The following is a 1,121,200-nucleotide window of genomic DNA, read 5'->3' as shown; positions in this document are numbered from 1 at the left end:
ATGTCTGCCTGCCTCTGTCAAGGCAAATTAGTTTCATTTTTATGTCCAGCCATATACTTCTAACCCTCTGTGGCATTTTCAGTGTCAGTGGTTTGGTCATTAAAAGACATCTGTTACATTTGGTGTGCAGATTTTTCTGTACCTCTGTCAAAGCCTTTGTTTCATATGTGAAAAATCTTTTGCCCTTTATGAATAAATGTGTTGACAGGTCAACGTTTACTGCTGTCTACATCATCACTGTTGGTTCTAGTGATGGCCCAGATCCATCATCTTTGACCTGGGCTTCTGGTGACTGCTCAGGTCTATCTTCTTCAGGCCTGAAGGTGCAGAAAAGTTACATGTTCATGCCTGCAGTTATTGGAATGTACTTCAACTGATGGAGATCTGCCTCTTAACCTTTAGTAGGATTTATGGGGTTAATAGACCTTCTAGTAAAGAAAACCATCATGGTGGTGAACAGAATGGTTCTCCATCAAGACCTCCTCCACCTAAGTAAAAATGGCTGCTTTGATACAGTGGAACTGCTGAAGTTTTTGTTCTAATTTAGATGATATTAAAGTCTTGGTTGATGTCCATCTTCCCATGTACCACAGTGAAAGTTAGACAAAGCCAACTAGCTCTCTTTCACCTCTTGTTTCAAAACTTGAACTTGTTGTTAGTCTTCCATCTATTAATAACTGCATTGAGGCAATAACTGATTGCATGATTCACACATCTCCACAATTCACACCTAAAATTTTAAAACGTTTCCCACAGTATCATCATACGTGGTGGATTCCAGCCTGCCAGTATGCATAGAAGACTCACAAATAGGCCTGGGATATCTTTTTCCAGGTACCCCACTCTTTCAGTGCCATGCTAGACAGGTCAAATGTTAAAGCCCAAAAAAGAATCTTGGATTAAGTTTACAACCAATATATCTTCTTCACCAATTTCAAGCTCATATGGAAAAAAGAGGCAGAAGGTCAGTGATAGGTATGCTTTTCACCCCTTTCCATGGCCTGAAAGTTGCTGATGTACAGCATGTCACCAGTACTCTTGTTTTTCTCACCTTTCTAGCACTTCTGTTTCCTTCCCTGCTTTTTTGGCCAACAAGTATGGGGCAAAGCAATTGCCTCCTTCAGACTGATTGTCACTACAACTGTAATTGCTCTTTACTCTGGTGGAACTCAGACTTGTTCATCTGTCTGGCAGGAAACTGGTCAGACCTGATGATGCTCACCGAGTTGCTGTGACATTTATCTCCTACCTCTCTTGCTCTTCGTATTGTTTTTAACTGGATCTGGCATGTTGCTTAGCACAAGGCTATTGTCCTACTATTTTTAAGGCATGGAAAGAATCCCAAGATTCCTTTTAATTATCATCCAATTACTCTGACTAACTGTCTTTGTAAGATCTTGGAAAGGATGGTTAATGCTTATCTTGTTTCATTCCTTGAACCAAGCAACCTCCTTTTGCCCACCCAATGTTGATTTTATCAGTAGAGCTTTACTGTGGACTATTTGATTCAACTTGAAACATCAATTATGGAAGCCTTCTTCAATCTTGAAATGGTTTATGATACTATGTGAAGGCATGGCATTTTGCAGAACCTACATTCATATGGGTTGTGTGGCGATTTGCCAATTTTTATTAGTAATATTTTATTAGGCAAGTAATTCCAAGTCTGTATGGGTTTGACCCTTTCCCATTCTTTTACTCAGGAATGTGGAATCTATTAGGGTTGAGTCTTGTATGTCAAACTTTTCAGTATCAAGATCAGTCTTTTCACTACAGAACTTCCTCCTGCAGTTACAAATGAATTCTGTGTTTACAACTTCCACATCTCATGCCGTCGTTGAATATAAGGTTTATTGAACGGCAGCTTCAGACTGTCCTTAATCATTTGTTGAACAGTTTTGCATTTTCTTTCTCCAAAACTGTTTGTATTCACTTTTTCCACCAATGAGGTCTACACCCTATTTCCATTCTCTGCCTCAGTGATGATGTTCTCCTGATGGTCCTGAAACAAAGTTCTCAGGACTTATCTTTCACTGTGAACTTTCCTTCCTAGCATGAAGCAGCTACATGTTAGTATTGATGTTTATATTTAATGGTAATAGTAGGGAACACAAACATAAATTTTGGCACGAAAGAAGTCATATTGAACAAAGTTTTGTTTTTCTAATATGGTGGGTGGCTTCTGGCTTTGAGGTGGTGTTTTTTATTCTTTTTAAGGATTTAATTTAGTGGATTGGACAGCTTAGATGGACTAAAAGATCCCTTGTTGCCCTTTAATGTTATGTTTTATGTACACAGAAGAAAACATAATTTAAATAGGCAAATAAAAATGACTTAAGACATTTACAAAATGTTAATTATTTACCATTTAAGGAATAAATGTAATCAAATTGAGGTACATTTCATCTTTTCTTTCATCACTCAAGTAGAAAAAACATATTCTGACCATATTACAATGATCCATTAGTCTTGCAATCTGCAGCTTTTTATTCTTGCATCTCTTGTTTTATGAAACTTCCTTGATTGGCACCAACTTCCTAATATTTACAGATTAAGCTTGGTAAACTATGTTAATAGAAATACTTCCAACAACACTGGTATCAGAGCAAGACACATTCTATGATGTGCCAAGTCTTTAGCCTGGAACTGTCAAAAATTGTAGTCACTATTTCTCTTCATCTTTACCTTTCATGATATACTAGACCATCAGATGAACTCAGCATATTAGAGCATTCTACCAGCAGAATACCCTTGTGTACAGACTCAAAGTCAGCTGCACCCAGGCTAAAAGAATATTAAAGTTTTTGATGTCAATATGGCAATACAGTCCATTAATGTTTCTGTATTGTAGACCCTGGTGACAGTGTGTGGCTAAGTTTTACTCCTGAAACACTGTTTTCCAGCAATCTATTATTATTTTCATTGGTTTAACATTCATCAACTATTTCAGAAATACAAGATCCACTCAAACAATGTACCCTCTACCATACAACTAATGTTTATAGCATTTCATGAAGACTACAACTACAAGCAGTTCTTTCTTTGTCATATAATATTTGTTTAAGAGCCATGAATGTATGCCTAATATATGTAATTTCATGTTTTACTTCATCCAGCAACTATGATGGCATTCCTCTAATTCCACTATGAACAAGACCTCAAAATCCTATTGTGGATATGCCATCTATGAAAGCCTGTTTCAGAAAAAGAAATATTTTCTTATATTTTTCACTACATCTGAAGTGCATCCCAAATTAGTGAGACAATAATGGTGTGGTGATCTTGGAAAAGATAGCTACAAACTCTCAATACTATGATGCAAGATCTAAAAAATTTCAGTTTCTCACTTGGTCACAGATGGTGGTCAATCCTATATTACTGCTATTTTAGTATGATCTCTACATATTCCATCTCTATCCACAATATGACCAAGGCTTTTATGTGCATGAACTTACATTTTCTTGATTTTAGTTTCAATCTTCCCATTTTTATACACTGGAATAACACTTTTATGTTCTAAGATGCAGAGTTGAACATGTTACCAAACATCAAGATATCATCATGGATCAAGCACTTCATCTCCTGTGGCTCTTTCAATGAAAAGTCCATTAGCTTGTCAGAAGTGGTGAGTGAACTGTACATGCCAAATTAAATAACGTGCAACTTGATGCTTTCATGCTGAAATCAGTCTTAGGCATGCTATTATCATCCAGCTCGACTTGCCATTGCTGGATGGTACATTTAAACATTAATCCGTTAAGGTAGTAAAAGGCATCAATAGAATGTTCTACATTCACTTCCTTTTGTATCTTCCTTTTGTCCTCCACTGGGACAGCAGTAAGTCTTTGGATTTTGGGATTATAACGCTAAAATCAGGGGTTCAATTCCCTTCAGTGGACACAGCAGATAGTCTGATGTGGCTTTGCTATAAAAAAAAAAAACGTGCACACACATCTTCCTTTTTCCTGACAATCACTACTGGAGACGATCAAGGACAAGGTTGTACTGCTCCATTCTTTTATATCCATTGTACCTTGGCACAGATAGCCTAGTTGCTATGCACCATAAAACACCAAACCCACCAACCATTGTACCTCAATACTACTACATTACTACTGCTTGAGGGAGGACTGTGGCACCTGTATATTTATGACTATTATTTCACCCAATTGTGCATCTGATCCCACAAATATATCAATATATTAAGCTAACAAGTCTTGAGTTGCTGCTACTATACTGAGTTTAGAATGTCTGTACATTTATCAGCTAATGATCTTAGGCTTGTTGGTAACTGTTATGCTTTCAGATGCAGCATAACAAACAAACTATGATATTACTAACTTTTGTTACTTCCATTATGTTCACCATTCTGGTGTGAAGATGGATAACTTGTTGTCCATAATTGCAAAACAACAGTGGGACTTATCCCTCCTCAGACATGTAGTTTCCTTGGCTAATGTTGCTTGTTTTCTGGGCAGGAAACAGCTTATTTCATGCATGTAGCATTAAATAGGACAGATGCACTAGACTTTGCTCATTAGTAAACCATAAAACACTTTTTGTGTACATATGGATACTATGACTTCCTCTCTCACGTAAATTCATATAGTCCTCTGCTCTTGGTGTGATCTATCAAATACCGGGTAAGTAACTCTCTCATAGAACATCACGTTGCACAAATGAAACTGACTGATAAACTCTACATGCTCATTCCAAGAATAATGATGCCTGAAATAAGGACAGTAACAACTGTCATCATTCTGTGAATAATGCCTCCTAAACATAGAGAATTGTTTCCAAACTCGTATTCAATTTATCAATATTAATCAGAATGAAGTTTGTGTTAACTATTTCAATTTCTGTCTATTTCTATATCAACCAGGAACCTTATGTTTTACCCTGGTATTTTTGACAGACATATACGAAAAGAGAGAAAATTGGACTGTCACCAAACCTTTCAGTGCAAATTGTCCATTGCAATACCTCAAATTGATGATCTGATACGACTTGGGCTCCATCAGTTCTCCCAGAGATGTAGTAACATTGTTCACTACCTGTCATTGACTCTTCTGCACCTATTAAGCTGTTGGTCACAACTGATAGCCTTTTCTTTCTCGTTGCTTGGCAAGGTATGGGCAATTCACTTGTAAATGTTCTATAGGTACATCTAATGCTTTTCTCATTTCTTTAAGAATAAAGTCTAAACGGGAGTATCACTGGAATAGTCTGTGATATGTAAACCATGGAAAATTATGAAAGCTCTGTCCCTTCACTGGATATCAGTGAGGTTGCATTACAGTGACAGGATGTGTATGTGAATGATTAACCCTTCACTGAATTCCAGGTTTGCTGCAACATGGGTGTTTGTTTAAGATTATCTGTTTGATGTGTAGCTACTGTAACTTCTTCTGGAGGCTTCTTCCTCTCTTGTGACTATTTTAAAATTGACGTTCAATACTGTATTGCTACGAAAACCTTAATAAAAATGAAAAGATATCTTGCATCTAGCAAACATTATTTTGCTGGATAACTATTTTACAAACTTGTCAATGAAGATATCCTTGTCATTCTCCAAAACCCTTGCAGAATAAACCTTACCGAAAGTCACAAAGTTGAATTTCACTCAAATACTTAATATAATCAAGAGCTACTGTCCAAACGCAAAATCAGGTATTATACAGCTTGCTCTAGAGACCAGTAGTTCAAAGCAGTTACCTACATGAAAAAAATCCAAAAAATAATCCAAATATTATTTTGCTGTACCCATAAATGTTGGGGAGGTGAGCTATTTTGCTTCATTTATGAAGGCCTATAATGACTCTTCGTCATCATGGAAAACATACTCAGGGATTCTGACTCTTTGGAGAGTAATCAAATCCTGATTCAGGGTGGCAGAGCAACATATGGCAATTGGCAGCTTGTCTTTTGGTTTTGCATAATCCCAAGCTCCTCCATGCCCCATGGTAATCCTCACAGTACATATCTTTGAATGAAAAAGCTTACCAGTGCTATACAGTCTACTACATCACCATTTAGTTCCAGCCAAGCTCTTTTGACAGATATCCTCAATATTCTCAAATGGTTTTGACCGGAGCCTGGATAAGGTTACTCTGACTGGCAAAAGCATGAGAGTCATATACAGACCACTCCACTTGATTTTAGACTTGCCATATGTCACATTAACACAATAATCCTCAGTAATCTGTGCTTTCCTTACACTATGGTGGTTTTTAAGGGAAAATGTAGATACTCATTATATGAACACCAGACAAGGGCAGCTCTTCTTCCTAAATTACTAGTTGTAGTGAGGTATAAGTTATGATTCTTTGTAGCATTGGTGAAAATCTAATGCCCAGAAAATGGCTTGTTTCAGTCTCAACAACTCTCTTCCTTTAGTAACCAACTCTTGTTCTTGGTGCAAGTCCTTTTTGTTGTATAAGATGTCATTTGAAATAACATGTAGCCTTTTTAAATTTAAGTAGCACAAGAGTAGATGCATAGAGCAATACACATACCAGTAGAAAGAAAAATTCTAATATAATATCTTGTGACCGGAACACTAATTTTTTTCCCTTTTCTATCCACTCTGTGGTATATGGCTTTCCACTTATTTTCAGTACAGTTAGGTACCATATTGAAAGGGTCAGAATTTTGTTTCTTTGCTACTAAAGCCTCATGGTTGTTTGGTGTGACTAGGATTCGAACCTGTGACTCTCAGATAACAAGTCTAGTACTCTAACCACCTGGCCATGCTGGGCCTGTTTGTTTGCCAACTTTGATATTTCCATCACACAATATTGATTGAAAAAGAGTCGAACAGTTGTACTTTTCTTTAGTCTTAGGAGTTTTAAACATTTATCTTCTTTGTTGGCATCCACATACCTACAGTTAGATCAGGGGTACCCAAACTTTTTTGACTGTTGACCCCTTCATGGAATCCTTGACCTTTTATCAACTCCTCTATTCTTTTAAGTAATAAAAATCTATAAGTCAAAATTAAAGGAAGAATAACTTTATAAAAGCATATAAATAATAATAATATAATATGATAAACCAACTTTACCTTTTTATTGATCATCTGACATCTTTAATGGGAGGGATGTGGTTGATGATCTTTGTAAATTGGTGAGTTTTAGTCTTAACTCATCACACTCTTCTGTGTTCAGTCTGTTCCTCTGCTTTGTTAGGACTGAATTTACCTGCCTAAAACCAGCTTCAACTATACAGGAACTTGGGAATACAAATAAAAAAAGATTCACCACTGCAAAATGTTTTGGATACTTATTGACAATTTTTATATTACTCCAGTAGTTGCTGAGGGTCGTACTTTTGAACAGTGATTTAGCCTCGAGATCCACGGATAATTCAATGTGTTCATCTTATAAATTAGATTCAATAATTATATTTTCTAGTTTCGAGTCAAATGGTGTAACAATACAATCTGGTTTGTCCATTTTCTCCAAGTTCTCAAAGCGCACTTTAAAGTCCTCACTCAATTTTTCAAGGTGTTTATATACATATCCAAGTCATCATCAGAAATAATTTGGTCTTTATCTTCCAGTTGCCGTAAGTTTGAAAAGTACTGAAAATCTCTTCATAGCAATAAAGATTTAAAAAGGCCTATTTTGACTTGGAAGCCTAAGAGGATTGTTTGGGTTTGAATAATTGTTACATCTTTACCTTGCAGACAGGTCTGTACATCATTAAATGTTTAATATAGGTCTGCTAAATGGAAAAAATTATTCTTATTTTTTTCAACTCATCATATAGAAAGGAATCCACATGTGTGAGAAACTTCACAGTTGAATCATACAACTCAAGTCTTTGGAAGCAAACACCTCTTGCAGCCACCTCACTTCAGTATGTAACAGTAATTGGTTCACCAATTCATCATTTGTTTCACATAGCTTAGCAAACATTTGTGAATTAAGTAGATGTGCTTTAATTTTATTTATCAATCTGGTGCACACCTTTAGAGTACCATGTAATTCATCATTGAGATTGTCTGCCACAAGGTGGTGTCTGTGTAATACACAGTGAATAGTATGCATATTGGGATCCTTTTCCATAAGTAAGGCAGCAAATCCTCTGTAACAGCCAACCACTGAAGGTGCACCATCTGTGGCAACTGCAATTATATTGTTGAATGGAATATTGTGCTTGCTTAAATATTCCCCCAAGCACTGAAAAATCACCAACCCTTTTGCATCACCTTTAAGATACCTTGCGAACAAAAACTCATCAATAATTTGTCTTTGAATTTGACTAAAATACCTCACATAAGCTATGAGAATGTTTAAACTACCAAATGTTGATTCTTCAAGTTGGATGGAAAACTTACAATGCATAAGCTCAGATGCCAAAGTTTATTCCACATCTTCAGCCATCTCATCAACAAGTCTTTGAACTGTAGATGCACTTAAAGACCAGCATTTTAAAACAGGACCAGTCTTTTTTCATAACAGTTTCAAGCACTTCTTTAACTGATTGCATTATGATTTCCTCTGCAATAGTGTACAGTTTTCCTTTCTTTGCCATATTGAGAGAAATATTATGACACCCTTAACCCTCTTTTATTATTAACCTGAGTGGGTGCTTTCATAAATGACATTATATTCAGTTGATTTTTATATTTTTCTTTTAACATTCTAAAAAATCAAGATCTTTATCTTTCTTACCAGGATGAATTCTTTGAAGGTGGTCTTTCATCTTTGCAGATTTCATAGCATCATTACTAAAAACCTTTTTGCATAGAAGGCACATATGCTTTGTTTCATTTGTAAGCAAAGATATAAATCCAAGTTTCAAGCAAACTAGTGAATATTGCTGGTACTTTTTAGGATCTGCAGCCACTTTGTTTTTGTTTTTTTACAAACCTCTTGAAGAGTTTTCATAATCACATACATTACATACAAAACATAAACAAAAATCAAATACACAGTTATATACAATTGAATACACCTAATACTATCTGTAATAGCTCATATTAAAGGATACAAAATAATGTAACGTTGTGAACATGGACGAACGTGTTTAGAATAAAATTGAAAGAATGCATCGACATCATTACGAATAACATACCTGGAATAATCAAAACTTATTTTCTTTCTGAACTGAGCCTTATGAAATGCCAACAGATTTAAATGGATATTTTTGGCTAAATAAATTTTCCTAACAGTCATTATACAATATTTAGCTAAAGTAATCAAAAACATACACTGGAGGCTGTCATCTTTAGGCTGTCATGAATAGCATCCTGCAGAAGAAGTTGGTGCGTAAATACTAACTGTAAAATTTATAAGTAAATGATAAAACTATCTTACAATCTACTCCACTAATATGATAATTAATATCACTAATATCTATACCCCTGCAAATAAAAATCACAACACCTTTTCTGTGTAATTCAATATGGTCAGAGATAATATCCCCTCCCCACTGTAACTTAACTTGATCAACCAAAGCATCATACCAAAATGTTTCTTGTAAGCAAATAATATCATATTTTCTCTTTTTAAGGAAAGTTAAAACTTTATCAAGCTTAAACACATCAGATAACCCGTTGACATTAACATTGTATAATTTTAACTGGAAAACTATGTTGTATTAGTAATATCTTTCTGGTTATGTTTCCTGCTATTCTTCTTGAGACAAACCTGTTTTACTTTTGTATTTTCTTGTTGTTTATTTTCATCAATCGATATCCTTTTTCTTGTTGCATTCGCGTAGTTCATAACATTATCTTTTTTTCCACTTTCGGTAGAAAATATATCTTCTGATTCTGTAACAGTGACGGGAACAGACTCCAACGGTTTTTCTTGTCTTATGTTCTCAACAAATGATTGTACGTTAGGAACTTGAGTAATTAAAACAGGCGATTCCACTCCTATTTCGGACGCGACCAGGGTGTCAGTGAATTCAGGAGGCGTTTCTTTTTCGATATTAGTAAGTTGATTATTAGCACGAATGCAATCTCGCGCAATATGTCGGATCTCTCCACAGTTCCGACATTTACGTTTAGGACAGCTACTGTACAAATGATCATCGGCCATACATCTATTACAGATTTTATCTGATCATTATGTTTTATTTAATAGAATGCACCCTTTCCGACTGGATCTATAAGGCGTATAGCACACGGTAAAGATGATACACCTGTTGGTAACTGAACGCGTACATGCCTAATTCCTGTATAGATACCATTAATACGTTTCCACACAATCGGGCCTTTTAGAGTGTAACCTAGTTCGATTAATTTGTCCTTAATTTGATTATCCGTTATGTATTCTTGTACCTGAAAGAATGAAACAGTTGCAACTTTGTTAGCGACACCAAGCACGTCACAAACCTGACCGTTAATAACAACACCAGCATCATTCTGCAAAACAAACGACACTTCTAATCCTCCAGGTCTTGGAACGATTGCTGAGATTAATGAATCACCATATTCTGCACATATTTGCCAAAATACATCCCGTAGTCGATATTATCAAGATACAAAAAAACAGAACGCTTCATACATGATTTCATATCACACAATTCATCACCCGTCATTGTCACTTACTACCCTTACAGGGGAAGAAATAACGGTCCGCGCAAAAAACAAATCTTAATATTAAATTTAACAGCAAATAATGTAGCTTATCTAACTCAAAGTAGTAAGTATAAGAATAGAATTTGAAACAAGCCTCAAGGGAAAGGAAGCTAAATTCTAAAAACTTCATAAGTGTAAACGCGGAGCTTACACAAAACACGTGCTCACTGAAAGACGAGAACCGGCGGCTGCCATTAGGGTTAATGGGGTCGTGACTAAAGTTAAATAACTAAACTTTATCAACAGGCTACAAGAAGCTCAGATGAATGTTTTAACGTTTTAAATTTAAAGCATAAGCAAACTGCATAGAAATATATAAAGTAATTGAGATTTTATTTAATTCTCATTGCTATCGAATTACATGACCATGTGGAACAACGTTACACACTTCCGTAGATCTGAAACAAAAAAAAATTCATTTACTTACTTTAAGTACAGTACTCTGATTTTTTAACCTTTTAAGTACTGTTTTATCAATTACGATACTTAATGTCCCTTTTAAACTAAACAAACTCACATCTCCACTTCCCGATACAGCAAACACCAGTAAATAATTAAAATAACCAAGAAAAACTATCATCGATAATCGCCAGGAATGTAAGCTATAATAAACCTAAAACATATTGTCGATTACGTCTCGCTCACAATGCTTCCTGATTAGCTCAATTACAACCGTCAGATGGGTAAACGACTCTTTTGTCCAAACTCTTAAATGACTCGCGCATTTTTGAAGAATTTATTTACAGCTGGTATTTTTATTTCCTTGATTACACGACTCTTGCTTTCTGCACAATATATTATGTCGATTTGACCAACAATATTTAATAAATCGTGAAATGATGCTTCTGTATTAACAATTTATAACCGATATCCGAGTGATCTTCGAACCCCGGAAATGTCTTATCGACCATTTTGGGGACCCATGAGTAAGACAAACCGTCCGTTTTTTACATATATAATTTTATTTACAAGTGGGTTTTCACGTCATCACGGATTAACAAAACCTGGTTTTTAACGTTATATGTCTTCACTTACCATTGAGCCACCAGGGGTCAGACGAACTGAACACAATTTATGATATCCGAAATATATATGTATATATATAAATGACAAGACGTTTATGGACCATATGTATAGGAAAATCAAACGAGTCTCGTGCTTTATTTGTTTGTAGTTAAGCACAAAGCTACACTATAGCATATCTGTGCTCTACTTACCATGGATATCGAAACCTGGTTCTAGCGTTTTAAGTCTCTAGACGTGCCACTGTGCCACAAGGGAGAGTCTCGTGCTGACATTTATGTTAAATAATAATTGAAGTATTACTATGAAAAAAAAAGTGTCATCTTCAAAGTAATCAAAGCTTCAGTGAAATTGTTTACTAAGCTATTGCTGATTTCTTTTTAAAAATAAAACCGATTATCTGATTTGGCCAGCGGGGAAACCGAATCCTTGATTTTAGCGTTAAAATCTGAAAACTTACCGCTCTCCCACTGAAAATCTTAGATTTATGAACTGTAGGTTTATTGTTGCTACATTAATAAACAATTTATGTCAACGTTTGATTTTTTATGAGATACAAAGCTACACAATGAGCTATCTGTGTTGTGACATCTACAGGTATCGAAATCGGGTTTTTAGCTTTAGAATATACCATGTGTCAATGGGAGGCGGAAGTATTTTGATTTATCTCAAAGCCACTGGAGGCTCGAAGTTTGAATAAAACTAAACTTTTTGGTAAGTAGAACTTATATCTTCTGATGTGACAGTAAATTGCATGTAACAATAACGTTGAGAACATATTTAAGTTTTGTTTTTTTTTTAATTAAAGAGTACAGCCAGCTATGTCAATGTTTATGGCTTAAGATTTAATATATTTTCATTTTTATTATTTTTAAATGATCATGCGATAGACTTGGGTATTTTCTAAAAAGATTATTTCAATACCCCCAATGTGTGGAGCACAGAGAGCCCATTATATAGCTTTGCGCTTAGCAAAATGTTTCAGATATGTTAAAGTAGAGTGTCAAAGATGGAGTGCTGAACAGTTATACCAGTGGCGGCGTCAGGATATTTTCGTCGGGGAGAGGACGGGGGGGAGGCTGAAGTAAACTGTGGAGGGGCTTCCCAAAATGCCATCAATATGAAGTATAGATGGTAAATTACAATAATGTAAATACCAAGGTATATTTCAGAAAGGTGTGCTATTTTGAACTGCGTTTTCAATGCAGCTTTCATTGGAAACTCATACTCTGATTAATAATTCATTATTACAAATTAGAAATAATCTGTTTATTAAAATATGCCTATATGTAAAAGAGGAAGCTCACCTAAATTCCACCCAAGGTAATACATAATAATAAAGAAAATCAAGATTAGCTTAGATTAAACATTTAATATACCATTAAGAGTGAAGGTACAAATCAAAAGAAATATAACATAAAGACATAGTTTACATAGCAGAAACGAATTACCCCATGTGAAGTTAATACACTCTGAGGAAAAGTAAGGTCACTATCAGGCTAACTATTTTTCATCTTAATGAAGACGTTGAGTTGTACAGATTTATGTCTCTTTTATGTTAATTGTTAAGCAACAACGACGATTGTGTTTTCCATATTTTATAAATATATCTAGGTAACAATATTGGGGCTGAGGGGCTTGACTTATTTGGGGGGCTCAAGCCCCCCTTGGCGCCGCCACTGAGTTATAGTAAAATAGACCGAAAGTGAACCGAGTTAAGTTGGAGATTTATGATTTGAAAGTTTGTACCTTAGTTACAACAGTATTGGTGTGTTGTTATATTAATTTCAAATTTATCCAAGTAATTGACATTTGCCATTACTAATGAATGATGTAAACAGATTGAAAAACTTGAATTTTAAAGATTTGTTTGAAGCATTTTAGAGTTCTACTCGTATAGAGTAGATTATTTTCCAAATTGTTTGTACTTTGTTCTGCAGTTGAACAAGTATAACAGAAACAAACTTTCTTTGTCAGAACTGAGTTTAAGAAGTCTGTAAATTTACAGTTATGTTTAAAATACATTCTGTTTGTTTAAGGAACGGCAATATTTTTATCAAGTGAAATCACATGGCGACTGTCTCGTCTTTTTATCTCGACTTTGCAAACGAACTTGGTAGGAGTTTAGTTAAGAAAGAGAGAGAAGTCTGACAATTCTCTCTCCAACTGGGGTGGTCAGGAACGTTGTGGTTCCTCTTCGTCCCCTCACGTGAAAGATTATTGAACTTTACATGGAAGTTTGTCTTTATTTCGTTTTAAATTTCTTTGAAGTGAAGAAGTGAGGTGGGGGATATGAAAGTGACGCGAGAGAAGGGAGACCTGGACAAGGGTGGCATAAGGAAAGTAAGACAGACCAGAGCCCGCGGTCAGAATAACCTGACGGCTGGCGATTACTAAGCATTGACTTGAGATTGACTTAAACGGCTCTTTTCAGGACTAGACAAAAATGTTGACTTGGCAGGGATTTACAGATTCAATTTCAGAGATTTAGCTGTGGGGGGAAATGGGAGTACCCCGAGAAAACCCACTTTCACAGCCTGGGCGCCGAAAAATCTACCCAGTTCGTACCCAGAAGAAGAAGAGAAGAAAAACATGGCTTTTGAAACATTTTGGAATAAAAGGAAAACTGATGGATTGTAACTAGGAAAACTGCTAGCTGCGGTCTTGTAGAACAGGTAGGAACTTCAGGTTGAACTTGTGTTCTCACCTGATGCCCATTGGTGATAGAGAAAAACGTGAGCTTAGTGGTGAATCAACTAGCTGTTCTTCTTCAGTGAATTGTTCTTCTTTGGTCTGGGATGCTTTGTTTCTTCTTGTAATTTTTGTTTGCGTCTTCTAAGTGATTGTGGTCTGTTTCTCTCTTTGAATTGACGCTTCGATAGTTGTCATGTGAATGGTCCGAGTTTAGCTGATGGTTGTATTCCGTGAAACTGGAACTAAGGTCTGGCAGGAACTATCACTTGTCTTCCTTGGATTGTTAAGTCTTGACGTTTTGTTAATAGTGGGAGTTGTCGTATTCGGAGTTGAGTTGCCTGAATCTTTATTCGTGTTCTTTCTGGCTGGTTCTGAACTCGGCGGTATTTCTGTAGTTTTCCGTTGAAAATTGTCCGTTGATTGTTTGTGTTGTCTGGGTACTTTGTTCGACCACGAATTGAAGGGTCGGCGATGCGGGCGTTCGGCTCTAAAGTGAAATATGTGATAGTAACACCCGTCAGCACTGTACTTCGACGTTGTCACTATCTTCATGAAGTACGTAGGTAGATTGGTGTTTCTGGAGAAAATTCGATGTACAGCATGTAACTTGGCCTGAATTTGAGATTCTATGGCTTGTGTGATTTCTTCTGGTTGTATGGTTGGGTCAAAGCCCTTAAGGAATACTGAGAAAAGGCTGACAGGACTTTTGGTTGGGAAACAACTTACTTTAATTTTAGTGTTCCATGGTTGGTATAGATAAACTTGATCAGAGGGAGTAACGGGCTGGATGAAAATTCCGCCCCGGCGTAGGAATCGGATCCTGGAAGGTTCGATGGTTGTCCTTGGCTTGTCTTGGGTGATTAACGTGGCGACTTGTAATACCGTTACGTGTGACGGTAGACCGTCGACAATTATCGGCGGTATAACAGGCGTAGTTGGTCCTTGCGTCTTGAACAGCATAATGGCAGAGATATCAGCACGCCTTAATTGCTCTGTGACTTGCGTGTTACTCTGTCTGCTCTCTCAACTTTTCTTGACGAATTAATGCTTTATCCATCAAATCAAAGCGCCTTCTGTTAGAAGAAATTGTTTTCCAATAAATAAGTATCATTGATATAGAAACATTATTTAATCTTCATGAAATACGTATTTTTTACATGAAGATAATCAAGCTATTTGGCTGACTAAAAACCAACATAACATCCATTCTGCTATATATTTTTTATATGCATGTGTTTGTGTGTTTAATTCTTCAATGAAGTTAATGAATAAAAAAGACAAAAATGGTCTCCTTCCTAGCCTCCTACCTTTAAAGCCAAACAGTCTTTGCGTAAACAAAATAAATTCAAATACTTCATAAATGGCTAACTTTGTCACTTGGTACTTAACAATATATACCCGACATGGCCAAGTGTGTTAAGACTTTCGACTCGAATCCCTCTCGCACCAAACATGTTCGCCCTTTCAGCCGTGGAGACTATTCGCTGGTAAAAGAGTAGCCCAAGTGTTGGCGGTGGGTGGTGATGACCAGCTGCCTTCCCTCTGGTGTTAGACTGATAAATTAGGGAGGGCTAGCGCAGATAGCCCTCGAGTAGCTTTGCGCGAAATTCAAAACAAACAAACAAACGTAACAATATATAATATTTATACTAATAACTTTAACTCAAACTATATTCAAGAACATAATTTAGAACTTACACTGTGTTTTATATTGCTTATTTACACTAACCGCTTTATATTTTCGATCCTAGTATTGAATAACCATTCATTCTGAATTATTCAAGCCAATTTATTTTCATAATTATTAGAATTACATTTAAAATAAATGAGAAGATTGGGTGAAAAATATTTTGTCTGGTAGCATTGTAATTTGCTAGCTTTTATAATATTCCGCCACCTCGTGGACAAATCGTTTTAAATATCATACGACAAGATATATTAATTGTTGGAGTTGTTTTTCTATTGGTTGTTGGTTTAGACTGGAAGTCAGACGATCTGAAAGTAACTCTTATTGGATACAACCTATCACCAGTTTAAAAAGTCAACAACATGGGATCAATCGGTATTTATCAGTTTGTATGATAAAAATTTGTTATTAATTAACGAGCATAATATGCAAAACTAGGGTGGGAACCGAGTATTTGTTCGTTAAATGATCAAGTAAATTTAAAGTTCGTGAGTTAACGTAGTTCAGATATTGTCAGGAATATAAAACTCATTAAGAGTTGTGTTTTCAGTAATTTTAACAGTTTAACTTGTTAGTTACATTGCACAATTTAAATTATCTGTTTTATTTGTTTAGTGATCTTTACATTTCTAACCTAAGGCCAAACAAAAAGTGAGCCCTTCAACTAATATTTATGTCGTTTGTCTTTAAAAAAATTAAAAGTTATGTAAACTTAATATGTTTTGAAGAGTTTGGGAATTTTGAGTATTAGTGAGCCTCGGGTTGAACTTCAATCTTCGGTGAACTAGCTTGCTATCGTTGGACTAGATAAGTGAGTTGAATAATTGCATCCGAGAATTTTATTGCATAAAAATGTACGTATTTAGAACTTTTTTTTTTTATGAGGTCAATCCTTACTTTTATTGTATTTTCACAAAATTGCATTTTACATTCTTGACTCTTGGTCTTACCAAGTTGTAGAACTTTAAGTCCTACTTAAAAAAAAAAAAGAGACTTGGTTGCTTTTAGTAACTACAAAAGGCGTCATCTATTTGTGAACGAAATTTCCACGAGAAATAAGGAGCGTAATCATTATTAAGCTATAGTGTGGGTTGTTTCACTTTTTACCATCTATTCTGTGACACCATTTTGGAGGACAAAATTATGACTGTATGGCTCGGTCTGTTAACTTACAAGTACCTTAATTATTATTAATCTTGTAAATTTACAAAGAAATTACAATTCCATTGATCGTGGCATTTTGCTTGGTACAAATGAATTTATATATTAATTGATAATTTCACTGTTCAGTTTCTCTATTTGAATATGGCATGGATGTGATTGAAATACTACAGACAACAATTTTATTTTTTAAGAAATAACATTTTTGTCTACAAGTAGAAAAGAGCACTGTTTTAAGATTTTTGACTAGTCTTTATCAAACCCACATCCAAGTCATTTTCTCTGCAAGGAACTTTGTCAGTTTTATATTATCATACCTTAGATTCATACATAATACTTTTCAATTTTGAAACTTGTTTTTCATGTGCTTTCTTTTGAAATGTCAGTGCCCTTTTGAAATAGAAACACTTTTAGAGTAAGGTGAGCTTTTGACAGCATAATAAAGAAATATTATTGCCCATGGATCTACCGAAGTCAGTAGTATAAATAATGAACAACTATTTGTATATTCCACTTCTCCTCTAAATCTCATTTGCTAATTGATCTTTTACATGCCTATGGTATGCATTCATCCAAATGTAGTCTTTAAAAACTGTTAAAATAGTCGATATAGCAGAAAATAATTTTTTTTAAAGATGTACTTAACTTTTTAAAATAAAATCTCTGCTTCCAAAGCTTTTTTTCTTATCACTTTGGTCAGTAAATTGACCTTTATCATGTCTTGCAATACATGTGAGCTTTCACAAAATCTGGGATAAACATTTGTATTTCACTTTAAAGTGTAAAATGAAGATTAGAAGTGTATTTTTTGTTAATCATAAGTACTTTTTTTTCTAGAGTACATTTTATTAAGATTAATCTCATTAAAATGAGATTTATTAATAAAAATGTATTAATTTTCACTAAATTCTGTTGAGATATGATGTTTTTATTGTTATTTATTCTTTAAGTCTTCATTTTAATCATTGCAAACAAGATTTAATGGATGATAATTTATTTTGAAAAAGCGAGGCTTCCTTAAAAGTATATAGCTTGAAACTTTTAAAAAACTAGGGAATACAACCAGACCATTATTTCAAACATTACACATTTGGTACTCAAATGTTCCATGCCACATTTGCAACATTACATAAGAAAAATTATTAAAGCATAGGAACTGTAGTTGAAACCATAAGTTAACAGTTATAATTTTAGACCATGATAATGGATAAATGTTCAATTGAATTTAAGGTATACAAGGATTTGCTTTCAAGTGGTAATTCTATGTAATGTACTTTTAACTGTATTATATTTGTACCAAAGAAATTGCTTATAAAAATGTATAATACTGAGTAATATTAATAGTTTCATTAATTCATATTTAATTTATTAAAATAGTTACCAAAAATATATAAACTTTTTAAAACTCAAGTTGTTATTACAAGTTTCCACTCCTATGTATTTGTGGTTTAAACATTTAAAACAGGAAAAAAATTTTGAAGCTGTTGAGTACAATACAACTTACTGTCTGTTACAATTATTTTTGGAATCAACATATGCGGTATATCAATATCTATAAATCAGTGTAGTTACAGTTCATATCATTTTCTTTGTGATCTTAAATATACTTATCAGTTGTTGTGTCTGAGTTTAGCTTAATCATGAAACTTGTCTGGCACATTGATGATGCATTTATAATCACTAAACAGTTTGTGTAATTTATCTTGGTTTACAGATTGAGAACACATTGTGATAAGGAAGCTCTTGAAAAAGACAAAAATAAATAATGTGAACTAAGCAACATTGTATCATCATTATTACTTATGTTTGCTTATTTTATTTCTCACAGCTGCAAAAGTCGAGACGCTGCCTTTCACTAAATGTGCGACTGATGGTTTTAAAAACTGCCAACAAAGGAAATTGATATCAAACTTGTTTAAACAAATCCTGTAGTAAGTTTGAAGTTTTATTTTTCACTGTTATAATTATATTGACACAGTTAGTTGCTAAATATAAAATAATACTACACTGAAGGAATTAATTTTATTTTGCATTTGTTTATATAAGTTAAATATTTTATTTTATTGTATCAATGATAATCGAGTATTTTTAATAGTTGTTTATCACAGAACTCGTGTCTTTGCACTTCAACATTGGCCCAGGTATTTTTGGTTCATTTATTTTTTTTAATTGTATATTTAACATATTTCTAACTTGAATGAAGAAAGTATATGCATAACCTATTTTTTTATATTTTATTTCTCTTGTTCACTTAAAACATTCATTGTATTTTGCAGTTAAATCCAAATGCTTAGAAACAAATTGAGTTAAACTCATGGAAATCATCTAAACACTTTGACCTGTTTTTATAAAACTTAAGATTGCTGTCTTGGAAGTAAAGTTAAATACACCCAGTCTTTGTGTTTCAAACTAAATTCTAATTGCTTTTGTAGTGAAAGCAAGCTATCCATGAGGAATACTTTCTTACAGATGTTTCCATTTCTTGATTGGGTGCTAGTGCATTATGTACTTATCTCAGATTTAGCTTGACATTTTCTAGCTTAGCTAGGTGCTGATAGGTGGCATAAAACTGAAAAGGTGAACATGTGGTATGCATATGGATACTTATGAACATTTTACTGTTACATTGAAAAGATGTACACACATTGAATTGCATAGATAGATATCAAACAAGAATGCACATCTGTTTAGCAAGTTGTAGTTGTAGACACAAGTATGACATTTTATATGTACTAAACGTATATCATTTATTTCACCTGTCTGTAACATGTAGGTGGAATAGGGTAGCTATCTTTATGTATGTGTTATAGTTTTCATCAGGTATAGTTGCAAGGTTGGTTACTTTCACACAACTGTCAATAGTACTGTAAATTATTAAATTCTTATGTCTTTTATTTCACATTAACCTTGAATTAAGTCTAACATCCACATATAGGTCACTGATTAAAGATCATTTTTATTTCTTAAAAACTATATATTCATAAATTGTTGAAATGGATATTAATTAATACATGTAGAAATTAGAAATATTTTCACCTTAAATTTAGTGTTTCTAATGAAAATGCATATAGTTGCTTTTTTCTGTAGACAGGCACTGAGACATGAAAGCTAAGTTGGCTCAGCTGTGCTTCAGAGGAATTGTGCTGTTTACAACAGGAGTGTTTTTTGCTCTGATTTTGAGCCTGTTGCAAATTCAGCGAAACTTGCCAATGCTGAAACTTCCTATTACGTTTAGTGTTTTGTATTCCCCATGGTGGGTCCCAGCTATTTCTGGAATGGCATCAGGTATTGTAACATGAAAATGAAATGGATTACTTTATAATTTATACAGTTACTCACTTAAGTTATATGAAAATTTTATGAAAAATTTATACTTTGGTAATTTTATACCTTTTTTTTTTTTAATAGTATAAACTAGATAAACTAAATTAAAACTATGTATTTCTGTATATAGTCCATGTAAAAAGTAAGAAAAATGTTAACTTTGCTTTCCTTCTGCAGTAATTCTTATGTATACAGTAAATGTGTGTACAACTCTTAGAGTATCATTTTGAAGGTAATTTTTATGTGTGAAATATTAGTTTACTTTAATGCAGTTATTGTACTTATAAAATTTGCATCAGTTAATTTTAAAATATATTTTAATACTGCAGTAGTAGGGAGTGTATCTAATCAATATTAAAGTTGCAATTTGCTTTAACATAATTATGTGCGAAGTAGTTTTTTCCCAAAATACCGTAACTTTTTTATAATGTTAAAGTAATTTTATACATGTATAACTTGTCTTTCAGCCATTGTGGGCTTGTTGTATCCTTGCCTAGACCAAAAGCTAGGAAAACACCAATTTTATGAACAAGAATGGTCAAATGTGATACGATGTGTTGGTGTTTTTATTGGCATTAACCATGCCATTGCTGTATCCTTTATCACCCTTGTGTATGTTGAAATACATTTGTAAGCTGGGACTGTTTGGTCCAATTATAACATTTACAGTTGGTCTATTCATTCTCATTTACATCTAATTATAAAATCTTGTACAGTTGAGGTGTTTTTATTTTATTTTTGTCAAGTAGTTTTTCTCTTAACTATATCAATACAGAAGATTCATTTCACTAGCAACCTTCAACTATCACTGTCACTTACAGTTCTGTCTATTGGACTGTGGTGGTGGTTTGATCGAACCATGGGTGGGTTAGGACTAGGTGTGAGCATTGCTGTAATTACAGCATTTATAACACAGGTGTTAGTCTGTCAGGGTGTGTGCAAGTAAGTTTTTGTCATAAGAATGTGTTGCATCTAGTTGTATATGAGAGAATAAATCATTTTTTTAAAACTCAGTCTCAGTTTTAAAATGGTTATCAATAGATAAAATGCATTTTGAAACAGGTGATTCTTCTATTGTTGAATGATTGAATAATCTCAACTGTGATATTTTTATCTAGGTTGATAATGTCTGAATGGGTTTGTTCTCTTTGTGATAGTTTTAATCAAGTTGCCCATGTACACTAGATATCATAGGACATTTCTGCTCTGCTTAGCAACAAGGTACAAATGTTCGAGAAAAGTAGCTTGTTTTCCTGCACATGAAGGAATGAAGGTTTAAGTGTTCTCTAATTGTTACAGTCAAGAATGCTGAGGGGCATCTTAAGATTAGCTTTGAAGTACAAACTTGTACCATCATTTGAGTGAAAATAGTTACATCTGTAAGTGTTCAATAATAGCTTTAGTATCCATCTTGAACAAGAATATATAAAAGTTTCAAGTGTAGAAAAAGTGAACAGATAGATGAAATTTAATAATTTTACTCAATAAATACATATTTTTCCTTTTTATTTCATTTTTAACTGATAGTTCATTGACATACTGAACTTGCTACATTTGAAATTAAGAATATCGTATATGAATTTCTTGAGCTAGAAATAACCACACATAATTTAGACACTTACAAAAAAAACATGGGTTACAAAACTGGTTATTTAGGGAGTAATGATTCATTTCAAAAAATTGTCAAGTTATTGGCTTTTGTCCAATTTTATTACGGTATAAAGAATTTTAATTTTCTAATTTTTTCAGTTTTTTATTGGACAGTTCCAGGGGTGGATTAAGTGTTGTATGGGCTTTGGGCATAATTTATTTTGTTGGGGGTTATGATTGTAACTAAGGATTAAGATAAAAAAAAAAAACAATAACTGAAACTCATAACAGGCTTTTTTTAGTCTAGGGATATTGAACCCACTTTAATCTGCCTCTGAATTCTGTGAACCTATCACCTAATGTCTGTTAGAAATTTGTGTTGTGTTTGAACGTCAAACTGATTGGGATATGGCCACTGAAAATTAAATAAGGCATTTAAGTTGCACAAAAAAACTAATTGTATTTTGTGGTTTATCACCAACTTAATTTTTGCACTGTAATAGTTTGTGCTGCACATTGTCTTTTGTTATTACTTTATAAACCAATTTTACCAAGTTTCAGAAGGGGTGGACTTTATCAGATATTTTAAGTCATAAAAACAACAAAAATCATGCATATTGCATTGTAAAGTATATTGGACACAGAACCTTTACCATTTTTTTTCAAAGTTATAATACAATGTCTCTTTCTGCTTTAAATTACATTAGGGTTTTTAAAAACATAGTTCTACTAAATTGAAAGTTTTAACTTTGCATTAATTATTTTCTGCTTCAAGTGAAAGAGATTTTGTTTGTTACAACTTGATTAGATATTTCTTGGATATTAAATTAATACAAAATGGTACCTTAAGGTTAAAACATATGTTTGTTAATAGTGTATTTTTTTAAGATTTTATAAATATGTTTAACTTAGTAGAATCAGTATTATGAAGCAAATACCTTGGACTTAATATTTATAGTTTTGTAATACATTTGTAAAACTGATATAGCAGTACTTGTGAAAGCAGGTATAACTATGTAACACTGCCATAACCCCATAAATTACTGCACTGACTGCTACACTGTTTGCTTTGTTGTAGCTTTAGTTTCAGTGATGGTTAAAACTGTACATATATATAATAATGTAAATATCTTAAGATGGTGGATAGGTTGTGTTGAATAGTAATGAGATACAATAAGATTTTGTTATAGGTATTAGAAATTATATGCTTTGTCAGGTACATCTTTTACTGTGTAGGATATCTTAAATGTAGCTGTGATATGTTATTCTATGATCTTAATCCTGTTGTGTACCTTATGTAAACCATGAAAGATGCCATTCTCTTTAGTTTCTGTCAAATTTTGCTTGTTTTTAGTTCTGCCATGTTTTGAATAAATATTTACCACTGTTACAGCTATACAGAACATGACTTTCTCTACATCAGAGCATGGCTCCCATGTGTACTTTTTTGTGGTGGTATTACAGTAGGAAACATTGGACGACAGTTAGCAGTGGTATGTACACATCTCTTGTGTGTTTCTACATGACTGAAATGTAGTTTAGAAGAGAAATTCTCTGAATATCAGTCTTTCTCAGTGAAAATTTATCTTTTTAACAATTTTCTCTACTGTAACACTAAATATCAAAAGCTAAAAATAACAAAATAAATCAATGATCCCTTTTTTACTAGACTGACTGAAGGTTAAAACAATACATTTATTTATCATAGAAAGCTTCAGGCTCCTAACAACATCTGTTTTTATTGAGTTTTATTGCTCATTAAAGTATCTTAACTTTTGCAGTATTAAGTTTTTCACATCTGATTAGCATCTTCATATAACTCATTCAGCTGCCCAATTAACAATAGATAATTCTTGTCACATCCTTTCAATTTTTTTTAACTTGTAATGAAAATGTTATTCTTTATCTACATATGCAGCATTACATCAAACCTAATAAAGCAATGATCACTTGCATCTATTTGTTTTCTAGTTTCCACCCTTTTGATGATTTCTGTATTTGAAGTTAAATATAAATTCAAAATACGAACACAATATTGTTGAAAAACGTTTCTCCCTCATGATTTGACTAGCATTTCCCAGTCTATATGTCTGAAACTGTAATTATATATAAGTATGACTTCATTAATCATTGAAATCTTAATTGCAGTGTAAAGTTTCTCACTAATTTTCTAAGTAATTGTGTTGGTGAACTGTAACAAATTTCTACTAAAGGCCTTTCCATTTTATATCCACTAATAAAAAGCCAAGTGGAATCAGTCTCTTTACCCTCAATTTCAATAGATTGTAACTCACACTTTACATTTGAAGCCATTTTTACTCTCCCATTATTACTATATCCTTATTAAACAGCATGTATTTCAAAGAAACTTTTGTCATCAAAATCCATTATTCCTACTAATGCTCTAAAGTCATATAATTTATTTCTTATACTTTTAGCATTACAATAGCAACAATTAAGCCTATCCTTACTTCAATATTTGTTTTCTTTACTAAACTCTGTTTTTTTTCTGTCTTTTTTTGCATTTAGTTTTCCCTGGCTCTTACCACTGTCTAGTCCTAATCTTAATTTCCTTCCAGCTGAGTTAATAACATTAACAAATAAGTCATCCCCTACCCTATTTAAATGTAAACCACCAATTCCAAAAATCTCTTCTCCCACAAGCCAATCTGCTCATTTTTACTTACTAACCTAAGCCCAGTATTTAGCTCTAGTGACATTATTAAACACCATCCCTACAGTTATTTCTGAGCAGAATCCCTGAAAAATTAAGTTATGGCATTTTCTTTAAATGCCTCTATCAACTTATTAATTAGCTCTTCTGTTTTACTATTTCCTACATCATTAGCCCCTGCATGCACCACAAAAACATTTCTGCTAGCTCCTCTTTATCTTCTGTTTTGACAGTTATATTCTCCACCTATGGCCCTAGGTAACATAATCTGATTTTTTTTTTCTTTATTTATCCCCACAGACTATCCTTCTCTGACCCTTTTGTTTCCCTCCCTCAGATATTTCCTTTTCTGCAGAAACCAAGGACTGAAATTTGTTGCTTAACAGAATTAGGTCGTTATAACTAAATTCACTATTTTTTATTCTAGTAGTATTCTTTCTAACTTCTTAAAGTCATTGTAAGCTGATGTATTCCTTACATGTAAAAGGTTAAGCTCCTCCTGAAATCCTGCTGACATTTACTACAGTTTACACTTCTATTCATTTGTTGCCTCCACTTTGATTAGGATAGCCTCCAACTGACAAGATTTACATAAAAATTATACATATTTATTATTGACTTCCTTAAAAGTATATACCAGTCCCAAGTTACCAAATAAAACCCTATCATTGTACTCTTTACACCGAACAAACTGTGAATACTTAAATCCTTCACTAACCTTAACCTTTGAATGTATACTTATAGCCTGAAAGTAAATACACTCCACCAAATACCAGTATCCTGTTGTTAACACTGTTAGTATAAAACTAACAAGTAATATATAAGAACCAGTTATGTTATTTTTATAACTACTTTGTTTTTACACTACAGTAATAGTTTATCGTTAGTTATATAGAACTTAGAAAAATAACTTAATCAGTTAATTCTTAAAACATTAAGAGACAATAACTAAATTTTAGATTGTATTTATCCTGCTTTATGATTTCCCATGAAGTTGAAATATACTTAATTCTAAAGTACCATTATATGCACTAAGCCTATCTTAAGGTTGTAAAATTTACACTACTAAACTCTAAGTTAAAACTTTGGTCTTACTTTTATTTACCAAAATTATCTAGTTTTATTGTTATTTGACCTAGATTACTACAAATGACAATATTAAATAAGTTTTGTAAATATAAGCATAACTTTTCAGTATTCTTCCTCCTACAGTCATCATGCCCTTTTGAAATTCTATATGCCTAAAGTAAAGACATTGTGTTGGATCAGCTAGCCTGGAGTCAAAAGCATAAAATTTATTAGAAACTAAAAGTATTGATTTAATTTTAAACCTAAATAGTTTCTGAATTAAGCTATTTTCTGTTATATCACCAATATTTTCAATATAAAACAAACATCTTTAATGAAGATACTAAATTAAAAAATCTGATATTTTTTCCAATTATATTGTCTATACATTTCATTTTATATTTTCAATATCTTAAACAACAGTATTGGATAATTTTAGTGACTAGGGGTGCATGACATTTAATAATGAAATTCTTCTTTATAGAAGTACTTTTTTCTAATGCATTCTGCATTTTATGGGACATTTTAATGATTTCAAGTTAGAATAAATTCTGATGGAATGCATGCATGTTGTTTTGTTTACTTATTAACTTTTAGCTTGTTCAGCAGATTTGGATGAGTACTCGTGTTTCTCTAAGTTCTGGAATTTTTTTCTTTTGGCCAAATATATGAAAGTGTTTTTGAATTCTTTTATTATTATTATTTATTATTATATTTTAATTGAAAAAACATTTAAATTAAATTACTTGTATTAAACTAAATTTTCAAGAGAATTGCTTTTTATACCAATTGTGGTGTATTTTAATAAATGTTTTTTGTTTTGTTTTTCCCTTTAGGATGACTTTATTGACTGTGAGACAAAAAGACATCGAGAATGACAGTTTGTATCAAGTAGTTTTGATTACTTTTATGATATCAAGAAATCAGGTGACTGAAGGTAATTTAAGAGGATGAATACCAGTAACTTATGTTAACAGCTGAACTTTTATGAGTTGGAAGAAGTTAAATTGATGAATTGTTGTGTGTACTATTTGATTAATAAAACTTAAATCTTTTATGAAATATCTTATGTGTAATAAAAAAAAAAAAGTGCCTGATGATGTTGGCTGTGGTTGTAAGAGTTTAATAGGCCTTCTCTCATTAAATGTTTCTTTTTTTTTCTTTTTTTTTTGCAGGCTACAGTTCCCTTTTGAAAGAGACATTTTTCATGTAAAAATTAAAATCTTAAAGATAACACTGGATAATAATCACAGGTGTTATCTATGTGTAATTGTGATACTTTTTTTCCCTTCCTCTGCAGTAAATATTTTTAATAGTGGAGGTGTTGAATCAAATCCTCCTTGTATTATTATAAGCTGAACTTTGTTTGCCATCCTTGAAACAAATGTAACTAGAAAGGCCAACATTAAAAAGTGAGTCCAACTTCTCCCACTTCCCACCTACCTTATTTTATAAGATTCTTAAAGTACAGCAGAATTTGAGAGAGAGAGGTTACTAAAGCCAGGGGAAAGAGGCACAAACCACTATATACTTCAGAGTGACAGCCACATAATGTGTTATCAACTTGAGTCTTCTTTTTGAGAAAGTTATATGTGAATATATACAAGTTTAAGTTTCTCAACTTGTTTTTCATGTATAAATAAGTTCTACTACAACACTCTGACTGTGTTGATCAGATTTTGATGCTAGATACAAGTCTAAATAGTATAATTGTTTAATCAGAAATCATGATTGAAGTAGTAACATTCACTTTTTGATCTTGTGTGCTTTCACCTGCAAAGAAAGCATTATGAAGTTTTTGTAAATGACAATGTAGATTATCATCTTTGTACAGTCAGCTTATGCGTATATAAATTCACAGTGATCAAAACTTTAAAGGTAATTTTGTGATGGATAAATAAGACCTATTTTAGAGTGTGAAACCAAAATGGTAATATCAAACCTTTGTAATGGTTACATGTGCAAACAGTGTCTTAAGTTTAGTGCTCCCTGTTACATCACCACGTTGTTTTTTTAACCCCTGTAAAATCAAGAGAAAGGCACAAATTTCAAATGTGTCCACTTTTATCACAGTTCAAAATCTTTTTTAAATTGCTCTATGTATAAAAGAATGGCAGCTCAAAAATTCTAATTCTGTGAAATAATTGTACCTTTTATCCCTTTAAAACATCCACAAAGGTACAGATCTTGTGTGCATGCTTGAAACTATGAGTTAGGACGAGGTATATTTGTGCTAAGTTCCACCTTGGGTTTAGTCAAAATATAGAGATTGTTGACCAAAACCCCCTTTTTTCTTAATTTCTTGTACTTTTGACCTGTATAATTCTCAGTATTGGCTTGGACAATTTGACAACCACATGATCTAGTGGGACTCGAAGTCTATAGATTTGATACTACTAACTTCTAATATCATACACATACCTTCACAAAATTTAAGTCTTTCAATACACAAGTCTTTCACATACAAAAAATCGTATTTATTTTGAAGTATTTGTAATAAACTAAAATACAATTGTCCATGAATATATCAAGTATTTGTTTTGAAGTCAGTGTGCAAAGTGATTTTCATATTTAGGTTAAAAATTTTCTTCATCTGAAAAATCTCAAGTTTTGTAATTTTTAAACTATCTAAATACATTTTAAATGTTTGTTTTCAGTAAAACTTTAACTTTATGTAATGTTGGTCAACTTGACTAACCCTGTAACCTCCAAAAAAATTGAAATTTAAATTAGTCAGTTTTCTTTCTAAAATGACTTCAAACTGAAATGTGAAACTACATTTATTTATCCAAGGTAGATTTAAACTTGCAGTGGTTTATATTTATCTATTTATACTTAAATTTGATTCTTTTGTTGCCCTTCCATTTTGAATCATGTATAACTACTATTCATGCCATTATAAGTTGTAAACCACTTCGAGGGATCATGGAAGTCACATTATGCTATCAAATTACATAACACATGAGCTGCTCGCATGCGTGTTTTGTGAAACATTTTTATTATGTTATTTATTTTATTTACTCTAACCTTAATTAACCAAAAGAGACTCCAGTCTTTACATTTTAGTTACTTTTATAATATTAAATAAAGTAAACATGAAAAATTATAAAGTAGTTACCTGAATATTCTTTTTCTTGCTACTAATTACCATGGACACTTAACCCTACTATTTTCATACTAATGTTAGTAATGCAGTAAATAATTTTTATTTAATTAAATAATGCATAAAAGAACATGAAGTAAAAACATTTGAAAAGTAGATAATTTCCCTAGCTTTCTTACTGTGCAACAAGAACTGTTACAAATTCATTCAAGCTATTTGTTGTTGTTCCTGTGGGAGTGAAGCTTGTATTAACAGTGAAATTGACCATTCTATGTTCAAAAGCAATATAATATTTATTAGACAAAAATCTTTGTCTTCTGTTAGTTATAGATAACGTAGCATTAAATGTAAGAGAGAACTATTAAATTCTGAGAGGATGTAACAGGTGGGTGTGGAAAAGAGGGGTCTGATTTTCTATTTGATAACTCTAACTAAAAACTGCTATAAAACTTTTGCCTGAGCAATGACAATTTTATGGTGAGTAATTTACATTTGTAATTTCTGTTTTTTTTATAGGGGTAGTGGGTAAAATAAGGAAGAGGAGAAACCTAGAAAAAATGTGTGACACTAGGGAGAATTGAGTATATTTTTGATTATTGCTTTATAAAATTATGAATTTATTAATGGTGCATAATAAAATACTGGGAGTTTTGTTGAAACCTAAAGGATAATCACGTTACAAACCTCTGAATTTATGTCATTGATGTTTATAATGCATGTGATTTTGACAGTTTAAAGTAAGTTTTATTTTATGACCATGACAACAGTTTGCTAATTGTGAAAAGGTATAGCTGATAATGAGGTGAGTATCTTTATATTGTTTTTTTTACAACATTTGTGGTACATATAGTAATGTATCTGATAGGATAGTATTAAAAACATGATCAGTGAAAGGTTTATGCTGATAAAACGAGAGAGAGAAAAGAGGAAACTCATGAAATTATTCTTAAATTTGAGGTGTAGGGTATTGTGTTTGGGGAAAAAAATGTTTGAAAAGACTTGATATCAAAGTTCATTAGGGGTGGTCAGTTTTGGAGGCCAGAGAATGAATTTTATGATACTGATAATATTGTTATTTGAAGAAATGCGCTGTACGTTTTGTTTTGTCCGATAAAAGTATGTATGCAGCATTTATATTATGTAGGTGAGATCATACGAAATACCAAATACTTTATTTGCTGGAGAACCTTAAGTGTATATTACCTGATGTATTATTGGAAACTACGTGATGTAGGTATTGTTACAACTATAAAACCTTGTGTATTTGTGAGGAGGTTTGGAATTCTCTGTGTGATACTTTAAATACATATGATATTTTCAAGTATATACATTGTATTGTAAAATAAAAATTATTTCATTTATATCTTGGTGATGTGGAAATGCTCATTGTTGAGCATCTTAGATTATTTTCTTATTCTAGTATAATTAGTGTATAGTATTTAATTACACTACACTTCGGGTAAAGTTACAGCAGTCTAAGATAAGTCTCACAACCAAGTGAGTTATCATATGATAGGTTAAAAGATGTAAATTTTGTTTCAAAAGTTTCACAAAGTAATGCACACTAATGAAGAGTGAGATTTTATTTATTTAGTTTTGTAGCAAAGTTTGATCATGCTGCCTTCCATATTTTAGGTTTTTAAATCCTTTAACTTGTTTCTTAACTTTGATCCTTACAATTTGCAACAATAGTTGTTTCTCCATAAAAATCTGTAAAAAATATATGATAACCAAGTATTATATGTTGTAAAACTCACTTATAGGATATTGTGAAGAGTGGCTGAAATGTGACATGAATATTTTTAGATAACTTTTTTGTTTTACAAATCTATCGTTAACAGTTACAGGAGGAATTGTAATGATAAGAAAAACGTTTGAAGTAGATTTAGATTAGCTGTTGTGCATAATAGGTTTTTTTGATTATTTAAAACAAATGGAAAATTCATCTAACTTGATCATTAACATCAACATTAATAACCTTCACAAAGATTAAAGTGGTAGATTTTTTAAAATCAAGAGTGAAAGTTTGTGTACCTTAATTGTAACAATCTTAAATTATTTTGTAACTTAACTTTTGTTTTGCATGACAGGTGTGACTTAAATAGATAAAAAACATAAAATTAAATCAAAGTCCAATTTAGCCATTGTTAAAAGAGAGCTTCATGATAAGAAAGGTGAATTTTGTATTCAGTATTGCACACAGTTTTTCTGCAATGGTTAAGTTATACCTGGTTCTGTAAAATCTTTTTTTATGTAGTGTTAACTTATATTTAATTTTTATCACACCATTTGACCATTAATGAAGAGATATTGTATTAAATTTTATAACTGTGTATTAAAAGGATTTAAAAATGTATTTGCGTGTGTGTTGTAACATGAGTATTTTTATTCAAGTGTATCTGTACTGGATTGGTTTCAGTATATTTAATTATGTTTTATGGTGAAATGTTTATTGAATGAGGTGAAACATGGGATGCAAGATTAATTTTTTCTTTTTAAAAAGACTAAAGTGATACAAAATGTTAAATATTTTATCAAGAATGGATACTACAGTATTTTATTGTTTCACTTATCATTGGATTTATACTTCCTCCTGAAGTTTAATATGGCATATTTACCTCATTTTTCCTCTGTAATAATGTTGACTAATTAATAAATTCGTGTACAGTATATTAACTTAGTAATTTATGGTTTACAAATAGGTATCTCACAAAATATTAAGAAACATTGTTTTTAAAAAAATCATAACGTAATGTTATATAACATACTCTATACTTCCTAGATAATGCCTCTTTAAAATTCTCTTATTAAGAAAAAAGTAAAACGTGAATTCTCCGTTAAAACATGGTTTTATAGAGTAATAAATGCAGTTATTTGTTGATATTGTTCGTCTTATAGTTACAGATAATTTTATTAATTATTTTATGAGATACATCTGTTGGAAAAATGGACATTAAAAGAAAATGTTTTAACTGTTACAAGTATATTTCGGTATACCACGTCTTTGGTGGAAGGGATCGTTAGAATTAGTTGTATTGAAATAAATGGTTTTTCTTTTCATCTCGTTTGTTGGAGTACGAATTTTGTTTTCTGTTACTACACTAAAAGGATATGTTGTGTGGATGTGAACAACAACGTATTTAAAGTATATGAAGAGTTTTTGGATGAATAAATATTTACAAAAGTCATGTTTTGTAAAAACTAAAAATACTGTACGTGTACTTACAATCATTTTTTTCAATAAAACGTTTAAATTACAAAAAAACGAATTTCTTTTTTATTTATTTATTTTTTAATTGTGAATTTAAAAGAGAAACATAATTAGTCAAGGCAAAATTAATATATTCGCAGTAATAGTAATAATAAATATTTCATTATACTTGAAATATAGTTCTCATGCTCATTGTGAACTTTTTAAAAGTTAACTTCGATACCGGATATACAGTGTGATTAACAACAAGATGTTGGTATCAAACGAAATTTTCCATAAATGTACTAATTCTGTAGGCAATTTATGATTTTTAAATTAGAGCCTTTCAACCTATTGTATTAAACTATTAGTTAGGTTCAAAAAGGTATTTGAATGCACGCGAACATTTTTTAAAGAAAAATAATTTTATTTAATGTCACCTACAAAATTGCCCTCGCAAACTCGCGCCTGTAAAATTTTCTAATCAAATATTTTTTTGAATGTAATTCTTAGCCCAGTGATAATGATTTGATTACTATGGGTGCAAATATTGTAATTTTTAAAATAAATGGCTAGGTGGTTAGGGTACTCGACTCGTACTCCAAGGGTCGTAGGTTCGGATCCTAGTCACACCAAACATGTTCGTCCTTTCAGCCGTGGGAGTGTTATAATGTAATGGTCAATCCCACTATTCGTTGGTAAAATAGTAGCCCAAGAGTTGGCGATGGGTGATAATGATTAGCTGCCATCCCTCTAGTCTGACACTGCTAAATTAGGGCCGGATATCACAAACAGTCCTTGTGTAGCTTTGCGCGAATTTGAAAATAAACCAAATAATTTATCAACTGTAAATGTATGTTTGAATTAGAGAACACTAGGTAGAGAGTGTATATCCGCTACACAGTGTTGATTATATTCGGCTTTCAAAACTTGCGTGAAAAATCACTCCTCGTATTAACAGTTAGGGATTTTTCTTTTTTGTGACCATAACCTTCTAAAAACTAATCACTTTAAAAGTTGATTCATAATTCAAGTATATAACAAATTTGGTGCAAATGCATTTAGCTGTTTTCGAAAAATCTCGCTAACAAACAGAGAAAAAATAAACTTACGGCTATTTTCGGTGGCGAAGACAATTATTCAATTCAGTAGGTTCCTCGTTAAACAAGAGAACTAGTCGTTTATCTTAAGTACTTCTTAGATTCGGGTTTAACTCGGTTGTTAGTGTGCCGGATTGTATTGTATATTTGGATGTTCCATTGCTTACGTCAATAAGCGCCCACAAGAATAAGAAGTCGCTCTTCACGTGGAGCTGCGGGTGTGTTATAAAAGTGAAGGTCAGATCCTATCATTCGGCCTGACAACACTTAGCTGTAGGCGAGGACCAACTGCTTTCCTTCTTGTCTATCACTTTAAAATCGGGAACTGACGGCCAAGTGACTGTTTTTTTTTTTAATTTTGCTCAAAACTACTCGAGGGCTATCTGCGCTAGCCGTCCCTAGCATTATAAAACTAGGGGAAAGGCAGCTAGTCGTCACCACCCACCGCCAACTCTTGGGCTCCTCTTTTACCAACGAATAGTGGGATTGACCGTCACATTGTAACACCCCCACGGCTGAAAGGGCGAGCATGTTTGGTGCGACCGGGATTCGAACCCCAATCTTCGGATTACGAGTCGAACGCCTTAACTTATTTGGCTATGCCGGGCCAGCCAAGTGTCACTGCACAAATATCGTAAACAAAAAGCTTGTTGGAGTTGTATGAAGAGAATCTATGGAAAGTAGTATTAAGTGTTTATCATGCAATATTTGAATTGTACTTTGAATGTGTACAATTTTGTCCCCTCAGTGTTTGCACAAAGACAGTTCGAAAGAAATATCTGAATAATGTTACAACCAAATATAATTTTACTAAGCTTTTTTGCCATGCTCCCCTCCTTCCGAGTGGCAATTCTGTAAGTTTTCAATGATAAAAAATGGGTTTTGAAGCCTGTAGTGAGAAGAGCACAAATAGTACCGTGTGCAGCTTTTTAACAACAGCTAATTTCTGCCATCTAAATAACAGTAGAAATGTCAGTTTTAAAATGATTTTCAACTCTAGAAGTATTAGATTCTGTAGGATTGGTGTACTTATAGGAACATTATTCCTTTTAAAACCAAGACGCGTAGATACCGTTGTAGAATTCTTAGTTTTTGTGTTTGTAATAACAACTTCGCTAGGCCCGGCATGGCCAAGTGGTAAAGGCAGTCGACTCGTAATCCGAGGGTCGCGGGCTCGAATCCTCATCACATTAAACATGCTCGCTTTTTCAGCCGTGGGGCGTTATAATGTAGGGTCAATCCCACTGTTTGTTGGTAAAAAATAGCCCAACAGTTGGAGGTGGTTGGTAATGACTAGCTGTCTTCTATCTAGTCTTATACTACTAAGTTAGGGACGGCTAGCATAGATAGTTCGTGTAGCTTTGCGCGAAATTCAAAAACAAACAACTTTGTTTCAGTAATATTAGTTTTTAAATTTCTCGCAAGGCTACTCGAAGGTTATGTGCACTAAACATTCTCTGTTATTGTTTTTAATACATAAAAGATATTTGGAGGAACTACTTGAGAAGTAGTACTTATTAAATAGAGATGCTTGTTGATAGAGATTTTCTCCGAGATCGCAAATGGGAAGTTTTTATCGGAGTGAATGTCACGTGGGGATTGCTTTATGTGCCTTTCGTCATGATAAGAGATGCTTATTGAGGCCCAGTCGCATGGCTTAACCTCATTCATAAATTTTAGCAGACAAAATCTGTGGCCAGTGCATCATAATAAGAATGTCATTATACACCTATGGGAGCTGTTGCAGAAATGCAACAAAAGTAATCAGAAGGCAATACCCAAGGAAATTGACAATTGCCAGCAAACTGTGCCGAAGTTAGTATGCAAGACATTAAAGTTGTTTTCTTAAACGATTGGAAAACTGGAAGAAGTGTTTCTTAATGATACCGAGAAGAAACGGTTGAACTTCTGGGAACTCATTGTACGTGTTAAAAATAATTGGCTTGACAACAGCGAAGACTGATGAACCTCCCATTCACCGACAAATAAGCACATAATTGCATTACTTGGGGTGAAACTAATTCATATACGTTTGTTACTGGCTTCTTCTTGACTTAACTATGATTTCAAAGGCTGGGTTTATCAATTTTGTCACCATCGGGCCTTTTTTAGTTTTGTTTTATGTTTTACGAACTGATGTAATGACTGGTGCACGCACGTCTACTAACAGAGATCCTCCTAGTACGTCTGCAGACTTTTGACGCCAGAAACTGGGTTTCTAGTGGGCAGAGTACAGATATCCCTTTTTGTAGCTTTGTGCTTAATGTCAAATAAACTAATTAATTAACAGAAGAACATTCAATAGCACATTGTGTACAGTCAATCCCACTAGCAAGATGATGCATCGCCATATATTTTCCATGTTACGAAGAACCAGCTAAGCAATGATTTTGGTGAATAAATTAACTAAAGAAAAGTGTTATTTGAGAATCTGAAATGTTTATTTTGGCTTAATGATGCATAAGGTAAGTAATGCAATCAGGTGGTACGATCTGCAAACGAAGAAGTCTGAGATCGCGTGTCCCATGTTCTCGTGCATATGCACGTTGATTCAGTTAACATAACGTGTCATAGGTTGAGAGTTATAAGCAGAGCCAGATTGGGACTGAAAACTAGCCCGAAAAAATACACTGCTGACCAAAATCTTAAGGCCAATGAACATAAAGAAAAAATATGCATTTTGCGTTGTCAGACTTAATAACTTATTTGAGTAGAGCTTCTAAAGATGAAAATAAGAAATTGGAAAAAAAAACTTTGTTAGCATTTAATAGGGAAAATGTGAACACTATGAAATTAGCCTAAATACCAGCTGGTCAAAAGTTTAAGACCATACTGAAATGAAGCGTTAATCGGTAAACACGTAACGAAATTTAGTCATTTGTGTTCAAGCATTAGCGTTGTCAACATCTCCCACTGACATCTCCTGTGTTACATTGGGTAAAAATATGGCAAAGGCTAAAAAGTTGACAGGGTATGAACGTGGCAGAATTTTCGAGCTGCAAAAGCAAGGTCTCTCTCAACGTGCCATCACTGGTGAGATTGGGCGAAGTTAAACTGCTGTCGCAAAATTTTTAAAAGACCCTGAGGGAAGAGGTTCCATCATGATCTGGGGTGCTTTCCCCTTCCATGGAACAATGGAGCTTCAGATTATACAGGGGCGTCAAATAGCAGCTGGCTACATTGGCATGTTGGAGAGAGCGTCCTTATTGACTGTAGGCTCTCTTGTGTAGAAGTGACTGGATCTTTCAGCAGGACAACGCTGCAATCCACAATGCCCGCAGGACAAAGGACTTTTTCGTGGCGAATAACGTGATTCTTTTGAACCATCCAGCGTGTTCGCCCAAACTGAACCCCACTGAAAATGTTTGGGGGTGGATAGCCAGGGAAGTCTAAAGAAATGGACGTCAATTCCAAACAGTGCATGAAGCCATCTTCACCTTTTGGAATACCATTCCAGCCAGCCTTATATTGACCATGCCAAAGCTAATGTTTGACGTTATTCGCAATGACGGCCGTGCAACTCACTACTGAGACCTCTTGTTGGGCATTTCCTACCCTGTTTAGGACTTCTTTTTGGTATGTTCTTAAACTTTAGACCATCTAGTATTTAGGCTGATTTCATAGTGTTCACATTTTCCATATTAAATGCTAACAAAGTTTTTTTTTCCCCTTTACTTATTTTCATCTTTTGAAGCTCTTCTCAAATACGTGATTGAGTCTAACAACGCAAAATGGATATTTTTTCTTTCTGTTCATTGGCCTTAAGATTTTGGCCAGCAGTGTATGTTACTCCGGCGCACAAAACAATGGCGTAGGATAGCTACCACAATCGTTATTTGTTGAGTTTCAGATTTTTTCTTTGAACATAAAAAATACATATTTCAATACAATTTTTTTCATTTCACAATATTTTGTAAATTATTTTTTCAAGCCCAAAATCATTTTACTTCATTAGAGTATGTTATTAACATTTGGCTTGTGGTACTGTCAAAACAACAATGAAAATATATTAAATCGAATTTACTTAATAATGCACAAAAAGAAAACAAACTTATTAATCTACAGCATCTTCAATTTATGCTTTGTTTTAATATAGGTCATTACGTTTATTAATATATCGCGAACAGACCGTCTTCATGGCAAATTCCCAGTTTTTTAGAACAGTTCGACCCTGTTTATAAGCCATGGAATGCTTGAAACAGCTTTACAGTTTTGCAGTTATAACTCCTTACATGTGCATGTGGTGCAAAGAAACGGACAGAATGATACTGACGTTTGTCAGTAAAATACGAAGTTACAAATGGTGATTTTGACAAGATGTTAAAAAATAACAAAAACTAAAATTTGAGACTAATGATATTTAGAAAGTTATGAGTGGACGACGTTAGAACAATATTAAAGTTTGTTTACTCGTACAATGATTTGAAATATACTAATACAGGGAAACAACTGTAGTTTTGTTGTACGATATTTTTGAAAGTTTATTTATTGAGTCGCTGGTGAGCACTTTTAATTAACTGCAACCATCACTTAAACCGTTCAGTATATTCTCTAAAGTTTTGAAAATGACGATTTCACAGATGTATTGAAGACAAATTTTCGTTGATGTAATATACGTCTCACTGTAGATTTAATGTGTGTTGCTTTTTATAGTATTTAAATCATTTTAAGCCAAAGGTAATAAATATTTATTTTCATTTATAGCAAGGGATTTTTTTTACACATACAATGTACATGGGTTAGGTTTTTCTTTTGTTTATTGTTAATTAACCCCAAAGCCACACAATAGGCTATCTGTGCTCTGCCCAGCGGGGATGTCTCAACCCAATATTTATAATTATAAATTCTTGGACTTATCGCTGAACCACTGGAAGATGTATATGAAACAATGAGGATTCGCCATGGATTTTTCATGCCATAGACAGCTTATTATTTGATGTATGCTTTGCTAAATAATCGCGTAGCTTTAAATATCCTTCAAGTAATTATAAACTTATTTATTCGCGCCAACATTTTACACAACTAGGCTTGGCGGCCTGAGTAAAATAGTTATCAAAGGGAAGATATTTAAAGAATAATTTGTTACTTGCGTTACAATTCTTTGTAATTACTAAAGGCATTTCGAACATATGCTAAACGTACAATCTCTATAAAATATAATTAAGTTTGAAATTTCTTAATCAGCAACTTTTGAGATCGCTCATTTTTAAAAGTTAGTTAGTAGCTAAATTAAACGCCTACAACTAGTTATTTCACTGCTTCATATGCAAGTTTTTCGATCTAGCTCCTTCCTTCTCCAATTGTGCAATGAATTTTGCAAAAAACAATCGAAGGACTACAACATATATTTATTAATTTTAAATAAATGTTACAGTAATAATTAATGTTCAGTGCTGTTATTTCTACATTTTATAATTAGAAATGTTTACCATTTCTTGCTTTTAATGAGGCTATTTTGCACAGGTTTTGATTCAAGTCCAACTTTTGTGCAAGTGGAACCTCGATAAGAAGTTTTGCCAGTCCAGTCAGTTTTGATTATATGATAACTGACATCAAATGGAAACTTTAATCAACTTATGTTCCGAAAACCTTCCTTCTTCACTATCAACGTTGGTCAGAAAAGTCAACAGAAACGACGATACTGATGTGTTGTTAAAGTGCCTTGCAAAGGTATTCACTCCCTGCAAAGTTTCTACATTTTCTTGAGTTGCTACCTAAGTTTTGCAATAATGAAACTTTCAAGAATTTAGAATCTACATAACATACTCCAAAATGAGAAAGCTAACAAAAACGCGCTTATTATGTAAGTTAGATTTTCAAAGGAAATTTGGATATTTTCAGTTGCATAAGTATTCAACCCTAAATGAATAGCCCTCGTTTAGCTTTGTGTGAAATTCAAACCAAACCAAACCAACTAAATACATCAGGGATCAATTGATAGAGAAGCACAGATAAGGAGGAAGGTTACAAGAAATTTTCAAAGTCTTCGGTCACTATTTGAGTACAGTGAAGTCCATCATTAAGAAGAGAGATGTACTTTATACCTCCCAATCACTACTCAAATCTGGCTACCCTTCCGACCTAAGCAGTCGGAAAAGTAGGAAACTGGTTAGAGATGCCACTATAAAGCCAATACTGACTTCAAAAGATATACAACGTTCCATCTCTGAGATGCAAGTCAGTGTTTATTCATCGACAATATCCTGATCCCCACACAAAATTGATTATTAAGGACGAGTGTCAAGAAAAAAGCCATTACTGAAAAAGAATCATCCAAAAGAATCATTTGTACGGTATTTGCGACAAAACATGTAAATGATACTGTAGACATGTGACAGAACGTTTTATGGTTGGACAGAACAAAAGTTGAGCTTTTGTTTTTGGTCTAAACTTAAAGCATTACGTCTGGTACAAGCCCAACACTGTACATCACCCTTTCAACACCATTCCAACTGCCACGCATGGTGGTAGCAGAATGATGTTATGAGGATGATTCTCATCAGCAGGAAGTGGGAAGCTTGTCAGGATTGAGGGGAAGATGGATGAAAGTAAGGAGAATCCTAGAGGCAATTCTGCTTGAGTCAGCTAAGGATCTAGAACTGAGTAAAGCCACATCGAACCCTTTATTTTAGCGTTGTTAATCCGTATACTTACTGGTGTGTCAGTGGGGGACCCATAATGCAAGATTAATCATAAATTTGAAACTTAATATATTTTCAAGCAGTGTTCGTCGTTTCAGAACACTATTTTTTATCATTGTGCTTTTTTAAAGTGTTATTTTCTACAATGCATCGTAGACTTCAAACTTCTTTATTAATTTTTTTTGTGAATTTCGTCCAAAGCTACTCGAGTGCTATCTGCGCTAGCCGTCCCTAATTTAGCAGTGTAAGACCAGAGGGAAGGCAGCTAGTCATCACCACCCACCGCCAACTCTTGGGCTACTCTTTTACCAACAAATAGTGGGATTGACCGTCACTTTATAACGCCCCCACAGCTGAAAGGGCGAGCATGTTTGGCGCGACGGGGATGCGAACCTGCGACCCTCGGATTACGAGTCGCACGCCTTAACGCGCTTGGCCATGCCGTGCCTCTTTATTAAGATTAATATTTTTGCCTTATATGCTGGTTAAAATGTCTTTGATTCAATCAAAATACATCACCATTGCACCTTTAAACACATGTGTGTTTTTAGTGCAAGTATACAAAATGAAATATTTACGTCTTGCCCAACGCGGGAACCCAAATCTCGGATTGTAAAATCGTAAATTCATTAACTTACCGGTGGCCCTTTCAATGAGTAAAAGAGTAACAAAAAATGCCATGAAACTCAAGATTCATCAGAACTTAAGTTATTAGTTTACGCATACATTCTGAAGACTGCATGGATCCCAATGGTAATTGAGTTGATTACATTTGTCAGGTAGGTGGTAGCACTGCCTATGTAAGAATGGTTCGAATTGTTATTCAAAATGATGTTTCAAATATCTCCTCAATAGATCATCAGAATTTTACAGTACCCTACAGTGTTTCCTTTTATATCAATATCTATGTAATGACTGAGTCACAAGTTCTGGAAATATCACAAAAGGTTTGAATTTCTTGTTTTTCCTTCTTTTGCTTCTTTTTACATGATAACTCAAAACCAAAACAATAGTGTTAATTAATTTCACGGATGTGACGTAGTTTCAAACAGAATATCCGCTTTTATAAGTATTATTAATAATAAATAGTATTTTTTAAAAACATTCTAACTCTAGTGTAAACGATGCTATCTTTTTCGCTTGAACTGATGGCCCGACATGGCCAGGTGGTAGGGCGATCGACTCGAAATTTGAGAACCGCGAGTTCGAGTCCCCGTCCCACTAAATATGCTTGGCCTTTTAGCCGTGGAGCGTTATTATGTTACGGTCAGTCCGACTAGTCTTACATTTCTAAATTAGAGACGGTTAGCGCAAATAGCCCTCGTGTAGCTTTCGCGAAATTCAGTAACAAACAAATCTTTGAAGTTAGCTTTCTTACAAAAATTTGGGGTTTCTTTAAAAGCCTCAGTACAGGTTGAAACAGGAATTACCACCCAACCATAGAAAAATAATAAATATTACAGTTGGAGCCTCACTGTATTTAGAATTCAGTTATAAATACAAGCTTTCTATGTTTATTGAAATATTGCATTAAATAAAGAGCAGCAAACAAGTGAAGGAAAACTTTTTCAAAATAGGAAGTAAATGTAGGGATCGTTAATATGAATCCTTCATAAACAATGCAAAGAAGATAGTATGGATTGCATTAGCACAGACAAGAATTAACACACACACACACACACGCACGCACGCACACACACACATATATATATAATTATTCAATTACAACTGAGTTTAATATATTCATTTTACTGTTAACATTATACTACACCGTGTGCCTGTGGGCCCAGCATGGCCAGGTGGTCAAGGCACTCGACTCGTAATCCAAGGATTGCAGGTTCGAATTCCCATGGCACCAAACATGCTCGCCCTTTCAGCTGTGGGGGTGTTATAATGTTACGGTCAATCCCACTATTCGTTGGTAAAAGAGTAGCCCAAGAGCTGGCGGTGGGTGGTGATGACTAGCTGCCTTCCCTCTAGTCTTACACTGCTAAATTAGGGACGGCTAGCGCAGATAACCCTCGAGTAGCTTGGCGCGAAATTCAAAACAAATGAGCTGGGGAAAAGGACAACTGAAAACATAAAATTCACATTTCCAGCACCATCATATTCTTTCCTGCTCACGAAAGTATTGGCTTTGTAATCACAGGTCACGGGTGAGCATATCCCTCCCCAGAGGCTTTCGATAAACTAATGATCCCAAATACAAGTTTCAATGTTTACCTTCATATGTTTACAATAACCATTTGTATTGAAAACCAGTAAATTAGTCAAAGCAACAGTGAAAATTGAAGAACGTATAAAGTAAAATACATATCACTTTTATTAACCCATCAGTGACATCAAAACTCCCGTTTTTTTTCTGTGTCCTCCCTTAAAAGATAGATACATGAAATATTTTTTTACAAGGAACTAAAATCATTTAGTTCCTTGTAAACATTTTAATGAACATTTTAATCATTAGGTGCAACTTGATTTTACACTGCTTCAAATCCTAAAAATGTTTCATGTATTTTAACGCCACATGATCTACCACTATCAGTAGGTCTCTTTATTGTTACATGTGTTACAATTTGGCTCAACTGATCCTTCTTTAGATGTGCCTTGGGTCGTATTCATAATTATTGAAATTAAGTCTTTTTGATTTACTCCAAAATCACTTTCATGTTTGTTTGTTTTTTTGACAGAGTATGAAAAGCGGTCTTTACTGCAGGCACCAGTGAGAGCTAACCCTACTGAAACACACACACAAAATATGTCCTATCAAATAATCTCCATTGTTGGATGGCGTAGCAAGTTTAAGGATTTGCTGAAAACTTTATCAAAAATCATAGTTATAAATGAAAAATCTGATGAATGTTGTGAAGCCAGTTCTATATTAAAATATCTGCAGTCTTTTAATGTTCTCTAAGTACAAAACTATACAATAGGCTATTTGTGTTGTGGCTACCACAGTATCGGAGCCCGTGTTTTGTTCTCGATTAGCGATGTGAGCTCTAATACTGCTGAGCCACTGAAGGAGGGCTGAGCATCATAAGTAAACCAAATATGTTACGACGTATTGATGTTGTATCTAAGCTGTTCCATCAGAGACAAGGAAGCTGAGCAAAGCATCTGGAGAATTATTTAAATGAAATAACGACTTTGAGAAGTAAATTCGGCGAACTGTGTCTTCTGTCCCTTCAACCGTGTGGGCGTTATAAAGTAACGATCAATTCCACCGTTCATTGGTAAAAGAGTGCCCAAGAGTCGGCGATGAGTGATGGTGACTAGCTGCCTTCCTTCTTACACTGCTGAATTAGAGATGAGTAGTGAAGATAGTCCTCGTTTAGCTTTGCGCGAAATTCGAAACAAACAGTAGCCGTATTTTTTACAGTATTTCCAGGTTATGTATAGCATGTTTGCTACTTCTTGTGTTTCTTATAATAGTAGCATTTGGAGAACGCTTTCCACATTGAAAATTAATCAAGAATTATAAAAGAAGCTCAGTGAAGGACACAGGTTTAAGTTGCCTTGTCATTCTGTCGATAAAGAATAGACAAGTGTTTGGATACTAAAAGTACATGATCAAGTGTTTGGTAAAGGAAAAACAAGGAATCTTCGCTTCTGAAGAAAATGTGATGTGGAAATGTGTTTGTTTTATGAGTTAATTAAGTTGAAATACCTAAATGTAAGTTATATGAGATCACGAGCATTCTCAGAACATTTTCCAGTGGTCAAAGTAGTGTGAAATTGTGAAGCGAATTAAAACAAACAAATACTTGTAAATTCGTGCGCATAAGCTGAATGATTAAACAAAGAAATATATTTTATTTTTTTCGTAAGGGCAAGTCCCCTCTGACGCTTGTGTTTGGGATACAATATTACAGGATGAACCTTGGGAAAATACCGGGAGTCACGATGTGTTTAGCCTGCATTACAAACGTTGCTGTAGGTTAGACCGCTTTTTAAACGTATAAGTTTTGTATATTCGCTGGTATTTTTTTAAACTTTTAATCATTTATGTAGTAATAGAATACAGTAATTAAAAACCTAACGAATAAAGTTTAACTATTAACCGTACATAAAAACAAGCGATTTCTTTATAAAAAAAAAACCACAAGCATTTGGCAACAGATAAACGTTTATCACAGTTAGTTGGGTCTGTCTAATGTAGTTCACGTGCTAATCGCCAAACGACTGTTCCCACTCAAATGAAATGTTAATATAAAAAAATCAGTACTATAAATTTTAATAAAATGAACAACTTGGTTCATGGTCTATTTTTTATAGTTCCAGATTATCTTGTATGTAAGTGAATGAGTAATTTATTTTAATTTTGCATAAGCTCTGTCACAAATAGATGGATCCTTTCCTTTCTCTAACCTATAATACGTTTTTTCTGATTTATATTTATTCTTTTTCTTTAAACATAATTTTCATGTTTGAGTTATTTTTGGTAAATTTTTATTTCCATTTCTATTTATTTTGATTCACTAGAGACTGTTAAAATTCTCATATTTCATGAAACTGTTAGCCCCGTTTACCGAAAGAAGAATTTCTGTCTGAAATGTAGTGTATCTGAAAAGAAAATAATCGTCCATTTGTACTGAATTTTGCAAAATACCAAAGTATTATTGCAAATGAATTCTCAGTAGATTTTAGGTACTATTAAATAAACTGTAAAAATGTATTCTCAAGCGGCTGGCATGGGTATTAAAACTTTATTTGAAATAAAGTTTTAATGTCCCTACCAATCGTTTTGAAAACATATTTTACTTCAAGTGGGTTTCTCGTCGTTACGTGCTCATTAAATTCTTCCCTCCCACAAGAATATCAGACAGAAATTACTAGAATAAGTCTCACTCAAATATTGGACGACTCTCCTAAGTTGATTTCGCATGTTGTTTTTTTTTATCAATTGCTGTACAATTTATTATTTCAAGAGAGTCTTCATCATGAGAAAACTTCTCGACTTAAGTTAAAACGCAATCATCCATAATTAACTTGAGCCTTAGCGGACTGCAGCTAATAACTGTTAGTTCATGTATACAGTATATACAGTATTAACGTTCCTACTAAAATAACAGGATTTAGAGATGTTTGACTCCAGTGTGTTTTAAAATAGCGTATTTATCATTTCATTATTTTGCTTGAGAACAAAACTAAGAAAGAGCTATGTGTGATAGATTATTTATGGGGACTGAACCTCGAACTCGGAGTCCTGAATCATGATGCTGAGTCTCTGGAGTTTAGGGCAATTACTGTAAGTAAGGAATATCTGAATTTCCGTTCCAAGAATTAATTTAAAATTCTTGTTATAAATACGAGAACACAAACTGAAAAAAAAGAGATTTATAATAAGAACAAACAGAATTAGGTAGCCTGAGGTAATATATGATATTATTAACTTTCATTAGTTAAATATTTGTCAGCAATCTACCCAAAACACAGACACATTTTGACTCGCAAAGTTTATCGTTTGGTTCAGTTTTGACTGACGTGTACATGTCGAAATAACTGTTCCTTAATACTTAAATCACAGTGGTTTGAAAAATATCAGTAATTAATTATTTTAAAATGACGTATTATTTCACGTGGGGGAGAGTGGAAGAACAAAAATGGACTAGTGCTAAAGCTGCATGTTAAAAATACAAGACCTGATTGTTTATGGCGTCTGTTGCAAGTTGTTCAGGTTTCAGTTTATGAATACACAGTGTGTGAGAAAGACTCGTAAGGTGTGTGTTTTTGCCGCGTGTTTACACATTGACGTAATTAGTTAATCAGTTAAAACCGGTAATGAACTAAGTCAAAACGAAATACTTTAAACTATATAAATAAAGAAATAATACTTAGTATTAATATTAAAATGTGGAATTACTTATAGTTTAAAAAAGTCAAGGGTATAGCGAGAACAATAACATTAGCTCCATCACTCTCTGATCGATTGAGTTCGCCACGCTCTCAACACGAGTGGAGGACGTATGAGAGAACTAGAGTATGCGCTGTTGAGAAGAAGATGTGAACTGCGTTCACACCGGCGTTGATTCCCCGAGATTTAGTCTATACGAGAAATCGGCGTGCGTCAGTATGGTAACTCATGTAGAGAAGTATCTAACGTGTTTGTAAAATGCCAGTTCGAAGAGGCCACGTCGCCCCTCAGAATACATTCGTAGACACCATCATCAGAAAGTTTGACAATCTCAGTAAGCATTCGTATTTTATTACTTATTTTAAGTTGTTCTCGTCTCATCAGCGTGCTCAAATTAACTAAACGAATTAATAGAGGTGTTCTCATTTTAAAGCTGTCGTTTATATTGGTTTCACAAACATGGCTGAGGCCGTACCCTTTGTCTGTTATCACTACTCGGTATGATATACATAATTTATTTTTGGCTTATTACGTCCCCTCTTTGGCTCTCGTGTTTTACAGTTTGAGGATAGGGCCGTTTAGCTTCAGTACATAGTTCCCTGACGTGTTTTTAATTCATGCTGTCGTAAACATCTTTGTGCTCGAGGAAGCCACGTTGCATCACAGTAGTTTTCAAATGAAACACTTTGAATCGAAATTTTAGTATAAATATTTATGTTAATTATTACGGTAAAATACTTGTATTATTTTATGAAATGAAATTTGAGATCGAAGAGCTAAATAGGAAAGCTCTTTTAAATAAATGAAGCTTGGTCAGAATGGTTATTTACTAAAGCCTAATGTTACCTTGTCTTGTAGTTTATATTATACTTCGAACTACTTGTGACTTGGAGTTTTGCTTCAAACGTGTTTTAAAACACACACCTAGATAGTTATTTTATTTTAGGGTTCACTGTAATTAATTTACGCATGCCAGTGTACATGTACATGCTCGTCTTAAGCCTTTTATTAGTTTCAAGGAATCATTGACATCACTGAACGATTATTTTCCGTCAACAAACCACGATGCAGGAACAATGAACTGCTGGAACATTGTAAGGAAGTCTGTATCTGTTATTGCTATAAATATTTGATTTGAACATTGAATAGATAATTATTTCATACATTTTAGAACGTAAACAGCGGAACTACCCGGACTAGTTGATCTTTTAAATCGAGGGTCAAAGGTTCTAAAAGATGTAAATATTTAAAATTAAATATTAAATGTTTAGTTTATAAACTTCTGAAATAGATGTAGTTCACTTTAATTAAATGTTCTTAATTTTAATATTATTTTTGCTGCTCTTTATCGATGTAAAAAAAACACACAATAAAAATCTAGAAAGTGACTGAAATAATCATACAAAGCCATGTTAAGTAAATGTGTAATATAACGTATTTTGTGCTCAATTCTTAGCAAATATGTGTTTTTTCTAGTTGTTTCTCTAGTTTGTTTTTTGATATTTAGTTTTAAATATCAGTTGCTTGATCTTTCATATATTGTGAACTGTGGTGACTGTCCGAGCGTTCGTTTGTCTTCCGTTTAAAAAGCTGTTCATGTAAGCTGAGTTTAACATTCACTTTTCAAACGACGGAAGAAAGGACGTGAATAATGTTGATACCAAATTTTAATTTGCAAGCAAGTTATTCTACATTAAACTGTTGAGAAATAATCATACAATCATTCATATTTCAGAACGTAACTTAAATATTTACTGTATGTTATTGTTTAACAGCTGTTAGCATAACTAAAATGTTCAACATTCACTTTTCACGGTGAGTGAGTGGTACGAGTAGCTCTGAGCTTTGTCTCCGAGTGAAGCCAAATGTACAACATATTTTACCTTTTTAAAGCCCATGAAATAATTTAAATTGATAGATTAACTTAAACCTTTCTCGTCACTGGGGACGGGAACTTTTTATTTTTACTAAATAGAGTAAATTTTTTATTCTAACACATGCAGTTAAAAGATTACTACGTTATCAGTTATTTCATACGACAATATATTAATCTTGTGATGACGAGAAACCCACTTGAAGTAAAAATGTATGTTAGGACGGCTGCTTTATTAGTAACACGTTAATATATTAATCTATTTGTGACTCAATTTTTGGTCTAAACAACAAATATTAAGATAAAATTAAAAGCTTACCTACCTACTTTGTTTTTGTTTTCAAGATGAAATTTTAAACCATTGTCAGGCTATACTAAGTATATAGTTGTATCTTTTATATAACGTCTATAGTACTGAAACACATCAAGGTTCTTGTGTATCATGCACCCAATATAATGTTATAATGGAGAAAAGTTTACCAAAGAGCACGATTGTTTAAAACCAGTCGCACTCTTCACTCATTTGGTAAACCTGAATGGATTATCTGGGGCATTAACCTTACTGTACGTTAAATTTCTTCCCCGATGATGATGATCCCCAGTGGCACTGTGGTATATCTGTGAGCTTAGAATGTTATAAATCCGGTTTCGATACCCGTGGTGGGCAGAGTACAAATAGCCCATTGTTTAGGTTTGTGCTTAACTTCAAACGAACTGATGCTAATTGTATTTTCAAACTGTTCTACATTTGACACTAACTGCAATTTATTGGGGTGGGTGAGTTACGCCTCCCCATCCATATCTCCGGTTGGATCATCTCTGTTAAATCAGAGTTTGCATTAATTGTTAAAGGCGAACATTCTGATAATCGAATGTTTGAAAAAAAATGATATAATTTATTCTTATTCATTTTTGTTTGGCGGAAGGTCACAATCACGTTATTCAGCAAATAAATAAATAAAACAACAATAACAAGAGTTTTCTTAGCCTTTTATTGAGAACTCCTGTATTCATAAAATAAAAAGCTATTGTTTATGTAATATGGATCTATAGTTGTACTACTGTTAAAACTGTCGTTTGAAACCTGATATTTTACCCGTTCTACAGGAACACTTATTAGTCAGCCGTTGATATAGCTGTAACTCTTCGGATTTACAGAGCGAAAATTTGGGGTGTGATTCCACTCTGTGGATTCAGCAGATAGCCCAATGTGACTTTGTGATAAGAAAACACACTCGCACACATTGTTATCATAAGAACTACTTATTAATCAGGTAAAGCGTACGGTCATAAGAAATGCTATGGTGTTCTTTGATTTTTAAAATTTGCAACTCTTGAGGGGGAATGTGTTTTATTTTGTTGTTTAATTTTCAGGACCTTTTTTTGGAAAGTATTTAATTTTTTGTGAAAAACATTACCTTCCAAACAAAAATTCTAGAATAGAGACAACCCACGAGATTAGTATTAAATCGGCAGTGGAGTGTATACACCAGCTAATTATCGTGCATGCGAACGGACATGTAAATCATCAGATGTTATTGAATGGATGACAGTTTTTTTGAATTAGAGCTGAAAAAAACAACAATAAAAAAAAAAACTGATTAAAAATCGGCGACATGGAAAGGTAATTATGTAGTTAACTTTTGTTCAAACTGTTTGTCATTTCTGTACCTTTTGGGAATATGTTATTCTGCATATGTCATTCACGTAAACAATGCTGAGATGTAGAGAAAAAAAAAGCGTCTTGTACGTAAACTATAATGATCCTGAAATGAGTGTTTCTAAATTTCGCGCAAAGCTACACGAGGGCTATCTGCGCTAACCGCCATTAATTTTGCAGTGTAAGACGAGAAGGAAAGCAACTAGTCATCACCATTCACCACCAACTCTTGGGCTACTCTTTTTACCAACGAATAGTGGAATTGATTACTCATTATAACGCCCCCATGGCTGAAAGCGAGTCTGTTTGGTGATTCGAACTGACAACTCTCAGAATACGAGTCGAGCACCCAAACTATTTGCTCATGCCGGACCATCGTGAGATAAATTTTTAAATAAGTGTAAATAGCTAAAAATAGAATTATAAAATAACTATTCACAATATAACGTTTCGAAACGGCTTAAATGGTTAATGAAGGAATCTTCACGATAAAGGTTGTTTTGTTACCCTTTCCAGTCGTCTCTTAAACTTTTGTTTTTGAAAAATGGGTATTTTTTTGGTCATCAAATTTAACGTTTCACCGTCAGTACCAGTACAACACATTTATACACGTACCAGCGATGCCATAAATATAACCTTGACCTTAAATGTAAACATACTTCTAATTACATCATTCAGCAAATACATACATTCTGAACTATAAATAGTTTCTTTAGGTACGACTGAGTTAGTTACTTGCTCAATAATAGAATTCAGCTTTTCTTCGTTGTACAAATAATTCACCAGTGATGGATATATTTCTATAAATATATTATTACAATAATAACGGAAAATGTAATAATAAATAATGTAACAAATAAATGTACAGTTTTACATGTATGATTTGTTTAAAGTAAAACAGGTGGAAATAAACTGATTTAAGGGCGTTGACGTCTTACACAAATATTGTTGGTACAAGTTTTGTTCATGCTTTCAAAATCGTTTATAGGAAGTGTGAATATGTAACTTTAAACATGATAGACCTACTGTTTTCTCAGCCCATTTTCCTTTTCACTTCCATATTTTCATTAGAATCCATTTAATGGTGGATTTGTGTCGGTAGAATTACTTTTGTTTTGTGTCTCCCATTACTCAAATAAGAATAATAACCAAAGTTGTAACTTTTTTATTGTTTATTTCTCTTCAACGATACAGTAAGAAAAACTTAAGACTAAGTTTTTTTTAATAGCTGGTTCTCCATGGTCGAAACAATAACAACATTTGTTTGAACGAGACATGTCTACTGTATCTTATTACGTTAGCCGAAGACTATAATTTTTTGACAGTTTGTACGTTTTAAATACCTCAAGCTGTTAGTATATTTCTTATCGATCAATACTTACTTTTGTCTTCTTCAGACTATCTAATAAGCAGAGGCACCTGTTGAATGGTGAGCTAAGTTAGCATGTGGTATCTGAAGTACATTTTCTAACTGTTACGTAATTTAAACGTAACTCTAGTATCGCTTTTATATCGCTAGTGTATTTGTGTGTGAATGCTGTAGCAAGAAACGTGTGGGTGTAGATGTTAGGGTTAAGTTTTTGTGGCTTCTTATAAGTATCGGGCTAAAACATTTTCAACATTCTTGTGACCATAATACATTTATACATACATCTGTGCTGTACAGCCCAAATGGACAAGTGATTCCAGGTATGGCCAATGTGACGTAAAAGTCCACACCATATTGAAAAAGCGTCAGTGTTTTTTGTTGTTTTTTTTTAATTTTGACACAGAACATCTTGCACGTGCGGTTACGGTTTTGTTACGTTGTTATCCACTATCTTATTTCTTTTGTCATTGATAATTAGCAGTTGCAAGATCTTCTACGCGACAGTCGGTTTCAATCAATTAACTTTTACTCCTATCACCCGTACGTGCTGCTGATGTAGCGTGAAATGGATATAACATGTACAGAAAACATGTTCGCCTCCTATCACAATAAAAGAGTGATTTTGAAGTCTTAGTGAAACCCAAGCTGATTCTTCAATGTGGAATTAACCACTGGGTTGGACAGCGTTGTTATCCAGCTGTGGCAGTGAGTTGTTTTTGTTGTTACTCTTGTTTCATATTGTGTTCGATTGCTTCAGACGTATATTTATGACGAGGTAAAAAGAAAATTTGTACACGTGTTGTAGTAAGCATCTTATGCATATGTGGTAGGCTAAAACATATGTGCACATTTGAAGTTTACCCAACGTTTTCGTGCACTTAAGTTGAGAATTTTATTGAGACGTTTTTAGGGTGAACGTTCTTTGTAAACATTTAAACGATGCAACTTTCAAGATAAAAATTTGGATTGTGTGCACGTTTTACGGTAAAACATTTATAAACACTTAAGTAACTACAGAAGCAAAATAAGTATAGAAAATGGCTGGAAATGCAGACGATTATTGTAACTCTGTAGTTTATCTCACGTTTTGAAACTTCCTCGAAATTAAATATTTCTGGTTTGATATACAATCAATCTCAAGGAAGTTTCAAAACGTGAGGTAAACTACAGAGGTACAATTATCGTCTGCATTTCCAGCCATTTTGTATACTTATTTTGCTTCTGTAGTTATTTATATTATTAATCAATAAATAGAGGTATCAGGAGTGTGCTTCCTGCTATAGTGTAATCGCTTGAACATTTCTTAATTTTGATCATGCATAAATATCTTTTAGATTAACTATGGACGTATTAATTCGTATTATTCTGTTAATAAAGGAATTTGATTAACACTGACAAATCAAACTTGTTTTGTTTTTTCCACATGGTGATCGTTTGCTAGCCAGGGATCTTCACAAGAAATGAGGGTTAATCATTCCTTTTTAGCATGTGAAATATATTTTATGTAATACTTTCTTGTAGGTGGCTTCTGTTTTAATGAAGTTATTAAAAGTCTTTTTTTTTTTTTTTTCTACATAAAGATGGTGCCTGCCAAGGTTCACTGTGCATAACATTTACCTTGACATACTCGTTAATAAATTCTAACTTTAGAGTTAGAGCAAAGGTCAGAGAGCTTCAGGTATAGATGGAATGATATAGTAGTATGTATGTATAGTTTAACATAAAAATGATCCAGATATATATACTAGTCATGACATCAAACAGACAAAAGTCACCAGTTCATCTGTTATGAATAGTGGTGGTTATTAAAACACACAGAACGATCTGTTCTTTCTTTAACTATTAATCAGGTATACTGGCCTTTCTCACAGAAGATTAGAAAATCACTATTGTAATGATAAATTAATATGAAGAGCAGCTGCTCTAATCGCATTACTTTAACTTTGACCAATAAAGTAGGTTTTATAAAAAAAGTAGATAACTGAATGTTTAACCTGCTTGGCAAGTTTTTTTTAGCAATCACGATCTTATCTTGTCACAGTTGCAGAACAAGCTGAGTTTGTTGTTTCAGAAAATGGTTTTACAAATCTGTAATGGAAACTGGAGGAGACCTTGATGATCCCTGTCGAAGACAGGTCCATCTGTTCGAACTCTGAAGTTGTTCTTTTTAAGAGTGCCAAAATTGGAGAAAGCACTTTATTCCTCAATATATTGATTTTTAGTAGCGTTCTGAAGTGAGAGAAGAGTTGTAACCGCTTTAACGAGAACGACAGATTCCATAAAGAAATCACTGTTGGTAACCACGTGTAAGATGATGTATAGGTGACTTCTAATTGGATAATCTTTTGCCCAAGTAGAAACACTGTTGGTAACCACGTGTAAGATATTGTATAGGTGACTGCTAATTGGATAAATTTTTGCCCAAGTAGAAATGGAAGGATTTAGTGATAACGCAATGAGAGAAATGAGTCGGTATTCTTTCAAAACATCAGCGGTATGCAAAATACGGTCAATCCCACTTTTCGTTGGTAAAAGAGAAGCCCAAGGGTTGGTGGTGGGTGGTGATCGCTAGCTGCCTACCCTTTAGTCTTACACTGCTAAATAGAAACGGCTAGCGCAGGTAGCCCTCATGTAGCTTTGAGCGAAATTCAAAAACAAACAAACAAACGTAAAATAAAGAAGAAAAAAAACAGTAGTGAACGTTTTATTGTTTCGAAATACTCGGAAAAATTACGAAGCGCTAGCACATGAATACATTTCGAGTGAATTGACAGTAGTTTGTAAAAAAAACGCTTCTGTTTTTCACATGATTACATCAATCACACTTATAAGCATAAGGTATAAAAGTGGACAGTTTATGATATTTTTGTTAACGGTAGTGGTAAATTACTTGTTTGCGTGTATGTGACATTAACAGTCTTTTTTGTCGCCCTCCTTTCTTTCACGTAGATAAATCTAACCAGAAACTGTTCGTACTCTTTGTAAAACTTTGAATATATATATTTGGATATTTACTTAACACACACAGTAGCCTTCCTGTTCCTAGATAGTTAGAGACTTCATTCATAATAATAAAAATAGTTGATTTAACAAACTGCTCCTAATTCTTGGGTCTTGTCTTATTTTTGGTGATACCAGTACGTATGAGAAATATTTCCTCGAAACTGCATGTCCACGACATTTTAAATAGGGCGAAAATAGAAACTGATAGACTTTAAGCGCACGAATACATTGAATATTTAAAAAAAAATCTTCGTGTATCATTAGTTGGGGGGAAAAAGAAACTTTGATTTGGGTTGATAATTTGAAACATTTTGATACCTGGAGAAAAATGAATAGATCCTTAACCCCGATAAGGAGAATGTGTTATACTTCCGATGTTTACCGTATCGATTCTTAGTGTTAACATTTTTCGCTGAATCTAACCAAATAGTACGTTATCTAATATCCATCTACTATAATGTATGTAATGGTGCGAGCTAATTCACCACCAGCTTAGTTCATAATGTGACAGACAGTACAAGTGATGTTAAAGAGCTATTTGGATACAACAGTCTTGGTTGGTTAATAGATATGATTTATACAATGTATCACGTAAATTGACAAAAGGGGCTATACGGTTTATTTACCTAACTTTAAAAAACGTAAACTTTATTCAATTAAATATATTTAAGAAGTGAATATTACTAGCTTATCACATTCATTAATAATGAAAACTACATAAGTGTGATTGTACTGCCTTATGTGTTAAATCACATGAATTGTACGTTTTGTTCTTTCTAATGTGTATATTTCAGGTTATTAGGTCTAAACTGTTATAACGATAAACTATCAATGTTCAGCAGTGTTTCATCTAGTATAATATAGGTTTAGCAGAAAGACAGTTAAGTGTTTCAGAAGTAACACTTTCATCCAGTCTCCTGTAGAATGTGACAATATACTTCGTTCGTTGAGTCAGTATATTAAACTTCTGCAAAATGTGGCCAGTACTTCGAACAAGAAACTGCATATATATAATTATTTTTAGTTAAAGATAAGATTATTTAAGAATTTAGCACTACTTTATGTGGATGTACACCTTGATCCGCATATAAAATCATGACAGTCGCAGCAAACTTAGTATAATGATATGGTTCAATGTCGTGTTAATTACTGCCTCTACCATACTGGGGGTAAGGATGCTAACTTCAAGAGGTAAGTTTCATCTTACCCCCAAACGGTAGTACCTAATTTTTTATTGTTATCTTTTTATGTTTTTCTTATTCTTATTTAAGTTGGGAGAGCAGTCACCTTCCCACAACTGTCTGCAGGCAATGAAGGGTGATACAGATGTGGGACGCAGAGATGTCAATCATTACGATTTCGGTGTATACATTACGACTATACGCTCATACAGACAAATATTACGACTTGTTGCAACTTCCAAATTATTATATATTATATAGGCCTATACAATAAAGTGATAAATTGTTCTCCCAGGGCTTGAAAGGGGTGAAAAGTAAATTTCTGGTAAGATACAAATAAATTTTGATAATAAATAAAAGACATAGTCCAAATGGCTACTTGCGATAATCATGTTTGTGCTTGAAATAATAAAAAATATTTGTATCTCCAACGTCTACCAGTATTTGAGTGCGGTGCTTTACCGTACTGGGTACGTGGGGGAATTTATAGTTACGTCATCAGTGCTTGTCAGCCAATCAGTGCTCGCGTAGATGGGTATTTCTCGTTTTCTAAGCGGCATAGAAACACCAATGCGATCGTTCACAAGGTGGAAAAAAAGAGGCCTCGTTCACCAGATTGTCTTGTTTCTGGCAAATCTAAAAGGAACTGTGAATCAAAAATTTAGGAAAGAGTATAGTGCAAAATATCTGGTCATTGCATCAAAAGTCAGTGACAGTCATGAGTTTTGTACATTTTGTCAAATCGATTTTTCTGTGGCACATGGCGGGATAAACGATTGTACAAGACATAAAATCGGCACCTCACCAACAGAAGGCTGAGGCGAAGACAAAAACGATGCAGATAACGACATTTATGATTAAGAATTCAGAATATGAAGCCATAAATGCAGAATAATTTATTTATTAAATACACAAAACACAGTCATAAATGAACAATCTTTAGCAGCAATAAATAATAATAGTTATAATAATAAACAGCTTAGAGACATTGATCAGGCCTTATAGCCGCAAATGATAAAGGGCTCTGTCTACAATCATTACGCTCAGTCATTTGAAATAGTTGGCATCTCTGGGGACGTTGTGGGCTTGAGAACCCACATCTCGCTCTATTAATTTCTAGTCTGATTGTACCTATTTCTTGTGTGAGACGAGCGAATTGGATGTTAAGACTGACAGACGGTGTATCACCACCGCAATGTGGGTCCAACTTTTTAGCCACCTCCAAAACATGGATACATTTTATAATCCCACATCGTAACTTGTACCCTAGGATCTTTTTTTTAAAAATGCAGCGTGTTTTGTTTAATTTTACTGTCTTTTAATTTGGCTTAAAAATGTTGGTTAAAATATATGTTCACTGTGCCACTATGTCGAACTTCTGTAAAATGTGGCAAATAATTCGAACGAGAAACTGCATATTAGTTCGGCCTACACACGTCATACTTCTATAAAATGCAACAAATATTAACACAAGATTGCATATTCATTAGGCTAGTGTATCAGAATTCATAGTCCTTTTTTCACAGCATGTACCAGTTTAAGTTTCATATCTCAACAAGTTCCCGCTTGTTTTTTACTCTGCTTTTATCTTTTTTCGTAGCAGAATATTTTACGCTAGTAAATAAAAAGCATCAAACGTTTACGAATCTTGACATACTGACGGATATTAATTCGTAGATTACGCTTATGTTATTCGGTTACTGACAACCACACCTATTTGGGTGCTCAATAAAATAAAAGGGGGGTGTTTGTTTATTTCGATGCGAAAGTCATATTTCTGGCATCCTACTTCGTACAGGCACACCCCGCTGAACCACAGACTTGTCAACCATCAACAAGCCGTGCTGAAATTAATGGTTAAGTACGAGAAGTGCACGTCTTGTATAATGGAAAAATACTAGCGATTGATGTATGATTCTGTTTAGAAATTAAACAATGATTATTTGAATACAGAACTATTAAACTGTAATAAAACTGGTTGAAATAACTTACAAATGTTTACACAGAATTTTAAGCAAAAGCTTGTGGCATATTTTTGGAAATGGGATGAAATGTTTCCCGATGTAGTTAGGTTGCACAAACTAAGTGACATAATACACATTTATATTGTGTGTATTGTATTAAGTACAATGCAGAGTTACTCATATATGCTCTTAAGTACTTGTATGCATATAATAATAATAATAATAATAATAATGTTTATGCTTCATCAATTTTTTTTCATAAGCATTCACTAACACTATTAATAGAGAAAAACATAGGTCAAAATAAGGTGAACATTAAAAACAATTGAACTCGCATTTTAACGACGAAGTATGACTGAACTATGTATTTTAACGACTAATTCGCGTCAAATCAGTGGTGCAAACTCCTTTTAATAAATACGCTTTATTTTCTTGGCCAGTTTTAAATAACGTTACGAAATCGGAGTTAATGATAATTATGAAACAGAAATTTGAATCGAATACCATCACTACTTGTATTCACTATCGAATACCACCACTACTTGTATTCACTATCGAATACCACCACTACTTGTATTCACTATCGAATACCACCACTACTTGTATTCACTATCGGCCAGATTTTCTTGCCAGTTTTTCTTGTTTCGGGATTCTAGTAGTAGCTTCATCCAGTACGTATTCTTGATGTAAGTGGATGTTCGACCATTGAATTGACATGTTAGCTCAGTGATATAGAGCTCTGGATTTCGGAACAGCCGATCCACAGAATATCCCCACACACACACACTCCGAGCTGTGAGAATGTAGTAAGAATGACAAACAATCTCGTGGCATAGAGCTATTGAGTGACTGGCTACCTTCCTCTCGTCAGTAGTTCAAAATCATTGACAGCGAAATATATCAAAAGTAGCATTTCACTAATGCAAAGTACAAATAGACATTCAGTGTCGATCAGCTTTAGCTGTTTAAATATAGACGTTTAGCGTCGATCGGCTTTAGCTATTTTGAATACAGATTTGGTTATTTTATTTTTTAGACTTTTAAATCAGTTTTACCTTTGGCTTCTCTGTCGTCATCATTGTTTTTAACAAGTTATTTTATGACGAAGGTCGTGTTTGACACTAGTTCTGTTTTTTTTTCCTTTTTGTTACTATACGCATGTCATTCTTAACCAAAATATGTTTTTAGGTATATAAGAATATAAAAAAACAAAACAAAACGTGAAGTTATCTAAAACTACACTTAGCGTGTACAACTCGCCGATTAGAGGAGTTATGATATAGATGCTAGAGAAAACGAATCGAAAGAGAATTAAGGTGTTTTTGTTTGTGTGTATTAAATACAAAGGTATACAATGGGCTATTTGTGCTATGCCCACAACAGGTATCGAACCACAATTTTAGCCTTATAAAATATCACCCTTACCAGTAAGTCTCTAGTGAGCGACATTTTTGTGGTATTTGGAGGTGAAGCTGATTACCAATCGGTGTGGTTTACTTAGGAAACACGTGACTGGTTAGTGGGTTAATTAGATTCGTGTGGTTTTAATTTTGCCTGTTAACTATAAACTCTCGGAGATCAGCAAAGGACGAGACTTGGTTTTTTTATAGAATAAAAATGCGGACAGTTAAGTGTTGTTGAGCATATGTATGTTTGTGTGTAACTATATATTTAAATATTTCAAAATACTGAGTTACAAAACATTACTTAGACTTGATGCCAACTTTGGTTAAATATCCTGTAATGTATTGCAATGGAAATCTGGAATTTTTAGAAGTTTTTTTTTTTTCATCGGAGAGACTTACATTCAATATTTACACCTGGACAACTAAGGTAGATTAGAAATGTATTTTGAGTTACATATGTCGTGACAGTACATTTGTTTCTAACAAGATCTCTTTGTTCTGTTTCCATTTCGACACACGCGAAATCGTAAGAAACGGTTACCACCAGCATGATAAATCTTATATCGGGCGGAAGGATTTGCACACATTTTTCTTTAAGTATAACTTTTTTATCATGTCCATTTTGCAGAAACGGAGAAATATCAGTCTCAATAAAGAGCAATCCGGAAATTGATCAAAAGCTGCGGCATTTTAGCACAGCACTTGTTTGATGCGCGGAAGGAGAATTTACAGGGGCGTGCTTTGTTTCTCAGTTTTTAATATACATGGTGTGTGTGCGCATATCGTATCTTTCGATGTACCTCTATCTCCTTCGTGAAAGAAAGAGGAATAAGGGATTACGTTTGTTTAATTTAACCAAACTCTAATATTTACAGGCCTGCATCCAGAATTACTGGTCTTTGAGCTAAATGGCGGTATTTACATAAACTGTCAAAAGTGATAAAACCACTAATAAAAATGTGCAGCATCATTGAACGTGTACAAACTCATTTTTATTTAATACATTGTATTTTTTTTTAGTTTAGTAAAGTCGTTTTTTTAAATAACTAAAATTAGTTTAATTTTTGGACTTAGGTTGAGTCGAAGAGAATTGTTTTGTGTAACCAATTTTGATACCTGGGTATGAGAGTGTGTCGTATTTAAAAACCTACATATTGGTTGTAGGTATTTTGAACATTTATTAAAATTTCATAAAATTACATTACTTACTGGGGTTTTGTATAATCGAATTTTTTTTTTGTTTTGGCTCAGCTGAGATGCGTTACTCATTTTCTCTGCTAACTGTATGTTAGGCTCGTTGTATTTCTGGAAACACGGTATTTTGTAGTTGTACCGGTATTTGTATTCTGATTTTTTCAAAGGCTTGTTAAATAACCGCAATATTTCCGCAAACAATATTTATTCGCAAGTGGATAAGATTTACCCTTAATTTAAAAGTAACTGAAACGGCAAACTGTACATTTGTTTGTGAGCACCACACAGCAGAAGTACACCATTTTTTAGGGTTTCTAATGAAGCAGTGGATAAAGATAAAATACGTAACAAATGAATACATGCAGCGTGGACAACAAGAATCTTTGGCAGGACGTGCAACTCACTGTTAACACAAACAAGAAAACGTCAGACAGTTTAAATGTAACGTTGAAAGACTTCTTAGAAATGACAACATGGCTTCGTATAGAATTAATATTTAAACTGAACTTCTTAAGCCAACTGGTCTCGTTCACTGCTACTGTTTTTCAAGTTAAATGTTTGAAGCTATGGGAAGGAATTTCCTTATCTCTGTGTGTGTATAGTTCTCCTGTATCATACAAGATTTTCAGATGAATGTATGAGCTACATACAACATTAATGTTTTGTATTCCAATAATTTATTTGAAATGATGGATATTGTTATAGGTTAGCTGCTGAGTATTAGATGATGTTCTTATCTTAAATAATCTTATGAATTTTTCATATTCAGAGTAGTTGGACACAGTTTTAAAGCTCTACTGTTTATATAGTAGATATGATCAGTTTTAGTTATTTCTGTGCATGGCATAATTTAATGTTGTAAAACTGTTTGTATGTTAAACCTTTGACATGTCGGAGTTGCGCCTTGTCTTGCATATATTGTGGATCACTTAGACGAGATACGTCAGATTATCAGTTATTTGATATTTCCTTCAAGCTGTTTAGCTGATAGAAACGTTTCACGAAAAAGCGTTAAACTGTAGCAGGAATTGGCTTCTGTTATATGAAGGATAATCTGGAAGCTAGAATAAAAACTGAAACAAAAGAAAATCAGTTTATCAGGCAGAATCTTATGTGAAATAATAAAAAGTAGAATTATCTATGACGTATAATGATATGGGGATGTATGGATATCTGTAAATGTCTCGTGTAGATGAGAATAAAGATGATAATATAGAAGTTACCGTCACCTGGAAGAAAATAATGTCCCCCCCCCGCCGGGACAGCAGTAAGTCTGCGGATTTACAACGCCAAAATCAGGGGCTCGATTCCCCTCGGTAGATACAGCAGATAGCTCTACGTGGTTTTGCTATAACAAAACATACCAACGCAAATCACAAGAAAATAAATATAGAAATGTAGGAGATGCCGATGTGTAAGAATAATTACCTGAAAGTTGCTGTTAGGTTGAAGAAGATATTTATGCATTTGAAGACTGATGTTGTATGGAAGACGATGCATACCGACCGATATCTGAAATCTTCCATTATGTATAGGAAAATAAATACAGCTATCTGAAGACTTGTCGCTCTCTTATTTGTTTTAGGTATCGGGACAGTAAATGTGTTTTGGAAGGTAACTAATCGTATAAAGAAAGAGATTTTATTGAAAACTTGTTTTATAGCCGTTGTTAAGTGAAAACCGCATTAAATTTGTCTATACGTGGTAGACACGAGCGAGCAAGTACTTTGTAATGTGTGCGTCAGTAATGTCTGTGGAAATCAAACTCTCATCACGAGAACATTACCATGAATGCTCTTCGGAATGGGATGGATATGTAAAGTGGATGCGGTTTTCTTTTAAAATAGCTGTTGTTCATAATTATACTGATAAAACTAACAATCACTTGGTAGGCGCCATTAAGATTGTAAATATCTATATACACTCTCGTCAGTTGTTTAAATTATTTCGTTACTGACCCCTAGTGGCACAGCAGTATGTCTGCGGACTTACAACTCTAGAAACATGGTTTCGATACTTGTAGTAAGCATAGCACGGATACCGTTTATATAACTTTGTGCTTAATTTCTAACAAACAAAAAATTCATTCAGCTTGTGGATCAGCAACCAAACGTAGTATTTCATCATCCCAAGTATAAGTTTGAATACTGGACTTGAACTACTTGTGGAAATAACTTAAAACACTTAACGAAAGAGTTGAATTGTAGATAAAAATTTACTTCCTATTTTTGAAGTAAAAGTTTCTGATGAAGCATAGTTTTTACTGTGATATCAATGAACGTTTGTATCACTTACGAAATGGTATCTTTCGTTTGTTTACATTTTTTTTTCAAAGCATTTCTTTTAAATTGACAAAACCTGTAGTTTTGTCTATTGTACAAATAAAATAATTTGTAGTATTCTGTTAACAGCTTATTCTTGTTAATTTATTTTTTATTAAAACTTCTATTTATGTCACTTTCCTTGGATTTACTTGAATTGAAACCGACTTAAATGTTTCCACTGTGGGGTGTACTTTAAAAAAAACTAATACTATGTTTTATGTTCAACAACTTCTTACTCAGTTACTGAGCTATAAATGTCTTTTGTAGCGTTTAGTAATTGCTTATTAATTTATTTTTTCCCCTATGTATAATAAGTGTAATTGAGAAAAGCGTAAAGTTTTATCAAAATTCTCTCACAAACGTAAGAAGTCTGTGGCAATGGAAAGCAAAACCATGAATCCTAATATTCATAGCCCAGGTATTCTAACCGCTAATATGCTAAGTATAGCCCACACTTTTAAGTTAAGGGTGTGTTATAAGAGGGACTGTCATATCACACTCTTTGTCAGTCAGTAACAGTCCAAGGGTTGGCGGTGGGTACTGTTAACTAGCTTCTACCCTTTAGCTTATTAGTTTACATTAAGATAATGCTCAGATAAAGGATCATGTCATTTTTCAAAAAAAGTGAAACGTTATTTTGTTAAGTATGAAGTGGAGTAATTTAATATTTCCAAGTATCACGCAGCGTTTCGGTATGCTAGTCTTGTTTGTTTTTTGCCATTAAACGGTTATTATGCTCATAAAGTATTATTTCGTGTTTTTATTAGAAAGAATAACTACAAGCTTGCCACAGAACACACTTAGAAGAAAACAAACAAACTTCGGGGGCTTCTATAATGTCAAACCTGGATAATTAACATTGACTTTATGACTTTGCCCCGACAGTTTAACTGTGTTATTTTTTGTTTATTGTGCGGGTTGATGGTTATTCTGAACGTGCTTTATTGCTAAGGTTGACAGTACAGTGTATTGAAATTGTAGGTTGCCGTTTACCCAGAACTCCATCGGTGTTTAAAATGTTTGCCAATTATATAATAATATCGTGACTTTTAATCCACGAGTCAAAGTCAGTGTAAACCACATTGGTTTTTCTAATTACCTTTTTTTTTCCAAACGTTACGCGCCAAACTGCTCGACTGCCTATGACTATTTTCGAGTCCCTAATAACACAGGAGTCGCGTGAAAACACTTAAGAAACAGTACCATCAATATTGTAGTTAATATGGCTGATTTCTACTTGGGCACTAATTTTACACTAAAATGGAACGATTTAACTGGTTAGTGTTATAATTTGTTTTAACGATTTAACTGGTTAGTGTTATAATTTGTTTTAACGATTTAACTAGTTAGTGTTTTATAAGTTGTTTTAACGATTTAACTAGTTAGTGTTTTATAAGTTGTTTTCACGCAGTGTTATACAACAGGTGACAGCATGATATTATTCAGTAAGATATGTCATGGGTGTATATGTGTGTATGTTTTCTTATAGCAAAGCCACATCGGACTGTCTGCTGAGCCCACCGAGGGGAATTGAACCCCTGATTTTAGCGTTGCAAATCTGTAGACATACCGCTGTACTAGTGGGGGGCTGATACGTCATGGGAACCTTGCAGTTGATGAACGCCCTCATCATACAACTCAATGTCACTAATTTGAAAGTTAATAGTGGTATTATTACCCTTTCCTCATCATAGTAGTATTTTCAAAGACTGTGTATGTTTATTAACTCTGTTGTACTTATCACTTTAAACAAACAAACAAAAACAAAACTGGATAAACAAATACAGAACTTTTACCTGTAAAGTCTCTTTTGCGGCCCGGCATGGCCAGGTGGTTAAGGCACTCGTCTCGTAATCCGAGGGTCGCGGGTTCGAATCCCCATCAAACATGCTCGCCCTTTCAGCTGTAGGAGCGTTACAATGTGACGATCAATCCCACTGTTTGTTGGTAAAAGAGTAGCCCAGGAGTTAGCGGTAGGTGGTGATGACTAGCTGTCTTCCCTCTAGCCTTATACCTTTTAAATTAGGGACGGCTAGCGCAGATAGCCCTTGTGTAGCTTTGCACGAAATTCAAAAACAAACAAACAAAGTTTGTTTTAAGTTGAAGATTAGTGAAACTTGTGAATTTGTTCAGGCCTATGAGTTATTTGGTACAATAAATTGAAAACAACAACAACTAGAAATAATAAGCTATTCTTTAAGAATGAGAAAATTACTATTTAATCGCTAGTTTTGTTTAGTTTTGCACAGTGTAAGATTTCTGGCTTATAACGCTAACATTCGAGGTTCAGTCCCTCTGGTGGATACGGCCCAAATAGCTCATTCTGCTGCATTGTACTTCAATACAAACAAACAAGTATGATCTAGTTTTGTAAAGGAAACGTCTGGTTTTATCTTGTCAATCGGTAGTGCTCTGTTACCGTTCTATCTCGCGGAATGAATAAGGTATTCAACGATACTTAAACTTTATCGTTTTATTAGAAAGTCAAGCCGATATTTTTATATTATTTGTATTTTAAGTATGACTGTTTTTACTCTGCACGCACTTGTTACAAATACTCGCGCGTACACAATACTACAAATCGTACACCACTGTTGTTTTTACTTTCTTATGTCTCTTGATAAAAAATGTATACCGAAATGTCCACACACAAAATATCTTGGTGTAAAAATGTTTATCTATATGTTTAATTTTTGTTAGCGTTTTATTAAGTAACGAATAAAATTCGTATGTTTGTTGATAAATAATCACTTATCTGTGGCTTAGGTTCTTTTTCTTTTCGTTCAAAATCATTTTACAAATGCTTCATTGTTGTATCTTCGGGTTACGTAGTTGTGGACTGAGTTTTTCAGTCATCTGTAAGTGAAATAAAAACAATTAAAATGATTTTATTTATTTGCTAAAATTAGTATATAACGTAATATACGAATAGCAATAATTCGCTTTCCCGATTAACAGTTGCATCACAAACAACTGAAATATTAAGTGACTGTAGACTTCGTGATAAGATTACTAACGATCATATGTACATAACAAGAAATTATAATTTGTTGTATTGCTTATATCTAGGTACTTCAGATTTCCTTAAGTGTAATTACAAAGATCCGTGTTAGTCACTTCATAAGGAATGTGTCAAAGTATTTTTGCTGTTGTTTTTAAGTGGGTGCCATCGTAACAATAGCGTTACGAACTAATTTCTTTATGTTGTAATTATTTTCTTTTCTTTAAACGATAAAATCAGGTAAGTAGCCATAATTATTCGTGTGTACAGGATGTTATAACGCACCATCTAGAGGGTAAGCTTCTAGATGGTTCGAATGTTTTTGTGTTGAACGTTGCAGTAACTTACTCCTGTACGCAATGGAGCTAGTAATACACTTGCAAGCTCTAGATGCGAATGAAGGATGTGTAAGTTACTGATCATTAGGGTGGTTTTAATGACATAGAGTACACTTTGATAAAAATCTTTGTTAATGCCACAAGCGTTGTGGAAAAACGTGTCTATAAACGTGGTGAGAGTCGATACACACGCGCGCGCGAGTGCGAAGGAGACAGCGGCACAGACAGGCAAAAGTGAGGTTTAAGTACGAAAATATAACTGAAATTTTCAGTGTTAATACCAGCTAGCATGTTTATGTGCCTAAGACAGGTGTTGAGTTTTTAGCTCAATGATTTTATTTTGACAAATTAAAGTAAAATATTTATTTCACGTTTAACTGTCTTTGTTATTTTCTTTCATTAAAAAAAACTGTAGCAGAATTTTTCTTAAATTCGTGCATTGTTGTGATTGAATTCTTCAGGGCTTTAAAGTTTATAGTGCAAGTTTGAAATATTACTTCTTATATATACTGAACACGCATAGTGGAAAGTACCAGGGTTATATATATATATATATGATGAACACACACACACACACACACACACAGCGGAAGGTACCAGGGTTTCAGGGTTTGAGAGAGGTATTGAAGTTTAAGTGTGCTATATTGAGAAGTTTCTCTTTTTTGGTTTTGTAATGTTTTTTTTTTATATTACGTCCGTTGGAACTGAAAACAAAGACTCGCTTAATATGGCACGTTAGATGATTATTGTCATCTAGCGTACCACACCCTGCAACCGACAGAATGATGAAATACACACATCAATATGTGCACACATACACATGCGTACACGCACACTTGTGTGTCTGTACGCTTCATATGGAGATTTCTCGTGAGAAACATTCTGGGTGATACGACCTTCTTCGTCCCTATACGACAGTATACTACCTGGACTTAATAGGTTCCAAAATAGTACGGAAACCAGTACCGGTCTAAAAATTACTTCATTCAGCAGGATCAATCTGGAAATTGTGAGTGAACGTAGAGCCTATTAAATATCGTCATCAAGCCTCTCATAAAGCCATATTTCTAGGTACTATCTTGGGCTTATCACCGTAATGTTCCAGGTGTATCATCAATGTTCATCATACGTGTCTAAACCACTATCTGAGCATATTTTAATTTTATCCCGAATGTACTTCGTACGTCCTATGTACATAATAAGGTATTATATTTCTGTTACACCAACCTTTGTTTGTCGGTTGTCATTTATGTAATTTAGCCATTCTAAACATTATTATTGTGCATGTGTTCATGTTTCATTGTATGCTCTTTTAATTCTCGTATTTTTTAGTTATCAATTACTTATCTATTTTTCTCTACCAACGATCGGTTTATTTCGAAACTGTTTGACTGAAACGAAGATACTCGCAAATAATGACGCTTTTTAACCCACTTATCTCGTACTAACTGGAGTACTCTTCCCCTGGACAAAACTTGTATAAATTCAGGATTAATGAAAAGTTGTCTTAGAACACGAAACGTTACTTCCCTTTTTATTTAGTTGTAGAAAAGCAAAACCATTCGCAAAAACTGCAACACACGAACGTGAAATCGCAAATTTGCATGTATTTTCACATGAACCCAATAACCTTCATGCAAAATCAAGTGAAAATTCGTTTCAAGGGGGCGAAGTATTGGTAAACAAACGCAAAAACGTTAATAAAAACCGTGAAATGCAAAACTGAAATTTTGTATGCGTCTTCTCGAGAACCCAATGAACCTCCATACCAATTTTGGTGAAGATACATCCACGCCCTGCGAAGTAGTTACATGACAGACAGTGCTATTATATTTATAAAGATAAGTAGTTACATGGACGTGAAACTGGCGGTACTGTAGCATTTTTTTTATAGATGAGTAGTTATATTGACGTGCAGCGGACGGTACTACTATATTTACAAGATTAATTACCAAATAAATATAAGCCATAAACTAACTCCATTTATTTTTAGCTATTTTAGGATTAATTTAAAATTTATCTATTTGAAATTCTGTTAAAAGTCAAATCGGCCATTAAAGTCTTTTATGCAACTTTGATTTAACTACAATATTTAATAATACGCATATAATTCTGTAGCAAGATTATTGTAGAGTAAGTTTTAAGTTTGTGTTCTTCAAAGGAAAGCACATAGAGACCGATAAATTGTAGAGGATGCAAAAGTAACAAATGTACATTTATTGCTTTCTTTTGTAGGATTTCCCAAATACTGGTGTATATGTTTATTGTCCTAACAAAATGCTTTATTAATGACGCTGATACCAACGAACATCAAACAATATTTGTTCCTTATTCTCATAGGTGAACAGCGACCAGTGTAGTTTCTTCTTTCAGTTAATAAACTTGCAGTTGTAGGGTTTCAGTGTTAAATGAAATTAGTCGTGTTGTGTGCATATCGGCATGAGAAAGCCACGAGTTATTTATTCTCTTCTTGCCTTCCTTTTCCGGCCACAGAAACAATCTCTATCTCTAAGCACCTCTAAGTGGGTGCCTGTTTACGTTGTTCGTGGTTGTATCGTATAAGCCATTTTATTTATTAGTTCTAACACCGACTCTATTTGCAGAACTCGTTCAGTAAGGTGATCTACTTACATTTCACAATGTTACCTTTGAAGACTTCGTCTGTACTTTTAAAAATTCACAAACGTAAAAAAAGTAGTAAGTATAGAACAAGCAGAGACGTTTCGTAAGTAGTGTTTTATATGAAACAGTTACTACTTGTAAGTTTGAAAGAAAAACACTTTAATGGCTCATCTTAAATCTTCATTTACGTAACGATGGAAGTTTACAATTGTTTTTCATTACTCTAGCTAGATATTGTATTATGTCTGTTAGCATACATTGTTTAGCTAAAACATTTATTTAAATGTGTTGCCCTTTTATAAGGCACTGGTAGAAAGAAAATGTATTGATTATTTGAAATACGGAGTTCGTAAGAACATGAATGCCTTTTTTCACCTAAACGTGTTCGTCCTTGTTCGGAATGTTGTTCTATTGTATGCCCTTTGATATAACCTATAACAAGTCTCATTTATTGAAGTTAGTTTCATTGTCTAATAGTGTTATTTAGGCTTCGTATTTGTATCTTTTGTAATGTATGTGATTATGAGGCCTCCTGAAGAGGACTCTTAAATTTAAAAATACAACAACTCGTGTCGCTAAAAGCCGAGGTGCACAAAACACGGACAACAGATTGTGTAGATTTTTGTTTAACTACACGTTAGGAGTAATTAGTTAGTTTAAATGTAAACTGACAGATTTTGTGGTAGAAAATAGGAGCCTAAGACGAAGACGAGTATATGTAAAAAGTACCTATTGTTTAATTTTTTTTCTCATCGCTAATGTGATTTGTCAGTAATAGGGGAAGGGGGTAAACATCTTTTTCCCCTGGCCCTCGTTGTCATTATGACTTGTCAATAATCCACTTTCATCTGTGTTGGTTGGATTTTCAAGATCGTCTCATCTAAGAAGTAAAGGAAGGTTTGTTAATTAAGCTCAACCGCAGACATGCTTCCTTACAAAATTAACTACTAGTTAATTGTAACAAATAAAAATTCGCGGTTGATTGGTAGGTTTTACGAATAATCGTTGGTATAAAAATCACACCATATATGTGTAAAAACGGCTGGTATGGGTTGAGACAATTTTTTATGTAGAGGAGCGAACTACGTTTCGACCTTCTTCGGCCATCGTCAGATTCGCTCCTCCACATAAAAAATTTTCTTAACCCATTCCATTTTACATACATATTTTTCTCTAAAAGTGGGTTTTCTCGTCGTCACGAAAAATCACACCAGATTTAAAGTTTCTTCGCGGTCGTTTTTCACACCTATATTCACATATATTATTTATTAGTGTACGTGGTATCAACCCTCGGCATGTCCAGATGGTTAGGGTGCTCGACTCGTAATCTGAGGGTCGCGGGCTCGAATTCCCGTCGCACTAAAGATGGGGTGATATAATGTGATGGTAAATCCCACTATTCTTTGGTAAAAAGAATCGCCTAAGAATGACTAGTTGCTTTCTCTCTGGTCTTACACTACCCTCGTGTATCTTTGCGCGGAATTAAAACAAAATTAAATATCAATTTGTTGGTGAAATAAAATGTATAGAAATGTTGTGATATTTTGTTTCCATACTCCTTTACTATACGAATGTATTGATAAAATACATGAAAAAAGTGCTAACTAAATATAATATTACAATTATTTATCGTTACTTTACACAAGTTCTGATATTCTTCTGAGTATTTAATGTCTATACAATGTTATAAAGAAGTGTTGCAAATATTGATCATACGTTTTTGCACAGCTTTTGCAATTAATTGATTGATTGTTTTGAATTTCGCGCAAAGCTACAATAGGGCTATCTGCGCTAGCCGCCCTTAATTTGACAGTGTAAGACAAGAATGAAGGCAGCTAGTCATCACCACCCACCGCTAACTCTTAGACTACTCTTTTACCAACGAATGGGATTGATCATTACATTATAATGCCCACACGGCTTATAGGGCGAGCATGTTTGGTGTGACGAAGATTCTTTTTGCTATTAATTAAAATACAATTTAATGAAGTATTTTACAGTATACATGTTTTAATATTTTTTATATATATCGTATCTTTATTTATACTTCTATGATTACACTTTTGCACTTCTTAAATGTTGAAATGTAGATTGAACAACATTGAAAGTTGGTAGTTTATAAGAAAAAATATGTACTTCTAGTAATAGCATTTTTCTTGATTGTTAGCCTGCTGGACTGCGAATACGATGATCCACTGTTTGCGTCCCGTTACTGCAAAAATTGCGCTTTTAGGACAGTTGTTACGTTTTGAAAAGTAAATGGAAAAAGGAAAAGGAGATGATGTAATCAAAGATGAAAATGTATTAGTTGCTATTTTTGTCACCAGAGGCGTCATGTGTATCATTATTGGAAGATAATGAGGTCATAGTTAAAAGTGCGTGACAATTTTTTATCACAATTTGATTAGCTAATGTTAAGTGTTCTTGTTAGGACGATTAATTATAAACATAATTAGTGTTAAGAGACATTTTAATGAGGACTTTTTGCCATCTGTGATGGCAGCCTAGAAACACAACCCTAACGACACACTTTCTGGTGGTAAAACTTGGAATAATAACCTACTCATCTTTTATGACGAAAGCACGCGTAACGCCTCCTCTCGGCAAAAAAAGATACGGTATTCTTGTCATCTTTGACATCACTCCCTCCCCCTGTGGCGGTATCCTTTTCATGCTGAAGTGCCATCCTTACTACCATTTCTACCACATAAAATCATTTTTACAATGAAGCATTGTTATATACATTTTTAAGAGTAAATTATGCTCTACAATGAGTATAACATTTCTCATACAAATCCAAGATTAAGCAATAACTGAAAATCGTCATTGTTCTCCAACTTCCACGTTTTGGGTTTCAAATCAATGATAAATGATTATTGTTTGCAGTTCCACGTGACAACTTTTCGCGGACCTGGTTTAGAAAAGTAATTCTTTGTGTACCTAACGCAGAAACACTATTTGTTTCTTGAGCTTGTAACTGTATTCGAATGAGAAACGGATGCAAAATATGTTATTGAAATCTATGACTTCTTATTTATACAGTTTGCTATCATGTTATGTTCTTCACCAATTCTTTGAGCCACCATACAAATTATGAAAGAGGCCTGTGTAATAGACTACCTCACAGGTACGAGTAACATTTATAAAACAAAATAAATACAAGTTTGCCTGTTTCTAGATGAACACAAAGGTGCATGATGTGGTATCTGTGCTATACTCACCATGGGTATCGAAACACATTGTTATAGTGTTATAAAACCATAGACATTCCTCCGAGCCACTGAGGAGCAAACTAGAAGTCGGATGAGTCACACCGAAATTAAAATGCGCTTATGAACACCCTGAAAACAAAGTTGGGAGAATGACACCGATAAATTAGAAGCAGAGAATGAGACAGAGAGAAAATTAGAAACAAAATTGAGAACGTTAAACATGTGTAGATCATGGGAAAACTTGTGAAGGTGTGAGAATTGTGTAAAGTAGAAAATTTATATTAATTTTAAAAGAGCAGTAGAAAACATCGTGAATACTTAAATCACCACTGATTCTAAAAATTAAAAAGGGAGAGAAACATTGTTGATGTAGAAACCATGTTTTTAATGTTTTAAATAAAAGTCAGTTACTTACTTAAGGACACTATGGGGATTTTTAGAATTGGTTTCAGAACTTAGACCTCCGTCAAACAGTAGCTTGGAACTTTAACTAAGGGTTATCTGCACATCACCACCCTATAACACTTGGAGCAACAGGTATCTCATGATCTACCTCACCACACCTATCACACTTGAAGCAACAGGTGTCTCATGATCTACCTCACCACACCTGTAACACTTGGAGCAACAGGTGTCTCATGATCTACCTCACCACACCTGTAACACTTGGAGCAACAGGTGTCTTATGATCTACCTCACCACACCTGTAACACTTGGAGCAACATGTGTCTCATGATCCACCTCACCACACCTGTCACACTTGGAGCAACAGGTGTCTCATGATCCACCTCACCACACCTGTCACACTTGGAGCAACAGGTGTCTCATGATCTACCTCACCACACCTATGACACTTGAAGCAACAGGTGTCTCATGATCTACCTCACCACACCTATAGAATTTTGTTTGAACTTGAAAGTAAAGAAGAATATAATTATGTAAAAACTACATTACATCTGATATGTGTAATTTGGTGAAGCACGTTTGTTTCACACTCCCTCCCATCACCACTTATTATACACCTCACAGTTGCAGGTTTTAACAGGTAATTCTATAAAGTAATGCCCGAAAATTTAATACAGAAAATGCATTATAATTTCTGTTTTTGTAGAAGGCTTTAATGGCTAAAATATGTAGTAGGACGTATATAAAAATGTTCAGACAAATAAGAGAAACTAACCCAACTTCACTTTTTCAGATCATTAATCAGATAAATCCTTATGAAGATGGTGTTTCTGAGGGAAGTCTATCAGGTATATAATGCTTTATGGGTTTAAAAAAAAGACAATAGCGCATCGGAAAATACACGAAACATTCAAGGTGTTTATGGTGCCGAGTCTCTTAATGAAAGAAAATGTCGAAGGTGGTTTCAAAAGTTCAGATCAGGTAACTACAGCTCAAGTGATGCATCACGTTCAGGTCGTCCTGTTGAGTTTAATAATCACATGCTGCTGGCTGCACTTGATGAAGATCTTGCTGTAAGAGTTTAAGAACTAGCACAGAAGCTTAATTCAATCCATTCAACAGTTCACCGTTATCTGCAAAAGCTTAGAAAGGTGTCAAAACTTGGAAAATGGGTCTCCCATGATTTGGCAGAAGCCAACCTTAGAGCAAAAGTGGACATTTGCACTTCTCTGCATTCTCGTGAACGTAATTAATCTTTTTTGGACAGGTTAGTGACTGGAGATGAAAAATGGATATATTATAAAAATGTTAAGAGCCACAGACATTGGCTTTGAAATTATTTCTCTTTCTGAACCTAAAACCAGACATTACTTAAAAGATGACCTCTACCATCACCAAGTTTTGTACACCTTACAGTAATTGGTTTTACATTCTCTACCGTCACCACGTTTTGTACACTTTGCAGTGGCGGATTTTACATGACATATTATCACTACGTGTATACACTTTAAAGTATCTGGTTTCACATGATCTAGTATCGCTTGTCTTGTACTTCTTGGAGTAACAAGTTTCACAGTCATACCAAATAAAACTATATAAACTACATCAACCAATCACACACCTTTTAATGCTATATGATAATTGAAGACTGCTTCCAAGTTCTCAGCTCATAGAGAGTCATTAGGTTTTAATATAGCTTTTATTTACATATTGGAAATTTTAAATTGTCTTCGACTTAATGGATGATCAGATCTGTTTAAGATTAAGTCTGCATCCATTTGATGCAAATCTGACATCTTGTTTCTGTAGAAAATTCCAGACTTGAGCTTGATGAAGTGATATGACGTTTAAAACGGTGTAATTGATAGGACCATTAATATTGACTCAGCTTCTGAGAACACAAGACTCGTTTATTTACTATTTACATACTGGCGTATTTAATTAAATAATTTGATAACATGTAAACCACAGTTATTTATTAAGTCAAAAACAAAGATATTCTGTTGCGCAGTTGAGCGACATTTGTTTGAAACTGATTAAGGCCCTAAACATTTAAGAAAATATGTTGTGTTTTTTTTCAATAAAGACTACAAACAACTTCATATAAATGTTCATATATTCTACCAGTCTTTTCGGCTTACTTTTTTCTTTGTTCAGAGATGTATAAGCGTCACAGGTTATGCAACTGAGTTCGATTGTTTGTTTGTTTGTTTTTTGAATTTCGCGCATAGCTACACAAGAGCTATCTACTATGAAACTGGTTTGGGATAAATTTCGCGCATAGCTACGCGAGGGGTATAAGGGTATTTGCGCTAGCCGTCCCTAATTTAGCATTGTAAGACTAGAGGGAAGTCAGCTAGTCATCACTACCCACCGCCAATTCTTGGGCTACTCTTTTACCAACGAATAGTGGGATTTACCATCACATTATAACGGTCCCACGGCTGAAAGGGCGAGCATGTTTAATGTGACGGATTCGAATCCTGACCCTCGGATTACGAGACGAGTGTCTTAACCATCTGGCCATGCCTGGGCCTGCGTTGAAACTGAGTTTGAATAATAGTACCCGAAAAGAATATAAAATTACAACAATACGATGTAATACTTCGTTGTGAAGCGAACTAAAATATTGCTAAACGGTTTAGAGTGGCGTATCATAATTCATTAAAAAGTATCATAAAATTAATTTGTTAATAAAAAGTATTACGGGGACTAGATATTGTATCTGTTAATGGAAGGGTGTTGGAGTGAATCGAAACGAGATTTTTAGAATTTTTAAAAGGTGTAAGCCGAAACGTCTTGTAGAATAAATACTTTTATCTGAAATTGTTTGTCGTCTTCATGGAAATTGGTTTCCGTCCTTCAATCAGCACTGAAACTTTTATCAATTAAACGCCCCCTTTCGGCGGTAACAGATAGTTTCGGTTTAAAACGTTTATTACTTTCGCTAAGTAAATACATATTTTTTCCGCTTTTGAAAAATATTTTGCATAATGATCATTGTTCAAGAGCAGAAATCTTAGGACAAGTAAGAAATAGTAAGTGTATAATGGTTATTACAAGTCTAAAAATTGTCTTAAACCAACAACATTCAGTGTACTCTTTCTGCCTGGAAATTACAAGTTGGTTAATTCATGATTATATAAAGTTCATTTTGTACTACATATATTACAATAATAGTCACAATACGATCTTTCGGTGTTTGTATCTATTTATAATGTGTACACACACACGTGTACATATGATAGTAACAAAAAAAGTACCTGGTAATGCCAGATTTAAAAAGTAATGCCACCAATGCAATCATGGGTCGCCCTTTTCTATCATTTTGAGCCGTATTAAACGAAGTACTCGTCTGATATAAAGTACTCTTGCTACGCGCTACATTAATATGTAATTTTCATTTGGTGTTATCTTCACATATATCGTCACTGTTATTCGCACCACCGTCTCAGTATTCGAAATAACTTCCACATTTGTATGTTTCATCAGGTCCATTTAAACCGAAACGGAGCTCCTTTACAAGACTTCATCGACACTCGTTCACACAGTTTCACACAATAAATCTGCGAAATCATGTGTACTAAGAGACAAATTGACAACCTCGTATATAAGATTGAGGTTACTAGACAGTATCAGTGAGTGTATTTTTGTAAACTGTGTGTGTCTTAAGAAGTACAGAATGTTTTTGCATTTCAGTATTCTTATCTTTAAGAAAACCGTAACTTCAATACTGTAAAAAAACAACTATCATATATTACAAAGTAAGTTTCGGTGGAAAATAAATCGATAGTAATGTAGCTTGTATAAGATAAAAATCATTGGGTAGTACTGGTGGTCATATTAATGTGAGTGTGTCTATTAAGTTACATAATGTACAGTAAGCAGTTCTTGTAAATTCGTTCAATTGGGTTAGTGTAAGAATTGTATTTTATCGCGCCTGTTTAGTTTTAATCTCAGACCGAAGGCTTGTATTGTCTACTGATAATTAACATTAACACTGGCTTATTCACCCCACCCCTCATGATGTTAGTAATCTATCCAAACTTTAAAAGAAACACTCCAAAACGTATTTTCCTTAATCTTTGAATAGTGCTACTTTCGTGTGATACTGTCCAAGAAAATAATACAATCCGAAAATAACGCAAATTCTGACGATTATCAAAAGCTGCGAGTGGTATAATATAGTAACTCTTGCTATTTATTTTTAACTGCTACGTGTAATCAGTTCTGTTGTGTGAATTCCACACACCACTTTAAACCTTATCTTTATCCAATAAGTGTCGTCCGTGGTGTACAGAGATGAAAGCTAGTTATAACTTGATGTCTACAAACTGTCTCAGCTTGCTTCGAACAGAAGATCGTTATTTTCTTTAGGTATGAATCGAAGTATACTCGTGTAATTGTAAAACTTGTCAGAAACACCATTAATTAGAAATTAGCAAATCTTACCATTTAGTGAAAGACGGTCCTCACCGTGATTCAGAGGAGGTCAGAGTGGTTTGGAACTGTGAACAAGGCACATTCTTTCTTAAGTACCTGTTCACGTGCCTAAGCTTGCTGTAATATCATGGCTGTGTTCCACTGATAATAATAGTGGTTAATAGACTTGCCAGTCTTATAGATACACTTGAAAGGACTGTCATTAGAATTCACGGTTCTATAAGTTCTATAGAACTGCGAAACTGTTGACTAAGAATGTAAAGTATAGAAACTTTTTGATACCACATTCTATTTTCGTATGAGCATATTGCGATTGTAATTTATTTATTCTAACAGATCATGGCTCTTCTCTAGCATTCTAGAAACTGCTGTATCAGATGACTTGTCACCATAGTTACAAAGTTAAACCGTGTATCTAGTAGCAGAAAACCTGTATAAATATTAGACACAATGATTTTCGTTGTGAAATACTTAGTTGTGTGACGTAATCGAAATGTTAACTATGTGGAAACTTCCCAGAAATCCTTTCATATAACTATATTTTTACCCTCTTTTAGAAAGTGTTGTCTGTTTCGATACATAAAAGTACAACTCTTGTGGAATGTACTGTATAAGCTCAATACATATTTAAAACTGTAAACTCGTATATTAATGAAAAACGAATACTTTGTCTTTAATTCGATGTTTGTTCTATTTTCGAACGTTGTGGTATTTACAAACACGTGTTATAAGAGGAACATTCATAAGTTCTACTTTATCAGTAGTAGAACAGTAGACTGAGACTGTGGCCTTACTCAGTCTCGACCAATAGGCTGGTGATGCAAGTAACGCATTGACCTATATAATGCGTCGTATCCTAGCCTACCTGATGAACCCTGGTGTTGGGCGAAAGGCCTCGTCAACAATGAATATGGCAGATGCAGTATGGTTGACTTATTTAATATTCTTCTTTACGAACATAAGTTGATAATCTCTTCCAGTACGATTAAGATTCTAACCTAGGAAGGCTTAAGAGAGTTAAGATAATAATTTTAACGAAATTATCAGTACTAACCACTTAAAGCTTAGCTCACTCTTTAACTATACGTAAAAGTATCTTTAATACTAAGCTGTGCTTGTCCTTTATCCTCGCTATCGATTTGTCTAGAGTTTCAAATGTTACTTTAAAAGTAACCTGAAGTTCGAATACATGTTGAGTTTAAAACAATCTCGTATATCTCGAACCATGGGGTCGTATTTTACTCTCAAATTTGCATTTAATGATAAGAAAAGGAAATGAAAGAATATTGAAATTGCAAAATAATAGAAGTCCAATTAACATTATTGTGATTAAAAATATTAATAAAATTTGAAAAATTACTGCATAACGTTGCTTCCCCAGTCCTTCTGAAAATGAAGATTTTCAATCGTAATTTTCACAATTATAAGATTTTAATTTGCCTTTCTATTATCGATATAGATTGTGTGGAACACACTTCCGTTGTACTTTAATTAATATCGCAACCATCTACGGACAAGTTTATATCTAAAACTGTAATCATTAAAATGTCTTCTGCACCGAAAGTTTGATATCGTTTCTTTTCGTTCTCCGTTCGGACACCGATAAGTCTGTGGACTTGCAGCGCTAAAATAAGAGGTTCGATTCCTCTCAATGGACACAGCAAATAGCCTGATGTGGCTTTGCTATAAGAACACACACACACACTCTCTTGTTTCATTTCATCATGATGAGGTTTCCGATGATCTGTAGTGTCAAGGGGTCAACTAACGTCAACAGAATGCTTGATGACGTAGTAACTTTTTGTCTTTTATTCGTGTAGTGTGAGTGATAAACGTATAACATTTTGTTGTTGTACTATTTTATATTCCTGTTTAAAGACTGTTGGTCATGACGTAATGGGTAACATCCCGTGACAACTATCGGAAGGTTCAAGATTCGCAACACTGAACAAGCTCTGCATTTACGTTTGTTGAGGAGTTATGAGTCACAGTCAACCTAGTTATTCGGTTCAAATCCGGACAAAACCTTTTTGGCGGCGGCTGGATGCTGACGGGCTATCTTCTTTCTAGTCAGTGAGTTACGTTTAAGAACGGCTATACGTCAACCTGAGGTACTTTTAGTGTGCATAAGGTGTTTGTTTTGGTTTAATATACAAATGTAGGTTGAAGATGGTGGTTGTGGCTCTTATATTCTCATTATTGTTACATGTAACAGACATCACTCAGGATCCGTCGTTGATCAGAATACAATTTCATAGACATTTCATATCGTGACACAAATTCATTGACCAGTATTCATGCTTGTGTTTTAGTTTCCTGGATTTGTAAAATATATTTTTTTTAAAGTAAGCCGTCACGATCATTTATACGTAATATATTCATTTGATATTTCGACTGTGATTACAATTCAAGATTTAAAAGATACTCTATCAGGAAGATATCCTTTACATATATGGATATCAGGAAGACAGGAAGATATCCATTACATCTAGGGCTTACGAAAAAATATTATCGAGGTCACTTCCGGTTCTTTGTTTAAACACGGGTATATGAATTCTGTTACAAAACATTTTAGTCTGTACAAGATGATGCCTTTACTAGAGAAACGATGACCGTAATAAATGACGTGCATGTGAAACGTATTGAAAAAAACCATTCAAAACAAGCAATATTTACCACAGTATTGTTAATACATGTTTTTGTATGGAAAGAAAAACCAGAACTACCTATAATGGGAAAGGAACGAAAGATTTATTATATTTTGGAAATTTGATTTCTGAAAATGTTTACGTGTAGAAGTAAAACTGAAAAAAAGCTAACATCATTTTACAGTCGTTTTTTAGAGCTCCATTATAATTGTTATAAGCAAATCTTGTATCAAGTGAAATATTAGTAATAATAACCATTAACAGAAGCTTGACGAATATGTTTGACTTTGTTTTTCAAAAGGAGAATTAATCAAATAATTTTAAAACTTTGTAAAAGAAAGTTGACACCTAGCAGAAGAAAGACGATTAATCTTAAATATACAAGACTGCTATTAAAATCTTCGATATAAGGCATAAGGGCGTGTAATGGGCTTTATTATTTCACTAAGAAACATCTATTTTTAGGGTCTAGATAATGCATTTACTTTATCAAAGATGAGTTTGTTTTTTTTAGCTTCATTTTGCGATATTCGGTTGATTGCCATCTTGAATACTGGGTAGCGTACTGCGTAGTGCACATTTATGTACATATTCTTATTTTCTTGGTATGTCAGAAGCATAATTCCGTTCACTTCATGTATTATTTCGAAAAAGAACACAAACTTCTCAGTTTGATGTGAGGTTGGGGAATGGGTTTTCTGTAGATAACAGTAAGCTCGGTAGTTTTTCAACGAGGCCTTACAAAATATATAATAAGCAAAACCTGTATTGTTTTACTTTCATACTTCCGAATAACAGAACGCGACACATAAATAGCTAAAACATATTTTAGAGCAATGTTTGTGACCATAATAATGTCTTCCAAATGTAGCGTTCAGATAAAGTAAATTTTTAATGGTAGGAGTCATGCATAATATTTGACTAAAATACGTTAAAACTTTGATTTATTATAGAAACTCCGATGGAATCTATTCAGAAAATAGCAGATAATTGTTGACTGGAATGTGTGAAATGCTTGACTTACTATAGAAATCCAATGAAAGCTATTCAGAAAATAGAAACTGTAGTTGGCTAAAGTACAGAATAAATATTCGTGTATGTATATATAAGCTGATAATTTTGTATAAAAGTTAGAGACAGTTACATATAATTATTGTTTCCAGAGATTGAATTTCAGTTTTAATACCTGTAACTGTTTTTTATTTCTTATCTTACAGGTATTTCGTTTAAAAAATCTATAATAATATTATTATTCCGAACCTCTGCGGTGTATGGACGAGCTGAAAAGTACCTAGTTAGTTTGAAAAGTTAGAGAATAAACCGGTCAAACGTTCGACTCGTAATCCGAGGGTCGCGGATTCGAATCCTGGTCGCGCCAAACATGCTCGCCCTTTCAGCCGTGGGAGCGTTATAATGTGACGGTCAATCCCACTATTCGTTGGTAAAAGAGTAGCCCAAGAGTTGGTGGTGGGTGTTGATGACTAGCTGCCTTCCCTCTCGTCTTACACTGCTAAATTAGGAACGGTTAGCGCAGATAGCCCTCGAGTAGCTTTGCGCGAAATTCAAAAACAAGCAAACAAACCGGTCTAAACGATTCTTAAGTCTTTCCAAATTACAGTGTTCGTTGCTAAGCGCTAGGTTGTACAGTGGGCCATCTATATCCACCGCATGAATCGAATCACGCATTTTTGCGATATTAACCATCAAGCTTCTACTTAGCCACCTATAGTACAGTCTAAGTTCAAGTTTTAATATGTTATCCTTAAGAAAGGAATAGACGTCAGTATACTAAAAAATAAAACTATTCATTATGGTGGTAACGTACTTTAATATAACTGCATAGAATTATAACTGATAGGTTTAACAGCTTTGGAAAGACTTATCTATAGATGTACCAACTTGATTAATATCCGTGTCTGTAATAATATTTAATGATAACTAAATTTACGAAACATTGTAAAAAATATTGTTTTGACGGCATTTTGACGAAATAATTCAATTGGGTTTTGAAGAGTCATAAACGATTATCATAAACTGAAAGAGCAAAGACAAATCGAACGTTATCCATGTGTTAAAATTTTCTATTTCAGTCAAACACTTTATAGATTAACGTATCTGTGTGTGCTAACGTTTTTATAATGTGTAGTTTGCCTTAGCCGAAAGTTACACAATAAACTCTCCATCTGCATATGCTACGAGAGTCGAACCTTCCAGTTTAATTTCATAAGTCCAGAAACTTACCGCTGAGCCACCAGCGTGGGTTAAGGAAATTAGTTCGTCTGTGTAGTTATTTCTTTGTTCATTACTCAGGAATATCAGTCGCTTCGAATTTTTAGTGGTTTGTGAAAGAAAATGGCGAAAAAATCTTCTAACTTTTCCGAAATGTCTTTCACAATACATAAAACTCTACTGGGAAACAATAATATGCAACTGAATATAACAATATTCAAAAAAATGCTTGTAGAAATTATGCTTTTCTGGTCGATTATAATCACTAGGAAAATAGTTGAAAATATTTCCTAGGTCTAAGTCACGTTGCGTAGGTACAACTAATGTTTATTTGTTGTTTTGAAAATGAACACCGAGATAGTGATTTTATAAACAAGCTTTTAGCTGAATTCGTTTTCATCTGAAAGTTAAGTTTCTTAATTTTTATTCTCTCCACGTATTTTTTTTATTTTTTAAGTTATTGAAAGTGAAGACATAATACAAAGTTACTTGCGTAATGCTGGTGAATCGATCAAGCTGGAAGGCGTGTAGCCTGTGTTAACGTGACAAATCTCGTGTGTTCACGTATGCGTTTGGCAAATAATATACGGTATTCGCACTCATGAATTTAAGACAGGAGTTGTAAATAATTCAGGGGCTACTTTCACGTGATAGTATGGTGTTTTTTGTATATAAATGTATATACGTGTGTTTCATGTATGTTAAAGCTGTACTTACTGTGATAATTAGCGAATATTGTTTCATTTTCTTTTCTTACCAGTGTTTTGCGTTGGGCTTTCCCATCCTGGTTTTTAGATATAGCGAACATAAATACATATGGATATGTTTGCTTACGAGACGTTAATATATTGAAACAAGCAGAGACTTAAATACCCAAAAATAATAATTTAAACATCTTTTTCGGAGAATCCTCAAACAAAACCACCAACAGAATTTTTCAAAAAAGAAAGTTAAAAAGTAATCTGTCAAACAGGTATTCAAAGTATTAACAATCTGAAACGAAGCAAACATCATAATAGTAAAAGCAGATAGTGGCAATGTTATCGTAATATTTGAGAGCCAATGAGTACAACCAAAAAAATTAATACAATCACATTAGATACAAATAAATGTAAACCAATTCCCACAAATTTAACAAAAATACATGAAAATCAACTGAACAAAATGACACTACAATTGAGGGATAGGGGAATTCTGAACGCCTATACTCCTACCTACGGCCCAGCATGGCCACTGGTTAGGGTGCTTGACTGGTAAGCTGAGAGTCGCGGGTTCGAATCTTTGTCACATCAAACATGCTAACCCTTTCAGCTGTGGGGACGTTATAATGTGACGGTCAATCACACCATTCATTGATAAAAATAGCCCAAGAGTTGGAGGTGGATGGTGATGATCAGCTGCCTTCCCTCTATTCTTACATTACTATATTACAGACGGCTAGCGCAGATACGTCTCGAGTAGTTTTGCGCGAAATTCAAAACAGACTCTTACCTACGCAAGACCGAATCCATTATACAACAACTATGTGGAAATGAAATAGAACAAACCCGATTGTCTCCTAATACCCATGATGTCGAACTATGAATAATTTAACTACAGCCTAGCTAAATACATATCGTGGACATTTTTTCACACATGTAACATCTGCAAGCTCGTTTTCCAGAGACGCCATCAACTTTAGAATTGTAATACATTAACTAAACCACAAAGCCATAAAGGTTAACTTTGCTGAAGTTTCCACCACAGAAGCCTGTAACAAACCATTAGAACTTCACAGCAAAAACACCCCAACCCATTCATACACGCTCCTAGCAACCAACTAGCAACTCTTTTCTTTTTTTTTTTTTAGAAGTCACCATCTCTTAAACTATGTAAACGACCAAAAACTACGTACAAATAAATGGTTTAAGTTTGGACAATTTGGTGTCGCCTATTTTAGCCATTTTTTATTTTTTTTATACACATGGAATTTCAACCCATTAGTTTAGCCTTACACCCTAGCCTTCCACCCACCACTATAGGAATACAGATTTGTAGACGATACATTTCCCGGATTTCACATTTCTAGAACACGCACGTAGCTTTTTCAAGCCCATTAAGTCTACACACCCAAATATTAATGAGCTCAGCAGCGAACATGAACAACTAGCATTCCTATACCTCAACATGACAAGAACAATTATAAAGTTGCAAACAAAAATCCACAGAAAATTAGTTATGCTGGATTGTACATTCCCCGGCACTCAAACATGAAACAAAACAAAAACTTAAGTAGAATGCCTACTAAACTTAGGCCACATGACTTTTTTTAGTCAACTAAAACAGGACCTTATCAACGTGAATAAATACACTAGAAAAACTGTCGAAATAATTAGTTACTGGAGGCACAACCAAGAACAGTCCAAAAGATACTGAAACAACTAACAACACTACACTGTTGTATGTCGTACATTCCATACAACGAAATAAATTTGTAACCACACATGACATTTCAGTAAATATCAAATTTATTCATAAATATGGTACAAAATTAAAATATATACTATATACAAACTACTCTGAAAACCATGATACAGAAGTTGTGTATAACTGTAAGTATTTCTATGTAGGAGAAACAAACGACAAATTAAAGACTCTCTTCTAATGCAGTAACTTAAACCCACATTAAACTAGCACTAAGGAACAGTTATATTTATACTAATTTATTTCTTGAAGTTAACTGTCGTATAATAAATCAAATATTTACAACGTTCCCTATAACCTCACACTTGTCATTATTGATGTCTCCACGGCACGTGATCATTAACGGTTATTTTTAAAATCTCATTATCAACGCGATAACGACTTAGAAGGTTGAAACGTTATTTGTTTTATGGTTTTTCAATTAAAAGTTTTCTATACCATTATCAGCCATCTTTATTATGTATAGAAAATGTTAGTCCATTTCGTCTTTTACTATTGATATTCCTTTATTGGATTTTAAACGTAACTTGTCCATGACCGGGGGGAGGGGGCAAAAGTATATCAGAGCATGACGTAACATACGTAGAATCAAGTGGATTTCAAACGCAACTTGTATGACTGGGGGATGGGGTAGAAGTGCATCAGAACATAATGTAACACACGTAGAATCAAGTGGATTTTAAACGTAACTCGTCCATGACCGGAGGAAGGAGAAGTCAGAAGTACATCAAAGTGTAACGTAACATACGCAGAATCAAGTGGATTTTAAATGTAACTCGTCCATGACCGGAGGAAGCAGAAGTCAGAAGTAGATCAGAGCATAACTTAACATACGTAGAATCAAGTCTTTTAATTTTTCGCTACTCTGTCATGCCGTGTAACAGTTGGTTGTTTTAAAAAATAAAATAGTTTCATGAAAACTTTACTTTCATGTTTCTCATTTAGTATAATTTTTCGCACGTTGCTCTGCAAATTTATTTATATCTATGTAGCTAGTAAGTTAAAACCATTATTTAAAACCAATATCTGCGTGCAAAATCGAGATAAAAACGCGTGGTAATATATTATTTTTGGAATTGTCTAATTGGATTATATGATTTATTCTTACGCTACATCAGACATATATAAAACAAGACGCACTACATACGTTTATAGTAACGAGAGGTGTAAAGTAAGCGATACTGGAGTCTTATGGCAGCTGCTATTTTATGATCCATGGACACTGGTCGTACTAAATTAATCTTACAGGAAAATAACCTTGTTTTTCTCCTTACACAGCTGACAAGAACGTCGTACATAGAATATATGTGTCCATTACTATTGGTAATCTTACAAGAGGTATAGCATTCAATTATTTTTGCCAGTCATAGTAACATAGAACTGAATGGTTCAACACTAACATCTTGGTTAACACTTCGTTGTTAGATAGTATGGCTAATTGTTGTTGTATATAATTTATTAGAAACGTTTGCAGTATTAATGTTGCCTGCAGACATTTATATTCCTTTGCTATGGTGTTGTGTGTATAAAGAAACAATGTTCTGTTTACTTTGTCAGCCACACCAGATGAATGGTAGATTAGCTGGCTGAAACTACAGCATGAACAAACAATCTTGGGGAATCCAGTTTTGCAGATGTTCGAAGGATGATAATTATTCAGTTCATATAATGATTTAATATGAATACAAATAACATGTTTACTTGTTTAAAAAAACAAAGAAAAGATAAACAGCAACATTTAGCATCTTTAGAGTCAGTTCGTATTACTACAGACAATGTGGGCATATTATGTTTAATAAACTGGTTGTATTTTCTCGAAATATGTCATTCTTAAAGTTGTTATTCATAGGAACGGACATGTTATAGCTTCTGCTTTATGTAATCACGAAAATTACTGTTGCAGGAAAAATCGAGATACAACTGAATGCTTTTTTCTTTCATGTTTATTCACACTTGGTCAAAAACTGAACATCTCAGCCTTTAACAAATCACGGCAGATTGTTTTCACCCTTGATTATTGTTTAGGTATAACAGTCTACCAGGGAAGGAAATTTATCTCCAGAAGTAACTTCTATTATTACTTCATAACTTTTGTTCAGTCCCAGAATATTTGGCTACACTAAGGCAGAATATTACTCCCTAGATTCAACCCCAGTGGCTCAGCGGAAAGTCTGAAGGCTTATTAAGCTAAAACCTGGGTTTCGATACCCGTGGTGGACACAGCGCAAATAATGCATTGTGTAGCTTATCAACAAACGCATACAAACTTTAAAGATTAACCAGTTTATTTCTGCATTTCTACATTTGCACTCATCTGCTGTTCTCTGCCGTAAAAATAACACGAGATAGATTACACTGGGGAACACTCATTTTGTTGCATTTAAAAAAAGACCTTTCTATAGTCAATTTGAGTGTGTTGATTTCAAATCTGAAGTCGGTTTTTGTCTGCAAGCTACATATTTTATGCAATTTGACATTTTTATTTATTTTTTAATGTTTCGTTATTATAGGAAATTATAGGAATAGCTTATCAATTTGTTTGTGTATTTTATTCAGGTAGGAATTTACGTTTGTAACTTTTGCGTTTGTACACTTCATCTGGACAATCTCGTTTAATGCTCCAGCAGTAGTCAGCCATCATACTTTTGTCCCAGCGCCCTTGGTAGCGTTCTTCCATGACCTTTAGGTCTTGGTGGAATCGTTCTCCTTGTTCGTCACTCACAGCCCCCAGGTTGTCAGGGAACTTATCAAGGTGGCTGTTCAAAAAATGGACGTGAAAATGCTTATACATGGTTTACGCAAGTTCACATTTGTACAATTTCATTAACCTCAAATTGCATACAACCTAGAGCTTGTAGAGAAAAACTAATTTCAGATTTGAAATCAGCGCCTAAAACTCCTTCAGAATCAGTTAAAATATCCAATGCAACTCAAAGTTACTGAAAAAGTGTTCCCCAGTATTATTGAAGTATCAAAGAAGGAGACAAAAATGTATAAAAGATTCCATTGAAAAATGTTTGATAATCATCTGAACAGGCCCTTCACGAACTGGTGGGGAAATGTTTTTGAAAACAACAACAACAAATATTCAATCCAGTTCTTTTAATAATTTGAACTAAAATTTTTAAGACATTTTCATTTTGTTCGAAAAAGGCATATCCCACCTTTTTTTTAGCATTGGGGCCGTATCCACGGCCAAGCACAAAAGGTATGGAGATCTCCAAATGACACTCAGGGTATTCGGGAATCGTTTGGAACCTACTTGGTAGATATTGTGTAGCAAGCCGAGTACAATATTATGTCTATAGCTACTTTCAAAATGTTCGTGTGTTGCTAATCCCACTGCTGACTATCGTGATGCTTCCATATCGAATCGCAGGTGAAATCATTCGTACGTTAATTGAAAGCTGAACATGAAAGGCTGGCATTTGTTTAATTAGTGTTATTGAGAATGTGGCTTTATTTATATTTAACGAATTTTACTCTCAGTGGGTAGACCTTAGTACTAGCTAATACAGAGACTTGAGGATACTGTATTTCACTTAACTTTTTTTTCGTTAATTGATAAATTTTTTCTCACGAAAAAAAGCGTCCAAAACCACCACCTTTCGGAGTTTCCGGAATGAACTTACATTTAATATTCAACAGATTGTAGTGTAAAAGACACCCTTGAATCCTTAGCGTCGTGTTAATATACATCAGTTTTAGAATTTAACAGTTTATTAAAATATTCAGGGCATAGTTTAATACATTTGTATACTATCGCTTTTGCTCGACTTAAATATAAACTTATGAGCAACTCAATAAATCCACAATAAAGCTTACTGCACATTGATTATCGTACAGCCTTAATTTTCTTAAGGGCCAAGCGCGGTCCAGTGGTTATTGTGGATTATATGGTTCATGGTTTGCTACCCATTGTTGCAAAAACTTGCTTCACTTCAGGGTTTGCGAGTGCGTTCGAATAATAGTGGGCAAGTCCGATTGTTTCATAAGATTAGTCCAAGAGCCAACGGCAGTTACTGTTTGCTGTCTTCTTTCTCGCCTTCTGTAGATTTTCGTAAAATTCTGAAACACTTTCGTAACATGATGTTTGGAGCAGTGCAACTATTTCTTTCATTTTATTGGACATATATGAAAGCACTTATTATTTGCTACAAATTCGAGAGAATATAGCAGTGAGGTATTTGTCCACTCTAAAAGATATTCAGTTTGTGCATACCTTAATTATGGGTACTTTTGCTTCATTTAAATGTCTTAAGCTTATCAATGCTGTATAGCATAGGAAGCTTGAGACTGACAACCATAAACTGTTTGTAATACTTTTATATTGTACATGATGTAAATAGTATATTTTTAAGGCTAAACTTCCAGTCCATACATGTCATGTTGTTCAGAACTTCAGATTAGTGAACTGGAGAAGTTTTTAACATTTGTTATTTAGTCTAGACTCAAACGAATATTTTAAAGTCTTAAGTCCCCGTGGTTAATGATTCACGGATCCCTGGAGTTGAGCTACTGATAAGATGAAAGTGAAATTCATATCAATTACGCTATGTAACAATATTTTTACTTTTTCTGAACTTTCTTGGGTAGAAAGTTCTATTTCCCAACTGCTTATGCCTAAAGTAAATGGAAAAGACCTATTTTTCTCTTCAAGCTTTGCTTATGTGACCTGGGAGCGTATAACGAAAACATGATAGGAGACTATATTTGGGGGCCGATACGTGAAAGTGGTTTACATTACAGTCGCAAATCTCGAAAACCTACACACTTTTAAACATTTTTGTATAACGTTAGTATAAATACATGTAAATCTTGATTCATATGCTGTTTTATTCAGATCTTACGTAAATGAAAATGTTCAAATTTGCCCGTTTTCACGTGGAAAATAGGTTTATTTCTAAATTTCATTATCCAGGTCATAAAAGCAAAGTTTGAAGGGAATAATGGCCATTTTCTCTACTTTTACAACATAAACAGTTAAGAAATAACACATACTATCCAGGAACAAAATTTGTGTTACATAGTGTAATAAATAAATAAGTATAAACGTTATATGATTTTTATTTGATACGGAGAAAATAACCTACACTGAAACATCTTCAAATTACAAATTCTTACACGTTTTTTCTAAAGGAAATAATATATTTTGATAGTTCTTAAATAACAGTGAGTTATTTTGAATACCAACCAGACTAGCATTATATGGTGAGTTCTCATAAAGCCCAACCAGATTAATATTATATAGTGTGCTCTCGTGGTTACGTGCTTAATCATTGTATACTTCAAATTAAATAGAATTTGAATAGCCTGAAACCGAGTTAAATGATAATTTACATTTATAAGTTAAATAAATGTTAATTTGTATCTAATGGATGATATTTGTCAACAACATTGATACACACCGTTTATATACAAATAATAACACAATTTACAATAACTGTTATTATAAATACTAATTTATGTACAAAGTTCCACAGATTTACAGCTGAATTGAGTCTTCTATCTGGTGTGGAACTTCCTAGATGTTTTATCGAGGATTCACGATTAGCGAATTAATTTCGAGTTGATGCATCTATGATTCATTTAGCAGCGAGCTAGCTGGATCTGTAATTTTCGTTGTTTACGCGTATAGTTTTTCGCCACTGAATTTACAAAATGTCTTCGTAAAAATAAGGTACAGATTTAACACTATAAGCAATACACGTTTCTAAATATAAATTTAATTTAAATATTCATATTAAAATACATATGATAGTAAATCCGTTACACTGCTAACTTTAAACGATACACTACCAAAATAAAAAGTTTTGTCTGTTTGTTTGTTTTGAATTTCGCGCAAAGCTACTCGAGAGCTATCTGCGCTAGCTTTCCCTAACTTAGCAGTGTAAGACTAAAGGGAAGGCAGCTAGTCATTATCACTCACCGCCAACTCTTGGGCTAATCTTTTACCAACGAATAGTGGGATTGACCGTCACATTATAACGCCACCCACTGCTGAAAGGGCGAGTATTTTTGGTGCAACCGGCATTCGAACCCGCGACCCTCGGATTACGAGTCGAACGCCTTAACACGCTTGACCATGCCGGGCCTAAAATATAAAGTAAAAGGCTGCCAAAGAAACAGTCGCATTGTTTTGCAGGTAATTCTATGAACATTATCGCTGATCATATTATGGAGACTGCTATACATGTTTTACATAATTAATGAAACTAAAAGACACCAGACTTCGTTTATCTGTTTTAACATCACACTGTTTCGCAAACTAAAAACTGGAGGTGATGGTTAAATCGTACAAACATTCTTTTGGAACTTTACTATGTGAATGACAGTCAAACCAATCACGGAAAGTTAGATGACGTGTCACACAGCTACTGGCTAAGTGTTATGGTTGTAGCTAGGTAAGGTACTATCCTAAACCAAATCGGATCCAAAATTTTGAACTTCGTCGGATAAAGTTAAATAGATTATCTTGCTTAAAAACTCAAACAACGTTTTTTAACACTCGGGAAACACGCTGTTAACTAATAGCTCGTGGTAGGAGTAATAAAAAAAATAATATAGGCACTTATTTTACGTGTCAAAACTATAGCAGCACCACATAAGGGCAGTTTCGAGCAGTAACATTTGGTAATTTGGTAGGCTCTGTCACTATTTTAGAACTGAAAGCTAAAATCCTTCTTCCACGAGAAGGGACCTTTTTTGTTATTTTTGCTATTATAACAGTATGCGAGTTGTTACATAAACTGCATCAAACACAAAATGTTGTTGTATCTTAAACTTTTTAAACCTGCTAATCCAAGGTAAAAAAGTAATTGTTTTATTATGTAGACATTATACCTTACAAGTAATTGTAAAGCGAACTAACATCATCTGTGCTAAACGAACCAAAACTAAAATAACATTTTCGGTATAAAGTTACAGAAAATGCCTTGCTTACCAAAACAAAATTCGATGTCTATCTGACATAACTGTTATCTCCATCTTAAACGGAGTGGACCCGTCTACTTTGAGTGACAATATTCATGCATTAGACGTTCCCTTTCCAAAATGTTTAATAAACCTGTTAAAGAACTGGCTTTAGTACATACAAAAACAAACAAACTATAATAAGTCTATTTTTTCTATTTATAGTTTTGTTTTGCAAACAATGAAGTAAAACTTTGTTTGTTAATTAACTGTTAAAAAAAAGTAAGAAAAACCAATATAACTAACCTTCTTTTATAAGACGCCTCTCGCAAATTTTTTATTCGTTGCTTATAAATCCTTAGATAAGAAACACCTTGTTAACCAAATTTCTGAGATTTTTTTAAACATTTATATTGTTAACAGTTGGATAAAAACTTTGTTTTAACCATAATGATGCAGCTGTGTTTTGTTTTTTGAAAAGTGACGTTAAAAAAGCGTGTGTAATAATTAGTAAGAACAGACTCTTAGCATTTAAGTATCAAACAGTACAATTTAGTTCCATCTTCTCATAATAAAATTCATCCAATGACTAGTAAGAAATGTCTTAACAGTTTTTAATTTTGAACCGATAGACAAGAGGGAAAGGCAGTTATTGAACAGCACCTACTGCCAACTCTTGAATTACACAAATTAAATTTTGAGAAGACGGTTCATATAGCCGTATATAATTTGGTACGGTTTTTCTTATTTTTTTTTTATTTTGCTGTTCAAAGTGTGTAACCGATTTTCTATTATTTATTTAGTTTATTGTTTATGTTTGTTTTGGTTAAATGCTGTTAAATGTTTATTGCGAAAGTTCTGCTTGTTCTTTAAATTTGTAGAAGATTCTCGAGCGTAAGAATCAACAATGTACGATGTGCATATGTAAAATACCAGTATTATTGAGTCAACTGAATTTTCTAGAACATTACCCTAAAAGTTTATAAATGACGAATCAAGAGACAGCTTAATAATATTGTTGTTGATTTGCTATAGTCAGTATACTATAAAACTCCGAAGGTATAATTGTCATAAATACTTATTAATCGGTAAACTACTGATATTTGAAGAGGAACGTTTATAGGTTTCGAACATTACAAACTTTTTAACCTTAGTGAATTAGCTTAGGACGTTAGTATTTCTACGATTACACTAAATATTTTCGTTGGTAAAAAGTCAGCTTTTAAGCGGCGTGAGGCCACTCCGGAATAGACAGCTAGTTTAATAGAGAGCAATATCAACTCAGAATTAATTTGTCAATCGTGAACCAGGACCGTTGACAAAATATTCAGTTCCAGACCAGATTGAAGACTGAATATTGTTTGCAAAACTTTTGTATATTAACTATTATTTGTAATAACCGTTATCATAAATTGTATTGCTTCTTATATATTAAAATATATTTGTGTTAAGAAAGAAAATTGTGTGTGTGTGTGTGTGTATATATATATATATATATATATATATATTGTTGGCAAATATCATAAATTTAATATATATTGACATTCAATTAATTTCTTAATTCAAATCCAAATTCACCTATTAGGAACATGTCTGTTATCTAATCACGTAAACTTAAAAACTATGGACTTGTTAGATCAAAATCCATTAGGCGTTGCAGATTTGGTCATGGAATCACGTTGGAATATTTTATTTAACATTACTTTTATCAACCGTAGAAAACAATTCCTGTCGTAGTTGACTCAGAAAACGATATTACAGGAAAATGAAAAGAATCAATATACCTAACTGTATTTTAGTTGGAAGTAATTTCTATATTACTAAACATTTCGACAGAGGGCAACCAGTTTGTTATAAGGCCTAATAATGATAATACGTTTCATTGTGTTACTATACAATGACAAACGTATTTCAATATCCATACCAGCCATTTTGAGATACAATTTTACTTCAAGTGGGTTTTACATCATCCTGACAAACGTATTTGTTCCGAACGTCGATATTTTTCTGTAAGTACACTTTCAAAGTAAGTGTGGATTGTTTTAAATGATTTAAATGAAATTTCTAATTATCAATTTGAAAACCTTTATAATATAAAAAAATGTATGCCCACTTAAAATAAAGTTTATGAAACTAAATAATTTTGTATGATTGTAGCTAAACGAATGCATTGGAGCAAAATTTGAAAACGATTTCGTGTTCCTCAGACATTTCATTTGGAATCTTCAACTAGAATGTCATTTTATGGGTACATTGGATACGTAATCATGTTACAGACCTCTAGGTATCGGGTCTGTTTCATTGAATAATACATTCACACCATAATGTGTGGAGCGTGTTCGACAGTATTATACTTTGAATTCTGTAATTTAAGATTCACAGCCCGTCACACTAATCACTAGACCACTCGCTGTCTGTTTTTATTATTATAATGATTTTACCACCACCTTTACATGACAGTCTTTGAAGAATCAGTGAAATCATAACGTGAAAAATATTTCACTAACTTGTTTCAAGTGGTAACTAAGCAACGAGTATAAAAGTTTTTGAAAGTGCAAGTTTTCCAGTTACTACAGTGGTGGAATATTTTTGAATAGTTAATACAAAGGATGGTTATTTAAAGGAAATGATAAGGATAATAGAAAACAATACAAAAACAAAATGTTGTTATTAAAGGTTGGCAGGAAATCTGGCACCGAGTATCAGCTGTGAAAGACACTTAGGAAACTAAGTAACAACAACAACAACAACAAGGATTAAATTAATCACATTTTTTTTAACGCGCAATGAACAGTTAAGTACTGTATGGAGTACAAACATGGTTTATTTCTCCACATTTGTAGAATTGTCAGGCAAATCACAAATTACCAGTTGTTTTTAGTTCTTTAATGCTTTCAATTGGCAATTTTGTTGTGCATCGTCAAAGCCAAGCAATCTGAAGTTGTTGAGAAAAAGTTAAAGAACCATTAAATGGTTCTCAGAATACTTTGTAAATGTCTAGTACACTGTTATTGTGTCTGAATAATATTTCGCTCAAGCGTTACCTACGTAAAGAGGCAGAACTAGTAAAAGATTATGAATAATAAGGTCACAAAATTGACGCGTGTCTAGTATATGTCAAACACGTAAAAATGCAAACGACTGTGTTTGATTTACGTGAAAAAATATCATGACTTTTGTCTCGTATTGTATAAAAACAACTTTGTTGTTAGTGGCCGCTATAAGAAAGTGGACCCGGCATGGCCAGGTGGTTAGGGTGCTCGACTCGTAATCTTAGGGTCGCGGGTTCGAACCTCCTTTAAATCAAACATGCTTGCCTTTTCAGTCGTGGGGGCGTGATAATGTTATGGTCAATCCCATATTCTTTGGTAAAAGAGTAGCCCAAGAGTTGGCGGTGGGTGGTGATGACTAGCTGACTTTCCTCTAGTCTTACACTGCTAAATTAGGGATGGCTAGCGCAAATAGCCCTCATGTAACTTTGCGCAAAATTCAGAAACAAACGAAACGGTGGAGAGTGAATTCTGAACGTAAATGGAAGTTTCGTATCGCGGATTTTCGACTTGCGGCTCGATACCATTAAAAACGCTTGCAGGGTTTGTTTGGCTTATATTGCTCACCGACTTGTTGATCATTTGACTGCTTTCTTTACTAAGTTGCCAAACTGACCGTTTTTACATTAGGATTCGAATCCACGCTAGGCATATACGGAACGTTAGTGCAAGTGATGGTCTAGCCGGTACTGTGTTTAATAAACCTGCTTCAATAAATACTAATTAATAAGTCACGTAAGAGTCTATATAGGCTGAAACGACACTAATACCTTCCTTATTAGTAAAAGTAATCGATGGTTTTATCGTTTGAGGGATGAATTTCGACACCTAACTATTTGGATGACTATGCACAGGTGGAACTTTAAAATACAACAATAATAAGCTTGCGTTGATTTTCATTTCAGAACAAAGTTTAAAAACATATTTGATTAAAAACTTTGCGATTTATTCAAATACATCATATTAAAATGAACGAAAGATGATAAAATAAGTTGCAAGAATATGAGCCCAACCTATGAAGGATGTGTGTATAAAGTACAGTTACAAAAAAAGGTGCGAGCATAAGGAAAGATTGTCATAAGTTGTGCAGTTTTCAATAAAAACAATTGTTTGTTTGAAGACAAAATGCTAAAAGTATTTTCATATTTTTTAGTCTCATAAAATATCCACACAAATTGAGTACAAAATGTAGGACTTTGCTTTCGTTAAACAACGTAAAATGGCCGCAATTTCTGCACGTATTCAGTCTGGTTAAAATACGGAACACAGTAAAGAATGAAGCGCGCCCTCAAATATGTCCAAACATATTTATATAGAATACTAATATTAAAAAAAGGTATTCAGGAGACGCAATTAATCATTGACTACTAAGTGTATGCTTTGTTAAAACAAATAAAGAAAATGTAATAGGGTCCAAACTAAGCCCTTGTCATTTCGGTGCACGACACATGGTAAAACGAAATGAAATAATTATATTTTTTGTTGTTGTTGTTTTTCACGTTTCGCTTATCTGCTTTCCTGCGTGCAAGGTTGGTTTCCTGATTATAGCTAAGTATATAAATTACATGTCAGACTAGCTATCTGGGTAATTTACTTTAGAAATAATTTGACACAGTGCTGTATATTCCATCTTGATTTCCACCACTCTTTGTCTGTCTTTCTGTTACTACTCCCGTTTCGATTATTCAGTTTTACATGCTAGAACATATTTAGGTTGCATTATTAATATATTTTAGTTAAACAGTGTATGTAATTCACGTTACTTCTCACATTATTTAGGTAAAGGATTTATTTCAAAAAGTGGTATGATGAACTATTTTTTGTTTCGTATTTACACCATATTCAGAGGTCGCAGTGATGTGCGTTATACATGAAAGACATTTTAATAACATGCAAAAAGTAACAGCACTGCGATTCCAAACCACAGATGTAACTTTTTTATTTAATACAATGGAGAAGATGTTACACTGCTTCAAGTATCCGCTAAAAAAAGAAAGAAAGAAAAGTCCCGGATGCATATGTCCGAAAGGCATAGCAGTTCGGTTACAAGGAAAGAATTAGCATTTCTTTAAACCACATCCCTCATCTGAGAATTTAAAAGTATTATCACCACACAAAAACTAGTATTATCTGATTAGACTCTGATCAGATTATTAGATTATTAGAATTAGATTATCTGATTATTCCCTAGTGGATTTTAAACTTTGTATACAGTTATAATAATTAAAATATTTATATCTCAGAATATAATAACGTTACTTTAACATTTTTTTTTCTTCTCTTGTTTAAGTTACCTTCAGACTATATGGTTAACAATGATTAATTCAAATTACTATGTTATAAAAAAGTTCGTTCCTCTTTCGTATATTGAAAATTTGGTCATATTGTTATATAGATAACGTTTTAAAAGTAAATGGATATCATCATACCATTATCATAAATAAACATCTAATCGTTATTAAAACAAGATAAAGAGCACTTAATAATATACTATATTTTATGAAGAGATCTAGATGTATTTATATGTATTCCCTAATGGTTTTCAAATTTCGTTAAAGTCGTTACAATAATTACCAAGAGCTTTATTTTGCAGAATTATATGACATAAGTTGAGGTTGTATATTGCTTGAATTTAGTTTTAGACTACTTGAAGAATATTCAAAAATACTGTTTTTATTTGGTTAAGTACATATTTGCCTAATAAATAGTAATGACATTTAAATTCCTTTGGTTAGTTACAAAGCATCTGAGTAGCTGGTCAGTTATAGCTACAACATTTAATACTTCCAAATCATCAACTTTTCATGAACAATTATACTTGTTATAAGACATTAATTTTACAATTTTAAGCCCGACAAGGCCAGGTGGTTTGGGCGCTTGACTCGTAATTCAAAGGTTGGAATTCCTGTCCTGCCATTACGTGCTCGCCCTTCTAGCCGTTGGCACGTTATAATATTAGTCAATCAGACTATTCGTTGGTGAGAGAGTATGCTCAAGAATTGGCGGTGAGTGGTGATGTCTAATTACCTTCCCTCCAGTGTTACACTGCTAAATTAGGAACGGCTAGCCCAGATAGCTCTCGTGTAGCTTTGCGCGAAAATTTAAAACAAATAAACATTTGCAATTTTAAAGCACCGCCTTATGGATTTTCAATAATTAGAAGAACGTATAATAATTAATACCATTCGAATTTTTCTTATTATTGAAAATCTTCAAAGGGAATAGATAAAGAAGGCAATGTATGAAAATCTAATAGGCCTAGTACTAATGTCTTACGACAAATATTATTGTAATTGTGTTTCGCCAGATTGTAAAACGCGTACACACCATAACAATTGTTATAAAAATTCTTACGTATATGTTAAAATAATAAACATCGACAAGTGTATACAATATTGTTAAGCAATTGAGTGATAAAGTAAGTAAATCACCGTATCTAAACTATTAAAGCACACAATCTTAATATTTGTATAAAGCTTTGAGATATCCAGTGTCCAATACACCACCGTGTGTGGGTTGGCAATAGGCATTGTAAATGACGCATTACGTTTAGATGTTACCTTAATCTGAAATGATGTCAAACCGGAAATTGTGTATTTTGATATAATATTTATCTTTTCGAAAAGACTGTTTAAAATATCAAAAAAAAATTTAAAAGTTATCTTGACCTGTGACTGTATGTTTGCAATTCTCCAGATAGAAGTTTCCGACTTAAAAACACTTTAGGTGGGGAGAAAAAATTTTAATGTGCGACTTAAAGAAATAAAATCAAAATAACGGTCAAATTGTTAGCTATACTTCTAGTATTGATAAGAATTTTATGGTCCGTGATGGTCAGGTGATTGGGGCGCTTAACTCGCAATATGAGGATCGCAGGTTCGAGACACCAAACATGCTCACTTTCAGTCGTGGGGTGATATAATTTGCAGTCTATCTTACTATTCGTTGGTAAGAGAGTAGCTCAAGAGTTGGCGGTGAGTGGTGCCTGGCTGCCTTCCCTCTAGTCTTACAATGCCATATTACGGATGGCTGGCTAGCGCAGTTAGCCCTTGTGTAGCTTTGCGCGAAATTCAAAACCAAACCAAGCATTTTTCAGTAAATATTTATGGATTAGTTAGCTCAGTCGCGTATTTTGTTTCATCCCACCATCAGGTCCCAAGCTGAACAGCAAACGAGGCTTAACTAACTAATGAATGAATATTCGCTGTGAAAGACTTACCAATGCGATAAGTTAAGATGCTAATTTGTCCGCTGATTTTGGTTTCGTTCCTTTAAGTCGCACTGAATCATTTTTTGCCGCACCATTTTCCCCACCTAAGGTGTTTTTGATTAGATATCATGACTTTGTGCCAATACACAACAACAAACCACAAAAAAGGGTAAGTGACACTCGATAATAACCAACATTAGGATTGCAACCCTGTTGTTTGGAACCTGTACTTCACAGAATCAACCAGATTCTTTAAAATGTATGGTGGTAGTTTTCCTCTCTAAAACAATGTTTAGGTTTAAATTGACGGTAATAATAAAGTGCTTGTAGTGCTATCTCAACTGAAACAAAAATGAACAATTTGGTCACTTTCTCGTTTCGAATCTTAGCAATGGTTTCTTGCCTTGTTTTTGAGGTTTGTTGGCTATAAAAACAAATGAAAGCGAGTGGGAATCGTTTTTTAAAGTAAAACTCTGTTATTGTTCGTTTTTATTGTGAATAATTGTATCATACCTGTTGAGGATCATAACATCCCTACATGTAGCCTACTCACTGCTGTTTTAAAGTCTTAACTGTCGACGACACAGTAACTTAAGTCGTATTTTAAATAATTATAAATAAAAAAAAAAACAGCCAAAATGTACTTGTTTGGCGGGCAAAGTATAATGGCAAAAGTGTTCATCGATTTCAGTGTTGTTGCCCGGGCGATATTAGTTGACTACCGCTGAGTAAAAAGTGTCTACCCCTTTTTTTTTAAATTTGTTCCTTGACAGGTCATCGGGAAGTTTATGGACTTGTAACACTAAAACACAGGTTCCGTTTTCCCGCGAGGAACCAAGCATGTAGGTAGCCTACTTTGTGGTAAAACAAACTTTTATAAGTATACCATGAAACTGTTACTGCTGTTTGTGGAATTTCGGGCAAACCTATTCGGGGACTGACTGCGCTAACCGCCCTTAACCCTAAAGTGATAGACTAGAGGACAGATAGCTCGTCAACACTACCCACCGACAAGCCATGGACTACTTTGCACAAATAGCGGGATTTTGCCATCACTCTGATAACGCACCATCGGCTCCAAATTGCAAAGCACGGTATTTATTATTTTTTGATTGAAATAATAATACGTTAACCACCCATCATTAAATTTAAAATGCGTGAATCTTGTCGTTAGAAATATACGTATAAGAGTGAAAGGAAGTGAATAAATGTTAATACTGTTTGAATTTTTCCAGTATTTTCTAATTTACTAATCACAAAAATATCCTTGAGTATCAAAGGCAACAAAAGTAAAGAATATTATGACAAATATCAACAGCCCAGTTTGATTTTATTAAACTTCACTCATTTTCAAGATATTTTTATTCAACATTTAAAAGAAAATGTTATTTTCGCCTACTTTAAAACCAGCTTTCTTTTACTGTTACCTAAGAGTGATCCCTTTTGAAACTCCGGTCAGTTAGAACACTGTAACGCTAGAATTCGGGACTCTAATCCCGTTGTGCCCCCCATCCCTAGATAGTGCCATTGTGAAGCAGCTTTATGCTTAAGAACAATCGTGTAGCAAGTGGAATATGTCAATGTTGTGAGGTATTTTTATGGTGTTACACTCTATGATTTCAGTAATTGTAACTTCTGTTTTTGACAGGTTGTGCTCCTTCATTAACGATATTTTATCATCGCTGCAAATAGAAAAAAACGTGGCAAAGTTTTTATTTGTTAACTTACTAAAGCTTAATTTACTTTTAGGCCCGGCATGGCCAAGCGTGTTAAAACGTGCGACTCGTAATCTGAGGGTCACGGGTTCGCATCCCCGTCGCGCCAAACATACTTGCCCTTTCAGCCGTGGGGGCGTTATATGTTCCTTCAATCCCACTATTGGCATGGCCAAGCGTGTTAAGGCGTTCGACTTGTAATCCGATGGTCGCGGGTTCGAAACCTGGTCGCACCAAACATGCTCTCGCTTTCAGGCGTGGGGGTATTATAATGTGACGGTCAATCCCACTGTTCGTTGGTAAAAGAATAGCCCAAGAGTTGGCGGTGGGTGGTGATGACTAGCTGCGTTCCCTCTGGTCTTACACTGCTAAATTAGGAACGGCTAGCGCAGATAGCCCTCTTGTAGCTATAATGTTGCAAAAATAAACAAACAATTTACTTTTATGAAAATACTAGGAATTTATGCACTTTTCTACTGTATCGACAGTTCTTACACTAGATAGCTCAAGACCAGTACTTAAATTTCACATTCGTCAAACTGTGATCAAACATTTCAAATCTGTTTTACATCTGTTTTCTGAATTTTCCTATCTTTACAGTTTTAGTGAAGTGTACAAGTATCACACTGTGTTTAGTTTTACTGTTATGTTTTAAACGTGCTTCATCATCACGACAATGAGAAGCAAAATAATATTGTTGTTAAGTTCCACAAGTAAGTCTACGAGATAAATATAAACTTAAATTTAAAAACCTGCAAATTGGGATAGTAATAAATATTTGACACAACCGAAAGTAATTCTAGGTAACAGCATGGGGCTAAAATAGGGGTTTGTAGTTTTAGTAAATAAGGTTTACAGTATCTCCAGCTTTGTTTACTTTATTTTTTGCGACCTTAATTTGCAGGATTTTAAATTCCCCTTTTTTATTTATTTATCTGAGTTGGTGGGTATTTTTGTGCTTAACTGAGGGCAAAGGATTACTTGATATGATAGCTAACTTTATACAATGTAATCATTACAAACATAGCTAGTAGCTAGCTTATACGGCTCATGATAATTTGCTATAGCTATTGACTAGTTGATTACATTAGTTCAAGATGTAAAATGTTGAGCTGCAGTCCGAGATTGTCGTGGACAGAATATAGTGAATATTTGTGGTTTTTTGGTAACTAAAGTCTCTGTGTATAGTGTGAAGCTTTGTTTGTTTTTGAATTTCGCACAAAGCTACTCGAGGGCTATCTGCGTTAGCCGTCCCTAATTTAGCGGTGTAAGACTAGAGGGAAGGCAGCTAGTCATTACTTACAGCCAACTTTTGGGCTACTTATTTACCAAGGAATAGTGGGATTTGCTGTTATTTTATAACGCCCTTACGGCTGAAAGAGCGAGCATGTTTGGTGTGACGGGGATTCGAACTCACGACCCTGAAAACTTATTATGACATAAATGCTGAGACTGAATTTCGTCGTGGTTAAAATCATTTTCCAGTGTTACCCGATAGTAGTAATTAATTAAACCACAATAATGCATTAACGTAGAGGTAACAAAGTTGCATGTCCGTAACTAAAACCAATGTACAATAAATACACCATTCGGCCACAGACTGTAATCATACGTATGTCTTCACAATATTCATGTTACTCTTATTTAGCACCTATCATTAAGATTCAGCCATAATGAGTATAATGGTTAATAAATATATTTAACTCTTAGCTAAATCTGTTTTATTCTGTAACTTGAACATCTCGATCAGAATAGTACCAATGCAATTAGTACATTGGATATTAACTAGAGTAAAAGATATTATCTTTTATTAATCTTACAAATACCAGTGATATTCCCAAGGACTGTTAGTTTATTTATTCAGTACTGAATGTTCACTAACTGTAACTTCCCAAGATTTTTGTTGATTTCTGTCTTCCTTGTAGTCTATCAGTCTAATTAGAAATTAGAGATGGCTGTGCGCCGATAACCCTTTGTGTATATATGTGCGAAAATGCGAAAACTCTGGCTCTAAATCGAGAGTATACGCATATGCCGAAATAAAACAATTGAACATATTTGAGTTTGTAGATGCATAATTACTGTAAAAAATTTTATATGTCTAAAGAGCTCAAAATGTTGGGTTATATCTGTTCCCAGTTTTCAAACTGTTCGGTTTTGGAGAGCTTGTGCGTTTTCGTGGCATTTGTCTCACTTAAGAATAAGAAGAACACAACACAATGGTGTGTGTGTGTATATAAAAGAGCAGTCTTAACAGTACTTGAACTTTGGAACAGTAATTTACAAAACTCGAGCAAAAGCTGTCGGTTTTTAAGAACCTTTTTTGGAATTTTTGTCAACTTTTGATTACGAATTTACAATCAATTTTTTTCAGCTTTTATTCTTTTTTCAACTATTCGTCAAGTATTTTTTTTTTAGAAATGGATATTTAAATTAATATGTGGGTTCACTAAGGTAAAATCAGTTTAGACTACACTGTTTTAAAAACGTATAACAAATTGAAAAAATCACATTCTATTAAGAAAAAAATATTAGAATAAAAGTGTATTAAGTTGACGGTTTGGTGCGTGTGTGTTTTTGTATCTTTCTCTCTTATGCTGTTATTACGTGATGTAATATCTAAAGGATTAAGTTGACGGTTTGGTGCGTGTGTGTTATTACGTGATGTAATATCTAAAGGCTTGTTCACGTTATGGATATTCTCAATTTCCGCTTATTTCAACGCAAAATGTTTAAGGAAAACAAAGAGTTTTTATTATGTATTCCAAATATTTTTCTCTCATCCCACAAATTACAAGTTTTCTGGGAAATACCTTGTCGATATTTCTGTATGGTCTGTGCCTATTTCTAGGAAAATGTTAGCACGCAGAGATGCATACGTGTAATTTCACTTTAAGCTTTCACTCAGTTGCTATGGTAACACTCGAATTTCTTCCTGATCCTATCGGTTTATGCTTTTGTTCGAATGTAATTGCACAGAAGTGATATGTATATAGAATGGTTCACTTAAATTTTGGGCGGAAATAAATGTTTAATTATTTTAAATACATGAAGATGTTAATGACAAAAACAAGGTAAACAGTTATCAAAAATACATTTATCTTCTTTTTTTATCACTTGTTTATAATGTATAATTTGTGAGAAACAAAGTTTTTGGAAAGCTAAGTACTTATTAAACATTACAACAACGGCCCAATAAGTAGTTTGTCAGATTGCAGTTTGCGCCCTCGTTACCACAAAAAAAAAAAAAAATTGATTTGCAGTTACATCAAACTCAGTAAGTCACTTGTTGTGGGTTAAAAACATCAAAGGGTTGTTACTATACTAACCAATACAAAGTTAGTAGATACACGTGACTAAGAATCAGTTAATATCGTCTTATGATAATTTGTATTTCAGTTTTACCCACTTTAAACTATCACATCAGATAAAATTTATTACTTTGCTCAACTTTCTTATACTATTTTCAAACATTCATGTCTTGAAGTTTTAAATAATAAAATAATTAATTTCAAATGAATGATAAAGTGAAAAAATAGACACACAACAATCTTTAAAGACATTTCATTATCTTGTGATTTCAAGTACAACGAACACAAAATATGTACATTATGATAAACATTGTGCACGATGGAGATTAGCTGCATATTTGATTTAGATGTGTCCAGGCGTGATACTCCGTAACGTTTTCAACTGCCATACTGGTTATTCGGTGTATGTTAATAGCTGGTTGGGTGTGGTGTAAGATTTTTAGATGTATGGGCCGGATTTTAATACATTATTTTAAAACAAGTCACACACACGTACAAATGTTCGTTACACGTTTAATTGCCACAGTTGTTATCAGAACTTTAAAGTAATCGTTCCTTTTCGTCAAAGCTCACACAGACTGCTTTAGTACTTTAGAACACAATTGGCATGACAAATTATTCTCCTTTGCTGTGTTGTCACAATACAGTTTGGTGATGATTATTTAAAGCTCTGGATACAACTTTGGTAACCGAAAGTGAAATTATTTCTTTTCGTCAAAAGTCTAAACAGGCTTTTTCAGTTACTTGAGAACACAACTAATAGTTTTTTCTCGACTCTGTTATTACAATACGATCTGCGATAATTTCACTTTTAAAAACGCTTCTATGTGCTTTTTGTGGCTTAGCTCACAAACGTGTAGTTTAGATCTATTTTATTATATCATTTACTAACTTGTTTTCATTTCTATTATTGAACTAACACACACACACACACACACACACAACAATAGTTTCGAACATTCCACACATCATTAGATATATGTTGCAACAATACTTACTGCTAAGTTAGCGAGTAAATCAGACCAAGCCGCGGCTGTAACAAGGGGTTCTCAAGTACCTCACTCCTCCGTGATTGGGTAGCGATTTTATCAACTTAAAAAAAATGAGGATGGATAACAAAAATGGTAACGTAATGACATAGCGATCACGAATGGACTTCTTATGAGCTGTGTACAGGATTTGATGACAGAGTTTCTTCAGCTGAAATATAGCTATCTAAATAATTGTTTGCCAAAAATCCGTGTGTGAGTGTTTGCTTATAACTCGTAAACCATTGGGCTGATTGCCACTAAACCTGGTTTAGTGATATAGAGGAGTTGATGTTGAGATCGGATTTAACAATTCTATGTCTTCACAAGATAATACGTCAGTTATTCGCCACTAACTTGAAATAATTTTTTCTAGCTACATCTGATTGATCATTGATCTGACAAAAGCCAATGCACAAAGTCAAATTGCAAATGTCTATTGCAATTTTTAACAGCATGTAGAGGTCTAAACCACTAAGCTGTAAGCTTTAGTGTTTAAGTTTCAAACTTCATAAAGGATGTTTCCAGCTTAGTATTAAGTATTTCAAACAACTTTCTCCACTGTTTCAGTAGGTACAGATGGCTACCCAGAATGAAGGGCATCCTATACGGACCCAGTTTTTTCTTTGAATCGATTAATTTTTAACATCTTTTGGACATTTTTAAACAAGTGTACATCCATTTTTGATTCCTTGGAACTACTTCTTGACCAATATAATTATGGGTATTTTAAAAGCTTTGGTATATAGTTCATAAGAAGAGCGATTTAAGTGTGCAGTGTAACGTAGTTTCGAAATGCATTATATCATGCCAAACTTTTATGAATAAAACTTGTGGTTTTGAATGGGTTTTGTGAAATTTAGTATCGTTAGAACATGGGCTCCTAAACTGGGGGTTTAAGAGAGTGCCGTGGCAAATAATCTCAATACACGCTTTCAGTATCCATAGGTTCATTTGATGTGGGGATTCAGCCAGGATGCAGTATATTTTCGGGAGGCATTATGATTTGAAAGTTTGGGAGCCCATACTCTAGGATATGCGAGTAGTTTAAAGGTATAATCATCTTGAATATGCGTTTATCTACGAATGATATGTTTAGATTAGTATATTTGATAATACAGCTTTGTCAATAATTTTCTGTCATGCTTAAAACATCGATTACGTGTAGTATATGGATACTTTGAGTGTTATGTAACTTTGCTGATTCATTTCATAAAGACTGTCTTTTGAATTCTCTTGGGGGAAGTGGCTAGCAGAAATTCGACATAGCATGATTCTACTTCTGGTCATCCAGTTGTTATGTCCATGTGTCTGATTGAGTTTCTTTTCTGTTCCATTGCTGAAACCTTCCGTATCATATCCTTTTGACCTCCTTCCCGCGGACTTTTTGTTTTGCACTCAATGTATTCCAGTTGTGCAAGGTTAGCACAGCTTTGTTCGTTGGTACGAAAGGAACATTATCATTTACAATAGAAGATTCAGAATATACAAATTTCAAAACTATGTGCAATTGCAGAAAGAAAGGCACAAATACTTGTACACACAAAATAAATTGTTTAAATAAATAAATATATATATTAAAAGAAATTAAACAGAAACGAAAATAATTAAAATGACATACTCTGCATCTGTAATTATCTTTTTTAATGTGATTATAGATAATTGAACACTAATTAATATCCTATTAATATGAAAATTGCATTTTGAGGACTTGAAATTGTAACATTTATAATCACCAGTTTCAGATTTGGTATCTAGTGTTAAACCGTCTAATGGTAATATATAAAGTTTGAATAATATAAAATGTTTGGTCTAAATAAATCTTCATCATATGTTCACCTAATGGTTTGGTTCAGAATGATTAAATTATTTGTAAAAATTATAAATTATTGTTCCTAAACATTTTCTTACGATAACCATGAAAGTAGTTAATTAACATCAGCTATGTACACTACATAGTTTTTGGCATGTTTTTACTTGTAAATGTTCAATTGTTCTAAAGCTTTATGGAAAGAGATGTCAGAAGCAATATTAATCATAACAACTACATACATATATATGACTCAACTTAAATGCCAAAGAATAAAATTACACGAATTTTGTTTTTTAAACTGAGCTCCCATCTCGTTAGGTGTAATTTATGCTTAAGAACCAAATGAAAAATAAATATTAGTGTTACTTTTATTCGAAGCATTAAGGCAAACCTAATGACACTCAGATTAATAACCTTCTCCTGAATATACAACTAATGGTCTTTAATGTGAGTTTTATTTTGCCTCTACTGTCAAGAAATAAGCTTGTTTTCATTTTAACTAATGCACCAACTGTGAGCGACCTTCACATTCATCATAACAGGACACCCATAAACCAGAATACACAACGCTAACCAAGTTGTACTCCTTTAGCAATAGGTCATTGGATATATATGTAATGCAAAGTTAACTGTGTATAACTATGCATGTATTATCAATTATTTTGTAAAATGCACTGTTACAAGATGTCAGTCTATATATAATAATACATTAAGTATTACAAGTATGCATATAACACATTATTGCGTACTGTTACTCATATATATGGCACATTACATATTGTCAGTCTGCTTTTACACAAGGTCATTACAAAACCAAAAACGTATTTATTACTATTATTATTTTTAAAAAGTATTCCTCCGCTAAGCTCAGCGGTATGACTGCATGCTAAAATTTGGGTTTCGATACTCGTAGTGAGTAGAGCACAGATAGCCCATTGTATAGCTATATGCATCAAATGAAACAAACCATTGGCACGTTGAATGTTACAATTTTATTCAAATTTAATTTCAAAAGTTGTTACAGGATCATGTTTAGCTAGGCTTCCGTCGGTTTCAGTCTTTATATCAAGATATTATTCGTAAACGAACCATCATGTAAATACGATATCTCATGGACAGTATTCGCTTCCCCCCTCCCCTCCAGTAGCCTGCACACTGACATTCACTTTATTAATACAACCAATCTCGCATCGATTCACCTGATGCTTTATGATGTCCACTTTTAGGCTGCAAATTCACATACATTGTACTCTCACACTTTCGACTACGTTGTTTTTTATTTTAAAATGTACAGGGTGTTCGGAAAGTCACTGTGCACTTGTATATTTATTAACAGACATGCTTCAATATAGAATACAGGAGGTAAATATGAATGACAATTATAAATAATGTTGAAAGTAACCCCCGTTGGCATCAATACAGGACTGGATTTTTCTTATTTTGTTTCTAAACACTGCTCTCAGTTGCTGGCTTGAAATAGACTAAATGAATGCTGTTATCGCTACTTTCAAGTCATCCAGCTTGCGCGGACGATCTCGATACACTTCAGATTTTGCTGTTCCCCATAGATAAAAGTCTGGTGGATTAAGATCTGGTGAGATCCACACGTCTTTAGAAATAATGCGATCTCCAAAACATTCCTTTAACAACCGCATAGATCTGTGAGATGTGTGGGCAGTAGCATCATCCTGTTTAAACCATGAGTAATTGATTTCATCACTTGTCATCTGACCGATGAAGGTGTGAAGAATCTCCGAACAATAGTGCTCACTGTTTATTGTGTTTATAAAGAAAATAGGGCCAACAATTCGACGTCTGGAAATCACAACCCACACACCAACCTTGAAATCATGTAGGGGTGTTTCGTGCAAACTGTGAGGATTATCGGATGACCACAATCTTGAATTTTGTGAATTAACCCAACCCGAGAGATGGAACCATGCTTCGTCGGTGAAAAAGGTCACATCCAACACATTAGCTGTATTCCCTTCGATAAATCGGTTAAACCATCTGCAATAGCGTATTCTTTTTTCATTATCAGTCGCTTCCAGTTCTTGTACCGCCATTATTTTGTATGGGAATAGCTTTAATTTCTTTCTGACGGCCTTATGAGCAGTTCCAAGACCAATATCATGCTGCTTAGCTAACTTTCGTAATGATTTTGATGGACTCTGCATCACACTGTCAGAAATATCCAACAGTTTCTCCTCCGATGGCTTTGCTGGCCTTCCACAGTGTTTGGCATCATCCACTGATCCTGTTTCCCGAAACTTATCAACAAGGTTACGAACTGCATTGTGATGTGTAACAGGTGTATCAGGGAATTTTTCAGCAAATCGCTGTCGCACCACATCTGTGTATCTACCACCTTCTCGGAATACGTGTTCGACGAGCCATACACGTTCTTCAGTTGTTAAAACCATTTTGGGATCAAAATCTGAAATATAATAACATATGATTACAAAACTGCACAGTGATTTTCCGAACACCCTGTATAATGTCCAACAAGTTTCGGGCCCGGCATGGCCAGGTAGTTAAGGTACTTATCTCGTAATCTGAGGGTCGCGGGTTCGAATTCCTGTCACATCTAACATGCTCGTCCTTTCATCCGCGGGGGCGTTATTATGTGACGGTAAATCCCACTATTCGTTGGTAAAAGAGTAGTCCAAGAGTTGGCGGTGGGTGGTAATGACTAGCTGTCTTACCTCTAGTTTTACACTGCTAAATTAGGGACAGTTTGCGCAGATAACCCTGGAGTAGCTTTGCGCGAAGTTGAAAAACAAACAAACAAACCAAGTTAGAAGAAAAGTTGTATATTTATGTATGTACACTCATACACACACGTTTTTCATGTGATTAAATTAAATGACCATAAAAAAAAGCAATCTCCACTGTTAAGTAATCAGTTTGACGTATCTTTGACCATCTATGTAATTTGCAAGTTTACAAATCTGTACAATTCCAGACGTAATCGAAATAACGAAGTGGACTCGTGTCAGTAATATTCCGTGACGCTTTCACGTGTATCAAGACGAAACCAATTTAAAAGCGTGACTTCGGTTTGCCCAGCACAAACTTCAGGTTTTCAGCACATTTGTGATTTGAATACACAATTATTCAGTTTTCCACTTCAAAGCACACATTCACTATCATAATTGAAAATTTGTAAGGCATTCAACCAAGTAAACGTTAAAAATCAAAATTATTTCAAGTTATTTCCTCTGAAAAAGTTTCTACGTGGCATATCAGCAAATCTGGTACTTATGAACGCATAAAAGTGTATGTGAAAAAAAAAAAAATCCACTTAAGGGCCCATCTCTATATACGAAAAAAAGAGCTTGCTGCATTTATAGTAGTTTTATATATAATACTAACAAATTCTTGAACCTAATGTTTTTCAGCTATCTATCGGAGAGAAACAAGATTACATCTAATAACGTTATATTGATGTATTTGATTGTTTGGTTTTGTCTTTTATGGCGCAAAGGAACTAGGCTATCTGCGCCGATGTATTTGGAAACAAAAAATGCGCTTTTAAATTTCGATGGCTGATGAGGCTGACATTTCATTGTTCGGACTCGAAGATGAATGCTAATCTAGTATCGCATGTAAAACTGTTCATTTAAATGCTTTACACCCGAATAAGATTTGCCGCATTGTGTTAACCACGTACTTAAAATGAAACTATGAGCCAGCTTAGAACGCCAGTAGTTGCAAGAATATAAACTCATGAATTTTGTTTTGAGAAAAACCTAAGTTATGTTGAATTGATGTTTATTGGATTTTTGGAAATACGCATAGAATATTAATTACACATATAGATGGATATAAGCGAACAGAAATTAAGTGTAACTGCAACTCATGGTCCTTATTAATTAGCCACATATCTTGTGTGTATCTGATACATATGCATAGACAGAAATGTTGTCTAATTGCATTGGTATTGTTACAAAGTTGTGTACGTAAACTGCACTCGATTAATGTCCAGTGTTATGAATGGTTTCATTATAGCTTGCTGATGGCTTTTGTATTGGGTTGAGGAATAATTCGTTAGCGTTTTTTCAAGTTGAAAAATATATTCATAAATGAAACGCTTTCGCAAAATATTTCATGTCATTTGGTAGATAATTTTTTGCTCTAATAGATGGTGTGTTTGATTTTCATATGTCTTTAATTTTTGCTTTCATTTTCAGCTCATTAAATGGAATGTCAAGTGGACAAAATCGAGCATTTTCGATACCATCTGCTTTTCGCATTTAATTGCTTGCAATTTCGTTTCAAACAATGCATACTATATACCTAGGTATTACATGAAATAAAGTATCATAATAAATGTTTTGGGTGTAATGTGTTCATGCATTGAAGTATTGTATAGTCTTGCATGTAATGCTTGAATGAAATTATTTAAAAACGCTCACGAATTATTCTTCAACCTAATAATTTCAATATTTCATTCAATTTTAAATCTTTAACTGCGAAATGTCGGTAGGATGAGACAAAACTTAAATAAAAATACCTCATTTAAAAAAATTTAATGTGTTAGCACTGTCGTTGAAATGATTTATCAAACTGTGGGAACGTGCGTGAATAACATTATCCAGTCAGTTGTAGAGACGAATTTAGTTGAGGTCGATTACAAAATCTTTCTACATCATAGTTAGAAAAATGCAGGGGTTGGATTATTTGATGGGAGACGTACTATCTGTGTAACTTCTAGTTTTATTAACAGGAAGTTCTGATGTCAGTTGTTGAGCAAATTAAGTAATTGTGTAAATGGCATTTATGTAGTGTGTGAAAATTAAAGAATGATTAATATACACACACACGGGGACTTTCAGGTCAATAAAATACATAGAGTATATATTACAGACGATTATACATTTTTATTATTTCGTTTCCTCCAGAGAACGGTGAATAGGTAGTGATATTCGTATGATTTCAGTGCAAACGTTTAGTAATTGGTAAGATAGAATTTCTATTTTGCCATGCCAAAATTTATGAATGGTATATTTTACTACAAAATGCTTGTTCGTTAACAGTTCTGTAAGTGGTTGTATACAGAGCCTGGCCACTTTATCAGGAACTGATAGACTTATGTCTGACTTGAGCTGCAGTTGCAAGTCAGGTTTATCACATTGTGTCAGGTGACTCCTGCAGCACTGTAAACGACACAAGTACAGTTATTGTTGGTATAGTAGATTTTGGGAAAGACGAATATATTGCAGGATTCAGAAGAGGTATGATGGTGTGTGCACATATAGAACGTGTCACGATGACCAGAACAGTTTCTTTGTCATGCTGTTCTAAAACATTGGCCATTCGAGTTTAGCAAGATTAAAAAAAGTTGAATAAAATGTTTGTTGCGAGAGGGAATTGTGACCGTAAAGACATAACGACAAAAAGAGAAGAAAGGCAGCTAGACAGGCTGCCATTGTCCAACGTCATAGAAAATATATACCTACTGATAAGTATTTAGTGTAGTGAAATACATACTTATCTCCAGCCGTACATTGTAAAGACATTTCAACAAATGAACTATGGTACTAGGAAAACATTTTACAAACCACTGGATTCAGTTACGAACAAGAAAATGACTCTTTCATTTATGAAAGGGCATAGATAAACACTGAAGAAAGTTGATGAAATCAAATGATGTACTCTTTTCTCTTTGCACAAATGTGAAAAGACAAATTTAGGAAAAATCGCAATAACTTGTATTTTGTATGGTCTCAGATTTTAGGTCTTTTATAATGGAATTATGGCTTGGAGCATGTTTTCATGGCATACCCTGGGCGTATTGGTCCTTTTAGAAGAATTAATGACATATTTCATCTTAGCATTATTTCTGACCAAGTACATCTAGCGATGCTTCACATGTATTCTGATGGAGACGGATACTTTTAATATGACAATTCTTTCATTCATCACGATCAAGTTATACAAATATGGTTTGAAGAATATGATGGTGACTTCCAGAACCTCCCATGGCTACCATAATCCTCGAATTCAATCCAGTTGAACATCTTTAAGTTAATTTTGAAAGATACATTTGCCATTGCTGTCCTATGCCTATCTTACTCCATTAATTGCATACAATATTAAAGATTGAATGGGAGGGAGCTAAATATACTTTATAGCATATTGTGTATCCTGTAATTTTGTACAGTGATTGTTATTCAGTCAACATAGCCCTAATCCCTTAAAATATGGTTCGCAATAAAGTGGCCAGATCCTGAACATATATAATAGATACTTGGAGCGTTAAGAAGAAAACTGGGGAAGGCTGGTCATGATTATGATAAGCATTGAAATGAATGTCGATTGCTTTATTTATAATTATAAACAAAGTCAGTAATTAGTTATAAACAGAAGCGATTTTATTATTATATATACATTTAGAAAATATTAAATAATCGAGAACTTTTAAAGACACAAATTCTACTTCATATCTTTGCATTAATTTTACTTGCCCCATTAGCTCAACGGTAAGTGTGAAGGCTTATAACGCCCTCTTCCCAAAAAAGGGTGTTTTTAAACCCATGGTGGGGACAGCACAGATAGTCCATTGGGTAGCTATGGTGTAGTTTTATAAAATGAAACAATATATATTTAGCAATAAAGGTGCTAAAAATCATGTACAGAGAGTTAAGTGTAAAGAGTTAAATGACAATATTAAAATTTAACTTATATAAAGCCCTCTACTGCCCATTTAAAAATACTTTATTTTAAATAGAAACGTTTTCTGAGTACAGTTTCAAAAATTTTTACATGCTACAAACCTCAAACAAATTTACGTGTAAAAGTTAAGGAGATTAAAAGCACCGTATTTATTGCACAATGAAAAGATGTTAAAGAAGGAGTAAGACTGTACTTTATTTCAGACATGTTAACCGTACGGGTTTATTTTCTGTTTAATATTTCAGTTTGACTCGTCATTATTACGTACAGTACAAGGTAAAATTTTTATTCATTTAATGGAGTTACAACTGAAACCTTTTATAAATATGAAAAGTAACAAACCAAGTATTTTTACCTTTTGATTTAATTTATTTTTTTAGATTATCAGAATCTGTATAGTTCATATCTGTTATCTCACATATTGAGCATCTATAATATTTGTTGGCAATCTTAGCATCAATAGGTTCATTCCGCAAATCGGTGATTTAGGTTATTTTGATAGATTCTCAATGAATGAAACTCGGCACAACTTCTTAAAGGAAAACGACAACAAATATTTATTAATGAAAATATAGTGAAATCTATTTTTATTATACCATGGCGGTACCGTAATGTACATTATACCATCCTTCTTGTATTTACTTTTGATTGTAGAAATGGCATTTTTAATTTGATAATCGTTAAGAACACTATCTTGTAACGTATCGTGCATCTGCTTCGACTCCAACATTGTCTTTGGGTTTTGCTGTGTATTTAGTTTCGCAATGTACTGAAATTAATGGCTTCTTGTATATGACTCCATTTATACTATTTCGCCCGTTTTTAATGTGATCGATTCAGTAATCAACTGACGAATCTCTGATTTAGCTGATATATAAAATCAACTGGGATATCTTCCAATAACTTCTTCTCATCCGGCCTGAACTCGCAGTTTAGCTTTAATCACTACACTTTAAATCACCACATTCATAACTAAACTACATCTACTACCTTTTTAAACATGTTTCGTCGCTATATTTTACTTTAAAAGTTAACTTCTCTATACTGGCATTCGTGTTATCGGGTCAGATCACAGGTCCAGTCACAGGTGTTGTCCAGTGACCGAGACGTTGTCTGGTGAAAACAACTCAAACCTTTCCGGAATAACTAGTTTTTTGTTCATCCACATCTAGATGTCGGGCTAGCTTGTGTGGTAGAAGGTAAAATACTGTTAGAAAATATTTATTTCAATTTTATTTTTGGATATTTACGCACAGTGATGTGATTTTATAGTTACCGATAAAAGGTTTTCAACCATTTATCGACAAGATGATTTGAAAAATCAATTATTCTGGCGGATACAATAGTGTGGATAATTACTGTTTAATACAACATGTTTTAATTTTTCCAGTTTAAATTTATCAACATCATAATTTCAATAAATTGTTTACGAAGAATAAAAGGAATATTTCCTTAAGTGTTTTTCGGGTGACGACCTCTTACCTTGATTTCATGTTAGAATTTGTTTATACAAATAGGTTAATCCGCATTAACGGAGCAATGCCCAATTTAAATGGACTCTAGTTTCGACTTTTCGCAGGCCTCATATATAGAACCGAAACGTATATGTGAAACGTCGAAACTTGTGTCCATTTAAATTTGGTATTATTCCGTTATCGTGGTTTTAAACGTTATTGTAAACATCTGTGTATTAATTGTTTTCAGCTAGTGTAAAACCATAATAATTAAGATACAACGCACGATATCATTTAAGTTATTGAACATAATTTTTTTTTTTGGTTGTGGTATTTCTAAATTTAAATTAATCATTTTTTTTTGTAGATAGGAGTTTCATCGTATGTAACGCTCAGGTCGAGGATTACCCCATCATCTACTGTAACGATGGCTTTACCAACCTTATGGGTTTCACAAGGGCGGAAATCATGCAGCGCTCCTGCATGTGCGAGTTCCTGCACGGTCCTCTTACCAGTCCTCACGCGGTCGCCACTATTAAGGAAGCCTTAGCTGCCTGTGAAGAGCTACAGGTAGAAATAGTGTACTACAAAAAGGATGGTATGTATCTAATTGTAAGCGTTTAAACCATCGGTTATCTTTATATTAAAAACAATGTGTTTTTTTATTTCTGAAATAGGAACGGTACAAATCATAAAACAGTTGTGAGTTATATGATCAATTGGGATATCTAATTCGTATTTGTTTAGTATAAGAAAATTTCCATATAGGATAAAATTTAATATATATAAGAAACATAGGACATTTAGAAATTACTGGTATCCATATTTTATTGAGTTTTCACTGAAGAAAGGTTGTTTAAGTAATCAGAAAAATAAAACAAAATAACAAAGCGTGGGGTTTTCGGGACACAATTTTACAAAAGAAGGGATTGGAAATAATTCACTGGTAGAAAGTAATATTTCCTTCTTGTGTAAAAGGTTCAAGTTTTTTATTAATTATTTATCGTGAAATGTGAAGTAGTAACAGTAAGTGAAAAATGAGTTGCAAATGACTACGAATTTTAAACTTCGTAAAATGTGTTTTTGTTTTAATAACAGATTTTCCCTACTTTAGCAATGTAAATTTTGAAACTAATGTTCATTTTGTTTATTACATAGAGTTTTTACAAACAGGGAAAAAAACTTAATTAGGTTAAATTATTTCGCTTACCACAATGAACATGTTTTTACCAAACATGCTTGCCCTTTAAGCCGTGGGGGCGTTATAATGTGACGGTCAATCCCAATTTTACGTTGGTAAAAGAGTAACCCAAGTGGTGGGTAGTGATGACCAGCTGCTTTCCCTCTAGTCTTACACTGCTAAATTAGGGACAGCTAGCGTAGCTCGTGTAGCTTTGCGCGAAATTCAAAATAAACCAAAGTATTTCAATATTATTCAAAATCTTCCACAAGTACTTAAAGCTAAAATAATGTTAAGAGTTTCATAAGGTTAAACACAACTTTTTCACTTTCTCTTTGCAACGTACAACGTAAAATATAAAGACATTTTATCAAATTGTCAGAATATTTGGGTGCTACTTAATTTAGTTGTCTGCGGCCTTGTTTAATAATTATTGCGATATGCAAGGTCATTATCCATTGGTGATGTATTAAACTAATTGTGAATTAACTTCTGTACGTTAGTTATATCGGGTCTTCCTGTACGTGGTGAGGGGACCTCCCAGGGAAGGTTCTGTTCTATCTGGTTACCTTCTCTGGGATCTAAACATCCACCCACGTGTTTGCCGTGCGTGGCGACCCGTGAAGGGGAGGAGAAGATCCTGGTGGTTGAGGGGTCCAACCCTAACACACCACTTTGGCCTCGAATTCCTGTAGACGGGCGGCCTTTGGGTGGCCCCCCTTGGGTCAATCGGCTGGTCCACTTGGGCTAGAGTCAACCAAGTACCAGTGTTGGAAGTTCTCAACGGGTGTTGTGGACATTGTGCCTGATGCTGGTGTTTGGGTATAGTGCTCACGAAACCCTGGCGTTGCTGCATTGTCCTTGCGTGACTTTGTAGTGCGTCCCCTTGTAGGGCTCCATGGTGGGTGGGGTCAGTGGGTACCGAAATTTTTTCCTTTTCCTATGGATCCTCAAAAAATTTAAATAAAATTGTAAAAAAACAGTCAATGGGTAAGCGACCACGTCTTGAATACTCAGAACAGCAATCTTCAACATCAGTAACACATGTACCTCATTTTCTTATATTACATTCTCTTTCGGAAAACCTTTAGGGCAAATGTCCCCTTTTTTTATTCAAAAGGGACTAGAGGGACTTGCTGGCTCTCCAAAATCAGTAAAGAAACTTCGATCTGGTGACATATTAGTTGAAACATCCACATCCCAACACAGTGAACTCCTGTTGAAATCAAAGGCAATTGGGGATATACCTATTGAGGTTACACCCCATGCTGCCTTGAATTCTTCACGAGGAGTTATTGTTGAAAGGATTTGAAGAACGTTCCCGAGTCAGAGATTCTCGCTGGTCTCTCCACTCAAGGAGTTTCTGCAGTGAGGCGCATCTCCACTCGCAAAGATGGAATTACACTGCCAACAAATACCCTCGTTTTAACATTTACTTCACCACGTGCACCTGCCACTATCAAGGCAGGTTATCTCATTTGCAGGGTTCGGCCATACATACCAAACCCTCTTCGATGTTTCCAATGTCAGAGATTCGGCCACTCAAAGACATCTTGTCGTGGTTCCCTGACATGTGCTCGTTGTGGAGGCAAGGACCACGATGCCTATGACTGTGACATGAACCCACATTGCGTAAACTGCAATGGTTCTCACCCCTCATACTTTCATTCTCGAAAAAGAGGTGCAGCGTTTGAAAACGACACATAACATTAGTTATCCTGAGGCTCGGAAATTGCTGTCCACAACTCCATCTCGGACATATGCTGCTGCACTTCATTCCACAACTACAGTGGGAGTGCAGACAGATCTCTCTGTGCCTCCAAAAGAATCGTTTTCAAAACAAATGAAAAGCCTTTTGACCTCCGTGGTTAAAAAGGTTGATGAATCAACTACCACACCTATCTCTGTCCCTCCCATACCTTCCAACACACCTCAAGATCCACGTCCTTCAGTTTCAAATACAGGCATTTCTTCTGATACATCTTTTTCTCCCACCACAAGAGACAACACAATTATTCGTTCGCGTCCTCAGTCACTAGATTCCCTTCCAATAACAAAAACCTGCCCACCCGACACAGAGCAGGATCCATGGAGGTTGATAGACCTCCTCCAACTAAAGACAGTAAAGAAAAAAGACGTGGTCGTAAACCGAAGGGTTCTCCAGCCACTTCACCTACCCGTTCTTAAAAATGGCCACCTTGATACAATGGAACTGTCGAGGTTTACGTTCTAATCTGGATGATATCAAAACGCTGATTGCTTCCTACCATCCTGTTTGTCTTTCTTTACAAGAAACATTTCTCAAAACTGCTGATACTGTCTCCATTCGGCAGTTTTCTCTGTACAGAAATGACAGGTTGTGTGATGGTCGAGTACATGGAGGGGTGGCACTGTTGGTTGATCAACACGTGCCCACCCTGTCTTTGTCACTCAACACACCCTTGGAGGCTGTAGCCATCCGTATTTCCTTGGGTCATACCATCACTGTTTGTTCTCTGTACCTGTCCCCTGGAAAGACTTATGATCAATCAGATCTGGATGCTCTCGTTGAACAATTGCCATCTCCGTTTCTAATCCTAGGGGATTTTAATGGACATCATCCCCTCTGGGGAAGTGCTATTATTGATGGGAGGGGCCGATCTGTAGAGCGGATGCTCTCTGATCACAATCTTTCTCTTTTCAATACTGGTTCTTCCACTTACTTTCATGCACCTAGTCAGTCCTTTACCGCTATTGATCTCTCAGTTTGCTCCCCTTCATTATTTTCCCATTTTTCATGGAGGGTTGACAGTAATCCACTAGGCAGTGATCATTTTCCAATCCTTATAAGAGAGACTGACCGTGGTCGATGCCACCCTACCCGCGTGCCCCGGTGGAAGCTGGATCAGGCAGACTGGTCCACTTTCACTGCTCTCGCAGAACTTGATCCTGCCATCGTAAATCAGCCATCAATAGACTACTGTGTAGCAGCGGTAACTGACTGTATTACACATGCAGCTGCTCAGTGTATTCCTAAAACCTCGACACGTTTTCCACGATATCCTCGTCCGTGGTGGAATCCTGCTTGCCACTTAGCACGGAAGGCTCAAAAGCGGGCCTGGGATACTTTTCGTAGATATCCCACACTTTCAAACCGGGTTGCTTTCCAACGAGCCCGTGCACATGCTAGGTGGGTAAGACGTCACAGCCAGAAGGAATCTTGGATTAAGTTCACAACCAGTATATCTTCTACCACCAGTTCCAAGATCATATGGGACAGGATTCGAAAGGTTAATGGACACTACAATTCTATCCCCCTCTCGATCTTACTCTCTGATGGTCAGGAGGTGACTGATGTTCGGAACATCGCTAACACTCTAGGTGAAAGCTTTTGCCGGGTATCTAGCACTTCTGCTTGTTCCTCCACCTTCCTGGCCATCAAGACTCGGGCGGAGCGATCACCTCTTTCCTTTCGAACTAACTGTTTCTTTGACTATAATCGTCCTTTTACCCTGGTGGAACTAAAAATGGCCCTTCATCGGTCTGCCAGTACGTCTGTTGGACCTGATGATATTCATTATGACATGCTGCACCATTTATCTCCTGCTTCTCTTAATGTCCTTCTGATTGTTTTCAACCGGATCTGGCAGAAGAATGTTTTCCTGATGCTTGGCGCCAGGCTATTATTTTACCTTTCTCTAAGCCAGGGAAAGATCCCAAGATTCCTTCAAACTACCGTCCAGTTGCTTTGACAAGCTGTCTCTGTAAGACATTAGAAAGGATGGTTAATGCTCGTCTTGTTTGGTTCCTTGAATCAAACAACCTCCTCTCGCCCACCCAGTGTGGGTTCCGTCGACAGCACTCCACCACAGACCACCTAATTCGTCTTGAAACATCTATCAGAGAAGCCTTTCTCAACCGCCAACATCTTGTATCAATATTCTTTGACATAGAGAAGGCTTACGACACAACATGGAGGTATGGCGTTTTGCGAGACCTCCATACATATGGGTTACGTGGCCATCTACCCATGTTTATTAAAAATTTTTTAATGGACAGGAGATTCCAGGTTCGTGTGGGTTCGACACTTTCCCGTTCTTTTGTACAGGAACTTGGAATCCCTCAAGGATGTGTATTGAGTGTTACACTCTTCAGTATAAAGATAAATGCCATCACTGAACAACTCCCTCTCACTGTTGCGAATGGGCTGTATGTCGATGACTTTCACATCTCATGTCAGTCGTCAAACATGAGATATATTGAGCGGCAACTACAAACCGCCCTCAATTGTGTACGGAAGTGGACTATGGCGAACGGCTTTAATTTCTCTCTCTCAAAACTGTGTGCATGCACTTTTGCCGTCGACGGGTATTCACCCTGATCCTGAACTTCATATCGGTGGAGTTTTGCTGCCAGTTGTCCCGGAGACCAAGTTCTTGGGGCTTATCTTTGATCGTAAACTGACCTTTATACCACACTTAAAGCAGCTTCGGGTCAAATGCACAAGAGCACTGAACATCCTCCGTGTTCTCTCTTCTACCAGTTGGGGCAGATCGCTGTTCAATGTTAAAGGTATATCGTGCTCTTATTAGATCGAAACTCGATTATGGATCAATGGTCTATGGCTCTGCCAGACCCTCAGCCTTAAAGATGCTGGACCCCGTTCATCACCAAGGACTTCGACTCTGCACTGGGGCTTTCCGTACCTCTCCAGTTCAAAGTATATACATTGAATCTCATGAACCTTCTCTACACCTTCGCCGTTTGCAACTATCTTTACAATATACTTCGAAACTTCATTCCTTACCAAAGCATCCCACCTGGAAATGTGTTTTCCTTCCTCGGTGGGCAGTACTTTTTCAGAACAGACGATCTGTCATTGCTCCGTTTGGCCTTCGCATCCGGAAGCAATTGGATGAATTGGGTCTGTCCTTGGATAACATTGCATGTTCCACAGGTCGGCCCATCCCACCATGGCTTATTACAGCCCCAAATGTGACCTTTCTTTCAGTCACCTAAAAAGGCAGATACTCCAGATTGGAAGTACCGTCTTTTATTCAATGAATATCTTTCAAACAATCATTCAGTTCCTATTTATACAGATGGTTCCAAATCAGGTAATTCAGTGGGCTCTGCTATGGTTTGCTATGGATCAGTAGTTGCACGCAGAATCCCTTCTACAGCTTCTGTGTTCACTGCTGAACTGTATGCCATATCTCTTGCCCTGGATCATATTGCAGCTGAGCAGTACTCCAACTGCACTATTTATACTGATTCGCTTAGTTCTATACTTGCCTTGGAATCGCTACACGTTGGCTCACATCCTATTCTCGCTGATATTCGTAACCGACTGGCCCGTTTCTCATTAGCAGCTACTTCAATCCAGTTTTCTGGATACCAGGCCATGTTGGTATTCGCGGGAACGAGCTTGCAGACATGGCAGCTAAATATGTCTGCTTCAGCACCATCACTCCTATGCCTATTCCGTACATGGACTATGGTGTTATCTTCAAGGGTCGGCTCCGTGCCAGCTGGCAGTCCACTTGGAGTGAGCAACGTGACAACAAACTTTTCAAATCAAACCCAAAATTGGACTTTGGCCATCTAGCTTCCGTAAAGTTCGGAAGGAGGAAGTTGTTCTCACTAGGCTACGCATTGGTCACAGTTTTTAACTCATCATTTTCTTTTATCTGGAACTGATGCACCAATGTGTAATTTGTGTAACACTCAAATCACTATCAGCCACATTTTACTTTCTTGCCATCGTTACAATTCTCAACGACGGCAATATTTTAAACATATTTTTCCCAGGGTCAATCTGTAACATTGGACAGAGTTATTGGTGATGGTGACTCTGTCCACCTTGATAATGTTTTTAATTTTTTAATGGCCATTAACCTTTTAATCTCATTTAAGTGTTGCATGTTTATTCATTACACCTTTTAATTGTGGTTCCTTTTTTACAGTTTTAATCTTTCTCCTTCAATTTGACATTGGACAATGGCCAGAACATTAAATAACTCGACACCAGGACTGGAAAGGCCAACTTCAGGTGACTAACGCTCCTGTTTGAACTATCCGTTTGAACTACTCGTTAGTCATCCTGGCGAGTTGTTATTATACTTTTACTGCATATCATTTCACACTTTTACTAATTAACTTTTTAGTACTGGCCATATTGACTCATAACCCGGAACCAGGACTGGAAAGACCAACTTCAGGTGACTGACGGTGGTTTTTATACTTACCTGTTAGTCTTCCTGGCGGGTTACGATCATTACCATTCTGCTACAGGTAGTTCTTTACAACCTTGTTGACTGGATGTCAACATTGGTTTTTACGCCATTTTCTGTCTTAATTGCCGTTTTGCTTCTATCTTCAATTACTTCTACAAATTTTACTCCATTTACTTGACTTTATCCTTTTACTGGACATTTGGCTACTCATTATTACGATTTTGCGGAGTGTCTTTTAAAACTTTTACTTTCTTTTACATTTTGATAATAGCTGCTATGACACATAACCCAGAACCAGGACTGGAAAGGCCAACTTCAGGTGATTGACGGTGGTTCTTGAACTTACCTGTTAATCTTCCTGGCGGGTTATGATCATTACCTTTTTTGCTAGAGTAAATACCTTACAACTTCTTATACTCTACCTTTTATCTTAACATTGTAGACTAGGTGTCAACATTGGTTTTATACTTTTTTGTTTTACCTTCAGTTCCATTTATGTCTATTACTACATTTATTTATTTATTTATTTTTTTTTTTTACATTTTTACCGAATGTCTGGCGCAGATAGCCTCGCTGCTTTGTGCCATAAAACACTAAATCAATCAATCAATATATCGGGTCTATTGTTTGAGTTGCTTCATATTATTTTTTTTCTTTCTTTTACGACATTGGCCAGGATTTCTAATTTTGAATAAATAGCCATTATGCTAGTCTATAACTGTCCTCTTTGCCTTAAGAGGCCGATAATATTTTAGCTTTTTAAACTCGTGGTATTCGACATTGCTCCTTAAGTCAAGATTCTGTTTTAGCATTATGTCATTTAGCCTGATAAAGCCGTACAACTACGTAAATAAATAAATAAAACAAAAAATAATCAATTTCCATGAAACTTAACGTGTGCGCTTAAAATGTTAGTTTTAAAAATTTTAGAAATTTATTTTATGAATAGAAGTGTGGAAAAGTATTGAAAAGATTGCTTATACTGTTTTCAACCTGTAATGTGTCCTCAAGACAAGGACATGAGTTCTTAAATGAACATCTTGCTTATTGAACTAATTTGTAGAAGTTCTGTTTGAATCTATTAAAATACGTTTAAAATCCTGAATAGTTGCTTTTCTGTTCATTTTTTGTCACATTCTTTGTGTTGTTTCTCTTGACCTTATCTGAATAAATTTCTCAATGCACAAAATAAGTTACGGTTTGTCATACGAGTTAAGTCATACATGCTTATCAGTTACTGTTATATTATAGTGATCAAGAAAAACGTTCTGTTTGACTGCATTTTATTATAACATAAGTAGGGATAATTTATAAAAGCGCTGTGCATCGGACCTCATTGTTTAGTTCTGTTGACGTTTGTTATCTCTGTAATTTGTTACCGTACATCACGGTTTCTTTCGCTGGTGTTTTTTTGCGACTAGAAACCTAATTTAACCATTCTTTTATAAACTATGTAATAATGTTGTATACACAATACGGATTAATAACCTGATGTACTAATTTCAAAAGGTTAAAAGATGTTTTGAAAATATTATTCAAGAACGAACAAATCTCTCTCCTTTATTTTCGTGTACCACTGAATGTTGTTTAAATCAGGGTGTAAAGCCCATGGTGTACAACATGAACTTTTTCGTGTACTACTGATTGTGAACACACGCCTACTTCCATTTATTTATTTTTTTATGAATAATCTAATTTTCTCGTTTATACTGGCATACAGCGTATCTAAAATTATGTATCAAGTTTGAAAACATTTGGCTGAGCCTTGGAGTAATAATACATTGGTACTCAGTTCGTTCACGTTTTACATAACTATTTAGAACGCATGAGTTTATAGCTCAGTTAGTTAAGACCTTACAAGTGTTTTATTTCAAAGCTGTTTTTTAAGATACTGAATAGATGTCGAGAAGAATTTCACGAAGAATGATTTTTAGAAGTAGTTACTACTTTACAAAACGAGGTCGAACTTTTTTTCCCCTAACTTGCAAGCTGACATCTGTACTTTCTCCTAAGGCTTCCTTTTCTTCAATGTCATCATTTTGAGGTTTCCTTTAGTGGCCAGAAAATGACGGATCAACTACTAGAACTGGCTCTACACGTACTTTGGTTTGAGTTGAGAAAATATTTTAAACAGAAAAAAGTTCAAGTGAATACATATTTTAGTATTAATTTATCCACGTTTTACTTGAATATTTAGTTATTTTGAATTTTGCGCAAAGCTACTCGAGGGCTATTTGCGCTAGCCGTCCCTAATTTAGCAGTGTAAGACTAAAGGGAAGGCAGCTAGTCATCACCACCCACCGCCAACTCTGGGACTACTCTTTTACCAACGAATAGTGGGATTGATAGTCAGATTATAACGCCCTCACGGCTGAAAGGGTGAGCATGTTTGGTGCGACCGGAATTCGAACCCGCAACCCTCAGATTGCGAGTCGAATGCCTTTACACACTTGGCCATGCCGGGCCTGAATATTTAAAACTTGCACATGGGTTCCTGTTGGATGAGGGAGAACAAGTGTTCTTCTAATGGAATGTGGACGTCATTAAGGATATTACAAAACCAAAGTAGTTAACTGGAAGTGTAGAACCAACAGTTAATTGAATCAAACATGGTTTTAAGTAAGAGCGGTTAGAAAGGAATGGCATATTTAGTTCTTTGACTTCTGTTAAAAAGGGGTATATCTGTGTGGGAGTGAGTGTATTTCTGTGTTTCTCTGTGTGTTATGTGTGAGAATGTAGATTTATATATTTTGCCAGCTTCATTTTTGTTGAATTGGTTTCAGATATCTGAACAACATCATAGAGACAAAATTGGAACTGTATCAACATATTTCCTCTCGCAATTTACTGTTATGTTTTTTGTCAGCTCCAGCTGTCGTTGGAACTGTATACGTGATGACAATATAAATTCCCTTATGTGTAGTATGAGTTTTGTACTATGTTAGCCTTGCCTAACCCGTCAAAAAATAACAGGTTAAGGTGTTGTACAACCAAAAAAACAGTGGAAACCACCCTTCTTTAAGCTTTACCCTTCATTATAAGAAAAAAATAATCACACATTGAGAAAAATAAAACAAACAAATTTTCTAGTACACTAAAACATTAACAAGAATGGTGAAAACTCAAAAATGACTCCTGCGTGTTACACAAACAAAATTACAACTGGCTTTTGTTTTTATTAGCTTTATTAATAATTATAATGCGTTAAAATTGCGTCTTTATCAAAAGCAAAGTCCAAGTGCTCGCTAACATAATCTTATCACACAGAATTGTTGAAGTATACCCGATTTGTTTATTTCAGTAAATTCTCTTACTTAAGTTGCTCTGTGGTAAGTAAAATAATTCGCAAAATCGTCAGTATTTCACACTTGCAAGAATGTATTTTTACAGTTACGACAGAAAGTGTTCGTACTCCTGCGTCATGAGTAGTTTTTTCTTCATAACTTAACAAGTATCACGATTAGGATAATGTAAGTATGGTATATTACAAATATTATAGAGCACGCATCTACATAAATTTTTATGTAAATTGAACGATAAATAAACTGTTTATAAACAAATAACAATCATAGGAGGGGCAGAAAGTGTTCGTGCGCCTACTTTAATGGTCAGTTGTGTAGCCTTTCAGGTGAATTACTTGGCGCAATGCCTTCTCATTTGACAGTGCTCAACTGGTATTTTCTTCCATTCTTCTTCACAGAAGACTCCAACTCTTGCAAGTTTTTCGGATGACGCTGATGAACCCTGGTCTTCAACTCATGCCAAACGTTTTCAATTGGGTTGAGATCGGGTGACTGCGATGGCCACTCCAGAACGCTTATATGGTTCCTCTGCAACCAGGAGTGCACATATTTCGATGTCCATTAGGGCATTGTCGTGCTGGAAGATCCAACGACGCACAAGCCGCAAGTTCCGAGCATCATTCTTGATATAAGTGCCTAATATACCAACGTACTCTTCTTTTTTCATGATTCCGTTGACGCGGTGAAGGCTGCCTACACCAGAAGAGCTAAAAAAAAAAAAACCCCATAGCATGATCGATCCATCTCCGTATTTAACTGTAGGGACGGTGTTCTTTGGAAGATTTCGTTCCCCCTTCTTACGGAAAATATTGCGAACATCATTGTGGCTGAAAAGCTCGATTTTAGTCTCGTCTGACCAAAGAATACTCTTCCAATAGGTAAAGGGTTTATCTACATGCTTTCTTGCATACCTCAATCGTGCTTCTAAATGAACAGGCTTTAAATATGGTGTTTTACGAGGACGGCATGCTTTCAGCCCAGAAGAGCGTAACATGTTCGTAACTGTAGAGGTGCCTATTTCAACCCCAGTTTCCCTTACCAGTTTCTGTATGTCATTACATGTTAAACGAGGGTTCCTACTAGCTTCTCTGAGAACCTTCCTCTTGGTTCTCTCCGAAATTTTGGTGGGGCGTCCGGAACGAAGGAGGTTAGCAGTTGATCCTGATATTTTAAACTTGGCAATTATGCTTTGAACAGTATATTTCGGCACATTAAGTTGTGTAGCAATACCGGAAAGAGACATACGAGACTTGTACTTTACAATAATTCGTTTTTTTAAACTACTGGACAGTTGTTTTCTGTTCGCCGTGATGACCAAGCAGATAATGACGGAGACGGCACTAAATTGCCGGAAGTACATTTTTTGCTGGCTAAATTCCAATAATTATGAACCCAGTGTCTAGTTCTGGAATGGTATAATGTAGTTTATTCGTCAAACTAAACAAAATGTTTACGAGAATATCAGTTTTCTCGCACGTTCTGAAATGTACGAACACTTTCTGGGCCTCCTATTTTTGGTTATTTGTTTATAAACAGTTTATTTGTCGTTTAATTTGCATAAAACTTTATGTAGATGTGTGTTAGTATAATATTTATAATATATTTTACTTCTATTAGCCTAATCGTGATATTTTTTAAAGTTATGAGCAAACAACTATTCGGGACGCAGGGGTACGAACACTTTCTGTCGTAACTCCAGTAGCGTTTTCGACGTACAACAGTTTCAAATAACAGAAAACTGACTTAAGTTGTAATTCAGATTTGAAGTTAAATAAATTGGATATGTATCCAATTTATGACATTTGCCAAGAAGATTGGATACATAGAATTTCTTTTTAATTCAAATATATGTTAATATATAAACAATAATATAAGTTACAATAACGATTAATATAAAAAATGATCTATATATAAAAGTTTCCAAACTAACAAACAACACTGGATCTTCTATGTGGCCCGGAACTTCCTTGATGTCTTATCGAGGTTTTACGATGAGCGAACTAATTTCGAGTTAATATAGATACAATTCACTTAACAGGGAGCTAGCTAGTTCTGTGTTTTTCGTTGGTCACTAGCTGACTACAGGTCGATTTTTTCACCACTGAAATTATATAATATCTTCGTGAAAATGCTGATGTCAGACGTGAATCCGCTGAAGTTAAATGGTTTGTAATATTCGAAATCTATAAACGTTCATGGTCGAACATCTGTAGTTTCCCGATTAATAAGCATTAATCAGTTACAGCTTCCAAGGTATAGAGTATAACAACTGTGGTGAAACAATAATATATACTGCTTCTTGATGCGTCGCATTGATTATATTTATAGGCGTGAGGAGGGTTTTTAGAAATTTCAGGCTACCCAACAATACAGACGATATACGTATATTGTTTATTCCAGCACTTGAAAATATTCTACAACTTTAGAGAATAAGCGAGAATTTTGCAATAATGATTTAACAGTATGAGTTATTTACGTTTGTAAATATAAATTTAACATAAACAAACGACATTAAAATAGATATATAATAGTAAATGTGCCCTACGTCATATATATTACGATTTAAACTCCGAAAGAAACAAACACCCAAAACCAGTAGGCTTAAGACTTATAATAAAAATTATATCACTAAATTTGAACCTTTCAGTTTATTTCAAATACCGTCATCAGTTATGATTGATGGCAACATCTTTGAAAGACAAAAAAAGACTGTTTTATTCCAAAAAAATAATATAAAACTGAATTTTTCATGAAAATCTTACAAAAAAATGTGTCAAATTATGTTTACTAACGTCTTACTGAGATGTTTTAAAATTTCGCCAAGAACTTCGAAGTGTCTACGTTAAGCTAAGTATTTGCATAAGCTAAACTGTGAAACAATCTAAAACAGTGGAATTCAAGCCAGCCCTCGTGAACGTTTGAAATGTGTATGTGTGTACTTAAGACAGTAATATGAGACCATAGTTTTGTAGCTGAGCCACCCAGAGAAACGGAGCGTTACCAAGAGATAGGTGGCTAATATACATATTGTATACCTTTTTTACTTGGGTAGTTTTCATTATTTACTTCATAACTTCATTGCTTAGAACTTTAAAAGTTATGTAGTAAATTGACATTATTTTTACGGAAATGCCCCCGAGTAGCACAACAGCATGTCTGGAAACTGGGTTTCGATTCATGTGGCGATTACAACATAAATAGCACACTGTGTGGAAACACTCTTTCGAAAGGTGATCTTGAAAATGTATTGTCTTCCTCACTACACGCTTGAACTATCGTGTGCCTTTTACTTCCTTGCCAGTTGTTTAATTGAATTAATTGAAATAAAGATAATAGTTTGACCACAAATGCTTTACGGGCCCCTGTGAGTGACATGTATACAATGTTGCGACAAGTTTTTGTAATCATGTTACTGTACATCTGTAACTATATCAAACTTGTAATCGTTTTTCTTCACTACCCGTCTCCAAACTTCGTTACACGCTTCTTTTTCAGACTATGACCTATGAAGTAATATTTTCTAGTTTCTAACGGTGAGACAAGATAACAATGGGGAGGAGACAGTACATCCGTCTTCTATTCCTGTCAGAGATGCCTTTTCTGTCCGCTCCAAAAATGTGTTTGCCGTTCTATGTTTGAAAAAAAACAAAACAAACAATTTTCTCTTGATAAATGGATACAATATTATAATTAAATATAAGGATATATGTCACTGTTTTCCAGCCTGTTACGTTAGCATTATAGTGTGAAATCTTCCAATTCGAGCAGAATGTTCCTTGTGTGATGTGGATGCCTTAATGTTTTTAGTGCGATATAGGTCTTCTTAGCGATTCTAGTACAGATATCTGTCTTTCTTGATGTTTCTAGTAAGTGTACTGACATATATCTTGCTTACTGTACCTAGAACACTGACTGTTTTTCTTGCCTATTCAGTATAGAACAACACACGTGTCTTGCTTGATTTTTTCTAAACACATTAAAGTGTTTTTCTTAGCTTTTCTAACACACTAAACGTGTTTATCTTGAAATTTTTTACTTTATGACGTAGCAATATTAAGATTTTTTAGTTCACTCAATGGAGTTGGTTGATCAGGAGAATTCACCAACCGTGAAGTTAGGCCTACCACAGTATTTCGTGTTTAAATCACTTTCTATCCTATTTGACGTGTTAACTCAAGAGCAATGAACTCTTTATCCGTCACTGTATTTGATTAAATATTTAAGTACACTTTATCCATACACATCAATGAATGAATACTACACAGGCAAAGGATAAAAATCGATACGTAGTGAAAATGAACTTCCACATAGTAGGTTTTTTAAAATGTGCGCCTTACTTTAATGAAAACCGAAAACAAACTTGCACCAGGTGTGTTTTCCAGGGTTTAGATGCTATGCAGAACTGTTTGCGTTAGGGACTTTCACTATATTAGAAATCAATTTACGATAAATTTGGAAGAATTTTCAAAATACTGGTACTATCGCCACTGAAATTTCGTTTGTTTTTTTTAAGTTTCTATTTGTCATTTGTTTCAAAATTCACATTTTTGCTTGTCAAGCAGTTGGATATTGAAAATATGGCAGATGTATTTATTAAAGATTGTAATCTACTTATGAAATAATGTTGATCGTTAGAGTTGGAGGCCTAAAATAGAAGAATTTAGTCTTTTAGGCATAGGAGAGATTATTTAAACAGAAAATTACGATATAAATTCTAATTGGAAAGATATTTGTTTGGTTTGAACTAGCACTAATTATGTGATTTTTTTTAATGAGACGGGTACGTACGACGGATAGCTGCGTATCTAGTTTTAGGCTCAAATAGCAATGACATATTTACATTTTTGTAAGGGAATATTACGTTCATTATGGAAAATGGTCTTAGTGACCCATCATTTATTTCTGTACATAATTCTTTTTTAGTGGCCATACGTATCCGTTGCAAACAAAAAGATTTTACAAAAATTTAATAAAAATAGCTATATTCCTTCAGTGGCGGCGCCAGGTGAGCTTCAGCCCCCCAAATGAGCCAAGCCTCCCTCAGCCCCCCAATATTGTTACCTACATATATTCACAATATATGGAAAACACAATCGTCGTTGTTGCTTAACAATTAACATCAAAGAGACATAGAGCTGTAGAACTCAACGTCTTCATTAAGACGGAAGTATGTGTCATGCGTCCAATAGCAACGTACTGAATGCACTGAAACTCATGCGCTGTATTGCCGCTCCCTGTATAGTGCCATTCTATCTTGAGCTTTGACGAAGATTAGACAACCACTTTGATTTCCTAAACCACATTGACAACCCTAAAGCGTCTTGTGGAATGGGATAATATCCACAGAGCCACTGAATCAAATGACCTGTGCATTCTCCTAGATCAGCAGTTCGTAACCAGTCTAGTGGCCATATAAAAACTACTGCTGATGAGAAAACAGCTGTCAGACCACCTCCAATCACCTGATCTGCAGCTGGCCTTGCAGAGGACCAAGTACAATGTGTCGTCTCTGGTCTCTCAGAAATGAGAACTGAAGCAGCATGGAAAGACTTGGAAGAGTCTGCTGAGGATATATGTAAGAAAGTGGGAATACGCACTGAGACGGTGCGTCAAGGTGGACAGCGATTTGCCCCCAGGTACCTGGACAAATTCATAATCACATCTGGTACTGGCCAAAGAGATGAACCAACACCAGATGCCAGGAGACACACCTTCTATGCCATCAGAGAAAGGATGCTCAACGAGCTGAATAGAAGATTCTCCTCTGCTGCCTGAAGTGTTCTGATGGGTGCAATTACATTGAATCCCCAACACTACACATTTCTGGACAAGCAAGCACTCTTAGGAATGACAGCAAACTATGATGTGGCAGTGGAGGTCCACCAGTTGAACCGGCTAATTGCCAGGAAGAAAGACAAGGGACAGGAAGTATCCACATCATTGGAGCTTGCAACCATGCTGGAGCTGTACAAGGATGCCTTCATGGATCTCCACAAACTTGTATTTATCGCTGTAACCCTGCCTGTCACTTTAGCTGCCTGTGAGAGAAATTTCTCATGTCTGAAGCTTCTCAAGACATACTTGCACAACAGCAGTGGTAACAACTGCACCAGCAATCTTGCTGTCATATCAGTAAACTCCAGGAGGGCAAAACAACTCGATATTGATACTGTTATAGACACGTTTGCTGCCAATCACCAGAACATGCGCATTGTTTTGAAGTAATATTAACTATAAAGACAACATGATGAAAGATAGTTAGTCTGATAGTGACCTTACTTTTCCTCAGAGTGTATTAACTTCACATGGGGTAATTCGTTTCTGCTATGTAAACTATGTCTTTATGTTATATTTCTTTTGATTTGTAGCTTTACTCTTAATGGTATATTAAATGTTCAATCTAAGCTAATCTTGATTTTCTTTATTATTATGTATTACCTTGGGTGGAATTTAGGTGAGCTTCCTCTTTTACATATACGCATATTTTAATAAACAGATTATTTCTAATTTGTAATAATGAATTATTAATCAGAGTATGAGTTTCCAATGAAAACTGCATTGAAAACACAGTTCAAAACAGCACACCTTTCTGAAATGTACCTTGGTATTTACATTATTATAATTTACCATCTATACTTCATATTGATGGCATTTTGGGAAGCCCCTCCACAGTTTACCTCAGCCCCCTCAACGAAAATATCCTGACGCCGCCACTGTATTCCTTTTGGTAATGTGCGTGAAAACCAAAACCATTCTTAACGAATATAACGATATTTATTTACCCTGTTTGTTGTTTTAGTCTGCTCAAATACCAAGTCATTTATCGTAACAGTGTTGATGTAACGTGCGTTGTGTAACGTTATAGTCTTAATCTATTTGTCAACGATCATTTGGAATTTTAGTCTTAGTGAAGATGTCTGATTTAGTCATTTATCCTAATTTAGTTGATTGAAATGACCAATATTTTAGTCATGTCTTAATTGTCTGTACATTGTTTAAAGATAAAAAATTTTGGACTATGGTGGCATTCCAACACTAAAAATAAGTAATACAAATGATCAAATCACAAGCGTGATGTTGTACTGTATTAACATATTCCTTGGTCTTACCCTGTTGTTTGCTTAATAGTTACGGAAAATTTGCCAAATATAGTGTATCACGTATTGTACAGCTCGTACTTCTAAATATTCCGCTAAACTTTGATAACGCATAACCTTACGTATTATACAGTTTGTATTTCTAATTATTCATACAAACTGTGATAACACATAACCTTAAATATTGTACAGTTTGTAATTCTAGTAATTCCTCCAAACTATATCACATAACCTTGCATAAGAATGTTACATCTTGAACAGTTTGTGCTCCCACGTATTCTAGTAAGTTGTGACAACATACAAGCTTACCAGGAAACAATTGTTAGGCAGTAGTGAACAGAATACTGAAGGTAATTAAGGGTAAGAAACAGTTTTATACAGGAAGTATTCCTGTTTTTACAAACATAAAAAGTACACCATTAGCTTCTTGTTAATAAAACGTAATGGAAAGTCCAAGATGTATTTTTGCTGTAATTATTACTTTTTTAATTATTTGGATATTTTATTTTTAGGTATAATAATTAATATATTTTTTTTAAATTTAATTTTAATTCTAATTTTCGTCAGGACAAAACTGCATTAGTCGTCAGTTCCCCAAAAAAGCTTTGGTAATTTTTGTTCGTTAATATTTTTAGCAAAATAAAGTGGAAAGACATTTTTCCAAAGTGAGGCAAAGTAGCGTATAATGGTGAATGGAGTAAGAAATTAATTGTTGTCTCTTCGTCTTGTCTCGGCCGTGTCTAGTTATTTTCGTCATTATCATTGATTAGATTTAAAATCAGCTCGTCAACATTAGTTGTGACTTGCGAAGACGACCATCTTTTAAACCTTTAGTAACAAACGTTATCGGTTTCTGCTGATAGTAAATGTCAATGTCCCATTGAAAGTAAAACAGTTTCATAAATTTCTTATCAGCTTTCTTTCTTTAAGTTTAAAAGTGGAGAATTTTGGATGTTCAGTGTTAACATATCAATACAAAGTTTATTCGTCAACTTAACGTATTTTCCTACCAATCTCTGTTCAGTTGAGCCCTAATTTATTGTATTTAAGATGCGTCAAACTCAGATTGTTAGCTCTATTTCTTCTTAAGTTAGACCCAATCCTAGGCATGGCCAAGTGTGTTAAGGCGTGTGACTCGTAATCTGAAGGTCGCGGGTTCGCATCCCCGTCGCGCCAAACATGCTCGCCCTTTCAGCCGTGGGGGCGTTATAATGTTACGGTCAATCCCACTATTCGTTGGTAAAAGAGTAGCCCAAGAGTTGGCGGTGGGTGGTGATGACTAGCTGCCTTCCCTCTAGTCTTACACTGCTAAATTAGGGACGGCTAGCACAGATAGCCCTCGAGTAGCTTTGTGCGAAATTCAAAAACAAACAAACAGACCCAATCTGGAGAGTGAGAGGTGTTACCCGATTAGTATTATACCATATTTGCTATACCAGGCAAGATCAAGTTTTCTTTTTGTATATTTAGACAATATTATTATTATTATTATTATTTTGTAAATTAACGATGGATTGTATCACACCCATCCACTCACAATGATTGAGAGGTTGAGGCTATTGTTACCAAATACTAACGTATGAATGACCCTCTGCTTAATGTCAGTAACACCCAACTGCTTCATTTAAAATTTTAATCTAATTATGTTTGAGAAATTCGTAGCATAAAAAAAATAAATAGCCGTAACGCGTAAGTTCTTATGTGTGTGGACAGTGCCTGTCTGTGAAATTATGTATGGCTGGAGGGGAATCGTGATTGTAATCCTGGCCCTGGACCTCTTTCATATTTAATCTGTTTTTAAGGTCATTAGCCTCAGTGTGAAAACGAGGGCAGTGAATTCTTTTTAAAAAGTTAAATAAGCTGTCTTTAAATATCTTTGGTTAATACCAGTTGTAACATTCGAATGAAACAAAACCCATATGTATTTATCTGTTAGATTGTGTCACGAATAACAAGTTTTCATAGATAATTATTGGCCATTAATTACGAAAAACACCTTTTAAACTTACAAATTAATTGACATATTTATAATCTAACCACAAAATGATAATTGTTTTATACGATATTTCAACCACTCTCATATTTTATTGCCTTCTTTCTTCATATGTAATTAATTTATATATTTATAACATTATCAAAATATCGGTAACTTTGTTACAGATACAATTAGTTCTAAAGGTTTTAACTTTCATACTACGTTCAACAATTTTTCAGTTGGTTTTCGTTACTACTTTTGACTAAAAATGTTGAATTTATCAGTGTAAATAGATTTTTATACTTGCAAAAGAAATGACCAGTGTTCTATAATACTGAAACTTTGTACTAACTGTTTTTCTTATTTTGTAGAGAGGCTGTAATTTAAACATTCCTTAGCCTCCGTCTTATATGCAAACCTATATCAATTTCGTGATCTAAATAAACAGAAGTATGTATGTATTCAGCGGGGATTACTGTATTCTGCTTTCAACCTTTTCCAGCCTAGCTTAATAACGCTAATCTTATAAAGGTATCAGTATCGAATCTAATAACGACACTGTATCTCCTTACTAGAATTTAATCAACTTATGATTTAATAAAATGTGTTTAAAGTATGCCCTTTGATTTTAAGTTACTGCTGTTTCAGTTTTGATTGTTCCTATTTATTCTATTCTGAAGATAAAGTGCACCCCACAAAAGGATCATGCAATTTTATTTATGTATTGGCTATGAACACAGTGTTTAATGGAGTCGGCTTACACACAAATAAAAATTAAAACGCAACTTTTTTCTCGAAATATAATATAATTTACATCAAATTAGATACTATTGCTTTAAGAGAATATCTATCTTTTTTGTTTAAGCCTGGGTAATCGAATCCACTTTTATTGCATGGTTTATTGCAAAACCATGGTTTGTAATCAATGTTAAGAATATATTTAAGTTGCTAAGTTTTAATATTTGATATTAGTATGATTTTCATTTTAGTATATATGATTATTACTTTTATTGTTTAAATATTTTAGCGACTGGTATAAGTGTATATGTATTTCAGTGAAGATTATATAGTTGTGAAAATTGTATTGTTATTCTGAATATTGCGTCAATATTGTAACAGCTGGAATAGAAAAGTAAAAATATTTAGATATTACGTAGGTATAAATCAAATGTTAAAATTCAAACACGTGAAGGCACACTTTCTGTAACTGTGTTCAATCAAAGCCTGATATAACGATATATTCCAGTTGTTGTTTAAGGTATACGTAGGATAACGTGCGTAGTTGTGTACTAAAATATCAAATGTCATTACAAGCAGGAAACTTAGTATCGTGAGCGTGAAATATCTCAAACGATTCTTGCTTTTCAGTTCTCAATGTTCAACGTACACTGTGTGAAACCCGGCAATGTAACTTCGAATAGTAATACTCTTATATGTCTTTTCGTGGCCACCTTTTTACTATCCAGGTAACAGTGAAGGGAAACCAGATAACTACAGCGTTTTGATGGTTTCTTAACATAGTTCGCTTCCTCTCTGTTTATGACTATTCAAGTTCCTGTACTTCCAAATAGTATTTTGGCTTGGAACGTGCGCACAACCGCACCCGGGAAATATTGATTGCAGACTTGTATATAGCCAAGTTAAAGCTAACCATATCGAGTCCACTACGGTGTGGCTACTTTAAAGGTCATACGATTTTAGACACGCCTTCTTTCCTGAGCCTGTACCTGATAGTTAGCCTTGGTGCTACTGGCAGTGTTTGATTGTAAGATAAACACGTCATAGTGTATCAGAATACTTATAATAAATTGTACAGAATGAAAAAAGTTAAACGTTTATCTCGTACACACTATATAGATAACCACATGGTTGATTAACGTTATTCAATACTCAGTGTTAACCTAATTTTACATTCAATTCGCTCATTATAGATACATAACAGTATAAACATGGCAAACCATATTAGTGTTTATCGTTTGATGTTGTTTTTTATAGCTGGAGTTAAATCGTTTCAAACGTCTAACCGGGAATCTTTAAGGATATTACGTAGTGTGCAATTAGTAAGATCACTTGCATTAACCAACAAGAAAGTGTTTTTTTTTAATTATAAGTTAATGAAATCTACTCAAGAACGAAATTCAACGCTAGTAACATGGAAAGTAAAATGGATGGGATGGTGTGATAGGGAAGTTATTCAAACTAAGGATAACAACGTGAAAAGGCAAACTAGAAAAGGATGAAAATATAAGATAAGCGTAGACCATAACTTGTGTAAATGTAAATAAAGTAGGAAATGACCCCTGGTGAATGAAAACGTTTGAAATAAACATTATACCCAATAATAATTTACGTAGAGTTTATATTAAGCCAGTGCAGATAATGAATGAAAATTTGTGGAATATATAAAATAACCAATGAGAAATAGCAACTGGAAACGTGTGTGGAGTGTGTGGCAGTATACTGCCATTGGGGATGGATTTGTGTGAATGTGACGTATTAATTAACGGGGAATCTGAATAACACTATATAACAGAATTTTTTACTCTTTCTTGTTCCAGGGCAGAAAGTGTTATTTTGCAATTGATTATGCCTAAAGTAAATAGAAAAGACCTATTTTTTTCTTCAGACTTTTCTTTTGTGACCTGGGAGCGTATAACGAAAACATGATGGGAGACTATATTTGGAGGCTGATACGTGAAAATGATTTACATTACAGTCGCAAATTTCTAGAAACTACTCACTTCTAAACATTTTTGTTCATTTTTGTATAACTTTAGTATAAATACATGTAAATTTTGATTCCTATGTTGTTTTATTCAGACCTTATGTGAATGAAAATGTGCAAATTTGCCATTTTTACATAGAAAATAGGTTAGTTTCTAAATTTCACTATCCAGGTCACAAAAGCAAAGTTTAAAGGGAATAATGACCATTTTCTGTACTTTTACAACATAAGTAATTAAGAAATAACACATACTATCCAAGAGCAAAGTTTGTGTTACATAGTCTAATAAGTTGTGTTGAATGTAATATTACAACTAGTGGGGGATTGTGTGTGGATTTCAGTGAAGTACACATTAAATCCAAAGAGGAGCGTGTAAATCACCTTCGCTCATGTGAACTGTCAACTACACAACTATTGTGGAATGATTGAGATGAATATTACTAATGGTATAATTATTCGGGCTATTATTCTCGTGTTTATTATCCGTATTATTATTTTCACAACATTTCTGCTTGTTACTTCTCGGGCTTCATCAGGAGTTATGTTGGACATTTTTCCATGCATTACAGCCAGTAGGTTTTTGACAAATACAGGATTCGAAATCCCAAACCTCTTGATATTCAAGTGGTTAGATTGCCCGCATTTGGAATTACGATAATCCGACGGTTCGAATCTTCGTATAAGATCAAGAAAGTTGGTAAAACGGGACATTAAGGACGTATGAGAAAAAAGTTGTCAAAGTAAAAAAAAATAATAGTGAAGATGTATTTAAATGCATTAAGGATAAAGAAAATTTTAGGATGGAAGTAGAAAACTTGAGGTATGATCAAGGAAGGTTAGTATCTGCTAATTTAGAGATGACTGGGTGATTAAAGTTTGGTTTTTTCGATTTTTATCAACGAAGATTTAAATAGTATTCAACATCTTGAACAGTTTATAAATGAAAATGACATCGAACAAGATGACAACGTTAATTCAAGCCTGATTAAGAAAAAATTGGGAAGTTTAAAAAACTAATAATCTCCTGGAACAGACAATATTTATCCAAGGCTTAGAAGGAGGATAAATATTGGATATGTGGACCCACTTCCTTTTATTTTGTGTCAGCCCTTTAATAGTAGACAAGAATCAGAGGATTGAAAGCCAGCTAATGTAAATAATCTTTTCAAGGGAGGTGATAAAAACTGTCCCAGTAACTATAGACTCCTTTGTCTTACATCAGATGCAGGAAAAGTTTTGGAAAGTCTGATAAAAGATACTTTACAAAGTTATTTAGCAATTTTAGCATTTTATTGGATAATCAACATGGTTTCCCTAAGGGAAATTCGCCCCTTACAAATCTTTTGACATTCTTTGGAAAGGTTATTGCTTGTGTATATCAGGGTAAGGGTGTAGGTTTGACGTATCTGGATTTTCAGAAAGCATTTGACAAAGTGCCACATAAATTGCTTGTAAAAAAACACTTATACTTATAGGTATGGAGGGTGAGTTAGCAAATTGGATAGTAGAGTGGCTGGATAGAAGAAAGCAGAGGGTTGCTACAAATGAAGCTCAGTCAAACTGGATTAATGTTAAAAGTGGGGTACCTGAGGGTTCAGTCTTAGGACCTTTACTCTTTTTGATTCCCACCAGTGATATAGATGAAGGAACAGTCAATAAATTACTTACATTTACAGATGATATTAAAGTATTGCGTGTTACTAGCTGTGAAGAGGATGTTGCTGGTTTACAAATGATTTAGATCATTTAGTGAGTTGAATAAATAAATGGCAGATGGGTTTTAATTATAATTAATGTAAGGTAGTATATGTGGTTTATCATAATTAGAATTATAAATATAATTGGATGTGAATAATTGTAATAGTATTATGAAGAAAATGGATCTTGGTGTAATAGTTAATCAGTCTTTAAAGCCATTCAGGCAGTGTAGTGTTGCTAGTTGCAGAACAAATAGGGTTTTAGGTCGTATCTACAGAACTGTTGAATACAAATCTAAAGAGGTTTTAATTTAATTGTACATGTCACTGGTAAAGCGACATGTTCAGTGTTAGACACCTTATATTAAAGACATCAAGTTGTTAGAAAGGGTTGTTCAGAGAAAGGTTACTGAAATGATACCTGGGATGGAAGGATTGCCATACTAGATAAGGCTCAAAACTCTCAAATTGTTTTCCCTTGAAGAAAGAAGAGTTCCGGGGGGGGGGGAACCGATCGAGGTGTTTACAATTGTAAAGGGAATTGTCGAGAAAACCCACTTGTAGAGAAATATATATGTAAAAACGGCTCGTTTGGATTGAGATTTTTTTTTTACGTATAAGAGTGAACTCTCTACATTATAATGGTTTACATTGGTAAAATGTAAAAAAAAAGGAATTGATAGTGTCATTTTTCATATTAAACAGTGAGAATAGTAGGACTAAGGGGGACAAATATAAATTTAGGCAAGGTAAGAGTCATTTTCAACTAGGGCCCAGCATGGCCAAGCGCGTTAAGGCGTGCGACTCGTAATCCGAGGGTCGCGGGTTCCCATCCCTGTCGCGCCAAACATGCTCGCCCTTTCAGCCGTGGGGGCATTATAAAGTGACGGTCAATCCCACTATTCGTTGGTAAAAGAGTAGCCCAAGAGTTGGTGGTGGGTGGTGATGACTAGTTGCCTTCCCTCTAGTCTTACACTGCTAAATTACAGACGGCTAGCACAGATAGCTCTCGAGTAGCTTTGTGCGAAAATTAAAACAAAAACAAAATCAATTTTCAACTAAGACAGTTTCATTTTTCTAACAGGGTGGTCGGCCTTCGAATGTTGTAGACGCAGTAAATATAAGCGAGTTTAAGAAAAAGGTTAATAATTACATGAATGATAAGTAATGTCTTTAAGATTGTTTTAATTATTTTAATTCAGTTTAGAGGCTGGAACACCCGGGATGGATTAGTAGGTCCCATGTTGTCTCAATACGTTATACGTTGAAAAAAATATTGTTATCTAAGTAACGTTAACGCCGTTTTGAAAGGAGAGGTCTTGAATCATCGATAAATGTCTTAAATTTATTACCGTGTCTTTTACGATTCACATCCGAAAGCGACAAAATAAATTATTAAAAGTATGTTAACAGACATTAATCTAGTTGAAACTAACTGGATACGTAAGTTGGAACTTTCTGATCAACAATAAATTAATTGAAAATATAAAATGAAAACAAGTTTTTTAATGTACGTGTGTTTTTAAACATAGTTTAAAAAGAACCTTTTATAATAAAAATTATATAAATATTGAATCCCAATTGCGTGTTGTTGTAGTTTTTTTTTAAGTCACAACTAGATACTAAGTATTTAGTAAGTTTGTCCGAAGTTTCATTGAATTTGGGTAAATATCGTCACTGTGAAAAGGAAAGAATCGGAAAATACCAGCGACATTTATGCAGTTAGGACAGGACTAGAGTTTTGGTTCAAAAATGACATGACCTGGTGGTTGGGCTGCTTGACTACCAATATGCTGGTTGCGTGATCAAATCCGGTTACTAAAAACATGCTGGAATGTCATGGTCCGTCCCAACTATTTGTTGGTAAATAATAGCCCAAGGTTTGACGATGGATGGTGTTCACTCGCTGCGTTTTATCCAGTCTGTCACTTCAAAATTAGGAATAGGTAAAGTGGACACTCCTCGAGTGGATTCGCACGAAATTCACCAAATGTTTCGTACACAAAGCACGAGCTTCCCCAGTACTTTATTAAACATTAAAAGACAAAGCTATTTTCTATTTTCTTGTCATGAACAAACATTTTAGTTGTACTGAAATTAATATTTTTGACCATCTAAGAGATGGCTGGCTAAAATATCTGAATTTTAATACCAAATTATGTGAAGTGTAGTCGCAGTCGGTAGGACTGTGAAAATATTAACAGGTAGGAAAATTAGAAATGACAACGCTTAATCTTTGCTTGGTATTTGTACAAGCTAATTCAAATGAATTATTATGTTTCATTAATTTCAATAACTGTTATAAAAACACCTTTTTCAAACTTGTCATAAAACATTAATATTAGGACTAGTGTATGTTTTTTATTTAGTCCATTAAGGATTTTCGACAATTAGATGAATGTACGATATCAGTGTTCCAACCTCATTACATTTGTCACAGTCACTGCCGTCGACGCGTTTTACTCAGTCCATAGCTCTCTTCAGGCTGGCTGGAATACAACAAACGCAGCAGTGATCGGAATACTATTTAAACAAGCTATTTTTTTAAAGCAATAATTGTTATGGTGAGAAACCATTTTACAAGCTGGCGGAGAACGATTATATTAACTAGCCTTCGTACCCGGGTGAAATAAAACAAACAAATAAACTTTATTGTAAGAAATATTTGTATTTTTTAACATAATAGATGATAAAAGTGCATAAAAATACCAATACTGAAAAGAGAGACATACTGTGTTCAAGAATTATAGTAAAGTGGTTACATTTTAATGCTGAATAATATACAACATCTATTTTTTTCTAAAATTGGATATAAAATTAGATGAGGCGTACAACACCCAAATGACCTTTCTCGTGTCTTCCTGTATCACTGCGTCAAGTCTGGTGTGAATTGATCAAGAAATGTGGAAACTTTTTTAAAGAGCAGATGCCCACACATATTGACGTTTATTTACGTAGTAGATGAGACCGGTCCAACCCCCAACCCTTTTGTGACCTTTCTCATGTCATCCTATATCGTTGTGTCAAGTTTGTATCCTTACGCCTGTGATGAATGTCTAGACTCTAGAGGTATCATCATGTTAGATAAAACTGTAGCGATATGCTTTTACTTAACTTTCTCTAGCAAGATGACTTTCTGCTTTCCAAGAGATGAGATTGAATAGTTTTCTTATTGTTCTTGATACACTTCTTCTAAACACGTTGTTACGGTCTTAGCAAAAACTAATGGTTTATTACCAATAGTTGAAACTTTGGTAAAAAAGAGAAATGAGCTCTGGAAGATAGTTTTTTATGTAAAGGTCAGATACAAAACAATTTGAATATAAACATAAGTGAATCTGAACTATTTTTGCTATACGTGTAAGAATAAGAAAATGGCTTTCTTAAATTTCGGATGTTTCATTAATCGTTAAATCACCGACTCGATTTTTAAACCATCCACTAACGCTGTGTTCTGCTTATTATATCATATTAGGTAATTTTATGCTTTTATCTGCATCAACACTATATAAAGAAGTGCGTAATCCAAGGGTCGCGGGTTCGAATCTCGGTCGCACCAAACATGCTCGCCCTTTCAGCCGTGGGGCGTTATAATTTGACGGTCAATCCCACTATTCGTTGGTAAAAGAGTAGCCCAAGAGTTGGTGGTGGGTGGTGATAACTAGCTGCCTTCCCTCTAGTATTACACTGCTAAATTAGGAACGGATAGCGCATATAGCCTTCGAGTAGCTTTGCGTGAAATTCAAAACAAACAAATGTAAAGAAGTGAGCAAAGAAACCGGGTGAAATCGTTCACCTTCTGTGTGAAATACACATTGAACCACAGCACTGGATTAATTGCAAAACAGTGAACGTTTATTTATTTGTACGTTCTTTGCGACTTGCATGTTTTCAAGGACATGTTACCGAGCAAGTCAGGGACCCAAGCAATTTGGTGTATAACTTGGTTAGTAAAATGTGTTGGTAAAGCAGATGTAAGTAAAGACTACATTAGTAAATCTGTGGTTTACCAAGAGCGTTTTGTGTTGCAACTTATCAGAGTATACAGAATTAATATGTGAACTATATTAAAATTATACGCCTGTGTTAAGCTTAGATCGAGTGAGTTAGTATTTCAACTGAAACTATTTTTGCTGTAACAATCTCCAGGCACGTGTTATGTTGATTTAGTGAGGGCTATTGAGAGATAATAGTGTTTTATGGGAGCTGTATTCATATTGCTTAAAACATTGTGTTTACAAATCATTAAATTTGTCTGTAAACGATAAAACATTGACTCGACTGTCTCTTTTTCTGAGTGTTTGTCAAACATAATATCGACTCTTCTTTCTCCTTGAACAATTTAACAACAGTCTTTCTTCTTTTACTCTAGGGTCTTTTATTTGTAAATGTTAACTACGTATCCGTTCAATCTGGAGTAATATAGGGGTCAGTACGAGCACCTTGTTATTCATGGAAGAGGGGCTATATTTTGATGATAATTAGTTCAGTGGCTCTCTAGTTATCACAGGGCACATTCGGAGGATCTTATAAACAGCGCCTAACTAGCAAAAATGTGTTATACCAGGGTACTCCTGTTTCCCTCACATCAAACTGTCCAAACATAGGATTTATAAATCCTTGCCTGTCTCAAGGACCATATGCCCAATATATCCGATATGCCGTTGTTTTCGTTTTCGCGTTTAAGTAAGAGAAAAAGGAATCGGGAATATCGAACTTTCTCTTACCTTCTTCCAACAATTCAACATCTTTTCATTTATGGTCAAGTTAGAGATCTTCCATATACAACCCTTGTCTGTTACCACGCGCGGAGTGAAAAGCAACATCCCTTTCTGAACGCCCTCGATTGTGTTTCGAGGCTTCTAGTAAACTCCGGGCAATCGTACACCTAAAAACCTAACACGAAGATGATGATTATGGATTTTGTCAAATAACGGTTTATATGAAAGAATGGTCAAGAAGATGTATATATATATACACACACACACACACACACAAGGTGGCTAGTAAGTCCCTACCCATCCATATATCTTGTGTATCTGTGTTGCCCCTCATTCTCGCTGCATAATATTATGCGACGCCATGTTCTGTGAGACATTTTCAACATAGCAGGGGTTGTTGTTTTAAATGCCGCGGCCAAAAAGAAACAAATTTATAATACGTGCGTAATTGAATATAACATAATAACATATGGATGGGTAGGGACTTATGGGCCACCCTATATGTTTAGCTGAGCTGGTGTTAGAGGTTTAATTGTAGAACAATGACAAGCATGTACAACAGCAGATGCTTAATCTAATGTTAAACCTACAAGTTCGTAACTACTGAAACCAAATATGTTGATTATTCATTACATGTAAGTATGCGTATGCTGTTAAAGTGTCATTAAATGATATTTAATAGATTCAAGAGAAAATATCGCTGGCGTGAAACCACAGTAACCTTAGATATTTTCTTTAGAATTAAAAATACTAATTTGGGTATGTGTGTGTGTGTGTGTGTGTGTGTGTGTGTGTGTGTGTGTGTATGGTTGGCGTGATTGATTTTTGAGGCATGTTGAATTTGGGAAATATAACAAGAAAAGTTGAATTTTAATGGATAGCAGTACGTGTAGATGAAGATGGATTGTAGATAGATAATAAAATGGAAAAGTAGAAAGTTGATGGGAAGTTAAGTAACTGTTGATGATACGTCTGTTAGAGGAAACTAGACAGAAATTTGATGAACAGTACAATAGATATTGATGATAGAAGTTTGTAGAAATCTGAGAGAGAGAGAGAGAGAGAACAATTGTTATACTCACCATATAAATTAATAGACAAATTACCAGAAAACGGATGACAGATATACAAGGAAGCATCGGTGGACAAGTTCGATTATTATATAGGTGTGATAGTTGGTTTGTCTAGTAAATCACCTAATGTAGGAGCTCTAATACAGTAGGCAGATAACCATTGATAACTATGATAAGGCACACGCGCTATGCATATCTATGATTGATGAATGGTCTTCATTTAGCTGTTATCGTAATGATAATCGAGTTAAAAAATGACCTACATGTAAATCGCTTCAAGCTTGGCACCTCACGACCCGGTAAAAGGATGATTTTTTGTAGTATGCTATTCAGAATTTTTTCAACAGTAGCGACTATTTTTGATTCTATATGGTATGGCTTCATCAGATCCAAATTTATGTTTGATTTTTATCAGTGGAAACTTATTGGATGTCTGCTTAAGATTTTATCAAGATTATATTAATCTTTGATTTGTATTGGTGAAGAGTGGTCTGATGTCTGTTGAGATTTCTTCATATTATGTAAAATCCTATAATTTTGGTTTGATTATAATACAACTTCAAGTTCTTCATTGGCCCAGCTCAGTACTTCCAATATTATGTGTAGGTATATGTGCGTCTATCCAAAACTTAGTATAATAACATAAGATATATGTTTTATAATTCATGCCACATAGATATTTTGAATAACAATAATCAGAAATGTAATTATTTTTGTTTATTAAGGTAAGTATTTGAACTGCTGACCATTGACTTCAGTGCACTTACTGATTCAAAGTAAGTTGAACATTTAGTTCAATAAATAAAAAGTAATTAAGTTTTATTTATTTTTATTCAGAAACCCTATGCGACGCGACTTTTTCAACATCCTTTAAAAGTTAAATAGATGGAGCCACATAAAACTATAATAAAAATAAATACATTTGTGCTTCTTTCTTCATCGTGTAATTATTTCATTCCCAACTAATACTTTTACGTCATGGATAGATGGATATTTCGACATTACTGATTATATCACATTCAAGATTATGATTTTTTTAATAGTAGTTTGTAATTGGGTAATGGGTATTAGATACCCACAGTCTTGCACACGTCACTGAGACAGTCTTTACGCAAAATATTGCTCTTTCGACCCTAATATGTTTCATTAGAAATACCATTTGAACTCTGAAGGTTTGTTTTGGCGGTGCTGTTTCTCATTCCGTAATAAAGGAACTAATAATAGCGATTCATTTGTAAACTGTTCGGTATAATGTTTAACAGTTTGGTAAGACAGGAGATAAAAGTTAACATTGGTATTGGCCTTTGATCTTTAGTTTTATTTTTGTTGTGAAAAATCTTACGTCGTTTCTCAATTATTTTTATAAGCCTTTTTCTGTTTTTAAATTTCTCTGTAGACGTTAGAATTATAGTACCATTAGGTCTCGCAATGATATTTCAACATTAAACCTAAATGCGTATGTTTGTTTGAGTTTTAATATGAGATCAAGATATATTGCACACTAAAAATGCAGTTTAAGATTAAGGGAACAGCCGACCTTTTCTATGGAAACAGGCCCGGCATTGCCAGGTGGTTAAAGCACTCGACTCGTAATCCGAATGTCGTGGGTTCGAATCCCAGTCACACCAAATATGCTCGACCTTTCAGCCGTAGGAGCGTTATAGTGTGACAGTTAATCCCACTATTCGTTGATAAACGAGTAGCCCAAGAGTTGGCGGTGGGTGATGATGACTAGCTGCTTTCTCTGTATCTAATCTTACACTGGTAAATTAGGTATAACTAGTGCAGATAACCCTCGTGTAGCTTTGCGCGAAATTCAAAAGCAAACAATCTATGGGAACAAGTGGGTTTTGCGAAAGCTATTAAAATAAAGAGTGAAGTGGCAAGCGCATCGTATTTATCACTGAACATAAAACATAACCACCTTCCATTTATTGTAATTATGTATCATATATTTGAAAGCCCATTTTATTCAAATATTAAAGTAATTTTTAGCTGTGTGTGCGTTACAACACTTTGGTGGTCAATTATTGAAATAGAACGGTTATAGCCGGATCGTTACATTGAAGTGTTTAAAAAATAACACACTGTTGTATGTGCTTATAAGTTATTTCTGGGACGTTTGATTTATTATATATTATAACACACATACGTAATATAACCTTACATTGTTGATAATTCTGTCCAAACATTTGAAACCTTGCTGCAGATGGCAGTTTGTCAAGTTTCTGTAACTGGATTTGATAAGAAGAGAACATTTGTGTACCGAAGTCCATCATGTCACGTAGTTAACAACTTTTATTTTATCTTTCAATTTATTAATTTAGTTCCCGGTATTTTCTGTATATCTTTACGGATAGACATTTACTAACCCTTAATATACTGACTGCTAGCACTGAAACGCTAGAAAGTTAGTCCTGTCGAAAGGATATTAAGTTATCTTCTTGATGGATTGCACACCAAGTGACGTCAGTAGGAGGTAAAGCACGCGCAGTGCCACAGGAAGTTTCTCTGAAAATGGAAAGACTATTCTCGTTGCCAGTAATCTCGAGAACATGCAGTCGTTTACAGGATTCGAGAATATGCTGTTACAGTTAAAATAAATTGTTTAGGGATTAAGTTTTATTTTAACTTTTTATTCATGATTCATAGAGATAGAATCCGCTGTTAAGATAGAAAGTCTGATAAAGTATGTAGTAAACATTTGTTTATGTACTGGGAAGCCGTCGAATCGTAATTAGACATTTGTAGTGAAATAGTATTGTAGTCAATAAATTGATTGCGATCACACGCGCACATATAAATTACAAACTTTGAACAGAATAGTGCCTCCTCCAACACTAGCAACATTTCTCCTGCTGAAGGAGTATTCGGATCTTTGGATTTTGTTTTAGTGTTATTAGAAACGCACGGTGAAGTGTTCATCCAGGTTTTCCGTGACCATGAACAACCCTTGAGGGACTCAATGTAACACTTTGGCATATTCGAGATTTTGTAACATTTATAGAAATCTCTGCATGTATGTATGTGTGCGTGCGTGCGTGTGTATTTCTCGTCTATTCAGTTGACCTCGAGAACGTTAGTGGAAATTTGTAATGTAGACAGCTGAAAAACAACGACAATGGGGGATAAGTTCTGAGTGCTGAAACTCGCAACGTACCAGGCCAATATACCATTTTCCATCCGATGGTCGTTATGGGTGTGGTGCGAACCCACTAAATTTACATTGTTTATTTCATTCACCCTTATAATCTAAATCATGAAATATCCCCGACCACCGCCCAACAATAAAACAAATACAAAATACGTAGAGTTAATAGTGTTCGTTTTAGAGACGAAATCTAGGTTTAACAAACAACAACTAAAACGTTAAGTGGGTGACAAGACATCTGTACAAGTCTTTTAAAATAGTTGAAAAATATCCACCAATTAAATATTAATATTTTGATTTATTTAATAGTATATTCTTGAAGCCGCCATTTCTGCTTCGCCTTTTCCATTCATCCTTCCTACTGTGACGTACAAGAGTACAGAAAGATACGCTCAAATGATTGGCTTAATGAGACACACATCTGTGCTCATGTACAACATGCACGTTACAGGATTCTGTGATTAAAAACAGTAAATCCATGGGAAAACATGTCAAAATTAACGGTAATTTTAAACAAATACTTGCGTAGCAATTGAGAAATTTGGCAGGATTTTGCATAGCATCTTCTGTGTTAATATTTACAGTTCTAATAGTTTGTTGCAAAGAAAAACTTAACGAAAGCAAATATAAATTTATTAATTTCCATAATTTGTTGAATCCGCTACGGTTTTTTTTAAGTCTTGAGTGGTTACATTCTCGTATATTAAAAAGTATACAAAGATTGGCTTATAAGAAGATGGCGCTTTAATACAAGATTTCTTATTCTAGCAAAGGGTGGCTTGTATTGTAGAACTGTCTACTTTTCCACACCATCTGCTATTGTTAGCAACTACGTTAAGTACTGTAGGTGTGTATAACACTTAGTTTACACAGCAGACTACGTGTGAAGTGCTTTTAGATTGAGACTACTTCTATTGCAATATTATGTGTGTGTAAACCTTACCTCACAGCCCTACAGCTTGATTGACGTTGAGCTGAATTTAAGTGGTACTTACAGCAATGAGAAACATTGGAAGAGAAAAATAACGAAGGGAGAAACATAGTTATATCATTACATGCTGGTATACCAAACTACAGTGGAATTACCAACCAAAGATCCGAAACTAAAGGGTATTATAGATGTTTGCAGTTATGAAATGTCATGGGTGTTGTACGAAGAGAAACTCTAAAATGGAAGGATGAAATTCGAGAGAATGTCAAATGTTTTGGAAATGTTTTTTACTGCAGAAATAAAAGAAACATTTCACTTCCACAGTTGTAGATATAGATCCACTTCCTTTCGACTGTCAACGCAGGCCATTTATCATGGAGCAACTAAAGTTATAAATCAGGCTTACAAAATTGGCTTTGTCAGTATCAAAATTTGATAAATTCACGGTTTAATTCTGCAATAACAGTGAAGTTAAAGATAATAAATGTAAAATCAAAATAATATGCAGTTAGTAATTTTAAAATAACATACATAATACGTGTAAATTGTTTTGATCTTAGAAGACTGAAAACAGAAAGACATGAAGATCTTGAGGGATGCCTGAATTCGTAAAGTAATTAATATCTTTAATGAAGTAAGAGTAGCTTAGTGACGTTGTGAATAACAGTCACATAGCTCCCCAGTGACTCAACGGTATGTCTGCGGACTTACAACGCTAAAAATCCGGGTTTCGATACCTGTGGTGGGCAGGGCACAGATAGCCCATTGTGTAGGTTTGTGCTTAAATCAAAACAACAGTCACATAAACTATTTGATTTAATCTAACCCCCCTAAACTAATATACGTGGTGTCATTTAAGTGTGTAAAATAAATAAACTAATTCACGTGACATATTCAATTTTGCCATCTTCAAAAAAAATTATTAATTTGAAAAAGTAAATATTAATGTTCTTTATACATCGAGATATAACTTTTGTTTTGAATTATCTTAAATATGTTTGTCGCTAGCTAAGCGCAAAGGTACATAATAGGCTGTTTGTGCTTTCCCTACTGTAGGTATAAAAACTTTTATTTTTAATGTTGTAAGTCCCATACTTACAGGTGCCATCTGAAGTTATGAATAACATGGAAATCTGTGAATTAAAAAAGGTTTTCAACCATTTCAAATCCCCTTATACCTTCGAAAGCTCAAGATTTCAAAAAATAAAAAAACTAACCATTTCGTGATTTAAAACTACATGTATATTAGTTTATATGCGGATATCCCTTGAATTTTTATAGAACATTTTTGCTTTCTATTAAGTATAAAATAACAACAACTAAAACGTTTACTTGGTTAGGTTGACAGCATTTACAGCGAATACCTTACTCTGAAAATGAAAATAATGTCTCGTAATTTTATCATACTGATAAGTTCATCAGCCACAGATCAGATTGTTTGTAGAATTCTACAGAGGGCGTGTTGGTGTTTATGCCCTGCTAGAATTCCTTGGGGAAATCACATTGATGAATCACATGGTTTCATTACTTGTTCATGTCAAATATGAATATGTTACTTCCAGTTGACAGTGGACATCGCATGCTACTTTTGTATTACGTCACAACCTGCGTACTTGACTGAATTTATGAGCTCTGACATTGTTCGTTGTATCCTGGTTTTGATAATCAAATGAACAATGAACCAGCTAAGAACTTTTAATTTTGAGCCGTAACTTATTGATTTATCAACTTTCTTTCATGAAATTCAAATACTGAACTTCATTCAGTGTTTTTATTGTTGTTTTTCAAAGAAGATTTTACTCAACCTTTTATAATTTCCAGGGCCTGAGTTGGATTCATTTTTACTCAAACACCAGTGACATCTCACGATTATATGGACATTCAAAATTTAAATCAATAAACACAGCAGTATCTGGATATTGAAAAGAACGTCTGCCAATGACTAATAAAAGCCTTCAAGTTTGAGGTTCAGAATATAAAATATGGTTAAAGTTAACATTAATACATTACGACAGGTGAAAAGGAAAAATCATAGTTGTATAACGCTAGGACACGATCAAATTTACTGGGATAGGGTAACGTTCCAAACCTCAACAAACACGTGTAGTTTGAACAGGTGATATTATCAAACGGTCGAAAAGTGAACTAAGATTGTCGACTTGGATCTTTCGGGAACTGAAGATGTGTGTACATCAGTACAGGGAAGAATGAGGGTTAATTATGTATTGATGTCACCAAAGTAATGACTCCTTTCTGAACATCTACAGTTATAGACATTACGCACGGATTACAAGTTATCTTAAGAAATCATGCTACAAATATTAATGTATATTGACTGCAAATATACAACATATCCATAGGGGTGACGATTAATTTTATAGTTAGCCATTTTTAATTCTCAACATCAAAACTCTTAAAGAAACGTTTTTACGTAGGGTTGTTTTCATTCCTTATTAAACTGAGTCTTTTTTTTATGTGGTGTATATTATTAAAACATCAACTATGGAACATGTAAGATGATATGGTTGAAATAAACTATAGGCTGAATTAATCAAAAGCCTGGTTTGTAGACAACAAAAGAGTGGCAATGGACATGAAACATTGTAGGTTGTGATACTTGAAACATTCTGAAAAGAATATTCATAAAAACTATTCAATCGAATATATATATATATATATATATATATACCACAAAAAAAATTCAGTGTTTGTTTGGGAACGTGATTTTTTAAAGATTGTTTTTTGTAACATAGCAGGTGAAATTTTATAAGACATTAAGCTCTTGAAGTTTGTAAGATAAATTCAGTTTTTATTTTTCTAGTGCTTGTAAGTATTGACCCAGATATTTCAGAGTTTACTGTGCAGTTCATGTAGGTATGTGACTTATTGGAGCTGGAGTACCTTAATGAAAATTTACCTTCCCATCGCTGACAGGTTGAAATAAATTACAGTTCTAGAGTTGCGGAAGTTTAAACTTGAGAATACGTATATGGCCTTTTTTGAGATTCTAGTTTTATTTAACTTACTAGGGTACATTTTGAGATTTCGTTTAACTAATTGTCTGGAATTAATATATAACTCAGCTGAAGAAAATATTGTCTTCACTGTTATGAAAAGATCTTTGAAATAATTGCCTATAATTATTTTTTCTGTGGCTTTTTATGTTTTATCTTATTTTTACTTTTGTCTTTTTAGCATTTAATTTTACATTCTTTTTTTCTGCATATTAAATTTTGTAGAAAAGCTGGCCTGTACTTAATGTTTTGTTTTATGTTTATTGACTTGTGTTGGTCACGTTTCATTTCGTAATTACATCTTGAACCTTTCAGATAAAAAGCGGTCTAACTTTGTCAAGTTTAATATGACCACCAGGTGTTCTGACGTTTACAACACGAAACGATGTTGTTATATATAGTAACAAAATCATTTTGAGCTTCTCATAAAATTATATAAATAAAATCAATAACATGAAAAGTTATTACGTGTTTTGTTTGTGTTAAGTTATCCGACCGAATGATATGTTGTTAACAGATTTTTGGATCCATTTCCTTAGTCCTCAAATTTAAATCGCTAAAATCCGAGATTCGATTCGTTGCGGTGGACACAATAGATAGTCCAATTTAACTCTGTTCTAACAGCGAAACAAACAAGTTCATAAACGTTAACTAACACATAGATTGTAGAGATTCCTGCTACTAAATTTCGTTCAAACCATCTCTTCATAGTAAGTGAAAAATAGTAGTGTAAGTAAGAAAAGAGAAAGACCAATTATTATTTATTACAAAAAGAGAAACCAGCTCTACGCTATCAGATTTCATTTCTTGAGTTGCAACCAAAGGCTATGTTCCAACTCTAGATTTATTACTGAGGTTAACTTTTCTATTAGATGACTAAAATGTTAGGATTGGTTGCTCGGAAAACTATATCTTCTTTCATCAACTGCCTGTAAAATGCCGACATTCTGACGTAGGAGATACTGACGCTAGAAATCATCATAACAGGAAGTTAGCCTGAAACATCTAAGTTCCGTATTAGTTGTACAGCAGATATGTACTGAGTCGAGTAGATATGTACTGACTCGAGAACCGCAATTCACTTTTTGTCGAGCAATCAGTCCAAGGGACTTTATAATGGTATCAGGATTCTTTATTCTGTTCCGTTGACCATGTTTGATGGCTGTTATTACGGTTGGGCTGGCTACATAATTGCAATTGGTTGCCCTAGATTCTTCACTGTTTAAGCAGGGAGGGACAAAAGTGTCCAAATCTGTGTGGAATTCATCAAGAAGTACTTTGTAAAGTTTCAAAAGCTCTTTCTGATCTCATCTTTAAGTTTCAGATGCTGTTTTATTATAATTTAATTCAAGTCTTTTTGAATCACGTATAAATAGTAAAAAAACGTAGAAGCTTTTGTGACTTAAACATTACATTAATATGCATCCTAATTGAAAAGTAGCACTACAATATCTTCACTGCGTAATGCATGCTCAGCAATGATTGTCTTTCCTAAACGTTCACGCTTATACGTATAGTATACGAATCGTAAATGCAGCTAGCTTCCGTAAAACGTGAGTTGTTAGATATAAAATGTGACGAATAACTTACTAAGTATAGTATTTACTTAAAAATAACTGAACAGATATATTTTTTGCCACTTGGAGAACTACTATCATTATAGTTTTCTAACATAGTTTCATGGTCTTCAAGCAAAAAAAAAATTGTAAGCCCAATAACTAGAGGTACGACGGAATGTCTTATAGTGTTAGATCTGAACTCTTGTCGTATTTGAGTTTAAGAGCAAGTAATAACGTAAAAATATGAAGCGCACACGTTTATTAGTGCAAGTCGGAACAAAAACGTTACAATTCCTCACAGGAAGAATGAGCGCACGGGACGAAAAGACGCAACTCTTTTTGAATAGAGAAACACTCAAGTCGGTATAATGTCTGGAGAAGCTCTGAATCAGACAGATAGAAATAACTGTTATATTCGTGTTGCAATCCAATACATTCTGCCAAAGTTCACTTGCCACCTACGTTATTTCGTCATTCCACGAGTAGAAATAGGTAGGACACAATATCCAGGTATTTCTAAACCTCTACACAGTCGACGTCACTAGAGAAAATACATTAGGGCAAGACTACAATTTTATCTAGGTTAACCTAACGTAGTAAAGTTCAGTAACACAGAAGGGTTATGACTTATGACAATACTTGACTATCGCGAGAATGTCTCATCATATCATAACCGTTTTTACTGCATATGCAACGCATACGTGCAATGAAATTGGTTAATTGTGAAACTTATGGTGAACTACCCTCTGTAAATCCTCACAAAAACAAAATTCTGACGATTAGTAACCAATACGAGAAGTTTTCAGCACACACTGTAATCATTAGAGAGATGATAACAGCAGTAATGAAGTGTTAGAGTAGAAACTTCATCCAACAGGTTTATTTGTTAATTACAAAGTCTATACTTTCCTTACTTAGAAATACAGACTTGCTTATTATAAAAACATAAATTTTGATGTTGTGTTAAGGGTAATTGAATTAGATGTATCTTATCAAAGCGATCGTAAAATGTAAGCAAATATCTAATTTATTCGTTGTAGGACGTAATGTAGCTATCAGTTGGTAGGGGGCGTCCACGTGACAATATTTAACCATTATTTACTAATATTATATACATTTAGCTGACTACTCGAAGCCAATTGTTTTTTTTTTATTAAACTTGAAACAGTATTTTTATTAAAACATTTACTGATTACAAGTCTTTGTTTGTTTGTTTGTTCTTTAAGTATCTTTAGTTGGAGAAAGCGATGGACTAGTGTTAAAAATTAACCTATACGATTAACTTGAACATAACGACATAATGCAAGTGTATAGAACCCAAAATAGAATACTTGAGTACTCAAGTGTAATTCGTGTTGGAGTATACAATTACACATTCTACTAAAGACTGCGATTACCTAATTTCGTAATATTTAAAACAAGGGAAAGTAGTTTTTGTTTATTTAGAAAAAGTAGCGTTTGGAGCTACGGTACAACGAAAGGAAACATTTAGCGCACGAGGTATGTGCTTGTCAGAAAATATACGACGTGACGTACTCTTCTTTTAATTCTCTATCCAACCTTTCGAGTGTTGTCTATTGATAACGAAGCCAGTCAGTGAGTTGTGGGCTGGGAAATTGGACGTTCAGATGAAGGATTCTAATACAGCGTACGCCTTATAAGTTTTCTAAACGTATTTGTTGATTAAAGTATTTTGAAAGTGAAGTATCAGTGGTGTGATATTATCTTTATTTTTTCGTTTTCTTTTTCCTTTCGTCTTGACTTTTCTTCGTTATCAACAGAGGAAGCTACGTCTGTGTAGCTGACGTAAAGAGTAAAGCTTGTAAAGTTATAAACATGAAACTTGAGTCTCCTTAATTTTAAATTGGTTTTCTTATCGTCAGCCACTGTTATTTAATGTTTTGGCTTCAAAGTGTGATTTCAAGGTAAATTCTGTGTCTCACCTTATATTTATTCGTCCGTTTACCCACAATAAAATTGGAATTCTTGTAGCAGTGCACAATGATTTACGTCTATTTTCTCGTATACTGTCATAATTTCAAGTTTATATGTATGTATACTTGCAGGTTATGTTATGTCAGATTACAAACTTTTGAAAAGCAAAAAAACAAATCGCCCTTCAGTGACACAGCGGCATGTCTGCGGACTTAAACGCTAAAAACTGGGTTTCGATACACGTGGTGGGAAGAGCACAGTGTGTAACTTTGTGCTTAATATAAAAAAAAAGAATAAACAATTTTCATAAGTAACGAAATTGCGTAAATGAACAGGTTTTGGGTTTAACAAATTATCTTTACTACGAAAATGGCATTAAAACTAATTTCATATTAAGTGTACCGAGAACATTAGAATCTAATAATTTCTAACAAAACATCTACTTCCACAACTGTTTAAAGGATATTTAGTTTATTAGTTCAAGCTCTTAAAATATACTTGTTTCAATTCCTGACATCCAGCTAACATCGTTTACACAGTTAGTAATGATGTAAGGTTCTAAGTATCTATTGGTTTGTTAGCTTCTTCCTCATACATAGAATATAATTACACGCCTCAATTTCCACGCACTTCATGTTTCGACAGGATATTAGTCTATAGAAGGCCGTCCAATCTTCTGTCAAAACACGTAGTATGTTCCACCATCAATAAGTATTATTCATGTTTATAACTCGTTGTTTGCCTACCTAGTTGTGATATTTGCATAATGTGTTTTCTTATTCGAGAATGTATGAGATTGGAATGTAGAATACCTACAGTTTTATGTTCCAGCAAGAGGAGATGGCACGAATTTCTGAATCGACGATGATTCGTTATTTCTTCATTGTGAAGCCTTTACATCTTTCATACCGATGTTACATTATTTGTATTAAGGTCCACCGAATTAAATAATAAATAATAGAAAAAGAACATAAATCACATTTGAACCAGTTTTTATTATTTGACATGTAACTTTGGTAAACAGATGCATCAAAAATCAAGCACTAATGAATGTCATTTATTTACTGTTGTTACGTCATCAAGAAATATAATACTAAAATGTAACACTAATATTTTATCTCTTGGATAATTTATTGAAGAATAAAACGCATGAAGAACGATTAAAGACTGCATAAGGGGGGCGAACATAAGTACGCCCTGTTTATTTCTATCACTGCACGATTAGTTAATTCAACCCGCAAGAGGATTATCATTTCTTCATAATTTCATTAACGTTCACGCGAGACCGAGCGGATGTTTATGTAATGGTCTCTTAAACGTTTCGCGCGTTACCTGGACGATGTGAAACGTTTCAGTTATGCATAGTTGTGTGCATTTCAAAATCTGGCAAATATTAATTGCGCATCCTTTTAGGTCAGGTCTTGAATTCTCTTCTTCCAGTTCAGTTTCATATCACGTTTCCATAGAGACAGTTTTTCACTTGATATTCAGCTGCTCTTTTCCCTTTCTTCCCACATTTTTTGGCACGAACACAGCTATCATTAAATATCTACAGGAGAGCTTAGAATGTAGTGCACTTAGAATCCTGAATGTTTCACTTGTATTGTACGTCAGATGCTAAAACTGGCACTAATCCTGAGCGACACACACGTGAATACAGTGTTCTCATTTTCCCTAAGTATTTTTAAGGTTAATATTTTTAGTATATCGTGATTAAACCTTAAGATGTTTTCACCTGAAGAAAGCTATGGTTACAAGAGATTGGATACCCAGGATATCCTCTATGTAACACCCTACCTATTCTGATACTGATATCTCTGAAAAATTTGTGTAGGAGCTAAGAATAACAATTCGAGCTAGCTTTATATTTCATATATTTATCTAAATTGAAGCCAGGTCAGAAAATAATGCATTATTTTGTGCGTTTGCATCTTAGTTACTTATTTGTCCAAAGCTACACAGTGCACCACCTACACTATATCTGTCGCTTGAATCAAACATCAAATTTTAGTGTTTTTATACCTTCAAACTTACCACTTAAGCCACGACTGCCTTGAACGTTCCATCAAACGTGAAAAATTAAGAGAATAACATTTATCAAACCTTAAATATCATTAACTCATGACCATTTATTTCTTAATCATCCTGGTTAGAAGTCAAAAGTAAGCGAATTCAATGGACCTTCCTGAAAGTTGAAGAGACCTTGAGAATATGCTGCCTTACCGACTAGACTTATTTATAAGTTCTGCTCTCGTTTCCACCTTTGTATAATTCATGCCTTTTTACTTTATATTATTAATTGAGATGTCAGATTTCGAGCAACTGTTCGTGATAACTCATTCAAACATGGTGTCACAAGAATAGTATAGCGTGTTAAAAATGAATCTATTATTTATCTAAATGACTTATTATGATTTGAAAATGTTACTCGAAGTTGTTACACAACATTATACAGTGAAAATCTTCTCAAATATTTGATAATTTTAAATTTTCTTACAAAGTATTCTAAAATACACAGAGAAAGTCAAAACCATTTTTTTAAATTTAAAACTTGATATTTAATATAGGAGTATTAGTATTTCGGTTTAGTTTCTTAAAACGTGTGTAATATCCAGTATAACAGCAGTGTTCAGTATAACAGATTCATTAATGGCATTCGAAAAATAGAATTAGTAATTCAAGACAAAAATCAGTAGAAAGTAAGGTAACCGTAGACAGATGTTCATTCCGTTTAACAGAATTATATAATTGGAGCTGTGGGAAACCAGTTTGACTTGTATATAATTATGGAAAAATATAAAAGGCGTCACCAGTATTATCGTTCTTTAATATATACATTAGCGTGATGTGTATGTAACCTTCTCTGGTACATGGTGGTTTGACGAAGACAATGATAAGTGTAAATTTGTTGAATATTTGATCGATACTGTAATATGAAGTGACACTTCTCCACAGCAATATGTCACTTAACAGTATTTTTCTTAATAATTAACACGAATGTTTAGGTGCTTCGTAGCAATATTTCACTTAACAGTGTAGTTCTTACATGATATTAGAAAAACACGTAGGTTCAAAAAGTCTTGATAGAAATGAAATAGTGTTATAGGATTTATATTTCAAATGTATTTTTTAAAATAATGAACACAAATTTTTAGACACTTTTATCTACAGCAATGTTTTACTTAATACTTAACACGAAGTTTTAAACACTCTCCACAGTAATACAGCCCGGCGTGGCCAGTTGGTTACGGCACTCGACTCGTAATCTGAGGGTCACTGGTTCGAATCCTCGTCACATCAAACATACTCGCCCTTTCAGGCGTGGGAGCATTATAATGTGATAGTCAATCCTAGTATTCTTTGGTAAAAGGTAGCCCAAGAGTTGGCGGTGGGTGTTGATGACTAGCTGCCTTCCTTCTAGTCTCACACTGCTAAGTTAGGGACGGCTAGTGCAGATAGCCCTGGTGTACCTTTGCGCGAGATTCAAACCAAACCACAGCAATATTTTACTTAATAATTAACACGAATGTTTAGACACTTCTTCGTAGCAATATATCAAGTGAGTTAGAAAGGCCTCATGGGTAATGTATTTGGTTTGTGTCCAGCTGCGGATTGAAAGGTCAAAGGCTAGAATCCCGATATGTCATTGAACATAGTCTACACTTTTAGATGTGCTCGCATTATAACAATGACAGTCAACGTTGTCCAAATAACAGTAGTTGTGTGGGCGACAGAATCTGAAGGTTGATTATCCATCCTTCAGGTTAGTCAATAGTTCAAAATTAAGGACTATCATATACTTTAATAATGGCGTATATGACCTAGTCGTTTAGCCCTCTTGTCCAACAAAGTGCTGTTCAGGTTGAAAATACCGGTAACCTAGATATTTGTAGCTAAACTTGTGCCTGATCCTAAATGTAGATTTTCATTAGTACAACATACAAAAGTAATTGGGAAAAGCGAGAAAAACTTTATGTATTCTTCTGTTGATTTTTAATTTTAGTCTGCAACTTTTATAACAGCAACGAATGCATTAAAATAATGTATTTTATCTAAGACTCGTCAGGCATGGAATTGATATATTAATGATTTAATATTATTCTTGTAATGTATACAAAATTATTCTAAAATTTGGAACTGAAGGTGCAGTGTGTGATTTCTTTCCATATTTCCAACAGAATTAATTTTCCAGATGAAGTCTGAACAATAATACAATAGTAGTTACACAACAAACAACACCACTGAATTTCTGCTGTAAATGGTTTAACACCGCTGAAAAATGTTAATTATGTGGGAGAAGTATTCGGAGAAGATGTAGTGGTTGTATTTCTCTATGTTCGTAACCCCTGGAATCTTTACGTTTATAACACATGTATTTGTTTCATCAACAGTATGAATTATGTTAATATTACGTCTGCGCATTTCATTTTGCTGTGTACTCAATGTTTAAGTGTCTATGACTGTTTTAGGTTATTTTAGCCGTTTCTAAAGTAAGATCCGTTAGACGTGATATATGTATTTGCAGTTCTGTTGCTAAGCAACCATATCACAGATGTGCTCGTTATATTGGTTATACTGACACTATAAGGCCTCAACAGGTGCAGAGAACAGTACATAGCTGTCTATCATTTACTATGTAGTTCTATGTAATTGTACCAGTAATTTAAGTTGCAGCGAAATTATATACTTGAGAGGGAGGGGGGGAAGTTGTGTTTTTTTGTTAATGCAATGTCGGTCGTACGTATCTGATTTTGCCAACATTTGTGATAACACATCATGGGACAAGAAATTTCTGTTTAGATTAGTGAGTACACTTAATAAATTTAAATGTATGTCTGTTCAACGCAATCTCAGTGCTTGATATGTGTTATAATAGGTTCAAAGGTTTTATGCAGTCAGGTGATGGCACCTATTCGGAACGAAGAAGGAGCCATTTGTATGTTCATCATCAATTTTGAAGATGTTACAGACGCCCCGTATCGTGATGAACAACCAGACGTTGACTACCCTAACCGGCTGACCCGATTACGTAAGTTTTAAGATATACATTTATATTTCTATAAAATCACGTGGTTATATCGCGAAAAGAAGGTCCGTAAACCAGGAAGAGTGTATTTAAATATATTTACGTGATTCGCTACCAAATCACACGTGTATATAAAAAGCAAAATCTTAAGTCACTTCAGTTCTACATCATATAGACGTTACTTCGAAACTGTGGACTCCGTTATGACCTGTAACGGGTCTATTTTTATTTTATAAACCAAATACTGTTGAATGTTTTTCAATATAATTTAGATCGTTGATGTTTCTCTCCCATTCAGTTTTGAGACGAGTTGCCTTCCTCCGTCGGTTCATCCCGACCGTACCTGTTCATAGAAGAAGCCCGACATCCTCAGTGGACACAACCAGTAAAGGTTGACTGTTTTTTACCACGTGCACTTACACTGTACAACCATATTTGTTAGCACTTTCTCACCTTCTCAGTTTCTGTTGCTCTTTTTCTTCTGTCTCGCTCTCAGAATTATTGTCAACTCTGTGTGAAGAAGATGTGTAACACATTATTAGTGTGAAATAAGTCTGCTGAGCTCGAGAACAGGAGAGCACAATATTCTTCTTGAAATTAATTCGGTGTTAGGAATTTGAAAGATAGAAAATAATTATATTACTGCGATAGTTAGAGAGGTTGAATTTTCCTACTCAGTTATACTTCACGTCTGTATCACTCCTTGAACACTCGTCTTGTTTTATCACTGCAGTGTTTACGTGGAAAACTTTTAGTCTGACGTCATCAGCAATGCATTTAGGCTTAATTAGGTTAGATCATAAGCACTAACTGTTCAGTCAAAGAAATATGCTTTGCTCTGAAAGTAAAAAAAGATCGAAGTTGTATTATTTGATTCGAAATCCTTTTAAATATGAATTTCCAGTTACCAACTGAACTGGATAAGAATTACTGTCAAGTATAATTTAATTACTGGTTTTTATTAACCAGTAAGTGTGTTGTTACGTTCTCTTTTTTATTGTTGTAATTTTAGCATTGTACAATTATGAAAAAGATAGAGATGGTGTGGGGGAAAAATGTAAATTTTGTAACAGTGACAAAAATATTAGTGTAACAAATCAGCTTTTTCACGTGATAGATATGGACATCGCTACTTGTTATGAAAACCAGAGTGGTTTTAAAATAAAATACAAACGTTACTATATATAAGGGCCCTTGATGTGATCGCTTTTAACTTCCAAACAGATTAAGCCAGGAGTGGCCTAGAGGTTAGTGTGTTGTACTACGGATCGGGAGAGATATAGTTTTATCTGTTAAATGTCACTAAACACGCTCTCCAATTTCAGTTGTACGATGCGTTATAGCTATGACAGCCAATAGTGATATTCGGTTAAGAGTGGCTGCATAGGTGTCGCGTGCCATTAACTGCTTTACTTCCCTGTTGCCAGCAGTTTTAAATTACGGATTGCAATGCATAAAACCTCAGACGGGCTTTGATCTGATCTTGGTGATCAGACCATATATCGTATAAAGTAGCGGTCAGACTAAAAATACCACCATTCATAGAACAATATATTGCTTACTGCAACCAATAATTCATCGCTAATGTTGAATGAAATACAAAAATATTAAACTCTCATTTTAAAACAATGATTGTAAATTAAACGTTTTAACCTTGTTAGCCATTAATGAACAAGAATCGAAACTAGATTTCTTTCTTTTCCAATGTACACTCAAATCTAATTAACAACGCTTTATGAATCAATTTATTTTCCCAATCCTATCGGTTTATCGTGCTTAAGCGAACGTTAAGCTATTTGCACGTACTTCTAAGTTGGTGTGTAACTTTTTTAACATTTAACTGATAGAGCAGGTGCTAAATGGTTTCGTTTAGAAAGCCTAATACACGACTGTGTTAATGAAGGTAATGTATGCAAGACTGCAAATTATAAATAATTTTTAGAAGCTCGGAAAGGAATATTTTGTTGATTCGATTGAATTTTACTAACGTCTGCCTGTGGGAGTTTAAAATAATGAAGGGCGCTATTCATCAAAGTTGTGCTCATTAGGGCGTCTTGAAACATAACAGAAATTATGTTTTCGTATGTAGATTCGATGGAAAGGAGTTCTACTAATTGTCCGGTTATCAATCTAACGATTTTCTTCTTGAAATGGAAAAATAAACCACTTAAAATTATTTTTTGACCCTGTAGAATTTCATATATATGTAGCATAACTTATAGGGATAAAAAGTGGAGATTTACTTTGTAAATGTGACGCGATAGCTAGATTGTTAATCAAGTTAAAATCTTGGAACAAAGAGGGAAAATGAAACAAATATGTATTGTGCACCAGTTCCAAAATCTTACAGGATTAGCCTTTTTTTAACCAATAATGCTTAAATACCCCCTATTTAAGCATGGGATACCTGTATTTATATTCTTGGGAGAAATAACTAACGCAGTACAAATATCTACAGAATTTCTATATGAATTATTATGGATGGGATATCGCAACTGTAAAATCATCTATATAAAATATTAACCTGGAAATGAGTTTCATTTCCTCTTGTTACGAACTGAATTTTTTTGATATTTAGAAAAAGCACACACTTTGGAGATGAAAAACTCGGAATATAATACGTAATGTACTTTTATCAGATAGCATATACCCCAGGTTTAACGACGTTTGAAACAGATGACACGTTTCAATTTTTGATTTCCTAAAACTGCAGCAGAATATCAAGTGAAACGGGCAGTATATATGAAAAAAGTATCGTCTAACTTTTAAAAAAAACTAGAAGGTTTGTATGAATACGTATGTGTGAAAATAAATATTTTAACTCCCTGTAAGATACAGTTTCAACAGAAAAGAAAAATGGACGGTATGGATGATATTTTGCAGACGTGATGTTACATTCTAAAATATACAGCTAAACCTAATAAGTAAAAATAATATATCATGTTTGACTGCACTGATTTTTATCATTTCTGTTAATTGGCTGAAAACTCGAGATGTATTAAAATCAAATTTTAACTTCACATTTTGTCTTTCACGAGGTAATTTTGAAACACTGCAACCTGAATATAAAAGGGAAGATGTTTATCTTCAAACATTTGTTTATCGGCCAGGCATGATCCAGTTCTTAGCATGCTCGTATTTTTATTCTTAGGATTCGTGGTTAGTGGTCCGTTGCTGAAAATCAGTGTTATCTATGTTGGACCTGTTTGAGAACTATAAGAGTAACAAATCGCACTTCTCTATCACAAAATAGTAGTATAAGAGTTGGCGATGGGTGATTTTCACTAGCTATCTTCCCTCCAATCTCGTAGTTCAAAATTAGGAACGGATATGCGTAACTTTATGAGCTTTTGCAAAAAATACTGAAGTAAAAATATTTGCTTAAAGGTTGCTACGTGTGACAGGAATTCACGTTTTAAAATATTTGGTCGATATTGCAGGCGTTTATATAAAAACATTTCACATTACAAAAGCTTATGATTATAAGGTTACTGAAGCTTCAAGAAGATGTGAGTTGAACGTTTTGATTACAAAAGATAAATTTACCGAGTAAATTACAGAATAGAGTCAAATATTTATATTTGTTGTTAAGCTCACAAATGTACAACCAAAGGTGTTCCACTTAGGGTTAAGCATCGGAATTAATGTTATGGTATATCAAACTTACTGCAGAGCAACCTGGTGGGAGATTATGTATTAATTTTAATAAATCTTTCTGGTAGATGTATACCATAGAGATAATATGAAAGAGTGTTACAATCATTTTCACTGTCGTGATACATTTGCATTTCCTTTCCTTTCTTTTCTTGTTATGGTCATCAGCTTTGTGTAGTTTGTACCTATTTCTGCCAAGAATTGACTCATACCATTGCAAACTTGGCTAATTCTTGTTTATTAATATAACTAAAAGAATCAGGTCATCCCTTAAGTAATGTCCGATTTTAGGTTCAGGAAAATAGAAAATATTTCAAACGTTTTAATGTTATTTAATCAATAATGTATGTTCCATTATTATTAATCACTTGCTGCCAACGATTCACAAGCTTCTGAATGTCATTTCTATAAACTTCTTGGGGTTTGGAGGACAAAAATGTAGAGGGTAGTTTTACATCTTCATGTGTTCCAAGCTCTTTTCCATCAATATAGTTCTGCAAACTTCGGAATAGATGGTAATCAGATGGGGCAAGATATGGAGAATAAGGAGGATGTGGTAATGTTTTCCCAGTTTAGCTCTTCAGTCTTTGCAGATGTGATCCTTGCTGTATAGGGCTGTGCATTATCCTCTAACACAACACCTTTACGATTGATCAAAGCAGGCCTCTTTTCTTTCAGTACAACATTCAAGCGCTCTAACTGTTGGTAATAGATGTCTGTTGTAATAGTTACATTGAGTGGCAGCAAGTCAAAGTAGATTACATCAACAATATCCCACCAAACGTTTATCAAAACTTTCCTAGGGTGAAGGTCCATTTTGGGATGTGCTTTAGCCAGTTTACCTGCACTGAGCCATTGTCTGCGGCGCTTAACGTTTTTATAATATATAAATTTTTCATCTTCAGTTAATAACCTGTTTATAAAGGTTAATTACGTTCACGAGAGTACAGAGAAGTGCAAATGTCCACTCTTGCTCTAAGGTTGGCTTCTGTCAAATCCTGGAGGACCCATTTTCCAAGTTTTGACGCCTTTCCAAGCTGTTGCAGATGACGGTGAACTGTTGAATGGGTTGAATTAAGCTTCTGTGCTAGTTCTTCAACTGTTGCAGCACAATATTTATCAAGTACAGCCAGCAGCAAGTCATCATTAAACTTAACAGGATGACCTGAACGTGGCGCATCACTTAAGCTGTAGTCATCTGATCTGAACTTCTGAAACCACCTTCGACATTTACTTTCATTGAGAGGCTCCACACCATAAAAACCTTGAATGTTTTGTGTAGTTTCTGCTGCCTTTTTTTAAACTCATGATGTATTATATGCGTAATGTGCTCCTCAGACACATCCATCTTCGTAAGAGTTTATTTGAATAATGATCTGAAAAAGTGTTATTGGGTTAGTTTATTTTATTTGTCTAAACATTTTTATACACGTCTTGCTATATAGTTTAGTCATTAAAACCATTTACAAAGACAGAAATGATGATGCATCTTCTGTATTAAATTTTCGGACATTATAAGGTGACCTGATACACAGAATTAAAACTAGGTTTTGTTTATTAATGACAGCATGCAACTTCCTTCGCCTCTTTCGTTTTATTCGACCTCTCTCACATCTCCTGACATTTCTTTCCTTCCTTGACTTCTGTGTATTATATTCCTTTTCCAAACTCGTGTTTTATAATCACAAAGTTTTGTAATCTCCATACTGGCCGAACAGGAAAGATTGCCCCTAACTCCAATAATTTGTTAAAGATTTAGAGCGCTAGCTTCCTCTAAAGTCTTGGATATTGACCAAAAGTCGATTGTCTTCTCAATCCTTTCAACTCCAATGGAAGTTCCTTACACCTTACTTCACGGCAAATAGGCCAATAAATGTAAATACAAATTAGTGATTTAATTGATTAGTTCAAGCCCTGCATTCAGTTCTAATGCCTCTGGGTATAAAACGCAAGTCTGAGTTTGTCAGATATAACAACGATTAAATAGTGGAAGCTCGTGGCAGTGACGTGGTTGAGTGTGCTGAAGCCCTTGCCTTCTCGTTATTTCCCAGAAGTGGCTGCTTTGTCAGGAATGGCCTGGCATGATCAGGTGGTTAAGGCACTCGACTCGTAATTTGAAGATCGCGGGTTCGAATCCACGTCACACCAAACATGCTCCCCTTTCAGCTGTGGGGGTGGTATTATGTGACGGTCAATCCCACAATTCTTTAGTAAAAGAGTAGCCCAAGAGTTGGAAGTAGGCGGTGATGATTAGCTGCCTACCCTCTAGTCTTACACTGCTAAGTTACGGACGGCTAGCGCAGTTAGCCCTCGTGTAGTTTTGCGTGAAATTCAAAACAAACAAACAAACTTGTCACGAAACTTGTCAACAACTACGAAGACAATCACTCACCTGATTCCGCATCTTGCTTGTTGCGAGTTGGTACGAAAAAAAAACTGTTGAAATGATTGGCACACAGGGACTAGTAGGTTTTCATGGAAAGAATAATGTTATACCCCATAATGTAATATTTCACTGTTTAATTTAGAAAATAAAAACATTTCTAGGATCAAATTAATAGGTTTGATTTGTTTTGAATTTCGCGCAAAGCTATACCAGGGTTATCTGTGCTAACCGTCCGTAATTTAGCAGTGTAAGACTAGAGGGAAGGCAGCTATTCATCACCACCCACCGCCAACTCTTGGGCGTCTCTTTTACCAACGAATAGTGGGATTGCCCGAAGCATTATAACTCCTCCACGGCTAAGAGGACGAGCATATGTGGTGTGATGGGGTTCGAACTCTTGACCCTCGGATTACCGACTCGAACGCCTTAACCCACCTGGCCATGCCGGACCTAATTCTAAGAAATATCCAAAAAGTACACCTTGAAATGCATGTATTATACACTTAAAAATGCTTTCATCAAATAATAGTCACATTATCAAATAATAAAATAAATGTTTTAGATGATATTTTAGCAATGTGTGAGATGACTGATCTGGTAAAGTGAAATGTTATCAGAGAGCAAGTAACGAAGTTCAAGTTTCAGTTAGCATTTCTAAACGTTGTGACCTTCTAGTGGCCCAAGGGTAATTTTAAAGACTCATAACGCTAAAAACCGTATTTTGATACCTCCGATGGGCACAGAAGAGATATCTAATTGTGTGGCCTTGCACTTAACTATGAAAGACAAGCAAACAAGGTTTCCAAACGTCACGTGTTTAAACATTTTCCTGACTAATGAATAAGAAACTAAAGCAGCATTTTTAAAACGTGTAATAAGATTAAACATTATATGGCTGCTGCTAGTGGTAAAATATCTTAACTTGCAGCTCTAACTGTAAATAAGCGTCTATGAGACAGTAACTTCAGGTCAGGAAGTTACGTGCATTAAGTAATTAACGCTAGAATATTATGTGTTAAAGGATAGGGAAGAAATAATAACATCATAATTTTATTTAAGGTTTTGCCATCTAGTGACGCAGCGGCATGTCAATGGACTCGCACCGCTATAAACCGGATTTCGATACCCATGATTGGCAGAGCAGGATACCTCATTGTGCAGCTTTGTGCTTAATTCCAAATAAAGTTTTTGAGTTGAGAGAAAAATCAGACATCTCAAAAAAAATTTTTTTTTTAGTTAAAGAAGTTAAAATTAAGGGTAGGCTGCACCAGGTTACAAATGTCAACTAAAAATGTTAAACTTAATCGGGTAGCATATTAAGTGACTAGCGTAGCAATTTATGGGAATCTGTATTAGTGAAAACTTTAATTTTTGTTTGTTTGTAATGTTACGGTCTTAAATAGCACGTGCTGAAATTCGTTCCTTATTCACGTTTCGAATTTTTTTTGCACTTTTTTTTTCACCATCATCAACTTCTAAAGACTTTATCGTGTAAAGTTAAACAATTTATAAGTTGAGTATGTTGTATTACAATACGATGGACTTCTATAGATCTCGTAAATAATGGGCTCGTGAAATAAAACCCTCCGTATTCGTTTCTTGGACTTTTTCGCACTTGCTTCAGACGCAGATATCCATCCAGAGGCTGAATCTAGACAGGTATTTGTATGCAATAATGTTAATTATAAGAAGCTATACTGCATATGGTTTGAAACCAGTTCATTGACATGAACGTAACCATGAAATGTGTACGTGGAAAGGTGGCATAAGGAAGTAAAACATTGAAATAAGATCCAGAAACGGGTCCTGAATTCCACAGATCTCATCTTTTATCTCTACTCGGCCAGCAGTGCAACAGTTTGGTGATAGTGAGAGATAGCGCTAAGGGTTAAAACTGAAAGATGGATAAACTCTTCAGGTTGATCTTGACAGGTTATTCTTAGGTCATTTTAATAAGCCCATGTTATGACCAACAACTATTAACTTAATCGTCGTTTTGTACAGTTAATAGAAGATGACAAATTTATAACAAGGCTTAAATTAATATACACTGTTTATGTTTACAACTATAACACCTACTTTATAAAAAATGGAACGTTCGAACTTGCTGCTGGGAAAAAAATAGAATTGTAGCTAGCAATTTAAGATTTTAAATACTGTCAATCTGTCGACCATATTATGGAAAGGCTAAAATATTTATATTTTGCTGTTATCTTCTCCTTTGTAGTCGACTGCACACATCAAGTTTAATAATTCCATTTATACGTTAGATATAATTATTTCTGTAATTTTCATACCCCATGTGCACTTATTCATTGAAAAGAATGTGCAAACTCAACCAAGTGCGAAGTTTAAGAAAAAATAACAATATAACGACAAGCATGAAACGTAATAAATTAGTCGTATAACTGCCCAACAAGCACGAAACTTAAGAAATGAGTAGTCATGTAACTGTCCAACAAGCACGAAATTTAAGAAATGAGTAGTTGTGTAACTGTCCAACAAGCATGAAACTTAAGAATTGAGTAGTTATGTAACTGTCTAATAAACATGAAGCTTAAGAAATGAGTAGCCATGTAATTGCCCAACAAGCACGAAACTTAAGAAATGAGTAGCCATGTAATTGCCCAACAAGCACGAAACTTAAGAAATTAGTAGCCATAGAACTCTCCAACAAGTATGAAGCTTGGGATAGGAATAACCATTGAAATGTCTAACAACCATGTAGCTTAGGGTACGAGTAACCATACAAATATCCAACAAGAATGAAGCGTACGAAATGGGTTACCATGGGTTTAAGAAGTATGCAATGAATAATCATATAACTGTGTTTCTGAGTTTTCAGCACATCTACATGTTTTCAGTAACAAATCTTGTATTAAAAAATAAGCCACTCAGGCTAATAAACCACACTTGATCGTATAAAAAATTACAGATTTATACAAAGTGTTGGTGTTTCCTTATGACATTATAACGTGTTCTTTCTCTCATTTATATCTGAAAATTTGCTGACATGCACAATTTTACTTTACTTTGTAATATACTTCAACACAAAATTTATAAGTTTTCTTACAACAAATAACGAATCAAGTTTAGTTCCAATTCGGGATATTATGCTGACGTTTAAAAATGAAATAATCAAAATTGTACTCTGAAAAAAAATCGCCTAATATTTTTTTTCGTACTTTATTTAAAATAAATTAATTGCAGAGTTGACTTAATTTGTTCTAACTAGTGTAAGGTTGAATTAAATATATTTTAAAATCGAAGTATTTATTAACGTTAGAAAATAGAGATTTCAATTTAAATGAAGAAAAACATTTATAACAAACATTTTTGTTTCCAAAACAGAAAAAATGCTAACGTTAAAACTTATTGTCATAAAAATAATTGCTTCAAGTGATTATGAAAAACGGGTAACACAATGATTATATGTAGTAAAAATGTCATTTATTATGTGTCTGTCGTAATGGTTTCTTCACAAACGTGTATAATATTGAAACAGTTTGCATATTCATGTCTTATTAGCAATTTCAAAATCGCTGAAGTTGAGGCTACCAGGTTTTAAAAAGGGAGAGCACAGTGAACAATCCATTTCAGAAAGTCCTGAAAGGGAAGCAGTAGCCATGGAAGTATTCTCACCCCGTTCCGGCATTGAACAATCCAAAGTTTCTCCAACTATTATGGAGAGAGCGAGGAGTTTGGAGATAGGTGATCGAGTTGGTGGTTTACCCTTAAAACGTGATCCTGAGGCTCTTTTGCAGACAAAGACGGACACAGTGGCCCCACTGACGTCATTAGAAGCTGTCCAGCAGATGCATATTGCATTAAAAGCTTCACCATTTACTACAGGTAGGTAAATACCTAAATACTTTCATTTAAGCCGCGGACGATTTTTGTTTACTAAATGTTATCTCTATTTTTAATGACGTTTATCGAGAAAACCCGAAAATATTAAAAAAACGTAATGCTTTCTTGTCCACGTAAAAACACATTTGTTTTGTAATATTAATATATTGACATATGACAAACCTGAAATAGCCAAAATGAGTAAATGTAATAAACACAGTAATGAGTTATGATGTTGTATATTAACATCAAATCGTCATACATTTGTAGCTAAATCGTATTTCAGTTTTCTAACTTTACCATATTATTTAAGTTATATAATACTTATTTTGTAGATTTCACGAACTCAAGTTTTAGAAATATGAAGTTCCTTACACAACATTTGGTGGTTGTTATTGCGTGATGTATTACACAATTTTTCACCACACAAGAGACCCATTTTATTTTGAACAAAAAGTATATACCAAAAATAATTTAAAAAACTGGTATCTTTAATAGAATAACTATTTCTACGCAAAGGCAGAAACAAATTAGAATAGGACATCAACTTTTTCAAAAGTTTTTAAAAGTCGAGAAGACACTAGAAAGAATGCAAACATACGAAACTGTTTCTGTTTATTTTAAAGTGATTGGCTTTCAGTCACTGTTGTTTTGAATTGATATTTGTCGATGAGTCTGAAACAGAGAAAGTTTTACATCAATATTCTGTTGATAAAATAATCAAGTTGTATTAAAACGTGTTTTTTTCACGTCTTGTGAAATTGTTTGAACCTGACTTACTCTATTGAAAGTAATCTTAGTGTCAGTTTCAGTTCACGGAGTTATGATTTTCTCATGAAATTTTCATTAGCTTTCTGATAAAACAAATGAATAGTTTGTCTGGAGCAGTTCAGAAAACGTAAGATTTATCAATGTATTTCAGAATTACAGTGTGTACACCACATTGCTGCATTGTGAGTTCATCTTATCTTATTTACTTGTATGACGTCAAGATACTTATTCACAGAACATTCCAACCAAGACCCAGGGACTAAATAATATATCTCTCTACCTCGTATTTTTACACCATATTATACATATGGCGCTAATGTAATTTTTGAGTCATTGTCCTTCCACTCGAACTACTATTTTTCAAACGGATAACTCTATGATTAGTACGAAAAACCTTCGATTACTTGAATCTTTCTTGTAGTTTTGTTGTTGTGAAACTATTTTATAATCAAATAACGTGGAATAGAATTTTTTGGAGAATTTCAGTTGAAAATGTTCGAAAGGATCCATTGTTCAGATGAACAAACTGAATGATAAATGATTTATTTAATCGAACTGATCCTAAACATCATTGAAGCATGATGTTTTATATCCACAAAGCTAAATTATTGTAACTGTTCGTTCAACCAATGTAAACGTGAATAAAGTCAAATATGTTAACATTATGTAAACTAAATTCCAATCACAATCGGTTCCCGTCGCACGAAACATGCTCGCTCTTTCAGCCGTGGGGACGTTACTCTGTGAAGGTCAATCCCACTACTCGTTAGTAAAAGAGTAACCCAAGAGTTGGCGGTGGGTGGTGATAACTAGCTGGCTTCCCTCTAGTCTTATACACTGCTAAATTAGGGACGGCTGGCGCAGATAGCCCTCGTGTAGCTTTGCGCGAAATTAAAAACAAACAAAATATTAAATCACAGTTTATATGAATCATTTATTATTACCAAGAAAAATAAACAAAGGCGACTGCTTACTCGTCTTACATATTAATTACTAATAAATACATGTTCATATTTAGCGTGTATATACGAGGTCTGTTCAAAAAATACGCGGACTGACGTCATAAAACAAAATGTACTTTATTTAAAAGTTACAGGTCTGGGACCCCTTCAAAGTACTCTCCTCCCCAACGCACACACTAATCCCAACGGTGTTTCTAATTGTTGAAACATTCCTGGTACGCTTCTTTTGTAATGTCCTCCAGCTCCTTCGTCGCATTTGCCTTAATCTCGGGAATCGTCTCAAATCTTCTTCCTTTCAAGGGTCTTTTGAGTTTGGGGAACAAGAAAAAATCGCAAGGAGCAAGGTCAGGTGAGTAGGGGAGGTGGGGAAGAACAGTGATCGAGTGTTTGGCCAAAAACTCACGAGTTCTGAGACACAAATTTCGCAGCAACGCGGTGCATCTTCAATTTTTCGGTCAAAATCTCGTAACAAGATCCAACTGATATCCCACACTCTTCAGCAAGCTCTCTGACAGTCAGACGTCGATTTGCCCGCACCAGGGTGTTGATTTTGTCGACGTGTGGGTCGTCAGTTGACGTGGAAGGACGTCCAGGACGCTCATCATCTTCAATGGACTGTCAACCATCCTTAAAACGTTCATACCACTTGAAACATGCCGTACGCTTCATAGCAACATCACCGTAAGCCGTGTTAAGCATATCAAAAGTTTCAGTCGCAGATTTTCCAAGTTTAACACAAAATTTCACAGCAAGTCGTTGCTCCTTCAGGTCATTCATTCTGAAATCTGCCAAACGAAAAAATCGCACTTCACTTAAAACCGCGTAGCTAATACACAAATGAAGATATCTGCAATCGGGAAATGGCATCGTAATCAGCTGATCTGTGCGAACCTAGCGACACCAAGCGGATTCCCCTGGAACCAACCGGAGCCGCGCAATTCAAACAGTCCGCGTATTTTGTGAACAGCCCTCGTACACATTCTATATACAAACAATCATGAGTTATACATAAATAGGTTTATAATAATTATTTTTTTTAATTCTATCGATATGATGATGACTTTGCGCTTAGCAACAAACAAATAAACTGTTATCAGATCTCAATTATAAATATATAAATACCTAATAATTTTATCAGTCTGATAGGTATAATTGTAAAATAAATTTATTATAATAACACACTTGGCTTATTATGAGATTTAGAGGCTCCTGCACAGCCAGGTGGTTAAGGCACTTGACTCGTAATTTGAGGGTCGCGGGTTCGAATCCCCATCGCACCAAACATGCTCGCCCTTTCGGCCATGGAGGCGTTATAATGTGATAGTTAATCCCACTATTTGTTGGTAAAATCATTAGCTCAAGAGTTAGTAGTGGGTGGTGATGACTAGCTACCTTCCCTCTTGTCTTACACTGCTAAATTAGGGACGGCTAGCGCAGATTGCCCTCGTGTAGCTTTACGCGAAATTTAAAACAAAAGCAAACCCAATTATGAGATCTAAGTTATAAATCCATGGGATTTAAATAGTGTCTTCACTCTAGTGCCTAATATAAACTTATGCCTTAATGATTAATTTAACTTTGCTTTTATTTGTATTTATAAATACATTATGATTTTTGTTATCAGTCTACTGTTAGGAAAAAATAAAAGTATGTGTTAACAGAGAACTAGCTATTTTTTTCTGAATTTATTCCACGTTACTTAACGAAGTGTTCTATGCTGTAAATGTAGTTCAACCGTGCGGTTTAAATATCAATAGGTTAAACTCATTATTTCGACGAACTTGAAAATACGTGTATTCCCTAAGACGGTTGGATATACAATGTGGTATTTGATTCCATTGTGAATGTTTTTATTGTTCAAAAACAGTACTATATGGACGTAAATCCTCTACAAAAAATTAATATTTCTTTGATAAAATTTCTTTTAAAAAATAGGTAACAAGTAATTGTTTTTAAAAAATACGTAACAAGTAATTGTTTTTGAAAAATACGTAACAAGTAATTGTTTTTGAAAAATACGTAACAAGTAATTGTTTTTGAAAAGTATGTAACCAGTAAATGTTTTTAAAATGTATTCTTTATTCTTTACGTTTTAACTTTTGTCTCAAGAAGTAAATATACATTTTGTTCTTCACTCCTGAAAGTGGTTTATGGCTTTGTTGTTTTTGTGCAAAGTAGCGATAAATAGCCACACTTAATGGTACAGATGTTATAAAACATTTCAATGCTCTTATATTATGAATTGTAAAAATCCATTGTTGTAATGGATTATAAGAAAGTATGAAAGTAGATAATGTTATCACTTAACACAAATATTTAATTTTCTTTTCGCAAGAAAATTATAAGACGGGTTTAACATAGAATTCTGTTATTTGTGAGTTAAGCACAAAGGGCCAACTACTCGAAATCTAGTTTCCAGCTGTGTAAATCCGCAGACGTGCCACTGGGAGCGCTGATTTAGAGTGCAACAAGAGTTTGTTATTAACATTTTCATGTGTCTCCTCAATAAGTTTTAACCAGAATTTTGTGAGAAAAACTTGAAATACAAATTTTATTGAGATACGATCTGTGTAGAAACCTTTTTGTGAGTTATTTTTTATCACCAGCTATCTTTAACATTCAATAAACGAGTTAAAATCTACTTGGTACTCTCTCTCTCTCTATTTAACCACGAATACTTGAAGAGGTTAGATCTAGCAATCTATTACCTCTGTTGTTGAAGGCGCTTAGATTTCAAGTTTTTGAAACGTGATTCGTGTAACCTTGTTAAAAAGCCAATATCTTAATCCTACAATATTGGTTCTAGATTGAACCGCAGACCAAGGTTTTCATGTAAAAAGGATACCAGTAAATGACTTAAAAGGTAAGCTGCAATGGTGGTTACTACCAATGCAACTATGATCAGCTAAACTTTTGGTCAAACCTATTTTTAAAAACATAGCTGTATTTATATGGTGCATGTACTTTTTTTTTAATCTCTTCGCTGTAAATAATCTTTCCTAGAGTATATTCTCATTCTTGAATGGAACTGTGCCTATCAAAGATCCGTTTTGAATCGTTGTAAGGATGAATATATATTTTTCCTTTTTCAGAATCGCCTCGAGTTGTACATAAAGAAACATTTCTTAGCTTACGTATAGTAATGGAAAGTTACTCTTAAACAAATAAATTACCTAAGTCCTGCACTTATGGAACCGTCCATTGAAAGAAACTGCCTCTGTCTCTTAAATCAAGTCTGTAGTATGAACACTTAAGAGGAATCTTTATTTGACCACAACACCATTATTAACAAGAGTGAGGTGGACATACCCTTTATATTCCTCGAGAAAAATCGTAAAATCTACGAGCAATTGAAGTGTAAATCATTTTCAATTCCATTGCAGTAACGAACCAAATAACGTAATTTATCTAAAGTAACGAACCAATCAACGTAATTTATCTAAAATAACGAACCAATCAACGTAATTTATCTAAAGTCCATCTCAAGGTCACATTTTCTGTTTGCCTAGTGAAGTAATTTGAAAGAGCGGGAACATTTAGAATATGTTATTTTATTCATAAGTTATGTAGCTTGCAATACATTTTAATTTGCTAATTTTGGCAACTGCACTTTTGTTTTTGTTTTTTTCTGTTTTCCTTCTCCCAGGAAAACCTATTCTTAAAGACCCGTGTATAGCTTGAAAGGTAAGAGAGAATTGCTAAATAATTTGAATGGTTATTTGATGAATTAGTGGCATGAATACTGAAACTGTTTTGTTTCTTGTTATAAATTTAGCTGTTGTAATTAACTGATTAACACTCGTTTTTGTGTGGTCATATTATGACTGCTGTTTTTGTGCAATGTACCGAATCAGCACGTTACACCCATCTCCTTGTTTTGCACATTCTTGCTGATGCTCTTGTGTTATTGGTGTTGTTTTTGTTATTTTGTTACTTCAGGAAACCGTTTTTTAGTAATCTCCAATGAAATATACATAGCCGATAAATTTGTGCTCAATTTGAATATATGTAATAAGTTTATTATTTTCATGTAACGAGTATTAATTAGAAAACTCATAATGAAGAGCTATATTAAGCTTCTAGCATCCTGCAAGAAGAGGGCAGTTCTATGTGTTGATTCTGTGTTAAGTGTTGTGAAGATATGAATAACATTGTGTATTTCATTGTGTTTTACTTAGATAGTGTGTATTAAAAACGCATCTTGACAAATTGTTCCTGCGACTGCTCCCGGACAGACAAACAGGAAGTGTGTACAAATTCAAAACGACTTGACAAAATGACATTACTACACAATATTTTGGTGAAGACTAGTGTCACAATGAAAGGAAGAAACACAATAAAAACAAACATAAGAAAATGTTAATTCTGTTATTTCGGTATGAAAGGATTCTAAAACACCTGATATGAACTTATTCCCTTGATGCCCACACGGTGGCGCTGTTAAATATGAAAAAAAAAAACACCACCTATTATTGCATCTCAGGGTATTTAGAGACATATTTTACTTCATTAACACAACTGTAACTGAGTTCTATCTAGACGAGTGACGATATTAAACCTTAAAATATTAAAAGTATATAACCTACTATGATATGTTTACCATCACACTGAGTTACGTAACGAGTTATTCTCGTCTACAGCAAGAAATATAACTATTGAATAATGATGTTAAGATTTTTATCAGCGTTTGAAAGACGTGATAAATATATCTTAGTGCGATACTTCTTACGTGACAGTTACCCTAAAGTGTTGCTTTTGATTTCTTTTTCTGTTGTTTTTTCATACACTGAGACGTACGACATTGTTTTTCTAATATAAGACCCGCCATTTTGCGCCGTTTTTAGGAATACACAACATCGACGTATCCGGTTTAATATCAACTTCATACAATAAAACAAACCATGCAATGGTTAGAAACATGAAACTGAATACGATTAGCGTATTATAGATAGTGTTCACTTTTTAACAGTCTGTCCGTTACTGTTACATCTCGGAGCTAAATATACGTTCGTTATTTTTACATGTGGATCCCTAGTTGGAAACAGACACGATAAGTTATCCGAGAGTAGAAGCAGGAACAGGACAATTGTATGTTAGTTGGAATCTGTTGTTGGTTTGTGTTGTTATGTGTATTTCATGTCTTGTTGTTTAGTGGGTCAGATCCAGTGTTCCGGTCCTCACACTGACCCTCAACGCCGAAGAGCTCTCACCATTGACATTGGCCAAGGTAAATAACCGTTTTTACTTACCACTGCTTGTATTCTTAACATTACTCCATAACCTATCTTACAAGTTGTTTCTGTGAAGTTGTAAAGGGATATTCCGATCATGGGTCAAAATATACTTAAACATTTTGAAAACAAAACGTTACTGGCTTTATTAGCAACTTTTATGGTAGAATAAAGGGAAATTTCAACATTTCAAAAATATATGCCCAATGGTTGAATAACAGCATTTGAAGCCTTTTGGGAAATAAATTGTTCAGATATAGAATAGACCTTCATAGCATTCATTGAAAATATTTTTTTCAGAGCTATAATGTCACATTAAAGCCGTTGGAAATGTTTGCCCAGAGATAGAACTACTTTTCAACCTTTGCCCCGATATAGAATAGCACCACCTTTACAGCCTTTTAAAACCTTGCCTAGATATAGAATAGAACCACTTTGCAACCTTTGAAATGATATTCCCAGAGGTATAGTATCGTTACTTTGATAAGATTTGTCCAATATGAATAACGAAACGTAAACTTAGTATGTTTTATATATGTAGATAGTTATTAATGTATGTATGGTTGACCGCTTTTATACTATTTAATTATTTTACACGCGTAAATATGATTACACATATTAATGTTTTTCTTACAAAAAAAACAGAAGAAAATTACAAAAAGGGTAACTTGAGAGAAGAATAAATACACATGTAACAAAAGCTATGAGTGTAAAAAGTAAAACATATTTATTATAAATATTCAGCCGTGTCGTAGAACAGAGTGACAGCGGACAGTCAAGTGTTAAAATCTAATCATTCAGAGAAATAGGCCCGTCATGGTCAGGTGGGTTAAAGCGTTCGACCCGGAGAGTCGCGGGTTCGAATCTCCGTCACACCAAACACACTCGTCCTTTCAGCCGTAAGAGCATTATAATATGACAGTCAATCTAACTATTCGTTGATAAAATAGTAGCTCAACAGTTGGCGGTGGGTGGTGATGACTAGCTACCTTCCCTCTAGTCTTACACTGCTAAATTAGGGACGGCTAGCGCAGATAGCCCTCGTGTAGCTTTGTGCGAAATATAAACAAAACAACAAAAAATCAGAGAAATAATGTGAAAATTTCAGCCTTAATGTAGAAGTGAACCATATAACACATTTTGAAAGATGAAATTCGATGAACTTGTCTGTCTGTATATTAGCTGGTTCAAACAAAAATAGAACAGATGTCTTGATTGATATTTCTATTTGAAAACAAAATTGTCCAAGTGAAAAGCATTGTTATTTTTTTCCAGATTTAGGATAAGATCGTTAAAATAGACAGAAACAAATTTATAAAAACAAATTTGATACACGAGTGAATTGGAGAGTTTCCTTTATATTCACACGTACACAGTGTGTCAATTGAGTGTACAAGTGTGATAAGCCTCAATATAAAGCGCATAATGGTAATGTGCTATGACACAGTACAGTACTGGCAGCCCTTCTTGTTGTGAACGTTGTACAAATTACTGGCAGTTCTAATAAACACAAATTGAGGTGTTTTTTCAGGTTCTTCGAGTTGAGATCAACGTTCATTAACTTTTCCATCAGTTGATATAATGTTCGAAAATCGTATATATACCGCGAGATGGTACAAAATATGTATACAACTCGTACATAACATAAATATGCACTAAACATGCGCGAGCTGATATTAATTTAACGAAATATCTTGTTGAGTGCCAATATATAAATTTATCAAGTGATTACTATGAAAGAACACATTGTAAATTACAAATCTTATTCAATTCTTGACGGCCCGACATGGCCAGATGGTTAAGGCGTTCGACTTCTAATCCGAGGGCCACGGTTTTAAATCCCCGTCACACATGCTCGCTGTTTTAGCTGTGGGGGCGTTATACTGTGATGGTAAGTCCTCACTATTCGTTGTTAAAAGAGTAGCCCAAGAGTTGGCGGTGAGTGGTGATGACTAGCTGCCTTCCTTATATTGTTACATTAGAGACGGCTAGCGCAGATAACCCTCGTGTAGTTTTGCGCGAAATTAAAAAAAAACCCAACAACTCTTGAAGATCTATCGGCAATAAAAGGCTTAATGAACATAATTAATTTAAAAGTAAGCAACTAGTTTTCAGTGACTTTTGAAAGTTTTAAATGCTCGCTGAAGTAACTTTTGGAAAAGGTTATGAACTTTTATGTTTAAAAAATACAAGGGCGCTTACCTTGTATTACCTTGTATTTATCTATAATTCTTTTTAATCTATGTAATAATAAATATCGCTATTATTCGAAATCACTAACTTTTATGCCTAATTGAAGTATATAAGCCGTACGCATTTTTCATTAAATAAAGTCTGCTTCTGTTGAAGTTGATGCTAGATAATTAATAGCTGGATTCTCTCATTGAAATAAAAAAAAAAAAGTTAAACTATTTCGGTGAAACAAAGAGATAATTTTCAAATTGTAATTTATCCATTACATTTTTGGAGGCAGGTGCTTTGAAAACATTACTTTTACAGGTATAACAGTATTATCTTAATATCTGTCTTTTGTTTAAGTTAGAACTTCATTAAAAATACATAATGTCGAAGCGTTCCATGTTTTCTGAGCAGGTGCATCGTTTGTCCGTAGTTGTGAAACATTCACCGATTATCATTATGAGAGATTGAATTTCTCAAAACCTTACTAGCCTAACATGAACATTATTATTTCCTTTAGCACTACTATTAATATTATTTCGCACAGTTAAAAGATTTCTAAAAAAAAAACCTAACTAAAATCAAGATAACTTAAAATTAAATAGTATGAATCACGCATATATTGCGCCATCTGTTGGTCACATTATATATTTATATTACATTCGAATATAAAACAAAAATGCACTCGTTTTTATTTTCAAGTACGTTTCACAGTAATTTTGCCATATTTTGATAATAAAGCGGTAGGCGTCAAATGATTTAATTAGGGTCTTTTTTTATTCTTTAGATTGATTTTGTGCGAAATATATCCTGTAAGAACATTGTTAATTTTTCATATTGTTTTTTTTGTTTGGCAATATTTTACGCTGTTCTAATTCATTCAAAGTAATATAGTTAAGTGAATCAATAGTGCGCGTCCTACTTAATGTTTGTTAACCATAGTGTACAAATGTGATTTTGAATTATTGTTGCTTTGGCATTAATTGTTCTGTGACGTCACTTATTGCCTGCAAAGACAGTTACAATGTATTTGTTTTGCTTATTATTAATGTATGGAGGTTTCAGTGCTTGCTATGTTTTATTACAGGCACTGCAAACAGCATGGGTAAATCCCTTCCTAACGCATCATCGGACTCGGACTTGTCACGCTATAGAACACGCATGCAACGTGCTCATTCCCCGTCATTAAGTAACGTGACGACAGAGGGCGCTACGAGGTTGAAGGATAATAGCCATTCATCCAATACATCAAGGTTTTTACGAGAGATGCAGAATCATAGTAAACACCACGTGGGCGAAAAAGTAGCTCAGGTACCGTTGGGGGAAAGATTACTTGTGTGTGTTTTTACTGTTTGCCTCACGCATCTAGAACCTGGTGGGGAAAAAATTAACTACAGATTTGTGTGTGCGCATGTTATTTTCAGTTTCTTAATTATTTTTATGACACTGAACCATAAGAGCAACAACATAAAATTCAAAAAAATAATATAAAATAAATGCTATATTTATTTAATATCAGTAATAACATCTCTGTTAGAAGAAGTGAATACAAAATTATTAGAGTGAATAATATATTTTTTATATATATTCTAAAAGATTGCAAAACCTTGGAAACGTTATGAAACTACATAACTTGTGGAGTTCTCGTATTGTATCTATTATTTTGTCTTATTTCATTTAATTATTATTTAAAACTATGTCTTTGAATAGTTGAAAATACTGATGATATTGTCATGAACGTGGCTCTAAAATAGATTAATCTATCGATGTGATAAATATAATGGTTTAACGCGTTACCATCGTTTCTTTAGAAGCCACAGCAAGATTAGTTCTGTCTATTTATATAAATCTAAGTTGCAGATATGTTACAAGAAGAAAAAAAATGCAAGTTTCAATTATAATTATAGTTTTGTTCTTCGTCAGGGAAACCTTCACACAAAACACACGTGACATTTATGACGTTATTGCTTGTCGGCTACGAAGATTTTTGACGAGAATTTACACCACACATACACAAACAGTTTGTTTGTCGTCATTATTTTCCGACCGATGAAAATACTATAGATTTTGGAGACCAAAAGTTAATCATTTGTACGTTCAGCTTAACCTTCACCACTTGGATAAAGTTTGTAGTTTAAACGGTAAATACATTCGCAATTTACTCAACATTTTAACATACATTGGACCCATAATAGTATCACATTAAGTCGTGTTTAAGTACGCTTTATTTAGTTCCTGCTAACACACTGAAACCACTATTTGATATACCTAACTTTATTCGATACATAACTAGGATTTACGTAAGACGTCACATGGCCTCATAATTAACCATAACAGAACTATTATACACTATAATGCGTTTGACTGTTTGCTCGACAAATGGCCTGAAGTTGAATAAGAGACAATCTTACAATGCCGTACAATTTTTTTATTTGAAGTGTTGAGATACGTGTTCATAAACATGCTCGCCCTTTCAGCCGTGGGGGCTTTATAAGTTACAGTCAATCCCACTATTCGTTGGTAAAAAGAGTAGCCCAAGAGTTGGCGGTGGGTGGTGATGACTAGCTGCCTTCCCTCTAGTCTTACACTGCTGAATTAGGGACGGCCAGCGCAGACAGCCCTCGAGTAGCTTTGCGCGAAATTCAAAACAAACAAACAAACACAAACAGACACGTGTTTAATGTTAATTCCTGCTGCTTAATTAAGGAGTTGTGTCTAAACGAATCGATGAGTTACATTTAATATTACTTGCATTCATATGTTGTACTTCATGATTTTAAAAATTATAATTAAGAGACTACTTTGAAATAATAGCTTCTCAAATTTAAAGTGTAAAAAGACTGTTAAACGGTATAAAATATTCCACTCTTTTAAAATGTTACGACTATTACTTGTTTTAAATATGTAGAAACAAATGATGGGTATATTATTTTAATATATGCGTTTAGCCTTTATAACGATTTTAGATTCTACCTGATGAAGAGCCTTGGCCCCGGAACGTAGTCATTATTCCAAAATAAACATTTTCCATCTTCCGTTGTTTCCTTTTAACAATATTTGTTTGTCGAATTAATGTTTTTATAACCTATCAGTATGCTCGCAGTGACTCAGCAGAAAGTCCTAGGACTTGTTATAACGCTAAAATTCGGGTTTCGATACATGAAACACAAATAATTCAATCTCTTTGTTTGTGCTTAACAGCAAACCTACCAATACAAATCGTGGAAGCATTATGAGAAACGTACTAATATCAGGTACACCAAAAACACACGATTTTTTATTCTATTATTTAGATTGCTGATTTTAAAAAAATGTTTTAAGTAAATATGTACAAAGTGTTTATTTTTGCATATTACATATGATTTCACTTTTAAAATTACTCGTGATGAATGATTTCGTAATAATATTCACGTGTTTTCAGTTATAATTACTATGCGAACATAAAAGCCAATTTTTTTACGAAGCTGTTTCGGAAGGAAACCCCAACCTATCCACGTTTTTCTCAAGTATGGCCTTAATAGTCATGATTAAAATCTTTAAAAAGTAACTCATATATAAAAATAATAATAATAAGTTGCGTACCAATTATGAGTGTGTATTTCTGTTGAGGGCGTGGATTTTGTGTGTCTTCAACCTATAACCATTTCAAAATAAAATGAGAGGAGGAAATGATTGCGTGCAAAATTCTTCATTTGTTGATTCACATGTATAACCAGTTTGTGATTCTTTTGCAGCTCGGATAAACAAAAGAAGTAAAATTTCATTGTCCGTAAGGATTTAGTTTTATTGTCTTATTTGATATTATGCACAACGTGCCAAACCATGTGCTTTTATGTATATATTTATATTGTAAATAATATTACAGTTTCATTCGTAGCGTCACCTATACTTTAGGTGTGGGTCCGGCATGGCCAGGTGGTTAAGGCGTTCGACTCGTAATCCGAGGGTTACTGGTTCGAATCCTCATCGAACCAAACATGCTCGCCCTTTCAGTTGTGGGGGCGTTATAATGTGACGATTAATTTCACTATTCGTTGGTAAAAAGTAGCTAAAGAGTTGGCGGTGGGTGGTGATGACCAGCTGCCTTCCCTCTAGTCTTACACTGCCAAATTAGGGACAGCTAGCGCAGATAGCCCTCGAGTAGCTTTGCGCAAAAGTAAAAAGAAAATCATAGAAACATACGAAGAAGTTTGCTACATGAGTGTATTTATTGAAAACACTACTTGCATTATATTTAGAAATGACCATGAAATCTTTCATAGAGCCTATTGGGTGAAGTTGCTTCCATGGGGCTTGTGAGTATTTGTCGTTAAGAAATCAGTAACCCTAATTTCTCGAAGTATCGTTAATATCGAACGTTTACTGATAGTTTGCTCAACGCCAGCCTGAGTAAGGTATAGATAACAGTATTAATGGAAATTACTGCTTATACTTTAGGTTAAGTTTCGGCGTTAACACGTATTTTTTTAAAAAGATCCACTTAATGTTAAGACAACTTACAATCTGTTTAACAGATAAAAACAGTTTTAGTAAAACAACTTACAGATAACCAACTTGTCATGTTTCCAAAGATAAACAGACAATTATACTGTAACAATATCATTTTCATAAAGCGTATCGTATTTTTGTCATGTTTTGTGTTAATATATGTTGTTATTTTTACTTAAAATCAATTCGTATTTCGATCATTCTCTCCTAGATGGCACTTGTTACCATTTGATCCATGATGCTACAAAAATCCTGTGTTCAACACAATTGAATACAAAGATACAATACCCTATAAAGAGGCCCAAGAGAACCTGACCCTCCTCGGTCTATAAAACCAAAAAACCAACAGGGAGAAACTCGAATACCGTAAAATTCAGGCGCTTTTGAAAGGTGAACATTTCTTTTTCAAGGACATATTAGGAATACTCGTGATAAGTCCACCTTTCGAAAGCTTCCAGGTTATAGGATATATGGTATCTTTGTGATACCTGACTGATAGGTACTTTAGTTCTTAATCTAATGTATATTACAATAATGTAATCACAAAACAGTTTAATTTGTATGTGTGTGTGAACATTTTCATTTCACCATTTTCAAGAGCTTGGAGAGTACAAAATGTTTCCGTCGTGGACATTTTTACCGTAATTTTTAAAATAAACTCTTCAAAGTAGAAATGACTTAATAGTCTTTGCAAATTCTTGTCTCAATAAAATTGTTAATCTTGCGCGTGGTTTCCCAGGTCCGTTCTATTCAGTGTATTACCGCTGTACTTGTATGTTTAATCTCACTAAATTTTAAAATAAGGGTTTTTAGATGGAAGTGGGTTATAACAAGATTACGAATAAATACAAATAGAGTTTTACATCTACAATCGGATTAAGGGTGACAGTTATTCTGATTGTGGAACTAAACATTATTTTTACGTATGGAACTGAGTTTATAGTGGTTTTGCCTTCAGTACGTGTTCACTTACATATCTTTGTGTTCTTGTAATCGACGTATCGGTAAGTCGAATAAAACAATGGACTAAATTGATGTAAAACAACAACAAATTGCAAGCGTAGCTTTGCATGTTTGTATACATGCACGACTGCAATTAAGTATATAACTGACAACTTGTATTTATTTGTATGTTCACCCATCCTGTTCTGATTAATAAAACAAGAAGGTCCACGTGTTTCTACTTAGGTTACAAAAGTAAATAGCGTTTGTTTAACGTTCGAAGTCTTCACTTTCATTGTGACGGCGAATTTCAAGTAATCGTAATGATGTTTTTAGATTTACCTGTTTAGTTTAAAAACTATTTTTTGTAAGGTTAATTCTACAGTTTCGTAAGTAGAAAAATTATTTTTAATGTTACCATTAAAACCACTTTTTGTTGATAGATTAAGAGTGATGTAAGTTTTGTTGTGATATATTTTAAAGTGGTTGTAGTCAGAATGAACTAAAACCTCTCAATATATGCCGAAAACTCTGACAAAATAGTCTTACAGGGTTACGTAAGTTTGATAATTCTATAACAGTATATTCAACACAATTATTTTAAAGTAGAAAAATTACACCGATATGATTTCACCAATGATTTTATTATTTAGAAAATATAAGGAATATTCTATGAATATATATTTACTTATTATTCCATATTCCAGAATTTAAAAATAGATTGTTCTTGACAAACTACCCAAAATATTATTTACTGGTTATAATATATTGTTACGAAGAAACGCACAAGACGTTATTTATTTATTATATATTGTCACCAGGAACTATCTAATACGTTATACGTCATTTGCTTGTTATATTGTCACGAGAAACTAACTATCTAATACGTTATTTGCTTGTTATCTTCTATCGAGAAACTATCTAATACGTTATTTGCATTTTATATTATCACGAGAAACTATCAACGACGTTATTTGCTTGTTATATTGTCAAAAAACAACTCAAACTATTCAAGTTCCCATGAACAAACTCAAAATATGTTCATGTCATCCTAACTTGCATATTCCTTTGTTAAGTGGGTACTGTTCGTATATTACATTAAAAAACTATTAGGTAATCATCAAGTTTACTACAATGTAATATAACAGATATCATAACTGTTTCTGTGCTTTTGAAATGTTTTATTAATGTCAGCTGTACGTGGGCTTTAAGTGTCAGTTTGTTATGAAAATAATGTTTCCATTAGTTTCCATTCTGAGATCATCTTTTAACATTTGGCATATCTTGTATTAAATTGTAAATTTAGGTTCAGTATTTAAAGAAAACGTGTGAAGTATGGGATACCCAACCTATCAAAGAGATTCGTTTATTTCGTGGCCTGTTACATGCTACTAGTAACAACTACATACTTTCCACTGCAAGGTTTAAGAACACCTTAATGATTCAGAGAGGCCTTAGTGTAATGGTAAAGCTGCTCCATTATCCCAATTATACCTATAGATATCCAAAGATAATCTCTACCCGAGAAAAAAGTCAGTAAGGTTAGTACTATGGTACTTGAGTCAAATTTGACCCTTCTAAAATGGAGTTACGAACACAGTTCCAAACAAATTTGTGATGACGAGAAACCCACTTTGTTAACCTGTAGATGACCTAAGAAGGTCGAAACGTTGTTTTCTACTTTATTGTGATAAAAGTTTTAATATCCATACCAGCCTCCTTGAGATACAGTTCCAAACAAAGCACCCCCAGGACATCGAAGGGAGATCAGGAAAACAAAATCCGATGTCAGGTTTGGATTTGGCAGCACTGAAAACCTTGTTCCTAAATCAATGTAATACCTGAGTGACCTTCTGAGTGTGATTTAAATAAAAAAAAAAGAGATCCCCTTATAAGAGGTAAGGGGTCCACATTGCCAAGTTTAGTCCTCCTTGCCCAAAACTGGGAGGAGTTTGCTGACAAATAAACAAATACATAACACTTATTTGTAAACTGGGACAACATTGGCTCAACGGTACTGAAGGCTCATAACACTACAAACCAGATTTCGATACCCGTCTTTGGTGCAACAGAGATGACCCATTGTGTATCTTTTTGCTTAATAAAATGAACAAATCCTTAGATACGTTCTAACCTTTCATTGATGACTACTCGTTCTGATTATGGATTGACATTCAGTAATACTACTAGTTTGATATACCCTTCTTGCTAGACGCGAACAATGACTTATAACAAAGTTTTACACTAATTATAATGTCTTTATTCATTGGTTAGGTAACCTTCCTGTTAGCAGTATTTACGGCTGTAACCCCAAAAAATATAGTTAACGTATCACGAGATTGGGTCAGTTTTGGAGATTTGTATTAGTTTTAAATACAGTTACAATGCTAACACTATAGAATAATCGTATTAATAAAAATACACTTTAAACATTTTAACCAATACCGTTACGGTTACTTAACCATCACTTTCTTAGATGTAAGTATTCAGAAAAATAAGCTAACATCACGTATGATTCCAAACTTATTTTGTAAATCGTGTCTCCTGATTTCTTGTTGCATGTGAGATAAAATTGAGAAACAGAATGTTTTACGCACCTGACACGTGTGCCTATTGATTTATTTCTGAAGCTGGTCGTACGTCACCGTGTGTAGGCTGTTCCTTCTCATGCGTTGAGTATTCATGAAACAATAATGGTAACACGCAAAAAATTACGAGCTACATAAAATTGATTTTACTTGATTGATTTACAAAGAACTGTATTTAATGTATATTACCACCTAAATTTATTTATACCACCTGCAGAATCATATTTAGGGTACTAAACGAAGGTTATAAAATCCGTTTAAAGCTACATTTCGGTACTTGAAGTACTGTATTAACGAGGCAATACGACTTTCGATTATGCTTATTTTATAGTAATGTATACAGTAATTCTCTTACGTATAGTTGCAAAAGTAATAGTTTTTTGTTCCATCGTATATGTAAAAATTATTTTAAATATGTAATTTTTTTTATATTACAGTGTGATTACAGAAGCCCCAAGAACATTATTAGAAATATTGTTTGTAGTTTCAAGTATTGAAAGAAAATTCGAGAAATATTAGAAACATTAAAATTATGTGTATTTTGTTCCAACGCTTGAGGTACATACGTTGTTATTCTGTGGTTTCTAGGTACTGCTGTAGAGTGGTCTTCAGTGTAAAGGAAGGATAACTTGTGGCAGAATCTTTAAAAGTGGAAGGAATAATTACTGATATGTTTAGGTAAAATATTAAATATTTGTGACGCAAAATTATTTTGTATTTGTTGAATATTAGTGTAACGCTTGATAGAAATGAATAGCGAGACTTTTTGTGGAAAGGCATTTAAAACTTGGCAAATAGTAATAAGTAAGATGTGAGTTTTAAAATAGAAGTGTTTTTGATACTGAAATAAAACCTAAACAGTTTTCACTGTTTTCCAATAACAGGCTTAATTTAATAAAGTATATTTGAATAATCAGGTTCATACAAGGGCGATACATAGTTGTCTTCATAGTCATATAAACAATAATGAAAGTTCTAAAATATTTTATTTTGTGTGTGAGAGAAAAACGTACAGAAAACAATAGAACTCTAGTTTGAAAGGCTCCAAAAGGTGGATTTTCCTATTATCAAGAGTATAAAATATAACATATAGGTGGAAGTGTGTCACATAATTTTAAGGTTATTACAGTCGAACCAGGAAGTAACAGAAGAGAGACAATCAAGTTTTGTGATGAATGAGGTTCATCAGCACAGAAACCATCACAAATGAACAATGAGAAAATATGCCAAGGGCAGTTGAGAAGTATAACTAATGACGTAATGTAATGAATTATTAATATCGTAAAATATATGTAATTCAAGTTACACGGAAACTTTCTAAAATATACACGAACTAAATGAACGTTCAGAATACGTGTTTCTGTGTATATTCACACACACATTCACACGCTTTAATATTGTGATATGTCCTTAGCTCGAAAAATATTAAAATACTGATTTATGTCCGCGTTTCTCAAAATGTGCACAAGAGGGCCTGCGATTCATGCTCGAAATTTTGTATAAATAATTATAAAAATTATATTTATAAAGTAAGAAATATTTTTCATAAAATGAAACCGATATGAAATGAAACTTTTAATTTTGGAATACAGTTTTTCGTGTGCACGAGCCCAAATCTTTCAAAAACTAAAATGTTTTTCAGAGGCCTTTAAACTTGTCCCCGGTAGCACAGCGGCATGTCTGCCCCGCTAAAATCTAGGTTTCGATACCCGTGGTGAGCAGAGCACAGATAGCCAATTGTGTAGCTTTGTGCTTAATTCTAAACAAACAAATCTCTTGAATCTACCAACATTTTAAATTTAAGGGGGTTTTCGGGTAACTAAAGTTTGAGAACCGTCGCTTTGTATGCTTGTATGGGTATATTTAGGTTATTAAAGTGTTTAGTGCAACGACTTCAAATTCGCTGAAATTTACATAACCTCTAATATTCGTTCGCAACTTGTGGTATACAGTGAACATGTGTTTTATTTTACGTGCTGGTTTATCGCTACCAATAAATTGATAATTATCAAGGGGTACCGAAAATGTGTATCATCATACACAGTAGACTTTTGCCGGAAGTGGTAGAGAAAACTATGACACGCAGTAGAATTCTACCTGAAATAGCAGATAGCATATATTGATATGACCGGGCCTGGCATGGCCGAGCGCGTAAGTTGTGCGACTCGTAATCCGAGGGTCGCGGGTTCGCGCCCGTGTTGCGCTTAACATGCTCGCCCTCGCCCTTCCCACTAGCCGTTGGGGTGGTGATGACTGTATAATGTGACGGTCAATCCCACTATTCGTTGGTAAAAGTAGCCCAAGAGTTGGCGGTGGGTGGTAATGACTAGCTGCCAATTGACACGTCCTGAAGTAGAAACATTATTACAATGTAAAGTTGGAGACTAGTCTTGAGGTCACTGCTAAATTAGGGACGGCTATCTACAAAATAGATAGCCCATCGGTTAGTAGCTTTGGAACTGATCTGAAATTCTAGGGTCGAAAACGGGTACGAATAGAGGGTGTTACAAACAAATTAATGGTGTTCCTTTATATTAGTCGAAACGTTGTTTTGTATTTTGTTTTAAATAAAGATTTAATACCCATACTAGCTGCCTATATAATATATATTTTTTAATTCAAGTGAGTTTCTCATCATCATGAAATGTTGTAATATGTGTAAAGTTAATAGAACACGTTTCTAAACGTGCGAGCCGAACCTGATTGTGCTAGTAAACTGTAGAAATTCACAATCTACGGGTAACTCTATATTGTGTGGTAAGTGGACTCAATTAGTTTTAAGAGTTCTGTCGTGATCGATGAACTACACTTTATATATTGATAGTTGGTGCGGGCCCGGCATGGCCAGGTGGGTTAAGGCGTTCGACTCGTAATCTGAGGGACGCGGGTTCGAATCCCCGTTGCACCAAACATGCTCGCCCTTTCAGCCGTGGGGGCGTTACAATGTTACGCTCAATCCCACTATTCTTTGGTAAAAGAGTAACCCCAGAGTTGGCGGTGGGTGGTGATAACTAGCTGCCCTCCCTCTGGTCTAATATTGCTAAATCAGGGATGGCTAATGCAGATAACCCTCATGTAGCTTTGGGCGAAATTCAAAAACAAAACACAGACAGCTGATGCAACCTAAATCCGAGGTTATTTCAATCCCTTTCATCGATCGGTTTGTTATCAGTTTAATCACAGGGTATTGTTTTACATACACTGCTGGCCAAAATCTTGACTAATGAACATGAAGAAAAAATATGCATTTTGTGTTCATAGACTCAACCACTTATTGGAGTATGGCTTCAAAAGATGAAAATAAGAAAAGGAAAATAAAAAAAACTTTTTTAGCATTTAATAGGGAAATGTGAACACTATGAAATTAGCCTAAATACTAGCTGGTCAAAAGTTTAAGACCATACTGAAACGAAGCGTCAATCGGTAAACATGTAACGAAATTTAGTTATTTGTGTTCAAGCATTAGCGTTGTCAACATCTCCCACTGACATCTCTTGTGTTGGGTAAAAACATGGCAAAGGCTAAAAAATTGACAGAGTTTGAACGAATTTTTGAACTGCAAAAGCAAGGTCTCTTTCGACGTGCCATCGCTGGTGGGACTGGATGTAGTAAAATTGCTGTTGCAAATTTCTTAAAAGACCCTGAGGGATACGGAACGAGAATTTCAAGTGGTCGGTCTACGAAAATTTTGCTTGCATTGAGCAGGAGGATTCGACAGGTTGTCCAGCAAGACACCAGCCGATCATTGAACCAGATTAAGGCCCTTACGGATGCAGAATGCAGCTCAAGAACAATAAGACGGCATCTACAATAAAAAGGCTTTAAAAACCGTAAACGTCTTCAAAGGCCACGCCTCCTTCCACACCACGAAACAGCTCGGGTAAACTTTGCTGAGAAGCACCAAACAAGGGGTGTAGAAAAGTGGAAGAAGGTTTTGTTCTCTGATGAGAAAAAATGTAATCTGGGTGGTCCAGATGGCTTCCAACGTTACTGGCACGATAAGGATATCCCACCGGAGACATTTTCTATACGATACAGTGGAGGAGGTTTCATCATGATATGGGGTGCATTCTCCTTCCATGGAACAATGGAGCTTCAGGTTATACAGGGGCGTCAAACAGCAGCTGCTACATTGGCATGTTGGAGAAAGCATCCATAATGACTGAAGACCCTCGCTTGTGTGGAAATGACAGGATATTTCAGCAGGACAACACTGCAGTCCACAATGCCCGCAGGACAAAGGACCTTTTTATGGCGAATAACGTGATTTTTTTGGACCATCGTGTTTGCCCGAACTGAATCCCATTGAAAATGTTTGAGGGTGGATGGCAACGGAAGGCTATAGAAATGGACGTCAATTCCAAATAGTGCATGATCTTTGTGAAGCCATCTTCACCACTTGGAATAACATTCCAGGCACCATTCTGCAAATGCTTATATCGACCATGCCAAAGCGAGTGTTTGCAGTTATTCGCAATAACGGCCGTGCAACTCACTATTAAGTCCTCTTGTTGGGCATTTCCTACCCTGTTTAGGACTTCTTTTTGGTATGGTCTTAAACTTTTGACCAGCTAGTATTTAGGCTAATTTCATAGTGTTTACATTTTCACTGTTCAATGTTAAAACAGTTTTTTATTTTTATTTTCCCTCTTCTTACTTTCATCTTTTGAAGCTCTACTCAAATAAGCGGTTGGTGTTCAACAACGCAAAATGCATATTTTTTCTTTATGTTCATTGGTTTTAAGATTTTGGCCAGCAGTGTATACGTAACAACAGTTCGCTACTACAGAGGTTTTCTTGGTATAACTGGAAAAAGTGTAACTGAAACAACGTTGAATTGAGATACGGTTTGATCGTGGGGTACAGCTTTGGATTTCGGAGGTGGTAGTTGGGTTCGAATCCTGGTTGTACTACAAAATATTTAAGCTGTGGGTGCGTTATAAGACTGACAGTGTTTTTAACCTCGTTTTAATATTTTGCTCTTATTGTACCGTAGGACTAATGTTCTTCAACGACATTTACTGAATATGATAACGAATCGAAATATTGACAGGACTTTATCTGAGAACAACAGTTGTTTAAAACGCGCACTCTCCACGACATATTCGAGAAACTTCTGTGTTTACTATTCGCGTCCTTACATTTAAATGCTATTTTACGAAAATAATTTAAAAAACTGAATAAAAAACGTCAAGATTAGCAGTAAGAGAACTGATATGCAGTTAGTGTATAGTTATAGTCGCTACAGCCCACCTGCGCTAATAAATACTGGAATATTAATATTTTCAAGAGACAAACTTCAAATGGTTAAGGCACTCGACTCCTAATCTGAGGGTCATGGGTTGAAATCCCCGTCACACCGAACATGCTCACCCTTTCAGCCGTGGGGGCGTTTAATGGGATGGTAAATCCCACTATTCGTTGGCAAAAGAGTAGCCCAAGAGTTGGCGGTGGGTGGTGATGACTAGCTGCTTTCTCTATAGTCTTACACTGCTAAATTAGGGACGGCTAGCGCAGATAGCCCTTGTGTAGGTTTGCCTAAAATTCAAAACAAACCAAATATATTTCACTCGGATACGCTTCTTCAAGATCATCAAATTCTGCCCAATTGTTTTTTGTCGTTCCTGGCAACGTGTCTAAATAAAACAGAGACGTGTTATCTACCTAATGTTTGTTTTTTTTCCTTTATATGGCATGTACACGAGCAGAAATTCAATCAAGAATCTTTTTTTTAATTTCTTTAAATACATTTTTGAATGAAACTCTTATTTTTCGTTCATTTCCTGATACGTAGTTCATAAGATCTAGGGTTAAAATGTATTGCACGCTAAAAAAATCATTAACTACAGTTGACGAAATAAAACTACGATTTTTCAGCGTGTTGTCAAATTATAACAGACCATAGTATTAACGTTTAATCTCTCGCTGAGTCAGCGGTAGGTTTAACTCTAAGATCTGGGGTGTGATTCTCCGCGGTTAACACAGTACCGATAGCTAATTATGTAGCCTAGTGTTAAAAAAAACAAAACAGTAAATGACTTGGTGAATATAATTTGTCTCTGTCAGGTTCCACACGCTTTTTAATATATCGGAAATCTATAAGCTGTCGAACTAATGTTTGGCGTGGGAATGTCTTGCGATGCAGGCGTTTACCATAAAGTAGAAGCACGGTCGCCAGGCAACACATTCCGTTACACGTGGGTACACTAGAACGCAGTAGCGACGTGTGCTTACCTTCTATTGGTTGGGTCGGTCTACCCTGTGGGACTTAGTTCATAAAATATCAACACAGAATAAGACGTGCTTGGCCAGATCCCAGTTCATGTCGCATCTTGCATTGTGTGTTTGATCTGTTTGGAAGAGTTGTCATCTTCGCTGTCTGAGTTGTCATAGTGACGATGATTGATCAAAGGAATATATTTCCATGCAATTTTTAGAAAGTTGTGATGAAGCGCCAATAATGGTTGGACGGACGCGGCTGTTTTTGAGAGCTGTAATATTTTCAATCAAGTGTTAAATCGGAAGAGATACAGTAATGAGACAATATCTAAATTGAAATAACAGTTTTCCTTCGTCTGTTGCATTTGTACTTACAAAATCTTCTTTTATCAACAGAATACAGTAGGAAACATATATTACTAAAAATCCACAATAGAATATCTAGTAATTGGAGAGATGCAGGAATTGAGGACTTCTAATCTCTTCAAGTTGTGAGATACCAAAAACATGCAGGAATTGAGGACTTCTAATCTCTTCAAGTTGTGAGACACCAAAAACGAGTATTTTTATTGTTTGTTTCTTCCACTAGATATTAGTAAACTTCATAAAATGGTCGCTTAAAAATTTCTCATTTCTCCTTTTTATGTCAACAGGATGTATAAAACTTTAATTCACACAGGGAATGAAAGAAAAAAAAAGATTTTTATGAGACGAACTGTAATGCACGTCGTGTTATATCAACATTTATTTTTCCCAACAAGTATTTAATTTTGAAACCATTCCTCGAGAGTGATGACGTAAACCGTTTCTTATGAGAGTCGTACTAACGGGGAAAGTAGCTATAAATAGTACATTTAGGGCTGCTGTAATTCATTACACAAGTTAGAAATACTTCGAATAATGCTCTGAAATTCTCTTTTTCACTTTCACTCCACATTGTGGTCAAAGTCACCTAAATGTAGTTAGGCTTATCGTAGTGAGTTCCAGCTTTCCTCTATACGTGATTGCTGGGCAGGTTGGAACTAGCAACAGTGCCTAATTATCTAGAATGTTGATCATACTGACGTGATGAAATATTATTGAGGCTGATGGCTGAGAAAGAAGTGAAGCACCCCCATGTCCCATGGTCCCCTACAATCCCTGTGGAGCAAGGAGAAAATTCACTAGTTAATTTTGAAGTCTCTGGGGTTAGCTCGAAGAAACAACCCAATGATACGAATGGAAAGTGTGAAGTGGTTTACGATATCGGCAATCAGAATAATAATTTTACTGCTAAAGAGAGACAGTCGTGTGTGGAAAACGAGAAGAGGAATCGTGAGAACTCGGAGGAACTGAGACTTGATGGAAATATGTCCTACGTCCAGAGGAATGATTGTGGTCAGAGTAAAAAACATAAAGAATTTAGTGACAACTCAAATGATAAAGAAAATGCTACGAAACAAGAAACAAATGACGGTGGTAACGCAGAAGAACACGAGAAGGTAGAAGAGATTACAGAAGAACGGGTGTGTTATAGTGATAGTTTAACCAAGGAAAATTTCCCAAGGGTGGAATGTCTGAGCCAAAATAGTGGCGATAAACAGATGGAAAATACTAACCCAGAGATACAGGGAAGCTGCGGAACTGGTCCAGAGGAAGAACGAAACGATCCTCCTTGTCCAGAAAACTATAAAGAAGTCCAGACTCGTGCGCGAGACGGTACGAGTTGGGACTCGAGCCTCATTTGTACTTCTGAGGAAGAATTACCCGTGACGAAAAACACAAGTGACGTCACACAAGGACATGCGGTACCGTTACCCGTGCGTAGCTCCTTCAGTGCAGACTTGCATGAAAACGTTCCTCATCATCAGATCTTAATTCGTTGTTTAGACGAAGACAGCAACAATGTCCATGAAGATACGTGTCATGTTCCGTTATCTAACATTAACCAGAAGAAATGTCAGAGCGACTTCCAGTTTTCATCTCTTTCAACTCCCTTGCGCAGGTTAAGTCTAGTGAACAACAGTAGAAGAAGGAAAAGCGCTATTACCATACGATTGGACGAAGGATTTTCGGATATCTCCAGCTTAAAAGATGAACTGCAGTCGTTTTACACCAGTGTCAATAGTCGTCACAATAGTATTGTCCCGCAGGTGAGTTTTGTTCTCAAACCAAGAAAAAAAGAAAACATAATTTAAAATAATTGCAATCGCCAGCTTAATCAAATAAATTACAATGACTATTTAGAAGAACCAGTGGCGTAGTTAGAAATGTTTCAGAGAGGGGGAGGTAAAACTTTTGAAATTTTCCTAATACTAGGTACATGGAATAAGTGTCACTAAACTTGTTTAAACATAATAGACATGTACGTACTAGCAACACGTTTTCAGTTGATCTAGGTGGGTGGGTGTATTTAGATATTTGCGATTTTTCTTTACCATGACTCTCCAAGTGGTTTAGTTGCATGTCTGCAGACTTATATTGCCAGTAACAGGGTTTCGATACCCGTGATTGGCACAGATAGATCTTTCTGTAGTTTCGTGATTAATAACGAGTAACAATAACTCTCCAAGTGCCCCCCCTATAACTATACCACTGAAAAAGACCATGCATCAAGACAAACATATGTAAGGGTTTGTCTATACACGTGATTTCCTTTTTATTAACAATTTATTAAGCATTTTCATTTAAGTTAAATATTTATTAAGGTTTCCTGGTTTGTTTTTGAAGTAATTTTAGAATGAATAAGTATTTCAGCACAAATAAAGCATATAAAGAATACAACATCTTATCAACCACTTAACCAGGTGTTTGCATTCAACTGTTATCACAGAAAACATGAAAACAACCTGCATGGATGCCACGTTGTTGTTTTACGGGTGGTAAGAACTGGGGATTAATTTTATCGTATAGACCAAAAGTCTGTCTTTATTTCGGTAATACAGGATGCAGAATGCTGGTTTCTGACGTAAAGTGTCTATTGGAGAACTGTGTATTTTTATCCTTCAGTGGTTTCGTTGTTTACCAGGGGATTAAATCTATTTAGTGCAGTGATAATTATTATTATGAAACTGCGACCTATTAAAGAAAGCAAAGTGGTATTTTTTTTGTTAATATGTTGGCCAATTATATGATCTACGATTACATGAAACCGGAAATAATTTCCATGTTATTATAGAAATCTACATTGAAAATAATGGAGATTATAGCTGGTTTATTTAACACTTATGTCGTGTACTTAAGTTTCATACTATTACTGACTATTTCGCAGACTATATTATAGAGATTAAAGGATTTAAAAACTGCTAGTTAACTTAATTACTTCTAGTGTTTATTAGCACTTGTTTGTAATTGACAGGCTAGATTATATAGTTGATACCACATTAAGTAAGTAACATTTATTACAATATCCTTAAAATTCATTAGTTTAAAGTGATTATTATTAATTGTTTTTAGCGGGTGACAGGCGGAAACGTTGCTAGGATATAGAGTTAATACCACGTTAATAGGGTAGCAGTTGTCATGATGTCATTAATTTAGAATATGTTTATATGGAAAGCTGAGAGTAGTATGTGAAAAGCAAACGCATTGTTAGATTATTACAGCTAATACCCTGTTAATTAACAGGGTGCCCGGCGTGGCAAGTGATTAGGGCGCTCGACTCGTAATTTCAGGGTCGCGGGCTCGAATGACCGTCACACGCAACACGCTCGACCTTTCAGCCATGGGGGCGTTATATTGTTACAACCAATCCTACTGTTCGTTGATAAAAGAGTAGCCCAAGAGTTGGCAGTGGGCGGTGATGACTAGTTGCCTTCCTGCTAAATTACGGACGGCCAGAGTAGATAACCTTCGTGTGGCTTTGCGTGAAATTCACAAAACAGGCAAACAATTAACCGGGTAACAATTATTACAATAAAGCAGGAAATAACTATTAATTAATGAACAAAACTTAAGTTTTTTTACTATTGTTTTTTACCCTAGGATAGAATCGGTTATTGTTACTGTTTTAAAGCGTCCCTGCACAGGAAATGTGCAATGAATGGCGAAATTTGGTGCAGAGTTTCTGAGCTCGTGTTACAGTATCTTAAAGTGTTGAGTGTTCCCCGCTGGTACAGCGGTAAGTCTACGGATTTACAACACTAAAATCAGGGGTTCGATTCCCCTCTGTGGACTTAGCAGATAGCCCGATGTGGCTTTGCTCTAATAAAACACACACAGTATTGAGTGTACGTGAACATCAGCACCGATCAACTGAAAACGAGAGCTTCAGTTATACTATTTTACGAAGTAAGGACAGAAGAATATATATCATGAAAAATTACAAGTCAAACTTTCAGTAATTATAATGATAGTCAAGAAAATGATCAACCAGTAGTTGAAATATCAGTTTCAAAGCTCTCCCAATACGATTGCAGAAAGCCTTCCATTTTGTGTTCGTCGATTAATTTGTTAGAACCTAATGGCGTGTTTTAGAATTTTGCGCAAAGCCACACGAGGGCTGTTTGCGCTAGCCGTTCTTAATTTAGCAGTGTAAGACTAGAGAGAAGGCATCTAGTCGTTACCACCCATCGCCAATTCTTGGGCTAATCTTTTAGCAACGAATAGTGGGATTGATCATTACATCATAATGCTCCCACAGTTGAAAGGGCGAGCATGTTTGGTATGACGGGATTCGAACCCGCGACCCTAAAATTATGAGTCTAGCGCCATAACCACCTGGTCATGCCGGACATTAGAATCTAACAGCTGAGCTTTATAACCACCTGGTCATGCCGGACATTAGAATCTAACAGCTGAGCTTTATAACCACCTGGTCATGCCGGGTATTAGAATCTAACAACTGAGCTTTATAACCACCTGGTCATGCCGGACATTAGAATCTAACAGCTGAGCTTTATAACCATCTGGTCATGCCGGACATTAGAATTTAACAGCTGAGTTTTATAACCACCTGGTCATGCCGGGCATTAGAATCTAACAGCTGAGCTTTATAACCACCTGGTCATGCCGGGCATTAGAATCTAACAGCTGAGCTTTATAACCACCTGGTCATGCCGGGCATTAGAATCTAACAGCTGAGCTTTATAACCACCTGGTCATGCCGGACATTAGAATCTAACAGCTGAGCTTTATAACCACCTGGTCATGCCGGACATTAGAATCTAACAACTGAGCTTTATAACCACCTGGTCATGCCGGACATTAGAATCTAACAGCTGAGCTTTAACAAATTCTTAAGTGAAGGAACTTAGATTACGTTAAGTGTATGTCTGTGTGTGTGATACGTTTAAAAAGCTATATAGTTTAATGTAAGAAAGTGATTGTGTATGTTATATTTTAAATTCATATACATTCATTACAGCAAAAATAAAATTTAATGTTAGCAGCAATGAACAATGTTAATATTAACATTAATAATTAAAAATTCATAGTTGAAGCAAAAATCAAAAATTAGCATTAGAAGCAACGAACAGAAGTTAATATTATCGTAACGTGCAGATAGAGATATCATTAGTTATGCAGTCATTATTAATCATTTCATTGGAACTTTCTACAGGATACATATTAATTGTTAACACAGGCCTGCGGTGTTTTTTTATTGCCTTCACATTTGTTACGTGTTCTACAATATTTAATGTACGCTGAAACCGAAAATGACATCCACTTTCCTCCATTCCGACTCGTCGCGGGTTCCAATCCCCGTCACACCAGACATGCTCGCCCTTTCAGTCGTGGCAGCGTTATTATGCGACGGTCCATCCCACTATTCGTTGGTAAATGTGTAACCCAGGAGTTGGCAGTGGGTGTGATAACTAGCTGCCTACCCTCTGGTCTTACACCACTAAATTAGGGACGGCTAGCGCAGATAGCTCTCGTGTAGCTTTGCGCAAAATTCAAAAGCAAACAAACAAACAAACCATTCTGCACAAATGTTTCACAAAACGTCATATGTACTTTTACATAAGTCAATCATTTTCATTGAAAGCGAGTCGCAGTTTTCTCATGCTTAAAGTGTTGACAACTACTCACTGTATATTCCTCTAGACCAATCACGACGTGAGGGTTTTATTGACAGCTCTAGGACCCAAACATAACAAATGTTCATTGTGGTAAACGAAATAATAATTTGATTTAACAAATAGTTTTTTTTTCCGATTTGTGAAAATTCCTTACGTGACAAAGAAAAAAAAATGAATATTAGTTTCTAAATCTGAATAGTTGAATTATGGAAAATACATTGTTAAAGCCAAAACAATTTTTATAAAGTTTATATTTGCAAGCTTGTATAATGTATTCTGATAAGAAGAGCCTAATTATTTATCTACCTGTTAAACGTTAATTCTTTCTTTTGTTGTTGATTTCTTTATTAACAGTGTGTATGATCGTATTTCTTTATTAACAGTGTGTATGATCGTATTTCTATACATCATGTTTCTTATTTAATAAGTTTGTATGTCTAAACTAAGGTAAAACGAGGCTTAAGAAACCGCTGTGGAACGATGAAACAGAAAACAAAAAAATGGAAAACTTGTACCATGAAAGAAGACGTTTAGGACTGGGACGCCCTTCCTCAGACGACTTTATAATTCTCGTTGGAAGGGCGTCCACAGGAAAGTACTTGACAGTTTTTCTTTCTTTTCTTTTGGATATACATTCATATGTCGTGGTGTACTACGTACACTACCTTTAATTTCAGATATTTCAACACTCTACATGAGGTCCTACAACGATCAGCATTATACGTATAAAACAATGGTTTAAAAATACCCTCCATCTGGGATGGTGCATTTTCGCAGGGTTGTAGACTCTTCATAAAAGAGATGTGCTAGACGTTCAGTGGGTGATATTTATAGAGGGTTAAAAATTGACCAACAAGTAAATTTTTAGTTTGAAATACGTGTTAGAAAATGTCCACGACTGACTTTTAAATAATACACAAATGGCTGCAAGGATTTTCTTCTGTGTTTATATATTGTACAAAAAGTTGCAATGGCTTTTTCTCCGTTTGTTTGCACACTATGCAAGTTGCTGCAAGTGTTTTTGCTGACTGTTTATATAATACACAAATAGGGTTTTCTTGTCATGTGTTTGATATGTAAATGATTGCAAGGATTTTTCTTGCTGTGTCTGTAGAATAAGCAAACTGCTGCAAGTGTTTTTTCTTCGTATGTTTATCTGATATGAAAATTGCTGCAATAGCTTTCTCATCTTGTGTATATAATCCATAAATTGATGTGGGTTTTCCTGTCGTATGATGAGAAACCAAAACGTTTTGTTGACATCCTAAAACACAAACAAACAGTGTATTCTTGTCACAGTGGTTGTGTTTTTGCATGTCAGATGTTCCAGGAAATTTGTATCAGCAGGATTAACTAATGTATTCACTTTTTTATTTTAATTAATGTTTTTCGTATTCCGGTAATCTCAGCTTCAAGTGTGAATCGCTAAAGCGTATTGTATGTGCTTGATCTGATATAACAGTAACAACAACGAACGGGTTTAAAATCATAACAAAGTATGCAAATTATTTGAATTCCTTTTTATAAAGCTAAACACATCAGAGGTTACACATATAAAGTGGCATGTGTCTAACTTGACTTTGGGAACTGCGCCTGCTTGTTGGTACGCGTGTTCTGGCGGTAACATCAACTAAATGTATACCAAATCTCACTTTTCTTCGGCACCAAGCTACTCCATATACTGGCCTGATTCCAAATTAAGAAAAGAAATGTTTAGCAGACCGCACTATTTTTTTTTGTAATGTTGATATTACTGCACTTTGTATGTGAGCATTTCTGAAAGTCGCTTTCGCGCAGTGCTAAAAATAAACAGTTGAGCTAATAATGCGGCAGTTTATAACTATTGTAAATTATTGTATTTCACGTTTTTTTGCTGTATTGTACATAACTGTGTTTGAATATGACTACGTCGGAATTAATGTAAGAGATTAATGGTGCTTGATTAATAGACGTAGGTCAGAGTGAAATAAAAAAAAATATGTTTGAGTTAGAAAATAACAAACCCAAACAACAACTGGGGGCCGCGTTTCCAAGAAGTGTTATGAAACGTAAACATATTAGAGGAAGAAGTTGAACCAAAATAACTGCGTGTTTCACGCGTCCGTTCGAATCATTCCTTAACCCTAACCATATTTGTAATAAGCATATGAAAATATTACGTGTTATATTATACTACCATTTGTAGTAAATGGCATACGGTAAGTATACTTCTGTTTTGTTTGCTTAAATAATGCAATCCAAAACGTGTCAATGTGATCGATAAAAAAATAAGTAACTTTTTTCTCGTTGTTAAGCAGCCTAGAAGAATATTTTTAATTAACGAATCAATAAAACACGATACGAAAACTTTTGTCGTCGTCCATGGTTCAGAAATGAACAAAGAAGCTGGATATGTCTTGTTTTATGTATTATTTGTTTGTTAAGATGAATTTGCATAGCCGTTCTAAAATTGAGAAAGGTAAATAAAGTGTGTATAGAACAAGACAATTTTAATAAATGGACAACTTTTATGAGGTAATCGATTCATTTAGTTTACTGTAAACATGCACGAAAATGTGTACTGCACTTGAAGGAAAGGTTTCAACAACTGGAAATCTGCAGTGTATTAAAATGATCGCAGTAACGAGGTGCAAATTACCCAACACATTGTATCTGAGATGCCTTTAAGAGTAGATTTTTGCATTTTGATATTACTTCACAATAGTAAATTTATATTGAAAATTAGTTATAACGTATTTTTACTTTACTTTATTTTTTTTACGTCGTATAGAACCTTTACAAGTTCCATCTTCCCCAAGCAGTTTTTTTATTGCTTTAAAATGCCGATTTTGAGCCTTGACTCTAATTTCGTGAGTTTCAACCGGAGAACAACTGGTTATTAACTATGTTATAAAGTGTATTTGCTAATTCCAGTTTTGATTTGTGAAAAACTGTAGAACCTTAAGCGCCTAGTTTATGTTAGTTTGGTTTGTTGTGAATTTCACGTAAATTTACACGAGAACTATCTGCGCTAGCCGACCCTAATTTAGCAGTGATAAACTAGAGGGAACGCGACTAGTCATCACCACCCGCGGCCTGGCATGGCCAGGTGGTTAAGGCACTCGACTCGTAGTCCAAGAGTCGCGTGTTCGAATCCCCGTCGCACCAAATGTGCTCGCTTTTTTTAGCCGTGGGGGCGTTATAATGTTACGATCAATCCCACTATTCGTTGGTAAAAAGGTAGCCTGAGGGTTGTCGGTGTGTGGTGATGACTAGCTGCCTTCCCTCTAGTCTTACACTGCTAAATTATGAACGGCTAGCGCAGATAGCCCTCCTGTAGCTTTGCGCGAAATTCAAAACAAACCAAACAAACAATCACCACCCGCTACCACATTCTTGGAGATAACATCAAAGTTACCAAAAGAACAAAATGGATTCAGGAAATTTAGACAAACGACAGACCACCTAATCAGATTAACCGAAACCATAATAGATAGCTTCAATGAAAAAGAATGTACTGTCGCTTGCTTCCTTGATATCGAGAAAGTATAAGACACTGTATAGCATGATGGTCTAAGGTTCCGAATGAATGAAATGGAACCACCGCGAGGAATTATTCGCTGGTTATCTAACTTTTTGGAAAATAGAAAATGTAGAGTAAATGTTGAAGGAACATTTTCTGAATACTTTACTCCACAAGCTGGTGTCCCTTAGGGAGGGGTGGTTAGTCCTATACATCATGTATGTAAACAATATGCCACTGAAGGATCCGAATCATGGATTCTCTTTACAGTTGCGGCACTTTTCCAGACTGCCACAACACCCACGATAGCAGCCACTAACATACAACCGCAACTAAATAGAATAAGTGAATACTGTCAAAAATATAGAATAAAAATAAACACAGCAAAAACACAACTCGTAGTCTTTACGAAATCGGCAAAACACAAAAAACAACAGCCAGAATTATATATGAATGGCACACTACTCAGACTGTCCCATTGGCAAAATTTTTAGGTCTGACCTATGATTCAAAACTAACTTGGATCAATAATGTTAACGAATTTAGAAATAAAGTCTGGCGAAGAACTAACTATGCTAGGAGTCTAATTGGTAAAAACAGTGGAGCATCTACAGATAACATGCTAAAAATCTATAAAACATATATTAGACCTGTAATAGATTATACAGCTCCAGCATGGATAACTGTAAGCAATAAAATAATTAAAATCAAACTACAAACAATCCAAAACACACTCCTCACAACTGCATACAGAGTTCCAAGAACTATATCATCTCAGTTCATTCACAAATACTCGAACATACCAACCATACCAGATAGACTCCTACATAGTACAATAATGTACTTTAATAAGAATTGGATGAAAAACTAATTACTATGCGAACTAGACAGGTACCTCATACATGATGAAGCTAGTCCTAAATATCTCTCCCCAGTTAACTTATATTTTAAATATAAAAATAAATAAAATATATATAAAATTAATAATAATATATATATATATATATGTATGTATTAAACAATAAAAATTGCCACAAACAAACTTGACATTCTGCTGATAGAATAAAATAATCACTATATATGAGCCACAATACATGGACATTGCCCTGAAAAGGATCAAAATAATATTCAGTTCTACAATTATAAATACCAATTCGGCAAAAACATAAGTACGGGGGGGAGGAAGAGGTCATAGAGAACCTGACCTTCCAGGGTATGAACTTTTCTTACCCAAACACCGACAGAGATTCGAACCACCCGCTATGAACTCTTGGGCTACTCTTTTATCAACGAATAGTGAGATTGCCAGTCACATTATAACGCCACCACGACTGAAAGGGCGAGCATGTTCAGTGGCGGGGGAAATATGTATTATCAGTTTTATTTTCCACGTGGTAGATTTATTGTCACGAGTCCGTAGTTTCACTTTTGTTAACTTTATTTGTGACATTTTATAATATCCCTTTTTCTAGAATTAAACTGTCAATAAATCACTCCAAACTGTTTGTCCAAAGCAATTGAAATTCATCACAGAAATTATGAGCGATATATCGTCTTGTAAAATTAAACATTTACAAAAAAGGTGAAACTGAATAAAGCATAGCTCGTACCTAAGACTGTTTTTATCAATATGCAGAATCTCATGTTCGAATCTTCCTCGATCTTTTGTGTGTGTGTGTGTGTCAAAACGAAACAAAAACAGTTTCGTTATAAATGGCTGGTGACAAAAGAAGTTGTAAATTGATTTCAGAATATTTCACTTTGTTGTTGTTTAATGTTTCAATATCAGGTTGCAAAAAGAATGTAACAGACTTGAATCCTGCACTATATATAGCATTGGTAAACTTAACTCGCCACTAGTATTTTCCTTAGCATATCCTTTATTTATCTTCTACAAAAGGATAAAGTAACTAAACGGTTTATTTTTTATTTTTTGTCGTATTAGAAATAAACCGCTGTGAACATACGGACAAGTGGAGTCATTAAGTGTACTACAAAATACACTCAAGTACTTTGTTGTTGTTCTTTTTATTTTAATAGTGAAGGTCACGTGCTGATAGGTTTGTTTACTTTACATGTGCGTTGTTAAGCCAAGAGTTTTTATTATAGTCGCCCCTGTTTATCGGTTTTAATGTAACGTGTTTTAAGGTAACGACTACGGTAATTTTATGTCTTAGTCATAGCTTAAACACAGAAGAAGTTTATATATAGAACCTTAATCTATCTTCACAAGCTACCAAACCTTAATTTCGCTTCCACATTTCGGAGCGTAATTTGTTTATCATACGTAATTATGCCACCTTCCTATAAGAATCATTGTTGAGCTTGTGTGTGACAGATCCTAATGTACTGTAGAATTGAATAACGTTCTCAAGTCCAAATGCTATCTCACTGCTAGCTTTTTCCTATATAGTTAAAGTAATGCATGGGGTACCATGCCAGTTATTTCAGACCCTAAATTTGATTATTATGTTCATTCAAGCAGAATCCTTATGACATACTCTCGGTACAAGTGTGTGGGAATTCTTTAAAAAAATTATAAGTATATCTTACTCTAGCTCATTCAATTGTTAACAGGCGTCAGTTAAACATTACTGTACTGTTCAAATTTACATTTTGTAATGGCATGATAACCCCATAAAATGGAAAGAATGTCAAAATATTATCTTGTGTTAACATTTTTACATAATATTGTACAGTAAAATCAATGTCTTTAAATGTTGTATCTATAGTATCATTACAGAGAATTAAAATTAATGTATTTAAGTGTAGTACATATAGTATCATTACACAGAAGTAGTCTTGGCCTTTCAACGCTTCTTAAGCTCTCAGTAGCTCAACGGTAAATCAAAATATTTATAATGCTGAAGTCCTGGTTTCAATACCTGGGATGGGCACAGCATAAGTAATACATTTTGTAGCTTTGTGCTTAACAAACAAACCAATGCTTCTTATGTTGGTTTAATGCCATCTGATATATATGTACTGGTCTGTTAATAATTGTTTGTTGTTAAACAAAACTCTACAATGGGCTATCTGTCCTCTGCCCACAGCTGGTATCAGAATCTGATGTATAGTGTTATAAACCTTCAGACTTACTGCTGAGCCAGTGGGATGGGAACACTTCTAAATAAAACTGTTTTTACGTCTTGGTTAATTTAAAAATTAAGTTCTACTAGAAACCTCTATTCTTGTCTCCCTCTATTTCGTACTTTTTACCTCAGCCCGATGCACAGGAGGTATTATTTTTGTTTCTTGCATGCATGTGAACAGTAAAACTCATTATGGGACTTAGATCATATTTAGAACAAAGATTCATACCCCACAACTGGTTGAGTAATTTTTAGTGAATGTAGGTCAATGGTGAAGGTCACGCTGAAGGTCAACAACTTTCGTCACAACAATAACGTCACGAAATTTTGCAAAACAGGTAAACTCAAAACCAAATATAGATGGATTTTAGTACGTAGACTATTTTTGAGGATGATAAATTGTTTGGGATTCTTTTTACGTTTGTTAATGACAAATCAAATGGAATGTGGAGACTTCCTTGATGACGAGAAACCCACAGGAAATAAAAATGTATCACAGAACGACTTGTATGGGTATTAACACTTTTATTGATAAGCAGAGGACAACGTTTCGACCATCCTAGGTCATTTTCAGGTTAACTTGAATGTGAAGACTCTTTATGAGCGTGTTTCTAGGGTTATGCTTAGTTTTATGTATCGCCAGTCTATTTATGGCTTTCCTAGTACCTGTGTTTATTTATTAAATACAAGTATAGCCAAATATAATACAAGTGAAAGTATAAGTAATTCAATAATTTTTAGCTTATCCAAGTTATTAATATTAATTATTTAGTACTTTATTTAATCACGCTTGACTTAAAAAAACAACAAAAATACTCAATTTTTTTGCCTTAAATAAATCTTTCGTGTTTTTGTAGATAACTAAACATTCTATTACCACTACCTCAAATTTAATTATTTCTGTTTTTTATCATTAAATATAAGTTTTTAATTTTTTTTGGTTAAATAACAAAACTGTATATACGTAATTTTCTTTCGAATGTTTCAATTGCATATTTCAATTATTCTAAACAGTATTCAATGTATTAATCAATAAATATCTCCCCTGGTGGTGAAGGAATAATTTCAAAGGCATATAACGCTTAAAACCAGGTTTTGATACCCGAATAGCCCAATATATAACTTTGCGCTTAAAAACAACGAAACGATCAACAGATGTCGTAAAGGAAACATTTTTTCGTTAAATAAAGTTTATAATTTTGTTTTTAATTTTCGTCATTGTCCAATAGCGAGACAACTGGCTTCAGTGTAGTTGGATAAGCCAAATTCATATTCAGATTTCATATTAAATGATAAATAAACAATTGTGAACATCTGGACGTTTAACATTAAGTAGATTTTAATTAACATAAATATCTGTGTGTTTGCTAAATACATATTTAATAACTTATATAAATTTAAGTATTTGAGAACGCCTAAAATTTACCACTATATTTGTACACCCATAATTATAAATATACAATTTATAAATAATTTTTGGCCCGACATGGCCAGATGGTTAAGGCACTTGACTCGTAATCCGAGGGTCGCAGGTTCCAATTCACGTCACACCAAACATACTCGCCCTTTCAGCCGTGGGGGCGTTATAATGTGACAGTCAATCCCACTATTCGTTGGTAAAAGAGTTGGCGGTGGGTGGTGATGACTAGCTGCCTTCCCTCTAGTCTTACACTGCTAAATTAGGGACGGCTAGCACAGATAACCCTCGAGGAGCTTTGTGCGAAATTCAAAACAAACCAAACCCAAATAATTTTCATATACAATAATTTTATTTTTCTAATTCGGAAATTACATATTTTATTTTAGTTACGTTAATAGATAGTTTGTTTTAAAAAAAAACTGTTTGTTACTCTTTGAAAATCGTTCTTAATTTTAGATTTTGCATTCAGTAGATTTTTGTTTCTTGTGGATAGCAATCGAACATCATAGTCAGATCAAGTGAGAGTCGTTCTGTTAGGGACTCTACTGTGTTCCTTCCTAACTTGCTGCATTGCCATCTGACATTTACTGTAGCTCCTTCCATTGGTCAGAATGAAAAAGACATAACTTTCCGTTACTCTCCTTCTTCCAGTTTTATGCCACACATTTACAAACCTTTTGGCACACACAGGCGTGGTCGTAAGGCGTTGTGGTCTAGTAATGTTCTTCATAATTCTTTTTCTACGTGTAATGAGATCCTACTGAATAATATAGCCATACGTGTATTTGGTAACCATAGTAACCTCCTGACTCGTTAAAATCCAACATTTATTGTTAGAAGCATATAATATTCGGTTCATCTATGTAAAGAGCTAATATAGTAATATAGCACTGGAGTAAATTTCAGAGAAAAACACGAATTACTGTGGTGGATATAAATATGGTTAAAAATTCAGTTCGAAAATGTAATTACTTCAGTAATTACATGTCTGGACCTTAAACAGACACGAAAGTATATCAGGATGAATTATGCGTTAATCGGAGTATATGGGTATAGCGTTCGTATTGGGTGTATAATTTGTTTTTTTTTCTTTCGCGTTAGCTTATAAAAAGTAAGAAAAGATGATAAATTACAAAGAATCATCAAACTTGGAATATGGGTTATTCTCTAATAGCTTTAAACCTAGGGGATATTTCTTTCAATAATTCTTCATCAATTATGTATGCACGTGTATTTAGTTGAAGATAAGTATAGGCGCTTCTAACCAAGTAAATATGTTTCAAAATACAGTGTTTCAAACCTGACGGATTTTTTTTCTGTTATATTACTACCTTCGAGAAGACTACTTCTCTTGTATGTTTAAACGCAAACACTGGCTACTTTCCTAAGTATGTTTTGTTTTGTTCCCCATCAAAACTATGGAAGATTTGGTATGAATTATTGTTGAAAAATAATTTACAATCGATTCTTAGAAAACACGACTGTGTCCCTCAAATGAGTACATCTTATTTATTACTTTAAGTAAAGTGTGACACAGACAGATGTGGCAGTATTAATGTAACGATCGTTCTATAAAATGTGCAGTTCCTTTTGTCATGTGATAAAGGTAACCACTTTTTATAAAATGTGCAGTTCCTTTTATCATATGATAAAGGTAACCACTTTTTTTTATTGTTGTTCTTTTTTTTAATTTCGTGTAAAGCTACACGATTAAAATTAGCCGTCCCTAATTTATCAGTTTAAGACTAGAGGGAAGGCAACTACTTATCACTACCCACCACCAACTCTTGGGCTACTTTTTTACCAACGAATAGTGGGATTGACTGTCACATTATAACGCTCCCACGGCTAAAAGGGTGAGCATGTTTGATGCGACGGGGATTCGAACCTTCGACCTTCAAATTACGAGTCGAGTGTCTTAACCACTTGGCCATGTCGGGACTTGCTGTTCTTTTAGTCACATGATAAAGGTAACCAATTTTGTTTTTTAAATAAAATATGCACTCCCTTTTGTTATATGATAAATGCAAAAGACCAATTATTACGGCGTCCAAGACAATACGTAAAGTAAACAGCAGAATGCAAAATAACACCTTATTTAAAAAAAACAATTATACCTTGCCGTGTGAGTTTACTTTCTTTGAAACAGTATCCGATAGTGTATTTGTTTATCTGGTAGTAGTTACTTACCTACGACCCTCAAAAACGAAGCGAATCTCTTGAGGAGTTATTTACTGAAAGTTTGTTGTTTCAAACTTGTGCTGATCTTTATAAACATAATACTAGTCTGTTGTATCTGCCCACAGTGGCACAGCGGTAGATCTGCGGAATCAGAACGCTAAAAACCTGGTTTCGATACCCGTGGTGAGCTGAGCACAGATAGCTTATTGTGCACCTTTGTTTTTAACTGTAAACAAACTGTTGTATGTCTATGTAACTACTGCGCATGGTGTGGATGGATCTTAACCTAAGTTCGTACGTAGTTTCTCTAGATCTATAGAAAGGTATATACCAATTTGCACTTATGCGTTTTGTGGGCATTTTTGCGATTTTACATTTGTTTCACCACTACTTCGTCCTCTGCGAGTGGACCTTCACCAACTGTGGTTTAGAGATTCGTTGAGTCTATGGGGGAGGTGCATAGAAATGTTCAGTTTTGCATTTACTGTTCTTTTAGGCGTTTTTGTGTTTTTATCATTACTTCTGCCCTGGTAACGGATCCTCACCAAAGGCATGACGGATTGTTGGACACATGCGGAGATGTATGCAAATTTGCAGTTTGACATTTTGTGTTTTCCTTCTTTTTTTTTTACTTTATAATTACGTCAGTTAGTTGTAACTACAGTAACACTCGTTTCTCCTTATAAACAATGCAATGCTTTTTAAAACCCACTTCCACTTTATGAAAAGTAAAAAGTCACGTGATATTAACAACAAATTGTGCGTTTTCTGAATATAGGAGGGCATGGCCTAGAGGTTAGCATGGGTTGTTATCGAGGATACACAGTTCGAGACTTGACGGTTTGCGCTGCTGGCTGGCTGACGGGACTGACTTCTCTGCATATGATCGGTTGTTCAAAGTCAGGGCCAGTTTTACCTGTTTTTTAAAGGTATTTGTCGTCTTCGCTTCGTGTGCCTAAAGGACCGTTTTGGTTAACACTTTCATTTCTATTTGCACCACGAATATCAAATTTCAGAACCTTTCTATAACTTAATATGATAGTTAAGTAATTATTTTTTGTTGTGTTTTAACTATATCCAACCGAACTCCTGTTATATTGCTCTCTCCATGGTATAAAGGTATTGTAATGACGTTAAAAAGTTGCTTAGTCTATAGTTTACTCTGCGCAACTGAACCCCAGGTGCTTGTATTCATCTTAAGTGACAAATTTCATTTCTGGCATTATGTTATATGATAACAAGTTATCTCGACGATATGCAAAAAAAATGTTACATCGAGAAACTGAATAACCTTCTACCCTTTTTTTTTCACAGATTGTAATAGAAGATATTTAAATTTTGTATTGATACGGATTCCTAGAATGAAATGTTTGACGTCCAATATGGCGGCGTTGGAAAGAGTTTTCAGAAGTCACGCGCAACACCTCTGTAGAACTGGGTTGATGAACTATTACAAGTGAATAATTAATTTGTTCACATGTTTTGCGAATAACGTTAGTCTTAACGGTGTAAGTTCTTTCTGTTTTAACATACGAGGTTTGTTCAAAAAATACGCGGACTGTTTGAATTGCGCGGCTCCAGTTGGTTCCAGGGGAATCCGCGTGGTGTCGCTAGGTTCGCACAGATCAGCTGATTACGACGCCATTTTCCGATTGCAGATATCTTCATTTGTGTATTAGCTACGCGGTTTTAAGTGAAGTGCGATTTTTTCGTTTGGCGGATTTCAGAATGAATGACCTGAAGGAGCAACGACTTGCTGTGAAATTTTGTGTTAAACTTGGAAAATCTGTGACTGAAACTTTTGCTATGCTTAACACGGCTTACGGTGATGTTGCTATAAAGCGTACGGCATGTTTCAAGTGGCATGAACGTTTTAAGGATGGTCGACAGTCCATTGAAGATGATGAGCGTCCTGGACGTCCTTCCAAGTCAACTGACGACCCACACGTCGACAAAATCAACACCCTGGTGCGGGCAAATCGACGTCTGACTGTCAGGGAGTTTGCTGAAGAGTGTGGGATATCAGTTGGATCTTGTTACGAGATTTTGACCAAAAAATTGAAGATGCACCGCGTTGCTGCGAAATTCAGCCCTCAGAACTCGTGAGTTTTTGGTCAAACACTCGATCACTGTTCTTTCCCACCCCCCTACTCACCTGACCTTGCTCCTTGCGATTTTTTCTTGTTCCCCAAATTCAAAAGATTTTTGAAAGGAAGAAGATTTGAGACGATTCCCGAGATTAAGGCAAATGCGACGAAGGAGCTGGAGGACATTACAAAACAAGCGTACAAGGGACTGTTTCAACAAGTAGAAACACCGTTGGGATAAGTGTGTGCGTTGGGGAGGAGAGTACTTTGAAGGGGTCCCAGACCTGTAACTTCTAAATAAAGTACATTTTGTTTTATGACGTCAGTCCGCGTATTTTTTGAACAGCCCTCGTATTCTAACATTAATTTTTATTACTTTTTGTCACGTATATTGTTCTTTGTTAATTGTACATATTTATCACTTGCACAAAATTTTCCCGTATATTCTTCGTTAAGGAATTATTGAAAAAACTTGAGTGAAGTTTTTCAATATATCTTGATAGGATTTCATGTTTTCGATTGTCGTCACAACACAATGGTGATGAAAACCCCCATCTCTCAGTCAGGAATGGAATAACTTTACACGTGAATGATTCTTAAGTAGTAATAGTATATCATTAACTACATTTCTGTAGAGATTCCTTGTTAGGCGTTGTTACGTAAACTTGGGAACACCTCTAATACGCTTGTTTGGTGATATCACGTATAAAAACATTGTACAAAGGTGTACAAACAGATTTATGCTCGCCATCTAAAATTAATTCCGTAATATAAAATATCATCAAATGGTAATACACTTTTAAAATACGTTTTTCTATAGTCGTAAAATATCTGTGTGTATACGTGTGAGAATATAATATGCGTGGTCATATACATCTCTATATATGTTAGTTTCTATTTAGTTCTAGTTTGCTTCTTTTCATATCACATCTATTTATTTACGTACGTAGAGGTAACATTTTTTTTTGTACATGACCAAGTTACGTCATTACGGTATACAAACACTCATATGTAAAGAAAAAAAATGCTTGAGCGCTCTCAGATAGAAAGTTTGATTTTCAAAAGCGCTTGGGTTATGAAGTTTTGTGATTTGTATTTTTATCTTGTATGCTTTTGTTATGTCCTTAAAGTTGTAGTTCCTGCTAATTTTGCTAACCAGTTTATTTATAAATATTTTTAATAGATAGGACTAAGTGTTCTGAATTTTTGCTTGATGGAGATGTTTTGGTGTCTTTTTTTTTATCAGACACAATCCAAACTTACACATTTTTTATAGTTTCTACTTATAATCAACACTTTTTCAAGGAGAGAAAATCTGAAATGTTCGTATTTATCGACCTAATGGTTTACTGTAGCATGGGAAGAATCAAAAGGATGGTAGTAACTACATCCAAGGGAATAACGTCCCTTCTTTGTTTTTAGCTTAATGTTGTTGTTTTTTTCGCGTAATCGTCCATAATAAAATGAGGTAAAAATTATTCTAATTACGTTTAATACTATCCCAAGATATTTCCAATCGACAAAGACTTACAATAACTTTGTAATGACTGGCTGAATGCTAAATATTATAACTTTTCAGCAAAAATAACAAAAACAAACAGCCTTGTGATTAAGAAATATTAGAAAATATTTGTACAATACTAATTGCAGATACGTCTGTATTCTCTATTGTTTTTAGTAGTGGAAAGGACGCTGGTGTGCATCCTGGATTGTTACTGAAAACTATTTTTGCATTTGGCATTAAATTTTACTGTACCACGAGAAAGCCAACAGTTAGAAAAACTATTTAAAAACGTCCAGGCTATCCTTTCTGGTGTATGTAAGTTATTAGAAGAATCCACGTATAGGCAGATGTCTTTATTAACCCCTTCGTTATGTTTTATTTTGGAAAACACCATGAATTACTTTATATAGTCACTTAGAATAATAATTTTGTCCATTGGTTAAAGCTGGACATTTTGCTCTCACGAGTCGCATTTAATTGCCGCGTCAATCAAATTTTTGCGTTATTTTCCTATCCTATGTGTATTTTTGGATTAGTGAGTGAGTAGTTGGAAGCGGTGGGAAGAGAGCACTAAATTTATGAAATACAACCATTATTAAAAGTAACACAGTTAAACTATTAGTCGAACTATACTTAGCCAAAGTATATTAAATATTTGATAATAGGACCCAAGTGGGTCAAATGTAAGTGTATGATTTTAGACTTTAGATCCGGGGCTCAATACTTCATTGTGTACAGAGCACATATTTTCCGTTGTGTAGCTTTTCGCTAAACAAAAGCATTTCACAGTACATTATTACATAATAACAAATTTTCAGTGATTTAATGTGTTAACTAGAAGATAAACTCGTATGTACTAAAATAATTTGACTACTGAAACATAATTTAGGGGAAGAGTGACATAAAAGGGATTGAATTCTCGAACTCCTGCATAAGAATCATGTGTTGTTACAACATGATTCAAATCCGAAGTTATTGTTTTTTTTCTCATGCAGCATTATTAAGTGCAAAACTATATATGAGAATGGTATATGTTTTAAATTGATAAATATTTTAAAACATGTATGTAGAAACGGCTCGTTTGGGTTGAGAAAATATTTTACTGTAGAGGAGCGAACAACGTTTCGACCTTCTTCGGTCATCGTCAGGTTCACAAAGAAAGAAAGAGGTAACTGACCGGAAGCTGACCACATGTTTGAAAGGGGTTGTGTAACTGAGTGATGGAATGTAGAGGGCGGGCTTAGATGTTTGAATATATAATTTTATATTATTTATTTTATTATTATTTATTATATTTTAATATAGGTATAAGGGTTTTCCTTTGTATTGGTTATTTTGAGCTTGAGTTGTTGTATAAGTAAGGCTTCTTTAATTTTGTGTTTGTTTATGTTTGTTTCTTTATTTAGTATTTGAGTGTTATCTATGGTTATGTTGTGTTTATTTGACTTACAGTGTTCGAAAACGTGTGAAGGTGACTTTTTATGTTCTTTAAATCTGGTTTCCATTTTTCTACTTGTTTTTCCAATATAGAAGTCGTGGCAGTTATCACATTGTATTTTATAAATAGTGTTGGTGTGGTGTTTGTCAGTGTAGGTTTTACATAGTATAGACCTCAGTTTTGTGTCTGGTTTTTGAATAAATTTGGTATTAACTGGAATGTCGAAACGTTGTTCGCTCCTCTACGTAAAATATTTTCTCAACCCAAACGAGCCGTTTATTCATATATATTTCTCTACAAGTGGGTTTTCTCGACATCACTGATTGTTTAATGCTTTAAAACGTTCTGTTCTTATATTATGTAGTTGGAAATGAACGAAACATAAACCTATTGAACAGAATATGGAGTTGTTATATATAGATTTAAATAGTGTAAATACATTGAATTACTATAAACATGAAATGTGTTTTGTTATATAATTTTCTTATATAATCACGTAGTGTTTGTGAACAATCGCCATCTTTAATTTTGGTCTTGATGGGTTGTTTTTTTTATTGAACTGCGATAAAGCGATTTATGAAAACAATAAATGTTTAAAATTATGGTGTCAAGAAATATAAAAATCAACTGTCTAGTTTCTTCTTTTTGTAACTTTCTTGTGTGTATATGTGTCTAAAACTCATTTGTATATAATCTGAAACCTGTAATTAGCTTCTTTTGTACAATATGACAGTAGCTGTAAACACTAATTACTGTAAATTATATAGCGGGTCTTTGCTTTGTTTACGAAGCGTATTTATGCCTAATTATCGATCTTAAGGTGCCTCATGTAATTTGTATTGAGATGTAACAGTATTGTGTTATATGCCACGGAAAGGTAAAGAATTAATTTGTTTTCTTGTATCTTTATTTATTACTGAAGTAATTGTCTTTAAAGTTAATGTTATAAACGTTGTAGATTTACACTCGTATAAATCAATGCACATTAAACACTCTTACATTCTTTAAAAGTAAAAGCACCACTGTACAATTAGCCAGTAGTGGTGTTTGGTTTCATGTGTACTACCACGCATACACGCACGAACTGATTCGCACACCTTGCTCTTTTAATTACACAGATATATTTTGATAACCGATTTCTAGCCTAAACTACTGAAATTATAACATTTTTTTTTTAAACTCCATATCGTATATTGACACAAGATCCGGTAAATGTAACTCATTCGCTATTTTAGGTTAGTGTGTCTAGTATCGATGATATTTCTTGATTTAAAATTTAGAGAACAATTACTATAAGTATAATTTTTTAAAGTGTGGGAATTAAAAAAAATACTTACAATAACTTAAGCCCGGCATGGCCAGGTGGTTAAGGCACTTGTAATCCGAGGGTCGCGGGTTCGAATCTCCGTCACACCAAATATGCTTGCCCTTTTAGCCGTGGGGACGTTATAATGTTACGGTCAATCCCACCATTCTTTGTTAAAAGAATTGGCGGTGAGTGGTGAATGACTAGCTGCCTTCCCTCTAGTCTTACACTGCTAATTTAGGGACGACTAGCGCAGATAGCCCTCGTGCAGCTTTGCGCGAGATTAAAAAAAAAACAAACTTAACTCCATATTAATTAATAAATTATGTGTACGCTTGCTAAGTTTAAATTATGTCTATCTTCCTTTTACACATTTTCAGAATGTCATTAATAATGAAGTAAAAAGCGAACGAGAAGATTTAAAAGAGTACTTCATTTAATTAATAGAAGATAAAAATAGTTTATAAATAAACGCACGTTAATTTATCAAACTATTCGTGAATATGAAAGAGGGTTTTAATTTTCAAAGCTTCTTTCAGTGAAAAGGTATATTGGGGGTGTGTTTTACTAGATTATATTTTGGTGCTTTAGATTCATGAACCGTTGAAAGCATTTTCTTAGATAAAAACAAGTGTTTTGATGTAGTCCAGTTTGGTTAATTTCTATATATTTTCGAACTAACGGACTTCATTACTTTCTTCATTCACTATAAAAGTCCATGCTGATAATCATGCCAGCGAGGACATTTTAAATTCATAAAGAAGTCTTAATCCTAGGCTTAAACTTCCTCTTTACGAAAAATCCAGTGATCGTGTGCTTTAACTGAATTAGACTGAGCTAAAAATTAAATCTGCTTGCGTTTAAATGAACTATTCCGCATTTAATTCCATTATATGAGAAATATGTTTCATCGCGGAGACTTAGTGGTCTTTTATGGTGACAGCTGGCAGACGTCCAGCCTATAATGGATTACTGCTTGAAGTATTGGTGAAAAAATAATAAGACGTATTTCCAGAAATAGAAGTGCAAATAAATTCTTCAGCAAAAGGTTTTAAGAGTCACGTAAAAGAGATTAGTAAATTGAGTCCAAGACTAATATATTAATGTGCAGAAACTGATGGGTTTGTATGACAGATGCACGTGGTCATTTTGATAATATATGTCCACTATCTAAAAGAATCAGAAATAAATCTTTTAATATTATGCTTGAGTGATTGGTGAAGTGTTAAGCCTTATTTGTATGTTCTATGATAATATTTGCTTCTTTAATTAAACTTGTAAACCTTTACAATGTCACAAGAAAACAACGTATAGAATTATAGATAAAGTTGTTGTGCGTAAGTATGGGTAATTATTAACTCATGAAAACTAAAGTTGAAGTTTTGCACACGAACAGTGCTAAAATAAATTGTCGCTTTTTAGGAAGCATAAAACTTATTACATTTCTGAATTCACAAGTAAGCATGAAATGTATTATGTCTCACTTCAATTTTATGGTTTCATCAGGAACAAGACACGAGTGAACAACGAAAATAGCCACTGTTCTATTTATAACGGATGCAATAAAACTCTGTTCTTATTGGTTAGTTTTAATGAAAGTATGTTTTCAGATATCCTTATGTGCATTGAGCCAACTCTGTTGTGAAGTCGTTGCATGCTCACTAGTAATAGTAAAACAGTTTAGTTAAACTTGGGTAATTTATAGCCATTGCTACATTTAATCCATGAGGATCGCTTGTGAAACACGTCCTATCATCTGGAAACTAATCACTGGTACCGAAAATAGAATTGAAGGATACAATGAAAGACGATCTTTCTTTTTTTTTCTTCTTTGTACTGGGACTGTAACTTGAGCCATAGGTATGCATCTTTGTTCCACAGTCTAAAAAATAAAATGGAAAAATTGCAAATCAATAAAATATGTTACGAAATACTTTGTTCTTAACAAAGTTGTCAGAAATGAAAACAAAAGTCTGTTGGAGATGACTATTGTTAAGTGCTTACGATGAACCAGTTCATCAGAGAAACAGAGAAAGATAGTCAGAGTAGTTATGATTCAGGAATTCAAAAATCTTCATTTGTAGTACGAATTGACTGAGCCTTATGGTAATCGATTTCATTTATTTATTATGAATATGCGCGAAAATCAGCTGATTGTTTGTTTGTTTCAAATTTCGCGCAAAGCTACACGCTAACCGTTCCTAATTTAACAGTGAAAGACTCGAGGGAAGGCAGCTATTCATCACCACCCACCACCAACTTTTGGGACTACTCTTTTGGCTACTAATAGTGGAATTGACTGTCACATTTTAACACTCCCACGGCTAAAGAGAGCGAGCATGTTTTGGTTTGACGGGGATTCGAAACTGCGACCTTCAAATTACGAGGTGAGAGCCCTAACCACCTGGCCATGCTGGGCCAGAAAATCATAGGAACTCAAGGAAAATATTTCAGTAGTTTGTACCAGATGTTTTGTGTGCAAATTATCCAAAATAAACAATGATATTTGGATTCCTTTACGTGTAGAATTTTGTTATTACTACTTCACAGTACCATGAAGAAAATGTAATACTTGTAACACTGGCACACTGGGCCCGATTCTATTTGACAGTGCAACGAATCTCCAGTTGCTGTTTCGAAAATTCAAAATAGAAAACCGTAATTGATATCATACTGAAACGCCGAAAATTCCTGCGCTTATGGACAAGAGTTCTGAATCCTTTACGCATCTAGCGACTCCTGTAGTATCTACCTTATTTTTAATCTTTACTCTTGCGTCACTAATCTTTTTTTTTTTTTTCAATTTTTCGAAGTGATGTTATCTTTACATAAATGATTTTGTGTGAAGCAGAATTTGGAATCCATCCCACTTAAGCATGTCTTAACAGCTTTTGATGGACCTCTTTTAGGACAAGGCGCGTATTAGTGAATAACACTCGTGGTTAAGGATATTTAGATCCAGGGCTCAGTCTTTGGAAACCTTATAATTGGAACTGTTAAACACGTTGGTTGTTCAGTTAAAAACAGTTGCCCAGTAGGGGGGGGGATACGCACACTGGCTTTTCTTCCCCTTGTAATCATCCAGTTCTAAACTAGACTAATAATAACTTGTGAAAGTAAAGACGAATGCAGCAATAAGTCAAACAAAATATTTGTCTATTATATCCATTGCTGACGTGTTTTTCTATAATACCTAAGGCTTATCAGACAAATCTTAAATAGATGTATTTGATCCCTTCTTTTAGCTAATATGTCATAAAAAGCCGATCAGATTAAATATATTGTTATCAGTTTTTCTGATTACATTATTCGCTATCGTATTAATTCTTCTGCAAATCCTAAGGTACTAGTAATTTGAGCTCGGCATGGCCAGGTGATTAAGGCCCTCGACTCGTAATCTGAGGGTCACGGGTTCGAATCCCCGTCGCACCAAACATGCTCACCCTTTCAGCCGTGGGGGCGTTATAATGGTACGGTCAATCCCACTATTCGTTGGTAAAATAATAGCCCAAGAGTTGGCGGCGGGTGGTGATGACTAGCTACCTCCCTCTAGTCATACACTGCTAAATTAGGGAAGGCTAGCGCATATAGCCCTCGTGTATCTTTACGCGAAATTCAGAAACAAACAAACAAACAAAACTAGTAGTTTAGTCTAAACAGTATGTATTTGAATCACAAAAATACTAATGTAATAATATTAGGGTTAGGGCTGAAAGAAGTTCTGCTTGACTGCTTTTAAAAATCGATGTAGTAATCTCAGTCATCTCGCTCAGAATAAATTACTACACCTTTGTTTAGTTTAATACGGCTGAAAAAGTGTGAAAGGTTGCATTATTAACCATAATACTGCTTAGGTACGTATGAAGCAATAAAATATAAGGCGACTCTATGTTTACGTAGTGTACCATGTTATACTTTTGATTCAATTATGAATTCAAAAATTAAACGTTTTTCGATTTGGTACGATTGGTAAGTTAACTAAGTACAAAGTGGTAAATGAGATAAGGCACGTGTACAAACAAAGTTCATGTTTTGGTGTAAGATGTGCTGATGAAAGTTTTATTTATAGAATTCATAACGTGGTCACAGTTTATCATACATCTAGAAATATTAAACATTATCAAAAATTGTTTAAGGATATTCATTGAAGTGCACAAAGAAACTTGGTAAGTAAGCACACTAATTTTCACTGGCAGAATTTGCATTTTTTTTATTTTTTTTACAAATTGTCGTTGTTATCTGAACTACATTAAAGCTATATATAGAAACCTCGTTGTTAGATTCCCATACACACAAACGTTAAGAATTATTTGTATATACGTAAGAGATTAAGTTCGAGATGTGTCATTTAATTACCTAGATCTGATATATGAATGATGCGACATATATAAAGATTAGTTGTATCATGGTTACGTCTGTCTGGAAGAGGCGCCGATATCAAATATAATTCCTTTTTATTCGTTTCTACAAGACATTTGCCATAATAATCTTTTAAAAGTGGCATCCTAAATGGAATACATTTTCATTATAAAAAATAAAACAAACTGTGGCCTTAAACCGCTTGTGACTGACCGAAAGAAATATCTTTTGGACAGATGTCAAGTGAAACATATCAGTGAGACCGTTTCCCTGTTGACTGGCTTTTACAACAGTATTCATATTTCGACAGTCAACAACTATAACTTGCAGAGGATAGTATAAAATCATATGGCAACCAAAAACCTCTCATAAAACACGTAAAGAGGACAACTTTAATGTTCAGACTGCAAACAGCTAACTCTGCACGAATGAGTTAAAGTACGTTGCGCGATTTAACTTTAGTGTTCAGACTTTAAACAGCGAACACTGTACGAACGAGTTAAAGTCCGTTGCGCGATTTAAAGAGACTCGTTTCCCCTTGACTACAGACACCGCTCGAAAATTTTCGTCTTGCTTGTATTGTCGTAATGGAAGCTGCTAGATTTAATGATTTCATAACAAATGTTGGATTCTCAGACTTCTCTAAAAGGTAAAACACCAGACAGAGTGTAGCTCTACTTTGATTTTGATCGTATGCTTCCCGTAATTTACATCCTAAGGTGAGAAGGCGGGACCTTTCCTTTCTCGTATGCCCTAAAAATTGGTTCGAAATGCGTGACAATGGCCGTAATTATGATGTGGTCTCGGTTTGACTGGTCAACTTTGGGAATAAGTTGGATATCGTGTTCATTTACGTGTGTAAAACGTACTCTCTACAACAGTTTCCAGGTGGATTGACGGTCCGTTTACGGGATAACAATACAAACATCTAGGGTTTAATTCCCCGTGGTGGAGATAGTGCAAAGTAGCCCATTATATAGATATGCATATATAAAAACAACAACACGCAGATCACAGTAGAACAAAACACATATCTTCATGTGTTTGAAGTTTAATACAAACTTAGTTGAGGCTAATATAGCGGCAAGAGTAGCACAACATGAAATTGTATTTGGGAGATCTTGATCACGTGCCTAATCATTGTAGAAAAACGAAAAATAACTAGAAAACATTAATAACTAAAATTTATTATATATATAATCTCTGTAATTACATAAGCGATTTTATCGTGACGTTCATAAAATTCGGATTAACTTCCACTACTTTGAAACTATGTAGATTCCTTTCATACTATTAGAGCTTGTGTTTCTAATAACATAAATACTAAATTCAAGACACACGTCAAATGTAACAAAACCTAATGTCTATTTTTTTCTTGGACAAAGTACGACAACTGTTTTGTAAATAACTGAAGCTATCCATACCTGCTTTAAATAAACAGTAGAACATTAAACCTAGTTCATGATGAAATGAATAGCCATGGTTTTTGTCGTAACTGTTATCAGTTACTATAAAATTAAGAACTGTTTGTGTCCACATGTTTTTTGTTGTGTTTTTTTTAAATCGATTGTACATAACTTTACGCCTGAAGAATAAAATGTGAAACTTTAGCGGCTGTGCTTTTGACTTGTTTGGGGATGTGCCCCCTCAGATAGACGTTGCAACGTATTATTTCCTGCTCTGATAACTTGATACTTTTCATCATATTAAGTTTTCTGAAATAAGTTTATTGCATCCTGCTGAAGTGATTTTGCTAACAGACGAAAATAAAAATCACATCCCCGAAATTCTACCGACGTTTGAAGAAATTCAGGTTATTTTTTGTATTGATATTTAGAGTCCGTTTTACTATTTTATAGAAACTGTATCAGAACTTGAAATCAGCTTATGTTGTTTTTATGGGTGCAGATGTTAGCCAGTGGGCGCTGTTTAGTAAGTGTGCTTTCACGAGGGGAGACAACGTCGTCTCTTAAAGTTTCAGAGTGATATCTAATGGCTCAATAAAATAATTGAAACTTCGTGTAGCTTTAAAGAGTATCTCGTCGATTTAATGTACTGTTTGATTACTATGTGGAGTTTTCATGTAAATCTGACAGTGACTATTAGAGCATGTAACTGTCCTTAATTTTTGAACTGATTGACTAGCTAGAAGAAAGGCGGTTAGATAACAGCAGCTTACATTCTATTCATTCTACATACTATTATTGTCGGATTTCAGTCTTTGTTGTTTTTTTACTGCCCATCAAAGATTCTAGAGTTCGATACACATTTTAAAAGCCAAAAGCCACGAGGTCATGTACAGCCTATTGATGTTCTAACAGTTTTTATGTCGGTCGATAATTACAAATAAGACAAAGCATAGAAATATTGTGACGTCATTGCTAGAATAGTCGAAGAGAAATGACATAATTCTGAGACTTTAATTGTTCTGTGAATATTGTAGGTTCGGCAACCAATCTGAGAGTTTGACGTCTATCTTTATATGCTAGTAACCAATGTGTGCTGCTATGTGTCGTCTGACTGCAGAAAATGTTTTAGAAACTAGTATGAATATATATTTATTTCATAGTTTTATAAAAAAATATATCCACATTTAAATGAGTGTGTGTGTTTACCTATCTATATATATATAGGTGGAATAGGTACTTGAGCACAGTACAGAAGAGTAAGATAAGCTTGATATCAAACACATTTTTGATTTTTTTTCCATACAAGTTTCAGTAGAAATTACTGAAGAAGATTCGAAAGGAATTTCACTCTTCTGATAAATCTTCTTGGTTGATACCGCAATCATAGAATAGAGTTGGCTCTCTGATGATGTCAATGCTGATGTCAGCGTGTTTGCCGTCTCTTTTTTTTTTTTTTTAACACAAGTCATTGAATTTGCTAGTTGCCATTTTGAAGTAGATAAATCGTCTCAGTTCCCCTGAGAATGCATCAAATATATAAAGAAATGTGTCTCCAACTTAAAGTTTTGTTCCATGGGGCATCTCTCAAGGATTATACCAGGAATTGCGATTTAACTAAATGTTTATTTTGGAAAATAAACAGTTGTGTCATACTGTTTTATACAACAGATGGGTAGTAACTTTAAATAAGTCGAAATTATCGCCCAAAAGAAAAACCACCACCTCTAACAGATACGTATCACTAAAACTGTGTGCTGATGAAAAACACAATAGCCAGAATAATTGTCTTTCTAAGCACATTTTTACAGAATATTAGCGTGAATTTGATTCAAGACGATTCTTGTCATTAGTTTCTGTGCTTTACGAAACCACTTTTGGCTTGCAGTTTGGAATACCTCTTGAAATGAATTATTTCATCTTATGAGTCCTAAATAACTGGTAGATAGCATAACTGTATCAACTGCTCCTTTTCGACTCGCGTATTGTCCTTTTCTGAACTTCTTCAGGACTTGTCGGGTAATATCTGTTCTATTTCTTTGTCCTGGCGACTCGTCAGTAAGTCTGAGGACTTGAAACGTTAAAATCGTGTTTTGGGCACAGTACAGATAACTCATTGTGTGTAACTTTACGCTTATTAGCAAAGAAGTCCTTTGGTATCCTGAGACGCGGCAAACAGCCAGTGAACAACATATAGAAAAACTCGCGTATTAAAAAGAATACGACCTCCATTAAAACAGATCAAGGATGTGAGAAAACCAGTGCAGAAATTGTACTCTTGACGATTCATCTTTTGCATTACGATTTAAATTCAGAAATGTTTCCTGCAATTGCACACAAATTTGTCATTGACTATATTTAAATACGTTATATTTAAATCTACATTTTCAAGGAGCTACACAATACCCTGAAAGTCTTCAGCGGATGACCCTGTTAGATCATAAAATGTTAAAAGATACTAAAACTGGTAAACATGTTTGTTATCGATTGTTGAATCCACTATTATATAGGAAATTGTAACATCTTGAGCTTCATTTGTGATAGCCGATAGGACCTCTGTTGCATGAATCCAATAACTCAAGTATGTTACATTACACTATGATGTTTCTATAAGTTGGGTTAATGAACCATCGTATTTGGTCAACAATCGTATAAGTTTCATCTATACATGAATATTCTCCGTGCTTTCTAAATGTAAGTCATCAAAACGAATCAGTGATTTTAGGAATTATGTGTTGTTGTTTCTTGATGTGTTCCTTCTATACATCTTTATATTGAAATAACCCTTGAGTCTTTAAAAGACACTCTTTCTCATAATTGCGGTGGATCTTTGAATTCTCATGTAAAACCTACACTGGTTCTGTTCGTTATGTCGATAATTTTTGATCAAGCAAACAAAACAAAAAAAGACGATCAGTCCAGACGACTGTATAATCCATCTTCTTTCCGCCTTACAGCTTCTGTCGCCACCTTTCTTGTTATATTAGTCATGACCGAACCTCGTGATTTCACTATAAACAATGTAGTCCATTTTTCAGCAAGACTCGTGACAGGCGTTGGTCATATTTTTAAAATACAACTGAATCGGTTGGGTAGGGGAGTTACGTGTTTATCCCAAAGAACCTTTCACTTTTCAAGTCGAAATATAAAATGTTGTTGAGGAAATTATTTTCTTACCTTCACTCCATTACCGTCTTACTTTCACCGATACTTAATTGTAAGGCGTACTTTGCATTTTTATTAAAGACGTATCAAAATTTATACGCGCACAAATCATTATAGCATGAAAAGTAAATCACTATCATTCAGGTTGTAATTCAGTTAAATAACACCATTTTTAAAAACAGTCTTCATTAATTGTTTTTAGAAGTATTTTTAGTGATTTTGGTTTAGCTGCTGCCACCTACAGAAACATCCAACTGTCAACTCAGAGTTCTTGAACCTGTTTTGTTCCACAAAACTGAAATTCTTGTTAGAAGATACGCCATCACATTACTTCGAATTAAAAGCATAGATGACTAAGGAGTCAATACACAAGGATTAATTTAAGATACTGTTTTATGCGTGTTTAAATATATAAGTGTGTGGATCCTAAGTAGTCTGTCGAATACGAGACTAAATGAAATTATTAAAATCGTCTGAGCATTGAAATGTAATGATAGCATTTCTATTCCCAAAGGAAAATTTTCAAACTAATCTGTGTGACCCAAACATTGTCTAGTGGTTAGCGTGTTAATATGGAGCCATGGTTAAAAGGTAACAAAGAAATGGGTAATATTTATATATGTGTGTGTGTAATCATGTGTGTGTGCTTCGATATATAATGTGAAACAGTAATTCAGGGACGAGCTGTAACGTTTTTTAAATACCTAAATTATTTTATATTAGTAAAATATGTTCCAGTAAATCTATATAAAACGTTTAGCAGTGTGGAAAAAAACAAACTCCTAAATCTCTGTTACAAAATAATTGCTTAACAGAATACCCTATCAGACTTTTATCATTTTCAAGCTGAAGAAATATTTGGTTAATAGTCAGTTAACAGTTATAGAAATGGTCCTGGATTTGGTTAATTCTCTGAAATTTAAGCTCCAACAGTTACCAATACACTTTATCATGCACTGACATGTTTGAAGAAAACAAATCACTTTTACCAGTTGGATCAAAGGATAAAATTAAAAGTGGTTTCTTCGAATTATATAGATGAACATTTTTATTTAATCGTAATTTTCCTTACGTCTCTATTCATCATATAAAAAAATATGTTTCCTGAAACTGCCCATTTGACATTTCCCTATTTTCTACGTAGTTAATAAAAGAAGTGAACTTTTCATTTGTAGGCAAAGAGACGTCTATGGTCTTAAAAGCCTACGAGAGGGCGCTACACTCAGTGAGAAAAGTGAGCAAGAGAAGCGGTTATTGATTACACTCAAGCTTCTATTTGTCCATTATAAAATTGTGCTCGTGAGAAATCCATATACCCGCTGTGCTTTAAGCCTAGAAGACAGCTGAATTTTCTCAAAATCTAGATGGTTTTACTCTTCAAGTATAAATATATATAATCATATGTCAATAATATTAACCTTACGCTGCGGATTCGTAATGTCCAGCACTAAGTGTGTGTTGTGATATCTCTGAATGTAGAGGGCCAGACGTAACCTATGTGTTAGCATACGTAGATTTTGGACTGAGGGTGCATGGTTTGCATCCCATTTCTATATAATCGGGCTCTGCCATTTGTGGCGTGGAATACATTAGAAAAATTGAAGTTCTAATTGCATTATTCTATAAGACTAGAGTTTCCAAACGTTACTGTTGACTAGTTTCCTTACCTTTAATATGACAATTTAAAATTAGGGACGACTGTGTCTGTATGGTCTGTGTGTATTGGAGCGCGAAAATTCGAAATGGAACAACAACTTGAACAAATATTTTTATCGTTTGAAAATATTAACAAATTAATAAATATATATTTGAACATCATTTACAGTAAAGAAACATGAATTTTTGAATAAAGGTTAATTATTAATGCTTCGTAACTTTCTGGTTAGTGAAACTGCTTTGATAAGTGTTTGTGTATTTATAGATATATATAGTAATAATTGTGTAGGCAAGAAAAATAAATCAATGAAAAAATATATGAAAAAAGTGTATTTAAAAAATACAAACGCAGCTACAAGACAAATATCCGATACTAGGAGACAAATCATAAGGTGGGACGCTATATATGTGTAATAAAGTGGAGTAACCCATCTGTTACAGCTCCCACGTAGTGTAGTGGTTAATGTACTGAACTAGGATTATACAGCTCACGTTATACTACAGCGACAAAAGAAAAAAACAAAAAATCGTTCTCTCCACTCTGGGGTTACTGGTACCTAACAAAAGTTGTACTAAAATACCACTATTCGATTAAACAAGAGTTAGCGGTGGTTGATGTTGGCTACTGGCTTCCATCTTCTCTTGTAATTTCAAAATTAGAAACGACTCCTGCAGACTGCCCATGTTGTAGGCTCGGTATAGCCAGGTGGTTAAGACACTCGAGTCGTAATCTGAGGGTCGCGGGCTGGAATACCCATCACACCAAACATGCCTCCTACAACCGTGGAGGCGTTATAATATGACGGTCAATCCAACTGTTCGTTGGTAAAAGAGAAGCCCAAGAATTGGCGGTGGATAGCAATGACAAGTTGCTCGTGTATGTTTCTCAAATAATTCAAGATAGACAAATTGTCTCGGTGGTGTCACAAGTTGTCATGAAGAGCTGGCTGAACCAGTGTCGATTAATTTGACAGAGAAACAAAGGTCGAGCTGGGTTATAGAAGAAAATTGAATTTAATAGCTACTTCAGTTTTTCCTATTTTAATGCCATGGATGAGGACTCAACAGAGCAGAGAAAATCTCGGTTACAAAATACGTGAAGCTAAACAAAAGTGGCATTCATGTGCTACGGCCTAAAATAGTAGAAGAGGGCGGCTCACACCCGTATTTATTGTATTGTTTAAACCACCGTTCAGAGTACCTTTGCTAGCTATCAGTAACTTCTGATCAGTGCGAGTTAGTTCACGGATCAGAACTAAAAATAAGCTTAGAAATAACGTAAATTAATTAGGCATATGTAATTTAATGAAACCATCCACGTGTAAACAGAAACATTTAATTATTAGATCAATTGCGAACAAATCTTAGTGATGGGATGCAATAAAACATGTGTATATTTATTAAACATTTTAACCAATACCGTTACGGTTACTTAACCATCACTTTCTTAGAATGTAAGTATTCAAATAAATAAACTAACATCACGTATGATTCTAAACAGAACTTATTTTGTAAACCGTGTTTCTTGATTTCTCGTTGTATGTCAGATAAAATCGAAGAACAGAATATATTTTACGCACCTGACACGTTGTACCTATTGATTTATTTCTGAAGCTGGTCGTACGTCACCGTGTGTAGGCTGTTCCTTCTCATGCGTTGAGTATTCATGAAACAATAATGGTAACACGCAAAAAATTACGAGCTACATAAAATTGATTGCACTTAAAGACTTTACATACCAGTCTACAAGATCTATACAGTGAAAATAAAACCGTATTTGATCTAATACCACTTGAATGACTTACACCACGAGTAGAATTAAATTCAAATTATTATTTTACAGAAATATGATTGAAAGAAATTTAGAATAAATATATGGAAGTTACACTTCAGTCGTTTTAAATATATTTTTTCGCTATTTCGATGCACCAATGTTTTTCCACTAATTTTATTCTAACGTTGAAATTAGAAAGAAATAGTGATTAGTATCTTAGAACGGCTGGTATGGGCATGAACACTTTTTCAGATTAACCTGAAGATGACCCAGTGAGGTCGAAACGTTGTTCTCTGCTTATCAGTAAAAGTGTTAATACCTATACCAGCCGTTCTGAGATGTATTTTTATTTCAAGTGGGTTTCTCGTCATCAAGAAATAGTGATTATATTTGGTATCTTTATCGCATGGATAAATGTTTTGTTTATTTGTTTCTAATTAATTTCTCTGAATACACCAGAAGAAAATAAAAGGGGAACGTATTTCAAGACCCTGGTATAGGTATTAAAACTTTTATTAAAGTAGAGAACAAATTTTAGACTTTCTTAGGCAATCTTCAGGTTAAGAAAGAGAATTTGCAACTGACCGTTGCCAGGCACATGTCTTAGGGACGAGAGTGTAAACAGGTACGAGATTGTAGGGGGCGTTGCAGTATGGATATAAAGGTGTTCCGTTGTATTAGTTTAGTTTTGGTTTGAGTTGTTGTATAAGTAGGATTTCTTTGATTTTGCGTTTGTTTCTATACGTAGTATCTCGGTATTTTCTGCGGTTACGTTGTATTTATTTGATTTGCAGTGCTGAAAATCGTGTGCGAATACCCATACCAGCCGTGTTGAGATACATTTCTACTTCAAGTGAGTTTCTTGTCATCACGAGAAAATGGGAACATTTTCATTCGTTGTTAAACAAACAAAAATTAACATCAAAATATATTATTGGCATAACACTAGTTACGAGCCAGTATGGCCAGGTGGTTAGGGGCATTTAACTCGTAATCTAAAGGTCGCGGGTTCGAATACCTCTCACACCAACATGCTCGTTCTTTCAGTCGTGGGGGCGTTATAATATCGGTCAATCCCACTATTCGTTGGTAAAAGAGTAGCCGAAGAGTTAGCGGTCGGTGGTGATGACTAGTTGACTTTTCTCTAGTCTTACACTGTTAAATTAGTGACGGCTAGCGCGGATAGCCCTCGTATATTAGTGTACGAAATTCAAAAAATAATTCTTATATTCGGTAAAAGAGTTTACGCATTTTCTTGTAAATATTCATACTGAAGTCAAATTGCATTCAGTTACCAAATATATACATTGTCTGTTTGTGTGTGTGTGTGAAAAACGTAAGTAAGAAAATGATTTAACCAATAATCAACAATAATGAAACGAAGGGATAATGATTTCGCCCTATTTCTGGTTCAGATTGTATAAAACACCTGCTTTGGCTTTGATGTACTGAAAATCTTTCGACACAAGAGAAAAAAATCACAAAGTTATTATTGACAACAATATATACAGCTACAGTTTTGATCCTTGGGTAACGTATATATACAGCTACAGTTTTGATCCTTGGGTAACGTGATATCGGTCTTCTAAAATTTTTTTCTTTTCTCAGCTTCTTACATTACTTTCTACATGGATCAGGTACGAAGGAGTTTTGGATATTTAGGCGTCGTTTCGTCTGTGGATTATTGTAACTATATATAAATTATATATACATCTATTGTTATAAAACTGTTTATTTTATTCGTTAACTTCTAACACAACTTTCTTCAATGATCACATTCGCATTAAAGTTCACATACATTCGCATGTAAACACTAGTGTTCGCACTTTTACGTGCATGTGAATGTTTTAAGGGGGTGAGGTAAAAATATTCAACCTCAAACTATCAACAATAAATTCCCACAACAGTTTTCTATGAAGACTTTGATGTTTCATGAAGCCTAAAAACAGTGTCTCAACCCATACATGCCAATTTAACAATCTGACGCTGATGGTACTGTGTTAGTATTTAACAAAGAAACCTTTGAACATTTCTCTGTTAGCCTACACACAGCTACTTGGTTGTAGCTGTAAGACTTCTAACTCGATATCTTGGGCTTTGGAACTTGGTGTGCACTTTATTACAGCATATACGACATTCAGTACTTCGGAGTCGGTGCATGTTTGTAACGCTCATGACGCTACGAGTGCTTTTCGCACTTAATACGATCTTCCAGTTTTCAACGTTCTCGCTAGATTAATTCTTAAACTCTGTTATCTTACGATTTAAAACGTTGTTATAGTAGATATATACAAGTGTGAGGACAAATACTTTCATGGCTAGAGGTAGGCTTAATATTCTTGGAACTTGGAAGATCAGGTGGCTTTTGTCAGACTACTGGAGACTGTCTGTTTGAAGATGTCATAAAGATAATTCTGTCCTGTATTTAGTTATAAAGACTAGAAACAGGTGGCTGTGTTTGCAATATTGCTTTTCTTAAGCTAAAATGATCCAGACATTGCCACGCGATGTCCAGTTGTTTGTCGTCAGCAGTCCTAAGGATGGCATTGTGTGTAATGGTTGTCAGAATAGCCATAATAAAGCGTCCTCTATCAACACACTCTGGAAAAACAGAAACTGTTATTCCTCGGATCTTTCGCACTTTCCTGTTTCTAACCAGTTTGATGGAAGTAGAACGTATGTGTCCGAGTTAGGCATAGAAACACTAGATCATGCCAAGCATAAAATGGACAACGGAAGGGGAGATACTTCCACTCAACGCCATGAATCTGTGTGCTCGACTGACACTAGGTCCGGAGGAGGTTGTCTCAGTGATGAAACAATCGACTTCGACCCATCACCAGGTGTCGCTCATGCAGTAAGTCTTGCCCATGAGATTATTATAATGCTATTTTTTTATCATGATGTAGTTTAGTCATGGCTTTCCCTGTCATACAGCCTTGTAAAAATCTATTTACTAATATGTTTAGCTTATAACATCTAAATAATAGTCAGCTAAGTTCAACTAAACTTCAATAAAACTTTCATTAATGAAATAAATTTGATAAAGTTTTACAGTCATGTGGAATGAACTGTGTGTAAAATAGTTACTGCAATGTACCTCTAAATGCTAATTTGAATAATTACAATAGTATTATACATTCTTTAAACCAAATAGAATAGAATAATTTTTATTACAATTAACTTTCATTAAAAAATCGGTGTATTTAGACGATGAACTTTAAAATAAAGTTAGACCTAAAATCAAAAACTAAACAAAAAATCAAAAACTAAACAAAAAATGCAGTTCAATGTATTTTAATATGTATGTGTGTGTATACATGTATATAAAATTAATAAGTGTTTTAAAACTACGTTTGCCACAAATTACAAAAATAGAAAAGTGATTATTACTTCGAAAGCTCGTAAAGTATGTAGTTGTTCGTTGCTTAAGCATACACAGCTTACCATTGACGAAAACAGTATTTTTTTCTATAATTTTCACATGTATCTATCCAATAGCAGACACACACATTTAAACAAATAGTATCATACAACTAAATAAAATGCAACCGAAAAATCGTATAAGCAAAGGATGCATCTGATACGAAACGTTAGTTTACTAATTTAACAAACACGTAAATGCTGCGTATACAGGTAACAGAAGATTTCAGTATACTGATTTAACGAACTATGGAAACTTAGTCTGTCTTCAGACTTATGGAATTAATTAGTGCTTAATGAAATCAATTTCATCTGTGTCAATATTATGCTTAAACTATCCAACTATATAAACCAAATTATTAAGTATTAAGAGACGATAATTTCACTTGTTGATTAGATTCGATATCTTGAATAGCTTTACAGTAGAAATGTTATTGTTTTCGTTTTTGGTTGTGATAAATTATACATCATCTAAAGATGCCTCGACTTATGGCTGAAACGTTGTAGTTTCAATTGTGTAAATATCTCCATTGTAAAGTTGGCTACAGTATTAAATAAAATACATGTATTATCTTTTATTACTAATACTTGAAACCTTCGGTACTTGGCGAAATTCCACAATCACAGAATTGAGAAAAAACAATTTATTACGACAACAGTGAATGTCAATGTCACCTCTGGTCTTGTATCAGAGTTTATATACATGTGTTTAAACAGAAACATTCCCGTCTGTACCCGATGATGGCTTTACTGGTGAAACCATGGTTGTGATAAATGATGTATTTGTGAAACGTACAATTAATTGTCTTGTTTTTCCTCAATTTTATATTGTTTTGGCTTACGCTTCTTGTCATCAAAAAACTTTGGTCATTTACATCTTATAATGTTTTGGTCTCGCACAAATTTTCACAATTTCGTACAACGCAGTTGTTTATACAGTCATGTGAAAAAGTTAGGACACCCTATGAAAGCCTGTGCATTTTTGTAACATTTTTGGATATAAAGATATTTAATCTCAATTTGAACAATACTGAGAGATTATAGGAATATAACTAAATAATTAAAACTGAAGAAAAGACTTTTCAAGATCTTCTGTAAATGTAATGCTACAAAAATGCATATTCTTACTGAGGAAAAAGTTAAGACACTCTACCCCCTAATAGCTAGTGTTACCCCCTTTGGCTGAAATAACTGCAGTGAGACACTTTTGTAACCATCTACCAGTCTCTGACATCGGTCTGAAGAAAGATTGCCTCACTCCTCAATGCAGAATTATCTCAGCTGTAAGATGTTTGAGGGGGTTTCTTGCAGGTACAGACCATTTCAAGTCACCCCACAGCATCTCAATGGGATTAAGATCTGGGCTTTGACTCGGCCATTCCAGGACTCTCCATTTCTTAGTTTTCAGCCAGTCCTTGGTGGATTTACTGGTATGTTTTGGGTCATTGTCGTGTTGCATGGTCCAGTTCCTCTTCAGCTTTAATTTTCGTACAGATGGTCTCACATGATCCTCAAGCACTCTATGGTACATAGTAGAATTCATGGTAAATTTTATGATTGTGAACTGTTCAAGTTCTGCTGCAGCAAAGCAGCCCCAAACCATGACACTTCCACCTCCATGCTTTACAGTTGGTATGAGGTTCTTTTCCTGGAATGCTATATTTGGTTTACGCCAAACATGTCCTCTGTTCTGGTGTCCAAATAATTTAATTTTGGACACATCTGTCCAAAGAACATTATTTCAGAAGTCCTGGTCTTTGTCTACACTCTCTCTGGCAAACTTTAGTCTGGTCTTGATGTTTCTCTTAGAGAGCAAAGGTTTCCTTCTTGCACACCTCCCATGCAAGTTAAACTTGTGCAGTCTCTTTCTGATTGTAGAGGCATACATCAACAGTAGCCAGAGCCTGCTGTAGGTCCCATGATGACATGTTAGGATGTTTGGAGACCTCTTTTAGCATCTTGTGGTCTGCTCTCGGAGTGAACTTGCTTGAACGACCAGACCTGGGCATGTTGGCAGTTGTTTTGAAAGCCCTCTACTTGTTGAATATTTTCTGGGCAGTGGAATGGCTGATTTTAAAATCTTTTGGGATCTTTTTAAATCCCTTACCAGACTCATAAGCTGCTATAATTTTCTTTCTGAAGGCTTCAGACAGCTCTTTTGCTCTCACCATGGTGCTCACTCTCACTTCAACAGTCAGGAGCACACCTAACCAAATTTCTGAGGTTTAAAAATGGAAAGCCTAATTCAAAATTCTGAGTAACGATCTTCTAATCATGTGCACCTGATGTGATACACCTGTGTGTGAGTTGAGCCATTTTAAGTGGCAATAAATGTGGGGGTGTCCTAACTTTTTCCTCAGTTGGAATATGCATTTTTGTAGAATTACATTTACAGAAGATCTTGAGGTCTTTTCTTCAGTTTTAATTGTTTATTTATATTCCTATAATCTCTCAGTATTTTTGAAATTGAGATTAAATATCTATATATCCAAAAATGTTACAAAAAAATACACAAGCTTTCATAGGGTGTCCTAACTTTCTCACATGACTGTAGGTGTTTACTCTAACAAGTTCTAATCTTAATTTCGAAGTTTTTCTGTTGCTGTTCTTTTCAATACTTCATTGATATTAAATTAACTGTTAGCGCAGTTTTTGTGAGTTTTGTATTTGATATTGCTCTTCAGTTTATTAGGTTTTGAAATAGGCTGGTTGTGATCGCGAGTTGTCAAATAAATGTTCAACTTATTTGAACATTTCTTGTACTCAATTGTATAATCAACAGTTTAACTCTCATGATGCAAATACTTAAACTGAACAATAATTGCGTATTGCATTAATTCATTAACAACAATTTTCTCCTCACTATGCTAAAGAGTTGTTTTTTTTCTCATTTTAAACACCGAATTATCTGGAACTGTTTCACATAAGTACATGCTGGGTGTCAGTAATAACCATTTATTACTTATCTTACTAAAAACCCATGCCGTTTAATTTCTACTTCTAACAGTGTTAAATAATAGTAAACCATTTGACTTTAAACACTTATTTAGCGATGTAGTTATCAGAGATTTAGTTAGAATATATATAGAGGAAAATGTTTTGAGCAGGTGCTGTCATTGGGTGCTGATGTACTCCCGGAGTACAAACTGCAGAAACCTCGTGTTCACAAATGGACTATCCTCCACTATTCTCCCTTCAAGGCCTTCTGGGATTGGATAATACTTCTATTAGTAATATACACCGCCATCTTCACTCCTTATGTCGCTGCTTTCTTGCTGAATGAAGACAGAACGAAGCGTAACAAGAAATACGGCGACGACCCCATCGTCATCATCGACCTTCTGGTCGACGTCATGTTCATCATCGACATACTAATCAATTTTCGCACCACTTACGTTAACTCCAATGAAGAAGTGGTCAGTCATCCAGGCCGGATCGCTGTCCACTATTTACGTGGTTGGTTCATCATAGACATTGTAGCAGCAATTCCCTTCGACCTTCTGCTTTTTGGCTCTGAAACGGACGAGGTAAGGTATTCGGTGTATGTATCGACAAACCCGAAAGTTGGTAACCAGGAGATTTTATTTTAATTCAAATTGTAGAAATGATTTTACTAAACTGGAATTCTATTTTCAATGCAGGCAGTAGTGTATAATAATGAAGTTTATTTACTTACTCGGAATATTTTAAGATAGAAAGTCCTGTTGCTAGTTTTTAGTAGTCGTAGTATTTCACTGATTATCTGAAGAAAAAACATAAACAAAACAGAGAAAATAGGAGATTTTATTATCTCAAGCGACCTCATCATTTCTCGTCTTGAGGATTTGTTTTACAAATCATGTACTGTCTTATCGCTAGGCAAGAATAATGAAGCATTTATTTAGTAATGCATCCGTGTTTGTTACAAATTAAATAGTTAAAACAAAAAAGTTATAATGCTCTTTATTGGACAGAAACACACGTGATTTAAGATTTTAACAAATGTCCAGATAATGGTTTACGTTTTGTGCCAAATTCTCTTTCATTCCATTGATGGATTATACATAATCAGAAGCGTCACTAGTTGTTCAGTAGATTCGAAGTTTGGTGCGGGAATTTTCTGCAGTTCTGTATGATATCGATAATTGTTTTCTGTTCTGACTTTTAAAGACGTCAACTGGACAAATTCGAGGTCCTGTCAAATAGAATCGGGGCAAGGGTCCTTGTGCTACTTCCTAGTGACGTCTAAGAGTATAATCAAAACAAAAGATTCATAGTTAACATTTCTATAATAAAGAAATGAAATCGAGTATAGGCAAGTAACGTAATCGCGCTGAGTAGCTTGATTTGATAATAGGTAGTTAATGTTGTAAAAATAATAAATTTCTTGAATTTTCTAACAGACAAACCTTTTCTTTGGCCATTTTGGAATATGTACCCTCTCTCTCTCTCTCTCGCACAAAAACTGTATATATTCTATTATTGATGTAAGCATACATAAGTAGGGTGTAGAACATAAGAAATAAGTTTTGATAATATTTTACCAGAAATGTTCTTCGTTTCTTTCAATGACTTAAGCTCAAAGTGTAGACTAGTTGCAGCTATACGATATGTATTCTATCTCCTTTACTTGCTAATCATTTCTCAGTTTGTATTTCAGTACATTTTCGGCCATGAAGAAGTAAATTTATTAAATAGTTTCCTTTTAATAGATTTCCAATTTAAGGCTGTTGGAAGATCATTTCTTGAAAATTATTCCATGACAAATATGAAGAGACATTAACCCTTTTACTGACTGTTAGATGTTTTTGCTTAATTTATAGAAAGTTAGCGTTGTTCCTAGTACACGTTTTGGAACCGATTCATTTATCGTTTGTGGTCAGTTTCGATGAATGCTGGTTTGTGATATTTTACTATTCTATTTTAGGGGTTACTAGTTAAATAATAATTGGTTCGTTGTCATGTTGTTGTTTAAATTAACTCATAATAGGGCAAAAGTTAAGTTAATAGTTTAATTTTGGTAACGAGGAACAAATTTTGTTACCAATAAGCTTTAAAGACAGACAAGTTTAACACAGTTACAAATGTTTTGCATTTTAATAAGATTATTTCATCATCATATTCCTGATAATGTCGAAACGTTGCACATTTGTCACTGTGTTACCACAAGTAATAAAACCTTTTTTACCCATTTCAGTGCAACTCTTAACTCTAGTAATTTGATAGTTAGGTACTTCACACGCTTACATACTGATCAACGTTCAGATGAAAAACTCAATTTTTATTTTAAATGTTTTTATATCATTGTTTTTCGTTAAAAGTATTAAACTTATGAACGTTTAAGAATAAGTGTAGAACAATGTAATAACAAGAAACCCAAATGTGAAATACAAATTAATATATCAACTTCTGTTTTCTCGGGTTAATGTGACAACATTTAAGAGAAATATAGTGTCATATGATAATTAATATTCAAATATACATGTTGGGAACAATGTACAGTTTAGACTTGTCTGTCCTGAACTGAGGTGCAAATTAGGTTGATCACATGACTTGTCAGGTTATCACTACAATAATATAAATAAATGACTGGGGAACAAGAACAAACACATTTGCAGTCACTGTAACAGTGTTACGTATTACGCTTTATCTGGGACAAGGCTTCATTTTATTATGTTAAGTATTACGATTTCAAATCGCCTGAAACCGAGTTAAGTAATAATTCTAACTTAAAAGTTAATTAAATCTAAAGATGTATCAAATTTGTGTTTGACAGCAAGATTAATAAACACAGTTTTTTCTTAATACAAATATATTTTAATATACAAATAATAATACAATTTATTATAACGATTATTACAAATAATGAGTTATATACAAAAGTTTTACAAACTTATAAACAATTTTGAGTCTTCTATCTGGTCTGGAACTAAATATTTTATCGACAGTTCACAATGAGCGCATTAATTTCAAACTGATATTGGTGCATTTCACTTAACGCACGTGATCGCAAGTAAGGGTTGTTTTTTTCATAGCCGAAGTTATACGATATATTCGTAGAAATGTTAACGTCAAATGGTAGTTCGCTGAAGTTAAACGGTTTGTAATGTTCGAAAGCTATAAACTGGTGAAGTATCTGTAGTTCTCTATTAATAGGCTTTATTCACAGTTGTAGCTTCCGAGGTTTATAGTAAACTAACTATAGCAAACCGACAATATATAATGTTTCTTAGCTCGTCGATTTATAAACTGTAGGCGAGGTTCTCGAAATTTCAGTTGGCTACAATACTTGATGATACGGTGATGCTTTCGTAAAACATATATTGTTGACTCTTACTGTCGAGAATCATCTACAAATGTGGTGAATAAGCGGTAATTTCGCGATACACATTTAACAACATAAGTTTCATGCATTTCTAAACATATATGTAACGAAGATAAGCATCGATATTAAAATAAATATATAATAGTAACTCCGTTAGAACGGATATGGACAAAGGGAAAAAAATTATTGTTCTAAAGAATCAAATATCTCTTGTGGGTGAGCATAATGGCCAGAAGCACACAAACTGGTAGACATTTTGAGCAGATCACAATCCGCATTCATCTTCAGACGTTTCTAGCGAAGAAGGTTGTGAAATTGGTTACCAACAAGAGCAAAACGCCTTAAATGGTGTAAAGAGTGTAAACGTTGGACTAATGAGGCCCTGTGAAAGGTTGTGCTGTCCATTAGGCCCTGTGAAAGGTTGTGCTGTCCATTAGGCCCTGTGAAAGGTTATGCTGCCCATTAGGCCCTGTGAAAGGTTGTGCTGTCCATTAGGCCCTGTGAAAGGTTGTGCTGTCCATTAGGCCCTGTGAAAGGTTATGCTGTCCATTAGGCCCTGTGAAAGGTTATGCTGTCCATTAGGCCCTGTGAAAGGTTGTGCTGTCCATTAGGCCCTGTGAAAGGTTGTGCTGTCCATTCAATCATACTCTGTCTTCTCTTTTTTTGGTACAAATATTAGAAAACATAATTGTAAAAAAGTCACAAGAATAACTCGCCCCTATTGTGTGGTTCTAACTATTCAAGTCTCTGGTGGTGAATTAATGGTTTGGGACATATTTTTCTGACACTTTGTTCAGAAAGTAGAATGGAAGCCATTGCTTACCTCATTATTATTTTTGATCAAGTGTATTCGGTGATACTTCTTATGTACCATGATAGAGACACCTACTTTCGAGTAGATAATACTACCACTCACACCATGCTCAAATTGTACATACATGCTTATTGCTGTTCATTGTGTACTTTGTTTCATGAATTACGAGTAATATTAATGACCGAATAGAGAAGCGCTCAGAACTCCTTCGAGCACCTTGTAAATAGTGTGTCATGTCGTATTATGGACGTTATTCAGACAAATGATAGTCTAAGCCCTTATTAGACAGACTCTAATACAGTGGCCAGAACCCGAGTACACTAACCCCACCACACACACAAAACACCAATTTATGCAACACTGAAAGTTCATATTAGGTACAGTCGATTATTTTGTTTCTGCAGTGAATATAATGTTATATTTATTACTTTCAAACTGACTTACTAGGTTTGTATAGGAACGTTTGTTTCTAAGTACGCCTTTCTCTCCTGTGTTATTTGTGTTAGAATGCTAAGGACCCATAAACAGATTACGCGATCTATGGAACGTCACTTTTTGTTATAAGTTGCCAGTGAGTCAATAGCTTAAGTTTTTTTTTTGCTATTTAACATTATTGTTAAAATTACTTAATTTCTAATTCCCATCGTAGGCCTGTTGGGAAAGTCATCAACCTAGAATCTGCAAGTTACACCTAGTGATGTTGGTTGAGCTAAGTATACTTGATAGTTAAGTTTGTGAATGTGTTATAAAATCGCAGTAGTGGGATTCTAATATAGTCTCACCTAATAATAAGTATGTAAGTATATACTTAATATTAATGAATTTATATCTCATCATATACTTCGATAGCCGATTTAATATAGAGAGCCATATTCCTTTAACTGTAAAATAATGTATTTTGTCACTGAGTGTAGAAATGTCGCTTCATGGCTTATACACGTGTATTAGTTATGCGTTGCTTACTTTCGAAATATTTTGTAAAGATTTTTGCGTGACTCTTAGCTCTTACTTTATTATGCGATTTTCATCTTTTGGAGTCGAATTTGGAAAATTGTGTTTTGACGAATTGCATGGATATGAAGTGTTGAAGTAGCTTTGTAAACTATGCTTGTTAAATTTACATACTTGATATTTGTAATACCTTTGTCTGCATGGACACCAACACTTTACTGATGAAATATTGTGTGGAAATGATTATTTAATATCCTATCTCAGTATTAACAAGCTACATAAAGATATTGACTGACTTTGACATACTAAATATGTAATTTCAAGACGTGACTTTTCGAATGTTAATTTTCGGCATGTTTCTTTGAATGTCAATTATGAAATTTGCCTGCAAAGAAAAATCTGTTATTAATCATAATTTTTCTCAGATTTTTTTATAAATTAGGTTTCCCCGTTTTTCTTTTTTTTTTGTTTCTCGATGAAGCCGAAGTGCATGCATCAGTGTCACCTGGCGGCCAATAATCAATCAGTGCGGGAGCAAGCACGAGCAGAAGTAGCATCGCTGTCTCATTCTCGTCGAAACGATTTTATCGTCACCTCCACTAACCATTTGTTGATCAATTTTGAAACTCCTATTTAGTGTCCACTATGCATGACGTGTGTGTGTGTATAGAATTCTGTGCTTGTTAGGTGGTGGTCCTTTGTGTCCTGAAAAAAAAACTCTAACGAAATTTTGAAGTAAGAAATGTTGAAAAAAGCTTTTGAAAATGTTCTTTTCCAAAATATCCAAATGTATAACGTAGCAAATAAACACAGCATTATCATTTGTCTTAATCGCTTTAGAAATCTATTGTTTTAGTAAATATCTACATAAATAAGATTCTGCAAAAGTTATTTAAGAATTAAAAAAAACCTTAAGAACCTTGACTTCAATGAAGTTGCTATACTTAAATTTCAAATAATGTTACGTATTCATTAAGAGATCTTAGCCCCCGCTTGTACAGTGGTATGTCTATGGATTTACAATGCTAAAATCAGGGGTTCGATTCCTATCGGTGGGCTCAGCAGATAGTTCGGTGTGGCTTTGCTATAAGAAAAACACACATATAAGAGATCTTAACTTATGTAAAATTCTTTTCGTATTGGTATTTCTTAATTTAGATTTGAAAATTGATATTAGCTAAGGAGATTTTTATATCCATCCTTATTTGTGTAAAAGCTATAGCTCAATCGATACATAAAATCCGTAGTGAATCGTGGTGATTGGCTCCAGGATAAGATCTTGGAAGCAATGTCTCGCCATGTGATATTGTGATGTTAGTGTTTACGTATCCTTGGAGGAAAATAGTAAATCAGTCTGTAGACGCAGAGGAAGTTTCGAAGATAGGGGGATAATTTTATTTCGTTATCAAGCACTTTCTTATCTTTTTTATAAAGTAGCTGCAATTAATAAGTTGGAGCCCCAAAGTAACCATAAATAATAATGTATAATCTATGATTTCTAAAATAATGTATGCTTATGTGAAACTGCATATATATATTTGGTTTAACTTTTAATTTCTAAATGTAAAGTTTTCTCACTGATAAAAAAGCTACCCCTAACAAGATTGTTTTAAGTATAGTAGTAGTTAATTATCGTTTTCGTGTTTATTTGTTTTTATTTCACACATTAATGTGGAAAATCAGTTTTTGTGGGGTGCTTCTAGAATCCACCATCATGTGATTTCAATAAGTGAAATTGTGATTCAAGTCAATTATTAGGACGAATAAAACATTTCTGTTTACGGATGTAGAACATTTTCGAATGATGTTACTCTCACAATTAAAGTCTGGTAATTGGTGTACGAAAATATTAAGGCGCATTGGAGACACAACCCAAATGCAGCATGAAAACGTGCGAGTTCACAAAACAAACGAAAGCATGTGCAAACAAGTGTTAATATTATCAGTATTTCGTGAATTTGATGTTATCTAACCAGATTCTGATTTTGTCTCCTCTTTATCGACGTGTTTTAATACATCATACCTCCAGACTTTGTTAATGATGAAATTAGTGTGTTCGGAAATAATAAACATCTGTAAACATTAATGTTTTTTGCTGCCATAAATACTGTCTTTACCTTCATTATTATAGTATTAAGATATACTGCAATGACGTATTATCCACAGAATTCTAGATATATTTTTTATGTTTATACCCACACATAATGACATCTCCCACCCTGCACTAGGGAGGATTATTGTGAAAACCTTAAACATTTTCAAATGAAATCGTGGTCGTCCATGTTTTTTTCTTATGTACAGACCACAACATTGATTGGTCTGTTGAAGACAGCTCGACTTCTACGATTGGTGAGGGTGGCAAGAAAAATCGACCGCTACTCAGAGTATGGAGCTGCTGTGCTGCTTCTGCTCATGGCTACCTTCGCGCTAATTGCTCATTGGCTCGCCTGCATATGGTACGCCATCGGCAACGCCGAGCGCCCTCTACTCAATCCTAAGATAGGATGGCTGGACCATCTAGCGAATTCAACTCACCAGTTCTACAACAACTCCAATGGAGGACCTAGCATCAAAGCAAAGTATGTGACAGCATTGTACTTCACCTTCAGTAGCCTGACCAGTGTCGGATTCGGAAATGTTTCTCCAAACACCAATATGGAAAAAATCTTTTCAATTCTCATTATGCTCATTGGATGTAAGTTAACAAAGATAGTTGTATTTATAAAGGTGGTTATTCATTAGAGATGTAGAAGGTTAATTGTTATTTTATTCTAGGAAGTGGCTTCCTCAAATGTGAGACAATGCCTAAAGATGCAATACCACACCCTCACTTTTGTTTGCTAAAGATACCATATGCGTATTATGTCATTTCACGAGGCGAGACATTACCTTAAGCCATTTTTTTTTTGTGTAAATTCACGAAGGGTAAAATTTCTGAAAAGGAGACACTGTTTTAAAGATATTAAAACATGCGTAAAAACATGGCCGAAGATAGTGGGAAACAGTTCAGTGACCACATTGACTCCCTCAAAAAAAAAAAACAGTTAAAACATAGGAAGAAATGCGAAGATAACTAATATGAATAACTTGTCTAATAAGTTTACACTAATAATAAAAAGAACCAAGTCATTAATTAAAACCTAATTAATTAAAATCTAATTTTTAACTTACCGTATTATTTATTTAACGATAGAAAATATTTTAAAACTTATTAATTAATATTTGTTATGTAGCTGTGAAAGACCAAAAATACTAATTGTATGTAGTTTGTTATATTTGGTGTATGGGTGTACGACTGTAATGAGTGCTAGCTGTCTGTCATTTGTAACATTTGTTGTGTGGGTGAGCAAGTACAAAAGTACAAACTGTGTGTGTTTCGTGAAAGTTGGTGTGTGGGTGTAAAAGTACAAACTATGTCATTCGTTGAGTTCATGGGTATTTACACATTTTTTTAAAATGTTGGTAAGATAATTGGTGTGTGTGTATAAATACACATACTTCCCATTTTCATACAAATCAGTCAATCCTGTTTTTTCCCGTGTGTTGAAAGTATTTTCTCGAAATATACATTCAGGCCCGGCATGACCAGGTGTGTTGAGGCGTGCGACTCGTAATCCGAAAGTCGCGGGTTCGAATCCCCATCACACCATACACGTTCGCCCTTTCTGCATTGGGGCATTGTAGTATGACGGTCAATCCCACTATTCGTTGGTAAAAAAGTACCACAAGAGTTGGCGGTGGGTGGTGATGACTAGCTGCCTTCCCTCTAGTCTTATGCTGCTAAGTTAGGGACGGCTAGCGCAGATAGTCCTCGTGTAGCTTTGCGCGAAATTCAAAATAAACAAACATAATGTATATTCCAGTTGATTTCAAGTTCTAATTTAAATATTGTTGTTAGATTTAAGATGACATTTTCTCTCTTTAGATATTCATCTAAATCTCTCTTGTAAAATGTCCAGAATTTTTCTTTAATTTTCTGTTTAAATACTTCGTAACCATCGAACTTGGCAACAACGACACGCTATTCTGCACTTCGTTTGTTCGGTATGTAATACCCAGCTATTTCGCAATATTTGAAACTAAAAATAGTGATGTAACGCGCGTATCGTATCTGTAGCAAACATAAGTTGCAAGGGCGGATCCAGTTTTGAGGAAATTACTAGTAAAGTGAGCGTACCCATAACACTACACCAGAATAACACATTGTGTAGGGATAATAGCCCATGTGCAAGTTCCATCAACTTATAGAACCATTGTCTTGTACTGACCTATATTTATTATAGACTTCATAAAAGTGACAATATTTTGTTTGGTTTTAGTTTCTTTTAACGTTATCCTGTACAAATCATTTTACCATTATCCAAGATCTTTCATGTATTCACTAGTAAACATTTTATAAGCATAATTTCAGATACAGGGTTAACTTCATCCGCACGGTTCCTGTTTCAAACCGTTTTTAACGACAGAATTTCAGTGATAATTTCCTACGGAATTTTTTTAATTTTTCGTAAAATGCTGTATTGTGAAGGGTTAGTATTGAAAATATTAAAAAAGGAGAAACGTTTTTATGGCGACAAAACATGTCCTCACTACAGTCTCTGGATCCGTCCTTGAATTACGAACGAGTAATTAGGTTACTCTATATTTTGTACTTTATGACTCTGTCTTCCTGGGTCCCTTAGCAACAAGTTTGTCACTAGTAATTGAACTCTTGTAACGTAGCTGAAACATCTTGATTTATTTAACTATTTGTAGACCTAATATTTTTTCCTAGTTTAAAATATAAAATAAAACTGAGTGTAGATTTAGTAAAACATTCGAGTAATAACAAGAATCTATTCGTTACTTCCAGTTTGTTTGGTTTTTTCTTTCTCAGTAGTCTGTATTTTTTTCTTTGTGTACACCTTAAAATTAGTAAATACCGATACGCCGTAAAAAATATTAAAAAACTGATATTACGTATTTGAAATACATTGATTAATAAACATCTACAAGCGGACACAGAAATAAAGTGAGTTATTGTTCTTATACTACCGATAAGAATTTGTTTGTTTTAAACATTATTAACGAATTTGTCTGCTTACATAACTCTTCCCATTAGTTTTTACAATGCTTAAAACAACAAACCTCCACTGATCGTGCTATGGGCAGTTCCATTTGTGGAGGTTAATCTTATTCAAAATATATTAATAAAGAGTGTATAGAGTTTTTAGCCCACATAACATTACCCTTCATGGCTGCAACACTTTGCAAAGGCCCGGGATGGCCAGGCGGTTAAGGCACTCGACTCGTAATCCGAGTGTCGAGGTTTCGATTCCCTGTCACACGAAACATGCTCACTCTCTAAGCCGTGAGTCCGTTATAATGTTACGGTCAATCCCACTATTCGTTGGTAAAAGAGTAGTCCAAGAGTTGGTGGTGGGTGGTGATGACTAGCTGCCTTCCCTCTAGTCGTACTCAATTAAATTAGAGACGGCTAGCGCAGATAACCCTTGTGTAGCTTTGCGCGAAATTCAAAACAAGCCAAACCACGTCGGGAAAATATCTTCGAAAAATCAAGTAAAGCAACTCTTTAATCACACTGCACAACACCGTTTTTGCTTCTTGAACACTGTTGAGTGTTCCTGATGGATTTTTGGCTGCTGGTCACAAAAATCACTTCCAAATTTGCCCATCAAGTACCGTTTCATCGAAATCTTTAGGTTCACCAGGACAATGCTACAATGGAAAAAACGATATCAGGGCAACTGGAATTCGTCAATGCTTGCTGACTACTGCTGGACACTGCAACGTGATGCACCGGACATTGAATACAAACGAAAATCAGGAGCAAAACACTTTTAATTATGTTGAACTTAATAACGTATTAGAAACATAAACGCAATTAAATACGTTATTGCCAGTAAACAGTTAATTGTCTATTTCTCAGAGTTCCTACGTGATGAAGCAAAACCAAAACCATATTTGTGCATACCCACCAGGTACCTGTCACAATCAGCAAAAACTTTTGAGGAAGTAAAACTTTTTAAAACAATTGTTGTGCAATGTCATTAGTCCCCCAGTGACACAGCTAGAAACCGGGTTTCAATAGGCGTGGTGGGCAAAGCACAGATGACCTATTGTATAGCTTTGTGCTTAATTCCAAACAACCAACCAGACTTCAGTCTTTATATTTTATTGTACCTATCCAGTTAAACCTGGTGGTGGTAATTCCATATGTTGTTCCATTGGCATAGTTTGGGTTTTAGTTAATTTTTAGTGGTATTCTATCATCTCGATAGAACTCGGCTTTAATTATTGTGGTATTAAACTAATCAAACATTTTTTCTTTAGCTTTAATGTATGCTAGCATCTTTGGCAATGTGTCTGCAATCATTCAAAGGCTGTATTCTGGAACCGCCCGCTACCACACCCAGCTGCTCCGGGTGAAGGAATTTATCCGGTTTCACCAAATTCCAAATCCACTCAGACAGAGGTTGGAGGAATACTTCCAACATGCCTGGACTTATACTAACGGTATCGACATGAACATGGTATGCCGTCTAAACTAGATTAGAGATGTGTGTGAAAGTGTTTTTTTTTTCTTTTTTGTAATAAATCCGAATTTAAAGATCTCAATAGTTTTACAAGAATGGCTGTTTTCGTAGTGACTCCACCTTGTGGTGTTACGTTGCACTAATTATTTTTTTCTAACGAGTTTCTTACAAGTTATTTCACAGTAACTTCTCGTTCCCTGTTTCCAAAAAGGACAAACAAACCCATCCTACTATGATTGTTTAACTTTTAATCTATATATAAGACTCCGTACTGTATCCGTAATGTTTTTAAGTAGTAAACACGCTCTTTCAATATAATTATTTCTTCGGTATTGTATAATAATCGTTGTTAAAACATAAAACAGGTTTGCACACTCGTGACAGATAAAAATCAAGATCTTACAACCTTTGAAGTATTTCCTCTTACGACCTTCACGTTAGTGTTTTAATGAGTGATCTAAATCAGTTGATGGTAATCCAGAAGCTCCACAGATCCACCATCGGAAAACATTGTTTTAGCATACACAGCATTGGCGGTTGATGACCTTTTCGACGAAATTGGCACACACCGCAGAAGTTAATGTGGCAAAGTCTGATCCCTAATCCTCGATTTTCACGTATTTGTAAAAGTAACTTAGTATCCCACAGAAGTTTTATCTGATTCACATCTGCTAAGAAACTCTCACCAGCTACAAAACCGTGAGGATCCAGCATGATCAGGTATTTACGGCGCTTGACTTGCTATCTGAGGTTCGCATGTTCGAATTTCCGTACCACCAAACATGCTCGCCCTTTATATCCGTGGGGCGTTATAATGTGACGGTCAATCCCACTTTTCCTTGGTAAAAGAGTATCCCAAGAGTCGGCGGTGGTTGGTGATGACTAGCTATCTTCCCTCTAGTCTTACACTGCTAAATTAGGGACGGCTAGCGCAGATAGCCTTCGTGTAGCTTTGTGCGAAATTCAAAACAAACAAGACTTTTGAGGCAAGAAAATATTATTTTCACACTCAATTTTAACACTGTTATTGTGGCTATAAAGTAAAATAATCGGTCCATTTCCCTCGGAATGTTAAGAACTTCGGTTTCCACAGGGATATGGATAATTTCAGTAAAGAAGCGTTTCCGAAACTATCACTGAAGTTAACACCAAATTCATTTTTCAAAGAATGCACACGAAAGCACTTACCAAAGGTATTTGCAAGAGACGTGCACGTTTCTGTTAATGTGCCTGCTGGAACGAATAACAAGAAAACACAAAACTTTGAGGTCTGCAAAACCGATGAGAAACTGCAAGTTAATGCTACTTATTATATCAAAGTAACTTTGGGCAAATATTTTATGCTTATTTCTAAATAAGGTAAGAATAGCGCATTAATCCTCAATGGATGGTGTTAGCTAGTTGCCTTCCCTTTACTCTGTCATTTCAAAATTAGGTCCAGTAGCGTAGGTAACCCTAATAGTTCTGCGCGAAATTCAGTAAAGGTTTATGTCGTACTGTTCTCTGGAAATACATTTACTAACGGAGATCGCTGTCTTATTGTGATCACACAACACGAGCTTCTGGCAGGATTAAACAAAAAACAGTTAGTCTTTTGAACGCTTTTGGTACGATTTTTGTAATAGTTTTAGTGTATTATAAACAAGTCGCTGTACAGAAAATAAATAGAGCATCCCTCAATGTTTCTTATCTCTCTGTACGCTTTAGAAAATTAAAAGATAATTAATGATAAATTATTTTAGGTTTTAAGTATTCAGATAAAGGGCATCGAAATTATACACGAGGTAGTGCTTCACCTGACCAGCCGCCACTGATGCAGCATTGGAATATAGATCGTTCTCAATGGTTAACAATAACATTTAAATGTGAATATGCCGATGAACTTATGTGTACATTATCTATCCGTGTTTTCACAAGAGATTTAAAACAGCTGTAGAAACTAATATAGTCACGTTTTCTTTCATTTTATGTTTTGATTATATGCCCTAATACTGTAGCCTTCTCACGCAAACATACTTCCGATAAAATAAATAGATCGTGCATGACTTGGAATTGCTGCACACTTGGTAATTGTTACATATTCAATAAAAGTTCGTGTATTATTAGAAGAATAGATGGCGTGTTTAGTTCATTGAATATGTGATCAGCTATTTGTTCATTAGGTTTAATTCCGGTTGAAATAAACTTTCGAATTTGTATCCTGTTATTCTGATATGTTAAACTGTAGAGAGGTGTTACCTCAATTGTGTCATGAAATGTTCTGTAAATATTTTTATTATGAGCTGCACATGTCTGCTTAAATTAGTATGAATAAAATTATACATGAAATTAATTAAAATGTTTTTTACGGAATTTTTTCATCTTATTATTTGGGTTTCAGTTATTTTAATAAAGCATGATTAAAGCGGAGCTTTAGTTGTCTTAATTGGTATTTAAACAGAAAAACATAATGTACAACATTGCTTCAAAGTCTCCATTCAAAACATTTATTAACGTGTATCTTTATGTACAGTTTATGTTCAGAAAGCTTGTAAACATAGGTCAAAGAAGATTTCTTTAAACTTTCCTTAAATAATCTACATCCTTTAAAACATGGGTCTCTGAACGTAAAATACTTGAAGAGACGACATTTCTTCATACACTAAAATAACAGTGCAGTTACATGTTTACAGAACACGTCGTCGATGTTTTAATGTACAAGACCAGGTTTTCAGCCATCACAATATATTGTATTCTTTAGGAAATACGCAAAATTATGTTAAAGTTTTAATTCTCGTTTACATACCTCATTGATAGATGGCGTTTCAAATTTAAGTATTTAGTTCCATCTGTCCACGGGTTTGAATCCCTGTCACACCAAACATGCTTGCCCTTTCAGCTGTGGGGGCGTTATAAAGTGACGGTCAATCCCACTATTTGTTGATAAAAGAATACCCCAAGAGTTGGCAGTGGGTGATGATGACTAGCTGCCTACCCTCTAGTCTTACACTGCTAAATTAGGGACGACTAACGCAGATAGCACTCGAGAAGCTTTACGCGAAATTCAAAAACAAACCATCTCTGTGCTGTTGAAACTGATAACTAGGTATTTAAAAAAGTTGCAAAAGCGTTAAATCTTTAAGAAAATAGTCCTTAAAGCAAAAAAAAACTCTCCAGTAGACCAGCAGAATGTCTGCGAACTTATACCGTTAGAAACCAGGTTTCGATACTCCTGGTGGGCAGAGTATAGATAACTCTTTATATAGCTTTGTTCATTATAACAATAAAAAAATAAATGCAAGTTTTTTTCTGTCTTCACGTTATCAGTGTGGGAGAAACAATTAACAGCCTGAGGTTTCTTTGACTGCTCGAAAACAAGTGTGCCATAGGAATCACCGTTGCTCTAAAGTGTTATGAGTTTGTTTGGGTTAAACCTAAACATATTCTTCGTATATCGGCATGAAGGTAAACTCTAAGTTATATATAATAATGTGAACTTTACAAAATATCTGTTGTCTATTATAGTTAATCAATTTGACTTTTACTGGCCCTGAATTTCTTTAATCAATAGTGTTTCACGTGCCACCGAATTTTAGTTATTCATATAAAGTATTTACTATTATCAACTATCATTTACTGGGATTTTCCTTCACAGGTGCTGAAGGGATTTCCAGAATGTCTTCAAGCAGACATATGCCTTCACCTCAACAGACAGCTTTTGGAAAGTACTCCTCCATTTAAAGATGCAAGTCCCGGATGTCTGCGAGCACTTTCTATGAAGTTCAAAACTACTCATGCGCCACCTGGTGACACTCTGGTACATCGTGGGGATGTTCTTACTGCTCTGTATTTTATTTCAAGAGGAACAATAGAAATTTTAAAAGATGGCATAGTGATGGCAATATTAGGTAACGTCCTCATAGAATTGTGTAACCAGTTGTTGGCGTAATATGTTATATTGTATATTGGTGATCGAATAAGTAAGAAAAATTTTGGCCAATTGTAGAGCATATCCTACTAGCGATAGGCCTACATTATCCAGTTATAATGAGAGCTCAGATTGTCTTTTCTTCGAAGATAGGAGTAACGTTATCGTTAAGACAGGTAATGGGTATTGTCTAAAGTGGGAACCTGAAGGTTCATGGTTCGTATCTCACTCCGTGTTTTAGAGCCGTTATTGCACTATAAAAGTGACAATCAAGACCCACTATTCGACCAAACAAAAACAGGCCAGGAATTATCATTGAATGTTCTTTATTAACTGTTTTCTTTCTGGTCTATAAGTTCATATTAGAGACGATTATGCACAGATAATTTGCATGTATCTTTGTGAAAAAAATATGAAAATAAATACTGAATGTTACATTCACCAAGTGAATACAAGAACTATAAATATGTCACAACATAATGGTATTTTGTATTGTAATATATAATCCAACATTTAAAAAATATATCTGAGTATTTAGCGACGGTGTGTCTTAAAGCGAATTTGAGATGGGATTATATTGTAAAGTTAAACCAAAACTAGTTTGTGGTTCTTCATTTCTCAGTTTGTCAGTTTTCGTTGTTATTATGCATGCATATGCATTATTCAGTTTTTCATGTTTGGAATATGTTGCTCATTAATAAGCCATAAGCACTCACAAAATGTTGCTAGAGTCCAAATCACCACGGCCCTGCATGGCCAGGTGGTTATACCAAATGTTGAGATATATAATGTTGATGTTTCCGAATTAAATATACGTTAACGGTAGTTGTTAAATAAATATATTAATCAATGAATCATATTTGATGTGATTTTACTGCGATGACATTTTCGAAAACTTCATTGTTCCCAAATGGCCAAGTGATTAGGGCACTCGATTCGCAATCTGCGGATCGCGGGTTCAATCTCCCATCCCACCAAATATGCTCACTCTTTCAGCTGTGGAAGCATTATAATATGCGGTCAATTTCACTATTCACTGGTAAATCCAACAGTTTGGTGGTAGGTGGTGATGACTAACTGCTTTCGTTGTAGTTTTTCACTGCTAAATTAGCGCAAATAACCATCGTGTAGTTTTGCACGAAATTAAAAACAAACACACTATCCGAATAAAGAGATTTGCCGTTTTTAAAGAAATAAACTTGGCTCAATAAAAAGATTTATTCGCCATGTTTTGTTACCATCAGATACGGTTGACGAAAATTAAACTGGTACAACGAAACGACAAGATGTCATTGTCACCAAGTTGCATGTGCCAAAACCAAAAAAACTTTGTACAGTGAAACTAAGTTGTATTTGTGTTTTGTTATCACTAAAACACGGGTCAGTAAATAGAATCGGTATGACGGAAAGTGTCAGGATTGTTAAGTTCCACAACTACACAGCTCGACATAAGGTGAGTCGGTGTTTCTTGTTTAAAAAATTTGGCACTTAAATCAATCTCGTTAAAATGCCATTTGTTCTACAAACTGAAAGAAATTACACGTGTTGTTATTTCAGAGCATGGTTTTATTTATTCTTAAACTTAGTTTAAAATGAATTTGTTTCTTTCTCACCATTTATATACACATACACAGTAACTACGATAGAAGCAGCAGAGTCATGTACTGGAAAAGTATGGTGAATAATCATTTCCTCTAAATAGCCCCAGCAAACCATAGAATCTGTTACGTGTTTTGAGCGTGCCTTTTTTAGGTCTTGTCAGTCAAGTCAACCATAAGATGATTATTATTCTTAATTAACATTACCTGAAACTTCACTAAATGGAAAAAGAAATATTGGACACTTTATCAAAACCTTTCAGTCGTCACTGAAATTGGTATTTAACAGTTCGCTTATTTTGATCACAAATAATGCCAAAATGAACAAAATATCATATTTCTGCATAACTTCATCACATAAAAGAACATTTCAAACTATTTGAGCTTAAATATGCAGAAGCTGTATCGAGTATTAAAATAAATAAAGAAGTTAACTGAATGTTCTAACAGGTAAGCTTTGAAGCCCTCTGGCGTACAGACTTAATGTGAATAAAAATTTGCAATATTTCAATTTATTGAGTTAAAATTCTTAGATAAGTAGCAGATATCCGAAAGATATTTGCACTTAAATAAGTATTTTATTACAACAATAATTATTTAAACACAGGATTTCAAGAATAATGCAAAACAATTCTAATCGCAGACGCCCAAATCTATTAGTGCACTTGTTTTAGGCCTAATATTAATTAAGCCTTTATTAAGTACGGCCTGTATTCGATAAAGAAATAAATTAACTTATTACTATGAATAAATCAGCTTATGATGTTATTCTATGACGTAACGTTAAACGTTTTTTTTAAAAATGTAAAAGTTTTCAATATGTTATACTAAAAGATTAACTAAGGTATACGAGGTCTGTTCAAAAAATACGCGGACTGTTTGAATTGCGCGGCTCCAGTTGGTTCCAGGGGAATCCGCTTGGTGTCGCTAGGTTTGCACAGATCAGCTGATTACGACGCCATTTCCCGATTGCAGATATCTTCATTTGTGTATTAGCTACGCGGTTTTAAGTGAAGTGCGATTTTTTCGTTTGGCGGATTTCAGAATGAATGACCTGAAGGAGCAACGACTTGCTGTGAAATTTTGTGTTAAACTTGGAAAATCTGCGACAGAAACTTTTGCTATGCTTAACACGGCTTACGGCGATGTTGCTATGAAGCGTACGGCATGTTTCAAGTGGCATGAACGTTTTAAGGATGGTTGACAGTCCATTGAAGATGATGAGCGTCCTGGACGTCCTTCCACGTCAACTGACGACCCACACGTCGACAAAATCAACACCTTGGTGCGGGCAAATCGACGTCTGACTGTCAGGGAGCTTGCTGAAGAGTGTGGGATATCAGTTGGATCTTGTTACGAGATTTTGACCGAAAAATTGAAGATGCACCGCGTTGCTGCGAAATTTGTGCCTCAGAACTCGTGAGTTTTGAGCCAAACACTCGATCACTGTTTTCCCCCCCTACTCACCTGACCTTGCTCCTTGCGATTTTTTCTTGTTCCCCAAACTCAAAAGACCCTTGAAAGGAAGAAGATTTGAGACGATTCCAGAGATTAAGGCAAATGCGACGAAGGAGCTGGAGGACATTATAAAAGAAGCGTACCAGGACTGTTTCAACAAGTGGAAACACCGTTGGGATAAGTGTGCGTTGGGAAGGAGAGTACTTTGAAGGGGTCCCAGGCCTCTAACTTCTAAATAAAGTACATTTTGTTTTATGACGTCAGTTCGCGTATTTTTTGAACAGCCCTCGTATTTACATCTGCCCTTTGTTCACGTTTGTTGAAATAAAGTGTATGCGCATACGTATTTCTTAGTAAGGTGTGCACGTATTTTCAGGACTAACAAACACTGAGGATTATTATTATCATAACAGAAACTTACCTTTAAAATTAGTTTATTAGGAAAAGTCGATCTTTATTCATTACAAAAGTATCCAAGATTAATGCGTAAACTCTGAAGGTTTCACAATTAATTTCGTGAAGATATTTATTTGTACGATATTTTATATTTTTTACAAGTAGAGGAAAAACATTTTCAGAAAAGGAAGTAAATGAAGGGATGGCTAGAATCAATCTTTCATAAACAATGCAAACACGGTAGTGGGGATGGCATGTCCGTCATACCTACACAGTAACAAAAGCACACAGTGCAGAAGAACTTCAACAGACAGAAACAGGATAAATTAAACTGAACTGTGATTGAATAGTTATATGTGATTACATGTTAACTCTTACCTGTGCTGTTATGTAAGGATTATGCCATCCCTACTGTCTTGTTTCCATTGTTTTTGAAGGATTAATATTATCCACCCCTACATTTACTACATTTTATGCAAAGTTTTCCTTACTTGTTTTCTTATTTTCAATGCATTGTTTCAATACGTATAGGAAAGTTGTATTTAGATACATTGAGGTTCCAACTGTAATACTCATAGTTTATCTAATACTGGGTGATAATTCCTGTTTTACGCTCTATTTAAGCTTTCTGTAAGAAACCTAACTTCAAGTTAGTAATGATAAGATATTTTATACTGGTGATGACTAGCTACCTTCCCTCTAGTCTTGGCCCGGCATGGCCAGGTGGTTAAGACACTCGACTCGTAATCCAAGGGTCGCAGGTTCGAATTCCCGTAACACCAAACATGCTCGCCCATTCAGCTGTGTTAATAAAAAGTAGCCCAAGAGTTGACGGTGGGTGGTGACAACTAGATGCCTTCCCTTTTGCCTTACACTGCTAAGTTAGGAACGGTTAGCGCAGATAGCCCTCGTGCAGCTTTGCGCGAAATTCAAAACAAACCAAACCAAAATTTTATACTAGAACTACATTTTTTTTAAATTACTTACTGCTAGTTTTTAATAATACCTATGAAAGTGTATATTCTACTTGAATCTACGTCATCTGAAGGGAACTAGCTAATATCATTATATTAGTTATTGATTTATTATATAATAAAAAGAAACAGAATAAGAAACTCAAACATTTTGCTGTGATATGTATAGACGGTTTTAGGACTTGTGACTCACTTGTTTGTTTGTTTTGAATTTTGCGCATAGCTATACGCGAGAGCTACCTGCGCTTACTGCCCCTAATTTAGTAGTGTAAGACTAGAGGGAAGACAGCTAGTCATCACCACCCACCGTCAACTGTTGAGCTACTCTTTTATCAATGACTAGTGGGATTGACCGTCACAATATAACACCTCCACCGCTGAAAGGAGGAACATGTTTGGTGTGAGAGTGATTCGAACCCGGGACTCTTAGATTAGGAGTTGAGTGTCTTAACCACCTGGCCATGCCGGGCCGACTCAGTTATTACATAGATCTTGTTATAAAAGGAAACACTACTAGTAGTAGTGAAAAGTTGTGATGATCTATTAAGGGAATATTTAAAATATAATTTCGACAAACAATTCGAGCCATCCGGAATAGATAGTGCTGCCATCTGCCTGATATTGGTTTTTCACTAACTTGTTGATTTTTTTAATTTGTGTTTTAGCTTCATTTGCTTCTATTTCCTTACGCTATAAACACATCATTTCAAAAGTTTCGTCAATGCAATTTTTTTGTCTTTTCGTTCCCAGCTCATAATTTTATGACGACATTGAGCTTAGTGGTGCTAATTGGATTGTTATTTTGTAAAAAAAATATTATACTGAACGTGAATATACTTTTCGCATTTTAAATGTATATGCAGTATTTGCAAACACGCACATGATATACAGAGGTCATCGAAATTGTGTGATTTGTGTTTTCTTATCAAGAAAAACATAAAGAATAATATTAATCTATATCGTAGTAACTTGTTTCCCAACAATTTATTCAATAAACGTTTTCCTTACTTTGCAAACGTAGTATTTCGTTTATCAGATATAATGGATGTTTTTGATTTGTTGTTGCAGGGAAAGGTGATGTATTTGGAGAAAACCCATGTTTGCATCAGACAGTGGGAAAGTCTAGCTGTAACGTCCGTGCCTTGACTTACTGTGACCTCCATAAAATTCTCCGAGAAGACCTGCTGGACGTACTAGAACTTTATCCAGAGTTCTATGAAACTTTTACCAGTAACTTGGAGATAACCTTTAATCTCCGTGACGTAAGTAACTAATAAGTTTTCAGTCACCCTATATTTAATCTGTTTGCCATTGTTCCCTATCTTTAGTTATCTGAGTGTGGTGTGTAATTTATTATGTTACTTACTACGATATGACCTGAAAATTAGTTAAACTATATTTTAAATTTAAAAGTTAGTTAGGTGTAGAAATGTATCAAATTTATGATATTTGCAAACAAGATTCATATACACAATTTTCTTTCTTTATACAAATATATTTTAATATACTAACAATAATATAATTTTTAATAATGGTTATTACAAATAATAATTTATTTATACAAGTTTTACAACAATACTGAGTCTTCTCTCTGATCTGGAATTAAATATTGTATCGACGGTTTACGAAGAGCGAATTGATATTGTTACACTTCACTTAATAGCTAGCCTCACGTCGTTTTCAAGCTAACTTTTATCCTACGAAGATATCTAATGTCCTCGTAGAAATACGAAGGTCTGAAGTTAATTTGCTTAAGTTAAACTGTTTGAAATGCTCGAAATCTACACAAATTCCTAGTCAAATATCTGTAGTTTTCCAATTAATAAGCGTTAATGACGGTTATAGCTTCTGAAGCTTATAGTGTAACAACTGTAGGAAACAAATCATATGTACTGTCTCTTGGCGTGTCGATTTATAAACGTTAGACGAGGTTCTAGAAATTTTATTTGGCAATGGTGCTGGCAATCACTTGTATTTACATACACACATCGTACATTCTTAATTATTACACTCAAGAATCATCTACAACTTTACTGAATAGGCGGGAATTTTGCAGTAGCGATTCAACAGTATAAGTTACATGCATTTCTAAATATATATTTAACTGAAACAAACATGGATATTAAAATAACTATATAACAGTAAATCCGTCACAAGTGTGTATTAATAACGGTATCGCTCTACAGTCTTTTCATAGGTAACTGAATATTTTACAGAAAAACAAGGGCGAACTGTCTCTTATATTTGGTCACTGTTTACAGTGTTAACAACTGGTCTTCACCCTTAGTGAAACACTCTTCTGTAAAGTAGGGTGACAGTAATACATTGTCAGTGTTTACGCCTTAGTTGTTATGATTTACTCAATTAGAGACAAGATTAGTGACATGTATCATTAGGCCTCACATTTGGTTCTTGGAACTGCTCTATCGAAACATTTCCCAGTGACCCCTATTACCAGTCTACTTCTTATGAGAAAGCATCATTTGGCGACGATATCGCATTACAGGTATGATTCACTGAGGTCACTTTTAATGTTGTTGTTTTTTTACAGGAATATCAAGCGGCGCTTGACCCAGAATGTTTTCGCGGGAAATCTACTTATGGTCAAATAATCTCCCAGAAGAAGGTTTGAACTATATTCTTTGTTACTGTTATATTTTGTTTATAAGGTGAGTTTGGAAATTATTTCGTGAGTACCTAGTGTAAATATAATAATGATATATTTTTTTTACTTTCTCGAGTGAAAGAAAGGGGTAATTTATTTAAAAAACAATATATTCAATTTTTTACACGGTTGTCGTTTTAACCTGTTTCATAATTCAGCATGAGTAACTAAAATATATTAACTATACAGCCTCTGTAGTTTCGATGATCAAAATCTAGTAACGTTAATACAATTACAATAGAGTAAGTTTTACTTATAAACAACCACCATTAGTAGTTCATTTATTTATTTTATCCATCAATGCTTTATTTAGACTTTAGCTACTCTCCATCTTCATTCAACATCTTAAACATCTACCTTATTCTTAGTATACATTTAACCCTCATACATCATTTAGATTCTGCTACTAAATGTTACATCATTTGGTTATTTTCTTGACATAAATCATCTAATTGGTCTTCTCTTACCTAATATTTCCTTTTAGTTTTCCACATCCAAATTCTATAATGATTATATAATCCATTCCCTGTGATAACTGATTTAAATACGTCGTTTCTAACCCCTACTTTTTTACGTTCCTTTTTAAAATTCACTATAGTTTGGTTTATTTTGTTTTCTGTTGTGTGTGTATTTCCTCTGTTTATTAATCATTATGGGTGTTCCATCGTGTCCTCCAGTTTCTGTATTTGAAAGCTCATGAGAGTAACCTATTTTCTATACTGTGTTTGTCTTCTCTTCCATTTGATTCTTTCTTTCGTATTTCTAACCAACACTGCTTTGTCCACCTTCTTTTGTGCTGCCTCTCTATCATTTTTTATATTTGAATGTTTCCCCAACAACTCTTTTTCCAGAGTTGTTCTCTCGCAGTTCCTGCATGTAATATGTAAGCAGAATTAACATTGTCCAATCCTTGTAACCATTTTATGTGTGTGTGTGTGTGTGTGTGTGTATATATATCTGTGTGTCTGTGTATTGTTTCAATTATATTAGTTAACCAAGTGTGCGTGGGGTTAACCCAGTGGGTGGAACAAATATTGGAGAAGGAATACTGACTACAGCTTCAAATTTACTATGCGTATATCTGGCAAGTTTTTAGTAAAATGGTCATGTCTGTTTTGTATAAAAAAATCATGTGTTACAAAAGTGTTTGTACTCAAGCTATGTCTGTGAATTGACGCCGTCAGTTTGTCCAAGATTCTGCTAAGTGATGCTCACGTAGAGAATAAAAATACTGTTGTCTATCTTACACTAGATTCCCTCAACTGGATTTGATGCCAGTACCACATCTTACAAAAATACATACAAGTACTTTGATATATTCTTAATGCTGCCTCTCCCACCTTATTTTTTCTTAGTTGTTCATCCAAATCTGGAAAATGTATATATTAAACAACAGTAGACTTACTGGTCATCCTTGTCTTACACCGTTGTTCATCAAGAACTCTACTTTCATATTTATACTTACTTTTAATGTATTAATTATCACCTTAAGTTTCATCTATTGTGTTAATTATTCATTCTCTTTCCTGTTTGTTTTTTACTCATAAAATCAAACAGTTTGTACCAATTCACTGAAACAAAAGCATGTTTTAAATACACAGAAAGGACATACAGTTTTTTTCTTGATGTAACTGTTTTTCTATCGGTGTATTTATATCCATTATACAAATATTGATTACTGTTGTTCTCCATTTCAACCGAGCCCGGCATGGCCAGGTGGGTTGAGGTGTTCGACTCGTAATCTGAGGGTCGCGGGTTCGAATCCCCGTCGCACCAAACGTGTTCGCTCTTTCAGCCGTGGGGGCGTTATAATGTTACTCTCAATCCCACTATTCGTTGGTAAAAGAGTAGCCCAAGAGTTGGCGGTGGGCGGTGATGACTAGCTTTACGCGAAACTCAAAACAAGAAATCATTTTAACCCACTAGAAAAATATTCTTATCTTTTATCCATCCATTTATTCTTTCTTCAGATATACAACATAAATTGTTACTGGTATTGATTAGTTATATTTTGTGACGATAATTTCTATTATGCTTTTCTCCTTCTTTACAAAGTGGACATATTGCAATTATTATCAGTTCACTTGTAAACCTTCTCTTCTCCAATTTGTATTTAATATTTGTTTCACCTCTTCAATAATTTATTCTATTCTATGTACCATTCTGTGCTCTGTCATGTCCAGACACTCTACTATTTTATAATTATCCATCTTTTAATTCCTTTCTGTGATGTTACCCTTTCCGATCTGTCATCTCTTTTTATATTTTCCAAACTTTCTTTTTGACTGTTCCGTATTTTTAACACCAGCCAACAAACTCATAAGATGCTCTTCCCCCTCTTCCATTCAAGTTCTTTTATTTATCCCTATTCTGTCCCTCTGTTTCTGTTGTATTTTATAAAATTCCATAATTTTTTCTGCTTTAACCTTTTCATTTCATTCTTGTCATTTTTTTTCCTATTCTTCCTTCTTCCAATGGCACTCTTCACTCTTTATATTTTATTTACAAGTTTTTATCTCTTTCTTACCACATATTTTTCTTAGTTTTTCAACTTCACTTTTAGAATTACATTCTCTTTCTTTCTCTGTTGCTTGACACACTTATTCTTTCAATCTTTTTTAATTCTTTTTGCACTTTCCATCGTCTTCCCTCTTTGACTTCTTTCCTCCTCCAAACAATTTAACTCCATCATAAAGTTTTACTTTATCATTTTCTTCTACAGTATCTTCTTTTATTTGAATTTTAGTGTAGTCCACATAGTTAATTATCTGACTGTACTCTCCCTCTTACTTCAAAATTCTCAGTCTCTTCACTTGCTCTCTCATTTACAATAGTGATAATTTATAATTGATTTTTATTTTGTTGCAATATACTTCCAGTCTCCATTTTCAACCCCTTTCTTTGCATCACTCGGTACTTTCTGTCCGTTAAATACTATTCATTTCAGTATTTTCTTCCTTTTAGATATACATGTGTTATCTTTTGATATGCCTTTTCTCATATCTCATTAATTGCCTTTTCTTTTCCAAGAATGTAATTTTCCACCTGAACTTGACATTCATATTTCTCACTGTTATTTGTCCTTCTTCATGTTTTTTGTAATTTATTTTCTACTTCTCAATTAATTTTTCTTTTTTTTCATGATTATGAACAGTACCTGTTTTTACCCTTTTGATATCACAACTGACTACAGATTCTCATATTTCACTTTAATTTCCTGTCATTTCTCTTCTTATTCACATTAAAGTTACACCACAATTTTTTTCTGACTTCCCCCTTTTCCTGGCCTATCCACTTATAATCTAGCAGTAATTTGACCTTTTCATAGCTTTATTTTCCAACTAAGTTTTAGTATACCTAGTAATGTCAAATTTCTTCACAAATTGCTAAACTTTTCCATCTTTATTCTTTAGTCCTGCATTTCCTTAACCTTCGTTTTCGTAACCCTATTTCTTGATTAATGTTTCTTCTCTTCCATCTTTATCTTTTAACTTATCTTCTCCAATTCCCTCACTTTCCTTTAAACAACTCAAAGGATCTTGTTTTCACCAGTCTTACTAAGTCCACTCTTTATCAATTTTTGACTTTCAAAATTCAACTTTTGTTTTTCTTCCTCTTCATAACTTGGCAGATTTCCTTAGCGCATTTTCAATCACTTTACACAAACCTGAAGGCTTTTGGAGGTATATTTACTTTCTAAGAACTGTACTGAATAGGTAGTCAAAGTCTTTTAGAAGTATGTGTATTGATTGTCACAATAATGCACTACTTTCATTTTTTTAACAGTGATAAAGCCTTTTATTAATTTTCGGAAAACTACACGGTGACAATAAATGATTGCTGTCCACAACGTTGAAATATTTTAGAAGTATACTTACTGTTGCAGTACATTGACTATTATACACAATGTTGAAACGTTTCATAAATGAATGTCTCGTCACAGATTTACACTGATATTTTTTCATAAAGTTGAAAATTCATAATTATATTTAGTTCTTTTCGTTTTACAAAATTCTTATAGAAATTTGTTCAGAAAATAAAATTTAAAATATCAATTAAAATATGTTAGTAAGGTTATATAAATTATTCATAAGATGCTAATTTGTGTTTGAGCTACATTCAGAGCTGATGTATTATAACATTTTTGTGGGTTACTTGGGGTTGATTATATAAATACATAGTTATCGCATACAATTAGATTGAGCTCAAATAAATATTCAGGATGTTAATTATGGTAATAATTTTATAAAGTGTTAGTTCTAAGTAATTATAAATTAATAATGAAACATTTATATCGTAGTGGAAGATCCCCGTGCTACAGCATATCGATATCCCCGTCCTAGACGGCGGAGACAGTCAACCTTACGTCATACCTCAGAAGGTATCATGGGTCTGATTGAAGAAGACGATGATAGGGGATACAGTGGGACGGGAATCTTGGAGTTTTCGCCGAATATGGCAGGCAGAGATGTAACTCCCGCAAACTTAGAATTTAATGACAGGTCTGATAAGCGGTATGGTACAATTCATTCCATTGCTGGTAAGTGTTTTTTGTCGAATCAACGTTAAGAAATTTTGCCTTATTTGTTATAAGGGACGTCGATCGTGTTATGAAATAAGCGGATTAATTCGACAAAACTAACCAACTTTTATTACTTTTTTTCTTTAAACCTTATTAAACCTATTTTGTTATTAAGCCTGTTTACACCTAACCAACATCTGTTTTATGTTATTAAGCCTGTTTATACCTAACCAACACCTGTTTTATGTTATTAAGCCTGTTTACACCTAACCAACATCTGTTTTATATTATTAATCCTGTTTACACCTAACCAACGTCTGTTTTATATTATTAAGCCTGTTTACACATAACCAACACTAGTTTTATGTTATTAAGCCCTGTTTGCACATAACCAGCACTTGTTTTATGTTAAGTCTGTTTGCATTTAACCAACACCCGTTTTGTGTTATTAAGTCTGTTTACACATAACCAGCATTTCCTTTGTGTTATTAAGCCTGTTTGGAAATAATCAAATTATTAAGATCGTTTGCAACATACAAGAAAGATATAATGGCAAAATATTACTTGAATCTCCAACCTTGTACTAGCCCTCTGTGTCAGTAAAAACTGTTGTTGTTTTTCCCTTAAAAGTTAAAGTAAAGAATGATTTATCGACATTATACAAGAAAACGTTTCGAAAAACTTTTAAAAACTGTGTTTTCCGACAAGAATTTGTGTACAGTGGATGACTTTAAGATATCTATGATCATACGCTGTTTTACTGAATGTTATTTACTATCACACCTAGTATAAAATCTGGTTCAAATTATACTTCCGAATAATTAGAAGCTAATATTCGTAGTTACAAGATATTTCTAAGAATTTTGTTTGTTTGTTTTTAAATAAAGATACACGATATATTCTTCATTACCAGTTTGTATCTCGTATCGTATAGGAAACCACTGAATTTTAAACGAGAGTTTGACTACGTTCATAAAAGAAGAAATAAGTACATATAAATGTTTATTGGCCAGCATATTTCGGTGTCGACTCACCTTTTTTCATCTCTCAATCAGCAGGTGCTATTTCTAGCGTGACCAACCTGACTAGTGCGGTGTTCGGGGGAGCTTCAGGAACGCCAGTATCCCGGTCTCGTTCAACAAGTCCTGTTACAAGGATGGAAGAAGGAACGGGAAATGGAAAATACCTTCAGCCAGGATCCAAAGCCGGCTCAGTGGATGAAGCTGAGAAAGATAAGGTTGCTCAGGTTGATCCTACAGAACCAAGTAAGTTTAAAAAATTCTCTAACTCTGAGAGTCCTGTTCGTCTTGATTTACCTATGAGAAGTGACAATGGTTTGGGTATTATTTAATAACATACAGTAGTAATAGTCTGTTGAAGTCATTTGTACCTCTTAAAAACATTTCATTGAACTAACTGGAATTTTTCATTCTACAATATTGTTCAATACATTAAAAAAGATAAAGGAATAAAAACTTGTGTCATTAACTTGCATCAAAACTTTCAGGAGGACAACTGTAGTTTCAAACTAACCTTTACACCTTAATGTTTGAGCTCACTAAGACTAATTTAATACATAAATTTAACTAATTTGATATTTATTATCACATAGCTTATGAAAGATGGAAATTCTTTACTACAGTTATTAGTTACAAACTGAAACTTATTGTTGAGGTTACAGTTAATTAACATTAATCTGTGATAATGAAAAAAAACCTAGAAACCTGAAATTTTGAATATATGGTAAATGAATCCTGAGAGTATGCATCTGGATATTGTTACTAATCCGCATGCATGTATGTCTTTTTCGCTAGCTCATCTTAAAAACTCATATAAAAGTGGTTTCTTATATTACAAAGAGCAATCATAGACAGACACGACCATTTATTATTATATATTAGTTAACTGTGACATCAACAGTCAGGATCAGTTTCTAACTAAATATAGCTAACTTTAAAGTTCTTATTACGTTGCTTACGAAAGGTGTAAATGTTTGATTCTTGTTTTTAATGTTAACACTTACCTTACTAACACAATACTTCCTTTTTCACGGTTAAAGTGGTTGAATTTTGATATTTAAAATGCTTCCTGTACATACAGTAATGATTTGTTACTACTTGTTTAGGTAGATCAGTTATTTACATTTTGCTGTATTTATATTTAAAATTCACCTTATATGTTAGTGACGTTTCTAGATCTAACACCTCACTACTTCTTTAGCATGTCCGTAATATCTATATGTGCTTAATTTCATTTGTTCCTACTGTAGCAAAGAGAACTTCCTTTTTCATCTATCTACCCACAACTTTCAGTAAACAGTTATTACTTTCAGTTTTCAAACTCTTATAAAATGAAAACTCTTAGTTTATAGATATAACTCTACATGTAACTCGTAAGATGCGATCTACTAAGTTCTGTGAAAGACATGACTCTTGATTTAGTCTAGAAACATAGTTCATAATAAAAACTTGACAAACATGACTTGTAATATTCTTTCAGATTCAATCTGTTAACTTCTGTGAAAGACATAACTCTTGTTTCAGCCTGTAAGCATGATTTCTGACTTAATACTTGACATGCATGCTCTGCTTTTGTTTACTTATTAATTATGAGATTGTTTTATGTTTAAAACTATTATTTATTTGGTTTCATTAATGTGCAGGTAGGAATTTCTTGTGAACTTTAGGTATCGGAAAATTAGCTGAGAGAAATTCTTTCAATAAATAACCCAAAAAAGTAAATAAAAACACAATGATTAATGAACGTTAACATGCTATCTCTCCGATTTCTTTCAGCCCTACGTTGTGCTGTACTTGTAATCTGATATCCTCCTTTAACTTCCCTGTTCCTCACTTTGTAATGTTGTGATACGTGTATTTGCTATTGCAGTTTTTCAAGGTGTTCCTTCCTCATCTGTTAAAAAGTCTGTCTCTATGCCTTTTGCTGATGCTCCTCGACCACCTCTTTTGACTAGTGCCACTACATCACCTATAATACCCCCCACAACAGACCAAACCATAAGATGTACGTCTGGGCCGGGCCAGATGGCCTCGGACTACACTTACGTTGCCACCCGAGCACCAAGTAGTTCCAGTTTAACCATTCCTGTATCATCCTCGTTCCCGTGTAATCATCTATCCCCTGGTGATGCAACATCCAATCCATATCCTTCTCATCCAGAATTCACCATCTTGGAAACAAGAATAGAATCACTTAGCAGGTAGGTGTTTGTGTTTCTATGGCAACCTAGTCGAAACGTTCCACTTAGTAGTGTGCAGTTTCCCAGTCGTGTGGGAAACGTTGGTGCTCATTTTATTGGACTTCGTTAACAGCCAACATGATTTGGTTGTACATAAGTTTGAAGCACCACTTGATAAATTCACTTTTTCATTATGTACTCGGTTTAAGTCCTCTCAAACAACAGTAGTGTTCCTTCCGTGTGTCTGTTAGAAACATACTATACATACAATCTCCATCGATATATTTGCATCCCACAAGAGGTCAACAAAATCTCTCAACCGAGGCTGTAATTCACTACTTAACTAAACCATCAGTGGGGAATGATTTAACACAGAATATCTTATTCTAGAGAAACAGTCACAATTTAGTTTCTCAGCAAACGTTACTCTATTCCATAAATGAAAATCGACAATTTACTCAAGGTTTTGAATTATTTTTTTCTGTTACAAGAGATTACTTTTATAAAGGCAATTAAAAAAGTCATCTACAAGCAAAAATCAAACATATTGATTTGTGACTTGTGTTAAATAAGTTGTGTAAAAGGTAAAGCGTTTTAGCACATAAAAATAATTAATTTTTACCATAGTTAAATAATCACCAATCATTGTTATTTCAACAATACAATTGGACAGTTCGTTTTTTTTCGGAATTAAAGATAAACTCTTGAAAAATGCATTAAAATAATTGATTGATCTTAACTTTTATATAACAAAACCAGGTTTTTAAGGTAGCCTGTAATTAATAGAAAATAGTTCCAGCATACAGGACCAATTGTAGCAGTTAAGTAACAACATACGGCAGCAAAGTCAATAAATGTTTTTATTTTGATTCTGTTTTTAGTAGAATCGATTAGCTCGCGTTCATTTTAAGTCAGTGGTTTTTAACCTGGGTTCAATCGAACCCTAGGGTTTCGGTGAGTCAGTCTCAGGGGTTCGGCGGAGGTCAAGATACACACACTGTGTGTGTGTGTTCGTTCCGTTCACCCCACTCGTATGATTCGTGACGTCATGCTCCACTTGGCCATCATTGGCTGCGGCTGATCACGTCACATCACTTGGCCTTAATATCTGTGCTGTAGGGAACTTCGTGCGCTTAGCAGTCGACTTATGACTGTAGTAATCGTGAGTCATTTGTAATTTTTTCCCAATCTTTCAATCCCTTCATGCTAACTATGTCGAGCAAAAACAGAAAGTGGTCGGACTAATACGTACAATATGGATTCACGTGTATAACGGAACATGATGGGGGTCAGCGTCCTCAATGCATGATTTGCAATGCCAAGTTGAGCAATTCTAGTTCTAGCACTGGCAAAACTAAGAGAACACTCCCTAAAACTGCATGGAGATGGGAAATACAAGAACACAACGCTTGCTGAATTCAAGGTAAAGAAACCCAGGTTCGATGAAAAGGCTACTTTGCCTGTTCTCGGCTTTGTACCCGTCGACAAACCGATCCTCACAGCATCGTATGAAGTTGCGTACTTGATCGCAAAGCAGGGCAAACCACACACCATTGGTGAGGCACTCGTAAAACCACCTTCGCTGAAGATGGCGAATATTATGCTGGGAAAAGCTGCTAAAAATAAATCATCTCAAATTCCTCTTTCAAATGACACCATCAGCAGCAGAATAGATGACATGAGCGATGAGATCTTGGCTCAAATAGTTGCAGATCTGATTTCAAGCCAAGCAAAATTCAGCCTTCAACTCGACGAGACCAGCGACGTTTCCAGTCTAAGCCAACTTGTTGTATTCGTGCGCTATGTGAAGAACGACGAGATAAAAGATTTTTATTTTGTAAGCCTCTTACTACAACAACTAAGGCAGCCGACGTGAAGAAACTTCTGGATGACTTCTTCAGAGACAACGATCTTTTGTGTGATATGGTTTCTGCAGTTTGTTTGGACGGAGCTCCAGTTATGCTGGGACGAAACACTGGTTTTGGTACACTGGTGAAAGCCGATGCATCACACATCATTGTAACGCACTGTGTTCTACACAGGCATGCGTTGGCAACAAAAACCTTGCCTTCAAAACTGGCAGAAGTATTAAAAGTTGGAGTGGAATGTGGACTTTGTGCGAAATAGTTCCCTAAAGCACCGCATCTTCAAAGAGCTGTGTAATTAAATGGGCTCTGAATTCAAGGTACTTTTGTACCATTCTAACGTTAAGTGGTTATCTGGGGAAAAGATGCTGAATCGTGTTTTTGCCATGCGTGTGGAATTAGCCCTGTTTTTGCGAGAGCATCAACATTGTCTTGTAGATTGCTTCGAAAAATCTGAGTTCATTCTCATTTTGGCGTACATGGCCGATATCTTCAATGCTCTCAATCAACAGATGCAAGGCGGTGGAGTCAACATCGTCGAAGCGGAAGAAAACCTGACGGCTTTTCAAAAGAAAAACTACTGTTATGGAAACGACAAACAGAAAATGATAACTTCGCAAACTTTCCCCTGCTGGACGACTGTGTAAGTAAGATCGAAGATGCATCTGAAATCGGAGACATTTCTGTACCCGGGGAACTGAAGCAAGCAATTGCCATGCACTTAGATGAGCTCGCAAAGTGTCTCGACGGATACTTCTCCACCAGAGAGTCATATCCAGTATGGGTGAGACAGCGTTTCACGTTTAGTGTTGCGACAGCAGATGTCAATGATAAATACCTCGACGAAATCATTGAACTTCAGCAGAGCCAGATTCAACAGCAACGTTTCAGAACAACAACGCTCTCAACGTTTTGGTGGTCACCAAATCGTAGCGTACCTTTTTATTACTAAGAAAGCCCTTGAGATACTCATACCGTTTGTTACAACGTATCTTTGCGAGCAATCTTTTTCGAGGATGGTAGACATAAAAACGAAGAATAGGAACAGACTTTGTTGCGAAAATGATATGAGAGTGGCACTTACCAAGGTGAATCCGCGCATTTCTGAACTTGCCTCTGAAAGGCAACAGCAAAAGTCACATTGATTTGCAGTAAATATTCATTGAGTTATGTTTTTGTGTGAAATTCATGTTTTGTTGGTTTTGTTCTTTGAACACAACGATATTATGTGCAACTGATGCATGGCCCATATTGTGCAATAATAAAATATCTACTTATGTTTTGAATTTGAAAAAATCATATTTTATTTTTCCAATTACGAAGGGTTCAGTGAATGCAAGTACAAAACTTCCGGGGTTCAGTACCTCTAACAGGGTTAAGAACCACTGCTTTAAGTGTTATTTCCTATTTTGTGATCTAGAAATTGTGTTCATAAGCAGATGCAGTGCTCAAAATATAGGTATTTATTGTACAGCGGGAGAGGGGGATATCAAAAGTCAGATGTTTTAAAGTAAGACACAGATAGGTCTGCTAAAGTAGCATTCGTTAGAACTTGCAGCATTTGGTTCGTGTAATGTAATATATACATGTTTAACGATAATAAAGGTACAGGGGTTCTGCTGGGGACGGCATTTTAAAATCTGTACACTCCTGCAGTTTGACAAAGCTCTCACTTAGAGTGAAAGACACGAAATAAACTGTGCATGTTGATTTCTACCTCCTAATTACTAGCAACAGTCTGGTTAGAACGCTCTACCCGCCATCCGCCATTATTAAGTGGTGGTCAGTCCCACTGTTCGTTGGTAAAAAGAGTAGCCTAAGAGTAATTGGCGGATGATGTTGACAAATGCTTTCCTTCTAGTGAACCTGAGCGCCTTTATTGTGCTGGATCCAGACGTTTCATCGAAACCAAAACAATTTTGTTAACAATGCATTGCAGTCAGTCTCCTTTGCTCAATGAAGAAACGAAATTCAATTTTAGTTATTAAAATAGCAAGTTTATTGAAAAAAAGATGGTTGTAAACGGTCCACTAGACAATCAAATTGCGTACACGCTCTGATATAAGACATTAGGTTGAGTGCACTTTTTTTTATTTACCATTAGGTTTAGCAAATTTACCGTTAAATTGTTTCAATGGACATTTGCTAGTATAATAATATTATCGACCCGGTAGTGATAATGTATCACAGTGATAACATGTTAGTTAAGGGTATAAGTAATTTATCCTTCAGTCTTACTAGTTTGATTAAGCAAGTATTAACTGCACGAATTCTGTAAGCCACTGCGTTTTTCTATTACTTTATCAACTTGTGCCTATAATCATGAACTTTTATGTTCATTACAAAACATACTTTACTGATACTAGACATCAGTATCTGAATCATAAACTAGCTTGGAAATATTTTAAAATTTAGTTTTGGCATCTTTTGCATCATTTTCTTCATTATCACGTTACGTGTTAACCGATGTTTTTGAGCCCACCCCCTGATTTGACAGTACACTGGTCAGTTTCCATCGCCCCTCTGTCAGTGACGGCGAAAATTTCAACCTCGAACAGATCTCTTTCCAACCATAGTTCCTTCCTCTGAGCAGCTCGAAATCTGAGAAATTCCATGCCCCATTAACTTACAGTCATGCCTTTTTCCTGTCGCCTCCATACATCAAACGAAGTTTCTTTTTTTTTAATTTTTCGTGTTTAATAGTGCACTGCTTACGGATTGGGGCCTTACCAGTGAAGGTGGGTTTTCTCGGGGTGTTTCCGTTTTTATCCACATCCAATTCTTTTGGCATTGGATTTATAGATCTTTCCCACCTTTATGAACTCTAAGTCCGAGACAGGGCGTTTGTTTGTGTTTTTGGTCAGTAAAACAAAAAACGTGTAGTCGCTTAAGTTCTGTACCGAAGGTTTTGCCCATACCACAACCTCGAGTAGGTGAATCGGAACAGAAGTTTCCAAGAACGTACGGTTGTCTTCAGAGTTTTTTTTCGAAAGCCCTCAAATCGAAATTTCTACCATTATTTTATTCCTATGCTGCTCAAAACAATTAATAGATGGTCAGAGTTTACGATATTCTTGCTATGACAAAATAAAACTGTGATCACTACATAAAGTCGGTGTAATGTCTAAGTGTTTTTTTTTTAAATATAAAACAACTGACATTTAAGTTGATTCGCAAATTTTATGGGCCTATTATTGCTAATATAATAGTGCTTCCTTTGGAGCTCTGTGAATGACCAGAAAACGTTTGTTAATAAGTTTTTTGATGCTATGGAGATGAATCACATGATGTCAAACGTCTTAGATCACCTCATACATGCTCAATCAGATTCAAATTTGAGCGTTCTTGTCAGTCCATTCATTAGATATTGTGTTCTGTCAGGTAATTTCTTAAATAAATGATTTAAAGCGATACTTTCGTAAAATATCTATTTATAGTTAAAAGGAATAGAATGTTAAAATCCTTACACAATAAATAGTTATGAAAAACAGGGACATGACCTAAAAACACGACATATGTTTTTGAGTCTTGTGATACCATCTTCAGTAGTAACGGTAAAAGCATGTTTGGGACTGATATACCCACATAATCATTTATATTCTGTTACACAATATAATTTAACTCAGTCGAGCCTCCAATTTATTATACTACTTATTACGATTTCAAATAGAGGGAAATTTTAATATAAAGTTAAACGAATATTTATACGTATCAGGTGTATTATATTTGTCACACAATTTTCTTTCTTTACACTAATACATTTCAATATACAAAAAACAATACAATTTGTAACAACGGTTATTACAAATAATTATTTATACACAAAAGTTTTACAAACAATATTGAGTCTTCTATCTAGTATGGAACTGAATATTTTATCGACGGTTCGCGATAAGCGAATGAATATTTGGGTTGTTCAGTTCGCTCAACTTAGTTTTTCGTCGCTGAAGTTATCTAATGTTTTCGTTGAAATACTAACATCCGAAGTTAATTTTCTAAAGTTGAAGGGTTTGTAATGTTAGAAATATATAAATGTTCCTTATCAAATATCTGTAGTTCCTGATTGTTAAGCGCTAATCACAGTTACAGCTTCCGAGTATGAAAGCGAGTTCACATCCTTGTAATCTCAACTTGTAAGACTTATAGCCACTCTGTAACGACTCGTTATGTTTAATCAACTGTCTTCTAACCAATCTGTTGTGCTAAACATCATGGAAATGTCCAATGTCTTGATGAGGTTCTACCATATTTTGTTATCAATCCCGATATTTCTACATACACCATTGAGAACACAGTAGTTTCCTTCATTTTATATACAATTGAAATGTGCGTGTCAGATCAGATGAAGCCAATTTGATGAGTTTGGACAAAAATTAAATTTTGCTTTGACATATATAAAACTTCACAAGAATAAATAGGCTGGGCTATAGCGTAGTATTTATACCATTCAAATATATATGTATTTGTTAGATGTTCTTATGCAAGGTCCTCTAAAGTGTTCTGTTTCAAAAGCAAATACAACCAAAATTAAGAATAGCAACTATTTTTATTTATGCTTTAGAAGTTTATGTTTCGTACAATGTTGTAGATTACAGAATACACAGTTCTCGTGATTCATGGCTTGTGCTTGTTTTACTGATATTACGACAGTACATACTGCGATGTTAAATGCCTCATATGTGTCTACTGAGTGACTGACAGATATCATGCTACTGTCAAGTGGTGCAATTAGTTAAAATAGGTGGCCCATCCAAATGGCTTTTGGCACCCTTTCAGGGAAATTAGAAGACGATTTGAGCAGAGTGTCCTTCTTCAGGTGCACAAAAGACTATTAAACTACCTGAAGAACTTTTATGCTAATATATTTTTAAGTTATTCAAATGTAGAATTTGAATTGTATACCATTTACACTGTATATTGAAGTATTGTTGTGAGCATGTTATACACAAAAACACAAAGAAATAAAACCGTTTTGAAGCTCACATTCAGAAACCGACCACGGACAATCGTCTAAATGTTTGGACATCTATAACACTACTCTCATGACTTATGGACCATCCTCCTATGGTTCTGTTTGCATCACTATTTTTCATTAATAATTGCTTGTATCACTTAATATGCTTCTATGCTTTATTACATTTTTGTCTTTTACTGTTAGTACTTTGTTACGTTGCTATATAACGCCCTGAGATGTGAAAAAGTCTCCCAAACAGTTTTCATTTACTTGCTCCTCAGCTAGTGTGTATCTCATAACCACGTGTTCACCACCGTATGTGTTTTTTACAGCTGTCATATTTCCGATGTCATTTTTTCACATTTCTCAGTCATTTTGATCAATTATAATTATCAATCTTATCATTATAATTTGTGGTACTACTGTTTTTTTTGTGTTTTTTTTACTACTCAAAAACTATCAATTTTCTCTTTCATTCCTGATTTCTACGTAACCATTCTTGTCGGATGACATTTTTTGTACTTATGTTACGTCAAAATTAATAGCAATAATCAGCTAGATGATTTACACACCCAAATAATATATTTTATATTGTAAAGGGATTCGTGATTATTGACCACATAACCAGTGATGCTTTTTAGCAATTCCTTTAGAATATCTTGAAAGAAACACGTGATATTTCGTCACGTGATTTTAACCTCAAGAAATTCGTGTAACCTGTGTCTTTCAGCCGTTGAATACCTTTGGTGTGAAGATAACATGGAAGAAATGTTTTTAAAGTTGGATAGTTTATCAAGGTAAGTGTCAAGTAAACTGAAATTACGTTGAATGTGCTCACCAATCTTCTCACGCTGCTATTAGGTGAAAGTGAAATTTCCAGATAAAGAAGTCAAAATGGCACTTTCGATTCTCTTTATCCAGATAATCTATTTTGGAATTTCATGGTAACTTATAAGTTGCTTCATTTTTCAGTTTTGTAAGTTTGAACTCGCGCACTGACACACACGTTAAATACTCCACGTGCTGTAATTTTGTTAGTACAATTATTGCTTCCCTCCCCCTTCCCATTAGCTCATCGATAGCGTCTGGATACTTATATCAAGACAGATAACAATTATTATTGACAGTTGAATGAGCCGTTCCACTGTGTAACTCCATCTGTCTGTATTTTTGACCTAACATGACCTACGTTTAGAGCATTCAACTCGTTATCTGAGGGTCTCGGGTTCCAATCCCCGTCACATCCGTGGAGACGTCATAATATGGCTCTCAATTCCAATAGCTGTTAATAAGAGTAGCCCAAGAATTGGTGTTTGCGAACTGCTTTCTCTCTTGTTATCACTACTAAGTTAGAGAGGCTAAAGAATATAGTCCTAGATTAGTTTTGTGCGAAATTGAATTCAAACCAAACCTATATTTTTTTAAAACGGAGAAACAATGAATTCTGTGTAGTTGCCATTGAAATCTGGACAAATTATTTTCATCAGGATTAAATGCCAAATTAGTTGTTTATTAAGGTTTTTTTTAATTTCTTTTTCTCGAATTTCTGCAATATTGTTTGTGATGTATTGTTACCATAACAGGTAGTCGTTAGGTTTTGAAATGTATTTCAATTCTGGCACCCTGTTTTAAAACGTGACCAAGCAAGACGCGTTCAAATTGCCCAACACTAGACCATCACATTTGTTTGTTTTCTTACCACCGAGCTCAGTTGTGTTTGACAGATTTGAAATAAAACTTTCACATTATTTATGATTAATTCTTGAAAGTCTTACTACTTTTGAGAGACCTAAACATGTCGCCCAGAGATGTAACCGTATTTCTACAATTACCATATACTTCATCCAAAGAACTTCTATATGTAGAAGTGACTAAGTTTAATCTGTGTAAATGAATCGCTACGAAAGTAGTAAACATTTTTACTTTATTATAATATACACGGCTTTGTTAAGTAATACTGTCTAATTATTTTACAGTTTTTAACTGGTGTAATTTATACTTCACCCCTTTTTAAGATATGAAAGAAGACACGTAACAAACCAGTTGGCGCCGTCTGAATCAGAAACAAGTCTGATGGCTTATGACACTAAAAATAAGGGTTTCCATACCTATTGTAAACAGAGCAAAGATAGCGCATTGTGTATATTTGTGTTTAACAGCAAACCAAAATATTTTTTCTGTGCTTTAAATTCGTGTACAACCCTTCTCTCATACAACCAGAAAGTATTCTTGTTATAAATGACGTACTTGTATGTATGTATGTATGTGTGTGTGTACCTGAAATAATAAATACAGTGTGGCGCCATCTATTACATTGCATCACAAACAAAAATCCATTAAAAATTTCTGTGAATTCTCTTCACTTATTTCTTCTTATAAGACGATCGTAAATTGACACAAAATTATTGTAATGCTTAACAATTTCTCTCTGTGGGTATTCAAAATTCAGGCAAATATACAAATAACTATGGCATGTATAGCAACTATTTATTCATCACAAAACACAATTTTAAATGAACATAGTCTTTTAACAACACGATATCTTGATTGATGTGATTTGTAAATACAGTATGAAAAAACGTGTTCTTCCAATAAAGGCTACCACATTTAATATTGAAAAAACATTATACAGTTTATATCGGCAGAATCCCATGCAGTACTTCCTCGAAAAAATACTTTTTATCAAATATTCACCTTTTCTTATATTATTTCAACGAGATTTGAATATTAGCACAAACAGTCGCTCCTAGGGCGGTGTAGATTAACAACATAAGACCCAATGACTGTGGTATACAGATTGTAATGTAAACAGCAGGTGAATTTTCTCCTTTTATTTCTTCTTATAAAGACGATTGTAAATTGACACAAAATTATTGTAATGCTTATGATAGTCATGGTTACACCATTTATAATTAATGAACATTAAGCTCATAAAAAATCAATTAAACTTGGTACATATTTTTGATGAATTACTTGGTTATATTACCCATTGTTGCTTTGTGAAAGACTATCGTATTAGTCCAGTGTTTAATGTTTGTTTGTACCAGTTTAATTCAGTTGGGAAAATATAGCTTAAATGCTTTATAAAAAAAAAAACCTGGTCTCCTTAATGAAGAATTAGTTACTCAATGGGCTTGCCATGGCCAGGTGGGTTAAGGCATGCGACTCGTAATCTGAGGGTCGCGGGTTTGCATCCCCGTCACACCACACATGCTCGCCTTTTCAGCTGTGGGGGCATTATAATGTGACGGTCAATCCCACTATTCGTTGGTAAATGAGTAGCCCAAGAGTTGGCGGTGGATGGTGATGACTAGCTTCCTTCCCTCTAGTCTTACACTGTTAAATTAGGGACGGCTAGTGCAGATAGCCAGTAGCTTTGCGCGAAATTAAAAAAAACAAAAGCAGTTACTCAACGTGTTCTCCACTATCCTTCAAACGTCGTCAGATTGTTGACCACGTTCCGCTTCTATTACTCTCATACATAGCGAGGGGGTCTCATATCTGTAAAATAACCTATAAATCATCACATTTTTAAAAGTTAATAATGATAAGATTAGTTTAATAAGTAATAAATTATGGTTATTTCTAAGTATTTTACACGGCTTGAATTGAACTTTTATGGTCATCATATAGAGAATTGTGCGCGATCTCTGTCATAAGAGTTTGCGCATCCAATTTCCTTTACCCTGTTCATCCTTTCAGATCCATAACCACACAGTGAACTCCCAGTATATCCTGTTGTAATCCACTTGTAGTATGATGATACGTGCTCTTCAGTAGTACAGCGGTAAATCTAAAGCCTTAAAACGCTAAAAACTGGATTTCGATAGTAGTAGTGAGCACAGCACAAATAGCCCATGGTACAGAAGTGTCGATCTGTAGATACGGATGATACCTAAAACTGACATTTTTTGCGAGGGTTACTTTACAAAACTTTCGAATACGAAGATCTATTATTTGATTATAAAATCACCTATACCAGTTTATCACCGACTTGTTACCGAAAGTAGCCGAAAAACATATGAACATGGTTTGTTACAGATAAAAGTAATAACGTTCTTTTGAATTAAACAGTATTGCACGTGCAGATTTAAGTCCATTAAAGCGACATAAGATTCTCTCTGTACAAAGGGCCGGAAGACCAACTGTCGGAAGCTGTAAGATCAGTATATAGAACGTCCCAAAAATATCTTCTACTTGATTTATTATCAGAGTACAGGTGGTACATTTTATTCAGATATGTTAAAAAGCATATAGCGAAAGCCTTTCCAAGGTCTTTATGGTGGTTTTAAGATACAGTTATAATGGTAAGTCGAACGTAAGAAGAATCTTAACCAGTACCAAGGTCGAAATTAGATTGATATCACTATATCGCGAAGGTACAGATCATTGTACAAACTGGAAATAAAATCCTTGCAAAGGAACGTTAAAAAAGGTTTATAGGTAGTAGTTTTTTTAGTAGATTCTAGTCTGAATTAAAAAGTACAATTTACACAGATACAAGTTGAAACAATTTATTTGCTGACTTCTGCAAGTTAAAAATTATGTCTTTCATATTTATTGAATGAAGATGAATTACTAAGTTAAGGCTATATGTGGATTTTTATATGGATTTTTTTACTGAAATTAAAAAAGAAAATTTATACTTGATTTTTTAAACTTACGTTAGGTGGAGTGGCTAGATATCTTTTTTATTTATTGAATAAAGATGAATTATGAATTTAAGACTATATATGGGTTTTTTATTGAAATTAAAAAAGAAAATTTATACTTGATTTTTTAAACTTAAATTAGGTCGAATGGCTCCCTCTGTTTCTAAATTGTAAAAATACCACTGTCGAATATTGTTGGCTATCATTTAAAGATCCGATGCAAAGCTTGATTAATGTTTTTTATATTTTTAGATTTATTAATACATAGAACTTGGCAGTTTTCAGGTAGTTTCCAATCTTGTGACATAAATTTAAGGCGTTAAATGGCAATAGATGGAAACATTGAAAACCAGTGGATTTATTATTGGAATAATATTTTATTTGAGAATCATATTGTTGTATTTTTTCTAGTATAAATAATGCAAGTCAAAGCTAGCCTTCCAGTGAAACAGCCATAAAGTGTTTGTATTTTAAGAAATATATGTTCAAAAATAGAGAAATATTTATTTATGTTGCCAGGAGTTTTAGTGTTGGACAATTTCTATTCAAATCAACCAAAATGTCTTGTTGGTGGGAGTTGCTGTGATAAAAAAAAAATGTTTTTTACTGTCCCATTCCTAGATACGAAATTTTATTATAGATAACAGTTAGGCATGCGATTCGGGTGAACTTGGAATAATGATCATTTCTGGTTATAACTTAACTAGATGATGTAAGTTATCTGTATGGTTTGTGTTATATTTGTTATTGTGATGTAACTTTACGAAATACGCCTGTAAAATGATGAAACACTTGTGTTTTATTTTTAACACAGGAAGGTTCAAACTCTCGAGACACGTGTCACTACCGATTTGCATACAATAATGCACATGTTGTCAAAACTTGTACAGCCTGACAGCCTTCCTTCCTCCTCATTATCTATAGAGGGCGATACTGTTCGGCCTGTTGCTGAAGTGGCACCCTCTCACTCGCAGTTTCGACCACATTCATTGCAAAACCGTTTAGACAGGGTAAGGTGTAGACCTTATCGGAGAGCTGTCAGTTTACACACCCCTTCACCTGCAGAGGAAAAAAGGCTTAAGCCATCTTCTCAGAGCCTGGATCTAGGGAGGTTAGCCTACTTTAAGTTTTTTGGTTGTTTTTTAATTTTTTCATTTTATTTTCCAGGATGACTTTCATCATCTTATGATACATAAACATTACTTGTATACGTATTAGGCTAAGAATAAGACATGTACGTACATACTAGCGAAAAGAGGGTTTATAAATGTCCTGGGAACTAAACAGCAGAAATGAAAGGTAAGATGCAAAGTATTCGTTTCAGTTTAGAATATGTAGCTCCAATGAACTGAAACTCCACAGCAAGACGTATTACAGTGGTGAAACTTATCGTTATACAGAGAATCGCAAATATTAACATGAGCTGCACAAGGGCTGAGTCAGAATCAACAATTTCGTGCAACTTTTCTGCTTTTATCAGTTGAGTAACAGATAAATTGGAATTCAGAAACCCAAGTAAAAATAATTTTTAACTTCTAATCGATTTCTATTAAATGTATGACAACACAAATAGACTCCAATAATCTCGTTTGTCCATTTAAATTAGAGAAATCTTTATTCGCTGTTCAGGGGATGTTATGAAATCAAGACTCCCGAATTAGAAGGTTACCAAATGTGTAAACAAAATCTGAGACAATGTAACAGATTTTATGAACAATTTAGATAAAGAACAGAGGAACACAAAAACTATCACCATTATATAATTACATAAATTCTCCCAACTAATAAAATAACGTATTGGGTGAATCACAAATTGTCATTTTCCAACAACTCGTGTATCTTTAACTAAAACACATCGTCTTGTAGCGATATTTGACAAAAGTTAATATTCAAGGGAGTGATTATTATAGGAGTTAGACATTTCTATTTTGTTTTGAGTGAGTAAATCAGCCAAGGGAATTATAGTTACAGGAGTTAGACATTTCTACTTTATTTTAAGTGAGTAAATCACCCAAGTTAATGATAATTATAGGAATTGTTTGTTTTTTGAAATTCGCGCAAAGCTACTCGAGGGCTATCTGCGTTAGCCGTCCCTAATTTAGCAGTGTAAGACTAGAGGGAAGACAGCTAGTCATCACCACCTACCGCCAATTCTTGGGCTACTCTTTTACCAACGAATAGTAGGATTGATCGTAACATTATAACGCCCCTACGGCTGAAAAGGCGAGCATGTTTGGTGCGACGGAAATGTGAACCTGCGATTCACAGATTACGAGTCGCACGCCTTAACTCACCTGACCATGCCGGGCCGTATTATAGGAATTAGACATTTCTACTTTGTTTTGATTGAGTAAATCACCCAAAGCACACCACAATATTCACAATCATTTTAACTCTTTATTTACAATGTACACGAACCACATAAAATATTCAAGAGTATACCTTTTTTTAATATAAATTTAATTGATGCAGGATAATCTCAATCAAAGGTGCATCGATGGCAGAGATAGGACGTAAATAAAATCCAGGTTTTTATCTTATTTTGGTAAAACGGATATAGAATGCAGCATACCTTGAGAAATGACGATTGGAATTTTCAGTTTCCAAATCGGACAAACTTTAATCGAATTATTACATGCCACATCAGAAGCAGAAAATCATAATATATTAAAGTATTCCTTGTTGTGTGACCCGTGGGTCCGCTACGTGTGCCTTCATCCTCTTTCACCATCGTTGCATCTGTTTTTCAAAGCAGAACCCAGTAGAACTTCAGCAGATAGTTCCAAGTCCTGCTTACTGAAACTGAAACCTTGCTATGTCATCAATCTTCGATTACATGCATGTACCGAGGTTTCAGATGTTATACTTCCATCCTTTTCCATCACTATGGATGCAATAACGATGGATTTTTTAACAACCCTTATCGAGACAAATCCATCTATTAAGCCCAAATGTACTGTGGAGGCGCTTAAATATATTTTTGATGTTAACAAGGAGAGTAGTAATAGTGATGGTAGCCTTCTGCCACATCATAAATGGCCCGGCATGGTCAAGTGGTTTAAGGCGTTCGACTTGTAATCTGAGGGTCGCGGGTTCGAATCCACGTCGCACCAAACATGCTCGCCCTTTCAGCTGTGAGGACGTTATTAGGTGACGGTCAATCCCACTTTTCGTTGGTAAAAGAGTAGCCCAAGAGTTGGTGGTGGGTGGTGATGACTAGCTGCCTTCCCTCTAGTCTTACACTGCTAAATTAGGGACGGCTAGCGCAGATAGCCCTTGTGTAGCTTTGCACGAAATTCAAAAACAAAACAAACTAAACACATCATAAATTAAAAATAAAGGTCTCCAACCTTAAGTAGACAAAGAAAAAAGGTCGTATAACTTGATTTGAGAGGAGAAATTCACTTCATGTATGGGAAGTTTCTGATAAAGTCTGATAAACCCCGTGCTTTGTCTTATGACTGTTTGTAACTCCCGGTTTTGGTTGAAAAGGAGATTCTGCGTTAAAATAAACAAATTAAATCAGAATGGGTTATTTTTATATATAATATAAACAAATCTAACGAATTAAGTAGAACGCGAAATGGGACAAAAACCTCCACCACGTATCTTAATATCCACTTACATTACTTATGTTATATGCCTATGTCAGTATTTGAAGTTTTAAAAAACTGCAGTTGAAAATAGAAAGATTTTATATTGAAATTCGAATAACAGAATTTTACGAACACTGATACCAAGTTCACAGGAGTTGATGTAATTGCTTCAGTTGTAGTTGGCAGAAGTTATATGTAAATAACTATCAGGAAGTAACATATCAAGTGGGTTTGGAACTCTATTCTCATACATGTCTTATAAACTTAATTAACATCTATTATGTTTTACAAATTTACCTTTATCTAAATACAAATCCTATATTTGAGTGTATTTTAATTATTTTCCAAATGGTCATTATAGCAATTATTTTACCTGTTATCTTGAAATGTATTACGTGTGTTTTCATAAATAACCAGAGACTAACTATATAAAAGACACAATTAGTCATCTCTCACAGGAAGTTATTTACCGAGTAAGCATAACAATGATGAAATTAGCTATATGATTATGATGTCAATCCAGTTTGATTGTACTTCAACATTTACCATATTATAATGATTATGATGTCACTCCAGTTTGATTGTACTTCAACATTTACCATATTATAATGATTATGATGTCATTCCAGTTTGATTGTACTTCAACATTTACCATATTATAACATAAGTGCTGAAAGTACAGACAAGTGCATACCAAAACAACACTTCGAATTGAATGTTTATTATACACATACACGAGTTTCCTTGCAATACTCTGTCAGGTACTTGTATGAGTTATTCTTCTGCTCTATTAGATATCAATTTTTCTATAGAAATCATCGGCTTCTGCTTGTTATGCAAATAAGTTCAAAACTGTAACCCTTCTCACACAGATCGCTTGAAGAACCGTTATTGGAGGACGAACAACAGATAACCTGTATTGATGAATTAAAAGACAATTGCCTTGAAGTGTGTGTTACAGCACCAATCCCTCTGAATGGAAGAGATCGGAGCACATTACGGGCCCAAACCCAGGTTGCCGACGTAGACCAGGTTAAATGGAGTTTTTCAAATAAGAAAATATTCTGGCTTGCCATTTTTGTTGGTGCATGCGCTATTTGGTTTTGCATTTTACTTTTTATGCTTCAAAGCTACAATGTTGGCATTTGTGTTCTAAAATCTTGCCAGGCCTTATAAACTTTATAATATAAAATACACTAATTGGTGTACTGTCAAGCTTTATAAAATTGTAACGATCTTTGACAACTGTAAGGTTGATCAAAACTTTTGTACTTAACATTTAGTTTTAAATTCCTTTGAAATTTCCAATTATAATTTTTGATATTTATTTGGCACATTGATCTGTTTCTTCTGGTGTTGTAATACTTAAAATGGACTGACATCTTTGGTAGATTTTGCTGGTAACCACATTTTATTACTCTATAAAACTTTAAACATTTAACAGATAAGTATATGGGAAAAGTGGAATTTCATATTCCCCTGAAGAACAAAAACCGTTCATTTGATGCTTTCGTTGCCAACATGCGAGTAGAAAAGAAGCAAATAATTCGTTTCAGTAAATATTTTTCGCTTTATAATGCTGTGAGTTTTTTGTCTTTATTATTTTTATATTTTGTGCTAAATTATTTTTCAAAAATAGTCTATAATATTTATTTATGTTTAACAAAAGATGTACTACCTGTAGTAACTTATTTCGGATCACATTTCTGACTGCTTTGCTTGCAACTCTTTCTAGAAAGCCTGATTTCGTTGCAGAAAGTTATTTTACTTTGAGTTTTTACTTTTGAGTTTCTGTTGCATATTTATTTCTTCTTTTTACAATACTGTAAGGACTAATGTGCTGTTTTTTTATAAAGTGATAAACCTTGCGTTATTATAAACTGTGTATCTGTAAGAAAGTTGAGATATAACACTGGAAGCCTTGTGATGAAATTAAATTACATAAATAAGTGACCTTTTCGAAGGTGTAAGTAGCGTTTTGAGATCCATTTAATGTTAAATTAATCACATGGTTAAATTTTAAGATAAAAAAGATGTGTTTTTTTCTAATCCATGATTGGGACTGACAAAATGGTTTTGTTGTGGTTTGCTATTGGTAAGAGAAAAATAAAAGGTCACTTCATTACACTATGTTCGAATTAATGTTTCAGCAATTGTTTTAATTTGTGTTTGAAGTAAATAATCATAGTTTAGAAATATCAAAATATATATTAATTTATTTAATTATTTAAATGAATAAAACAGTTGTTTGAGATCATTGCAACATATTACTGTAGTTTTGTACTTGTTGCCTTTTAGGTCAACGAATCTTCTGATTATTTAAAACTATGAAGTAACTGAATAGATCTAAATCTAGCAAACTTTAGAAATAATGTAATGTCTTCAAAATCGTCTACGGAGTGGGTCCTTAATATCATAATTAATACTTTTCCATTGGCAGCAAGTTAAACATATGAATTTCTTATATTAAATATTTCTTTCCCCTTTTCGAACAGCAAACAAACGCCATTCAATCAATTCAAAGTTCGAGGAGTCAGAGTGATATTCAACTCGCAGATGAAGAAGACTTGATAAACCCCTATGGTGGTGCTCTATCTTCCCCTGAGAAAAAAGACCCCAAACTCTCTAGTGATGTTTGTAGCTCCAAGGAGGATACTGGACAATCATCAGTTGTGCAAGCGCAAGAAAAGGACTCTAAAACATCAGATGTGTAAATATGTAAAGTTTGTTTAGAATCTGATCTATTTTTTTACCGGTCCAAAGAATTAGCAGACGAGATTTCTGATGATCAAGTTACTGTGTGTGTATATTCTGAGAAAAAGAATACTCGTAGTTCCAGGAGAACAAGAATTACCACCCAAAAGAATCTGTTTTCTAATTTATTGAGTGGAGCACGCTGATAATGTTTCTTCCAATATATATAAACTCATAAGTAAAGACGTAGTCAAATCGAATGCTCGGCCAACGTTGTGTGTATTCATACACTGGTCATATTATGGTGCTGAAGAAAATAGTACAAGTAATACTAAAATGGTTTTTGTCAACGTAATCTACAGAGGAATTAATTATAGCTGTAACATAAGATTTCAGACTGTCGCAGAGAGGTATAATATTCACCCAGCAAAGCAAATGAGTGACTGACAAGAAACAAATAGTTATGTAACTGCGCTACCCAGTCGTTGAGTGCAACGCGTTCGAGTACATTTCGTCAGATCAAGACAGCTAATGATAACAAGTAATATTTTGAGTAAATCAAAATCCTATCACGAGTAACACGTTTTATCAATTGCTGAAGAGAGAGAGAAAGAGAAGCCTTTCTTTCACACATTCGTATGTAATTTGTAATTTTAAAACTGTGATAATGTTTGGAAAGCATCATTGAAATCAAAGTGGTTCAGTTGATGCGAAAATAAAGTTAATAGAAAATTTAAACTTGTGCACAAGGAACTCGTGATCTACGTTCGCATTTGAATAGAATGGTGAATATTTCGGTTTTTATTCAGTTGCTACAGAAGGAGTATAACCACTTATTTTACAGTATTTGTTTTTCTATGTTCTCAGGGAGTTGAACAAAATTCAGTTATATAAATCCAAGATTAATTTGTATTTATCCAAAAGAAAATTGTGATAAGTTAAACATTTAATGAATAATTTACAATTTAACTGGTGTAAGAATTCTTTTGAATAATAGAGACGAAGTAGAGATTGGAAAATATTTGGAAAATAGATAGATGGAAAGTGGATTATGGTCTAAATCCGTACAATTTTAGTATGAACTAACTTATTGAAAGTATCTAGTCCAAACAGTGCTCTGATTGCTTTAAAAATGTACCAAGTTAATGAGGCTTCGTATGGGATCAATAGATTGAGTGTGTGTGTTTTATTGTGAAGTATACTGCCCTTTTACCCCAGGGTAATGAGGAAAGGAACGTTTGAACATGCTGGTTGAATCGTACTTCCCGAAATAAGCTGTGATTTAATTCAAACAAGTCCACATTTCTAAACTGTCTTCTATTTCTCATAATACTTAACTTCTTTTCACTTCTTTCTATATTTAGCACCAAAAGTTTAAGAACTTTGACAGATTATTGTTTGTGAAGGGTATTATACTACAATGATTAGTTGTGGGAGTTTTGACGAAAACACTCTTGACTTTCGTTCGGGTAATCTATATAATAATAATAAATGTAGCTTTTAATATTACTGATAAACAGCCGGGAGAGGCTAGTGATTAGAAAACGATTGTCAGATGAAACATTCTTTTATTATCATATCCTTGGTAGATGTAAACACTAGGTATATTCTCTGTAGTAACTGTGCACTGTAAGTATTAACTGCCTTACCTCTCCACCAGTCCATCCTTTACACTGGTATGAACAATGAATTGTGTCCATTTTAGAACACAAAATTAATTTGAAAAAAACCATCTAAATTGTACGGCATATATGTTTATTAAAGGATTGTTATCAGTGGATAACTAACACTAAAAACAGTACTTCTTTGTGAGGAATAACCTTTATTTTTGTGAGGGAAAATCTTCGATAAGTGTTTATGGAGTAATTGTATTTTGTTTGATATTAAGAAATGAATGTCAAATAGAGTTGTGTTCAAAATGCCAGAGAAGGTTCGAAAATTATTTAACCCACTGGTCATGTGGCAGGATTTATACAATAGAAGTTTATACTGCTAATTATCATTTTAATTTATTACTGTTGCTTGGAATATCAGTCTTTTTTATTATTATTACCAAACTGTCTTAGCTTATAACTGCCCGAACATTTACTTGAGCTTTTGTCAAGTACACTTAGATAATTAATTGCAAAAATTATTTTACATATAATTATCAGACGAAAGTACCTAGTATTGAATCAGTAAATTTAGTCAGACAACCATTAGATGAATTTGTAATATAAGTCATCAACTGGTTGTATTTATATTATGTGAGGATAAATATTTGTTCTTGAGAGACAACTTTGTTTTTCTAACAAATTGATTTCACCCCTTGTTACCATATGAATCTCACATAATCTAGCAATAAAAGAGATAAGAAAAGGTTATATTTATATTTTGAAATTTTACCTGTAGTTCTCTTATAGCCAGAAAACACGAGAATGCATTACACTATATCTTTTCACGCATATAGATTTCTTTTTAACAAAACAAGTTGAGAAGAAAATTTTGGAAGTAAAATTATGTATATGTTTCAAATAGTAAGTCTTATAGTTGTTCATATAGCAACAACTGTGAGAAGGGACCAGATTTAATTGTAGTTTTTCAATGATTCATATGTTAAAATAACATCTTAAACAAATTGAGAAACTTATTTTTATTGGCATCAGTTTTGATAATTGTTCGTATTTCCTAAAGGAGATTCAGAGAAACAATCGCTTTTCTACAATTTTTTGCGTTAGTGCCTTTTAAGAATATTTTGTCAAATTAGTTCCAACTTTTGGGTTAAAGTTACGCACTCAGTTTAGAATACGTTATTAAACGTTACCAGCTGACGCTATTTTACCAACTGTGGATAAACAGCTATTGTGACGTTACCGAACGTTGCTGGACACTGAAATGTAGTTTGTCAATTTATCAACGAACAAAGTTTCAATACAGCAATATCAAAACTGTTAACTAAACCCTGTCAGTGTTACCCTTTGTTTAGTTTAAGTTTTTAAATCTTTCTGTTTTATATTTTAACTATCAGAGGGCGCTAAAAGTAAATCCTAGCACAAAAGCACGTCTGCACTTATCAATTCATTCGTTATAACTCTGACACTTCGAATACAGTTGTAACTAAATATCTTTAATGCTATTAGGCGCGTAGAATAGAAAACTGCTTCAGTGATAAGAATAAACGTTCAATATATTTTACGTTAATTAATATACTTTGCTAGCGTAGTTGGAAATTAATTTTACTTAAGTTCCACATACTTTTCTGGGTCACCAAAATGTGAGTATTTCAATAAATAAAAACGTGTGTTTGTGTATTATATTCTGGTTCCTCGAAACCTTAAAATTTTGCGAATAGAGGGGGACCTAAAATGAATCCTTTAGGTAGCCTACGCAACTGCCTTACGGATTCAGGGAAGAATTGAACATGGTAATAACCATAAACGCCAGATGCTTAATATTTGGTAAAAGCAAAAAAAATGTGGATTTTAACGGTTGTGTAACATCATCGTTCAATGTATATTTTTTTATTAGGGTTATGTTCACTGCAACTAGTAGCACTTAAAATTTAAATTTACGTATACTTATGTATCATCTTCTTTATTAAGAATACTTTTAAATTTGTAGTGTAAAAACAGCTTTTTAAAATGCCAATAAATAAACCAAAAATTGCCGTTGCACAGTAAACCATTTGTGATCCGTTGAATTTGTGGAAAGTAAATAACCTACAATATTCAGCAACAAAGTTGTGAAGAAATAGACTTCAGTATGTGTGGATAATCTAGTCAAGCAATCAACTTATAAGTAATCAACAAATCCACATTATAATACACCTAATCCCAGTTTACCCCTGAAGAAGAAAGGTCCATCTTTCGAAAGCGCTCGGGTTATAGAGTTTATATTTCATTTTTATCAAGACTTCTTGGACTTGCGTGTTTTCAGAACATCATGGTTATAATACACCTAATTATTCTAGTAGCAATGTATTGGGTATTTTGTAAAATATCTTGGTGGTTTGATAGTTTAAAAAATCCATGATTCAAATTATTAAATACTTTAAAATCTTCACCTGGTGCTCGAAGGCAAGTCGGAAGACCTATAACGATAAAGAATTGGGTTTCGTTACCTACAAGAAGTAGGCCTTGGACAGCCCATTGTGTAGATTTGCGCTTAACAACAAACGAAACACAGAAGCTCCCATTCTTTGTGTTATCACGACCCTACTGTAATTCAAATGTTTGAACATCATGCGCTGTGTTATTGTTTACTACAAAAATGTAACTAAATTTTTAGCAGCACTGACTAAAAGAAAGAACCAACTCATCGAACTAATGTTGATTATAACTGTTAAAACTTTTCTTCATCCTCACTCGTCTTTTTAGAAATTAGGCCTCTTCCGTATGTCAACATTTATTATCGCGTTATTTTTATATCTTAAAAGTTCCCACTGAAAAAAATCACATTTAGAAAGTACGTAGAATTATACTGTCTCTGACCCATATGCTAAACAAAAGGTTTCTCAGTGAGACTTCAAAAAGTTTGTGGACTTGCAGGGCTAAAATTCGTGGTTTTGTTCCCCGCGGTGGACACAGCAGATAGCTCATTATGGGCTTTGCCCTAAATGAAATGGATTAGATTTCCTCTACAATTATGTGTTTAAACTCATGCTTTTATATTAAACCTTTAAAATATCTTTGAAACAATTATAAATTTTCGGCGAGTTCAAACGTCCAGGTATATTTTAATCAACGTTATTCATTTATTTTTTATCCCTAGGAGACGGTTTTCGATTAATAAGTAATATTAATTGAATTGAACTCTACCAAACTAGTTTTTACTAACGAAACTCTTCGTCGATGATAAGATCGCTTTTAATTAACAATTGAACTTGACCAAGTTTAAAATCTAAAAATGAAACCCCTGGTGGTATCACTAATATTGTGTATCTATAAAATCAACAGGACCAGTTGTCTTTTAGTCCCAACTTATTTGGTGAGTGTAAAATATTCATTAGAACGTTTATTATCCGTTAGATGTCAAAAACAAAGAATGAACCCATTTGTCTTTGTTCCAATAAGTCATGTTGTTATGTCATGACCACATTCTGTGTTTGTTCCAATAAGTCATGTTGTTATGTCATGACCACATTCTGTGTTTGTTCCAATAAGTCATGTTGTTATGTCATGACCACATTCTGTGTTTGTTCCAATAAGTCATGTTGTTATGTCATGACTACATTCTGTGTTTGTTCCAATAAGTCATGTTGTTATGTCATGACTACATTCTGTGTTTGTTCCAATAAGTCATGTTGTTATGTCATGACCACATTCTGTGTTTGTTCCAATAAGTCATGTTGTTATGTCATGACTATTCTGTGTTTGTTCCAATAAGTCATGTTGTTATGTCATGACCACATTCTGTGTTTGTTCCAATAAGTCATGTTGTTATGTCATGACCACATTCTGTGTTTGTTCCAATAAGTCATGTTGTTATGTCATGACCACATTCTGTGTTTGTTCCAATAAGTCATGTTGTTATGTCATGACCACATTCTGTGTTTGTTCCAATAAGTCATGTTGTTATGTCATGACTACATTCTGTGTTTGTTCCAATAAGTCATGTTGTTATGTCATGACCACATTCTGTGTTTGTTCCAATAAGTCATGTTGTTATGTCATGACTACATTCTGTGTTTGTTCCAATAAGTCATGTTGTTATGTCATGACCACATTCTGTGTTTGTTCCAATAAGTCATGTTGTTATGTCATGACCACATTCTGTGTTTGTTCCAATAAGTCATGTTGTTATGTCATGACCACATTCTGTGTTTGTTCCAATAAGTCATGTTGTTATGTCATGACTACATTCTGTGTTTGTTCCAATAAGTCATGTTGTTATGTCATGACCACATTCTGTGTTTGTTCCAATAAGTCATGTTGTTATGTCATGACTACATTCTGTGTTTGTTCCAATAAGTCATGTTGTTATGTCATGACCACATTCTGTGTTTGTTCCAATAAGTCATGTTGTTATGTCATGACCACATTCTGTGTTTGTTCCAATAAGTCATGTTGTTATGTCATGACCACATTCTGTGTTTGTTCCAATAAGTCATGTTGTTATGTCATGACCACATTCTGTGTTTGTTCCAATAAGTCATGTTGTTATGTCATGACTACATTCTGTGTTTGTTCCAATAAGTCATGTTGTTATGTCATGACCACATTCTGTGTTTGTTCCAATAAGTCATGTTGTTATGTCATGACTACATTCTGTGTTTGTTCCAATAAGTCATGTTGTTATGTCATGACTACATTCTGTGTTTGTTCCAATAAGTCATGTTGTTATGTCATGACTACATTCTGTGTTTGTTCCAATAAGTCATGTTGTTATGTCATGACCACATTCTGTGTTTGTTCCAATAAGTCATGTTGTTATGTCATGACCACATTCTGTGTTTGTTCCAATAAGTCATGTTGTTATGTCATGACTACATTCTGTGTTTGTTCCAATAAGTCATGTTGTTATGTCATGACCACATTCTGTGTTTGTTCCAATAAGTCATGTTGTTATGTCATGACCACATTCTGTGTTTGTTCCAATAAGTCATGTTGTTATGTCATGACCACATTCTGTGTTTGTTCCAATAAGTCATGTTGTTATGTCATGACTACATTCTGTGTTTGTTCCAATAAGTCATGTTGTTATGTCATGACCACATTCTGTGTTTGTTCCAATAAGTCATGTTGTTATGTCATGACTACATTCTGTGTTTGTTCCAATAAGTCATGTTGTTATGTCATGACTACATTCTGTGTTTGTTCCAATAAGTCATGTTGTTATGTCATGACCACATTCTGTGTTTGTTCCAATAAGTCATGTTGTTATGTCATGACCACATTCTGTGTTTGTTCCAATAAGTCATGTTGTTATGTCATGACTACATTCTGTGTTTGTTCCAATAAGTCATGTTGTTATGTCATGACTACATTCTGTGTTTGTTCCAATAAGTCATGTTGTTATGTCATGACCACATTCTGTGTTTGTTCCAATAAGTCATGTTGTTATGTCATGACCACATTCTGTGTTTGTTCCAATAAGTCATGTTGTTATGTCATGACTACATTCTGTGTTTGTTCCAATAAGTCATGTTGTTATGTCATGACCACATTCTGTGTTTGTTCCAATAAGTCATGTTGTTATGTCATGACCACATTCTGTGTTTGTTCCAATAAGTCATGTTGTTATGTCATGACCACATTCTGTGTTTGTTCCAATAAGTCATGTTGTTATGTCATGACTACATTCTGTGTTTGTTCCAATAAGTCATGTTGTTATGTCATGACCACATTCTGTGTTTGTTCCAATAAGTCATGTTGTTATGTCATGACCACATTCTGTGTTTGTTCCAATAAGTCATGTTGTTATGTCATGACCACATTCTGTGTTTGTTCCAATAAGTCATGTTGTTATGTCATGACCACATTCTGTGTTTGTTCCAATAAGTCATGTTGTTATGTCATGACCACATTCTGTGTTTGTTCCAATAAGTCATGTTGTTATGTCATGACTACATTCTGTGTTTGTTCCAATAAGTCATGTTGTTATGTCATGACCACATTCTGTGTTTGTTCCAATAAGTCATGTTGTTATGTCATGACCACATTCTGTGTTTGTTCCAATAAGTCATGTTGTTATGTCATGACCACATTCTGTGTTTGTTCCAATAAGTCATGTTGTTATGTCATGACCACATTCTGTGTTTGTTCCAATAAGTCATGTTGTTATGTCATGACCACATTCTGTGTTTGTTCCAATAAGTCATGTTGTTATGTCATGACCACATTCTGTGTTTGTTCCAATAAGTCATGTTGTTATGTCATGACCACATTCTGTGTTTGTTCCAATAAGTCATGTTGTTATGTCATGACCACATTCTGTGTTTGTTCCAATAAGTCATGTTGTTATGTCATGACCACATTCTGTGTTTGTTCCAATAAGTCATGTTGTTATGTCATGACCACATTCTGTGTTTGTTCCAATAAGTCATGTTGTTATGTCATGACTACATTCTGTGTTTGTTCCAATAAGTCATGTTGTTATGTCATGACTACATTCTGTGTTTGTTCCAATAAGTCATGTTGTTATGTCATGACTACATTCTGTGTTTGTTCCAATAAGTCATGTTGTTATGTCATGACTACATTCTGTGTTTGTTCCAATAAGTCATGTTGTTATGTCATGACCACATTCTGTGTTTGTTCCAATAAGTCATGTTGTTATGTCATGACTACATTCTGTGTTTGTTCCAATAAGTCATGTTGTTATGTCATGACCACATTCTGTGTTTGTTCCAATAAGTCATGTTGTTATGTCATGACCACATTCTGTGTTTGTTCCAATAAGTCATGTTGTTATGTCATGACCACATTCTGTGTTTGTTCCAATAAGTCATGTTGTTATGTCATGACCACATTCTGTGTTTGTTCCAATAAGTCATGTTGTTATGTCATGACTACATTCTGTGTTTGTTCCAATAAGTCATGTTGTTATGTCATGACTACATTCTGTGTTTGTTCCAATAAGTCATGTTGTTATGTCATGACCACATTCTGTGTTTGTTCCAATAAGTCATGTTGTTATGTCATGACCACATTCTGTGTTTGTTCCAATAAGTCATGTTGTTATGTCATGACCACATTCTGTGTTTGTTCCAATAAGTCATGTTGTTATGTCATGACCACATTCTGTGTTTGTTCCAATAAGTCATGTTGTTATGTCATGACAACATTCTGTGTTTGTTCCAATAAGTCATGTTGTTATGTCATGACCACATTCTTCCTTATACCTAACCTATCGTATTGGTTTATTTACCAGTAACAACTGACCAAACATGATTGATTTCAGTGCATGTTTGTGGTAACAACTGACCAAACATGATTGATTTCAGTGCATGTTTGTGGTAAAACACGAGAATGAATCAACTTCTGATCAAACCAAACTACCCAGACATATAAAAACTAAACATTTACCACCATTTCCTATAGATTACTTAATAGATTCTAATAAAGAATATAGAAAACCATAAAACAAAAGCTTTGAATTGTGAAGGCGTAATGATTCATCAATTGGTTTCCCTTGACGTTAGGGATATTTTTGGCCGTAGTCCTAATAATAATTCATAAGATTTAGATTACCCCTAAATCCATGTATTAATGAAACGATAAAAATAAAAAAAAAAAAACATAAAACAAAAATAAAATCCAAATTCCAGATATTTTTCATTATATTTAGCTGCACTATCTCTTCAAGAAAATGTTTTTCGCAGACGTTCATATATTTCAGTCCACATATAAGTTTACCTTTGGCAAAATATGACAACAAACCGTACTGAATCACCTCGGGAAACATATTTGATATTACAGGTTTCAGAATTAAATATAAACTTGTTTATCTATCAAACTAGTTTGCAGGTACTGGATGTTTTGGAAACACATTGAGATGTCAAGGAACTTTGTCAACAGTTGGCCATTTTGTGTTGTTATTTGATACAGTTCATTCCATGTTGTTTAATTTCACTTGTAGCTTATAATGGAGACTTACCAAGCCTTTACTCGCAGGGCAAGAAATTTATTACCGTAAGTTTCTTTGATCCTGACATAAGTTACCTCAAATCAGATTTCGCTACAAACACGTAATCTAGTGCATTTCGTGTCTTTTTTTTTTCTGTTTATTTTATGCAAAGAGATTAAGTATAGTAATAGATTAATTAATGTGTAGCATGAAAAGGAAATTTTAAGTGACTTGTAATTTACTTGAGAGTTGCTCTTGTATTTATGTTATTAATTAACACTTGAAAGAGACACTAACATATTAATGGGATCATCAGAAGACTTTTATTGCGACTATTAATGAGTGTAATCACCATTCTCAAGTTCAGTTTTTTATTGTGACAAGCTTCTTTTTTACAATAGTTTAAAGACAGCGTACACATTATCACTAAGCATAGTAGTCCTTAAAGACTTTTAGTATCAGAGGACGCTAAAAGTAAATCCTAGCACAAAAGTGTGTTCACACTCATTAATTCGTTTGTTATAACTCTGACATTTCGAATGCAAGTGTAATCAAATGCATTTACGGCCTGGCATGAACAGGTGGTTAAAGCACTCGACTCGTAATCTGAGGGTCGCAGGTTCGCGTCCGCGTCGCGCCAAACATGCTCGCCCTCCCAGCCGTGGGGACGTTATAATGTTATGGTAAATCCCATTATTCGTTGGTAGAAGAGTAACCCAAGAGTTGGCGGTGGGTGATGATGACTAGCTGACTTCCCCCTAGTCTTACACTGCTAAATTAGGGACGGTTAGCGCAGGTAGCCCTCGTGTAGCTTTACACGAAATTCAAAATAAACAAACAAAGCCAAATGCCTTTAATCGCTGTTAACTGCCTGTTTTGACAGTGATCGTCAAGGAAATGTTTGGTGAGATAGTTAAGTGTTGATTTAGATAAACTTTCAACAATTCTCCGCTTGCACATACGTAACGAAAAGACTGTTGTGTGTGTATTCAGTTTGTATTTCAATGAAAATTATATGATCTAAGTGCAATATCTGATATTTTATTTGTTGCTAAGTGTGAAATATTTAAAAACAAAATAAACAATTTTCTTCAGGGTCCGAAATTCGCACAATGTAATCGACACTGACCAGCTGAGAACCCCGTGAGCAAACTAGAATAACAAAACTATGGCCATAAAGAATTTGTTTAATGTTAAATATGTTTTTCCAGTTGTGTGTCTTTCCTTAAACATTTGCAATGAAAATAGCATACATGTAAATGTGCACACAAGCATGTTCTTGGAATGGGCCAGTTAAACATGATAAGAACTGTTTAGCAATGTTCTAAATTACCGTCCCTGAATTACATGGTTAATGTATATTAGAAAATCAGAACACAAATATGCTAATATAATACTGAAAATTAAGGTCTTGAGAGGTAAAGTGTATTTAAATAAACAAATATACGTGAAAGTACAGAAACCGGGAGCACTTCGTGTTGAGTTGGTAACTCTAGCTCAGTAGCTAGTTGTATTGGATCAATAAAACACTTTCAACGTGATAATCAAACGGTTAAACACTTCGGATGCAATAGACAGTTAAAGATTTAATGAGATGTTCTAATAATAGTAAGGTAATAACTTATAAGAAACACGAAAAACATCAAGTTGAAAACTGAAACCCAAATCAAACAATAATTGACTTACTTACATGCTCATATTAAAGGACCGTTTCCACCAGAAATCGAAGTTGTGTAGGGTAGGGTTTGAGTTCAGTTAACAGTTAATATTTTGTGGGTCCTCATTTTGGTTTACTAGATGGAGACAGTCTTTCAGCCATTGTTGCAGCATATTTAATCAGTGTATTCTTTGGGGTTTTACTTCAAATGTCTCTAATACATTCCCACAAGTAACTTTTGATTTGTGAAGTTTTTGATCTATCAAATCTCAGACCCGCTCAATTCGGCTGAAATCGGGGCTCTTTGAGGACATTGCATCATTTGAATTATTCCAGCAGTTTCTTTCTTAGTTAAGTAATTTCTACATAGGTTGGTTAAATGTTTGAAGTTGTTATCTTCTTGGTAGTCGAATTCTTTACCAATAATACACAAACTAATTGGTATTCCATGACGGTTTGGTTTTGTTTGTTTTGAATTTCACGCAAAGCTAATACCATGACGGATCTGTATCTGATGGTATTTGCTCTGGTCCATTATTCCATCTATTTTGTGTATATCTCCTGTTACCTCAGTAAGAAAACATCCCCAAACCATCACACTGCTTTCTTCCATGTTTCATGATAGGTGCTAAGCATTGATATAAGTATCTTTAACTTTTCTTCCGCCGGACCCACAACCTACACTTTGAACTAATTCGTTCATAATACCCCTTTCGAAACATCAACAGTCCATTTTTGTGCTTTTCCAACATTTTGTTTTAAAACTACTACACGACAAAATATTAAATTCTCGATGAGTCTTCTTGATACTGTAAATCTGGACACTTTTCCATTTATTTCTATAAATTTCTTATATTTTACTTCTATAATACTTTTCATTTGGTATATGCTTGTTTATCTCATGCTTGAGATCAGTGACAGTCTTCCTTCTGCCCCGAAAGCTGCATAAACAAACATACATAACATTAGTATCACTGAGTTTAAGCGTTCTGCCTCTTACTTTCCTATTTTCAAATTTACTCGTTTCGGTCTCACAGTCTAGGACAGGGGGTGTGCAACATTTTTCATCGGTGGGCCATATAACCAACTTCATCAATCAAGCGGGGCCACTTAAAAAACAAGCTTATTCGTGTACATGCACAATAAATTAAAAAAAATTCTCAAAATGCAAGCAATAATATTTTATATTTTTGCATGAGTGATCATTTTAGTGCGACACTTGAAATTTAGAGTCCTTGCAGAGCTTGTCAGTATCAGCTTTGACAGAAGTGGTTGCCACTCTTAACTGACTGGTCAAATGTTCATCAGTCAGCTGACTTCTACATTTGGTTTTGATGAGCTTCATTTTGGAGAAAAATTGCTCACAGCAGTAGGTGCTACCAAAAAGGGAGGCAATTTTTTGTGCATGACGGGACAAATTGGGAAACTTTTCACGTACACAGAGTTTGTAAAAAGTCTAGCAAAGTGTTTTCAGAGAATTTCCTTTTAGTGTCCATGTCAGCCTGCAGTTCAATGAGTTCCATTTGGCAATCATCAGGACTGTCTTCCACTGCCAAATCAAAAGGTTGAGCGAACAATTTCAATCTAATTTCAGTTTGTCTGAAATCTGGAAATCTGTTTGCAAACTCATCACGCAGCTTTTGTACACTGGTTCCATATTTGGTGCAATCCAGATTAGGAAATTCCAGTTTCCTGGTTGCAAGACATGTAAAATGGGTCAATATGGCTCTTCTCAACTGAACCTGGAAAAGTTCCAATTTCTTCTCAAAAGCACAAATATGCTCAAACAACTTATTCACAAGTTGACTTTTCCCTTGTAGTTTTAAGTTTAAATCAGACAGATGCTGTGTAATGTCTGTGAGGAATGCTAAGTCATTCAGCCAGTTCTCATTGCTCAAGAAGTCCACATTCTGACGTTTGCTCTCCATGAAGAACTTAATCTCCTCTCGCAGATTCCAGAATCTCTTCAAAGTAGCAGCTCTACTAAGCCAACGTACAGCAGAGAAGTACAAAACATCTGAATACTCACTGTCCAGCTCATCTAAAAAAGTTTTAAATTGTCGATGATTTAATCCTCGTGTTCGAATATAATTTACGCATTGGACGACATTTTTCATGACTTCTGCAAAATCCAGAACTTTGGTGCACAAGCTCTCTTGGTGAATAATGCAATGGCTTACAACTACGTCTTGTGCTCCAAATGCAGTTAGAAATTTCTTGGTGAATCCATTTGTCCTACCTGTCATGGAAGGAGCACCATCTGTTGTAACACCACATAATTTATAAGGATTCAGTTCAAACTTTTCTACAACCTTAAGCACTTGTTCACAAATATCCTGTCCTGTGGTTGTGGAGGAAAGGCTTGCCATATCTAAAAACTCTTCGAAAACATCAAAGCCTGCAGTAACAGCTCTGATGAAAATGACAAGTTGGGATGTGTCATTGATATCAGTGCTTTCATCCAAAGCCAGACTGAAAGCTTCACACGAATTCAATCTCTCTTTCAAAGTTTCTTTGATGTCCTCTGAAAGATCTTTTGTCCTGCGTGAGACAGTAAAGCGGGAAAGGCTAGTTTGCTCCACCAAATATTTTTTCTCTGGACATGCATATTCTGTGAATATTGTTAAACAATTTTAATAAATTCTCCATCACTGAAAGGCTTTCCCTTTTCTGCCATACATTCACAAAGCTTAAAACTCAGTTTTGTCACCAGTTCTGAATTTTTCTTGAAAGTGGTAAAAACACCTTGTTGCTTTTCAATGGATGTTTTTAAATGTTCAATTTTGTCCTTTCGTGCCTGACTAACAATTTCATCAAACTGGGAGGAGTGCTTAGTTGCGTAATGTCGCTTAATATTGTACTCTTTCATGACTGCAATTGTAGTTTGACAGACGAGGCAGACAACACCTTGATTATGTGGGACAACAAGATATTTTGTGCACCATTAACTGTTGAATAACCTTCCCTCATCATCAATTTTTCGTTTCTTAACTGCTGACATTTTACTAGCCCTGAAATCAAAACAAAAATTATTCTCACGAAAATAGCAAAGTAGAAAAAACATAGAATTTATTTACACATGGAACCTCTTATGGACAGAAACACATGTTTCTAAATTGGCATCCCGATCATAGCCTTCCGGTACTTAAATTAATTGAGAATAGCAAAATACAGTGTGACCTCGCCTATTCGCGGTTCGCCATTCGCGGCCCCGCATATTCGCGGGTTATGCGCGAACTGCGTTTTGTAGGTCACAGAGACTGAAAGGGCTTTTCGAGGAGATTTCTGTTGTATTTACTCAATCAAGCCGTTTTATCAATTGTCGTCTTCACCAAACAAGATTGACTGCTATTGGCTGACTGCCTCAGCTTCCCCAACAACGCAAACGGCAAAGCACAGCCCGGTAACGCACGGTACAATTTAGTGAAATACATAACAGTATGCAATATTGCTACATTGTTACTGCATCAATGAGTATAAGTATCATTAGTGTTTGGGAAGCATTTCATATAGTATATAATCGCATACATATACGTTTTAAAACTGCGTCCAATATTCGCGGTTTTCGCTATTCGCGGGAGGGTAAAGAACGTAACCCCGCGAATAACGAGGTCACACTGTACATAGAATCAGATGCATCTGAAAGCAAAAATTTTAATAAATTCAGTAAAGTCACAACAATATGCTAAATAATAATCAATTTACCTTCAATCTCTTGTAGTAACTGTAAAAGGTAATAAAATTTTCACCAATAATGAATGACGGACAGCAGAGGTTAGGGAAAATTGTCGCCAGCGGGCGAAGGCGAGGTTCAGGACATGACGTTGAGTCGTAGACAATAGTGCTAGTGCACGTCACCTATTCATGCCCTAAGGAGGCCGACCAATCGAATTCGGCCTGCTCCTCTCTAGCAAAGATAATTTTAGAAGTTTGTCGAGTCGAAGCCTGGGAATCCCGTAGGATCGATGCTTTTAAAAATATTCCATTTGCGTTGGATTACAGATCAGGCCACATGGTTAGATTACAACAACTAGGGCCACACTAAATGGCTTGGCGGGCCGGGTTGTGGCCCGCGGGCCGCCTGTTGCACACCCCTGGTCTAGGACGTCTTTGACACTGTTTGGATAGCAATTCAAATCTTCAGCAACTTCTCGGAGAGCCCAACCACCATCATGTAAAGCTTTTATGTGAACTCTCTGCTATACTGACAATTTTCTACGCTTTTTGGGTCGTGGCACGAAAATAAAAACAACTTAAAATATATTGTTAGATACTGTTTTTATCAAGATGTATTTGTGGAGTACTATTAAATTTATTTCTTTTAGCACATACCCGTACTATATGCTCGCTTCATTCTATATAGTTATGACGTTGCATGAGTTACCATGACAGTTATATTTGAGATCTTGATATGATCAGTATGTTCATTCAAGCAGAATCTTTGTGACATCTTTGGTACAAGCATGTGGGAATTTTAAAAAAACTGCAAGGAATAGTGATGAAAGTTGTTTGTTGTTGTTTGTTATTTAAACACAAAGCTAGACAAAAGGCTATATGTGCTCTGTACATCAAGAGTATCGAAACCCGGTTTTTATCAATATAAACCCTCAGACATACCGCTGTTCCACTGAAGGGTCGATGGGAGTTGAGTTAAGGTAGAAAGCGAAAGGCTTTTTTTTTTCAGTACCAAAAATATTAGATTTTAGTGTTCCGAGACGTTAGCAACTTATTACATGGAGCAGCCGTCTTTGTTATTAAAATGAGGTGGCAAATACGTGTAGAGAAAGGGATATAATACATGGTAGTCATTAGGAAAAGAAGAAGAGATACGTAATGTTTTAACTAAGCCCGTGGTTATCACGGTAGATGATTATTTAATCCTTCAGCTTAGAGAAAATGTGAAAAATGCAAGTAGCGTTCGTAAAGGCTCTCATGTTGAAGATTTAGAAGTTGTTGCGATATAATTAGAAATGAAACACTTGGAAATAGTGAAAAAAACGTTTAGATCTAGAATTAGAAAATAATTAATAATGAGTTGAAGGCAGCGCAATTCTGGCATGATAGAAAGAAATAATCATGTACAGTTAGCTAAACGTTGTGAACTTGATGTACATGTATTTTTCTGCACTTCTGAAAAATGGCAGCTACAAGACAGTAGATTTAACGACAATTACTAGATATGGTAAGAGTATTACTTCCTGCTTTATTTGGAAAGGCTTCATACATTTCAGACCGAGAGTGTAAACAAATTAATATATGATGTAGTGAAAACAGCTCTTTTAGAGATGTTTGAGTTACACCTGCAGTTTTATTTTGAAAAATTTAGAATAAGAAGAAACGAAAAATTATGATATTTTGATTGTTGTTTTGGTTTTTTGAATTTCGCATAAAGCTACTCAAGGGCTATCTGCGCTAGCCGTCCCTAATTAACAGTGTAAGACTAGAGGGAAGGCAGCTAGTCATCACCACCCACCATTAACTCTTGGGCCACTTTTTTACCAACGAATAGTGGGATTAACCGTAAATTATAACGCTCCCGCGGCTGAAAGGGCGAGCAAGTTTGGTGCGACGGGTATACGAACCCGCGACCCACAGATTACGAGTCGAGCACCTTAACCCACCTCGTCATGCCGGACCAAAATAATTTGTGAATTATACACTTCAGTGTGAGACATTTGAAAAGCATGGAAAAATGCTATATGAGTTAAATAGATAGTTAAATGGATCAAAGGATCTAACTGAACTTGAAACCCTCACAAGACTGTAAATTTCATGCTGCTAAACCAAATCTTCACAAATTTATCAACACAGCTAGTAATATGGTTAAAAATATAGGAAGCCAGCAAATACTCGCGGAATAATGACGTCAGCGCATGAATATGTACTGACGAGGAAGCGCAGTGTATCGGTTCTTGTGATCTAACCAAATAGCACTCCTCAATCTGAAGATCACAAGAATCGATACACAATTCGAAATAGAAATCCACTGAAAAATTCTTCATACTGGACTAAACACTCTCTGAGACCCAACACCGGAAACAAAACAAAAACTCGACATATTAAGAAACCAAATGAACACAGCTACAAACTCTGCTCACCCGATAAAATTAACGATGAAACTGACCAAATAAAACAACACTTCATCAACATCAACAAATTTCCTCAAAAACCGTTAAAAATTATATACACACACATACCTAGACCAACAATATACACCTTACGCTGCTGCATATATACATTCTCAATATTAGCAACAAAATAACCAACACTTGCAAACACAACATTCCAGTAAACACTAATTTTATTCAAAAAACCAGGTAGAAAACTAAAGTCCATACTGGGTAAAAACTACACTGACAAACATAACACCAACTTTATCTATAAAACCCTATGCAACAATTGCCACAACTTCTATATCGAGAAACGAGCAGAAAAATGGAAACCAGCTTCAAAGAACACAAGAAAACACCTTAGTATATTTTTAATACTGCAAATTAAATAAGAACAACATAACCATAGAAAAACACCAACACTCTAAATAGTAAAGTGAATATAAACAAACGCAAAATCAAAGAAGTTCTACTTATACAAAAACTCGTATCAAAACTAAACCAATATAAAAAAACACCTTTATACCTATATTAATTAATGACATCTCATCTAACTGGAACGCCTCCTATAATCTTGTACCCGTTTACACTCACATCTCCAAAGCATGCGCTCAGTAACAGTCAGTTGCAAACTCTTTTTGTTAACTTGAAGGTGACTTAAAAAGGTCGATACGTTCGTGATGACGAGAAACCCACTTGAATTAGAAATGTATCTCAAGGCGGCTGGTATGGATGTTAGAGTTTTTATTAAAATAAAGTACAAAACAGCATTTTGACCTTCGTAGGTCGTCTAGGTCGAAACGTTGTTCTCTATTTTAATAAACGTTTTAATACCCACACCAGCAGTTTTATGAATATAGGTATGGCATTGTCAGGTAGTTAAGACACTCGCCTCGTAATCCGGGTGTTGCGGGTTCGAATCCCCGTCACATCAAACACTCTCGCTCTTTCAGCCGTGGGGGCGTTATAATGTTTGATCAGTCCCACTATTCGTTGGTAGAAGAGTAGCCCAAGAGTTGGGGTGGGTGATGATGACGAGCTGCCTTTCCTCTAGTCTTACACTGCTAAATTAGGAACGGCTAGAACAGATAGCCCTCGTGTAGCCTTATGCGAAATTTAAAACAAACTTATGAATATATTATCACTTATTCATCCATCGACACGTGACGGCATCAATCGGATTAAATTTGAGTTAAAAGATATTTAAGTATGTGCATAATACTTTTACCAGTTATAAAAAAAAAAAAAATCTTTATAAATTTTTCCTATTTTTTGGAGTATCAAAAGCAGATACCCATAGACCAGGTAAGTAAGGAGGTTGATAAATAGTGTAGGGGTAGCCATATCCGTCTGAGGTCTATCGTCGCTGACGCGGTAAGGTGCATAATTAGGTAGTAAACAAAAAAGTTCTTGTTTTAGAAATTTTTAAATTGTTATACTGGAAATGTTAGCGACATTTTTATTTAATACCAAATGTGTGTGTGCGCATAATATATTGCAACCAATACTCTGAGTTGTTGGTTTTTCGCTTTGGAATTTAATAGAGTGGTGAGTGTTGTTGTTTTTTTTTGGCTCCTGAGTTATTTGGAAGCCTTGACGATCTCTACCAATAAGTACTGCTCTACTTAATAATAAATTATAGAATCACGTTCAAACCTTTGTTGGTATTCACAGAACAATAGCAGAGTTTGTGTGAGCATGTGACCAACAGCGTATCGGTTGTGGTTCTACTCCTTTGAATTCACCATATATATAACAATGTGTTATTTGAACAAACTTTACGAAGACACTTGATTTTAGGCTGGTATGAAATTTTCACTGCTTGTAAATATGAAACAACTAGCATCTAATATGACGAACAAGAAAAATACAGCAGTAAGAAAACGAAAAAGGACTAATTTGAAAAATACAAAACTGAAAGTTTTCCAATGTGACTACTGCTACCACCTCTCGTCACTGGTTAAAAATAAAAGATTTAATCTCTTGTGTTCCCGGCTCTAAAAAAATCCGCAATCAAAGTTATTAGCAGTAAGCCTAAATCGATATTCACGTCAATAAAGTACGCTTACCAGTCCAGCGATGTATAACTTTAAGTTTAAAACATTCATTTAAAGTCGAAAGAGCTTATTAGAACATGTAGGCTTGGTATGGCCAGGTAGTTAAGGCACTCGACGTGTCATCCGAGGGTTACGGGTTCGAATCCCCGTCACCCCAAACATGCTCTTTCAGTTATGGGGGCGTTATAAAGTGACAGTCAATCCCACTATTTGTGGGTAAAAGAGTAGCCCAAGTGTTAGCGGTGGGTGGTGATAACTAGCTGCCTTCCCTCTAGTCTTACACTGCTAAATTTGGGACGACTAGCGCAGATAGCCCTCGTGTAGCTTTGCGCGAAATTCAAAGTAATCCACAACTTGTAGTGCATACTGGAGAGATTCAGAAATTTTGAAAATAAAAAAGTACAAATAAAACGATCTTTACTCTTCAAATAAGAATATTATCGAGATAGTAAAGATCATTTTTTCAAACTTTATTGATAAAGCTAAATTTAATGTATAACAACAACAATGCAGTAATATGCAATTTTCGGCTAGCAGACGGCGCATCTTAATGAGATGCGCACGCGCACACTTTGCTAGAGATTGTTAAAATTTCAGGGTTTTATTAAGCTTTTGACTTTCTTTTCGGAAAACAAATTTCAAGAAGTCACTGCCAGAAAAAAATGTGCTTGATATTTTAAAAGTAACCCTTTAAGATACGTGAATCCAGCGTGATAAGTTAAAAGACAAAATATTTCGTAACAACTCGACAATTTCGAAGCCATGCTTAACAGAAACGCAAGATGGCACCGACTACCATGGCTGAGAAATGAAAATTCTTAACTTAATATACGTTTGTTTTGGAATTTCGCACAAAGCTACTCGAGGGCTATCTGTGCTAGCCGTCCCTAATTTAGCAGTGTAAGACTAGAGGGAAGGCAGCTAGTCATCCCCACCCACCGCCAATTCTTGGGCTACTCTTTTACCAACGAATAGTAGGATTGATCGTAACATTATAACGCCCCTACGGCTGAAAAGGCGAGCATGTTTGGTGCGACGGAAATGTGAACCCGCGACCCTCGGATTACGAGTCGCACGCCTTACGCGCTTGGCCATGCCAGGCCAACTTAATGTACGCAAAAACGTGTAATGGTATATTCCTCTCTCTTTCGGAGAACCTATTCGCTACCAGTTCAATATTGTTAGGACAAACAACTCGTTATTGCGTCTAACTGTTCATCTTTCATACGTTTGAAAAACATGTCAGTCGATTGCAGGCATCACTTGACAAATATAATCCCATTTCTTTTGTAACATATCTCCTCCTTAACTCTGAGCCTTATCAGTTGCTCTTAAGTGTATTTGTAAACTTTGCGTCTAGACAAAAGCATAAGCCAAACTTTTGATCTAATGCATCATTTAAGTTTTGTTTCTAAAATCGTATTTATAGTTTTGTAGTACTAGTAATATATATATATTCTGCCATCCTAAAATTTGTGTGATTTTTAAATATAAGCACTGAAAAACTAAAAACAAGATAATTACGTGGAACCGTAGCAGTGAATGCAACAGTATTTTGTAACTTCGTATTTCGACACGATATCTACCGCACAGTTCCACACTTAAAAAACAAAAAATATGTACACCATGTGACGTGTGGACAGTGAATATTATCTTTTACTATATGAGATAAGATGACTGCTTGTTCATACCTGTATACTGATATTTTTACTCACGTGAGTGTGAGTGTTAGTTAATTGTTTCAGTTAACAAGTTTAATAAACTTGAACTCTTTGTAAATGCTGCTCTGAAAGCCAACTTTCGCTAGCCCATGAAGATGAAACGTTTGAATATATTTCCTTTACTGTTTATATGTATCGTTTCTCTACTTTTATTTTCAATTCCTTGTATCGCAGCAGATTTATGTCGAAGTGCAGATAGTTGTCGTTGCGTTTTAAACAACGGGTCTTTCATTGATTTAAAACCTCTTGGGAATAAAAACAACACTCCCAGGTAAGTCTACCTGTCTGTTTCTTAAGCTTCATTGTTTCATTTTTTGTTTAAAATAAACTTCAAAATTTTATCTTTAATATTTCAGTGCCTAAATAGCTGATAAACAGACGTCTTTTTTGTTTGTTTGTTTCTGAATTTCGCGCAAAGCTACGCGAGGGTTATATGCGCTAGCCGTCTCTAATTTAGTAGTGTAAGACTAGAGGGAAGGCAGCTAGCTAGTCATCACCACCCACCGCTAACTCTTGGGCTACTCTTTTACCAACGAATAATGGAATTGATCATCACATTATAATGCCCCCATGGCTGAAAGGGCGAGCATGTTTAGTGCGACGAGGATGCGAATCCGCAACCCTCAGATTATGAGTAAACAGACGTCATGCGCTTCGTTCACGTAAAGTAATAATAACATTATACGGGTCAAATTTCCTCAAAAAAAAAAACATTTATTAACGATAAATTCCCCTTAGGCGAACGATAAAGACACCTCTGTATATTTTTTATTTAATTGTGTTGAACTTAATGATACCGAGTGCTTCAAACAGTCTAAAGATAAATAGGTATTATCACTGAGGAAACTGGTGTTCGTGATAGTTTTAATTAGTTTTTCAATATATGACTTTGGTCTTTCACAACTGGTAGTATGGTTTGTTTGTAATTCAGAACAAAGTTACGCAATGTGCACACCAGGAGTATCGAAACCTGGTTTTTACCATTCTGTCACTGGTGGCATTAGTATGGTGCTCATTACGAAATAGGTCTGTTAATCAGAGTACATGAGAACAGTGAAGTTATTTATTATTATTTTTATTGTTCTATTGTGTTACTTATTTCACAATCCACTATTAAAAATAAACACCTTCGCTGACTGAAAGGTTTATTTTATTAAAAATTACTTTGACTATCCTAATCTTCAATATAGCACAAGGTCAAGTGATGTATATCATAGGAGACCATCTAAATACTTACTTCATCATAAAAACAGTATTCATTTAGTTTTACTTCCCTCAGGTGTGCTGAAACACAGTTTAACTGTCCTACATTGCGTGGGCTAGCCCTTGGATAGAGCTCTGAATTTCGGATCTGTTGTGCCAGGTTTAAATTAGTAGGACTGTATAAACTATTTCCAGCTGTAGGTGCATTATAAGAGTAATAGTCAACTACGTAGCGTGAATTGTCAGTATTAATTCACTAATAAGTCAGTTTATTGAAAACAAATACATGTTTTAAGTGTTGTGCCACAAAATTGTTATGTGTATATATCTGCTACGTTTGACATAAACACTTTGTGTGCTCTCCTAAACAAGAATTATTATCAGGAAATATATTTTCCTTTTCCTAAGCTTTGTGTTAACATAAATCCATTCCATTCCTGTCGTGCCATAATCCTAAACACAATAAACAATATATATACCTTTTTATTTAATATTTAGAAATATTTTAAATTAAAATATATATATTAATTAAATGTTAATGCATGCTTATAACCCACACCTAGATTGAATCCAGAGGCCTCAAATCCCAGTTCATTTCACACTGAAAAGCCAACACTTTCCGAGTCCAGAATGTCTTAAGACCCTAGCGACACTTTTGTTTGAAAATAATATTTCGAGTAATCTTAGTGACTTTTTTTTCTGTCAATAATAAAAGTATCAGGTTGGGCGTGACCTTGGAATTTATGTATCGGGCTGCGTATCCTAAGGTCCTTGGAAAGAATCACGTCACTGTGAAACACATTTTGTACTTCTCTTAGGTCATGGTAGGAATTTTGGTTAAATTATGATTTCGTTCACTGTCAGAAACTGCTGTTTCTCTTCACCCCACACATGGCAAGAATAACTAGTGTAAGTGAGAATAGGAGTGATGGAGTAAGGTTCCAATTGCTGGCGAATGGTTTATTTTCCGAACGTGATCATTTTGTACTTCTAGTTAAAGGCGCATTATATAAGTGGCAATCAATCCATTATTTTGTTCTTATGTCAGTGCCTACTGCCAATTTTTTTTTTTTCCATTTTGTAAAAAAAAGTTCAAAACTATGAACTGAACTGCTATGCCTGAACCCTAACGATTTTTGAACTAGCTAGTTAGTCTTTGTTTAATTAAGGTGATTTTGGCATTGAAAATACCTATACCAATAAAAGTATTGTTAAAAGTGTACATTTTCTATTTGGATCTTTCGCACCACAGAACTTAATAAGTGGCAGTGATAAATGACTATATTGGAGAAGGTAAGCCTAATTTTGTTGTTTCTTTTATTTTCACATTATACTCAATGACAGTAAGTTTACCTCTTGAAAGCGATATTTTTAACTGGTATTTAAGATTTAACGTGATCCTACACTCCTTTAAAGTGTCATGAATACGATTTCCAGTTTCTGTTACTCCAAAATGTAACTAAATAATAATTTTTTAATTACTTTAATCACATAAAGGTTATAAAAATTATATTAAAGTATTAACCACTATATGTATTGTGATTTGTACAGTGTCGGCGCCAAGAGTGGGTTTGGGGTGACTTGACCCCTCTAAAAAGAGCCAAGCCCCCCCACCCCCCTAATATTGTTACCTACATATATTCATAAAATATGGAAGACACAATCGTCGTTGTTGCTTAACAATTAACATCAAAGAGACATAGATCTGTAGAACATAACGTCTTCATTAAGACGGAAGTATGTGTCATGCGTCCCATAGCAACGAACTGAATGCACTGAAACTCATGCGCTGTATTGCCGCTCCCTGTGTAATGCCATTCTATCTTGAGGTTTGACGAAGATTAGACAACCACGTTGATTTCAAGTTACAACAGATCATCAGGGATTTTACTTGATAAACCAAAGGTTTCACAGCTATTTACCCATTAATTTCATTTATCTTTTATTGAAAAGTAAAGCATAGCATGCATGTATAAGTGTATTTTGTATATGTCAAAACTATGAAGCATTTAGCCGGTGTTGTGTCCTTTGTGAGATCATTTTGCATTGTGTATCAGCCATCCAAAATTTGCTGCCAATCACCAGAACAGGAGCATTCTTTTGAAGTAATATTGACCATAAAAACAATATGATGAAAGATAATTAGACTGATAGTGACCTTACGTTTCCTCAGAGTGTATTAACTTCACATGGGATAATTCGTTTCTGCTATGTAAACTATGTCTTTATGTTATATTTCTTTTGATTTGTAGCTTTACTCTTAATGGTATATTAAATGTTCAATCTAAGCTAATCTTGATTTTCTTTATTATTATGTATTACCTTGGGTGGAACTTAGGTGAGCTTCCTCTTTTACATATAAGCATATTTTAATAAACAGATTATTTCTAATTTGTAATAATGAATTATTAATCAGAGTATGAGTTTCCAATGAAAACTGCATTGAAAACGCAGTTCAAAATAGTACACCTTTCTGAAATGTACCTTGGTATTTACATTATTATAATTTACCATCTATACTTCATGTTGATGGCATTTTGGGAAGCCCCTCCACAGTTTACGTCAGCCCCCTCAACGAAAATATCCTGACGCCGCCACTTAATTTACATATTTCAAGTCGAACGTTGGAACAGTATACACAGTAACTTGTATCTGTATTGAAAAACGTTTAAATTTCGCGCAAAGGTACACCAGTGCTATCTGCGCTAGCTGTCCCTAATTTAGCAGTGAAAGACTAGAGGGAAAGCAGCTAGTCATCACCACCTTCTGCCAACTCTTGACCTACTTTTTTACCAACGAATAGTGGGATTGACCGTCACATAGTAACGCTTCTAAGGCTGAAAGGACGAGCATGTTTGGTAGAACAGGAATACGAAACCGCGCCCCTTAGAATGGGAGTCGAACGCCCATGTCAGGCCAGGGCAAAATGAAAAGTGCGATAGTCTTCGAAGTTGTCATCGTTGTAAAAACAAATCAAATATCATTAATTTATAAATATATTTATTTAACAACTACCGTTAACTTATGTAATTTCTAAATATCAACATTATTTATCTCAACATTGGTATAACCAGTTACGAAGTAAAATTTTGAAATACATTTCTACGAAGTACGACCCCTGATGGTGTAGAGTTACTTAATAAACACAGGAACAATACCGTCTGGTCTTGTCAGGTTTTTTTAAACTCTTTAAACGTTATTTATTTACTTGCTGGTGTATAGCCCCAAAAAATGACAGAGCAAGTACTACCACTCAATAGTATTCCCTAACCTCACATTTCATAGCTAGCTGAAATAAATAAATTTTGCAGAATCAACCTTGACCAATAAAGAGGAAGATCATTGTAGGCGATGTAGTCACACTTTGGTAAATTACTTTGTGACCAAGTCAAAATGAAGATAATACATTATCAAAATGAAGATAATACATTATCAAAATGAAGATAATACATGAAATGAATTCGTGGCATATTCATAGGATAATTACACAGGTCTGCGAACTTAAACTTCATAAAAGTTATTTTGGTTTTATAAACCTATTTCTCTAATTCATCTACACAGGTTTAGAATATAATATTCATTTTCTTCTACCACGTAAGGAATTTTTTTTTCACAAATTGAGAAGTTGTTTATTTGTTTTTGAATCTCGTCCAAAGCTACACGAGGGGTATCTGTGCTAGCCGTCCCTAATTTAGCAGTGTAAGACTAGAGGGAAGGCAGCTAGTCATCACCACCCACCGCCAACTCTTGGGCTACTCTTTTATCAACGAATAGTGGGATTGACCGTACATTATAACGCCCATACGGCTGAAAGTGCGAGCATGTTTGGTGCGACCAGGATTCGAACCCGCCACCTTCGGTTTATAAGTCGAACGCCTTAAGACGCGTGGCTATGCCGAGCCTCACATTATACTAAAAATAATTTATATTCGTAATAAATGTATCTGGAATTATGTTAAAATAACTTTATCTGATTTTTTCTCGAGAATATTTTTTTCACACAGATTTTTTACATTTTACTTTTTCAGGTTTTCTGGAAAACCATCACAGAAAAATGATAACGCAACGTTTTACTTTTATAACCCTTGCTATAGCTTTCCATGTAATGCAGACAACAAAAGTTTCCCCCATACAAATGTAGCTGTAAGTATTACTATTGTTGAGCTTCTGTGTATTTGAAATAGTGTGATTTCACTAAATGCACCACAATGTTAATTCAATCATATTCACGTTAAGCATTAACTGTTGTATATATTTTCCTGTCATTACCCACTGTCTCGTATTTAGGTACTTCCTTGACATGTTTTCTGTTAATTTTAACACAATAAAGTTATCTGTAAGCTTATCAAAGTGTCAAGCTTCTGTCTTTGATGTTATAGTACACCCGGAATGATCAGAAACTCCTGAATCTAAGCGACAGCTTTTTTAAACAGACGCGGATACAGATCATAAAATGTTTTGAGAAAAAAAAAATTCTTTATTAGGCCTAAGGTTATCTTTTGTGGTAGTGGAAGGAAGTTAGTGCTTTGAACACAAGACACACAAACGTAATTATCATCAACTGCAACTTCGCTTTACTTTAATTGTGTTTCTACAGGGAAACATATTGTTTTTCTACCGTTTCTTCTTTTAACGGTAAATTTAACCGAATGCTGTTCCTTCATTTCTTGACTGACTGACTTGAAACTTGATGTGATTATAATTTTCTCAAATACCCCAGTACGTTTTCAATTTTATTCTTTTTCTAGGTCGTTTTAAGGATTTCATGGAATCAAAGGTCAAACAACCCCACAAATGCATATTTTTGGCTCCATTTCGGCCATATTTACAGCAATCCAGATGAAAATTGGCACAGATATATTTTTTCATGCGCTCAACATACTGACATATAAAACATTTAGTGTTGCTCATTTTGAGTCTTTTTAGAAGTGTTAAAACTCACAAAAGAAACATATCTTGGAGTTTGCAGGCAATTTGGATTTGACAAAATTACATGGGATTTGTACAAAGATGCTTTTCTACACGTTCCTCACATTTAAACAGAAATGGTGTATTTACCCGTTTTTAGTAATAATAGAAGGTCACGTTACCACAAAAGCATCATTTTAGGATATTTTAACAAATACTCTGCCAGATTTCGGCCAATTTATGTGAAATTTGATATAAAGATACGTTCCCATACATATACATATAAAAATATGAGATGCACCTATTTTTCGTCATTTTAGGGATCAAAATGTTGCTTAAAACCATAATTTTAGTGGTTTTATTCAATTACCTAACTTTTTCGATCACTTGACGTTGGATTTGAATACTCTTTGCAGATCCCAAAGAGATATATAGACAATTTGGGAATTTTGGTCTTTTGATAAATTTTTCAGCAAGGAGAACATAATTTGTGGTTTTTATGAACTATTCATATGTATATCAACCAACTTATATGAAATTTGATAAAAAGATGTTTTCTCGTAGTTCCCAATCAGTGATATAGATAGGTTTTGTTTATTGTTGTTTTTTCGCAATTTTTCTAGTGTCCAAATTGGCCGTGAAGGGATTGCTTGGTGGATATATGTTGTACTTCCTTACGATTGATGAGCTTTAATTTTGTTTCGCCTACTTGTGACTTTGAATAGCAGAAAAAGAACAAAAATCACACCCAATACTAAAGGAGTATTTACAAGTTTAAGGCTTATTTCTTATATATATATATATATAAACCTCTCCATAACTAAAATATGCTTCTAAATAATACATCTTAAAAGTTATTAACTAATCAACCAAAAGTGTTGATATTCAATAAATCTACGCAAAGCACAAGGAGTATAGCTTAAATAGAACCTAAATTCTCCAAATACGACAGTTTTCCAAACAAAGCTAAAAACGGATAAATTTTCCTAAAGCAGAACATAGTTAACATGTCAAATTAAAACGCACTGTCCATAATATATGGTCATTAGAAATACAATAAAAAAATCAATAATTCATTTATGTTAACACCGTTAGATGTTTTTATCACAACTGTTGACTGAATATGCATGTTTATTATTATCATTTTGTAGTGGAAGTTTGAAACTATTGAAGTTAGATAAACGACAGTTGCTAATTAATAACAGTATTATTTTTTCCAATAACACTGCACAACAAAGCTTTTGCTTCTTGAACACTTTTGGGTGTTCCTTATAGAATTTTGGCTGCTGATCATGAAAATCACATCCAGATTTACTCATCACGTACTGTTTCATCGAAATCTTCAGTTTTGTCATGTTTTTTTCTCATATTTGTGTCCCAAAATTTTCGTTTCTGTAAGAGACCTATGAACAATGTTTTGTGTAATCTGGGCATATCCAGGCATGAAACAGGCCAGGTTGGAAGCTATTCTGTGGAAGTATGCAGCGCGGGCATGCCTCGGCATGCCGGAGCCAGCTTGACACTCTCTCAGAAGGCTATAAAAGTGGTTCGCATACACAAATGCTGCTCATTGGATTAATATATACCTTATAGTGTTTACGTATTGTTTCAGAATATAGCATTGCCTCAGTAGCACTGTAACAAGTAAGTTAGATGTTATAGATGTTTTACAGGACGATTGGTGTCGGTCAATATGTCTCGTCAATGTCGTAACAGCCGCAATACATTCTGTTATATTTGTGGCGCGTATACGCTTGTTCATCAGAGACGCTTAATGACTGCTCTTATGAAGAAAGCATATCATCTGCACTTCGGTTGTAAAATTGGTGATCAAGAGCAGGAATGGGCGTCTCACATTTGTTGTGCGACCTGTGCTGTCTGTCTGAGAGCTTGGCTCAGAGGCACTTGAAAGGCAATGCCGTTTACTGTCCCGATGATATGACGAAAACAGAAAGACCATGTGACGGACTGTTACTTCTGTTTAACTAATGTGTCTGCCCAAAAGAAGAAGTCAATTGAACACTCTAATCTGCCTTCAGCAATGAGACCCGTGCCACATGACGACAGTCTTCCAATTCCGAAACCACCAGCAGAATGGACCTCAGACGAACCAGATAAAGAAACTACAATGCAGGAAACTGACAGTGGCATTGATTCGGATTTTGAACCGTGCTCCTAAGGCGATCCACAAGTCATAACACAGTCAGAATTAAACGATCTGGTCAGAGATTTGGATCTGTCAAAAGCAAAAGCTCAATTGCTGGGTTCAAAACTGCAGGAATGGTGTTTGCTGTCACTAGGTACGAAAATTTCTGTTTTTCGAAGCCGCCAAGATGATATAACTAAATTCTTTGCACAAGTTGACAGTTATGTTTTTGGGTTGACATCGAAGAATTGTTCTCTGCTTTGGGTTGTAACCATGACCCGCAAGAGTGGCGTCTCTTTATTGATTCATCAATGTTAAGCCTCAAAGCTGTTCTGTTACACATTGACAACGTTCACCCTTAAATACCTGTTGGCACACATGAAAGAAACCTACTAGAACATGGAAATGTTGCTGAAGCACATCCAATACAGCTAGTACAACTGGCATATCTGTGGAGATCTGAGAGTCATTACTCTGTTACTGGGACTGCAGCTCAGCTATACAAAGTACTGTTGTTTCATCTGTGAATGGGACAGTCGTGCCAAAGAGTCACATTATTCTAGACAGAGCTGGCCACTCCTTAAAAAGTTAGTTCCAGGACGGAAAATGTGGCGTATGAACCGCTTGTCGACCCGGCAAAGATTTTTTTTGCCTCCTCTTCATATAAAATTGGGACTTATGAAGAATTTCGTGAAAGCAATGAACAAAGAAGGCGAAGGTTGTCGTTATTTAAGACAGATTTTCCCAAGAATAACTGAAGCCAAGATCAAAGAAGGCATTTTTGTTGGCCCTCAGATTAAACATGTTATGAGTGACAAGCGGTTTGAAGATCTGTTAGTTGGGCCGGAAAAGATTGCCTGAAAAGCCTTCAAAGACGTTGTTGACAATTTTCTTGGCAATTACAGAGCCACACATTACATTCAGCCGGTGACAAACTTCTCAAAGCATACAAAACAATGAATGCAACATGTCACTCAAAATTCATTCCCTCCACTCAAACTTGGACTTCTTTCCCGCAAATCTCGGTGCTGTCAGTGACGAACACGGTGAAAGGTTTCACCAGAACATTACTACAATGGAAAAACGATATTAGGGTAACTGGAATCCGTCAATACTTGCTAATTACTGTTGGATACTGCAACGTGATGCACCGGACATTGAATACAAACGAAAATCAGAAGCAAAACACTTTTAATTATGTTGAACTTAATATGGTATTAGAAACATAAACGCAATTAAATACGTTATTGTCGGTAAACAGTTAACTGTCTATTTCTCAGAGTTCCTACGTAATGAAGCAAAATCAAAACCATATTTGTACATTTCCACCAGGTACCTGTCACAATGAGCAACAACTTTTCAGGGAGCAAAACTTTTCAAAACAATTGTTGTGCAGTGTAATGTAACAATTATTTGTTATTAATAGCAGAATAAAGTTATCAGATATTTAATATAATAAATTATACATTTAACATCGAGTAATATAATGTTCTTTGGTTCTTACTTCATTATTATAACTAATCACTAATCAGCAGGAAAGTACGCAAGGGAAGGGGCGTCCCCAGTACACTATATACATTCGAAGTTAGTCAGTTTTGTGGGCGTAACGGTTTATTTCTATCAGTATAGTGTATATGTGTGTGATCATCATACATACATACATACACGCACACACACTAATACATATATAAGTGTGTGTGTATTGAACCTGCCCCCCCCCCTCAAATGATGGTCAAATTTAAATTCCTGCGCAGAGACCTGAAAATCATTTATCATACTGGGTTCATTGATTCGGTCTTTACTTGGCCAAACCCAAAAATGATGGAAATAAGAGAAACAATATTAGATATAGTAATAATTATGTAATTTTATGTCTGACGTAGGTAACGCATGCGCACTGAGAGAGGTGACATTATAGAATATTGTATCAGGCTATAAGTCAACAAACTGTGAAAGGCAAATAAATTTTGATCTCTAGCCTATCACCAAACTTCACTTGTTAACTCTATTATGTGATGCTGCCCAATAAATGTTTCTATTCTCTTTACTTTTACACTGTATCTTGTCTTTGTTCAATCCAATCAGAGTTAGATAATTCATATTTAGCTCCGTAGTACCTATCCTGGTGTTCCTCAAGTTATTACGGCACCACTCTTAATATCAGTCATCAGTGCATCTGATAAAACCAGAGAAGGTATTGGGTCAATTAGTGTGATTCTAGATTTTTTGTCACCTTTTTTCACAAAAATAACAGTATTTACTCGGAGGAACAGTTAGAGACCTATGCCATCTTTCAATTCTTATTTATTATTTTGTTCTTACTGGCTCGTCAGTGAGTATGTGTAATTATAGCACTAAAAGCCCGGTTTGGATACTCTTGATAGGCATACCACAGGTAGTCTACTGTGTAACTTTATGTTTACAATAAACAAATAAACAAACGTAGCAAATGTATCAGTTTATTTACGGTATTACAATATATAGCCAACATGGTCATTAAAGTTTTTATTCTCTTTATTCAGGGGATTCTTTATCGCAACTATAGTTTTCACTTTAATAATGAAAACATTGTTTTAGTTTGTCTTATTGCAGTATTTGAGTTATTGCTGTCCTAAACTACGTTGTACGAGCTTCTCTGCCTTCATGGAGAACATAGAAAACCATAATTTCTTCAAAATGTTATGTTATTTAGCCTTATATCATTTAAGAATTTGGGCATACGAATATTTTTTCCCTTGAATAGTCTTCTTCAGTCATATATCTATCAAAAATAGCAGCTTTGTACTGTTGAAACAGATGCGCAATGTGCATTGAGGCGTTCAGGAAAAATTAACGCTAGAAAATCGAATTAGCATAATAAAGATGTCCGGTTTAAGGGTGTAGTGTGAAATAATTCAACTTCTAATGTTGTAGGAATAGAATACAGGTCAAATATATTTTATAAATTCGGAACATTGAAATTTGGACTCTTTAATGTTTATTAAAATGTCCAAAAATATGTCTATTGAGATACAACAAGGTAAAGGCATTTTTAATGAAGTATTTTTATATTGAAAATTGAAAATTACAGTAAGAACTAATAACTGTCTATAGGTGCAGGAATAGAGTACAGGTCAATTGTAATTGATAATTTTATTTGTACATGTTTATTGCCTATGTAAAAAAAAAAAATTATACTTAAAATCTTTGGTATGATCATAAATTTGTTGTGAACGAAATATTAAAACACTATATTGTTCGTACCTGCAGGCCCCCTAGTGACTCAGCGGTATGTCTGCGGACTTACAACGCTAAAAACCGGATTTCGATACCTGTGGTGGGCAGAGCACAGACAGCCCATTGTGTAGCTTTGTGCTTAATTCAAAACACCAACACCATCATACCTGTAGTAACAAGAACTACATTAACAAATACAAATCGTTTTTATAAAGTGCAATTGAAACATTATCTTAGGAACAAACGCTGCACAAAAACAACAATACAACTTTTCTTGATATATTAACATTTTACTGAACGAGCTTATTCCTTCTAATAATAACAGAAAAGTTCAGAAAAATCATATATAATTATGAAGAAATATTGTATGCTACACGTTTCTCACTATATTCCTTCTTTTATTTCGCCATCAGCGGTCTCCGCTGAGACAGCAGTAAGTCTACGGATGTATGACTCTTAAATCATGAGTTCGATTCCCCTTGATGGATACAGTAAATAGTCTGATATGGCGTTGCTACAAGAAAAACACGCTATTGGTGCTTGCTGATTTTTGCAGTTAGAAGTTTGGATAATTGCACTGTATTTAAGCATTTAAAAAACTTATTTTACAAGCATTGACTATGGTTGTCGTGAAAAGGATAGAACTTGCCAATGTATTAGAAACTTTTAAAGTAATATTTAGAAACAATATCTGATAGTTTCTCGATAGCATCAAATTTTTCCTTTTTTACTTATCTCAGTCATGACAAGTGGATCATAGTTTGAGATTCAATGGCGTTGTTAAGCTTTGGTTCTTTTTTGCTTTTTAATTAACAGGGTTTGGTTCTCCCATAACGTGTATTCATCTTTCGCTGAGTGTATTATTTTAAAATGTTTGATATTTGGCTTTTCATTACATTTTGTGTTCAGGTAGCTGTTTGCGCATGCTCCTTGGTGGTCATATTGTAAGAATGTAAAAATACACCACCAGTGACCATTTTGAAGAAGGTATTTTGTTCTTGAAAATAATATATATATATACGTTTGTTCACTTTGAAATTCACGCTTAGGCAGACTAGAGGATAAGTTCCTGACTTTTCTATTCAGTTTGTTGCCATGAGAACCAGTGAAAGGTGACATCAGTGTTATTGAAGATTTGGGAACGTTGAAGTCTGGAATCTTGGGAGTGTAGCCTTTCTTAAAATATTCAAAAAATACTTCAGTTAATGAACAATAGAAGGAAGGCATTTCTGATCCAATATGTTTTTATTTTAATTACTTCATCATGAAAATTACAGTAAGAGCTAATAATTTTATAAGCTTATTAAATTAATGCCTCTCAGTGACTTAACAGAACGTCCTTAGACTTACGACGCCACGTATCTCATTTTCGTACCCGAAGTGAACAGAACACAGATATCTCACGGTGTAGTTTTGCATTTAGAACAACCAACAAATTAAATTTATTTTGTAACAATCAGGTATGAGTGTACTGAAATAATAATAAAAACCAAATATGATTTAGAGATTTTATACATCAACGCCCCACCTAATGGCGTAATTAGAATTTAAGTAGTCGTTTTACGGCTTGAAGAAAATCCAATTTTCGAAACTGCTTGAAATTAGGCCAAAAAATTCATTTTGTATTTAATTATATGACATGTACTCAAACTGACGGTTCCGCTATAAGTTCACCACGTGTTCCCATCTTAGCTAATTAGTTGTGTCTCATCCTAATTGGTTGAGTTCGTGTTTGTATGAATGTAAGCCTTTAGCCTATAAGGAATACGTTACTGACACATTTATTCTATTCAGAGAATAAAGCCATCTAAAAAAATTCAAGAATATTTAAGTTCTGAAGAACAGAGAATCGAAATTACAGTTTAATCGATAAATTTGTTTGAAAGTAAAAATACATGCAAACAACACATTTAACCAGTTTTGTTACTAATCTTTTTACAGGCGTGTAGAATGAAAGGAACATATCAGCAAGTGATAGGTTTACAGAATCCGAAATTTTGGAAGACTACTACCGGCGCCATTGCTCTTAACTATTCTGTTTCCACTCCGTCTCATTCACAGTAAGTGTAATATGTATCGTGAAGAAAACTTGATGTTGGTATTGTTATGATTACTTACAATAATTTTCAAAATATAATTATTAATTAAAATTAATTGTTGTTGTTTTTTGTGCATGGACATTTATCAAGTAATTGCAATTATTGATAAGTGTGACTATCAATTAATGGTTAGGGCGTTTGACTAACAATCTGCGGGTCGCACAATCGAAACCCGTCGTTCAACATGTTTACCCTTTCAGAAACGGAAGAGTTATAATATGACAGTCAACCCGTCACTCGTTGGTAAAGAGTAGTACAAGAGATTGCGGTGAGTAGTATTGGCCAGTTGCCTTCCCTCTTGTCTATCACTTTCAAATTGAGGACGGTTAGTGCAGACAGTTCTCGAATACTTCTGCACGAAAGTGAACAAACCAAACAACAATGACATTGTGTGTATGAAATGCTAAAATACTTTGCCGAACTATTTGTTTGTTTGTTTTTATTTCGCGCAAAGCAAAATGAGGGCTATCTGCACTAGCCACCCCTAATTTAGCAGTGTAAGATTAGAGAGAAGGTAACTAGTCATCACTACCCACCGACTACTCTTGGACTACTCTTTTACCTATGAATAGTGGGATTTGCCGTCACATTATAACACCCCTACGGCTGAAAGAGCGAGCCTGTTTGGTGTGACAGGGATTCGAACCCGTGTCCCTCGGAATACGAGTCGAGTGCCTTAACCACCTTGCCAAGCCAGGCCTTGCCGAAGAACTTGGAAAAAGACGGGGTATATAAGCAAGGAGAATCCTGTCATATGAATAGTAACCTTTCTTCGTTCTCAGTCTAAATGTGTTTTTCATACTGATGTTCTGAGCGTCTTCAGGTTTATAACAGTTTATACAGAATGTGCTTCAAATACTTTTGTTTTTCAAAACTACTCATGTACATTCATTTTCCCCTCAGGAATTTATTGGTCTTTCTTGAATGTAACAAGTCTGCAACAGCTCCTGTGTTGCGTGTAAAAGAATGTGACCCTTGCCAAGACAATACATCTATGAATTTTGTAAGTTTTTTTTTCTTTTTTAGGTTGTCTCTCGATTTTATAATCAAATGTTAGTCATTTATATATTTCTTAAGCATTATCTGTTATGATGCAATGAGAAAAATATTCTAATTGTGTTTTAATAGTTAAACAACTAAATGTGCATTTTCTTAAAGATTATTGATTTTAGAATATATGCATCGCATGCCCGAAAAAATTATATTATCGCCAGTAGGTGGACAAGTGTAAGAATTTTTGTCAAAGATGCACAAGGACTACTTGTGCTAGCCTTCCCCAATTTTGAATGAAAAATGTAGATGGAGGGCAATTAATCAACAATGATGACAATCGACCCTTGGACTACTCTGGTCTGACTGAATAGTAGGGTTTACACTTCACTGTTATAAGGCACTCTCGACCTCAAAATGCGAGGTGAGTTGTGGTGCAACAAGCCATGAACAATGAAACCTTGGATTCAAAGTGTATGAACGCTAACCTACAGGTCACGCTAAATGATTAACGAATGAAGCTCATTATTTATGGGTATTTATGATTGTACTATGTTCTAGAAGAATTATTAATTAACTAAAATGTAGATATTTTTGTTTAGAATTTCGTGTATAGTTACATGAGGGCTATCTGCGCTATCCGTCCCAAATTTAGCAGTGTAAGACTAGATGGGAGGCAGCTAGTCATCAGCACCCATCGCCAATTCATGACCTACTCTTTTACCAATGGAAAGTAGAATTGACCAAAACATTATAACGCCCCCAAGGCTGAAAGAGCGAACATGTTTGGTGTGACAGGGATTCGAACCCGCGATCTTTCTATTACGAGTCGATTGCCTTAACCATCTAGCCATGCCGAGCCAAAATATGGAAATAGAATGAGGACATTTTTGTTTATTTTTTTTTAAAAATCGGTGTTACATACTGCGTATAGAACATTCCACCGACAGTGAAACACGTTCTTCAATTCCCTTTACCTCTCGACCAGAACAAAATGTACCAACTTAACGAGTGATTGCGACAACTAACATGTATCCAGGTAAATAGGTTTTGAAGAATGGAACATACAACAAGACTGTGACTTCGAATTTCCTTCGAGGCAAAACACTTAGTTGGATGGACAAATAGGAGCTCAAGACGTGTAAACACACACACACAATTATAAACGATAACTTTAACATATGAACCTGAGAATTAAAATATAACTATTTCAATTCATTGTTTGCTTGCTGCAAAGGGCAAGGCTGCGCAATGGACTATCTGTGTCCTGCCACTGTATGTATCGAAACCCGACATTTAACGTTATAAACCTTCAGACTTGACGTTGGGTCACCGGGATATTTCGGCTAACGAAAGAAAAAAGTTAATAGCTGAATTCTTGTGTTAATCATGCAAATCAATATTTTGTACACTAAAAATGTGAAGTACAAGCAACTTTGAACTAATCTACTTCTGTGAGTTTTTATTTCACTTGGAGGATGTTGTAATCGTGCTCCGAAGCTTATGAGATAAGTAAAGGAAAAGTGGGCATGTTTTTAATATTTATATATGAATAGATCGGTTATTATATCACAAAGGAAACTGTTACGTAAACATTTGTTTCACTTGTAATGTCAAACATGGGTCATTCAAAATAACCGAGAAACCAGGTGTAGTAGATTACAAAATAGCTCGTAGCTCTCATTGTAATAATTATTTTATTTTATTCTTGTTTGAGATTTGATTTTATCATGATTTGTTTACAGAGGGTTGAGTGCATAATATTAAAACGATTTTGTTGCCTTGCCAAATCCTTAAAGTCAATGTTATCATGTCTGTAAAGCACTATTAGATAACCGTGCATCTTGACAATATCCTCGTAATATAACTTGCATTACATAAAGCTCTTTCGTAACGGTGTCATGTCCAAAGCTCGCCATATGCTACTGCGGACTTTACGTAATCCATTTATTATACAATAATAAGGACTGCCGAAGCAGATAACACAGAAATCCACAGATGCTTCATCCAGTGGCTTTATCAATATTTCTCTGTAAGGAATAAACTGAATGCCCCTTTCTTTCTCCAGCTACTTGATATATGTGACAGTTGAATGTGAGATATAAATGTCAACCTTATTTTGGTGAGCCCATATTTGTTAGCTTCGTTTCTGTGTGGGCAATAGGCCCAAACCAATTGGGTGGTAGTAAGAAGTATCCACTTTGACCTTTTTACACATTTTCCTTATCCTTAATTTAATTGATGCAGTATCCAGTTATGATAATAAATTTATTTTACAAATTTTGTGAAATGCCTGTACCATTTTTTTGAATATTTTTTCAATAATTGTTCAATGTAAAATGAATCAAGATTTCTTACTTATATCAAGATACATACATACACGCTTTGTTAATTCCACCTCTTACTGTCATTTCTCCTCGGATATGTATCTTTACTTAGTTTTTAGCAGTTGATTTTCCTTTCCTGGAAGTAAATTACGTAAACTCAACTTATGACACTTTTCCAGACAGTAAATCTTTCTTGATTATGTTGGGTAATGTTGCCACTGACCTTTATGTTTATGGATTCTCACTTGTTATAAGATGCCGCACTCGTTTACCTTGCTAGTGTACGACTTGTTGCAGGTCTTTTTCTCAGTGGTCCTGGTATCCCAAATTGAACTGTATTCCCTTTGTTTCTCATTATCATTAATTACAAGAAATATTCCCATCTTGTAAATTCTAAATCCACAATCTGAACACATCTGAATGTACAAAAATTTTGCGTTGTGAAGGGTTATTACAATCATACTCTTCCAAAAAGCAATCAGTTTAATCTTCGTGACACCACACTTGTTCAGAAATGCCAAAGTCAGAACAAAGTTGTGAAACACGATGTTCCACCACCACTTCAGATTGGCTGTGGATATCATGTGACTTGCTGATTTGCGTATTCAAAATCATTTTAATATTACGATCTCAGCCCTCTGTAGATAATATAAAGGTTATTATTTCTAACAGCTTGTCTCATACACAGACAATGACTTTACATGGGAAGGAAGTTTGTCTTCAAATCTCAAACGAGGATAGCTCTTCAGGATTATCTACTGGTAGTGTTTTGCTTCTAATGTAAGTAACAATAACGAATTAGTATCGTATCAATCTTCAACAAAACGTAATATTCGCTGTTGGTTGGTTATTTGTTTGTAATAATCACAAAGTTACACACTGGACTTTTCTCACCACAAATATAGAAACCCGGTTTCAACCATTGTAAGTTTCTAGACGTACTGCTGGGGAGCAATACTCGCAGTAAAAAAAGCAGCCGGTGTCTTTATGTTTATATTTGGCATTTACTTTTATAAAAAGCCGCAGAATATAATAAATTTTTGATTAAATTCGTGTAACTTGATCAACTAATGACTATTGTCGCTGTATTATTCTAGTAAGATGTTATAAAAGACACCAAACAGACAGTAGAGGCGATTGAGAATAGAGGGTTGAAACCCCCTTTAAGATGGATTTCCAAATAAAGTAACACTTTGGCTTAATAAGGAAAGCAAGGTTTTTCTTTCGAAAAATGTTCTTGACCAGGTGGAAGACCCTCACCCGTTAGTAAATATTACACGTCCTCTCATAAACAGTATAATTTGATGTAATGCAAATGACACTCAGATTAGAATCCGAACGTTAAACAATTGTAGTAGTTTTGTTTTTAGAGTAATTATTTCCACTTACTCATTTATAATTTTGACTTATGTTAGATTTTTTAAAAGTATGTATTAACGACAATAAATAAGCGATCTCTGTTTCCATAATATACATTTATTTTTATTCAACACTTGTTTTACGTCTTCGTTTAATTATTTCTCGAATTTCTTAGTAGAGCAACAAATTATTTTTCATGTCCGAATAACACCGATTGTTCTTGTAATTAGGATTAGAAATCATGAAAATAAAGGTCGTTTTTTTAATATTTTAAAAATGTAACAGAAAATTATAAGCACGAGAAAGTAAAGTATGATATAAACATATCGTATGTGTGTTATATTTCATGTTTTTTACTATTATTTTGTACTTACACTATTATCTATTCCTTGAAATGCAGATTTTTTATATCGGTTCAAGTTTACCTTATCGTTGGGATCCTGTATAATATTTGTATAGTTGGCGCTAAAGGAAAAGAAATTATTCCAAATATAGCGCTTTGGCAAGAAATGCCCTCATATATTAAGGTGAGTTTTTATAAAATAAAATGATCCTAAACTTACGCATAGTTCATTTGACAGCACAATATGTGTAGAAAATGCATAATTAATTAATCTAACACCATATCCTGTTATGTCCAGTTCATCTAACACCTGTTCCCTGCTAGTGTAGCGGTAAGTCTACGGATTTACAACGCTAAAATCAGGGGTTCGATGCGCCTCGGTGGGCTCATCAGTTAGCCTAATGTGGCTTTGCTATAAGAAAGCACATATACACTCATCTAGCACCATATTGAATTATGTAACAAAATATATATATCCAGTTAACTTAATACTATATTCAATTACTTCTCGTATGAACGAGGTCATATGTAAATAAATGTGTCGTTATTAAAATCATAAGTCAATTAATTGCACTCTCTTTAATTTACCAGCTTCGTGTGTGTGATTTCTTATAGCAAAGCCACATCATGATATCTGCTGAGTCCACCGAGGGGAATCGAACCCCTGATTTTAGCGTTGTAAATCCGTAGACCCGCTCTACCAGCGGGGGATTACCAGCCTCGTCTCTTTAAAAGTAACGGAAGGGGGAAGCGAATTCGTTAGTCAAGAAAGCACAGTTTGCCTTCTCACAAATCGAAATCAATTTAACTTTGGGATACGTTATTTGTTGAGTTAACCATCACTATTGGATTGACAGATGAAACAGTGACATATCAACATTCTCCATTCAAGAAGCACTTTGCTGCCAGATCAAAATTTTAATACCTGTGCCCTCTTTCCCCGTACCGCCACCTATGTGCATTTGGAATAGGTGTTAATATCTGGAAAACAATTATTTATGTAAAAGTTTTCTTTTTAAGCCTCTCCTTCGTTTTTCAGTATATAAACGATTTAGAAATATTGAGATATGTTGCATGGGTAGTGCATATTATTGTTGTGAAGCTTAAGCGATACGTTTACTTATAGTTTTAGGATTTCAAAACCTTGGTTTCTTTAGCGTGTTGATATTTTAACAATAATGTACCAGACAGCGTAATGTGTTTTTAACAATAATGTACCAGACAGCGTAATGTGTTTTTAACAATAATGTTCCAGACAGCATAATGTGTTTATAACAATAATGTTCCAGACAGCATAATGTGTTTTTAACAATAATGTACCAGACAGTATAATGTGTTTTTAACAATAATGTACCAGACAGCATAATGTGTTTTTAACAATAATGTACCAGACAGCGTAATGTGTTTTTAACAATAATGTACCAGACAGCGTAATGTGTTTTTAACATCTGTAAAGTCCAGTAACAGAGTGTAATTCCTTATGGTCTAAAGTTATTTTCTTTAAAAAAAATTTAGAAAATTTTAATCGTATAAAAATAATACAAATTAAGGCTACAGTTTTGTTAAAAGTTAAAGTTCTTCATATATATATTTGTTATTTCACTCGAAGTGTTATTTTATTTTTTGTTTATTTCTCTAGGACGGATGTCTCTTCACTTCCAATTGCTGCAGAGTAAATACCAACTACAACAAGCTCTAGCAAAACCAATCACTGGCTCACTCAATTTGACATTACCATTGGAATTCAATTGGCTACAGTCTTTTGGCGAAAGCTACTACATTATGTAATTTTATTATTGTGAACTTTATAATAGTAGTATGTGTGTATGTTTTCTTAAAGAAAAACCACAGCAGGTTATCTCTGAAGTCCACCGAGAGGAATCGAACCCCTGATTTTAGCGTTGTAAATCCGTAGATTTACCGCTGTACTAGCGGGAGACGTATAACAGCAGCAATATTGTAATGTTTCTCATAAACAATTAAAATACATATTTGTACATTTTTTGTCTGTACGCACGTTCAGTGACTTATTTAGGTAGGGGCTAGAGGAGGCTCAGCCCCAAAGCCAATAGTTTTAATGAAGGCCCATTGATAATTTTGTTCTATGTAAAATTACCTGGGATCTAGGGCCCATAGCACCTTAAATCCGCCACTAACTACGCTTTGAAACATTGAATAATTTCCAGATGAAATTAATGTTTTTTTCTCTAAAGTTTGTGTCTGAATAGTTACAATTATTAATGGAACCTGCGTTTTCCTTTTTTTTTATTCAATTGTATCAGCAATGGTTATGAAATATAAGTTAAAGATTAAATACGTTCTGAAATAATGTGAGACCAATCAATTTTATTATCTGTATCCATACTGTATCCGGTATGACCAGGTGGATAACGCACTCTGAGGGTCACGGTTAAGAATCCCTATCACACCAAACATGCTTACCCTTTCAGCCCTTGGTTCAAAAGCAGCCCAACAGTTGGCGGTGGGTGGTGACGACTAGCTGCCTTTCTTCTAGTCTTACACTGCTAAATTAGGGACCGCTAGCGCAGATAGCCTTCGTGTACCTTTGCGCGAAAAGTAAACCAAAAATCAAACTACTACGAAAGTTGGCTGTGTTAAGCAAATATATGAGATTTCTTATGTCTTTTTTAATATATATCTAATTTCGGGAAAACAACTAAATTATCACAACTTGACACAATGGTATAGGATTACATGACGGGGTGACCCTATTCTAATTTCATATTCGGGAGCTGCAGAATGAAACTTCGTTATTGCACTAAATACTTTTCTTCATGTCTTGACCAATCGGCACTAAACTTGTCACAGTAATACAGGGTGATACGTGGACGGCTCCTTCTACTGTCATATCTAACCTCGAAGAACTGTCAATTTTGTATGCTGCTCAACATTAGAATAAACTATATAAACATTATTGTCAGAATTCTTGAAAACAGTATGTCTTTGTTTTCAGTATAGGTACCTTTATTTATTATTATTGCACTTCTAATGTTTATTGTGTAAAGAAAAGGTACAGGAGCACAGTTTCTTATTATTTGTAAAAATACGAGTTTTTATTTCATCTGTCCAACAAACAAATACTCCACCTAGAAGTTGTCAAATGAACGAGTAAAAATAAATTGCTTTATATGAACACAAGAATGAAGAAATGTTATTATTTTGTTCTCCTATATAAATAAATAAAACAAGAAATAAAGTAATAAACTTGCTGTGTTTCTTAACTTTTATTAACACAGTAAGAAATCAAAATCTTTTTGTTCACTCTTATTAACGGTGTCAAGGAAGGTGTTGTGTATATTTTCATCAACATAAAACCTAGAAAAATTACAACCAGAACTACTTCCAGGAAAACATAGAAAACTGAGAAGTTAAACTTATCGCTTTAAGTTGGCACACATTGGTCAAAGCCTGAATAATTGTATTAACACGGAGCAAAAATTGGTTAGAAAGAAGATTATGTGAAGCTACCAGTACATGTTACACATACATTGGTTTGTAAGACAATAAAAGAATTTTAGGAAGTTTGTAAAGTTTTTATAAAATTAGAAATTGAGATAAATTAAGCAGTCGCTCGCCCTCTCAGCCGCGGGGGCGTTATAATGTGACGGTCAATCCCACTATTCGTTGTAAAAGAGTAGCCCAAGAGTTGGCGGTGGGTGGTGATGACTAGCTGCCTTCCCTCTAGTTTTACACTGCTAAATTAGGGACGGCTAGCACATTTAGCCCTCCAGTAGCTTTGTGCGAAATTCCAAAAACAAACAGACAAACTAAAAATAATTTATTTTTCGTAATAAATGTATCTGGAATTATGTTAAAATAACTTTATCTGATTTTTTTTCGAGAATATTTTTTTTCACACAGATCTTTTACATTTTACTTTTTCAGGTTTTCTGGAAAACCATCACAGAAAAATGATAACGCAACGTTTTACTTTTATAACTCTTGCGCTAGTCGTCCCTAATTTTGCAGTGTAAGACTAGAGAAAATGCAGCTAGTCATCACCACCCACGGCCAACTCTTGGGCTATTTTTTTAGAAACGAATAGTAGGATTCACCGTCACATTATAACGCCCCCACGGCTGAAAGGGCGAGCATGTTTGGTGTGACGGGAATTCGAACCCGCGATCCTCAGATTACGAGTTGAGTGCCTTAATAACCTGGCCATACCGGCCCATTTCAACAAAATAGAAACAAAAAATATGTATAATCCATTTCTTGAATTTTATGGATTTCGTAAGTAAATTCTTCAAAAAATAGAAAATTTAGCACCTTTTAAAGCAGGAGATATGTCAAGTCTATATATATATATTCTATATATCCACACTGCTGGCCAAAATCTTAAGGCCAATGAACATAAAGAAAAAATATGCATTTTGCATTGTTAGACTCAATCACTTATTTGAGTAGAGCTTCGAAAGATGAAAATAAGAAAAGGGAAAATAAAAAAAAACATTTTTACCATTTAATAGGGAAAATGTGAACACTGTGAATTTGGTCTAAATATTAGCTGGTCAAATGTTTAAGACCATATTGAAATGAAGTGTGAATCGGTAAACACGTAACGAAATTTAGTCATTTGCGTTCAAGCATTAGTGGTGTCAACATCTCCCACTGACATCTCCTGTGTTACACTGGGTAAAAACATGGCAAAGGCTAAAGCGTTGACAGAATTTAAACGTGGCAGAATTGTCGAACTGCAAAAGCAAAGTCTCTTTCAACGTGCCATCGCTGGTGAGATTGGACGTAATAAAATTGCTGCTGCAAATTTCTTAAAAGACCCTGAGGGATACGGTACGAGAATTTCAAGTTGTCGGCTCAAGAAAATTTTGCCGGCGTTGAGCAGGAGGATTCGACGGGTTGTCCGACAAGACACCAGCCGATCGTCGAACCAGATTAAGGCCCTTACGGACGCAGAATGCAGCTCAAGAACAATAAGACAACATCTACGAGAGAAAGGCTTTAAAAACCGTAAACGTCTTGAAGGGCCACGCCTCCTTCCACATCACGAAACAGCTCGGTTAAACTTTGCCGAGAAGCATCAAATATGGAACGTAGAAAAGTGGAAGAAGGTTTTGTTCTCTGATGAGAAGAAAAATAACTTTGATGGTCCAGATGGTTTCCAACGTTACTGGCACGATAAGGATATCCCACCAGTGACATTCTCTACACGACACAATGGAGAAGGTTCCATCATGATCTGGGGTGCTTTCTCCTTCCATAGAACAATGGAGCTTCAAGTTATACAGGGGCGTCAAACAGCAACTGGCTGCATTGGCATGTTGGAGAGAACATCCTTATTGACTGAAGGCTCTCGCTTATGTGGAAATAACTGGATTTTTTAGCAGGACAACGCTGCAATCCACAATGCCTGCAGAACAAAGGACTTTTTCATGGCGAATAACGTGATTTTTTTAGACCATCCAGCATGTTCTCCCGAACTGAACCCCATTGAAAATGTTTGGAGGTGGATGACAAGGGAAGTCTATAGAAATGGACGTCAATTCCAAACAGTACATGATCTTCGTGAAGCCATCTTCACCACTTGGAATAACATTCCAGCCAGCCTTGTGCAAACGCTTATATCGACCATGCCAAAGTGAATGTTTGACGTAATTTGCAATGGCGGCCGTGCAACTCACTACTGAGACCTCTTGTTGGGCACTTCCTACCATGTTTAGGACTTCTTTTTGGTATGGTCTTAAACCTATTACCAGCTAGTATTTAGGTTAATTTCATAGTGTTCACATTTTCCCTATTAAATGCTGAAAAAGTTTTTTATTTTCCCTTTTCTTATTTTCATATTTCGAAGCTCTAGTCAAATAAGTGATTGAGTTTAACAACGCAAAATGCATATTTTTTCTTTATGTTCATTGGCCTTAAGATTTTAGCCAGCAGTGTATATAGGCCAAGTACGTAATATTAAAACAATTTTGGAGATTTGTTAAGCCACTACAGTTTATGTTACTACTTCCGGCCATGCTTTATCTAATTAATGTACATATTGGTAATAATCAGTAATGTCGAGAAACCCACTTGTTGAGAAATGTATATGCAAAAACGGCTCGTTTGGGTTGAGAAAATATTTTTTACATTGAAGAGCGAACAACGTTTCGACCTTCTTCGGTCATCGTCAGGTTCACCGTCAGGTGTAAAAAATATTTTCTCAACCCAAACGAGCCGTTTTTGCATATACATATTGGTAATAGCTCTGTAGTGTAAATTACATTGCGAAATGATCCGTCATAACAGTTCTCTGTTTAAAATGTATCTTTCCTTCTTACAAGCGTTCTTTACATTAGCTATCTATTGTACAAGGACACCCCCCATTCAATCGTATGAATGCACATAAATTCATAAGCTCTACATCAGGTAATTTGACCTCATAGAATAGCCCTAATTCTCATTTCATTCTTCAACTGGTTTAGGTATGTAATAATTCAAATAAAATGTTATATTGTGGAAACAGTTTGCGTACGTGTGACTTGTGTCGCTTCTATAGACGAAGACTTCTGATTACGTTACATGCTTTTGTGTGTGGCACTTGAACAGAGTTTGCCCTTCCTTTGTGTACTTCTCCTGTTACAAGATACTTTACTGTCTACCATGACTTGGATACGACCCTACCAGTTTTCAGGTTTCTTTCTCCATTGTCATGTTCTCCCAAAGTTGATTCGTGCTTCTTTATTTCAATTAAGAACAAGGGTTATCGTCACCTTTGAACGATTGAATCTCCGACCTGAACGCAGTAATTAATTAGAACGGTAATTAATTTTCAGTGACACCATACAACCTACAAAACGCCAAGCAATGTCACAATGTAATTCTGATACATGAAATTCCCTGCGACTTTATATTGGCTGTGGTTGTCATGTGAGTTAGTGTTCTGCATATTCAAAATTGTTTTGATATAACGTACCCATCTGTTTTTTAACAATGTTTCATACACGTCTGTACGCATAAAACAAAAACAAGAGAAAGACTAATGTGAAAATCTGTTTTCAGTATGAATTAGGGAGGCATACTTCCGCCACCTAGTGTAGAACATATTCGGCTTTCAAAAAATACTAAAATGTGTCTGTACACATAACCGTCGTGTAATTTTGCCAGAAATTCAAAACAAACTAAATCAAACTTATGAAACATAACTAGTTCTTTTTTAAAGAAGTTTAACTTGATAAAATTCTTTTGTCCCTTGAAACTCTTATAAAACTTAAAAGAATTTTACCTGACATGCTAAACAATTTATTTTTATCGTTTTTCACCATTGTTTAGTTTTTTATTATAAATCTCTTTATGTGTCTAAATATTTGAAAGTCTGATGATTAAAAAACATTAATATGCTGTAATTTAACAGTTATATATGTATGCTGAACATTTCAAAATAAGTCAAAGAGATGACTTACAAGTTTTCATTTTAATCAGTGATGTCGAGAAAACTCACTTGTAGAGAAATATATATGTAACATTAAAATTTCTAAAACAGATAAAGGAAACGCTATAGTCATAATGAATACGAATGAATACATCCAAAAATTGAAAACCATCCTATCAGACACTAACAAATTTAAACCAATACATACAAATCTAACAAAGACACACGAAACGCAACTAAACAAAATATGGCCCGGCATGGCCAACCGCGTTAAGGCGTGCGATTCGCAATCTCAGGGTCGCGGGTTCGCATCCCCGTCGCGCCAAACATGCTCGCCCTTTCAGCTGTGGGGGCGTTATAATGTGACGGTCAATCCCACTATTCGTTGGTAAAAGAGTAGCCCAAGAGTTGGCGGTGGCTGGTGATGACTAACTGCCTTCCCTCTAGTCTTACACTGCTAAATTAGGGACGGCTAGCACAGATAGCCCTCGAGTAGCTTTGTGCGAAATTCAAAAACAAACAAACCTACCTACGTAAACCCGACTCACGCACACCACAAATATACGGCATCCCTAAACTTCATAAACCAGATTGTCCATTGCGACCAATAATGTCCACATATGAATTGTTTAATCACAATCTTGGTAAATACATAGCATGGGCATTCTCCAAATATGTAACATCAGCCAGTTCATTCATTAAAGACTATTTTAATTTCAAGTCTAATCTTAATCAACTTAATCATAAAGCCTTAATGGCCTGTTTCGATGTTATATCCCTCTTTACAGAAGTTCTAAACGCTGAAGCCTGCAAGATAGACTTAAAACTCTATATCCGAGACCATAGCCCATCTATAGACATTCCCAGCAACCAATTAGCAACCCTCATAGAATTCACTACGATGAAGACAAACTTCATGTTCAACAACCACAACTATATACAAACAAATAGCCTAAGTATGGGCAACCCAGTATCACCAGTTCTAGCCAATATTTTTATGACATAAGTTGAAACACAAGCAATTAACACAGCATTACATCCACCATTATACTGGTACAGGTATGTAGACGACACGATTGCGGGATTCACATCTACAGAACACACACTTAATTTTTTCAATCACATTAACGCTATGCATCCCAACATCAACTTCACATGTAAACAGGAAGAAAGCTATCAAATATTATTTCTTAACCTCAAAATTACAAGAACCGATACACAATTTAAAACAGAAATCCACCGAAAAATCACCCATAGTGGACTGTACATTCCTTGGGACTTAGCACATGAAACAAAACAAAAACTCAACATATTAAGAAACCAAATAAACACAGCCATAAAACTATGTTCACCAAATAAAATTAACGATGAATTAGACAAAATAAAAGAATACTTCATCAACATCAATAAGTTTCCTCCACAAACCGTAGAAAAAAATTATACGCACGCACCTAGACAGAAAGCAAGATCAACCAACAAAAGTAAATATATCTCACGAATCAAAAAATCGCGAAACCATATACTGATGCATACCATATATTCCCGACATCAGCAGAAAAATAACCAACATTTGGCAAAAACTAGTTACAAAATATGACTTTCCAGTTAATATTAAATTTATTTAAAAACCAGGCATAAAACTGAGGTCTATACTATGTAAAAACTACACTGACAAACATCACACCAACATTATTTATAAAATACAATGTGATAACTGCCACGACTTCTTTATTTAGTCACCCGCTAGTACAGCGGTATGCCTCCGGATTTACAACGCTAAAATCAGGGGTTCGATTCTTCTCGGTGGGCTGAGCAGATAGCCCTTTGTGGTTTTGCTATACGAGAAACAAACTTCTTTATTTGAGAAACAAGTAGAAAAATGAAAACCAGATTCAAAGAACATAAAAAGTCACATTCACACGTTTTCGAACACTGCAAGTCAAATAAACACAACATAACCATAGAAAACCCTCAAATACTAAATAAAGAAACAAAGATAAACAAACGCAAAATTAAAAAGCCTTACTTATACAACAATTTAAGCCCAAAATAAACCAATACAAAGGAACACCTTTATATCTATATTAAAAATATTATAATAAATTACAATAATAAAATAAATAATATAAAATTATATATTCAAACATCTAACACCGCCCTCGACATTCCGACACTCAGTTACACAACCCCTCACAAACATGTGGTCAGCTTCCGGTCAGTTACCTCTTTCTTTCTTTGTGAACTTGACGATGACCGAAGAAGGTCGAAACGTTGTTCACTCCTCTACGTAAAAAAATTTTCTCAACCCAAACGAGCCGTTATTACATATATAAGTTTTCATTTTGCTACTTTTGGTTATAAGATCCGAACTCGACTGGTCTGTGTTTGTGTGCTTGTGTTTTTCTTATAGCAAAGCTACATCGGGCTATCTACTCAGCCCACCGAGGGGAATCGAACCCCTTATTTTAGCGTTGTAAATCCGGAGACATACCGCTGTACTAGCGGGGGGGCCTAGACTGGTCAAAATACTTTTGGGCCCGACGTAGCCAGGTGGTCAGGACGCCCAAATCGCAATATGAGGCACACAGGATTGAATCCTCGTCACACCAAATATGCTTGGCCTTTCAGACGTAAGGATATTATGATATGTACGGTTAATCTCACTATTAATTGCTCAAAGAGTAGCCCAAGAGCGGGTGGTGATGACTAGTTGCTTTCTCTCTAGTCTTATACTGCTAAATTAGAGACGGGTAGTGCAGATATCCCTCGTGTAGCTTTGCATAAAATTCAAAAACAAGCAAACAAACCAAAATACTTCAGAATAAGGAGATTTGTATGTTTGTAATGGGCTATCTGTGCTCTGCCTACCACGAGTATCGAAACGCGGCTTTTAGCAGACATACCGCTGAGCCATTGTGGAGCAGAAAAGGCAGGCTTAATTGTATAAGATTGTTTATGTTATCGATTTTTTATATTTTTCTGTTTAATATATTGTCATTTTTTTTAATTATTGTGCTATATAAACGTCAGAAAGATATATATATCTTTTTGACGTTTGTTAATTTTTTAAACGTAATTAATAACGCTTGCATTACTTATTGTTTGTTTTTGGAATTTCGCACGAAGCTACTCAAAAGCTATCTGTGCTAGCCGTTCCTAATTTGGCAGTGTAAGACTAGAGGGAGACAGCTAGTCATCACCACCCACCGCCAACTTTTGGGCTACTATTTTACCAACGAATAGTGGGATTGACCGTAACATTATAACGCCCCCACGGCTGAAAGGGCGAGCATGTTTGGCGCGACGGGGAAGCGAACCCGCGACCCTCAGATTACGAAGCGCACGCCTTAACGCGCTAGGCCATGCCAGGCCCTGCATTACTTATAGAAGATGATTATAAAATAAGCTGAGTTTCAGAAGCAGAGAAGCATTAAAAACACATAGGATAATAAAACATATGTAAACAATGCTTATCATTTTCATAATAATTTCTTTTACATAGGCAGTTTACTGTCAGGACTAAATCTGTTTAACAATCATTGCTAAAACGCTGTCCAGGTTTAATACAGAAAAGCTCTCTGATCCTCTTCAGTCACTGTCGTTTACTGTAGAAGCGATGCAATAGTAACATGCATCATAGCAATAACCATTTTTAAAATATATATATATATGACATCCAAGAAAAACAAAGTAACCAAAGAAGATTGAAATCACTGTTAAGTAAAAAAAAAAAAAACAACAACAAAAGTGTGTGTGTGTTTTCGTATAGCAAAGCCACGTCGGCTATCGCGATCTGCTGAGATCACTGAAGGGAATCGAACCCCTGATTTTAGCGTTGTCAATCCGTAGAGTTACCGCTGTACAAGCAGGTGGCAAACAAACAAAAAAAAATAATTCTTCTAAATATACCTGTTATGATCAGTTTGTAGTGGAAAAGGACATTTAAATACTACATAAAACATGTATTTACTATTCAGTTTTACAAATTAGCATATTGGTAACAGAAGAGTACTTTTGCTTGGAGATAAGTGAGAAAGAACAGCAACTTAAATCTGTTTCCGAAAGTTACAATAAAATAAATTTTGGCAGAGATACGTTGTAGAAGGCGTTTATCCCACGTGTAGTTAGCGTAATTTGTTTCATAGAAGTTTTTAGGCTTAGTATTATGGATGTATAAGGAATGAGTGTCTTTGATGAAGAAAAATCAGTTTACTTTTCATGCAATGAGATTTAGGCAACGAGTATTGTAGTAATGGCCAAAAAGAAAATTAAGACTCCTCTTCATCGCTACCGGTCGGAAGTTTTGAATTATTTTTCATTACAAAATACAGAAAATGATGCAAACTTGTCATCTGGTAATATCAACGATGAGGCTAAGCCTAGTAATAATAATATTGATAATAGAAGTTTTAGGAGAGCTGATTCTTTAAGAAAAAATCCAAATTCTCTTCCTCGGTTTGCTTCTAAAGAAGATGTTAAGTATGATTTTCTAAAACAGACAAATAGTAAGCGAGGGCAAAGTATCAAAGAAGCAAGTTCCTTTAAAATTCGTGTGTCGTCACGAAAGGAAGATCGAAAACAGAAAAGACTTGACCAGAAGTCAAAAAGACGGAATTATTTTATGAACAGAAATAAGAGCATGGCTTCTGATCAAAACTCCAAGGAGGATGTGGAAGTTCGTGGCATATTTATTATTTTCAATTTTTTGCTTTTTTCTAACAAACAGGATACATAACAACGTAATCCCATAGATTTAAGTTTGTTTTAACTACAAAATTTTGGCTCGGGATTAAGTCATCAAACGTTTTTCAGTAAAACTTACTTGATTTAGTTGACATTGCAGCCTTCATAATAATGTTCACATATATATATAAACAGAATAACATATTCCTAAGGTAAGGTAGAAATTATTTCGATTAAATGAATGAAAGATACAATTTTCCAACCAAATTTCCAAGAAAGTACTGTTGGTAATGAATTCAACAAGATGTATAATGTTAAACTTGAAGTGCATAAATAGTTTGTAAATCCATAGACTTACCGCTGTACTAGCGGGGGGCTTAAAATATGATTTGTGCAATAGAAAAGTGTAGGGTAACTGATAATTATGGGTCTGCTTCAGTTGAGAACCATGAAAATGGAATTGTTATTTTGAGATGAATGTATGTGAATAGTTATTGTTTAAAATAAATATCTATCATACTCTGATATACATTGTTTTCAATTGTAAATGTATAACATTTACCTTTACTTAAGCATAAAAGCCTGTTTGGAGATCTGGCAACAATAAAACTTATTCTTTAGTAATAGTTTGTGTTGAGGAGGTATTAATTTTCACTTTGTGATTTATTAAAAAGAGAATAAGCCTTGTCCACAAAATTTTGTAATGATACATATTGTATTTAAAACGTTGGTAGTTGTAAAAGTTGTAGCATAATTTTTTTGGAATATTTGTATCCAGAAGTGGAAAAATGTACAATTTCAAACATACTAGTTTCAGATTTACTTGATTTAGGTAATGTCCTATGTTTTTGTAGTGGATAAACATGTTAGCATTAGTGATGTTTAGTTACTCAGAGTTAAGAGTTTGTGAGCATTTTATTTACTGGTATGTGTGATATTTGAAATACATCTTCATATGTTAACATTTGTTTGTATTAAAATTAAACCATTTTGTTAAGGTAAATGTATATTTACTGTTTCAGTATTTATCTTATCTTCTGATGAATTAGCTGTCAATTATGGTTTCTTGACACAATTTTTCACAGGAATCTGGTACATATAACTCAATCCCAAGGAAGGACATTAGTATTTCCAAGGAATCAAATGTTGAACAGAATGTATCTACTAAAAATACAAAGGCTAAAACAAGGAAAAGAAAGAAAACAAACAAAACTGTAAGTTCTTATTTGAAAGGAAAGTCTTATAGAATTATATAGTAAAATGTTAATGATTCAGTACCTTAAAATTATATTGCTAAATAAGTTAAACACATTAAACATTACATGCATTTAGTTTTGAACAGTAATTTGAATTTAATTTTCATAGAACATTTTAGAATGTATCACTCATAGTAGCATAATAAATGCTATATTATAGAGCTAGTGAGCCACCTGCACAAATTCTTGTGTATGAATTGAAAATAATTGAAACAAGGTAAATATAACTAATGCTGTTGTTTACAACTCATGACTGTGCTACAAAATGTTTGAAACTTTAGTAAAATTGTTTTTTTGGAAAACTTTTGGTGTTAATTGAAACTTATTTTTTACGTTGCTCTACATTTGCATCAAGGGTTTAGATATGCTAATTTGAATGGAAACATAAAAATGAAAAAAGTTTGAAAATATAGCTTGTTTAGTTGGGCAGGTAATATTTTGTACTACATACCTTAAGAAGCACATGATGATTGTGGTATTTTTACCCTTGTGGTTAAATTTATTTTTTATATAATTTGAGAACAGTTGTGTACATTTATACTGTATTTAACATTTGATCATATGATGGAACAGTTTCTTTTACTCTGTGCCTGTAAACATATTCCTATGGTTTTGTTATTTCAAAGGATTCTATTATTGTAGGTTGTTTTGGATTATTTGGTTTAAAACATAAAGTTGCATCCATTTCAATCAATGATAAGAGCATTTTATTTTTCATTTAAAAGTAAATTTTAGTTCAAGGCTCGATAATAGGTTTAAGTTTACAGTGGATGCTAACACAACAATTTCACTTGCTAATTTTCTCTTATACTTGCAGTGTTTTTGCATATACATACTATTTTGTTTAACAGAGTCAATTTTCACAAAACTCAACTGAAAACAGCATACAATGTAATTAACAGAGTCCTTAGTTCAATAATGAGCCAAATTATCTAATATCATGTAATGCGTAGTTTCATACTGCTTAAGTCATGCTTTTCGTATAATGTGGAAACTCTTGGCTGGAAAACAACACACAAGTCTTAGTAAATATTCATACCATACAACATTGTTTGATCCCTAGATTGTAATATTAAAGACCAGGCTTTGATACTCATGGAAAGCACAGTAACATTTGTGCTTAACAACAAACTTGGTGTTCCAGCCTTGTCATTACTAAGTGTTCAAACTCTTAGTTCTGTAATTTTCCATTTGGACACAAAAATTTCTTGGTCTTAGAGTGTGTAAATGTTATTAAATATGTGCATCTATATGAAGCATATTCCCAAATGGAAGTATGCATTCTTCCTCACTGTAAGTCATGTCCTGGCCAGAAACTTAGCATGAGCACCTTCAGATGCTAAATTTATACCTGCATGTAAAAGTAATAATTCTAACTGTATTTCAACAATTATTTACTCAAAAATATTTTACAATCTACATTTCATCAGTTGTAACATTTATTTAGTGTACTTCACAAAGATTATAATAAAATGTTCAAACTGATATTTATACACAATTCTAAGAAATCCTTATTATAAACAATGGTCTTATTAATTAAAAACAATTTCTAACCATTCTATAAATAAAGCATGGGCTTTTATTTGTTGAGAATCATTCATTTCTCGAGATTACAATTAGTGAAGTCTTGATTCTCATGATTTTTTTCCTTTTTTGTCTGATGTTTTATTATTACAGGTTTTTGTTGATATCTTTTATTATGAGCTTACAGTTTTGAAAATAGCTACAGGCAAAATTTAAACAACACTGAGTGGAGAATACTATGAACTGTACATATCAGTTTAGAATGAATAAAAGGTTATGAGAAGAAAAATGAAATTTTGTGGGAATTTTAGGAGGCTTACCATGAATCTGATAATGGCAAAATATTCCATAATTCAAATACTTACTTGTATTATTATTAGAATGAATAAAAGGCTATGAGAAGAAAAATGAAATTTTGTGGGAATTTTAGGAGGCTTACCATGAATCTGATAATGGCAAAATATTCCATAATTCAAATACTTACTTGTATTATTATTATTAATAAAAAACTATGTGACAGTAAAAATATATTATTAATATATTATTAAGTAAAATAACATATTATGTATTGAAAATAAACTACATTTGATCTCAACCAAGAATATTGTTAACTAAATACAGTTATCTAACCTGACATGAGAGTATTGTGAAAGGTTAGGTCATAAGCTACCAATAAATCTTTGAGATTTTGTTTTCAACAGATTACAGCTAAAAGTGTTTCCAGACGTTTATGGCTAGCAAAAAAATACACCAGTAAATAATGAAGTTAAAATAATTAGTATATATAAAAGAGAGCATTTTAATGTTTTTTTATATTGTGTAATTTTTAATTTTTGTCTAAAATTATTTTTAGCACAATCTTCTTTTTTAAAGATAATCTGGAATATTCTTCTTTGGTGAATAAATTGCTAATGTTGACTTAATACAACTGTGTGGCAGCTGTTATCTATCCTTAAGTGTTGTAGCCATAACTACACAATTATTCAAATAATTTATAACAAACTGAGACAAATTATCCCCACTATGGCAGTCCTCCTCTTGAAAGACACCCTTTGTCATGGCCAGTGACCATCCTTCATTCCTGACCACTCTTCCTGAGTACAGATATAGTTACACTGTTTGCTGAACCTTATTGATTACCACGAACCAGTTTTATGAGTAAAATTATTGATTATTTATTGCATATGAGCACTCTCATAGGAAAATTTCATGGGCATGGCACTTGTCTGTTAGTCTTGTTGTCAGTTGTCTGGATTGAAAAATGCCATCTGCTGTGTCTAGAAAAGAGAATATTTTGACCCTGGAAGAGAATGTAGTAGTTTTGAATGAAAGAGAATCTTGCCATTAAATAGTGATTGAGGTCAGAGTTAGGAAAATGTAAATTCATAATGTATTTTAGGAAAGAATAAATTTTGAGGAAGTGGAGAGTGCACAGACAGAAAATACAGTAAACCGAGGACAGCAGGATATGAAGGCCTAGATAAAATTATCTGGGAGTGCTTCCCTATAGCCAGAACAAAGCTTGACATCTTTAATGCAGATGAGACTGGTCTGTTCTATAGAGCTTTACCCTCAAACTTATTGATAGTTAAGGGAAGCAAAGCCAAGAGAGATAAGAAGTTAAAGGATACGATCCTCTTCATAGGGAAGAGTACTAAGCCTTGTAAGTTCAAGAGCTTGGCTAGTCAACTCTGTCTCATTGTGATACGCGCATCAAACAAAAAGGCAAGAATGACAAGTGAATTATTATAGCAATGGCTCAACAACATCAACAGCAAAAAGAGAGCTAAAGATTGCTCTTTTTTATCATTTGTGGACAGCTTTACTTCCCACACTGATGTTGTTCATTGCAATGTAAAGCTGGTTTTTTTGCCATACACATAATTATTTTTAAGTCCCATGTTACCTGTTTCTTTTTAATAAACATAAAATGTTATTTAAATAATGAAGTCCAGTGAACATGAAATAATTTTATTCTTATGTACTTCCAATTTTTACATATCTAACATATTAAAAAAAAAACTTAAGTCTATCACTGAGCATCACACAGGTACAGCTACCAGTAATCATAACTCATTTATTAGTCAAATATATAACTTAGTCAAAGTAAACAACCTATTATTTTGGACAGTCTTCAAGTGGACTAAATTCAAAATTAAACAACATAGAAAATAGAATAACATCAAGTTATATTGTGAAATGGCACTTTTGATAGCTATCACTTATTTACAGTTTTAAAACTTAGCCAATGAATAAGAATAAAAGTAGAAAGTATTCAGATAATGTGTTGTTGTTTTTTTAACAAGTAAAACATTTAATTTTTCCATGCTAGTTGTAGTTATGTTCCATTTTTACAATGATAGCATAGTACCAGCCAATTTTTTTAAATTTAATTGTGTTACACTGTAACCACATTTTCTGTACTTTTTACATTAAGATACTTCCACTATAATAATATAGTATTTTGGATTAATCACTGTTGGACACTTTGTATTAAAGTAACCTGAATACAACTGTCTCTTAGTTAAAATAGTATAAATATTTAATCTGTAAATGATTAACTTGATTAGGTTATGATCCAGCACATATCTTTAGTTCTAGTAATGTGATTGATATGAAAATAACAGTTAAAAACAAACATTTCAGATTTTGTAATTAAAATGGAATAGTTTGTTCATAATCATATTTATGATGTTTGTTTTAATGTCCTTGCACAGTTGTAATGTTTGCATTCACATTTTCTTAAGACATCAACAGTACAAAAAATAGCTTTCTTATTAAAACTCTAGCTTCTAAGTAATGAAAAATACATTCCATAACAAGTTTATGCTAGAACAACAGGTTAAAAACTGAGGTACAAAAATTTACTGTGGTAAATTATAAATAACATTAATGTTGTTTTATTAGCTTAAAAATAATCAGTTATTTGCAGAGGCCTTAATGGATTATTATTATTTTGATTTGAGAAAAACAAACTCGAAAGCTTTTATGGTAATTAATAGCCCAATTAGATGAAGAAATACTATTTTCTTTTGATACTAGTTGGTAGTGTAAGGACAGCTAATTTCTTTTTTTATTAATTTCTGAAAAAATGGAAGGGTTTGCTCCCTCTAAATCTTGACCCATTTATATAACACTGAATAACGGTTATTAATTTCAGAAGAAAAACAATTAAGTATGGGTTTGGGGTACAGATCTTCTGGAACTCTTTCCCAGATTGTGCCTGCTTATATAGCAAGGAAAATTAAAAAAATACAGGTATACAGTTATAAATTATAAACATAGTACTGTAACAGACAGTAAATTCATACTAAAGTAGCCAGAGGGTTGGCAGTTTATGTAAATAACAGCAGCATTTTTATAATTACAAAGACAGGGTGAGCAAGTTTAGCATCAAGGTGAATCTGACTCTTAAATCATGAGAGGGCATTCTTTGCATGATATCTATATATGTAATCAGAGACAAGCATAACGGCAATATTTAAATGAATTCATGATGACAAAGAATCCACTTGAAGTAAATGTGTGTGTGTGTGCACATGAGTATGTATACATGTGTATAGTAAAGATGGCTGAGATGGGTATTAGAAAACCTCTTTAGGTCTATATCAGGTTAATATGATCACTAAGAGGTTGAAATTTTATTACTTGATTTGTTTCTTAGATAAAAACATTTGAATATCCATGTCAACCATTTCCACTCTATAGATATTTCAATGACTTGAGTTGGAATAAGTAGATATTAGTAATCAGAAACATTCTTTGCAGCATTAATTGACTAATAAATTAGCTTATGTGGCACTAACTCGTGTAACTGCTGCTCTCCAACTAAATGTACCCAGCTCTGCTCAGCATTCACAAAATATAAGTAAATAGAATAAACAATCATTCTTTATTCAGTCAAACACTAACTACTTAACTAAATAATAGAATTCACCAGTTCTATCTCTACTGGTATTGTTTTGTTCAAATTGCTCTCAACTTTCAAAAAGTACTAGTTTTGAAGCAATGCCTTTCTTTTCAAACCTTCTGGTAAAACAATACAAAGATATAAGTTAGTAATAAACAGAGCCTATAATAATAATATTTATTGTGTACTGAGGTAGTGCCATATTTAAAAACTTGATCAAAGAAAAATGGCATTGTTCTCACTTTATTGTAGGCTTCATGTCTTTTCACATGTGATAATCTTTGGTCAAAGTAAAACTAGCTTAAATGTTCTTTTAATATAAAATAATCATATAGTTCAGTAGTTACAGTAAGAATGATACTGTTTTGTGAATCATTGTAAAATAGTAGATATTGAAAGAATAGAAGTGTTAATTATCAATCATTAAAAACTGCTAATATTAAGATTTCATTTTTTTAAGTGATATATTACATGTGCTATTCAGTTTAAAAGTGAATCCAGTGAGAGTAATAGTATTTAACTTTCAGAATAGTTTTAATTTTACTTTCTTTCAAAATAATGCAAGTACATAACATTTTTCATAACTTTATATAGGTAGAAGAAGTGCGAAAACTTCAGTTGTTAGAAGCTAATAAGGAAGAAGACAGGTTGATTAAACAACTAGAAAAAAAAATTCATTTAAATCGCAGAAAAAGTAAAAACTTGCCCAAATCATTTGTTGATGAAGGCTTGGACTGTATCTTTTTTTTTAATTTTACTTTCTTGAAGCTTGCTTTATATCTTTTTCAGTTTAGGTCTATAGATATTTTATTATATTGGAACTAACAGTATGGCTCCTTTTCTAACAAGCTATGCTATTGTTGAGGCTAGCGAGGCAGAAAACAGCCGAACACACACACTGTTTTTGTTTTTTGTAGCTTCCACAACTTTTGACATCAAAGCCAGAAAGGCTCACTTGTATTTCCTGATGCTGTATATCATTAGAACTTTTGCTTTTTGTTTTTAACCAATAAACATGGCCAGGTGGGTTAAGGCATTCAACTCGTAATCCGAGGGTTGAGGGTTCAAATCCCCGTCACTTCAAACATGCTTGCCCTTTCATCCATGGGGGAGTTATATTGTTATGGTCAGTCCCACTATTCCTTTTTAAAAGAGTAGCCCAAGATTTGGCAGTGGATGGTGATGACTAGCTGTCTTCCCTCTAATCTAACACTGCAAAATTAGGGATGGCTAGCGCAGATAGCCCTCGTATAGCTTTACGCAAAATTCAAAAACAAATAAACAGTTTAACCAATAAACACTGATAAAACATCCTTCATACAAATTGAAAAGAAACTTGTGTTTCTACACAGTAACCACCAGAAACTAGTATTCAGTTTATGTTAATGTTCCGGCTTTCCCAAGTCACTGTATTTGCAACATTTAGCTCTTTATATACCAAATAGCCTTAGTATATCACTCCCAAAGATAAAGGACATCTCGTCCATTAGTGTTACGGTTACTTTACAATGTTATGTAATGTTCTTATAAAGTTTTAACATAAAAAGAACTATGTTTTGTACCTGTTGTTAATCCCATAAGAGAAGTTAGGGTGTAGTGTATATTATTATACTCATTATTGTATTTTAAAAGCCAAAACTCCAAAAAACATCAATTTTAAGATATCTGAATAAAAGTAAAGCAGCTAAAAATAAATACTGAAAAACAGGAGTCATATATTTCAGTCAGTATTTATCTGTTGGACAAACAGACTGAATAAAGAGCAGTCCTTATTGAAACTGTATGTAAAGCATACATATGGGTAAATTATATATGCACATATTACTAATGAACTGAAAAATATGTATCCTTTTGAAATTATTAACTATGTACAAATATTTGGAAAAGCACGAAAACAAGGTTTTTGTTGAACCTATCACAACAGAAAGTGTTAGGAAATTATTGATTAATTACATTCATAATCAGCTATAACAATTCAAGAATTACTTGATTGGTCATGAAAGAAGAATTATATATTTTTTACTTTAAGTGTGACTTTGAATTGTATTATTTTCACTGATAAGGTAAAATGTTAACTATACTTCTATTAGAACAAATTCTTTTTGAAATGCATTGGATTTTGAATATGACTAGTAGTGAATGACATCCTAATGCTGACACTTTACGTGGAACTAAGATTAGATTTTTAATTTTATACAATAGGCATTGAAAAACTTCTTTTTTTGTTTTGAAAATGCTGACTATGAACAAATTTATGGAAAGCATATGCAGTAACTAAATTTTCTACATTTTGTGAAAATACAAATAAGCTTACAAGTTATTTTTTTTATAGTGATGGTTTTTAAACCTAATCTTGTAACCACATTTAGATTTATCTAGGTTACAAAGTTCAAGATTTTAATTTTTACTACAAGATGCAAAGTTTTATCCCAATAAATTCATGTTTTATAACTATAGTATTCACTATGAACCATTTTCACCAAAGGGTAATTAACTTTCATATTGTATTTTTTAGTTATCAGTGTTGTTGACAGGTATTATTTCTATGTATAACTTGGATTTGTCAGGTTTAATATGGTCTTGTAGCTTAATCTTTAATAATTTTTGAAGATATATTAGAAGTCATTGATAATCCTGAAGATGCATCATTTACCAAAGAAATTAGTGATGGTGACTCTGAGTTTGAGGATGACTTAGCTCTAGCTCTTGGGAAAAGAACAACTGATAGCATGAAGGAAAGTACTGAAGATTGTTTGGGACAGTCAAATAAGGCCAAAAATTTAAAAGATGCTAATAACAAGGATGAGGATGATTTCACAAGCGATTTTAATAGTGATAATGATGAGGATCAAAATGCAGGTCGTGATAACACTGACTGTTTTCATACAAAATATGAGGAACATTCACTTTATGAAAATCACAATAATCTTAATGAAAAGAAAGCTCCAAAAAAGAAAAAGTCTGTTAATTGGGTAGATCAGTTAGGTCTTACAGAAAAAGAAAGTCTTGTACAGAATGAATGCACAGAAGTGAATGAGGTGGAAAATGAAAAGGTTTCAATATTAGTTGAAAAAAAAGAAATAATGCGACAAGATTTGGGTAGGAAAGATGTAGCAAGTGAAAATGAAAAATACACCACAAATATAACTACAGCAATTGGTAAGAGAAGGAAGAAGTGCAATGAGAGCTCTGCTGAGTCATTAACGAAAAAAGTAAAAAAAAATAATTCAGATGAAGAAATTAATAGCAGTGAAGATCACAATAATGAAAATTCCTCAGGTGATAAAAGTGAAAAGAATGATTATTGGGAAGACATTTATGGTCGACTAAGAGACGAACAAGGGAATGTGATAAAACTCGGTAAGAAAGATACCAAGTATATTCCTCCTGCCAAGAGACTTCCAGCTAAAACAGAAGATGAGAAGAAGAAAAAAGAACTGGAAAGACTTAGAAAACAGTTAAAAGGACTTATAAACAGGTATAGTTAATATGTATTTCTGTGCTGTTGTGTATTATGAGAGTATCTCACAATTTTTTTTTTATGTGCGTGTATCAGGTCTGGTAAAAAGGATTCTTATAGCCTTTTTATCACAGGATCAAGTGTAATGGGTCTTTTAATTCCATATTATTTTCTGTTTATTATTTAGTGTTCATGCAATCTTACTATAAAGATGATCCTTTGCATGTGCATCAGTATCCATCATCCAGAGGTGGCTGGATCAGTTACTTTAACTTTTGTGTGGTAGATGTTTAATGATATACATGGGTTATTTTGTTTTAAGACTTTTGTCCAAAAAAGAGGGATTAAAAAATACCTTGAAACATGAAACCTTGTTTAAACTCTTAAACAGTGAGAATGCTGTAGGTACCAGCATCAGGTGATGATGGATGCTGTTTAAGGGTTACATGTACTTCGGACTTTGGCTTTAAACATACAAGTGCTTGGTCAGTTAAATGATTTAATTACCTTTTGTAAAGCAGAATATACAATGAGCATCTAATGATGTTAGAGGTTTAATAACAAAAGAATGAAAGGGAACATCATGTAACATTGTCTCTTGTAGAAATTTTTTCTGAATGGTTACCCTCAGTTAATGTACAATAAAGTATTTGGTACTAAAACAAACCAAGAAAGGCTTTACCAATGATATAACATCTTTGTTTTTCTATCAATTTATTCAAGAATGTAAGATAAAGAAATTAAACTTTATTCTTTCCTTTAACCATTTAATACATTTGGATTTCTGATTTGCTACACTATGTTAACAAAGGTTTCCAATGAATGATGTAAAAGTTTTCTGAGGTTTACTTCTTTCGTGTTTATGCTGTGATGTTGTGTTGTTACTGTTTACTAGCTAAAAAATATTTAAATTTAAAATCTTTGTTCATGTATAAGTTGTACTTATTTAAAATACATCAGTGAAAATGATGGGTCCATCATTATTTCACTTTGCTCTGATATATATTCTCAGTTTATTTCTCTGAGTAAGAAATTGCTTGGCTAGAGAAATTCAGTTTTGGACCAAACTGTATGTATTCTTCATCTGCAGTAAGCAAACACAGAACATAGTTTCTTCATTTCAAAACAGACTTAGCTAATCACTTGCAGTTTTTAGTATATATTTTGATATTTCAAACAAAATTTCTTTATTAACCTGAAAAATTGTATTCTTGTTGATGTATATAATTAAGAATACATGAACTGTTTAAACATGGAAATCATGCTAATGATGTTACACTTCAATTACATCTTGTATTAATCACCATATAAATTCATTTTATCATTTGGCAGCTACCCTAGTTTCATTAGCAGTGGATGTCACCATCAGTCGTGCTTTCCACACAAACTCTACTTTAAAGAACAGTCTAAATTACTCCAATTCAAACAGTAATGCAAGAAAAAAAATGTTGGCATGGAAAAATATAAGTTGAAATAACCTGTTCTACAAACATCCATCAAGATCAAATTTTGCAGTATTAACTGTAGTAGACAAACAAAAATGATAATACAATTACTTTCTCCTTTATAACATAATAATTATTCAAATTAGTATATGTATCTAGTAGCACTGTCTTAGGGGCTGTGAAAAGTTCTACATTATATAAACATAAAAAATTACTCTGATAAAACTATAAAAGTAATACAGATAATCTCCATGATGTATGAAGTCTATGTTAATTTCCTGTGTCACAACATCCTTACTGAACTTAAGAAAAATAGGTATATACCAACTAGACTATCAGGTACAACATTGCATCATAATGGTACAGCACAAATATTTACCATTACAATTTAACAGTTTGTTCTCATTGTACTTGTATTATATACATTTAGTCATTTTCTTGTGCTCACAACTGACAAATTTCAAATATTTTGGATGCATAGATACTTACAACTTTTCAGTTTCATCTCCCAGTGGTACACTATATTATGAGTAATGTTTTTATCAGATGGGTTACTGTGTAGTCAAGTTTTAATGGTTTGGACAGTAACTCACCAATCAGAGTACAACTAATAGTCTATTTTAACAAAAACTATTAGAGTATAGCTGAGAATTTGTACAATGGCATATGTTCTTTTAAAATGTTTTGATTTTGTTTTTAAGTGACGTGAAAAAAAACTTGGGATCAAGTGTATCTTCAAAAGGGTATAAAAAGGTTAACTCTGGACATCCAGGCTAAGGTTGAGTTATTAAAAGTGAAATGGGAGTATTAGAAGTTTTCATAGAAAGTGAAATCATAATACTTTTATTATATTCTTTAAACTTTTTCCTGACTATTATTACAGAATATTAATGTGTTCATGTCAGTTTTATTGTACTTAATTTTACATTGACCTGTATATAATATGTATATAATATTTTACATTGACCTGTATATAATATGTATATAATATTTTACATTGACCTGTATATAATATGTATATAATATTTTACATTGACCTGTATATAATATGTATATAATATTTTACATTGACCTGTATATAATATGTATATATTTTACATTGACCTGTATATAATATGTATATAATATTTTACATTGACCTGTATATAATATGTATATAATATTTTACATTGATATAATATGTATTGACCTGTATATAATATGTATATAATATTTTACATTGACCTGTATATAATATGTATATAATATTTTACATTGACCTGTATATAATATGTATATAATATTTTACATTGACCTGTATATAATATGTATATAATATTTTACATTGACCTGTATATAATATGTATATAATATTTTACATTGACCTGTATATAATATGTATATAATATTTTACATTGACCTGTATATAATATGTATATATAATATTTATACATTGACCTGTATATAATATGTATATAATATTTTACATTGACCTGTATATAATATGTATATAATATTTTACATTGACCTGTATATAATATGTATATAATATTTTACATTGACCTGTATATAATATGTATATAATATTTTACATTGACCTGTATATAATATGTATATAATATATATGTATATATTTTATTTTACACCTGTATATAATATGTATATAATATTTTACATTAACCTGTATATAATATGTATATAATATTTTACATTGACCTGTATATAATATGTATATAATATTTTACATTGACCTGTATATAATATGTATATAATATTTTTGACCTGTTGATATAATATGTATATAATATTTTACATTGACCTGTATATAATATGTATATAATATTTTACATTGACCTGTATATAATATGTATATAATATTTTACATTGACCTGTATATAATATGTATATAATATTTTACATTGACCTGTATATAATATGTATATAATATTTTACATTGACCTGTATATAATATGTATATAATATTTTACATTGACCTGTATATAATATGTATATAATATTTTACATTGACCTGTATATAATATGTATATAATATTTTACATTGACCTGTATATAATATGTATATAATATTTTACATTGACCTGTATATAATATGTATATAATATTTTACATTGACCTGTATATAATATGTATATAATATTTTACATTGACCTGTATATAATATGTATATAATATTTTACATTGACCTGTATATAATATGTATATAATATTTTACATTGACCTGTATATAATATGTATATAATATTTTACATTGACCTGTATATAATATGTATATAATATTTTACATTGACCTGTATATAATATGTATATAATATTTTACATTGACCTGTATATAATATGTATATAATATTTTACATTAACCTGTATATAATATGTATATAATATTTTACATTGACCTGTATATAATATGTATATAATATTTTACATTGACCTGTATATAATATGTATATAATATTTTACATTGACCTGTATATAATCTTGTTAATTGTGCAGAACAGAGCTCCTTTTCTTCCTTTCATGAATTATTATAATGCTGTAGGTATCAGTGAAACAGTATATAATAATTAACATGCAGTATGATTGAGGGTATATGTACATACCTGAGGGTACATCCCTCAGTTTCATGTTATCATGCAGTGCATCTGATGTGTTTTAATAATAATATAAAATCCATATTTTTCAGGGTGTGGATTAACTTGTGGTAGGGCTTTAAATATTAACATTGGTGGCATGGAGTTGAATTTGTGCAGTACCACAAAATGTTTCTCAGTTTAAGCTGCATATGGGTTATAAAAGTGACAGTCAGATATTTAGTGTGGGTAATAAATAGGTGTTGCTAACAACCTGCCTTTCACCTCTTCAGTAGTTCAAAATTAGGGATGATGGCAGATAGTCTCAGTAGCTTTGCTATGTATACAATTTATCTGATTTTATCCTAAAAAATACACATCAAGAAATACAATAATAGAAAGCATTTTGTTTCATATGTGCGTACAGATGTACCTGTTCACAGATTTGAATTTTTCAGATGTATGTTTTAAACCTGTAACTTTGGGAAGTAGCAGATACACAGTAATTATTTTATTATACATTTGCAGGTTGAGTGAGTCTAACCTTAAACCTGTCTCTAGTGCTATGGAAGACTTGTATATGTCTCACAGTAGAAATGGTAAGATAGGTTTTGTTCAAAATCTTAGTGTATTTGTTTTATAGTCTCATATTTGACAGTAGAAGATGTAGTAAAAGGGTTAGTGAAAGTAAGAAATCTACCTGTAAGACTGATTTATTATTTAGCAGTAAACTTGGTTTATGTTAATGATAAAAACATGATATATAGTTATATTTCTTTATTCATAGCCCAGTGATTGCCTCTATAGGTGAGAGATAACATTGACTCTAAATCATAAGACTATGGTTTGCAACTCATTGCTGCAAAAACATATTCTTCACTTTGGAGTAATGGATGTGCTATAAGAATGATGGTCAACAACAGATTGTCCAAAATAATCTGCATTTTTTTAAAATTAGTTTAGAAAGTCTGTGGGTATATTATTGTGTACTATGAATTAAATGTCATGCTTTATGGGAGGTAAAATAAATTATTATACCATTAATGTAATTTGTGGTACTTTTCAGTTCCTTCTGGTGATACCCTACTAAGTCAATAAACATTACTGATTATATCAATCTCTCATCTTCCAGAATGGTAACTCCTTACAAGAATATGAAAGCGAAAGGCAGATATAAAAGAAGTTTGTGGGAAAACTAGTTTCACAGGGTGAATATCAAATTAAGTTGGGGAAAAAGCTATGATTAATGCACAGTATACAATCATGATGGCTTTATATGTAAGCAGTTAAATATTAAAGAATGAGTAGTTGTGTGATTCTATGGGTAATTTATGAAGGTGGTTGTTTTTCATGCTAATAACTACAGGTAGTCACCAAATTAGGTTCATGGGTATGGTCAAATCACACTGTTCAGTGAGATAATAGTTGGCAGTGGGTGTTAACTAGGTGCTTTTGCTCTATTCTGTCAATTTAACATTACAGATGGCTATGCACAGATAAACCTTGAATAGTTTTGTGCAGAGTTCTGAAACAAACTAACAAGCAGCTTTTATTTTAAACTTTTTTCATATACCTTGTGTAAAAGTACAAAGTTTAACCCAAATTTGGTATCATGATTTTGGATACATTTGCTTTTGTAACAATAATTAGAAACAAAACTATATCTGAAACATTTAAATTATAAAGAATAACAATGACAGAGTGTTTATGAACTTTGATTAGATGTTTTTGGTAAATGTATGATATATAATGAAATAAAAACCAGTACATGACATATTTGCATTATATCCCATTGTGCAATAAATGTCTGTTTTACTTGAAAGCTAGATTTTCACACATTTATTAACCAAATATATTTTTAGGCCTAATTGCATCATTTACTGACCTAACTTATTTGGAAAACTTATTAATAAAACATGTTTTATGTTATTAATAACACTGCACCACAATTTTTTTGAAAAGTTTTGCTTCCTGAAAAGGTTTTGCTGATTGTGACAGGTACCTGGTGGGTATGCACAAATATAATTTTGGTTTTGCTTCATCACGTAGGAACTCTGAGAAATAGACAGTTAACTGTTTACCAGCAATAATGTATTGAATTGCATTTATGTTTCTAATATGCTATTAAGTTCAACATAATTAAAAGTGTTTTGCTCCTGATTTTCGTTTGTATTCAATGTCCGGTGCATCACGTTGCAGTGTCCAGCAGTAGTCAGCAAGCATTGACGGATTCCAGTTTCCCTGATATCATTTTTCCATTGTAGCAATGTCGTGGTGAAACTGAAGATTTCAATGAAATAGTACATGATGGGCAAATTTGGATGTGATTTTCATGGTTTCCAGTTTCCCTGATATCATTTTTCCATTGTAGCAATGTCGTGGTGAAACTGAAGATTTCAATGAAATAGTACATGATGGGCAAATTTGGATGTGATTTTCATGGTCAGCAGCCAAAAATCTATAAGGAACACTCAACAATGTTCAAGAAGCAAAAGCTTTGTTGTGCAGTGTAATTAAATTATAATCTTTATCTCACTAAATGTTATTTTAAAAAATTACCTTTGTAATCTTTTCAGAAATTATTTACAACTGTTTTGAAAAATATTCCCACTCATCTCATACCAAGATAAAAGTGCTGTCCTATAACAATTTTAAATTAATTGCTGTCAGGAATTTTGTAAAGTGATAGAGAATTAAAGTAATTACTTCAACAAAATAGATAAGCAGGAGAGTCATTAGAATTAATTTACCTAGCTTATAAAAAATATAAAACTACAATATAGAATTAAGCTGGAAGAATCTGGTCCATCATAAGAAAAATATTTTAAGTACTTACAGTCCATAAAAGGAAAAAAAGGGGACACTGCAGCTTATTGATTGTGAGAAAGAAAATAATTTCAGCTTTTAAGATGTATGTTCATGATTTTGTTAGGTTTAGAACCAGACTTCTAAAGTAAAACATAAAGGCAAGTTGAACTTTATACTTTTTGAAACCATGTTTATAAAATTTATTGCAACAAACATACACAGATCCCAGATTTTTTGTTTTCTTTTATATGTTTGGAAGTTATTTAATGTATTTGAAAAACTTATCCATAAAATCTAAGTGGAAGGGCAAAATATTAAATTTGGGCTAGCGGCTTGTTTTTTTCCCTGAATCACAAATATATCAATAAACACCAAAAGCATTCTAGATCTAAATGTTTTAGATGAGCTATATTTTGTAGACAATTTGAAGGAAAGTTTGGACAGAATGTTTTCAAAATTTGATGCCATTTGTCCTCATAAAAAGGAGTCAGCCTAGAAAAGGTTAAATACTGTTTGCATTAAGTGTTTGAATTAAACAGATATTGACAACCATTTTATTCAGTGATAAATTATCTTCTGCTGGCTTGAATTTTATTTAATTTTAATGAAAGAGTTTTAGTGAATATTAACGTGACTTAAGTTTATTAATTTCTGTTATTTGCGTTGAGTATCGGATATGTAAACATTGGGTCTGATTTTGGTTTCAGTTAACTTTGATTATACTTCAGTGCATGGAGATCATTCTTTATTTTTTGCTGTCTAACATTTATTACACATAATTATAATTTTTATGTTGAAAAATTTAATTTATTGTTGATTTAAAATTAAAAATTTTTTTTTTTATTTTCTGTATAAAATTAGCATGCTTGAACTACAACTGAAATTGATTTTTTTGGAATTCAGATATCAAACATGCAGGACTTTTATTTTTTAACTGATGGCAAACAATTGTCAGTTATTGTGAAAGTTTCTCTCAGAACTAATAGTCACACTCTAAGAAAAAAAGATTCATGAGTTAAATATCATTAATAGATATAACTTATGTCAGCTGACATAGATTTATAGTAAGTATCACATTTTTGATTTAATTTATTGCTGTGTGCAATTTTAGTCCTGTACTTGTGATAATTACGTTTCCTAAAATAAAAATTAAGATATCAAAAGTAACTCAAACATTTGCTTGAATGCACTGTTTTTACTTGCTATTTTGAACTCTAAGAATCACACTGAAATGTAAGTGAATACATTAATTCAATGAGCTATTGGAAAAAAAACTGAACTGTTGGTTAGATATCTTAGTGTATATTTTTTTATCATGAATGTTGGACTTTATGCCAATTTGTTTTATATGTTTGTCATTCTTTACAACTGATCTGAATATTTGTAAGGTAATATTATGAACTGGCAAAATAATTTCTTTGTCTTTTGATGATCACTGGTTAAATACTAGAACCAATGACCACCTATCATGTGTTAGTTTAGAATTTGTGATATATATATTTAGAAATTATAATTCTATTTTACTATATGCAGAAGCTAATAGCTTACTGAATCAGTTTGATCAAATTTGTGGATATATTTAATATGTCAACCTTTAACAGCATGTTTTGTTGTATCATTAAACAGATATGAATGAAACACTGACATCTTTGATATGTGAAGCAATTATACAACCTTTCTTAACTCCAGAAAGGCTAGTGATGGAACATGCAATGTTAGTAGCACTTCTTCATGCTAATGTTGGAACAGAAGTTGGTGAGTAGCAACAAACAGCTTAATCTGTTTTATTTTGTGTTTTGGCTGCACAAATACAGAAATAGTTGTGTTACTATGGTTCTTATCTAGTTTTGGTAAATAAAAGTGATTTTTCAAAGATACAGAGATAAATATTTTCTTTAGTAATGGAGAAACTTTCAGGGTTATGAAAAATGAGAGAAAAGGGGAGGAGCAAAAATTGTAAAGGGAAAAGAGAAAAAAGGGAAATGATTATTGGTTTCTGTCCCTGAAACTGTGCCACTGTTTCACTGTTGTTGACTGGTTAGTAAAAAATGAAGAATGGGATCTTTTAGGATCTTTGATGATAGCATGAGAAAAACTTGATTTGTTTGGAGAATATTTACTTTTGAGAATAAGCACTTTTTAACTGTTAGATTCAAGTGAAAGCTATTAGAAGTTTGTAAGAAATGTAAATATGTGCTTTTTTCACCAGTTGAAACTTGGAAGCTGTCATATTAACTGTTTGTGTTGAAGTTTGTGTGTCCAGTTTGTAAAAAAAACTAATAGCTAACATTGAACTGTTTACATGTAGAAATAATTTTGTTTGCTTGCTAACATTGCCCTAGAAACCAATTCTAAATAATGGTGTCACATTAATATATGTCTTGAACAATATTCATTTCAAACTATTTTGTTCATCTGTGAATCAAGCTTAACACTTTTTGCAGTCTAAAATTGTGAAATAGAATTTGTTTCTTGAAATATGAAGACAATCAAATATTTGCTACAAGTTGCATGTTATAGATAAGATATTGGTATGTTTTTGCCAGTGTTAGTTCATTTTTAAGTTAGATTTTTTTCACCACAACATTTTTTAAAAACTGTCCGGTGATTGAGTAACACTCTAAGCCGTGGTGGAGGAAATTAATAAAATGAATAATTTGTTTCAAATTAAGTTGTAATCAATGTTTCCTTCAGTTTTTTTCATTCTATGTGCAGCATGAATTTTTTTCATGTGCACCAATACCAAAGAATGTGAGAATGTCCACTACCAGTTATTTTTTTAGGGGAAGGATATTTTTAGGCCATCAGTCCTAATGGATCATTAAGCTTCTCTGCAATGCTACTAGTTGGTTATTTGGGCTTTCAGCTTATTGACTGCTAGAGTCATTAAAGCTCTGAATATGCTAAGACATTTTCACTATTACTGAGGATGTATGTGGCACTTGATTGGTTGTTGTGTGGCTGTGCAGTTTAGAGGAAACATTGGTTGTAATAAATAAAAAAGGTTAAGTGAAACTATGAATCATGAAGTTACTAAAGCTATCTTCAGTTCTGGTAGCCTGAAAGTGTTTTAGTTTGTTTTTGTAATTAACATGTAAACTTTGTTTCAAGAAAACTGAAGGATTATCAATCAAATATATTAAAAAATAAAATATATACATGTATTTTGCTCATTAACCCTATCACAACAGTCACAAGTCAGCCTATGTCATCATGTTTATTGACTCGCATTCAATATTTTATTGAACTACTATTTTATGAATTTAAGTTTGGTATCAAATTGTAGATTACAGTTAAAATGCTAGTATTATACATTAGTTAGTTTCTTAATTTAAAAGTAAATATTGATAGAACACACCTAAAAATTGTTTTTTGTGAGTCACACTGTTTGTTGAATGTTAGATTTTGTGGTGTAAAAATAATAAATCTGGTTTTGTACCAGTTGAAACTCAAATTATCAGTATTGACAAGCTACAATATAAAATAAGAACCTCAAAGCTTTGTTATTTTGCTGAGATATAATTTATGTAACAAATCAAACACATTTTTCCATTTTTGGAAAGAGCCCATGGTATATAACACTTTGACAGCTTAGAATGTTCCCCTAGAATTTTCTGAGCCATTTTAAAACCAAGATTTCGAGGAGGTAGGTTGTCTGCCTAATTTTCATATTTTTTATACCTAAATACAGCTTAGTTACTAAGCTTGATAAGTTATCGTTATATTTATGATCTTTTGGTTATTCAACTGTATATATGTATATACATATAAATTCATTTAATATTTTCCATGAGCAAAATTTAAAAAAACTTAGTAACCTACATCAAGCAGCAATTAAGTTCAAAGGTTGTAGCTAGGAGAGATAATTGCTTGCTTTACTTCTGTATTTGCTGTTTTATATTTAAAAAAAAGTTCAATAATTTTTTTCTAAATAGTAGTTATCTATATGCATATATAATAATTGAAATATGACTGTATATTGTAAAATATTACTAATTTACTAAAACACGACCAAGACAGTGTCACTCTGTAAAGACTAAAGGTCAGTTTTATGTCATTGAATACAGTAATATGAATACACATGTGCTGCGTCAATGAACATTATGTAATGTTAGCCAAGTGTGACTGGAAGGTCAGTCTGACAATTAATGTATATACGTATAATGTTAGTAGATTTAATCTATTTGCTCTAGACATTTGTGTTCTTGAGTAGTCATTTGTACTCATGCTAAAGTGAAGAAAAACATAATTTGTATTCCAATTTTTTTTATGATTGTCAGATTAGCAAACTCCACATAGTTAGGGTAGAGAGAATAACAGATTAAAATATAAAGTTTTACTGAAAACAAACATCTGAACTGTACTTAGGAGGTTTCTGAGATTACAAAAATAAGTTGGGATTTTTGGAAAGAAAAGTTTTTTAATCGTAACATGAAAATCACTTCACACTTGGACTAGATATGAAAAAGACTCAATGTTTTTCATAAACAAATCTTCAGTAAAAAAATACATCATTAAAAAAATCTGTTTTTGGTATACAAAACAATTGTAATCTTTACTAAAAGTCTACCAAATTTTATGAAGATATACACACTGCATCAAAAGTTATAGTATAAATACTTAACATTGGCAAATGTATTTTTAAAATTGTGTATATTATACCAAGCCCATTTTGAAAACATTAATGTTAAGGGCTCTTTAACAGTAATTTTCTTTTGTTGGAGTGTGTTTTCTTATTCTGCTTGATAATCACCTAGTATTGAAGTATCACAAACAGTGATTGATTGATTGCTTTTTTCACTGAAACTTCAATTAATTTGTTCATTAGTTATGATAGTTTTTTTCTTAAAACTGGGATCCACAAGGTGGTCTCAAACAGGCCTAAAAAGTTTCCTGGCACTGGATAAAATAGTAATTTCAGCAAAGATTGTATTTATTGATTTAAATGTGACTATTTAATGTTCTTTTATGCCAGAGGTATCTCACAATGGTTGTTTTGTGGAATTTCTATCAATTTAATTTGGGATTCTCAGCCAGGATGTCTAAGTTCTTAGTGGGGACCTCATGGTTGAGTCTGATACTTGGTATTTGAGTCAGTAAAGCTAAAAATGAAAGGCAGTTAAAAGCTACAGCTAAAGCCATGCCTGTCTGTCTATAGGTAGCTCTAACCAGTATTTGCTTTTTCTATTTTCAAATTATGGAAATTTTCAATTTGTCTAAATGTACTTGGATTGCTTTTAGTGTAATTGTGATGTTTTTACATAACTGCTAGTAAACAAAGTGTAATCTTGTTTTTTTAAAGAGAGAATCAGTCTTAGTTATGAGATGTATGTACCATCATTATGCTTAACCCTTAAAGTGTTAAATATGTAATTTAGATGTGCTTGATTTTAATATTTGTTTAGGTGCACATTTCCTTCAGTCACTTGCCACCAAATTTAATATCTTACTGAACAGTGGGCCAGACCACGGACAAGGAAAAGAGTGTGACAACCTCCTGGCATTAATGGCCCATTTATACAACTTCAAGGTTGGACATAGATTTGGTTATTGTGTTGTCTTCTGTTTGTTTTGTGTTGTGGTAAATTTGTCCATAAAATTAACTAAAAAATGTGAATAAGCTGTTGAACTTAATTCATGAAATTCTTGTTTTGGTAAAGGCTAAAGTTACACAGAATGTAGGGTGTCTGAAAAGTCGGAAACCCTAAACATTACAATAAGTTTTCATAATGTCTTCCATATGTTATTCTTGTAAACCAAAACAAATGTGGATTAACAGAAGGATTAACTTGACCTTATACTTACAGTATCAAAATCAGTAATGTATCTGAAATTAAGAAATGTTGTAAATAACCTGTGGTTCCAGACTTCAGGACACTGTAGTAACACATAAAATTTATTGAAAAGAATGGATTTAATTATACATTCTACTTAGAGTTTAAAATGATATTAGTTGATTGTTATTTAGAGAACCAAATTGAAAGTCTATTTATAGTGCAAGATGAAATTCAACTCTAAAATTAGTTTCATAAGTTTATGGAACAAGCACTTGTTAGCTGTGTTAGAATGGAATTCAAATCAGACAAGTTCTTTCTCTTAGCTTGATCTATATTTGCTATTAAAAATTTTTTGAGCCAAACAAGATATTTGTGTTTTTTGATAACTCAGTTCGGTAAAATCTATAGCAGTATTAACCATGCTTTTAACTTTTTTCATGTTAATTTAGTGACTAATAGTGATAGTGATACAGATTACAAAGTTACGTACATAAAATTTTCTGAACTCTATCCTTTTTTATTTATTTTGGTTGTTCTTTCCAGGTAGATAAAGAACTTTCCAGGAAAAAAATAAAAAAGGATTTTTTAAAGTCATTTCTTAAGAAAGTTACAAGATTATTATTTTTTAAAATCTAGATTAATAGTATTTTTACTTTCAGGTATATTTAATAAAAATTTAAATTGTTTTAAAGTTATGGATATAAATATTGATATCTTATTTTCATTCTAAATTATCTTTTTCTCTCTCTTACTTTTGAGTACCATTTCTCTGTATGTGTGCATGCCTACAAATCTACAATAATAAAAGTAACTGTTATTATAACATAATAGTGTGATAACCATAATCACAAAGGGAATATGTTATATAGTCTATATTAACATTAAGAATGCATATCTTGTGATTATTACATGAAGAGTGAAATGATGTTGACCTCCAGCATATTTCTACAGAATTTTTATATTCATTTTTCATAGGTCACCCATTCTGTTTTAATTTATGATATACTGCGTTGCTTGGCAAAACATTTTAAAGAAAAGGACATTGAGCTTATACTTTTGATTTTAAAAAGTAAGTTTTGTTTTTTGTATAACAAAAATAAAATATTTTCGGGATAGCTGGAAACCTGGATATTTATCCAAGTTACTAAAGTAAAATCTTTCACTTAATTGTATAGAAATAAAGTTACCAAATATTATATGAATGTAATTTTTTTGTAAATTAAAATATACTGGTGCACAAAATAAATGTATTGGGCTCTTGGAATTTTTATAAAATTGCACGAGTTAAGCTCAATATTTAGCATTTAAATACTGTTTTATATCTACCCAGTGAGCTATTGATGTAAAACTTTAATATTCATTACTTGTCAGTGAACTTGTAGGTTTATTAACTTGAAACAAGGTGGAGTTGTGACAATATATGTAAAAGTAAATTTTACTGAATCTCAATAAAATATCTTAAATACATTTTTAGGTTAACCAACTAACATTTCATCATAACTGCTTGGCTAAATTGGTATGTCTTGAAGATAAAGTGTTCCCTATAATAATTTTTAAACGAGTGTAATATACAAAACACCAATGTTAATGCCAGTTAATCTTCACAAACTGATTACTTTTGATATTCATAGCATTGTTAACTTTTGTATTTTCAAATACCTTATTCTCCATCCTAAAAAACAAAAAAATCCTGATTTAGTAACTTGTTATAATGATTTTATAAAATATTTCTTTATTTTTAAAATAATAACTGAAATTTTATGGAGGTTTATAGAATAAGAAACTCCTTAATTGTCTTTCCTTTTGAAGATTCTATTTTTTTTGCACATAATAATGACTGGATTCAATATCTTTCAACCACTGCATTGTTTTTTAAAGCGACCAGTAAAGAGACGAGCCAACAACAACAACCTTGTATGCATCTATATTTGATCTGATGATGTTTTGATACTTGATGAATCTCATTTTATAGTTTAGTTAAAATGTCAATTTTTTACTTAAAATCTTTTTGTAATGATGTTAACTCATTCAAACTATGAAATTTTGTGATACTATTTATGTTTTGATGTTATGCACAGCTGACACAATCCAGATAGCCCATTATGTGTAGCTCCACAAAGAACACATCAATATCAGATAAAAAAATGTAATAATAAAATAGTGAATCCTAATTATGAAGCATAAAACCAGTAGAAATTTATTAACTTCTGGGGGCCTTGCATGAACTGATGGTTAGGGCACTACTCACAACCTGCATGCAAGTCGTGGAATCGAATTAAAACTCATTGATAAATGTACTCGTGTTTTCGATCATGAGAAAGTTATAATGTGATAGTTAATCCTACTTTCAGTGGTAAAAGAAGAGCCAAGGAGTTAGCAGTATATGGTGTTTACTAACATATTTTATACTCTATCACTTCAGTCTTAAAGACAGCTATTACAGGTAGCCCTTGAAAGGGAAAATTCATTTAACAAGTTGTAATAATTAGCTATATAATATATGAAGTAAAACTTCTTGTACATAGATACCACTGACTGTAAGAATCAAAATGTTACAAAATACTCTTTAAGTTGTATTTTATCCTCCAATATATGTTACTGATGCTTTAGATTTGTTATACATCTATGACTGATTTTCTGCCTGTCATAGCTCTTATTTTTTACCAAATTTACCATTTAGTGTTTAAACTTTCATAAAACTGTTGTTGTATTTGCCCTTGTTCCTCCCATCTTCCTATTACAAGATGTCAGTAAACAAAATCCTATATCAAATTATACTTTAGAACAAAGAGAATATAATATGAATGAAAAAATAATTAATCATAATATATACTTGTGTTTATCAGTATAAATTTTCAATCACTACCAGGTGTGGGGCTTAGTCTACGGAAGGATGATCCATTAACACTAAAAGATGTAATATTAGACCTTCAGTCAAAGTCAGTAGATTTGAATAAAGACTGGTAAGTTTCATTCAGACAAAAATAAAAATAAAAAATTCATTGTGTTTTTACATTATTTATTAATAATTAAAATTATAGTGTTTGCCACATGTATTTTTAACTTAATTTATGATTTTTTATAATTCTATTAAAGTTTTTAGATGTGCTGTTGTTGACATTTTCTCTGTTGTTTTAACTAATTTGTTCTTAGATTACTAATGTGTTCTGTTACCCTGCTTGAGAATAATAAGAAAGCTGTTTTGTTGGATTGCCATTTCTCATTAATAATATTAAAATGAAATTCAAACAAAATAAATAAGGTTGGGTTTTGAAACTCGTAGTATTGAGTATATTCTTTTGCTCAGGTGTACAACAATGTTTGTCAGAGAACAGTAATTTTCAAAGTTATCATGTCATACCCTAATCAGATCCATAATGTTTTTAGACATTTCCCTTTTTTGTTTATAGGCTTTTGCTTCACTGTCCATACAGTGTTAGAAATTTGATAATAATAATATTTATTCTGATAATGTTTGTAGGACTGTGAAAAAAAAAGTATTAAAGGCTAATTGGTTCCAGAATAATAGATATTAATTAAGATAGGCATAAAACTGTGCACGTAGGGGTGGCTCAAAGATGGTTGATTTAGGAAGCAGTGGTTAAATGATGCATGTGTGATGGATATATTAATATTTATCAGACAAAGATATGAACAACAGAATCTTGCTTCAGGTGGATTATTTTTTAATATGTGCAAAAACAATATTTTCTATATATATTGGTGTTTATGATTTTCTTTTAATCATGCTATAAGTGATTTGGTAGAATTAATATTAAATTGACTAGTCAACTTATTAAAGGGAAAAAAAGGAAAAAAGGCATGTGGATATTGATTTGTATAATTTTAAATTATTGCATTTTAAAATAGTCATTCTTGTTGTGTATTCTCTGTAAAAATATTAAACTATTATGAACTATAAATTTTGCAATTTTAAATATAAAGATGAGGTGTTTTTGTGATGCTAAACAATTTTCACTTAAAGATGTAACATAAAGCAACAGTGGGAACAAAAATTAACTGTGTATATCATTCGTTGTTTTCATGACAGCTCAATCCAGGCTCGTGTACGGTTCATGTTGGATATCCTTATGGCAATACGTAATAATAATATGCACAAAATACCTAACTATGACCCAAGTCTTGTAGAGCACTTACGGAAAGTATTGCGGGGATTTGTTCGTAAAGGTGTGTACATCTCGAACGTAAACTATGTGAGAGTAGATAAGCATATTAAAATCAGTTGATAAGTGTTGCCTGTTTTAATGCTTTTATTTGATATTTCATTTTGGTATGTTTATGAAGACACAAATGCTTATTTCTTTAATATATTGATTCTTTTTTTCCATATGTATAATAAGTTTAAACTTGTAGATTAGTTTATAAAGTTTTCGGTTTAAAAAAGAAATATGTACAATTTCCATTGTGATATATGTTAAAGATGTAGTTTGTGTGTATGATGTTAGTTAATTTAATATTCAATCTTTATAGGCATTTTTCAACATTTATGTAAATTATATATTTTTGTTGTAATAGTGATACATTGATTTGTTGTACCTTTAGGTTGCAGTGTGCAAGAACTTAGAATCTCACTTGAAGATTTGCTGAATGCTGAAGAAAAAGGACGATGGTGGATTGTTGGGTCTGCTTGGTCTGGTCAGATCACAGAAAAAGATTCTGGTAAACTTGAATATCGATTAGTTCTTACTATTAGTTATTCTTACAGTGTAGAATTGCATATAATTAAACTTCTCTGATATAATATTAAATCTTCAGAATGTACATTATTTAAGAACTACTGTTAGTAGATTTAGTTGTGAGCAGTGTAAAACATAAGTGGAAAATTAAAAATTGTAAATATAATCTGGGTTGCAGTTATATTAGGATTTTTGTTATGCAGCAGTTGACTTATTGTTTACTTTAAACTTATGTGGATCAATTGTGGTAAAAGTGTGCATGCCATGGCATTTTATACAATACTATTCAAAATGGTTACACATTTGATGTTAGATTTATCAACTATTCATATTATGCTACATTGCTGACTTAGTTGCAATTTGTGCTGGAGGATAATTACTACCATATATAATATACAGGGATGAAAAAAAACCCAAAAACAAACACTGTATATATATGCATTTTAAGGATCTAGAGAATATGAAATATGCAAACTGTTTCATGGATAAAGTTGTTTTTATTGTATATCATCTTGAACTCCAGTTTGGCTGAATGAGACCAACATCAACAGCGAACAAATATATCTTGAGAACAAATAATTTTATAACACATCAAAATCCTTCATCATTACAGAGTTAGTCCATTGTACTGATCCCTTGCACATTCAATTAAACCTTACTAGGTCATCTTTGTTTACACATTTGCTTTTTCTTTAATTACATTTAGAGATTTTCAGTTATTATATCCTCTGTAAATCTCCCATACTTACCTTAAGTGATGAAGAACAAAACATATTTGTAGAAATGTTTATCACCAGCTAGTAACTGATACTGTTGAGGCAAACTACTATTAAAGACAAAAGTCTGGACTACAGGCCTTAAGACTGAACTTTGGCATAAAGTATTACAAATGTATTGTTTAGGCTACCAGACTACTGTAACTGTAATTCATATAATTTCCATGTGTAGAATGTAGACTGGAGTGATTAAATCTCTACTTTCAGTATTCAACAACTTTAAAATAGAGCTTTCAAGACTGACTTCAACTGAGACATGTACTGTGAACTTCATGCTGACTCTAGATTCAGTATAGACCACTTTATCATGTATAATGTAGATTTCAAGTTGATTGTAGCTTCAGTATAGACCACTTCCCTATATATAATGTAGATTTCAAGTTGATTGTGGCTTCAGTATACACCACTTTATCATGTATAATGTAGATTTCAAGCTGATTGTAGCTTCAGTATAGACCAATTTCTTATATACTTTTCAAAAAAAGAAATGCAAAAGGCAAAATTTGAGACATATTGTTAACAAGTTTATTCCGGTAGTTCTGTATGACATATGTGAAACTGTGCACATTCACTGCTGAACATCCAAAGTCTGCAAAGGCGAAGTCCACACTCACTAGCTGACGTTTAACGTCACTCAACGTCAATAACGAGTATGCCCCCCCGTGAGCGTCAATAACTGTTTGGCATCTCCTGCCCATGGAGCAATGAGATGACGAATCACATCCTGTGGAATGGCTGTCCACTCAGCCTGCAAAGCTGCTGCAAGCTGAGATAGAGTCCACGGTTGAGGTTGTCGCTGTCGCAGACATTATTCCAACTCGTCCCAAAGATGTTCGATGGGGTTTAAATCTGGTGATCTGGAGGGCCAGGGAAGAACGTTGATGTTGTGGTGTCTCAAGAAGACAGTGGCGAGTCGGGCTGTGTGAGGACGGGCATTGTCATGTTGAAAAATGTCGTAGACGTTCACCATGATGGGTTGCACATGGGGCCTAAGAATCTCGTGAGAGCGGTTGTATGCGGTCTGATCAGAAATCCTATGCAGCCCTGGTATGGTTGAGGCAGTAGATGTCGCAGTGGTGGTCCTATCCCGAAAGTGACGTAACCGGATGTAGCGATCTTGTGCAGGTGTGGTCACATGAGGTCTGCCAGATCGTGGACGGTCACAAATTGATCCATGTTGTTGGTGATGATTCCATAGCCTTGTGATGGTGCTTGGGTGGGCATTCACAGCTCTGGCAACATCTGATCGAGATTCGCCTGCTTCCAAGCGACCAATGGCGTTGTTGCGTTGTGCTGCAGTCAGTCTTGGCATAACTGTATTGCATGTTGGTGGCTTAACACTGAGCTATGGAAACCGAGAACCCATCACTTTTATAGGGATTTTACACATGTTGCACTTGCAGAACATGCAGATCTTTCAAACAAATTTATTGGACACGAATGTGTTTTGGCGAAAAATCCAATGTTTTTCTCCGTTTTCAAAGTGCACAACTTTTATTGTCATTTTGGTCTGACAATCAGTGCCTTAACAAGTGTAACATCACATACTCTGAGCTTGTAACGTTATTACATATATTTCTCTTTAAAATAACAAAAATATCCCTTTTGGATTTCTTTTTTTTGAAGAGTATATATAATGTAGATTTCAAGTTGTATGTAGCTTCAGTATAGACCACTTTATCATGTATAATGTAAATTTCAAGCTGATTGTAGCTTTAGTATAGAACACTTCCTTATATATAATGTATATTTCAAGTTGATTATAGCTACAGTATAGACCACTTCATTATGTATAATATACATTTCAAGTTGAATATAACTTCAGTATAGACCACTTCATTATGTATAATATACATTTCAAGTTGAATGTAACTTCAGTATAGACCACTTCATCATGTATAATGTAGATTTCAAGTTGGCTGTAGCTTCAATATAGACCACTTTATCATGTATAATGTTTATTTCAAGTTAACTGTTGCTTCAGTATAGACCACTTTGTTGTATATAATGTAGATTTCAAGTTGATTGTAGCTTCAGTATAGACCATTATGTGTAATGTAGACTTCAGGTTGACTGTAGCTTCAATATAGACCACTTTGTTATGCATAATATACATTTCAAGTTAACTGTGGCTTCAGTATAGACCACTTCATTATGTATAATGTAGTGATTTTATTACTACAAGCAGGCTTATTTTGGCCTAGTAGTTAGTGTGCAGTGTGGCTGTTATGACATTACTGCAGAATCATTCCACATTTGGGGGCTGTGGGTGTGTTATAACAGTAACAGTGAAATTCCTTTACTGGTGAGTAGCCCAAGGGTAAGGTGTTGATGAGATGGATTGCATAGATAGCTCTTACATAGATGTGCACTTGTATCCAAAACAAACATTACTGCAAGTATGTAGTTTTTCATTTGAGAGAGTTATGATGGTAATCTAATTACATGTGATATATAGTAGTTTTGAGAAACTGCTAGAATCTCAGGCTGGTAAATGTTAGGTGGAGAATATTACAATATTTCAAATAACAAAATAAAAATGTTTTTTGCAGAATTTCTGTTGAATAAACAAAGAATGTGATTGCAAAGTTTTGAACTCTTAGAGATAAACCATAGATCTAAAAACATTTTGTAGTTTTTTGTGATAATATCTTTGTGTCACATCTGCTGTAAAGCTACGTAAATGTTCTTGTATCACAAGATGTCAGGCAAAGATAATTTAGGTTTAGCAAGAATAGTAAGCTCACTTCCCACAATAAATTGTTTGGGTGAAACAAATTTTTTTATTGAATATATTAAGTTTGTTGTATTTGAAATTCACACACACAAAAAAAAAAAAATCAAGCACTTTGTGTTTATTGAAAACAAGCTACAGCTTACATATATAAATTTATTTCAACTGAAAATAGCTACTGGCTGTGGTACCTGATAAGATAATGGCGGTGTCATTTCAAAATATAAAGTTGTTTACCAATAAGTGTGTCAGTCATATGGTACCTGTATGATTTATTAATTAGAAGTTTAAGTTTCCACCTGGTAAAATAAAGCATCAAAATAAGTATATTATTGGATATCTGACAAGTTGAAACTGATGGGGAAATATAAAATGAAACCTTCTACTAAATAATAAACAATTGGTAGTCTAGATAAATAAAGGAATTTTTGTTTCATTATTGTGAATTTTGAGTGCTTACACTCTTAAAATTATGTTGTAAATACTAAACGGAATTTTAACTCATTTTTTTTCGTAAGCTTGGCAGTAGTTAGAAGATTTGTGCCATTTGTCACTCAGTTTGGTTAAGTTTGTTTTAGCTGTGAGAATGTAGAGAACAGAATATCATTCGTGTCCTTCCAGTTCAGCTATAGTTAATTTTATAACTGTAGCTCTATTCCAGAATTCAGTATACTGTACATATGGATGGTCAATATATGAAGAACTAAAGTTCTGCAGATTGAAGAATCAGATTGTAGAATGTGTACAAAAGTTTTAAAAACTGAAGAATCAGGCTGTAGAGTAGCTATTTAAGTTTTGAAATCTGGAGGTTCAAACAGACTACTTGAAACCATAGAACATCAATCTAAGGATTAGAATTGTGACTTCAGTTTTGTGTCTCTTGAAATAATAACTGGTAATTTTGTCTGTTATTTAAAGGGTTTTTTTTATTTGCTATAAGTTTTACTTAATAAAGTCTCTTGATATATCTAAGCAACCATAAGATAGCAAAAGTATTACAGGTCAAGGTAAACAGTCTTCTCAATAGGTGAAGTTGATTCATTGTTATAATCCTCAGGAACAACAACTGTAGAGAGTGGACCAGTATTGTCAGATGAAGTTAGTGATTTCATTCTAGAACTAGCACGGAAACAACGAATGAATACGGATGTGAGGAAGAAGATCTTCTGCATTATCATGACTGCAGAAGTAAGTAGGTGTTATATTTTTAATACATATCTTAGTTTACATTAGTTAGAAGTGTCTCCTTCACAAGGAATTAAGATGAACACAAACTTGAAAACCTATTGCCACAAAAACACTTGAATTGTAATGAGTAACCTCTGATAGTAATAAGTAAAAGAATAAACTATATAAGACATTCATTAAACATTTTTCACAATGAATATTTATTATGTTATCCTCATTGTTCAGATAAGGAATAAGTTTTAATCATAATTTAATAAGGTTTTTTTAAAATTCAGTAATACAAAACAGTCACAAGAGAAGTAATTTAAATTATTTTCTGAGTACAGAACCTGTACATTTTTAAATACTTCAAATTTGCTCTTATTTTTAATTGTTTTTCAGTAGTTTTTAAAGAAACAAAAAGGGTGAGAAAAATATAGAATTGAGTTTCTAAACTAAATAATGGGAATTTACAGGACTTTTTAGATGCCTTTGAAAAGCTTTTGCGCTTAGGATTAAACAAAGAGCAAGAGAGAGAAATTATTCTTGTTATGATGGACTGCTGTCTTCAGGAGAGTCGTTTCAACCCTTATTACGGTCACTTGATACAGAGATTCTGTGAAGCTGATCGCAGGTTTCAGGTATTTAGGATAATTAGTCTTAAATATATTTGATTATTTTTAAAGATTTATGAATTATTTCAGTTGTTTTCAATTAAATTATCATAAAAATACTCTAACAACATTTACAAAGATTTGTTTTACCTTTTTGATTGATGAAGTGATAACACAGAAATTACAGTATATGAAAATGTACTCATCCCCCCACATCCAAATTTATGTTCTTTAAATTAAGATGTTTGAAATTCAGTGATTTTGATTTAAGAAAATTTTCACTTTTGTATGGTATTTAAACATTATGAATTTATGAGATTCGTAAGTTAAATTAATGAGAAACATTTTCACTATTCTTTGATTTAAGGAAATATAAAAAATAATTCTTTTATAATTTCTAATTTACTCCTTAGTTAAGCATGAGTTCTGGTAAATATTGATAGGATTTACTTTTTAAAAATGTCCTGTTTGTGTAAATAATACAGGCTTGTAAGTTTCAACTTCATAAATATTGTGGTTTTAGTCATAGATTTTTCATAATTCAGCTACATAAATTTCAAAAATAATATTCTTTTTTTTATATATAACGTAAAGAATTCTTTAATAGTCAGGAAAGAAAAACAGTTGTATAGATCAAGTTATTATTTTATTTACTGTGATGAACATTCTTTATTATGATATTTATTAACAAAAATAGAAACAAACTGAAGGAAAAGGAAGAACACTGATGCCAAATGAATATGCATTCTTATTTATCCTGGTTTTTGTTTTTGAGAAATATGTGTCTTTTAATCTTAAAACTATGTTTTAATCTCTTGTGTACTGCATCTGGAGCTTGTTTCAGTGAATTATAATCAACAACTTGATATGAAACATATTGGCATAAATTCATAAAATATAGATCAATAAAATTTTGGATGCAAGTTAACAAACATGTTGATATGGCTTTTGATCTGTGACTCATTGCAAAAATATTAAACACAATTCATACTTAGTTTTCAACTTTCTACATTGTCCTTTCAAACTGTTCATCCAAAGTCAGTTTACTAATCTGGGATCCAACAAAAATCTCAAAGTTGCCATCTTTTCTAAGAACTTTACAAATTGCTTCATCAAACCCAGTTTTGTGTGAAGTCAACCACGCTTTCATGTTCAGTTTTTTTCCATCCCAATATCAAAATGATCTTTTGTGACCATTGCTTCTTTATCCACTACTGATTTTGTGCTCTGCTGTCCCATTCACACAAGAAAAATGGAAACTTTTGTTGACCCAACAACAAATAAATAAATCTAAAAAGCAAAAAGTAATGTCAAAGTGCACACACAAACAGTCTTCAGAAATGTTGGGCAGCCTGTTAACCCTTTATATACTAGTTTTGTGTTTCTCATAAGTTCTAGAAGGGTTGATGAGGCTCTTGTGTCATGATTGGTATAGAGAAATCTGTAGCCAAATGTCAGTATTTTAAACATAACAAAATGTGAGCTAATTTCAATGAAAATGATTCATTTATGTAAAAGCAGATATCTCATTTTGTGAAAAATATGTATTTGATAGAGAAATGGAAATGTTTGAATTCAACATACAGGAATTATTTTCGAAAATGTAAAAATTTTAGTGCAAAAAAATTATTGCAGGCCTGTGTAATATAGCTTAAAGATAATATTTTTCAGTTAAGAACCTTCAGATGTATCAACTTATACATGATACTTAAGCATGTACATCCATTTAACAAATGTGTAATTTCATTTTATTTTACTAGATGGCTCTTCAGTTTGCTCTATGGGATAAGTTCAAAGAGCTTGGAAATTTAAAAAAACACCAACTAACAAATTTAGCTCAACTTTTAATTCACCAGCTGACACATACTGCTCTGCCTTTGTCAGTGCTAAAAGTGAGTATCTGATTTTAATTCTGTATTTTGTGTAGAGTTTAATGTAAAATTTTGTTGATTCAATTTTGTAAGTAAAGCTGTAGTTTAGATTGGGACAACACAGTAAGCAATTTCTAACCCTTCTTTCTTTTTTCAGCTTAAATTTATGTTTGTTGTTTTGTTACTAAGAACAGAGTCACACAAAGGGCTATTTGTGACAAATTCTGAAACATAAGTAACTCAATATATTTCATGTTGAGTGAAAATTATAATTATATAATCTTTGTTGGACTGTAAACCTGAGGGTTCATGCTTTGCATCTTATTGCAAAATTGTGCTCTGCATTTTGTGATTATCTATGTACTGTAAGTGTGATGATCAAAGCCCATTATTCAGTCACTAAGCATATCCTGAGCATTAACAATGAATGCTACTGGCTACATGTGCAGCTTCCATCTAGTGCATCAGTTCAAAATTAGTTTCATTTAGCTCACCTGTCCCTTATTTTGCTCTTTATAAATATTGAAAATAAACAAATCCTCTATTTTAGGCTTACCTTTAGGTTTACATAATATTATCTTAACATAAAAAGATTTTAAAACATCAGTTTTAAATTTTGTATTGTAATCCCAAAGTAAAAACTATAGTAGAGGTATGTTGTTTTTATTCTTAACTTAAAAGATTTATTTTATTTTAAACAAAATTGAATATTTAATGAAGTTATATTGTTTAATTGTTTACATTTTCTAATCTTACAATCTGTAATTTATTATTATATTGTTTAATTGTTTACATTTTCTAATCTTACAATCTGCAATTTATTATTATATTGTTTAATTGTTTACATTTTCTAATCTTACAATCTGTAATTTATTATTATATTGTTTAATTGTTTACATTTTCTAATCTTACAATCTGTAATTTATTATTATTTTATATATTAGGAACAATTGAGAAACTTCAGAAGGAATAAAATCTTGTATCTGAAAAAATATGAATTGTATACTTAGTTTTCTGGCCTTGTTTCTGGAAACATAATTTCTGAATTTTAAGTAATAGGTTATATTCGATAAAAAACAACAACTTTGAAATAGTGATTAATTTTTACAGATGGTATTTAAAATGTAAAGTTAATTATTTCAAGAAAGTGGTGTCAACTTCATGTATGTCCTGAAGATGACCTAGTAGTGTTACTTCATGTTAAAGTTGGAAACAAATTTTAGATAGTTGTAGATATGAATAAACATAGGATATTTTATTATAATTTCCTAATAATAAAATGATTTAAATTTGCTGACTAATTATACTAGTATTTTCATAACAGTGGTGAGAAAAATATTTTATATATTTAACATTAATGGGCCATCTGTTGTTTTTTTAAATCAATTATTCAGTCATTTACACTGTCTGGTTATTGTATTAAATCTTAATTTATTCGCAAAACTGAATGAGTTTGTTCAGAAACAATGACATTTTATCTCATAACAAACATATATGAAGGTCTTCCTGGAACTGGTGTGGTTTCTCTTTCAAACTGCTCAACTAACGACATTATGGAACTTCTTGAAAATGTTTGCTTTAGCATTTTCTGTTTTAATTAAAAGTTTAGAGTTGCACTGGTATATGAGCTTTGTATTATCAATGAAATAGATTACTGTAATGTTTGAAAATGGTATTTTTTTGTCTGTAACATGAAATATTTGTCAGTAATGCACTTAAAAGAACTTACAATCTTTATTATGTGATTGATTATCTTTTGGGTTTATCATAGTAATTTTCTTGTGCAGTTATGATCCTTGGATAATTAATGCAAACACTTATGCTTTATGTTATAGATACTGTTGAATAAGTGACAATTCACTGTAATATATTTTAAATGTGAAATCAATCATTTCTCTCTAGGTCATTCATTTTGCAGAAATGGACAAGACTTTGGTTCGTTTCTTACGACAGATTCTGCTTGCCATCCTTCTCCATGACTCTGAGGAAACTTGTCAAAGTGTATTCTTACGTATTGCTCCTGCTCCTAAGTTGAAGATTTTACGAGAAGGGCTTCGACTGTTTATGCATCATTTTCTATTGCGAAACAAAGACAGGCTTACAAAGGATATCATCCCTAAGCTGGAGATAAGGGTTAAGTTAGCAGAAGAAGCACTTAATTCAGCAGAAAAAAAAATGAGACTTTGACAGATTTGTAAGTCATTTTATTAATTGCTGGTACTGATCTATGATATTGAATTGTCAAGAGCATAAACTTGTAGCAGGTCAATGAATTTATTCTGAAGAAGTGAACTTTATTAATATGAAAAGAGTTTACAATAACCTTGTTGTGATAGACTTACAAACTGGTTTCTGATTTATCATGAAAAAAAAAACAAACTGAGATAAAACAATATTAGTGCTTGACTTTTATTATACACAATGTCAGTTGCATTTAATAGTAAAATGGTTTGTTATAAATTAAGGACAGAACAAAATTAAAGAGAGTTGACTATGAACCACATGAAAGTTCTAAAACTAGTTGCAAAGCATATTTTCAAAACCACAATTTGATGCATAACTAATTATCTTTGAATTACACATAGCTTTAACTTTTGCCCCAGCTTTTGTAAGGCTTGTGTCACACTTGTCTCTCCTTATTTAATAATGATACTGAATAATATTTAGGCTAATATTGCCCAGTTCTTGGGGTTATTAAATGACCTCTATGATCAAATTAAAAAAAAACACAAACAAAAAAAAAACGTGCCTCACTGGTTTCAGTGTTACTATACTAAAGTGATTATACATATCATGTTTATTATTTATTAAATTAGAAAAACAGCCATTAATATATACGTGTATGTGTGTGTATGATTTTTTGTACTTTAATTTTTTATTCCTGTGGTTTGTCATCAAATTGTATCCATCTCTTCTACTGAAAGCTTGTTAATATAATATGCCTAAGACTGTGATGCTACATCTGATGAAGTGAGGGCAGCACTTCAGGGTATCAAAAAAGGGGCAACTGGTCCTGATAACATTAGAAAACTCAAACCAAAACCTCGAGAAGAAACAAAGCATCACAGACCAGCGAAGAACAGCCAGTAGTTCCACCACCAAGACCACGTTTTTCAATTGCACCAATGGGCTTCAAGTGTGTAAACAAGTTCATGACGAAGTTACCACCTGATCTACAAGACTGCAGCTAACAGTTTCCACGTGCACCACCAACATAGTTCATCAGTTTCATCATATGTAAAAACTACACTGACAAACACCACACCAACATTATTTATAAAATACAATGTGATAACTGCCACGACTTTTATATTGTAGAAACAAGTAGAAAAATGGAAACCAGATTCAAAGAACATAAAAAAGTCACATTCACACGTTTTCAAACACTGCAAGTCAAATAAACACAACATAACCATAGAAAACACTCAAATACTAAATAAAGAAACAAACATAAACGCAAAATTAAAGAAGCCTTACTTTTACGACAACTTAAACCCAAAATAAACCAATATAAAGGAACGCCTTTATACCTATATTAATATAATAAAATAAATAAAATTATATATTCAAACATCTAACACCGCCCTCTACATTTCGACACTCAGTTACACAACCCCTTTCAAACATGTGGTCAGCTTCCAGTCAGTTACCTCTTTCTTTGTGAACCTGACGATGACCGAAGAAGGTCGAAACGTTGTTCGCTCTTCTATGTAAAATATTTTCTCAACCCAAATGAGTCGTTTTTGCATATATATTTCTCTACAAGTGGGTTTTCTCGACATCACTGGATATTATCTACCAATCCAATCAACCTACTGAAAGGTATCAAGCAAGGTGACCCAATCAGTATCTTCTGTGTCAAATAGAAGAATAAGGCAGATGTATATTGCTCAATTAAAAACTGGTTCCCAGTCTTCACTATGGTATATGCTAATGATATGACAATGCTGACCAAAGACCATGCCAGCCTACAGGCAATATTGGAAATAGTTGACAAATACTACTCAGGTAATGACCTCAGGCTTAACATCTCAAAGAGTGCCAGAATGCTGATTAGGGGGTCGAATAAGGCCTTCATTGATAGGCCCTGAGCAAACATACTGATGTCTTAGAGTCAACGTTTGTCCATGGAAAGGAGTAAGAAGTGAACCTGTGAAATCCTTACTTGAAAGATGGATAAGTCAGATCACAGAAACTCCCTTTAAGCCACATCAGAGAGTCAAGATACTCTGTAAACATGCTGTGCCCAGCCTTTTTATACAATTGGAAATTGGCAAACTAAATATGATGCAACTGAAAAAACTAGACAGTAATTAAAAAGGCTGTGAAATCCAAGTGTCGTCTACCAGCCTGTATGGCTAATGGTTTGCTCAACTCCCATCATCATGATGGGGATCTGGCAATTTTAAAACTGGGGTCTGTCATTCCAACATTAAAGATCAAAATGTATTTGAGACTTGTGCATTCTACCGACAAAGTGAAATCCCACTTGACAGAAAGCGATGGTTTGTTGGGTGACATTGAGAGTATTGTCCTGAAAGCTACACTTCTGATCCCTAAGACTGATCAGTGATCCATAACATGTCATTTTAAATGGAGCAATGTGGAAAGGAAGAACTGAGTGAGGGACTTTTCAAAGTCTCAATATCTGCCAATCACTGGTTGCCTAAGCCAGTCATTATGAAATCTTATCACTGGGTGAAGTGTCTGGATCTAAGAGCTAAGAGGCTCTCAGCAGAGGAGACCTTTCAAAGAACAAGGAGTCCACCAAATATCGGGATTATGCAGCAGTGAAGGAGACCATATGCCGTCCTAGCAGTCAATGTCTGAAATTTAAGTCTATGAGAATATGTCACCACAACACTTGATCAAAGAAACTCCCTTTACAGGGATGGAAGGTTCTCCAAGAATCCATCTTTGCAACTGATACCAGGAGCGTTAGCATCCTGATCTACTCTTCCACTGCAATGATAAAACAGTGGTTGTTAGTGTGATGGTTTGCCATGAGCTCATTAGTGACTCCTTGAAGGAGACGAATACCTCAAAAATAACAAAAATATAAAAGTTTAGCACCACAGAGAACTTACAGGTGCATCTTCCATAACATTTCACATATTTTTAATAGATACCTGCAGTGTCTGGTTGCCTGAAAATGTTAAATTTTTGGCAGATCTGAATGTTAGGTCTAAATATTTCAAACAATTCCTTTGTAGATGTACCATCCTTTACACCCTGGGCCTACTCTGGAAAGCTTACATTGAAAAATATCTCATATGGTAGGATTATTTCATAGAGGTGGACACTTTTCTCTATATATTTTCTTTCTGACAAATTAATATCTTTGAATTCATTCTAACAACATCTGGCATTTGTCAGTATTGTTGACCCTGATGTAAAATTGGGAAATTGAAAATATTGATAAACTTTGGAACAAATCATTTATGTATGAGATGAACATTAATAATGGAATATTAGGCACTTAGCCTTGAGTAAGATACTCATACAACAAAATTTGTGAAATACAGTAATGAAAAAGCTGTCAATATTAATAAAATATCAAGAAACTTTAGAGTGAGCATGAAATTTATACTGGTGTCTATTAGTGTTAACTAGGGCTTGCACCCGGTTAAAAATAACCGATTAATAATCGGTTAAGACTTGTTACTGCTTAACCGTTAATCGATCTTGATAATTGCAAATAATCAGCTAAGCTAGTTGTATGAGCGATAAAGACAGATCGAGTCACTCGATGGTAAAAAAAAATTTTATTGCTCTGCGTTACGTACAAAATTATATATTTCTTTTTCGAAGTATTTTCAGGCATTTTATGTGGCATTTTAGTTTACATTGGGAGCATTTGGTGTGCAATATACCAATTATATCATAAAATATTATTGATAGGGGAAAACTTCGAAAACTACGCTGTTGTTACGTCGTGATTAATTATTCTATTATTCACATCATAATTACTTCTTTCATAATTATTTCTTTTATAATATTATGGCATTATATTATTAAATATACTCAAGGAATGTTCTAAATTGATAAAAATGGTTGTCACCTTCTGAAAGCATTGTAAAAATGACTTTGAAGTGGGGTTCCAAAGGAGATTATTTTCACTAAAAGTCGTAAAAATGTGTGAATCAGATGATGTAGATATATTCTTGCGCAAGTAATTCGGCTCAGGTTTAATCGATAGCTTCTATGATATTGGGCATTGTCACCAAATTTTGAACAGACGAAACTAAATAAATAGCGTTTACCACTGAACTATATTTTTTTACCACAAAAATGGGGAAAGGTTCTAAAAAAAGGAAATCTAATCTTTGGGTACACTTCGATAAAAATACTGCTGGTGCTAAATGTAAAATATGTACTAAAGAGTTGAAATGTATTGGTGGGTCAACTTCTTTGTTTTACCATCTACGTGTGATGCATGGTATTGACCCTAACACTGAGGGCACTGTTCAACGACCATTGGATGCTTTCATCAAGAAACCTGACATTGATGAAGAGATTGCAAGGTTAGCTAGTCTGGATGGGCTGAGCTTTAAACAGATTGCATCTAGTCACTTTATACAAGAAAGCCTCAAGAAAAAGAAATATGATAAACCTGTACCAACCAGTGTTTCAGGCGTGAAAAAAATAGTAGCAAATTATGCTTTACAGAAAAAGCAAGAATTACGCAGTTATTTTCAAGCTCAGGTTGAGTCTAGTGCTAGATATTCCTTGACCCTTGATGAATATACGTCAATTCAAAACAGACGCTACATCAATATCAATGTTCATAGTGATGAAAAGCACTGGTCTCTAGGATTAACAAAAATCTGTGGATCTTTAACAAGTGCTAGAACAATAGAAATTGTGTCCAGGAAACTTGAAGATTTTGGTCTCAGCCTCAACCATCATATTGTCAACCATCAAAAGTAGACCAGAAAAATTACACCAAGATATACTATAACTGCACTGATTGTTAATGACTTTTTTAGATTGTCAACATCCTGAGCTTTACTTTGATATATTATACTTTTCTGTGGGGCATATCTTTCCAGAGTTATGATGCAAAACGTGATCCATTACAAGAATCGTAGCGGCCGTTTATAAATAATATTGAGAGGTAACGATTAATCGATTATGGAAATTTTTTCCGATTATTAATCGATTATGACTTTACCGATTATGTGCAAGCCCTAGTGTTAACGTGAATATTAAGTTCTGATATTGGCATGTACGTTACAAACTTCAATAATCTCTGAACATGTGATTATGGTGTTACTATCTGTTTCATCAGCAGTGCAAATTTGTATGTCTTGCAAAAAATAAAAAGTCTTATAAGAGAATGTGTATAAAATATTTCTTAAATAAATGCTAAAACTGTTATACATGAAAGAATAATACCCAATGAGACTAAAAGAAATATATTCATGTTGATATAGTAAAAGCAGTATGTACAGAGAGGATAGAAATAAGCCAATAATTTTTTAACCCAGTCTGGGTTACCACTTTTGTAAATGATTATTACCTTTCAAGTTTCAAGAACATTTGTAAATTTTCCAGAAACATACATTATTTACAAGCTTAGTTAACAAGTCAATAAATTGGACCACTGGTGGACTATACCACTGAGAATAATACATCGTACTATCTAGCAGAAGAGTCACTAAGTGGTTCTTTTGTGGCTGTACACCTGTCAATCATAGTTACAGGGGAAAAATAGTGACTGAACTATAGACTGATCACCACATTTTTTTATTATTAGGAGTAACAGCTAATCTTGAGAAATAATTGTTAAACGTATCAGAAATACATGTAATCTTTGCATTATCTTTCTTGGCCCTACCAATTTGTTTATTAATTGTTTGTCACATGAGGTAAGTGTCTCCAATTTGAAAACTTTATTTTCAGAAACTAGCAAACACTTAAATCTCCAAATATTTATTGTAAGTCAGTAAATTATCAGTTCATATGACACGACATTACAGTCATTGTTTATGTGTAATGATACATAATAAAAAAAAACAGTCATCTACAGAGGATATCTAGCATTATTCAATTTAAGAACTTCAGTAAAAGGAAAACATGAATTATAGAACATATATTACAGCTCAAGAATAGAGAAAAAGGCTAAATCAATATCAGCATGAGGGAAACTTAAGAGTGTCAGCATTTATGAATAGTAATAAACTTTGGTGAAATATCAGACAGAACAATCAATACCGCATAATGATCTGGAATATCACAGCATAAGATATCAGAAACATCATCATTAAAATTTGTGAAATTTGTAGACACAACTACATCAAAAACTAGTAAATTGATAAATATGTGGTTTAGTATTTACAACAGAGTATTTAATTCAAAACCACAGATTTGATCTGTAATTGTTTGGACAAATTTGGAAAAAATTCACATCAAAATTGACCACCCCAAAATGACAAATTATCAGAATTTGTGTAGCCTAGTTGTCAGCCAACTGCATTCTTAAAATCACACCAGTTTGCAGGGGATGTGAGGGAAGTGTATTAAAAAAGTATAAATGTCAGTAATACTAAAACTCAAATCAGTATGATCAGTTGCAATAATTAAGTTAAACTTGTGCCTTAAACTAGGATGAGAATAAATAACAGTAGTGCTTCCATACCCAGAAGATCTGCTGATAAACTTAATAATTGGGGTGGAAGGTTTTTTATCACAACACTATGATTCAAGAAATAGCAAGACATCAACTACTAAATCACAACAAAAATTGTGTTAATACATCCTCATTCTTATGCTTATTACTTCTGACATTCAAGCACAACAATTCAAACTTATGATTCATTGTTCGTTTTATTGTTGGACTCGTTTTTACTTTGTTTTGAATATATGTTAGTCAGGAAAAGTATCTGATGATTAAATTTACAGGTCAAAGATTTAAAAAAAAATAAGTTTATATGCTGTTGAAGATGACCAGTCAAGCTCCATGGAGAAGGACATTGATCTGGTCATTTTTTCTGAACTAAGCATATCACATTTTTTTAAATTGAAATGATTTTCTTAAATGTATCAATGTATGATCTTTTCCTTCCACTATATGCTGATTGTAATTAATCTTTATCTGTGATAATAGATCACTGATTTGATTGTTTTCTTCAGTTTTGCTCTATAAAAACTTCTTCAGGATTGTCTTCAACTTCCTTGTCAACAGTAGACTACACAGAACTATTACAATGTGTATTAGCTTCAACACTAGTTCTATTAATATTCTTCTTGGGTATGTTATTCATGCTGTCAATTTGAATATAACCAGCTGATATTTTGATTTAACAGTACTAGTGTAAGTCCTTAAAATAGGAACTGTTGAGGAACCTACTTTTAAACCAATTTCTTGTTGGCGCTGAAACTATCACACTTGTCACTTGTTCATAATCTTGTATTTCAGCCTCTTAATTTGTATGGTTAATTCTGTTAACATTCATATATTTGACAGTCATCATACTGAATAAAGATTTTCAGTGATTAGTCTTGCACTTGGTAATTTTCATTTCTGATTTAAATCACACATAACATTAAAATCTTCAGAATTGATAGTTACACACCTAATATGATATTTCAGCCAACATACATAACAAGAAGTATTGGAAGTTTCTACCTTGTAGGGCTTTTCCATTGCAATATTTGAGGAACATGTTTCACATTTCTCCACCAGTCACCACTTAAACTTGATGCATGCTTTAGAAAAATAAAATTTGGGTGGGCTCCATACAGTGAACAACCAATTAAAACTTAATATTAATTTGAGAAATGTTTATAATACATCTGCTATTACATATTTCATATGTCGAGTTTTCATCTTATAAATATTTTTTTTAAGTATTCTTATATTCATACATTTGTACTTACTTGAAATTTCAACAAACAGTGATCATTATTTTGTTCAAGGAGGTGTTTGTCTTTCACCTAACCTTGATTGAAACAAGTGTAGGATTCCAGAGATTTTTATACCTTTAAGTTGTTAAATGTGTATGCACTCTGTTTATTTACAAAATAGTTTATTTTATCTGGATATGAAATAACAGAAAACTTTTCCACACCAGTTCTCCATTCTTTGCTGTTGGCATGGATCTCATTCCAAAAACAAATTTGATTTTTTCTTCATATCTTTCTCTAGTCAACTTGTCTACAGTGTCAGTATACTCCAGTTTTTCTTTATCTTTTGATTTCTTTTCATATTTAGTAGCTGTAATGTAGAAACAAAGCATAAGGGTTAATTCTTCAACAAACTTGTAAACACTAATCATACCATAGTATAGATTATACAGATAGCATGACCTTAAATATGGCAAATCGATAACTGAATAACTTGGTTGTAAATCTGTTTGGTTTCTGTCTGTTGCTTTCTCATGAATATTGTTCAACTGACCCCCAAAAGAAAATGCTAAATGATATAAATAGCTTATTCGAGAAACAATATGCAGAAACACCTTTTAAAGACGTAAATATGGTCTTTTGAGGTGTACAATTAATTTGTAATAAGCAAGTCAAGTATAACATTTACAATATAACTTTAGAAGTGGCTGGGTCAAATTAAATTTTAGGGCATTTCATGTGGGGTAAAGTGAGGAAAGATGCACTGTTTAAGGGGAAGTGTTTTAACTACCTTTTATTTGAGAGAAGTCATACAACAACAGATGTATAGGGCATTGTTACCGTCTGTTATATGTGATTAAAAAAAATTGGTAAACTGTTTAAATGTGATTGGGGGGAAGAATGAATAAAGTGTTCTAAACTGGCATCTTCTCCAGCAGTGTGGCTAAGATGCCACATATAGAAAAAGCATCCAAACTCAGCTAAATACACTAAAAGCTTTGTATTTATTAAATCATTATCAACAAAATATTGGAACATTTAGCTACAATTTCCCATATTTGTTGGCCAGTGGTACACTCCTTGAATCCAGCGATGGCATGTGAGCCATTCCACCCAGTCACATATAAGACACTTCACCCAATGGCACACAGAACATTCCACCCAGTTACTCTGTGACTTCTTAAAGAAGTAATTTTTATCACATGTTATAAAAAAGCAGTCTTTTTGTCTGTGTCTTCACTTGTACTGTTGTATTTGGAAAGGCTTTCCAGATTTTCACTAGCAGATATCTCTGGAGATGGTTTCATTATTTCCCTGAGTCTACCATATTTCTTAGGTGCTCTTTGTAATTTCATCAGTGTCTTTTCTTTTTGCTTCAGTCACTTTGTTTCGTAGAAATTAGGGTGGTATGAGCACATCTGAATGCTGCTTATGCCTGCCAGTGGCCTATGGCTTAAAAATAATTGGAAAGAGTAATTTCTTCATAAGACATAGATGGTGGAGGTTCATATGCTAGTATTATTGAGTTTGATGAAAAAATAGATGTTCTTTGCCCACAGATATCTGATAAGGTAGTTGATGTCTGTTGTGCATTTTTCTGACTTCCTGCTGCTGTTTCTTCTTCACACTACATTGTTGCCACAACATTATCTGCATATGCATGTTCTGGTGTTGTTAGTGGATCATATTGGTAAATACTACATACTATAAAGTCTGCAGCTCTGTTCCCATTTTTGCAGTGAGCATCCATGCTGAGTTTCGCAGATTGCCACATTTATACTTACTTGGGCATTTTCCAGGGTTATCATGAATCAAGGCTGACACACAACACAGTCCCAGTGGTGTGAAGAATAACCTATCTAAAAGTTGCAGGTATTTCATTGTGTTATTTGAGAATCAAGGAGGCACATTTTCATTTGTAAATGCATAATCAGACACAATCACATCAGAACAATAGCAGCTGTAACCAAAATGAGAAGGACTGTACCAGTTTCCTTCAGTGAAACAAAATGATCTGTCAGCCAACTCATAAACAGGTCTGTGTTAATGTTAACATAGGAAGATGTATCTCCCATTTCAACTTGTGAGCCAAGAGGTATTCCATGTTCAAACACATCAGGCTTTCTCTTTTCGTTAGAGATGCGGTATGGTGCAAGAAACTTCTCTTCAGCATTACAGCAAGCAATAGCACTGATTCTTTTGCCTTTATCAGGCAAAGAGGTGTGGTGGATATCTCTTGCATCTTTGGTGGTGAGTACATTTCATGGAGTGTTGTCTAGTTATAGGCCAGTTTCATCCATGTTATAAATTTTTGCAGGATAGACAAGAATTCCATTCTTTTGTCACACAATCAGGAGCAATTTAGAATTATTTTTTTTCTACTTGTATGTTAACTGTAATGATGGCTGAAGATGTTTTGTAAGTTTGGAGTTTTTAAAGAAAGTGTCTTTTTTGGTGGCAAACACAGTTTGCATTAATACTTTTATATTTTCCCCTTCCTTCAAAATAAATAGTTCATTAAACTTCCAATATGAAAAAGCCAGTCTTGTGGCAGCCTCTTTAATTCTCACTGACTGAGTGTAACTGAATCATTTGCACATTAGCTAGTTTAAGTCAGCAGGTAAATTAATTAAATTTTCAAATTACAATCAGTTGGCCTGAACATATTCTTGCAATTTCCAGTGATTTCTTTCTTTCATTTATAACATTTTCTTTACTTTGTGTAAAAGTAATTTTTAAAGAAATCCATAAAACATTTTTGCAAGTATTGGTTATCAAAATACAAATATGACATGAGTAACTAATGAAAAACAGCTTCTAATTTTTATAATATGAATAAATGATACTAATTAGGCTAATAAATGATGCCACTACACTAAAAACTAGCCCAGCACTAAGTGCTCTTTAGTAAAAGCTATCTTAAGTAAAAATTCATTGGCTATGTAACTTTAAACTGAACCTATCAGAATTCATGAAAGCAGTTTTAGATTAAAATAATTACTTTCTTGTGATTTGAACATTTTTAAAATGCTTTTCAAGCATAGATTTATTCATGAAATCTTGACAGTATACCTAATAGTAATTCTACAGTCCATGATATTTGTCAGCATTGCTGTTACCAAAATTGTTTGTGTCTTATCTACAATTGCACTCAAACTTCCACATACTACCTTCACAAATACAGGCAAGTTTGGCAATGTGCTGGAGTGAGGTGTGAGTTCCCAACAGATTTATGTGCATCATGTGGGTGATGACATACAGCTAGACTGCTTATACAGTGTAAAGTAGTTCAGACGAATCACATGTAGTCTGATTAGCAGTTTGAAATTTGTCACATAGGTGCATAAGATGGCATTGGACCAAACTGATAATGGTCAACTAATTGCATTCCATTCTCTATGCAACTTCTTGCTGGCTTGCACTCCCTTCCAACACTCCAGTTGCATGGTGATGCTCTTTGCAATGCAAGTGCAGCATAGTATTCTGTAGTTCCTATGTGAAACCGTTTCCAACTTATACAACATTTTGCCTACATTTTTTACTTGTACATGCAATCCACCTTCTAGTATACCACAGAAATGGTTATCAGGATTCAATTAAAGTGCACTTAAAGCGTGAATGATCCAAGATTCATAACATATTGTCAAGTAGGAAGTCATGTTTATAGTTCTAAGAAGTGACATAGTTTCACATGTCAATCAATGAACATTCATCATGCATTAATACTAGGTAAGGATCAAGTTCAAGATCATAGATATGAACTTCAGACAGAAGTGCATCTAAATTATAAATTAGTGGTCATTTCATGTTGGATGAGCATTAAAAGTTGTAATGGAGAAGTTGAAATTTTCAACACAACATTGTGTGTTAATTGATTGTCAGCATAGTTAAAGTGCTTGTGTTTGGTATTGAGATATTTTTTATATCTTGGTATCCTCTTTCAAGGAGATGCTGCAAAAGTAATTGCTGTTTGTAAAAAGTTATGCTTTGGCTCAAGAGTTAATAGGTAACCTACATCAATGTGAAAAAGATCTTCACCATTTTGTAAAATAAAATTCTTGAAATTATGTAATTCATCTGTCTGAATTTCATACCTATCATCATAAAGTTGATCCTCATCTTAGAACTATGAACATGAATTCCTACTTGACATTATATTATGAATCATAGATCATTTTTGTGAAGCCTTGCAGTATGGTGGTAGAAAGGAGAAAAAACCTTTGTTTCAAATGGACATGTAGTGCATAAAAAATACTGACATAAATTCTGCAACAACAAGGAGAACAACAATAAAATTATGAGAAGAGCACTAATGATTACCTTCCAGTTTCAACTATAGTTGTGTAAACAATCATAAATCGTTGTCATAACTGTAAACCATTTTACCAGAAATGATAAAACTACTTATATCACTACTTAAATTTCAGGTCACATTTTTCTTGCTTTTCCAGATTTTGTGTGTTGCATGTAGAGTTGGTCTGGCTTTGGATCTTTATAGACCTTGAATAGTTAGGTGCACATACATTCTGAAGCAGTGTTTGGTTGTTGGGAGGGTCATGTTCACTTTGGACTGCTTCTTCCCTCCTTTATAGTTGTTGCTGAACTTCAAATGTTATAAGATTATTGAAGAAATTAATTATTGCTGGTGAATAAACACTGTATTTGAACATTGATTTTATTTACTTTTTCAGTGCCAAGTCTAAGAAGAAATTATCCATAGCATTTAATGCTGTCTTTCTATTTTTCTTAGTTTAGTTATTTGTACTCATAAACAATTACATGGGAAAACATCACTATTTTCACTAGAGATTGTGATCAATTCACATATTTCACTTATACAAACCATTTTAAATACACACATTTAAATCTGAGCAATATGTTAATGTGTAGCATGGGTGGCCTTTATTCTTATTGTTTAGCAGGGAGGGGTATTTAGGACTTTCATTATCATGTCAGATATAGTGATCTGTTGCAGTTAATGAGTCATTTTTATATAATATTTTTATGTATCTGTCTTTTATAAATTTAATATTTGTGTAATTACACTTAATATTTGTATTTGTTGCTCTTTATTCTCTGTTAGACCTGTTGTATGCTCTGTTGGCATTGGGCTTTAGATCTTATAAACATGGGAGATTAAGATCTTGTCTTCGCCTCCACTTTGCCAGCTGCCACATCTACTGGACTTGCACCAGCCAGATTTATGTAAAACACATCAGCCCATTTGGCCCAAAACAAATGATAGCCACTTAGCTAAAATATAAACTTTTTACCATGAGTGGGTTGAGGGAGGACTGCTCAGTCTTCGAAGACCCTTGGGCGTTAATTTTTCTTCAAGAAACATTAACCTTATTCCAAAATAACTGCCAGAAATGTGTGATCATTGTATCTCTAATCCCCTGGTAATAATTAAATTAATATAATACAGAAAGCATTAATCACATTCTTGTCTAAGTAGGTAATTATAGTGATATTAATGCTTTAAATGCTCTTCCACTTCAATTTATTTGTGTAAATTTTTACATTTCACAGAGTTTAAAATTCATTTTTTACATTTATTCATTAATTATAAGTTTCTATGAAAGAATTTGCATAAATACCCTTTTTTAATGCTTTCACAGTAATTCAAAACTAATTAATTAGTCTAGCATTAGGTCACCTTTATTTATTATACATATAAACTGGGTTTGAGGTACTTTGAACAATCTTCAATATGTATGCAGTAACAATCAAGTTTGTGTAGTAGGTTATTTTTGTGCCCATTTTTCACAGAATTATCAGTTAGTGTTTCTATGTTTTCACAATTATGCATGAATTTTGAAAATGGTTATCTTGGTAATTTGTTTGTAAGTAATGAGAACTACACTGCTTGTAATTTAGTTTTAATATATTCAGGTGTTAACCCATGTAGGTTATGCATATTGAAAAACTGGTCATATATATGTTTTGGAAATTTTGATTATCAGCAACTGCTCCACAGCATTCACACTTCTATCATAGTTTCTGTTGCCACATTTTGGTTTTTGTGATGTTTAAATGTTTAATTCACATTAATTTAGTGTCACATGTGAGTTGCAAATAATACTGCATGACAGTTCCAATTCTGACTTGCAGAAGCTTAGACCATTAGGTCATACAGTACTAAATGCCTTCTCAATATAAAAAAAAAAAAACATATAACAGTACATTCTTTTTTGTTAAAGCTGACTGGGGTGGATTAAGGTAATCTAACAAAGTGCTTGGTCATTTAGCTGAATTTTCTGATGAATCCATTCTGTATATCAGGTTATTTAGATGTTATCTACAGGAATCTGAAGAGTCTCTTACTGTTTATTTTGTTCCTTGGTATATTAAGTCTTCAGATTACAATGCTAAAATCAAGGGCTCAATTCTCCTTGGTGGACACAGCAAACAGCCCATTGTGGCTTTGTTATAAGAAAATGCATACTGATGATTCATTCTAGAATTTTACTTAAATTGCTGGTCAGGCTGATTTGGACAATACCTATTTGGTTATTAGTTGGCTTCTCTTCTTTATGGATTTGACATATACTGTTTCCAAGGCTCTAGGATATATCTAGGAACAAGTGATAAATTAAAGTGTTGTGAGGTGTTCAAACAATCTCTTAGTATCTTTTTTGAGGAGGATGGCTTGTATGTCATGTTTTCCTAGAGATTTATTCTTTGTTGCTTTTAAAATTTCTATTTTGATGAAGCACAACACAAACTTGATAGTAAGAGATCACATTAAATGCTTTGGAATTATCAAAATTCTATCAGTAATCTGAATATACGAAGAAAACAGTATTTGTAATTGCAACAGAAATATAATGTATATAAAAGTAAAGAATTTGAATATATTAATTATGATACAATAAAATGAAAAATATGGCACAAATGAAGTACTTAAAATAGGTTTAAAACAAGTAAAGAATGTGAGATTTTTAGATGGAAGAAACGTTTGCATGTATAATGTTTCTTATATTAGCTCAATATGATGTTTGGCTGTTGATAAAACTTTAAATTTGGTGTGAGAAATTGGGTGTTCTGTTTCTTTATTGTGTTGCTGGGTTGTGGAGTTGGGAGAATTTGTAACCTTTCTTCACGTTTTTATAAATATGTTCAAATTCACATGTTCATATTTTAAAGTTACATTCAGTTTCATCTGTATAGTTCTTAACATTTTAGAATGTGTACAAGTGGACAAAATGTGAACAGTGGGCAGTTGGCAAATGCTCTTTGTTTTAGGTGAATTTAAAGACACTAAGAGGTATGTAATTTTTTTCAACTGTTTCATGATGATGGAGCTCTGTCTTCTAAGATACGGTAAGCAAGTGTGTAAAGGAAATTTGGGTATAGTGAATATGTTAGGTGGTTTGACAAACAAATTAATTACCAATGAGGAAGTTATTTTCTTCAAGGAATGATTAGAGTAGCCATTTCAAAAGAGAATGCTTTATGTGGAAGTAATTTCTTTGTGAAGGGCTAAATAGGATGAGGTATATTTGTAACCCCTATTTAGTAGACAGAAAATAAAATTGCATTTGATTGGATGTTTATATGTTGCACAGTGCATTTTAAGCAGGTAATGTGTCCATGAGTTATTGAACTGATCAACACTCAGTTGTATGACTGATGTAATGTACTTTTTGGCTATTGTAATTATAAGTGTCATGCAGTTTTGTTTATTTTAAGATTTGGGATTTCTTTAACAAAATCATAGAAGGCATTTTTAATTACTTCTACGATTGGACTTGTTTCTTTTTGTGTAGCATTTCTAATTTCTTGGTTTTGTTCTTTTACTTTGTTAATGTTATTGTCTGGCATTAGTTTCATTTGTTCATTTCATCTACACACTTCTGTTGAATCATTATTATGTTCATTTTTACAATTTACAGTAACATTATCAAATTCTCCTAGAAATTCTTTGAATAAAAATGTTTTAACTCATTTTCTCTCACAATACCAGAAAGTGAGTGTGATCTTTGTATAAAGACATTGATTTTTCTGTGAGGAGCATCTGTCATAGTAAGAGCAGAGAATGTCGATTCTGCTTTTGTTGTGGAATAACCAGCTGTAACATCAACTTTATGAAGTTGGTCCAAAAATAACAGAGGTCTCACTGCTTGTATGTGATATAAAAAATCCACATTCACAATGTTCTCGAATTTGCCATTTAGTGTTCTTTCCCAGTTTTTTGCTTCAGTTAGCTCTTGTACACAAGACCTTTACTTTCATTGTATTGCCTGAAGAATACTCCTGCACAGCTTGAACAAGAACTTTGAAAATAAGATAAATTACAAACTTTAATCATTATAGCAGTTTTTTAAATGTTTTAACTTACTATCCATTAACTTTTTTAGACTGAGTAAATGGTACTTGGTTTCCCCTTTCTTGGTAAAGTATTTAACAATAACTACTTCAATCTATGCCTCTATATATGTGAAGAGTATTTTTGATATTGGCAGTTACACTGAATGATATAATGCTTTTTATCCCTTTTAAACCTTCAAACATTTTTAATTTTTTGATTTAAGTAAAAGAAATTTAGAAATGCATTTCTTCAATAGGAATGTGTTGCTTCATTTTAACTCAGATTTTATTTAAACCGATAGCAATTCTCAGCTTTAGAAATGTTAGTATAATATGTGAATACAATACTAGTCTATATTTTAATCTCAAAAGTCCAAAGCTTGAAAAAAACTAACAGAAATGAGTGTTTATTATTTCAGTGTATAAAAAAGCTATTCATGTTCATATAAATACAATAAGGATGTCTTTTTTTTTACATTTTGCTATTGTGAAAATGCATTAATAGATACAAGTTATTCAAAATAAATGTGTTTGTGTGTGTCTATGCATAAATTGTCAATCTGTTCCTTCTGTCTATTTACAGATATGTCTCTATTTCCTGCCTTCATCATGGTCACCTGCTAATTGGAATCACCTTTTAATGAATGATTCTATTTCATCAGCTGTAGCATATGATGAAAATGAGGTCTTTCTAACAGTACCTTTGAAGAGTAATGGCCTTTCATTAGAATTCAGAATTGTTATACATTTAGTAATTTGTTTTTACTATGCTGGAACAGATGTATATATGAATAAATTCAAGAAAGGATAAACAGTAACCAAATGTTCAGTTGAGCATGTCTTATATTTATGCACTAATAACAGTTACAGAACTTGAATAAACCTAAAGAAGCAGTTTCAGATTCATGAATGCACATTAAATATTTGCACTTTTCAACTAATATGGTACTCCATGCCATTACAGTATGCATGTGAAACACTTCATTAATCCAATAATTTCTGCTTTTGCTTTTCTAATAGTTTTTCCTGATCTTTGTCATCCATTTTATAAGTGAAAAGCTTATTGCCTGTCTCTTCAAATCCACATTATCTCTGAGTTTCCATTCAATGGTGTCTATTATATAAAAGCTGGAAATTGGAAAAAGATATGTTTTCAGGCATTTCTGCACTCTCGACTTACGTGTTGCTTGTTAGAGGGCTAAATTCTTGGTTCAACAGCAAAGTATGTTGCAGTTGTTGCTGTTGCATCTTTTCCATCATAAGTAAAAGATGAAGCAACAGAAAAAAAAAAAACCTGAATGGAACACAACATATTTGAATGCTATACAATCAACTAATGTCAATTTTAACACCAGCATACTCTAGACTCGTGTGTAATCAAACTTGAAATAATTTAAACAGATTGAGTGAGGCACAAGGAACACAACGTTTCAATCTTTTGAGGTCATCTTCAGGTTTGTAATCAGAGAATAATCTTTATTAACCTGAAGATGATCTAAGAAGGTTCAAATGTTGTTCTCTGCTTTATTAGTAAAAGTGATAATACTCATACCAGCTGTCCTGAGATACATTTTTACTTCAAGTTGGTTTCTTGTCATCGTGGACAAGTAGCACATTTTGAAAGCATGATTTACACTTTACACACATGAAAAAATAATAATACCATTACATGGAAATTCATCAAGATTTCCAACTGGGCCATGTGATGAAGATTCAAAGCATTGAGTTGTTATGGCTTTAACATCTACTACACTAAAGGAAGTGCTGAGTTGTGCTGCAAAAAAAATCAAAAGCAATAATATTACATCAGTTATAAGGAAACTTGTAAGAACGTTTTTTCCTCTTGTAGTAGTAAATGCAAATGGAGTCAAACATTCTCTTGTAGCTTAAGAAACTTTGGTTAAAATCTTTACCTTGGTTGTCAGAGTTAAAGAGAGGAATTTCTGTTGGTTGAGGAACATTGGCTATTTTATAATTGAGTTTATATGTTTCATTATCTGAATCATCTGTTTGTTAGGATGATCTGTGAAAATTACGATTATATTTACTTAAAACTGTAGTGGACTTTATGCTGCCTGAAAAACAAATGCATAAAAGATGTGATAATATTCTATACTTAGTAAACACCTAAGAGAGTTAAGGGAAGTTGGAAATGCCCCCAGAATTATGCTACAGAAAGTCCTTTACAAATTAGATTTAACACTATTTATGTTTTTAATTCAAAAATTAAACTTTCTTTTGTTTTACCTTAATTTCTTTTTATGAATAATTTTAACTTTTTACCAGATGTTTGGTGCAGATACCCTAGTTACTTTGCACCATAAAACACCAACCCAACCAATCTTCCACTGAACTAATTGCACAACTCCAACTGCTTAATCTGTTTCTCCTTACATACAAACCTAAGGCTAAGTGACTTGTTTATAACTTCTTCCCATCAGTTAGTCTTAGGCAGTATTCTTGACAAAATTATGTTTTTTTCTTTAAATGCTTTTATTAACCTCTTGTACTTATTAATTAATTCCTCTGGCCTACCTTTTCCTACATAGTTAGTCCCTACATGCACCACAAAAACTGAATCTTTTTAGCCCCCCTTATTATATCTCTTGCTGTGTCAGTTATATACTCAACCTTGTGCACCTTGGTAGCATAAACTGATTCTTTTATCTCTATTTAACCCACAGACTATCCTATCCACATGCTTTTTTCAGAAATCACCTGTAACTATAACATCCTTATCATCCATCTTTCTCTAACCCTTGTGTTTTCCTTCCCTCCAATAGTTTCTCATCTGTAGAAGCCAAGGGCAAAAATTTGTTGTTCAGCAGAGTAGGATCATTGTAACTCAATTCACTATATTTTACTCTAATAATACTGTTCCTAACTTCCTTACAGTCACTGTTGGGTGATGTATCTCTTAAGCTCCTCCTGAAATTCTGCTGCCACATCCCAGGGTCTACACTTGTCTTTATTGATTGCCTCTACTTTCATTAAGGTAGCCTCCAAATGACACACTTTACATTCAAATTGTAGATATTCATTGTTAGCTTTCATAAAAGTACATGCTATTTCTGAGTTTCCAAATAAAATTCACCCATTACACATTACAAACTGTGAATACTTAACTCTTGCACTAGTCTTAACCATCATATGTATAATTATACCCTGAAAATAAATACTCAATATCAGTAGCCAGGGCCAGATTATTTATTAGGCACAATAGGCACAGTGCTTAGAGCCAATGAAAACTATTGATCCATGAAGATGTTCCTTAAAAGTTAATCTGTGGTTTAATTTGAATGGCTGATAGAGCCCATGAACAGAAGTGTGCCTTGGCCTTACAATCATCTTGATCCTGCACTGCCAGTTGCCTGTTGTTAAAATTACTGTTAAACCTAACTTTTAAGAATCAATTATATTAATTTTTTTCAAAACTTTATCCTTACACTTAGGTAATAAATTTTATTTTTAATTGTAAATAACTGAGAAAAAGAACTTAACAAAATACATAACAAGGATAATAAAATGTATTTAGCCTGATTTATATATTTATAACCTATCTGTATTTAATGGCTGATTAAACTAATGGGTCTAAGTTTATTCTAACAAGTTAATTATAAAAACACCAAGAAACAATAAACTAGTTTTTAAATTGTGTTTATTTAATCAAACAATGTACTTAACATGTTTTATTATTTACCATTAGTTGAAATATACCTAAGCCTAAAGTATGGTTACACATACTTAAGCCTATTGTAATGTTGTAGTAAAATTTACACCATTAAATTCTAGGTTAACATTTTCATCATCTTACTTTTATTTACCCAGATTACAACAATTTATAATATTAATATTTAAAAAGTTTCAGAAATTATAAGCTTAAGTTTTCAATGCTCTCCCTCTTCATTCCTTTGATTTCTGGTTTTGAAATGTTGTGGGTCAAAGAGTTTAAAGTAACAGTGGGTATGTTAGAGGGAAAAGTTGGAATCAAGAATTTTTGATTATCTATTATGATATCATTAGGTTTTTGAAAATGGTTGTGATTGAAATTGATGTTATTTGATGTAACTAAAGTGTCGGTAAAATAATTAGTTAATTTAGTTGTTAATTTAGTTAGCTTTTCAGTTAACTGTAGAAGCTGTTGTGATTTTGTGTGTGATGTTCCTAAAGTCTTTTGATTCCTGGTATATGTTTTTGAACATTTTCTGGAATGGTGACAGTTTGGGTCATAAGAAATTGTTTTTTTAATAAGTGTTTGCATTTCATTTTCAGTGTTGTTGACGAGGGGTTTTAGTTCAGGGTTTCTGGTTCTTTTGAATTTTCTTCTGGGGCATTTTCTTGTTAGTATTAGGTTGTGAACTTTAGGTGTTAAGGCCCTTAAATTACTTACTGTCTTTCACTTTTTGTACTTAATGTCTTAACTGTTTCTGTAATTACAATAGCAATTTTTGAATAATATGACACTGTTTCTTCCATTGAATTTGCTGATGTTCTGGGTTCAGGGAGTTTTCTATCAAGTGAATTATTGGAATCTAGCCATATTACTCTGTTCAGATTTGGTATTTTGTTCTCAGTATCCTAGTTGGTGGTCTGCCTTATGTTATTCTTAAAGTGTTATGACTGTTAAAGTGGATGAAGTGTTCAGTTTTTCTTCTAGGGTTATATGTGGTTTGACTGTGAAAAGCTGTGTGGGAAGCATTAAGGTCTTCTATTATAATAATGTTTTGCTATGTTTGAACAATGGATTGTGAGAAATTTACATCAGTAATTGACTGTGGGAACATGTAAATTGCCAAAAGAGTAATTGTAGGTACAAACAGAATTTTTAGTTGGCACAGTATATGTTCATGGCATGTTAGTATATTGTAGTTTATTATAGATATGTCCAGGTTGTTTTTATAAAATAAGGCTATGATGTAGGAGTGATAGTGTTTGAGTATTGAATGAATCTTGTAGTTTGGTAAATAAAAACTTATCACTGAGAAGGGTTTTGTTAATAGTTATTATTGAAACTGTCAATTGATTTGCTAATTGTAGTAATTCATGTTTTGTACAGTATAGGCAACCCTGAATGTTAACATGTAGAACAGAAGTTGGGTTTTGAGAATTATCTTGTTGAAATGTCATATCTTGCCCTGTTTGGTCTTTTCAAGATGTGAAAGTGTTGACGGACTAGATGAAGTGTTACTCGAGCAAGTAATGAGATTGTTTTCAATGATAATGGCTGCCATGATGGTTTTCATGACAAATGTAACTAATCCAGTGGGGTTCAGAAATTGGCAAGTGGTTTTTGTGTGATGAGTTTACTTTGCTGGGGCTAGGCAACCAGTGGTAGCAACAGCTAGAGATGAGGCAGGACTGCTGGTGATGACTCAAAGTCAGTAAAAAAGCTTCATTTTTGGTGACAATATTGGTGGAAACATCCACATCTTAACACAGGGAACTCCTGTTGCATTCAAAAGCAATTGAGGATATACCTATTGAGGTTACACCTCATGCTACTTTGAATTCATCACAAGGAGTTATTGTTGAGAGGGATTTGAAGAACATCCCAGAGTCAGAGATCCTTGCTGGTTTCTCCACCCAGGGAGTTTCTGCAGTGAGGCGTATATCCACTCGAAAAGATGGAATTATGGTGCCGACCAATGTCCTCATTCTCACATATACATCACCACGTCCGCCTACCACCATCAAGGCAGGTTATCTTAATTGCAGAGTATGGCCATACATTCCAAACCCTCTCTGATATTTCTAGTGTCAACAGTTCGGTCACTCGAAGACATCATGTCATGGTTCCTTGACATGTGGTCGTTGCAGTGGCAAGAACCCCGATGCCTATGAGTGTGAAATGGACCCTCATTACATCAATTGCAATGGCTCTCACCTGTCCTACTTTTGTTCTTGCCCTAAATGGTTGGAAGAAAAAGAGGTGCATCATTTGAAAACGATTCATAACATTATTTATTCTGAGGCCCGAAAATTGCTGTCCACCACCTCATCTCAGATGTATGCTGCTGCACTTCATTCCACAACTACAGTGGGAGAGCAGACAGATCTCTCTGTGCCTCCAAAAGAATCATTCTCCAAACAAATGAAAAGTCTTTTGACCTCCATGGTTAAAAAAGTTGATGAATCAACTTCAACACCTATCTTTGTCCCTTACATACATTCCGACAAATCCCAAGATTCCTTTCCTTCAGTTCCAGGTACAGGCATTTCCTCGGATACATCTTCTTCTTCTACCCCTAGATGTAAAACTATCATTCGTTCACATCCTCATTCACTGTGATCCTCCTCCAACAGCAAAGACCTGCCCAATCGACCCAGGGCAGGATCCATGGAGGTTGATAGACCTCCTTTGAATTAGGACAGTAAGGTAAAAAGACATGGTTATAAACAGAAGGGTTCTCCATCCAGCTTACGTACACGTAAATAAAAATGGCCACCCCGATACAATGGAACTGTTGAGGTTTACGTTCTAATCTGGATGACATCAAAACACTGATTGCTTCCTAACATCTTGATTGTCTTTCCTTACAGGAAACATTTCTGAAAACTGCTGATACAGACACCTTTTTTTGGTTTTCTTTATACAGAAATGACAGGCTGTGTAATGGACAACTGCATGGAGGTTGGTTGACCAGCATGTACCCACCTTGTCTTTGCTACTCAGCACACCCTTGGAGGCCGTAGCCATCTGTGTTTCCACGGGTCATACCATCACTGTTTGTTCTCTCTACCTGTTGCTGTGTCCCATTTGCATTTTGGGGGGCTTTATTGGACATCATCCCTTCTGGGAAAGTGCTGATATTGATAGGAGGGATTGCTCTGTAGAGCATATACTCTCTGATCACAGCCTTTCTCTTTTCAGTATTGGTTCTTCTACTTATTTCCATGCACCTAGTCAGTCCTTTACTGCTATTGATCTCTCAATTTGCTACCCTTCATTATTTTCCCATTTTACACAGAGGGTTGACAATAATCCATGAGGCAGTGATCATTTTCTCATAATGGCTGTGGTCGATGCCACCCGATCCGCATGCCCAGGTTGTAGCTGGATCAGGCAAACTGACCCTCTTTCACTGCTCTCACAGAACTTGATCCTGCCATCGTCTGTAAGCCATCAATAGACGACTGTGTGGCAGCAGTAACTGACTGTATTATACAAGCAGCTGCTTAATGAATTCCTAAAACCTTGACACATTTTCCACTATATCCTCGTCCTTGATGGAATCCTGCCTGCCACATGGCATGGAAAGCTCAAAAATGAGCCTGGGATACTTTTTGCAGATATCCCACACTCTCGAACCGCATCACTTTCCAGCGGGCCTGTGCATATGCTCGATGAGTAAGACGTCAAAGCCAGAAGGAATCTTGGATTAAGTTCACAACCAGCATATCTTCTACCACCAGTTCCAAAGTCATATGGGACAAGATTTGAAAGGTCAGTGGGTAATATAACTCTGTCACCCTCTTGATCTTGCTTTCTGATGGCCAGGAAGTGGCCAATACCCAGAGCATTGCTGATACTCTAGGTGAAAGCTTTTTCTGGGTATCTAGCACTTCTGCTTCTTATTCCACCTTCTTAGCCATCAAGACTTGGGCAGAGCAGACATTTCTTTCCTTTCGAGCTGATTGCCTACATGATTTTAATCATCCCTTTACACTGGTGGAACTCAAACTGGCCCTTCATCTTTTGGACCTGATGATATACACTATGACATGCTGCACCATCTATCTCCTGCTTTTCTTGCTATTCTTGTGATTGTTTTTAACCAGATCTAGCAAGATAATGTTTTTCCTGATACCTGGTACCAGGCTATTGTTCCACCTTTCTCTAAGGCTGGGAAGGATCCCAAGATTCCTTCAAACTACCATCCAATTGCTTTGATGAGCTGTCTGTGTAAGACCTTAGAGAGGGTGGTTAATGGTCATCTTTTTGGTTCCTTGAATCAAACATCTCTTGCTCACCCAGTGTGGGTTCTGATGACAGCACTCCACCATGAACCACCTGATTTGACTTGAAACATCAATCACATAGAAGCTAAGCAGTACTCAAACTGCACTATTTATACTGACTCGCTTAGTTTTCTACTAGCCCTGGAATCACTTCACATTGGTTCACACCCTGTTCTCACTGATATTCAAAACTGACTGGCCCATTTCTCTTTAACATCTACTTCTATCCAGTTTTCTGGATATCGGGCCACATTGGTATTCTCGGGAATGAGCTTGCCAACACTGTAGCTCAGTCTATCTGCTCTGGCACTATCACTGCTGCACTTATTCCATACGTGGACTATGGTCATGTATTCAAGGCTCGGCTCCATGCCAGCTGGTAGTCTACTTGGAGTGAGCAACGTGAAAACAACCTTTTCCAAATAAAACCCTATATTGGACTTTGGCAGTCTTGCTTCCATGAGGATCAGAAAGAGGAAATTGTTCTAAGTAGACTATGCATTGGTCACAGTTTTTTTAACTCATCATTTTCTTTTATCTGGAACTGATGCACTAGTGTGTAGTTTGTGTAACACTCAGATCACTGTAAGCCACATTTTACTCTCTTGTCATCGTTACGACTCTCAACGATGGCACCATTTTAAACATGTTCCATCCCAAAGTTTGTCCATAACGTTAGACAGTGTTACTGGTGATGGTGACACTGTCCACCTTAATGATGTTTTTAGTTTTGTAAAGGCCATTAATCTTTTTTTAATGTCATTTAACTTTTTTAATTTATACATTACACCTTTTTAATGTGGCTCCCTTTTAAAAATCACAATTCGTCTAGTTTGACTTGAAATTTTAAACTGGTTATAACATTCAATAACTCAAAACCAGGACTGGAAAGGCCAATTTCAGGTGACTAACACTGCTGTTTGAACTACCCGTTAGTCATCCTGGCAAGTTATTATTATAATTTTGCTACATGTCTTTTAAAACCATTTTATTACTTTCCTTTTTGAAAATGGCCACAACGTCAAATAACTCGGAATCAGGACTGGAAAGGCCAACTTCAGGTGACTGACAGTGGTTTTTTGTACTTACCTGTTAGTCTTTCTGGGGAGTTATGCTACAAAAAGTCCTTTACATCTTGAATTACTGTAGTTTTTCTCTTGATGTTGTAGACTAGATGTAAACATTGGTTTTATGCTGTTTATGTGTTTTTTTAAACTTTGTTTTGTTTTACCTTAATTTCCTTTTATGAATTTTAGTAAATTTACTTTTAACTTTTTACTGGATGTTTGGTGCAGAGAGCCTAGCTGCTTTTTGCCATAAAACATTAAATCAACCAGCCAACCAATCCTCCTGAACTATTAATTTGAAAAATGGTTAAATGCTGCTGATAAAACTTCAGAAGTGGCAAATGTAATTTCCTGTTTTTGAATTGAATGAGTAAATAGATAATTTACAGTAATTTAATTTCATCAAATGTACCCTCTGAATGTATGTTTGTTTTCCATTCAAAAGATGCAATGCAGAACAAGTTAGAAAAAAAAAAAACCTTTTAATTTTAAAAGAAGCAGTTGACTAATAATGAAATTAAGTTCTGTAAATTCTTGAAGTGTTTCTGCTTCCCATTTTCTTGGCCATCTTTTTAAGAACTTGCATACAAGTAGGTGCATGTGGATGGTGGGGTTCTTTTTTGGAATTACAATACAAAGTATTATTTTCTACAGCTGGGATTTCATACCATGTAGTGAATGAGTACAAGAGTGCTGAGACCCTGAATAACTTGATACACATGCTGTGAAAAAGAAAAAGCATCAGAGTTATGGGTACATTGATAATGTATTTTCTAAACTCTGGGATTTTCTTGATATGGGTAAAGTCTGACTCATCATGCTTCTGTTTAAACAGGTTGTACCTCTGGTCATCTTTAGCTTTTGAGTTATCTGCTCTAGAGAACAAGTAAACATCAGCACTCTTTGAACAGACAGGAGGTTCCTCAATGACCTTGGGCATGTTGGAGTGCAAAAGCAAATGTATATGACCATTTCAAAACATAAACCACTTCACAGATTACAAAAAGAAAAAAGAAGGCAGACTGAGTACACTTAACAATGCTAAATTGTTTTCTTGTTTCAGCCAAAAGAACTAAGTCTGTGTTAGATATAATTAAGTTTAAGTTCTAATACTAGAGGGAAAATGCCAATTGATGTTTAAAACTTTCATAGTAAATATTCATGTTGATTAATGAAATTACTTTTTAACTTCATTAATATCTTTATGAGATAAAATTAAATGTAATTGTAATTTTCACACAAAAAATAGTGTCATAACTCACCAAATTATGAGAGTTCATACCAGCAATTGCAAAGAATGTTAAAATTCAATAGTAAAGTTGGTATTGAGAACAAATCTCCCTGATGTCTGCAATATCTTTGAATTATGCAGTGCAAGAATGATGATAATTAAATTTAAATAAAAATTATTATTTTTCATCTTTTAACATGATGTACTTATCAAGTTACTAGAATAGAGGGTTTTTTTTACTGGGTTTATGTTATTCACATTAAATAATTTCAGATTCCTAAACACATTGATGAATGCTGATGAAAGATTTTTAATCATAAATTAAGATTTAATTAATTAACTTGATCTTTTCAAGCAAAGTAAATCAAATTCAAAAGAAAAGCTTTAAATATTAGCAAGAATTTTTTTTTTAAGTTCCATTTAAGTTAATCTATTTATTATACATATAGCAAAAATTTTGCTCTTGGCCCAAATTTTCATAAGTTGGTTTACATTAAGAAGAAAATTTTTGAAAATTTGTTACTTTACAGGAATATTATTTTCCAGACCAGTTTTGTTAGCTAAAATGTTGGGTAGTTTGATTTTCTTTTTCTCATAAAAGTAGTTGAAATAATGGTTAGAAATTCTAATTCCATCAATTACAATACCTAAAATGTTAATCCTAAATTAATATTTCACTCAAATACAAGTTCACCTATGTTCACAAGAAAACATTTCATGTGCTTACTTTTATCAGTAATAAATTTAAAAATCAAAGTTTGTAATTTAAGCATTTTCCTAATTGTAAACACATACAGAAAAATAAAAAATAGGAGAAATTGAATTTTTCATGATCTGTATACTTGCATTGTGAGCTGGTCAAAACCAGCTAATGATCTTGAAATTACATGGTAACTGCCTGCTGTTTTAATGAATCTGGTTTAAGGATATATATAAAAAATAATAACACTGATTTTGATATTTTTTGTTTAGGGCACACATTATTTTAAAACTGTGTATCTAAAAATAACAGAAAAATAACGTTAGTTGTAAACCTTCCGTCTTATTGATACACAGATTTCTATAATTATGAACTTGTAATTCTGATTCAGACCAAATTGTCATGTTTCAATAAATTACCAAGCATGCTTAGTTTTCTTCTTTTCATTCAGTTCTCATAACAGAAGAACATTTTAGGCACAAACTGAAATCCCTGTTTGTAAAGAATGAAATGTTACATACTAGTTTAAGAATAGTCAGTATAAATTACAATGCTATTACAGTCAAAATCATAAAACTTTTTTGATTTAACAGTTTTATTTTCTTTTAATTCCAAGTAAACTTTACAGATTTCATTGTGTTAAAACAAAACTGCAATGTACACTAATAATTTCTTTCATTACTTTTGAAATACCTGTAACACAGTACATGGGGAAGAGAAAAAAATCAGTTATTTAATCACTGCTGTTAGCTCAGTAAAAGTGTTTACTGGCTGATGGGTTATGGTTTATTTAATACAAGGAAACTCTGTATTTTATGATGGTCAGATTAATGTTTAACATTAAAGGAAGGAATGATAACCAGTTATTTGCCATATGGATTATAGTCATACATGCTGCCTGATTTGTATGTCAGTCGTATACAGGGTGTCCCAGAAGTCTGTACCCATAGGGAAAAATACACAATTTCTTCTTAATTTATTTATTAGTAAAATTGCATACCATTAACAACCATATTCATATTAATTCTTGGTATACTATGCCATCATGTTATTTTCTTTCCTGAAATATGTACAACTGACATTAGAAATGTGTTTGTTGAACTTTAAGGAAATAATGTCTGTATTCTGTAAGGGTCCAGACATCCAAGAAATCCTGTGTAATATGTATTGAATTTACTCTGTATTATTGCACTAACAAGTCAGAATTTTAAAATAACAGTTACTTTTATTCTACAAAAATGTTTAACAGTTGCTTACAGTTTTTCTATACTTTATTTTCATTTAGTATAGTAGATCTAATGTTAACCAAGGATGTACAGTCAGTATAGTTATCTGTTTAGAAGATATTTCAATGTTTTCTTTTCCTTAAGTTCACACTAATACAAATATGTGTAACTTCGTAATTTTTTGGTACTCATCTACTTTGTTATTGCAAGCAATCACATTTCCTAAGGAAAAATATTGCTGGTTTTTCCATTTTCCTTTTTTTTAATCTGGTATGACATTTATTTTTTTACTGTGATCACTACATATTTATAAACTATATTAAAACACATATAATAAGAATTTTAAACATCAAGTCATCTTGACTTTTAGAGTCAAAGTCACTGACAATAAATTGTAGTAGCTATAGTTAGATAAATACAGAAAATACTGAAATAAAGCATCTTTGAATCGTGTAATACTGATACCATAAAATGAAGTAGAATACTGATGTTTGTGGATGTTTATAGGTGTATGTCCTTTCAAGTGAATTCTTGACTTATAAGTGACACTAGATATTTTGTCTTATTGTAAATGGTTTATGAAAATGTAATAATTTGTGTCTTTGTCATACTAACCAGTAATACTGACTGACGTCCTGAGTTCACATTTTAAAAATGTTGCTTATTCTGCATCTGTCTGACATGTTTATCAGGCTTTCACATTAAATATGTAGTATCAGTTTTGCCTGAACGTGTTTGTAGTCTTTGTGGACCATTGTCTTCTATTTTAAAAATTATATCGAATCACTAAAAGCACTATTAAAATGCTGGTTTTCTTGTGTAGATAACATAGATAAGGCATATTGGTTTCCAATGTTAAACTGTTTGAAAATACATGAAAATAAAATTCTGTGATCTAACATTAGTTTCTCTACTGTATATTATAGATACAGTTTTCTTAAAGACAACTGAAATTATATACATATTATGTATGTTGAGCTGGCCCACCTCTGGTACATTATCTCATTAGTTGCATTAATACTTACACTGAACCTTTATCAGTAGGATTGATGTAATGGTAGCTGTTGTCTCTTAGCTTTAACCTTTCAGACAAACCACTGCAATTTAGTTTAAGCTATAAATTGCACTTCGTACTTAACAATGAAGGCTTCAGTCGTACATTATCAGTATTAACATTTTAACAAATACACACTATACAAATGTAATTAATTAATTTAAGTAGAAAACCTTTAGTTTTTGTCTTGTATGTAAGCAGAAACTGGCTCAAGTGATAAATGATGAAAACAATAACATTGTTACTCAGTTAATTTCTGTACATTATATCATTTTCAACACTTTAAAACACATGAAACGGTGTATATTGTTTTTTTCTTAACTTAATGCTGGTATTGGTTCAAGAATAGGAAGTTGCGGTACTCTATAAAGTTCCATTAATACTGATGTATCTCACAAATATACAGTTATATCGCAAAACAAATATGCTTTGTTAATTACCATGTGAAAAAGGTTAGGTTTAAAAGAAAGGTTAGTTGTGAAAAATGTATGTCGTTCTGTATTTTAAAAATAAAATGAAATAGCTTTCGTACTAATATGACCGTATTTAAGAATTTATATCCTTTTAAAGCTTGGTGTGTGAATGCTTGAACTGTTAAGGTATTAAAAATTCAATTGTTGGTTGAATCGTTCAAATAATGGTACATATCCTTACTAAAAGACCTCTTCCTACCCTTTCTTCAGTTGTAGTATTATATAGTACACAAACCTTAAGTAAAAACAAACTATTTGAATATCTATGAACTGTTTAAAGCTACATTTCACAGATAATACAACTTTAAAAACACTTTACAGTTTTACATCGAGTACAGAATATCCGTTTTTTTAGTGCTGTATATAATACATTTTCTTCCACTTGAAATTGTCAGTTCTTTATTGACTTGGTTTTTATGTGGTTAGATCTTTTGTTTATAGAATCATTACATCCGGGCTCTCAACCTGTAACTCTTAAACCCAAGCCCATTCAATATTTGCTCATGATCCGTTTGTTTCTTCAGGCTGTTGAAGTTGGGCCAAACACACTCATATGCCAGTTAGTTTCCCGGCGTGGAACCTGTTGGTGGAGACGTGTTTTCATATGAGAATTATTTTTATAAATTAATACACCAGTAGCCACACTTGGAGTTTTAAATATAAAAAAATCAATGCTATTTCATTTATAAAATTTTGTATTTAACTTTCATTTACTGTTTACTTAAAAAGGGAAATTACTTATTTGTATTTACAATTATAGCATATTGTAAGAAAGAGAAAGCTTAGGTGCTAGTAACATTAAAACTGCTAGCTTTAACTACTATTAATTATTAATTAGCTTAGGTGCTAGTAACATTAAAACTGTGCTAGCCACACAAATAGTTATCATAAAAACCGACCATACTAACAAAGGAAACTAATACCAGCTTTCCGTCTCAATTTGATTTAGGATCTGATGATATTGTTTGATCCCTGATGAAAGTATGGCCTTAGTTATAAGATGAAGGTACAGCAAAGAATTTCTTAATGTTATTTGAAAGTACAATTTAAGTTTCAAGCACATTAAAAAAATTATACGTTTTGTTAGATTATGAGTTATATTTCTACCTGTGGATTTTAACTACTTTTACTCTGTTTGAGGAGATCTTCCTGTGATCAGAGTAAATCACCGTTCTCAATTAGAGATGTTTGATTTTGAAACAAAAACAATACAAAGTTCAAGATGCAGACATCATAATTTTACCATTTATGACACAGAGACCCACAGAACATGACTGAAGGATAGATGGATAAATGTGGATGTTGGAAATCGAAAAGTGGCTCTTGTTAAAAAAAAAAAAAAAAAAAAAGTGAAAATATGAAATCGTACAATATGTTATAAAACCCGAATAAAAATGTAGAAATAGTTAGGGACATTGTTAGAACTACAATAAATCGGGGGGCCTGGACCTCCAGAAGCAGTTACTACACAAAATAAAATATATTTGCAATGTGATATAAATTTACTTGAAAACGATTTGGAGCACATGACCTGGACGATCCTGGAAGTGAATGATCAAAAAATGAAACTGACTATACAGAACAAGAAACAGACGCTTCTAGCATGATAAAACATCAGATTAGCCTTTAGTGAATACATCTCCCGTCAGCATCTTGTTGAAGAAATATTCATGGTTATAGTGCGTGGCTGTATGAACTTCAGTTGTTCCGATTTTTTTATATATATAAATTAACCTTTTTAACATAATATTTCGATGTGTTATAACGATCTTAAATATATTTTCTTATTGGATTAATTAAAACTGAATACTTCTTCACGCTAAACTTGTGTTCATAAAGATTCTGTATCTGAAATGATACTGTGAATAATATACATAAATAGCATCCCTGACAGATAAAAAAACCACTAACCAAACGAAGGATACGTTGTACAAAGCCTATAAAACTATCTCCAATTTAAACGTTGTTACTTAATTGAAAACATATTTAAAAGTTTGTTATATGTCTTCGAAGATTGAAAGTTCAAACTGTTACTTAATATTTACAACTAGTATTGGATAAAAGGCCAGGTGGGTTAAGGAGTTTGACTCGTAATCTGAGGGTCGTGGATTCGAATCCCGGTAGCATCAAACATGCTCGCCCTTTCAGCCGTGGGGGCATTATAATGTGACAATCAATCCAACTATTCGTTAGTAAAAGATGAGCCCAAGAGTTGGCGGTGGGTGGTGATGACTAGCTGCCTTCCCTCTAGTCTTACACTGCTAAATTAGGGACGGCTAGCGCAGATAGCCCTCGTGTAGCTTTACGCGAAATTCAAAAAACAAGTATTGGATAAAAAAAATATGCAGTGGAATAAATAATATATAAAAATAATATTTTTTTCAAAACCCACCTTCTTTAAGGCGTTTTTCCCAGAAAACTGTTTTATCTCCATCATCAGTAATTCACGAACATCCCCATTTCGATTTGATGTTTTTTGTCCATTAATTTTCTTCAAGTTTTTATGAGAAGTAAAACCATTAATTTGAGCACTGTTTGTAGATACAATTCCACAATTCTTTTGAGGAAGTGGGGGAGGTACAGGGGGAGTGTGTTCATTCAAGTTTTCAACAACACTTGAAGGAGACTGGGGGATGGGTTCGATTTCTTGCTGCTGGCACATCATTAATTGTCGTGAGCTTAAAGAGGCATCGTGTACTTGATTGTTTTGAATGATGTTGTCCCCAAATATTGGTTTTATTATGCTAGGAGGCATTTTATGTTCTAATTTTTTAGATTCATCGTTTTGAGAGGATTCGTTAACTACAGAATCTGCAGATGTTTTTACTCTTTGAAGCCTAAAAGCATGATTAGAGTTTAGTTTGTAAGGTTGTGGTGTTAAATTACCACTGATAGCACTCGGCTGGATCGCTCGAATTCTGTTTGCAACTGTAGCGTTCGAGGATTCATCAACATAATTGTATGTTTCGGGTTCGTTATCTTGTTTTGATAAACTCAATTCTTTAATTATGCTTTTAAGGTCAGTTTGCTGAGCGGAACACCCAGCGATATTTTCTTGTTCATTTGCTTTGTATAAAGAACTTTTAGCTTTAGATTTGAATTGCTGGGAAACTGGCCTCAAAGTAATTCCTATATCATTTTTAACCCTTTTTACTTCATTGTGATCCGCTAACTTTGAAAGTCTGTCGGATGACAGGTTTCTAGTATAATATGATCCCATTGGATATTTAGTAACAGAGATTTTATCCTTTTCACTCTCAAACATTGGCACGTTATTCTGGAACCCGCCAAAATTAGGTGACTGGGACCTAACAAAGAAGGTTGAGTCACTTATATTGCCCCTTTTGGATTGACTTCCCATGTCAGAAGGCTTAAAGTCGTCTTTGCTTATATCCCAAGCACCCATCTCCGCGTGCGGCTGTGGCCGTGAGTGATGTTCAAGAGTTGAAGGACAAGCTTCCTCGTCAAGGCGTACACTCCATGGTTCCGACTTACCAACTTCTGCGTCAGCGTTTAGCGTCCGAGTTTCTTCCACATCTGAAAGAGGTACTTTTGGCATTATATTCTCCTTTTGTAAAAATTTCTGGTTATCTAGAAGCTGTTGCTGATAAACAAATAACTGTTTCTGAAGCTTCTTATATTCTTCCTGTAGTTCATCTTGTTCATTGATCGGAATTTTGAATACATCGACCTCCGATCTTGCATGCCTTATTTGGTCGATGGACTCTGACTCTTTGTCACTGGAAGGTTGAGAAATGTCCAACTGTGATTTTGTACGTCTTAATCCATCAGAAAATTCTGTACTGTAGTTATCGCCAGTCTCGTCATCAGATTCAACTGTAGAAGACTGGCTAAGGTCCATCATAGAAGTAGCCTTTTTCGTTAATGGAAGAGAATTGTTCTGATCAGTTATTTCTATACATCGCATTCTTACTTGACCCCTGATACCTCTAACTGATCCTGCAAAACCATAGACAAGTTTATCGCTCTGAGAAACTGGTACGATGGAGTTGTTTCTTTCTTGAAACGATCCAATTCTCACACACTTAGCTGTATCAGGTTTTGTCTGATTTATGTCAGAGTTTTTAAAGTGGAACGATTTTGATTTCTGTACCTTATCTACTTCAGAAAATCTTGTTTTACGAAATAGTGCTTCATGTGGATATAATGCTGGAATCTCTGAATAAGGTTTAGCAGGTTCTTCGTATATCTTGAGCTTTCTTTGCGGATTTGCAGTGCTTTGTAATTCAGAAGAATATATATCATTATCGTCCTGTTTGTAAGAATTGATGGTGAAGTTTTCTAATCCTAAATTTCGCACTGCTGTGATAACGCTTAAGTCACGTGGTTTGGTCAACTCACTCATTTGATTCATTTCTGTTACCTGTTTATTTAAGACACTTGTATAAAAACTTTTATCAGCTTCATCATCCAACATGGGGGGTGGGGGGCTTGTTGGGAGGGGCGGTGGTGAATCCTCATCACTTGAGGAAGAACTAATTCTTCTTCTTGGCAAAACATCGCTATCATGGTTTGAGGAATAATTTTCATCAGAAAGATCCTTACTAATGGATTTTTCTTTGAAAATAATCGGAGGTTTCCAGGAAAAATCAGTGGGTGTTTCTTCTAGTTCACGATATTTGTTTTGATTTGGCTTTTCATCTGTTATAACGGATCTGGTTACCAAATCTGATTCTGGAAAGGGGTCCAATATGTTCTTATACGAATGGCTGGATTCAGAATGCACCTTCATTTTTCTGTGGAAAATTTGAAGTATTTTACGTATTTACAAAATAGCATGCTAAACGAGTTTATAATATGATACTGATTGTGATTAATTGCAATTCTGGTTTGAAATTTTAAAACAAATACTAAATGCTTAACTACTTATTTTTAATTCGGTTTACCACTAAAATACCACACGTGTTTCCATAAAACCTGTTCCTCAACAAACAGGAAAATGGTTATTTTTATTTAGTGTTAATACATTTAAATACTAGACATTTTTATTTTACCTATAAAATATTATATCTTTGAAAATAATTGTGGAAGAATATTGTTCATATTAAAAAAACGTGTTCATTTAGTTCATATATTTTAGACTTAATGAGCTTAAACGTAAAATATTACAGAGGTGTATTTGTGAGGTTTATGATAATACAATGACTCACTATACCTCTCTGGTCTTCTGTTGCTAGTAATCGTTCTGCTTCTGCGATTGTTGATTGGAACGTTTGGTCAAGATCATCAATTGTATTAAGTGAAGACAAACTTGATCTTCGACCTCTGAGGTCACTTGACCCACTCAGAACGCCTAAAGAAATAGTCATAATAACGATTTATTGGTGTTGATAATTGATAATGTAGTTAACATTTTACAATAACGGTAGTAGAAACACGAAAATATAGTAACCTGTTATAATAAGTAATTTGAAAGTTTTTGCCGGTTTGTTTTTACTTTTTAAAATAATACTGTATAAATATAAACTATTATTTAAAAATAAATATTTGGTAAACAGTTTTTAGCTTACGATTTTTTATTATTTTTTGCAATAATAATTTTCATTTGTGATTATTACTGAAAAGAGATGCATTATTCATCGAATTCCTAAGTTTTTCAGCTAATGTACGTAATGTGTTTGAGCAGAAATAAACTATTTTTATTATAATCACTGTAAAAGAAAAAGGTTGTTTATAATTGTATTTACTTATTATGTTATACGAGGGTCTAAGAAGGATTTTATCAACAAGTGTTTTAAGTCTCTCTCGATCTGCGGATTTTTAAATATACTTCACTTTTCATATTTAGGCTTACTGCTTCGCACAAGTTCAATCACTCTCCCCATAATGTTGTAACTTATCGTCTCTTGTATAATGAAAACTGTTAGTGGGGACCTTATTAGGTATACTACAGTTACGTTGTGGGTGAAGGATGAGTCCATGAGGAATATTTTACAGTAACATTTGCTCAAGGTGTTTGTGGATGATGAACCAGGGACCTTTGTTACACGTAAATATAACAACGAATTGCTAACAAAGTTAAAGTAAGTTAGGATTTCAGACTTGCGACCAAAAGACCGAGAAAAACAGAGATTTGAATACTCAAGTGCATTGAAAAAATACTAACTAAATAAAATGCGCACATTCTTATCTGTAAACTCGTTAAACTGAATGTATCAGGGGAACATACAGCAATGTTAGTTTTAAGAATAAGGTATGCCAAACAAAGTACTACACCTATGAGAACTATTTTGAAGTTGTAATAGCTATGCATGCTAATAACTCAACTAACCCTCAAGCTATCGATTTACTGTCACGTCCACTAAACGCCATCTAGTACAGTAATGTTATTTCTGCCTTTTTACAACAGTCGGCTTAAAGAACTGGTCAAACATTGAATGTTTGAAATCTTTCATTTTCTAAAGTAAAATAAATACAGAATTACAACAGTAATAAATGGGATTAATTCTAATATTGGTCATATTTTTTGTGGCTTATATGTTATCAAAGATCTTGCAATCAACTAGTAGTTCGGTGCACAAAGAATTATTATGCAAGTTAAAATGTGTTGAAATAAACTAATGGATCCAAATTAGCAGTTAATAAGTTAAAACTGTTAGCTGAAAATAGGATGAGATTTGTGACAGATAATATTTAATATGCAAGATTAGAATAAATAAGTTGACAGTATTAAGTGGGTTAGTAGGGTTAAAGAAAGGTTAGTAAATTAAAAAAAAAAACCTTTGTTAGTAGTAGTAGAAGAAGTAGTCCCATGTAACAGGTTCATTCGTGACGGAGGACGTTTTCGAGGAACAGGCACAGGTAGTGTTCTTCTTGATAAGGAAGAGAAGTATGTTTCAGGTGATAAAGGTCTCGAAGGAGGATCTGTAGAAGGAAGAGGCGGAGGGTGTTCGGGGTCATCATCACATTCTGTCACAGTTGGCACCACAGCTTCGTTAGAAAACTCTTCCGGGGGGTCTAGGATTTCTGATATGAAATCTTCTTCAATTGGGGTTTCTTCAAGAGGAGTAAAGTCGTGTAAAGTTATAACTTCTTCAGTCATCTCATCTACCGAGATGACATTTGCTTTGGTATTTTTCATTGAAGAAGTTTTATTGTTATTTAGTGAAGTTTCTGAATCATCATTGTATGTTGAAATGGGTGTTTGGCGGAATGTATCGACTGGGTTGCTCTTCTCGTCATATTCATCAACGGAGGTTTCATTATCACTAGAGTAATCTAGTATGTTGATTTTATGGTCCATGAAGTTTATGTTAAGGGTTTCCAGACAGGCGTCTTCGAAATTTTCCGTGCGTTTAAACTCGGAGTTCATAATTCCATTCGACTCTTTTTCACTAACAGTTTCCACCTTATCGTCGCTATCTCGCTCTAGGGATGAATCTTGAACATGTAATTTGCTGGTATAATCCGATTCAGGTGATCCGAGAGGATTTACACTAGTCACTATTGTTTCTACAAGCTCTATATAGGAAAAGCAATATTTACAGGTTAACTGTGATATTAGTTTATCTTTTATCAAACAAGAAGGTATATTACCTAATTACGGTTCACAGTTTAGGGCGAAGACTTCGTATTTTCTTAAAAGAAACATAAGGGGTGAGAACAGATATGACGTAATCTGTTTGTTGGGTGGGACAAGGACACGTGTTTACAGGCAGGTTCTCGGTGTTTTGTATGTGAAAACATAATAATTAATGGTTTACAATAAAATCAAATTGATGTACAACTGGGAAGTTACACATATAAATGCACTTGATAGCAAATAAAAGGATTAACCTAATAAAATACATAATACATTCATTAAGACGTAACACATTTCACACACGTCTTCAACTGACGTTATTTGACACAATATTACATGGTTGTGAAATTGTTTCCTGAACTTTCGGAATAAAAAGTGACGAGCTGGCATCAACATCTGAGAAATAAATCTCAGTTATTCTTTGTAAAAAATTACCATAATGTTATTAGATCCAGTGAAACTTTCATATCAAGTTAAATGAACTGTATTGTACGTGGTTCTTAAAATGGCTAATTTATGTATATTATTCACTGTAATTACAGTTAGTAAGCATTGAATTGAAATGTACTTTAAAATAGCTTAAAACTCTAGATAAATATAAGTTATTATTATATGCATTAAAGTATTTCTTAATCTAATCTGCAACAATGTTTTCATTCCTATTGTCATGTTAACAACGTATCTAACAAAGTTGAACCTTTGTTTCTCCCGAAACCATATTAGTGGATAAAATTATATATATATTAAAGCACGAAATATATTTACGTTCTCTGTTCAATACCTCTGAATGACATAACTTAAAGATATAGAATTCCAAAATCTCCAGTAATAATATGTAGAAATTGTGAAAAAGTATGCTCTTTAACATATTTATATATACAGAGTTAGTGGAAATATAGCTTATTATTTCTCTAAGAAAAATTCACCATTCATTCAAGAATACCATTCGGATTTTTTTCTCGAAAGTTTTGATAAGTCTAGTAAGTAGATTTTGAATAAAACAAATCAGCGAGAAAAGAAACTTTTAAAACTGTTTTTTCTTAGTCTCATCACTTCGTGATAGAAACCTGTTCTGATTAAATTGGAGAAATACGCAGCTAATGATGATTTATATAGATGTGAAACAAGAGTTTGAGAGAGAGAGAAGTATAGTTATTAATGATTAAATGTTAACCAGTGTAATTTAGAAACGTCAAAAGTTGGAATGACTCTGCGAATGTAATTGTTTGTTGGAACTCTTTTCACAAATAGACCTGAATGCATTGGTGGAAAATTTGTTCTAGTCGTTAAGGGAAAAACAAGTAGAGCAGTAACTCACCTTCATCGATATCTGATATGGAATACTTGTCAGAGTCCTCACGATTCATCTCGTCTTTGTCAATGTCCGACAAAGAGTAGGTCTCGTCAGGGTAAGGGCTTTCATCTTCAAGGGTTGGTGAGAAAGATTTCGGGGATCCATGGTCCATATCTGGAATACTACGAAGGATGGAAGGGTGAAGCTCTTTATCGTTATTTTCATTGTTAGAAACAGAAGAATCCGTTTTACTGGAACATAACTTTTGATGATCAAATGGATCGTGAACCAGCGAGGCCACAGATTCGTCAGTTTGCGACACGTTAATATCCATTTTTGAGTTGTGAGATTCGGGCGCTTCTTTAAGAGCAGAGGAACGATCATTTTTAGCTTCCACTTCTTGTGCAAGCTCAAAGGTTTTTTTACCTGCAACTTGAGCAGTGGGAGGAGGTGGGGCCTTTCGTTTTTTATTTAATGACAGTATGGGAGAGGTAGGCTTTGTTAAGAAAGATTCGATGTTTCTCTCTTTAGGTGTGGAGGTTTTTTCTTTTAACAAATTATGTTTAGGTGAATGTTCACTTTTATTACTTGTTATAATACCATTAGAAGGCTCGCTGTAAACTGAGGCTTCGTGGTATCCACTAGAGTCGGAGCTGTGACGAGAGTGGGAGCCACTTTCTATCTCATGTTGGTCTGACTTTGAAATATTTTTACTAAGAGAATTTATTTCACGTTTGTTTTCCTTTAGTGTAGGAGGTGGCGGTGCTGGCCCTTTTCTGAACCTTGATCTCAAAGGAGGCTTAACTACATGACTGGCAGGCTTCTGGTTGTCGTTACTTGAGATGCCGATACTCTGAAAATACAAAAATAAGTATCGCTTTTAAAATTAAACCCCAATAAGAAACAATTTCACAATGTTTTCAAAACTCACTTAAATTGTGCCCTACACGTGTTTATCGTACACGTATCACATTTGTACACCAGTTCTATTTTAGTTTGACTAAATGTAACAAAGAGTATTGGCGTTTTAAAATGAAGGAAGAAAAGTTAAATTGGAACTTGCTATAGATAAACATACATATTCTCATGTAGATATAATAGGAATCCAAAACACTATTACATCCTTAAAACACTTTTTTTCTAAACTATTTCTGCATCAAATCAAATTACTTTATTGAATGAGTGATTTTATCCAATTATTTGGTCATTTTCTTACACTCAGTGCAATAATAACAGAAGTGTAAAATTACATATTCTAAACAATATAAAAAGTAGTCGGTAATTTGAGGGCCACATGACTTTCGGTTTATATGAAAATCTCACTGGTGACTAGTATATGGTTCACAAGTAATATCCTTTCAGATATTGCGTAGAAAGCAAACAGCGTGAAAAGGCGGATAACAGTTATTAAAATAATGTTAACAAAGATACATGAGGAATCGAAACCGTAAAATAAAACAAAAATGTACTAAGCACATAGGAACTTGTGATGGTGTTTACAAAAAGGAAAGATAACATTTAGTAGAGATTTACCGATAAGCCTTTTCTCTGTTGATAACCTGGTTTCTTTCTCTCTTGTTGATTATGAGACTGATACGAGATAATTTCTACCTGTGACGAGTTGGCCTCAATACCTGAGAAATAAACTTCAGTTATTATTTGTGAAACATTACCATAATGTTATTACATCCGGTAAAAATTTCATGTCAAGTTAAATGAACGGTGTCGTATGTGATTTTCAAGATGGCTAACTTATGTATATTGTTCGCTGGGATTACAGTTAGTGAGCATTCAATTTGACGTCTTCTAGAAATAGAAAATTCTCTCGAGAAATCAGTGCATGTTTTTACTTATATGCCACAATAAAGGAGTAATTTATCCATTACCAGTCCTTGTCATTATTCATTAACTCATAAAGGAAAATGTCTGCAATCATAGTACCCAAAAGCTTTGGAAATAGTCTAATTATCAGACATGTGCTAAAGGCAAGTGTGAAACAATGTGCCCGTTAAGAAAGATCAAATTAAGTATTAGGAGTTAGGGACTTCACCCATAACGTCTCATCTCCTGCCTTTTCTATCTGCAGCCAGTTATGGGAAGGCAGTCATCCCTTACATTTTGACATAAAAGACAGTTGTTAAAATAAACTTACATAGTAGCAATGGAACACACTATATTTCTACCAGGGGCGTAGCCAGAAATGGCCATTTGTTTTTTTTTAGTTTGAGTGTTTGATGCAGGTGCAAAGTCATGCTAGGGGGTCCGGGAGCATGCCCCGGGAAAATGTTTTTAAATAAAAACATAAAAGAAAAGCCTGAATTATGCATTCTGAGACCACCTTTTTGGCAAATTTCAGAATAGCACACTGAGATGTTTGTCTTATTTTTTTTAATCATAAATAAATATATAGGCCTATATATATAATATATAACTTAAAGTTATCAGGCCCAGCAAAGTAGGCCTACAGTCCTGTCATCAACATATAAAATACAGAGTTACTCAGGAGAGTGCAAAATATATGTATAGTGTCTATAATCTGTATTCAAATATCATGGACAGTGTGTGTTCAGATTCCCTGGATTTCAAGAATTAACTTCACAAATAAACAGTGGGTGGCACCGTGGTCGGCCGGCAGCACCATGGCACTAACCTAGTATTGGCGCCATATATAATGAATCATTCACTATAGATGGTGCTAATGGTACTGTGAATGTGACGTTGACAAACAGAAGTTGCGATAAACTATCATTCACTATGTCAAGCCTGAAAACGCAAAGGACACTGCATGGGTTCTTTAAACCCATTCATGAGGCTGAACCTGATTAATCTGCTGCAGCCAATCAGGTTGAATCAGAATTGTCAACTGAATTATCAGAGTCATCACCGTGGCCTTCTACTAGTGCTGCCACTACCACCTCAGGTCCAGTCTGGGACATTGGAAATTACATTTCTGATGATGTCAGCATTGGTTAACAGGTAAGTCGACTCATCATTATATTAATTTTGTATTAAAATCATGCAAACACTGATGAGTTTTAGACTGAATATTCATTGCTGCTAGTGATTGTAGGCCTACAGCCTTTCTCTTCGAAGTTATTGTACTCTCATAACAAACTTTCCTATGTGCAAAATAACTTAATTCGAACTATGTCTTTCTGTCTCTTTTAGATAAACGCTGAAACCAAAAAATGCCTCCTTGAAAATGCTTGGAAGCCAGGGAGTGATTATGTTTTCCCCCAGTGTGGTCCAAGAAAGCTGCGTTTTTAGCATCGTTGGCTTTCACAGTGTAGATGGCTACTCTAGAGTCAACATGCAAAAGGTGCTTTCTGCAAGTACTGCTGTCTTTTTCTCCTGATATTGCTGGTGTTGGAAGCCAGAAATCGGGACAACTAGTGAAATTTCCATATACAAACTGGAAGAAGGCTGTTGAAGACTTCAAGGCACATGAATTGAAACAGTACCACCAAGGCAGCAAAGAAAAAGCTAACAATTTTCTACAGGTCGTAAACACAAGTTCATCTGTGCACTTGCAGCTTGATGCAACTTACAAGCAAGAAATTGAACAGAACTGGCAATATTTAATACCTATTATTGATACTGTATTGCTGTGTGGGAGTTTAGCTTAGAGGGGAAAATATGATTCTGGTCCAATGTTTGTTAGTGAAACTGATGAGGAGCCCATCAATAATGATGGGAATTTTCGGGCAATTTTGCGCTACAGGGCAAAGGGTGATCTCAAGTTTTCAGCAAGCCTTAAGAGAACAAAGAGGAATGCTACGCATCTGAGTCCTCAAATTCAAAATGAAATCATGTAATACTCATGTTCTTGATGCTTTGATCAACAGGGTTAATGCTGCAAAGTGTTTCTCAATATTAGCTGACGAAACAACAGATATTTCAGGCATTGAACAGTTTTCGCTGTGTGTTAGATATTTGCCAGCCAATGACAACTCTGTTGCAATGAGAGAAGATTTTTTGCAATTTATACCTGTTTATGATGTGACAGTAGGAAACTTGCCTGATGTTATCATAACCAATCTGACAAAATATGGTATTGACATGGCTTACCTGCGAAGACAAGGGTACGAGTGCTGCCTCTATGAGTGGGAAATTCAATGGTGTCCAGAGACACATAACTGATAAATTCCCACTTGCACCCTATGTACACTGCAATGCCCATTCCCTAAACTTGGCAATTTCTGATGCTTGTAAAGAAGTTCCTGTGCGAAATTGCATGGGAGTAATTTCTAGTATTGAAAACTTTCTCAGTACACCCAAACGAAAGCACGTTTTGGGTTTTTCGGTGAAGAATAAAGCACCTGAATCGAAAAAAAAGTTTGAAAGGTCTCTGCCCCACCCGGTGGGTTGAGAGGCATGACTCAGTCATTATCTTTCTAGAATTAATCCATGCAGTTGCAGATGCCCTTGAGACCATATCAGGTTGGCAAGACAGAGATTCTGCAACGCAAGCCAGTCAATTGTTGTGTTCTATAACACAGCCAGAATTCATCATCACTCCACTTACCATTGCTAAATTGTTTTCCTTTAGTTTACCTCTGTGCAACTTACTGCAGCAACAGAACATTGTTTTAGGTGCTGCGATGCATCACGCAGAAATAGTGGAAGATTTAATCCGTTCACCCAGAAATAATACTGTGAATGAATTTAACAACATTTTCTGTGAGGCTCAAACTCTGTGTAGTGAGCTTCAAATTGACATCATAATGCCAAGGCAGGCTAAAAGACAGATATACCGTGCTAACCCACAAACCACTAGCCCTGAGGAGTACTTTCGTATTGTTTTATTTGTACCATTTGTTGATCACTTTCTTCCACAAATATGTGACCGTCTGTCCAGTCATAAAACTCTCCTTACAAACTTCATGTGTATACTACCATCAGGATCTACCACAGAACGGTCAGAACCTACAGCACAACAATGTGACCAAAATAAGAGTTGACACAGACAGCGTTGCAAATACTTTCAACAGTCTAGAAATGACTGGGAACATTTCTGCATTGCACATTGCATATCCATCTATGACATTTTTTGGTCTGTTGTTCACAAGTGATTTGTACCAAACTCTAAGTTCACCTACTGCAGCTAGTGAAGTACTGTCAATGTCAGCCTTGTCGATTTGGTTAAACCACCAATGAACAATATAATCTTAAAAAAATGACAAAGCAAAAGTTTTATTGGGAGCTGATTAATTCGTATTAACATGTTAGCAACTGTGTCATCACAGTTAATATATTGCGGTTTCAATTCAAAAATAAGACATATGTTTATTAAACAAAAACAAAATCCAAACAGACTCGCGCTGTTTAGGCTAATGTTTACATGTTTACTCTACAAACAATTTTTCGCATACGCACACACGTGTCACATGAATATTTGTCACATTTCGAATCTCATTACATTTATCAAAATTATGTAAATTATGTAGTCTACAATTATCACTCTGTTCAACCTCACACGTCTACAGATAGTAAGTCTGCAAAGTTAGCAATCGAGTTTCCGTATGTTTATATGACAAACGTTGTATGAAAAACTTGAGAGCTCCAATAACTTTAACGTAGTTTCGATTTGAGCGTCTTTTGCACATTGACAGCAATTTAGTTCGTAAAATAGCTTATCTTACTTAAACTTTTGCAAGCATGTTTCTATTCATTAGAATTATAAGCTTACTTTTTGCTGAAAGAAGTGAAATTTCTTTACAGTTGTACTCCTCAAAAGTCATGTTGGCATCCAGGATTTTGTTCTGGTGGTTTGGATGGACCAGGTGATACAACGACGGGTCTAGATTTTTCTCTTTACAAACTTTTTGTTTCACCTCACCCAAAGTTTCCTTGAGGCTGAACCGATATGCTGTTAGTTGGTTATGGGGCAGCCTAATTTGCAGTCGGAAGGTTTGCTGTATAAATAAATTGGTAATAAAATTTTGAAAAAAATTCCTTTAACTAATGAACATAATTATAACTTTAAGAGTTTACGAATACCAGCGAAAGTAAGCAAACAGGAATTTGCAACAATAACGTAACCATTTGAACCTTATATTGATTATATAAGAACTGCAATTTCAGTGGCATAAGTGTTTGAATCCTCTACTGATCATGTAACAACTTCAAGTTGACTAAAGTCGCCAAGAGTGAAAAAGGTAAACCTAAGCCGTTTTCTTTCTATACAAGATTGTGTAACCACAACGTCATTCTATTGTGACAGTTTCTGAAGATTGATGTCTACTATATTACAAAGTGAGCAACTGAACGAAAGATAAGTTTATTTACAAAACGTTTATGAGTTATTAAAATAACTGCAATATGAAAATAACATTTTTCATGAAATACATATGTGTGTGTGTATGTGTGTGTATGTGCCAAACTTGTTATCATTAACACTGTTTCACTTTAGGTTGATTTTAAAAGTACAAAAATATAAATTTTTCGAGGAAACATTCCTTCCTCTCAAACCTCCCAATGCGGGTTTAAGGACTTGGAACGCTAAATCCGAGGTTCAATCCCAGCCAGTGGAGAGTTCATTGTGTAGTTTTGCGCTAAAAATACAAACTTTCGCATGTATAGGGATGATCTGTTAATTGAAAACTATTATCGTGTATAAATATTAGAGCCGCCACATACCTCAAATTTTAATTTTTTACTCTCAGTGTGTTGCTTTTTGGGAACAATATACACAGTCTTTGTGTCCAGAGAACCAATTGGAGTGCTTGGATTGTAGGACAGGCATCGATTTCCTTTATCGTACACCTGGATCATGTGACCACCTGGTTTGATTTTATTAGGTGTCGCCACTTTCACCAGAAGATCCATCATCGGTGTCCTAGCAATTCAAAATAAAAATTATTATTGCTGAAAATTTTATCAGAAATTTCAGTATATCTACAGCTGTTTAAAAAACTATTGTTCTACAATACACTTTATTGTTATTTGTTTCTTTTCTAATGATTACGCTTTACCGTTTCTGAACGTTGGAAAAAGTTTCGACTTGTAGTTAATTGCTCTTGAAGCTGTCACTAATATGATTGTAAAACTGGTGGTGTATATACATGTATTCGTGACGTACACGATCACAAGTTTTCTACGCAGACAACCACAGAACTATTTCAGTACATTGCATAAACATCTAACCTCTTGTATTATCTTTCCAATTTCGGTTATCACGCACATGCATCCATTTCCTGTTTACTGGATTATAGAACAATAACTTTTAATAATCTTCAAAAATAAGAAGTAGCTTGATTTATAATAATAGTACGTAACAGTTAGATTGTTAAGAAAAAATGACTTAGCACTTGAGAAGTTATTAGAATGATGGTTCTAAAAATTTCTATCGATTGTTCATATAATGGTAATAATGTAATTTTAATGAATAAATATTGTAGCTTCAAACTTGTAATTTAAAAACGAACTGAATACTTCATTATAATACATATAGCTTTAATAGTTGTAAGAAATAAAGAGAACAAAACTTTAATACTCTTAAGGCAGACAGTTAAAAACCGTATTTAATTGTTGTTGTTGTTCAGTTAATATATTTCAGTATAGCTCAGCTTCCTTTCAATTAAAGCCCCCCGCTAGTACAGCGGTAAGTCTCCGGATTTACAATGCTAAAATCAGGATTTCGATTCTCCTCGGTGGGCTCAGCAGGTAGCCTGATGTGGCTTTGCTATAAGAAAACACACACTTTTCAATTAACTATAACCAAATTTAAGGTAATTGTTTAAACTGAGAAAAAAGTAATACATATACAATAACTAAATGCATGATAATATTATATTGGTATCTGATAATGGGAGGCAACTTAGAACACTTTCTGCCCTAACATTGTGCTAATGCTGTCTATCAGACAGGGTTTAGTTATCCATGTATTGTGAAAGTAAAGTAAGTTGATGTGACTCTTTCGTCTTCTTTCTTTCTTGTTTGGCAAACACGTTCAAAATAAAATACTTTTTCAGGCTTTTGTGTACCGAGTTGGTTTGGTTGAGCTTTCCTCATTGTCAAATCAGTGTTTGTAACAATATGAGATCACTATCAAAGTGCACTGTACTACTTCTCAGAGTGCGTTTCATGCAGGAATTGTGAGGTGACGTAAACTTCTGCGAGAACAAACACGATAGCATCAGATATTTTGTTACTTTGCACTGTTTTCTAAGTGAAATAACCAAGTACGATAAACTAAAACGAGTTTTAAAATAGTGCCAGTAAAATAACTGTGACTGCAGAATAGCTTATATTTGTTGTAACATAGCCATATCGCACGGGTGTCCTAGCCTCTCTAAAACTTATTGTTGTTGCTATGAAGTGGGATGTTGTTGTTTTGTTGTTTTTAATTAAGCACAAAGCTGTACAATGGGCTATCTGTGCTCTGCCCACCACGGGTATCGAAACCTGGTTTTTAGCGTTGTAAGTCCGCAGACATACCGCTGAGCCACTGGGGGGCAAAGTGGAATGTAAATCTGATGACAACATCTAATTCCTTAAGTATTAGTTTTATGTAAAAAAAATAATTGCATCTAGACGCTCACGTGTCTCTACTTCACTGTTTATATTTTATAAAACTGAACTCTTTGTGATAGATATGAAAATGAAGGGTCGACGATAAACAGTTAAACCAACACATCAACACTACAAACTGTAATATCAACTAAGCGTCACTAGATGGCGAATGTGACTAGCAATTCCAGAAAATCTAAGACCTACAATTATATATGATCGAGACATGAATCCAAAATCGAGGTGAGCTGAGAATTACAGTTTGAATTATGTCCCTTTTTCTTAGCTTATTTCATATTGCAATTTACACATTTTCGCTCTTTCGATATGATAAAGTAGATAGCTGTGTATGTAAAACAATTTTTCACTCAGGCAAACTATATTTTGGAAGACAATATAAGACACCTTCTTATTAATAATTACCTTTAAAATATATAACTTATGATTTGGCATTGTACCTAATGGACCTGAAGGGTGAAGGCAAAGCTACCAAGAAGTCTACAAATATGGAGCTGTCTTTCCCAAACGTGACACCTCAAGCAACCGAGTAATACAGTTTATCAACAGGCTACTAGCTAGCTAGAAAGACTAAAGTTATTATTACTCAATGTATATAAATATATTTTAAATTTAAATAGTGTTTTTATCTCACTAGTGTGAGGCGTCTGTAAGTCGCTTGCACTAAGAGTGTCGGTGTGTAGTCCATTATTTATGGATATAAGTTTTTCAAAGCGATTGAGAGAATTTGGTGAGAAAAGATTGTTTGTTTGTTTTTTGAATTTTGAACAAAGCTACTCGAGGGCTATCTGTGCTAGCCGTCCCTAATTTAGTAGTGTAAGACTAGAGGGAAGGCAGCTAGTCATCACCACCCACCGCCAACTCTTGGGCTACTCTTTTACCAACGAATAGTGGGATTGACCGTCACATTATAAAGCCCCAAGGCTCAAAGGGCAAACATGTTTGGCGCGACGGGGATGCGAACCCGCGACCCTCAGATTACGAGTCGCACATCTTAACACGCTTGGCCATGCCGGGCCAGGTGAGAAAAGAAAGATGTTGATTTCAATGTACATAGGGAAAAGTGGGAGAAGACAATGAAATGGCTCTCCTTGTATATCATTTATGTGAATTATATGCAACTAGTAATCACATCAGTGCATGAGTACATTGGCGAGATTTTTTGTTTGTTTTTGAACAACTTTTATCTAGGATGAGCACTTCGTACTGTTTATGGTTATAAAGTACAAACTTTTGAGAATTTCAATTCGATGATTTCAAACACTTAGGAAGCTCTTCTACAGAATACCCCGAGAGTGGATGGGAAGCTCTTCCTTCTCGCGAGACTGTCTTACTTCATACCAATGACCCGTATTTTCGCCATAACCTCTGGCTTCAGTGTACGTCACTGCCACACACTTTTACCCACGATATTTAATTCCATTACTCTAGATAATGCTTAACTTTCTCACCAACATCCCGGTTTGTACTGGAAGTAAGCATTTAATTAAGCGGCGATATAAACGCAGTTGTCGAATGCAACTTAAGCTCCAGTTATATGGAACCCATTTTGCTCCGTCTTAAGAGGCTTTATATCTTTCACACCCTTTTGAATTTGCATGACATCCATCATAACTGGTAAAAACTACATTCAAAGTAAAGGCGGTCGTACACCCCCCCAGTGGCTCAGCGGTATGTCTGCGGACTTACAACGATAAAATCCGGGTTTAAATACCAGTGGTGGGCAGAGCACAGATAGCCCATTGTGTAGCTTTGTGCTTAATTCAAAACAACAACAACAAAGGTGGTCGTCTTATCGCATCTTCCTCTGTTAGTTGTTACTAATACGTTTTAAAAACGCATATTAATTTTAATAAAAACATAGTTTGCATATGTAAATTATTGAATTCTAAAGTTACAATTAACTTTAGCAGAAGACACTATTTTTTTTTTATTATTATTTATCTTAACCTGTTACAGCCACATCCAGAATTCAACTGCTCAATAAGGAATCGGGTACGTTCGTGTATTTCTACATCAGTTTCTATCTACATGTAAACAAATGAACAAAGTCAGTTTCAAAACATTGACAAGTCAAGATAATTCTGCGACTCTTTAGAACTTAAGAAAGCAAATACCATTTCAGTGTCAAAAAATTCCACCATTTATTTTGAATTCATTTTCAGTTTTCGTTAGTTCAGACTAGTTCTTCACATACCATTAAAGTCTGGACCAATTTTCAGGAACGTTTCGTCACATTTGTAGAAGTTATCAGGCACATAAGACACTTATTTTGTATTTCTTTATTTTTATAATATGTAAATTATTTACAATGGTACTGTTAAACAACACTCTCAGAATTTGTCTTTGGACTCATTTCAATATATTTTCATATAAAAAAAACTTCTTATGAAGCTGTTTCTCCGATGTAATAGCTAAAACCTAGATAACACCATGTGAATGGTATATACTGCTTTAAGTAAATGTGTTTAAACAACAAGTCTACGGACTTACAACACTAGAAATTGGGTTTCGATACCTGTGACAGGCATATCACACAGGTGGCCCATTGTGTATCTTTGCGATTAACTACAAACTAACAAACGAAAGAAACTTAAATGACCTCAATGATAGCGATATTCTTACCTCCTTTCCACTGTCATGCGCACTTCTTTTTTATCCGGCAGCACAACATCAAGGTCCATTCGCCCCTCCAAAAGTTCGTCAATGGCACTGTCATCCCCTCCATGAATGGAAGTTACCACTGGTGTGATATTATAAGCAATGCTTCCGTTGCGTCTTGGTAGTTTAACGCTTTCGTTTCTCACAGGTGGTGATGGTGTAGTCTTCTTATCTTTGGGGCTAGAGAACAAATTGCATAAACAATTTAAGCTAAATATGAGGTCATTTTCTCTAAACAATTATAGAACAAAGGTGATGTAAAACTTGGACCAACAACAGGGTCCGGCATGGCCAGGTGAGTTAAGGCGTGTGACTCGCAATTTGAGGGTAACAGGTTCGAATCCCCGTCGCACCAAACATGCTCGCCTTTTCAGTCGTGGGGGCGTTATAATGTGACGGTCAATCCCACTATTCGTTTGTAAAAGAGTAGCCCAAGAGTTGGCGGTAGGTGGTGATGACTAGCTGCCTTCCCTCTGGTCTTACACCGCAAAATTAGGGACGGCTAGCACAGATAGCCCTCGAGTAGCTTTGTGCGAAATTCAAACAAACTCTTGCACAATAGATGTTGGTTTTTGATTTCAGAAATTAGACCCCCATCCTCATTTCAAATGTTTAGCATACAGGCCTGATTGTATGAAGTAAATTGAACGTTAAATAATTCTTCAGTTGAGGTAAGGAAATAATTAAAATTGTTAGGAAAATTCGACTTTTACCAACGCAAACGTAAACAAGTACTAATGGTAATTTTCGCCTTCGTGCTCATTTTGTGTGCACTTTATGCGTAGAATGTGGATTTTTAATATTTCTGCTACTGATCTAACAAACTGTATTAGATTTCATTAATAAGAAATAATATACTTGTCTTAGTGAAAAGCAGGGTAAAGGGAAGAACACAGATATATAATTTGCTAAATACTACAGGGAATAATCAAAAGAAATATACTTAAAATCGACTGATGTTTTAATTTTAACATTACTAAAGATTCACAATCATTCGAGAGACTATCTTCCCCTGGTCCTTCAATGTCTCCTCCCCTCGTATTGAGCTTAAGAAATGGTGCTTCTTGACGTAATATTAAATCTATTGTTGATTGTTTGTTTTTGAATTTCGTGCAAAGCTACTCGAGGGCTATCGGCTCTGTAAAGTTCTTTTCCTTTGAGCGTAATATTTAAATCCTTACAAAGTGACACACAACGCACTGAGATTATGGAGAAACTTTAAAAACATCTGCCCGATTCAAAATTATATAATATTTGCTTCAATAATATGCTCAAAGTATTGAAATAAAACGATTTAACTCCAACGAAGAAACTTTAATCAAACTGTATGTTAATCATACAGTGACGCTGACATGTTCTTGTGTATGTGTTTTCTTATAGCAAAGCCACATCGAGCTATCTGATGAGCCCACCGATGGGAATCTAACCCCTGATTTTAGCGTTGTAAATGACATACCGCTGCACTAGCGGGAGGCGACATGTTCTCACAAAACGAGATAATTTTTCATTATATTTGGTATTTCTCAATTACCACAACAGTGATTACATGTACAGAGGCAGTCGTTTCACAGATAAGACTACAAAGGAGATTAATTGTTAGTGAATAGTAGTACTAGCTGAAAAATAATCTAAGCCTGAAACTGATAATTCAAAATGAAACAAAAACAGATGAATTCGAGTATTTAATACAAAACAACAAGTTTATTTAGAAATGTACGAAGTGTGTTATGTTTAAAGTCATGAAATAAACTCCGCATAATTAAAAAAAAAAAAAACAGAACGGGAAAAAATATTATTGATGTATTGGATTACTTGTACTTTATATTTACTTATATCAATTTTTCTGTGCTTGAAAAGAAAAATTAAGTTGGAAATCTTAAATCTATCAACAAAAATCATACACGTATCGTAAACAATCGACTTACCCATAAGAACAGTTGATTTATGTTATTGGAACACCATTTACGTCCAAATAGAACAGCCGATATGATTTTAGATCATGTAGGATAAACAAATAAAATAAATCATAATCAAATATAACCAGTAACCCAATGCTATGGGAAGATAAGTTTGTATTTTTGTTTGTAATATTCACCAAAGCGAAGAACATTTGTAAGCGAAGTACAAAGTTATTAACAAAGATCTACATTTATACAAATTAAACAAGGCACATTTCTCAAGTTTTACACTTCTCGAAAATAACTTAATTACAACCGAATTTCAAGAAACAGATGAAAATTACTTGTAGTTATTGATAAAAGATGAATAAAGGTTAGCTGTAGTAAAGAAAATCCAAGCAAGGTTACCAGTAGAACTCTTAGTTTTTAAAATGGTTAAAGATCGCTGAAATTGCAATTCCAAGTTTACTAATACATTTCGAAACTAACAGAAATATATTCTGTAAGCGCATTACTCAGACGTTTGTCTTTCACAAGGCATTGATACCTAAAACACAATCAACCAATTCAGCTTTAGTAATATACGAAAGGAAGAAGATCATAACTGAAATTAAAACAATTCTATTTTTAAACATGGCTGCAAAATTATTGATGTTTTCCAAGTTAACAGAAGTATAACCATAAGGCATTTAATTGAGATTAAATGATAAACGTTAAGAAAAAGCTATACGAGGGCTGTCTGTGTTAGCTGTACCTAATCTAACATTGTCAAACTAGAGGGAAGGCAGCTAGTCATCACCACCCAACGCCAACTCTTGGGCTACTCTTTTACCAATGAATAGTGGGATTGATCGTAACTTTATAACACTCCCACGGCTGAAAGGGCGAGCATGTTTGGTGTGACAGGGATTCGAACCCCCGACCTTCAGATTACGCATCAAGTGTCTTAATCACCTGGCTATGCCGGGCCAGAAATCTAGTAACTCTATTCAATTGTATCTTAGTTTTTTTAATTTATAACCGACTTTGTTATGAGTGAAAGGTTTGAATTTTGATACTTAAACAAAATTTGCCAGAATTCTATGTGACCAATCGTTTACATTTCGGATTACATCATTAATCATCGAATGTCTGATTTGTATAAGCTTAAGGGACGACTAACATTATTTTATAATTATAGTTCCGTGTTATAGCTATAAAAATGTACTCGGACCATCTCTATATTTTATATACTGTAATTTTAGGTTTACCAAATGATTATTTGCGAACTTTCAAAAATTCTAAAAACTACGCAACTCAGAACATTGGAATTTATATTAGCGTATCCAGCACTATTCCGTGATGGGTGATCTTTAAAAAAAAAGTAGAGATTTTCTTCTGTGCAAAAAAAATTAGGTGATTTACGCAAAAGTCAAGAAGTGTTTATTTAAAAGATATCATATTATAATGGACATTCTAAACTATTAATTTTCACCCCATCCCATGGTACTATGCCCCTGAACCATGAAAGAAATCTGTCAACAAGCACGTGCACTCCGAACAGTTTTGGAATGCTACGAGCCCAAAATACCTACGATAAGAAACTGATTCTTCAATTGCTAAGACATGCCTTGCCATATTGTTTAAAAATTATCAGCTTTATCAGGTTTACAAGAACTAAAGATAAGGTAACAGTACTAAGAGGAAATGTAACCTAAGTAAATAGTTATTACTGGATTTTGAATAATGTAATATAGTGCTACAAAATAAAAGAACGAGTTTCACAATCACAATCGTTATGTCCACAAAACCGTTGGCACATTAACCTGTTTAGTGCCGTAGACGACAAGATGACTCGTCCAAGCTGATCGGTATCATAGTGCCACGGACGAGTTAATTCGTTATCAATAATAATTAACTTCAATGCTAGATGTCAGCACCATAATGCATTTGACCTACTTACAAATTGTTTCACTTTCGATCCAAAATGGCGTCACGATAAAAGTTGCAAAATGAAGAAACATTAGAGTTGTATTGAAGTAGCTGAAATACTTGGCAGTCAACAGGTTAAATTCAAGTGATAAAATCTGCAAAAATTAAGTATGATGTTGGGATGGCAATACCAAAAAGTACAGAAACAAGGTAGGGATTAATACACAAAACCATAGAAAAATCTCTGCAGAATTGTTTCATAACTCGTTTTCCCGCCTTTTAAAAACAACTTCTTTGCAGTAGGTTGATAAATGAATATTTGTTTTATATTTATAATTTAATAGTAATATATATATTGTTAATAACATCTTGCTGTTATACATGCCGTGAAACACTCGATAAATGGTAATTAGGTGCTCAAATAAGGCTACAACTCAACTTTAGCAGCTATTTGTAAACATCATAGAGTAATAGATTGAATGTATTGGCTATTATTTTCTCGGCCTATCCTTACATACTGCGCTTAGTAACATGATAGCCTGTTCCCAAGTGCTCTTAAAATGCTTTTCTGTCGTACTAAAGCTGTTTGTTTATCTTTCTTTTTTCTTTTCACAAAAAAGAGAGGAAATTTTCCACTTTTCCTCTCCAGCTATTTCTCCAGTTTAGCAAAAATTTTCAGTGATATTGGGAGCTCAGAAACTTTGAAACGCTCAATAATGGCACGTTGCTACTCAAATAGTTACAATGTAATTTTGGTAGCTTTTGTAAGCACCATATTGCAATCGATATTTGAATCAGGCAGTCATTATTTCTCAGCCCATCCCTACATAGTAGGCACTAGAGTGGTTAGTAATACACAAACACGAAGCAGTTAAAAATGTTTATTAGAGCATCAGCTGAGAAAAACAAATAAATTAATAAAATATTCTGGATTGCTTAAATGTTGAAAAAAAAATTTACATAAAAGTTTTGAGCAAGACCAATAATGTTTTCCTAAATAATATACACTCAGTGACCACTGTATTAGGTACAAGTATCTAGTACCGGGTAGAATCCCCTTTTGACTCCAAAACCGCCTGAATTCTTCGCGGCATCAATTCAACAAGGTAGTGGAAAAATTCCTTAGAGATTTTGAACCATGCTGACTCGACAGCATCACTCAGTTCCTGCAGATTTGTCGACCACACATTCATGCTGCGAACCTCCCATTTCACCTCATTCCAAAGATGCTCTATTGGATTGAGATCTGAAGATTATGCGGGCCATAGGAGTACACTGAAGTCAATGCCATGTTTGTAGAACCAGTTTGAGATGATGCGTGCTTTGTGGCATAGCGCATTATCCTGCTGGAAGTTGCTATTGGAAAACGGTTAGACTGTGGCTATAAAGAGATGCACATGGTCAGCAACAATGCTCAGGCACACTGCGACATTCAAATAATGCTCAAATGGTATTAAGGGGCCTAATGTGTGCTAAGAAAACATTCCCCACATCATTACATCACCACCATCAGCCTGTATAATTAACACAAAGCAGGATAAATCCATGGATTCACGCTGTTTACGCTAAATTCTGACCCTAACATCTTCATATCGCAGCAGAAATCGAGATTCGTCAGACCAGGCGACATTTTCCCAATCTTCAATCATCCAGTTTTGGTGATCCTGTGCCCACTGTAACCTCATCTTCCTGTTTTTAGCTGACAGGCGTGGTCTTCCGCTGCTGTAGCCAATCCGCTTCAAGGTTCGACACTTTGTGGGTTCAGAGATGCCCTTCTGCACACCACTGTTCTAAAGGGTGGTTATTTGAGTAGTTGTGGTCTTCCTGTCAGCTTGAACGAGTATGACCATTCTCCTCTGACCTTTCTCATTAACAAAATATTTTCACCCAAAGAAGCGCCGCTCACTGGATGTTTTTCTTTTGTGTGTGTTTTTTTCGCACCATTCTCTGTAAAGTCTAGAGAAGGTAGCGCTTGAAAATCCCAGGAGGTAAGCAGTTTCTGAGATGCTGGAACCACCACGTCTAGCAGCAACAATCATTCCACGGTCAAAGTCACTTAAATCACACATCTTCCCCATTCTAATGTTTGGTTGAACAGCAACTGAACCTCTTGCATGTTTTATATGTTAAGTTGCAGCCACACGATTCACTGTTTGGCTATTTGCATTCAAAAGCAGGTGTACCTAATAGAGTGGCCATTGAGTATAATAAATATATAAATCCATAATAATACACATATATTGTTTATTTACTACGGTTGATAAATGCGTTTATAAAGTCGTTGACGTAATTGTCAAACAAGTATACAGTGATAACAATTACAGCTTTTGCCCAGATTTACACTAACTATTTTGCTAGTTGTCTCCATTTTGGAAGAGATAGTCTAGGGACGAAGGCAACTAGCTGACAGTACCCATCACGAAAATGGGACTTGACCGTCATTTTTATATGGACAACTATCGCGGATAGCTTTTGAGTAACTTTATTCGAATATACGAAATAAAGTGTATTTTTACTTGGCAAGCTTTACGTCTTTCAGAGTACCTTAATATAATTTCGAGCAATTTTAAATACAAAGTAACATGTTTTTTAATACTCAAAACTATTTACTACTAGCCGTATAGCCGTATATATGGGGCAAGTACTACCACCCCACCCCATAGTATACCCCACATTTCAGAGCTAATCGAAGTTTTTGTTTGTCTTTTTAAATCAAGCTTGAAAAACAAAAGGTACAAAAATTCCTTTAGATTCGTGGCGTATTGTTAGAATAATTAGTGGTGAAAATCAGTTATATTAATAACTAATATACAAGAAAGCCAGTGCGTTTCGGAAAATACGTTCCAACAATGACTTTTACGTCATGTCAGTTAGCAACATAAGTATAATTTAATATTGTTGTTAATCTATGTACAGAAAGTATAAAATGAAATGTATAGACAATAAAACTGTAAATATATTTGCCATTTGTTAATTTAGAATCTCTGTTGATTAAAAAAGTTGACGATATAACAGAAAACAGTTTAATTTAGAAGTGATTTAAGTTAAATTTAATCGAATCTCGTAGTACATATTATGTACTTGGCTCTAGGCTAGGTGATCCCACACTTTGTCTATACTTTTAAGTGTTTTATATCAATTACTATACTTAAGGTTCACGGCGCCACCAATTCTGACGGCCCCCTTACGCCCCTCCATTATAATCGTAATAAGCAGACAACAATTGAACTGTTCTATTTTGATAAATGCATTTTGACTTTTACGACTCCTCCTCTTTTGAGAAATCATGCTCCCAGATCTCAGTAGTATTAATGTGTTTTACATGCTGCTTGTACTTCTCACAATTTTTATTTGGTTTTGACCTCACAGATTAGAACCATCCTTTTAAACATTCTGCATACGTAACTGATCATCGGATAAAATAACTTGGCAATTCACATTAAAAAGGAAAACGATAAAAACTTAGCGCTTTCTACAGGTATACTTGTTTTTATTGGGAGCAAATTCATTTTTTAATATAAATAAACTATTGCAAACCAGTCGATAGAAGCTGTGTACCTTTGAATATGCAGCGATAAAAAGAAACCTATTGTCAAAAACCGAATATTTGAATTTAAATTAAGAAGACGATGACAGAAGTCGTGTTCTAGTTAAAATACGTTAAAATGAACGTGAAAATATGTGCATTCATAGAACAAGATAAGATTATAATCTGTACACATTGTATTGTTCTACCTCTATCACTTTGGCATGCCTAACGTGAAAGTTTTAAAGGCTGGTCGTCTTACCACCAGTTTTGTAATACAGGGTGTTCGGAAAGTCACTGTGCAGTTTTGTAATCATATTTTATTCCGTCTATTTCAAGCCAGCAACTGATAGCGGTGTTTAGAAATAAAATAAGAAGAATCCAGGCCTGTATTGATGCCAACGGGGTTCACTTTCAACATTGTATATAATTGTGATTCATATTTACCTCCTGTATTCTATATTGAAACATGTCTGGTAATAAATATATAAGTGCACAGTGACTTTCCGAACACCCTGTAGAATTAGCAGCTGTAGAATTAACAAAAGTTACAGTCTTAAATATGCGTTGAAGTTTGGCCGAAACTGAAGATTAACGAGGAAAATGATATGAATCCTTCACGGTTTTGATGTCCCCACTGTTCGTCATGTACGGTTATGTCCATTTATTGCGTCAGTGTACAAATATCCCAAAATATCTTGATAAAACCACTATTAGTAGTTGTTTGTTTGTTTTTGAATTTCGTGCAAAGTTACACGAGGGCTATCTTCACTAGCCGTCCCTAATTTAGCAATGTAACATTGTAACGCACCCACGGCTGAAGGGCAAGTATGTTTAATGTGACGGGGATTCGAACCCGCAACCCTCAGATTATGAGTCGAGTGCCTTAACCATCTGGCATGCTGGACCTCCACTATTAGTAATTCCTTGAGGCGACGTATGGAACATGAATGACAACAAAATTATAGTATGCCTGATATTTGTTTTCGTTCTCTTTTTTTTTTTTTTTTGCAATCTCTACGCTTCGACTTTGCAATAAAATCCAACAATAGCTTAAACAACACAGATCAAAAGAATACAGTAAGATGTATCTTATGTATTACTGATATTAAATGTTTATAAAGAATATTTTTTTAATTTCAGTTGTTTATTTGCCTTCTATAATTTCAGCTAAAATGTTCATGTATGTGAACAGCGACTTTTAAAAAAATATTAATTTTGATTTTTTTTTTTTTAAATATCTGTCATTGTAGAGTTTTTATTTTATGTTTGTCAGGTTAGAAAGAAAAGTTTCATTTCCAAGTTTCCTACTGTTTATTCCCCCCAGCGGTACAGTGGCACGTCTGCGGACTTGTAATGCTAGAAAGCGGGTTTTGATACTCGTGAAGGGCAAAGCACAGATAGCCCTTTATGTAGCTTTGTGCCTAATAACAAACAACAACCTAGTGTTTATACATTTTCAGCAAAAACGGCGAATCTAAATTTTAAAATCTTTTCATGATCATGGCATATAGTTGAGTGCACGTGACATTAGAGGAAGTTTTTAGTGACCCAGTGTCCGGGAAAACAGAGAAAGTGGCTGTCCCTGATTTAGTCAACCACGGAATCAACTCTATCCGGAAAGGAAGTAACTGGCTAGTGCGTTGTTTGGACTAAAGAGCCACAGGAACTACACTGCCTTAGTGGAGAGTATTGTTGTCATGGGCGACATCATGTTGAAAGGCAACTACTAACACAAATGATTATACATTTCGTATGAAAGACGTCCTTGAATAACTAAACACACATGACACTGAACACAGGCCTCATTAAAAAAAACAAACTGTTTACTTACCGAGTACCTGCATAGGTTACAGACGATGCAGACCTTTCAAGCAAATTTCGTTTTTTGATAAACTTAAACATTTGTTCCATATAAAACACTCCAGTGTTTGTTTTATATTTCTAGCGCAGTTAAACGGTGGAGATCCCAGTCTGAAACTTAACAACCGCGTGATGCGCAGAACAGTAATTTAACGGACTGAACCGTGTGCGTAGATAGGCCTACAATAAACTAAAAGCAAATCATTGATAACAAGAGTGGATTTTGACCAATATATTGTTACGAAAAGATACAGTTTATGTCATCACATTAGCATTGACAACATTTCTTTTTATCAGCTTCATACATTCTAAATAATAAACCGCAATTGTGTTGAATGGTTTAAGGGACATGGCAACAACAATAATAAAAAAAGGTCTGATGGAAGGTATGATAAGTACCATTAAAAAATTGATAAGGTACGAAATTTTTCTGTTTGATTAGAATTTTCGCACGAACCAATACATACGGGTAATCTGCGAATAGCTATTTCTCATCTGTTTGTTTATTTGTTTCTGGAGCCCGGCATGGCCAGGTGGTTAAGGTGCTCGACTCGTAATCTGAAGGTCGCAGGTTCGAATCCTCGTCACACCAAACATACTCGCCCTTTCAGCCGTAGGGACGTTATATATTTTCGATCAATCCCACTATTCGTTGGTAAAAGAGTAGCTCAAGAGTTGGCGGTGGGTGGTGAAGACTAGCTGCCCTCCCTCTAGTTTTACATTGCTGAATTATGGACGACTAGCGCAAATACCTCTCGTCTAACTTTGCGCGAAATTAAAAAACAAGCAATTATTCGTTTTGAATTTCGCGCAAAGCTATAATATTAACGCCCCCACGGCTGAAATGGTGAGCATCTTTGGTGGGACATGCAGGATTGGAGGGAGGGGGAGGTAGATCATTAAAGAAACCCAATAATTCGAGCTTTTTCAGGAAATTAACTTTCGTTCGTTAAAACTAAACAGAAAGCGCTCGGGTATTCGGTTTCTTTTATTGCCTTAATTTTTAACTGACAGACTAGTACTCACAACGAGCTTTAGACTAATTTTGACTGACAGAATAACAGGATTTGACTGTCAATCTTATAACACATCCATGGAGTACAGATTGTATCTTTGCAGCAGTGAATACAAGCCAAGAGCCCTCAGATTTTCAGTTCTGGTACAGTAATTATTTGGCCATACCCGACCCTAAATATGATTAAGTGAACAAAAATCATTATATTGAATTTCGACAGTTTTGATTTTTTTTGTAAAGTTCACATAACTTTTGTCACCTTCAGTATCCAAGGATTTCCATAGTTTTTCTTCAGCAGGATTCGTACAACGTACTAAAACTTTCGGTTTCGGAATAAATTATTTTAGAAACTTTTGTCTTATGAACATTAGTTTGTTTATAATTATAACCGTTTAATTTTTACCAGGAAACATAATGGTTTATTCTTATTTTGAGTAATGAATTTATCACAAAATTATTCATCATGATTATGTAGTAATTTTTAAATATATTACTTTTTGTTGTAAATTATTATTTATGTATTCCTTTTTCATTGTAGTTTTATTTTAGTTACAATGTTTTCTTTTGTTATATCTTAGTTGACTATATTGGTGTATGCTGCTAATGAAATTTCCCATCTTGAAAGTCCACCAAAAATGTCTTCCCACTCGTTTTTGTTTATAACTACACCACAGAAATTATTTTGTCTTTCCTTGGTGAGTGTTTTACCTCTTCCTTTTTACCTTATAACACAACACATGTACCACAAATTTTCAATGCTTTCTCAGTTTTTTGGTATTAAAATAGTGTTTACTATGGAAAAGTCTTTATACATTGACCTTTCACGATAAAACTACGAACCTTAGACATTTCCTCGAACATCTAAATCACACCTTTTTACGTCTTACCTAATTTGTATTAACACTTAACAGGTAATCGTTATAATGGTGAGTGTTACCATCAAATGTAAGGTGTCGCTACAGGCACCAAAATGAGTCCTTATGTTTCGTTATTTGTTGGCTAAATAGAAACTCGAGTTTTTTCTCATCTGTCAACGAACACTTTCAACCATTTACAGCTGCTATACTGATAACATTTTGGGTGAGGCTAATTTACCATTAAGTAACTTTATGTTTTTTTAAAGTTGTTTTCATGTTCTTTCCCACACTTCACATAAATAGTTTCCTTAACGAATTTACACTTCTTAGACATTCACTTTTCCATTTAAAAATGTCATTTATCTATAAATAAGTTCATTAGAAGCCTATAAATACCTTCAGTACGATTCTTCCCATGTACGTCATATATTTCAAACTCTTCATTATTCTCAATTCTTAAGACTATGTATACTTTACAGTGAACAAAGTTATTACGAGTCAAAATCTAAAGAAATTTGATATTTCTTTTTCAATTACTTCTATCCTAAGCCTTTAATAGGGAAACCACCTAGTGTGCCACTTTTGTTACCCGAAAATACACCCTAGAGAAATACCCAAATACTGCTTATTTTTACTTAATATAGTAATACTACCAAAACTGCTCGGATCAACAAACAAAACTCCGATATCTTCACTGATGATCCACAACTTCCAAATTGTACTCGTATATGGAATTGTCGTTTACTCCAGACACGAGAACAATACCAAAAACACTTTGATATACAGTATCATCCAGAAGCAAACCCCAGTGAGTGCTCTACAGCTTGCCGTCACAGAAAGAAATACCCCACCTGCCAATATATGGATACCACAATGATCATAAACGGCACCAATAGAAAATTTAACAGTCATTCCGTGGACTTCAAAAACCATTTATATGTTATGTAATCTCGAAGAAAATAAAAAAGCGATGAAATTTCTCGCCGTTGAGGAAACCATCTACGTGAAAATATCTCTTACATCCTTGTACAAGCGAACTCTTGCTTATGTGATACTGGAAAAACGTTTTTATTACGCGATGTGCAATCCCAATTATGCGAAATGTTTATCCTGTGTGCATTTAGATTTACAATAGGTTTCAAGATTTTCCTGCTTCGCCTCCGTTTCCTGTCACGGAGAACTTTATTTTTTCCCCATTTGCACGGTGCAGATATGATGTCTCAACATGTCACATACTGATCCAATGCACTGGCACCATCTATAAAAACATAATAGTACTGTTTATTGTATGTTCATGTGAATACTTCTTCGTAGAGTGTGGATGGATCGTCACCGAAATTGGTATGGAAGTTCATTAAGTTCATGGGGAATACAAATTTTCAATTTTTCTTTTTGCGTTCTTTTTTAACCACTATTTTGCCCCTTTTGATGGATCTTCATCAAATTGGCATAAAGGTTTGTTGGGTCCAAGAGGAGAGACATGCAAATTTACGGTTGCACATTGTGTTTTGCTGTTTTTATGGGTGTTTTGGTTGTTGTTGTTTTTCAATTATAAATAAAGGAAACAACTTTCATGTCCTGAGATAACCTTTCATTAATCACGAATTTACAATACTTCTGTCCAGAATACGGGTAGCCCAACTAGTGGCAGGTGGATTAAGGCGTGCGACTCGTGATCTGAGGGTCGCAGGTTCGCATCCGTGTCGCACCAAACATGCTCGCCTTTTCAGCCGTGAGAGCGTTATAAAGTTACGGTCAATTCCACTATTCGCTGGTAAAAGAGTAGCCGAAGAGTTGGCGGTGGGTGATGATGGCTAGCTGCCTTCCCTCTAGCCTTACACTGTACAGCTAACGCAGACAGCCCTCGTATAGCTTTACGGGAAATTAAAAAACAAACAAACAAGCCCCTGTGATTCTCTTCGTAGATTTTAGTTTATCATTCTTAAAAAAGATTTATAGCCAAAAGTAAAATTGATGAAGAAGCCTAAAGCATTTTTTAAACCTCAAGGGTTTATCAGCATAGCTTGCATCAATATACTAAAGAAATCAATGGTGAATGACAAGAAATAAGACGGTGTCTGTGTTGTAACGTGTGTGTTTGCTAGAGAAAAGTGCTGATTGTAATGACCGACGGAATTTCCAAAATATTTAGTAACAAGGATACAAATATGAGTAGACATTTAATCTAGGTATGATTAATAGTTAATGAATGTTTTAATTCCACTTATTGCGTTTGTTCTGTTGCTCAGTTACTTGGTGATTTGCTTGTTTGTTTGTTTGTTTGTTTGTTTTTAGAATTTCGCGCAAAGCTACACGAGGGCTATCTACGCAGCCGTCCCTAATTTAGTAGTGTAAGACTAGAGGGAAATCAGCTAGTCATCATCACCCACCGCCAACTCTTGGGCTACTATTTTACCAAGTCTGGCAAGTAAGGAAATCGTCCATAACTCTTAAGTACTTTTTAGAAATCTCTAAATCTTGCGAAAAGGGAGTGAGATGAACAGTTCGTTTGTTTCGTAATAAACACAAAGTTATTTGTACTTTATTTGTAACCAAATTCTTAGCGTTGTAAGCCTTCAGGCTTATCACTGAATCACTGGGTGGGGGGCGAGATGGAACCACAGAAAAAACTTTTATAAAGTATTAATTCGAGTCCGTGACTCAAGCTGTAAGTTAATAATAAAAATTTAAAAAAAATCTTCTATTGTTTTTATTTGTTATTAGGAACAAAGATGAACAAAGTGTTCAAGACTGTGACTGCAAATACTTCCATTAATTCCGCCTCATTCCACATTTATTCAGCTTTGTTTATAATTATATACATTCAACTTATACCCAGTTACACGACATGTTTTCAGAAGTCATAAACACCGTAGTTATAAATTCAAGAAATAAAATAAACGCCATACACGATGTTTTACATACTTTTTTCAGAAGATACTGAGAAACAACAAATGTTATTAAATTACTTCTTTTAACCTTCACTAATGAATGAATGTACACTACAACTAGTTCGACCTTGGCTACATCAGGCGAACTTGGCTAGGTCCGTTGTCTCACTCTGTCTGTCAGTTCCTTTTGAGAAGCCCTGTACATGTCGTATAAACGTTGCTACATACATATGTATTAGTAGCGCTGTAAAGACTAGACTATATAAAACATTTATTATTATCCTTAGAAAGACTATATGTAAATTGGACAGTAGCTATTAGATATATAAAATACCAGTAGCCTCAGAAAGACGTGATATTATCTTCACAGTAGCTGTCAAATATGTGTATATAAAACTGTTTATCAGTAACCTCAGAAAAATATGCAAAATGGACAGTATCTGTCAGGTATATAACGTTTTTCAGTAACCTGAGAAAGCTCCTACACAAAGTGGACAGTAGCTGCTAAATACGCACACACACATATATAAATATTTATCAACAACCTCAGAACGACTTCATAAAAACAGGATAATATCTGTCGGATATATGTTGCATATACGTATGTGTGAATTAATGTTCCTTTATCTATGTGTATGTACAAATGCCTATTGTTGTTTTACAGGTTTAATAATCGAGTAATGTATCGATATTTAAATCATTATAGATATTTTTATTTTACTAACCAGAACAAGATCATTTAGCTTAGGGTTTTAGAAAGCTTGTTTCTATTTTCTTTTTTCTCTAAATGCATACTTAAAGCCAGGCCGATGAAACCGTGGAGTTAGCTCTTAAAAAGTCATTAGAAGAAAAAAAATCATAAACCACATTCTAGTTTCTTGCATCAGTTCACACACAACGAGGTCACCATTAAACAATAAAACAAGCATTTTACACCTGTTAAATGTATACACTATTATAACAATAAGTAGAGTGTTTTAAAATAAGAAATACTTGTTAAATTCTTGCACATACAAACTGGGAAATGATTTATTGGACAAACAGCATTGCTTTCAAGTAAGCTGTATATAAATGCAGACAAGACCGATCAGAAACAACAAAAAAAAAAAAAAAAAAAACACGCACGGTCAATAAGAGGAATTAGTGCAAATCATTCAAGGACAAATATTCATTCGTGACGATATGTTATACCAGACATAAGATCATAATACTTTATAACAAGGTTGGGCAATGCATAACACAGAGGGAATAAAAATAGCTTGTTTGTTAATAGCCTAAGTCAGCCGTAAGAGCAAATTTTTAAAGATAAAAATAGTTTGGCTGCTTTAAAATGTTTCGTAATGTATGCAGTTTTATAATAAAGCCATATGGCTCTCAGCTGTGTCCACCGAGAGGGAATCGAGTCCTTGACTTTAGCGTCGTAAATCCCTAAACTTGCCTCTGTTCCACCGGGATACATTTTTGTAATGAAAATATTATAGTTTGTTTGTTTTTTGGAATTTCGCACAAAGCTACTCGAGGGCTATCTGTGCTAGCCGTCCCTAATTTAGCAGTGTAAGACTAGAGGGAAGGCAGCTACACATCACCACCCACCGCCAACTCTTGGGCTACTCTTCTACCAACGAATAATGGGATTGAGCGTCACATTATAATGTCCCCACAGCTGAAAGGGCGAGCATGTTTGTCGCGACTCGGGCGCGAACCCGCGACCCTCAGATTACGAAGCGCACACCTTAACGCGCTAGGCCATGCCAGGCCTAAAAAAAAAATATTATAGAAAAATAGTAGTCTTAGCATATTTATATTTTGCAATGCATAAGATACAAGGGAGTTTAGGCATGTTGTGGAAACTATTCGCGTTGATACTTTTAAGACTAGGAATCCACAAAATATAATGTTTGATAGTTTGAGGTGTGAAATAACTCCGAGAGATAGTATGTGTTATCATGCCTCAAGAAAACGTTGCGATTTTAAATTTTAATATATTTTAAATATATCAGTTATATTTGCCACACACACACACATACTGGCACAACGGTGTGTTTGCGGACTTACAAGGCTAAAAACCGGGTTTTGATACCCGTGGTGGAGAGGGAACAGATAGCCCATTGTGTAGCTATGTGCTTAATTATAAACAACAACAGTTACATTTGGTAAGTAGTAACTACATTGAAAAACGTTATGTGGTCGTCAGTTGTTTTAAAACAGCTCAATCGACTTTATACAAGTGAACGCCAAAAATCTGTGCCCGGCATAGCTAGGTGGATAAGGCACTTGACTCGTAATCCGAGGGCTGCGAGTTCGAATTCCTGTCACACCAAAAATTCTCGCCCTTTCAGGTGTGGGGGCGTTATAATGTTACGGTCAATCCCACTATGTTTAGTGGCGGTGGGTGCTGATAACTAGCTGTTTTCCCTCTAGTCTTATTCTTCAAAATTAGGGACAGCTAGCGCAGATAGCCCTCGTGCAGCTTTGCGCAAAATTCAAAACAAACAAACCAAACGCTAAAAGTGGACGTAGGAATAACTGATACGCCAAAAATCTACGTAGTGTTAAAAGAATATCGCAAAATAACTGCCATTAAAACAATCCGCTTAGTCACGAGCGTATAGAAGTGGATTTATTTTCAGATAAGAGGAAATAGGGATATTCTTATCATAAACATCTTTTTTTCGCTGATTTCACTAACTGCTCTTTTTTACCATAAAAATTTCACTAACAAATTTCATAAGACAGACACGATTGTTTAGTATTTTTTTATTCTACGAACCTTTTCATGGTTCTGTTTGAACAAGTGCATGTGGGTTTTACTTTAATGTCTAGTTAGTGAACGTGAACTATTACTATAAACACACACACTAGAGTCTCACAAGTTATCTATAATATAAAAGAAAGTTTCCTAAGGTGAAATATAAATCATTTTAAATTAAATTCAAGTGCAACAGACTGTCAAACAAATGCTTAATATTTGATGATAGATTGTTTTTTGTGAAACACAGAACGTTATGTCCCGAGTTAAATCCTTTATATTTTATTGAGCACAAATCTACACTATGGGCCGTTTGTGCTGTTCCCACCGCAATGATTGAAACACGATTTTTAGCGTTATAAGGTAATAAGGTAAAACCTTTTCACGCAATAAAATGTTCAATGATTTATTTAAATTTGTTTTTATCAGAATACACCAGTGCATGAGCCATGTTATATTTGTATGCCTAAAATTACAAACAAAAATTAACTTTATAACATCAAGTTGAAGCTATATACTAAAGTTTTAGCACTACTGCACAGCATTATCATGAAAATAATAACGACCTTATAGATCCCCAATATCATAAAACGTGTTGTTATTCATAAGCGTTGGTTGAATATGGAACAAAGATAAGTGCAACATGTCAAGGGAAAAAAATTATTTCTAAAAGTCTTCCTATTATTCGTATGCTGTTATTCATGTTTCTGGTGGCTTCTATTAAGAACGTTCATTGGTGGCTCTTTGTTAGCTTGTTCGTGTGATAATTCTAGTTGAAGATAAGTTAATCTAGCTTACTAAATATAACAGTATGAAATTTTGAATATCTCAATTATATAATAATTGATATACAATATAAGGTAATGGTAATATACAGTCACAAACCTTTTTTATTTAAACGCTGTTTTCTCGCGTCACCAGGAATCACGTTCCATTGGAGTCAAAACAAATAGGTTAAGGTCTTCGAAATTTATATGTGAATGTAAAACATTTATGAGCACCGTAACTGAATATTAATATAATTTCATAGTGTGATAATTATTTTAATACTTCATCCAATGTAATAGACCAAAATCGGTTTAATAAAAAATGATTATAGAATCTTCATAGGATGCACTATATTATGAGAACGAATCAAATATTTTATGTTTGAACAGTTTAATAATTGTCATGGAGCCTTCAAACATAGTGGAAAGTTTTTTGTAAATAAATAAATACAGAGGTAATGAATTAATGTTGTTGTTATTTTGTTTTTCTAGTTTACAAAAATAACATTTGAGTTTTTAAATTAAAATCATTTAAGTACATGAGAACTGAGAAGTATCTTATTTAGTTCATGCAATTTCCTGTAAACTTTTTTCATCATCTTGCACGTTGGTATAATTTTTTTCTAAGAGTATAACGCAAAATCACTGAATCATTTTTGCAATCTTGCAAATAAGGTATTGGTGTAAGCTATATTCTTTTTACCACTTCAGTTTTTATTTCTTTTGCTAGGGGGAGATGTAGCATGACGTAAAATTGATGATGCACGACAACTAGGTGTTTCTTACGTGTTGCGAATTGATGTGACGTCTCGAATTTTTTGAAAACAACATGATATGTGAAACGCGAGTTAGTTAATATGTGAATAATTTAGTCATACACTGATTTGTTTAGTTAATACTCAAGTTCTGTGCAGTATATATTTATTTAGTTTCTACATAGACACCAGGGGATATTTAAATACAATATGACATTTATTTGTGTGTTAGGCCTGTCAACGAACGTAGCCTGTAAAACGTTATCGAAGAAACACGAAGTCATCATAAATAATTTGTTCGAACTTTACATGACTTTAACCGATTATAAAGATATAAAGCCTTCCACAATAGAAACATTTACAAAAATAAATTTCGAATTATATTAATTTTCAGTTTTAACGTATACATTAAAGTAAATATTGTGAATCCTGCCTAAAATTCGCCATTCCTAAGAGTTAGTATTTTTTAATGTACCGATATTTTTTCATCTTTCATAAAGCTGTGATTACAATTTTATTGCTTTTGTAATTATTTATTACTTTGTGTTCCAAGTACGAAAGTCATCTTAGAGCTTTATAAATACATATGAAATGGTGTGTGGTAGAGTGCTTCTAATATAAGAAATATTAATGTCGGACAGGTTAGACAACACTACACTATATTCTGGTACTTCAGTAGTAACAGAAATTTTTTAACTTATGTATCGCCATAACAAATGAACTAAATCGTGGAAATAAACAGGTTTTTCGCGATACGCTTGTCTAACGGTAGAAGAAGAAACGTACGCTAGGATGAGTTCTTAAGTACAATGACCTAACGTAGTTTGTGTGTACATGCAAAACATATACGTGTAAAAATAATAATTATAAAGTAACATCCATGCTCATGGGTTCGAAAAATTGAAGTATCCGGTTTTGATACAGACAACGAGCCATGCAGAGGTCGCCCAAACTCTACGAAGGTGCTGCGCAACATTCTTCCTGCTCGTGTTCGACCTAGGCCTACTTTATATTCTATAATAACTGTATTTAGTATTCGTGTAAGCTTACATAATGTTGTGATTCCAATATTTTTTTACAACATGATATATGCAAAGTAGCTAATTCCTTTGTTGCTCGAGATATTGTAATGATGTGTTAATGGTACAATTCCGACGATAACCTTCAGCAGTACCCGTATCAAGAAGCAGTTGTAATTCACAATCTACGGCAGAGACTAAATATTTTCTTGCACCACCCTTTTCTTTCCTTAGTTTGTAAAGACGAATATTTATCACTTTAGTGCACAATGTCAGCTACGACGTATTTTTGGTTATATTAAATGTATGGAATACAATTTCAAAGTGTTGTATTCTAGTTTATTTATCATTAAAAGCAAAGTTGCACAACAAACTGTCTATGCTATTCCCAACGCAGCGATCGAACCCTAATATAAAACATGAACCACCAAGCTTATGTTATAGATACTGTACAAAAACAAAACCTGTCGCAACGAAAAAAAGTTACATATTTGAATAACTTGAAATTATTATCATTCAAATTCTCGTAATACATATACATATGTATTCTCTCGCTAAAGATCAATTCTTTGTTAAAACATGCAATTCTACGTGAACAAAGAAAGAAGAGTGACTTGTGAAAGGTTATCAGTGGTTTAATTAAAGGAGTAAGAACATTCCTTGCACTTACAGGGACAAAATTTTGTAGTCCGAAATGCAAGAACTCCTGAAAAGGAAATATAAGACCCGGCATGGCCAGGTGGGTTAAGGCGTTCGACTCGTAATCCGAGGGTCGCGGGTTTGAATCCACGTCGCACCAAACATGCTCGCACTTTCAGCCGGGGGGTGTTATAATGTGACGGTCAGTCCCACTATTCGTTAGTAAACGAGTAGCTCAAGAGTTCGCGGTGGGTGGTGATGACTAGCTGCCTTCCCTCTAGTCTTACACTGCTAAATTAGGAACGGCTAGCACAGATAGTCCTCGAGTAGCTTTGCGCGAAATTCCAAAACAAACAAAGATAATACGACGCGCGCTACCTTAGGAATTCTGAGCAGTCTTATTCAAAATCCTTATACTTCACTAACTTATTCCAATCTAAATTATGAAGAATCAACCTAAATAGGTTAATATAGAAAAATACACAAAATGCCGTATGTTGTTTGTTATTAAACACAAAGCTACAAAAATGGCAGTCTGTGTTCTGCCCATCACGTGTATCGAAACCCGGTTTCTAGTGGTATAAATCCGCAGGAAATGTCATGTGTAGAAAGGAATTTTTATTTAACTCTCCAAGTCAGGTTTTAAACATTTAGGCTGAATAAAGAATATTTAACCTTAAGCTACTTTCATATCAGTTGGTAAAAACAAAAAGAAAGTTTAAAAAATTATACCAATTAAGTCAATAATAGTGACGAACCAAGAAACTACACCACTATAAAATGCTGGTAAAGTTCTCTTTTTAACCGATAAAATCTATCAAGCTACGAGACTCCTCTACTGTCCCAAGCGAGACTCGTCATTGGCATTAACAGAGCTCAAACTTTTAACTTTCTGTAATTCGTTCCAAAATCCATAATGGCGAAGAAACAAATGTTCACGCTAGGTGTCATTTTTAATTGGTCAAAAAACTCATTTCATAACGCAAATATTTTCATATTTGAAGAATGTGAGAGGCTGTTTTGGATAATGGCTACAAAGCGATTTTAACAACTACTTAACCGCTTATAATTTTACGCTTGAACACATTTCCAGTTATTTCTACTCACTTAAGATAGTTTCAACTCGATAGAATAGCACTTCGTATGAAATGAAAACACTTTAAGTCTCCTTTTCATATTATTTTGTAATTTGTAAGATGTAAAAACTAATATAAGCTTATTAGGACAGTATACAAATGTGTTCATCTCAGGTTTATAATCATGTTTTGTGCCTATCACACACAACTTGTACCTATTAACACTTGAGAATGGCTTCTCTCTCTCTCGTTAAAAGTGAACCTTGTAAGTATAAATGGGGGGTAAGCCGAATATCTTTAATAACTTTAATGTCTTAAATAACTTGTGTTGGAGTAAGGTTATGTTAGCGGATAACTCTCGTTGATTATTTGTTTTGAGTGTTCACTCGCAAAGCTATAAAAGAGCTATCTCTAATAATGGTCCCTAACTTTGAACTGTTATACTGAAAGAAAGCAGCTTGTGAACAGCGTCCACCATCAATTATAGGGCTAATCTAACTGAACAGTGCAGTTCAACTGTCACTCTTATAACTCACCCACGGCCCAAGATGCAGAGCGCGGTTTTTATTTTAATGTTTTTAGTGGTAAAGGGACACACACCATGAATATTCGGTCCACAGTACGGAACTCTAACCTTAATTCACGTCCAATATAATACACTTTGAAAACTTACTATTAAATTACTGCTATATCTATATTTAGCTAGGCAGCGGTTACAGAATTTATTATGATCCTCAAATATAAAACTAATTTGCTTCTAGTTACGAAGTTCTACATGTTTATCTGCCGTATTATGAAGGTACTGATTTGACTGAGGCACGCAACAAGGATTGGAAAACTTTCAGTACAGGCCTTGCATGGCCAGGGGGTTAGGGCGCTCGACTCGCAATCTGAGGGTCGCGCATTCGAATCCCATCACACCAAACATGCTCGCACATTCAGCCGTGATGGCGTTATAATGTGACGGTCAATCCTACTATTCGTTGGTAAAGCGTTGGCGGTGGGTGGTGACAACTAGTTGCTTTCCCTCTGGTCTTACACTGTTAAATTATGGACGGCTAGTGCAGATAGCCCTCGTGTAGCTTTGTGTGAAATTAAAAAATAAAACAGCGAAACTTTCAATACACCAGTTTCCAAGTGATATATGTCGGTTAATCAGTGTTTTTGATACATATTATAATGGTTACTGGGCGAATATCTAAAAGGAGGTACATCTGTCATTGCTTTAAAATACTATTAAAAATAAGTGTCCGTATATCTAAATATCAATTTTCCTAGTAGGTATTTTACAGCACAAAATTTAAGTTTGTGGCTAAATGGAAGGCTCGAGTCCCCTGTTCATTACCCGCATGATTTGACTCTAGGTTAATAATCAATTCAAAATACGTTTTTATACCCACACACACATATATATAAAATAAAGTTTGATAGTTAAAATTATACTTTCGCTGAAATTTTACTTAACTTCAAATCAAATTGACCGAAACTTATGAACGAAAGAAAAACTTCGTTATTACAAACTATCGTAATTCTTAGAGCACATATTCTGCGCTTATTTTTTTAGATTTATTTCTGCTTGGCCGTCAGTAGGTTAGTAATAAAACGCTAATTTTAATTACCTTTGGATCAGGAGTGAAGAGGAACTGTACACAACGCTCCGCAAACAGGCATTCCCCATTATCATCTGATCCTCAGACGTTGTATTTATTGGAACTAATATCCCAACATGAAGTCATTTGGCATTAAATAATTCACGACTATTTAATCGCAGAAATACAAGGTATATTCCTTGCATGTGCACCTCACCTGTAGCCAACATAACTGAATTTTAACATGTAAGTCAGCGATTTCTGTACACACCTTCGCGTTTGTATTATGTAGAGTTGTATCTAGAAATCCCTTTGCGCAACTAAACATTTGCGAACATCTACCGTAAACCATACGGCGTTTTGAAATACTTTAAACACCTGGCGTTACCAACAGCAGTTGCACGAGTTTGCGCGTTGGCACTGTGCCTCAAGGTACAGACTTCGTGTTTTTGTTTTCTTCTTTCTGAAAAGTTACTACGTTCAAAAGCTGGTAGAATATGAATGACTCAGCAAGGTCGAACTCTACGTTGGTTAGTATGTGTGCTAGATGCCAGAATAGAGCTACTTTGCCAAACAGAGAGGAATAGTCATAACGATAACGACTCGACTTGGCAAACAGAATTTTTGTCGAGATCGTTGAAGTAGAACGATCAGCTGTAGATGAAAGAAATAAAGCGTGGAAAGTGTGGAGGTCTCAGTATCACTTAAACCGGGCAGCCCGTGAACCGCAGTGGCGCGTCACATCTGTGTGTTGACCCGTGTCTCGTTTAGAAGACGCGACCACAAAAACGCGTTTAGATCGACCGACCTTCCACGGCTCTTTATAACCCCTGAATTCCCTTTTATATTTTCTTTTATAAGCTTGATGTTTCTGTACAAACTCTGTTTTAATATGTGCAGTTGTCTGTGGACGAATTGTGTAACTCGAATAACTCAGATTTTTAATGCAATCTCTTAAGCACTATTTGAGCTACAAAGAGTGTTTGCTTTTAATTGAATTTATTGGAATAATCATAGCATTGGTACAAAAAAAAACTTTCTTTATATACCTGTTACTGTACATTATACGGTTAAAAAAAACATGGTGACTTTTCAAGTTTGGTATTCACTTCAGGATTATGAAAAAGTAAACTGATTTCTGATACAAACTCCGCAGAGTCAAACTCATAAAAACGCCTTGTTTACTTCTTCACTGTAAAAAAACAAACGATTAAGATTTAGTTTTGTTTGTTTCTGAATTTCACGCAAAGCTACACGAGGGCTATCTGCGCTAGCCTTCCGTAATTTAGTAGTGTAAGACTAGAGGGAAGGCAGTTAGTCGTCACCACCTACTGCCAACTCTTGGGCTACTCTTTTACCAACGAATAGTGGGATTTACTGTCACATTATAACGCCTCACGGCTGAAAGGGCGAGCATGTTTGGTGTGACGGGGATTCGAACCCGCGACCCTCGTATTACGAGTCGAGCGCCTTAACCACCTGACCATGCCAGGCCTGATTAAGAACTTAACGTCAATTTCTACAGTACAGTTATCTAATCCTAAACCCTCATAAAGCAACACTTACACTGACAGTATAAAAACTCTTTCTGTGCAGTTAATATAAATTAATAAAAACCATGTAATATCCGTATAAGTATTTGAATGTAGCTGTGCTATGGCTCTTCCTTGTGTATGGGTGGGTGGGGGAACAGGTGCTTAATTTCTAACTACAGTTTTCGCATAGTTATTATGAGAAATGGTGTATCCATTACCTGTTGTGAATAGAATGTTGTTTACGATGTCGTGTTTGTATGCCATTTTTTGTGAATATACCTTTCAAAGGCTTTCTTTTTTAAAGGAAATTGGAAGTGGCTTAGTAGCATAAAAATATATCAGAATTCACAAAAAAATATTTACGTTTGTTAATTACTTACAATTTTATAAAATCATTAGTGTAATAAGTGAACAAATCTTGGGCACTTAATTTTGTTTGTCATTAAGCACATAGCTACACAGTGGACTATCTGCGCTTTACCAACTATGGATATCGAAGTCCGATGTTTGGTATCGTGAGCCTTCAGACTTAGAAATACTAAATTTGTTTTTCGGATATTCGCACAAAGTTACGCGAATGCCACGTGCGCTGACCTTTCCTAATTTTGAACTGATAGACTATAACGTAACAAACTAGTAAACATCATCAGCCGGCATCGTTTGAACTACTCTTGTTAGACCGAATAGTAGCATTTGACTGTCTCCCTTATAGCGCATGTACAGGTTCAAAGTGAATAGTTGTATTTAAAACAAATAAACAAAAACAAACACTTGTAAGTGGACGCGACCATTCTGTAGCTTTAACTTCATCTTTTCAACTGAAAAATTGTTGATTGTTTATAACAAATTTGACACTGGTAACTATTTGGCATATTTTAAATTTAATTATTATATTAATCTGATGGAAATCGTATTTGTTGTTAAACATTGATGGAAACAAGCTTTACAGTCTGGGTTTATTAAAGGAAAAACCAGTTACGTTGAGAGTGGACGAGACGTAACATGGTAATACGAATAACTTCTAGATGGTTCTTGGAATCTTGAAAACGTGCTGTGATAAGATTCTTATAACTTAAAACTGTCGACTTCCTTTAACGCTCAACTTAACGCCTTTGAAAAGTCATAACATAGTATGCAGTATCATTTCTACTAAATCATATTCCGTGTTTTTTATAAAGCACGAGTTTCCAAAAATGTCAGATAAGTAATATGTTTTTTTTTATCCCAAGATAATGTGGCAAAAACCGAACAAAGTCTCGTTATTAAAAGGATAACCTGTGTAATTACAGGTGTGTTATGCATGTATGACACTTTTCAAAGGAATGTACACTTTAAGATACCGATCTGAAGAGCTGGAAAAATGAGGGCTGAAGTCCCTAGCATGTCTAACGTTATAACTCTTTGTAAGAGTATCACGTGATTCCACATTTCCTAACAATAAGACGTTTTACTATATACAAACTGGGTGTCCTCTAAATAAGTCATCTTCGTACATTTATGAACTTTCTTTTACATTGGCATTATCTTAAACTTGGACATTTTAGTCCACGCTCAATCCAGTAAAAACCTTTGAATCATGCCTTAAAATTGCTGTGTCAATATATGTGCAAAGTAATGCAGAGTAGGGAAAACCTAGCCCGTGTTGTATATAAACAGATCCAGTTCGAACGAACTGAAAATTAGTTGACGCGTTCATGAATCATTACAATGTTTGGTGATGAACATAGCGCTTTGGTGTAAACAAGTTTATTGTTACAAATTATATGTGTTTATTCTTTATATCATCTCTTCACGGATTTTTAAAGATTAATTTTGGGTGTTCATACAAACGGTTTTTCGTTCATATTTAAACAGAAAAAAAATCATTTTTGTTAACATATACTAGAATTTAATATTATTTTTCTCTCGAAAGTTTTCCTATGTGCTATGTCCACCGCTAGGAATCGAACCCCGCGTTTTAGCGTTGTACGTCCGTAGGCTTACTGCTCTGCAGGAACTTTATGCAATGGTCATCACCAAAGTCATTACAACGTGAATTATTTGTGTTTAATCAAATGCCTGAATAACATTTGAATAGATCGAGATTTAGGTAATTCAAGTAATAAAATAAATTTAAAGCTTTTTACTATAGTTTTCGAAGATGAGCGAAAAAGTGATATATTTAAAAGGAGCAGGCAGACAATAATATATATTGAAACAAGAAAAAAAAATGGTTAAAATCACCTGCATTTTTGTACGACAACAGATGTCTCCCGAGTTTGGTAATAATTATTTTTGTTCGCCAGGTGGGAAATAAGAATATAAACTACTACTGTACATCACTTGTGTAAGCAAAGTATTAGAAGCAAAAGGTAAAATAGCACTAGACCCTTTAAAAATATAAAACAACTTTTACCATTTTAAAGTTTTAAAGGTGTATTTTAAAGATTCAAACTTTAACCACATTTAAAATATCAAATTAAAACAATAAGATAGTTGTATCACTTATTTACGTTTTTGATTTTGCTTAATCGTTTAGAGCAAATTATTTCTAACTTATTTATGTATTTAATTATAAGTAATCAACATGGAAATAACAGACGTTTCTAATGATGAAAGAAACATGGCCATGACGTCAGTTAATCGTCATTTAGTATCACCGCAAAAATCACTCACTAATTGTTGTTTATTAGCATGACCTTTGACACAAGGACACAAATTACAGTTGCATTATAGTGCATTTTTCCACCAAAATATTTATAGTTCAATGATAAAAGTTTAAGGTATCTTAAGTGATCAGACAGACGCAAACAAAACTAGGATTACTTATTTGTTCCAAAATTTTGCGAAAAACTATGCAACAACAATCTGTACATAATTATCACTAACTTTGAACTGATGGATTTACAGGAAGCTAACAGCCACTGCCATCCCTTGAAATAATCCTCTTTGTTCGAATAATGAATTTCACCATCATGTTTATGGTGTACCCCCGTCTCCAAAGGCAATAAGACGTAAAACATGAACCCTTGGACTCACAAAGCTCGGTGAAGCATTTTCTAATAACAGTGGCGGGGCCAAGGAGGGTGGGGGGGCTTTTGGGGGCTCAAGCCCCCAAATGAGCCAAGCCCCCCCTCAGCCCCCAATATTGTTACCTACATATATTCATAAAGGCCCGGCATGGCCAAGCGTGTTAAGGCGTGCGACTCGTAATCTGAGGGTCGCGGGTTCGCTTCCCCGTCGCGCCAAACATGCTCGCCCTTTCATCCGTGGGGGCGTTATAATGTGACGGTCAATTCCACTATTCGTTTGTAAAAAGAGTAGCCCAAAAGTTGGCGGTGGGTGGTGATGACTAGCTGTCTTTCCTCTAGTCTTACACTGCTAAATTAAGGACGGCTAGCACAGATAGCCCTCGAGTAGCTTTGTGCGAAATTCAAAAACAAACAGACAAACAAACAATATTCATAAAATATGGAAAATACAATCGTCGTTGTTGCTTAACAATTAACATCAAAGAGACATAGATCTGAAGAACACAACGTCTTCATTAAGACGGAAGTATGTGTCATGCGTCCCATAGTAACGTACTGAATGCACTGAAACTCATGCGCTGTATTGCCGCTCCCTGTGTAATTCCATTCTATCTTGAGCTTTGACGAAGATTAGACAACCACGTTGATTTCAAGTTGCAACAGATCATTAGGGATTTTACTTGATAAACCAAAGGTTTCACAGGTATTAACCCATTAATTTTATTTATCTTTTATTGAAAAGTAAAACATAGCATGCATGTATAAGTGTATTTTGTATATGTCAAAACTATGAAGTATTTATATGTATTGTGTATCAGCCATCCAAAATTGTACTGATGATTGTGGCATACACTTAAAATTGTGACTTACAATCCAATTAATTTATACTTATGATTAGATAATAACCTTACATGTTAACTGACCAAATAATATTTCTAAACAATTCTAGAATGAATTTTGAAATTGTCATTGGACTATTTAGAAGTGCCTAATTTAATGTAATGTAGTAGTTTACATTATCGTAAGAGGTGCTTGTCACACTTATGATAATAAGAACAATATCACAATCACAGTTTGGCCTGTATGAACAATGTGAACTTATGAAGAAATCAACCTTTCTGTGAAGGTCAACAGACATTTTGTTTTGGTGCTACTATGACCATTCAATATCCAGGCCGTGGGGTTGCTTTGTTCGAGCGCGCGATTCCCGCTTCGAACGCCTTAAACGTATGATCACCGAGCCACTGACCATGGTGCACGCTCTGCGTACGGCTAACGATCGGCTCAGATCCATGATCCACGCCCCCCTCGCTCACTCCCATTAGCTGCCCACAGTTTTACAACATTCCCTAATAAAGCTGTGTTTGTGTTCCCTAATTAACCCTGTAATTTTACATTATCACTACCCTCTAATTAAGTACTTGTGCTATATGGTTAAAGATAAACACTTTCTCTAACAGTATTTCACGGATATGTTCTGGATGCCAGGAGACACACCTTCTATTCCATCATAGACAGGATGCTCAACGAGCTGAATAGAAGATTCTCCTCTGATGCCTTAAGTGTTCTGATGGGTGCAATTGCATTGAATCCCAAACACTCCACATTTCTGGACGAGCAAGCACTCTTAGGAATGGCAGCAAACTATGATGTAGCAGAGGATGACCTCACAGTGGAAGTCCACCAGTTGAACCGTCTAATTGTCAGGAAGAAAGACAAGGGGCAGGAAGTATCCACATCATTGGAGCTTACAACCATGCTGGAGCTATACAAGGATGCCTTCATGGATCTCCACAAACGTGTATGTATCGCTGTGACCCTGCCTGTCACTTCAGCTGCCTGTGAGAGAAGTTTCTCATTTCTGAAGCTTCTCAAGACATACTTGCACAACAGCAGTAATAACAACCACACCAGCAACCTTGCTGTCATATCAGTAAACTCCAGGAGGGCAAAACAACTTCATACTGTTAAAGATACATTTGCTGCCAATCACCAGAACAGGCGCATTGTTTTGAAGTAATATTAACTATAAACACAACATGATGAAAGATAGTTAGTCTGATAGTGACCTTACTTTTCCTCAGAGTATATTAACTTCACATGGGATAATTCGTTTCTGTTATGTAAACTATGTCTTTATGTTATATTTCTTTTGATTTGTAGCTTTACTCTTAATGGTATATTAAATGTTCAATCTAAGCTAATCTTGATTTTCTTTATTATTATATATTACCTTGGGTGGAATTTAGGTGAGCTTCCTCTTTTACATATATGCATATTTTCATAAACAGATTATTTATAATTTGTAATAATGAATTATTAATCAGAGTATGAGTTTCCAATGAAAACTGAATTGAAAACGCAGTTCAAAATAGCACACCTTTCTGAAATGTACCTTAGTATTTACATTATTATAATTTACCATCTATACTTCATATTGATGGCATTTTGGGAAGCCCCTCCACAGTTTATCTCAGCACCCCCTCAGCCCACACAACGAAAATATCCTCCTGGCGCCGCCACTGTCTAATAATTATCCTTTGTCGGAGTTAAGAACGTTAGAAATATACATTTCAACATATATAGAAGCTTTAATATCAGAATTTACTTTCACTGTCTGTAATTACTTCTTTTTCACTTATTATTGGACAAATACTATCGTTGTGTGTGTTCTTCTTACAGCAAAGCCACATCGTGCTATCTGCTGAATCCATCGCGGGGAATCGAGCCCCTGATTTTAGCGTTGTAAATCCGTAAATACTATCAAAGTATGTTAGATAGGTGGTTGGTGAATACGAAAATAATATGAAAAACATAACTCAAGTATCCAGAAAGTTGGTTTATAAGAAGATTTCAAAGGATGTGAAAAACATAACTCAAGTATCCAGAAAGTTGGTTTATAAGAAGATTTCAAAGGATGTGAAAAAACAAAATTTGACCAGAAAATCTAAGAAATACTGAAAGAGCTTAAGCTTAAACTCATATATAGATACAAAACGAGCATGCGCAAACTGAAGAAACCTTGAAAGGGATACAAGAAAAAGTTGGTGATGTGAAAAAGTCTTTTGAAACAAAGAATTCGAGCTTCGAAACTGGTATTGAAATTACAATTACCACCTATTCTATGGCGTAACTAGCTGTTGATATTTAAAATGTTCAGTTATTTGAAGTATATGATAAAGGTCGTAACATTAAAACAAAACAGTTACAGCGAGGCCTACCAATTATGTTTGTTTGTTTTGAATTTCGCGCAAAGCTACTCGAGTGCTAGCCGTCCCTAATTTAGCAGTGTAAGACTAGAGGGAAGGCAGCTAGTCATCACCACCCACCGCCAACTCTTGGGCTACTCTTTTACCAATGAATAGTGGGATTGACCGTTACATTATAACGCCCCCAAGGGCGAGCGTGTTTGGTGCGACCGGGATTCGAATCCGCGACCCTCGGATTACGAGTCGAACGCCTTAACCCACCTGGCCATGCCGGGCCCAATTATGTTTAGCCCATATTGTCAACCGTTCATCTTGTAAGATTAGCGAAAGTAGTTTGTCTTGTCCAGGTCTCCACCAAATTTATTTAAGGGAAGAGTCCAAATTCTGTTAACCACACTTTATGAACTGACGTCATTTTCTTTATTAATACTTAGCCTTGAACCTTACATATCTGAAAAAAAAAAAAAAGGCAATCAGAAAAACAGTAATCACCATGTAAAAACTTTGGAAAATAAACAAAAGCATATTTAATATAAAAACTAAATTATACGTTGAGAAATTTGCAGCTTTCTATCAAGATTAGTGTCTTCGAATACATTATGAAAACCACGTTTTTTATGTTATTTTTTATCCATCGGCGTCTTCCATAATATTTTGAACGCCTAGTTATCATTTCCCATAAGAACTGTAATCACTCTCAGAAAATCATTAGCGGAAACTTGCCATCAAAATCATCCGTGTAAAAAAAATTTAAAACTTTTCTTAAAACTATTCTATGCTTAATTTAACTTATGAAACAATCTCCGTATAAGGTTTTGATTAGAATGTTACTATTAAAGAAACTAAAGTCAGCAGTGCTATAGTTGAAGCTAATTCACTTTAGAGAGCAATTACACTTATTTATTTTCTGGTATCTTACGATTTAGTATATTCAAAGCATTACAGATTTAAGTTTGCGTGTGTTGGTATGGAAAGTTAAGGTTGTTGTACAGATGGCCTGGCGCGTCAGGCGTGCGACTCGTAATCCGCGGGTTCGCGCCCGCGTCGCGCCAAACATGCTCGCCCTCCCAGCCGTGGGGGCGTTATAATGTGACGGTCAGTCCGTTGACCGCCAATTATGAGTAGCCCAAGAGTTGGCGGTGGGTGGTTATGACTAGCTGCCTTCCCTCTAGTCTTACACTGCTAAATTAGGGACGGCTAGCACAGATAGCCCTTGAGTAGCTTTGTGCGAAATTCCAAAACAAACAAACAAACTTGTTATACAAGTTACTTTTTTTCTGGATTTGGGTCAGCGGTAACTTAAAGGACATACATTGCAAAAATCTGGGGTTCAATTCCATACTATGCATTAAAAGACAACAATTCCGGGTTAACTTTCGATCTCAATTTGTAGCGAAACCTTCATTCACTTGGTGAGTTATACCATGGGACCGTAAGAACATTAAACTCAGAGTAACTACAATGCCATATACTTTAAAACATAGATATTCTTTGTCTTTAAAATATAACGAATGCATTTTTGATAGACTGTTTAGGCAGAACATTCATGATGTATACATCGGAATAAATGGAAATTGGCTGTTGCAGATGACTCGGCGTGGCCAGGTGGTTAGGGCGCTCGACTCGTAATCTGAAGGTCGCGCGTTCGTATCCCGTTACACCAAACATGCTCGCACTTTCAGCCGGGGGGGCGTTATAATGTTACAGTTAATCCCACAATTCGTTGGTAAAAGAGAAGCCCAATAGTAGGCAGTGGGTGGTGATGACTAGCTGCCTTCCCTCCAGTTTTACACTGCTAAATTAGGGAAGGGGCCTGGCATGGCCTATCGCGTAAGGCGTGCGACTCGTAATCCGAGGGTCGCGGGTTCGCACCAAACATGCTCGCCCTCCCAGCCGTGGGGGCGTTATAATGTGACGGTCAATCCCACTATTCGTTGGTAAAAGAGTAGCTCACGAGTTGGCGGTGGGCTGTCTTCCCTCTAGTCTTACACTGCTAAATTAGGGACGGCTCGGTGCAGTGGGCTAACAACCTGCTCACTTAAATACTTGTTGAAGAATCCGCAAGCGATTGCGGCCCTATGTTCCTAGATGGAATCTAATGGTGATAACTAAATTAGGGAAGGCTAGCGCAGATAGCTCTCATGTAGCTTTGCGCGAAATTCAAAACACATACAAACTCTTTCAACTTCAATGAATTTTACCGAAAGCAACACATTCCGTAGACCAACCACCGTATTTGAAAAATAAAATTGTCTTAACTGAAGACAGCTTCTACCTTACTTAAATCTACATTTGTGTCTCCGTAATTTTCATTCTTAAGTATGAAACACGTTGATACATCAACGTCATCAATTCTTTTTACAATCTTAAACATTTCAATCAGATTCCCTCTAACTCTTCTATTTTCAAGAGAAAACAACTTTAAGGACCTTAATCTCTTCTCATGTGACAACCCTTCCATTCCAGGCGCCATTTTAGTAACCATCCTTTGCTTCAAATGTGGCCTAACCAGTTATTTATACAATGAAACTATAACACACGTAGACTTGTATCCAATATCTGTCTAGATGCAACCTAAAATCTCATTTGCCCTACCACTAGCAACAGTGCTTGTATGGCTTAAGAGACTAGTACACCAAGATCCTTTTCTTTCATTACACTGTTAAGGTTAATCCCATCCACCTGCATTATCTTGTATTCATCATAATTAAAACCTATACGTCATTTATTAAATAAATACGTCATTCGCCGTTCGACTCCTTGCGGTAGACTATACATGGAATAGGAAGAGCAGAAACGTTCGTCATTTTGTCCTTGTAAACACTTTACAAGGAACTTCTTAAGTAAAGTTTGTTGATCTCTTTTCTCACTGGGAAATTGTTGAATCAAAAAGGGCACTGCACTTGTTCGAGGTTCATGATGAAGGACGCTATTTCCCATAACCGGTTGAGTCCAGTGGAGGCGAAGGGGAAAAAGAACATATTCGACTTTTTCGTATTCACCAAAGAAATGATCGAAAGACAGAAAAATTGTACGAAATCATTTTCATTGATATGTTACTAATTGAAAATATGGGCCCAGCATGGCCAGGGGGGTAAAGACGTTCTACTAGTAATCTGAGGGTCGCGGGTTCGAATCCCCGTAATGTGACAGTCAATCCCACTATTCGTTGGTAAAAGAGTAGCCCAAGAGTTGGCGATGGGTGGTGATGAATAGCTGCCTTCCCTTTAGTCTTACACTACTAAATTAGGAACGGCTAGCACAGATAGCCCTCAAGTAGTCTTGTGCAAAATTCAAAACAAAAAAGAACAAACAAGGCATAATATAAATTAAATATATAATTATTGTTCCAGATATGAAAGAAATAAGATTTTGTAGCTTATTTGTATATATACAAACCTGCACTGAGACCTCTTGAGGATCGGACCCGAATTTAGCTTTATAAACGTGTGTGTAAGGGGGGGGGGAGTTTTCTTATAGCAAAGCTACATAAGGCTATCTGCTGTGGCCACCAAGGGGAATCGAATCTTCGATTTTAGCGTTGTAAGTTCAAAGCTATAATCTTGTCCTCCACTGAAGGACTGCATTATATGACATAACACTTATCATTGAATCATCAGGACACTAGATGATATGGTAATGTATCATAAATTAGTCTCAAAGCTTAGAGCGTTTTACGTGTAAAAAATAGTTCAAGTAATTATTAACATGAAATATAGTCTAGTCAGTGGCACCTGCCCCAAAGTGGCGCAGTGGTATGTTTCGGAACTTATACTGCTAAAAAACGTGTTTCGATATACCCGTGGTGGGCATAACATATTTAGTATTTTGTGTAGCTTTGTGCACGATATTAAAACAAGCAGAATCACTCGGTGCCACAAGGGCTCTTTATCCGGTTCTTTGAACATAAATGACTCTCACTTTTATAATGCGCCCACAGATGAAACTGTAGAACGCATTAGCATCTAGACCTTTCGAACCAGTGGAAGAATCACATGCTTATATAAACAAATCCACAGCCAAGTAGCGAGTGCGAAAGTCTCAGTATACAATTGTTTTTGTAACACTGTATACATGCGGAAATAGCATTTTCATACTTATCTGGAGAAATTTACTATAAATATTTATTCGCAGGGATTATAAACGAACCATTACATAGTTGGGATTTTTTTTCGTCTCTTAGCACTAAAGTTACACACGAATCATAATTGAGTTCTACTTTAAACTAATAAGACTTCTCCACGCACGCACACACGCACTTTCAAACATGACTATAGGCATGTAGAGAGTTTGACAAACCTAGATATCTTAGAGCACTTTGACAAAACCAGACATTTTAGTTAGAGCGTTTAACTTTCACCAATTTCAAAAGTGTGAGGAGGGCAATTTTGTTACAGATGTCTTCATGTGAGGAGCTTTAGCTCCACATACCACACAATTTAACATTCGGATATCATGCTGACTGGCAATATTTTCTGGGCGAGTAGATAATTGGTATGAGGTAGTAATGTGATGACCTTCCTGTCTCTGTCATCCTTTGCTGGCATATAATTAAATCATCTGGTATGCGAAGAGTGCACCTGCACTCACCAGTGTTGATAATTTTATTTCGACTAAAACTGTTTTTGTAATAGATGAGTGCATCTATAAATACAAGGTTTTTAATCATCCACATTTTTGAAATAACACAAACAGGAATGTCACGTTGCATTACCTAAAAAACAAACATATTTCTAATTTAACTTTCCTCGCTGGGAAGTTTTACTAGCACTTTTTTGTTTAAATCGCAAAGCTGTATACTAGACTATCGGTGCTGTATTCATAAAAGGGATCAAACTCCAAATTTTAGCATTACAAGCTCTTAATCTTACTGGCGAGGTACTGACAGGAGAGCACTTCACTAGAGAAACTATTAAATAATATAACGGTCAACATTAGTGTCTCATATGTGCGCTACTTGTTGAGGTTCCGCATGTTGTTGTTTTTTTATCTGCTAATGTTTTACTCGCCCTTAGAGGAAAATTGTTGGCCTATCATGGTTTGGTGATTAGAGTGCAAGACGCAGGATTGAAATTCGTCGACTAATACGCATGTCCTTTTCAGTCCTGTGGTCGTTATTATGCAACAATCAACTACTCCCACTTTTCTTTGTTAAAGAATAGATAAAGAGCTGGCGGAAGGTGGTGTTGACTGGCTACTTTCCGTCTAGTGTATTATTTCAAAATTAAGGCCAACGGGAGGGTCTCAAATTTTGTAATTTTGTAAGGGGCCCTCTGACTGAACTTAAATATTCCTTAACTATATTTAACTTAGTTATGAACTGCAATTTGAGCAACAGAAAATCACGAGCAATGGTTTCATAATTCACAAAATATTAATTATGATATTCATAATAAATGCAAAGTAATGACAACATTTTTTTTGTTAAGTGGTCGAGCACTTATGTAAAAAAATCACCGGTGCTTGTTTGTTTTTTTAATTTTGCGTAAAGCTACACGAGGGCTATCTGCGCTAGCCGTCCTTAATTTAGCAGTGTAATACTAGAGGGAAGGCAGCTAGTCATCACCACCCACCGCCAACTCTTGAGCTACTCTTTCACATTATAACGCACCCAAGGCTGAAAACGCAAGCTTGTTTGGTGTGAAGAGAATTTGAATCAGCGACCCTCAGATTACAAGTGGAACGCCCTGATCACCTGAACATAATAAAATAAAAAACTGAAAGTATAAAAATTGATGGGTTAAGGGAATTTACTCGATCTTTTTTAGAATTTAGATAATAGAAAGTTCTGTTTGAAAAAGTTGTATACAGAATAATTTCGACTATCTCTCTACAGGTTGTCTACATGTCAGATATAGCGATGCGAGTCACTAAAATAACAGTTACTTTTAGGTACGTGTTCCTTATTATCGGGCCCGGCATAGTCAGGTGGTTAAGACACTCGACTCGTAATCCGAGAGTCAGGGGGTTCGAATCAATGTCGCACCAAACATGCTCGCCCTTTCAGCCGTGGGGGCGTTATATGTGACGATCAATCCCACTATTCGTTTGTAAAAGAGTAGCCCAAGAGTTGGCGGTGGGCGGCGATGACTAGCTGTCTTCCCTCTAGTCTTACACTACTAAATTAGGTATGGCTAGCGCAGATAGCCCTCGTGAAGCTTTGAGCGAAATTCAAAACAAAGCAAATCCTACGTGTTAAGTGGCACAAAAAGTCAAAATCAACCTATTCCATTCCACCTGGCCTTTCGCAAGTTTTTTGTATCTTTCTCTTCTTATACATATATTTTTTCTTTCTCTTAATCTCGTTTTCTGTCTTCCATGGATTCCTTTCAGTTCTGTGATTACACCATCTTCATCTTGATTATTTTATACACCAATCCAATCCTACTTGTTCAGTTATTTTTAATAGAATTAACACTGAATATTCTGGTTGGCCAATTTAACGCTGCTGGTTTTCTGAAGGTGTGAATTATGGGAACGTTGTTATTGGGTGTCTTAGTTTTTAAGTTCTCTGCAGTTGCCCACGGTCTCCATTTGATTTTATACATAAGCTCGTACACGTGTGTCACCTCTATTTGATGTTGTGCTAATATAAATCAGTTTTGAATACGTATGTTTATTCACAGAATTACTGTTTTCGAAGAGCACATGATCCGAACCTGTAAAATATGTTGTATTATTTAATTACACTGCACGCGTAGTATCAATATATAAATTATAATACAACATTGCTATGAACGTTGTTACAACAAAAGGTTAGTTGTGTTAACAAGTTCAAATGTTACGCTTAGTTCATTCTTCTTGGAAACGAAAAACGTTTAAATCTCCTGACAAACTGTAAACTGATAATTAAGATTCTCGAAGTAAACAAATTCATCTTTGTTCTACCATTACTCAAAGGAAGGGTACGCAACCCTTGAACAATCTAAACATTTGAAGAGTGAGGATAATTCTATGGCGTAGAACTCTGTGCTTACTGCAAGTCACATTTTTAATACGTCATTAGGGTCCAAACCCTGGCTATAGATAACAAAAAACGCATCACGGCTTTAGTCAATTTTATCGATATTAAACGTCAAAGTAATACAGCTATAGTAAACAAACATTGAACAAATGACACCAAAGTCAGATTGACTAAAACTATACAATATTTAGCTTATTTATTGAGTTATGTTTTATCTAGTTTTTAGCGAGCTGCTATGTAATAAGTGTTAACTTGCTGTTACGCACAAAGCTACAGAATGAGCTATTTTACACTCTATCCATCGTGAATATTTGAACTCCATATTTAGAACTATAAGCTTTTAGGTTTACCGCAATTAATAACCGATCGCTTTCAGATGTGAAAAATAGATGCGATTTATTATATCTTCTCAGCGAAACTTACACGTCTATTGAATTCATATTTTATGAATATATAAACTGATAATATGATAATAAAATAAAAACAGGATACGGGAGATCATGTTTAATACACGACTAGTTTATGAACAGACAAACCACAAACATTTGTAAAGTAAGAGCTAATTAATGTAACATGACATAAACAGGCACCAGACAAACCTCATAAAAATTTGTAAAGTAAGAGCTAATTAATGTAACATGGCATAAATAGGCACCAGACAAACGATATAAAAATTTGTAAAGTAAGAGCTAATTAATGTAACATGACATAAACAGGCACCAGACAAACCACATAAAAATTTGTAAAGTAAGAGCTAATTAATGTAACATGACATAAACAGGCATCACACAAACCACATAAAAATTTGTAATGTAAGAGCTAATTAATGTAACATGATATAAACAGGCACCAGACAAACCACATAAAAATTTGTAAAGTAAGAGCTAATTAATGTAACATGACATAAACAGGCACCAGACAAACCACATAAAAATTTGTAAAGTAAGAGCTAATTAATGTAACATGACATAAACAGGCATCAGACAAACCACATAAAAATTTGTAAAGTAAGAGCTAATTAATGTAACATGACATAAACAGGCACCAGACAAACTACATAAAAATTTGTAAAGTTAGAGCTAATTAATGTAACATGACATAAACAGGCACCAGACAAACCACATAAAAATTTGTAAAGTAAGAGCTAATTAATGTAACATGACATAAACAGGCACCAGAAAAACGGCTGCATGTGCAAAGTAGGCCAGAAAATTAAAGTTGAAAATATATTACAGGACTCTTTTAAATACTGGGTTCACTAACCGAAGTCAAGAGAAGTTTTCAGAGTTAAGGTCATAAGGAGTGGAGGAAACTAAAGTTTCGAAAAACAGGGAACGAGGTAGCCCACAAACCCAAAACTGAAAGAGGTAAGTAGGACCTAAATGTTGCAGAACAAGCTTGCCTAATGTTTAACTAGATGGGAGCTAAAAAGTGCACTTGATGATAAAAATGTCATGATTATATACAAAACAAATATTCCATGTTATATAGATAACCAAACAGTCGATCATAAACACGTATGTAAACACCTTGTTTCACAAATTTAATTATATTTGAACTATTTATACTTAGATCATAGCGCCTGGCCTGTCAGAACCTGATAAAGGACTCGTGAGGTAGGAAAGTTTTATTTTGAATTTCGCGCAAAGCTACTCGAGGTCTACCTGCGCTAGCCGTCCCTAATTTTGCAGTGTAGGAGTAGAGGGAAGGCAGCTAGTCATCACCACCCGCCGCCAACTCTGGTCTATTCTTTTATCAACGAATAGTGGGATTGATCGCAAAATTATAACGCCTCCACGGCTGAAAGTGCAGCATATTTGGTGTGACGGGAAGTCGAACCAAAGATCCTTAGATTACGAGTGGAGTGTCTTGACCACCTGGCCATGCCGGGCCAATTTGTTTGGGCGACCCTCAGAACTACACTTTATAAATGAGTCAAATATAGTTCATTACTATTAGATAACTACACAAACACAAGTGATGGCACCATAATACACAGAATCTTAATTCTGATATGTATAATAAAGTAATGACAACGATTTATTTGTAATGCTTTAAATTATTTATATTTTTTAAAATAGCTGTTGCCATAGAGACAGTTGCAAACATAGGCTTTTTAATGAGACATTCAGTTTTTGATTATTAGTTTTATTCATTACTTGGTAGGATGGGTCAGATGCGCCCATATATAACTGACGATGTGCTACTTTGGGCAAATATAAAGTGATTGAGATCTTGAGGAGTATTAAAATCGAATCGGGTACAAGTGCACCAGACGCTTAGTGGCGCACAAAAATTTAACTAAGAAAAAGGAAATAAACAAGAAAAATAAATTTTATAAAGACAAGATGGGATCGGTATATACGTAATCTTAGTAGCTATTTACATAAAATATTTTAATGCTACAAAAAGTGTTGAAACAAGAAAGTCAAAACTACAAATACAGAGTTATTTAAAATATTTTTAAAACATGTTTCTCTACTTTGTCTCAGACGAACATAATTACCGTGATTTGTCAAAATAGGGATACAATTTTTAAACTGTGAGTAACTGAGTTGTTGTAGCTTTTGACTTTCTTGCTTTAAATACTTTTTGTAGTATTAAAACTTTGATATTACTATAGCTAACGAAGGTACATGTATATCTAACCCTACTTTGTCTTTATTAAGTTAAAAAATTATTATACATGTGTGATTACAATGCTGCATTTATTTGCTTTGGGCCCGGCATGGCCAGGTGGTTAAGGAACTCGACTCGTAATCTGAGGGTCGCGGGTTCGAAGCCACGTCACACCAAACATGCTCGCCCTTTCGGCCGTGGGAGCGTTATAATGTGACGATCAATCCCACTATTCGTTGGTAAAAGAGTAGCCCAAAGTTGACGGTGGGTGGTGATGACTAGCTGCCTTTCTTCTAATCTTACACTGCTAAATTAGGGACGGCTAGCGCAGATAGCCCCCGTGTAGCTTTGCGCGAAATTCAAAACAAAAAACAAACAATTATTTGCTTTGTTTGTCGTTCATTATGGCGGATAGCAACAATAACTATGGCTCAGGCGCCATGAAAAAAACAAAACAAAACTCTAGTGTTGCTCATTTATAATGTAGTTTTATTTATTCGTATTGTAGCAAATGTTCTACTGCAATTAAACTGTGAATTTATCCAATGTATGCTTTGAATTATTACACAAGTTTCTACCGCGTGTTACACTTAAAAAGAAAAGTTAATGTTGGAGATGAAATTAAAGCCAAGAGAAGAAAAAGTAATTTTTTTCTCAAACAGGTAGAATTTAAATAAAGAGAAACCTCACATCTATAGTAATTTAACTACAAGTATATTAATAACCTACAAATGAATATCAGTTTATATCGGCTGTCAACAAGGAAAACATTTGACTTTCTTCTTTCAGACTCTCTTTATAAACATTTAAAACGTGTTTTTTCATGTTATTACCTCGCTATCTATGAAATAACTTCGTAAATATCGAACAATAATGTGTGTTCATATAGTTGAAGAATTAACCGTTTAATGCAGTTTTTATATGAAAATCTCTGGGTCACTATTTTATCATTTAAAATTGGAATACACAAGTGTTGAAGCACCCAACGTGTTGTTCGAATGGCTTGTTTTACAAAGAACTGCAGAAGAAGTTATCTCCTTGTTGCTCAACGGTAAATTTATGTACTTTCAAACTATATATACTTACACACTTTATATATATAATCCAGGGTTCAATTTCCCTTGAAGGATAGAAATAAAAAAGTCCACTGTATGGCTTTGCGCTAACAAAAAAAGGTCTGTTATTTTAAACCTCAGTGTCAAAGACCGACTGTTCAATGACTGATTTACAAATTACCTGTAAATGACCTTTTTTAAAAGTTGAACTTCTTATTCAGTGTCAAGAGTTTAATTCTGCGCATGCCTAGTATATAATGAATGGTTACCGCACTTCTTTCCCATTTTTATAACGATATTAAATTTGTAATGTATAGAACAAGCTTTGAATTAGGTATATATAATTATCATTTTGGAAAGTTCATGCCATAAATGATTTGGTTTGCTTTGTTTCTGGTTTGGTTTTTGAATTTCGCGCAAAGCTACACGAGGGCTATCTGCGGCAGCCGTCCCTAATTTTGCAGTGTAAGACTAGAAGAAAGACAGCTAGTCATCACTCCACCGCCAGCTCTTGGGCTACTCTTTTACTAACGAATAGTGAAATTAACCAAAACATTATATAGATTTCACAGCTGAAGAGGGTTGGACGGGGATTCGAACCCGTGACCTTCAGATTACGAGTCGAGCGCCGTAACCATCAGACTACGTCGGCCATATATTATTGTAAAGACTCTAAGTCAGGGCCTGAAAACACGCACACACACATATATATAAAAGTTTCGCCCAGGTACTAATGACAGTTTGAGAATCGTCTCCAAACATTAATGGTTATTTAATATTATACAAAAGTACGTGCGATGGATCAAGTTTGTTCGAATATGTTATTGTACATTACTGGGCAGGCAGAATCGTAAGTTGTTATTACCTTTGTTGTAAACAAACTAGGTCAGCGGGTCTTATTTAAGAATGTTGACTTAACCACAGACTCTTTATCTCGGTATCGGGTTATCTTGAGAATGCTATCACACCAGCTAGTAATTCGAGATCGGTGGCGAACACAAATTTTAGCACTGGTTTAGCAGGTCTCCAAAAAAGATTGAAACTGTGATGTTCAATTTTTTAAAACACATTTTTTTAGTTTCAAAAGACTGATAAAACATTCTAAGCTTAATCGACCCAGATATGATATTTTCTGAACCTAAATATATATTTTTACGAAGCAAGAACCGCTTCTCAGTTGGCTTCAAAAACTGGCACCTAACAGGTGAATCAACCCCAACTAGTACAACTATAAGAGCTTGAATAACAACTTATCAATCCGGCCAGTGTGTCTAGGATACACACGGCGACTAATGGCGTTGACCGCAGTTTTGTAGAGTATGTTGCTTTCAATACTACATGACCTTGGTCCGAATGATATGCTTCGTGATTTCGTATTTTCAGGTGTTTCGTTTCAGTAAGTTGAACCGTTGTGAAACAAACAGTTGCCATTATCTGCTTCTTGACATAATACTCACTAATGGTGAAGCAATTATCACGTGAAACTTACACAACATAAGTTTTAAAAGTTGCAATTCAGCCACATAAAATACATGCATTTACTTTGATTGTTTCTCATTACGTTCTAGACACTCTTGACGAGAGTATGAATGCAGCGTCCTTGCAACTTCTTAGTTACCCCTACATCAAACCATGGATACTTATACATGGTTGATGTGAAACTGTGAAACGACAATGGGTGAAAGACTCAATTCCCAAGGATATTCCTTTGGCACAGACGTAACAAATAATAGATATGAACGATGAATTGCTGGTATTTTATATTTTTTGCCCAAAAGGAAACTAGTGGGCGTGAATTAAAAATATATAGAAAACTGGTGAATATGAATATTGTGAACAAACTTCTCCAACTAACAATTATTTAATATAAATTTCGGTTTTATTAGCGCTAGTTAGGTGCATTTAATCACTTAACTTAGAGTTAGTCGTATTAACAATTTGTTCAACACTTTTGTACCAATTATTTACCCCACACACACACAAAGTCATGGTATCTAACACTGATGATTAAACAAAATGGATTTTACACTAATGTTTTCTCCTAAAATTATAATTTAAAAACTCTAAATGTTGTCCACATAACTGACGCTATATTTACACTAATTTATAATTTAGAGCTTATATAATTAATGTAGGAGAAACACTCCTTTAGCCTTTTGTGCCTTATACGGAAGTCCACAACTTATGAGAAGAAATAATCAGTGATGACGAGAAACCCACTTGTTGAGAAAATTTATATGCAAAAACGGCTCGTTTGGAAACGTTGTTCGCTCTTCTATGTAAAAGTGTTTTCTCAGCCCAAACGAGCCGTTTTTGCATATAAATTATGAGAAGAAAGATTTGCATTAAACCCTGTCAAGATTACTGGCGGATGGTTGATAACCCTAGTCTCTGAAGCGCCATCTTTTTTGGGACTTATTTACTTATGTATCATTTTGTAGTCGAAATGTACATCAACGTTATAACTAAGTATTAAAGTGAGCGAGGTATGTAAATAAATGGATGTTTCAATAGAAAGTTTAAGACTCTTTTAGCAATAAAAGTTTTTCGGAATAATAAAATACCGACATCAGCCATGGCAATGATTCCTTGTAATTCTTGCGCCGAAAAATTACATAGCGTGTGAATAGCTCAAACATACACATGAATGACATAACTACTACACCTAGTGGCACAACGAAACACTATCAAAAAAGGTAATATATGAAATAGCGCTAATACGAAACATTGATAGAAGAAGGCGTAACGAAAATAAAGGTCCCAACCTATATAAATAATAAAAATAAAAATATTTTAAAAAACAAACAACAAAAACGTACATAGACCTTTCTTCAATACTGTTCCACAAAAGTTTCAGGGTAAATAAAATTTGTTTTACGTATAGGAAATAGGAATGATTTTTAAGCATGATCAAACTCTTTTGGTGTCCATAAAAAACTAATTGAAAAGTGTCTGATTCGTTTGTTTCCTATACTTGCGCAAATATACTCAAGGGCTACTTGAATATTTCTAATTTTGAACTGATAAACCAGCGAAAAGTCAGCTAATCAGTCACAATTACCGCCTAATCTTGGGCTCTTCTAAACGAATAATCGATCTGTTTATTACTCCTATAACATGCGTCTGGCCTCAAGTGCAGTGGGCGATTTTTTAAATTTTTATTTTGCAGCGACATTTATCTTCATGGAACTAGAACATCTCTAGATTAAACTCTGGAGACAGCGATGAATAAAATTAAAATCTAGTACATTCTAACGAAGTAGGAAAATCTAAGTTTCTTTAATGGAAACTGATTTCTTTCTAACAGACTACTTTCTATAAATAGTTCACTAATATAGTAATACGAGGTACATATGATCAGTGTAGTTAAACACTACTAGAATATATCATATCATCCCATAAGTAATGTCCGAAAATTTAGTACAGAAAGTGCATCATCATTTATGTCTTTGTAAAAGGCTTTAATGGCTAAAATGCTAGTAGGACGTATTTATAAATGTTCAGAAAAATAAAATAACCCAACTCCACTTTTTCAGATCATTAATCAAATAAATCCTTATGAAGATGGATGTGTCTGAGAAGCACATTAGGCATATAATGCTTTACGAATTTTAAAAAGGTAATAGTGCGGCAGAAACTACACGAAACATTCAAGGTGTTTCTGGTGTGGAGTCTGTCAATGAAAGAAAATGTCAAAGTTCAGATCAGGGGACTACAACTTAAATGGTGCGTTACGTTCAGGTCGTCCTGTTGAGTTTAATGATGACTTGCTGCTGGCTGCACATGATGAAGATTTGCTATAACAGTTGAAGAACTAGCAAAGAAGCTTAATTCAACCCATTCAACAGTTCACGGTTATCTGCAACAGCTAGGAAAAATATCAAAACTTGGAAAATTAGTTCCTGATTTGACAGAAGCCAACCTTAGAGCAAAAGTGGACATTTGCACTTCTCTGGACTCTCATGAACGTAACTAATCTTTTTTGGACAGGTTAGTGACTGGAGATGAAAAATGGATATTTTATAAAAATGTTAAGCGCCGCAGACAATAGCTCAGTGCAGGTAAACTGGCTAAAGTACAGCCAAAATGGACCACCACCCTATGAAACTCTTGTTAAGCGTTTGGTGGGATATTGTTGGTGTGATCCACTTTGAGTTGCTGCCACTCTGTATAACTATTACAACAGACATCTATTACCAACAGTTAGAGCGCTTGAATGTTGCACTGAAAGAAAAGAAGCCTGCTTTGACCAGTTGTAAAAATGTTGTGTTACACCAGGATAATGCACGACCCCATATCGCAAGGACCACATCTGTGAAGACTGAAAAGCTAGACTGGGAAAAACTTCCACATCTTCCTTATTCTCCAGACCTTGCCCCATCTGATTATCGTGTATTCCAAAGTTTGCAGAATTATTTTGATAAAAAAGAGGTTGGAACACATGAAGATGTCAAAACTACCCTCTCTATATTATTTCCCTTCAAACCCCAAGAATTTTATACAAGTGGCATTCAGAAGCTTATGAATCGTTTGTAGGAAGTGATTAATAATAATGGAACATACATTATTGATTAAATAACATTAAAACTGTTTGAAATCCTTTCTCTTTTGCTGAACCTAAAATCGGACATCACAAGAGAAAAAACATTTGCTTTGATAAAATTTAATACAGTACTCGCTCGAATATGTAAATTATGTAACTAAACGTCGACAGTAAAGATAGCTAGAAAAATCACTCATTTTTAAAGTATTTAAAATTTCTGATGAATTGATGGCTATTTAACTCAATTGCCATTGTCTGTGAGATACAGAAATTGACAATCATGTCCACCATATACAACTGTTTTCGAACAAATTCTACAGTGATTTAACGTATTTTATTAAAACGATTCTGGAACATCACAAGGACATTACAGTCTATGTCGCCACGTCCGGTCAGACTGTGTTTGACAGTTTCACATCTTGATAATAATCATGCAATGCCGTTTCTATTTTGAGAGGCTCTGTTGTTATGCTGTCATGTCCAAAGCACACTCCTCCTACTTGGTGGCTTCTCACAAGCTGTCCAGCATACGAGCCCGACTAATTCCCAGCGTTAAGAGTTCGATAGCACAGAAATTCATAGGCTTTATGTCCGGCGAGTTGATCGGGATGCTTTCCCTTTCTCATTCTTCAGCTGCTTGAGGTATGCGACGTTTGAACAATATCTTGTGGAAGCAACTTGCTTACATGTGACTTGTTTCATCTTGTAGACAGAGTCCACTTTTGATTGTATTGCGTACGTTTAACTGGAGCACATAAATGACATTTTTTGCACTCATGGATTTTTCACCTGTTACAAAACTTTGCACTTTGTTTAAAAGGGCTAGACTGCGATTTGTCTCAGGTCTCTGTCTGGATGGTCTATACTTCTTTGATAACTAAAGCTGTTAAGTACGAGGGATATCCTTGTCCTGGAAATTATAAATTTTCGATCAGAACGCATCTTTTTTTTTTTTTAATTTGAGGTTATGAATACTGTACGCTGGAAAGGGCTGTTTACTTACCCTTCTCAAAAGTAATCAATCTTAAGTAACATCACACTACATTCGAAACGCCAAGCATTTCAAAATGTAGTTCTGATACATTCCATTCCACCGTGATTTGATGTCCGCTGTGGTTTTATATGACTCGCTAACTTGCACGTTTGTCAGTTATTTTAATATAAGAAACTCAGTCTTGCCCCTGTAACTTCCATTACCTGGGTTTGTTCACACAAGACTATCAAGTGACTACGAGGTCTGTTCAAAAAATACGCGGACTGTTTGAGTTGCGCGGCTCCAGTTGGTTCCAGGGAAATCCGCTTGGTGTCGCTAGGTTCGCACAGATCAGCTGATTACGACGCCATTTTCTGATTGCAGATATCTTCATTTGTGTATTAGCTACGCGGTTTTAAGTGAAGTGCGATTTTTTCGTTTGGCGGATTTCAGAATGAATGACCTGAAGAAGCAACGACTTGCTGTGAAATTTTGTGTAAAACTTGGAAAATCTGCGACTGAAACTTTTGCTATGCTTAACACGGCTTACGGTGATGTTGCTATGAAGCGTACGGCATGTTTCAAGTGGCATGAACGTTTTAAGGATGGTCGACAATCCATTGAAGATGATGAGCGTCCTGCACGTCCTTCCACGTCAACTGACGACCCACACGTCGACAAAATCAACACCCTGGTGCGGGCAAATCGACGTCTGACTGTCAGGGAGCTTGCTAAAGAGTGTGGGATATCAGTTGGATCTTGTTACGAGATTTTGACCGAAAAATTGAGGATGCATCGCGTTGCTGAGAAATTTGTGCCTCATAACTCGTGAGTTTTTGGCCAAACACTCGATCACTGTTCTTCTCCACCCTCTCTACTCACCCGACCTTGCTCCTTGCGATTTTTTCTTGTTCCCCAAACTCAAAAGACCCTTGAAAGGAAGAATATTTGAGACGATTCCCGAGATTAAGGCAAATGCGACGAAGGAGCTGGAGGACATTACAAAAGAAGCGTACCAGGACTGTTTCAACAAGTGGAAACACCGTTGGAATAAGTGTGTGCGTTGGGTAGGAGAGTACTTTGAAGGGGTCCCAGACCTGTAACTTTTAAATAAAGTAAATTTTGTTTTATGACGTCAGTCCGCGTATTTTTGAACAGCCCTCGTATTTTTTTCAAGAACTGACCTGATTAATCTTGCCTGTTGACTATTTCGACCTAGTCTAATTCTGTGATATCATGTTTTAAACAGGTGGTCATATTTTGGGCGATAGAGTTTTCTTAAATTACTAACAGAAGTATAAACAATGACTATAACAATAAACTGTGAATCGTTAGGAAGCATAATATATTACAAACCTCGTATGCATGTATGAAGTTATTCACTTGCCTGAATGTAACATGAAATAATAAGATGCACAGATTAACATAGTTTGGCTGTGTTTGTTTATATAAGGATTCTACTCCCTGCATAGTCAACTAAAACAAATTTGTTAATATATATCAATTCATGTAAAGTTTAAAAACGCTGCTTGTTTACAAAGTAATTTACATAGCCCTAAACTGTCGACACAGATATGTACTCTTTATATTTTTCCGTATTTTGTGGTTCTAATGTCATCGTACCCATTTTTTAGATCAACAAGGTCATTGTATATAAATTTGATGTTTAATGTCAGGTAAATAAAAAGCTTTGTGGAATGGAGTAAATAATAAAATAGGAAAAAAATGAAACAAAAAAACTTTCTTCAGAACCCATACAACACTATACCAGAACTCTGGTGTGTGTTTTTTTTCAAGTTGTGCCTAATACGTTGAAAAGCAGTGCTAGTTATAAACGATTCATTTCATCACCAGATCTTATTCGTTTCGGATCGTTTTATATATTGTTCCTCCTCAAACGGAGGCCCAGCATGGCCAGATAGTTAGGGTGCTCGACTCGTAATCTGAGGGTCGCGGGTTCGAACCCCCGTCGCACCAAACATGCTCGCCCTTTCAGCCGTGGGGGCGTTATGATGTGACGGTCAATCCCACTATTCGTTGGTAAAAGAGTAGCCCAAGAGTTGGCGGTGGGTGGAGATGACTAGATGTCTTCCCTCTAGTCTTACACTGCTAAATTAGGGACAGCTAGCGCAGATAGTCCTCGTAAAGCTTTGTACGAAATTCAAACCAAACCAATCCTCTTCAATACTTCCCAGTGGCACAGCGGGATGTCTGCGGACTCACACCGCTAGAAACCGAGTTTCAATACCCGCAGTGAGCAAAGCACTGGTAGCCCATTGTGTAGCTTTGTGCTAAATTCCTAACAATCAATCAGTCAATCAAACCTTTTTACAATAAAAAATATATTCAGTGAACTACTTCTGTCACTAATTAACGCTAAAAGAGAAAAACGTTTTTTGTTTGTTTGAAGTTAACCACAAAACTACAAGTTGGACTATTTTTCCTCTGCATATTAAAGGCTTCGAAACTCGATCTCTAGCGATATGAGTCCAGAGACATGCCGCTGTGCCACTAGTGGGACAAAGGATAAGCATCTTTACAACATAAAGAATGATGCTTTATAGCACATGAGTTCAGAGTTTCCCGAATTTGCTTTAAACCTAAATTTAATATGAATCTAAATACCAAACTTATTAACGATACTGCAATTCAATTGCTTTCATAGTGGAAATTATTATAAGTCTTAGTGTTTTTGTTTTTTTAGTTTAATGAATAATATTTTAATAGGTGAATGAGAAGAATATTGGATAGTTTTTATTTGTGTAATGAAATGCATTTGCAGTTTTTAAACGTCATCGGTTATGGTCAGAGAGACGTGAAAGTCCTTTAAACAATGGTTTTGTATGCTAAAATAAACATATGTTTAACTTCATAAGTGTACAAATCTTATCATAATGTATTTAATAAAATTCTCTCAGAAATAGGCAAAAAAAATTTGCCTATATTTAAAGTGAATAAAAAAGACAGGTTTTTGTATCTCTAAGCGTAGCTGCTCCCTACCCCTTTAAGTGGCACAGCGTGGGGCCTGCAAAGTTACAATCTGAAAGCTGGGTTTCCACACCCGTTATTCTATTCGTATTTTTTAAATTATGTTTAACAGGATTTTCGTTTCTTTGTGTAACGCAAGATATTTCCTGATACAAGAGAATGAAATAAATTTAATGGAGTCTATTCTTTTCTTAGACAAATGTGTAATTTAAGATAATACAGATCCATTCTAAATGAAAGTAAACAAGAAATAAAACGCTGTAATGACGATGAACTAGCGGCACGTGCTGCAACCGAGGATACGCTCTATTCATCGCTACGAACTTGCGGAACTTTCTTCACACCAGTAAAGTTACTTGAAAGAGTGTTCCGAACCGTACTCAGTAAGTGAGTAGTGTAAAAGGAACAGTGACATCACCTTGGTATCAAAGAAAGTGTACTAATGCACTCTGGGCTTAAAATATTTGCCCACAATGCAGGATATCTTTCGCAAACATTTTTATTTCCGCTTTTGTCTGTTAAACCATTGATACAATAATTATTTTTTTCCACACACACAACGAAAGATGTTCCTAGAAATAAACATTGGACTGTTATTACAACCCCACCTAACGACGTGCACAGATTCAGTTTATTTAGCCTCTGTCTCTCAAAAAATATAAAAGTATAATGACAGATCATAAAAAAAAACTTTAGAGTCATTAATAAATATATGAAAAATATCAAAACGTGAAATAAAAATGCTTTCATAGCTTATTTCCATACACACACACACCCACAAAACCGGAAAGGAAGTATTCAAAATGTACGTAATATTTTTCTAGAAACTATTAACGGTACAATAAAACATCCACAGTTTTGTCAGATCAAACACTAAGCGTTTCTGTCCCAAAATATTGATTTTTGAAAATTCTTGTAAATAAGTTTCTAAGACCTTGCATTCAAAACGTTAAATATCTGCAACTTTATCAGTTTCTGCATAAATTTTATAAAGTACCTTAAATTAATCATAACTGTATGTCATGAATTATTTTTTATCTGTATTTTCATAACGTATAAGAAAATAACAGCCCATTTTTTTAATGTAAACCATATCCGTACACTAGGAAATATACCTCAATGGCGCCACACCCTTATCACTGCGGGATGGTTTACTGTTTGCTTAGGTTTTAACAAATTTTTGGTGAGAAGACCGGCTTATACGTTCCATTGTGATTAATAAATAGCCCATGCGTTGCAAAGCGCCCTCACCTTTACAGGAAGTAACATAACACTGGGGTTTCCGGCTATCACTGACCTTCATTTCAAGAAATAAAACCAGTTCAGGAAACGATGAGAGCAGTCTTAACCTAAAAAAGAACCAGATGGCGTACCCTGCTTACCTATATTAACGAGTTTACAAAACGTTTATATGATGTAACAGGACACCAAACCGATCGCCATCTGTAATTTGTAATTATGGTAAAGCTACTAAAGATAATGGGCCGACATGGCCAGGTGGGTTAAGGCGTTTGACTCGTAATCTGAGGGTCGCGGGTTCAAATTCCTGGCGCACCAAACATGCTCCCACTTTTAGCCGTGGGGGCGTTATAATGTTACGATCACTCCCACTATTCGTTGGTAAAAGACTAGCCCAAGAGTTGGCGGTGGGTGGTGCTGACTAGCTGCCTTCCCTCTAGTTTTACACTGCTAAATTAGGGACGGCTAGCGCAGATAGCCCTCGTGTAGCTTCGCGTGAAATAAAACAAACAAACAAACTAACTAAAGACGATTCCCGACGTTACTAATTTTGAACTTCTGACAAGATAACCAGTCAGCAGCAATCTGCCATCCATTTTACGGAACTAACTGTTATTCTTATAATGCACTTACAGCTTAAAGTACGAGAAATATTTTGTGGTGCCGTACAGATTTGAAGCCGGCTTGCAAAATCCAACATCTAAACATTTATATCCAGGAGACAACTCTTGACCCTGCATTAATTTAAAAATTAGCAGTGAACTTTAATTTAAAAAAGACGAAAGTATAGGGGATGGTTATTTGCGAGAAGCCGGTGACTCAGCAGTAAGCTTGGGATCTTATAACTCTAAAATAGGGATTTCATTCCTGCACTGTGCAACAAATAATTATTTTCGAAATGCTGTCTTATCATACCACTACTCTTCAACGCAATGATGAAGTTTATACTAGACTAGTAGATATTCATTGAAACATTTCAATGGTAATTTTTCCTAAAAATACTGATAAATGAATATACAATATGCAGTCAAACCAACCCCTCGGATCAGAGTGTGAATGCAATATGATTGTCTAGTGGGCTGTTTACAACCGTAGTTTTACATTCCATATGTTATTTCAATCAGGAAAATTTCATTGCATTTGTTTTTAAGGAAATAATAGTGATTGCAATGCGTTGTCGTTTCTACAAGAAGTGTCGAAGATAGATGTTTACTTCAAATCAATGTATTCGATACGATTCAATAAAATCACGCATGTATATAATATCAACCTGAAATATATATATAAAGAATAACATCAAAAAGTATATACTCAGACATGTTCCTTCTATGTGTTTCTTTCCTTCGTGCTACTGTCTTTGTAATATTTCTTTCAGTTCGTCTACGGTTTAAGTCCCGTTTTTATCGTAAATTTCCACCGTCAAAAGAAACATTGTTGTTCATAGTAAGTTTTTTCTCAGATTGATCACTCAGTACTTGGGAATACCGGCAGATTAATACTGATATGAAATTTGAGGAATTGCAAATTTTATATATTTTTCCTACAACGTTAGTAAAACGCTTTAGTCTCTAGCATTTCAGGTAGATGTCAGTTGCCATAATTTGATCACAGTTTAAAATTTGAAATGCAAAGCTCACACAATTCTAGAATGTTCCAACTATGTCAGTTACAAACTTATATTAATTGCGTTGCGTATTTTTCAGTCTATTTATATGTGTATTGTGAGTTTATTAGGGACTGATTATTCTGTAATTTAAAACCTAACATTTTAACATATTTTAGCATTAAAAATGTCTGTTGTGCATAAAATGGAGATTTTTTATGTAAGTGAACACGATTAATCTCAACAACTTTTATTTCAAATACTGAATTTTACAGACTAAAGTGGAACTAAAGTGTTGTGTTTTGTTTATGGCTTGAAAATATTTATGGTTATTATATTTTTAAAAAAATATGCAACGTAATTTGTTTCATTATAATGTGTTTTGTTTATGGCTTGAAAATTTATGGTTATAATATAATTAACCAAAGGTTGGGATTTGCTGTTTTTAACGCAGTCCTTCCTCATTATTTTGTTTATTCATTTAGCTTCATTCGGATGTAATTATTTAATTTCACTGTATATATATATATATAGTGTTCGTGTATGTATCTGTTCCTTATATGTTTCCACATTTCTTGATCAATCAGCACCAAACTTGACATGAGGAAGATCGTGAGGGGTGTTGGACCCCCAATCTATTTTTTATTAATAGAATTATTGAAAATACTAGTGATACATCGATGTATTTTTATTATAGTTTTAATGCTTATTATGGTAAGATAAAAAATATAAACACAAACTTCTATCCTTTATTACAAACGAGTTTTTATTGCATCCATCTAACAGAAAGGTAATACAGCTAATATTTATGTAGTCTTATTAGGGATATGCTCCGTTTTAAAAATATAACTGCTACTTACTGAGAAAAATAAGTCTATGTAGCAATACAAAGAAAGTTAAGATAATGGTCAGTTACTGAACACAGTGAGTCTACGTAATAACGGTGTAGTGATATAACTAAGATAATTGTTACACACTGAAAAGAATAGGTCTGCGAAATCATATTGTAGCGATGTTATCCAAGTAACTCTTAATTACTGGAAAACGTGGTTTTATGTGATAATACTCTAATAATATTATAAGATAAATCTTACTTACTGAAAGAATGGGTCTGTGTAATAGTACTGCAGTAATGTTATTGATGTAACTATTACCTACTAGAAACTGGCACTAGAATTCTGGGTGACAACACTAGTGTTATTAAGATAAGTGTTCTTACGTTAAAACGACTTAATTATCTCTCGTTTTACGATCAAAGTCAAATTACTCCGTATATTGTTGGATGGAAATTTGATATATCAATAGAATATTTGTGTTTTGTACTTATTAAGACCATCTTTCAACTACTGACCAGGGAAGGGGGCAGTTTCAGCAACACTCTATTACCCCTATCTACGGTAAAGTACTGACTGTCACGCTTATAACGCACTCATAGTTTAAAGTATGGGGAATATTTTGTGCTACCGCACACATTTGAACTCATCTTACCAGCCCCCAAATCCAAAGTTATATTACAAGGCTAACCCTCACCGTTAATTAGACACTATTGTCACATGCACAACTATACTACATGGCATTGCTAATTAATTATGGCTGGGGAGCTGAACGAGATATAGGGGTTAGTTTCACCTTGTTAGAATCATAATGACAAAATTAAAAACGTCTTGTTGTATCGTTTTCGATTTAGCCCCAAGAAACCTACATCAGTGCCACACTCACTCTTTATCTCTGTATAAAATGTTCGTGATTATAAATCTAACAGATAACTGTTGTTCCGAACCTTCGTAAACAAAAAAATCATCTCTTTTGAAAGTATAGAGAAAGTCTACTTACAAATAACCTTCTAGGTGATTGTTCCATCTCCAAATGACGTCCCTGACCATGGTTAATGGTGACAAGGTCGAAGAACGAGCTAACGATTACCAACTGAGGGCTGAACGTACGCCGGGCCTACTGTTCAGATTCTCAACAAACCTGTCTCCTTACATAAACATCCTTTTCTTCTGATTCGTTGTAACCACGTGTAGTGTCGGCTTAATACACGCGACTACCTGTGATTTACCACGTGACCACGCTTGTAGTTCCATTCTACGAGTTAACCAGATTTCTTCTGTGTGTTGCAAGCAACACTAGAATATTACACATGGATTACCACTCGAAGCTTGTCAACTGTTTTTAAAAAAGCGAGTACCTAGTAGAAGCCAATGTAATGCATGAGTGGGTACCGTAAAAGTCAACTTGCAACGTCAGCTTCGTCTGGTACGCATATAAGATTCCCGTGACAAGTCTTGAATGTAAAGTTAGCAATATTAACATAGTTAATCAGAGGTCAACGTTTCACATATGGAATCGTGCACAGTTACTTACCAAAACAAGCAGAACAACACGAGCCATTTTATTCGAAATTCAAATTTAATAACACAACTAACTTAAAACAACATTCAGAACTCCACCTCTTCTGATATTTAACATTTCGCTCCAGAGTTTATTCAGGGGAATCATGCAGCGAATCAGGTATAAAGTGAAACGTTAAACATTAAAACGAAGATGTTCAATCATTATCTTGCTTCACTCCTGGCAACAATACGCTAATTAACAATGAAAGAAAAGTGACGTCATGTGAGATAAAAGTGTAAGTTCAGAATAAAATATCTTTCAGACAGATTAGTTCACCCCAGATTTATTATTCATTTATATCTATCTACCTGATTTATGCATTGACATTTCTCCAGAGGTCGCGACCTTCATTATTTACTCTAGTAACCTTTGCGATAATTCTAGTAAAGTTACTAATCGTCACTAGGTGACTAATGAAGAAGAACTGGTGAAAACAAACTTTGGTTCTAAGTATCTCTCAACTAATTTAAGACATTTCCTTCTGTTATTAGTCGAATACAAAATGCTAAAAAAACAAAACATTTAACTGAGTTGCCACGGAAACCAAGAAGAGCTCATTTAGAATAAATAAGGGGGATTCATTAATAGTGGAACTAAGTCGAGACCTTTTTAGTGGTAAGGTGTTATTTGTTAAGGTTCATGTAGAATAGCGGACATACAGTCTGTGATAGCATTGTGTTCAGTGGCCCATCTCTCCCTCTGGCGAGGAGAAGCAAGGTTGTATGTTCTCCGTGGGTACAGGTACAGTTGCTACAGAACATTGACTTGTGATTAACGATTGGTTTTGAATACTTCACGAACAAAGTTAAGTTGCAACTAAAACAACAATAACAACAAAAAATTAAGCACTCGATGTTTCTACGTTACATTATCCTCAAACTATAAATATTCATAGAACAAGCTTAACATTTCATCACTGATCTAACAAGATTAACAAAACTGCAATCGTCAGCAGTTTGTTTTGAACTTCGCACAAATCTACATGAGAACTATCTGCGCTACTTATCCATGATTTAGCAGTTAAAGACTAGAGGGAGTTTGTATGTGTTTTCTTATAGCAAAGCCACATTGGGCTATTTGCTGAGTCCACCGAGGGGAAGACTAGAGGGAAGGCAGTTAGTCAACACCACCCACCGCCAATTACTAGGCTACTCTTTTACCAACAAATAGTGGAATTGATCGTCACATTATAATGTCCCACAGTTGAAAGGGCGAGCATATTTGGTGTGACAAGACTTCGAACCCGCGACCCTCAGATTACGAGTTGATCGTTCTAAGGCACTCTGTATACAGAAAATAAATAATTAGACGTATCGTATAGATTAAGAACAATGATACGTGTGATTCTCATAGTACGTAAAAGGGCTTATAATGCTAAAAATCTGGGTTCGGTACCCTCAGCGACGCTGTGTAATTTTGTATTTGATCACGACGTAAGGTAAACTAAATACTAGGTAAATAATCGATTGAAATTATTTCTTTCTTTACTACAAAACTTCCTTATACTTCCAAATAGAGTTTATTCTGAAAAAAAAAACACTTTGATAGATACAGGTAATTAAAATGTAAAAATAGTTCTTATTTTAATTGCTGTTAAAAGAAGCAATTTATTTATTTATTTTCGTAGTATATTTATAATGGTGCTGATGAGTCTGATATGTTTAAAGTTATTGTACAATACCAGTGATTTTGTCTGCACAGAACTTGAAACTTGTTATTTCATTCAAGAGTCGTTTGCCATCTTGGTTTTGAAGTCCTGCTCTTACTGTATCATTGCTCAAAGTGTGCATCAATAATGTCACGATGTGGTGTCACAACAAGTCAGTTCCACACGTTCTTACAAGGTCAATGACTTTCTAATCAGTTTAACAAAATATGAAAAATACAGACAGACAGACACACAAACATGACTTATCAAATCACAGTAATGGCAGGATTGAGAGACATGATAGTCGCGCGCGACTTTTGCCTCATCATGTATAATAAAATATTCATTCAGGTTTACATCATCCTGCATAATGACATTTCAACTATATTTTGAATCGCCACTATAACAATGTATTTACTATGGATAGCCACTATAACAACGTAGTCACTATGTTTTGAATCGCCACTGTAACAATGTATTTACTATGGATAACCACTATAACAACGTAGTCACTATGTTTTGAATCGCCACTGTAACAATGTATTTACTATGGATAACCACTATAACAACGTAGTCACTATGTTTTGAATCGCCACTGTAACAATGTATTTACTATGGATAACCACTATAACAACGTAGTCACTATGTTTTGAATCGCCACTGTAACAATGTATTTACTATGGATAACCACTATAACAACGTAGTCACTATGTTTTGAATCGCCACTGTAACAATGTATTTACTATGGATAGCCACTATAACAACGTAGTCACTATGTTTTGAATCGCCACTGTAACAATGTATTTACTATGGATAACCACTATAACAACGTAGTCACTATGTTTTGAATCGCCACTGTAACAATGTATTTACTATGGATAGCCACTATAACAACGTAGTCACTATGTTTTGAATCGCCACTGTAACAATGTATTTACTATGGATAACCACTATAACAACGTAGTCACTATGTTTTGAATCGCCACTGTAACAATGTATTTACTATGGATAGCCACTATAACAACGTAGTCACTATGTTTTGAATCGCCACTGTAACAATGTATTTACTATGGATAGCCACTATAACAACGTAGTCACTATGTTTTGAATCGCCACTGTAACAATGTATTTACTATGGATAGCCACTATAACAACGTAGTCACTATGTTTTGAATCGCCACTGTAACAATGTATTTACTATGGATAACCACTATAACAACGTAGTCACTATGTTTTGAATCGCCACTGTAGCAATGTATTTACTATGGATAACCACTATAACAACGTAGTCACTATGTTTTGAATCGCCACTATAACAATGTATTTACTATGGATAGCCACTATAACAACGTAGTCACTATGTTTTGAATCGCCACTGTAACAATGTATTTACTATGGATAGCCACTATAACAACGTAGTCACTATGTTTTGAATCGCCACTGTAACAATGTATTTACTATGGATAACCACTATAACAACGTAGTCACTATGTTTTGAATCGCCACTGTAACAATGTATTTACTATGGATAACCACTACAACAACGTAGTCACTATGTTTTGAATCGCCACTGTAACAATGTATTTACTATGGATAGCCACTATAACAACGTAGTCACTATGTTTTGAATCGCCACTGTAACAATGTATTTACTATGCTATGGATAGCTACAATAACAACGTATTCACTATGTTTTGCACGGCGTCTATAACAAAATATTAAAAATGTTTTTCATCGTCTTCTATATCCCCCTTTGTCTCAGCGGTAAGCGCGAGGGCTTATAACGATATAATTTACGATTGAGTCCTACGATATGCACATCAAACGTGGTCCATGGTACAGTTTCGTTTCCGATGGCTCAGTGAAAAATCTACAAGATTACGATTCTTTAAAAAAAAAACGGGTTTCGATACCCCTGGTGAGTAGAGTACAGATAGTTCATTGTGTAGCTTTGTGCTTAAAATAATTAACCAGCCAAACGCCCTTTAGAATTTCATCATCTTTTGAGCCACCCTATATAATAATGTATTAATTGGATTTTATATTGCCATCTATATTAACGTTTTCATTAGATTTTATATTGCCCTCTATAAAGCGAATATATTATAGAAGAATATCCTCTTTATTCATTACACCAGTTGAGACCTTTGAAACTTGCCCACTGAAAACAAATAAAAGTATCATGAGCTACGATAGTGGTTCACAATAAGGATCGCAATAAATTGCAAAAAAAAAAACAACAAAAACTTTAATAGAGCGTTTGTGAGAAAAATAACTTTAAACAGTAAATATTCAGTTCAAACAGCCCTTTAAAACCTGTGCTGTTGGCTGGCTATGCACATAAAAATGGACCACAAAAAGCACACATGTTAGACTAACACAAAAAACCGCTCAAAACGGCCCGTTTGTAATTTTTATTATTATTTTCTTGCTAGCCTACAACAAACACTGCTTGGTATATTGTACTCGGACTTCTTGAAGAATATTGAATAAAATACTGCTTAGGTTATAGGAGTATTGAATAGTCGGTTTGTTTGTTTTTATATGTTTTACATAAACTAAAAATATCACAATTCTTGTGTAAACAATATTATCATTAGCCCTTGAGGTTAGCTCTTTTACAAATATTGAGTGTTCCTTTAAAAAACTTAAGTACAGAGTGAAACAGGAATTACAAGCTAATAATAAATAAACATCATATATTTGTAACGTTTAAATACTCGACGTCATGTACACCGTACTATCGATAGCTTTAGGGAGCCAGCTTCTATGTAATGTATGTTTATTTGTTTGTTTTCAATTTCGCCCAAAGCTACACGAGGGCTATCTGCGCTAGCCGTCCCTAATTTAACAGTGTAAGATTAGAGGGAGGCAGCTAGTCATCACCACCCATCGCCAACTCTTGAGCTACTCTTTTATTAACGAATAGTAGGATTGACCGTCACTTTATAATGCCCCCACGGTTGAAAGGACGAACATGTTTGGTGCAACGGGGATTCGATCCCGCGATTCTCGAATTACGAGTCGAGTGCCTTAACCACCTGGCCATGCCGGGCCTATCATGAAGTGAAGGGGTAAAAAAAATCAGTACACATATTATATTTTATTGCACACATTCGTATAAAAAGTATTTTAAAAAATACGAAGGTTTACTTAATGACGTTTTAGCTGTGTAAGTTTTAGTTGAAAAGACCGCTTTTCTCTACTGGTAACATTTTATACGTGCTTAGTTGGGGCTATGTGTTAGTCTAGGTATATACTTATCCAGTATTAGACATTATATATATATATATATAATTTAGCTACACAGATGTTATAAGTACTTATATATTCTCAAACAAATCTCTGTAACAATCTCCAGCTGCAACTTAACATTTTGCGTTCCTTACTAATGCGATCAAACAGTCAGTAGCTATAGTAAATCATCATGAACCGTTTCATATAGCTGCTAGCTATGTTTGTTATCATTACAGTGCATAAAGTTATCTATTATATCAATTAATTCTTTGCTCACAGTTAAGCATAAAAAAGTCACCAAATAAAATAAATAACAAGTTAGAAATTTAAAAACGTGTAAATAACAATAGGCAAAACAAAAAGTAAACAAAGTAAGCTGTACTGTGGATATTATTTATTTATTATTTATTCAAACTAGGAAAAAAAACTATTTTGGGACCACATTGTTACCAAGAATTACATTTCATGGAGTCAAACTAGAGATTTATAGCTTGAGTAAATAATGTATACAGTATTTCCAGCCTTGTTTCACATTCCAAATTCTTTGTTTACTGTGTTGACTGTCATACCAAACATGGAAACTGAAAATTTCTTTAATGTTTACTAACTTATCATGTGGTTGTACAAATTAATTTTCTGCAAACTGAAACGATTATCTCCGCTTGATCACTACTACATTACTCTTATGCTGCTTAGTTAACTTACCTCAGTGAAAGTCAAATAATCTTAATATACAAACTTTAGGATTTATATTTATTTGGTGAAAGTTTTCGTACTTCATACGTTAGAGACAAACACGAACAGTGTCAGATCAATTGGTTCATGTGAAGTTCTAAATTACCTAATGCGCAGTTTAGAAGTGATTATTTCTGTCTTCTAATAAACTACAAGTGAAAATTTCTTGCTGATTAAGAGGTAGAAAGTATTTTCACTGGACGTTTACAATATATGCGAACGCACACAACACAACTTGAATATGGCTTAATGTCACCTTCTCACGTACACAGTTAAAACACTGTTCACCAGTGTTTTAAAACAATAACGACATTCGTTGCAATTAGTACTGGGAACAAAACATCGTGCACGCATCCAGAAAGATTCTGGTAATACGAGCTTTGTTTCACGTGGCTAATGTCTTCGGATTATGGAATTATTGTAACTGGTCTTTCTGCATTGATATGCGCGGAAAGTTAATAAAAGATTTTATAATACCACGTTTATTGGTAAAGTGTATGAAACTTTTCAGATAACATATGGTCATGAAAATTTCACAAGTTGTTTTTTTTTTTTTTTTACTTAAGTTAACATGAAAATGCTTTTTTACTAAACCAGATAGTTTCAGTGGTAGAGCCAGAATATTACTTTCATGGCTGTTCGAATAATTTTACTGTGTATTTTCACGTGCTTTAGGATAACATTAGACTTGGCATTTAACCAATCGAAACAAGCATATTCGAGGACGGGTTTTAAAAACCAGTGCATATTTGATTTAATGTTCACTCTATCAAGACTCATTGTGAACAACCTTCAACTTCACATGTGTTTGGAATCACGAAATGCACCAGAAAATCTAGTAGTCGGTCACGTGGAGTGAACGTCATGTGAAATGAGAATGATTGCAGGCTTAGTTTTGTCTTTATGAAGGGTGGCTACAGTATTTCTAGCAGAGTTTTCATGGGGTTTAACGTTATGTAAAATGATAATGTTTACAGGTTTGTCTTGAATGTTAAGAAAGATAACTACAGTTGTTATAGCAGGGTTTGCATGGGGCTAAACGTTATGTCAAGTTAAAATGAATGTAGGCTTATCTTGGGTGTTATGAAATGTGATTACAGTAGTTTCAGCTGAAGTGAGGTTTAGTCCATACCGTGCAACAAAAAGCAACGCTTTCTGCAAATCGAAACCCATGGGTGTTAAAAGTATCGCATAAATCCTTGTTATTTACCCAATGATTGAGCAAAGAACTCAAAAATCCTGAGGAATACCAGTATCAGAAGTAAAAGTAACAGTCTAACACTGACAATAGCAGGCCCGGTATGGCCAGGTGGTTAAGGCACTCAACTCGTAACCTGAGGGTCGCGGGTTCGGACCCCCGTCACACCAAACATGCCCTTTCAGCCGTGGGGACGTTATAGTGCGACGGTCAATCCCGCTATTTGCTGGTAAAAAAATACCCTAAGAGTTGGCGGTAGATGGTGATGACTAGGTGCCTCCCTCTAGTCTTACACCGCTAAATTAGGGACGGCTAGCGCAGATAACCCTCGTGTAGCTTTGCGCGAAATTCAAAACAAATCTAACCAAACCAACAATAGGTTGCATGATACGTAGAAAGTTACATATTCGTTTTACTAGATGATTAGGTAAGTTAAATTTTGCCAATTTATATCTAGGACCTATGAGCCACACAGTGTTTCATGTACTTCTGTTTTTTAACGTTTCTGGAAACTCTCACCATAAAAAAAGAAAGTTTTGAAACGAACAAACAAATGAATGAACTCAGAGTCCGAGGGATATATGTATATAGGGTAAAAATGAAACGATTACGTATCGCATTGTTACACACTTTGGTATCTGGGTGCTGGATACGCAAGTTGTTTTTAATTTTCTCGCGTCTGTACTGACTGAAAGACACTTCAACCGACAAAGTATCAGTTGTGTAACTTATGTGGATACGAGTAAACTAGCTAGACAGTATTTGTTTTGAACAATGTGTTTCTCTACCTTTATGATGATTACAAACAACCTGTCTTCTTTAATAAGGGACATAGAACATGTTCGTTCTCAGTAGTAAAATTATCCTTAAAAAGTACACTAACACTCACCTTCGTCTTACACCGAACGTAGTAGTAAGTTCTCCACAAATTAACCGTATCTCTTCAAGCACTATTGAAATCAAAAAGCAAAGAAATGCAATAAACTATAATAGAACTCGGTAACCAACTTCTTAAAAAGAACTGTTGCTCTACTTAGAATTAAAAAAGAACCGATACTGAGTTCCAGTGAGTACCAGCTATAGTTTACTTCTGCACGTTTGTTTGTAGTTAAGTACAAAGCCAAATAATGAGCTATCTGTGCTGTGCCAATCACGGTTATCGAAACATGATTTTTAGCGTTATAAGTCCGCAAACCTACCTCTGTACCAGTGGGGGCCTTCTGCACATGCAATATCTGATTTCGAAAAGCACGATTCAACAGAGCGTAAAATCAAAAGAAATACACACCGCTTCAACAGAACCATAAGTTGATTAGTTTTTCACCTATGTTTAGTGCATTAAACTGAACGTACATGATACACAGAAAAGTGTATCAGCACTCCCATAATCGGTTGTCACACGCTGACTATAGTTTATGCAACGTAACTACGAATGGTGCTTATTAACAATAGCCTGCTTTCTTGTTCACCTTATTTAACATAAAATGCGAAAATTTTAAAATCCAAAGTTCAGACACAGTTAACCCTTATTTAGAACTGCTGGTTAGAAAAAGTGCAATCACCCAGTAGCTACTCCGCCATTTTTAATCAAGTAGCGGGATTGATTGTCACTTTTATAACGTGTCTATAAGTTGAAAATACTAATGCTTAGAAAAAAAATCAAAAAACCTTATGTAACATGCTACGTTTAAGGTTGACGTCATTATAATATAAAATCTCACACAAAGAGCGTTGAATTAGAGACAATGAATCTTGAAAAACGCATAAAAGCCAATTCCACAAATTTATATCAGCATTCAACTTGTGCCATATTTAAAAACACTCAACAGAGGGCTGAACAAGTCTCGTCAAGCCTTGATCTGAGAAGTTGCAGGTGGAACGAGCCAGCAGCATTAATATACAAGAACTTGTTGTCAGGTTTATGTGAAACGTGTCATCGACCACTAGCAGATTGTATGGGGGCCGTCTTCTTATATCTTCATCAAGAATGCAAGAACAACGACTCTCAAGCATGAAGGTCAAGAAAAGCGAGTCTGATGAATCACAGAAATCAATGTATTTTAAATTAAACGTGTCTCAGTTGCATACACGTCCTTACCACTGCTCTAGTGCAAATCTTTTAGTTTTACACGTTCAAGTACAGAAGATACTGCAAATAAAATAGTATTTCTTAATTGTAAATAAAGTTTTCATTGCTTATTGTCTATTCCTTGTTACTGGAGTTTGATTTGAATTTTGCGCAAAGCTACACGAGGGCCATCTGCGCTAGCTGTCCCTAATTTACTAGTGTAAGACTAGAGGGAAGGCAGCTAGTCATCAGTACCCACCGCCAGCTCTTGTGTTACTCTTTTACCAACGAATAATGGGATTGACTGAACATTATGATGCCCCCACGGCTGAAAGGGCGAGCATGTTTGGTGGGACGGAGATTCGAACCCGCGACCCTTGGTTTACGAGTCGAGTGCCTTAACTGCTTGGTCTTGCCGGCTCATTCCTTATCATAACACTATTGTTTGTGTCTGCCGGATCATTCCTTATCATAACACTATTGTTTGTATTTGTTTGTAGCAAGTTTTCAACATACTTTTCCAATAAGCTATATTGGTCTGTAAGAAAAGATTAAAAGCAAGAATCTGGGAAAAAACAAACTAAGGACATGTCATTGATTTAGGGATGAATAATTCACTGATTTTTAGATGTTTTTTATTTTTCATTAGTTTATTTTTATACTATTAACAACTCGTTTTTTACACCCCAATATTTGCGTTCATCTTTGTAAATCATATTGTTTCATATCAATATTTTTAATATATTTTTAACGGTTTCCTGTGGCAAATTGTAAAAAGAGAGGTTTTATTTTTTGTAGCATAAGTGCTGGTACAGCGGTAAGTCTACGGATTTACAACGCTAAAATCAGCGGTTCGATTCCCTTCGGTGGATTCAGCAGATAGTCCGATGTAGCTTTGCTATAAGATAACATATACAGAAGTGCTACGACTTTTTAGTATTTGTATTGTTTTGAGTTACAGCTTTGACAGACACATTTACTAAATTGTGATTTTTACAGGTTTTCTTTGTTTGTTTGTTATTTGGCTCAAAGCTACACAAAGAGTTATCTGTGTTCTACCTATCAAAACTCCTTTGTAGCGTTGTAAGTCCACAGACATACTGCTATGCCACTAAGGGACTTTTTTGCCATTCATGGACATCCTAGCTAAAAATATTATATAAGATTGGAGAAATGGAACAACAAAACGTTTTGGTATTCAGATGATGAATAGTTTAATTATAAGTCAATTAGCTCTCGATAACATCACTTGTTTATATATTTTTCCATAAACAAGTAATCTTCTGTAAACAAATCACACCCAGTGGTTCAAGGGGTAAGTCAGTGTGCTTATAACGCTAAAATTTTTATTTCGATACCCGTGGTCGTTACAGCACAAATATCCCATTGTGTAATTTTGTGCTAAACTGCAAACAAACTGTAAAGAAATACAACGTAATTTACGAACTTTACATAACGCGAACAGTGGCGTAGCTGGGGAGGAAGGGGCAAGGGGATAAATCTGTCCCCGGGCGCAGCATCGGGAGTGGGGGCGCCAAACTGATGTTACATAATTAGGAGTTATGGCTTACATTTTGTCACGAGGGGGCGCTGTACACCCTAGCTACGCCTCTGAACACGAACCTTTGTCGCTTATCATAAAATGCTCCATGCTTAAATGGTCTGAGAAAAACAAACAAACAGCAACTTTGTAAGGTTTATTTTACTGTAAAGAGTAATATAGTGTTATATTGTTTATAAAAAAATAATAATTTTCCAGCTTAGCATAATTCACTGTAAATACTACGTCGGGGTTTATACAATAATCTGTAGACGAAACAATAAAAATTATGTCCTCGCGTTTAAAATCTAGTGATAATCAACATCACTTCGTTAACTTAACACATAACGGCGACATTAATTTAACACGCGTGTGTTGCTTACTTATGTATGCACTAGAGTTTATCGCCGACCAAAACACAAGCTCTCATTCCTATTTTGTGGTTTCCCATCGTAGAACGTTTGTTGGTAATCGTGCTAATCATTATAACTGGGCGGCAGTAACCACTTTATTATTATTATTGTCTTCCGCTGGAACAGCGGTAAGTCTACGGAGTTACAATGCTAAAATCAATGGTTCGATTCCCCTCGGTGGACACAGCAGATGTGGCTTTGCTATAAGAAAACAGAGATACACAAACACGTTATTATTACTTTTTTAACACCAGGTATCCAATATGACAAAGAAGATATAATAACTAATATCATACGCTTGATGAATTTGCCTTGACATAGGTGGTCCTCCATTTAATTAATCTCTCAAGTTCAAGCTTGCACTAATTAAGCTGCATGTGTCCTTTCCAAATACTTTTATTCTTCGGCCATTTACATACTTTATCCACTTTCCTCCAGTATTCCAATTAACCAGTGTTTCCTGTTCCTCCAATCTAAATACCATTATACAGATAACATCATATCGTGATACCATTAGGTTTCTCAAGAGCTGTGCTTTACTAGCTAGATGGCCAACTTTCTCATTCAATGATATACCTTTGTGGTGTGGATTAATGGGTCGTTATCACATAACTCTTCATGTTTTCTGGACCAAAATTTGCGTCCAATCTTGTGATGAGGTTTAGGTAGTCTGTCAGGAGTATGGGTTCTGTTACGATTTCCACTGTTACTGGCCAATCAGACAAAAACATCCTTGTATGTTTCACTTTCTACTGGGTTGCCAAATTTTGTCCATTTTTATCTCCCTGCACGGTTCCTGCATATGCAATTATGCCTTTCCTGACTGAGTCAGTTGCTATAGTTATTATCGGACACTTTCATATGTCCCTTTCATCATTTCGGCTGTATTGACCAGCTCTGACTATTTCTTCCACATATTACTGCCAGTCTTTATTATGTTTAATTTAATGTCATTTGCCTGAGTTACACAACATTCTTGATAATTTTCAATGGACATATCTCATCTACATCTTTCCAGGCATCACTGACATATGAAATGACTGTCCTCAATCTGTATATTATTGCTTTCTCTGCTTCCTATCTTTAGAGCTGATTTAGTGAGTGAGATATAGTTATGGTTGTTGTGAGTAGCGTTTGGATGGTTAGAATCCTTTGTCTTGTATTAATATTGTACCTACCAAGCCAAAAGCGTAGTGTTATAGTATATTACAAACCTTCCAATAACAAGAGTGTAACAACATCTGGAAAGTCTATGGTATAGTATCAGTAAAGAAAGGTTTATAAGAATTATTATTACTCTTATTGTGACGTAATGTCTCTATAAATACCGTATCACGCTTCTTCAGCATATGTTGTCATATGCTACAACAAAAGAATAGGGTGTTATAAGGTAATGGTTTATGTGTTCATGTTGTTATTACGGCTGCATTCTGAATCCTATAAAACTTATCGGTTTTGCAGGTAAGTGAACCATAAGCTCCTATCTGATTATGAATGTTGATCTGATCAGATTAATGAAGCTCGCTTCCCCTTCTTTCTGAGTGTATTTGAGAATAATAATATTATTTATTGATTTCTCTCTCATGAGTCCCCCCCCCCCAGTGGCACGGTGGTATGTCTGCGGACTTAAAGCGCTAGAAACCGGGTTTCGATGCTCGTGCTGGGCAGAGCATAGATAGCCCATCCTGCAGCTTTGTGCTTAACTACAAACAAACAAACTCTCCCTCAAGTGATCACAATGTGAGGACGCAGTCAATCTATAATCTATCACAACACCCAGGAGAATGACAGAGATTTTAAGGGAAGGTGTGTCTTAGGACGAAGGGGGAGAAATTTCCATGTAATATCTGGTGGGCAACATCCAGTATACTTTGTCTGGTTAGATGGATCTGTAATCTACTTGTGCTGGAATTTACTGGATTCTTGCGCACCCTCCACCGATTACTTGCTTGTGTGAAATGCTGCAACAATTATATCGTCATTATACGCACGTATTGTCACTTCATGGCCTTCCATTGCCTTGACCAATACAGCTGTGAGTATATTCAAGAAGGCAAATTTCAGAGGGGATCTTTGTGACGAGTCAGAGCAAATTTGAAAAAGTTCAAATTTCTTTTTACTAAGTTTCAAGTGACAGCACCTGGCGTTCTGTTTTATGAAACGACATAATGTTTAGTTAACAACGAGGAAATTATCAGTTGATAAAGTTTATAATAACTTGAACTATAAACGTTGTGGCAAAATCACAAATGTAAATGCTACCATCTGAGAGGGATTCGAACCCTTACAACCATGGAGGCATTGTAACGTGATGGTCTATCCTACCATTCGTTGGTAATAGAGTAACCCAAGATTTGGCTGTGGGTGGTGATGACTAGCTAGCTGCTAGCTGCCTTCCCTCTAATCTTACACTGCTAAATTAAGGATGGCTAGCTAAGAAAACGAAACCACCTGTTTCATTCGGAAAATTACCAAATTCTATATGGGTACCTACATTTTGACGTAGCAACATTATTTATTGTTAGTTTTTTCTGTCGATTTGTGTGTGTGTGTGTGACATGATGCTCAGAAATAAAAGAACTGAAAGTACAGATGTGAGCGTGATGTCGTTCGCAGGAGGAGTCAGCCAGCTTAAGGTTGTTAAAATATCAGCACTGATTTAAACTCTGTATATTCTGATAAGAATTGACATTAATGTTAGTTTATGCATATTATCAAAGCCAGTAAGCAGTAATATGAGTGGTGCACTTATCTTCTCTCAACTGAAAGAGCACTTTCTTGTTTTCTCAAGTAATAAACACATTTAAGGTACATTTTTCGATAAGTGTTTACATAACGTTGAAGTGAGGCAGATAGTGATATCGTATTGTGAAGTGTAGCGTGTATGTTTCTTTATTAAAGCTGAAAATGTCAGTTTTCGTTGAGTAAGAGACTAGTCTCCGAGGAACGTAACTAAGTGTCGTATTACCGTCACATCGGAAGTTACGGCCCGGCATGGCCAGGTTATTAAGGCACTCAACTCGTAATCTTAGGGTCGCGGGTTCGAGTCCCCGTCGCACGAAACATGCTCGCTCTTTCAGCTGTGTAGGCTTCATAATGTAATGGTTAATCCCACTACTCGTTGGTGGAAGAGTAGCCCAAGCGATGGCTATGGATGGTGATGACTTCGCATTTGTCTTACACTGCTAAATTAGAGACGGCTGGCACAGATAGCCCTGGTGTAGCTTCGCGCGAAATTCATAAAAAAACAAACGTATCGAAAGTTAGGGTATCTATAGCAACTTAACATTAATTAAAATCACCATTCATTCCAATTATTCAATAAATGTGACACGCCTCATGCTGAATTTTGCTTTACTTTTCTTTTAAAACATAAACACAATTTTTCCCATGTCAATCTTTAAAGGGCTAAGATTCGTTTCTGCTAGAAAATTAAATACAAAAACTCTATATAATAGGCACTTCTTCTATTATTTAACACTGATTGGAATGTGTTTATATCAAATAAACTGCACTTGCATTGAAACAACGAAAGCCTTAAACATTTGTTTAGAAAAGTTCCAGTGTTAGAGATCTATGAATTCTACGCAATGTAACGAGCCCTCCCACTCCCCATTGGCTCAGCAATAAACGTGAAGGCTTATAACGCTAAAAGCGGGTTTCGATACCCTTTGTGTAGTTTTGTGTTTAACAACAAACAAACAATACATTAAATGTATTTTGTTTTTATTCACCGAGGTATTTGCAAAACCAAAATATTCGAAGTCCTTATTACTGACTATTAAGTTCAATATTGTTGGGTTTAAGTACATTCAAAGATGTGGTAGACGTATACTTATATAGCTGAAACAACAATTAAAAACACATGTATAACCATGAAACAATGGTAGCTGTTAAAACAAGTAAATATACGCATGTCGTCATGCAACAATATGTAACTGAAAAAAGCGTAATGTTAATCACGGGGTATTTAAAATCCGCGCTTTGAAGTTAAATGTTGTAAACCCAAGACACAACTTCTACACTAAGGGAGATTCCATTCAGAAACTTTTAAATAAAAATTACCCATTATTTGTTTTAAAGTAATATTTACGTAATTTGCCAGTAATATATCTGTGAGATAATAGATTTATCTCATACGACGTTATGTTTGTAACAATGAAATATGATAACATGTTAATAAATGTACCTACTAATACATTTTAAAAGCTTTTATACTTTTAGAATAAAGAATATACCATATTAGGGTACACCATAAAAAGTTATAATGAAGAGCCTCTTCACTTTATATGCCTATTAATTTTCCTTTCCTTTATTTCGGTTCGGCCCGGCATGGCCTAGCGCGTAAAGCGTGCGACTCGTAATCCGAGGGTCGCGGGTTCGCGCCCGCGTCGCGCTAAACATGCTCGCCCTCCCAGCCGTGGGGGTGTATAATGTGACGGTCAATCCCACTATTCGTTGGTAAAAGAGTAGCCCAAGAGTTGGCGGTGGGTGGTCTTACACTGCTAAACTAGGGACGGCTAGCACAGATAGCCCTCGCGTAGCTTTGTGCGAAATTCCACAAACCAATCCTTTATTTTGCTTGAATAAAACATTTTAATGCAAGAACTGTTTACTGGCAAGGTATGTTGCATGTACCGCCACCTATTGCTGGCTAACAAAACTATATTATTAAGTTATAGTTAAACACGTTCTAACTTGCTCTACCACCAAATTCGTTTTACAATACCTTTTCACTGTGATTGAGAAGTCTAATAAATTTCTAGGCAAAAAACAGCATCGCCGAATCTTCTCAATTTCATTTAACACAGTAGTAATTTATTAAATATGTTAAAATTCAGTTTACAAATGTCTTATATACGTTGCACCCCAAAATTAAAAGGCAAATTAAAAAAAAAAAACGATTCATACTTAATTGTAAAAGCTAATATCTCGTTAGTTATATGTGTGTTTCATGCTTTCTGTTATCAGTTGCACAACTGGTTTAGCGCAATTTAATTCTACACAAGTATTTCTTTCTTTCTATTTTTGCAGGAAAGATAATATCGCAATTTCATCTTCAAATTTGACTGTTCGCTAATATACCCGTTCTGTGATGGCTTAAATATTTAAACTTTTTTTATCCATATTGTTGTTGCCCGATGGTGGTACTTTGGACCAGTAGTACAGACTATTAAAATGATCGCGTGGTACATTGTTTTATCTAGATATGTAGTAGGTTTGTTGTGTGCACACCGTCAGGAAGCTGGTCTGTACACTATACCGAACATACCAGATGATACAAAGTCATCTACACTCCATTGTAGCCGCTAACTACATAATATGGCTGTTAGGAACCATTGATTTCTTGTCCACGTGGGCTACATAGAGATTAAAGACGTCAAGTCGAGTGATTATCAGTGATCAAGTCTTAAGGAATATTGTGAGGACACGTGCACAGGTCGTTTTGACTTCAATCAAAACCAACAAAGTTAATAACCTTTGAAATCAAGTGAGATCTTCTTGTGCATGAATATCTTCATCCAAATATAACATTAGAGTGTTAACACTGGCTGAGGAATGTGCCGTCTTTATATCGATCAGAAGGTGAAGAGATTATATCTATCAACACAGAACTGTGGGAATACTTATTAATTTATTGATCACAAGATCTCCAGGAGATATAGAGACTATCTGTCAATACAAAAGTGGGGGAATGCTTATTTATCGATTAATCATAAGACTCTCCTGGAGATATAGAGACTATCTGTCAATACAAAAGTGGGGGAATGCTTATTTATTGATTAATCATAAGACTCTCCTGGAGATATAGAGACTATCTGTCAATACAAAAGTGGGGGAATGCTTATTTATCGATTAATCATAAGACTCTCCAGGAGATATAGAGACTATCTGTCAATACAGAAGTGGGGGAGAACTTATTTATCTATTGATCACAAGACCCTCCTGGAGATATAGAGACTATAACTGTGAATACAGACAAGACTTATTTTCATCACCGAGTATCTTATTTTGACAAAATGTTTGATTTTCTCAGTCTAGACGATTGATTCAGATTCTGTCTGACTCTGACTACAATGAACATGGAGATATTTGTGTTTCATGGCTTTTTTTGCAACTGAATCATTAACTCTAATTAGCTGTGGCTCTTCATTTGTTGAATGAACGAATTAAGTCTAGGATATCCACATTACGTTTTTCGAGGGGTTTATTTGAGAAGTAGTAGTTAAACAAAAGGTTTATATGCAAAAACGGCTCGTTTGGGTTGAGAAAATATTTTACATAGAAGAGCGAACAACGTTTCGACCTTCTTCGGTCATCGTCAGGTTCACAAAGAAAGAGGTAACTGACCGGAAGCTGACCACATGTTTGAAAGGGGTTGTGTACCTGTGTGTCGAAATGTAGAGGGCGGTATTAGATGTTTGAATATATAATTTTATTTATTTTATTATATTAATATAGGTATAAAGGCGTTCCTTTATATTGGTTTATTTTGGGTTTAAGTTGTTGTATAAGTAAGGCTTCTTTAATTTTGCGTATGTTTATGTTTGTTTCTTTATTTAGTATTTGAGTGTTTTCTATGTTTATGTTGTGTTTATTTGACTTGCAGTGTTCGAAAACGTGTGAAGGTGACTTTTTATGTTCTTTGAATCTGGTTTCCATTTTTCTACTTGTTTCTCCAATATAGAAGTCGTGGCAGTTATCACATTGTATTTTATAAATAATGTTGGTGTTTGTCAGTGTAGTTTTTACATAGTATAGACCTCAGTTTTGTGCCGGGTTTTTGAATAAATTTGGTATTAACTGAAATGTCATATTTTGTTACTAATTTTTGCCAAATGTTGGTTATTTGTTTGCTGATGTCAGGAATGTATGGTATACAGCAGTATATGGTTTCGTGGTTTTTTGATTTGTGAGCTGTATTTACTTTAGTTGGTTGATTTTGCTTTCTGTGTAGGTGTGTGCTTATAATGTTTTCTACGGTTTGTGGAGGAAACTTATTGATGTTGATGAAGTATTGTTTTATTTTGTCTAATTCATCGTTAATTTTATCTGGTGAGCATAGTTTTATGGCTGTGTTTATTTGGTTTCTTAGTATGTTGAGTTTTTGTTTTGTTTCATGTGCTGAGTCCCAAGGAATGTATAGTCCAGTATGGGTGATTTTTCGGTGGATTTCTGTTTTGAATTGTGTGTCAGTTCTTGTAATTTTGAGGTTAAGAAATGATATTTGATTGCTTTCTTCCTATTCACATGTGAAGTTAATGTTGGGATGTATAGAGTTAATGTGATTGAAAAAATTAAGTATGTGTTCTGTAGATTTGAATCCCGCAACCGCGTCATCTACATATCTGTACCAGTATAGTGGTGGATGTAATGCTATGTTAATTGCTTGTGTTTCAACTTGTGTCATAAAAATATTGGCTAGAACTGATGATACTGGGTTGCCCATGCTTAGGCCATTTGTTTGTATGTAGTTTTGGTTGTTGAACATGAAGTTTGTCTTTATCGTGGTGAATTCTATGAGGGTTGCTAACTAGTTACTGGGAATTTCTATAGTTGGGTTAGGGTCTCGGATATAGAGTTTTAAGGCTATCTTGCAGACTTCAGTGGTTAGAACTTCTGTAAAGAGGGATATAACATCGAAACTGGCCATTAAGGCTTTATGATTAAGTTGATTTAGATTAGACTTGAAATTAAAAGAGTCTTTGATGAATGAGCTGGCTGATGTTACATATTTGGAGAATGCCCATGCTATGTATTTACCAAGATTGTAATTAAACGATTCATATGTGGACATTATTGGTCGTAATGGACAATCTGGTTTATGAGGTTTGGGGATGCCGTATATTTGCGGTGTGCGTGAGTCGGTTTTACGTAGGTAGGAATAAAGTGTTGGTGAAATTGTGTTGGCTTTTTTCATTTGTAGTAGTAATTTGTTCAGTTGTGTCTCGTGTGTCTTTGTTGGATTTGTGTGTATTGGTTTAAATTTGTTCGTGTCTGATAGGATGTTATTCATTTTTTGGATGTATTCATTCGTGTTCATTATGACTATATCGTTACCTTTATCTGCTTTTAGAATTTTTATGTTTTGTCTTGTTTTAGGTTTTAATGGAATTAATGTCTCTTTTGTAAGGTTGTTTTTAGTTTTCTGTTTTGTGAAATTATGTTGATGGTTTTGTGAGAAAATTCTTTGAAAAAATCGTTTAAGATGTTGTTTTTAGGTGTTTCTGGAAAATATAAATTTGTAATTTTACCTGGGAAGTTTGGCTGTTGGATGTCAATAAAATTATCTAAGTTGTCTTCTTTCTGTAGGTTGTGTTTGGTTGTTTCCTTGTTTTTCCTCTCTGTAGAAAGTATCACAAGTCTCCTGGCTAGGTCTTCTAAACATGTTTTGATTTCTATGGTTGGAATGTACCTAGGTGCTATTGCGAAGTTGAGTCCTTTGTTAAGTAGTTGTTTCTCGTCTGTGTTTAATTGACGGTCGGATCTGTTAATTATGAGGTTAGTCAACGGTTTGTCGTTTTGGTGTCTTTTCTGTTGTTTGCATCTTAGTTTTTCTAGTTTTTTGTTGTGGCAGATCTTTTTGTCTCTGTCGTTCTTAGTGTTGATTGAAAACTAAAAAATTGAAAACAAAAAAGAGGACTCGCTTGAATGTTGCAAACGATGCCAGGCTGGCACTTTCAACCACAAAGCCAAGAATTCCTAAACTAGCTTCAAGTATGCAACTCCATCCATCCCACTGATGTTCTTGACATCTTTGGCAATATTCATTAGAAATGCACAATGATCAAATACAATAATTAAAAGTGTAATTCAGTGTAAATAAATTATATAAATAAATTGTAAATAAATAAAGTGTAATAAATAAAGTGCAATATATCTCTAGTTTAATTTAGCCATATATATCAATGTTGAAAACATTTTGTGAAAGGGGTAACATGCTTAATGTGGCATGTTAAATTGGGTAACAAGCTGAAAAAGTTTGGGAACCACTGCACTACAGCTATTTCACCGCGTACATTAGCCTATATTTAATTGTAACTACTTATATCTATATTGTTCTGTCAACACAACTGCTCGCTTATTTGGCCCACATGTCAGTTCTTCTCGATGTTGTTTTTATACTGTGGAATTTTAGGTAAATACTACAGTTCACGTTTCCTGAATGTCCAAGTTCCTTTACTAGAAGTATTTCAAACGTCAGTTTTCTAGAGTTTTGTTTGAGGCAAAACTAACATTTGATTTTAGGTGTGGTATTCTCTGGTTCACTGCTTTTCCTTTTGGGAAGTAACCGCAAATAACAGGAGGAACTATCAACAAATGGTCACGGAGTTATTTGTTTGTTCTCTTGTTTGAAATTAAGCACAAAACTACACAACGGGCTATATGTGCTCTGCCCTTTGTAGGTATCGAAACTCGTTTTTTAGTGTTGTGAGTCCGAAGACATACTACTGGGCACTGGAAAGGGCGACACGGAGTTAAAACTGAACATAGCTCAAGTTTACAAACCTTTATTAATATTTAAAGACAAGTACGAGATGGTGATATTTAAAATTAAGTATCAATGTAATTTTCACAATATGTAAGACATCCAAACGTTAAGCTGTCGTTATTCATTAAAATCATAAATATGACTTGACTAAGTTGAAAAACAGTAATTAAATAAAGGTAAACGTTGTTTAAAATAATTGGAAATTAGTTTTAATATAACAACACAAGCCAAAGACGCATTAAACTATTTATATTTTACTGTCGAGAAACCTTAGCAAGACTGATAAAACATGGCGTTATATATATAAAAACAATAACAATATTCCTCTTAAAGAACATGAACTTCCCACGTCACTGAATGACAAGGTGGTGAGGGCTCCCAGCTCGCCATATGCAGGTCACGGGTTCGAATCTTATTCCACCAAACATGCTTCTCCTTTTAACTGTGAGAGCGTTATAATGTGACAGTCAATCTCACTATTCGTTGGTAAACGAGTAGCCCAAAAGTTGGCTGTGAGTAGTGATGACTAGCTGGCTTCCCTCTAGTCTTACACTTCTAAACTAGGGGACGGCTAGCACAGATAGCTCTCGTGCAGCTTTGCGCGAACTTCCAAACAAACAAACAAACCCACATCACTGTTCACTTAACATTGTAGGTAAAGGTGACATAGCTTCAAGATATTATTAAACGTAAACACGGCGATGCGGTTAGAGAAAGTAAACATAAGATCAAAACCAGATCCATAAGGTCGCCATGGTTAGATAAATAAAAAAGTGTATAAGTGGAACACACCCCTTAAACTTGTAATCTTTGTAACACAGAAACTAGTGGATGGATACATTGTTATTAGACTGGTTGTGCTTAATTAAGACCCACAGAACGTAAAAGGGATACCGAAAGTAGTCAAACAGTTAATGCTAGTTATCTATACATGAGAGATATTGGTCATAAAATAAAATGGAAATCCACCAAGTAATATATAAAAGTGGAAATTATGTCAAAATAAAAATTGTGAAAGGTTTTGGTGGTGTTCTGAAACATTATTTTTAGATTTCACCCAATATTGTTATGTACCTACAATTAGAATGTCACTAATGACTGTTAGAAAGACCAACAACTAAATAATTTCAAACACCTCAAAGAATGAAATATATTTTCGAAACATATTTCTGTTACATGTTTGTATTTTCAATGAACCCAGACTTGACTATCTTACGAATTCACTTTAGAAATGTAAAACGTGTATACGACAATTCAGTTTTAGAATTTTGAAACAGGGGTTTGTTTGTTTGCTTTCTTTTCTTTTAGTTTCGTGCAAAACTACATGAGGGTTATCTGCGCTAGCTGTCCCTAAATTAGCAGTGTGAGAATAGAGGGAAGGCAGCTTGTCATCACCGCCCACAGCCAACGTTTGGGCTACTTTTTACCAACGAATAGTGGGATTGGCTATCATATTATAACGCTCCTACGGCTGAAAGTACGAGCGTGTTTAGTGTGACGGAGATTCGAATCCGCGACCCTCAGGTTGCGAGTCGAGAGCCCTTACCACTTGGCCATGCGCGGCCTGACTTGTAAGAGTGAGATTCCATATATTCACAGAGAAAATTGAGGACGTATTGCAACGCCATCGATATATTAAATATTGGTGTCTGTTTCTGAGACGATCTAAATATAGAAATGGATTGGCTGTCAATACTTCAATTTTCATCCATGACAAAATATTTTGTGAACATAAATTTACAAAGAGCTCTGAAACTATAAGTTTATAATTTAATAATATTAGTGACCAAAGTTTAAAAGATAGATGGCAGGATGTAAAACTCTTCCTTACAAATTTACTCAATTGAAAAACAAAGGCGTGGATGTGTTTTTCTTATAAAAAACTACATCTGACTATATTCTGTGTACACCGAGAGGAATCTAACCCTGATTTTAGCGTTATAAGTCCGAAGACTAAAACAAAAGGCGATTGTTCACCATCTTGTTTTATAGTATAGTGCAGTAGCTGGACTTTCATGTGATGGTGGTGTATCCATAAAAGAAAATGAGAAGAATAGATGTCACTATTCTAATTACGCCTCAAACTCGATTGGTAAGGTTTTCAATATTTATATTAATTCTGAATTTTAAATCTCAAGCGCAAGGACGATTCTGAGGTAAATGTTTGTAGCTTAAAGATGTTATCTAGCTACTTGGATGAAATTTTATTGTATATCTGATATAATTACCAAAAACAAAGTAACACGATTTATTGTGAAAGGAAGATTTTCTTCAAATTGTTATTACTTGGGTTTTATTGAATTCTCTTCGTACGTTTTCTCACTAACCGGGGGAACCAAGCCCCCCCCCCACTAACGTTTAGTTGACGAGAAAGTGGAATAAAATAAAATTATCGCGCGTTTTGATTGTTTTTCCTTCGTGTTTTGTAATAACTGGTTGTGCAGAATTACTGATCGTAAATCAGGGAACACGTAAAACAGGCGCAAAGTTTTGCTGAAAGTTGTTATGTTTGTAAATTCTTATTTCATCAATTACAGAACAAACTTTTAAATTAATTCCGCTGAAAGTATCTAACGTGCCTGAATGATAAGTGGTTTGGTTTGAATTTCACGCAAAGCTATACGAGGGCTGTCTGCGCTAGCTGTCCCTAATTTAGTCGTGTAAAACTAGAGGGAAGGCAGCTAGTCATCATCACTCACCGCCAACTCTTGAGCTACTCTTTTACCAACGAATAATGGGATTGGCCATCACACTACACCGCTCCCACGGCTGAAAGGGCGAGCATGTTTGGTTGGACTGGGGTTCGAACCCGCAACCCTCAGATTACGAGCCAAGCACCTTAACCGCCTGGTCGTGCCGGGCCCGAATAGTAGGTGTCAACGAAATCTTTATGATTTTGGTCTAACAATTACAGCTAAGCTGGAATGAGGTTTGTTTGCATTTTAACTTCGAGCAAACCTACACGAGAGCTATCTGTGCTAGCCATCCATAATTTAGCAGTGGAATGCTAGAGGGAAGGCATTTAGTCATCACCATTTATCAAAAACTATATGGCTGCTCTTTTACGAATGAGGCCCGGCATGGCCAGGTGGTTAAGGCGCTCGACTCGCGATCTGAGTGTCGCGGGTTCGAATCCCCGTCACACCAAACATGCTCGCCCTCTTAGACGTGTGGGGGCGTTATAATGTGACTGTCAATCACACTATTCGTTGGTAAAAGAGTAGCTCAAGAGTTGGCGGTGGGTGGTGATGAATAGCTGCCTTCCCTCTAGACTGATAAATTAGAGACGACTACTGCAGATAGCCTTCGAGTAGCTTTACGCGAAATTCAAAACAAGTCCAAAACCAAACATGTTACCAACGAATAGTGGGATAGACAGTGACATCACAACACCTCCATGGCTGAAAAGGCGACCATGTTTGTGGAACAAGGATCTGGAATAAAGAATGGAGCATTGTGTAGCCAGAAGATGGATTAGTGTGGAATGTATCTTATCCATTTGAACATTAGCTCGTTCTCTTCTATTTTACAGTTAGGAACTGTAACAGCAACAACATGTACATCTTTCTCCCCGTCTCTTATCTAATATTTTTACACACATTTACGTTTTCGAGTTAATTATAAAATGGACTGTTGAAGACACGCGCTCCAGTACAAACCATAATATCTCGTGCTGTGTTTCTTCCTATTTCAGAAAAAAAATATGCACTTACCAGAACAACCACAAAATATGACTTTTTTTATATAGAGCTAACGGGGTATTGAAAGATGCGTAGGAATTGTTAAGAGCTTACCGAAATATATATTCTTTGAATTATGATGTCTTTGAAATTATGCTTGCAAAAATATTATTTTGGAAAGTGTAATAACAAAAGATGTGGGACAGCGGTAAATTTACAGACTTATAACACTGGAATTAGATTTCCCGCGGTGCATGTAGCAGATATTTCATTGTGGCTTTGCTCTAAGACAAACAAAAGATATGAAATATCGTTATTTTTTATTATTCCTTCACAGAAGTTAATATTTAAAATATCATTTCATGAAGACCCCCATGTTCACAAGATGGCGTTGTGTATTGATAACACTATGCTACGCCACCTAGTTCTACAACATATACGATTTTGTCGCAAACGCGAGGGTAGCACGTGCAGTTTGAAGGTAATAGTGAGTAAAGTTTACCGCATGTGAAATGGCCAGCGCGCGCTTGACTTTGAGTTAAATTAATTAGTAGACACTGGAAACTACTTTGTCTCAACCATTTTAATCCTTGGACAATTAATTCTGTAAGTTCAAAACGGTGCAATTACTGTTGTGTTTTTTGTTGTTTTTCTGTTGTGCTGTTTTATTGCAATATCCAAAACGCAGTTTTTTGATTAACAGTTTTGTCCTGTGATGTAAAAGCTGGCTACATTTTCGTAGACCACCTATTGAAACCAATTGTTTAACTACTGCATTTCGGTTAGCACTGTAACTCCCGAGCTTTTGATGTCACACATGCAACATCCCTTAGCGATAAAAACTGAAAACTGGTTGCACACCAAAGTACAACAATCTTAAAAGTCCTAATGACACATTGGGCCTTGATAGGAACGAAATCGTTAATGAAAAACATTAAAACAATAACCATCATTGCATGAAGAATAGAAAAACGACGATACAGTCATCTTGGTGTACTTTGGTAACCTTGTGTATTTGATAAACATTCACAAATTATTACCTTGCCTAAAGATATTTATCGGCAGTTATTTTGTGTTTCAGTTTCTTCACAACATGGATCAATCAGTTAAAGCAATTAATGCACACAGAAAAATGGTATTTTCCCGACTGGTGAACCGAAGAAGATTTGAGAACGAAGAGTTGGAGTCCTTGTATCAGCGATACACCTTCAAGATCCAACAGTCCTCAGTCTTCAGTGTCCTCGCTCTATTTATTTTCCTGACTGGAGTCTTAACCATTCTACATTTCGTCTATGTTAAAACTGCCACCGCTGCCAATCTCTATTTTCTATTGCACTGTCTGTGTTTTGTTTCACTTCTAACCTTCACCTACGCAAGATCAATGAAAGATTCGTATCTGCTGGCTTTAAGCTACGTTATCTTGTGTTTTTTTGTGACCTTCTGTATGGTCTGTCTACCTCTGGACCTTGGCACACGAGGTACGTGGGGCAGAGGTTCTTGGGGCGCACGACATAGTGCGGCCGATGGGGTATGGGAGATACTTTATTGTTTATTCGTATCTTATACTATGTTACCTCTGAGAACAAGAATATCCATGGCCCTCGGTATCATTCTACCAGTTATCCACACAAGCGTAGCGTCGACCATGCCACAAGAGTTTCCTAGATTATTGATGCATCAGGTAAGGAAGTTGTTGTTCAAATATTTTGTGAATGAGTTAGAAAATAAAATAAACTGTCAACAATCTGAATAATGTTACCGAGAATTTAATATATCGACGTGTCTAACACTTCTTCATTGTGTCTCAAGTTTTTGTCGGGAGGTCCATATTCTCTGACATAGCAACTGATCACTGAGATATATTTTAATACAAAAAGCGCGGTCTGAAACCTTCATTTATTTGCTAATATTCTAAATGAGAGTATTTCTCTCCAAAACTCGGTGACATTGTCGGATTGCATGTTGTGTAATTGCTACTACTTGACGAACTCTATATAGTATGCAAGACCACTGTTGCAAACCAAGTTGTATTTTATTTTTCCATATAAATGTATCTTGATTTTGTTTGCAAAACTTTAAAATACTACTGTTCATGCATCCAGTGCTTATTTTTTTGTGATCGATTCCCTCGTGAAATAAATGTACAGGTGTCAATGTTTATGTTCAACTTTTTAAGTAACATATTTGAAACATGCGAACGACAGTTGCGTTTTATCCTCCTTAATCTGTAAAAGTTGGTTTGTTTTTGAATTTCGTGCAAAGCTACTCAAGGGCTATCTGCACTAGCCGTCCCTAATTTAGGACGGTAAGACGAGAGGGAAGGCAGCTAGTCGTCACTACCCACCGCCAAATCTTGGGCTACTCTTTACAAACGAATAATGGGATTGAACGCACATTATAACGCCCCCACGGCTGAAAGGGCGATCATGTTTGGTGTGACGGGGATTTGAACCCGCGATTCCCAGATTACGAGTCGAACGCCTAAACCCACCTGGCCATGCCGGGCCCTTAATCTGTAGAAAGGTGATATATATACACACACACACACACACATTTGACTGGACTTCCATCAAGAATAAATACGTATTAATAATATAAAAAGGTTGATTATTGCTAGCTTTCATCTAGATATATTTTTATTTATGTTTTAAAACTCTTACTTATTACATACTACAATTTGAAATGCTTTGAAATTGATCTAAATGATGATTTAAATTTAGAAGTTAAATAAATTCGATATGTATCGAATTTATGACACTTGCCGACAATTTAATACACAGTTTCTTTTTTAATACAAGAATATTGTAATTCACAAACAACAATACAATTTACAATAACGGTTCCTACAAAGTACGATCTATATACAAATATCTTACAAAGAATAATAAGTCTTCTAACTGGTCTGGAAATTTATCTTATCAAGGGCTCGCGAATTAATTTCGATTTAATGTAGATATAATTCACTTAACAGGGAGCTAGCTAGCATTGTATTCTTTCTTCGCCAGTCACACACCGAGTTATCCGCCTCTGGAGTTGTATAATGTTTTCGTAAAAATAGTAATGTTCGATCTGAATTCGCTGAAGTTAAACGGTTTGTAATGTTAGAAATTTATAATCGTTCCTGGTCAAATACTTGAAGTTCCCGATTAATAATATATATATAAAATAATAATAATAATACACCAGTCTTCAGCAGATAGCCCGATGTGGCTTTGCTATAATAAAACACACACACACAACACACCAACTGTAATAAACCAATAATATATAATGACGCGTGCGTTGGTTTCTTTTATAAGCGCGAGAACATTTCAGCGTGCACAACAATGTAGATGATACACCAGTATTTATATACACACATTGTTGATTACGTTAGAGAATTTTAACAGTTTTAGCAAATAGGCAGGAATTTTGTAATTGCATAAATTACGTAATATCTGAATAATAGCTTGAACAAACATCGATATAAAAGCAGATATGTGATAGTAAATCCGTCACACACACTATATAATGATGGACTCACAATTTAAAAATGTTTCTATAGAAGAAACAAAAAGTAATTTAAAAACCGACAAAATACTGAGATGTTTAAAAGAGTGGAAATCATAAAAACGTCACACGCTTTATTGTTTGTCTTGGAAATTTACGAAATTGGCATAAGTAGCTGCACTGGCCATTCTCTGTTTTTAACTGATAGGTAGAAGAAAGGCAGCTGGTAAAGAACACCCGCCGCGAACTTTTGACTACTTTAATCGAATATTTGACTGTAATTTTTATCGCACTTGTGGGTCTAAAGTCCAGAGCACGATTTTGCGGTTATGGAGGGACGCGAACATTAGCTTCAAAGTCTGGCACGCTGATTACTAAGCCATGTCCGGCCGTGGGTATTGCGTAGTGGAGTGTCCGCGTTATGAAATGTTGAATTCATAGTTCACACTAAATTGATGAAAGGACTAAAAATAATTATTTTCGAATTTGTAAAAATTAGCCACACCTACTTTTACTTGTTTGTTTCGGGCAAAGCTACATAGGATTATCTGTTATGCCCACCACTGTAAATGGAACCCCGAGTTTGTGTTATAAGCTTGTAAACTTGATGCTATCCCACCTAGGACACGTTTTCTGTAATACCAAGCTCACTAGCTATCTTTGATTGCTACATCGTATTCGTATTCTTTCTCTATTAAATAATTTGACAACTATTGTAATTTCTGTTTTGCTGAAACAGCAGAAAAAAAAAACAAAACGCACACGTGAATAATAATTAAGTTTTCGCAGGCTGAGAGTTGCAGGTTTGAATCCCCTATTCCATCAGACGTTCTCGCCCTTTCAGCCGTTGGGGCGTTATAATGTTCCAATCAATCTCACTACAGGCTAGTAAAAGAGTAGCCCAACAATTGGCGGTGGGTGGTGATGACTAGCTGCCTTCTCTCTAGTCTTTCACTCCCAATGTAGGGACAGCTAGAGCAGATAGTCCTCGAATAGTTTTGCATAAAATTCAAAAACAAACAATTTAAAAAACAAAATTCCTAAATAACCTACCTAAAGTCAGAGGAGCACGTGTGCCCCAAAATACCTGGTCATGCCGGGCCTATTTGAAGTACTACATCTCGTTTAAATCTACATGTATCCCATATTAGGTCTCGTTAAAAGGAAATCTAAAAGTTGTCGAATTTTCATTCTCTATAACAGAAAAACCCTTATTCAAAATATCAGAAATATTACACTCACGGTTAAAATAGTGATTATGTTAGAAAATGAAGGTGGACAGAAATGAAAGTTAAAAGTCAATGGAATATCGTCTAATCTGTCAAAAAATAAAAGAGCAATTCTTGTTATAGTTTTTATTACGAATGATTTGTCGTTTTCAACGATTGAATGGAAATCGGGGGCTCCTCAACTATTTAGCTTGAGGTTTTTAAGTTGAGAACTCCCCACCTAATGTTTTAATGATATTTTAAAGAATAGCACTCCGAGGTACTTTATTTTCATTACAATGTGTTGTTCGAATAAGACAAACAAACTCGATCACTAGAAAAACATTCTCTCGTCGCAATGAATAAAAGTGGCATTGAAAAGATAGCGCTATGTCCAGTATCTGAGAATAATTAAATGGAACATTTCTATACACACTAAGGGAAGCTCTTCTCTGACATGATCAAATGATCTCCATTTGGGAGCCTCCTTAGTAAATATTTTATGTGTGTGTAGTTAAGTACAAATCTACACAATAGGCTATCGGTGCTGTGACCACCATGAGTGTATAAATTCTGTTATTAGTTTTACAAGTCCACATACTTGCCGCTTTTCCACAAGGGAGCCTACAAATAATTTAAAAACGAATAAGGTTTTAGCCTGTTGTTGGTTAACTGTAGTACTTTGAGTTCACTGTTTAGTGAAGTTGAACTGTTCTTCTAATTTTTGATTACGGAGGTCGTAATAAAATGAAAGGTTAATTTTGTAATGTTTATTTTGAATAAATCCCAAAACTATACAATAGTTATCTGTGTTAGTCATCCCTAATTCAGCAATGAAATACTAAAGGAAAGGCAGCTGATCATCACCACCCACCATCAACTCTTAGGCTACTCTTTACCAAAGAATAGTGGGATTGACTGTAACAGTTTAATACCCCAACGGCTGAAAGGGCGAGCATGGGGCGACGGGGATTCGAACCCGCGACGCTCGGATTACGTGTCGAACGCCCTAAGGCATCCGATATATAGAAAATAAATAATGAGAGTAGGTTTGGTGGATGACGATTCGAAATTTCGAATCGCAAATTGGGAGTTGAGCATCCTAACCACCAGTTTATGCCATATATGTCTTTTAAAACATGAAGAATATCAATCAGTTAAGTTCACTTTATTGTATTCCCGCAGGCCTATTTTATATTATCATAAACTTCAGAACAGGGCTGAAAGTTATTGGATGGGAAATGATTGAAGTCAAAGCCTTCAGGAAGACTGGATATAATATGTTATAATAGTAATAACACAACAAAAATTATGCGTCGAATTTAAAGTTCTTTCTTCCTTTTCATTGCCGCTGACGTTATGATTATTTCTGTGTGTAAAAACTTCTGTGCGATTTTTGATGAAGTCCAGTGAGGTAGTTAAAGTATAAAGGATTGGTTCGGTTTGTTTTGAATTTCGCGCGAAGCTTCTCGAGGGCTATCTGCGCTAGCTGTCCCTAATTTAGTGGTGTAAGACTAGAGGGAAGGCTGCTGGTCTTCACCACCCACCGCCAACTCTTGGGCTACTCTTTTACCAACCCGTTCTACTACAAAGTGGTTAATGTTTTTTTGCATATCATTTGTTGGTATCTACAGACGTTTTTTATCAGTCACGTGATACTTTTAGGTATTATTCCATTTAATGTAAACATAACAATAAATCACTGAAAGATGTTTGTTCGTTTTTGTAACAACTGTTTACTTTCGAGGGAACTTAAATCTCATCTTCGTATGCATATAGTTTGATGTGCAACGAGGAAAATGTGAAGGTTGACTCGTGGCCTGTTACATGGGAGCAGGCCACGGAAACGACAGGGTCCTAGGCCTCGATCATGTTAAAAACATATATTTTTTACACTGTTCGACATCACTAATTTTCATTGTATAGTTTTTATGTGTGAATAACGAAAATGATCTAAAATAATGTATTTAAACAAGTGAGGAAAAAATAGTATTTTTTTTCTAGTAACACCTCCTTACTGTGATCTCCAGACACTGCTTTGGATTGTATTTAAACTTCCACGTCAGTAGTCTTGTTTTGTGCAACCGAACAATAAAAAAATAAATTTATATTAGTATTTTACATTCCTTGTTCTGCATGACATATTTTGATGTCTTCTGTTCCATCACTTCCATTGAGAAGGTGCGTGATATAGGAATATATTTGTTGGTTGATTTGAAGTAGTTCACATGGTCATAATAGTCACTTGTACATCATAAAACAAATAAGTTGTACAAAGGCAGTTTGTCATTATGGCTAATTTGAAATTTAACCTAAACGCTGCACCACCTTTTATTGTATTTGCAGATAACATTTCCGTTCTGCATAACGTCCATTAGAAAGTAATCATGTATACACATGTGCGTGCATTGTAAAATACACCCGTTCAATATTATAGCCAATGTTCTCTTCACAAAGTTATTACACTCGTCCTTTTTTTATCTTTAAAGTAAAAACTGTAATATTTAAATACTATATATTTTATTTGGCAAAACAATATTTTCATTTTGCGCTATAAATATAGTCAGTAAATCTATAGTTTGTTTGCTTTTTTATTTCGCGCAAAGCCACACGAGGTCTATCTGCATTAGCCATCCCTAATTTAGCAGTGTAAGACTAGAGGGAAGGCAGCTAGTTATCACCACCCATCGCCAACTGTTGGACTACTTTTTTACCAAAGAATAGGGGGATTGACCGTCACATTATAACGCCCTCACAGCTGAAAGGGCGAGCATGTTTGGTGTGACGGGGATTTGAACCCGCGACCCTCAGATTACGAGTCGAACGCCTTAACCCACCTGCTCATGCCGGACCTAAATCTATAGCTTATCTGTTAGTAAATCAAATGTTCTAACCTTTCACTACACTGACTAGCATTCTCAGATGTGCCAGAGCCCTAATTTAATATATTGAACATTTTATTCCTGAGTCATTATTGCCTGTTCCCCAGAGGCATAGTGGTATGTCTGCGCACTCGTAGCTCTAGAAACAGGGTTTCGATACCCGTGGTGGGTAGAGTACAGATAGCTCATTGAGAAAGAAATCATTACTACCTGTTTATGACGTAGAAAAACGTCATGATCTAACTCAAGAAAACTGTTAGTACCACCGTATTTCGTCACCAAACATGATTGTGTTCACGACTTTGTTGTCACATATAGGACAGCAATGAGAGAATCTATGATCATGGGTCTGCTGTCCGTGGGATGTCGCTGTGTAAACGTTATAGAAAGTAAATGTTACAGACAACAGGTTAATGGAAGAATTGCGCTAGACATACTAGGAAATTTTTATCACCACGATAATATAAATTCACAAAGAAATTTGAGATTAATTTATAAAAGTATATCGTATACTATTATTTAAGCGTAAAAGGTGGAACTCGTCAGCTAGCGCTAGGTAAAATCTAAAAAAAAAATAAAAAAATATTAAGGGCTAAACATGTAGTAACAGCTTTTAGGGCTCTGACGTTTTCATTCTTTTGATACCGTAAATTATTTTAAATACCACACACGAATATGATTTCAAACAGTTTTAACTGTCACCAAGGGCCCTGCTAGTCACCGATAAATTTATTTGTTTGTTGTTAATCTCAAAATTACAGAGTGGGTTATCTGTACTGAGCTCATTGCGAGTATCGAAACCCTATTTTTAGCGTTATATGTCTTCGAACTTACCGTTGAGTCATCAGTAAGTTTCGCCGATATAACACTCACAGAACGTCACAATACTGTTTTCTAATTTCTAAAAAAAATTCTCCATAAACAGCGTTTGTAGAAATACCGATAACGTGAATTGTTCCTGTAATCACCACCCTGGACCAGAAAGGGCAGATATTGCCCTAAAAATCCATATATTACTACGCTTGTCTACATTTAGTAGCAACTACTCAAACTGTATGTCCATAAAACTTTATTCTTACCAATATTCAGTTGAAATCGAGGACAGATGTTTTTTGGTTTTTTTTCTTGATAAAACTCCTTGACATAGTTTGCTGTCATTATAATCTCATTAGATCCGTATATTATTATGTAGGCCCGTATTTAGTACAAATATATCTTGGGTAAATTTTATATTTGCAAATATTTTGCAAAAATTGGAGATTTATGACGAACGATTTTAGTTCTACTGATAATTCTAGAAAGGTTGGGTAAGACGGCCACCTTAACATTGGATGCAGTAAAATGAACTTTTTGTTTTATTATAAACGCCATTTCTATTTAAACAGAGACTGGACATAAACTTTTTTATATATTTAAAACATGCACTTCTTGTGGCTGGGGTTCCTTTATCTATAAGGATGGAAGTAAATTGGCCCTCCTCTATCTCATAACAGATGCCACATACTTAAAATAAAGTTTCATTTAAGTCATTTAAACATCACTTAAGAACTTCAAGCAAGAATCGGGAGTGCTGTGCGTCATATCGAGTTGTATACAGGTAAATGGCGCAAATTAACATGAGATATGTTGTTGACGAAGCCTATGGTGGAAATATAGGTTCTTAGTATGAGATAAGATGGTCCCACAGGGTGAGGAGTCTTACTATAAGCCACCTATCGATAACAAAACAAACTTGGTAAACTTGAACTATGTTGTGTTTTTTTTTTTTTTTAACATCATAAGTACAGAGTTTCAAATGAATAGTGAAATTCCTTTGGTCGAAGTCGCTTAAAAACAAAGAAAGATTAAGTCACACTTTAATCATTCACATTCGCGCTCGTTTAGTATATGCACGTGGTCACGCGAGTTGTAGTTGCATGTATTTCGCTGTGATGGCAAAATTCATCCTAAAGGATGAATTATGTAATATTCGTGTTCGACCAATTAGAAAAACTCTATTCAGAAGGCCTTATTACGTCGGAAGCTCCACCACGTTCGGTAATTATTGGCGTCGTATATATTTCTTATTAACATGACGAACAATAGAATGTTTCATGTCTTTAGAATTCTTTCAGTGTATAAAATGATTTATTTTTTACTGATCTGATTCTATGTAGGCCATATATGAAAAAAAAATCCTACTGGGATATTCATCATGCGTACAGTATCCCAGAGTCCTTTTCTCTGGTTGATGTCTGTATTCGTCACAGTATAGGGCGTTTTTTCTATGATATTACACTATTTAAAGAAACAGACTTTTGCGTAACTTACTGTTGTAATCACTAGGTGGAACATCAATATCACTGTATATTACTATAAAACAAAAAACAGAAAACAAAATTTTGATATTTCAGCCCGAGTCTTGACACAAAAAGCTAGTTTTCACGCTTCTGTGACATCATACAGTGCGTAATGCTTGTTCGAACCACCAACGGATTCAGTAATAGAAAACGAATAACAACTTAGTATTTATCGTTCATTTTCTCACGAGTCAGATCAGATTAACGAAGCTGGAATTACTACACACAAATAATAAAATCTCGTTATTAAATAAATAGGTTTAAAACTTATTTTGAATGTTATACCAACGTTCTGCGCTGAAAACCGTAAATTCTGTTGTTATTTTTATATTCGCGTAATTGGATCCCAATTCAACCGTATAAAAGAAATATTTATTAAGTTGAAGCAATATATATAATATATAATATAGCAGTGCCCTGCTAAAAGTCTAAAATCAATATCGCAAACTGTCGGGTGTTTAGGGTGCTCGACTCTCTTTCTGCGCATCTCAGAATCTAAACGCCTCATCAAACATGCAATGCCCTTTCAGCCATGTAGATGTTATAAACTCACGATTAATCCCACTATTCTTGGGTAAAGCGTAGACTGAAAGTTGGCGGGGTGGTGTTGGGTGCCTCCCCTTTCCTTTTGTCTGTTACACTATGTAACAAAATTTTTACTTTTTCTTGTTCCTGGGCAGAAAGTGTTATTTCCCAATTGCTTATGCCTAAAGTAAATGGAAAAGATATATTTTTTCTTCAAACTTTGCTTTTGTGACCTGGATGATGAAATTTTCAAATTTACCCATTTTCCAGAACATTCTAGGTAGATTCAGTGCTGAGTAGCTGATAGAGAATTTTCTCGAACTTTCCATAGCAATATATGTATACAAGGACTCACCACTCCAGTTGAGTTCTAGCTGCTTAAGTGAACACATAGACATATCTGAATTTATCATATATGGCATCAAGAAGCAGCAAGCATTCCCCAGACGCATTCTGCTATGTATATGGCCAATTTATCAAGACGAGCGAAAAAGTACTCTCTGAAAGAGGAATACAACAGCGTCAAGACTTTGCTAGAAGCCTTGAAGTATGATGAGTATAGCTGGGAAGTTATCGGAGACTTCAAAATGGTGGCATTCCTGATGGGTCTCCAAGGAGGCTTTACCCAATTTCCCTGTTAACTTTGCCTTTGGGACAGCAGGGATACTGCAGCACACTGCAACAGGAAGTACTGACCACAACGGGCCGATTTCTCTGTGAAGAGGCACGTTGTCAAGTGTTAGTCACTAGTGAACCTCCAGAAGGTGTTGTTCCCACCATTGCATATAAAATTGGGTCTTACGAAACAATTTGTCACAGCTCTTGATAAGGAATCTGCAGCCTTCAAGTACCTTCGAGACTTCTGCTCTAAGCTGTCTGAGGCAAAGGTTGGACCACAAATAAAGAAGATCCTGGAGTGCACTGAATTCCCCAATAAGCTCAGTATGAAGGAAAAAAAACTTGGGGCAGCTCTGTCGCAGTGGTTTGTAGCTTCTTGGGCAATCACAAGGCCGAAAATTATGTGGAACTGGTTGAAGCTCTGGTGAAGAACTACGGCAAAATAGGCTGCAGGATGTCCCTGAAAGTCCATATCCTTGACGCTCATCTTGATAAATTCAATGAGAACATGGGAACATTCTGAGAAGAGCAGGGCGAGCACTTCAACCAAGATATACTGGACTTTGAACACCGCTACCAAGGAGCGTATAACGAAAACATGATGGGAGACTAAAGCGTCCTAAAGCTGATACGTGAAAGTGATTTACATTACAATCGTAAATCTCGAAAAACTACTCACTTTTAAACATTTTTGTATAATTTTAGTATAAATACATGTAAATCTTGATTCATATGTTGTTTTATTCAGACCTAACGTAAATGAAAATGTGCAAATTTGCCCGTTTTTACATAGAAAAAAGGTTAATTTCTAGATTTCATTATCCAGGTCATAAAAGCAAAGTTTGAAGGGAATAATGGCCATTTTCTCTACTTTTACAACATGAGCACTTGAGAAATAACACGTACTATCCAGGAACAAAGGTTGTGTTACGTAGTGTTATGTCAAAATTAGAAACAGATAAAGCAGATAGTTTTCCGGTAGTTTTTCGCAAAATTAAAAAAAAACAACAAACAAACAGTGACAACATATCTTCGTATCAGTTTAAGTACAGAAAAAAACAACCTGAAAAGGTATTTAACATCTTCAGATTTGACATTATGTTCCCATCAAAATTTCATTTCCGTACAGATAATTTATACAGTTTTAAGAGAAAAAAATTGTAAATGCGTAACAGAGTCGTAAGTTGTGACATATGATGAGCGTTTTTTTTCTTCCAAACTAGGCTTACCGTAATACAAGGTTATCGATTCGTACAATCGTTTGGTATATTATCGTAATTATCATCTTTTCCAAGCAACACAAGCAATTTTCTTTGTGAAAGCGGAAGTTGTCTGAGATGATTTACACCAAATTCATTAAAACTGTCTACTAAGCGTAAAGTTTATCATGCTAAGATAAATTTATATTCTCAATTAATGCGCCACATCATAATTTTTGTTGAGCGCTGCATCTTATAGATGATAAAAATTTGTTACTAGTATCTGTTTAGTAAATATATAAGTACTTTAAAAATAAAAGGATAAAAAAAAGTTTGTTGAAAATATGATAAAAGTTTCTTTGTGAATTTCGCACAAAGCTACATGAGAGCTATAGTAGTGTAAGACTAGAGGGAAGGCAGCTAGTCTTCGCCACCCACCGCCAACTCTTGGGGTACCCTTTTACTAATGAATAGTGGGATTGACCGTAACATTATAACGCCTCCACGGCTGAAAGGGCGTGCATATTCGGTGTGACGGGGATTCGAAACCGCGGATTAAGAGTCGAATGCCTTAACCACCTGGCTATGCCGGACCTATATGATAAAAGGTAACGCATTAAGAAGGATATTAGGATAAGAGGTCATCCGGAAATAATATCACTTCGTTGGAAATCTCCAAATTAGAAATTTCAAAACCAACTTCACATGTTAAAGAATCTTATTGGATGAATTTTGAAAAATATAACGTGAAAGTAATTCGGATCTCTGAGTTGTATTATGTGTTTTTCCTCCTTTATCGCCAGGTTTCCTATTGGCCATTTATTTGTTTGTTTGTTGTTAAGCGCAAAGCTGCACAATGGAATATAACATTCATTGTTTAAAATCATCTACCAGTGGTTTTGCAGTCTTTTGTTCCATCTTAACAAATAGTCTTGTCAAGATGTACTCACTCGGAACATCGCTTGGGCCTTTCACTCTCGAATACATTAAGAAATAATCTTTGAACTACTTCCAATCATATAACTCGGATATCAAACTACAAATTAAAACTTCGTGTAGCATTTTAAACTGAAAGACCAAAGTTAAAGTTTTTATAGACAACAGCATTTTTGAATTAAAATAAAAATACAAATAAAATTATCTTCGATAAATAAAATAAACAATACCAAATTGCTCTAACAACCAAAAAATAAAGTAATATTTACCCAATATTGTCTTGCTTGACATGCATAATTTACCGTTGACGGGTTGTTTACGTGTAGATGGCGAGTGTCTTTGTAAAGAGTTTAAAATTATTGTGTATTTCTAGTTTTCATAATAAAAACTATTTTAGTATTTGAAACATGATTACAAGAAAAGTTTATTGTTTGTTTATTGAATTTGTTGCAAAACTCCTTGAGGGTTATCTGCGCTAATTTTGAAGTGACAGAATAGAAGGTGGGCAGTTAGTCTTAACCAACTACTGTCTACTATTAGGCTATTCTTTTACCAATGAATAGTGGAATTAGTCGTAACACGATAACGACCCAACGAACATGTTGGGTGACAAGATTTGAACACGAAACCCCTAAAGGCCCTAGCTACTAGGTAATGCCGGGCCTAACAATTTTATTGAAAACCGTAAAAAATACCTGGTCTATTTTACTGAATGATAATAAATATTTTGAATCATCAAAATCCATCTGACAGTATTTTTAGTCTAGGTAAAGCGAATAAACACAAATAACATCGATTTACTGATACTGTTACGTAATGCTATTCAAACCTTTTCATATTTGAAAGCTACTTTAGGAGGGAAGTGAAAGAGCAAAATTGGCCCGGTGTGGTCAGGTGGGTTAAGGCGTTCGACTCGTAATCTGAGGGTCGCGGGTTCGAATCACCGTCACACCAGACATGCTCGCCCTTTCAGTCGTGGGGAAGTTATAATGTGATGGTCAATCCCACTATTCGTTGATAAAAGAGTATCCCAAGAGTTGGCGGTGGGTGGTGATGACTAGTTGCCTTCCCTCTAGTTTTACACTGCTAAATTACACTGGCTACAGATAGCCCTCCTGTAACTTTGCGCAAAATTCCAAAAACAAACAAATAAAAGAGCTAACATACAGAAGTACAGCTTGCAGGTAACTAAACGGAAATTGGGTACCAATAACAATACGAAACAAATCAAAATTCATATGTTGTTTTATTCAGACCGTATGTAAATGAAAATGTGCAAATTTGCCCGTTTTTACATAGAAAATAGGTTAATTTCTAAATTAACAAGAGAATCTATTTCTGCCGTCTAATTGGTATGTTCTAAGAATTAATGTCAATGCTATAAGAATTGGCCTAATAAGATCCATCAAAGACTGTTTTAATTTCCTAAATTTAAATCGTAATAAAAACACAACCTTTGTCCGGATCAAACGAACACTGTTGATCTCTTTTTGTAGTTTTATTGTTATTATGTTGTTTTATACTCCTGATTAATCTCTATGCATTACGCGACTTGTAGTGTTTAAGTTGACCTCTCTTGTACAAAAATACACGGAAAATAAGACCATTTACTTAGCTTATATAAAATAAATCAGGAAACATCGATCTATCATTTGATAAGTTTTTGTGAGACATATCGCAAGGATCGATCTGATAAGCAGATGTTTTATTCATAACGTGCACGCATATCACGTGACATGAGTAATCTGAAGAGACGTTAGATCTAGAACAGTGACTTGCTATGCTATAACTTGAAATTCAAAAGTCACTGCCCACTGGCGACGATGGTTGCCACCTCACACGAATTAGCGTTTAATTAAGCCTAATCAAAACACGACGAAGAACGTTTATATATTCAAAAATAATTAATACCAAAAAACAAACCAAAGATAGTTAACCAACCACCTAGTCAAGTCTAGCAAACAAAGGGTTAAGGACTCTAAAATGTGGTTTTAATTCTGATTTGGTAATTTATCCTGTATAGACAAGAAATGGTGACATTACTGAAACCAACAGATGTCTATAATGGTACAAGCTCCCATCTGTGTGTGTTTCGGATATTAACGCTAGTCGTCCGTAATTTTGAACTGATGGACTAGAAGTAAGGCAGTTAGTCAACAACATCCACTACAGACTCTTGAACTACTGCAATAGAACAGTAGGAGTTGGTCATTACTCCATAATGCATCATGGTCTCGAAGTAAAGAGCTTGATTAACGGTAGTCTAAGCATGGTCCCTTGGATTGACAGTGTGACAGGCTGACCAGAAGATTACACCATGTACGCTTCCTATCGAAGTGTCGACAGTATCACAACAAATCAGTTCCACATCGTTTACATAAAGGCGCAAAAGAAATGTATAGTTTTACAGTTTATATAAGATTTTTTTGTATTTATATATATATATATATATATATGTGTGTGTGTGTGTGTGTGCGTGTGTGTTATGATAATCGTTAAAATCTGTTGTAAAGGAAATTAATAACACCATGTAACACAAATTTTGTTCCTGGATAGTATGTGTTATTTCTTAATTGCTTATGTTGTAAAAGTACAGAAAATGGCCACTATTCCATTGAAAATTTGCTTTTATGACCCGGGTAATGAAATTTAGAAATTAACCTATTTTCTATGTAAAAACGGGCAAATTTGCACATTTTCATTTACATACGGTCTGAATAAAACAACATATGAATCAAGATTTACATGTATTGATACTAAAGTTATACAAAAATGAACACAAATGTTTAAAAGTGAGTAGTTCTTCGAGATTTGCGACTGTAATGTAAATCACTTTCACATATCAGCCCCCAAATATAGTCTCCCATCACGTTTTCGTTATCCGCTCCTTGGTAGCGGCGGTCAAAGTCCAGTATATCAAAGTTCAAGGTGCCGTAGAGTATCATGGTGGAATAGAATACAACCCAGTGGTCCTGTTGTGCCATTTATGGAATAAAAATACAACCCTGAGGAGCTGTTGAACCCCGCCAGGGAAATTTAATACCATCCTGAGGTGTTCTTGACTCTCGCCTAAGAAATGGAATCAGTGGCTTTTAAAATCTCATTACTCTTGTAGCCTTTTATAAATGGAATAACGGCCTCTTCTATCGCATGAGTACCAAGAATAGTTGTTTTATAAATGGAATAAAGGCCTCTTCTATCGCATGAGTACCAACAACAGTTGTTTTATAAATGGAATAACGGCGTCTTTTATCGCATGAGTACCAAGAACAGTTGTTTTATAAATGGAATAACGGCCTCTTCTATCGCATGAGTACCAAGAACAGTTGTTTTATAAATGGAATAACGGCCTCTTCTATCACATGAGTACCAAGAATAGTTGTTTTATAAATGGGATAACGCTCTCTTCTATCGCATGAGTACCAAGAATGTTGTTTTATAAATGGAATAACGGCCTCTTCTATCACATGAGTACCAACAACAGTTGTTTTATAAATGGAATAACGGCCTCTTCTATCACATGAGTACCAAGAATAGTTGTTTTATAAATGGGATAACGCTCTCTTCTATCGCATGAGTACCAAGAATGTTGTTTTATAAATGGAATAACGGCCTCTTCTATCACATGAGTACCAAGAATAGTTGTTTTATAAATGGGATAACGCTCTCTTCTATCGCATGAGTACCAAGAATGTTGTTTTATAAATGGAATAACGGCCTCTTCTATCACATGAGTACCAACAACAGTTGTTTTATAAATGGAATAACGGCCTCTTCTATCACATGAGTACCAACAACAGTTGTTTTATAAATGGAATAACGGCCTCTTCTATCGCATGAATACCAACAACAGATGTTTTATAAATGGAATAACGGCCTCTTCTATCACATGAGTACCAACAACAGTTGTTTTATAAATGGAATAACGGCCTCTTCTATCGCATGAATACCAACAACAGTTGTTTTATAAATGGAATAACGGCCTCTTCTATCACATGAGTACCAACAACAGTTGTTTTATAAATGGAATAACGGCCTCTTCTATCACATGAATACCAACAACAGTTGTTTTATAAATGGAATAACGGCCTCTTCTATCACATGAATACCAACAACAGTTGTTTTATAAATGGAATAACGGCGTCTTTTATCGCATGAATACCAACAACAGTTGTTTTATAAATGGAATAACGCCCTCTTCTATCGCATGAGTACCAAGAATAGTTGTTTTATAAATGGGATAACGCTCTCTTCTATCGCATGAGTACCAAGAATAGTTGTTTTATAATTGGTATAACGCCCTCTTCTATCACATGAGTACCGACAACAGTTGTTTTGTAAATGGAATAACGGTCTCTTCTATCACATGAGTACCAACAACAGTTGTTTTATAAATGGAATAACGGCCTTTTCTATCACATGAGTACCAACAACAGTTGTTTTATAAGTGGAATAACGGTCTCTTCTATCGCATGAGTACCAACAACAGTTGTTTTATAAATGGAATAACGGCCTCTTCTATCACATGAGTACCAACAACAGTTGGTTTATAAATGAAATAACGGCCTCTTCTATCACATGAGTACCAACAACAGTTGTTTTATAAATGAAATAACGGCCTCTTCTATCACATGAGTACCAACAACAGTTGGTTTATAAATGGAATAACGGCCTCTTCTATCGCATGAATACCAACAACAGATGTTTTATAAATGGAATAACGGCCTCTTCTATCGCATGAATACCAACAACAGATGTTTTATAAATGGAATAACGGCCTCTTCTATCACATGAGTACCAACAACAGTTGTTTTATAAATGGAATAACGGCCTCTTTTATCACATGAATACCAACAACAGTTGGTTTATAAATGGAATAACGGCCTCTTCTATCACATGAGTACCAACAACAGTTGTTTTATAAATGGAATAACGGCCTCTTCTATCACATGAGTACCAACAACAGTTGTTTTATAAATGGAATAAAGGCCTCTTCTATCGCATGAGTACCAACAACAGTTGTTTTATAAATGGAATAACGGCGTCTTTTATCGCATGAGTACCAAGAACAGTTGTTTTATAAATGGAATAACGGCCTCTTCTATCGCATGAGTACCAAGAACAGTTGTTTTATAAATGGAATAACGGCCTCTTCTATCACATGAGTACCAAGAATAGTTGTTTTATAAATGGGATAACGCTCTCTTCTATCGCATGAGTACCAAGAATGTTGTTTTATAAATGGAATAACGGCCTCTTCTATCACATGAGTACCAACAACAGTTGTTTTATAAATGGAATAACGGTCTCTTCTATCACATGAGTACCAAGAATAGTTGTTTTATAAATGAAATAACGCCTCTTCTATCGCATGAGTACCAAGAATGTTGTTTTATAAATGGAATAACGGCCTCTTCTATCACATGAGTACCAAGAATAGTTGTTTTATAAATGGAATAACGCCTCTTCTATCACATGAGTACCAAGAATGTTGTTTTATAAATGGAATAACGGCCTCTTCTATCACATGAGTACCAACAACAGTTGTTTTATAAATGGAATAACGGCCTCTTTTATCGCATGAGTACCGACAACAGTTTTTTTGTAAATGGAATAACGGCCTCTTCTATCACATGAATACCAACAACAGTTGTTTTATAAATGGAATAACGGCCTCTTCTATCACATGAGTACCAACAACAGTTGTTTTATAAATGGAATAACGGCCTCTTCTATCACATGAATACCAACAACAGTTGGTTTATAAATGGAATAACAGTCTCTTCTATCACATAGGTACCAACAACAGTTGTTTTATAATTGGTATAACGGCCTCTTTTATCGCATGAGTACCGACAACAGTTGTTTTGTAAATGGAATAACAGTCTCTTCTATCACATGAGTACCAACAACAGTTTTTTTGTAAATGGAATAACGGCCTCTTCTATCACATGAGTACCAACAACAGTTGTTTTATAAATGGAATAACGCCCTCTTCTATCACATGAGTACCAACAACAGTTGTTTTATAAATGGAATAACGGCCTCTTTTATCGCATGAGTACCGACAACAGTTTTTTTGTAAATGGAATAACGGCCTCTTCTATCACATGAATACCAACAACAGTTGTTTTATAAATGGAATAACGGCCTCTTCTATCACATGAGTACCAACAACAGTTGTTTTATAAATGGAATAACGGCCTCTTCTATCACATGAATACCAACAACAGTTGGTTTATAAATGGAATAACAGTCTCTTCTATCACATAGGTACCAACAACAGTTGTTTTATAAATGAAATAACGGCCTCTTTTATCGCATGAGTACCGACAACAGTTGTTTTGTAAATGGAATAACAGTCTCTTCTATCACATGAGTACCAACAACAGTTTTTTTGTAAATGGAATAACGGCCTTTTCTATCACATGAGTACCAACAACAGTTGTTTTATAAATGGAATAACGCCCTCTTCTATCACATGAGTACCAACAACAGTTGTTTTATAAATGGAATAACGGCCTCTTTTATCGCATGAGTACCGACAACAGTTTTTTTGTAAATGGAATAACGGCCTCTTCTATCACATGAATACCAACAACAGTTGTTTTATAAATGGAATAACGGCCTCTTCTATCACATGAATACCAACAACAGTTGTTTTATAAATGGAATAACGGCGTCTTTTATCGCATGAATACCAACAACAGTTGTTTTATAAATGGAATAACGCCCTCTTCTATCGCATGAGTACCAACAACAGTTGTTTTATAAATGGAATAACGGCCTCTTTTATCGCATGAGTACCGACAACAGTTTTTTTGTAAATGGAATAACGGCCTCTTCTATCACATGAATACCAACAACAGTGGTTTTATAAATGGAATAACGGCGTCTTTTATCGCATGAATACCAACAACAGTTGTTTTATAAATGGAATAACGCCCTCTTCTATCGCATGAGTACCAAGAATAGTTGTTTTATAATTGGTATAACGCCCTCTTCTATCACATGAGTACCGACAACAGTTGTTTTGTAAATGGAATAACGGTCTCTTCTATCGCATGAGTACCAACAACAGTTGTTTTATAAATGGAATAACGGTCTCTTCTATCACATGAGTACCAACAACAGTTGTTTTATAAATGGAATAACGGCCTTTTCTATCACATGAGTACCAACAACAGTTGTTTTATAAATGGAATAACGGTCTCTTCTATCGCATGAGTACCAACAACAGTTGTTTTATAAATGGAATAACGGCCTCTTCTATCACATGAGTACCAACAACAGTTGTTTTATAAATGAAATAACGGCCTCTTCTATCACATGAGTACCAACAACAGTTGGTTTATAAATGGAATAACGGCCTCTTCTATCGCACGAATACCAACAACAGATGTTTTATAAATGGAATAACGGCCTCTTCTATCACATGAGTACCAACAACAGTTGTTTTATAAATGGAATAACGGCCTCTTCTATCACATGAATACCAACAACAGTTGGTTTATAAATGGAATAACGGCCTCTTCTATCACATGAGTACCAACAACAGTTGTTTTATAAATGGAATAACGGCCTCTTCTATCGCATGAATACCAACAACAGTTGTTTTATAAATGGAATAACGGCCTCTTCTATCACATGAGTACCAACAACAGTTGTTTTATAAATGGAATAACGGCCTCTTCTATCACATGAATACCAACAACAGTTGTTTTATAAATGGAATAACGGCGTCTTTTATCGCATGAATACCAACAACAGTTGTTTTATAAATGGAATAACGCCCTCTTCTATCGCATGAGTACCAAGAATAGTTGTTTTATAAATGGGATAACGCTCTCTTCTATCGCATGAGTACCAAGAATAGTTGTTTTATAATTGGTATAACGCCCTCTTCTATCACATGAGTGCCGACAACAGTTGTTTTGTAAATGGAATAACGGTCTCTTCTATCGCATGAGTACCAACAACAGTTGTTTTATAAATGGAATAACGGTCTCTTCTATCACATGAGTACCAACAACAGTTGTTTTATAAATGGAATAACGGCCTTTTCTATCACATGAGTACCAACAATAGTTGTTTTATAAATGGAATAACGGTCTCTTCTATCGCATGAGTACCAACAACAGTTGTTTTATAAATGGAATAACGGCCTCTTCTATCACATGAGTACCAACAACAGTTGTTTTATAAATGAAATAACGGCCTCTTCTATCACATGAGTACCAACAACAGTTGGTTTATAAATGGAATAACGGCCTCTTCTATCGCATGAATACCAACAACAGATGTTTTATAAATGGAATAACGGCCTCTTCTATCACATGAGCACCAACAACAGTTGTTTTATAAATGGAATAACGGCCTCTTCTATCACATGAATACCAACAACAGTTGGTTTATAAATGGAGTAACGGCCTCTTCTATCACATGAGTACCAACAACAGTTGTTTTATAAATGGAATAACGGCCTCTTCTATCGCATGAATACCAACAACAGTTGTTTTATAAATGGAATAACGGCCTCTTCTATCACATGAGTACCAACAACAGTTGTTTTATAAATGGAATAACGCCCTCTTCTATCACATGAGTACCAACAACAGTTGTTTTATAAATGGAATAACGGCCTCTTTTATCACATGAGTACCAACAACAGTTGTTTTATAAATGGAATAACGGCCTCTTTTATCGCATGAGTACCGACAGCAGTTGTTTTATAAATGGAATATCGGCTTCTTCTATCGCATGAGTACCAACAACAGTTGTTTTATAACTGGAATAACGGCCTCTTCTATCGCATGAGTACCAACAACAGTTGTTTTATTAATAGAATAACGGCTTCTTCTATCGCATGAGTACCAACAACAGTTGTTGGAAAATTTAATAACAGAATCCAGGCTGCAATTAACGTCAGAGGTAGTTCATTCTATAAAATTGAACCTTAGTGGTAAAGCTGAACAACTTCCTTCTTTTGATTTGCTCTCTCCATTCTTTGATAACATGATGCACACATCGTGACGTCATAATTTTTTCTACTTTAATCCTTGAACCATTCTTTATATAGCTAATAAGAATGGTATGGCATTCCCACTAGTTGTCCATTTTGTTATTGTATGCTAACACTATTCTTTAATTCGCCACAAACAACTAGTTTCTGTGAAGTGTATTATTATTATTTTTACGTATCACTCTTACACTGTTCTACCAACTGCTGTGTAACTTCATTTATCACATATATAATCCCACCTAAAACCGTAATTAAACATGTCTGTGCTATATCTTGTAAGCATCGCAGATTTAAAACCTAATGTAAAATTATCGTATTTATTTTAATTATCATATTACGTTCTTATATCGTAATCCGTTAGACACATAATTTCGGCGTTCAGTGTGAACTTTAGTAGATGATCACATAATACTACCTGTCCACATGTAGTACCTTCAGTAAAATGTCAACCAGTTGGTTTATTTATACGGGATTAAAATTTCAGGTTCAAGCAAAAAAGAAAAGAAAAACAAATGAAATGACACGAAAATAGTTCTTTTACTTGTTGTGTACTACCTCCCACCCCCAGTAGCAGAGCGGCATGTCGGCAGGCATATACCACGAGAAACCTGGTTTCGATAACTGTGGTAAGAAGAGCACAGATAGCTCAATGTGTGTGTGTAACTTTGTGCTTAATTTCAAATCAACGAACAAACTTGTCGTGAAGTGTTTACGAATGAATCATAAAACCTTTTTGTTTCTGTTAGTTAATGTACAGATATTTACACCAGATTAAGAAGTGTTAAATAAAAAAGCTTGTGTTGTTACTATGTAATCATTATACAGACTTAAATTAAGTGTGGTATTAGTTTTACACAAAAATTAGATCATATAAAGTGCTGACACAAATGACATTATTTAGATCTTACGTAAACAGCCTTTAGATAGTAATGTAAAACAATTTCAATTCTTTGTTTAGAAAGATAAATAATTACACCACACTGCAATCTCAAGATCTTGATAAAATATAAAATACTGAAATTCCTATTTATTATTTCCTCGTGATATATCATTGACGATACTAAAAATATTAGTGAATTTAAGCAGACCATAAAATATGAGCATAAATAGTTTTATTGTGATATCTCATTGATGGTATTAGAAACATTGGCTAATCTAAACAGACAGTAAAATATTAACATTTGTATTAATAATTTTGTTTTTAAATTGTAATAAACGTTTCACATTTTCAGGCAGAGTGTCGCTATGTCTCTCAGTTCCATCGGATGTGTTATGTTAATATCTTGCTCGTCACGTTCGTAAATAATATACATATATGCAACCCCCGACCTCAGAAACGCGCTTTGCACTTTATGGTCGAGGACGCGATATAAAAGTGACATTCAAATCCCATTATAAGATTAAAGTAATTTAAGAATTGGCTGTGGGTGGTGTTGACTATCGGTCTTCCGTCCTCCTCGTTTAGTTCAAAAATAAAGATAGCTATGCGGAGATAACCTTTTGTGTAGGTTTAGTCGAAGATTTGGAAAAAAACCGTCTTCTGTTCTACTAAGAGGCTGGTTTCCATATATTGCTGTTAGTATTGTGAAGACTAAAAGCGACTACTTTTAATGGTTGTGAAGTACATTATGAAGTATAAATACTCCCTGAACATTTCGAGAGGCGGCAGTGTGAAAATAAACATTAACAAACTCACTTGTTTTCTCAGATGACTTTTATTTTCTACCCTAAATAAATGTCGGAGCTAAGCATGCTCACTCTCTATATCACACTACTTTGTCAATGTTAGTCAAACACTAAGCCTCTGAATAAACTGCGAGTTAAATGGTGTTTGTTCCAATCGAGAACCGATTTAAAAATACATTTTTATTGTTTTTATCGTACTTCGGAATGCCTTTTTAGACGTCAGGTTTGGTCACTAAAGCAATCTTTGTTTAAATCTGCTGTTTCGTTTTGTTTTTTTTCTCGGTTTGCTAGCTTCCACAAGTGCGCACAGGAGGTCTTGCAGTAATTCTTTTCGCCCACTTAAAATAGCATTCCAGTATTGCGATTTAGACAAAGAAACTAATTGGAAAGGATCCAGTTTTATTTTCTGTCGTTCTGGACGCACTACAACAGCCTGAAATATAGTCAATACCACAAATGGTGTATGTTAAGTTTTCCTCTCACGTCAACCCTATCGAAAAGAGAATAGGCTTTATTTGAGGCCAACATTGCAACTGAATATCATAAACAAATAATTTGTTTTGGAATTTCGCGCAAAGCTATTTGAGGGCTACCTGAGCTGGCCGTCCCAAATTTAGCAGTGTAAGATTAAAGGGAAGGCAGCTAGTCACCACCGCCAACTCTTGGGCTACACTTTTACCAACGAATAATGGGATTGACCGCCACATTATAACGCCCCCATGGCTGAAAGGGCGAGCATGTTTGGTGCGACCGGGATTCGAACCCGCGACCCTCGGATTACGAGTCGAACGCCTTAACACACTTGGCCATGCCGGACCAAACAATTAATACACTATTGTAAACAGCAAGCATCCCTACAATATTTAGTGGGAAAACAACGTTTATATGGTTTGTTTTTTATAAGCACAAAGTTACACAATCAATTATTTGGGCTGTGCTCAGCACGGGTATCGAAACCTGGGTTTTTTAACGTTATAAGTTTAGAGACTTACCGCTAAGTACTCGGTTGTGTTTATATAAAATATTCCATTTACAAGCATTCAGTACGAAAGAAAAATGATATCCGAAGTTTAGTATAATTTCCATGATGATTTTTGAGCTAAATGGTTTTTTCCGACTAAAGTTATTTCAATTCGATACGAAGTGCAGCAGTTCGTGATATCTGTTTGGACATTTATAATGATAGCTTACAATTCTAAAACAAGCAAGATTCGGGTGTAGTTACTGTGTTATAGCTATCTTTGCGATATAATGTTTTTGAACTATTTCAGCAACGTGGAGATCACTGTTGCGTACGAAATTTTTATCAGGCCAAGTACTCTGTTTACTAAAAGTGAAAACACGATTTGAAAATCAGCCACGGGCAAGTTTATTTAAAATACGAACAGTTTAGGAAGAAACGTGCTTAAACTGTAGGTTCATATTCCGATAACAGCGTCAGTCTGAAGCCTCAAATTTAGATTTTTACAGACGAGTGATAACGAAACTTATTATGTAAATAGAAAAAATGCAAGAGAAGTGAACTTTTTATATCTAAGTGCAAATGTGAATATTGGATGGGATATAAATGAGGGCATAGCTACGTTTCTCAACAACCTCGTTGATGATTAACGCAGAAGTTGAGATTCAAAGGACACCGCTATTCGTAACACCTTTATAATTCATAAATTTATGAAATTTTAAAGGGTCAAAAGTAAGCTTATTAGCTCATCAAGGATGTCCCTTTCAACCTTCAACTGTAAAAACCTCTAGCTACTCGGGTATTCATCCAGTCGTTTCTTGAACTCAGTTAAGTTTTCTGTCTCTACCACCCTTGAAGACAGCTCATTCTGAAAGCCAATCACCCTCTTTGAAAAGGGTCTAAACTGCAAACAACTCTTACGCTGACAAAAGTTGAATTTGTGACCTCTTGTCCTATTGTTCTCGCAAAGACGTTTGGTGGATTTATATTATCAATCCTTTTAAGTAACCTTAAATACTTGTATGAAATTTCCTCTGATCATTTTCCTTTCCAGGTTTAAATATTTTAGTTTTTTCTCATAGGACAATACCACCATCCTAGTGGCTCATCTCTGAACCTTCTCCAACAATTTAATGTCCTTTTTAAGGAAGGGAGTCCAAAACTGTAAACAGTGTTATAAATGAGGCTTTACAAGTGAGCTATACAATGAAACAATATCTCTTGTCTTGTTTCTGTCGTTGCTACCCTAAATCTTATTAGCTCTGTTGCTAACTACAATGCACTGTTTAGCTGATTTAAGTGATTTTTTGATCTTAGCATGAAGATATTTTTTCTTCAACCACAGTATATAATGTGTTCCCATTTAAACTGTAACAATAATTTGAGTTGTGAAAACCTAGATGCACTTTGGATAGCTAAACACCATTTACCACATACTTGTATAATGCGTCAAATGATTTATATCCCTTATTAGTCTACAGCGTGTATGATACAATTAGCTATTCCAAAAATCTCAATGTTACCTGCAAACGTTAAAATTTTGTTAGCCATTCCAGAGTCAATATCATTAATAAAAAATACAAACAGCAGAGAACCCATCACAGAACCCTTCTAACTGTGATCCAGTCAGATATAACTCCATTTATTACTAACCTATGCTTTCCACTCTCCAGGAAATTTTCTATCCAGTTTAATAGCATTTCCCCCATACCCATAGATTTAATTTTTGTAACAAGTCTTTTGTGATCCATCTTTTTGAAAATCAAGGTAAACCAAATTCACAGTACTTCATTCATCAACTCTTGCAGTAACATCCTAAAAAAAAGTCAGAAGTTTTTGCCTTAGAAAAACCATGTTGACTCTTTGACACTCTATCAAACTGCTTTAAGTGACTCTGGAATGCAAGTCACACTCTCCAAAACCTTTCCAACTACTGATTAAGACTAACTGGCCTATAATTACCTCCGTAATGTTTATCATCCATTTTAAATATTGAACTAACATTAGCCAACTTCCAATATTCTAATAGTCTTCCACTACTCAGTAACCTATAAAAATATTAGTTAGTGGTTCATAAATACAACCTTTAAGTTCTTTTTAAATTCTAGGGCAAAATTTGTCTGGTCCAGGGTATATACTAGTTTTTATGTTTCCCAACTTTTCTCTCACAATTTCAAAACTTAAAATGACATGTTTTTCCTCAGTATTTTTTCCCACACATTAAGTGATGTGGTTGAAGTACAATACTAGTATTTTCCTCGTAAAAACTGAAAAGAACATATAACTTAAGTTTATTATCTCATAATATTCTGAGATCAACTCCCCAACATCATTATTAAGAGGTCCAATCTCCATTCCAACATTTTGTTTACCCAGCATATAATCTTGAATGTACTGTTCGTTGAATTTTATTTCACACTTGAATTATACCATGCTTCCGACATGTCCGTACGAGAAAGAAACTTGTTCTACTCACACTAAGTTGTAGCCGTTTCATATGAATATTTTCCCTCTAAATATAATTGCTATAACATAGATTGCTTCTCCTTGTTTTAATATAGAAAAACGAGTTATACCGTACAGTGTTTATGTTTATTGCTGTAGTTTCTATTATTGTATATTTAATGTTGAATATGGTGCTCTCTCTGTCAAGTGTTGATATCGTAAATTTTTCTACTATTTTAGTGGAGTTAGTGATGTACCGTATTCTAGTTTATCTGTTCACGTGGCCTTAGTAAAGCTTTATATTCTTACAACACTCGGGCAAAATAAACATCTATTAATAAGTACCAAGTTGCTTTGAAGTTTTATAGTTGAACATAATAACTTTTCTCAGTGTTGTTTTGTCCCAGTTTTATAACAACAGCGTTTATAATTCTAGTTTTAGTGCAGAGTGTTGTGCATTGTACTCACTCTGCAAAATAATAATGGTTCTTAGGTAACTTCATATTTTTGGTGTTGTATGTGTTTTGCAGAGAAACAGATATTGTGTTTTTCAGTGTCATATGTTATTGTACTCACTGCAAAATAGTAATGGTTCTTAGCTTACACCATGTTTGGGGCACAAGAGTTTTAGGTTGTTGAGGACGTGGGAGGGTTAGGTAATTCTTAGCTTACTCAAGAGTGGTGTTTTTTTTTTTTTTTAATTTCACGTTCAGTTACAAGAGGACTGTTTGCGTTAGCCGTTCTTAATTTAACAGTAAAAGACAAGAGGGAAGGCAGTTAGTCATCATCACCCATCCCCAAATCTTGGAATACTCTCTTATCAACAATTAGTAGAATTGATTGTCACATTATAATACCCCCGCGGCTGAAAAGGCGATCATGTTTGGTGGGAAGGGGATTTCGAACCCCTTACCATCATGTGACCCATCAAGCGCCCTTACTACCTGGGTCCGCTTTCGTAGCGGTGTTTATTGTTTTGCTTATTCCACAGATTACTAAATATTTTCTTATAAGTGTTGTTCTGGTCTTACTATGAAATTTAGTTTATGTCTTGTTCAAAATTACAGAAGTAGTCCGACTTCAAATAATCACATTTATTTTTTTCAAAATAAGGATATTTACTCGCATTAGCATATACAAAAACAAAATTCTTAAGATACAGTGAATTGTGTGGTGTGTGTATTTTCACGATTTGCAACATCAGGGTCTCACGTTAACGTCATAGATGTCGTCACTATAATGGTTCTTAATGGTTACGACACATCCCAAGACAACGATTTCCACATCAGCTGTATGATATGAATCTAATAAACCTCCTGTAATACACAATTTTAATGTTTGCTTTTCAATATAATTTATAAGCTTAAAGGCACTTTCTAGGATGCTGTGTTATTATTAAGTGTATTGAAAGTCATTACAACTTTGATATATATATATGCCTTTAATTAAACTTTCTGATGGAGAACAACCAATAGTGATTTTACAGTTTCAAGCTACTTCTAATGAAAAGGTCCTCATTTTAAGATAGTATCTATTTATTATTGTTTCAATGAATGAACAGGAAAAGCATATTTTACGGTTGTACATTGAACTAGCCCCAAAATAACATTAAGTTACAGGGACAGATCCCTTACTGACGTATCATATTTTCTTGTCTCAATAATTTCTAACTGTAAATAATTATCTTGTTGATGTACCTTTAGATTTAAAGTATTCATTGTTTTACATAGAATAGCGCTTCTACTCTCAACATGTTTTGAACATAATCAAGATAAGGGGCGTGTAGTAACTGCCCCCGCAGACGTTGGTTGTGTACAGAGGAGAGTACACTAATTAGGACCCCATAGTGCTATAATAAATCTAATATGATGGAGTCCTGATACGAAACCTCGCAAGGAGCTCACACATTCTGTGTTTTGCCTTTAGGTAAAGTAGCCCGGTATGGTTAAGTGGTTAGGGTGCTCGACTCGTAATCTTAGGGTCGCGGGTTCGAATCCCCGTCACACCAAACATGTTCGCTTCTTCAGCCGTGGGGGCGTTATAATGTGACGTTCAATCCAACTATTCGTTGGTAAAAGAGTAACTCAAGAGTTGGCGATGGTGATAACTAGCTGCCTTCCATCTAGTCTTACACTGCTAAATTAGGGACGGCGAGTATAGTTACCTCTCGTGTAGCTTTGCGAGAAATTTAGAAACAAACTAAGTAAAGCATGTATAATAATAAATATTTATAAATTCAAATTGGTTGGACATTGCTTAGTGAGAGACTGTGAATCTCAAGACCCACTTTCGAGCTTACGATACGTCATTGCACACTTCAGCTACGGGTGACAGGTAATCCCACTGTTAGGTTAAGAGTATTCGTATAGGTATAGAGTATTCGTGATGGTTGCTGGTTGTAATCTTTCCATCAAGCAGTTCTTAATGACAGCCACGTGTTTCATAATATAAATCTCAGGTTGAATGTATTAATTTGTACTGTAGGACTGATAAACCTGGGGAGTCACTCCGCTAGAAACCGAATTTCGATACTCTTAGTTGACAGAACACAGATAGCTCATTGTGCAGCTTTGTGCTAACTTCAACTAACTTATCGGTTAGAATTTTCGTTGGGTTAGAAAACTAATTTTAGGCATTTATTCCGAGAGTATCAATGTCAGGCCTATTCCAATATGGACTGGGATATAAGCTAAATACGATAATTATATAAGTTAAACGTCTTTCAAATAATTCTTTAAATTTGCTAAACATAACAGTTCAGGACTTGTACGTTTTCTTTTATTTCCATTTTGTTTTATTAATAGGTTTATATATGATTCGACAAGCTAAAATCTCATGGGATTAACTCAACTTTTGACTTCCATTTTGCCAGATCTCTTGTAGTTAGATTTTCGCGAAGAAGTCTCTTGAATCGTCTATTCCGAAAAATACTTGAAAACAAGAGAATGAAATTGATTCGAAGTGATAGCACGTCCATGTACAGTTACAGTCTTGACCAAAGATATCACCAATATCAAATATATCACCGTATAACCATTCCTGTGCACTGTTGGTTTGCTTAAATTCTTAGTCAAAAAGTTGAAATGCAGAAAAAAAATCTTCCAAAATCTTTTGAGTATTTATTTTCAAACAAAAGTTCCGTTCGTGAACTAACTTTTTTTTTCAAATCCATAACTCAATCTAATACGAAACCTGCTACTTGTGCGACATGTATTTGGCTAGATTGAAGATTTTACACCATACTCGACCAGTATTGATCTTATATTGATTTGGAAAAAATCTTTTTTGGTAGATTTTATTTTCTGATCACTTTTTATTTTTTGCTGAGTTACAAAAGTTCAATGACGCCATAAAGGCGTGTCCAATAGCAGGTCTCTGATCAATACAAGTGATAAAATAAACCTGTTTAAGCGTATATGAAAAAGAAAACGCCACAGTTGAGTTACTAATTGTTTTCTACGTTGTTAATATGTAACTTACTCGTCACAAGTAACAACATACTTTTATACGTTTTTTTTTGAGCGCTGACAGCTATTATCGATTTAGGAAAAATAAACAGATTTCGCAGTATTTCCTAAATCAAACTAATAATAAATAAATGTTGGATTTAACGCGTCTTAGAAAATTTGATGATTGATACCCCTACAGCACAGTTTAATACTAAACAAGTCATTTATTTGATTAAATTAACATATAAGACAGTTAAGATCTGTTTGGTTTAGGAAAAATCAATATTATTTGAATTCTGGTGAGGCTAGGCTTGCTAATGTAGCCCATACTAATTTTGATAGAAGAACCACGGTACTCAGTAGATTCTTGTAGTTCTGGTTGTGACCCTTTCAGCTCAGCAGGGAACTTACAGTATGACGGTCATTCCCTCTATGTGATTAGAATAGCCCAAGAGTTAGTGGTGTACAGTCTTGACTAGCTATCACTTCTACATTAGGGGCGAATAGACCAGGGTAGTTTTGCGAGACATTCGTCAAACGAACAGACAAGTCTTCCCTCTATCACCAGCCTTTTAGCACTGTAATTTTTATTACATGTAGTAAACTCAGGGTTAACTTACCATATCTGTTATGTAGCTTTGTTTGTTTGTTTTTGCCAACGAATAATGGGATAGAACGTCTCATTATAACGCCCCCACGGCTGAAAGGGCGAGCATATTTCGTGTAACGGGGATTGGAACCCGCGACCCTCAGATTACGAGTCGAACCCCTTCTGCATAAATTCAAATAACTCTTACTAATAGTGAAATAGTCTATCACTCTATGAAACCAGTTCACTCAGTTTCCTGAAAACACTTCGCAGGCAAGAAGTAAGTCACAATATCACCCAGCATAAGCAATTATTTAAGTTGTTGCCCGGCATGGCCAGGTGTGTTAAGGCGTTTGACTAGTAATCTGAGGATCGCGGGTTCGAATCCCCGTCGCACCAAACATGCTCGCCCTTTCAGCCGTGGGGGCGTTATAAGTGACGTTCAATCCCATTATTCGTTTGTAAAAGAGTAGCCCAAGATTGGGTGGTGGGTGGTGATGACTAGCTGCCTTCCCTCTAGTCTTACACTGCTAAATTAGGGACGGCTAACGCAGATAACCCTCGAGTAGCTTTGCGCGAAATTCAAAAACAAACAAACAAAACAATTTAAGATGTTCTGAAAAACATATTGCGTTAAGGAATGTTTAAGCCACAAATAGTTAAAAATAAAAGTTTAAAAAAGATCGCTTTACTGTAGTCCTAAAATAAATGAATTTGTTTAAAAAAATATTTACAGAACGTACATGCTGACAAGTTTGTTTATTCTTCTATGAATGGTTTTGTCTTATATTGACTGTATTGTTTTCTGTGTTTAAGCTGTAAGCTTGAGTGCTTTTATCGCTGAAATTCAGGGTTCGATCTCTGTGGTGGACACAGTGTGAATTACCCATTATGCAGATAATGTAAAATAAATATTTTTATTAGTTTTGTTCAAATGTTTACATAATTAGTTATGTTGTTTTCTGTTGCTTCAAGTTAAAAGCATCTGACGATTAACGAGGAACTGAAATATTGTTAGAAGTTTCTCATAGACCCAATGTGCAGCAATGTTACTAAATACTTTAATAAAATTAGAGAAAAAAATAGACGTGCAACAGAATAACACTGCGAAAAATAAGTTGTTTTATGACTATTCTATTTTGTTTGTTTTTTAAATTTCGCGCAAAGCTACACGAGGGCTATCTGCGCTAGCCGTCCATAATTTAGTAGTGTAAGACTAGAGGGAAGGCAGCTAGTCATCACCACCCACCGTCAACTCTTGGGCTACTCTTTTACCAACGAATAGTAGGATTGACCGTAACATTATAATGCCCCCACGACTGAAAGGAGGAGCATGTTTGGTGTGACCGGAATTCGAACCCGCGACCCATAAGATTACGAGTCGAGCGCCTTAACCAACCTAGCCATGTCAGGCCTAAAGGTATAACTGATTCTCAACTACGTATAACATGAGAGTTGTAAGTTTGATACAGAGAAAGTTTGCAGAAGTGAAAGACCAAAAGATAATCAGAAACTAGATTTCCAGTAGAGCACACGTTGGTACTTCACTAAAAAATTCGATTTAAAAAATCTATATAATGTGGGATAGGTAAACAGTACGTCAAAGTACAGGTAATCACGTGCTTAAATGTGTACATATCCCGAGTTAAGGGTTACCTAATTGCTATCATCCGCCTCGAGTTTGATGCACCAAACATGGATGGATTGGGTCTTGAAATGGGTATGTTCTTATCTTCCAAACTTTACAGTGCAGCTCGTATTAACAGCTGTTGATTTCTCTTGCATTCTTCATTGGTAGAACAAATAGTTGCGTGCATGTGTGTTTTACTGATAGAGCCCCACACACACACAAAACAACTCTAAAGCCCAGTACATTTAAATAGACACGCTGAAGAACCAAGTCCTGTGTGTATATATATATATATTGTGTACATTAATCAACTTGAACTTATTTAAAAAAAGGAATATTTTTCATTGCTTTCTCTTATATATGGTTAACATGTTTCATGAATTATTTCTTCAACAAATGGCAAATACAAGATAGAAATGATCAATAATGAGCTGTGTTGGTGGTGATCACTCATTTTGGTTGAAATTACGCTTGCTAGGAGAACAGCACGGAACGTTTCTTATTAGCCTTATTAAACCTAAAGTCTACGATTACGCTTTAGATCGATGAACAATAACTCGAAATACTCAAGCAGAACTTTCCTAAAGCCTGTAGTTCATGATTTTTTTCTGACATTTATTTACTTAGTATCTGATTTATCGGTATCTGATGTGGCGCCGTATAAATATCCGTATTTTAAGAATATACGTTTTATTACAAAAATCTCGTATTGTTCTGTTGTCGTGGTTAGAGGGAAATTAATATTGTACCAGTATAAATATTCGTTTGCGATTTTATACTTCTCCGCTATTGCTCTAGGATAAAAGTTTGTTTTTTGTTAATTTCGCGCAAAGCTACTCAAGGGCTATCTGCGCTAGCCGTCCCTAATTTAGCAGTATAACATTAGAGGGAAGGCAGCTAGTCATCACCACCCACCGCCAACTCTTGGGCTACTCTTTTACCAACGAATAGTGGGATTGACCGTCACATTATAACGCCCCCACAGCTAAAAGGGCGAGCACGATTGGTGTGACCGGGATTCGAACCCGCGATCCTCAGATTACGAGTTGAACGCCTTAACCCACCTGGTCATGCCAGGCCTGCTCTTGGCTAAAAATGACGTGTATATTGTTCGTGTAATCGTTTTGTTATTATCCCTACTGTTTAATACATGCTAGAATATTATATCGAAGAGCGAAGAAAAAACGGCAAAAAAAAACTTTCTTCAATCATTTGTGTGATTGATTGCTAATGTAAAAAATACATTCTTGAAAGATTGAGTACATTTTTCAATAGATGGAAGTCGCTGAGCATGCGTTTAATGGGAAAGCATAGACATTGAAACTATATCGGACCGGAGTAAATCACTTCACAGCATTCCAAATCGAGTTGGGTTTCCAAATATGGATAGTAAGTATTTTGTCATTAACATGATAGAGAACATTGAAAACTTCAGTCAAGAAATGATATAGAACTTTATGACATCTGATCATGCATGTCATCAGAGTGTACAAAGATATTCGATATGAAAATTCCATGTTCGTGCATTTGCGTTTTCACGTTTTGTATTTAACATGCACTAAAACATTCCTGTAACATAAAAACATCTCATGCAATTGAATCAGAGTAGAATGTGTCCACGCAGTGTTTTAATTAGCGTTCCTCTCATTAGCTTAACAATATCGGTACGTATGCCACCTTTTGTGTTTTGACTGAAAATGCTTTTGTTATTGATCAACATCGATTAATAATTAGGAATACAAATGCACTGATTTTCGTCACAGCAATGGGATAACCATAGAAAGGCTTACAGTTGTCAAACCATTTTGCTAACGGGTCCGTCTGGTTCTCATTTGGTTTCTATTGTCAAACTGCGGCTTCATATTTGTCACACAATTTTATAAGGTATTGCGCAGAATTATTATTTTTTTATGTAACTTTACATGACGGCCCACAACGATTCTGACTCAGATGCATCGTAAATATGATGTTTTTGTGATTTTTTTTAGTACAGGATTAGTGATAGGACTGACCTACTAAATTTTATTTTATATTCGTGTTTGTACAATATGCTATTTGGATGGAGATTGTTGTGAGGAAGTACATGTCTTCTATACACGTTGAAGAATTTGTTACTTTTGTCCACCATATTTTTATCGGTTCGTGGCTTTATTTAAACGTGATTTGCTATGTTTAGATGTATTTGTTAATTTCGTAATCTAGCCTACTTTGATATTACAACATAGCTAGTCTGCTGTAACATGGACCCGAAGCTTTTTGTCGCTAAGGAAAAAAGGAAATTCGTTTTCTGCATTGTAAGCCATGGATGCGTTATAAGCGTAAAGGTCAAATTCCTCTGTTCGATTATAGTAGCCCAAGCGTTTACGGTGGGCGCTGTTCAATTGCTGCCTTCTCTGTTAGTCTATTAGTCCAAAATTAAAGAACGCAAATACCCCTTGTGTAGCTTATTGCGAAGATTCGAAACAAACCAAGTTATCATTTGTTGAAAACATCTGAAACTATACCATATCATTGATTTATGTTGCATCTTAATGAATTCTAAGAATGATGCATTAAATAATTTTGTGTGAAGTGCCTTATAGACACTATAATTTAGTTATTATTGGTTTTTACAATCTGAATCACATCGTATGTGACACAAGGGCTAACGGCTAGATCAGAGGCTACAAGGTTCAGGCCTTCCATAATGTAGAATTACTCAGTAGAGAGAAACGGCAATTCAACCAGTCAGCATCATCCACCGCCTGCATGGCCACTCTTAGACGAATAGCAGAAATGGCTGCTACATACCTTTTTTAGTATTTGTTCTCCGGAAAGTTAACTAGTAGGCCACATCCGATTCATTGTGGATTGCACTAACCTCAAAGCTACGAATACATAATTAAAAGATTTCAAGTTATATTTCTTTTCAAATTCATTAGACATCTTTCCTTTGGCGTTTTCACATACTTTTCTCGAAAATAATTTTTTTGACAATTTTATCTTGAATCTAAGTATATAAAAGATTAAGAACTGTCTCTTAAAACTTCATGTCAGTAAATCTGTGATATTGTTCCTGTCCATCTAGACTGTCTGGTGAAAATATAACATTATAGGTTGGATTTTTCAAATCTAAAAGCGTGATGAGCCGACTAACATTTTCAATTTATTATGCCTTAAACTCGTACGATTGTTTAGAACTGGAGTCCAGACGTTAGTGTTATAATATTGTTGTATAAAAGAGCTCTTAGAATTACAGAGGATGCTTAAAATGTCGATGTGAATCATCGATACAGAAATGGGTAATAGGCAATAATTCAAGCAGCTACCGGCTACTATTTCATCCATTTTATTCTCTCTCATTCTTTGTTCTCTTGGTTTGGTTTGTTTGGAACTTAGTGCCAAGCTACACGAAAACTATCTGGGCTAATATAAGACTAGAGGGAAGGCGGTTAGTCATCATCGCCCACCACCAGGTCTTGGGCTACTATTTATCCGATGAATAGTGGGATTGACCGTCGCAAAATAACGCCCCCACAACTGGAAGAGCGAATATGTTTGGTTGCGAATCGAGCGACCCTAACCATCTAACCATGACAAGCCGACTCAGTTGTATTGATTATTATTTTCACGATTTTGCTACTTTATCAGTCTTCAAGTTTTACAAGTACTTTGTAACTTTTTAAACATGGGATATTTAAATATTATAAATAATTATGTTTATTTACTATCGTAAAAATGAACATCATCGTACGCCTTTGTGAGAGCGAAATATGCCAGTGATTTTTTTTTAGGCTTATTAACATGAATTAAATCTGATCTAATTTGAAGTGTTTGAAGTGTTCATCTTTATTAACAAAATAAATCTCGTTGCTATGGAAAGAGGCACATTCCACTAGTAACGAAGCATGCTTTAGGTCAAACTTGTAAATTTGATTATTGGGGTTGAAACGACGATTTCATTTTGATAAATAAATTCTAAGGAATAATGATTATTAATGACCAGGACCAAGACCTTTTACCCGGAAGGTTTCTTTATTTCACTAAAATATAGAGCTATCTAATATTTTATGTAGACGGCCAGATCCTTAAAATTTCATTGTAAACACTTTTACTTTTATAAATATTTAATTTGTTGCCAAGTTATAAAGGCAGAGATCTTTGAGAAATTTATTTTCTACGAATTTAGAGGCAAGAATCTTCCTTGCAAATGAAATATTTTCAGATAAAAAGGCTTATAGTTTCACTAAAAATCTTTTGGTTTACATTTTTGCAGTGCTCTGTATATTTAAGTTCAATGACTTCCTGCTTGTAAAAGTGTATATTTTGATAAATTTCAACCTGTGGCGCTCCTGTCGGGACATCATTGACATTAAATACAATACACTCGCCCATTACAATAGAATGTTTGTGCTAAGAATAAAACGTATAGATTCAGTTAATCAGAAATCAAAAGTTTTAGTCATTTTTAAAATGTCTAGTTGAGACTACCAAAAATTTTATTTTTAAAAATTACGTAAACAAGTTTTTAAATCTTTGCAAGTGTATACTACGTACCAGACTTTTATGTTAATAGTTTAAAATAGAATTTATTTACCTTTATTTCCAAAAACGGATAAAAACTACGTGAAATGGATTTTGTTTGTGCTCTTTTTTATGTATGTGGGTCTGCAAAATGTTATAAGAATATTTGCTAACAAATTTCTCATACTTGGTCTTGTATATCAAATCTAAATATATTTTTCTCTTGTTTGCTTTATTGTTACATAAACTGCTCTTTTTTTATTCACAGGAGACGCGTAACTAAATCTTAAACATTTATATACGTTGTATAAAAAACTCAAATAGAATATATACACGTAATAAGAATGAGATTTTTTTATAAAAACTTATGATTTTGTAGAAATAACCTAAACACTACTGATTGTAAGAGTGGTTGCTCTACCAAAATTAAGTAAAGAAAGGTTGATGGATGAATACATATTTTATTTGCGCAGTAAATACAGCAGACGAAATAAGACATCTTTAAGAGCAATCATGTTTGAAGAGTTTACGTTACGTACTTCCAAGGGGTGATCTCGTAATATCTAACATAAAATTGAATTAAATACACAATGCATGACTGAACCATTCACTGTTTAGAGAGTTGAAACATTAAAGTTTTCAATTTGGTCAGCGATAACGTTACAAACTCACAGTGCTAAAATCTTAGGATTGATTCCCCATGGCGGACAGAACGTAGAAAGCGTGAAGGGGGTATCGCTGCAAAGCGGCAAAAACCCTGAATGTTTTGATTAGCAGCCTAACGCCCAACCCACTGGGCTAATTGTTTGTTTGTTTGTTTTGAATTTCGCACAAAGCTACTCGAGGGCTATCTGTGCTAGCCACCCCTAATTTAGCAGTGTAAGACTAGAGGGAAGGCAGTTAGTCATCACCACCCACCACCAACTCTTGGGCTACTCTTTTACCAACGAATAGTTGGATTGACCGTCACATTATAACGCCCCCCCCCACCCCCCCAGCTGAAAGGACCAGCATGTTTGGCGCGACGGGGATGAGAACCCGCGACCTCACTGGGCTAAACCAAGCCAAAAACATTTATAAGATGTGTCACATGTGATGACTGGAAACAGTAGAGTTACAATTATAAAAACATATTTAATCGTGAAAAAGTAAGAGTACTTAAGAAATAAAACTACTTTTTTCAAAGATAATCATTCAACAGAATGTTAAAACTTACTTACTAACTCTTTGTATATTATTAATTTGTTTCCCAAAACTAAACCATCAAATATAATCTTAGCATTTCGAAACAGCTTTATCTGTAGATGTTTTAGCACTTTAAATATAATATATATATAGCAGTAAATACAAGTATCTTTATTGCTAGATTTATAGGAATATTTAAATTTTATCATCAAAATAATTTAACATCACACTTAATAACCTATAATACATAATACAAATAAAATGCACTCCAAAGATTTCTTTTTTGTTTGTTTGTTTTTGAATTTCGCACAAAGCTACTCGAAGGCTATCTGCGCTAGCTGTCCCTAATTTAGCAGTGTAAGACTAAAGGGAAGGCAGCTAGTCATCACCACCCACATATTCTTTTACCAACGAATAGTGGGATTGACCGTCACATTATAACGCCCACACGGCTGAAAAGGCGAGCATGTTTGGCGTGACAGGGATGCGAACCTGCGACCCTCGGATTACGAGTCGAGTGCCTTATCACGCTTGGCCATGCCGGGCCTCTCTTTTTTAATTACACATCTTTAGAAGTAATAACTAGTTATTGTTTATGAATGAAAAACATTTCTGATTTTCTGTTTAATAAAGCTGTTAAGAAATCCTGTACTGTTTCAAACCTTAGGTGTTTGTGCTCATAAAATGTTTAAGAATTGTATTTTATGAGAGAGTTCCTCGCCGGTACAGCAGTAAGTCTACGGATTTACAATGCTAAAATCAAGGCTTCGATTTCCCTCGGTGGACTCTGCAGATAGCCGGGTGTGGTTTTGCTATTAGAAAACACACACTCTCTATGATAGAGCAACAAATGGTTTTCAAACTGACTTCTATCGCCTCACGTTATGAAGCGATATGTCTTGTTTTCTAATTTATGAAAATGTATATTTACTTCTGCAGTTGTAGCGCCGGTAATTTTTTTCTTTCTTCATCAACAGAGCTCAGTAGGCTATCTGCACTCTGTTCACCACGTGTAATCTAGTCCTAGATCTTCGTGTGATAAATTCTTAAACTTGCTGCTGAATCGCTATGGAACCGGTAACAAAATCGAATATACTAGCGAAACAGTGCACTAGTTCAAAACACACGCCTGAAAACGTAAGGAGATTCCATACAGGGCTGGAAAGAATAATTTTCACTATTGTCTCTTCCATCCTACTTTCTTGCAAATTTTATAAATTTAGACTCGTATGCTAATCAAAAAGTTCAGGTTCATAAAACCGTAAATTACTGACCAAAAAAGATTGCTAGTCTCGAACTGAACTCCAGACGAAAGTCAATTATCTTTATTTCCAAAGTATGTTGATAAATGCAGTTTTTTTTTTCCTGTTGTAGTACATTATAAAATATTTCTTTATGCTGGCAATAGAATATTTGTTCTCGTAAATGTGTTATTTAATAAATAAGGAGTTTTTTATTTAAGTTGTATTTTATTTTAATATATTAACTAATTTCTATATTATGTGAGTATCATAATGGAGTATTAAACTCGAATAATTCATTTACTGCTCTTCAGTGGAACCTCCATATCAACTACTTTTGTGTCTAGAAGTGTAATCGCACATGCAGTGTTGGTACAATATATTAAAACGAATTTAAATATGTAAATCAACAAGTCACGTGGCAACCACAACCGATGTAAATTCGTCATGGAACAGCACAAATGAGATGCATTTTCACAATGTTTGGCGTGTTTCGTATACAGTATGATGTTACCGAAAATTGATCGCTTTTAGGAAGAGAATGTAACAGCCCTTTCTTCCTCCCCGACACAAATTATTCATACACTTAGGTCGTAAAGATGTGTTCACATCGGGGATTTAGAATTCCTTGTTCTTAATTGCATTAGAAAATGAAGGTATTTGGGTCAGCTAAAAGAGTCGGGATTATCCAGAAAAAGATCTGTAACAAGTTGTATCCAACCGCGATAAGCAAAGTAAGTTTCTTATAACAGGTGACAAGCCAACAAAAGTGAATGGTAAATTTATCCACTTCCCCAGGCAACAGTGCGACAAATATAACTTCTGTTTCTAAATAACGTTAAATGGTCACGTTTTCGCCAAGATGAGGCACCAGTAACCTACCTCAAACAGATGGAGAGTGAAATTGATGTTCATGATATTCTGTTTGAAGATACTGTTCAAGTCGCCAGAAACAACACCTGTGATTTTTCTCTGTAATCGGGCTGTCGAAATAGATGCTGAGAAACTGCTCTCCTTGAACACGAGATGGATTACGGAAACAATGTAGGAAGAGTTAGATGCTTTGGAGATGACAGCATTGCACCTTATGCAATACAGATACAGTGCGAGACTAATGTCACGATGCACAATCATTAAATAAAGGATGATCTGAAATGGCCACATGAACAGTAAACACGTGCTGAGGCTCCAGAATCGTTTAAGTGTAATGTACTAAATTATCTCTGTGTGTGTGGGTATATATATATATATATATTACTGATTGATATTTTGGCCTTATAATGATAGCATGATTTTTGTAGCATATGATTCCTTAGGTTAATTATTTCAACATTTAACATTAATGACGTATGAATAATTAATTACTTGTAATTAAAATTGCCTACGTTATTAACGAAAAATATACAGAGGCAGATATTTTGTTCTTCCTGTTTGATGTTCAGATTTGAAAGAGCGCGTTTTGCTTAAACACAACCCAACTAAAACACTTAATGTTGCAAGTTGAAAAATACGTTACTTTTATTAAACAACCAATGGGCGAAACAAACTAAAACACTTAATGTTGCAAGTTGAAAAAATACGTTACTTTTATTAAACAACCAATGGGCGAAACAAACTAAAACACTTAATGTTGCAAGTTGAAAAAATACGTTACTTTTATTAAACAACCAATGGGCGAAACAAAACCAAAAAGTCGTTAGAGAAGTACTTAGATCCACATAAAATATGTGTACACTTCTATACGTGTATGTTTGTATACATGTATATATATATATGACGACACAAAATTTATCTTCAGAAATACATTATTGTAAATGTAAGAGAAGTACTAATCGGCAGAAGGTTGAATAAATATTTATTGTAATAATACGAGTTGATAACAGTGTCTTGTCGAACAAGAAAAATGGATGCTTCGGGCAGGGCCCGGCGTGGCCAAGCGTGTTAAGGTGCGCGACTCATAATCTGAGGGTCGCGAGTTCGCATTCCCGTCGCGCCAAACATGCTCGCCCTTTCAGCCGTCGGGACGTTATAATGTGACGGTCAATCCCACTATTCATTGGTAAAAGAGTAGCCCAATAGTTGGCGGTGGGTGGTGATGACTAGCTGCCTTCCCTCTAGTCTTACACTGCTAAATTAGGAACGGCTAACAGAGATAGCCCTCGAGTAGCTTTGTGCGAAATTCAAAACAAACAAATGTTTCAGGCATTTTTACTGATTTCGTGTCTTTCTACTATTGTTGAATAAACGCTATTAATCGTGTTATTATTAACAACTGTTCGATATTTTAGGCTGTTTAAATGTCTTTCTATATATATATATTGGTTCAAATGATAACAAAATCTCAAAATTTTACATATTTCCTGACTTTCGCATCAGAAACTGGGCTTGATACTAATAACGTTGCTATTAATAAATTTAAGCCTTTTCATAATAAACATTATACATTAAATCCATCTGATTTACTACATATGTTTTTATAAGGAATACATTTCCATCTGTTACTACAAGTAACGTTAAGCGTAAAGCTACACAATAGGCCATTCATATTGTATCCACTGTGAGAATTGAACTCCAGTTTTTGTAATCCGCAAGCTAACCGCTGAGCCATTGGGACTACTTGTATTTTACAGAACCAAGTGCTTTCGCTCTTCAGTGAATCTGACGAACGCATATCAGTTATTTAAAAACTTTTCTCGCACCCGAAAGATGTTTCTCCAAGATTCGGTTTACGAAACCTTTTTTTTTTTTTTTAATACACGTGGTTCACAGCAAATGTACAGTGCTTCCTTTCAGGTGATTACAAAATTGTTATAAGATGAAAACTGGTTTAATTTTTGGTTTACATCAGTTTGTAAGTTTTCGTTGTAATCTGGAATCGATATGTTAGCAGTATATTTTTGACGTTCGTGAAATCAGAATGCGTGTAACATATTCTGCTATGTTTGTGATTATTGAACGCCTAACAATGAGCGTTAAAAATTGTTTGGTTTTAATTATGAAGCTATTTATGTTTATTGGATACTTGCGTTAACCGGTCCTTCCGTTGACTAGATGGAAGATGTATAGTCAACAACACCCGTCATCAACCCTTGGATTAATTTTATCTGATCAAACAGTAGAATTTGACCGTCACTTTTATAATACACAGAAAGAGCGATTTTTCTTTTCGTTTTCATTTTTGCGGTAAAGGCGCGCGAATGGACCCGCAGATTCGCAGTCTGGCGAGCTGACCACAGGATACAAGCCGGAATTATTTATTATGTGATTGATACTCAAGTTCTACATGCTTACATGCTATACGTAAGGGCTGTTAGGCAACTAGTACTGGTTACTGTGTTACACCGTTGGCACATATTTCATTCACTCAGTTCACGTTAATACTATATAGCAAAAAAAAAAAGTATTTTTATTACATTTTACCGATTAAAGCCATGTGTATTTCACTAAGTGTTCTTGTATTTGTAGTGTGAGACAAACATACGGAAATGAACCTAGACCGATGAGCTAGCTGCCTATAGCGGAAATTTGGATCATATAGAACAATGACTTGGCGTTCGACAGAAACTAGAAATATTTAGAAACTATAGAAACAACATGAGGCCTGAGAAGTGACTAAAACAAGTGCTCCTCGAATCTAATAACTCTTTGTTGGATTATAACACTGATAAACCTGAACATGAAAAAAAAATGTAATATCCATGAACATGAACGTGGAGTACTAAACACTGCTTTTATGTACTTTATTACGGCTCGTGCTGTACAAACAAACAAATTATAAATTTGTCAGTATTTTTGTAAACTTTATTTCAGAAATTAAAGAAGTTGAAGAAATTATTTGTCTATTATTCAAGACCCAATGTTTTTAACGTTTGTTTGTTAAGCGAAGTTACACAATGTGTTGTCTGTGCTATGCCCGCAAAGGGTATCGAAAAACTGATTATTAGTATTGTGGACCCCCAGACTCGCAGCTGGACCACTAGAAGGCATCTTTCAACGTTAATTGTTGAATATTTAAGTTGAAGTTTAGACGTAAAGTTTTTTAGTTTCATAATTGATTTGGGGTTAAAAAAATGGTTTATGAAGTATAAACTTATTAATAACGCTACTAAAGCACCATTCAGAATTCACTTTTTTAAAATATTAAAAAGAGTATTGTGATGATTCCCGCTGAGAATATGGAAACGAGTTTTCAGGAAGCTTATTAAATAATTGGGTGTAAAAAATTAGTATAGAAGAAAATGTAAAACTGTAATATTTCTCTTCAAAATCGTTTTCCTAGCATCAGTAGCCATTATTAATTTTAATTTATGGTTCTTTAATGGTAAAATTAGTTTAAAGTGTTTGTATCATTTAGTATTGTCTTATTATCACTGACTTTAAGAATGGATGATCCACATTAATAAGCTTTCTGAAAGACATGAACATAAAAATTATCACAGAATATGAAACTTTGCCACAGGGCTGAAAGGGCGAGCATGTTTGGTGTGACGGGGATTCGAATCCAAGGCCCCCTGCTAGTACAGCGGTAAGGGGTTCGACTTCCCTCGGTGGGCTCAAAAAATAGCCCGATGTGGCTTACTGTAGCAAAACACACACTCGAACTCGCGACCCTCGGATTACGAGTGAAGTGCCTTAACCACCTGGCCATGCCGGACCAGTGTTATGTTTTAAGAGTGTTTATTTTTGAAGTTCATATGTCAAGCTGTGTTGTAGCCTACATAGTGGTTAAATTGCAACGTTAAGCGACCCTTATGTCACGCCATTTTAATGTCTACTGACTGACTGACAGACGACACAACACTATATAATCTTGCGATTGGTTAAAACAGGTGACTTCTTCCAGCGACCTTCAGTCCCCTTTCGGGTAATAACTTCTTTTGGAAGTTATTAGAGATTATAATTTTCTACGAGTATATTGTATCAGCTCATCACCATTAAACAACACATTTTTGGTAATGCATTTGATTTTACAAATCGTGTTGTAGATGCACAAAACCTTCAGCATAGTAATTAGTTCTAGTTTCATTTTAATCTTTACATCACCATAGAAAAAACTATCAGTTGTATATTTTGTTCAAAGTCGAAATGTTCTGTGAAGAGTTGTTACGTATGAATCATTCTTCTGCCTTTACCTCCACCACAGGATGGCAGTAAATCTACGGATTTACAATCTAAATTCAGGGGCTCGATTTTTCTCGGTAGACACAGCAGATAGCCCCGATGTGGCTTTGCTATAAAAGAAACACACACACACCTCGAAGAAGGTACTTTCATCTATCAAAAACGCCAGAGCTTTGCTCTTTTTTTTTTTTAATGTGATCAGGTAAATATGTCGAACGTTTCGATATTGGAGAGATCTACTAATTCTAGACATGCAAAGAGTTAAGTACTCTATTGTACATATTTATTGCTGTAAGTAGTCGAAACGCTCACTGATACGAATTTTAGTCATTTTCATCAGCACGAGAATATCATTCATTATCGCTAGTCGAACCAGTGGTCACGTACACCGGTTACAAGTTTTATCCATTTTTTTGTTTTGTTTTTAAATTATTTGTAGTGATGAATAATTTTATTTTTCGTTGTTTTTCTTGGTGCAAAGCAACACAATGTGCTATCTTGTACTCTCTACACCACGCTCCCCAGTGGCACAGCGGTATGTCTGTGGACTTACATCGCCAAATTCCGGGTTTCTATACCCGTGGTGAGTAAAACACATGTATCGCATTGTGCTTAATTCAAAACAACAACTGTCCACCTCAGAAAATCCAACGTTGGATTTTAGAGTTTTCAGGCAGTAAACTTAACGCAAACCCACTGGAGAGAATAATTCTTATTAAAATTCACTACGTTTTTAACCACTTTTTTTCAGTGATATAATTAGCAAACAGATAAGTGTAACTCAGGAAAATAGCAAATGCCATCACAGTTTCCCCAAAGCAAATTTCAATTTGTATTAAGAGTAAAATAATATATGCTTGACCATTTAGCTGTATTAGACGGATTTCCACTAAACAAAGTTCAAGACTTCGAAATGTTTCCAGTTTTTCCATGACTTAGCTCTGCAGACTTAATGCTTGAGCTCTACAGGTGGTACCGCTGAACATATTCTGTACTTTCACTTGTTTGCGAGTTATAAAAGGGACGCCCAATTCTGTTAATTGGTTTAAAGAGTTACAAACAATCATTGTGGCAGCGAGTAGTGCTAGCTAGCTGCATTATCTTTGGTCAGCAGCTCAGAAATTGGCCCAGCATGGCCAGGTAATTAGGGCGCTCGACTCAAAAGCTGAAGGTCGTGGGTTCGAATTCTCGTCATACCACAGATGCTCGCCCTTTAAGCTTTGGGGAGTTATAATGTCACAGTCAGTCCTATTATTCGTTGGTAGAAGAGTAGCTCAAGAGTTGGCGGTGGGTGGTGATGACTTACTGTCTTCCCTCCAGTCTTAGATTGCTAACTTAGGGACGGCTAGCGCAGATCGCATTCGTGTAGTTTTGCGCGAAATTCATAAACAAACAAACAAGCAGTTCAGAATTATGAATGAATAAATCTGAAATCTGGGGGTCTCTGACCTGGTCATTTGTTCACTCGCGAATAAGATGCCGTTCAGGCTCAAAACTCTAATTCATTTTTGTTTAGTTAATAATTAATTGAAAAGTATATTAAAAGCATCGTGCCTGAATTTTGTAAACGTTTTCCAAATTGCCAAGGTTTAAGCTTGCCGTGAATTAAAAGCAAAATTAGATTATTATTATTATTGAAAATAAAAGTAATTCCTGTGTTATGTGTAACGTTAGATGCTTTCAAACTTATATCGATGTATCCATTGGCATTCTTTTACTCCCATCTATGTTTAGAGTTTTCAGGGACAAACATTTACTTTAAAACCAAGGTTATTAAATCAAATAACACTGTCGCCGATTATTGTTTGTTGCTTATAAGTACCTGTAGTTGCGAACTTTGGCCATGACTTTTCGAATTTCAATGAAGAAAGAAATACATTATCCGAAATATAGATATTAACGGCAGTCTACGAGGTTTGTCATTATATCCTTTTAAATATTTCTGTTACAAAAATTCTAACAAAATAAAGAAGAAATAGCGCCATCTGATCATATTTTTTTGCAACGTGAAGTACGCACACTACGTTCCCAACTCGCTACCAGTTGTGTGTTTAGTATAATCTCATTATTAACCATTGGATAATTGATAAACACTCACGAAGTTTTCCTTTTGTTAAAAATTTCATTAGTGAACAACGAAACTGCATCAGCTAGACCACGTATGGTATTTCACCTCCTGGGGATCTACATTTTTTATTTCCTCAAATTTCTTGCAAATTTTAAGGAAAGTTCACTGTTATCTGGGGGGTGTTTGTCGATCCTCAAACCTAAAACACTGGAGAAGGTGTAATTATTTTCTTTCTTTAGAGAATGGAGAAATTTTTATTAAACTTTGTCTGAGGTTATCTTTTCTTTATCTCGGCATCAATAGGGACTTTTGGCGAAACCAGCAATTTCCCACAAGAGAAGGACAGCAAACAGATTTTTTGTCCAAAATTTCATGAATCCCTAAGCAAAAGTATTAGAAGCATCAGGTTTTTAAAGCTAATTGCTAGATGTAGGGTAGCGAAACACCTGATGTGCCACCAGTGGAGTAGATGCGGATGGAATCATGACGGGATACCAATTTTAGGAAAAACAAACCGTTAAAGATGCCGGAAAAGTTTTTTCCGCCGGTACTAATAAAAATGTCAAATGGCGATAAGCACATTTAACTATAGACCCAGAGTCGTTGGATGGCGATAAGCACATTTAACTATAGACCCAGAGTCGTTGGATGGCGATAAGCACATTTAACTATAGACCCAGAGTCGTTGGATGGCGATAAGCACATTTAACTATAGATCCAGAGTCGTTGGATGGCGATAAGCACATTTAACTATAGACCCAGAGTCGTTGGATGGCGATAAGCACATTTAACTATAGACCCAGAGTCGTTGGATGGCGATAAGCACATTTAACTATAGACCCAGAGTCGTTGGATGGCGATAAGCACATTTAACTATAGATCCAGAGTCGTTGGATGGCGATAAGCACATTTAATTATAGACCCAGAGTCGTTGGATGGCGATAAGCACATTTAACTATAGACCCAGAGTCGTTGGATGGCGATAAGCACATTTAACTATAGACCCAGAGTCGTTGGATGGCGATAAGCACATTTAACTATAGACCCAGAGTCGTTGGATGGCGATAAGCACATTTAACTATAGACCCAGAGTCGTTGGATGGCGATAAGCACATTTAACTATAGACCCAGAGTCGTTGGAAGATGGTGACAACCATGACTTGAGCGGAGACATCGGTTAATTATGAACTGATAGAAAATCAATACTTCCATTACATCCGTAGAAAAAACTACAGCTAAATTCTCCTCAGATTAAGTCCTACGGATCAGTACATCTTACTCAAACTTCAAACAATTTAGTTTGGGGGATAATAAAAGTCAACAAATTTACTTTAACCACCTGAGCTTTCTTTGAACGTTTTAACACCGAGATGAATAAAATATATGACTGAACAGAAATAAAAGAAAGGTCTTTCTTAAAATATCATAATATAGTTAAGAATAAAGCAGTTATTACAGTGTAAGCTGTGTCTTTTATTAAACATCTTATTAGCATATGTAATTTTAACAAGTTTTAACGCATCTATAAATTTTGCTACATATGGATTTAAGTATCTTTCCTCTTATTAGGTGTACCCTTAGTTCTTTAAGTCACATATTTCCGGCCCATGTTGTTTTTCATAAATATATTTTATTATATTAGTTCATGTCTCGTCTCATCTTCAGACAAAGATGGTTTCTCCAAATGTTACACATCCTAGCTACTATTGCACCAGTAAGTCGATTTTAACACTAAATCTAGTACACCGACAAGGTTATAAAAAAGAAACTTTTTATGTTATGACAAAAACAACATATTTCTTTATCATAAAATGTCGGAGAAAAGCACTTTCTCTTCTTCCCAGATGTCTAAACATTCTGGGAGTTGTCGTGCTGTCCAGGAGTCTTAATGGTGATTTTGTTGTGTTCGTCCTGAAGTCCAAACAGTTTTTCAGAAAATAAAGAATAATTATATTAACGTGTTTGTCTATATGTCCAAATAGTTTTATATGAAGTAAGGAATAGTGACTTGTTTGTCGAGACATTCAAACAATTTTACAGACATTAAGGAATATAGTGTATTTGGCACGTTGGTTCAGATGTTTAAGCACTCTTATTATGCAAGGGAAAAAAAACTGCCATGTTTATTAAGTGTCCAAATAGCCAAAAGTTGCAAATAAAAGTGTTCTTTTATTCCAACGACGAATTAATTATCCGTCTAAATGTTTTAAACCTATTGATTGAAGTGTAATATATGTACAAAAATAATATACAGTGATTAATACAACCTGAAAAGTTTTCATACGTAAACGTGAATATTTTTTTTTTGCAAAGACACAATATGAGAAAGTGTACCTGTAGCTTGAATATGAAAAATGAGAAAGAAGTTGAGACAAAATGTAAACGTTTTGTCTCCTATATTGAAACGAGCACTTCTCAACATTCACGCAATGTCCCCACCTTTATTAAATTCTACAAGTGTTACAACTTCTATCTCTGTAGTAGTGTTTAAACTGGAAATAGCTGAAATATATCACAGAAAAAGTTATTTCAGGCTTAGGCGTGGTGTTTTAGTCGTCTGGAACTTGAGATAACCTCTTTTATGTGTGTTTGTGAAGTTAACATCTATATGTTAGTTCTCGTAATATCTAGCGCCTCCACTAGCAACAAGAAGCATCGATTTTTGTTCAAGAGGTTTGTGTGACTATCGGGACAATACGGGTTTGACAGTTAAAATATGAAAGCAGAATGGCAGATTCAAGTTAAATTAAGGTCTTAAGCGCTTTCTTTTGTAGCAAAGTGAAAAGCATTGACTGTTAATTTTATAACTGATTTACGTATACCTTATTATATATCGTTATCTGTAAGTATGTACTCTGTGATTCCTGGTAATTTGACATATTAAATCAGTATTTATTATATTTTTTTATTTGCTGAATAGATTAACGCAGAAAAATTCAACTGTATTTGGTGGAATTAATCACAATGTTGATTTTATTTTCATTTAAGTTGGTTTCTTCCCCAGTGGCTCAGCGGTATGTCTGCGGACTTACAACGCTAAAATCAGGGTTTCGATACCCGTGGTGGGCAGAGCACAGTTAGCCCATTGTGTAGCTTTGTGCTTAATTCAACAACAACAAAAATTGGTTTCGTGTTTATATTTGTTTTAGTATGTAGCTTATATTTAACAAAAGTCATGAATCGCAGAAACAACTCGTTGATGCGTAAATAGTTTAGAAAATACATGTACAAAAATTGTGATGGACTTTATGGATCATGTCGGTAAGTCCAGAGTTTAATCAAACCTGCTTAGGTTTCTAGGAAGAAAGGACGCTACTAATAGAAACAGATATCACTAAATTTATGTTTCAGCTACTTTAAAAGTTTATTAATTACAAATAATTCATTTGAAATGAAGTTAAAACATGTTTGTCTACAGTTTAGTGGCTTGACTTGTTAAAAGTGATTGAAGAAGCAAAATGGTATACGGAATGTTGAGTATGTTATATTAAAACGATTTTAAATACACAGATGAACAATGACTGTGTGGAAGAATGTATCAGAACTAACGTTTTTGTTTGGCACGCCACCCATTTATTTGTTTGAAGTTAAGCAAAAAAGCTACACAATGGATTGACTATCTATGCTCTGCTCACCACGGGTATTGAAACCTGGTTTCTAGCGTTGTAAGTTCGCAGACATTCCGCCTTTCCACTGGGGGATTGAGGAGCTGCGCAGCCTAAAACGTGATCGCCTTTGGGAAGGGTGTGTAATAGTCCATTTCGACGCAAGATATTCAAATATTAAGATAATAATGATCTGTTCTGATTAGTGATTTAGAATTTTCAAGACATTCGTATTGTGACTTTTATTAAATGACATTGGAAAACAAAGGAACATGTATCAGTTTGGGGTACTAGAATTATCCAGCAAGAGACCTACACTAATTCGTACCCCCAACCATGGTAAGCGAAATGTGACGTATTGTAACAGGTGAGAATCCACGAACACATAGGACAACGGCAAAGATCGTTCTCGTGCTAAAGGCAACAGTACGCAACGCGGGCAAGAAGGATCTCCGTCTAGAAACAAGACCAAATAGCTATGATTTGCCAATATAAGGCTTCCACTTGTAACTATTTCCTTTCAGCTGTCGCCTACTACTGAAGAATGAAATGCAAACTCATGTTATTGCATACGAAGATATACTGGTCAAGTAACAATACGAAACACCTATAGACTTTTGTGCAACCATACTCTTGAAACAAGCGCTGAGAAACCGTTTACCTCATACATTGGCTTGTAAACAGAAAGTACTTACAGAGTATCTTTGTGGTTTTCACAAGATAGTCTTACAACGTAGCTTTTTTTTTAGCTATTGTCAAGATGTACAGTTGTCAGATAACACATCACTGGACTTGGCAACATGAACTCCATAATCCTATCAATATATCGTACTTAACTACTGTATATGTGTGTGTGCGTGCGCGCGTGTGAATGAATGCATGTTCATACATTATTTGTAGCGGTTGCTTTTCTTATGTGCCGCTAGAAGTCATTAATATCCGACTAATAATATACTAATAAGGTCCAGTATCATATATGGAGTTTTTAAAGATTTTAATTTCGTATATAACAGTCGAAATTCACGTTAGGCAAAAACTTTCGATCATATATCTGCTGTTATAAGACTAACAGTTAGAGCAGCAAGCGCTTTATTCAGACGCTTGGATAAAGTGTCGCCCATAAGTAAATATAGAACAATGACTCACTTAAAGCTGGGTGGTCCCAGTAACGCTCAATGATTTGTGTCTTTCTCTGACGTATTCTTTGTTCAAAGTAAATTTTAAGGTAAGGATAAAGAATGCCATCCTTGTACCTTAATAAACTCATTATTTCATTTGTGTTATAAGATGAAAATGGTTATTTAAAAGATATTACACAAAACTTATGTTTCTAGAATAAAAGGTGGGTTAGGGAAGAATTAAAGTTGCATTATATGGTGAAACGGTGACGTTAGAGGAAAATCGTTTCTTATAGAATTCTACGTAAAATCATTGTAAAAAAGACATGAATTGATACAGATAAATTAGCTAAGACATTGAGCAAACTACCTATAACGATATGAAGTATATATAATGGATATAAATCCATAAAATTTGTTCTTATTGAGTGCGAAGATTCGTAAAATAAAATTATAATATTATTAAATGTTGATTTATTAAAACTGGAGTAAATTATTGCAAGCAGAGATTTTCATTACGGATTGCTGCCACAAGCTACAAAGGTTAATCACCCAAAGTTCTTGAAGGACATATCCTTAATGCGAAATTTTGGAGTTTCCAAATGTTTATTTGTTGAATTTCGCGCACCGCAACTCGATAACTATCTGTGCAAGCTGCCCCTAACTTTCACGAGATGAGACTAACAACTAGTCAATACTACACTGTTAATCTTGGGCAAGTAGGGGGAATTAAAGCTATGTTTTACTTCACATATCATTTCGTTTAATTCTACACTATTTTGCTAAAAAAAACAAAACAATAACGTAAGTGTAAAAATGGGTATGTGAGCCATGATTCTCATATAATATAAGCATATAACTGTCAATAGTAAGAAAAGGACGCGTGAATCATAAAACGCATGTTATATAGGCATACAACTGTTGACAATACGAAATAGACTTATGAACTAATATACGGATCACGTGTCAAACATATTTGACAGGAACCCACCCAAATGTCACTGGGTTCTTTATCCATATCTCTGTCGTACGTATTTTCTGATAGATATTATTGTAACAATGTTTTCTGTTTTCAGTTTGGTTTGTTTGGAATTTCACGTAAAACTACTCAAGGGCTATTCACGCTAACCGTGCCTAACTCAACAGTGACAGATTAAAGGAAAGGAAGCTAGTCAACACCACCCGTCGCCTACTATTGAGCTACTGTTTTACAGATGAATTGTAGAATTGAGTATCGCATTATTACGTCCTCGTGGTTGAAACGACGAACATGTTCTGTAAAGGGGAATTCGAACCTATGACCCGCAGTTTAGGAGCAGAGTGCCCTAACCACGGAACAATTTTTATATCAATACACGTTGTGTACTAGCTGCAGTATTTGATACCTGTATTACATTACATTTAATGTTTATTTTTATCAAATTATGTTTTACATTTAACAATTTTCGAGCAACTTACAATCTTATTTGTTTCACGTGTGTTGGCGATGTGAATTACTACTACTCCTGTAACGAGGCTTACATTCGAAACTGTCACATGGCATACAGATGTCAGTGTTTATATGAATTGTGAATGTTCATTTTTAGAATCCTTTGTCTTTATTACCTGACATAGAAAAGAGAACATTACGTTTTACTGTGTCCAACACATCTTACAGGTCACATGGCCCTCCCTCACATTGTTACGTGATATTCCTAGTTTATAAATAACAACAATATACTTAATTATCACAATGTGCATTTTACCTTCAAATGATGGTCAACGTTCAGTGGCATAGCTACAAGGCGTACTACGACGTATCTAACTCGTATGGAAGAGAGTATGTTACTCTGTCACGCTATATCGTGTCGAACAAGATCCCCCCACACACACGGTTCGGTGATTTGGCGGTTTTTCACATCTTAATTTAGCTACATAACAAACATGTGCTACTGAGAGAGAGACAGAGGGGGCCACCTTATGCTTAATACAGAAGTGTGTTATTTCTGTTGTGAAGATGGAAATTTTGTTCTAATTTGGCATCCCTATGATCAGGAGACAATACGCACGGTAATTATTGTCTTGTACATGTATTCTAGTCTGGAGTCATTTTATACATCAAATAAAGGCAACTTCTGATAAACATAGGTGATAAACTTGTGATCGTATTTCGTTTATTTTTTTTTCTCTCTCTCTTAGTCTAGTTACCCATCTTTCTATCCAGCCCTATACTATTTCTCTCTGTCTGGTAAACTAATTAGCGTCTGTAACATATATCAATTATAGTATATCTAACTGAACTTCCAGTTAATTTGTTTCTGAAAATTTCCGTGATCCTAGTATAAAACTGTGTTTCTATTATTTAAAGATTTTCTTCTTATCTTATGTGTATCCATCGGTATGTTTACGACGGCCGCTTCCCGCGCCGCGTTTGAAACGCTGTGCACGCAGGCAAAACTCGACATTCACTTTTCAAATGACAGAAGAACAGACATGAATGATGTTGATGCCGAGTTTTATTTCGTAATTAGAATGTTTTACTCTAATTTCTTAGGAATTAATCACACTATCACTACAAGATAAAGGAGTTCTTATTGATTAAGCAGTTTGAATCCAAAATAAATATTCTTCTACACAGTTGTATATTTTCTAACCTCTGTTTAGCCCCGCATGTCGAAATAGTTAGAACGTTCGACTGATAATCCGAGCGTTGCGGGTTCGAATCCCTGTCAAACCAAACATATTCGCTTCTTCAGCCATAGGGCATTATAACGTAATGATCAATCCCACTATTCGTTGGTAAAAGAGTAGCCGAAGAGTTGGAGGTGGGTGGTGATGACTAGCTGCCTTCCCTCTAATCTTACACTTCTTAATCAGGGACGGCTAGTACAGATAGCTCTCGTGTAGCTTTGCGCGAAATTGAAAAACAAACAAACTTTGAAAATACAAATGAAGATTTATCCTATGTTATTGTTAAACAGCTCACAGTATGACTGAAATTTTCAACAATTACTTTTCGATGGACTGTACAAGTAGCTCTGACTAAACTAAGAGTGCAAAACAATTAATGTTTTTTAAATAATTTAACATGATAGATTAATTTCAATCTTTATCGTCACTGGTGACGGGTACTTTTAGTTATTTTACAATTAAGTAAATAAATTGTGATTCTAACTTCGGTGTAATTTGTTCACTATTTAAAGATACCTATCAAAATTATTGTAGGATACAGTTTGTTTTTTTAAATTCTGAAAATGTTCAAATTGAAGAGTAAAAGTCGTATTAGAATACTGAGTATGACACTTTATTATAACAAGAATATTCTCGTACACTGGTGTAAAGATTTCATCGTAGATAATACTGGGAAAATTATGAAATACTGTTTAACTTTTGTTTGCAGGCCTATTCACGTAAATATCTGAAATTATTATAGATATAAATATTTTTGTAGAATATTCTAGAACTGCTTTAAAATGTAATATTCACGTAAACAACTTGAGTTAATTCAACAAAGAATGTTTTGTCAACTGTTTAAGAATTAGGAATGTTCACGTAGATAATTTGAGCTTCTACGAAAATTGTTCTTTAATTGTTTAAGAGTTCTTTATGTTAGGAATGGTGACTACAGCTTAAGTGGTGCGTTACGTTCAGATCGTCCTGTTGAGTTTAATGATGACTTGCTGCTGGCTGTAACAGTAGAAGAAATAGCACAGAAAGCTTAATTCAACCCATTCAACAGTTCACCGTCATCTGCAACAGCTTTGAAAGGTGTCAAAACTTGGAAAATGGGTTTCCCTTGATTTGACAGAAGCCAACCTTAGAGCAAGAATGGACATTTGCAATTCATTGCACTCTCATGAACATAACTCACCTTTTGACAGGTTAGTGACTGGAGATGAAAAATGGATATTTTATAAAAATATTAAGCGCCGCAGTACAGGTAAACTGGCTAAAGCACAGCCCAAAATGGACCTCCACTCTAGGAAAGTCTTGTTAAGCGTTTGGTGGAATATTGTTGGTGTGATCCAATTTGAGTTGCTGGCACTTAATGTAACGATTACATCAGACTTCTGTTATTAACAGTTAGAGCGCTTGAATGTTGCACTGAAAGAAGCCTGCTTTGATCAGCCGTAAAGGTGTTGTCACACCAGAATAATGCATGATCTCGTATAGCAAGGATCACATCTGCTAAGAATGAAGAGCTAGACTGGGAAAAACTTCGACATCCTCCTTATTTTCCAGACTTTGCTCCATCTGATTACCATCTATTCCGAAGTTTGCAGAACTATCTTGATGGAAAAGAGCTAAGAACATACGAATATGTCAAAACTATCCTCTATACATTATTTTCCTCCAAACCCCAAGAATTTTATAGAAGTGGCATTCAGAAATTTGTGAATCGTTGGCAGAAAGCAATTAATAATAATGGAACACACATTATTGATTAAATAACGTTAAAAGCGTTTGAAATCCTTTCTATTTTTCTGAACCTAAAATCGGACCTGATATTTTTTGTTGATTGCTAGAGTTCATTAAACCAGAAGCGCCTTCTCGGTTATTTTTTAATTCATTACAGTAAATAAGTTGAAACTTCTCTTGTTACAAAACTTATGTTCAATTACGAACCTATGTAACGATTTTTTTTTCTAGTTGTGAACTTGTACCCTCACTGGCAGGAACGATTCGCTACTTAAGATTTAAGAGGGTGGGGTGGGACAAATTATTACAGAAGTTTTGGATTTTTCCGAAGTGAACATGCAATGATATGTCACGCCATGTTGTATTATAAAGTAGCCTTACAACAAAAGCGTAGAAGTTATACTTTACTTCAGGTTCTAATAATCACCTTGGGAGAGAATTTCTACTCCCGACCTCCACGGTTGATGTCCCTGTTTCAAGTTTTGACCTCCCTATATTTAATTTTCCATTATGTGAAACAATCCTATCGGCTTTCTCAGAGGATTTGTTAGATTATCGTGGTGGGATTCATATAAGATTTAGAAAGTTGTATTTTTAACGAACTTTCTTGCAGGACAGTTTCGGGACAATATTTCTTTCTCAAGCAATAACTAATTTAAATACTGATTTAAATAACTATTCGTGCTAGTTTGAAGCATTTACGTAGAAATATTCTGTCTTGTAGGTACCGTTATAACAATAAGTTTTGATGAAACACTAATAGGTCTTTAATTATTCATATTTTGAAGACATGCTAAATATCTGAAATATACATATATTACCAACAAAAATTCCGTCACAGCTTCCTTCATAAAAATGTCCCTCTCTAGTACAGCGGTATGTCTTTGGATTTACAACGATACAATCAGGGGTTCGATTTCCCTTGGTGGGCTGAGCAGATAGCCCGATGTGGCTTAGCTATAAGAAAACACACCTTCATAAAAATAAATCTTGTTTTATCAAAATAAGAGGAAAAAGAAATCACTTAACTGCGTCGTAAACTCTTGTCTGCTTATAAAAACTTATGGCAATTGGAAGTAGTTCATGTCCAAAAAGATATAAAAATGTTCTTAAAAATAAGTTGTTTTATGATACACTTTCCCTTTATTGTTCCTAGAGGAAAGAACCGTACATTGTGAATTACGTAGTAATGCTCTTTATATCAATTGAAAGAGAAAAAAAACGTTTATTATTGAACTGCATAACTACTGAGTTACTATAGAGACAAAATGTTTGTTTAAAGTTTACAAGTTAGCTGATTTACACATTTTATTTGTGATTTGCCTACTACAGTCAGTCTAGACTGTTGTATAAACAAAAATAACCTTAGTCTATGTTCTCAGGGTTGATCATTGCAGTTTCTTAAGCCCTTTTATTAGAACGTTGTTAATGTTGAGTTGAAACCAGAGGAATGCTTTGTGTAGTTTAAGGGTGCTATTCATAGGGTTTAGTAGTGAGATAAAAAGGGTCTGTAAGTTGACTTGTTCGACATTTATCTGTAGAGATTAACACCATCATAGCTGCTACATTACTGAAATAATTAAAGGGTGAGATTTTTAATGAACCTGTAAAGGAGAATCCGAAAACTTTCTGAAATATAGCTACTTATTGATAAACGGGTTTAAAGAGATACTGTAGTAACTAGCTTGTAATTAATTTGCAAAATATTGCTAACGTATTACATTTAATATTGCAGGTACATTTTCTAATGATGAAATCGTAACTAAATATTACATTTTTGAATTACTTACGTTATTCTAAAACCTAACTCCGTGTCTTTTTATTTTTTGGTATATTTTTCTACTGTTGGTATTGTTTATATACACATAGCACATACACGACCGTACAATAAAATGTATCTAATGCTTTATAAACGCTTTTTAATTGTGTGATGTTACGTAATAATGATAAAAAACGTTACTACCACTGTCTTACGAAGAATGTTATTTAACCTAGTTTTTCCTTTGTACTTGTAAGCTTTGTAAAATTTAAGCCTACTTTTACTACCGAAATTAGAAATAAATATTTTGATAAAGTGTATTTGGTACAAGTCGTGACATCTGGTAGCAAAATCTTGACGTTAAACAAGTTTAAAAAGAAATAATTATTGCTAATGAAATGCATTATTCAGCGACTCCATCGTTTTTCAGAATTCTCACTTATCTATAGTTACTTAATACTTTAATCGTCGAAAACCCTATACAGAACAACCAGTATTGTCAGTGATTAATCTACATAACTTCTTATTGTTAGTAATATAATAATTTCGTTACTTTGCGAGGAATAACGTATTGAAAATAAACTATAAAATATACGCTTCTATAAAATACATTATTGTATAAATTAAGCACCACTATGGTTAATAAATACTTCAATATTTGTTTATTTCAAGTTAAATATTTCCTTCTCTCTTTTAGTCAAATCTGAAATGGATGCGTAATATAATAATGAAAGTAAGATATAGACTGAAGATAATTTTGACTTTTACATAACTTCCGCTTTAGTATCAGTTCAGCAGGACTGTATACTAGTTTGTCTGAGACAGTAAAACCGTTAGAAAGTAGCTTGCAGGAACTGTCCCGTCTTACTGGCGCCTAGAGCGCCGCTGTCGGTTTAACTGCCGAACACTCGAGTGAAGAGGGAAAATCACTTCGTAAGTAAGTTATGAACGCCCTATTTTGCTTCAAAGTTATCTTTCCGTTGATAATATTTTTTTCTTTTCTTAATTTACTGGTTAAACTAAATTAATATCAAACCAACAGAAAATTAATTAGGTATTGATTACAACGGATAAGTTTATAGTTCGTAAACTGCAAATACTGTAAAACCTGTCTAAGGCGGAATCGCACGAGACCGAGTAAAATTTCCGGCTTAGACGGTGAACGTTCATTTCCGTAATCATATATAATTCTTGAGCGGAACATTATATCTGCTTGACTCAAGGAGAGAGTACGACGTTTGTGAATAAAGTTATTGTACTGCTTATGCTATATTTATTAGAATAAGAACAAAAATAGATATTTAAAATATACATAAGTACACAAAGTCTTATTCAAAGTTATTTGAAGTAAGTGTCCAATTTCAAAGTGTTTCATTTTCTTAATGGGCTTTCTCATGCGGTTAAAAGAGAACGCCAATTCTATGGCTTTTTCATGAAGTTCATTTTCCCCTCCATTTTTCATACAATTTGAAAGCGTAAATATAACTTAACACTTGCGATGAAGTAGTAATTTCTATTTCCTCACTATCTTTTCCATTTTATTCATCTTCTGAATCTCTCACACTGTTACCATCTTGCGATTCTATTATAGATTTTAAATAAATTTCATTAGTTTCTTTTAAAACATTCTTGTTAACGTTCACAGAATCATCTGCATCAATCTTCTCAGAGTTTGAATTTCATTAAAATCGTCATAACAAACAACTTCTCCACAATCTCCGCCATTATCAAGAATAAATCCATACTTTCGAAAGCACTTTATTACACATTTAATTGAATGACTTAAAAATGCAATTGCATCTAACACATCAATTTTCATGGTCATTTCAGATGCTCTTACAGTCGTCCATGTTTGCAATAATATGCTGAAGCATCAATTTTCTGTATTTCAATTTCATACACTGTATAATTCCATTATCTAGTGGATGTAGAACTGATGTTGTACATGGAGGTAGAAAGACGACTAAACAAACATTTGAGAGTTGAATTTTTGGGTGACAAGTTGCATTATCTATGAAAAGTAGAATATTCCTATTTTCTTGTTCCATTCTTTTGTTTAATTTAACTGCAAAAATAATGACGGCAGAAAAAGAACAGAATATATTTAACCAATACTTACTGTAACAAAATGTCCAAGGATTTATTAATATTTAAACAAATTATTAATTAAACAATAAATTATTAATATTTAATCAAAAACATTTTCCACCTTACTCAGATTCTAATCCTACTTGTTGATAGATAAGGTAGGTGAAAGATAGTTTTCCATCCGCGTTACGCAGGTTCCGCCATATAGAGGGCCTTATATAAGAGAAATCTTGAGATAATACTGCAAATATTTGATATTTCCGGCTTGTTCAGGTTACCGCCTTATGCAGTTTCCGGCTTAGACAGATTTTAATGTATAAAGTACTAACTCAACAGATTTTGAAATTAAATGTTTGGATGCAATAATTTTAGTAGCCGAAACAAGACCAGTTGCAACGTTTAAAAAATAATTAAATACACTTACCTCTATGTTTACATACGTAAGTTTAAAATATGTTTCGTGCTTACATGATATGAAATAAGTATTATAATTTCGTTTAACGTATATCTCTCGTACTGTACCCTTAATCATTGAAATTTTACCACTTAGAAATAATCAAACATTTTATATTAACAAAGAAAGTGAGCATTAACCTTAGTGGTTTCACTGAAACTAGTTGAGAATTTTACTGTACTGGCAGAAGTTTAAATATTACGATTAGTTCTGTACATCTATTAGATCAAAATTGTAAAACGAGGGTGCGAACTGCCAGATTATTATGAGAGAGAAATATACTGCGTCTGTAAACACACACAAAGGAAGGGATTCAACGTTCCGGATAACAAGGTAAACGATGACAATCGCCATGCGAAAAAGTTAGACTAAATTCGAGTATAACTAACGTTTTGTGAAAAGCATTTTGTGTCGTATAATTTGTCATTGTATTTTCAGTATTTCTATGTTTTGTACAGTGTTATTTATTATATATTGAAATGAACCTTCAAATGGCATATTTCGTTCGGAAATAACGTTATCTTTACTGTAAATGATTAATGAGAAATATCACGCAATTAAACTGAAACGGTAAGATGATAAAGGGTTCAGGTGTTTGATTATCAAATATTCAAATAAGACGAACCTTTAATTCTGATAGAAATTTTGTGTTTACCTAATATTTCGTAATAGTAAATTCTGATTGAAACTCGGTGGCCGTTTGGGTGCTTTAGATAAAAATACATTTTGATTTTTTAAATATATTGTGTTTTAGAAAGAATGCTAAAAAAGGAATATTCTTTTAGTGAAACTAGCAATTGACAGGGAAAATAGGCTATACTGTGTGACAAAAATATATACATACCATTTCTAAATTCAACATTCTCTGTACCTCAGTAACTCTGCATGAGAGAAATATGGTGAAAAATCACTTTGGGCTGAACAAATTAGTTACTCTTAAATCAGATATTTAAGTTAGAAGTTCAGGGAAGAATCCAGAATTTTTGTAACATAAGAGAAAAACATGAGATTACGTAAAGTATTCGGTATTTTATTTTGTTTTAACATGTGTTTGTTTTAGAGCAAAGTCCTAATAGAGCTACCTATTGTGTCTACTACGAAGAATCGAACTCCAGATTTTAGCATTGTAAGTCTTTGTACTTAATGCTGACTCACCACTGAACATATAAGTTTTGTGCCAGTTTGTAAGTTTTGCAAATTAATTTTAAAACCGGTTATTTCATAAGTGAACGTAAAGAGACGAAACTTGAAAATCCTTACGTATTTAAAATTCTTTGTACTGTGTCTGATTTTTCATTGTCTAGTTTAATCAAACAAGTTGACAAAATTATATTCTCTTTCATAAGTTAGTAATTATACGACTCGGATATGCAACTACCCACGTAAAAGTAAAACATCCTGTAGCCCAAGTGAAACAGTTTTTGATGTCGTTTTTTTGTTTTGTTTTTCACTTCGCTGACTGTGTTACCTCGTAAAAATAGCAACCGTACAAAAAGGCTCAATGATTCGTTTGGCATGCAGAGATCAAGTCAGTGGCTCTGCAGCGTAAGAGGTATGTTAAGGATATCGTATATCACACACCCATAGCAAATATCAAAGAGTTTAAGATCAGGATAACGGGCTTCATCGCCACTATAACTGTGGAAATGTTGAAGTGAACGTGAACTGAAATAAATTATTGGATAGGCGCGCCGAGTCCACTAATGGTGCACACATAAAAGTCTACTAACTGGTCAAAAATGAAACCTGTTCAAGTTGGGCTACAAAATATTGAAAGCTGCATGGTTGTATTTCCTTACTTAGTTGATTATTTGTAAAATATGGGACTTAACTTAGGACTATCTTGTATGATTAACACGTGAGTTGTTATAATCTCTGTGGAGAGAGTTGAATACGAGATTTTAACACCATTCTTAATATGCAGTTCAGCAAGCCGTGTGACAACTGTAATTGATATGAAGTCGCGGTAGGAAATATTATATCAGAACTACATTTTGACATTTCTTGGTTTTTGTAGGTAGTGTGATGACATAGTAAATTCATCGCTTTTTGACATAAAATATTCTTACCCTAAGATCACAAAGATGTCTTCAGACCAAGAATATTTCTTGTACTGAATGGACAACAAAGAAATATGGATCAATTTGTACATCAGGAATATTCATAAAAGGACCAGCAATAATTCATAACCCAGCTGTAGTGAACGAAGTTTGTAAAAGGTAAAAATCCACCGACTCAGAAATCAGTGGTAAAAGCCATCCACGTGTCCAAGGCAAAAATGTGTAATATAATCAAGAAGGATCTTTGTCTAGACAACCTATAAAACCAAAGCCACGTGCACACAAACTACTTCCACAATATCCATTGAACTGGGGCATGCCTTAAGAAACTGGAGCATGAAACGAGTATTCCTATATTCCGTAAGACATATCAGCCTGGTCACTTACAGATTTCTATGTGCTCAGACTGTTGAATCGGGTGCTGGGAAACCGTCGTCTTCGTACGCTAGATAAATTATAGAAATTAAGCAGGGAGCAGGGGTGTGCTTTGAATATGAAAATTCTACGACTGAGCCTCTTACAATGTAAACTACGCTCCAGATCTAATGTCAAGATCATAACATCGCACAGGGATATGGACTGTAACGACGTGGTATCCAGTATCGTTTTAATGTTACGACTTAGCCTATTCAGTGCTGCAGATGGATGTCATACATGGTTAATACATAGTTAGTTGTGCCACTATTACGTGGTATTACTAAATGATAAGTTGATAAATCACGACTTTTGCTAAACCTAAACTCATTATGTGTGGTTACTTATATATCAGTTGTTCTTAGATTGAAATCTAACTTTTATTTACCAACAATATATGGTTTAACACAAAAATGCATATTTCTTCACAGAAATATAAGTAACATAACTTAAGTAACATATTTTTTATATAGACACTTGAAGATCTTTATCGCAATTTGCCCTTAAAATTGTACTTTTATCTAAGAACTAGCTTAGATGCGCGATATATTTTCGGTCAAATTAGGTCTTTATTGCAACAGTACTTCTTTAAACAGAGAATTCTAATCGCAGACACCGACATTTATTAAGTTCACCTTTCTTAGGCCTAACATTAGTTAAGCCTTTATTAAGTACAGTTAATCTTTTATAAAGAAATAAATTAACACTGTAAGTTGTGTACGTTGTTTTTTTTTCACTTTAATTTAGTTATTGCTAAACTTTGGCGTTTTTAATAATATCAATAAATAAACTTATAATGTTCTTATACGACCTAACATAAAAGCATTTTTTTATTCATAAGCATACAATATGTGGTTGTACAAAATGTATACTACAGTATATTTATATCCGACAGCACTTGAGTATTATTACAATAGAATTGACTTTATTGTTCAAACTGTACAACACATTCCGTTCCATTTATGTCTTAAGTATCTTAGCTTCTGAATTTATGATGAGCAGCCAGTGAAAATATTCATTATTCATATTGCAACAAAAAAAAAATCAAGTTACGTGACTTATATTACCACTATTTATTTTGATGTATATTCCACTTTATAAAACCACCAACTGAAAATCTGACGTCTAATGTTGTCTTTAGAATAAGTTCAGCCAGGGAGAAGTATTTAGATTGAAATGCGAAGAGTTTAAGTTGTATTGAAAGGATACATGTCAGCTGAAAGATTCGTAGAGTAGCAATTGTCAACCACAGCACACCTGCAATTATCGGAAGTAGTTCCTTAAATGAGATTATAATTAGTAGATTATGTTAGCGAAAACATTCTGCCTTTGATGTCTGACAACAATTTCTTTTGGTCGGCGATTATTCACCGTTGCCGAAAACGGGATCGTTAATTTGGGATAAAAACCATACAAGCGTCTCATTCACTACATGCGTATTGATTAAGTTTCCAATACGTGAGTGGAAGATAACATAAATTATGGTAATATATTTTTTATTTGAATGTGATAGGTTCGGCTTGGTTTGTTTTGAATTTTGCGCAAAGCTACACAAGGGCTATCCGCGCTAGCCGTCCCTAATTTAGCAATGTAACACCAGTGGGAAAGCAGCTAGTTATCACCACCCACCGCCAACTCTTGGGCTACTCTTTTACCAACGAATAGTTGGATTGACCATCAAATATAACGCCCCTACCGCTGAAAGGACAAGCATGTTTGGTTGGACAGGGATTTGAATCCGCGACTCTCAGTTTACGAGTCAAGTGTCTTAACCACCTGGTTATGCTGGATCTGGAATATGATAGGCAAAACCATTCAGTTCAGTCGTACTCGTCTTTAATTGTTTAGCATGATGATCAGCGTTTCTCTTACCAACAACAGTGAGATAAACTCTGTAACTGAAATAATCTAAACTATTAGACTATTACGTTATTATAATTTATTGGTATATTCCCAGCTGGCACTGAAAAAAAAATCCAAATTAAACAATCATTCCATTTTTACACAAACGGATATGCCATAGTCATTTAAAGCAAGTATTTTCTTTACTACAATTTTACATCGTTGCTAAAGGGCGCTAGAAGGAAATGCTATAGTGTATTTCTTGGATAGTTTATTTAAAAAATCTCCAAAATTTTACACAAGTATAAATACAACTTATATTATACCAAACACAATGTTCTGTGCGTTCAGTAATGAACGTTCGAAGCAAAAACTACGAAAGTAGTGATTAAGTTTACCATGGATCCTCATTCACTTTATGCACGAGGTTATTCGTTTAAACTTTTTAAATCCTTTTCACAAAGATATTAGGCCCGGCATGGCCAGATGGGTTAAGGCGCTCGACAAGTGATCTGAGTGTCACGGGTTCGAATCCCCGTAGCACCAAATATGCTCGCCATTTCAGCCGTGGGGGCGTTATAACGTGACGGTCAATCCCACTATTCGTTGGTAAAAGAGTACCCCAAGAGTTGGCGGTGGGTGGTGATGACTAGCTGCCTTCCCTCTAGTCTTACACTGCTAAATTAGGGACGGCTAGCGCAGATAGACCTCGTGTAGCTTTGCGCGAAATTAAAAAACAAACAAAGGCAAAGATACTATGTTTATTTAAAGGACAAAGTAAGACGTCAGTCTTCCTTAGGCTGGTGCCAGTGGCTTTAAAACAACCAGTTATTGAGGACGATACCTGTTACATCTTAAAAGATGATTGAGGAAATACCTTTTGAGTTTTATTCTAACAACGCCTGTATTAGCATTTCTTCAGCCATCAGTATCGAAAAGACTTCTTCGGTTGGTCTACATTCCATTTCTTTTAATGTTCTTTGAAAACACGAAGAGTTTGTTTGTTTTTTGAATTTCGCGCAAAACTGGAGTAAGGCTATCTGCAAGAGCTGTCCCTAATTTAGCAATGTAATATGAGATGAAAGGCAGCTAGTCATCACCACCTACGACCAACTCTTGGGCTACTCTTTAACCAACGAATTGTGGGACTGACCATCACCCTATAACGCTCCCATGGCATGTTTGGTGTGACGGGGATTCGAATTTTCTGAAATATTTAACGTCCATTTGTACTCCATTTATTCTTATTGGTTCTCAGAAAAACACACGAGGATCCACACTCTCCTCACCCTTTCCTCCCAGTACCACAGCGGAACGGTGTGTATGCGGACTTGCAACGCTAGAAACTGGATTTCGATACTCATAGTGAGCAGAGCACAAATAGCCAATTGTGATAAGACCATGAATTGATTGATCTGACATGTCTGCTAAAAGCTATGGATGTGTTTCATTGGTATAGTTGTATACTTGTTGGCAAGAGCGTTTGTACTAGCGAATGTCTTATGATTTCTTTTCTCAGCATTTGAACGTAACCGTTTCGCGTAGTTTAGTTCTGTTTCCTTGGTTGGAATATTAGAACTTCTCGTTGATGGACCAGATTTAGACGTGTGTTGCCCACTGCATTCTACACAGCTGCTTTGAAGACGAGAATACACCGTAAGGTTATTGTTTCGTTTCTGACAAACGTTTCTATTAATAAATTAATACAGCTGCAAACACTGGCAAGCTAGACGAGGCAAACTTGTCGTACCTAATTAAATTTACGCAGAAACCGGATGTACATAGTGTTGGCTCAACTCCATAACACTTGATTAAATCTGGAAATATAACGTATTTAGATGTTTTGTAATTAGATCATCAGTTTATTTCTAGTTAACGAATTTCTTTTTCCCAAACTACTATGACTGCGAAAAAAACCCGGTAGAAACTTTGTTTAACAGGTTATCTTAAATGATATTTGTGGCATAGCAGAACAGAATACTTGAGAAAAAACACACTGGTTTAACAAAGTTTTATTGCGAAATCTGTGAGGTGTAAAGTTTGAGGTCCTATAACGCTAAAAATCGGGTTTCGATACCTACAGCAGGCACAACACAGAGAGAGCCTATTTTGTAGCTTTATGCTTAACAACAGACAAATTATTTTAGTTTCTCATGTAACGTTGTGCCCTTGCCGCTACGTGAAACGGCTGACTGTTTTATATTTAATGTTAGTTTAAGTTAATGGCCTGGCATGGCCAGGTGGTTTAAGGTGTTCGACTCGTAATGCGGGGGTCGAATATTCGAATCTCGGTCGCACCAAACATGTTCGTCCTTTCAGCTGTGGGGGCATTATAAAGTGACGGTCAGTCCCACTGTTCGTTGGTAAAAGAGTGGCCCAAGAGTTGGCGGTGGGTGATGATGACTAGCTGCCTTCCCTCTAGCCTTACACTGCTAAATTAGGGACAGCTAACTCAGATAGCCCTCGAGTAGCTTTGCGCGAAATTAGAAAAACAAACAAACTTTAGGTTAAATAATAAGTTATTTACTTGTTTTAAAATATTAATGACAAACATAATATTCTACTTATCACTACATATGTTAATTATGTTTTAGGTAGCTTGAATACTGTTGCTAATATATTAAAAACATTTATTAGGATGTGTACTCAGTATATATACTTATGAAATTTACTATTTTCAGACGTCACACAAAAATTATTTATTTGCTCCTGTTTTTCCAAAATCCCCATTTCCCGGCATTTTAATTTTTTTTTTTTTTTGTAAAGGGTGAATTTGAGTTTATTTACTTTAACTAGTTCTGACAGAATTTGAGTTAGATAGTTTTGTTACTGGTCGTTTCTTCGTTTGCTGCCTACTTTCATACAGTGATTAAAAACATAAACCGAAGTGGACGTTTCGTAACTGTTTTTCATCGCAATAAACTCCTAAGAGATCACTACGTATCTGATTAATCATTATCTGTTGCTAGCTCAGTTAGAGATTTTTAATTACACATCTGATTAGTCATCATTTTTTGCCGGTTCAATTAGAGCTTTTTGGTTGTAGAAGGTTTCAAGTGGTGAGCGCCATCTATCAGTAATAAAATGTACAATAAGGGAATTCACAACACAGTTATTCACACCAGATGCAGAATCAAATTACAAAATATATAATAGATTACCAAAACAGATAAATTGAAATCTATGGCAGTTTCTGAGGTTTTGAAATATTATTAGTTAGATCTGAAAAAAAGTGCAGTTTGATCTTTACAAAAATTGTAAGTTTTTATCAGTTGGGTGCTTTATCTGTTGATGATTATTCTGTTGTTGTATGGTAACCTAAACTTCCATATAAAAAGCGAAAATAATTTGGGAACTCTATAACGACGCTTCTTTGGTTTCTTAGGGCCCTCGACCCGTAATCTGAGGATCGTGGGTTCGAATCCTTGCGACATCAAATATACTCATCCTTTCAGCCGTCGGGGCGAAATAATGTGGCAGGTAATTCGTTGGTAAAAAAGTAGCCCAAAAGTTGGTGGGGGGTGGTAACGACTAGCTGCCTTTCCTCTAGGCTTAAACTGTTATATTAGGGACAGCGAACATGGATAGTCCGAATGTAGCTTTGCGCGAAATTAAACAACAAACAAACAAACCAGTCTAGATGATACTTCTTCATGATAGAAATCTGTTTATCTTTTCAGGCGTTTGTATCACTAGTGTTATTTAATATAACACGAGTTGTTGAATGTTTCTGACCTGTATGTTATTAAGGAAAACAAATAGACTAAAAAACTTTGGGTTACTGAAAAGACACGACATAACGATTTAATGCATAAGGGTTTGGCCATATCATACTAGGTAATCTAAGTCTTTGTCTTTCTAGACAGGTAGACGAGACTGGAAATATTCAACACACTAGAACTTGAACATAGTTTCACTGAAGGTAATGAAGTCAATTATGTAATTGCACGTCCTCAAAAAATAGTAATTCAATACTAGTTGTATATCTACAGTCAAATAGCAGTAACGAACCTATATAGTAAACTTATCGCTGGAAGTAACTTCTGTAACATGTTTCATAAACACCTCTGCCTATTTTCATGTCATTGAGCATTAAATGTTTTCGCTATTTCTGATATATATATATATATACTTAACCAACTTTGTTCTTCAACAGAAGCCTCTTTCTAGCTCAGCAACAAGTCTGACTGGGCTTATAATGCCCAGAATAAGGCCTAGATACCCGAAATTAGCAAAACACAGATAGTTCACTTGACAACCAACAAAAATTCTCCAAGAGGGTTAGAAACATTACTTACTTTGCCGATAGAGAATTTGAGTTTTCCCACACAAAGAATTGAGTCCACAAAGGTTAGTTTCATACAAATCTAAATATCTCGATGTTTATAAAAGAAGTTGATCCTAAAAAATCTTACTCAGTTTTCATTCGACAGCGTAAGTACATTCGAAGTAAAATTAAAAAAAAAAATAGATTGGGAATTTCCATTGCAAAGTGAAGCGCCAAACTATATATAAAAGACAACGTTTCACGTATTTATATCCCTAAAAGGCTAAGTGGTAAACCCTAAGTGTTTATACGCTAGAAAATAGTTTCGATACCTGCAGTGGTCAAAGCACAAGCTGTTTAGTTTTGCTCTTAAAAACAAACGTATTCGTACGTGCGTGAACATAAGAGAATTTACGATAATGCTTCAGATACTTTGTTTATAAGCTTTTCAATACTTTAAGAAGGCACATAGTTTAACGACGAAGACTTAATGCTCGATACGATATTTCAATAACTCTGTGCTTATGCATGAACACATTACAATTGACTATTGAAGTACACTACTTCTTCACACAACGTTGTTCTTCAAGTATAAAAAGAAACCAACTCAGAACTACCTCCTAACCAGCAATGGCACCAGAACCAAAATGATGACGTTACTTTCTTTGTCCATGATAGCGAGAAACCCACTTGAAGTAAAAATGTATTCTAAAGACGGCTGGTATGGGTATTAAAATTTTAATTAAAATAAAGTATTGAACAACGTTTCTATCTTCTTAGGTCATCTTTAACCTGAAGAACATGATGTTACTTTGTCTTGACACACTGAGAGCTACTCTGATGTTGTGTATTGATGTTGACAACTTAGTAAACCTCATGCTTTATGAAGGAGAAAAAAAAATCTAACCTCTTCTCGTTGTTAGAGCTTTGCCTGTACTAATAAAATGTTTTGTTAAGTTCTGCTTTTAATTTTAAAATGTGACAGTTAATATATTTTAGTTGAACACTATCTTTAGAGAACATTGACCAAAGGATTAATGTCCATAACACAACTATTACTGTTTTTGTAGAACACTTCTTACATACAGAGTGCATCATTTATGTACAAATTATCATAAACACATTATGTCGCTTAGTGTCAGCTGAATTAGCTTTAGCAGCAGAGTTGATAAATATATTAGCTTTACACATGTGCTTCGGTAGCTGTACTAGTAGAGCTGATAAATATATTAGCCTTACTCATGTCGTTCAGCAGTTCTACCAGTACGGCTCATATTTATATCAACTTTATGTATGCCTTATTTATGCTAAAATAATGCACATTTTTTAATACTTTTCCCGAAATGTTGTGGGGAAAATTATGCTTTTATATTGTCAGTAAACTGCGCAAGACATACAGTGCCTTATACGTATTATAAGGGGCGCAAAATTACAGAACTATTTTGTGTTATAACGTAAACATTTGGTTTGAATTTTGCGCAAAGCTATACTAGGGCTATTTGCGATAGCCTTCCTTAATTTATCAGTGAAAGACTGGAAAGAAGGCAGCTAGTCATCACCACCCACTGCCAACTGTAATCTACTGTTTTACTTACGAAAAGTGGGATTGACCGTAACATTATAACGATCCACAGCTAAAAGAGCGAGCATGTTTGGTGAGGGGAGATTCGAATACGCGACTCTCAGGTTTGGGTGAAGTATCCTAACCGTTTAGCAATGCTGGTCTCAGAATATTAGAAAGAGACCGTTAGCTGCACAAGTACTTCAATGCAGGTCAAAAGGAAACCAGATATCAGGGAGGTTTTATTCTGTAAAAAACACAGTAGTTTGACAGCATAAACAGCTTGGATTTTTCTTTGATTTGGAAAACTGTTTGATATATCTGCATTACTGCTTTAGTGTTTCTGAGGACGTCTCTGAAAGACTGATAAAAATATAAACTAAATTGAAAAGGAAAAAAAAAGTCATGATTCATCATCATCATATTTCTGTCTTCCACAAATAACCTCTAAAAATCTGTAATTTACAGAACCAGGCCTGGTGGTTAATGGCACTTGACTCGCAAGCTGCGGGTCATGGGACTGAAACTTAGTCCCACCGAAAACTTACCACCGAATACACTCGCCATTTCAGCCATTGGTGTATTATAATGTGACGGGTAGTAACTGCTATTTGCTGATGGAGAGTAGCCAAGAGTTAACGATGAGTTGCTGCCTTCCCTCTAGTCTATGACTTCAAAATCAGGGATGGCTGGCAAAGGTAGGGCTCATAGTAACATTTACTGTAATTCTCAGCAAAGGTCTCGGATCACCTTTGAATACATTGACAAAAAAATTCAATGTATGAGATGTTCTATAATGTTCAGATGTATGTGATGACTGTTCTGTCAATGAAATGCCAGCTATTATTTCTTGAGCTATGTCAAAGGTCGTATTATCGCAATAAAAACCACGAGGATTATAGCTTCAAGCATCTCCCTCCAGCTCGCCAGTAAGACCGATACAATAATTTCTGTAAAATGTAGAAAGTTCTTTGTTCCTGACTAACTTCAAAGTAACTTTTCTTTATATGATCATTTTAACATATGTTATCTGCAGTATTTCATGTCAAGATGGCGGTAAGTTTATTTAATTATGTCGTACATTTGGAAGATTTGTCGTTATTGTAGGAAAACCTGTTCACTCAACCAGTCTTCTTCATTTTGTACGTTCCTTCACAGAACCTGCTCACCTAATCTTTCTTCTCTAGCTTCACTCCATACCTAATAATGTCATGACAACTTTTATCCGCCCCTTTCATGCCTTCGACTCCTAGTTCTAACACATATCTCAAAGAGAGTAACATTTAGTCTACATCTGACTCTATTTCCGGGAAAGAGTTGTATCCAGTTAATCCACATGCCAGGCAGTATCTGATAGACGTTTTCATGTTTCTTACTGGAATCCCTAAAGAGAATTCCACCCATCTGTTACCATCTATAAACATTCCTTACTTCTGACACCACTTCCCAGACATAGAGCATTTTTTGTTACATGCCAGACAGTATTTATTGTCTACGGTAACCATTCTTTTACTTCTGACACCATTTTACAAACTGAGTTTGCACCTAGTCTCTGTCACATGTCAGACGGTGTCTGTTGCGACTAGTAAGTAACCTTTCTTCTACTTCTGACACCATTAGTCAGACAGTATGACATCCAGTGTGTGTGTCACGTGTCACACGGTATCTGTTGTCACTGGTAGCCATTCTTCTACTGCTGACATCGTTAGTGAGACTGTATTACATCCAATCTGTGTCACATGTCAGATGCAGTCTACCTAAATTTATAAATTATCGTAAAGCTGCTTAGAAACTAGCGTGTATAAGTGAACGTTTTAAGTCGCTACGTGAATCTAATTTTCTGCCGTGTGTTCTTACATCTTTACAAGAATAACAAGAAGTAAAAACACGTACGTTTTTGTATACCTTTGAAGAATAACTCTTGTCTATGTGTTTGACTGGAACAAGGACAGTTTTAACTATCTAATACGTGCATTAGGTTTTGTTTGATATTTTATTTTTATTGACAAACTGTGTAAGTTTTATGTATAAAATGTGAGTAATACAGAGTGTTCGGAAAGTCACTGTGCACTTATATATTTATTAACAGACATGTTTCAATATAGAATACAGGACGTAAATATGAATGTTTATAATTGTCAATGTTCAAAGTGACCCCCGTTGGCATCAATACAGGCTTGGATCCTTCTTATTTTGTTTCTAAACATCGCTATCAGCTGCTGGCTTGAAATAGACTGAATAAAATATTATTACAAAACTGCACAGTAACTTTCCAAACACCCTGTATCATATTAGTATACAGGAATTTACAACCAGAGAAACGAACCTTGTCTTATTGCAATTTTCAGCTATGTTAAAAAAAGGAATACTTGTAAACATGCCGCTTTTTATTACTTCATGTGGCTTATTATTATTCTATACATAAACAATTTTAACAATAGTCTATTACACTAACTTTTAGTGTAGTCCCATAAGCATCTGGTGCTGCTCTTGATGGGACAATGGAATTGATTGTGACTTTTATTACACCTCCATAGCTTGAAAATGCAGAGCTTGTTCTGTGGCATATCGCGAACTTGATTGTGTCTCTGTGTGTGTTTTTCTTATAGCAAAGCCCACCGAGAGGAATCGAACCTCTGATTTTAGCGTTGTAAATCCGTAGACTTACCGCTGTACTAGCGAGGGGCCGCGCACTTGAACCCCGGATCCTTTGATTCGTAGCTAGGCTCATTAACCAATAGCTATCTTGTTAAATTACATGCAGGAATGTAATGTTTCGGAATATCCTTAAAATTACCTTGTATAAAACATTTTATAATGACATTAAAGCAGGAAAGTGAAATTAATTCAGTTTTTCGTGACTCCTAACTCTCATTACAGCAGAAATACCTGAAATATATTGAAGTGTAAGTTTCTTGAAAGGGGGCTGACCTATGCTTTTGCTATAAGCAAGCATTTCCCAAGCCTTTGTCATCGACTCATCCCCTTTAGATAAATGTGATTTCTTGCGAGAGCCCCTCCTTTCTTTTAAATAAGGGAAATAGTGAATGATTTAAGAGATGAATTTTAACTCGGGGATACACTTTAAAATATAAAATGTGTTGTAATAATTACTTATTATTTTCTTTCTTGTGTTATCGACTCTACCTTAATCGCTTGCCCCCTTCCAAAAAGATCATTAGCGCCCCCCATGAGGGGACGGCGTGTCGCACACATTTGAAAACGCTGCTGTAAACCATTAGCGGCTCAATGTAAGTGAGAAAGGAAGATGCAAAGAAAGCTCATTCGTATGACATTCATCAGAGGATAATAGGCTCAAAACGTGGCTCTAACGACGAAATCGTTGATAAGGATTAGATATGGACATTTAAGCATGCTTACACAAAAATTGTTATTTGAATGACTACCCGATGTCATTTACGCAGAGAAATAACACGTGTTGTACACGTTGTTTTAACATATAAATATACCAACGCGTTTTGAGTTGTGCTAAATTTTCACTAGAAGGTTACCTAAAATACAGATTAATCCCCTGGGTGTTTGGATTGCATGATGTACTCTCTATCTGATTTCCCTCTGAGGTGATAAACGTTCTTACCTTTCCTAGAGCAACTTTTGGAAAGTTTTTACACGCCTTATTCACTAAGTTAACATACCACAACAGAGAAAATGAACTGCCATGGAATAAGTTTCTCGAGTTAATTCATAACGTTGACTATGTAATTCAAACTAACTTAAGGCAAACATTTGGCCAGCATATTGTTTATTACTTTGAAGGGACAGGTTTATTTACAGAAGAAAAAAAGTTTTTGGACTATTTCCAAATTCCAAAGTGACAAATGGAATGAATGAACATTTTGTAGCTCTCTAAGTAAGCCTGACTAAGGTAAAAATAAAGCTGCCGGCAATGTTGGTTCAGTATTTAGATTCACTCTGTTAATATGCATTTTAGTCCTAAGCATTCGTCTAATCTATAAATTTTACGATTCTGTATACCTCTGATATTATTAACGACGTATACGAAGAACTGGTTTAAAATTAGGCTTCAGTTTTTCAATGACCGAGACATTCTTCATTTCTCATTCCAAGCTTGAGCTATCATAAGAAATTGATTGGACAAAATGATAATTTATAACCACCAACTGTTTATTGGAGAAGCAGTTAACATTTGGTGAAATATTAGCAATTAAATATGTGTGTGTGTATACATATATAATTTCGTATAATAATAATAATAATAATAATAAAGTTCTCATTCAGTAAGAGAATGATGGACGTAAATCTGTCACAGTAACAGCGAAGTGATTACTACACTTAAATTACCACTTTGTCCTTGTTCATTTCTAAAAAGAAAAACAAAACAAAAGTTCTTGCTGAGGGATATTTTATTATTGAATAAGAAATCGCTCTTGTGAATTTATTAATCCTAAATAAATGTGTTACTAACAATTTGCATTGAAAAGTTAAGCTACACAATTAGCTCTCTGCACTGTGCCCGTGCAGTTATTGAATCTCACTTTTAGTAACATTGTGAGCAGCATTTCTGTTCGCAAAATTTATATATTACTTATTCTTTTTCATTACGGAATACTCGATGAATTTTACGTATATTATTGCTATTCATTTCAAGATGAAGATTGATGTTTCATTCACATTTCACCTATTTAAATTAATAAGTCCAAGCAGCCTTCAAAGTTTATAAGGAATATTTTCACCTTATTTTCGTATGTTTTTATTTGTTATTTTGAATTTCGTTTTGTCTTTTCTTACACGGGATAAAAACGCGTTAAGAACTCGAATAGACCAATTTTCACCAAAACAAACAAACAAGTCATTGTTATAATGATCCGCTTGATTTAAATAAGAAAGTAAAGTTCAACCTGATAGAATCATTTGTTACGTTTGTAATGAACTTGTATGTTTGTGCAAAGAGATACAATGTTTTAATATTTGTTTCTTTTTCCATACCTTCATTTCTCACCAAGTTTACTTGAGACTTAATTGAACTATATCTTAATTAAATACGCCCAGAGATATTTTTTAACTTTTTTATTTGTCTTTTCAAGTTTTTAGGTAGGTCTTTTAAAGGATTTTATGGGTCAAATGTCAGACAACCCAAAATCTACATTTTTGGCTCCTGCGCTGTCCTATTTACAGTAATCAAGATGAAAATTGTTATAAATATAAATTTTCATACACCCAATATAATGTATAAAAATGTTAGGTTTTTCAATTTTGAGTCTTTTTATAGGTTTCAGAGCTTACAAAAAATCAGTTTGTGTTTTTTAATCCATTACGTGGCTTTATTTTGACTAATATGTATGGGATTTAATAAAAATGTACATTTTCAGAGACCCCATATTAATACATATAAAATATAGGATATATTCATTTTTGGTCATTTGAAGCGTTGTCAAAGGATGAACAAACTGACAATTTTAGGGATTTTAGTCAGTTATTTGGTCTTGTTTCGACCAATTCATATGATACTTAGGTACAAAGATGCGGAAATACTGAACTTTTCCACTTTTAATAATTATAGATGAATAAGATATCACAAAAAGCACAATTTTATAGATTCCTTGACAACTGATACACCGTATTTCGGTCAATTTACATGGAATTTGGCAAGATTATACCTTTTTATAGATCCAAGGCAGAGACATAGACAGTTTTGGAATTCTTGTCTTTTGATCAATTTTTCAGAGTAAAATACAATTTGGAGTTTTCATGAACTTTGTATTTGTATGTCACCCAAGTTACACGGGATTTGATACAACGATACCTTCTTGCATTTTCCAAGCAGTGATATAAATAGCTTTCGATCGTTTTGTGTCCCTCACGACTTTTATAGTGTCTTGGCCCGGCATGGACAGGTGGTTAGGGTGCTCGGCAAGCAATCTGATGGTCGTGGGTTCAAATCCGCTTCCCACTAAACATGCTCACATTTTCAGCCGTGGGGACATTACAATGTTATGGTCAATTTCACTATTCATGGGTAAAAGAGCAGTCTAAGAGTTGGCGGTGGGTGGTGCTCACTAGCTGCCTTCACTCTAACCTTAAGTTGCTCATTTATAGACGACGTTTGACCCCCATAAAAACTGAGAGTTCAGAGTTCTAAAAAAATAATAAACATAGAACAACAATACAATGGAACGTGTAATATTTCCTCCACTCCCATTAGATGAATATTGACCAAATTCATGAATTGTTTCTTTTCTGCCGGGCTGTTTTTTTTTTAATTAGGACTAATAAGGACACATTTTGGAATACACACTGATATCAGTTAGGATAGAATTATTTATACCAGTTAAATATATTTCATTTCTTCAGTATATTTTAACAAAAGAAGATAGGCTTCTAATCAGGTTAAAAGTTGTTAATTTTGAAGTGATTGAACAGAGAGAAGGCATCTACTCAACTCTATCCATCGTTAAAATCCACGGAATACCTTGTCAAATAGAGGGACTTGACTGTCACCCGTATAACGCGTAATCTTGTTTTTTTTTCCTTTTACCATTAATAGGACCAGAACAATCCACTGTTTCACACTCGTCCCTTATTGAAGGTTAACATGTTTGGTTCTTTTCAGGTATTGGCGTAAAGCTACTAAAGGGCTATCCACAAGAACCGATGGGCTATAGGGAAGACAAACTGTTGACACCACCTGTCGCGATTATTATTATAATATGTTTATTTATTTTCATATAGACGTTATTTAAATGTTACACGTGTTCTTCGGCCAAGTATCTTCGAAAAGAGATAATTTACTTGCTTTCTCAGAACATAGCTTTTGAACACGAGTGAAATATAAAACCAATGTTTAATTTCTGTTGGATCTTTGTTTGTAGTTAAACACAAAGTTACACAATAGGCTATCTGTGCTCTGTTCGCCACAAGTCTCGAAAACCGGTTTGTAATGTTGTACATTCAAAGACATAACGCTATGCCACTAAGAGGCTGCTGAATCTCTCCGAATTTGAGATTTGGAACACGTTTTAATTCTTTTTTGTTTATATCTAAATGAGAAAAACACATAATTAATTCCAAGAGTCCCAGTTTTCACTGATATTTTACTAACACAGTTAATTATATGATTCCCCTTTAGCTCAAGTAACAGCCTCAATAACGTTTAAATTATCTTCCAAAACAACCGTCAATGGGGATTCGATACCTTGTTTTCTAGAAATCAAGTATTGGATAAAAACTATATGTGCCTCTATTCAAATATAACCACAATAAATTTCAGAGCTGAAAATAATATTGTATTCCTGCATTACAATCTCTTCATTGTTTCCGAGTTCTGGATTTGTCTGTTAGTGAAACAATGCTTTTAAAAGGTTTCCTTACACTTCGTAACACTGCAAGTAATTTCATAAATTATTTGATTTAATATCAGTATATTTATTTTTACGAAATAAAAATATCTGTTTGGAATTATAAAGAAAGAATATCAGTATATCGTGTGTCTTATCACATAATTTATAATAACAGTAATAATAAAAAATACAAATTACCGATGCATGAACTCAGTAAGCATTTGCACGTACCAGTTACAAAAACCTCAGCTAATAATGATACAAACTAAACTTTCTTATTTTGTAAGAAAATCGTTAATCTGACAAAGGGATAAGCGATTATTATTAGGATTCGACTGTTAATTACCTACTATTGAAAAAAAAATGTATTTTGAATTTTTTTCTTTTGCGCAAATTCAGTAAGAGTCGTGAAAATGTTCAGCCTCAGAACCAGTAGAAAATCATAATTATATTTGATTATAGAATACCAAGATGCTACATTTGAAATTAAAACTTTGCATACGCGTATTTTTGAATTAGATCAATGAAATTTGAAGAAATGTGTGAATCTAATATGTTAGCCATAAACTCGGTTGTATGGAGACAATTTAGTGTGACTCGTTATGTTGGTTAGGCATAAAATCTCATTAGACCTAATAAATGTGACGAAAATCAAGAAGTTAGTCGACTAAACTGGTGAACCTTTACGTCTACTGACGAACGAGCTTTTGCACTAAACGGAAAACTTCAATGAGATATAAAAGTCAGCCCTGAAATCTTACAGTTACTATTCCTTAATATCTTACAGTTGCTATTCCTTAATATACAATTCGTAATAGGTCAATAAGGATAACATCCGCAGTCAAACGTGGCTTAACGAAATTTATTATACTTACAAAGCTTCACTGGTTCCCTCGCTAAGGTGTTTAATAGCATATAGTTAAGATTTTATTTTAATACTGGATTAAAAAAAACCTTATTAAATAGGTTTTAGCTTCCATGAATCTAGCCGATTAGAGGAGAGGTAGAACTGAAGGAAAGTTCTGAGGAATGGCGTGTGTCAGGCAAAAAAAAAGTATGCCGAAAACACTGTTTACACACACCTATAAATTACAGGTTCATAAGTCATTAACTTATGAACAAAGTTTAGAAATATGTCTGCTACCTAACACGTGCGTGTTATCAAAGTTTATTGACTTTATGATTGCTAGATTGTATTAACTTGTCTGTGTTTTCAGACGTGATAAAATCACCTCAGTAATATCTCTCGAGGTGCAGCTAAATAAAGAAATTTAGATAAAGCTATGAAAAATACAAAGCAATAAAATATATTTTCGTTCCATACATTTATATGAGTTATAAAAATGTCAGTGATAAACATTAATTAGCACCAAATGCGCACAATAACTTCAAACACTGATTACTTAAAAAAGTAATTCAGTTACACAGTTTACTAATCACATTACACAGTTTACACACACACAAAGTCCGTGATTCTAGTCAGAACATTTTTTAACTGTTGAAGAACATAAAAGAAATAATCCTTTGGGTTGTTAAGTGTTTCTTTTGTTTGTAATTGCTAAAAGATGTCTATTGTTTTTTAATCAAACCAATAGTAAGATTTCGGATTTGGAACGATAAGAATTATTAAAATAGACTTTGTAAATACAATAATTTATTAGATTAAACTAACAGTTGAAAAGTTCTTTATTATATAAAGAAACCAATTTCTGCTTGGTTTTTGTTTGTTTGGAAGCTCGCTAGCCGTTTCCAATTTAGCAGTGAAAGACTAGAGGGAAGACAGCTAGTTATAATCAACCACCGTAAACTCTTGAACTATTCTTTTAGCAACGAATAGTGGTATTGACCGTCACATTATAACGCCTCCTAGGCTGAAAGGGCAGTAAGTTTGGTGGGATGGAGAATCGAACCCGGACCCTCATATTATGAATCAAGCACCCTAATCATCTGGCCATGATTAGCCATTTCTACTTAGAAACTATCTTTTAGGCAACCAAGATTCCCTGTGGAGACACTTTTTATTTGAAGGGAATAATTCTATTATGATAAAATATATTTCTTTTAAAAACACTTCCTTGAGAAAGATTAGATATTTTTTCTTGGAAATTTTTCTTTTAAAAGTTTGTTTTGTTTTTTTTTGAATTTCGAAAGATTATCTGATCCCTAATTTAGCAGTGTAAGACTAGAGGAAGGCAGCTAGTCATCACCACCCACCGCCAACTCTTGGGCTACTCTTTACCAACGAAAGTGGGATTGACCGTCACAATAACGCCCCACGGCTGGGAGGGCGAGCATGAAAGAACCCGCGACCCTCAGATTGTTAACGCGCTAGGCCATTCTCTTAAAAGAAACAAATCAGGTATGAAAGAAGTTTGTTAGATCTAATAACTTCATTAAAAAACAAACAAAAAGTAAAACAGGAAGTTTAGTGAAATAACCCGATTTTCGAAAAAATATTAACTTAGCAAACACTTTTAACAGGAAGCGAAACGTTTAACGCCGAAATGTTTAACTATACTCTGGATTGTTTCTGTGAGTTATTTGATACAATCGATTTCTTCACTAGAATACTTGCTACTAAAAATGTCTTTACACTTTGTGTTATAATTAACATTTAGAGGTGAACTTCAGCTAAAATATCTTTTTGAGTGAACGTTTGTTAGTGCATTACTTTGGTAATAATGAATCATTGAAGCAACTCAAGGTAAATTTGTACACTACTTGATTCACCCAATTATGTATTATATCCATGTATTTATACGTCTTTTTGTAAAAATTCCTTGATGTTGGCTCTTTGGATTTAAGTTCAGTGGTAGACGATGGTACACAGCCTTTTGAAGTCGAAGTAACAAAGGAATCGGGGCATGGAGACCTTCTAGCTTTCTATACAGAGACCTTTCAAATTCAGATCACTTGACGTCTCACTAGGGTGTGTATGATAAATCACTCTCTTAACTCGAGAGCTAGTGCTGGTCGAAAGGAGACGAATCTTAGAAGTCAAGATTTTACTATCGTTTATGTGCAAGCTGGGACTAGAGCAACCTAGAAGTATTTCGCTGTTATATGATTTCCAATCTTCACTGCCTTACATTATCAACAATTTTTATTTGGTATTTTATAATGGGTTTTATTTAGAGTAACAAAGAAACAGGTGTCAATAGGTGTGGAGAGGAGAAACGATAGATTTTTTGCAAAAGTAAATAGTTAAGGTTATCTTAGCAAAAATACTTTAGTATGTAAAATTATCTCAGTAACGATTCCAAAGGTTTGGAATTACAAACACGTCCAAACCAAATGGAATTCTGAAATACGCAATGAGAAACCGTGTGGACACAGAACAAGAGGCTAAATAATACCATATAAATGGATATTTTATGTAAGAATCAAAGTTTGCATAGAGAAGAAGAAATATTCACATATTGTTAGTATTACAATCGCTATAGAGCACTTAAAATACTGACATAAATGTCATGGAAAACAAAGTAGTTTACCACGTGTTATAACTGTTCAATTTCAACTTTGACTACTTAAAGGTTCGAAACATGTACCGATGACTCGCCATCTTTTGTAGCCTTCCTTCCCAATGGCATATCAGTGTCTGTGGACTTAACACGCTAGAATCTATGTTTCGATTCACGTGGTTGGAAACGCACAGATAGTCTATTTTGTTGATTACCTTCAAAAAACAAACCATCTTTTGTAATTACAAATAACAGAATTGAGGAAGACAAGACAATTCGAAAACGTACAATTTTCTTGTTTTTCCTCAGTTCTGTAATTATGGAGTTTCACCAGGAATCGACGGTTTCAAGTATCAGTCACAAATAACTCATAATCCCAGTAATTTACCTTCGTAACAGACTTATAATTTTAAAATCCCGGAGTTCGATTCTTCGTCAGTGAACTAAACTTAGATAGCCCAATGCGTGGCTTTGCTCTAAAAAAACACAATAAAGCTACCTATAAAATTGAAAAATAAAAATTATTCCTGTAAATAATGTAGCCAATTTAATATATCCGTTTAATCAGGACTAGTTATACCATTTTTTACATAGTTTTCGACAGATAATCCTGTCCTAGAATGTATTTCAAAAGTTAAAATATAACTCGTAGCGCGCCAAAAGTTGGTGAATGAAAAAAGTTTTGTAGCTTGTCGTCTGCAGTTGGAATGTTTTATTACATTTTACTTTTTCTAGCGCAGCTGTTTTTGAACTCAACCCTAGAATAAAATGTATCTGCATGTACAAGAGATACAATTATTGTGTTTTCTGAATCTTTATAAAACTTAAGTTCAGCGATTGAGATTTTAGTCAAGCTATCGATACGAGTCAAGTAATTTTAGTTATGCGTTGTAACAAACGAAAGATCAAAGCAATAAACATAACGGGCGAATTACTCGTCAGTTGTATGAAATTGTTTTTCTTTCGTTAAATACTTTTTTCTGTACAGTTTTCTATACTTTACGGTGCAGTATTATACACTTCAATGGATTTTCTTTTATCTATAAAGGATATTTCATTTGAAATTATCACCTGGTATTAAAATATGTTTGTATTTTAGAGTAACAGAAAAATAAAAAATTACATCCCAGCATCCAATCTTATAAATGAAATACAAAATTCGTGATGGTGAGAAACCCACTTATAGTAAAAATGTATTCTTAAAACGACTAGTATGGGTATTAAAACTTTAATTAAAATAAAGTACAGAACAACGTTTCGACTTTCTAAGGTCATCTTCATGTTAACAAAGAGAGTTTGCAACTGACCGTTGTCGGGCACACGTCTTAGGGACGAGAATGTAAACGGGTACGGGATTGTAGGGGGCGTTGAGTTAGATATTAGGTTATTAATTAGTGTAAGTATATATCCTTTATGCTGGTTCAGTTTTGGTTTAGTTGTTATGTAAGACTTCTTTGATTTTGCGTTTGTTTATATTTGCTTCCCAACTTAGTATCTGGGTGATTTCTATGATTATGTTGTGTTTATATGATTGCGGTGTTCAAAAACGTGTTTTTTGTTCTTTGAATCTAATTTCCATTTTTCTGGTTGTTTCTCCAATATAGAAGTAGTAACAGTTGTTGCATTATATTTTATAAGTAATGTTGGTGTTGTATTTGTCAGCGTAGTTTTTACATAGTATGGACTTCAGTTTTGTTCCTGTTTTTTGAATAAATTTGGTGTTTACTGGAATGTTGTGTTTTGTTATAAGTTTTTGTCCAAGTGTTGGCAATTTTTTCGCTGATATCGGAAATATATGATATGCAGCAGTGTAACGTTTTGCAGTTTATTGTTTCTTGTAATTTATTATTGTTAGTTTGTTATTGGTTGTGTTGTTGATCTAGGTGTGTGTGTGTGTGTATGTGTGTATAATTTTTTTAACGGTTTATGTAGGAAATTTGATGCTGATGAAGGTTTGTTTTATTTTGTTGATTGCATTATTAATTTTATCGGGTGAGCATAGTTTTGTAGCTGTGTTTATTTGGTTTCTTAATATGTTGAGTTTTTGTTTTGTAACATGTGCTGAGTCCCAGGAAATGTATAATCCAAAATGTGTGATTTTTTGTGGATTTCTGTTTTGAATTGTGTATCAATTCTAGTGATCTTGAGGTTAAGAAATGCTATTTGGTTAGTTTTTACCTGTTCACAGGTGAACTTAATGTTGGGGTATCGAGTTAACGTGATTGAAAAAAAACAAACTAATGTGTGTTCTGTAGATGTGAATCCAGCAACTGTATCATTAACATACCTGTATCAATATAGTGGTAGGTGTAAGGCTGAAATGATCGCTTGTAGTTCAATTTGTGTCATGAAAATGTTGGCTAGAATTAGTGACACGGGATTCCCCATACTCAGGCCATTTATTTGTAGGTAGTTTTGGTTGTATTTAACTCTATAAGGGTTGCTAATTGGTTGCTGGGGATGTGTATCAATGGGTTGAGGTCTTGGATATAAAGTTCAAAAGCTATCTTGCAGGCTTCAATTATTGGGACTTCTGTGAAGATGGAGGTTACATCAAAACTGGCCATTAAGGCTTCATGATCTAGTTGATTAAGAATATATTTAAAGTTTAAAGAGTCTTTGAAAAAGGACCTGGCTGATGTTACATATTTAGAAAATGCCTATGCTACGTATTTATCAAGGCTGTAATTGAGTAATTCAGGAGTCGGCATTATGGGTCGTAGTAGACAATCGGGTTTGTGAGGTTTGGGGGTATCTTATAGTTGTGTGTATGAGTTGGTCTTGTGTAGGTAAGAATAAAGGTTTTCTGTGTTGGTGTTTGCATTTGTAGTAGTATTTGTTTTAGTTGGTTTTAGTGTGTTTTTGTTGGAGTTGTGTATACTGTTTTAAATTTGTTTGTGTCTGATAAGATGTTCATTTTTTGAATGTATTCATTTGCGTTTATTATAACATAGCATTGCTTTTATCTTCTTTTAGAATTTTGATGTTGTTGTCTTGTTTTAGGTTATTTATAGAATTAATATCTTTGCGTGCGAGGTTTTTTTTAGTTTTCTTTTCTGTGAAATTATGTTGATGGTTGTGCGTGAAACTTGTTTGAAAAAGTTGTTGAAGATACTGTTTTGAGGTGTTTCGGGGAAATACACGTTTTCAGCTCTACCTAGAAAGATAGGTTGTTGGTTGTCGATGGAACTGTTGTCGAAGTTGTCTTCTTCCTGTTGGTTGTTTTCCATTGTTTTGTTGGTGTTTTCAGTTTGTTTAGAATGTATCACTATTCTTCTAGCTAAGTTTTCCAGGAAGACTTTCATTTCGATAGCTAGAATATTTCTAGGTGTTACTGCAAAGTTAAGTCCTTTGTTGAGTAGATGTATCTATCTCTTCATTGCTTAACTGTTTGTTTCTGTTTTGAATTTCGCGCAAAGCTACACAAGGGCTATCTGCGCTAGCCGTCCCTAATTTAGCAGTGTAAGACTAGAGGGAAGGCAGGTAGTCATCACCACTCACCGCCAACGAATAGTGGGATTGACCGTCACATTATAACTCCCCACGGCTGAAAGGGCGAGCATGTTTGGTACGACGGGGATTCGAACCTCAAATTATGAGTCAAACGCCTTAACACACCTGGCCACGCCGAGCCCATTGCTTGACTGTCGGTCTGATTTGTTAATTATACACACACACTTAGATCAACAACAAATAAACAATAATAAATTCCAAGAAACAACAAATTACAAAACCTATGCATACCATATATTCCGATATCAGCGCAGAAATAACTAACATTTGGAAAAAACCCACAAAACTTATAACAAAACACAACACAACCATAGGAAACACCCAGATGCTAAATAGGGAAAGAAATATAAGCAAACGCAAATTTAAAGAAGCCATTCTTATACAACAACCCAAACCAAAATTGAACCAATATAAAGGAACACCTTGATACCGATACCAATTAACAACATAATTTAATATCTATCTGCAACGCCCCCTACAATCTCGTACCCGTTTACACCCTCGTCTCTAAGACGTGTCCGGCTAAGTTCAGTTTCAAACTGTATTTTTAACTTGAAGGTGACCTAAGAAGGTCGAAACGCTGTTCTGTACTTTATTTTAATTTAAGTTTTAATACCCATGCCAGCCGTCTTAAGAATACCAAACACAACATTAATAGTGATTGAAATAAAAATTAAAGGTTCGATGCATTCTGTGAGCGGTGTAACGTAGTTTGCTTGATAACTACAATCCATTTGGAACTAGTAACGATTTTGTATCTCAGAACGGCTGCTATAGGTATTAACGCTTTTACTGATAAGAAGAGAACAACGTTTCGACCTTCCTAGGTCATCTTGAGGTTAACAAAGAGAGAGTTTGACAACTTGTTGAGTTTAGAATATCTAATTAGAAGAGCCCCCTAGTAGCACAGCGGCATATCTACGGAGTCACACCACCACTAGAAACCGAGTTTCGATACCCGTAGCGGGCAGAGCACAGATAGTCCATTACGTAGCTTTGTGCTTAATTCTAAACAAACAAACACAAATAATTAGAAATATTTGTGAACTGAAGAAGACAAATAACAAAAAGTACAGTAGCCGGAAACAGTTCATCTTCTTTAGGATCTATCGGGACTTCGTTGTCAACTACAATAGTTGGAAATAATTCGATTTTCTTTAGATCTTTCGGGACTTCTTCGTCTCCAAGTACAACAGCCAGAAAGAGCTCAGTGTTCTTGTTTGTTGGTTGGTTTGGTGTTTTATGGCGCAAAGCAACTAGGCTATCTACGCCACTTCTTGTGGGAAGATTCTTCTTGAGATTCTTGTAAGACTTCTTCGTTTCCAAGTAATTTTCTACCTTGCAACAACAACAAAATCCAACGTGATCACAGGATCTAACGAAACGTGAAGAAGATCAAAAGATGCAATGTACACATAACTATATATATATATATATGTGTGTGTGTGTGTGTGTGTGTGTGTGTGTGTGTGTGTGTAAAGAGAAGTGGAATGGGAGCATCACGAAACAAAATCCATGCCCAAATATTGTACTCAACAAATTAACCACGAACGTTGAATAGGAGGAAAATACCTGATTAATAAAACATCTATATATATTTTTATATATATAAAAGTATTTGATAAACTGTGATGTGCTAGAAAGGCCTGGCTCCAGCGGATTAGGCTGTTTTCGGAATATTCTTGGTCGCTATCGTAGGTCCTCGCTGCGGGTTTCAGATTGTGCATTAACCATTAGTATAGACTTCCTTGGAAGGGTGCATAATGAATGTCGTAGTCATCGGTTTCGGGTTCCGGATTTGTGGGTGTATTTGGCTCGGGTCCGTTTACTTCGGCTATTTGTTTTAGTTTGTGTTCGAGGTTTAGATGTGAAAAGTTTTTTCCATGGGTGCGGATCTCCTTGACTGTGCTAGTCTTTCATTTCTACTCCTTGTTATGGTTGTAGTTTGTTGGTCTGTTGTAGAGGTATGACTGGTGTGAAATTTGGATCTAGGATGTAATTCCAGTGGAGATGTGTTGAATATTTGTACGTTGGACACAATACTTCTGGACTAACTGGACAGTATTTTATTAATACCATTGCTAACACTTTTCCTAGATCTTCTCTTTCCATAATTTCTAATAAGAATTAAAGATCCATGTTTCTTATGAAAAGGTATAAAGGCTGTTGCAGCTGACTGGTAGGTTACAACACACTGTTGGTTGAAAAGTCATTGCTGAACAAGGGCATTTGAAACTTGTAAGCGATTTTGGATGAATTTGAATACTTGTTGCATGAAGTATAAGGCAAAAGTTATTACTGGCGGTGACAGATTTAACGTATGTCTGTCTTTCTCTACTGTAATCGAATAATAGGATTTGATCTTCACTTTTATAGTGCTTTCACGGCCCTAAAGCAATGTTACGACAACAGGAAACGAACCACAGATCCGTAGATTCACATCCCGACACACTTATCCTTAAGCCACTTTTGGCGAAACATCTTGGAAAATTCATCTCTACATATTACATAAAGAACATAAAACCAAGTAGTATGTATAATGCACAATTGAAAAAAATCACAATTTGTTTGAATTTAAGTAAACGCGATTCCTCTGCTTTTCTCAACAACAATACATTTTATTAGTTTGGTGGACAACATTAGAACACATTCTAAGATTATGAAATACAATAATCTCTAAATTCATGAAAAGCAAGCCGATAGGAAATCCACATGACATTATTTTATTTATTAGAAGAAAAAAAAACCTTTTGCTGCTGAAAGGTTTTCCATTCTAAACCTGCTTGTGTAATGCATTGAAGCTACACATTCTTCTATTCAAATTTTTTCTGAATTTATTGTGAACTTCTGAGTGGTAATCAACTTTAATCTTTTCTGGATCGTAACATAAATTTTCAAACTGTTTCAGAATTAAAAGCCTAGTCGAGTACTTTATGCTTTTTGTGATATTGAGCGTGTATTACATCACATCATACACCATTAAAACTGTTTACAATAAAAAATTTAACATTAATAATTTTAAATATATTTTTGTTACAATATATAATTCTCCTTTCTCGATGTCAAACAAATTATATTCACGGTTTGTTTAAAAAAAAGATTTTAATCAGTTCGAGTTTTCTCAGTGTTGTAAGATAATTTATATTTGTACTCTGAAGCGGAATAGAAAAGATTAGGGTCATAAATCACGTCAAATGTCTCACTGCATCATGTTGTATTTGCTTTATCGAGTAAGTAAAAACAAAACTGTTAAACGAAGGAGGATCGATTCATATGATGAATTTTCAGGATTATTTTTTGATGATGACTTTATATGGTTCCTACTCTAATTTAAAGGTAATTGTTTGGCAAGTTTATAATATTGAGAGGTCGATGATGATAAAATGGAAAATCGATACATTGGACTTTGAATACTTTGCGCAAGAAAGAATCGTTTTATCATGAACTATGGACAAAAAATACTTTGTTAGAACGTTCGTCATAAGTAAACTTTTCAACTCTTTTGCCTTATGGTGCGTAACTGATTTAGGTAAACTAAGTGAATAACTCATTTCTTTAAATAAGTGTTTACATGCAAAAATGACGCTCATCTTGTGTTTCTTTACAAAAAGGTCTTAATATTTAATGAGGCAGTAGGTGGCACTCCATATGTAGGGTTGACTCGGATTGTTCATTGAAATGGTATTTCAAATATCTCTTCAAGAGGTCTTCAGAACTTTACAATACTATATAGTGTTTCCTTTTATTAAAATATCTATGTAATGATAGAGCCTAAGCCCGGCATGGCCACTTGGTTAAGGCGCTCGACTCGTGACCTGAGAGTCGCGGGTTCAATTCCCCGTCGCACCAAACATGCTCTCCACTTCATCCGTGGGAGCGTTGTAATGTGACGGTCAATACAACTATTCGTTAATAAAAGAGTAGCCCAAGAGTTGACGATAGGTGGTGATGACTAGCCGCCTTCACTGTAGTCTTACGATGCTAAATTAGGGACGGCTAGCGCAGATAGCCCTCATGTAGCTTTGCGCGAAATGTTGAAACAACAACAAACTAATGACAAAGCCACGAGTTCTGGTAATGTCTGTAAATATCATAAGAAGATTGAATTACTTGTTCTTTTTTCTTCTGTTTATTTTTATTACATGATAAATCAAAAACCAAAACAATGATGGCAACCAATTTCACTGACGTTGAATAATTTCAAACAAAGTATCCGCTTTTATAAGTGTTATTAATAACTAATAGTAATTTTGAAAAATCATAATCATAGTGTAAACGATGCTATCATTACCTCTTGAAGTTAGCTTTCTTACAGAAATTTGGGATTCCTTTAATAAGCTTAAGTTCAGGGTGAAACAGGAATTATCAGCAAGTGATAGATAAATAATAAATATTGAAGATGGAACCTCATTGTATTTAGAACTTGGCTATAAATTCAACCTTTCTGTGTCTGTTGAAACATTGCATTGGAAAGAAACAAACAAAAAAACTTTTCAAACGTAGGAAGTAAATGTAGGGATGGATGATATCAGTTCTTCAAAAACAATGAAGACAAGATAGTAGGAATGGCTTTGTTTAATATATGACAATTATTGCCTGTGCTATTGTGTATGGATGATGCAAATGCCATCCCGAGCATCTTGCTTACATCGTTGTTAAAGGATTGATATTAGACTGCCCTACATTTACTTCCTTTTTTGAAAAGTTATTTCTTTACTTGTATAACATTTAGTCACGTTAACCTCCGAAAACTTTACGTTACAGAATAAAAACAAAGTAATGACACCTTTAGCTGAAGAAAAACGAGGCAATAATAAATATTAGAGCTTACAACCATAAAACCTTAGAAACCATTGCAATTATGACACCAGTGTTCTCACTTTAGCTCCCCGCTGGGACAGCGGTAAGTCTACGGATTTACAATGCTATAATCAGGTGTTCGATTCTTCTAGGTGGACACAGCAGATAGCTTGTTTGTTTGTTTTGAATTTCGCGCAAAGTTAAAAATCCAGTTAGGTTTGATACACAGTGTATATCATTAGCAAGAGCAACATAAGCACAGTTACAACCACTGTGATAACGTATTTAAGCCACAAACCTCGTTACATTCAGATGTATGACACAATAAAAAAACATTCCTATATTGTAGTATGTTCTACACTAATTTCATTATTTGTAAACCTATTTCTACCTATCTATATACATATTTCCGTATATGCCCTAATATTACGTTAATGATAATATTTTGGCTCAACAATAATTTAATTTCACTCGAAGTTATTTTATGCAAGATGCGCCCCCCAGTGGCACAATGGTATGTTTGTGAGAAACCAGATAGCCCTTTGAGTTGCAGCTTTGTGCGTAATAACAAAACAAACTGTGAGTTTCGCGGTAACAACTGATTTCTCTCCGTCGAGACAACGATGGTAACCTTGTGTTCTTTTGATCTGACTGCAAGGTACCGCTTAGTTTACCCATCGTAAACCAGTTAATACGTATATTGTTGTTAGAAACATTCGTTCTCTTTGTTCAGTTTACATGAAATATTTCCAATAGGTCTGTAAACTTATATAATTTGATTATTTAAAATGTATATTGTTTACGATCCCTAGGTAGTCAGTGAAAATTAGACGGTCTGTATTGGGCTAACAAATCAGTCCTTTGCAGTAACATGGCAAGAACATAAAGTCACTGTCAATGTCAAGATGTAGAAAACCACCCGTTGCTGTGCATCTTTTTGAAGCCAACCATAAGCATTTAATCGTTAACTTCGGTTAAATTAGGCCCGGCATTGCCATGTGGTTAAGGCACTCAAGTCGTAATCTGAGGGTCGCGGGTTAGAATCCCCGTCATACCAAACATGCTCGCCCTATCAGCCGTAGGGACGTTAATAATGTGACGGTCAATCCTACTATTCGTTGGTAAAAGAGTAGCCCAAGAGTTGGCGGTGGGTGGTTATGACTAGCTGCCTTCCTTCTAGTCTTTCACTGCTAAATTAGGGACGGCTAGCGCAGATAACCTTCGCGTAGCTTTGCGCGAATTTCAAAAACAAACAAACAAAACACTGAAAGAAGCGTACGTACTACAATAAACGTATGGTATAAATCCGTTTACCAATATATAAAATAATAATAACTACTGTTTTTTGCGCGCTTTCGATCGTCACTTCATACTCGCTCGAATTGGACGCATTTTTCTCAAAGATCATTTCTTCCACCCTCCATAGTCAAGCTTAGCAGTTAATTTTGTTACGAGCTGCACTGCTTTGTAACTCATGAGGCGAAGACAGCTGTTTTCAGTGTGAATATTTCAAACAAAATAGAGTTCTTATCTAAGTGTTTAAACGTTTCTGCCACATTTTATTTCTTTTGATCAATAATTAGTTTGCTTACCAACGTACCATTAAAGCGAAAGATTGGCGTAAAAACAGTTTTTATACCGTAGTCCTGAGTTAACTGTGCCTAGCTGTTTAATAAGTTCGTATTGTTACGTGGGTTGTGGAAGCAACGTATCTCGTTAATAAGACTTCAGTCAACTTGTAGTGATTGCGAATCGTAGCTCATTAGCATGTTACTCACTATTTTAGGTTCAGAGGCAGATTTTAAGCGTAGAGGAGCTTAATTCACATAGTTTTGAAACTAATTTATTACATTCGTTAATAGATATTGAAATTATGGTTAAACATTACGATTAGTTGAAGTAATTCCACCAATAACGCTGTAAGGAAAAAAGGTTCATTGAAAGAGTTTGTTTTTGTTGACGCTATTTTACATAGAACAGAAGACAAACGTTCTTTTGTCCTCATGCCAGAACAGACGTTGTGAGGAACACGTCACAGGTAAACCGTTATTCCAAATTACTTTACAAATTCAAGTATTTAGGACTTCCTGATGGTTCGATTTCACTGTGTTGTACTTCCAAAGAAAAACAAAAGCAATCAGAGGGGTTACATCCCCTCACTCCCACCGAACCTTCACGAGATTGCAAACGTTTATATTGGATAACGTAAAATTTCACCTTAAGAAACTTAGAATATCTTTCTCAGATCCAGAATGATCAACGATCCGGATCATTTTTTGTAGTGTAATTAAGAGTTTCAACTGTAATGCGCCAAACTGATACAAATCCAATCACGCCTAACAGAGTTATTAAGCGAAAACAGCGAAAATGCACTATCGTTCTATTATTAAAAGAAAAAATGAAATGCTTCTGAGTGATCGAGAATCCATATCCGGATGCAGATATGAACCAAATTTGGCGACGACTGCTCCATACTGACTTCCTATTCAGTGTAAAAGTTTTGTTTATGTCAGATTATTAGTTTTCGAGATACGCACGCAAAAAACGCAAACACACGGACCCGATTGCAGTACCCTCACAGCAGGGTAAAGGTAGTAGTTAGTGACAATACTTTTGTGGAAGCCTGATCACAAGTGCAGAGATTGTTATATACAGTAAGCACATACGTTGAAGTAAATACAATAATGAAGGAACAATGATCACATTGAATGTATGTTGATACTGTTGTTTTTCTTTTTGCATAGTACTCATCATAATTCTAGTTTTTTTTATGACGAAATTTGAAGATCAAAATAGTTTGACTAGCTTTTAAATACTTTATATACCATAAAATAAAAAATTACCACCAACAGTAGAAACATGTTTACTTTTCATAATCGAGCTAAAACTAGCGTAAAGCAGGCTGTGGTACTTAGGTGAAACACTGTTCAATGAGTTAGAGCCAAACTGTTAATAGTGCACTGCTATACTACAAAACAATACGACAATGAGCCTATCCATGACAAACATTTTCATTTTTATTTTATTTTTTTGGATTAGTGCAAAGCTACACGAGGTCTATCTACGCCAGCTATCTTTAATCTAGCAGTGACAGACTAGAGGGACGGCGGGCTAGCCAACACCACCCACTGCGAACTTTTAGACTCTTTTACCAACGAACTGTGGGATTGAACTTCACATTATAACGCTCCCACAGCTGAAAGGGCGAGTATGTTCGGCGATGAGGATTCGAACCCGCGACCCTCAGATTGCTGGTTGAATGCCCTAACCATTACCACGCCAGAAAGTTTAGAACTTTCAAACCTCTGATTATCATAAAACTTTTAAGAATTTCACCAGTGTAGATTAGATCTTTAGGAAAAAGTCCTTCAATTAAGAATAGGAGAACTCTATGTCTCTAGTCTTACAACGCTAAACACTGGGAGGGAGGTATGTTTTATTTCTCACGGTGAACACAGCAGATAGCCCAGTGTGGCTTTGCTCTAAATCAAACAAAAATCTAGGAAATCTTGAATTACTTATCAGATAATGCAAAATTACACTATTATGAAGAAGCTAACTAGTAGGAGAGAATTACCATAAAACGTTATGTCAATATTAAGGTAACTAGTAGGAGAGAATTAGTGGAAAATATTATGTCAGTATTCAGCATCCTTGTAAAACCAAGGAAATAGATGCCGAGAGTTTTAATGCAACCTTTCTTGAATTTCGTAGACAAATAAATCGTTTTTTTTTTTTTGTGTCCTGTACTTCGCTATTAGGGTAATCTGACTATAAGGTAATCATTTATTGCGCGCACTCTCTTTGCCCGATTTTGTCATAATTCTGGTTTTGTTTATGAAGATATTTATAATAAATGAAATATGACTATTTGTAACTTCCTTTTCTGTTTTAAAATAAAAAGTAATATCAACAATACTTAGCCCTATTCTCTAGAAAGTTAATGGTAAATCTGAAGGTTTATAACGGTAAAAACTAGGTTTCGATACTCGTTAAGCACAGCACAGATTGCGCCAAACATGCTCGCCATTTCAGACGTGTGGGGGTTATAATGTTTCGGTCAATCCCACTATTCGTTGGTAAAAGAGTAGCCCAAGAGTTGGCGGTGGGTGGTGATGATTAGCTGCCTTCCCTCTAGTCTTACACTACTAAATTAGGGACGGCTAGCACAGATAGCCCTCGAGTAGCTTTGTGCGAAATTCAAAAATACAAATACAAATAAGCAGCACAAATAATCAATCCATTGTGTACCTTTGTGCTGTACAATAAATAATTTAATTGTCACAGTATTACGCTGACATCTAGCGATGGTATTACACATTAAATACTTATTACAAAAATTGCGTAAAAAACATTTCGTGTGTGTTCGAAATAGTTTTCAGTGATTGTAGCATGTTCCTTTGAGTAAAGGTAAGTATCTATTTTTGACTTATAAATAACTAAGTTCAGTAAATAAATATTTTAATTTTTTTGAGAATGTGTAGCAGGTTTTGAAATTCGGTGTAATTCCATTCATATAGCGTCAATGAAATATAATGGCCAAGCTAATGAAGTTTGGTCTCTGGATTACATCAGGTGTGTCATAACACCTCAAATGCTTGTTTGTTTGCTTTGAATTTCGGGCAAAGCTACTCGAGGGCTATCTGTACTAGCCGTCCCTAATTTAGAAGTGTAAGACTAGAGGGAAGGCCGCTGGTCATCACCATCCTCTGCCAACTTTTCGGCTACTCTTTTACCAACGAATAGTGGGATTGACCGTCACATTATAACGCCCCCACGGCTGAAAGGCGAGTATGTTTCATGTTTGGTGTGATGGGGATTCGAACCCGCGACCCTCAAATTACCAGTCGAACTCCTTAACCCACCTGGCCATGTCAGGCCTCCTAAAGGCTAATATGTTTTTTTTTTATATTATTCTTTACTTGTTTTATAAAGATTTCCAGTGAAGATCAAATAAAGTAGCATTTCATTTACACTTTTCTGTTGCAAATCTTAGCCGACAAGGCCATTAACTCAATGTAATTAAATCAACTACTCGCTTGTTTCAGCAAAAACTACACGAGGGGAGCAGCTAGTCATTAGAACTCACAGCCAGTTCTTGGACTACTATTATGAGACCCAACGATACCTTTGATCTCACTATTATGGCGAATGGCCCATAAGTTCCAAGCCACTTTTGCGACAACAAAATATGAAGCAGAAACTACTCAGATTCGCAGTCCGGAAACTCTAACGGTTGATTTAGTAGTGTCAATAATGTTGTAATGTAATCGAGTAATATATATATTCATCTTTGTTTGATATGCACTTGAAATATTATAATTTAATGTCGAGGTTTTTCGAAAATGTGCCAACGTTGTGCATTGCTTATTGTCCTGTTTGTTGTTTATTCAGTGCACACACGATTAAATCCATCTATATACGAAATATGAAAATACTGTATTTATAACTTTTGAGATATAATAATAATTTCGTAGCATTTTTTTGTATAAGTTGTAGTTAGATATTGAGACCTTAATAGCTTTAAGAATCGACGTTCACGATTTGGAGCAACCAGTTTTCATTCTACATTAATAGAAATATTTATAGAATCATCGAATGAAATGGGTATAAAACACAAATATAATGGGAATTATCACAGCCACAGTTAGATTGTTTGAAATGTGGTTACTTGCTATCTATCAATAAGACAATGTCACGCCAGCATAATGCTTGTAAAATTACAGACAATCATACTGTTCCCAGCAATGCTCTGGTAAATGCACTCATCGCTCGCAGAGAAGAAATGCCATATGACAAATATGCAGAAATTGGAGCTATAGATGGTGAAGTCTTCTCCATATAGCAGATTAAGACGGTGTTCCAAGTTTCACAGTGAGTTCTATTAAAATTCTGAAGAGTGTGTGTGAAAATGGTACTGTAGACAATAGAAGCGGCCGTGATAGAAAGCTTTAATTATTTAAACCATTCAACCATTTACCTTGTTAGAAAATATTTATATTTTAGAAACGAGGTTTTGTTGTTTTTTATCAACATCGTATTTAATGATTGAAGTTGATTTTTGAAAAGGTATTTGCGTTTCAAACGTTTGTGAAGCGGTGCTTGGAGTCTTTAAAAAACAACATGAAAATATACAAATTAGAGTGCAAAATTGTTTTAGTGCATACTAATGAGCGAAACATCTTGGTCTAAAAGATATACACGTTGAAAACTTGTATCTTACTGATTCTAATCGATTTTCAAGCTTACCACATCGTACGATATTGTTTATGTAGCAGTGAAGATAAATAAGCCAGACATAGTAGCTCGTATGTTGACACACCCTGACGAGTTTCATGATGTGGCTTGAAATGTGACAATTTTATGGTTTTTGTGCAGGATACAGTACTGACTGCTCTCCTTATCTTAGCGGAGTAGCACGGCTAATGTGCCATGGGAAATCAAAAACCACGTCTCTGGTAGTTGTGTATTACAAGAGATATGTCTTTACGAAGACGGAGATTATTTTTGCTTGTTCACTTTGAACATTTTGCTCTGATTGTGTGTGTCTGTCTCTGATAAGGCATGAGTCACGTTGTGTTGCGCCGAAAGATAAAAAGAAACTACAAGTTCGCTTGCTTGCCTAATATACACGTGCTTTCAATCAACAAATCGTTTCTTTTCTTTTGGGCTTTAGGTAATCACTTGCAGAAATGTCAACTTGATGAAGCAAAGCGTTTTATTATCAAACATCCATACGCAACAATTGTTACTAAAACAATTCGCTACCAACGTCAAGCAAGACACATCTTTTACTAATCCGCAAACTCATCAAGGGTAAATAGCATCATGATATTCAAATAGCTGCACGAGCTTATGAGCATTTCAATATATGTCTAATTCTGTGCGTTTAACATCGCAATTATGTCACGAACAATTAGAGTTATCGATAGGCTTGTAAGACTTATTTTCAGGGCTATGCAAGATAAGACGGATTGGAAAGTTGTTGTTAATGATGCTGCATTTTATCTTTATACTTCCTTGAGTTAACAGTGGGTCTGGTATGACCTGATGGTTAGGGCACTCAACTCACAACTTACAGTTTGGGGATTCGAATCCCATTCCACACCCACGCATACCCACTCTTTCAGCCAATGGGGTGTTATAATATGACGATAAATCCCACTTTTCGTTGATAAAGAGTAATCAAAGAGTTCGCGGTGCGTCATGTTGACTAATCGCCTTTCATCTAGCTTATTACATCAAAATTAGGAAGGACTAAGTCAGATAGTCCCCGAGTAGTTTTGCGCAAAATTTACCACAAAACAAACAAAAAAAAAACAACTTTTAGTGAACATGAAATTGTGACTAAAGATATACATAACTTACGAAAGAAAAGTACTGTTATTTCTGTAAATAGAACATTTAGATTTTATTTTTTCTTCAAGATAAATCACCACAAAGAAATGAAGTGAATACAGCAAACAAGAATCAGACGAAATGCCTTACACTGTATTCTAATCAGTACTACAGACCTTAAAAGAGTGACTATTGTTTTTGTTGCGATGCATATTAAAAGTTAATTAATGACATTTTTAATTTAAATGTCTTTGAAGGTACTGATTTTGCTGTAATTGTATTCCATTATTAGATATTGTTATAACTAATGTACATGTCCACGCAGGATGGTGATACGTCAGTTTCAAACCCCCGTTTGTTGTTTAAGCACATTTTCTATAGCACAATGACATACATAAACTATTTCTGTCAAATAACTGTTTATCGACTTGTGTTACCCGTTCGCTTGTGTGAAAGGAATACTGAGACCGTTCTTAATTAACTTAATAACATGTTTGTGAAACTAAATCCTTAATATACAGGAAAATTAATAGACAAAGCATAACAGGCTGTTACACAAATAGAATTGTTCACTGAAGAAGACACACTAAAATCAATCAATATCAGTTTCATACCTGCGTTGCTAAGGCCTGAAACAAGGCTGCGTGTATTAAACCAACGTGCGTATTTGTTGATCAGTGGTAAGTGAAATATTTCAAAGGAACAACATTAATGACTATTACAGCCACATCTTTATTTACAAATCGTAAATGAATTTACAGTTTTATTGTGTTCTGTACACCCAATAGCCTTAATAAGCTGTGATAATTAGCGCAAGGCTTCGTTGGCAGCGATGTGTAGTGAAAAATGTACTGTGCTCTCTTCTTAGTACATTATAACACATACCTTAATAATGTTGTGGACAGTCGTACTGTAATGTAATATTACACAATCTACTAGTCAACAGTAATGTTCTCCCAGCCTAGGCATTATGCATCATAAAAACCATTTATTCTACGGTAAACAGTTTCTTTTTTTGTGCAAAATATGTCAGTTTTCTTCATTTAGTTGGTTTACGGACCTACAAGTTTCACGCCATGTTTTCATCGCCATTTTAACATGGGAAAAGATTTCCATCAAGACTTATATTTGTGCCTGCCCTATCTTCTTTGCCATTGAAAGTATATTTAATTGGTCGTATTTTCTATATCTCTGTTACTTAATGAGGTTGTTCGTCTTTTTTGCTTAACGTAAGCAAAAGAGAGATTTCAGTATATACATAAGTTTATACAGCTTGATGCCTGTTTCTTTGTTTTTAACGAAGTACGCTGGATTTGATTTATTTGTATTTATGTAGTGATAGTTGAGGATCTCGTACTGTAGCAAATAAAAAATAACCAAATGACGATATGGCTGAAGCTTATCACCCACGATAAAACTGAAGATACCGTCAGTATTTATTAAAAGATATAACAAATGTAAAAGTTGTTTATGTTTATTATATTTTAAAGAAAGAACTAAATAACATGGTAAGATAAGAAGTAATATTTATTTTAAATCTTAAATTGATGAAATAAAACAAAGCCAGGTTCTGGATCACCAGCTTGATAATCTAAAAGGTACGGCTGTAAAATACAAACATCTGGAACATGAGAACACAATGTTAAGAGTAAAAAACACAACATCGACTGGTTTTTATTGGTGCAGTTAAAGGTAAAATACTCATTATTTGTTACATCTCAGTGGTTTCTCAAAGTAATTATGATAATATCGCATTAAAGCAAACGGCTGCAGACCTAAATTAGTTCAAGTATGCGATTTAATGATGCTCTTGGAAGAAGATATTGAAAACTGTTAGGATGCCAGTTTCTGAAAACGAGGATGTGAATAGAACTGAAGTGAATATCTTATAAGTTATTACTGTATCTCCTGTGCATAGCACATTGATTTCGGAAGCTTAGAACTGGTAGTATATACCATTTTTATCGTAAAAGTTATATGCTGTGATAGTAGAAAAACGTTTTATTCAGGTTGGGAATGTGGATGTAATTGGTTCTTTATTTCACCAAAAAACATTTGTTAATGAAGACCTTATGCAGAAAAGAGTAACCTGTTTCGTTTAGCGAAAGTAAAAAACAAAAATAAAACTGACTGAAAATGACTAGTTATACACATATTGATTTTTGGAAAACTATGATATCTGTCATCACTGGTGTCACTTGAACTGAACTTCATCCTCTAGAGATGAGTTCCAGAGTTCTTCTCTTTATGTACCAATAACAAATGTGTTGATACTGTTTCACCATGTCAGGCTGTTGATAATGATGAATTATTGGGAATTTTTTTATTACTGTGAGAGATGTTGCTAACATAACTACTGTTTGTTAAATGTATCACGGCACAATCATTATGACCCAGACTTGTTTATCAACCATAATAAAAATAACTATTATAAAACTGAAAAATTGGTTGGATCACTTTATAAAATTATTTGTTTTTTTTGTTGTTAAGAACAAAGCTAGACGATAGGCTATTATGTGCCCTGCCCATACTGGGTATCGAAATCCAGTTTTTAGCATTATAATCCTACAGACATCCCGCTGTGCTACTTCATAAGAAACAGAACAAATTATATATTATACATTGTAACAAAAACAAAATCACCAGAAATTTTAATATAATTGAAGAGCTATTGCAGAAACTTCCATCTATTTGTAAAATAATTGTCATTTCTAGAACTAAATTAAATTACAACAATAGTTGAGGTAAACCTAATTAAGAACTTCTGAGGATCCTCTAACTGAAGCTGATGGGCTTGTTTGTTCTTAAAGATGTTAAATATATATGACTAAAAGACTAACATGTTGGTGAGTGTATGCATTTGTTCGTGCTTAAGTAGCCTTTTAAACTACAAAAATATCACTATGAGAAGGGAACTATGGACGATGTTATCATATATGTAAGGTGGGGATTGGATGTAGATAATACTACGTATTGCAAAGGTATTTAAAAAATGGATCTGTCATCCTCCAGACAGCAGTGTTTATGTGCTAAGGTTCTGCTGTTAATATACACTCAGAGTACTGTTACTTGCCACAGCTATCCAGGTTTGGCAAACGTCGCTAGATCTGATGTATCTTGTTAGATAAGTTGATCGATTTGCCATTTTTGATCAGATCATTAATATCAAAGTGTATTTTTGTACAACACGTGCCTTGTGAGTATTATGTGCTGTGGAATAGGCTTAACCTCGCCGTCATCGTGAGTAGCCTAAATATATCACTTAACTATTTTAGTTACTTTAAGTACACGACACTGCCTCTACATTTTATATACTTTATGTATGCATGGTGTGCGAAACATTTATCCTGTTTTATATTATACAAGACATTGAGTTATCAGTTTCTAATTGTGAACGTGTACTGGCTGATCTTGAAGATAAACAGACAAGTAAAAAATAGCAGTTGAAGCCATTGTTTATTCTATAGAACAATTTGAACAACAATTATAAAATATATTTGTAAAATTTAATGGAAGAATGTTCATAATTATATTCGTTGTGACATAAGTATTGATTTACTAATGTCTGATGGTAACAATTACATTTGTTTTTCTAAAGGATGTATCTACTAATCACTCGAATAAATACAATAACGTTAACAAGACATACTTCAGTTGATCATAGCTATGCCAACAATACTCTTAATCAGACCAAATAGTTGGTATAACAACTCTTAATGTATATGATCATCTACGAGTATTTGTTCCAGTTAATTCCACCGAGTTCGTTAAATATTCAAGTTAAATACAAGAGAAATGAGATATTTAAGGATATATTTAATGGATGCATTATTACCATTTACTATAAAAACATGCGATATGAAGGCGGCCTTTAAATAACTTTTCGGAATTTTTATTTCTGTAATGAATAAAGCAAACTTCTCTTAGTGCAACGGCTGAAAAAGAAATTAGAATTTAAAGTAAACAATGAATACGACCAGTTATGCTAAACTTTTAAGAACACGTGTAAAATGTAACAAACAAGGTACGTACATAAATTGTTGAAACTGAAATTTTGAAAATAAACATGTTTAACAGATAATTAAAATGACACAAAAAGGACTTAGTATGCTATTAATAATAGAGTTATTATTGAAAATTAGCTGTATATGTACATAATGATTTCTGGTCCAGTTGAGATTATCATACAGAAATAAAATAACATTTCCGCTAAAAAATTCAACCCTTGGATTTGAAAGTTTTATTTGTAATTAAATTTTCTTGAAACTCAAGAAATTTTAATTCCATTAATTCATGAGACCACATTTCCTGAAGGCATACTCATTAAAATTAATAAAATATCTGTATGATTTATTATAAGAACTTATTTGGTTTGTTTTGAATTACGCGCAAAGCTATACGAGGGCTATCTGCACTAGTCGTTCCTAATTTAGCAGTGTAAGACTAGAGGGAAGGCAGCTAGTCACCACCACCCACTGCCAACTGTGGGGATACTCAACGAATATGTTTTACCAACGAATAGTGAGATTGACCGTCACATTATAATGTCTCTACGGCTGAAAGGGCGAGCATGTTTGGTGTGAAGAGAAAAACGTTGTTTTCTTCTTTATTAATAAGTGTTAACACCCATATCAGCCGTTTTGAGATAGTGATTACATTCATTTTGTAATTTCCTTATAAATGTAGATTTAAAAACTTTATGCGTGCGTGTGTTTGTATGTACGTACATACAGGCTACATTGCCTTCGTAACATACAATTAAAATACTTGTAGATCGATCAGTTTTTACTCCTATGTTTATTGGCATGATTTAAGCCTAATCAGAAAATCATAAACAGGCCAAACCTCCATGAAGAGTTGTGTTGGGTTTGCGGTTTGATATATAACAAAGGTAATAAACTGGTGATATGAATATGAATATGAATATTGTACAAGTTGGTAATGTTTTTGTATGGATGTCCATATACAGTAATATCTCGATATATACGAAGTAAATGTGTTCCTGGAGTTTCGTTCGTTCTTATATTGAATAATTTATCATGTTATTACTAGGATAATGCGTTCCAAGCCTTCGTAACTTACCATTTTATATTATAAACACTTCGTAACCTAACATTTTATACTATAAACACTTCGTAACCTAACATTTTATACTATAAACACTTCGTAACTTACCATTTTATACTATAAACACTTCGTAACCTAACATTTTATACTATAAACACTTCGTAACCTAACATTTTATACTATAAACACTTCGTAACTTACCATTTTATACTATAAACACTTCGTAACCTAACATTTTATACTATAAACACTTCATAATCTATCATTCATATTGTAAACAAAGACAATTTATTTGAGAATAATATTATACAGTATTTTATAGTTTACGATATTAATATAAAAAATGACACAAATAAAAGAAACATAGTTACGTAGTTACGTTAATGGGTTCGATGGGAGAAGGGATATGGAGCTACTTGCGGAGAGAGCTGACCCAGCATATAAAACCACACTGACGGTCGAGACGGATGTAAAAAACAATATATGGACATTTCAATGCGTAACACTTGAAAATCGATATCTAATGATAATTTTTTCTTATTTGTATTGTACTGTATATCAAGAAATTTACTATTTGTTTATTTATTGTATTTTACTTTAACTTACAAACCAACTTATTGGTAAAAAAAAGTTCGTTATATCGAAATTTCATTTATGAAAATACACATATTGATGTATTACTGTACTTTGTGTATGTATGAGGATACATACGTTGATGTATTACTGTACTTTGTGTATGTATGAGGATACATACGTTGATGTATGTTCTGTGGAGCTCCCCGCTAGTACAGCGGTAAGTCTCCGGATTTACAACGCTAAAATCAGGGGTTCGATTCCCCTCGGTGGGCTCAGCAGATAGCCCTATGTGGCTTTGCTATAAGAAAACACACAAACAGTTGTGCGGATTTAAACAGATGCGAATGTACATATATTATATCGAGTACGTTATATTAAAACGAGTTTGGGTATACAAATAACCACGACCAATTAAAAGTCGCAGTGTGACAGAATGTATCAGAACTGCATTTTACATTTTTTAGCGTTACCTAAGTAGTGTAATACTAATACCACTGTAAATTAATAGCTTTTCGAAAGGATATGAAATTAAAATTATTAGAATATTTGATGGGAAATAATAATACAAAATGTTTTCTCGACATTAAGAAGAATTACTTTAAAATACATGGACAACTATTGCATAGACGCAGCAATAGATAATTTAATTTTTCACGCTTTATTTCGAGTAATGTAAATCTCGAAAAGCAAGTACAATAAAAGAGTATTTTAACAAATATATAAGTTGACAGACTGCCGAGCGGACAGGCAGGTGCTCTTAAGACAATAATAAATGAATGTTCTTAGTAGTTCAACATTTAAGCCGATCGGATGAAGCTTAGTGAATCAAGTGCTTCAAGTTAAGTGTTGAAAGACTCGGTACTTGGTGATTAATGTAGACTGACTCTATAAGCGTGATCTGCACTTGAACCAAACGAGAAACCATGCTTTATCCACATACTGTGACCAGTGATGAGGAAACTTCACTTAAAGTTGTCAGCTGTTGGAAATAGTTGTTTGAGCTTTTTGTTTAGTGGGCTTCTAATCGTACTATGGAAATACAAATGAAGCCAACTGGATATAGTTGAAAGCGAGAACAAATAAAACGTTAATTGAACTAAATTTATATTTAGACACGTACTTCGCGATAACATTAAAGCGTTAACTTTTCAGCTTAACTGAGAAAACAACACGATTATGTAAGCTATATTTATTAACAGGAGGACGAAATACTAAAAGTCTGGAACACTTTTACAGAGTGTTCGGAAAGTCACTGTGCAATTATATATTTATTAACAGACATGTTTCAATATAGAATACAGGAGGTAAATATGAATGACAATTATAAACAATGTTGAAAGTGAACCCCGTTGATATCAATACAGGCCTGGATCCTTCTTATTTTGTTTCTAAACACCGCTATTAGTTGCTGGCTTGAAATAGACTGAATAAAATATGATTACAAAACTGCACAGTGACTTTCCGAACACCTTGTATTAAAACAAGCAACTGTAATATTTTCTGTCTGAAATTTATATATGAGACTTATAGCAACTAAAGGTTGATTTGACTGAGATATGTAACACTTTTCGTGTTTTTTGTGTCACGTTTTTTACTGTTTGGAGGTAAGAATATAAAATTAATTAATTTTAATTTTATTTCCTTGTACCAAACTTTTGGTACGACAGTGACAGTTTTACAGCACAACTAATAAGTTGTTAACAATATTCCTAAAATTCGGCTATTTCTTCTTATGAACCTTTTTTTATTATCTCCAGATGTTTGGAAATAGTTATTTCGGTTTTTCGATATCACAACTACGTTAGAAAAGGAAGTGAAAATTAAAAACAAAATCGTTATTAAACAGTTTTGAAGTTTTAATAGGTGATTGAGAAATATGTTTGTTATTATTAGTGTTCCACAAAATGAAGATTGTATATTTGTACCAAACATGGTTTTTGTGGTTCCATGTTTACCTTTGAATCGTGGGTTTATTATAAGAAAGCGCATTTATTGTTTCTTGAGAGGTTTTGACAAGAACATGTATTTCAAAGGAATAGCGTCGTTCTCACACTAGTGCACAGTGGTTGATGTTTACGTTCTTCGGTATCACTAACTGTTTATAGAAAAAAATACTTAGTTCACGCGAGAAAACATTTAAAATGTTAGTCCTAGACAATCCATTACACCAGTGGATACTACTGCTTTTAATATACCAGCTAGAAATAATAAAATTAATTCATTATCGAAGTTGTTTTCTTTTTATGTTTAATTTCTTATAAAGTAGATTTTATCAACTAATAATAAATCTAATAGCGTAGCCCCTTAAACACTGGCTTTCTTGTATGACAAATATGATCGTTAACATGAAGATAACCTAATAAGGTCGAAACATTGTTCTGTACTTTATTTTAATTAAAGTCTTAATACCCGCACCAGCCGTCTTTAGAATACATTTCTACTTCCACTGCGTTTCTTGTCATCATGAAATATTTGATCATAGCGTGATTGGACAGACGTGGTATTTATGAATTTGTTTAGAAAACAAAAACTATATGAACAGAAAGAAGACATGCTCATAACTTGTACAGCTCATATCTTGGAAGGAACAGCAAAATGAAGCGATCTGTATCTTCGAAATACTAGAGTGTATACTGTCATACTGCTTAAATGGAACAAATGTTAGAATATAACTTTTCTATAGAATTCTGCTGGTAAGGATGTGTTATTATTATTATTATTCCTGTTCTGATTTTGTAATCATAGTGCCATGTTCTTATGAAGATACAACTAATGTATATATACTTCTATATATATACCCTGTATTAGACTTGTATATTTACATGTTTTTCAGACATTAAGTGTGCAATAGTTATCAAACACTCTCAGTACGCAACAACACGCAGGCTATCACCGCTGAAGAGAAAATTATTCGTTCATTCTAACGATTTATTAACACGTGAAAAACTCGTTAGCGTTCGCGTCAAAGGTCGTGCGATTACGTCAATGAAAAATGGGGAATACAGACCTGATATGCTGCAAATAATCCGTGCGTAATATTGGAATGCATTCTTGTTGACTGGCTTAAATGTAGTAATATATTTATATCTTGTCCTTTCTTATTCATTTTTAATTGTCAAACACGATCAAGTTGTGAAACGTCTTGAAAAAAAATGAACATTTTCAACCGTCATGGATAAGCCTAAATACTTTCAAAATATATATTACTATAGCGACTTTAGAAAAATTTAAAAATATATTTCCAGCAAGGTACGCAACGTAAAAATAATGACATTAACAAACGACTATTACCTTAAATCACATTATTGATGAATGACATTTTTAATTGTCTCGTACTGTTCGTTTTTATCATAGCGTTTTTGGAAGAAATTCCCACTAGATCTTTGGAATCTTAAGTTTCTTATTCACAAATATTACATATACACATGCATAACTATGAACGCGTTTCAGGTAAATAAAACCGAGTTTTCATTTGAGTTAAAATAATTTAAACAATTTTAATGTTAGAACACTATCCAATGGATAAGGTCACGTTCATTTCATTCTGTTAAATTAATGTTACGTGTGGAAGACGGTAGTTAATACGAATGCATATTCAAACGAAGAAGTGTAAGATCTCAATATGGGAATTTCAGCAGTCAGGTATAGGATATTGATTTAAATCATGGTTTGCTGACTTTTACATAAACTGACTCATAATTGCTAATATTTTTGAAACAGTGAAACTATTATTTGTAATAATCGACCATAAAAATTTAAGATTTAAAAGCCTGTATCTTTTAATTAACTCACTGAAAAATATTACAGTAACTTCTAGATACAAATGAATTACGGCCTAGCATGGCCAAGCGCGTAAGGCGTGCGACTCGTAATCCGAGGGTCGCGGGTTCGTGCCCGCGTCGCGCTAAACATGCTCGCCCTCCCAGCCGTGGGGGTGTATAATGTGACGGTCAATCCCACTATTCGTTGGTAAAAGAGTAGCCCAAGAGTTGGCGGTGGGTGGTGATGACTAGCTGCCTTCCCTCTAATCTTACACTGCTAAATTAGGGACGGCTAGCGCAGATAGCCCTCGAGTAGCTTTGTGCGAAATTCCAAAAAAACAAAAAACAAACAAATGAATCACATACCGTTCTGTAGAACAACACTGGTCTGTGATATAATATGAACCCTTCCAGCTGCAAGCTCTCTCATAATCTATTCTTTATGAGTATGTTTTTTGTAGTTTCCTTTAAGAAAGCTTTTCCTCAACAGCTTTTCGCAAAGTAGAGAAAAACATAACACCCATAAATCTTAATTTTCTTTGCAAGTTCTACATGTTCAAATTTTATTTGTTCAATGGCAAAAACGCCACTAAATTTCGATCTAGTTTTTAGTTCAATAAAAAATATTTTGATAAACAAAATGCAAAACGTTTTAAGTGTTTATATCAAAATCTAACTAAATCTAAATATTTTCACGCTATAACTAATATAAATCCTATACAATAATTTCACGTTCTCACATTTGTATCTAAAAATTTTACTTTTAAAAAACTATAAAAAATTTATGGCATACACTTTATTTCTATTGTAATGGTTCTGAATGTATAAAGCTAAAAATCAGGTTTCTATATTAACGATAGGAACAGCACAGATAGCCTATTGTGCGACTTTTTGTTTAATGATAAACGATTCTTTGTAGACAGTTTTTTTTACGTTTTCGTTTATCGAAAAGTAAGCAACAGAGGAAATAATTAACAAATGGAAATGTTGCAAAACTTTACAGATTAACAAAAATTGTCTAATTGTTACCTCATACAGACCTCTTTGTTTACTGAAGAAAACGCAAATCTTCAGCGTGCATAAAACTACCAAGCCATCCCTTAAGATTTTAGGTTCAGAAAAAGAGAGAGGATTTCAAACAGTTTTAATGCTATTTAATGAATAATGTATGTTTCATTATTATTAATTACTTCCTGCCAATGATTCACAAGCTTCTGAATGCAACTTCTATATAATTCTTGAAGTTTGGAGGAAAATAATGTAGAGAAGGTAGTTTTGACATCTTCATGTGTTCCAAGTTCTTTTCCATCAAAATAGTTCTGCAAACTTTGGAATAGATGATAACCAGATGGGGCAAGGTTTGTAGAATGAGGAGGATGTGGAAGTTTTTCCCAGTCTAGCTTTTCAATCTTCACAGATGTGGTTCTTGCGATATGGGGTCGTGCATTATCATGGTGCAAAATAGCACCTTTACGATTAATCAAAGCAGGCCTCTTTTCTTCCAGTGCAACATTCAAACGTTCTAACTGTTAACAATAGAAGTCTGATATAATCGTTACATTAAGTGGCAGCAACTCAAAGTGGATCACATCAACAATATTCCACCAAACGCTTAACAAAACTTTCCTAGAGTGGAGGTCCATTTTGGGCTGTGCTATAGCCAGTTTACCTGTACTGCGGCGCTTAACATTTTTATAAAATATTAATTTTTCATCTCCAGTCACTAACCTGTCAAAAGGTGAGTTATGTTCACGAGATTGCAATGAATTGCAAATGTCCATTCTTGCTCTCAGGTTGGCTTCTGTTAAATCAAGGGGGATCCATTTTCCAAGTTTTGACACCTTTCCTAGCTGTTGCAGTTGACGGTTAACTGTTGAATTGGTTGAATTAAGCTTCTGTGCTAGTTCTTCAACTGTTATAGCGCAATCTTCATCATGTGCAGTCAGCAACAAGTCATAATTAAACTCAACAGGACAACCTGAACGTGGTATATGACTTAAACTGTAGTCACCTGATCTGAACTTCTGAAACCAACTTCGACATTTTCATTCATTGAGAGGCTCCGCACCATAAACATCTTGAATGTTTCGTGTAGTTTCTGCTGCACTATTGCCTTTTTTAACCTCATAACCTCACTATATGCCTAATGTGCTCCTGAGACACATCCATCTTCATAAGGGTTTATTTGATTAATGATCTGAAAAGGCGGAGTTGGGTTAGTTTCTTTTATTTGTGTGAACATTTTTATACACGTTTTACTACATATTTTAGTCATTAAAGCCTTCTACAAAGACATAGATGATGATGCACTTTCTGTATTAACTTTTCGGTCTGTAACCTGATATTTCATAAGATGCTAAGTTTAAAAACAACACAGGAAAAGCTCTTTATATACCATTAACACACTTTTTACTGTTAGCAACATTATAAGAAGATATCCTGCTGTTCTATCAAAACAAATTAATTACAAATATCTTCCTAATACACAATTTTGTGTGTTAATTTCTCCTAAATATATCATAGCAACGAAGCTGCGATAACTTCTGCCGCTAGTCTTGACGTTTTTTTGTTTGTAATTTGTTACATCTCTTCTTTTATAAAACTAAAACAAACCGGTTATGAGTACATTTCCTTTACACGTGTCCAGTACTAATTCAAAAATCTGAATTGGGCGATTTTCTTTTTGGCAGCATATACTTTCTTTATATTTTAAAAACAAAATTTTTTTCTTCATGTTAGCACATTTCCGATCTTTCCTACATCTTTCTAAGCTACATGTTCCTTTCAAACTAGTTTATTAAAAATGACAGATGGTGCGCGTTACAGCTTAATGTATTAACCTTCTCTCTAGAAAGTTGGTAATGTATTAGATAAACTTTAATTAACCTATCTTTTTAAACTACCTTAATGTAAAGTATAAGAAAAAGATAGTTTTTGTTAATATTCATTCTCCTGTAGAAAACAAAAAAAAAATCTTTTTATTCAGTTCCTCTAAACTAAAATTCACAACATATGTTGCCAGACGATCAATATAGCAAACGTATAGTTCTTATTTCAACTTAGTTTATCTTCAAACAAGAACCAGCCAAGGGTGTTACTGGTGACTTTCTATTTCTTTACGGCAAATTATCAGAGAAAATAGTTCAACTGATTTAAAGAATTTTTATTATAAGTTGATATCAGCACTTGTCGAAAGCAAGGCTATTTTCTGGTTTAACTCAAAGATGGGCAAAAGACCACTACGAGAAATCGAGCTCTGAATTTTGGTGTTGAAAGAATGTTTAAACTTACCGGTGACCCATTGGGGTCGCTCTTTTGTATAGTTTCTTATATATGTTGATATGTCGAATTTGAAAATTAGACTATCTGCGTTAGCAGTCCATAACTTTAACTTCATAGCATTTATTTAATAGCACCACCCCCAGTTCTTGGAATACTTTTGTCAGTCAGTGTGATGCTATAAGTTATAATGCACCCACGGCCCGCCCCAAAGTCCGAGCGCATTTCTTTCTTGTGATATCGGGATTTTTGTCATTATAACTGTAGCATGAGATTATAAAATAAATAGCTGTGTGATATGCAGAATGTTTTTTTTTTTTTTCGAAAGCATCCCTAGCAAAAGGTTCACATTGGTAGAATTCAAAAGATGAATCCCACAAATTCACAAATATTAGACTTTGTTACAATAGAAGTTTTTGCCGCTTATTTAAATTACACAGCTCTATTTTACGTCAAATACTAGGAGATAACTTGAATATAAAACGGAAAAGTAAATAAACATGAAGTCGAACTTTACATAGTCAAGTTTAAATACCATGCACAACTAATATTAGTTGATTAATGTGATGTTCTAAAGACACGTAGATCCAAGAACTCTTGATAAAAATGGAATAGAAACCCTATAACGGTTTCTGTTTCATTTTTATCAAGTTGATTAATGTGTGTTTTGCTGTAAGTATTAATCATTGGAGTATTAGATACACGAGGTGGTGTATGATCAGTTTACAGCCCAGATGAAGTTCGAATAACGTTTACAAATAGTCTTGAATAATATAGGAACAAATTGGCCTGAAATATAAATGATACAAAATCAACAACTTGTGTGATTTGTATCACAAATCTTAGGCCTCTTGATTTCTGATGCTTCTCCTGTTATCGTTGTTTGAACTGTAACGTTTAAATTATGCAAATTAAACTATAATCTAAATTAAAAAACAATGATGACACTGAAAATCAAAATTTACTGCTCATGAAAAGTTAAAACTTATTACGAATGAACAATAAAAACATTGTGAAGATGAAAATCTAAAAATTTTAATTACTTGCATATGCATTCCTCAGTTGTTATTCGACATTAAAATATACACGAAATCCTAACTCTAATAAGCATTTTAGTATAGTTTGAAAGTACAATGCTTTGGAAGAAAATTGTACCAGTAACACGTTATAGAACGGTAGGCCTACGACTGTTTGGTTAGTTGACATTTGTTTGAAATGAACGTTCGATTGTACTAATAATAAGTTTCATTTTTATATTTGAATTACACTTTTCTAGTAATTTATATAAAATTTTAATTGCAACTTAGCTTTATTAAATTTTATTCTTCTCTATTAATATTAATTTCTACAGCAATTCGAAACAAACGTTAGCAATATTCGTATCCATCGGATCTCTGTAATTATTTATATGGAAAGCTTAACGATATTCACCGTGTGTATCATTCAGGAACCGTTGAATAATTAACAAAGTTAAATGATAACAGATATTTACACAGAATAAAAATAAAATGTAGATAAAATTCCAAGAGCTGAAAGAACATTGTAACTATAAGTTTAAAGACGCTCTTTGTACAATTTTCGTACGGTTATGTTGCAATGCTTGATTTTACAAGCATCAAGTTAAACGTATTGGCTTTTAAACTTTACAATATTTTGCCGTAGATTGCAATTTAGTAAACCTAGGCCATGAGAACTGAAATTATTGTAGTCACGCTTGAAAAATATTGATTTTGAGTGGAAGTTTTACTCACGGGCATATGAAAAGACATCGAGACAGAAACTCAAATGTACTTTAAAACAAAGTTTAGGCAGTTACAAAGAAGAAATAACGATATATAATCATTTAGCATTCTATTTTGTGTGTGCGTGTGTGATTAATTTCCCAGAGAATTCCTGAATCTTGGTAATCGTGCTCATTTTTGTAAGAGTATAAGTAAATAAAATGAAGCGAACTCGATCAGAAATGTCATGGGTTATAGTTAGTTCATTGAGATTTATTTTGTATGAGTCACGGTTCATCCTGTTATTGTGCCTCTTTCATCTTCTTTCCTTGTATTTCATTAAATTACAATCGTCTAACTTCACCGTTATGACGTTCTTGGGAGTTACTGCAATCAACCCAGTAAGTAAGTCTGAAATGTGTGCGCCGATGTCAAAGTTTCAGAGAATTATGTTTGTTCATTACCACGATATTTTGTAAATCCAAATGGCACTACTGCTGGATAAATCAGCTTCCTGTCGCAGGAAGACACTTTCATGCTGTTCATATCGAAGACAAATAGCATTTGTTTTCTGACTGACCTTTGAATTTTATCTAAGTGTTGTGGTTTTCAACTGACCATTGATTTATTTCGAATACACTACAATACGCTAAGCCGACCAGTGACACATTTCCTGCACACTTTGATACGCTAACCCGACTGATGACACATTTCATGCATATTACAATATACTAAACCTGCTAGTGACATATTTTCTGTATTACAATATGTTAAGCCTAAAACTGAAAAGTGCTATATTTTATGCTCGATGTACAGTGTATTAAGACCGTGGGGCAAGCCCTCCAAGGGAGTACATAACTATGACTGTAGAAATGTATAGATTGTATTTGAAAGTATACATTAAAAATAAATAATATTTAAAAACTAAGGTACAAATATTATTACTATTAAGTGATATCGTAGCAACAGTTAGCATTTGAAAATGAAACGGCTATAATATATGTACAAATAGGTTACACTGAGTGCAGGGGCAAACAGAAAGTATGTTTAGAAGAGAGAACGCCATTTCATGCTCACTGTAAAGTGCTGAATTGACTTGAAGCGCCATTCATACTCATAATACTATATAAAAATTCATAGAAGTTCTCGAATGCATTTTTTCGTATGTATCTAAAGTATTTCACTAGTTTGTGGGCAGTACTCCAACATCTGTAGCATATATATATTATTTTTTCTATTGGCTAATTATACATTCATCTCGAAAACTATTATATTTCTTTCCGAACTTTATCTAAAGAAAGGAAATAGCTGTTGAAATACTTTCGTCTTGATATTTTCCTCAGTTATTTTTTACCCATTACAAACACTCATACACGCACGCGTACACGCACAGGTTTATGGGGATTTATGATTGAGATTACAGACGAAAGTATTGGTAACAGCGAGGGTACCCAATTGATGGATAAATGTATTATATATGAACATCATAAATGTTTGTTTTATAATACTGCATACACGTAATTAAATTAGTATATCAGATTAGATGAATTATTTGTTATATAGGTAGCCTGCTTTGACCAGAAGTTATTGATATGGGTGGTATATATCGGACAGCTACAATGCAGTTACTGACGTCTACTGGATTGGTAATAAACATTCGAGGAATAAGTTGCATTAATACCACCATATTTCTCAGGGGAGACAAAGTATGTGATTTTATTTATTATACAGTTTTATTTTATCGCAAATCAGTTACGTTACCATCAGTTGCAGCTACTTTAATGACGTGATCTAAACGAAACTGGGATCATAATTTGGATGTGAATACAAGAAACATAAAGTATAATTATCTCAGTTGTAACAAATTAACATTTTAAAATATAAAGTTGTTCAGAGTCGGCAATGATATGAGATTTCTCTCTTGAAAAGAAAAGTAGGTTTCAGCATAAACAACTGAAAGAGCTTCACGACACAGATACGAATCTTAAGAACCAGGGCTTAACTTGGGGCGAAACGGTGTTTTGCCTCAGATTCGCTCCTTTTTTTCTGATTGGAATCTTATAGTGAATCGAAAAAGGGAGTTCTACCTCTTGTAAAATCACAATTTAACCACTGCCCGGAACAAGCCCCAAAGTTCGTGTTAGTTTTGTGGTAAGCTCAGCATGCCTTATAGAATGAACAAAATTATAACAAGTGTTACATAAGGCCTGTAAAAATAATAAAAAATGCCCATCTGGAATTAGTACAAATCTTTATGTTATAACGAAATATAAATAAAAAAAGCATCGATTTTAGTTCAATGTAAAAACAAAAAGCCAAACTAAAAGTTCCATTGTTAGCGTATTGGTTTCCAATCATTATATGTAAAATATACGACTCCCTTTAAATCATGAGACGAGGTTCCAAGTCTCCATTATTAGTGCCACTAATTATTCCCTTCTCTTTCAAATAACTTTATAAATAACGATGTTTCTGTGAAATAGGTCATCATACATATAAATGTTTTGACCAACTGTGTATTTACATTGATCCTTTAATAAGTACACAGAATGCAGAATAAAGCATTTCCTGGAGTATGTCTACACTCATTAAACAGTCTTGAAATCTCGTATACGATAATAGCTAGGTTATTAATTGGTTTGGTTTAACTTTTGCGCAAAGCTATGTGAAGGCTGTCGCTGTTATCCATCCATGATTTAAGGGAAGGCAACTAGTCAGCACCACACACCGCCAACTCTTGGGCTACTTTTCTACCAAATTTCACATTATAAGGCACCCACGTCTGAAAGAGTGTGTGTTTCTCGACAGAGATTCGAACACGCGACCCTCAGTTTGTGAGTCGAACGCAATTACTAACAAACTCTAGTGATACGTAATAAAATATTGTATTTAATATCATCCAGGCAAGTTAAAAAACACACGCGAAGAGGTTCAAGATATTTTCATTTTGTAACGAGAGGAAATAAGTCGTGTGATCATCAGTTACTTTCCGCTACCTTCATGATTGACTGTTTCATTAATATTTGTCCTTCTCCCTTTAATATTGTCCCCCACTGGTACAGCAGTAAGTCTACGGATTTACAACGCTAAGATCAAGGGCTTGATTCCCATCGGTGGACTCAACAGATATCCCGATGTGGCTTTGTTATAAGGAAACACACACACACACACACACACCCATTTAATATTAAGAAGTTAAAGGTCTTTTGAATATATATATCAACTGAATTTTTCAAATAACTACGTTCATGTTAGGAATAAACATGTTCAAAAAACTTGAAAAATATACGTACATTTTTTTACCAGCCATGCTTCAGACCTCAAAAGTAAGGCATTAGAAATCCATATTATTATATACAAGAGGAACCAGTTAATTAATAAGCTACCAAAACAATTCACGATAGAACATGCTACTTGAAAGCTTTGTATCGCTTAATATAAAAGTGGACATAAATATAATTCAAAGTGGACAGTTTGAAAATAACAAATTGAAATTGTTATGTTTTTGCTAAGTAAGTTATACCTATGTAATTTCAAAAGAGAGAGGAGAACATGGCAAGTTGTTTCTTATATATAGTGCAGAATGCATGTTTTAAGTTCAGTTGACGTCGACTGAAAAAAACAAAACAAAAAAACGTGACACTGAGACGGCTCTTACTTTCTTATATTTGTTCTTTTAATTATCATTACAAAATGATCATTTCAACAAAAGTAAAGTTATCAGACCTTTTGTGCGTTAATATATATAAATTAACCATGCTATGTAACTTTAAACATATAGAAGTAGTTTCCAAACTTAACAAAACGGTGTAGGAAAACTAAAAATCTTCTTCCAAGTAAAAATGGCCCAGTATGGCCAGGCGGGTTAAGGCGTTCGACTTGTAATCTGAGAGTCGCGGGTTCGAGTCCCCTTCACACCAAACATGCTCGCCCTTTCAGCCGTGGGGGCGTTATATTGTGACGTCCAATCCCGCTATTCATTGTCTAAAAGAGTAGCTCAAGAGTTGGCAGTAGGTGGTGATGATTAGTTGCCTTCCATCTAGACTTACACTATTAAATTAGGGACGGCTAGCGCAGATAGCCCTCGTGTAGCTTTGCGCGAAATTCAGAAACAAACAAACCAAGTAAAAATAGTGTTAATTTTGCATTATCCTTAAAAAGAAGACTGAAAATGATTGTTCTTATGCTGGTAACTTTGTGTTCAATAGTGAGGCAACTCATTTTAATCATATCACTTCAGGCTATATATTAAGTTAGCGTAAAATATCCATGTTTAATTGTAGACTTAGTAAATATTAGGGTAAGTTCCGAAAGTGTCATACATGTTTATAAACCAATACAAAATGAGTTTGTTTGACTCATAATTTTACACAAGGACTACATGTGCGTAGCCATCCCTAATTTTCTGTGATAGATTAAATTGAAAGCAACTACTCAATATCACCCATTGCCATCTCTTGAGCTAACGTTGTCTCATCAAATATCTGACTTGACCGTTGTTTCTGAGTCGAGTGCGCTGCCACAGTGTGAAGCACATTGTTTGGTATTAGGTCGCAAACCATGAACCCCTGGATTTACGGTCCAAACATGCTAAGCTCTATACCAGGCTTATACAAGAAGAGAATTATCATAAGAGTTTGTTATGTAGTTATGGGCTACATTTAAAAATGTTTCCCAGTTGATAACATACGTACATACATATATATACTGCTGGCCAAATTCTTAAGGCCAATGAACACAAAGACAAAATATGCATTTTACATTGTTAGACTCAACCACTTATTTAAGTAGAGCTTCGAAAGATGAAAATAAGAAAAGGGAAAATAAAAATAAAAAAAAAACATTTTTAGCATTTAATGGGGAAAATGTGAACACTATGAAATTAGCCTAAATACTAGTTGGTCAAAAGTTTAAGACCATACCAAAAAGAAGTCCTGAACAGTGTAGGAAATGCCCAACAAGAGGACTTAATAGTGAGTTGCACGGCCGTTATTGCGAATAACTGCAAACATTCGCTTTGGCATGGTCGATATAAGCATTTGCAGAAGGGTGGCTGGAATGTTATTCCAAGTGGTGAAGATGGCTTCACTAAGATCATGCACTGGTTGGAATTGACGTCCATTTCTATAGCCTTCCGTTGCCATCCGCCCTCAAACATTTTCAATGGGGTTCAGTTCGGGCGAACACGCTGGATGGTCAAAATAATCACGTTATTCGCCATGAAAAGATCCTTTGTCCTGCAGGCATTGTGGATTGCAGTGTTATCCTGCTGAAGGATCCAGTCATTTCCACACAAGCGAGGGCCTTCAGTTAATAAGGATGCTCTCTCCAACATGCCAATATAGCCAGCTGCTCTATTAAATGCTTAAAAATTTTTTTTTAATTTTTCCTTTTCTTATTTTTGTCTTTCGAAGCTCTACTCAAATAAGTTGTTGAGTCTAACAATGCAAAATGCATATGTTTTCTTTATGTCCATTGGCCTTAAAAATTTGGCCAGCAGTGAGTGTGTGTGAGTGTTTTCTTACAGCAAAGCCATATCGGGCTGTCTGCTGAGTCCACTGCGGGAAATAGAACCTCTGATTTTAGCGTTCTGAATCTGTAGACTTACCATTGTACTAGCGGGTGATACATTATTAAGTATGGATTGACAAGGTTTTCAAATAATTCACGCGCCAACAAACCACTCTATTGAATTCCTAAGCAAAAAACCAACCATTCAAAGCATTGGTACGATATATTATGGACATGTATACTAATAATACTCTAGGAAGGTTGCTAACATTTCCCGTATAACAATTAAAATTTTTCTAAAACCGCAACTTTTTCGTCAACTTACCACTTTCCTACCTGATCATGGCAATGGGGCTAGTCCCTAGACGGTTCGAACTATCCCTAGAAGACTCTACAGCTAACCTGACTTTTTATATTCCTGTAAATAATAAGTTTTTTTTCTTATTAATGATAAACATATCATTCACGTACTTAAATATCTTTTCAACCGAACTGAACTCAACAGATGGTGATGCATGTCAATGGACAGAGATGCGACGTTTTCTAAAGGTAAAGTATATATCAGCATAACGTTAAAGTAAATAAACAAGAGTATTAAAAATACGAATTTTAAATTAATTTGGGATCCTTCTACAAAAGAGTAACGAAGCAACAATTAAAATCACAATCAGAAATTTAAAAAAATTAATTTCTACTTTAGCAGCCTTAAACACCTGTATTGTAGAGTAAGGACTGTATTTTATAAATTTGTGATTGTGGTTTTAATTTTTGTAAAAGTTTTATACATATCAGGGATATGCCTATACTAATATTTATAGGTGTTGTATCTCTTCCACGAGCGTATAAAAGTTGAACAAGTAAATTAGAAAAAATTTAACGAAAATTGGAGATCATTGATTTTTCGTATAATTGCTGTAAGAAGTATTCAAAACAACATAAATGATGCAATAAAAATTGCACAAACAAGTAAATATTTTAACAGATTTTGAAATCATTTTCAATCCCAATTGTGGTTGGTATTGTAAACGGTATAATTAAATGATTTTCTTTGTTTTGAATTTCGCGCAAACTTACACGAGGGCTACCTGCGCTAGCCGTCTCTAATTTAAGAGTATAAGACTAGAGGGAAGGCAACTAGTCATCACCACCCACCGCCAACGCTTGGAATACTCTTTTACCAACGAGCAGTTGAATTAACCACCACAGTATAAAGCCTCCACAGCTGAAAGGACCAACATGTTTGATATGCCAAGGATTCGAATCCGCGATTCTTAGATTACGAGTGGGACGCCCTAACTACCTGGTCATGCCAGACTGTATATCTAACTGAAGCAGCCTAAATTTTCCAACCAAAGTTTTCAGATCTATCCATCTAGTGTCACTTTACTTGTTTATGTACATTTTACTGTATCATTTATTTTGTTTTCGATATTCATTATATCAATTTTTTGAAAAATCAGCGAGCCCTACTTTCTGCTAAATTTAAAAAATTTGTTTCATATTTATATATGTTAAAAATGATAATATTTTAATAAATCAAAGCGTTTCATGACAGTGTTCTGAGATCATATATTAAGTTCTTAAGCTTTTGCTGTGAGTATTCATATAGTGAGAGAACTACTTATTACGATAAGAAAATTATCAATGGTATATGCTTGAAAAAACTGAAAAAATGACAATAATGTGACACATTCCCTGATTAAAGATAATTTACTTAGCCACGAACTAATAAGTTTACAATGTACGATAAAGTTTACCTAAATTGTAGAAGTTTTTTGTCCCCCACGTTTCTCTTAATTTGTGCATTTCAGAGCTCGAAAAGCCTATTTGGTAATGATTTGTAGGACACAAAAGAAAGCCTTGAAAGACTATTTTTACACATCTTTGGTTATTTGTAATGAATAAATTAAGAGGAACATGAAAACATCTGCAGTTTAGGAAGTTGTTTATCGGAATTGTTAGGCATATTGGTTTATAACGTTTTGCCAGCTTTAAGTGTTCAAATTATAACTTAAATATATTTATAGTCACCCTAGTTAGTCGTTACCTGTATTTGTGTTTTCTCACTAGTGGTTTGTGGTAGGTTTGAGGAAGGTTCTCACGCTAATCCAAGAAAAGAAAAAAAACAGTGTGAACATCTTGATGCTGTAACAAAAATATATCAATTCCTCAAGCGATTGTGTCTCTCTCCTATCAACAGCAAACTAATGGTTAGATGCAGAAGTTCAACAAGAAAACCTTAACCACAAATAAAAGTAACAAGTTTTATAATTCCTTTTATTTGCCTAGATCGAAGAAAAATAGTTATTTGAAACTGAAGAAGATATAGGATTTTTTTCTTGAGTCATTTTTTTCCATTTTAATTTATTTTCTAAACTTGTAAATAACTGTAGCTGTGAAAACTAACACAAGATCGTATTCTAAGCAATTAACAAGTTTCCTTCTTTAATATCTGTCTTCCATATTCGTCTTAGCTATTTGCCTCTGCTTTTCGTGACTCGGTATGGCCAGATGGGTTAAGGCGTTCGACTCGTAACCTGAGGGTCGCGGGTTCGAATCCCCGTCACGCTAAACATGCTTGCCCTTTCAGCCGTGGGGGGTGTTATAATGTGACGGTTAATCCTACTATTCGTTGTTAAAAGAGTAGCCCAAGAGTTGGGGGTGGGTGGTGATAACTAGCTTCCTTTCCTCTAGTCTTACACTGTTAAATTAGGGACGGCTAGCGCAGATAGCGCTTGTGTAGCTTTGCGCGAAATTGAAAGGAAACAAGCTCTGAATCAGGTCAAAACATGACGTGGAAAAAATTCTTACGAATTAACTTGTGCTCACTGTATAAGCCTCGTGTGTTTAAAATCTAATAAATTGTCAGTTCTGCTTTAATTGATAACCACATGTTTAATATTACTTTTGGAAGACGAAACAAGTTCATAATTCCATCATGGCACTCAGTTGAAAGTTTCGTTGTTTTGTGAAACATAAATCATGGGTTTGAGCTTTAGCTAGTCTTACGTACGAATCTAATTAGTTTGATTCGCCTAATTCAAACAAAGTTTGTGATGAATTTGATAAGATAAGCTTGAAGCTCTTTGGCTTGATGAGAAAATGTGAACTCACATTCTTGTGGAACAGTGTAACGCAGTTAATCTGCTAATCTAGTTTGACGATATAGAATTCTTGTTCATCTTAAGAATTGTGTTTGCTATAAGTAGTGTTTAAGTATTAGAATATTAAAGTTATTGGAGAACTATTATAATAATTTACTGGGCAAACCTGAAAATCTTTGATATCATTGAAACTAGTCTAATGAGAATACTTTAAAAGTTCTAGTGAAACGATTTACGTGTGTGTTGTTTCTTTTGACTTATACTCGGTGTTACGAATTACACGACAGAACCTTGGAACAACAGACACTGAACTTTACAGTTTGAGCGTTACGGAAAATGAACCTTAACTACTACATCATTGAAGGTTAAGCACATTTTGTGAAAATATTGTTTCAGGTCCCCTGTTGCCCTTGGAAGTACCACTTCGATCATGAGATGTACTCACTCTGATGGTCATGATTACTGACTGTTGCCAATCGCTCCAGTTTCTGTTGTAACAAACACGAGCGTAGGTCAACGAGTTTAACTGTAGACCACACATTAAAATATTTTACACTATTTATTGTAACACTACTCAGTGCTTTTCTCTGTTGAAAATGTATGTACACACTTAAGTTCAATGAATCTAAACAAAAGGCAGAAGTGTATATTAGTAACATTTTAATACGAGTTATTAAAACAGCCCGGCATGACCATGTGGTTAAGGTGCTCGACTAGTAATGTGAGGGTCGCGTGTTGAATTCCAATCGCACCAAACATGCTTGCCCTTTCGGCCGTGGAAGCGTTATAATGTGATGGTCAATCCTACTATTCGTTGGTAAAAGAGTAGCCCAAGAGTTGGCGGTGGGTGGTGATACCTAGCTGCCTTCCCTTTGGTCTTACACTGCTAAATTAGAGACGGCTAGCATAGGTAGCCCTCTTGTAGCCATGCGCGAAATTCAAAAGACAAACAAACTTATTAAAAACTTATCAACAATTTTAAAAAGTCTAACATTATGTCCTAAAATAACATTGTAAGTTTATTTGCTGATAGTGTTGAGCGCTGCATAGCTTAGCCTTAACTAAATTAAAGCAAATAAATGAACACAGGTTACGATGTTAATTCTCAAATATCGAAGTTTGAAAATCTTCCCACAGACTCGCTACGTAAATGACACAAGTTGAAACACAAGCAATTAACACAGCATTACATCCACCACTATACTGGTACAGATATGTAGATGACACGGTTGCGGGATTCAAATCTACAGAACACATACTTAATTTTTTCAATCACATTAACTCTATACATCCCAACATTAACTTCACATGTGAACAGGAAGAAAGCAATCAAATATCATTTCTTAACCTCAAAATTACAAGAACCGATACACAATTTAAAACAGAAATCCACCGAAAAATCACCCATACTGGACTGTACATTCCTTGGGACTTAGCACATGAAACAAAACAAAAACTCAACATATTAAGAAACCAAATAAACACAGCCATAAAACTATGTTCACCAAATAAAATTAACGATGAATTAGACAAAATAAAAGAATACTTCATCAACATCAATAAGTTTCCTCCACAAACCGTAGAAAAAATTATACGCACACACCTAGACAGAAAGCAAAATCAACCAACTAAAGTAAATATATCTCACGAATCAAAAACCACGAAACCATATACTGCTGTATACCATATATTCCTGACATCAGCAAACAAATAACCAACATTTGGCAAAATTAGTAACAAAATATGACATTCCAGTTAATACCAAATTTATTCAAAACCAGGCACAAAACTGAGGTCTATACTATGTAAAACTACACTGACAAACACCACACCAACATTATTTATAAAATACAATGTGATAACTGCCACGACTTCTATATTGAGAAACAAGTAGAAAAATGGAAACCAGATTCAAAGAACATAAAAAGTCACCTTCACACGTTTTCGAACACTGCAAGTCAAATAAACACAACATAACCATAGAAAACACTCAAATACTAAATAAAGAAACAAACATAAACATACGCAAAATTAAAGAAGCCTTACTTATACAACAACTTAAACCCAAAATAAACCAATATAAAGGAACGCCTTTATACCTATATTAATATAATAAAATAAATAAAATTATATATTCAAACATCTAATACCGCCCTCTACATTTCGACACACAGTTACACAACCCCTTTCAAACATGTGGTCAGGTTCCGGTCAGTTACCTCTTTCTTTGTGAACCTGACGATGACCGAAGAAGGTCAAAACGTTGTTCGCTCTTCTATGTAAAATATTTTCTCAACCCAAACGAGCCGTTTTTGCATATAAATTGCTCCAACTTGTTTTGCGAATTTCTCCGATTTCGTGGACAACAATGAATATTCCCTTCTTTAAAATATTGTATCGTTTTTATTTAGATACCAGTCTCGTGAAGCAGAAATATATAGTTAAGAACCATATACATAGGTACTAAACTTGTCGATTTTAGCATCAAGACTCAAATCTCTGCAACAGCCATTCTACTGACAAAGACAAATTATTCTTCTAAAGAGCGTTGCGATTGACCTGCTGGAGGTCATAATACATTACCCCACAGTAAACGTTCGTTGTGTACAAACACACTTTCATGTTCTTCCTTCAAGTCCACTTGTATAAAAAGTGTGTTTTAGCGATAGTGTGTTTTTCATATAGTCCTGTAGTCTCTGTGTAATTTCTCTAATAAGTTTAATAAAGTTTCTCAACTAACAAGTGTTTTGAAATATCTAAGAAATATTTAGCTTTTATTTTACTTTATAAAACATATTACGCTTCCGTAAGCGTAAGTTTATGAGCTTATGACATTAAAACCCGAGGTTCGATTCCCCATGATGAACTAGAGTGCCGATAGCCCATTATTTAGTTTTGCGCTAATACAAAACCTTCCGTATAATGACAAATGCTTACAACTATAATCTCGAACTAAAGAGTTTGTTTGTTTGTAGTTAAGTGCAAAGCTATACAATGTGCTGTCTGTGCTCTGCCCACTACTGGTATTAAAACTTGGTTTTTAGTGTTGTCAGACCGTAGGCATATCACTGTGTCACTAAGAGCTACTAAAGGGAACTGTCACTATTCTAACGTGATACTTTACTGTATGTTTACGATGTCAAAAAAGCAATACTTGCTGTCTCTGTTTTTGTAAATTTGCTTGATACAGGATTTCTTTACATGAATACGGCAAGATTCCGTCAAAATTAAATTCATGTCAAATACACTAACACCTATTAACCCTTCCAGTGGCACAACGGTAATTTTGAAAGCTTATAACTCTACAAGCCGGGTTTCGATACTTGTAGTAGGCACAACGTATAACCCATAGTGTAGTTTAACTACAAAGAAACGAATAAAAATGTAAAATAATTCAATATTAAATTCACTCATTCAGTTCCCCTGGTGGACATAGCGCAAATATTTCGTCGTGTAGTTTCGCACAAAGAAAATGAACGACACTCAGCAAAGTTGTAGCGTTTAATTGAGACCTGTTACGCATCAACTGAATAAATTTAGTTTTAGTTTTGAATCAGTCACTACATAAACTTAATCAGTAATTCTGATGAACTTCTGAATGCTTAAGACGGATTTGAATTAAAAACAGAAGTTAAAAGCGCAGATACCGTATTATACAACATCATTGCTCCTTGCTTTTTATATTAGCACCCGAATGACTTTTTCAACCTAAAAGGTCAAGTGAGAGACTTTTAACGTTCTAGTATTGCTATGTTTAACTTAGAGCTACTGGCCAGAGCGAGAGCGACCTGTACAGCTGTTATTAGCCAAATGCAGCGTTAACTGTTGCAGATATAACGCTCTCACTGCTTAAAATATGGAGAAGTATTTAGAGTAACAAATCGTACATGTTTGTTCGAACATACTCTACCTTCTCTGTTGCTATTCGGATATTTACTCAATAAATACTCCATGCATATAGACAGTAACATTAATTTTGAAGAGTATGCAAGCATTTTGGCTATGACAATATATGTTAAAGCTTTCTCTTCGTTACAAGTACAAACTGATGTTTCTCCAGGTTTACATTCAGCTAAGTCATGTAGATTTGGGACACACTCTGGCTGATAACTGATAGAAAACCAGCTATGTAAATTAATGTTACTTCTACAGAATTGTAATACAATATTTCGTAAACTATACTGCTTGGATAAACTGTAGATGCATCATAAGTGTGCCTGTAATGAAACAGTTGAATAAACAGTGATTCAGAGTATGCGAAACGTATAATTTTGGCACATCAGACCTCAGTTTTGATGTTATTACTACATAAATTTCATGATACAGTTGGCCTCTATCGTGCATCCTTGGTATTAACATTGTGTATTCAACCAATATAGGCTTAAGGTAGTATCAACTACATGGGTATATCACAAGAACATTGTTCTCTTCTATTCAATCATATGACATCTTCATCTACATGTATGTATGCGATATTCTATATAAAACATTTCCCATTAGATAATCTGTTGCTTTTTACTAGTATATTCAGCTAACGAATAAATATCTTTTGTTTTTCTCAACAGTTTACTTTTGTTCATTCACTCTAGTCTGACCAATCCGAATGCTTCCACGTTTACAAATTATTTTGTACACAATTATTTTTGCCATTATTGTTCGATTGATCTCTACTTTTACTTAATAATTTATGAATGTTATTTATGGGTTTATATATAAAGGGAGAAAAGTATTTTTTAAATTAAAAATTTTACGAGATAAAACAGGTATATAGTGTAAAGTTGTCCTTTCTTTTTCAGACATTTTTCAAATCGCTGTTATCACTGTTTTATCAACGATACCTGGGTGAAAAGCTCTACTAACTGCTACATGTTTGAACAGTAGTATTTCGTTATATAATTCTTGTTTTAAACACAATTTTATATCTCTTTAGACACAAAATGATGTTTTAGCTTTTTTGTTGCACGATCGTTGATGTGGCGAAATGATCGTAGAAAAAATTGTAATAAATTGTAGCTTCTAACTTTTACCATTTTTTAAACTAATAAGTCTTAAAAAGATAAACTATCAGTTTCTTCTGCGCCATAAGTGAAACTGGTAGAAATCTTTAAACTATTTACATAATTAGCAAACTTTGTTACAGATTATTTATCGTATCACGTGGATGTTATAAAAATATTAACTTCAAATTTCTAGTGACAAATTAAATTTATTTAAAACTTCGCTTTTAAATTTATTCATATAAAAATGACAATAAGTGTGGCAATAAAGATCTGATAGCTAACTCTTCCTTCTGCTTGTGATATATAACATTAATCTGAGAAAATGAATTTTCTACACATTTTACCAGATTAATTACGTCAAGGATCTACGAATCCATAGCCCAGTAAACTAATCGTTAAGCCATGCCTGACCAGCTAAGATTTTTCAACTTTAAAATCATAAAAATTGTATTGTCGTAATAACAGCTGTTATTTCGTACGTAAAAAAATGCTGCATAATAAAACTCTGTTTGTAGTTAAGCCCATAGCGTCATAATGAGCTATTCGTGCTATGTCCATGCGGGTATTAAAAACCATTCTTCAGCATTAAATGCCCATAGACTTACTGCTGTGTCTTCTTTTTATACCATCCGTTATATTTTTCCACTATTGAGCATTTTTATAAACATCTACTGTAAATGCTAATAAAGTTTATAGAGATTCAAAGAGAACTTGTTTGTTTCTTGAATTTTGATAAAAGCTATTCGAGAGCTATCTGCACTGAATACCTTAAACAACTCTTTACCAATGAAAAGCGGGACTGACCGTACCTAGCACCTTCTGTTCATAGGCCCTACCAGTCGTATAAGTTAAACCAAGAGTTAGATAAATTATAGATATATAAATTATAAATTATGATTTGAAATTTAAGTGTTTATATGCATATGATGTATACTTTCTGTTTATACGGGTTAATACACTGTAGTTAAATATCGGCTGTATATTTATGTGAGTACATAAACAGAATTTCGGTGTACGTGTGTATGTTTATTCGAAGCAATGTTCCTACACGTATCAAGTGACAGTAAATCAAATAGTTACTTTATATTATAAACTCTTAAACACTTGCATCGAGAAATAAACGATTCAAAGACTGAAGGACAGGTAAATATTTTCTCCCCCAAGTACAAAAATAAATGATGCATCATTGGTTATCATTACTTACAACGAAAACAGAAATATTTTTAGATCAGATAAAGGTCTGTGAATCAAGTGCTTCAAGTTAAGTATTGAAAGATACTCGGTAGTTGATGATTAATGTCGACTGACGCTGTTAACACTTGAACCAAACTTGAAACCATACTTTATCCACATATGTGACTAGTAGTCAGGAAATTTCACTTAATATTATTAACTGTTGATTTGGTTTGTTTTTTAATTTCGAACAAAACTACACGAAGACTATCTGCCCTCGACATCCCTAATGTAGCAGTGTAAGACTAGAGGGAAGGAAGGTAGTCATCATCACCCACCGCCAACTCTTGGGCTATTCTTTTACCAATGAATAATAGGATTTGACTTTAAATTCTTACGCCCTCACGAATGAAAATGGCGAGCATTTTTAATGGAAAGGAGAACTGAACCCGCTACAGACAGTTTGCGAGTCGAGTGCCCTAACTATTAAGCTATGCCAGGCCTGTCAGCTAAAGAAATAGCAGTTACTGTTGCTTGTTTGGTTGTCTTCTGATCCCACTAGAAGTAAACAAATGAAACCAGTTGGATGTTGTTGAAAGTGATAACAAACAGAGCTTTATTTATGGAATGAGTAACTGCTGAAAGTAAGGAATCAAAACAAACACTTAAATTATAATATAAATTGAGGGTGAAATGCTAATATCGACTGATAGATGATAAAACAAGAAACATATAAAGATGTAGACAAAGAGTTTGTTTATTTCAGACAAGTTGCGCACAGACTTAATACCAACTCATAGGCTACGTTTATCTGATGAATAATGGGATTTTTTAGTTACTCTTATAACGCTTCAATGGTCCCAGAGCGCAAAGCACGTTTTTGCTTCAACTGGTCGCGAATTGTGAACCCTTTGATCCGATGTTTTACATCATTCACTACTGGGCCACACCCATCCCAAAAAAAATAGCGAGTATATATTTTCATTATTGTGCAACTGCAAATGTTAATTAAAATTTGTAACTTTTAATGAATAAACATTGTTTTCTTCTTATCATTGCTAAATAGAGGGACTCCTCAGTAGTCGCTACGCTTTAAATTCTTTCACGCAAGATTAGAATAAATTAATATACAAGGTTTGTTTTTACCCTTTTTATTTGGTATATTTTTGTGCGCTAGTAATATCATGCGTTGAAAGCGCGTATACCCTATTCGATTTTGCTATTCATCAGGATCTCTATCACCTACCCTCAAATTTAAGTTATTTTGGTAGGATTAGAGTAAATTAATCCACGATATCTTTGGCGTGGTTAAATACGTCAATCGCAAGGGTTTGACCTCTTGAGTCGAAAATTGTAATTAGATCTTAAATCTGTCCAGAGATGGCCGAGGTGTGACCTAAACGTTTGCACTTGAAAAACAGCAAAAAAAACAACAACAACAAAACTCAAAGCCGTTATGCCGCGGCTAAAAATGTGTGAGTGGAAAACAGTTGAGAGTGTTTGGTTTGATTAAAATTTATTGCATCTGTAACCGTTCATGTCATGAATTATGTAATATTTGTTCCAAGAACACTGAAATAATACAGAATACCAAAAAATAATTAATATAAGAGAAAACGATAACAAGAGAACCTTCCTACACGAATTTTGCTTAATGAGGTAAGTTTTACTTGTGACTTGGGCTTAGTAGTTCTTTGGAAATATGAGAAATATCTACATCGATTCGTCATTTATAAGTCTTCAGTAATTGAAGTTTCGATCCATTAAACCTACTCACCCAAAGGTGGGCCCCTCATATAAAATTCTGAGTATCATTGTAAAAAGAAACAAAATGGTAGTAATTAGCTAAATTTTCTGTGCCAGTTTCTGATACGAACTTCTTTATTCGTTGATTTGCAAATAATTAACTAAGCTGAAGGCCTTCTGATTTACGAACTTACAGCGCTAAAATCTTGGATTTTATGACCAGCGGTGAACGTGGCTTAGATAACCCATTGTATAGTTTTGAATTAAAAATAACAACAACCACAACTGAATTAAAAAAATAACCCTCTAAATGCGACATATACTGTTATAAATACAATTTAACTTCCCCGTTCTAAGTGTATAAATATTGAAATTTTATATTTGTAACGAAACGTAGCTAGTCCCTGAATAACCTTAAAGCAGAAATATATTATATTTAAAATTTGAAGCTCAAACTGGTTTTTAAACTTTAAACAGTTTGCATGGAATTTTTGACATTGTTAATATAGTCAATGTTCATCATGTTGTACAAGGATATATACATTTGTTTTGTGATATAAATGCACTTTGTATTATACTGTTCCCCAATGGCACAGCGGTATCTCTGGGAACTTACGACGTCAGAAATCGGGTTTAGATACCCGTGGTGGGCAGAACACAAGTGTCCTATTGAGTAGCTTTGTGCTTAACTTCACACAACAAAGATCAAACAACAATTCTATATTATCTCAGCTGTTTTGAGCCTATACTATGGACTACAATCAGTGGGGGTGGACACCCTTCGAATAAGCGAAACGTCTAGACAGTAAAAAGCTTTTCACTTAGAAACCCTTTATCTTTTCTATTAAATAAATGCACTGTCTAAAAAATAAAGAAATCGAGTATTTATAATGCATATGTTAGTAATATTATTGCATGCGTTAAGAGCCTCCTAACGGTTGGGAGAAATATCGATTTGTTTCAGCCGCTCCAAACAGATAAGAGATTCGCATTTATGTGTGATTGTTTTGTATAATAAAACAATTGAAAGAAATGTGTCCGACGTTTCTGATATAAACTAGAAACAGATCGCCATCGTCAACTCTTTTTTTCTTAAATTGCTCCAGGACATGATGATAAATATAATGGACAAACTTTTTGGCATTTTAAACTTATTCTATCGATATAATACAGTACATTATATGTATGATAGATATTACAGGATAAATACTTTAAACCATTATTCATGATCCAGCAAATACAATAAAATGCGAGTCAGTTGTTTTGGAAAATGAATCTCCGGGTGTATATTTCAATAAAACTGAGAAAATTCTAAATTTAAAATACCATTTCGCCAGAAAACAAGCATAAGTCAAAAGGATATTAAAATGTTCGAAAATAACTAACTTGAAATAAATAAGATTTCTAGTAAGATAGTTATCCTGGGGAACGTATTTAAATATTATCTTAAGGATAATAAGAATTAGCAAACGTATCCTAACTAATTAGCTGTCTGTTAAAATGACAACGACGGTACATTTTTTCTTATTATTCAAAAAACTTAAATGACGTATTTCAAGCGAAATAGAACCAATGAATAATAATTAGATTTGACCAAATCACACCACAGTAATTTACATTTGAGCCATAAATACACTTTAGATAGTTTGATAGATAAATAACTAACGTTAAGATGGAATACAGTTTATTTGTTTGTTTCTCAATTTCGGCAAAGCTATCAGAAGGCTATTTGCGCTATCCGTCTCTAACTTAGTAGTGAAAGACTAGAAAGAAGGCAACTAGTCATCATCACCCACCGCCAACTCTTGGGCTACTCTTTTACCAACAAATAGTTGGATTGATCGTCACGTTATAATGCTCCCACGGCTGAAAGAACGAGCGTGTTTAGTGAGACGAGGATTCGAACCCGCGACCCTAAGATTACGAGTCAAATGCCTTAACCCTATTTAGATTTTAAAATTTAATCTTTTTGTGGTGCTTTCTAAGACCTTGACTCGGTTCTTCTGTATTAGAAAAAGAGTGTTTATAACAAAAACTTTATTATTATTTGCAACATTTTTCGGCATTAGCCCTTAGTCAGGCTCCTCATAGAAAAAAATATTAGAATCGTTGAAGGGTTACAGTATAAAGATATTCTAAATTACGTACGTTCGTGGAGCACATTAACAAATATGTTGTTAGAAGGACCATTGTTGAAGCGGCTATATAAAGTTTTAAAAATGAAAAACAAATATGAAAGTAATAGAATTTAGATTTTAGAAATTAAAATGACACAGAATAGTAATATACAATATGTTTGTCAACGTGCCACACGCAGTGCATACCTAATTTAGACTCTTTATATTCCAGTCTTTCAACTACTCTATCTAAGCCTTTTTCTTTTATGTAATACGGTTCACGATGCCTGACGAGGGCCTTCTGCCGAAAAATGTTGCAAATAATAGTAAAGTTTTTGTTATAAACACTCTTTTTCTAATACAGAAGAACCGAGTCAAGGCCTTAGAAAGTACCACAAAGAGATTAAACTTTAAAATCTAAATAGGGTTTAGGCATTTGATTCACAATCTGAGGGTCGCGGGTTCGAATCCCCATCTCAGTAAACACGCTCGTCCTTTCAGCCGTGGGAGCATTATAACGTGACGATCAATTTCACTTTTATTGGTAAAAGAGTAGGCCAAAAGTTAGCGGTGAATGATGTTAACTAGCTGCCTTCCCTCTGGTCTTTCATTACTAAATTAGGGATGGCTGGTACAGATAGCCCTCGTGTAGCTTTGCGCGAAATTCAAAAGACAAACAAAACCAAACAATCAAACAAGTCTCAGCTGATAATTCATTAATAAGCAAGTATCTTCTATTAGATCACGTATTTATACGTGCTTCGCAATCAAATAAATTATCGGAAAGCGCTTGTTTAAAGGACATAATAAACTCGAACACTGATAGAAGTCGCATATATCGATGGATAATGATGCTAACGTTTTACTAATCACTTTTCCGCCACAACTGTTTCTGTCTTATTAGTACATCTTGGACTTTAATCATTTGTTGGCAAGCTTTCTCCAAAATCATGCCATGGAAATTCAAATGTACTACATTGATTTGGGCGTGCTTGTTAGTCCATTCTCTGGATACTCTCTCTTCCCAAACGCCCCCTAGTGGCTCAGCGGTATATCTGCGGACTTACAACGCTAAAAACTTGGCTTTGATACCCGTCGTGGACAGAGCACAGATAGCCCATTGTGTAGCTTTGTGCTTAATTCAAAACAACAACAACTCTTCCCAAACTTTGTTAACCAGTTAGCATATTGTAGGATTGCGTCATCATCCACTAGAAGACATTTCTGACCGTATGCACCTGTTTATACTGATACTAACAATTTTCGGCCCAGCACGGTCAGGTGGTTACGGTGTCGACTCGTAATCTGAATGGTCGCAGGTTCGAATCCCTGTCGCACCAAATATGTTCGCCTTTTCAGCCGTGTAGGCTTTATAATGTGACGGTCAATCCTACTATTCGTTGGTAAAAGAGTAGCCCAAGAGTTGGCGATGGGTGGTGATGACTAGCTGCCTTCTCTCTAGTCTTACACTTCTAAATTAGGGACGACTAGCGGAGATAGCTCTTGTGTAACTTTGCGCGAAATTTCAAGAGCAAACAAACATAATTTTGATATAGGCCCACAAATGAAATGTACACATAAGATCATATGACTGGTCACCTCGCACTTGTTTTCTGTGAAACTCCACACAGGGATGCTGTTTTCATGGTTAATAATAGTAGCTATTTATCTTGTCAAAGCTAGAATATAGAAAACTCCGATTTTCTTTAATTATTTTGAGTAACGTAACAGGTTGTCTTTACAGCTTATCACGATGTACTCCACATTGAAAACCAATAAACGTTATTGATTTTCACATCAGACACGACTTCATCAAGATTTTTTCCAACTATCCATTTGCACTACGTATTGTTAATTACCATTAATCTTTAATGATGTGTTATACGTGAACTTTTAACTTTATAGTGTGACACTTAAAATGTTTATGATGTGAAACGATTAATTAAAATTTATATTTGTAGTTCTTGTTTTCAATTAAGCACAAAGCTACACAATGGGCTATTTGTGCTCTGCCCACCACGAGTATCGAAACCAGATTTTTAGCGTTTAAGTCCGTAGACATACCGCTGAGCCACTGGGCGGCTTGTAGTTCTTTCTATAAAAAACTCTAAAAGCATATGAGCTTTTATTGTAGTATATTACAATAATAATACACTAAAGTATAGACTCAACCCTCATGAAGAAGAGCTGACACATGCAAGTCTGCACATTACGTCTTACAATGTCACTGTTTTTAAAACGCTTTCATTCGTTCACTTTATATTTTAATTTTCTTTTCTTAAATGTTGGAACTTCATAAATTTAGATATCTTACAGTTTACCTTATCTTATATAGAACAGTGAAATAGTACATTAATATTATTCACCTATGAAAAGTCTGTCAGTGTAGTTCTTGTGACTATGGATTATGAATTAGTCAGTTCTTACCTGTCTTAACAGATACATGCTTTAAGTTCTAATAAGTAGTCAATTTAAGGATTTCTATTAAAATATTCATTGGGTTTAAAATATGCCAACAAGTTAGAATAGAGGCAGGCGGTCAAGACGCAACACTTTGCTTATCATGACTTGTTGCAGGGTTCTTTTGGATAGTCCCGAATTCCCAAGTTCATCCATATTTCTTTGTTTTTTCATGCCATAAAATAAAAAGGATATTCTCGTCTTATAAATTCTGGATCCCCTGTTTTAACACGTTTATAAGACTGAAAGTATGAATATTTTGTATTATTAAAGGCTGTTACACACTCTTCCCCAAAACGACAAATTTCTGATGACTTCGTACTATCTTGTGAAAGGGCCAGCATATTTGGTGTGACGGGGATTCGAACCCGCGACCCTCGGGTTATGAGTTGAGTGTCTTAACCACCTGGCCATACCGAGCCGAAATGACAATTTACAATTACAGTTAATATGTCAGTATAAAATTATTTCTACATATTTATCTTCGCACATATTAAATAATCTGGAACCTAATAAATTCGGTGTTATCGGAGATCACTGAAATATACGACTACCATTTATAAAAACAAGTTATGAGTAATAAATATGTTATGCTTTTTTATGTGTTGCTTATGATCATCCTATTCTTTATTGCTCATTCGCAACACCATTTCTTAAGAGCATTTCAGGCAATATGTTCTTTCAACTGAGCAACAAATAACAATAACCAGACACTCATGTGGTCGATACATCTGCACCTAATGGAAGGTTTTCCAGACATATCGCCATTAGAAGAAAGAAAAAAAAAAGAAGCCTAGGTCTGCAATTCTTTTGAAGAGCAAGTTATGGTTAACGTATTTTCTACTGTTTTCCAAAGGAAAAAAAACTATATTGTTGTTGTTAAATCGAGACATATAGGAGTTTTTTCAGAACATTCTCCGACCAAGTGAAGTAATTGTCGGGTAAGTTTCAATGTTGTTCGAGTTCCATTCGACTTAGTTGTGAGTTCTCCTTCAACGTAATAAGACTATTTGAAGATTTTTTAAAAATATCACTTTTATTTTCGATTCATCTTTCTCACATGGTTTGATTATTCTAGCCGTTGTTAAGACGCTAAAAATTAAGTCGAAGATATTAAACAACTAGGAGGTCATCGCGTTACAGATCCAAAGAATAGGAAGAAAACTTTCACGTTCAACGTAACAGAAACTTTAACTGGATATAGGGAAATTATGGAGTAAAATAAATTCACATGGACAAAAGTTGACCCTGCAGTTAAAAAACAAACAAACAAAAGATATTTGACTCGTATTTTAGGATAAAACATTGTTTTGGAAATTCAACACTCAAAGAGCATGAAATTTAATCACGTTTGTTGAAATATAGAAATCATCATAACAAAATAACTCTTTCAGTGCAACGAACTAAAATGTTAATCTTGTAAGGATAAAAAGTTAATGCTTTAAAACAATACTATTTATTCAGTTAATAAAAAAATGATTGGTCACTTAAGTAATTTTCATTTGCAACTAGACTTAAGAACAACTTTTTTGTTTCTTGAATTTCGTGTAAGGCTACCATATCGCCAAGTGCGCGAATAATAAACAAAATTAGACTTGTGTTCTTTAAAAATCGCTTTTGCTTGTTTTTATTGTTAAGCACAAAGGTAGACAATAAGCTATTTATGCTGTTCCCACCACGAGTATCGAAACTCGGATTTTAGCAGTGTGAGGTGTCAGACTTACCGTTTAGCCATTAGTGGGCTTAAAAGTCGCTTGAATTTCGGGCTTGTTTTATATTCTGAGGTCGCATATTTTCTTTTTGTCTAATATCTGACTTGAATTCACAGTAAAATGGTAGTACAAGTGGTTTTCGTGATTTACTGTGTCAGTGAATAGCCTTTCAAACTGTTTCAATTCCAGAATCATCCAATCACCATTCCTGTTAAATTAAAATACTGACCTTTTGGGCCTATCAACTTCACACGTTCAATATTCCAATTAAGCTGCCTAATTTGCCATTTTGAAAGTTTGTTTGTCCACTATTCTAAACATCGGATTCCTTTCGTTCCTTCGCCTATCTTCAGTTCGTTTTATTGACTTCTTTTGATAAAATGACATGGCGGATAAATATACCAGTTAAAGATACGTCTATATATATAATTAGTAAGCATACGTGTACACTAATAATTGACGGAGGATAATGGAGAAAAGGCTGCTTTGAGCAGAATTTTCTCCTTTTTACTTAACTATGTTGATACTTAAAACATTTCCTCTCAGAAATAATCGTAATTTGACTATTGTTTGAGTCATAATGTTCCAAGGTTGTCGTTATGGATAAGCGCATTATGTAAGGGTGCTGTTTGTTGGATGCTTTTATATTTCACTACGTTGCAGTGCAGTACGCATCAAAACACTCAATTACAGGAATCGGGTTCAAAGAAATAACAATGAAATATTTATAATTAGTCTATCAACCATCCAGTTACTGACTTATTAGTATGTCGTTCACTACCAGTGGGTCCATGTATAACATCATATTGAGTCATCATATGTTTTGTCTATAGCAACACTTCATGTTGGACAGTTGACCAACACATACAGTGAAATCACGTAAGATATTCAGGAAACTGTAGCAATAGTTTAAAAGGTTAACTGTAATACAGACGAGAGTTTTATTTCAATTCTTTGTGTAACTAGCAACCAACAAAGTCATGAACCCTGTAACAAATTTGTTTACAGATAGTATAGATAAATATGCTGAAATTCCGATGGGATTCATCCTTAACAAAAATAAACATTTCTCATCATATTATTTATTTTTCATAGGACCTTATACTTCTCTCTTAACTTCATGTAAAACTTTGGCTTTCAGTACTGCCGACGGCAACTCATCCAACAAACCAGTCGATCTATTAGAAAAATAAAAACATATTACCTGGAGTCCAACCTGTCTCTTCCTAGATCTTATATTCGGGTCTCATCATCCGATTATCCTCAGCATATAGAATGAAAGAATCGGAATACTTTAGTTTCATTGATTCACTTTTCTGTATCATCACTACTTGATCTTCTTCTCTTAAAATAAAATAAGATTGGGGTTAACCCTTCCACCCTAAAAATAATCCTAATAACCCTCCACTGAATAATTTCTTATAAGTCAAAATACTTCCTAACATAATAACACTAAAAGCTGTACAGAGTATAGTGAACCAATAAGTTAATTGTATAGAGAAACAAAACGCGAGTGACTTATCCATCATAATCTTCAATAGAAACATTGCTATTAGCATCCTTTAAGGACAAGATTCACCTACCTATACACACACTTTAACATTTTTCTTACCTTTATCCATTTTTATGTTTTAAAATGATTAGCTTTTCTCAAACCAACTTCATTTTTCAGTAAACTCCATAACCAAACTGTCGTATGGTTCTGTAAATCTCCTTACATGTCTGTCACTTTAAGCTACTTAAACTGATTGTATTTATCCTTGACATATTTATAAATTGGAGATTTGATAAATTTATATAAAGTATTAGAATTTCAATAGATAAATTTCCATAGAACATTTAATTATTCTTATATATCTTTTCATATGCGGACTTGCACCGCTAGAAACTGGGTTTCGATATGGAAGGACCACAGATAAACCATCGTGTAGCTTCACGTTTAACTTCAAACAAACAAACAAAATACACCATTTTAAAGGAGGTATTATTTATGAGAGCTTTTCTTCTTATTACTTTCTGAAAAATACTGTTTGAAAATTCATGGTAATTTATTCATCTGAATGACCTGTTCAGCACAAGATGGGCTAAACGATCTAATCGGAAACTCGTTAGGTTCTAGCATGTTCGTCACCTAATTTTGGATTGCGAATTAATGAGAAGGTAAACCGCTGGCAGAAAACACTGCCTGAAGAGACCACTCTTAATCACATTATAAGAATGACTGCAACGCTTATAACGCACCTCAAGTTAAATTGTGAAGCTTGTTTAACAGTACCACATCACGAACCCATGATCCTCGGATGCTCAGTTTAATACTTTATCACGAAGCTACGCCTGGACCAAAAGATAAACAAATTCAAACTTGTTGTATTGTAGATTCATTGTTCGAGACAACACTTATTTTAACCAAACATTAAAAGAATCATTTGTTAAGTGATTGGTTTCTCAACCAATTTTTTTGTTGTTAAGTTTGCATTTTGAATAAATATTTTCTTCATTACCAAAAAAATATGTTTTTTTTTATTAAATCAAAGAAAGTATAAAGCAAACTACCGATCCTGCACGATATTATAAAAATACTAACAGACCTTCCAATCTTTCATTTCTAAATTATGTACAAAAAAAGTAAATATTAAACACGCCGTCAATACTCGTCCGGCGACAAATGTGGTCGACTAATGACCACAACCGGATAATGAAACGCTCGTGATCTACAGTCATTAGACCAGATATGGCTAACCTAGCTAAAAACGTCCATCGAGGAGCATAATTATGGAAAATAGGGCAATGTGACCTCCTTCAAACACACGAAACTAGTCAAGCGGAATTTCCATTAGAACACCATTACGAGAGAAATCGTAACGTTTTGCTCAGTAATGACTGACAAGCAGGAATATCTAATGTCTCTCATCATTTGTTTTTTTTTGTGGTTCGTGTTTTCTTCGAAGTGATTTCTTATAGCTACGACATAGTCAATTTTTCAAGGTTTTTCGGTGTGCTTTTTATAACGAAATCCAAGACTGTCTCTCCTTATTGCAGCGTTTGTACCGTTCGTATAATCATATTGTGATGCTGCTCTATCGTTGGCAAGTTCTTTTAAATTATCCAGTGAAAATAATTCAACGTCCTGCCCAAGTAACAAGAACAAATCAGTTTATTTCTTCCTTGAAATACTTTTACAGGCTTGAACACTGTTTACAAATGAGACTAACTGCACAACACAAACGTAAAACAAAACAACTTGTGTAAAGTAATTCAATAAGCGCAATAAGTAACACAATTCACTTTACCAGCTAAGAACAACTCTCTATCTTCGGAACTTTATTTTTGCTTCATTGATTCACTCTGCAAGCTTACTTAATTTATTGAATGGCTTACCCATATTTGTAACTAATTTTTGTTTTAGGTATTTCGCAAAACTTCTAGGTTTTTGTGTCGCCATTTTAGAATGTTCTAGGCCGACGCTTGAAAGACTTATATGATGATAACGTCGTGAGACCTCTAGCTAATATACAAGTTACTACATACAAATATAACTTGTAACAATTATTTAATCTCTAGATTAATTTCTGACTGATAATAAAACAAAGGAAACGTGGATTTCCAACAGTGACATGTCGTTATAAGCTGAAGTAGAGGTTATACAGTAAGAATTATTCGAATTTTTGTTGCTAAAACATTACACAATATTAATAAATCTTGAATACTTTTAAACAATAAAAAGTAACATTGTTATTATTGCCAAGCATAACACTACACAATGGATTATCTGTGCGGTGACCTTCGCGGGTATCGAAGTTCAAATTTTAGCGTAATAAGTCTTCATACTTACCGCTAAGCCACTACAAGAAGTGGGCTAAAAAGTTACATTTTAAACCAAATATAAAACAATTCAAACTTTTACAATAATTGATTACACGAGTTCCATTGACAACAACTGTCACCCGCTAGTAAGTCTATGGAATTAGAACACTAAAATCAGGAGCTCGATTGCCCTCTGTGGACTCAGGAGATAGCCCCATATCGCTTTGCTATAAGAAAAAAGAGACACACACACACACACACTGCATTGAAAACAACAACATGAAAACAAATGTCATAAAACACATGAATTTAACTCTCCCCCTAAAGATCATATATGAATTTCGTCTCTTGTTTTATCAACCTTATTATTGAAATAACAAATGTTTAAGTAAAGATGGGATCAAAAAGAAAATATGTGTTGATCACTGAGCATGTGTGTCCTGTGAGCCGTGTGGGCGTTATAATATGAAAGTAAATCCCACTATTCATTGGTAACTAAGTGTCCCAAGAGTTGATGGTATGTGGTGTTGACCAACTACCTTCTCTCTAACGTATCACTGCTAAATTATAGACGGTTATCACATTTATCCCTCGTATGGCTTTGCACGAATTGCAAAACAAATCAAAGCAAACCTATAGTAAAGAAAACTTTGATAAATGTGTTTTTATGTTTATATGTTTCTATTTATTCAGACTGTTAATAATTAATCATTAATTGTTTCATTAATCATTTTGCATTCTTATGTAGCAATGAAAAGTCATATTAATACTTATGCTCTAGACGAAATAAAAACTATTTTTGTAAATGAAGAAAAAACTTGATTTGAACAAAAATTTAAAAATTACTTCATTATCACGAAAACAAACTTCAGAAGGACAAAACATCGTCATTACTAAATGGCCCTGCATGGCCAGGTGGTTGAGGCACTCGACTCGTAATCTGAAGGGCGCGGGTTCGAATCCCAATCTTCAGCCGTGAGGGCGTTATAACATGACGGTCAATCCCACTATTTGTTGGTAAAAGAGTAGCCCAAAAGTTGGCGCTGGGCAGTCTTACTGTGCTAAATTAGGGACGGCTAGCACAGATAGCCCTCGAGTAGCTTTGCACGAAATTAAAAAACAAACAAACATTACTAAGTTCAATTCCAGTGGTACAGCGGAATGTCTGCGGACTCACACCGTTGAAAACAGAGTTTCGATACCTGTGGTGGGCAGAGCACAGACAACCCATTGTGTAGCTTTGTGCTTAATTCTAAACAAACAAACAAAATTCCCTTGAGCCTTTATTTGTCAGGTGAATGAAGAGAAAATAAGACCGTGCAATATTTAAATTAAATTTAAATTTACAGTATATTATTTACTATTTAAATTTACATCACAGGTAGTTTGATCTAGTTTCATGTTAAGGAAATCATGATTACAGAATATATTTTTGTCTTTTTTTCATTGTTATCGTTTCAAGCAAATACACCCACTCCGACTGTTTTTACGTTATCGTAGACCAGTGGAAAGGTAATAATATGGAAAGGAGTTACTAAATTAATTATTATTTATGCCTTAATTATCTTGCCATTGTTATCTGTCTAAACAAAACTGACTCTCAACATGTTTCTTTCGCAGCTGACTTCTAACTGGATAGTCTTCATCTGTGTAAACGTTGTGGGAATATTTGTGCATATATTGATGGAGCATGCGCAGAGAAGGGCTTTCTTGGATACCCGGAACTGTATCAACGCACGACTTGAAATGGAAGACGAAAATGAAAAGCTGGTACGTATTTGAAAAGAGAGATTTAAAAAACTGTAATAATACAAAGTATCAAGTAAAACAGAAGATATACGTGGATATATATACACACACATATAACTATATTGTTTTTAATATCTAAAGAAAATAGTGTAAATACTGTATCTTCTTCACCTTGGTTACTTTTCACTACAAGTATTCAGACAATAAAGTCGAAGATGAAAAGCATCGCATATAAGAAGCAGAAAAATAAATCTAGATTACGAACTTCACTGTAAGAGAAGGTTAGTAAGGTAGATTTCTGTATAGTTATGACCCAAACAGCAGCAGGTGTACACTATACGCTGCCTGCCAGGTTAAACCTAATTTTGCAAGCCTTGCATGTGAGAGAGAAAAAAAAAACTGCTTTGGAGAGATAAATCTACTATTGTTCGAAACATTTTCGGAGGTGAGCCTGAAACAATTTTTTTTCTTTTAAAATTATAGATAGATAACTTATAGTTCTAATTTAATTTCAGGAGCGTCTCTTACTGAGTGTCCTTCCTCAACATGTTGCCATGGAGATGAAAGAAGATATTATTAGCCCCCGCGAAGGGCAGTTCCATAAGATATATATCCAGAGGCACGAGAATGTCAGGTTAGTACCTTTGATTGGTCAGTGTAAATGAATGCCATTAGTAAAGTAAGAACACAAGAATATCAGATAAGCACAAGAAGATACAGAAAAGTTGACAAGTCAGGCTGAGCAGGTTAGTACAGTATAAATTAAGATACGTGAATATTAAGTTAAATCAATGTAATGCATCATAATAATAATTATTATTAAATGCAAACTGAAGATTATTATGAAATGTTTTTATAGATGTTCATAGAAGTAATTCGAATATTTATAAATTATAAATGAATTTATTTTATCAATCTCACTGTAACGTTGGTATCTTTTTTTTCCCCTCTGGGGAATAGTACAGTGTTTCAGTTGACAAATATGATATAAAGTAATTCACATCCAGATGAAAAAATGAATTGAATTTTGTGAAGAACTGCACGGTAAAAATAAGTAAGAAGTTTTGTTAAAGTAATATAATAGACATAGCTTGAGTGTTGCCAGAACTAAAGTAAGATAATAAACGTATTAAGTACTGTTTGAAAGAAAATATTCCTAGGGTTTGAACTTATTTCTTGGATATTTTATTGAAATTATATTCAGAAAGATAAAATTCTTTAACAGTCTTTTGCTCAAATGTGATTGGAAGCGAAATCTTAATATATTTTTCAGATAATACTCTTTGGAAAACAGTGCAGAGAAATTAAACAGTAACATTCTTCTGACTTGTTTGTCGAAGAATAGGAAATACTGTAACCAGTATCTTAAAAGACATTTAAAACGTTTCACGTGTAAGAAACCGTAAGATTTGAAAGAATAAATTAGGTTCTTCAGATGAAACTTTATTTATTTATTTTCGCATCTGGTTATTTTTGCCTTGTTCTTATTCTCGAAGACTACTTCACATTGACAACAAATATTATGGAATTAAAAGATTGATTTCACGTCGTACAAGGTCTATAAAAACTATTTTATAAAATACAAAGACAAAATAAAACTTCATTGCCGATGTATAATAGTCTTTTCGAGATAACACGAATTACTTTTATTCTAGGTTCGGTTTGGCACAAAGATATAATTGACGAGCTGGGTTCGAATCTCTGCGATAACATAAAATGTTTTCCACGCTTTAAATCTGTGCATGCGTTCTAACAGTGACAGTCAATTCTTTGGTGTGGATAGTAGGTGGTAGAGTGCTTCTGACTGATTGCCTTCCATCTGGTCAATAATTCATAGTCGGGGACGAGGTTCTCTAGTTTGTTACTCTCTATAACAAATATCTTCAAATGTCTCTACAGGTACGAGTGTGGTGCGATATGCTAAACACCTATATATTTGATTCTCGGCTAATTCTTGAGCAAAAATATGTAGGGTAAAAAAAACTTTCTGGACACTCCTGATGTCTATTTGACCCTGAATTCTTCTTGTTTTCAGAGTTGGAAGGTTCAAATGAAATCTTGACCGTTAGACATGGATATGATTTGTATCTAGTGTTATACGCTACACTCTTTTGTTAAAAATATATTCGCATTATGTTACTGTTAAACTTTGTAGATCTAAAGTACAAAACATTTCGAAAAGGAATTCTTTCGATGGTTTGGATGCAAGGAAAAACTTTCACGAAAGAATAATAGAATAACACATGATCGTGTGTAGCAGTTAGAGAACAAAGTTAAAACAACAAACAAAAGACATTGTATAACACATGATCGTGTGTAGCAGTTAGAGAACAAAGTTAAAACAACAAACAAAAGACATTGTATAACACATGATCGTGTGTAGCAGTTAGAGAACAAAGTTAAAACAACAAACAAAATATTGTATAACATTGTATAACAACATTTAAAACAACAAACAAAAGATCACATGTCGTGTAGCAGTTAGAGAACAAAGTTAAAACAACAAACAAAAGACATTGTAAACAGAACAAACTGTCAGATGTCTTAATATTGAATAAACGTGCATAGGCTTTTAGGACAGCATTCAACCCCGAAAACACATCCCTATCAATAAACCAAAGTGATGGACACGCGAGTGATCCAAAAATATTACGATGGAACTGAGTATATCTACTAGTATCATTACGGAAATAATAAACTAGGATATTACGTTTGCCAAGACTAACACAATTACACGAAAAATTCCAAACCAACAATTTTTTTCCATTAAAGATATTGCGAAGAAACCGAAATCACGCAATCCAGTGGAACACATACTTATCAGATCTCGAATAAAGTTTTTTTCCATTTGCTTTGCTTAAATGCGGTTCATAATAGGATCGTCCATCTGTTCTTCTTTATTATTTATTAAATATTATTCCAACAGCCTATAGCAAGAATGGCGAAGAGTATTGTGGTAAAAATTCGGGAAGATTACTAAACGCATCATGTACGACAGGTTTTAAATTTATTTGACTACCTAGCAAATAACAGTGGCTGTATCACTGTTCACACCCAATCGTTTTAATGTAGTCTGTGATTTATATGGAGCCTCGTAGTCTATTACATGCATATGTATATAACTTCATACAGGCTGTGGATGTATTTTAACGTTTTGTTTATCTATAGATTTTATGCCCTTTTCCGTTATTAAGAGGATCACAGTTGTTGTTTTTATCAATAGATTGTAGATTTTGGCCTTATTAAACAAACGCCTAAAACGTAATACAAATGTCTCCTTCGACAGAAGTGACTTAATCATAGATTAAAAAATAGCATCAAGCTCAGTTTCAGGCATCGGGTCGATGGTCACGGTGATGACTGACGTAAGTGTCGAACTATAAATAACATGATTATGAATTTTACTGATACTGGAGATTGGGGTAGCAATCTTTGAAGATACCTATAAAGAATGGCGTGAATCGTGGAAGCAGGATATGTCGGTTCGGAACAAAAGAGGAGCAGACATTTTTTAGATATGTATATGTGTCTCAAATAAAGTATGCAGCTACGATTGACGGACTTACAACGCTAGAAACCGGGCTGCAAAATCTGTGGTGGGCAGAGCACGCATAGCCCCTTTTTGTGGCTTTGTGCTTAACTACAAACAAACAAAAACTGTGACGGTCCACTAGAGATTAGGGTCGTGACAAAGGAAGAAGGTCGAAGAGTCACGACCAAACTGCGTTAACAAGGTTAATATATTAATATAATCAATTTATAAACGTTATTTAACACGTTTCATACCTTGCAGAAGTGCATACTTTCGCTCTAAAAGGAAGTCTGATCAGCTGTAGCAAAACCGTGAGCATTTATGAGGGAAAATGTGAACACTAAAATAACCTAAATAGTAGCCGGTCAAACGTTTAATACCATACCAAAAAGAAGTTCTAAACAGGGTAGGAAATGCCTAACAAGAGGTCTCAGTAGTGAGTTGCACGGCCGTCATTGCGAATAACGTCAAATATTCGCTTTGGCATGGTCAATACAAGGCTGGCTGGAATGTTTGTCGTGGGAGATGTTGAAGACGCTAATGCTTGAACACAAATGATTAAATTTCGTTACGTGTTTACCGATTAACGCTTCGTTTTAGTATGGTCTTAAACTTTTGACCAGCTAGTATTTAGGCTAATTTCATAGTGTTCACATTTTTCCTATTAAATGCTAAAAATGTTTATTTTTATCTTTCCTTTTCTTATTTTTGTCTTTCGAAGCTCTACTTAAATAAGTGGTTGAGTATAACAATGCAAAATGCATATTTTTTCTCTATGTTCATTGGCCTTAAGATTTTGACCAGCAGTGTGTATATATATATACACACACTAGCCAACATGCATGTATCTAAATCACACGGTCACAAAATCCAGTCCATGTACCATTTCATTATAGTTCACTAGCTCCTCCAATCCAGTGTTAGCAGACTTCCCAGGCCCGGCATGGCCAGGTGGGTTAAGGCGTTCGACTCGTAATCTGAGGTTCGCGGGTTCAAATCCCGGTCGCACCAAATATGCTCGCCATTTCAGCCGTGGGGGCGTTATAACGTGACGGTCAATCCCACTATTCGTTGGTAAAAGAGTAGCCCAAGAGTTGGCGGTGGGTGGTGATGACTAGCTGCCTTCCCTCTAGTCTTATACTGCTAAATTAGGGGCGGTTAGCGGAGATAGTCCTTGAGTAGCTTTGCGCGAAATTTAAAACAAACAAACAATATAGAGGATTGACATTTTTAGAACTAGTTAATTCTTTTTTTCAAATATTTAAGACACAGAAAATAAGGTTTCTGAGTAAATGACTAACATTCCAACTTATCCATCTAATATGTGAATGATGTTAATTTAGCTGTTTGAATTACAAAGTGTATACGGTGTATACCGTTCCTTACTCACATCTTACTACTCAGTTTTTTGGTTTTATGAAATACCAATGACACTTATGTTCAAGACTTTTCACCGCGCGGTATGTTCTTCAAAACAAAAACAGGATCACTTCAGAAGATAATCCATCTCTAGTGAAATTGTAATGGTTATAAATAAATATACATATTTAGATGTAAAAGTGCCGAACGTTCGGCATGCAACTGTTATAAATTTATACGTAACAATAGAAACCTTCAATTTCTGCGACGGTTACACAGTTTACGAAACTATTTACTTTCAGATATTAGCTTATTTTCCATCCTTTTTAAGAAATATTTTCTTTTAGATCAGCATGTATTAGAAATTATATGACATTGAAAGTGCCTTAAATTTTGTTTTATATCACCGGCTATAGAAAGTGTTATATGTTGTCGAAACTATGTCTTAAAATGTTAAAATATGAACATTGTCAAAGTAAAACTTATATCGCCCATACGTAATACCTTAAATCAGTAGTTTTAAAGAGTATTATTGAATTCTGTCTAGCATTAAACTATACGTTATTTTTTAAAATATTTTTCACTTTAAATTTTCACTTTAAAGTGGATAAAGTAGGAAAATTTATATATGAAATAGAACTTATTAGCACTTTTTACCATTTTGAAAATTTTCAAGAAGGTATATAAATTTCATTTTCTTTTCACAGTGTTAAAAACATGTAACATTTATTTCTGAAAAGGAATCGATACTTACAGCTAGCATTAAACGAGCCTGGTTTTTCTCAATGGTAATATTAAATTAGGTGTGTGATTATATTAATCAGTTTGGTATTTTACACGAGCAAGAGTGAATTCATAAAACTACACGGCTCTCCCCATATCTGTGTAATTAAAGGAGTAACACGATGGGCGCTTCTTACACTTCTTTAAATTACACAAAAATGAAATTAGCACTGTAAAAAGTACGGACGACATCACTATACGTGTAAGATGAGGAATGAATGTCAATAGTACCACGCATTACAAAGGTAAAGGTATTTAGGGAATGGATCTGTTATCCCATTACACCCAATATCAGACAGTAGTATTTATGTGTGAATATCTTTCTTGAAGCTTAGAGTGTCGGTACCGCCTCCCTTTTGAAGTTTAATATTTCTCTTCAATACCAAGGTTTTTAAAACGTCGATAGATTTAGTGTATCTTACTAGATAAAACGATCAGTTTGACATATTTGATCGCATCATTCGACTCAAAGCGTTTGTGTACTATACGTTTTTGGTAGATATCGTGTTGTGGAACAGGTTTAACCTCGTAGTCATTGAGACACCCTGCACGTCCATCACATTCGTTCAGAATTCTACGTGCCTAACATCAATTGTAAGTAGTCTAGATAGGTCACTTAACTGTTTTGATTAACTTAAATACACAAAACATCTTTTACATTTTATAAACAGTGTTATCATAATGTTATCAAGTAACGTTAGTTTACGAGCACACCGTTGATTTGTTGTGCTATGTTTCCTACTCTTGGTTCTTACTATAGATTTTATTATGAACGGTTGTGTAATTTTTCCCCAAATGCCCTCTGTTTCAGTTCTGATAAGACAGGTCGTCTTTTGACTTACTCTTGTAGCCCATGTAATCTCGAGAGTGGTCATATGGTGAATTTATGCATTGATTGCATTGGTGTTGGTTTCATTGGCGTTTTCTCCGTGAAGATATTGTTCCAACACATGTGCAGTATGTTTGCTAAAAGATAAATTAATATCCTACAAGCCGCGTTCCTAAGGGAATAGCGTTATGGATCAGAAATTATATGTATTTATCAAGAGTATACGATACTGTTGGCTAAAATGTAGCGCCAAAATTTTACTGACTTCCCACCATGCTTCACTCTAAACGATACCGTTCCGTTCTCCACCATCGAAAAACTATCATTGTTTGCTTACATTGAATTCCAACTTGGATTCTTGTGTAAACAACATTCATTTCCATTGTTTGCGGACGGATGCCTGTTTAAACCTTTTTGTTTGGTTAACCACTTTTCAGAAGCGATTCTTACCCAGCTACATGCCCACTAAGATCACTTCGTGCTAATGTGTATATTTTTATTTTCGAGGAAACGACCACATTTGTACTTACAACAAGATCTTTGGTCGGATCTCTTCCCAAAATGTCCTCTGTCTCGTAAAGAAACGTATCCTCAGATATGTAACATCCTTTAGTGAGAGTTTCGGTTTTCTACTTCGTCTACTTCTATTTTTAACCGTACTAGTTACATAACCATTTCCAAGTCTTACATTCAGCTTCAATCTCTCAGTTACTAGTTATTGATTTATAAACGCTTGTCATGTAATGTTTCAATCCCGAGAACCACAACCAGAGTCATACTACTAATAATCGTCATAGTATGATTGAACATATTTTAATGGGCTTTATACTGGCAGGAAACTTCATAATTCTTTGGTCGACAACCAGTCAAAGTGCAACATATAAGCACGTGACTTTATTCTGGTGCATTTCGTTTTTACACAATAAAGAGTAGTATTGTCTTTTGTACCATTTTCAAAGTTATTTGCAATACTGCTAATAGCTGTTTTACAGGAATAACATTGAAAATACATTCTTGATGGCAAAAATTATTTAGGATCTTACGATTGGTTAATTTGAATTCAAATTGTGTTTACTTTACAAAAGTTACGTCATCGTTGAATGAACCATAATTCAACATATATTCCTAGTATGCACATCTGGGAATCTTCCAAAATTATAGACATTTTTAAGTCCGATTCCATTTTTTATTCTGGATTCTATGAGTACTAATCATTGGGTCAGATATGGTTATCGTGTACTCTCCCCCCATAACAGTATATATCTTTTTATTCCTTACAGTTAATTCAACAAGAAAAAATATGTTAACAGTAAATACGTTAATATGAACTAGCTGTATATACCCAGTTTCGATAGGAGGGGTCGTGCAACTTGCAACAAGTTTTTCACATTCTAGAACACAAGGTGGTGTCGTAGATTCTGGGCCTATTTTTTAATGTTCTAGAAATGGTGACCATGAATGATTAATATTACGTGAAAGAGGGGGCATTTTCCTTTAAAATAATGTATTATTGGTCCATTCTATATAAAGCATCGCCGCAGAACAGCTTCTAGAATCATATACACAAATATCGATAATGTCTATTTTGTATTAATATCACGATCTTAACTAACGAACATATAATGTAATTTTTAGTTAGCGAGAATTAGAAGTTTGATTGTAATAAGCATTATAAATTTAAAGTACTACGTGAATATTTTCAAATTTTTAGCTATATCACGAATACGAGTTGAGAATGTATGAAAAGTAACGGTACCATTATATATGATATTTTTCAATAAACAAAAAAAATGCACATTTAACATACTTCTTGCTAGATAAGACACCATGTAGTTACTGATCGAGGGACTATAACACTTGCCTCTGTATCAGTACATCTGGAAGACTTGTGCGTCTCATTTTCTTCGCTATCGTCTTGAAGTAAGCACATCCGACATAGAAAGAGCAAATCATCACGATGTGGTTTCTATACCACTCTGAAATTTTCCAGACTATTGGATACTCTTTCATACATATCCTCAGATCGAATACTGTAGTGGCATACTTCGTTTCCACTTCTTCTGATGCTCACTCAGAGCATATAAGACATTCCTGTATGGCCTTGTACTTGGTAACTGGGAAGATTATGACTGGGCGCAAATCGGTTATTGTGATTTTTGATGGTTTCTCTCAAGTTGCAGAGACGAACCCAGCCCATCCTGGTAACTCCTGACTTGTCATTGCACTGTGCATGCATTCCAGGACCCATAGATGATTTTGCTAAGTTAAATCTTTGTGTAAATTTTCTCCGTCCACACTTGTCCATCTTCGCACCTTGTAGGATGGGTTCTGCTTCTGTGTGATATATAATTCAGGAAGAATTTGTGAGCAGTCGAGTTTGAGTGATCTGTCTTTGGTTCGTTAGATGAAAACCGCTTGAGGAATAATGACTGTACTTTTCTCAATATCGTTGCTATCTAAGTAAGAGGTCCTGTCTCTTGGAGTATGACGCCACGGCTTGTATGAATAGAACTGGACGCTGTGAACTGAACAAAATTATCAAAATTTGAGTGTAATGAAAGTGGTGGATTTTTAAGTATATGAGGTGATAGTAACCCTGATGGCATCTAAAGTACATTCGCAAGCGCCGTTTCAAGCTTTAGTAAAAAACTATAATTTTCAGAATGTTGAAATATATTCATGAGAATGGTTAACACTGCGCTCTGGAACAAATTAGAGCAAAATATTCCTAGGCAGCTTCAACTGCCCATTTGTTGCTGCTCTGCAGAGGTCTTTTCCAGTTGACTGTACAAGACGAGACACTCTGACACTTGTTCCAATTATGTGTTTTCCTGTTACTAGGAAGTAGAAAAACTTCTCCAGTTGCTTTGTAATGGAAAGTTCCATATTTTCTATGTGTGTATAGCCGTGGGTGAACAGTTTACGATTGAAAGTTTACTTCCTTTGTCTTGAGGCCCGGCATGGCCAGGTGGGTTAAGGCGTTCTACTCGTACTCTGAGGGTCGCAGGTTCGAGTCCCCGTCACACCAAACATGCTTGCCCTTTCAACCGTGGGGGCGTTATAAAGTGACGGTCACTCCCACTATTCGTTGGTAAAATAGTAGCCCAAGAGTTGGCGGTAGGTGGTGATGACTAGCTGCCTTCCCTTTAGTCTTACACTGCTACATTAGAGACGGCTATCGCAGATAGCCCTTGTGTAGCTTTGCGCGAAATTCAAACCAAACCAATGCTTTGTCTTGTCTACTGTGCCAAGTAAATACGCTTTCTTCAGTACATTTCCAATGGGTATCTGGTGTTGTACACAAGATATGAAACATAACGATCAGTTGAATTTTGCAGAAGGACAAATGATATGTTATCTTTGTACTGTTTCTCAAGTTTGGCTTTCATCTTCTCAGCTCTGAATTATGAATTAAAGAATTTTGATTCTTTTAGGTGTATCACGTAGTTTATTTCGTTTAAGTAGTTCAATTTGAGAACATTTTTTTTTTATAAAAGATATCTCCATCAATAACAGTTTTGAAAGTTTCTCTGTATGCTCGTTTCATACCAACTTGGAATGAAGCAGTTTTAAGGTTCGTTCTTTGTCTCGACAGTGGATTCTGGATGTATTTAACTCGATAGCTTATGTGATACTAAGCTTCATTCGCGAAGAGGTAACAGCCTTTTATTCTTCATAGTAAGTCGAAGTCTTTCTTATTCTCAATTATTTGAAGAATGTTGTCTTCACCCCCAAATTTGAACTCATGTGTGGGCTTGGTAGTCCAGATGCCATGTAGCTTCACATTTTCCAGTCTAAATTAAAGATGGATTTTTTATCCTCCTCTGATGAGCATCTTGTTCGTGTGATATATACTTTACAATGGTGATTTGATGTAAAGTCCTCATAACAATCACGATGGTACCCATGGTGTTCTAACAGTGTATCGGGGATGTGGGACCAGACATCTGTGATTTGAAAAGGTGAACTTACAGGTTCTTCAAATATCTTTCGACAAATGTCTTTGAGCTTAGTTAGTTTTTTTTAATATATGGTGAGTGAAAAGCTGTGAATTAAAATACCTACAGTGTATGATTACATAGTTCTGTATTTGCATGTTTGTCTTCTCCACGGTCATCTACTGCTTCATTCACACTTTTACGTCTTTTGGATGATCGTTTCATGATGGTAAGCTAATGATTTTGTCATAATTTGTTGGTCAAAGGGAGCTGATTATACGCACAGTAGTCTGCAATAAAAAAAAGATATTAAGTGTTTGTAACACATGGGAAATAGGTAAACTACTTGCATATGTTTTTGCTTCAAGCATTTTTCATTTCAGTCCTGTATTGTTGAAAATGGCATAAAGGTTAATATAGCATGATGTACTATACACATATAAGCTATCTATACAGTCCTTGTAGACACCAGAAATAAGAAAAATGTCCAAGCATATGCAATATATGTTGATATTCATTTTGCAGGGAGAAAACAGTGATGATGAAGCCTGCTAAATTATATAATTTATCATTAATATATGTTTTTTATTTTAGCATTTGGCATTCATTTTTTCTAAGTACAGAAATAACACTAAGAGTTCATTAATTAAAGACGTGATTTTAATACAAAGCAGACATGATCGATATTTTAGTATATGATTCTAGAAGCTGTTCTGCGGTGATACTTTAAAATGAGTGGACAAACAATACACCATTTTAGTGGAAATTGTCCTCTTTTTCAAATAATATTAATCATTCACGGTCATCATTTCCAGAACATTAAAAAATAGGCCCAGAAACTACGACACCATCTTGTGTTCTAGTGTCAAAAACTTGTCGCAGATTAGATGACTCCTCTTATCAAAACTGGGTGTAAACAGGTGGTTCATCTTTACATTTTTACTGTTAACATTTTTTTTCTTGTTGAATGGACTCTAAGAAATAAGAAATACCGTTCAAATACTGTTATGAGTGGAGGTGCCCGGTGACCATATTTGACCCATTAACTATACTCGTTTGCGTTATTATTGCATTAAAAACACTTTCTTTATTGGTTGCAAAAGAAATAGGTGAGAAACCACATTTAACTTCTTAAAATATATCTTTTACGTTGTTATTCCGTAAGTTAAAAGATTGAGTGAACTTAAAAAAAAAATTGACTTCAGTTTTTAATGCTTCACAACTTACAATTTTGAGGCAAATTAAAACCCAGTAACTAAATGTTAAAACCCATTAATTAAACGCATATAATTAAAATTTTGCATAAGAAGAATATTAGCTCTTAGTGAGTTTGTCCATCCCATTATGGAATGATTACATAGATTCCATTTTACTGATCCATAGCCCGGCATGGCCAGGTTGTTAAGGCACTCGACTCGTAATCTGAGGGTCACTGGTTCGAATCCCCGTCACACCAAACATACTCGCCCTTTCAGCTGGGGGGATGTTATAATGTTACGGTAAATCCCACTATTCGTTGGTAAAAGAATAGCCCAAGAGTTGGCGGTAAGTGGTGATGACTAGCTGCCTTCCCTCTAGTCTTACACTGCCAAATTAGGGACAGCTATCACAGATAGCCCTCGTGTACCTTTGCGCAAAATTGAAAAACAAACAATACTGAATCATGGCTCATCTGAGACTAACTTGCTAAAGCTAAATACAGGCTCAGTCGAGTCTCCGACAAAAAGCGTTTTATAAAGAACATAACCTCAAAATCAATAATACATGTACTGTATTGTTTCTAAACCTCAGTGCTCTAAAGTTACTTTGATTAAAATCGTTAGGTTTTAGTTTACCTCATCGAAATGAGAGTCTTGCTTCAATGCACTTGACTTAAATGACTCTGAATGAAAACATTAGAAAGACGCGAAACATGAGCACCGATTGTTTGCTGTCAAACACCAAGCTGCACAATGAGCTACATGTGCTGTGCCTATTCTAAGGTTCGAAATGTAAATTCTATACGTCTTCATATATACTGCTGAGCTACTGCTAAGCTTGAACTATCTTGAGAATCTCGCAAATAGAACATGCAAACACATCATACTTGGCTACTAATTGTTTACAAACTAATGTATAATTCCATTTATATTCGTGTTAATGTAACGTGTTTACAGGGCAGGTGAAAAAGTTTTGTTTTTTGATTCGTCTTTTGTTTTGTTCTGGTCACATGTTACACGAGCAAATTATTTTTTCTATAACAATAAACCGTTCGTCCTCGATTCCTATATCAGTTTAATTCACTTTTTTCGTAAATAAGTTTACAGAAAGCTCAATTTTTATGAATCTAATCTTTCTTTTCTAAAGTAGCTTATGATGCGCCAGATCATTTTAATAGGAAGAATTAATAATTTAATCATTTCAAATCTGAATAAATCCCATGATGCTATGTAGCAGGGGAAATCAGTCAACCTCCCCCTTTCCAAGTTGCGTATCTAAGGTCACGACATCTTAGAAAAAGTATGTTTGATTTATGGCCCGGCATGGCCAGATGATTAAGGCACTTGATTCGTATTCTGAGGGTCGCGAGTTCGAATTCATACCACAACAAACATGCTCGCCCTTTCAGCCATGAAGAGGTTATAATGTTAGGGTCAATCTTATTTTTCGTTCGTAAAAGAGTAGCCCAAGAGTTTGCGGTTAGTGTTGATGACTTGCCTTCCCTCTAATCTCACACTGCTAAATCAGGGACGGCTAGCGCTGATAGCCCTCATGTAGCCTTGCGCGAAATTCAAAAACAAATCAAAAGCTGACATGAAACGTTATTTTTCTTTACTTGAGAGACAAGAAACCTAGTAAACTGTAAGACAAGCTAAATAAACTTTAGCAATTGTAATTAACAATGAAATAAATTGATATTTACCTTGAAACGTTTTATCTTAACAAGCTACATACAGTAAAACCTGTCTAAGGCGGAATCGCACTGGACCGAGTAAAATTTCCAACTTAGACATAGTGACATGCATTTCCATAATTATATGTAATTTTTGAGTGGAACGTTATATCTGCTTGACACAAGGGAAGTACGACGTTTGTGAATAAAATTATTGTACTGCTTATGCTATATTTATTAAAATAAGAACAAAAATAGACATTCAAAATATACATAAGTACACAAAGTCTTATTCAAAGTTATTTGAAGTAAGTGTCCAATTTCAAAGTGTTTCATTTTCTTAATGGGCTTTCTCACGCGGTTAAAAGAGAACGCCAATTGTATGGCTTTTTCATGAAGTTAATTTTCCCCTCCATTTTTCACACAATTTGAAAGCGTTAATATAACTTAACACTTACGATGAAGTTGTAATTTCTATTTCCTTTTATCTTTTCCATTTTGTTCATCTTCTGAATCTCTCACACTGTCACCATCTTGTGATTCTATTATTGATTTTAAATAAATTTCATCAGTTTCTGTTAAAACATTTTTGTCAACGTTCACAGAATCATCTGTATCAGTCTTCTCAATCAGAGTTTGGATTTCACTGGAATCGTCTAAACAAACAACTTCTCTATTATCTCCGCTATTATCAAGAATAAATGCACAGTTTCGAAAGCACTTTATTACGCATTCAATTTTTTATGCATTTGATTGAATGACTTAAATATGCAATTTCATTTAACACGTCAATTTTCATGGTCTATGTCGTCTATGTTTGTAATAATATGCTGAACCATCAGTTTTCTGTATTTCAATTTTATACACTGTATAATTCCATTATCTAGTAGCTGTAGAACTGATGTTGTACATGGAGATAGAAAAACTAAACGAACATTTGAAAGTTGAACTTTTGGATGACAAGTTGCATTATCTATGAAAAGTAGAATATTCCTATTTTCTTGTTCCATTCTTTCGTTTAATTTAACTGCAAAAATAATGACGGCAGAAAAAGAACAGAATATATTTAACCAATACTTACTGTAACAAAATGTCCGAGAATTTATTAATATTTACACAAATTATTAATTAAACAAGAATTTAGTAATTTCCAAGAAATTATTAATTAAATAAGAAATTAATATTTAATCAATAACATTTTTTCCCGCCCTAATTTTGATATTTCTGGCTTGTACAGGTTTCCGGCTGAGACACGTGTATCTTCCTCTTAGACACGTGTATCTTCCTCTTAGACACGTGTATCTTCCTCTGTTCTTTTATAAATTATGAAACTTTTTTTCTGCCAGAACTAAGACATTTCTGGGAATTAATTTCAGTTTAAATGTAGTATTTAAATCGAAAGTATGTGTAAATTGTTCAAAGAGTGGTGAGGTAAATACACAACGTACCCCACTCTCACTGAGGAGAAATCAAGGAATTGTCTTTCTCGAGATTAGCATGTATATCTCAATCCCAACAGCTCGTAAAGCCAGCTCATATATCGAAAAAAAATCCGTTTTTTGTAAGGTAGTAGTAACATTTTTTGTACAGTTTAATTACATGAAAAGATAGACTTTAGTGTAGTTTAGGCTTATATAATAATAATCGATCAGTCAGTGTAATTGACCTTATTTGTGCGCAGGCCTACTGAGAATTTCATTTTTATTGTTGAGTAAGTATATATAATTAGGATTAAAAATGGAAGTAGAGGATGATGCAGAAGAAATGGCGATAGTGCAGGTACAAATATCACATGCATATATTTAAAGATAGTATGGAGTATAAAGCTTACAATATGTAAATTTAGTTAAAATGGGAGAATAAAATAAACAATGTTGTATACCACATTGTAAATGATATTGTGAATTATAAAAATGGCAACTTTTACGTTTGGTTTGTTTGTTTTGAATTTCGCGCAAAGCTACACAAGGACTATCTGCGCTAGTCGTTCCTAATTTAGCAGTGTAAGACTACAGGGAAGGCAACTAGTCATCATCCCTCACCGCCAACTCTTGGACTACTCTTTTACCAACGAATATTGGGATTGACTGATACATTATAACGCCCCTACGGCTGAAAGGGCGAGCATGTTTGGTGCGATGGAGATTCGAACCCGCGACCCTCATATTACGAGTCGAACACCTTAACCCACCTGCCCATGCCGGGCATCAATAGAAACACAACCGATACACATGGTCACACACAATTAGTAGTGACATTAGTGGTTGAATTCATTATTGGTAAATAATATTGTGATACAAAATGGCAAATAGTATTGCAGTTCACTGAAATATTTTGTGTTTGAGGCTTTTGCTTTACAGGGAGCATATATGCATTGTTTTAATGCTACCGTACTGTTTAGTAATGTTCGATTCTGAACATTATCCAAAATGTTCTGTATTTTACTCCACGATCAGAAAAGCTGTTTGGTTAGCCATCTTTTAACATTCCCAGTTTTTACATAGAATTTCCAAATCAGGTCTTTGTGCAAGCTAAAAAGGCTATTGTTGTGTATTCCATCAGCATCTTTCACTACATTTGTTGTATGCGTGGGATTATTGTGTTGCATGAGGATGAACCCTCACACATGATGGCACGTTTGTTCTTGAGGAAATGGGGTGACGGAATGAAATAAGCCGTTTCGGTGTTTTGAGTTCTATGCATCATAAACACTGTTGGTTGAGGTGCAACACCAAACTTTTCTCCATCACGAACGCTGAAGTACTTAGTTTTGTAATGCAATACGAAAGTACTTTAAAAGTTAGTGGTATGCGAAATAATCCTTGAGATTTTGTTATCGAAAATAGCTTGTTTTTAGTTATCGAGATAATTTTAACACCCATACTTACAGCAGGGCCATTTGTAAGATGTTTACTGCACCATCGTCTATTTCGTGAATAACATACATTGAAATATTGAACATATTTTTAGTGTGCCATCTTCTATTATCAGTAGCACTAGTTTCATCTACCCTATTCAGAATGTCGACATATTTTCTATTAAAACATGGAGCATTTTTGACTAGCAAAAACTTCAAATTTAGTAATATGAACCATACATGCAATCACAGTGTTTGTGCATCGTACGACTTCCATAGATTTGTATCTTTTATACAATATAGCTAATCACAGTTAAGAAATCAACGCATGAAAGAATTCCCACACAGTTCATTTTAACACAAGGCAGAGCAGCATTCTCATTGTATATACTATATTTATATATAATATTTTCCATCACTCTTTCCACAATTATTTTCTGTTCAGTCCCCACAAGTTATTTATAGGTTAAATTTAGCACCACTCATACCACACAATTTACATTTTACTATAACTTTGAAATGAATTATCCTGTATGTTTTATTTACCGCATATTAATTGTGATTTACTGTAAATTATACATCTATAACTATATAAGGTCTTTAGCATTCCATCCTTCAATGATATTCGCGAATAATTAGAAAATTATTTTAAAATAATTTATGCAAAACTCAACTTACACATATAACTACACATTTCAGTCATCGAATTTGTACTCAATGAGCTAATGATTATTTAATTATATTTCCTCTCCATTATTGTGACACTACCTCTTAACGAGGTTTCAAGTATTTTAATTAAAATTACAATTTGAGTTTCCTACAATGTCTAGTTTTTCGGTAGTATTTCAAGTCTGTTGCTTCTTATACTGCACGAGCATCTTGTGGAAAATAAAAACTGAGAACATAGAATGTTGTTTGTATGTGTACAACGTTTGAGTTTGGATTGTTACTAAACTGTTCTCAGGCATTTAGTAATGAAAAGTCCTTGTTTTCAAACCCTATATTGTAATATAATAAATTGTCTCTGCATGTTTCATTTTTTTATTTACCAGTCTGTCTACCTAAACTTATGCTAAAACGGTGTTTGGTAATAAAGATACCTGTAAAAATGATAACTCTGGCAATAGACTGGTGGTTAAGGCATTCAATTCGCAATCTGCGACACGTGGTTTCGAATCCCATCACCGAACTATATGCCTTTTCAGCCAGGGGGACATTAAAATGTGCCTATTAATCCAACTATTCGTTGAAAAAGATCAGCTTAAGGGTGACAGTGGCTGGTGATATCTAGTTACCTTCCCCACCGATTATCACTTCAAAATTATGAATGGTTGCGCAAATGGCGCTCGAGTTGCGAGAAATGAAAATCAGTAGTATTAATAGAAAATGGAGAACAACCCTATTAAAATTTGCACCAATAATTATCAGTAGCGTAAAAAACATGTTACGTAAAAGCTACAAACGGCATTTATATTGTGTTTACTTTCCAATATTGATTTACAGGTAGTTGTTTTTAACTGTAATTAGCAAATAATTTATTTCAATGAGGATTATGACGTTTTTCATAATCCTTTTTTTTGGATCTTTTGAAGATAGACCGTGCTTGTCACCTAAAACACTGTGCTAAAATAATGTAAATTTATCAGACAGGCTCACAATATTTGATTGGTTTCAGTAGTTTATTTTCCTTCTAACGAATTGTTAAACTGATGAAATGTACATTTAACTTCTCAGCCACTCCTGTTACAATGAACTAATATCATTGCTGACAATACATGTGTTTAAAAAATAAATTATAATGTATTTGTTTTATTTCATTTTATTGTAATATTTTTCAGTATTTATTTTCCTCAATCGATTGACTTCTTTTTTTTCTCTCTTATTGTATTTATAAAAGAAATTGCAATACGTTGACTTGTTTAAACAGACTATACACAATTAATTTCTATAAAACCTAATATTCATCGAGATTTCCTGTGGTGCAAAGTTGTATATTCTTGGCCAGAATGTTTGTACATTGTTCTATATTGATGTTATTGTCTACATACATGAAATAGCTATTCAGTAATTCCCTGAATAGTAATAGAGAAGGCTGTGTATAATCAGACGAACATGCACGAGTTGTTTTTCTGATCTGTATAAATGGTTTTGAGCATTTGTTTTTGAAAACACATATACATACTTGTTTTGTACAAAAGAGTGTGGTTTTGGTACAATTTTTTTTCGAAACAGATTGACGCTTTGTACAGACGATTTCTCTTTACTTATTTATAGTAGAGTCATGCCTTGTCACGTGCCAGAAGTAATAGAGCGTCACATTGTTTGACTGTTCAGAAATGGTATGAAGCGTGTGTGTGTTTGTGTGTTTCTCTTATAGCAAAGCCACATTGGGCTATCTGCTGAGTCCAATGAGGTATGAAGCAGAATAGGAAGATGTCCCCCAGAATTCTGAAAAGTCATTGCTGTATTTTGGTCAGGTGTTCAAAAGAAATATTGAAACATCTGATAACAGGAATGGCATTAACACATTCATCCCACAGTGCTGGTAGAACATTCAATAGGAAAATGATCAAACAAGGTTATTTTTCAAGAACGATAATCTGTAAACCGACGTTAAACAGAAAGCACCGCCGCCACCATGTTACTTGTGCAAGGAAGCAAGGTAATTTACCGTTAGGAGACTGGTGATATGCCATCTTTACATATGGGTTTTCAACTTGTTAAAGCTAATGGTAGAATTTGGGTTCTTCGTTTGCCCGAAGAACGGATGAGTGAAGACTGTTCTTCCTACAGAGAATACACAGGAGGTGGTACAGTACATGTTTAAGCAGCTATTCATTATGATGGAAAAACTTCTTTTTATATCCTGCGTGGAAACGTTAATGATAACTCCTACAAGCTCACGTGGAGGAGATCTTTCTGCCATATGGTATGACAGTAACCCTGTGTTCCAGGATGACAATGCCATTGCTCCCAGTGCGCATACTGTAGAGGATTATCTCGAAAAAGAGGGCGTTATAAAATTGTCCTAGCCAACAAAATCCCTAGATTGTAATTCACTTGAGAACTAGGCAGAAAAGAGCCTCAAAATTGTTAATCAAAACTGTAAATCAACTACACCGAGTTGCAGCGCCGCCTGTTGAAAATTGAGATGAAATTACGATGGAATGCATCAATAGCCTCATCTGCAGTATGCCATGTCACTTTTCAGAGATTATTAGTGCACGAGGAGGACCAACAAAATACTGAATGTATGATATGAACGGAAAATAATGCTACAGATACTATTTTAGTAATTTAGTGTTATATTTTGTATATTTTAGGAAGGTTTTTATGCGATAGGTGGAATGCCAAATTACCTATCTTTTTGCGTGTGTGACAAAATTGTTTGTTTTTCATTCATGATATGCACAGAATCGGTTTCATTATACAAATAACGTGTAGATGTTTAATAAAGTATGCATTTTTCAGTATGGCAGCGCTAGATGTACTTGTATTCCATCTTAATAATGATCTTATTTGTTACCTTTTCTGGAAGGCTGCAATGTTGAACGTAGTGTTAATCGTGGCCTAACGCCATCCTTTAATTGCGGCTTAGCCATATCCTGTAAATGTGGTTTATATTTATTTTGACTGTAGCCTGTGTATTGAGAAATATTAACACACTTATTTTTGTATGGTAATGTGCTATTGAAATTTCCAATATTTGTAATTGTTACAAAGCATTTTTGATTGTGCATTTTCAGTTTAGTAAACTTATTGTGCCAACCTATGTTAATAACACGACGATATATTTCTAATGACATGCATTTTAGCACCATTCTTTAAGACTAATAAGACATCGGTAAGAAAGGAGGAAATAAGTTATAAAAATTAATTCTACAGTTTAGGTATTAATGAATGTGATTACCAACACTCTTCACATGAGCGTCGTCCAGAATTTACATTGCAACGCAAAGAGTTTATTTTAGCTGGCGAATTTCTTCTTAAGTTCAACTGCATTAGAAATAAATTGTTGGTGTTTTATTTATATTTCTAGCTGTAACTTATCCAGCAACTGTATAGTTCACATTTCTTGCTCTCAATTTTTTCAGGTTTATCAGTCTTAGCACTAATAACAAAATTCTAGAAAAACCAAAGTTTATTTAATTATCTATGTTTAGTAGTAATATAAAATTAAATATATTTTGCAACTTTCTGTTCAAATTTTGTATTTTATAAAGGTAAATTTGATGTGATCTAGGCCCAATATAGAAATAACTTTAGCATTTTCCTATAGTTCTCAAAATCGAAAATACATTAAACAGCATTTTACTCTAGTCAAACAGGGTTAAGCTCAGGATTATAGTCCATACCGGTCCAACTGGAAGAGATAACTTGTTACTGTGATGATAATAATAAACATAACTCCAAAAACACCTGTACTGGTGACATCTAGTGACAAACAAGGCAAATTGTTTGGCGAGCGATACCACAAATGCTTTGACAGTTTATTTATTTATTTTAACCAATGTTCTTCAGAAACTATCGAATATTAGGATGTTTCTCACTAATGTGTAACTTTCTGGCACTTGGGATATATAGAAATACCAACAGAAAACTAAACGAACTTTCCAAACAAAAATAAGAAAATTATAAATGCAAAAAAAAAAAAAAAACTCACAGAAAATATTAAGGATTACATTATCATTCATTTTTCGAAAATTTTTCTTAAATGCTTTAAACGTTAGCATTATTTCCAGTCCCGGCATGGCCAGGTAGATAAGGCACTCGGCTCGTAATCCGAAGGTAGTGGGTTCGAATCCCCAGTACACCAAACATGCTTGCCCTTTCAGCCGTGGGGGGCGTTATTAAGTGTCGGTCAGTCCGATTATTCGCTGGTGAAAGAGTAGCCCAAGAGTTAGCGGTGGATGGTGATGACTAGCTGCCTTTCCTCTAGTCTTACACTGCTAAATTAGGGACGGCTAGCGCAGATAACCCTCGTGTAGCTTTGCGCGAAATTCAAAACAACCAAAGAAACAAGCATTAATTCCTTCTAATGATATGTCTAGTTTGAAAAATTAAAAACTTCTCAAACAACAACAAAACTATGATGCCAATAATGAACATTTAACTGCAATATTATATAACATATTTTATCTGTAACATCTTTAAATATAAATTAAACAAGATTAATGTTGTTCTCGTGAGGAAGAATAGTGAACTATGCGTAAGTGTTCGAGTTTTGGGTCTCATTTGAAAACCATTACAGTTTTTGTACGGGATTCCTTGTGCTAAGTTTTTAATCAGAATAAATCAGGTTACGTTGTTTTTAGCGTAGCCATATTTCACTTAATGTCTATTCTAAAAGTATCTGCTATTAAAACTGTACTAGAGTGAAATGTAAAAATACTGGTGTCAGTTTTGATTTGATTATCCATCTCAGCTGTTCAATGAATCACACGTCATCTTAGAGTAATGTATCTGTCCTCAATCTCCGTTCTGACGTTTCTTTTCTACATCTTTGTTGTGATGTTTATTTACTACATCTCTGTTGCGGTTTTTCTCTACTGCGTCTTTGGTAAAGGTGTTTCAGAGCAATTTTTAATATCAGCTTCTAACAGTCCAGATCAAAGATAAAACTGGGCTCAGCTGTAAGTCTACAAGTTATCATACATAAAGAAGAAATGCAAACGCAAGATGTTAATTTGACCAAGGAAGTGTAATGTCGTTTGGTGTTGTGTTTTTTTTTTCTAATTTGTATCCTAATGCAATTACTTTTTTAAGTTTGCAGCACATGCTGGTAGCGGGTTCTACACGTTATTGCATCATGCTTGCAAAGTTCCGTACCTAAAGAAACATAATGTTTGCTGTGCCTTTTCGTATGACAAAGTGAATTTTAGCAAAGCACATGAAGTTTTAAGTAAGGATTTACGAGATAGTTTCTTATAGAGAATATTGTGATTGCTTGTTTACTCCTTTATTTGTACCACAGCTATTTTTCCTTTTTTACCTAAATATAAAAGATTTTGTTCAGATAGAATTATAAATAATTGAATGTATCAGTCTCTTAAAGGTTCTAGTCTTTACTCAAAATCTCTTTCTTCTAAACCGATGTTAATGCTATTTAAATATGTGTGTATTTAGAAAAAACCTAAATCATTCGAAGCATACGAGCAAAAGGTCTAGATTAGGATTTTTGTCTACATGACTGAATTAAATATTGGATAAGCTTGATATAAAGCTAAGATACTACAATACATTTTAAAGCAAGACGAGAAGAAACAAGTTAGCTTGTTTGTTTTTGAAGTTACTCATAAAGCTACACAATTACACTCTGCCCACCATGGGTATCGTAACCAGGTTTCTAGCGGTGTGAGTCCACAGACATACCACTGTGTCACTGGTAGACGCCGAAACAACTTTCTTCGGTCTTTCCAAAATTAAGTTATTTACTTTCCTGGAATTAATACGCCAGTGTTTTTCTAGAAGAATAATTATATAATAATGTTTCCTAAAACAAAATACAATCTGACATTAATACTCTACTGCGCCCGTTGGTGGCCAAGCGGTAAATACTAAAAACAGGTAGAGCACACTGTATAGGATTGTACTTAAACAAGCTGACCCTGCATAAATTCAAGTTATATTCATATACAAGAAAAACAACTTCGACTATCTTTCAATGTATTTCCTTTTCGAATGTTCCTTTTTTTGCCCAGTTATAATTTATTAATGATTTATTTGCCAACTGGATTTACCGTTTGCCACCGAATGACCATATTATCAGGTTAAGGAATAATTCGTGAGCGTTTTTAAATAATTTCATTCAAGCATTACATGCAAGACTATACAATACTTCAATGCATGAACACATTACACCCAAAACATTTATTATGATACTTTATTTCATGTAATACCTAGGTATATAGTATGCATTGTTTTAAACGAAATTGCAAGAAATTAAATGAGAAAAGCAGACGGTGTCGAAAATGCTCGATTTTGTCCACTTGACATTCCATTTAATGAGCTGGAAATGAAAGCAAAAATTAAAGACATATGAAAATCAAACACACCATCTATTAGAGCAAAAAATTATCTACCAAATGACATGAAATATTTTGCGAAAGCGTTTCATTTATGAATATATTTTTTTAACTTGAAAAATCGCTCACGAATTATTCCTCAACCCAATAATTAAATCAAAATATATCAGGCTGTTGCATATGAAATGTCGGATTTTAATGTGCAAATATGAACCTCGATTTCTAGTGGTTGAAAGAGAAGCATTATCGTAAATTTGTCAGAATAATATAGCATACTGTCTGGTTCATTAAAGTTCACTTTAGTTTAGAAACTAAATTATATTTATGTTGAATTTTGTCACCATGGATGAAACTGATATTCGTGTAATTTTCTTATGCTAGCTAAAGCTTGGTCGCAATGCGAAGACAGAAACTCGTAATATCAGTATGTATTTAATGACGACATAACTAATGAACGCACAGCATAGCGTTGGTTTAGGAGATTTCGTTCTTGTGACACAGACCTTCAAAATGAGCCTCGGGGCTGTCCTCAGACCGCCACTAATGCGGAAGAATTGTAGATCTTAGTTGAATCAGATATTCACCAAACCGTAAGAGAACTTTCCATTAGTTGAATCAGATATTCGCCAAACCGTAAGAGAACTTTCCATTAGTTGAATCAGATATTCACCAAACCGTAAGAGAACTTTCCATTAGTTGAATCAGATATTCACCAAACCGTAAGAGAACTTTCCATTAGTTGAATCAGATATTCACCAAACCGTAAGAGAACTTTCCATTAGTTGAATCAGATATTCACCAAACCGTAAGAGAACTTTCCATTAGTTGAATCAGATATTCACCAAACCGTAAGAGAACTTTCCATTAGTTGAATCAGATATTCACCAAACCGTAAGAGAACTTTCCATTAGTTGAATCAGATATTCACCAAACCGTAAGAGAACTTTCCATTAGTTGAATCAGATATTCACCAAACCGTAAGAGAACTTTCCATTAGTTGAATCAGATATTCACCAAACCGTAAGAGAACTTTCCATTAGTTGAATCAGATATTCACCAAACCGTAAGAGAACTTTCCATTAGTTGAATCAGATATTCGCCAAGCCGTAAGAGAACTTTCCATTAGTTGAATCAGATATTCACCAAACCGTAAGAGAACTTTCCATTAGTTGAATCAGATATTCACCAAACCGTAAGAGAACTTTCCATTAGTTGAATCAGATATTCGCCAAGCCGTAAGAGAACTTTCCAACGAACGTAATGCTCATTATTCAACAGTTTACCAACATCTTGAAGCATCTGATAAGATGAAGAAACTCGATAAATGGGCACTTCTCGAATAAACTGAAAACCATCAAACAAGACGAGTTCAAATGTGTTAATCATTCTTCACTCACAGTGAAACTGGCCGGTTTCTCTATAGAATTCCAACTGTAATGGAAAATATATTCTTTACGACAAACCGGACAGTGGCTTGACTATGAAGAAGCACCGAAAGATATGCCATAAACCAGCTCTTCACCAGTTTGTGATTGGTGTTTTGTTGTCGTCAGCAAGTGTGATCAATTATTCATTCTTAAACCAAGGAGAACCAATCACAGAAGAGAAACAATGTTCTGAATTGAAATTATGCATCAGAAGTTGTCACGAAAACATTCAGCAGTAGTGGACCCATACTGGTTCATTACAAACCATTCACGTGTTACTGCCCAAAAACTAAACGAACTTCAGTATAATTGTGTGTTTTTGGATTTCGCACAAAGCTACACAAGGGCTATCTGCGCTAGCTGTCCCTAATGTAGCAGTATAAAAATAGAGGGAAGACAGCTGGTCATTACCACCCACCACCAACTCTTGAGCTACTCTTTTACTAACGAATAATGGAATTGATCGTCACATTATAACGCTCTCACAGCTGAAAGGACGAGCATGTTTTGTGTGACTGGGATTCGAACCCGCGACCCTCAAAAGACGAGTCCAACGCCGTAATCATCTGGTCATGCATTTGCTTCATCCATCATATTCACCAGATTTTTCCCCCTACAGGTTATAACTTTTTAAACATTTATACATTTCTTAATGGAAAAGAAACGTTTGCAAAGTAAGGATCAATTGAAAGTACCTTTAAAGACTTCATTGCGTCAAAGGACGACCAATATTTTTTTAAAGATGCTATTTATAAACTTTACAGCTCGTTGTCAAAAGTATATTGAGTCAAAAGGAGCATATTTTGAGTAAATAAATTGAACAAGAGAAAAAGTTCTTGTTTCATATTTTAAAAAACCAACATTTCATATACAACAGCTGGATATTTCTGACAGAATATCTGGTAAATTCGGTACAGCTGTAACTTTCACGATATGGCGGTTGTAACTCACTGGAGCGTAAACCGAATAGGTTTGTATTGATTCCAAACTTACCAATGATTTGCAAAAGAGAAATAAATTAACTGATTTTTAATACTATTAAATACGAATCTGTTCTCGGATTTCTATCTTCTTTATTATTGACATTTGTGAAACCTTTAAGTGCGTTAATTATGGAAATTAATCATTAAGAGCCTCACTTTATTTTTTTTAAAGTTCCTATAATTGATTACATAAAAACATAAACCAAATATTATACTCATTAGCATATAATTGATACATATACTTTAATACTATCTGAAATGGCCTAGCATGGCCAGGTGGGTTAAGGCGTTCGACTCGTCACCTGAGGGTCGCGGGTTCGAATCCCGGTCGAACCAAACATGCTCGTCCTTTCAGCCGTGGGGGCGTTATAATGTTACGGTCAATCCCAATATTTTTTGGTAAAAGAGTAGCCCCAGAGTTGGCGGTGGGTGGTGATGATCTAGCTGCCTTCCCTCTAATTTACACTGCTAAATTAGGGACGGCTAGCACAGATAGCACTTGAGTTGCTTTGTGCGAAATTATAAAAAAACAAACTATCTGAAACATGAAATTTGTGATACTACTGGTGTGTTTTAGAGAAAACTAAATCAAAAATATAACGGAGATTATTTCGAAAATGTTCTGTATTAAGAGCAAACTTTCTTTAATTTCTAAGAAATTTGTTCATGACAATACTTATTATAAGGAATTGTTTGTTTGTTTTGAATTTCGTGCAAAGATACCCAAGGGATATCTGTGCTAGACGTCCATAATTTATCAGTGTAAGACTAGATGGAAGGCAACTAGTCATCACCACCAACCGCCAACTCTTGAACTACTCTTTTATCAATGAATAGTGGGATTAATCGTATCATTATAACATCCCCGCAGCTGAAAGGGCAGTCATGTTTGTTATGACGGGGATTCGAATCCGCAACCCTCAGATTGAGAGTAGAGTGCCTTAACCAGCTGGCCATGCAGAGAAGAATTTATAAAAAAAGTATCCTTAAATATATTCATAAGAAACAAATATTTTTATGACTGACAGTTATATCAGAGATTTATAATGTGGTAATCAATCTCACCACTATTTGTTGGTAAAGAGTAACCCGACATTTGACAGTAGGTCGTGTTGACTAGTGACATTCCCTTTAGCCATGTCATTTCTAAATTAGAGACAACTAGCACAGATAACCCTTGATTAGATTTGTGGAAATTTCAAGAAACAAAATTTATATTCAAAATAGTAGCTCGTTATAAATTATTGGATTTGTTCGATGTCATTTCCCAGAGTAAGCTACTAGATGCCTCTAGGTTAGCTGCTAATTATAAATCATTGTATCTATTTGGTATAATAAACGTTAATGGATTAGTTCAGGTTAGTAGCAGGGTAAACTGATATACTCAGGGTAGTAGTTCGGCAAGATTTTACTGTTCCATTCATTATGGATAACAACTCAGTTGACCCATTCAGAATAATTTGTTCCAGCGAAAATCGAACTTCTAATCTTAGCATATAAATCATCAAACTTACTGTTAATCTACCGGGAGGTCTATTGAAAATAATAGTATAAATTATGTTTTTTTAATTCATGTTGCAAACAAGCAATCTTCTCTATCAAAGAAGAAATAAAATTTTCAGGAGAAAAAACTAAAGAGCTGTTAACCTAGAAACAAAAACTCTGGCTACTAGGTGAGTGCATCATTAAAAGTATTTCACAAAATTCTCTCTAGCCTTTTACCTGCACATACATATATATTAGAAAAAATTAGGGCAATTCAGAATTGAAAATGAAATTTCAATGCGCTGGTAGTTCCTGTAGTCGAACTCAAGATTTTGAAGTTAGCGAACCAAGTTAGAATTCTTGTGATATCACAAAAAATTCCCCACAGTTGTGGGTGTATTATATGAGTGACAGTCAGTCTCTTAGCATAGATGGTCGATGGTAAGGTGCTACTGACGATAGTAGATATCCTTTGTAGTTTTGCTATGAATCTAAACTAAATGTACTTCCGCAGGGTCTCCGAAATTGATATGTTTCAAATTAACTAAAACAAAAATTACGAATAACAAATATTTGTATTTCCTGCTTCATATGTCATTCTGTATTGTAGCCTAGAGAATGCATAATTATTCTCGTAATTCGTGATATACGCATGTTTTACTGACATCACGACAGTAAAAGTTGCACCATTAAGCGTCCCTTACGTGAAGGCATTTTAGTGTCTACTGACTAACATACAATACTGTCTAGTTGTGCGGGTGATTAAAACAGATAACTCCTCCAGACGGCCTTAGACACCCTTTCGAAGAAATCATTCTATCCACTCTCACAGAAAACACCAGAATTGACCAATGGCTATAATGTTTGTAATTAAATACGTTAACAAAACGATCATAATTTTGTGATGATAAATAATTACTTTCAAATTCTAGTTTACTCGAACTGTTAAATAAAAACAAACTTCGATAATCTTTATCGTTACTAGTTTGTTAGAACAACGGATAAAATGTTACTGTACAAGTAACAATAAACGTAATTCCTTGGTATTAATATGAAAAGAGAAATTCATGTGTGTGTGTATATAAATATATTACTGAATGCTTTATTAGTTTATCATTCGATTCTGTTGCATCAGGTTTAACAAAATTACAGTCATTTATTGTTTTATAGATAAGATAATGAATAATAAGGATACCTTTAAAAAACCTATTTTTTATAAATTGACTAAATCTAAATAAATTACTTTTGATGACACTTATCAGTGTGTTAACATCTGAACATTTTTTATTATCAATTGACTAAACTTAAAGAAGTTACTTTTGATGGCACTTATCATTTTGTTAATATTTGAATATTTTTATAAATTGACTAAGTCCTAACAAGTTACTGTTTATGGTTCTTCTCAGAGTATTAACATTTGAACAACTGTGAATTATCCACTCAGGTTGTCCCCTCAGTGACACAGAGGAATGTCTGCGGACTCCCACAGGTAGAAACTTGGTTTCAATACCCGTGGTAGGCAGAGCGTAGATTTTCAAACAAATTCACTTAGGTTACGCCCTGTTAGGTGAGACTAAGAAAACAAGATGTTGTAGTTCCATTAACTTATGTTTGCTATCTTCTACCTGAAAGGTATACCTTGGTTAAACGGCCAGGTGAGAGACCTTTAACATTTAAGGAAAGCTATTCCTATTATAAAAGTACTGACAAACTGAATTTTGTCAGTCAATCAGTAATGGTTACCTCCTATACGACTTAGGAGTATACCTTGGTTAAACGGCCAGGTGAGAGACCTTTAACATTTAAGGAAAGCTATTCCTATTATAAAAGTACTGACAAACTGAATTTTGTCAGTCAATCAGTAATGGTTACCTCCTATACGACTTTTCTTAACTGAGTAGTGTGATTGGATGTAACTTTTATTTCTGTACCTTCTTCATGGCTCTTATAAGTTCAAAGTGCTTTCAGTGGCCTATCATGGCTCGAACGTTGAACCTCCTTATACGCAGCCTGGCTCACTAATCAGTAAAACAGGGCGTAGTTGATTTACTATCTGAGGACAATGTAACTTTGATTTGTGAAAACTCCAGATGTTTGTTTTAGCTGCAAACAGTAATTCATTCATAAACTTCATCAAGACATTTTAACATATATGTTCATTATTTAATTAACCGTGGAAACGTAACATTTTATTACACATCTAGCTTTATTGTTGTTCTTCAATCTGCCACTTAAAGTAATAAATACAACTTTTTTCGCTCGTTCATTCTGCGCAAAAAAGATAAACATAAGGCGTGTTAAACAGTGATAGCATGTTGAATTGTTAATAAGAACAACTGTCGTATCGAATCCTGACATGATAAACTATTCACGAGTGTGAAACTTCAACGTGGACTAAACAAACAGAAAAACTGTAAAACAAAAAATTACAATAACTTGAACACTCTCCAAAGGTAGACTTTCCTTCTTCACGGGGGAATTCACCACTGAAGAAGACTAATTTCCTGAAAGCGTCTAGTTTATCTGTTTTATTATAAATATATGATTATGCTAAATGAAAGAAGACTCGTGTATTTACTTAATTTACTCGTAGGTGTAGTTTGCACATTGTGCTAGAGTTATACCAAAAATCAGTCGTTCCCACTAAAACATCAGCCTATTCCATTAATCGTCTCACTCTTGAAGTTCAGCATTGCCTAGATTTCAGTCGAAGTGATTGTAATTATACTAAAAACATTGCATGCATAATAGTTTGTATACAACGTCTAACGGCCCGGCATGGCCAAGTGGTTAAGACACTCGACTTGTAATCGGAGGATTGCGGATTCAAATCTCTGTCGCACCAAACATGCTCACTCTTTCTGCCAAGGGGGCGTTATAATGGTTCAGTCAATCCCATTATTCGTTGATAAAAGAGGAGCCCAAGAGTTGGCGGTGGGTGGTGATAACTAGCTGCCTTCCCTCTAGTCTTACACTGTAAAATTGGGAACGGCTAGCGCAGATAGCCCTCGAATAGCTTTGCGCGAAATTAAAAACAAAACAAACAATGTCTAACACCATACGTTTAACCAACCTTGTTGAACCATTGAAACGGCACTAGATAAATAGTCATCGTGTTGTTACTGTGCAATATTACCAACTTGTTTTTAATGGATAGATTTATCATTCAAAGCAAAATTCTCAGCACTGCGTTAATTATAATTGGTTCAATAAATTATTTGTTATTCGTTTTGAACATCTAATATCATTGTTACTCCCTAATTTTTTGGCCTGTTCAGTTTATTCACACCTACAGAACACACACTTAGTTTTTTTCAATCACGTTAACTCGATACATCCCAACATTAGTTTTACCTGTGAACAGATAAAAACTAACCAAATAGCATTTATTAACCTCAAGATCACTAGAATTGATACACAATTCAAAACAAAATCCACAGAAAATCACCCGTACTGGATTATACATTCCTTGGGACTCAGCACATGTTACAAAACAAAACCTCGACATATTAAGAAACTAAATAAACACAGCCACAAAACTATGCTCATCCGATAAAATTAACAATGAAATCAACAAAATAAAACAACATTTCATCAACATCAACAAATTTCCTCACAAAACTGTGGAAAAAATTACACACACACACACCTAGGCCAACAACAAACAAACAACAACAAATCCCAAGATACAACAAACTACAAAACCTTGTATTGCTGCATACCATATGTTCCCGACATCAGCGAAAAAATAACCAACATTTAGAAAAAAAACGTATAACAAAACAACATTTGTATAAACACCAAAATTATTTAAAAAATACAATGCAACAACTGCCACGACCTCTATACTGGAGAAACAAGCAGAAAAATGAAAATTAGATTCAAAGAACACAATTTCCACCTTCACACGTTTTTGAACACTGCAAATCAAATAAACAAAACATAATTATAGAAAACACCCAGATATTAAGTAGGGAAACAAATATAAACAAACGCAAAATCAAAGAAGCCCTACTTATACAGCAACTAAAACCAAAATTAAACCAATATCGTTTACTATAACTTATGGATTTTCTTAGCATCGTAATGGTAAAAGAGTAGCCCAAGAGTTGATGGTGGGTGGTGATGACTAGCTGCCTTCCCTCTAGTCTTACACTGCTAAATTAGGGACGGCTAGCGCAGATAACTCTCGAGTAGCTTTGCGCGAAATTAAAAAAGAAAGACATAACTGATTTTCTGAGTAGCTGCTATCGTGTATTTATTTACAAGTCTCAAAAGTAATTCTTGTTTAATCAATGAAAATAACATATTGTTACGTATAAATACATAATTTATGCACATATATATGCATAGATTCATTTAGCGTCATTTTTTTTGTTCGAGTGCGAGAAAGATACATAGATACAAGGTTTATTGTTGTTGTTTTATAGACACGTGATCAACACGGGTGTGATTTTGTCAGGATTCGTAAACATTTTCATCGGTCTCACTGTTTCCATAATTGTTAATAATTGAAAGTAGTGTAAAAGCTACACTGTATAAAATACCTGTGGATCATCAAAGGTCGACAAAGTTGTAAACACCCTTTATTAACCTGAAGATTACCTCAGAATGTCGAAACGTTGTTCTCTACTTTATTAAAAGTTTTAATACCCATACCGGCTGTCTTGAGATACATTTTCTTACTTCAAGTGGGTTTCACGTCATCACTAATCGTCGATGTCTTTTAATTAATTATTGTATCGTTAACCGGGTATGCTTCCATTCCGTGTCACATTTCTAACAGTCACATGCGACCAATATGATTCTAGTTTCCACCAAATATGAGCAATTGCAATTTCCAATATACCTTATCTTTTACAAGTCTCATTATAATAACATTATTCTGACCTCTATCAAGTTCTTTCGCAGCCTATTTACTTCATTTATCCCTATATATCCAATATCTCGTCTCACCATAAACCAATTGCTTACAATGCAATCTGTTTCCAATATTGTCCTGTATTTCATGATACTTATCTGGATTTCACGTATCTAACATAAAGTGTGTGTGTGTGTATGCATCTTCCATGTTTGTTTCATTTTTATTCCATTTTGTTCAACCGAAATTCGTTTGAATTTCGCGCAAAGCTACACAAGGGCTATCTGCGCTAGCCGTCCCTAATTTAGCAGTGTAAGACTAGAGGGAAGGCAGCTAGTCATCACCACCCACCGCCAACTCTTGGGCTACTCTTTTACCAACGAATAGTGGGATTGACCGTAACATTATAACGCCCCAACGGCCTGAAAAAGCGAGCATGTTTGGTGTGATGCGGATTTGAAATCGCGACCCTCGGATTAAGAGTCGAGTGCCTTAATCATCTGGCCATGCTGGGCCTTGCATTTGTGATCCACTTCTACTTATTTTTATTTCGTTCTTTGTAACTGTAACTCATTTTCTCACTTCTCATCTCAGCTTATCTTATATGCTTTATTCCCTATTAATCTTCTGTGACTTTTCTGATTTTCTTAGGATACAGATTGTATTTGAGTTGCTAACGAAATGCTAACCTGCCTATAGTTCTTCATTTTTTGACATCTGTAGATGTTACTCGTATATACATTATTCGTTTAGAATATGTTTAAAGGTACTTCAAATATCAGCTTTCCGGTTTCAGTGTTTTAAGAGTAAGAGTTACACGAAGTAAGTTTATTTCAAACCAGAAACTACTTTTACAAGAGGCCATTTGTCTGTAGTGGGTCATTTTATGATAATTTATATTCTGACTGTTATATCTGAGGCAAGTGGTTTGATGGTAAACAAAGGTACTTCAACGTTGGTTAACACAAGACAGCCGTCATATAAGAAATCTTCTGTTCTACTTCAGGATCAACTGACAGTAAAGGTTTTCACCGTATCACCTTCAGTAATCTGGCAAAGAGACCATCATTATTGAAAAAGATGTAGCCTTCCAGTAATTCAGCGGGAAGTCTGTGGGTTTATGCCGTTAAAATTTTGGTTTTGATACCCACGATGGGAAGACTCCAAATAGTCCATTGTTTAACTTTGTACTTAAAAGGAAGCAAAAAATACAAATATGTCCAGGAATAACAATGAAGTGGACCAAAGCCTCGGTTCTCTATAACCACGGAGTGAACCGAAAATACCAAACTTGCTAGAAAATATCCTCAATTTCTGAGAAATGATTTTCGATCATTTTCATTTGATATGTGCTTAATTTTTCCCCTTTTCATTACAAAATTTTCGAGAGAATGGGAATAAAGTTGCTCTACTGTGCAGAATTAGGAAGACATTAATTTTGCTTAAAATAACATCAAATGACTAATCAAAAATATGTGTTGTTTTGCAAACCTATAGAATTTGTGAGGTTCTAGGAGGTTGCTCAAGAGTTATCCGGCAACACTAATTCTAATGCTTTATTTATGAAACTAAATATAACACATAATTGCTACTGAATTACGACCAAGCATCAATGTGGTGTTTCTAGGCATTTTAATGTACGTGATTATTACTAAGAATTTGTTATATGCTAAACCCTTCACCAAGTTATCGAAACTAATAACGCATCCTGTAAACTTTCCTGAGAAAAATTACTCTGAGTTTAGCACCAAACTCCTGACAAAATTACGAGTGGAATGGATTTAGAGAATAAAGAGTCACCAAAGATGACATCACTCATAAAGTGAGTCACAATAAAAATGTATCATTAACCAAAATGATGCTCTCATTGAAATCAATTATGAATGTAACTTGAATATAGGTAATGACTCTCAGATTGAAAACAGTTTATAAAATGATAAACGAAATGTAAACATAACTATTAGACATTAGTAGTTTCTTATGAAAAACTGCCCCTGGCTTGATGAATATTTATAGTCCTTAGCTGGTAATATTGAAAAGTAAATAATCTCCGATATTTATAAACTAGTTCCTCAGGTAAACACCTTTAAAAAAAGTCTAATATGATGCATAATTAATTATTTGTATATAAAATAGTTCAGAAAAATACCCAAACAGATATAGCAGTAATTCGAACGTGAAATCACATTCACGTGAAAATCACGAGAGATTACTAGATTGAAACAAATATGATGAGGCTTAAAATTCTTAAAATAGCTATAAAGACACAAAACGTATTTCAGCGAAACATTTGTGAACGTACTTATTAATAAATAAACCTACAGCAAACATAATGTTGTGTAACCCACAAGTAAACCTTGAATAACTTTTGTAAACCACTAATAATACTATATTAAATGAATGTATGTTTGATGTACTTTGAATTTATATAAAATCAGCTTCCAAAGTTTCAAATCTATAGCCCTTGGTGTATGTGTAAATATCTATTTAACTATATTCTACTCTGATATTTATTCAAAACTACTTTTCTCTCAAATGACGTAAAACAGGAATGGTCAAAGTGCTTACTGTAATAAAATAGCTCTTAGTCTGATGTTCAGCCGTCAAAACCAGTTGTGAGGAAATGGCTTAGTTCAGATGGACTCCCCAAAGACAGATAAGAAGCAATCGGATGAATCTTTCGAACTTCAACCATCTAAAGCCGGTCGTCTAACAAAAGCGATGTTTGATATTGCACGTTACACGAGTACTTTTGATTAATGTTTCTTGTGTTACGGCTGAAAATAATTGAAAGTGGGTAGCCCTCACCCCATGAAGGTATCTTTGCCAATGCTGAATAAATCAGAAAGTATTTTTCCTTTAAGGCCCTCTATCTACATATTCTGAAACTAGTTAGTTTTAGATGGGAAGTAGACATATTGGTATAACGTGTTGTTGTAATTCTAAGACTAATAAAAAAATGTACACTAACAAGCTTCAAGTCTTCATAAACCATTTTAACAATGAACATCATGGTACAAACCGTTACATCGCAGTGACATGGCACTTTACTTCAATCTACAGGGTTTAGGTTCGAATCCTCCACCGAACATGTTTGTTTTTCAGCTAATATGTAAATCCCACTTTTAGGTGATAATAGGGAAGCCCAAGAACATTAGTGAATGATGTTGAATCTTTTCTCTCTTATTTTCTAAATTAGGCTTCGCTAATTGAGATGGTCTTCATGCAGCTTTGCGTGAAATACAAAAACGATTATACACAACGGAAAAAGAATCATTTATAGGAGTTATAACTTTCTAAAGTAACGTCTACTTGCTGTAAGGAAAGTATATCGATGTTGTTTTGTTTTGCAATAATTCAGTGATTGAAAATACTTTGGAAGTAACTTAATCCACATATATTATGTGCTTTATCGTTTACGTTTTTACACACTTCGTAACTGAAGACATAATCGCCTTCATCCGTGAAATATATCCTCACTTGTTCATAAGTTTTGTTTCAAGAGAGTGAAATTATAATTTGTTATTCTTATTACCCTGCAGTGGACAGTAAAACGTACCTTATAAGATAAGATCATCCTTATGTTCTGTGGTTAAAGAACTCTATTATTATGTCGTGAGGATTTCTGATTAATGTATCAAACAAGGAACACTTTTCTTTCAGCATTAACACAGTCATAAGTACCAGGAAGCACTGGGGACGTGTGTCTTCAACTTTTGAGTCACTAGCGAAATACCCTTTGGAACAGAGAATAAAAGCTTGTGTACACTTATCACGAAAGTTGTTATTTCAACATAAAGAATAGGATGCCTTCAGTCGTATCAACCCTCTTCCCTCTAAAATTCAAATTTGTTCCGCAGCCTATCCGTACAGTAAAATTAAAATAAGAGACAAATGCACTTTTTACGTATTACATACGTGTAACAGTTAACACTGGCCATCACAGAGTTTTTGGTGTTATCCGTTTGACTTAAATAAATATTTTACTTTTTCACACTATTTAAAGGGGGCATAAGGTTGAATTTCAGGTAAATTTCAGGGACGAGAGTATGAACGGGCACGGAAATGTAGGGGTCGTTGCAGTTGGATGTTAAGTTATTAATAACCTTTTTATACTCTCGTCCTTAAGATACATGTGTCCGGCAACAGTCAGTTGCAAACTCTCTCATTGTTAACTTGAAGATGACCTAGGAAGGTCGAAACGCAGCTTCCTGCTTATCAGTATAAGTGTTAATGCCCATACCAGCCATTCTGAAATAAATAGTTTTTATTTGCTACCTCGCCCGAACCAATTTATCAGTTTAAGGTTTGCATAGGTGTATAATTTTATTGATGATAATATGACAGTTCAGGGTTTCTTTTCTTGAAAACTAAGCCTATAGCTCTCTTGGGAAATTAACCGAAAAGAACTATAGTTTTGCTGTAACAACAAAATAGACTGGTTTGACTCGATAAGTAATGAGTATATCATTTTAAAGTCACTGACTTTTTTCTGTAAAGTTTGTAATTTCGCGCAAACCTACATGAAGGCTATCTGCGCTAGCTGTCCCTAATCTAACAGCATAATACTAGAGGGAAGGCAGCTAGTCATCACCCCCTACCACCAACTCTTGGGCTACTCTTTTCCAAAAAATAGTGGGATTAACACCACATTATTACGCCCCCACGGCATGTTTGATGTTACGGGGATTCGAACCAGAAACCTTCAGATTACAAATCGAGCGCCCTAACCACCTGATCATGCCGGATCTTTTTCTGTAAAGAAGGAAAAACTTTTAAGGTCATGTGTTAACCGATGACCAACAAGCCACTTAATGTCCTAATCTGTTTATTAAATATGGTGCGTTTCTAGGATCAATTAGAATAATAGAATGAAACATGATTTTTTATTTAAATTCTATGCTTCAGTTACAACATAATCCTGCAATAATATTTTTTGTTAATACACTTTCCATTATTTCTGTTTCATAAAATCGGATTTTTGGTGTTTCCAAAAATGTTATAATACATGATTCGTGCATAATCAGAATTGTTTCGGTTATAATGTCCCTTTTATGTATTGTGTATCATTACTGTTTACGGTAATTGTTTCTGTTTTTCTGTTTCCCGAACAGCATTTTGTTTGCAGATATCGTGGGTTTTACTGTCTTAGCTTCCCAGTGCACAGCCCAAGAACTGGTTCGGTTGCTGAACGAACTTTTTGGAAGATTTGACCAACTGGCCAGTGTAAGTTTGTGTTTTTTGTTCGAGTTTAAATAATACAACCTTTTACTTGTACAAATATTATATGTTTAGATATCTAACTGCATTAAATTATTTTTATCTGTTTGCCTATTAACTGAGGGGACAATCACGTAGGCAATTTCAACTAGTATAAAAGAAAAAAAATATATGTATATATATCCCCTTCGAAAGTAAACAATGTCTCAAAAAGGGCAAATTGTATATAGGTAATTTGAATATTGGATTATACTTTGAAGCCAGTGCTATTACTCACATTAAATGTGAAATATCGATTTTGGAGGTAAAACATGTAGCAGTAATATGTTGAGGTAAATTAACGGAGAAGAGACGTGCAAGGTATTGGAATGATGTCAAAACAGTTCTTCTAGCCTCTTAACAGAAAATTCGCTTTGATGATATCGTGTTACCAGTTCTTTGATGCACAGGTCAAGAGCTGGCCAGATTGCTCATACGAGTGTAACTTTGAAATTAATATATGAAGCGTGGAAATATATATTTGAAGCTGTTATAGTACTGAACATGTATGATGTAGATTCTTTATTTCCGATTAATGTAAGGACTCAGTGTGTCAAATAAAAAATTCCCCAATGTTTTTGTGTTTCAAGTAGTTAGTATTTCGCCATTTTTGTTGAAAAAAATGAATGTATATATTAATGTAAAAATAAAAAAATATAAATTCATTTTTACGTACCCAGGATGTTGAAAAAATGTTTGATACACTACAAAAATAAAGTTTACCAATACTATAGTTTGCCTTTGTCTATAATATTTAGGCCTGGCATAGCCTGGTGGTTACAGCACTCGAATTGTTCTGTGAAAGTCGTGAGTTTGAATCCTAGTCACTGAACATGCGTTATATTATCCGGCCCATCCCACTATTCGTTGGTAAAAAAGTTGTCCAAGAGTTGACGGTGGGAGTTGACAATTAGTTGGTCTTCTCTTTAGTCTATCAATGCTAAATTAGGAACAATTAACACTGATATTTCTCATGTATCTTTGTGGGAAATTAAGTCCAACTATAATAAGTTGAAATTTGGAAATTAATTACTGTCACACAGAGCAACAAAATATTAGAATTAATATTCGTACTTACCTAACTGATGTTTCAGATTTTCTCATATCTTAAAAATGTCAGCCAATGATCCTAATTTATGATACATAATTATTATTATGGGGGATTGACCTAACTCCATAGTTCGAAAAGTAAGAAGTCTAAGTCTATAATATTTGGTAAAGGATGTAATGCAATAATGGAAAAGATGATTACAGTGTCAATTAAATAATACCAGAATACCCATATCGCGACACTTACACTCACGACATCTTAAGAGTATTAAGTATAACCATCACTCATGGCTTGCATTTGAAAGAGGACTTGATACAACTTTACCATGCTTTTTTATTTACTACGCTAGTTGAAGTTATATGACATTTTTCTGGTATGTCAAGGTAGAATCAAGTCCATTGTAAAATTGATAACTTTAGGTGAACATATAGCCAAACACCATCAGGAATATCATGCTGAGAAGTTCGTGGAAATTGTTTGGTCCACTTCCTCCTAGATTCCCGTGAATGGCTTTCTTCAGATTCTACATGCGCAGAGAGAGAAAAACAAGGCTTATCATTCCTAAGCTGTTATTTTGACAAGGGTTACTAAATTATCATAGTGCCAGGTCTAAACATTCACGTGAATTTCCTAGCAACAGTTGAATTGTGATGTGTATCGATATAGATTTACTCTTAAGTGTTACTCTTGACTTCCATGTTGTTGATTGTAGAAGTCTTGTGAGTCTGACAGCTTAACAGTTGTCGTTTGTTTAACTAACGCCACAGCCCTTCGAGTATATATAGTCCATACGAAAATATGTATATATTTTTTTTCCTTTTATTCTAGTGGAAATTGCCTATGTGTTTGCCTCCTCTATAAATAGGCAAACAGTACCATTACGAGATACATCAGCACACAGCCAATTTATTTGAACTTCCGGTAAGCCTGATGATTGTCTTCATTCCCTGCGTCCACGTCAATATAATCTTAATGGAGCATCAGTGTCATTGTCATTGCTTTAGTAATACTAGTATAAATAGCGTCTCAACCAATACTATCTACGTCTGTCGTATTCCAGCAGCCCTGAAGAACCATGCTATTGCACGAAAAGTCTTGCCGGCACTGGATATTACAGACCTAGTGTTGACGACACACTATTATACACTCTTCTTTTCTGTCTCCCACAATTCTTATTAATAATTCATGAGCCATTTCTAACAGCGGGATGAATTATGACATGCTTGATGCTAGTTTTAGACAGATCCCAGTATATGTCTTCAACTCTTTGGTTGATCATTATTTTGGGGACGATAATCGTCTTTATCATCGTCTCATTACTTATTCTGCCAAGTATAATACTTTTCTCATGGTTATTTTTCGAAATATGGGTGTTATAATTGGCCAATTAATTTTATTTTAATTCTATCTGTAAAATGTAAACCAAGAAGCAGGTCAATAACCAAGAACAGAGCACGTAGAGAACAGACGTCAATAAACCCAAAACACGAGTAATAGAAATGGACTGGTATTTCAGTTCGAACAGTGCATACAATTTGATACACTCTATTTAATAAAGCCAAACCTATATTTATCTAAAGTACACCAAACATCCTCACCCTTTCAGCCATGGGGGCGATATAATGTGACGGTCAATCCATTTTTCTTTGGTAAAAGAGTAGCCCAAAGGTTAGTGGTGGGTGGTGATGACTAGCTGCCTTCCCTCTAGTCTTACACTGCAAAATTAGGAACGGCTAGCGCAGACATCCATTGTGTAGTTTCCTATGCCGAGCAACATAGACAGTCAGTTATAGAGCTCGAGAAGCAATCTGAGAGTCACGGGTTCGAATCCTCGTCTCACCAAACATGCTCGTCCTTTCAGCCATGGGGTGTTATAATGTGCGGTCAGTCCCACTATTCGTTGGTGAAAGAGTAGCCCAAGAATTGGCGATGGGTGATGATGACTAGCTGCCTTTCCCCTAGTCTTACACTGCTAAATTAAGGACGGCTAGCGCAGATAACTCTCATGTTGCTTTGCGCGAAATTCGAAAACAAACAAGCCTTGGAAAGAGAGTATTTAAATAATAAATAATCATCTCTAATGGTTATCTTACAATAAAATATCCCTGTAATGTTCATATAATAAAATATAACCACAAAACGCTGAATATAATTGTTCATGTTAAAAATATGAAACTAAACAGGGAGAGTTACGGAACTGTCATGAAACGTGTCTTTAAAAATAAGCTTTTATCAAACGAACAAATAAAGAAAACCACTGGAGTGGTGTTTAGAAACATTGGTTGTCCCTTGCAAGTAAATAATTTTGTTATCAAGTTTATATGTTTGTTCGTTTTAGAGCAAAGATTCATTGGGATATCTACATTACCCAATGTTGGAATCAATCACCATATTTCTTACGTTGCAAATCCTTAAGTCTTTACATTCTTTCACTAGGGATACAGGTTTATGTGTTTGTTTGTTTTAGAGTAAAGACGCATTGGGCTATCCGTTTTGCCCATTGTGGGAATCTATCACCGGGCTTTAGCGTTGTTAGCCCGTAGATATACCACTGTGTAACAGGAGGTAAGAGGATAAATGAAAAAACACATAGAAATATGCTTGAATATATGTTGTTATTCAGTTTATATAAATGTATTCAGGTCGGTATTATATACATGCATGATTTTGTTGTACCATTTAGAATAGATTTATTTGAATTGAAGTAATGTCATTCCTTTGGTACTTCTTATAAACAAGACAATTGTTAAAAAGCGCTCAGTAAAATGACAAGGAACGGTATCATCCAGCGACAAAACTCCCTGTGACTACTTAACGATCCTAATCTTTTTAACTGGATGCGCCCATTGCATCAAAATCCAAACATTTTTTGCGACAGTGTATTGCAATCAGTTTCCTTTATTTAGGAACAAACGTAGTACAAATTTCTTTATTATAATAACACACGGAATGAAACACACCGTTGTAAACGGCTCAGTAAGCAATCATATTACATATAGGATCCAAGACATTGAGTTGACTTCACATACTTTTATTTATTCTCCATTATTTTCAGGAAACAAAGCGTTGAATTGTTTCAACAGGCATCTGCTAGTGGTAAGATAGAGGGTAAGGAACGAAGTTTTTAACTTTGTTTCGTGTCAGTAACCCTGAAAAGCCTAAATCTGTGGAAGAAGATTGTATTTTATAAATTACTTAGATCCCTCTCCTGAAATGTTCCGAAGGTAAAAGATTCGAGTTGCTGTAAGACTTACATTTATATACAATTACTAGCTGGAGTAGCCATCCTCTGACCAGAACTTACGTAAATCCATAATTAATGATTCATGATTATTTAGTATTTTAGGACATGTAAAGCTCCTTCCCTTATATGCAATTAAGAAAAACGCTCACAAAATCTTCAAAATGATAAACCAAAAATGTGTATGTGTCTTCCCAGCGAACCTGCATATCAACTTTAGGTAAGATCTCTCTACACCCTGCGAAGTATTTACATGGATATACAACAGAAAGTACTTTTCGTTGGTAAAAGAGTAGCCCAAGGGTTGGTGGTGGGTGGTGATGACTAGCTGCCTTCCCTGTAGTGCTTCACTGCTAACTTGATATACAATAGACAATACTATTATGTTTATATAGATTAACTCATACTAGATTATATTAAATTAGATATGTAGGTAAAAATCCACTTGAATACAAAAACTGCTATGAGATAATCATAATATGCAATTCTCATTAAATACTCTAATTAGGATGAGATGGATATCATGAGTTCGGTCATATATGCTTTCTTTTCTAGTCTTTATTCTAACTTGACAACAATTTCGAATTTAACTTAATACATACACTGTTGATTTAGCAAGTCTCCTTAAAATAATTTGAATTTCCTGATTTTTTTACAACAAGCCTTTCTCGATATTTTGGCTGCCATTATTATCTGATGAGCATTTAGAGAGTTGCAATGAGAAATAATACAGGCATCACTAACTTCAAATATTATCTTCCTATCTGAAGTTTGATAAACGAAAATGATTAAATCGTTAAATATTTTATTGCTAGACAAAAGAATAATTTTTTTAAAAATTATAGAATACATTTTTTACGTTTAGCTGCATAAATCACATGCCTAAACGTTGTTCAGGAACATATGAAGAATTTTTTGTTATTAACAATAATTTTAATTTTGATAAACAACAAACAATTTAAATAGAATCTCATACTGTAACTTGTTTGAAGTTAAGCACAATAGTTACGCGATGGGCTATGTGTGCTCTGCCCACCACCTGTGCCGAAACACGATTTCTAGCGTTATAAATCCTCAGGCATACCATTGTGCTACTGGTGGGAATACTGTAATTTAAAAATATATCTTTTATTTCTCTTCCATTGGCTCAGGGGTAAGTATGAAGTCTTAAGACGGACGACAGCTCATTGTCTATCTTTATGTTTAACAGCTAGCATACATAGAATATTTTATCTGCAGGTGGTCATTATATCTTTTTGCGGATAAGAAAAAAGTTAAACCTTCCAGATTCAAGGATATGCGGCTAGCCTTAATTCGGCAGCACAAAGACTACGAATCTCTTAAAGTTCTTGAATGATACACTATTCAAAAGTTTCGTTTGAGACATAGAACACGAATACTTTGAAAACCGAAAGAAGATAATATAACCATTCTTAAACCTGGGTAAATTTTATTAAGAATCTGACTGAAATTAATACAATAGTAACTCCTTAGTTTAAAAGAAAATACAATTTCTAAAGTATTTACTCAGGTCGGTGTTTGTTCTAGCGAAACGTTATCTTATCTAGTTCATTCGAATAAGTAGCCTTGCCCTGTACACAACTAATACCTGAACTAATCCGATTATTTTCAGGTAATTCATAATTTATATTTAAAACATCAGAGGGCATTGCTATTAAATCAATAGCCTTTAGCATTCTTAAGCTAAGGTTAAGAGATTAAAATCATTAAATTGAGTAAATCAAAGAAGTATAAGAAATACACTACATGGGCAAAATTATGTGGGCATCCAACCATCACATCCATATGTGGTTGTTGAACATCTCATTCTTCTGTACTCGTTAAATCCAAAAATTTCTCGTACCTAATACGGTGATGACATTCAGCTGTGAGATCATAACTGAAAATATGAGCCAACAGTTGTAGCTATTAGTGTAACAACTTTCGAACAAAGAACTTTTTTTCTGAGTGATTTTGCTTTAATGGAACAGTTTGACATTAACTTAAAGTAGTTTAATAATTTTCTTTGCGACGAATTACGGGTACTTAAACGAGTGTATATATATATATATATATCGACGTAACTGTTCAGTTGCTTTCTGGTTGTCAGTTTTTCGAATTTCGCGCAAAGCTACACGAGAGCTAACTGCGCTAGCCGTTCCTGATTTAGCAATGTAAGACTAGAGGGAAGGCAGCTAGTCATCACTACCCACCGCCAACTATTGGCATACTCTTTTACCAACGAATAGTGGGTTTGACCGTCACATTGTAACGCCCCCACGGCTGAAAGGGCGAGCATGTTTGGTGTGATGGGGATTCGAACCCGCAAACCTCGAATTACGAGTCGAGTGCCTTAACCACTTGGCCATGCCGGAGCCTTTCTGATTGTAAAGACTCGATATCGTATGAGTTATTTCTGTGTACTATGCTGCTAGTGCAAAATCGTGTTCACTTTTGTGAAGTTGGAATCATTTATTCTCGTTTTTAATCTTAACATCGTGTTTACGTTTTTTAGCTTTTACTTTATTTTTATAAATACCAAAGTATTTATATGCTACATTTTAAAATTTGTCCGATATTTGTGTTAATTGTCACTACTTTGTATTTGTTAAGTTACTAGCTTTTTACTAACTATTCAACAAGGTACAAATCGACAATATTGTTACTTACATGTCAATATTGTTACTTACATGTAGTGTCCGTCGTAGCTAAAGTTCAGGGCTAAAAAGGAATAAATGACCTACTTCTCTGGTGATGTTTATACAATTCAGTTAAATGCAGTACATATAATCTTAGTTTTATGAACTCTGAATTTTAGCCAAACGTACCTTTCAGCGTCAAATATGGTTTATGCAGTTATACGGAGGCTGTGTACGTTATATTAAAAAGTACTTGGAGTCTCTTCACATCGTTACAATCCGTGTCTTCATGTTCAGTCATGCTCTATTTGACGACTGTGCATCTTTATAATAGCTCTGCATAGTAGTGTTTATTGCAGAAATATACGTCATAAGGCTGTCATGGCTAAAGCATGCCCCTCTTCCCTGTAATTTTTCGTAATCCAGCTAGTTATAAGAACGGCGATTACCTCGCGCTCCATTCAACAGTCCGTTTGCAAGAAATACATGGGCGCTTTATTCGGCGACTTGACCGGTAAGTCTGTGTTGAATACCTGTTTTATTCTTCAACTGCTTGGGGTATGTGACAATTTAACAGGTATGTCGTGAAAGTGACTTATTTCGTTTCTCAGAAAGAGAGCTTTCTTTGTATTTTGTGTACTATTGCCCGTGCGACAATTAATATTCGGTAGCATCCCATTATATACGTAACGCAAAGAAATGTCAAAATCCAGCTCTGATTTATGTGCATATATTGTTCAAACAGGATTTTATGTAGGTTGTGATTGTCACGTGACTTGTTCATTTGTATATTCAGAATCGTTTTATTAAAATATAGTCAACACTCTGTGTGATAAATTTATTGCAATATTCTGAACAAACGCTGCACGCAACAAAATAATAATAACCTGATCGAGGAACGAAAAGATAATATAGTTAGCTCATGGCAAAATAAAAGCACTACAAACACATGTATACCCATGAAAATAAAGCAGGAATATGAAAGGTATAAATGTAATTAAAGTGTACATGTTTTTTTAATGTGCATTTACCAGATAAGGGCATTATAGAGCATAGAATGGCTCTAATCAACTTATTTACTTTAACACACCAATAACTTTAAAATAGTACAGGAAATTAACTCATGAACTTCAACCAAAATATAGCATAGCGTCCCTTAATTTAAAATCCTCCCATCTTGCTTCCTTTCGATAGTCTGTAGTTTATTCCTGTATGTGCTTAGAGCTTAGAACGTAACCACCAGCGATAACCCTGCTGAGGGTAGAAAGGCAGAGATTTCTGTTTCAATGAGACAAAATGGTTGAAAAAATTATTTATTCGAAAACCTAAGCGGATACGCAATAAACCGAGAATACTCAAGAAATAGTGTAGTTTCCTGTTTATCATTTTATAAATGACGAAATTGAGTATAAAGATAAGACTTTAGTGTTAAAATATCTGAAATACCTGATCCTATCTTTAAAAAAAAATCTTCTGTGGTGTAAAGTCGACCTTTAACAGATCGCTGTGTTCAGTACAAAACTATACTGTTTGTTGCATTAAAACAGTATTGTACACAGACTCCTTTGTACTTTGTGTGATTTCGAATATATTAGTGAAACCAATACATGAATGCATAATTGAATATTCGAAAGATTTAATAAATACTAATGGTCATTTTAAAATGTATTTTATAATATTATAACGATTAACAGGTACCTGATTCAGAGTTATAGCAACCATTTTGCAAAACAAAACAAAACTGAGTAGTAATTTTAAAAATCCTGGAAAGGAGTTGTAAACTCGAACTAATACGCCATAAAAAGACTTATCTAACCTACTAGTAAAATTTAGTCTACCAAAAACAGTTTGTTTGGTTTTAATGTACAGTTTATTACTCACTTCTAATAATGTGCAAGTTATGTAGCATAAACCGTGTTCATGAATGTTTTATTTACCCTAAAATTACTTTTAATTTTTTTCCTTTGTGTGTGTACACATATTTATGCAAAAACCGATAGTCCTATAAGGTGACAATTAAATATGCTCTAATACATCCTTCTTACAATTCTGTCCCTTTGAAGTAAATGCATGGTGAAGCAAACGTATATTGAAACGATTTCGAATATACAGATCAGGAAGCCAGTCACATGTTAAACACGTAAATTGTGTGAAGATACCGAAATTTATTATTTTAGGGGAAGATATGTAATAACCCTTTCCGACACAAAATATTCATACACTCAGATCATAAATATGTGTTTAGATCGGCTGTTCACATTTTTTTCAAAATAGAAGTACCTTTAAGGTCAATGGCAAAAACAATATGTAACATAATTATACAAAGTTTTAAGTCATATCTCCCTTTTAACTGTTGCATACTTCAAGCAGCTGGAGAGTGAAACAGATGATTGTGCTATTACCAAAAAAACCGTATCGGTCAAGTCACCTCAATATTTCTGTGTGATTGGACTATTGAAATGATTGCTATAAAACTTCGTTTTGACACACTAGATGGGTTATAGAAAGAATATAGGCAGGATGGACGTGTTTTAACGTGATAATCTAATGATGGAGCCTTTCGCAATGGAAACTATGCTGAAGGACTATCATCAAGATGCACAGTTGTCAAATAGAGACCGGACCTGGCGAAAAGGACCGTATTTTGCTTGATGAGGTCCATGATCTTTCCAATATAATATGTTAAATACTTTGTATATTGTAGCTGGTGTCCATTTTCCATGTCTTTTACATTATTATCTATCAAAATCTATTGTATTCTAAGGATCTTATCGAATAGGGTGAAAATGAGACATATTGCCTTTACTTGATAACGTTTTCTTTTCTAGTTAAACTTACCTTTACATTGTAAATATTTTAAAAAATAATCCAACCAATTAGTACTTACTATATTTCATCATTGTTTATTATATTTGTCATTTATACTATTACATTCCATTTTAATGTTTGTGATTTTTTTATTTCATTGACTCTCTTTACATTGTTGTCGCGCGCTGTTTGTATCATCTGCGTTTTTAAATCATGGTATTGTTTCACACAATAAGAATAGCTGATAAAAATTATCAAAACGTTGTAATACATTTGCTCATACTTACTGATCGTTTAACAACTGTTTTTAGTTCCAAAGTTTTTTTATCTGATTGTGTATTGAAATTACATTATTTTACCCACTGTGGTCATTAGTCAGATAATCACCATAATTCTGTTTAACTGTTAGGTGAATAAGATACACAATTGTGCAATATTTTAAATAACCATATAATCTAATTTTCCTTCCTATCCACCCGCCCCAAAAAATATTTTAAAAATTGCATTTTCGGATAAACAGAATACAATTCTAAACTGTTTGTTTTGTGTTTGTGTGTCTCCGAAGAGGGAGAGAATACAATATGTTTTACAGTTCACTTTTCAAAGCAACAGTGGAGAGAAACACTTTAAGCATGATAAAGCAGAACATACAATAAGAGCTTCGAGGGAAAAAATCGAGAATTATACGTATACATACTTATTACACATGTTTTATTACATGTTTTGCGTACGAACGTTATCTTGAATATTTCTTATTCTGAAAGAAAGTTCGGAATTTGAAAAGTTTGTAGCTAGAACGTTTCTTGCTTGAAACATGGAAGTAACGGTCGTAAAACAAAACAAGAAATCACTTCTTTGGATGTCAAGATACTGCTTATGGTTGGTAAGTGCCATCAAATAACACTTGTCAAACTCCGAAACAACTTGAATTCATGTGAATTTTGTTAAACTTGCGCGATACTTTTGTAATACGATGTTTTTTGAGAATCACAATCGTATCTCTCAGAACTTGAGGCACTATTACGAGACCAGCCTTAGTGGATCAAAAACTTTTTGGTGTTGTTACTTTTATTTTTTAAAATTCTAATAAACATGATTTTCTACTTGATTTTCACAATTTAAAAAAAGTGCAATGACAGCTCCCTCCAGTGTCCGTTAAAGTCGATAAACCTTATTTTTTATTCTCTAAGTTATCAAGTAAAAACTTACACTATGTGGCACGTAAATAAAAATATCGTTTAAAATTGTGTAAATTTTATCTTTATTTTTATTATTGTTATAATAATTAAAATTTTGCTACAAGTCTTTTAAAACTTGTATTACATTACTTTCTGAAAACTGATATAATCTCAGATAACTCGAAACCAAGAGTGGAAAGGCCAACTTCAGGTGACTAACGCTGGTGTTTAAACTACCCGTTAGTCTTCCTGGTGAATTATGATAATTACAACTATACTACAGAAAGTCCTTTACAACTTGTATTACTGTAGTTTTTTTTTTCTTACCACTGTAGACTAGATGTAAAGATTGAATTTAATGCTATTTATGTTCTTAATTCAAAAATTAAATTTTGTTTTACCTTAATTTCCTTTTATGAATTTAAATCATTTTACCTTAATTTTAACTTTTTACCAGACGTTTGGTGCAGATAGCCTAGTTGCTTTGCACCATGAAACACCAAATCAACAAACTATTGTTGTACATTTTGTGCACGTTAACCCGGAATGCGTTGGGACAGCAACTGGTGTAACTATCCTGGCGACCGCTAGATGACTTATTTGCTTGTATGTTTGAAGTGTATGTTGTTGTTGTTTGTTTGTTATTTCAGGTATATATTTTCAGCTTCGGCACACGAACAATAAAAACGCCACCAATAATTTAAAAGAAGTATAACCTGAATATATTTTAATTGAGTTTTGTTTAGTAACTTCTATTTACCATCTTTATTTAGTAATTATCAAATCGTCACAAAAATTATGTCTTGTATTTAAGGTTTAAGTTTTACTTACGCCCTCTAGCATGCGACTTAATGCTTAATTTTTCCACAGCTTAGGTAGTCGGATGCTTAACATTTTGATTTGGCCTTAATTGTTGAAACAATGAACTATAGTGAATGACTATCATTGATTGCTACTAGTTAACAAGTTCTATATAACAACCGAAAAAAGACTAAAACGTACACAGCTTTTTTTTTAGGAAGTTTCAGCTATTTAACGTTTCTCCTATATGTGCGTTATATTTATGATGGCTTAATCTTAATTATTAAAGCAATTCGTTTCAGTATTAAATTGATATAACCATCTGCTGTCTAATTGGTGAGATTGAATGTGGTTTTTAATACCGACATCGCAACTCTAAATAAATAATAAGTTAGTGATGTGAAAGGTTAGCATTCTGTTCCATCATAATGCCATTAAGTGACACCTGCATGTCTAAGCACTGTAATGTAATTTGCTGAACTAAAAATAGCCTTATTCAATTACTCTAGTTTCCTGTTTGTAATCACAGTAAGCAATATAAGTATTATGGCCAATTTGTGCTAAATACACCCGTTTAGATATTCACGGAATTTACATTTTTTATTACATATTATTGCGACAACGCGTGCTGCCAAAAACAAAATGAAAGATTTCGAAATTCAGTTACTACAACTTTGTTTTTTATAAGTCTTTTGCAAGCGCCATATCTTAGAGGCAATGTAAATAAGAATAGGGAAAATCAAAATGGATTAGTTTAATATACAGACCTTGTTACTGTCTTTAATAAGGTCACCTATACTGGAAGTTATATTTTTCTCATACGCTTTTAAAGGTTATGGATCTCTAGTTAGCTACGTAATGGGTACTTTACTTATTTACTTATATTGGTTGCTAAGAAAAATCCAATGGATAGTGTGCTGTGAGGCTTATAAAAAAATAAAAACAGCTTAGTCTAGTGTGGGTGAAGAATTATACTTCATACTTGTCAGAACTGAATAAAATAATTTTAAATAATTATCTGTCCAAACCGATTAGTACCGTCCTGTAGAAGAAGAAAAAACAGAGCTCGAATTCGTGTGCTTCCGTTAAAACAAAGAAATAATACATTTATAAACAGCTCATTTAAATTGTAAAAATGTATGTGTTGTGTATGTGTGTGTGCAAAATAGTTAAATTGATTTACGAATAAACGGGACCCGGCATGGCCAGGTGGTAAAGGCACTCGACTCGTAGTTCGAGGGTTGCGGGTTCGAATCTCCATCGCACCAAACATTTTCGCCCTTTTAGCCGTTGGGGCGTTATATGTGAAGGTCAATCCATCTCTTTGTTAGTAAAATAGTAGTTCAAGTGTTGGCAGTGGGTGGTTATGACTAGCTGCACAAGAGCCGTTTGCGTTAGCCAGTTATCACCGCCAACTCTTGAGCTACTCTTTTACCAACGAATAGTGGAATTGACCGTCACATTTTATTACCCCCACAGCTAAAAGGGCGAACATGTTTGGTGTGACGGGGATTCAAACCTGCAACTCTCAGATTAAGAGTCGAGCGCCCTATCACAAAGCCATGCCGGGATTTGATAATGGAATTGTTTGACAAACATATGAGCCTAATCAGTGAGTCCCATTGCACACTTTGGTGAACTGAATTCTATTATAGAATTGTAACCTTAATATATACTATGTACTGTAATATATATTAACGTATTACAAGATTAAACCACGACAAGACAGAAATGGATACCAGCTTACAACAGATGGTGAGTGAAAGGCACACGAATCAATTTTTTGCCATAAGTGTAATTATGTATAACGCATGCGCGATCGCCGCCAAATACATCATAAACATGACGATCTTTGAAGGGTAAGCTATGTACGTCCTGTGACTAGTAAAGGTCATTTCACCCATAAATTATATAAGACGATATCGTTGTGTGTATGAGAAAGGTAAACCAGTTAATAATTATATCAAGAAACGATACCGACAGTCTCAAAGAGCGTGTTAAAAGAGGAAGATGTCGCGATAGGCGATCCCCTTCATCGACACGGTCGCCAGATATCAATTGTATGGATTTTTTCACTTTAAGTCTATGTGAAGGGCATCGTCTACAGAACAAAGCTGGGGACACTACGTGAATAGAACACTGATTTAGTAACTAGTGTGGCGGCCGATATGCTGGTTACCACGTAGATAGAAATCAAGCATCGACTCCATATATATGGAGCGCATGTGGAGGTATAATGATGGCATATTTTGATTGGATAGAAATACACACATGTGCCCTTCATCCACAACAAACTGCAACTTCCTAACTGTGGCCTGGTAGTTAGGACACTTGACTCGTAATCTGAGTTCGAATCCTCGTCACACTAAACATATTCTCCCTTTCAGCCTTAGGAACGTTACAATGTGACGATCAGTCCCACTATTAGTTCTTAAAATAGTAGCCCAAGAGTTGGCTGCGGGTAGTAATGACTATCTACCTTTCCTCTAGTAGCCAGGTGGTTACGGCATCGACTCGTAATGTGAGGGTCGCGGGTTCGAATCCTCGTCGCACCAAACGTGCTCGCCTTTTCAGCCGTGGGGGCGTTATAATGTACGGTCAATCCCTCTATTCGTTGGTAAAAGAGTAGCCCGAGAGTTGGCGGTGGGTGGTGATGACTAGCTCTCGTCCCTCTAAATTACGGCTAGCGTTAGTTGGTTGGAACGGCTAGCGCAGATAGCCCTCGAGTAGCTTTGCGCGAAATTTGGAACAAACCAAACCTAGTCATACACTGCTAAATTAGGATTGAAGAGCGCAGGTGTTCCTCGTATAGCTTTGTGCGAAATTAAAAAACAAAAATCATAAACATTGTACAAAACTATGCTTTATAATCCGTAATCCTTTTCTTAGAGAACAGTCACAATATTGTGTTGTCTGGCAAAACTATCAGAAACTAACGAATATCAACAAAGATTACTACACTAGCTAGAAAAGAGACATTTTATTTTGAAATATTTATATTAATGTGTTTCTCATGTTCGATCCTGACAACAAAGGTTCACCAGTTACTAGTTGCTGCACTTTTCATGTTGAAATAAGAAACACGTTAACAGTACAGTGACTCTCTTCTTGCCTCTCACTCTGACACACTTAAGACGGAAAGCTAAAAGAAAATCCTTTTTTCTGTTCAAAGACATGGAAGTAAACCTTTCAGTTCATATGATTCAAAAATTTTGTTTTCTAAAGTAGTTAGAAGTTAGATTCAGATAAGGAATGCAGCTCTGCACCAGAATTTCTCGAACAACAACAACAAATAGAAGTCAATCCTAGGAAAACTAGAGTACTAAAAAGTAGGTTTTGTTACGATAAAAAATCAAATGTGCATTTTTACCCTAATTAATTACTTCTACTGAAAGTACTTCTTCTTTAGAACATTAGAACAAACCAGTACAAGCCTCAGCTATCATTAATTTTTAACTAATCATGTAGACGGAAGACAGCTAATCAACATAATTTACTGTCAACTGCTGAGCTTTTCTAAACAAATAGTAGGATGTGACCGTCACTCTTTTAACGCACCCACATCCCTTTAAAATGCCATACATTTGTTTTGTTTGTTTTTGTGGCAGTGAGACACGAACTAGACACTCTTAGTTTTCTCATATTTACAATCCAGCTCACTAATCATCAGGCCACACCCAACCGACACCGAAAGTAACAAAGTGTTTTTTTCTAGTTCATCAGTATTAGAACTGGATTGATGATTTTACTGTTACTAGCTGTCGTTATAGGCGTTACAAATAGTTCTATATAGATTATCATCTTATTCCATTATTGTTCATCCTATTTGTTTATCAATATATAACTGTTACGAATAATTTGGTTCTGGCATGGCCAGATGGATAGAGCAATTGATTCGCAATTTGAAGGGAGCAGGTTCGAATCCCCCTCTCACTAAGCATACTCGCCCTTTAGAATGGGGTCGTTATAACTTGACGATCAATCGCCCTCTTCGTTAGTAAAAACGTAGTTGAATGATCACTATACTTCATTATTATTATTATTGTATTTATAAACACTAGTATTTACTAAGCCACTATGTTTTATTCTTGTATAGCAAATATCGTTTGTTATCAAAATCACTTTGTGTGGTCTAGTAACTCTACGATTGTATAAAAAATTAATCAGTTCGTCTATAACTGTGTTGTAATCTGTATTTTTAAGTTTCAGTCCAGCTGGCCATATTGATTTCTCACTTGTGGATCCCTTGCAGGAAGTTCGCATTGACCAGTGTAGTATATCCACTACATTTAAAGTGCTTCGGCGTTTGTACATATGAGCATCAGGCAAATATGTGGCTTCCGTTGATAATGCTTGTTGTGTACAAAGCTAACAAACAGATCAGTTAGCTGCAACAGTACTGTAAATGACAAAGAAATATCCCTATTCAGTCACTCTGTCTAGAGTGATATAACCGTATTCATCTTATAGATTGAAGCAAATCTGTTAGCTTGATATTTAGATAACACGAATATTAAATTCACAGTTTATGTGTGATCAGATTAACTCATTTTTGCATGTTTATTGCATCTTGTAACTGTTGAACAAGAAAAAGCAGAAGTTATTGGTAAAATAATCAGTACAGAAACTTTTAAGATATAATTATACAGATATTTGTTTTCACTTTTGTAACTCTTTTGTTTCCCACTTGGTGAAATTACTAACTATTGCTTTAATAATTGTTGTATGATTATCCTCACGTTCGTTTAAATATTTTGTTCCATCTTGAGACTTAGTTTCATTAACAATACAACAATTATGATGAAAGGCCCTTCAACTGATAAATTACTTGCTCGCGTTAGTGAATCTTACGAGGGCGTTGATTAATTGACATTATATCAGAAAATTCTCAGCACCTAAAGCTGTAAAATTATTTAAAATTACACATTTGTGTATAAAAGTGCAGAACTAGTGTGCTTGGTCGCTGGATTATCATTGCACTTGGTACAAACAGTTTAATATGCTTTGTTATTATACTTCGTTATTATATTTATCGTCGTAAGTGGTGCAAAAAAATTCAGTATGAATCGTCTCTGTACTCCATTATTATTCTTGTTATTACTAAGTATTATTATATATGGTAAAAATAATTTATATTTACGTGGATTACCACTATATATTTAATTATTATTGTTGTGTTTCCATCCGCTATTGGCTACTATCTCACTTTCTCATTAAACAATTTAACTACAAGACTTTAGTCACCCTATGTAGTCTTACAACATTCCATGTGAATTAGTTACTGATGATTTATTATCGTAAAAATTCACGAGCCAACAGTGACAGATTGCGGATAAAGTTTGACAAGCGTTTCCCAGGAGTAGCTGGTGGGTAGTGTTGACTAGCTGTGTATTTCAACATTTCAAAATTCGGGACGGCTTTCATAGATAGTCACGAATAGCTTTGTGTTAACACTCCTACGAAAAGTGGGGCCTAATAGGCCCCAGAGCAACTTGAAAGGTTATTAATATTAGGCTAATAATTTTGTATTTAAATGAAATTGCCATTTAAACCATTAATGAATGGATTAACGAGATTCCCACTGTCCCTATCTACTATCTAGCGAAACCACAGCCAGGGGAACGGGCTTGGAGAAATCAGGACTAGAAACGTCTTTTCGTAGAAGTGTTAAATTCAACAGACAAGCAAACAAGCAAAAATATCATTATAGTTCTAGAATTATGGATTTTGTACCAAAGCTACTACCTGCTATTGTCCTTAACTTTGAATTACTATTTGTTTGTTTTGAATTTTGCGCAAAGTTACACAAGGGCTATCTGCACTAGCCGTCCCAAATTTAGCCGTGTAAGACTAGAAGGAAGACAACTAGTCATTACTTCCATCGCCAACTCTTGGGCTACTCTTTTAAGAACGAGTAGTAGGATTGACTGTAACATAATATCGTCCCCGTCCCCGTTGTGGCAGTGATTTGAACCTGCAGCCTCAGATTACAAGACGAGCGACCTAACCACCTGGCCCTTGAATTACTGATTCGAGAAAAGGCCGTCAGCCAAGAGCACTTCGAAATCCCACCATCCACGCTGAGGGATTAACTGTCACTCTTATAAAGTACCTACAGCTTAAGGTGAGAGAATATTTTGTGGTAAAACACTGTTTCCAAACCGATTTGCTAACTTCGAAATTCAGGGCCAACCCGAAAATTGTAGAATTATGGAACAATCTCCTTCCATTTCCTGTTTATTCGGTGACTTTAACAGAAAGTTTATTGTATTGATTAATTCAAAAATGTTGACTCGCTGTTTACTAATCAATATTTTCGCATCCTTCAATTGTTAAACTTGAGACGACACTTTACTTACAATGTATGACATCTAGGAGACTGACAGTTGACAGGAAAAAAATGCGTACTATAACTTTAAATTGGCATTTTCACTGACAAGTTAAGGCCACAGATATCTGCTAGTGACATGTAACGAGGCTGCCACTTTGTAACTGTCAATGCTCCAACTGCAACGTGTGTTTCTTTTTATTTTGACCCAGCATGGCCAGGTGATTAAGGCGCTCGACTCGTACTCTGATGGTCGCGGGTTCGAATCCCCGCCCTACCAATAATGATCGCACTTTTAGTCGAGTGGGGCGTTATAATGTAACAGTCAATCCCACTATTCGTTGATACAAGAGTAACCCAAGAGTTGGCGGTGGATGGTAATGACTAACTGCCTTCTCTCTAGTTTTACACTGCAAAATTAGGGGCGGCTAGGTCAGACAACCCTCATATAGCTTTGCGTGAAATTCAAAAACCAAAGAACAATTTTTCTATTGGTCATAAAAAGTAATTTTTTATATCTTGTACGCCTTTCTCTTGCCCTACTCATTGTTATAATGTTTACATATTCTGTGTCCTTCATTAGCATTGTGTTTACGTTTTTTATTTTATTTTATTTTTCATTTTGAATATTGAACAGAAATGTTTTCCGATTGTTGAATGTTTTTTAACGTATAATGTCTATTGTACTCTTGCATTACACCTTAATTAATTCTGTTAATGTATTTCCCTGTAATGAGCGAGTCTGTTACGATGTATATTATATGCTAATATTTATAAGTGTATGTAGTTTGCTATAGTGTATATGCTAATTTATTTGTTTAATAGCTAAGCACAAAACTACACAAAGGGCTATTTGTGGTCTGCCCATCATGGGCATCGAAACCCGGTTTGTAGCAGCGCAAGTCTACAGACATACCACTGTGCCTGCAAGTGTATACGCAAAACTATGAGATAAATGAATTTAAAGTGAAAATAATCCGAACAGTAAATACAGTACCAGCTCCTTAGGAGCTTGATCTAAATTACAGTGGAACCCCTCTAAGCGACCACCCCTCAGATTCGGTCACCCCTTGAAAGCGGTCATTCAATCACAGTCCCTTTTTTTGTTTACATAATCCCTAATTATGTACAGTGGAACCCCTCTAATCAGGCCAGTTTGTCTCAGTCCCGAAGGTGGCTGCTTTAGAGGGGTTCCACTGTATACTTAATTTGTATGTATAAGTTTGAAGATGTAATTCCGTAACCAACAACCATATTTTCACGTTTTTTAAAGGAACAATACTAAATGTGGCTTTGCTCTAAAACAAAGGAACAAATCCTTTTTTTGGCAGTACTGGATGATTTAATCACATTCAAGATGTATCTTTCACTGAGGCCTACAGGATTGATTGAATCCTGTGTAAGATTACCAGATACACATTTTATAAAATGTATTGAGTTTTGTGTTGTCTATAATAGTTACTGAATCATCTAGAATCTTATAAAAGATCCTGGCTAAAATTTCCAGCAAGAAATACATAAAATGTGTGACAAGTACAATGTTACCCAAAATAGTACCGCATTCGAATCACGCACTACAGAGAATGATATTAGAATAAATTACAATTAGTTAATGCAGTTAGATCTATGATTATATGACGTTGCACTGTATTGCACTAGACTATATTGTAATAATATTGTACTTTGCTATACTGTACTGTAATATACAATACAATGGATTATATTTGTATAACTGTCATGATGTATGTTTAACTTTACACATCAAACCAGAAACAACAGTTAAACCATATCCATTAACACACTGAGTATAGTCATGATTTTAAGACCAAAATATGAAATTGCTGCTTTATCATAGGTCTATATATAATGTTTCTACCTTTATTTATTTACGAATTACACGGTTTCGCACACGTGTCAGTTTTACATCATTTTCATTAAACAAAGTTTTCAGAATATAAATCAGGTTGGTTGGTTGGTTTGGTGTTTTATGGCGCAAAGCAACTAGGTTATCTGCGCCTATAAATCAGGAAAGAGATACAGAGATAAGACATCACAAGACAGTTAAATATAGGCAGAAACAAATTATCTTAAATGTATTCAGTTTATTTTCAAAGTGAGATTACAATGTCCATATAACGTTCCAAAATGCAGTATTTTCTTAACAAACATTTTGTTCGTATCTTTGGTATATTAGCCTTCAGTGGCTTAACGGTTAGGACTTAATAAAAACTTCTGTGGCACAGCCTAGTTAGCCCATTGTGTCGCTATGTGCTAAAGAACAAAATATCTTTGGTATATTATATAGGCCTATATTTTACATATTACAAGGTAAAACATTTTTAACTTTTAGTTAGTTGTTATTTTCAGTTCCTTTAGCATTAGAAAATATTCATACGATACCTACTGTAATATGTTAGGTCCATAATACAAGTCTGATCTAATTTGTGAAGTTTATTTCGGCTTGCAAGTTATCTCGTTGTATAATTATACTGTTATATTTGTGTACAAGAAGCAAGGCGTTAACTAAGAGTAATGGCCGCTTTAAAATGGCACGTGACTTGTACACGTCGACCAATACGCTTGGTTTGTTATGAATTGTGCGCAAAACTACTCGAGAGCTATCTTCGCTATCTGTCCATAATTTAACAGTTATGGACCTGAGGAAAAAAGCTAGTTAATACCAACTGCCGCCCACTACTTGGTTACTCTTTTCCAAATAAACAGTGACATTGACAGTAATATTATAACACCCACACGACTGAAAGAGCGAGCATACTTGGTGACAGGTATTCGATCCTATCCATTAGACCAAGCTATACCAGGTGTTCAGCAATAATAGAACCTTGACTTCATATTTGGTTTATTATGGAGTATCTATGATGAAGGAATTGTGTTTAGATTTTTCCTATCGGCGTAACTCAGTAATTTACAAAATGAAGAACTGATTACTTTCGTTTCATTTATTTAAATTAAGTTCACTAATCTTGTCGGTTCTACACGACGTTTTAAAGAAAGCGTGTTTTTCTTTTCCTTAACCTCGTAGATTAGTGGTAATTGTACATAGTTAAAATCCGGTGTTCAATTGCTTGCAAAGAACAGCTTACTGTGTAACTTTGCAGTAGAAAAACAGCAGCCTTCCTTAAAGAACTTTTCCTAGTAGAAACTATAGGAAACTGTTATATGTATAATTAACTATTAATACTGACGAGTAACTTATTATTATTATACACATGTAGTACTAGTTTAACTCAACAAGGCATCCGAAAAAACTGCTATGTACTGCAATATTTTACAGATATATTTCATTTCATAATAATGTGTTAGGTATTTCTGTACATATCGCAAAATACTTAAAGTATTTTACGTTGTTGCCTATTGTATTTAATTCTTAGGGCACAATACATTAAAGCAAAAAAAAAAAAAAAAAACTTTTAAAGTATAAGAACATATCGGCTGTTGGAAATACAAAATATAGATATTGGAATAAATTAACAGTGCACCACTTCCTTATCATTAAAGAATATACTCTTGCTGATAGGGAATTTATACGCACGTTTAAATATATATATATATATTAATAACTGGATATCTCGTTCTCAGCTGTGTTGCCCAGATCGATATGTTCATTTGAAAATGATAATGAATATTAATTAATTAAATTGTTTACTTCTCGTCGTTAATGAGAATATGAAGTTTTATAACGTAGTCTCATTCGAAATCCTGCATCCCTAACGAACGGGGGCTTTGTTAAGGAGTTAGAAATCACATGAACCGTTAATGGATATTACTGTGGTTTTAATTGTGATATTTCGAAATTATCCGAAAAAAAATATTTTTTTTTAATTTCAGCTTTTTCCCCACACATGTTTTGTTTATATATGTATGTATGTGTATACAGATATGAAATGTAACATATAATTATTAGACAGCTAATGTAACCTATTTCATTTTTCTCCTTGTTATATGAGTAAGTGAACACTGAAACTGGCAAGACATTAGTTCTGTCTATCAAGAGGTATCGACATGAAATCAACAATAAAAATTATAGATATCATATTTGTATCTTTACAGAAAAACCATTGCCTAAGGATTAAACTACTAGGGGATTGTTATTACTGCGTTAGTGGACTCCCCGAACCCAGATCTGACCACGCTCAATGCTGTGTAGAGATGGGATTAGACATGATTGACGCCATTGCGTATGTATTCCTGTTTTAATTGTGTTGTTTGTAGTGGTATCCTTTGTTTTCTAATTTTGTTGAACCAAACTATAATAGAATATTCATACATTTTCAGCACAAGTTATTTAAAACTAAAAAAATATTTTTCCTCATTTTCTGAACAGTATCTTATTTGGTCGGTATTTAAATTATAATTAAAAGAAAAGAAAGAATGTCTGGTATTTTCTATAAATTACACTTCAAGAGGAAGAGCAGCGATGCTTAGAAGTCATCAACAAAAACCACCTCACAGTGATATCAATTTAATCGTCAACAAAAACCACCTCACAATGATATCAATATAATCGTCAACAAAAACCACCTCACAATGATATCAATATAATCATCTAGTTAAATAATCCTGTAATCAAAAAAGTTTTCGATTTTTACAGTCTGCTTTATAAAATATTTAAGTTTATGTTTTACTGGATTACATAAGTATGTTAGTTCGAACAGTGCGTAACTACAGAAATATCTCCCCCCCGCGTAAAAAGTAATTGGGCTTCCTTACATTTATTCCTCTATAATTGTAGTTATGATTCTGACGCCCCTAGTGTCACAACGGCATGTCTGCGGGTATACAGTGCTAGAACTTGGGTTTCGATATCCGTGTGGGCAGAGCACAGATAACCCATTGTGTAGCTTTGTGCTTAACTACAAACAAACAAACGATTTTGGCTAATTCAGTCCTCCTTTAGGTCCCCACTCAGTAGTTGCGCCACTGATTTTGAACGTGTATAAAAATGCACATACATGCAAACAAATTATTAAGAAAGTCAAGAATGTCTTATAGCTTCAAGACAAGTACTAAAAATGTTCGGAATGCCATAAATATTTAAGATAGGCACTGAGTAAGCCAAGAATAAATACCGTGTAATAAAGTTGTCTATTTTTCTAGAATACTTCGCACTGGGATATTTTAATAAGTTGCGATTTGTTGGTTGACGTTTACCGGCACAAACCGGTAAAAAAATGTAAAAGTAAATAGCAACTTCTGATCGATATTAGCCCTGTAAGTACTAAACATTAGTTACTTCTTTGAATATATAAAATGGATGACAACGTGTGCTTTTGTTTTTTGCTAGGAATCGTGTTGCTAATATAAATGCTATGTAGGCACTGAGTTCAATGATAATACGAACTCCATACAGGTAACAGGCGTCAGTACATTTAGTAAAGATAAAATCCAGTGTCTCTTTGTCTCTCTTTATATACATGAGACTATAATATTAGTAAAGCTCAGGAACACGTGGAATATGGGCAGTTTAATGGTCCACCGTGGACTATATTAGTGTATTACATGTTCTGAAATAGTTACACCCTCTGAAGAGCCCTCTAGTTGGCTCAACGGTAAGTCTCTATGCTTATATTGCTAAAAATCGAGTTTCGATACCCGCAGATGGTAGGTCACAGATAGCCCAATGTGAGCTGTATACTTAACAACATAGAAACAAACAAAATCTTCTAAAAAAAACACTGACGCAAAACGCCATATTTAATGAAAATATATATTCTCCTGGGTGTTGTGATAGATTACAGACTGATTGCTTCGTCACATATTGATCACCTGAGAGAGAGTTTGTTTGTTTGTAGTTAAGCACAAAACTGCACGATGGGCTGTCTGTGCTCTGCCCACCACGGGTATTGAAACCTGGTTCCGATACCCATTGTGTAGCTTTTTGCTTAATTACAAACAATAACGTTATTGTGAGTGGATGCAAGTGGAAATCAAGGTTATGATATCGTGGTATCCAATTGTAGATTTGTAACAGCTTGAAATATGGTATTGTGGTAATAAGAAGAGAAGTATTTATTCCTACCTTTGTAACAAGAGAAAGTAGGAATCGTGTTGCTATTTAAAAGTCTTCCCTGGTGGCTCAGCAATAAGTCAGGCGAATTATAACACTATCAATATCAGCAGTAGGCACAGCACAAATAGCCTAATGCGTAGCTTTGTTTTTACTAATAAATCAACTGTTTTCATAATTATGTTTTATAAAATGGGCAAAATGGCGTTTTTTTTTAATTTTGAAGCATTTTTTTTCGTTAACAAAAGCAATTGTTAGTTTATACTGTGAAGGAAATAATAAGATTTTCCAAGTTCAACTTACTTTGATTAATTATAGGTTTTAATACCAGCATCGTGGAGAAGTGGATAAATCTGAGGATCTCCTTTACATGATACAAACCTTTGTGTGTATGTGTGAAATTCCTTGGGTTCATTTCAATTGCTAGTATGTAGAAAAAGAAACAGAGGAATTAGTTGGTTTGATGAGAGTCCTACCTATAATCGAATAGTTTAAGTTATTGGAATAAGTAAAATAATTAATAATATGTTGGAATAGTTTACTGACATTTCTCTGAAAGGCATTCCAGTTGATGGACTTAAAATATGCTAGCGGTAATATCGCTGATTAGACAAATACTTTCGTCTTCAATTACAAAGATGAGAAGACTATCATTGGAATTAGTGTTTACATATTACAACGTTTACAGTTTAGATTGCTAACAATTATCATACGAGAGTTCTGTCGTAAAGTTAAAAGCTTTGGTACAAACTAATTTGAATTTTTCATCTCACGTTGGTTTAGCGCAATAAGACACGTTCGAAACGTAACACACACTTTCTAGCTGCATCACAATGATAGGATGAAAAAAAAACATCTTCAATTGTAAATATATCTCGGTATTAAGTATAACATACTCAGTATTATCATCTTATTGAATTGATTTGGAGAGATTGTTTGAACGTGGTTGCAAGACTTGTGAATACAATAACGAGACATTACAAAAAGGAAGTTCTCAACTTTGTTTTGTTGTAAAAACGGTTGAGCTGTATATAATAGAATGAGTTAAGCAGACATTCGATAGTAATAATCTCAAGATGAGTGTTATTAATATTATACTGAAATGATGCTATTCTAGAATAAAACAGTTTGTCAATGAAAATGTAAATTACATTCGCTTTCCTTACAACAGGGCCTGGCATGGCCAAGCGTGTTAAGGCGTTTGTTTTGGCTAGCTTCCTAGTCTTCAGTCTGTTACTTCAAAATTAGAGGTATCGACATGTCCCGGTGGTTAGGGCGCTTTACTCGTAATCTGAGGGTTGCTAATTCATATCCCCGTGACACCAAACATGCTCGCCCTTTCAGCCGTGGGGGCGTTATAATGTGACGGTCAATCCCACTATTCGTTGGTAAAAGAGTAGCCCAAGAGTTGGCGGTGGGTGGTGATGACTAACTGCCTTTCCTCTAGTCTTAGACTGCTAAAGTAGGGACGGCTAGCGCAATTAGCCCTCGAGTAGCTTTGCGCGAAATTCCAAAACAAACAAACAAATCCTTACAACAGTGGTCCAATTGTTAGCGTACTTGGACTATGATTCCAAGAATTCGTGGTTCGTAACCAGTTGCCACAAAACACACTAAGCACAATGATGCCGTGAGTGCGCAACAAGAGTGATGGTTAAAACCTGCTTTTCGATAAGACAAGAGTAGTCCAGTAGTTGGCGGTTGGTGCTTTTGACAAGCTTTCTTCTCTCTAGTTTACCAGTTCAAAATTAGGAAAGTTTATACTCGGACAACCTTGAGTGAAATGCTCAAACAAACATTTTCCAGGTTTTACCGGCTAGCTAGAAAAAAATAAGTGAAATGTTGTTTGGTTTTGGTAAGATAACTGGGTAATTCACGTGTTGGAAAAATTTGTCTTTTTTAGGGTTAGAAAAGGGTGAAAAGTGTGCAAATGATTTGAAATTACCAACAGTGCTAACAGTATCATAAATAAACTACTTGTTATAAATCCTAAAAAGAGAAATTTCACTGCTGAAAGTGTCAGTTTGTTTTTTCTTTGTTGCTTTTTTTGAAACATGAGAGTCGGAGATTCCTACAAATCGAATCTGAACAGTCATGATCTGAGGGTCGTCACATATACTACACTACTGTTGTGGGTACGTTGTTTATGTGTCAGCTTTCTGTGCTTTTGTTATAGGTTCTGATGTAAGCTTATGGAATGTTTGTTAGCTTTAGAGCAAAGTCACATTGGGCTATCTGCTGTGTCTGTCACTGGTAATCGAACTCCGGAATTCAGCGTTGTTATGTTCATAAAGTGACTGCTAGATCATCTGGGGACAGATCTATGGTAAAAATGTAAAAATGAAGAATCTAACAGAAAAAGACATAACCAATAAAAAAGGAGATTAGAGCAGAAGTATATTGGGCTAAGAAACTAAACTGAGAATTGGGTAAATCAAAGCAATCATTCTGTCCAAGTTATGTATTCTTGTTCACAACTGTTGTACCACCTGATATATACTGTTTTCTGTAGTTTATCGGAATAACGTTAAACATTTGATTCATTAGTTTTAACATGAATGTATATTTAGAAATGCTACTTTTAGTATACGTTTTTAACTTATTTCTAATTTTATCCAAATAATTCATAATACTTCAAGTTTAAAACATTTCTTAATCCCTAATTGGTATTTTACCTCAATTATTCAGATTAAATCGCATCTACGACGCCTCTTAATACAGCTTTTAATAAAGATTTTTTTTATTTTGAGTTGTGTTTTTGAATCTTTAAACAGCGAAGATGGATATTCCATATTCAAAACATACGTTAAGTAGAACAAAACATGAACTTATTCATAAGGAAACTGATCTTAAATGATCAATTAGAACTACACAACACCATAACCGACTTATAAAAATGAGAAAAACTAATAATTATTAAATTTTTTTGGATCATCAGTTGCGTACCCTTGATAGAAGTGACGTTTTCAGTCCTAACTCCAATAACATCTCACGAGGTTAGGTCAGCCAAGGAGAATTGTGGTAGTTCTAAATGTGTACAAGTCCAAGTTGCAAAACAGTCTTCGTAGCTATATAAATATTCAAAACTATTTGAAACATGATAACCAGTCTTATTAATTCAACAAACGAAAGAGATATCCTTAAAAATATCAAATTGTGTTCAAACATAAATTTATAATATATATGATAAACAAAATATCAAAAACAATATTACCAATAGAAAAAAAAAACTGTTATAACTCACAATTACATAAAAAGCCTGGCAACTTATTAGTATAATTCACTTATGTTGACGTCGAAACGGTCTCGTGAAAATGAAATTTTGATCAGAAAAACACAATACTGAACAGACTTTTCTCTGGTTATTTGGCAAAGTTTTATGCGTTCAGCGGATCATCAAAGAGAGAGGCAGTGAGCTGTGCAAACATATGCTGTTTGTTATCAGTTATCTCTCTTATTTGGTTTTACGAATACATATTCACGTTGCTTTTATATTCAGAACATAATATTATTCAGTAACATTTTAGACCGAAAGAAGACACTCAGCAGACTAAATGAACCAGGATAGATCGATCATTATTTAGTCCAAGCTTGTCCGCTTTTTTTTTTTTTTTCATTTTGAGTTCCATGACTGCATTTGCTGCCTGACTAATTTAACATTTTGTACTGCTTTTCCCAATGTTTACTTCACTTGTATTGAACATCTCTGAAAATCCATTTGCGAAATTGTCTACAAAGATTAATAATAAAGGTTTGTGCTAAGGAATCTTCCATACATCAGTAGGTTCTGATTACACATGGGATATGAATACAAATTAAAGTTCACACAATAATTTTTTATATTTGTTTGCACTAGAACGTTAACAAGAATCAAAACGAAATACCGATGCATGGTTTAAAGTGAAGATAGCCAATGTTACATTATCTCAAAGGATTGTTTGTTTGTTTTTGAATTTCGCACTCGAGCTACTATTTTATAAAGCTACTCGAGGGCTATCTGCGCTAGCCGTCTCTAATTTAGCAGTCTAAGACTAGAGGGAAGGCAGCTAGTCATCACCACCCACCGCCAACTCTTGGGCTACTCTTTTACCAAAGAATAGTGGGATTTACCATCACATTATAACGCCCCCATGGCTGAAAGGGCGAGCATGTTTGGTGCGACCGGCATTCGAACCCACGACCCTCAGATTGAGAGGGAGGAATTGTTACATGTGTATAAATATGATAAACGAAAGGTATGTTTGATAATAAATGTTAGTCTGAAGATTTTCAAAACTGCATGAAAATAGATATTGTAAACAGGATTAAGTGTTACGCAGAAACGATTGTCTAATTGAATATTTTTAACTTAATATAGAGACAACTGCTGGAAAAAGAGTTTTTTTTTTCTCAATACGATGGCGGAAAAACAATATTGCGATACGAAATTTGCAGGACATGAGCCGTTGCTGTTAATTTAAAACGATTGTGAGCAAGTTTTTATATTGTATACAGATACATAGAACTTTAGTTTAAGATAATTATTAATTTTACTTTTAGATGCCTGTAAGGTAGAGGATACGTCTTTTTAAAACGTAATTGTGTTAACATAAAAATGTAGTTATGATATTTAAATACATAATTCAAAACAAACATTTTTATACGTACGGGTACTACTAACTCTTATAGTTATTTGGACAAAATAAATAATTAGTGTTACTATAAAATTATATTTCTACATCTGGAAAAACAGTCAACAATTAATCTTAGTACTACGTGATATTCCTAGGCCTAAGAGTAAAGTCGACAACTAGTCTTATTACTACAGCATATTCCTAGGCCTATGAGTAAAGTCAACAACTAGTCTTATTACTACATGATATTCCTAGGCCTAAGAGTAAAGTCAACAACTAGTCTTATTACTACATGATATTCTTAGGTCCAAGAATAAAGTCGGTAACTAATCTTATTACTAGTATTTCTGGGTCAAGAAGTAATGTCAGTAACTAGTCTTCTTATAGTGTTATATTTCTAGGTACAGGAGTAAAACTGATAAATACTGTTGGTACAACGTTATATTTCTTGGTTCAGGAGAAAAATCAACAAATGGTTTGCTCGAGAATATTAACTGTTCGTTAAAACTTGTAAAAATCTACATAAATCAGTACAAAAAGGCAGACGACGAAAATACATTTCTCTACAATTACAGTGTGTATTGTATACCATTACATAGGAACGTAACCAGCACTACAAAGTGAGGGAGAGATCTTTTGCCCTTAAAAATATGGACTTTTTCTTATTCAAAGATAACCTCACAGCAATAAACTGGTGAGTATTAAAATGTAGTCTCTTTACCATATTGCAAGAATAAAACAAGAAATTAAACTCGAGTTTTCCCGTGTTGTAAATCTTTATCTTCTCTTGCTTGCTACATTATATCAGAAATGCTGTAATATAGCAATTTGTATTATTCTCAAAGGACGAGGAAAACGAATACATGCTCTTAATTTTATTACATAAACCTTGATAACCGTTATCACTGTGTAAATGTGATACATCTACATCTAGCAGTCAAGATAACAGTTCGTCTTGTTCGGAAGTTACAGTCCGAGATCCTAGGGTAAAGACAGCATGTTACTTTGTGTGCACTTTTTATATCTAGATCTAGGAGTAAAGACATCAGTTATTCACAGTACCATGTTATATCTCTAGAACCATGAGTAGAGATGAACTTAGTCTTGTTACCATGTTATATCTCTAGATCCAGGTATAAAGACAAACTTAGTCTCGTTACCATTTTATATCTCTAGATCCAGGTATAAAGACGAACTTAGTCTCGTTACCCTGTTATATCTCTAGATCCAAGTATAAAGACGAACTTAGTCTCGTTACCATGTTATATCACTAGATTCAGGTATAAAGACGAACTTAGTCTCGTTACCATGTTATATCTCTAGATCCAGGTATAAAGACAAACTTAGTCTCATTACCATGTTATATCTCTAGATCCAGGTATAAAGACAAATTTAGTCTCGTTACCATGTTATATCTCTAGATCCAGGTATAAAGACGAACTTAGTCTCGTTACCATGTTATATCTATCTCTAGATCCAGGTATAAAGACAAATTTAGTCTCGTTACCATGTTATATCTCTAGATCCAGGTATAAAGACGAACTTAGTCTCGTTACCATGTTATATCACAAGATCCAGGTATAAAGACAAACTTAGTCTCGTTACCATGTTGTATCTCTAGATCCAGGTATAAAGACAAACTTAGTCTCATTACCATGTTATATCTATCTCTAGATCCAGGTATAAAGACAAATTTAGTCTCGTTACCATGTTATATCTCTAGATCCAGGTATAAAGACGAACTTAGTCTCGTTACCATGTTATATCACAAGATCCAGGTATAAAGACAAACTTAGTCTCTTTATCGTATTGAAATTTCAGATCCAAGAGAAAAACAAGGCTCAGTCTTGGGTTCACGTTAAAATTCTATTTAGATATATTCCCAGTTATTACGTTTATTTAATAGCGGATTTAAATATCATCCACATGCTAAGTAAATATTACTCAAATCGGTAGGATATATATATGTGTGTGTGTGCATACTAAGATATCTTTGTTTTTTCTTAGAAGAAAATGAATTTTATCTTCAGTCTCTTTCAAAAGAATACTGAAACCTCTGTTTTACGTGTCCTGAGTTTCTATGTAATTTAAAACGTTTCATTAGAGCCGCTGTTTTAAATATATACAAGTCGATTTTATTAGTGATTGTAAGTTTGGTGTCGATCGGTTGATGCTTGGTTTATAGTAGTTCAAACTGTAACGAACCCTGCTGTAAATCATCTTTCATAACATCGGATACATTTTCCGTTATTGTTGGGCAATACATGGTGAAGGAAATTTACTTGAATTTAATGTTATATTACATGTAAAATATTCATGGTTAATAATCAGAAGGTAATAACCTAATATTATGAGATAATATACTTTGCTACATGAAACAATAATCATTTGATCGATTAAAATTTCGCATACTTGCTAACAGTGGCTAACAAATTTCCTGAATACTCATTGAAACTGAAAATAAAGTTTAAAAAATAAACGTTTTTATTGAATGAAAGCTGGTATTACAGAATAAGATATAACGTTGGAGAGTTAAAACTAAGACATAGAAAAAAGCGTGTAGGTACTCTTAATGTAATTACATAAACCTTGATAATTATCATTGTGTAACTAGAAAGATGCAGTAATTGTATCACAGAACGGCTGGTATGGGTATTCACACTTTTATTGATAAGGAGAGAATAACGTTTCGACCTTCCTAGGTCATCTTCAGGTTAAAAAAGAAAGAGAAAGTTTGGAAGTGACCATTGCCGGGTCTTAGAGTTATTAATAACCTAACATCCAACTGCAACGTCCCTTACAATTCCGTACCCGTTTATATTCTCGTTCCTAAGACATGTGTCCGGCAACGGTCACTTGCAAACTCTCTCTTTCTTAACCTGAAGATGACCTAGGAAGGTCGAAACGTTGTTCTCTCCTTATCAATAAAAGTGTTAATACTCATACCAGCTGTTATGAGATACATTTTTATTTCAAGTGGGTTTCTTGTCATCAAAAAGATGCAGTAATTGATAACTATTATTCCTGTATAATTGTAGAGATACAATAATTGATCTCAGCTTTACGTCTAGTGACTTAGTCCCATCAGTAGAAGGAGGTACGTAAATCATTAACTCGTATACAAAGAAACTCTACTGTCGATGTTAGGGCTGGCGTTCTTAGATAAATACGTTGTATTTTAAGTATGTTTTACTTTTCTCAAACGGAAACTATTTCGGAAAACATATACCACTTATAGAACATTCCTAAATAAAGAACATCGATATATTTTATAAACTTATAATTTATATATATCAAGGAGGAAAAATGATAGACGGTTGAAACACATTTCCTTACACTTACCCTACACAATTATGTTTGTTTGTTTTGAATTTCGCAGAAAGCTACTCGAGGGCTATCCGTCCCTAATTTAACATGTAAGACTAGAGGGAAGGCAGCTAGTCATCACCACCCACCGCCAACTCTTGGGCTACTCTTTTACCAACGAATAGTGGGATTGACCGTCACATTATAACGCCCCCACGGCTAAAAGGGCGAGCATGTTTGGCGCGACGGGGATGCGAACCCGCGACCCTCAGATTACGAGTCGCACGCTTGGCCATGCCGGGCCCACACAATTATGTATAATAGTAACTAGTGCTATAAAATGAAGGGGTGGAAATACTTTCCAAAATATATGGACTTTTTTCTTCTTCAAGGATAAATTAATTGATTCACCTGAACCTAAATAACGTTTGTAAAACGAAAGCATTTAAAAAAACTTTAGAACGTAAAATCGGAAGAGTTTAGCTTACCTCGCAGTCATAAGTTGGTGAGTTGTAAATGTTTTAGTTAAGCGTTTTCAAATACAAAAACAATTACAAGATATAGTGGACCTACTAAACTCTTTAGAATAGTGGGACGGTCTTTCGATCATTCCCTTGATCTATCTACGCCCATGTTATTTGTTAAATATAATTTACATATATAAACAGGATGTCAACAAATAATTTAAGGGAAGTTAAATCCCTTTGAGAGTTTGCAAGGTACGTAGAAGTATTCACACACAATTTACAGAACGTTTCCTACTTTCAGTAGTGACTTTAACTGTTTTCTTTTTCTTTTCCGTGATCTCGTTTATATGAAAAGAAATTACCTAAGAAAAAATTATTATAGAAATTTGATTCAATTAGAAATTTGTTTTACATTTTATGTAGTTATATAGTTTAAAGATAGTGTATTAAGTTTGCCAAGGCAGACATAAAGTGTAACGAATGTATCAGAACTACTTTTTGGCATAGATATCGTCATGCCACCGTTAAATTTATCGCTTTTGAGAAGGTTGTGTAACAGATCTTACCGATGAAAAACATGCATGATTTCAGGTCATCAACAAGTATTCAGATTGAGGATATAGTATTTTAAAGACGTTCCAATTACTTGTACTTATTGACACTGAAAAACAAAGATCAGATGGAGTCACTGGTGCTGTCCATAAAGCGATCTGAAGTCCTTTGTATTTCAACTTTGGCAAACAATGTGTGGCGTCTTGTAAAGATTGAGAATCCACTATCACATAGGCAAAATCCGTTCACATGTCACAGGCACCTACATGCAACATAATTAAGAAAGGTCTCTGTTTGAAAAAGCGACACAAGTCAAGTGTATACAAGTTGTTTCCACGACATATTCGTTGTACTGCCTCACACCTAAAGCAACTAGACAATGAAACAGGTATTTCATACTAAGGCATATGAGTTAAGTAATGAAATGTTGAAATTAGCGCTTGAAGACCGTGATCTTTATACATTAGATGGCTCATACAAAGCACCAGGGAGAACGGGTGTGCTTTGAACATGACAGCCTTACCACAGAGTATTTTACTATATAAATTACGCTGCTGGGCTTTGTGGCGACACGAAGTATAACGACATGATGAAGTTTCAATGTAACATACTCAACATTTGTATACTTTATCATATAGGCATCACTTACAGTGAACTTTGAACAAAACGATATGTGTATGTTTAGTTTTTATAAACCAACCTATATAATATTTCTTAAATTATCAATAACACAAAAATAAATATAGGAAAACTCTAATGTACTTATATCTTGGCAATACTTATTTTTTTAAGCCTGAAATTCAAATAAATTAATGATATCGATAATACACATAACCTAATGATCTAAAAAGGCTTAGAATTTACTTTAGTAATGCCTTTCTTTTATTAATTAAGAACAAAATATGTATCTGCTATTGTGTGTTTGAACTTTTTATATTTCAAAAATGAATTCCGAATTGGTACTCCAGATTCAGAATGTGCAATAAAAATATTTCTTATAAATATATATCGTGACATAGACTATCATGGACTTTTTGTATTGTAATATGAGCATTTATAGCGCTTCATGTTAGACTGGATCAAACTTACTAATTAGTAGCTTTATTACGTTTACCAAGAAATAAAATTGCTGCCTGCGTTGAATCAAACATTAAGTTCGGTGTGAACAACAGTTGTTGCCATGGCAATGGTAACTATGAAAATTTTAATGAACATACTTCTTAAAGTCTAAAGAAATTGATGCACATTGAGCATTAGTTGATGTAGTGGGATCTAATTATTTTAAAATCTTTATGATGAGAAACTCCATAACTGACTGTATAAATTCCAACTGTGTGCCATCTATTGAGTTTAAATAAATCAATATATAAGTGAGTCAGTGTTTTGGTGACGTTTTGTCTTTAACACAAGAACTGTTTATTATCACATCTTGAAGCTTTTTTGGAGCAAAAGCTAGCTTTAAACTGATACAGTAAGAATTTAGTCGTAATGATATTTATGGATTTATTTTAATATGACATCAAGAAGTTAGCAGTAAACAAAATTAAATCTAAGAATAAAAAATTCATATACATGTTATTTTGACTTCTAATATATAAATAAATAAAATTCTTATATGCCGTGACTGGTAAAAAAGAAACAGGTTTGATTTTTTTTTATAAGATGAATATACCATCAAATTTCTGAGAAAGCTTTTCTGTCTTCAAAACATAGCAGATAAACAAATACATAGATAAGTTAAATTCAGTTATAAAAATACGAGTAATTGTTTAGAATATAATAAATTAGACAACTGAACTCTGTGGTCTCATGAAGCACTATCTAAGTGCGTTACAAATATTTTTCCACTTTAATTTGTCGCGTAGTTATTCAAATTACTTATGTACTTCCCTTTTCCGATGATTCATAGCGAAATTCAAAGTTGAGAAATGAGAAAATATTCTTAAGTAAATTTGAACAGAGAAGTAAAAAGAGCACTTAATGTCGGTTTGAAAATGAGAACATTGTTTATTGTAACTCGTAAAACTACAAACTGATATAGCAAAAAGAAAAACGTTCACTCCATCATTGTGAATGGGATAATATATTTTTATGTAAATACAGATTAATTAGAAAGACTGTCTAGTTCACGAATAATTATTTTTTTGGTATTAGAACAAAATGTAAAGTAATTTCCAACCGAATTCTAATCTAAAATGGGCTCTCAACGTCTAAAGTTATAAATATATTCGACTTGTCTCTAGGAATGCAATAAAAGTACGTTGTATGTTTTTACGACATTCCTCTTATGATATTTCAGTTCTATTGTTTTCTGTTCGAGAAGCCCTACATTTTATATCACAGCTCACAAACTACACAGCATTCTACCTGAAATACTGTCTGTAAGCAGCACAAAGACAAACTTTCGGCTTGTAAAAATCCCCAAGTTAACATAGTAATGAGGCTCTTTAGGCCTGGTAATAATGATCCAAATCATATTTGTTCGTATATTTTTTAATCACATTCATATTTTAAATCAACGGCGTCTCATAAATCTCACTGTTTCGCTGACTAATTTTCCTTATTTACTTCGTAAAAAACCCTTCTGGTTTACAACTCTAAAATCAGTCGATTCCTCTCGGTGTACTCAGCAGATAGCCCAATGTGGCTTTGCTATAAGAAAACACACACACACATCGTAAAAATGTTTATATGGCCAGGTAGGTTAAGGTATTCGACTCGTAATCTGAGGGTCGCGGGTTCGAATCCCCGTCGCACCAAACATACTCGCCCTTTCAGCTGTGGGAGTGTTATAATATGACGGTCAATCCCACTATTCGTTGGTAAAAGAGTAGCCCAAAAGTTGACGGTGGGTGGTGATGACTAGCTGCTTTCCCTCTAGTCTTACACTGCTAAATTAGGGATGGCTAGCACAGATGGCCCTCGTGTAGCTTTGCGCGAAATTCCAAAAACAAAATAAACAAATGTTTATATAACATAATCAAACTGCAAAGAATAAAATATTTATAAATTATTTTAATGCTGTTTGTGGGTGTAGGAACAATTGGCCGAATCTTTTGATCAAATTATGGCTTCTGGAGCTAAATTATGTGAGAAAAAATAGATTTCGTTACGGATACTATATAATTACTTAATGTAATGTAGGATTAAACGAAAAATTGTGTTTGAGATCAAGTAATACAAAAAGTCGTAGTAAAGGGTGGGATTACCCAACATTTTGCTCACCACAAACCCCTTCCCTTTTGCCGATTTTCATACTCTCGACACCTTCTATATTATATTTATAATACCACATTCGAAAATATAAAACAATAATTACAACCATGAATGTAACATAATTTTCAATGTTCCATATCTTTGCGAACCCACTCTGAATCGTTATATAATTTAGAAACATGCAGGTATAAAGTGATCTGTTCCTTTTATTTTCCAATAGCTCTGTGGTGGAGACCACGGATGTCCAGCTGAACATGCGCGTTGGCATTCACACTGGTCGAGTTCTTTGTGGAGTTCTGGGCTTGAGAAAATGGCAGTATGATGTGTGGAGTAATGATGTGACATTGGCTAATAACATGGAGGCAGGAGGTGAACCTGGGTATGTTCAACTGTCTAATCAAGTTTATGATAAGTATGTAATTCATGTTTTAACTGTAAACTTAAGCTCCCATCGTTTCATTACTCCATTATTTGTGCAATTTATAATCATGAGTAAATTAAACAATTACGCAGAACTTAAAAACAATTTAATAATAAGACATTTTCTATGTGATGTCATAGGCATTATTGAAGAAAAAACAACTACATTCTCCACGTGATGTCATGGCCGTTAGAAAGAAATATTTTGTTTGTTTCTGAATTCCGCGGAAAGCTACGCAAGGGCTATCTGCCCTAGCCGTCCCTAATTTAGTAGTGAAGACTAGGGGAAAGCAGTTAGTCATCACCACCCACCGCCAACTCTTGGGGTACTATTTTACCAACGAAAAGTGGGATTGACCGTCACATTATAACGCCTCCACGGCCGAAAGAGCGAGCGTGTTTGATGTGATGGTGATTCGAACTCGCGACCCTCAGATTAAGAGTCGAACGCCTTAACCACCTAATGTGTGTAAAATGAACAATGACATATTTCAATTGGATTACAAAAAAAAAATTAATTCAGCTCCTTACACTTCAATGTACTACATTAATAATGAGAGGAAAAATCTCCATGGACAAACAGAAGCCTCCCAGTGGTTCAGCGGTATGCTTCGAAGCCCATAACGCTACAATTAGATTCATGTAGCAGACACAGCGAAAGTAGCCTATCGTGCAGCTTTGTGCTTAAACAAAAAAAGACATAATAGTTGTCGTTACAGAGCACAAGGCTACACAATAAGCATTCTGCGCTATGTCTATCACGTGGAATCGAACCCTAGAGTTTAGCCTTGTAAGTTCAACTTACCGAGGACACTCTAAGAGATAAACACAATAGAAACGTGCGCTTACACATCCTTATTACAAATAACTTTGTCTCAATTTTTACAAGTGAGATTAAGTATTTTAACTCAAGAGATTTTGCTTCAAGTGTCTTTATGTAGAATGTCAATTAATTTGTAAACAGATAAATATATATATATAAGTTATATAAAAGCCATACGTTTGATTTTTCGAAATAGGATAAGTCATAAAAGCTAAAATGCATTTATCCAGCTAGAATGGTTTGATTACTATCTGCCAATTAAAATGTTAGTGACGTGGGTGTAAGGATGCCGTGAAACCTTTTAAGAATAGTGAGTGTTTGTGTAATAAGCCTAAAGTAAAGACGTAGTGTGGGACCAACTAGTCAAAAGCTAAGTGCATAAAATTTATCATGAAATTAAGGATATCGATTCAGTTTTCAACTTAAATCGTTTCAGAATTAAGATATATTTTATCTTCAACATTTTAATAAAGAAAAAACAGCAAACCCATTTAATCAACAGATACTTTAAATTTAATTTTATACTTTCGATACACAGACTAACATCAATATTTGGTTATTCTTTTGTTGCATAGCGATATGACAAAAGCCATTGTTGAAACGTAGTGTTATCAAAACGCACTTGCTTTTCTACAGATTAGAAGTTGTTAATCAGATTTTTAGCAATAATTATTTCAGGAATACACCACATATTTCAATCTCATGAATGATCTTAATCTTACTTTTGATTGGTTCACAAAGGAATTTACCAACGTTTGACTGCCTCGACTTCACTTTTCAGCCTCTTTGTTGGTGAAGCTTGCGTATACGTTTGCACCCATTATATGGTTTGAATAACATTACCTCTTATAAATTCATGGTTTACATATGCGTGTATATTTTCTTGTTCGTTATATTCATATATATTTATTATGCCTCACGACGTAGATGCGTTAAATAACTATTACTTCACCAGAATAAATTAGTTAAAGCTAAGTGTACAAAAGGTAAAATACTAAAAGTCCAATGAAACGGTCTACACTTCAGGCTGTAAATAGTTTGATAGATAAAACGTCACTATACAAATTATGGAATAGTCTAAAAAGCAAACAAAGTTACGAATATATATGTGAATATAAACATGAAAATATGTTTGACGTAAATCCATTCTATCATCTGAGATTATAAAGATTACATTTTGTAATTTTAAATGAACATAGATTCGTTTTCAAGAACGTACTCTGGACAAAACACAAATTGGTATTTCTAAATATTTTTCAACTCTTGTCTTCTCCACAGACGGGTTCATATAACTCAAGCGACTTTGGACTTTCTGCGAGACGAGTACGAAGTGATTCCGGGTAATGGAGGGAATCGAAACTCGTATTTAAGGGAACAAAACGTCAAGACGTACTTTATTGTTCCTCCCCCTTCACGAAAAAAGGTGAAGAAACAACCAAACTTTGTCATTTGTTATTTAATAGAAAAAGAATTGATGATCTACATAAACAGCAACATCAATTTGTTGTTGATGAAGTTTGATTGAAACAGTCATCATTATTTATTTTTTTCATTTTCTACTTCCTTCTATGGGGGAAAGTGTGTAAAAACAATCGTCTTATCCTAGAAGTATAGGCAGAGTTTTTTGATGAAAGCCAAGGCTGTCGTACTTTATAGTCTAGGACATGGACGTTGGGAAATGATTGTTTTGTTTGTTTGTTTGTTTTGAACTTTGCGCAAAGCTGCACGAGGACTATTTGCGATAGCTATCTCTAATTTAGCTGTGGAATACTAGAGGGAAGATAGCTATTCATCACCACCCAACGCCAACTCTTGGGCCACTCTTCTACGAACGAATAGTGGAATTGATCGTAACGTTATAACGCTCCCATGACTAAAAGGGCGAGCATATTTGATATGACTGGGATTCGAATCCACGGTCCTCAAATTACGAGTCGAACGTGCTAACCACTTAATGTATGTAACTTTTCTCTTTTAATAAATTTAATTTAAGATTGACTTGTTTTCCATAAATATACGCACAGAGAAAGTAATGTTATTATGTTATCATTGGGAATAATGACATTTTTACTGTGGTTCGAATGATGCTGCGTTATTCTCGCTATATCAGTTTTTACTGTTGTTTGATTGTTATTCAGCTTAAACAATTGGGGTTCTAGTTTTAGATTTAAAAAATCCAATACCTAAATAATTACTACTAGAGGGCGTATTACAATTTTATTTATTGGTTCAGATTGGTTAATCTCTACTGTAGATAGTGCAATTTTACTTATATTTATGACATAAGAATAACATATATTAAATGGTTAAAAATATTTCTAAACTTGTACACTCTGTAATTTTTCTGGTTTATCGTTCACTTAGAATGAGTTATATCAGCTTAGAACCGATATTGAAAATATATTTATAAAACGTTGCTTTGAGCTAATTCTATAGCCTCTAATTGCAAGATCCATGAACTAGTTCTTTTTCCTGAACAAAAAACTTTATAATGTTTGTTTGTTTTGAATTTCGCGCACAGCTACTCAAGGGTTATCTGCGCACTTTATAATGTTGCTTAAAAGGTTACATACTGCAAATAACCGTTTTGGAAATATATAAAATTTCGAAACCGACATAGTTTTCGGTTTGGGTTGAATTTCGCGCAAAACTGCACCAGAGCTATCTGGTGCAACATCCCTAATTTAGCAGTGTAAGACTAGAAGGAAGGCAGCTAGTCATCACTACCCACCGCCAACGCTTGGGCTACTCTTTTATCAACGAATAGTGTGATTGATAGTCACCTTATAACGATCCCACGGCCGAAAGGGTGAGCATATTGAGTGTGACGGTGACTCTCAAATTACGAGTCGAACGCCTTAACCACCTAGCCATGCTGGACATCATAATTTTCGGACTTCCAGATTTAGGTACATTTGTGTCAATGTATTTTAAAAGATATATTGCTGAGTTATTGTTACTTTGTCCACCTCTGTAGCTGTTCTTGCTCAACTCTCTCCAAGTGCGAAAACTGACGGGATCACCCAGAAAGAAGTTGACATTCAAGAACGTATCCAACGTAGTCCTGCAACTGATACATTCTATCAAGTACAGTGTCGACGTTCCTTTTTCAAACATTGCCACAGTGCAACAACAGACGGAGAAACCCTCAGTAAAAAAGGTTGTTTGATTGTTATTCAGCTTAAACAATTGGGGTTCTACTTTTAGATTTAAAAAATCCAATAATTAAATAATTACTACTAGAGGGCGTATTACAATTTTATTTATTGTTTATTTTTCAAAGCGTTCATAAAAAAAAACAATTTTATGTCGAGTGATTCCCAAATAGCAAAAATACTATTTTAATATGTCTACATTATCCTATTGCAAACATTAAAATGCTAGAGACAAATCTTGCTAAAAACTATCAGGTTTTTTTTATTTTACGTTCGCTGTATTAAATGAATAATTAGCATGCATACCAAACAATAAATACTATAGTTTCTTTTTATGTAAGGAATTATGTGACCATTTTTATATTATGTTGAAACATTCGGTTGTTATAAAAAAAAATCATAATCTCACTAATTATTTAGTTATTCTTAAATCAACTACAGTTGTCTTGAGCTTTGAATTCCGTATCACCATTTAAAATAAGGTTTAAATATCGTGACCGAAAACGTTTTTTAAATGTTTAACTCTATATACATTTTTCGATTTTAGCTAAAAGTGACAGACAAGTTTAGAAAACCTTTCAAGAAAAGGTAGGTAGCAGGAGTTTATATATCTCTTTATATTTTATTCGTTCTCCTTTGTATTTTTTGCGTCAAATGTCCAACCTTTAAAAATTTGTCAATCAGCACATAACGGCTTCCTTACTCCCCTCAACTGGTGGTGTGTTAGTGTACTAAGCAGTTTTGATAGGCATAGTGAAAACTGTTATAAAATTCTTAACAAGACGAATTGCAATAAGAATCATTATTTGTGTGATATAATAAGATAAAAATATTTTAACCACAGCACGTTTCTACTTTGTTAACTCAAATACTGTAATTGGATCCAAATATAATATAACGCTTTTTTCTTCAACTGTATTCCCAACCCTGTATCCCTTCACTATTGCCAATGTACTTTGTGTGATAAATTGCACAAAAGAGTTTCACTTAAGCGTTCGCAATACCAATCTTTTTACAAAACTGAGTGACACTGATAATAAGCTTTAGGCTTAGCTACGTGATATGATATATATATATATATAAGTATAGAATAAAAATTGTTTAGGAAAGCTACGACATACAATTCCAATAAGAAGTTGTTACGTATGATAATTTATTTCGGATATGTCTTCGATTTATTATATTATGTACGTTATGTATTACTATTTCAAGTAACCGGAAGTTTAAATTTACAAGTTAATTAAATATTAATATCTGTTACGTTTATAATATTTCCCCACAAGATTGATAGAAAAAATTTTCTTTCTTGACACAAATAAATTTTAATATACAAAAATTAATGTAATTGTAAAAGCAATACAATTTGTAATAATAGTTATTGCTAATAGTTATTAGAAATTATGGTTTATATACAGTAGTTTACAAATTTACAAACTACTGATTCTTATATACGGTCTAGAAGTGAATATTTTATCGACCATCAAATTAATTTTGAGTTGATATTGTCACACACCTCGCTTAAGCTAACGCCGTCTTTTCTTGGCTCGTCTCACACCTTTACTTTGGCCATTTATTTATAAGTGGTTTTGGTTATTGGAAAAAAAAATTATAACAAAACACGACATTCCAGTAAACACCAAATTTATTCAAAAATCACGTACAAAAATAAAATCCGTTCTATGTCAAATTATACTGACAAACACAACACGAACATAGTTTATAGAATACAATGCAACAGCCACGACCTGTATATTGGAGAAACAAGTAGAAAAATGGAAACTAGATTCAAATAACAGAAAAAAAACACTTTCACACGTTTCTTAACATTGCAAATTAAATAAACACAAGATAACCATAGGAAACACCCACATACTAAGTAAGGAAACAAATATAATCAAATGCAAAATCAAAGAAGCCCTACCTTTACAGCAATTAAAACCAAAATTAAATCAATATAAAGGAACACCTTTATACATATACTAATTAATAACCTAACATCCAAATACAATGCCCCATACAATCTCTTACCTGTTTATACTCTCGTCCCTAAGACATGTGACCGGCAACGGTAAGTTGCAAACACTCTCTTTGTTAACCTGAAGATGACCTTGGAAGGTCGAAACGTTGTCCTCTGTTTATCAATAAAAGTGTTAATACTCATACCAGCCGTTTTGAGATACATTTTTTATTTCAAGTGGATTTCTCGTTATCAAGAAGACAAGCTGTTTAATTCTGTCTTTAGGTCAGAAGAAACTCCAGACACAAATAAAAATTTTATATATTGTTATAAGTTCCCAACAATAACAGTTTTTCTCTTTTTTTCTCCCCGGCCCGACATGGCCAGGTGGTTAAGGCACTCGAGTCATAATCCGGGGGGGTTTGGGTCTGAATCACCATCACACCAAATATGCTCGCCCTTTCAATCGTGGGGGGCGTTATAATTTAACAGTCATTCCCACTATTCGTTGGTAAAAGAGTAGGCCAAGAGTTGGCGATGGGTGGAGATGACTAGTTGCCTTCCCTGTAGTCTTACACTGCAAAATTTGGAACGGCTTGCCTAACGGGCCTAACAAAAATATTTCAATAACTTAAAGAAATGGAAATAAATAAAATCAACCTTTTCGTTCCAAACTCAGTTTACCGCGTATTCATGCTCATAAATCATAAATTCACTAAAGATAGGAAACTTTATTAACGTGGATGAATACACTTTATTTAATAATTGTTGCCATTCACAAAAGCTAAAGAATTGAAAAATACAGTAGTTTCTGAACAGTAAACTTTCCACGCATGCTTATCGGTGCGTAAAATAAATCGTTTTGTATGTAACTGACAATAAATAATAGGTTTATTCTTAAGACTTCTGAAGTCCTTAAAATTATATACCATTTAATCTTATAGAACTCACTCTTCCTTAAAATGAATACTTAATCACATGCAAAACAAAAGAAAATAGAAACACCCTCGTAAAAAATTAGAACAAAGAAAATCTCCTACTCTTTTTCCAAGAACTTCAATTTCACATCGCGTTTGGCGCCATCTGTACGTTTTATTTTATTTGTGCAAATATCAAGTAAAAAAAACATCAAAGGCTCGCCTGTATTAAAATACAGTTGATCCAAAATACACTCAAAATACAGTTTTAAAAGCAAAATGCATTGTCGAGGTCAATGATAAAGGACACGAATGTTATGTGATCAAAATTCAAATTTGACGAGAGACCTGGATACGAATATCTCTGTCTGAAACATCATAAGTTGGGAATGAATAACATAGTCTTGAAGATCAGTGTTATAAAATAGAAAACAGAATTATCGTAATTTGAGGAAAATGTTGTTTCATAAATATTTTTCCAAAGTTTCAAAATAATTTTTATCGTCAAATTTCTAACACTGAAAGTTGCAGGTTTAAGATTGTTTTATAAGCAGACGTGTTTATATCCCAGTCGGTTATTGAGTTGCTACTTGTTTGTTTATTTTTGGAATTAAGCACAAAGCTGCACAATGGGCTACTTGTGCTCTGCCCACCACTCGTATCGAAGTCTAGTTTCTAACGGTGTGAATCCGCAAATATTCCGCTGTGCCAGAGGGGGGATATTCGGTTTCTTACAATCACTTATTTGTATCACTGATGATAAAAAAAAGAACGAACGAAAAGTCACACATATTATGATTTTACGTAAGTTTTTCATGTGTTCTGTGTTTTAAAAACATGTTGCATTAAGCATGAAATGACATTGATTCCCTCTTTAGCTCTCATTGTATGTTTACATCTACAGAAGATATTCAAAAAACATTTTAAAAATGAGGATACGTTTCTATTTGCCCCTTTCCAGGCACTCTACGATCTATCACCAACCGACTAACCGAGTCAACAGATACCTGGCCCAGGCCATCGAGGCCAGAAGTGTAGACATGGAAAAAGCTACTCATGTTAATGTCATCACTCTCTGTTTTAAGAATAGGCAAAAGGAATGGCAGGTAATGTATGGTACTAGAAAATGGTAATGGTTAATGACAGAAGAGAATTGTTTTACCAACATCTTCAAGTTGCTATTTGATAAAAACATTTGAAATTACGTATCTATTATATGTTTATAAATATATGTAACACAAACAAATTCGACAAAAATGTCAACTACAATATATGCTTGTGTAATAGTCGACCAATTATTTTGGACCAAAAAAATCTTAATTTTTCATATATCTCGGGTAAAAGTTCACCTACGTTTTCCAGCGACCTGAGAGAGAAACCTCTCGTATCAAGCCAGGTCACACTTTATACCAAAAAGGTGTTGAAAACAAACGAAAACACTTAATTCTTTAAACATAAGACTCAGATCGCGTAATCATTTTTACTTGATATAGTTTTAATACAATGACTGGACTGACTTCAAATTGTAATGCGAAACTGTACTTGTTTCCCTAAAATAACTTTAAACTGGTAACAGTACACATCTATATATACTCATATATTATTGATTTATTCTTCTTTCAACCACTATTCGTGTTTTTTAAAAGTCAGAAGTCACTAGTGAACGCATAGTTCACATTACGCTCTCCAATTAAACTGCGCAGGAGACACTCGCGAGCTGTTTGCAAGCACACCTCGTGAAAAATTTATATTATATATTTTACCTAACGTAACCTTAGCTTAGGTAAAAAAAAATAACTTTTTTTTCTATTTTAGTTACTTTTACAATGCTAAATACAAAATGCACACGAAAAACGAGAAATAAAGCATTTACCTAAGCCTTTGTTGTTTTTCTTTTTTTTCTGCTGACTGTCCATGACATTTGACCCTAGTTTTTTTTATACTTATAATACTGCTGCAGTAAATAATTTTTATTTAATTAAATAATGCGGCAAAGAACACATAACTACAACATGCAAAATATGGAAATGTATCAGTTTTCATGTTTACCTCCTTTTGTAAAGGAAACGTTAATTATTATTCTTATGTCTTACATCGGTTGGGGTTTCGTTTCGTGTTTTGTGAACTGTTTTTGAGCACGAGTTTCAACTTCTCAAAAGTATTTATGACTCATGTAAAAGTCGACTAATAAATTATAGTCTAAAAAAACTGGTTAAAAAAATATTATTACACGAGTATATACGGTGGTTTATTTCCAACCCTCTTAAGATTAGTTTATATAGTTCCATGGATTTTTTTCCCTTATTGTTATATACTGAGTTGTGTACAATACTGTATGCCGATCATATCCTCTCGGGAATTACAAACTAAACCATACTGCCTTACGTTATCTTTACTACTACAATAATATCTTTATCTTTTACTTATGTATAGTGTTTTGTATGTTTGTAAAATTCCGAGCATTCAACGTTTTAACTTGGTACGTTTCACTTGAATCCAAATATCATACTCGTATTCTTAGTTACGCTACGTCTATTTGTTTGGGAGATAAAAAAGACGATTTATGGAATGATAGGAGTTGATATTTTTTCTTGTACCTCGTTTTTCTTTGACCGTAGATTTCACATTGAACAGGCAGAGATTCCATGTTTTGTGTGTAAATGCCGTAAAACAAGATCGCGTTCTGCACTTTGGGATTGCAGATGCGTTATAACTGTGACGCTCAGACAGCAATAACTCAAGAATTAGTAATGGTTTGTTTTGGCTAGCTTCCTAGTCTTTAGTCTGTTACTTCAAAATTAGAGGTATCGACATGTCTCTGTGGTTAGGGCGCTTTACTCGTAATCTGAGGGTCGCTAATTCATATCCCCGTGACACCAAACATGGTCGTCCTTTCAGCGTAGAGGGTGTTATAAAGTGACGGTCAATTTCACTATTCGCTGGTAAAATAGTAGCTCAAGAGTTGGCGGTGGGTGGTGATGACTAGCTGCCTTCCCTCTAGTCTTACACTGCTAAATTAGGGACGGCTAGCGCAGATAGCTCTCGAGTAGCTTTGCGCGAAATTCAAAACAAACCAAACCTAACGAGAGATCCGCTAAGGGAAAAAAAATCTTGATAGGTTTCATCAACATTTCTTCCATAACACTTAACGGAAAAGTTGTGGTTTAAAAACGAAATGTATAATGCTTTAATGTTATAATGTAGCATTCTTAACTGAACTTTATTTATGAGAGAGAAATACAGTGTTCTTAGAAATTAAAAATAACTTTAAACTTCTAATAATAGATTGACTCGTGTCCAAAAGTGACGGTAATTTCAGTAAGTTTTTTTTTAAGATCCTCGTTTCTTGTCTTGTTTTTTTCAGTTTCACGAAGAAAGAGATCACGGGTTTGGAAATAGCATGATCTGTTCGTTAGCGGTATTATTGTGTGTAGGATGTATCCAGGCTATTGTACTACCAAGGTAAGTGTTATTATGTATATTGTTTCAGTCACAGTGTAATGTATTTCTGTGTGTTGGGTGTATCCAAACTATCGCGTTATCAAGGTTAGTAGACAATTGACTGTGTTAAATACCGTGTAATGTGTTTGTGAGCAATATTTCTGTATCAGAATGTTCGTGATTATAAAACACTATACAATGACTACAGTGCCCAATGACTACAAGGTCATTACCTGATGGTCATTAGACAGTTCAGTGCAAAAGGTTTTAAGTTACTTCGTGTTTATCAGCTACTATCTCCCCGGAAGCTCAGAATGTTCGTTAATTAGTTTTCATGGTTAGTTTTTATTATGCTTCAACCATTATTACTTTAAGATTAACATTTTAAAGTTTCATACGAGTGCTAAGTTTCCACAGAAACGTTTTTCTAAGTCAAACAATAGTACCCGTCCCTCGTGACGGGTGAAACTTTGAGTTGATTTATCAATTTAGATTATATTACGGAATTTAAAAGGGTTGATTGTGGTTCACCCACAGTCAAATCTCTGAGCTACATATACTGCCTATACCACAAAAAGTAATTGTAAACATTTCAGTCATGCTAAGAGCAGCTCAACAATAACGTATGGTAAATCTGCATTTTTATTATTTAAGTTACGTCACATTTTGAAAAGTGAATGATAGCGTAATTGATTCATGACAAATTAATGTAGAATATCCTCTTTTTGAAGCACCCAGCGTCAGAGCGGAATGTGCGCGGACTCACACGCCTAGCGTCTGGGTTTCGGATATCCATGGTGGGCAGAGCACAGATAGCCCATTGTTTAGCTTTGTGCTTATTTCCAAACATACACACACTGTTTTTGAATTAAAATTTGGCATCAACATTATTCATACCTGTTCTCCTTTCATTTCAAAAGTGAATGTTGAGCTTTATCTGCGTGCACAGCTTTTCAAGTAGAAAACAGACGAACCCTCGGACAGACAACACGGTTCACGATATATGTAAAATATACATTTTTATGACAATGAAAACTTATTTATTCCAACTTTGTGAATGTCAGGTTTGCTAATGTAAAACATTTTGTGGAATATTTTATTCTGAAGCTCCAAATGTACACAAAATTCACAAATCTGTTAATATTAGCCTTAGGTTTAAATTGTATTGAGGAAAATAAAAACTATTTGACATGTTACTAGTACAGGATAGGGTGAACTAATTTTTTTTTTTTTTGAATTTCGCACAAAGCTACTCGAGGGCTATCTGTGCTAGTCGTCCCTAATTTAGCAGTGTAAGACTAGAGGGAAGGCAGCTAGTCATCACCACCCACCGCCAACTCTTGGGCTACTCTTTTACCAACGAATAGTGGGATTGACCGTCACATTATAACGCCCCAACGGCTGAAAGGGCGAGCATGTTTGGCGCGACGGGGATGCAAACCCGCGACCCTCAGACGAGTCGCACGCCTTAACACGCTTGACCATGCCGGGCGTGAATTAATAAATAGTGTGTAACAAATTATAAGACATTTCCTTGAAGTTTTCAGTAAAAATTATGTCCGCCTTTATTCGTGGTTTTCTTTTTTTTTTTTTTTTGAGCTACAAGTTACGAGAAGATATTGGACAATGAATATGCTCCTTTACGTTAAAAGGAGACTAGGCTTAGACCATTACGCTGTCAATTTATCAGACACTCGCGATCAAGTAGTGGGTGGATTGGCTTTTCGATAGAATAACATAGTTGCACAATAAAAAACTTCCTAGAATATTGATGAAGAATGAAGCTTAATATAAATATTTTATATATATCTACATATAGCATTATTTGTAGCAGTTCTTTCCTTAGGAAAAAAAGATGTTTATAAAAATGCATCATTATAATTCATACGAAATTAAACTACTGCGAATAACACGAGGTTTAAGCCAATACGAAAAGGAAACCCTAATACCGACGGATTAATCCTTCACGACACTTTTCCATTAGTGTGCTGTTTATTAAACTGTTCAGTTTTCCTTCTTCTGTATTAGGTTTGTTTGTTTTTACTGCACTCGTTTGAGTATATATTTGAGTAGATGTACGGTTGTTCTAATGCTTTACACAGGCTCCATATTGCATGTAATAACTAGTGAAACTTAAAAACACGTGTCTTGTTTTTACGTATGTGAAAAAAGTTGCTTATTTTTGATATCTATATAAAACTAATATATAAGAGGCACGTTTAATGCCAGTTGCAAAAGAAATTTGGTTTTAGATTATGTTCAGTTAGAAACATTTCTTTAGATTAAAAACAAATTACCATTTAATTGTTAAACAATTTCCAGATGTTACAAATCTCAAGAAAAGAATCAAATGTTAATTCGTTCTTTCGTCATTTATATCTCTGAAAGTGTATGAATAATATAAATGAAATGTCCTATGCACGAAATAGATAACTTGTGATAACATGATTAGTTCCGTGAAAGTGTTTAATGGTTAAGTTATGAAATATGAATATATATAAAAAACCTATAAAATCAACTCTCTTGACAAGTAGTAAAATTTAGTTCTTTGTCAGATACGTTCGGAAGAATTTATTTGAAGCGTTTATCGATTTTGAATGTCTTATGTAAACAAAATATTATTAGCGATTACAAACTGTATGGAGTTTTATCTACATTTTCCAGAACTGTTGTGCTGGTCATATTATTCTTACTCGCATCCTTGTGGTTGGCCGTTCTGTTGGGGTTGGTGTTGGCTATCAGAATGAAAGTAAGTAACATGTTTGATGAGGTTTATCATAAAACACTAGACCTAGACAATAAAAATTACAAATTATGACCTAGAATGTGAGCTCTGGAGTTATTAGTTTCAAGGCTTTAGCTGTCTATTGAATTCGCTTAAAGCACTGAGTTTTAAACGTTACCGAAGTGTTACACCGAATTTAGTCATATTTAGTACCAATTTAAACTAGATCTTATGAACTTAAACCGTGTAAAATATTCTTCTTTGCATTTTCGTTTTGTTTAGCTGAAAATACACACACACACACACATATATAAGTATTCAAACCAGTATATACCTCTGAATTTAAAGAAATTTACTCGATATGTTGTGTTTTTCACATTATCTATCAGCTGTCCTAATGAATTTATTTTAATTTTCAAAGAATCACATTTCTTAGAGTTTCAGGTGTCAATGTTTTTAGATGCGTTACTACAATATGCGTTACAACAAGACGTTTCACATGTGTCTAATTTCATTTTTTTCTGCCTATTTTATCCCTACATGCATATTATAGTTTCTGTATTGGTTATCGCAAACCTAATATTGAATAGGAATGTATACATGGAAGTAATATTTATTAACTGTCAACTACTCCTTGTCTCGACAGTCGTCGTCACGAAACTTTAGATCCCAGTATAAATCAAGGTTTTATATTAGCGAATTGAACAATTTAGGATCACTTAGGTTTCGTGTTTGCATATGTTAAAGTCTAATTGTTTATCAGATACCAGTTGAAACCAAATCTGAGATGCATATAGCGAACATGAAGAATAAAGTAATGGGCTTTCGTGAGCTGTCAATAGATGGGCTTAACCCTTTCGCGATCAGGCATTTTTTTATTCCTAGGAACCAGCGAACACTGAAAACTTTGATAACATATAAACTACTTCATATATGATTGACTTACTGTATAATTTCTTGAAGTAACGGTCTACAACTTACATGGAATTGAATTCAGTGCAAAAAACCATTATTGAATTATGTTCGTATGGTTCCCAAGAGCGGAAATTGTGGGCATAGTAAGTATTTCCCTCATTCTATGGTAAGCAAAGGGTTAAGCATTCTCTATACTGTTGGTTTCTGTATTTTCAGAGCAACGTTCAGATAGTATAGCGTTTATGTTGATAAAAGCAAAAATCTGCAATAATTATTTTATTTAAGCCACTTCCATTTGACTTCTGGGCGAGAACCTAAAGAAGTTAGGTTTTATAGCATTAACCTAAATGTTAATGTTTGTATTTATTTGTTTAGGAATATTTAACGACTTTTATACACAAATATGTTTACTTTACAAAACCTGAGTGCTTTGATTTTGCTCTAGTCTAAACATTAAAATATTTAGGTTAACACTCAACTAAAGTTAATTTATTGTCAAACCAGGATCACTCTCACTCCATAACTGAACCACCAAATATATTGGTAAACCCATTAATAATGCGAATTTGTATTTTTAGCACTTTAACTTTCACTGGGTAATGGCATGGCTCAACGTTAGCTTAAACATGAAATATTACGAATTATACATTCAAGTCCAAGAGCAACTGGTTCGATGAATGAATTTTTCTCAGCCTCCTGACACACAAATAACTAGTTACATATCGTAAAGCCATGACTATTTCATTGTCTTCCAAGTACGTGTTATTTTTAGCGATGTGCTTATAATACGGAGATTTGGTTTGATAAGTGTTATTCGAATACGAGCAAACCACATGGTTGTGTAACGCACGTCTTATAATGAAAACGTGAAGAACTGACATAATTAATAATGTTAGAACATTGTTATATCAATAACTGAAAACTATTATATGTTTTTAGCTGTACAGAATTTAGAATACGGTGAATTTGGTTATATTTTATCTTTTCAATCGTTACGATAAACGCCTACACAGATATTCTCTAGTAGATTAATCCAGTGTTAGTGGATTAAAAATTTGTCATTCTTCTAATACCAAGGGGTAATCCTTCTTTTCAAAACAAGAAATTACTAAAATATATTTGGTTTCTTTTGCTTTTGGAAAGAACAACCGCCCTTCACTTATAAGGTCCCTATGGAGATGTGATAACATTGTTTAATAACTGATAAACATGTATACTTACCCCTATTGGTGTAACACTTACAAGGTAAAACGATCGTTTTATTAGCGAAAGCATGAAAATAGTATGCAAAAAATTTGCAGTCACACAGTACGTGAAGTGGAACATAGAATGTAACAATTTAGGTCAAATAATACTTAAGTAGTGTGTTGTGACACTTAACGTAGACCCGAACACATTTAACAAAATGAAACCTTTTATTAGCAGCATCGCTAGGTACTTAAAAAAATTCGATACTCGGACCAACCATAGGCGAGAAAATTTTTGGCATTTTGGTATGATGTCGATCAATGTTTTATATCTAGTTTTTCGAAACACCAACTGAGAGTTCGGTCCCCCTGTGCTAGTGCAGAGGTGACGCCTCTGTCTTTTAAGCTTTCATGTAATTCATATCTAGCCTACTCTGACTTAATATCTTCAGTTAAAATCATTAACTGTTTAAATTTGTATTATCAATAGTTTTATAAATGGATATTCTGTGACTTGTTATTATTTTCTTTGTTATTTGATTTTTCATTATATATTTTTCACATTATGGCCACACTAGCGGTCATAGTAAAATATATTAATCATACATACTGTTTCACATTCAACTTTTATCTTCCACAAGTCACTACCCAGGTGGCCTTTCGTACAGTACCATACTACATATATAAATAACCTTTCAGCAGAATTTTTGTCTCTAATAATCCAGACCAAATGACGTGTTCTGGTATAGAACGAACTGCCTATTGACAGTGATTTGTGGCACACATGCTGCAGACAACTCTGAAATGCTATTTTTACATACTTTTAATTTCGAATATGAAACGGAAAACTTACAATGAATGTGAAAAAAAAATGCACTTTTACGTGATTTCCTTATAAATTGCAGAATGCTGTTTTCAATGATTCGCGGCTTTCGGCATTTAAACCGTAACTTTTAATCAAAAATAGGTGAACTGTCTGCATTCCTTTTCTGTTTTAAATGTTTTACCAGTAATGCAAATGTAAAGGACATTGGTAAAACTTTAAGTATTTGCACGAACGGCTTTATTATTAACATTGTTATCTTGAGAAACGTTGAAATTGAATTCATTCTGTACTGCGTCACGTCAACCAAGAAGTAATGTCATTCAATAACCAAATTTTAAACAATTATACTTAAGTACAGGCAGCTCTATATGCTCTAATTAATTTAATGAAGAAAGTGCATTGGTTAAAATTGTCAATGTAATTTGGTTAAGTATTTCTGCTGTAAGAAGAGAAAATGAAGAGATATTAATGACATCCATCTAATCCGGAAAAAGTTTATATCCCCCAAAATTGCGGGCTTCTCTTTGTTAAATCCCAAGGTTTGGTAAAACTTGTTAATTACAATGTCACGTGATTGCAATCTCTATCCCATTCATTGTTTTGTTGTTTATAGGTCAGAACTCCTTATAATCCATTAAAATAACACACCCAAAATTAACGCGTGTATTTGTATTACAAAAACTGATTATTTTCTGTGTTTGTAGGCAATAACATGGGATGTTAGAGAATATTTCCTCACTCGGCTTGGAGCCATTGTCATTTCCATTATCTTGATATATGCTGTTGCTCAAGTTAACGTGGTAAGTGATAACAATAGTTTGTCACAAATTTACGTTGATCTGTTCTTTAAAAAAATTACAGCTTTAACATTTTTAATAAGAAGTTTTAGATATATCATCATATTTGTACAAAGGTTCATATAAAGACTATCACTGGATTCACTCCTCCTATTTCGAAAGTGCAACTGTATTAGAGTTTGACTTGGCACTTTTTTAAGTTGTTAAAAATGGGATTACCGTTCATTTTAAAATTACGAAATCAAATATTAAATGAATAAACTACATTGTAAGTGTTCTTAGTTGAATGAAATGTTAGTTTGTTGTTGTTGTTTGTATGTACGAATTTTTAAATATTAATAAAGTATAATAATAAACTGTGTTCATTAAAAAAGGTGACGTCCATCATTAAGTATTAAGTGTTGAAACATACAAACTTAACTAACCAATCATTATCAAATTTCACTTCCTAGAATTTTGAATATACAGAGCCAAGCATTAACATTTTTACCGTCATTATGCTAACATAGCATAAATTTGTTTGCATACTTTCAGAATAACGTGCTTTACCTTAAAGAACATTCCAAATATCTAGGGAATTGCGAAGTTGGGGGTATGTCCAACTGCCTTTAGTTTAAAAAAATCTATATCACGCTCAGAATCGCATCATTATGAAAAGAATTTTAAACCCAGCAGTTAAACATTAATGGAACTAATTAAATATTTGAATAAAAAATACCAAAGTTGATAGTTTTAGTATTTCGTACATGATATAACTGCAAGTAGTGGAAACGTCTGTGGTAATGAAAAAATGGTCGTTAGAAGGCGGTGTGTTTTCTATAGTTGAGAATTGGCTTGGATTACAAAATAGAGGAAAATCTACACAAAAAAAATAGTAGGAATGGAAAGTTTAGTGGTATGTCTACTTTCATTACACTGGATGATAAAAAGAAAGAAATCTCGCCCATAGGTTTCCTATTGTTAATTTTAAATTTGTTTTTGTAGGGTTTTAATAGCGCTTGTGTATTTAAATAAGATACTCATCACCTTTAATTTATGAATAAAATACACATAGATTAATATTAGTTGAATACAGAAAATAATAAAATCTTGGAACCCGAGCTTGGACTAGATTCATTTCATAACTCGACAGGCTTAACTTTATTGAAAAAAACTATTGTTTAGCTATCGTACGAAATCCACTTTTTCAGTTTGGAATATTTAATCAGAACGTTTGAACCACTTAGTGGCTTGGATGAAATTAGGTAATTCTGATAAAAACATGAACATCGATGCATTAAAAAAAATCTGCATAAATTAAAATCGCTAATGATCGAGTGTGTTTGTTTCTTTTAGCAAAGCCACATCGGGCTATCTGTTATGTCCACCGAGGGGAATCTAACATCTGATTTTAGCGTTGTAAATCCATAGACTTGCCGCTATCCTAGAGGGGGACACTAATTATTGGACGCAAGAACTTTTAAATCACGTTGGGGCGTAAAATAAATTTCTGAGGTTTAACTAGAGCTTGTGGTGTATTGACAGTTCTATTCAACAAATATAGCAAATATATCGTCGTAGACGATGCAGCCCTAAATCAATAAAACCGATAAATGTTTGATAAAATATAAAAGTAAAAATTATAATGTCTAAATAGAGATACAAGATTAAAGAATTAGTTAACTGAAAGGAAGAAATATTGCTAAACAGCCTGTTTCCTGATAAACTTCTTGGATCATTTCTTACTAAAATGGCCCGGCATGGCCAGGTGGTTGAGGCACTCGACTCGTAATCCGAGGGTCGCGGGTTCGAATCGCCGTCACACCAAACATGCTCGACCTTTCAGCCGTGAGGGCGTTACTATGTTACGGACAATCCCACTATTTGTTGGTAAAAGTAGCCCACGAAATGGCGGTGGGTGGTGATGACTAGCTACTCGAGGGCTATCTGCGCTAGCTGTTCATAATTTAGCAGTGTTAAGACTAGAGGGGAGACAGCTAGTGGTCACCACCCACCGCCAACTCTTGGGCTACTCTTTTACCAACGAGGGCCCGACATGATCAAGCGCGTAAGGCGTGCGACTCATAATCTGAGAGTCGCGGGTTCGCGCCCGAGTCGCGCCAAACATGCTCACCCTCCCAGCCGTGGGTGCGTTATAATGTGACGATCAATCCCACTATTCGTTGGTAAAAGAGTAGCCCAAGAGTTGGCGGTGGGTGGTGATGACTAGCTGCCTTCCCTCTAGTCTTACACTGCTAAATTAGGGACGGCTAACACAGATAGCCCTCGAGTAGCTTTGTGCGTAATTCCAAAACAAACAAACAAGCTTTTACCAACGAATAGTGCGATTGATCGTCACATTATAACGCCTCCACGGCTGAAAGGGCGATCATCTTCGGTGTGACGGTGATTCGAACCCGAACACTCGGGCCATGCCGGACCAACTGTTGAATGATAGTTCGATTATCTGTAGGTTTTTCTAAGTTGTCGTACTAGTAATCGCAAAATGCATTTAAAAATAAGCAAATAATATATCCAAATTTGCCACCTGTTTCATTCCGTTTATGTTTATTGTGTCTAAGTAAATAATGTTAAACAAAATTGTTTCAGCATGGATTGAACCTTTGTAATAAACAGTTTCTTGATCTTATAAAACTGTAAAAACTTCAAATCGTTAAACTCGTTCTTCTGTTGCAAGGATTTTTTAAACATTTTTTATTTTGCTTAATGAAGACTGGTTAAAAATATTTAAAATTCAGATATAATTATACAGTAAAAATAGAAAGAAAAAACAACAAAATTTATATTGTTTATTTTAAATGTTCTATTTATTGTGATGAAAATTAAGTGTTATATTAATAGTTTTATCTTATTCCTCTAATTACAGATTTACTTTCAAGGCAATTAGTTGTCTCATCAGATATTATGAATCTTTATTTCAGTTCTCGTGCGTCGCCGATCCTATCTGCTCGGAAAATACAACAAATGTCACTCAAGCACCACTTTATGCTGACCATCGGTCATGTCCACTACCTCATTACATTGTCATCAGCTGTTGTCTTGCCTTCTTGCCAATTGTTCTATTCCTAAGACTTGCCATTCTCGTTAAGGCAGCTTTACTCCTGCCAATGACTGTTATATTCAGCTTGATAACCGAGTTCACCCATGCCTCAATGTTTAGCTGCTATGATACGCAAGTCAGGTTTGTAACGATGTTCTTATGACCCATTTATCCTCGTTTTAGTGACGTAAAATAAGTAACACCAATTATTAGAGCTTTAACAAAAAACAAGTGATACATTTCTTCAAACCTTTATTCGTATTTCACTTTTCAATACTATATAAAGTTTCCAATCCTCCTCCTAGTCGTAAGAACTAAAAGTTATTTCTGCTAGAAATGTAATTAATTTAATTATTTGACATATTATCCTACTCGTGATTTCGTGTGGTTATTGTTTATTGTCAGGAATACATATGTATATATCGATATATCCTGATAAATAAAGACACTGTCACGAAAAGTTTTGAAAAATTAAGACCCAAAACATGAAGCTGTTCTTTGGATGAAGGAAAAAACAGAGACTTAGTATTATTTATGTAAATCATCAGCCATTTTAACTTTTATTTTCATTTTTGGAAAACATTGGGTGATTGGACGAGACAGTAATCTTTTTTGTTCACACATAACCAATAACTCAAGATTAGAGATCTAATATTTGTGTGTAATTTGCGGTAAATATGTTGTATTTCCAGTTAGTATGCAATTTCCTGATAAGTAGTTCTTATATGGTAACGTCTGTCTTTCTGAAAATAAAAGTAAAATTACTCTCGTGGGTTTCTACGTTGTACCATTTTGACTGTGGTTGGGGTTTTTCGACAGATTTTTAAGAACAATTACAGCACTCGATACAAGTCTTTTTGGGACTGAAACCTCATTGAAATACAGTAGCATAGCTCAGTTTTAATTTTACGAACGAAATTATGCTGTTATATAATACTTGTCTCAAAAGCAAAATTGACTGGCATTACAATTCTGAAAAGTGCTTATTATAGGCTCTGCGAGGTCGTTAATAACCGAACGATGTTTTTATTATTATAAATTGGCCCGGCATGGCCAAGTCGGTTAAGGCGTGCGACTCGTAATCCTCGGGTCGCGGGTTCGCATCCCCGTCGCGCCAAACATGCTCGCCCTTTCAGCCGTGGGGGCGTTATAATGTTACGGTCAATCCCACTATTCGTTGGTAAAAGAGTAGCTCAAGAGTTGGCGGTGGGTGGTGATGACTAGCTGCCTTCCCTCTAGTCTTACACTGCTAAATTAGGGACGGCTAGCGCAGATAGTCCTCGAGTAGCTTTGCGCGAAATTCAAAAAACAACAAACAACATATTATAAATCTCGTAAGACTTCCATTTAAATTAAGTAACCGGGTAAAATAACGCTAAAAGTCGATACTATCTGATATTAAAAGTGTTTCTTTCGATCTTTTTCTTTTAATATTGTAACATTGGAGCTATGTTGGGTAGGAAATTATTTAGTAAATAATATCAGGGTAATATTCTATAATATTGTACAAATATAGGAAATTTACCAACGTAAGTAAAAAGAGACTAATAAACCATATCAGTCAGATTTCATTTATTTTTTATGTTTTTTCATTCATGAAATGAGCCAATCTCGTGAAGTATTCTTAGAAATTATAATGCATTCGAATGATACAGTTAGGCTGTTTGCCATTGATCAAAATAAGTAAAATAAATAAATACTGTTCTTATTTTGATATGATTATTGTCTCTTTTACAAGGCTCGGCATGGCCAGATGGCTAAGGCACTCGACTCTTAATGTGAGGATCGCGGGTTTGAATCCCCGTCACACCAAGCATGCTCGCTCTTTCAGCCGTGGGGATGTTGTAATGTTACAATCAGTCCCACTATTTGTTGGTTTAAAAAAGTAGCCCCAAAAGTTGACTGTGGGTAGTGATGATTAGCTGCTTTTCCTGTAGTCTTACACTCTTAAATTAGGGACGGTTAGCGCAGATAACCCTCATGTAGCTTTGCGCGAAATTCAAACCAAACTCTATTACAACCTGAACAGAATCGAGAATTTTTTAAATCAAAAGTAAAAAGCAACAAATTTTAAATTATTGTCTTATCTATATCAGCATTTTTCTCTTTCTTTTATGCGGACGTAATAGCTGGATTTAAAAATATTTAACACGAATATCAAAACTAATAGTAAAATTAACGTCTGAAAATATTAACGCCAGTAAAGATCTCCATTAGTAAAATTAGGTAAATTCAGTCATATAAAATTAAGTACACTGTTTCTCACAACATAACATAAGAAAATACTATCAAAATGAACTCTATTGATTGAAGTTTAAAGTTAAAACATTTTACTTTATGTGCGTACCAGCGTCAACAGTTTCAAAGGAAAAGCGCTACAAAGAATGCTTATCTTAACAAGTCTATTCAAGAATGCATCAAAGATGTGTGTATGCTTCCAATGAACCACTCAAATACCAATTAGAGTGTCAGTTACAATGACGACAGAAACAGATGTACGGTGTATCTGACAGGGTAATTAATGTTACGGCATACTTATTAATGCTACAAGATATTCAAAGCATGATTGTTTGACATTTAAAAAACAAACACTTCTCACATTTTCTCTATCCACCAAGTATTAATTAGCAAGTCCAATAATTTGTCATAATTGTAACCTTCACTGATGTATCAAATACTTATTGTTTCTACACAAACTCTTCTCACTGGATAATCTGTATGGTGCAGAAGCCAATCAACAGTTAGCTGATGACAGAAAGTATGGCTTCGTATTTCAAATAATAGAAAGAAAGTCTTCAGTGATATTTGCACAGCAAAAAGAGTATTTCTATTGAAAATATTTTTGAAAAGAACTAAATCAATACAATGTTTGAAAAATACACCCAAGAAATTAACTATTTGTGTACAAGGATTTTTAGAAGCGAAAATTCAGACTTCTTTAAGGTTTTTATCTTCTCAGGAACGCTGTTCCATTTCATATATTTGGAATAGTGGCCATTGGTCAGTTTCTACTTACTGTGTTAGTACAAGGTCGTCAAGTTGAGTGGACAGCGAGACTCGACTTTCTGTGGAATGCACAGGTATGGTATACAAGTACTTGTATCCTTTTAAATACATGTTTTTAAAACATTATTTTCGCATATTGTTTAGCTACCTTACTTCATTAGCATCTAAACATTTATTATTTAAATTTAATGTTATTTGAAGATTATGGTTCCTCTTTGACTATGTGTACATGTAATATGTTAGATAGTCGCCAGAGATTGCTTAAGTAACTTTGAGGACAGCCGGAAATATCGATGGTAGCGCCACACCATACCACGCTGTACATAATATTGCATGTATGTACATTCTAGCATATTCTGTAGTAAAAAAAAATTCATTGTTTGTGAAAAAAGGACCAATATGAATATTTCAAAACTATAAAGTATCGTGAATGTATGAAATTTTTGAATTTTAAATTTATTTAAGGCAGAAATCCTTATGACGTGGACTAATGGAACAAAAATATACATTTATTAATTTTAGCTTTTGTAAACACAAACCAGGGTTTATTACGAGATACCTATCTATTAATGTAATCAGTATAACATCCTGTTTCTCCAGAATATGTCATTATTGTCATCATAATGTGCTTTTACAACTTCTTTAGGAACTATCGATAAGCTTATTAATACGGTTGAAACTAAACTAGAACACCATCAGGTTTGTTATTTTTTAACATTATCAGAACCTTTTAGACACATGGATCAGCGTTCGATTAACGGATGATGGTGTTCCAATTTAGTTTAAGTGAATTAGTGAAGAAGTTATAGGAGATTATCGACAGCTCTCGACGAAGCCAATAAAGAAACATTCTAGAATTACACGTCGTTAATTTTCTAAATTGATAGAAATATAACGTACATTTTTGTTCAAATAAGAAAGAGATCAGATAAATTGATAGATAGACAGAAAGATGGAACTATGTATATATTACATTCTAAAATACGTTACCGTTTGAACATAAATCAGAATATAGTAGAAACTAGTGGTTATTTTCATTTCTAAAAATACTATTTATTAATCAGGAAGTAGTTGAAAGTTCTTGTGTTTATTGTGTATATTTTAAAGTTTGTATGTAGTATGATGTATCTGAATTTTAATGTAATTTTTATACATGCAAAGATTTAGTGTAAACATCAATAAATTAATTTCTTGTTTATTACCTCTTAAGCAAGAAGAAAGTACAATTCCTAGCAAGAGCTCACTTCTAAAGAACCAATTTGTGATGAAAACTTTTCTTCGTTTGTTTTTAGTTTGTCAGTATTAAGCACAAAGATACACTATGGACTATTTGTGCTGTGCTCACCACGGGTATCGAAACACGATTTTTTAGTATTATAAGTCCTTTGAGTTACAACTGAGGCGCCTAATTAACAATTTTGGATTGCAGGGTTCGAATCCCCTTCATTTAACATGCTCGCCTTTTCAGCCGTGGAGCTGTTATAATGTAACGGTCAATCTTATTGTTCGTTGGTAAAAGAGGGTGTTGCCTTCCTCCGATCTATCGCAGCTAAATCAGGAATGGCTCTTGCAGGTAGCCCTCAAGCAGCTTTTCTCGAAATTCAAAAACAAATAAACTCACGGCTAAGTCACTAGGATGGGGAAGGGGTGCAGTTTTATTCGATTTTTCCTTTTCATTATGTTTGTATATTATATTTTCTTTCACAATCTGAAACTGACTGTGTGCAAAATAACGTCAGGTGACCTCAAAAAGCAAACACAAAAATTTATTTCTTAGCCAATACTTTTTTAAACCAGATATTAATTTTGTCTGGAAAAGCCCATAAGTCTTACTGCCTACCAACTAAGCGATTGATTGCTTGTTAGTTTTTGAATTTCGCGCAAAGCTACACGAGGTCTATCTGCGCTAGCTGTCCGTAATTTAGCAGTGTAAGACCAGAGGGAAGGCAGCTAGTCATCACCAACTACTGCCAACTCTTGGGCTACTCTTTTACCAACGAATAGTGGGACTGACCGTCTCATTATAACGCTTCCACAGCTGAAAAGGAGAACATGTTTGGTGCGACAGGGAGGCGAGCCCGCGACCCTCACATTACAAGTCGAACGTTTGCTTTCCCTGAGGGACTGAAATTTATTAATTATGTTCTGTTAAACAAATTGTAGATAGGTTTCTCAGTTTCATCAAAAAATATCAAAGTGTGACGCAATAAAACCCTCTTTCGTGGTGCTTTGTGCTTCTTTCACTTCTATTATTTCTTACCTAAATAGCACTCTGTTAAATAAATATTAAAGTAAAATATCAAATATTTGTATACATTTTCAACTTTTATATCTTTTAAATATGGTTTCTTATTTTTTGAGTACTTTGTGAAACTACGTTTATTTTACAAAGTTAAAGAAAGGTTTACTTTGTTGTTAGGCAAACGAAGAAAAGCACGAGATGCACCAGTTGCAAGATAACAATCGCCGTATTTTGTTTAATCTCCTACCCGCTCACGTTGCGACGCACTTTCTGGACAACCAGTTAAGAAACAACATGGTAAGTTCAAATAACCATTCTTCTTGTCTTTCGTTGCAGAAAGATTCCGATCGTGGAAAGGGAGTAAACTATATGTATACATGTATATATAACTAAACCAATTTAATAAGCAAATTTTCCTCACAAAAAACAAATAAACCGCAGCAACAGGATAGCAAATACTCCAGCAACTATAAAACGCATCATGATTTTGAGATTTTCGTGGAAACATTGAATAAACCATCTTCCAAACTTAACTTTCCTTCTTTTACCTCACAGGCTGCAAAAATAAATACATAATTATCACACGTCGGTTCTAATACGCATAAACCTACAGAGAATTGCGTACTTTGTATGGATTGTTGTTTTTTTTTAAATTTCGCACAATGCTACACGAGGGCTATCTGCGCTATCCGTCACTAATTTTGCAATGTAAGACTAAAGGGAAGGCAGCTAGTCATCACCATCCACCGCCAACTCTTGGGCTACTCTTTTACCAACGAATAGTGGGATTGACTGTCACATTATCACATTATAACGTTCCCACGGTTGAAAGGGCGAGCATATTTCGTGTGACAAGGATTCGAACCCTCGGATTACGAGTCAAGTGGTTTAACCACTTTGTCATGTTTAGCCTTTGTATTGAAACGATTTTGAAGTCTCAACATATCATTATAGTCTATTTCGCCACTTCTTGTCATGCTTTATTATTATCTTAACAATAATCCCGTAAGTAGTTTCCATTCAACAGTCTCCGTCATAAGACTGCATCGTCCAAAGCATACATACAATGTTTCACTACATGCTTATCCATCTAGTGTACGAGGACTACGGTTTTCTAGCGCAAATTTTAACATTCAAATCGCACAAAATTCTATGGCTGTTTCGGGTGTATAAAGGTGGAAACAAATTGTGACACTTTTTCATACAGAAATTATTACTGATTATGTTGCTTTCTCTTGCCTGCGACACGTTGGCGACTTTTGCCACTGACCTTTATTGTTCGTGGATTCTTACTTTTTTACAACATGCAGCACATTGCTTACCACGTCTAGGGCACAAATAGTTGTAGGTATATTTCTGTTTGGTCCTTTTATCCCAAACTGATCTTTTTTTTTTTTTTCAATGGCAAAATACAAGGGATTTCTCCGCTTTGGATATTTTAAATCTTAGATGTAAATGTATAAATATTTTGCATTTGACCATTACCAAAAGCCATCAGTTTTCGTTGGCATCAGATTTCCTACATAAAGCCAAAGAGCATTAAAATATAGTTATGATACACTCTGTTCCACTGCGTCTTTAATATATTGGCTGTGGTTATCATATAAAATATTTAGCCTCTTGTATATTTATGAATATTATAACAAAATATTCTCTTTAATAGACATATATGTATTATTTCTTCATTTTTGCTGTTTGTGAGAGAAGCGAAGGGAGGTTTATGGTGTATTCAACTGCTCTGTAGTTCCTGTTTTTAATACACATCCAAAAACTAAGATACATTTGATATTTTCCCACAACATGCTTTTGTCTCGATGGTGTTATTTGTTATCTTGTTGCTGCTTTCCTGTGGAGAAAAGTATTATCCATTAAACCAGTATTTGTCTAACGTGAAAGGTTTTTTTCCAGGCCTTTCTTAAAGCTTTCCCTTCTTTGGACGTAAAATTTTACTTAGCTGTATCTGATATTCTTTATGTTTTTTTGTTGTTTTTTTTTGCTACTTATAACTATATATGTTTATGATGCAGCATAATGTTAAACTGTTAATATTTTTACACATACTATTCTGTCATGCTGGAACATGTTCACGTGACGTTCTAAAAATCATTTGTTTCCATATTCCACTGACTTTTAGATTTTTTGCTCTATATCAGAACTGCATAGACAGTAGATAGAACAACATCATTGGAAGTGGAGTGTGGAAAATAAAAATAAATACAGAAAATACTACGTATATGCGTTTGTGTCGGTAGATCAAAATGACAGTTATGAATCTGTGTTTCAAAACTTTGGAAGTTTCGTCCTTTTTTAGATATGTGCTAATACCTCGATATTTTTTCATAGATTCATACGTTTAGTTTCAAATTGTTATTGACTAATGTTTTTCATAACTTGTTTCACTTCATTGTTTTGTCTGATTTGTAATGTTATCGCCAAACGTCAAAGTCTAACTTCATTTTTAATCATAGCGTTTGAATTTAGTTCTTCATGACTTTGTTTTCGAGGCCTACACAGGAATCTAGTTTCTGTGATTTCGCTGGCAATGCCTGTAAAAACTTTGTATGTATCGAATACTGTTGATGACTTCTGCGTAGAAACATGTCGTTCAGAGATGTTAACAAGCAGTTTTCGATATTTTTATATCAGTCGGTAATTTTATTTTCGCCTAAAAGACTTGTTATAGGCATAACATTCCCAGATGTCATTGCTATGTTTTATTTCTAGGAACTTTACCATCAGTCATATGCCAAGGTTGGTGTCATGTTTGCTTCCATACCCAACTATCACGAGTTTTATATGGAGCTCAATGCTAACAACCAAGGCGTAGAATGTCTACGTCTTCTGAATGAAATAATTGTTGATTTTGACGAGGTAAACGGTCATTCGTTATTTTTATTACTTTAAAAGGTTTAGGGTATCACACCTGTTGGAATATTGAGAGTAACTACTGTTGATTAACGTCGAGTAAGACTAAAAATAACCTCAGCATTAAAATTTAAAATGATCGAAATTTCTATATTGCAGAATTATTTGTTAAGCCTAACATTATCAAATACTTAGATTTTCACTTTATGTGACTCTATTTATATTACCTTAACGGATTTAGAATATTACATCTATTTAAAGTAATATGTGATAGTAGCTATTTATGTCGAATTTGTTTAAAAATAATCTCATTATTGAAATTTCAAACGATCGAAATTTCTGTGCTGCAGGATCATTCGCTGAACCTAACATTATCAAGCATCTTAAGTTTCATTTTACTTGAGAAGTTTTGGAATTTTTCAATATTATGAGACACAAAAACACCTCTAAAATCTAAAAATTCAGAATTATTTTGGTCATTCTTATTTTGTTGGTTTATTTCGTGAAGAAGGGTAATTTATTTATTACGTTCACTTGTTCTCATTACAAATAACAATATATCAAAAATAGTTATCTTCATGTGTCTGTATAATCTTACTAAATAGGACTGGACTACATCTGACCCTTACCAAAAGGAATTATTTTAATATGACATTGGAACAAAGATTATCACTAGAGTATTGTTTCACTTAAATAAAATAAAAAACATATTAACAACAAGTTTTGAATACTCGACACTTCAGTTTTTGGAAATTAAGAAATTTCGTGATTAATAACATTCCTCGATGCATTTGTTTATTTGCTATTATTGGTTGTTTGTTCTTTTTTTAGAATTTTCACGTTAAACTACTCATGGTTTATCTGCACTAACCGTCCATAATTTTAAACTGATGAACTAGAGGAAACGTTGCTCGTCAACGGGTCCTATCACTACCTATTGAAGTACTCTTTTCTGACATAACATTGGAATTGACTGTCACTCTTATAGTGTTCTCACGGCCCAAATGTAATTCACAGTCTGAGGGTCGCGGGTTCGAATCCCCGTCACATCAAACATGCTCGTCCTTTCAGTCGTGGGGGCGTTATAATGTGACAGTCAATCCCACTATTCGTTGGTAAAAGAGTAGCCCAAGAGTTGGCGGTGGGTGGTGATGACTAGCTGCCTTCCCTCTAGTCTTACACTGCAAAATTAGGAATGGCTAGCGCAGACATCCATCGTGTAGTTTTGCGCGAAAAGTTAAAAGAAACTACAAAATAATCAATAATATTTATAAAAAAACTACTATTCAATAAAAAAATTATGCGGTGAATATGGATAAATAAAAGCGATGCGAGGAGAACACATGTTTAAATATTCCATCTACAATTAACTTTCGCCTGTATACGTCGTCAACTTTTCTTATACAGTCATGTGAAAACGTTAGGACACCCTATGAAAGCCTGTGTATTTTTGTAACATTTTTGGATATATAGATATTTAATCTCAATTTTAACAATAGTGAGAGATTATAGGAATATAACTAGACAATTAAAACTGAAGAAAAGACTTCAAGATCTTCTGTAAATGTAATTCTACAAAAATGCATATTCTAACTAAGGAAAAAGTTAGGACACCCCCACATTTGTTCCCACTTAAAATGGCTCAACTCACACACAGGTGTATCACATCAGGTGCACATGATTAGAAGATCGTTACTCAGCATTTTGAATGAGGCTTTCCCTATTTAAACCTCAGACATTTAGTTTGGTGTGCTCCTGAGTGTTGAAGTGAGAGTGAACACCATGGTGAGAGCAAAAGAGCTGTCTGAGGCCTTCAGAAAGAAAATTGTAGCAGCTTATGAGTCTGGTAAGGGATTTAAAAAGATCTCAAAAGTGTTTGAAATCAGCCATTCCACTGTCCGGAAAATAGTCAACAAGTGGAAGGCTTTCAAAACAACTGCCAACATGCCCAGGTCTGGTCGTCCAAGCAAGTTCACCCCAAGAGCAGACCGCAAGATGCTAAAAGAGGTCTCCAAACACCCTAACATGACATTACGGGACTTACAGCAGGCTCTGGCTACTGTTGATGTGAAATTGCATGCCTCTACAATCAGAAAGAGGCTGCACAAGTTTAACTTGCATGGGAGATGTGCAAGGAGGAAACCTTTGCTCTCTATGAGAAACAACAAGGCCAGACTGCAGTTTGCCAGAGAGAATGTAGACAAAGACCAGGACTTCTGGAATAACGTTCTTTGGACAGATGAGTCCAAAATTGAATTATTTGGACATCAGAACAGAGGACATGTTTGGCGTAAACCATATCAGCATTCCAGGAAAAGAACCTCATACCACCTGTGAAGCATGGAGGTGGAAGTGTCATGGTTTGGGGCTGCTTTGCTGCAGCAGGACCTGGACAGCTCACAATCATAGAATCCACCATGAATTCTACTGTGTATCAGAGGGTGCTTGAGGATCATGTGAGACCATCTGTACGAAAATTAAAGCTAAAGCGGAACTGGGCCCTGCAACATGACAATGACCCAAAACATACCAGTAAATCCACCAAGGACTGGCTGAAAATTAAGAAATGGAGAGTCCTGGAATGGCCGAGTCAAAGCCCAGATCTTAATCCCATTGAGATGCTGTGGGGTGACTTGAAAGGGCTGTACATGCAAGAAACCCCTCAAACATCTTACAGCTGAGATAATTCTGCATTGAGGAGTGGGGCAAACTTTCTTCAGGCCGATGTCAGAGACTGGTAGATGGCTACAAGAAGCGTCTCACTGCAGTTATTTCAGCCAAAGGGGGTAACACTAGCTATTAGGGGGTAGGGTGGTAACTTTTTCCTCATTTAGAATATGCGTTTTTGTAGAATTACATTTACAGAAGATCTTGAAAGAAAAGTCTTTTTTTCAGTTTTAATTATTTAGTTATATTCCTATAATCTCTCAGTATTTTTGAAATTGAGATTAAATATCTATATATCCAAAAATGTTACAAAAATACACAGGCTTTCATAGAGTGTCCTAACTTTTTCACATGACTGTATGTATGTAGTATTCCCAGATATTACAAAAACTAACCAAACATCTCTAATCCATTTTATACATTTCGATTACATGCAAACTTAACATTTCAATTACGCTTTCAGGAAGCCATTCTGGATTCACCCAACATTAGTATATTTTACCGAAACGGAAAAGAATATACCACAATGTGAAATTCTGTTTTTCTCTTCTTTGTTTTATCTTTAAAATCTAATCTTTTCAAATAAAAAGTACCAGTCAAAATATAATAAATTGTTTGGTTTGTTTTAGCTTTTAGATGAACAAAGATTCAAAACAATTGATAAAATCAAGACCATAGGAAGTACATACATGGCTACAATTGGACTAATCCCGGACTCTCGTATTCCAGTAAGTTTCAACAACAATTTATATTGAAAAAAATCATCAAAGTATTTTATTCTAATAAATTTATCTTTTCTAAATGAAATACTATAGGAGTTTTACGCATTTAGAACATTTCTTGTTGGTGTAAATAATTAAACAAATACGACATTAAACTGTCTGAAGATTATAGTAGAAACTGTGTAAACATTAACTTTCTTTTTAAGATTAATTTTCAAATTTCATCCTGTTTGTTCAAAGAAAATTTTCCTGGTTAGTTTTATATAAACTTGCAGTAAAACGACCTAGTAACTCTGCCGTTACCGACTGTTGTAGCGGATTCAACTCCCAGGTCGACAAATGATTTTAGCCTTATACTTTAAGCTTTAAAATAGAAAATATTAAATTTCATTGAAAGTGGCTCTTGCAATCTGTGATATAATTTTTGTATGTGCTATAGTTTCATCTAATTAATAAAGAATGAGACGTAGGAAGGAAGTATAGTAACCTTAAAAGCCTTTGGCATTTCAGGTGCTTAATAACATTTCCAAGTAACTTTGATATAAGTGAAACATTATGATCCTCCAGGCAGACTAAATTCCAACCATAAAGAGATGATAATCTCATAATTTGTATGTAAATGTGTACTCAATATATACTAAAGTCTTCACAGAATATTTAAACACATGATACACTAGAGCTAGTGTTAACTATATGTATTTGAATGTGGACTGCAAAGTAATGCAAGTCAAATAAAAGCTGTTGTTCTTCTGTTTAACTTCAGACTTAGGAAATCTTTACGATAAAATGTACATTAGTACTGATTTTCCTGTCACTAGATTGACTTTTCAGATGTCAGAATATACAAAGAGCAATGCCGTTAATGGTAGTTTAAATAGAGAAAAAAAAAGATATTTTAAGCAAAAATATTTTTCTAATTATAAATCTGAAATACTACTTTCATGTTAGGAAGATGACGACGAAGCTGCCAAGTGTATCAGCACGTTAGTAGAACTAGTGTTTGCCATGAGAGACAGACTAGCAGATATAAATGAAAATTCTTACAATAATTTTATGTTACGCGTGGGTGAGTATCCTACAACTTGAGTTTGTTTTAGTTTTTCTTTAAAAAGCAATTATGCTCATTGAATCAATTGTTGGCAGTTGTGCTTTTCTTGGTAACGAACATGCATTTCTTGTTCAAAAGATATTATTTTCTCGATAATGTACTTTTAAAGGAATGTTTGTTGTTTTTCTTTTAGACCGATAGATAGAACTTTTTAAGAAGTACGTAGATCATGTTGAGAATGTTTTAACAAGCATGTAAATACTGTTAAGAAGTACGTAGATCATGTTTAGAATGTTTTTAACAAGCATGTAAATACTGTTAAGAAGTACGAAGATCATGTTGAGAATGTTTTAACAAGCATGTAAATACTGTTAAGAAGTACGAAGATCATGTTGAGAATGTTTTAACAAGCATGTAAATACTGTTAAGAAGTACGTAGATCATGTTGAGAATGTTTTTAACAAGCATGTAAATACTGTTAAGAATCACGTAGATCATGTAGGTATTGTTAAGATTCATGTAGATCATGTTGAGAATGTTTTAAGAGGGATGTAAAGTTACAACAGAAAGTGTTCGTACCCCTGCGTCGTGAGTAGTTTTTTCCTCATAACTTAAAAATTATCACGATTAGGATAATGAAAGTATGGTATATATATTATTAATATTTTACTAACACACCTACGTAAAGTTTTATATAAATTGAACGACAAATAAACTGTTTATAAAAAAAATAACCAAACATAGAAGGGGCAGAAAGTGTTCGTGCGTCTACTTTAATGGTCAGTTGTGTAGCCTTTCAGGTGAATTACTTGGCGCAATCTGTCCTCATAGCCCTTCATGATCGTTTGACAGTACACAACGGGTATTTTTTTCCATTATTCTTTACAGAAGACCTCCAACTCTTGCAAGTTTTTTTCGGATGACGCTAATGAACCCTGGTCTTCAATTCATGCCAAACGTTTTCAATTGGGTTGAGATCGGGTTACTGCGATGGCCACTCTAGAACGCTTATATGGCTCCTCTGAAACCAGGATTACACATATTTCGATGTGTGCTTAGGGTCATTGTCGTGCTAGAAGATCCAACGACGCCCAAGCCGCAAGTTCCGAGCATCATTCTTGATATAAGTGTCTAATATATCAACGTACTCTTCTTTTTTCATGATTCCTTTGGGGCGGTGAAGGTTGCTTACACCAGAAGAGCTGAAGGAACCCCATAGCATGATCGAGCCACCTCCGTGTTTAACTGTAGGGACGGTGTTCTTTGGAAGATTTCGTTCCCCCTTCTTACGGAAAACATAACAAACATCATTGTGGCCGAAAAGCTCGATTTTAGTTTCGTCTGACCAAAGAATACTCTTCTAATAGGTAAAGGGTTTATCTACATGCTTTCTTGCATACCACAATCGTGCTTCTAAATGAACAGGCTTTAAATATGGAGTTCTACGAGAACGACATGCTTTGAACCCAGAAGAGCGTAACATGTTCGTAATTGTAGAGGTGCTTACTTCAACCCCGGTTTCCCTTACCAGTTTCTGTATGTCATTACGTGTTAAACAAGGGTTCCTACTAACTTCTCTGAGAACCTTCCTCTTGATTCTCTCTGGAATTTTGGTAGGGCGTTCGGAACAAGGGAGATTAGCAGTTGATCCTGTGAGCTTAAACTTGGCAATTATGATTTGAACAGTAGATTTCGGCACATTAAGTTGTGTAGCAATACCGGAAAGAGACACACGAGACTTGTATTTTACAATAATTCGGTTTTTTAAATCACTGGACAGTTATTTCCTGTTCGCCATGATGACCAAGCAGATAATGACAAAGACGGCGCTAAATTGCCGGAAGTAAATGTTTTACTGGCTAAATTCCAATAATTATGAACCCAGTGTCTAGTTCTGGAATGGTATAATGTAGTTTATTGGCCAAACTAAACAAAATTTTTACGGGAATATCAGTTTTTTCACACGTTCTGAAATGTACGAACACTTTCTGCTCCTTCTATTTTTGGTTATTTGTTTATAAACAGAATATTTGTGGTTTAAATTACATAAAAAATTATGTAGATGTGTGTTAGTACAATATTTATAATATATTATGCTTCTGTGAGCCTAATCATGATACTTTTTAAGTTATGAGCAAAAAACCACTCGGGGCGCAGGGGTATGAACACTTTCTGTCGTAACTGTAGATACTGTAAGAATCAGGTAAATTATGTTGAGAATATTTTTAACAGGCATGTAGATATTGTTAGGAATCTTACTTTTAACAAACATACATCTAGATCATGTTTAGAATATTTTTAACACACACACATATATATATATATATCATTAAGAAATTTAAAAACTACACTTCTTGCTGAGATACACGTAAATTACTTTAAGAATTATTTTTGAAAAGCGTACATTTCTTGTTAAGAATGTTTTTAACATATATGTAGATCTTGTAAGAAGATATGCAGCTCTAAGTCACTGATAAAACACTTATATTTGAAACTATGTTGTTTGTGATAACAGACCCGTATTTCTAATAATTACATTTCCTTACAAAACATTCCTATCTTTATTTTAGATGTATAGTGTCCCTTAAAAATCTCTCATATTAGAAAGTTGTTTTTGGTTTGTTTGTTTTTTGCCAAGAAGTAACTTATATTTAGATGACATGAAATCTTAATTACATATTTAATTATCAGTCACATAAAAAATCAGAACAAAACGTGTATCGCATTACATGACTGAGAAGTATCAAAGATAATGAACTATGGTTTAAAGAGGCATGTTACACCAGTGATAAAATATTTAAATACATACAATATATAAACTCAAACATTACGATTGGATACCTCGAATTTATCCAAAAATGACACTAAGAACAAACGTTACATCTAAGGAAAAAAAATAAAATTTATATGCAAATCATATTGTTTTCAAATTAATGCAGAAAGAAAAAAAAAGCTTTAAAATTTCATATTGTATATAAAACTTCATATGTAAAATGCACTTTACTGTTATATTAAATACAAACTGAATTACCCGTATTTTGTCAGGATCATGAATTACCAAAATGTGAAGGTGGTGCTATTATAAGTAACACAAAAATCTTAACTTGTACACAATTTAATCATAATAACATATTATTACAGTAATCATTAGTGTTTCACCAAAAGTTTTGTGTAAGCTTTAAGAATTTATTATATATATACTTAAGATACGGCATAGACCGTGCGATGGTCAGGGTGACTTTGTAGGAAAAGGTAGCGGCCAAAATAATTAGCAATCACTGGTTGCAGAAGTGGTTTATGGGCCAAAGTTAAAAAGTCAATGGTCAAAGTCAGAAGTAGGTATAACTAAAGAAACGGCTCTTCATTTCAGCCTTTTTGTGCCCATTGAAATGGAAATTTCAGCTGACTTTGTTTGTTTGTTGGTTGGTTGTTTTTTTGCTGTTGTTATTGTGAGGAAGTGGTGCCATCTGTGAATGTAGTTAAGACTAACCTACTTGAAAAATAATAAATACTCAGTAACAAAAGTAATGGAGAATGGAAGAGTTGCAAACCTCCTCAGCAGCATGCTCCTTGTTGCAAACTACCATCTCAAAAAGTTTAATTGAGACAGACCTTGTGACCTAAAAGTAGTTATATAACGGACAAACAGACAGACACGTAGATTTTTGCGACTTGTATATGAGTGTGTGTGTGTGTATAGATGAATAGATAGCTTAACACTAAAATTAACTGAGGCATTTCTTGCGCCATACATATTACTATTATGTTGATATCTAGTTAGAGTACTCCTTTGCTGGACGGAAGTTACGTAAATTCATGGAAAGTTACTTAACCTATATGTATTGTAAAAAAAAAAAAACTTCCATAATAACAGTAAAACCACAAATTTACATGTATCTCCTTAAGGACCCGCTGAACATCCACACCAAATTTGGTGAAGATCCATCAACATGTAGTGAGGTAGTGGTACAAAATGCAACAATATCCACAACAAAAACAAAACTGAAAATTTCTGTGTATCTTCCCATGGGCCCTGTGAGCCTCTATACGAAATTTGGTGAAAGCCCACCTGCACCTGCAGGTTTTTCTGTGGTAGAAAAACGCCCATAAAAAACATATAACGCAAAATCCAAAACTGAAAATTTGTACGTACCCCCTTCATGGACGTATTCAACCTCAAACATAATTTTTTTGAAGATCCACCCACATCCTGTGAATTAGTTACATGGACATACAACATGCAGTACTATTACAGCTACATAGATGAATATTATCTTGATAAGAAGTTTTATAAAAAGCCTCTGACACTAATTTAGATAACATTCATTTTTCTTTATATAGGTATCAACGTAGGACCAGTTGTAGCTGGAGTAATTGGAGCAAGAAAGCCACAATATGATATATGGGGCAACACCGTCAATGTGGCTAGTAGAATGGACAGTACTGGATTACCTAATCATACTCAGGTAATAACCCCAGATATAGATTAGTTAACGTACAGTTGTCTCTTGGAAACTTTCCTTTCTGTGTTGTTGTTGTGTTTTTCTAGGTTTTTTATAAATGTCTGTTTTAAAGCAATGTTTTTATCACTATTTTTACTTTACATTTTAACACAATTTAACACAGCATAGCCCTTCTTACGGTTTTTCTTTCTCATTGTACAAATAACGTGCTTAGAATAATCCTCGTAGACTTGGGTTAACGTTACTTCTTCTGGTACAATATTCATAATACTGATTTCGTTTAAAGCTTTTAATCAAATATACTCTTCAAAAAAAGAAACGGAAAAGGCAAAATTTGAGACAAATTGTTAACAAGTTTATTCCGGGTAGTTCTGTATGACATGTGTGAAACTTTGCACATTCACTGCTGAACATCCAAAGTCAGCAAAGGCGAAGTCCACGCTCACTAGTTGAAGTTTAATGTCACTCAACGTCAATAACAAGTATGCCCCCCCGTGAGCGTCAATAACTGCTTGGCATCTCCTGCCCATGGAAGCGATGAGATGACGAATCACATCCTGTGGAATGGCTGTCCACTCAGCCTGCAAAGCTGCTGCAAACTGAGGTAGAGTCTGCAGTGGAGGTTGTCGCCGTCGCAGACGTCAGTCCAACTCGTCCCAAAGATGTTCGATGGGGTTTAAATCTGGTGATCTGGAGGGCCAGGGAAAAACGTTGATGTTGTGGTGTCTCAAGAAGACAGTGGTGAGTCGGGCTGTGTGAGGACGGGCGTTGTCATGTTGAAAAACGTCGTTGACGTTCACCATGATGGTTTGCACATGGGGCCTAAGAATCTCGTCGACGGTTGCGTACGGTCTGATACGCAGCCCTGGTATGGTTGAGGCAGTAGATGTCGCAGTGGTGGTCCTATCCCGAAGGTGACGTAACCGGATGTAGCGATCTTGTGCGGGCGTGGTCACACGAGGTCTGCCAGATCGTGGACGGTCACAAGTTGATCCATGTTGTTGGTGACGATTCCATAGCCTTGTGATGGTGCTTGGGTGGACATTCACAGCTCTGGCAACATCTGATCGAGATTCGCCTGCTTCCAAGTGACCAATGGCGTTGTTGCGTTGTGCTTCAGTCAGTCTTGGCGTAACTGTATTGCGTGTCGGTGGCTTAACACTGAGCTATGGAAACCGAGAACCCGTCACTTTATAGGGATTTTGCACATGTCGCACTTGCAGAACATGCAGATCTCTCAAACAAATTTATTGGGCACGAATGTGTGTTGGCGAAAAATCCGTTGTTTTCCTCTGTTTTCAAAGTGCACAGCTTTTATTGTCATTTCGTCTGACAATCAGTGCCTTAACACGTGTAACATCACATACTCTGAACTTGTAACGTTATTACATATATTTCTCTTTAAAATAACAAAAATATCCCTTTTGCGTTTCTTTTTTTGAAGAGTATACTTAGCTTATCTGTTATAATTGAGTTTTTATTTTTCTTTGAAAATAAATACGAAGGTAAAGTGTTTTATTTGGTAACAGAAAGTTTTAAATACATTATTTTATTTGTTTTATTTATCGTTGAATTTTATATGATTATGTAATACGAATACTTTGAAACCGGTTAGAAATACTCTTTGTTAAGTGATTAATTTTAAGAGACGAAATTCTGATCTTCATATTTCCATGTTAATTGATCCAAGGACTGTTCGTTTAGTTTGAATTTCGCGCAAGGGACTGTTCGTATCTACTTCTTAAATTCGCTATAACTTTATGAAGATAAAAGTTATATTTAAAGGAAACGTCATATCAATGATATAAGGAATAGGATAGTGTATGTGTTTAGGTATCTGAAATTCTAAATTTTACCAGCTACACTTGTTACGCTATAGATTTAGTGAGAAAGCTTTGTCTGTCCGGAGTTATTTCATTAGATGTAATATTAGTTTTCAATGTTGAGAATTGAAAGAGGTTAATACATTTCTAGCTTTGGTCATTACCTTTATACATTAAATTATTAAAACCATATAGATATTTTAGGACGTTACAGGTATTTAGTTTTTGATTGATTGATTGTAATTAAGCACGAAGCTACAGAACGGCATGTTGTTGTTGTTTCATGTGTTTGTTAACAAAAACTAACGTGAATCAGTATATCCGAATATTATTGAGTTTTGAAGTGTTTTGTATAAATGTATTCCAGTTTTAATGAGAACCGATTTAGTATTGTTCGGATTTTACTTTTATTTATTTATTTAAAATAGTCAGGTTTTCATTTACATTTTTAGGTTACTGAAGATGTCTATCTTTTATTGAAGAATTATCCGTATGTGTTCAAATGTAGAGGTCGTGTGAATGTCAAAGGGAAAGGAGAAATGACTACTTATTTTCTAGTTGGCAGAAAATCGAATGAGGAAAAGACGTCCTCTCATAACTCACAAGGATCTCCAGAACAATCAGAACCACCTGATGCTGGAGAACAGCAGAATGAAAACTCTTCATCAGTACATGGGTTTTCTCAGAACAGTAAACAAATTAGCAGCTGGGAAGGCATGTCTAATGACAGTGAAAACAACACTCCTAAAACTAGAAAAGTAAAATCGAATTATGAACTGAAACAACTGGATCAAGAGCATTCCCAGTGTCCATCAGATTCTTCCTCCCAACAGGATTGGGATTTTTTTCTACAGCCTGAACTTAGTAAATATTCATTTCAAATCCGTGACTTGCTAAAATATTGCAGCCGTTCAGAACTTCACTATATATCTTCTTCTTTAGAACCAATAATTCTAACCATTGTAGATTGTTCTTTAATCAATGCTAAGGAGATTATTGGGCTACAAAATTCCTTCATTTACTATACTGTTTGCACCAGAAGTCTAGTGTCTTTAACTTGTCGAAATGAAATATTTTCCCATTATCTTTTCCGCTTATATATGAAAATTATGCCTTTTTTTCAAGTGCAAGAGAAAAAAGGTTTAGCTTTGGAATCACCAGATCAACAAGAACAAGATAAAGTAAACATAATAAAAATAAATTTACTGCCTCGAGACCCCACTGATAAGTCAGGTTTTAGTCTCTTTTATATAGGTTCTATGTTAATGTTTGAGCGACAAGTTTGGCGTGAACATTCAACAAGAAACTTTCAACAAAAGAATAATTCGTCTTTAACAACTGACGTAAAGTTTGATGAAATTAGCAAAATCGATTTAAAATGCAATAATCATGAAGGTTCACACCAAACAATTGTAAAAGTCTTTCCAGAAACTTTGGCAAACCTTTCAAAAGATAAAAAAATTCTAATAAAGGACTGTTTCAAAAAAGGTGAATCAGATGAACAGAGATATTACAAAAAAACGAAAGTAAAAAATGTGTTTTGTGTTATCATTTACCAGAATACTTTCGAAACATCCAGGAACAAAACCAGTCTTACGATACATGACCAACTAAACACTGATGTAAATCAAAAACAGATCACATCTGTATGTCTGTCAGGAACAACCAATGCCTACAACATAAATGAGACGCAGCTTCATTTATGCTTTAAAGTTATAAAACTAATATATTTTAGAACGTCACAGAGAAAGAAGTTTGTTCATCAAGCAGACAGAACACTCCAGAATTTGCTTAGCAGATTTATACACATAACCATTTCACTAACAAACTGTAATGGTTCACAAGATGAATATATGGATAGATACAATGCTGGAATTGATTCCTGCAAGAAAACCAATACTTCCAGAGTTTTTGGATTTAGCAGTGAATACAGCGAAAAAGACAGATGTGAGGATGGTGAGTTGGTGGATAATGATTCTGATGGAAATGGATATATGTATGATGGTTTACCTTACAATAGTGTGTCTTTAGAAAACCAATGTAGCTTCATGCATACGTATTGTGTTCTTAATTATTTCATTTCGATTATCAGTGGTTACAGTGGCGACACTTATCCGTTTTCTTGGTCCAGAAGCAACAGTTTTGTGGAGACTATTCATTAACTGGATATATTTCATTAATATCGTATAGGTTTTGGCTTTACAAAAAATATAAAACTATTGAAATATTTCTAACACAAAACTGACGTTACGAGTTCGTAACAGTTACGGTTTTCTTATGCTAATAACTTGTCTGTGAACTGGATGACTGTGGGTGGTATTTGGGTTTCGGAAACTATATTTCTTATTAATATTCTTCTTTCTGTAATTTTGTGCTTTTTGGAAAAGGTAACTCAATTCTAGACTAAATTCGTAGTGGGTTAATAGTCACAATCTTACTTATATTTGGAAGGCACTGTATGATAGCACGAAGAACGAAAGGTATACTGTACGTTTTGTAATAGTAAAGATAATAGTAATGGTGATCACATAAACGTTAAGCACTGGCTCCTCTATCAGGATTTAACTCTGATGAAACTTCGGTACGTAAGTTTGAATATGCTCGTGGCTCTGTTTTGTTTTTTTTTGTTCTAAAGAGGATATATTAATCTTATTAGTTTGTCAGAAGATATAAAAGTCAGTACTTCAAAATCATTTAAAGATAATAAAGAAAACTCCAAGTAACTGAAATTATAGTACAACTGAGAAGTACTGGATACAAGTGAAAGACTGGACGTTAGTGCTAGAAAACTAAGTCAACGTAATTTCTTGCTTTGTGATCGATAAGCCAAATGTTAAGCCTTAAAGAATTCTGAACTGATCGTCTAAAATTGTAATGTCAAGCAAACATAAGGTTCACGACCTTTTTATATTATTTTTAACGTTGCTGGTCCAATACGTTAATGTGAAATAGATTAATATCCAGTAGTTTGGTAGAATAATGCAATGATATGTCGTATCGTAGAGCTAAGTGTATACCCTTCAAGTACGATGTTTTGTTCGTTTTGCCTTGAAGCAAAAGTTTGTTTTTCTTGTTACTCATTGCTATTGATTGAAAATAATTTACATTATTATTATAACATCTGATATTACAATACTGATTATATCTTCACTGTTGAGAGAAAAAATCTCATTTACAATATCTGTCCAAAGTTTTACATCAATTCTTCGTATTTTTGGTGCTAGCAAAACTAATTATTTATGTTAACGCAATTTGGTGTATTTGTGCATTTTATATTATACGTCAAAAACACAATTCATATAACGCTCAGATGATTCTTTTAAACAGGAAAAATAATTGAAATGTGAACTTCTTATCACTTAAAATGGTGTTGTTTATAAACAGAGTTTATATAGTTTATATTCTAATCTAGTAACAAGGTGAATGATTATAAATAGAATTTCACTCGGTGAGTTTTGTACTCTGAACACCAGAGCATTTAGCAATGATAACTTCAGGAAATATAATTACTGCACCTTTCAAAAACGCAAACTCAGTAGTAGTAGTAGGACTAGTGCCCTCTGGACTTTACACTGCGGCCATATTTTACTTTTGAAAGAGCTGTGCATTTGTCTATACTGCATATTTTAGGTATCGCAGAGTATAAAGCAAGGTATTAATATCTTTAAGTATTACAGCTCTTCTTTGAAGGCTTAACGCTGGTTTTGAACCAGAATATAATTTCATTCTTCGATTTATTTCAGTATTGTAACTCAAAAAAAAAAAATTAATTATCAACAAAGCACGTGTTCAAACGTCTAATTCTGTGAAAATCTACCCAAGAGTGACGTAACCTTCTTAGACGGTATAAGCGGTGAATGGTAATTTTAAATAGATATGTACAAAAGATGAATAAAAAAACAGATAATAAAAATTTCATCAACGACCATTAGAACTTTAGCTCCAACAGCAAAACGTTTTCGGCAAATTATCATAAGCACTTTAAAAATCCCACTTTAATCACTTTAAAAATAAGGTTTTATTTAAATGTCTAGTTTTCACAATAAACTAACCGATTTCATTTTTCAATTTCTTATTTTGTTGTAATATAAAACTTTATTTCTTTGAACATCAAGCTGCACAATAGACGATATAACCTTTTTCCATCGAAAGCCAGAAAACCAAACTAGAGGGTTATAACCCTTTAAAACTTACCACTAAGTAACTGAAGAATAACCAAGAAATACTTTTTTAGTCTAAGTAAGAAAACAAAGTCAAAGATTTTTAAATATCTTTAGTTTTTTCATGACCGAATTTCCGTATTAATTTTAAAACTTAGTTTCGTCATACGCGTGTTTTGGTCAATATTCCCCATTCAAAGGGATAATTCACTATTGTGTCAAAATGTAGTGAAACATTCGTCGATGCTTCCTTCTCCGGTTTTGCGCCCATGATCTTAATTAAATGTTTTATAGAAAAATATAAAAATCCCATAACCCTAACACTATCGAATGGTAGACCTTTCTTCTTCAGAGATAAACTCAGAATTGCCCCTGAAAAAGACGTGTTCTGATTATAGGGTTTTTATTCACTTCTATTAAGACTTCCTGAACTTACGTGTTTTTCTAACATCTTAAACATTTATGTTATATAAGACTTTTACGTGTTGTTGGTTTGTGCAAAATTTATATGCTGCTATAATAAAGTAACATAACTCTTTATACTTACATATATTTACAAATTGCATTAAATATAAAGATTAGTATATGCTATATCGTCATATCATAATCAACCAGTGTGTGTAGCTAAGAAATACGTCTCGAAATTATTTCTTTATTAAATGTCGTACTGAGCACAACTATATAATTATTTTAAAAATCTTTCTTTTCTACTGTTTACTTGTTGAATGTTATAAAATTCTTGTGTAATTAATCAAGAAGCTCTAGCTAAATATGATAATAATATTTACCCCGCATGTATCATTAATGTTATTAATATTGGATAATTATTATTTATCTGGTGATTTATTAGAGAATCTTTACCTTACTGTGTTACCTTGTGAAGACTGATTATTGAATTTTATGCGATCTAAAATTTTTATTAAGTAAAACTAGCCTGTTTTAGTGTATATTACTGGTATTTATTCTCAGAAAAATATGATTATTTGTCAACAAAAACAAATAATTTGTGTACATGTGGTTTTAGTAAGATTTTTGACAGAATCTAGTAAAGTTTTAGTCAGGCTGGTCATAAATTGATTATTCAGTTGAGATCAGGCGCTGAGTCTAAAACTTCATGCATTAGTGTAAATAATAATAAATTTCCGCATTATTTCTGTAATTTATATTATATGAAGTCATTCAGTTGTTAATTATACTAAAGAATCTAACATATGTTACTATTTTAGCTCATTTTTTGTCAGTGCCTGATATCGTCTGCGAACATTAATTTGTATTATATGTATACATGTGTACCTCTCAGATGTTCAACCCTAGAAGTGAAAGAAATTGACGAATCTGGCAAATCCTGCATGATAACATTTCTCTTACTGATACATGCATGGCAAACATTTGATGGAAAGAAGTTTAATAGTATTTTAATGAAAAATCTAATATGATATGGGTTTATTGTGTGCTTTCAAATCATAATAGGTGTAATAACACAAAAATATATTGTAAGACTTGCTAACATATTGTGTTTCAAAAAGAAAACCTCTATTAGCTTGACCTAAAAATAATGCAAGCTTAACAAAAAAACAATTAACAGTTAAACTGAGTGATTTTGCCAACTTTTTAAATGTAAAACGCAAAACGATAATATATTGTATAATATATTACTCACCTGAAGTTAAACATAAATAATATACACAAGTTTACGAACATGACATTGTTGAAGAGCTAGTAAACCAACATTATTACGTTATCAACCATCATACGCTTCTCAAAATATTACTCGTTAATCCCAAGAAAACATTACTGTTGTGAAATTTGTTTCCTTACAAACAGCTCAGCAATTCTTTGAAGACAGTAAGGAATCACTGATTGCCAATCGTTTAAATTCATAGCACTGCTTAAAATTATTAAATAAATAAAATGAATATTTCCTGTATTCTTTATTAGATATAACTATCGACTCGATTCTTCTGTAAGTCTCCTGGAGGGGATTTTACATCGATAATAGACGGGCTTCGATTGGCCACAGCAGGTAGCTTAATGTGGCTTTACTCTAAAATAGATTTCTGTGGAAAAAATATATATGTTGTTTGAAATTAGTTCGTGTAATTCTGAAGATATAAAAATTATCCAACATTTTACAGTAAAACTATGCTCTTACGCGTATTTATTTTCCTTATATTCGTTTTTATTTTAAAACAAAGATATATAAAGGTGTATGCTTAGCTTTTAACGCTCTACAATACTTTCACATAGATTTTCGGTTGCTATTTGTTTGATCTAGATCGTGGTTGATGTTGAAATTTTTTGCTATGTTTCTGTATTTTTCTTGTAACTTTACCTCGTATGATAGCATTAAAAAATAAATATTTCTCTCGAGTAGGCTGGATTTCTTTCGTCTTATGGTAAATAGGCTTAAAAATAAAATTGTTGACCCATTTTATCGGTGAAAATTAATATCAAATATTATATCAAATTTCTGAAGTAAAGTATTTGTTAGCTACTTTAACACTTTCATGAAAAAGCAAGTTGTTGAAATATATGCACAATTTGGTAATATTGTTTATGAACTAGATCAATGCCTATTCTTAACACAAAGTGATTTACGGTTCTAGGAACTCGTAGCTGATTGTTAAATTACAAAGACAAAGAAAAGGATACTAGTATTTTTGTGGTCTTGTATTTTGCAGGACTGTGCACTTTTTCTTTTTTTGTTGCTATTGAAATTCTGGTTGCGATACAGTTTAATGTCATCAGAGTTATTTTCCCTATAAATGAGTTTTTTACCACGTCAAACTTTTTGTGCTAAAAATATTTCATCATGAGTTGATGCATTAGAGGTATGAGAAAAGAGAATTCATGACCTATTTTTGACGAATATTATTCATGAAATGAAAATAAACCAAGTAATAAGATACTGTAACGATCAAAATAAACAAGCCGCTACAATTAGGATTCGAATATAATATAAGCAACTTATTCAAATATAACAATACTCATCAATAAATTCAACACTTACTAAAACACAGTTAATAAACACGTCCTAGTTTAAAACTTTCCTTACAGCTGAGTTAATAACCTCAGCAAACAAGCCAGCCCCTACCCTATTTAAATGTAAACCATCCATTTCAAAACGCTCTCTTCTATTCAACAGCTCATCCTTACATAATAGTATTTAGGCTTAGTGATGTACTTATAATTTCATCCACACAATTATTTCTGGACGGTATCCTTGACATAATTACGTTATGGCTTTACAATTTAAAAACCTCTTGTACTGATTAATTATCTCCTGTCACCTACCTTCCCCAAAATCATTGGCCCCAGTATGCATTTCAAAAACTGCATCTCTGCTAGCACTCGTTATTATATCTCCTGCTGTGTCAGTTACATCTTGTGTAAGACATTCTGATTCTTTTCTCACAATTTTTCCTACAGATTATTCTATCCACATGACTTGACAAAGAATCACCTATAACATTTTTATTATCCACATCTTTCTCTGATCATTTTCCTTTCCTTTCCTCCAGTAGTTCCTGATCAAGGATTGAAACTCGTTGCTCAACAGAATAGGGTTAGCTAGAAGATAAGTTAGCGATTTACTACAACTAAAATCCATAGTTAAACTAAATGATAAAAGAAAATAGTAAACGAACGATAAACACAACCTTAAAAAATTAAACTTGCTGTCTCGCAATACCTTTGCGGAAACTGTTTTAAATATAAAAAGACCTTTTCTCTGTATTTTGCCTATCACCTGAACACTCAATACTTCCTACTCTGAGTTTAGTTTTTAATATACTTTGTGGAACAATTTTTGAAATACAATTCTGAATTCTTAGTTATTGTTCTTTAGTGCTCAACTTCTACCATATTTCATACTCTGAAATTGTTATGGATTTTCTTTTTATCTAAAGACTGAAAAACTATAGTTAATTTTAAGGTTGCATTGTCAATTGCTTTTCTGAATTACATAACCAAAATAGGAGTCTCAAAAACGCTTTCAAAATGTTAACTTAAAGAAAGTATACCACCTTTCTCATGAATTTCATACTTTTTTTAATAAACAAAGAACTAGTTTTTCATCACGTATTACAATACTGTCGTTGTTTTCTAATTATAAACAAATTGCAACTGATATTCCTTCATACTGCATGTGTATATGAATCTGTAGTAAACTTATGGCATCCAACTTCTCAGGAAATTACACCAAATACAACTCTTGTCGGAAATAAAGCTACAATAATATTGTTCTACAAACCATTCTGACAGTTGAATCAAGTTCTTAATGCCAATACTTACTTTAATATTTTTGTGATATCAAGCCATCCAATCGTATTGGATACGTAATCTAATTTATTGTTTATTTCTTTTTCAATAGTCTCACAAAACGACTCAAGAGTTATTTGCGCTAGCCATTCCTTAACTTTGAACTGATAGACTACAATGAAAGCTGTCAATCAACAGCATCCACTGCCATTTCTTGGTTTACTACTGTTTGTAAAAACTATACTGTTATCAAATGTTACGTTTATTGGCAAATTTATACTAAAATATTATTTTTTTTGTCATTTGAAGTATGCATGATTAAGTAATTTATTCTGTATGATGTGAAAGTTGATTATTTACATCTATATTTTCACAAATATAACGCATCAGTACCAAGAATACAATATTTATATTAAACGGTTAAGGAAGAGAATAAGGGGATATTTTCCTGAGACCAAACATTTGTGTTTTCGATTTCTAATGTCTTGTCATTCTAGAACGGAAAAGGATAATTTATATTTATTTAAGTCAGTGAAATTGAGAGAACGCCTATAGCTGGGGTAGAGAAAATATAACAGAAAAATATAACGCTTTACTGAAGACAAACATTCGAAGTGTATCTAGTAAGTTTTAAAGAATACAAATAAAATCTGAGAATTTTTAGACGAATAATAATTTTTAATCTTAACATCAAAAGTTATAGTGTAAATACTAAGCTCATGAATATTATAAATTAATCCCTATATTGTTCGTTACGCTTTGGGCCGTTACAAAGAAGTGTTACACTTGGGTAACACTTATTTTACTTCATATGGTGACGCAAGAGAAGTTACTTTCTAGATTATTTTGTTGTGGATCTCATTTTCATCTGACGGTATTTTATCTGGCAGCTGTAGGACCTTTATTTCCTTTTACAGAGTATCAATAGCATCCTTCAAATGACTGGTATTAACTGGGATAGACTTGCTATAATGTCTTTTCGTTTCCAGGTGACACACAGAAAGTCAAATGATTCTTTCACTTTATTACCAAACACAACAGAAAGTCGAGTTTAACCTCATATTATCATGTGTTGGAGTTCTTTAATTTATTACTAATCTCATATGCACAAACCAGCTGCATAAAGTAGTAGATAGACAGATACCTCAGCCAAATCTTGTTAGAAAAATTAACATTTAGTTAGCACATTACCTTAAATGGATTCATAATGTTCTGAGGTAGGATTTTCTGATAATAGAAAGAAAAAAAATATACGATAATAGAACATTTGGTACGTGCATGTGACATTGGTAAGTGGTTTTGATTTCATGCGACATTTACACAGTTTGTTCAATATCACAAGGTTTTATCATTTACCATTCCATCTCAAAGGAAGCACAGTATTATTACCTTCTTCTTATGGTTTACATATTTCAGCAAATAACATAGATTCATAGTTTTAATTTTATTAAAATTAGTATAAGCGTCTAATAGTTTCATAATATGTACTGACTAGCGAAATTATTAAGAGCTATGCCTGATAACGGATTGGGTTATCTTTTCCCGAATAACAACCATGATATGACGTTGTACAGAATCTAAAAGGATTGAGATCCCGAATTCTGATGGAAAAAATGTCAGAAGTTTTCTCAAATTAAATCATGCATGTACATCTTAAGCATGGCATATGGAAGTATTGTCGTCTTTGAAAAACCTGTCCTAATCAGAGTACATGTAAAACATTGCTCGATACAATTAATCATAAATTATGCTGAGGCATACTGTGTCATTCATTGTTTTCTAGAGGGACAAAAAGTCTAGGGCACGCAAGGAGAAGATGCCTCAAATTTTAAATCCACCACTATAGGATTGAACATATAGGATAACACAAGAGGGGCGAGTTATTCTCATGGATCTTTTCTGATATATTTTCTTTTACCTGTCCCTAAGCAAAAGGGTAAAGAGTACCACATTATTCTTCATCAGTCGTTATTTGTCCAATGTCTACACTTTTTACACTACTCAGGACATTTTAGCTTGTTTGATAATTGAATCACATGGTTTGTTCCAAAGTTCTTCACAAGGTAAGGTTGGAGATGGGTGTGGAATGATCTGTACTGAACGGCTGTTAGTTTCGAATTGTTCGATGACAATTGAACTTTTACCATCATGTCTAACTTCGTTTATCCTCTTTTTGTCATATTTTGCGTCTATAACTCTTCTATGAAGAATATATTTTTCCAATTCATTTCATTGTTGGTAGAATTGAATGACCGATTTCTTAAAGCAGCTTACAAATGAAACTGTCTTGCTGATTTTACTTTTTTGGTATCATTTTATTGACTTTCAACATTGCTAAATTTTCTTTCATAAAGTTACTAATTTTTTTTAGAATAATCTTCACTGATGTAGCAATAACACATCTTTTATTATAAAACCATTAGTAACTTTGTCTAGAATTTGAAGGTTTTCAAAAAATGTACAGTTGATAACTGCTGTTAAATCTTTGTTTGAGATTAACTGTTCATATTTTTTGATTCATTGGAATTTGTGAAGGTCCTCAATTATATTGTTCACAGGACAGATTAAGGGAACTTTCATATTTTTTAATCATTGTTCTTGTTTTAAAGTTTTGTGCAGCATGGAACAGTTATTCGCAAGTTAAATATAAACAAAATAGGCTTTTTAGTTGTTTTTTTTATACACAGTTTATCAGCATATACTTGTGTGTGTTAACATTGTTGAATTGTTCTCTCATTTGTTCCACTAGGCAAAAGCTCCAGTTTAAAATAAAAACTTTAAGAAACAAACAAACAAACTCCATGCTATCAGAAAATATAGAATTCACAAGTGAAATTAGAAGAGAGCAAGAAAACAAAAACTGCTAAGCTTAGCGTTCATTTTTGTGGCATCTTCAATTCTAAGTTCATAATTTCGAAATTACAAAATTCTCATTTGGTGAAAACAAATTTTAGTGTGTGAATAAAGAGCTGGTTCCTTCTAAAACTATGTTTATATTTCATTTCAACTTAATGAAAAATGTCATGTGACAATCATATATGTTCATCAAAAAGTCATCAAATATTATATATACTTTTGGAATTAATTATATAAACATGAATTTACACATACTACAAAAAATTCAGTCTATTCCTTTATTTTCAAATATTAGATCCAGAGAATTACATAACTACAAAGCATATACTATTACAGAAGCAATACACCTGGTATGAGTTTCCTGTGAAATACCAGTTAAACAACAAAGAAACACTATTTGCATTAACCTGTTGCCACAACACTTAATGTCAAACAAACAAAAGAAAAACATTCCATTAGCCTTAAAAGTTTTTGCAACCAAGATACATAGAGAAATTGCTTGCACATCTAGATCTCAATATTTGTTTCTCTTAATACTTCAAGATATTGATATCTATATTCCTGGAATAAACAAGTACAAGTTTAAAACCTCATAATAACAAGCAAATGTACCATTCCATAAAATGACTTCTTCCCTTTCAATTCTTGGTCACTGATTTTGATGTTCAATACATGCACATGACATAACAGCCATGTTCCTAAGAAATTGCATCAAATTTATCATGAGATACATTGTCATCAATGATATTCGTACGCAATGGTGCAAAAACTTCACACATTTCTCTTTTTTAATCTACTGAAAATATTTCACAATATGCAAATGTTCAAGAGAACTTCACACAAACATTTAAATCATAGAATACGTATTATAATAAAGCCCACTACTAAAGAGCCTCTCAAATGGGAAAAAACAACAAAAAACGTTTTATTCTCATGCCAACCAATGCTAAAGTACAATTCTGAACTGAAAAATTAGTTAATTACATCTAGTAATTTATAGAAGACAATTTGTAACTTTTTTCTACTCCATGCCCATACATGTCTTCTAGTTTAAACAATATCCTATAAAAATTACACAGTGTTACAACTAAAAAAAACATGGTTAACTGAAGAAACAAGATTGGTTTGATGTAGTTTCACAACTTCTTCCATCTTGTCTTGTAAACCAATGAATCACTTAAGTCTATTCTTTCAAAGTAGTTCTGAAAAACGTTCTCTATTGAAAATGAAAAATCTACTTATATTCATTAATTAAGAAACAAATACACTGTTGATATGAACACCCTAATTCTCAGATAACACCATAGTGGACATTTTGAATGTGTTTAATGGCATGCTTTTATACATCTTATTTCTTTGGAAAATGCCAATTTTACTGATCCACTCTGAAGAAAAAACTGATGTAATACCTCAGGATTATTAAATTTGACTAAGCTTGTAAAGAACTGATCCCTTTGTTTGCTTATCTAAGATCTACAGTTCCTTACTCTCTTATATCCTGTAAAGGACTATTCTGCTGTTTCATTTAACTAGTAGTTTTGTCATAAAATTCCCAAGATTAATGGATACCAAACATTTTTGATTTTCATCACTAGATATAAAGACCTGGATTATGTGTACTTCATTCAATGACAATATTCCATTTCTGCTCATCTGCCTTCCAAATAAACTTTTAGTTCTCGTATAAAATAGCTCCTTGTTGAAAGTGACTAAATCTGTCACTACTTCAAACACTGGCCCCCTCTGCCTTTTCTCAAACTGCAAGGGACAAAAGCATTTCTTTGGGTCTTGACTGAGTTCAGATTTTTTCTTTCTTCTAACTACAAAGCTGATTGTTACAATAACAATTTCCTAAAAGATCATAACTCAAAGTACAGTTGGGGGTTGTCTGCTAAATAATTTCAAAAGCTACAGCCTTTCTGAAGACATTTTTTCCAATCTAGCCACTAATTTCTTCCAACTATGCTGGATGTGCACCTAAACAAACCAAGTACTAAAATAGACTGCCCTAAGCTAATTTTAATTCCATCACATATTCTCGTGATGTTTGTTTCACACTTAAAAGGTCTAAAACTCAACTTTCAGAATGTTCTTGATTATTTTACAAGATTCAATTTTTCTATTCATATCATTTGTAATAATTGTTCTTTTAATTACTTTTTTTTAGATATTTTAGAAAATGTGATGTTGGCTCATCCTCAAGATCTCTTTATCAAAGTTTTGGTTTTGTTTCTCTGAAAATCATTTGACTAGAAACTAACCATTTCTTTCAGGATGTACTCTTATCTTGAACTCTGGTTAATATTATTTTAAAAGGTCTTCAATTCTAAACATTCATACAAGCCTTGGGTGCTCTGTAATGGTCCTCCTCTTGGTTTATTATCGTCTGTATAGTCTTCCTGCTTGGTTTGTTGTTTTTTCAATGTTTGAAAGAAATATGCTTTCTATAAATAGAGACTGAAAACTGCCCTCTGAATAGTAATCATTCCATTTCCCATTAAAATGTCACCTAACTATAAAAAAGACCAAAACTCTAAGGACTTGTGTTCAAGTCCAGTCTGCTGGGCAATATTTAGATTTTCTTTTTCTTCAAAATCTAATGAGCTCTTTAACTCCTCCTAAATTGTGAGTGTTATTTCTAAGAATATATTATTAAAAGAGCACTTTCAAGTGGTAAAACAAAATACCCAACCTTGTAAAACTGCAGGTGAATTCAGCAATGATTCCTTCTAAACCTATAAATTAATAATCCATTTCAACATGGTAGGATCTCATGAAATAACTACAAATTTCCTTTAGTCAAATATTAAGAGAAATGTTAATCATTACACTGCAACATTTACCATATGAACGTGAAGTTAAACATAAAACAGATTTCAGTTTATCTAATTATCCTAAAATATTTGCTCCAGAAATTTACAGTTACATGTAAAAAGACAATTAACAATAAAGCATGTGCTATCATATATATGATAAGGATCTGTAAAGGACTATTCTGCTATGCTTGATTTAACAAGTAGTTTTGTCGTAACATTCCTAAGATTAATGGATATCAAACAAACATGAAATGCAAATTGCCATTTATGCTATTGTCTGTGATGTTCCAATACTGGGTTTTTATCACCTCATAAGTTAAGATGATAAACCTATATTTTCTGTGAAATACTAGTCTTAACACTTACTTGCATGAAACTAATACCACAAAATTGATAAGAAAAAGTAAAAACAATCTATTAACTTCAACGTTCTTCTAACCATGATGCATATCTCTACAAGATGTTAATAACCTAGGAATACACTTCAGTTTAAAACTTTTTCACAAGTACAACTAAATAAAATGATTTTTCCATTCAATTCTTTGTCATTGATTTAGACTTGCAAAAGACGTGTAACTTCACATTTCAATATCATAAAATTTACAGTAAATTTATTATCACATACAACTGGTCTAAGATACATCTCTATCTTCAGTGATATTTCTGATACAGTGGTGCAAAATATTTCTTAAGCAACTTCTGTTAATCTAATGAAGGTATATAATGGTAATTAAAAAATTATATATATTTAAATGATAAAACACTAATACAACAAATTCCTTTATTAAGAGACCTTGCACAAACTCAAGACAGTATGAGTTCTTACCTACATACATACCAAATTAAAAAATTCTGAATCAGCTGCTTAAAACAATGAAGGCTAACTTGTAACAGTTTTGAATTGCATACCACTAAACATATATGCTAATTTATGACCTTCCCATACAAGCAATACAAGTCTCAACTTGGATAAACACTACCATCATACTCTGCCACAATAAGAAAAAAGTTAGGTGTAGTTGTGTAACAAATACCTGTAATTCTGTTTATTATTGAAATTTAAGTTTTCCTGGATAATGATGAAAAACATCTACATAAAAGGTAAAATCTAATTAAGTTTTTAGTTTTATTATAGGATATATGTGCATTAGTCCATTTCAAAAATGTACTGATATTATTCTTTAGCATAAAAACAACACCAACATCAACACCATGGTTTAAAATTCATGCTTGCACCCAAGCAAAAAGCTGAAAAAAACCAAACAATCATGGAAATTTTGAACTTCGTTAATATTCTTATTTTAATGTCAGACTTGATGTTTTGCTGCAAAATACGAGTTGTATTGATTTCTCCGATTTATTTCAATAATCCACATATGAGAGTATGCTCTGAAGAGGAAACAAATATACACCACCTCAGTTTTGAGAGGTATGACCATATGAGCCTTTTTGAGAATTGTTTCTTTTGCCTTCTTTGGATATCCCATCCCACCTTCTTTTAGTATCTTCCTTATGAATTCCAAAAGGGTTATTCTGCTGTGTTTGGTTTTTCATATAATTCTGTTGTGATGTTCCTAGTCGTAATGGATACTGAACAATTCCAGTTTTCATTAAAGGATACAAAGATGTTGAATCATATGTATTTTTCTGGAATGACAATGAGCCACCACTTCTATTCATCTGCTTTTCAGATGACCTTTTCCCATCATTTACTTTGTTCTCATCTAAATTACTTTCTTGTTGGTAAACTTTCTGTGACGTATCAAAGTTCTTACGACCTTGATTAGATCTGCCATGAGGTGGTATCTGAAAATTTCCTTCACTTAGATCAGAGTATCTGTACATATTTCCTATGTTCTCTCTTTGACTATCTTCAAACTGTAATGTCATTAGTTCCTGAGATTTGGAGTTCATGATCCTTCTTCCTTCAAACTGTTTCTGATGAAAACCAGAAGTTACATTGGGTGTTTCTAATATATTACCATCATTGTTTGATTGTCCATAACTCTGAGTGTGGGGTTTGGGTCTGTTTCCTAAATGACTTTGAAAGTTACCTTCTTTATGGGCAAATTTTCCAACCTGGCTACTTGCATTTCTTCCAGCTTGAGAAGAAGCCAAGTTCTGGATTCTTTCCCAGGTAGACTGTCCTTGACTGGTATCAATTCTTTCACTTGTTACTCCTGATCTGTTTTTTTCAAATCTAGATGGTCCAAAACTACGGGTATTTTGAGAAAGTTCTTGATTATTATGAAAGATTCCACTTTTTTGTTCATATTGTCTGTACTGATTATGATTCTGATTTCTTGGATATTTTACAAACTGTGGAGATAGCTTTTCCTCAGGAACTTTCTTCTCATTTTGGCTCCCTCTGAATAATCCTTCGTCAACCATTGTATTTAAATTGGTTGGTTGTCTAAAGGCATTTTCTCGTTTAAAAAGTGATCTTGAACTCTGACAACTTTGATTTGAATTATTTTCAAAGGCCTTCATGTCTGATTGTTTAAATGGGCCTTGAGGGTTTGGTAATAATCCTTCTTTCAGTTCAGGTTGTCTGTATAGCCCTCCTCTTTGGTTGTTTCGGTTTTTCTCAAAACGTGATGTCAATACATTTTCTGAAAATCTAGAATTATAATCCCCTTCTCTGGCAAATTGCCCCTTATAAAAAAAATCTGTTTCAGTAGATTTCCCACTTAAATGATCGTCAATTTTGTATTCAGACATCCGAGAACCTGGATCTGTTTTTGATGCTGGAAAATTTGTATGCATTTCATTTTTCTGTTTAGGTTGTGCATATACCATTCTAGTTTGAGCTCTTTGATTATTCTCAAATCGTGATGGTGACATATCTTCAGCAACTCTAAAGCTCTGATTTCCATTTCTTCCTTTATATGTAGAGGACAATAAACTACTTCTTTGTTCAGTACTACCTTCAGATGGTCTAAAATCTTGGGAAATTTCTTTTGAAAAAGCATTCTCAAATTTGCCTTTCTTCCACTGTGATTGTCTGTATAATGCTCTTGCTTGTACATTTTGGCTTCCCCCAAAACTTGAGGGCAACGTGCTTTCAGAAAATCTTGATTTCTGAGCCCCTAATCTTGCAAACTGTCCTCCATCAACAGTGACTGCTCCACTGGTTGTCATTTCTGAATCCTTAAAAGTTTTAGAAAGCCCCAAACTTTGTGGGTTTTGATTGAGTTTATCTTGAGGGTAATTTTGAAGCATTTTTGTTTGTTGAGTTTGTTTGTGAGAAAGGTTTCTTTGACCACTTTGATTTTTCCCAAACTGTGATGGTAGCTTTTCTTCAAGTACTCTCAAGTTCTGATTTCTCTCTGCTGCATATAATTCATTATTAGTGGATGTTACACTTGTCTTTCTTTCTGTACTTTCTTCAGGTGATCCAGAAGTCTTACTGCTTTTTCTGTTTCCTTTTGACATTTTCTTAGATCTTCTTTTCCTTTGGGAATGTTTAAACAGAGTCCTTGTCTGGCTGTCTTGGCATTTTCCAAACTGCAAAGGCAGCATTTCTCTTGCAATCTCAAAATTTCCTTTTACAAACTGTTCTTCATTAGTTTTGGAATATGAGATGTTCTCTAAAGATTTTGATGATTCAGGATTCTCACACTGAGAAGCTTTGATATTTTGGCCTTTCTGTTGTACACCTCTCTTTTGTTGCTTTGGTTGTTTCTGATTCTGCCTTGAATTTTGTTGCTTACGAGTCTGGATCTTAAATGTTGGCATTCTATAAACATCACCTGACTCTCGTGGTGTGCTTGACAACTGCCTCAACTCAATAATGGAGTTGGATTCTGGATTAAAGCGTGTTTGAGTTCTTCTACCAAAGTGTTGCTTTGTGGAATCACTTAATGATGTTATGCCTAATTCTGAAAATGTCTCCTTTCTTTGACTAATAGCTGAAGTATCCTGATTATTCGGGGAGACAAAATTTTTCTGCCAGTGTGAAGTATTTCTGTAAAATGGCAAATCATCTGCATTCATTTCAACACTTGTATGAGACATGGCATTAGAGACACGGTTGTTTTGGTTCATATATCCTAGTTCCTGAAGAAAAGAAACCAATCTGTGGTCTGGGATATCAGTCATCCCTTTCTTTGTTAGAGCAAAAGCTAGATTATTAGCAATTTCTTCTTTATTTGCTCCAGTGTAATCTTTTATAGATAAATTATCAAAAAAATAATCACTTTGTTTGATAGATCCCACATTTGGTGTTGAAAAAGACTGGAATTCTGTGCTGGCTTGTAGCTGGAATGCTTGCAACTTTTTTGGTACCTCATTCTTAGCCATCTGAGATGGTCTCTTCCTTCCAGTACGCTGTAGACTATTTGTCTGATGAGCTACATCTCTCCTGCCGAGATGCATAGATGTGCCAACATTATGTTCTTTATTTAGAAGCAGCCCACTAGGAGGTACATAAGCACCAAGAATACCTTTCTGACGTGACTGCATCAACCTTTTGTCCTCAAGCTGCTGCAGAGAAGTGACACCAATGTTTGAAAAATGGCTTGTCTCACGTTTTCCTTTCGCCATTTCCATATCCTCATAATTTTGTGAGTTGCCTCCTCCTTCCCAAAAATTTGTCCTTCTATGCATGGAACTCATGTTACTTCTGTTAAGACCACTGGCATTGACACTTAGCTTTTCACCCTTGTCAAACTGCCCCATCTTCATTGGACTGGAAAAAGATTCTTCTGTTCTTCCAAGTCTAAAACTTGGCCTGTCTTGTCCATTTCTCAGATGTTTTCCTCTCTGATTTGTCTGGTTGGTAACCTTTTCTGGCAATTCAATCTGATCACCTTTATGACCTTCAGACACTGTAAAAAAAAAATCACACACGCACGCTCACACACACACATTCTTTGATTAGTCCATGTACTTGGTATATATAATTGTAGCATATCTGTAATTCTCAATTAGGAGATATTTAATTACTAGTTTTATGGTGTTACCAAATTATATCAAAAAATGAAAAAAAATTAATATTAATTTTTCTGTTAGTCAGTTCTAAGTTTGATGATGAAACAGCAATTATAAAATTTCAGCTATTTTGTAACTGTGGTATTGCCATTCCACTTACTATGGAATGCCATAACAATAATCTTTTTTATATTTAAAATTAATGCTTAACATAAGCTAATGATCATGTAATATCATTAATAGTTGTATTTAATTATTAAAAAAGTAGTACAACAGTAAGCTTACTAATGTTAATCTACCAGATGACACTTTCAATTGCTGTACTTAATAAATACAGACATTCAGTTTTCAATCAAATACTACTTGTGTACTTAAAAACCACATTTCTAATGTATGTGCAAAATTCATACAAGTATAAATTCAGTTAATCTCTGCCTCCCAAAATGTACTCAACAATGCCTTATGAATAATGCTACTGTATTATTTCCTATCCTGATAAATAATGATAATTTTTAAAACAATAAACAAGTTTAAAACATTGCTTTTTAAAGAAAAGTTACATTGGACTATTTTCAGTATCCATTACATGGAAACAAACTATGAATTTCAGCACTTTAAGTCCGTAAACTTACTGCTGTCCCACCAAGAGACTTTAGATATTAATAAACAAGAGCAAAGTAATACAAAAAAAAAAAATTAATACAAGATATATTCATCTTAAGTTCAATAAATTTCTGTAATCAATGTCTTCTAATAGCAGCTCTATCATTAACAGTTTCACCTACTTTAACTATGCTATTATAAATAAAAAATAAGTACTTCAAATGCTAACAAATGTTCCCTTTTTTTGTAAATGGTAAAATAGCATTATCTAAAGATAAAAAATACATTCTTACCGCAACACATTCAAGCAATGCTCTTTATTCTTTTTGTCAATGTTGCTTTTTGAGTTCACTTTAACTGGTGAACATTTCAATCTGGCATAATGTGTTCATTATAATCAGTGAATAATGAAAACTTTTTGCAATTCTGCAGTGAAATGCTTCATTAAACTTGCACAAATTAAGGACTTATATAATCCACCCAAAATAAAACACACTCTCTCTCGAAACGCATAGAAAAGGTACTGTTGAAACAGCTAGAGGACCAAGATGTATGCAGAATAGCCTTCCAGTTACCAATTATATGGCAGTTTTCATGATCTAGAAAAAATTCCTTTTTGCTTAATAACAGCAACAATTCAGACATAAGACCCCAAACGAAGGCTTGTTTCTCAGGAACAATAATGAAACACAAAAACATGATCACCAAAACATTTGTGATCCAAACTTGTTTCTCCCAAGCAGCATCTAAGTGCATGACTTAAGAAAAAAAGTACCACAAAGAAGTTTTTAAGTAATAAAACTGATGGTACTGCAAAAAGACTTGAATTGTTTAAGCCAAAAGTAAGACAGGTACATGCCCCAATCAACAAACCTATTTGAGTTACCTGGCATCAAGATGCTTGGCAAAAGTGTGTGTGCATATACATGTGTATTATATATACACAACTAAAATACATAGGTGTGTATGTGTGTGTATATATAAATATACACATAACATAGCATTTTTCTGATACTAGAAGAGACAAGAAATGGAAGCCAGAAACCAGATGAAAGTTTTTAAAACTGCAGACACAGCTTACTGTAGTCAAAACCAAGCAAAGGTGAGTGTGGTTCCACAAGCACTGTGGAAAAAGACATTCTGGCTCTAGAATAATTATTTCCCACTACAATGCTACTGCCACTTGGTATCCATTTTGGAAATTTAAACCAAGATGGCATCATATCTCAAGCATATATAGACGAGCTACACTTTTGGGTAATTATAACACAAAGCTTTTTCCCTGTAACAGTTTGCTGTTGCTGTGTTGTATGTATGTATACAGTTGAGTAATAAGCTAATAATATTACAGAAGCTTATCAAACCTTCAAATATTGGGTTAACTGCTGAACATTTGAAGACTACAAATCAGCAGAATGCACAGCCTTACAAAAAATATGTTTCATATTTATATTCCATCATATGTGAATGCACTAGGGAGTTCTGCCACACACTAGTATTTTCTAAACATAAACAACAAAATAACACTTATAACTAGAAGAGTTACCAAACCTAAGAATCAGATAAAGTACACTGTACTGGTGAAGCAAATGAAACTGTTCAGCAATAACAAGTGTACATGAATGGTGCACGTTTGAATTTTAATATAATAAATATAGATAATAACTTTTTAAATACATGGAACAGAACTGACTAAATTAATAGTATACTTGCCTTTACTGTCACTGCAGATGCTTCTGTAATCATTTCCTCTCTGAAAATCAGACTGCTTCTTTGTACCACTGAAGTCTTTACCCATTTCTTCAGGTTTGTCCACACTATCTGGACTCTTGTTCCTCCTCCTCCTTTTACCTGGATAATCTTCTTTAGACTGGTTTCTTCTTTTCATTTGAAACTGGTATCTATCTCTGTTCTCTCTACTATGATCATTTTTATTATGCTGCCAGGGTAAATCTTTTTCTCTTCTAGAATTACATGTTGTTTGACCTTGTCTAACATCCTTTTCACACAGTTTCATATCATTTTTAGCACCCTTGTCTATCTCATCCTGTTCCCTATGTTGACTAGTACTTTTTTTAAAATTACTCTCAATTTTTTCAACATCTTTGTCTCTAACACTTCTAAACCCATCTTTATTTTTATCTTTTGGCTGATCTATATCACTTTTTAGCTCTGTATTGCTTTTTTCAACTTTAAATTGATTTTTGTCACTTCTAGGAACATCATTAATTATCTCTTTTCCTTGGTTTTCAGCAACAGATGGATCCTTTTTCTTCTCCTGCTCGTCTCCAGTGTTTTTAGTCCCACCTTTCTGAGAAGTATCCATTTCAGAAACATCCTTGTTCTGTTTCTGATGGTCTTGTTTACTAGGAGAAGCATTTTTATTCAAATGGTCATCTTCCTTGTATATGCCTTTTTTCTGTAGTTCTCTGTCACTCTGAACAATATTCTGTTCTTTGTTTTTCAGACCTGTAAAAGTACTGAAACTTTCTTGACTTTCCCTTGTAAACACCTTTTTATCACTCTGAAAATCATTTAATTCTGTTTCAGAGTCAGTTCTGATTGCTTTCAAATATTGCTGCTCACTTTCATTCTCCTTTTTCTGCAAACAACTTTGCTCTTTTAAAATTTTCTTGTTGATTCTTTATCATTCAACAATTTGGATGAATTTTCAAAATACTCCTCAGTATCTCTACGCTCAGGTTCTTTTCTACTGTTATTGCTACTATTTATAACAGTTTCATTTTTCTCTTGACAGTCAGAGCCTCGTACACCTTCAGGCTCCGTCACGAAATTAGCAGTTTTAGAATCTGTAGAATTTTTATCAAATGCTGTAGAATCTGAATCCTCCTTTGTTCCTTTAAGTTCACTGGGGACCTGAGATAAGTCTGATGGCTTTTCTTCTCGACCTGTTTCAGCCAACTGCAATTCAGATGGAAGTGAAATCTTTTCACTTTCAGAGAAGTGCAGGCCTTCTTGAATTGCATGTTTAATGTCAGCAGCAAATTTTGAAAAGTACCTGCTAGTTGTTACATAAACTTTTTGTCTTCCATAGCACTTCTCTAACTGTTCACAAAGATCTTCTAATGCTTTAGTAATTTTTGTATCCCATTTCTTTGGATTTTCGCATGGAAATTTCTCCTCATACTTTGGCAAATGTTTCTCCTACAATGGTCAGAGGTGAATAGGTTGGTACTGAACAAAAATGTACATTTTCATAATTTTATTCCACAAACATAAAAACAGAAGAATAACCCCTCTTACATAAAGACAGAACTAATGAGCCTTTGTAAATGAACAAACAGAATCAAGGTTCCACTACCCAAGACTCTGTTGAACCTTTCCAGCCAAGACCTGTTCGTGATGGATGGTGCCATGTATTTGGTAGAGACCAGATTAGATACTGTGTTGTGGCAATACAGACCACAAGAAAGAAACTCTGCCATTTCTACTACAAATTTTCTAATAACACTACACATTTGTAAAATTTGCTTTTTGGAGGTAAGTGATACATTTAGTCAAGAGACTGAATGCTGTATATATCTAGATAGATTTAATCTCTTGAGAAAAAGTTAAACAAATAAAATAAAAGTGCAGTAATAAAACAAGCATTCAATGCCATAACACAAATAAGGTGGGTCATTAAGTAACTTGCCCCATTTTTTTTTTAAGGTACTGTCTGAAGTAAGACCCAAATTCTTTTGGGAGTACCCAATCCTTACAGATTAACTTCAATTTTCACAAACATACATGCTTAAAGAAAGAGAAAAGCATATTTGGATGTTCAAGCCCACAACATCCCACATTTCTCTCTCTGCAACCAGAAGTGGGAAGAAAAATAATAGAGTACTATACATCAATGGGGAAAGACAACAAAACTGTCCTTGATGCTGTCATTTTAGTCCCAAAAATGTTCTTTAGACACAGAAAACAAAATGTTATATTACTATTATGTTAAATTCAACCTCTTCTTTTAATACAGCTCACATCCTACACCTTTATGTGCTTGAACACTGCCTGTTCCTCTATCTCTTTTTTTTTCTCCTTTTTCAGAGAATGTTATACAGAAAAATTGAGATTAAACCAGACAGACAGAATACCTCAAAATAATCTGGGTATTACTTCTGCCAGTACCTCAAAAACCAGTATTATTAGACAATGACACAAGTTACAGTTTGTGCCATAGTGTTGGATATTTGTTGATTACTGCAGTTTTATTTTTATTTTTTTTTTTACAACTATTTATTCCCTTTCCTCCAGCAAATTAAATCTAACTATATTTTATATAATGTGTGGGTATGGTAAGAATCCATAATTAAATTCTAGTTGTTTCTTTGTACTTGAATTTTTCACTTTAGTTCTGATTAAGTTTCTATAAATTTGAAAGCAGATTCAGTTCAAATCCAATATTGTTTGGTTATACACAGATTGAATAGAAGTTTATTCCTACTTAATTAATGTTGTGAAATTACTTTTGTTTCTGATGTTTGTTTTAGGTGAGATAATTAAAATCTTACACAGCTGTTAGTATATTTACACAAATAAATTGTGGTATTGCTTGACAGAATAGGATTCAAAACTACTATGACTGAGAAGCTGGTAGCAATGTAGCTACATGACAGTTACTAACTGGCCCAAAAGAAAAACTTCCTAACTAAGAAAGGGGTTTCAAATACATACAATGAAAAGTGCACTGTCCTAAGTAGCCAATATGTACAACATGCTTAAAAGTTTGGTACAGAAAGTCACTCTAAAGAAAGGGCAAGGAAATTAGGCAACCTACTTATACATGAGAAACTAACTGTGAGGTGTTAAGAGATTCACCACCTTTTTGAATAGCCTGACACTGAAGAGGCTTTAGTCCATATAACAACTCAAAGCAAATAAAAACTGAAAAAAAGTGTCACTGCTTAACCCTTATCAAATGTAACACCACTTATAAAGGTGAATGGGAATATGAGGCAAATAGACTGTTAACCACATAAAAATAATCAAAGCCAACAAACAAGTGGCATCCTAGAAAAATAAAAAAAACATGGTTGAGATTCAAAGAAAAACCTCACCACTTAATCACTTATAACACTTGTATGCCAAAAGGGCTTTTATGGAAGACTAATAAATAGTCTTCCATAAATTCCATAAAAGCTACATTCTCTACCAAATGTCAAATTAATTTACTCCATCACTTCATGACTTCAAAATGACTAGAATCGATGCCCAAGATAAAGTCATAGGCACAAGAAATACCTACATCTTAAAATTAAACATCTATGGCAGTAAAAGTCACTTCTATTCAGAAGGAAATTTAAGTGGTCTATTCTCATCTTTAACAATAATAGCAACTCACATAAAAAACATGTTACCACCAACTATTCTATCTTTGACAGTGGGAAATAAATTTCATTCACTTCAAAATGTACACAATGCATGTTTTCCTTTGTATAGTCCAAAAGTGCTAAATAGATGAAAAACATCACTATAAATTCCAATGAATTGTTGAAAAAATGCCAAATTTGTATTGCAAAACACTAGACACAGATAACAGCCAAAGAGATCGAGCTAACTAACCTTCTACAGAATTCATACACACCTCACAAAATAAAAATTCTTTTTTCCATAACCATACTCAAATTTCCAAGATTCTTAAATCCTGTCCCAGGATTAGGCATTTTAGTTCATTACACATGCCTACCAGCAGACGATGCAACAAATTCAGCTCCTACAAAGCACAAGATTCACAACTGCCATTGCAAAATATGAACAAACAACCAAAGCAAATAACAAAGCTTTGCAATTTGCTCTTAAATTTTTCAAAAATTAAGCTGATTATTTCATAGATCTTTTTGAAACTCAAATTTCAGGATATTTCCAAGATCACAACTTTTAAAAAAATGCATATCCATCACCCAGAACATCCAATATTGATATTTGTAAGAGCTCATTTGCCATGACTTTCAAGGATCCTTCAATTACAACACATTTCCAGCAGAAAAATGAATTTCAGAAGACATGCACTATCAAAAACACATTAACTTTGTCCTCACCAGCAAGAGTTATTACTGAAACACTAACAAAAACACAGACAATCTCCAGACATGCTGGTAGACAAAATAAGATATGACAATGATGAATAAGCGAGTTCATTTCAAAAATATTTTTGTAGAACTAGCTCACTAGTAAATAAACCTAAAATTATACCTGAAAATAAAATCATCTGAGAAAATATTCCTACCCAAATCAAGCAGGCTTTGGCCAGATAAGGAAATAAGAAGTGATATGGATCTGTAGACAAAACTTGCAAAGCATTTACATAACAAAAAATGCACTAAAACTATTCTGCATTATATTTTAATCTGCTTTACAAGTAAAAATGTGCTGGTTTACCAACATTCCAAAAAATTAAAATCCAATAAACAGCCTTCTCTGCAAAGAGAATTTACACAACAGTTCAATAACACCTGAGGAAGTACACAAGCCACAAGTTTTTCGTAAATCTCTGGTATTCCATACAAAGTTCTGGTCCATAGAAAACTCTTATATCGAGTTGAATTTATTAAAATACATCAGACAGGCAAATAAAACCTGTAATAAACTGATGTCAAAGCTATGGAAAATGTCTTGTAAAAACAATATGGTATATTGATGAATATTAAGATCAATATATTGCCAGAAAGAAAAAAACAGGAAAACAAAAATATCTCAACTGTCAAAAGAAAAAGTTTTCCAAATGAATGTATTACACCAGCCAAAATAACAATAGTAACTAGATGAAGCCTTGAAATAACATCTAATAATGTGTTACCACTTCATTAGACAAGCTCATAAGTGAAAGTGGTTGATATGACATGATGTATAGAAAAAAGTCAGACCTGTCACACTTTATAAAATAACCTTCACGTTCAATGTAACTCCTTTATCAAACACCATACCTTCAGAATACAATGGTTCATCCAGCACTGAAAAAGACACAGATTGAAATATAACAATATTTGTCAACAACCAGTAAATACCTTTGATGAATAAAAAAAGTGACACAAGACCTCAGAGCCACATCTTTTGGTATGTTGTATTAGCATCTTTTATAGTTACTCAGATCTTTAGAAATCAAAACCTAAATCATGACAACAGTTGGGTCTACATACCTATAGACTAAGAACACTGTGCCAAAAATCTAGTGCTTCCACCTAAAATTTGACAAAATTGAATGTATGTTGGAGACCATCAAGTAAACAGCTTTCTTTGAGACAAAAGTTTACATTTTTTTCTGCCATAGTTGTCAGATGCACTGACATAAAAGATAACACAAAGGGCAGAATACTTCATATTTTTCACGGAAAGAAAAGCAAGATAAGCTGTGGATGGAAATCATTTAAAGCCTCCAAAAATGAAACAATTTCCAACAAAAAAGTACTGTGGAAACATAACAATAACTGATATAGAAGCACAAGTATTGTCATCTTCAAACTAATTTTGTTTCAAATGCCAGGAAATTTATATACTGATATTTTAAGTGTATAGAGGTCAGAAAAATATGATATAGAACATGTCAAGTACTGAAATGGTTAAATAATTACAATTTGGGGAACAAAAGCAAATACTTTTAATAGTACTTTCACTGCATTAATGAGTTTTGAAAATGTGACCACACTGCAGAAGCTGAATATTTTTGATTTAACTAAAATGATAAAAATCTTCATAATTTTGAAAACTGCATACTCAATATACTAGTTTTCTCTATTTGTGTTTTTATACATATGCATGGTGAATAAAACATCTTTATACATTTCTAAAATCTAAAGCTGTATTCTTTTAAAAGTGCATTTGTGAATAAACGTGAAAAACTGTATACATAGTGTAACATACCTATCATTATATAAAACATGGTATACTATACAGTGATTAATACACTGACAAAGTTAAAAAATAAAATGTCAGGGAATTTTTAGAACAGGTGTAAAATGAAACCAGCTTCTTTGGCTGTAAAAATGCTCAATAATTCATTAAAATCATAGCTTATGATCTTTTTAGGGAAGGAGGGAGAAAAAAAAAGTTTTAAATACAGAGTCAATCTTCTGGGTTGATTTAATCTCTATATGAAATACATCTTTTTACCATTTTTGAAGACTAAATTTTAGTACAAATATGTACATGAAAAATTAACATTACAAAACATTTTAATGTCTGTGAACACAGACACTACCTTTCACATTCATTCTTTTCTCAATCACTTAACCCTTTTCTGTTTATCAACTGTTTGTACTTTTCTATACTGACAATGTTATACTGTGAACTGAAAATTTTGATATTACAATAAAAAAAATATTTAAATTGCATAAAACATTATTAGACTGCTATGTAGTTTTTGAGCACTGCTTTGCCAACAGATGCATATTCTAGAATAACATGCATTTATTACAAAAACTATACAATCAATACATTTTCCAACTTTTTAATACAATACCAATTTATTTTCAGTTTATAAACCAAAAATAGACAAATTTTGTAACCTTTTTCAATTTCTGAAAAACAGCTAATTTAGTGGCAATAATTTGTCATAATTCTATAACAAAAACAAAAAAAATTATTATCCCTATTGTGGTTATGAAGTTGATCAAATTGACAACCCCTACAGAGACATGATATTGCAAATAACAAAGTAGAAATTTTCTTAAAACATTTGACAAGTATATGGAGGTTAAAGGTTTTACATATGAAATGTGAAAGGTTTAATGAACAGAAGTATTTTTAACCTTAAAATCAAAATTACTTTGAATGTTAGTTGCTTGTAATGTTTAATGCAAAATTTTGTGAAAATAAGCTTAATAATTTAAGTTAAAAGTTATAGTATGAAAATTATAAAAGCACAAAATGTGGAACCAAGACCATGCTGAGAGAGTTAAACAGTAGCAATACCTATATTACAATACTATTTACTTGTTATTATGATTATTATAGGAAACAAGTCAAAATAAATTATAATATTTAATTTCTAAAATTGTTGTGGTCGGTTTTATTTAAACTTAACTATTCACAATAGCTACACGTTGTTCTATAAAATATTTTTATTTTTCAGTATATGGAAAAGTTCAATATGAAGTTAGTTTGCTTTTGGAGTACCAAGTTAGAATGCCCAATCTGGTCTGAACTTGCCAACTTATTTAGATGCATTCTTAGATAGAATGCAAAATTTTTTTCATGTTGGATAGTTACCTCACCAATATGGCTTAAAATGTGTAGTGCACATGTTAATAAAACCATTACCCTAATCCTTATATTCAGCTCTGTCTCACTTTACTCAGCATAGCTTATATAGTACTTACATTTGACTTTTTTTTGCTATCTGTTGCCAATGAAATTCAATTTACTTTTTAAAATAATGTTGTAGTTGATTAAATTATTTTTATTTATTTAAAGAATGTAAATAATAACAGAATAACATGAACAAAGCAAGAAATGCACTCTATAATAATTTAACTGGCTTTCTAAGACATAACAGGCTTAAAATAATTCCCTCTTGCTCATTCTTAAAAGTGTGAGCTAGACATTCAAACTGAAGGTGAAATTAACAATGCTCAGTACTGCTTATAAATATAAAACAGAGCCAATTTTTGACAATCACTAAAATAGAAGATATGACAGGTAAGGCAAGTGGTTCTGAGTTTTTCTAGTTTATGTCTATGTTAACAAAAAAAAATGAAGACTAAGAATTAGATTTTACCCTAGTAATACCTATATTATAATTAGTAATTTAGATTTAAATTCAAAGTTTATTCTAAACATCAGTAATAACTATTTAATCTGGTTTTAAATGTAACTGTAAAAGGTCATGATATGCACACTGATCAATCTGTAGCAAAAGGACTAACCATCTCATTATGGTCTTAGTCAATTTGACCTAAATCGTAACCTCAAATTGGCCTACAGAATTTCTGTGCTATAACTTTTCACCCTTTCACACCAAGTATCCCTTTAAACACTTTTCTGCAAAAATTGCTAATTAAATAACTTTACTATCAATGTGTGTCAGTGAAATTAATATTATATGTTATAATTTGAAGTTTGAAGTTTTAATTCCTTTATTTAAAAGAAAAAAATTTAAAACATTCTTAAACTTCAGTTTTGTTCTCACATGATACAAAAGCATTCACCAACCTAAACTTTTGGATCTTCTGATTTCAATCTGGTAACTGAACAGTGTCTATACATGTGTGTCTAGACAAAAGCTACATTTACTGCACTATTTATATGTTTATTCCAAAGTTCTTTGACTGAGTACAATGGATTCAAGAAATACATTTTGCCAAACCCTGTGTCCAAAATGCAGTTCAAGTAAAACAAAGTTACTAAGAAATATAATCAAATATATCTAAAGTGTTTAAGTTTAGCTGTAAAAAACATACATAAGGTGTTGTAAGCTGTAGAATCTGACTAGAAGCACTAGCTTGAAATGTCATCCTTCCTTAGATAAAAACATAAAAGAAACTTGTAGATTGTTCAAGTTATTCTTCAATTTCAATGCATTGAGATTTGACAATGTAGCTTATCTCATCCCAGAAACCTTAAACTAATAAATGTATATGACCTAGCAGGTGAGAACTTACTAATGGTGAGCATATATCAAGGTGCACTCAAGTCTGTTTACTGTCAGTTTCTTAAAAATGTTTTCGCATATTGAGGATTAAAGGTAAGAAACAAATTAATTCTAATTGGAAACTTATTCAGGTGAAGAGAAATACTTGTAGATTTACTTATCAAACAGTATGAAACAGAAAAACAAACTAAAATTGTCAGCAACAGACAATTCAACTTAGTTTATTGAGGCCAATATCAACCAGGAAGTGTGTGTTGAGAAAGTATTTGTAATTTCCTTTATAAATTCAATGTTGATAATAATTGTATTCATGGTTAAACATTGTTTTAGGTGATAATGGAACTAATGTTATTTCTGTAATGTTTTGGTGAAGCAATATGAAAAAAAACATTTATGCAGCTACATTTCCACATTTTAAAGCAGTTTAGGGTTACAGCAAACATTATTTTTAAGTTTGGTCTAACATAAATTTCACAAAACTTCCACCATTCAGTACAAACTATATTTCAAGCACCCTACTTCAAAATCTTCGTGTGTGTGCGTGTTTTACAAAATATTTCTTGATTGTACATTTCATGTGAATACTAATGACTTTACAAACAATAAACTGTGTACTTGACAAAAATGAGGAGAATTCATCCTGAAAAAGCAAACATTCTGTACAACATAAGCACAGGCATTGATAACCTGATTGTCAAGGTCCACATGAAACAAACATTTTACAATTATACTCACTAACCGTCCCGAGCTTAAACGTAAATAAGTAAATAAAGTGCCATTACTAATGTATTCAACACCCAGAACAAGATTCCAAACAGGCACTTCCCCACTATAAATTTACATTCATTTTAAAAATTAACTTACCTGACATTTACAAATTTACATTGATTTTATTACATATACACATGTATTTTATTTAACCTCCATAGCTATACCCCCAATTACAAGTTTGAAATTTTCTTTTTTCAATAGTTTATTAAAAGTTCAGACAGAAAATTTATGTTAAATCTGTTTTAGATCACTCTCTCAAAGCTGCCTCAATCTGTAAATAATTTGAAAAAAATATACTTTTTTGCATTTCTTTTTTGTAACCTCTAGCCTTTGCTACACAAACTGCTGGCAAAGCATGTATTAGATTCATTCAAAAACAAATTGTTAAATTCAGTATGAAATCCACTGTTCAAAACACCAAAATTTTACCATAACTGTATCATGGTTTTGGTAGATTTATTTTGTGAACAGAAAAGAGTTACTTGTATTTTCATCTTAGAAAAAATATACATATTTGTAAAAAATTTAAATATGTACACATTGTTCTCATATATGCTGTGATAAAACTTCCTATTTTCTAAAGTCTTATGGAACTTGTATAAAGCACTGTAAAACAAGACTATTACATAGCAGCTCTCACAACTGTCCTAATTCACAGGTTTAACAAAAATACACATTTATGATTATTAAAATTAAGTATAATTACCAAATCACAGCAAAGTAGCAGATGACAAATCATGAAAATAAGAAATAAATATTGTACTTACCAGATACAAAACCCTGTGAAGTGAATCAGTTAAATGCTGCACAAGAGTTATGTCATCTAGCTTTTGTTTACAAAGAACACATTCAAAATATTTGAATTTTTCCCACTTATGCTGCCACACCTCAACCACATATTCTAGCCCTATAAAATATGAAAAAAAAATCATTAATTCTATGCTTCCAATAGCTTATATATATATATCCTAAAATAAGTGAATTTATATTCAAGAACACAGTATTTAAGAGATCACAAACAACTATGTTAGAAATACAACTTTGAAACATTATTTGGACTTCTCTTATCCTTATAGCTTAGCATGTTTTACTAGTTTAAATCACTTAAAGTTATAACACAATCTAAAAACCAAAAAACTACAGTGAAATACACCAAATATCAATTACTTAGATGAGGTCAAACTACTAGATTAATGTAAATTCATCTGGATATAAAACACAAAATAGCATTACACAAACAATTTCACTAAAGCTTTCTTTATGCTTACATTAAACAAAAATATTTCAAAAGTAGTCCAACTGATAATCATAAAATTAATGTACTTCAATAAACAAAACATTATAATGGTATGTAATCAATCCTTCTTAAGTTTAATAGTTTTTTGTTTGTTTGTTTTTCATTCAATCACATTCAAACAGAAGTTTCTGGTGTTTTTATGTGGACAAAACTAGAACTGAATGTATGTAGCCAAAGATTTGCATGCAACTCAGATGATGTAACTTGTCAATCTCAAGCCTCATACACAGATTTAAGATTAGCTTAAACCTAACAAGTTCTCTGAACTTTATCAAATATTACTGGGTTTAAGGCTGAAAGTATCATAAACAGCAAGAATACCCAATGATGAATCAATATATTTTAATCTTGGAGGTTTTACTTTCTTGTGTGTTGATTAATAACATTTATTTTTAGCTGATTGTTTTATAAGTTATTACTTTCATTAACTGAAAGTTGTTTGTTTAGAATTAAAACACCAAGCTACACAGTGGGCTACCTATGCTTTGCCTACCATGGGTACTGAAATCCAGTTTTCAGCATTGTGAGTCTGCAAGGGCTTAACTCAAGTTATTTTCTTTAGTTCTGATCTACTGAATTAAACTTCAATTTAAGATCAAATGTTAATAAAGTCACAATGCTCAAACTACTTCAGCTAGCTTAGAAAGTTGATTGTGACTGAAGTGGGAATAGTTTAATAAAAAGTGCATTCATTATTCCAGCTCTAAATTTACTACATAGTAAAAATATTTAAAAACAAAAATCATTGGAATGGCTGGCAAATACATGTATATTAAGGCATAATTAAAGAACATTTTATTTACAGATTACATTCAGAAGTTTCTAATTTTTTCTTAAATCTCAAGCAACAATCAAACCCTTACCAATTAGAGGAGATAGTATCTTTTTTAATTCATTTTCAAGGTGACAATGTCCACGAAATAATCCTAAAGTATAAAAATTTATTAATATATTTTAAATTAGGAAATGAATGACAAAAATTGTTAGACCAACTCAAAAATACAAAAAAATGTAGATAGTGGTTTAAAAAATTAGAAAACATGTTATCAAAAGTCAATGATTCAATTTAGTTAAAAATCTTCAAAAATTAAATAATGAAAACAAAAGAATGAATTCACACAAATGTCCTCTGAATAAACAGAGAAAACAAAGAAAGCCATTCATTTATATTTTGAAATACACCCTACAACAGGTTTCATGTGAAAAAGTATCACTCACACTGCTAATAAAAGATAAATCTTTAATTTCAAAACTTAACATTTTTCAAATTAATACTATTTGATAATCTACTCATTTTTACATCATTCTATGTTACACTTAATTATTCTAGCATTTCACTTCTACTTATACTTTAATTAAAATGTGTGCAGTCATTTTGTAACAGTTACTTAAAAGTAATAGACTAGTTAGACAAGATCCAACTTTAGTTTACTGTCTGCAATGCAAACACTGGATGGTACAGATACCACTTCAGCACTCTTACACAGATTACAAAAGAAACAAAAACTTGAAGAATTTTGTATTTTTTTCACTTAAACCTTTTTTACTAAAAAATTGTAAAATTTCTATGATTTGAGGGAGCTGTGTTTACCAGATGCTTTTTAGAATCAATGCACATTTTTCTCTAAATAAATGAAAGACTTGTTTGGACATTCACCTGTATTTAATTTTTAATGTTTGTAAAGTAAGTACAGAGAAATTCTCAACAAACATGTATAGTACATAAATTTTTCCAAAGTTTTTTGCTTAATATAGAAATACAGAGGCAATATAAATTAAAATACAAGTACATAAAAATAACTTACCGTTAAGCTTTGTCTCTTCATATTTTTTTTCTTGTAATAACTGCACATAAAAATAAGAATACATATTACTAATGTTAACTTTATTAGTGAGCATATCCATCTTTATATTAGAAACATATTTTGTAAGTGCATATACATTTACCAAAAAACCTTATATTACTCTACTAGTCAACATATACTTGTGTAAAATTGCCCTCCATCACCTAAAATATTTTTTATTCACAAGTCAGTATAACTACACATTGATAAAAATTATTATGCATACATATAAAGCATTCAACAAACATCCTGGTAAGTGAAGGTTGAGCAGATATCATGAAAGCTTGTGTGTGCACAACTTGTGTTGTTTTACCAGACAAAGTTCCATCTCGATTATGTTGTTTACAGTTTCCTATGAAATATGAATGACTTTTACCACTTACTTGTATGTTCATGAGTTCTCACCTGATACAAAATGCCATATTTTCCTATCATGGTTGGGTTATCACTCATTGCAGATATTTTCTGCATATCTCATATTGAAACTTCTAAAGGAAAGGTTATTTCATAATGTTCTGGGATAACATGGGACCTATTAATCTATCTTGGATGTACATCCTCTAAACTAAAATTATTGATAATCAAATATTAAAAACAAAATTTTGAAGCCAGCTATTCTCATTCATTATATTTACAAAGCTTTCTCTTAAATTCACTGCCTTCACAACATCCAAAAGCAACTTACTCCAAAGGCCAACCACTCTGTTAGAAAAATAAAACAGTCAATTAAAACTATTAATAAATAATCTTAAACACCTCAATCAGACAACTTTTTTTTTTCAAGAGAAAACAATTTGACAGATTTCAACCTCTCTTCAAATGACAACCTAGGTACCACTTCAGTACCATTTCCAACAATTCAATGTTTTTCCTAAGGTAAGAAGCCCAAAACTGAACACAATACTCCAACTGCAGTCTAATCATTGACCTATACAGCAAAATTACCTCTTGAATATTTTGATATAAATAACCTTAAATCTTCTTTTTCCTCACAACTAGAACATCATACTGCATAGATGGCTTAAGAGACTGATCAACTATTACCCCAAAGTCCCTTTCTTCCATAATAACGTTAAGGTAATTTCCATCCAAATTATACTTACAATTCGTTATCTTGTATTTATTACAATTAAAAAACATTTACCATTTATTTTCCCAACTAACAATCTAAATTCTTCTGTGAATCAACAGCATCCTATTGACAAATAACACCCAAGACCTTAATATGCAAATTAGGGTAATTTATGACTATTCCTTCCATCTGTCATTGTTGTAAATCAAAAAGAGCAAAGGTGCTAAAACTAAACCCTGAAATCCCTTTGTAATAACACTGTTTTCTTCTCTTCAGTCATTTTTCTATCTAATTTACTTACCTCTCCCTCCACACCTACACAGATAATTTTACAAGCCTGTTATGTTGCAATTTGTTAAGTGCTTTCTGAAAATCCACATATACCAAATATACACCCTCACCTCATCTACATACATAACCTTTTCAAATAATGTCAAAATATTTGTAAGACCAGATTTTCCCTCAGTAAGACAATGATATTCCCTACTAATGGCATGTTAAGCCTACCTGATACCTCACAAGTCATGTTGCACTGATGATCATGCAATCACATATACATGATCACACAAACAGTATGTTTTCATACTCCTTTAAACTTAATTTGTGATGCTTCTACTTTAGTGTCTCTTTGGGCTTCTTGTGAACAAAAGATTTGTCCAAAGAGGAAAATCTGCACATTCAAGTATTCACCTTTCCCACTACTTTGCAATAAATAAAAGCTTTACTTTCTCAGTCAAATAAATTGTTTGTTCTACTGATGGAAAAGATAGAGTTGTTGTTTCATGATTTGTACATAACTACCACCAGGTGTCACTATATTTGCACAAACAGTGCCATGCCTTGGCCTCTAATACTGTGGTGCAGAAGTCATAAAGCTTATGATTGTCCTAAATTTTACATTCTTTTAATCAAAAATATAGTACAGAATTTTATTGTTTAGACAATGAAATTACAAGAAATTTATGTTTGTACTGTTCTAAATTTTAAGAAAAATATAACAAAAATTAAACAGTTATGAGCAAATTATAATAAAATACATGTTCATAAGCAGCTACACTTTTTATACATCTATACTACTACACCCAATCATCAAGGGAGGAAGACTAACATCTAAGTGCCTACCAAGTTTATTGGATCAGCCATATTTAAAACAGAGCCATAAACTTCTTAATTTTTTTCATTTTAGACATTTTCTTGCAACTACTCCACTGTAAAAAAGCCAATAAATCATCTATTTCTTTAGAGCACAATTAAGATCCTGTGGGAACCTCAGCTTATTGTATCCATTATTTATATCACAACTGACTATATTATTTGTAGTTTCCCACAAGAATGCAAATTCTAACCAATCACAATGTTAGAAGAAAAAAAGGTGGGCTTAGTATGATGTCATCTACTGTTTAACTGGAAACAGAGATAGGGAAAGGCAACAATTATAATCCAGTCATCCTTCACAAGTACAAATTGTGTAAAACTGAAATAATGGATACTTAAACCCCAAGAGATATGGAAGAAAAGTTAGCTTAACTATATGAACAAGTATATTTCTTAGAGGAAATAATAATGACTCTCTTGCAAATATTTCTACAACTTTGAAAAAAACTAAGGCATTTTGAACTCTCTTTATAAGTGTAATAAACATATTAGTTTTCTTATAAAATCCTGCTATATTTCATTTTTAAAATACTGAAATATGATTCGACTAGGACTCCAAATAATGTGCAAGAATATGAACAACTTTCTATCCTGGCATCAGTATAAAACACACAAGTAAAAACTTTAGATCAAAACCATCCAGCTTATACTTTTGATATATACAAATCTTCAAAAATAAAATAAATTGATCACTACAAGCACAACTAAGGAAAGAATTTTAATACACTTCAATTACCCTAAATTGACAAAACTACTTACAAAGTAGTTTACAAAATTAAAGACAACATTATTTCCTATTTCTTGTACTTTCTTAAATGGTTTTATTTTCTTAAGAGCACTTAATTCAGAAGTACACTAGCATTCTGCTGAAGCCTTTTGCTATTGCCTTAGTGGATTACACTAAACACTTGATTTCAAATATACATTGTTTTTAATATTTTGTATTTTGTCATGAAATTTTTCAAGCTTATTATACTATACAAGTCTTTTGTACACAAATAATCCACATTTTTACTACACTTTTGTGCATGAATTCAGTCGTAGTTGACTGTTCTGTGATTTTTAATTTAAGATTGAAAATACTTTTCATCAAATAAAAATTAAATTTCACTTGCTTAATCTCTAAAACCTTATAAATAAATATCACATTCTTTTTTAATAAAACTATTCTCTGTTACTTTCTCTAACTCTATACACAAAGCAATAAATCACCACTCTTGCCATTATACTGTTTACAAAATATTATCAATAGCAAACAAGCATGTATGACCACAATACGCGGACTGTTTTAATTGCACGGCTCCAGTTGGTTCCAGAGGAATCCGCTTGGTGTCGCTAGGTTCCCACAGATCAGCTGATTACGACGCCATTTCCCGATTGCAGATATCTTCATTTGTGTATTAGCTACGTGGTTTTAAGTGAAGTGCAATATTTTCGTTTAGCGGATTTCAGAATAAATGACTTGAAGGAGCAACGACTTGCTGTGAAATTTTGTGTTAAACTTGGAAAATCTGCGACTGAAACTTTTGCTATGCTTAACACGGCTTACGGTGATGTTGCTATGAAGCGTACGGCATGTTTCAAGTGGCATGAACGTTTTAAGGATGGTCAACAGTCCATTGAAGATGATGAGTGTCCTGGACATCCTTCCACGTCAACTGACGACCCACACGTCGACAAAATCAACACCCTGGTGTGGGTAAATCGACGTCTGATTGTCAGGGAGCTTGCTAAAGAGTGTGGGATATCAGTTGGATCTTGTTACGAGATTTTTACCGAAAAATTGAAGATGCACCGCATTGCTGAGAAATTCAGCCCTCAGAACTCGCGAGTTTTTGGCCAAACACTCGATCATTGTTCTTCCCCACCCCCCCTACTCTCCTGACCTTGCTCCTTGCGATTTTTTCTTGTTCCCCAAACTCAAAAGACCCTTGAAAGGAAGAAGATTTGAGACGATTCCCGAGATTAAGGCAAATGCGACGAAGGAGCTGGAGGACATTACAAAAGAAGCGTACCAGGAATGTTTCAACAATAAGAAACACCTTTGGGATTAGTGTGTGCATTGGGGAGGAGAGTACTTTGAAGGGGTCCCAGACCTGTAACTTCTAAATAAGGTACGTTTTGTTCTATGACGTCAGTCCGCGTATTTGTTGAACAGACCTCGTATATACACGCTAAATATGAACATGTATTTATTAGTAATTAATATCTAAGACGAGTAAGCAGTCGCCTTTGTTTATTTTTCTTGGTAATAATAAATGATTCATATAAACTGTGATTTAATATTTTGTTTGTTTTTAATTTCGCACAAAGCAGTTACATGGATGTTAATTTTCCTAACAGGGTGGTGAGAATTTAGAGCATAAGTGTATAAAGAGTGTAACTGCTTATGAACATGTTAATTATTTTTATTATTTATTCATAAATGCTTAATTTTAGTTATTTTTCTTACAACATACAACAATAAATAAAAACTTTACACAGAAAAACAATGATTTCTAGTACTTCATGTTACAAAACTCAAAACTGATTTGCACATAAACATCATTCTTGCTAAGCCTTGCCATAAGCTTTATTCTCTCAAGTGGTGAAGAAAGGCTAATTTTTGTAGATACCTAATAAGCATTTTAGAAAAGCAGAATATTATCAAATTACTATATCAGTACAAACAAAAACAATAATTTAACTGACTTCCTAACCAAATTACATATGTTTCAAAAGATCTCATTTCTGTTCAGAGCAACAACATTGTCAACAGACTTCAATCTAGTTTTTCCCCTTCAAATCAATTACAAATGCTGTCAGTAGTTTCGAATGCACTCCTACTGGTTTTAAACAAGATGCAAATAGACAAGTGGTTTCAAAAGAATGTACTAGTAGGAGGAGTTACTCTTGTAGGTTTGGTAATTATAATGATTTTGTTTATAATTAAGAACAAAGCAACACAATGGGCTGTCTGCTTTGCCCACCATGAGTAACAGAACCCAGTTTTTAGCAGTACGAGTCCACAGACATGGTGCTGTACCACTAGGGGGCAATTACATTGATATCTCAGCAAATCAAAGTGAAAAAATTCTTAATTAATATATTATACTTTATCAGTGTCTGAAACTTCAGTTTCTAATTTGTTAACATTGTAAAGTAGGAGCATAACAATATGAACTGACCAATAACCAAGAACACAAAAATATGATACACTGGAAATATTTAGCATTTTGCTTTTAATTTTTTTTCAATTAAGTATTTGAAACACACAATAATAAACTTTTATAAATTATGTTTTAATTCCAATTTCATTGACATACATAAAAAGCAGTTATTTAAATTTTGAAAAAGCTTTAATAGATGATGACATGTCCTTCGACCTGTCAGCAAGAGTTAAAACTGCCTTACACAAATCAGTTTAAATTAAAAAAATAATAACCCATCCTTTCAGAAAAGGATATTTCCAGAAAACCATTTCTTGATGCATGTTACAAAGTGTTCCAGCTAAGAATCCATAAAAATATGCATTTTACATAAAAAATTTAGTTGAAATAAGCATGAACATGCCAAATACACAAACTATTCACTGCCAGAACAAAATAAAATCTTATTAGTAATAAAATGAACACAGAGCAAGAAATATTCTCACAGTAAACTGACTGATAATTTTAGCATAAACTGTATTACACCCATTATATCACATCCTACAAACCATTTGTATTTCATCACTGTATGGATGCATCTCTCTGATTTGCCCTTATAAGCACTGAAAACTACAATTCAACAATACAACAGGCTATTGCAAAGTAACAAGTACACCATTCATAGAGACTTTCACTTTTTTGATAAAATGAAAAGTGTTTTTGTAATGAGAAGAAAATTTCACAAGTTACGCAATTACTTGTTGTTCAAAGTTACTACTTGAACTGAAAATTATACCTGTCAAAAAAGCCCTTACTATCAAATTTACAGTTGCCCTGGATGCTCCTTCATACAAAAATAAAAGAGCATTCACCTTGTGTACATAACAAAACAGTGTTTCTTATAGCAAAGCTTCATTGAGCTATCTGCTTAACCCCACCGAGAGTAATCAAACCAATTTTATCGTTGTAAATCCGTAGACTTACCACTGTACTAGCAGGAGGCAGCAAAACAGTGCCAAAATGTCTGGTGATGAGTACAAATTCACTAAAACCCCCCAAAAAATGTAATTTTTCAATATTATAGTCTATTTCAAGAAGTCAAACTTTCATGATGTCAAAAGCTTATCTGTAGCACTGTATGCAGATTTGTATAAATATATTTTCATTAATTTATTTCAATCTTTTATTAACATCTAGATACAGGTTACACTTCAAAGCAAAAATAATTTTAAATTCTATCACATATCCCAACTGCACATAAAGAAAAACCTTAAAAGAACTAACCAAAACAGATTAAAATGAAAGTCATTTTCAACACCATCCCCCGCAAAAGTGCACACACACACACACACACAAAGGACCTTAGATTTGATACCTCATTTACATTAATGTTACTACTGATCATACTGCATCTCCTACACTTAAATTTCTTAAACTTCTAAAAATTAGGTAATACTTTACCTGAGCTGATTTTGAATCCGATTCTTTACAAAGTTCTTCAACACTGTCATTTTTAACAATTTCAGTCAACTCTTTTTCTATTAATTCTGCTAATTCATCATCTCCAAGTTCCAACTCTACAATACTCTCTTCATCATTCATACTGGTGAGCTCTTTATCTAACTGATTACCACTTGCTTGTTTTATCATTTCAGTAAAAACTGTGTCATTTTTACCTTCAGTTTCAGCATTACTTACAGCTTTGATCTCATCTTGGTTTTCAGTACCAGATTCAGAAAATTTCTCATTCATTGAATGTTTTTCTGATGTTTCAACACTTTTTACATCTATACTGTCAGACCTCTCTTCAGGTGCCTCTAAGCCTTCCAGTGAATCTATGACATTACATTTGTCATTTTGAAAATCATCTGAGCTAGATTTTACTTTTTCTTCAAAATGATCACCTTCCATGATGTCTGGATTACTTTCTGAAACATTTGTTTCCAAAATGTTTTCTAAGCTTTTGATTTCCACAGAGTTTGTTGTTGACAAAACTAAAGATGTATTACTCAAACTTTTATCAATTTCTATGGATACTGACATACTTAATAGTGCCTCAGACACTGAATCACTGTTTTCTACAAGAGGCTCTTGACTTGCAGTTTTACTGTTATCCTGTATAATTTCTTCAAAACTTAATCTAGCTTCAACACTAGAATCTGGATTAACCAGAAATGGTTCTTCACAATGACTTAACTTATCTTCTTGTTCTCTGTCAATAACCTGAGAAGTCAGACTGTCTACTTTTTTTATCTTTTCCACTTCAGTGACTGAAATTTTTGGAAACAGATCTAGCCGAGATGATTCACTTTCTTCTGTGTTTACTGAATGAGGCACACGAGAAATTTCTTCCTCACTGTTGTTACACTTAGTAACCATACTTTCTGTAATTTCCTTATCCACAACTGGTTGTGTACTGCAAACAGATGGTTTATCATCTAGTTTCTTTTTTGTTTGATTTGTCTCCTTCGACTTTGTATAACTATCTGCAGAAGGAAGAGATGTATCAGTGGTAATGTTTTTAGTATCTACAAACTCTGGTTCATCGCTTTCAGAAATAATATCAGCCAATTCATCACCATATTCATTGTCAAAAATATCAGCAATTGCTAATGATAGTTCTTTATCCATCTCTTCAGCAAAAATGTCTTCTGTTTCTTTTATATCTGATAGATCCAAATCATCCATCATTACTGAAGACACATCAAGATGTTCTTGAGAACTGGCTTGGGCAGTACTTGTGCCTTTCTTAGGAGCATCTGCCTTTCCTCCCTGTTGTTTTTTATTGTTTCTTCTTCTCCCAACCATTTTCTATTTGGAATCTACAGAAAAAATTATTCAATACTAAATGAACAAATGAAAATTATCATATTTTACAAACAAAAAGGCATAACATGTTTCTTCTGGACAGTTATTATAGAACCATCTTTGAAAAAATTAAAAACAAAAAAAATATATAAACTTTTCACAAATACATTGCCTATTCTCTTAAATTAAGACATTAGCCTCCACTACTCATTCCATTAACTAATTGCCCTGTTTAAAAAAAATGATCTTAGCTACAGCCTTGCATGTCTTTTCCAAATCTTAATCTCATGTCTTTTAATCCTATTATGTTCAGGACACACAAAAGAGCATGGGTAGTTAGTTCCTAAAACATTCAAATAACCTTCTAAGCTTTAAAAAGCTCACCTCAAGAAGAAACAGGTTATGTCTTAGCCAATTCCCAAAGACAGCATTCAAAATCAAATCAACTGTTACTTCTCATAGTATTACTCAATCATTTAATTTTTATTACAAAATATGTATGTGCAATTTTAATAGCAGAAATCTCCCCATGTACTCACTGATTATTATCAACAATTAGCAAAAACATCAAGACATAATTTTAACAGTATATTGAAATGCAGAAAATTTAACCATTAACAGGATAAACTATTTAAAAATTTTCCTAAAATGACATCTTTCAAAAAATGTGAATCTGTTATCAAAACTTAACAGGTCACATATGACTGAGCTAATAATCCTAGCAATATATCAATTATAAGCAAAATTGAATAGTAAAAAATTTAAATTTTACTTCAAAACTAGTAGAAATATAACATTTTGTTTCATTTAAAGTTTTACCATTTCACTACCATGGTGATGAAATAGTATGTTAATGCTTCAGAAATAGTTAACACTTGTATTTTCATTAACTCAGACTATGTCCAATCACTATAAATTTAAATATGTAACATTACATCAAGTTATGTAATAAATACAGTCCTACCCCTCACATACTTCAAAGAGGTGAGAACTCCACTTGGGGGATATTCTAAGCTATCGACTAGTTATTCACATATCAAAGACAGAGATGTGCATACGTAAGCATTTTCAAAAATGGTTTTTTGTTTTGTTTTTTAATTTCGCCCAAAGCTACTCAGGAGCTATTTGCGCTAGCCGTCCCTAATTTAGCAGTGTAAGACTAGAGGGAAGGCAGCTAGTCATCACCACCCACTGCTAACTTTTGGGCTAATTTTTTTACCAATAAATAGTGGGATTGACTATCACATTATAATGCCCCCACGACTGGGAGGGCGAGCATGTTTGGTACGACCAGGATTCGAACCCGTGACCTTCGGATTACGAGTCAAATGCCTTAACACGCTTGGCCATGCCGGGCCTTTCAAAAATGGAAAGAAGATAGTGCCACTGTGTTTTATTAAATAAGAATAATTTGTACTCACTCTAGAATGAAAAAGGTATAACATATAAATTTTTTTTTAACAATGGTTACAAAGTTAGTCAAATTGGCAGATACCATAAAGTAAAAGTAGAGAAAACATAAAATAGTCTTACTGAAAACAAACATCTGAAACATATCATTAAGATGTTTCAGAAATTTCACAAATGATAAGCAAGATATGGGAGATGAAGGATAATTTTTTCAATGACAATATGAAAATCACTTCACGCTCAAGACCACTAACGAAAGAGACTCAATATATTTGTAAACAAATCTTTAATAAACATACGTCAAAGTAAAATCTGATTTTTTGAATACAAAAGTGATGTTTACTAAACATATGCCAAATTTTGTGAAGGTACACACGTATTAAAAGTTATAGTATAAACACTTAACATGTATAAATGTGTACATGAATTAACATTTTATACCAAGTCCATTGTGAAAGGGTTAAGAGACTGATGATCTAAAAAATCAAAAATTCCTTTTATTTCACAAAACTATTATTCTTAACTCAATTATAATGTCCCACAAGCATTACTTAAAATTTATTACAGTTAAAAGCCATCTGCCCTTCATTTACTCAACTCACCAAATAATTCAAATCCTTTTGTAATGCAGTGGCATCAAACTTATAGCCAACAACATTCAAAACCTTAATGTCAGTAAATTTAGATTTCTATACCATTTTTTCATCCACACCACTGACAAATAAAAATGTTAACACTGAGCCCCAAGTATCCTACTTGTTGACAGTAATAGTCTGACTGAACAAAAATTTAAAATAACTTCACTTTATACTGTCAAACCAGTTTCCTATTCAATGAGACACCCTGTCCCACATCTAAAAGATGTTTTTTAACTTGCATAGTGTGTGGCAATTTCTCAGATGCTTTTTAGAAAATTCAGATATATCAAATCTGCATCACATCCTCATATACGTGCTTGTTAAAAGGTATCTTTGTACAAAATTTCATGTAAAATGGTCAAACCATGGCTAAGTAACTAACAAAAAATCCTAAAACTGAGTTTACCTTTCGAACCTCCACTCCCTAAAAATGGGTAAATTTTTTACCTGTAAAAAGCATTTTGGTATCAAATGCCATATAAATTGTCCATAATACAGTGGAATACTTGTAAAAAAATACCCTAAAATTACACTTTTTGACATCTAGATCCCTTCCCCAATATTACTAAAAATGGGAAAATTTGCCATTTATGTTTGGCAACATGTAGTATTTGTAGAAAAGCACATCAAATCCATGGAAGTTGGTTGAAATATGACCAAGCAATTTTCCAATAACAATATTATTACTTTTTATCAACTTTAACTCCTTAAAAAGGCTCAAAATTGACATATCAAAACTGTTTTTATATATCAATGTGTTAAGCACTTGAAAATTTGTATCTGTGCCAATTTTTATCTTGATTGCAGGGTTGACATATGATCCCCAAAAAGGCCTAAATTATAAAGATATTGGACTATGTTAAAACTCTACCCAATTTCAAATTAACCAACTAGTCAAATGAAAAGTACTTAGAGAATGAAAGAAAACAGTATATTCCTTATCATCCCTCAAATGCTCTCTACTCATCTTAACATCTTGCTTACCCTAAATGCAAAGAAATCCTTACTTTTAATATTTATATCTTTGGCCAACCTTTTCCACTTTCTTGATTTCTGTATTTTTTAACAAATTATCTTGTTTTTCTGAATCTCCTATTGTAACAAAAAAGTAAAACAAATTTATAATTATTTTCTTCAGTTTTATCTTTTATATAATGTGCAGATAACCTTTTACTTCTATAAGGAACATGCCTATCCTGAATATTTACAAATTTAAGTTGTCTCCAACTGATCAAGTTCTCCAATTAACACAGTTACTCAATTTGCAACAGATAATTCTTGTAAGGTCCCTTCAAAATTAACTTTGACTCAACGTCATTGCAGTTAGCTTCAATATACTCAATTAAAAAAGGATGCAACTCATATTTTATATGTAAAGCAACTCCTTCCTCCATCTTTTTAGACTATCCCCAATATGTAGCCAATAACCCTGTATTTCAAAGAAATTACTGTTATTCAAATTGTTTACTTTTAGCAAAGTTCTTTTACTCTCATTACTTCAAAATTTTCTCTTCCAACTACTAAAATTTTGTTCTATCTATATAGCATTATGAAAATAATAGTTTAGTCTACCATTGAAACTCCTCTGTACTTTTCCTTACATTATAATTTCTCTACATCTTATTTTTCTCCATTATTCTAGCCCTCTTTACCGTCTAATCCTAATTTAAACTTAAATTAAGGTTGTTCCTGCAAATAAACTACCTCTACCATTTTTAAATGTAGACCATTTTCAAAAACTCCCTTTTCCTATTGAACTAATGACAGAAATCCAACCTGCTCATCCTTATATATTAACCTAAACATCACATTTAATACTAGTGACATATTCATGCTTTCACCTCCACCATTAAATCTTAAGTTATAATACAGTTTTCTTCATTAAATACCTTTATCAATTCTTAAGACTTCTCAGTTAGCTCCTCTGACTTACCCTTTCCAATATCATAAGCCCTTTCATGTACTAGAAAGACATTACTGACAACACCCTTCAATAATATTACTTGTTCTGTCAGTTGTATCCTACACCCCTGTTCCTGGAGAGCAAAATTTGATTTTTTATTCTCCCTATTCACTCTACAGACAAGCCTAACCTAAAAAATGCCACCTAGAGAAACAACCTCATGTTCATCATCATCTCTCATTTTTTTACCATCTATACAAGCTAAAGGCTAAAATTTTCCATTAGATGGTATTTAAGAAATATAACATTTCAAGTTCTGATGCACTTTGAGAAACATTCTGAGTGCATTCAGAATGGACTAAATTTCTTTTACACACTAAAATAGTATCTAATTACCAGAGTTAGCCATTCAAAACATCCAGCATATTTTAAGTCAAACTGGTCCCTCAATTCTTAAACCATTAATTAAAAATTAATTGAAAGTATTACTTCTCACTGTTCATTCTCATAAACAAATAGATCAAAAAACAGCATCCTTTAAATACAACTTATCATATGTGCCTAAATTACACAGCATTTTAAATTTTTTCTTCAAAGAAATATTTATTATAAATATACTTAAAAGCTACTTCACAAGATAAGTACATAAAATGCTTAACATTAGAAACAAGTATTGTTACCAATGTCACCAAGATGAAAAAAAAGCAACATTGTACTTTTAGATTTTAATATCTCCACCACAACAAATGTAAAACACTTATTATATACAATAGGCTTCCCAACTACACGAGGTACATAATAATGTTCAGAAACATCAGTCGCTAATTTTACGTTAACGTTTATGCGATACTCTGTGAACATTACATTGTGTCTTAGATTAACACTAATACAAGTAAATACTGCTTCTTACTTAAAATCAAATTTGAGATTATTACTATTTTGCCTTTCTATTAGAAATACAGTTCACACTAGCAAAACATACATGTTAAAATAACATCGATGCATAATAGAAAAAGTACATTGTCCTTTAACAAAGTTAAGCCTAATTTTTAAAGTACGCTAAGCCTATTCAAGTTTTTTTATTTTATACTGATTTAGGCTTAAGATGCGATCAATAAACTCGTCTTTTCTTGCATATTAGTAACATACCTAATTATAAAACGCTAACACCAATAACATTTACATGCTAATGTAAGTCTAAAATTTACTTCAAAATACCTGCACTTAAACCTTTTAACGAAATTGAAAATTTATCTTTAATCAAACACCACTTGAGCATAGTCCATTCGTAGACTAGTTCTTCAACAGCACTTTTAAGTACAATAGTTTACAAATATTACCATAAGAGGTATACCAACAGACTCTTATGCAATAATTCCATTAATTAATCTTTAACAAAAATATAAATAGTAATTGCACAAAACTGAAGAATAATTTTGAGCGATACAATTTTAGTATGAGAATGTAAGTTTTAAAAAGAAAATAACCTGAGTTTTCAAATTCAAAAGAATAGCCTTAAAAGTAAATTTTAGAAATTGGGTAAATATAAAATAATGTGGCCCGGCATGGCCAAGTGGCTAAAACACTCGACTCTTAATCCTCGGGTCGCGAATTCGAATCCCTGTCACACCAAACATACTCGCCCTTTTAGCCGTGGAAGCGTTATAATGTTTCGGTAAATCCCACAATCCATTGGTAAAAGAGCCCAAGAGTTGGCGGTGGGTGGTGATGACTAGCTGCCTTCCCTCTAGTCTTGCACTGCTAAATTATGAACTGCTAGCGCAGAAAACCATTATGTAGATTTGCGCAAAATTCAAAACATATCGAATAAAATGACATAACCTATTGAAATGTAAATTGTCTGACCATACACCTAACAAATACCATTTTAAATAAATCTAAACTAATACCTTTACGTTATTTATTAAAATACAGAATACTATTTTACATATTAAATATATATTTGCCAACTTATAATGTTCAAATTATCATTTCAAATCTGTTAATTCTACTTTTCAAAAAGGCATTTTATAGATAAGTTACTTAAACTCTTAAAAACTTTAACATCGAAACACACCACTTTTTCTGTTTGGGATTATTAATTGTTGGATAAATAAATACATGCTCGTTTCCTACCTTCTTATTTTAACATAGTATTTACCGAAATCAATCATTTTTGGTACGTGCAGTTTTCACATAATATACGGTTGAAAATATGGTTATTTCCGTTGCAGATGCCTTTGTTCTTTGTCATTCTCTTCAAATAACACTTGTCTTACGTAAGGGATATATCTATAACGCTGCCTCTTGTTTCTGTGGGGGACCTGGCATGGCCTAGCGTGTAAGGCGTGCGACTTGTAATCCAAGGGTCGCGGGTTCGCGCCCGCGTCGCTCCAAACATGCTCGCCCTCCCAGCCGTGGGGGCGTTATAATGTGACGGTCTGTCCGTTGACCGCCAATTATGAGTAGCCCAAGAGTTAGCGGTGGGTGGTGATGACTAGCTGCCACTGCTAAATTAGGGACGGCTAGCACATATAGCCCTCGAGTAGCTTTGTGCAAAAAAACAAAAAACAAACTGTTTCTGTGGGGAAACATACACTAAAAGTTTAACCTACTAGGTACACTAGATACTTAACAGTTTCATGCTAAATAAAATATGAAGACCGACAAATATTTTGTCGTTTGCTTCTTTCTTAGTGGCCTAGCGTCAAACTTTAAAACACTTCACTCCTATCTGAGGGATTTAACAGTAAATCTGAAATGAATGAGACACTTCAGGAAGGCAGAAACGATATCCTCAGATTAAATTGATTTAATCAAAAAAGTGTTGGGTAAATTGACTTTGTAATGAGAGAAATTGTAAAGAACGTTTGAATTTGACTAAAATCCCATAGTTCAACAAAGAAATAAGCAGATTACATCTGATATGCTATACAAAATGAAAACAGTTTTTTATTTAGATCAGTGGACAAAAACAGTATGCATAATACTTTCCTGACGCTGGATAGTTACTTGTTAATGGATTTATGAATCGATCAACAGATAGCCTTCTGTTGAATCTCTTCCCGTCAAGTAACAAATTCGTAATTCCAATATTTCTTAATTCATGAGAAAAGTCATTTATTCATAGCAAATAATGTTGTCCATATGACTGGTAATTCTCATTCAATATGTGTAAGATTATAACCTCTAGATATAATCTGCTCTACCAGTTAAGGGTTTTGCTGTGACGTAAGGGAATACCATATATATATTCTCTCTTCTTTTATTTATATAGAAATTTCAAACTTTTAAAGTACTCTAATTCTAGGCACTTTTCGTACAAACACGCAGTCCAGAAAACTTTGTTTTTCTAGTTACCTTTGTTGTTGTCTAGTATATGTTATCTACTTTGGCTATGTAAATATTGCTGTACGGAACAGGTCAGTGACAGGAGAGTTTTCACTGGCTGAATAAATAATATCTAGTGGTTTACAGCCTTTACTACATTGTGTGGGAATTACTAGTTACGTGCTAAAATGCATAGTTACAAGAAATTTCGATGTTTCAAGTTAGTATAAAGCATTGACTTGACGTCATTTCTTCGAGGGAAAATATTTAATGAGTGATTCAGTGATCTTGTGGAAAGCGGAGATTCAATATGTATGCAAGTATTTACAATGTGTTTTATGCTCTGATATATTTATAATACTAAAAGGGCATGTCTGGGGGGTCTGTGCGTGACCGCCATAGCGGTTCTTAAGAACCTAGAAATATAAAAGTTCGCACACATACTAAGTGTACCCTGAGAATTTGCACCTGAGTATTATTACTTATCCATGTGCATGTGCATCTTTTTATACAGAAAACACAGAAAAAAAATGTGTACGTGCATGCACATATGCACATCATTTTCATAAGTCAAGCTAGCAAAAAACCACATAGAAAAAAGTGTGACCACCATAGTTCCAAGACGAAAGAACCTAAATACCTGAAATTTTGCACACACACACTAAATGGACCCTTAGGATGTACAACTGAATATTATTATACATCCACGTGCATGCGCGTATGCGCATTTTCTATGAGGCAAGTCTACGAAGAGTACATATAAAAGAATATGCGACTACTATAGCTCTAAGGAAAATAATCTAAAGAGCTGAAATTTTGAACCTTCACTGTGCATCTAGATATAACTTATCTTATACAAGTGTGTGCGTATCATTTTAATGATACTAGCAAAAAGAAACACATAGAAAAGAACTACGATAAATAGAAATCACAGACAGAGACGCAAGTGCGTGGGCATATGCAAATATCTGTGTGTGTTTGTGACTACTATGGATCCAAGAGAAGAGAACCTAAAAACCTGAAATTTTGCACGCATACTAAGAAGACCATGAGGATGTGCACCTGGATATAACCTATGTTATACAAGTGCGTATCCTCATGCGCGTCATTTTAATAAGGCAAGCTAGAAAAAACTACATTTAAAGAAGTATTTACTTATATAATAACTTCTAATATATAGAAAAGCCAGGGCATTTTGGTGACAATGCATTCCACTAATGGATTTCATGTCATATTTCTTATCAATCATAATTAGCACTAATCGCCATTCCACTCTTTACCATGGACTGATTACTTATCTGATGTTAGGGTCTCCAACTACTCCTAATGCCCAGCATTGCGAGCATATTCTCATCAAAGCATTGTCTGAGAACTCCCTCCGAAAAAAGATACTTTGATTTGCATCATAAGTCGCTATGTGTGGGGCAAGGCAAGTTTTGCCTCTTACATTTAAAACAAAAAGCAAAAAATGACTTGAATAATTTCTTGAAGCAATTCAGGAAGGAACTATCTAGAATGGCTAGACTCAAGAACAATCATTCCAGTGACTGATCTATAAATCTACAAAATCTTCAAAACCCTAAAACCCGAGTCCTTTCAAAATGTAGGCTTTCTTCTTCAAGAGCAAACGGGAAATGGTTGTATAATCGAATGAGTGATAAATATATTTGAATTGAGTAATGCCGTGAAAGTTATCTGGTCATCCTGAAAATGTTCATTATGTTTATCTATGTATTGTTGTAAGTAAATTTCATTTCCGGTACAATGTAACCGGCGAGAAACGTATTATGTGAAAAGATGTTAGGGATATTTTATTTTAGAAATCGTGAAGAAAGAAGGAATAAAAATGCTTAAGTGTTCAAGTAAAATAAAGGTGACACCTAAAGATTGGTTGAAAAAAGTTAAGCTAATGGATTCATACAAACACGTATGAAACATTACCTTAGATAGATAGTAAGTTTTGGAAAATTTAGGGCTCACGGTATTTGAAAGAAACAAACAAAGAATAAAAAAATTATTATTCTGATAAAGAAGAAACCAATGACTGGAGATCACTAATTACATTATCTACATTAATTCCACAAGGTTGAAATTGTTTAGAATAGTGATTCGTTAAGCTCTCTATCAGCTTTAGTTTTGAATGCTGTTTTAGTGTTGAAGATGGTAATGTGGTTAATAGAATGACCTAGTTGGTTAAAGCGTTAGCAGAAGACTTAATATGGTAAGTTAAATGTTCTTTAAGAGTTATTTGCGTATGTCCTACGAACTGTTTATTGCATTTGTTGCACTGCTTAAGGTAAGTGGTATTTTGTTTTCCACAAGTGATTTCTTTGGAAATTTTAGTTTTTTTGTTGTGTTTGTCAGAAAATAAGACAATAGTTTTACGAGTTTGCAGATTTGATAAGTTTTATTACATGGGTGACAACTATTTTTGAGGCAGAGTTAATTCAGTTGTGTGTGGACCAGTACATCTTTTTTAGATGCTTTTTTTTTTAAGGAGACAATGGAAAAATTAGAAAATATCTGTTTAAGGTGATCAGTAAATTGAAAGATGTGATATTTTTTTTATAATTCGTGAAATGTTTATGAGTTTAAAGTAATAGGTAATGATAAGAGGAATTTTATTTGAAACTTTAGCGTTGCTCTATTTTATATTTTTTCCGCTGAGTGTTAGCAATTTCAATCTTTCTGCTGATTTTGATATTTTTTATATCCTCTTTGTAACATAATTTGTTTTAGATCCTTGCTATATTTTCTTCGGTCTGTTTCATCTAAAAATATTTTCTCGTCATCAAGCATCACGAATTGACTGTGGTTTGTTTGTAGTGTTGTCGTTTTTTTTTGTAGAAGTCGATGTGTAAAATTCCGTCATTTATAAGGGCAGCAGTGTAGCAAGAAAGTTAATTTGGGTAGGCGAGTAATCAAAGTAAATTTGGTTGTTTTGTAAAAGGAGTTTGCCTATAAAATAAATGTTTAAGCGGTTCAAGACCAGTTGTAGAAATGAAAAATATTTCATCAATGGAACTTTCCTGCGTGTGAGGTTTTACATGGCTTAGTTGTAAAAACTGACTTTCAATATGACTCATAAAAATGTTGGCATAATTGGGACTCATTTTTGTATCCACTGCAGTCACGTTAACCTGAAGATCACATTCGTTATTGAATTTGAAGTTGTTCATAGTTAAAACAAGGCTGACAAAATCAGTTAATGTTTGAGATTTTAATGGATTAGAAAGGTTTACTGCAAATTTTAGTTTATAGTCCTTCATCATCTGGAATATTAGTATAGAGGGAAGAAATATCTATTGCGCAAAGGAGACTGTTAGGTAATAACTGTCTATTAGTATTTTCTGTGATATTAAGTTTATATAATCCAACCCTGTATACAATCAAGTATGTAGATGATTAGCAACACAAGGATTGGAACATAGTTATTTCTACGTTGTGCAGATAATTCATCTCTGTTTAGTATTCGGCCGAGTTCAAGATTTTGAAAATAAACTGAAAGTTTGGGTCCTTACATGGACGACCTGTGCTGTTTGCACAGGAATGCCCTCTCTGCAATGATGACAACAAACTGAGGGGATATTCTTCTAAACAAGTTCATCACGAGACTTTCCCATTTTTGAATACCTTTATGAAATTTAGTGTTTTATGAATATATTATTTCTGCAATGGTAGTATATTTATATTTTGAATATATAATTAAGTATGGCCATATTGTGATAATGATAGCATATCACATTACCCTAGTTTGTTCTTGAAGAAGAAAAGTTCACCTTTCGAAAGCACTCCAGTTATGTGGTTTTATCATTTTGTATTAAGACTTCTCAAACCTACACGTTTTTCTGATATCCTGAACATGCTTCTTATACTATTCTTTTGTATGTATAACCCTTAAATTTGTTGGGTAGGTGCCTATAGAATCCATTTGACCCTTGAATTAACTTAAGCTCCATAACATTTTTCTTTTAACAACAGGATGCGGTAGTCCCACTTTTGGTTTAAGGTCCCAATGGGCTGGGATGTCCTCAAACTGTTGGTTACCTTCAGGCTTGGTTCTTCAAGTGCTGTTGAGTGTGCTAGTCTCTCTGAATCTGCTGTGAGTAAGCCAATAGTAGTCTTGGTTTCTACTAGTATGCCAATGGTCAATAAGGGTTTCTCAACCATGGGAAATTTTAACACAAGTCTGACTACTAATGTAGAGAGACCTTTCACATCAAATTCATCCATGGGATTCAACACATGAAGCAACCCACTGCAAGTTTTGGGGGCAGCTAAATAAACCATCTCTTCACCAAATAGGAAGTATATGATGACATTCATTATAGTTTATTTTTACTGCAGTATCAGAGGAACTTTAGAGGTTTTGGCATATAATAATGGAAAAAACAAATTAAAGAAACATTAAAAATGGTGCAGAATTCAATCTTGAATAGCAAACATCTAAATTTAAAATGCACTGTCAGCTAGGTGTGCAGGTTCAGAAAAAGGTTATTACTACCTGCTTAAAACCATTATTGAATATAACGGCTACTGTTAGAAACAAAATGTAAAAAAATAAAAATAATACTACAGTCAAATAACACTTCAGTGGAGTTCATATTTGCTCATACTCTAATCCCCAGTGAAAAACAAAACAAAAAAACAACTAACATCCATGAAATTCTCAGTCCATGTGCTTCATTAGATGTCTACTCAACCAATACCATGACAGCCATGCTGTTCCATGTTGATATTCCTATGATAACAGCCAATATCCTTATGCTTCGACTTGGTTCTATTTCTGCTACTGCAATCTGATTTTTACTTAAACAGCACCTGGTTCCAGTAGGAAAGAAATGGTATTTAGATTGCTAAGCTGGTTCTTACACACAAGCTGATTTTACTTTTGACTATTAGAATCTACCAACGTTTGCAGTCTTTTCTTTAAAACTTTTTTTCAAGCTACAAGTTTAGTACAAGCTTTGATGCAGTTTAAAAAGTTTTATCAAATGGGCCATATCCTTCACTCAGCAAATGCATGTATTAATATAGTTAATCAGATTAGTGATGAAATGAAAAAAACTACAAATTAATTTAGTTTGTAACTTGAAAAGTAGAATTTCATTGAGAGTGGATAAGTCAACTCTTTTGAGTAAAAACCAAAAACCTATCTTATGGTATATGTTCAAATCTTTATCCTGGATAATGGAATGAGCTAACTGGTAAAATTATTTTTGGACTTAATCAAATTTGAAAATGTTATTGCAAAAAGAATTTTTAATCTGTACTTGATTGTCTTCACTCTTACAAAATATATGAAAAATACCTGAAAGTTACTTTGTGTGGTATGTGACAGTGCAGCTGTGATGCTGGGGAGCAAAGGTAGAGTTAAGAAACTGATGAAACATAAATTTCCTTTTGTAATAGTGTAACATTGTAAAATTAGTCCCAGGGATCAACATATTTGAAGCTTTTATTGATAAACCCTATGTCTTGTACAATGCACTGCCAAAAAACTTACAGAGAACTGTGTGTGTGAACTTGTTAGAGATTCAACTTTTAAAAATTAGTTGGATTCTAAGCACTTGATGGGTGGTGACGTGTTTCCAGCGAGTTTCAGCTGTTTGGGAAAACTATGAGATGTTAATGTAAGATTTTGAAGAAGTGAAGAATGACTAAACAAGAAACAAAAAAAGTAAATGTGCACATGAGATCTTAAAGCAAAATATTACAAGTACAGAATTTTTATTGGATACAGGATTGATATGTGATGCTCTCCAAGAATTATCCAAATTGAATTTTGGCTTACAAGAATGCAATATAAACTTGTATAGGTAGATCAAAAGATTAGTTTAGTTTGTTTTGAATTTTGCTTAAAGCTACACGAGGCCTATCTGCACCAGCCATCCCTAATTTAGCATAGTAAGACAACAGGAAAGGAAGTTACTCATCACCACCCACTGACAACTCTTGAGCTACTTTTTCACCAACAAACAGTGGGATTGACTGAAACATTATAGCACCCCCACAGCTGAAATGGCAAGCATATTTGTGGTGATGGGGATTCGAACCTGTGACCCTCAGATTACTAGTCGAGCACCTTAACCACCTAGTCATTAAAAGATTAAAGCTCTTGTACAAAATTTTGAAGGGCAAATGATTCCAGGCCTTTGTTATAAAAATGCCACCAAAAATCTTCACTTTTGTGGAGTTTCAATTCACAATATAGATTGCAAAAAAGATCCTCCAATTGATATGAAAGCTTTTTTCAGTATCCTGAAAAAAAAATCAATTGAAAATAGGTTGTTTGGCAGTGAAGATGGTGATATAGCATGCTTGATAAAAAACATTGGACTGGGAATGTTGATGCTCATTTATTTCAGCAAGACTGAGATCAGAAAATCATCAAGACTTCTGCTAAGTGAAAGAGATATGATTCATGAACTTCATCAGTATTTGATTGAAAAGATAATTCTGGAAAAATTGCAGCTCTTGAAACACTGCATACTATTCCTATTTTGCAGATGAATTTGATCATTACCCTAATCAGAGCTTCTTTGATGATAAAAACCATTTGACACACTTTTATTTATTAACATTGTTGGACTGCTCCCTTCCATGCTTTGATCCCCAAAATATCTAGTCATGGTTGTAAACTGTTCTAACTTGAGACAATGGAACAGTAGTAATACACTGAAATGCATATACTGTATTTTACAAGTCTAACCAATAGCTCAAAAAGCAAAGGTTGCAATGTTCATTTAAATGAGTTTTCAAACCTCTAGCTATCATTTCTAGTTTTTAAAATTACTTATGCACTAGGCACTGTATTTACTAGCACTAGTCAACCAAGCTTTGTGATAATCTCAAGTAGAAATCATACAATGTACAATGCCTTTTCTGATTCTTGGCCAAGTAAATTCAACAGAAGTTCATTAGTTATAAACAAATGCAGCTGTTATTTGTATGTCAGTGGAATGACTCAGAACTCAAACACAAGGTGAGGTCTTGCTGTGATGCTTTTGTGCTACTGGCACATACCAAAGCCACACTCAATCTTCATGTTGATACACCTTTTCTGTCATATGTTAGCTTTTCTAAGCTGTTGGTGTGCAACTCATGCATATTAATTAACACAGTCCTGAATCAACCTATGTATTCTTGTAAACAACGTGGGACATCATTCTAGGTGGAGGATCGTACATAATGCATACATGGAGAAAATCTTCTTTGCCAAACATGATCATATTTGGTGAACCTGCTGATCTTTAACAAGCTGTACAGTACCTATTCCATCATTCATTTCAATTTGCCAGTATCTGGGTATCAGATCTAGCATATTGAACCAATAGGTCTCTTCCATTGTATTCAGTCATTCAACTATCCAAAGTAAAAACATCAGCACATGTAACTGTGCTCATCCATCTAAACTCAATGCAGATGTAGTGTACATTCTTTCTTCCTGACAATAACTACTAATAATGACCAACCCCTCTCTAAAGGCTGTATGAGATCATCATTTAATATCCCTGTACCAGATATGTATCACCTGATCCACATGACATTACTGTCCCACCCAACTGAGTATTTGATTACAAAAATGCATTTACATGTTTAGCCAACAAGTAACTGAACTACTGCTGCTAGACTGGGTTCTGATTATCTGCACAATCTTTTACTAGCAATCTCAGGTGTGCTAGCAACTGTGTACTCATTTTAGATGTGGTGCAATGGATGCAACCATGACATTACCATTAATTTCAGTTACTTCCATTCTTCTCACAAAGCCATAGACTATTCCAATGTAAAAGTGGATAACTAATCATACATAACTGCAGAACAATAAAACTTCATCCCCTACTCACAGAAATAACTACATGAGTTAATACTGTTTGCTTTCTGGACAGGAAACAACTTATTTCATGTATGAGCTCTATAATCATGTTTACAAGGCACCAACATACAAGATAATATACACATTAAACTGGGGAATACCACTATATACACGGTGTACTGTGGCTTACTCTTCCACATATATTCATTCAGTCCACTATTCCTAGAAATGATATTGCCAATACCAGTCAAACCTACCATAAAACATTAGTTCACCAGTTTCATAAATGAAATTGACTGATAAGCTCTGTAGTACCACCTTTATTTTATAAGTAAAGCTTCCTAGACATAAAGTATTACTTCACCATTCACATATACTTTATATCCATTTACTAAAATGGTGTTTGTGTGTACTGATCCAAATAGTAGTTTCCCTTTCAGCAACTAATATAAAACATTCTAACCATTTCTGTGCCATCCAATACATCTATAACTACTGTGGTACAACAAGTAAATGTCAAGCTCCACTCAGCCCAAAGAGAATTAGGCTGATCATACATCTTTTGGAAAGTTGTTTATTTCATTCCCTCAAGTCAGTAGAAAGGTAATACTTGGACTCCTCTATTTTTCTGCTGCTCTAGCAGCAGCAGTATTCATTGCCTGCTGTTGACTCTCCTGCCTCACTTGCATCACCAGTATTAAACAAAAATCTTGTCTACTTTGCTGCTTTGTAAAGTATGAATAGTACTGTGAAAAATGACCTAAAAGTCCACAGGCAAATCAACTGCTTCACTCCTCCCTTCCAGGATGATATCCTGGTAGAGATATTAGTATTGTGGGTTGTGTAACATTAATTACAAAAGGACTGGAACAGCCTTGCCCATTCACTGGATACCAGTGTAGTTGTAATTGAAACACCAAGATGTGTAAGTAATTGTATAAATCTCATCCTGCCTAGCACAGAGTATGTGGCTGCCTTGACAGGGCAATTAGTCTGGATTGAAGTTACTGCAGTTACCACTACAAGCTTCTTCCTCCTTTGCAATTGATTTGAAGTTGCCACTTTGTATTTCATCACAACATAAACTAAGTAAGGTTGAGAAGAACTCATATCCAAGTAGTGCCACATTATTTTATTGGGTAGCCCTTTCCATAAACTTATCAAAAGATATCTTTGCTACCTACCGAGCCATTGTTTGGTAAGTCTAATAGTGGAGAAAGGAAAATAATATATATAGGGGGTCAAACTTTCTGTGATAACACTCTTTTAAGCTTTGAACTTTGCCCAATGAATTGCTATTTTCCAGTAAATCAAAATCCAGGGTCTGGAGGCAAACTGTCTAAGCTCAGAACTAAACATTATGTATCCTTTTCTGGAGTTCAGTTGTTTCAAGTTCTTGCTTGCCTTAAATGCTTGGGAAGATGGCCCAACTCCTCCTTTGTTGTATTCTTGCATAATGACATTGTGATCTGTTTTGCTTTCCTCACAGGGAATCATTATCATCCCTAACATCACAGGCACATACAGTACTGTAGGAACCCTTAGGGTCCCTGACAATTCAACAAGCAGAAGAAATATGATATAGGGTGGAAGAATGACAAGGTAAGTTTAATAAGTAATCAACTGGCTATACATTATCCCAGGTTTCTCTATGGCATGTGGTTGTTTTGACAGAATACATCCTGGATTGGAGAGGCTCACTAATGTTCCATGATCACTTAGTTCTCCATTTATTGTTTGCAACGTCAACTGCTGGTGAGATTTCCTTTATTGGTGCATCATCTAATCTCCAGTCCCTCTACAATATTTATGAACAACTTTGACCAGAGCTGGGTTGGGTTACTCTGAAAGACACAAGTGTGAAATTTCTATACAGACCATCCCACTCAGCTCCAAACTCATCAGATGCCACATAATCATGATTATTCAGATTATTCAGAATGAAGAGCAATTATGGGTGCATCAACAACTCTTCTTCCCACAACACCATCTTCAATAAAATGAAAGTCATGCACCATTACAGCATGAGTGAATGTATGATGTCCAGTAGATGCATTCTCGTGCACCAGAAAACTATCATACAACTGTATCCCTTCAGTGATTGACTCTTTGCCTTGGTTATAAAACCTTCTAGTTGTGTGAAATGACATTTATGTCGATAGAAAGCATTTCTTACACTTAAAGCACAAGTTCAATTAAAGGGCAGTACACACTTCAGAAGACCCAGTAAATTCCACAATAAGATATCCTAGGTGCAGTACCAAAATTTTCTCTTTCTTACACACTATGGTATACTGAGATCAAACTAAATTAACTTAAAATTGTTTTCTAACATCTGTTTTAACAGTCCAAAGACCCTGCATTCGGTAACTTGATTGATATGTCTTGAAATGTATGATGGTTGAATAGACACCTCTCAAAAACAAATTGTACTGGCTACTTATATTACTTCTTCAGGTGTAAATTTCTTGTTGATTTTGTTACATACTTGCCAAGGACATATGGATAGCTTTTGTTACTGAACATTTGCATTCTCACCTTTAACAATATAACACACTTTGCTTACTATAGCTGAGGTATGACTTGTTACAGGTCTCTTTCTGGATGGTCCTTCATCCTGGGTTGATCCATGTTCCTTATTTTCCAATACCATTAAATAAAATGCATATCCTCATCCTAGAAAATCTTGATCCACAATCTGAGCACATCAAAACTTAGAAAAGACTAGATCATAAGATGATCTGCAGTTAGTTGATGTCCATATAAAAGGTTGCAAGTACTTGTAAATATGCACCAGTACTAACCTAAGGCTTGTGTTATATATCACAATGAGTACTCCTTAGAGATTATATGTTTCATCAAACTTTTATATTGTCATTCACTAGGAGTGTAGATTATATCAGTTGGAGGGATAGAACATAATTTTGTACAAGTTTGAATGAACGTATACACCTGAGTAATTAGTGGTATTTGCTAAACAATAAATTAATAACTTTAGTTAATTACATTTGATTAATTGAATAGTATAGTGTTTCTTAAACCTAAAACAAAATAAATAACTAAATACAGAGTTGCCTTTACTCTATTCAGCAGTTCAAAATCAGTGGCAGATAGCCTTAGCAGTTTTGCCATAACAAAGAGCAAATTTGGTGGCAATGTGATCTAACCCAATACACTAATATCATTTTTGTTTACAAAAGCAACCTAACTAAAAACTACAAGCAATAATTTTTCTTGTGAAGAAACTGCTGCTTTTACAATTAACTCAGACAAGTATTCTTTCCATATATTTTATTATCTAATAAAGTTCTTAATCAGATAGCTGAACAAACAAGCTAAATATTTTTAACTATCAATTTTCAAATCACATTTCAATACTGATGATGGATGTACAAAACTATTCTTACATTCAAGCCCAATACTTTGAAAGGCCTGTGAGTTTTCCAAGTAACATGTACATTAAATGATTTAATACAGACAAAAAAGACATTTCTCCAGTTACACACTACAGAACTTTCATCTTTCATTATTTTAAAGTTGCATTCACGGTCATACATTTAGAAAACTTCTATCATAAAAAAACAAAAAACACATTCTGTTGAAGCAAGCTGTGTGAGCACATCAGTTTTCAAGTTAAATTAGTTTGTAGCATATTCAATAAATGCCAAAACATAGGAAACAATATAAATTACATATATACCTTTTTTTCTACATAAGTACAATGAAAAAAATAACCAAACCAAACACTTCTACTGTATTCAAATTAAACACCAAGTAAATAATTAAGCTAAAGAGTCTCTCAGTATAACCAATTACAACATATTTTCAACTTCAATGATACGAAAAGGAACAATGTTAAATCTTTTTATTACCTAAAATTTTAGAGAAAAAATAAGGGTTCCATCAGGCTAAGAAAATTCCTCAAACTGTCTACATGAGGAAAATTAATAACAGTACACCAAATATCATAAAAACTCAAAATAAAAATAACAATCTGATTATCCACATGAAAACCAAAAAGGTATTCAATAATAATAGCTCAGGTTAATCTTACATAAAACATACAATTTTGATCAGATGTTATGCTTTGCTAACATAAGGTAAATATGGACCTTCTTTATATGTTCTATCTCAGATGTTTGAAACACTCAACAAAACTTTAAACCACATTACATGTAACGTTACAACAGAATGTTTAACACAAATCCGCGTCAAACAACAAAGATGAGTTATACCACTTCAGTCACTGAACGATGCTTGATAAAGGCCTCAGTCCTAAAATATTAACTATTCACCAATGTAGCAATGATATTTAAAAGCCATAAAATGAGGTTTTTCTTTTGACTTTCTATTGGGTGTTTCCTAAAATTTTAGTCTACTACAAACCCATAATGGGCACAATTTTTCAATTCAAAACTAGTTGTTTCTCTTAAACATGGTAATTTGAAAAGGAATAGAAACCAGATTTGAAAAATTATTTGATTTTCCACTTAAAATTATTGAAAGTAATGATGACATCATATCTAAATTCATTTGAAGGCTTGATTCAGTGATTCTCTTGAAAAAGGTATATAGTTTCAAATTACCTCAAAAATTTTAAGGTGAAAATAGGTGTTATACAAGGGGTTGTGCTTTGATGAAGAGAAGGCCTCCCCACTTTCTACAAATAAAAAAACCAAATCTTATTTCATTATTACACTAATAAATTCCAACTGAATTTGATTGCTCTGTTATTTTTCAAGATGTTTTGTTTCAATTCTACTGAATACTGGACAATCTTAGACATCCATAAAGTGACTTAAATTTGACCAAAAAATATTTTCTTGGAATGATCTGCAAACTCCATTACTGCTTCTAGGGTTTCTGAAGGAGCTTTCCTGAGTAATTATGCTGCTATTAGTAAAAGATTTTTCTTGGTCTTCCCTTTCTTGACTTGTTTACATTTCTTATTTAGGCACTTTTATTTCTGGAGTTACAAAGTAAAAGCTTGTTTACAAGATCTTTCTCTTATTTTTATCTGGTATCATTTTAAATTTAGTATTAATTCTTTACTGGTTGTGATAACATTACTGTAGTCCTGGAACTAAATTGAAAGACAAAGTTATTTCCTTTCCATTAAGTTTTTTTTCCAATTTCTATTTGACTCTGTGTCTGTTTTTTAGGTACAAGAGATTTAAAGGTTTTCATTACAGAATTCAAAGAACATCAAGTTTGTTAACTGATTGACAAATTCTATAACAGGTGCTATTACAGAATAAAAAATAGATTAACACACAGTGTGCATTTATTGATGTTTCAGTAAGTTACATGGCATCTTGGTAGACATGTCTGAGAGAGGTATGCCTAGCTTTGAGAGTGTTTCTTTAACTCTTTCAACAGATGAAGTATCCTTATAATGTGATATAATCTCTTCTTTCATTGCACTGTCTTTGGCAGTATGTTGTAATCCACTATGTTGGTCATAACTCAAATGTCGAACAATACCAGCCAATGCAGCATCAGAAACACTTGTCAAACCCATTTTTATCAAAACAGAAGCAACCTGGCTAGCAAAAACTTCTTTATACATTCCACTAAGGCCTTCAGTTGATAATTCATTATACGAATAACCACTTTTCTGTAGTGCTTCTAAAATTTTCAGTTCTAACTTATTTTCTTGAACTCTTGCTGCTGCCAATGGATGTGGGGATAGTTCTTGAAAACCAGTATCAAAGGATCTAGCATTGTTTGAAAACTTGTGATCAGTTGAAATGAATTGTGTATTAGATGGTTGGTTTTCTTCTGAAACTAAAAATTCACCTATATTAGCAAGTCTCTTGTGCCCAGAGTGTTCTTGGTTATCACCAGTTGAATGTAACCTTTTAATTCTTTGATACCCTAAGTTCTCCTCTAAACACTGCATGCTGTCATATCGTCTCTCTGCTGTGTCTATATTATATTTATTATTTTTAGATATGTGATCAAAAGTCCTAGATGAATAGGGCTCTCTTTTATAAAGTAAATTAATATTACCTTTATCTTTCTGCATTGAAGAACCAGATACAAGGTTTGGAAAATAACTATTCTTATATTCCTTTACTACTGTACCCATTGCTTCTTCAAAGTCACACATTTCTGAATTTCTTACTTCTCTGAACACTTCTTTTTCTCTTTTACTACAAAATACTTTCCATTCATTTACAGAACTTGCTTTACTTTGTTTTGCGACATCTCTCACATCAACACTTGGACCCCAAGTGTTTCTTAGCCTCTCTTTTCTCACTGGACAGGTGGAACCTTCTGCATTTTCTACTTTATAATGATACTTCACTTCACAGTCTTCAGAAGTTCTTACTTTTCGATCCGCCTGATCAACATTTTGTTGTAGGTACAATTGATAAGAATTACTACACCTTTGTAGTTCTGCAAAAAATAAAGGTAACAATATGAGATATAAACTAATAAAATGAAGGCATTTTATGTACTTTTACTAATCCATAGAAGATAGTGGTACAATGTGAGTAATTATTCATCGTTAAAATTCATGTTAATATAACCATTTCAAGAAAAACTAAAGACAAGTACAAGTATCACTTTAGGTAACATAATTTTTTAGGTTTAAAAAAATTGTGGAAAAGTGTGGGGGTGAGAAGATCTTATAATTTTCCTATACTGAAAATGTATTTCCAATGGGCACTTCCCTCCTCTCACCAGATTAGCTATTCCTGTTTGGTACTGCACTCTATATGCAAACGTTTTTATTACACCTGCTGCAAGCCTTTCAAAAGATTAAAAAAGACTCACCTAAATTATCATGCGTAAATACTCCACCAATAGGTGCATATCACTATCATGTGACATACATGACTTCCTCTGTGTGCCTTTACCAAACTATCACTTAGAAGTATTAAGTGGGGAGGAAGGGTGAGAAGTGCAAGTCAATAGAAGTACCTATCAGAAATACATTTTCAGTAAAGGAAACTTGTAACTTCTGGTACAATGTTACTCTCCTCTCATAAGATTAGCTAGAATCCTACACTGATAAGGAGGAGGGACCAATGTGAGGGAAGAACAGATGTACCCCTCCTAAAGCATCCCACGAATGCCTCCATACATGAAAGAATCAGATCGGAAGATCTGAAGAAGCAAATTGCACCACTTCTGACCAGGTATACTTGTTGCCCATGGAATCGAAAGAAGTCAAAGTGGAAAATAAGAGGATCACTTCTGAGTGAGAGAGATTATGGTAGAAAAGTAATCCAAACCAGAGTAAGAAACAGTAACTAAATGAACAATAAGAAAAGTAGGTGAACGAGGATGCATCCAATGGTGTAAAGTGGCTGCAGTGAGGTGGAATATACACATTAAGTCAACAGCATCCAAAACCACCTTGGTGAGTACTAATATCTGTGTGAAGGTAAGATGAGGATCATACCATTTTCATCTCAAACCCAAGAACCATGGAAATGAGAACCACTCCAATTCCTGAGTATTTGTTCTGAGCTATAAATCTGGAAATGTGACATCCAGTATCAAAGTGAGGTCTTATCATATGCATTCAACTGCCCTGATCATAAAACAGTTTGGAATCATTCAAAAAGCAATAACATCCACATAATAAAAGAGTAAGGGAAAGCTGATGGTAGAACTGGAACAATCCCACATATTCCCACCATACAGAAGGAGAAACTGAGGAAAGAAGATGGACAACCCAAAACCTGTGTGAGAACTTATGTTGATTGGTTCATGGTAAATCAAAATTCAATTCAATTCATGGGGTACTGACATCCATGCAAGGGTAAGATGAGAGCTCCCAACTGAAGGGGTAAACTGCATTTTGATGTCAAATTCCTTTGTGTAGTTACTTGCATAAAGGAAGATATTTTACCATCTATACTGGCAGAAAACCACTGCCCTACTCTGAACTGAATGGTTATGGCCATCTATGTGGAGCACAACAAGCAAGACCTGGTAAGCAATAAGGGTTTCCATACTCTACTAGAAGGAGGGGATTGAGGATGCATTGTAGAGCCCAAAAGAATATCAATACCCAAGAACAGTGCAATAGGTGATCATGAAACACTATTTAGAAAAGTAGATCATACCAATTTATTCAATCAATGGGTTGCTAATTTATTCAACTACAAGCTATCTTGTGAAACACCCCACCTGAAAGGTAAGTATGTGAAGCCATGGAAAGAGAGCAAAATTCAACATGTGTACAATGTAGATTTAAGGTTAAGGAATGGCTGCTCAGGCACCACTTGCCACAGTGGAATCCAAGTGATGAAGGAATGAAGATTTGGCATCTGAGAGAAAATAAATAAGTAATTAAAAGTTAACCAAAGTTAGAATTGCACTGAAGAATGGAGTATAGCTATGGTGTAAGGCAAAAACCTTAGGAAGTCAAAACTGTGATATAATGTAGATAATTGGAGATAAACATGTTAAGGTTGATTCTCATGCCTGGTTGCAGGATTTCCTCTAGGAGTCAACAATTGATTGATTGACTTAATGTTTTATGGCACAAAGCAGCTAGGCTATCTGCACCAAACATCTGGTAAAAAGATAAAAATAAAGTAAATATAGTAAAATACATAAAAGGAAATGAAGGTAAAACAAAACAGCATTTAAAAACATAAATAGCATAAAACCAATGTTGACATCAAGCTAGTCTACAATGTTAAGAGAGAAACCACAGTAAGAGAAGTTGTAAAAGACTTTCTGTAGCATAATGGTAATTATCATAACCTGCCAGGAAGACTAACAGGTAAGTACAAGATCAACCGTCAGTCACCTGAAGGTGGCCTTTCCAGTCCTGGTTCTGGGTTATGTGTCATTATGGCCATTTTCAAAAGGTAAAGTAATAAAAGTTTTAAAAGACATGCAGCAAAATTGTAATAATAACTTGCCAGGATGACTAAAGGGTAGTTCAAACAGTAGTATTAGTCACCTGTAGTTGGCCTTTCAAGTCCTGATGTCAAGTTATTTAATCTTATGGCCATTTTCTAATTTCAAATCGAACTAGAGAGATTGTGATTGTTAAAAGTGAACCACATTAAAAAAGGTTTAATGTATAAATTTAAAACACTTAAATGACATTAAAAAGATTAATGGCCTTTAAAAAACAACAACTAAAAACTATATCAAGGTGGGCAGTGTCACCATCACCAAAAACACTGCTAATGTTAAAGACAAACCTTGGGACCAAACAGTGTTAAAATGGTGCCGTCATTGAGAGTCGTAACGATGGCAAGAAAGTAAAATGTGGCTTATAGTGATCTGAGTGTCAAGTAAACTACACACTGGTGCATCAGTTTTAGATAAAAGAAAATGATGAGTTAAAAAGCTGTGACCAATGCTTAGTCTAGTTAGAACAACTTCCTCCTTCCAATCCTTACGGAAGCAAGATGGCCAAATTCCAACATAGGGTTTTATTTGGAAAAGTTTGTTTTCGTGTTGCTCACTCCAAGTCAACTGCCAGCTGGCATGGAGCCAAGCCTTGAATACAGGACCATAGTCCATGTATTGAATAGGCACAGTGGTGACAGTGCCAGAGCAGATAGATTTAGCTGCTGTGTCTGCAAGCTCATTCCCATGAATACCAATGTGGCCTGGTATCCAGAAAAACTGGATAGAAGTAGATGTTAATGAGAAATGGGCCAATTGATTTTGAATATCAGCAAAAATAGGGTGTGAACCAATGTGAAGAGATTCCAGGGCCAGTAGAGAACTCAGTATAAATAGTGCAGTTGGAGTACTGCTTAGCTTCAATATGATCCAGGGCAAGAGAAATGGCAGACAGTTTAGCAGTGAACAAAGAAGCTGTATAGAGGATTCTGTGTGCAACCACCAAACTGCAACAAACCATAGCAGACCCCACAGAGTCACTTGATTTGGAACCATCTGTATAAATTGAAATGGAAAGATTGTTTGAAAGATGTTCAGAAAATAAAAAAATGGTACTTCCAATCAGTAGTATCTGCTTTTCTCAGATGACTTAAAGATAGGTCACATTTGGGGACTGTAATAAGCCATGGTGGGATGGGCTGACCAGTGGAATCTGCAATGATATCCAAAAACAGACCCATTTCATCCAATTGCACCTGGACGGGAAGGCCAAAAGGAGCAATGGCAGATCGCCTGTTCTGAAAAAGTATGGCCCACCGAGGAAAGAAAACACAACCCCAGGTGGGATGCTTTGGTAAAGAACTAAGCTTCGAAGAATATAGTAAAGACAGTTGCAAATGGCGAAGGTGCAAAAAAGGTTCATGAGATTCTTCGTACAAGCTCTGAACTGGGGAAGTGCAGAAAGCCCCAGTGCAGAGTCGGAAGTCCTTGATGATGAATGGAGTCCAGCATCTTTAAGGCCGTGGGTCTGGCAGAGCCATAGACCAGTGATTCAAAGTCAAGTTTCAATCAAATAAGAGCATGATATATCTTTAGCCCAGAACATCGATCCACTCCACAACTGGTGGTAGAGAGGACACGGAGGATGTTCAGTGCTCTTGTACATTTGACCCGTAGCTGCTTAATGTGTGGTATAAAGGTCACCTTACAGTCAAAGATGAGCCCCAAGAACTTGGTCTCAGGGACCACAAGCAGTGAAACTTCACTGATATGGAGTTCGGAATCAGGGTGAATACCTCGTTGGTGACAAAAGTGCATGCAAACGGTTTTAAAGAGACAGAAATTAAAGCCATTTGTCATGGTACACTTCAGTACATGATCAAGGGCAGTTTGTAGTTGCCATTCAATATATCTCGTGTTCGACGACTGACACGAGATGGGAAAGTCGTCGACATACAGCCTGTTTGCAAAAGTGAGAGGGAGTTGTTCAGTGATGGCATTAATCTTTATACTGAAAAGTGTGACACTCAGAACACAGCCCTGAAGGGCTCCAAGTTCCTGTAGAAAAGTATGAAAAAGTGTTTAACTGACACAAACTTGGAATTTCCTGTTCATTAAAAATTTAAAAAAAAAATGGGTAAATGGCTATGTAATCCATATATATGGAGGTCTCACAAACTGCTATACCTCCATGTTGTGTCATAAACCTTCTTAATGTCAAAGAATATTGATACAAGATGTTGTCATTTGAGAAAGGCTTCTTTGATTGACGTTTCAAGTTGAATAAGGTGGTCCATGGTGGAGTGCTGTCATCTGAAAATACAATGGGTGGGCAACAGGAGGTTGTTTGATTCGAGGAACAAAATAAGATGAGCATTAGCCATCCTTTCTAAGGTATTACAGAGACAGTTCGTCAAACAATTGGATGGTAGTTTGAAGGAATCTTGGGATCTTTCCCAGGCTTAGAGAAAGATAAGATAATAGCCTGGTGTCAGGCATTAAGAAAAACATTCTCCTGCCAGATCCAGTTAAAAACAAGTAGAAGAATATCAAGAGAAGCAGGAGATAGATGGCACAGCATGTCATAGTGTACAACGTCTGGTCCAACAGATTTACTGCCAGGCCGATGAAGGGCCATTTACAGTTCCACCAGTGTAAAGGGAATATTATAGTCATAGAAACAGTCAGTTTGAAAGGAAAGAGAGAGATGAATGCTCGGCCCAAGTCTTGATGGCCAAGAAGGTGGAGAAACAAGCAGAAGTGCTAGATACCTGGCAAAAGCTTTCACCTGGAGTATCGGTGATGCTCCAGATATCAGCTACTTCTTGGCCATCAGAGATTAAGATTGAGAGGGGGACTGGTGGTAGAAGATATGCCAGTTGTGAACCTAATCCAAGATTCCTTCTGGCTTTGACGTCTTACCCACCTAGCATGTCCACAAACCCACTTTAAAGTGATGCAGTTTGAAAGTGTGGGATATCTACAGAAAGTATCCCAGGCCCATTTTTGAGCCTTCCATTTCATGTGGCAGGCAGGATTCCACCACGGATGAGGATATAGTGGAAAAAGTGTCGAGGTTTTAGAAATACACTGAGCAGCTGCTTGTATAATACAGTCAGTTACTGCTGCCACACAGCCATTGATGGCTGACAGATGATGGCAGGATCAAGTTCTGCGAGAACAGTGAAAGTGAACCAGTCTGCCTGATCCAGCTTCCACTGGGTCAAGTGGGTTGGGTGGCATAGACCACAGCCAGTCTCTCTCAAAAGTATAGGAAAATGATTACTGCCTCGTGGATTATTGCCATACCTCCATGAAAAATGGGAGAATAATGAAGGGGAGCAAACTGAGAGATGAATAGCAGTAAAAGACTGACTAGGTGTGTGGAAATAAGTGGAAGAACCAGTATAGAAAAGAGAAAGGTTGTGATCAGAAAGCATACACTCTACAGAGCAACCCCTCCTGTCAATAACAGCACTTCCCCAGAGGGGATGATGTTTATTAAAGTCCCCCAGGATTAGAAAGGGAGATGGCAACTGTTTAATGAGAGCATCAAGGTCTGATTGATCATATGTCTCTCCAGGGGACAGGTAGAGAGAACAAACAATGATGCTATGACCTAAGGAAACACGGATGGCTATGGCCTCCAAGGGTGTGTTGAGTGACAAAGACAGGGTGGGCACATGCTGATCAACCAACAGTGCCACCCCTCCATGTACTCATCCATCACACAGCCTGTCATTTCTGTACAGACAAAACTGCTGAAAGGTGACTGTATCAGCAGGTTTCAGAAATGTTTCTTGTAAGGATGGTAAGAAACAATCAGTGTTTTGATGTCATTCAGATTATAATGTAAACCTTGACAGTTTCATTGTATCAAGGTGGCCATTTGTAATGATGGGTTGGCAAAGTGGCTGGAGAACCTTTCTGTTTACGACCACATCTTTTTCCTTACTGTCCTTATTCGGGGGATCCTGCCCTGGGTTGATTGGGCAGGTCTTTGTTGTTGAAAGGGGATTCCAGTGACTGAGAACAAGAAAGAATGATTGTTTTGCATCTTTGCATCCTTGCCACCACAACGAGCACATGTCAGGGAACCACAACATGACATTTTTGAGTGACCAAACCTCTGACACTGGAAACATCGGAGAGGGTTTGAAATGTATGGCTGTACCTTGCAATTTAGATAACCTGCCTTGATGGTGGCAGGTGCACATGGTGATGTAAATGTCAAAACGAGGATATCTGTCGGCAGTGTAACTCCATCTTTGCGAGTGGAGATGCGCCTCACTGCAGAAACTCCTTGAGTGGAGAAACCAGTGAGAATCTCTGACTCGGGAACGTTCTTCAAATCCCTCTCAACAATAACTCCTCGTGATGAATTCAAGGTAGCATGAGGGGTAACCTCAATAGGTACATCCCCAATTGCCTTTGAATCCAAGAGGAGTTCACTGTGTTGGGATGTGGATGTTTCAACCAATATGTCTCCAGATCGAAGCTTCATTACTGACTTTGGAAGCCAGCAAGTCCCTCCAGTCCCTTTCTGAATAAAAAAGGGGGACATTTGCTCTAAAGGTTTCTCTGAAAGAGAATGTAAGATGAGAAAATGATGTACAACTGGTGGCACAGATGTTGAAGATTACTGATGAGAGTCTTCAAGATGTGGTTGTTTACATATTGACTGTTGTTTCACTATTTTATTTAAATTTTTATTTGGAGGATCCATAGGAAAAAAGAAAATTTCGGTACCCACTGACCCCACCCACTGTGGAGCCCTATGAGGAGATGCACTACAATGTCAAGCAAGGACACTGCAGCAAAGCCAGGGTTTTGTGAACACTATACCCAAACACCAGCATCAGACACAATGTCCACAACACCTGTTAAGAACTTGCAACACTTGTACTTGGTTGACCTTAGTTCAAGTGGACCAGCCAATTGACCCAAGGGCGACCACCGAAAGGCCGCCCGTCTACAGGAATTCAAGGACAAAGTGGTGTGTTTGGGTTGGACCCCCTCAACCACCAGGATACTCTCCTCCCCTTCATGGGTCACCACACATGGCAAACATGTAGATAGATATTTAGTTCCCAGAGGAGGTGACTTGAAAGAACAGAACCTTCCCTGGGAGGTCCACTCATCACGTACAGGAATCCACACCAAGGGGTGGGGTCAACAAAGACAAGAAGCAAGATAAAGGGTGTGGTGGAGAAGTAACACAGTACACATTAGACTGGGAAGAAGACAAGGAGGAATAGATTAATTTAATCAAATGATGAGCTCAATTTGTGAGGATAGAATGGGAGAGAACCCTGAATTAAAAGGGTTGCTAAGGAATAAAGAGATTGGAATGGGATCCATGAAAGGAAGATATGCAGATGATATAACAAAACAGGGCATACACAACACATAGAAGTCTAATGGATTGGGATGGGGTAGAAATGAGAAACATAAGGTAGGAAAAGTGGCAAAAAGTAGTAGTTACTTTCACGAGCCTTTGGGGTTGAAGTAACTATATGGATAAAGGAGAAGATAGATATGGTGGAAAAGTGCATGTATAACATGAATGACAAACAAGTAAGATCACTGATGCCCACAGGCCAAAAGGAGACAGAAATACACCTTAAACAGGTGAAAGAAAGAATACAAGGATATAGGTTTGAATGGAAGACCACACTAATGTTCAAATTCTGTAAGGCAGGTTACTGAGGAGGTCAACTAGTCCATAAATGGATTAACATGGTAAGGATAGGTGAGAGAAAAACTGCAGTAACAGGAAAGGCAAAAGGTAGGGGATAAAGCTGCCCAATTACCTGAAATCAAGGAGACCAAAAATCCCCAGTCAAAAAGCCATGTAAAAAACTTGGGAAAACAGCATAGTACAGCAAGCAGTAGTAACTCCTAAGCAAGGTTTTATAGATTATGGAAAGGCTAATGAAGGGAACACATTTGTGCATGGTCAAGGAAGATTAGTGGTGCCATAGAAGATCACATCTCCAAAAGTGACAGCACCTTGTATACAGAAAGTGCACAGTAACCTGACAATTCCATAGAATAAAGTCTGTGAGGAGAAAGTTGGGCCCACCTCAGGTGAATGTTGAAAAAGACACCCAAATGAACAAGGTACTTGGCAAGACAAAGGATGGACTTCTCCAAATTAATCAACTGGCCTACATAAGCAGCTTCAAGAAGGAGCTAACAAGTATGACTGGTCAACTTCTGTTCAGAATTGGCCAAAAGTAGTTATTCATACATGTAAAAATGGAAATGCAGCTGCAGAGCATGTAATATCTGACAGAAAATGTAAAGAGCTGAAACCAGCCTGAAGGATAGGACACTAAATTAATAAAATACCCTTTAATGGACTCCCAGAAAAAAAACAGGACTAGCCCAAGATGGGAGTATGCATTGGAGACATCCACCTTAGTCATCCATAGATCTAGAGAAAAACTTCACCAAAGAGTGAGGAAGGTTTCCATGGTGAAATGTGGGAGGCAAACAAAGTGATTGAAAAAAGATCAATGACAGGCTTAGAGTAAAACCTCAGTGAAAGGTGTGTAACATGTTTAACAGCCTGCTGGTTGAAAAAGTCCTATACCATCTCAGATAGACACTGGCAAGTTAGAGGACACTGAGGAGAAGAAAAGGAAACAAGTACCTGGGACAAGGGTGGTGGGGCAAGAAATAAAATTTCAAATCCCTTTGACAAAATCTGAAGAACCAAAACATATGAGATGAAAGAGCATCACCAATGAACGAAGTATACAAGGTGAGCTTCCACCAAGCCCAACCCCACAAGGTAGTTACTGGAACTGTTGGCAATGTATTGTGCACCACTGAGAAAAATGGCAAGCTATAGTACCATAAGGAGGAGGAACAGGCTAGAAAGGGTTGTGAAACTGGAATTGGTGTTCCCACTTAGCTCCAACAGAGATAAATAGCCAACCAGATGGGAAATGGCAGACTGTTGTTGGGCAGATGCCACCTAAGACTCCAAAGATTCTGGGACTGTATCAAGATGAAACTTTTTAAAAATGAAACCACTTGTAAATCCCAGAGATTAGGAGCAGACAAATGGCCCAAAAGGTCCCAACAACAAATAAACAACGTTTATAAAGATACAGCCAAAAACAAAAAACAAGCAAAAGTGGAGGAAAGGAGGAAAAGGATGTCCCCAGAAAAGCCCTCAGGATTTCTGTGAAAAGACTCGGACATAAGATGAATCATAGAAAGATAATGCAATAAAGTTGTGAGAGTAAGACAGAAGTGAGAAAATTGGCCATGAGTAAGACTGTTGGGCAAAACTGCACCAAACAGCTGTTCATTGATGCACGAACAGCCAGCCATGTAAAAGGTGAGAGCTGATTGGTCCAAAGCCCATGGGGGACAAAGCATACCAACAACATCACCTAACTAGGAGACAAATCACTCCTGTCTGAAAACAGGGGAAACATCAAATATGAGCACTGTTAAATATAGGGGCAAAGGAAAAACATCACATACCTGAAAAATAAAGTCCAAACACTCTGCAAATGACTAAACAGGATCCTAGGGAGGGTATGGGATGGCACTACAAATTTCAGAGGATGAAACAGGTGATCAAAGTTCATGTCAACCTGAACAGGTTTAACAGTTTCAGGAGGAAGATGGGCAACATATGCAGATAAAAGTTGATCCGTACAATGTTTGATCTCTTGGCAAATAAATGTACATCAGCCACCCGCTGGGTCATCAGCACCTGCAGCATGAGATATAGAGCCTGTTGACAAGAACTTTAGAATTCATGTTGAATTAGTTGACAAAAGCATACAAAATAAAGAAACGTGAACTGAAAAAGGACAAGGAAAATAACTGAGCATGTCAACTTAAATTACAATCTCAAACATGGTACTAGAAAAACAAAAGGACACCTGAGAGCAAGAGCTGGGAAATGAGAAGTGATAAGTTTGAAGAAGCACAAAGAGGGAGTCACATGCATCATGTGAGAGTACTTTCCTACTATTTGTGGTGTTGTGACAAATGATGATTTACATGAGAAGGGAAGGGGCGTGAAAGACTTGTGGTATGCCAATAATAAAGGTTACCATATAAAGGGGAGCACAAAATAAAAATAGCTGATCTTGTGGGTGTAAGGCAGTACTCAATTAGAATTATTTGTTACCCCAATGTCTTTCTAGTGATTGAAAAATTCAAAGAAAATTCAGACACTTCCATGAACAGATATAGTCATTAAAATAAATTGGATAAACAACTGAACAAACTATGTACTTATATGCATGTTTAGATAGCAACATTAGTAGTTATAATTTTGTTAGTAAATTATAATTAACTGAAAAATTGGCTTGTTTTGAATTTTGTGGAAAGCTACACGAGGGCTATCTGCATTAGCCATTCCTAATTTAGCAGTGTAAGACTAGAGGGAAGGCAGCTAGTCATCACCACCCATTGCCAACTCTTGGGCTACTCTTTTAGCAACAAATAGTGGGATTGACCATCACATGATAACACTTTCACAGCTGAAAGGGTGAGCATGTTTGGAGTTATGGGGATTTGAACCCACAACCCTCAGATTACGAGATGAGTGCCTTATCTACCTGGCCATCCCAGGCCTAACTGAAAAATCAATTTTGATTTTTTGTACATGATTTCTTAAGCCTTTAAATACAACACTTTATGACCTGGTGAAAAAATCAGTTACATTTGTATTTCACTGTACCATCCTTGTTTAAAATTACAAATATCAATCACATATGTATGTATATATATAAATTAAAGAAAGCCATGAAATACTCACAAACTCAAAATTTTAATGATTGGATGTAAACTTTTTTTTTCAAGTAAATTATATCACACTTCAAATAATTTCATTAAAAAACTTGATTTTGTAATCCATTATATATCTTGGGGCAGGCCTTGAGACATCTTATTTTCATTATCTCATCTAGTATTTTATTTCATTTTATTCATGCACAGGATTGTGCTTAAAATAACTTGAATTGGTAACAGTTCTAGATTCATGGAAGTCTGGAACTATTTTGGCATTCTTTGAGTTCTAACACAAACTATGTTTCTAGGATTTTAATGACAGGTTTAACACTTCATGTTTTTCAGGAAATAAGAACTATGGTTACATATGTTACTAATTTCACACCATTTTGTTTTTCTTTTTCTCTCAATCCAACCAATCAGTGCACATGCTTAGACACAGGTGGTACTAAAGGCAGTTAATTCAGGCAATACAATCAATTGATTCTTGTTACCATGTGATCGTTAACATGAACTCATTGCTGTGAAAGTAAATAAACATATATAGCTCTCAGTAACCATTATAAACAGTATTAAAGTTTGGTTAGGGACACCTGGATCCTAAATCTAAAAATATTTATCAAGGACTGCCTAAAGGGGCTTATAATTGATTTCTCTTATTTACTCTAAAATTACATAGTTCCAGTTATTTCTTCGGATTCAGTTTTTATGGCTCAAATGCATTGTATATAGTTAACATAAAAAACATGATTTATGTACATATTATGGGTTATAATAAGAAATAATAATGACATAATTTGCTTTGCCCAAATATATCTACTTAGTTTATTATCGTGTTTAATTCAAAGGGATCTAGTTCTCATCTTTGATTACATTGTACAGGATGGCCCGTAAGTCCCTACCAATCCATATGTTATTGTGTTATATTCAATAATACTAATGATGAGTTGAAGGCAGCTGTTACCACGTTATTTGGAACAATAACCCCTGCTATGTTGAGGAAAATGTCTCACAGAACATGGCATTGCATAATATTATGCAGTAAGAATGAGGGACAGCATACAGATACACTGGATACATAAGATATATGGATGGGTAGTGAATTACGGGCCACCCTGTAGCTTACTACAAATTTCAATATCACTGGACTGCAACAATATGTTTATCTCATAACTTGATATGAATCACATTACATTAATTTGTTAGTAGAGCAAATGAAAAATTATCAATATTGAGTTTATGAAAATGTGAAATTTATTTCTTATAGTGTAACTATTGATTACCTGGAATATCAACATCATAACAAAATATATCAAACTCACTCTCTAATATAGTCATTCCTATAAATGTATTTGTCCATAAACATTGTCCAAATGGTAGGCTGTTATTTCAAGTAACAAGACAATATGCCAAAACTGGAATTCCATCTAGTTGGAACATTTTGAAAAAGAAAACTACATCCCCCTCCACTTGCAACACATGAAAGCCTTCCTAAACAATAAAATTAGCACTGTGAGCAAAGCACTACACACATGGTGAGAGTTCTGGCAATTTTATTGCAATGCAAACTTTATTTCTATTATCACTTGTAATAGCTGTATTGTTAAGATTTTTCAAATTCAAGTAAAATAAAGTCTCTTTCAATACATCCTCCACATGCTCAGCCATGTGTTACTCATTTAACTCTCTTTTTTATGGCACAGAATTTCTCCTCTCCCACTTTTTAGTTATAAGATGTCCAGTAACAGGAACATAGTTTTCAGTATATCTTGAAGTCCATTTATTATTGATAATGGCAATAGATGTAGCACCTCGAAATCCAATGTCAAGTTTGTCAGTTTCCTCTTTGGACATGTCTGCAATTATTACAACACTGAAGTTTGTTTTAGAAAGGATCTAATATCTTTGTTCCAAAGATATGCCTTTTTGAGTATAATTTCATTTTAAATACTTCTAGGAGTTTCACTTGAGAAGAACTGACCTTTACTGCTCACAGAAAGTAAAACTTGTGAGAGTTAATTTTTAATTTCCTTTCTTGATGACAAGAAACACTTGAAATAAAAATGTATCTCAGAATGATTGGTATGGGTATTAACACTTTTACTGATAAGGAGAGAACAACGTTTGTTCTCTCCTTATCAATAAAATTGTTAATATCTATACCAGCCATTCTGAGAGATATTTTAATTTCCTTTGTTTCTTCTTATATAAAATCACATTTTCTTAACAGGTAACTGGCCATGTTTGACATTTCCACCTCACAAATATTACATACTGTTTTCAAACAACCAGTTTTGCATACTCTGTTTTGATTCAAAACTTGAAATTTAAAAGATTCTCAACAACTGATCTGTAAGATAAAGGTGTGTCCTCTATTTTATGCTTTGATAAGTCAGTCATTGTTAACATAAAACATGGAAATTTGTTTCACCATTTACTGAATGATTTGATATGCAGTATTCTTGAGAAATTAAAAACCCAACTAAAAGAATTTCTATGTTGCATTACCAAAAATAATCTATATTTATAACTGTTACATACAACACACTCATGCATTCACTTGAATGTATTTAAAGCATTTGTTTTTATAACAGGACACTGAGTAAAATAAAACAAATTAACTAAGTTGCAACACAACTGAACATCAACCAACAAGCCACGATGAATCAGTCTCAACCTTGAAGGTGATGTGACCTAACATTGTCCTTTATCAGAATTGCAATCTAAAACTGTGATAGGTGAAAAATATGACAATAGTTAGATCTGACCAGCAGACTTGTTTCACTACCTTATAATAGCAAGTGCAAAACCTGAATACGCCTTTGTGCAGCATAAAAAAAATGTTTAGAATAAATTAATATTTCAATAAAACAGCTATAAATTTAAAAACAAAAAGAGACAAATTATCACAACATTTTCATTAGCTTTTCAACTTCTGCTGTTAGACTATAGGAGTATTGTAATAAAATGCCACAATGGCACTGATGTAAAATGAAGTAACAGAGTTCAGGCAAAGGGATATGGGGATCAGTTATTTGTGAACCAATTATTGTCCTCTTACAAATGTTTATTAGTAACTTAATTATTTGTTTTTTTCACTTTTAACTGTTTTTGGATTTTTGTTATACTTATGAAGTCAGTTTTTTTTCCTCAAATACATTTTTATATCACTTTGCAGTTAGCAAATTTTGTCCAAGTATCTGTTTTAAGAGTTGACTAAGTTAAAAATACAAGTTAAATAAAATATTAAAACACAAAACATCACTGATGAATTAACTTATTGGGAAGATTGCTACAATTTTCAACAATATAATTTCTGCATATAAAACTAATTATGCAGCCATTTATCTATTTTTTGTCTAAATCTTTCCTATAATTTGTGTAGACCCAGTATCTCGTATTGTTGATTCAGAGCTAGCTTACAAAGTCACTTTTTCTTGTGGAAAACAACAGTAACATTTTGATTTTGAAATATGAATTTATAGTACATAGTGGCTATTTATGAGTTTTTATTTGTAGGATGAAGGAAGAGAGAGAGATGCGAGAGAAGCAACAGTTTCACATACATTTGAGATGGTAGAGAATTTTGTAAAGATGTTATTTCTCCTAGTCACATCATCTGTAACCATATCTGAAAGCTGGTAAAATAATACTTCCCACATCAGGGCTTGTGAAAAAGAGTCCATTATTTCTCAGCCTAGTTCAGATAGATAGGATGCAAAACAAAAATAACAGGAAAACTTAACAACAAACTAATGAGAACACTAAAATAAGTTGAAATGTAAAGGGAAAGGATGATATTTTTAGAAGTTAATGTTAATATGGTTGCATTAAAACCATACAAAGTGTAAGGATATCCTTCCAGACAATTGACAACACAGAGTGTTTTAGGGACAAGGAAACAGTAGAGCAAAGTTTCTTCAAATCAGAGTTGAGTCCTTCTAGCTTTAAACAACATTTTTCAACAATATGTGGTTCTCATAATGAAAATGATAGCAGTATAACATAGCTTCTACATATTGATGGCATTGTGTTCTACATATTCAACTGAATAATTGTAAACAAAATTTCTTGTTTTATACAAATGAATGTTGATCAATGCTCAGTGATGGATCAGGTAAAAAGACCAGTGTACTAAATGTTAACAAGACAAATATACCATTGGCCTAGCTGTAGTTATCAACAAAGACAGGGTAAGGTTAAAAAAAAACAGAGGGCATAAAGAACAGACAAAAATTACCATAGTTGTTCAGAGAATGTTGATAACCTGCCACAAGGAGCCATAATCATTTTCTCACCATCAGAACTTGTTAACTTTTTGCTGATCACTCACAGTTACATACCTGAAAAATGGCAATTATCCACAACTACCTAACTGTCATTCCTGTAATAAATAATTACAAGGAAGTCTTCTCCAACCTTAATTACAACTTAAGATAATAAGTCAGAGAAGGCCCAGAATGAAAAAGATTATTGGGATGACAAGAAACTTACAACTCCATCAGAACCCAATGAATTTCTGTGCATTTCTTAACCACTCTCAGCTAAAGAAGCTAAAAATAAACAAAGCCTTCACAACTACACTTTCACATGGGCTAACAACGAACTTATGGCTATGTTGCAAAATATTAAACAAATGCTTCGACTAAGCTTTCTCATGAGCTAAACTGCCACTTTAAAATAAACACATGCTTCAATAAAGTTTTTTTTTATAAGCTGGGCTACAGATTTGAGGACTTTCTGCAAAATATTAGTTGTGAAATGCTAATGAAAGGCAAATGTTGAACACACCTGTCAAGAACAACTCACCCTGTATTAAACATCATCTGCATATCAGAGAAAAGTAAAAGGATTCTCAAGTAAGGTGATTCTCACTATACAGTTGTGCAAGTCTCAACAAATGTGTTAATTGATTTGAAAGTATCCACAAACTGCTGTTGGTAAAAGATGTTCATACAAGACAGACTAGACAAGATGTGAAACTGTATGCATGTAATTTTTACTGTAAATTTTTATACCACTTGACATCCAGCCATGGGTCAATGGGCACCAATCCCTGAAAAAGATGAGTCCACTCTAAGTCTACCTCCATTAGTTTGAATAGATTATACTGCAACATCATATATATATATATTGATGTCTCTGGACCATAAGTAGTTGGTTGTTCCCAACAGCAAAGTTGTCCAGGCCTTGAAGTTACTCCAGAGAGTTCCAGGTTTTTCAGTTCTTGTAGATATATTCCCAAGCTATATAGACAGGAAATGGCACATTATGTACACATGCAAGCCAGGAATGCCCATTTCCCTGCCAGGATGTCAACATTTTACTTAAATGATACTGACATTCTTGATAACAGCCAAATTTTCAGTTTTCAATGGAACTTCTATAAGTTCAGAATTTCAAACAACACACTATACTGAATCTCATATCTAGTAAGTGAACTTACAATATTTTTATACTTCTATAAAAATCTAAAAGAAAAGTGTGAATGTTAATAACAGAACAAGTGGAAGTAAATTGTGTAATTTTACAACAGGAATAAAAAAAATCTTAACTCCAATATTTAAATGAAAATCTTTTCTTTTACAAATGTCATTAAAATCAGTCCAAAGAATACTAACCTAGATATTGTTTGCCACCAATAACAATGTAGTGTCAAAAGAAAAGGAAATTTGTAGTTATTTAAGTTAATTAGGTCTATGCACAGTTAATATCATTTGCAGTGAATACTGACATCAGGAGTAACAATACTGTAATATAAATGTCAAGATACTGACATTTGCAGCATAAAAAAGTGAGTATCCATTGTTCATAAAGAACTGTGGCACAAAAAGCACTATTTTAATCATCTTTGGTTAATCATTCACACCTGCAAAACAAATTTGAACTTACAATACAAAATTTAGCAGTTCAGAGAAAATTTTACAACAGGAATAAAAAAAATCTTAACTCCAATATTTAAATGAAAATCTTTTCTTTTACAAATGTCATTAAAATCAGTCCAAAGAATACTAACCTAGATATTGTTTGCCACCAATAACAATGTAGTGTCAAAAGAAAAGGAAATTTGTAGTTATTTAAGTTAATTAGGTCTATGCACAGTTAATATCATTTGCAGTGAATACTGACATCAGGAGTAATAATACTGTAATATAAATGTCAAGATACTGACATTTGCAGCATAAAAAAGTGAGTATCCATTGTTCATAAAGAACTGTGGCACAAAAAGCACTATTTTAATCATCTTTGGTTAATCATTCACACCTGCAAAACAAATTTGAACTTACAATACAAAATTTAGCAGTTCAGAGAAAATATTTAACATGGAAATTTTACAATATATTCCAATGCAAGTAACAGTTGTACAACTGACATAAATATATCCTAATAATAAAAATTATACTTCAAGTGACAGTATTTACTAAGAAAAATTTATTGAAAACATTGTATTCACAAAATAATACACAAAGAAAATATCTAAACTATTAATAAACTTGCCTTTGCTGTGATTATAAGTTTGTTTTGAGTGATATCTATCAAAATTGTCATCATTCTTTGGTAAGGTAAAGAGATCTTGGAAAAAAGAAAATACTGGATCATCCAACTTCTCTTTTTTGACATCTTTGATGCCAGCTGTTGCTTCCTCTTTTTTATTATATCTCCTAAATAGTCTAGCTCTTGAATATTTGATGGCTTCTTGAGATCTGGATATGTTTCTATCAAAGTGGAAGTCTTCTGAAGAGCTCCAGCTGAAATTACTGCTATTTTTGGACTCTGATCTTCTCCTGATTCTGCTGATATTTTTACCACTCTCATTAAATCTGCTACTGCTGGATGGACTTCTGTTTTGCCTTTTCTTAGATATGAAGTCTTCTTGAGAATTCTTTCTGCTTATTGTTGGCATCCAATATCTATCTCTGACTCCTCTACTATGATTATCAACCATGCTATAATGCCTGACTGAGCTCTCCAAGAACTTTCTATTTTGAGTTTTTGGAGACCAACTCCTACTTTGATCATGCTCTTTTCTTTTGTTACTATTGTTTTTCCTTTCTTTTTCCTTGGAATATGAAACATGACCCTGTATAACATCTTCCTCTCTTCTGTCCCTTTCATAATGCTGACTATCATTCATGGAGACATCCTTTTCATTTTCAGTTTTGTCCTTACACTTTCTGTTTGCAGAACTAATTCTTTTATTTGCTTTTGTAGGTTCTGCTTCTTCCTGGTTTTGAAATGAAAGATCATGTTTCCTTTCTTCATGTAACCTACGATGTTTATGGCAGACATATGATGACTTATGGTAGCTTTTATCAAAGGCAGTTTTCTCAACTAAAGAAGACTTTACACCCACATGTTTAGCCTCTTTTTCTGAATTTCTAAAACTATATTTCAATCCAGATCCTCTTCTACCACAATGGTAACTATGCATTGTAGTTCCACTGCTGTTATTTATTTTCTTAGCATTACTTGAACAACATGAAGAATAATTACATTTTGCTTCATGAGTCTCTGAACTTGATGTACATTTGGACTCTTTAGACATACTTGCAGGCTTAGAGTCTAGAGTGTTTTTACACTTGACTAATGTACACTTCAAATCTCTAATACTTCCTCTACACTTATGTGGGCAGCTGGATAATCTCCTTCTTTCAGATGAACTTAGATCAAGAGGGAATAAAATTTCTTTACATTCAGAGTAATGTGGACCTTCTTCAATAACCTCCTTAATCCTAAGGTTACATTTTGAGAAAATGCTATCAGTTGTAATGTACATTTGTTGTCTTCCATAAAACTTCTCTAATTGTTTACCCAAATCTTCTAATGCTTTCAGATACTTTGAATTCATTTTCTTTAGCTTTCCAACAGGAAATTTTCTTACATATTGTGGTATATGTTTCTCCTACATTGGTCAAAAGTGAACAGGGAAGTAAATTACTCTCATGACAAATGTAAAGTTTCAACATTTTTATTTAAAAAATCATTCTAACAACAAAAAATAAAATAAAGAGAAATATTAAATTGATGTGCTAGAGACTGTAGGTCATAGGAAGTGCTAGCATGAGCAAGTTGACATCACGTTTCTTTAAGTTCTATATAAAATGACCAAATAAAAATACAGTTCAAAATGCAGTATATGACACTTTCACATACCCTTGCAACTGGAATGTGTTACTTTTTGTACCTGAAACATTAAAAAAATCAAAATAATGTTCCATTATAAATTTTGTTTAATAATAAATATCTAGCAATAAAAAAAACATTTAACTTTAAATAACTGAGTAGTAACTTTGTTCACAGCAATCTACTTTTAGGACTGTTATGGTAGTATGTCATTCAAAGTTATTCCAGCATATGCTTTGATATCTTAGCAATAACACTAACAAGCAAAAAACAACAACAACAAAAACACCTTTAAAAACATTTTATACTTATTTCTGCCAATATTAACAGAATATGGCCTATTAACATATATTCCCATTCATCAAACTATAGCAGCTGGTCATACATAAATAGATTACATTGCACTGACTGAAAGTTTATTTGACTGAGGTTGTAACAGTGGAATGGCAATTATCCAAAATAAGCAGATAAACACCTATTCATAAAATCATACAAAATTAAATAAATTACACCACAAACAACCTTACCACACATTGTTTATATTAAACAATAACAACATTCATTCATTCAAAATTGTAACTTATGTATGCTATCCATGCACTTCATTTATTTAATAACAAATTTATATTCATAGCAATTTTTTTTAAATTGCCAGGTTAAAAAGTTCTTCAGATTTAGTTAAATAAGATATTGTTTTGGTTGCAAATTTAGGTAAGAGATAAAGTAAAATAACCTGAAAGTGAAAAATAAACTTTCTGATATTTCAAACACTTGTATTCTAGTGATAGAAAAAGTTTAGCAAATGCTTTAATTATTAATATATACATTGCATATTATAGAAGGGTAAAGAAAACATTTCATGTCACAGAATAAAAAAATATCTACATATTAACATAAGTGAAAAGTGTTTAATATATAATATCTAAAAAACTAAAAACATAAGTTTACTTGCCAAGATGATTAAAGGTTATGTTAATATGACAACTACGTGTGTAAAGCTCTATCACATATAATACTGCTAGCAAATGTGCATTCAGTAGGCCTATATTCCACTTTGTAGCACAATTTTGGTATATAAATAGTAGTTTGAGTGCCTACAGTTATGCCTCAATGTACTTGAAGAGCACCTTAAGTATTACTAAACATTTCACACACTGAGTTACATCAAAAACATAAATTAGATTTACCAATGATATCATTCTGATTATTCACATTTGAATGATTAAACTATAATTATAAACAAGTTACATTTTACATTATTTCAATACCTAATAAAAATTATGCTATTCCAACTTTCACTTCACTAATGCAATACGTTAAATTTTCTTCATGCACACCAGACCTCAATACAGTCCTTGCTCAATGTCATGTGTCTATATCAGGAAACATACCAAAACACAAAATATGAAATTCTGACAAGATCATGTTTTTAGTTAACTATAAAATTCATTACTACAATTACATAAGGTAAATATCATTACAAAAATTAATTAAAAAATAATTTCAAAATGGAGTTATGAACTCTTTTAGTCAATTGATACACAACACTGTGCAAAGACCAGTTCACACCTAGTTATTTCAGAAAATACACTCTAAAACATATAGAGATATTGAGGAAATCAAGCTAACAATAAATCAGTAACAATTATTAAGTGCAAACTGCAAACTTCAACCAAATAAAGGAGCACATGATTCCAAGTTATTACAAATGCTAAAATGACACATGCCTTTACACAGTAACTATAAAGAATGAAAGCTACTTTATATTTTTAAATCATTAATCAAGAGATGAACCAACAAGTATATTCATAGTCTAACTACTTTTAACATAAGTTCTAATAGGTTAACACTCATATGGGTACGTTTGATCTTAATAAGATATACAAATATTGTTAGACAGTTTGGATATATGAATTAAATTTTTTTGTAATTCATTGCTTGCCTAGCCACATAATTATCCTAGCTACAATGGTAATACATGGTAAAATAAAATACTTGATAAGCTATGCCTTTAAATAGACACACAACAAACTGAAAAATCATTGGTACACTATATGTACCATTTGCTCAACAATTCACTACTACGATAAAGAAAATGAAACTAATTTTTATGATGATGGTTAAAATACAATAACTATAACTACATGTTATAGTAAAAAAAAAAAAAAAATCAAAATTCTCAGTAAGTAAAATTATAACAATTTCATTTGCTTTTACCCTTAGCAACAGTTTTTATTCCATGCAAATCAAGAACACAAATTGACAATGAATGAATCATATAAAAACGACTCACTGATAGACCTGGTGTCATATTGTGCAAACTAATGATTAAATCTGAACATGCTATTATATTCTACTTGTGCCTGAAAAAGAATGTAAATCAACCCAACCACCACCATAAAAAATAAACACAATAATAATGTTATAGTGCTATACTCATCGAGAAACTTTAACAAGTCAAGGATTTTATTAATCCCAACTTTGCTTAAGAGAAAAAAAGAAATTTCTGTTTAAGAGTAATAAAGCATATACTTATTTAAGAGTAAAGAAAATATTTTCTGGCCATAAAAACATTCACTTGTATATGATAGAACCTTTAGCATGCCCAACAATGATGCCTGAAATCAACAAACCACATGATCACAAGCAAACCAGTGCTTTTGTTGATTAGTTATTCAATTATACACTAAAGTGAAACTAAAGAAATAGCAACAGATAACCAAAGATAACCAACTTTGTCTTTAACCAACAGACAAAGTCAATGCATTATCAAAAATACTTTTATTCTTATTATCTGGATTGGTGTTTACAATATTTCATGCCTAAATTAATAAACCTTGTTGCTACTTTATTTCAGGGAAATAAATTATTTTTATTGGTTCAGCATGAATGTAATTTAAAATGTTCAAGTAATCACAGTATCACTTTCACAGGGATCTTTATTATCCTTTGAACTGCATCTATAGAAGCAAGGTTTTCTACCAATTAACTTCTGATTTGAAACAAACCTTTTTGTTGCTCTTGCAAAAAGTATCAGACTGTAAATGAGTACCAAAAACAAGACAACTGTGTGTAGGTCATGGTGTATTGCAGCCAGCATTAAGTACCAACTTAATCTAGTTCACACTGAAATAATTGTTATTAAATTAATGAAATAAATCGTTGCTCAATATTACTACACCTACCATACCCCAGTCAACCTCATGAGCCCCAGTACTAGTCAAAAGAACTCACTGGCACTGGATGTAGCAGATATAACATTGTTGAAATATTATTAGATTCTTATTTACTTTCACTCACAAGTTCTTAAAATTTCACTGTAATGCAACAGAAGTTTTAAAACGAGAAGTGAATGCATGAAGTAATCTAAATAACAAAAATGTTTGTTCACATTTATTAGTTAATTATTAGTCAGCCAGAATCAGCTGTAAGTGGTTATTTTACCATAACTTCTTATTGGTTGTAAACAGATACAGCTTATGAAAATACCCAAATTAGTTTGTATTTACTCGAGGCAGTTTAATATGTGCATGACTTTAAATGATTAAGATTAAACTGTTTTAGAAAAATGTGTAGCTTTGTCTTCCAAAAACAGTGACTTGTTACTAAAAGTCACCTATGACTATGTAAACATGCTATTTATTTATTGTTTTGAAATAATAAATTACAGCTAATAATAAGTACTACTAACCTGTTTATGTAGCAGGTTTATTAATTTGTTTTGTCTCAGTAGAAAATTTGTTTCTATGAAACAATAAATCCTTTTTTAAAAGACTTACTCATCACTTCCTTACTGTATAATTATAAATTGAAGTTTTCATTCCAGCAACTATTAACAAGACTGAACAACCTCTATATATATTACATGCACTTTTAACCCTTTCATGAGAGAGAAAGCAGTGAATGAATTGCAGCTACTACCAACTCTTGGGCTACTCTACTCATATGGTGGGATTTGATCTTTTAACACACCCATGGTCCCTGTGCATTGAGCACTGCTGTATGAAAGTGAAAAACAAATGCATGGACATTAAGATTCATAGCTCAATTTGTCAACAACTAAGCTACATCAAGCCCAATACATAAGTTAAAAAAATGTCTTTGTGCAAACAACTAAGTTCACTAAGTCTCCTATGCTTAATAATGTTATATTTTCACATTCATTTACTATCATTTCTTGCTTGTTTAATATTCTGTTTCACAAACACGTACTTCCAAACATCTTTTGAATCTCACAGCACATTGTTACTATAAATACACAGTTCATGCATATATTTTATTTTGCAACCAGACAATCCACTACACTTAAAATGATATTCAACAAAAGCAGGTTTAAAATTACATTATATATATATGTAATAAAATAATTGTTTGAAAAAAGTACTGAAACATAATTTTTGATTCAAATAGTTCTCTTTATTTCTTGAAACAAAATATTGTACAAGAATACTTTTAGTCTGACAATTGTTTCAGCAAAACTATTAACTAATTTTGGCACTTATATAGTACAGTTCCTGCCAAGCTATTTGTACATATTGTTACATTAATCAACTATATTTAAGATAAAGTTTTCCAACACTTCTACAAGAGCAAAATGAAAAATGCCCATTAATTACTATGTGTTTACATTGATATTTTAAGCCTGAATGAGAAAAACAATAAAAGCAAATTGTCTGATCTTTTCTTGTGCTGCAGAAATAAATTACACATCACAAATGCAAAATACAACAGATATTAGTACCACTAAAATGAATTTTATTAAAATAATCAAGTGGTTAAAAATGCATTAGACTTTAGGAAAAAAAAGTGTGTGTGTGTTTTTTTTTATAGCAAAGCCACATTGGACTATCTACTGAGTCCACCTAGGGGAATCGAACCCCTGATTCTTGCATTGTAAATCCATTGACTTACTGTACCAGCAGGGGACAAAAAGAAAAGTAATTATCAATATTTATTACTCAATTACATTTGAGTAATAAAAGTTGATAATTACAATTTGTTATATAAAGTGCTGTATTTTACTTAAAATATTTGATACGAGAACAAATGAGTGCAATGACAGTTTTCATGTGAATATTATTACTTAAAATAAAAACACAGGTGTTGAAAACTTCATCCAAATTGTCATACCTAATAGTATGTGCAAATAAAGCTGTCAACAATTATTATAACTTGGTGACACATGAATCATTTTAAACTCTTGAATTTCCTCTATTTTTCTACTTAAATTTGTCTATTGTCCAAACTTTATTGTATTCTTTTAAATAAAAACACTCACCCAAGCCTAGAATTGCAATTTTCCATAGAGTCTTAATTATATGTTTGTCAAATATTCAAAAGCATATAATGCATGAAAGCAACATTTAAAGACTCTGATTTAAGTTTAAGTCATTTTAAAAATACAAATGAAAACTTTCAGTTTTTCTAATGTTTCTATAGTGTAAAAATGACAAATTTTCTTTTAGTTTACCAAGTTTTCTGCTTTCTTAAATAGGAGGAATGTTGAAGGTAGCAGCATCAACTGATTATGGCTGCCATTTAAGGGTTAACAGTGGTACTTAAAACACTTTATAAAACATGACAGATTAATGCCTCTTTACTAAATTACCAATTTACAGAACAAGTACTATAGTGTTTTCTGTTAGTTAATAAAAAGCATGACTCAGATAACAGTTTCTTTCTAAACCTTTAATTATGTTACATGTCATAAGAAATAATTTAACCCAGTTTCTTTAATTTCTTATATATATTCTTGAAACTAAATTAGCTTATTGGAGCAAAAGGAAAATTTGAAAATAATAAATGATAAACACCAATACCTTTATCCTCTTCTGATGCTACATGTATTAATTAGTAAAACTTTGTTAGATAGGGATAAGTCACACTAGTTCTGAGGCATTTTTTTTGTCAAATAAATAAATCTATTGCAAATGTTGATTGTTTTTGTTGTTTTTGAATTTCGCACAAAGCTATGAAGGCTATCTGCAGGGGTGCAAATGATGAACTACTTACAGAACAAGGCAAGAAAAAACTGCAAAATAAAAAAATTTATACTGATATTATGACCTTTTGAATCTTCATAAAGAAAAATTTGGAGTTTATTTTCATAACACATATCTATTTTCAGATCTGTATAAAAAAACATTTATTATTGTGACTAAAGCGCTTTATAGAAATGCAACCTTAAAATCTTAGTAATATATCAGCATTCATGACTATACATGAATAATAATGAAATTGATCATTGGTTGATTTCACAAATTATTGATAAATCATGAATTTTACAATCAATTAGCAATACTACAGTACAGTATTTTTTCAAGTCAATAAGATTTAAAAAAACAAAAAACAGAATTATTTAAGATATTTTTCTTCTTGTCTTAAAGACGACAAAATTATCCAAGCATATTGTTAACAATTTTTTTTTTTCTGTCAGATAACAGCACATACTGGATAGATAAAACAACATTTTTAAAGAAGACCTTCCACAACTTTGCAAGATACATCTGTACTTAACACACGTCTGATGTTAATTCTTCAGAAGAGCAAAAAAACTGAGGTCTGATACATTCAATTTAACCAACCATGTGACCTCTTTGTACTTGTATAAAGTCTTGAAAGATTTGATGCTACTAACTTTTAAAATAGTCTGTATATCTTCACAAAATGTGGCACCCTTTCAGTAAAAATTAGAAGTCTTTCACATTCAAAAACAATATTTTTTTGCAAAGTATTTCAAAAATCTTTAAAAAAATTTGCCCATGAATATATCAAGTATTTGTTTTGAATACTCCATGTGCAAAATGATTTTCATATTAAAATTAAATATACTTTTCTTCACCTCAAAAGTCTCAGAATTGATTTATGTAATCTTTAAAACCTCCTAAATACATTTCAAATGTGTTTTCACTATATATTTCACTTTATATTTTATCTGTTATTTTCTTTACCCTAACTTTATACAAGATTGGTTAATTTGACTGACCTCGTAACCACCAAAAAAGAAAGAAATCTAAATTACCCCTTTTTTTTTCTTTCTACAATGACCTCAAATTGTAACAAGAAACTACCTTCATTTATCCTAAGTAGCTTTAAACTCATAACACTACGCATCTGTTTATAATTAAATTGTATTGTTTCATAGCTATTTGAACCATGTCTACAATTTGTGCCATTATAAGTTATAAGTCACTTTGGGAATGTGTAGTTCACACATGAATACCTCATGAAACATTTTTATTATTAATTATTTTACCTAATCTATTTCACTTAAAGAGATCACTATTTTTACATTTTAGTTACTTTTAAAATGATAATAATTAATGAACAAACATGAAAAACATGAAAGAAACTATTTACCAAATTTTTTTTTCTTGCTATTTACTGTCAATGACACTTCACTCTACTTTTTTTGTACTAATGGTATTAATGTACTAAATTTATTTAATTAAATAATGCACCAAAGAACATAGAATACTAACATGCAAAAAGTAGACAACTTTTCCTAGCTACCAACATTTTTCTGGCTTTCTCACTATGTGACAAGAACTGTTACAAAATCATCAAAGCCAGTTATTATCTTTCCATGGGAAAGAAACTTGAACTAGCTGTAAAACTGACAATCCTCTATTCAGAAAACAACTTTATATAATATATCATTTCAAAGATGAAAACCCTGGCTTTCTACCGGTTATAAATAATATAGAATTAAATGTAAGAGAATTCTATTATCAAATCCTTGGACCTAAAATCCAGTATCAAAAGGTGTATTGTATGCAATCAACTCCCCCAACCAGGAACTGAGCAAAACCATCTAAAAGGTAATAACATACCCATATTAAGACAGGATGAGGGAGCCAAAAGGACAGAACCATAATAATACCACTTCTGTGACCCACAACACAGACAGAGGAAATCAAGGGGGGTAGAAGGATCCCAGTCAAAAAGGAAGACACTATCCACTATCACTCTACACAGAATGGTTGAAGCCATCTTTGTGTGGAACCCATTCAGGAGGGTGCCTCCACAGTCAACCACACTAGTGGCTTGGAACTGACACCTACACTCCACTACATATATAAAAAACAAAAGACAGTGGAGAATACAGAGTAACATCATCATTTAAGAGAATAAAATAAGTAAACACAAAACCCTATTCTGACCAAACCATACTAAGCTATTCACTACAGGCATGGCAGGAATGGGTGGGTATCTCCTTCTGCTCTACCCACTCAGCCCATGACTGGTATGTTCCAGACATACATGTTTATATAGCTAGCAAAAGAAAGCTAAAGGGGCAATATAACAACAAAGAACCTTGACAAAACAAAGAAGCCCATCCAGATCCAGTCCATAGGAAAAATGAGATATGGAAGGAAGAGAAATATGTGAAAAGGAAAAATTACTCTTCCAAGCCAGCAACATTTTTTGGAAGAAAGAAATGATAAAGATGAAGATAAGTAGAGTATTAACATGTATGTAAACTATCAATGGCTAACAAATTCAACTGTTGACATCCACAGGCTAAGAGAAGAAGGAAATATATTTTAAGGGAAAGGTGACACATGAAACTTGAGAAAAGTGGTACAAATGGATTTAAAGTAAGAGAATAGAGTACCACATTAACATCACAATATGGAAAGGGAGGTCCACCTGAGAGGACAACAAATCTTGAAGGAGTGCATGATCATGGTAAGCACAGAGTAAAAACTCTATGGTAATGGGAAAAATGAAAGGTACAGGATAAAGCTGCCTGATAACTAGCAATCAAGAAGATCCACATATCCATGGTTAAGATTACCCCACATTCAGAAATTCTCAGAACCAAGCTCCCACAGACCCTGAAGACATACAATAATCACTTACACTGCTGGATGCATTCTGAACAAGCAGCAGGGCCTCTGGATATGAACAGAATCTTTCTGGGTACCAATGTACCAAAGGGATAATTTTGGGGATTGGGACCCTCAAACAGGATTGTAACTATAACCCCCCTTCGGAACTAATGAAAGTCCAGACACTAACAATAATAGGGACAAACACAGAAGCCAACAAGTGATACAAAATGCATGCTAACAGTAACAATGGTTCCAACTCATCACCAATGAAGTTGATTATCCTATGTCTTTCAATAAAGTTTGGTGTTATGAAAACAACAATTTGGATTTTAGAGTTGTAAATCCATACACTTAACACTGTTCCACCAGGGGACATTGATCTATCTCCAAACACAGCCTCAGAACCTCTAATTTTGAAAAGCAAATGTATCACTTGAAAGTCAGAATATGCTTCCACCTTGTGATGGAAAGTTAAATCACATCACAACCATGAAAGATAAAGTATAATTGTCCCTTCATATAACTGAGCAGTACTCCTCCCTGCACGAACTACAATATCTATGGATGAAGAGAAAACTAAATATTTGTTCCCAGACCTTTCAGCCATCAAGTAAGATGCAGGACCAAATGCAACTAGGGAAAGACCCAAAACATCATATTCTTATTGGACCAAACTGGAGAAAACAAATTAGAGGCAGCTTATCTCAAAGTGGTCTCCTTTTTATTTTTCTTAAAGACTGTTTTTATTACCATTGTAATAAATTTAGTCAGGTAAGTTTATTTTGTTAGAGTAAAGCAACATTAGGATATCTGTTGCATTCACTATAGGGAATCAAACCCTGGATTCAAGTGTAAATCAGTTTGGAATTGAATTTTTAAATGAAAATCAATAGGTAACATGAACATTCAATGTATCTCACAGAATGATCATAGCACTAGAAAATCCATTAGTGATGCTTTCTCAAGAAAAAGTAACAACATTATCTGAATGAGGTACTTATATACAGAACCAGGACAGAGGAGAGCACTGACACATGTGGAGAATGTCACAAGACAAATATAAGGGCAATTAAGTGGGGTGTAAAAGACTTAAGCAAATGAAAAAAAAATAATCAGGCCAATGCTTCGATGAGCAAAGATAAACACTGGCAGTCAAGTAACAGTATGTATGATTTGGAACTGAAGAGTTATATTACAAAATTACATAATAAAGACTACTTGCTATTCACAGACATCTAAAATTAACTAATAAATATATGAAACTATAAAATGTTTCAACTCTGCTTGATTATGTAGCAACACAAGTAGATAGGGAGGCTGCATACCTATATACTTGGAAAGAACAAAATACAACTGCAACGATGCACATTACTCATTGACTCAAAGTAGAAATATGTAGCAATTAGTTTATGTGGTCTGATTGTTGATATGGTATGTTCCAAGAAAGCTTAAAGTATTATCCGATGTGAAGCAGCCAAGAAAATAAAATTTTTGCTGTAGCAAAATGTAAATAGCCTTCCTTTAAAATGAAAACCATGATTATTTTTACCAGATTCAAGTGTAGTTTCATATGTAAGAGGAGAGATTTCTGCCATTTTGTAATATGAACACCACAAAGAATATCTGGAGAAGGACTTTACAAGGTTAGAGTTCTGGGAAAATATTTTTATGAAACATGACCAAATCTACAGACACTGTCTTCCCCGAGAAATTGCCGATATACGAATTGAATATTACATGGAAATAAGACACCTATCATACACAAACAAAACTAGAAATAGCCTTAGATTTATGTGGTAGATTTAAACACCAAATTTAAGTAACAGAACAGTATATTTATTTAATACACTACACACTTTGACCATACTTTGGTCAACTGGAAATTAACTCCTCTTTAGAATCTTTAGAACTTTTCTCCATGAACTGAATGTATTAAAAGGATAGGCTGTCATCAAGATTCCAATTATCAATTATGTTTTGCAGGCATGTATTGCAAACTGAACACAAAGATGTAGAAGTTTTGTTTAAGCACCCTAACAACTAAAAAAGAACACCATGGGATACCATTCAGTCTATCAGTACAATATTCCAAAAATGTAAACACTATAATACATGCATTTGATTTATAAATTAGTTTGAAGGAATACTCATACAGTAAGAAGATAGATAATGCCTAGTCATTTTCATGAAAGTACTAATCCAAAATCAATAAACTGTATTTATAAAATCATCTTTTATCACATTCGTTTCACTTTTATTCTGCTTCATTATTTTGCAGTGTCACTCAATGACAAAAAAAGCATTTCCCATATGTCAAGCAAGAGATTATACTAAAATAAAAGCTAGAGCTTTAGGAGTTTGATTATTTAATTTCGTTTGTTTTGAATTCTGTGCAAAGCTACACAAGGGTTATCTGCATTAGCCATCTCCAATTTAGCGCTATAAGACTAGAGGGAAGCCAGCTAGTCATCACCACCAACTCTTGGGCTACTCTTTTACCAACGAATAGTGGGATTGGCCATCACATTGTAATGCCATCCATGGCTTAAAGGGCAAGCATGTTTGGTGGGATGGATATTTGAACCTGTGACCCTCAGATTGTAAGTCGAGCACCCTAACCACCAGATCATGCCAGATCCAGAAGTTGAATAAATTCTTGTACACTTGTGTGGTTCCTCACACCAAAACTTGAAAAATAATGATGACAGTATTCTGCAGAAGTTTATGAAAGTGTATCTACTATGTCTCATGCCAACCAAGATATCCTGACATACAAGTATAGAAAAATATAGCCGCTTGTCAAACCCACCTTGTCACACCATCTCTTTCAGAAATTGACAATAGTTCTCTCGCTCATTTAGTACAATATTTAAAATAAGTAGAAAGCTAATGCTTCAATCTATCAAACTACATATTATATGTATCTAGAACTGTCTTATTCCACTACCAGTTCAGACTATATTCTCACAGGAAATGCAAGGATGAGCTTAGCTCAGTTTTTAACAGATCCTATCACATAATTAGAAAGCCAGAAAAATTATTTAGTGTAGTAGTACATTAGTATAAAAAGTGAGGTTTGAGTTTTCTTGACAGCTGAGAGCAAAAATTTAAAAAAGTACCATATTTCTTGTTTTTAATGTGTATTCCTTATTTATTATTATAAAAGTTTGTACAATATACAAATTATAAACTTACTAGGTCAGGTAACTCTTTAGAATAAACAACTGTAGTTTTCTTTACAATATGCAGTCATTTTAGACAGAAAACCAAGGTAATTTAAATTTATTTTCTCTGTGAAGTTGGTAAAAATTACCAAATGCATGTAGTTAACATAAAGAAAATAATGGATAAAATGTAAAGTTTTATTGAAAACAAAAAAAAAGTTTGAAATTTATTTATATGCTTTTAGAGATTATTATAATGAAATTTAACAATTTTCAGATGAAGAAAAGCATTTTCAATCTCAACATGAAAATCACTTTGCATTCAAACAATCAATAAACTTTGACTCCATATATTCACAGAAAAAGTAAAAATACTTTTCTAAAAGATCCTTTTTTTTTTTTAAATCTATGAAAGACATATTTACCAAAAGCTTAAGTAATTTTGTGGATACACAGATTGTATTAAAAATATCTAAAAATTAATCTACTGATAAATTACTTGGCTGAACTGGCCATGCCTGTCTGTTGCATGAACATTAATGGAGAAGTTACAACATAAGAGATACTGAATTAAAAATGGAAAAATTCCAATCAATTGTAATACAAAAACTGCACATACTATTGGTTCTCAAAGAGAAGCAGCTTTTAAAATACATAAATGGCATTTTGTCATTGTTACATCACTGAAGCACCTCTGCCACAAATGTATACAAAAACTTGCAGCAGTTGGTATAAGGATCTAGTCTTAAAAAAATAAATAAGTGAATAAAATTCTTGTTCAATACACAAGTCTTCACAACCATATAACGTAGTGTTCCTTAACTAAAAAAATTGTTGAAAAATAAAAAAACAAGTGTATTTTGTCCTTACTTTAAAAATCACTTTAAAACAAAGCAGTTATCAACTAAATGCATAAAGAAAATCTGTTTAAACTCACCAGGTACAAAATCTTGTGGTTAATTTCAGTTAGGTGCTGGAGAATATTATTTTCATCAAATGCTTTGGAGCAAATCATACATTCAAAACGTTGAAACTTTTCCCACTGCTTTTCCCACACCTCAACTATGTACTCTAATCCTGTGAAATACAGAAAGAAAAGAATCACCATTAAAATAAAACACTTTTACTATCAACCTGAAACAGATACAGAAAAAACAAATATTCACTAACATAAATAAATGAATCAGTTATATAAAGAGCCTTTATTTAAGTGCATCTACTTAACAGAATGTAGCTATTTTATCATACGCAGTAAGTCCTCAATAGTGAAATAATAAGTTTTAAGTATTAAGTTACATATGACATTACTCTTTTTTCATTATATTTAAGACTATATATAACAGAATTATACTTTTACCTGGTGATGTAAAATCAAACAAATGCATGATACTACGACTTACACTACTCAAGAAAAAAGTTACAGATAATTATGTTCCTTTTTCTTTTAAAGAAATTTAAGGTAATATAAAAAGATACTTCAGCTACTTATATGTTTTCCATGACACATAATAAAATGAAGGTGAGAGGACTGTGTAAATTGTTTAATAGTTTGAAGTGCCATTTATCCAAAGAACAAACTACTGTTTAGTGAAATATTTGAATCAGATAATGTTAAATATTCCAACTTATCACACATATATACTCAAATATACTATTAGTTATAAATAGTTTACTTATGACATGCAATTCATTATTTATCATAACAAACCAGAGATTATTAAAAATTTAATTAAGAATAGGCTAAAAACAAACCAATTTGTAATTTACAGAGGATGTACAAGACTTGTTAATGTAGTAAGTGAACTGAATGCTATGTAGGTGCTTAATTTATGCTGATATGTACAAAGTTTAATATACACTGAATTTCACAAACAGTTGCTGTAAACAAAACTTAATTGGATTCTTCAATGGCTACAAAAATAGTTTTATAAGTCTCTAGAATGAAATATTCTTCTGGCATATGGATTTTGAATTGCTTGTGCATAATCATATGAAAAAAATTAACATATCCTGCAAAGCTTAGCATTCACAGACAACAAAATATTATTCTATATCGAAATTGTACAAATGCATATATTTCCTGCACATTTTACTCAAAACTTTTAAATAAAGTCAGCAATTTTAATGATAATCACAGGAGATTCACTAGCTTCTACAATTGCACACAAGGAAGTAATAAGGAAAGTTAAAGACCCATCTCTCTTGCATATCTCCTCTATCAAAACTTTAACTTATGTCCGCACTCATTTTCAAAGCTGACAATAATAATGTATTTAGTCATCTACCACAAGTAATTAGTGGTTAAAATTCAGTTAGCCTACTGAGTGAAAAAAATTGGCTACTTTTTGGTTAATGCATTTACTCATAGAAGATTATATCTTCTATAGAACTCTACTGAACCTGTCAATACTTTTTGTTATTGAAAAATTGTTTGATGTATCTAACTGTTTTTATGAATACAATGTATTATGAATAACAGAAAAGTCTTTCAATGAATATCATAATTTAATGTTTAAAAATAATTTTAAAAATCCATATAAAGTTTCAATTAATATAGTTGTACTTTAAGTCAAATATGATCATATAAAGAATTTAAAATTAAGCCTGTGTTTCTAAATCACAAAAACACTGTTTGAATCAGCAAACTACTGTCAATTAAATTATTAAGGATATCCAACAATAAATATCATTACAATTCTATTCTTAACAATTATATCATTAAACATTTCTGGGTTTATTCCAACTTTTTCATAAAACAAGTTCTGATTAGAAACATTGTTTCATTTTGTCAGTAAAAATACTTAACCATTACAGAATGTTTCAGAATTCCAAAGTTCTTAAACAATTTTTTTATTTTCTTGATTCTAATTGATTTAACACATTTCAAACATTTCATTTTTAATGAAAACTCTACCACCTTTCTCAATAAAATAAAATAATGGTAGATATATATTACTGATTGTCTCTCATAAATAAATACTTTTTTAGGAAGTACTAACCCATCAAAGAAAGTTTAAAGAATATTAATAATAAATGTTTTACCCTGAAAAATCATATATTCACTCTTGTCAGAACAGTTAAAAGTGTATGTATGCTTTACTTGCATACATGTAAATTTGTGTTGAATTCTTGAACTAATATATCAGAGGATAAAAATACATGTATATTATGTTGTTCCTTGTATATTTTTAAACATTTAATATAATACTTTCAGCTATTCAGTACTTAAATGAATTTTAATTCATAAGTGAAGAGCTCAAGTAAGAACTTTAAATGCACAAATAAATTACAGCAGTTAGTGACTGAAGCAAATTGCTGGACAGTTAATTTAAACACAAACATTAGTCAATGCTCCAACAATTACTGTGATAATGTTGATGATTCCTTGAAATACACAACTTTATTCAAGATCTCAAACAACAGAATAAACAAATTGAAAATAAAACATGAATTTGGAGAAAAATGTGTAGTAATGATTAAGGATAAGCCAATGAAAAACTGTGTATAAACATGAGTAGGCTTTGTTTAGAAACCAGCAAACCAAAAAGAAACGTTGTTAGAGCCACAACAGAGGTGGAAAAAAGATCTCATAGCAAAGTATAAGAGTGGTGTTCGCATGGCAAAGTCTACAGTCTGCACCATACTGAAAAATAAGGAGGTCATCAAAGGAGCTGATGTTGCAAAAGGAGTGACAGTGCTTATAAAACAAAGATCACAAACAATGGAAGAGGTAGAAAAACTGTTGTTGATTTGGGTAAACAATAAACAGCTGGTGATAGCATTTCTGAGACCATCATTTGTGAGAAAGAAAAGCAGTTGCATGCTGACCTCCTGAAAAACACCCCTGGAACGAGTGCTGATACAAGTGATACCTTTAAGGCTAGTAGGGGGTGGTTTGAAAAATATAGCAAGAGAAGTGGCATACATAGTGTGGTGAGACATGAGGAGGGTGCCAGTTCTAACAAAGATGCTGCTGATAATGTTTTTAGGAAATTTAAGGACTATGTAAAAGCTGATGGTTTTATTCCCCAACAAGTGTTCAACTGTGATGAGACAGGCCTCTTTTGGAAGAAAATGCAAAAGAGGACATACATCACCAAGGAGGAGAAGTCACTGCTAGGACACAAGCCAATGAAGGACAGGCTAACTCTATTGTTATGTAGTAATGCAAGTGGGGGCTTAAAACTTAAGCCTTTGCTTGTGTACCATTCTAATAACCTGAGGTTTTTAAGAAAAATAATGTCCTGAAAAGTAAAATAAATGTCATGTGGAGGGCTAATATTAAAGCATGGGTAACCAGGCAATTTTTTATGGAGTGTTTGCCATAAGTGTAAAGAATTATCTCATGGAAAAACAGTTGCCATTCAAGGCCCTTCTTGTGATGGACAATGCACCTGCTCACCCACCAGGCTTGGAGGAAGGGTTGGTGGAGGAGTACACTTTCATTACGGTGAAGCTCTTGCCCCCTAACACGACTCCTCTCATTCAGCCCATGGACCAACAGGTCATATCGAACTTTAAGAAACTCTTCACCAAAGCACTGTTTCAAAGGTGCTTTGAAGTGACCTCTGACACAGAGTTAACCCTCGGAGAGTTCTAGAAAAATCACTTTAATATCCTCCATTGCTTGAGGATCATAGACAAAGCCTGAAGGGAAGTGTCTTTGAGGACCATGAACTCAGCCTGAAAGAAATCGTAGCAGATAGAGACTTTGAAGGCTTCGAGGCTGAGCCTGCTGTCAAAGATATTGTCTCACTAGGTAAGTGTATGGGCTTGAATGTGAGTGGTGATGATGTGGAGTTGGTGGAGAACTACAACACTGAGTTCACCACAAAAGAACTCCAAGACCTTCAGAAGGAGCAGCAACAAAAGGCAACTAAGGAAGTGTCTTCAGATGAGGAGGAGGGAAGGGAGGATGTTCCTGGTTCACTAATCAAGGAAATGTGTGGAAAATGGGGAGAGTTACAAAGTTTTGTGGAAATATTTCACTCTGACAAAGTTGTAGCAAACCATAGCATAAACCTTTTCAATGACTATGCCATGTCTTACTTCAGAAACATTTTAAAATGCAGGCAGAAAAACCTCATTAGACAAGTTTTTAGTGAGAAATAAATCCAGTAAGTCTCAAGCAGGTTGTAGCAGTACAAAGAGACAGAAAAGAGAAAGAACCTCAGAAGGAGAGTTAACTGATGTTTTTATAGAAGGTTATTCCCCTTCCAAACAATAATAACCCTCCTACTCTCCACATTCCTCACCACTATTCACTTATGCCATCAGCTCTCCTCAGCACAGGTAAAGTGCAGTTTTTGTGGTTGACTTTATTCATGTAAGTATTATTAGACTTTATTCTGTTTTCGAATAAATTGGTTTTCGAATAGCCTTCTGGAATGGATTAAGTTCGAGAACTGAGGTACCACTGTATATTTTTCTCTACAAATGGGTTTTTTTGTCATCACTGAGTAGAACAGATCAACAAAACCAAAAGGACTTCACACAGAATGGTTTGAATAATGCAAAAGACCCTGGAAAGCACATGGATGGGAGGGTGAGCACAAATAGTTTGGTTTGGTTTGTTTTGAAATTTGCGCAAAGCCAAACGTGGGCTATCTATGCTAGCTATTCCTAATTTAGCAGTGTAAGACTAGAGGGAAGGCAACTAGTCATCACCACCAACTCTTGGGCTACTCTTTTACAACTAAGTAGAGGGATTGACCACCACATTATGACATCCCCATGGCTGAAAGGGCAAGCATGTTTGGTGCAACAGGGAATCAAACCCACAACCCTCAGATAATGATACAAGTGCCTTAACCACCTGGCCATACTAAGCCTAAGCATAAATGTAACTGTCCTTCCAATCCTGGTTGAAAGAATGCTAAAAATTTAAAATTACTGACTAAAAAGAGAAAGTCTGTTCCAATGAATAGCAAAATATCCAACTGGGGCATACCAAACAGAGAGCATAGTCACCAAAAGACCACTCTGTGAAAAGAATCCTGTCAGGACAAGATAACTGATCTGTGACGAGACTCGCAGCACTTTAAATATGGTAAGTCCACAGATAAACATGAGAGCCCAGAAAAAAAGATCCAAAGTGCAATAACAAATAGAATAAGAACACATATACCATGTCAGTGGTGTAAAAAAAAGGTTGAGTAGTCAAAATGAATCCTGACTGACAAAAGAGAAAGGAAAAGATCCAGAGCTTAAAATCAAGCTGAAAGTTCCATTAACCATCAGCATAAGATCTCTCAAGAATCAAAACACAGTCCACAACCTGTCAGAGAATTATCGGTAAAATAACAACAACAAAAAATTTAAATTTAGCAAGGAAAGGAGGGAGAGGAACTCCTGTCATGGTGTTGTCCATGTTTAGCCACCAGGCAAAACCACTGAGAAGGAGGGATAAAAAATAATAGGAGAATCCAGAAGGTTCCTGGTGAGGTCCCATTCATTGTGTTGCACTCACAGAGCCCTCATGTGAACCCAACTTTCAAGGATTTAGGTCTTAGGGATATTCCAAAAATGGACTGACACAAAAAAAAAGTGTAATGCTTAAGTCACTTACCATATGAGAAGTAAATGTAACTGCATCAGAAAGGTATCTCTTCTGAAATGATCTGAACAACACAGAAATCAAGTGTGAAGGGAAAAGGCCAAGGATGACATATGTGCTAACATGGATAACAATAGAGAATTGCCATCTCCTGGTTAAATAAAGATGGGAGAAATGGAATAAGATATCAGAGTCTGAGATTAAAGAATACAACTGTTGAAAATAGGATTTGAAGCCCAACAATAGTAAGCTAATCCATGAAATAGCAAGGAGAATACATCATGCTAATCCTTTAATGTAACTAGTTGGTAAAATAGTAATTATGGACAAAACATAACAAATCTGTATTGCCAAGTCCAAAATATCTGATGAAGGTCAAGGTGCAACAACAGTTAATTTTCTGAAGTTGAACAGTTTATAATATTTGAAATAATAAGCATCCCCAGTCAAATATTTTAAACTGTCTCCCCACATATTGTGATTTATAAACTTTAAAGTAAAGTTCTAGAAAGTTCAATTGGTCCAAAAATACTGGCATTTAAGCAGGTATATACATTGTTGATTCTTATGCTCGAGAATCTTCTACACATTTAAAGAATAGATGGGACAATGCACATTTAACAATAACAGTTACTGGCATTTCTAAATATATATTAAACTAAAACATACACAGATACTAAAATAAATATACATTAGTAAATTGGTTACAAATTTTACTTACCAATTAAAGGTGACTCATTCCTTTTCAAATGTTCTTCAATGTGTGACTGTCCACGATAGAGCCCTAAAACATTAAAAAATTAAACCAAAAACCAAAATCTTTAAATTACAGTGAGTTTTCAGCTACACTGCAGTAAAATTCATCTGAATTAACAGTTTCCTTATGGCTAATTACCATGTATGAGCCACATTTCTTAACATCAATTACATGTAAAACCTGATATTCATAATGATCTTATGCTTATATTTCTTTCATTCCATTTATTTGCATTCCTAGGCATTGGACACAATAGCTGGCTCTAACATTTTCTCATCACCATAATGTACACCACATCTATTTCTTAGGCACATTATTTAACCCTCTTGTAATGGGTAGATCAAAGTGAGCATGTTAAAAACTTTTGCAAATTTACATTCAAAATGTAATTAAACTTTTATTATCAATATATACAAATAAACTTGATATCTAAATGCAGTTAATACATAAAATTTTAATATGATATTACATTATCTCACACAAAACTCTCAACCTTAGTTTGCCCTCTAAGCATGGTTAAATTATTTTTCAACAGTGCACAAATCTTTTATACCCTTTCATTTTGTGCCACTGCAGCAACAGGTGCTGATCCTGTGAATTACATGGGGCCACCAATACTAGTACAAGTAGCTTCCTGTACAAATGGAATACAATCCTTGCTTTTGAGAACTAGCAAATTACAAGCCAGAAACACTGACAAATCAGAAGGAAGGAAAGGTGGAAAGTGGATGAGAGGAATTAATTACCCATCAGAAATACACTGTCAGTGTTAGAAAACATTAACTGCTGAAATGGTACTACCTCCTCTCATCCAGGGCTAGAATTCTATACTGCAAAGATGGGGGTAGAGGTGAAGGTGCAAGTAATCAAAAGTGGAGAACTGTTATGAAAAAATAGGTGTGACACAATTATAAAAAAAGGCACACCTGTGGGGTACAGCATTATTTCTGGAACAGGTATGCTCTTCATCTGTTAATAAACAAGTAAGACACATCACGTAAAAATTAAGAAACAAGCAACATTGTAAGTGATATAGATTCCACCTGTGGAAAACAGATAGTAAGTAGTTGGTTGGTTTGTTGATTTCATGTTTTATGGCACAAAGCAACTAGGCTATCTGTGCCAAACGTCCGTTAAAAAGGTAAAAATAAATTCAATGTAGTAAAATACATAAAAGGAAATGAAGGTAAAACTAAACAGCATTGAAAAACAGAAAAAGCATAAAACCAATGTTGACACCTAGTCTACAATGTTAAGAGAGAAAGCAGAGTAAGAGAAGTTGTAAAGGACTTTCTGTAGCATAATGGTAATGATCATAACCTGCCAGGAAGACTAACAGGTTAGTTCTAGAACCACCATCAGTCACCTGAAGTTGGTCTTTCCAGTCCTGGTTCCAGGTTATGTGTCATAACAGCCATTATCAAAAGGTAAAGTAATAAAGGTTTTAAAAGACATGTAGCAAAACTGTAATAATAATTAGCCAAATGTCTGGTAAAAAGGTAAAAGTAAAGTAAATGAAGTAAAATACATAAAATAAAATGAATGTAAAAACAAAACAGAAATTAAAAACAGAAAATGACATAAAACCAATGTTGACATCCAGTCTACAAAATTGTAAAGGACTTTCTGTAGCATAATGGTAATTATCATAACCTGCTAGGAAGACTAACAGGTAAGTACAAGAACCACCGTCAGTCACCTGAAGTTTGCCTTTCCAGTCCTGGTTCTGGGTTATGTGTCATTATGGCCATTTTCAAAAGGTAAAGTAATAAAAGTTTTAAAAGACATGCAGCAAAATTGTAATAATAACTCACCAGAATGACTGAAGGGTAGTTCAAACAGTAGCGTTAGTCACCTGTAGTTGGCCTTTCAAGTCCTGGTGTCAAGTTATTTAATGTTACGGCCATTTTCTAATTTCAAATCAAACTAGAGAGATTGTGATTGTTAAAGAGAACCACATTAAAAAAGGTTTAATGTATAAATTTAAAACACTTAAATGACATTAAAAAGATTAATGGCCTTTAAAACCAAAAACTATATCAAGGTGGGTAGTGTCACCATCACCAATAACACTGCTAATGTTACGGACAAACCTTGGAACCGAACAGTGTTAAAATGGTGCGGTCATTGAGAGTCATAAAGATGGCAAGAAAGTAAAATGTGGTTTATAGAGATCTGAGTGTTACGTAAACTACACACTGGTGCATCAGTTTCAGATAAAAGAAAATGATGAGTTAAAAAGCTGTGACCAATGCGTAGTCTAGTTTAAAACAACTTCCTCCTTCCAATCCTTACGGAAGCAAAACGGCCAAATTCCAACATAGGGTTTTATATGGAAAAGTTTGTTTTCACATTGCTCACTCCAAGTCAACTGCCAGCTGGCACAGAGCCAAGCCTTGAATACAGGACCATAGTCCATGTATTGAAGGGGCACAGTGGTGACAGTGCCAGAGCAGATAGATTTAGCTGCCATGTCTGCAAGCTCGTTTCCATGAATACCAACGTGGCCTGGTATCCAGAAAAACTGGATAGAAGTAGATGTTAATGAGAAATGGGCCAATCGATTTTGAATATCAGCGAGAACAGGGTGTGAACCAACGTGAAGAGATTCCAGAGCCAGTAGGGAACTCAGTATAAATAGTGCAGTTTGAGTACTGCTTAGCTTCAATTTGATCCAGGACAAGAGAAATGGCAGACAGTTCAGAAGTGAACACAGAAGCTGCAGAGAGGATTCTGTGTGCAACCACCAAACTGCAACAAACCATGGCAGAGCCCACAGAGTCACTTGATTTGGAACCATCTGTATAAATTGAAATGGAAAGATTGTTTGAAAGATGTTCAGAAAATAAAAAATGGTACTTCCAATCAGGAATATCTGCTTTTCTCAGATGACTTAAAGATAGGTCACATTTGGGGACTGTAATAAGCCATGGTGGGATGGGCTGACCAGTGGAATCTGCAATAATATCCAAGGACAGACCCATTTCATCCAATTGCACCTGGACGGGAAGGCCAAAAGGAGCAATGGCAGATTGTCTGTTCTGAAAAAGTATGGCCCACCGAGGAAGGAAAACACAACCACAGGTGGGATGCTTTGGTAAAAAAAGTTCATGAGATTCTACGTACAAGCTCTGAACTGGGGAAGTGCAGAAAGCCCCAGTGCAGAGTCGAAGTGCTTGATGATCAATGGAGTCCAGCATCTTTAAGGCCGAGAGTCTGGCAGAGCCATAGACCAATGATTCATAGTCAAGTTTCAATCAAATAAGAGCATGATATATCTTTAGCACAGAACATCAATCCACTCCACAACTGGTGGTAGAGAGGACACGGAGGATGTTCAGTGCTCTTGTACATTTGACCCATAGCTGCTTAATGTGTGGTATAAAGGTCACCTCACAGTCAAAGATGAGCCCCAAAAACTTGGTCTCAGGGACCACAAGCAGTGAAACTTTACTGATACGGAGTTTGGGATCAGGATGAATACCCATTGATGGCAAAAGTGCATGCAAACTGTTTTAAAGAGAGAGAAATTAAAGCCATTTGTCATGGTACACTTCAGTACACGATCAAGGGCAGTTTGTAGTTGCCATTCAATATATCTCGTGTTCGACGACTGACACGAGATGGGAAAGTCGTCGACATACAGCCCGTTTGCAACAGTGCGAGGGAGTTGTTCTGTGATGGCATTAATCTTTATACTGAAAAGTGTGACACTCAAAACACAGCCCTGAGGGACCCCAAGTTCCTGTAGAAAAGAACGGGAAAGTGTTGAACCTACACAAACTTGGAATCTCCTGTCCATTAAAAATTTTTTTAATAAACATGGGTAAATGGCCACATAACCTATATATGTGGAGGTCTTGCAAAATGCCATACCTCCATGTTGTGTCATAAGCCTTCTCAATGTCAAAGAATATTGATACAAGATGTTGTTGTTTGAGAAAGGCTTCTCTGATTGATATTTCAAGTCAAATTAGGTGGTCCATGGTGGAGTGCTGTCATTGAAACCCACTGGGTGGGCAAGAGGAGGTTGTTTGATTTGAGGAACCAAGCATGACGAGCATTAACCATCCTCTCTAAGGTCTCACAGAGACAGCTCGTCAAAACAGTTGGACGGTAGTTTGAAGGAATCTTGGGATCTTTCCCAGGCTAAGAGAAAGGAAAGATAACAGCCTGGTGTCGGACATTTGGAAAAACATCCTCCTGCCAGATCCAGTTAAAATCAATTAGAAGAATATCAAGAGAAGCAGGAGAAAGATAACGCAGCATGTCATAGTGTACATCATCAAATCCAACAGATGTACTGCCAGACTGATGAAGGGCCATTTACAGTTCCACCAGTGTAAAGGGAAGATTATAGTCATAAGGACAGTCAGTTTGAAAGGAAAGAGGTGAATGCTCTGCCCAAGTCTTGATGGCCAAGAAGGTAGAGGAACAAACAGAAATGCTAGATACCTGGCAAAAGCTCTCACCTAGAGTATCAGCAATGCTCCAGACATCAGCTACCTCTTAGCCATCAGAGAGTAAGATCGAGAGGGGGACAGAATTGTAGTACCCACTGACCTTTCGAATCCTGTCCCATATGACCTTGGAACTGGTGGTAGAAGATATGCTAGTTGTGAACTTAATCCAAGATTCCTTCTGGCTTTGACGTCTTACCCACCTAGCATGTGCATGGGCCCATTGGAAAGCGATGCGGTTCGAAAGTGTGGGATATGTACAGAAAGTATCCCAGGCCAGTTTTTGAGCCTTCCATGCCATGTGGGAGGCAGGATTCCACCACGGATGAGGATATAGTGGAAAACGTGTCAAGGTTTTAGGAATACATTGAGCAGCTGCTTGTATAATACAGTCAGTTACCGCTGCCACACAGTCATTTATTGATGGCTGACTCACGATGGCAGGATCAAGTTCTGCAAGAGCAGTGAAAGTGAACCAGTCTGCCTGATCCAGCTTCCACTGGGGTACGTGGGTAGGTTGGCAACGACCACGGCCAATCTCTCTCAAAAGTATAGGAAAATAATCACTGCCTCGTGGATTATTGTCAACCCTCCATGAAAAATGGGAGAAAAATGAAGGGGAGCAAACCGAGAGACCAATAGCGGTAAAGGACTGACTAGGTGCATGAAAATAAGTGGAAGAACCAGTATTGAAAAGAGAAAGGTTGTGATCAGAGAGCATATGCTCTACAGAGTGATCCCTTCATTCAATAACAGATCTTCCCCAGAGGGGATGATGTCCATTAAAGTGCCCCAGGATTAGAAAGGGAGACGGAAACTGTTCAATGAGAGCATCAAGGTCTGATTGATCATATGTCTTTCAAGGAGACAGGTAGAGAGAACAAACAGTGATGGTATGACCCAAGAAAACATGGATGGCTATGGCCTCCAAGGGTCTGTTGAGTGACAAAGACAGTGTGGGCACATGCTGATGAACCAACAGTGCCACTCGTCGATCACACAACCTGTCATTTCTGTACAGAGAAAACTGCCAAAAGGTGACTGTATTGGCAGGTTTCAGAAATGTTTCTTGTAAGGAAAGACATACAAGATGTTAAGAAGCAATCCGTGTTTTGATGTCATCCAGATTAGAACATAAACCTCAAAAGTTCATTGTATCAAGGTGGCCATTTTTAATGATGGGTAGGCGAAGTGACTGGAGAATCCTTCTGTTTATGACCACGTCTTTTTTCCTTACTGTCCTTATTCGGAGGAGGTCTATCGACCTCCATGGATCCTGCCCTGGGTCGATTGGGCAGGTCTTTGTTGTTGGAGGAGATTCCACTGACTGAGGATGAGAACGAATGATTGCTTTGCATCTTGGGGTGGGAGAAAAAGATGTATCTGAAGAAATGCCTGTATTTGAAACCAAAGGATGTAGATCTTGGGGTTTGTTAAAATGTATGGGAGGAACAGAGATGGGTGTAGAAGATGATTCATCAACCTTTTTAACAATGGAGGGCAAAAGGCTTTTCATATGTTTGAAAACGATTCTCTTGGAGGCACAGAGAGATCTGTCTGCACTCTCACTGTAGTTGTGGAATGATGTGCAGCAGCATATGTCCGAGATGAAGTGGTGGACAGCAATTTCCGAGCCTCAGGATAACTAATGTTATGAGTCGTTTTCAAACGCTGCACCCCTTTTTCCTCCAACCACTGCAGTTGACACAATGTGGGTCCATGTCATACTCATAGGCATCATGGTCCTTGCCACTACAATGAGCACATGTCAAGGAACCATGACAAGACGTCTTTGAGTGGCCGAACCTCTGACATTGGAAACATCAGAGAGGGTTTGGAATGTACAGCCGTACCCTGCAATTTAGATAACCTACCTTGATAGTGGCAGGTGCATGTGGTGATGTAAATGTCAAAATGAGGATATTTGTCGACAGTGTAACTCCATCTTTGCGAGTGGAGATGCGCCTCACTGCAGAAACTCCTTGAGTGGAGAAACTAGCGAGAATCTCTGACTCGGGAACGTTCTTCAAATCCCTCTCAACAATAACTCCTCGAGATGAATTCAAGGTAATAAGGGGTAACCTCAATAGGTACATCCCCAATTGCCTTTGAATTCAAGAGGAGTTCACTGTGTTGGAATGTGGATGTTTCAACCAATATGTCTCCAGATGGAAGCTTCTTTACTGACTTTGGAGAGCCAGCAAGTCCCTCTAGTCCCTTCTGAATAAAAAAGGGGGACATTTGCCCTAAAGGTTTTTCTGAAAGAGAATGTAATAAAAGAAAACGAAGTACGTGTGTTACAGATGTTGAAGATTGCTGCTCAGAGTCTTCAAGACGTGGTCATTTACCTATTGACTGTTTTTTCACTATTTTATTTAAATTTTTCGTTGGAGGATCCATAGGAAAAAAAATTCGAAAATCTCTGACCCCACCCACCATGGAGCCCTACGAGGGGACGCACTACAATGTCAGGGTTTTGTGAGCACTATACCCAAACACCAGCATCAGACACAATGTCCACAACATCCGTTGAGAATTTCCAACACTGGTACTTAGTTGACTCTAGCCCAAGTTGTCCAGCCAATTGACCCAAGGGGGGTCACCCAAAGGCTGCCCGTCTATAGGAATTCAAGGTTAAAGTGGTGTATTAGGGTTGGACTCCTGAACCACCAAGATCCTCTCCTCCCCTTCATGGGTCGCCACGCACGGCAAACACGTGGGTGGATGTTAAGATCCCAGAGGAGATAACCAGAAAGAACAGAACCTTCCCTGTGAGGTCCCCTCACCACGTACAGGAATCCACACCAAGGGTATAGTAAGTAAAATATCCATATAAGTAACAAGCATAAGTATCTGACACAACCATAGATTTGAAAAAGGTGCCTGGAATCAGATATAAGGATATGTGGCTTGGGCTACAGGACCATAAAGTATAGGAACAGAGCAAGTGGAAATTGTCCAAGCAAAAATTATCCAAGGTAAGTGCCTTGGGAGTATTAGATCATGCCAACTCATCCATTAAAATTCATATAAATGAAACTTTGAGAACCTCAAGAAATAGTTCACAAAAAATAAATGCACACTACAAGTAAATACAGAGCTATCACAGCCATTCCACAAAAGTGTAAACAGTGAGACAAGTTATAACATTAATTATATGTAATTAATGTTCATAACTATTAGAATAAGAATCTGTGATTATTAATTTTCAGGATAATTATACAGTACACTCAGTTGTAGCCTCACATTTACTTGAAAAGTGTACTCCTCTAAGTTGTCTTTTTACTTCAATAATGGCTTTGTGTCTTAACTATATATACATCTACTTCAATATAAAAATTATGAGTAGACTGTAAGATGTATATTAAACACACACAGAAACTCAGAAACCAATAATTAAAGCTTTCTGCAGTGCATTTTGCAATTACATGAATTGTAACAAACTATACCGATGATCCACTCAGTATACATATACATAAAAAAATAATTTGTTTTTATGTGGTAGATACCTAAAATTTAGTTTTCTATTTCATTTTAATTTGTAAATACATTTCAGTGGACCAGACACACATAAAAACATAGTTATATTTAAGAAGAGTAGTTTTAAAACAGTTTTCAGTGATCAAAAGTTTGAAAATTAATTTAATTATTTTTATTTATTGTATGTATTGTTCACTTATTTTCCTAATTTTAAAACAATCTTTTATTTTATACCTTCTTTGGGCTACTTGCTTTTATCATATAAGTGGGGATTAACTTTCTTGTTTGTAAATGTTTTATTCTAGCAATATTTTAATATATTTCCTTGTTTTTACAGTTTGTTTAATTTCTTTCAAGTAATTGATTAAAGACATGTTAAGACGTTTCTGCCTAAACCTCTTAGGTAATCATATAAATTGTAAATACTTTGATAACTAGTTTAATTTGTACTTACAACATAAATATTACTAATCTTCTGACATTTATCAATTTTATATTGCATTACCAGGATCATGGATAACAATCATCCTAACAAATGATAATTTATTATCATTTCTTAAATACAATTCCATACCCTCTAAAGTATGATCATCTTTCATTTTAATATTTATTACTGTGACTATTCTTTCAAACCTAACTTGCATATTAGTGCAAACTCAACTTCATCTTATATCTATAATTCCATAGACATTGGGATTCATTCTATGTCAGAACAAGTACTTCATAAAATGAAGTTACTGATGTTAAACTTGATGTGAAACCTACTAATCAAAATGTGTCACATTTTTCTTTTTATGCCACACAGAAAACAAAATGTTTAACACAGAACTTACCACTAAGTTCTGTTTTTTCATATTTTGTTTCCCACTCAGACTAAAAATAAAAAAATATATATGGATCATCATTATATATATATATATATATATATACACACAAAAAAAAAAGTGTGCTCATATAGTTAAATGTGAGCTGACTTTTTAGGGTGAATGTTAGAACTATGTACATGCACTACTTGCACTCCAGTACAAAAGAAATCAACAGACCTATAGATGTTCTTAAGCACACAGAGAAACTGATAAGTTGTTCAAGGTGTACTTTGTAATCACATGAATTGTAACATTTCATACTGATGATTTAGCCAAGGTGTACATAAAGGAACAACAATTTGTGTTTAGGTGCTAGAAAAATATTTAGTTTCTACTTTATTCTAATTATTACGTATGTTTGAAAATAAATCTACTTAACAGTTAAGTACAAATTGTGTCTCTTTCATGAAAAAAATTAATATAAAAAACTTAAATGACATGAATATAATGGTGAAATATTTCAACAGTAGATTCAATACAATATTATTAAGGTACTAGCAATTTAAACTTGCCCTGTCTTTAAAAATACAATATGGCTACTCAAGTTATCGTCTGTTTGTTTTTCCACTCAAAATAATATCCTGTTCAAATAAAGAAAAACTACAAGAACCTTTACCATTTTCTTCAAAATAACAGTTCAACATTCACTAAATTTTTCATTTCCAAGGTATCAAAGTCTCAATGAGATTAAAAAGGTAATTGTTTTTATATTTATTCTTCTGTCTACATCTATGGTTCTGATATTTAATCACCTTCATGGTAAAAGATTCTTAATCTATGAAAATGGATAATTGAAAACTTTCAGACAGGCAGTAGCACTGCTTATGTAAAGATGCTGCCTTGGACTGTTCACTTACATGGTATTTTAAATATCTCCTCAAAATGTCATAAGAACTTTACAGTGTTTCCTTTTATAATAATATCTATATGGTGACTGAGTCACAGGTTCTAGAAAGGTTTTTAAACATCATTGCAAAAATTTAGATATTCATGTTTGCAAATGCAAACTAACGTGGCAGGGGTTTAGTTTAGAGAGAGAGAAATCAGAAGAGTTCTCTCTCCAACTGGGGTGTTCAGGAACGTTGTAGTTCCTCTTCGTCCCCTTACATGAGAAATTTTTAAAATATCCGTGGAATTTTTACTTTATTTCTTTTTAATATTTCAAAAATGGAGTGGGGTATTTGTGAGTGAAAGGAAGGATGGGAGAACTGGACGAGAGCAGTGAAAGTGAAGTGAGCCAGACCTTGGCTCGAGGACGGAGTACACTGGTGGCTGGCAAATTTTATTCATGTTCTTCCTTCTATTTCTTTTTTATTATACAATACCTCAAAAAATCAAATGGTGTCAACCAATTTTACTGAGGTAATATAGTTTCAAATAGAGTATCTGCTTTTTTAAGTTTTATTAATAATTATTAATCTTTTTTAAAAATCATAATTCAGTGCAAGTATGATGTTATCATTACACTAAAGGCTATCTTTCTTTCAGAAATATGGTGTTTCTTTAAAAAGCTTAAGTACAGAATGAAACAGGAATTACCAACTGATAATAAGTAAACAATAAATATTACAATTAGAATCTCACTGTATTTAGAACTTTATAAATACAACTTTCCTATGTCTATTAAAACACTGCATTAAAAAAAACTCAAAAGAAAAACTTTTCAAGATGGCTTTCATCACCAATTAGTCAAGGAACCTACCAAAAAAACAAGGGTATTTTAGATTTATTGTTAACTTCAAATACAGAAATGACAGAAAGGGTATAAACTGGGGAACATCTAGTTGCAAGTGATCATTTATTTATTAGGTTAAATGTTTTGCTACATGTGGAAATCAGGAATAATAATGATTTGGTTACAAATTTTATAAAAGCAATTTTTGAATGGATGCAACAATAATTATCTGTAGTAAATTGGGCAGCTGAATTATTGAGGTGCTCTTCAGATGTGAAAAAATGTTTTAATATCTTGAAAGACTAATATTGACCATCTCTACATTAATTTCTTTTTTTGAAAAGAGTTTTCTTTATGGATATATATTGTGATGTGACTGTAAAAGAAATTTTGTATTTACAGATTATGTACAAGATTTAAAAAATAAAAATCATGAAAAAAATATAACACAAAATCCATTTTACCTCTTCAGTTCTATCAGTTCCTAATCCTGTCCAAAACACTGGTACTTCACTTTGGACCTCAGAGGTACATTCCCATTTATTTCCTTCTAATTCCTAACAAAGAAAAAAAAATTAGATATTTAATTTGATAATTACAATATTGTTTTTTTATAATACTCTTTATATAAATTCACTCTATAATTAGTAATTTACACTTTAATGTTTTTATTGTACTATCTAATAATTATGTCTGAGGACATATACAATCAGTCAAATGTATGTGATCAAGGTATCAGTACAAGTTTATGAAAATTTCTAAAGGAAAAGTATTATTTTGGTTTACATATTACACATTTACAATAGTGGTCATATAATCTTTAATTTGAGAGAAAACAATGAATAACCAATGGTTACTTGGGTTTTCTCTAGCATTAATTAATATTACTATAAGCCAGGCACAATGATACCAGTTTACTGAGAATATTAAATAGTATATCCCATTATTTTAACTGTATAATTTTCCACAGTTGCTGTGGATTACCAGGCTTTACTTCTGCAGCACACTTTTTAATTAATGTTTCATATTTTCAACCAAACCAACATATCAAGACCTTGGGCTAATCATTTCTTAACATTCAAATCACCTTCCATTTCCTTTTTCAATAAGTAGCTATTATTTAGAATTGCAACAGTTATATATAATTATCTTGCAAAAATTTCAAAGCCAGATTCAAATTAAAAGTTATCTATTGCAATTATTACATAATTATATTATTTTGATACTGCTATTTTCAAAATAACTTAAATAGCATCTCCCAACTCCATATATCCACTACTGTTTTACTTGCACAATTTTGGTTAAAATTATCATTACATTTCCATTTCAGATCTCTCCTAGTTTCCAAAAACTTCTTTTGTCAGTCCACAGCATACAGTTCAAGCTGTTGTTCTAATATGTAACATCCTTCACATGGTTAAAATGTTTGACTATGTTCACACATATCTATTAACAGCTTTATGGCTATACATCTTCCATAGAGATCATATTATTATAGTTGTCCATGAACAATTTTATTTCTGCTTCTCGCTCCACAAATTTTCCAGATTTTTATGTTCCTTTGTGGGAATATTTAAAATCAATTTAAAGTTAAAATTATTTAAATGACATTAACTTCTACCTGAATGTTTTTTTAATTTTTTTAGAATACAACTAAAAATTAAATTATAGCTCTTTGAGTGACACCCTTATGTTTTTGAATAATGTTGAAGCTTTTTTTTAATTATGTAATGCAATACCTTATGTTTATCATCCACTGCTTAATACTAAATTATTTTCCTCAGTTTCATACATATTAAGCTTGAATATTTTTTTGAAGATGTTAACCTTTTATTCCTCATTCACTGCAAGTGTGATATTTTCAAGCAAAATTGAACCAACATGCAAGTTAATTAAGATCATAACAACAGAATGTTCCTTCAGAATTGTAAGAGAGTATATTTAAAAATTTACTGAACTGAAAAACAAATCAAATTAACATGTCTGTTTTACCTCAAAATAATAAATGCAATGGTGGTATATACTTACAATTATTTATTAACATTGACCATCTTTTCTGTATGTTTAGGAGCAAATGAACTAAACTAAGAATATACTTATAATCAGTGATCAGTATATCCTTCAGGACCATATTCACTTCCATTTTCTGTCAGTTTGTCAAGATGCCATGCCACTCCTATTAAAAGATTGATCTCACTACTAAATGACACAAAGATAACTAATGTTTTCCACAGTGGGCACAGTCAATTTGACATACCTCATAACCTCAAAGTAACCATCCATTTTCATATTATAACTTTTAATATGGTAGATGCATCTCTACAAAATATGATAAATTTTCAGTGAACCTTAAAAGTCTTTTCCACAAAAAAAAAAAAAAGATTATTTAATTATTTTTTAAATATCTTTCCATGAAAAAATGGAATTAAACAGCTGGCTGCTCCATGTGCAAAGTGATTTTTATTTTAATATTAAAAATAATTTTCTCTATCTGAAAATTTTCAAATTTCATTTGAATGACCTCTAAATCCTCTTAAATAAATATTATACATTTTCTTAAGTAAAACTTTACATTTTGTTTATTTTCTCAACTTGACCAACCTTGTAATCACCATAAAAAAATATAACAGACCTAAATTCTCCTTTTCTTCCTTTTAAAATGGCTGCAGGTTGCAACATAAACCTTCATGTTTTTTAAAAATCACAAATAGCTCAAATCTTGTGACAGTATACATCTATTTAATTATATTGTTTTTTGCCCTTTGAACCATGTCTAATAATCCTGCAATGCACCTTGTAAAATCACTTGACAAATTCATACCTTGTTACTTTACTGAATGACACAATGCATAACTTGTTTGCAAACATGCATCACAAATAATTTATTATTATTTTACTATCTTACTTAATCTTACCTAACCTAGTATGTTTATAATTTTTAGATTTTAGTGACTTTTATGACAATTAAAGAATATAGATGAAAAACAAGTAATTTAGTACTCACTTTACCTTGTGTTTTTGCTACAAGTTTCTGTTAAAATTTGAGTCTAAATTAATTTATACTAATGGTACTAGTTCACAATTATTTACTTAAATAATGTGTTTGTGTTTTCTTATAGGAAAGCCACACTGGGCTATCTACTGAGTCCACCAAAAGGAAACTTAAATAATGTAACTAAGAACAAATAAAAATAACACACACAAAGCAAACATCTTGTAAGTATTATTCTTTAACAGGCTTTTTAACTATAGCATAAGAGCATTCAACTAATTATTTAAGCTTCTCAAATTGAGCACCCCAAGAAAAACTTCAAAACTGAAGATGAAATTGACAATACTCTGTACAGAAAACAATGAAGCATAACATCATTGACAAATTAAATTTTGTCTTTTTATTGGTTATAAATAATGTAGTACAAAATATCAGAGGTAATTACGAGCAATTTTTTTAAATAAAGGATATGACAGGTATGGCAAGTGAATCTGATTTTCTAGTTTATGACTCTGTAAGCAAATAAGATTGACAGTTTTAAAAAATATGACATTGTCCTAGTAATACCTACATTATAATGAGTAATTCACATATACTGTAGAGATGGGCAGTAAATACATTAGAGAATACCTAGAATCAAATGTTGATTCTCATATTAGGAGGGATTGAAGATTTAATTAAATATTTCCTTGTAAATTTGAGAACCTAAAAACTTCCATTAAAACTTGATTTTATAGAATGTGTTTTGATGCCAAGTTTATTCATATATTTTGATAATAAAATAATTTGAATTTTAAATATTGGGTTGAGGAATAATTCGTGAGCATTTTTCAAGTTAAAAAAATATATTCATAAATGAAACGCTTTCACAAGATATTTCATGTCATTTGGTAGATAATTTTTTGTTCTAATAGATGGTGTACTTGATTTTCATATGTCTTTAATTTTTACTTTCATTTTCAGCTCATTAAATGGAATGTCAAGTGGACAAAATCGAACGTTTTCGACACCATCTGCTTTTCGCATTTAATTTCTTGCAATTTCGTTTAAAACAATGCATACTATATACCTAGGTATTACATGAAATAAAGTATCATAATAAATGTTTTGGGTGTAATGTGTTCATGCATTGAAGTATTGTATAGTCTTGCATGTAATGCTTGAATGAAATTATTTAAAAACGCTCACGAATTATTCCTCAACCTAATACAATTCTGCAAAAGGTCATGACGTGAGCATTTTGATCTACCTGCAGCATTGGGGTAAATATTAAATATAATACATAAGGTGCAAAATAGAACAGAGTAATACTAAAAGTTTGATTAGAAAATAATTATGGACCTCCAACTACAACAAAGTTTTTAAAAGTGTTGTTATCAGTCATGCTTTATGAAGCATTGTTGATTAATTAAACACATGCCTAAGAAAAAAGTGTTAACCAAATGTTTAACAATAATAAACAATTATAAATGAATTGGAAACCACTTACCATTGAACCCCAGGGGGCTGAAAATCCAAAAGACTAAAAATAATTCTCAGAAAAAAGGAAATCTAAAATCAAGAATCCCCCTTAAATGCAGCCTCAAAGTCTCTTTTAGGACCACCACAGGTCCAAATACATTTCCATCTCACTACGAATAAGATCACTGACAGTCTCAATTGAGAGTGACTGCCTCAATTATTGTGTGATATCAGAGATCAGAGACCCAATTGATTTCTATGCAGAAAATAATAATTGGGAATTTATATCATATTAGACTTGCCAGTTGGAAGAAAGAAATTTTTTTTTAATGACTTACAAAATAAAATAGTTAACACGATAATGTTCAAGGTTTCTCCACATGATCACAATACTGGGAAACCCATTAGTGAAACTTTGTCAAGAAAATGTGATACAATTATATGAATGAGGTGCTTATATGCAGTATCAGGACAGTGGATGCATTAGTGTACATGAAAAGTATCACAAGACAATTAGTGCCAAAGGTAATTAAATGGAGTATAAAAGAATGGAGCAAGTGACTAATGTTTAGATGAGTAAAAAAGAAACCCTTGAAGTCAATTAATAATTATAAAGTGGCAGACAGTGGGGAGAGGTATTTTTTGGAATTAGCTGCAAATTATTGTCTACCACACGAACCTTCAAACACAGTCCTAGAATTTTATACACATCTACAATAGATAAAAACAAGTTGAACAATACTGTGTTAAATACACTTTTTTCATATGAATCCTTCAATAAAAAACAGACAAGAAAGGATACTGATATTTACCTTTTTTGAAAATGAATCCACTTCTGATATTTCTTGAATATTTACATTTTCATCCGCTAAATTATATTTTTCTTCCATTAACTCTACTGTTTTTCTGCCACCACCATCAATTACACACGTCTCTTTCTGGTCTGAATGGTCACTTTTTATTTGTTCTTCAAGATGTTCACCATTTCCACTAGTATCCAAGTCTATTTCTGTCATGGCAAAGACACAATTTAAAGAACCAACTGAAAATGTATTACTCAATTGTTCCCGGGAGATGTTTTCATTTATTGGTACAGTCATTAATCCTGAAGATACTACTGATCTAGTATCCATTAACTCTTCATCCAATTCAGTTATAAATTTTTCCAAATGATTTACTCTTTCTTCTTTCTTATGTGTGTCATGTTTCTCAGATATAACAATTTCTGAAGAAAGGTCCAGTTGACATGAATTATCTATCTGAAGAGTTTGTCCTTCCATGCTCCAAGAACAAAGTTTGGAAATAGTCTTTTCCACAATGCTTTGCTCATCAGTGTCCTTACTCTGTGTTTCTTCTACCTCAGTGACTGGTTGTGTTGTGCTATCAGAGATATCACTACTATTTACTTCAGTTTCTCTTGTTTGAATGTTCTTTATTTTAGAATTATTAATAAAACCTTCAAAATTATGTGTTGCATTTCTAAATATTGATTCACTGAATTCAGTAATTAAGTTATTGATTACCAAGGGTGAATCTTTATCCAATTGTTCAAGACATTGGTCTTCTATTTTGTCAACAGCTGACAGCACACCACAAACATCTTGAGTCTTACTTCTAGAACTTCTCACACAGAGAGTATTACATCTCCTCTTTCTAACCCCTCTTCCCCGGCCTCGATTTCGTTGTCTCCCAACCATTACATGCTTATACACCTAAAGGATAATTTTCTAAGGTTAAAACAACCTGAAAATATCAATCCATATATCAAAAAATATACAATCACACTGAGAAGTATAAATAATTATAACTGTATTAAATGGTTTTTAAATACACATAACTAGAATTATTCTAAAGCTAAGCAACTCCTTCAAATTTGAGGATACTAAGAATTTGCTTTACGTAAACATCATGCATATATATACACATACTAACAATGTATATGTCCTCAATTATAAAATTACTGTTCACCAAGTTATAACTATTTGCTTTTTCAGCATCAAAAATCCAGAGGAGCAGTTAAGAACTAATAACATTAAATTTATCAAAAGTTTTAAGTAGTGTACAGTACAGGGACTAGTGACTATTCCAAATAGCTATTACATATAAATTATCTGCATGTACACAATTTATTTATTTTTAGGAAATTCAATTCATGGCCCACTTTAATTTTTCAAGCTTAGTTGTATTAAGTAAATGATGATGCTATGTTATCAATGGCAAAAACCTTGTTTTATTTGATATTTTTTCTATCATCGTTTTAGCTTTTTAAATTTCACACTTGTTTGCATTGTTTATGATTCATTATTGTGCATCTATGCAATAAAACTAAAGGATAAGAGCATTTATAACATTTACATTACTGATGAATAATAAACAAAAAACTACTGTACTAATACAAGAACATAAATTTAGTGATTATTTTCAAACTTCAGAGGTTTCAGGGATATTGAATAATTAATCTAGACCAAATTTTGGCAAAATACTATTAAAGTTAGAGACCATTACCAAAATTTTATGTTTTAATTAAAATGAAATGGTAAAGGCAGTCAGTTCCTGGAAGATTGAATACTGGGAATACAAATGGAGACTATGTGCTTCTTGAAAAACTGAAGAAAAGCTTCAACCATTGCTTTACTATTCCTGTGGTTCCTGAGAGCTTGCACCCAATGTATTTTTGTCTCCACAAACACATTTACATCAAAATAAGTCTAAATAATGAGCACCTCAAACAAACACCAGAGGTGACAAATGAACTTCTTCAGCTCAACAAAAGTTGAGAATTATGCTTCCAGTATCAAGTCAAAGATGTGATGCTTGATGGCAAAGTCCTAAAGAACTTCATCACAATCAAAAGCCTCTAGTTTTTTTAAACTGATGAGGATCAAATTGTTCTCCTTCCTCTCCAAGGATCCAAATTAATGGAAACAAAATGAAGAGTTCTTAAAGGTCAATGAACATGATGTAGAACTCAGAATAATACAGCTGGCTTCATATTACAGACATGTACCAAAAACAGCACTTTCTTTTGATGTTCAAGTGGCACAGGAAGAAATTCCTTAATCATAACAGAACACCATCATAAAAGCTATAGAAGTGAATGTCGCTTGATTCTGTCAGATGGAAGCATACTAGTAGTTTTGCAATTTATTTTTCTATGATTCTATTGTAAACTTATTTATAACAATTTTTATTCTTTCTTTTCCTGGAACCTTTTGGAGATTTGCATCACATAAACCTTTTTGCTTTGGTACCTTGTTGTAACTAATGCACATAGCACAGCACAACAACACAAGGGAAAAAACTGCAAGGGGCTGTAGCAACTCCTTAAGGTGTTTTGGTTCCCTTAACATTTTGTATACCTTATTTTCTGATCATTTTTCACAAAATTGTTGGGATGCTCCAAAAGAAATTACTACTTTTGATTTTTACCCTCTGGATAAGTACTACCCTAACAAGAATATTTAATTAAAAGTACTCATTATCTTGTTGATATTTAGCTTTGATCTAGGCAGGTAGCTTGCTCTGACTGGAAGTTAATAATCTTAGAAGACCTCCAAATTACTTCTCACAATGTTAATATCAATGCACTAATAATATGATCCAGGTTGATCACAGCTCTATCTAATATATCACATTCATACAAATTACTTAAAATCTTACTACATAAACTTAAATAATGTAGAACTGTAACAACTCATTTAATATGGAAATATCTAACAAATGAAAATCATTTCCCTTCAAGTAAATATAACTGCACACCCTTAGTAATAATATTTATTTAAATTTTTACAAGAAGACACAGGAACACCTTGCAAATCAAATTAACTCACCTAAGTACTACATCCACAATAGAGAAAACTATTTCACATACAGAATACTATCACACAAACTGCAAACATTTTATTTGTACAATATAAATATTCCTTCCCTGAAGCAAGTATAGCAGTCACAGATGAACATAATAGGGGTTTTATTGCTTAATGCAAGTTGAAGTGATTTCCTAAATATGTTTGACAATGAAGTTTGAAACAAAGAGTTGCTTTTTACATGCAGTTTTGTTCAAGTTCTATGTTAAGCTTTCCATATATTACATTTAAGTTTACTGATGCCATTTCAAACCTTATAAAATTTTTTCTACACAGATGAAATTTCTAAAGTTCTGAGGACACTAATTGTTTGTCTTTTGTTTTAATTACACTATATCGTCCTCATAACTAAGATTTAGTTACACATAGTTTTCTCATATTATAATACTCACAAGTCTTAGCACAAACAAACAGATGTTATTATCGACCATCAAAATAACATCATGACATTAATATGCTAAGCAATGAACAAGACAAAAATATACAAGAAAGATGTTACTCCTACTAAAAATAATACACGGCAAAGATGAATACAAATAACATTTTCTGCCAATATTAGATTAATAAAATGTGAAATACTCCAAAACCAATTCTTCTTTTTGCTATATTCTATATATGCTGTCAACCAGTGATTTTTTTAAACCAAGTAATAAATAATTTAAATTTATTTGAACACTAATAATCATTCATATTTCATTTATATATTTATAATTCTATGGGTATCACCAAAACTGTTATGAAATCAAAAATTTGCTACTATTAAATAACACCATTACAAATTATCAGTAAAATACCATAAAATGTATATATATTACTTTTTGGCAAAACTATATATACAAAAGTTCACTGTTGAATATCTCTATGTTCTTTAACTAAGCTAATGCAAAACCCGTTTTTCAAGGGTTTTTGTAAAAACCAAACACAAATTATGCTTTAATTTGTCTGAATTCAGTTTTTGATAAGCCACTAAACTTTAGATTTAAAACCCATTACTAGACACCACATGAAAAACCACTTAGCAAGATTGAATTTGATTAAAAAGTATCCACATTGCTTCGTACAGGTTTTTTCTTCAGTTTTCTAGTTGGTTTTTGCACGAAAGGAGGATAAATCTCAACACTGGTAAGGCCTATCGAGCAGTCATACTAGTACTAGCTTAAAGTTTTCCATAAAGCTTTTCGTTGGACATGAATTTGTTTCGTTTACCTAGGATCACAGTTCAGCTTCACTTTAGACAATTCAAATGTTCAATATTAATTTCTTACTCTAGAAATTGGATATTGTGTGGAATTATATAACATATTTATAAGTTTAAAATTTTATTTTAAAAAACACAGATGAAACTACCTGCTAACTGAATTGTGTACTAACAGTATTCCTAAGGTCAATTCTTAAATTCATTCAAACGAACACTTACTTTAGATAGTTCCGTGTTCAGCAATAATCCTAAATTGTTTCCAGCGTATGTAATAACATCCTCTGAAGTGGGAGTAAAGAATAATTTTCTTATTTCAACACGAGACCCCCGACAATAAAATTTGTCAAAAATCACTGGCCCTCGGTGACTCAGCAATAAATCTAAGAGATTTTAATGATAAAACAAGAGTTTTGATGTCCGCAGCTTCTTCTGATATCTCAAAGCAAACCCACTAATTATCCCAGTATCAAAATATTCTTCGTATTATTAAAACCCCTCCACGATATTCCAAAATCCTCTAAAGTTAAGTGCCACTCAATCTTAACTCATGTGTTGGAGTGAAAAAACTTGTGTTTGACTGCCCCTGGTTTTATTTCAGTTTTCTTGGAGGTGTGAAATATATACTATCCTAAATATCCAACATGGATTTCGCTCTTTCGATGTCCCAGATGAACAGAGAACACATCGCCAATCGTGTGGTTTTTCTCCTAACACCAAGCAAACAAAAACACATATCACTGAAAAAAAAAGAGGATTTTTTAATTTTCTTTCAAATTTTAGCTATTGCATGCATTTTTCGACGTCCTGTTACAAACGTAAAGAAATTAGCGAATTAAGTTTTTCCTGATATAACATAGTTTATTTACCAGCAATATGGCTTGTTTGTGTTAAATAAATAACAAGAATAAATCAAATTTATATGATTAAAATTAGCTTGATGCATTCGTTTGCTTCAGAGCAAAAACACATTGGACTATATGCTGTGTCTACCTCAGGGAATTAAACTCCGGATTTCAGCGTTGTAAGTCCGTAGACTTACCGCTATCCTGCCGAAGGACTATTTGGTAGCCAAGAACAAACATTTGTGAAAAATGGGTATCTTTCAGGTCGAAGGAGCACTATTAATGTGAATTTTATTAGTGTTTTTTTTCTTAACCTTTGTTTTAGTCTTGAAAAGTGTAATATTAACCATACGTGAGTTTGGAATTTTGTTCCATCAGGACGAAAATATATTCCGCTTCATACTTCCCAATGTGTTCTGTTTTCAGTGTGAGTCTTTTTGCGTGTGTGCGTGTACCTATAAATTAATTTGTATTGTTTTTTTTATTTCTAAATGAAGCAATAATAGCGTTAACTATAGTAAAAAACATGGTAAAATTTCGATATTTTTTTAGACTGGTTTAAATTTAACAATAAGAAGGATAGTATAGCCTTTTATATAGCTCTTGTTTTATTCAGAATGTAATGTGTGTGGGGTGTGTTTGCAATCTACCACAAGACAAATATCAAATGTTGAAAATATGATACTTCCGGTAAAATAGCTTTCCCGCAAAGCAGTCAGTTGGATCTGCTAACTGGAAGTTTAGAAAATACCAGATTACATAACGTCATCATCTGTCCGATCTACAACCAAGGTTACAACAGAAATACATGCACACAAATACAATTACAAAAGGTAATTTTTTAATGATAAGTGTCAAAAGGAATACTCCTAAATCGAGGCGCTTATCACTTTGGTTATATTTTAAATACAACTAATTTACACAAATAGCATTAGGTAGGTCCACTTTATAATCGCACGATTGACAGGATAAGTGCTAAAATAATACTGAAATTCACCATTTATTTATTTGCAAAGCAAAAATAATATGTGTATTTGAGTGAACATAGAATTATTACTTTTTACAGCCATCCTAAGTCGAGTAACTGATTTTTTTATTTCAGGATATCTTTCCATTAACCAACTCACTTGATATCCCAAGTAAGGTGTTTAAGTCGAACATTTCTTACTCAAAAAGAAATATTAGATTTGCTCAAAGTAACAATTACTGATCACATGACTAATCATTCTCATTTAACACATGGAAGGCTGTAATCAGTGAAGAGCACTGGTATTTATACATGTTTGCACCATCTGCAGCAGTACAGCTATATTTTCATAACATGTTTTATATCATTTGAATAAGAAAGTGTAATATTATCAGGTTAAGAACTAGCTAGATATGTTTTATAATGGGAAGTTCAATCAGTAAAATGTGAAGTATCTGAATTTAACTAAATAACTGAGTTAAATTTTAGAAAATTAACAAACTGCTCATACAGTAGTATGGTGTATAGTGAAACTTTATTTTCATTACTGCTGTAAAGCAGAAAAATAAAGTGTGCATAAATGCTTGAACAATCACCTTCTACATGGCTAGTAAATAAAACAAGTTTCTTATCTTGAGATGTCTTTTAATTAATTTACTCACTGTGTTAGCCGAGAAGAAATGATATGAATTCAATACCCCTATAAATAGGAGTCATTGGAGTTATCCAGAACAATGTACATTACCATGCGAGTTGTCATTCTTTAACAATATAGCTAGTCCTTCGCTGATATAGCGGTAAGTCTAAGGATTTACAACGCTAAAATCAGGGGTTCGATTCCTCTCAGTGGGCTCAGCAGATAGCCAGATGTGGCTTTGCTAAAAGAAAACACACACATAGAATATAGCTAATGCTGTAAACTCAAGATATCCACTCGGCCAATGAAATACGTTACTGTTTTTAACCTACCTATATACAATGTGCACTGTTGCAGTATTAGCAAAGTAGAAACTATATGCTGGAGAACAAAGGTTACTAGGACTAAAATAACTCAATGATTTTCTGAAGTACATGTTTATGCAAAATATTAAAAAAATAGACTACTTGCAAAAAAATTAAATCCCTAAGGTTAATAAAAGAAACTAGAAAATATATACTATGTCTTTATATTACATTTCCCGTCCACCTATATTTCAGCTTTGTTCTCAAGCCAATTGTTAAACGCAGTTTTAGAACCAATTTTAAGTTTGTGAAATAGCAAAGAATAAGTACACAAGTTTTCAATTGTTCTTACTGACAATTGCACGCCACATGAGATGATACAACATTTAGCAACGATTTGTAACTTATATTATATGAAAAATAACCCTTTAACTATAATTTAAATTAATACAATTCATAATAATAAAAAACCCTTTAAATATAATAGAAAAAGTAAAATGTATGATACATTAGAGAAAGAAATACTTAAATGAAACTCTTTAGCTACAATATCACACATACAATGAAAATAAAAACAACCCTTTGTATATCTAAAGTCGTATTAAAAGAAAACAGTTTGAAACAATAAGAAAGTCTTAAACAACGAAAAAATACAGAATAAAAAATACTCTTTGACAAAGAACATCAACATGAAATATGCTTTAACTTTTCCGTGCAGGTACAGTTGATGTGACTCATCTTGTAACCACAGAATAATCCCCAAATTTAAATAGTTTTCAGTAAATATTACAAATTTTTGTATGCAAAAAAATCATATTTTTGAATTAGGTATTTTTCTACAGATTTGTGCACTAAGCATATACTTTAGGTGTTGCGCGAAATTCAAAAACAAATAAACAGACCGTCCCTAAGGTATCAGTGAAAGGCTAGAGGAAAAGTAGCTAGTCATCACCACCAACCGCCAATTTTTGGGCTACTCTTTTACCAACGAGTAGTGGGACTGACTGGCACAGTATAATGCGCCCATGGCCCGGCATGGCCAGGTGGGTTAAGGCGTTCGATTCGTAATCCAAGGGTCGCGGGTTCGAATTCCCGTCACACCAAACATGCTTGCCCATTCAGCCGTAGGGGCGTTATAATGTCACGGTCAATCCCACTATTCGTTGGTAAAAGAGTAGCTCAAGAGTTGGCGGTGGGAGGTGATGACTAGTTGCCTTTCCTCTAGTCTTACATTGCAGAATTAGAGACGGCTAGCGCAGATAGCCCTTGTTTAGCTTTGCGCGAAATTCAAAAGCAAACAAACAAACTATAACATCCCCATGACTGAAACGGCGAGCATGTTCGGTGTGACGCGGATTCGAAACTGAACGATATAAGAACTCAGTTGATTTGACCAACCTTATAACCGTTAAAACGTTAGTAAATAAATCTAAATTACTTGTTTTCCTCTCTCTAGATTGGCTTTAGATTGCAACAGAAAACTAAATTAGTTTACCTAAATAGTATAAAGTTTGTAAAAGTATGCGTTTGTTTCTATTAATATTATCATTTTTAATTATCTTTGAACCGTGTATGATTTTGAATCACTCGATGAATGTGTAGCTCGCGTTGTCATATTGAATGATGTTACGCACGAGCTTATCGCTTGCATATCCTGTAACGAAAGATTCTTTGTTATTATTATGGCACCTAATCTAAAAAGGATCTAACTTTTACACTTTAGTTCAGCGTATCCCAACTTTCTCGGTTCGCGGCGCTATTAGTGTCCCAGTATGTTTCCACGGCGCCCCTAGGCAAAAAGAAGAACCTCACCGTTCCGTTTATTTAGTAGTTAGGTGCGTGTTTGTGTTTTTCTTATAGCAAAGCCACATCAAGCTATCTGCTGAGCCCACCGAGGGGAACGAACCTCAGATTTTAGCGTTGTAAATCCGACAATATACCGCTGTATTAGCGGGTGGCAAGTAGTTAGGTTCAAACAACTTAATACTTAATAAGTATTTATGTCCCAACAACTTAGTAGTCATTTGAAACAATAATACACGTAAACCGAAAGTAAAAAACAATATTTTTATTTCATTTTTAAATAACCACAATTACTAATGGGATGTATGCGCCTGTTCGGCACTGCACAGCTTCTCAAACCTTGGAATCAGATTGGACACCCTCATTTCCTGTTCCACATTGATTTTCGGGCGGTACTTGCTTTTTATCACAGCAACCGCCGAAAATTCAGCTTCGCAGAGATATGACGTCGCAAGTGTAATTAGAATTCGCTGAGCTTTAGCACTTAGCAGCGGATATTCATCTTTTGCTGATATCTAAAACTCAGTTAGTATTATGTTTCCAAATTTTGTTTTTAAAGTATTATCACAAGACAGCTCATTAAGATTTTCTTCTTCTACAGACGTAAATTCAGATAGGGCCTTAGTCTTGAATGAGTCTTGTATCCATGCAAACTCCTCCATATCTTCTGGAAAGTAATTTTAAAACCAGTCACTGAGCTGTGTTAGGTGTTTCTCAAAACTAGAATTTAATTCGTGGATCAGATTAACTTCAATGGATGTAACAAACTTCTGGAACAGAGGGAAACAGTCTTCGCCATTATCTTCATTCATTTTTCTTCTGAAACCTTCTCTGCGAGTTTCAAAATGTGCATGTTGCTTCCCTGCAGAGAGAGATTCAACGCATTCAGTTTTTCGAAGAGATTGCACAGGTATACTAATTTTGACAAAACATCAGTATCCAAGAAGTTTTTAGCACATTCGTATTCTTCTTCTTTGAGATAAGACTAGAGTTCCTGTCGTAATTCGAACACACGGGACAGTACATTGCCATGGGAAATCCATCGCGAGCTATAGTAGTACAACAAAGATGTGTGCGCAGATCCAATATCTTCACGCAGTTTTTTAAAATTCCTCGCCTTCTGTGGCCAGTTTTTTTTATAAAATTTACCATTTTCAACACAATTTCCAGGACTAGGTTCAGTGGAAGACTCTGGTGCTTTGACGCAAGAGCTTCCCTATAGATTATGCAGTGGGTCCACAGTGCATCAAGAGCTTTGCTTCGTATGAGTGCCTGCAATCCTCCATAACAGCCTGACATAGAGCGACCACCTTCGATACAGATGCCAAAGCACTTAGTCCAGTCTAAGTTGTTTTCACACATGAAAGTGCCAAAGATTTCAAACAAGTCTTTAATCTTTGTGCCTGCAGTGGTACTTTTACAAAAGATAAGATCTTCTACAATTTTGTCACCATCCACGAACCTTGTGTGGCAAATCAAATGATTCTTTGTTTGTTTTGAATTTCGCGCAAAGCTACTCGAGATTTATCTGCACTAGCCGTCCCTAATTTAACAGTGCAAGGCTAGAGGGAAGTCATCACTATCTACCGCCAACTCTTGGGCTACTTTTTTAGCAACGAATAGTGGAATTGACCGCACATATAACGCTCCCACGGCTGAAATGGCAAGCATGTTTGGTGCGACGGAGATTCGAACCCGCGACCAAATTAAACGAGCATCCCTGTTACTATACGTCGCCTCATCTAGCTGTAACCCGAAATCCTTCCTTTTCATTTTTTTAATTAGCTGATCGTTTAATTCTTCGGCCATGTGTTGGATTCTACGACTGATAGTATTGTTAGATAAAGGCACCTTTCAAAGCAGTCTTCCGCAGATTCGCCAACCATAATGTTAACCATGTCCACTGCAGTCGGTAAAATCAGTTCTTCTGCGATGGTGTGAGGCTTTTTACATATCGCTTCTCTATATGCCACCTTATAGGATGCTAGCAAAGCATTGCTTGGAATTCATGCTTGTTTTTAAAATGTACCTTTTTGTTCTTTCAATTCTTTTAACTTTCTGGTAAAATAATTGCGGGATTTACTAGCCATGTTGGGATGATTAGTCTCTAAGTGGCATTTTAGTTTACTTGGAAGCATGCACTCTGAAACCAAAACTTTTAGACATAATACACACTGTGGACACTCTTTATGATTGACATCTACCGAAGTAAAACCAAATATAAGATAACTATCGTCATATTTATGATATTTCCGTTTTTCCACAACCTTGTCACTGGTTTGTGGTTCGCCATCCTTTTCTTCACTTCCACACTATTTATTAATGCTCAATCTTTCCATTTTTATGCACAAGGACTAATAATCAATACAATATTTCACTGAACTTCGCTAGACCTCGCAGACACTTGATCACAACACCCTTCAGTTATTTCGATTACTGGCGGACCAGGATAGTAGACAAGTATTTATGTACAAAATCTAAAAAACAAGAAATTTAGAGAAGTTACTGGTTTGGTTTGGTTTGAATTTTGAGCTAAGCTACACGAGGGCTATCTATTTAGGTTCTTCTTTTTGCCTAGGGGCGCCATGGAAACATAATGTGACATTAATAGCGCCGCGAACCGAGAAAGTTTGGGATACGCTGAACTAAAATGTAAAAGTTAGATCCTTTTTAGATTAGGTGCCATGATAATAACAAAGAGTCTTTCATCACAGGATATGCTAGCGATAAGCTTGTGCGTTACATCATTCAATATGGCAACGCGAGCTACACATTCATCGAGTGATTCAAAATCAGACACGGTTCAAAGGTAATTAAAAATGATAATATTAGTAGAAGCAAACGCATACTTTTACAAACTTTGTACTGTTTAGGTAAACTAATTTAGTTTTCTGTTGCAATCTAAAGCCAATCTAGAGAGAGGAAAACAAGTAATTTAAATTTATTTGCTAACTTTTTAATGGTTGCAAAGTTGGTCAAATCAACTGAGTTCTTATATAGTTCGGTTTCGAATCCGCGTCACACCGAACATGCTCGCCCTTTCAGCTGTTTGGGCGTTATAATGTGACGGTCAATCCCACTATTCGTTGGTAAAAAGAGTAATCCACGAGTTGGCGGTGGGCGGTGATGACTAGCTCGCTCCCTTCCCTCTAGTCTTTCACTGCTACATTTGGGACGGTCTGTTTGTTTATTTTTGAATTTCGCGCAACACTTAAAGTGTATGTTTAGTACACAAATCTGTAGAAAAATGCCTAATTCAAAAATATGATTTTTTGTATACAAAACTTGTAACAGTTTCTGAAAACTATCTAAATTTGGGGATTATTTTGTGATTACAAGGCTAGTCACATCAACTGTACCTGCACGTGAAAAATTAAAACATATTTCATGTTGATGTTCTTTGTTAAAGAGTACTTTTTTATTCTGTATTTTTGCACTGTTTAAGACTTTCTCATTGTTTCAAACTGTTTTCTTTTAATACGGCTTTAAATATATAAAGGGTTGTGTATATGATATTGTAGCTAAAGAGTTTCATTTAAATATTTCTTTCTCTAATGTTTGTTTGTTTGTTTTTTGAATTTCGAGCAAAGTTACTCGAGGGCTATCTGCGCTTGCCGTCCCTAATTTTGCAGAGTAAGACAGGAGGGGAGGCAGCTAGTCATCATCACCCATCGATAACTCTTGGGCTATTCTTTTACCGACGAATAATGGGATTGAACGTCACATTATAACGCACCTACGGCTGAAAGGGCGAGCATGTTTGGTGTGACAGGAATTTGAATCAGCAACCCTCGGATTACGAGTGGAGTGCCTTAACCACCTGACCACGCCGGGCCCGAGAAATTACTGGCATAGCCAAAAGTACAAGTAAACAAAAACATATCTCAAACATTTGAGAACATTATCGAAAGAAATGTATCGCGATCTAATATTAAAACTGTGAACTACTTCAGTAGTTCGCACGATGTCCGACAGATGCCGATATCGCTGTGTTTCCCTGGAAAATTTGAAATATCCCGTGGTGCCCTGTTTGGGAACTACTGCTTTAGTTAGTTTTTCACAAGAAATAAAATACATATACAAAAAATAAAACATATACAGTCATGTGAAAAAGTTAGGACACCCTATGAAAGCCTGTGTATTTTTGCAACATTTTTGGATATATAGATATTTAATCTAAATTTACTGAGAGATTATAGGAATATAACTGAACAATTAAAATTGAAGAAAAGACTTCAGATGCCAATACCAGATCCAAGGGTGGAGACAACTGCTTTTGTATCCTATGTGGAATTTACTAGAGAGTGGTGGACATCTACCTCTTAACTAATGTACGGTCTATTGCCATCCATAAGTAAAAAGACAGCATCCAATGCCCAAAGTAAGGACCACATCCTAAGAGTTTGAACGATTGTGAAGCCTACTAGAGTAATGCCTGTTTCTGCGTTAACCAGAAGTTCAAGTTCTCGCTTTTATAGCCTTACAGATATTTATCAAGCTAATTCTAGTCCTAAAAGAACTAAGCTGATCACTAGACTTTTCAGTGCAAGCAGTTTATTGTGATCCATTCAGACGTGGCTAAATTTGATTTCAGCTCTGGAGAATTTGCCACATCACTCAGTGTTTGTTGTTTATTATCCTGTATTTACTTATTCAATGGCAATTACTAAAATTTTTGCATTCCTTGCTGCTCAACAGAGTATAGGCATCGTGGGTTGACTAACATCTGCTTATCCCTTTGGCCAGAACAAGTAGTTCTGCTATCATTGCTGCTCGGCAAAATACAGGCAGCTTCTTTGTCAACCCCTCCCAGCTCACGAATGAAACAAACATTTCACTTTTCTCATCCTGGATAACATCCAAGCATTGGTATTTGTTGTGGTATATACACTGTGGGTAGAATTTGTTATGGCACATACTTTAAGAGCAGACCTACTCACTCACTTGAAATCAGTGTGTTTGCGATGTAGTGTCAGGAAGTGAGGGTTAACTCTCATTCAAAGTATAACCAAACATGGAGGACGCGCCTGAATATGTCAGTCCATCTCAGAGGTAGCCATGATACTGTCACTGGGGGCTTTTGCTTCTCTAATGACCTGCCAAAACTTATCATTTCATTTTAGTTAAGATGAAAATACGTTGGCTTTCTGTGAATTATATATTATCTGAGGTGGAATAGACTTTCAGATATTTGTCCTTTTCTGAACTTTGACCTTAATTCAATAGATCTCTCAATTCTTCAGTTGGTCAAATTGACGATGCAGCACACAGATGAATGTTTTCAAGTATTCTTATCACTTTGTTTCAAAATGTCCTGTGGTAACTAAGGTAGATTATTCAAGCTTAGGATCAGAAATGGAGAGTTGGTTCTTGAGTCCATTCATTCTAGACAATTACCTACGTGAAACACAATCAATTGTCAAGGCCCTCTTTGCTCGTTTTCTGAAACATCAAGGGAATAAGTTGCTTGGCTTCACAAACAGAAACATATGGATTTCATCATAGTCACTTCCTCGTGCTTTTTTTGGCCAATGAGATGCCAACGATGTTGCAGGTGCAGAATGATATTCACATTCAGAAAGCTCAGTATTTGATACTCACTACTACAACTGCTAAAAGGTTTAAGTTAATTTGTACATTTATAACATGTAACAACTCAAATATATTGATTGTTTATCTGTTGAATTTCACACAGAGACACTTGAAAACTACTATGCTAGCTATCTCTTATTTGAAAATAATATATAAGTCAACGCCATCCACTGCAAATTCTAAGATTGCAAGACAAGCGCCCTAAACATCAGGCCACGTTAGATGCAAAGATATTGAAAAGATTCTGATTCCCTCCTTCTCTGATATTTTTTTTTCTCACAGGAGCATGTCCAGCTTCATAAAAAATAAACAGCTTAACAAAGCCACCTTACACATAAAGTGCATTTTGCATTTATGTTTGTTTGTTTTTGAATTTCGCGCAAAGCTACACGATGGCTATTTGCACTAGCCCTCCCTAATTTAGTAGTGGGAAGGCAGCTAGTCATCATCACCAACCGCTAACTCTTGGGCTACTCTTTTACCAACGAATACTAGGATTGACCGTAATATTATAACGCCTACATTGCTGAAAGAGTAAGCATGTTTGGTGCGACGGCCATTCGAATCCGCGACCATCAGATTACGAATCGAACGCCTTAACCCACCTGGCCATAAGGGGCCTTTGCATTTATGATCTGGATTTATTGTAGGCCAGGTTCTCGAGTGTGACTGACCTTGGCCACTGTCTAACAGAAAAACAGCTTTCTATTTCTTGATGACGAGAAACCCACTTGAAATAAAAGTGTATCTCAGAACGGGTGGTATGAGTATTAACACGTTTATTGATAAGAAGAGAACCTGAAGATGACCTATGAAGGTCGAAACGTTGTTCTCTCCTTGTTAATAAAAGTGTTAATACCCATACCAGCCGTTCTGTTTGTTTGTTTTCTTAAAGCAAAGCCACATCAAGCTCTCTGCTGAGCCCACCGACGGGAATCAAACCCCTGCCAGCCGTTCTGAGATATAGCTTTTTATTTATATATATCATATGCTAAACGTCTTGTCAAATAAAATTTTCGCCAGGCAGTATCAAGTTTTATCCATTTCTAATAGAAATTAATGAATAAAGATAGGTTTAGAATCAAACAAACTGAGTGGCACTCTCAACAAAGTGCCATATGAAACCTGCACATACTGTAATGCAGATCAAAGAATACCAAAAGATGTGCTGCAGAAAGTTCTCACATCTAAAGCTGAATTATAACAAGAGCTTTATCAAATTTAGTATATTTCAAATTATAATTTTCAAAATATTTTACAATTGTCCAAATATGAAATATATCAGATATTTATATAATATTAAGATATGTAGTATCTGCACAACACATTAAAAAGCAATGAAATTTTATATCAAAATTGTTTTCCAATTTCGTGGTCATAGGGTCTGTGTTTGACAATTTTGGTGTATCAAATAGTTGTCTATGAATGCAAATTAGCATTTCAACGTAAAATAGGTGTGTGGTAAATGTAAATCTGTAACCATTGACAACTACGGCCTCTCGAAGAGAAGTCAGATAACCATTTGATAATTGTATAAGATATTTTACATTCAGTTAAATTAATGTTTTTCTATTGTCTTAAATGTTATCAAAAGTTTTTGAGCGAAAAGAAAATAGGTTTTAATTTATTGTTTATCGTTTGTTTGTTTTTGAATTAAGCACAAAGCTGCACAATGGGCTATATGTGCTCTGCCCACCACGGGTATAAAAACCCGGTTTTTAGTGTGTAAGTCCGCAGACATACCACTGTGCTACTGTATTGTTTATCGTTAAAGCCTTTAATTAAACCATTCTTGAAACAGACCAAGTGCCAACGATTTGTTTCTATCGGTCAAAACATTCTGCAAATGATTTAGAAAATAATACCTTTCAAGAAATTTCAACATATGATTAGTTGAAATATTTTGCAATGAATAGTTTACCTGTACAACTGATTTAGGTGATTGTTTAATATGTTTCCAGATTACTCACTGGTTTGCTTTCCTCAATAACATGAACACGATATCCTTTATACACAATATATATATATATATATACACAATATCTATAGCCCCTCCCCCAAGGAAATGTTTTCACACCGAAATTAAGACAAGAATAAAGGTTTGGAAACACAACTGTACAAAAACCAGAAAATGAACAGCTTTCTACATTATGATGAACTTCTAATGAGGGTAAGATATTTTCTTTCGTGGAGACAATCCCCAAAGCTACACCTGAGAAAGTGAGGAAAAGTAGAAAAGGGATGGTATGTGAAATTTTTGAAGGTAAGTACTATGTTTTTTTTTTTATTTTAATACGTATATTTTATTTATTGTTGTAAAATCAACTAAACTATCGAAATTAAAGTTTATTAGCTGAGATTAGGTAAGATGATGAACGTGTACTCACTAGTAGCTTGTGCGTTATGTAATTCTATAGGGTAATGTGAGCCGCATGTTCATTGAGCAATTTATAAGCACTAAAAACTAAAAAAAACAAAACCTTTACGGTGGTATTATTAGTTCGACATGGTTCAGAGGGTAATAAAATTTGAGCAGAAACACGTGCATACTCTTAATAGTTATGGTATGGAGACTCTGAACTTTACTTTTTTGTTACGAACTCAGTCACACCGATCGGACCCGTGGGAAGAGGGTTCATTATACCTTGAATTATGGCCAGGTAATTAAGGCACTAAACTCCTGAGCCAAGGGTCGCGGGTTCGAATCCCCGTCACGCCAAACATGTTCGCCCTTTCAGTCGTGGGGGCGTTATAATGTGAGGGTCAATCCCACTATTCGTTAGTAAAAGTGGTTGGTGATAATTAGCTGCTTTCCCTCTAGTCTTACATTGCTAAATTAGGGACGGCTAGTGCAGATAGCCCTCGTGTAGCTTTGCTCAAAATTCAAAAACAAACAAACCTTGTATTATTTCTGCCTTGTTCTTACACAAAATTTTAAGAAAATGTTTATCTAGTTTATCTTCCATATCTGTTGCTGCCATGAAAAATTATTGAACATTTATATTTTGAGAAGCTTTCAGCTATTGAAAGGTAGCGGAATGATTTCGGGCACTTCTAAACAGAAGTTGGATGCAAGGGGCTAGGAAAACAAGTCCTATGCCACGTAGAATTAATTATCAGCTGGTGACCTTGCTTAAATAATATAAAGTTATTACACTGTTTTGAAGCAGTGGATATATAACCAAATACAACTAAAATATTACAAAAACACGGTGAATTGGATATAAAACTTATAGTTTCCCTATTTAATTTCTTTTATTGTGGTTTTGTTTTACTTATAATTCTGTGAAATGCCAAGAGTTTTTTTTTATTTGATTTTTCATTTTTTTAACCTTCTCGCTAACTTTTAATCCAGTTCAGATTACGATGGTAAAATTTTATTTGTCAGTAGGACGAACTCTGAAAAGTATTGCAGTTTTTAGGTCTAGTACTTTGGTTTGGAACTTTCGGTCAAAGCTGCACAAAGTTATATTTGCAGCCAGTGGCAGATTTAGGTAGGGCCTAGAGAGGAGTTAGCCCCATGGATCATAGTCTTTATGGGGGCCCATTGATCGTTTTCTTCTATGTAAAATTACATGGAACCCTGAGCCTACAGAACCTTAAATATGCCACTGTTCGCAGCTCGTAAGCAGCTTTCACCGTCAACTTATCTCACCAAAAATTGGGATTTGGTTGTCATACAAGGTGCAGGGCTCATTTCTGCGGTGACCATACGCGTTGTTAACTCCTGATTCCGAGTCTGAGCACACAAACCAAATGAACACCTTCGCCCATTTAATAGAACATAAAATAAATGTTGGAGTTTTGAAGGTAATTATGAACATTTTCATATATTTTTATTCAGTACCTGTGTTTTTGTTAATTCAGTTTGTTATTTATCTCTTACTAATGCTGTAACGCTAAAGATATTGGCTACATGAATATAATTTCTGTTTATGGTTTCAACCAATGAAATATCTACGTAAATAACCGGCTTTTTGCTGATTGGTGAATTGAATCTCGACCAGCAACTAGCTCAGTGGCACAGCCGACATTAGGCATCCATTGATGAAATCGAGAGATTGAAGGTATTTTAATTATTATCCACCATTCTAGACTTATTCATTTTTATTTATGAATGTATAGTAGATTTACTCACATTATTATCCATCTCGATCGATATTACATCCTGTTGATATACATATATTATTATGAAAGACTATTTTATTTCGAGTCCCAGTATTAAGTTTAACTGAGTACAAAAGACTTTCACTACTAGTATTGAAGTACTACTAAGTTAGGCCCAAGACTTGAAGTAGAATAATTATAACTTGCTGTTGTTAGCTAACTTACTAATATTATATAAAATTATAAAAAAATATAATGTTTTTAGAGAAATTATTGTAAACGGATCGATAGTACAGTTTCATGTAAGTTTTGTTCACTTAAAATTCACTACTTACACCGAGGTTTCTTCCTTTATTACAGTTTATATCACCTAGGATATAACGTCATGGGATCCGAACTGTTGATGGAGGCTCCATTTCCTCAAGGTCGAAGGTAAGATTTTAGTTGGTCAATTAACTTTGAATAAAAACATGTTAGAAAATATTTTTAGAAAAGATATAAGTAATGAATTATAAGCTTATTAAAACCTTTGTGTAACATATGACTAAAGAAAACCAAAATAATCGTTAGAAGTATATTAGTGTTAAGTAAACCAAACTTGATGCAGAAAACCATAGACGCCATACACTACTATCTATAGTCATAATTTTATCATGTTAGTATTCTTATGGTACAAAAATATGACATTTTAGTGTTAAATGCATAATGGTACACCTTAAATTTTATATCTTTTAGGGCTAGAAGTAAAGTAAGATCATTTGCTGAAAAATTTATTTCTGTGTTAAACTGTTGCACTTAAGTCAGTTAATTATTTAGTAAATGATGAATACTTTACATTTGTAATTGCATCCTAAGTGTAAATATGTGTATACATTTGTTTAAACTTATAAACATGCATATACCTTAAACTATTAGAATTACATAGTTTTTCTTCCAGATAACATAAAAATTATGATTTATTAAAATCAAGAAAAAATAAGCAGTATCATCAATATCTCCAGTACTGAAAATAGTAAAATAAATATTTACATAACAGCAGAATATAAAATAAATGGGGCTAACAGAGATGTAGGTTTTGTGGTGCACATAGAGGCTAATGATGTAGGGAAAGGTATGTCAGGGGAGCTAATTAATAAGTACTAGGGGTTGATAAAGGTATTTAAGGAATGCTTAGGATTAACTGTGAGGATGACATAAGTAGGTCACGAGGGCTAAATGCTAAAGATATGTTAATATGTAAGGATGAGTACATTGGCTGGTTGGACTCAGAACAGTTCAGTGGAAAAAGAGAAATTTTTTAAAATGAAATGGTTTACACTTAAATAGGTGTAGGGGCTGGCTTGTTTGTTAAAATTATTAGCTTGGCTGTAAGGGAAATTTTAAATTAGGACTAGATAAGGGTAAGGAAAACTAAATGCAAAAAGAATAAGAGATGTTAAGTTTATTATAGGAGATGAGTATATAAGTAGTTATAAGGTAGACTTAATTATTACTACCATAATGCTAAAAGTATAAGAAATAAAATAGATGACTTTAGAGCATTGGTATGAATGGGGGATTTTGATATAATGGTAATAACTGAAACATGGTTAAACATCAGTTGATTTTGATGACAGAAGTTTATTTTAGAAATAGGGTTAGAAAATTAAAGTGGGAGGGAGGAATGGCTTTATATGTAAAATGAGAGTTATCTCCTGTTGACATTGAGTATATCAAAGATAATAGTAAGGAGATTGAATCCATTTGGGTTTGTTTTAGTGAACTTGAAAGGAAAAGAATTTAAGTAAAAATTTGTTACAAACTATCAAATGATACTGATGAAATTAGTGAGAAAATTTACAATTTGGTTAATATTTCAGCTGTTAATGAAGTCATAGTTATGGGCAATTTCAGTTTTGGGTGTATAAATTGGGAAATGCTACATTCAAACCATGTAGGAGAAAGGTTTTTGGAAAATTTTCAGGATGATCTTCATCAATTATTCAAGGAAGCTGCTAGAAATGCTCTTTTAGATGTGTTAACTTCAAATGTAGAAATAATTGAATGGGTGGAAACTGGGAAATATTTGTGTGCAAGTTGTCATTGCTCTGTTAGGTTCAGTGTTTTGTTTCATATGGAGAAAAGAAATAATGATATTTTGGTTACCAACTTCCAAAAACCAAATTTTGAAGGGTTGTGATTAAAAATTATCAGTTGTAAGTTGGGCACCTAAGTCACTTGGAGATAATGATCAGATGTGGAAGAGTTTTAAAGATAATTTTTAAATATTGAAGGTAAACATATTTCTTATAGAAAGGAAAGGGTAGCTGCAAGTAGAAAATCAGGATGATTTACAGAGAGTCTGAGATAAAAAATTAAAACAAAGCATTATAAATTTAAAAACTAAGTTTACTGGTATGACATGAGATTTAGAAGATTATGTAAGATCAACAAAGTACAGTCATAACATTAATTCTTAAACAGTAGGAATGTTAAAGATAACATCATCAATTGATAATGACTGCTGTTTAAAGGTTAAGACATAAAAAAGGCTGTTATGAGAAAAGGTTGGTTGAAAATGTAAAAATTAACAGTAGAGATTTCTTTAACCCTTTCATGATGGGTCAAGGGCCAAAGCCCATGTCATTGTGTTTGTTGACTTGCATTAAAAATTGCAGTTAGATGCTTGTGGTGTTAAAATACTAAATCTATAGTTTTGTACAAATTGGGAACTGAAATTATCAATATTGACACTCTAGAATGTAAAATAAGAACCTTGTATCTTTTTATTTTGCTGTGATGTGGCTTATGTACTGAATTAAACACGGTGGCCCAGTTCATCTTTTTCTATTTTTAGAAATGGTCCTTCATATTCACTTACTACAATATTTGACATATAAGAATGCTCCCTAGTGATTTTCTCATCCTTTTTAATTTGTGAAAAGGTTACCACATTTTTTCAAACCAAGATTTCAAGGAGTAAAGTTCTCTTTAATCTGCCTGAAGTTTAATACTTTTTTTAAACCTAAATACGCCTCACTTACCATGCTTGGTAAATTGTAATCGAATTCTATGGTATCAGCATAATTATCTATAATTCTTTGGTTATTAAACTATTTATATAAAACCTAAAAAAAATTTGTTTGCTGTCTTCCACATACAAAACTTTAATAGGCTTAGCAACCTATGTCCAGCAGCAACTAAATTCAAATGTTGTAGATAGAAGGGATAATTGTTTGCTTTTACTTATCTATTTAGTGTTCTGCATTTTAATAAAAATAAGTTTAGTAAATTTTATGCATATATAACTTATAATAATTAGAATATGACTAGTACACAGCCAGGGAAGACAAAGAGTCAGTTTTATATTATTGGATACAGTAACATGAGTGCACATGTGTCATGTTAGTGTAAGTTATGTGATGTTAGTTGGGCACGACTGGAAAGTCAGTATAATTACAAATAATAAATATGTATATAAATATATAAAATTATGATACTTAAGCTACTTATTATATTTTCATGTTATAATATGTAGTCATTGTAGCATGAAAAAAGCATAATTTATATTTATATCTTAATTTTGTATGATAGTTGTGAGGTTGGTTAAGTGACAGACCCCACTTTAATCATGATGTGAAAATTACTTTGCACTCAGACTAGTAACCAAATAGACTCAATATTTTCACAAAGAAATCTTCTATAAAAATATTTTATTAAACAATTTTGGTATTTTGTGTACAAAAAACTTGTAATCTTAAATACCAAATTTTGTGAAGGTGCACATACTCTATCCAAAGTTATAGTGTAAGTACTTTAATGTGGAATCTATATATGAACTCGTGTATATCAAACAGAGCCCATTGTGAAAGGGTTAAATACATTAATGGAAAACAAAATGTTAAAATGGGAATAGGATCCTTGAGGAATGATAAAGGAAAGCTAGTATCTGATGATTATGAGATAGCTGGGGTATTCATTTTGTTTGTGTTGTTTTTACTAAGAAAAATTTAAGCAGTATTTCATATCTTGAGTAGTTGATAAATGGAAACAAGATCAAGAAGGTAACTACATAATATTTTTCCAAGGGTTTTGAAGGCGGTTAAAGATTGGATATGAAAGCCACTTACTACTATTTTTTTCTAGTCCTTGAATAGGGGTATGTTCCAGAGGACTTGAAGGACTTTTGAAAGGAACTAATAAAAAGTGTCTGAGTAATTATAGACCCATTAGTCTTACATTAGCTTTGGGAAAAGTTTTAGAAATTCTGATAAAAGATGTTTTACAAAGTCATTTAACAAAGTTTAAAATTTTATTGGATACTCAACATGGTTTCACAAAGGGAAAATCTTGCCTTACAAATCTTTTCATTTTTTTTTTTTAAAGGTTAATGTTTATGTAGGTAAGGGTGTAGATTTGGTGTATCCAAATTTTCAGAAAGCATTTGAAAAGATGCCAGGTAAAAGGCTTATTAAAAAAAAAAAAAAAAAGTGTGGGGGATAAGTTAACTAACTGAATAGAGGAGTGGCTGGGAGGAAGAAAGCAGAGGGTTGATACAAATGGAGCTTAGCCAAAGTGAATTAACCCTGTTGCCACAGGACACAGGTCAAAGGCCATGTCATTGTGACTTGCTTTCAAAATTTTTAAACTACTGTTTTATAAATTTATATTGGTGAGTTTGATATAAAATCATAGATTATAATTCAAATTGTATTATTATACATTAGTTAATATCTTAGCCTAAAAATAAACATTAAAAGAACACACCTTAATATAAATTTTTGTGTTTCTGCTATGTTGAATGCAGCCTTGGTTCAAATTATGTTTGTGATGTCCAACTACAGAGTCTGTAGTTTCATAAAAATTAGAAATTCAAATTATCAGTATTTACAAGCTATATTATAAAATAAGAAACTTTTACCTTTTGTATTTACTGAGACACTGCTCCATAAACAGAATCAAATACAGCAGCCTCTCCCACCTCTTTCCATTTTTCAAGATACTTGATTACATGAACCTACTTCTGTCTGTGATGTGTGACTATCCAATCAAAAGCTCAGAAAGTCCTTTATATAGTTCTCTGATGAACTATTTCAACTTATTTCCATGAAAAGTCATTTCTTTTCATTCTGGGTTTAAAGAGGTTAAGTTGACACTTTAGTGAGCTGTTGAATTTCATATTTTTTAGATCCAAGTACAGTTTAGTTACTAAACTTGATAAATTTATGGTATTGTTATAGTAATTTTGTTGTTGTTTTTTTGTTTTGTTTGAAATGTATATATAAAAACTTAATTATTTCATTTCCCATCCTTCACATGCAAAATTTAGTAAGGCTAGTAATCTAAGGCAAACAACAAATAGATATAAAGTTTATAACTAGAAGAGATCTTTATTTCCTGTTTTACATTTTAAGAACTTGTTTGTATATAATACTAGTACACTAAAACACAGCCAAGACAGGTCACTGTGTAAAATGCTAGTTTTATGTTCTTGGGAATGGAAGTCTGAGTGCACATCCACAGTGTCATTGCAACTTCTTCAAAGTTAGCCAGACATGAGCGAAAGGTCAATATAATAATAATAATAATAATAATAAATATATATAAATGTTAAATTTTATGAGATTTAAATTACTTACACTAAACAATTGTGTTTTTGTGTTATCTGCAGTCATTCTAGCATGAAAAAAGCATAATTTGTGTTTATTTCCTGATTTTTATGGTGGGTAAGATGTCAGTCAAATTGGTATACCTTGTAAAATTAGGGTAGAGAAAATAAAACAATACAAAGTTTTACTGAAAGCAAATGTTTGAAAGATACTTAGGAGGCTTTAGAGATTACACAAGTAATATTGGAGATTTTTGGGATAAAGAATTGTGTTTTAATCATGACATAAAAATACTTTACACTTGGATTAGTTATGAAACAAACCTTTAAAAAATACTTTAAAAAATCTGATTTTTTTGTGTGTACAGAAGACTTGTTACTGTTACTAACATTCTACCACATTTTGTGAATATATGCATATTGCATTAAAAGTTATAGTATAAATATTTAATGTCCATATGTATATATTAATGTAAGTATTGTAAACAGAGCTTGTTGCAAAAGGGTTAATGTCATAAGTGGAGTACTTTAGGGCCCATTCCTAAGACTTTTGCTCTTCCTTATTTTCTTCAATGAAGTACATGATGAAAGTCAAATATATTACTTAAATTTGTGGATGATGCTTATTTACAAAAGGATTCAGATCATTTATTAGGTGGGCAAATAAATGGCAGATGGGTTTTTAATTATAATAAATACAAGATAATGCATGTGGGTTATCATGATTTGAATTAAGTTTAATTTGGATGGGAATAACCTTAATAGTGTTATGAAGGAAAGGAATCTTGGTGTAATAGTTGATTAGTCTCTAAATCCATCCAAGCAGTGTGCTGTTCCTAGTGGTAGGGCATACAGGATTTTAGGTCATATGTACAAATGTATCAAGTACAAGTCTAAAGAGGTTATAATTTCATTGTACAGGTCAGTGGTTAAGCTGAATTTGTAATACTGTGTTCAGTACTGAGGTCTCCACCTTAGGAAAGACATTGAATTGTTATAGAGGGTTCAGAGAAGAGTTAATAGAATGGTGCCTGGGATGGAGGGGTTGTCATATGAGTAGAGGCTGAAATTGCCTAGATTGTTTTCTCTTGATAAGAGTTAAGGGGGAATTTGATGAGGTGTGTAAGATTATAAAGGGAATTGATAGTTTGTAGAATGGACAGCAACTGCCTGTTGTGAAGACGCAAATGTAAAGGACGACATTTTGAACGTCTTCCACCCTTTGTCTTAAAGTCAGTGTGAGTGTGTGGGTGTTGTCGGTCTTTTATAGTGTCCTGGTGGATTGTGGAGATTGTGTTATGATTGGTTTGATTATCACTGTTTCTGATTGGAGGAGAGATTTCCTGTAGATTCAACCAATGGCAGCTACAGGTTACTCACCTCTAATCTGGAATCTCTGTTTAGTGAAGGTTTACTGGAGATAATATAAAATAGTTCTTTGATTTTATTTGTCTTCCACCTGGCCCTGAATGGTGCCGTTTGAGTTAATGTTTCGTATCATTGGCCATCAGGCTATATGAGCCTGGCTTACTTTCCTAATGCCGCCTTTGTCTCGCTCTCCTTTCTCAAGGGTCATTTTCATACTGCCCCACCTCACTTCATCACCTTAAACAATTCAAAGCAAAATACAGGTAAGCTCCCATGCAAAGTTAAATAATCTTTCACAAGAGGGTGTGAAGAGGAACTACAACCTTCCTGACCACCCCTGTTGGGGAGAGAATTCATCAGACTTCTCTCTCTCTAAACTAAACCCCTGTCAAGTGCATTTAGTTTAGTTCTTGTCTTTCAGCATTTTTCTGTGTCAGTAATTCTAGTTTTCTCCCAGTTTATTATGTGTCTGACTGATGTGGCATGCTCTGCAATGGCTAAATTTTGTGTTTTCATGAGTCTTGTACTATCTTTGTTCTTTTGTTCTTGTCGTGAGTGTTCTTCTCATTTCTCCAATGTATGTGTTGTTGCAGGAACACGGAACTTCGTAGATGACGTTTTTGAGATTCTCTTTGGTAGATCTCTGTTTATACAAGATAGTACAAGACTCATAAAAACACAAAATTCAGCCATTACAGAACATGCCATGTCAGCTGGACTGGGAGAAAACTGGAATCATTGACACAGACAAATTCTGGAAGACAAGAAAAATCAAGGAATCATTTTATGTTAGCACTATTAAACCTTCACTACACAGAGATTCTGGATTAGAGTTGAGTAACCTGTGATTGCCATCAGTTGAATCTACAGGAAATCTCTCTTCCAATCAGAAACCATGATAATCCAATCAATCATAACACGCTTTCTACAATCCACCAGGATACTATAAAAGACTGACAACACTTACATATGCACTGACTGGAAGATTTTTGAAATGTCATTCTCTACACTTGTGTCTCCACAACAGGCAGTTGCCATCCATTCTGCAAAATGTCATCATGAATACTCTGCCTAAACAATCTATCAAGGAATTGATAGTGTTGATCCATCATTATTTTTTATATTTGAGAGTGAGAATAGTGGGACTAGGAGACACAAATAAAAGTTTTTGCAGGTTAGGTGTAATCATCAGTTAAGACAGTTTTATTTTACTAATAGGGTGGTTGGGCTTTTGGAATGAGTTGCCTTAGGATTTTGTAGAGGCAATAAATTTAAGTGAGTGTAAGAAAAAACTTTAATGATATGAATGATATGGGCTGGATTTAAAGTTTTTTTTTTAAATGTATTCATATTAAGTAAATTTAGAGGATGTATAACAATCAGTTAATATGTTAACTGGTTTTGACAAAGGCTTGAAGTTTAAATTGGGATTTTTACACACACTACTATTTTGAAGTAGTTGTACTACTAAAAGTGACTTAAATGTTTGTGTGTGCCTGAGGACTTGTGTTATCATGTTGATTTCACGAAAAAAAAATTGTATTAAGTTATAATACAAATTTACCACTTTTTATCTTTTGTTACTAATTTTGTGATTTTGAAGAGTATAATAGAAGAGTATAATTTTGTCATTGAAAAAATATTTTAAATTTCTAAATGTATATCATATACTAGTATGAAATCAAATATTAAGATATTATAGTAATGGGAGAAAAATATTCTCTTGATATTGTGTATTTTTTCACTTGTTCATTAAGAAGCTAATTTTTAAGTTACGAGAATGTGATTATCTACATTTATAAATTTTAAATAACATTTTCATTCTTAGCCTGAAAACAACAGTATATAAAGTATACCTTTGAAAAATAATTTTGGATAGACTTATTAAATATGGCATAGACTTGCATCATTTTGTGGTTACTTAAACTTTACTGTATGTTTCTAAGAACTTTGCTCTAAAAATGAGCTCATTAAAAATTATGCTTCTTGATGTTGTATCTGATATTTTTCTCACTATATGAAGTATCATATTACACAAGTTTCTGAAGATGCTATCTTAGATATTTTACTTGAAAAAACAGAAGATATGGTTGGACGTGAATAATTAGATGGATTTGAGTATTGGCATTGGTCTTAAAACCTTGGATGAACTTAGGTTCTCAAGTTCAAGCCTTAACCAGGGCAGATTTAACATTTTGATAAGTTATAAATTTGGAAAAAATGAAGTCTCTAGTTCCTTATCTACTTTTGGTGAAAAAAGCAAATTCTGAGATTTACTCATTTAAAAAAGAAAATCTTTTTTGAATTTAAGAATATGAACTTTATTATGATCCTATTGTTCCTCTACGAGGCTGAGGAAAGCTTCATTTAAATCACTACATGTTTGTAAAACATTTATTGTTTAACACATTGTAGACAACTAGGGACTATTTGATCCTTCATCACTCTCTTTATATACCTGCAACTGAATCTGCTAGGACAAGATGAATCAGAGGTGATTTTGAAGTAACTTTCAGAAAAAAAATAATAAATTGAAGGGAAAGAAGTTTTACATTTTTTTCTTATCGTTTTTTTTCTGTTGTATTTGATATGCTGTTAGTAATTTCGAAGACTGTTATACTGATTTTTTACATCAAATGGTGCACCAACAAGAAAGCTTTTGTTTATAAAGGCAACAAACAGAAGAGACATTTGCTAAAACCAAAATTATTATACAACCTGTATGTGTAAAACAAGTACTTTGGTCTGATGAGTCAAAGCTTGTGAATTTTATAATCAAAAGGTGAAAGATCACATGTGGCAGGAGCAGTAAGAAATTATTTGCAACCTTCAGTTAAGCATGGAGATAACATATAAGTTCAGGTTGATTAATTACAACTTGAGTTGGCAAACATTACACTTATTCACCCACCATTGTGTTTCTTTTAGACAACATTTAACAGTGTCTCAGTAGAAAGAAAACAAATAACACTTTTGCATGCTTGGTGTGGCCTTATCAGAACCCAGAATTCTCTGTTGAGTGTATGTGGAAATATTTTGATTGTGAAAAGTAAGGAAGGCATGCAATCAAAGGAGGAACTCTGGGTGTTGCTTCAAAATACCTGAAATTCATTTTTATATTGAATATCTAAAAGCTTGAAGAAGACATTCTTCAGTGTTTACGGCAAGGATTTCAGCTAAAATATGTTGTGCACAATGTTAAAGAAATGTTAACTTGCTTTATATTTATTTGTTTTGTCTTTAGACCTTATGATATTCTGAAATTACCTGCACTAAGCTGTACTTGGTATGCCTTGAATTTAAAATGCATTGTGCTGTGAGGCTCCTCTACTTCATCCATTGTACTGCACATACACACACACACAAACTAATTATATTCAGTTTTGACAAACATTCTCCAAACATTGTTAATGTGTTAAAATTAAGTGTTCTTTGTTCCCATTAAATCAATCTCTAAACTGTATATACTTACCTCATCTCAAGTTGTCTGTCTTTTCATTGAAGAAAGTTTTTTTAGCTTTTCAACAGATATAATTCAATACATAAGCCCTTTCTTACTCCACAAAAAATTGACAGTATATACAATATTTACAGAAACTATAAAAAAAACTCTTAAACCTATATATGTGTTCTGTTATTAAATAATAGTTTAATTAATGCTCTTATCTAATCATATTTAAACTTTTTGTATAGCTGTTTTCAAAGCCGTGTTTCATTAGTAAATGACCAAACCACTTGATGTAGCACTGTAACAAAGTTTTAACCAAGGCCTTTACAGAATCATGGAATCATTTGAAAATCAAGAAATTATAATATGTTCTCAAGGGTTGATAGGTTCTGAGCAAAATTAGTTATTCTTTGAGATGACCAGATGAATTGCACACCAGAAATATGTTGCAGAAATGTAAATGAGCCTGATTCCTTTTTTCTTTTTTGTCTTTGTGAATTACTGTAACTAAATGCCAGTTAATGATTTTAAAATATTTTGAGTTAAAATTGTTGTAATATAATTAGAAAGTAATATTTAAAATTTTATTAAGTGACAAGAAATATGAAATGCTTGAGAAAATTTTTAGTCTTTAGACACAGTTTGAATTGAGTTCTTTTTTAATCAAAAACTCTGTACTTGGAAAATGTATTATACGGGCAATGCAACTGCATTGTTACATTTCAAAACAATAAAATATTTACTTATCAGTAAATGTTTAATGTTTATTTTTATATGTTAAATAATGCAGTGTGCACATTTCCATATTTGTTATTCCAGACAATTCAGTATTGTTTTACATTTTTATAAGCATGTTTATGACAGTTTTAGATTCTTAAGTATATAATGTGTAACTACACAGTTATGTAAATGCTTTCTAACCAATTAAAGGATACAAGTTATCATAAGTGACTATTTGTTAGGCAAACAAGCATGTGGCCGAAGTAAAACAAAACAATATTTTGACATTCTTCAAGTAGCTTAGATCCAAAGTTGGACAACATAGGAATTAGAAAAATGTCCATGTAAACTGCAAGTTACAAAATTATCTTATAAAGTTTGAAAGCCATTAGGGAATGAATTAAAGTAAAACAAGGACGACTATTCAGATGATATTGTATTATTATGTTAACAAGTAACAACATGTTTAACTTCTAGGTACAGTAGTGTTTCATTTTTACATTGATGTGAAAGTTTTTTGAGTAACATTATAACCAAATTTTTAAGTATTGGGTTGAGGAATAATTTGTGAGCGTTTTTTCAAGTTAAAAATATATATTCATAAATGAAACGCTTTCGCAAAATATTTCATGTCATTTGGTAGATAATTTTTTGCTCTAATAGATGGTGTGTTTGATTTTCATATGTCTTTAATTTTTGCTTTCATTTTCAGCTCATTAAATGGAATGTCAAGTGGACAAAATCGAGCGTTTTCGACACCATCTGCTTTTCGCATTTAATTTCTTGCAATTTCGTTTAAAACAATGCATACTATATACCTAGGTATTACATGAAATAAAGTATCATAATAAATGTTTTGGGTGTAATGTGTTCATGCATTGAAGTATTGTATAGTCTTGCATGTAATGCTTGAATGAAATTATTTAAAAACGCTCACGAATTATTCCTCAACCTAATATTTTGTATGTGAAACAAAAGTTGACTTGTATAGTTAAGTGACTTGCATTTTCATTTAATTTAGACAGCAGCAATACATAAAACATATTTTAAGCAATCGAGAAAATAATTTCAGTGACAAGTCTACATTACAGCTTATAAGATTTGCAGATTTTCTAAACAATATTCTGAAGAAAATAAATCCTCAAGTATCAGACACATTGTATTTTTTGGGAAAGCCAAGGCATGGAAATTACCTTGGCAACATTTAATTGATCATCATTGTTGTGGGGATTTATAACTAATAAGTTGTTGACTCCATCTGTTTTGATTTTATAAAACTTTGATTTTTTTATAGCAAATAATAATCTAATGTTATAACAAAATTGGTATTTAATGTTTTTTTTTAGGTAATATATGGTAGTGTAAGAACATCTGGCTGTTTTCTTTTAATTTCTGATAGAAAAAAGAAAGGAAGAGGAGGTGGTAAGACACCACCTAATTCTGCACCTGGTTGTATAACATTAAATCAGAGTGTTTTTAATTTCTTCCCCTTGGTGTGGATTCCTGTAGATGGTGAGGGGGCCTCCCAGGGAAGATTCTCTTTCAGTTTAACTCCTTAACTCCATATTGGTGAAGTTGTTCTTCCCTTGGTCCCTGAGACAAAATTCTTGGGGCTTACCTTTGACTGTAAGCTGACCTTTATACCACACATCAAGCAGCTACAAGTCAAATGTATGAGAGCACTGAACATCCTCTGTGTCCTCTTTTCCACCACTTGAGGAGCGTATCGATGTTCTATGCTAAAGATATATTGTGCTTTTATTTGATCAAAACTAGATTAAGAGTCACTGGTCTATAGCTCTGCCAGGATCTTAGGCCTTAAAGATGCTGTACCCATACATTATTGGGGACTTAAGCTCTGCACTTCCTCGGTCCAGAGTTTGTACACAGTCTCATGAACCTCCTCTACACCTCTGCCATTTGCAACTGTCTTTACTGTATGTTTCTAAACTTCGATCCTTATTACAGCATCCCACCTGGGGTTGTGTTTTCCTTCCTCAGTGGGCCTTACATTTTCAGAACAGAAAATTTACCATTGTTTCTTTTGGCCTTTGTATCCAACAGCAGCCCATCCCATCATGGCTTTTTACAATCCCCAAATGTAACCTTTCTTTAAGTCATCTGAGAAAAGCAGATACTCCTGATCGGAAGTACTGCCTGTTATTAGTTGAACATCTTTTGAACTATCCTTCCATTCCTGTTTATACAGATCTTTCAAAATCAAGTGACTGTGTGGGCTCTGCCATGGTTTGTTGTGGTTCGGTGGTTCCATACAGAATCCTATCTACAATTTCTATGTTCATTGCTGAACTGTGTGCCATTTCTCATGCCCTGGATTACATGAAAGCCAAACAGTACTCAAATTGCACTATTTATATTGACTTGCTTAGTTCTATACTGCCCTGGAATCACTTCATGTTTGTTCTCACCGATGTTTAAAACCGACTGGCCCATTTCTCTTTAACATCTACTTCTATCCAATTTTTCTGGATACTAGGCCCTTATTGATATTTGTGGGAATGAGCTCGCCAACACTGCAACTAAATCTGTCTGTTCTGGCACTATCACTGCTGTGCCTGTTTTGTACATGGACTATCACCCTGTATTCAAGGCACAGCTCTATGCCAATTGGCAATTGACATGGAGTGAGCAAAGTTAAAACCAGTTTTTCCAAATAAAATTTTCTATTGGACTTTGACCATCTTGCTTTCATAAGGATTGGAAAGAGGAAGTTCTAACTAGACTACGCATTGGTTACAGTTTTTTAACTCATTGTTTTATTTTATCTGGGACTGATGTACCAATGCGTTTTCTGTGTGACACTCGGGTCACAGTAAGCCACATTTTTCTGTTTTGCTGTCGTTATGACTCAACAGCAGCACCATTTTAAACATGTTTCGTCACAAGGTTGATCCATAACATTAGACAGTGTCATTGGTGATGGTGACACTGTCCATCTTAGAAATGTTTTTAATTTTTTGAAGGCCATTAATCTTTTTAATTTACAAAGTAGAATTTTTTTTAAATGTAATTAATATTTAAGAATTAAAGTACAACTAGTTCAATTTGAAATTATTACAAAATGGCCATAGCATCAAATAACTTGAAACCAGGACTGGAAAGGCCAACTTCAGGTGACTAACACTCATGTTTGAACTTGCCCATTAGTTATCCTGGCGAGTTATAATAATTAAAATTATGCTACAGAAAGTCCTTTACAACTTGTATTGCTGTCGTTTCTCTCTTACTGCTGTAAACTAGATATACAAATTGGATTTAATGCTATTTATGTTTAATTCAAAAATTAAACTTTGTTTTGTTTTACCTTGATTCCTTTTTATGAATTTTAATAATTTTACTTTAATTTTAACTTTTTACCAGATGTTTGGTGCAGATAGCCTAGTTGCTTTGCATCATAAAATACCAAACCAACCAACCAGTTAATTTCTGAAAAAAATTAATGTAGGGGGTTTGACCATTTTGTACCTCTCCCCTAGATTCATACCTGGTTATACACTATTAAATAATGTATTTGTTAATTTTTAAAATGAATGGGTGAAAGAGATTTGGCTTTTCTAGATTTCCCTAAATGTGCACATATTTATACAACATGAGAAAAATGAAGTTAACGTTTGGAAAGAAGTTAAAGGTGGCTTAGACTCTGGACCTTATCTCCTGTATCTGCACCTTCTTATAAAATATCAAAGAATACAGTTGCCCAATTTTAAATTAGAAACTTATAACAGTATAAAAATGAGTAAATTTACACTTTATCTGATACTTAAGTAGCCAGAGAGTTGGCAATGGGCATTCTTTCACCTAGTTAGCATTTCAAAATTATGTATTTTTGTGCTTAAAAGAAAAAAAAAAGATGTATATTGATGACTTGAATAGTTGGAATAACCAGAAACCTCAATTTTGAATAGTTGATTTAATGTGTTGAAATACTTGAAAATGGTAATAACTAGAAACATTAATTTCAGTTATTTCATTATTTTTATGAAATTAATTATTTCTTATTATTTGTGATTAATCAGTAACAAGACATTAATCAGTATTATTATTAGTCAGAGGTAATTGACCATATTGATTGATTTGCTCAGTTTTAAGTACAAAGTGCACAGGATTCTGTATTTTGATATTTTTAGCTATCTGTATAATTTTGTTTCTTCAATGTAATATAATTTATACTTAATCTCTAAAAAAAACAGACAGTAAAAGTTTTTGCTTTTTTTTTCTGCAGAAACCGCACAAACAGAGTTCAAGTTAGTAATGTGCCCAATCATGTACAGTTAGAGGAGATTAAAAGACTGTTGTCAACATTTGGCAATGTTCATCGGTGTGATCAAGGTATGTACACTTTATATAGTGTCGCAAAAATAGTGGTATGTGGCTTAAGTAAATTTCTATAGTGATAGTAAATTATTATTTATCATAATTGGACAATGCTTAAAAAACGTGCTTGTTGATTGCAGTGTAATGATATTATATAAAGTAAAGAAGTACAGTAAATCAATTAATACATTCAAGAATAGATGTACTGAGAATTTGTCTAAATTCTATTTAAACTATATCTGTTTGATAATAGATTAATCAATGGTCCCATTATTCAGTTAGTGCAATGTTCCTCAAATCACAGTAAGTTATAAATGTAAAAAAATGTTCTTCTAATAAGCAGTTCAAAATTGTTGACAGTGACAGATAGCCTTATTAAATTTGCTAGAAATAAAAACAGTGTGAGAGAGTCAAGTTTGGTGGCAATGGAAATTGAAATCTAGACCTTGGATCATGAGATCTTCACCCCAATGAATCATTATATTTAGAGTACAAAATACAAGTTGTAAGGCAGAACACAGATAGCTTTGTATTTAACAACAAACATGATAATATTTCATTTAGTTGATTATTTCATAAAAATCAGTGTAATTGAAATTTTGAATAATTAACTGTTTAAATGATTGAAAGCCTCATTTCAGTTGATTATTCTCATAACAACCGACTTAGTCGTGAATTCAGTCAGTCGTTTAATTAACATGATGCTGTTACAACAGTGCTCTTGAGTAATTGATTAAATTGACCAGCTCCAACTTAAACAGAATTGGTTTTAAGACTAGTTAATAAAGTGAAGTATTGTTACAAAGCTATAAATTTGTAAAGTGCAATAATTTCAAAATTAATATCATTATTCTAAAGGTATAAAAATGTGTCTTTTGGAGCTATATTTGTAATAGCAAATAGTACAAAATATCAGTTTTACAATTCCAATGAAATTAACTGCTTACACCAAAATGTATTTTTTTTTTCACATAATAATGAGTGACTTATAATTTGGTAAATATCTAATTGCTTATGTGTGAATCTGAAGTATAAATGAAGTAATTCATGCAGATGATTGAAAACCTTTTACTTTTTGTGCTTTTCACATCTTGAATATATGTATTTAACATGTCTTCATAAGCACACACTTGCACTCTGTAAATTAAATCTATATGTATGTATGTATGTATGTAAGTATATAAACTGGTTGGGATGGTAGTCTTATTTTTGAATGACTGTTCCAGTGGAAAATGAAAACTTGGATATACTATTTTATTTAGCATTAAGCTGTAAAGTAATTACTGTCAATATAAATAAATTATTTCATGATGGGTCACATGTTAGAGGCTGTGCCATTGTGTTTGTATACTTGCATTAAAAAGTTTATTCAACTACTATATGAGTTTATATTAATAAGTTTGGAATCAAATTGTAGATTATAATTCAAACTTTAACATTATAAGTAAGTTACTTTCTTACTTTAAAAGTAAATATTAAAAGAACACATTTAAATGTAGATTTTAGTGAGTCACATAGTATGTTCAATGCAGCACTGTTTAAAATTAGTTTGTTTTGTCAAACTACTAGGCCTGTAGTTTTGTATGCATTTGGAACTCGTTGCTAATACTAACAAGGTACAATATAAAATAAGAACATTGTATCTTTTTAATATGTTAAGGTATGGCTTATATATTGAATTAAACACTGTAGCCCATTAAGTCTTTTCAATTTTTGAAATGGTCCCTTATATACCCTTCAATATATGACTTGAATAACAAACCAGTAGTTTAGAATGTCCCCCTAGTGGTTTTCTCATGAAATATTTCAGGAAGATGAGTTGTGTATTATTGTTTTATATATAAAACCTAAAAATATTTTGTTTGATATCCTCCACATGCAAAATTTCAAAAGGCTAAGCAACCTATGTCCAGCAGCAACTGAGAACAAAGGTTGTAGTGAGAAGAGACAGTTGTTTACTTTTTACTTCTTGATTTACACAACTAAGACATGGAAGATTATTAGTCAGTTTTATATTATTTGTATTCTAAATGAGTGCACATACACTGTATCAATGCAAATTATGTAATGTCAGCTGGGCATGACTAGAAGGTTAGTAAGATAAAAATAGTAAATATATATGGTGTTATGATAATTATGGTACTTAGAGAAAACATTTCTTGTTGTAATATGCAGTCATTCTAGCATGAAAAATAACCTAATTCATATGTATTTCCGTATTTTTTTGTGTGATGGTTGTGAGGTTTGTTAGTTGACAGTCCACACATACTTAGAGTATAGGAAATAACATAAAACTGAAAACAAATGTTTGAAATGTATTTAGGATATTTTTTAGGTTTTTTGAATGAAAAATAGATTTTTAATCATAATATGAAATCACTTTGCACTTATATTAATAACAAAACAGGCTCTATTTTCACAAATAAACCTGCAGTAAAAATATTTCATTAACAAAAATCTGAGTTTTTGTGTACAAAATACATGTGATCATTATTAAAAGTTTACCAAATTTTGTAAAAATACACATGCTGTATCAAAAGTTAGTGCAAATACTTAACATGTACAATTGTGTAAACAAACTCTTGTATCATGCCAATCACAAAAGGATTAAAAGATGTACTGCACTACAAAATGAAAATTACAACAAGATGTAATTTGAAATTCCCAAAACTGAATCATCACTTATATAACTCGCAACAGTAGTTTACAAATTTATATAAATGAAAGATCATTTTATCTGAAAGTAATAAGTGAGAAATAAACATACACTAACTTTAATACTAGAAGGTAATTTCTCTCTATTTCCTTCTGTAATGTATATGTTTTGACTTCTGATAACTAACATCTGGCCAAGTGAGGCCAGGTGATTAAAACACTCAAATCGTAATCTGTGGGTTGCAGGTTTGAATTCCTGTTGCACCTAGCACTTATATCTCTCATGTAGTTTTGTGCAAAATTCAAAAACAAACTAATACCTGTGTAATTTTTATGCTGAGTAGTGCATGTTTTGTTTTAACTGGCATTTAAACTCAACTTATCAGTATAATCCTCTCTCCTTAATGTTCTGTGCACTGCAACTTATGGGTTGTTTTCTTATATTTCTGTTCATGTTTATTTATTTATTTCAAACATTTTTGTGAGTTATAAAATTTATATTGTGTCTTGAATAAAGTGTGCATGGGAGAGTGTGATAGAAAGTTCTTAAACCTATCATGTTGGGTAAGTGAAAGTGTACATGTAGCATGTATACCACTGTGGTTGTGTAGTTTTAGAAAAATGAGATATTTAATTTTTATTTTTTCTACTATTTATAATAAAACATTCATTATTTAATGTATTTATTTGCACTTGGACTCTGAATAGTTCATATACAATGTGATTTTCATTTTGAGCATAAAAATACTGTTTCTTATCTTACACTTTTCACATTTTTGTATGATCTCTTGAACCTCGTAAATGATTATCAAATGTTTTTAAAAATAAATATTCTTATTTTATTTTCCATTTTGTCTATTATATTTGATATTATCAAGGTACAATGCAGTGAAATGTTTAAATTTAAGAAATAGAAATTTACATAGAATACTTTTGAAACTTGTTTTTGTTATATATGTAATTTTATGCCTTTATCTTTTTACTTATAGTTTATTTTTAACTTTCAAATTTTTTTTGTCTTTTACTCTTCATATGGGTATACAATTCTGTTCCTTGTTATATGGTTTATTATACAGCAAAGGTTGTACACAAATTCTTTCACTAAAGCTCACACACACAAATGATACAATCTTGCTTGGATATTTCCACAAATCAAACTATGTGAGTTTAAATGCATACAATCACAAAACTTTCAAATATGCATTTTAAAACACAAATAATACACAACTATTTAAATAATAAAGTAAAACCAAATGCAATCTAACCGTTTAAGAAACTAATACATATAATGCAAACAATTGCCAAACACTGTATCTTTTGAGAACAGTGAACTAAGTTTCTTTTCAAGCTCCTACTTCAGATCCATACACTGGTAGAGGTTTGTTTAGGCTGTAACTGAATATTACAAAAATCTTCTCTTTCTGCTAGTTATAAGTATGCCATTTAACTTTAAACTGTTACTTGCCAACACAGTTTTAACTTTGCAAGTGGGCACAGCTGTCCTTAAGCTTAGATATATTAGATTGTTGAACCTCCATTGAGAAATTCTTAAAGTTTTTCCAGACACTAATGAAAGACAATGGAACTTTAATCTCCTATTCCAACAGTCTGTTATTTTCTCACAGTATCCGTGTATAAAATAGTTTGTAAAGTTTAGACTTGTAATGATGAACAGATCATGTGACAGCCAAAACTGCAGTTTTAGTTGCTGTTCTAGATGTTTATTTTTAGAATAAAGTAATAAAACTTAGATAATATAAAACTAAGTTATAATGTGCTTGATAATAGTAATTTCATTAAAATGCATTCATATTAAAGTGGTTTAATTGAGTTATGAATGTAGCTCAGTAACATGTACAGGAGGGGTTCAAAAATGACAGCAGTGCTATATGGTTAAAATCATGAGACCATATTAAGTTTTTCTTTTCAGAAAAATGAACACGTATTGGACTTTGAGTTATAAGTTGGCACTGGATATAACAGATTGGGTGTGGCTGATATATTAGCATGCACTTTCCTTTTCTATCACGTGGAAGTCCTTAATAATCAGTGTATATTAAAAACACTGAAGCAAATTTTAAAAATATTTGAACTGGGTATTAGTGGATGAAAATGTGGTATTCAGAGACAAATAAATAATGGTAAAAATGAACAATAAAAAAGCAAAATGTATATATATATATATATATATATATATGTGTGTGTGTGTGTGTGTCTGTGTAAATGTGCAAAATTTAAAAATCATAATATCACAATAAATTTAATATTTGAAGTTTTAATATAAAATTTTGAACTGACTTAAAAGTTTGTTGTGTAGGTTATTACAGGTATGTATTTTTATATATATATTTTTTAAAGAGTACCATATTTTATTTTAGCTTTTAAAATCCTTTATTTCTGTTGCTAAGTTACTCAGTTCTGTAATTTTAAGCAGTGATTGCACTGTGAAGTGTTAATAATGTATTATTCCTTTAATTAAAGTATATGTATATGTTGTAAATAAATGAAAAAGACATCTTTAATAAATTTAACTGTTAACAAACTTTGTTAGGCTCTTTACAAGTTGTAGAGTATAACAGGCCTACCTCAACAAATCATACAGAAGTTAACAAGAAAACTTAATTAATCTAAACTAATAAACTGGCTAAAATAAAATTTAATATGATTGAAATTAAATTTCCTCTTTTGTTATAGGACCAGCAAAATCAGAAAATAGTTACAGTGTTTTTGTAACATACGAAACGCAGGATCAAGCTCAACAGTGAGTATATAATAATTCATTCAGTGTTGCAAAAATGCTATGAGAAAAATGTTTATTTAGCAGATTTTATTAATTTTTTCAAAGGTCCAGAATGAATTTTAAAATTGTACCTTTTTTTTTGTCTACTTGTGTCTCAAATTATAAAATATTTTCTTCTAATAATGCAAGGAATAAACAAAATTTCCATACCTTAATTGATTTTGCTGGTACAAACTATTCTTAATTAATTTATCTTCTAGTATAATTTATGTAGCAGTAAAAATTATTAACAGTTTTACTTGTCAGTATTGTATTATCAAAATGTTACATATATTAGTTGTATAAGAAGTAGTTAACAAAATATGAATTGATTTTTTTTCTTGTTAGATGACCTTTTAGTAGCAAAACATTAATCTTCTAGTAGAAAAAGGTTAAACAGTAATTAAGTTGGAGATTAACAATGCTGAAATACAATGCCAAAAGGGTGGCATACATTATAATATTACTGTTGAAAAGCTCCTTTGTTAGTAAATTTCTATTAACTGTGTAATACTTTGTCACATCACTTGAACCTAGTCTTATTAATGGATAAAAGCTGAACTGCAGTATAACTGCAATTTTAAATTCATTTTCCTTTAGATTTTCAACTGCAGTTGTTTATCATTAGGGAGATACCTCACTTAGAAAAGGCAGCATTGTATGATAATCTATGAAACACATACAAGCACCTCCTAGCAGTAGCAGTAAAAAAAAATGTAAATTTGTAATTAATGTGATTGTGAATGAAAAATTGTTTTTATGTGTTTAATTAAACTTAAGCACAACTATATTACTATGTAGATTTCAATCTTCAGCAACATCAGGTGTCTTCACATGCACAGAAATTTCTCTTATATTGAATAATTGTATTTGCTTTTAAACTGTTTTTATTCTTGACATTAGTCTTTTCTAAACCATGACATTAATCAGGTTTTATTTCTTTAGTTTTTACCTCTATTAGTTTGCCAGCTCCATAATATGGTGCTTTTTTAGATTTTTTTCAATCAGTTGATGTACTTTGTGTTTCAGAAAGCAATAATAACCAACCTTTTTGACCTTGCAGACTGGCAAAATCTTTGTGAAATATTTACACACTATTAATAGCAGTATAGCCTTATACTTTGTTATTTGACATAGATGACAAGTACACAGATAGTAGGTAGTTATACAGAAGATTTTGAGAATGTTTGTGAGGATGTTGAACATTAGTTTGTTAATATTTATTCAGAAATAAATATATACATTAAGTTGTTTATTCTTTTTTTATTGGATGTTTCTGTGGACTGGCAAAAATGTCCTGGTCAATGGATCAGTTATTGAAAACCACTGTTGAATGATTTTTCTGGACCACATGTTTATACAAAAAGTGCATGGAATCAACATAATTAAAAACTATAAAACTTCCAAAACATATACCTGCATATACCACACACTGTTAGGTTATTTGCTCTTGTATTTTGAAATATCTGTTCTCTCTTATGTGTGTCTTTCCTCTTTTTCTTTGTCAAACCTAGATTTGGATAGACTTGTATGTTTGGTTAAAGATGTTAATTATTAATTTTCTTGCACAGAACTTTTGAATAAATGGTTTAAAAATTTAAAGTATCTTGAAATAATTTTTAATGTGTATCCTGCATGGTTTAAAAACTATGCTATGTTTTCTAGAGCTTTTGCACAGTTGAACGGATATGAAATTGGTGGATCACCACTCAGAGTAGACTTTATCATGAATCAAGCTCGAGATACTTGGAATGGTCGTGGGGGTGGACGTGTGACACATCAACCTCCTCACTCAGGGAACTCCACAGGTCCTATGTGGTCATCGGATTTCCCTCTCAGGTATCACGTTCTCAGCTGTAAAGATTCACTTTAATTTTTATTTCTCTGAAAGTGAAATAAGTAAATACAGGTTTTGTTTAACAATTTCGTCATTGGTTTGTTTGTTTTTTACGTAATTTCTCTATCTCACTTATTTGCACTTGGATTGGAAATACTTATTTTAGATTGTACAAAATACAACAAAACTGTGTCACTTGTTTTTGTACAGATGCTGTGAAAAGTTTCTCATGAAAACTATTCATATAAATGTTTAAAGGTTTTCATAACCGTATATTTATTAGTTCATGTTTCATAATTGTTTTATACTTTGTTTTCATAGTTAGTAGTCTATACAACCACCTAAATGTAATTATTAATTAGTAACTGTTAACTAATTAATTATATTCTCAGTTAACCAGTATGGACTCTGCACTTTGTAAGGAATTTAGGGATTTAAAAAATATAAGTGTTAGCCATCAAAAATAACATCTTTTTCCATGAACAACATATAATTCCTAAAAGACCTTTGGTTAAATTATCTGTTATCACCCCATAATAAAGCCATGCTCCAAGATAGGATTAAATAACAACATATAAGTAAATATAAGATACTGAATAATATTACCTATATCAGAAGGTAAATAATACAACGTACAGACATTATCAAAAATACACAGCTATCCAAGCAACTTTGAAGATCATTTTAACAAACTAAATTCATGTATTGATTCTTAAAAGGCTTCTAATGTTACAGACACATGTAAAGAGACCATTGTAAATTTAAGTAAATAATCATTAACAAAACATGAAGAACCAGAGTTTGCTGTAAATCATAACAAAATGCACATCTTAGATACATCTATACCCACACAAGATACAGTTTACAGCTTACTAGAAAGGAAAGAATTAGATAAACAAATTCAACAGTCCAAGAGGAGATATGAAATACGAACTTCACTATAACACCTCCCTATCAGAAAAACATGCCCTCCAAACTTGTATATTAAGGTAAATTAATGTGGAGCGAGTGTCAAATATGTCTGCTTAATAATAGTAGGATCAAGCATAAAATATACATAGTAATCTGAATTTGAAAACCTAACAGTTTTAAGTTATGTAAGTAGTAAGGATACTGGACACATATCATGCTAAGTGAAACACTCTTTTGTATAATGTTAACTTACTGCTAAATCTGTAAACATATTGACAAGTTTCTTCAGAGTGATGGTCAAGAATGTCTCTGAAACTATAGAGGTTTTGATTTTGCAGGAACTGTCAAATTCCTTTTCATTATACACCATGCCACTTGTCATTCTCTCACAGAATTTGTCAGCTGTGATATACACTACCCATTCAGTCAATCAGAGGATGTTATAATTATTTATTGTTTTGACATAGATGTACAAGGTTGCTGCAAAATCCCCTTGAACAAGGTAGATGCTATCTGTCGTAGAGATTTATTAATAAAGATGGTAGAAAGTATAATTTATCTACATATTACAAAAAAATATATCACCTAACATTCATATCAACAGACAAAAGGAATACCACTGTAATTAAGATATGGTGGAATACTCAATCAAATTCCAGTGTCAAGTCAAAAGTGGTAGCTACCCAAAAGTTCAGTCTAACCAAATAAGTTGTTTTTGTTGTTGTTTTTTGAATTTTGCCCAAAGCTACTCAAGGGCTATCTGTGCTAGCCGTCCCTGCCCAAAGGCAGCTAGTCTTTACCACCCACCACCAACTCAAGGATTCCAGTGTCTATCTGTTCAGCTAACCAGATAAATTGTTTTTGTTGTTTTTGAATTTTGCCTAAAGTTACTCAAGGGCTATCTGTGCTAGCCGTCCCTAATTTAACAGTGTAAGACTAGAGGAAAGGCAGCTTGTTTTCACCACCCACCACCAACTCTTGGGCTACTCTTTTACCAATGAATAGTGGGATTGACATCATATTATAATGCCCCCATGGCTGAAAAGGCGAGCATGTTTGGTGCAACCGGGATGCGAATATGTGACCCTCAGATTACGAGTCGCACGCCATAACCCACCTGGCCATGCTGGGCCTCTAACCAAATAAGACAGTTAACTAAATCCTCAAGAAACATACCAAAAAAAATTTGCAACAGAAATAAACAACTAACAGTACACAATACATCTACACCCTTGTGCAAATTAATTGAAACAAATGGTCATTTTACAATATGGCTGGTGTAGCATGCTGGACCTACTGATTTCCTTTAATAGTCATTTTTTCACACAGACGGTATCATTAGCTGTATTTTGCAGTACGGTTGATCTATTTTTGGGATATATGACGAAATTTTGAGGAATATTACGTCATTTGAGATTGTGTTAGAGGAGGAGACCAGTAAAAAAAACAACTTTTTACCAACTCAATGAAGTAAAAACGGTATCAATGGGGTCTGAAATACAAGAATTGGATGCAAGAACAATGGAGGAAGGTGTTATTCAGTGACGAGACTCATTTCTTCGTACAGGGTCAAAGAAGTCTGCATGTTAACAGATCTCCAGGTGAGAAATTTCGAGAATCTCACATCAATCAGCTCATAAAACATCCCTTGAAGAAGATGTTTTGGGGCTTTTTCAGCTACTGTGGCATTGGAGGCTTACATATCGTAGAAGGTATGATGCAAGGACTACGGTACATTGAAGTTTTGCAGAGAAGAGTCCTTCCAGAATTGAGAAAGATATTTCCAGATGGACCTGGCATTTTTCAGCAAGGAATTTTATGACTACACTGCAAATAAAGGTGCTGCACTGGCCTGGAAACTCTCCAGACTTAAATCCTATTGAAAATCTTTGGGTGATTTGTAAAGAAAGACTTCGGGGAAAAGACTGTACTAAGAAAGATACGCTAATTGAGGTGTGGTACTGCGATTCAAAAATTAGTAAAGATTGCAGTCAACTCATGGACTCGATGCCAAAGCGTATTAATGATCTTCTGAAAAATAAAGGCAGTCATATCATGTATTAATTTGTGAGTAATTTTTGGATTCTCAGAAATAAAGTGCAAAAAATTGAAAAAAAAATCGTAATTTTTCGTCTTGTTTCAGTTAATTTGCACTAGGGTGTATGTAAAGTTTACTTAAAATTCACAAACAAGACTACTCACTGATTTTGTGTGTGAAGTATTCTTATGCATAAAATTATTATTAATCTTAAAACCAAAATTACTCTGCATGTTGGATAGTCAACATTTAAAGAGAAAAATGGCACAAGAAAAATAAATATTAAAACTTAATTTTAAAAATCTTATATTTTGTGAAAAAATATCTTGTAATGTTTACTGATAATGTGCAAACTTTTGTGAAGGTATAATTACTAATTTAAAAGTTACACCATGAAAACTATAACAAGCACAGAATGGTTATAAGGTTGGTATCTGGGATTGAGTCTGTGCTAAAAGAGTTAAGGAATCCAACAAGCTGACATATCCACAATAGTAGGACTTGCATCAACCACGTGTATTTGATAGCTTCAGAACAGCTGGTTAAGCTCCAAGATCAGGTTCATATGTGCTGTTGATACATTCATAGTTTGGCTACACACTACAGACAAGATACAAAAATTCATTAACCACCTGTTCAGACACAGTCCTGTGATACAGTTCAGAATGAAAATAGGAAAAAAAAACAAAAAAACTCTCATTCCTGAACATGATGGTTATCAAGTAACATAATTTGTGTATAACAGGAATTTACAGGAAACTTATGAATCTGGGTAAATACCTTGATGAAATCAAACCATCCCATCTTCTAAGCATCTTAGTCTGCCTAGTTCCCAGAATGAAGAAAATTAGTAACTACAGTGCTTTTGTGTATATAGTCACTGCAGTATTACTGTAAATGTTTCACCCTTTTGCTATGGATATCCTTTTCTGCACATGTTGCACAGTTTTATCAAGTTTGTCTCCTATGCTTATCTGTATATTTTTGATCTCGGAGCTTTGGTCAGTTCATCATGGGTCAGTGTTCTGATTTCCTGTCCTACTCTTCTGGCTGACTTTGGCTCCTGATGTCTTTTGTTAGTTTGTGTGAACCTCACTTTACTTCTTCATGCCCAGGAATGTGCTTTCTCTTTTACATAGACAACTGGCTTCTTGCTCATTCTGAACAGGAGTCAGTCTACCATACTTGTCAGGTTTTTCTCAAAGCTACTCCAATGGGCTGTTGATCAAAGTGTGGAATCCTTCCTTCGTCCTACCTGGTATCTTGTTCATTTGGGCACAACATCTTTTCTCTGGCTTTGTTCTATGGTACAGACCATTTGGAATGCCCTGTATGCTCCTTCACTTTCTACTTGCAGGGTTTTATAACTTTTGGGAATTTTTTGGTCCTATAATACTCCTTGGTTGGGTTCATGAGGTTCCTTCAGTGGGTCTTCCATGACCAATTGAATCTTGTTAAGGACTCTTTGTATTCTCCAGTTTTCCTTCCTTTCTTCCTCATGGATGATCTCTGTTGGTGGCTGGACACTTTTCATACTTCATTGGGCATCTTTCTTCCTCTTCCATGACCTGACTTGTTTGGACTACCATGTTCATGAGAGATGCATTGGAATATATTATTCAAACAAGGAAAGAGCACAACTCTTATGGTATGCTTAAAGAAAAGGTTTGCATATAGAGGGCAGAAATGAACAGGAATAGCTAATCTTGTGGGTAGAGGTAAGTACATATGGGAAATACATTTTCAGTGGAGTTAAAATTTTTATATTTTTAAATTTTTAAAAAATCCATTTTATTAGTGACTTACATTGTGCAGAATACTGGAAGTAGTTGTGTAATTGATTAACCTCTGTTCAGTTCAATTTGCTGCTCACACATATGCTTCTTTTGTAGTGGAAAATCTTGTACTGAATTAACCTCCAAAATTGACAGTTATATGATGTATGTTAGCAATTTATTATTTAGTTGCGAAATGTATAACTGAATATTTTTTTGCTAGTACAATGAAAACCTCTTATTTTTAGAATTCTTGTGCAAAGCGATATGGTTGGAGCGATAATTGGACGTGCAGGTGGTACAATACGTCAAATTACTCAACAGTCAAGAGCTAGGTAAATGGAAATTTGTTAAAGCTTTGTATAAAAAGTTCTTGTTTTTTCACACATTTTTATTTACATTTAAGGGATAAAGAATTAATAATTGTGGAAAGAATAACAATTTGCTACTATTTGTGATCATTCTTTTGTGATTTCTTTCTTTCAGTCTTTCCTTTTATTTTTGATTTTGGGTTTCAGTTTTCTCTGAAAACAGAGGATGCTCGATGACACTTGAAGTCTTTCTTAGGTTTCAAGTTAAGGTAGTTTTAGACTAGTGATTTTTAAGATTAGTTCAAGTAATGAAATAAATGTGTACTCAAGGAAATAACAAAATGAGGAACAGAATATAAAATAGTGGTGAAAAACTTGCCAAATTAATATAATTATTAATAAATGTCTGGGGCAGACATCATTTACAGCACATCACAATGTTTTAGTGGATTATATTTAAAATTTTATTAAACTACTTTTAATCAGTGATGTCGAGAAAACCCACTTGTAGAGAAATATATATGCAAAAACAGCTAGTTTTGGTTGAGAAAATATTTTACGTAAAATATTTTCTCAACCCAAACTAGCTGTTTTTGCATATATATTAAACTACTTTTAGTTTGTTTATGTAGTATCAGTTGGTATAGCAAAACATGGATAATAATCCATATTGTAATATTATATAAATTTTAACTTCTTGATTATTTTTATGCAAAATTTTAAGAAAATCCTGAATTTCCCCTATTGTAACACACAACACATTTTCTCTTTAGTGATCTTCTCATTTTATTCACCACCCCTCCAAAGAGTATGAAATTAAACATAAAATACTCTCTTCAATTTTGTTTCATCACATTGCTTCAAATAGAAAATCAAACCCTTTCTGTCACATCCTCTCTTTTAAGGTTTATTGATGGCTCTCACTTGCATTGAGTTATATGTTAAATGTAAAATATTAAATTGTATATTATTATCTATAACAAATGCAAAGTCAAGATTTTCACATATTTAATGACAAATTATATGTTTTCTGACCACAAACATCAGTTTTACTCGGAGTACAAGCATCATTCTCGTGGAAAGTTAACAACTAGCTTGGATGAATTTTTAACAGCTCACGTCACCTAGTTCAAGAACTAGAAAAACTGTGAGAGTTAGGGAAAACTTTTTACTTTTTGCATGTTTTTAGTCTATGTTCTTTGGTGCATTATTTAATTAAATAAAAATTTAGTGAAATACTCCCATTAGTATTAAAAAAGTAGGGTTAAATGTCATAGACAATTGACAGCAAGAAAAAAAGACATGAGTAAGTACTTTCTTGTTTTTCATGTTTATTTATTGATTATTATAAAAGTAACTAAAATGTAAGTATAGGGATCTGTTTAGGTTTGTTAAGATTAGGTTAGGTAAAATAAATAATATTGCTTTAGTAGGTACACGTGAGGTGCATGTACTTCAAGTGATTTACAACTTATAATTGTGTGAATAGTAGTTTAAGAAGGCTCTAAGAGCAGTAGAACAGTAAAACTTAATTATAAATAGATACATAATATTATGAGTTTAAAGTTACTTGTTATAAACAAATGTAGTTTTATCTTACAATTTGAAGTCATTCTAAAGAAAGAGGGTAATTTAGATTTTTTTCAATTTGTTTTTGGTGGTTATAAGGTTGGTCAAATTGACCAATATTTTATAAAGCTAGGGTAGAGAAAGTAACAGATAAAATATATAGTTTTGGTGAAAACATGATTGAAATGTATTTAGGAGGTTTTAAAGATTATATAAATCAGTTCTAAGATTTTTGAGTTGAAGAAAAGTATTTTTAATCTTAACATAAAAATCACTTTGTACATGGACTATTCAACATGCATACTCTATATATATTGGTTCCTGTAGTTTAAAACAACAAATTATTCAAATAATATGAATATTCTGTAAATGTAGTATATTGAGTATGTGGTATGGGCTTTGTGATAAATGTAACTGTAATTACTCCTGTATTTTCATCTAATGATTTATTTTAATTTAATGTGATTTATTTTTTATTTTTACAGTTAATATCTGCATTTACATTCACTTTATGTATTAAAATGTTTTGAGTGCATTTTACATTTAAATCTTGTCTTTATTTACTTTTTTCACTCAGAGTTGACATACATCGCAAAGAAAATTCTGGTTCTGCTGAAAAGGTAATAGCCTTTTACCTGTTGCATTCATTGCAGTGTTTTTATGAACTTCTAGTGTAATTATTATTGCAATACAGAATGTTGAACAATATGATACCTTGATATTTTAAGAGTTCATGGCATAATTTATATAAGAATAAAATATCACAAAAATAGTTGTCATAGATTAATTTATCATTGGAAATGAAAGATGTATGTGGTAATATTATTAGAATTCTTTTCGTGAAAAGGAACACTGGTTTAACAAATAAATTTAGTTATTATTGCTTTAAGCTCTATTAGAAATAAATTAAAGAAATGTGGATTATTAGTGTCACCAGGCTTTTTTTGGTAGTAATTTTTGACTTGTATTGCTATTTTAAGTTAAGAAATTAAAAGTGAACCTTAAACCTTTTCAAGTGCAAAAAATATTAAACTTACCGTATTAATAATGTCAGATTATAATAATGTTTTAAAATGTAAAGATTATATTTATTTATTTCTAAGCTATCAACTTGGAAAGAATTTAATACAATTTCTTTAACTGTATACTCCATAAAAAAAACTTGCAAGTTTTTCTAATATGACTCCCTCCTCAGTGGTTCACTTGAAAGTCTGTAGACTTGTAATGCTAAAATCTGAGTTTCAGTGTCTGGTATGCACAACATAGATAGACATTGCAGTTTTATGCTTAACAAAAAAACAAAATAGAAGTTTATGCAGGTGATATCTATCACAATTTTTATAATTTATTTTCATATAAATCTTGTTTAAATGATTTTAATTTGAATTACTTGGTGTTATCTTGCAGTATTAAATTTTTCACAGGCTGTAATGTCTTAAAAAATTATTTAATTATTTTCTAAAGCATTAACCAAAACCAATCTTTCAGGTTGTAACAATTTTTGGAAATCCTGAGAATTGTTCAACTGCTTGTCAAAAAATTTTGGAGGTTATGCAACAAGAAGCTCAAAATACAAATAAAGGGTAGGATTGTTTTAGAATACAAGTTTTCTAGAAAGAGATGCAGTTTCTGCATCTACCATTTAACATATAAATTACCTTGGAATAATAAATTTACTATCATTATTTGCACTAAACACTTTGGGCATCCACAATCATCTTTAAAGTCCCCATAAATGTAATTAGTAATATTTTTAAGCATTAGCATTTTCTGTAAGTTATTTTGTAAGATCTGAAAGATGTTTTATTATTATCATTATATTATTATGCTTTAAATTAACCAGCTGGCACATACCCTTATTTTATTATTCTAGCTTTAATTTTATCTGGAATTTGTTAATGTTATCTTTCTTTTCAAATCCATTTAAGCTAACTAGGGAATTGTTTTGAAGAAAATGTTACAGTATCTTCTCTTGTCTTTTTTTTTTTTCATTTCTTCACCTCTTGTGTGTCATGGTGGCTCAGTCAGTCCAACATAATCGTGAGCATTCGTCTTGCACTACATTCTGTAAATATTTCTTGGCTTCTTCAGAAATATTACTTCTCTAAACATTTCCTGACTTCTTACTCTTAAATAGAAGCTGAAAGATATATAGAAGTCGAATAGTTTAGGATTATAGATATTTGTTTAGGAGGTTGCTTTTAAATGTAATACATTTTGTTTATTTAGTGAGCATATTTCAGTTGCAGTAAGCAAACATGCTTTCCAGTGGGTTGTGCACCCAAATATTTGTCTTATAAAATGTCCTGAATTAATGTCTAAATTGTATAAACAATATGATAACACTTGCTTTTTTTATTTTATGAAAATATATTTCTATAAATTTAATAGTACCACCCAGCTTTGTACTTATACTAGTGTCAATGAAGAATCTCAGTCATATTGCATTTTAACTTAAGTTTTAAAATAACATTTTTAGTAAGCTGAACGTAAATGATTGCACTGAAATGCTCATAGTAAGATAATAGGTCTGAAACTAGACATCACTACAACTGTAAGTAATAGTTCATGATGGGTATCTTATTGAATGTTTGTTTAGTAGGCGTGAAAGGTGTATTCTTCTCGTTATGTTTTTTGTTATTTATTTAAAATAACTGTTACTTTCAGTGACTGTGTTTATATATATTTTTTTCTAAAATGTTTTTATATGAAAAAAATATGAGTTTGTTACTCATAGCATGCAAACTGCAAATATATATAAAATTTAAAATGAATTTGATATTTATTTAAAAAATAAACATTACTGTATGTGTTTGAGAATATAAATGGTGTTTGATTTTATGGCTTCCAGTTGTCACAATATGTATTTTATAAGTGTTTTTGCTTTTCTGAATTTAGTTTTCCTATTGTAAAATTCTAAACTTTGATTTTTATGCTTTTGTATTGTTTGGATAACATTCTTCATGCAACAATATTTCCTTCTGTGTTGCTGTGAAGAAAGTGAAGTGAAAGTACTTTGTAGATGGCATCTGACAATTTTAATGTTCTTGTCAAAATATCAGACAAATGTTTATAGTCAATACAATTGGATAGGTAGATGCTTCAACTCACTTGATGGTTTAAAAGAGTATATGTGGCATACAAAAAATATTGGTGACATATTTCTAATTACTATCACATTAAATTGGCATCAGCCCTTTTTTTTTTAATCTGTTAATTATAAAAGAATATTCTGAAAGCCTGGTATATAATGGCATTTTCAGAGCTAGTGAAATAATCAAATTTCCCTTACAGTTACTTTTTCAAGCAGTAATGTTACACCAAGCTCTGTGCATAGGATTTCGTTTTGAGTGATAAACTCAAAATATTTTTTTTTCCTTTAGGGAGATTCCCCTAAAAGTTCTAGCTCACAACAACCTCATTGGTCGTATCATAGGCAGAAATGGAAATAATATTAAAGGCATCATGGAAAAGACTGATACAAAAGTGACTGTTTCAAGGTAATTATCTATCAAAAGATATATATTGTATAGCAAAGTATAATATTTTGTTTTCTTTGACGTGTCATTAAAAACTTAATTTATTTCATTTTAGTGGTGTAAAATAAGTTAGGTTATCTACCTTAACAAGCTATTTATAAAGTTTAATCTTGTGTATGTGTCTGAGTTACCTGTATTTATTACTTAGCTTTTATACTAATTCTCACCGTAAGCGTATTTTTGTTTGCTTAGTTTGTGTTTTCTTTTTCTTTGTTTAGTAATATTTATGATGTAAACAGCTTTAACTTGGAGCGAATTATCACTGTTGTTGGAAAGCTTGACAGTATATGCAAGGCAGAGCAGATGATTAGTGCCAAACTCCGTCAGAGCTATGAGAATGATTTGGCAACAATGGCTCCGCATGCGCTAATGTTCCCTGGTGTTCATCCAATGGCTATGATGTCTACTATGGAACATGGTGGATATCAATCTGGCCCAAGGGGAGGACCTCCTAGTCACAAACATCCTATGTATGGCAATTCACAATCTTGTGTAATCCCTGGAATGTACCCAAGAGATACAATTTCAGAACAGTCAGTACCTAATAAAGAGCACGTGCATGTCTACATCCCAAATTCTGCTGTTGGTGCCATCATAGGAACAGGAGGAAGTTGCATCCGAGAAATGATCAGTTTCTCTGGAGCTTCTATTAAGGTATGAATTGGTTGTATGATGTTTATCACTTTGTGTAAGATCATGTTAGTGATATCCATGTATTGAATATGTGATGAGTTAATCTGATTCTTGAAGTAAACTTGTTATAGTTTACATTAGTGTACTAAGTTTCAACTACTTTAATTAAACAAGATCATGCACATTTCTTGAAGTTATAAAATTTATTAATTTTTTTTTAGTGATAAAAAGCATAGTAAATAAACTGTTTTTATCAGGGGTCCCAGAAAATTTCTTCAATGTCTTAACCTGAATATGCCTATATCCTTCACTTTTATTGACAACAAACTATATCATTGTGTTTATCTCAGTATTGCACAAATGCATCACAAAAAGCATAAATTTTTGATAAAGAACTTAGTTATTTTAGAATTTTTAATTTTTATTTTTGAGTATAATTCAAGAAGAATTTTCAGTATTTCTGCCCAAAGTTCTTCTCAGTTTTTTCTTATAATTTATTAACAAAATAAAGAGAGAAATCAAAATCCAAAATGGTAAAAAAAAGTGTAAAAGTCTATCTACTTTGTATAAAAGTCAGATATAATCTATAAGGACTTTAGATGAGCACAAAGAGGTCAAGAGATTGGTCTGATTTTTTTCAACTTTGACTCATTCTCAACTTCTGAAGTTTTTATTTCTTGAATATGTATGAAATTATTGTATTTTTTGGTTAAGTGCAAAGCTACAGAATCGTGTGTCTGTAGGTATCAAATTCTGACTTTTAGCATTATAAACCTTTACACTTACTGCTGAGCAACCAGTGAGGAGGTTAATTTACTATCTAATAAACACAATTTTCTAATAACTGAAAGGATCAGGAAGTGTTGGGTACCATGTCTTGTCAGTTGGGAAAGTTATTCATTTTATCTGTGTTAGTCATTCTTAGTGAACATCTAAGTTGTTAATTCTGATAAAATGTGAATATATACTAGTTGTGTTTTGCTTTTAATGGAAGTTCAAGGGAATTCTTGATAAACATTTGAATGATAAGGGCTGGCTTTTAGTGTTTATTAGTTTAGTGGATGGCATAGTCTAGTTGAACCAACAAATCCTGTGTTGTCAGTAAATTAGATCTGTATTTATACATGTAAAATGGTTTGCACAATAGACTTATTTATTAATGACTGTTGTGGTGGGAAATGAAAACTAGGATCCACTATTTTGTTTAGCATTAAAATGCAAAGTAACTGCTGTAAGTATAAATTAAGTTTTTCACAATGGGTCATGGATCAAAGGCCATGTCATTGTGTTTGATGACTTGAATTCAAAATTTTATTCAACTACTATTTTATGAATTTATATTAACAAGTATAGAATCAAATTGCAGATTATAATTCAAACTTATATATATATGAGTTAATTTTCTAATTTAAAGTAAATATTGAAAGGGTTCCTTACATACACTTACTACAGTATATGAAATGAATAACAGATCAACAGCTTAGAATGTCCCAAGACTGGTTTTCTTAGCCATTTAAATCTGTGAAAAGGCTACTGCATTCTTTAGAATGAAGATTTTAAGAAGGTAGGTTATGTATTATTGTTGTATGTACGAAACCTAAAGCAATTTTGTTTGATGTCCTCCACATACAAAATTTGAAAGGCTTGGTAATTTGTGTCCAGCAGCAACCAAGTACAAAGTCCATAGTGAGAAGAGATAATTGTTTACTTCACTTCTTGAGTTTGTAACTATACTTATTTAACTGCTGTTCTATATTTTAAGAAAAAGTAACTTTTATAATTTATTTCTAAATAGTAATAATCTATGTACATGTATATAATGTATAACAATTGAAATGTGACTGTGTATTACAAAATACTTGTCCACAAAAACAGAGTCAAGACAAGGAAAACTAAAGATCAGTTTTTATTACTGGATATGTAACATAAGTGCACATGTACCATGTCAGTACAAGCTATGTAATGGTAGCTAGGCATGATTGGAAGGTCAGTAAAATAATAATAAATATATATGTAAATATATAATTATGAGACTTAAGCTACTTAGACTAAACATTCTATTTTTGTGTTATAATATGTAATCACTCTACCATGAAAAAGCATAATTTATATTTATTTCCTAATTTTTATATGAGATTGGTTAATTGGCAGTCCCTACATAGTTAGAGTATAGAAAATAACATAAAATATAAAAGCCTTATTGAAAATAAATGTTTCAAATGTATGTGGGAAGTTTTATAGATTATGCAAGTATATTTGAGATTTTTGGGATGCAGAATACTTTTTTTTTATCATAACATGAAATCACTGCCATTCATATTTGCAATGAAACATTGTACTTGCACAAACAAATCTTTTGTAAAATATTTTTATATAAAATGATTTTTTGTATACAAAATGCTTGTAATCTTTACTAAAAGTTTACCAAATTTTGTGAAGGTAGTCAAGTTTGGGGAGGGTGAAATGCATTGTTTTACATTTTTCATCTTACCTTTCTTTAGTTAACCTAATATTTGACAGTACCACAGAAGAAGAAATATTTGCTATATTGAAAAATTGAACATTTACTGGTACTAATATTTTATATCTGTTGTTGGATTATATTGGTAATGTAAACAGGTATTAGAAAATTCAGCTTTGAATATCTGTAAGTTTGATATTTATAAAACTGGGGAGGTAGGATAACATGCATTTTAAAGTTCACTTGATACTTTGCTCAACTGCACTGAAATTAATACACAAACTTTCACAGTCAAATTATAATATAGATCCAAATCTTATAACACTTTTTATAAACAAAATCTACACAATTTAAAATATTCTATTAATTTTGTTTATGAAGAAAATATTCTATAAATTTGAGAGGTTTTATACAAGCTAAACTGAAAATATGATTATAAGCCTAATTAAGTACCTTTTCATAAAACTTAAACTTATGAAACTGAATATTTGTTTTAAATTAATTTTTTATTGATTATTTATTATCAATGGTAGTAAGAATTGGAGGAGTAGCTACAAAGGTAGTGGTATTGATGCTGAAATAATATGTAGTTAAATGGAAATAAATTGCTGCTATTTGGTTCAAAATGGGTGTCATTTTGGTCATTGGTGTCTTGTAAATCCCAAGAATTGTAAATCTGCTATCCAATGCTTCAAGCCTGTTTTGGGTGAGTTGATAACCATAATATATACTAAATAAAAATTATCAAGTCTGAAAATTGTTACTACATTTTTATAAAACATAAGAAAACATTAATTTTTTTAAATTTTGGTGAAGTTTAAAGTAAAAATAAATTGGATCCTTGAAAATGAGAGTTTGGTAAGTATTTTAATTATACTTCTATTAAAAGTAGAATTGTGTGGATTTTTGTTCTTTCAAGATTATAATTAAAATAAATGTATATCTGATTCATTATTAAACTAAAATTGATTTTAAATAGATATATACATAAAATTCATACAGGTGGCTCAACCTGAGAAAGATGAACCAGTAGAACAGCAAACTGAACGGAAGGTCACCATCATTGGTACTCCTGAGGCACAGTGGAAGGTAACTGTTTTTTGTTTGTTTAATTGGTTTATATACCTTTTTATTTCTATTAGTTAGTGATATTTTAATTGTTGTATTTGTCTCGTCTCTTGTTTCAGTTTATTTTTCATTAGTAAATAAATTTTTAAGTTTATATGTTAGCAATTTCCTTTGTGGCTGTTTCATATAGTTTTAGATGTAATTTTGTATTCTGTTATATAAATTTATACCAATGAAGATATCTTGTATACATTTTATTATATATTTAGATAATACAACTTAATTTAGGATATAAAAAGCCCCAAAACTATACAAGCTTTTGTCACTAACTCATCCTCATACTTTGTGAACTTGTATGAAATTATATCACCTATTGATTTCAGCATGTAAATGACAGGTGGGTTTTAATTATAATAAATACAAGATAATAAATGTGGGTTATCATGATTTGAGTTAAGTTTAATTTGGATGGGGATAACCTTAACAGTATTATGAAAGGAAGGAATCTTGTAATAGTCAATCAATCTATAAAGCCATTTGAGCATTTGAGGATTTTAGATTGTATTTACAGAAGTATTGAATACAAGTCTAAAGAGTTTATAATTTCAGTGAACAGGTCACAGGTTAGACTGTATTTGGAATACTGTGTTCAGTATTGGGCTCCTTACCTAAGGAAAGACATTGAATTGTTAGAGAGGGTTCAGAGAAGAGTTATAGAATGGTGTCTGGGATGGAGGGGTTGTCATATAAAGAGAGGCTGAAACCTAGGTTGTTTTCTCTTGAGAAAAGAGTTAAGGGGGAATTTGATTTAGGTGTGTAAGATGACTAAAGGACACAAATACAAGTTTTTGCAGGATGGGAGTCATCTTCAGCTAAGATAGTTTCATTTTCCTAACAGGGTGGTTTGCCTTTGGAATGGATTACCTTCAGATGTTGTAAAGGTGGTAAATCTAAATTTTTTAACAGAAAGTTTGATAAGTATATGAATGATAAAGGCTGGCTTTCAGTTTTTTTAATTTAATTTAGAATGTGGAACAGCTGAGACAGACCATGCTGTCACAAAATGGTATAATCTTTACATCAGGGTTTATTGATAAAATGTATAAACCTAAAAGTTTCTCTTTTCAAATAGTAGAAGTTATTTATATATTATTTTCATAGTAAATTTGTTAAAAAATAAAAAGAAAACTACTGAAAATCTTAATGATTTCATTTTATTTGATTATCATCTGTATTAAGTTGTGTAAGTAAAGGTTTTTTTATTGGTTGAACATTGGTTAACTAGATATTGTGATTGTTCAGTTTAACTGTATTGAGTGTTATGAATTAAAAATACTTAAAACATTTTTTCTACAATTTCCTTTTCTTCTCTTGAAGAAATTTAAGCCAGTTTACTTGGAAATTCTGACTTTTATTATTAAAATATTCTCTAATCACAGTTTCATGTTTGAAATTCAAAAAGTGACTTTTGACTTATTTTTAAGAAGTTTTAATTTCAAAGGAATAGGAAAGGGACTGTTGAAATGGGTAATTTCCTTTACCTAATATAAAAATACAAGTTTTCTTAAAATTCAAATTAAACATTTTTTTTAGAGTAGGTTGATATTTTGTAATTAAAATTTATATAGATTAAAAACTTCCATGCACAGTACTAAAATGTAGTTTCTACATAACATAATAGACCACATATTTTATACATCAGTTTCTATTGTCGAACTAAAATATTTTTAGTCGTGATTTGTTTTACTTTATTTTTCTGTCTCTGATGAAATTACAATAATTTGTTGAAAAATATATAAATTGCTGCCAGTATATGGGTAAATTTCTACACGCTTGTGGTTGATTTAAACTTTTTGTATGTTATATATAATTCCATTTGTTTCTCATAGGCTCAGTTCATGATATTCAAGAAAGTTACCTATGAAGGATTTGCTGGTCCCCAAAATGCAAGACTCAGGGTTGAAATTTTTGTTCCTTCATCACAAGTTGGGCGTATCATAGGCAAGGGTGGACAGAGGGTAACTTAAATATTTTCTGTGTTTTGAAGCCATTAAGTATTCCATCTTTTAATAGAAACTTGAAGTAGAAATATGCAAATCACAACTCTTCTTGCTTTATACACTGTAATATTTCTCAGTTTTAAAGTGACATTTGAAAGTATACACTTTGTTTTCTTTAAAATGGCTTTTCCTTAGAAATATTTAGCATATTTAAAATCTGTGTTAAATATATTGAAACACACTACATCAGATAAGAGTAAGTATCACTAATAATTAACTGTTAAAAAATAACTGATTATCTTTTCGGAATTTTTGAAATGAAAGTAAGACAGTAATGATTACACTGATAGATAATTAGTAACATTTGTATAATCCTCCTCACACTGAAAATACTAAATCAATTTGCATGAAACTTGGAACACACTTCATATCCATTGTATGTTTAAAAAAATTCATAAAATTTTGTATTTCCAAAACATTCTTGACTTCACTGAAAATATAGCTATTCTTCAACATCAGCTTTGCCTATCTAAGGTCTAAGCATTGGTTTCACATGTTCCACTCTTTAAAATGCCTGTATCAATAACTGTGTTTCTCAATCCTTGTCGATGTGTGCTTTATCCTGGTACTTTATGTAAGCACCTCTATTAAATAATATAATCACTTTTTCTTGACAAAGCATTGGCCAAGGTTTTTTATGATGAAGTGTTAATTGTATTCATGTTATGGTTTGTGATTTTTTGTGACATCTTGTAGATTTCAGTATAAAAATTTAAAAACCAAATTGAAAGTAATATTTGTGGGTATGAATATTCCCATATATTTTTCAGCAAGGTAGCTAATTCAATCTCCTCCCTTCCTCTGTCATATAGCATCTCTACAATTGGAGGAGTCACTTTCAGTTGAAGGGTGTTCATGTTTTTATGGAGACATTTATTTGGCCTAGTATCTTTTTTCCTAGGGCTTCTAAAATTGACTTTTTTGTTGATTCAGGGTAAAATTTAGATTCTGTTCTTTGACACTTTTCTTTATTGAGTCAGCTTCTCCAAAGTTGAATTTGGATCTTTCTCCTACTCTTCAATTAATTGTTTAGATTTGTAAGATTTTGGGGATTTTCTTTCTCCTTTAGAGTCTACTCCTCCTTTGTTTAGCAGCAAGGGGATTGTTCAGTTTCTTTTCATTCTTGAAGTTTGTGGTTCAAGCAGGTAGATTTACTGCTTTATTATGTGACAGAATAGATAAACCTTGTACCCTCCTTTGTTTGCCTGCCTTGGTTTTCTGCCTCCTTTTTTTGGCTGCTTTAGAAGTTAACATTTTACTAAACTGAAAATGTATTTACAGTAATACTTCTCTGCTGCCACTCTACTGCCTTGCATCCTCACTAAGAAGTGGTTTACATCTTTAAAAAATGAGGTGCTTATATACAGTACAAGGATAGAGGGTGTAGACATTTGTCAAGAGCATTTAAGTGGAGTATGAAAGGCTGGAACATGCAAGAATAATATTTAAATAGGCAAAGCCACTATCCAAGAATAGCTGTATTGTCAGCAGAGGTAAGTATTATTGGAAATACATTTTCAGTTCAGCAAAGGGTTGTGTAATTTTTTTGAGGTAGTGAGATTTATAAAGTTTATTGCAAGACATTGTTTTGAAAAAAACACAAACTTCCTTTCATCTTTATGCCCCTTGGTGTGGATTCCTGTATGTGGTAAGGGGACCTCCCAGGGAAGGTTCTGTTCTTTCAGTTTACCTCCTCTGGGATCTAAACATCTACCCACGTGTTTGCCATGTATAGTGACCCTTGAAAGGGATGAGGGGATTTTGGTGGTTGAGGGGTCCAACTTCAACATATCACTTTCCCCTTGAATTCCTGTAGACGAACAGTCTTGGGGTGGCTCTCCTTGGGTCAATCAGCTGGTCTGCTTGGGCTAGGGTCAACCAACTACCATTGATGGATGTTCTCAATGGGTGTTGTGGACATTGTATCTGATGCTGGTGTTTAGGTCTAGTGCTCACGAAACCCTGGTGTTGCTGCAGTGTTCTTGTTTAACATTGTAGTGCATCCCCTTGTAGGGCTCCATGGTGGGCAGGGTCAGTGGGCACCGACATTTCCTTTTTTTATTATTGATCCTCCAAATAAAAACTTAAATAGCGAAAAAAAACAGTCCATAGGTAAACGACCACGTCTTGAAGATTCTGAGCAACAATCTTCATTCCGTAATACTTGTTGTACCTCATTTTCTTATCCTACATTCTCTTTCAGACACAGTTTTAGGGCAAATGTCTCCCTTTTTCATTCAGAAGAGACTAGAGGTATTTGCTGGCTCTCCAAAGTCAGTAAAGAATCCACATCTCAACACATTGAACTCCTCTTGCATTCATAGGCAATTGGGAATATACCAATTGAGGTTACAGCTCATGCTACTTTGAATTCATCAGGAAGAGTTATTGTTGAGAGGGATTTAAAGAACATACATGAGTTGGAGATTCTCGCTGGTTTCTCCACTCAAGGAGTTTCTGCAGTAGGTGTATTTGCACTCACAAAGATGGAATTATGGTGCCGACCAATATCCTCGTTCCAACATTTACATCACCATGTCCACATGCCATTATCAAGGCAGGTTATATTAATTGCAGGGTACAGTCTTACATTCCAAACCGTCTCCAATGTTTCCAAAGTCAGCGGTTCAGTCACTCAAAGATGTCGTAACATTATGATTATACGCTCATACAGACATATATTACGACTTGTTGCAGCTCCCAAATTGTTATATAATAAAGTGATAAATTGTTCCCCCGAGGCTTGAAAGGGGTGAAAAGAAAATTTCTAGTGAGATACAAATAAATTTTGATAATAAATAAAAGACATAGTCCAAATGGCTACTTGCGATAATCATGCTTGTGCTTGAAATAGTAAAAAATATTTGTATCTCCGACGTCTACCAGTAGGTTGAATGTGGTGCTTCTCCATACTGGGTACGTGGGGGAATCCATAGTTACATCATCAGTGCTTGTCAGCTAATCAGTGCTTGCTTAGATGGGTATTTCTCGTTTTCTAAGCAGCATAGAAACAATAATGCGATCATTCACAAGATGGAAAAAAGTGGCCTTGTTCACCAGATTGTCTTGTTTCTGGCAAATATAAAAGGATTGAAACTGTGAATCAAAAATTTAGGAAAGAGTACAGTGCAAAATATCCAATCATTGCATCAGAAGTCAGTGACAGTCATGCGTTTTGTACAGTTTGTCACATCGATTTTTCTGTGGTGCATGGCAGGATAAATGATTGTTTCAGACATACGAAATCGGCATCTCACCAACAAAAGGCTGAGGCGAAGACAAAAATGATCCAGATAATGACATTTATGAGTAATAATTCAGAATATGAAAAAGAATCTCAAAATAATTTTTTTTAATTTTGTTATTAAATACACAAAACACAGTCATAAATGAGCAATCTATAGCAGTAATAAATAATAATAGTTATAATAATAATATAATAAACAGCTGAGAGACATTGGTCAGGCCTAGTAGCCGCAAATGATAAAGGGCTCTGTCTACAATCATTACCCTCAGTCATTTGAAATAGTTAGCATCTCTGAAACTGGTGCTCTTTCACTGCTCTTGCAGAACTTGATCCTGCTATCATTTGTAAGCCATCAGTAGATGACTGTGTGGCAGCAGTAGCTGACTGTATTATACAGGGAGCTGCTCAATGTATTCCTAAAACCTTGACATGTTTTCCACTATGTCTTCATCTATGTTGGAATCCTGCCTGCCACATGGCACCGAAGGCTCGAAAACGGGCCTGGGATACTTTCCGTAGGTACCCCACACTCTTTAACCTCATTGCTTTCCAGCAGGCCTGTGCACATGCTCGATGGGTAAGACGTCAAAGCCAGAAGGAATCTTGGATTAAGTTAACAACCAGTATATCTTTTACCACCAGTTCCAAAGACATATGGGACAAAATTTGAAAGGTCAGTGGGCAATATAATTCTGTCCCTCTCTTGATCTTGCTCTCTTATGGCCAGGACGTATTTTATACCCGGAGCATTGCTGATACTCTAGGTGAAAGCTTTTGCCGGGTATCCAGCACTTCTGCTTCTTCCTCCACCTTCTTAGCCATCAAGACTAGTGCAGAGAAATCTCCTCTTTCCTTTCAAACTTATTGTCTTTACGACTATAATCGTCCCTTAACACTGGTGGAACTCAAACTGGCCTTCATTGGTCTGGCAGTAAATCAGTTGGATTTGATGATGTACATAATGAAATTCTGTGCCATCTATCTCCTGCTTCTCTTGCTATTCTTCTGATTGTTTTTAACCAGATCTAGCAGGAGAATGTTTTTCCTGATGCCTGGTGCCAAGTTGCAGTTCTACCTTTCTCTGAGTCTGGTAAGGATCACAATATTCCTTCAAACTAGCATCCAATTGCTTTGACGAGCTATATCTGTACAATCTTAGAGAGGGTGATTAATGCTCATCTTGTTTGGTTCCTTGAATCAAACAACCTCCTCTCGCCCACCTAGTGTGGGTTTCGATGACAGTGCTCCATCATGGACCATCTAATTAGACTTGAAACGTCACTCAGAGAAGCCTTTCTCAAAGGACAACATCTTTTATCAATATTCTTTGACATTGAGAAGGCTTATGACACAACATGGAGGTATGGCATTTTGCGAGATTTCCATATATGTGGGTTACGTGGCCATTTGCACAATTTTATTAAACAATTTTTAATGGATAGGAGATTCCATGTTCGTGTGGGTTTGACACTTTCCTGTTCTTTTCTATAGGAATATGAAGTCCCTCAGGGCTGTTTTTTGAGTGTCACACTTTTCAGAATAAATTTTAATGCCATCACTGAACAATTCCCTCTCACTGTTGCAAACGGGCCCTGTGTCTATGACTTTCACATCTGATATCAGTCGTTGAAAGTGAGGTATATTGAGCGGCAGCTACAGACTGCCCTCAATCTTTTACTGAAGTGGACCACAGCAGATGGCTTTAACTTTTCTATCTCTAGAACTGTTTGCATTCACTTTTGCCACCAACGAGGTATTCACCTTAATCCCGAACTCCGTGTCGGTGAAGTTGTGCTGCCTGTGGTCTCTGAGACAAAGTTCTTGGGGTTTATCTTTTATCATAAGCTGACCTTTATATACCACACATCAAGCAGCTGTGGGTCAAATGTACAAGAGCACTGAACATCCTCCGTGTCATCTGTTCCACCACTTGGTGAGTGAATCGATGTTCTTTGCTAAAGATATATTGTGCTCTTATTTGATCAAAACTCAACTATGGATCACTGGTCTATATCTTTGCCAGACCCTTGGCCTTAAAGATGCTGGATTCCATTCATCATCAAGGACTTTGGCTGTGCACTGGGTTTTTCTGCACTTCTTCAGTTAAGATCTTATACACAGAGTCTCACAAACCTTCTTTGGACCTCCGCCATTTGCAACTGTCTCTACTATATGCTCTGAAACTTCATTTCTTACCAAAGCATCCCACCTGGGGTTGTGTTTTCCTTCCTCAGTGGGCCATACTTTTTTGGAACAGATGATCTGCCATTGCTCCTTTTCACCCTCGTATCCAAGTGCAGTTGGATGAATTGTGTCTGTCCTTGGATAACATTGCTATATCCACTGGTCAGCCCATCCCATCATGGCTTCTTACAGTCCCCAAATGTGACCTATTTTTAAGTCATCTGAGAAAAGCAGACACTCTCGATTGGAAATACTGTCTGCCATTTGCTGAACATCTTTTGAACCATCCTTCCATTCCTATTTATACATATTGTTTGAAATCAGGTGACTGTGTGGGCTCTGCCATGGTTTGTTGTGGTTCGGTGGTTGTGTGCAGAATTCCCTCTACAGCTTCTTTGTTCATTGCTGAAATGTATGCCATTCCTCTTGCTCTGGATCACATAGAAGCTAAGCAGTACTCAAACTGCACTTTTTATACTGACTCGCTCAGTTCTCTCCTGGCCCTGGAATCGCTTTACGTTAGTTCACACCCTGTTCTCACTGTTATTCAAAACCGACTGGCCAATTTCTCTTTAACGTCTACTTCTGTTCAGTTTTTCTGGATGCCCGGGTCAAATTGGTATTCACGGGAATGAGCTTGCTGACACTGCAGCTAAATCTATCTGCTCTGGCACTGTCACTGCTGTGCCAGTTCCATACGTGGACTATGGTTCTGTCAGTGGCGACACCAGGATATTTTCGTTGGGGGGCTGAGGTAAACTGTAGAGGGGCTTCCCAAAATGCCATCAATATGAAGTATAGGTGGTAAATTATAATAATGTAAGTACCAAGATACATTTCAGAAAGTTGTGCTATTTTGAACTGCATTTTCAATTCAGTTTTCGTTGGAAACTCATACTCTGATTAATAATTCATTATTACAAATTAGAAATAATCTGTTTATTAAAATATGCCTATATGTAAAAGAGGAAGCTCGCCTAAATTCCACCCAAGACACAGGGCTATTACATAATAATAAAGAAAAACAAAATTAGCTTAGATTGAACATTTAATATACCATTAAGAGTAAAGCTACAAATCAAAAGAAATATAACATAAAGACATAGTTGACATAGCAGAAACGAATTATCCCATGTGAAGTTAATACACTCTGAGGAAACGTAAGATCACTATTAGGCTAACCATTTTTCATCATGTTATGTTTATAGTCAATATTACTTCAAAACAATGTGTCTATTCTGGTGATTGGCAGCAAATGTGTCTATATCAGTATCAATATCGAGTTGTTTTGCCCTCCTGGAGTTTACTGATATGACAGCAAGGTTGCTGGTGTGGTTGTTATTACTGCTGTTGTGCAAGTATGTCTTGAGAAGCTTCAGAAATGAGAAACTTCTCTCACAGGGAGCTGAGGTCCTGTATTGAAGGCTCTGCTTCTTACCAGCTGGCAGTTGACTTTGAGTGAGCAATGCAAAAACAAGCTTTTCCAAATAAAACCCTATATTGTACTTTGGTGGTCTTGCTTCCGTAAGGATCGGAAAGAAGCTGTTCTAACTGCACTATGCATTGGTCACAGTATTTTAACTCATTGTTTTCTTTTATCTGGAACTGATGCACCAGTGTGTTATCTGTGTGACACTTGGGTCACAATAAGCAACATTTTACTGTCTTGCCATTGTTATAACTCTCAACAATAGCACCATTTTAAACATGTGCTGTCCCAAGGTTTGTCCATAATGTTAGTGTTTTTGGTGATAGTGATACTGTCCACCTTGGTAATGTTTTTAGTTTTCTAAATGTCATTAATCTCTTTTAATGTCATTGAAGTTTTTAATTTATACATTAGACCTTTTTTAATGTGATTCCATTTTAAGAATCAAGTAGTTCATCTTGTTTGATTTGAATTTGGAAAATGGCCGTAATGTTAAGTAATTCGAAACCAGGACTGGAAAGGCCAATTCCAGGTGACTAACACTGCTGTTTGAACAACCAGTTTGAATTACGAGTTAGTCATCTTGACGAGTTATTATTAAAATTTTGCTACAAGTCTTTTAAAACTTTTATTACTTTACTTTCTGAAAATGGCCATAATGTCGCATAACTCGGAACCAGGACTGGAAAGGCCAACTTCAGGTGACTGATGGTGGATTTTGTACTTATCTGTTAGTCTTCCTGACAAGTTATGATAATTACATTTATGCTACAGAAAGCCCTTTACAACTTGTATTAATATAGTTTTTCTCTTAATCTTGTAGACTAGATGTAAAATTGGTTTTATGCTATTTGTTTTTTTTTAAACTTTGTTTTGTTTTACCTTAATTTTGTTTTATGAATTTTACTAAATATATTTTAATTTGAACTTTCTACTGGATGTTTGGCACAGATAGCTTAACTGCTTTGTGCCATAAAACACTAAATCAACCAACCAACTTAACAATAGGGTGTTGATGTTTGTTATTGAGTATTTCTCTTTAAACAATAAGTATAAATACAGTGGTTAAGACTAATGTGGGAGTTAAGCATTTACAGTTTAAGTATAATGGGTGAAGTGAATGGGTTTTATTTGGGAACTCGGGACTAACGTGTGCTTTTAAAGAAGCTAGTAATGAAGATTTGAAATTTTTATGTTGAGTTTTTAGGTTGGAGGAGAAGTTGAAGGCTATTCTAATTAAAGTAAAGATTATAAATGAACAGAAGTGTAGACTGTAGGAAATGACAGCAGGATTTCGGGAAGAGCTAATATTTTAGCATTCAAGGGATACATCAGCTAACAATGACTTTAAGGAAGCTAGAAAGAATATCACTATAGTAATATGTAGTGAATTAAGTAATAATGAGCATATTCTGTTGAGCAACAAATTTCAGCCCTTTGCTTCTGCAGATGGAGAAAAGGGTTAGAGAAGAACTTGGATGATGACAAGGAATCACTTATAACCTCCTTAAGTCATGTGGATAAAATAATCTGTAGGGATAAATAGAAAGAAAAGAAACAGATTATGCTACCCAGGAGCACAGATGGAGGATATAACTGACAGAGCAGGAGATATAATAAAGGGGGCTAGCAGATATAGAGTTTTTGTGGTGCATGTAGATGCTAATAATGTAGGGAAATGTGGGTCAGAAGAGATAGTTAATAAGTACAAGCAGTTTATAAAGGTATTTGTAGAAAAATCTATGATTTAATTGTGTTAGGGATACTGTCTGGAATTATTTATGGGGATGAAGTTATGAATAGGTTATTAGGGCTAAAGGCTAGGCATAGACTAGTATGTAAGGATGAATAACTTGGCTGGTTGGACTGAGATCAGTTCAATGGAAGGAGAAGGATTTCTGGAATGGATGGTTTACTGTTAAATAGTTTAGGGGCTGACTTGTTTTCCAAGGGAAGTTTGCACAAATAATATACTAGATTTTTTTGGGGAAGAATTTTTTTACAATCATAATATGAAATCACTTTGCTGCACTCAGACTATTAACAAAACACTATTTTCACAAACAAATCTTTAGTGAAAATATTTCATTAAAAGTCTGATTTTTATGTACACAAACTACTTGTAAATTTAATAAAAATCTATCAAATTTTATTATGATGCACGTGCTGTATTAAAAGTTATGGTCAAATACTTAATGTGTGTAAATGTGTAGACAAACATGTGTATATTATACAGAGCCCTTAGTGAAAGAGTTAATGAAGATTAGAATTTTATTGGATAATGAACATGGTTTCACTAAGAGAAAATTGTGCCAAACAAATCTTTTGATATTATTTGAAAAGGTTACTGTTTATTTAGATTGTAGATTTGGTGTGTCTGGATTTTTAGAAAGAATTTGACAAGGTGCCATATAAAAGGCTTGTAAAACTTTTTTTTTTTTAGGTGTGTAGCATTTTTTAGCAAATTGGAGAGAAGAGTGGTTGGATAAAAGAAAGCAAAGGGTTGTTACAAATGGAATTCAGTCAAACTGGATTAATGTTAGAAGTGAGGTATCTCAGGGTTCAGTCTTGGGACTAAGGGCATTTTTAATTTGCATCAATGTCATAGATAAAGGAATAGTTAATAAATTACTTAAATTTGCAGATGACATCAAGGTCTTGGGTGTTACTTGCTGTGAAGAGGATGCTGCTGACTTGCAAGTTATTTAGATCAGTTAGTGAGTTTAGCAAATAAATGGCAGATGGGTTTTAATTATGATTAATGCAAGATAATATATGTGGGTTATCATAATTTGAATTGTAAGTATAACTTGTGTGGGAACAACCTTAATACTGTTATGAAAAAAGATCTTGGTGTAATACTTGATCAGTCTCTAAAGCCATTTGAGCAGTGGGCTGTTGCTAGTGGTAGGGCAAATAAGATTTTAGATTGCATCTACAGAAGTATTGAATACAAGTCTAAAGAGGTTATAATTTCATTGTACAGGTTACTCACTGGCTAGGCTTGGAATACCATGTTCAGTATTGGGCTCATTACCTAAGGAAAGACATTAAATTGTAAGAGAGGGTTCAGATAAGAGTTAATAGAATGGTGCTTGGGATGGAGGGGTTGTCATATGAGGAGAGGCTGAAACTTTCAAATTCTTTTCTCTTTAAAAAGCAAAGTGTTGGGAGGATCTGATTGAGGTGTTTAAGATTGTAAATAGGATTGAAAGTGTTGAAATAAATTTTGATTCGGTAGAAGTTGTTTTCAACTAAGTCAGTTTAATTTTTCTAACAGAGTGGTTGGTCTTTGGAATAGGCTGTCTTTGGATATTGTAAAGGAAATAAATTTAAATGAGTTTAAGAAAAAGCATGATAAGTATATGAATGGTAAGGGCTGGTTTTAAATTTTGTTTTTTAATTATTTTAAATTAGTTCAGCAGATAAACATTCAAGGTGGACTAGTAGGTCAAATGTTGTCCCAAATCATTATGGTATGTTATTTACCAGAAAGTGCTCTCTAGTTATGTGATTGGTGATTTGTTTGTGATACATGTATATTTGTAACACTTATTCAGTGTTAATATTAAAATTTTATTTGGCATCTGCTTTTCTTTATTATGTGAATCTGATGATTATATTCTATTGATATAATAGTTTTTGTGTGTGTGTTTGTAAACTGTGATAAATGTTCTTCTTCTTCCTGTGTCTGAAAAATTAAGTTCATACTTCAGTGCAGTTACTTGAAACCTAAATTCTTCAAATGAAAAAATTATTGAACTATTTTTCTAGATTCGAGAACTACAGCAAATTACTCATGCTTTAATTAAATTGCCCGAAGAAAGTCAAAACTCTCAGGCTGAAGAAGTCATTATTCGCATCACTGGAGATTTTTATAGTTCACAAGTAAGAATTTCTAAATTGTGTAATTATCAGTGATTCCTTCTGTATTTCACATAAAGTATGAATCTTGCCCATACAATTTTCTTTTCTTATAACTCAAAGTAACTTCTGAATCATATCATCAGAATTTGTTGAATGTAACTGTTCATGTTGAAATACTATAGTGTTATAGCTATTAGTCTTGTATAACCTGATTAATTGTATATACAAGTTTACATTTCTTTTATAAACCTATAAAAGTAACATTTATATTGTTTTTGCTTAAAAGAATTAAAAATCATTCAGTATGTTACAGTTAAGAGATTTGAACGAATTTCTATATCTTTAAAAATTAGGAAAGGTTAAAAGAGTGTAATGGGTTTTTATTAGTAATAAAATGATTTGTTGATATTATACTTCACTACTCTCACAAGATTAGCTTTTCCAGTTTTGTGCTGCCCTTATATGCAAATAATTTTTATAATACATGTTACAAGCATTCTGCACCCTCTGATTAGAATCAAAGATTCCAGTATGCCTCTCATATAGGTCATCATGCATCATCTCTCCACAGGAGAGCACTACAATCACATGTTGAATGTGAAATCCCTCTGTGTGCCATTACTAATGGTGTTAGTATGCCTCTTTCCCTCTGGGCTTTGGATCAGTCTGCCCTTCCTTATCATAGAGCTAACTGTCCATATCTGGACCAACAATTGTTAGCTTGAATTTTACCAATTTGGAGGGCAGGATTCTAATCTCCTGCTCATCTTATCAGTGCCCAGTATTCCCATCTTTGTCTTACCCTGATGACTCTTTTACAGTACCTCTTCTCAATCCATCTCTTGTCTGTGGTTCTACACAGGTATACTGAAGGGTTTTCTTGGAATATCTTCTTTGCCCTCTCTTCCACATTGGCTTCCCCTGTCATCTTCAGCTCTGGCTCAGCAGTCACATTTTATTTGTTCTTTGGATCTATTGCATCATGGTGCTTAGTTGTCACAGACTCAGCTCCTTATTTACAGAACCTTCAACTGACCATGATTTTTAAACATTTTCTGTTTTTGCATATTTTTGCAATTTTTGGAGCCTAGGATATCTTCAGTCCCACAAAAATCTCTCCTTTCTCATTTGAGGGCCTGTTTGTCACAGTTATAGTTAAGCATGGTACCAGTTTCCAGTTCTTCCTACATTGCCTGTTTCTCCTCGGATGACCAAAATGGATATCTCCAGTGCTTATTGACTTATTCCTATATTAGAACATTCTTGTTCTGCTTCTTCTTCTGTGCTAAATTTACATTTAATCACAGATGCTGCAGCCCTTCATAACTGGAATGCATGAGTTGATCACTAGGAAGCTTTGATCATTGTTCTGTGGTAATTTTTTTTTTTTTTTTCTGGCTATCTCCAGTGATTGTCTGGTTATGATCCATTCTAACATTCAACAGTGGTGGCTCATATTGATCATCAAGGTGGCATCTGGTTAAGATCCCTGTGCTTTCTAACATTTGATTTTGGGCCCAGGATCATCACTTTCATTTAAAATTCATTGTATGGCATTTCTTGTACCTGCTACTTTCACCCTTATGGAGAAAGAGGGTGCCATAGTTTTCCATTGCCTGGAAGATCCATAGTTGGATTCTCAGAGGTTAGATCCTCATACTCCTGTTTGAGGTTTTAGGCCTAATACCACCATTTGTTTTAATTAAACTGAGTTTCCTGAATTTGTCTGGCTCTTCCAACAGTTTTTAATTTTTTATCTTTCTCTGTCCAACTGTTGTCTAAGGCTCATCAGTGCAGGTTACACAAAGGCATCAGTGATTATCCTATTGGGTCAGATTTGGTGAGCGCTTGTCTCGCCATTTAAGTTTTAGTATGGAAAAATTTTACCACAGATAAGTGGATCTTTCAAGTTCTCACAAGGATTAGTCCATTATTTCATACACCTCTCTTCATTCTCTCATACAGGTTTATTTCCTAATAAATTCAGATTCACCACTATAGATAATTGGATTCTTTTCACTCCTTCACACTCAACCTTTTTTTTTTTTTTAATCAAATTAAATAAGTCTGTTCTTACTCCCACACTGTACATGGTTCATTCAGGGGAGGGGTTTTCAACTTTCTTCACCAATTCATGTAGTACTATCTATTATGAGAATGTGAGCATCTTTGGCATCGCTCATTACTTTAGGTCGAGCCCACATGTTCTTTTTAATGCTCCTTATTTTCTGAAGTATCGTTCATTGGGACTCCCCAACATAATTTACACTCCCCCTCATTAGTTGACCACTCCTAGTTTTCAGTTGCTGGAAAGGTGGGCAGAGTTCTATTTCTGTTTAATATTGCTTGAACTCATTATTTTCTTCACAAAGAAGTGGGTGAAGCTGGGAGGTCTCTTACCTATAACCCTGGATGGTTTTCCCAGATGACCAGTGGGAGTGTAGGATTAGCCTGTGTGAGAGACTTCTCATAATTCCAATTCAGATATGTCACTTTGCTATCCAGTTGAGTTGAGTGTGGCCCTTTGTTTGTGGTCATTACTTTCATTTCAGTAATTATGAAAAAGAACCCTCAACTCTTCTCAATTCTACACGCAAAGTGTCACTATTGGTTTAACATTGTTTCACATGCTCCTCATTATTCTGACAGCAGGAGATATTGCCTTTCCTCTCAGGTTGGGTAATTAGGATTTCTGTTTATAATCCCATGCCAAGTAATCGTTTTTCTTTTTTTTCAAGTTGAGTGAACCATTAAAGCCCTGTAATTATAAGTTTTGGTTTTTGCATTTTGTACTACTTCTGGTTGAAGCAAAGATTTGTTCACTTTTGTTTTACCTGCCTTCTCTTCTTAATTCTGGCAGCTTTGCATCTAACATTCTGTTGGAATCCAATACTATCGAAACCACATTGTGGTCCTCATTCTCTAGTCTCGGTGATCTAGCTTTTGGTAATTCCTATGCAGACACGAAATCTTATCTTTTTGGTTAGGGCCTGAACACCTCCCATGAGTCATGGACAATGTTTCATTACGTGTGGGTACTCTGTACATTAGCTGGCTGACTGATTGTAACCAGATGCATATAGTATTGCAGGAAGTAGACCAGTTTCTGATGTAGTTGATCCTAAACTCATGTTTTCTTCTCATAGTATTAGGGTTTTGTTTCTGTGGCCAGTCAGCCTTTACTCCCCCAGATTTCAGATTTCACATTGTTTGGATGAAGAGCATACCTGTTCCAGAAGTAATGCAGACCTCACTAGTATTCTGATGCTATATCTTATTTTCACACACTCTTTTCTGCACAGGCATATTCTGTGTGAATCTTGCTTTCACTTGCCTTTCCACCTTGTCAGTGTGGGATTCTAGCAATAGTATGAGGAGAGATGAATGTGTTTTGAAAGTTAAAATTTTCCTACAAGGAAAATATATTTCTGATAATACCTCTTATCACACTCTCCCACTCTTCCTCCCTACAATGGTCAGTGTTCAGGATTTTTTTTTTTTTTGGACAGCAAAAAAAGTGATTTGGAAAGGAAGTAATAATAGACAGTGTACATAAAGGTCTGAGATGGGGTGCACTGAAGTAGGTGGAGAGAATCATAAGTTTTACCTTTCTATAGGCAATATAGTGGAGTATAAAGACTGAAGCAAGTGAGGTAAGATTCATAACAATTCTTGGATGAACAAAGAGGAAATTTCATCAGAATAAAGCTATAGTGTGAGAGGTAGTATTATTGGAAATACATTTTCAGTGTAGAAAAATGTTAACGTTCCTGACTTGTACTGCTCTCTATACATGTAAATTTTTGTTTGCTGCTATCCTTGGTGCTCCTATCTACCTTCATGTGTTTTCACATGAGGCAGCTGCATGGTAATATGCAAATGAGTATGCTACAACCTTCCACCAGTAGGAGTGTGATGCTCCTTTTACTATAGACTTGATGTACTGTTCCAGATGTTGCCTGGCTATGGGGTTAATGACTTTTACCAAACTGCAGTTCACCCCTTAGCTAGGTGCCCTTCTTCCTACCATCTTCCAGATATTAGTTTCTGGGAGGTACTGGTGTTAGTTGGATCTGGATCAGCCACATAAATCAACGTGTTTGAGTGGCCTTGATATGTTCTTCCTACCATAACTGGGTGTTTCATTACCACTGCCTCTTCTTTCTAGACTGGAGCTGAACTACCAAATTGCTATCCACATTTCTACCTTTGGGCAGGCATTGACTACCATGGGGTACAAGTGTTGATTGTGTTGGACAGGCACTGACTACCATGGGGTACAAGTGTTGATTGTGTTGGACAGGCACATATGATGATGCGGATCTTTAGAATGGAAAATCATCTTCCATTTCCTGTGCCTGAGGTGAAAGGACCTACTTTTCTAATGAGCCATATATTTCCATTGTGGTTGTGATTGACCTCCCCCTTACGATCTGCAATGCCCTTGCTATCCTGTACCAAGGGTCCCTTCATTTAATTTCTGGGGACATTTTTATGATTCTGCTCTTATTGCAACACATGATTTTCATGGGCCAAGAAATGTGGTTTTGTCTTCCATGGGTGTTTCACATACCCCATGGGCTTCCTTTTTGCACTTTCTGAAGTGGGCCTATCTAGGTACTGTTAAACTGGTCCTTCCACCAGGTCACTGTGAGATTCTAGCTAATGTGTGAGAAAAGGTATGATATTGTATTGGAAGTTAATATTTTCCTACAGTGAAAATGAAGTTCCAATAAATTCTGACCCTTTTCATCCTTTCTCCCCACTTCTGGTGTCTTTTTGGTTGGTCAATCATAAAGTGGTTTGGGCTAGGCTGCACAGAGGAAGTCATCTATGGAAGGAATTTTTTTGTGCTCATATTCATAGAGGTTTGTCTCATGTTCACTTGCATACTGTTATGCAGCTTCATCATATGAAATCCTGTGATTGTAGGTGTGAGTAACAAGACTAGTGGCAAGCAAAGCTTTTGTCATATAGCAGGCAATATAAGTCTGGAATAGCTATTCCTTGAGTATAGATGAATCTCTTCAATACACACTTTCAGTGTAAGAAAATGTTAACTTTTAACCTTTTCAGTCCATGGCATTATACTTGTCACCTGTAAATTTCTATATATCCAAAACACAAGACATTTGAAATATATAACATTATAATTATTGAATATTTTTAAACCTAAATTACATTTTTTTGGTAAATGTGCAATAAATGGTGAAATAAAAAACATTATATGATGTAGCTATGTGTTATGTCTTTATCAAGCACACTTTGTTCGTAAACGGTATATACATAAACATGAAAACTACATCATCATTGTCTGCTGATAGACTTTTTACAAACATATTTGGTAAATTGTTAAAATAGGCAACCTTCTCTATGAACTTACAAGGATGTATGGAAGTTGATCCCAGAGCACCATTTATTTATGTTTTACCAGGTAGTTTGGCTATTTTAAAAACTTGTATTTGTGCAGTTCCACACTGTATTTAAGAAAACCAAGAACTGATTTTTTCTATTCTTCAGGCTGCACAACGACAAATTCGAGGCCTTCTTAGTCAAAACCAGTTTGGCAGTAGAGGAGGTCGTGGACTTATTCCAACTCCTCCTCAACCACCATTACCCCCAACACCAGGCCAATCTTTTTGAAAGGTAATTTGGACTTACCACAAATGTATGACATCACCTCAGCAATTTCAAAGAGTAGCAAAATAAGAATTTTTTTAACACTGAGTAATGGAAAGGTGACAACTATGTAAAAAAAAAAAATTGATTAGGTTAAGTGCTTTGTTTGGTTTGTCTAAGTCATGATTTTAGAATCCCTGTTTGTCTCTAGGAGAAAGTACTGTCTTTGTTTTCCATTCCAATTCAAGGAAGTGGAAAGATTGAGTGCTGTTTATTTGAATTTCACTGTCAACAGGTGTATGTAGATTGTTGTAGTAATTGACCCCTAGTGATCCACAGGGTTCTTAGTGGAGAAAAAAAAATTGCAGAGACATTAGGATTTGATATATCAAGTCTATAAATGAGTGTTACCCTGCACAATGTAAGGAATAAGATAATGTTACATCCTGTTTTGAGAAAGGGTAACCGTTGTTTAAGTTGTAGTACAAACATTGATTGGACCACTGTTGTTGAGATCATATATTATACAATTTTTTTACTGTAACAATGTTGTAGAAAAGTTATTTTTGATACTTGTTGGAGAAACTTTTTTGTTATAAGGTTTTTGAGGGACATTTTTACTTGAACTTAGTGTGGCCAAACATCTTTGTGGTCAAACAAAATTCACCATCCATAATCACTCAAGTTTCTCCAATAAGCTATGCCTACATCATACTTGTTCTTTTTAATGTTTCTCAAAACATCCAGTACAGAAAGTAGCCATAGAGAATTTTTTTTAATTTACTGTTTAATATTTTGCTTGCTAAACTACATTTCCTAATGAAATGTAAAAAAATATATTTTTTTTAATATATCAGTTGATTTGCAGTGCTTGATGTATCAGTATTGACATATTTTTTTCAATATATGTATAAAACGAATATTTTTGACGTAAACTAGTATTGTCTTTGAGGTAAAGTTGAAAGTCAAGATTTAATAAATCATCTTGTTTTCTGCTTTGTGAAGTTCTGTGTAGGAGTTTATATGTATGTATATACATATATATTCCCCTCCATCTCAAGTTTATCAGTTCATTGCTCTCTGCAATCTTATTACTACATGAATAATTCAAACTTAATCAAAACCAAACAAAGCCAGCTTTTTTAATTTTAAAGATTAAGGCAGCAAAAATTGAATGTTAAATTTTGTTAATGTGAGCATATTATGCCACGTATACATATGATTTTCATTTTTAGAATTATGTAGCTGCAGGGCAATTTGCTATCAGTTCATTTAAGTACTAGTTTTTGGACAAATTTGTTTCTAGCATTCTGTTATATAACACCATAAACTATAGATGATTGTTAATGTTTCAATAATAAAGAATGCCTAAGGTCCCATTTATATATATAAAAGCATAACGTAGTTGACATAAATACATATGCATATCCATAACAACTAAATGCAATTTTCAAGCATCACTCTATGTTCTTTTATGAACAGCACTTGAATATAAGAATGTTACGAATGCACCATCATACAGCTTCAGTTTGTATGTTAAAACTTCACTAAGTTTAATGATGATGATGGATTATGTTTATGTACTACCTCATTGCAACTGTTCAACATATGTATGTTTTTTCCCCACCACATAAATTTTGAAGTTTTACAAATTTAGGCAGCAGTTCTTCTGAAAAGATAATATTGTAAAGTGGATTTGGAATCTTAAGTAACAACAAAGTACTTGGAGAATAAATAAAAGCCTGATTCTGATTTCCAGGCTAATTTATATATAGCAATGTTGCTTATCCAGCTCAGGTGAAAAAAGAAAAACACTACTATACAATAAACTTTCATGTTTGGTTTTGATCAGCAGACCAGACATGAAAGTTGACAGCGACCAACTGACTGAGGTGAGTACTTTTAATGTAGCACTGAGTGACATACTTTAAATTGTACATTTGTCTTGGCATTGATAAGTTTTCTACTATTGATTTGACCTGAATTGACTAGGCTTAATTTTGACCTAACACTTACTTACTGACTGTAGAAGTTAATACTTTTAACTTGATTCTGATTAACTGAATGAGATTAATGGTGGTAACTTAGCCCTGATAATCTGACCTGGGTTAATGCTTTTACATTGGCATTGATCAGTTACCATAGAGGTTGAAAACATTTAAAGTTTGTGTTGGTTAACTGTCTGTATTAAATACTTTCTTTTTGCACCAATTAATTGATTACATGTTTTCATTATCACACTGACAAATTCACTGTGGTTAATAATATTTATATGAACTATGATTTCACTTTGTTGTTTTATTTGTAGTACTTTTTTATTTTGGAGCAAGATACACGTGTATCCACTGAATTTAAAAAATTGGACATATGATGAATATTTTTTATTAATCACTTGCAGGTACCTGATCTGAGGTTTTCTCAATTTTACTTTCTTGTGTTGATATAGTTAAATTTTATTTTAAAGATACTGATCTCTGCTAAGGAGCAACTTGACATATTTTAATTGACACTGCTCATCTAAAAATAAATATATTTGATCCTTATGTTTTTAAACTAAGTGATAGAAGTCATTCAGTTTCTGTGAATGTGTTTTTACTTTTAGAATGTTATATAATGGGTTTTCTTGAAAGTAGGCTTGTGGGTAGGTTTATATATAATTAACATATAGCCTATTATGAAGTGGTTCGATTTTGTTTGTTTTAACATTTTCATGAACTGTTAAAAAAATTAGAATCTTGAAATGACCTTCTTTGGTCGTTTTTTTCTTATTCTTATTATTATTATTATTTAGGTAGTTTTTCTATACAGTTTTAAAACTTCTGTATTTTGTCAGGATTTTACAGGAATATGTAGTAAATGTATTGTTTAACTGTTTGTGATAAAGCTGTTGTATTAGTTTTTGAAGCTAAGAAAGAAAAAGTTAACACAGTTCATACTAATTTGTGGCAGATAATGTTTTTGATGTACATTTTCTTTTCCTTGCAGTAACAGTACAAAGAATTTGATGTAGTTTAGGTGAATATTCTCTTACTGGTCAGAAGTGTTTCTAGACTTACTAGGTAACTTCTCATCTTTCAGCTTCTTCTGCTGTGTTATTTTTAATCATTGTTTTCCACCCAAATTGCAATTTTTTTCCCTTTAAAATGTTTTATTTTCTTTTTTAAGCAGAGATAGAAATAATGAAATAAAATTACATTTACTTGAGGGAAAGCCATCAGGAAGATTGCTCATGTAAAGTTACAGTTCCTCAGGAATTGTTTTAAGTTTAATTTGTGCAATATGGTGTCCTTCATTAATCATAACTGTAGGAATATTGATGGACCATGCATTCCAGTCCGACAAAGCCAACAAAAAAGAAGAAATTCTTTGAGAATCTGGATGCAGTATTTCAATCCCTGTTAAGCCACTTGTGTGACATTTTTCTCATGAATCGACTACAAACTGTTCAGTTATTTTTCTGTTAATTTCCATGTTGTTTTATATTTTTTAGCTACTGAAAATTTTCTCATAATCAATAGAAAGTATTTAAGAAACTTTTAGTTATTTTTTGGCTTGGTAACTATGAAACTTTTAAGTAGTGGTAGATGTGTTCATCAGTGTTACTTGTAGTGGTAAAAATATTAAACCATTGAAAATGTTAACAGTTGCTCTTTAAAAGTGGATTTAGGTCAATTTTTATCTCACTAATAATTAATACTATGGTTTTTAATGGTGGTTTGATATTTTGCATAAGAAAAATATAATGAGTAATAAATAGAATATATTCAACAGCTGCCATATATATAGCACAGTATAATTTGTTATGTCTTTAAAAGTAACATGCATGGATGGTTTACAGATTGCCTTTCCTATATCTTGTATTGTTTGGTTTGTGATTCAATGAGCAACATGAATATAATTCACACTGTGCTGAAGAAGTATATCTTATATATATTTTTAAAAAGTTAGAATTCAAGAGAAAATTACCAGTTAAGTTACAGCACTTCAGAGAACATATGTATCCATTTTTCATCTGTTCTGACCAACTGCCCAATTTATGTATGTTCTGTCTTTTTCTATTGAAAGATTAAATTATTATAGTTAAACCATTCATGTTCTCTTTCATATTAGTTTTAATTCTGATGGATAATCATGATTTTATCAAAACAAAATTGTCTGTACACAGTCCGATATTAATGTGAAGATGTGTGTTCATCGTTATTAACGATGTGAACTTCTTCGTGTTTAATTCTGAAATAATGGAATAAGAGTAGACAAGTATACTTGTAAACAAGTAGACATGTAAACTACAAGTTCTCCGTGGAATTTAATAGCTTGAACAGTGTATTAGAATATTAAGTTATATGCTGTATAATGTTAAACTTGTTAAATTATCAGCTCTTCTAATTTATTAAAATGGATTAAACTTTGTCAGAAGACTTAATATTCTATAACTTTTTATTTTTAACTAAACTAATACAGATGTTCAACAAGCTGCATATATAGTTTGATTTTAGTCATTTTTCATGTGAAGTTATTTAAAATGTTCATGGAACAAAATGCATAATAAGAGAATTCACAAAGTGCATAGAACTCTATCACATCACATTTTGGTTATGTCTTGGTCCTACTGAAAACTTTGAGTACTATTAATACTAATAATATAGTGTAAACTTAACTTTACTGAGAACTTGGTTTTTACCATTTATTTAAAATCAGCTTTTGCATTTTAAACAAATGATGTATATTTTAATTAATTAGTTCATTATCTTGTAATCATCTCAAACATTTTCTGTTGACACATGGGATGATATATTTAACAAGTCTGTAGTCTTAGTATAAAAACAGTTATAAAACTTTCTGATCCCTTAAAAATATTTTATGATATGCCTTAGATGTTCATTGCACCTGCTACATCTTACACAAAATTACTGTGAACCAGTTTAATGATTTCATGCAATCTCAAAATAAATTGCTTTTTTCTTTGTATTAACAAGCATAATTGACAAAAAAAAATCTGTTTCAGCTTATCTGCTTTTAGCTTCAACTGGTTAAATAATTTTTTCACATTGTTTTGTCAATGTTCTCTAAAGCACTGATAATGACAAGATACAAGTTTCAATACATTAACATACTAACCATATTGTACAGTTTTTATTTTTATCTTTAGATTCTAACACTTACTTACACATTGCTTTTACCCAAAGTTTTAATTTAGAAACTTCAAAAAACGATCAGGTTATAAATCTTAGCAACCAAAATTTTAACACCAAAATTACTAGTAATAATCAAAGACTTGTATTAGTATGTCAAAATTTCCTTTTTTATACATGGATAGCTTTCCAAAGGAAACTGTGAAACTATAATATGCTTTTATTCTTATTTGAGATCCAGTATAATAATTTCATTCTGTATAGTTCTTGGCATTTATTAGTTTGCATTGCAATGGTAATATAGAATTTGTTTATATTCTGACACGTCTCTAGAAATAGAATTTTGCTTTTACGGTTGATTGAATAGAAGACATTTGGACTATTAAATGAAAAACTCGTGGTGGGAGTTGTCACCAGATGAATAAAAAAAATTGCTTTATGTGGAAGTTAGAAAAATTAAATTATTTGCAAATTGATTTGAACATTTCATAAAAAAAGCTATACATTAAGGTGGTATGATATTGCAGTTGTAATAAGTGAACTGTTCGGTATTAAAGATTAGAGAGAAAGTGTAAGAAGATGAAAAGAAATTATCTTAAAGTGACTCTGGAACTGTTGTATTAGAAATTACAATAAGCTTGTACAGACACAGCAACCTTAACATCACTTTCAAAAGAAGTAAGAAAGCCTTCTAGTATATCCTAGCTTTTTTCAGAGTCAAAATGAGACCTCACAATCCACATTATCTTCATAGCTGATTAATCATGAAGTTAATAAAAAAAAAGTGTATCTTCTTCTACCTTGCAGTTCACACCATAACAGTTTTTAACTGTATAAAAATATGAACTACTTGTTTCTTCTTTGAATGTATCATTTTACATGATTTTCAGTTTTACTGTTTTCTTATTTCAGCTATTAATATTTTCAATTCTTTTTAATTTTATGGTTTTATTGTTGTACTTTGTATTGTTGCATTCTGCAAAGAGCGATAAATCACTGTCATATAAGTCATTAACAACTTGTCATAAACACCACAAGCAAAGTGAGTGAGTTCCTTGATATTTGTGAGTACAAGTTATAAATATGCCAGGCCTTACTTTTTCTCAGTAAGTTATTTGTTTATTTCAAATGTGCATTTTAGATCACAAGAATAAATCGCACACTGGAATAAAATGTCTCAAACAACTATAATTTATCTTTTTCAAGTAGGCTATTAAATGGATTAAAAACTTTCGGGGAAAAAAAAAGAACTGTTACCACCAAAACCATATATTTTTATGAACCAATGTTTTAAGTGGAAATCTAAACGAGTGTCCGAGCTTTCTGTAGAGGGAAAAAATGATCTTTTCAATGGTTAGAAACTCATTCATCAATCTTGAAAGATTGCATAAAACGGCAAACAGGAGAGAGAGCTATCTGGTGAGTTTGGCAAATTTGTATGATAGCTCAGCTGATCAAAAGCTATGCTTTAAATTTTAGATATACGTTATTTATTACTTTTGTTTCTAATTGCTTAAAAACGCAAAACCATGTTAGGATATTAATCTATGAGGGAGAATTCAGACAACAGGTACGTTATGGACATTGAGAAGTGAAGATTGTATTTTACATTTGTTTTGAAACAAATAGTATAAGAATCTGAATTATGAACCACTTTTTGATCTACATTGATAATAAAACTGTTCGATGAAATTTTGAATTAAACTGAGTGTCTAACGTGCATTTTGATTCCATCATGTGGGAAGATTTGAAGGATCACCCTCCCATGAGGCATCAGGAGAACTAGATTCCAATCTACATATCTCTGCAGAAACTGTTTTATGAAGTCTCTTTATAGCAACAATGAGTTACCCCTGTAGAACAGTTTCTTATCGGTCTTTGGAATTCTACTGGCCTGTACATAATTGACTAACATTATCAGCAGTTTAAGAAGGACTAGTTTCAGTTCAATTATTTTGACAGGTAGCCAAATCATACAGCTATGGAACATGTGTTTAAGAAAGTTCATCTGTTAGCAGAGGTATTCTTTGAATAAATTGGGGTCATTGTTTTTGCCTACAAGTTATTTGGACTTTCCTTCTTTCTGCCAGAGATTTTGCAGAGTGAAGACACCTTTCAAGTTGTCTCGAAAAAAACAAACCTGGAAGGTATACTTTTAAGGAGTCAAAGACACAAGTAAACTACCTATTTTACAATAATTAGACCTTAGTAATTAGATCCAAATTTTATCTTAAGATAATCTGTGGGATTTCAAGGTTGAGAATAAAGAACTACTAAATCAAAGAGGATTGTGAATATGGGTGTATGAAAGGACATACGTTGTTTTTTTCTTGCTGGTTGAATGAAAGAGAGAAGATTAAGTACATGTATTAAGATGAATAAAAATGACCATTTTATTTCCAAACAAAAAAGGACGTCTTGAATTAAACTTTACGTCGCCCACTGGTATAGCGGTAAGTCTACGGATTTACAACGCCAAAATCAGAGGCTCGATTCCCCTTAGTGGACTCGGCAGATAGCCCAATGTGGCTTTGCTATATGGAAAACACATTAAACTTGATTATTTGAGATATTAAAAGTTTTCTGTTGTAATAAGTAAACTTGTTAGAATTACAGAAGCTAAAATGTTATATTTTAATGAATATAAGATAACATGAAATGAATTAAGAGAAATTGGTAGCATTAAAAATGGGAAAATACGGACATACACAGTCTAAAGTGTTACTTCCAAGGGGAGACTTAGACGAGAATTTATAGTGATTCCTAATTATTTCATTTATTAACTAGTGGTACGAAACGTAAAAACGGCAAAACAAATACAATATTCAGCACTTTGTGTCTGCGAAACAAACCAATGAATATGCATATTAAGTTCGGTGAAGATCTATTCGCAGGGTACAGGTGCCAAACAGTTGTAAGTAAGGCAAAACGGAAAATAAATGCAGCAAAACATACAACTCTGACCTAAAAGTTTGCATATGTATGCGCAAAGACCCAATGAATGAAGTTTGTTGAAGGTCCATCTGCAGTGGTATAAAACAAACGTGGGAAAATGAATAATATAAAACTAACAATTGCCATGTATCTGCGCAATAAGGTTACATTCAAAACGTGGTGACCACTCAACGATATTGCTGGTACGAAACGTGAAATCCGCCATAAAAATGACAACACAAAGAATACAAATTAAATATTTGCATCTCATTACGCCACAAACTAATGAACCTACATATAAAATTAGGTAAACATGCATCCACAGGGGTCCAAGTAGATGTACGACAAACAAAACCAATCATACGTGTTTTTTTGTTTTTTTTACAACAAAGCTACATCAGGCTATCTGTTGCCAATCAAAGAATACGTAAGTGAATGTTTGCATTCAATCAGCGTAACGAACCAATGAACATATCAAATTTGGTGAAGGTACATACACATTGAGGCAATTAGTGGTATGAATCACAAAACGGACAACAAAGACAGCAGAATAAAAAATGCAAAACTAAAAATTTGCAAGTATCTGCGAAATTAACCGACATATAAAATTTAGTAAAAGATCCATTCAGAGGGAGCGAACTATTTGAACAAAATGCACGTTTTTTCATATGGAAAAGTTGTATCGGGCTATCTGCTGAGGGGAATCGAACCCCTAATTTTAACGTTGTAAATCCGTAGACTTATCACTGTACTAGCGGGGAACAATATACGGGGTGTCCCAAAAAATGTATACACACTTTGAATGATTATAAATACGATGTTTGTTAAAATATATTTCGGTTTTTATAGTCCAAGTTTAAGAAAACAAGTGAAGAATCTTTTGAGATATCGCAGGTGTTCAAACTGATGACCGTTCTGATCCAGACACGCTGATAACGCAGAGAGATGGAATTTCAAACTTCAAGAATAATTTCATTTGGTAAAACTCGTCATCTCCAAATTGCTCTCGATTACGTGGCGCGACAGACTCTTGCAGTAAGTGTGGATAAACGAGACCAGTGACTTTGTTTTCGAAAAAGAATGGTCCAATTACGCCCAGCGCTGATAATCCACACTACACTGTAACCCCTGGTAAGTTTACGTTGTGTTCAACCGAAACATGCGGGTTTTGAGGTGCCCAGTAAGTGCAATTGTGGCGACTAACAGAGCCACTTAACATATTTTGAATTTTGCACAAAGCTACACGAGGGCTATCTGCGCTAGCCGTCCCTAATTTAGCAGTGTAAGACTAGAGGGAAGGCAGCTAGTCATCACGACCCACTGCCAACTTTTTTACCAACGAATAGTGAGATTGACCGTGACATTATAATGCTCCCACGACTGAAAGAGTGACTATGTTTGATGTGACGGGGTTTCGAACCCGCGACCATCGAATTACTAGTCGAACGCCTTAATCCACCTGGCCATGCCGGGTCGCCATTTCACTTAAATGTGGCCTCATCGCTCCAGACAATATTGTTTGGAAACTGTGCATTCTCTGCAGATTTTTCCAGGTATCACTCATAAAATTCAACTCTCCGGTAGGGATCATCTTCACTTAGGGCGTAGACTAATGCCGGGGATAAAGCTTTTTCCAATAAACACGCTTCAGTATGCGATGGACGCTTGATTTTGGGATGCCTGTCTCACGGGCTATTTGCCGAACATATTTTCTTGGAGATTGGAAGAGACTTTCCAACAGCTCTGCTTCTCGTGTGGGACTAGTGGACGACCGCGGTCTTTCAGAACGCCCCTTATGGACGTCTTGAATAGTTCCATTTGTTTCAAACTTACCTCTGATGCGAGTAATGGTGAGTAGCGTTGGTGGATCTGTTTGAAACTCCCTTTTAAACCGTCTTTGCACTTCAGCTATGTTTTCGCACTACCAGTAGCACTTTAAGATAATTTTCTCAAAGCTTAGTCTTGCTTCTGCCGTTACTTCAAATCAGTTGCACCTGTGAGAAAGAAAGTTTGAGTGACTTATAATCATTCAAAGTTGGTATACATATTTTTGGGACCACCCCATATATGAAAAACGAAAAATAAAATGCTGAAAATGTGTACCTGTCTGCACAACGAGAAAATAAACATACAAGCATAGTTTGGTAAAGATCCATTCACACGGGACCAAATAGTTTTACGAAACGTCAAACGAATCACATATACGGAAAAAAACTTACATGTACCTGCGCAACGAATTTACATACAAAATTTGCTGCAGAACCATTCTAAGGCAGCTAAGTATAGGTAAAAACAAAAAAATGGACCATAAAGACGTTTCAACTGAAAAATACGAAACTGAAAATGTGCATGTTTCTGCTCAACAAACCAATAAAGCTATGTACATAATTTTGTGAAGATCCATTTACAGGTATAGAAGTGGTGATACGAAGCGCAAAATCGACCTACAAACCGTAGCCCAAATAAACCTCCAAATTTGGGGAATATTCACTCTTTCAATCTGTAACATTACCTTGCTCTAGTTGTTTTGTTCTCTGCAACAGATAATATTTATTTTGAACAAAATTATATTGAAGCAGGTTAAGAAGGATTGTTGTACACATTCTCTAAAGAATTATCGCACTAGCGATCGAAACGTTGAACTTTTTCTGAAAGAAATCTTTCTTACTGTAAAAGCTATAACGTATAATAGTTATTGTTTTTGAAACGCTTCATATATTGTGTAATTGATTGATGATATTTGTAAAATAAATATACAGGGTGGCCCGTAAGTCCCTACCCATCCATATATCTTGTGTATCTGCGTGCTTTCCCTCATTCTCGCTGCATAACATTATACACAATACGCTCTTCAAGTGTAAATGGGCTTGCATCGGCCATATTTCTCTGAAAAAAAGAAACAAATTTATAATACATGCGTAATTGAATATAACATGTGGATGGGTAGGGACTTGCGGGCTATCCTGTATATAAGAACTATAGTGCACGTGGTAAAATTAATTATTTAGAACTTTCAGAGTATGTAGTTAAATCATTTATTTAAAAGAACAGTTAATTGGTGCATAAAGTTGAATTACTTTACAGTTTGGCTGTTATATGTTCAAAGTATTTGATTTATTTTATTATTTTAATAACATTTAGAAAAATGTATGCATTCATTTTCACACGTTTTGTTTTATTTCAACAGCAGTTACCACTTCTAAGAACTTGTGTGAAATCTCTCAAACCTTCCAAAACGACTTAGCTATACTTGGCCTGAAACTAAGTAGAATACTGCTACCACTTTGACTTGTATCTGCTATTTTTATTCAAGGTATTTTTTTAATATATCGGTAGTTGCTATTACATAAAAGTATAAACTATATTTTACGGCTAGACCCAGAATCCCGTCAAAATATTTTCCTTGTGTTTGATTAACCTTGTTCGGTGATTTTCATATTATTATTATTATTTTTAATTTCATGGTTATTTTATTTTCGTATAATAAACAAAAAGTAGTATGCTTTAATTTTTAGGAGTATATATGTGACGAAAGTAGCATAATGTATTAAATAAGAGTCTTCACGATTAATATATATATTTATTTGTTTCTAATACAACGTACAGTTTTTTGCAAAATGAATTTGTTATGCGCATGTCATAACGTTGTAGGGGTAGTGAAACCATTTCGTAAGCGGAGTTTGGTTGAGGAACGGTTTTTGGTAAGAATGAAAACTATAGTCTTTGTCTTTTATTTAAATTCATACTTATTTAACAGTAGATTTTATTGTATTTGTATAACTTTATTTTTATGTTTAATATTTGTTCCAGATATTGAGTATTACACTAATACTACTTTTATTGTTTTATTACTTAAAAAGTATGAATGTAAAAAGGTTAAAATACTGTGCCACTATCAATAAAATAGTGTAAAACCCCAAAGTTCGAACTCCACACATATGTTACATACGATTAATATAAGTAGTTGTAATAGTTTAAATTGTAGATTATTTTGAGTTTTATTTGACAGTGTAAGTTAGGCTTTGAAATAGATGTGTTCGTATGCTCACGTGTATATTTTTTTATAATGTAATGATGGTATCTTTCTTGTGTTTCATAATCAAAACGTAAATTATAACTTTTGCTAATATTTAATAATACTGTAACAGTTAACATTATACATTCTTATTTTTAGCACAATGGTATGTTATATATGGATATTTTCATTTTCTTTAAGTGTAAATTGTGATGAAAATGAAATTTAACCAACTTCATTCCCAGTGTCTTGAATTTAGTTGACATCCATCATCATAACTTAAAAAGTTCATGATTTGTATAGATATCGTAAAATTAAAGGTTGCAAGTGAACATTTCATTTTTGCGTTTATTTTTAGAGAAAATGATTTCTCTGTCTTCTTAGTTAAACAAATGTAAAACTAGTATTTTAAAATCTTTTTAACTAAATACTTCTCTGACTTTTTTATAATTTTAAAAATGTTGTCTTGCTCTCTTTATTACCATATGTCAATTTTCTTTTACCTAATGTTGTCATTATTTAAATGTGAAGAAAATCTGTTTGTACCTGTAGTAATCCAATTTCAGAATTCCTGTCGAGGAGGATTTGTTTCTGAGATTGCTTACACTAAATTCTGGCAACCTACCATCTAATCTAGTGGAATACTTTGACAATTTAAGACTATCACATTTTTATGCTTACAAGCCACAAATAAGAACCAATCTTTGGCCTTATTCATAGGGTTTAAGATTTTTTGTGGATATGAATTTTTTTCTTGGGTCAGAGATGAACTTGAGACCTCCTACACATCAGGGGAGTGACTTACCAATAAAATTAAAGGTGTAACTTTGTAGTAGGTGCTAGTAAGGCTGTTTATTGTGAAAATATGACTATCAAACCTGTATTTAAATTCCATTGTACAAGAAATATTTAAAATGTTTTTTTCTGAGATGAAGTATACAATTAGATTAGCATTATGTAATAAGGGTGTTGAGACAGAAGCTTTTCTATTAACCCTGTGAATACTATCAAGTTTCCGTATTGTAAGTTGTTTGATTGTATTACATTGGGGTTGATTAAATATGTGGCTTATCTCTGGTTGTATTCCAAAGATACAAGCAATTTAATATTGTAATATTTTTTCTATAGCCAACAGTTCAAAATTAGTGACAGTGATGGTTTTAGTAGCTTTGTCGTAACAGAAACTGGGTGAACAAGTTTGGTGATGTTGAGAACCAAATCCACGACCTATCAAATCATGAAAGCTTGGAAAACTTGAAGTAAAAAATAATCTTAAGGCTAACTGTGTAGAACATGTATAGCCCATTATGTGGGTTTATGATTAGAAAAACAAACTCAGTTGCAATATTTTAATTACTTGAATAGTTGCAGTAACCAAAAAATATTTTAATTAATTTACTTTACATTTTTTCTTCACATTTTTAACAGATTATAGATTTTGATTTATTTAACAAAATTGTAAAGAAAACATGCAGCATACAAATACATAATTTGAAAGCTTTTCAAACTATAGTGAGGATTAGAAATCATATTTTAACTGATACTTAGAAGATAGTTATGTTTTTTTGTGTTGCACAACAAAGTAATTCTGAATTTACTGGAACCTTGTATAGTGGCTAGATACCTGGTAGTCAAGAATGATCTTTTAAATACTACATACCAGGCTGCCCAAATACTTTAATATTGATGAGCTATGGTCACTGCTTAACATGGAAAGTTAGTAGTAAAGTATGAGACTGATTTTACTTAGGTCTGACAAAATGGTCAAAGTAGAACTTTTGCACTGAATAAATAAATATCTGTCAACATTCATGTTTACCAGTAATACATAATTTCATTATCATGAATATTTGTAAGCTTCTAATATGATAATTGTTTATCTATACATATATAATTTGATCATTTTTTGAGATTGATATTGTTGTAGCTCATCAATATTCAAATTTTAGCACTACTGGTGGTATATTTGAAAAACTTGTTCCTGGCTGCTGGGTATGTTGCCATGGTGAAAATTTTCAGTTCAGTAACACACCACATCTTAATTATATTTGTAAGTCATCATTATCTTTAATGTGCACTGCTGAGTAATCAATATTTTGATAAGTTTCATTTTTTTGCTATTAGCCACCAGTTACCAAATGATTTTGATCTCAAAACTTCTTGTGATGACAAAACTCCTTCATATTTTAACATAAGTAAACAAGAATAGACTAATAATTATGACAGTGACTGAGGTAACAAAACCTTACTGCAAGTGTTAAAGAAATTACTGTTTAAAGAATGTTTTGGAAAATACAGTTGTGTTTTTTAATTATTTTTCTTTTGAATAAAAGCTGAATGATTAATACCAGCTGAAAAATTCTGTTTCAGTATGCTTTATCATTTTCACAGGCTGCCTATCATATTCAATGTAACACTGGAATAAGCATATTCATATTAAATTTTAATATTCCAAATACCATAAAATTACATAAAATTAGATTGCAATTTTAGTTATTTTATTCAGACATTAAAAACTTAATTGTCAGTGACTTACTGAAATTGTCACTTCTAATTCATAAATAACACATAAATACTTCAGATAGAGATAAAAAAAATTCATCTCTATACTGGTTAATAATACTTGATTTGTTCACTCACCTCATTCTTGACTAAATCACTGGATCTTATTGTATCTTCACTGTCATTGAAATATGCAGGATACACCCTGTTAAAGTTTTTATATCAACACCTTTCAAACTGTAACTTCAAGTCACCAGTATTTGACATAATATTTTCAAGAATATCAGAAACACAATAGATGGACCATCACTTTCGATTTTCTTATCATTACCAAACTATCCTTTGTAAGAAGCCCAAACACAACTTCATCTCAATTTTATACATTATGGAATAAAAATGCTCACTATCCTAAGAAATAGTAACAAGTTGTAATAGACACTTAAATACTAGGTGATAATTATTCTAGCCCCTTCTTTTGATCACTGATGACACCTGAAGCTTTTAACAGAAAACTCTTATCTGTCCTCATAAACTTTAAATGTGAGAAAAGGTATTTAAAAAATTCATTTCTTAGTTTTCAGGTATACAAACAACCTTCACATATATTATAAAATGTATTTCTTTGGCCGTTATCTTTCTATACAGTTGTAGTGATTTCAACAATTAAAAAAAATGTCAGTTGCACAGTGTCTATTTTGACTTTTTTTTCTTACTGTTTAAATACAAATTTTGTAGTGTCAAAATTGTCAGACTTTACAGCTGGAAGGTTTGTAGTATTTGCTAATTGGTGCAGTATGCCTCATGCAGTGTACAAGTTCATTTTAAAAAAAGATGGTGGCAGTTTCTAAGCTTGTTGCTTAGTTAGTAGTTTAGAGTCAGTGACAGTTGCAGGTAAATGGACTTGGTAACTTTATCATAAAAAAACATTTGGAGCATGTTTGGTTTAGAGTGAATCTTGAGACCCCTGAATTACTGGGCTGTGCTAGCCCATAGCTGAAGAACATGCTAAAATTAGGTTTAGATACCAGTATATAGCCCATAACTTGACTTTGTGCTTAACAACAAACAATGCAGTATTTCAGTTACTTGGAAAGTTCTATTAATCAGGATAAAGTATTACAAATTACTCTATCTTCATGTGAGTAAATTTAATAATTTGGTTAAATTGTTTAATTGGAAACAGCATAATTAGAGACAATTCTGATCAGTTGATTTTCATGACATTTTTTAATTGTAATTTCTATAAATTGTTTAGCTTACATGACACTAATAAATGTAATTGCTGTTCATAGGCAATGAATTAAATCATCCAGTTCTATTTGCATACCTTTGACTTCAGCTAACACCCTAAGAAAATCACTTTCTGGTTCTGATGCTTTATTATTTATTTCTAAGTTTTCTTTTTACCTTCGAGGGATTCATATAGATGGATTCAGGTTAATCAAAATTTCCAATAAAGAGCTCAGTGTAAGGAATATTACTGATATCATTCTTTGTAAATATAGAAGAGAATTGTGTAAGAACTCAACCATCTAGTAGTCACCAATAAATGCCTTGCAATCAGCATCCAAGAGCCAGTCCCTACTGTAACGTATTGCTTCACTTCCTATGATCATCACTTCCTCTTCACCAGGTCTTCCTATGATCATGAGTCAAAGACCATATCATCAGCTTTGTTGAATTGCATTCAAAATTTAATTGAATGATGATTTTATGAACTTATGTTTATTAATTTGGTATCAAATTCTAGATTATAATTCAAATTTTACTGTTACGAAAAAGGTTGATAAAGGTATTTAAAGAAGCAGACCATAGCTTAATTTTGTCAGGGACACTGGCCACAATTAACTGTGGGAATGAAATAAGTAGGTCACTAGAGCTAAATGCTGGACTGAGGTTATTGTGTAAAGATGAGCCGATTGGACTTGTGGGATTGGTTCAGTGTAAGAAAGAAACTTTTTGGAATGGATTGTTTACATTTAAATTGGATAGGTGCTGGCTTGTTTGCTAAGATTTAACTTTGCTGTGAAGAAAGTTTTAAGCTAGGACTGGATGATGATGAGGGCCATAAAAAAAAAATACAAAAAAGACATGAGGCAGAGAAAAGTTTAGCATAAGAGATAATATAGAATTAGTTATAAGGGTAGACTTATACATTATTGCTGTTGTAATGCTAAAAGTATAAGAAATAAAGTAGATGACTTTAGAATGCTGGTAGAAATGAAGGATTTTGATGTAATGGGAGTAACTGAAACGTGGTTAATACAGATTATTTTGTTGATGGAAGTTTCTTTGAAATACAGTGATAAAGGCTTCTTAAAAGAGTAGCAAAGAGGCAGGGGAGGAGTGGCTTTATATGTACAATGTAAATTGCATCCTGTTGAAATTGAGGATATTAAAGATAATAACAAGGAAATATAATACATTTGGGTTTTCATTAGTGGATATAAAGGGAAAAAACTTTGTGGGAAATTGTTACAGATCACCAAATGATATTGATGAAGTTAGGAAGAAACTTCATAAGATTTTGATTTCAGCTGTTAATAGTGACTGATCATTATAGTATGATGTTATGAAATTTAATCATTTTAGACTAAACATTTGTGCTTTAGAGTTAATTTGTTGTCATTTTAGAATGAAAAAACGTAAGTGATATTTTATTGTTGTGAGATTGATCAAATCTACTGAACACCCACAGATATTCCAGTTCAGTAGTGAAAATATCAGATAAAATGTACAATTTTTCTTATAAAACATTTGATCTGAAACATGTGATAATTGAAAATTTTTTGATGCATAGATATTTTAAAATGAAAATTACTCTACATGTTGGATAGTCAACACTCTGAAAGAAACAATTTTATGAGAACATTTTTAATTAAAAAATCTTAAGAACTTGATATTTTTGTATGAAAGCTTTTTATTGTATATTTGTGTCAATTTTTTTTAATATATGCATATATTACCAAAAATTCTTAAATAATTATTTTTTGGATACTTTCATGGTTATGAGCTGGGTGGATTCTACCCAACTAGTAATAATGGAAGGGTTAACATACTTTTTATTTTTTAAACATTCAGCCAGCTGTTTCAAATAAACCTTTTGAATTTCTTTTCTAATTTGATCCCTAGTTTTTCTCTTTGTAGGGCTTGTAAACTATTTTAGTCTAAACATAAGACATTTATCCTTGATTGCCTTCCTTCATATGTTTATGATTGATCTTCTCCATTCATTTAAAGGACATAGCAGTGTTGAATTGAAGCAATTTGTTATTAAAAATTTCCCAAATAACATTTAAAAGACATAATGTGGCTACATCATATTTTAATTCATTATATCAATTACTGGTGGTAAATTTTTGTATGGTCTCAAAATTGAATATTTGAAAATTATAACTCTTGTTTCATTTCTTTTTATCACAAATATGGCAAAGCATGAAACCTAATTGTGTTAAAACTGTATTCCTTTTAGGTGTCTTTTTGATTGTTTGGTATAAGAAAATCACCCTGATTATGTTTTTAACTTTTTACAAACCATTGGACTTTTAAATTATATTTGAATCTTTTATCTGAATTTTTAACATTGTTTAGTCTTAACTATTTATATTTGTTTTATAGAATTTGCTTTTATAATTTTAACTGGTTGTTTGGTGCAGATATCATAGTTGCTTTGTGTCACTAAATGCTAAACAACTATCCAATCAAATCAATGTGTAAAATTATTTTCCACATAATTGCAGCATCATGTAACTTTTATTACTGACAAATGAGTTCTCATACAGTTTCTAATTCATGCCATCTTTCTGATTTAAATAACTATAACAGTTACTGAATAAATGTTTCTACCTCAAAATAACCCAGAAATTGAAAATTCCTATCATTAGTATTTACTAATTCTAATCCAAGTTTTGGTAAACTGACATTATAGTTCACCATTTTAGCTTTAACTCTGAACTCATTCTCATCAGGAATAGTGCCAATATTGTAATAATTATAGCAACTAAGCTTATATGTAAGTATAAATAACTTGTATTTAAAATTATTTAAGATGTTTTGCTATTTTCCAATGCCATTATTGCTATAAGTATCCTTTTAATTTATTTATTCTTAATTTTTAAGCTTTCTCATCATTAGAGCTGCGCAATTAAATAATTATCCATAAGCTGTGGTTGTTAGTTTCATGTACAATAATTAATTAATTGAAATTACAATTGAATTGATTACTGTCACAAAATAGTAAATTAAACAAAATCATTGTTTCTAGTTATTAACTTCTTTGATTATTCCAACAATCACTGAATCAAATAATCACTTATCTGAAAATGATCTGGTTTATTGTTGTATGTTATGATCTCAGGTGACTAATGCACAATTTTAACCTTCCTTGTGTTACAGTAGAGCTGGATAATTAAGTGATATATCTTTAACCATTTATTGTATTAGAATGTAGGTAAAACACTCAATTGATATGATATTTAAATCATTTAATGTTACAGAAATATCCAGCTATTCAAAAATTTGTTTGTGTGTTACTACTAATGTAATTTTAAATCAGTTCAAGAGTAATTAGGTCATCAGTTTTATGGCTCAAGAGAATAACCAAGTAATTAAAATTAATATTTATGATTAATGTTATTGTTACTATTCAACTATTTCAACTCTCCAAGTCTTGTGTAAGAATAATTGATTAATGAACATGGTTAATTAGCAAATTCCATTGTTTCACAGGAATTTGGAAGTTCTTGTTAATAATTATATTTTTAGTATTTTTTACTGATTCTACAGTTACTTACCCTATTGTAGAATCATTTCTAAATTCTGAAATAATATGCCACAATACAAATGTGATAATATAAAGCATTTATTAGCAGTTTTGGAATCAACAAAGTAGTAATATATAACTTAAAATGAATAATATGTTGTTGAAAATTCTTACTGTTATTCTGTTTCTAGTGGCTTAAAGCATATAATAAATCACTTCATTTTAATGCACTTGCTGTTCATATAGTTTTGCAATACAAATAGCATCTTTATCTCAGAATGGCTGGTCTGGGTATTAACACTTATTGATAAGGAGTGAACAACATTCAAACTCTTTATTAACCTGAAGATGACCTAGGAAGGTTGAAACATTGTTCTCTTCTTATCAATAAGATTTAATACCCCTACCAGCCATTCTGAGATGCATTTTTATTTCAAGTGGGTTTATCATCATCAAGAACAAATAGCATCTTGTTCATTTTGTATTTCAGTTAGTCTGAAGAGTTCTGGCATTGGGTTAAAGGCCTTTTCAACACTGGATATATAAGATATAGTATGGCTAACATATTATTTGTGTTTACTGTGAAGTTCTTGTTGTTTCCTAAATATTATTAATAACAAACCTATTAGTTTATTGAGTCTCCTATCCACTTAAAAGAAATCCAACCCTGATTATTTAAGTTATTCTTGAGCCTTCCCTTAAACTCCCTTAAATTCCGTAGACAAGTCACCTTGTTAGCAAAGTAAAATGGTAAGTGAAATATGATAGTGACATAACCTGCCAAAATTTGTGTCCCTATGTTCTACAACTGTCACTTTTTAAATACAGAAAAAGGTGCATCATAACTAGTTCTTTAATAATATTGAAAACCTCAGTCTAATTTCTTATTAAAGGCGAATTTTACAGAAAAAAGAAAACCGCAGTCAAAAGAACTACTCATACTGATTAATTTTGCAGGTTCATATTTTTTATAAAAAATATGTACTAATAAATGAAACATAGAACTTGGTGCAGAAAGAGCCCTTTCCGAGCGGCAATCCAAACGTTTTAGTTTTTACGCTTGCCACTAGGAAACTTACTGTGACATAATAATTGCCAAACAAACTGCCAATGCCAGCACGTTGAATGTAAATAAACATGGCCAGTGAATATGGAGAAACAGAGGCGGAGTCTGTTTTGACTTTGTGTTCTGAACAGTGTCGAGTAGCGACATATCAATTCAAACCTACTCTGAACGAATCTAGAACAGTTACTTTTGACACAGATCTGACAAGTTCTAGTGATGAGGACAGTTCCACGAGCAAGAGTAGTGGAATTGTGATTGATACTGATAGCTCTGAGGTCAGTTGTGAGTCGGTCATACCTCCAGTGGAAGAATGGTAAGCCTAAGTCATGGCAACAAATATGGTCTGTATTATTTCACGTGCAATTTTAATCTAACAATTATGATCTACTTACAAGAGTGAACAGACACACTCTGTGAATGAGTCAGCTCTAGAGTCTGGCAGTCATCATCAGTGGTGGGCTGAATCACAACTTCCTCTACAGAAGTAGGCACTGTGTCATCAACAGCACTTTCCTCTAAAAGCTGAAGAAATAAGATTATATATTAAAACAACATGCTTTATGAGGTTTATGAGATTTACATTTAATATGAAAATGTCAAAGTACTGTATTAAGATTAATTTTATTATGATGAGTTATAGAAATATGTTATAGAGTTTATATTTGATTTTTTACAAGTCTACATTTTTTTTTAAAACATAACATGTACTTGATTACTTCAACATGTTCAAGACTGAGTCTTATTTCAATTTATCTTGAAATGTTAAATTTGAAAAATGGAATTCTTCAAACTTTTCCATATTTAAAAATATACAAAAACATCTATAGAATGATCTACCAGCTTTTAAACTTGGAATATACTCTACTTGGGATAGATTTGTCCACTGTCTAGACTAGGAAATCAAGGTTTCACTGACTTTCAGGTGCCACAAATGCAAAACACGCTCATGAATGTGAAATGTGTATGTCTAGTTACATTGTTTAAAAACTTGTACTTTTTAACTTATTATACTAGTTATTGTTTATCACTTTATACTGTTAACATACCTTTACGTTTGTTCTTTTCGTGATGGCAAGGGATGGCTTCAGAGGGGTGGAACCTGTACACAGCAGACTGAGATCAGTCCTCAGCTCTACACAAGGAAAGATGGTGGACACGATCTTGTCTACTGCTGATGGTTTTTTTCAGTCTCAGCCTGCCTGGCTTGAACCCACGGAATCCAAAACAGTGGGATCCGACACAAAACATGAGCGTTCAAAGTGATCTTGACAAAGCTTTGCATGGTGTGAAAGTGTCCAGTTTTTTCTATTGACCATCCCCATCTACTGTCGCCACCTTGCCAGTAACTTATCCTTGCACGGAAATGAAAAGAAGCTTTTGCCTGATGCCGAACCATTTTTACAACCATAAGCAACGCAGTAAACCATGTTATGATAAAATAAACATAAAGTAGCAATATCAAGACAAAAAATAGTCTCATGAAGTAATCTGAAAAAAAGTACCGATAGACTTACCTAAAACAGTGCTGGTGGCGCACAACGAAGCGTGTTTGGCAACTATTATGTCATAGTTGTAAAATGTCACGGAAACAGCTGAACGAACAAAAGGAACTTGAGTTCGAGGACCTGCATATTTTGTTTCATTTTTTACTCAAAAACTAAAGTGTTTAAAAATATGGCAACCACAGAGGAATTATACCTAACCAAAGTACAGTTTCTAAGGCAATTAATAAATTTGTTGAAAATTCAGCTTTGAGTCTTTTATGAAGATAATTTCTTGGCTCTCAAGCTGTCCTGTTATGACAACTGTTATCCTAGTAGCCCTTCTTGAGTGGTATCTATACAATTCAGAATCATTTAGGTAAGAAACCCAAGACTACATAACACTCAGTCAGAATTAAGCACTATACAAATCTCTTTCTCACTTGCAGCATTTATCAGCAAAGTTAATTTATTGGCAATTACTTTATTTAATTAATGTCAAAAAACAAACCCAAACTGTGATTTGAGTAACACAACATTAATCCAATTTGACTGAATTTCATTCATAACAACATTAACCCCCTCGGTGTGGATTTCTGTATGTGGTGAGGGGACCTTCCAAGGAAGGTTCTGTTCTTTCAGTTTACCTCCTCTGGGATCTAAACATCCACCCACGTGTTTGCCGTGCATGGCAACCCGTGAAGGAGAGGAGAGGAATCTGGTGGTTGAGGGGTCCAACCCTAACACACCACTTTGGCCTTGAATTCCTGTAGACGGGCAGCCTTTGGGTGGCCCCCCTTGGGTCAATCGGCTGGTCCACTTGGGCTAGAGTCAATTAAGTACCAGTGTTGGAAGTTCTCAATGGGTGTTGTGGACATTGTGTCTGATGCTGGTGTTTGGGTATAGTGCTCACAAAACCCTGACATTGTAGTGCATCCCCTCGTAGGCATCCATGGTGGGTACCAAAATTTTCCTTTTTTCCTATGGATCCTCCAACAAAAAATTTAAATAAAATAGTGAAAAAACAGTCAATAGGTAAATGACCATGTTGTGAAGACTCTGAGCAGCAATTCTTCAACATCTGTAACATCTGTACCCCATTTTCTTATATTACATTCTCTTTCAGAAAAACCTTTAGGGCAAATGTCCCCTTTTTTTATTCAGAAGGGACAAGAGGGACTTGCTGGCTCTCCAAAGTCAGTAAAGAAGCTTCGATCTGGAGACATATTGGTTGAAACATCCACATCCCAACACAGTGAACTCCTCTTGGATTCAAAGGCAATTGGGGATGTACCTATTGAGGTTACCCCTCATGAGAATCAGAGATTCTCCCTGGTCTTTCCACTCAAGGAGTTTCTGTAGTGAGGCGCACCTCCACTCGCAAAGATGGAGTTACACTGCTGACAAATATTCTTGTTTTGACATTTACATCACCATGTGCACCTGCCACCATCAAAGCAGGTTATCTAAATTGCAGGGTATGGCTGTACATTCCAAACCCTCTTTGATGTTTCCAATGTCAGAGGTTCGGCCACTCAAATATGTCCTGTAGTGGTTCCCTGACATGTGCTCCTTGTGGTGGCAAGAACCACGAAGCCTATGAGTGTCACATGGACCCACATTGTGTCAACTGCAATGGTTCCCACCCTTCCTACTTTCGTTCTTGTCCAAAATGGTTGGAGGGAAAAGAGGTGCAGCATTTGAAAACAACTCATAACATTAGTTATCCTGAGGCTCAGAAATTGCTGTTTGCCACTCCATCTTGGACATATGCTGCTGCACTTCGTTACACAACTACAGTGGGAGAGCAGACAGATCTCTCTGTATCTCCAAGAGAATTGTTGTCAAAACAAATGAAAAGCCTTTTGACCTCCGTGGTTAAAAAGGTTGATAAATCGACTTCTACACCCATTTCTGTTCATCCTATACAGTCCAAGAAATCTCAAGATCCACATCCTTCGGTTTCAAATACAGGCATTTCTTCTGATACATCTTTTTCTCCCACCCCACGATGCAAAACAATCATTCGTTCGTGTTCTCAGTCACTGGAATCCCCTTCCAACAACAAAGACTTGCCAAATGGACCAAGGGCAGGATCCATGGAAGTCGATAGACCTCTGAATAAGGACAGTAAGGAAAAAAGACGTGGTTGTAAACAGAAGGGTTTTCCAGCCACTTAGCCTACTCGTCATTAAAAATGACCACCTTGATACAATGGAACTGTCGAGGTTTACGTTCTAATCTGGATGACATCAAAAAACTGATTGCTTCCTACCATCCTGTATGTCTTTCGTTACAAGAATCATTTCTAAAACCTGCTGATACAGTCACCATTCAGCAGTTTTCTCTGTACAGAAATGACAGGCTGTGATGGACGAGTACATGGAGGGGTGGCACTATTGGTTGATGAGCATGTGCCCATTCTGTCTTTGTCACTCAACACACCCTTGGAGGCCGTAGCCATCTGTGTTTTCTTGGGTCATACCATCATTGTTTGTTCTCTCTACCTGTCCCCTGGAGAGACGTGATCAATCAGACCTTGATGCTCTTGTTGACCAGTTGCTGTCTCTATTTCTAATCCTAGAGGACTTTAATGGACATCATCCCCTCTGGGAAGTGCTGTTATTGACAGGAGGGGTCGCTCTGTAGAGTGTATGCTCTTTGATCACAATCTTTCTCTTTTCAGTACTGGTTCTTCCACTTATTTTCATGCACCTAGTCAGTCCTTTACCGCTATTGATCTCTCGGTTTGCTCCCCTTCGTTATTTTCCCATTTTTGATGGAGGGTTGACGATAATCCACTAGACAGTGATCATTTTCCTATACTTTTGAGAGAGACTGGCCGTGGTTGATGCCACCCTACCCGCGTGCCCTGGTGGAAGCTGGATCAGGCAGACTGGTTCACTTTCACTGCTCTTGCAGAACTTGATCCTGTCATCGTGAATCAGCCTTCAATAGACGACTGTGTGGCAGCGGTAACTGACTGTATTATACAAGCAGCTGCTCAATGTATTCCTGAAACCTCGACACGTTTTCCACGATATCCTCATCCGTGGTTGAATCCTGCTTGCCACTTGGCATGAAAGGCTCAAAAACTGGCCTGGGATACTTTTCGTAGATATCCAACACTTTTGAACTGAGACGCTTTCCGACAGGCCTTTGCACATGCTAGGTGGGTAAGACGTCAAAGCCAGAAGGAATCTTGGATTATGTTCACAACTAGCATATCTTCTACCACCAGTTCTAAGGTCATATTGGACAGGATTCAAAAGGTCAGTGGGCACTACAATTCTGTCCCCGTCTCCATCTTACTCTCTGATGGCCAAGAGGGAGCTGATGTCCAGAGCATCACGAATACTCTAGGTGAAAGCTTTTGCTGTGTATCTAGCACTTCTGCTTGTTCCTCCATCTTCTTGGCCATCAAGACACGGGCAGAGCATTCACCTCTTTCCTTTCGAACTGACTGTCATTTTGACTATAATTGTCCATTTACACTGGTGGAACTGAAAATGGCCCTTCATTGGTCTGGCAGTACATCTGTTGGACCTGATGATGTACACTATGACATACTGCGCTATCTCTCTCCTGCTTTTCTTGATATTCTTCTAATTGTTTTTAACTGGATGTGGCAGGAGAATATTTTTCCTGATGTTTGGCACCAGGTTATCATCTTACCTTTCTCTAAACCTGGGAAAGATCCCAAGATTCCTTCACACTACCGTCTAATTGCTTTGACAAGCTGTCTCTGTGAGACCTTAGAGAGGATGGTTTATGCTCATCTTGTTTGGTTCCTCGAATCACACAACCTCCTCTCGCCCACCCAGTGTGGGTTCCAACAACAGCATTCCACCATGGACCACCTAATTTGACTTGAAACATTAATCAGAGAAGATGTTCTCAAAGCCAACATCTTGTTTCAATATTCTTTGACATTGAGAAGGCTTATGACACAACATGGAGGTATGGCATTTTGCGAGACCTCCATATATATGGGTTATGTGGCCATTTACCCATGTTTATTAAAAAAATTTTTAATGGACAGTAGATTCCAAGTTCGTGTGGGTTTGACACTTTCCCGTTCTTTTGTACAGGAAGTTGGGGTCCCTCAGGGCTGTGTTTTGAGTGTCACACTTTTCAGTATAAAGACAAATGCCATCACTGAACAACTCCCTCTCACTGTTGCAAACAGGCTCTGTGTTGACGACTTTCACATCTCGTGTCAGTCGTTGAACATGAGATATATTGAATGGCAACTACAAACTGCCCTCAATCGTGTACTGAAGTGAACTACGCGAACGGCTTTAATTTTTTTCTTTTTAAAACCGTTTGCATGCACTTTTGCCACCAATGGGGTATCCACCCTGATCCTGAACTCCGTATTGGTGAATTTTAGCTGCCAGTGGTCCCTGAGACCAAGTTCTTGGGGCTTATCTTTGATCGTAAGCTGATCTTTATATCACACTTAAAGCAGCTATGGGTCCAATGCACAAGAGCACTGAATATCCTCCATGTCCTCTCTATCGCCAGTTGGGGAGCGGATCAATGTTCTATGTTAAAGATATATCGTGCTCTTATTCGTTCAAAACTCGACTATAGATCAATGGTCTATGGCTCTGGAACATTGATGCTGGACCCCATTCATCATCAAGGACTTTGACTCTGGGACTTTCCTCAGTTCATAGCTTATACGTGGAATCTCATGAACCTTCTCTGCACCTTTGCTGTTTGCAACTGTCTTTACTGTATTCTTCGAAACTTCGCTTCTTACCAAAGCATCCCACTTGGGGATGTGTTTTCCTTCTTCAGTGGGCCTTACTTTTTCAAAACAGACAATCTGCCATTTCTCCTTTTGGCTTTTGCATCCAGGCACAATTTGATGAATTGGGTTTGTCCTTGGATAACATTGCCGAATCCACTGGTCAGCTCATCCCCCCCATGCCTTATTACAGTCTTCAAATGTGACCTTTATTTAAGTCATCTGAAAAAGGCTGATACTCCCGATCGAAAGTACCGTCTTTTATTTACTGAACATCTTTCGATCAATCATTCCATTCCAATTTATACGGATGGTTCAAAATCAGGTAATTCTGTGGGCTCTGCCATGGTTTGTTATGGTTCGGTGGTTGCGTGCAGGATCCCCTCTACAGCTTCTGTGTTCACTACTGAACTATGCTCCATATCTCTTGCCCTGTATCATGTTGAAGCTGAGCAGTACTCCAACAGCACGTTTTATACTGACTCCCTTAGTTCTCTGCTGGCCTTGGAATCGCTTCACGGTGCCTCACACTCTGTTCTCGCTTATATTCAAAACAGACTGGCCCATTTCTCATTAACATCTACTTCTGTCCAGTTTTTCTGGATACCAGGCCACGTTGGTATTTGCTGGAATGCGCTTGCAGACATGGCAGCTAAATCTCTCTGCTCTGGCACTATCATCACTATGCCTATTCTGTACATGGAATATGGTACTGTATTCAAGGCTCGGCTCTGTGCCAGCTGGCAGTTCACTTGGACTGAGCAATGTGACAACAAACTTTTTCAAATAAAGCCCTATATTGGGCATTGGCCGTTTAGCTTCCATAAGGTTCGGAAGGAGGAAATTGTTCTAACTAGACTATGCATTGGTCACAGTTTTTTAACTCATCGTTTTCTTTTATGTGGAACTGATGCACTAGTGTGTAGTTTGTGTAACACTCAAATCACTGTAAGCCACATTTTACTTTCCTGCCATCATTATGACTCTCAATGACGGTACTATTTTAAACATGTTCTGTCACAGGGTTTGTCTGTAACATTGGACAGTGTTATTGGTGATGGTGACACTGTCCACTTTGATAAAGTTTTTAGTTTTTTAATGGCTATTAATCTTTTTAACCTTGTTTAAGTGTTTGATATTTATTCATTATACCTTGTTAATTGTTCCCTTATTAGAGTCTCAATCTCTCTAGTTCAATTTGACATTGGAAAATGGCCAGAACATTAAATAACTCGACACCAGGACTGGAAAGATCAATTTCAGGTGACTAACGCTGCTGTTTGATCTGTCCGTTTGAAGTACCTGTTAGTCGTCCTGGCGAGTTGTTATTACAATTTTGCTGCATGTCTTTTAACACTTTTCCTATTTTATCTTTTGATAATGGCTGTTATGATAACATAACCCAGAACCAGGACTGGAAAGGCCAACTTCAGGTGACTGACGGTGGTTCTTGTACCTACCTGTTAGTCTTCCTGGCGGGTTATGATCATTACCATTTTGCTAGAGAAAGTCCTTTATATCTTCTCTTACTCTGCTTTCTCTCTTGACATTGTAGACTAGGTTTCAACATTGGTTTTATGCTTTTTTTGTTTTTCAATGATGTTTTATTTTACCTTAATTTCCTTTTATGTATTTTACCACATTTAATTTATTTTTACCTTTTTACTGGACGTTTGGCACAGATAGCCTAGCTGCTTTGGGCCATAAAACACTAAATCAATCAATCAATCAACAACCTTAACTTTCATCTGTCAATTTACTGATCCACTGGTGCTTCTCATTCTCTTACTTTTTTTTTTAACAAACCTTGTGTGCAGTAAATTGTAAAATGCTTCCTGAAAATCCAGAAATATCACACACACACACACACACACACACACACACACACACACACAAACTTCATCAAAATGAGCTAACCTGAGTAAAATAATGCATTGTTTTAGGATAATTTTTAAAACAATAATATATTCAGGAAAAGATATTTTATTAGTGTTTAGGCATCTTGTTATGTCTAAAACAAAGATTTTATTACTCTATTCAAACTATATAGAAGCTGAATATACAGTTAAAAAGAACTTGCATGAATTGCTTTGATACACTGGTTTTGTCATGTGAAGTGAGTATTTTAGTGAGAAAATAGCCTGATGAAAGTCAGACTTTTTAATTGTTTTTGCAGGAAGGTACCATACAGTTACAAATTAGATTTTGTACTAGTTAGTCACAATATTCTGTAATCAATGTTCTAAAAACTTGTTTATAAAAGGGTTAAATTGAATATAAATATAAATTAATTGTAAAAATAGTGGGTTATAAGAAATATGTCTAAAAACTGCCATTCTTTGTTGATAACAGTTCTTTTATAGTAGCCTTTTCATAGCTGAATTAATATAATTTAGTAGTGAAGAGAGGTGTATTATTGAAGAATATTGTGCAAGTGAAACTATCTGAAATATAACACAGAAGTTGTTGACTTACTGTAACTTTTATGGTTAATGTTCTTTTGCTTTTCTTAGTTTTTGTTAGATTCTCTATCTCTGTTGAAATGCCTTCAGACTCCAAAAAGAAACGTGAAGCTAAAAAGAAGGAAGCTGCTAAACATCGTGCACAGAAGAAACCCCAGCAGAAAATTGAAGATGGTATTAACGATGAGGGTACAGAGAACAATTCTAATAGTGTAACAGCCAATGGATCATCCTTATCTCTCGGTTTGTATATGAAATTTACATCTTCATTTAAAAAAAATACTTTGACTTCTGAACTTTATTCTTTGTGGTTTTTACAGTTTATTTATTTTCTACTTTTAATTCATGTTTATTACATAGTAGATAAATGCTGGAATATGATAGTGTTAAAAATTGTGATTATTAATTCCAAAACATTTACCTCCACTGCCATGTGTAACTGCTATGTGACTGCCAGGGTTTTAGTTTTTGCCCATGTAAGTATTGGTCCGACTTATTTCCTTGGTTGCTCCAATTTTTTATATCTCACATAATTGCCATTGGTGATATGCTCTCCATCTTCATAAATGAGCTCTCTATCCCGATACTGTATGGAAACACTTCAGTCAGATAATTTGTTTGTTTTTGACCGAGCATTTAGATGCTGGTTTCTCTTTGCACGTTTGAGGGATTAATATTTGTGATTGCAATTTTCTTATTGCCTAGTGACTTCTTGTATGATTCATATTTAATAATTATTATTAAAAAAAGAAGGTGATACCCAGTTTTTAGGCATGAATTTACAGGTTACTGATTCCAGCATGGAGGATTATCAGCCCTCCTCTATTCCACTTCCATTATCTAGTATCTCTCATAGGTTATTCTCAATTGAGGCTGTCATTTGATTTTATTTGTGAGATAGAAATATATTTGGTCTAAAGGCATTTCACCAGCAGGTTTTGAGGCTGGTTATGCTGGTGATTTAGGACAGTTTGGAAATAATATGGACTCTTTTTCCTGTCCCTTTGTTTACTAGGCCATCATACGAGGCCAAATTTGATCAACTACTTCCTGCTCTATTTCTTCAGTTAGTGATTTTCTTCAGTTGAAGAAAGCTACTCCTACCTTGATGGCTGAAAGGTCTGAGGGTGATTACTTAATTTTTCCTCCTTCACTTGATATTTATGTTCATGCTGAGAGATTTACTGCTCTGTTGCATGACAGGATAGATATACATTGTCACTCTTGTGTGTCTGAATAACATGCTTTGATTTACTGCCAACAAGACTGATGTATATTTAACTTCCACACACACTAGGTTCTTTTTTTTTATATGTGGGATTCCAGACTGGATATTGTATTTTCTTTGAACAAATCACAGTTTCTTGGATTAATTGACCCTCACTCTTGTTCTGAGATATTTTTCTCTTCTTTAAAAGAAAAGAAAAAAGGTTCAAAGCTATTGGTGGTGCTCATATCAATTTGAGAATGACTTCAGTCTTTTGTTGACTTCTATATTGGTAAGATTGTCAGGTTCTGCTCTTTCTTTGGTTTCCTGGCTTGTATGTTATTGGGATTTCTTGGGTAGAGATACTTTGTTAGAGAGAGCTAATCTGCTGTAGTTACTTCTCATGTACATCCTAGAGACATTGGAATTGTGAATTGGTATATCTGTTTGCTTTTATCCTTGTTGTTGGTGGCTCTCTGGACTTCCTTTGGCTCCTACTTGAAGTTGTGGCCTTGACTGTTTATTGTGTGTCATGATCTCCTGCATCTGTTCTTCACTCTGTGGATACTCAGAATAGACTTTTTTTCTTCTTATTTTCAAGGATTTTTTGCTGGGGTAGACATTTTGTCTAGCCTCGGTAGGTAGGATCTGTAGGAGCAAGGTTACAACAACTGAAGGAAAACTTGGAATTTTTTCACCACAGATCCACGTACATTTCAGATGCTGGTGTTATTGTTGGTCAGTTTGTTAAGTTTTCCATTTCCATTCTTTTCCCATCTCATGGAATTTCCACCAAACAGATTCATGGAATGCAGATCTTCATTTGTTCAAAGGCTGTTGGAGAGTTAACAATCAAGGGGTGGTGGTAGAGACAGTTGATTTGTTCTTTTGGTATTTTATTCCCATTTATCTGTTGTGTCCAAGAAGATGGAAGGTTGGTGGCTGATCATCAATCTTTCTTTTTTCAACCAATTTTTCAATCCTTTCAGGTTCATGATGAAATCCTTTCTCAGCTACACGGCACTCTTCACCAGGTCTGTGAATGATAGTTCAATGTTGGTGATATATATATATATACATTTTATGCTCAAAGATCAGGTTATTCAGTTCAGGGCTTAATCCTTTGGCATAGCAAATGTTTCTCGTCACCTTCGTACTTTGGGCCTGTGCACAATCCATTATCTTGACAACTTGTTACTTCTGGTACCATCTTGTCAGTTAGTAGTATAACACACTCACTCAAATTCTTCTTTCACAAACCACTAAGGCAATCCATTTCCATGCTGATTTAATATATCGTCCATCTTTGTGCCCTTTTCAACATGTTTTAAGCCAGGCTTAGCTAACTGCTATCTGGCTTCAGGCTCTTACTCACATGGATAGTTCTGTCTATCTTAGGGGATGTAAACATCCTTCAAATCTCTGATTCCTTTGGAATGAACACACATGAGATCCCTCTTGTGGTCACTGTGTAACCAGTGGATCATGAATTGCAATCCACTTGATCATCCAGTTTCCTTAATCAGGAGCAACATCTTAGTTCTTGAGTGGTGGTTGGATTTGATCAGCACTACCATCTGTGTTTCTATATTGCCACCTCATTCTGTGCTTCCTGTCTTCACAGGTGCATCACTTTAGGGATAAGGTGTGTATATCGAAGGTCAGGAATTCCAGAATCTATGGATAAAAGATGAATCTTCCTTGCACAGTAGTAATTTAGAACTTCTTGTGCAACAGGCAGTTGTTCAAGGTCTCGACCTGTTGCAGGCAAAATTAACATTCAGATCCATGTTGCTTATTCTGAACTTTCTATCTTGGCAAGGAAACTTCTAAGATTCACATCTCATCAGATTCATATCATTTTTATGTCTTTAGCTGCCTGTTGGAGGACATAGCACAGGCTAGTATGTGGCCTTCTGGTTCTTTTCTCTTACATTCTTACCATGATACGGCAGTTTCTTCTTCTGAGGGTATTTACTACACCCTGTGGTTGTGTTGACATCTACTAGATTATAAGGAGGAGTGAGTAGTTTTTGTCCTCCTGTTGTCTCTATTTTCTAGGGCCTCTAACTTTTTTTTTTTTAGACCAGTGTGGTTTCATCAATCCAGTTCTGCATTAGCAACTAATTTAATCATAGTTACTATTGCTTATTATGGGCTCTGTAGAAATGAGGTGTTCTATAAGACTGTCTAGGAGCTCAACAGATGATGTTAACGTATTATACTGGACCACCACTCATGGACTATTATGAGAAAAGCTAAAGGGGAACATTGGATTAAATAAATTGGGTTCTGTTTGCTTCTAAGAATTGAGGGAACTTGATTCACCTATTGCTTACTGAACTGCATCCAGAGCACTATTTCTCAAGGACTCTCCAATTCATATTAACCCCCAGATCCTACTAGGGAAACTAAGTCCTTACCACATCTAGTTTTCAGTCAATAAAGTGGTGAAGAGACGCTTTCCTCCAGGTGTTTTGAGTGTTTTTCTCCACTCTCAACAAAGAGAGTAAAGTTGGGAGCTCTCCAACCCAGTCCTTGGATGCTTTTCCCAGTTCAGTAGGAGTGGCACCAGCCACTGTAGTAGTAGCCTACTTGTAATTCCAGCTCAGATTTGACACTGCACTATCTGGTTGGGATGTGCATGGCCCTTTTTTCTGATCAGTATTGGTTTAGTATATTGTTCCTAGAAGGAGGTCCATTATTTTCTCAATTCCTAATGTGGAGTAGTCCAAAACTATAACCTTGGTTGAGCACAGTGTTCCATGTCTTCTCCATAATCCTGGGGACAAGTAGAATGCTCCTTTCTTGCTTGGATGTGAAATGAGGATGAATGTTTGTAATTCCAGACTAGATGAATTTTTTCCTTTGATTGAGTAAGGCATACACGATCTCATCATTTCTGAGCCTGTGGTGTTGCTTTTCAGACTTCTTTAGGTGGAGGAGAAAGTTTGTTTGCTTTGGTGTTGCTTATTTTCTTGTTATGATTCTGGTTGTTTGGAACACATCTCACTATGGTATCCAGTCAAAAGTATATTTGTAGATAACATTATGCTCCAATTTCCATATCCACCAGTGTAGGATATGGGGACCAAAGCCCCTTAATTTTAACTTTGATTGGTGGAACCTTAGCTATCTGGTTGGGGCTGGCCTATAATGATGATTACTTATGTACTGTTCCACTTTTGATGGAACAAGTTCTGGGTGAAGATCATACCTGTTCTGGATGTAGTGCAGTTCCTTCACTTGACTACTAGTCTTATCTTGGTACACTTCTGATGTACGAGATACTTTTTGTGTGCATAATGACCTCTCTGGTCCCTCCACTTTAATATGGAATTATGTGACAGCAGAATGTTTCGAAAGTTAAAATTCCTAAATTTAAAATGTATTTTGCTGTATTATTTACCTGTATTGGCTTTTTTTCATAATGGAAGTATATTTCAAAGACCTGTTAAATTATAGATGAAAAATGGTGTGCTTTTAGTGGCTCAATGCAACAAATTTTATATGCTTTTTACAGATGAAAAGTGAAAGGTTAACAAGGAAACTTTCCACTGAAGAAAGAGGTGTAAGTTAAAAGATTCAATGTTTGTATTTTTAAACTGAAATGTGGGCTTTTATAAATTGTTTTGAATTATATTTAGATGGTGAGAATGAACTGGTGAAGAAGTTTGAACATGATATGGATCTTAATGCTAAGGCTCGAGCTGTAACTGGAGTCCAGGGTTTAAATCCTCACTCGCGTGATATCAAAATTGAAAATTTTTCAATTACTTTTCATGGGGCAGAGATTCTAGCGGACACAAAACTGGAACTTAATTGTGGCCAGAGGTATGGCCTTATTGGTCTAAATGGTAGTGGTAAGTATCTAGATCCATTTACTATCTTTTTTTTTTTATGTTCTTTATGTAAAGTTCTTTATGATGCAAGGACAAATATTTTGTGTTAAAAGATATGTTGGTAATGTATGAAGAAGCATGATCAGGAGCTAATTTGTTGAATCCTCATGCTTATTCTTAGGTTAATGTGATGTTTGTACAATGATAATACATTTAGTTATCTTGTTCTGAAAATCATGTTCCATAAAACCCAAAAGAAATGTTCTTATAGTGATTTTTACAATATATAAGATTTACCCAAATTCATTGATATTTAAATTTCATTTTATTTGTGTGGACAAATATGTAACTGTTTTGATGATAAAATTTGTGTTTTGTAACATGTTTTAGATGTGTTCATAAACTAATATATAAGAAAAGTGTTTAAACCTTAAGTTAATAACTCTGTCTTGTTCATTGTTGGTATTTCTTCTTCCACCTCCACCTCAAAAAATGAACCACTCATTTTATACATACAATACATAGTAAACCTCAGCTGTTATGAGTTATTAGTTGTAGTGCTAATGGTATTTTTGTTATGTAACTCATTTTATTAGGCATGATCCCCAAATAGCATAGATATGGAAGTAGTTAGGTGCATAAATAATTTGGAAATATATTTTAAACTTGTATGAGTTCATACAGATAGTTCTTTTAACATCAGATTATACACTCTTGTGCAAATTAATTGAAACAAGATGGAAAATTACGATTTTTTCAATTTTTTTGTTTCATTTCTGAGAATACAAAAATTACTCTCAAATTAATACATGATAGGATAGCCTTTATTTTTCAGATCATTAATCTGCTTTGGTATCTAGTCCCCGAGTTGACTGCAATCTTTACTAACTTTTGGATCATGGTACCACACCTCAATTATGGCTTCAATTAGCTTATCTTTCGTAGTACAGTCTTTTCCCCGAAGTCTTTCTTTACAAATCACCCAAAGAGTTTCAATACAATTTAAGTCTGGAGAGTTTCCAGGCTAGTCTAGCACCTTTATTTGTGTTGTAGTCATAAAATTCTTCACAAGTTTCGATGTGTGGCACGGAGCCAGATCTTGCTGAAAAATTCCAGATCCGTCTGGAAATCTCTTTTTCAATTCTGGAGCGACTCTTCTCTGCAAAACTTCGATATACTGTGGTCCTTGCATCATACCTTCTACAATATGTAAGCCTCCAATGCCATAGTAGCTGAAAAAGACCCAAAACGTTTTCTTCAAAGGAAGTTTTACGAACTGATTAATGTGAGATTCTCAAAGTTTCTCACCTGGATCTGCGAACATGCAGACTTCTTTGACCCTGTTCGAAGAAATGAATCTCATCACTGAATTACAACTTCCTCCATTGTTCTTGCATCCAGTTCTTGTATTTCAGAACCCAATGATACCATTTTTTTTTCATTGAGTTGGTAAGGTGTTTTTTTTTACTGGTCTCGAATGAAGTAATATTACCAAAACTTCGTCATATATTCCAAAAATAGATCAACTGTACTGCAAAACACAGATAATGACGCCATCTGTGTGAAAAAATGACTATTAAAGGAAATCAATGGGTCCAATGAGCCTACACTGGCCACCATGCTGAAAATATTGTAAAATGACCATTTGTTTCAATTAATTTGCACAAAGGTGCACTTTTCTCAAAGAGTTATTACTGGTTAGCAAATCTTTTCTTATTGTAGGTTTTAGTTTGTATTACAATGATTTTTACAAAGTGCTGCTGATGTGTGTTTCAGCTTTCTTTAGAAAAATATATTGGCCAGAAAAACAAGTTATTTAGAGACTTGTAAAAGTTTAATTTTTTAAGGACTGGAACTTTGCTATGCTGATCTTTGTAGTATATCTGTCATTCATGATTAGCCTATTGCAATTTTACTGTTATTGATGTCTTTGGTGATAAGAAATATACATGAAAAAATGAAAGTTTGTGAAAATTAGGTAATTAAGGCCACAAATGGTAGATACCTAAGTTATAAAGTCAACCAACCATAACAGCAGTTCTCAACATACATACTATGTCTTAAGCTCCTTTAAGTATAGCCATATTTCCTAACATCTTTCCTTCTCCCAAACATTTTTCTCTGTTTTTTTAACAACACTTTACAACAGAGGTTAATTAACTTTACAAAATTTTGCAAAAAATGTAAAGTTGCTGGTAAAGTTATTCTGAACTTCTGCTTGTTTGTGTTACTAATTTTCTTTCCCTCCAGCTATGTTAACCAAAGAAAATGCACAATTCAGTAATTTATAAAATTTCTCACATCTTTCATTAGCCACCCTAATTATTTAAAGGCTTGGATGACCAATTTATTTCAAGGCTATTATAAGGTATTTTGTGCTCTTTGTTCAGTAATTCTTCCTTCTTTAAGTGATTTTACCCAAAGGCTGTAAACTATTGACAAAGTTTGTTGATGTATGACACAAATTTGTCTTGTGGTTGCTTTTTTTTTAACCCCATGTCTGTGCATGTACTATTGTATTTTTGTCTCTTTTGGAGTGATCTTAGTTTTATTAAAACAAAGTTCAACTTTGTAGGATCTGTGTGTGTGGTCACAGGTCTGGTGTAAATGCTCAACTACATCATCTCAGAACTTAAGTTAACTGCATGTCACACAGTGCTGCATTAAAAGATGTGAGTAAATATTAATTTGTAGCATATGATACCACAACTTGGTATATTTTATGTTATGAGTTTTTTGTAAATGTGCAGAGAAATTATGAATATGCTGCAATTTAACTTTTGGGTTTCTCTTGTTTATGCATTGATATGGTTATAAATGAGAGTAACCGTATGCAAGTAAATAGCTAATTCATTGCCAAATGGTACTAAAAGCACAGGTGCTTCAAGTTCATAAAACCAATGGGAAATACATTTGTTAAAAAAAGTATAAATATTTGCATTATTTTAGTTCTTTAGAAAAGTTTAAACAGTATTTTTTATTTTGTAATAGCTGACAGAGATATAACACTTTACCCTTGTGCTAAACCTTAGTTTCTAGTGTGTATATTTCCATTTGAAACAATAGTGCCAAAATTAATTATCAAGTACTGGATAGATTCAAGGAGAGAAATGGTCATAGCTATACGTTATTATAGTTGCTCCTGGGATTGGTTTTGAAACGATTGGTGTCCATTTAGAAATGTTTGTATTCATGTAGGTAGTTGTATACAGTCACCAAATATATTTGAAAGTAAAAGAGTATATTTACTTGGGTTCATGTTCCTTACATGGAGACTCATTTATTAGATTAGGAAAACGTGTAGGTTCTTAAAAAATCAATAAAAGACAAAAATAAAATTTCTAACATCAACATGTCTGAAATGTAGATCTTTCTTCATCAGGGGCTACCTGAGAACGACAAAGTGAAGTAAACTGTGAAGCATGCGACACAAAATTGTTGCCTTTTTTTTAACTGTATTTTTAACTTGTGGGATTTTTTTTTTTGTTTATGCACTGATATAGTTATAAACGTTTGTATTCATGTAGGTATTTGTCTAAAGTCACCTGATATATTTGGAAGTAAAATACTTAACTGACTTGGCTCGATGTTTCTTATTAAACTGTGAGAAAACAAAAATTGGAGTGAGATCATAGTTATACAAGGTAAACTGCCATGAAACCCAGATATGTTTTACTTAGGTTTCAAAGGAATACTGCAAGTGTGACTAGTTTCTATCATACAGTATGACAGGAATAAATTGGGAAGATTATTAGACATAGAGGCTAGAAAGTGTTTAAAAAATATAACTTGAAAGGGAAAGTATAATGTGTATTACTAATGTAAAATAAAGATATATATAAATATTTATTAGTAGAAAACAAAATTAAGTAGAAAGAACAAAAAAGTTGAAAAATAAACTTGGATATTATCATAAATAAATACAAAGATAAGAGGTGAAAATGATGAACTTGCTTCACAGAAATGTCTATTTATTGTAAGTCTTAGGGATCTAATACAAAGTGAAAGTTTCAGAAAAAGTGAATACCCCTCCAAAATTGTTTTATTGGTAATTAATAAAATATTTCTATAAATTCTAGGAAAGTCTTCACTGTTAGCTTCTATTGGTCGTAGAGAGGTTCCAATTCAAGACCATATTGATATCTATCATCTGACCAGAGAAATAGAACCAAGTAATAAAACAGCATTGCAAGTTGTGCTTGATGTGGATCAGGAACGGATACGGCTTGAAAAACTGGCTGAAGAACTGGCTCATTACCCTGATGATGGTAGTTAAAGTATATTACAAACTGTGGGGTTCTGTTTTGGTTACTGTGTTAAAATTGTTCCATCCAGAAAAATACATTAAACATCATGATGCTTCTTTTCAAAAGTAAATTGCACAAAATGAATAATTTACCTGACTGGGATTCATGTTCCTTACATGGAGATTTTCTTATTAGGTTAGGAAAACATGTAGGTTCTTAAAAATGAATAATTTTGTGCAATTCCTAAAATTTCTTATCAATGTTAATTTGCCAGTCTTCCTATGTGCTTAATGGTCAGTCTGTGAAAAAAATCTTATTATGAGCAAAATTTTCTTTTTGTGATGGGATTTCATGACAAAGAAAAGACTTCCTGTATTGGATGATTATAAGAAATATTTAAGAGTTCGGAGCATGGATGGAAAAATGCATAGAGAAAGGAGGGTGTTTGAGCATGTATTTATTGTCCTTTTATTTATTTGAAATATAATTTTTTTAAAAATGTTTACTATGTAACAGGTACAATTTAATTTATTGGATTAGAATCAAATATCTTCACTTTGACACTTAAAGAAATAATAACTATAGAAAAATACTCACTTGAGTAGAAGTCTTTCATGTCTTTGATAAAAGGACAAGGAATTGTGGTATTCAGCAAAAAACAACAATAAATGAATTAACTACTATTTAGTGAATCTGAGTGTTGTATTGTGCTGAATGCATCCATTGCATTAAAACCAGCCTGGCATGACCAGGTAGTTAAGGCACTCAACTTGTTATCTTGGGGTCGTGGTATGAATCCCTATTGCACCAAACATACTCACCCTTTCAGCCTATATTTTTGGAGATTTTCTAACTAATTTTACTTTCAGTGTTTTTAATACCTGTTCTAGAGGTTTTTCGGAATGTTCCTCCTCTATTTTTGACTTTAATCCACCAATTAAGTTAAACATTGTGATTTGCACCTTTCTGAAGTTTTTGAAACATATACCATTGTTTTTTCTAGTCATTATCTAACATATTGTTTGTTCTATTTTCACTTCTCAATTTTTTAACTTGTTCCTTACAAATTCTAATTTTAATTATTTTAAGGCTCTTAAAGTCTTTGACTGATATTAGCATTGTGTTGGTTATTCACTACATTTAACTATTAAAAGGAAAATTTTAATAATTCCAGAATATATTGTTTATTGATATCTTGGATTAAAAATTTTAATTAAAAGAATTGTGATAGAGGAATAGGCTAGTAAAGTGTTTTTGAGAATGGATTACCAAGAAACAACCAGACATTCTGGTCTCTTGTAGCTCTGCATTAGCATGAAACAAATTATCTGAATACTAAAAAATGCTCAAAATTTTGAACCTAGTGCCAACTTTAAATGTGTATTTATCATTATTTATCAATAGTACTTGTTTAATTTTAACTTTACTTTTTGTGTGTGTATATGTGTGTTTAATGACATTGTTTCATACCTTTACTTGCATTTGTTGGAGTCAACTCACCGTGTTTTACACGACTTATCAAAAGAAAACTTTTTTCAATTTGTATACTTTACTTTTTAAAATCAAATCAAACCTGGATTATTAATATTGTTATTAAAGAGTTATTTCCTGGTGTTTCATTTTGGAAAGGCATGCAAATAATTAATTACATAGGAGGTAACATACAGTTACAATACAGTGTTTTCACATATTAGAATCTCACGAACAACTTATGGACATCTATGAGCGACTTGATGATATAGGAGCAGATAAAGCTGTAAGCAAAGCTGCCTATATTCTACATGGCCTTGGATTTAACAAAAGGATGCAGGAACAGAAGTGTAAAGACTTTTCAGGTAAAATGTAATACTAGTTATTGTTTCATCAAGCATATACTACATTTGGATCTGTTCTGATGCAACTAACTGATTGAATTCATTTGAGCAATTTCTGTTTATCATACACTGTGCCATCCTTCTTATACAATATATTAATATTGTAATATGTAACTCCAGTTAGAGAATAATTTCATTTAACCATCTGTTCATAGGCTTGATCAGATTGACTCTTCCTAGATTTGTGAAGTCATGTTTTTAATTTTTTTGCTATAACTCTGAGCATTAATTATTGTACACAACCAGTTTCATTCAGTGAGATATTTTAATCTTATCAAAATGAAGGGGAGTGGTCAAAGGCCATGTTGTTCGTTGCAGTCAAAATTGTATTGTTTTATGAATTTATCTCCTTAACTTTGGCATCAAAGTGTAAATTATAATTGAAATTTTCATTTTATACATTGTTTACTTTTTAATTTAAAAGTTGGTATTAAACACACCTATATATTGTTTTTCTGTATCATGTGGTATTTTGAATGCAGCACTGGTTAAAATTATATGGTTGTGATGCCAAAATATAAATGCTATAGTTTTGTATGAATTAGGAACACAAATTACCAAAATTGACAAGCTAGAATATAAAATACAAACCTTTTATGTTCTCTATTTGCTGAGCTATCACTGTATTTAGTGAATAAAACACAGTGGCCCCCACTTATCTCTTTCAGTTTTTTGGAAATGGTCATTTATGTATGTTTACTTCTATATATGACGTGAATAATTAAGAAAAGTTCAGGATGTCCCATTAATGATTTTCTAAGCCATTTTCAAATATAATGGCACCCTCTCTTCTGAGACAAACCTTCGTGCTGGTAAGTTGAGTCCCCTGAGCTTGTAAGATATTTTGTACTTTTGTAGTTACAAATAATGCTTAATTATTAAACTTGATAAATTATAATGAAATTCTATGGTATTGATGAAGTAATTTATAATTTGTTTAGTTATTAAAATCTATATATACCCCCCCCCCCAATATCTTTTTCATATTCTCCACATGAAATTTCTTAAGGCTTAGCAAGCTTGCTAAGACAAACAGCAACAAAGTACAAAGGTCATAACTAGAAGAGATAATTGTTTGCTTTATTTCTTTTTTTTTTCCTCTTGTGTTTCAAGAAAATAAGTTTAAAAACTTATTTGCAGATACTAATAATCTCTATACATGTATGGCTTGTAATAATTGAAATGTGACTATATTTTACCAAATATTAGTCTGCTAAAACACAGCCAAGATTTAGTAAAAACTAAAGGTCAGTTTTATATTATTGGACACTGTAACATGAGTGCATGTGTTGCATCATTGTAACTTCTGTATTGTTAGCTGTGCACAGCTGATAAGTTAGTATAATGAGAATAAATATGTAATGTTATAAGATTTAAGTTATTTTGTCTCGACATATGTGTTTTTGTTTCATAACCTGTAGCCATTTTAGGACAAAAGAGGCATACTTTTATATTTGCTTACTAAATTTTAGATGGTGGTTACAAAATCGTTCAAATTGGCTAAACCCAAAGATTTGTTAGTGAAAATAAGAAAGGTTTTATTAAACTACCTGGACATTATAAGGATTGTATGTGAAATTTAAAAACTTTTTGATGCATAAAAGTACTTTTAATGAAAAAAATTGCTTTAGATGTTGGATAGGTAACATACAAGAAATGAAAATTGCACCAGAAGAACAATAAGACTTAATATTTAAAAACATCCAATATTTTGCATGTGATAATCTGTCCAATTTTGTTAATGTTTGCTTATTGATTTTAAAGTATTAGCATGAAACTATAACAAGTACAAAATGGCTGTGAGGTCAGTCCCATGTACTTGATTTTTTTTTTTAAGCAAAGAAACTATTAGTTTACAGTTCTAAAATATAAATTGAAATAAGTGATTCTGTTTGTTCTCTGAAATGACTGCAGGGATGATCAGAAAGTTCCAAATTATCTCAATAACTTTGACTGTTATCCTTTTCACATCTTTTTTCTTTTGTTTTAATTACAATCCTTGCATAAAAACAAATCACAATGAGAGCCATTATCTTCTCCCCCCTTCGTGTGGATTCCTGTATGTGGTGAGGGGACCTCCCAGGAAGGTTCTGTTCTATCTGTTTACCTTCTCTGGGATCTGAACATCCACCCACGTGTTTGGTGTGCGTGGCGACCCGTGAAGGGGAGGAGAGGATCCTGGTGGTTGAGGGGTCCAACCCTAACACACCACTTTGGCCTCGAATTCCTATAGACGGGCGGCCTTTGGGTGCCCCCCCTTGAATCAATCGGCTGGTTCACTTGGGCTAGAGTCAACCACGTACCAGTGTTGGAAGTTCTCAACGGGTGTTGTGGACCTTGTGCCCGATGCTGGTGTTTGGGTATAGTGCTCACGAAACCCTGGCGTTGCTGCATTGTCCTTGCGGGACTTTGTGGTGCGTCCCCTTGTAGGGCTCCATGGTGGGTGGGGTCAGTGGGTACCGAAATTTTTTCTTTTTCCTATGGATCCTCTAAAAAATTTAAAATTCTAAAAAAACAGTCAATGGGTAAGCGACCACGTCTTGAATACTCAGAACAGCAATCTTCAACATCAGTAACACATGTACCTCATTTTCTTATATTACATTCTCTTCGGAAAAACCTTTTAGGGCAAATGTCCCCTTTTTTATTCAAAAGGGACTAGAGGGACTTGCTGGCTCTCCAAAGTCAGTAAAGAAACTTCGATCTGGTGACATATTGGTTGAAACATCCACATTCCAACACAGTGAACTCCTCTTGAATTCAAAGGCAATTGGGGATATACCTATTGAGGTTACACCCCATGCTATCTTGAATTCTTCATGAGGAGTTATTGTTGAAAGGGATTTGAAGAACGTTCCTGAGTCAGAGATTCTCGCTGGTCTCTCCACTCAATGAGTTTCTGCAGTGAGGCGCATCTCCACTCGCAAAGATGGAGTTACACTGCCAACAAATACCCTCATTTTAACATTTACTTCACCACATGCACCTGCCACCATTAAGGCAGGTTATCTCATTGCAGGGTTCGCCATACATACCAAACCCTCTTGATGTTTCCAATGTCAGAGATTTGGCCACTCAAAGACATCTTGTCGTGGTTCCCTGACATGTGCTCGTTGTGGAGGCAAGGACCACGATGCCTATGACTGTGACATGAACCCACATTGCGTAAACTGCAATGGTTCTCACCCCTCTTACTTTCATTCTTGCCCAAAATGGTTGGAGGAAAAAGAGGTGCAGCGTTTGAAAACGACACATAACATTAGTTATCCTGAGGCTCGGAAATTACTGTTCACACCTCCATCTCGGACATATGCTGCTGCACTTCATTCCACAACTACAGTGGGAGTGCAGACAGATCTCTCTGTGCCTCCAAGAGAATCGTTTTCAAAACAAATGAAAAGCCTTTTGACCTCCATGGTTAAAAAGGGTTGATGAATCAACTTCTACACCCATCTCTGTTCCTCCCATACATTCCAACAAACCTCAAGATCCACGTCCTTCAGTTTCAAATACAGGCATTTCTTCTGATACATCTTTTTCTCCCACCACAAGAGACAAAACAATTATTTGTTCGCGTCCTCAGTCACTGGATTCCCCTTCCAATAACAAAAACCTGCCCACCCGACCCAGAGCAGGATCCATGGAGGTAGTTAGACCTTCACCGACTAAAGACAGTAAAGAAAAAAGACTTGGTCGTAAACCGAAGGGTTCTCCACCCACTTCACCTACCCGTTCTTAAAAATGGCCACCTTGATACAATGGAACTGTCGAGGTTTACGTTCTAATCTGGATGATATCAAAACGCTGATTGCTTCCTACCATCCTGTTTGTCTTTCTTTACAAGAAACATTTCTCAAAACTGCTGATACAGTCTCCATTCGGCAGTTTTCTCTGTACAGAAATGACAGGTTGTGTGATGGTCGAGTACATGGAGGGGTGGCACTGTTGGTTGATCAACATGTGCCCACCCTGTCTTTGTCACTCAACACACCATTGGAGGCTGTAGCCATCCATGTTTCCTTGGGTCATACCATCACTGTTTGTTCTCTGTACCTGTCCCCTGGAGAGACATATGATCAATCAGATCTTGATGCTCTCGTTGAACAATTGCCATCTCCATTTCTAATCCTAGGGGATTTTGATGGACATCATCCCCTCTGGGGAAGTGCTATTATTGATGGGAGGGGCCGATCTGTAGAGCGGATGCTCTCTGATCACAATCTTTCTCCTTTCAATACTGGTTCTTCCACTTACTTTCATGCACCTAGTCAGTCCTTTACTGCTATTGATCTCTCAGTTTGCTCCTCTTCATTATTCTCCCATTTTTCATGGAGGGTTGACTGTAATCCACTAGGCAGTGATCATTTTCCGATTCTTTTGAGAGAGACTGGCCGTGGTCGATGCCACCCTACCCGCATGCCCCGGTGGAAGCTGGATCAGGCAGACTGGTCCACTTTCACTGCTCTCGCAGAACTTGATCCTGCCATCGTAAATCAGCCATCAATAGACGACTGTGTAGCAGCGGTAACTGACTGTATTACACATGCAGCTGCTCAGTGTATTCCTAAAACCTTGACACGTTTCCCACGATATCCTCGTCCGTGGTGGAATCCTGCTTGCCACTTAGCACGGAAGGCTCAAAAGCAGGCCTGGGATACTTTTCGTAGATATTTTACACTTTCAAACCGGGTTGCTTTCCAACGGGCCCGTGCACATGCTAGGTGGGTAAGACGTCAAAGCCAGAAGGAATCTTGGATTAAGTTCACAACCAGCATATATTCTACCACCAGTTCCAAGATCATATGGGGCAGGATTCGAAAGGTTAATGGGCACTACAATTCTGTCCCCCTCTCGATCTTACTCTCTGATGGTCAGGAGGTGACTGATGTTTGGAACATCGCTAACACTCTAGGTGAAAGCTTTTGCCGTGTATCTAGCACTTCTGCTTGTTCCTCCACCTTTCTGGCCATCAAGACTCGGGCAGAGCGATCACCTCTTTCCTTTCCAACTGACTGTTTCTTTGACTATAATTGTCCCTTTACCCTGGTGGAACTAAAAATGGTCCTTCATCGGTCTGCCAGTACGTCTGTTGGACCTGATGATATTCATTATAACATGCTGCACCAGCTATCTCCTGCTTCTCTTGATGTCCTTCTGATTGTTTTCAACCGGATCTGGCAGGAGAATGTTTTTCCTGATGCCTGGCACCAGGCTATTATTTTACCTTTCTCTAAGCCAGGGAAAGATCCCAAGATTCCTTCAAACTACCGTCCAATTGCTTTGACGAGCTGTCTCTGTAAGACATTAGAAAGCATGGTTAATGCTCGTCTTGTTTGGTTCCTTGAATCAAACAACCTCCTCTCGCCACCCAGTGTGGGTTCCATCGACAGCACTCCACCACAGACCACCTAATTAATCTTGAAACGTCTATCAGAGAAGTCTTTCTCAACCGCCAACATCTTGTATCAATATTCTTTGACATATAGAAGGCTTACGACACAACATGGAGGTATGGCGTTTTGCGAGACCTCCATACATATGGGTTACGTGGCCATCTACCCAATGTTATTAAAAATTTTTTTAATGGACAGGAGATTCCAAGTTCGTGTGGGTTCGACACTTTCCCGTTCTTTTGTACAGGAACTTGGAGTCCCTCAAGGCTGTGTATTGAGTGTTACACTCTTCAGTATAAAGATAAATGCCATCACTGAACAACTCCCTCTCACTGTTGCGAATGGGCTGTATGTCGACGACTTTCACATCTCATGTCAGTCGTCAAACATGAGATATATTGAGCGGCAACTACAAACCGCCCTCAATTGTGTACGGAAGTGGACTCTGGCGAACGGCTTTAATTTCTCTCTCTCCAAAACTGTATGCTTGCACTTTTGCCGTTGACGGGGTATTTACCCTGATCCTGAACTTCACCGATATGAAGTTCACCCCTCTTACTTTCATTCTTGCCCAAAATGGTTGGAGGAAAAAGAGGTGCAGCGTTTGAAAACGACACATAACATTAGTTATCCTGAAGCTCAGAAATTGCTGTCCACAACTCCGTCTCGGACATATGCTGCTGCCCTTCATTCCACAACTACAGTGGGAGTGCAGACAGATCTCTCTGTGCCTGCAAGAGAATCGTTTTCAAAACAAATGAAAAGTTTTTTGACCTCAGTGGTTAAAAAGGTTGATGAATCGACTTCCACACCCATCTCTGTTCCTCCCATACCTTCCAACAAACATCAAGATCCACGTCCTTCAGTTTCAAATACAGGCATTTCTTCTGATACATCTTTTTCTCCCACCACAAGAGACAAAACAATTATTTGTTCGCGTCCTCAGTCACTGGATTCCCCTTCCAATAATAAAAACCTGACCACCCGACCCAGAGCAGTATCCATGGAGGTTGATAGACCTCCTCCGACTAAAGACAGTAAAGAAAAAAGACTTGGTCGTAAACCGAAGGGTTCTCCAGCCACTTCACCTACCCGTTCTTAAAAATGGCCACCTTGGTCTTCGGAACCAAGTTCTTGGGGCTTATCTTTGATCGTAAACTGACCTTTATACCACACTTAAAGCAACTTCGGGTCAAATGCATAAGAGCACTGAACATCCTCCGTGTTCTCTCTTCTACCAGTTGGGGGGCAGATCGCTGTTCGATGTTAAAGATGTATCGTGCTCTTATTAGATCGAAACTCGATTATGGATCAATGGTCTATGGCTCTGCCAGACCCTCGGCCTTAAAGATGCTGGTACCCATTCATCACCAAGGACTTCGACTCTGCACTGGGGCTTTCCGTACCTCTCCAGTTCAAAGTATATACATTGAATCTCATGAACCTTCTTTACACCTTCGCCGTTTGCAACTATCTTTACAATATACTTCGAAACTTCATTCCTTACCAAAGCATCTTACCTGGAAATGTGTTTTCCTTCCTCGGTGGGCAGTACTTTTTCAGAACAGACTATCTGTCATTGCTCCGTTTGGCCTTCGCATCTGGGCGCAACTGGATGAATTGGGTCTGTCCTTGGATAACATTGCAGATTCCACAGGTTGGCCCATCCCACCATGGCTTATTACAGCCCCCAAATGTGATCTTTCTTTCAGTCACCTAAAAAAGGCAGATACTCCAGATTCTACCGTCTTTTATTCAATGAATATCTTTCAAACAATCATTCAGTTCCCATTTATACAGATGGTTCCAAATCAGATTATTCAGTGGGCTCTGCTATGGTTTGCTATGGGTCAGTAGTTGCGCACAGAATCCCTTCTACAGCTTCTGTGTTCACTGCTGAACTGTATGTCATATCTTTTGCTCTGGATCATATTGCAGCTGAGCAGTACTCCAACTGCACTATTTATACTGATTCGCTTAGTTCTATACTTGCCTTGGAATCGCTACACGTTAGCTCACATCCTATTCTCGCTGATATTCGAAACCGACTGGCCCATTTCTCATTAGCAGCTACTTCAATCCAGTTTTTCTGGATAAAGTTGGTATTCGCGGGAACGAGCTTGCAGACATGGCAGCTAAATATGTCTGCTTCAGCACCATCACTCCTATGCCTATTCCGTACATGGACTATGGTGTTGTCTTCAAGGCTTGGCTCCGTGCCAGCTGGCAGTCCACTTGGAGTGAGCAACGTGACAACAAACTTTTTCAAATCAAACCCAAAATTGGACTTTGCCCATCTAGCTTCCGTAAAGTTCGGAAGAGGAAGTTGTTCTCACTAGGCTACGCATTGGTCACAGTTTTTAACTCATCATTTTCTTTTGTCTGGAACTGATGCACCAATGTGTAGTTTGTGTAACACTCAAATCACTATCAGCCACGCTTTTACTTTCTTGCCATCGTTACAATTCTCAACGACAGCAATATTTTAAACATATTTTTTCCCAGGGTCAGTCTGTAACATTGGACAGAGTTATTGGTGATGGTGACTCTGTCCACCTTGATAATGTTTTTAATTTTTTACTGGCCATTAATCTTTTTAATCTCATTTAAGTGTTGCATATTTATTCATTACACCTTTTAATTGTGGTTCCTTTTTACAGTTTTAATCTCTCCTTCAATTTGACATTGGACAATGGCCAGAACATTAAATAACTTCGACACCAGGACTGGAAAGGCCAACTTCAGGTGACTAACGCTACTGTTTGAACTATCTGTTTGAACCACTCGTTAGTCGTCCTGGGGAGTTGTTATTATACTTTTGCTGCATATCATTTCACACTTTTACTACTTAACTTTTTAGTACTGACCATATTGACTCATAACCTGGAACCAGGACTGGAAAGACCAACTTCAGGTGACTGACGGTGGTTTTTATACTTACCTGTTAGTCTTCCTTGCGGGTTATGATCATTACCATTCTGCTACAGGTAGTTCTTTACAACTTTGTTGACTGGATTTCAACATTGGTTTTTACGCCATTTTCTGTTTTAATTGCCATTTTGCTTTTATCTTCAATTACTTTTACAAATTTTACTCCATTTACTTGACTTTTATCTTTTTACTGGACATTTGGCTACTCATTATTACGATTTTGCGGAGTGTCTTTTAAAACTTTTATTCTTTTACATTTTGATAATAGCTGCTATGACATATAACCCAGAACCAGGACTGGAAAGGCCAACTTCAGGTGATTGATGGTGGTTCTTGAACTTACCTGTTAGTCTTCCTGGCGGGTTATGATCATTACCATTTTGCTAGAGTAAATATTTTACACCCTTGAAGACTGGATGTCACCATTGGTTTTTACACCATTTTCTGTTTTAATTGCTGTTTTGCTTTTATCTTCAATTACTTTTACAAATTTTACTCCATTTACTTGACTTTATCTTTTACTGGACATTTGGCTACTCATTATTACAATTTTGCTGGAGTGTCTTTTAAAACTTTTATTCTTTTACATTTTGATAATAGCTGCTATGACACATAACCTGGAACCAGGACTGGAAAGGCCAACTTCAGGTGATTAACGGTGGTTCTTGAACTTACCTGTTAGTCTTCCTGGCAGGTTATGATCATTACCTTTTTGCTAGAGTAAATACCTTACAACTTCTTATACTCTGCCTTCTATCTTAACATTGTAGACTAGGTGTCAACATTGGTTTTATACTTTTTTGTTTTACTTTCATTTCCATTTATGTCTATTACTACATTTATTTTATTTTTTTTTACATTTTTACCGCATGTCTGGCGCAGATAGCCTCGCTGCTTTGTGCCGTGAAACACTAAATCAATCAATCAATCAATCAATTATCTTCTCCAAATGGCCCAGCATGGCCAGGTGGTTACGGCACTCCACTCATAACCTGAGGGTTGCGGGTTTGAATCCCCGTCACACCAAAGGTGCTTGCCCTTTCGGCCATGGGAGCATTATAATGTAACGGTCAGTCCCACTGTTTAATTGGTAAAAGAATAGCCCAAGAGTGGCAGTGGTTGGTGATGACTAGCTGTCTTCCCTCTAGTCTTGTACTGCTATATTAGGGACAGCTGGTGCAGATAGCCCTTATGTAGCTTTGAGAAATTTAAAAACAAACCAAATAATCTTCTCTAACAGACTTAACAGAATATAAGATTACACTGAAATGTGGAAATGTATAAGATATGTGAATTTCTTGTGAAATTTTAGATGTTTCTGTAGTCTTATTAGACTAAGCTGAGAGGTTTATAAATGTTTATTTAAAAAAATACATAAGTAAGTATAAATAGGAAACAATATGTAGAAGTTACTCTACTATCTGTCTCATGTTACTGATATACAAGTCTGAAGCTGTTCTGTCAAGTCTCACAAATTTTAGTGTCCAAAAGTAAATTGGACACTTTTTAAAACATGAAGTATATGTACATATCTATCACTAAAACACAAAGTCCCAAAACTACTGTAATTTATTCTGCTTTGTGAGTGAGGTACAAAAAGCAGTTCTGTTAGATGTTTGTAGCAGCAGTAAAATGGACATGACAGAGCTGTGAAGTGAATAATAATGTCAAATTCAAAAGAATAGTTCTAGTGGAAAAACCAGCTCATTCTGTTGCTTATAAACATATCCAGTAGCAAATAGTCTTAAGTCAGAGAGAGAAAGAGGGATTTGGCAAATGTATTGATATTTATGCAAATCAAGGAAGTTTAAATTCCTGATTCTTCTAACTACATTTAGTTTGTGTTTGTAATTGGTTAAACTGCAGGAACCTATTCTTGAAGTTAAATTTTGAAGCGTAAAAATCGATAATCTGAAATGTCATGTGGCATAGAAAAATGAAGCATGGTATATTTTTTTAATATTTCACTTTTTAATTAAGAAATTAAAACTCGGGTAACATAAAAATAGAAATTATAAACTAGGTTTTCATTGCAAGTTTAGTGACAACTACTGATAACAAAGTTGTTTAACTAAATTTTGGATCTAATGCTGTAAAGTGTGATATGGGTAAAAAGAGTTAAAATGGACATTTCAGAGTTTATGGTTTTTGTGGGCATTGTACTGGTTGAGAATGGTTGTTGAATGTGTTAACTTGTAAAACATGAAAATAATTCTTTCAGTGGATACAACATTGAGATAGTTAAATATTTTGTTTTTCAACACTCATAGCAAAAGAATAACTAAGATTTTTTTTTATTGTAAACCAAATCCATTATGTGTTGTGTAAGTACAAGTTATAAGTATCGAGCAGTTAACATATTTGTTTTTAAAGAAGCCCAAAATATGTGATTAATATTTCTGAATTTTTCTTGACCACTAGGTGGTTGGAGAATGCGTATTGCACTTGCTAAAGCTTTGTATATTCGACCTCACCTTTTACTACTGGATGAACCTACTAACCATCTTGACTTGGATGCATGTGTGTGGCTGGAAGAGGAACTAAAGTCGTAAGTTGCTAGTATTTTCATTTTATACAAGGGTCTTTTCAAAACATTTTTGTATTTGTGAACTTGATACGATTCAACTTTTTAATAGGCTTAGCCATATTAGGGACTTGCAAACTCACAGTGAAATGCTAAACATTTAATGTTACTAATAGCTAAGCCTTGTCTTTTTCCCATTATGTGTATAAATATCATCCTAATACCCAGCATTCTTCTATTTGGCTTTCCAGATATGGTAGACATTTTTGTATTTCTTAGGTTTACAAAGAAATAGATCATGCTTCTAGAGTTTAAAATATTAGTTTCATCACATCAGAATGACACCAAAAGGATTACAAGTTCCAAACTTAATAATACATTGCAGTTCTGAAAGTTACTATACCACAAGCAGTTTCAACAACCACCATTATAGGTCCTGGAGAGAAATGTGATTGAAAACAATATTAATGTTTTAATAGTCTTTCTTTGAGTTAACTTACTGATTAAGTATTGTATTACAAGTTACAACTTTTACAGTAAGATTTGTTCTTAGGATATGTATGATGATTTGATCACTGGTGCAATCATTTTGAAGTGCACAAATTTTAATGGTAAAGAATGTTCCAGTATTTAAGTAATACATTCTCTTACATTTAATTATATATATTCCACATAACCAATAGAAAGTCAAGGTTTTCATCTATCAAAGGATGCATTGTTATAATGTTGTATTCTGAACATATAATAGTTGGTTTTACTCAGTTCACTCAGAATAAAAGCAAGAAAGTTAATGACAAGCTTGCATGAATGGCTATTGAGAGTTTGGGAAAATTTGTATTTTTTTTCATGTTGTTATTCTATATTCTTTAGTGTATTACTATCATTACTATAAAATAGTAAACTTGTCCTTGAAAATCAACAACAAGAAAAAAAGATTGGGTAAAAACTATTTCTTGTTTACCATGTTTATTCTTTAGTTATTATGAAGTAACTCAAATGTAAAAATAGGAACATTTTTGTTAGTTAAGGTAAGAATAAGTAAAATAAATAATAATAATAAAAGTTTTGTGAGGCATGCACATGCACAGCATACAGGTAATGTTTGATGGTATAACATGAGCTATATGTGCCCTCCAGCAAATTACAACTTTGTGAATTTTTCCCTCCTCCCTTATCCTTTGGACTTTTCTATTGATTTGATTGGTCCTTTATTTCTTGTGCTTTTTTCTCCTAATAACTTTCTGGTGTCTTTACTCTGATTAGGCACCTTCCCTCTTATTCTGCATCTCACCATCATATGTTTGGAGGTATTTCTATTATTAAGCATTTGGACTACACCTTGTATGTTTAACTCTTATTTGCTTTATGTGTCACTTTATCCAGGCAGCAATCTTTCTAGATTATGTTGTGAACTCTTGCCTTGGGGCTTATGGATGGATCTTCTTACTAACTTTTCTGTTTGTAGGTTGTCAACTATTCTATCTTTCTTTCTTTTTTTAGGAATGTCAATATTTCTTTGTTTCCAATGCCATTAAATACAAGGGATATCCCCATGTTAGAAATTTTAAATTCCTGACCTGAACACATTGGGATGATTTAAGGTATGAGCATTTGTAACAGAAAGGATTGTTACATACCTTTCTCAAACATGATCACTTTTTGTTGCCATCACAATATTTATGAATGCCAAATAATGTCAAGATATAGTTCTGATACATTCCATTCAGCTGCAACTTTAAATAAGTTGTGGTTGTTGAGTGTCTTAGTTATTTGCATATTCAAAATGTTTTTGTTAAATAATGTATTCAGTCTTTGGACTTCCTTAACTGCTATTACTTTTTGCATATAAGTATAGAGAATTATGTATCTAATTAGTTGCTTGCTTTGATTGGAAGTTAATTATGAGACATCTCCATAAGCATAAATAAAATCATGACCCATGTCTTCAGAAAGTAAGATTATTAGCTCAGTGTTTTGCTGTTACAGCTTCATCAGCTATCAAATATGGAACATGGTTGATATTTATAGTTCCTAATAAATTTTAAAATACCTTTTATTTTCTAGAATATGGTCTACAAAATGAATGAAAAGTATAATACATACTTTCTTATCCTTTCAGGTATAAACGTATTTTGGTAATCATATCCCACTCACAGGACTTTCTCAACGGTGTATGTAGTAACATTATTCATCTCCACAAGAAAAGACTCAATTATTATGGTGTAAGTTTTCCATTCCATACTGGTTACGGAATTATTATGACATTTTTATGTATCAGCTGTTAGTATCATTCTGTTAAAATTATATTGTAGCAGAGTTATATAAAGAATTTTCACATTTATTTTCAACAGGGAAATTATGATGCTTTTGTAAGGACTCGCTTGGAGTTACTTGAAAATCAAATGAAGCGTTACAACTGGGAACAGAGTCAAATAGCTCATATGAAGGTATGTAGTGTAAAGTAGCGTAGAATGATTAACATATTGAAACTAGTCAACCTTTAGGTACATCCTTCTGTGAAATGGCAGTGGACTGGAAATGGCAAGTCCGAATAGGGTCCATTTTTTTATTCAGAAGTACACTGTTCCCTTTAAATGTTTGCTTTAGAGTATTCTATTGAAATGTTAGTTTTTGATAGTGAATGTATAAAACATTACTCTTGTAACTATAACTTTTAATAATGTATGCATGTTTTCACAATTTGTCAGATTATCAGTAAACATTACAAAGCATTTGCATACAAAATATCAGATTTTTAAATTGGGTAATTGGAGTTTTTAATTCAAGAAGATTTGCTCCAAAGTTTTTTCTTCTGGAATGTTGTTTATTCAACAACCTAAATAATTTTGATTTTAAAATTAACCTCCCAAGTTTTTTATTTTGTGTTTATTTTTTATAGAAAATCTCTTTTTTCTGTTTTTTGTCTATGTTAACTCTGTATGGGGGTTGGTTCATTTGACCAACCTTGTAACCACCAGAAAAGAAATTAGCAAATAAATCTATATTGCACTTTTTTCATTCTAGAGTGACCATAGGAAACCAGAGATGTTTATTTGAAGTAGCTTTAATTTTGTAACAGTTTACATCTATTTATATTTATTAATATTTGTTTTGCTGACTTTTGAACCTTGTAAGATTAATAAACTTGTCACATAAGTTTTAAATTATGTGGTTTATGTGCAGCTCATGTTACTATATTGAATAGCATAGAACTGTATATATGTAAAAACGACTGGTTTGGGTTGAGAAAATTTTTATGTAGAAGAGTGAACAACGTTTTGACCTTCTTTGGTCATTGTCAGGTTCACAAAGTAAACCAGCTGTTTTTACACACACATTTTTCTCTACAAGTGGGTTTTCTCATCATCACTGAGCATAGAACTGGCTCTTTAGAAAGTACAGAAGTCATTCTTATTAGTCTTAGTACTAGCATACAAGTATTTAATAAAATACAATAACATTTCATTAACCATACATTATATATGAGTTTGTATGTTTATATAAATATTATTATTGTTTACAAATGAATTCTTAAATTTCAGTTATTTTTCATAAAACAAAAAACATTAAATAAAAAGACCTAGAGACAAAAACGATATTTACTACTTTTCACGTTTCAAAGGTTTTTTATATTTGTGTACCACATTTGCCAAGCCTTGTCAAATTTCACACATGGAGTATGTAAAGAAAAGGATATGCCTAAGTTTTGGATTTAGAAATAACAAAGTTAAAAATTACTATATTGATTCTACAAAATTTCATTTTATTTATTAGGTTTCCTAATTAAACTGTATTTAGGTCAAAATAAAATCTCATTTCTAATCAGCAATTCACCTTGATCATCACACTTCAAAGTTTTCAGTGGTTATAATGGCTTTGCCCATGTAAATATTTTAGGAAGACTGAAGAATTATGTAGTTTAAAATCAGAGGTTTTGATTGGTCATAAACATGTATTTAGGAGAAGTGGGTGTAAGTAAACAAATATTTGTAAAAGATAGATATAGATGGAGCCTCTATGATGAGTGCACTAAATATATCGCAGCAAATATAAAAAGTAGGAGGTTCTAATTTTATATTCTAACTTGTAAATATTGGTAATTTGACTTTCTAATTTGGTAAAAACTGTAGACATTACATTTTATGATGCACTCAATACAGTTGAAGAATATGCAAAAGATAATGCACCATGTGACACACAAAAATCAGTATTTAACTATTTTTTAATATTTATTATTTGAACTAAGAAATTAAATACTATTTAATGCTAAAATGTAAATTAAAGACTACAGTTTGATTCCAAATATATGGCTCTATGTTCATAAAATAATAGTTTAATAAGATTTTGAGTGTAAGTTTACAAATTTTGACTCCTACTTGTATGAAAAGGATTAACTCTTTCCATACAGAGCTGGCAGATTAAACTGGCCTTGTGATGTCAAAGTAACCATTAGTTTTCATAACGTTTAATGTGTTACACATATCTTTGTGAATTATTGGCAGTTTGTGAAAGACAGGATGTGGCAGGTGGATCTGACATTCTAGTTTGTGTTTGTAAGCAGAGATGATTGAAGGCTATAAAAATTAGAACTTGCCTTGGTAATATTTGTATTATATTGAATAAGTTCATTAAACTACTTTGTGGAGGAGTGGTAATTAAAGTATAGAAGACGGGAAGACCTAGACAATAAACATTACAGTTCCCATACAAGAGGAGATTGAGGATTTGTTTAAGTATTTCATATTAAAATTAAAAACTTTAAAGCTTTTATAACATTAAATTTAGTTTATTAACTATGTTTTGATGCACAGTTTATTTATATGCATCAGTAATAAGACAATTAAATTTTGAATGTAATTCTGTGAAAGTCGTCGCTTGTGCTCTTTAACCTACCCATAGTGAGAGGATTGTTTTTATTACTTGTTCATATGTTTTAATTTGAAATTTTAGTAAGTGGGTATAAAACATTTTATGCATTTAACTAAAAGTTTATTTTTTGTAGTAGTCTAAATTCTAATTTTATTAATTTTGAGTTGTACCTTCTATTAGTTAATGTTTGTGAGACTCTGAGAATGATGACCAAAAAGGCCGAATTAAAGTAAGCCAGCAGTTTGAGACTAAAATAGTTTCACTGTTTGGCTTAAAATGCTCAAAACTAGTGAAGCGAAGATACTTTCTGACTCTTGAGTCTTAAATTTTCTCAGAAAATGAGTTAAAATGATGAAATTTACTTTATGATTTAAAAAATTAAGGGTTCTACAGTGTACAGTGTTACATATTTTAAGGTTATGGAAGAATATGATGCACTTTTGTTGTAACTTAAGATGTTTGTATATAGTATTAAATGTTACTAAGAGCATGATAGTACATTATTTTGGTCATTTATGTTTTTCAGTGATGTTATTGTACCATAGTTTTTATAAACTTGATAACATAAAATATAAAAACAATCTTTTGATGGTCCTACATGTAGATTTTTCATTGGACATTTTAATTTATGATATAAATGTTAAGTCAGATTATTGTTATAACAGCTTGTTATTATTGTTATAGTTTTACGGAAAATAAAATAAACTTTTATGATAATCCACAATATTGTTAAAGTGTAATTTATGCTATTTGTTTTTTAGGGCAGAGAGAAAATTGTCTTGTGATTGGAAAGCTAGGTTCCATGTTTGTTTACAAGTTTGTTAATACTAGAGAGTGTTACAAAACATCATACTTTGAATGGCCATGTATCATGTAAACTACATCAAAGTGAGGATGTGCCAGAAAGTGAAAACTGTAAATTAAACTTGTGTTGTAAGGTTTTTTGCCTGAAATATTTTGGCAAAGAAGTGAAAATGGTTCCACCAGGATTTGAACCTGCAATTTTACCTACCAGGCAGGCCCTTGAATTGACCAGGTTCGGTATTATCCATATATTACATGTGCAAAAACTTGTTCATGTACCTCATTTTCCTGTCCTGTATGCAGACTTTGACCTCTTATACATATTTATAATCTTTTTCCCTTTTAACCTTTAAAAGTTGCTTTAAGAAGTGGGCAAATAAAACACTGTTGCAAAACAAACTACAATAAAAAAATGTAAAGGGGAAAAGCGTATAGAAAAAAACTAAACTGAGAAGATTTTAGGTTGCTTTCCACAAAAATGCTCCCAGTGGGTCACTAGTAAACTATAAAAATTTATAATGCTATAAACTGGGTTTAAACACCTGTTGGAGATGCACCATAGACAGCCCATTGTGTAGCTTTGTGTGTAACAACAAACATACAAGAACTTCCCCAAGCTGAGATGGAAAAGATAAATCCTAAATGTTCTCAGTATGCTACAGTGTGCACATACATCAAATGACTATGCACATTCCCATTTCCTTTGTTTTAATGGCATCCATCTTCCCCTTGATCATACATCATAGAAGGGTTATATAACTTGTCAGGTTTCAAAACCTGTTAACTTTCAGTTTCCACTTTGTTTGGCTAAGCATGTGATGGTCTTGAGTAGTTTTGAACCATGCCAAATTGCTTTTAAGGCTTAGAATCCATTTATATTTTTGTTGTGATGGAGATGTATATTGGACCTGAAAAGTTGATTGACATAACTCAAGAGTCCTGCAAAATGCCTTTCTTATAAACAGAAAAACATTAAAACTGAGTTGGGGTTTTCAAGACTGTGTATTAAGTGAATTTAAGCAACATCACAAGTTTGTATTATACTTAATTTCAGTTTTTACTTTCTCTGAAACAAAATACAAATATAATAGTTATTTAAATTAACAAATCTATCTTTGCTAACTGTTTCTTGTAGCAAGAATATTTAATAAAACTTATTTATGATTTAACAAAATAATGGCTTAATTTTTAAATTTACCAATCAGCTTGAAATAATTATTTAAAAAACAACAAAATGTCTTGTTGGTATTGCTGTAGAACACAATAAGTTCTTAACTTGACCAGTATTACCATCTTTTTCGACGTATAAGATGCACCTCTGTTTTCAAGGCTATCTTTTGGGGAAAAAAAATTCAGTTATCATTAATTTATTTGTTCAACATCAGCATAATCTTTTATCATTTTTAGAAAACCTCAAAAGTTTTGTCTATAATAAAATATGGTTGTTTTTTACATCAAAACATTGTTCATTCATCATGAAATCTTTCAAAATCTTCTTTTATATCACTGAATTCACTAAAAACAGGTTCTGAAAGTTCACTCTCACTTGTCCTCAAAGAATATCATTTTTGGTGCCATTATGACAACTGCTCACATCACATTTATTAAACAGTTTTATTACAGTTTCCACACTTGGGGGAAGAAAAAAAGGTTTGGTACTTTTAAATATTAAATTGGTTTGGGTAGTGTTAATAGATAGTGTTGATATAAATTGTTGATGTCTTTTGTTTGTTTCTTTGTCTATCCAGGACTACATTGCAAGATTTGGACATGGCAGTGCCAAATTGGCAAGGCAAGCTCAAAGCAAAGAGAAGACATTAAGCAAGATGGTTTCTGCAGGATTGACTGAGAAAGTGATGCTAGATAAAGTATGTGTCAGCCAAGTAATAACTATTTTTAAGTCTATAGAAAGGTAAATTTTGTGTTTTAAAAATATTCAACCAGCTTTTTAGTTTTGAAAAAAATAAAATTGCTGTGCATACCTAAAAATTCAGTCTTTGAGAAGGATTTAATTTTGTTTAGTAATTTTACAAATGTTTACCTCATACTGGTTCCCTGATTAGTCTCATAGGTTCATTTTAATTATGAACTGATCATAAATTTTTCAGGAGAAATTACACTATTTTTAATATCTTGATTAAATCCAATAAAAAGAATGATATAAATAAATGGAAAGACGTTTTGAGTGAAACAACAGTGTAGTGATGTTAACTTGAGGCCTTGTAAATGGGGAAATGTAAGCTGAAATAAATGCATTATAGGTTGAAATTAATTTATTTTTCAAAACTGTTTTTGTTAGTATTCTTGCTTCAACTGTATGTACAACAGTTATTTCTAGTGTAATATTTGTATTTAGAATAATGGCTTGAAATGTTTAACAAGCCATATATACTTTTTGAACAGTTATCTTGTATAGTTCAAGTAAACTCCCTTTTCATTTGGGTAATAATGAAAACTCATAAAATGTAATATTTGTAGCTTTTTTAAAACCAAATTTTCAGTATGATGTTCAGTGTATTTTATGAATTATGGTTAACACACTGGTCATTTGTTATAATGATACTGTTTATTGGATGTAATACTGTCTTGTGATAACTAAGTGCATTTTGTTCAAGTATTGTAAATTGGGACTTTTGAGAATGATGAATAAAAGGCCGAATTGAAGTAACTAACAGCTTGAGACTGGTAGTCTCGCTGATTAGATTACAGTGCTCAAAACCGGTGAAGCGAAACTACTTTCTGACTCTTGAGTTTCAAAAGTTTAGTCTGTACATTGATTACTTGTTTTGTTGTTCTCGTCATTACTGGTGGCGATTGTACACATAAGAGCCCAGAAATATTTAATGGTGGTAATTTCAGTAGTAATATTGGGAGTAAGTTTTAAGCAAAATTATAAGCACCAACTTAATGTTTAAAATACACAGGAATTAGACAAAATTTCCTCTTTATTTGTAAATAGTAAAAAAAGATTGTATTATAAGTGTAACTAGTTATACAGTATAATTTTATTGAAACTCTTAATGTAATCTTTTTGAATGACAAGTATCATATGGAGGACATCATATTACTGCAGTTTTAAGAACGAAAATTTGTTGTGTATAATGAAAGCTAGTTTTTTGAGGTTCAGTTTGTAGTTTTTTTTCCTGTAAAAACATTATATAAAAACTGCATGCTGTGTAAAGTAGTCTTTAAGTTTTACTGGTTGCATGTTTAGCTATTGTTTTACGAAGTACGATTTAATTGACTCTTAAAAATACCATAACACTTTTTTTTCAATTTACATAGAGCCACAATTTAAAGTGATATGGAGGGTACTTTGTGTGCTTCATACAATTTTACTATTGTTTTTGAGATTTTTATAAATTCAGAATGTTTTGTAAAGCTCTCAGCTTTTGTCTTTTGACAAAAGATTATTGAAATCTCTTTTTAAATAGTCACTGTTTCCCTGAAATTCTAACTTTAGAAAGATTGTCACAACCTGATTTATAATGTATTGCCTTTGTTAATTTAAATATCATTATTCAGATCAGAAGGTTTTTGTTATGAAATTGTAAACCTAAGGTATAAGCAACTGTATTTTTTGTCTTGTTTGTGTATAGATATATGAAGTCATAGTGAAACTTGTGCACACTTAAAGAAAATATTTGAAACAAACTATTCTAGTTAATGTGATCTAATATTACATAATACAGCTTAGAAAATATTTCCATTCTATAATTTGTAATATGTCATGTTTATAGTAACAGAAGAGGGAGCATAGTTTCATCTTAAATGATTTTGTACTTTGTATGAAGTAAACCTCCTTTTATCCTCTCATTAGATGTTGTAATAGACTTTACATATTTTGTGTAGAATGTTCAGTTCTATTTCCCTTCTTGTGGCACAATCCCGCCTCCTGTCATCATGGTGCAACATGTGTCTTTTCGATACACAGAGAATGGGGTATGTGAGTCACTTTCTGAAATTACCTTCACTATTATTGTTTCATTTCTTGTGGTAAAAAGAGATATTTTTATATTATAAAAATAAAATAAGTAGCAGCACCTTGCAAGGAATTTATGTAAACTTCCTTTTCATTACAGTAAGAATTATACTGACTTCATTCTGTTTCTTCAGAGATTGAAATGCCTTAAAGAATTAATACAACAGTTTTTAATGTATTATTTCAAATACTTTATCTTATCATGTGACTCAAAGCTTATCTGTGAGTTAACACTTTGAGGTTGGAACACATATAGAAACTGCTGAGTGTTAATATTCTTTTTCAGTATTGTCAGAACTTTGAAATTTTAAACTTTTTCCAAGATATGAATTCATTCATATATTTTTACCACAAGTCAAGGGAATCAGATTCATTTTGATTCAGTTTACTTTAATTAAATTTGAACTCCAATTACTTGTGCTAAATTAAATAATTATTTAAAATTCAGTATTTGCTTTGTTTTCAGCTTTTTATTTGGTTGCCTTATTTCTGTTACACCTTAGGTTAAAATACAGTGTTATTAGTCTAGACTTGGGGAATGTTTTGCAGGTTTTCAGTACCTCCACTTTTCATTTCTGAATGCAAAACATTTTGACAGCATTTCTAAATTTTGTCTCTCTTAGTGTATTCATTATAAATGAAGCTGAGACTCAACTGAACTTTACTGGTTGAGATGAAGCTTTTGGTAAAATGTTGACAAAGTACTGCTCTACATGAGATTTTAAAATAAAAAATTTAAACAACTGATGAATATCAATGTTGTAATACTGTGTTGGATTTAAATAACTGCAATATTTTTATTACTGGTTGTTAAAACATGTTTTAGGTAGACTTGAAAATGTGTACAAATAATTATTTTAGCCAGTTTTTTTTTCAATTGTGTGTTTTTTTAAAAAAACTGATGTTGAAGTGTCACATAATATGATGTCAACATCTAGTTAAGGCTGCATTTTTAAACATCATACCAATTGCATTTTAATTAACAGAATTAAAGCTGATTGATCTTGCAGATTTGGGTATTATTTTAAAAAAATAAATATTATGGTATGCACTGTGTGAATATCAAAGATCAAAAATGTGTTTTATTTCAAGCCATGGATCTACAAGGATCTAGAGTTTGGGATTGATCTTGACACTCGGGTAGCTTTGGTTGGACCAAATGGTGCAGGCAAATCAACACTTCTAAAACTACTTTGTGGTGAAGTATGTTGGATCAAATGTGCTGTGATAATTTATTAATTTCATAATTATAGTTTGAGAGGCAGCAATGTACTTGAAATTCAAGCAGACATTAATAAAATAGTATATTTATTACTTTTAAAGAAACTAAAAATTCTAACTAGTATGAATTACTTTATGCTAGAGTAAGTTGTGGTAAAATATGATATTGTTATTGAATGGTACAAGAAAAATATTTATACGTTATTATAATGTGTAATATTTTTTTTGTCAGTCACAACTATAAATGTTATTCAAATGCCATTGAAACAAATAATGCCATGGTTGATATTACATTTTGTATTTTCACAGTAAAAAAAAAAACAGTTGTTGAAATTCCATTGTTGACCATTAAAAGTGTGGACAGTGTAATTCAGTATTTTGCATTTAAGCTGTTTATAGAAAGTTTTCACAGGAAATTCATGCTCTTTTTCTTGTTAACTAATATCAAAATAACAAAGGTATTTTTATACACAACTTGTGTAGTCTGGTTTTCATCTATTTTATTATTTGACTAGGAATTCTGACCTTTTGAATTAGAAGTAAATCTCAAAAATATATCCTTGGTTAAAGCTCAGGTTGTAAGCTTTCAAGATTAACCATTTAAAGTTTTTAATTGTAAATTATATGAGCCTGTCATAGTTTTTGTGTTCTTGGCTCTCTTGTTCTGTGGAGTTGGATATTAAAGTGTAATTCTCTTGTGGTTGATAAAATACCTGTTGTACAATTATATAATTTTGTAAAATGTGACTTGCACCTTTTGTATACGTATGTACATAGAATTTATAGATTTGTTTGGGTTTATGTCAAATATATGGTAAAAAGAAGCATTCATCAAGTACTGAAACTTTGTTTAATAAAACCAGTTTCAGGTTTGAAATAGCAGGTGTTTGTCTAATTCCAGTTGTGGAAATATACTTATGGATTTCAAGTTTTGAGTGACTGATTGGATTTGTGATAACAAGAAACCCACTTGAAATGAAAATGTATTCTCGTCTGATATGGATATTAGCACTTTATTTATTTTAATTTAATTTTAATTAAAGTGCTAATATCTATACCAGCCGTCTTGAGAATACATTTTTACTTCAAGTGGGTTTCTTATGTTTTGACAGATTGGATGTTATGAAGGATCTCATTTAGTAAGGTTGTTAAAAAAAAAAAATAGTTGTTGAAACATTAAAGGAAAGTTAAGAGATTGTGAAATAGTTTGAGATTAGCAGTGCATATAATTTTTTTTCTCCCTCTTGGTAGCTGATTCCTTCAGATGGATTGATTAGAAAACATTCCCACTTGCGAATAGCACGTTATCATCAGGTAAGCAAAACTGATCAGAAGCATTCCTACCTTAAAATACCTGGTTACTATTAGGTTACTAGATTTTATATGGAAACCTTTCTCACCTGTATATTCATTGTATTATCATCCCATTTACAAATAGAACATTACCATCAAATAAGCAGTGCTGATCTGGAAACTTTCCATGTGTCTCTAAAGTTTTACAATTAGGTTAGCATTGCTGGTTAACCCTATAACTACATGTGCATTCTTTAAATACACTTCTGTGCATGTTACAAATGTTACAAATTTGCATTCAAAATTTAAATAAAGTACTTTAATAACAATGTGTTTTAATGAAAGTTTATAAAACTTTAAAATAATTAATTTGTTTATCATGGATGTCCTTTGCAACTCCTAACTAAAACCATCCCTTACTACTTATGTATTCATTTGATCTTTTCTTGAACTCAATTAAATTTTTTGCTTCCACCACCCTTGAAGGCAGCTCATTGCAAAAACCAACCATTCTGTTTGAAAAGTAATACTGTCTAAACTGCAGACAACTCCAATGCTGCCAAAATTTGAACTTATGCCCCCTTGCCCTATTGTTTTCACTGTTTTTGCAAAAAAAAGTTTGGATCTTTATTATCAATACTCTTAATAACCTTAAACACTTCAGTCAAATCCCCTCAGGCACTTCTTTCTAAATAAAACAAAGCATAGATATTTTAGTTTTTTTCTCATAGGACAATTTCACCATCCCAGGTATCATCCTAGTGGCACTTTTCTGAACCTTATCTAACAATTCATTGTCTTTCTATAGAAAGGGAACCCAAAACTGTACACAATACCCTAGATTAGCCTTTTAGAAGTGATCTGTACAGTAAAACAATTTCTTTTGCCTAGTATTTATTCAATATTTCTTTGTGTTACCCAAAACCCTATTAATCCTATTGCTAGCTACAATACACTGTTTATATTACTAAGGTGATTTTTCATTCACAACACCAAGAGGTTTTTCTTCATCCACAGTATTTAAGATTCTTCCATTAAATTGCAGCAGTTTGAATTGGGAAAACCTATTGGCATCACCTTACAATTTGGATAGTTAAAAATTATTTGCCATGTATTGGCTCAGCTCATCAGTTATTGTTATCAAATATGTTGTAAATCAAAATTGTGTTATCTAATTTGTTATTTCTAAATATATCTCTAAAACATTTAAAACCTCAGAATTTTTGTCATGCATTATGCTTGTGGTTAAAAATATCATAACTTTTCTTTCATTTATTTTAGTTATGTTGTGTTGTAGTAAAGGTTTTGCCCAGATGGTCAAAATACACACATAAGCTGCATGATTTTACCACTAACTTTGTCAAGTTCCAAGGACCAACATTGTAAAATTTCTCACCCATCAGTAGGAGGTGTGCTCATGTGAAATTAAAAGTGACTGCTGCTTAGCAACTTATTATACTTGAATAGTATGCTTATTACCAATGGAAAATATTCGAGTCCTAAGTACAATGATTTCAAATATTGTACTCAGGACTTAACTATTTTTCCTTATGTTATACATATTGTGATAGATAGTTAAAAGGTAAATAATTAATAATTTAGTTACTTGTGTATTATTTTCATTTTAAAATTCATATTTGAAGCATTTAATGGTTTCAAAATTTATTCTGTGCTGTACCTCATTCAACATGTATTTTATAAATAAAGAAGGATAAAAACTCCTGCAGGCTGAATTGTCTCTGATAAAAAACAAACAAAAAACAAACGTTATATGGCCTGTTGGGCACTGCCTGTGTAAACCTAAATAATCAACGATGAAGAATAGGAAAATAAAACATTAAAAGAAAGCATATATGAAAAGATAAAATATTTAAAACTATGCATGTGATTGGAATAAAGTATTCTGAAATTATTTAATCAAGGTGTTTTAATTTTTTCTGTTTCTTAATTTTAAATATTTTGTTGTACAGTACATTGATAAGTTAGAGCTAGTGATATGGTAGATAAAATTGAAAATAAAATATAAACATTTATCTTGAAATAATTTGGTATTTATTTATCTTGTAGAAATTATGCAAATGAAATGTGAAAAGTGCAAGATAATAAAGTTTGTTTTTATACTTAATGTGAAAATCACATTTCTCATGAAGTATTGGAAGTAAATAATTACAATAAGTAGTGAATTTTAATATGAGACTACCTATTTTTAGGGAAGTTCTTTTTAAATATCAAATAATTTCATTTACTAGTTTTGTATTTGGAAGAAATAAGATGAGAGTTGTTACCTATGGGCAAGGACCATGGCTGGTAATCATAAGGCTAAGAATTTACTTTAAGTGTTAAGTTATCATACAGATCATGAAAAATCCTTGCCTGTAAGTAGCAAGAACAAGTTCAAAAACTGGATAAATAATATTAACAAATGATTTAGTTGACATATCCATGGAAAATTAGATTTAAATTATAAACAGATACAAAATAACTTGATTAAAGCCAATAGGTAAAAATCTACCATATACACTACTGACCAAAATCTTAAGGCCAAAGAACGTAAAGAAAAAAATATGCATTTTGCATTGTTAGACTCAACCACTTTTTTGAGTAGAGCTTCGAAAGATGAAAATAAGAAAAGGAAAATAAAAATAAAAAACATTTTAACATTTAATAGGGAAAATGTGAACACTGAAATTACCCTAAATACTAGCTGGTCAAAAGTTTGACCAAGAAAATTTTGCCGGCGTCGAGCAGGAGGATTTGACGAATTGTCCGGCAAGACACCAGCTGATCGTCGAACCAGATTTAGGCCCTTACGGATGCAGAATGCAGCTCAAGAACAAAAAGACAGCATTTGCGAGAGAAAGGCTTTAAAAACCGTAAACATCTTTAAAGGCCATGCCTCCTTCCAGACCATGAAACAGCTCGGTTAAACTTTGCTAAAAAGCACCAAAAATGGGACGTAGAAAAGTGGATGAAGGTTTTGTTCTCTGATGAGAAACAATTTAACCTTGATGGTCCAGATGGCTTCCAACGTTACAGGCACGATAAGGATATCTCACCGGAGACATTTTCTACACGACACAGTAGAGGAGGTTCCATCATGATCTGGGGTGCTTTCTCCTTCCATGGAACAATGGAGCTTCAGGTTATACAGGGGGCATCAAACAGCAGCTGACTACATTGGCATGTTAGAGAGAGCATCCTTATTGACTGAAGGCTCTCTCGCTTGTGTGGAAATGACTGAATCTTTCAGCAGGACAATGCTGCAATCCACAATGCCTGCAGGACAAAGGACTTTTTCATGGTGAATAACGTGATTCTTTTGGACCATCCAGCATGTTCGCCCGAACTGAACCCCATTGAAAATGTTTAGGGGTGGATGGCAATGGAAGTCTGTAGAAATGGACGTCGATTCCAAACAGTGCATGATCTTTGTGAAGCCATCTTTACCACTTGGAATAACATTCCAGCCAGCCTTCTGAAAATGCTTATCGACCATGCCAAAGCAAATGTTTGCAGTTATTTGCAGTGACGGCCGTACAACTCACTACTGAGACCTCTTGTTGGTCATTTCCTACCCTGTTTAGAACTTCTTTTTGGTATGGTATTAAACGTTTGACCGGCTACTATTTAGGCTAATTTTGTAGTGTTGAAATTTTCCCTATTAAATGCTAGAAAATATTTTTATTTTCCCTTTTATTATTTTCATCTTTTGAAGCTCTACTAAAATAAGTGGTTGAGTCTAACAATGCAAAATGCATATTTTTTCTTTATGTTCATTGGCCTTAAGATTTTGACCAGCAGTGTATTTGAACACAAACTAGTGTTTATTAATAGAGGTGTTACTGTAAATAGCTGGTTACCACCAGGTGAACAACACTTCTAAGGAAATGCTCTTACCTGCAGTTAGCATGTTATGAGAGTTCCTTAAGTGAATATTAGTGTTTGGAATTATTCATTCTTATGGATAATTCACTACAAATAAGTATCATAGACTGAAAAGTAGTTTAAACTTTTAATAGCACTTGCAGTGTGTATTGTTGTAGTAGTTTACTAAAGGAAATTAATAAACCATAAAGTGTGGGTAGAGAAATTACAGTTGCATCTGTGAGATTGTTCCACCAAATGTGCTCACCTTTTTAGGTGTTATGTGATGGTCAATCCTTCTCTTTGTTGGTGAAAGAGTAGGCCAAGAGTTTTTGGTAGGTGACGATGAGTAGCTGTCTTCCCTTTAGTCTTTGACTGGTAAATTATAGATGTCTAGAGCAGATAGCCCTAGTGCTGCTTTGCACGAAATTTAAAAGGCATCTGTGAGTATTGTTGAAAATATTAAAGTTTATGGTTTAGTATGATACCTAAACAAAAATTGTAACATTTATATCATGCAACAGTTGTAATAGGTGATGGTAGAAAAAACTATATTGATTTTTAAATTTCAGGGTAGCAGCATTTTAGTTAGAATTTAAAACAGTATAAATATTTCAATAAGTGGTTAGTGCATAGAATTATATTTATATTGCTGTGTTTTGAATAGTGAATCAATTTACAATGTATCCTCACCTTAAAAATTTCCAACAACTAATTATAATAATAATATGTAGGCTATATAATTCATATCTCTGTCATATATTTTACTTTTACTGTCTGCTTGGCATGTTCAAATGGTTAGTGTTCTTGGACTGTGAATGTGAGACTTAGCAGTGTGCTATTGACCTCTAGTCTTATCAGGTCAAAATTAAGGATGCTCACATGCAAATTGTCTTACTTAGATATTTGCATAAAAATTCCAAAACAATTATTTTGTGTTGGTTTTTCTCCATTCATTATGCTATATTAGAGATGTTTCTTTTTATCGATGTAGAGTGCCTGGTCATAAGAGTTCTTTGATCTTTATTTTTTTGTAGTTAGTATTTTGTTAAATATTTTTCATGAATACAACCCCACTTCTTGCAGCATTTACATGAGCAACTTGACCTGGATGTCTCAGCCCTAGAGTACATGATGCATTGTTTTCCAGAAGTAAAAGAAAAGGAAGATATGAGGAAGATCATTGGTCGGTACGGGCTTACAGGACGACAACAGGTTTGTGAAATGTTCAGTTTTGAATCTGCAGCAATTAACCTAAAGTGCATTAATATGTGATGCATTAATAACAGGATTAGAACAAATTTATCAAGAGTGACTCAGTCTTTCGGACACTGATCCAACAAGTGTCTAGTGAAGGGACTTGTACTGATCTCTGTAGTAATGAGGTGCGACACTTTTCTTGATGTAAATAACTAGTACGGTTTGGTCAGGTATGCAATGAGTTTAATATACAACTTTTCTCCAAGTTTGGTTGAAGTGCTTTAACATTTCTTAATCTGGTAGCATTGAGATTCCCTGGTTTTATTTTTTTATAACGGAAATGATTGACCATATTATATGAAACTTAGTAAAAACCTAGGGCATAGTACTTAGTTTTGGTTTGTAAAATTGTATATATATATAGGAAAATCATATGAAAAGGAAAATGTTGAGAAATAAGAGAGAATGGTTCTTAGCAAGTATGAAATTATATGTGGGATGGACAACAGCAATGTAAATATCCTTTTTAGTAAAATGAAATTCTTAAAAGAGTTACAATTAGTATTTTTATGCATGATTTAGAATTTGGTAACCAGCATTGTATTGATGCTTAAAAGGTGCTCACAAGTCCATACAAGGGAGTAGGTGGTGTAACCATTTCATATAAATTAGTGGTTGTTTTAACAGTGCTTTATTGGGATTAAGATGTGGTTTTTGGGTAGTCAATGTTGAATGGTTACTTTCAAATCAGAAGTGAATTTTGTGTGTTGAGTAGCAACTAGGATTATCTTAGTAACTAAATTTATACTATTTTACTCTTGTACTGTAATAAGTTAAAATCATGGTATATTTACAATGTTCATAACACAGCTCAAACAATGCCCACTTTCTTATTACAATATAGAAACTTTTGTTACTATTTTACCTCAGACTTGCCCTATAAGACAGCTCTCAGATGGGCAGCGATGCCGTGTGGTGTTTGCTTGGTTAGCTTGGCAAACTCCTCATTTACTGCTTCTGGACGAACCAACTAATCATTTGGACATGGAAACAATTGATGCACTGGCTGATGCAATAAATGATTTTGATGGAGGAATGGTTCTTGTAAGTCATGACTTCCGTCTGATTAGCCAGGTTTGTAACCCTTGCTGCTTGTACAAAATCTTTCATTCTAGAATATTACAGAAACAAAATCAGGGTATAGAAATGTTATTTTGTAATAAGTCTACTCTAAAATGGAAAAAAGGGGGCACTTATACTTGAAATCATTTTGAATATTCAAGATATTGAAAGCGTCTGCATTTAAAAAAAACATAAGCCTTGTATATTACACGGATTTGCATTTTGAAAAAGTTTTTGTATCTAAAATATTCTTGTAATCAGTAAAAGTTTGTCTTATTTTTCTCCTGAATAAGATTCTTTAACTCTTTAAACCTATACTTTTTACTGATTTGTATCTAAATTATTCTTGCAATCAGTAAAAGTTTGTCTTTCTTATTTTTCTCCTGAATAAGATTCTTTAACTTTTTAAACCCATAATTTTATTTGCTCATCCCAATAATTATCACTATATCTTCATAAAATTTCCCATTCTTTTATAAAAGATGAATAATGGCATGGTTTGGATTAGTTTTTAGCCAATGAGGCATAAATGTTATCAGATGAAATCGCCTGAGAGGTGAGTTAGGATTTTTGACTGGATGCTCAATTGAGGTTGAAGGAGTTAAATATTTTAAAATTATTGAATAAGAAAAAAGAAGAAAAAAAATTTATCTGTTTAACTTGGTCTGTTCTGTTAATGTCTTGTATTTATCTCTGTGTTCAGTGAATATTAATGGACTCTATCATCATGTTGTTTGCATTTTAAAAAGTTGTTCTACTTTACATTAACTAGACACGATATTTTCAGGTGGCAGAAGAGATATGGGTGTGTGCCAATCAGACGATCAGCAAGTGGAATGGAGATATTCTTATGTATAAAGAACACCTACGAAGAAAGATTAAGTCAGAAATTCAAAAGCCTAAAGATTAAGAGTGATTTTCAGTTAGATGTGATACATATTGAAGTTGGTCTGTTTCCCTGGTTCTTTTATTTGTTCTCCTGTCTTTTCTGTATGTAGTAGAAAGCCCAAAGTCTGTAATTCTAATTTAAAGTTTTGAACCAAATGAAATGTTTACATAAATTATCAAACTTACAACACTTATGTAATTTATTTTCCAACTTTTTAAAATTGTGTACAGTAGATAATATAGAGCAGAAAAACATTAGCTTAAATGAAAGTTTAATTAGGAATTTTTGCTATCATAGCTATGCAGTCTTTGTCAGTTGTTGCATTTCAAGTCAGTTTGATTCTATAAACAATGTAATTTATTAAACGTTATTTATTATACTATCACACTGAAATTCATAAAATATATATTCTCAATTGTGAAGTGTTTTTATACAGTGTTTGTATTAACCTTCAGATCGGGTTTGTTCTGTCTTGGAACATCATTAGGTACTTGTAATGAATTGGCTATTTGGTGACAACACCATGTGATAATAGACCTTATTAGTTTTAAGCAAACATAGTGTAGTTATTAAGTAGAGTTGTCTGAGTGAAAACATGCACACTTTCATCTCAAAAACAGTGAGAACATTTAAAAATCATACACATGGAATAACTATTGCACATAAATTTTTAAACATTGCTTTGAGAACACGGACATTTCATTTGTCACTAAATAATTTTTTTTAATTTTGATATAATAGATTCTTAAAACAATTTTAAAAATTTCTTTGACTTTTTGCTCTACTGTTACATATTTAATGCAGTATAGAAAAAAGGCACCCAATTATGTTGTTAAGAGTCACAGCTATCATCACATGATGTTAGAATTAAAAGTTAAAAGCTACTAAAAATATACCTCTGTTTTCTATTACCTGTGAAATATTTTACTAGAGTAAGTGACACTAGGTTTAAGAGGTTTTTTTTGAAAAATTGGTCACTTTTTTTTCTTTTCAAAATGTGTAACTTCAAGCACACTTTAAAGAAATAGTATCTATATTAGCCATTTGGTTCTATCGTGTATACTAAAAGATGTAGATTTTTAATGATCAGTAACTGAAACAAATTGAGTTATTTCATTTAATTAAAAGTACTCAAGAACTGAAAAACTGAATCATTAATCACATCAATTTTGTTTTTGTGAAGTATTATGGCTTCAGGATGTATTACAGCTGGGATGTTTCTTTTTTTTTGAGAATAACATTGAGATTTGAAAATAGTTCTAGGAACTTTGTCATTAAAAATGGTTTTTTTAGATTTAAAAACAGACATTTTGTTAGTCTATAGAAAGTTTACTTTAAAAAGTGTAGGTTTTCTTGCTGTAGATGTAACTATTTGTTTCTGATCTAAGGTAATAGTTAATACTTGAGCATACTGGAGAAATGATCTTCAAAATTCTATATAATGTACTGTGAAAGGAAGTTTAAAGGTAATATGGTAGAAAACTTAACATTTTGATGGAGAAAAAGACCAATGGGAAGTTGTTTTTGTATTGTATAGAGATCTGTCTTAATTTGGGTTCTTTAAAGTATTGGTTCCAAGTGAAACATTCACACCAATTTTAAAGAATGTTTAGGTTGAGCTATATTATTAGCTCTTTTCAAGAATAAAGTAAATTTGTTCTTCTGTTGGTTGTATTCTCTCTCTTTATGTATATGAATTTGTCCTGTTGAGTTTTACCTTTGACTTTGTAGAAGAAAAGGATTATGACCTTTGAAAATTCAAAGTGAAATTTGGGTTTTCATATGAAAACTGATATAACCTAAGTTCGTTGATTTACTGAGATTGTTATTTTGACATGCATGTAAGTTTCTTTCTGGTGATTCAAAAAACAATCTATATAACATGAGTGATTTTTGTTATATGAGGAGAAAACACCTGTTAAAAATGTATTAGTTTTTGTGAAATATTGTCTTTGTATCCTTCTGTAATATTTTCCATTGCTGCTCTTTATTGAGAAATTTTCAAACAATTCATTTAAGGAAGACAGACCCATAATTTACTTAGCTGAGTATTTTAGAAATCCTTTGAGGTCATATAGGTTATGATTTATATTAAACATACATACACAGAGTGGCATCATAAATCATTTCTCACTTTTGCTCGAATCTCAGTTTTTATAAAGTAGTATGGTAATAATATAAACAAGTATTTTGAAGATGTTAATGATTTGACAGAAATTTCTCTGCAGTTTTAATTTGAAATAATGATATCTGTAGTCAGAAATTTGCAAATCTGCTGCAAATGATAAATCATTTTATTAACTGATAGAAAACAGATAATTGATGCATGGAGTAAATTACCTGCTATCAATACAGAAGAAAAAATACCTCTTTCCTCAGAGGGAAAATGTGGAGGAATCAAGGGGTTGCACAGGTGTTTTGCTGTTGGTAGTTGATGCACCTTCATTTAAACCGAGCACTGCATGTTTCAATTTTCATTTACATACATACACAGAGTGGCATCATAAATCATTTCTCACTTTTGCTCGAATCTCAGTTTTTATAAAGTAGTATGGTAATAATATAAACAAGTATTTTGAAGATGTTAATGATTTGACAGAAATTTCTCTGCAGTTTTAATTTGAAATAATGATATCTGTAGTCAGAAATTTGCAAATCTGCTGCAAATGATAAATCATTTTATTAACTGATAGAAAACAGATAATTGATGCATGGAGTAAATTACCTGCTATCAATACAGAAGAAAAAATACCTCTTTCCTCAGAGGGAAAATGTGGAGGAATCAAGGGGTTGCACAGGTGTTTTGCTGTTGGTAGTTGATGCACCTTCATTTAAACCGAGCACTGCATGTTTCAATTTTCATTTAATAAAATATACCTTTGTGACAGTATTATTATGGATTAGTACTATGTAATGATACTCAAGAATGTTCATTTTGTTGAGGCGTAACATGAGCTCTATATTCTGGTATGTTAACACTATTTTTGAATGCTTAAACTTTTTGTTGCTTTAATCTTGGGAATTTTGATTATATTCACATTCTTTAAGTATTTCAATTAACCACTAGAGAATCATTATTACCATTGATGGGTATGAAGTGGCAATAACATACTCTGCATTTTCAGTGGTAGTTTAGCATGAGATGGATAATATTTAATGTAGAAGTGAGGTAATATTTCATACGTGCTGAAATTTAAGTGTAAATTTACTTGTATTTAACATATCATGTAACCTAAGGATTAAGAAGGCATGAGCTTGGTTTGCTTACCCTTGTCTTTCTAAGTTGAAGGATAGTTTTGTTTAAATTGCAGTGATCACTTATTAGAAGAATTGAGAGATGATTGGGTGGAGGAGAGTCTATGCCACACAAACATTTCAATGTATAATAGCAGTAGAAGCAAAATATCTTATTTGCATCAGGTAATTGTTAAATATATAAATTAATGAATTAGATACACATTATTAATGAACAGATAATTACCAAATGCTTCCGTGCGATCAATGGTTTGGAAGTAGGACAGCACCAACAATAGCTGGATTGTGTACTGACAAAGTCCTGGGACATGACTGTAAGTGGAAAGAGATATACTGGTGTTAAACTTATCTAGCATGTGAGGAATAATGTGGTATTTTCAGGTAAAACTGATTTCCCTAAAGAGTGTATCGTGTAGGTCCTATATTATGAGAGGCTTGGCAAGATATATTACTAAGCATTTCTGGATTTCTCTGAACTGACTGAGCTTGTGCAAAGAAATAGACTAGGCATAGGCATGCGAGACACAATGAAGCAATTTTTATTAGTATGTAAACCATGGTGTGTGTATTTTTACCTTTTGGACCACAGGCAGTCTACTACTAAAGACATAGGTTGATGGGACTGGCGATATTCCCTCAAGGTGTATTCCAGGCTGACTCACTCAAAATCTTGTTTCAGACTAACTAAACCTTTTGTAATTTAGTTGCTTTAATTATTTCAAGCTTACCTAGAATTACTAATGCTATTCATGTGACTGGTCATTGTTGTCAGAAGAAATGAGGAAGGCTGTAACTTTGAAATTGTAGTATGTGACTAGTACTTGGAAAAAGAATCTCCACACCCATACACAAAATGCAGCTTTAAAACTAATGATACTTCAAAATCAAATCAGATGTTTCAAGAGATTGAGGAGTTACAAATGGAGATTAATCAAAAGTGTGATATTCTCCATTATACAGCTGTACTGCAGTTTAGACAGCTATGGCCTGCTAACTAGAGGTTTGAAGGACATACATCTCCTCTATCTGACTGGGTTTATCAAGGAGAAACAGTTGAATTCAGAAGGTGAACAAGAACAGTGTTTATTCAAAATCTTATAAAATCAATTAGAACAAAAATAAGGACAGGTATCTTAAGTTGGGTGTGAAAGTGGTAAAATGTGTGGTGAAATTTTTAGTAAGTTCTCTCACGAATTCAGTGTGTTCTCCATGTTAGTTAAACTTAAATCAACCTTAAATAACAATAACACCTAGTGAATATAAATTAAAGTCCAAAATTGCAGTCAATACTATTGTTAAATTAAGCTATATCAAAATCACAAGTGATGATAACCAAATATCTTTTAAGCTCAATTTAACTAAGCAGGTTTTACTAAGGTTAGAGCACCAATACTGCACATAGCTAAAATAAATAAAAGCATTGTGTCTGCACGCACAGTCTTAAGAACAGTGCAAAAGTTATGTTGGGTAAAAAGTACTATTTATCAAACTATTAGACATTGATCTGATTAGTTTTATAAGTTGCTATAAGAACGTGTTTAAGTACATTGCACTTGAAAAAGACTTCTTTATGTGTTTAGTACAGTTTTTTCCTGTTTTGCTCAAGTACAGTTTGTGTTGCTTTCTATACTTAGTTCCTATGTGCTTATTTATAGGCATAATAAAGTCACGTAACCCGTTGGTATAGTGGTAGGTCTACGGATTTACGGTGGACCCATCAGATAGCCCAATGTGGCTTTGCTATAAGACAAACACTTTAATAAGGCATAATAAAGTCACTGCTGAATGTTTATAGATCAGGTATTTAGTTTTGTTTACATTAGTGGTAATGTTTGAATTTTAAGAATAGGTTCGGGATTATCACTAACATTAAAGTTAGTGTTAGTATATGTTCAGGTATCAACCTCAGACAAGGACCACCTATCAAGATTGATCCCAATTTTAATTACTTGAAGCTTTGTTGTGTTCAGTATTTATAGCAAATGAATGTCTGGATGTGGAATCAATAGCTAACAACTTAGATGTGTAACCCACACCAGATATATTTACTTGACTGATTATCAAGCAGAGGGCATTTTGCTACACTGTTACCACACGTGGAAACAATGTACGTATGCTTAGTTACCAGTTATAAGTAGAGCTTATTGGTTTAAGGTCATGTGCAAGAGATTCTTCTAGACTTTGAGGGAGTTATCTAAATAAATAAATGTAAATAGTTTACCATACTTTGTAAATCACACTTTGAGATGTTGCTGTAATGTTACCTGAGCAAACTGCCTTGAGCAGGTTCCAGAATTTTATGTTATCAAACTGTTTTAAGGGACTAAGCTTTCGGACTACCTTTAACTTTACACTGTATAATGACCCAGAAGCTGATTAATAGTTGCAGCTCGACGTGACAGGAACACCCATTATGAAACATGTGATCTCTCACAATCTAACAATCATTATTACAAATTACATACCATTTCACTTATTTACCTGAAGTTAACCACACAAATCCACGTCACCTATGTATACACAAAAGGAAACGCGGCAAATTATGTTGAAGATTAAAGGTTTCTATCTGACAATAGTCAGTCAAAAATTAGTATACGTCAGTGCTAAACACCCATTTCATATGCAGGTTAAAACGCTAAGGACAAATATATACATTTTTTTCTTTAGTCATTAACTACACAATATTACACTTAAACAAGCCAACAAAAGTGACAGATTCCTGTATAGACCTTGCTTTTATTAACTCCACAACGAATGTAATATTTTACTTACGTAGGGGACATAATGTCTGCTGTGATCCATCTTGTGTGAGATGCACATGAAGATTGGAAAGTAAAATGAAGTAAACAATCTACAGAACAGTAAAAGTATCTCAAGCTTTCTGGCAAAGCTCATACCCTCATCATTGAGCAAAGTCAAAATAATTTTTGCAATGGAAACGGCTTGGCATGGCCTAGCGCGTAAGGCGTGCGACTCGTAATCCGAGGGTCGCGGGTTCGCGCCAAATATGCTCGCCCTCCCAGCCGTGGGAGCGTTATAATGTGACGGTCAACCCCACTATTTGTTAATAAAAAGAGTAGCCCAAGAGTTGGCGGTGGGTGGTGATGACTAGCTGCCTTCCCTCTAGTCTTACACTGCAAAATTAGGGACGGCTAGCACAGATAGCCCTCGAGTAGCTTTGTGCGAAATTCCAAAACAAACAAAGCAAAGGAAACACACCATACTGCTTGAATGATGATATTAATTAAGCCTAGAAAACCCAGGCAGAGTTCATGCAGATAAAAGTATGATCCAATGTAGTCAGATGATTGTAGAGAATATAGCATATCTTCTTTAATAGGAATTAGCTTCCAAATACATTACATAGAAAAACCAATCTTGCAGAATTTTCTAGTGCTTCTACAAGTTTGTCTTGCACAGAAATAAGTAAAAAACATGACGATTTCGGTAATATATGGTGATAATAGTACACTACGCTGTACAGATAAAACCCAAGATAAGGTTTTTTATGGTAAGATACATTAATTAATGTGGGTGTAATGACATGTACGAGAGAATCGCAACTGCATTATAACTGAGTTTCGCAACCTTGTATTCGTCATAACGAACACTGTATGCCAGCTGACAATATATTCTACATTTGAGAGAAGTTAAAAGATACATTGGTTCAAAAAATTACGTAATTCTGTTTTTAATATCTTGATAAACGTTATTATAAACACGCGCGCACGAGTTATTAATTTCCTATCTTCGTTTTAGCATACCTCTCTTTATAAAGTTATCAAAATGTATGATTAAAAATACTTACCTAGTAAACTGCCCTAACCCACCTGGCTATGTCGGGCCTGTCTCCAAATTGAACTAATAACCTGAATTTATTAAATCTTAAAGAAAACTGCATTTACAAAATTCGATGTATATTTTCTCGTGAATTTCAAGATCTGTCGTATATTTTCAGGTTTGGAAAATATTTAAATGTGCCATTGTAAATACCACGTTTACAAAATTTTCAGTTTGATTTCAAAAGCTTTTATGTTATCAAACATAAAATTTAAGTGTTTTGCCAGATTCTTGCAAGATGGTGTTCAAGTCATTTAAATGTGAGAAGAAATCTATAAAAAATATCAATCTACAAATCCACACAACATCAAATAATTCTTGACAAGAAAATTTTTCATGTGTCAAAAACAGACGAATTTCATCCAAACACTCAACAAATCGTTTAAGGACAAAACTTTTACTTAGCCAATGAAAATTGTCGTGTATAAGTAGTCCTGTGTAAACCGAATTCGCTTCTTTTAGTAAATTCTAAAAAAATGTTTTCGAAGCATGTGGAGAAATGAATTTAACTACGTTGGTTACAATTTCCATCACTTTTTCAAGCTTCATAAGACTAGCTTTTGCACATAAGGCCTCCTCATGTATAATACAATGAAAACCCATCAGTGGATGTCCAACATGTTTTGCAAATAAATTTACAAAACCTATTTCTTTACCACTTATGCTGGTTGCACCATCAGTTGTCATGGAAATTAGTTTTAAAAGGTCAATCTGTCGATTGGATAATTCGTTTACTACTGCCTTACGTATGGGTCATTCCATGCCAACTCGTCCAGAAAAAAATAACTTTTCCCAGTTCATGTCATAGATTTTTTTGAAAACATTCGAGCCAAAACTTCATTCTGCATGGCTGAATAAATCAAAATGAGGTTTTTTGCTTAAATTTTCTGAACGAAATCTATAACATGAACGTTACCAATTTAACCAATTTTTAATATATTTCATCACCTATAAAAAATCGAGTAATAATGACTAGCCTGGCTGATGATGTAACACCAGTGCTCTCATCAAGACAAATGGAAAGGAATTTACATAAACCAATATCTTTTGTTAGCTGTTCTGCTATGTTTTTTTTTCATTTTTAATATTCTATCGTTTATTGTATTTCTACTCACTGGCAATTCTCTAAAGCACTGAATAATGTTTTCTTTTTCTAGAAAACCGTCAAAAAGGAAAGGAGCACATTCTAGCCACGATACTTTAATATACTCCTGCGTGGTTTTCCATGTTGAACAATAAGCTTTTAACTCTCAAAACTAACAACAACTAAGTTGGAACTACCTGAAACAAATTTCATTAAAACATTTGACTGCATGTTGTCGTTGTTGACTTCTTGAGAAATGTGTTCTTTTTCTTCTTGCTCACTCTTATCACAAAGCTATTTATGAACAGTTTCATAATGCTGCTTTACAGAGGAAGTCCTGCATACCACTGTTTCAGAATATAAGATGCATACTGCTTTGATCATATCAAATCTTTCAGTTCACGATTCTTGAAAATCTGTACTGCTGCTGCTCCTTCCATTTGAATGTTTTTTGTTGTTTTTTTTTCTTTGATGGTTGAGCTGACGTTCTAACAAGCTGAAAAGACTTAAATACAATTTAAAAATATCATGCCAATTGACTTAAATACGGTTATTTAACTTATCGTAACATAACAGTATTAGAAAATTTGTCATTGATATAAAAAAGAAATACGTAATTAACTAACTGATCAAAAATATATTCATGCAACGCCAAATAGCATAATTTCAACAATATAACACCTATATTTACTGCAAAAAATAAATGCATATTTACCGTTATTATTATTAAATATTCAGCATTTGCTCACAAACAACAAACAAAAAATATAAGCAGATTGAAGCCAATACCAACAGTTTACTCTTATTCTTACTTAAACACCGAGTCCGCGAATAATTAAAAACGTCATCTAATGTCGCATGTTCCCGTATTGGCAAAGCTGGCGCCAAGAGGGCGTAAGACGTCTCCTTCGAACATTTCTTACTGCATGCCACTCACCTAAAAATGTTCTTCGCGTACCATTGATAATGTTTTTCTAAATTAATATACTGTATTTAACATAATCATCTGTTATTACCTATGAGCTGAACTACGCGTTGTATGGACGAGTGAAATAAGAACTCATTTGTAGCAAAGGATAGGAAATTATGGTTTTATTTTTACTTTTCTGAACATAATAAAAATTAAAATACATAATGGTATCAATACTAAAAAGAAAGACGTTCTGTTTTCAAAAATTTTATCATTATTAAATTAGATAGGGTATCCAAGTACCCTTCCCACTTTTGTAATTCTTTATCACTGTGTCAAGTTTGGTGCTGATTAATCAAGAAACGCGGAAACGTATAAGGAACAGATAAGATGATATATATACGGCTGTATATTTTCTTCCTGGCACGTACGTTATTTTAAATAGTTGATGACGTTTTGGGAAGAAATTGGAAATTGGTTTACAACTGTTTGAAGTGGTAAGGAATTAAATTTAGGTTAAATGACTTTGTTTTAGTTGCATGTTTGTATGAAATGACTAACCTGATGTTTCGGGTTTGGAAGTTATTTTTATAACACTGTTAATCAACTTGCTATAAAATTGTTATATGACATTACATAGATCCACCAATCTCTTGTGTGTCGAAGCTGGAAGCATCCAGTTCAGTAGAACTATCTTGGATATTATAATTTAAAAAAAAAAAGGGAGTATAAGCTGTTTCCAGATTGGTTGCTTGTTGGACTCAAAAGAAGAAACAAAACGAAACCAAAATGTGACAGAAATTTATGTTTTAATCATAAGATAGTTTTATGATTCAGATTGATTTTGGTTCCTTATTAATAAGTAATAAACATTTGCTATAAGTTTAATAAAGTAAAGAGCACGTGACGAAAAATATCAAAAAGAAATAATAACTTTTCTATTAAGTAAAATAATTTGAGCATTTCAACACGTATCCGGTAACTCTTAATATAAATATTGCAGTGTAGTATCAGTTGCTTGGCAAGACGCCCAACTATATCCATGGTTACAATCAAGAGTCTAGGAGAACGATTCTAACATATTTTGTTTTGTTTGTTTGTTTTATAATTTTGCGCAAAGCTACACGAGAGCTATCTGCGCTAGCCGGCCCTAATTTTGCAGTGTAAGACTAAAGGGAAGGCAGCTTGTCTTCACCACCCATCGCCAACTCTTGAGCTGCTCTTTTACCAACGAATAGTGGGATTGACCGTAACATTATAACGCCCCCACGACTGAAAGGACGAGCATGTTTGATGCGACGGGGATTTGAACCCGCGACCCCTAGATTACGAGTCGAACGCCTTAACGCACCTGATCATGCCAGGCCTTCTAACAGATGACTACCCATTATATTCACAAATATTGCGATAAAAAACAGATATCAAAACACGGATTTCAGCATTATAAGCCACCAGGGGAATCTAATATACTAAATTCTAATAATAATAATAACGACACAATGCAGTTAGTAAATTGACAGATGAGAAAATATGGTTTGCTCCCTCCGAACTAGGGTCCAGTATACTAGACACGAATAAACGAACTAAACAGGTAATTTAATAAGTAGAAATCGGTTTTTGATATTGTGATTCTTACAATTATTTGTGTTTATAATTCATGTTTTAAAGTTATTTTAACACGTAAATTAAGAACTTAGCAAAATACTCATTCCTTTCCATGTTTATGAATTATTTTTAAACTAGTGATTTAAATATTATTTAACTAACTGTGTGATTACGATATGTGGGTGACACGTATAATACGTCGTGGCCTGCTAACAATACGTTAATGGAAAAAAACAAACTAAAACAAAACATAAAAATTCGGTCACCATATTTAGCCCACACTAGAGAGAGAATGGAGCGGTTCTTTTTCGTTTTGATGTGATTATTAAGTAATTAAAGGTTTACTTTCAACATTGGTGTAGAAAGTTGTTTTCAGCTGTCATGCTCCTCACAGGGAACCGTGTCATCACTTGTCACAAAAATTATACGCTTTATCCAAGGTTTTCTTTAGTGCTTTAAGTGTCTGTATTTATAGGATCCAGGGCAACGTCTCACCTACATGATTATTGCCTCTCGCTTTAAAACGAACACATTTTTGTGATGTTGCTTTCCTATTCATAAATAGTTTTGTAAAAATTTGGCTTTGTTTTAGCAAAGTACAAGATGCTTGCTTTGTGAAAAATTATAATTATAAGACTTGAATGTGGTAATAAAATAAAGTTGACCACCAGAATTTCTCTAATTTTTATTAATATTCAAGAAGTCTCTTTTTGAACGATGTTTCAATTGTGGGCAATTGCTTTAAGTTTTTCTTTAGATGAATTAAATCGTCATAGTATTTGTTTGTGTTCAGAAAAAAATGTGTTTTTTTTCATATGCCTTTTGTATTTTCTAATTATTTTTAACATATTTTGTGCCCGGCATGGTCAGGTTGTTAAGGCACTCGATTCGTAATTCGAGAAACGCAGATTCGAATCCCCGTCACGCCAAACATGCTCGCCCTTTCAGCCGTGGGAGCGTTATAATGTTACGGTGAATCCCACTATTCGTTGGTAAAAGAGTAGCCCAAGAGTTGGTAGTGGGTGGTGATGACTAGCTGCCTTCCCTCTAGCCTTACACTACTAAATTAAGAACGGCTAGCGCAGATAGCCTTCGTGTAGATTTGCGCGAAATTCAAAATAAAATAAAATAAAACAATTTTTTGTCTCTTGTGTTCGACTGAAAAGTGTTTGACAATTTTTTTATTGAAATAGAACAATTATTTTCTAATGAGACACCAATTATATGCAACAAAATGCCAATATTTTTGTAACAATGTGTAATTTCTCATCTTGTAAAATCCAATTTTTAAAAATATATTTTGTTTCTGTAGAGGGCGTAGCGATTTGGCTAATTATGAACATTATTCAAATTATGTTTTCAGGTACGTAAGTTGTCTCCTGTTATAATCACATGGTTTTCTTGATTACGGCGATGTGGATTATTGCTGAACTATGCACAAAATGATCTACATTAATCCACCATCAAGAAACTGTCAAACAGCGTTTGATGTCTTTTTTTTTAAGTTTTATTGCGCAAAAAAGTGCAATGCTATGCTATGTTTTAGTTTTATATATTTATTTTATAAGTTGCAAGGTGCTTACAGCTGTGATAGTTACACACTCGCAAATAATTATCATCCTAACGTATAGCGTGCTTCTTATTGTCAGGGGTTCCATTCCCTTCGGTGGACACAGTAGATAACCTTATGTGGCTTTGATATAAGCAAACACACGCACGCGCTTCTTATTGAAACACGATAAGAAAAAAAATAACTTAAAAATGTATTTACATAAAACACCTGAAACTTTATAAAAAGCTGGGATATGAATGTAAATCAGTAAAATTACTTAATGCTTATTTTTATTGTAGAGAGTTAGGTCTAAGTATTCTATATAATGATAATACATAAAAAACTAAAATTCCCCTGGTATTTTATAAATGTCTTGCGATACAAACCCTAAGTTTCCAGTACTTCAAACAAGCAAAAGTACTAACAAAACAACAACATCCGATAACAGACAGCTTAGTAACACGTTTCAACAAATTTTGAAATCGTTCTGTCATGAATATTTTACATCGATTTTCTCTGGAATGTATTTTACTTTCGATTAAAATAATATAAAATGTTATGAAGAAAAGAATTACAAGACTGAAAAGTTATAGTAAGATTCATTTTTGTACAATGTTCTTAAGGCCATTAAAAACAGTCTAGTTTTCGAAACTTATTCAGATTTTTCTGCACCAGACTACCATTTCTTAAATAAAAGGCGCTGATAGTCCCTTAGTAGCTTTGTGCGAAATCAAAACACACCCTTAAAAACAACAAAAGACAAGCCATCTTGCTCTGAACTCCTACGAGATCCGTGGGGGCGTTATAATGGGTCAATCCCACTATTCGTTAACAAAAGAGTAGCCCAAGAGTTGGCGGTGGGTGGTGATGACTAGCTGCCTTCCCTCTAGTCTTACACTGCTAAATTAGGGACGGCTAGCACAGATAGCCCTCGAGTAGCTTTGTGCGAAATTCCAAAACAAACAAACAAACAAACAAACCTACGAGATCAGAAGCAGGAAGGAAATAACTGGTTTAATGTGATTTGCTAATCTTTAACCTTGAGAAGACAGCGCGATTAAAGTAACAGTTATGACTTTAACTCCCAGATTTCTTTTCCTGTTCACTGAATCTTCTCGAACAAGAATACGACAGCGTCAATATTCACATTTCTTTGGACAGCCATACAAAAGAAGTAAGTTCACTTTCGTTTTATTAACTGTGTGTAGCGTATATGTCTTTTTATGAGATATTTAAAATATGTTTACACCTTTGACTGAACAAAGCTCAACATTATGTTAAAAATTGAAAGTGAAGAGGCTAGTAAGTGCAATTTATACACGTATTGGGCACTCAGTTTTTAATAACTATTATATAAAATATGGTGTTTCACTTAAAAGTATTTTGATTTTATTAGGCATCCATATTAACAGTGTTACAAATAAAGGTAACCTAACTGTAGGAGTAAGTTGTACGACAGAAGCGTAACTAGCATGGAGATAGCTTGTTTGTTTTCAATTTCGCACAAAGCTACTCAAGGGCTATCTGTGCTAGCCGTCCCTAATTTCCCTAAAATCCCTAATGTCCCTAAAATCAGGGGCTCTATTTCTCCCCAGTGGGCACAGCATACAGCCTAATGTAGTTTTGCTTTAAGAAAAACACATGTGTTTTCGTAATATTTTAAGATGTTATTTTCTGTATAAATACTATAATTAAAAACATATATATATCTGTGTTGGTTTTTGTAAAGCTTTTAATTTTACAGTAATGAACCGGACGTGGCTAGCATTTTGAACTGTGAATTAGAAAAGTTTTTGCGCAGAAACACCCTCCGCACTTAGGGTCATTAACGCGCTGTAAAGGGTGACAAGCATATCCCATTATGAGGGGTAGACAAATGTAGCCCCAAAGTTGGAGGATGGTAGTATTAATTACTGGTTTCGTTTTGGTGTGTTAGTTCCAAAACAGAAGGCCTGCCATGACTTGTTGGCTAGGGCACTCGACTCGCAGTCTGCGTGTACGCGACCTCGAATTCTGTCACTCAACGTGTTAACCCTTTTAGCCATGAGGGGTTTATAATATGATGATCAATCCAACTTTTTATTGTTAAAGAGTGACCCAAGAGTGTACAGTGTGTGTTGTTGACTAGCTACTTTCTCTCTAGTCTGTCACTTCAAAATTAGAGATCTTCGTGAAATTTGAAACGAAATCACAAGGTTGATCGTAAGGTTGATTTCTTTCTGAGCAATCTTTGTGACTTAGTTGTTCTCCAACCAGATAATACCTGTTCCACGCAGGAAGTATATTGCACAATACTGCCTGTTATTTAAGGAAATCAACACCACTATCCTTCAGTTATTATTTAGGTTATATTCAGAGGATACAGCCCCACATGGCCACTCACTAGGTGGCGCTAGTAACATCAAATAAATATCAGATTTCTTGTCAGTCTGTCTGGAATATCATATTGAGTGAGTACAAAGTGCAGGGTTAAAAACTGAAGATATCCAGATACAAAGGTGATCCGTTGTGTTTAACATTTAAATACTGTATTTATTCGTAGCTTATGATGAAAATTTTCCATTTTGTTTTAAACTTCGTGTCCAGTTTCATTACTTTTTATTTTTACATCAGTTTGGTTAGTAAGAGTTAAGTATCACTCAGAAATTAACATCTTATGCGACTATTTTGTTATTTCGCGATCTTATCCGATATCTCTAACGTTAATTAATTTTCACTTATCTGTAGTACAGTTATCTGTTCATGCGACTTAGTTTTTTATTTTGTTTTAAATTTGGCGCAAAGCTACACAAGGACTATCTGTGTTAGACGTCCCTAATTTAGCAGTGTAAGACTAGAGGGAAGGAAACTAGTTATAAACCCCCACCGCCAATACTTGGGCTACTGTTTTACCATCGAATAGCGGGATTGACCGTCACAGTATGACGCCCTTACAGCTGAAAGGGTGAGCATGTTTGGTGTGACAGGGATTTAGAACCCGCGACCCTCGGTTACGAGTCGAGTGTCTTAACCACCTGGCCATGCCGGGCCAAGTTTGTTTATTTATTTATCTTGGAAACATAAGGTAATGCAATCTTTAGTTCTACTGCATCTGGACTTTGCTCTCTTTGGATGAGTCTCCTGTACAATGCTAAAAACAAATGATTTGATTTCCCTCGGTGGACTCAGCAGATAGCGGGATGTGGCTTTGCTATAATAAAACATAAACCCTTTGGATGATTGTAGAAACTGTGCATCGAAAGCCCGGTTGAATTCGTCTTAAAATTATTATCTGTTTAACTTACAAGTTCAAAATACTTAAGTTTCAATTATCAGTTATCTTTATACATTCTTTATGCACGGAAAACAAAGGTTTAAATTATACTGTTTATTAATTGACAGTGGGTGGTTTGATTTTAACTTTACATATCTGGAGGAACAGTTGACGTTCTTTGCTGCTGTGACGAGTTTATTGTTTAGTTTTCTGTCCTCATATCTGATGTCTTTCTCGAATTCAACAGTGAAGTGAATGGATGGATATTGATTGTTAAGATAAAAGAGTAAGCCTTGAAAGATCAGAAAGGTATGGTCTACCTAATCCACAGTTTCAATTGATTTAATGAAGATCAGCAAGGTATGGTCTACCTAATCCACATTTTCAATTGATTTAATGAAGATCAGCAAGGTATGGTCTACCTAATCCACAGTTTCAATTGATTTAATGAAGATCAGCAAGGTATGGTCTACCTAATCCACAGTTTCAATTGATTTAATGAAGATCAGTAAGGTATGGTCTACCTAATCCACAGTTTTAATTGATTTAATGAAGATCAGTAAGGTATGGTCCACCTAATCCACAGTTTCAATTGATTTAATGAAGATCAGTAAGGTATGGTCTACCTAATCCACAGTTTCAATTGATTTAATGAAGATCAGTAAGGTATGGTCTACCTAATCCACAGATTCAATTGATTTAATGATAGCAGAAAAGCAATATTTATAAGTTACTACATGAAAAAGTGATATAATCTGTTTTATGTGTTGTTAAACACAAAACTACAGAATGGGCTATCTGTGTTTCGTCCACCACGCGCATCGAAACCGTGTTTTTAGCATTTCTAACCTTCAAACGTACTACTGAACTAATGGGGGGAGCCTAGTGAAAGTTTGTTTGTTTCTGAATTTCGCGCAAAGCTACACGAGAGCTATCTGCACTTGCCGTCCCTAATTTATTAGCGTAGATCTAGCTGTCTCTTCTCTAGTCACATTATAACTCTATTTACCGTCACTTATAACGACCCTACAACTCAAAGGGAGAGCATGTATGGTGTGATGTGGATTCGAACCCTCTACCCTCAGATTATGAGACGAGCGCCTTAACCTCCTGGCCATGCCGAGCCGCCTAGTGAAAGTGGAAAGCCTATTGGTGTGCTATTGGCCACCTTATGAGCAGATTTTTACAATGAAAAATAATTAAATTGTAAGCAGAATTCGAGAGGTCTGAAAATATTAATTGATGTTCTAGAAAAGATGGTGCTATAATTATGCAGCACGTTTTGTTTTTACTATATTAATGACTGCCATCACAGGCATAGTTCTGAAGAATGAGGTAACATTAATTGTGACCAAAATATAATATTTTTCAAATTCATATTTATTGGTGAAATCCATAGAGTCGTTGAGAAAATACTTGGAATTCTCTGCTGAGGGTTTTAAGGTGTTCTATAGAAATTTTACAGTGATGCAGAGCTGAGAACTAATGCCAGTGCAGTTCACGATTGGTTGAAGGCTTATGAAATATAAGCAAATCTCAAAAGTGAGGAGAGGCAGAATAATGGATAAATATCTGTTTATATTGTGATATCGTATTTTTTGTTCTCGCTATTTTCTTAACTCTCGTAGCAGTTCGTTCATTTGTTTTTCTGTGTTTAGAATAGTGTTTTTTGTTAGAGATACTTGGTGAGTCTGTCAAGTGTTATTTTACATTTATCCCATATTTTGATATGTTATTTTCACCTGTGGGGAAAGACTATCAATTGAAACGCCAATTTACATATATATAATGAATATTTTTGTTTGTATTTAAGCACAAAACTACACGATGGGCTGTTTGTGCTCTGCCCACCACGGGTATCGAAATCATGTTTTTAGCATTTCTAACATTCAAACGTACTACTGAACTAGTGTGATATAGCCTAAAAGTGCAAGGCATGAATTTGCGACAATAGTATACGAAACGTGGAGTGTAGATATTACAATATAGTATTATAAGCACTATGCTATGCCAATACAAAAAGCAAAGGGGAGAACGGAATTCCAATAACTCGTTTGAAAATAAATGAAATTTCACGCACTCTTAAAAATGTGCTGTTTTACTCCAATAAAAAGTAAAGTGTGTATAAAAACCCTTCTAAGGTATTTATGTTGCATAATCATGCATTATTTGTTCATAAATATTTTATTTATGCAATAACGGAAATATATTTTCGTAAATAGCAGTTAGAAACGTGCATATTTAAACAAAGTTTTCGACTTTAGTCCAAACTAGGTGCTAATGCATTTTTCAACTCGTGTTCTGATTGTGTATTAACATAATTTTTAAAAAAATAAATTACACTCGTACTTTCCATAGGGCATAATCAGCAGTTTCTTCTAACAGAAAATGAAGTAAAATTGGAGTCATGTTTGATCTTTATTTTTGCACATTTCTTATACTTACATTGTATACGTACGTGCGCACGCACATGAAGTAGTCAGTATGCAAAACGCTAGAGACATCAGAATTGGAAAAAGAAGTGATTACTGATAAACAGCTTAATATGCTGACAAGAGGTTTATTGTAATCACTGTATAGGTGGTTAACAACGTTACACAACTTTATATAATTATATTCACTTTGCGTTTCAACTAAATATTATCGTTGTTAGCGGTTTTCTCATTTTTAAATTTAATAACGTTTGTTATATTGAGCTTATTGGTTTGATTTTTAAAAGACATTCTCGAGGCCAGATTTCGTATCCCATTAACTTATCGAAACCGGTAGATATTTATCGACTATTTGTTTGTTTGTAGTTATACACAATGCTGTTCGGTAGGGTCTGATCAAATAATCAGAATTTTATGGGATGATGGATTTATTTCTGTTCAACATTTCGTCTGTAACAGTAACATATAATCATGTATAACATTCAAGGTTTACAGATCCACTGTACACACTGAGTTCTACGATATATCGGGATTTAATGGGAAAACTGAAGTCGATAAAGCTCTTATCATAGTCATGAATGCAAGCGCAGAGTATTGACTCTTACGTGCCTCGACTATAAATTCTAGTTGTTGTTTTTTTAATTTTGCGAGAAGCTACACAAGGGCTATCTACGCTAGCCGTCCCTAATTTAGTTGTGTAAGACTAGGGGGAAGGAAGCTAGTTATCACCACCAACCGCCCACTCTTGAGCTACTCTTTTACCAACGAATAGTGAGATTGACTTCCACATTATAACGCCCCACGACTGAAAGGATGAGTATGTTTGGTATACCAAGGATTCGAACCCGCGATCCTCAAATTACAGGTCGAGCACCATAGCCACCTTGCCATGCCTGGCCACTTAAGATGTTGAATGGCGGACATCAAATAAGGGCGATGGATCCTTGTGTTTATTGTTACTTTAAGAAATGTGTACCTATGTTTGAGGCAACTTGGGAAAAAAATTGTGCCATCTCAACCTTGAAGAAAGTTAGTAGAAGAATTATGGTGAGGGCTTATTTTAGTTGTTTTTTTATCGACTGGTAATAATTAAAACAGTCACAAACACTTTGAAATATACAAAAGTATATTTGGTAATATACTTTTATACCTTTAATTTAGCAGGTTAAAACTGAATTTCCAGATTAGTTTCCGGCACATGTAGAGAGCAAAAATCATCTCTCATCTGTTCTAATTTAATGTCGGTATTTGTTTTTTCATCGAAACACACCTCCTGACATGTATAAGGTTGAATAAAGAAACATTCAATAATTTAAACACACGTCCTTACAAGTGTAAGGTCGAATGAAAACATCTAACAATTTAATTCAAGTTATGTGTGCATTCTAATCAGTATTTTGATAATACCACAAGTTTTAGACCGTGATAAAAGAAAAACAATTTACACAAAGAAACGTATCTGTCTATTTGAAAGTCAACTGGAGATATATAATATTTTTTTTTTAAATTAATTTTTACTTATTTCTTCCAGTAGTGGGTTTAAGGTTGTGTGGACCCAGGAGTTAATAATTTTTGTGTGCCCTATATCTCATTTAATTTTACATGGAATAAAATTATCAATGGGTTCCCGTTAAGTCCATGGGCCCTGGAGCTGAGCTCCCTCTAGCCCCTATCTAAATACATTATCGATTTTATCTTTGTTATTACCTTTAACCAAGGTTGTATATGTATATCTTTGGTTCTGTGACATCAGAAGAAATAGTAAGATTGTTACCATGCTCTTGATTTAGACCATGATACACTTCATATCAAACAATGCGTACTTGAAAGACAATTGTTTTCTAATCAGAGTTACTAAAAGAATATAACCACGCGTATAAGTAAAAGTGTTTATTTCAAGGGCTAAAGAAATCATTACTTATCCGTTTTTCCGTCTTCAGGACTGTTCTAACTATTCGCTGGCAAAATGTGGACTATCACTGAACTAATAAAGAAGAAACGTGATGGGCAGCCTCTAACAGAGGAAGACATCAAACATTTCATTGCGGCTGTTGTTTCAAATGAAAATGGATATAACTCAATCACGGAGAGTCAGATAGGTAAGTCGAGTGCAGCATGGCTTATGAGTTTTTGTTAGCATAACGTGATTTTGCATCTGTCGCTATGCGCATAATAAACCTTCCTTCAGTTGGTACAATCGAATACTTTAGACTTTTGTATGGTTATTAGCAACGTTTTTAATTTATACGTTTCTTATAATTTGTACTGGTGTTTTGTTGGCAGAGAGTTTAACGTAACGTGATAGAGATGGTTTTTAATATATCTGGAACGCTTTTCAAAGATTAGGAACAATATGGCTCATATGAAAAAAAAATCTAGTTAATCTAGAAATAATTAATGAATTATTGAACCTTGTTAGAGTGAGTTACCGAGTTCGAGTTAATGAGTTTGTTAATCACTTAATGCATAATTTGCTCGTTATTATGTTACTATCGGGCCCGGCACGGCCAGGTGGCTAAGGCATTCGATTCGTAATCCCGGGGTCGCGGGTTCTAATCCCTGTCACACCAAACATGCCCGCCCTTTCAGTCGCGAGTGCGTTATAATGTAACGGTGAATCGCACTATTCTTTGGTATAAGTGTAGCCCAATATTTGGCGATTGATTGTGATAACTAGCTGCCTTTTCTCTTGTTATACACTGCTAAATTAAGCACGGCTAGCGCAGAAAGCCATCGTGTAGCTTTGTGCGACATTCAAAATAAAACGTACGTTACTGTCGGCATGGCTTAGTGGTTAGCGTGACGAATGTTAATCAATGGTTCCTGGTTCCTCGTCCTGTTATCGCTGAAACGAACAACAACAAAAACACGTTATACACTTTTGGGACTGTGTGTGAATCATAAAAGCAACAATAATGTCTGAATATTCGATTAGTCTACGAGTTGGTGGTAGTTGGTGATCGCTACTTTCTAGTTAGTCTGTCATTTCCAAATTATGAACAGTAGAGCAGATAGTCCTCTAGTAGCTTTGCCCTAAAATCAACAAACAACATCAATAATGTTAACTAGTTAATTGGTTGGTTGAATACTGTAAAAATTGATGTGTGTTTCGATGAAGAAATAGACATAAAATCTGTAAGTAAGTGAACTGCTTATTTAGCGTCTATTGTGAAGTTAGGCCTACTGGTTATGCTAGTTTTATGGGATTTGAAAGCTGAAGCAGCACTAAACTTTCCCCTTTTTGTGGAATAATAGAGAAAAAAACAGCAGTAGAAATTATTAGAACACTGGTGTCATAAGTGTGTAGCTTAGAGCTTTACCATAGACAAACAAACAATCTATACATGCTACTATTTAATACATAATAGCACGTTAAATTGTAAAGTATAAGACGGGTTAAATTCTTCACTGTGTATAACACGATTGGTTTAAGCCTCGCTACGAATAAAAAGATTGATTGAGTCTCTGCTAAATCAGCAATAGAGTTATTTGAAAGAATTACATCAAAAGATTTCCCAAGAAGAACGATGCGTGTGTGTGTGTTTTTTTCTTATAGCAAAGCCACAGCAGGCTATCTGCTGAGCCCACCGAAGGGAATTGAACCCCTGATTTTAGCGTTGTAAATCCGTAGACTGACCGTTGTACTAGCGGGGCGCAAGAAGAACGATATGACCAACAAGTACATTTTGTAAAATTTCTTAAAATCACGTTTTAGATATTTAATTACCACAAAATCCTATGTTTTGCTGATTTATTTGCAAGTAAAATAATAATTATGTTTATACCATTTTTAAATGGGTGATGACATTTTAATTTGTTTACCCAAATACTGTAACTTTAGTAGGCTTAATGCGAGCTGAGAATACCACAAGCTGGGCTAACCAAGACTGAAATTGATTTTGACAAGCAGTCGCGTTTCTAATGTTTCTGAAGTGTGCCTCAGTTTTAGTTTATTTTAGGTGTCTTTTTAAAGATAAGGATACCGTTAATTCAGCTATGCTTATCTTGCTCAAATAAGTAGATATATTCTTCCTTAGCATGAGAGTTTGATTAAGGAAGGCGGTTGAAGTTCACGATCGAATGTTAAGAACTTTAACTGTCTGGTTGTGGTGGATAGACGCTTTAGTTCTCTCCCACTTCAACGATTATTAAACCGAAGTAATGATGGCGACCATAAAAGTTTTGCCTCCGTTTATAAAATAAATAAGTTCTATAAGTTATTGGTTTGAGAGTCAGAAGTTGAGGTTGTGGGAACGAACTTATTTCGTATATTACTGATTCACAATAAAAAAGCCTCTGCATGGCCAGGTTTGTTAAGACACTCGACTCGTAATCCGACGGTTGCCGGTTCGAATCCCTGTCACACCAAACATGCTCGCCCTTTCAGCCGTCATAATGTGACGATCAATCCCACTATTTATTGGTAAAAGAGTAACCCAAGAGTTGGCGGTGAGTAGTGATGTCTAGCTGCTTTCCCTCTAGTCTTACACTGCTAAATTAGGGACAGCGAGCGCAGATAGCCCTTTTGTAGCTTTGAGCGAAATTCAAACTAACAAACAAACTCAATCAAGATACAAGATGACGTTATTATTTTGTACTTTTTTTGTGGATGTTTTTTTTTAAGTTGTAAACTTATTTGTAATAAGAGAGTGTTGCACAGAACATTTTATAATATTTTATCTCGTTGTTTAGGCGCCATGTTGATGTCCATTTTCTTGAATGGGATGAATGACAGAGAGACGAGTATTCTCACACAAGAAATAGCCTACTCTGGAAAAAAGTTTGAATGGCCAGCTGAATGGAAGGAACTATTAGTCGACAAGCACAGTACTGGAGGTGTTGGTGATAAAATCAGTAACGTGCTGGTTCCCGCTCTTGCTGCCTGTGGACTGAAGGTAAGAGAAGTAAGATAACGTGAAACGCCAAATTTGAAATTAAAGACGTCGTGATACGTCATTTCTAATGGATAAAAAAGTATGCCATTTTTACCGCTCTGTTTTTCGCGACTGAATATATATTATATGGTTATAAAAAATTGGCACGATGAAAGGTTAATTACTGTCATTTAGTGGATGACCTTTCACTTAGATTTTCCTCTGTTCGTACTGATATTCTCATGATTCTAAAGTGTACTTTTCAATGACATTACTACAGAAACGACAAAATGAACTTCAGTGGAGATGTATAGCAAACTGAACTTAAGTGCCTTTAGATAAAGACAGGGTGAGATTTGTTTATAAATACCACTGGAAAATATTTTTGTTAATAACAAGAATGTACCTTACTTTATGCTATTAGTTCGTAGTGCATTTTCAGATTACTGTATTATAACTCACGTTAATCCGAATGGCATTCAGCGCTAAATAATTGCTTCTGTTGAAGTAGTGAGTATAATGAAATATTAAAGGGTGGCTGAAACTATTTTTAAATATTCTACTCCTTAAGTCGTTCAGTAGAAGTTACCATTAAAAAAATGTACACAGCCCTTTGACTTTACTTGTTGTGGGCAGATTCTGTTTTTTTGTTTCAGAGTAAAACCTCAAATGTTAGTATTGCATGTCTTGACACTTACCGCCATCTTGCTGGCAGACTTTAGATACTGATGACCATGTTTCACTGAGAAGATTGTTCTAAATGCAGAGATTCACTGTGATTCTCTGAATTGTGTGTGTTTTGGTAACCAAATCCCGAATGTTAGTGTCCTTAGGCCTTTATCCTACCTCTGAACTATTGATTGTAATATAAAAGTAACCAAATACCCTATTTTGAATTCAGTTTGTTTATTTATATAGATACCAATGATATCTGGCCGAAGTCTAGACATCACAGGAGGTACATTGGACAAATTAGAATCAATCCCAGGATTCTCTGTTTCCTGTTCACCGAAACAAGTTAAACAATGTCTTGAAGAAGCAGGATGCTGTATTGTTGGACAGACAGAGGAAATTGTTCCGGCTGACAGAATATTGTATAAGATTAGGGACCTCACTGCTACGGTCAACAGTGTTCCTTTGGTTATTGGTCAGTTATTGAGTTTAGAATTAAAGTATACCACAAGTAACAGCATAAAATGAAGTATTAATGACAAAGACGACATATATTACATAGCTAATTAAAACTTTGGTATTAGTGTTTTAATTACAGCATGATTCTGAAAATTTTACTTTAATTTTAGGACTGTAATTTATTCTTATTCAATATACATGTTGTTTTTTTAAAATTGGTATCCTTTCTCAGTATGAAACAATTTATGGCGACTTATAAAGGATTTGGAAAAAAATTTAATTTCAGCTTTTACCTTTACTATACAAACAAGTAGTGCATAGATATTCTAATTATTACTATCCATTTAGTTTGCCCCCCGCTAGTACAGCGGTATGTCTCCGGATTTACAACGCTAAAATCAGGGGTTCGATTCCCCTCGGTGGGCTGAGCAGATAGCCCTATGTGGCTTTGCTATAAGAAAAACACACACACAAAACACACCATTTAGTTTACAGGAGCTATTTTTTAACTCTACTTTCTACGATTCCAAATTGACCCAAATGGATACATTTTCTGTAGTTAGTACCATCTGTTGCACATTATTAGAACCTCTAAGGCATTTAAGGCGTATATTTTATTTAAATAGATAAAAATGAGACTGTAAATAGTGCACAATGCATTTTTTAGCTTTCGAGTTAAAAATATCGCATAAGAGTTTAATATAATTTACTTAGCGCAAAGATTTCATAACATAATTATGAATATTGCAAACTACCTTTTGCTAAATAAGTTACAATTCATAAACTCTCTCATAATTTATAACATATTATATTTAGTCCTATTTTTCATAATAGAAAAAAAATGTAATTGTGTCAGACATTTGATCAAACGGACATCAAATTGTAACTTTGTTAAAAAAAAAAAAGTTTTATTTTTAGTTTTTCTTCCTGCCTGTTTCTCTTGGATTATGCATGTTATGAACAATGTATATTAAAGGAATAATTTGGAAATTGCGTGGCGATTTAATGGCCGTTAAATACTGATTTCTATCCAATGACATGTGAGTCGGCCCGGCATGGCCAAGTGCTTTAAGGCGTTCGAGTCGTAATCCGAGGGTCGCGGGTTCGAATCCCTGTCGCATCAAACATGCTCGCCCTTTCAGTCCTGGGGGCGTTACAATGTGACGGTCAACCCCACTATTTGTTGGTAAAAGAGTAGACCAAGAGTTGGCGGTGGGTGATGATGACTAGCTGCCTTACCTGTCTTAGCTGTCTTACACTGCTAAATTAAGGAGGGCTAGCACAGATAGCCCTCGAGTAGCTTTACGCGAAATTCAAAACAAACAAAGACACGTGAGTTCTTTTTTTGAAGTACTACTTTGTTAGAAAAAATATATTATATATAACTATTTTATGAATATCACGAAAATGTTATTAATAAGTGACATACGTTTGAACTTAAAGTATAATATTCTTAAGAGGTTGCAAAAATAAAAACCTTATTTGTAATTGACAGATTCGTACAGGAAATTTAATTATTAAGTTCAGAAAACGCCGTGTGATGCCATTGTACAGAGGGTTACACGTCAATTTCTATATTTATAATTTTTAAACTGATTTTCAATTTCTTTAGCTTCGATAGTCTCCAAAAAATTAGCAGAAGGAATTTCCGCTTTAGTATTTGATGTCAAAATTGGCAGAGGTGCACTATTAAAAGAAGAAAAGGAAGCTCGCCACCTTGCGGAAGAATTGGTAAGTGTTGAATTTAAAAGAATAGTTTTTACAAAATACAAAATATAAATTACATGCACCCAACACACTGACATACACCCAAAACTTGTATTTGCTCATTTTGAGTTATTTTAGTCGATTGATTAGCCATGTTTTAGCCATTTTACATGGAATTTGGTTCAAATATACTTTTCTATAGGTCCCACACAGTTACAAACGAAATTGGTGGACTTGCCTATTTGTAATACTTATAGGATAGTCAAGATGTTACAAAAAGCAAAATTTTAGGATTTTTGACAATTATCACGCTGTATTTCGGACAAAGAACGTGATTTGGTGAAAGATACATTTTTTACAGGTTCAATATAAATACGTACAAAAACGTGAGACATGCTCACTTTTGGTCATTTTAGGGGAGAGGTCAAAAGGCTAAAAAATCCCATAATTTTGGGATTTAAGTAAATTACGTAGTCTTGTTTCGACCAACTTACATGAAATTTAATATAAAGATACTCTTTGCAAGTCCCAAACAGAAATATAGACAATTTTGGTCCGTTTTTCAGAGAGGAAAATACAGTTTGAGGTTTTCTTTAATTATTCATGCGTATGTCAACGAACTTGCATTGACTTTGGTACAAAAATACGCTGTTGCAAGCCCCAAGCAATGATGTAGACAGTTTTTGAGTTCACCGTGTTTTCCGCGATTTTTCTGGTGTTGAGATTGCATGTTTGAGATACGAATGTTGACCCCTTTAATTATGGTGCTTTTATTTAATTTTATTTTTTGTATCCTTTGTGAGGCAACGTTTTATTTTTACCCTTCTCAGGTCATTGCATGTTCGATTAACCATATGAAGACTACAGCATTTCTAACAAGTATGGATGCACCTATTGGGAAAATGATAGGTAATTCATTGGAGATAGTTGAGGCTTTGGAATGTTTGAAAGGAAGCAGAACTTCAGAAGATCTTCTAGAGCTTGTCGAAGGCCTTGGTTTGTATAAATGCTTTTAGCATTACTTATTTTTATTCAATACTGTTTTAAAAGCTTGTTTGTACGTACTTCTTTACATTGGATCTTGAAAGTATTATTTTCTAAAGACAGCGCAGTCAGTGTTGTTTGTATTTAGTACATTTGATTTGTAAATTGCTGAGTGTTTTGTTAAAGCATTTGTAGTTTGAACACTTTTGGAAAAAAGGGAGTAACTGTCATCAACATTTTCTATATTTTATGAGGTCCACTACGAAGAAATTTAAATCATTTGCTTTATATTAAAGAAGATCTGTCGGTACATTAACTACAGATGAATCTTTTTCGTTATAATTGGTCCGGCAAAGCCAGATGGTTAAGGCGCTTGTCTCCTAATCTGAGAGTCACACCAAACATGCTCGTCCTTTCAGTCGTGGGGGAATTATGAATGACGGTCAATCCCACTAAACGTTGATAAAATAGTAGTCTAAGAGTTAGCGGTGGGTGACGATGACGAGCTGCCTTTCCTCTCGTCTCAAACTGCTAAATTATGGATGGCTAGCGCAGATAGCCCATGTGTAGTTTTGCGCGAAATTCGAAAAACAAACAAACATTATAATCGCTCCTTAGGATAAAAATCTTTTAGTTATAAATGACAACGTTTTTCTTCGGTGTCAGTCTCCAAGTTTAAAATACATAGAAATTAAACAGGGTATTTCAATGTCGTTGAACAAAACCAATTCATATATATATTCATTCAATTTTATTTTAAATCGTTTCATGTCATAAGTTTCAAAGTTATGCTTGTGTTTATCAACTAAGTAAAAAAAAACAAGAAGAAGAACAACTGAAGATTGGAACTGTTTTATTATTTAGTTTCGTACATTTTGATTCCACTGTCATCCTGAAGACCAAAACCTTCACATTCCTCTTTGGATACGAGGCTTTCTAGAATATTGAAATGAATTCGTTTACGTGTACAGACACACTTTTAAAAGTATATAAAAAGATAGTATGATATGTAAAAAAAAGGAAGTGCAAACGATTTTCTTCCCTCAAGTACATTTGAGTTTTAATTAATGCTTTTATATGCAAATTGTTTAGGAGGAGAGCTCCTTCTACTGACACGAAAAGTTACATCAAGGAAAGAGGGCGAAGCAATGATTAGACAAGTTTTGGGTGATGGTTCAGCTTTGGAAAAATTCCGGAAAATGATGGTTCTTCAAGGCGTTGCCTCTGATCTAGCAAGAAAACTGTGTGCGCATGATGTCGATCCACGAGAATTGCTCCCTTCTGCACAACACGTGACTCGACTTTACTACCAGGGTAATTCAGGTAAAATAATTTTTATACAAGTAAAGAGTTGCCACTGTTTCTTACATAATAGCAATTAGTCATTTTTTCCCTTATATTTTTACTTATTTCATTCTTTGTTTGAGGAATTGCGTCTGAATTGAAATTTAAGATTATAATTTTCGAAAGAGATTTATTTATTTGATTATTCAGCGTAAAACTCCAATATGGACTATTTATACTGTGCTCACCACGTGGATGATTCCGGAATAAAGTTAACATTTTGAGCCATACTGCTTACCTGCTAAACCGCAGGGGAAAAAATGATGTTTCAGATAACCGAATTAAATTATTTTAGAATAACAATAGTTAATGTTCACTCAATTTCAATAATCAAATAACTAATGTTTTGTTTTTGAGTTTATTTACTTCTTAGCCTGATGGTTAGGACGCTCGACTCGTAATCTGAGGGTCGCGCGTTCAAATCTTTTAACAATAGGGGTATTATAATTTGACGGACAGTCCCATTACTCGTTGTTAAAAGAGTAACACAAAAGTTGGCGGTGGGTAGTAATGACTAACCGCTTTCCCTCTTGTCTTACTCTCCTAAATTAGGGACGGCTAGTGCAGATAGCCCTCGTGTAGCTTTGATCGAAATTCAAAAACAAATAAAAGACGTTTCAATCACTGGTGCGATCACTCTCAACTTCTGTACTTGAAAATGATTCCACTAGTGAACAAAACGTCGTACCTCTTCTGAAAGCAAATATCTGTCGAAGATATAAATTGTAATAAAATATTTTCTGTGTTTGACAAAATCCTTCTCCAAAATTAAATTTTGTTACAGTTTGTACGTATTCCTTCTTATTTCTTTAGAATCTGTCAGAGACAAACCGAGTAATGTAAGAAAATCACGTAAGAACTACTTTTTCACTAAGATAAATCAGGGTTGTTAGTAATTCTACAGCCATTGGCTGCATATAATAAGTTAACTGCTATTAATTTGATTTATTTTACATACGTATAGAAAATATATCAACTATTCATTTTCCCACTGACACCTAAAATGTTCTACCATTCACTAGAATATTTTTATTTTAATCCTAACATATCAGTCAACAGAAATAATCATCTATTTCAACCGAAAATAAAATAACATGTTGCACTTTAGCCACTTAAGTAAAATCAGTGCCTAGAATTTGCAATTTCTTATTCTTAAAATAACTTCTGGACCTGTTTTACGTCTTATGTTATTCCTCTAACTTTTTTTTCATAATTGCAAAGATAATTCACAAAATTATATTAATTTATGAAATGTGAAAATCAAATCAAATATACTTTCTGTCTAAACGTAAGATTTGAGCCTCTTTCACGGTTTAACATAACTAAACGTGAAAAACTGTAGTATATAAAAAATGGAACATGTAATGGGAAAAATACATTTTGAGTTTGATAATAAACATTTGCACTGGTATAGGATACGTAGAAAATATTGAAGCTTTGAATTTGGCTCAAGTGTGGAGAGAAGAGGCGAGCAGAGATAGATGTCTTAACTGTAGCGCAGGCGTAGAACTTTTGACCTGTATTGGAAGAAGAATAGAAAAAGGTAATTATTACTTTACATTATAAAATTATATTCGATGATTGAATCCGTTTGTAAAAACGTTACCAGATAAAGAATTAACTTCTGTTTAATTTTTCTTTACTTCTTCTCTTAACAAGATCAGCTTTACATACAGACTTTCACAAACACACACGTACTAACGTTGAGAGGAAACAGAGTAACTACCACTCACGATTAGAAAGTGTAGTTACAGTGAAATATGTTTTTCATTTGACATATCAGAATCAGAAATTTTGAGTACGGAAAATACAACTTGATGTTACGAGGGAAGTGCAAACAAGAGCTTCTTGAACTTAAGGACTAATTTTATTTGCTGTCGTAGTTTTCACAAGTGACCACTAGATGGCAATAAATAACTCATAATTTTTTTAATTCTTTCACTAATATTATTGTCAATGAACTGTTTGTGGATTTATTATTTTTCACGCAATGCCCACGAATTTTGTGTAGTAGAAAAGTGAGATGTATTTATTTATGAGTTTTGTACTTTGCTGAACCCTTTTGATTTCGAAAAAAATGAAATTCCAGTCATAATACAAATAAGTAAGTCTTAGTAATGACTTTTTGTTCCTCCATAATCTAAAGTATAAAAGAAACGGCAATTAATATTAGAAGGAGTTAAGTGAACAAAAAAGAAGAGAAAGACAAAAAATTGACGACTTAAATTGTAAGGTTAATAAAATGGTGGTTTGATGACATAACGTGTTTTTTACAAATTTTCACCAATAAAAATTTTCTTATTACATTAATTTCTTCCGGTTTTTTATTTTTATTTTGGACTTTTAAACACATTCATTTCCTACTTAAAATAGTTGATGCACCAATCCTAGAGCAGCTTTAAAAACTTCTTTTTAGATGTACATATTTAGCACTAAAACTAGCGACCCATTCACTACAAATAGTAAGAACGAAGACAGATATGCTTTACTTGAGCAATAATGTAAATAAATTGACCCACATATTTTTGTGTTATCTGTAGGAGAACCTTGGGCAGTCATTCACCACGAGCAGGATTATTTAAATGAATCACAACTTTCACGACTTGAAGATGCTTTACGAGTAGTTCCAGATAAAGTTTCTCGACCTTCACGCATTATCGACGTAATCACATCAGAAAAATTAAGTCCCAAAATGAAATAATGTCGTATGTTCCTCGCAAGTAAAGTAAAAGATATTAGGTTAACCACCTACATAGTTTTATGATTTTTTAAAATACCAAATAAAGTTTACACAATATATTTTTTCCGATATATTACTGTTAAAAAATACTGTTTGGTTTTTGGTGAAATAAACAACATATTCAAGGAGTTATATATCACTGCTTCTATTGAATTCATATTTACTAGCGTTTACTTACAAAATATAATAAGTTTAGAACCAGTTTATCCTCTAAAACTAAAAAGACTATTAGAACACATCCTTTATCGAAGATGATTTAAAATTTAGTTTTAAAATTTAATCTACCTAAACATAACACATTTTATAAAAAAAAACAGCCTACAAAATTGTAAAGGACATATGAAACTTTCTCAACGTGACATTAAAAATTTAGTTTTGGAATTTAACCTACTGAAGCAGAACACTTATTAAGACAATATAAAAATAGCAGACATTATTGTAAAGGACATATACAACTTTTTCAATGTGATATTAAAAACTTAGTTTGGAATTTAATGCATAAGAACAGAGCACTTTTTATGATGGTATAAAAATAGCTGACAAAATTGTAAGAGACAAATAAATTTTTTAACGTATCAGTTAAACTGGTCGAGTTGCGTACCAAGCTTTTCTAATTCTTTCAAAGTTAACTTTTTTTTCCTTTTTAGAATAATCACTCGGACGTTTTACACTTGTTACAATGCCAATTTGATCGTATTTATCTACAGTAGTTCTTTGTTTGTTAGGAATTATGCAGAAAACTATACAATGGGGTATTTGTGCTCTGCCCATTACAGGTATCGAAACCCGATTTTTAGCGATAAGAGTTTAAAGACATATCGCTATGCCGCTGGGGAGCTATAGTAATTCTTTTGAAAAAACAATGAAGTTGCTAAGGTTGTATTAGAAGGACCATTGTTTATCGTTGAAATGTAAGATTAGTGGGAAATCTGGAGTTTAACATTTTACGAACGTAAAATTGAATGCTTTCTTCAGAAGTTTGCACGTATTTGTTTTTCTGAGCGCTGGTGAAGCTTTACGTATATAACAGTAAAACTTGTGCGAATATACTTTAGCATTTCAGAGTATAGTTCTGTATGATAAAGTTCACTCCAATCCATATCTATTTTCTTTTTCTATACCTAAATTCACATGTGAAATATTACATCATTTCCAAGTGAAGTAAATTAGCGACAAATGTAATATCGAATTCATTGAAAGTTTATAGTGGGTAAGTGGAATTTTTAAAAATTTTTAGACTGAGTAAAACGTTTCAATTATTATAGTTCAGTCATTCTCAGGTACGACCCGGCATGGCCAGTTGGGTTAAGGCGTTCGACTTGTAATCTGAGGGTCGCGGGTTCGAATCCCCGTTGCACCAAACATGCTTGCCCTTTCAGCCGTGGGGGCGTTATAATGTGACGGTCAATCCCACTATTCCTGGGTAAATGAGTAGCTCAAAAGTTGGCGGTGGGTGGTGATGACTGGCTGCCTCCCGTCTAGTCTTACACTGCTAAATTAAGGACGGCTAGCGCAGATAGCCCTCGAGTAGCTTTGCGGTAAGTTCCAAAAACAAAACATTCTCAAGCACAAACAGAACTAAATGAAACATAATGATTTGTGACTACTAATCTACCAAAATTTTAGGTTTGGTTTCGTTATATAATTATGATATGTTTAAGGCGTCTCTAAACGTTGCATTTCGTACTCATTTATAAGTTACATCAACGGTGAAAAGGACTATGTTATTATTTATCTTTTCTTTTGTTGCTTCAGAAAGAAATATTTTTACGTTTTTTGTTTAATCATCTAGAAATAACACAATCATGGTAAGTAAAATGACTTAATTATTTTAAATTATATTTTATTATCGTAACAAATTTAGTGCAAGACAAGCTGTAATGTTTAGATTTGTACGCTTAGGATAGCTATTATAAACAAAATCCAACAACCTGCGTGGATTGGTAGTTTTATGAAATCTACCAATCGTCAGGGATGGATACAGAGGGGGGGATACATCCCCCACTAGCCATACCAATATTGTGTAGGTTTATGGGAAATCAGAAATATAAGTACTGATCATCTCAGTTAGAATATTTTTGCTGTATGTTTACTTGTAATGTGTTATTGAGGAATATATGAAAGTTCATTGTCACATGCACTATGTTGTGTGATTCCGTATAGTGCTGTATGATTACTTTGTAACTTGATATTGAGGAATATATGAAAGTTCATTGTCACATGCACTATGTTGTGTGATTCCGTATAGTGCTGTACGATTACTTTGTAACTTGATATTGAGGAATATATGAAAGTTCATTGTCACATGCACTATGTTGTGTGATTCCGTATAGTGCTGTACGATTACTTTGTAACTTGATATTGAGGAATATATGAAAGTTCATTGTCACATGCACTATGTTGTGTGATTCCGTATAGTGCTGTATGATTACTTTGTAACTTGATATTGAGGAATATATGAAAGTTCATTGTCACATGCACTATGTTGTGTGATTCCGTATAGTGCTGTATGATTACTTTGTAACTTGATATTTTAGAATAAAATCAATAAATGAGAGTTCATAGTCATATATGTTTCTTTTCTTTGTTTCTAAGTTAATTTCATAAAATTTACGTTGCAATAACAAGGAAAAGTTTACTTGTGGTCGGGTTTAAGTCACTGTTACTTAGTCGATCATCCCCCCCCCCCACCAAAATCCTGTATCCACCCCCTGCCAATCGTTACGTCTCCATTATATTTACTAATACTATTCATTCATTCTTTCAAAACAGTTTGTGTTTTCGCTTATAAAGTGTATAAATGACTAAATTTCTCAATGAAAGATGTTTACAGTTTACAGAAAATTAAATCATTTCGGTGAAATAGACTAATATTTATATCAGTAAACAATAACTAATAACACACTTCAAATCTTTCTTATGATAATCATTATACCGTCTCAAAATAAGGTGGAAAAACACTGAATATTTTTTTTCAAACTAGTTCTTAAGAATTCACCGTCCTCGAAAATTGGTGAAAAACATAATCTATTGAACTAAAAATAACATTCAATTCCTCTAAAATACTTACATTTCTAAAATTTACTATACCGCCTTTACGTCACACTAGTGTTTGATACTAGGATACAGATCTATCATATCTTGGGTAACTTAATTATCTCTTTTGCTCTTTTTGGGACATGGCATGACCAGTTGGTTAAAACACTCGACCCGTAATTTGAGGGTCGCAGATTCGAATCTTCGTCACGCCAAACATGTTTGCCTTTTCAGCTGTAGGGGCGTTATAATGTGCGGTCAATCCCACTATTCGTTGGTAAAAGAGTAGCCCAAGAGTTGGCGGTGGGTGGTGATGACTAGCTGCATTCCCTCTAGTCTTACACTGCAAAATTAGGGACGGCTAGCGCAGATGGCCCTCGAGTACCTTTGCGCAAAATTCAAAACAAACAAACAATTAATGAAAGAAATATGAAGTATCAATTTGGCCCGGCAAGGTGAGATAGGTAAGGCGATCGACTCATAATATGAGGATCACAGGTTCGAATTTCTTTCACACCAAACCTGCTCGCCCTTTCAGTCGCGAGGGCGTTAAATGGTGACAGTCAATCTTACACTGCTAAATTAGGAACGACTAGCGCATATAACTAGTTCAGTTCGTTTTGATATTTTCATAAAGGTTTTCACCAAGCTCTGGACGATTTTGTTTATTAGTAGGTGTTACCGTTAAACCTATTTTTCTTTGAACTTATATAAATTTTGATAAATTCTCTCCCATTTACATTCGAAACGTTCCAATCCTACTTAACCGAAAACAGTTGTCTTCTTCTAACGTTTTTATCAATTTGTGAAATTACAACTTTATTTTTCGTATCTAGGATTCTAATCTTATTTCCCTTTCCTTCCTTATGTTCCATTGTGGTACAAAACCCTTTCTGTTGTGCTCCAGCTATACGTTCTATTTTTCTTCAGTAACTGTTGTATCGTCCTTGATGTCGAAGGTTTTTATCATTGAATTTTTTACAGAGCTTTTTTCCTTTTGATCTTTCATAATTCACGTTTCTAGATGTTCACACTTGTAATCCAGCTTTCCTTTAAACAACCTGTTTTTTCTTTGTTTGCAATTTTCCTTACTTTTGTTCTCTACTTTTTCGATCATTTTGTCTCTTCCATGATTTCTTTCCCACACACTTCGTTCTTTCTTGTCTACGATCTCAAAATATTCCATGGTTTCATATTCATGTGTTTAGTCTTATACATTTTTCCTCGCTTCGATTTACATTTTCTTATATTTAAATTTGTACATGCTTAGATTTTCACGTATTTAAATTTAGATCTGTAGATATTCTACAGCGTATTTCTTAGAGCCTGTTGGTATGATGTTTTCTCAAAAAACAACTGCATCATAGTATTTCGAAATCTGAGTTGTACGAAAGAAGAATCTTCATTTTTGTATTTCTTTCAATAAACTGTGTAAGTCATTCGCTCTTAAACTTATCTAATACAAAACTGTTTGATACAACAGATATATATTGTATATTAATATCATATTTGTTAGTTATTTTCAAAAACCACATTTTTGTTTAAATTAAACACGCTTGTTTTAGAAATTTGACGATCTTAACGTAATTTTCTAAACTTCTTGATAATAAGTTTGGATATTCCTTGGATAATTAATACTTTTTTCTTAACCACATATAAATTTAACGGGTTACATCTATTAGATTTCAGTGAGAGCATTCAAGAGATAGTCTTTGATTTGTTAGAAAATGACCCAACATTACGTGAATACCTGAGACTGATTTAATTCAAATTTTTGAGATAAGTATATCTCATTATTTCTTGTTACTCACACTTAGTTGAATTTGTAGGTAAACTTGAATTGTGTCTGAAAAGATGGCTGTTATGCCACGAAACTTGTAATACAGAGAGTTTGTTTGGTTTGTTGAGCAATTTCACCTAAACCTAAGCAAAGATTGTTGGAATACTCTTCTATGAACGGACAATGAGATTTGACCTTCACGTTGATAGCTCCACACCTCCAAAGTATGATGGTTTTTCCCTTATTTTGAAAGAGGTCTGGAATCATAAAAGTCACATTTATAATACAAACAGGCTAATCATTAGGCTACTCTTGGGCTGTCAATAATATTAAGAAATTAGTTCTATAAATGCAACAATCATTTGCTCATGTTTGTGTGTTACTTTTGAATTGAATACTATTTTCAGTGGGTACTTTATCACACCATTTTAACACATTCAAAGATTACTTCAAGCACGATAAACAGAAATACTAAAAATACTGTCACAACCTGCTATGATTGTTCAGGTGAGGGAGCGTTATAACTGTGACAATCAATTCCACTACTTGTTTAAGAGTAGTTGGCTGTTGTTAACTGATTTTTATGTTTCTAATCAACACTTCTAAGTTAGGGTTGGCTATTTCTGAATCTTGGTTTTTTTTCATGGACATCTAGTCCATGTGCTGCGTATGGTGCTGTTAAGTTCGAAAATACTAATGTAAAAGCACGTGTTTAGTTCACCATTTTTACATAACTGAAGCAATTAGTTTTAAAGAAATATATATATATATATATACTTTAATACAAGGCTTGACGTTACAGCCTCATTGGAAGTACTTAAACGTGTACTTAGACATTGAAAAGTTAGCCAAGTACATATGTATGTTACTAAGTTTATTGAGTAAAAATGTCTAAACCACAATATATAACTTATAATGAAGAGAGGAACATTTTTTGCGCGTTTATTTACATCTTTTATTATTGGAAAGCCTAAAGTGCAAATGCCCCTTACGAAAGTTAGCATGAAACCTAAGGTGCAAGTGGACCTTTCGAGAGTTAGTATGAAACCTAAAGTGAATGAAACATTGTTCACTACTCTTGATATTCAGGCAGGTTGATCTTACATTTTAACCTTCATCCTCGACTGTTTTCAGTGTTAGTGATCTGTTTGTAGTTATGATTTTTGAAACACGTTCGCTACGCATAAGTATTTTCCAACTTTCAGTATACAAGAAACACCAGCGGAATCCATTGAAATGTGTGAATTACAGCGCAGTTCTGGCTTTATCATATTATTTCTACGTAACATATCACAGCAGTGTTTTGCAATAGTGTCTATTGGACATTAGACACAGCCCAGTGGATACGTGCGTCATGCTCTTCAACAACTGCGAGCGCACGCGTTACGGATGAGTGAAACGCGGTTTGTAGCGCGTCAACACGTGTAATCATTAGTCGTCATTCAGTTCTTTTAATAGTCGATGTGGTTAGTCCTAGCAGCTGTTATTACGTGAAAGGAATAATTAAACAGAGCCGTAACATAATGAAAGTGAAAGACCAATTGTTTTAAAATATGAGAACCGGAAGTGTTTAGGTTCTGTCAAGTATAAAGGGATGCCTTACAACCATACATAGTCTAATGAGGCACTTGAATGACTGGTTAAGCTATTAAGATAATGGAGCTGCTTCTCCAAGTTTAAAATACTCTGTCCAGCTGATACCTATATAACAGTGTTTAAGTACTAGATGCCAAAGTTTAGTGCAATAACCAGATTTCTCACAATATTAGCATATTTTAAAGGTGGTCCAACATATCCGACTGGTTATACTATTTCGTTGTAATATGATTTCTAAGAAACAGGGTTTGACGTGTAATGTTATTAAACTTATTGGTAAGAAAGCAAATCATTTCAAATAAGATATCACAGTTTTACCATTGATTATGTCATATGGAATTAAATTATTAGATTATTAGTTGATAAATAAGCTACAAGTCATATGGGTTGCTGTTCTAACGTTACGTATGATGACAAAAATGTCTGTTCACGCTGCTTTGCGTATGCGTGTGTAGCGTTGGTGTTATGAATTTCGCGCAAAGATGCACGATGACAGCCCACGCTAGCCGTCCCTAATTAAGCAGTGAAAGATTAGATGAAGAGCAGCCAATCATCATCACCCACCGCCAACTCTTGGGCTACTATTTTAACAACGAACAGTGGGATTGACCGTGATTCGTAACGTTCCCATAGCTGAAAAGGCGAACATGTTTGGTATGATGAGGATTCGACCCCACGACCCTCAGATTGTGAATCGAACGCTCGAACTACCTGGCCGTGTTTATGTGGCGGAACGCGCCGGAACCTTTTAATGAATGAGCAGCAACGATAAATAAATCATTACACAAAAACCGCTTCTTCTGGTACGCTCGAACGGTTTTATTTCTGTAATTTACTGTACATATAGCACTCATACTGTCAGCTGTATTAATGCCAACTAGGGGTGAGAGGTAGTATTTATTGGGATTGGAAATGGATAAACAACTGGTAAAAGTTGTGGAAGATATGGGAGAATTCTCAAACCTTTTTTTTGTCTCTCACAGATAAAAAACGCTGTATGTACATGTAGGTAAACGTAGCAAAAATTGTGTAGTAACATTAATTACAGTTCAATTTGCAATTTCTTCAGTTATTTACTTCTTATGCGGGAACAAAATGCCTTTGTATCAATATTTGAAAACTTTTACGTGATGCTGATTTGTCCAAATTTTAAAGCATGCATATCCCAGCCATTCTCATGTGTCTCTTTGAGGAAAAGTGTTAAAAGTAAGAGGCTCACTGATATGCAAACAGCAGTATATATATTAATGACAAACCTAACAGCAAACTTATTGTAATGAAACTGTTGATTACCAACTGGTTTCTATGCTTCTAATCAGCACTTCTAAGTTAATGATTGTTATTTTGGAATCATGTGGGTGTTCTTTCACGGCCATTTATTCCATGTGCATTCTCCTATTTGACAGCGATAAATCTATGAACTTATAACACTAAAATCCATGGTTCGATTCCACGCGTTGGAACAGCAGGTAGCCCGTAAAAGCACTTGTGTAATTGACAGTTTTTTACATAAATAAAACAATTACTATCAAAGAAATAAATAGATAAACTTTAAAACAGTGCATGACTTTAAAGCTGCGCTGAAGATACTTTCTACTAAACAGTGGCTGTTGTTAGGTTTTACACTCAGGAGAAGGAATATAGTATTTAAGGGGACCAATAAGCTGAAAAGCTGAAATTAATCGAAGTTTTGAATAAAATGTTCATTAAAACGAATCAAATCAAATGTAATAGTACTTAGAGAACATTCATTATTTTTTATTTAATGATACAAAACGAGTTTATTGTATATAAAAGCTGAAAATAATATGTTTTCAACATGTCCAGGTCTTTCGGGGGGTCGACTCCCTTGTTCCCCTGGCCTCTGCTAGTAAATATTATACAAAGCCAGTGAGGTGTTTAATTAATAATGAAATATAACAGGTTAAAATTGTGAAATTAAAGCTAAAAATTATTCTTACTGTCCTCATTTCAATAGCTTTCTCAATGGCACAGTGGTATGTCTGTGGACGTACTCTATTAAAAACAGGGTTTCGATACCCGTGGTGGGCAAAGCGCAGATAACACTTTATGTAGTTTTGTGCTTACTAATAAATCCACAAACTCGTTTGAATAATGCTAATTTTTAAATTTAATTTTTTGAACTTATTTCAGTTTCTTCGTGACAGGCACTCGTAAAATTTGTTCAACGCAACCGTTACATGAAATAAAAATACAAAAAAAAAAAATAAAATAAAGAAGAGATGGCAGTTATAAACCCGTTCTGGGTGTATAATCTGCAGTCACACCGAGGTTTGAATGTCAAGCTGTAGTGTGTGGCGTTGCCAGGACAACACTGCAACCATCAGCTGTGTTTACTTTGAGAGTCTATCAGTCACATCTTTTCCTTTCACGAACAGGATTTGTTTGAAAGTTTGTCTTTGTTAACTGACAACTAAAACCGAAACTGGCGTAGAACTACTTCATACACTGACTCCATTCTTTGTAAAAATATATCTATATATCTATACACATCACCAAAGTCGCCTAAAGAAAAACATATCATAAAAAGAGAGAGAGAGAATAATACACAAATCCTTTTTGTGTGTATGTGTGTATGAATAGACTCGCAAAGATTTTGGTTTAAAAGATAAATTAGAGCAACCCATGCACAGTCATGAGCTGCTTACATTAATTCTTGCAAAAAAAAAGTCGAATAAATATTTAGTTATACAAGGGTTGTAGGCTTTGAGCTGTTAACTCCAGGGAGCTTATTCTACATGTAATAAGCAGAAATGGAAATCTGGCATTCGATATAGAAAACTGTATTCTAATCATACATTTATTCAATGGAAGAGAATTATTCTGTACACAAAATGTGGTGAGATATTGTTTTTACATATTTTATAAATTTTCAAATGAAAAAAAAATTGTCTAAAACAAATTTATCAGTTAATTAATTTTAAACAGTTTTGGAAAGTAAGTCGGTAAGAAATTTCACAGACAAAAATTATTGTGTGCTTTCGAAAACATTTTACGTAATTAAGTGCAAAACATTATTGAGTATTTTAACAGGAAACTTTAACAGTGCTTAGAAAGAATACATTGATTCAAGTTTTATATATTTTATTAAATCTATTTCGCTTGTTTGATGTACCTCAGTAAAAATATAGGCCCGGCATGGCCTAGCGCGTAAGGCGTGCGACTCGTAATCCGAGGGTCGCGGGTTCGCGCCCGCGTCGCGCTAAACATGCTCGCCCTCCCAGCCGTGGGGGTGTATAATGTGACGGTCAATCCCACTATTCGTTGGTAAAGAGTAGCCCAAGAGTTGGCGGTGGGTGGTGATGACTAGCTGCCTTCCCTCTAGTCTTACACTGCTAAATTAGGGACGGCTAGCACAGATAGCCCTCGAGTAGCTTTGTGCGAAATTTCCAAACAAACAAACAAAAACAAACAAACAGTAAAAATATAGTCTAAATTATTTATGAAAGAGTGAAATTCATGACTATTTCAGTCAAACATTAGTGAAACCAAAAACACATATTTTACGAAGTTTATACCATATTTCTTTGCCATGATTATTTAAACTACCAAAGTATATGATACTGGGAGGCCCGGTACGGCCAGGTGGCTAAAGCACTAGACTCGTAATCTAAGGATCGCGGGTTCGAATCCCCGTCACACCAAATATGCTCGCCCTTTCAGCCGTGGGGTCATTATAATGTGACGGTCAATCCCACTGTTCGTTAGTAGAAGAGTTGGCGGTGGGTGATGATGACTAGTTGTCTTCCCTCTAGTCTTACACTGCTAAATTAGGGACGGCTAGTGCAGATAGCCCTCGTGTAGCTTTACGCTAAATTAAAAAAAAAACAACTGGGAATTGAAACACATTAGAAGTGCCATTTAGGTGTGTACAATGTACACAATGTCTTTGTGTATTTTGAGTTACACCAAACTTTCGGTTCACTTTCTCCAACTTTAAATATGTATGTTGTAAACCCATACTTTTAAAAGCTTATGGTATTTCTGAAATATTCTTTCTCTAGTAACTAAGCAGATAAAACTGGTAGAGTTAAGTTTGTCTAGAATCAACACACTGCTTGAGTGTGCGATTATTACTGTTGAGTTACATTGTTTTAATATGAGTAAAAATTATACTTATTTTATTAATTCGTTAATCGCTATAGAAGTTTTTTTATAAAAACAATACACTAATGCAGTATTTAAGTTGACAAAAGGCCCAGGAAATACAACGTGCGACATATTATTGTCTTGACAAATCTCTACTAGTTTATTAAAACATACTTAGCCACCCCTGATGAAATTACTGAAAACTATTACCATTGAAGATGAAATCACATGATGAAGAATGCATATGAGTAAAGTATCATTTATAATTTTATTAATTAATTCATTAATTTATTTGTCTATATGGATGTGAAAACTGAAGAAGTATGATAAGTTCATAAACATACTATCATCAGGGATATCTCAAACATGATGAATGTTTCTAGCTTTATTAATTAACCACCAGAAGGTCTTAACAGTAAAGACAATGTCCAATAGTTAGGGACCTACGAATCACAACTTGTTTATTTAAAATTGAGTAGTCAAATAAAAACCATAAACATGACATCGAGATAGTGTTATTTCTATGTCTATTTGCTGCCAATATTTGTCAGAAATGAGCAAATATGTTAATTGATTCACAATTTGTTACCAGAGGCGTCTATAACAGAACAATTTCATGTTTATATCCTATATCTCTTCTTGAAAATTTCTGTGCTACGGATGTTACAAATAAACACAATATACTTCAATAGTATAAAATCATAGATTTACTTTAACTGAGTAACATAAACATGTGTTTATTAAAACGATCTTTTACTCTATTGTACAGCGTTTATTCGCTACTTGTTAAGCTTGGAATTCTCATAGCATCACAATCTATCGTGTAATCTTTCAAAGGCTATCTAAAACGTTTATAATAAACACCTTACCATATTATTTAGGTAAAGCTTTTTTTTACACGTGAAAACTCGTAGTTTAGCTTTAGTAGTTCCAAAGGCAGAATTTTCTATCTGTGTTATATCTCACACGAGCCAAAGTTTAAATATCTTGGTAAAAACTATACACTGCATAAACAGCTGTTGACCTTTAAAATATATACGAAACAGTTTATTACTGTACTGTTAAAATATTCTTCACGATACCTTGGCGACTCCATACTGGTAATTTGTATCAAACCATCGGCACCAGTCATGCATGAGTTAGCCCCCCCTCCCCTTAAATCTGATAGAAAACGTGGAGCATGACGAAACAGCGGAAATGGCAATCATCCTCTTCCGGTTGCTGGGAGTCAATCTCGAAAATGATTGAGTACGGCTGTGAAGATATATTGAGTGTTAGGCTTAGCAGCTGTAGGCTTTGTACAAAACAAGAATGTTAACAAATCATAGAGTGAAAAGGGACACAAATTATTGTTCTTTTCAAATCATTACAGAGTTAAAATTAGGCACTTTTATCATAGCCTTCACACTGATTTAAACTAAGCTAACCCATTCGACAATAACTCGTTTTCTGTTCATAAATTCTTCCGCGTAAAATATTTTATCCAATCCTTTCAGGAAAAAAACTGACATACTTAGACGTTCAGATATTTTATTTAAAAAGCCACTTATAATACTCTGATTGAATGATTTTGTCCCCTTCACAATCTCAAAAACTCTAACACACTACGAACGAGATTGATCGTATCTTTAATTATTAATATCACCAATCATGCTAAAAGTCAATCATAAAAAAAATCTTGAAGATACGGAAGGTGGACTAAACGACACGATGATAGGAAAAATCTTGCTAATTTAATGCCAGTAATAGGTGTTATTTCAATGTCTCTTTCGTTTTTTGTATCCAGAGATTAACTCACCTTTTCTGACTGAGAAAAATTATGTTTATTCACACTATCGTTCCAAGCTCTAATGCTGACACTAAATGCCCAAGGTATAGTAACTACAGAGAAAGAATTGTTTATTTGTCTAGCTAAGCCTAATTAAATTAACGTGTTGCAACAAAAGTCAACTTTAAATGGAGAAAATTCTTTAAATATGTTATATTTGATGTTTGTATTTAAATCCATCGAATGGTAATAGATACTAAGTCAAATACGTCATAGAGATCTATTTAATAGTGCGGTTGAATAGTGATAATTTCAATTCCCCCCCCCCGAAAAAAGTAAAAATTAAAAAAACAACAAAATGCTTAGATGATTGTCTTACAAACTCGATCGCTTAAAATTAACGACTCAAGGCTCTCAAACTAAGTTTCAACTAAGGAAAGGTTTGCGATAGTCATCGATTTTAGACTGCTCCTTTAATTTTATAAAAAAGGTATGATAAGGAACAAATATAGTACCTAGTGTTTGAATTGATTTCATTATTGTTTATCGTTATTAATTGTTTAGAATATGCTGTCTTGTAACTATGAATAAAAATTATAATTATTTCTTTTAAGGAAATAACTGTTTCACTTAGTTTATTCATGAGATCTAAACGAAATGTGTCATGTCAGGGGCGACACCTGTAGAAAGGTGTGTAATTCAGCATTTCACCTATCACAATAAAACCTTACCAAATATACATAATGACAAAATACAACATTAAATTATTATAAATAGCATCTGTAACATTATACCAGTTCATATTGAACATTCAGTATTTGGTTCAATCTCTTCGTCATCTAATAATCTCTACAAGAGGACACGGTATGCTGACGATGAGAATGTTGATGCAACTCACCATATTTCATTTTAATTTGTCAACAGACGGCGCTGCAACTTAGTTACAGTAGCTGGTTTAAATTGTAGTTATCATTTTTCCGGTTCAGTTCTGCCCAACAATGGGATTACAGCATGGATACTTTACTGGCCATGACAGTCTTGTAACGTCCTCCTGGTGGAGATAATCCTGAATAATATGTGATTATAAGTAGTGGCATTGACATCCTGGAACACGAGGTTATTGCCAAGCCTTGCTTTTGCATATAACAGAAACATTTTCTCAACGTAATGCCTGTAGGAGGCACCATTGAAGTTTCCATGAGGGATATGAAGAGTAGTTTAGCAGTCTTCCACCACGACGAATAGCTGTCCAAACATGTACTTCACCTTCTTCTGTATGTTCCCTGTGAGGAAGTCATCTTCCCTCATCTGTTCTCCGGCAAACGACGAAAAAGAGTCCTATCACAAGTCGGAAACAGGACTCATCTGAAAAGATGACATGTCGCTAGTGTCTTAACGGTAAGTTGGCATGCTGTTCTGCCCAAGTAACACGGTGACAGCGGTGAACTTTGGTTAATATCGGTTTGCAGATGGCCCTTCCTGCCAAATAACCTAGTTTGGCCAGTCTTCTATCAACTGTTCTTCTGAATATTTTGTAATGAATGTGTTCACTCCGTTTCTGCAGTGAAGTATTACAAGACTTCTTTCAAATGTATCGTGTTAACCTCGATAAATCTGCCAGTAGACTTTCCTTGAGCAACGTTTACTGTAGTCCGATGACGTTTCAGGGTTCTGAATACAGTAACATACTGTTCTTAATACAGTAACATACTGTTCTGGCAATGCCCGTTTTCTTCATGCTATTTATAGATAGTCAGACAATTTTAAGCCCTATAACTTTTGTCGCGTGATGAAGTATGACTCTACACCAAGTACAGAGAAACTGTTTGAACAAAACGTTGATTTGTTTCGAAAACGATTGCACTAAAAATCACATCCTTTTATACAAAACAAGTGTGTGTATGTGTTTTGACGAACAAATGTCAGTAGAACTTATACAGACAATAATAACAAGACACACGTTTGTCCGGTCATACGCTGCCTTCTCTGTTACTACTCGGACATTTACTCAATAACTATTCTATGCATATACACAATAACATTGATAGAGAACAGCATACAAGCATTTTGACCAAGTGTGTAGTGTGAATAAAAGTGCAATATGGGATTCAAGTTTCTTAAATACTAATTCACAGCAACGCACACATAATTTCCACAGTGTATATTCTGATATTATATCAAATGTCTAGCTTTTATACCAATTATTTATTAAATCAACATGCCTGTTTGACTTTATTTATGAATATCCTAATAAATACTGGTTTAAAATATCAAGTTTATGTGCTTTCTAACACTTCCTGCTATTTATTCGCCTTTGTCGATGAACATGCAGTTAGGAGTAGTGCGATAAAATACGACCTTTAAACCAGAAAAAAAAGATCTCGTTTTAACATTGTTCATATATATACACGATCTTTGTTAAATTCTGTTGAACTATAATAATTCATTTCCCCTAACTTGCGATATTGTGAATTTACACTCAGTGGCTACTTTATTAAGTATACCTGCTCTTTAAAGCAAATAGCCAAACAGCGAGTCATGTGGCTGCAACTCAATATGTAAAGTATGCAGATACGATCAAGAAGTTCAGTTGTTGTTTGACCAAACATTATGATGGAGAAGATGAGTGATCTAAGCGACTTTGACCATGGAATAATTGTTGGTGCCAGATGTGATAGTTTCAGCATCTCAGAAACTGCTGACCTGGAATTTTCACGCATTACAGTCTCTATAGTTTACAGGGAATGGTGCGAAAACCAAAAAAACATCCAGTGAACGGCAGTTCTGTCGGAGAAAACACCTTGTTAATGAAAGAGGTCAGAGGAGAATGGCTAGACTTGTTCAAGCTGACACGAAGACCACGAATACTCAAATAACCACTCTTTACAAACGTGGTGTGCAGAAGGGCATCTCTGAATGCTCAACATGTTGAACCTTGAAGTGGATGTGCTACAATACCAGAAGACCACTCCAGGCCACTACTGTCAGCTAAGAACAGGAAGATGAGGCTACATTAAACACGGAATCACCAAAACTTGACGATTGAAGATTGGAAAAACGTCATCTGGTCTGACGAATCTCGATTTATGCTGCGACATGTAGATGGCAGGGTCATAATTAGGCGTAAATAGTATAGGGAATGTTTCCTTGGTACCCATTAGGCCCCTTAATACCAATTGAGCATAATTTAAATGCCACAGCGTACTTGAGCATTGTTGCTGATCGTGTGCATTTCTTTATGGCCACAATCTATTCGTTTTCCAATGGTTGCTTTCAGGAGGATAATGCACCATGTTACAAAACATGTATCATTTCGAGCTGGTTCCACGAACATGACAGTGACTTCAGTGTACTCCAATGGTCTGCATAATACCCAGATCTCAATCCAATAAAGCATCTTTGGGATGAGGTGGAACGGAAGGTTTGCAGCATGAATGTGTGGCTGACAATTCTGCAGGAACTGAGTGATGCTGTCGAGTCAGCATGGACCAATATCCCTAAAAAATGTTTCCAGCACCTTATTGAATCCATGCCACGAAGACTTCAGGCTGTTTCGGTTGAAAAGGGGGTTCCTACCCGGTACTAGATAGGTGTACATAATAAAGTGGCCACTGAGTGTATAAATATATGTGTTGATAGTACTTGAAAAATCGTTACATAGCTTATTACTAGCTTTTTTATTGTTATTTATTGTAAAATTTTATTTTCAAGGAGAAATGAATTTCAACATATCTAAATTGTAATAGTAGAAGCTGAACTCGAGATTAAAAATCTTATGTGATAATCTTTATCTGTGTTTTGTTACTGTTGAATTTTGTGCAAAGATACACGAGGGTCATCTGCGAATATCGTCCCTAATTTAGAATTATTTGACCTTAGAAGAAAGCCAACGATATACACCCACCACCATATCTCAGGCTACTCTTCCCAGACCTCAAAGTAGAATTTTGCCCTCACTCTTATAATACATCAAAAGTCTCAAAATGCTGACTTCTAATTTTTGTTTTTGAGTGTTACAGCGGTAAGTATACGGATTCATAACGCTAAAATCAGGGATTCGATTCCACTCGGTGGGCTCAGCACATAGCCCGATGTGGGTTTGCTATAAGAAAAACACACACACGCGAACCACGAGACGGATCTATAACGTACAGTTCAGCCAGCAAACCACTGGGCCGCGCTCGGCCCGTTTGAAAGTAGCTTTAAGCCAACCAACAAATAATGTTTGGTAAAGAGTTGCTTTAATTGTGTATTTATAATGCTTCATGATATTTACGTTTACGTGAGTAATATATGTATATGTACATGTATCGACACTAAAATACAGTTATCATAATAAGCCGTTTTTTAGTACCTTTACTAAACCATTAAATACAGAACAATATGGAAAACTATTCCTGAAATCTATTAACTTCTCGCCAGGCCAAAATGTTTTATACTGAGATAATTACAGTTTAATTAACCCAGTGGATTTAAAGAATGTATTCATGTTTGTTCTGTGTTTATTTATTTGTATTTTATGCAGTTGGAGAGATTTAAATTAATCAAACTTGATGTATGTGGGCTGAAAATATTGCTAAAGTGGCGATATTAAATATTCAAGGTCGGGCTCAACTTAGGAAACGACATTTCTCGATTCTAAATTTCGTGTGATTTTGTTTTTACAATTTCTTGTAGCTGGTAACAGATGGCGACAGTTATGAGCTTATTTTAGTCGTTTTTGTAGATACAACTTCGCTCTCTATTGCAATAAAATTGCTCCAAAGATGCTGTGTAGATTCTTAATGGTTTGTTTGTTTTGTTAAATTTCACTCAAAGTTACAAGAAAGCTATTTGCGCTATCGCTCAATAATTTTAAAGTGATAGATTAGAGAGAAAACAGCTAGTAAACATCCTTTCTCGTAAACTCTAGGGGAACCTTTTGTCAACGGATAATGGGGTTGATCCTCATGGTTGAAAAGCTAGAATGTTCAGTGATGGGATTCGAACCTACGACTCTCAGATTGTGATGCTGCGCTAAGCTCTTGTTTGTGACGGAAGTGCACACAACCCAACAAACAACATTATTTGTCTCGATTCTTTAGAGAAAGGGCCCGGTATGGCCAGGTGAGGTAAGGCGTTCGACTCGTAATCTGAGGGTCGCGGGTTCGAATCCCTGTCGCACCTAACATGCTCGCCCTTTCAACCGTGGGGGCGTTATAATGTGACGGTCAATCCCACTATTTGTTAGTAAAAGAGTAGCCCAAGAGTTGTCGGTGGGTGGTGATGACTAGCTGCCTTCCCTCTAGTCTTACACTGCTAAATTAGGGACGGCTAGCACAGATAGCCCTCGAATAGCTTTGTGCGAAATTAAAAAAAACAAACAAACAAACAATCTTTAGAGAAAATAGTTCAACAATGTAAGTCAACTTTTGAAACAAGGAGAGCAGACATAATTAACTAAAATAAAAGAGATGACAAAAATGTGATGTGTTCAGGTACTGAGAAAATGAACACAGATCTCAAGAATAAAACATAAGTAGCTTCACTGGTGTATATCGTTGCGATTTTACTTACAAAGTCGGGATTTTGTTTATTTTGACTGTAGGACAAGTGAGGATTTTTTTTTATTTTTCGATTATTGGACGGAAAATATTTTATAATATACATCTTTATCTGCTAAACGTTATTTTTATTTCTTCTTATAGTTTTCAATAGAAGAAAGAAACTTTGGTTTTAAAAACGTTATTTAGATTATTTTGCAGGGTCGGTTTTATATTATGGGTGACGTTTTGTCGACGTTAATAAGGCGAACAAGTTTACTGTATTTTTATCAGTTTGTAGTTTGGCTTGTTTTCAGAGCTAGGTAGGTGAGTAGGTGTGGGAATATACTACTACAAAGCAGGTGACTAGTGTAGCTAGATATTTCTATAGTACCTACTGCTATACTGTTCAATAAACGTTTTCCGGAAAACAAATTCGTACGTTCAGGCTTTCTTTTGTTCACTTTTCACTACTGAGCATATTTATAGAATGTTTTTAAAACTCTGTTAAAGTCTTCTTTAAACTATATAAATATGACTTTAGTTGTGTTTAAGACTAACGCTTGAGTTAATAGTTTTAAAACGAAATTTACGTAAATATCTTAGTCAATGCTGTGTTATACTGGTTTATTTTTAATTGCTTCGCTTTTGTGCGAAAGTATTTAAAATGCACATTAACTATACCTCATCACAACAACTCGAGTATATCTATCTACAACTTAAAACTCAATTGTGTTGACAGCTAGTGCTTTAATAAACTTGTTAATAGACCTATATCATCGATGATCGGGTGGGTTATATCGTGTTTACTTACATGATATGACAATTCGTACAAACTCGGGAGGTGACGGCTGGTGCATGTATTGTTGTGTGCATAGCAATTGAAGAACACGTGTTTACATTGATTTGGCGGGAAATGTGAGGTGACCGCTGTCTTCCATAACGGTACTTCCTTTCGCACTTAAAATTAAGTGGCAATAGACATGAAGTATATAATGACAGCAACTGATGAACAGCACACGACTCACACGTGTCACGCGTAAGCTACCTTCACGTTATCAAAATTTAAATATTTGAGTCTGCCTGCGTGGGCATGAAAGCCGATAAGGAACCTGCAGTTGACTCTAGTACACGCAGGTGGAAACTCTCCTTCTTATCCTGCCCCTTGTCACCAAATGAGTATAATTAACCAGTTGACGTGACGTTCATTTATGTCGAGTCCATTTGTTTCTTTTATCTCTAGTCGTTTCGCATTCAGATATCTATCAAAAACATTCCTCAATATTGGATAAAAACAATATAGAAAAGAACTGAGTGCCACGTGTCTCTTTCTAAGTAAAAAAACAACAGGATATCCTTTTCATCTTGTTTATTCTCTTACCTTAATAAAAAATAAAATAAAGATTCGAAACTGCCAGTTCAGTGTGGTTGTGGTAAATAAACAAGTAACATCTGTATCCATTCTAATTATTTTATAAGAAACACCCTAGAACTGAAGAAGTGGGCCGTGTGCAAGGTCCATCATCACACGATAATACCGTGTGGTGATTACATTTCTCTGTTCTGGCTTACACAGAACGATTATCTGTATACATCATCTGGCCGGTTCCCAACCTACATCGATCCCACTGGAAAGGGAGCATCCATAAGAATCAAACATTTCCTCTCTGTATGAATAACGTTGAAGATCATTCTTGGTCAATAATTCCAAATAGTTTAATTCTTTTTCAGCTTTCGCATAACATATTTAAGCAGCATTTGGTGTTTATGTCTGAAACCCCAACTATATTTTTTTAAACAAATATAAAATTTTTATCTCTATATTTTTATTTTGTTTTCTGCTTCGAGGCATGAAATAAAGAAATCCTGAAAGGTTGAAAACTCTTTGTTTTTATCTCGCTTCTTTATCATTACCCAGAAGTTGTCAATGTAGGTATATAGCTATCTGTGCTTTTTCCACCACTGGTATCAAAATCCGGAATCTAGCGTTGTAAGTCCTCAGACATACTGCTGTGCCACTGGGGCCAAAAAGTTATGGAAAATTTAAAATACAGAGAAAAAACGCATTTACGAAGTTTCAGTTGCTTTAACATTGGTTTCTCTGTTTGTCACATATCAAAGGCCATATGTATAAATTTACTATATAAAAATATATTAATAACTGGAACGTGTAAACTGTTCAGTTGAAATTATCATAAAAACCTCGACATGGATGACGTTTCATTTTGCTTTCTCACAAGTTCAGATATATTTTTTTGATAAAAAACTATTTCAGCCATTAGGTTATTTTCGTAACTCACAATTTTTTTAAATTTTATTTAATTAATAAATGAAAGCAGACTGGCGGTTGACACTGAAAATAAACCCTTTTGTCTTTACATTTTTATAGAAAAAATTAGAAGATTGCTACAGTGTTGGAACATTTAGGGCCGTTATGCATTATTATTGCTGGAGCTGGGGGTACTGATGTTTTCAGCAAGTTCCTGATTCTGGAAACAAACATGACTTCAGCAATATGACTGAATTAATGTTACTGCAGGCTTTTTTGACCCAGAAAACCACTTAAAATTTCAGTTATAATTATTTTATTTTAAACACCTAATATATAATATATCAAGGGGCTATATATTGATGTATTTAGCTTAAGTCATTGCATCGAGTAAATCAATATATTTAATTAGGTCTGTCAGAATAATCTTTTAATTTCTTGGCGAACTCGCCTAATGGTCAAGGAACTCGACTTAGAGTCATGAGAGTGTCGTAATATTATGGGCAATTCCCCTTTACGTTGGTAAAGAGTAATCAAGGACTATCAATGGATGATGCTGACTATAGTTGTATTTCCCTCTTATCTATCACTTCTAAATTAGGGATAGTTAGCACAGAAAGCTCTCGTGTAGCTTTGGGTGTTGAATTTCGCAAATGTTTATTGAAAGTAAAACAAATGTAGCTCTTCAACACTTTAAAAAAATCATAATTATTTTTCGAAAGCTCTTATGATACTGGAAATAAATCTGAATGCTTTAAACGTTCATGGGTTCAGTGTGGTTGTGATAAATAAACAAGTAACATCTGTATCTATTCTAATTACTTTATAAGAAACACCCTAGAACTGAAGAAGTGGGCCGTGTGAAAAGTTTATCATACTATTTTAAATCTTGCGAAGCTGATTGTTATATATATATATATATATATGCATATATAAGTTATTAAGTTACAAAGACAATGTGCATGGTGATTTGATTTTAGTACTCAAAACATTGAAGTTACTAAGGACGTGTTCTCACACCAATTAATCACTGTGCTATAGAGGTAAACTTGGTTTTGTTTGAATTTCGCGCGAAGTTACACGAGGGCTATGTGCGCGAGCCGTTCCAATTTTAGTTGTGAAAACTAGAGGAAAGGCAGCTAGTCATCACTACTAACTGTCAAATCTTGAACTACTCTTTGACTAACGAATAGTGGATTGACCGTTACATTATAACGCCCCCGCGACTGAAAGGGTGAACAGACTTGGTATGGCAGGGTGTCGAACCCTCGAATCTCAGATAGCGAGCCATTCGTCCTAAATACCTTGCCATGTCGGGCCAAAAGTAAACTATCCTTTACAAATATGGATTCAGGAAGATGCTAAAATCCAATGACAAAAATTAAATATTTTCACGATTTTTTTGTTACATCAACTATTGTTATTTTGTACATGTAGTTTTGTACAAACTCTGCTCTTATCTTTGATAAACCTAAGATATACTTCTAGTTTCAGATATAAAAAGGTCAGTAAGAATGACTATCACGAACTTCATAATTTTGTTTTTTTAATTCTTGGATGTTGTGGGCTTTTTTACAAATTTTGGGTCTGTTTAGAATTTTAATCAGTTAAATTAAAGGTTAAGGCGCAGTAATTACTATTTTAAATTAATATAATAAAAAGTATAGACACGTTTATGACGCTCGCAACATGTTCTATTTTTTCTGTCGGGAAATACTCTTGCATTAATACACACAAGCAGAAAAATAAGAATAAATACAATATGTTGTAAGAGGATTAATAATAATTTCGCGAGTAATATTCGAAATAAAACTGTAATTTTCAAGAGTGATAAAGGGTCCGAAGTATGTGGTACTCCACACTAGTAATTGAATAAACTGGTTCGGACCGCTGGGAGTTTGTACATCTGATGTATAGATATATTCGAGGGGAAACACAAACTCTTAGGTCCACGGTGGGTGGTGATGACTAGCTGCCTTCCCTGTAGTCTTACACTGCAAAATTAGGGATGGCTAGCGCAGATAGCCCTCGAGTAGCTTTGCGCGAAATTCAAAAACAAACAAATCCACCAGTGAATAAAAGCGAATATTTGGATTTTTATAGAATACTATAATTTACAAATCAAAATACTTCAGCCAATGTAATATGAATATAATAGTAGTGATTATTTCTATAAACCCTATTAAACTTGCAAGAATATTTTAGAATAATCGAAAACATTGACGTAGCCACCTACTGTATGTAATACAGATAACAAAAGATCAGGTGACCAGGTTTCGTATCTTTCCAGATACTTTACCTGTTGAAGTTGGGGTGAAGTGTTAACAGGTGTATATACCTGACTAACATATCTAAAAAACATCCCTAGGAGAAAGACAAACACACAGGTGTACAGGATTTCTTTGTAATCGATAATTGTTTCGTGTGTTTAGATAACGATTACAACGTTTATTGTGCACAACTATATTAGAGAGTGATAACTGAATAATAATAATATTAAAACGATATTCGTCAGAACTCTACGAACTTTTACGTTATGTAAGTCGCACAGGAAAATAATTCTTTACTTTTAATAAACTTCCTGTGGAACTTACTTTCTTTGTTTCATATCTGTTTCTGGTAAACCTATAGTTTCGACTTTCGTGTTCAGAAACAAACAAAGGCGATTCAAATTGGTAAAGTTAACACGAAATTTGAGTTGTAGATTTATTGATTCTAACCATCTATTGGTCAGAATTTCCTGATTCTAAGCTTCTCTTCTTCCGAGGTCAACACGCTTCAAGCATTAGTGAGTGTGTATGTATTTATTTGTAGCAAAGCCACAGCGGGTATGGGATCGAACACCTCATTTTAACGTTGTAAATCCGTAGACTTACCGCTGTACTAGCGGGGGAGGGGGGGGCGTGAGTGAGATGTTTGATAAATTATCTGATTATGTTCATTGTTTACTCTTCTGATACTCAGTTCTCAATCGCTACCTAGAAAACGTTAATCAGAAATGATTTAAAATAAAATCGTTTATTAACTGTTTTGGTTCTATGAATACTGCGCTTGTATTTTAAAATTCTAATATTATATCTAGTTCTATAGTTAAACTTCTCCGTTTGTCTCTGCATCCGGGTCTTTCTCATATTCTCAAAGTATATATATATATAAATGTCATTTTAAGTTTTTTTTTTAAGTTACGAGCTTGTAAATCATATAGTTAAACCATCACCGGCTGATGTATCTAGTGTTTAATAATCAAAATACACAAAACATTTCCACAGGTTGTTGTTATATAGCCTCTATTTCATTTTGTAATGTTATGGGCAATTTCCCCTCTATGTACGACGGTCCGGCATGGCCAGGTGGTTAGGGCGGTCGATTTGTAATCTGAAGATCACGCATTAGAATCTCTGTCACACCAAACATGCCCGCTTTGTGGGGGCGTTATAACGTTACGGTCAATCCCACCATTCGTTCGTAAAATAATAGCCCAAGAGTTAGCGGTGGGTGGTGATGACTTGTTGCCTTCCCTCTAGTTTTACATTGCTAAATTAAGAACTGTTAGCGATATCCCTTGTGTAGTTTTGCGCTAAATTTGCCCCTTGCTAGTACAGCGGTAAGTTTACGGATTTACAACACTAAAATCAGGGGTTCGATTTCCCTCGGTTGGCTCAGCAGATAGCCCGATGTGGCTTTGCTATAAGAAAAGCGCAAGAAACGCGCTAAATTAAAACAAACAAACAAACCTTAGTACGACAGGCCTACTGATGACGAAAATACTCACTACACTTCAGCTACCACGTTAAAGTGAATTAGACCATTTGCTTTTAATAAGTATCAATTTAGTTAACAAAATTTTGTTTTTAATTCTGGGAGAAAAGGAGTCGATATAAATCTAGTTGTTAGGAGGTTAAAGGATCAGTTGCAATGACCACTTTCCCCACACCTTTAGCATATCATGGGACTGTCATTGTATTGTTGTCAGAAGATTGTCTAATGTTCTAATCGAACCTTTTTGTCCTTTTGTTAGGCCTACTTATGTGCATAGGTTGTTGATAACGTAAACCTCGAAAAGGTAGCATTTCCTCCTAACTATTCATAGTTAGATTTCGTAGAAGAAATGAAAGCCATACATTTCTCATATTACACAAGTTTACTCTCTCTCCTTCTGCATTTTTAATGTACGTGAACTACTAATTTTAAAATAAAATAAATCATCTCATTTTATTCAAGTAGTCCAATTCTCGCACAGCACAACTGCGATGTTTTATTGAACCAACCCAACTCTCACATATAAAGTCAAGATGACTACATTATCTCCAAATTCCTCTTAATTTGTCCATTACTGCTTCAAATCAGATATGGGTGGAAATAGCATTCGAAATTTATATTGTGCTTCCCACAGCTCACTGCCAAGTAAGTTTTTTGTTCCAATATAAGAAATGCTAGTTATATATACGATATAACACTTTAACATCGCTATGGTTAAATTTTGTTATAATAGGCCTATTGATTTTCTAATATTTTGCCGGGTTATGACGTTTAAATTATAACTTTCACATAGTACAGCTGTGGTGAAAAGAAATGACTGCTTTGTTAACATTATTGTTGTGATTATTTTTATCAGTTTGCACAGCATAGAACATAACGTGTTTGGCTGTTGTTCATCATAAATGAACTACACGTGCTGTCTAAATTGTGAATGATCTATATTTATTTTAAGCTAGTTATTTTAAATGTTTTAATATTTAATTACATATATGCTATTCCAGCGTTGAAATATAAACAGAAAATTTAATGGTAAGTCTATTGCAATAAACCTCTGTTGTTTTACACGTAGTCACTTCTCAGAGTAACATTTTTGTGTATTCAAGTTTATTCATTCGATACTATTACCAGTTGTAACGACCTGTTTAACTATTCATAGGTGTCAAAGTCTAGAATGTTCTTCAATTGTACACCTGCAGCTGATGTGCACAAACCTAGAAAACGACTCAGCAAGTCGATATTTCAGTGTTATTGTTTAAATCGCATGCGCTGTACGCTCAATTCATTCCGAATGTTGTACGTAAGTTATAAATTATTAATATAAACCCTCTCATTTGTATCAAGTATGATACATAATTTAGCAGGTTTTCGTATATAAATGTAACAGAGGCGTATTATTACGCAAGTTACGATTATACCTTTACAAATAGTAAAAGTCAAGTATCGTTCGTGTTTGAACGAAAATTACTATTTGTTTCGTTAAAAGAGGACCAGCCGTTAAACTGCCTAGTAAAGTAGAGTTGAGTCTACTTCTAAAAGGAAAACATATTTTTCTTTTTTTTTACGAGAGCAAAGCATTTAACATTCAGAATACAATTATATTATTAATTATCTAAATAGTTTGAAACGCTATATAATTTTGTTTGTTTGTTTTAGAATTTCGCACGAAGCTACTCGAGGGCTATATGTGCTAGCCGTCCCTAATTTAGTAGTGTAAGACCAGAGGGAAGGCAGCTAGTCATCACCACCCACCGCCAACTCTTGGGCTACTCTTTTACCAACAAATAGTGGGATTGACTGTAACATTATACACCCCCACGGCTGGGAGGGCGAGCATGTTCAGCGCGACGCGGGCGCGAACCCGCGACCCTCGGATTACGAGTCGCACGCCTTACGCGCTTGGCCACGCTATATAATAATCTACGATAAATTACAGAATCCCAAATAATTCGGAACTACAGTAGTTAAAATTCAGGTTTTTGAAAGAATACATATAAAAACAAAAAATGTGTTATTATAGCTACTCAAATAAATTACCGAAAACTTCAATTTTACGAGAATTTTCTTATAGTTTTAATTGAAACTTGACAAACATTTATTTATATTTTGCGATGTTTTCGGGTGTTTTTTTTTTACTTCACATTACAAACATTATTTTCAAATACAGAAAAATACAGAAAAATATTTATTTCAAATGTCAACGTTGTTAACGAATGTTGATTTTCATTTCACAATTTACTTAAAATTTTATTTTGATCGAAATAGAAGAAAAATAATGGTGGTCCAGTTAATATTTCATTGATCAAACTCGTCATTAAAGAATATTAAAATTGTTTCAACGAGAAAATTGTGGTTTAACTGGGAGGACACGATAATTTAGTAATACATTCTTGCGTATATGCTTAATCAACTGTTTTAGAAAACAAAGTAATGTTGTTTTCAATTTGCAACTTTCGTTCTCAGTACTTTGTAACGAAGTACACTGGAATAAATGAAACGATGTATAAATGATGCACAAACATAAGTTATGTTTGTGCTCCTATTTTTCTTCTCTAGAGTAAAAGGGTAAATTTCAACAGTTATAAGTTTTATTCAGAAAGGTCTAGACATGGTAATGAGTGTTTCAATCTAAGGAACAGAAGGTCGTTCTCAATCTGTGTATGAACCCTCTACCTGAATGAACCTACTGAAATCATCATCTTACACAATAACATGCATTTTTAATCAAATCATCAAGGTTATACTGCCTGCTGAAGGAGTACAAAAGCAGTACTAGTTTGCCAGGAGAGGGATTTAGGTGGATAGTATAATATGAATATGAAGCCTCTTGAATCAGGTCTGCATTTTACTGAATAAAACCTACCATTATAAATGTACTTCTGGTAAACTTTTGTCCCCCTAATGCAAGTATTTTTTATGGTATGATCACTTTAAATTGTTGGTTTTATTCAGATTTAACCACATTTGGTTTTGTGTCAGTATCTACGTATTAAATAGTTAGTGAATATTTCTCACTGTGAATAAAGATGGATCTAATCAGTATCTAACTGCTAGTTAATAGCTAGAAATACCGCACTGTTGAACGATTGCTTGATGGTGTCTAAGAGTTAACTAGTTATTTCACGTTTGCCACTGTCCAGTAATATCTATATGGTTTCATGTCGGTATCTTATTTTCATTTAGTTATTAGATGCTTCCCACTGTTAAATGATAATGAGATTGTTTCATGTCAGTGTCTAAGTCTTAATTAATTGTTAGATATGTCTCAGTGTGAATGACACTAGATTGTTACATGTTAGTATCTGTGGATTTTTTCTTAATGAAAGTCATTGCCGGTATTTACAAATGGTATACCAGCAATAAAACAATATTCAAACACGACTTTCAGTTTCTTTATTAACACCTACAACATTGTAACAATAGTAACACAAGAAGTAATTTTATAGAAACTGTTCTATATAATGCTAAAATGTAGGGTTCGATTCCCCGAAATGGACACAGCAAATAGTCCAATATGGGACTCTGCATGGTTTGATGGCTAGAGCGCTAGATCCGCAGCCTGAGAATCGCGGGTCCGAATCCCGTCACTGAACCTGTTCATCCTTTCAGCGTGGAGACGTTGTAATATGACAGTCAATCTCACTATTCGTTGGTAAAAGAGTGGATCAAAAAATGACGGTGGGTAGTGTTGATTAGCTGCCTTCCCTCTAGTATATCAATGCTAAATTAGGATAACGAGCGCAGATAGCTCTCGCGTAGTTTTGCGCAAAACTCAAAATAAACCAAACTAAACCTTTTGATGGTCCATTATGCATGAACAACTGTCAACCGTACTAATCCGGTTATAGAAGATTTGTCTGAGTTTTCACTTTTGTAGTTTGTTTATCAAAAGGTATGTAACACATATGTTTTCTGTCCTTAAACTATCCTACAGTTTGTGCATTCTGAATGCATTATAGACTAATTGCATTTATATATTTTTATATATAAAGCTATCAGCTAGTGTTACACATTCATAAAATATGCGCTGTAATTTTAGTGTTATTTAGAGTTTTTCAGAACACGTAAGCTGAAGGCATGTTTCAATCGATTTCGTGCGCGATGAAATAATTCACTCTTCTAAGAAGGTTTCAATTAGTCGCTGAACTCGAACTGTTTTAAATGGCGTCTGTCTGAGAGAACGTTATGCGTATGACGTTCGAAATGTACTGCCGTATCGCCGTGTATTTTACACGAAATTTAAGTATGGGGTTAGTGATTAAGTGCAGGAGAGAATGTACGCTTTCATTGATGCTGATTTTGCGTGTGTAACATATTCACCAGAAAACAATTTCTGAACAAAAACTGAGCAGCTGTGGGGAATTGTCGATTTAACTTCATTAAAAAAAAAAACAACGGACAAACTCATTACACGGTATTGCTTCAGTAACGAATTAGATGAGCATGCACTATATTTGTATCGTACATTGAAGAATTTATGTGATTGGACCAGAAATCAGGGAAAAAGGAAAAGAAGGGGGGGGGGCTAAACACCCAAAAACTTCTCATTAAGTTAGATCAAAGCATGCCACGATGTAAACTGTTCGTACAGGTAAAAGGAACGGTACAGATAGTTTGTTCAATCACGGCTTAGCCCGCATGGTCACTCAAGTGAGACGTATTACATTGAAGGTTCGATGTCTACATATCTACCGGTATCTACACAGAGCGCGCGCCAGCTGCCCGGCGGCCAGTGTTTGTAATACTTGAAACAATCCTCGCTTCTGAATTGAAAGCTACTTTTTTTTTCTTTTTTTTCGTTTTTCATAGGACAGGGTTGGGAAAACATTTTTCAATAGCGAACAGCTGGAAGCATAAAGATTGGATGTATTGTAGGCTAGGTTGGCGTGACAGTGTTCGGGTATTATGTTAAGCCTATTTCAGTCGTTATTAGTGTAATTTTCAGTATGATTATACAACTCTGTCTAACTGGGTTGGTAAGCAGCTTTCATGCCTGTTTAGATTTTAATTTGTTTAGATAAATATAAGAAAATCTCTTAACGTAAGAGTTTATCAGAAGTAACAGCTTGCCAAACAAACGGATTTAATGTATTTTTTCTATTAATTAATATTAAATTATCATACAAGAAAGTTATTTATTAATACAATGATTTTTCATTATTCTTAAAGCTTTTTTTACACATTAGCTCTTGAATTTTTAAGTTATTACACATTTATTGGATTAAGCATATACTTAACTTTTAAATTCACAGACATTCTGAGATATTTACACCCTGTGATATTTATGCTAAATATGAAATTAATTAAAGTTGGAAACATCCGTAAGTTAGGTTATGGGTTTATTCTTAATAAACACAACTAAGTTAAGTAGTTTGTTTTATTCTTAATAAACACAACTGAGTTAAGTAGACTGTTTTACTCTTAATAAAAACTAAGTTATGTTTTTTGTCTTAATAAATACAAAGTAAAGTAGTCTGTTATATTTTAATAAATGGAAAATTAAGTAATCTGTTATATTTTAATAAACACAATTGCGTTAAGTAGACTGTTTTACTTTTAATAAAAGCAACTACGTTAAGCAATCTGTTTTATTCTTGATAAACACAAGTAAGTTAAGTATCTGTTATATTCTTAATAAAAATAACTAATTTGAATAGTTTGTTTTATTCTTAATAAGCACAATTGAGTTAAGTTATCGGTTTACTTTTAATAAACATAACTAAGTTAAGTAGGTTCTTTTAATCTTAATAGAAACAACTAAGTTATGTTTTATTCTTAATAAAAGACAAAGTAGTCTGTTATATTTTTAATTAATACAACTAAGCTAAGTAGTATTTTATATTATCAATAAACACAACTAATATAAGTAGGCTGTTTTACTCTTAATAAAAACAACTAAGTTGTGTTTTATTCTTAACAAGCACAATCAAGTTAAGTAATCTCTTTTACTATTGATAAAAACAACTAAGTTAAGTAGTCTGTCATATTATTAATAAATACAACTAAGTTAAGTATATGTTTTATTCTTAATAAACTCAACTAAGTTAGTATATTTGTTTTGTTGTGAATCAATAATAAATAAATTTTATAGTATATAAAGTTTAATGAAATAGGATTATTAGACGCGTCTTTTTGTTGCATCTTATACTGCTTAAATAAATAGACAAAAAGACCTAAAGTGTTCATACCCAAGTAATAACAAATAACCGCAAATAAAAGGCAGAAAATATTCGACATTTTGTAGAAAGGGGATTGGAGCTCTCAACGACATTCAACTGTTTAGTCAACCACCATAACAACACGTGCTTAGTGAAAGGAACAGAAATTGACAATTGACACCTTTATCAATCCGTATATGTAGCTATTGACAAATATAAGTATTATATTAATTATACATGTTGACGAAACACAAAAACACTAAAGTTAGTTTAGCAAAAATATTTATTACACAAATGTGTTAGAAAATAATTCTTACTTTTTAAATCTTCGTAGACTGTAGTAAAACTGATATTTTTACACCAAATCATCTTCAGAGTTCGTTTAAAATAATCTTGATTTCACTTAATAAACGCCATTGAAGTAAGTTAAGTATCTGTTATATTCGTAATAAAAACAACTAAGTTGAATGGTCTATTTTATTCTTAATAAGCACAACTGAGTTAAGTATTTGGTTTACTTTCAATAAACACAACTAATTTAAGTAGGCTGTTTCACTCTTCATAAAAACAACTAAGTTATTGTATACTTTTCATATGACTTCAAAGAAAACTACGAAGTATCATGTAAATATTTCCTCCAGTGCTTATTGTATTTTTAGTGTAATTATCTCTTTCTTGAATAAGTTGTATTGATAAATTAAATTTCAAAATTAAAAAAAACGAAATTAAGCCTAATTGTTTTCAAAATATTGCATTCTTGAGTATTTCGATAGTCGTTCATTAATCATAATATAAGCAAATTTAATACTTACTTATAATGACTCATTCAGCCTTCTTACGCGGTTGCCTGAAGGCAAGCTGGCTGGCTTTACAACGATAGAGAGATTTAGAGTTTCTGCTGTTGTTTGATTTTATTTATGTATTCTCTTGTAGATCATCAAAGTTTAATAATGATTGACATTTTTTCTTTGTCAGTTAAGAGATAAGTCTTATGATATACATGCTGGGTAATACATAGAACCAATTCTTTCTTCATTATTAGGCCCGGCATGGCCAAACGTGTTAAGGCGTTCGACTTAACGACTCCGAGGGTCGCGGGTTCGAAACCTAGTCGCACCAAACATGCTCGCCCTTTCAGCCGTGGGGGCGCTATAATGTTACGATTAATCCCACTATTCGTTGGTAAAAGAGTAGCCCAAGAGTTGGCGGTGGGTGGTGATGACTAGTTGCCTTCCCTCTAGTCTTACACTGCTAAATTAGGGACGGCTAGCGCAAATAACTTTCGAATAGCTTTGCACGAAATTCAAAAACAAACAAAATTCTTCATTATTCTGACTTAGAATTACTGTTTTACATAATTACGTGAGAATAGAGTGTATACAAAGGTATGTACATATGAAAAGGAAATGGGAGAAAGACAGTACTAACAAAAATGGAAATAGAAATTGAAAGGAAAAAAATACGTATTTTAAAAAAGATGAAAGAAACATATTAAAAATGAGTGAAATAACGCGAAAATCAATACAAAAGAGTTGTTAACTGATTGGGAAGTGTTGAAATGACAAGTCGGAGTTTGTGATGAAAGTTATAAGAAAATATTTGTTTTAATAAAACCAATGTAAGATTTGCAACACTATGAACATCTAATATAACTGGCTAATAGCGAAGCGGTAAAATTAGAAGAAGAAAAAAGGAAAATACAGATCACATGAACATTTGTTTTCAGTAAATTGTCTTTATTTAATACGATTTTATTGTATACACAAATCATACATCTGTTTACAAATATATTAACATATTTTTTCTTTCGCTTCGTGATTCTGACTAGACAATTGAAAGTCCGAGAAGGAAGAGAACACGATTCTATATATATATATATCACCATTATGAACGGATATTTAGTTGTCATAGTTGGAAAAATTAAGAAAATAAACATAAATTAAGATCGAGAGGTTTAAAACTCATAAAGTATATTAATATTAATTGTAAAGAATTAAAAACCAATAACGAAAATTTATATTGAAGAAAGCATTTCAACTCATCCAATGATAAACTCTATAACACTAATTCTGTTCTCAGGACAACTATTTTGAACATAACACACGCTCACCTGATTTCTTTAAAGTGTTTAGTGAAGCCACATTGAAAACACTAGAATATACTAGATGTGAATTTGGCATATTTCATAAATTTGAGATTATAACTAGACCAGAGTACAATTAATGAACTTTATTAATGAGGAATGGTTAATAGTATGCAACTTACCCTGTGTTACAAATTACCCTGTAGCGGCTAGAGCTGTCTTACAGTTAAAGTTAAAATCACCTTTATTTACATAGCTATATTGGTACTGTTTATAAAACTGGTGGCAACAATCGGTTTGCTAAGGAAATTTTATATTATTTCACTTACAGTAGCTCGAGTTTAATATGAATCGTATTAAGTAGATTTGATTCATTCCTGTATTCACAGCTTTGGACAATTTTTACTCCGCTAATTTGTACACTCTAAACTAAAATAATAATTTAATGAAATAATAAATAAGAATAAATCTGGTGATTTGGCAACCAGTATTTATAAAATAGGAGCTAATCTGAAGATGAGTTATTTAAAGTTTAATATTAAAATAAATAAAATAATCTAAATATTGTACTTCCCATTTTTAGCGAGCGTTTTCTAAAGTGACTAATATTCAAGACAGTTCTTTTCAAACAACAGCTCTAAATAGATCATAAAACTTTTTCACTAACATTCATTTCACAGTTTTAAAAATATGCTTTAAAATAGCTAATAATTTTGTAAGTGGAAGGAAATATATACTTTAGCTGTATGTACCAGACAATAGTTATACAGATCAAAACTATAACGGTTTGCTTCTGATATTCGAGAAAAGCTACACAAAAACTATAACACTTTTTATCAAATTGTGTTTTTCAAAACATAAGCTTTCAGTCATTATTTTACTGGAAGTAATCACGTAAATATGCTGTAAACCCAGAGGCGTAGCTACGGGGGGTAAGGGGGACCTTTTTCCCGAGCGCAGCATCGGGGTTGGGGGGCGCCAAATTGATGTTACATAATTAGGAAAATTGTGTAACGAGGGGTTGCGAAAACTGACTTTTTCCCCGGGCGCTGAAAACCCTTGCTACGCCTCTGTGTAAACTAACTGGGAAACTTACAGCTTTCTGACGTTCGAGGTAAATAACTGTTGATTTGTTACACAAGTTTTGTTTAAAATAAGGTCGTTAATTCGATATATAGAAGTGAATGTTATCTATTAGTTTTGTCTGTTGCACTCTTCGTAAAGTTTTATTTCAGAATATTTTCTATTCACATTCCACTCAACCGGATAAGTAATTACTTTCGTAGGCACAAACGATTTCGTAATTATGTCTATTTCTTCTGTGTTTGATAGTAGATAACGAAAGAACATAAGCTGACCAAGTAGTTTCAAATGGACTGCATTATCCTAGCTGTTAGTAAATGAACTGAGAGTATCAGAAAATATACATGTATTGTCCGCTGGACATACAGTCTTTATCATTACTCTATGAGTCTATGAGAGGTTCGGAATCCTCATCGCTGGAGCGATTTTTCCGGGGGTCTTCTGGCGTCCATACTTTAGCTATCATAACATTCCCATTCTTAGAAGTCTGCTTCTCATTGGCCCACGAGAGCGAGTGACCAGCCAATGGAAGATAACCATTCAACCTTCCTGCAAGCAAGAAATTAACTATATATTTTTGATGAAAACTAGGAATATATATTAACGACATTAAATTACAAATTACTTACAGTTTGGATGCTGTCCAACAGTTTACAAAATTGAAATTATACTGAATAAAACACTGGTCCACTAAAATCTAACCTAATTTTAAATTTGACTTCTTTAAGTTCATGAATAGACCAGTTTCAGGTTACTACATATAAATGCACAGATCAAACGTGTAACATAACTGAATGTTTTGGAAAGTTTATTTTCTTAATTTCTGAAAATAATTCACCATTGAATGGCGTCTAGCTATTATATTTTGTTAAAATATAAAGCTGAACTTTTAAAAAATATGTACATTGTATGTAAATAAATATTTTGTACTGTTACTGTACTGTGTTGTTTTTGTTTCGCTTAATTTGAAATGTACAACATGCAAGTAATATATGTATAATTCTATATAACATACAGACTTGAATATAAGGGTCCTTGTTTTACCTTAGTTTAGGAATTAGAGAAAGCTTAATTCGCCCCTGTAAATGATATTTTTTGGGGGAGAGGTCGATGTATCAGATAAATATTGTTCACTATAACAACTAAAAAATGGATATATCATTAAAAGCAATACTTGAGCGAAATCTTGTAAACATGGTATATTACACGATATTTTATTTTAAAATGTTCCAAAATGAAAAACGCAGTCACATATTAGTGTAGCACTTATAGTAGAACTTGGTATATTATTAAATTTTCCATTATGATAAATCACAAAATAAATCTCAAAGAATCTATCTTTATTTATAAGTTGCACATTTTGCCATAATGCGAATCACTACTAAACATAAATTGCTATTGTTTCTTATAAGACAAATACAGAATAAGTTAACTTTCTTTGATAGCTAAGTGAAAACGCTTGTTTCACAACGAATGCTTTACAAAATTTAAACCTCGTTATGCACTACGTTTCGTTATTTTGTTTTCTTTACGGTAAACATTTGTCTCTGTATTTCAGCAGTTTTCAGTTTCTTCTGCCAAACAAACACTTGTGGTAAAATTAGAAAACGATGCTGATTTATGTTTTGCCCCAATTTTGGTCATTTAAAATAAGGACATGTTGTTAACGCTTTTTATACTATGATAATCGTTGGAATCATAACAAGGATATATGGTTAACGTTCAGATAATCTGTTTATGCTATCGAGATTATAATTACGAATACTGGTTCATGCTTAAGTGGATCAGTTGTCATTGATATTGGGTGGTTAACTTCTATGTTATTTAATTATCTTTGAAACTTTAACTAGGATTCGTAATTTATATCTAGATAATTTACTAGATGTACTGCTTTCAAGTAGGGCACGTGATAAATATTTTATTAATAGAGTTTAGAGTTGGGAATTCTAACATAACTAATAAATACTTACGTGATCTGGTTAACATTGGAATTACAACTATTAGATGACAAGAGTTTACGTTATTTAGTTAACACTGTGATTGAAAGTAGGATAAGTATTTACTTCTTGTTTAACTTGATTAACACTGCGATTACAACTATAGGATACTAAAAAACTTGGTTAGTGTTGGGATGTCAACTAGGATACAATGTAACTTGATTATTGCTAGGTTTACAACTAATATACTAAATAACTTGATTACATGTAGGATATAAAATAACTTGATTATTGCTAGAATTACAGCTAGGATATACAATAAATAAATTACTTCTTAGATTAGAAGTACGGTATAAAATTACTCGATTACCGCTGAAATTACAACTAGGATATTGAATAACTTGATTAATGTTGGGGTTGCAACCAGGGCGTTTGTTGAAGGTTTACTCAGTGTGGTTAGTAATGAAGCTATAATTGGAATAGATGGTTAATGTTACACAACCTGATTATCATTTAGATTATAAGTAACTGATAGCTAACTATTACTTACACAATCTGGAGAGCATTTGAATTATATTAATAATAACACTTTGTAACAAAATTTTACTTTTTCTTGTTTCTGGGCAGGAATTGTTATTTCCCAATTGCTTATGCTTTAAGTAAATGGAAAAGACCTATTTTTCTCTTCGAACATTGCTTTGGTGACCTGGGTAATGAAATTTTCAAAATTACCCATTTTCCAGAACATTCCAGGTAGATTCAGTGCTGAGTAGCTGATAGAAAATTTTCTCGAACTTACAAAAATTTTCAAGAACTTAAAAGAATTTTCTACAATGTTGAAGAATTTACGAGAATTTTGAAGAACCTTTTAGAATTTTCTAAAACTTTCCATAGTAATGTATATATATATATATATATACAGGGGCTCACCACTCATCACTTCAGTTTCGTTCTAGCTGCCTAAGTGAACACATAGACCTATCTGATTTTATCAGATACGGCATCAAGAAGCTGGAAGCATTCTTTAGGCACATTCTGCTACGTATGTGGCCAATTTATCAAGACAAGAGCGAAAAAGTACTCTGTGACAACATCTGCTAAAATGTATGAAGCCTACAAGGCATATTTCGGCATGCCTGTTGAAGATCAAGACAAACCCTGGGCACCTCATTTTACCTGTGAGCACTGCAAGAAAACTCTAGAAGGTAAGACGGACAAATTTTGCTTGCTTGAATAGTAAAATTTTATATTTTAATTTTTTTAAGTTTCCAATAGTATAGAAAAATATCACATATAAATATTTTACACGAACCTCTTACACATTAATTGTGAATGAAATAAATTTATTCTTCGTAATAACAATTTTACTTTGCTCTTTTGCAAGATGGTACACAGGGGAAAAGAGAGTCATGAAGTTCGCTATTCCAAGAATTTGGCGTGAACTCACTGACCACTCAAGCAATTGCTACTTCTGCATGGTGGACCCTTCCAAATTTCGGACTGGCAAGAATGCATCTGCTATCATGTATCCAGATCTTCCATCATCCATCGTCCCAGTGCCACACTGCCATGAGCTCCCTGTACCCACTCCCCCAGAGAGAGAGCAGTCATCCTCAGAAGAGAGTAGCAAATCAGAAGAGGAGGTAGATGTTGAAGATCCAGATTACAATTTTAGAGGTGCAGCTGGTGAGAGAAACCCACACTGCCCCAACCAAATAGACTTCAATGACTTGATCAGAGATCTTGGTCTAACAAATTCAACTGCCGAGCTTTTGACATCTAGGCTCAAGTAGAGGGATTTGTTAGATGAAAGTGTGCAAGTCGTAAGTCAGGGGAAGCGTCATCGACATTTTTCAAGCTTCTTCACTCGTCAAGATGGACTCTGCTTCTGCCACAATGTATTCGGTCTGTGCGAGGGAATTGGAATTGCCTGTAACCCGAACGAGTGGCATCTCTTCATTGATAGCTCATCCAGACGACTCTAAGCTGTGCTGCTCCATAACGGGAATAAGTATCCGTCTCTTCTCCTGGTTCATTCGATGCACCCCAAAGAGGAATAAAACAGCGTCAAGCCCTTACCTTGAAGTATGATGACTATAGCTGGGAGGTCATCGGAGACTTCTAAATGGTGGTATTCCTGATTGGTCTCAAAGGAGGCTATACCAAGTTTCCCTGTTATCTTTGCCTTTGGGACAGAAGGGACACCGCAGCGCACTACAACGGGAAGCACTGGCCACAACGGACCGAGTGTGAGCCACTAATGGACCTCCAGAAGGTGTTGTTCCCACCATTGCACATAAAATTGGGTCTTATGAAACAATTTGTCACAGCTCTTGATAAGGAGTCAGCAGCCTTCAAGTAACTTCGAGACTTCTTTCCTAAGCTGTCCGAGGTAAAGGTCATAGCTGGTGTCTTCGTTGGACCACAAATAAAGGTTCTAGAGTGCATAGAACTCCCCAAGAAGCTCAGTAGAAAAGAAAAAAAGCTTGGGGCAGTTTTATTGCAGTGGTTCAGGCCTTTCTGGGCGATCACAAGGCCGAAAATTATGTGGAACTGGTTGAGGCTCTGGTGAAGAACCAGACAAAATGGGCTACAGGATGTTCTTGAAAGTCCATATCCTTGACGCTCATCTTGATAAATTTAAGGAGAACATGGGAGCATACTCAGAAGAGCAGGGCGAGCGCCTCCACCAAGATATACTGGACTTTGAACGCCACTACCAAGGAGCGTATAACGAAAACGTGATTGGAGATGATATTTGGGGACTGATACGTGAAAGTGATTTACATTACAATCGCAAATCTCGAGAAACTACTCATTCCTAAATATTTTTGTTCATTTTTGTATAACTTTACTATAAATTCATGTAAATCTTGATTCATATGTTGTTTTATGCAGACCTTATATAAATGAAAAATGTGTAAATTCGCCCGTTTTTACATAGAAAATAGGTTAATTACTAAATTTCATTATTCAGGTTACAAAAGAAAAGTTTGAAGAGAATAATGACCATTTTCTGGACTTTTACAACATAAGCAATTAAGAAATAACACATACTTTCCAGAAACAAAATTTGTGTTACACAGTGTAATAGTCAGCGATTAGTCATCTCATCCATTCTCACGAATCCTATTAAGATCTTTCATAAGTCAAAGGGAAAAGTTAAGAATTTTATAAGCTATTTCCAAAGCTTTTTATTATATCCATCTTAGGAATATCTTGGCAAAGAACATCTTAAAGACATAATGTATTGGAAACATATGGATTTTTTTTTAAATAAATGGCTTTGCATTTCCTGATGGTCAGGGCAATTGATTTTTAACCTGAGGGTTGCGGGTTTGAATCCCCGTTACACCAGACATGTTCATCTTTTTAGCCATGAGGACGTTATAAGTTACGGTCAGTCCCACTATTCGTTGGTAAAAGAGCAGCTCAAGAGTTGGCGGTGGGTGGTGATGACTAGTTCTCTTACACTGCTACATTAGGGACGGTTAGCTCAGATAGTTCTCGTATATCTTTGAGCAAAATAAAACTTTTAAATACATGATAGAAAGATGTGTTATATTTATGAAATCAAAAGAACTCTGTATTGGGTTCACGTGTATTTTATAACACAAATCAGTTGGTGAGTTATGTTAAGTGTTTGATCAATCTCACGTTCTTTAATTTTCCTTAATGTAATAAATTTTTCTTTTATTTATTTAATAAGACTTTTTCGGCTAACTACGAAAAGGTAATAACATAAAATGTCAGATGTCATAGCATACTTTTTTCCAAGTCGCGAGATTTTTCAGTCTTGTCTAACAACGTTTCTTCCTGTTTAATTTCACTTATAATATTATTTCACTCAAAATAAAGTTTGACTTATCAGTATAATTCACATTAAAATTATCATTATCGACAATCGAAGGCTGTGGCCACGTATAACTCTATTTTAAGACTTCTTTTTAGGCACCTATTTACTTATTGTACATTTAGGAAAGAACTTAAGAATGTTATAAAGGCTTTTAGAAACACACTTAAGAAAAAATATTTCCTAATTGATGTCGTAGAAACAACTTTCTTGAAATCATTTCGTAAAAATGGTCCCTGGTTATTACTAGCGTTAAAACTAATATTTTGTTAATGCTTTATGTTAAAACTAATATTTGGTTAATGTTTTATGTTAAAACTAATATTTGGTTAATGCTTTATGTTAAAACTGTTTTTTTTATATCTTTGAAGGTGAAATAAGGTCCTTGGTCATTATTTATTTTAGTAAATCATATGCAGTTGAGATTTTTAAGGTCTTTTTGAACCCGCGGCCCTCAGATTACGAGTTGAGTGCCTTAACCACCTGGCCATGCCGGAGCCCTCATAAACGGCACTCAGCTATTGTTCATCCACCTGACAGCATTATTTAATTTACACTTAAACAAGATACGTCCTGGCCTCTTGGAATAAAGCTAATATTCTGATGTTCCGCAAAGAGGTAAAACCAGTGAATAAACTAAGTAATTACCGTCAGACCAGCCTGACATGTGTTGGAAAAATTCTCGACGGTATAATAAACAATAGATCAATGACATATTTAGAAATAACGAAAAATTACCAGAAATACAATCGAATTCCTAAAAATCTAGACAAACAATAGATCATCTAGTAAGATTAACAGAAACGGTAATTGATTGTTTAAATAAAAAAGAATGTCTGTTTTCTCGATATAAAAAAACATTAGTTACTGTTTAGCATAACGGTCCTATTTTCCGCATTAATGAATTGGAGCTGCCGCGTGGAATTATTCACTGTTTGTACAACTTTCTGGAAGATAGAAAATGTAGGATTAATGTGAAGGGAACCTACTCGGAATTATTTACTCACGAAGCAGAAGTTTCTCATAGGGATGGGTAGTTGACCCAATACTTTTCACCGTGTATGTTAGTAACATTCCCATGACCCAAATGAAGGGTTCGCATCACAATTCTCAGATGATTTGGCAGTCTAGAAAAATTCACCAGTACTGACAATAGCAGCAAATAACTGACAGACACAAGTGAACATAATATAGAAATATTGTCAAAAATTAACGTATAAAAACACAACAACTGTTATTTACAAAATTATCCAAAAGGTCAAAAAAATCCTCCAATACTATACTTCCAAGTAACTAGTCTCTAGAAATCCACGTCAAAAAAATTCCTGGGGATAACATATGATTCTAAACAAAACTTGAAAAGCATGTAATTAATGTAGCAATCAGAGCATGGAAACATGTTAATTATGTCAAGAGTCTTTCAGGTAGAAACAAAGACACATGACCTAAAAACATTCTCAAAATCTACATAACATACATCAGGCCATTACTGGAATATACATGTCCAGTCTGGTACAATACATCACAAAAACTATGAATAAAATTTATAATATTCAAAACAAAGTATTAACTGCTGCATTCAGGGTACCAAGAAGTACATAACCAAATTTCTACATAAATATTTAAACATGCCTTACATACCTGACAGACTCCAACATATGACAGTGAAGTATTTCTATAAGAATATGTATAAATATCATCTTCTAACAGAAATTCAAAAATATCTCATATATGATGGAACAGTAAATAACCACCTCTCCCCATTAAACAACTACGTTAATTATAGTAAATAAGCCACCTATTGGTGGATATTACAATATATCACTAGATTAGTAAATTATGAGCGTATTATTAGGGTAATTATGTGAAATTATAATTATAATGTGAAAAGTGTTCAGTGATTATAGAACTGTTTGTGAGTGTGTAGGACACAGTAACTACCACACCGATCTATCATCAGAGAAGTGTTCACTACGCATAAATATTAACAGTGAGTTATACATGGACATGGCTTATGAAAAGAGTTGGACGAAGAGTTTGTTAATGAAGCTAACTCCAGCTCTCGTGTTAATACATCATTAACAGGAACTAAAACAAAAAACTCTACAGAAGGAGGGAAGAGGTCAAAAGTGAACCTGACCCCCAAAAAGGTTACGACCTAAATATTGACACCAGGTGATTGATTGATTGTTGCGCATCCTGTTGAGAAGACTCAGTATAAAGTTACGTTTAAAGGAAGTCAGAATAAAATAGTCGAATCGAGTAGAGTGTGTTTTCTTATAGCACAGCCACATGGGCTATCTTCTGAGTCCATCGAGGGGAATCGAACCCCTAATTTTAGCGTTGTAAATCCGTAGACTTACCGCTGTACTAGCGGAGGATCGAATCGAGTATGTAAGCCTTACACATGTTTCTTTTTTTTTGTGTTGCGAGAAATGGATGTCGTAAATTGATTATCTAATATGCTGATTTGGAGATCAAGAAAAGGCGATTGTTTTTCAGTTTCACAAGCAAAATTAGTGTTAGGGTGTTTTGAATATAAATAATCCAAAACATTGTTTGGTATGATAGAGTTTGTGAAGAGTAGAAACGTATCATCATCATACCTTCTATACAGAGGCTGTCTGTGTTCAACAGACCCATAGTGATAAAGGAATATGTAAGCGAAAGTCGGCCCAAAAGGTGACCCTCTTGCCACGCCATCTCTTTGTTTTTATAACTGACCGTTTAACACAAAATGATTATCCTTGAGGGTAAAAGGTTAAGTGATTCTTCCAGCTGTTGACGATTAAAACATTTTTCCCTTCATTTTTGTAAGAACAAAGTTCTTTAAGATTATTTGCATTGATTGTGAATAAAGATTCAACGTCGAAACTAGCAAGTAAATATTAATAAATGCTATTAATTTTGGAAATTTCTTGTGCAACGGAAAAGGAGGCCCGGCATGGCCAGATGATTAGGGCGCTGGACTAGTAATCCGAGGGTTCCGGGTTCGATTCCCGTCAAATCAAACATGTTTGCTCTTTCAGCCGTGGGGGGCGTTGTAATGTTACGGTCAATCACACTGTTCGTTGGTAAAAGAGTAGCCCAAGAGTCGGCGATGGGTGGTGATGATTAGCCGCTTTCCATCTAGTCTTACACTGTTAAATTAGGGACGGCTAGCGCAGACAGCCCTCGTGTAGCTTTGCGCAAAATTCAAAAAACAAAGGAAAAAGAATCTTTAACTGTAAACTTGTTAGAAGTGAGTGAATTTAGAATAGGAATGAAGAATAATTTAACCAGTTTATAAGTATGAGACACAACGCTGGATAAAACAGGTCTTAAGGGAATGTTATCTTTGTGAACTTTAGGTTTGTTTGTGACGGCGGCCCGGCATGGCTAAGCGTGTTAAGGCGTTCGACTCATAATCCGAGGGTCGCGGGTTCGAATCCCGGTCGCACCAAACATGCTCGCCCTTTCAGCCGTGGGGGCGTTATAATGTGACGGTCAATCCCACTATTTGTTGGTAAAAGAGTAGCCCAAGAGTTGGCGGTGAGTGGTGATGACTAGTTGCCTCCCCTCTAGTCTTACACTGCTAAATTAGAGACGACTAGCGCAGATAGCCCTTGAGTAGCTTTGCGCGAAATTCAAAATTCAAAACAAACAAAACTACAGAGGTCGTATAAGCATTGAGAAGTGTATATGTCTCTTTTATATTTCACATAAGCTAAAAAATATAGCAGTTTTCAGGTGAACGAATTTAAGGTAACCAATTTGTGAGAACTGTGTGGGAGCCTGAGGGGCAAGTGTTTTTTGTATCTTAATTACTTTTTTTAAGTGTCTAAACTTTATAAATATTTGTACCTAATAATGTACCTAGTTCAGTATAGCTTGCTGAAGGTGGAATATGCGTGTTCAGAAACGTTAAAAAATATACTTAAAACTTCAACAGCAAAATACTTTTCCAATAAACAAAATGAGTTGTTTGAAAATGAAATGTTGCATGTAGTTTTAATATTTTTGTGCCATTCTTGATTCAAAACTATCTAAAATTCACGATACCAGAACATTATGCCTGTTTAGTCTTAATTTGAGTGGTTACGACAGCATTCAAATCTCAGTCAGTTAACTTGGAATTATAACTTTCAAAACATAATTATATTATAACTTACTTGATTCATTAAATATATTATAATATTTAAAACACAAGTTTGTCTTCTTGGTTCAAACTGTATTATTACATTCAATCTTGATTGAAATGGTATTGTAACACTAGGAGAAATATATATTACTCGCTTCAGCTGATCTTGTAACATCTAAAGCGCAAATTACATCTTACTTATTCCAATTAGTATTATAAAATTTGAAACACAATCACATCTATCTGGATGGAGTTAGTATTGTAACGCCCAAAACAATTATGTTTTGTTTTGGTCCAACTATTATTACCACATTTAATACACAATTATGCCATATTTAAGTAACGTAATAATATTTACAGTACAGTTACAGCTCACTAGATGTAAGTGATATTATAACATTTAAAGCAAAATAAGGTGTTACTAGATTCAAATTTTAATATATACACTGCTGGCCAAAATCTTAAGGTCAGTGAACATAAAGAAAAAATATGCATTTTGGGTTATTAGACTCAACCAATTATTTAAGTAGAGCTTCGAAAGATGAAAATAAGAAAAGGGAAAATAAAAGTAAAAAAAAACAACTTTTTTAGCATTTAATAGGGAAAATGTGAATACAATGAAATTAGATTAAATACTAGCTGGTTAAAAGTTTAAGACCATACCAAAACGAAGTCCTAAACAGGGTAAAAAATGCCCAACAAGAGATCTCAGTAGTGAGTTGCACGGCCGTCATTGCGAATAACTTCAAGCATTCGCTTTGGCATGTTCGATATAAGCGTTTGTAGAAGGCTGGCTGCAATGTTATTCCCCAGTGGTGAAGATGGCATCACGAAGATCATGCACTGTTTGGAATTGACGTCCATTTCTATAGACTCCCGTCGCCATCCACCCCAAACATTTTCAATGAGGTTCAGTTCGGGCGAACACGTTGGATGGTCCAAAAGAATCACGTTATTCGCCACGAAAAAGTCCTTTGTCCTGCGGGCATTGTGGATTGCAGCGTTGTCCTGCTGAATGATCCAGTCATTTCCACACAAGCGAGGGCCTTCAGTCAATAATGATGCTCTCTCCAACATACCAATGTAGCCAGCTGCTGTTTGATGCCCCTGTATAACTTGAAGCTCCATTGTTCCATGAAAGGAGAAAGCACCTCAAATCATGATGAAACCTCCTCTACTGTGTTGTGTAGAAAATGTCTCCGATGAGATAACCTTATCGTGTCTGTAATGTTAGAAGCCATCTAAGCCATCAAGGTTAAATTGTTTCTCATCAGAGAACAAAACCTTCATCCACTTTTCTACATCTCATGTTTGATGCTTTTCAGCATAGTTTAACCGAGCTGTTTTATGGTATGGAAGGAGGCGTGGTCATTAAAGAGGTTTACGGTTTTTAAAGCCTTTCTCTCGTAGATGCCGTCTTTTTGTTCTTGAGCTGCATTCTACATCCGTAAGGGCCTAAATCTGGTTCGACGATCGGCTGGTGTCTTGCCGGACAACTCGTCGAATCCTCCTGCTCAATGCCGGCAAAATTTTCTTGGGCCGACCACTTGAAATTCTCGTTCCGTATCCCTTAGGGTCTTTTAAGGAATTTGCAACAGCAGTTTTTCTATGCCCAATCTCACCAGCGATGGCACGTTGAGAGAGACTTTGCTTTTGCAGCTTGACATTTCTGCCACGTCCAAACTCTGTTAACTTTCCAATGTAACACAGGAAAAGTCAGTGGAAGATGTTGACAACGCTAATGCTTGAACACAAATTACTTAATTTTGTAACGTGTTTACCAATTAACGCGTCGTTTCAGTATGGCCTTAAACTTTTGACCAGCTAGTATTTAGGCTAATTTCATAGTGTTCACATTTTCCCTATTAAATGCTAATTTTTTTATTTTCCCTTTTCTTATTTTCATCTTTCAAAGCTCTACTCAAAAAAATGGTTGAGTCTAACAACGCAAAATGCATATTTTTTCTTTATGTTCATTGGCCTTAAGATTTTGCCCAGCAGTGTATATAAAATGTAAAACATAGTAATGTTTGTCGTGATTCGTTGGTATTATCACGCTTAGGGTACAATTAAATATTACTTTATTCAAGTGTTAAGCTTTACTTTATTAAAATGTTATAAATTTTAAGGTGGCGATGACTAGCTGCCTTCCCTCCAGTCTTACATTCCTAAATTAGGGACTGCTAGCGCAGAGAACCCTCATGTAGCTTTGTGCGAAATTCAAAAACAAACAAACGTGTATATCATATATACTTAGTATAGGATGAACTGAATTTATTAATAGATATTATAGAATCATTTTTGTTTTATCTTTATGTAGTTAAAAATCTTGAGCTCTTAGTTTACAATTTATTAAAATTTTATAAATCCCATGAACATGAAAATAATTTAAAACTTTATAAATAATTTCCTGGGCACTTGTTCAAATTCATAAATAGACAAATACAGTTAATAACAATAACTTATTTTTGTTTGCACAATAAACATAATTTTTACTTGAGAATGGTCTACAGTCTCAAATAGAAATCATGTTTATTGTGTAAACAAAACGAGGTTGTTGTTTTTAACCGTATTTAGTTAATATCTTAAAATCTTATTTAAAAGTGAATTGTTAAAGTTTAGAAAACGAAACTTGTCTTTTCATTGTAAACTATCTTTCATTTATTATTATTATTATGGAAGTTAAAGGGTAACCGTAGATCCTTGTGAGTAAATTTATGATATTACAAGAACATATTTTCAAACTTATTTTGTAAATGTGTATCTATAATAGATTAAGATTACTTTTTCTTCGTATCTTGGTAATATAATTCAGATTCTGAGTATGTGGAATCCATAGAATTACTGTAAATGTACTCCATAAATGTTTGTGTTATAAGAAAAGAGCGACGAAAATAAAACTGGACACACAGTTATGAAGTTAAGGCTAAGGTTTGGTTTGTTTTGAATTTCACGCAAAGCGACACGAGGGCTATCTGCGCTAGCCGTCCCTAATTTAGCAGTGTAAGATTAGAGGGAAGGTAGCTAGGCATCACCACCCACCGCCAACTCTTGAGTTACTCTTTTACCAACGAATAGTGGGATTGATTGTACATTATAACGCCCCATAACTGAAAGTGCGAGCATGTTTGGTGTGACGGGGATTCGAACCTGCGACCCTCGGATTACGAATCGAGTGCCTTAACTACCTGGTTATGCCGGGCCTTAAGGTTATTTAGACCTATTTCCAGGGACGTAGCTAGAAACATGTACTTTCAATCCACTTTAAAATAGAAATGAACCAAATCATAACACCGTCATAATAAAAGGCGTACATGATAGGCCTTGTAGTTTTAACTATTGAATTACAAACTGGTGAAGATGAGTAAAATGTTTTATATAGACTGTATCGTATAGTTTATTCTATGAAATTAGTCTCTGATAAGAGACCACTTTCCGAATGTCTTTCCTCTTCCTTTTTTAAATTACTATTCGTACCTTCAGTGATTTCATTGAATCCAAGGCCCATTGTCAAAGCTTCTACGTCCTTCAAGTTCCAGCTACGACCCTGCATTCTTTCAGCCAGTTGAGAAAGGCGTTCTGAAAATATTAACCCGGTATCACAGAAGTAAATAAGTTCATCTACATTTCACAGGTTGTACATGACATTTTGCGTCCTATTATTACATTTTGTACTTTCAAGTTCCCTTAAACCAAAGTAATCTTTCATTTTTTTATCTAGTACAAGTATCACTCAAATAACATCAGTGTAATACTAACGTTACTGTAAAAATGTATGAAGAGAGTAATTTTACTCATTTTAGAGAAGAAAAACGACAAAATGAAGTATTAAACGAAACGCTTCCACAATGGATGTAATTAGATTTTCATCATTATAAGAAACTTAAGCTTCAATGACATTAAGCTTTAATCTCATTACGAAAGAGATTTGGACTCAAATTTTTATTAATGTTCATGAGCTTTTATTGTATGTGAACCAAGAAATATTTAGAACAAGAAAAGAATGCCGACAAAAAAAAATGTAACAGTTTCAACAGAATGGTGTAGTTCCTGTTCGTAAGTTACTTTATAATTAATTTATAATTAAACAGAAGAAAATATGATGTTGATAATAAATTGTTTAGTAATTTTTTAATGGATCAGAAATTTAAAATAAAGTCAAAGCTTTTAATTTTTGAAATATGCAGTTCATTAAACAAATCAATCACCGATCACTATTGTGCTCGTGCTTAGTGTTGTTGTTATTTATTCCACCTAGATGGGCATGGTTAAAACTGGCTCTAGAAAAATACACAGTTAAACCCAAGTATATTGTCTACAATTATAATAGAAAATGTAGAGATTTAAATGTATCTATTTATTTTGAGAAACTAAATCTAGGTTTCAAAAGTAGTCCTGGACGAGCCATTCAACAAAATGATTAATCAGATATATTGCGTTGAAAACATCAGGGCCCCAACGCTGGTATATATTCATTCAGGCTATGACAATTATGACTCAATATACGCATAGATAAGTAGGTGTGAAGAATGCGATCTCACCTTTCCCATAAGTTACAACTATATGAATAAAGCATATTTAAAAGGTATAAAAACAGTTTTAAATACCATAAAAACACACCAATATCAATAAAAATTACAAGTTTTAGAATGTCTCCGGACCCTCCCTCCTCAGTACAACTTTACCAACTCATTGTTTTCCCCTCCAAAAGTAATACCCCACTTTACAGAGTTCTGTTTAAACTCCTATTTAAAGATGGGATATCTTGCTTGAATAACGGAATTTTCCATGTTTTCATAATTATCTGTAAAAATTATCACAATCACTGTATTAATATTATAATGGATAACAGCCACAAACTCTATAGGCAGTTTAAAACGATCCTAACTGATAATGACAAGACTACAAAAGGAATGACTGTCACACGGAGAGAATCTATGATCCTATACAATAGTTCTTAAATAGATAAATTTAGTTATAGAAGAGTATATCAGCTTACTTATTTTTAAGGAAAGTATTTCTTTTCTTAGCTCATAGTGTTCGTTCTATAGCTATCTTCTGTGTAAAGAAGAGTTAAATTTGGTGTGTAACTATCATCTTTAGGGCTTATAAAAGTCACACTTTAATAGACACGTCCATAATAGGTATATAAGAAAAACTTTCTAATGCAATGTTTTGGTTGCTTGCTAGTACAAATTGAGTAATATTATTACCTTTGAACAACTGATTATCCTTCTATGTCTGTATATCTAAATGATTCTTTAAAGCATTGTGATTAAACTTTTGTAACCAAGTTAATAGAAACTCATCCCTTGGTATATATAAAATAAGTCATAAAACATTATATTAAGTATTCCAAACACGTAGAAAGACAGAAACAAGAACAAACTGAACAGCAATAGGAAACATTAGTGCTACTGGGAACGATTTATTTCATGACATGTTTAAACGAGCAATCATACCTTGATGACTTGCGATGACCGGTTCCAAAGTTCCTGTCAGATAAAAAACAAACAAAAAACAACAACTTACACTTGTATAGAATTTACTCAGTCATGATTGGTAAAAATGGGAAATGACATTTATTGGGATTTTTTCATTTGATAAAATGGGGACATTTCAATACCATACCAATATTCAAATTGTTTACCATTGTATAAATAACACCAGTCACTTTAATACACAAACTACAAACCTGTATAATACTTGATTTTGTATCGCATTACGTAGCTATTAAATGTTAAGACAGATTTCCAATCTTTTTCGAACTTTAGTTTCTCTGTGTTAAAAACTAATTTTCAGCGCGTTACTCTTTTTAACCGTTAGTAAGTATCCATCACAACTTTGAACGTATGTATATTTTTTATTTCTACATTTAGTTACCGTAAAATAGTTTAACATATCTTTCATTGTTAAGAAAAACACTTTCCTAAGGAAATCATGTATCTAACAACTTGTTGCAAGATTCTATATTGAAATGTTAAAGGCTTGCTAGTAACAGTATTTTTGGAATGGCTGTGGAGTTTTCATTACACTATATCACGAAACACCATCTACTGTTTCTCACTGCAGCATATTACATAGTCGACCGCAAGGATTTAAGCTGATATTCAAATGTATTACAGAAATAAGTATATTGTATAGATATTCTATATTTTCTGTAAACATTTTTAGCAATCGCTTCTTTCTACGCATTAAAAATATGTTCGCAATAACTTTTTCATTTCACTTTAGCGACATTCATGTTTTTAACTTCAGTAACACCTAAGTACAAAGTGTTATAATTTTTGCATTGCTAAAAGTTTATTCTAATTCCTTTTGTAAAGTGAAAGAAATCAAAATAAGAATTACGAAAACAATGATATCTGTAACATGACGAGACATGCACATGTACTGATTATTACATAAATAACGTATTTCGGTTTAAAATGCTTTGAGTCTAAAGTTTACCTAGAAAGGTGTAATTGTTGTATGGTGAATAACTGAGACGCTTGTTTCAAAAGTACAGATCTACTATTGCCTTAAATATGTTATAAAGAATTATCTGTCTAAAAGCGTTTACTGTATGAGATAACTGAGAACTAGATTCCTACAACCGTTAAATTACGGATCATAGCAAGCTAGCTTCTTGAACCAAAACTACAAATCAACCTAACACAGAGGTTGGCTAGTTAAATGCACTTTTCTTACTTATGGAGATTAGAATACATTGTTTTATCAGCTGAGCACCTTAGCTGTTATCGATAATTTCGTCCGGAAACTCGGTGTTATCCCACAAAGTTCGAATAGTTTAGCCCAAGATCCATACAATAAGATAACAATACAAAACACTCTCTAAAAAAAGGTACAATAATAAAAACTAAAACGAAATATTTTAAACATTCTAGCCAATACCGATAATAAAAATAACGTTAAATAAATAATAAATTTTACATCTTCACCCAAATTTGGTTTATATTTAACATACTCGGTGTTTTTCTTTCCAGTAAAAACGAGCACTGATTTTTTTTTAATAATTGCAATGGGGAAGCCTCATTCCAAAAAATTCAAAACACGAATTAGTAATATAGTGGAATATACCACATGAAAAATACGTATGTGCAATACAAAATAAATATATTATAATTATGCATATATTATAAACAAAGCACAGTTTAGAAAACAAAACATATAACGTTGATTTTTTCTCTCTTTTTCTTTTTCTTGGGATTTAAAAAAATTGGGGTTTATTATTCCCCAAAACACTCCCCTTGTCTACAACCCTAACAATTAAATATTAACAATAATTCAATAATTGTTTGAAGTTAAGAACAAAGCTGCATAATGGTCTTCTATGCTCTGCCCACCAGAAATATCGAAACCATATTTTTAGCAGTGTAATTCAGCAGACATACCACTGTGCCACTGGAGCAATTCTATATTACAGTCCTCTATTTTAACTCGTATATAGAGGCTTTTTGTCTTTCTTTCAGAAAATGATAAAAAATGCATTCAATAAAAAATTACATTTCATAATATCTATAAATAAAAAGTCACTACCCTCAATTTTGGCCCGGCATGGCCAAGCGTGTTAAGGCGTGCGACTAGTAATCTGAGGGTCGCGGATTCGCATCCCCGTCTCGCCAAACATGCTCGTCCTTTCAGCCGTTGGGTCGTTATATGTTACGGTCAATCCCACTATTCGGTGGCGGTGGGTGGTGATGACTAGCTGCCTTCCCTCTAGTCTTACATTGCTAAATTAGATTTAATGTTGCTTGTCTAAATAAATAATACCGTATCACTAACTTACTGAACATGCAAAAACTAATTGCTGTAGCTTTAACTACTGTTATTGATTTAATGTTGTTTGTCTAAATAAATAATACTGTATCATTAACTAATAAAAACTAAGTGCTGTAGCTTTAACTACTGCTATTGATTTAATGTTGTTTGTCTACCGGGAAGAGGGGTCAAGGAAGCATCTGCCCTTGGGGTGCGGTAACTAAAAGAGGCCTAAAAGGATGGAATAGACGTGTTTTGTTTGTTTTTAATTTAAAAGTTAGATGTGCAAAAAAATGGTAATTAACTGTATCCTGTTGTTAGAAATAAGATAAAGAGTATATTAACAGCCAGCAGTCCCCTTCTAAAGGAATATTAACTATTCTGCCCTGGAGCCCGGAACTGTTACCGGCTGGTCTGACGATATAATATCCAGATGACTGTGTATACGCTATACGTTTTATAAGCTCCCTACGAACGTTTTGTGGCCGACAGAACCTCAATAAACGTCTTCGACATCGGTATTATAAAAGAGTCTGAAACCTGAGATGAAACTACTTAATTGTAGAGTGCACTAAGACAGTGCCAATAATACAGTAAAAAAATATATGTTTATGAAGATACAAAAAATGATATATAACAATAAATTAAATGAATACCTGGATCGTACAATAAATTGCTAGAACATTGGTACTACACTTAAAATGCAGCTACGTTTGTTTTGAATTTCATACAAAGCTACACGAAGGCTATCTGCGCTAGCCGTCCCTAATTCATCGCCGCCCACCAACAACTCTTGAGCTACTGTTTTACCAACGGATAGTGGGATTGACCGTCACATTATAACGCTTCCACGTCTGAAAGGGCGAGCACAATTCATGTGACGGGGATTCAAACCCGCGACCCTCAGATTACGAGTCAAGTGTCTTAACCACCTGGCAATACCGGGCTATAGCCATGTTACATGTAACAAAAGGAATATATTAAACATATCTTGAAGCGTGTCTGTCACATAAATAATCCTACTTCCAATTAACAAAATAGATGGAGCTGGCAACAGGAAGTAATGATTAAAGTTTGATATTTGTAACAGTCGAAACGTGAATGCGATTTACAAAATAACAACAATAATAAATCTTGGAAAATGAAACTATAACAGTAACAAATAGGACAGTTAAGATATATAGTGACACATTTAATGTTTGATAAACGATGTTGATATATAAGCACACGCAACGTGTTTTGTTTTTAGTAAAAGAGTATTTTACAGGGCAAACCGTGATGGATAAATCTGTTCTGTTATGTTAAAAGACCTGGATAATGAGTTATGAGACTAATATGTACGTGTAGGTTATATGTATACATATTAACGCGATTGACGTGCAACACTATCACTGTTTCTATTACTACGATACTTTTGAATGAAAATACAAACTCAAATAACTAAATCTGCAGCTTGTGACATAAAATTACCTCCAACACAATTTACTTGTATTCGTTGGAAGCATATTTTCCGTGTGAAAGAAGACCTATTTGCCGTTTTGTACCCATGTAATAAAAACACATGGCTTCCAAGCATTTTTTCAAGTGTGAAAGAAGACCTATTTGCCGTTTTGTATCCATGTAATAAAAACACATGGCTTCCAAGCATTTTTTCGGTGTGAAAGAAGACCTATTTGCCGTTTTGCATCCATGTAATAAAAACACATGGCTTCAAAGGCTTTTTCCGTGTGAAGAAGACCTATTTGCCGTTTTTACCATGTAATAAAAACACATGGCTTCCAAGCATTTTTTCAAGGTGTGAAAGAAGACCTATTTGCCGCTTTGTATCCATGTAATAAAAACACATGGCTTCCAAGCATTTTTTCAAGGTGTGAAAGAAGACCCATTTGCCGTTTTGTACCCATGCAATAAAAACACATGGCTTCCAAGCATTTTTTCTGTGTGAAACAATGGTAATTTTGTATGAGTTATACTGTCATATAAGCACTTGTATTTAATAATGCAAACCACTAGCTTAACAGAATTGTTAGGCAATATTGAAACTGCTAATAACAAATGTTCTAAAATTTGCCACTTGTACAAATTACTAATTTTTAGTTTCTATTGTTTTAGCCTAAAAACCGTTAATCTTATTTGTAAATTAGATGTACTTGCAAATAATAATAAACATATTATTACTAATTCTCTATTTAATAACGTATTTCAGAGTTTGATAATTACTATATCGTTATCCAGAGGTTTTAACCTTTCAAATCAAACCAAAGTTCCTTACACAAAGCTTTAAAATATTTCTTCTTTTCTTCTTAACAAATGAAAACAAAGTTGTCAGTTTCTTTATTGGCACGAATGATGATATATGTACAATGTCAATAATTGAAATACTCACTAACTTCTTACTTATTGATAAATTGTTATTATTGATAGTAAACTTCTTAAAACACCCCAAATATACACACACTGAGAACTGTTCATGATGGATTCCAGCTACCATCTACACTGATTGAAAACTGTTCACAATGGACTCCAACAGCCGTCTTCACAGACTTTCCACGTAGATCTTACGTTTTTAATACGTCGACCTTTCCCACTCAAAACTCTGTTACCATCTATAATTACCGTGAACAATCAACTTTTTACTTGTTCATAACTACAGCAGAATGAGTTATATTCTGTAATATATTTAATGTGTCGCCAGCTTCACGGTGTAAAATCTCGTGTTTTATCGCGTTATGAGAGTATGTCTGTAGTTATGTTCCCTTCACTGCAGTGCGTTTAATTATTCTAAAAACATTTTGTATTTCTTCTACATCACTGAATAATAAACATTTTAAAAAAATCAATTTTTCCTATCAAAGAATCATAGTTTTACCTATGTATTTTAACAGAAATAATAATTCTGGAAATAACTCGCTGTAGCTTAGTTGAATTAGGTTCACGTAGAGTTTCTGATACTAATGAGAATGTATTGTTATGATTCAAGAATATTTAAAGCTTATTTAGCTACGTTGAATACTCTGATATCCTCTTGTAGCAAGACACATTTAGGTTCATGAACTTAAAAAGAAGACTTCATCACCTGAAGAACAATGGAACTGTTAGCTTAAAAACTTTGGAGATCAAAATACGAATAAGTTTGTGTGTTCAGCTTCATTAATTATGTATTAGTCACATTAGGGTTAGATCTGACTAGTTTAAATATTAAACCTGACTGTACGCGACAATATATATAGATATCATAGATCCTTCCACCTGGTATATTTTTCTTTCGCACCATAGCAACCAGCAACTAATATTTTATGCTGGTTTCCCAGAGTTTTTTTATATAAACATATACTATAAGACCCCACATTTCATTTTTAAAGAAACATATACTACAAGACCCTACATTTCATTTTTATAGAAACATATACTATAAGACCCTACATTTCATTTTTATAGAAACATATACTATAAGAACCTACATTTCATTTTTATAAAAACATATACTATAAGATCCCACATTTCATTTTTATAAAAACATATACTATAAGACCCCACATTTCATTTTTATAGAAACATATACTATAAGACCCCACATTTCATTTCCCTTATTTGTAATTACTTCAAGTAATTTAAAATTATTATAATTTTTTGAAAAAATAGCAAACTACAAATAAGTTCTAACAAAGCTAGATGTATGCATTTGTGCTATGACTAATCTTGAGATTAATTCAGATAATACCTGGATCGAATAATTATAAGTTATTAATTTTTCAAATGCTACCATGGCTTTCTCTTTCTTGGATATAAATATCATTTCCATATTCTCGTTTAAAAGGGTTCAAACCAGCCTCATGAAATGCTGAATACCGCAAAACATTTCGAGGTTTTAAGTTTGGTTTGTTTTTTTTAATTTCGCACAAAGCTACACGAGGGCTATCTGCTCTAACCATCCCTAATTTAGCAGACTAGAGGGAAGGCAGCTAATCATCACCACCCATCGCCAACTGTTGTGCTACTCTTTTACCAACGAATAGTGGGATTTTCCGTACCATTATAATGACCTCACGGCTGAAAGGGCGAGCATGTTTGATGAGACGGGGAGGTTTTAAGTTTTCAGAAGTTTAATTTATACATTCTTTGAGTAAGCATTAAGCCTAGAACCATGAGTTCAATCTGTATCTGTTACGAAACAGTTATTTTACTTCTGTTCAAAATATAAATAATAATAGTAGAACCAAAGCTCTTGACTTTTACATTTCAGGCTAACTCGCATTTTTGAATCAAATAGGCAAAAAATTGAGATACACACACAAAAAGATAAGCTAATTACAGATAGGCAACGAATATGCATGCAAATTTTAAATTATACCGGAATACTAAAGGGACTCGAGAAGGTAAAATTACTTATTAGCCTTCATTCGCAAGAGGAAGATGTGAAGTAGGGTGATAGCGGAAGTGCATGCTGTATCAACGAGCGCGAGGTTACTGGCTCATATCCTGTATGTCTTCTAAATGTCGACATACTTTGACGTATTTTATTTTTAATTGTAGATTTAAATCTAAAATATATATTAAATATATTCTTATAAAAATGATTTTTTTTGCTTTTAAAGAGTTCTTTTTCCATATATTTTGGTCACGTGTGGTGTACGGACTTCCAAATTTCTTGTAACTCAGGCGGGTACTTCCGGTTTAAGAATACAGAACCATTTCATTGGAGAATTTCAAAATGATTGTGCTCACATTAAAAATAAATAAAACAAGTAGTAGCTTATGCAGTTTGAAAGTTAAAAGCGGAAATGAAAATTTCCTTGAGCTCTCTTTACAAAGGTTTTTAAATTATTTCCAATAAGAAACACTCTTTCATATGTTATGTATTGCAATAGTCGATAGCCCTTGTACTTTTTAGTTTTGAAATTGAAGTTATTTGAGCGTTTTGGATATTAAAATAAACAGGGCCAAAAGCTAGGATTTCGGTTTCGAGGGAATATGTGTAGAAAAATACACTCCCTTCAATAAAATATACCTTTTACCTTTATAAATTTGGTTTATATTTAACATACTGGGCGTTTTTCTTTCCAGTAAAAACGAGCACTGATTTTTTTTTTAATAATTGCGATGGGGAAGCCTCATTACAAAAAATTCAAAACACGAATTAGTAATATAGTGGAATATACTACATGAAAAATACGTATGTGCAATACAAAATAAATATATTATAATTATGCATATAATTATAAACAAAGCACGGTTTAGAAAACAAAACATATAACGTTGATTTTTTCTCTCTTTTTCTTTTTTTGGGATTGAAAAAAATTTAGGGTTTATTATCCCCCAAAACTCCCCCTTTGTCTACAACCCTAACAATTAAATACTAACAATAATTCAATAATTGTTTGAAGTTAAGAACAAAGCTGCATAATGGTCTTTTATGCTCTGCCCACCAGAAATATCGAAACCATATTTTCAGCAGACATACCAATGTGCCACTGGAGCAATTCTATATTACAGTCCTCTATTTTAACTCGTATATAGAGGCTTTTTGTATTTCTTTCAGAAAATGATAAAAAATGCATTCGATAAAAAAATACATTTCATAATATCTATAAATAAAAAGTCACTACCCTCAATATAAAGATGTTAACACTCCTACGAAAAGACGTTTCTAGTCCTGATTTCTCCAAGCCCGTTCCCCTGGCTGTGGTTTCGATAGATAGTAGATAGGGACAGTGGGAATCTCGTTAATCCATTCATTAATGGATTTAAATGGCAATTTCATTTAGATACAAAATTATTAGCCTAATATTAATAACCTTTCAAGTTGCTCTTGGGCCTATTAGGCCCCACTTTTCGTAGGAGTGTTAAGTGGCTAACGTGATTTCGAAATGTTAAAATGTTTATGGGTTTTATAAATTCGTTTGACTTTAGATTTTCAAATTTGTTGTAAACTCAAATAATAAACATGTTATCTATCAATCTGTCATTTAGCTTTACTGTTAATACTTATTTTTGTATTGGTAAAATTTATAGCTAGAATACTTAGAGAATAAGTCATATAGATATAAACACATAAGAAACTCTGGAGCAAATATTTTATGAGAGTAAACATTGGATAAAATGTTCACAGATCTTAAATGTAAACAAAGTTTTAGTTTGTTTTTTATTAGCACTTATATGAATATTGAATAAATTAATCATATAAACAGTAAATAAAACGATAAGTTCAACACATTTGTGATAACTAACAGTTTGGCAGCTGTTGTCGGTTCTTATAGAAGTAATACTGAATAAGAAATACCTAACTTTCCACAAACACTTATTTATAGTTTCTGAAAGATAGCTATAATTGAGTATTCACTTTAAAATTTTTAAAATCCTTAACAGCGTGGGAACTGATAAGACATAAGACTCACTAAACTGAGATTGGCTACGTTCATATCAACTACACCTATCAAAACGTATGGTTTGGTTTTTTTTGGAAGCTGCATAAGGGCTATCTGCGCTAGCCATCTCTAATTTAGCAGTGTAAGATTAGAATGAAGGAAGCTAGTCACCATCACCCACCGCCAACTCTTGGGCTACTCTTTTACCAACGAATAGTGGGATTGACCATAATATTATAGCATCCCCACGGCTGAAAGGGCGAGCATGTTTGGCGTGATGGAGATTCAAACCCGCGACCCTCGGATTACGTGTCGAGGGCCTTAACTCACCTGGCCATGCCGGGCCTCAAAATATATGACTGTTGTTTTCACTGTTCAATTTTAATTTGAATACATCATTGGAGTTTATCTCTGTAGTAGTCACTGTGGCTTTTCAACCAAAAGAGAGAAAAAGAGAAATTGCTCCCATGTTCTATTCAGGATTGTAATAAAACTTAGAAAATATATTATTCTTATTGAATTTACAATGAACTGTTCGTGTAGTGAATGTGGGAAACATAGAAATATAAACCTAACTAATGTAACCCAGTCAGCTTGCATCCATAATAATAATATATAAGGCATGAAATGTACACGTGTATTAAAACATGTATCCGTTCTTTACAGATGTTCGATAGATGTCTTAATAATGATACACGTAGACTTATATACATTATGAAGAATATATCTCATTTAGTTTAAATGTGATATTCCAAATTAAGTGTAGTGTATGCCAGTAAGAAAGCGTATCAATGCACGTTGACTTACCTCTATGGCACTGGATAATTATTTTTTTAGGTTGCTCGTTGTCTTGATTTTGTAAAGAGTCCGCTGGATGGCGACCTGAGTTGACCAGTTCACTTAGGAAGCCAATATAGCCAATGGCTAACCTAAGAGTGTCTACTTTAGAGAGACGTTTTTCGTAAGGAAGAGTTGGAATATGAGCTCGGAGACCTTCAAAAGCATCATTTATGGACTGCATACGACGACGCTCGCGAAGGTTTGCGGCCAGCCTCTGGTGAATCATTTGATCGTGGCATTTCCGACGGCGCCGCTTGTGTCGTAGGCTTTCCTGGCCGGTTGAGTGTGTGGAAAAAGTCAGCTGCGGTTCCAACTGATGAAGGTGTTGCTCCAAGAACTGTCTATTGAGGTGAGATAAGTCGATATTCTCCATGACCTAATAGGTCACTTGTGGAGGTCAAAGTTAACAAATCACAAATATCGATTTCTACACACCACTGGGAGACAGAGCAAAATTTCCCAAGTGATCAAACGCGGTGCAGACGGTAAAATGTGGTAACAGTCCCCGGGGAACTTACCATAACGCATCAGCCAGGTGTATAGGCACGAAGACCGGATGTTAGTGGCTCGTGCTGTACACGCACCGCCTCTTGAGATCAACACCAACCAATTGCTCACACGTGCGCCATCACTTGAAAAGCCAATAAGGTTAAAGAAACCAGTAAAAGTCGCGTGCTAGACAAGTGTTCGATGAAACTGACGCATACCTTTAAGCAATAAAGAAATGGGTTCCTTCCGAAACGGATATGGAACAGAAAATAACGACAGTAATACTAAACTACGAAACAGATATACTAAACACGCAAATAAACGTATCATGCTAATCATTTCTGAACCACGTTTTCTTTACTAATGAATCTCTTCAGATTAATAATAAAGCAGGAAGAGATAGTCTCAACTTCAAGTTCTCGTCAACGACAAAGTTTTAAGTATTTTACAAAGATGCGCCATCGATACCAATTACTGAATACAGATATTTGATACAGTCTTATAATTACCCGTGTTAATCTTGTTTAACATTTTCTGTGGACTTGTGACTGTTTGTGTTTTACGTAGTCAGGTGCATACGATTCCATATTTAAAATAAAGTAACAGTTTTTGATTGATACGATTTATTATTGATTAGGATCTTCATTTTAAGGTTGGCAAAACAAACAATTTAGTTAGAAATTATATAGATTTCAGTTAAATGAGTATTCCTGGCTTTAGATGGCGATAAAAGTGCTGAATAATCCTTTATTCTTTACCTGAGAAACATTGTGAGAATAACAACTTCTTCAGAAAGGCTATAATTATGTCACTTTAGCTCTAGTAGACAATACAGCCACTTTTACAGACTGTGTTGTATTACATATATTACATGTTCAAATCTGTACCTAAGTGTTATTTCATATTATACAGTTTTACTTTAACTATGCTCTTTCAGTTATGTTATATGAGACCTTTATTAACTGATTGTATCTGATTGTTTTTCACTTCAAATCATGTTACTCGAACTGCTTTTGGTTTACATTATTGTTACGTATACGTTACACATTCTTTGCTTTTTTTTTTTTTACTTAACTCAAGCGTGAATTTGTTCTAGCTTCAGTTTTAGTTAATATGTTAATGATGCTATCCAGTTAACGTTTTAGTAGTAATTTGAAGCCAGCTCGTGCAAAACACTCCTTTAATACTTTCACTTGTCTCGGACTTTGAGGTAACTTAGGTTTTAGCTCGTGCGACTGAAGCACATATTCTCTGTAGACTAGAACTTTCGGTTATGGCAAACACTCATTACGTTAAAACGCAAAGAGAGTTTTGTCTTGTGGAAAGTGAATAATATATTACAGAGATGATTCATTATAATTCTACTGTGAGAAAGTAGTCAGTGAATTTTCAACCAAACGTTTATATTATATTGTGTTTTCGTGCAAGTAGGCAAGAGGAGATGTGATCTCTAAATTACATCCATGTGTGCATAAAACATATATAAAAAAGTGTAAATGCAGCCTCTGGTACTTTCAAAACACATCATTTTCATGTTCCGTCCACTCTGCTCTCGGACATTCAAGTAGTATTTTATTACTCATCTTTCAAAACACATCATTTTCATGTTCCGTCCACTCTGCTCTCGGACATTCAAGTAGTATTTTATTACTCATCTTTCAAAACACATCATTTTCATGTTCCGTCCACTCTGCTCTCGGACATTCAAGTAGTATTTTATTACTCATCTTTCAAAACACATCATTTTCATGTTCCGTCCACTCTGCTCTCGGACATTCAAGTAGTATTTTATTACTCATCTTTCAAAACACATCATTTTCATGTTCCGTCCACTCTGCTCTCGGACATTCAAGTAGTATTTTATTACTCATCTTTCTTTCATTAAAAATGACGTAAACTTTTATAAATTTCTGCACTTTGACACTTAACATCCTGGTATTTGTGTTTGTGCGTCTTTTTTCGCTTAACTCTGAGGTACTTGTATATTTATATTTTTTCAGCTGTGTCTTTCACTCACACTTATAGTAATCTATCATAATATTTGTTTTAACACTCAAAACTAATTTTCATATGAGCTGATGTCATGATGTTAAGATTTCATTTATCATTCATTCATTATAAGTTACGTCGAGTATCTGTGCAATTCATATAGAAATCGGTATTTTGTCTCCAGTCTACAGAAAATATGGTTAGTTACGTAACTCGTATAGGAGACGTTTAATTTGTTAACATTCACTTTTAAAAATTACATGTAAGGACTAGTGTGTGGTTTCACATGCAAACGTATAAAACACGGAATATTATAAATTTTTATAATTTAAATATGTAGAGAAAATAATTCAGAATGCTCTGAGTTTTAGCAGTTTTTATTATTATTCACGTGTGTCAATGTAAATTGAAGCGCCATCTAGTAAATAATTAAAAATCTTCTCGACTGTTTTGTTAACACGATAAAGTGCTCGCTTATTGTTAATGGAGTGTTTCTAAGTATAGTTCCATGGCCAAGCGTGCTAAGGCGTTCGACTCGTAATCCGAGGGTCGCGGGTTCGAATCCCAGTCGCACCAAACATCCTCGTCCTTTCAGCCGTGGGGGAGTTATAATGTGACGGTCAATCCTACTATTCGTTGGTAAAAGAGTAGCCGAAGAGTTGGCGGTGGGCGGTGATGACTAGCTGCTTTCCCTCTAGTCTTATACTGCTAAATTAGGAACGGCTAGCGCAGATAGCCCTTGAGTAGCTTTGCGCGAAATTCAACAAACAAACTAAGTATAGATCACACGCAACCAAAATATATTGGTCGTGAGAATTTATGGATTCCATACTATTTCATTGGCTTTCGTAAAATTGATCATAACTGGAACGAGGTAATGGTAATTATGGTGAATAGTGTCTATAAGTGAAATTTGTCTGTACACTATCATAGTGAATAAGAATTTTTGAAGAGGTAATACATTTGTATTGAAATTCAGAATTGAAGAAAATATTTTGTTATTATTATTTCAAAATTTGGCCTGATTGTTCAACTTCATGCAAAGCTACATGAGGTTAACTGTACTTCCCTAATTTTTAAGAGATAGATTAGAGGCAAGGCAACAGGTAAACACCACCCATCTTCAACTCTTGGAATTCTCTTTATAAATAAATAGTGGGATTTACTGTCACATTATAACGTCCCACAACTAAAAGGAGGATATGTGTAGTGACAGTTTTGATCCCATGATCTACATATTGAGAGCTGAGCATCCTAATCATCAGGCCATACCTGACTATAAAAGAGCTCTTGACCTATTTCTTTGTAACTGCAGTTTGTTTAACTGACATTGCGCACAAAATTCAGTAAAATTCTACCAACTCTATCACACATTGGAGTGCTGTTATAAAGCAACATTTGATTTTTTTATTCTCCTTCGGCTGCCCCTTTGTGGCACAGTTGTGATTCTGAAGACTTATAACATTAAAACCAGAGTTTCTATACCTGTGGTGGACACATCACACAATATTCGCTATGTAGGGTTGCGCTTAAGTACAAACAACCTCTTTTCACAGTAAAATAAAATCAGTATTTATATATATATATATAAAACAACGATAATATATAATTTAATACGTTAAGTGACAGAACATTAAACACATTTCTAAATGCAATATTGTTGTACACTTTTCTTACTACATCAGTAATTCTAGTACAGGACTTTAAAATTGCACACATGATTTATAAGGTTTATAAAATATCACTAGGATAAGGGCGCACACAGTTTGTTTAATGGCTACTTATGAAATACAGATATTGGACAAAATAATAGAAGCACCTCACCATTTTAAATACAAGTTTCAGTGTCTCATTATGGGCAGTATAGTAATATGGGTTAAATTAAATGCATTAAATTATTTTATGTCTTTTAATTTGTCTCTCTACGGATGGTATATTATTGTGTTTCCAAAGAAAGGTTTTAAAAACGTCAAATTAAAAAGAACTGAGAGATTTCTCACGGGGCATGACTATCGATGAACGTTGAATTGGCCTCTCGGAGACATGAACACTTAGAATAGTGTAAGCATCGATATTGAGAACAAATTGCGTATCAGAAAGTATATTATCGATAGAAAAACTAGGTTAATAGGTTGTGATGAACTAGCTTTAACATGAATAGTGTTTGCTTATTCATTCAATATCACGCAAATCTACAAGAGGGCTAATTGCCCCTAGTTTTGAAGTGCTAGAATAGAGGGGAGGCAGCTAGTTAACATCACCTACCGCCAACTCTTGTGCTACACTTTTATCAATGAGTAATGGAATTGACTGTCACATTACAAGAAAATACATCACTAATGTTCCTCTGAGATGTTTAAAACTTAACATGTAACATAGCCTACACTAAAGTAAATACTTTAACAGTTCGAAGTTCCCATTAATAGTGCTTTTCTACTAAACAGGTAACAGCTTTGCCTTAACTTTTATTTTTGTCCATTGATTTTGAATTCCACAAAATTGTACTTATAAGCACCTTAACAGTAAAATACCCCTAACTCTGAGCAGTTTACAACAATGAGCATATCTTTAGAATTATTCATGGGCTCGACCAATATTCTCAATTCTGAGTAGTTTGTAACTATAGACATAATTTTAAAATTAGTGACATGTCTGGCCTAAAGGTAAAACTGATTGATATGTTTTATGAATAATATGATTTTGTCGTTATAAATTTTATTGTCCCTAATTTATATCGTTTATTTACGTGCTTTAGAATATGACAGTTTTGGTATATATACACAATACAGCACGTTCTTCTACAAAATCAATCGGGTTTATACATGTTTCGTTACATTAAGTTTTAAAATATATAATTAAATATTACTCTTTCGCGACGGGCTCGGTATATAAAAAAAATCTGAGAGTCTGTATACACTGTTGCACATGTTTAGTATTTATACTATACCTTTTAATTTTCTTTGTGTGTCGTCACAAACTTTGGTAGACTTTCAGTTAAGATTGTAATTTTTTACATGTGATTTTCATGTTATGATTCAAAACTATTCTTCGTGTCAAAAATATCAGATATTATTTGTGTTATCTCTAAAACCTCCTAAATACATTTCAAATGATTGTTTTCCGTAAAACTATATTTTGTCTGCTCTATCTATACGGGGTTTGCCAATTTGACCGACTTCGTAAGTACCATAAAAATTAGGAAATAAGTATAAATTATGTTTTTTTGGTTTCTGGAGTGGTACAAAAAATAACACAAAATGCAAATGTTTAATCTAAATAGCTTAATTTTTTCATATCGTACACTTATATATATATTTATTATATTGACCTTTCACGTAACCGTATCCAGTAGTACAAATCTGACATTTAGTCCTTACAAAGTGACCTGTCTTGGTTGGTTTTTAATAGAGTAGTATTTTGTAAAGTACAGTCACATTTTAATTATATTATACATTTTGTGTATATTTAGATTATTACTATTTACAAACAAGTTATTAAACTTATCTTTCTTGAAAGATAGAACAGTAAATGACGCAGTAAAGCAAACAAGTAAAGGCTTAAGAAATTTCGCACATGGAGGATGTTAAACGAAATTTTTAAGGCTTTATATATACATTTGAATGACCAACAATCATAACATACTATGTCGATACCATGTAATTCCATTATAATTTATTAACTTTATTAACTAAGCTGTAAAATTTCGATCAGATTATAGACATGACCTACATCCTTGAAATATTGTTTCCAAAAAACAAGATGGAGTCCTAACACATAAAAATGGTTGAGAAAGCCACTAGATTGGCATCCAAAGCTATGGATTGGTTATTTGCATGTCACATATAAAAGTAAGTGTAAACAAGAGACCGTTTCCAAAAAGGGAAAGTGGTGAGAAAGCCATTATATTTGGTTCAGTACATGAGCGATATCTCAGCAAACATAAAAGATAGGAAGTTATTATCTTATACTCTAATTCCTTAATACGGTAAGTTGAGATTCTAATTCGTACGAAACTGTATATTTTGTATTTTGACATCACAAACATTTAATTTGAACCAGTGCTGCATTTATTATACCACTTGACACACAAAGCGAGATGTTTAAGTGTTGTTGTTTTTACTATTTACTTTTAAATTAAGAAATTAACAATGTATAATACTAAAATGTGAATTATAATTTACAGTTTGATATTAAATATTTTTGACATAATTTCATAAAAATAGTAGTTCAATAACATTTTGAATGCAAGTCAACAAACACGGTGACCTGTGACACGTAGCGATAAAGTTATGGTGGTATTAAAAACAAATTGATATCTATGATGGGCAGAGCAAACAGAACCCCTTAGGTATCTTTGTGGATAAAACCATATAAACAAAAACTCTTATCTGTGAACGTTTTCGTTCGTTTGTTGTACTTATGTAGAGCAAGCAATCTTGTGCAATTATTATTTCTTATAATTGTCACCCTGCAATTTCAGCACAGTGGTATTTGTTTTTATATTTTATTAACATCGCAGTGAAAAATAACGTAAAACAAGCAGTTTTAATCTTTGTTTTTAAAGTCTGTAATTACAACTCTGGTAGATCGATAAATAAACAAAATGGCACACACAAAGTCTATTCTTTTAACAATAAAAGCCTTTTGTGCCATGAGTGTTCGTTGGTCTGTAATCAATACAATCTCATGTTTACCTGGACTCCACGCGGCTTTGCCTTTAACACCGTTGGCCACGTGCATGAAATAGACTAACAAAAGAGTACCGTAGCCTGATGGGACAATAATCACCGTGACGTGTGCTGTCTGCACGTGCACGCGGTTCTAAGTATGTTTAGATAGTAGACGGGGGATAAGAGAGGAGAAAAATAAAGAACAGTTGACGCTTGGCTCACAAACAGACGTCATACAAATGGGATTCAACGTCATTTTTAAAGCCTCAAACATTCAGTTGGTTAATAATTTACTCATGGTCCGTTTGCAATGAACTTGCTGGACCTGCTAAAGATGGTTATCAAAATATTACAATTATTAACATTAATTACAACCGTTTAAATACTTGGATAATAATTCCCCTTGAAATTAATGATGGAATTTAACCATTAAAAATCCATTTTCATGTAATTATTCTAAGTCATGAAACTTGGAGTACGGTTATATTTCATTAATTTTAACTTCATGTTTTGTCCTTGTTTCCTATTGACTTAGGAACATTATGATATTGATGAAATATAATTTTCTTGTGTTATTGTTTCAATGTGGGTCATAACTTTTGAGTAACGAGTGCTATTATTACATCATACTTATGACATAAGATTGTTTGTTTGTTTTTTGGAATTTCGCGCAAAGCTACATGAGGGCTATCTGCGCTAGCCGTTCCTAATTTAGCAGTGTAAGACTAGAGGGAAGACAGCTAGTCACCACCACCCACTGCCAACTCTTGGACTACTCTTTTATCAACGGATAGTGGGATTGACCGTCACATTATAATGCCCCCACGGCTGAAATGGCGAACATGTTTGGTGCGACGGGGATTCGAACCCGCGACCCTCAAATTACGAGTCGAACGCCTTAACCCACCTGGCCATGCCGGGCCAATATGACGTAAGAAACAATTAATAATATTTCTATAAACATTGTATGTTAATTATATTACAGAAATTTCAAGTCTGTTTGTTTTTTAAAGTAAGAATTCAACGAGAGGAAAAAGATCGTTCCTATTTACATTGTCAAAGTAGATAATAAGCAGATAAGGGAGGTCAATAAATTCAACCACCTGGGAAACTGGATAATATAAAATGGTAAATGTGCTCATGAAACGAAACGGAGAATATGAATGATAAAAGATACATTTCTGGGAACGAAAACAAAACAGACAAATAGTAAGATTTCTATGGGGACGAAGTTAATAGTTTTGGATTGTTATGTTATATCAGTTCTCGCGTATGCATCAGAATGTTGAAAAATATCGCCAGATATGGAAAAAGGAATCGAAGCAGTTGAGTTGTGGTTTTTAAGGCATATCTCGAAGTTTGGATATAAGAATGAAGAAATTCTGTCAATAGTAGGAAGAAGGGTTTGGCTGACACAAAAAAAGACACGTTTTTATGACACGTTATGGTCGTAACTGGAAAGATTGAAAGAAGGATAGACCATGGAAAACAATGGTTGACTTACGTCAAGAGTCTTTCTACATGAATGAATGTATTGACATTGTAAATTCTTTGATTCTCCAGAAGAAGAGGTCTGTGGAAGATCATGGCCACCAACGTCCACTTTGGATATTGTACCCAGAAAGAGGAAGAGAGCACAGACAAATAGAAGTTTATGACCAATAAAGTAATTAAGAAGAAATGTACAAAAAGTATGTTAAGGTATACTAAGAGGTATTAGGATATGTGGCGATATACTAAGATATGGTAAGCTAACATGTGTTAAAATATCCTAAGATCGGAATCATCAGTAAAACACACATTGAAGAAAAAATTGAAAGAGACACGCAGAAACTGTTGATGATTTACAGAGTTCCATTAGTGCCGTTAATACCAAACTAAAATGTTTTCAGAAAATTGCTAAGATTGTTATAAGATGGAAATAAAAAATGTCTCACATATAAAAGAACACTAATTTGATGTTAAGATTGCTATAATGTAGTTTTATCTTGAATTTCGTAGAGAAGAAAAGATGCCTAAGATATGAAAAACGTGAATTTGAAAACTGCAAAATTGCATTTAAAAATTACCAAAGCTGTAAGAGCTCTGGTGAAATCCTTTAGATCCAATTACGGGATTAACTAGTAAGACTGACAACAGGAGCAGAATGGCCAAAGCACTGGGTGCAGCAATCACCAGGCTACTTCAGCCTCTCCCTCACAGTTTGCTCCCTGCTTAACAATTAAACTACCTATAGATCTTTCAACCAATGTTAATAAGATCATATTAATCAGAGCTTCTGCTTCAGAAATATATACTGTATTTTCCACAGCCACATTTCTTTCAAGTAAAAGTAGGACTGGGTGTGGCCTACTGCATAACTTACAGGTTTATGGATTGGAAAGGCCAAGATTCGAGCCACACTGTGTGATACTGAATACGATCAATAGTTCCATGATAATAAATCTCACTATTTAGTTAAGAGCAACTCAGAAGCCGTTTTGAGAACGTAAATTGAGGCCACAGTGACTTTTTATAAATTTTTGACAAATGCCACACCTCTAAAGCAAAAGGCTCCATTTCTTTGCAAACACGACAACCTATTGGTCTGAAATTGAGAAGACCGGATTTTTTGGTAATGCTTGACCACCGTTTAGATTTTTTTCTCCTGATCATTCCATGCATGATCGGATAAAACGAGTTAAAAAGTTCCTGGAGTCTTCATTTGTTTCTCTGATCCTGACAACAAAACAAAAAGACTCTGTACAAAGAAGTTTTACAAGATATTAACAAACTACCATGTAAATAAAGAACTAAATCAATTAAAGCCATTTTCATCCGAGCAACGCCAGGTACTCTGGTAGTATATTATTAGGCTAATACATCTTATGGGTGTAACATCCCAAGGAAATTCGTACTATATCGAATAAGCTTGAACATGCTTGTAATTAAGCTAGGAACAAGAAAAAGCATCACTTCACTAACCAGTGAAGAGTATGTTAACCATTCCGAAGACATTTGAACCAATAATCTTTCAGGCCAACCAATACATTCCACTCGGAACTGAAACCACAGGAAAGAGGTCTTGAAACCACAGAAGAGAAGCTGGAAAACATTCTTGTGCAGAATCATAGGAATACTAGTGTTATTTTAATAGCGCTTTGCAGTGAAGTGTGAGATAAGAACTGAACATAAGGTTCGGTTTGTTTTGAATTTCGGGCAAAGCTGCACGAGGGCTATCTGCGCTAACCGTCCCTAATTAAAAGTGAAAGATTAGAGGGAAGGCCCCTAGTCATCCCTACTCACTGCCAACTCTTGAGGTACTTTTTTATCAACGAATAGTGGGATTGACTGTAACATTATAATATCCCCACGGCTGAAAGGACAAGCATGTTTGGTGGGACGAGGACTCAAACCCGCGACCCTCAAATTGCAAGTCAAGCGTTCTAATAACTACCTGGACATTGAACATTAGAAATGATTGTCAGTTTAGAGCAGGGGTGGGCAACTCTAGGGCCACGTGTGGCCAGTGGATAGCACAATTGCGGCCAGCTCGACTTTAGGAATCAACTTTTTCAATCATTTATTTTTTTATCGCAAGGTTGGTAATCAGCAACTGCACTGCCTCACGTCATTGCTAATGTCGCACGCTTCATCACTGCCACAAACGCCGCCCATTTTGTAACGTCAGTCTGGTTTAGATCTTTGTTATTGAATATGCGTTGTTTTGCATGCCCTTGCAAACATATTTTTATTGTGCAACTTTCAAGTGTTTAAATATAGTTTGTTTTTAGTCTCATAATATGGATAAGTAAATAATTCGAAAACGAAAGAATCCAGATGATGTTGAACACCCAGAAAATAAAGACAGTTTAATTGATTCTGGCATTGCTGACGAAAAGAGAATGTCACGTGACTGGAAAAACGTGAAACGAGAATTTAATGAAAGATTGAAGTTGAAATTTGTAGTGATTAATGCAAATAATAAACCACTGTGTCTTTTGTGTAACAAAGTTTTTAGGAATAATAAAGTATACAACCTTAAGCAACACTTTAACAATTTTCACAACGAATTTGAGTGAAAAATTCCCAGTTGATAGCAAGAATCGTATGAATGAAATTAGCCGTCTAAAAAACAACTTCATGAACAAAAGGAGGCCTAAAAATATTTTTATCGTCGATAGAACTAGTTTCGTTAGCTAGCTGTAAAGTAGCTTGGATTTTAGTTCAAAAAAAGAAATCATTTTCTGATGCTGAACTAGTTAAAGAAATTTGATTGTGGTCATTGAAACTCTGTTGGAGAATTATGATTCAAAAATAAAAGATGATATTTTTCAAAAAGTAAATGAGTTGCAATTAAGTCGAAGAACAATTGTCCGCAGAATGCTAGAGTTAGCGAAAGACATAGAAAATCAGTTGCTTGAACAACTAAAATATTGTTTGTATTTTTCTTTAGCATTAGATGAGTCAACAGATGTTAGTGACATTGCGCAGTTGATATTTTGGGTTCGATATGTAACTTCAGATCTTCAAGTAAGGGAAAAAATTCTTGGCCTTTGTGAATTACCAGATCAAACATGTGGAAAAATCATCTTTGAAAAATTTCTTGAAATGTAAAGAAAATTCATTGTGGATTTTAAATAAACTGTTCTCTATCACAATAGACGGTGCTCCCACCATGACTGGGGAGAAATTAGGATTTGTTTCTCTTTTGAAGCAGCATTTAATTGAAAATAACGTGAAGTATACGCCGCCATTTTTCCGTTACATTTTGTATCAGGAAAATTTATGTGCTCAGATGTCTAAAAGTGGTGAATTGAAAAATTTGATGGACATTGTTGTAAAGCTTGTGAATTATATTAGAAGTGGAAGCTCTCTCATCCATCGACAGTTTGTTGAGTCTTTGAAGAAAAGCAGTGACTGTACTTTTGGTGATGTTACTGATTTTGCAACTTTAAGATGGTTAAGTAGAGGAAAAGTCTTGGAACGATTTACTACCTTATTTTCTCAAATAAAAGTATCTTGTTGAAAAAGGTAAGATTGAAAATTTCCCTGAAATTGAAACTTTATCATGGCAGTGTGGTTTGCACCTTCTGTGCAACATGATGGCTCACTTGAATAATGTAAATACGAAGCTTCAGGAAAGAGGTAAAATAATAAGCAAACAATTACAGTCTATTCGTGAATTTCAATAAAAGCTAAACCTCCTTGCGGAACAATTACAAAAGAATGATTTGACACGTTTTGCAAAGTTTAATAGTTTTCTGGAAAATAATAAGGACCTATGTGTTCTCTGATGCTAAAGATGATCTCTATGTAAACTGCCCAAAATCTATCTTAAAAATTTGAATCACGTTTCTCCGAATTTAAAAATTTGAAGTTGATATTTGAGCTTTTGCATGATCCATTTCAATTTGATTTTGGAAATTTCAGTAAGAAAATTACATCTTTTTTGTCTCTGGATAGATGTGAATTTAAAGACGAGATGCTTATCCTGCAAAGTGTAGAACACAAAAGGCAAACAAAAATGTTTTTTATCAGAGCGATGTGGCTTACTATTCCGATAAATGAGAGTCTTCCAAATTTAAAGATAGCAATTTCGATACAATTTTCCATGTTTGGATCAATATGGATGTGTGAGCGAACATTTTCTACGCTAGATTTTCTCAAGTTTAGATACAGATCTTGGCTTACTGACATAAATTTAGAGGAAGAGCTAAGATGCTCATTGAGCATAGACATTAAGCCAAATTTCACGAAACATGTTGATGAAAACCCTCATCAATTTTCACATTGAAGGTTAATTGAAATGCAACTATTTTGATAACAACTAACATCTTTTTTATTTTTTTGAATAGTGTGGCCAACGTTGTTTTCATTAGCCACAGTTGTGGCCACTATGAAAAATAAGTTGCTCACCCATGGTTTAAAGTAAGACAAACAGACACTTCAGTTACAAATGACAAACATAATTTTCCATAGTAAAACTTCTTGGAAAGTCTAGTTTAATATTTTCGTAGGATTCATAAAATTCACAAAAAAAACACACCTAAAAACTATTAGGTTTAATCAGAAACCTGATGTTTAGAATACGGAAACAAAATAGTACTAGTAACCTTTGTTTCAGATGTTAATTTTATTACAATGATTCTAAAATATTAACAGGAGAAAATCATTTATACGAAAATGTTTTGGATAAAAACAATGTTTGTTTAAAATCAAAGAAGTTCGAGTGGTAATTCAAAATTAGACAGATATAAAAAGAATATCACTAAAGTTATTAATACAAAATTGGAGACTCGATATCGTAATGTAAAAATAATAAAAACAGAAAATTTTTCAGCGTGTTTGTTTATAACCTTGTATTTTACCTTATATTAAAATCGGTTTCAAACAAACTAATCAAATATTACCATGGAGAAAACAGATCGTTAAAATGTGCAGTCATAGACAATAAGATGTGCATGTGTGTGTGTGTGTGTTGGGAGTGGTCTGGGAAATAAATTCCTTTTATGTTAACCCTGCCGCTGAAGTTACATAAGCGATACACACTTACTGGATAATACAACGGATATGTTGTAATCAGTTCACTAAGCTTTTCTTAATCCGGCTTTTGAAATGGGTAACGGGATTGGAGGCAGTTTAAAAGCTTATAGAAAGGGAAAGAAATAAAGACATCTTTGTAAATCTGCCCGAAGAATAACGACCTTAATAATTACGTCTCCCCACCACCTGGTCTAGAACGTTAGCAGCTTACACAAGGTAGTAAAATATAAAATCCATGAGGCAGTTTGACAAGCTTTAAGTAAACACACGTAGTTTAAGAGAAGACAGTTAGTTTAACATGTTCACATCCATGTACAGATCGCGAAGTCGTTTTACTAGAAAAGCGTCGAACACTATTAAACTCTATTTACCGAATTGTGGTTAACATAGCAAAAACAGTGATTTTACAGGGAGTATATTGCTCTATGCCTTCCGTGCATTTCCTTCGCAGAGGACAGGGTCAAATTAATAGAATAACAGTATACGAAAAAACACAATAAAATAAAATTAAAATACTTTAAAATAAATGATCCGATGTTTAACTACAATTACCACATCAAATAAAGTGAAATGACAATTGTTGTTTAATTAAACAAAACTACACTATTGCATACAATTTGTTAATGAAATCATTAATTCTCTTTGTGTGTTTCTCTTATAGCAAAGCCACATCGGGCTATCCGCTGTGTCAACCGAGGGAAATCGAATCCCTGATTTTGGCGTTGTAAATTCATAGAGTTACCGCTGTCCCAGCGGAGGATATTAATGTTGTTACACAAGATATTCTTAATACTTTGACGTCTCACAGTTTAATTAAGAAACACGTCCCAGCTTAATCTATCCGATGGTTGCGTATGGCGGAATATTAGTGTTTACTCGTGATGACGAAAAACCCACTTGGAAGTAAAAATGTATTATCGAAACGGCTGGTATGGGTATTAAAACTTTAATTAAAATAAAGTACAGAACAACGTTTCGACATTCTTAGCTCATTTTCTGGTTGTAATTTTCTTTGTTAACCTGAAGATGACCTAAGTAAGACGAAACGTTGTTCTGTACTTTGTTTTAATTAAAGTTTTAATACCCATGCCAGCCGTTTCGATAATATATTGGTGTTCACTGTTCAAAACAGTTCCTTAGTTATCAGTCATGCTGTTGAACTGGAGGCTCCAATCAAACCTTGTGTTTCTATCCGGTTACTTTTCACTTTGCCTAAGTGTGAAAAATCTCGTTCATACTAGGTAGCTGAAAGTAAGTACCACTGGAACGTTTCTCTCCAACAGAACTTCGCTGAAAGTAAAACTAGAACAATTTTCGCCAATAGCACTTAAGCCTGGTATGGCCAGGTGGTTAAAGCACTCGACTCGTAATCCGAGGGGCGCGGGTTTGAATCCCTGTCACACCAAACATGCTCGCCTTCTTAGCCATGGAGGAGTTATAATGTGGAGATCAATCCCTCTATTCGTTGGTAAAAAAGTAGCCCAAGAGTTGGCAGTGGGTGGTGATGACCAGCTGTCTTCCCTCTAATCTTACACTGCTAAATTAGGGACGGCTAGCCCAGATAGCCCTCGTGTAGCTTTGCGTTAAATTCAAACCAAACCAATAGCATTTTGTTGGAATCACAACTAGAACAATTCTCACCATTATTACTTCGTTGAAATCACTACTAGGACGATTCTCGTCAATAGAAGTTTGCTAAAGGTTGAACTAGAACTACTCTGGTCAACAACGCTTCGCTGAAAGATTCTCACTAGTAGCACTTTGTTAAAAGTACAGATGGAACGATTCTTTCCAATAGCACTTCGCGGAAAGTAAAAATAGGGTATTTCGAGATAGGACAAAATTATTTGAATTTTCAATTTTATGATTTTCAATCGTATTTCTTTTTCTAGAGGCCTTAGTAAACCTAATAGCTGAGATCGTGAGATGTAGTTTTTACACTATTTTATTAGTACCTTCTGTCTCAATGGAGAAGGAAGAGCCAAGACTGGCCCCAGTATTTTTAAAGAATGACATAGCTTTTGATTACTTCAATATGTTAAAAAACATATTGTGTGAAATTATGTGAAAATTGTGTGAAAGAGAGTGAAAGAAGGAGAAAGTGATCTTGTAGTAACTACAAAATTCGTAATTTTTATGACGTAGCGGAACCCATGCTGGTCGCTGTCGGTCAGTCCGCCAATAAAGTATTGTTGTGTAAAGACATACATTTTCGACGCACATTGTACATTGTTCAGCGTTTAAATAGCCTCATTCTGTCTCCTTCTTGGCCCCCAGAGGCACAGCGGTGTGTTTGAGGACTTACAACGCTAAAATCCGAGTTAGTTTTGTTACCTGTGGTGGGCAGAGCACAGATAGCTTTTGGTGTTGTTTTGTGCTTGACTTCGAAAACAAACAAAATAAACAACCGTACTCTACCTCTCGATGCTAAACATCATCCACTTTGTCTCGTTAAGTCTTAGTAGGAATTACTTTTTCAAAATTATACAAAATTAAAATAACTCATAATGACTTAGAGCAAAACCTTTGATGAACTTTGATGTACACTAAATATTCAAGTGAGATTTAACCTATTACACTACTTTGAGCCACCATGTAAAATGTGATGAACCGTAATGTAATGAAGCAAAAGAGGAAGATAACAGTAGTCAAACTAAGCTGACAGCTCAATGTTAGACCTCATAAAAAAGTGTATGATGTGAGTTCATTCGTGTGGATAATCAAAATAATGTATATCTACACGGGTCAATCATTACTCTAAGAACCACAGGTAGAGGTGAAATGACTACAAACTGCGGACGTGGACAGTAGTGAAATGTGATCTAGTCAGGTATGCTAAGATTAGAGCTTTTCTATCTATTGTAGAGGTGAAATAACTACAAACTGCAGACGTGGACAGTAGTGAGATGTGATCTAGTCAGGCATGTTAAGATTAGAGCTTTTCTATCTATTGTAGAGGTGAAATAACTACAAACTGCAGACGTGGACAGTAGTGAGATGTGATCTAGTCAGATAAGTTAGAATTAGAGCTTTTCTATCTACTGTAGAGGTGAAATGACTACCAATTGTAAGCATAGGAAGTGATGACAAGATGTGATGTGGTCAGCTAAGTTAATATTAGCTCCTTTTCAAACAAATAACCAAAGTATTTGACTAAATTAGCCTAATGATTGGAGGTCGTTGCTGTATGACTATAAATTTAACAATTTAGTGACAACAAAAGCAGATACCCTTCTTATAAGTTTGAGTGCACGTAACATTATAAAATTCTGTGTTAGTCTTAAAAACGAGTAATACATAAATTGGTGTAACACACAGAGCTAAGTCCATTGACTGTGAGAGAAACCAATAAGAATAATAAAGTAAACATAAACTTTCGCATGGAAATTTACTTCATTTTCACAAACCTGCCAGTGAAGAACGAACACAATATGCGAATAAAAAACGTTAACCAAGTTACAAACATGAGGGATTTTAAGTAACTTGTAACATTTGGAGTAGATGGAAACTGAGTGTATAACAAATATATTTGCCAATAGAAACAACTAGTTTTAAGACGATAGTTAAGAAGTCTTCCCAAAACATCAAAAATTCCCATTTTCCTACCTAATCGAACAGCTTCCTTCTAAAAGAGGTCACGTGATATAATCCCACCAATCGTCTGATAGTTTTCACTCGAGTGCCTCAGAAAGTAGATGACATTTCCATGCCTTTAATCGTCTAGGCTACTAGACACCTGTTCCAAGCCTCCTTGTTTCCCACGACACTACTGCAGGTTGTACCCGGATGCTACTGATCGATTCCTTTCATCCTGAAGATAAACGCTAAGTATCATTGCATTACAGTAAAAATAAATAAATAAATAAATAAAACTTCGGTAGTAAAACTGCTCGAAGCGACATAGCGAACCATAAAATGAAACATAAACAAGTGACTCTATCCAATTAATTATAAATACTACGGGTAATAATACAAAAATAACAGAATGTAATATTGCAATATATATATATATGTAGATCTAAATACATTTATCTTTTCAGTCTGAATATATTACAGACATCTTATATGTGTGTAAAATTTAAACAAGTTAGTTGAAGACAGCGATTAATTGGGTTAATGTACCTCTAATATCGAAAGTAATTTGAGGAGCAATGGAAATGTTCAAATACATTTTATCGGTCATTGCCCCATAGAGCTTTAGATTTTTCATAAGGTTACATATAGTTTCAGATACGTCATCATGAGACGACTTATTCCCAGGAAAAAATAACACATTAAATTAGAATGTGATTCTTTTTCTAGACGATATGAACCTCCTATTCTGGACATCAATATTAGAAGCATTTCAAGTAAAGTTGAAAATTAATAATTCTATAGCACATAGTACTTTCTCACGTTTAAAGCGTGTCATACATTCATTTTTTACTGTTTTAAAAACAGTCAACGGTGTAGTGTAAAGCAGTAATAGTGATAAATTCAGCCTCTAAACTTCATTATCCATTAAATATAAGCACTATGCAGAAAGTTTTAATAATATATATAATCTGATCAAAATGTTTTGTGAATGTACTTAAATAATCATTACTTTTAGTACTTGAAACCCTGCCCAGCAAACATTTCTTACGGCACAGTAGTATGTTTGTGAATTTACAGCCCTAGAAAATCGGGTTTCAATACCAGTTGTGGGCACAACAGAGGTAGCCTATTGTGTACTTTTGTGTTTAGTTACAAACAACAGATTATGGTGTTTTAAACATTGTCAACTGTATTTTCTGCTGGTGTTTCAAGTCGTGTAAAAAAGGACTGTCTATATGAAAACCTGAAACGAGGCCAAGATTCGTTGTTCTTTATTTCAGTCCTTGTCCAAGAGGTGTCTCTACATTGATACTTCAAACACTGTCCAACATATATTTACATCAATATTTCAAGCAATGTTGAAGAGGCTTCTGTGTCTTTGAAAAAAAAATTAATTTAACATTCACAGGTGTTTATCAAGAACTTAGTCAATAGTCTCATGGGGATCAAAGCTATTAGTCAAACAAAGTCTATATAAATTACAATCCTATATACACTGAGAGTGACGCCTAAAACTTCTCATTAATTAAGTGACGTAATTGACATGGTTGTATAGGCGTTATTATGATATAAAATTGTTGTAATTTTTGTGCAAAGCTACATATTGGCTCTCTGCGTCCTGAATCGAGCCCCGAATTTTAGCACTGTAGGTCCGTAAACCTACCGTTGACCCACTGAGCGAGTATGAGACAAAACTTAGCTCTTTTTGTAATATAGCGCCCTCTGTTTGTTGACTGTTAGTTGCTAGACCTTTGTTTAGTGCTAAGTGTGAAAATTATTCTTTGTTTAATTTTACTATATCCTTTTGTTGGCTGTTCTTCACTTTTGATGATTTACTTTGTTTTTCTTAATTTCGCGAAAAGCTAAACGAAATCTCTCTGTGCTAGCCGCCACTAATTTTACAGTGAAAGACCAGAGAAAGG

General features: G+C 33.9%; 14 protein-coding genes and 1 long non-coding RNA gene across 53 annotated transcripts; 9 read left to right on the top strand and 6 right to left on the bottom strand.

The window, feature by feature from the left end:
• The first annotated feature begins 16,242 nt into the window (after positions 1-16,242).
• Positions 16,243-32,183, top strand: LOC143246387 (insulin-induced gene 2 protein-like). Of its 11 annotated transcripts, none has more exons than XR_013025955.1 (8): positions 16,243-16,373; positions 18,988-19,090; positions 20,247-20,444; positions 20,951-21,075; positions 21,259-21,425; positions 23,467-23,566; positions 26,652-26,752; positions 29,435-32,183. XR_013025955.1 is itself a non-coding variant. In XM_076493003.1 (7 exons), exons 3-7 carry the CDS (start codon positions 20,261-20,263, stop codon positions 26,691-26,693), a joined length of 618 nt encoding a protein of 205 aa, XP_076349118.1. In that variant the 5' UTR covers positions 16,243-16,373; positions 18,988-19,090; positions 20,251-20,260; the 3' UTR covers positions 26,694-32,183. The 11 variants fall into 11 exon arrangements, 6 of the variants coding, with proteins under 6 accessions (XP_076349118.1, XP_076349119.1, XP_076349114.1 ...); XR_013025957.1 differs by lacking the exon at positions 16,243-16,373 and adding an exon at positions 16,394-16,809 and having other exon boundaries at positions 20,251-20,444; XR_013025953.1 differs by lacking the exon at positions 16,243-16,373 and adding an exon at positions 16,394-16,809.
• A 13,359-nt stretch (positions 32,184-45,542) lies between these two features.
• Positions 45,543-283,852, top strand: LOC143247917 (voltage-gated inwardly rectifying potassium channel KCNH6-like). Its single transcript, XM_076496465.1, has 19 exons — positions 45,543-46,034; positions 113,574-113,804; positions 158,658-158,810; positions 159,106-159,198; positions 168,376-168,699; positions 175,582-175,656; positions 178,926-179,149; positions 233,498-233,917; positions 240,761-241,154; positions 244,793-244,992; positions 248,630-248,882; positions 254,397-254,590; positions 255,880-255,954; positions 260,284-260,533; positions 261,571-261,780; positions 263,405-263,735; positions 276,000-276,296; positions 279,654-279,813; positions 281,277-283,852. The coding sequence occupies exons 1-19, from the start codon at positions 45,959-45,961 to the stop codon at positions 281,493-281,495; spliced, it is 4,179 nt and encodes a 1,392-aa protein (XP_076352580.1). The 5' UTR covers positions 45,543-45,958; the 3' UTR covers positions 281,496-283,852.
• An 18,687-nt stretch (positions 283,853-302,539) lies between these two features.
• On the top strand, positions 302,540-324,101 carry LOC143246386 (uncharacterized). 2 transcript variants are annotated; one of them, XM_076492997.1, is made up of 7 exons: positions 302,545-302,837; positions 307,798-307,912; positions 315,981-316,099; positions 317,042-317,141; positions 320,144-320,235; positions 321,215-321,341; positions 322,797-324,101. In XM_076492997.1, the coding sequence occupies exons 1-7, from the start codon at positions 302,656-302,658 to the stop codon at positions 322,854-322,856; spliced, it is 795 nt and encodes a 264-aa protein (XP_076349112.1). In that variant the 5' UTR covers positions 302,545-302,655; the 3' UTR covers positions 322,857-324,101. The 2 variants fall into 2 exon arrangements, with proteins under 2 accessions (XP_076349113.1, XP_076349112.1); XM_076492998.1 differs by lacking the exon at positions 321,215-321,341 and having other exon boundaries at positions 302,540-302,837.
• An 8,534-nt stretch (positions 324,102-332,635) lies between these two features.
• Positions 332,636-386,830, top strand: LOC143246383 (nucleolar MIF4G domain-containing protein 1 homolog). The gene is made up of 16 exons (XM_076492986.1): positions 332,636-333,225; positions 334,319-334,447; positions 340,518-340,659; positions 342,534-343,401; positions 347,924-347,994; positions 351,830-351,958; positions 355,609-355,733; positions 356,956-357,049; positions 358,850-358,943; positions 360,032-360,168; positions 360,544-360,660; positions 365,245-365,375; positions 365,831-365,995; positions 367,729-367,860; positions 369,742-370,033; positions 386,585-386,830. Exons 1-15 carry the CDS (start codon positions 332,803-332,805, stop codon positions 370,024-370,026), a joined length of 3,042 nt encoding a protein of 1,013 aa, XP_076349101.1. The 5' UTR covers positions 332,636-332,802; the 3' UTR covers positions 370,027-370,033; positions 386,585-386,830.
• Positions 386,831-397,529: 10,699 nt separating this feature from the next.
• On the bottom strand, positions 397,530-404,486 carry LOC143246385 (uncharacterized). Its single transcript, XM_076492996.1, has 2 exons — positions 402,104-404,486; positions 397,530-400,291 (listed from the first exon to the last, which is right to left on the bottom strand). The coding sequence occupies exons 1-2, from the start codon at positions 404,462-404,464 to the stop codon at positions 400,232-400,234; spliced, it is 2,421 nt and encodes an 806-aa protein (XP_076349111.1). The 5' UTR covers positions 404,465-404,486; the 3' UTR covers positions 397,530-400,231.
• A 336-nt stretch (positions 404,487-404,822) lies between these two features.
• On the bottom strand, positions 404,823-474,024 carry LOC143246384 (uncharacterized). Of its 8 annotated transcripts, none has more exons than XM_076492990.1 (9): positions 442,324-442,647; positions 423,579-423,702; positions 419,703-419,910; positions 415,188-415,386; positions 414,238-414,463; positions 410,082-410,182; positions 408,573-409,401; positions 406,453-407,193; positions 404,823-405,025 (listed from the first exon to the last, which is right to left on the bottom strand). In XM_076492990.1, exons 2-9 carry the CDS (start codon positions 423,637-423,639, stop codon positions 404,838-404,840), a joined length of 2,553 nt encoding a protein of 850 aa, XP_076349105.1. In that variant the 5' UTR covers positions 423,640-423,702; positions 442,324-442,647; the 3' UTR covers positions 404,823-404,837. The 8 variants fall into 8 exon arrangements, with proteins under 8 accessions (XP_076349105.1, XP_076349104.1, XP_076349106.1 ...); XM_076492989.1 differs by lacking the exon at positions 442,324-442,647 and adding an exon at positions 428,908-429,185; XM_076492991.1 differs by lacking the exons at positions 423,579-423,702; positions 442,324-442,647 and adding an exon at positions 473,866-474,024 and having other exon boundaries at positions 419,703-419,918.
• A 24,871-nt stretch (positions 474,025-498,895) lies between these two features.
• On the top strand, positions 498,896-757,316 carry LOC143246381 (adenylate cyclase type 1-like). The gene is made up of 22 exons (XM_076492984.1): positions 498,896-499,047; positions 499,523-500,122; positions 638,186-638,335; positions 638,830-638,948; positions 675,380-675,491; positions 697,642-697,769; positions 711,973-712,131; positions 714,274-714,418; positions 715,973-716,155; positions 716,698-716,738; positions 719,986-720,130; positions 722,389-722,486; positions 725,130-725,214; positions 728,823-728,918; positions 731,837-732,096; positions 734,915-735,035; positions 737,381-737,500; positions 739,928-740,074; positions 743,365-743,463; positions 744,406-744,523; positions 748,847-748,971; positions 751,244-757,316. Exons 2-22 carry the CDS (start codon positions 499,535-499,537, stop codon positions 752,951-752,953), a joined length of 4,749 nt encoding a protein of 1,582 aa, XP_076349099.1. The 5' UTR covers positions 498,896-499,047; positions 499,523-499,534; the 3' UTR covers positions 752,954-757,316.
• LOC143246382 (uncharacterized) lies at positions 507,922-542,180 on the top strand. Its single transcript, XR_013025952.1, has 2 exons — positions 507,922-508,057; positions 541,814-542,180. It is a non-coding gene; the product is annotated as an uncharacterized LOC143246382 (long non-coding RNA).
• A 1,172-nt stretch (positions 757,317-758,488) lies between the features above and the next one.
• On the bottom strand, positions 758,489-798,406 carry LOC143246379 (uncharacterized). 5 transcript variants are annotated; one of them, XM_076492982.1, is made up of 7 exons: positions 798,254-798,346; positions 797,066-797,168; positions 791,738-793,098; positions 784,883-784,922; positions 783,941-784,003; positions 782,548-782,687; positions 772,550-773,583 (listed from the first exon to the last, which is right to left on the bottom strand). In XM_076492982.1, the coding sequence occupies exons 3-7, from the start codon at positions 793,082-793,084 to the stop codon at positions 773,041-773,043; spliced, it is 2,133 nt and encodes a 710-aa protein (XP_076349097.1). In that variant the 5' UTR covers positions 793,085-793,098; positions 797,066-797,168; positions 798,254-798,346; the 3' UTR covers positions 772,550-773,040. The 5 variants fall into 5 exon arrangements, with proteins under 5 accessions (XP_076349098.1, XP_076349097.1, XP_076349095.1 ...); XM_076492980.1 differs by lacking the exon at positions 797,066-797,168 and adding an exon at positions 796,140-796,224 and having other exon boundaries at positions 798,254-798,340; XM_076492983.1 differs by lacking the exons at positions 772,550-773,583; positions 797,066-797,168 and adding an exon at positions 758,489-758,521 and having other exon boundaries at positions 798,254-798,405.
• On the bottom strand, positions 762,332-772,744 carry LOC143246378 (uncharacterized). The gene is made up of 2 exons (XM_076492978.1): positions 772,132-772,744; positions 762,332-769,712 (listed from the first exon to the last, which is right to left on the bottom strand). The coding sequence occupies exons 1-2, from the start codon at positions 772,742-772,744 to the stop codon at positions 766,300-766,302; spliced, it is 4,026 nt and encodes a 1,341-aa protein (XP_076349093.1). The 3' UTR covers positions 762,332-766,299.
• A 13,057-nt stretch (positions 798,407-811,463) lies between the features above and the next one.
• On the bottom strand, positions 811,464-873,885 carry LOC143246377 (uncharacterized). 9 transcript variants are annotated; one of them, XM_076492974.1, is made up of 9 exons: positions 873,435-873,875; positions 869,675-869,863; positions 868,964-869,531; positions 864,163-864,255; positions 861,991-862,030; positions 853,182-853,244; positions 846,842-846,981; positions 832,278-833,682; positions 811,464-814,586 (listed from the first exon to the last, which is right to left on the bottom strand). In XM_076492974.1, the coding sequence occupies exons 3-9, from the start codon at positions 869,429-869,431 to the stop codon at positions 813,469-813,471; spliced, it is 3,327 nt and encodes a 1,108-aa protein (XP_076349089.1). In that variant the 5' UTR covers positions 869,432-869,531; positions 869,675-869,863; positions 873,435-873,875; the 3' UTR covers positions 811,464-813,468. The 9 variants fall into 9 exon arrangements, with proteins under 9 accessions (XP_076349089.1, XP_076349090.1, XP_076349083.1 ...); XM_076492975.1 differs by lacking the exon at positions 873,435-873,875 and adding an exon at positions 873,079-873,188; XM_076492968.1 differs by having other exon boundaries at positions 868,964-869,863; positions 873,435-873,885.
• Positions 873,886-887,087: 13,202 nt separating this feature from the next.
• On the top strand, positions 887,088-946,995 carry LOC143246376 (insulin-like growth factor 2 mRNA-binding protein 1). 2 transcript variants are annotated; one of them, XM_076492967.1, is made up of 14 exons: positions 887,088-887,171; positions 887,829-887,900; positions 902,835-902,941; positions 908,276-908,342; positions 910,026-910,199; positions 915,171-915,257; positions 917,380-917,422; positions 918,291-918,385; positions 920,186-920,302; positions 920,560-920,995; positions 924,438-924,524; positions 926,393-926,521; positions 937,198-937,311; positions 942,811-946,995. In XM_076492967.1, exons 2-14 carry the CDS (start codon positions 887,854-887,856, stop codon positions 942,931-942,933), a joined length of 1,626 nt encoding a protein of 541 aa, XP_076349082.1. In that variant the 5' UTR covers positions 887,088-887,171; positions 887,829-887,853; the 3' UTR covers positions 942,934-946,995. The 2 variants fall into 2 exon arrangements, with proteins under 2 accessions (XP_076349082.1, XP_076349081.1); XM_076492966.1 differs by lacking the exon at positions 887,088-887,171 and adding an exon at positions 887,290-887,428.
• A 7,172-nt stretch (positions 946,996-954,167) lies between these two features.
• LOC143246375 (ATP-binding cassette sub-family F member 2) lies at positions 954,168-1,014,944 on the top strand. 4 transcript variants are annotated; one of them, XM_076492963.1, is made up of 16 exons: positions 954,613-954,676; positions 962,745-962,806; positions 972,071-972,262; positions 976,874-977,089; positions 981,148-981,336; positions 983,010-983,150; positions 993,935-994,061; positions 996,157-996,259; positions 996,389-996,484; positions 1,001,459-1,001,578; positions 1,003,563-1,003,652; positions 1,004,785-1,004,895; positions 1,006,165-1,006,227; positions 1,011,157-1,011,285; positions 1,012,201-1,012,404; positions 1,013,180-1,014,944. In XM_076492963.1, exons 3-16 carry the CDS (start codon positions 972,100-972,102, stop codon positions 1,013,300-1,013,302), a joined length of 1,875 nt encoding a protein of 624 aa, XP_076349078.1. In that variant the 5' UTR covers positions 954,613-954,676; positions 962,745-962,806; positions 972,071-972,099; the 3' UTR covers positions 1,013,303-1,014,944. The 4 variants fall into 4 exon arrangements, with proteins under 4 accessions (XP_076349079.1, XP_076349077.1, XP_076349078.1 ...); XM_076492964.1 differs by lacking the exons at positions 954,613-954,676; positions 962,745-962,806 and adding an exon at positions 954,168-954,288; XM_076492962.1 differs by lacking the exon at positions 962,745-962,806 and having other exon boundaries at positions 954,603-954,676.
• Positions 1,014,945-1,022,725: 7,781 nt separating this feature from the next.
• LOC143246374 (thymidine phosphorylase-like) lies at positions 1,022,726-1,046,560 on the top strand. 3 transcript variants are annotated; one of them, XM_076492958.1, is made up of 10 exons: positions 1,022,850-1,022,867; positions 1,026,616-1,026,701; positions 1,033,153-1,033,311; positions 1,035,905-1,036,107; positions 1,037,005-1,037,233; positions 1,038,830-1,038,948; positions 1,039,755-1,039,920; positions 1,041,001-1,041,231; positions 1,042,667-1,042,795; positions 1,043,793-1,046,560. In XM_076492958.1, exons 3-10 carry the CDS (start codon positions 1,033,179-1,033,181, stop codon positions 1,043,951-1,043,953), a joined length of 1,371 nt encoding a protein of 456 aa, XP_076349073.1. In that variant the 5' UTR covers positions 1,022,850-1,022,867; positions 1,026,616-1,026,701; positions 1,033,153-1,033,178; the 3' UTR covers positions 1,043,954-1,046,560. The 3 variants fall into 3 exon arrangements, with proteins under 3 accessions (XP_076349074.1, XP_076349073.1, XP_076349075.1); XM_076492959.1 differs by lacking the exon at positions 1,026,616-1,026,701 and having other exon boundaries at positions 1,022,726-1,022,867; XM_076492960.1 differs by lacking the exons at positions 1,022,850-1,022,867; positions 1,026,616-1,026,701 and adding an exon at positions 1,028,106-1,032,259.
• Positions 1,046,561-1,075,702: 29,142 nt separating this feature from the next.
• Positions 1,075,703-1,102,566, bottom strand: LOC143246373 (pancreas transcription factor 1 subunit alpha-like). 3 transcript variants are annotated; one of them, XM_076492955.1, is made up of 4 exons: positions 1,101,997-1,102,554; positions 1,092,526-1,092,558; positions 1,090,541-1,090,642; positions 1,075,703-1,077,702 (listed from the first exon to the last, which is right to left on the bottom strand). In XM_076492955.1, exons 1-4 carry the CDS (start codon positions 1,102,400-1,102,402, stop codon positions 1,077,536-1,077,538), a joined length of 708 nt encoding a protein of 235 aa, XP_076349070.1. In that variant the 5' UTR covers positions 1,102,403-1,102,554; the 3' UTR covers positions 1,075,703-1,077,535. The 3 variants fall into 3 exon arrangements, with proteins under 3 accessions (XP_076349070.1, XP_076349071.1, XP_076349072.1); XM_076492956.1 differs by lacking the exon at positions 1,092,526-1,092,558 and having other exon boundaries at positions 1,101,997-1,102,560; XM_076492957.1 differs by lacking the exons at positions 1,090,541-1,090,642; positions 1,092,526-1,092,558 and having other exon boundaries at positions 1,101,997-1,102,566.
• Positions 1,102,567-1,121,200: the final 18,634 nt, after the last annotated feature.

Source organism: Tachypleus tridentatus, chromosome 3, assembly GCF_004210375.1.
Source record: "Tachypleus tridentatus isolate NWPU-2018 chromosome 3, ASM421037v1, whole genome shotgun sequence".
Taxonomy (NCBI): domain Eukaryota; kingdom Metazoa; phylum Arthropoda; class Merostomata; order Xiphosura; family Limulidae; genus Tachypleus; species Tachypleus tridentatus.
This window is presented reverse-complemented; position numbering and strand designations above follow the sequence as displayed.

Coding starts and splice junctions, on each gene's coding strand:
- LOC143246387 (XM_076493003.1), top strand. CDS start 20,261: ATGAAAGCTAAGTTGGCTCAGCTGTGCTTCAGAGGAATTGTGCTGTTT. Junction 20,445..20,950: donor TATTTCTGGAATGGCATCAG/GTATTGTAACAT, acceptor CTTGTCTTTCAG/CCATTGTGGGCTTGTTGTAT. Junction 21,076..21,258: donor GCATTAACCATGCCATTGCT/GTATCCTTTATC, acceptor ATATCAATACAG/AAGATTCATTTCACTAGCAA.
- LOC143247917 (XM_076496465.1), top strand. CDS start 45,959: ATGCCAGTTCGAAGAGGCCACGTCGCCCCTCAGAATACATTCGTAGAC. Junction 113,805..158,657: donor AGTGTACTACAAAAAGGATG/GTATGTATCTAA, acceptor GTGTTATAATAG/GTTCAAAGGTTTTATGCAGT. Junction 248,883..254,396: donor CATAGTGATGGCAATATTAG/GTAACGTCCTCA, acceptor TTGTTGTTGCAG/GGAAAGGTGATGTATTTGGA.
- LOC143246386 (XM_076492997.1), top strand. CDS start 302,656: ATGAAGATGAAACGTTTGAATATATTTCCTTTACTGTTTATATGTATC. Junction 302,838..307,797: donor AATAAAAACAACACTCCCAG/GTAAGTCTACCT, acceptor TTACTTTTTCAG/GTTTTCTGGAAAACCATCAC. Junction 316,100..317,041: donor TCCACTCCGTCTCATTCACA/GTAAGTGTAATA, acceptor TTTTCCCCTCAG/GAATTTATTGGTCTTTCTTG.
- LOC143246383 (XM_076492986.1), top strand. CDS start 332,803: ATGGCCAAAAAGAAAATTAAGACTCCTCTTCATCGCTACCGGTCGGAA. Junction 355,734..356,955: donor CCCATTTATACAACTTCAAG/GTTGGACATAGA, acceptor CATTTTTCATAG/GTCACCCATTCTGTTTTAAT. Junction 358,944..360,031: donor GTAGATTTGAATAAAGACTG/GTAAGTTTCATT, acceptor TTTTCATGACAG/CTCAATCCAGGCTCGTGTAC.
- LOC143246385 (XM_076492996.1), bottom strand. CDS start 404,464: ATGAAGGTGCATTCTGAATCCAGCCATTCGTATAAGAACATATTGGAC. Junction 400,292..402,103: donor GGAAAAACGCCTTAAAGAAG/GTGGGTTTTGAA, acceptor CTCCACCAACAG/GTTCCACGCCGGGAAACTAA.
- LOC143246384 (XM_076492987.1), bottom strand. CDS start 428,987: ATGGAACAAATGTTTAAGTTTATCAAAAAACGAAATTTGCTTGAAAGG. Junction 410,183..414,237: donor TTCACTTCTTTCAGCAAAAA/GTAAGCTTATAA, acceptor TTTATTTCTCAG/GTATTGAGGCCAACTCGTCA. Junction 409,402..410,081: donor AACAGAGAAAAGGCTTATCG/GTAAATCTCTAC, acceptor TTGTATTTTCAG/AGTATCGGCATCTCAAGTAA.
- LOC143246381 (XM_076492984.1), top strand. CDS start 499,535: ATGGATCAATCAGTTAAAGCAATTAATGCACACAGAAAAATGGTATTT. Junction 716,739..719,985: donor AGAAAACCTTTCAAGAAAAG/GTAGGTAGCAGG, acceptor GCCCCTTTCCAG/GCACTCTACGATCTATCACC. Junction 732,097..734,914: donor TGCTATGATACGCAAGTCAG/GTTTGTAACGAT, acceptor TTATCTTCTCAG/GAACGCTGTTCCATTTCATA.
- LOC143246378 (XM_076492978.1), bottom strand. CDS start 772,744: ATGGATACTTCTCAGAAAGGTGGGACTAAAAACACTGGAGACGAGCAG. Junction 769,713..772,131: donor CATCTGCAGTGACAGTAAAG/GCAAGTATACTA, acceptor TTTTTTTTACAG/TGTCTGAAGGTCATAAAGGT.
- LOC143246379 (XM_076492979.1), bottom strand. CDS start 793,084: ATGGTTGGGAGAAGAAGAAACAATAAAAAACAACAGGGAGGAAAGGCA. Junction 784,923..791,737: donor CGGATTCAAAATCAGCTCAG/GTAAAGTATTAC, acceptor TTTTATGTGCAG/TTATTACAAGAAAAAAAATA. Junction 784,004..784,882: donor TGAAGAGACAAAGCTTAACG/GTAAGTTATTTT, acceptor TTTATACTTTAG/GATTATTTCGTGGACATTGT.
- LOC143246377 (XM_076492968.1), bottom strand. CDS start 869,848: ATGGTTGGGAGACAACGAAATCGAGGCCGGGGAAGAGGGGTTAGAAAG. Junction 853,245..861,990: donor TGAAAAAACAGAACTTAGTG/GTAAGTTCTGTG, acceptor TTAATGTTTTAG/GGCTCTATCGTGGACAGTCA. Junction 846,982..853,181: donor GAATGAGTCACCTTTAATTG/GTAAGTAAAATT, acceptor TGTATTTCACAG/GATTAGAGTACATAGTTGAG.
- LOC143246376 (XM_076492967.1), top strand. CDS start 887,854: ATGGGATCCGAACTGTTGATGGAGGCTCCATTTCCTCAAGGTCGAAG. Junction 915,258..917,379: donor ACTCAACAGTCAAGAGCTAG/GTAAATGGAAAT, acceptor TTTTTCACTCAG/AGTTGACATACATCGCAAAG. Junction 920,996..924,437: donor TCTCTGGAGCTTCTATTAAG/GTATGAATTGGT, acceptor AAATTCATACAG/GTGGCTCAACCTGAGAAAGA.
- LOC143246375 (XM_076492964.1), top strand. CDS start 972,100: ATGCCTTCAGACTCCAAAAAGAAACGTGAAGCTAAAAAGAAGGAAGCT. Junction 1,004,896..1,006,164: donor TAAAACTACTTTGTGGTGAA/GTATGTTGGATC, acceptor CCCTCTTGGTAG/CTGATTCCTTCAGATGGATT. Junction 1,012,405..1,013,179: donor ACTTCCGTCTGATTAGCCAG/GTTTGTAACCCT, acceptor CGATATTTTCAG/GTGGCAGAAGAGATATGGGT.
- LOC143246374 (XM_076492959.1), top strand. CDS start 1,033,179: ATGTGGACTATCACTGAACTAATAAAGAAGAAACGTGATGGGCAGCCT. Junction 1,033,312..1,035,904: donor AATCACGGAGAGTCAGATAG/GTAAGTCGAGTG, acceptor CTCGTTGTTTAG/GCGCCATGTTGATGTCCATT. Junction 1,041,232..1,042,666: donor TTACTACCAGGGTAATTCAG/GTAAAATAATTT, acceptor GCACTGGTATAG/GATACGTAGAAAATATTGAA.
- LOC143246373 (XM_076492955.1), bottom strand. CDS start 1,102,402: ATGGAGAATATCGACTTATCTCACCTCAATAGACAGTTCTTGGAGCAA. Junction 1,092,559..1,101,996: donor AATTATCCAGTGCCATAGAG/GTAAGTCAACGT, acceptor TTTATCTGACAG/GAACTTTGGAACCGGTCATC. Junction 1,090,643..1,092,525: donor GGTCATCGCAAGTCATCAAG/GTATGATTGCTC, acceptor TAATATTTTCAG/AACGCCTTTCTCAACTGGCT.